Below are 1153433 nucleotides of genomic sequence, written 5' to 3'. Positions count from 1 at the left end.
GGCGGGCGGGTGTAACGAGGAAGGATGCAAGGCTCATGTGTGTTCACAAAAATGAATTAAAACTGTAGCTGTCTGCATCCTTCCTTGGCTAAACGGGACAGCCTTGCAGATTTAAATATTGTGTTGGGAAATTTTCCAGTGATCCAGAGAGAACTGTATAATATTGGAAACTTGCACTCTGGATCGCACAATTTCCAGCAGTAAATTTGATATGTTTTATTAAGCAAAGGAAATTTTACAGTTGTGGCTTACCGTATTATTCATCATACCATTGATTGGATTAAGGGACCCAAATGATTAATTTCGGCACTGAACAGAGTTTTCGGTCCCGTACAGCATACAATCGATTCATTCGTTCCTTGGCACTCAGTAATACGAAACGCAGTCACTGGCGTAACTCAGTTGTCTGTGATTCAATAATGAACTTTTCATTTTTCAGGTATGTGCTTGACGTGACTGGGAGTAATCTTGGAGGCTATGTTATCACATATATTATACGGTCCAATGAGGACCAATCAGAAGTGGCACTTTGACGATGATTTTACCATCCGCAACGGCAAGGGGCTCGTAATGGACATCGAAGGAAGCAACAACTACCAGACTGCGCGGGTCGTAGGCTTCCATAAGCACGGAGGCCAAAACCAGAAGTTTCGAATCGAGCCATACAACAAGAAGTATTAAGAGTTCTCCCTGCGTATGCGCAAATAGACAAAGTATTTGTAATTCAAAACAAACCAATCTACTATGTACTAAAATATTAATTCTCAAACTATGTCAATAAAGTGCTGTTACTTGTAACTTTATGTAGTGATTTATTCATGCATCCAGAGCTTCCGTACTCTTGTCTAGGCTTACCCTAAGCTCATGTTTTAGCCTGCTGCAGTCTGATACTAGAAGAAAGCTTCAGTCAGCTTGATGCCGGACCTCCAAGACAGCACAATAAATCACGGCGACTATGTAGAAATACCTACATTAATTTTAACCTTGATTATAGGATGCAATCATACAGCCATTCACCATTGCAGTCTAATAATCCTTTTAATCTGAAACATTCAGACCCGTTTATCGTTTACAAATTATTGCACCTAACAGACACTAGTTTTTATCCACTGGAATCAGAAGTAACCAACAATCGCATGCAAGTCACAACACGCAGAAAATTGGAATGACCCGCAAATTGAACATGGCTGACCGAGGAAAGTTTGAATTATCCAGATATATTATGATTAGAGATAATAGATTTTAGCTACTTAAAATTTTATCACTTCGAAAATCAAATTTAGTCGTTCATAACACTTTTAATGTCGAGATGTAGCGTATAGAACATCAAATCTTTTTATAGAACGTTTGCTGATGCAAATTCAATGTCGTCATTGTGTTAACACATGCATTTCTTAGGTTTTTCCTATTAAAATTCTCGAAAATAATAAGTATCGGGTAGAAATTTTATTCTATGTTATTAGTCTGTTTATTTTCTAGATTTTCTAGGTAAAATTGTTGAAAATAATAAGTAAACGTGTAAAATTACAATGAAGTTGTGAACGTTAAGACCTGTGCAAAAAAAATACGGTCTGATTTCACTCCGGCCCATTTTGTTGATCACAATCACTCGCTTCCACACACGACTTGTGATTGAATACTCGACGTAGGTAGATCGCATAGGCAGACAATATTACAGCACCAGATAGATTAGTTGAAACTAGACATAACGGTACAGGTAACTAAGAGATTATCAGATAGGTCACATTCCTGTGCTATTCATACTGTACATGCTAACGTGGAGATGTCAACACTATTTGAAAAGAAATGTGAGAACATGCATGTGACGGGGCTTTTAGTCACATTTTTTTTTTCTTTTACAAACTCGCAAAAATGCCTGGTATAATGTATTCACATTTCACAATTTGTACAGAGTTGCAAATTTTATCGCCGATTTAAAACTATAGTAATATTCTCGTCATGCTTTTCAACATAAAATTACCAATTTTGACAGCATTTGCACACATTTCGTATGTATCGTGATTGCGAAAATCTACCATCTATATAGAGATATAATCAGAAGAGTTTAAACAATTTATTGCATATTTATGAAAGGTTTTAAATAAATTGTTTTACTTACGAATGATCTTTCCGTAGTTATGTTTCAGTAGCTTCTTCAAAATAATAATTTGATTGTATTACTGTTACGTAATACAAAATGAAATACTTATTTTCAAGTAGGTCAGTTGTAGCCAAGGTTTCAGGTCAGATGCAGTTGGTATACCGAAATCATCGTTCAGAAGAGTAGATGCGAACCGAATGCCCCAACATAGCCTACCATAGCACTCTCTTGTGTTATGTTATGGTGACGTATTAATCGCATTAACTAATGTTTGGCACCTAAATACTTTCAATACCGTCATTTAACCATTTATTGACAAAGTATCCTATAGGATACAACGGGTTAATGGAATATAAAAAAAATTGGTAGGAAAATTCAAATTTCACAATACTGTAATATTGTACAACAGATAAAAATACGGACATTGTGAAAGTTGTTTTCTTTACGGTCCGACAAGGTTTAATAAACTAGTGTGAGAAATGAAGCTTTGCCAAGTTAAGGGTTAATAATTTATTGTGTAACTGGCCGTACCCGTGCGCTCCGCTGCACCCGTTAGAAATAAATATAAAGTAATTACATAATTAAAATAGGACGTTTGATCCAGGGAACATTCGTGTTTGATAGAAGGATAAATCGTTTAAAATGTTACTTAATTTAAATTGCATCTAAATAATTAAAATGCGATCATTTTGGTCCAGAGACACTCATTTGGTGCAATGACAATTCCTTTAACTTGTTTCTTAATTTTTATTACATGCAACCATAGTTTAATGAAGATTGACATCATTTAGATTTAATGTGTATATTTTATTTTACGTGTTATAGGTTTCCATTGAATTATGGTAATAACTTAATTTTAACCCTTCAGTAAATGGCGCTTGGCCGGCTATGGTTGTGAATCCCTCAAATAACTTAAATTATATTATATAATATTACATATTATATTGTATTATATTGCATTATATTATATTATATTATATTATATTATATTATATTATATTATATTACTAGCCGTACCCGTGCGCTCCGCTGCACCCGTTAGAAATAAATATATAAAGTAATTACATAATTAAAATAGGACATTTGATCCAGGGAACATTCGTGTTTGATAGAAGGATAAATCGTTTAATATGTTACTTAATTTAAATTTTATTTAAAATATTAAAATGCGATCATTTTGATCCAGAGACCACTCATTTGGTGCAATGACAATTCCTTTAACATGTTTCTTAATTGTTATTACCAATTATTTTTGGAAAAGCGAAAATTAACAGAAAAATTTTGGCTACAGATTTATTATGTTTATATTATATTATGTTATGAAAAAGTGTGTTGATAACGGATGTACTCGAATTAGAAAGTTTTTAATTTGTTGTGGGAGCTCTTGAATCTCAGGAGGAACAACTTTTACAACAGCGCAACATAATCTCTTGGCTCATTACCCAATTTTTTTGCATTGCATTTATTGCACATGTATTTTATGTATTTTAACACGATTCAATTGAGCATAGTTAAAATTTGAATTATAAAATAATGGATTGCTAAGCTAACGTACTATTACTGCATACTAAATCAATACACTCTCGTTGTTCGTTAATTCTCTGAGATAAAAATGAATATGTTCATAAACATTATTTTAAGAAATACAGGAAATGAATATACAGAATAACCTATCAAGTTTTTGTGCATAAGAAGCTATTTTAATCTTACCTGTCCTCAATTCACTCACAAGTTACTGTAATAACATTATAGCATTATGTCCATCTAGAGAAACTACACTTTCCAATGCTGAAATAATAATTGATTATACAAATCGGTTAATTTAGCTTCCGATATTACTTCATATAAGCACAGAAACATTGTCTGTAGGCTATGTTTCATAGCTTTCGATTGTTGTGTCCAAAGCCCCTTATAGACGAAGTCATTTGTTTTTTATTTCAATACACCGCCTTAGATGGCAGTTATTTTAATTTTAAAACTCATTTATCTCATTAAATATCAGTCCTATCAAAATTTTTTACAGAATAAAACTTATCAGAAAACATTTTTAAAGAAACGTTTGTTATGTAACATTTTTCACAAAAATCAATAATAAGCGAGATATTTCGATTTATTTAATTCAGGTCCCCTTATAACCCCCCTTTTAAATAACGTATTTTGAATGGCATATAGCCTATAATCTAAGTTACAACGAACTTAATTTATATTCCAATTTTCATCGAAATCGGTTCAGCCATTATCGCGTGAAAAGATAACATACAGACAGACAGACAGACAGACAGACATACAAACAAAATTTTCAAAAAAGCGATTTTCGGTTTCAGGGTGGTTAATTATATATGTTAGGACCAATTATTTTTGGAAAATCGAAAATTACCGGAAAAATTTCGGCTACAGATTTATTATTAGTATAGATGCCTATGTTTTAATTAAGTTAACGTACTATTTTGTGAACTATTAATAAATATTATATTCCAATACCGGTATAACAACTTTAGACAGTGTCATTCCAATTCTTGGATAGCGACAAAATGGAAACCTAGAGTATTAAATCTGTTTATATTAGGCAGTTCATGACGTCACAGGGACACGAACAAACTCTGAGACAGCGTGGCTTTGGATTATGCAAGTTCGGTAATTCTATTGTATTTATTTACATTCCATGATATTCGTAGATCGCTTCATAGCTAGATTATACAACATGTAAAAAGAAACCTTAATAGCACTATAAAGTCCTAATTAGTCATACTGGGTGTAATATATTTATTGCAGTCAAATGGTCATATAGTTCATAAGAACAGGAATTTACAACTTGTGTTTTGCTTATTGATTTTGCCCATTTGGTACATAGCTAGATATGGTAGCGTTCTCATTTTTTGTATCAATTTACACTCACGCTTCATTTGGTTCGGGATACGCCGTGTTCTTGCACATGAGGTGGTGATTCCCGTGGACTGCCAATCTTATCACGTGCCTAATTCCAAAGTCTTCCCTCGTCCATTCTCGATCTATTATGGCTCCTGTGCTGTAGAATTCTGGTGGGATGGAATGGCTTCTCTCTTCTCTCTTAGCATTGTTAGCAATTATTGTTCCGTTGCGTTGGTTCTGGGCAGAATCATTTTCGTCCTTAGGTCTTCAATCAGGAAGATCTCTGTTACTAGTATACAGACGAGTCTCGATCGCATATACCTGGAGACTCCAATTTCTTTCTTTATACAGGGTGATTCATTACTACGTGTAAATACACCGTGTTCCGCTTATAAGTATAATAAAAGAAATAGTTATAATTTCATAACAATGCATGCAAATGGGTTAAGATTGGTACCATTGTAAAGAGGAAATTGGGAAGTTTTAATCCATTGTTGTTACTTATTTTTAGAAGACTCACGCATGCGCAGATCATTAAATAAGATAATTCGTATCGTATCTTTAGTCAGTCAGCATGTGGACGCCACAGCAGAAAGCCTTTTGTGTGCTGTCATTAGCAGAACATAGATCCATAATTCGTGTACAGCGCTTGTTTCGCCGTCAGTACAATCTTAGACCGAGGGAAGCTGTACCGACGTACGTCTCAATAATGAAATGGGATAGGCAGCTCAGAGAAACAGGAAGTTTGTTGTCTAATGCAGGTAAACATTCCAAGCGTAAAGTGTCTGACGAAAATGTCGAACGCATTCGCGAGGCATTTCAGAGAAGCCCGCGGAAATCCATTCGACAGGCTAGTGTGCAGTTGAACATCCCACCAACAACAGTGCATACAGTGCTCCATAAAAGATTGCGTTTGCGAGCGTACAAGCTGCAACTTCATCAGATGATTACGCCGAATGATAAACTGGAACGAAAACGCTTTGCAGAAACAATGTTGGATAAAGTGGACGATGACGACACATTTCTAACTCGAGTCTGTTTCTCAGATGAGGCAACCTTCCACGTCAGTGGAAAAGTAAACCGACACAATTGTCGCATCTGGGGGTCGGAAAATCCAAGTGTCGTAATTGAACACCAACGGGATTCCCCTAAATGGAATGTTTGGTGTGGGATCATGCGTGACAGAATCATTGGTCCCTATTTCTTTGCTGAAAAGACAGTCACTGCAAACACGTACCTGGATATGTTGCAACTGTATGCTGTGCCACAACTCCCAGATGGAGCAATTTTCCAGCAAGATGGGGCTCCACCACACTTTGCCAACATGGTTCGCACATTCTTAGACGAACAATTCCCTGCAAGATGGATCGGAAGAGGATCACCGTACATCACATGGCCTGCCAGATCACCAGATCTAACACCACCTGATTTTTTCCTGTGGGGGTTTGTTAAGGACCAGGTCTACAGGACGCCAGTACGTGATTTGGCAGACTTACAAGAAAGAATTTATGCTGCTGTCAACAATGTTACACCACAGATGCTTCATAACACTTGGGTCGAGGTTGAATACCGGTTGGATATTTCCCGTGCCACCAATGGAAGCCATGTTGAGGTTTATGGAACATAAGGTAACAAAAATTCCCAGTTTTCATTCTTTGTAGCAGTTGGTTTCAACTATATACTTGTATTAATTCAGAAGTTATAGCTATTTCTTTTGTTATACTTATAAGCGGAACACTCTGTACTTTGTGTGCGTAATGTAGAGGTGAAACTAAGACTAAAACCACAGTCTACTATATAGTCACGAAGCTCGAGTTTTGAGGGTACTAGAAACAATAGACTGTGCCGGTACTATTTCGCATTGTCTGTAATGAGGAGATATTAGCGATCCTAGTGGTGAGCAACTACCTAATGTTTGCATATTTACTACGTATTGAGCTTCGCGACTGTATATACTAGACTGTGCTAAAACGTTCTATACAACTTTTTCTCAAAACCTTCAATTCCAGAGTTAACGCCATTTTGCGTGGAACTTGCGCTGCAGTAACCACTGGCAGAACTGTCGACGATGCGGATAATCTGCAGGTGCCAACTCTTGTACTTTCTGCTGGTGAAATGGATACAGCTGTTGTCTCCGAAGCATGCGCCGTACAGTACTTTGCGGAATTCCTAGTGCTGCACTTATTGTTCTAGTACTTACGGCTGGATCCTGATCTACCATGTCCAAAACATTGTCCTCTACATGCACACGTGGTCGACCTGTAGCCTATGTGGCGCACTTCGAATACCGTACTCCCTCATATGCCTGTCCACACCTGCAAATGTCTGATGACCAGTGGCGGCTCGTAGTCAAATGTTCAGGGTAGGCAAAATTTACAGAACATTTTTATGTAATTCCCGCGATTCAATGACAGCTCGCTTTCATTATGTCCCCCGAAAACTTAACTCTTGCTTACATAACAATACTGTTACATCAATGAGCCGTCTCATAATTTGTCGGTATTTTCTAGTTTATTGTTATACTGTTGTCTTGCAACCCTTGTTGTTCAGACATTTCCGAAATTGTATTCAAATTCTTTTCAAGTCTCTTTAGACTTACCGAGTTACAAATATGATCTGATTCCAAGTACCTTCTTTAGATTACAATAACAAACGTGACCACCTACAGCTTAGCTTTAACTTCACTTCTTGTTAGCCATTTATGTGTTTCATACCATACTTACTTACTTACAAATGGCTTTTAAAGAATCCGCAGGTTCATTGCCGCCCTCACATAAGCCCGCCATCGGTCCCTACACTGTGCAAGGTTAATCCAGTCTCTATCATCATATCCCACCTCCCTCAAATCCATTTTAATATTATTCTCCCATCTACGTCTCGACCTCCCCAAATGTCTTTTTTCCTCCGGCCTCCCAACTAACACTCTATATGCATTTCTGGATTCGCCCATACGTGCTACATGCCCTGCCCAACTCAAACGTCTGGATTTAATGTTACTAATTATGTCAGGTGAAGAATGCAATGCATGCAATTCTGTGTTGTGTAACTTTCTCCATTCTCCTGTAACTTCATCCCTCTTAGCCCCAAATATTTTCCTAAGAACCTTATTCTCAAACACCCTTAATCTCTGTGCCTCTCTCAAAGTGAGAGTCCAAGTTTCACTACCATACAGAACAACCGGTAATATAACTGTTTTATAAATTCTAACTTTCAGATTTTTTGACAGCAGACTAGATGACAAAAGCTTCTCAATCGAATAATAACAGGCATTTCCCATATTTATTCTGTGTTTAATTTCCTCCCGAGTATCATTTATATTTGTTACTGTTGCTCCAAGATATTTGAATTTTTCCACCTCTTCGAAAGATAAATCTCCAATTTTTATATTTCCATTTCATAGTGTTTCATACCATGAAGGATTAAATTTTCTTGCACCTTTAGCACTGACTTTATGAACAATAGAGCTTAATGCAGGAACGGGTCGTCCATTTCCAAAATATTTCTCTTTTCAATGTCATTACGACGCGAAAACGGACAACGTAACAGTTTACTTATTATATCAGTCATAATATAATATTATTGTTATCACTTACATTAACTATAAATCCCCAAATATATGTAACATTAATATATAGTACGTACTTGCAAAAATCACATTTTCTAAAATACACTGTTTAAAAAAAACATCTTTTAAAACACACTGTTTAAAAACTGTTATACTACTCGTAACAATCTACGTTCCAACTCGTGAAACTTTCAAACAGAAATTTCGCAAATCGTAGGTGTTCGATAATGCTCGTGGGTTCTCGTTAGGGCAGGCAGAATTCAAGCGCGCTGGCTTAAGCATAGAACGCATGCGCTAAGAAAGCATTTAGAATAGCGATCTCTTTTAACGCTTACTCCAGGGCCAGCTTTGAAGTTACGTGGAAGGTCGGCTAACTTCGCTTCTGCCTACCTTCTGAGGCATCGTGATCTGTCTATACTGTTTTCGCTGTAAGAAAAATCCTAATGTAAACATAAGCACGATGCTGTCATATCCATGATTGGCTCCCAGTCGAAACACTCACATTACGCAGGAGAATATAGTTCGTATTTGGAAACCATAATCTTATATTATGTGAAAATAAAAAATTGAATTCTAGTTGTTAAATACGATGAAACATATAACCTCGCTCATATGTAAAACGCTATGTAAAAGAAACGCTACTTTTATATTTTGTTATGTGCTATGGACGCGGATGAATACCAACAGTAATACCGAGGTAGTCTGTTCTTGTAACAAGCTGTTGCCAGGTCTCCGGAAATTTCCGGAGATCTTCGGAATTTTTTAACTTCCCGGAAAAATAGGAAATAAAGTTGTAATCTCCGGATTTTTTTATGTAGGAAATTATTTATTTTTTTCTTAGAAAAACCAATCTCTGGCATACATTAAAACTGGTAAATGAACATTATATAGTTAAAGTTTTGTTAATATTTTATAACTTGACTACTAATGCTTCCCTAAATATAAAATATGTAACGCATAAAAACGAACGTAATCTGGTCTGGAGAAACATCTATGAGAGGAAGGTGGTGACTACTAATCAAATTGGTGAGTAGAAAAATTTAAGTAGAAATCTTTTTGTTATAGGTTCATGTATTGTAATAGTTAGAACGTTGTAATAACATTTTATGTGATTTTCGAAAGTGCCTCCGGAAATTGTGGACAAATCTCAGGATTTTTTTCATTACCACCTCCGGAAATATTTTTCCAAGATCTGACAACACTGAGCTGGCATCACTTGAGCTCGTAGTTGTTCATGTAAGCACGTGGTACTGAAGTATGGCTTCTGCATCCTCGGTGTGTGTGGTTATTAATCATAAGTGTGGAAGCCCTCTCAAAAGCGGACAAAAACAAAATAGTCTTAAGTGTATATATTAAGTTAAGTGAGTTTTAATTACAGTAATTATAAAAGTAAATGTTTCCTAAGCAAATGAATGCATAGTAGTGAGGTTAGGTCTACTTGACGAGTAACGGGAAATGTTTAACATGGAACAGGATGTACAACAGTAGGCGGGAACATGTACTGAGAATCTATGGCGCCAAACATTGGCCAATGAAGCCTCACTTCAGTCACGTGCTATTGTTTATATTAGGATTTTTCTTACAGCGAAAAGATTATAGTGCATTCTTGTCGCATAAATCGAACTGCCAGTAGTAAGCAACGTCCAACAAACCCTAAAAAAATCCCATTCATAGTTAATTGAAGAATTTCTAAGAACCTAGCAGACAAGAGTATATAATTATATAAGGTTTTCCAAATGTGTTGGGGTAGTTAATAAATATCCACTTTTAGGTTTTTCTAAATGTGTTGAGGTAGGTTTAGCCTACCCTGCCTGCCCTGAGGAGCCGCCTCTGCTGATGACTTAGTAATTGTCGTCTAGGAAACAGCTCACTATATCATCGTCGTGCTCCAAGTGCATTAACTTCTGCTGCACCATACACAAGGTGCATATCAGCGTACTCAATGTTTGTGTACATCTTTCCCTCAACACCACTGCTGTGTAGCACGAAGAACTCCAGCCGACTGACGCTGCATCAGGGAGAACAGTAATGCCTATGCAGTTACTACAACCTAAGTATCATCTACTCTCAACAACAAAAGAGGGATTTAAAGCACTATGAACGTGGTGTTTCTCGCCATCTTTTCCCAGCATGTCTCGTGCCGAGCCTGTAACCCAGCCAGGGACCACCCGAATTCATAACAGAGGACCAAAGTACCGAAACTTTTAATGTATTTATGACTTTCTTAATAGTTTTGCCAACACCCAGTCTGCACATTGAAATGGGCACGTACTGCAGGTCGTACACCAATAATAGAACGTGCCAAATTGCATATTCACTTGTTGAAAATCGGGCATGTTTCTGCATTAATTTTTTTATTTATTTTTCCAGATAACAATATAAAAAATTTGTCTCCGCCTATTTTAAAATCCGACAGGTTTACTTTTACACTTGAGTGTTTCGTCTCTAAGTGCCGTTTCAATTTCGCGGGTTTCATACACTCGTTTGAAAAGACTTCGTAACAAACAACGCACCGAGGTTTTGGTTCACTCTCATTGCCACATCAAGTATATCCAAGTTCCAAATAACTCTTGTCATATTTGCGAAAATATTTTTTCTTTGAATAGCTATCACTAGGACTAGATATTTCTTTAATTACACTATGATTAATATACCTTCTGGACTATTAACACTGCCTAAATGAAGCGTATTATCATGTTTCTTTCTTTTCAAAGATCCGGATCAAAGCCAGTTTTCCATTATTTATAACAGGCACTATTTACAGAGACATAGACAACTTCTAGCGTGTACCACATAAGAAGGATTTCAAACATCTAACTGCTAACAGGCAAGCGATGAATCAACAATGCACAGAATTTGTTATAAGTTACTTGTGACTGGCTACAAAAAATATAATAACAAAAGTGTTGTAATTAATTAATTATATTTTAAAATATAAGTATACTGGTATTAAAATATGCTGCAAAATGATAAATTTGCTTTCGAAGGGAACAAGAGTAAGGTGGTCCGCGGAACTGTTCTGACAAAAAAAAATGGTCCCTACTTCAAAAAAGTTTGAGAAACGCTGCCCTAAACTATAGCATTGACTAAGTAGTAGTTCGCAAATGAAGACAGTCTTTATCACACAAAAAACTTCTCAAGTCAATGTAAAATGAGAAACCAATATCGGATTGCAGAAGACAATGAACACAGATTTTGGGAAACCTCATACACAGCGCATCGATCTTGGACTTAATCATTTTTGGTGTTTTACAAAGCCTTCCCGCTTCCTCTCCTCTCCCCGCCACGGCTGCTTCATAGCACAAAGAATATTCCCGGCGATTGTTGGGAAAGTTTTAATTACATTTTTACGAGAAAATTGTTAATTAATATTCCTCGTAAATCCAAGACAAACTGCAGGAATTGTTACATTCACTTGCTAAAGCAAACACGATTTCAAAGACAAACTGCGAGAATTGTTTGTTATATTCACTTTTGGGAGCAACACAACTTTGGTAGAGTTGAAATTAAAACTTTAGGCTATATCTTTTTCAAGAAGGTTCTGCAGTGCATCTCGAATCACTCTCTTCACACAAAAGTATAAATAATAATAATAATAATAATAATAATAATAATAATAATAATAATAATATTATTATTATTATTATTATTATTATTATTATTATTATTATTATTATTATATACTCTTGTACATGATTTCATTAAAATTAAATTAAATATGATAATTTCAAATCAGGAGCGTACGCAAGGGAGAAGGGTTACAGAGTTAGAAACCCCCCTCTTGAACTGTAAAAAACTGACACATTTAGATTTGAGTTTTTTATCCATAATAATCTTTCCTTCTCTAATTTTTTACTGTCAGAATAAAAAAAATCTACATCGACATCGTCTTCCTACTCCTCCTTCAATATATTCATCATGTCAGTTTCATTCTTCATCCTTGATGAGTTCCATGTTCCATTACTTACTTACTTACTTACTTACTTACTTACTTACTTACTTACTTACTTACTTACTTACTTACTGGCTTTTAAGGAACCCGGAGCTTCATTGCCGCCCTCACATAAGCCCGCCATTGGTCCCTATCCTGAGCAAGATTAATCCAATCTCTACCATCATACCCCACCTCCCTCAAATCCATTTTAATATTATCTTCCCATCTACGTCTCGGCCTCCCCAAAGGTCTTTTTCCCTCCGGCCTCCCAACTAACACTCTATATGCATTTCTGGATTCGCCCATACGTACTACATGTCCTGCCCATCTCAAACGTCTGGATTTTATGTTCCTAATACGTCAGGTGAAGAATACAATGTGTGCAGCTATGCGTTGTGTAACTTTCTCCATTCTCCTGTAACTTCATCCCTCTTAGCCCCAAATATTTTCCTAAGAACCTTATTCTCAAACACCCTTAATGTCTGTGCCTCTCTCAAAGTGTGAGTCCAAGTTTCACAACTGTACAGAACAACCGGTAAAATAACTGTTTTACAAATTCTAACTTTCAGATTTTTTGACAGAAGACTAGATGACAAAAGCTTCTCAACCGAATAATAACACGCATTTCCCATATTTATTCTGCGTTTAATTTCCTCCCGAGTGTCATTTATATTTGTTACTGGTTGCTCCAAGATATTTGGATTTTTCCACCTCTTCGAAAGATAAATCTCCAATTTTTATAGTTCCATTTCGTACAATATTCTGGTCACGAGACATAATCATAATCTTTTCGGGATTTACTTCCAACCCTATTGCTTTACTTGCTTCAACTAGAATTTCCGCGTTTTCCCTAATCGTTTGTGGATTTTCTCCTAATATATTCACGTCATCCGCATAGACAAGAAGCTGATGTAACCCAGTCAACTCCAAACCCTGTCTATTATCCTGAACTTTCCTAATGGCATATTCTAGAGCGAAGTTAAAAAGTAAAGGTGATAGTGCATCTCCCTGCTTTAGCCCACAGTGAATTGGAAAAGCATCAGATAGAAACTGGCCTATACGGACTCTGCTGTAAGTTCCACTAAGACACATTTTAATTAATCGAACTAGTTTCTTGGGAATACCAAATTCAATAAGAATATTATATAAAACTTCTCTCTTAACCGAGTCATACGCCTTTTTGAAATCTATGAATAACTGATGTACTGTACCCTTCCATGTTCCATTACTGTATTTAATTAAATTTATTTCAATATATTTTATTGTTTCCATGTCTTTTCCTGTTATGTAAAGTAAAGTGTCTTTTCTATCATAATACAAATAGGCTTAGCTGTTGACTATATATAAATGATTATTATGTAAGTGTAATAATGACACAAGCATTTTTTATTATGCAAAATTAAACAGAAGTTAAAATTCGTTAAAAATTGAATGTCTGTGAAAATATTACATTTCAAAGATTTTATAAGGATATTCATGAATATACACACATCACAAAAAGTTTGGAAATACCCTAATTTTCGAGTTTTCTTTAAAGTGGTGGAGGTGGCAGCGGTGGTGGCAGCAGCGATGGTGGTTGTGGTGTGACTTCGTTCTGTGTGCTCATTAGTTTAAACAAAATATCAGTTCTCAAATGTAAATGTGAAAAGAAGGGGCCTCATGAAGAAAATTATGCTCTGGGCCTCTGAAACTGTAAATCAGGCCCGGTACAATACTACTCAATTATTATTTTTTTTATCTTAAACTCTCCCTTCCCCTAAGTGACACCTCTGTTTCATATGACTACTGAAGTCACATATTGCGTCTGTGGCTCAGAAAGAGAGCACTGGTCTTCCATCCAAGCAGACCAGGTTCAAACCCCAGTTTTGTAGTATAGGAATTTTATAGAAAACATTGCAAAGGGTTTTTTTCTTCGAGTGCTCCTGTTTTCCTCTTTCACTCTACAATACTCTCCACTTTCCCATCGTATCATCTATCGCCTTAAATAGTTAAAAATGGGCAAGGAAGTCTAACAGGCAGTACAGGTTGTCAATGCTGATAGGCGTGTAAGATTTAAAGGATACGGAATTGCCTATCTTAACAATGTTAAATTATGTATTAGGCTACATAAGCTTAAGGGACATTTTCTCGAAAACTATTGAAGGCAGCTGATTTTTTGTAGCTCATGTAGGCCTGCACATAACTTCACTTTATGCTAAAACAGTAATTTTTCTTTAATTTGTTTCCTTACTGAGAAATACTATTTTCCCCATTCGTACATTATTTCCAAAGATTTTCAGTTCATTACTTTCTGTAACTAGGCTGATCAGACATCCCCGATTTCCGGGGACAGTCCCCGGTTTTGAGTTGCTGTCCCCGGGGAGAAAATGTCCCCTTTTTGTCCCTGGAAATTAATTTTGTCCCCAGAAATTTTGATTTTGTTTCAATTACATTTTATACATGAATATTTAAGTATCGTGATGAAGCTGTTGTGATTCATGCACATTTCTGAACGGTTCTCAGTATGAGGCAGAAGAACCAGCGAGCACAGTATGAGATATTCTGCACTCTTTGAGAAGAACATATGATATACCATCTTTGTCTTCATTCGCGTTGCGCGGAAGTGTTAGAACTGCCGCAGCGTCCATTTTTAAGTAGTTCAAAAAATGAAAAGTTTTATGACAAACCAACAGGTGAAAATTAGTGTGATGTTTTTCAACATTTCAAAAAGAAAAATTCTATTCCATTTGAAAATCTTCTCAAAATAGTGTCATTAATCATGTGTCTTTCAGTCAATAATTCGTCAGCTGAAAGACTTTTCTGCACAATGAACTCAATCTGGACAGATGAAAAGTCAAGAATGAAAATTGAAACAGCTTTGTTACAAGTGAAAAACTTTCATTTCTCATGTGAAGAACTTAGTGTGAAGCTGTATGGGAATGAACAGATCCTTAAAAAGATATATTCTTCAGACCAGTACTTGTAAAATGTGTGTGTTAGAATTCAGTGTGTACAACAGGGGCGGCTCTACAATAAGAACTGCAGAGCTGCAGAACCGCCATTTAAATGGACCTGAAAAAATTAAAAATCTAAAACGTGCTTTTATGTAATCTAGTTCATTATTTCATTTATTTTTCCAATTCATTCTCCTTCAATTCGAGATTTTACTGTCTGTAGGAGCCTTGAACTGCTCGAGAATTTTAGCTGTAGTGTACTTTTCGGATCTGTGATCGGCAGTTCCTGAAGCTCAACGTAGGGCAGTCGGCAGCAGAAAACTGGTTTTCTTCACCGTCCCATAAGACTGCATTAGAGCTGCAACCGAAACAGCTCTCTCCGTATATACAAAAGAACCGTCAACACCTCCTCTCTTTATGACCTGCATTAGAACACACAGGCTTCTGGACTACTGTATATCACTACAGTTCCAGTGTGCTATAGTACTGTGGGTGGTGTGATGTGATTAGTCAGTGTGTCTAAGGAAATATTTTATATTAAAAATGAATAAAATGAAAATCTAATCGACCAACCCTTTCCGAAATTAAAAGAGAAATTGGAAGTTAACTTAAGAAATTAGGAAGTCCTACACAAAATTTAAATACTGAAATTTCTGGAAAAAGTCGAGGAAATCATGTAGCCTACTAGTCATTTTAATACCGAAATGTGTAATGGAAACGATTGGTTTTCTCGTGAAAACGCTTTCTCCCCCACCCGTGCATTCTGTTTAGAGGAGAAAATACATGGACAAACACCGGAGTGAAGGATTTAATTAGTTTGACTTAAAAAACTAGAAAAGCATGTGGGGCACATCTCCACTACGTGACTAGTTGTACCAGATGGGAGAGGTGTAGCGCATGGATGGTTGGAGTACAATTTCGGGTGCACAGTCAACTTCGAGAAGGGGCTGTAATTACATGCGTTATCCGATTTAGATGCAGTAAACAGCATGCGTTTGCTAAATACACTATTTTTCATGCAGAACTGCCAACCTTTGTAACCGCGAGCCGCTACTGGTGTACAATATCATGTGAAAGACTTTGATACATGTGTCGGTACTGAAATTGAATTCTTAGTGGCCATAATTATGTATAGAAGTTATGTGTGTTTATTCATTTAATTCAGAAAGTTAAGATATTCTACAAATTTAGTGTGCAAAGTTCTATAATTGTATCTATTGTTACATGTAATTTCTGCAACATTTCAACGGATTGTGACTAGATAGGCCTAAGTGTTTGTGGCTTTTCTTGAAATTGCCGAAGTCCCCTGTTGGACCATAAAAATCTGGTCAGCCTACTGTAGCATCTCCAAAATTTAACAAATATCAAAAACATTGTTTCAGTAGATACATATAAAACATCCAAATAAACAATTGCTGAAAATGTCAGTTTTCTAGATTAAATAGAAGCTCAGAAAAGGTTCCTTTTGTATGAAAAAACTAAACTTATGAAAAATGAGCCTTAAAATAAGACATATATGGTATTCAGAAGAGGAGGACGGCTGAGCAAGGATGACTACATCGTCTGTGACGGATAAATGCTAACGCCTAAGCGACAATTCAGATATCTGGGAATCATTCTGCAAGTCACCGGGACAGCATTCACGATCCATCTACAGGAGAGACTAGCAGCTGCGCTCAGAAGTATACATCAGGCAACTACAAAAAATTTCATCAATAGAGTCAGCAATGAAATTTTTTCAGGTCAAAGTTGTACCCGCACTAACATATGGACTAGAGGTCATATGGGAGTACTTATCCTGCAAGCAGCTACGAGAGCTCGAGAGTTTGAAGCCTAGGTTCTTGAAGAGGGTGCTAGGGGTCTCAAAATTCGCTTTATCACGTTACGTGTACGTACTGGCAAGAGAAACTTTCCTGGTAGAAGACCTCAGACTACAATTGCTCTTGCCATCCACACCACATGCGAAGAACTACTACGGGAGCTGAGAAGGAAGAGAGAGTCTATTAGCGACAGTTTCTACAACACGGATGCCATGCTGAACAGATAATGGATGCGAGCATAGTACGAGCTCAGACACATTGTAACAAGATTCGCAATTCATGGATTTCACCGCCGAATATGTATCAGGAAGTTCTTCCATCAGCTCGGCCATGAGCGTAGATGTGTATTGTGTAACAATCAGTGTGATACGTACCATGCTTTGGAGTGCAACAAGAGGACAGTATCTCTGGTTCAGTTCTGCCTAGCTGCAAACGGAGAATAATGGACTAGTGTGGGGTTCACCCAGAACGCTTTACCTACTAGTATTTAATATCATGCCCATTGGGCGCTTTACATTGTATTATTAAAATAAGACATATATACATATAGAGCTATACTGTACAGATTAAATAGAAAAACCCTCATTTGGAAACCAGAAGGAAGAGAGATAGGCACAACCTACATGGGCAGTGGAAATGAAGAAGATTATGCACTGTATTTCATAATTTATTTCTTTGTTTATCCATTAGCTTATTTATTTGTTTGCTTGTTTCTGTGTTTATTTATTTATTCATTCATTTACTTAGTTACTGTATTTGTTTACTTATTTATTCAATTACACTACCGATACTTTTTTTTTTGCATGTCATTTAGTATTAAATTGTACTGTAATATACGTATATTACCTTGTAAAATCCATACTGTTTTTCACTTATATTTAAAGAAATTGTAATTTTGCATGTGAAGCTTATTTAGAATTAAGTTTATTTGTATTACATTGTATGTTATGTCATTTTTCTTGTGTACTGACAACACCATGAATACGGTACTTGTAATTCTATCGGTTAATAAAGATCTAACCTAATCTATTTATTTGCATTTATTCATTCACACGTTTATTTATGTCCTCTCTAGATACCGGTATGCATTGTATTGGTCATATCTGAATTGAAAATGAAACACTATCACAAATCTCTATCACTGAACTATCACCTTGTGCTGAAAACAAAAATTTACACAAATAATAATATACCAGTAAACCTTAATTCTGTGTTCAGAAGAAATATACAGAGCTGTGAAAATTATTAGAATAATCTTAATTTTAAAGGTTTTTTAATAGTTCCTTCACAAATATTAATTGAATTGATGAATATTGGTATATATTACTATACTGATGTAGGATATATTTACTACTAACAATGCCGGAAAGCATTGTTGTACATTGGTATTTTTCTTATTTTACGATTGTTATGGGAATTCAGAAATTATTATATTATGTTGGCGGAATTGGAAATATAAAAAATTATATGCACAAAACAGATGTATACGTTCATTTGAACCTTCACAATAATGTAAACGCAAAGAACAATTTGTTTAAAGTATTTCTTAATTAATTTTTGATGTTCCCAATTCCGCCAACATAATATAATAATTTCTGAATTCCCATAACAATTGTAAAATAAGAAAAATACCAATGTACAACAATGCTTTCCGGCATTGTTAGTAGTAAATATATCCTACATCAGTATAGTAATATTATATACCAATATTCATCAATTCAATGAATATTTGTGAAGGCACTATTAAAAAACCTTTAAAATTAAGATTATTCTAATAATTTTCACACCTCTGTATAATGTTCTTGCACTAAATTTTCCTAATCAAACGTCCATTTCTTTGCCAGGAAATTACTAAAATACGCACAAAATATAGATTAAAAAATGAATACCAGTATAACAGAAAATATGACACTGACCTTCATAATGCGAAGTTCCATTCATCACGATCCTTGGATTCCCAGATAAGTATCCATGTAATAATTCTTGTATGATGACACAGAAACACACTTCAGTCATACAGAAATCTTCTTCACTTCATATCACACGTAAAAAAATTTAATTCATAAACACGAGTATCTTGAAGTCCAAAGTTTTTGAACTTGAAGAGGGAAAAGTGTGGGAAATTGATACCAGTACTTTAAATCGGGAAGCAGGAAATGCTAACATAAATTCTCTAAATTTCGGGAAATCCCGCAAAAATTGAAAAATCTAGCAACTGGTGGTGGTGATGATTGGTGGCCATGTTGGTGATAGAGATAATGGACAGTAATAGTGATGGTGATGGTGTTATGCAGGTGGTGGTGGTGATGGTAGAGCTAATTGTGGTAATGACAGTAACAGTAGTTACGACAGTAACAGTATTAGTAGCTGGTATGGCATACCTTTAATAAGACTGATAAAATGTGCATTTAATTATCTTTATATACAGTTATTTCGACCCTAAACTTGGTTTTTGTATCACTATACAAGTAATAAATTGTATTTTGGATGTTTTAAATTAAAAATTACATGAGGCAAAAAATTTAAATTCAAGATTTATAGTTAGGTTTGCTGGACTATCGAGTCTGCTAAGTGATGCTGAGAAACTCTTGACTGTCGATAGTTTTATGCCTGCTCAAGGTTCATAATAGATGATCGAGAACTTCTAGCTGTAACAAGGGAGAGATTACACTGAATTTAATCTGTTTCTTCTAGAAATACTCGTTTTTCTTAAAACAGATCTAAAAATCTCGTTCCTAGTGCTTTCCTAGTCGTTTTACCACCTCACCAAAACTGACATGGTTCCTGCAAATAAAAATAACACAATATCAGCACCTTTGGTAAGTTAACCTATAACAATATCAGAAAGTTACATAGAATATATGAACAAAACTTTGTAATAATAATAATAATAATAATAATAATAATAATAATAATAATAATAATAATAATAATAATAACAACAACACTTTATTGTCCTTAATTTATTTATTTCATTGGGTTATTTTACGACGCTGTATCAACAACTCAGGTTATTTAGCACCTGAATGAAATGAAGGTGACAATGCCGGTGAAATGAGACCGGGGTCCAGCATTGAAAGTTACGCAGCATTTGCTCGTATTCGGTTGAGGAAAAACCCCAGAAAAAACCTCAACCAGGTAACTTGCCCCGACCGGGATTCGAACCTGGGCCATCTGGTTTCTGGCTTTCTGTTAATGTACCTATAGTAACGAATAAGTCACACAGAATTGTGTGCACTCAAAGTTGGGTTTCTGGCGTCTTGTCAGCCCATTTGAGTTATGTGGATATAAAGGGAAGAATTGTAACGGGGTCGTGGATAGTTCCTCGGGTAGCTCAGTCGGTAGAGCACTCGTGTGCTAAGCGAAGGGTCCCGGGATCGATACCCAGTCCCGGTAGAAAATTTCCCTTGAAATTATTCAAGCCTGCTTCACGGGGAACTTCTACCTAAAGCCAGATTTGTATAACTGTTAAGTTACTTAAATTAATAAATAACTACTTCACTGTGTTAACATTTTAAACAATGATGTTACTGCCTGTTTGACTAGTTTCGATGGTATTTCGAGCAGATAATGAAAGTAATATCCAAACTAGTCAATCAGGTACAATAACATGATTATTTAAAATGCTAGGCCAGTGAAGTCATTATCTATTAATCTAAATAATTTAATAGTTAATCAGCAATTATAAATTTTGATACAGCTACACTTTTTTTTGTCTGCCATCTGCCTTTGTGAAGAATCAATTAGTGCTAGGTACTATAATTTTGATAATCATGAAGAGTTATTAGAATGGAAATATTAGAATAATGGTATTAGAGAATGGAAACAATTACCTCATGGATGTATACAACTCAGTAGACATTTACAACTAGATTCATTACTTTTTGCAGATGATTTAGCTCTGGTGGCATCTTCAGATGAATTACAACGTTCAATTTTTAATTTTAACAAAATTGGAATTAAATTTGATACAAAAATCAATTAAAAAAAAACTAAAATTATGGCCTTCTGGGGAAAATACCCTGTACCTAGCAAAATATATTTAGATTAAAAACTATTGGAAAGAGTAAATTATTTTACATATCTCAGATACACATTATCCTTTTTCAATGAAGTAGACATTTCACAGAAAATTTCTAAACAGCCTACACAAAAAAAAATGGAAATAATTAACAACATTATGAAACCTTCCCTAGTACAAAGGCAAGCTCGAATTCGCCTTTACAAGACCTTGACGAGACCTGTACTTTGTTATGGCAGTGAGGCATGGACACTGAGGAGGAAAGACGAAAGCAGAATAACGGCTAATGAAATAAAATGTATGAGATATAAAGAGGGATATACGAAATGGGATCACAAACACAATGAAAATGTAATGGAAGAATTACAATTAGAACCTGTAATTAATCACGTAACTTAAAACATTATCGGAACAAATGGATAAATCATGTGTACAGATAGGATCCCAAAAGTCATGCTCCACTATCGTCCAAACGGGAAGAGATCTCTCGGTCGTCCAAAGAAGCGCTGGATTGAAAATTCAACTGTGAGATCGTAACAGGCCTTATGCCCTAATACTTGAAGGGTAGAAGAAGATGAAGGATTATTAAGTGACATAATTCTGATACAACTATACATTTTGACTTGCATATTTAGTCCTGAAGAGACTCGTGAAGGATCAATAATTAGTACTATAATTTTGATAGATGTACACATTAGGACATATTATATCTGGTCTAGAAGGAACTCGTAAAGGGTCAATTAGCGCTATTGATAGATATACGGTAAGTATTATGATATACCAGTACCTACAACTGGTCCTGAAATAGGGTGATCAGATTCCCAAAATAACAAAACGGGACACTTATTAAAGTTGACATGAATCAATATTTTATCTAAACATTCATTATTACTTGTGTTTATATAATGTCAGTGAGCAATAAGGTCCAGTTTTATTTATTTTAAAGTAATGAACACTACACTGTTTACAATAACTAAGCTATAATAATTATGCAAGTATATAATAGAGTAGCATGCATACTTGGCTAAAGTTATTGTTAACAATTGTTTATATTGCAACTAGTCTGGATTAATTAGCTTAACTTATCTGTTTAAAAATACTTAAGGTTAATTGACCTTACGTTATATCCATATCACTATATTCTGAACTTGTTTCATAACAAAATTTTTTGCCTCATATTAACTTCTAACTATTTTAACATTCTCCATGAAAATCAATCTGTACAATCAGCATCATATTTCTTTGATGAGTACTTTTGCTCTAGAAGTGTTAGCCTTTCTTTCAGGAAACTATAAAAGTCCATGCAAGACGCATTATTGAAATGACATTTTGTGTTTAACATGGCCTTTATTAAATTCATTACAGTGACATCTGATGAAAACAGTATAGATTTAATCAATGTTTTGCGTGATTATTAAATAAAATAAAAGAAAAATAAATATTTTAACAATAATGTAGGGAAATTTAAAAAAAAATGGGACTTTTGGCATCCTGAGCATACTTTTCTTGGGAGAGGACAAGAGACTGAAAAATGAGACAATCCTGTCTGGTGACCCTATCCTGAAAGGACTTGTGAAGGGTCTTGAATAGAACATTTCTGAGACTGAACTGTTAAATTATATTCGTACAAACATTGTCTTAGTTATAATGGAATATAATTGAACTGTTATACAACTGTAAGTCATTAATTTAGTGTATTATCTCTTTACTATTGTTTATTGTTTCAAAATCATGTACTTGATCTGTAACTCTGAGTCATTTCTTGCATACCTATTACATTTTATTGTTACTAAATCATGTACGGCATTTAATTTGCAATCTAATAAAATTTTCAAGTCATCTTGACTACCTCTCTACTATTGTTTATTGTTTCTAAATCATGCGTTTAATCTGTAACTGTAAGTCACTTTTTATTACTTCTTTGCTGTTTATTATTGTTTCTAAATCATTTTTGTATTGTCTCTTCACTATTGTTTACCGTTTCTAAATAGCTTATTCAATCTTTAATTATTATTTGTGTTATCCATTCCCTATCGTTTATTGCTTCTAACTCATGCATGTAATTTGTAACTGTAAATCATTACTTGTCATTCATTTAGTGTTCTGCCAAGGTGCAGATCTTTCACTGCAGACCCAGCTTTCTCCAATCTTTCCTGTTTTCTGCCTTCCTCTTTGTCTCCTCATATGATCCATATATCTTAATGTCGTCTATCATCCGATATCTTCTTCTGCCCCAAATTCTTCTCCCGTTCACCATTCCTTCCAGTACACCTTTCAATAGGCAGTTTCTTCTCAGCCAGTGAAGCAACCAATTCCTTTTTCTCTTCCTGATCAGTTTCAGCATCATTCTTTCTTCACCCACTCTTTCCAGCACAGCTTCATTTCTATTCTGTCTGTTTACTTCATACGTTCCATTCTTCTCCATATCCACATTTCAAATGCTTCTATTCGTTTCTCTTCACTTCGTCGTAATGTCCATGTTTCTGCCCCACACAATGCCACACTCCATACAAAGCACTTCACTCGTCTCTTCTTTAGTTCTTTTTCCAGAGGTCCGCAGAAGATGCTCCTTTTTCTATTAAAAGCTTCCTTGGCCATTGCTATCCTCCTTTTGACTTCCTGGCAGCAGCTCATGTTACTGTTTATAGTACACCCCAAGTATTTGAACCTGTCCACTTGCTCTACTGCCTCATTTTAGAATTCTCAAGTTCATCTTCTGTATTTTTCTTCCTATGACCATGCTCTTCGTCTTATTTGCATTCATCTTCATCCCATATTGCTCATAGCTATCATTTAGCTCCAGTAGCATAACCTTTAGTATCATCTCCTCTTTTGCTAACAACGCCATATCATCAGCAAATCTCATGGCACTTCATTATTCTTCCTCCTGCTATCAATTCTTCCATATCCTGAAAACAGTTCTTTACTAAATCCTCCAAGTAGATGTTGAATACGGTAGGTGATAAAGGACATCCTTGACTTACTCCTCTCCCAATTTCAATTCCTTCTGACATTTCTTCTCTTATTTTGCTTCGACTTGTTGTTTCATATAAAGATTACTGAACAGTCTTCTCTCTTTCTAATTCACACCAAATTTATTTAGGATCCCCATCAGTTTACTCCAATCCACTAAGTCAAAAGCCTTTTCTAAGTCAGTACTGTATTATCCTTTTATTCCTTTTTATTATTTCTGAATCATATATTAACTTGAAACTGAAAGTCAATACTTGCTTTATCATCTTACTATTGATTATTGCTTTTAAATCTAGTATTTAATTTGCAACTGAGAGTCATTTCTTGTATTATCTCTTTCACATTGTTTATTAGTTTTAAATCATGTATTTAATCTATAACTGGAAGTCATTTCTTCTATTATTCCTTTACTATAATTTAAATGTTTCTACATCAGACATATAATTTGTAGGCTCCCTAACTATAACCAATTCCTTTTGAAATATTATTCCTTTCCTATTCTTTATTGATTATAAAACATGCATTTAATTTGCAACCAACTATAACCCTAATGTACGGTACCTCAGGGTAAAATAGGGTTTCAAAATTTTGGTAATAAAAAAACCTGATTGCTTTCACTGCCACATTTATTAAAGATTTAATTATGAATTCCTATATCGAAGGTTCAATTTTGTGCTGTTAGATCATTCTGCTCATGGCTAACAAACATAAATGCTTTAGTGCAAGAAAGACTCATGAATGAGGACCGACCATAATAATAAAATTATACCAACTTTATTGTTTTAATTATCTGATATTAATATTTATGGTTAATAATGATGATAATTATATTATTATTATTATTATTATGATTATTATTATTATTATTATTATTATTATTATTATTAAATACACAATAAAGACTTTTATGATTTTTACAATAAACCTGATATTGTGGCCAGAATATTACTTTCGCAATGAAAAAAATTTAAAATATTTGTGGAAATTTAGTGGAATCTATGCCAGATCGTGTCATTGATGTAATGAGAAACAAGGGAGACCACACAAATTACTGAGATACGTTGAACATCTATTTTATTTCGGAAAACATATTATGTGTCTTTCTCGTGTTAAATTTTACATTACCTTGTTAACATGTTTCAGCCTGTTATTGGCCATCTGTGTAATCAAGATGTACGTACCGGTACCCATTTTATCCTGTACTCGTAGTTAGCATATTCAACTTACTCGGATTAATAATTTACACTCTATTGTACAACCAACTGATAATAACAACAATCCAGGTTGCCAGGCGACGATGGGAAACAAAATACATGAGAACACCATGACTGAGATGTATAAATTAATATAATTCAACATTCTTTCAAATGTATCATAATATAGGTATGTCTGTGGGTAGGAGCGTCATTTGAAATTTCAAAGAGAAGGTGATGTGTGAAACATAAAATACATTTAACACTGATTTTAAACTTCCTTCTCAATAATTAAAACATTAAAATGTACACAGTATAAAATATACAGTATTAAAAATACTTAATTAGTTAAAACTCGTGTTACCTAGACATGTTGCAGGACTTTGCCGCCCTATCTTCCGTAGCTACTGAACCAGATCAGCTGTTGTTCTTGCTGGCGTCTCGTACCGATGTATATCTCTCTCAGTATGTAAATTGACGTGTTTTTTTTTTTTTTTTTTTTTTTTTTTTTTTTTTTTTTTTTTTTTAAATGTCATTGAAATAAATACCGGGGAAAATTTCAGTATACCTTATCTCACTGACAACAATTATCTTAAAATACTGTGTTTGTCGAATGGGCATCACCATGCTTACGAAAAGGCACTAATTTATTTTGTGTGCACAAGGTTGGAATTTTGAAAGAAGAGGGAAATGAAGGTAACAGTGTTCTGAAATTTATCCAAAAGACGGGAAGACTCTCAATGAGCTGAATGGTTACCTGTACGTCCATTACACACAGAAATCGGCTTACCTTGCCAACATTGCTTGGTTGGTCTTGAGGGTGTAGGCCTATATAATTGTTATGAAAACGTAACTACTAAAACATAAAAAGATTCAATATCGTGTTTAATTGTTGCTGTAACTGATTCACAAACTCAACCATAACGATTATACTAGGTATACCGGTACTATATCTATTTTATAAAATATTAACTGCATATATTCACATAAACATGTCTTCTAAATTACACATATTCTGCAGTCTAGATGCTTTCTGTTAGTTATTTGTTTTTTGCCACTTCTGTGTAAGTTTGTCAATTGTTTCAAAGCGTTGGCATGTATTGTACTTGCTTTTCGCGGTCTTTTTTTTTTTTTTTCCACGTTTGCGTAACTTTAGTGTATGTAGTTCTAATAACAGTTATTTCAATTTGGTATTGTTGAGTTACAGAAAATATTGTGTTATTTTTTATACCGGTACTTTTCGTATTTAAGAACTTTTTATTCTTTCAATTTGAGGTTGCCCTAATGTTTCAACTAAGACTGTGCTTTTCCTTAATTATTTGAAGTAGCTAGGGGCCTACTTCATTCTGAGTTTCGTACAAGTAAGTATCTTTGTGCTAAGCAGGTAAGGATTCCAAATTAAAAATATATTATCATAATAATTTTACTTTACGCGATTTATTAACTTTCTTGGAGGAGCTATGTCATGTGAATTTCACTGTTTATTGCCAATATACCGGTACTGTATGTTTGATTTTTGTAAATTCTCTTATGAAGAAGATCAGATCAATTTTTGGATAACATTCAGAACACGGTTACCTTCATTTCCTTGTTCCTTCAAAATTCCAACCTTGTGCACACAAAATACATCATTGGCACTTTTTTTTTTAATATAAAGGAGTTGCCGGTGGTTACCGATACAATAGTAGCCATTGGATCCGAGCGAAGGCAATAGATTTTAAAGGCCGGTAAAATCCTCCAGGAAAGAAATGTAGTCGGTGTTGTAGATTCGTGGCACGCAAAAGAATCCTGATAGCTCCATGGCAGGTTTTGTTTGCCATTTTTTGCCAACTTCAGTGCTGGATTAACACCAATAGCAAAGCTAGCATAATAATTTTTTTTCAGTTTTCCCAGGTACAGTTTTGTAGCTCCCGGACGCTTATTTTGATAGCAATAATTGAATGGGTACAAGTTTCTAGGTCGAATTGTGTGGCTATGCTGAATTCAAGATACGAAAAATATTGAGGTAAATAAAAGGATGAAGTTTTACTACCTCCCATGCCAACGTACCAAATCATACGTGTTCTCCAATTGGCTAGTGATGACGTACGCGCTGGAAATTAGTTCGCAATTCCTTATCGTGATGAGCGTAATGTTGATCGTTAGAAGTGAAATATGTTACAATCATGAACTGAGATTCGTGATATGTTCAGAGTGCAGATATGAGTTATCACAAATCCATTCTCACAAAAATAATATTACGGTAGACGGGCTTCCTTGAGGCTTTAGGCCAAGCAACTAGAGCCTGCGTCACAACGTAACATAACCTATACCATTTCGCATGTAATGCCGATACTTGTTTCGCTCTTTCGTAACCCTACAAAGATATCTCTCCTATACGTGCCTAAACATTACTAACATTATTATACTGAACAGTGAACAGAAACACTTGTCAGTGTAGAGATCGGAGGCTGTGCTGTAACGTGATGGACTCTACACAGGCAAGCCAGCGAATAGGCATTAATAAGAATGGACGCTGAACGAAAATCCCGGTTCTGTTTTTTGTGCGCATGCGCTAGGTTAGCGTTTGATTTCATTTTTAAGCGCTAGATGTCAGTATAATCGAGAACCCGCGAATGGTGGAACGACAATTCCTATTTCTGCAAGTCTGCTAAAAGTAGTTGTTATCGATTGCTGGTGTGATATCAGCGTCAACTCTAGGGAAGAGAGGCAGAACCTCACGCTGATGTCGGTAGGCCTACAGCTGGTTTGAAGATCATTGAAATAAGCCACTGCTACATCAAAGGTACCGACGCGCAGTGTCCATACTTATAATTCCTTATACGCTGGGCAAGCAGTATTAAAGGTGCATCTACACTACACGGTTCAATTTTCCATGTGTGTATGTATGCAATCTGGAAAGAATATTGAAAGAATCGAGTAGAAAACGCACATTCAATTAAGATGTATGCAGTTTTTGTGTCTACATGGTGCGCCGTGTCATTTTCAGTACTATATATTAAATATCAATTCAATACTTGATTCTCAAAATTGTGGTTGAATACTCCATATGCACTTGTATTTGCGAACATCTTCCATAAAGGTAATCGTACTTGTCGCCATCTTCAGCTTTAAAGGTCCACCATCACCAATCAAAACAATTTTCAGTTGATTCATTGCCACCTGAAACATCAGCTGCTCGCTACATGCTACTGTTGAACGAAATAACGCACAATATATTTCAATTGCTGCATGCGTTCTCATTTTTAGTGCAAAAAGACATGCACAATTGAGTAGGTTTTGTTCACTCTTGCATGCATTGCTTGAATGCGTAAAGTTGAAAGAAAAGTTGAACGTTGTAGAGCAGATGCACTTTTATAGAATTCAATGCCTTGAAACTAATTTCCATATTAACAGACTGTACCGAACGCACGTGGAGAGTTCGCGCGCTTCAATAAGATGAAAAATCACTTACTTATCATAGCGGGGCAATACATTTCGCATCAAATGTTTGTTTACCTCAATATTTTTCTTATCTGGAATTCAGTAGTAAGAGGAATTCAAATACGCTGTAGTTATGAGGAAATTAAATAGAGAATGCGGGTTTTCGGGTTGATGAACGAGCAAAGTACAGTAGAAGGAATAGGGATGATTTAAATCTTGACAATTTACTAAAAAATGGTTATTTTGTAATCTAATGCGATACTCCCATGTCATCGTTTATTTTAAATTGAAATTAACAAAGCCTATAAACAGGTGTTTACGCTATCGACACTACTTCAGATCCATCGAAGCCTGTCTTCTACTGTAGTTCGGGATAATTGCAGTAGGGTCGTTACATCAGCGATGCAAATAACATTGAAGTGACTGTCTGCGCAAGCTGTTAAAAGAACCGACATAGTGGAAGCTGTAATGATAAGAGTATTTTAACTTAACTTTAGTTATAAAAATGTTTTTATCTAAGTAATAATTTTATGTTGTTTGTAAATAGAAATAAAGCAAATCTGTGAAGTATTTACAGGTTGTCGAAGATGTTATTTGTGCCACCGTTCCATATAAATCATTTTTGACAATGAAGAGCATGACATTTCAACTTGAACATGAATTGTGTGTTTTTGGAGAGAAATAAAATGGGTTTTCTTAGTAATCATAAAATTGAGTGACGTGTTACAGAATGTAGTGTTGGAAAATGGACAAAATGAAAGAAAGTTTAATTGCTAAGGCATTAATAGCCAGCCGTGTTTTGGACCGAGAAACGTGTGCAAGCAGAATAGAAATAGCTGTAAGGTTTGTATTTTAGTAAAATGTTTGTTTGAGAGTAAATATGTGTCTTTCAACGTTTCAAGTTGTGTAGTCAGTATTTTGTAATAATGCGTGATACATTTTGTTTAAGCAAGGCTTATTATTAGACGAAATTAATCGTAATATAATAATGTTGATAATGGCAGAATATACAGCTTGTATTTGTTATACATGTAATGAAGACCTAATCGTAGAAGTTTTTAACTTCACTTTGATTCTATGATGGCATAGTGATACTCTATTCGATTAAGGTAGTGCATTACTGTATATGTCTAATGCCACTTATTTGAGGTTAGTATCGTATTTTTTTGTATAAGACTGGAATAATGTACTAATAGCCTATATAATAAAAGTCCTGGCAACGTGGAGCTTATTACTAAATAACATTCTTTGAGCAAATGTGAAGGAATGAAGGGAGATTCTCCAGAAGAACTACACTACATTATTAAAGGAGACATCTCCCTTCCCCCCCCCTCTACTAATTACCAACATAACATGCATGAAGTCCAGGACGAATTACTAGGGAAATGGCCCATTTTCCTAGTATTACATCCTGGACCTCTCGAGTATTACATAGGTGACAAGTGGAGGTGGGGACTTACAGCAGTGCATTAGAATATATAGGTAATTATCAAACGATTTTTATGTTGAAAGTATTTGTGGCTACTAACTAAAACCACGTGTTTGTCACTATTTACATCTCACAAAAGCCAGTGAAGCAAAAAGCAATTGTGCCTCTTTCAGTGTAGCTTTCCTGGAGAATTGCTGCGCGTTTTCTTTATGCTGGTATCCAGTATTTATAAATAATTACCCTACAAGGTTTTATTAACTTACTATACCACAAATAGGCTTACTGTACCACAAATAGGCTTTTAGTTGCCAAAGGTAGACTCTCACTTTATGTTATAGACATGTGGACAATTCGTCTCTTATAAGGTGGTTTGAATAGGTACTTATAATGATTCATAATAAATGTCCATGATTATTTATTTTAATGGCACCATGGGTTTACCGTATCCATCATCCTATTTTCATGAAAAACAGCTGTTAGATGTAGAGATATATTAGTTTGGTGTTACTGTGTTTGATCATCTGCATTGACAATTCAATACTTTGAAACGGCTTTGTTTTGCAGATGTGTACTGGAAGGAGAGAAACAGTCAGTGACAGTTGGCTGGACTTTGCTGAACCACTTGAAGCAGTCACAACCGGACTTGGTGAGGGAAGTTCTGGATGTGTCATCGATCGAGGAATGGCTGACTTTGGACAAAGCATCCCTCAACAGAGCCGAGGTGGCACTCCTTGTTGCTTGGTACTTGAGTCTGGATTCCTCCAAAGGTGTGTCAAATTCTGGTATTCATATGTTCAAGATGTTTGCTCCCTTCCTCTAGAATGTTACTTATGAATATATTATTTTGTGTTGTTTTTCACTTTCTCGTTGTAAGAAGTATAATAGTAGTAGGTCCTTTTACTCCCTGGTGGAGCATAGGGAATCAATGAGAGATCTCCATTGGACACAATTGGCAGCAATAGTCTTGACCTCATTCCACACTCTTCCGGTGCTCTCAACCTCTTCTCTCACAGATCTCCTCCATGTGCCTCTTGGGCATCCCACTATTTGGGCTCCATGGGGATTCCACTGTAATGCTTGTCTTTCAATGGCCTCCCTCAATTTCCTTAAGAAATGTCCTATCCACCTCCACTTGCGCCTTCTAATTTGTAGTTCAATTGGATCTTCATCTGCCAATCTCCATAGATTTTTATTACTTATTATTACTGGCCAAAAAATGTTCAAAATTCTTCACAGGCATCTAAAGGTTTGCAATTTTGCATTGATGGCTCTATTTAAGAACCAAGTCTCTGATCCGCAAAGAAGAACAGCTTTGACGTTATTTCTAAAAAATTTTAATTTGGTGTTTCTGGAGATATATTTATTTCTCCAGACAGGGTAAAGTTGTACAAATATAACATTCACTGTCTTAATTCTGTTTATAACATCCTCTGATATTCCTCCTGATTGAGTGAGTATACTTCTGAGATAAGTAAATGAGTTCACAGGTTCTTTAATTTAATTTATTGGTCTGTGCCCTGCGACACAGAATAGCTCACAATAACATTTAAAATGAAAAATTATGTAAACAGGTTTCAGACAAAATTGATTAAGACATGAGAAAAAAAATAGAACCAAATATAATTTAAATTGAATGTACACCATAAAGATGCTGACGAAATATCGCTACAGAAAATTGTATTATCATGGTGATGATGGCATCTTGAAGATCTCTCGTCAGCTTGTATTTTTCCCTCCACTTTACAAAAGCTTTCGGAATGGTGCCTCTCGTTCCGAAGAAGAGACCGGTAACTGTGATTTTTTCTATGTTGTATTTCGCCGATAGGTACTGAATCGTGGGCTCGTAGATTTTCTTTTTCTCTTCGTTCACTTCAGATGGTTGAGTGGCTGAGATTTCAAATCTGATGGTAGGATCAATTATTTCGGCTGTCTGTTTATTTCTATTTATAGCTATGATATCGATCCTACGATTGCTTCCACCATCAGCAATACAATGAACTTCCTCGTGAACGTCTAGATTTTTGGATCGAAGTGCATCTGCGATCATAGAACGTATGATGTTGTGACGTTTTATTCTGAGTACTTCTCCCTGTGGGCAACTCCCAAGGACATGTGGTAAAGTTTCATACTCACTGCAGTGTCTACAGTGGACCAACCAAAAGCTGATGAATTATGATATTGCAAAAAAAAAAAATCTGAATTTTCACAGAAATACAAAGCCTTCGCAAAACTATACTGTAATGGTAACTAAGTAACAATAAGTGCACTGTAATGGGTCTATTTCAGTATAGTTTTATGTTATGAGGAATGGTTTCCCTAGCTACAAGTTTCTGTGTGGGAATTCTAACTTTCAGGGCCTAACAACAATAGCTGTAAATACAACAAAAAAACACTTCTTTCTTGGCGCTACAGCTCATGGTAACTAAGTAACAATAAGTGCACTGTAATGGGTCTATTTCAGTATAGTTTTATGTTATGAGGAATGGTTTCCCTAGCTACAAGTTTCTGTGTGGGAATTCTAACTTTCAGGGCCTAACAACAATAGCTGTAAATACAACAAAAAAACACTTCTTTCTTGGCGCTACAGCTCATGGTAACTAAGTAACAATAAGTGCACTGTAATGGGTCTATTTCAGTATAGTTTTATGTTATGAGGAATGGTTTTCCTAGCTACAAGTTTCTGTGTGGGAATTCTAACTTTCAGGGCCTAACAACAATAGCTGTAAATACAACAAAAAAACACTTCTTTCTTGGCGCTACAGCTCATGGTAACTAAGTAACAATAAGTGCACTGTAATGGGTCTATTTCAGTATAGTTTTATGTTATGAGGAATGGTTTCCCTAGCTACAAGTTTCTGTGTGGGAATTCTAACTTTCAGGGCCTAACAACAATAGCTGTAAATACAACAAAAAACACTTCTTTCTTGGCGCTACAGCTCATGGTAACTAAGTAACAATAAGTGCACTGTAATGGGTCTATTTCAGTATAGTTTTATGTTATGAAGAATGGTTTCCCTAGCTACAAGTTTCTGTGTGGGAATTCTAACTTTCAGGGCCTAACAACAATAGCTGTAAATACAACAAAAAACACTTCTTTCTTGGCGCTACAGCTCATTGTAACAATAAGTGCACTGTAATGGGTCTATTTCAGTATAGTTTTATGTTATGAAGAATGGTTTCCCTAGCTATAAGTTTCTGTGTGGGAATTCTAACTTTCAGGGCCTAACAACAATAGCTGTAAATACAACAAAAAACACTTCTTTCTTGGCGCTACAGCTCATTGTAACAATAAGTGCACTGTAATGGGTCTATTTCAGTATAGTTTTATGTTATGAAGAATGGTTTCCCTAGCTATAAGTTTCTGTGTGGGAATTCTAACTTTCAGGGCCTAACAACAATAGCTGTAAATACAACAAAAAAACACTTCTTTCTTGGCGCTACAGCTCATGGTAACTAAGTAACAATAAGTGCACTGTAATGGGTCTATTTCAGTATAGTTTTATGTTATGAGGAATGGTTTCCCTAGCTACAAGTTTCTGTGTGGGAATTCTAACTTTCAGGGCCTAACAACAATAGCTGTAAATACAACAAAAAACACTTCTTTCTTGGCGCTACAGCTCATGGTAACTAAGTAACAATAAGTGCACTGTAATGGGTCTATTTCAGTATAGTTTTATGTTATGAAGAATGGTTTCCCTAGCTACAAGTTTCTGTGTGGGAATTCTAACTTTCAGGGCCTAACAACAATAGCTGTAAATACAACAAAAAACACTTCTTTCTTGGCGCTACAGCTCATTGTAACAATAAGTGCACTGTAATGGGTCTATTTCAGTATAGTTTTATGTTATGAAGAATGGTTTCCCTAGCTATAAGTTTCTGTGTGGGAATTCTAACTTTCATGGCCTAACAACAATAGCTGTAAATACAACAAAAAACACTTCTTTCTTGGCGCTACAGCTCATGGTAACTAAGTAACAATAAGTGCACTGTAATGGGTCTATTTCAGTATAGTTTTATGTTATGAGGAATGGTTTCCCTAGCTACAAGTTTCTGTGTGGGAATTCTGACTTTCAGGGCCTAACAACAATAGCTGTAAATACAACAAAAAACACTTCTTTCTTGGCACTACAGCTCATTGTGAACCTTGGCCTCTTCCACGATTTTCCGCCAGTTGTCTCGATCCTGCGAAATTGCTTTCCAATTCCTATATCCCATCTTACATATGTCTTCCTCGACTCCATCCAGCCATCTTATTCTTCGTCGTCCACGGCTTCTTTGGCTCCCAGGATTTCCATTTAATATCCTTTTAGGAATTTCTACGTCATTCATCCGTGCCACATGCCCAGCCCACCTTAATCTTGCTGCTTTTACCATTCTTCTAATAGGCGGATCTTTATAGATGGAATACAACTCATTATTATATTGCCTCCTCCATCTTCATCTCTCGAATACTGGGCCAATTATTTTGCGGAGTATCTTCCTCTCAAAGGCATCCAAATTTCCAGCGTCCTTTTTTGTTAGGGACCACGTCTCAGCAGCATATGCTAGTACAGGTCTTATAAGTGTTTTATAGATAGTTATCTTTGTGGTACGAGATAAAGTTCTTGAACAAAGTAATTTTCTTAAGGTGAAGTAAGCTCTATTGGCAGCCATTAACCTCTGCTTTATTTCATATGCAATATCTTTAGAATGAGTAACTGTTGATCCCAGGTATTTAAACTCATCCACTCTCTCGAAGTCATATCTGCCTATTGTTATTGAGGATGGCATATTCTTGAGGTTTGCCTTTCCACAAGCCATGTATTTAGTTTTCGATTGATTAATAGTCAATCCCATATTCCTTCCTGCCTTTTCTATATTCAAGAATGCATCTTCCATTGCCCTTCTAGATCTTGCCACTATATCTATATCATTGGCGTATGCGAGTATCTGTACTGATTTATAAAATATGGTCCCTCTGCTAAGTAGGTAGATTAGATTTAACAGGGGTGTTCCTTCCGGCCCAAGCACTGCGACCTATAAGATCTATTGCGCATCCCCGTCTTTCATCCCTTTCAGTCCAAAAATTTCAAGTTCTTGATGAATTGTATCAAACTTTGGACTGGGACCTTTGAGATCTCTTCAAGTTTTGGAAAGTGATTCCCAAAGAAGGGAGATCTTTGTTGCGCAAGCGCATTACAAACGCACAGCAGATGAGTTACTGACTCATCTCCTTGTGAACATCTTATACACAGTGGGTCAGTAATAAATCCCATCCTGTATAAGTTTTTCTTCAGGGCACAGTGTCCTGTAAGAAATCCTGTTGCCCAAGAGAGCTGCTTTTTGCTAAGTCTCAGCAGCTCATTCGATTTTGTCCTTGCAAGACCTCTGATAAGGGCCTTGCTGTGATTACAGCCCTTAATTGAGTTCCAGTAACTCATATGTCGTCTGTGAGCCCAATCCCTGATGACCTGCTTAATTGGTCTTGAAGATAGTCCCAACACAGGTTCTGGTCCTATAAATGGGGTCTCAGCTCCATCTTTAGCAGCCTCATCTGCCCTCTCGTTTCCGTGAATCCCTGCATGTCCTGGTACCCACCTCAGATGAACCGAGTTAGTGTTGCCAGTGTCATGAGGGTATTCCGGCACTCCAGTACCAGTTTCGACTTGACCAAAGGCGATTCAATCGCCTTTAGTGCCGCCTGACTATCAGAAAGTATAAGGATGTGTCTACCTGAATAGCCCCTCCTAATACTTTCCCTTACACTGGCTAAGATAGCAAAGACCTCAGCCTGAAAGATAGTGGCGTATTGACCTAGGCTAAAAGAAAGTCTGGTACCATTGCCAAACAATCCAGCCCCGATTCTTGATTTGGTTTTGGAGCCATCAGTATACCAAACTGGGCCCTTATTGTTAACCAGTTTAGTCCGGTCCTTCCATTCACTACGTTCTGGGTAGGTAACTGTGAACGTTTTGTCAAACAAAACCCTTGGTTCTAGGATGTCAGTTTCCATGCTCAGGGCATCCTATCCCAAGGGAGTTTGAGATGATTAAGGTGTTCAACATTGAACACCTTTGTCTGACGGCAAATTCTGTGAAATGCCTTAAGGGCCTCAGCTTCAATCCAAATATGCAGAGGAATGAGTCCTATTAACATTTCAATTGCCGCTGTAGGAGTCGTTCTGAAGGCTCCCGTTACTGAAATGCAGAACACTCTTTGCAACTTGTTGCTAAGTAGGTAACAAAAAACACTATCGTGCAGAAATTAAACTTACATGTTCAGAAATAGACTTATTTTCTCTCTCCCTTATCCTTCTCTTGCAACTTTCTTACACTTTATTTCTCTCGTTCCTCTCTGTATGGGTGTTTTTCTTTTCTGCTTACCATCTGTTTCTCTCTCCTTTTCCTGTTACAAGGTAGCAATAATCACTAGCTGTTTCATGCTTGACTGATATGTTTTTTTGCTTGGTCACAGCTGTGGAGGAATCGGTGCGATGCCGCATCACAGACTTTCTGAGAGAGAATGTCCAGGGTGATATCGAGGTGCTAGTCAACACTTGTAGGCTGCTGTGTGAATATCCAGGCTGCATACCGGTTGGCAGCGAGCGAATCAGGTTCTGCGAGGTGACCATCACCAGCATTGCAGATCTTCCCATGCCCAAAGCCCAGTCGTCGCAAGTCTTGCAGCTCACTAATCAGGTAGTAATTTAACATATTGTGACGCCTTAAAGTCGTTCACTTGGGTACATTATATATTATAGTTTAATAGTGATGTGCATCAATTGCAGTTAAAAGCATAGTAACCATGGGCTATGAAATCGCAGTTACAAAGTAACTGTGGTTAAAATGTAATTTCTGTGTATCATTCGTAATGACTGGTTACTTGCACATAGTTAGCTGACACCTCATTTAAGGGGTTAAGTACAGCTTACAGCAGTAAAATTTTGGAAATACTCAACATTTTTTTCCTCCATTACTGTATTTTGTGCAATAATGAAAATTGGTAAGTGTAAAACACTGTCTTTCTTCTATATCAAAAAAAAATTTTTTTATGATTATATATATATATATATATATATTTTTTTTCAAACTTCAAGATAGTGGCAGTTTACTGTGCAGTGATGAAGCGTTTCCCTCATAACTCATAAACTTGTTAACTTTTTCATGTTCTCTCTCTTTTATTTTATTGCTAAAACTCATGTTTACAGTATCATGCTCTTTCAACTACATTCCTTAATAAATAATAGGCCTATTTGTTTTATTTTATGTTAGAAGAAAATACTGATATTTGACCATTTTTTTAATGAATTTATTTTTTATCAGACAATCTATCAAAAGTAGAGAAGTGATCTTGCATCATATTGTAGATATGACATGCACATGAATATGACATATGACATGAAAACCACAATTAAAGTCACACAGAGTTAGTGTGCACTCAATGTTGGTTGCTTAACGGTTGTCAGCCCACTTTGAGGTCTGTGGATATAGAGGGAAAGATTGGATCGGTTTCGGGTAGAGTTCCCAGGTAGCTCAGTGGTAGAGCATTGGTACATTTAACCAAAGGTACCGGGTTCGATACCCAGCCCCGGAACAACTTTTTCCTCGAAATTATTCAAATCAACTTCACAGGGAGTTATACCTGAAAGCTTGATTTGCATAATATACGTCACTGTTCGTTAACAGAAAACTACAATTTAAGTCACACAGAGTTAGTGTGCACTCAATGTTGGTTGCTTGACGGTTGTCAGCCCACTTTGAGGTCTGTGGATATAGAGGGAAAGATTGGATCGGTGTCGGGTAGAGTTCCCAGGTAGCTCAGTGGTAGAGAGTTGGTACGTTTAACCAAAGGTCTCGGGTTCGATACCCGGCCCCGGAACAATTTTTCCCTCGAAATTATTCAAATCAACTTCACAGGGAGTTATACCTGAAAGCTTGATTTGGATATGACATGCATAAATACATACAAAACATTTCATCACAGAATGTTTGATAGTTTTTGAGTTATGTGGGAAACGCTTCATCACTGCACAGTGAACTGAATTTTGAAAAAAAAAATGTAAATAATTTTTTTAAATCGTAAAAATATTTTTTTCATACAGCAGGACAGTGTTTTACACTAACTAATTTTCATTATTGTACAAGATATAGTAATGGAGGAAAAAAATTTTGAATATTTCCAAAATTTTACTGCTGTAAGCTGTATCTAACCCCTTAACCAGGGTGAAGTCTGTGATGATACACTATCTCTACAAAGTGACAAAAGGAAGGCATCTATACTTCTGCAAAGTGATATGCAATATTTAACCCCTTATCCTGTTATTTAAAAGTCCCGGTGCGAAGCACTGAATCGGTATTTAAATCCCTTAGTAGAATTAAATTTGCATGACGTCACTTTTTTATTTATATTTTCGAAATGGGTAAACATAATACAACCATACAGTAAAGACCAGACTGTCTGCAATATACTCGAGAAAACTGGATGAAAATATCTCCAATAAATTACGAACTGTGGCTGGTTTTGTATAATTATGCATGATGTGTACACATGTACGTAAAGCCGCTACAGAACTACCGGTACCCCACAGAGCTGCATACATGCGTAAGGTAAACTGGCGTGATTAAAAAGACTGCTCATACTCTGTTCTACATCTAAACAAATTTTTTTTTTTTTTTGTGTGTGCCTTAATATTTTCCAATCCCATTGGTCAATGAGGTCGATCTGGTTGGCGAGTTGGTATAACGCTGGCCTTCTATCCCTAAGGTTGCGGGTTCGATCCTTGGCTAGGTCGATGGCATTTAAATGTGCTTAAATGCGACAGGCTCATGTCAATAGATTTACTGGCATGTAAAAGAACTCCTGCGGGACAAAATTCCGGCACATCCGGCGATGCTGATACAACCTCTGCAGTTGCGAGCATCGTTAAATAAAACATAACATTTTAACATTGATCAATGAGAACATGTTCTCATTTACTTTCAAAACAATCAAAGACTTTCAAAACTTGTAATGTTGTTGTTGTTTTCTAATGCCAGGCGTTTGACAATAAAGTCATTTGACCTCTTGCACCCCAATATTTTTCAAAGATATTATCATGGCCAGCCACTGAAGCACAGATTTTGAGGTGTTCCGAATCCATTTCTTGGTTTGAGTTGCACAATGGGCAGTTAGGGGACTGATATATTCCAATTCTATGCAGATGTTTGCCAAACAATCATGGCCTGTTGCCAATCTAAATGCAGCTACAGACGATTTGCGTGGTAAATCGGGAATTAACTGTGGATTTTGATGCAGAGAGTTCCATTTTTTCCCTTGTGATTGTGTTATCAAATTTTGTTTGTTGAAGTCTAAATATGTAGATTTAATAACTTGTAATGTATTGACAAGTCGAAAAGTCTAGTATAGCACTGAATTTGAAGAAAATTTGATCACGTACAAGGAGCTTTAGACGCATTTAAATCTTACAGCGAATGATATTTATTTATTACCCTATACGTCACACACAATCATACTGTCTTCCTCCGACGAGTTTAGCGCTGGGACCTGAGGTATTCTTGCCATCGGTGCGGGGGGTTGCAGGTAGATTCTTTTGTTGCTACAGCCAAGCCGAGCGGAGTGGGAAGTATTAATCGTCCAAAAATATGCAGTCTTCAGTTTGTAGTAGTGTGTGAATATTTCATATACATATTGTTTACCTAGGCCTATATGGTTTTGTTATTAATATATTAAATATAATTATTGCAATTTTTGCTGAAACATCTTCCTGATATTAGCTATGTTAATATTATATGAATTACTCATATTAAATATTTCACCGTTACAAGTCATTTTTAAGGAAACGTGCAGTGGACAATTTTTGGTTTTATTCTATTGGAATTTTAGAATATGTGTGATTGGTATCGTGAAAAACAGATTCTTACAATGTCATGCGAAAATTATTTGTTGGTGATATCTTAAAATGCAAATCAAGTAATTTTACTTCTCAAGTGAGTTCAACAGTACATTATATTTAAATTGATTACTTTACAAATTTAATTCAATTCTACTAATCATTAAATGTTATAGCATGATTCTTCTTTTCATTTATATTATTGTAGTTGTATTATGATTTTTCTTTTTATTTATTTGATTGTATTTGTATTTCTGGTGGTGTGATGGCTTTAACTTCACCAGAATAAATAAATAAATAAATAAAGTGTTCTACAATACTTTCCTTCTCTGAACACGTAAGTACGAATGGTTGTATCTCTATCTCGCCAAAAATACGTTAGAAAACTAATAGGCATACTGCTCTCGTAAATTGGGCGAATGTTTTCAGTATGATTGTACTTCCTTCCAGACTGCCGCTGTCACTGTTCCCTCCCACTCCACTACCGCACTAGACTAGCCGGAACCGCATTCCTCTCAGCACTAAACTCCTCAGAGGATGACAGTACTGATTTCCTCAAATCCCCTGTCACTTTTTTAAGATGCGAGACATAGAGGCGCTGCTGGGGAGGATCTGGGAGGAAGAGGCACAGAAGCACAATGAGGACCTGGTGTTCCGGTGTCTGGCAGTGCTGCACACAGCACTAGTGGACCACCCCACCGAGCCCTGCCCCGCCCTGGCCGCAGTGCTGCACCTAGTGGACCCAGACCTCATCCCGCGGTCCGTGGGGGCCATCCAGCACCACGCCCGCACGCTGCGCACGTTGTGTGAGTGGCTGCTGTGCTGGCCTCGTGCCCGGCTCAGCCCGTGGGTGCTCGCGCTCATGGATGCCCTGGAGGCTGACCGCCAGTTCGATGTGCTGCTGGATGTCACGCTTGCCACTGTCGATCGTCTGTTCATGGCTCTGCTGCTGCCTGCCTTGCGCCCTGGCATTGTGCACGTCGTGTGGCGCATGATTGGATCATCACGGCACTCCTCCAAGGTGTTCCACAAGGTGAGACACATCCCTCAACAGTTGCTTGCATTTGTATCTTAAAATTATCACCTTTAACAGCAATGTTCAGATGTTATATAAACTTCTATGGAATCAAATGTTATACAAAGAAACTTTGGAGGTATAGTGACTACAGAATATCTCCAAACCTGAAGACTGTTACGATAACAATGGCTGCATTCAGCCGGGACAGTGCTGAAATAGCGACAGCATTGAATGCCTTGCTGACCGACAGTGCTGAAATAGCGACAGCATTGAATGCCTTGCTGACCGACAGTGCTGAAATAGCGACAGCATTGAATGCCTTGCTGACCGACAGCGCTGAAATAGCGACAGCATTGAATACCTTGCTGACCGACAGTGCTGAAATAGCGACAGCATTGAATGCCTTGCTGACCGACAGTGCTGAAATAGCGACAGCATTGAATGCCTTGCTGACCGACAGTGCTGAAATAGCGACAGCATTGAATGCCTTGCTGACCGACAGCGCTGAAATAGCGACAGCATTGAATGCCTTGCTGACCGACAGTGCTGAAATAGCGACAGCATTGAATGCCTTGCTGACTGACAGCGCTGAAATAGCGACAGCATTGAATGCCTTGCTGACCGACAGCACTGAAATAGCGACAGCATTGAATGCCTTGCTGACCGACAGCGCTGAAATAGCGACAGCATTGAATGCCTTGCTGACCGACAGTGCTGAAATAGCGACAGCATTGAATGCCTTGCTGACCGACAGCGCTGAAATAGCGACAGCATTGAATGCCTTGCTGACCGACAGCACTGAAATAGCGACAGCATTGAATGCCTTGCTGACCGACAGTGCTGAAATAGCGACAGCATTGAATGCCTTGCTGACCGACAGCGCTGAAATAGCGACAGCATTGAATGCCTTGCTGACCGACAGCGCTGAAATAGCGACAGCATTGAATGACTTGCTGACCGACAGTGCTGAAATAGCGGCCGCCATTTTTCATAGCAAAATTTTTTTCGCTGCGAGCCTGCAGCAAGCCAGCGAAAGTGGAGGGGGTAGACATCAACCAATGGTGGCGACAACATTGAATGACTTGCTGACCGACAGTGCTGAAATAGCGGCCGCCATTTTTCGTAGCAAAATTTTTTTCGCTGTGAGCCGGCAGCAAGCCAGCGAAAGTGGAGGGGGTAGACATCAACCAATGGTGGCGACAACATTGAATGACTTGCTGACCGACAGTGCTGAAATAGCGGCCGCCATTTTTCATAGCAAAATTTTTTTCACTGCGAGCCTGCAGCAAGCCAGCGAAAGTGGAGGGGGTAGACATCAACCAATGGTGGCGACAACATTGAATGCCTTGCTGACCGACAGTGCTGAAATAGCGGCCGCCATTTTTCATAGCAAAATTTTTTTCACTGCGAGCCTGCAGCAAGTCAGCGAAAGTGGAGCGGGTAGACATCAACCAATGGTGGCGACAACATTGAATGACTTGCTGACCGGCAGTGCTGAAATAGCGGCCGCCATTTTTTGTAGCAAAATTTTTTTCACTGCGAGCCTGCAGCAAGCCAGCGAAAGTGGAGGGGGTAGACATCAACCAGTGGTGTCTTATATTCCGGAGTAGACAGAGCAATGGCGTGTTTCTTTGTAAACACAGCTGACATTTTGCAGTCTGGTTGTTCAGCAACTCACAGCTGCTGTAACTCAGCAAAAATGAATAGCTGAATTAGTGCTTTCCCAGCTGAACGCAGCTAATTCCAATTCTGGAAATGATTTGTGAGAACAAAGGATGGGTGTGGCGACATTATCTTAATAGAAACAAATCCTTCACACTGCTGAAAATTAAAGACATGTGCTCACTGTCACTGTTAGACTCAGTTACTTACTGGGATAGAGAAGCAACATAGATAACAGTCAGTAGTCGATGTTTTCAGGTTTAACATACATGTATAAAAATCCGCATTGCAAAATCATTTGTTTATTATATGTTTCTCCTTATTTCGCCCACTTTTCCTGTGACGTAGGCCAAACTCGGAGATAATGTATAGAGTGAGAAACAAAAGTCTCCGTACAAAGTCACTCTGCATAGGATATGAGGGTGGATCGGAAAGTAACGCACAAAATTAAAAAAAAAAATGTTTAATAGGTAAACAGAAATAAAAAATACACAAATGAACTCACATCTTTTAGCTACTTTTCTACATATGCGCTAAGTTTCTCAACACATTTCTCCCATCGTGGTACCAGTTTCAGTATACCCTGTTCAAGTCTGCTCGGTTGGAGTATAGCCATCTGCAGACAGTTTCCCCTCTCCCCCTTTCAGTTTACTTAAGAGTATTTTGTGTGATGTGCTGCAGTTGGACAATCTATAGTCGCGACACTGTTATTTCCGGCTTGACTCCTCCTCTTTGCTTACGTCTTAGGAAGTGAAGGCTCTATAAAGTCTATGTAGGTAGTATCGTTCGCCATTTTTTGTTCTTTCGTTGCCGAGCTACCAGATGAATCTATTTGCCGTACCGTTAAACATTATCATGTCGTAGCTCCTATGATAATAAATCAAACGCATTGTAATTCAGCAAATAATTGAGCGGCAAATAACGTCTTCGTGTGCTTTCTGCGAACGCCAACGAAAGAGCCAAAATGGCAGGCGATTATATTAAGTATTTATTGAGCCTTAGGAAATGCATAATGTCTTCATCAGCAAATCACAAGACGCACACGTTTAAATGTAGCTGACCTGCAACGCGATTGGCTGCTGGAAATTAAAGCGATGGGATTATAGATGTGCGATACTTTTATTGGCTGCCATGTCTTGTGTGTTGGTCCTTATTCTAGTGGTCCTTAGACCAGTTGTGTGAAATTATGATTTAATTTTCGTCTGTTTTGCCGAATTTACTTATGATGTTTGTATAATGTGTTGCAGCTAGTGATCAATATTCCAATCTTAATAAAACAGTTAATTCGTGAGAACTCGGAGTCAAGCCTCACCTGCCTACAGACAGTCATCAACATGAGTCACGCCATGATGAACGCTTTCCCCTGCAGTGATGCTACGTATGATCCTTTGCTTCAGGCCATGAAGGTACATATCAGTAGATTAATGGATAAGATCTTATACATCTTGATTACACAACTTTTAATACTGTATCACTTCGGAATATGTATGATAAGAACTTTCTTGGGTTAAATTTTAACGTACCTTGTTAACATGTTTCGACCTATTTTCGGTCATCTTCGGAACTGGTCGTTGTTGGCCTTGGCGTCTTTTGTTTCCTGTGTGGGTGCGTTCGTAGTGTAGAGTCAAAGAGTGTATTTGTTTTGAAATTGAGTTGTGTGTTGAGATTATCATTGGGGTGTGTTTTCGTGTGTCTGTATATTTCATATTGTTCTAGTGTGTTGAGTTTCTGGCTTTTTGGTTGGATGTGTTGTATTTCCATGTCTGTGTTGATGTCTCTGTAGGTGTGGTTGGCACTTGTGATGTGTTCTGCATATGTGGAGGTGTTTTGTAATTTTGTTATGGCTGTAATGTGTTCTTTGTAACGTGTTTGAAATGATCTGTCTGTCTGTCCTATGTAGAAGTTGTTGCAGGTGTTACATTTGAGTTTGTATACGCCTGTGTGGTTGTATTTGTTTGTGTTGTTTGTGTGTTGAGATGTTTTATAGAGTGTTATTTGTTCTGTATGCGATGTTGTAATTTAATTTCTTGAATGAGGTTGCCATTTTATGTGTGTTTTTGTTTTCGTATGTTAGTGTGATGTATTTTTTGTGTTCTTGTGTTTATGTTGTATTCTTCTGTTTTTTGTAGTTTTGTTTTGGTTTTTACAAAACACCTCTACATATGCAGAACACATCACAAATGCCAACCACACCTACAGAGACATCAACACAGACATGGAAATACTGCACATCCAACCAAAAAGCCAGAAACTCAACATACTAGAACAATATGAAATATAGACACACGAAAACACACCCCAATGATATTCTCAACACACAACTCAATTTCAAAACACATACACTCTTCGACTCTACACTACGAACGCACCCACACAGGAAACAAGAGGCGCCAAGACCAACAATGACCAGTTCCGAAGATGACCGAAAATAGGTCGAAACATGTTAACAAGGTACGTTAAAATTTAACACAAGAAAGTTCTTATCATACATATTCCGAAGGATAAGATCTGTTAAACACTAAGCTCGACTATTACATTTCTTGTACTCGTAAGATGCCGTGTATTGTGGGTCCCTATCACCACGGCATGGCATATCCTCACGTTGCGGATAGAGGAGACGGCCTCCAGATATGGAGGGTAGCTGCGAATATGTTGAATAAGCAGTCATGGACAGCTGATAAGGGGTGGTCCTCCAGCTTGGCTTGGGGGTTGGGCGAAGGGCCAACAACCCATCACCATAAAAAACAGCTTGTTACGAAACCAAACACTAACCCTCGGAATAGGACTGATTCTCCGGCACGACCACAGCAAAGGAATAAGGTTATGAGATCTGGTACTTGGAACGTAAATAGTCTTTATGCTCGACCATGCTGAAATGTAATAATTATACACCTGGTAGTAGCCCTTTAATGCACCTCATTAAAGTACACCTGTTCATTATAATTCAGTTGTTCAGCCAATGAGAAATCTCCATTGTACTGATTGTACCATTATAAAACCGCAAGTATCGATTATTCTCGGATATGCAATCCAAAGACAATTAGCGAAAAGTTACGGAGGCTGGAAATCCAATACTGTCGCAGAAGGTTATGTTCTGTTACTATAATAATTAACGTTAAATGTAAATAATATTCAAATAAATTCAATTTGTCATCTCGTTTTTCAATTCTAAATCAATTTCCAGGTTATATCAAGCCTAATGTTCATGTTATTCTCTAGATTATATCAAGGTCAATGACATTCGTGTTTCGGAAAAAATCAATACTTTCACGTCTGCGCATCTCACAATTCAGGTCAGTTCCGCTCCTCACTTGCATAACCATAACATGAATACTTATGATGAATAATTTCAAGTTAGAAATATGATCGAGCATAAAAAGTCGTATGAAACTTGCCTATAATGGTAATTAAGACGCTCGTATGAAAATTATGAAACTCGCTTGCGCTCGTATCATAAACAAACATACTCGCGTCTTAATTACTACCATTATAGGCTCGTTGCATAATGTACTATTATAGAACAGGAGAGATAACATTAGTAGCAAAGGAACTAGCTAGATATATATATTAAAATGGATTTGAGGGAGATGGGATATGATGATAGAGACTGGATTAATCTTACTCAGGATAGGGACCATTCGCGGGCTTATGTATGGGTGACAATGAACCTCCGGGTTCCTTAAAACCATAAGTAAGTAAATACTTGTAAGATGTTCTTGACGTCTGTGTATCTACTGTGACAGTGGCTCACAGCAAATTTACCAGTGAAGTTCACAGAGTAGAAAAATTTTAGTTTGTGTTTGTTGCTATAGCTGGAATTAAATGTGTAGTCTAACAGCCCATGAGGAGTCAGTTTCGATCAGGTGACTGCTAACTTCGTGTTCACATGCCCCAGCAAAGGTAAATTATAATCAATTCAGTATAAGGATAATGTGTGGTTAGTACAATGATTCCCTGCAGCCATTACAGCTAGCATACGAAATTAGATTTTGCTTTCATTATAGCTTCCCAAATACTTCGTGATGTTGGGTGGACTGGCCAAAATTTCATAAAAAATTTATTTCCCCATGAGGACTTGAACCAGCACTCATAAGAAGTTTCACTTTGTACCCACTTTCTGGAATATTTCTTAGTAATTACTGAGTTTAGAATGAACATAGAAACAAAATTAGTTGTAAGGAAATGCAGAAAAAATAACTAATTATTTAAAGCCTATACTTACTTACTTACTCACTCATTCACTTATTTACTTACTTACTTACTTACTTACTGGCTTTTAAGGAACCCGGAGGTTCATTGCCGCCCTCACATAAGCCCGCCATCGGTCCCTATCCTGAGCAAGATTAATCCATTCTCTATCATCATATCCCACCTCCCTCAAATCCATTTTAATATTATCTTCCCATCTACATCTCGGCCTCCCCAAAGGTCTTTTTCCCTCCGGCCTCCCAACTAACACTCTATATGCATTTCTGGATTCGCCCATACGTGCTACATGCCCTGCCCATCTCAGTTTTATTCTTTTATGAATAAAGAATCCTGTTTCTAATTGGTGATTATTGTTTCCTTCCCCATAATACAACAAATAATCTCCTATTTGTGTTATGCTGTTCCCATCTAACCTAACTTCCTGTACTCCCACAAAGTCTGTTCTATATCTAGCTAGTTCTTTTGCTACTAATGTTACCCCTCCTGTTTTATATAGACTTGTAACATTCCAAGTACCAAATCTCAAAACCTTATTCCTTTGCTGTGGTCGTGCCAGAGAATCAGTCCCATTCCGAGGCTTATTTGAAGGATTCGTAACAAGCTTTTTTTTTTTTTACGGTGATGGGTTGTTAGCCCTTCGCCCAACCCCCAAGCTGGAGGACCACCCCTCATCGGCTGTCCACGACTGCTTATTCAATATATTCACAGCTACCCTCCATATCTGGAGGCCGTCTCCTCTATCCGCAACCTGAGGACGCGCCATGCCGTGGTGATAGGGACCCACAATACATGGTATTTAAAGCCTTTTTTTTTTTTTTGATTTACCATTCACTATGTCCAATCCATTAACACAGATAATGGAGGTTGTGCTGTATGTGTGTGATGTATGTGTGGTTGTGTGATTAATACAGCATTGATGAATTGCATCAAAACAGGATGTTAGTAAATAAGTTGTACCGACTGGTTATTTAGTTGTTTTTATGAATGTAGATTGATATAATTTTATTTTGATTTCGTTGGCAGGACTGTGCAGCATTTCTTCCTCCGGGGCAGTTCCCTCCAGAAGATATGCCATTGTGGTCATATGAAGCAAGTGGAACTAACTTGGATTATGCTGGTTGTCTCAAGACAAAAGAACGCTCAGTTACAGGCCATGTGGGTCTGAACAATCTGGGAAATACCTGCTACATGAACAGTGTTCTACAGACACTGTTTATGACATACAGGTAAGTACATCCCCGCTTCAAGGGTTTCACATCTCTCTCTTTCTTTCTTCGTCTGACACATACACTATGCCTTTTCATACTCCATCTTCATCATCATTTCCATTCGTGAAGGAGACGACATTGTAAACTCGTTTTGGCCCCCTGAGATATAACAATCAGTCTTCTAATCATTAATTTCAAGTCATCTTGTGCAATAATCGCTTGAAAGAGTATTGAATGAATAGCACAATTTTCTGTCTCCATTCCCATACATTTACAAGAGACATTTCACTGTGCCAACACTGTTTCTAAGTAAATCTTAAATAAAGATGGCGACTTTTCACAACCTTGTCTCAACCCTGAACATGTCCTGAACTCGGAAGATGTAACTAGAAGTGTGAAATTATTCATTAAAGGAAACAGTATTTATTAACTAAAACTTGTTTTGCTATTTCCTGTACATGAGAAGAGTAAATGAATAAATGAAAATAAGATAATATGTAAATGGTAATATACATTTCGATCAATGTTACAGTGTCAAATTAAATAACTATAGTTTCAATTATGTTGTCCAAAAAAAAAAACGCACAAAAACTACAGAATTCTCATACAGCAGAAATAACTAAAATGCTCTCTCAATTAATATCACTCAATAAAAGAATTGTATTCCAATGGATACCATCCCATTGTGGAATCCTGGGAAACGAGAATGCGGATGCTTTAGCAAAGAAGGGCAGCACTGCTACTTACAGACCTGTTACTAAATCTACGTTTTACTCTGTGAAGAGATTTAGTAAATTTACATACTTAGACTTCAACAAACAAAATTTGATAACACAATCTCAAGGGAAAAAATGGAACTCTCTGCATCATAATCCACAGTTAATTCCCGATTTACCAAGCAAATCGTCTGTAGCTGCATTTAGATTGGCAACAGGCCATGATTGTTTGGCCAAACACCTGCATAGAATTGGAATATATCAGTCCCCTAACTGCCCATTGTGCAACTCACACCAAGAAATGGATTCGGAACACCTCAAAATCTGTGCTTTAGTGGCTGACCTTGATAATATCTTTGAAAAATATGTTGTTGTTGTAGTTGTTGTTATCTAATGCCGGGCTTTGGCAACGAAGCCATTAGCGTTCTTGCTCTCCAATATTTCTCTGTGGTGGATCCATCAGGTAGAACTTCACAGGTTATGAGATGATCTTCAGTCATTTCTTCTTCTTTGTTGCATAGAGGGCAATTTGGATTTGTGTAAATTCCTATTTTATTCAAGTGTTTGGCCAAATAATCGTGTTCTGTAAGCAGTCTGAATGTTGCTACTGCAGATTTACGTGGGATTTCTGGAATAATTTCTGGTTTTTTTTATTAAAATGCTCCATTTTTTATCTTTGGCTTTGGTACATAGTGCTTGGTTTTGCTTGATTTTATATTTATTTTTAATTAGTCTTTTGATGGATGTAAAAGGTAGGCTTGTATTTGTATTCTGAATTAAATTGGATCATTTTGAAGTTGTTGGATCATTTTGTGACATTCTTTAATTTGGATTGACATCATTTTATATGAATTTATTGCATATAATGCTGCTTTAGAATCAGAGAGAATGACAGCATTTTGAAATTTATCTATTCTGTATAGTAGGTGTTGGAGTGAGATATGAATAGCCATTATTTCCGCATCAAAATTTGTTGTATGATGTCCTGCTGGTTGATAAAATGAGAATAACGCACACATAATTCCTGATCCTGAGTTGTTATCAATAGTAGACCCATCTGTGTAGATATGTAACCATTCTTCTGGTGGGTATCTATTGTTCACAGCTTCTAATGCCAGTGCTTTTAGTACAAGTTTGGAAGTTTCAGATTTTGTAACTGGTTCTTCTAAATCTAGTTGAATGTTAATTGGTTCGAAGGTTAGAGGGTTGAAAAATATTGGAGTGCAAGAGGTCAAATGACTTTATTGTCAAACGCCCGGCATTAGAAAACAACAACAACATATTTTCATGCCTCTAGATATAACTTCCCTACAGTTGAGGGATTAGGTAACAATCGCTAATTCCCAGTACCGACAGTGCCTCTTTAAGTTGACACTGTGCTGAATGGCTGCACTGGCTTGCAGGTTCTGTTGTGCAGTCCTGGAGAGCGAGGTGCAGTCTCAGCCATTGCTGGCTGAACTGCAGGGCTTGTTTGCATTGCTGCTTCACTCTCGACGTCAGGCCATCTCACCCACCAGGCTCCTGGCAGTGGCAACACCACCAGGATTCCAACCCGGCCATCAACAGGACAGCTCCGAGTTCCTCACGTAAGATTGCTGCCACAAAGTATTGTAGTGCTTCCATTTGATTCGATTTCAACATTGTGAGGGAAGTATGCCAAGCAATATTTCGGCGGTTCGCGCAATACTGGGCAGAACTCTAAGCACAACCCGCTGCCGTCATCCAGACTGTAGCGAGCTTGAAACACTTGGACACGTGCTTGGACAATGCCCCAAAGGCGAGCTGCTGATCAATGCTAGACATCATCGTGTACGACATGCTTTGGCGATATCGTTAAAAACTTTAAATTGGGAGATTCATGAGGAAGTACATTGTGTATCATCAGATGGTTCTTTTAGACGGGCAGACATTATTGCTATCAACGGACGCTTAAAACGGGCTCTTGTTCTTGACCCTACTATCCGTTTCGAAAGAAACCTAGATCAGGCCACCGAAGTTGATATTGAGAAGAAGTCCATATATGAACCTTGTCTGCCGTACCTTTCTCAAAAGTACAACGTCCCTCTTAAACAATGGTCCGTCATTGGTTTGCTGTTTGGCAGTAGAGGTTCAATCACAAAATTCACGTGAAATTATCTTAAGGAACTTCACATTCCTTTTGATTATGTAATGTCTATTCTTATAAATATTATCAAGTATTCTCTTCAAATATTACATCATCATCTCTATTTCAATTAATCAACTTATATTTGCCTTCAACAATTAACTTTCTTTTTTCTTTAATGTATCACATCACATTATATTGTACATGTTTATTGTATTCAGGACCCTTGTGGTCACTCAAAATTCTTTGAGCTGATATCTATAATTAATGATGATAATGATCGTTGGTTATAGTGATGATAAAAGGCCACTGGCAAAGTCATGATCCTGACTCATTACCTGAAGATGAGCTCGGGCGCAGGTTCACACAGTATTTCTTAAAAATCTACGTGTTATTTCTCTATGCCCTTCTTCCAAAGTCATCTGTCTTGAGCGTCGTGAATGTTTAAACCTCTAATTATTATTGGTGGTAATTATTGTTGTTATTGTTATCGTTGATCAATATATCCTTGGCTTACAAGCAAAACACATTGTCAAAACTATTACCTCTGAGAAAGAGGCATTTTGAAAGCTCTTGGCAAAACTGAATCCTAAAAATATTATTTTTAGTAAATTGTTTCTCTTTATGTGTATTATTTTTCCAATTCTAAGTTTATAATCATACAGTATATATATTACATACGCCTTTTTCTCAGAAGTAATATTTTTTACTTCATGTGTTTTGCCTGTAAGCCGACGATATAATGTTGAGCAGTGAATGATGATGTTATTTATTCTCTTGCTCTGTAATATGTAGCAGTAAGATTGCAGAATAGAGTAAAAGTTGGACGGTAAAGATGATCATTTTATCATCATCATCATCATGTTCATTATTATTATTATTATTATATTTATTTCATTATTGTTATCATTATTATTAATATTATTACAGTGAAACCTGTTCAAATCGGAACCTGAATAATTCGGAATCCTGTCTATTTCGGAACAATTTATTGGTCCCGGCGAAATTCGTCTGTATTATGTGTAATTTTTTCTGAATAAAACGGAAACTGTCCAACGCGGAAACGGAAACTGTCCGCTACTGTTCAAAACGGAAATAATATTTTCGACACACTACTGTAATGTAAACTACATTTTGAAACAGTATGTGCTTTCAAGGAATGTACGAAATACGTAGGTCACTAAGATAAAAATAAATTTTCTTCGCAAAATTTTTTAGGGTGCGAGGGTGTGTTGGCCTGGTGGTCATAAATTTTATTACCCTATTGACTAGGTAGACGAGTCCCTTCAAAGAAATTCAATGCTTCACCCCTGTGTACTGTCGTAGCTGGGTAGAACGCAAGTCTATTAGTGATATCGTGATGAAAAAAAAGTTGCGTGAAAATGTTGCACTATCATTAACTGATGAAGTAAAAGTTATCGAGGAAAATTAGAAACAAAGCGTATGGAAAATAATGTTGAAATTTAGGAATGAAAATCTCAGGTGTAACTTAACACTTTAAAAAATAAAGGCCGTATCATGAGTGAGTGGCTTGCGGTCAATAATGGTGACATAAAAAAGAAAAAAACAGAAAAGAACCGGTTACATAGAAATAAATGAACTGTTGTGGGAGTGGATTCTTCTTGCTCTTTCAAAGATCATGTCAATTTCTGGATCTATTCTGCAATGCAAACCCTTGAACTGGAAAAGAAATTAGATAATCCAGAATTCAAGGCTTCTAATGAATGACTTCTAGTCCAATTAAATAAGGTGTTGTGATATACAGTACAGTATTATAGTATAGGGTTATATATTAAATTTAGTGTAATTAATAAACTTTATAGTGTTTAATGAGTGAGTTACGATACAATTTATACAGGAAATGAGATTTTCATCAAGATCATTCACCAATTAAATAAGCGACAGGAAGCTAATTTAATGTCAGTAGTGTTAAAAGGAATATTTTGTGATTCCTACAATTTTCGGCATGCCATTTTGTTTTTTATTTATACAAATGATAAAATATTCCATTTTAACTTCACACCTGAATAACACAGAAACCTGTCCACAACGGAAAAAAAATTAGGACCATGTCACTTCCGTCTTGAACAGGTTTCACTGTATCATCATTATTGCTGTTGTTACCATTATTGATATTTTTTATAATTATCATTGTTATTACAGTAGAAGCCGGATATAGCATGGTACGAAATACAGCAGATTCTGATATAATGCAGTGAAGAATATGTCCCCCAGAGAACAATACCAATTAGCAACATTCTGAGTTGTTAGAGATTCAGTGCATGTGCGATCAATGAAAACCACTCACATCTTCGTCCGACTCTTCCCTTTCGCATGAATGATTTTTTTTTTTTTGGCCTGGCCAAAAATTGCAGTTGTTTTGGTATTGCCAATTATTTGGGTGCCGGGTACGAGGGATTTTACTGTAATTGATTGTGTAACGGAGTGTGAAAGGCAAATTCATCACGTGAAGATTACATCCCAGAAGGAAAATTTGGAAGATGGACGAAATAAGAACTTAAATTAGAAGTTTTGTCATTTTACAGGTCACCCTTCGATATACAGCTGTTAAGCTATAGTGCTGGGGTGAAGTATGTCTCCCAACAGTGTTATATCGGGCTTCTACTGTATTACAATTATTATTATTATTATTGTGATTATTATTATTATTGTCATTATTATTATTATTATTATCATCATTATTATTATCATTATTATTATTATGATTATTATCATTATTATTATTATTATTATCATTATGTGTTCTTATAGATTTTTACCAAATTCCGATTATAACTATGAGATGAAATGCAATTATTTCAATTGCGGTAGTTTGTTCACCAGACGTCAGGATCTTGATTATTTATTTTTTTGCAAAGTCATTAAGGGTGATATTGATTGTGAATCTTTCATAAGCAATATCAGTCTTCGTATTCCTGCTAATGGTTTAAGATTTCATAAATTGTTTTATAATAAGAATCCTAAATCTCTCTCTCCGGTCTGCAGATGCATTAAATATGCTAATTTGCATGGATTCAACTTGGATCCATTTAATGTGTAGTATATCTTTGAGTTTTTACTCACTGATCAATTTTATAATTATTTGTCCATTTTATTTCTTGCATTTGGTCAATTGATTAATGCGGACTATTCCATTATTTCAATTATTCTCATTGTACTAATTTCATAATTTTATAATTATTATTTGATCAATGATTGATGTAGACTATTATATTGTTTGTATTTCATCTCATTGCCATTTTCTATCATTCATTCTCATCATCATTTGTTGTTTTGTTCTGTTTTGTATCGTGCTGAACTGTAATTGGCCTTGTGCTGTTGTTTTTGCACGTTAATATTCTAAATAAATAAATAAATAAATTATTATTATTATTATTATTGTCATTATTATTATCATTATTATTATTATTAGTATTATTATCATTATTATCATTATTATTATCATTATCATTGTTATTATTATTATTATCATTATTATTATTATTATTATTATTATTATTATTATTGTTATTATTGTTATTATTATTATAGGTATGTACTGGATGTGCTACATGAACAAGAGAAGCTCACTACAGCCAGTACTACTGCATCAGAAACTGTAGTGGAAGGAGGTGGGGGAGATGAAGGAACAGGAGCAGAGACAGATGCTGTTGAGGCTGCAGGTGTCGGTGCAATGACACGTTGGACCACTGAGGAGGATTTGTCCAATCAGAACATCTTACAGCGCAAGGCACGGTCACTGGCAGACTTCACTCAGGGTGAGTGAGATGATGCAGGCCTAGTCAGCTCAGTCCTGTTCAAGCCCTCTCAGCTATTTAGTGAAATAGAGTCTACGGCAATTCGGAATAGTTTGCATCGAGAGAGACAGATAGAGCAAGGCAGCGTACAACATTGCCACATCATACTTCACGCGCAAGTGCAATACAAATAGTGCAGGAGAGAATTTAAGTTATCAAAAGACAATAATGACCTTAGTCGTTGATTGCTGTAAACATGACACCAAACAAACCCTCTTTCCCTCACTAGCAATATTCTTTGCACGGTTCTTAATCCCACACCACATGCTTCTGCAGTCGTTTCTTGCGTGTTGGCAACATTGCAGTCAGCATCAAGATGGGTGGCAGCGTTCTGCTCGTCAACGTTTTTAAAATAATTATACACCTTAAATACTAATTTCCGTGCCTGCCTGTGCAATACTTGTCTTTTTACAGTCTCTTCTTCCATTTATTTATCTTACACACACACAGTAAATGTTAGTTTTACTTATTCAGTGTACTGAAACACTCACATGTGAACAAACGAACTCGAGAAGTACTTGTTATAGACTGATTCCGATTGGTTCTACTGTACAGGCTTGTGACATCACATACCAGAAATGTTACGGCGCATATAGCAGCTGACTGCCTTTCAAAATACCATCTAGTCTAAGTACTACGTAAGTGGCTGCAGGCAGAATTTTCTTTAGGGTGGAGGCATTTACTAGAGACGGTTCTGGAAAATTCTGGGAGGAGAAATTTCGAGAAGAGAAGAAAAAGTTAATTACTGTAGAGCAGTGGAAACTTGTTTAGTTGGAGGGAGGGGGGGAAGACAAATTTTATGTTAGAATTTATATTACAAGTGAATAAAATATGATATATTCAGCAGTTACTCAAGAACAGGACCAGATTTTGCAATAGACGAATTAGGTAATGGGTAAGGCACCCAAAAATCACGAAAGAAAAGAAGGAAAAATGGATGAAAGGGCGAGAGCAGGCAAACAAAGAAAGTGCACATTTTAATTTCGTTATTTCTAAAATACATGGCTAATAATAATAATAATAATAATAATAACAGCAAATGTAACATTAGTAGCAGTAATGATAACGATAATAGTAATAATAATAATAATAATACTGTAGCAATAATAACAATATCAGTAACATTAATATCAATATTCCCCAGAAGCCACAAAGAATGTCTATACATTATAAAGTCTTTGCGTAGGGATGAAAAACTGTCGTATTATTAAATTTTTGTGATTTTGCAAGTTTTGTTATAATATAAGGTCTTTGAAACTTTCTTTTGACAATGATCCAATGACGCTCAAATTTAATTTCATATACATTTCTACACTGTGCCCCAAAAATTATCGTGGGATTACAGAGGATTATATTTTTTGAATGAATAGAGGTAGAAATTTAATATTGTTCCAGATGGAGAAAAAAAAAAAACTGAAAGGTTTTCATCTGTAAGTTTAATTTAAAGTAATATATCGGAATAGACTTCCATAAGTCATGCTTCAATACCGTCCCCAAGGGAAGAGATCTTTAGGCCAGCCCAAAAAAAAAAAAATAAGGTGGACCGAGAATGGCTCACTGAGACCGTAATGGGCCTTGGGCCTTATACTTGTTTGGATGATGATGATGATGATGATGATGATGATTATAATTTTCACAGTGCTCTTTATCAAATATTTCAACAAAAATAAAACGAAATTACTGTGATAGTGCAGGTAACATTTCACACAAAGAACGCGAAATTTGGAAAAAAATGAATGCGAAAAAATAATGCCTCTATTTATATATTTATTTACTTAGTGAAATTGTTTGTATTCAATCACTCACTCTTCGAGCCACTCAGTCACAACATTTCCACATTATAATAACTACATAGACAGAGGTATTTGATTTTACGACAGCAGTGTTTTGGCATTATATCTAGGTGGTGTTGGTTATACCCCCAGACACTGGGTGCTCATTTTCAAGCTTTTTAGGATTTAAATGAGCACTGTGGAACTATTCTTTCCTCCTGGTTCCACACGGAAGGCCACAAGAATGAAAGAATAAAATGAAGTTATTTCAGTTAGAACTGATAGTTTGAATCACGCTTTGATTGCAACAACAGGAGACGACGTGCAACAGCTGAACAACTCACACTCGAACTCGACAGACAGCGGCATCCAGTCAGTGTGTGGAGACGAGAGTGGAGCAACAGCAAGCTCCCCCGTGCCGTACGAGAGTCTGGTGCAGCAGTGCTTCGGGGGGCGCCTGCTGATCAGTTTCAAGTGCCTGCAGTGCCAGGCCGAGTCAGTGCAGACTGATCACTTTCGAGACATCCAGCTAGCCTTTCCCCCAGGTTCCAATCCCACGAACGAATTATACATTCAGGTAATCCACGAATTTATTATAATCATTGCCATTATGTCGAACAAATTAATGATTATAATTGAAGTGCCACTGTGTATGCGTGCACGTGTTTTTTTTAAATAATATGTTTCGTAATACAAATTAAGCTTTCAGGAATAACTCCCTGTAAAGTTAATTTGAATAATTTCGAGAGAAAAATTGTTCCGGGGCCGGGTATCGAACCCGGAACCTTTGGTTAAACGTACCAACGCTCTCCCACTGAGCTACCCGGGAACTCTACCCGACACCGATCCAATTTTTCCCTCTATATCCACAGACCTGAAAGTGGGCTGACAACCGTCAAGCAACCAACATTTGAGTGCACACTAACTCTGTGTGACTTTAAATTGTGGTTTTCTGTTAACGAACAGTGACGTGTATTATACAAATTAAGCTTTCAGGAATAACTCCCTGTAAAGTTAATTTGAATAATTTCGAGAGAAAAATTGTTCCGGGGCCGGGTATCGAACCCGGGACCTTTGGTTAAACGTACCAATGCTCTCCCACTGAGCTACCCGGGAAGAGTCACACAGAGTTAGTGTGCACTCAAATGTTGGTTGCTTGACGGTTGTCAGCCCACTTTGAGGTCTGTGGATATAGAGGGAAAAATTGGATCGGTGTCAGGTAGAGTTCCCGGGTAGCTCAGTGGGAGAGTGTTGGTACGTTTAACCAAAGGTCCCGGGTTCGATACCCGGCCCCGGAACAATTTTTCTCTCGAAATTATTCAAATGTTTCGTAATGTTTTAAATAATTAGAAAGTAACCAAAACATCTGAGGAATTCACAAACAATTATTTTAAATGAGAACTATTCAAATCTTAAATCAATTCTTTCACAAGTCCTTCAGTACTTCATTATATTTGTTACACTGGTCTTGATTCAAATTAGATAACAATTTTAGATTAATGAAGTGGTAACAGTTACCAGCTGAAACTTGCAACTCCCACAATTTTACTTTCCCTATGAAAGCTTTTATTTGTTCTTACATTTGCAGTAATAATAAGCTGACCAGATTTTTTATGGTCCAACAGGGGACATTGGCAATTTCAAGAAAAACCACAAACACTTATCTAGTCACAATCCGTTGAAATGTTGCAAAAATTACATGTAACAGTAGATACAATTATAGAACTTTGCACACTAAATTTGTAGAATATCTTAACTTCCTGAATTAAATGAATAAACACACATAACTTCTATACGTAATTATGGCCACTAAGAATTCAATTTCAGTACTGACGCATGTACCGAAGTCTTTCACATGATATTGTACACACTGAATTCTAACACACACATTTTACAAGTACTGGTCTGAAGAATATAGCTTTTTAAGGATCTGTTCATTCCCATACAGCTTCACACTAAGTTCTTCACATGAGAAATGAAAGTTTTTCACGTGTAACAAAGCTGTTTCAATTTTCATTCTTGACTTTTCATCAGTCCAGATTGAGTTCATTGTGCAGAAAAGTCTTTCAGCTGACGAATTACTGACTGAAAGACACATGTTTAATGAGACTATTTTGAGAAGATTTTCAAATGGAATAGAATTTTTTTTTGAAATGTTGAAAAACTTCACACCAATTTTCACCTGTTGGTTTGTGACAAAACTTTTCATTTTTTGAACTACTTGAAATGGATGCTGCGGCAGTTCTAACGCTTCTGCCTAACGCTAATGAAGACAGAGATGGTATATCGTATGTTCTTCTCAAAGAGTGCAGAATATCTCATACTGTGCTTGCTGGTTCTTCTGCCTCATACTGAGAACCGTTCAGAAATGTGCATGAATCACAGCAGCTTCATCACGATACTTAAATATTCATGTATAAAATGTCATTGAAACAAAATCAAAATTTCTGGGGACAAAATTAATTTCCGGGTACAAAAAAGGGACATTTGCTCCCTGGGGACAGCAATTCAAAACCAGGGACTGTCCCCAGAAATCGGCAACGTCTGGTCAGCCTAGGTAATAAGAACATTCTTTCCTCGGAGTTGAACACAATGACTGACCATTACATCGTAGCGGTTGGAGATGTCTATCCAAATGTCGCGGTCAGTGATGTCATCCAGAGATTCACAATCTGCTCTCTCATCTTGTTCCACTCTTATATTAAAAAAAGAGAGAGGAGGAAATGCTTCGAGAAGACCCCATTGAGATATCTGATGTAAGGCATACAAATGGATTCTGAATAACTTTTAATGTGTGCAGGACTTGTTGGATTACTTCATATCACCAGAGCAGTTGAGTGGAGACAACCAATACCGTTGTGAGGCATGTGGAGGGCTCCGTGATGCCAGGCGGTCCGTTCAGATCCTGCAGTTCCCCTCCCACCTCGTGCTCACTCTCAAGCGCTTCCAGTTCAACTCCCGGACAGGACAGAGATCGAAGCTGCTACACCGGGTGCACTGCTCCGACACGGTGGAGCTCTGCCAGCAGCCATACAAGCTGTATGCGGCTGTAGTGCACTCTGGTCCCAGCATGGACACTGGCCATTACTACACGCTGGCACGTGACCACGGCGTCAACTGGTACATCTTCAATGACTCCCTGGTTGTGCCATGCAACCCCCCATCGTGGAGCCCCCCTGACACGCCTTATATCCTGTTCTACGCTCGGCCTGAAGAACCATTGCAACCTCCAGTGGACCTGGCAGCATTGCCGCCACTCCAACCCCACCTGGTGGAGGTCGTCCATCGCGATAATCTCGAACGTTTGAAAGAGGCACAGGGGGAAGAGGAGAAGCGGAGAAAGAGGCGGAAACAGCAAACCTTCCACCAATCTAACACCCATGAGAAGGACAGGGATAATGAGGGAAACCCCCCTGGCAGCTGTGGGGGAAGTGGCATGGATCTCTCTCACAGCAGGTTCGTGTTTTGATTCTCAGTTAGCTCCAAGAGCTGAATTGTATGCAAGAGTGTAGTAAGTTATAATAGTTACACAGGATCAACTTTTAATATATTGTGTGTTATCATGAAGAATGTGTATTATGAATTTTGTATTATATACACATGTATTGAAAAATACAATTTTAAATTAATTTTTATGAAGATGAATGTTTTTTACATTGTTTCCAAAATGAAGTAAGTTGTTACCCTCATGGTACAGATGGAAAGAGCAATATCCAGCTCCTCCTCTTCTTCATCATTATCCATTCCTCCCTCTCCACCATTGATTCGGCTCCAATACTTCTGTTATCATCGCTGTCTGCACATCCTCCATCCAAAGTGTCTCTGTGGTGGCATCCATTCCATAATTACTTCAGGTATTCTTTCCTCTGACACCCTTTTTACATGGTCTTACCATTGGAATGTGTTCTAATGCCAGGTGTTTGACAATAAAGTCATTTGACCTCTTGCACTCCAATATTTTTCAAAGATATTATCATGGCCAGCCACTAAAGCACAGATTTTGAGGTGTTCCGAATCCATTTCTTAGTTTGAGCTGCACAGTGGGCAGTTAGGGGACCGATATATTCCAATTCTATGCAGGTGTTTGGCCAAACAATCATGACCTGTTGCCAAACTAAATGCAGCTACAGACGATTTTCGTGGTAAATCGGGAATTAACTGTGGATTTTGATGCAGAGAGTTCCATTTTTTCCCTTGAGATTGTGTTATCAAATTTTGTTTGTTGAAGTCTAAGTATGTAGATTTAATAAATCTTTTCACAGAGTAATACGTAGATTTAGTAACAGGTCCGTAAGTAGCAGTGCTGCCCTTCTTTCCTAAAGCATCCGCATTCATATTGGAGTGAAAATGGCAAGTTGTAGCAGATTTAAGTGAACACCATATTTTAACGTTTTGGTGGCTACTTCATTCATCACACACAACCCCCAGAATGTCTGGAGGACCACACCTGCTGTTGGTCGACGGGTCCATTGGAATGTTTTCTTCTCTGTAATGTCTAGGAAATCTGGTTTCTCCTTTACTCATGATTTTCTTTATATATTCATTTCTTATACTTTCCATTCTTGATTTTCCAACAGATCTTAAAATCCAATTCTGTAGTTACGATTCTATGTATTCATTTCTGTTACAGGAATTTGCCAAACTTCTGTGCCCTACATTAAAATGCTTTGAACTATATATAATTTTCTTTTTTCGTTAAATTTTATGCTCCACCAAATAGAATTTAGAGCATTTATAGCTTATCTTGCTTTAGGAATTGTGTCTTTTATTTCTGTTGTTTTATCCACTAAGGCCGGCAGCATACTGCATCAGACATTCAGTATCGGACAGGACAGTTTTGTCTCAGACCATTCGATGTGAAGGTGATTACACCCATTCTTATGAGGCTGCAGCATACTGCTTCAGACATTCAGTATCGGACAGGACAGTTTTGTCTCAGACCATTCGATGTGAAGGTGATTACACCCATTCTTATGAGGCTGCAGCATACTGCTTCAGACATTCAGTATCGGACAGGACAGTTTTGTCTCAGACCATTCGATGTGAAGGTGATTACACCCATTCTTATGAGGCTGCAGCATACTACTTCAGACATTCAGTATCGGACAGGACAGTTTTGTCTCAGACCATTCGATGTGAAGGTGATTACACCCATTCTTATGAGGCTGCAGCATACTGCTTCAGACATTCAGTATCGGACAGGACAGTTTTGCCTCAGACCATTCGATGTGAAGGTGATTACACCCATTCTTATGAGGCTGCAGCATACTACTTCAGTTTGAAGGGTCCAGGGGAAGAACCTGCTAAGTCACATTTTACTGTTTTTACAGGAGAGCAAGTTAAAAGTTTCAAGGTCCATTACATTCTATTGTCTCTGAGGTATCATTCTTCAAATATTTCTGGCTTAATCAAGTTTTTACTCGGTGCAATTAAACCACAGAAATCTCTACTGCCTGAGGTATTACATGGCATCCAAAACAAAAAATTGATAATTTTGGACTTAACAGGTTTTTCCCCTGAACCCTTCATTTGCTCTGGGGCATTCATCTGATGCAATATACTGCAGCCTCATAAGAATGTATATGTAATGACCTTCACATCGAATAGTCTGAGAAAAAACAGTCCTGCTTGATACAGTATGCTGCCAGCCTGGCTGGTCTATTTTTGTACCTAGAAAAGTGCATTCTGTACAGGGTTTTAATTCTTCTCCATTGTCAAACCTTAAATTTTTCTTTACTTCTCCTATGCATAACTATTGTGTTTTTCTATGTTTATGGAAATTTCCCATTTTTCATACCCGTCCTTTAACTTTTTGTGCTCCATTTCCTTGTGATCTTGTGTTAATACCTGATCAGCATTGTCATAAGAACAAAACCATACATAAATAACGTAAATCCAACCCTTGGCTTGTGTTCGTATAACTGATTTTCTATTTTGATTAATGTTTATGATATTGGTGATTGCATTCATGAATCATGGTATGTAAATTTCCAATCTGGCCTTTGCCTTTGTGACCGAGGGAAACCATAAAAAAAAACCTCAGTCAGATTCTCCGGCCATGGGGTTTGAACCCAGGACCTCCTGAATGCGAGTCCCAAACGCTACCATCTGAGCTTCGCTCAGTTATACTGTATATTATTATTTTTTTCTTCTGAAATTAAACTCTTAGCCCTAGATACATCGAAATGCTGTGAAGCAAAATTCTGGACTCACATTTTGAGAAGGACTTTGCCTGTTGCTATGGAATTGTGTATATTATTATGCTATCGTAAACTAAATTGTTTCATATTTAGATTCTGAAGAGTATTGAGTATAAAAATGTTAAATTTCACTCTAATTTATCATTTCTCATTAACATTAAAAAGATCATTACACATTTACAGCTAAAGAAATTTTTGTACCGGGTGTAGAGGTTACACAGTCATTTTTTTTTTTTTTTTTTACATGTTACGTAAAAATGTTGTTAATTTCAATCTCAAAACAAGTTGCAAGCATTAACATGATTGTCAATAACAACACTGATAACTCGAACAGAATGATTTAGACATCCTCACTTTCTCAACTCCACGTTTTGTGTGACAAATAGGACAAAAAGTCAATAAATTATTTCTTACACAATTCACAATGTTTATTGTAAGCAAATACAAACGGTTAAACATATAACATATACTGTAACACAATTTTTATCTCAACTCTGAACTATAACATATATACATTTTTTTTGCTTGAAATATCTTATACAACTTAAGGTATGAGTTTATCTAATGTAGTTAGCTCAATTTTAATAAACAAAGATCTATCCAATTCTTTCGTTGATGCACTACAATAATAAGTTACTGGTTACTTAGTCATTATTTCTCACATCCCTGATAGGCATTCTGAATTCTAACGACTTAAAATATGAGAAATATTTCAATCACAACATAATGAATGAGAAATGATACATGTAACTGAACACTGCTGTTGTGGAAAACGCTTCTGTCTGTTACATGGTATAATATTTGAAATGGATCATGAATGCCAAATATATTTAAGAACATTTACAATCTCGTTTTTTATGGTTTAACATCAGTTAATGTCCAGGAAGCAATATGTTTTGCAAAGCTTATACATAATGGTGTCTCCAGATACGAAATTCATATTTACTTTTCAAGATTTAAAAATCTTCATTAACTACATTGCTCATCCCTCATCTCACTGAGAGAAGTGAGTGAATATAATTCGACTCCTGACTAAAAAGAATGCTGTCAGTAGCTAATACTCAATGTTCAGACTGGGGTTAGCAATCATAGTCAATTCCTGCCTCAACCGAAACATCACCACTTACTTTCTTGGCTGTGCCTAAGGGTACGTACACGTTGAAGTGACAATAAACGATAAAAGAAGCTGCGATGCTATATCAGAGAGAATTGAAGCATGCATTGTCATTGAGGTGTGCATATTGGAGTAACGATAAAAGTGAAGATACACGATAAAAGCGACGAAAAAGCAAAGTTCCATTTTCTTCACTCTTGTCATTCATATGATCTCTGATTAAGATAATATTAATCTGTATAAATACTGGTGATTATCAATACATCCGAATATTAATCGATTTATTTCGCCATAATAAATTAATTACAGATATTGACAAATTGATCAATTGTGTATTTATTCGACCTATGTTATGTGATCACAAGAACCAATCACAATACAACGAATTTATACTATCTTCGGGATGAGAAACCTGTTGAATTTTGTACGTATTTAAGTCACATTAATCTTGAACTTAGGAGCTGATATTTCCTATATATCTTCTTTCATTAAGTGGATGCACAGAATATCTTCTACTGATAAAACAAAATGTTCGCTTCCCGCATCCTCGTTGCTCCGATATGAACACTTGATTCTTTGATAATACCAAAGCATCGCTAGATCATTTCTCTTATCGTTTATCGTTGCTCCAACGTGTACGTACCCTTAGTCAGGAAAGATGCATGACAGTTGTCAGAATCGCAAGTCTGTTGAGAAGCACTGTTGCTGTTATTCACTTATTTGTGTAATGTTTAATTTCGTCTCTCTTTTCTTCTGAATTCATCAGTGAACTGGGTATATTTTGAAATTTTAAGTTGGTGTTGCCAACCTGTACGATAATTCTGTCAACCATATTTTGCAATAACTGGTCTCTGTTCTGCTACCAACATTGAGTGATCGAGCTTTTATATTTTACATACATCAAGATAGTGGCGTATTTAGAGGAGGGACTTCCGAGCTTCAGCCCCCACCACTCCCCCGAAATTAAGGATTGTAAACACTTTTTCCTGATACAAGAAACTGCACAAAATTGCATAGCCCTCCCCTATGGAAACAAAATTGTAAAAACGCCATTGCATCATATGATGGTCGCATGATTTTCCTGCTTGTATTTTTCAGATTGCAAGGGACAATGATCTTTGACCTCTTGAACAGCATAAAATATTGATTATACTGCTTGCTAATCAATTGCTGATACGATATATTTCTATCAGTTTACACATATCGAGTTTGTCATATTATTGTGTTACATAGTCAATATTTTACTTAATCAGCAGAAACTGTTGAAATAAAGTTCTAGGATCAAGCAAAATAAAAATTAATTTGATATAAGAAATCTACAATTCAGAATGTGCATAAACAGGTTATTGAGAACGGTGATTAAAATGTGAAAACATCTTCATGTTTACGCAACAAATCGCATCCTACGTCTCTCTCCTGCTAGCAAGATGCTGTATTGTAATGTGCCTTCGTCCCACACTATTAGATCCCATAATTGAGAGGTTCTCTGGAACAATAACTTAACTGCAAAATCTTTAATTCGAGATAGAGCATCAAACATTTTAAATCTCGTATAACAGCATTGTGCAGAACGACATTCAAATGTTTCTAGAAGATGTGTGTGTGTGTGTTGAAGGAAAATAATATTTTGTTAAGAGGAAGATATTAGTGATGGGTGAAGTTGTTCTTTTCCCGGAACGGTTCCGATTGTTCCGGTTCCGGAAAAATACTATGTTCCAAACAACAATTCCGAAATAACAGTTAAAAATATACAAGTTGAGATGTGTCTGAATCGTTCACTGATGCAAGTTATCTCTATGACTCTCGCTCCATTTGAGGAGTCGTTCAAAGGGCGGTACAGTACCCTCCCTCTTCCCCAAGCAGCTCGCACATACGTTGGAGCACTCATCGCTCGGACTCCTCTTAAAATACGTTATCGGCATGACATCATAGCACACATGCTTCTCAATAGATGACATTCCAATGCACATTTGAATCGGTTTGGAAACTTGCTGTGTATGCGGACAGAAGCTTCATGTTTATTAGATAAACAGCTGTTGAATACAAGGTCAGAATGCAACACTAATTGGTATATGAAATCATGTAGATACGGTAACCAACTCAAAAATTTAACATGTCATTTAAAACGTGTAGTATGTAATTTTTGTTCGTGTTGCATATTAAAAAAAAATTAAAATCATTCATTTTTATTTTTACTTTTCTTAATGCTTAGCTATAATAATAATAATAATAATAATAATAATAATAATAATAATAAAAGATCATACATAATAAAAATATATAACTACTGTATATATTGATATATTAGCATTAGTGAAACCTGAAACCCCACACTTAGTAAAATGTTAGAAACGCTCTGTACCAAAGTGTAGTACTTTAAACTTCGCATCGCACCTCGCTCTGTGTCATTACTTATGATCACACTACAGACATTTCAATTTCCTTGCTTCCTCATCCATCCACGTGAGAGTTCCAAGTTCTAACTTGTTCCAAGTACTACATAAAGAACGACGAGAACAGTGTAGCCGGAGCTGTCATGGTTCAACGGAACGGGTTCCGACTGTTCTCTGTTGTCTCGGAGTCGGAACATGCCTTGCGCAACGCAGTACTGCGGGTCCGCAACAGCTGGACAAGTGAGCAGCTCGGAGTCGGAACAGTGTTATTTCGGAACAGGAGGTTCCGACCTACTGTTCATTTTTGCAACAGTTCCGAGACCGGAACAGTTCCAAAATAACTGTTGTGTTATTTTTTACCCATCTCTAGAAGATATGTTGTTGAGAATTCAATATATGGTGAAAATGGAAAAACGACTTAACGAGTTGTTATTCCAGGAAATGCCTCAATTCCAACTAGAAATAGCTCATGACCAATGTAGAGTGAAGCATTTTTAATTATTTGGCTAGGTATCATCAACAGTCAACAGTTTTCTCTAAGGATAAATTTTCAGGTAATTCACAGCAACCAAATAAAATTTCTGGAGTCACCACTATCTTCTGCTTACGGATTAGTATTAGTTTCCATACTGATAGTATGTATTGAAACAATTATAAATATAATTCAATTAGCGTAAATATAATTGCTGGACATCTACATATTCATACCACAAACAGACTCAACTTTGCCTTCCACAATAAGATATGTCATTTAAACTACAACAAAATTAGTTTATTAATGGTCCCATCTAACTGAACTATATCTGTTGAAATTCCTTTCACTTTCATCTTTTATACACTCAATATGCTCTTTATATCTAGATTTAATTTCTGACATTTGTGAAAATTAATTAAAATTGGATGTAATATTTCATTCCTCACAAAATATTAAATTGTTTCCCCACTCTGTAAATGAAAAAAGTGGATAGCTCTAAAATATAATCAAACTCATAGGTACGTAATGTCTATCAAATATGAATAAACTAATAACACTGTAAAACTCTTATTTTTGTACGAACTATTTGAAAAATTCCATATTTATTATTTCTAACTCTGTCGCTGGATTTTTTCTATTATAAATTAATCAGTAATGACTAGACCTCGGATTTTAGGTAAAAACCTATTTTGTTCCTCATGATATATACAAAAGAAAAGTTGTATATATATATATATATATATATATATATGGTGGTCCTATACAACCTAAAAATACCTAATTTCACGTTAGAAACTATTTTTACCTAATTTTACATTTTCCAATTTCTACAGTTGGTAATATGGAAACGCTGTGTACAGTAATTCTGTATGCCAGTTGTGCCTTGACAACAATCGCAGCTAGTAATCTACACTGATGCAGCCCCGTACATGATTGCTGCCGTTAAATTACTTAAAGTATTTTACCCTGCCTTACTCCATATTATTTGTCTTGCACATGCCATGAATCGCGTAGGTGAGAAGATATGGCTTGAATATCCACAAGTGAATAAGCTGGTTTCCACAATTAAAAAGGTTTTTATTAAAGCACCTACGAGGATTCAATTATTTCGAGAGCAACTTCCCAATGTGCCACTTCCACCAGAACCTATTCTTACCTGATGGGGAACATGGTTACAGGCCGTGGAATATTACAGCAAGCATTTGGAGGACATTAATAACTTTGTTTTGAAACTGGGGGAGGATGCAGTGAGCATTACTTCAGCTAAAAAACTTCTGCAGGACCCAACAATTACCCCGGGATATTGCATTCATCAAATCACATTAGCATTTCTGGTCCACATTATAATGCTCTATAGTCTTCAGGCAAACTAGTCTACACGCAACTGGGATTGATAGAAGAGGTGACAGAAAAAATCAACTTGGTTCCGGTTATGTTGGTGAAAAAGTTTCTGAAAAACTCAAATTAGTGCTTCAAAAAAACCCAGGACTGACTGTTCTCCGCACAGTTACTGACATCTTGGCTGGCAAAACACCTGAACATGAATGTGCTGTTCCCTTGCATCTAATACCAACATTTAAATATGCTCTGGTGTCATCAGTTGATGTGGAACACTCATTTTCGGCATATAAGATGGTGTTTCTCAATAGAAAACTTAGAAAAGGTGTTAGTTGTTTACTCTGGCTCTAATTATGGACATGTACAATGAAATAATGTCAAATGTTTCGGCTAATTTGTAATGGGAAATGAAATAATGTCATTTTTGTTCACCTATTTTTGTAATTTTAGAACCTATTTTAGGTACTTAATTTAAGATTTTTAGGACCTAAAAGTCCGAGGTCTCGTAATGACTAATCTATAACAGAAATATCTTTATTACAATTATTTTTAACGTGTTAGAAATTGTAATCCTTGGCAAGAAATTAATACAGAATTGTAACACTGTAGTCCTAGCAACATACACCAATAAGTGGTAGAGGTTTAGTTTCATACCTAATTTTTTTTTTGTTTTAAAAATTCGGAGTTTCTGGCAGTTCTAGCATATAAATTAAAGTTACCTGAGATAGGTTACAACAATTCCTTTCTGACAGGAAGCAAATAATGTTGCTAAGTATTGTATGCTTTTTTACAGCAGAAATGCCAAATTCAGAAAAAGAAGAAGTAGTTATTCTTGACTGGAACCATGTATTCGCATACCAGCAATGAACTATTTCGTAAGTTTATAACATGTCTAACATACAGTCTTTGCACGTTAATTTTTAATGTAACATTTTTAGTTTGATTTTAATCAATATGGCGACAACTGAAATGTCTTATCATTGCTGTTAACCCAAAATCTTGTAACTCCATTCTTATTCAAAACAGAGTTTTTGACATAAATTAAATCAAAATGAATCCCATATCTCTCAAATTCTCGAGCCCATTTTCATTGTTCTATCAACTAGGATTAGTATTTGCTGTATGAGGAACATTTTTGCTAGGAAACTCCCTTTTCTGTCGAATGTTTTCCTTCTGGATAATGAACGACTGTACAAATTGTAACAAGTGAACGCTAATCATTTTTAAATTTTATAGTTATCAATAGAAGATCCTTATCAGGAGCAACTCGTCATGCTATGAGAAATCACGAAGTTCGATTGCAAGAAAACAGAAAATGACATACACAGGTTACATTATCAAGTTTAAATTACTTTCCACTAGAATTGTTATGTTGATGTAACAGTGTTTTGGAGAATGGTAGAATTTTTTTGTGTGAAGGCACCATGCATAAAGGCACAAAAAGGCCATTTAAATTAAACTGCATTATTAATTGCATGAAAATTCAGAAAAATTCATTTTTAAAGATAAAATAATCCTCATTCAAACCCGGAATCAAATGCATGATATTTCAGCACCAAGACAGTCTGACTAGTAATTCAGTTTACCTCATAAATTGAATCTATCCACAGTGCCTAGACCCACCAAAAATATATTTTTTCATAAATGGATAAAAAATATCCTGTTCATACATATTTCAGCAATTCCAACGTCATTCTTCAAAATTAAAGTGTATGGTTCATATTTTGTAATCAGAATAGTACAATCTTATCTAATTTGTACAGATTTTGATTTTATTACTATACAACTTGTAAAAGCTTCCACAACAATGATTCAATATTCCACTTCTTCACAGTACAGCTTAATTGCCTTCTTAAGGAATTATGCATAGTTATTTACAAGTTTAATTTAAAAATCTACAAAAATAATTTCATTAGGTTTACTTCTACAACTATACCTTGCAGAGAGCATATTTCACAAATATTCTAAGAAACTGATATAAGAGCTTCTAGTAATTTTCCCAATGGTGCTTCTAATTAAAGAATTTCATTCAACAATTTTTCATCTTCATTACCAGGATAGATTAGATAGCATGAAGTGGAGTTGTATCCTTTCCCTATTCATTTCTTCTCAGTCCCAATTTGTACAACGGATTTATAATGGCAGGAAAGTGTTACATGTCACTCTAAATTAATAAATTTTGTTTCTTCAGGTCTCAATAGGGATAAGATGGAAGATGGTATTAGGTCAGTGAAATCCCCTGAAAATGACAGAATGGCGTATTAGTAAATAGAATAGGGAACAGAGAGATGACATAATACAACTACTGCTAAAACTTGGCCCAGCTTTATTCACCCTAAATTCCCTTCCCATTAATGGAGAAATTAATACCAAATAGCATCGACTCTTCCAGTTTTTTTTGGAAGACATGCAGTTGGTTACTAAAGTTTGGTAAATCACGTTTTTCCACTTCATTGTTTTAATTAAACTACTGAAAGAATGAAATGGAGCATGAGTGTAATGACTGACTACGAACCAAAACAATCCGGGGTTCAAGTAGGATGATTTTTTAATATTTTGCTTCATCATAATTGCCATAATTGTTCGGAGTTTCATTCAACATTCAATGCCAAGTTCAGATAGTATCAGTGTTCCTCTTTGTCTCCTACATTTCTCAATGACATGCTAAGGAGCAGCTTTTTTTAATTGAATAAATGTACCGTACTTAAAGAAAACATTTTTTCCATGTACTGTTAAAATTACTTCTGCATTTTGGTTGCATTCAACACATACCGATAACACGCACTTAATTGCATTATAAATCAAACTGGATGTTTATTTAACCGACTTGGTGGTATATATGGATAATGCTTAGAAATCTACACTGTAATTCGCACATTTATACCAATAAATTGTAATCTAAAAAACTTCAAAATATGCTCATACTGTAGGGGAGCTCATGAGTAAGCAGCGGGATCAAAGAAAGAAGGCATTATTGATTGGACTGTTCATCCCCCACAGTGATATGATCGAACTGTATTAGTCATTCACAAAACCTCCTTCCTTTTAGTGTGCAATGTGTTCAGATTATTTGTAGGTTTTAATTTCATAAAAGTGTTTATAAATAATATGTTTTAATCATTATAATTAAGTTAAGTGTAGTCATCTTTTATATATGTATATAACAAAGAAGTCAAAGAGGGGAAAAGGAAAAGCAATACATAATGAAGCCTGAAAATATTCAGAAAGATATTGTGATCAGGAATCGTGGCAAGAAAAAATTGCTCATATTATTATAAAAATATCGAATGTACATATAAATCATTACACTGGTATATTATTGTATTATCTTTTGTGTGTAGATAAATTCTTAAAATATCAAATTCTTTAGTAATATACCATAAGAAAATTAGTTTAAATTATGCAAATGGTTTGAAAATAACATAATAATGGATTCTCGTAACGATAAAAAGAAGTTAACTTTAAAATTCAACTGTTAAAATTATATTATATTAAGCCTACTGTGTATTACATGAGGAGACTAATATTTTGAGAATACATAATATAAGGTTGCCATAATAGCTTTTTCAAAAACCGAGGTATTTGCAAATGTATACTTTAAAAACCTGGGACATATTATAAAAAAAAGAACATTTTAAAAATTAAGAAAACCGAAAATAAATCACTATTTCATTTTAAGTAAAACAGTACTGGTATATAAATACATACATTGATATAAATTCTGCTTTAACGCACTTTTAAAAATATAGCGAACAGAAGCATAGAGGAAAAAATGAGCATCCACATAAGTGTTCCAACATCATAATAGAAATTAATCAATAATGTTTCAGAGATTGGCCACCAGAAGTGGTTATATTTAAAACAGAATAAAATCAGTAATCCACAGTTATTTTTCAGGAAGTACATTTAAAAAGTGGGACAATTGGTATAAATTCGGAACTCCAGGACATTTTACCAAAAACAGGACTGTCCCGGGAAAAATGGGATGAATAGGAATCTCAATGTAGTACTCACATGCATATGATAGTAACATTCGGCTACTAGCATTGCATTGAGGGGAAATTCTTCTTCTTTCAAACACTTATATCCAATACAAATCTGGCTTTCAGGTATAGCTCTCTGTAAAGCTGACTTGAATAATGTCAAGGGAAAAATTGTTCCGGGCCAGGTATCGAACCTGAGACCTTTGGCTGAGTGTGCCAACGCTCTACCGATCCCTGAAACAATTTTTCCCTTGAAATTACTAACTTATATCCAACCTTGAATTAACACATACATCCCACAGTAGTCTTTAAATACACATTATCCTAAAACATACATTCGTAATACCAACTAACCAAATTAAAAAAAAATAGTAACATTTTAAATAGAGTATACAAATCGCACCAAAAGGAAAAATACTGTTTCACTACTTATTAGTTACAATTTCAGAATATTCCTTCAAAATGAAGTTCCATGGCACATGTGACAAAGTGACTTTTTTAATCTGTTTGTATAAACAGCACACAGCAAACCAGTGTCATTTAACTGCAAACCAGTGTCATTTAACTGCTTACCATAAACTTTACACTGTTAGGATGCTACCAATAGGTTAGGATACAATGGTGTGCAAATTAATTGGGACAAATTTATTTTTTCATAACAAGGTGTTCTTTAAGCGCCATAGATTAGTACGGTTCAGATAAAGTAGCTATATCAGGATACACATCCTTGGTCCGTGCGTTTTGTTTACAAAAATTAACTAGTTGTCGCGTGTCCCCCAGTTGACAGTAGTGATGACGTATATTCAGTTCCTATCAGCTGTATTGTCCATTCACTGTTGTTTTTGCTAGAGTTTGGGGAGCACTCTTCTGAGCTGGTAGAGTTTTAGCTAGTGGAAGGGGGTAGTGTTTACTTAGTCTGAAGCAAGTCAAGACCGTATCCTATACAACTACTTTATTCGAACTTTAATTATTAGATTCAAAATAACTGGCTTGGATAGTGAGATAGAAAGTATCTGGAAGGCTCATTATGAATTCTTTTTGCATCACCGAAAGAACTATTTTCAAATATGATATAAGATATGATATTTATTGTTAGCCAACTTCACAATTTTAGTCATGGTGGACCTTCATATTTCTGCTTTTCGGTCACCATTACTTTAACATTTTTCACAGTTTTCACATCAGTTCATTGTTTATAATAATTTCCGGTCTAATTCATTTTCTCTACTTAAATGTTATTTAATCATTTTATCACCTGATTTATTCCCACTGTCTTGTATTTATAAACTTATTTGCTAATTATTTTCTCCTTTATTCCTATTACCCTGTTCTGTTGTTGTTTTGCTATCTATTCCTCAATCTATTCCCTTTATTCTATCCCCTACCTACACTCGTCCTTCCATTTCTCTACCTTCCTATCAATTTACATATCATCGTTGCACCTCCAAAATCAGCTGTGTTTTTTTTTAATATTTTGCAGGACAAAGAAAAAATTTCAGTATAATTTCAATCATTAAGAAGAAAATAATGAAATTATACGAAAGTAACTGAAAATCAAGGGAATTAAAAATGGCAATGCTTCTTTCTTTGTCCTGCAAAATCTTTTCAAAAACACACAGTGGATTTTTGAGGTGCAGCAACGATTTTTTTTTTTTTTAATTCTTTTTTTATTAACTCTCCAATCCATCTATTGTCGGACCATCGGATCTATGCCCCTTCAGCGCTGTCGTCGTCCTTGGAAAAGTTAATGCCTCTATCTACTCACCCCATTCCACCCGTTTCTCTCCCACTACGTCAAACAGCAGGCCACAAAACTTGCCGAATAGGTATGTTGCCAAACTTCCGTCAAACAGTGTCATGTCTCTTGAATATTGCTTATAATAATGTAAGGTTAATTATTACTTATTCATAATTTAATTTAAGTAGGTCTAATGACGCTGATTGACCTATGCAAAATGCTATTACTTGCTTAATAATATTTCTTTCACCACTCCGTGCTTCAGTATTCATGTTGAGTTGACAACACTGGACTGCAAGTGCAAATAAACTGTCCCGCAAGAAGGCTCAAAATTGTGAATAGTGGGAGAGAGAAAGGGAGAGAAATAGAAAAGAGAAAGATAGGAATGCAAGGAGAGAAATGAATTGCCGAGGCTGAAAAGGAATTAAGGTTCAGTTCGCATATCTTACGGGGGCACAGATCCGATGGTCGGACTATTCATTCACTTATTCTTTCCGAAATATTCTCTCCTAAATTATTTGTATACATTTTTTTTTGTATTTATCGTCACTTATTTTTCCACAACTATTCTCTCCTTAATTATTTGCACACATTTTTCTTTTCACCATTTCCACCTCGCCGTAATTCACTATTTTACTGTTAATTTTCAAATAGAGAACTTCGAGCAACTTCCTACACTCATTCTCAACAAGCATGAAATCTAGGTATCAACCCTATAGAAAACATATGGAAAATAATCAAGGCATGACTTAAAGAACAACAGATCTCACAACTAACGCAGAATGTTATAGTGTAGGAGAGTGCTGAAGTTACATACGAGTATGTATTAGCCTATTTGTTCTTTAGATTATTTTCGTGATTTTTTTATTTCCATACATTCAAGATAACACGTATAAATTCTGAATTACTGCGTCATACCATTCTTAGGGAAAAAAACCTTTTTTTCATTACAAGATACCAACAAACTCATAACTGGTAAAGATCATATTCCTTGTTAAAGTGAGCGTAAAATTCAATGAACTGTGCACAGACTTTGGCCACACAGTATTGGAAAGATGATGGTTATAAATCAAGCAGACAAGGATAGTAATTTAGTGTCAATCTGATGTAAGTTCCAATTAATTTACACACTACTTAATGTCTATAGACGTAATGAAAGTTCACAGCTTACTTGGAAAGGTAGTTTCATGGAATAATATAAGGCAAGAGGGAGTAAAATGAAGTTTTCATTATACAATAATAATGTGGAAGTGTGTGACACACCATTACTCTTAAAACACTGGAATATAGTGTACAGATAGTCAAAAGACCATTTGTTGGCCCACAAAAAAAAAAAAAAAAGGAGAGAATATATCAGCACAACCAACAAAGTTCCACAAGATATAATTACATTGTGATCAACCTGACAAATGTTCGTAATAATTCTAAATATGTATAAATTACATTTCTGCTGACAGCAGAATATAATAAAATTGTTTCAGCTATCAGGCTCGAAAGGTTTCCTATCCTGAAGCTTTGACCATTTAACTGATTTAGAAGAAGACAAAGAGGGAAGATGAAAAAAGAGAGAATCATAAGCTAATCCCATAATGTAACGTCCACAACCACATGGGAGTAGCTATAGCAAGGAAGACAGCAGAAAAGTCAAGACATCAGAAAGGAAAAACGAACATAATCTATTTTCATCATTCATAGAATTGAATATAACATAATATTTGACTTCAGATTGTGACAGGGCACACATATTACTATAAAGCCCATGCACACACACCACTTTCATTTAATTCAGTCACAGAGAAATTTAAATAGAGATCCTCAAACTTTGACATTCCCTTCCCTCTGTCAGTATCGTGACCTTTATCTTCATACACTAAAATACAGTTGAACTTCATTAAAGTGAGAGGAAGTTGAGGAAATTCGTCACAATCAATATACCAGTATGTAATAAACAAAAATTTTATTTTAAATTATAGCAACATGCTACTATACTATAACATACTAACAAGGGAAAGATGCTATGGAGAAATACAGACTCAAACATACCTAGGTTATAGATGTAGACAATCAACCATTATTCCAAAAGGATGACAATAAATTAATGTTACCATGTTTCATGATCACGTGTGAGTTACAGCTAGTGGCTTAGATGGGGAGCGGTGGGGGCTCACTAGGCTGAAGCCCCCCTCCCCCATTTTTTTCTAGAAATGTTTTTAAATAATACGAGATTTGAAGAATGAAGGAACAATCCACCATTGACGTTGCGAGTTTGAAAAATATTGTTTGACTGTTTCTACTCATAATTATTATTATTCAGAATAACAAATCCTTTCCATTTCTGCTGACAAGTTGTTTTAAACTGAGCGATGATTTTCAAAGAAATTATGAACACTAATTAGAGTTAGTAATTTATTTAGGGTCGACATCTGTTGATTCACTCTGCAATAATGGAGAACCGATTTTGTTTTATAACAACTTTTGGGGAGTCTGAATTGATTTTAAATTTCATAGTATTAAATTATTATTATATTTTAATTATGTTGCATGTACTGTAAGTTACGGACAAATTTGCCAAGTGACGTTCCCAAAAATTTGCCTCCCCTCCCCCAAATATTAAATTTAAAAGTGGAAATGCGAAAGATGGTAAGTTCGAAAATGTAAGTTTTGAGAAAATTTGAATATATTACCTTTTGTTGGACCAGTCATGACACTACTCCCATCTTTGAGTAGCTGTAAGAACTGCTAATAACATGAGTTGAACTTAGCGCCTTTGCAGGGAAGTTAGTCTCACATAAAACTATATTTCTATAGCAATAGCTCAATTTTCACTATTTGTGAATTTAGCACCTTTCGTGTTTCCACTCTTCAATTCCTGGCCACACCACTGGTTGCAGCTTGTTTAATAATAGTTGGAACTGCGCACAATATGCAAATTTTAAATAATTCTTGACAGAATATTGCCAAAGAAGTTCTTCCTAGTCGCAAAATTATATTGTTCATATTTCAAGGGTCCACAGAAAGAACATGCTAAGTCACTTTTCTTAAATTTTACAGGGAGCATTTCTTAACTGATACGACATCAATAGTTGACATCTCATTAGTTAAAGTTACCATATTACGATGCTGGTTTTTTTGCCATTCTGATGTACTATAGAGGATTTCATGTTAACAAAAAAGCATTGGTTTTAAGAGTCTTGCCTAATACATTGTAAAAGCTATGTGGTAGGTAGGTGTTTCTATGGTAACTGGCCATTTGATGGAATAACCCCATATGCTCAATGCTTTTTTCTTAATGTGAAATCCTCTATAGAAAGATAGTTCACTTTATTAGCTAGCAGATGGGACCAGAAAAACAAAAAGTGACTCAGCTTGTTCTTTCCATGGATGCTGCATTTGTTTCCGTACAGTTTGCATGCAAATTTATCATCCACATGATGGAATTTGTCATTTGTACAGATCTTATGATGAAAAAAGTGAACTTCATGTACAGATGCCTCAGACTGTAGTTTGAATACATCTATTCTATACTAACCATCACATTGGTGCAATAGAATGCCAGCCTATTACCTTCCTCTTTCAAGCTAGGGAAGTAGAGGTTCCTGGGCTTCCAAAAAATGGCAACAATAGTCGAAGTGGGGGAGTCTCGTGTAAAGGAAGACTCCACGGCAAGCACCTATGTTAGGCTGGATGGCATGTAGTTTGAAAGGCACATCCCTCTCTTTAAAGAAGTTGCTTATCCCTGTCTATCTCTGCTAGATTTCTTTTATTATTACGATGTACCAAAGTACATATATTTCCGTGCAGAAATTCTGCATAATATGATGAAGGATGAGAGGAATGGAGAAAAATTCTCTCCGGCATCGGAATTTGAACCTGGGTTTTCAGCTCTACGTGCTGACGCTCTATCCACTAAGCCACACTGGATTCCCATCCCGATGTTGGATCGAATCCTCTCAGTTTAAGTTCCACCTCTTGGGTTCCCTCTAGTGGCCTACCCTCATGCACTGCGTTATAGATGTATGACAGTGGCACAATGTCCACACATGTGCAGAGGTGTACTCGTTATGAGTAAGTGGCCGGGATCCAACGGAATAAGCGCCATCTTAAATCATTGATTATTTTTCGCTTATCATATATTATTACGATGTACCAAAGCCACACCTGATTGCACACTGATAGGAATCTTGTGTGGCTTAGTGGATAGAGCATCAGCGCATAGAGCTGAAAACCCGGGTTCAAATCCCAGTGCCGAAGAGAATTTTTCTCCATTCCACTCATCCTACATCATATGATGACGCAGAATTTCTGCACGGAAATATCATATGTACTTGGATATATTCCATTTGCTTTCTTGCCTCCCAATAAAGTTCAGTCAGCATTCTTGTAGGTGACGTCTTGCGAACTAAACAACTCGAAAGGTGATCCTTATTCATTGTAGAATTGTCTTCACGACACAGGATACAATTTGGAGAGTTGAAGATTCCAATTTTATAAAAGTGTGCAGCCAAGTAATCGTGACCTGTTAACAATCTAAATGTTGCTACAACAACAAGTCTTGGATGTCCGGGATTTAAGTATTTATTTTGCAAAATAGCTGCCCATGATTTGTCATTACTTTCAATTTTGAAGTGCTCCAACTGTTCTTTCTGAAAGTTTCTTTTAATTATAATTTTTGCAGTAGAAAATAATAAACAGCAAAAAAGTTAAAATACAGAGATATGAGCTAGGCCTCTCAGTTTACATCCTTAAGCTCTGCTGACTTGTATAAAATTAGAAAAGAACCTCAATAATACGAATGTTCGATCATCCGAACACACTACTGAATGTACGTACAATACTGGAAAGCAAAGAAAACGAAAGAATACTGGAAAATAAGATCCAACAGTGGTGTGTAAATTGGATGAAAGGGGATTTTAAGCAAAGAAAAAACAATGATTCCTACCACCTTTTATATTTATAGTAGTGTACAATATGTTTTTTAAACAAGTTCAGGCATAGTAATTTCATATATCTGATAAATCCAAACTACACCCAGTCCCAATTAGTTCGGATTATCGAGGTTCTATTGTATATCTGCAAATAACGGGTACTGGTAATCATAAAACTTGATCACAACACTGTTTTAAAGATTTTTATCCTTTTTACTAAAATAGCTGATTTATCTACTCTAACCTAGCTGTGAGATATCTTTTTAAATCCCACAATTTGGTATAGCCTTCATTAAAATATTGTATTTCTTCATTACAACTTCTCTCCTTGTAAGTAAATGTGCAACAGGCTGACAGGTTTTCTCACTGGATATTCTGTCTTGTAGCCACAACATGGCAGACTGTCTCACAACCATGGCCTACTATGATCATAAGCTAAGTGATTGACTGCAATACTTCTCACGCATTTACATTTCTGCCATTGCATATACATAGTTCCTACATTTCCTTCTCATTATAGTGAAAAATTCTTTCATTTCAGGTCATTGCCCAAATCTATAATTATTCACATGGGTATTTCCTATAAAAAAAACTACACATTTTATTATTTTAATTTGTAAATAAACATTCGACTCTTGACTCCGGACCCCTATCTCCCACCCAAAAATACATGTTAAACAAAAGTAGTAAAAAAAGTTATTTCCAAGGTAATTTTAGAAAAGAAACAACGAAAGACCCCTCAAAATATAAATGATTATATACAAAAGTCAGAAAACACAGACACTAAGGGAAGAAATTGGGAATGAGTTATAAAAGAGAAGCTGTGGGAAGAAACAGAATTTTGGAAAAGATTTTCTTGGAGACAGCCGTCAACAATGGAAACATTTTTGGATGGTAGTGGTGGTAAAGAAGTAGGCCTATTAAAGAAATATATAGATCATACTTCACGTTCATATGTATCAGAAGTTCTATTCAGACTCACAACATATATTTCTTTCAGAAATTGTAATAACCTGCCAAGACATAAAAATCTTTACATTATAAATAATCAGATACAAGTAGGAAGACAAGGAGAAAATGTAATAAACTACCAAGGCATAAAAATTATTACATTATAAAGAATCAGATACAGGTAGGAAGACAAAGAGAAAATGTAATAAACTGCCAAGACATAAAAGTGTTTACAATATAAAGAATCAGATACAAGTATGAAGACAAAGAGAAAATGTAATAAACTGCCAAAGCATAAAAATTGTTACAATATAAAGAATCAGATACAAGTAGGAAGACAAAGAGAAAAGAATCCACGTTACATTTTTCATAATATAAGAGTAGTAAATGCTCTGACACATTATAAAAACATGATCTTAAATATATAAACTATCCACGGTACAAAGGAGTATGTAATTCCTCTTGCCAGTGATGGAATCTGAGCCTGTTCCTCTTTCTGTTATACCTCTTGCTAATATTAAGATAATGATGAAGGTAACAACTAAAATATTGTTTTATTTATCCGTGGGAATCCTGTACCAGTAACAGACACAAAGCCCCAAATCATTGGAGGACTTGTAAATAAAGCAAAAATGTTAAGAGATTTCAAGAAAACTTACAATACTTATAAAGTACTTCACTATCTACAACACTGATTATTAACATCTATAACTTTGAGTGCCTGTTATTTCTCTCACTGTAATGAAGTTCCTCTTATAAATACACTCGTTATGTCATGGTTTCACTGTACGCTGCATTAAGGGGTGGTTTTTACCTTTTTTTTTAAACCCCAAAGCCATTCTTCAGGCAGACACGCCTCACATTTTCCAGAACCTCCAATTTATAAAAGATGAAAATTACACAACAAACCATTTCTATTAACAACAATGAAAGGAATCAAAACAAATCGTGATGGTTATTCAATATGGAATAAGCCCACAATACAGACACGGAGTTGTTCACACACTTGTACTATTATGTATTTTGCTATTGGCTGTCTTTCACCTTCCTCGTCATTTCTGCATTTGGATTTCATTAATGCAATTAGTGACAAATGTTCATCTCAAAATATATGTATTTAAGCTAAACATTAAAAATATAAAATTGAATTCGTTAGAGTCTAACACTGAAACGAAGGTTTATGGATGGCTTTGTGACACTCTGTGATCATGTGTCTATTCTGGCAAATCAGTTTCAGTCAATCATAGACCTTATCTAACAACGAACTTTTGATTGTTGCTTACTGGTATTTAAAGTTATCTTACAAGCTACTATGGAATTTTCTTGTTACTTAGGCCTTTATTGTAAAATGTTACAAAAATTAAAGAAAAAACATTTAACATTTAATAAGAAAGCCAGAGAAATAGCATATAACATTGGTCACAACATCCTTTTTGGTAGTAAAAACAAAAGTAGACATATTTCTATAAAGTAAAAAGCAGTTCTAAAAGATGTCAAGTTTGCAAATGAAAATGTTAAGACGATTTTTTTTTTTATTTTAGTGTAAGACTAGTAAGTGATATGATATAATATTTTCTTTTGAGTAGCTTTTATCATCCTCCATGTTTAAAGTTTTGAAGATTCCCCTCCTTTTTTAAGTTCCAGACAATTTTGATGATTATTAATGATTATTGATTTGTTTTCCATCCACCTTCTATCACTTGTTGAACTCTAAAGATATAAGTGACTGAAAATCAATGAAGGCACACCATACCAGTGTCACTTAAAATGGAAAACTTGATGATTTATTATAAATCCTTATTTCACATGTTTTAAAGCTAAACGTTTATATGAATATATACATACAAAATATATAACAACCAAAATATTATGGTGCCCTACTCTTTAAGTCTAATTATGACTCGTGACAATACACAACGTTGCCTTTTTATTAGAATAGGTGTTTTCTTTTGTATCACAATAGAAAAGCCGAGAATCAACTGCAAGTAATGTTAATTTACATTATCCAAGAAATACGGCAACAGACTTTAAAAAAAAAAATCAAATTGACAACAATGTCACTTCTTCTCCAGATATTCAAGTACACAAGTAATTACAAATACTACACACTACATCAAAATAATTCTTTTATTTATAAACCCATAAATGCATTAAAGAAATTATGAAAGTGTGACACAAGGTGACAAAATTATTAAAATAAAATCACTAACCAGTTTCCAATAAAGCTTTCTTCCAGTCAAAAAGGAGATTGTGTTCCTTTGTGCTATATCAACATTAAACTGACACACTGAAAATAATAATGTACATTGTAGCTTGTAGAAGACTAAAAATCAATTGTCGATGAAATTGTGTTCAGTGAAAAGTGTCATTCTATCAAACAACTTTATTCCATGTAGCATGATTGCTCTAAACAGTGCTGGCCTCTCCAATGAGAAGAATGCACTGATTGTTGTCTCAACCACACAAGACCTTGATACCATAGCTGCCAAAACACAGAATCTCCCATTTGAATTTAAATCCTAGCTATATAAAGCTTTAACTCATTTTTATAGGAGATGTACTAGAATTTGTAAGCTCGTATTATTTATATTTTCATTGTAAACATTATATATTTTACATTATAACTACACAACATAAGCTAAGCAAATTTCATTCACGAATACAACAATTTGCAACTTCGAAAAGTGTTAAATTTCTATCCATATAATACTCGTCTATTCCGTTATTTTTTTTTTCTTCAACCAAAACTGTGCTCACTACAGGGATATATGTAAAAGCAACATTCAATACTGAAGATTCCATTTATGGTTCAGATTTATTTAATTTATTTCTTTATTAGGGAATTATTCCTGTGTCAGTAGGTTATTTTATTTCGCCGATCTCTAATTTTCTCCATTACTTGATTTTAACTATATTGTATTTTATTTTTTATTTTCATCATATGCAAGAAAGAGAGAAATTATATTACACCCTTAATCATAAAAGAAATCTTTGTTGTAATTTACGTATTACTGTATAATATATACCATAACAACATACCACCTTTACATTCTAGATTTCTTTCTAAAGCAGAAAGAACTGAAGTAAATACAACCTTCCCAAGTTAATAAGATGACACCCAAGTTATATATTAAAGTAAGCTACCAAAGTAAGAAGATAAAAATATATCACATGAAAAATGTAGTGTGTAGTATCTCAGATTATCACCTAAGAACAAAGGCAGATGAAATTGGGGACAAATACATCAGCAATCGATAAGAGAAGAAGTGACATTTTCCCACTGATAACAGTTCAAAATTAGCCATTAACATGGATCCAAGCATATCATAGACTGTGTTCCATTGAAAGATGTTACAAGTTCAAGAATTTTAGAATGAAATTAAATATTTTATGTGATATAAAGACGATAAAATTTATCGTAACGAGATATGTCTGATTCCATTGTTACATCATTTATAATATGAAAACAGTTCACTGTAGATATTTCATAGAAAACAGGTGACTGTAGAAAAGGTGTTTGATGTGACAGTCGCATAAGGCACTGCTTCTTGTTGCCTGAGAATGTATGAATGGAACACAGACTAATCACGAGAAAAAAAATGCGTTTTAATGATGTGATAGATGTCTACCGGCGATAGCGACCCAGATATGCCTTACAATTGGGGCAGTTGTGATGCACGTCCATGCACTCATCGATGCAGCAAGGAATAAGGCAGCAACCGAGCCAGCACCTGTAAAGCAACCGTAACACATTACTTTTAATACCAAACTTGAATGACTAGACTGTGGAAGCCACAAATTATTACTGATTGGTCTCGTACCGAAAATATGCCTCAACTAGCCATACCCGTGCGCTCCGCTGCACCCATTACAAATAAATATGAAGTAATTGCATAATTAAAATAGGACACTTGATCCAGGGAACATTCGTGTTTGATAGAAGGATAAATCGTTTATTACGTTACTTAATTTAAATTGTATTAAAAAAATTAAAATGCGATCATTTCGATCCAGAGACCACTCATTTGGTCATAAAAATTATTTTAGGAAATACAGGAAACGAATGCCTATCAAGTTTTCTGTGCATTAGAAGCTATTGTAATAAGTAATAACATTATAGCATTATGTCCATCTAGAGAAACTACACTTTCCAATGGTGAATTAATAATTAATTATACAAATCGGTTAATTTAGCTTCCGATATTACTTCATACAAACACAGAAACATTGTCTGTAGGCTATGTTTCATAGCTTTCGATTGTTGTCCAAGGCCCCTTATAGACGAAGTTATTTGTTTTTTATTTCATTACACCGCCTTAGATAGCGTTGTTATTGTAATTTTGAAACTCATTTATCTCATTAAATATCAGGCCTATCAAAATTTTGCACAGAACAAAACTTATCGGAAATTATGTTTAAAGACACTTTTGTTATGTAATATTTTTCGTGAAAATTAATAATAAGGGAGATATTTCGATTTATTTAATTCAAGCCCCCTTATAACATCCCTTTTAAATAAAATATTTTGAATGCCATAGAGCCTAAATTCTAAGTTACAACGAACTTAATTTATATTCCAATTTTCATATAAATCGGTTCAGCCATTATCACGTGAAAAGGTAACAAACATCCAGACAGACAGATAGACAGACAAACATACAAACAAAAATTAAAAAAAAAACGATTTTCGGTTTCAGGGCGGTTAATTATATATGTTAGGACCAATTATTTTTGGAAAATCGAAAATTACCAGAAAAATTTCGGCTACAGATTTATTATTAGTATAGATTCCCTCATTGACAAGGCAACTGTATGAGCAGTGGCGGAATCTTGTTGGAAATAAACTGACAATCATTCCACGTAAGAACACTAAGTTTTCTGCTTTATTTTTGATTCTTCACTGAGCCTGTTTCTTTAAATCTTTTAGCAAGTAGTGTAATTGTTTTGGCAGAAGGCACAGGTCTGTTTGGAAACTTTATTAGAAATTTTCGTCTTGTTTTTGCACACGACCTTCTGCCTTTTATGTACATATTGTACATATACACACATTCACACAATGAGAATTTGTTGCTAGGCATTACCTAACCACTAAACTTTATACACTAACGTTGTACACTTGAAGAATTAAGAGTTTCATTACAAGACTTCTAAGCACACTGAATGCCATGTGGCTACTGGAGGTCGATTGTGTGGGAGAAACAATTAGTGCGCGGCGGAAACCATACAGGGCGTAGCCGGTTGGCCAGCCACTGTTTTTTGGGACCTTTGCTAATAATAACTCTGTACTACCATTTATCAGCAAATTTAACCATTGTTACTGTTACAAGCACTCTACCAAGATGTGTAAATGTTGTATAGTATTCTTTGTTATTTAGGCAGTCTGGTATGGCAGAAAGAATTTTCAATAATTTTTTTTTTTTTTTACAATAATAATTATTATATCCTTTCTTTATTAGGCCTATAATATTAATATCCTAGTCAACAGCAATTAGCCAGTAATACAATATCACAAGGATTAAAATAATAAAAAAACATTAAAACGTAAAAATCACAAAAATAGCAATAATAACTGTGGTAAAATTTCAGAGTTTATGCAAATCCTAAGTTTATCTTGTTGTAGAAAAGATTATGAGTTCTTACACCTTTCATAGGAACACGAAAGTTGGACGTTTATCAAAGAATCACATATTATACAACTTTTAAGTACTTTCAATAAAATTGAGCATCAAGATCTCAGCTTCCGAAATAGGTATAGGGCCTATGAATTGTGAAGCTAAAATAATCACAATTTTTTTCATAACTATTCTTGGAGTTGCATTAAAGTTTTCATCTCACTAATATTATAATGATAACGCAAGCACAGCCTAACTGCTCAAGCGTTTTTAGATTTTAGTTTATCATAGGGTTACCAGATTTTTTTCCACAATTTCCGGAAACAGATGTTGACATATAAAGAAATATTTTTAACGTTTCTGTTAGACCTAAGTTCACTTTGTATTGTTTTTACATAATTTAAAGAATCAAAATACTGCTACTCACTCTACTTACAGCATGAACTTACTTCCCTCCTCCCCCCCAGAAGAGTAATTTTTTAAGCAGGTCTTCTCTCGATCTCAATTTTCCAGAAAATTTCTCATAGGTCATTTTGAACTTGGTTAATACAGCAAGCACGGCTCGAACAATCTCTAAACTCATTCTGGAGTTTTGGTATATCATAATCAAATTACTTTCAGTATACAGAGAATCAACTTCTGGAAATTACAGGAAATTATTTTCTCAGAAAAAAAAATTAATTAAAATTTCACCATTTCGAGCAAAGAGGCATTTTCTTTATTCCACTTTGTCATTTTCTCTGAAGTCACATATTCTCGAAGCAAAAAATTCCATCAAATATTAAATTATCTTCATCCAGGTCAAGTTTGTCTTAACAATAGATTGTCTCTTCAAATGTTTATTTTTCTGAAGAATATTTCAGCAATACAGATTCCATAGATATCTTATCTTGTGAATGAATAACCCAGGCACTGAATTTTCATAAAATTCATAAGAGACACTGGGAAGTCTGTTGTGAAATAAGAGTCACTTCTTCTAAAAATGCCAAAAGTTGTTTGATTGATGGGGGAATAAAATTAATTTATCTTCTTTCCTGGAGTTCAATTTTCTATTAATTTCGATAACAATGGATAACTTGACTGCAGTTATGTCCTCACCTTCAGTTTTGATTATGACATCATGAAAAAGCGTGAAACTTGCATTTGCAAAATTTACCACAGCAATGTGCAAGGATCATTAAATCATATTAGGCCTAATAATTAACACTGAAAATCCGGGGATATCTGGAAACAAATTATTTTTTTAGTGGGCTATTTTACGATGCTGTATCAACATCTCAGGTTATTTAGCGTCTGAATGAAATGAAGGTGATAATGCCAGTGAAATGAGTCTGGGTCCAGCACCGATAATTACCCAGGGTTTGCTCATATTGGGTTGAGGGAAAACCCCAGAAAAAACCTCAACCAGGTAACTTGTCCTGACCGGGATTCGAATTCAGGCCATCTGGTTTCGCGGCAACAAATTATCAAGTCCTGGAACATTCTGGAGACAGAAAGCAAAATTCGGCGACTGTCGTGGGAAATGGGGACGTCTGATAATCTTAGTTCATCATTCACTGTGCCTGAGATTGTTTCACGGCCTTTACAAGTACAGTAGAACTTGGTTATAACGACCTCGTTTTGTGCGACACCTCGCCTATAACGTCAGATATTCTGTGGTCCCAACTAATTCCCCATAAAACATATGCTTTTCTACCTTGCTTAATACGACAAACGTATATGCGTCTATCTCGCATATAACGTCATTTTCAACCTCAGTTTGGAATAAGATTTTCTAAGAACCAAAGTATTTTAAGAAAAATATTGTGTTGAAATCTGCAACCTAGCAAATTCTTTACCCTTACGAACCCTTCTATCACAGACCTCTGGAATGCAGGTAGATTCCCCACCCCATTATAACCCGCCCAAATTTATGCGATGTTAGCGGTACCTGCGTGCAGTCAGTTTCAACAGGAAGTTTTTACTAAGTGCACGCATTTTAACGCAATTTTGGTCACTAAAAGAAGTGAGTGACGCTTTAGAAGCCATAAGAATTTTGTGAACATATTCTATGAAGCTAGGGGAGGGGGCAGTGAAATTGCAACTGAAATAATTAACATAGAACGTAATTTAGAAAGTGTGTATTGGGCAAGTAGGAGACAACAGAGTAAAATGGCTGATTACTTCGCTCGTAAGTAAGAAGTTTGGTGGGTACTGAACAAACTGTTTTAGTCAGAATACTGTATATTTATAATTAATATACATGTATTTTATTATGTTCATGGTAGGCTTAAAAGTGAATACAAAAATCTAAAATAAGCCTAATTAAGTTTGTTATTTTTCATTTTCCACCTCACTAGACTGATAATATGAATCTCAGTTACTACGACACTCGTTTATAACAACATAATTTTTAAGGTCCCTTGGATGTCGTTATAACCAAGTTCTACTGTAGTTACTGATGAAAACAGATATTTTACACCTGTCTCAAAAACAAAGAGATTCTGGAAAATGTAACAATAAGCTTTAAAGTATTCTACGAAAAACATGTCTCCGCTCACTTCATCTACCAAAAATCTCCCTATTCTGCCAAGATTCAAGGCCTGATTATTTTGAATAAGAGTGATCATAGTGCATCCACTCACCCGAGAAGAGCAATCACAACACCAGAGATGTAGGCGATAAGTCCTGGCTCTGTCTTGGTGGCAGTATCTATCTCAGCATGACAGTAGGGGCAGATCATGTGAGTGGGCTGCGGGCCCACAGGAACCACAGTCGTCACAATCGTTGGTCCACCAGCCACTGCATGACAAAATTTACATTAACTGTGTCGGCAGCATTAACAATTAAACAATGCAGTGCAAATGTATGTACGGTATTCAATATTCACGTCCCTTGTTATATTTCAAAACATAAACTGTTGGTAGCTCTAGAGGTTTACAGAAATCACTGACTGACTGGGTTGGATCGAAACAAGGATTGTCATTACAAAACGGTAAAATTTCACAATATGATACAACAAATTTTTAAAACGATCTCAACTCTGGATTTATTAGCAAAGTAGTGCATCAGTAAAACTACAATATTAATATACGGTAGATCTATACGTAATAGGATCCACAGACATCAATTTCACTACATGCTGTATTCTTAATATTGTAGTTGTAATCCCCTGGTAGAGGGGAAGAGAAGGCCTGATGGCCTTATCTCTACCAGGTTAAATAAATAAATAAAAAGAATCACAAATTTATTAATGTGAATTATACTCACGTGATTGTCCTGGTGTGAATGGACTAGATGGTGGTACTCCTCCGACTGCTTGAGAGTAGCTTGGAGGAGCAGCTGGAGGAGGTCCATATGCTGGAGGCGCATTTGTGAAATTTGCCTTACTCATTATGTCTTACGTAAACAAAATCTGAAACAGAAATTGTTTCGGAAAATGTGGATTTAGCTTTAGTGCGACGTAAACGCATACGCGGACGCTTCGTGAAGAAGAGACTGCGGATTAAAAATCCCACTGGTATCCACAAATAAAACCTTATCAATTTCCTTAATGAATGACGTAAGCCTACTAACAGCACTTAATCGCTGTAAATTTGCCACTTGGTGCAAATTTAAAATTGCGTTATTCAGCCGTCATACGACAGGTCACAAAATATAATAAATATCGAATCACTTCATGGTTACGCCTTCCAATTTTGTAGTTTGTTGTCTGTAACAAAACACTGGCAGTTGCCCGAAGGTCTTTTAAAAACTGCCAAGCCCATGTCCTAATTTTAGATTATAAATATTGGATAATCATGTAAACACTCCAAACTATACTTCTACATTTAAACAGCTAAACAAAGATATATTTTTGATATTGTTCATAACCAACCTGTAACGACGAGAGGACGATTACAAGAATTAATGCAGTCCCAACTCAGAACCACAAATATTTATGGAAATAATGACACTTTTCCTTCTGTAACTAATCACAACCATGACGCAATGCACCAGTTTCGGCAGGCAGCCAACTACATTAAATGATATTGCAAATTTTATTGAATTAGTTATTGCATTATAAACTAAATAAGATATTAAATTAGCCTCTTATTTGTTAATATATTAACAGAATTTGGTAACATTATATGAGATAGGTAAAATATTTATGGTGTCTTATTTTCCTTCAGTTCATATGGTAGTTTCGTTTGTAAAAGTTTTTTAACCTGAGACTTTGACAACGTTAGTCAAAAGTGCAACACACATGAAACTGGTCAGGGCCACTAGACAGACGAGCCGAAACGGAGCAACTTATTTTAGTGTTGCTTTCTGTTTGCTAAAGATTTGTGTCGTGTTTGTACTTCATTGCAATTGTCTTTAGGATTTTTTCTTCCAGTAGCATGAAAATGTTTACTGTAAGTATAACCTTATATTTTATTTCTCACATTTAAGTTTTATTAAATAAATGTAACAGTTTGTGACATATGTTTTACATCCACGTCATGCTTTAGGAATATTTCAAGCAGAGTCACATACCGCTTTCATTTTAAATTAATGATTTGATTTTCTACAATTAGGGAATACGACAGACGCTCTCCTTACTACTTTTAATTGTCATCGTACAAGAATCTGTGAGTCCACCTGTAACACAGAAGAAGAAAGGTTATGAAGACAATAAAATTGATGAAGAAGCTGGAGAAGATCCTGTAAGTAATGAACTTCATACTATTATTAGAGCTATATAAATGTTCACTCATATCTACTTTTCCCCAAAATATACAGTGTAGCCTATATGTCTAGTTTATATTGTTAGAGCTACAAAAATGTCAAGTCGGTAATTTTAAAAATACGATGGAAAGGCATGATGTATCAGTTTTAAATAATCCCCTCAACTAACCCACTAGTCTTGTCACATACGTTCTTTATGGGTTAGATGGGCTAAATGAGGTGATACCAGTAGCCAAGTGACAAGCCGAGGCATGTGACAATGTTAGTGGGTTAGTTGAGGGAATTATTTAAGTGATACGACATCATACATTTCCATCGTATCTTTAAGTCAAATATTTTCCCCAAAATATACATTCATTATGTATAATTATAACACCTAATTTAAAACGCGAAAGTTATTCGATATTCGATGTCTAACCGATTGCTGAGAATACAGTATGGAACTTCACTTTTTTTTGGGTTGATTGAGAGTTTTCGTAGTCCTAGAATCAATGACAGGTTAGGTTAGGTTCGTTGAGACTTTTGGTATACCTTGCATACACCATGACACTTTTGTTTAGCAGTGCGGTTTTCATTTTCCTGTCACTAGAAGCTTATCTGCGGCCAAGCGGCCACCCGGTCTGCCGACACTGAAACATTTAATAATATAGGAATTTGTACTTAACCCAGTTCAAAGTAGGTGTTGAAAATGCCCTCCACCAACTGCTACACACTGTTGACACCTTTTTATGAAATTGTTAATTAGGACTTTAAGAAGTTCTGCTTCACCGATTCACTCGATTTCAGCTGTTATATAGTCGATTGACTCGATTTCAGCTCTTATATAGTCGCAACTTCGTCTTTGGATCCTAACAGCTTAATATCTATGGCATGTTGTATGTAAATGAAAGAATAAAGACTAATCTATCCAAAAATGTTTATTTTATTTCAAAAATAAAATTGTACATTGTTTAAACAATATGTTCTCAAAAACATGCAACACTTTTCCTAATTTTACAGACTTTGAACCGCTTGCTATGACCAAGCTGTAAAAGATGAATCAGGACATATCGATAGTGAAATACGTTAATAAATGTGATCTTTTAAAAACTGCAGTCAGTTTAGATCTTTCTCTTATAGTTTAGAAGTTAGCACCATTTTTATTTGGCTTACTGAACTGCTTTGCTGAGAGCATGATGCAGTAACATTAACTACAAGCGTGTAATGGCACACACAGATAAACATGTCTATAGAAAACATGCGCGCTGGATATATGAGACTTCATAGGAAAAGAAAACTTGAAGAAAAACATAATTTATAGGCCTACTCTAGTGATAATGAAGAACAATTAATGCTGAATATGTTCATGAATACTAACAATGTAAAGCTCAAGTAAAACACATATAAACATCTACGTGAATTGTGCAAATCTAGCTTTCAGATGAAGCTCCCTGTGGAACAGATTTGAATGGTCTCTACATCTACTCCAATCAGTGGCGTACGCAGAATTTTGTCAAGGAGAGGGGTTATTATTAAAATTGTTTACAATTTACATTATCGGTATTTTATATTATTATTATTATTATTATTATTATTATTATTATTATTATTATTATTATTATTATTACTATTATTATTATCATCATTATCATTATCATCATCATCATGTTATTACGTATATTTATTAATATTATAGGCCTACTATGTTCTAATAGAACATATTCATGAACTTTATAAAATCTTTGAAACGTAATTTTTCCACAGTCATCCAATTTTTAACAAATTTCAACTTGTGTTTAATTTTGTATAATATGTATAATACTGTAAAAAATGCTTGTATCATTATTACACTTACACAATAGTTTTATATATATTTAGTAAGTAGTTATTGTATATGATAGGTAAGATACTTTACACAACAGGGAAGTCCATGGAAATAATCATATATATTGAAATATCTGTATTTTTTTAAGTTTAAGGGGGGGGGGGGTACAAACCCGGTAACCCACCTTGTGTACTCTCCTGACTCCAATTGTAATAACAATTTTACAAGCAATATAAAAGTAAACCCTAATATTTGATGTTATCAACGTTAATTCTGGAACCTACATTCCTTATTAATTTTTTATACCACTAAATATGTAATTTTTAATTATGGTAGTATAAGGTTGTCAGATTGTACGTTTTTCCCGTATTCTTACGTTTTGGGTGCTAATGTGGCCTTAAGTTTTTTATTCCCCTGTACAACACTTTATTTCGAATTTGACACAGGGTAATAGTAAAATACTGGATAACAGTTTCTATTATTTTTGTAATGCTCACCAGAACTGATAAACTCGGAGCTTCAAATTGTTGTAAATTTTGACATGCCCTGCAAAGAGTTTTTAATGTATTAAAAAATGACAATAAATTGCTAAATGAAGCTAACTTAAATAAGTTTCAAAATATGAAAGTGTCCGTTAAAAATTAGATACTAAGACACAAAAAATGCGAGTGTGTGTACAATGGTTGTACATGTAATCCTTTAATATGTAATTTTTTAAAATAGAAATTAAGGAAGCATGAGTCACTAAAAAATGTTGATAAAATCTTCCTTTTTTTATTTTGAAAAGTTGGCAACCCTATGGTAGTATTTTGAAAGTGTACAAATTTGCCCCATCTTACGGAATTTCTTTTGTTACAGCCTGGTCTTATGGTGGAATATGACCGTTACTTGAAAGAAGTGGTAACAGCTCTGGAAAGTGATCCGGAGTTTAAAACGAAGTTGGAGAAGGCAGAGGAAGGTGACATTAGAGTGAGTGTTGATGCACTCTTCGATGCTGTAATATAAACACTGCGTGTTTCTGTTTTGGAATGTAGATAGAGAGTGGGATACTATACCAAAATTTTGATGTAAGTCAGAAATGGCCGGTAAATTTTACCAGGAGCCATCTCATTCAGGGTAAGACTTCTTACTTGTCTTAAATCTACGACACACAGTCCTCAGCTTTACTTTTCTTCCAAAGGAAGACATGCTAAATACAAGGTGGATCAAAAGTCGCTTTCCCCAATATTCGTTCTTAGGTTTCATACTTGTACACGTATACAGACGTCATAACTTGAACAATGAATAGCTGGTGTAATAAGTGGTGGGTTGGCAACCATGTTGATGTGTCAACTGTTTTTCCGATGTCATATCTCGAAAACCACGTACGTTTTGCCAATATGCACTTGATATGACAACAAGATGGAGCACCACCTCATTTTGTTGCAGGAGTGAGGGACTTCTTGAACCAATAATTGAAGACCTCCCTCGAAAAAGGATGTAACATCAAATTAATAAAATATGTGACTTTGGCAGAAAAAGTAATTTTGAAGCATTCATTTATAAAAATAAATTAATGCATCCAGTAGCTGAATAAACTTGTATCTTTGATTAATAAAACAGTCCTGCTAGTAAATATAGACCTAAGGAAATATGCCCCTAAAATAATTTTCTTTTCTCCTGAAACATGTATTATAGATTTGTTGGTTACACCCTTATCCGAGGAAGGTCTTCAATTCCATGAATGGATTGGCCATTGTGGCTCAGAGTGTCCACCCAGATCATGCAAACTGACGCCATGTGATTTTTTGCTGTGAGGTATCCTGAAAAATGATGTTTTTGCTCAGAAATCGCAGGAACTGCATCAGTTGTGACAAATGATCGAACAGGCAATTGATGAAAATTGTGAGCTATTTTCTGCTGTCTGTAAATCAGTATCTAAATGTTGTGAATTGTGTATCGAGAAACAGGGCCTCCATTTTGAACAAAATCTGTAAAGGAATGTGCAGTCAAATGTAAATTGAATGTAATTAAATGTAAGGAAGTGTTTGGGGAAAGCGACTTTTAATCCACTCTGTATATTCATCATTATTAAAAATCCTTCACTCTCATCTTGGTTTGAACCCGCGAACCTCAAATCTAATGGAAATTTTATTATGGTAACCACTAAGCCACCATGACATGTGTTTCTATGTTTGTCTTTTTTTTTTTTTTTTTTATTATCCAGTCTGGAAAGATCGCAATGGAGCTGGAGTACGTAAATCATCATGTGCGAACCAAGCTTGATGAGATCAAGCGATCGGAGCTGGAGCGCCTGCGCCACCTGGCCATCAAGGAGTACGAGCTACGCAACGGCATGGACACAGATCACATGAAGGTTCCTCCTGAGCATCTCGACTACGCAAACCCTCACACTTTCGAGGCTGAAGACTTGCGTAAACTCATACTCAAGGTTAGATATTGTGTGTTAGATGAATGGAGGAGGCAGTTCTCCAAGTGCTAGCATTTAAAGTCTTAGATTCAATTCCCAGAAGTGCATATTTCTCTTCTGTAGTCCCTGGTTATGTGTCCTTTACTGTCTTGAAACCGATTTCTTGCATCATGTTGACCACAGTACTAGAGAATTCCAGTACTTAGAATTATAAAAAAACAAATTGTGATTATGATACCACCACTACAACAACAACAATACAGGGTGTCTGCAATGAGACTCCAACATTTTAAACAAATATAGTGGAAAGGAAAATGTGTTTATTATAATTACTATACATGAAAATTTATTTATTTATTTAAATTTAAATATACAGAATAAAGAATATAATTACAAACAAGAGAAAGAGAAATAAAATAATACAATCAATATAAAAAGGAGATCTATTGTTGCAGCGGCACTATGGCTATTGCTCGTGCTACAACATTATCACATAAACTTTTTGTGTTTCTGCTTCTGCTCCTTCCACAATCACAGCTGTACAATCTGAAATGTAAAAGTTACAGACTTTCAAAATGTTGGAGTCTCATTGTGGACACATTGTATAAATAAATACGAGTAAATAAATGCATTAATTAATCAAATGATGAGAAAATTGCATTTCCTCCATTTATTTTCCAATATAGGCCTACCAGTAAACGTCTGTGATGTTATTAACACTTTTTTCTGAATTGTTGATAGCTTTGCAGTTTAGTATGTGCTGAAAGTTCATAGTTTAATCTCTTCCCTGCAGACATTTTGATGACGTATAAATTCCAATTCTGAAGAGATGCATTGCCAGTCATGTCCAGTTACTAGTCTGAAGATAGCCACTGCTGTTCTTGGAGAATTTGAATAAAATTTTCATTTTTTTAAATTCCACACGAAGACCTATTTTCACTATTTTTATTATTATTTAATATTGTTCGTTTATAATTTTTCTTTATTAATAATTTTACTGAATAATACGGAATCTCAGAATGAAATTTTTGTTGGATTGTAGTTCCTTTCTTTGCGTATTATGATTATTATTATGATTGTTGTTATTCCCATTACAACACTTGATATTATTATTGTTGTTGTTGTTTAGTTGACTGTCCGAAGACAGGTTTGAACCTCTTAAGTAACACCAATAAGGCATCACTGATGAGGCAACTAGGCCAGGAGATAATGGGGTAGGGTGGCCAGTTCCTTTCCCCCTCCAATGCATACATCACCAATTAGCTACATATTCCACTAATCAGACTTCAGATGTATACAAACAATTGTTCTTCCTCTGGGACATATCGTCACGTGAGATATATTGCCTGATAATAGATATACAGTAGAACCTCTTTTATGCGTGGTAATGAAGGGGGTGGACTGAATGGTTAATCGAAAAAATCGGATACTCCGTACCATAACTGTTATCCATAAATTAAGAGCATAATACTTAGCTTATAATTTCGTAATTTCCTCCGTGATCTTGTGGTTAGCATGAAGTTTGGTTGCCAGTGACGGGGTTTTAAAGGTCAAGGGAACTCTTTGTGATAGTTGTTTGCAGAGAGTTAGGAATAGTAGAGATCTCGTGTTGTAGATTTACATACTCATGCTTTATACACTTTATCCTTGTTTTTTTTTATTAAATCACGCACAGCTGTAACGCCAATCTCGTATTCTGATGCGGGATGAGTCACAGTTTCTCTTTTCACAAATCTCTGAATTATTTTCACTCTTTTTTTTTTTTTTTTTTTTTTTTTTTTTTTTTTTTTTTTTTTTTTTTTTTTCAATACTGTGCACAACACATTTTCTTTTGACACCTGTGATGGACATTTTAGAAGTTATACAGTACGGCTACTCGAACAGTAAGGATAAGGACTGAATAATGCATGGATTTGCAATTGTGTAGAAGTTCTTTGAAAGTAGGTAGTTACTATTTTGTATGTTGAGAAATACACACCCTCTCACAAGTAATTATTTCTCTTCCTAACAGTGGAAGCTTTCCTACTACATACTGTGTAATGGTAAAGGCTTGTAATAACCCTCTTAAAAAAATACATACTGATACAATTTACCGAACTTCATATTTTCTTCTGCATAAAAAGAAAGCCAGAGAAAAACAGTTGGATAATCGCCGATCGGTTAATAGGGTGACGGATAATCAGGGTTCGACTGTATATATCAGCCAGAACCTCAATCAGAGGTATTATTATTATTATTATTATTATTATTATTATTATTTATTTATTTCCTTGTGTTCTTATAGATTTTTACCAAATTCCGATTATAACTATGAGATTAATTGCAAATATTTCAATTGCGGTAGTTTGTTTACCAGACGTCAGGATCTTGATTATTTATTTTTTTGTAAAGTCATTAAGGGTGATATTGATTGTGAATCATTCATAAGCAATATCAGTCTTCGTATTCCTGCTAAGGGTTTAAGATTTCATTAAATGTTTTATAATAGGAATTCTAAATCTCTCTCTCCGTTCTGCAGATGTATTAAATATGCTAATTTGCATGGATTGAACTTGGATCCATTTAATGTGTAGTATATCTTTTGAGTTTTTATGTCAGTTTTATTAATTTATGCCATTTGTTAAGATATTGTAAATTTTAGATTCAAAAAACAACAATGTAACTTTATTATCTCAACAATAATTCCTTTCTACAATTCACCTTCGTCAACAATAGGATTTGCACTCAACACAGTATTCCTTATTGCACTCCACAAACGACAATGACAATTTACTTGGACTACTACGAACAACAATGAACTTTTAATCTTAACTAATATTTACAAAGCACTATTTACAACACAGAACTGTCAGTTCTCAGTTCACAGCTCGTTTGTCTTGGCTAGTTTTTCTAGCTCAGTCACTCGTGTTCATAGAATCTCGAACCCCAGACCTTCAGAGACGATCCGCTGAACTTCGAACTCAGGTCCCCCAACTGCCGTCCACTGCACTCGAACTCCAGGCTTCAGGCTCCACAGTTACAGACACAACTCAAGTTGCGCTCTGGTCTCGAAGCTGGCTTCACTGCTACACAAGACTGGCTTGCTGTCCACTGACTTGCTCTCTGACTGAATGACTGTATGACTGTCTCGCGTTCACTTGCGTCTTCTCTTTTATAACCAAACTAGTTGCGAGAAAGTACGAGTTCTGGATAGTTCGCGATCTCGAATAATCGATAGATGCCTAGAAGATTTCCACGGATGTCAGGATGGCATTCTCGAATAATCTCGCACTCTGCTGCTCCCCTCTTCACCGCGCGTAGCCATGCCCCAGGAGGCAGATGTGCGCGCAACCCGCCCAAAACACGGCCGACTTTGCACTTCCTTCTGCTGGTCGTGAGTTCGAATCTCACGTCGCTGTCACAATATGTATCATACTATTCTTGTCAATTGCATATCTTTACAATATTACTTATATTATTCCAGTCTTCATTTATATGATTTCATTAATTCATTTGTAATTCATTCTATTTAATTGCCATTATTTTAATTATCTCACTGAACTAATTTTAATAATTATTTGTGCTATTTATTTTGTTGCATTTGGTCAATTGATTAATGTAGACTATTATATTGATTGTATTTCATCTCACTGCCATTTTCTAGCATTCATTCTCATCATCATTTGTTGTTTTGTTTTGTTTTGTATCTTGTGCTAAACTGTAATTGGCCTTGTGCTGTTGTTTTGCACATTAATATTCTAAATAAATTAATAATAATAATAATAATAATAATTATTATTATTATTATTATTATTATTATTATTATTATTATTATTATTATTATTATTGGTATTGTTATTGTTACAGTAGTAATGTTGGGTTTAATATTGCAGACAACTGCAGATCTAGAAGAAGCAGACAGAAAGCGTCGCCAAGAATTCAAAGAATATGAAATGCAGAAGGAATTTGAAAAGCAGGAAAAGTTGAAGGATCTTGATGAGGAACACAAGAAGCAGATGCTACAGGAGATAGAGGAGAGAGAGAAGAAGCACAAGCAACATGAGCCAGTAAGAGATAACACTTCAGTTTGTTTTGCTTCACACAATGATAAATATTTCAGTGTGAATAATAACATGAGATAAGAGATGATGGATTGATTTGTTAATATTTATACTAATGCATGGATAACCCATGTCCCTGAGATATTCTCTTGTGCCCGTTATCTTTGTCACAAGTAACTGTCATTCTGATGAACGTGGTTTTAAATTGAAATCAATTGTAAATCTCTATTATTGCTTAACAATTTCGGCAAATATATCAAGAAGCATGAAAAAACCAATGAGAGTGAATAATAAACAGAACTTAATTTTGCACAGATGTCTTCTATGAAAATTATATAGAAGAGATATTAAATTTGATACCTGTGGCAGTTTAAATTAATCAGAAAGTTTAACAATCGTAACAGATTTGCCTCTAATTGAGATATATATATATATATATATATATATATATATATATATTTTTTTTTTTTAATTTAGTCTACATAATTTGCAGAGAGACTGGTGTTTCCCAACAGAGATATAATATGGAACTACATTGTATACTTTGCTAAAATCTAAACTATTCAACTATTTTGTCCGTGCTTTTCGATTATGAACACAAGCAAGAGTGGAGTAACTGTCAGTGCGTCTGGCCCTGAAACCAGGTGGCCCGGGTTCGATTCCCGGTCGGGGCAGGTTACCTGGTTGAGGTTTTTTCTGGAGTTTTCCCTCAACCCAATATGAGCAAAAGCTGGGTAACTTTCGGTGCTGGACCCCGGACTCATTTCACCGGCATTATAACCTTCATCTCATTCAGACACTAAATAACCTAACATGTTGATAAAGCGTCGAAAAATAACCTACATAAATAAAAAAACCCACGCAAGACAAGGGTGAAGTACGAAGCTCCTAGAATGAAGATAACACTCCACTCACGGCAAGAATCGAACTTTTGCTCACTAGATGGCAGCATATTGCAGTTCACTTAATTAGTGCAAAATTAACGTGCTAAGAAATGAAAATGGTCATTGTCTGGTGATAGAGTTAATTAACTAATATAAAGACAATTATTATGGATTTTTTTGTAGTTTCCTGTAGGCCCAAATGGATATTTTTTAACTTCAGATACACTTTCATTTAATGAGTAATTATATTTGATTTATAATCTTGTGATGAATTGTATAATAAGATTTTGTTACATATATTTACCGGTACTGCAAACATATCAGTTGTACACAATTTGATTTAAGTATATGAGCAAATTAATTACTGTGGATTTGTATTTAGTAAATTTATGCTGTAATGAATTTAGTTTGTTTTTGACAAAAAAGGACATTTTCCTTAGGATAGGTGTTCGAATATTTTTTTTTTCATTACTGAGAATAGAGATTGGTTCACAGTTTCTATCATGCCTTTTCATCACTTTCACATATGGGAATAATTTTTCTCTCTTCCCCTCCCCCTCCCTCCCTCCCTCCCTCTCTCTCTCTCTCTCTCTCTCTCTCTCTGAAAAAAAATAAATATGAAATAAGAAGAATAAGCAAAAGAAGATGATTATGTTGATGATCACAACTTGTTAAGTGTTGAATTTTTATTGCAGCTCCACCATCCTGGAAGCAAGCAGCAGCTGGAAGAGGTCTGGGAGAAGCAAGATCATATGGAAAACCAAGAATTCAATCCCAAAACTTTCTTCCATCTGCATGGTGAGCCACGTCTTGCTTTCAAAATTATAGTAGCGTTGACTTCTACTTTATGTTAATGTTTCCTTCCTCTTCTCCTTCCTAAAATATGTTGGTCTTTTTCATTTAGTAATGATTTCATTGGCTCTTCTCAGCTATTTAATTGGTTATCATTTGTACGAGGGGGATCCAGGAAATAACGACCGTTCGCGCATACCCTCTGCGCAGCTGACTCCCCTTCCTTGTTTAAAGGTCAACTGGCTTCCTTAGCATGTGTTCTCATAATGTTGTGAGTACTGGTTGCAACAAGTCGCCATTGTGCATTTTGTATTACTTCAAAATGAACGACGTGATTGATAATCCCGCCGACTGTGAGGTGAGGAGTGTGATTCGATTTTTGAATGCCCGACATTTGAAACCTGCAGAAATTTACCGGCAATTGAAAGAAGTGTATGGTGATACTGTAATGAATGAAAGAAATGTGAGAAAATGGTGCGAAATATTCAACAATGGGCGAACAAATGTCCACGATGAAACTCGACCCGGACGCCCATTACTCATCACAGAAGACCTGAAGACTAAAGTGAACGACAGAATCTTGCAAGACAGGCGCACATCACTCGACGAATTGCATATTGCCTTTCCTGACATTTCTCGTTCTTTGCTTGGTGAAATTGTATCGCAACATCTTGGCTACCACAAAATCTGTGAACGGTGGGTTCCACGGCAACTGAGTGACCAACACAAAACTCAGAGAATGGCCTCAGCATTGACATTCTTGATGCGATATCACACAGATGGAGACGCCTTTCTTGATCAAATTGTGACTGGTGATGAGACCTGGGTGTCTCACAAAACCCCAGAGACCAAGCGCCAATCACGTCAGTGGCATCATCCCTCATCACCCAAGAAAAGAGAAAATTCAAACAGACTCTCTCAACACAAAAAGTCATGGCTACTGTCTTTTGGTATCGCAAAGGTGTTCTTTTGCTGGATTTCATGCCAAAAGGCACTACGATCAATGCAAATCGTTATTGTGAGACTTTACGAAAACTACGGCGAGCCATCCAAAACAAGAGGCGAGGAATGCTTTCGAGAGGAGTTGTGCTTCTTCACGACAACGCCCGCCCACACACTGCTGCTTCAACTCGAGAATTGCTGGATCAATTCGGTTGGGGAAATCTTCGATCATCCGCCCTATAGTCCAGACCTTGCTCCTAGCGATTTTCACCTTTTCACTAAGCTGAAAGACTTTCTGAGTGGTACGTGTTTTGGAAGTGATGAAGAGTTGAAGAAGACAGTGAACACCTGGCTTAATGAACTGGCGGCAGAGGAGTATAACACGGGAATTCTAAGCTAGTGAACAGATACGACAAATGTTTAAATGTAGGTGGTGATTATGTAGAGAAGTAAAGGAAGCTTCAGTTATGTGACAGACTTTGTTTTTTCAAATAAATATATTTTTTTTAATTATTACAACAAAACGGTCGTTATTTCCTGGATCACCCTCGTAATTTGAGCACTTCATATATATGCATTGTTGCTGTTGGATATTGTTACATTGGCTGTGGGCCAATGAGATTTTTAATCGACATTTTCCCACTAGAGATTTTCAATGTCAAGAGTTGATACGAAATTCTGGATTCATGCACTAAAGTACATTTTTCTATCCAATTCTGTAATTCCATTACAGTTCAAAAAAGATGCTTTTTCATCCCTTAATGTCTATATTTATATACAGGGTAATTCATGACTAATGACCCGTGCTTTAGGAATCAGTTCTGGGGACCACTTTGAGCATAAAATGTCATATGAACATAAATACAGGTCATTAGTCAAGAATTATCCTGTATTTTTACCTAGAATTGTATAAATTGTTTATAGTCTTTCAATTGCGTTTGTTTTTCAAATTGTTTAAGAAGTGGCAGGTTTGTTTTGAGTTGTAAATAGGGAGAAAGTAGAAACTATTTTGTTTTATCAACATTGAGTAATTTCTTCCATTTTAGATCAGTACCCTTAGAGAGATAATTTCCAAACGCGGTAGCTGCCCATTATAGGGTACCTAAAAGATTCAGCCTGCTTGTAAATTCAAAGGATCATGTAACAATCAACAGATTAAATTGATAATTAAATAAAAATTATAATCATATGTATAATTAATTGCAAAACATTTAAACATATGTTACATCAGTGGGCATCTACCGTCACATTCATTCATTCATTCATAACCCAAAGGCAGGTCTTCACTGCAAACCCAGCATTCTCCAGTCTTTCCTATTTTCTGCCTTTCTTTTTGTCTCCTCGTATGATCCATTTATCTTAATGACGTGTGTCATCTATATCTACAAATGTCTGTGCAAAATTTCCAAGGAGTCTTTAAGAACTTGCAAGTGAAATCTAAATTTTCTGAACACTGAGACAGCAAAGCTGGAAATTGTTCCATGAGCACCAACAAGAATTCTGATGACTTCTCAGGATTTAATGCTATATTTTCTTCCTTATGTAAGCTCAGCAAGGTTGGTAATATTGTTTCTTTTCTATATCAACATCCTTTATTTGGTTTACAAATTTTTCGAGTCACACTGTTAGGTCATTAATACAGCCTTTTTTCTTGTCCTTGTCGATTACTACAATATGCTCTTTTTATAGAACCTACATGTGAAGTACATACATACAAACTTCTACTTCATACTGTCGGTTTACAAGCAAAACATGTTAAAGAAAAAATATTACTTCTAAGAAAAAGGCGTTTTAATGTTCATGACAAAACTGATTCCTCAAAATATTATTTTTAGCAAGTTGTTTCTCCTTATTTTCCAATTTTATGTTTATACACATTCATTATATTCGTTATACAGGTATGCCTTTTCCAGAAGTTATATTTTTGACTTAATGTGTTTTGCTTTTAAACCGACTATATATCTCATAACTTTTAGTATTTCTAAAACAGTTTGCATTGAAACTGGAACTTTGTGGTGATTGTTACTGTGGTGAAGAAGTTCGCCTTTTTTTGCAGAAGGCAAGGATATGAACCAGATTTTCAGTCTCATTACAAGCTCGGCAGAGGTTTACTTGACTCTTGCCAGGAACACTCTTGACAGATGTAACATTACAGTTCATCTTAATAGCATTAGTTCACTGCGATAATGAGAGACCATTCTTGGTAGATATCCATGAATTAGATTTAGGCCGTTCTTAAAAAACATCATCACCTGTGCAATTAAAAAGTCATATTTTAAATTTCTTTCTTATTATTTTAGGATCATAAATTACCGTAGTTGTCCATTTTACATTTAACAGCAACTGACTTCCACATTAAAATAATCGTAAAACAATGGCAACTTAAGATATTGCCTTGTCGTTTTGAGTACATTTTTAATGTGTTTCTGGAAGGATCTAGAAAAGAATAAAGTGGATGTGTGTGTGTGTGTGTGTGTGTGTGTGTGTGTGTGTGTATATATATATATATATATATATATATATATATATATATATATATAACGTAACAGTAAGATTTGCTGCATAAATTACACGTTTTTGTTTTGTATCTAATTCTGAACTTTTTCTTAGAAACACAAGTTAGGTTAAAATCGTGTCATAAAACTGTTATACCTGCACACGTTGACCAACTTTTTATGGCACTGTTAAAATGTACTTAACCTTTATGGTGGTACTTAAAACTCCTAATTCGTATTGTCTCCTAGGAAAGGATATTAAACCTTTTACAGAACTCTTTAACCTCTAAAATGAAATTGCAAGAGATAAACCAGAATGATATTTATGTGTGTATAATTTTATGCACATTCCATTCATCTTATAAATTGTAACATATTTTCTATTCAAATGCTAGAACAGCAACCTGAAAGCATGCAGTACGTAACTTGTACTTCTCTTTGTGCATAAAGTGCTCTAAAATTCAAGACTATTGCAACAAAAAAGGCGTAACCAGAAACTGAAATTAAAACTCGTATGTAAAATTTCATAATGAACGTGAACAATAAGTCATTCTTTGTAATTAAATGATCGTGACCATAATAATTATACTCGGGTATATATTTTTATGTTCATGAATTTTATTTCTCCCTTTATGCTTATTTTAATCGTGAATATCATTTGACTTTTTTATAGTCAATATGGTTGCATATTAAATTAAAGTTTTGTGACATAAAAGAGTCAAGGCCATCTGTGAAACTTTTTAATATACACACTCACTGCTTTTAAAACCATGATTTAATATCTTTCTGTTTACTGTCAGTGAATGATGAAATGCATTGCTTATCAGATGGGATAACTAAACTCCAACATGTACTTGAAAATAAATATTGTTATAATGAAAATGATGCATACTACATTATTTAAGAACTCCGCCTAACAAATGAGATTAGACTATTAATGGCAACTATGGAAAATAATAGAAGTCGAGTCAAAAAAGAAGTAGATCTGTCAGGGCCATTTCAGTCTAATAAAGGGTTAAAAGAAGAGAATCCATAAGCTTGTCTTCTTTTTAATATTGTCTTCCAGAAAGTAATACGATCATCTGGAATTCATATTGGTAACACAATATTTTATAGATTATTTATCATCACTGCAGGAGAATTTCATATTGCTGAATAAAGCTGCTGATAAAATGGGTTTGATAATTAATGAAAACAAAACAAAGCACAGTATATGTTTGCTGGTCATAAAGAAACATCCATACCCGAAAAAAATATCAATTCAAGAATATATTTTAGAATATGAAAATCAGTTTAAATATCTCGGCTCACTAGTCTCACTGAATAACAGAATGATGACTAGCAGCAAATAAAACTTATTTTGGGATGTTGAAGCTCCTGAAATTAACAGTCCTTTCAGTGAACATAAACAAATCAATCTTTGTAAACTTTGATATGATTTGTCTTGACATATGGTTCGGAAATTTGGATCCTTTTAAAAACAGAAGAAGATACTCTTGAATATTTCGAAATAAAGATACTTGGAAAAATTTATGGTCCAGCAAACGTTGAAGGAATTTGGAGAAAGAGATGCAATCATGAGCTCTATCAAATGTTCCTGGTGCATGACAGAATTGTCATTGTAATATGGCTTGGATATCTGTTGAGGATGGATGATGAAGAAATACCCAAAAGACTTTTATTCACTGAAGCAGGGAACTACAGAAAACGTGGGAGAAGAAAAATGAAATGGCTGCATCGTGTGACAGAAGATTTGACCTGTAAAATGCTTTTGTCATAGTAACTTAAAAACAGTATTTATCACTAATGATATTACTGCCTACCTGCGAATTTCTCTTAATGATATCCGCGGTGTAATGTTCTATGGAGGCCATCCAAAAACTTGCACAGTAGAGACTATTAATACTATTATGTACGTATAACATGAACATATTGCTAAATATCTTTATGTAAACTGTTAAAAATTTGTTGTTATAAAAATAAATCACATTCTTGTGATACAGATAAAAACCACTGTAGCCAGAGTATTACATTAACCTTGATTACTGCGGGTGTTCATTTCAAAGTGTGTCATGACGTCACTGTAGTGAGTCAGCAATTTTGAAGCGAGTTTCAGCTTTTATGTCAGAGAAGTTGCCTATTATTCAAGGTGTTCAATCTGAACTTGAGAACGTGTACGGTATAACTTGAATGTCGTAGCAACAGATGGTGGTCTGTACGGTTTGTGTGCTACCATAACCTCTTTCGAACTGTGTTTTGTGCGGGCAGTCGTACACAGGGTATTTGTTATCGTCGGTTGCGTACGGCAACATTCCACAACACAAATCAAATGCTCCGTGTCCATGTTGACCGTCGAAGTTAATGTCAACAAATACGTAAGAAATCGTCTTAACCCTCTCCACATATCCCGACAGTAAGAAAAAAACTCACCTCAGTACGTGTTTCCAAACAGTTCACATTCCTGCCACTACTGGCGTTACCGTATGCATCGGTAAGTACTCTTCAGAATGAACGCCGTACTTGCTAGGCAACTTCTCTGGCACATAGGTAATACGCTTCTGTGGAAGTGTAGGAAGATTGAATTCTCTAGGCTCATCGGCTAGCCACATGACGACATACAGCGAGCCATGACACACTTTGAACTGAACACCCAGTGTAATCAACGTAAAGATTAATTTTTTTGGTCCTACAGAATTTATTATCTGTTATGGTTACCATTGGCTATTAATGGAGAAAAATTCGCTCCGGCACCAGGGATCGAATCCAGGACCCCTAGTGGGGCTCTAATGGAAAAATACTAATGGAGAGAGATTCGATCTGATGCTGTGGAGTGAGCCTCAGAGTAGCTCAGTTGTTGGAGCGCCCAGTGTTAGAACTGGGGATCCTGGGTTCCATCCCCAGTGCCAGAGCGAATTTTTCTCCATTAATAACCAATGCTATAATCAAGTTCAGCTCTACTTCAGTTTTTACTAATTTTTTTAACATTGTTCCATTATCATTCTGTTATTTATGGATAGCCTTAAAAATAATTATTAATTGAAGGGTTGTCAATTGTTTGTTCAGATTTGGATGGCAATGGTGTGTGGGATGCAAACGAGGTGAAAGCACTGTTCCTGAAGGAGTTAGACAAGATGTACACACCAGGTGCAACAGAGGATGACATGCGGGAACGAGTTGAGGAGCTGGAGAGGATGCGAGAACACGTGTTCAAAGAGGCTGATGTCAACAATGACAGTCTCATCAGGTTAGTGAGATTATTCCATTTGAAGTAGTGTGGAGAATGGATTGTTTTACAGCATATTGTTCATCAAAGATCGTGTTTTTGACAGATGATTGGGAAAGAAACAGATTTTGTGAGATTATCAGGTGCTCCAACTGTAGTTATAGTTATTTAAAATATTAATTTTGGGTATTAATGAAATGTTATATATTTTTTCCATGACCATAACGAAAAACATGCCTTTACTAAATACTTTTGCGTTTGTAAAGTAGGCTTTTATTCAACATTACTTTATTCCACTAGTGAGATAAAGACTTTACCTCACAGTTTGAGCTTTATCTCACAGTTCATTATTGTTTTTCTAGTACCCGGGCACACACGTATACTTTTCCATTGAACTATTACTCAAGAAGTTAATATATTAGTTACTAGATGTCACTACCTCTACTTGTTTATTATCATTTCTTAAATATACATACACCTACCCAATCTCCTTCTCTTTTCTCTATCTACTACGTCGTAATTTGTGCATTGCATCCATATCTAATATCTATTTTTTTTTTAATTTGTCATAATTTACCTTTTGGGAGGCGAGGAGACATGAACCTGCAAAGTTGGTTTTATAGGATTTTATAACAACACGCGTTAGTCAACTGAGCTAAACAGGCACGATGATTAACTGCTTTTTAATATTCCTCTTAAATTTACAGAAGTAAAATGTGAAATTATATTAATCACATTAGTCCCGTGAACGATTCTAAATAATCCCTGAAACTTCAAAAAGACGAAAATACACGTTTAAAATGAAAAAATATATATTAAAATTGTATAATTAATTATAATTTGTTATTTATCCAACGCCTTAGATACCATTCTTCACTAATCATGGCCTCCTACATCATGACCTATCTAGTAAACGTATCAATTCTAAAATCCATGTCATGATATGTGATTATATGAGGACTTATTTTCAACATATTTTCTTTTATAAAACATAATTTTTCGTTATAGTCATGGATAAAATTACGTATGGTACTTGTGAGCGTGATTGTTATTGCGCTCGTGTAATTTAAGCATGCTGCTAACGCCTCGTGTTAAATCTTTCCACTCGCGCAATAAAGATGCACTTACCTCACAAGTACCATAAATAACTATTCTCTGAAGTTTTGAAAGGTATTCCTAATTTTTCGTTTACAAGACCAAGACTTCTAATAAATTATTGAAACATAATGATAATTATTTAACTCTTTAAAAATCCTTCTCGCTCAGCTGGGTTTGAAACATGAACACATACACTTCATAGATCATCTTCCCTTTCTAATTGATTTAATTTATTCATTTAAGCTACCAAGAATTCCTGACTCAGACACAGAAGGCTGAGTTCGAGAAAGATCCCGGCTGGGAGGGTCTGGATGAGCAGCAGATCTACACTCAGGATGAATACAAAGAATTCGAAAAGAGGCGCCAGGAAGAAATACAGAGACTAATTGCTCAAGGGGTGGTGAGTAATGCCTTGTTGCATACCTATAGTACAAGCATGTTGTAGTGCTTGCTTTTAGACCTTGATCAGCACTCTGCTTGAAATATTTTCAGAACTTCAGTTTGTGCATTTGTTTGCTCCCTCAGTATCCAAGATCCAAAGTAATGTGCATAATATAAATTGAACTTAGTTTATATATTTATTTAGTTACATATTTCAGGGGGTATTTATTCATTTAATCACTCTTTTTTATACTCATTCATTCATTAAATTGTATACTATATACAGTATTTGCACATTTAAGTACTTATTGAACCATTTATTTATTTATTCATGTTCTTATTCATTTATTCATTAATATATCTGTTCATTTATTTGGCTATTTATATACTTATTCAACCATTTGTTTATTAACGTACTTATGCGTTTATTCATTAATTTATTTATCATCATTATCCTCATAGGTTGTAGTCCTTTGAAGAAGTGTTCCAGTCTACCAAAGTTGTCCACGCCTGTGGAGTAACGGTTAGCGTGTCTAGCCGCGAAACTAGGTGGCCTGGGTTCGATTCCCGGTCGGGGCAAGGTTTTTTCCGGGGTTTTCCCTCAACCCAATATGAGCAAATGCTGGGTAACTTTCGGTGTTGGACCCCGGACTCATTTCACCGGCATTATCACCTTCATCTCATTCAGACGCTAAATAACCTAAGCTGTTGATAAAGCGTCGTAAAATAACCTACTAAACTAAAAATCTACCAAAGTTTTCTTTCCATCATTTTTGAGGACGTTGCAACGACCTTTTCCTGTTGGATTATAATTCAGGATTGCTTTTTGGTATTCTATTGTTTGACAGTCTATTTACATGTTGGAGCCAGTCTTTGATATTGATGTACTTGATCCAAAACAGGTATCATTCGGAGTTCGTTCAAGACATCTTCATTTCATTTCTTCATACCTCCTCCTGGCTAGAAAGTAGTTGGAGGGACATTTTATTGCTTTCAAGTCTATCAGAAAATATAGCCGGATATAAAATATACCTACAAAACATGAAAAGTAACAAAGCACCAGGTGAAGATTGTACAAATATAGAATTTATTTGTTTATTATTGGTTAATTTATATACTCATTCAACAATTTATTTATTCATGTTCTTATTCATTCATGTGCTTCTCAATTTATTCATTCATGTACAATATATGTTCATCTATTCGTCCATTTATTATATGGTGTTCACTTAAATCGGCTACAACTTGCCATTTTCTTTTGAAAAATATTGGAGTGCAAGAGGTCAAATGACTTTATTGTCAAATTGTCATTAGAAAACAAAAAACAACATTCGTCCATTTATTTATTCATGTTCTTGACAGTTTATTCATTAATGCGGACCATTCCAAGCGTGGTGGGAATATAATGGTGTAGCAGACGGTTGACTCAAACTCGTTTTCTACTGCGCATGTCGTCACTTGGGAAGCAGCAGCGGCGCGCTAATTTGCACCGCAGTGCTCGAGGAACAAAACAAACAGCTGTTGTGTGTACGTGCACGGTGTTAATTCTTTGTTTATATATATATATATATATATATATATATATATATATAATATTGAATGTTATTCTTGTATCAGTAATGCTATTAATGTGACACATGTTATTAGTATGCCTGGATATGCAGTATCTGGTTTTTTGATTTACAATCGAAAAACAAAAGGAACTGACGTAAAATATTATAGGTTTCCGAAGAATGAAGACTTGGCAAGACAATGGTTGCAGGCTTGTAGAAGGGAGGATGAAGTCAATTTACAGCACGATGAGTTTTCTCGCATGTTACTAAATTTTATTTGCTTCGCAACTCATTTGCAAAATATATTTTCATGTTAAACTTATTGTTTGACTTATTCCATAGATTGCTTTGAGCGAAAAGAAAAGGGCGTAAAAATCTTAAGATTTAATGTTGTTTCAGCTCGAATATGTTGACTTCATTTTGAGGAGTCAAGTTACGAAGTACCTTTAAAGCAGAAACTCCTAAATTATGAACCAAAAAGCAGTCGTAATCTGAAAGTAGACGCTGTACCCACAAAAGCTCTGGCGCAGTCTTGCTTGAAACGAAAATCAACAGATAATCTGAGATTGGACAGATGTGAAAAACGGAGAAGGAGAAAAGAAATTCATGACATCATTGCTAATAGTTCATGTCCTCTTCAGGCCACTTCCAAAACCAATTCAGACGAACATGTATCAGAGGATAGTGCATTAGACCTAAATAACGAAACGTGAGTAATTACAGCATTATAATAAGTATTAACTAGTATGTTCCTGTGTATCATATTGTTAAAATGTTTCACATATGAGTCGCTCCGCAGAAGGGAATAATTTTCTCATAGTTCTTCAAAACTTTCTAAGCTAAAAGGACTTAATTACATGTCTCATAAAATGTTAAAGCTGTGTTATCTTTTAACAACTTCCAGACAGAAAAGGCTTCAGTAAACGGAAGGATTCAATTGTCTCGAATGTCAATAGAGGAGCAAAAAAGGCGTCAATCAATGGGCATAAAATAATTATTTTCTCGCTTAACCTTAGCATTATCACGGTTGGGAAAAAATTGCCCACCCTTTTTATTTTCTAAATTTTTTTTAATTAATGAAATCTGGCAGCTTTTACCTTTACTCTATTTGTCTCTAACATGATAAAGTATGCACACGTGTTCTGTTTCAGATTTCAAATATAGCAGACTAATAATTTGAAGTATTTGTTAGTGGACAGATTTTACCCACCCTTGGCATTTCATATGACCTACACTTTTAAACATTCTCTAGTTTGAATTCTGTGATTTTTGTCCATTGTTGTAACTGTTTGTAATGCCGTTAAAGTCGTTTACTGTTTCAATTCTCCACTTTACCATTTACTTGCAGTGTAGAAACTTGAGTTGGTAAATTTGTTCTTTCTTTATTGGTGTTTATTCAAATCTAGTTGTATTCAGGGATACAGAACATAGACATGAGTTGTTTTGTGGATAATAGCAGCCTTAATGTTTTGGGTAAAAGTGATATTATAGTGCCATTGGAAATTGATTTACCGGCGGAGTTGAAGAAAGAAAGTGGTAGTGAGGAAGATAATACAGAAGTGGTTAGTGAGGGTGAATCAAGGTCTATTTCAAGTACTAGCTGCTAACAAGAAAGCCGTTCACATTACGAAAATTAATGTCAGATGTGGAAATTGTGGACTTAATTTGTGTAAAAAATATTCAGATATTAAAATTGTGTGCAGGAGCATTTTACTAAAAGAAATATGCAGAATCACTGGAATGAAAAACTGATGTGTTTTTTTTAAGTAATGTAAAAATGTTGACGATGAAACTTTATTGAACGTATTTGAGGAGCTCGGAATCAAAACGCGTTAAGTCCACATTTTATCGAAAATGCGTTTTTTTCTTTCGAATTTGCCTTCTTTTAGGGACACTTCATCATGCTACACTTGACATTTGTTGCAATTCACATTTTCAGCCTCTTTAAAGCCAGCCTGAAATCGAAGGTCTGATTCAGAACGTATTCTGCCCATCACCCTGAATGGATCAAACCGAGTTGAGTCCATGAACTTAAGTTATCTTCTAACGAAAGCAGTACACCAGAATGAACGTAATTAATTCGACAACTGCCTTTAACAAATGTTCATTATTGACTCTTTTCTAAAGTTTGCTTGTTGCTATCTTTAAGTTCATGCAGTAAGATTTAAAAGGACGGGCTTCTTGCCTGGAATCTCTATTTAAATCTCCACGCGCAGACAGTGAATTGGTGGTGTGCGGTAAGTGGCATTTAAAGGCAGGTGGAAGTCGTTTGCAATAAACATGGGTCTTTTACTACAAATTGTGATATTATACTCATAATTTGGTAACAGTTTGAACAGTATGTTAAGTTTCGAAAGACTCCAGTACAAAACATTTCTTGTGAGATTTACAAACTTTGCAGGTTCTCGCTGGCTTCTTTTTCTGTGGGTGGTAGGTATATGTCGGGAGGGGGGGAATAAGCCCAACAGTTTGCTTGTAATATTGTCGCCGTAACCCTCTATAAAATGCGTGCTTCCAGGTCAAGTTGAAGATTTGTATAGATCCTTTCCTTCCTGGGTTTGCTTCCCTTCACGGTCTTACATGCAATTACGTAGACATTGAAAAGCTGAAAAGTACCATAAACATTATATTGAAGAAACGTTTCTGTAGCTTTTTTTTTTTACGTATTTTCCCATAATGGAGAAGGGATATAAGACTTCATTCTGACGCTGACCTGACAGTCAACCCACAACATAACGTTATTGTACTCTATTACGCCCTTCAGTTTCACCACTGTTTATTCCCCTTCATTGTTACCCTTTTTTCCTTTATGCTCACCATGTGAATGTTGTGCTTCGTAGACAGACCTTTTCTGTCATGTCACTTTACTGCCAATAACTCTTACAAGACCTCGATTCTGATTCCCTTTCTTAAACTTTGTTCATTCCACTTGGAATGCAGGACAGAACTTCAATGCACTTTTATTCAAACAGTTAGAATTCTGGAAAACTTTTTTATTGGGTTATTTTACGACGCTGTATCAACATCTAGGTTATTTAGCGTCTGAATGATATGAAGGTGATAATGCCGGTGAAATGAGTCCGGGGTCCAGCACCGAAAGTTACCCAGCATTTGCTCGTATTGGGTTGAGGGAAAACCCCGGAAAAAACCTCAACCAGGTAACTTGCCCCGACCGGGATTCGAACCCGGGCCACCTGGTTTCGCAGCCAGACGCGCTGACCGTTACACCACAGGTGTGGACTTCTGGAAAACCTTTCACGTATATTTATAGGAAAATAACTCCTCTTTTTCACGAAAGATCGTTTTACAACATATAACAACCCTCTAAATAGACAGCTTGAAAAAAACTGCATTTGACAGCTTGAATGAAAACTGTCAATAAAAGTCGCAGGGTCACAAAGACGTCATGTCTAGACGGCTATGCTTTGGGAGCGCATCACAAGACGTTAGTAGGGAAGGGATTAGTTAATACAGCTTCTTGGTATTCATAATCAATTAACCTACCCCACTTCCAAAACCTTACGGAGCTGAGCTGAGCTAAGCTAGCAAGCTGCGAGAGACTCTGCAATGCTTCCCGCGTGACGTCATCACGTAGTAGGAGAACGGGCGAGGCTGCGCACTGCTTCACCATTATATTCCCACCACGATTCCAAGTGGGCAGCCACCATGATGCCGCATGGCAGCCCTGGGTTCCTGGGTTCATAGGTGCTGTGCCAAAGCCAGCGAGCCCTAGAGAGAGAGAGACAGACCGATTGCTGAGAGGGCGTGGAGTGAGCCAGTGAGGTGTATGGATGCACATTTTATGATACATAGAAAGAATTCCAGAATTACAATAATCAGCCTTTACGAAATAATACAACAAAATAAAATTGTCCTTTTTTTTTTCTGTAGTTAGGAAGATTCTGAAATTTCTTTGATTTCATGAACTTAGCTATATCAGGGAAAATTGTTTGAGCAGAATGAATGCATAACACTGCTTCCAACGCAACATTGGACAAACATGACCTAGTTTTACTGTTATTCAGGTTCATGACTGAGAATATGTGTTCGCAAAGGTATGTAGAGCAAACATAGCAATTAACTTGCATGTCAATGCGTGGATATGCGGGAACTCTTTTTTTTTTTTTTCCAAGTTCTTATAAAACGCAACGAGGTTGCCTGGAATATTGTAATATCTATGTTTCATATTGTGTGACATTGAAAGCTTATCAGTTCTCTTTGGAATTTGCCTTGAGCTTGTTCAATATTTAGAGAAAAGGGCGTCATAAAAATGTCCACCAAGTTCCTGCACGTGGCGAGGGATTGTTTGTGGAGAGAGACTAATTGACTAAAATAACGTCACCAGAGAAGAACACAGTTCGGAATTTGGTTCAGTGTGCTGCGAAAGAAAGGGAAAAATGAATTTTGTGCGAGATTGTGCGTATTTGCTTGGTTTCCGCACAAAACCAATCTGCGGAAAGTCTAAAATTCCATATTCAGTATTCCCAACCTAACACACATAACAATTTCCCGCTTAAGTGACATATTGATTTTACTGCTTTAGGCTTTCAACATATTATTTTTAGAGACGTTCAATATAGTAACAATTATAAATTGGAAACTTACCACTGCAATTTCACCTGAATTGCACTGTTAATTATTGTTTTTAAATATTTGCAAAAATTAAGTAAACTCTACAACTCCACTAAAGTTACTGCATTCGTGATGCAAGTAACATTAAGGAAGCTGTGAAAAAATCAACAAGATTCCAGACTCATCATAGACTGGGGGAAAAAAGACAGACGTATATCACGGCCTGCTGGAGTATAGTAAACACAGAAAACATTTTAAAGCAACAATGTTGAAGATAGATATATTTGTTTTCCAAAGTTGCCGTCATTGAACAGAAACCAAGATGGAGATTTCATTGCAACTAATTAGAAATTCCTCTTTCAGGTATGTAATAAACGATCTTCGCACAAAATAATGTATGATACACAAGCGGTATGTTTTCTTTCAATTCTCGGAAATTAAAAAGGCTCAACTACTTTTCGCTTTTTCAAACTTTTCCTCGAACATGAAAACTTCAACATACCGCTCTTGTAACGCATATTACTATTTAATGACATTGTCACTATACAAAAAATAGATACATAGTTAAATGGACAGAAAATCTTTTAACAGTTAAACAAACCTTTTTATAATAATTCTCATATATTGTTGATAACTGTTCAAAATAAACTTACTATAACCATTAATTTAATTATATTTCCTTTAAGAATACTTAATTAGTTGAAATGATATTTACCTCGTAATAAAAAGACTGCATTTTGGTCTTCAGTTTCGTTGTTAATGCCTTCCTCTCTTTGCCGATAATATGAGCGTGTGTATCAGAATGTTTAACTTCAAAGTGATGCTTCATGTTGTACGTTTTTGCCTGTACATTGATTTGGCATATTAAACATTGAAATGCTACTTCATCTCTTACGCTGGCCTGTCACGGCGTAGAAATGTTCCACAAGTGGTGCTTGTGAGAAAGGTCGGTGGACTCTAAAACTCCTCCCGGCCAGGTCCGATGGACCCATTAACCACGACAGGTGTGGCCCTCCAGTCATACTTGGGGTTTACGTGAGTGGGTGATGTAACCACCATTACAAACAAAAAATTGGTGCCCACTTCAAAAACGGTTACACTTATGCTAATTAAAAAGAAGAAGAAATGACTGGAGATCATCTACAAACCTGTGAAGTTCTACCTGATGGATCCACCACAGAGAAATATTGGAGAGCAAGAATGCTAATGGCTTCGTTGCCAAAGCCCGGCATTAGATAACAACAACAACAACTTTGAACATTGTTGTCATCAGATTGGACAACAAGATACAGGCCCTCCCAAGAGGAGTTAAACCCTGAACTGACTGTCGACGCACTTCTCTTCATTCTTATTCACAACAGTTAAGCATAAACATAGTAAACCGTATGGATGAATGAATGACTGACAGAATGCATAATCCAGCAATGCCTGAAGAATATCATCGAACAGACAAAGGAAAGAATTGATGATCACATGAATTCATACATCACCACAGCCTCAGCAACAGAGAGGAGTGGGAGTCCACCCAGGGCAGCATCCCCAGCTCTCAAACACAGTGTTGGAATGGTCTGCATTAATGTATCTTTTCATCTGTTTGTTCATGTATGGATTTACCGACCACTTATTCATCTTCTATCTCTTCGTTCATTTGAGTTTCATTGATTCACTTATTTATTTATTAATTAGTGTATCATTTTACATGTACATTTATATGTTTACGTTTCCATGTATTTGTGTGTATGTATTTATATACCCTTATTTATTTAGTTTTATTTTTCTTTTCTCGATTTATTTCGAAATTTATGTAATTTGCAGTCATTTCAACAACGAAAATATTTTCCATTTTTGGGAGAGGAAGAAACAAGTTAGATCTACACAGTTCATTGTATACTTGTGACCATTCATATTCACATACTCTTATTAATGTAAGAAATTTCTTCATTTATAAAGCAGTGAATGAAGCATCTTTAAGAGATATAATAAAATACCTATATTTTAACGGGCATAATTTATATTACAGTATAAGTCTCAGAATGCGGATTTAACACATTATGGCAACTGTGTTTATTTTATTTTTCATTTAATTAGGACCTAAATTCATTTTTTAAGTAATTGTTCAGTTATTCATGTAATGGAGATTTTTGTGTGACTTTGTCGCCTTTCTTAGTGGAGAGAAAAGGATATTACATCTTGTCTTGTTTTTGCTCAAAGTTTTTAAGAGGGGGGAAATGTATTTCAGTAAAAAAATATGTTATTGCAGCTAATACTCAAAGCTTAATATTGTTTCATCACAATATGGGTATAAATCTAAAATTACACATTTTATAGTAAAAAATGTGTTGGCAATTTACATTTAAAAATTAAAACTTTTCATGAGATTACTATATATCTATTTTGTGCCATGAGCAATTAGTGTTGCAGCAGGAAATAGCTCTGTATGAAAATGAATCCATGTCTAAATATTTCCCATAGACTGCATTTATTTCAGTGCTGCTCATTATAGTAATTGCCAATGGAAGATATACTAAGAAATCTCTTTCTTCAATAAAAGTATAGTTAAACATTTGACGAGCAAGACATTTCCCAATCCAAAAGAATAAATTAGAGCATTTGACAAGTGAAGATATATTGAGATGTTCCTCTATTCAATAGAAAGTGAAACATTTGACAAGCAAAAGTAAGTTCTGATATCCTTTTCGACAGAAAAACAGTAAAACAGTTGACAAGCGAAAGTATGTTGAGAAATTATCCTGTTCAACAGAATTACAAACGTCAGGTGACAAGCGAAAGTTACTTGACAATTCTCTCTCTTCAACAGATTATAAAACAGTTGTAATGCGAAAGTATGTTCAGACATCTCATTATCCAGTAGGGACATAATTTGAAAAACTATCAATCACTTTTTATTTTTTTTTGCACTGGTGATGTTGCGAAGTGTGTAGTGTAGTTTGTTAACACATTGTTATGTCACTAGCTACCGCCCCACCCGAACGGCATGCCCCCACACCCAGGATACCAGCAGGGTGCTTACGGACAACCATATCAGCAGCAGGTAGGTATTCACAAAGCTGCTTTAACATGTAATAAACTATTGTTGCATTTTAGCTATTTTTAGCTCTCATATCAAGTCGTTAATATCTTCGTAACTTCCCAATGTCATCTTTATGCAAGTAAAATAATTGTTTAATCAGTCCTTCGTAAATGGTTACAGTTTATCAGTAAAGTGGAAGAAAAGAAAATATGCACAAATGAACATACTGACTTGTTTAATGAAATGATGATGATGATCACTGAATAATTACTTTGTTCTGTTAAAAGCCGTGAAGTTAAAAATTACGAGAATCAACGAATAATAATAATAATAATAATAATAATAATAATAATAATAATATGTTATTTGTTTATTCAGTATTAATATTAATGTGCTATTGCTGCTCTTCAGTGTGTTACTCAAATTTCTGAAAAATCTATTTGCATACTTACTGACTTCAAGGGGGCTATATTTAATATAATTAAACATGTATCAAACCTATATGCACATAGAATTATTCCAATTCAGAAACAACTAAGTAAACTAAAAGAACTCCAAAAGGAAATAACATTTCAATGGATACCTAGTCATTGTGGTATACCTGGAAACGAGAAAGTCGATAATATTGCAAAACAGGCAACATATTTGCAACCAAGACCTCTTCAAGTGATATCTCTATCCAATACTTTTGCTTCAGTAAAGTCTCATTTTACAAACCTATGGATCAACAATTGGCTCTCTTCTGACAAAGGAAAAATTTTACAGTCTGTACAAAAGAAACCAAATGACCTGGAAATGTACAAAAACTTGCCCAGACATGTTCAAACATTTTTAACAAGAGCCAGAACAGGTCACATTGTCACACAATTGTACCTACACCGATTCCACATTTCTGATAATCCTACTTGTCTGTGGTGTAATAATCATGATGAAGATCTGGAACACATTCTTCTATACTGTCCATCCATAAACCACAAAAGAAGTAAATTAAAATCATCAGTACCAGTTGCAGAAGACACAGCCCTGCAGTATACAGTATATTGACTACACCCCAACTCTGGCTACTAGCAACAGGCATCTATAATGAATACCGATCAAAATACCCCTCATTTCTCGTGAAAAACAACTGAATAGACTACAGTGGACTATAGTGGACTTTATGTTGTCAGCAAACACTGGATACATTAAGAAGATTGATGATTAATGTGCTATTCAACATTGATTTGCCAATAATTGGTTAGCACAAGGATTAATAATAATAATAATAATAATAATAATAATAATAATAATAATAATAATAATATAGCAATATTAATGAAATAAAAAAAGGTGATGATTATGATGGTAATGACAGTAATAATACTGATGGTAAATACTTTACAGTTCTGCAAATTCTAGATTTATAAGATAAAGAAATCAAATTTATTGCTGCACAAGATGATGGCTTTAATACATTTGGAGTCTGGGGAAAAAAATTTAGAATTTTTAGTGTAGAAAAGATGTGACTTCTTATACCTTTCATAGGAACATAAGCTAACATTGTTTATGAAGAATTCCCAGCTTATATTACTTTCAAGGATCCTGAATAAAAACGAGATCTTTGCATCTGGAATATAAATTGTGACACTTGATATAATCACATTTTTTCTCACAACTATTTTTGAAGACATTAGACAGAAGTCTGTATGAACATAACAATATGAATTTCCATTGCATACTTTCTAATTTAGTTGGGTGAGTTGTAACAGAATTCCAGACTATAAATGTATATTCGAGTTTTCATTTCACTACTATAAAGTGAATCAGACATAGAAAAATATAAATTATTGACCGTATTAGACCCAACATACAGATTGCTTGATGATATTATAAAATCTGTTTTCTTGTGAAAATAAAGCTTATTATCAAATAGCACTCCAAAATCTTTAACACAATCTGTTCTCTTAATTTGATTATGATTTAAGTTATGGTGGTCGCAGTAGTAGTAATAATAATAATAATAATAATAATAATAATAATAATAATAATAATAATAATAATAATGTGTTGTTGCAATAGCAGCAGGAGTGATATAAGCAGTGCTTTTTTCTGGCAGAATGTGCCAGAACGGTGTTCCGGCACCTTTTGTTGTATTTTTCATCATGGAACCGAGAATGTGTTAGCAATTATGTTTTTAACATCATTTTTTTTAACTCTCCTTAGACCTTGAAAGTCATAAAAGGAAGTTAAAAACGACAAAATTCTCCTGCACTGGACAATAATCATCTCCCCGTCTGCTATAATATATTCTACAGAGAGTTCCAGCACTTTTTTCTCCAGAAAAAAAGCACTGGATATAAGTAATAGCAGTAGTAGCAAAATGAGTAACCTGGAGTTTATCCAAAACCCATATTGACCTTCTGTCAAGGTCACAGTAAAATTACATCTGGTGGAAGTTGTATATGTAGTATTTGTATGAATATGAATTGGGTTTCTTTCAAAGCAACACAAGACACAGTGACATAAGTTAAACATAAATATCCTGGGCGGGATTTGGAAGTGGATTACATTCACTGTCAAGTTATGCTTTAACTACTTTGTGCACTAACACTACCAGCTAAGAGAATGACAGTAACATTGAAGACAATGACACAGTTACAGTGATGGCATTGATTGGTGATGATGGTGGTGGTGGTAGTGTTGGGGAAGTGGAGGAGGATTATAATATTGATAAAGAAGATAATTATTTTGACAGTGGTGATGACACTTTAAAAGAGGTGATGATGATGACTACAATAATATCTGACTCACAAACAGCCAGCCTTTGCTTCATGTCTCCCCACTTCAATTACTGCTTTGAGCATTTTTATTGTTGAACTTTTTTGTGGTTAATCCAGAAGAACCGCTTGCTTATTAATTATTACATCATGGCATATAGTAGTCTGTAAAGCAGCTGATATTCTGTGTAGCATTTGTATTGTAGTCTGTATTTCGAGTTACTAACAATTTGTTTTGAATTAATTTAATTTGCTTGATCTCCATATTGTAACTTGTGATGCACTAATGAACACATGTGAGTTGATTGAATGAAGCATTTTGACTGCACGGTGATACTTCACTTGATGATAATCTTACAAAAATTAGTAGACTGCACGATTTCACAGATTTCCCATAATTGTATTTGTGCTGACGAAAACTTGAAGTTTCTTGTAAGTGGTGGGAAACATAGAGAAGTTCAACTTACTGGGCAGTAATGGTGCATAACATACTCCATATGGACTGCTCTAAAGTCATTTGTGCTGAATTTTCATTTTTGGGAAATGTAATAGTATTGAGTTACCATGGAAAGAGGTTTCCTGTAGGCAATTTATGTTGTTTTCGAAAGCTCAGCTAAAGATTGTTATATAATTTTATATATTTACACATGATCCATGACTAGTACATCAATAATAATTTTAAAAATCTTATTGCATCTGATAATTTCAAGGGAAAAATTGTTTTGAGACCAGGTATCGAACCTGGGACCTTTGGCTGAGCATGCCAATGCTCTACCGACTGAGCTACCCAGGAACTCTACCAGATCTAGGCTTAATTGTTCTCTTTATATTCACATACTTTAAGTGTGTTGATAAGACGTCAGAAACCCAGCATTGAGTGCACATCAAGATTTATGTGACTTAAATGTGTGGTTTTCTGTTAATGAACAGTAACATGTATTATACGACGACAATGATATCAAATTCGCAAACAGCCAACCTTTGCTTTATATCTCCCCACTTCATGTACTGCTTTGAACATTTTTATTGTAGCTCAGTCAGTATAGTGTTGGCAATTTTATATTAACAGTCCATGAGACCAATATTGAAAAAGTAAAAGTGGATCTTTGCCGATCATGGTTTTTACATTCGAATGAAGCTAACTTTATTTTGCATAAATGCATATTTCGAGGATTTTCCTTTTTAAATGCATATATATATATATTTCTATTTTGCATATTTAAATGCATATATTAACATCTTTCCTTGTTTTTCCCGATTTATCTAATTTAAAAATTTCTCTCTGATAAAAATAATAATAATTTCCAAGAAATATAACAATTATGTGAGAAATAAAACCAATAATTATTATTTAATTACTGTTGAGGTCAGGAAAGTAAGTGTAGATGACAGTGGATACTCGTCCCTAGTATATTAGTTGTGCCATTTTCCACTTTAACATGTGGCTAGCATCCACACCTGTGGAGTAACGGTCAACGCATCTGGCCGCGAAACCAGGTGGCCCGGGTTCGAATCCCGGTCGGGGCAAGTTACCTGGTTGAGGTATTTTCTGGGGTTTTCCCTCAACCCAATACGAGCAAATGCTGGGTAACTTTCGGTGCTGGACCCCAGACTCATTTCACCAGCATTATCACCTTCATTTCATTCAGATGCTAAATAACCTAGATGTTGATACAGCGTCGTAAAATAACCCAATAAGAAAAAAACATGTGGCTAGCTGCTTATCTGTGTACATACTAGCCATGTAAGTGTAATTTTTCAGGAGCCAGAGCGAAAATACGCGTCACCTAGATGTCATTCAGACTTTTACCACTTTTACTTCGATTTCATAGAACCAAAAATGAATGTATTTAGACACCTGCAAGTCATGTATTGTTGAGATCATGAAATTATTGTGAAGACAATACTGCTTTATTATAGATTTATTAATTTGTCCTACTGAATAATATCTGTAATATTGACAATTAATATTTGAGGAGAAAAATTCGCTCCGGCGCCGAGGATTGAACCTGGGTCCTTGGTTCTACGTACCAAGTGCTCTGACCACTGAGCTACTCCGAATTCAATCCCGGCCATACAAGTCACTCAGCTGAGTGCGCCCCTAGTATAATGGCAGTTGACATTGGACATATACGTCAACATATTGCATCGTCGCTGGGTCTGGTTGATCTTCTTTGTTAATGAAATAAGATAAATATCTTAATAATACCAAATAACCCTGCCATGAAACGTTATGATCAGGATGGTAATCTACGTGTCGAGGTAGTTGAGTAACAACACACACTCCCTATGTTAAACACAACCATTTATTTAGAATAAACAATCAAAATAAATTCGTAGCACAGAAAATATCTTCACAGAGTAATGTTAATCAAATCCAGCTAATTACCTTACATAGGCAGGTACTCCTCCTCGCTGGCATCCATCTTGTCATACAACCTTGACATAACCAACACTCAGACACACATAGCCGTTACACTCAAATTGGCCACCCCTCAAACGTCACACAACAATGGGTGCCTTCATTGTGAATTTCATATTCGTCAAATTCGTTCTGCAATAACTAAGTAAAATGTAAACCAAAACCAACTCACTGAACTCCTTGTAGTTTGTGGTAAACTTTTAGTTATATCACAGCTAGAGAAGGAATAACATCACAAAACTCTCCGCTAAACTCCACACGAATATCTTCTGCGATACACCCGCAGGTTCCCACAACTTGTTCGGCTACGGTGCTGCTAGTAGAACTATCGAACCCCATTCGATCCCCGGTGTACATTCGAGCCCGTGCCCTTCGATACATTCACAACTGCCGGCACACATCCCACCCGAATGAGTCCATCCACCAGACTGACGCTACAATCAAAAGAAAAGCTCGGCGTCTCTATCTTAACCAATCAGAAAACGTAATGAAAAATACTAATTTCTCCCCAGGATATCAACCAATCAGCAATAAATACTAAATTCTCCCCAGGGAATCAACCAATCACTCGCCAGCCATAGGCTAGGCCCTTGTTTTCAACTCATCACAGATTACAAGAAAGAACACCATAGACTACGGAAAAACAGAAAGGTGAGAGGAAAGAAGCCATCTACGAGAAGTAAGAAGAACTAGATCAGAAGAGAAAAAACTAAAGCCATCTATGAAGAGTTAGAATAATTAAAACTAACAGAGGAAAGTATAAAGATAGAAAAATGTAAAAGAAATAGAAAGGAAAAGAAAGATGTGCCGAAATAAAACGGCACAATATATGCCTAACTTGGAGTCAGGCCACAAAGGGAAACATTGAAGGAGGAGGATTCGGTCCGATACTGTGGATTGAATTCGGCGTAGCTCAGTGGTCAGAGTGCTTGGTATGTAGAACCAAGGACTTGGGTTCGATCCTCGGCGCTGGAGCGAATTTTTCTCCTCAAATATTAATTGTCAATGCTGCTTTAGTCGCGTCGCATCAAACAGATCATGGAAGATGGGGAAAGAAAGGGGAAAAATAAAATAAATCTGCATATGTTATAGAAATGTTGCCTTGTATTTTCAGTTCCCAGCTCATCATCCAGGCATGCAGCAGGGTCAACCAGTTCACCCTGGCCAGGGATATCAAGGCCAACAATACGCTGATCATCCAAACCAGATTTCACAAGGACAGATGTACCCTAACCAAGTTCACCCTGGTCAAATGCCACAGGGACAAATTCACCCTGGTCAAGTCCCTCAAGGCCAGATGCACCCAGGTCAGGGTCAGATGTATCATGGCCAAGTGCCACAAGGACAGATTTACCCCGGTCAAGGTCAACCTGGACAGATGCATCCTGGTCAAGTTCCACAGGGACAGATTCATCCTGGTCAGATGACACAGGGACAAATGCCTCCTAATCAGGTAGCACCTGGCCAAGTGCCTCAAGCACAAGGACAAGTACCCCAGGCACAACCTGGTCAAGCACCACCTCAGGCACAACCTGGACAGGTACCTCCACAGGTACAAGGAGGTGAGGTACCTCCACAGGCACAACCAGGCCAAGTATCCCAGGCACAACCCGGTCAAATACCTCCACAGGCACAACCAGGTCAGGCACAGCCAGCTCAAGCACCTCCACAGGCACAACCAGGCCAGGTACCTCCTCAGGCACAAGCTGGACAAGGAAATCCTAGCAAGGTACAAAAAGTGAATATTCAGCCTTTGCCCAAGCACGTGCGACAGCCTGTTGGTGAAATGAGGGAGCCTATAGACGTGAACAAACTGTTGCAGGATGATGGAAAGGCAGACAGCAATCCTCCACCCCAGGTGCAACAAGTTCGCTAGGCTGGGCAACAGGCACACAGCATGAGGAACGACAGTATTGTATCACGTTAGATAAGGGTATTACAGTGAGCGAAATGTTCATACATTGAGCTCTAAGGTCAGACAAGGCTTGGAACATAAAGTATGCCATATTGTACCTGAAGAAATGTAAAAAAAATAAATAGTAATATGAGGATCGTTTCAAAAGAAATGCACAGGATGAATAATTTCGAGGGAAAAAATTGTTCCGGGGCCGGGTATCGAACCCGGGACCTTTGGTTAAACGTACCAACGCTCTCCCAACTGAGCTACCCGGGAACTCTACCCGACACCGATCCAATTTTCCCCTCTATATCCACAGACCTCAAAGTGGGCTGACAACCGTCAAGCAACCAACATTTGAGTGCACACTAACTCTGTGTGACTTTAAATTGTGGCTTTCTGTTACATACAGTGACGTGCATTAAGCAAATTAAGCTTTCAGGAATAACTCCCTGTAAAGTTAATTTGAATAATTTCACGTTACAGAGTTCCCGGGTAGCTCAGTTGGGAGAGCGTTGGTACGTTTAACCAAAGGTCCCGGGTTCGATACCCGGCCCCGGAACAATTTTTCCCTCGAAATTATTCAAATTAACTTTACAGGGAGTTATTCCTGAAAGCTTAATTTGCAAATGCACAGGATGACACAACCATTGCATGCATGATGCAATACTCCCAGGTTTCTCACCAGCTGTATTTTGGTATTTGAGGCAAACAATGATCTTTAGTTTCTTGCCATATCATTTTACATCACAAAGCAGTTAATGTTTGAATTGGCGCATGCGGAGGAATAAGGTATCATGAGTAAAAACAAGACATAGCTCTTCCATACTCAATACTCTCTTGACTTGTGGAAATTGTTATTATTGTTTGGCATGCATTTTCAGGCCCAGTTTATGCAGGAAATTATGGTAAAACTGAAGTGTGACAGTAGTGCCAACAGGCAAACGATTTGTCAAGATGGCACTGACTTGATTGTATGCAATTATGTCTGCTTCAATCTACGAACTTTCCTGTGGAAATTTCTTAGATCTAGCAAAGCAGAGGTATTTGAAGCCTCAAATATCTGATTACAATTTTTGATGAAAGACTCTTGATTATACATCCAACATCCATGCAAAATAATGCCAGCGTGCACATTTATTTTGAAATGATCTTTTTACTTAACCAATTATACATCATCCACTGAGTTTTGTTAGTGGAACTATGATGGAAACTTAACATCTTTTTACAATCTGATTTGACAGTGCCAATTGCACACGACATAGCATTTGTACTAATGCTGAACGGCATCTCACATAAGTTTGGTTCTGGTATGCTGGTGGTATCAGCTTTTTTAATTTGAGAAATGGATAGAATTTAAGATGAGCAACTCTCCTTTCATGCGCCCCACACATTTAAAATGTTTATAGGATTATACAAGTCCTCAGCTACACTGCAGGGTTTCTGCATAACCATGCTGTGACCAGTGCCAAAAAATTGTTTCCAGTTCATTGATTCTCTCTCTGAATGGACTTCAAACATACTCAGTGATTCAAGAGGTTTTTTGTGAAATTCTACGTCGTGAAAGATATGGTTATTTGGAACAGAACGTATACTGTATTTCATCACATAATCATTGCATTTTTTTTTTTTTTTTGGTGTGAAAATATACGGTACGACCATTATATGAAGAAGAAATTAAAATGATAACGATTGGTTGCATCAACTTTCATTGATCAGCTTCCATATAATGGACACATGTGCAAGCAAGCAGGGCCACGTTACGTGATTTGTAGCAGGAGAGGAGAAGGAGGGGAACCAGTATTAGTGTGCGACACTGGAACTGTAACGTGAATAACGCTTTAAAAAATAGAAATTATTGTGGTGTTATTGAATAAAAAACACTTTTTATTGACCAAAACATTCACAGTATAATTGAATCACTGGTACATCTGGTACACTGAAATCGATATTATCTACAGGACCAATCTGCGGAAATATGATTAGTCTAGGCCTAAAAAATGTATCTGAACACTAGTAAACAGTCACCACTCAAAACCAACAATTGTACTGAGCTGAAGGCATTTATGGCTATTGACTTGGTGCTAACTTCTCTCGCACCTCCACTCCATTCACTTTAGTCAGCTGCCACTACTGTTTCTCGCACATTCGACCTTGAGCGTAGAGGTACTTTGTGTTTGTGACTACTGGATTGTTATTTGAAGCTTTTGCTTGTATGGCGGATTTCGAGAATGTTAGAATATTTCAACTGTAATTATTTCGGAAACTCTTCCAAGTAATGAATTTGTTTACTTATTGTCCTTATTCTAAATAACGTTATCTTTCATGACCTAGCATTTCATAAATTTATTTTGAATCACATGGAATACATGAGTGATATTCGACCATATTTACTGCTCTGTTCTGCAGATTAATTTTTTAATCACATAGACTTAAGAGTAAAGACACCAAACCATACGATTTACATCCCTACTGCTACTAATGCTGACTGTCTGCTCCATGGAATAACATTACGTTACTTTAATAATATATAATTTTTAAAGTAGGGAGGTCCTTACATGTGAGAGAAAGCCACTTATGTTTTGTCTGGCTGAAAATGGGATACGCTACTTTTTAATTTATTTTTCAGGCATTAAATGAATCACAGTTTAAAATTGAAGAAAAGTAGGTTGGAGAAATCTAAAATCTCAGCAATGCCACTCTCTGAATGTCGTTGATTGCTTCGTCCATAATTATGAGAGAGTATTACAAATTGGTAACATTGCAACTCTGAAAAGAACATGAATCTATAACAGAAAGTGTTGCCGATGCTGATCTTATTTAAACTGCTGTTACACAATACATCTGTTTTGTTCAGCATTTCTACTTTTATTATCAAATGGATGCACACTGTTTCCAACCATATCTTGTAGTGTATTTACATATTTCTTTACGCGCTTGTTTACATCATGAACAAACTTATGTGAGATGTACCTTAGTAAAGACCTGTCATCTCCATATGGTCCACTTCCAAGATTGAGTAGTTGAAGTCAATGGATTTTAAATTCAAAATCGTCTAACACACAAAAAAGATAAAGTTTTTGGGCTTATAATTTTTTCTTTTGCTTCCATAATAAGAGAGACAGATGTGCAATATAATGTTTATTACTAAGGTGCTTCCTTTTGTTTTCTCAGACTTTTATATCAGTATTCTGTAGGAATTCTTAATATTACGCAATATTCCAATCATGAGAAATATCAGATAGAAGAGTTGCTGTCTCACAGAGCATGACTTACCTCGTGACAGCTTTTAAAATCATTTATAGCTTATGCTGTAGATAGGCAGATGCATTGTTTACATTAAACATCGTGCATAGCACGACAAGGAAAATGACTCCAGTAAGAGAGTTAGGGGTAAGTAATTTTCCTTATTTGTATGGAAGTTCACACAGCATCATATAAGACTCTGGTTACCTTTCTTTGGTATGATAATAGGATGGTATTGATTAGGGGTGAAAGTTAGGACTGAATAATAGAAGCACATTTCAGCCTCTAAAAAACAGCTGAAAGCAAGATATTCCTCTCGAGATGTTAAAACAGATAGCAACATCTGCAATACAAGATCGTTTTCCTTCAGAAGAATGGCTTCGAGTCTATACTGATGGATCAATAACAAAAATGACAGTAACTCAGGAGTAGGTACACAGTGCAAACTGTTTTGTCTTTATATCTCTGGTGGGAAAAATCAGACAAACTTAATAGCTGAAATAGATGCTACTCAACAGTTAATGCTAAAAATGAACACATTGAAGAAACTAGTATTTCAGGTCGATTCCAAGCTGTAACAAATAACACCCAAAATCAAACAACCACCATACTTCAAAATCACAAAGAAAATTAAAACCTTACAAAAAAAAAAATAATATTCCAGTGGATACCATTACACTTTGAATACCGAAAACAACACAGCTGATCTACTTGCCAAAATGGGAACTAAACGACAACAGTAAATTATAAAACTTGACAAGGAAAGAAACTACTGGAGCCACCGGCATAGCTCAGTCGCCTAAGATGCTTGCCTGCCAATCCGGAATAGCACCCTTGTTTTTTAAGAACAATATTTAAATTTACAATTACTGTTGAGAATGTATTCTGTTTGTAATGGGATACTGTATCACGTTTCCTATGGAGAGCTCGTGCTTTGTATTACCAAGTTGACATTAATTTTTTGTGTATATAGTTTAATATCACCGAGTACAGTGGTGTTGTGGTTAGCATGCCCTCTATTCGGGAGGTCTGGAATTCGATCCCAAAGGCCAGCTATCCTGACTTCGGTTTTTCGTGGTTTTCCAAGTCCCTCCAGGCAAATGCTGGGATAGTACCAATCACAAAGGGCCACGACCCGCTTCTTACACAATTCTATAAGACCATGACAAACCTGCCATCTGTCAAATAAGTAGCACACTGACTGACGACACTGCCTTCTGTCAGAATATAAGAGAGACAGATGTAGTGGGCAAGCTACAGAAAATGTGGAATTTCTGGAAAAGAAAAAAGTTTAATATCACAGTCTATGGTAATTTGTTGACATGCAATTCTTCATATCCAATTTCTCTATGGTTGGTGTCAAAAAGTGAATTATTTTATTATCTTTTCTAGCAACTACTAATCAGTTTTGTGAGGAAGTGTAATAATTTCTCATATATGGTTGTCACTGATTACATACTTCTAAAACAGATTTTTTCTCAGACGTAGTACGACATTTTTGTGCATATATAACAGACTGATAGAATGAAATAAAAATAATAAAAATAATTCTTCAGTAGCCCTTCAGAAATGAGAGGCTAAATAATTTTTACATTTAATACTATTTCCCATAATAATAACTGCAATTTACGGAATCATTTTATGGCTATAATAACCAAATTAAATTATATCAATCATGAGTTACTAAGAGTTACCAAAGAAGAAGGTTATTATGTAAAAATGTACAGTCATGTAATGGACCTGTTGACTGATTTCAGACAAGCTTTTGTTATTTTATGTACATAACAGACTGCCCATTCTCATTTTGTATTTTAGAGGTTTGTGGTTCGATTTTTCCAGTGTCGTAAAAATGATAAAATTCAAAATATAAGTTACTGAGACACTTCCTTATTTTTACATAATTGTCAAATCATCTCATGGATGCTAACTGCTGTTTTCAAAGCACAGCCAAATTAAGCAATATGAAATATATGTTACAATATAAAGGTGAGTAGCTGAGGTGCTATAGGATTACTAGTGCAATATACCATTAATGATGTATAGGATTATTAGTACAATATACCATTAATGATGTATTACGCTCTTTTCATACTAACATTTCAAGGAATTGGAGTTTGGCTTTACAAGAACAAATTTGATTGCAACAGTAAGAATTTGAAGGTTCCAAAAGTCAACTTTCTCCGAACAAAATCTATGTGACTTTTCGACAGTCTTTTATTTTCTTACTCTTTCGTAATTCCAGTGTTCAATATCTCATAAAACTATTAACAATATCGTATAATAAAGTTTGACTGTATGAAAGATAAAAAAAAAGCTTTCTCAGGTGAAGAAAAAGTCAAATTACATGACTCCAGACAATTTTTCAGTTGAAAAAGATAGAGTTATTTGTAAACTAGCGACTTTTATTCACTATATTGTGTTGTAACTATGTAGAATATACTACAATATTGTATTTTAAGACGAACATTGTTGTGCAAGAAACACTTTAATGTTGAACAGTCTCGTCTTCTATATACGTGGTCTTAATGTACCATGATTCCTTCTGTCATAGATCTGTTTCTTATATCTAAACTCTGAAGAATAAAAAATAATAATTATAATAAATTGGTGATGGGATATTAGTTTACATAATTTCTACATAATAATAGCAAGAAAAAAAAAAGATCTGATTTATCACACTGACTGGATGTAGAGTTTTATTCAGTGACAGGCCAATGTAATCTCTCACCATGTGTTTGAAAGTACAGTTTTTGCCTCTCTTTGCTGCTATTGGAAGTGGCTGCCTAAAATAACTGATAATGAAACTGTATATAAACTTGGTTGTGAAGAAATGTGGCCACCGGCTGTGTACATGTTTCAAAGATAAATATTGTAATATAATAGAACAGTCTTCCATACATTATTTATTTATCTGGTGTATTTTAAAAACCTTCCCTTCCATTACACATATTGTACCGAAAATAATGGATCTATTAATGTTGCTGTAAACAGAGCCCTAGGAACATACAGTCTCCCCTCCAAAAAAATGGCCCAGCATTCCAATAGCTAATATACATATTTTTCCTGTAACTTCATCCCTCTTAGCCCCAAATATTTTTCTAAGCACCTTATTCTCGAACATGCTTAACCTCTGTTCCTCTCTCGAAGTGTGAGTCCAAGTTTCACAACCATACAGAAAATCGGTAATATAACTGTTCTATAAATTCTAACTTTCAGCTTTTTTGAGAGCTTCTCAACCGAATAATAACAGGCATTTCCCATACTTATTCTGTGTTTAATTTCCTCCCGAGTATCATTTATATTTGTTACTGTTGCTCCATGATATTTGAATTTTTCCACATCTTCAAAGGATAAATTTCCAATTTTTATATTTCTATTTCATACTACGAGGCATGTTCTTAAAGTAAGTTCCAAAAGGATGAAGTAAGTAAATGGGAAGATATTTACAAACCATTTTTGTTGCATTGTATTCCCCACACTTCAATTACTTCTCAATGTAATCTCCATCATCATTGAGGCATTTATCGAGTCGTGGCACAAGTCTATCCCCTCAGTGTAGAATTCGCCTGCCTGCAAAGTGAACCATTCCAGCACTGCTGTTTTCACTTCATCGTCGCCATCAAAACGTTGACTACCAAGGAACTTCTTGATGTGCAGGAAGAGAAGAAAGTCACTCGGAGCCAAATCCGGGCTGTAGGGGGGGGATGGTCAATTTGTTCCCAGCCAAATTTCGAAAAGATATTTTGGGCGTCACGAGCTGTGTGTGGCCATCTCCTGACCATTCCATCACTAATGGTATCATCACCATACACCTCACAAAGTTGACGATGAGTGTCAGCTGGTTTGATGTTTCTCGCATTCAAAAAACGGATAACAGACCGCACCTCACAGTCGGCGGGGTGCTCGATCACTTTAAACATTTCAACTGATCACAACTAACCACACACACGGACTGAAGCTCTGGAACTGCATGCACAGCTTGCCTGAGGACTGAAGAAGAAAACACGCATGCACAAAATAACGATTGCAGCGATGTGACGGCTATAATTGAAAACGGAACTTACTTTAAGAACACGCCTCTTATGTTCTGGTCACGAGACATAACCATATACTTTGTCTTTTGGAATTTACTTCCAACCTATCTCTCATTTGCTTCAAGTAAAATTCCCGTGTTTTCCCTAATAGTTTGTGGATTTTCTCCTAACATATTCACATCATCTGCATAGACAAGCAGCTGATGTAACCCGTTCAATTCCAAACCCTCTCTGTTATCCTGGACTTTCCTAATGGCATATTCTAGAGCAAAGTTAAAAAGTAAAGGTGATAGTGCATCTCCTTGCTTTAGCCCTGCAGTGAACTGGAAAAGCATCTGACAAAATCTGGCCTATATGGACTCTGTTGTATGTTTCACTGAGACAGATTTTGTTACTGTAAGGATTGCTGCTTGGAAATCAGAATCACTCTATTCTGGAATTTATTGATTCGATTTAAAAAGTTTCGAAGTGATGCATGGATAGATTCTAGTTCTCCGTCAAAATTTGTTGTTTCATATCAAAGTGGTTTATAAAAGAAAACCTTTCACTTGTGGCCCCCTCCTTCAGCACCTTTATGATTTGGCATTAAGGATTCATCCGTACAAATATCCTGATTGGGGTATCTTGTATGGATTGTTTGCAGTGGCATAGTTTTCATTTGGTCCAAAGTTGTATAATTTTTTTTAATTTCTTCTTTCAGGATCAAATAGTGTTCTGTAGATACCAGTACTGAAAAAAAAAATTGTTTATTTAATGACGCTCACAACTGCAGAGGTTATATCAGCATCGCCGGTGTGCCAGAATTTTGTTCTGCAGAAGTTCTTTTATATGCCAGTAAATCTATTGACATGAGCCTATTGCATTTAAACACACTTAGATGCCATCGACCTGGGCCAGGATCGAACCCTCAACCTCGAACACAGAACCCTGCGCTATACAGATTATGCTGCCAAGGCCGACACTGGTACTGAAAGGAGTGGGTTATGGGGAGGTTTTCTTTTCTTTTACTGTAGAAATGTTTGATTGTTGTGTCAGTGCTGTTTTTCTGTTTGAAACACATCTTAATTTCAGTCATCCAAAGCTTACTATGATTAATGACTTCACCATATTAACAAAGTGACCAGCCTCATGGTCTAGTGGTCAGAGCTTCTGGCTATAGTTCATGAGGTCCCGGGTTCGATTCCCGGTTAGAGCACAGGAATTTTTCCTTAAAGGGGATTATTCCTGTGTTCGTCCATGGTCTGGAATTTAGGTTAAGTTTAGATTTAAGACCTCTCCTGGCACTACATTATCATAATCATCCTACCACATCATCGGGGTAATATAACTCCGCCTTCCAGGCGCCCCAACCTCAGAAGTGGGTTACAACTAAGCCACAGCCAGGAGAGAAGATCAGAAATGTCGAAAAGACAACCTGATGGCATTGGATTTACTATATTAACAAAGTGTGCCCAGATTTCTCGCATGTCAAGCACATAAATGTTTCATATGAAAAGTATGATATTTAAGAAAGAGTTTGGTCTTTTCCAGCCAGTGTAGTATTATAATTTCCATGACTTTTGGCATGTCCGTCTAATATGATGGAAATGGATTTCTAATGAAACACAAGTTTGCTTTATAAATTGTCATAAATTATTCAATGCAAATTAGCAAATATACAATATCATAAATAACACGATCAAATGATAAAAACTTTAGCTCTTCATTGCACAAAGCAGTTTTCTCTCATTGTCCAATTTAAAATATACAATTCAATCTTCTTTCATCTAAAGTCTTCTGCTGAATTCTTCCATCACTGTTGGGTTCGAAACTAAATATGTGGAACAGTCATTCTTTCTCCACGGAATGTGATTCACTATTCTTCCATTAAGAGTTCCTATTTGCTGCTGGATTTCCCTTGCCTATAAAACAAATGCAACAGTCACTTGTTACCATACAGATTAATAATAATGAAGATATGTGATATATTTTCTTCTGTCAGAACGTACATAACAGATGAGAGCACAGTAGTGGCTTAGAATCTCACCTAGATCACATTTATTTTCTGAAATGTAATGACTTGTAATGTCAAATGGAGTTCTGATATGTTTGACCTTGCATCATGTAAGTTCCATGGTCTGTCCATAGTTTAAAAAATACAACACCTCGAAAAAATAAGATGGAAGAGGATGGACAAAGAATAAAATGTATAAAAAATAAATTTCCTATCCTAGCTCCACCAGAAAAAAAAAAAAAGGATATGTCCATTATTGAATGTTTATGATATCACTGTTTTAAGATTGTTTTCAATGATGTTAATTCCAGAAATAACACATCTACTATGTAGGAATTTAAAAAACACATCCCAGTGTTGCGCTGTAGTTTCTATAGCATACAGTATACAGAGTGTTTCGAAATTCCCATTACAAACTCCTAGGGCTTGTAGAGGGGAAATGTTTTCAATAGGAACCCATGTCTGGAAGTGTAAAACAAATTCAAATCAAGTGTTTAAATCTCCCACTTCGGCCTGTTTGTCAAGCTGAACAACAAATGCAAAGTGAAGTAGCACAATTGCTTGACCTTCACGATCGCCAGATTTAAATTCACTCGACTTTTTCCTATGGGACCACATGAAAAGCAGTACTTACGAGATCACTATGGAGTCAGAGGAAGATTTGCTTGCACGAATTGTTGTTGCTCCACAAGAGATTCAACATACAATACGTTTTTGTGAACAAGTGTACCAGAACATGATTCGCTAGTGCAATGTTTGCAGTAAAGTTGGTGGTTGCCACATCATGCCACTGTTGTAGTGGACCACGATGCAGTGCAACAAACAACTGAGTGAATGCTCGCAAAAACGGGCTAACCATAATTTGAAGAAGAGAAAAAATTGACTTTTGAGTTTACGTAGAAAAAAATTGTGAATGTGAAAAATTAACTTTTTTTTTATTGTTTCCTTAACAATGGACATTAAACACGTTTTGGTTGGAACTGGTATTACATCAGTACCTCTCTTTGACCCAGCAGGAGGGGGAGATTTAAACACTTCATTTAAATTTGTTTTGCTTGTAGCACAGAAATGGTACATTTCCAGACATGGGTTCCTATTCAAAACATTATCTACTCATTCCCCTCTACAAACTGTAGGAGTTTGTAATAGAAATTTTGAAACACCCGGTATATATATTGTACATTGCTGCCATCAAGGTAGTAAACAAAACTACTGCAGTGCATCAAGTCATATGCTTCTGACGAGCTATACATACCTCTGATTGCAGAGTAGAACTAAGTTCTGCACAGCTGTAAGTGTTGATGCTTCATTCTGTCCAGTCACTAGGTGTCTGTCTACGACGACATGGACGCTGTCGGGCTCACTGGATGCAAAACTTGCTCCGCGATCTCTCACTGCATCCTCTGGAATCACTGTCAGATCTGCGAAGTCTGGCAGTCGAGCCAGCTCGAACACTGACGACTGAAAAGAGTAACAGACTGCTATATGATAATTCTTTATTTATCTCTGTTATATTACACTAGTGGCTTGTGCAGCAAATACTGCTGCAAACTAAGTTCGTTAGACGTTCAAATAAAACTTAGGCCAAATACTTTTTCTTGAACCTATCCAACTTCAGTTTTTGAGTTTCAACGGGAAAACGCAAGTATCAATGTCAGGACAATAGCAGTAGCTATTTCAGGTCATTGTGGATTGTAGGCAAAAGTTAAAAAAATGTCAGGTTTGCTAAGCTTTCGAACAATAGCATTTTCGTATAGCTGCTGCATGTAGTACTTGAAATGTAGAGCGTAAAATCATTTTACCCTACTAAGAGATCTTGCTGAAATGATCTGGAGACTACAAAAATTTCTAGGCCTCTTATTTTATCAGTAAGTAATACCTTTTGATCTTTCCTTAGGAACTGTAATTTTTGCGCTCTCTCGAGCCAATACTGAAGACAGTGACACATATCAATATCTACACTACACCGTCATTAAATATATGAAAAACACCCAACCCCACTGGGTTAATAAGTATAAAAATATTTGATTTTTAATAACAATATTATTATCTTACTTAAATTTTGTAGTTATATATAGCAGTCACTCGGTAAATTATAGAAATGAAGATCTAAATTAAGATATTCTCTACATTTACTTACATAACCTCAAAACATTTCACTTTCATATCATCAATATAGCATCAATATTATGTACAATTAATGAAACATAGACGCATCATGATATTAACTATAATAATATTTAATTTCTAATGGTAATAATGTCATCAAACCACCTCAAGTTTCGTAGATTTGAATATCCAATACACAGCTGTACTCACAAAATTATACACTGCAGAATCAGTTTTTAATAACAAATTGAATTGAGCTCTAAATATGTCGGCAATCCTGCAGGTCATGGCCTTCGTGTAATAGCCTATTGTTTATTGTAGTGTGTGTTTTGTTCTGAAATTCAATCAAGTCGGCTGTGATTCAATAAAATTAGTTCTCAAAAATGACAACAGATGGATTTTGGAAAATAGGAAAATTATGTAGGAAAATTGACATTTCACTGAAAACTACTACTTTTCCGAAAAACTTTGGGTTCCAAGCTTCAAAATGAGGGGCCATTTATTAAAATCCGTTCAGCCGTTTTCCCGTAATTTCCATTACCAGTTCAAATTATATATATAGATTCTGATGAAAAAGTAACTATATCTAAACTTATAAAGGGTAATATTTCTTCTGACTATTATTTGAAAAATTTTCAATATGAAAACATGTCACACAATTTTAAATTATAGTCTTTTTGAGGCAAACCACCATAAAAACAATAATGTAGCGAGAGTTTTCTACATCATATGTAAAAGCTGGTCCACAATAAACTGGGAACGAAAACCAGAACAAGACCGGGAAGCGGAGGATGATGTGAACGTGAAGATTTTTTATTCACAATAAACTGAGAACAGAAACGGCTATACATATCGATGTGTACCTATGCCAATAACAATGTAAAATCTATATAACCCATTCTAATGTTATTTGAGTACAATACGCCTATAACTGACCAATGACGTTCTCTCATGAGTACAAGCCAGCCAACATGAACACAGGTTAACCAACTTCAAAACTTATGGCACGGAATATTTAAGAATTCAATTCACGTGGCAGTCTGATCACATATAGGCTACACGTAGCATATACTGAAAGTGATTCTACTGAATTTCAGGGTTAGTTACAAGCAATGGATAAAGAAGAAATTAATGTCACGGCCTCCTGGCTACAAAATATACGACGACCAAATAGTTTTTTGATAACAGAATGAATCTAGTAGGCTGTGATCGAAAACAAGAACGGCAAAGTTAAAAGTTCGCCATCCTTCACGTTCCCGTTCCTGGGCTCCGGTAAGCTTCTCGTTAATTGTGAATCACATTTAAATATATGTATTTTAACAATTTCTCCATTCTCATTCTCGTTTCCTTTTGTGGTTTATTGTGGATCACCTTAAATAAGTAGGCTATTCTGTGCAATCTTTGACAAATTCATTTGTTCACTGAAATGAATTATGGGAGTTATGTTTCTTAAATCGGCTAATTTGTACTAGTCACAAATTGACAACCAGAACAGGGATATTGGAGCACTCTTATTCCTTTAAAAATTTCTGCAAGCTTTTCTAGGGACTTGTCATTTGTTTAACAATGATAAGAATGATTGTAAACCAAAACATAATTTTACTGCAGAAGATTAAAGGAATTATAACTGACGCATTTTCACCAGATAATAAATAAAAAAACACGCATATAATAATAATAATAATAATAATAATAATAATAATAAAGGTAAAGGTAAAGGTATCCCCGTAACATGTCATGAAGGCACTTGGGGGGCATGGAGGTAGAACCCCATGCTTTCCATGACCTCAGCACTAGAATGAGGTGGTGTGGTCGGCACCATGCTCTGACCGCCTTTTACCCCCGGGAAAGACCCGGTACTCAATTTTATAGGAGGCTGAGTGAACCTCGGGGCCATTCTGAAAGTTTGGTAACGAGAAAAAATCCTGTCACCACCTGGGATCGAACCCCGGACCTTCCAGTCCGTAGCCAGCTGCTCTACCAACTGACAAATTGTAATATATAATACTATAACCTGTCCACTGGCCATGGGAAAATGGTTGTCAACAATGAATTTAGTATAATTATGCAGAAAAAGCTATTTTAAATTATCGCATAATATGCGTGAGAAGGAATGTGCTCTTTACATGACAGCATTAATTTGATAAAATTAAAAAGTAATATGGCCGGCAATAATTTTTAAATGTAATAATCCAAAACTCTGCCAGTCAGATCTTTAATAAGCATTAATATGTGTGCTGAATTTGGAAAAAAAAAAAAAATTGGAATAATATATAGGTACATAAGATTGCTGGAGAATGGAAACGAACAAAAACATGCATGTGTAAAGTAGCCCTATATTATGTGCAAGTATACAAAATTATAATCTCGCTTTAGTTACTTTTCTTTTCGGAAACAAAATTAAGAACCTCGTTAAAAGCATGCAATATTTAATAATAATAATAATAATAATAATAATAATAATAATAATAATAAGGGTTCAACTAATATAGTTTCAATAATAATAATAATAATAATAATAATGAGGATCTGGTGGTATGAATTCATGAAGACACTCACCCCTGTCAGTGAATATGTCTTCAGTCCCCAATTTGAATTATCTTCAGCTTGAGCAGATAACAGCCCTGCCACCCCAAGACCAATGGCACAAATCAACTCTAGAAGTACAAGGCAAACATTTCTCACAAAGTAAATAACGGAGATTCGGAATTTTAATATAGGGTACCATGGCCAGCCTCACGGTCTAGTGGTCAGAGCTTCTGGCTATAGTTCATTAGGTCCCGGGTTCGATTCCCGGTTAGAGCACAGGAATTTTTCCTTAAAGGGGATTATTCCTGTGTTCGTCCATGGTCTGGAATTTAGGTTAAGTTTAGATTTAAGACCTCTCCTGGCACCACATTATTATAATCATCCTATCACATCATCGGGGTAATGTAACTCCGCCTTCCAGGCACCCCAACCTCAGAAGTGGGTTACAACTAAGCCATGGCCAGGAGAAATGTCGAAAAGACAACCTGATGGCATTGGATAAGAAAAAAATATAGGGTACCATTTAAAAAAACAAAGTTTACTGTCATATTGTATGCTTGAACAACTAACTTTTTTCGAACACTGATATCATATTGTGTGATTTATCTCCAATAGCTTTTGTATAAAACTTTTTTTTTTTTTTGTAAAATAAAAATTTAGAAAGTTATTAACAATATTCCATACTTATTGTTCATTCTGTATATCAGAATACTAAACATAAATTTAAAATGTTATAATACTCAACAAGTTTCGTGGAAGTTCTTATAAACTGAAGTGAAATATGAGATGCATGCCAGCATGTTGCATTGATTGTGATGCATCAACAATTGCCCTACATTGTGTATTTAAACATTTGACAACAACCTTAAACACAGACGTCCATTCTGTGAGGATACAGTGTCCTATTACTAAGCTCGTTGCAAACCTCAAGTCAATCCTTTTCAGGGTTAACACACGTTCAGTGATAATATTAATTCTTACATAACCATACGTCATAATACCACAGTCTACTATATACAGTTGCAAAGCTCAATATGTAGTAAAAATGCAAACATGGGTAGTTGCCCACCACTAGGATCGCTACCATCACCTCATCATTGCAGATCTCTCTCCTAGTAGACAACAAAATATGTTACACTTTCATTGTGTTCTTTTGGAAAAATTAACACCTTCCTTCCATTATTGAAATATTAAATGCATAAAGTTAATTTATTATTTTAATGAAGTATATTAAATTCCACCATAAACTCGAAGATACCTGCAAGAAATAGGTTAATATTATTTTTGTTTGTGCAAAACGAACTGAAATTTACTATAATCGCTTCACTCATTCAAGATTATAGCGATAATTAACTATGAAACCAATAAATATTAATTTGCATTTCCCTTTACAACAATAATAATGGAAATATGAATTAATGGAGTAACTTACGTGTACCGGTACTTGTAGTGTAGGCTTACGTAGTTAACAAAGTGGGATGAGGTTAAGCAATAATAATCACACCAGAATTGGAAATAAAACGTGATCAATAAATTTTATTGTAACAGGCTTTTTCTACGTCTCTAGTAAAGTAACAAATAAAAATAACAACAAAATTAACAGCTATAATTAAAAACATATCCTTTGAAAAAAAAAAAAAAGGAGGCCTAAGCAATAATAATCCCACCAGAATTGAAAATTAAACGTGATCAATAAATTTCATTAAAACAAACTTAATTTTTCTACGTCTCTAGTAAAATATTATTATTACAATTATTGTATTTTAGCCATTAACATTTTCATTACAACCAATAACGAACATTTCACAAGTATCAATGTGAAATACGCAACGAGCTAGCACTCGATGCAAATACGACACAGTCCAAAGTCGAACATGGACAGTCTATTGTTTCTAGTTGCTAACAGCTTGGAGCGCTTTATCACGAGATTTGCAAAAAATCACCTCAAGCTTCGCGACTGTATATAGTAGACTGTGATAATACGGACAATTCTTACTCTTATCTCTGATGAACTGTAATATAATCTGTCCTAAGTCCCTGTTGTTTGCAAGGTCTACGGCTGCTCCTGGGGCGTGAGGAATCAACAAGCAAGTGTAGCGGTTTGCTGGAAACAAAACAAATTAATCCTCATTCAAGCAAAGAGTACATATTCTACCATCATCTCTGATTTGTCTGAGTCTACAGATGCGCTGTAGGGTACGTTAGATGCTTCCAAATGCATTAACCACAAAATGCTTTGTCCATCAATGAATGTGCCAGTTCTCACAGTTGTCTTCTTAGCCAAGAATCATCTCTGTCACTGGTTCTCAGTCAATAAATTAGTATTAAATTGTAATAAAACTAACATAATTCAATTTAAATCCTGTCCAAATTCAACGTCGCAAATTTCTAGCGCAATAATTAATAATAGATCCCTATTAGAAACAACAACAACCAAATTTCTTGGCTTAAAAATCGATAATGTGTTAAATTGGAAAAATCATATTAAAGAAATTACCCCCAAACTAAATTCAGCTTGTTTTGCTATTAGATCTATGCAAAAGATAGTAAATATCAATATCTTAAAAACAATATACTTTGCATACTCCCACTCGGTAATGAGTTTTGGAATAGTATTCTGGGAAAATTCCACAGATAGCAACAGTATATTTCTATTACAAAAAAGAGTAATTAGAATAATAGTAGGTGCCAAATCTAGGGAATCGTGTATGGCTATTTTCAAAAAACTACAAATAATGCCCATGGCTTGTCAGTATATCTTTTCATTAATAATTCCTCGTATGCAATCGTGAAAACTTTGTAACTAATTCAACAGTTCATAGCATAAATACACATCAAAAAAATGACTTTCATATTCCATCGGCAAGTCTATCATGCTATCAAAAAGGAGTGCGTTATATGGCAGTAAAAATTTTTAATAGCCTCCCTATCGATATAAAAAATGAAACTCAAAACATAAAATTATTTAAGGCCAAATTAAAGAAGTACCTAATTTCTCACGCCTTCTATTCTGTAGGTGAATTCATGACATTCAATAACACTTCATGAAATTGATACTAAAACTTTGTGTTGTACTAGTAGACTATATTGTAAATCTCGTCTATATATATTTCATCTAGACTGTGACTATAAATTAAGACTTTATAATAGTATTAAGTTTTTTGACTTGTTCCATATTCTAGCTGTAAGCATGTATGAATACCATGGAATGTTAATAAATACAATACAATCTCAACTTGTCAAACTTGAAAGGGAAACCAAAGCAAAAGTTTATTTGTGCCAAAAATTGTGCCACACGGTGATGATCCATTAATAGCTTCTGCCCCAATATTCTGAAACTTAAGAAGTTGTATTGCTGGTCAATGGAATAAAACAACAAGCACGCAGCCTAGCATGTGGGAGGGAAAATGGATCACAGAATTGCATTTTATGGCCTCATATTCAACTCGAGAAATGTCTTACTATATATTTCCATACCCAAGAAACAAACTTAATGTAACAGGCTAAAATTCCCTGTGTATGTTGGTATTTACTGACTGCGATTCAGTTTTTACAAAGTGACACTCTCTTTTGCCAGATGATTATTAATGATAGCTATAGGCCTAAATGAAGCTACTTTTGATGCATTTTCTTTGATTGATATATCAATCTTAAAATGCTAGTTTTAAAACGTGAAAAATAAATCAGAAATTCTGAATTTCTACAGTCAAGCAATAGAATTTATTGAATACTGAATTTTCAAGAAAATCAGATACTGTATCTATTAAAATTTTTACATTTATGTAGTATTTAATTGCCAATGCAAATGCATCAGCCAGTATTTTTACTGTAACAGATACAGGCCTATGAGTTCTATCTGTGACTCTTAATTTAAAAATTATTTTATCACTTGCATTCAGAAGCTTTGCAACTAAGCATAAAACTATTGTAACTTAGTAACAATTATTGTAGCTTAGTAAAAATGTCATTAAATAACAATATTTAAGAGTTATTACGAAAACAATACTAAGCAGTAAGAAAGAAAATCTAAAAAATGTCTTTATCAATAGGTAGGCCTATTTGTAATTGTTGGCCATGTTCTGTCAGATTTTCTTTTTTGTTTAAGCATTGGTCTTTTATGAAAGTAACTACCGGTACTGGTATATTACAGCTTTAAAACTCAACGTATGAAAAACCAACATAATGTAGTTTTGTGTATAATGATACAGCAATATGTAAATTGTGCCAATCTATAAATTTATAAAAAAAATAATAGCCTAATCTGCTACAATATAATAAAAATTCTTTCTCGATCTCAAGATGAATAAGAATGTAATATGTAATTACAATAAATACGAATTCTGTTTATGAGTTATCGGTGGGGTATGACAGTGACTACTTACGGTCAATAATCTCCAAGCTGAGAGGTACAGCAAAAGGTTTTGTACGAAAATCATTCAGCCATCGTCGACTCTGGTCATCTTGATTAATAAATTCAGGGCTCTTTCCCTTGAATAAACAGGAAAAAAATATGGATTAAAACAAAAATCAACGTTATAAAGACAGAGCAAAGGGAAAATCTAGCAAAACTCATTAACAACCCAATGACACTAATCACACACTAATGCCTGGTAAATTAGTTTAATAGTAATAAAATAAGTAATAATATTAATAATAATTGCAGCAACACAATTTCTCATCATGGTCTTCATCTTTATTTAAGACATTCATATATGTATGCACCAAATGTTATTTTTAAGGACAAAAACTGTGGGGGATTGAGTCTCTTAAAATTTGTTAAGCCTCATAAACTAGTACTCAATAATCAAACATAGCGGTAATAAGCTATTTTCTGATTGATAGGTCTAAGTTAAATAAAGTACCGTACCTACTACAAAAGTTTTATGTTAAAATTAATATTGAGTCTTAAGCTATCAGTATTTTGTCACTGATAAAGTTGGAGTATACAAGACTTTTAATGTTAAAATATATCGAAATTTGCAGATAGTGAGGTAGGCTTAGGCAAAATTTAAAATCAGATGATAATATCAAAATCCTTAGCAGAACATCAACTATGACAAACTTACTCCAGGTGTGGCAAGTTGAACTGTGAAAGCTGAATGAGTCAGAGTGAAGCACTGAATGAACGACTGCGCAGATACACCTATAATCAACAATATGAAGACTATAAGTTAGTGTTGGTTAGTATATTATGTCAATACAATAGTCCACCCTGGTTTCATGTCCACACTCCTATAAATAAATCAAACAATTATAATGAATTACGACATAAAAGAATTGTAAAAATGTGCGAAATAGTCAATTTCTCATCCTACAAACCCTCATATATTTTGGAGTTGTTTTATTACTAAAAAAAACTGGTATATTAATTAAATAAGATTTTTTTTTTTTCATTGTGACATTTTCCATCTCATAACAAACAATTCCTAACCTAAAAGTAGCTGTCAAATTTTACACACCTTCCTTGCAGCTTGGTAAGACGATAAGACAACTGTGACGTCCACCACTGGAATTAACAGCCATTTCTAAAAAATATTTCCAGTAATATTTATACTAACTGTATGTTTACTTTCGAATATTCTCTTGCAAACTAATTGCCGGCCTCCTGTTCGAGTACGTACGCTCGTCTCTGTTTTGACGAGATGCGATACTAGCGCTCTGCAATTTCATGCGATATTCGATGGAGCATAATCATAAATAAATATAGAAGTATACAAACCAAGATGAGGTCAAGGCATGTATTGTAAATAAAGTGATGACTGCTGTGGACAACTATGTAGGAGGTCGCAGTTGCTAAATATGGGAAGTTATACGTGAAAAAAGATCGAGAGTGAACAATTTCAATGGCGCAAGTTACATCAATAGTAAAAATGGTTTACAATACCATATTCAAAGCGCTTTTAGTGTTAATCTCAGCCTGTGGAATGATATTTGCATTTGTAACAGGAGGATATTTAATTCAATTTCTTTCCTCTATTGCATCGTCCTCTGTGGATGTTTCGAAACCTGGTGGTAATGTTCATTTCTTTACAAATTCTTTATTCTATCCATATGAAATTCTTGAGATTTTTCAGAAAGATAAAGTTTGTTAAAGCAAATGTGGATGAATAGGCTATCTTGTATGTGTTGGATTTTTGCATAAATTCGAATCTTAAGAATGAATGATAGAAACTTACTTACAGATGGCTTTTAAGGAACCCGCCGCCCTCGCATAAGCTCGCCATCGGTCCTAATGCTGTGCAGGATTGATTAATTAATTAATAGAAACTGCTACTTATAATTATTGTATTAGAGATTGATTATTGTAGGATCATAAGCATGACATTTGTAATCACGTCATGTCAGGCACATGTAAAAAACATAACGAATTTGTATTACGTAATGTAGTCGGAGAAAAATCATGCTTCAGCCATGGTGTTAATTTTAATGCTGTAACTTTTGATAAATCATTCGAATAGGCTATTGAACTTATGACAGATTGACCTAGTAGATGTAAAATGTAGGCTAATCAAATCGGAATGATATTTTCTTATTCTCTTCGAGTTAGGCCACTTTGACAGTTCTCCAGAAGAGCTACACCAAAGGAGGCACATGCTCACCAGAGTCTATGAAGAGTTGATACATCGCTTACATTTGTGCATTCAGCAGAACGAAAAACATACACCATAATTTGTCAACAATTGAAACTGTTTTTACATTTATGTGTTTTAATAAAGGTTTAAAATACTAACCATTCATTCGTTTAATAGGTCTGGGAGCGAGGGGAGGGGGTGTTTGTTTCCAAATCGACTGTACGGCACCAGGAAGGGTTCTTTCTCGTGAGGATGAAAATCATTTAAAAAAATTATCCAAAATAGTTCATTTTTCGATAAACTCGTTACTTATGAAAGGCCCTGTACTTTATATATAAACTTGTGTAACAATTAAACATTTATTTCCCTTGTAATATTACAACTTGCAAAAAAATTGCATTTTTAAACGTGTACCATTAAATATTAGAGATGGATTTAGATATGCAATGTACAAAATATTTGAGAAACAATGGCCTTTTCAAATATGTTCTAGGTTGGGCAAATAGTTTGGAAATTACAAGCATATAATTATACAAATAAAGGTGCTTGCAGCTTTTTAATAATAATAATAATAATAATAATAATAATAATAATAATAGCTTTAATTATAGATAGTATCATGGTTGTACTTGATAACGATTTACTTCCTTAAAGAATTAACTTAACAAAAACATATAACCTATATGTCAATATGTACCAGAACCATTGGTTTCACTGCTACCTTTTTTATTTGTATTAGTTGTAATATTGAGTGACTTTTGAAGACACACTTTTGTGACAATCTTGTGGGTCACATGGTGGAAGTCGGTAGTGTAGTAGCAGGCAGTTATTTGTGCTGCTTAGCAGTAAGGTTTTAAATACGGTGGACTGTATAATTAAGTAAAAAGTGCAAAGCATAGCAACTTGAATATTTCTTTCCTGTCAAATTGATATACCAGAAGAAATAGTGTTTCTTTTTTAGCTATATTTTTAATTTAGGCCTATTTATTGCAGGAGCTACATCCACACTATGGGCCATGACAGTAAATCTGTCACTACTTTGCATTTTTATGTTTCAACATTCTGTAATGGCAAAGCCTTTGTTCAAGAGGGCACTTTATTCTTCTGGGTTCCAAGTTGTTGAGAGAAGCATTTATGTCATTGCAACTTCATTGGCCTTGCAGGCAAGTTCATTTGACAAACCTTTCGATATGTGTGTAAGGCTTGAGTCTTTATTGCATGGAAATCATTTATGGATATTTTCCACATGCAGAATATGTGATACTATACACTGAAATAGTCGGCCTGGGTAGCGTAGCCAGTATAGCACTGGCCTTCTGTGCTCGAGGTTGTGGGTTTGATCCCAGCCCTGGTCGATGGCATTTACATACATACATACATACATACATGTTCTGCCCATGGGCGTCTTTCACTGCAAACCCAGCTTTCTCCAATCTTTCCTATTTTCTGCCTTCCTCTTAGTCTCCGCATATGATCCACATATCTTAATGTCGTCTATCATCTGATATCTTCTTCTGCCCCGAACTCTTCTCTCGTTCACCATTCCTTCCAGTGCATCCTTCAGTAGGCAGTTTCTTCTCAGTCAGTGACCCAACAATTCCTTTTTCTCTTTCTGATCAGTTTCAGCATCATAATTTCTTCACCCACATTTTCCAACACAACTTCATTTCTTATTCTGTCTGTTCACTTCACACGCTTCATTCTTCTCCATATCCACATTTCAAATGCTTCTATTCACTTCTCTCCACTTTGTCGTAATGTCCACGTTTCTGTCCTATCAATGCCACATTCCATACAAAGCACTTCACTAGTCTCTTCTTTAGTTCTTTTTCCAGAGGTCTGCAGAAGATGCTCCACAGTGGCAACTTCATATGCAACAATCCATCTACCACCTGACACACAACTAGGGTTGCCAACCTTCCTATATTTCCCAGGATCTCCCTATTTAGCACTAACTTTAACAGTCTCCCGACTCCCGTATTTTTCTTCTCTTCCAGCATTTTTTCTCCCTAATTTATGCTCTATTTGAAACACTAAATTTTTTAATGATCGAAGGTGATCTATGTTATGGATTTTGTTGTATCGACTTTTGCGAAAAGGACACGTGTTACAAATTTAATGTTTTGAGATATTCAAGAAAAACATAATAGCAGGTAGGAAACTTAAAATTGGAACTTGATATTCTTGTTACATGAAGTTAGCTACAAATGTGACTGATATAAGTTATAATTTACTCATATTAGTATTCTATTGGTCGTCCATTAAGTTGCAGTTTCCATGAAAAAACCGATTTTGACAAAAATGTAACATGTGTCCTTTTTGCAAAAGTCGATTCAGTTGTTCCAGAGATGCACTGAAATGAGCAATCTCTGTAGAAGGTAATACTTGCCAGAAATAGTTTGAAGGCTCACCAGTTTAAAATCAAACAATGTTAGAGTTAGAAATTCAGAAAAAGGAAAAAGTAGTGATTTGTGTTGTAAGCATACAGGCAGTGAAGCTCATGCAGAGAGTGTTTTCTCTTATGAACAGTAAGTGAACAGATGTTCGAAATAGGAGCACGAAACATTTAATGAAATCAGAACTGCAAATCACAGTCAACTTCAACTACTCATGCAGAGAATGTTTACAATTTGTTTGAAACTATTACTTGACGTAAAATGTCTCAAAATACACGTAATTTAAGCCTAACTGAATTCAATAATTTGTCAGTTTTCTATGTGAAATATTGCAGATTGCTGAGTCTCCCGTAATTTCTTCAAAAAGAGTTGGCAACCCTACACACAACACATCAACGTTCACTGAGACTTTCTGTAGTCCCTGTGCAAGAAGCAGGCCAATGGCATGGAAGAATGTTTACTTAATGAAGTGATAGACTTCCAGTGAACGTTGCAGTATAGCAATAATTCAAACTACACCTTTTCCAGTTGTATTTCAGAAAATATCAATTGTATTTCAGATTAGCCAATTCAATTTCAGATAGTATAAATTGTACTTCAGATTTGTCAATTGTATTTCAGAAGTTACGGTTGGCACCTTATTCTCCCATGTTAAATCCAGTCGAGATCATTTGGTGTAAAGTGAAGATGTAGGCCTACATAAAAACCCATCTTGGAATTACTGACGTCACAGCTCCTGGTGTTGTAGGCTAATTTACCTACTGTAGAGAGTAAAATTGATGAAGTAACACACATAATATTGTTGGTGGTGATTGTGCTCATGCAGTACAGCACAGTACAATTCATCAAGGTGCAGCTTTAGCTATGGGGAATATGCCTGTCAGACGCTAAAATGCAATAAAGTTGAGGATTTTTTAAATATATGAGGATAATAGTCTGCAGTAGCCCAACACAGCCTAGAAACTGGTCACAAGATAGATTTCGGCGCCACCACCATCTTGGACAAGACATCAGGTTACTGGGACTTAGTTATCAAGGAAGCCATCGAAATCCAGCTAGATGGCAATAATTTCAACAGAGACGGGGGTCTACAGCTGAGTACGGCATGGAAACCTGCCATCAATACGCTTAGACCACCAGCACACGGCAGACAGTCGGGACCAGCAAGTAGCTCCTGATTGGCTGCCGTGTCCACCAACCAGAATGCGCCTGGCAGTCGGGACTAGGAACTAGCTCCTGATTGGCCCGCAGCAGGAAGCCCTACCATTGCATATATACCGGCTAGACGTGGTCCCACATCACTTCGTCCCTGAAGAAGATGGCAGAGCTAGCCGTTGAAAGCTTGGAAGCTAATCTCCAACTCACCTGGCTGAGAACCCGAGAAGAGTTATTCTAATCATGGCCTAAATGATGATACTATCTGAAATTGAATTGACAAATCTGAAATACAATTGATAATTTCTGAAATTAAATTGACTAATTTGAAATACATTTGATAATTTCTGAAATACAATTGGAAAAGGTGTAGAAAAAATATTAAGACTACAACACACTTCTCTCTTAACTTCTTTGTGCCCATGTCCAAGTAGCTTGGCTAATGTAAACTTTCCCGAATTGCAGTGTGTGATGCTGTACTGGCACCCAATTCCGTGGATAAATCTCTGGAATGTGGACACAAGTGGGACTGTGTTATGGTCAGTGTTCACAGCGGCACACTGCTTTGCCTGGTGTATCATATACTCTGGAAGCCTCATGATGGATATAGCAGAGCTGCTCGGCATAAAGCAGGTGAGAACAACTTCAAACATTGTATGGTGATCTTTTTACTATTGAAGGCTGAAAAGATTGCCAGTTCAAGAGAAAGAGTTGTGTAAGGAGAGTAAGCTCATCGCTTATGACAGTGTATTTCCAATAAATTTTTCAATGATAGCCTACCTAACTAGGGTTTCTATTAAAGAAAAAATTGAATTAAATATAAATATTCTTTTAGAATTGATTAGGAGGCCGATTATTAAACCTTAGTTGGGATGGCTGTCAAATATCTATGGCCCATGGTATTGTGAGGATCACGTAAGAGTATTGTATTGTATTTATTAACATTCCATGGTATTCATACATGCTTACAGCTAGAATATGGAACAAGTCACAAAACTTAATACTATTATAAAATCTTAATTTATAGTCACAGTCTAGATGAAATATATATAGACGAGATTTACAATATAGTCTACTAGTACAACACAAAGTTTTAGTATCAATTTCATGAAGTGTTATTGAATGTCATGAATTCACCTACAGAATAGAAGGTGTGAGAAATTACGTACTTCTTTAATTTGGCCCTAAATAATTTTATGTTTTGAGTTTCATTTTTTATATCGTAGGGAGGCTATTAAAAATGTTTACTGCCATATAATGCACTCCTTTTTGATAGCACGATAGACTTGCCGATGGAGTATGAAAGTCATTTTTTGACGTGTATTTATGCTATGAACTATTGAATTAGTTACAAAGTTTTCACGATTACATACGAGGAAGATTATTAATGAAAAGGTATACTGACAAGCCATGGGCATTATTTGTAGTTTTTTAAAAATAGCCCTACACGTTTCCCTAGATTTGGCACCTACTATTATTCTAATTACTCTTTTTTGTAATAGAAATGTATTGTTACTATCTGTGGAATTTCCCCAGAATATTATTCCAAAACTCATTACCGAGTGGAAGTATGCAAAGTATATTGTTTTTAAGGTATTGATATTTACTATCTTTTGCATAGATCTAATAGCAAAACGAGCTGAATTTAGTTTGGGGGTAATTTCTTTAATATGATTTTTCCAATTTAACACATTATCGATTTTTAAGCCAAGAAATTTGGTTGTTGTAGGGATCTATTATTAATTATTGTGCTAGAAATTTGCGACGTTGAATTTGGACAGGATTTAAATTGAATTATGTTAGTTTTGTTACAATTTAATACTAATTTATTGACTGAGAACCAGTCACATGGGCTATTTTAAAGAGAATTTCCTCTGTTGAGGATTGGTTCCTGAGAGGCTAATTTGGCCGTCTCTTTAGTGTTACCAACTAATACCAGATATCACCAAAAGTGTAAAATTACAATGCCATGTACTGTAATAATAATAATAATAATAATAATAATAATAATAATAAAAATAATAATAATATAGGGTTAACAATAACGATGACTTGTTTATTTACTTATATACCACAGTTCATCTTTATGTTGGGAGGTGTTTTCTAAATGGTTCAATAATTTGTGAAAGAGTAGGCCTATATTTTTCTCCTGGACCTCTTGCACATCATGTTGGTAATTAGTATTAGTGTGATTTAATATAAAATTATATTTTGTCTGACAACATGAAATTCATTGCTTTGCTTTGACAGAACAGTTTACGATTCACGAGACCTAAGCTAAAAATGTATTTGCTACACATCAGTTGAAATATAAAGTAGCTGTAAAAATGTCTGTTAACAGTTAATATCTAGGAATTAAATGTTACTGCTAGTAAATATTAGGCACAAGAAAACATTTTCTACATTGTAATTAACAAAAAATGGAAACGATTTTTTACCAAGCATTTTAAATATTTTTAGTAGGTTATTTTTTGACGCTGTATCAACTACTAGGTTATTTAGCATTGGAATTGGTGATAGTGAGATGGTATTTGACGAGATGAGACCAATTTGCTGTAGATTACCTGACATTCGCCTTACTGTTGGGAAAAACCCATCCAGATAATTAAAGTTGTAATAAGCAAACGTGTATGAACTAAAAAATATCTGTAATTAAAAAAAAAAAAAAAGCGAAATTTACTACTGTGTATATATATATGTACGTGAATTCTTTGCTTGTTTTTAGGTCCTCTACCAGTTTCCCAAAGATTTCCCACATATTAGTTAACATCCTGTACATTCCTCTTTTTCCTTCGTCATTTATTAATGTCATAACTGATGTACTGTATATGACACTAGTAATATGTATTGATAATTCTGTAGGTTTTCTACTACTTGCGTGGTCTACCTGATCCCGTTACTTACAAATCCAGAGAGCTGCAGAGATTCTATCTTCATATGCGTCATCCAAGCTTCACAGGATTCTTAATCTTGTTCTGGGTGTACCCGCTTATGAGGCAAGTATTATCTTCTGTTATTTTCTTGTATATGGACTTCATAATTTTGTCTGTAACACACTGTTAGCCAAATGGCTACAGCATCAGCTTCCCACACTAGTAACCCAAGTTAGAATCCCAGCAAGCCTAAGTGAAATTTGTGGTGGACAAAGACAGTGCTTAGTGGTATGATTTTGCGGACTACTCTCGTTTTTCTACTGGAATTCTACCATTGCTCCATTAATCATCATTATCGACATGTGATTCTATGTACTTCGCTTCCCATGGTGCATTGGGGCAATGTCTACAGCAACATAAAGAACCACATCTTCAGCACATCACCAATAACTCCAACACATTCCAATCTTCAATAGAGGAAATTCTCTTCAAAATATGTGACTGGTTCTCAGTCAATAAATTGGTATTAAATTGTAACAAAACTAACATAATTCAATTTAAATCCTGTGCAAATTCAACCTCGCAAATTTCTAGTGCAATAATTAACAACAGATCCCTATTAGAAACAATGACAACCAAATTTCTTGGCTTAAAAATCGATAATGTGTTAAATTGGAAAAATCATATTAAAGAAATTACCCCCAAACTAAATTCACCTTGTTTTGCTATTACATCTATGCAAAAGATAGTAAATATCAATACCTTAAAAACAATATACTTTGTATACTTCCACTCGGTAATTAGTTTTGGAATAATATTCTGGGGAAATTCCACAGATAGTAACAGTATATTTCTATTACAAAAAAGAGTAATTAGAATAATAGTAGGTGCCAAATCTAGGGAATCATGTAGGACTATTTTAAAAAAACTACAAATAATGCCCATGGCTTGTCAGTATATCTTTTCATTAATAATCTTCCTCGTATGTAATCGTGAAAACTTTGTAACTAATTCAACAGTTCATAGCATAAATACACGTCAAAAAATGACTTTCATACTCCATCGGCAAGTCTATCGTGCTAAAAAAGGAGTGCATTATATGGCAGTAAAAATTTTTAATAGCCTCCCTATCGATATAAAAAATGAAACTCAAAACATAAAATTATTTAGGGCCAAATTAAAGAAGTACCTAATTTCTCACGCCTTCTATTCTGTAGGTGAATTCATGACATTCAATAACACTTCATGAAATTGATACTAAAACTATGTGTTGTACTAGTAGACTATATTGTAAATCTCATCTGTATATATATTTCATCTAGACTGTGACTATAAATTAAGACTTTATAATAGTATTAAGTTTTTTGACTTGTTCCATATTCTAGCTGTAAAGCAATGTATGAATACCATGGAATGTTAATAAATACAATACAATACTGTATAGGTATTCATACAGTAAGGAAACTTCACCACCTTTTCTGCCAGACAGACATGTGCATGCATACAGCTAGCAATCCAAGCGGCAAGTAACTAACACTACTGGGGGAGCTCGGCTGTTTATATGTTATTGTGATGATACAGGAGCAAAAGATTTATTAGAAGAATGAAGGTTTCGAAGGAACCGTATTGTTCAGGCTTTAAATTGCGGCAACAACAAAGGACGAAACCCAGAATTGCATTTTTTTTGCCTTTTCCAAAGATATTTAAAAAATATATATGCATAGGTATTTTAGTTAGCCCTACTGGCTTACACTTGACATGTGTTCTTAACTTTCTTAAAGTTTCAGATTTTTATCTTTTTATTTCGTTTGATTGTTAAGTTAAATTCTGCTATAATGATTTCAGATGTAAAAAATTGGTTATAAATATTCGGCGAGAGAACGTGCTAAAATAAAAGACAATATATTTGAGTGCAAATTGCTATCCATGCATAGAACACTTCCAGAACAGCCAGTTTATGAATTTCAGTAAGAACTTGTTAATTAAAACTGCTATAACTGAACAAGATGGCCCAGACGGTAACGTTTGAGACTTGCATTCGCGAGGTCCTGGGTTCGAACACCATAGCCTGCCAATCTGACTAGTTTTTTTTTTTTTTTTTTTTTTTTGTTTTTCATGTCACTAAGCCAAATAATGTCGGATTGCAAATTTACATTACATTATTTATCACTGCCTTGATCACCAATATCATACATATTAAAACAAAATCCAAATCAGTTAGGTATATGAACACAAACGATCTATAACACATGACAATAGAAACAAATCTCAATAGTTTACTGTTATACCCAAAGATCCTATACTATACACGTAATGTGACATTGGTGTTAAAGCTTGTATAAATCATTGCTTATAAAAAGAACTAAACTGCTGTTCCGACAGTATTCTTGGGTCTTCTCTATATTCTAATCTTTTCTGCTTAACATCGGAAATAAAGTCTTTCCTATCACTGCACTCTATACTATATTTACATTTCACAATTGGAGCATTGAATATGAAGCTTTTATGAGTTCTTAAAAATCCTAAACTTTTGCTTGTCTAAAGTTCCAAAGCTCTCAGGTGTTTTTAAAAAGTGCGAATTACAATTTTTGTCAATTATCGGTAAAATCACGGTATAGGTATCTTATATATTATTTTTTGTTGATGATTGTTTAATTGAATTTATTGTATAATAATGATATTTCTATTCTACTGACGCATCATTTTTTATTTTTAATAAAATCGTTATGTTAACCTCCCAACGAATCATTTTGGAGTCATTAAACTTGTAATAATAGGTTCTGCCCAATCCAAATTATTTTGCCACTAGGTGGCAGGCAGTGCTCACCGCTGTTAACATTATCTGTATATACAAAGTCACCAACTACTACTTAACGGTTACTCGCGCATAAACATTGATTGGGCAAGGAGTGTAAGCAGCCATAGTATGTGATCCAGCAGGCACTGGTTATGAAGAAGGTTTCCCTAGCTACAAGTTTCTGTGTTGGAATTCTAACTTTCAAGGCCTAACAACAATTGCTGTAAATACAACAAAAAAACACGATCATACAAAAAATATATTACTTGTGTTGTATAGTTTATTGAGTTATTTTAAACATGGATTCATCTTCAGATAGTGAAACTATTGAATTACCAGTTCCAAATAAGAAACGAAAGTTGCAAAGCAAATTTAATAGTAAATGGTTAAAATATGTTCATGGTTAAAATATATGGGTATATAGTGCTCACTGTATTGTGGGTCCTTCGTATTTTAGTGTTTCTCATGGAGACGAAAATGACATAAAAACACGCGATCACTGTTTTGCAGAAAGTGACTAGAAATCATAATATAAAATTTTGATAATTTCTTAAGTTAGGTTCTGATATGCCGATTTCGCTCGAAAAATACCAGGAAACCCACAGGAGAATTTGAATACCTGGGAAAAACCCCTATTTTGCTTAGCACTGAACTACTGGGATGGTTCTATCTGTCTAAATGTGAAGTTAGTCTTTATATTACTAAAATTAATTCCATGGCATTTGACTGAAGATGCAAGAATGTGAGAGAAATCCATAAAATACAGAAGACAGAATATCAGAATAAAATGATGTGTAGCAAGGGAGTGATGGCAAACCTATCACGAGAAAAGGGAAATGTTTAGTGATTTTAGTGTATGAGTTTTGAAGCTTATGTTATTCATTTGAATATATAGCTGACTCTGTGTGTTTCATATTCTCTTCCTTTCAGTCTTGACCGAGCGTTGTTGGCAGGACTGTGGACTCTGTACATGATAGTGGCATGGAATGTTGACCAATTCGATTACCAATACCAGAGTCACCAGCTGAGGAAAAAACAGTATGAAATGGTCCATAGCAAAGTGATGTATTAATAACCACACAGAAATTAATCTGCACAATCACGGACCTGTATGCACTGAGGTTTAGTATTGTTTGTGACTTATCTTTGTATATCAAGTGAGACTTAAATAGCTTTGCTAAGTGGAATTCTTATTTATTGATGAAGTGCGTCTAATTTCCTGAAGTTTCAGTTTGTAACAGACATCTCTGTACACATTTTTTTTTTCTTTGGACAGTTCTAAATCATTTTTCATTGTTTGAAATGACGTGCATGAATTTTTTAAACGAGATTGAATATTTTTTCAGAAAACGTAAATAACAGCAACATGTTTTTTTTATACATATTATAAGTTCACTTAATACTTTTTGTACAAAATAATGACAAGAAAGGTGACTGCAAAGATTATCATATCAATATTTGTTACATATGGTTTTATTTTTAAACCACTACACCGAATTTTCTCCTATGTTATCGAGATGTAGAGATGGATAAGATCCACATATAGAGACCTGCCAAGCTCTTCAAACATACTATGATCTTATAACAAAATACTGGGAAGCACGAAGGATAATGGCTTCATTGCCAAATCAAGATCGGTACATACAATACTGTTTAAAATCTTTTATATATGTACCCTATACATGAAAATTGTTAAATAGGAAATATGCATAACTCTCAGTTTTAACTTAAAAAAATCATTGAACTTGAAAATCACAAAATAGAATTAGTAAAAAAAGAAAAGTATCTCTTTCCAGTATTCAAAAGAATATCATTCTAGTTAAAGGTTAAATTTAACTGTATTTAAAAATTCATTTAAATAACACAAATCTTACAATAATTCTGCAAGTGTACACAAGACTCAAGATGCAATAATTCTGCATTGATATGTTTAGCTATTATGGTCGTGGAAATAGTTACTCTGTTCAGGGAAATCTGATGACATGGTAGGAAATATAGTGAGATAATCCGTACACAGTTAGACTGGTGCACACAGAATCAGACACGATGTTTTGCTTTATGGGTTTCACAACGCCTGGCGGCAGCGTAACCCTGTCTGTTCGCAGTGTGGGTTTGGAAAATTGGCCTAACCTAGAAAATGGCGTCAATGAATGAGAACTGTCTGTATCAGAAATTTTATTATATTTGTTTATTATTTCGTAAGGATGCCTAATATGCCTAAAAATCTATACAATTGGAAGTGTCTTCATATTAAATATGGTACTACTAATGTAGTGCACAAACGTCATTTTCTATGAATAATTTCAAGGGAAAAATTGTTCCAAGGACGAGTATCGAACTGGGACCTTTGACTGAACAAGCCAATGCTCTACCAACTGAGCTACTGAGGAACTATACCAGACCCGACTCAATTATTCCCCTTATATCCACATATCTCAAGTGGGTTGACAGAACATCAGAGCCCAGCACTGTGTGCACTGTCAACCCACTTGAGGTATGTGGTGGATATAATGGGAATAATTGATCCGGGGTCTGGTATGGTTCCTGGGTAGCTCAGACGATAGAGCATTGGCGGTTTAGCCGAAGGTCCCTGATACCTGACCTTGGAATAATTTTTCCCTTGAAATTATTCAAGTCAGCTTTACAGGGAGTTATACCTGAAAGCCAGATTTGTATGTCATTTTGTATGTTTATGACTACTTCACAAGCCACAATAATGAGAAATATATTAAATCAGTAATAAGTGATAGTATAGAGCAGAGAAGTAGGTAGACTTACTACAAATTATTATTATTAATTATTATTCACCTGGTGCTTTCATCTCATTTGCAATTTCCTCCCACATTTTAGAAACCACATTGTCGTGATATTGTTTCAAAGATTGTACAGAATGTATCTTTCCTTTACTAAAACAGCTAGGCCTAATTTATCCGCATTGAGCTCTATTATGAATAATGTGCACTACACAACAGTAGTGTATGTAGATAGTGGAAGTGTGCAATCGTGGACATTGCTATTGATATATGCACATTATGCTGCAGTCATCAGACAATCGACTCGCGACCAAGTTCAAGCAGTCATTGAATGTTGTCTCGCCATGTCTGATTCTGTATGCACCCATCATAAGAAATCATTGGAAGATAAGTACTATCAGACAAAATGTTGTGTGATGCCACATCTCATTCTGTGTGCACCCAGCCTTAATGCTTCCAGTTTACTGTTGCACTATTTTCAGTGTTAAGATAATCATTGACAATATTAATTAGTACAGTAGCTAAACACTGAAAGTTACTGAACAGAAATGTTTATAAATATATATGTGTGACTTTTTCAAGTTATAATTAATATTTTCAGATTTGGCTGTACTAAGAATGCACACTGGTATATGTACAAGGATCGAAGAGGAACACCAACATTAGTTTTTAAGTAATCATCTTTATTCGGGGTAGAAGTTTGATCTCTGATTAACACTTTAGTAGTAGTAATAATAATAATAATAATAATAGCTGAAGAAATTAGGCAAAAATGGAAAATAAAAACAATTGACTTCGGAGGCCTGAAGTCCTTGACTCTTTAATATGGATAAATATCCACGGCATCTGTGCTTTATGACGTGAGGATTAATATTACGTTTAGAATATAAGAGTGAGAAATTACAAAAATATGCAATAACATTTTAAAATGGAAATTTAGGAGTCATTCTATTAAGCCTTCAAGATCTATCACATGCATTCATTGATAATTTAAGTTACGAACATAATTTCATGAACTCTTTTCCAGAAATTTGTCATTTTATAGCTATTTTATAGCTGAAATTTCTGCTATTCCAAATCCGGAAGTATCTTACGCTAGATACCTGTTATATATGAGGCAATTCCTGAATGAATTGTGGACTATCAATCTTATTAAATATATATTTATACCTCATATATTGATAGCCATTTATAATCTGTGAGAATTTCGATATAATAATAATAATAATCATCATCATCATCCACAGGATGTATTAGATCTGTTGATTTGTTCTGTCATCCCTACTGCCATTCAATGCCAATTGTCTGTAAAGGTGGGAGCCTTAACCTCTCACTACCTCATGGGATTGACTTTACATTATGAAATATGAAATTCATTCTTGGTTATATGTATACTTTTAACATTGTCTATCATTAGTGATAAATTAATAACTTTTATAATTTCATTGTGTTAAATAATGAAACTATTATGGTACTCTACATTAGTCACTAGTTTTGGCTGGAACTTTACACATCTTCAAACTTGTAGTTAAGTTTAACATTGTCACTAGAAACAGGAAATCTTTTTTTCGTTAATTGCATTGTACACATCGTCAGTCGTGAAAATCTTGATCCCTTAATGCTAGCAGGTATGCTTTAGAATATTAAATTTCATATTTTGCCTATCACTAGATATAACTTTTAATAGTTCCAATACATTGGCAATATTAAGTCGTATGGGGAAAAACCCAACATTTTTCCTCCAAACCAATGTGAAAATCTAAAATGTCATATATTTATACTTTGTTCTCAATTAATGGATTCGTGTATTTTTTAATCAAAATGAATAAAACTGTCACGATTGGTTGTTTACAAATCTGGATGTGATATATTGCTGATGGTAAATGCTAGATCCCTGTTATAATATAGTTTGGAATTTTTTACGTTTGCCAGTACACCTGCAATGTAATTTGATGCCTGATCTCATCATTCTATCTTGTTACGGCTGTGGTTCTTCCAGTGGACTCTACATGAACTGGGAAATATGTTCATGAATAGAAAATAAAGATGATACCGGTACTTCTTAATACATGTGTCCAGCTATAAGCTGATTACACAATGTCCACTCTAAATCAAATATGCAATTAAAATAAAGATGATAATATATACCATTTTGTTGAAAAACGTCATTTTTCGAGCAAAGCTTTCTCAAAAGAAATGTAAAGTTCCTTTTCTGTTACCGTAATATTATACTTTTAACATCAAAAGTCTTTATGGTCTCTGAGAAAGAGAGACCAGATTCTCTGCAAATAGTTGCTTAGAGTCATTCGGTGTAGGGTATGAGTAAACATTTTTTCATATTTAAATCACGTTTAGTATGAAAATCTTAATGTTTTGTTAACATAACTGACAAAAAGTGCATTAACATCGCAGTTTCCTAAAACATCTTCCTTTTTTTTTTTTTTTCATTATATAAGTACAATGTTGTAATGTAACTGCAAAGAGCTAGACTCTGCAGAACACCCACCCTATTGGATTATTAAATCAGAGGTCACAACAAACATGGGACTGTTATATGAAAATATTTGAAACACTGCCAAATGCTATTTATTATTCCACTAACAGATATTTTTATATAGTTTTTTGTGTATTAGCATTAAATGCATTTATAACATAATTTGTACAGCTATAATTCCAATGAAATTTGTCATTATAATGACATTAAACATTTTTTGTCACATTGCTTTCTTCCAGTCTTTCATTTCAGAGGAATAGAAGGCCAAAACATTCCAGAAGTTACTATATTCCTTTCTCCTATTCCATTATTTTTAATTTACCTTTAAGGTATGAAGATCGTCCAGAAAATAAGAATTGATTGTTTGATCGTAAATAATAAAAAAAAATCTAAAAAGAAAAGGTTTCGTAATACATATATAATAGCCACGTCACTGTTATTTCCGGCAGCCAGTCATGTTGCAGTCGACTACATTGAAATGTGCACGTCTTGTCATTTGCCGCTGATGACGTTATGCAGTTCCACTGCTGCCATAACAGCTGTTAATATATATTGTCCTCCTCGACAAGCAAGCATGCATGTATATAGAATGTGCAACAATGTGGCCATTCAAGATGTAAATAAAATGGAAGAGCCACACCGGAAATAACAACAAGACAGCTATAGTTGACACGTAATCTTCATCTTACGATGTTTGGGTGACGTATATACGTCGGTTGATGTGACATATTAATGAATTAAATACTATTATAGTCACAATCATGCCATGGTATGAAAGAAAAATTTCACAACCTCGAGCGGGAATCGCGGGTCGCAGGTTCGATTCCCGCTCGAGGTTGTGAAATTTTTCTTTCATACCATGGCATGATTGTGACTATAATAATATTTAATTCATTATAATTGACACATTAAAAGGTTTAGGCTGTGTACTGCTTATCAAGTTGATGCTGCAGATAGTGCAAACAAAATATCACATGACATAAGCTGTGCTCTGCAAAGGTGTGTTATCAACTCTTCATTGCTCACATGCTTAATTAGAGAGAGAGAGAGAGAGAGAGAGAAACTCATCCGGCCTTAATTAAGGATGACCACGAGGATCCGGAAATGAATAGCAAACAAATACAATTAATTAAATATGAATATTGTTATAAAAATAAAGTGTAATAATTAAGCACCATTGATTATAAATTGTAAAATAAAATCTTAGAAGATGACTAAATTATACTGATAAAAAAAGATTTTATTTAAAATTAGCATATCCTTAATTAAGGCCTTCTGAGTGGTATAAATGAAATTGTATATCTGCAGGGAATCTTTGAGAATTTGCAAGATGATTTTTTGAATTTCAAAAGATGATATTGATAATTATTTTAAAAAATGATATGTAAATTTTGGTAAAGAACTCCGAGCACCAAAAAATAAACCTGTCACTGACCAATTGAAGAGAGGGATGTTATACTTGGCACTAAGGTAGGGAATACAAGGTTCATAAATGGCCCTCTTTTCCTGATCAACCTGATGAGCTTGGTTTAGATCTCTCTCCATGCGTATAGTTGGATCTATGATAATAGCCTTTTGTTGTTGCCTGTTTATTGCTATTATATCCGCTCTTCTGTGAGAGTCGTCTTCAGAAATACAGTGGACTTCTTCATGAACTTCCCAACCCTTGTTCCGATGAAGACAGGCGATAGCTCCACGGACTCTATGATGCCTGTTGTTACGCAATAACTCTCCTTTCCGACAAAAGCCCAACACGTGGCCAAGAGTTTCTGTCTCGTTGCAGCCTGGTTGACGGCAACGGGTCGTGCTGAAAGCTCTGCCAGGAACGGAGCGCACTGCAGTAAGGTTGCAGGACATCTTGATTGCATTAATATATCCTGAAGACGACAAATTCCTTTTGGTGCTGACCCATGAATTGGCTCTTGGATATTCTTCATAGATGACTACACCTTTCCCCTTATGAGGTAACTGATACCAGGAGTTGAACGATCTCTTTCGCAATTCATCACGTAGATGTATTCCAGTTGTTCGAGGTGTTATGTTGGCTTCAGGAATTTTCAGGCGCTTGAGAGCAGTTTTCTTCTCCTCTTCAAGATTCCTGACAAGAAGGAGATGATCGTAAGATAAAAATAAGCAAGGCATTGAAACATTAGCTTAAGAAATACAGACATGTGCAAACTATAATGTTTTCATTGGATACAATAACAGACATTGGATTAGTAAGGAAGTTATAAGCTGGCAAGAATATATATAATATAATTTATTTCCAAGAAATAGTCTGCCCAGGCATCCTGGGTTGCCAAAAACACAGAATAACACACATATAAGAATAATAACGATTACAGTAAAATAGATGAGTCAAATTGAAATGTGAACTATTAGCTTAAATTTAAGAAATAACAAATTTGTACATATATTTGTAACAATCACACACTAACGAATAGAAAGGGGGGGGGGGGATTATGATATTCCGTATAAATGATTTTTCAGAATTGCCACAGACCCTTTAATGGTTGAAGTAATTATTTTTGGAATGATGTCATGGATTCCAAATGTTTTGATAGTGTTTACAGTTGATCGTGGGATGATGCCCCTCGCTCCGATCATTAAACCATGTACTTCCCAGGTGCCTTCCATCTGATATTTTTCTCGAAAATACGGAATAGTAGGCTCATAAATTTGTTGTTTCTCTTTGTTGATCTCAGATGGTTGGGTCTGGGTCATCTGAAATCTAACAGTTGGGTCAAGTATAAAGCCTCTACTATTAGTCTTGTCTAGAGCCACGATGTCCGCTCTTCTAATTCCGCCACCTTCTTTTTTTTTTTTTTTTTTTTTTTTTTTTGACGTAGAACAAATCTTCTCTCCTCCCCCCAAAAGTATGAGCACCTGCTCTGGGATCCTTCGTGAAACAAAAAAATACAGAATTTCAAATGCTTACTGTAACAACACTATGAGCCACAGACGAATGCTATTGTTATTAGTAGTTAGCCCATGAACCAATGTAACTTGTGTGACTATACCTGATGATTCTATCTTCCCTTGTTACGGGCATCAGGTTGCCGAAGTTGCATATTAAATTAGACATGCCATGCAGCCTCTCTTGGTAATATCTCGGCATCAGGAGCAGCTACAGACCTGTGGGACTAACTTTGGAATGTTGTTTCATATTGAAGACAAAATATATTGCATGTTCTTCATTAATTAAATTCACTCATCACAAACCCATATACTCCATTTGTAAATCGAAACAAAAATAAAGCATCAAAACCAACACAACTTAAGTTTCAGTCTTGAAACTGAGTGATGTATTCTACGTGCCGGTGTGTCCTTAATACAGCACTTTTTTTTTATACATGATCACCGTGGAGATTAAGACATTTGGCTAGTCCTTAATTGCAGCTTTATGTTAATCATAAAGTTTCCACATGTCTACTGTCGAAAATCTTAACATGTGTGAATGGATGTAACACAATGAGCCAATTCTGGACTGTAAGGAGGGTGTTAAAAAAAATGTCCCGTCTGGACTGTAAGGAGTATTTTAAAAATTTCCCGTCCACATTAATGCTGTTTTTTGTACAGTGATTCACCTGAAGTATTGACCATTAATATATTATATTACTCTCTTGTTCGGAGGTGGTACCCGAAGGCTTACACTGCAGTCTGAGGCTTAATGTTTACCACTCCTATTCTTGTGAATGATTGGTAGCCGAACGTATTAGTGAATTTATTGACACCACTGTAAATGTAACTTATTCTAAATTTCTAAGCTGTATTGCTGTGTATTATTACGATTATTATTAGTATTTGTTATTATTACCAGTATTGTTATTTCGTTTGTTTTGTTGTATTCATCTGTTTTTACATATGTCAAATATTATTTTATGTATCTTGTAATTTAGTACATTTTATGTCTATTGCAACAAACTGTTGCTCATGACATTAATAAATGATTGATTGACTCTCACAACATTATAAAGGAATTGAGAAATGAAAACGTTTTTACCTAACTTTGTTAAATTGATGGGAGGTCTATGAATTTTCGAAGAGAAAGAAACAGTACAGCCATTTGGTCTCCGGCCCTGACATTTTGTGAGGCAAAAGAAGTAAGGAGAGAGACCAGCACTGCCAACCTGTGGCATTTTGAAGTTTTAAACAGAACCTCGAAATTCTACTGCGAATGAAACTTTTCTGCTAAATTTTTAAACTTAAAACCCTCTGATGTGGTTTCATGTAATATTTTTAATTACTGTAGTTAGGTGCTATTAAACTTGAGTTCTGGTATGTGCAGAAGAATTCAGTCACAGTTTGCAATGCTGGGAGAGACGCGTGTACCAGACATGAAAGTTGTCTGCTAGAATCAACTGCAGCATCTGTAATGAACATGCTTCGAGATTCATCGGTCTGTCTCTGTGAAGTGCAGATATGTTCACTGCCATCTTTTAGTCAATTGTGGGTGCGGTACTTCAATACTACTTATTCAGTATATTACATAATATATTTTTATATTAGAGAACTTAGCTGGTTACATGGAATCATTAAATTAAACCAGAGGCCAAGAAAGAGAATGAAGAAGAAGAAGAAGAAGAACATACTTCCATTAACCAGAATACGACAGGCTGTCGGGACTAGGTACTAGCTCCTGATTGGTCTGCAGCAGGAAGGCCAACTGACCATGTATATACCAGCCTAGACATACAACGAAACCCGAAGTGAGACAAGTGGCCAATAGACTTGGAAGCTCACATATTCAGGGTGAAGGTTACTTATGCCCTGGCCAATATAGGAACTTGCTAAAATGCCTTGTATTTATAGTATTGATTATTATAAATTGATGTGATCACTGGGAGAATTGTATGCCCACCCAATTCGCCCTAAATATGTACCTTATAGTCGACCTGGTTGGCGAGTTCGTATAGTGCTGGCCTTCTATGCTCAAGGTTGCGGGTTCGATCCCGGGCCAGGTCGATGGCATTTAAGTGTGCTTAAATCTCATGTTAGTAGATTTACTGGCATGTAAAAGAACTCCTGCGGGACAAAATTCCGGTGACGCTGATATAACCTCTGCAGTTGCGAGCGTCATTAAATAAAACATAACATTTAACATACGAAAATCTTCGTACGTGAATGAAGAATACGGCCATATTTCATTAATGTGACAGTAGGTTTCAGTGTCGCGAACACCTGTCACTTATTACTACATATCTAATAAAACCTAACCTAACCTGTCACAAAACACACCTAAACTAATCTCTCACATAATACTACACCTCTGCAGTAAAATTTCTCAAGTTTAGTATCATTCCGTTTCAAATGTTGCCCGCCTTGCTGTACTTTTTTGAGAACCGTCTATTGGAAGGTGATGGCGACCGTCATTTGTCTCCATTCTTCATAATTACATTTAGTTCGTTAAGCGTGTGTTGTGTGAAAGAATCAATGTGTTAATGCAGTGATAATTCCATATATATATATATATATATATATATATATATATATATATATATATATATATATATATATATATATAGCAGTAAAAATTGAAATGTGTTGTGGTTGTGATAAAAGTGTTGAAAATTGATGTATAGCGTCATCTTGGCAGTGATAAAAGTGTGCAATATTCGTTCAGTGGCTGCTGGATACTCTACCTTGACCCCCATTTTCCTCTCTTTCAATTCATTTAGGGTCCCACGGCACTTCAATCCCTGAAGACGACGGAGAAGTTAGTCATCAAAAGCTTGGAATCAACAATTCAGCTCACCCCGCTGAAAACACGAGGATATTCCATATTCATTGCCGGGAAAGTCCTCGACCAGAGCGTTCTGTTACGATGGCTCTGCCTCGACCCATACATTATACAGATTCCGTCCGGACTGTACAGAACTGAACTACAGTGTCTCACATGACTGTACACTGTAAACCTGTTGCTTGCCCCAAAACCATTGTACCAACCAAAATATAAGTAGGCCTACTCGCGCCACAACTCTGATCGGTATTGAAAACATGATTGCTTAACTTATCCTTATTTTACGGCGATTATTATGTATTATACATATTTTTAAAGCTATTTTCTTTACCTTGTTTAGCGAATTCTAGGAATGTTGGATAATGATTTAGCTACTTTTCACAAACCACTATTGGCTATTCCGACTGGAAAGGAAACCAACATCGATAATACGAAACTTCAGAATTTCGAGTTTTCGACAGCGATAGGCATAGTAGCGGTAATTTTATTTGCATTATTCACTTCATTCAGTTTGTTTAAAGATTTGCAGGAAACATTTAAGAGTCTAACATTTATAATCATCATTCCAATCGCCTACAATCTTGTATAAGAGAGAAAAAACAAATTAAATCAAGCAGGTACGTAAACAGGCACTCTTAAGATTATTCAGAACTGTCATGTATAGCTTATTTGTAGATGAAGGCCTATATTTCACAGCAAATTCTATGTAATGGATAATTCATTTACACCTACGTAATTTCATATCACTGTTAAGACTATTAACGTAAAATAGAGGTTTGGACTTCGGACTGCTCTGCCGATTTCGCTGCAGCCATAATAATCAGTATCGGTTACATGTTTGGTAAGATAAGTTATGATGCCAGAAATTTTTAGATGGCGTGGTTGAGAAATGAGGTGAAAATTAGGTCCCGTTACACATTACACACGGGAGAAAAAACATATGTAAATCATTGAAAATAAATTCGGAATTCTGGCACACCACTCCAGAGACACAATATGATCATCCATTCAGCCCCAAATACCTACGTTTCCTATAAAAACTACCCCACCGATTAATTTCTTTTACATTTTCACACAATGATCACGTAATCATGTAGTACCATCATGACGCACTACGCGGGAAAACACTTTTTCATTGGTCCAAGGTAAATCTTCCAAGGCGGTAATCCTGTATTTTAAAGTCGTCAGCCATAGACGAGTGATTTTCGCGGATTTGCATGTAACCAACTTCAGGTATTTTAAACAGGGATTGAAATCGCAGTAGACAGTATAGAAACTACGGAATTTATGTAGGCTCTTAAACTTTGCCTAACGAATTTGCTCCTCCTTAGGTATCGCACCATTAGAACCGAACTGCTCTAATGTTTCTTCAGTACTGACGTTTGCTTTACTACGCTGTACCTACTGCTTGCAGCTATTCTGTGTACCACAGAGTCAGACCTCTGCGTGAACAAAAGGTGAATTTACAACTCTTGCCCTGTTGCTGGTGTGTCGAACAATTACTCCATTTGCACGGCTCTAGCTATCAGATTAGCAGCATTCCAAAGTGATACCGGTAATAAGTGATGTGCTCTGTATCTGCAATGTATACCAAAACCCTGAACAAACCAAACGTAACCTAACCTGTCACTGATCCAAGCCCTTACGAAACCTCGCGTATTTATTTTTCCAGATATTGGAAGCTCTGCAATATGCATTCATAGTTATCTGCCGGATACAATCACAACTATATTTGGGAAAATTTTAGAACACAGATTGCACCTACCAAATTATGTCTTAAAATACTAAAAAGAGCAGATTTGTCTGCGTTTGTCAAATGCGCATCATTATATTTACGAAAAGAAACTTTTCGGTGCCAATAATTTATTTTGTGTACACAAGGTTGGAATTTTGAAGTAAGAGGGAAAGGGTGCAATCCATGTTCTGGAGTTTATCCCTATATTTGATGCCTGAGATATTTAACCCACAACTTGACGTGAATGTTTCCTGAATAGAATTTTGGAAACGTGTATGAAACCTAATTTTTTTTTTGTTTAAAGATGGCCAAACCACATCCTGTACCTCAGCTCCAGAAGAGGGTGGATCATCTGGAGAGCCAAGTGGCGATTCTGCTGCCAGTTGTAGACGAAGTTCGCATCCTCAAGGAGCGTCTGGACCAGCTTTCATCACGGGATTATGAACAGGAATGCAGGAAGCTTCAGGACGCACTCAAGGAGAGAGATGAGGCTCTGTCAAGGGAGAGACAACTGCGTCAAGATCTGGAGCGGCGCTGTGCAGACCTGGAGGCATTGGTGCAGCAGGAACAAGCCTGTGGTGCAGATCCTGAGCCACAGGGAACGGTGAGTGTGATGCAAACTATGTGCCCCAGTCGAATTATACAAAGAAGTAGATGTCGAGATTTTAACGGAAATACACGTTCTTTTCAGCCATAATATCGAAAAAGTGATTTTGGATATTGAATCTTTGATTCTTCGACCTACATCTGTGTTACATACAACATACGGAACTAACTTTTTTTAAGTAGGTTATTTTACGACGCTTTATCAACATGTTAGGTTATTTAGCGTGTGAATGAGGTAAAGGTGATAGTATACCGGTGAAATGAGTCCGGGGTCCAGCACCGAAATTTACCCAATGTTTGCTCATATTGGGTTGAGGGAAAACCCCTGTAAAAACCTCAACCAGGTAACTTGCCCCGACCGGGAATCGAACCTGGTTTCGCGGCCAGAAACGCTAACCGTTACTCCACAGGTGTGGACCGGAACTGACGTCTAATTTGTTGTGTTACTTCGTCATCGAATGGAACTGAGAAATGGAATAACGTTACAATCAGTATACAAGAGGCCATAGGTGCCGATTTCGGGAGAGGGGAGGAGGCACTTTCTGCTCCCTCAACTTATAGAACAAGGGGCGTCGCCCCCTCGAATGTTAATAGGGCCCTCGTCCCTTCAAATAATTCCAAGAGAGATTCTTCATGTTAAGAAAAGATGATTAGTCTGAAAGATGAGCTAAAACATTGCTAGGAAAAGGAGGATTCGTGAATTCTGTGATTCCTGACCTTAAAACGGTGTAGATATACTGCCCACAGAGCATACCTCTATTATTCAGTTTATGTGTGTACAAGCAAGTGGCAGCAGTGGTGTCTAAATCTTTCACTTCCAAAAAACGGAGATTTCGGGTGGAATGAGAGGAAGAGTTATTCTGTTGTAACAAAGATTATGAGAGTGTAAAATGCCTAATTTGTAACAATGTGTTACGTATATAGCTATTATGGATAATGGATAACCTGAAAACTGAATTCAGTAGCAGATCTGCAATTTCAGGGACATAGAGAATGATCGTGCGGTGTTTGTCAACCCTTTTTTTTTTGTGATGTAACCAGTGCAAGAATTAAGTTGCAATGTGAACTTACTGATCTACAGATATAGTGATTAAAATTAACTGCAAAGATTAGTGGGTGGGAATTTATTTGCAGAATTGTGTGAAGAGAAATATGAGCATCTGAGAGATTTTGCTCCCTCTCTTACAGCAATATTTAGATCCACATAGGCCTATGTTTGTAAACAATTCTTTTCTAGAATGAATGCTGCTAAATCGAAAGCAAGATCCTCTCTCTCAGGTGATAATCTTTCAGCACAGGTTTGTATAGCTGTTACAGACATTACTCCACATTTTGAACACATAGCCGACGAAGGTTCAGATCAAGATGATTAAGTTTCCCACTTTGTTTTGTATTTTTTTATGTTTGCGCAAGGGGAAATTCATTCAACAAACCACAGTAAACTTCTGATTGCATGTAATAAATGACAGTTTGCTAGTGTGCAATGTTATATTACTATATTGATATGCTTGTTAAGTGATCAGTTAGGCTACAATATAACTATATATTATTTTAATGTACCGAAGTACATATGATATTTCCATGCAGATATTCTGCGTCATCATACGATGAAAGAGTAATGGAACGGAGAAAAATTCTCTCCGGCGCCGGGATTTGAAACCGGGTTTTCAGCTCTACGTTCTGATGCTTTATCCACTAAGCCACATCGGATACCCACCCCGGCGTCGGACAGAATCGTCTCAGATTAAGTTCCAACGCTTGGGTTTCCTCTAGTGGCCGCCCTCTGCACTACGTCATAGATGTCTATGAACGTAGGACTGAAGTCCACACATGTGCTGAGGTGCACTCGTTATGAGTGACTAGTTGGCTGGGATCCGACGGAATAAGCGCCGTCAAATCCCGGCGCCAGAGAGAATTTTTCTCCGTTCCATTACTCTTTCATCGTATGATGACGCAGAATATCTGCATGAAAATATCATATGTACTTCGGTACATTAAAATAATATATATGATATGCGTAAATAACTTCGTGATTTAAGATGGCGCTTATTCCATCGGATCCCGGCCAACTAGTCACTCATAACGAGTCCACCTCGGCACATGTGTGGACTTCAGTCCTACGTTCATAGACATCTATGACGTAGTGCAGAGGGCGGCCACTAGAGGGAACCCAAGATTTGGAACTTAATCTGAGACGATTCTTTCCGACACTGGGATGGGTATCCGGTGTGGCTTAGTGGATAAAGCATCAGCATGTAGAACTGAAAACCCAGGTTCAAATCCCGGCGCCGGAGAGAATTTTTTTCTCTGTTCCATTACTCTTTCATCGTACAATATAACTGTTGATATTTCAGCAGTGCAGTACCGGTATGTGAAAGACCGATTAATTTTAGCTGCAACTCTGGATAATGGGTGTGACAGAAAAGCTGTAATTTGTGTTGAATCATTTGCATTTAACATCTCTGAATACTTATTTTTTATAACGTAATGTCCTCCACATATTAAGGATAGTATGTCTTCTCCTTGTTCTATACATCACTGCTCTACTTAACATATGCATGGACAACCTTTCCACCACTACCTCTCTTTTGGTGCATTCAAATAGGGGAAGAAAGTTAACCTGCACACAGAATAATCTGTCTGCTGCGTGCTTCAGCCCATACGGGCTTAAATACGCACTACTGGTCTGTGGTTACACGTTAGCCATTGGATCCGAAGAAGTTTTTTATTGGGTTATTTTACGACTATATATCAACATCTAGGTTATTTAGCGTCTGAATGAAATGAAGGTGATAATGCTAGTTAAATGAGTCCGGGGTCCAGCACCGAAAGTTGCCTAGCATTTGCTCGTATTGGGTTGAGGAAAAACCCCGGAAAAAAACCTCAACCAGGTAACTTGCCCCGACCGGGATTCGAACCGAAGAAGTTCGCAGCTTTAAACTTGTCAGGGGTGATGCATTTTAAAGAGCAATGCAATTGATTGGATTGTTTCCTCCAGATAGGAAGTAAATCCATGTAGCAGGTGTCGTGGATTTATGACAAGTAAAAAAAAAAAAAAGAACCGTGTTCTAATAGGTGGCTGCCCTTTCTCAGCCATGTTGAATTTGATCAATGAATAATGCTATTACCCCACATTGATTATTCTCTCCACGCAGACAATCTGCTTTCGTTATGTGCTGATGCATTGTCAGGAATGGAAGTTAATGTAGAGTTTACAACCTGTGGACTACAATGTTTCAGATCTCTGAGCCAGTGGAAGACGTCACATTATACTTGCAATCAATTAGTGGCACCAACAGGCAGAAGTTAATTGTGGCTGCAAAGAGTGGCAACACTGCAGCAGTACAGTTCCTTCTTGATGCCGGTGTTGATGTGAACACGCAGGACCAAAATGGCTGGACACCTCTGTACCATGCAGCACGAGAAGGTCGCATAGAGGTTGTGCAGCTGCTTGTGACATCCCGTGCTATATTAGAATCAGCTGTAGCTAATGGTATCACTCCCCTGCACTTAGCAGCTGAGGTGGGCCACATGGCTGTGTGTGAGGCTCTCCTATCAGCTGGAGCAAATGTCAATGCACTTAGTGCAGAACTTAAGACACCCCTGTATTTTGCAGTTCAGCAGGGTCACACAGAGATTACGCGACTGCTTCTGTCTTCACGTGCTGACTTGGAAGCAGCAATGTTAAATGAGGAAACCTTCCTGCACTTGGCAGCACAGACAGGCCACTTGTCTGTGTGTGAAGTGTTGCTCTCGGCTGGAGCAAATGTTAATGCACATAACTCTCATCAGATAACTGCCTTGCATTATGCAGCTGAAAAGGGTCACACACAGATTGTGCAGTGTCTCTTGGCAGCTCGTGCTGTTACAAATGCGGAAGGATCAAATGGTATGACTCCCTTACACCATGCAGCTGAGGGGGGCCACACACAGATAGTGCTAATGTGAATGTGACAGCAGTAAATAATACAACTCCCCTGCACTTGGCAGCAAAGGGAGGCCATGTTACTGTGTGTGAGTTGCTTATTTCAGCTGAAGCAAATGTCAATGCACGTGATAAAGATATGAGGACTCCCTTACACTATGCAGCACAGTGCGGCCACTTCTCTGTGGTGCGACTACTAGTGTCTAATGGTGCTGATCTCAAACTTACAGACAGATATGGATATAAACCAAGTCGTTGCGCCTCTGGTGCCATTGTTCAGTATCTGAAGGAGGCTGAGGCGAGACAGTGCAGATGAGTTTCTAGTGAGAACCATCTAAATAAGGAGACGAATTCATATCCAGAGCATAGGAAATAATTTTATGTGAATCCTACTAAAAAGAAAGGTATAATGAGAAAATAGCTGATTCAGTTACTAAAGAAAGGTATAAGTGACATAATGAGAAAATAGCTGATTCAGTTACTATCAGAGTAGGAAATAGCCCTCAATTTTTTCTTTCTTGTATTTAGAGAATTTTTTTTTTCATTATTCTGTTTAAACAATTTTTTTAACTAGTTAAGTTATGTCTGGCAGTTATAAGCATATACATTGCACAGTCAGACCATAATTGCTTTGTAACATCCTATTTAATTCTTTTAAAATCACACATTAGTGTAAAAAAAAAAAAATAAATAATATAGACATGTTTGTACATATTTTTTTCTTAGTTATTTTCCTTTTTGTACTAAATTGATAACTTCTATCAAGCTTCTTTCCTCCAATGTGCAACTGAAATTGATTTTTTTTTTCTAACGCTGTGTATATTGACGTGTAGCATTTATTTGTTTCTCTACTTACTTTTTTGGCACTTATAATGAAGAATCCTGTTCTGAGGTTTGGGTACCCATTAGGTCAGATTCTGTTACCCCATATGATAGGATAACATGAGTATAGGCAGGATGATTGAAGATGAAGGTGATAATGATGATGAAATGAGTTCAGGATCTGGTATCGAAAGTTACCCAGCATTTCCTCCTAATTGGTTGAGGAAAAACCGCAGGAAAAAAACCTCAATTAGGCAACTTGTCCCAATCAGGCTTTGATCCTGGGTCTGCTAATTTCGCAATCTGACACATTAACCACTACTCCAAAGCAGTGGACTTAATGGACTGAAATTGATTGCTGTTTTTCAATTTAAAATGTAAATTAGTTTCACTATTAAAGGCTGTGTGATGTACAGTAGCGTGCAAATTAATCCAAACACGACATATTTTTACATTTTCTGTCATTGTTGGCCTCACAGTTGCTCATACCACTTTAATTGACATCTGTAGTACGTATAATTCCATTGTTGAAGGTCTGTCATTATTTTTTTTATAATATGTGACATTTTGCCTGTCGTTTTGTACTTATAAGCATTTCAGTTGTGTTGAAGACTTAATACTGCAATCCTGTGTACATTCTGTCTTCTTCACAAATGGATACAACTCCACGAAAACGGTCTAAAATTATAACATTAGCAGAGCATTCTTCTATGACACAGAGGCAAATTGCTGCAGAATGTCACATCGGTTTGGCTACTGTTAATTCGATCATAAAACGATACAGGGAGACTGGATCCATCACACCCCAGAAAAAAGGAAACTGTGGCCGGAAAAGGAAGACTTCACCTGCAGATGATCGTTTAATTGTCAGGAAAGGTAAATTAAATCCTAGACTAACTGCTGTCGACTTAACCCGCGAGTTAATGGCTACCACTGGGGCGAATATTCATGTCACAACAGTGCGGCGTAGGCTTTTGGAAGCTGGACGAAGGGCTCGTAAGCCTATTAAGAAGCAACTGCTAACCCTTGTTATGTGCAAAAAACGCTTAATGTGGGCAAAATTACATCAACACTGGACAGTGAATGACTGGAAGAATGTACTTTTTTCCGATGAGTCTCATTTCGAGGTCCACGGCCACCGTGTTTCTTACGTACGGAAAGGATCCGAAAAAGTAACAGCAGCTCATCTCCAACAAGCACCCAAATACCCCCCTAAAGTAATGTTTTGGGGTTGTTTTACACATGAAGGGCCTGGAGCATTAATACCTATCAAGGGAATGATGAATTCTGACAAATATATTCACTTATTGGATACCAGAATCGTACCCCAGCTGCAAAAATCATTTCCGGATGGCAGAGGTGTGTTCCAACAAGACCTGGCACCATGCCATACGTCTCGAAAAACTACAGAATTCTTCAACAAGAAGAATATTCAGGTACTCCCCTGGCCAGGCAACTCACCTGACATCAACCCCATTGAGAACTTGTGGTCAATTTGCAAAAGAAGAATGCAAAAAATGGATTGTCCTACAAAGGAGAAGATGATTTCTGCCCTCATTGGTGCATGGTTTCGCGATGAAGAAATTAAGAATATTTGTGGGAAATTAGTGGAATCCATGCCAAATCGTCTCAGAGCTGTTATTAGGAACAAGGGAGGCCACATAGATTACTGAGGTATGTCTTTAGATCCTTTTTTTATCCCGTTTGAGTGTTTTTGCATAAGTAATTACATTGTTCGGATTAATTTGCACACAATTGTATCTTGTCTCTCTGTGAAAAGAGAGAGAAAGGAGATATGTCTTACTTCGTCTGTATTGTTATGGCGATAGGGGGAGTGGAGCGGTGCCGTCCATCCATCCAGTGGCGGAAGGGACTAGTTGATACATTCTGTAGCACAAAATAAAATAACAAAATATCTCTCTTCGTATTGTGTAGTTCCATCACTGAGCTTGTCTTTCAAGAAACTGATTTCCGGCAGCCTGTACAATAACAAGATTTTGAAAGGAATCCTGAAAATTTACAACCCTCCTATAATCTCCACCCTCATTTGAAGGGACTTGGTTTTATTGCTACTGAGACAAGATAAACCTTACCAGGTATAGACACACTGACACTTTCTTTAATTCCAGTCAGTGGCGTATACTGGTTAAAGGGTTTGGGCTACCGCTGACCCTATTATTACACAAAATATATGTAACAATTACTTTAATTTTAATTACTATGGTAAAACTAATAATACAAAATTATTACATTATGTTATATTATAAACTTTTTCTTTTGTAATTTCCTTGGGCTACCGCCGGTAGCCCGCAAAATACGCCCCTGATTCCAGTTGTTTATAAGTTCAGAATGAACTACCTATTTAAATATTAAAAAAAATGCGTTCATCATTATCAGAGGAAGCCTTAACCGTGGATACTTTTAATTACAGGAATTGTCTTTAAATTTAACCATCTCATATTTATGACTCCTCTATCATTCATATAATATTGTCACGTTTTCTAATACTTCTGGTGCAAAGAGAGGTTCTTGTAGACTTTCTTCAAATGTTATTATCGATGTCAGCAGAGAAGTTTCTGTCACTGAGAATTTAAAGATATTTCATTTTTACGGTATCATTTCTGTTACATACGAAAATTTTTAAAGCCGATATTTTTTTTTAACCTTTACATCCATATTGTACCTATTATTAGTTGCAGATTTCATGTATTATGTATACCTCTTTTTATTTTGAATATGTTGACTGAAAATATAGTAAAGTATTGTACGTAAAGTGTAGCATCTTGCATGCATATAATCTTTGTCCAACATTTTTTCTAGCAAGAATGATTGATTCTCATGTCATTGGGTGAACCTCACAAGGGAAGTATCACACCCCACATGCCGAAACTTACCTCGAAACTTTGGTGACATAACCGATGTACTATAAGAAGGCCACGTGAAAAATATTAGTTGCCTGTTTCCACTGCAAGGCCCCGAAATAAACCCCGGAATTTTGCATGTAAGTAATAGGGAAGTGGCTACTAGTCGCTACTAGTTGGAATGGACAGCCCTTCCTGTGTGCAAGCCAGTGGAGCGGTGGGTGGCAATCAGCAGCGAACAGACGTACGTGAGTCAAGGTCAGTAATACAAGCGGACGACTACAGGGTTATAGGTCTCGCAAGGACAGAATACCGACGGAAGGCATGCGAATCAAACAATGTGATAAGGAAGAGCGGGCGACAGGAAAGGTCACGAGATAACTTGAATGATATTGAAGATCAGTGTGACAATGAAGTGTTTATTCGTTGTGCATGGTGCCGAAAAGAATTGTTTTCAACATTCAATCGATGCTAGTCACTTCTGTCTCTTGTTTTACTTCATTGAGAAGATGGGACGCGAGAGAGTTTACTCCATTTTACACACGCACTCCACTCCGCTCGCCAGTGAGGCAGGGATGTTCAGCTGCGCTGCGTTATCGTCTGGCCACAGAAAGATTCCAGCTTCGATTTCGGGGCCTTGTAGTGGAAACAGGCAGCTAATGTTTTGCACGTGATCTTCTCGTAGCACATCGGTTATGTCACCAAAGTTTCGAGGTAAGTTTCGGCATGTCGGGTGTGATACTTCCCTTGTCAATAGTCTAGAAGATAAATTATTGAGAAAACCCAAAGTTAAGAACTACTTCAAATTTTGTTGACTTTACTGCAGTACCATGTGTATATTTTTTTGTTGTAGATAGTAACCTCTTTTTTTTTTTAACTTAAGTAATTTCTTTGGATTATAATTTTAAAACTGAGTGATATGTATATTTCTTATACTTTTGTATAGGCGTATTGAGTTTCTTGAGTTACAGTAGTTGAATTTTTCATGGACAGTAAACACAGCTGCAGTTAATGAATGCTAAGATATATTGTGGAATAACTCTGCAGTAGCTAATGTAAAATCATAACTTTGTTTCGATAAATCTTCCTTTTTTTTCAGTATAACGTACTTTTCAAAATAAAGTATAAATAATATTATTTTCTGATGAGATTACACTATATTTGATTCCCCTATAGAGCTAAATGTATTGCAAGAGTTTCTCAATGACATACCCACATGTTATAGACCCATTTATTTCCGTTTCAGCAGCTTACATTAAGCAGTCCAGGCCAATGATTAGATTGACACTCTCAGCTTTACTACTTCCAGTAGACTCATTCATTGTTATGTAGAAATCCGAAAAGCGTTTATTTCACTCAGACTGCCAAGTCATTCAAAAACATGAAGGGATTCTTTTGTGCACACTAATGCTGCATAGAGCACGTGATTTAATAAACTGCACATCAACAATAAACACTCATCTGTAAACCATCAGCTCTGCTAACATTGCTTTCAAGCCAGGAACTCTTTGCCAGAGAAAATCAGAACAAATTACAAGTTAATATGCATTCACTGAAGATTATCTACACACCTGTTGGATCTACCACAGAGAAATATTGGAGAGCAAGAGCACTAAAGGCTTCGTTGCCAAATTAATATTTGAGGAGAAAAATTCACTCCGGCACCGGGGATCGAACCCGGGTCCTTGTTCTACGTACCAAGCGCTCTGACCACTGAGCTATGCCGAATTCAATCCACAGCACCGGACCGAACCCTCCTCCTTCAATAAATCTATTATTATAGATTGCCAAAGACCAGCATTAGATAACAACAATATATGCATTCACTAAATGCAAGACTGATGAGAGTAGCATTACAGAATTAAATAACAAAATAAATACAGTGTGTCCGAAAAGTCACTGTGCATTGAACACTTACCATGTCGATATATGTAGTTTCTACAAAATGTGTTGGAAATGGTCCCCTCCACCAAATTGAAAGAAGTACCCCTTCACGACTAGGTCAGTGTTTGGTATGTCTTTACTTGTAAGTGCATTATTGATAGTGTCCTCTCTTCCCTGTCATGGTATTGCTTTGAAGTAAACAAAAATGTCCTTTTTTTTTTTTTTTTTTTTTTTTTTTTGGCTGCATAGAAAAAGTTTTATTTGGACAGTATCCATAGGGTCATTCCACAGTAAGTTTCGTTAGTCACAGGACATTCAGAATGTTATGTATCTAAAACTAATAAATATATTCATGTCCTATTTTTTTAGTTTTATCCAGCTCAAAATCTGCTACTAATTTCATATTAGCTCAATGCAATATTATTATTTACTGAGTAAACAATAATAAAATACAGTGTTAGTCACAGGACCACTTACTGTGGAATGACCCTGCACAAAAACGAATACAACAGTGAATACTATAGTAGAAAGAGATGCAGGTACAGGTTGAACAGTGTACCCACCTCTTGCTAGAGGGTACATGAAACGTCGAGTGAATGTAATGATTAAGATTAAAATAAAAATATTTTCAGTAATTTACCAGAAGCTTTATATCAAACTAAATAAGCATGGAACTTTGATTACATCAGGTAAGGATAATTTTGGTGAGGTACTTCAAATGCAGATAGTTTAAATTTGTGTGGTTCTGATGCCAGTCACTCATATGCCAATCAATATAAATGCAAGTGATGTTGCTGTGAAAAATCTAGTTAACTTCACAATCAGAAGGATAACACGCAATCTAATGTCAACACAGCCTCTCTAACAGAGTTACTAAAATGGACTGTTGAGCGTTCAGCAGATGGTTTGCTGAGTATCTTTAACCGTACCCCATTATCTCCTGGCTTAGTTGTCTCATGAGTGATGCCTTATGGTGTCACTTATGAGGTTTATACCTGTGTACGGACAGTTGACTAAACAACATACTGAAATTTTGGTATATTATTCAAACAAGAATTAAATTAGTTTGTAATAGACTTATCAGTATGCTGAAAAGGCTGTTGAAAAGCCATGGATGTCTGCTTTCATTGCATGCTTAACCACTCTCAGAAATGGAAGTGAGTGTGGAGTTTGCTAACTAGGGACTATAATGTTTCAGGGAGAACCGATGGAAGACAGCACTGAGTTCTTGCAATTAATCAGTGGCACCAACAGACAAAAATTAATTGTGGCTGCAAAGAGTGGCAACGCTGCGGCAGTGCAGTTTCTTGTTGATGCCGGTGTTGATGTGAACACACAGGACGAAAATGGCTGGACACCGCTGTACTATGCAGCAGACGAGGGTCACACGGAGATAGCACAGCTGCTGCTGGCATCTCGTGCTGAAGTGGAAGCAGCTAATGCTGATGGTCGCACTCCCCTGCACTTGGCAGCTGGGAAGGGCCACATGACTGTGTGTGAGGCACTTCTGTCATCTGGAGTGACTGTCAATGCATGTACTTCTGACGCAATGACGCCTCTGCACTCTGCAGCTCGGGAGGGCCACATGGCTGTGTGTAAGGCACTTCTGTCATCTGGAGCAACTCTCAATGCATGTACTTCAGTCGCAATGACGCCTCTGCACTTTGCAGCTCGGGAGGGTCACACAGAGATTGTGCGACTGCTTCTGGCATCGCATGCTAAAGTGGATGCGACATCAGATAACGGTACTCCCTTGCATATGGCAGCACAGAGAGGCCACATGACTATATGTAACGCTCTGCTCTCAGCTGGAGCAACTGTCTATGCATGCAGTTCTAATCGGTGGACTCCCTTGCACTACGCAGCTGAAGAGGGTCACACACAGATTGTGCAGTTGCTCTTGGCAGCTGATGCCAAAGCGGAAGTGACAGGATCAGATGGCAACACTCCCCTGCACTTGGCAGCTAAAGGAGGCTATGTGGCGGTGTGTGAGATGCTGCTATCAGCTGGAGCAGTCATCGATGCACGTGATCGTATTCTGAATACTCCTCTGCACTGTGCAGCACAGTGTGGTCGCTTCTCTGTGGTACGACTGTTGGTGCGCAGTGGTGCCGATGTCACATTATCAAACAGATATAGAAGTAAACCGCTTAAATACTGCTCTGGTGTCATAGCTAACTATTTAGAAGACGCTGAGAAGAGAGCTCAAGGTCAAATGTAGCGAGGACCACACAAGTGTTGAGTGGACGAAGTTGTATCCTGAGGAGTGCCCTGACTCAGAACTGCTGGGGTTTGTTTCATAACTAGAGTTCATATTTTTATGTAATTACTTTTTTTTTTTCCTTAGTACATATTTGTGTGAAAGCTAAAAATGTTGGCGAATTAGGCTCCAAAGACCATTACATTTAATTTTAATGCATATATTTTTTATATATTTCGTACAATACTACATATTTTAAGATAATTTGTGGTATGTAAATGGAAAAAGCTGAAAGTGCCAAACACAGAAATGTTCAGGAACCACAAAAAAATGGATAGAAACACGCACTTTCGTCTTGAAAATTTTGTAAAAAATTAAGTCAACCTTCATGCATGAGAGAATTGTAGCAGTAGTCCAACAGCGACAGGACATAGAACGGTTTCAAGTGAATAAAACGATCACATTGTGACTTTTATACAACAATAATGTGACTTTTATTTCTAACTTTAGTCACACACCCTTCAACAGTGGGTATTCCACTCAACACAGCAACACAGTAGTTATTATTACACTCCACACAACGACTATGACAGTTCACGTGTATTATTGAGAAGAACAACAATGTACTCCTAATTTCTACTAATGTTCACAATGCACTATGTACAGAACAAAAACTGTCAGTTCACAGTTCGTTTGCCTTGGCTAGTTCTTCTAGCTCTCTCACTCACTCAAGTTCACTGTACGTCGAACGCAAGACTTTCAGATACAGTTCACTGCACTTCGAACCCAAGACTTCCAGATAAAGTTCACTGCACTTCGAACCCAAGACTTTCAGATACAGTTCACTGCACTTCGAACCCAAGACTTCCAGATACAGTTCACTGCACTTCGAACCCAAGACTTCCGGATACGCGTCGCCTTCGCCTGGACGCTGCCACAGTCACAGACTCACTCAAGTTCACTGCACCTCGAACTCAATCCTCTGGAAACGTCTCCACTGTCCAAGACAAGACTAACTACCTCTCTCGCAGCTGACTGACATCCGCAATTCTCGATGTTATTTATATACCACCATCATCTAGAATGCTCTGCGTCGCGAAGCCTCTGGAGCCAACAATCTGTTTCCAGACGTTTTCCCTCCTCTCTCTGCCATGCTGTCCCGTAGCCTTCTTTCCCCTTTTGCTCTGAGCCGCGCTTCAGCGCCCGCCAAAGCTCGAGTTCCGCTTCTCAGTGCTTCCCCCTCACCCCGTGTCGCGCTGGATGCGTGCTCACACTCCCGAGGCCCCCAGGATTTTCTAGAACGCTCCAGATGGGTGCCACAATATATTTGGCACTTACATCCTTTTCTATTTGCCTGCCACAATTACATATTTTACATAAAATTAACATCCATGCCAAATGTCGTTTAATAAAATGTCTTATAAAGAAAATTAATCAATATATATAATTATGCTTTATATTCTGAAGTGTGTAGTTGCGTAATCAAGATGTACAATATTTCAGCATAAACTAAATCGATATTATAAAAATATTTATGCAATTTTAAATTCAGTGTTTTCAGTACTTAAAGGAATACATATTTCAGTATTCAGGACAAGACAACCACTTAGGTAGACGTGAAAAAATTCGAACCAGTCCGTGAAAGAAATCGGGATTACGTCAGTTTATTTACTCTTATCCAGAAATACGCGAAACCTCTAGCAGGTATTGTCAGCCACCTCCATTTGTTTAAATATGCACCAGTAACCACATGCGATTTTGAGAAATCATTTTTGACGTATAAAAACATACTATCCAATAATTACTGATGGAACTTCAACTCCTGAAAATATGGAGGAATATCTTGTGGCACATTGTGCTTCATGCCTTAATTAACTTTAAGATCACATCAAAAACTATACATATGTACAAGGTCTGATCAAAAAGTTTCAAGAAGTGGTCACCCGTGAAAAAACGTTTATGCTCGAGAGTCAAATGAATAAGATATTACGAAAATTTCAATATCTGACATTAGTTGCTTAGCCAAAGATCACACCTATAACGTATTTTTCTATGGATCACTGTTACATTGGTATGGTGTTTGCTAGAGGGAGAGACTTCCTTTCTTGCCTGAATTTTGTTATATTTCTTACTTCTGTTATCATAGACCCATACTGACGGTTCTCCAATGAACCAATTCAGATTAAATACAGTAATTCTGTTTTAAATACAATATATATCTTGTACAGATAATGAAATAAAATTTGGAGCTCCCTTATAGTATGTTTTCCTTATGACATACTGCACATGTGCAGTAAACAAGAGTCCCTGTATATATGCTATTTGTGGACAGTCTTTTGAAATTGTTGACTACATATAGGTGCCCATCAAGATTCGCTCCAAATTTTAATTCCGTATCTGTATAAGAGCACAGCTGTTCGGCCAAGAGGGCTGTATATACAGGATGTTTCCAGGCTGGTGTTACAGGGATGATGGGGAAGGGCACATGTAACAATTTGAGATAAGCAACCCTGGTCCAGAAATGACTGAGCCGAAAGTTATAAGCAATAATAGTTGTGTGGAAATGAAATAATTTTATTCCTGTGTACACCTTATTTATTTGTATTTATCTGTACATCTTACACATACTGTATTCATCTGGCGTTGGTTACGTTGTCCACCTATAGTATTCCTTTCAGTGCGCTATCTGAGGGGTGGGGACAGGAAACTATACTAAAGCAATGCAGATGGCGTAATGTGTAACAGACATGGTCGGTCCTGATATGCACGTCTGTAGACAGCAGTGTATGTGTACAAGTTGCAGTGTCCAGTCGATCAGTCCTAGTGAAATGGAGGAATACACAAGAGCGGAATATGCAGACATGATTTTCGAACATGGATGAGCCAATGGGAACAGTAGACAAGCTCACAGATTGTATCGGGCCAAGTAACCATGTAGGAGACATCCGGCCCATACCATCTGACCACGACTGTTCCAGAGGTTAAGGGAAGAAGGGCACGTGATGCCAAATTACAATTTCATTTCCACACAACTATTTTTGCTTATAATTTTCGACTTAGTCATTTCCGGACCAGGGTTCCTTATCTCAAATTGGTACATGTGCCCTTCCCCTTCATCCTGAAAGTTAGTAACACCAACCCGAAACACCCTGTATAGTTCTCTTGGGTTCAGCTACAAGTACTGTTTGCATTTCAGGAGAAGATCCGAGCGAGGAGTGAGAGTGTTTCCCTCACTCTTACAACCAATCCCCAACACAGAACCAACTTGCCAATGACTGAGCTGGCCAATAACACCACCCCTATTCACTTGCTCCTTCAGAAGCACTGAGTTACTAGATTACCCTCTCCTCTTACTCCTCAAGGACTATACTGTCCTCACAGGGATCCTCTCGTGAAATTTGTGCAATATCATTCACATAGTTCTCTGAGGAGACCGAATGGCCAAACCTTCAGCCTCACGCAGGCAGACCGCATCAGGCCCGGGATGAAAAATTCTTAGTGACACTTGTGGCAAGCAAGATCGCAATTGGGGTTTTTCTTGGGCTTCTCCCATGTTCCTCATATTATGCATTTACAGCATTCTGTCACCATTTCTCATTTTGCCATAATTTCACAGCATTCCCTGATCGTCAGTTGGCGATGCACGGAGCGGGTTGGCCTAGGGATGATAGAGTTGCTTACTTGAAACCTGGGTATGGCGAACCTTAGTGTAGTCAGCTGATGTGGGTTTGAGAATGCGTCTAGCTTGAAGGTTAGCGCAATAGATTGTAACAGGTCGCAGTGCTGGGCCACAGTGCCCCCTTCCGTAAATTCCATTCCAATAGTCATGCATGTGGCTTTTAAAATGCAGCCTCCATAATAAACAGAGATTTGACTTCTGTGTGCCGCATCACGCTCACGCAGGCGTCATTGCGTGGTTGTTAAAAACTAAGCTTTTACAGTGTTCACAGTTCAGGATAAGGTTGAAGCAATGATAATAAAATTAAAGTTTGGTCCCGCTGAGTTGACAACCAACCCCATCTCGGTGACAGAAAATGGTTTGCCTGTCAAAGAAGAGGGACTGTTAGATTTATTGTGTGATTCGAGTTTAAAAAATCGTGTTCCATACAACAACTCTATTGCGATTTAGGATGCATGCACGATCATATGGAATGAAATGAAGGGAGAGGGGCACTGTGACCTTTCAAGAGCTATTGCGTTAACCCTCAAGCTATATGTGTTTCCAACCCACACCAGCTGATGACTGCACTAAGGTTCGCTGCATACCCAGGCTTCAAGCAAGCAACCCCACTCGTCCCTAGGCCAACCCCCTTCGTGCGTCACCAGCCGGCGTTTGGGGAATGCTATGGAATAATGACGAAATGGAGAAATGTTGACGGAATGATGTAGATGCCTAATATGGGGAAACGGGAGAACTCTGAGGAAAAAAAACCAACTGCGACCTTGTATGCACGATCGCATATCCAGATGTTTCCCGAGTTACAACACAATACGTAATGTAATTAACATCAATGTACTTGTATCAGTGTACGTATTTTTTATTTTGCTTTTACTGTTCTCGAAAAACAAACGAAAATAAAAACAATGTTGATGCAGGCTTCGCAAAACTGTTAGCTGCATGGCTACGCCTACTATCCCATTGATAATAATCTTATGGTAGGCCTAAGTCTAAAAAAAACTGGTTTAATTTTCACTTCAAATACATCTAGAGTAAAATAGCTTTAAGGGTTCAGTGATAGTCAAGAGGTTGGAACCCTGGCATACAGGTTAAGTCATTGCGTTCACTCGGAGTGCATTTGTATTCTTCCTGTCCACGTGACTGATGGGGCTAGAACATTCCTATGCCGCAAAGACGGAAATCGAATGTGGAAATAGTAATTCGAGTAAATTATAGTTCTATATTTTTGTACAACTGCTTGTTTATGTGTGGAATTTGAGAGACAATTGTACACATGCATGATGTATCGAACATCAATTAAAACTACAAATGTACATAATTGAAACGTATTTTTCCTGCTTTATTGTATGAGTGTTTATTTTTGTATATCACGGTACTTAACATTCTTCTTAGAAGTCTATCTGATCTGAGGTACAAGCACAGTCTAGTATATACAGTCACGAAGCTCAATACGTAGGGAATATGCATTCACAGATAGTTGCTAACCATTAGGATCGCTACTATTGCTTTATCTCATACAATGTGAAGCAGTAGCGGCACAGTCTATTGTTCCTAGTACCCTCATCAACTCAAACTTCGTGACTATATACTAGACTGTGGTACAAGTAAAACAAATATTGAAAAGAAGAAAAAGAGTTCTCTGCATTTTCATTGGTTGAATTACGCCCAAAACACAACGTCCTCTGCCTATGCTAATTTAAAAGAGGACTCTGTTTAGTTGGGCGGGAAGACGAGAGTGGAATGGGGGCCTCCCTGGAGTGAGTGTTGGATTCACATCCAAGCGGTAAGTTAAAATATATTTCCTTCTCTTCAAACCATATATATGCGAACTCGTAACAGACTGTGCTACAAGTGACATAAATTGATTTAAAGAAATCTGTACATAACATAACTGAAGTAATGAATAAGAAAGAATAGTCCTCATTTGAGACTTAAGATTAAATTACGATGGGAATTATAATTTTCACTTTCCGTGTGCATTAATTGCCTTCTGAAATTAAATGTTAATAAATGGTAAAGACTATTCGGAAAGTAAAATGTAATACTATATACTATATACTACACTATTTGTCGTCAGTTTCCTCTGGTAGTGGTGGCCCTCACATTTTTATATGCAGTTCAGTTTAGACAAATGCGATGGGTACTGTTACATTAAGTTATGTTCATTTCTTCTGGAAACTTTTATGGTGAAACGAGCGTTGAGCGGATTCCGCCGATTTTGGAATAGACACCGAGGTACTTGACTGCCAACATAGAAAACAAAAAATCACACTCAATCGCTTTCACCTTCATCTTCACAGGATAATAAAAGCCTAAACTAACCTAACCTAAGTGCGTCGCTGTCTATTCCAAAATCGGCGGAATCCGCTCAACGCTCGTTTAACCCTACCCATTTAACAAACAGTTAACATTTTCGAAGTGCCCATTGCCTGATTTATAATAGGTTTGTTCCAACAAGCAATTCAGAACGCGTTCCGAACTAATACCGAACTTCTTTCGACGCATGCGTCAGTTGTGTACGGTCTCAGAACTAATTCGGGATTTTATGTTGCTGGAACGTTTCTTGAATATTCTTTTACGGCCTTCGGAGTTTCTTCTCATATTGAAATTATATTCATCTTCCGAACTTAATTCTTTGTAAAATATATCGCCATCACCTTCCAAATCACTCATGATGGACTGTTTTTATAACCTGCCTAGTCTCAAAGCATTTTAACCAGGGGCGTATTTTGCGGGCTACCGGCGGTAGCCCAAGGAAATTACAAAAGAAAAAGTTTATAATATAACATAATGTAATAATTTTGTATTATTAGTTTTACCATAGTAATTAAAATTAAAGTAATTGTTAGATATATTTTGTGTAATAATAGGGTCAGCGGTAGCCCAAACCCTTTAACCAGTATACGCCACTGATTTTAACTATACCTTCAGATTAAACCATATGCGCATGCGTCAACAGTTCAGAATCCCCAGTTCCTGCTCTTCAGGTTTGTTTCAGCACGACTCAAAATCGATTCTGAACTGCCTGCTCATGCGCAGTAGCTCAATATGCGTTCCAACAAGACTAGAATAGTCCATACCTGTGGAATAATGGTTAGCGCATCTGACAGAGAAACCAGATGGCCCGGGTTCGAATCCCGGTCAGGGCAAGTTACCTGGTTGAAGTTTCTCCTGGGATTTCCCCTCAACCCAATACGAGCAAATGCTGGGTAACTTTCGGTGCTCGGACCCGGACTTATTTCACCGGCATTATCACCTTCATTTCATTCAGATGTTAAATAACCAGAGATGTTGATACACCGTCATAAAATAACCCAATGAAAAAAAAAAAAAAGAACCAGAACTGATTCTGAACTCTCAGTTACCTATTTTAACTTACTTTAGAACTTGTTTGGAACGAATGAAATTGGTTCTTGGTTAAGAGCAGTAACTGGGAATTCTGAATTGTTGACACATGCACAGATGGTTTAATCTGACGTTATATGTAATATTCATTCATGCTGCGGTCTTGGAACTCTACTCATGCAGTGTACTGTGTAGAGTAGTAGCAGCCAGCTTGTGTATTAATATTTTTTTGTATTGTACGTAGTTGAAAGTGCGTTGTTGGATAACTGAGGTTTCAGAATTGTGTGTAATATTCTATGCACTTAACGATGTAATTATATTAGATAAATTATGTTATCTTCCTCATCAGTAAATAGAAATATATAAGAATAATCATACATCTTCCCCATTAGAAAGTGCTGAAACATTACACAGTCAAACTAGAGAAATTATTTATAACGTGTATAAATTGCTTCTGCATATTCAACAATGTTATGTTATTGGTTACTCCGCAACAAAGTTTACCTTACAATATATATATATATATATGCGCTGTGATAATTTGATAAATCTCACTCGAAACGTCGTCAGCAGGAATGTTTACGGTACTGAGAATTGTCGACAGTGTTCTGAACGAAGAGGAGGAGGACCCGAGTCCACCCGAACATTGCCAAAAGTCTGCGGAGCTTTCCGTGGCAAGCCCTTCTTGCTCTTCCTCTGTGTGGCAAAGCAAACGACACTGAAATTATTGCTACGTATAGAATTTTATTCAGCTTCCTCCAAGTGAAGGCTGCCTAGAAGACAAAGCTTACCAGAAAATTGTTGCTTTTTGAGTAAATGGTAGGTGCACAATTATAATGACAAAAAAAAAAACAATGGAGAAGGAAAAGAAAAAGAAATAACACAATTATAAATAATTGAAGACGACTAAACAAAAGATAATTAATTCCAGAAAAAAAAAATCATAAAATTTTCCTAGTACGGTATCTATTTGCTATAAGGTGATCACAGTCGTCTATTTAGCACTAATTGCAAGACCCAACTTAAGTGAGCAGATCGTCATAGGAAAGAGATCAATCTATTTACGTGTAGAGATGGATTCTTAGGATTTGTATAGATCCCTTCAATGCAGACAGAGATATGTCAGTCACAAGAGTTTGTCCTAGATCAAACTGCATGCAAAAATGTGCGAATCTTTTTGTGATGGTCCCTCTAGCCCCAATCAGTAATCCAATAACTTCGACGTTAGATGATATTTTTCCTTATAATATGGTATAGTGGGGTCGTATATGTCGCATTTTCCTGATGTACCTCAGCAGGTTGATTTTCATATGTTTCCATCCTTACAGTTGGATCAATTATGAATCTGCTTGTTGATCTTGTCGGGATAGCGATGATGTCAATGCGCCTTGTAGATCCATTTGTGGACAAACCACGGACCTCCTCCTCTACTTGGTAGTCTTTTCCTCATAGGGCCGATGCTAGGAGGGATCGAATCTTGTGGTGACGACTATTTCTCAGTAGTTCTCCATGAGGACAGGCTCCCAGAATGTGAGCAAGTGTTTTTTTCTCACTCACTGTCCACGTTTCCTTAGCAACGAAGTATTTATTTATTGTATATAATAGTTTGACATAACCTCCTTAGTCCTCAAACATTTGTTGTTTTATTTTTAAAGTTAAATATAATTCTAAACTTAAAAAAAAAAAAAAAAACTCTGATATGACGAAAAATGCTGAAAAAATTCTGCAGGTCAGTTATGGCACAAATGCAGGTATATTGTACTAGACTTCGGGTATATATATATATATATATATATATATATATATATATATATATATTTTTTTTTCTTCCTTTCCCCTTTTTTTGTTCTCTTGATCACCAGATGATAACGAAAGATAAATGTTACACTCTTTTAGCAGATTAGTAATAGTATTGTTACAGGTCATGGACATAATTAAAACAAATTTCTTTAAAAATAACTTAAGGCAAGTTTATTCAGTTATTCATTTGACAACAGGACATACAATATAACACTTCGTTATAGTGTGGCTCACGATATGATCATAGTGTTGAGAAATAAGAAAGATTACTAAGAATAACAGTAATTAAAGATTAAGGATTAGTACCGTAAAATTTAATGCTTGTGCGAAACAATAGCACTATTTGAGGACTGGAAACAATAGGGTCTCTATAACATAATGATAATAGTGACAACAGCTTAATGTAAGTGACATTGACTCTTTGGGGAGTTTGGTGCTTCAGGAATCAGGTTTTGACTCGCAAGACCATCGGCTGCAAGTAAATTTAACAGAATTTCTTGCAAATACCTGTGATGCTTTTTAAAAGCAGTTGTTTAATGACACAGTATCAATTGCGAGGCCGTCTACTAATGGTGGAATTCAGTGGCGGCTCCTGCATATTTTTTAAGAGGAGGAAAGAAGTTAACAGCACTAAATGACACCTTCGTGAATGAAACATGCTACAAATTAGCCTACATGCATACATGTAAGACCAGATAGTGTTGGGGTTGGCCTTCCCTTCTGTATAGCAATAATCTGTTCTTGTAAACTGAGTTTCCTAAATTGTCCAAAATATAATACGTTTTCACTTCCATTCATTGTTGAATAATTGCGCAAATTAACAATTACAAGGAAATTCACAACCTCGTAGCATTTTTCGAGCACACTACAGCATCACACGTGTTGGAAGAGACTAGCTACTAACTCGTAACCGGAACCGTTTACGGAAATGGAAATGGGAATGGAAAATAATCTGAGGAAAGCGAGAACACTGCACCCACCCACGTGGTCTGTGTTGCCACGTGTACATTTTACAAGTTCAGTATCACATGCTTTTGAAGAAAGTCAGTTCTTGTAAAGTCATACTATCATTACTGTTCAAAGCTACCGGTGGCCGATTAATTTTTATGTTAAAAATGATGTAGTTTGGAGTACCTACTTTCAGTTTCAAATACATTTGTACAAAACTGACAACTTGGTTGTTGCCCTGTCTAGTAAACAATGAATAGAAGTGAATTTAAGGAGCCAACTACGTAGAACTACTTCCTCTTTGTTTTACATAAACCCGACTTTAACTTTCAAATATCCACGAAAGTTTCAAACCATGAATAGTAGCCTATATAAAGTGCAATGAATAATATTTTTGATTTATAATTTAAAAAAAGTTTACATGGTGTCTTTCATAGCGTTGCGTTAAAACTGATTTTGTTGTGTCTCCTCCTAGATGTGTTATATTCTGGTTGAATGCAACATCGTTAGGTGGCAGCGGTAGCGAGCTTGCTGCACAACCAGTCAGTTTCTATTTCCCGCCCATGACCGATTCAGAGGAGGATCTCCTCCCTCTCCGTTCATTTACTTGCTTTAAAACTCTGCTTCTTTCTCTGGCCGCTAGTGCGCTGTTGTCTATGTGTGTTAACTGCAGTAGAGGAGGAATGGAGTGCCTTTCCTCCACACAGACAATCTCGCATCTTTCTCACAGTTTTCTACAGCACATGAGCATGCATTGTTTAAAACTCGATCAACCGAGTTTTTCTTATAGCTGTGAACTTAAAAATTATCGAATCTTCCTCGAATTTCTAGGCACATATTTTATTTGGTATTTACTTTCAAAAGAAGAAAATGTGAGGAGGACGTTCCTCCCTTCCCTCCCCCGAGGAACCGCCACTGGTGGAATTTGTGATAGCTAGATTATATTTGCCAAGATGAGTCCAAAGTTTCGGCATGGGATTTCTTGACATTCTTCTTACCATTGGAAACAATCTTGGAATAAAACCCAATCAAGTACTCAGCCCAAGTGGGATTCAAACTCATGTCCGTGTGTAGCCTCAGATTACGAGTTTCATTCTGAGCTGCTGTCCGTCCAAATGGTTATGTTGCAGGATCGTCGAAAGGGGGAAAATCATATGACAGGCTACTTAACAGAGACCCTTTCTTTAAATTATTTTAAGCAGTTGTATAATATTACGTAGACTTCCAATTCCGTACACCAAATATTTTCAGAAAAGAGTCCAACAGCCCAGCCAGTAACCTTTACACAGGAGCTAGCAAAAATGAGTGGGGGAAACCAGGATGCAACATAACCACTTAGACGGACAGTACACCAATGGATCCTGTGATGTTATATAGTCAACTGTCCGAAGACAGGTCTGGACCCCACAAGTGATTCCAACAAGGCACCACTGATGAGGCAACTAGGCCAGGAGATAATGGGGTAGGGTGGTCAGTTCCTTTCCTCCCTCCATTGCATATATCGCTGACTACTCTCTTTCCAGCTAAAGATTGCAGTAAATGTAAATAAATGCACGTGGCATAATGGTTCCTGATTGGCTATTGGACACACAACGCCTCCAAACTCATGCTTGTCACCTTCTTCCTCCCATTAAAATAGTTCCTTCTAAAATAATAAAATGTATAATATACATGGAATACGAGTGAATTAAACATGCTTATAAGAACACTTTCTTACGATTTAAACAACATGTTTATATTAGTAGTTTCAGACATTGCGTGTTAAATCATTGTAACGTGTATTATGGCAACGCGCATGTGTAATAGGCATTAAATCCCTCCCAAAGTGACTTGCAGCTTCACAGAGCACATCAGCACAGCTGGTATAACACAGTGCGAGATTCAGTGTTGCCAACCTCAAATAAATTTCTGTAGAATTAAAGAAATTCTCCACTCTTCAAAGAATAACATTTAATCACGAATCTACAGAAAAAGAAAATCCACTATTCCCAGTAGAGAACCCTCTGTGAGCATTTTACGGGTTAGTTCAATGAATGTGTTGAAATGTCTGCAATATATCAGACGGTGGCTGCCCTGCGTACTCACTTGCTGAAAATAATGTGCCCTGGTGGCTGCTTTGGTAGCTAGCTTGTGATTGCGGAGTAATACATTTCGGTTTTGTTTACGTCTACTTCAATCTTTAGTTGGAAATAGTTTAGATACATATTACACTAATCAGACTTCAGATGCATACAAACAATTGTTCTTCCTCTGATACATATCATCAAGTGAGGAAGATTTGGATTAAAAATGAAGAAATAAGATGCAACATCGCCAAGAATGGAGGGAGGACTGTTATTAGGGAGGACAAGGTTAAACAAAAAGGATCATAGCACCATAGAAGGAGAGATGGAGAGTGAGATGAGAGAGTATGGGCACAGTCTAGTATATACAGTCACGAAGCTCGAGTTTATGAGGGTACTAGGAACAATAGACTGTGCAGGTACTATTTCGTATTGTCTGTAATGAGGCGATAGTAGCAATCCTAGTGGTTAGCAACTATCTATGGATGCATATTTAGTACGTATTGAGCTTCGTGACTGTATATACTAGACTGTGGCATGGGAATAAGGATGGGGAAAGAGAGTAAGAAGAAAGGGAAGATGGAAAAGAGGAAGGAATAAAAGAAAGGAAGATGGAAAAGAAGAAAGCAAGGGACAGATGAAAAAGAAAGAGAGAGTGATCGGTAACAGACAGAATAAACAATGTAACATTCCGAGCTGTATCTGCTTTCTACAGTATGATCATATGTTGAACTACAGAATATAAAGCTTACAATGTTTAACACCGGGAAAAATAGTCAATTTATAAAATATTGAGTACTGCAATCGGAATCTCGAGTCAATACTTCAAAACAAAGTACTGCTACAATGCCTCTTCACCAAACCATGGCTGGCTGAGCAGTGATACTTCGAGACCAGATGCTCTACAATGCGGAATTATCAGATTCAATGAAAATATTCAGCTGTATAACAATAATACTGTATAAAAAATTGAAGTAGGCACAGAGATATAATTTACAATGCAATACAACGCCAACAAGTTTTACTATTTAACATTAATGTAAAAGTTATATTCCTAAAAATATACTTTCATAACCATAAGATCTATTTCACAACTTTTTAGTAGCTAGAACTTTATATTCATGTTTGTAAGAAAATGTTAGGCATTTCTAGGCATTAGTAGAATAATAATTAAAAAAAACTCACTCCCATTCTAAGAAAATAAATCGTTGAACACTTTTGTTTGTGGCATATGGCAATGAATATGGCAGACGTGACATAAGACACTTTGAGACAATATCATTGTTATGGAACTGGAGAGAGATTACTGCAGGATTCCAGCACAGTAAAGTTGTGCTAGAAGGTTAAATGCGAATGTACGGACTCCTTTGGTTCACCTCTTCATCTTGTCTAGGATAGGGAGAACCATATCAAAAGTGGGTCTCTTGCCAGGATCTTCATTCATGCAGATTCGAATTAACTTGGCAAGATGGGGCGAAATCCCTGGTGGAATAGTTATTCGCAAGCCCTCCAACGCAATCTGCAACAACAAGGCATTTATTAATAATAGTGCATTACAGGCAACATCCCTGATTTTGACGTTTCTCCTTTACTTCGTGTGCAAATTCTAACTTTGATTATCACATCTAAACATCATTCTATGCCAGGACCACACAGTGACACAGTAGTCTGTGCTGAAATCACGTTCAGACTACTGGGTGTTCATTTCAAAGTGTGTCATGACGTCACTGTTGTTGAGTCACCGATTTGAAGCGAGTTTCCGCTTATATGTCAGAGAAGTTGCCTATTATTCAAGGCGTTCTTCAATCTGAACTTGAGAATGTGTACAGTATAACTTGAACGTCGTAGCAACAGATGGCGGTCTGTACGGTCTGTGTGCTACCATAACCTCTTTCGAACTGTGTTTTGCGCCGGCAAGTCGTACGCAGGGTATTTGTTATCATCAGTTGTGTGCAGCAACATTCCACAACACAAATCAAATGCTCAGTGTCCATGTTGACCGTCGAAGTTAATGTCAACAAATATGTACTGTAAGTAATCGTCTTAACCCTCTCCCCATATCTCGACAGTACGTATTTCCAAACAGTTCACATTCCTGCCACTACCGGCGTTACCGTACGTTTCGGTACGTACTCTTCAGAATGAATGCCGTACTTGCTAGGCAACTTCTCTGCCTCATAGGTAATACACCTCTGCGGAAGTGTACGAAGATTGAATTCTTTAGGCTCATTGGCTAGCCACATGATGGCATACAGCAAGCCATGACACACTTTGAACTGAACACCCAGTAGTGTTGACATGACATGTGTTGGTTAACTGCAAAATCATGTTATTTCTATAACCATGCCTTCCGCTGTTCATTTTCTGGCTAATTATAGGTATTATTATTATTATTATTACTACTACTACTATTATTATTATTATTATTATTATTATTATTATTATTATTATTATTATTATTATTACTATTGTTGTTACCAGTGCATGAAGAGGTAGCAGTATTTTTTGGTATAACTTGGGCTTCAATTACAAACCTTCATGCCGACCTCCATCGGTGAGAGATCCGCAAAAGGCACTTCTCTTGTGGCTAGTTCCCACAGAAGTATAGCGAAGCTCCACATGTCACAGGCCTCCCAGTTACGATCTGTTGGTTTCTTCTGGAGGGCTGCAAATTAATATTCGCATATTATGCAATGTCTATGTTGTTAACTGACTTTAAGTAAATATTTTCAGTTATTTCTGAAGAGAGATGCATGATAATTTCGGATTTATATCACAAGGTAAAAATGTTCTTTTCAGCATCTGAACCAATATCGAATTGGCACATTTCTATACACGCTAATAAAGTACCTAGTTCCAATATGCATTCAACCACTAAATTGCTGTGTAACAGCTTCTAATATACAGGAAATAAATGACTAATTTTAGGCGGTCAAATGTTTCCGAAGTGAAACTTCTCTTTAATTCTTCCACCTAACTTTGCAATTTACTTATCTCATTGTGGAAAAGCAATCAGGAAAGTCAAGATGTGTAAGTAATGCATTTGAACGATACGATTGGCTAGAACAAGAAGATACTACTTAGTGTAAAGGCAATCATGAATTACCTTGTTCTTTAAAATGATACAAACACTGTCAACTTCTATAGGTAGACTTTCACTTGTAAATGAGATGAAAACAACTTTGTCGTTCTTAGGAGATAAATTAATAATAACAGATACAATTCTTAAAGTAATCTGCATTTTTCAACCCAGACACAAGAGAAATTTTAGTAGCAAAAGATAACGGAAAATATAAAGAAGCAGTAAAGGAACAAAGAAGGGATAAATAAGAGGTAGAAGTCGAGGAAGAAGACGAAATGACGAGGAAGAAAAAAGAGATAAGACAAAACAAAAGAAAAAAAAGAGGAAGGAGAGAAGAAATGAAAAGAGGTCAGTAATAGGAAGAGAAAGACGAAAGTGAAGAAAATAGAGAAAGAGAAGAAAAGAAACGAGAAAAATGAAAATGGAGAGTTAAGAGAGAATGAGCTGGAGAACAAAAGATAAAGACGAGGACAGGAAAAAAGTGGACTAAGAAGAAGAGAGTAGAAAAAAATGGAGAAGAAAAATAAAAGAAGAGGACAGGATGAAAGGAAACGAGCAAAGAGTCAGAATAGAAAAGGGGATGAAGGAAGAGAGACTATAAGAAAGAATACCAGGAAGAAAAGATGGAGAAAGAGATAAGACGAAAAAAGAGGAAAAGAAAGTTAGAAAGAGGAGAAAACATTGAAAAAGAATGTTGATAAATTAGAAGGAGAAAGTGAAGACATAGAAGAAGAAGAAAAAGGAGGAGATAAAAATGATAAAGATATATTACAACTTTACCTTCTGGAGACATCCAGGCTGGATAGTAAATTCTTCCTCTCTCTTGAAATGAAAACTTCGCATCTGCCATATTGATTCTAGCTGTCAAATCTTCATCAATCTGTAATCAGAATGAATACATTAATTACATACCAGTATATTTCAAGTACATAAATCTACGTATTACTCTGAAAAAATTTATTAAAACTACATACTTAGACTTCAAGGAACAAAATTTGAGAACATAATCTCAAAGGAAAAAATTAATACCCTGTGTCATAATCCACAGTTAATTCCCAATTTACCACGAAAATCGTCTGTAGCTGCATTTAGATTGGCAATAGGCCGTGACTGTTTGGCTAAACATCTGCATAGAATTGGAATATATCAATCCCCTAACTGTCCATTGTGCAACTCAAACCTAGAAATGGATTCGAAACACCTCAAAATCTATGCTTCAGAGGCTGACCATGACAATATCTTTGAAAAATATTGGAGTGCAAGACGTCAGATGACTTTATTGTCAAATGCCTGGCATTAGAAAACCACGACAACAACAACATATTTCAAGTACATGGAGGATAGACAAAATGCTATAAATGAGCAATCATTAAAAGTTACTGCACTGCAAATCTGCAGACATCACTGGAGGACAACCATCTAAGATTCTGAAGGAAAAAGATGTAACATGCAATGGGCATTTAAGGGAGCCGTAATAATTAATTTTACAAAACAATATTTAATGATTTCTAGTGCAAAAGTTATTTGAAGTTTTTTATGTACAAAAAAAATAAATCCATGGTGCTACAGTCCATGAAGGGCCAAGACCGACCAGTCGGCTGCTGGTCATTATTGGAGAGGCTGTTTCGTTATGAATGCGCACATTTACAAGAATGCTATCTCAATAACGGAATGCTAGAAGTAACAATAATAGTTGGTAATAAAACAATTTAACTTTGCATGCTATTTCTACAACAGGATATTATCACAAAATACGCATTTATAGGCACTATAAAACTTGGTCAGGTGCTTTTAAATCCTTTAACATGGATTTTGGATAAAGTTCCTTAACTTATGTATGTACACAGAAATAAAATAAGCAAAAGAGAGCAATGTCCGAGCTCTAGTGGGGTTATTGGGTTATTCTACAACGCTGTATCAACATCTAGATTATTTAGCATCTGAATGAAATGAAGGTGATAATGCCAGTGAAATGATACCGGGGTCCAGCACCGAAAGTTACCCAGCATTTGCTCGTATTGGGTTGAGGGAAAACCCCGCTCTAGTGGCTCGCTGTATGCCGTCATGTGGCTAGTCGATGAGCCTAGAGAATTCAATCTTCCTACACTTCCGCAGAGGTGTGCCAGAGAAGTTGCCTAGCAAGTACGGCATTCATTCTGAAGAGTACTTACCGATATGTATGGTAACGCCGGTAGTGGCAGGAATGTGAACTACTTCGAAAATGTACTGAAGTGAGTTTTTTCTTACTGTCGGGATATGGGGAGAGGGTTAAGACGATTACTTACGTATTTGTTGACATTAACTTGGATGGTCAACATGGACATGGAGCATTTGATTTGTGTTGTGGAATGTTGTCGTACACAACCGATGATAACAAATACCCTGCGTACGACTTGGCCGCGCAAAACACAGTTCGAAAGAAGTTATGGTAGCACACAGACCATACAGACCACCATCTGTTGCTACGACGTTCAAGTTATACCGTACACGTTCTCAAATTCAGATTGAACGCCTTGATTAATAGGCAACTTCTCTGACACAAAACTGAAACTCGCTTCAAATCGCTGACTCATCAACAGTGACATCATGACACACTTTGACATGAACACCCAGTAGTCATCAGCATCAGTCAGTCTGTCTGTATGTATCTTCTTATCTCTGTTACCTGTCTCAGTCCATCTCTTTGTCCGTGAGTCTTCTTATGTCTATCTTTGTCACGTCTGACCTGCAATGGCCTCTCTTACCATGACGTGTCTGCTGTTCAAATAGTATTCAGGGATGATTCGCTCCAGACTGTGCAGGAATGCCATGCCACGTGCCACGTCCAGGGCAAAGCGCAGGGCCTGAGCTGTGTCCACCACGACTCCAGTACCCTCGTGCAGCAGGGTGTACAGAGATCCCCACGGCATGTACTGGTTGATAACCACCAGGTTTGGTGGCGAATTACAGCACCCCACGACTGGCAGGACATTTGGGTGCGAGAAAATCCTGTGACATAATTTAAATAAGTACTGTCTTAATCAGGGAAAGGCAGAGAGTGTTTTGGTGTAATAAAAATATAGATAGATACACTTTGATTTTTAGCAGGATTCACTGTGCAGAATACCTGACTGCAAGTGTGTAATTTCCGAAAGTGTTTGTGACATATTGTGACATCTAAACAAATTAACTTTAAATTTACTTAGTCTTACGTTAAAAAAGTGTAAAATTGTTAAAAAAGGCATATACCTTCTACAGACGGCCCGTTTCGACGCTATGTCGCGTCATCTTCAGTGTCTCTTGAACCACTGGTGATCTTGCATATCATAGAGGCAAGATCACCAGTGGTTCAAGAGACACTGAAGATGACGCGACATAGCGTCGAAACGGGCCGTCTGTCGAAGGTATATGCCTTTTTTTAACTATTTTACACTTTTTTAACGTAAGACTAAATAAATTTTATGGTTTTAACATAGTGTTAAGGAGAACTTTAATCAATAAATTAACTTTGTGTGTGAGCTGTTCTCTCACTGCCTAGGACACAGTGCCTTTATGACGTGTTTGATCTGATGTATATAGGCCTACTTTACTTTGTATGAAGAGTACAGAAAAAGTAGTGGAATACTGCAATTTCTCTGAAACTACTGATCAGATTTTGTGCGTATTCTGTATCTATGAATAAATTTATTCAAGAATGATCCATATGCTATATAATTTTTAGTAAAAATGGGTTTATATACAATATCAAACACAGACCTGATTTAGTCTGAAACAAAGAAGGCTTTATTAGTGATTTTTTGTATTACATAAATCTCGTACTAACCTGAGCTTGGGAAATTCTTCATTGAAATCCCTTGAAACTCGTGAGGTGCAATCCCGGATGGCCAGAATCTTGGCTACAATGTCATTCTTCTGCCAACGACCACGCCATGAGTCACCTGATGGAGAGGTCGCTATCTTGGTATGCAGCTGCAGGTCTACAATGTTGATGCCCTTATGGCGGGACAGTGTTGCATCACCTATTCATAACGAAATTGAATTACATTACAATCAAGAACCAGATTTAAATTTAAATGGACATATTTTAGAGCCAAAACATTTTTACAATCTACAAAAATTATAATTAAATCCAATTTCATAAAAAAATTTCAATCAATAATCCAATAATAAATTCAAATGTAGGCTAATCCATCTCCACCAAACTATGAGCTGCACCTTGACCTGGATTGGACGGTTGGATGGCTAGTTAATTGGTTGATGATCAGTCAGCTGATTACTTGGATTCTAAGTTAATGGGCTAGCTGACTGGTTAGTCTGTTGGACAACTGATTGGTTAGATTAGTTAGGTTAGGTGATTGGTTATTTTCATTCTTTGTATACAGAGTGTCCCATTTATCTTGCTCATCTATTATAACTTTTTTGTTTGGATAGATATTGGAATTTTTGTTTTTGAGGGTTATGTTAGAACAAGGAGCTAACATGAGTGAAAAGATTTGATGCATGTAACTACGTTATGGTACAAGATACACGTGATGTTATCAGTTTTTCAAATAGCACTACATACTTTAATCATGTTACATTGATTACACACATTAAGACGAGTTCATAAATGTATCACAATGTCACCTTCCTAGTCAATAACAACAACAAAACGAAACAAAAACGTACTTTCAATGTGATAATGTTATGCTTTGAGGGTCACAGAAGATGTTCCAAATGGTGACCATTCACATTAATGCACATTCGAAGGCGTTCCCCAAAAGACCGATGACTGCCTGGCATGTTGCTGGCTGAATGAACACACAAGCCTGTCGAATGCGTTGCTCCATGTCGTCTGGTGTTGTCAGAATGTTCTGGTACACGCTGTCCTTTACAGTTCCTCACAGGAAGAAGTCGAGTGACGACAGGTCCGGAGAAAGTGCAGGCCACTGTAGGTGGATTGTGGCGTCGACAGTTGTGGTTTGTTTACAGCAAATACACGACGTGTGCGAACGTCAGTCGTATTTCGTTTTGTGTAAGTTAATGCACAAGATGAATGGGGAACCACAACAAATTCTGATGGCATTCATTTTGCATTTTTTTGTTGTTATTCAATGGGAAGGGGACATTGTGATACTTTTTTAACTCATCTTAATGTATGTAATCAATGTAACATAATTAAAGTATGTAGAGCTATTTGAAAAATTGATGACGTCACGTGTACCTTGTACCATAATGTAGTTACATGCACCAAATCTCTACACTCATGTTAGCCCCTCGTTCTAACATAACCCTCAAAAACAAAAATTCCAATACCTACCCAAACAAAAAAGTTATAATAGATGCGCAAGATACATGGCACACCCTGTATATTTTAAAATAAAATTGTTCAAACAGTATTTATTTAATTCTTGTATTACAATGTTGCATGTAGAATCTGAAAAAAAATTTTCAACATGAATTTAGAAAGAAATTAACTGAACGACTTGAAAGTTTAAGAAATGTTCTATATATGACATTATCAAGATTGAAGACTTACGACTTCTGGTCTTCAATCCCAGCCAACTCTGGTCCTTGAAAGTAATTTTCTTCAAATCCTGACCAGTTTCCACTGCCAGTTCTGAAAATAATCAATAAATAAATAACGAATTATAGAATTAATAAGAAATTATATTATAATAGTTACAATTCTTAGATACCACCATGGTGGATCAGTCTTGGCACACTGGGTTTATAAGCTGTAGTGCTCAGGTTCAAATCCCACTCCACACTAAATTTATAACTTGTATATGGCAACCTTATGGTCCAGGCAACACGGGGGTTTTCTCTGCGTATTCCAGCTTCCCTGTGACATCCCAACAATTCTTCAACATCGTCATTCATTATGATCGAAATGTAGAAACACTACTTGCGGTAGCAGAAAATTTTGTTACAGTTTTTGTTGATTCACTCTTCCATATACACGTATTTACTTAAAAAGAAGTGACAGGGTATTTAAGGAAACGTGTACATTCGAATTGAAGTAATAAAATATAACATGTAAATTACTTTTCTTTAAGACTGTACTGTAGGGTATTTTATTTGATATTCATGCATACCATGTGTACTTCAAACTATAGTACATAGAGAATTAACAATGCCATAAGAAATCCATTTAAAAAAAATGAAAGTGGAATTTCATGTAGCTGGCCATGAGTAATAAAAAGAAAGTAAGACTATTTACTGATTATTGCCAACTTATCATACATGATTCTTTGACAACATATCATTTTAGGTCAGGTGATTAAAAATAATTAGACGTTTTGTTATGGTGTTACCACAGTCTAGTATATACAGTCACGAAGCGTGAGGTGATCAGAGTACTAGGAACAATAGACTGTGCCAGTACTATTTTGCATTGTCTGTGATGAGGCGATAATAGTGATCCTAGTGATTAGCAACTATCAAAGGATGCATATTCCCTACATACTGAGTTTCATGACTGTATATACTAGAGTGTGGTGTTACTATTAGCTGGAAATAATCAGTAGATAGTCTTCTTTTCTACAAGGCCTACTAATTTATTACACATGGCCAGCTGTATAAAATTCCACTTCCAGTTTTTTTATACAAGAATTTCTTATGGCACTGTTAATTCCCTATGTAGTGTAGTTTGAAATCCATATGGTATAAATTCAATATTTCCATTACTATTGTGTGAAAAATATCGAGGCACATTTAATATAATAGAGAATAGAGCAAGACGGACTGCTTGGAAAACCACTTATACTTCCGTTTCCATATGACCACGAGTGGCGTCACTGTATTAGAAGAAAATGGAATAATTTTATCTGTGTAGGATTCAGCTTGAACATTTCACGTCAAAACATTCTCTAGTCAAATGCTGGAAATATGAAAACAGAAACAAAAGGATGTTAATTCAGTTACTGAGATATGGCGAGAGAAGGCCTACATACCATGCAAGCGTTTGGCCAGGGTGCCCCGTGCTTTATCCAAAGGTGTGTCACCATCCTTGTTGGCAAGTGAGACCACAGCCCCATGTGTGACCAGATCCTCTGCCACCGCCTGGTATCCCCAGAAGCAGGCGTAATGTAGGGGTGTGTTGCCATGCTCGTTGGTGAAATTCACATCAGCTTTGTTTCGAAGCAACTGTCAGAACCAACAACTCATTTACAATCTGGGTTTTATAAAACAGCTATATTACCAGCTGTTCTGTATGGTTGTGAGAGTTGTGTGGGAAATTAACCAAGGAAGAACTCTTTCACCAGGACAAGGCACTCAGTTACACCACTGCGTTGCTATGGCTCCTGTAGCCAATAACTTACCATGTGCACAATGTCTCTATGGCCATGAGCAGCAGCAAGATGCAGAGGCGTGTCATCTCCTCGATTCGTAGCATTTGCTCTGGCACCACGAAGTATCAGCAAGTCCACAATCTTCAGGTGGCCTTCTTTAGCTGACCAGTGCAGAGGGCTGAACCCATGGTCATCACTGAAATAGATATTACATTTATACAAACTTGAAGGCTTTTAAGCAGATTATTTAACAACACTGTATCAATTACTTGGTTATTTAGAGTTTATGAAATGGTGATAGCGAACTGGTATTTGGCGAGATCAGACTGCGAATTCGTCACGATTTACCTGATATTTTCCTTGAAGTTTATGAAAACTTCGGAAAAACCCAACAAGATAATAATCAGGCCAAGCGAAAATTGAACCCAAGCCTGAAAGGAGTCCTGGATCAGCAGGCAAACGTGCGACTGCCTGAGTTATGCCCGTGGTCTTTGAAGGCTCTTAATAGGATTGTGATGTGTCGTAGTTTGAGATATGCATATTGTTCTGTGTCTTAAAAATCTTATACATTTTATAATTTGTCAGAGATCATGCACAGAACGGAAGTATGAAAAATTTTCGTAATACTTAAATAGTGAATAAGAATTTTCGTATTCTTTAAATATAGAAATGTTCCACTAAAATTATTGATGATACATTCATAGGAACAAAAGAAAAAAACATGGGTGTTTACGACAGACAGAGTTTTCGCGTTTATACAGTATTTTAAAAATGGCGTAAATACATTCATCTCAGCAAAAGAAAAAAAATATAAAAGTTTATGACAGACATGAGAGTTGTCGCACTTATATAAAAATGGCGGGATACATTAATTGCAACAAAATAAATATGGGAATTTACGACAGACATGAGAGTTCTGCGTTGATAAAAAATGACGTGATCTAGGGGCTAGTAAGCGGCACTCGTACTCCGAGGCTGCTGAGCTTGTGCGTGGGTTCGAATCCCGCTTGGTTTGGTTTTTTCTAAGATTTCCTTCAACTGAAAGGCGAATGTTAAATAATCTATGGAAAATCCTTGGATTCCTCTCGCTATCAATTCCATCAACAGTAGATAACATTACAGTTGATACAGCGTCGATAAATAGCTAATCAATATAGATTAAAAGAACGAGACGCGATTTTGTCTTTCATAATAATATTAACTTATACATAGTGTTCTGCCAAATGGCAGGTCTTTCACTGCAAACCCAGCATTCTCCAATCTTTCCTCTTTTCTGCTTCCCTCTTAGTCCCCACATATGATTATTATAGGCTATTAACGTAAATCATGAAGTCTGCAGTATTTGCTAAGTTGTGACAAACTCAAAAATGCAATATACTAATCTAACTTAAGCAAATCTGCATGCATGCAGTAAAAATCGTATATATACATTTCCGATAATTTCTTTCTGACACTCTGTAGGAATGGTAAATATCGACTCCGTAGGGTACTTAACATTCTCTACCAGATGCCATGTGCGAGAGAGAACTGGAAGGTCTTCGTAACAACAAAAATGGTTAGCGAAAGAACTGGCATAAGGGATTTCCGATGAATATAAAGAGTATTTCAAAATAACTATTTCCAATTTTCATATGTGATAGATCGCATGTAATTAAACATTTTTCTTACCTAATAAAGTAGTGTCCGAAAATACTTCCGTATGGAGATATGACGATATGAAAGCAAATTTCCAAAGAATCTCAACGTGAAAAGTTTGGCCACTATTTCGAAGACGTTGATCTAGCCTTGAATCGGGGATATGCTTGAGTATAATGATGATATCGAAAGACTTGCTTATAGTCTAACCTGACAGGCGTTTCATAGTACTACCATTCATAAAACATCATACCATAAAATACGTGACACATTTATGGAAAAACTATAAATAACAATAAATTTATTTATTCTGGTGGTGTTAAGGCCATCAGGCCTTCTCTTCGACGCCACCAGAAATATGTATACATAAGCGAAAAAACAAATTAATAACGTTCATTAAGGGCAAGAGCGTTATTTTACTTGCATTTATCTTAAACAAATATCAAAATATTTGCACGTATACCCCTACCATGCTGTATAGAATAACGACACAATTTATTTACAGGATTGCATAATTCAATTTTGTATACCTAATTTCGTTTTCTAAGCTAAATAGTCACAGGCTTATCTTTTAATTCGCGAGCAGTCTGTTTGAGATTTTATCTCGCACTTCTTTAAATTGGTTAATTTTATATTGTTTATAGGTGCCGGAGATTTGTTCCTTTTCTGGCAGTTTTAGATTTCCTAAATCAGTTGTCATGCAAAAATATGGCTACGTCGTTATTTTCATTGCGCAACAATTATTATTCATTAACAGTTTGGGCCGTGTGAGAGCTAACAATGACGTAATTAATTATTGAAACTTTCGTGGCTTCGGCACGAATTGAAGTCACGTGATTATCATGGTCAAGTCATGGCCATCTTAACAATCGCCTAATATAAATACATGTTCAAAGTTCTAAAAATACAAAGGAATTGCTATATTAAACTCATGTTAAACGTGCATTTATATATAAACTTGTTCAATGTTGGCCATGTTATGACTAAGAATGTGACGTCGCGCCGTAGCCTGTCTTTCTCGTAGCCACGTGAAACTTTCATCTTTCGTCAGTCTGCTGTGAGTCACAACACTGATAATTAAGCAGTGGATAGTCATTTGCTGTTTTACATATTGCATTGTATAGTGTTAATTAATTCTTCTTCGTAATATCAATATGTCGAGGAAATGAAGTTGGTGAATGGGAACTAATGCAATTACAGAACAGTAATTTTGAGAAGAAGAAAAGAAAGTGTGAGAAGTTATATTTAAATTACGAGAAAGAAAACTCAGATTATTTTAGTTGGCGATAGCATCACTACATTTTATTATTAACAGGATAGGAGTGGTAAGCACAATAAGCCTCAGACTGCAGTGCAAGTCTTCGGGTCTAGTCCGTATACGAGAAAAAAAATTTTTATTGATACCATGAACGGTGACTCCATAACAGGAGCGCAAGTTGTCGTGTGGTATCTGGAAATAAAATAAATAATTCCGATGCGAAGAAATTACCGACGTGTGTACAGAGGAGATGCACCTGATGGAAAAACAGTAAAATTAAAGATACTTGGTGAAGTTTCTAGCGGTCGAAGAAAAAGTAAAAAACTGAATGTTTTACATGGTCTACGATGATGTTTGGGTAAAGGCAGATGTCATAAAAATGGGTTTTGTGATAAATAAAAATTAGACGTCGAATCCTTATTGCAAATATTTTTTCTAAATAAATAAAACACATCAAATGCTAGTAGGTATTATTAATTTTTGTTTTTCTTTGTACCCCACTCGTAGAATTTAACTTGTGTATTCACCTGAGGAACAAAACTCCATTTGCACAAAAAATGACAACCCCCTTTACCCTAAAGTACAGAGTTGTTGGATCATGTCGCCATGAACCTCGATATGCTTGCACAGTTCATGTGCCCCAAGTAGCTAATACTCAACTTAATGTATTCTTTCAGCAGACTATAATTGGGTAGAATTCTTCTAAGATAAATGCTAGTGTATTTAGACTATTTTCTGAATTGCTGTGTCCAGAAAACCAATTTCCAACAACTTGCTATTCTCTGCCACTACTTTCTCACTTGTAAGATGAATTATTTGTTCCTTAATACGTACATTAACGCGAGAATGATTCATTCCCCCACACTGAAAGGAGTTGCAGGTCCGAGAGTCTCTAAGAAATACATTTCCAGGTCGATGGATCGGACGCAACGGACCATTTCGTGGCGGCCACGTTTACCCAATATCATTTCATTAGATTTATTTTCGTGGGGCTATGTTAAGGACCGTATATATGCATCTAAAGTACCCAACGTCATACCTTCACGAGCCCGTATCTGTGATGTGATTGCTATGGTGACAATGGTCATGTTGGGAAGGATGTGACAAAAAATTGATTTGAGGTCGAATGTTGACAATGCCACTAATGGATTACATGTAGAGATTTACTAAATATTTCCATTACAGTTGAGTTGTATCTTTTTTACTAATTACTGTGAAAAGCTTTCTTAAACTCGATAAATGCGTGTATCGGTATTTCTTGAACATATTCGTATTTCTTTTCGAATACTTAGGCCTAATATAAAAGTTCTTTATTAGTGAATGTTTTTTTTTTTTTTCGAAATAGGCTAGTCTGTTAGTATTCTGTATGATGAACTGAGTAGACTAATAATGAGATCCTTCTGTAATTTTGAAGAGTGAAGGGTTGGTTACCTTTCTTATAAATTGAGGAAATCATGGCAACTTGACAGACTTTTTGTAATTAATAATTGGTTAATTGGTGATCTTACTCGTGTTAATTATGTAAGCATGTGCGGCTTACAGCTGTTTCGGTGCTACTTCACACCATCCTCACAGCCTTCTGTGTCTCGGCGTCATCTCAACTTCGCTGCCTGTTGTGTGGGTGCGTTCGTGTGATGAAGAGTTGTGTCAAATAGTGTGTGTGTTCTGAAATTGATCTGTGTGTTGAGTATTTGATTAGGGTGTGTTTTAGTGTGTCTGTATATTTCATACTGTTCTAGTGTGTTGAGTTTTTGGTTTTTGGGTTGTATGTGTAGGATTTCCATGTCTGTATTTATGTTATTGTATGTGTGGTTGGCATTAGTTATGTGTTCGGCATATGTAGATGTATTGTGTCATCTGGTTATTGCTTTAATGTGTTCTTTGTATCGAGTTTGGAATGATCTGCCTGTCTGTCCAATGTAGGAACTGTCGCAACTATTGCATGTGAGCTTGTATACGCCGTATGGTTGTATCTATTTGTTTGTGTTGTGTGTTGAGATGTCTTTGTAGTGTGTTTTCTGTTCTGTATGCTATGTTGTATTTCTGTTTTCTGAATGAGGATGCGATCTTGTATGTGTTTTTGTTTTCATATGTTAGTGTGATGTATTTCTTGTGTTCTTGTGTTTGTGTTTTATGTGTTTGTTGCGTTTTTGTTTTGTCTTCCTTATGATGTTGTTTATTATGTTTGTAATTGTTCATTGTTCTAAACTTCACATGTTAATTGGTACAGTATAGGTTTTCCTGAGAAAGTACATGCCATATTTATATTTTATTTATGTTTCCCATTCCCAAAAATAGTCCACGTATGTTTGTAGGTAGCTTGAAAATGCTTGTGTCAATTGCGTATTTACAATTTATTATCACCCCACACTTTTACTTACAGGGACGTCGCTAGGGGGGTGCGAAAGGGTGCGCAAGCACCCCATAAAAAATCGGAGCACCCCTTTCCGCACCCCAAAGGGCAATTTATTAAAAAATACTAGGCATAAGTTATTTTGAAGAAGAAAAAAAATAAACAATTTCTTAGATGTGAAAAAACTACATCCCATAGTGTATCGTTATGGATGTTATGAACATCATTTCTTTATTCTTCATCTTTCACTGTTGCTACTTCTCGTCACTGGAATTCTCTGCCGCCTGAAGTCAAGGGCTGCCGAACTTTAATTTCCTTTAAATGTAAATTAGAAAAATATCTTATGATGAGTTGCCAGACCTAACGCGTTGCAAATATTTAATAGAATGTGTTCAACTGTATTTATTTTTATTTTTTATTTTCTTTTTTGTTTCTTATTTTTATTGTATAATCATGTAAATCGTGTTTATTTATCACACTTAACGCCAATATGTATCCCAATGTGTTGTTGGTTTTTTTTAATTAATAATCTATTTTTGTGTACATTTTATTCAATTGTCGCTTTCTGGTTTAATTATGTAAATCCGACTTAATTGTAATCTAATACTAATATGTATTTAATTTATGAACTAGTGGAATTACTCGTGTTAAATATGAAATATCTGTCCGGCTTACAGCTGTTTCAGTGCTTCACGCCGGACAGATATTTCATATTTAACACGAGTAAGTCCACTAGTTCATCAATTAATTATATTCAAGTGTTAAAAGTGGTGTACGCAAGATTCAAAATGGACTAATATGTATACTAATGTGTTTATTTTTATTTTTACTGTGTACATTTTTTTTATTGAATTATCGGCTTCTGTTTTTATGTGATTCGTATTTGATTCCAACAACATTAATATGTATTTCACACTATGTTTATTTTTACTTTATGTGGTAAATTTTTATAGATATAGAGTGTTAGTTGGGAGACCGGAGGGAAAAAGATCTTTAGGGAGGCCGAGACGTAGATGGGAGGATAATATTAAAATGGATTTGAGGGAGGTGGGGTATGATGATAGAGACTGGATTAATCTTGCTCAGGATAGGGACCGCTGGCGGGCTTATGTGAGGGCGGCAATGAACCTTCGGGTTCCTTAAAAGCCATTTGTAAGTAAGTAAGTTGTAAGGTAAATTTTTATGTAACTACCTCTTTTGATCTCATTATGTACCTAAATTGTATCAGCACAGTCTACTATATACAGTCGCGAAGCTCAATATGTAGTAAAAATGCAAACATGGGTAGTTGCCCACCACTAGGATCGCTACTATCGCCTCATCATCGCAGATCTCTCTCCTAGCAGACGACAAAATATGTTACACTTTCGTTGTCGTGTTCTTTTGGAAAAATTAACACCTTCCTTCCATTATTGAAATATTAAATGCATAAAGTTAATTTATTATTTTAATGAAGTATATTAAATTCCACCATAAACTCGAAGATAACTGCAAGAAATAAGTTAATATATTTTTTGTTTCTGCAAAACGAACTGAAATTTACTATAATAGCTCCACTCATTCAAGATTATAGCGATAATTAATTATGAAACCAATAAATATTAATTTGCATTTCCCTTTACAACAATAATAATGGAAATATCAATTAATGGAGTAACTTATGTGTACCGGTACTTGTAGTGTAGGCTTACGTAGTTAACAAAGTGGGATGAGGTTAAGCAATAATAATCACACCAGAATTGGAAATAAAACGTGATCAATAAATTTCATTAAAACAAACTTAATTTTTCTACGTCTTTAGAAAATAACACATAAAAATAATAACAAAATTAATAGCCACAATTAAAAATATATAATATGAAAAAAAAGTAGACCTAACCTTTATTTCTCTGGAAATTTAGCAGCCCAAGTGGGAGAACTTTAACCGGTATCTAATGTCCTTTCGGTTAGACTGAAACATTTCATTGTGAAATTTAAGGATATAATATATTCTAACAGTCACAAAGAACTTCAAAATTAACAGTTTTGTTTCTGCACAGCATTCTTGTGGAAACCCAGGAACCTTTCTAAATCTTTCGGAAATCGGAAAAAGGATAACTCTGGCCTCATTCTCTTACTGTTGCTACAATTTATAGCACTACAAACGTCTCCTCCTTGTCCCATATTATTATTCCAATTATTATATTTTAGGCATTAAAGTTTTCATTACAGCCAATAACGAACATTTCACAAGCATCAATGTGAAATACGCAACGAGCTAGCACGCGATAGAAATACGACACAGTCCAAAGTCGACCATGGACAGTCTACTGTTTCTAGTTGCTAACCGCTTGGAGCGCTTTATCACGAGATTTGCAAAAAAAAACACCTCAAGCTTCCCGACTGTATATAGTAGACTGTGGTATCAGTATGTATTAATTCCGATCCAGTTTTGTGTTCAACTATGTAAGCAAGTTTTAATCTTGGTTGGCCTTAACTCTGCCAGGTTAAATAAAGCCATAATAATAATAATAATAATAATAATAATAATAATAATAATAATAATAAACAGATGTATAGTATGCGCGCAAGTGCGTGAGAGAACATTTTGGATCTTTTATGTACCATATTTTTACAACTCGCACCCCATCCGCACCCCCCTTGCTCTGATCCTGGCGACGTCACTGTTTACTTGTAACAACAGATGTCTTAGTTTAGGAATGCTTATTGCTGGAATTAACACAGCAAAACGGACTTTTATGGTTTAAGAAAGTAGAATTGTTTTAAATAACTTTTATTTTTATTTCAAAAATAAACAGGCATTTAATATGATATTTGGACTACATAAATGTATTTTACAATAAGTGACGAACACTGTTAATATGATTATCAATTATTACATATTTTGTCATATTTAGACCATTATGCTGACCATGCCTATATTTGGTAATGACATTTGCCACTTCCTCTCGCTTCTCAAAGACTTACAAAATGTAGACACTATGCTCATGTGGGCTTGGGAGGCCAAGTTACGTCATTCGTCTAGTTCCCCCACGTTCAGTAAATGGGCGTGGCCCACGAGTGTGAAAACATAAAACTACTATAATGAAATGAAAGTTTTGTAGCTTATATTACTTAAAATCTAGTCAATACGAAATATTATTTTAGTGTTGTAAATATAATAGAATACTTACCCTTGGTTCATATCATGTTCTGTATCATCTAGCCAAACTCTGACTTGCATAGCATTCCCTTCTCTACACCAATGAAATATATCCTCCATCGCTGATATTCCTTGCTGTTCACTAAAATTATATAACAAATATACCTGGAGTTGATCTGTTCAAAAAAACAAAAAATGCATCCGTAAAATCCTGCTTGTTCTATTTAAGAATCTTGTTTCAGAAGTCTGATTCACGTTTAAAACCTCACGTTCACAACTTGTCCCCAAATCACTCACATTACACGTACACTATATTTATAGCACACGAGTTTGAACAAATCAAAAATAGTTGTATCCAAATATAAAAACTAGAGCTTAATCAGGAAAATGTAAACATTTTATAACTTTCTCTCCTCCCTCGCTTACAGCCCTCGAAGTTTACATGAACTGCAGTAAATAAATGGTATCACACTCGGATAACATCGGCAAATTCCGCCTGCTACATCTCGCTTGCGTTGTGACGATCGGCACTTTTTACTTCACTCTGGTTTACAGGGAAATGTTGAGCGCTGTTGACATCTAAATAGGCCACAATAAAAAAGACCCCCCCCCCCTCCCAAATGACGGGTACTTGTCTGTGTAATTATTCATTCACCCATTCGTTATCCAACACACACACACAACAGAATGTTTTGTTAAATAGTCTGAAGTAACTTGCATCTGTTCATATATGAGCCGTTCAGAGCAAAAGTGGTGCAAGTCAGAATTGGGTAATTAAGTTTAAAGTAAAAATTCTGTAAAATACAGCGCAAAGTAGCAATTAATACCTCCTTCGTGCAATCCACTGACTACTAAGAGTTCAAATAAATTGAATATCAATTGCTACTTTGCGTTGTATTTTACAGAATGTTTACTTTAACCCTCATTACCCAATTTTGACTTACACCACTTTTGCTCTGAATAGCTCTTATAATCAATGTCAATGTGAATCAATCGTCTTAAATTTTAGGTGCGTGGTTACTTAAATTTATTTCGTAATTTGAAAGAAACTTCTCAGTATGGGGCTGAAAACAATTCCGTAATGAAATAAGGCAATACAGTGATTAGGCCTACCGATAATTTTATATGCGCTCCTGATAATTTGCTAGCCTGAAAAATATTGTCATGAAACATAACATCTACCGGTACCTTTATTAAATTTGCTATTTTAAAATATAAATTGGACCATTGGCGTCGAGATTTCCTCTTATAATTTTTAGAAAATCCTCTAATAATAATAATAATAATAATAATAATAATAATAATAATAATAATAATAATAATGTATTTTGCATACAACATCAGTCATAGTCTTTTGTTATTTCTTATATAAATGCGTTATATTTCTTATATAAATGCAGTTTGGGGTACAAAGATAAAAAGACTGTATTTTGGAGGAACGCTAGTAAAAGAGATTGAATACCACTTATCTACACTAACTGGCTGTGCGATATACTAATCACAACATAGAGTTCAGAGCCAGAGTGGGCCAAACGCCATTTATTAAAAACGGAGAAAACAAGAGTTAAAGTTAATTGAATATCATAGTTTAATGAAGATTGACATATTTAGTTTTAATGTGTATACTTTATATTACTTGCTATATGTTTCCATTGAATTATGGTAGGCCTACCGGTAATAACTTCATTTTAACGCTTGTTTTCTACGGTTTTAGTAAATGGCGCTTGGCTTCTGATCCCTTCATATTAGCTGTACTCTGCAGCTGCAGGGCAGTCTTGTATGCACCTGAGGACATATACTATCCTCCACGAAGGCAAGGTAGAGAAGTTGCCTAAATGACAAGGTAAAAAAAAGGTAAAGGTATCCCCGTAACATGCCATGAAGGCACTTGGGGGGGCATGGAGGTAGAGCCCCATGCTTTCCATGACCTCGGCACTAGAATGAGGTGGTGTGGTCGGCACCACGCTCTGACCGCCTTTTACCCCCGGGAAAGACCCGGTACTCAATTTTATAGGAGGCTGAGTGAACCTCGGGGCCGTTCTGAAAGTTTGGCAACGAGAAAAAATCCTGTCACCACCTGGGATCGAACCCCGGACCTACAGAGGTGTGAAAATTATTAGAATAATCTTAATTTTAAAGGTTTTTTAATAGTTCCTTCACAAATATTCATTGAATTGATGAATATTGGTATATAATATTACTATACTGATGTAGGATATATTTACTACTAACAATGCCGGAAAGCATTGTTGTACAATGGTATTTTTCTTATTTTACAATTGTTATGGGAATTCAGAAATTATTATATTATGTTGGCGGAATTGGAAACATCAAAAATTAATTAAGAAATGCTTTAAACAAATTGTTCTTTGCGTTTACATTGTTGTGAAGGTTCAAATGAACGTATACATCTGTTTTGTGCATATAATTTTTTATGTTTCCAATTCCGCCAACATAATATAATAATTTCTGAATTCCCATAACAATTGTAAAATAAGAAAAATACCAATGTATAACAATGCTTTCCGGCATTGTTAGTAGTAAATATACCCTACATCAGTATAGTAATATATACCAATATTCATCAATTCAATGAATATTTGTGAAGGAACTATTAAAAAACCTTTAAAATTAAGATTATTCTAATAATTTTCACACCTCTGTAAATGACGAGGTAGCGGCAGGCAAAGTTCGGTTCATTTTTTACCCTACTTGTATAAATGATTATTTCTACTTTCCGTTGCGAATTCAAAGTTTTAAGGGGACACTGATGAAAAAATGTGAAAAATTTTCAGCATTTTTTTTTTTTCGTTTAAATACCATTACTGTATGTACTTTACCGTGCAGAAGAGATTTGTTCATTTCCGCTCCTAAGGTGGTTTAAAAACATGTTTTTTATAATGTCTGTAAGAGAAATAGAATGAAAATAGTACTTTTAAATTTCCATTGAAAAATGTGAAAATTTTAGGGACTTTGTCCCTACCCCACTAAGACACACCATTAGGGCCTACAATGTGTACTCTCATCCTGTCAAAGGAATTTGTTCAATTCCGCTTCTAAGTTGATTTAAACATATATTATTACGATGTACCGAAGTACATATGATATTTCCGCGCAGAAATTCTACGTTATCACAATATGATGAAGGATGAGTGGACCGGAGAAAAATTCTCTCTGACACCGGGATTTGAACCCGGGTTTTCAGCTGAAGCTCTATCCACTAAGCCACACCGGATTCTCATCCTGATGTCGGATCGAATCCTCTCAGTTTAAGATCCACTTCTTGGGTTCCCTCTAGTGGCTTACCCTCATACACTGCGTCATAGATGTATGACAGTGGCACAATGTCCACACATGTGCAGAGGTGCACTCGTTATGAGTGACTAAGTGGCCGGGATCCGACGGAATAAGCGCTGTCTTATTTTCGTGCAGAAATTATGCGTCATCTTATGATGAAGGATGAGTGGAACGGAGAAAAATTCTCTTCGGCACCAGGATTTGAACCCGGGTTTTCAGCTCTACGTGCTGACGCTCTATCCACTAAGCCACACCGGATTCCCAACCTGATGTCGAATTGAATCGTCTCAGTTCAAATTCCACCTCTTGGGTTCCCTCTAGTGGCTTACCCTCATGCACTCCGTTTTTCTCCGTTCCACTCATCCTTCATCATACAGTTTAAACATGTTTTTACAATGTCTGTGTGGGATATAGAAAGAAAATACAGTAGTACTTTTAAGTTGGCATTTACCATAACTTCTTTTTTTCTTTTAGTATTTCTGGTCCTATATTTTATAGTAAATATTGTCCTATCTTTATTAAATTTTGCAGGCTCATAGACACCATTTCTTAGATCAGTTTAAAGTATTGATTTTGTTCGTGCTCCAAATAATAATTATTGTTTTCAAATTTAAAAAAATTGAATTATACATTTTGAAGGCAATAATTACAAAATTAAAGGGCATACAGGAAAGATTATACTAAGAGTTATTTCTCTAACTATTCTGGACCACATATTAAAATTTGCTAAACTTAGAATTGAATTTGATTAAAAAATAGGATACCCAAAAATACTACAAAATAATAATTAAAAATTTATTATTATAAAACTAGGAAATCGATTACTTTCAAATATTCAATATTTCAATACAATGTCAATGGGAACATACTGTGAAAATTTGGTTGAAATGTGTAAAATAGAAAAAAAAAATTGTGAAAGTTACCAGTATGCCCCCGTATGTCCCATCAGCCAAATGACTGGATAGGTATGCTGGCATAATATACAATGATTTCTTTATCTTTTTTGAAATGGTGAAAACGTAATTACTTTCCTCCGGCCACTAGGCTTATGATATCAATGAAGCATGATAAAGTATCGGTAGGGAGAACGGGAGTACCCAGCGAAAATACTACCAGTATTAGTTCATCACAAATTCCACAAAGATTTGGACCCAGATCTCAAGCTTGGTAAGACAGATGCTGTGCTCGTTTGACTAAAGACGAGCCAGTTTGTAAATTATATAAAATATCTTATTTTTTGGATCTTAAAGAATGCTGTTTGTGTGCAATTCGAAAATAACAGCAAGTTATATCTTCTTATTTCAGTGAACAGTAAATTATTAATCTCTTTTGAATAATTAGTTCAAAAAATAAATTGTAAACGGTAATATCATTGGTAACATGAAAAATATATACGTATATTTCGTATATTTCTGTAGTGCTCTGGAAAAGTGGCACAAGTAAAAAAATGTTAATTTTACAGGAGAAAGAAAAAAACTGTCTTCACACTAGTTTATGTCAATTTGATTTTCTTCCGTATGAATTATTGTAATGGGAGAAATACTTATGTTTCTTTTCCCAAGCGAGCACATGTTCCGTAAGTTGTCAATAAATTAATAAAAAATGTTTGTGGAAACTGACTTATGCCACTTTTCCCAAACATTGCAGATTTATTATTCAGAAACGCGTAAAATGTATGAGAAAGTATGTGTCATCTTCATGAAACTGATTTTGATTTCTACATGCATCGACAAACATAATATCCTCATCACACAATTGACCAAAGGGCTTGAGCGTAGCTTTCCACACTGGTAACCCGAGTTCAAAACCAGGAAGGTCCAAATGAGATTTGTGGTGGACAAAGACGACGTTCGGTGGCAGGATTTAATGGAGACTACCGTTTCCCCACCGGCATTCCATCACTGCTAAATTAATCATCATAATCATCATACTGATGAGCTATAGACCTCCCATAATGCACCAAGAGCAACGCTATGAGAATAAGAGTATTTCTTCTAGCGAGAGACATTTCAGTGGAATTGGAGTAAGGCAACAAGCAGCCATTAAAAGAATGATAGGGAATTTGTGAAATCCCTTGGATTGCATGAAACGTCTTTATTCTTAGATGTGTGATCATAGGTTAGATAAGGATGAATTTAAGGATTGCAATATATAAATAAATGCTACCACATGCAGGATGAGTATCAGTAGCGGCCGGTGATCGAAATCCTCGGTGAGGCCAGATGCAACTAGTTTAAGTGCCTCCGATAGAAAATGTTTATGATATTAATTATTATTGTTATTATCAGGGAACGGATTTATATGGACTAAAAATATATGAAATATGTAAATATATATGTAGTTATTTTTACCAAAATATGGAATTAAATATGGATTTTTACCAAAATATGGAATTAAATATGGACTTAAAATTATAAAAAAATGACTATGTACGTTAAATATTGGTACATTTTAATCAAACTAAACAAAAAATATAATGGACGTACCTTATCTTCCAATGTAGTTTCAACAAAACACAATTTTTATTGTCTGTTACCATAACAATAGGTTACAAACATTTCTTTCAAGTGCTGAAAAGTGAATCTTCTTCTATTGTCTCTGAGGATAGATTTATACTGACTAAAAGAGCGTTCGACGTCACAAGAAGTAACTGGTACATAATTCAATTTCACAATGTCTGCTGGGGATAAGTCCAAGTTAATCTTCACTGTTGATTCACCACTCATCACAGCAACAACCTTTTGTAGTTCTTCATATCCAGGGTTTTTTGAAAGTACAGTGTCCACCTTAGCTCTTACTGCATCTGCAACTTTACCTCTACCACGATTCAGTTGTTCCACAGTACTATTTATAATTTCAAAACTTTCAGATAGTGAAAGGTGCCTATTTTGGAGACTTTTGAGCGTTTTTATGATGCATGAAAATGTATGCTGAATGTGAGCTAAGTCATTCTTCACACTTATGTCACAGGTAACTGTTTTCGCAGTATCAATTGAGACTGCATCTTCAGAGTCCAATGCAAGGAGAACATTGTTAATAGAGTCTATATGTTCGGCATAATATTCAACTGCTTCTAGCCATGTACCCCATCTAGTTAAAATTGGCTTTGGTGGCAATGGAATTTCAGGGTACATTTCTTTCAACACGTTAACTCTACTGGGAGCTTTGAGAAATACTTTTTTCACTGATGAAATCAACAAATCTACTTTAGGGAAATTGTCTCTGACCACTTCTGCCACACGATGAAATGCATGCGCCACACAAGTAAAATGAGTCAATTTAGGATATACAACAGATAATGCTTGTCCAGCTTTGACCATATAAGGGGCAGCATCGCTAATAAAGAATAACACATTATCGTACATAATACCCTTTGGCCACAGGATACCCATAGCTTCGTTGAACAGTTTAACTATAGTTTTGTTATTGCACTTTTCTAGAACATCACAATGTAAAAGAATTCGTTCAGAATATTGTTCACTTAACAAACCGATAACTACATTACCAACAAGTCTACCTTCTTTGTCGGGAGTCTCATCAATGGAAACCCAAATTGAACTATCTTTAATTTCATCTCTTATCTTCTGTATTGTCTCATCGTAGATGGATGGAGCATACGTCTTCCTAAGTGTTGACTCATCCGGGATTGTATGTTGAGTATATTTTTCAAGGAATTCCCTGAAGACCTTATTCTTTAGTTTGTAGAGAGGAATATCAGCAGAGATGAGAGAACGGCACAGGTCGATGTTAAACTCAGATCTTACATTCGATGTTGTTGGTTGTGTTAAAAACAATTGTCTCTGCTTGGAATTTAGTTGTTTGTTGGCCTGATGTTTACTAGTTGTAATGTGTTGTTGCACCAGGAACTTTTGTGTAGATGATACTGCACACTGACACAAATTACAAAATAATATTTTATTGTCAGTTGATAAACCATCTTCTTTAAATTCTGAAATGTAACTTGTTAGTTTTGATTTTAAATTGACTGAATGACGTACTTTTGGCATATTTACCGTCTTTATAGTATGATTTACAAAACTGAACCTATGTGTACTCTGACTGGCATTTAACTGTTGAGCTGCACAACTGAAGTCTGTTAAAAATTTTAAATTAAATTAATACAGTTTTGTAACTTACTTTCCCATTGTTGATAGGACTGCTAATTTTCAAATAACTCTGATGTTAAAGGGATTACTGAACATGTGTTTAAATCTCTATTGTTGAAATGTATTTTTAAAAGTTAATGGAATTTTGTTTTGTTTTATTGTTAAACCTAATATAATATGGACTGTTTTATATGAAATATGGAAAATATATGGAAATTAACGAAAATATGTACTAAACTCTAAAATATGGAAAAATATGGAAAATAAAAGTAGGATTTTTCAACCCTACACATTGTGAAACATAAAGATAATGCAAAATATAAATTATATTAGCTTTATAAGTAAATATGTATTTACATATAAATCCTTTCCCTGGTTATTATATTATTAATATCATTATTACATTATTATTATTATTATTATTATTATTATTATTATTAGTCTATTATTATTATTACTAGTAATGAAAAAGAATAATTTCACTCACCAAATAAGCTGTTATGCTGTGAGTTTCAGTGATTGTTTCAGTGTGATGAAGCATCCCATATTATGTGTTGAAAATCCCCTTTCTTTCTTTTCTTTTTATTTTTTTTCCTTTGACAGCAACGAACAAGGCCAACAGAGAAGTTTATTTTGCTCCACATTACCACTTAACCATTTATGTTGCCCGTACCAGGATGCAATAGAAACTCGCGTTTTAAGATTATCTGTCAGAAAAATTGTCAGCGATGTCATAGGTATCTCGGTAGGCTCTCTCCTTATTTGAAACTTCCTTTCTTTCAATATTATTTCTTCTCGAAAAAGGACACTCTAACAATGAATTAACTACACCAGCATTATTTCTCGCATTTGTTTCTGTTTATATTTTCCCGAAATACATAACAACATTGGCCCAGATTCACTACATGAAGTACAATAGTACAACACCCTCGCTTAAGTCATAAACTAAGACATAAGAGGACAGAATAGTGTGGGTCTCTGCCTGCCAAAGAGCTGGAATGTTTGTTATTTATGGCCTATTTAGGGAGACAAGTCACCCTATTCCCACCCCACTCTACCCTTGAGGTCGGCCCATGGTTGGGAGGAGTGAAACCTGACCAGGCCAGCCGAATTGCGCCTCAGTTACAACGTTTTAAGAGCAACGTCAAAAGCCCGCGAAGACAAACGAAAATCCAGAAGCAGACCCGGCACGAGCGATCCTGGCCTCATGAACAAATTTTACTGCAAAACAGGTCTATATACATCACAAACCAGACCCGGCACGAGCGATCCTGGCCTCAGGGACAAATTTTACTGCAAAACAGATCTATCTACATCACAAAGTTTTCAAATGCTTCTACAGCGATATATGCTTCATTCAAATAACTAATACATTACATAAAAACAAAATTTGATTTGAGTTAAACTAAGTGACTGAGGCCCGGCCTCACTTGCCTCAGTCAATCAGCCACCACTGATGAGTATACGTATCCAGTAATAAAATAATGGAGCAAGACTGATCGTGTGCAATGACCCAATGAAAGAAGGGGAAATGGAAGAAAAAAATCGTGCGTCCTTGCAAGAGAATTTAGAGGTCATAAGAAAGAATCTACGTGAGCTCCAAGTCTGTTGGCCATTTGTCTCACTCCATTTTCCACAATTCCGTTGAAGGAATTTACGAGAATTTTAAAGGAAAAAAAAAAAAGCCGAAAATGAACGTAACCTAATAGCTACCACATGAGGGAGAGGACAGTGTGGAAGGAGTTAATAAGGGAGAAAAAACTCGAGGCACATTGGACAATGAAGCAAAATGGACCGCGTGGAAAATCATGAGGCACGAAGCTCATCTTACACTTGTTTCCATGGTACCAAGAGTGACATCAGTGTTTATAGAAAATACTTTCATGTCAAAATGTTACAATTTTTTCTCCTTGTAGATTGAATAAACGCACAAGTTTCAAGTAAAAAAATACATACTTTCTTGATCATAACAGTGAGGTAGGGTTAAGGGTTCTGCATTGATGGAAGTAACATGAAATGTTTAAAAATAAATACTGCAAATTAACTTGAAGAAAAAATATATTAATTAGATTTCTGTTATACAATGTACATGGATAGCTCTTGCCTTACAGTCTTCTATTCTTCCACCAGCCCATAGTACCCTGCCTTCACCTATAACTAAAACACATGAACAACTATCATAATGTTTAACATTAATTGTATGTGAAAAATATACTGGCATTGAACTATTATGTAGATCAGTCTATTGTTATACGTTAAAGTAATGATAATAATAATAAAAACATTACAATATGTCCACACTGACATAGCCATCACTATAATTATTATTACACTCATTTATTGTTATTATTGTTGTTGTTGTAACACATGTTATTGTTATTATTACTAATATTATACTGTAGTTTCTTCCATTATGCTCAGGTATACTAATGTAATGAATAGTGTTTCAAAAGTGTAAGTAAAAAAATTAAGAATGATAGTTATATACTAACATAAAACAAAAAAACAGAAAAAGCCTCAATCAACATGGAACCTCAAATGAGTCGTTTAAGTGGGGACATACACCTTTAACTTTTAAGTTCTGAAAAATTGGTGAAATTCAGTATTTTTTTTTTCTCAGCAATGAATAAAGCTGTAACCTTGAAATTTTACGTACTCACTATACACTACTTTGGCAATTGTATAATATTTTCAAATTTAGCGAAACTATTACCGTTACGGGTTATTAGAAATACAAAATGGCGTCCCTAAGTTTTGTTTATTCAAATGGTTTCCCCGACAACTCAAACAGTGGAATTGTTTTATACTTATGAACAAACCTGTCTAGAACTATTTGTTTGGCACTTCTAGTTAATTTAAAAATATATATATATATTTTTGACCTAATAAAATAAAAAAAATGACTTTGAAATAGAAATTAAAATAAAAATTATTTCTAGGTCATGTTGATATGACATTCAAGAATAAAAATAATCACTCAGAAATATTGATATTTGTGGAAATTATTAGGGAAACGACATTTCAATGCACAAAATGTAGCTGCCATTTTCAATTGCTAATTATCTGTAAAGGTAACAGTTATACTATATCTGAAAATAATATAAGATTGCAGAAATGGCGTATATTGAGCATGTGAAATTTAATCATTGCTGAGGAAAAAACATTGAATTTCACCAATTTTTTAGTAGGCTTAAAAGTACTTAAAGTTGTATGTCTCCTCTTAAGAGACAGTGTACATGTTCCGTTAAGATCTGCCTTGTACTACATGAGCGCCTATAGGGCTGTGTTTGGAGGGAGGGGGGGGAAGTTGCTTGATGTAAGCATGCTTTGCACAATGAAGACATGTCTACATACTCCTTGTTGCCAAAACGTTCCATTTTCATGTTCTTCAAACAACAGTACTATGAATACTATCCTTTGGCAATGAATGCATGCAGAAATGGGAGGAGAAACATGTGAAATGTACGCAGAAACAATTCCTTGCAAGGCAAATTGGGGCTGAGAAATGAACATGTGAGCTCCAACCTATTGGCTGCTTCTCTCACTCCGATTTTTGCCGTTCCATTGCAGAAACATGTGAGAATTTTTATGAGGAAAGCCAAAAATGGATATAACCTAGTAGCTACCGCATGAAGGAGGGTGGGGTGGGGGGAGAAGCACAACAGAATAGCGACAGAATAGCAACAATCCAGGATCGTCGAAAATGTTAAAGCCTGCACATTGAGAGGGGTCCCGCAGTCCTCGTAAGAGAAGGTTCCAAGCACTTGCGCTGTGTGCCTGACACTCGAATTAACTCACCCCATAGTACCGAAGGCAATATAAGAAAGCCAGAGCTCTGATTTCAGAAGAATTTAATTTGGAAAAATGCAGAAATTTGCACTGTCTGGTACTTATTCAGTTTCAGACCACTGTGAGGGGGGGGGGAAGAAGAAATGAGCATGAATGTAAACAAATCAGTGGCAGATCTTAGGAGAAATTTGCACTGTTTTGCAAATGGCTCATCTGAGAACGTATATTAACTGAGGCTATTTGCTGAATGATAGTGTGTAATTTTCATTCTTAAATTTTTGGCCATCTAATTTGAAACACATTTCAGTCTGCTATGCCCATTGTCCAGCTGATCAGAATACGGAGATGAAACTGATACATTAAACATACCAATTAATAGTTGGATATTAGATAGTCATTCATAAGGAAGTAATACTGAAAGTATGTCTTTCCATTTTCTATATCTTTGTAAAAACTTAGGTATTTATCGTTATTCAAATCTAGTTTTATGTGGATAGAAAATGAGATTTCAATAATAGTCTTCAAATAAGTCAGGCACCTACCTCATGTAATTATTTGTAAAATATAAAACGTAAAACTTCTGAAGTTTTATATTTATAATAATAGGCTATGTTGGTTACAAAATTAACTTCAAGAATATAATACATTCTGATTCTTTGTAATGTTTGTTTATCAGTTTCCAATGCTTCTAAGTATTGTAAACATGCAGGGGCCTTTTCGGAATCTGTTAGCAGAGATGATTTCAAACTATTTTCCTCAGAGGAGGAGAAGAATGTACGAAATAACTAAAGAATGGAATATATTTTTGTATTGTAATGCTTGTATTTCAATTCATCATCATCATCATCATCATCATCTGTATAAATGCCTGATAAATAAATCATGCTTTACTAAGGATAGACTTATGGTCTCTACAGTCTCTACATGCGGCAGAAGTGAAACTTTTTTTTAGTTATTTAACGACGCTGTATCAACTACTTGGTTATTTAGCGTCGAAGGCATTGGTGATAGCGAGATAGTATTTGGCGAGATGAGGCCGAGGATTCACCACAGATTACCTGACATTTGCCTTACGGTTGGGGAAAACCTCGGAAAAAACCCAACCAGATAATCAGGTCAAGTGGAAATTGAACTCACGCCTGAGTGCAACTCCGGATTGGCAGACAAGTACCTCAGCTAATTGAGCTAATCAGTGGCATGGAACTTCTTAAGGTGTGAAGTTGTAGTAATCTTTTTTAAATGTACATTCAACAATAAACGATAAAACAGAGTTAAATTTAACACTTTTATATGCAGTACTCTTCAGAATTTAAAAGTGAAATAATTGACTTATAATAGTTAATATAAGATATGAAAACTCTACATTTTGCACTGTTTGAATCTCACATTAACTATGGAATTCATATATGGGGAAGTGCAACAGGAGTCAATAGCATCTTATTACTACAAAAAAGAGCACTGACGGTAATATTCAATAGAAACACCAAGGAATCATGTAGGCCACTATTTCCAGAGTTAAGGTAATGTCAGTTTACAATCTGTTGATTTACAGAACCTTGATCTCCCTTAGATCCAACATAGATCTTTATCACACTAGATCAGATATACATTCCTTTAACACTAGAAATAAAGATAAATTAGATTACACAAGGTGCAGATTGAGCATGAGCTGAAATACTTGCGTTTTTAATGGCATAAATATATTTAATAAGCTACCATTGGAGGCGAGAAAGATACCAGTAAATAGATTTAAGTCTTGCATACATAGGTGGTTGCTGAACAGACCTTTCTATTCAGTGAACGAATTCATGGAGTGTGATGTAAATATTGTATTTTAGAAATGTAACCCTTTCTTTATACTTTAATTTTTCTCTTTGTATTTTAATTATTCCTTTTGTCCTTATATAAATGTGTTAACATACATCATACTCTGTTTATTTCTCAGTGTTTATTTCTTTGCCTGTGTATGTTTATTTGCTTATAATTATTTATTTGTCTATATTAATTTGAGCTAAGTTTATTTGTTTGTGTATGTGTGAGTGTATGTGTGCATGTGTATATTATCAAACCTGACGATGTCATATCCAGGCCTTGTACACTGGTTTCTGACAAATAAATATTATTATTATTTTTCTGCAATTGTTGACACTTTGTAACTGAACTGCAGAAGAGGTCAGAAAATGTATTTTTTTCTTTCCTCTGTATTTTCGCACATGTTCCAGTCTACTGTTTTTTGCTAAATTTTCGGTGGTTCATTCACATGTTTTCTTTCACGCCACCCACTCGTTCATTCAGCCCCTAATTTCAGTATAGCAAGAAGTTTCTGAACAATGTCTTTTCACTTGCTAATTTAGATTGTTTAACGTCACAACAGTATCCAGAAGACTCACTGCTCGTCGGTAGCCCCAGCGAATAGGGATTATAAAGAATGGACACTTCGCGTCGGTACCTTTGATGTACCCGGACTGATTTCAATGACCTTCAAGCCAGGTAAAGCGTGAGATTCTGCTTTCTCCCTAGAGTTGGAGCTGACATCACACCAGCTAGCAGTCGACACAGCGGAAATATAACACATATAATTAATACATCTAGGTATATTATGTACTCAAAATAAATTGGATCCATACAATAATAAATCCGTCATTAACTGTAATGTATAGACTCTAGAGTTTCTTTATAATAACAGTTGAGACGTTGACCCCAACAACAATTAAAATATGTAATGATTTGATAGCGCTGAAAATGGAAAAACGAAACTCTTACGAGAAGTAAAAACCATATACCTATATTACATTATATACAAATATTAAACGAATTCGATACTTAATTTTATAATGTATTATATTATTTTATAATATAATTTATTATATCTGAAATATAAAATATTATTATTACAACTAGTTTGTCACTGAGAAATAAGGAAAAGCTGTTAACCTGGATTTATTTGAAGCAAAGCGTTACTGGATTATGCAATAAGGTAGGCGATGTTTGGATCCTGTGTCTCAACTCTATACTCAATTATTATCTTAGCGTATGCTCGATTACGCTAACCTCTAGCTCTTGAAAGTAGAACTAAACGCTGGCGCACAGAGAAACAAAACACAGGAAAATTCGCTCAGTGTCCATTCTTTATAATCCCTATTCGCTGGTAGCTCCACTACCACTAATTTATGTGATAACATAACTTTATTTATGCGATAACATAGCAACGTATAAAATCCCATAGCAACAACACGCAAAGCCCTCTTAAAATGTCCGTCTCAGAATTTTGTTTCATACCATTCGACTTGTATATTGTCTAAAGAAGTTTCACTTCAAAAATAAAAAAGGATAACAAAGCAGTTAGTCAATACGTTTATTTTTTTGAAGCAGAGAGAACTTTGTCTATGGAAGAGAGCCACTATTACTGACTGATCTGTATGTGACTAAAGACAAGGAAATCGTAACTTCTTAATTCTGTTTTTAAGTAAAAAGGAGGGATGACTCCCTCTGTCTCTCTGCCCAGCAGAGAGGCTGTATTTCAAATTAAACAAATATTTTATTAAATGTTGAAAAAAAAATGACTTTATTGTTAAATCTTGAGCATTACACACATACACAAAACTCTTTAAGAAAATTACGTATATGAATTTTGATAAAAGAAAAACGACACTTAAAATGCATATTCTCTGTTATCAGGGTGTAATAATTACTGACCTGTATACAGCAGGAATGAGTGACATCTATGTAAAGACTGAAAAATTGTTGTGTTACAAAAATTAGCTATTCCATAAAATGTAATAATATAATTACATCTGAAAGCATAAGCTGGCTTCAGACCAAACCGATCTACATCACACGAAATAACATATATAACTCAGGAAATTAAAAATGCCTTCAACAAAAATGAAAGTGTCGTAGCTGTATTTGGTGACCTAAAAGGTGCATATGATACAGCCTGGAGAACTAAATTAATCCAAAATCTAATTGAAATGAATATCAACGGCAACATGCTTGAATGGTTTAAAAATTTCCTTAGCAAGCGGTGGATTGCAACAAAATATAACAACTATATTTCATATTATAAACAAACAAAAACTGGTTTACCACAAGGTGCTGTAACAAACACAACACTATTCAATATATATGTAAATAATTTACCAAATCAACTAAAATCAATCGAAGACATAAACACATGCTTATTTGCATATGACATAATCATCAGTGGTGTAGCATGAAATTTTGAGCAGGGGAAGCTAACTCAAGTTGTCTTTCATGTATGAGGAAACGTATCGCGTCTTAAAATAAATAGTAGCCGATGTCAAGTCAGCAGTCCGAAGATTGGTTGGAACCTCATAAGTAACACCAATAAGGCATCACCTCAAATGGTAGTAAAATATGATTTCATGGTTTACACATATCTCTATAGACACATACAGTATGTATAATTTAACTCCCTGTCATATTTAGAAAAACCACAATATTAACGGTCAATAGATACAGTGTTAGCAAAATTACATCAATCAACCTTAAAAGCCACCATCATAGCTCTGTGGGCTAAGGCGCTTGCCTGCCGATCCGGAGTTGCGTTCGGGCGCGAGTTCGATTCCCGCTTGGGCTGATTACCTGGTTGGGTTTCTTCCGAGGTTTTCCCCAAACGTAAGGCAAATGTCAGGTAATCTATGGCAAATCCTCGGGCTTTATCTCGCCAAATACCATCTTGCTATCACCAATCCCATCGACGCTAAATAACCTCATAGTTGATACAGCATCTTTAAAGTAAAAAAATCAACGTTAAAATCTTTATTAGAAGATTATTTTTGATTACATAAATTAGTGTCAGGAACTGTTATTTCAGTCATTATTTAGTATATCAGCTACAGTGCACACTAACGCTTCAACTGAACACAACTCGCGAAAGGGATAACTCGGAAGCTAATTCTTTCCAATGCTAAAGCTAGCTTCTTGCAAGCCTTGCAACCAAGGTAGTTTAGTTAGAAAGGGATGGAAAATCTGCGGGGTGCGTTACATAGAAGAACGTGTGAAATAAACGAGTCTGTGGAGGGGATTGTAAGCTGGTGTGTGCAGGCTTCATGTCTACTGCTGCATCACAAATCATTCTGAACTGCCGCATCACAACATTTAAGGCGTACTTACAAATTGTATTAAAATTAATAAATAATTTTGTTCATAAACTGCGGTTTATTATGGAGTTATTAACTGGGGAAGCTGAGCTTTTTAGCTTACATTGACGCTACGCCACTGATAATCATATGGACAACATAAAAAAACAAGTTAATTTAGAAAATAAAATGAACAAAGCCCTAAAAATACTCCAAAATTTGACAGAAGAAAATAATATGCAAATAAAACTAACTACCAATTCTTCTCCATGAGACACAAAACTGAAGATTTCAATTTAAACATACAAAATAAAAAATTACAGAAATCTGAAAACACTAGATATCTAGGAGTTCAGTTAGACAAATTAAACTGGAACCATCACATAGAAAATGTAATAAATAAAGCAAACAAGAAAGCATCGCTGATAAAATGTCTGAGCGGGATGACATGGGTTAGTTCTCAAGATACCTTGAACAAAACATACAGAACTTATATCAAACCAGCTATTAAATATGGCAGTGAGGCAATAGTCACGGCAAACAAAACAAAACAAAATAAATTGGAACAAACACAAAATAATATATTAAGACTCATAACAGGAGGAGTAAACACTATTCCCTCTACAGCACTATAGTTGTACACACAAAACAAACCCATTGTTGAAGAAATTAAAGAACAAGCTGCAAAAAAAATTTCCTTAAAATCAAATATTTACCAGACATAATATAGATAAAACAAAAACCAACAACGCAGAACCTAAAAACACAAACAGATATAAAATGGAACACAAACTATCTCAACAAATTAAACATAACAGAAGTAGAAAAAGCTGCACCACTACAAAATCCACTAGACTCAGCGGCGGTTCCTCTATATGAGCACAGGAGCACGTGAACACCTTAAAAACCAACAATAATCATACGTATTACTGTATTAATATTATTACCGGTACATCTATTACTTTCCAATGCGCAATGACGTTCCTACATTTTTCGTCTCGAGAGAATGTCCCGTTCGTGTGTCTTTAAATCTCCATTGGACAGGTTGACAGCAGCTCGCACAATTTTCCTCTAGCAGGGTGGAATAGCCTCAGGCGAGAATATTTTCTGGTTTGTTACAATGGTTACAATAGCTCTGGCTCGCACAGGTCTTAACGTGCTAGTGACAGAGAAAGAGAGATGCTCCATCTCTCTTTGGTCTGGCATCCTGTTTCTTTCTCCCTCTTTCCTCATTTTCTCTCTTTACTTTTTCTTTTCAAAATACCATTATGCGCGGGGGCTGATTCTGTTGTCTTTTGTTCAGCAAAGTAAGGAAAATACAAGCTGCATTGGTGCGTATTGAGAGTTGAAACAGTAACATTTCAAGTTTGGAAACGAACGTGTGTGAAATTGTGAGTGTGTTAAATTAAAAGAGGATTAAAATATTCCTCCGTAACACCATGACAGAAGACCGATTAAGTACATTGGCTATGTTGGCAGTGGAAAAAAAAAAAAAAACTTGTTAAAAGGATTAGAGACTTCAATAATAAAGTTATTGATAAGTTTGCATCTCTCAAAACTAGGTGCATAGAGTTTCTCTACAAATAAATCCAGATCTTCAACACCATCTACAGCAGTGAAGATGAGTTCTATGAATTAATTTTACTCTACTTTTGTTTTAATGGTTTTAATTTTGGTTTCATATGCGTAGATTTGGTGCATGAATATTAGAACTCGTTTATCTCTGATGTGTGATTCAGCTATACGAGAATATATCAGTGTGTTCATTACTCATATTTTTTTGTGAACACCCATTCAAGAAAGGCACGAGCCGCCACTGACTAGACTACCACTCATACAACATTAACCTCGATTTAATAGAAACAGTAAAGAAAGATCAACATACAAAAGAAGAACTAAAACAGATAACGTTAGAGAGATACTCATCATCAGAATGGCTACACATCTACACAGATGGTTCATTAATAACTGGAGGAACAAATGCCGGAACTGGAGTACACTCATCTCTTTTTTCACACTATATAGCTATAGGTGAAAACAAATCAAATTTTGATGCAGAAATTGAAGCAATACTTTTTGTAATCTTCATCTTACGATGTTTGGTGACGTATACATGTCCGTTGATGTGACATATTAATGAATTTAAATACTATTATAGTCACAATCATGCCATGGTATGAAAGAAAAATTTCACAACCTCGAGCGGGAATCGAACCTGCGACTTCCTGTTCTCCGGTCAGGCGCTCTACCACTGAGCTATCGAGTTCGTCTCACACCAAAGGCTTGGAATTATCCTTTCATACTGGCGACTCTGTTATAGAGTACTGTGCATAGCGTCTGATCTAGTCAGCACTGCTTATGGCTTGAAAGAAACTTCACAAATGTAATCTTCATCTTACGATGTTTGGTGACGTATACACGTCCGTTGATGTTACATATTAATGAATTTAAATACATGGCATGATTGTGACTATAATAGTATTTAAATTCATTAATACTTTTTGCTCTAGAGCAATTCTAATATGTAGACCGAAAATGTTTCACAATGCTATCTTACTAGTCGACTCAAAAGCTACAATACAAGCTATAGCATCAAATTGCCTCTTACAAATAAAATTAATGAAATCTGAAAACTACTAGAAAACTTACAGAAGAAAATACATTTCCAATGGATACCATCACACATTGGCATAAGAGGGAATGAAACTGCTGATGAATTAGCAAAAAAAGGCACAAAACTGCATAGACAAAACAAAGTTTTGAGTACACACGTATTAGGCATCAAAATTAAAACCAAATCAGAAGCAGAAATACTCCATAAAATTGATCAACAATCACAAGGGAAAAAATGGGCAGATATCAACAAATTGTTTGCTTTGGTAGCGTAGTTGGTATAGCGCTGGCCTTCTATGCTCAAGATTGCAGGCGATCCCGCTCCAGGTCGATGGCATTTAAGTGTGTTTAAATGTGACAGGCTCATGTCAGTAGATTTACTGGCATGTGAAAGAACTCCTGCAGGACAAAAATTCCGGCACACTGGCGACGCTGATATAACCTCTGCAGTTGCAAGCGTCGTTAAATAAATCACAATTTAAATTTTTTTATCAACAAACTTTGGAAAACATACAGCTTAAAACCCAAGACAAGAAGCTGTTGCCGCCTTCAGATTGAACACCAGTCATGACTGCCTTGCAGCACATCTCTGCAAAATTGGAATCCTTAATACTGAAGAATGCCCTTATGCAACTTACCAGGCTCATCTATGGGAAGAGAACACTTATTCACATGCACTGCACTGAACAAAGAAGCACAACGAAATAAAAACTTCTCTCAACTTTATTGGGAAGCAAGAAGCAAAATGAGTTAAATGATCCCAAATTGCGGCCATTAGAGAACAACAACAACAGCATAAGTATTATTCACAAATTCGTTTTTAAGATAATGCAGTAGGAAAGCAGAATTACTATCCCCCAGAAGGATAAGTAGACGTACACCATATTTTTGCAGTACGCACTATCACACATTTATAGTTGTGATTGAATGAAGAATCATTCTCACAAATCCATATGTATACTGGGTGTTCAGTTCAAAGTGTGTCATGGCTCGCTGTATGCCGTCATGTGGCTAGCCGATGAGCCTAGAGAATTCAATCTTCCTACACTTCCGCAGAGGTGTATAACCTATGAGGTAGAGAAGTTGCCTAGCAAGTACGGCGTTCATTCTGAAGAGTACGTACCGATATGTACGGTAACATTGGTAGTGGCAGGAATGTGAACTGTTTGGAAATACGTACTGTCGGGATATGGGGAGAGGGTTAAGACGATTACTTACGTATTTGTTGACATTAACTTCGACGGTCAACATGGACACGGAGCATTTGATTTGTGTTGTGGAATGTTACCGTATGCAAGCGATGATAACAAATACCCTGTGTACGACTTGCCGGCACAAAAACACAGTTCGAAAGAGGTTATGGTAGCACACAGACCGTACAGACCGCCATCTGTTGCTACGACGTTCAAGTTATACCGTACACGTTCTCAAGTTCAGATTGAAGAACGCCTTAAATAATAGGCAACTTCTCTAACATATAAGCTGAAACTCGCTTCAAATCGGTGACCCAACAACAGTGACGTCATGACACACTTTGAAATGAACACCCAGTATTCAAAGGCACTTGCTAGCATTTAGTATAGGTCATTTCTTATCTCGTGAAACCAAATGCAAGCGAACGCTGGAGCTTACTGTAAGAATCTTGTGGTGGGGGGGAGGGGAGGTCAGCTTAGTTGGCAGCAAGTGGAATCACACACCCCGTCAAAGAAACAACCAACTTCTGACAGTTACATATTAGCAAGATAATCCAACCACTTCTGATCCCCAGCCATTCACTTCAAAGTTACAGACGTCATTTAATTTATGGACTTTGTTTCTCTGGAAAACTAGAAACTCTCTTGATCTCCCAATTAACTTTTTCTCATATCCTGTGCATACATACATTTTAACACATGCACCTATCTTCCGAATTACAGTAAAATGAGTGGTTACAATGTGATGATGGCATTCTTGTGGGTCCACTGTTCTTATAATAATAATAATAATATAGGCATTTTAAGAATCTGTCAGCAAACTATCAGAATAATGTGGCTTTAGAAGAAGAAAGTCTTGTGTAGATAGAAAAAAAAAAACACACGCACGCACACATACACACACTTACTTACTTACAAATGGCTTTTAAGGAACCCGAAGGTTCAATGCCGCCCTCACATAAGCCCGCCATCGGTCCCTATCCTGTGCAAGATTAATCCAGTCTCTATCATCATATCCCACCTCCCTCAAATCCATTTTAATATTATCCTCCCATCTACGTCTCGGCCTCCCCAAAGGTATTTTTCCCTCCGGTAACATTCTATATGCATTTCTGGATTCGCCCATACGTGCTATATGTCCTGCCCATCTCAAACGTCTGGATTTAATGTTCCTAATTATGTCAGGTGAAGAATACAATGCGTGCAGTTCTGCGTTGTGTAACTTTCTCCATTCTCCTGTAACTTCATCCCGCTTAGCCCCAAATATTTTCCTAAGCACCTTATTCTCAAGATGGACATAATTCTACAATGTTATTACAGTAACTTTTGAAACACATAGCAAGTAATATAAACTATACACATTAAAACTAAATGATGTCAATTTTCATTAAACTATGGTTGCATGTAATAACAATTAAGAAACATATTAAAGGAATTGTCATTGCACCAAATGACTGCTCTCTGGACCAAAATGACCGCATTTTAATTATTTAAATATAATTTAATTTAAGTAACATATTAAACGATTTATCCTTCTATCAAATACAAATGTTCCCTGGATCAAACGTCCTATTTTAATTATGTAATTACTTTATATTTATTTCTAATAGGTGCAGCGGAGCGCACGGGTATGGCTAGTTGATAAAGTTCGTACACCGAACCTATCACAACCAGGGTATTCGTTATAAAAATTATCTTTTATTATCAACTAGCCACACATACACACACACCGAAAAGAATAATGGATGCTAGAAATTCACAAAAAAAAAAAAAAAAAAAAGGAAAACCAATAAGTAATCAATATACAGTACATTACAAACCATCCACCTCCAACTTATACTGGCAAATTCTGAAGCTGACTTACAAATGAATCATGGCCTATGAATTAAATGAAACAATATCAAAATTCAACACGAAAATTTCGAATAAAACGAAAGTAATGACTTCTAGAAGCACATATCACTTACACAACACACATGGGCGCAACCAATGTGAAGGGACAATTGGGAGCTGAGTGGGCAGCAGATGGTAGACTAGCACCAGCTGGTCCACATGCCATAGATCAGTAAACCAACTCTGTATTTAATATTATAAACACCTACCCTGGTCAATAATAATCTACTCCCAAAACAATATGTTGCTAATAGTGTAATCGAAAAATTCGCCCCTTTCTCTCCCTCCTAGAGACATCCTTTGGGGCTCCTGGACTCATTAACGAATAGACACGTCAAAGTACTCTCTTCCTTATATCCTACAGACTAGTATCAGTTTTAAAATATAAGAGAGTAAGAAATTAAAAAATAAATAAACTTGCGAATTTAGTGGACCTCCTAATAAGCCCCCACAAATTGCAGTGCCTCCTACCGAGTTAAAAATGCTGATGCTGCCATTGTTTTTTTTAACTTGGTTATGTAATTACGCTGTATCAACTACGAGGTTATTTAGTGTCGATGGAATTGGTGATAGCGAGATTATATTTGCTGAGATGAGGCCGAGGATTCGCCATAGATGACCTGACATTTGCCTTACGGTCTGCCACTGTTCACAAGCAGAAATTTGTATAATTATTCCTCCAATTGAAAACTAAAAACAAAAGACTTAAAGGTACTTAACTACATGAGTTGCTTTGCAAAATTAAGGTAAGGCCAGCAGTTATGGAAACAAAGCAAAAGGGTATTCTATTTCTTTTATAAAAATATAACCCTAGATGTTACGGAAATAAAGCAATGGTACAAACATTTTAGAACTTAGACATCTACACAAATTATTTTGTAAAAATAACGTAATCCTAAATCTTACAAAAATAAAACGCAAATGATACAATCATTTCAGGATTTGTATATATCTATACAAATTATTTTATAAAATTAACGCAACAAACATTTTAGGCCTTTACAGGTATTTATACCATTTTTTTTTTTGTAAAATTAGCGTAACCCCATTTGTTATGGAAATAAAGCAATACTACAAACATTTTAGGACTGACACATATCTACGCGAATTAGTTTGCAAAATTAACATAACAATCATTTTGGAACTTAAAAAAGATATTTACAGGAATTCTTTTATAAAAAGATACAATCGTTTTAGGATTTAAAGATATCCACACGAATTATTTTGTAAAATTAACGTAACCCTACATGTAACGGATATAAAACAGGTGATACCACACTTTTGGTCCTAAACATACTTATACGAATTATTTTGTAGAAATAACTTAACTTTTGATGTTACAGAAATAAAGAAAATTATACAAATCATTTAAGATCACACATGAATGTGAGTTAAGTTACAGAAATAGAGCAAAATAAAGACCTTACTCTTCGTTAAGAATCTCGCAATTTAATGTTACAGTCTGTACTCACTTCCTACCACAAATAAATTTAAAATAGCTAAAAACAATATGTTCGTCATGTACAATACAAGGTTCACTCCATTTCACATGATAACAATCTGTTATATACTATCCAGCGAATGTCCATAATAGGGTTTTGTTTGAGCAGTTTGCTTTCACAGTACTGTTGGTTGTTCAACAAGTAAATAATAAAGTCAGAGTCTCATTATAAACAAGTAATACATTTAAATATTTCCTCCTATTTTAAATATTGGTACTGGTTTACATGAACAGAAAGGTAATTCTAAAAGCAATTGCAATTTGTACAGTTATATCATGTGAATTTCTGAATAGATTTACTTAAGCCGAAAAATTTACAAATTAAGCCATATATCTTACTTTTTGGAATTACAAAAAATGTCTTTAGGGTGTATTGCAGAAAACGAAAGTGTTTTCATACTTGCATTCACTATAAATTATTTATACAGTATATATAACGTACAGATTGTTTCTGTGCTGGTGTTACAAACTTTCAGGGGTGATGGGGAAGGGCACATGTATCAATTTGATATAAGGAACCCTGGTCCGGAAATGACTGAGTCGAAAGTTACAAGCAAAAATAGTTGTGCAGAAATGGAATTGTAATTTGGCACCACGTGCCCTCTTTCCCTTAACCTTTGGAACAGTTGGAGAAAGATGGTATGGGCCGGATGTCTCCTACGTGGGTACTTGGCCCGATACAATCTGTGAGCTTGCCTACTGTTCCCATTGGCTCATCCTTATTCGAAAATCAGGTCTGCATATTCCGATTTCGTGTACTCTTCCATTTCACTAGGACTGATCGACTAGACACTGCAACTTGTACACATACACCACTGTCTAAGACATGCATATCAGGACCGACCATGTCCATTACACATTACGCTATCTGCATTGCTTTAGTGTAGTTTCCTGTCCCCACCCTTCAGACAGCACACTGAATGGAATACTGTAAGTAGACAACGTAAACGTCAGGTGAATGCAGTATGTGTAAAATGTACAGATAAATATACATAAATAAGGTGTACACAGGAATAAAATTATTTCATTTCCACACAACTATTTTTGCTTGTAACTTTCGGCTCAGTCATTTCTGGACCAAGGTTCCTTACCTCAAATTGATACATGTGCCCTTCCCCATCATCCCTGAAAGTTTGTAACACTAGCCCGGAAATACCCTGTATATTTACATTTATAAATTATAAGTAAGATTATTGGTGTGTAACAAAGAATTGAACTATTGCTAAACTTAGGAAAAATACCAGAAAATATGTGCCATTTTCATGATAATTATTTATTAAGATGTTAGGAATGTGCAGAAAATAGAGGTCAGAATTATTCATTGGTATGGTTGATGCATCACACCTACCCTCTATTCAGCGAGTCGAAAGATTGTACTCAAACTGAAGGACCTTATAGAGGTATCAAAATATAAAGTTTTTCGAACAGGAACCTGTGGTCTCCAAAGTAATTCTCAGTCAGTACAAACTCATAATATCAGGAACTACATGGCAGATGTAAATATACTTTGCACCTTACCTTCTATCACAGTGTTTAAATGGACAGATTTATAACTTTCGCACCAAGCTGTTTCAGAGCTTTTAGAAAATGTGCCATTTATCATGCGTCAGCAGACGTGGATGCAACAGAACGCAGCATCAGCACACTTTACTCTTGCTGTACAAGATTTTCTAAATCTTGCAATCCTGGGCATTGGATTAGAAGAGGAAGTCCAACTGTATGGCCTGCCCACTCTCCTGATTTGATGCCTCTTGATTATTTCTTTTGGAGCATATCACATGCCTTGTTTACGAGACACTGGTGGAAGACCCAGAAACGTATTTAGCCAGGATACTTGCAGCATCTGATGAGATTCGGGAGTGTATGGGGTACATGGGAGAGTACAGCAGTGTTTCCTTCAATGATGCAATGCCTACACTGAATGTGGTGGTCACCAGTTTGAACAACTTTTGGTCCTAATAAAAAGTTCATTAAGTTCATATAATCACTGCTTACTTAATATTTTGTACAAATTACTCTTACTTCATTGGAAACATTGGTATGTTGTGTAATCATGTAGTTCCTAACATTCACAGGCTGATACTGGCTTAGGATTACATTCCAGACCACGATTTTCTATTGTAAAATTGTTATATTTCAAACCCCCCCCCGTAAGCTCCTTCAGTTTGAGCACAACTTTTTTAATCATCCTGTATAATGGTCAATGCAGATTGAAGTTACTGCAAACTTTTTTTTATTATCTTCACATAGCAGACCTATGCATAAGGAATCTCTGTATTTCTTAGTTAACATTCTTGGTATAATTATTTTACGATATTTTGTAATATTAATAATGTTAATTAAATTTTAGGTGTCTCATCAACAGTAAAATGTTATATAAACACAGTATGTACTTTCAAAAATAATTGAAAAATCAGTGTGACTCATATTCTGTATACATATCGTGTTAGACACATCAAACTTTAAACTGCTACCAAAGTGTGGCATTTCTTCAGTTTTATCACCTCTTCTTATGTAAATGTAAATCATCACACTTTTCCTTCAACATATGGGTTATTTGGCCCATTCCACTTCCATATAGACACTCACAAATAACAAGACGCTATGCTCATGTGGTAAGTATGGCAAAAGACCCCCTTTTAAATGGGAGAGGAAACAATGCTGGATTATTTTATAACTACTTTAATTGTATTTTTTTCCTTTATTAGTGAAATACAAATATCACAAGTGTTGAAGGTTTTCTCTGTATCTTCAGAGAAAAAAAGGGGGAGAGAAGTATGTTATTAGTTGGTGCATTACAAATGGCTAAAACCACTTGATGGCATTATTAATTATAAGTATACTTTTTTAATCGACAGGAATCGTCTTAAGTACTTTACTAACTTTAAAACTCAATGCCAAACAACTTATAGATTCGTTAAGGTGGGGAGCATTTTATATTAAACTCCAAGATATGTAGATATTACAAAGTTAAAATGATTTTATAGATACACGCACGTTTATAATTATTTAATGTTGATGTAACTAACAAATGACTTCATAAATTAAGCATTTTCATTTTTGTAAAATGTAATGCAGTGTCTGTCAGATGCTTGATATTCTTATGTCACCTGCATTGAAATATTAAATTTATGAGTCAGCAAGCTAAAAAGGGCTAATGTTGTGTGTGTGTATGTGTTTGTGTATTTGGTTGGCTATACCACTATAATTTGATAACTGCAAACTCTTGAGATTTCAGAAGCAAAGTAAAAAGTTTAACACAAATTGTTAAATTAACAAACTTAAAAAAATTAACAAACTATATACATAAACAAAATTTGTGCATTTTGCTACAGTTATGTGTAATACATGAAGGTTATATACTGATTTATAATTAAAACTGGCATGTGTGTATGTAATACACTATTAAGTTCTAAGTTACAAGAAAACTACATGGTAAATAACTACACAATTCTTACAAATTCATGTAAACATAAATTACATGTGTAAATGATTTCATTAGGTTCATTTTTTTCACAGCCTTTGCATAAAATAGATACAAAATAATTAAACAAACATAAATGTTGACAAAGTGAAACACAGAATAGCACTTTACAGTAAAATATTGTTTTATTATACCATTATGTTATGTACATCGATGAACGTACATAACATTCGCTCTACAGAGAATTTTTCAACTTCTTCACATATCTTGTTCCTTCATTTCATTTCAGTGGCCATTAATGTGAAATTAGAAAGATGCCAGGTCTGAACTGTATGGCAAAAAACAAAGACCTTCTACTCAAATGCTGCATTCTACTTTGGCATTGATTAATAGTGTATGGTCAGGCATTGTAATGCATCAGAATAATGCATTCTGGGATCCTTGTTTTTAAATGCCCTGTAATTTTCACATTTTTGGACTGCTGGAAAAACCACAAAATTGTCAATGTTTTAATTTGAACACCGAGCTCTGTGAAGAATAGTTTCACGTCCAGTTGGCTTTTGTCGTTGTTATGATCATCATTATCTGCATTTGTATAAAAAAAAAGCACTATCGCATATATTGCATTTATTTTGGAATGTAAAAAAAGGAAGAGTTATTGTTGAAGGAAATAATTAGAATCAAATGTGTAACCATGTCTTAAAGTATTCTAGAATAACTGACTGAGCTAAACAAGACATACTTACTGGCTTTTAAGGAACCCGGAGGTTCATTGCCACCTTCACATAGGCCCACCATTGGTCCCTATCCTGAGCAAAATTAATCCATTCTCTATCATCATATCCCACCTCCCTCAAATCCGTAAGGTACGAAAACTGTTACCTTTGTATTCTTCTTGTAAGTGTGGGAATATGTTTGTTAAACCTGTCACTTGCTTCGAAAATTATTTTTTATATTAAACATTTGTATTCCTGCTCATACATTATTGAGATTACAACTCCAATAGATTCTATGAGATTCCTCACTAATATTAACAGCATCAAAATGACAATAGAAGAAAAAGCACTGATTCAATATGAAAAACTTATCAGATTACCAGGAAACAATTGGCATTCATATAGTCCTCTCTGTCGATTAAAAACTCAAAAAAGTTTCATATCCATGGTTAAGAATTAAAACAGAAAATCAATATCCCGAATTTAAAAGAAAACTTACAAATTAAACCAAACCCTTTAACTCTATTAAATACAGACTATAATCTAAATGTAACAGAAGAAATACTGAAATCGGAAATAAACACTGAAATACTGAAACAATTGCCTTCAGAGACAATTAATATTAGGTACCCTCCACAAAACTGGCTTCATTTATACACCGACGGATCCTTGATCTCCAGGGAACAAGGTGCTGGTGCAGGTGTTACGTGCTGTCTCTTCTCACTTTATAGACCTCTTGGGTATGGAACAACAAGTTTTGATGGAGAAATCATTGCAATAAGTGAAAGTCTCAGGAATCTTCTATGCCACATCAATAAATTTAAGAATGCAGTTATATTGTCAGACTCCAAAGCAGCTATTCTATCAATAGTCTCCAGACACACACCTTCATCTCAAACAACAGAAATAACTAAAATGTTCTCTCAATAACACCAAATAAAAAGAATTGGATACCATCCCATTGTGGAATCCTGGGAAACTAGAATGCAGATGCTTTAGCAAAGAAGGGCAGCACTGCTACTTACAGACCTGTTACTAAATCTACGTATTACTCTGTGAAAAGATTTATTAAATCCACATACTTAGACTTCAACAAACAAAATTTGATAACACAATCCCAAGGGAAAAAATGGAACTCTCTGCTTCATAATCCACAGTTAATTCCCGATTTACCACGAAAATCGTCTGTAGCTGCATTTAGATTGGCAACAGGCATGACTGTTTGGCAAAACACATGCATAGAATTGGAATATATCAGTCCCCTAACTGCCCATTTTGCAACTCAAACCAAGAAATGGATTCGGAACACTTCAAAATCTGTGCTTCAGTAGCTGACCATGATAATATCTTTGAAAAATATTAGAGTGCAAGAGGTCAAATGACTTTACTGTCAAAGGCCTGGCATTAGAAAACAACTACATTATTTAGGGCTCTCAAAAGAGATTACATAATGGCACAATTATCTGATTAGTTTTAAATGTACAAAGACATACAGAAGGAATAATGTAGTTAAAGGAAACATTAATTTTAGATGCCAACTGTACTTACATGAAGGCACACAGTTCTCAGGATTGGTCTTCTTTTCTAAATATACATTCGCCTATGTACAGCACCTTATGGTATAGTAAAACAACATTGCTCAAGAGTGTTAGTCCATGTTTGATTTGGATATCTTTTATATTTAAACATATATCACTACCAAATGAAATAATGAGGGTACGAAAATCTCTCAATTTAATGCAACTTCGAGAGTTCTTCATCTATGAAATGAAGACATTTGAAATTCAGTCTTGCAAACTTCTTTTTATTGTCAGTGAATGGATTAAGTTGCACTTTATTTTTACTGTATACAACAGTAAATTAGTTGCTATAATTTTTATTTAGGTGTATAATACATTACTTTAAAATGTCTTATTATTTAATTTTTCTATGACATTATGTGTGTTTGTACCCTTTACTATGTTTCGATTTATGTAAGGATAAAGACACTAATTTCAGTGTGGACAGAAGGTAATGTTCATAAAAAACACAAACCAAACAAAATAAAAAAGCTGATAAACCTGTATGAAAAGAGGAAATAAGGTGGTCATATTGATGTTCTCAAAATAAACATTATCATGTACTCCAATTTCTTTTATCACAGCACAAATTCAATTACAGACTGTTCTTTGAGACCAATTCTTGATTTTGGTTCCAGTATTCACGATTTTATATTAAAAAAAGACCAGCCTCATGGTCTAGTGGTCAGAGCTTCTGGCTATAGTTCATGAGGTCCTGGGTTCGATTCCCGGTTAGAGCACAGGAATTTTTCTTTAAAGGGGATTATTCCCGTGTTCGTCCATGGTCTGGAATTTAGGTTAAGTTTAGTTTTAAGACCTCTCCTGGCACCACATTACCATAATCATCCTATTACATCATTGGGTTAATGTAACTCCGCCTTCCAGGCGCCCCAACCTCAGAAGTGGGTTACAACTAAGCCACGGCCAGGAGAGAAGACCAGAAATGTCGAAAAGACAACCTGGTGGTATTGGATTAAAAATATTAAAAAAAGAGACAACGTTTAGCGTAATATTTTTTAGCACAGAATTATTGTATTACAAGCTGTTGTGTCATTATAATCTTGATTAAAAACAATCCTAAACAAAATCATTTAATCCAAGAATGGATTGGAGATCAGGAATAAAAGGTACATAGTATGCAATTGTCATTAAATGTTTAACATTTATGTTACACTATTAGGGGCCTGGGTTGAAATACAGGTGATACGGCTATTTATGTTCATTTTAGGGGGGAAGATAGTGCCATCCAGGCTTCTTTCTTGCATTGTATCTCTTCAATTAAGACATATGGCCTTAACTCTGTCAGGTTAAATAAACCATTATTATTATTAACTAAACAGATATTCAAGGCTGAGGCTTCCTCTGTTAGTGTTCAGCACATTTTTTCAGCATCTGGAATAATTCAGTCTAAATTTACAAACCGATTGGTTGACATGCATAGATCTTCAAAATCACACTGAGATATGGGGTACCAGGGCAGAAACGGCGATATATCTATGTAAAGTCTGCAGGGTGATCCATTCCGACACCACAACTTTGAGGGTAATAATATGATTGAAACAAATGTGGTCTCATTTGATCGGGTATACTACTACGATGTGAGCATGAACTTGATGGGGGGGGGGGGCCTGTGGCGACTGATGGATATTTTGGACATGCGCGAAAATTTCCGGCACTATGGTTACATCTCGTGATTACGATGTGCTAGTGCCCTGATTTTGGTGCCAAATGAAAGATTTCATCTAGTTCTATCGATACGTATTCACCTAAAGCCCACGGTTATCTCCGACACAGCCACACCAATTTTTTCTTGTTTAGTGCTCTATAATCAACTTATTTTGACAATTTTTAATTGAAATATTACCATTTTCAGTTGCTTACTGAGAGAGAAGAACTTAAAAGAGGTTAACCTATGTTATAAATTTATTTTGTGTATAAGGAAAACAGAGAAAAAAAAAGTACAAACGTGTCCATATATTTTGCATTTTTCTCTCTTTTTAGATACTGTGATTTTAAAGGAATTAAGTAAGTATACTGTTACAAAGTAATTACTGTTTCATTTCCCATTGTGTATTCTTAATATTGTCAAATATATCTGGTTTCAACAAAGAAAAAACTGCTTTTTGTTGTTGTTACATTAAAAAAAAAGTTTTTCCAACCTTGGGTTGTAATCCTACAGACAATGTGCTGAGAAAATGCAGACCTTGGAGTAAATAAACGAATGAGAAATCAATACAACCAATCCATTTCCTATTAACAATGTTATCATTTTCTGAAATAACTTACCTTACTGTAATGAATGACATCACATTCTACAGCCGTAACTGTATTTATATATATAGTAAGTGGTAAATAAATGTGTTATAATATTGGCTACAATAATAGCATCACTGTTATTTCAGCATATGGTAAATACACCTACAATCCGTAAGAATTTATTTATGGTACCTAGTTAAAATTCATGACTTAAAAAAAAACTGTTATGCATGTACTTTGTATAGTTATATAATGGAAATGATTAACAATTAAGCCAAATTCCTGATCTGTAGGCCTTCTAATTCAAAACAGCAATATAGCATTCACAAAATCCATTAGAAACACATTTTAATCTGAATGTCTCTAATGGGACATAAGTAAATGGAGGTATTTGAATTTATCCTGCTTCCCAGAGACATGTTTGAACACAATATTTATATACAAGACGAAACAAACTATTGCTCGTGTAAATACACACAAAAATTTTGGTGCTCGATCAGACAACTGACATAAAGCACATAATAATCTGAAAAAACATTTTCAATGTCACAGCAAGATAAAGGAAAAAAAAAATTGTACCTTCACAGTGCCAAATTGCTCACATAACTTACCTTAACTGGCAAGAAACCTCATTTAAAGCACATGCATGATTATCTATACTTACATGTTTCAGTTTTACCATAAGATTTTAAACATTACGGGCAGGTACACTAGCAGCTATTAGAATTATAAAATCTTGGTTATCAGTGCTTTATAAAATTACAAAGTACTTTTTATGGAAAAAAAAGTTGTCTTTCAAGTTAGTTTTATTAGTGTACTATTACGTCCATATAAAAAAAAGTCTGTTCAAAATAGTTTTCACCCCAAAGATTTAGGGCTAAATCACATTTTTTTTGCAGCCATTCTTCGAAACACAAACATAACAAAGACTCATACGTATACAATGCACTGCTGATATGCAAGAAAAATAGATTTGGCAGGGTGAAATATGGAAACTAAGATCTCCTGCTTCTCAGAAAGCACACATTCTGATCTTGGATCAGAGTATTACGAGTTAGTGATCCATTTCTCTTGCTCTCAAGTAAATCAGTACACAGATTGATTAGTCAGATAAGTTTCCCCATCCGTGAGTGTAGAAAGTTAAAGTCATGACTAGAATCAGAGACGATAGTTGTGAGCAACACTAAGTGTTGACCTGACTGTTGCTGCTCTGTGCAGTTGGTGGGGTGTTCCGCTGCGCATTAGCTTCGAGGTATGCCAGCCGCTTCCTTCTCACATCTTCGGCGTCGATGTGGTTGCTTGTACTCCTTGCAGCAATACTTGAGCTTCTCGCACAGCTGTTTGAACAATTAATTTCAGGCCCATCCTGGCTGCTTGACATGCAGGGTTCACAACCTGTAATCCAGATAAAGAGTATGTTTAGTTAAAAGTTCGAAGGCTGGTCAGAAGCTAATTATGAGAACAACCAAACTAAACATGTATCACACTTTAGTTCGACATATGGATCTGAGGCATGGACACTAACTAAAGTAGAAGAAGATCTCCTACAGTGTTTCGAGAGAAAAATTCTAAGAAGAATATATGGACCAGTATATGAAAACAACGAATGGCGGATACGTTATAATCACAGTCTACTATATACAGTCGCGAAGCTTGAGGTGTTTTTTTGCAAATCTAGTGATAAAGAGCTCCAAGCGGTTAGCAACTAGAAACAATAGACGATCCATGGACTGTGTTGTATTTCTATCGAGTGCTAGCTCGTCGCGTGTTTCACATTGATGCTTGTGAAATGTTCGTTATTGGTTGTAATGAAAATGTTAATGGCTAAAATATAATAATTTGAATAATAATATGGGACAAGGAGGAGATGTTTGTAGTGCTATAAATTGTAGCAACAGTAAGAGAAAGAGGCCAGAGTTATCCTTTTTCCGATTTCCGAAAGATTCAGAAAGGTTCCTGGGTTTCCACAAGATGCTGTGCAGAAACAAAACTCTTAATTTTGAACTTCTTTGCGACTGTTAGAATACATTATATCCTTAAATTTCACAATGAAATGTTTCAGTCTAACCGAAAGGACATTAGATACCTGTTAAAGTTCTGTCACTTAGGCTGCTAAATTTCCAGAGAAATAAAGGTTAGGTCTACTTTTTTTTTAGAGGATATATTTTTAATTGTAGCTATTAATTTTATTATTATTTTTATGTGTTATTTTACTAAAGACGTAGAAAAATTAAGTTTGTTTTAATTTTAATGAAATTTATTGATCACGTTTTATTTTCAATTCTGGTGGGATTATTATTGCTTAGGCTTACTTTTTTTTCGGACATGTTTTTAATTATAGCTGTTAATTTTGTTGTTATTTTTATTTGTTGCTTTACTAGAGACGTAGAAAAAGCCTGTTACAATAAAATTTATTGATCACGTTTTATTTCCAATTCTGGTGTGATTATTATTGCTTAACCTCATCCCACTTTGTTAACTACGTAAGCCTACACAAGTACCGGTACATGTAAGTTACTCCATTAATTCATATTTCCATTATTATTGTTGTAAAGGGAAATGCAAATTAATATTTATTGGTTTCATAGTTAATTATCGCTATAATCTTGAATTAGTGAAGCTATTATAGTAAATTTGAGTTCGTTTTGCACAAACAAAAATTATATTAACTTATTTCTTGCAGGTATCTTCGAGTTTATGGTGGAATTTAATATACTTCATTAAAATAATAAATTAACTTTATGCATTTAATATTTCAATAATGGAAGGAAGGTGTTAATTTTTCCAAAAGAACACGACAACGAAAGTGTAACATATTTTGTCACCTGCTAGGAGAGAGATCTGTGATGATAAGGCGATAGTAGCGATCCTAGTGGTGGGCAACTACCCATGTTTGCATTTTTACTACATATTGAGCTTCGCGACTGTATATAGTAGACTGTGTTATAATGAAGATATCAATCAACTGATTGGGGCACAAGATATTGTCAAATTTATAAAATCCCAGAGGTTGAGATGGCTGGGACACATACAAAGAATGGACGAAAACAGAATTTCCAAGAGAATACTACAAGGGAAAGTCCAGAACAGAAGAAGGAAAGGAAGACCTAAGAAGAGATAGCTGGATGGGGTCATCAGGGACCTAGAAATAATGGGAGTGAGGGGTTGGAGATAGGACAGAATGGAGGACTGTTGTACAAGCGGCCAAAACCCACCCAGAGTTGTAGTGCCAGTTGATGATGATGAGGCTGTCAGAATCTCACAAGTGGCACCAATAAGACATCACCCATGAGGCAACTAAGCCAGGAGATAATGGGGTAGGGTAGTCAGTTCTTTTCCCCCTCCATTGCATACATTGCTGGCTAGTAACATAGTTCACTAATCAGACTTCAGATGTATACAAACAAATTGTTCTTTCTCTGACACATACAGTAAAACTCTTCTTAACTGAAATCCAGCTTATCAAAAATAATGTTGCAAAAAATATTTTTTTTTTTTGTTTATCCCTGCAATATTTTGTTTATCCCCTATAGCATGACTACAAATTTAAGTGTCAATGTCCTCACAACAATACTACATCTGTTTTCCACCTCCATCCCCCAAACACTTGTTTTGTATAGTAACTGGAAGTGGCCAGTCCCGTTAAGAGAGACATTCTTTCCCCCCCCTTCTCCCACCTACCTGGGAATTGCAGGATTATGGTGTATGCATTCGAGGTAAGTTTCCAATTTCGCATACATCTTATTTTCTAGTTACACAAATGTGATGTCGAGTAAAACAAAATGTGTTGTATCCATAAAGGATAAGTTAGAAGCCATGAAACATGTGGAAAGTGGCGCAATCTTACGATTATGGAGTAGGAGCATCAACTGTCTCTGATCGAATTAAATGCAAATCCAAACTATTGCAATATTATTGCAAAATACCGAATCAGAAAACAATGAAAGAAGCTCAATTCGAGAAAATAAATGAGGCCTGTTTCTTTGGTGTGCAAAGGGGATGCTAGGTTGTTAGCAGAAATGTTGGATGTAAAATTGATGTGCAATTACAATATTAAATTAATTGAGTTTTTGTTTATAATTTACATGCTTAACAATCTCTTTTCCTTCCCACTTTTACCGAAAATGTTTCTCATCGATTATCCCAAAAATCACGTTATCCAAAATGGCTCCACCCCCTTTATTTCGGATAAATGGGGTTCTAATGTATCGTCAAGTGAGATGTACTGCCTGATAATAAATGTGTCAGTCAAAGAGATGTAATTGAATAGTTGAAAAATTGGCCATGATTGTTTGGCTAAACACCTGCATAGAATTGGAATATATCAGTCCCCTAACTGCCCATTGTGCAACTCAAACCAAGAAATGGATTCGGAACACCTCAAAATCTGTGCTTCAGTGGCTGGCCATGATAATATCTTTGAAAAATATTGGAATGCAAGAGGTCAAATGACTTTATTTATTGTCAAATGCCTGGCATTAGAAAACAACAACAACAACATAGTTGAAAAATTGTAAAGTTTAGGGCACACTTACACTCCAGACTCATTTTAAGAGCTTTCTCGAGCTCAAGATCTTCCTGGTCAGCACCTGGACTGGCACCCTGAAGGCTCAGCCTCAATGCTTTCTGCAGCTCTTCCTCATCATCCTTGTTGCTGTCTAAGGAGTTAGATGACGAAGGGCCTTGCTCATTGCCCTTGAGACTGAGACGCAGAGCTCTCTGCAGGTCCAAGTCATCTTGGCTGTCCTTGCTCTGGGACGGGCCTGCATCCTGGTCCTCTTGTGGGCCCAGGCTGAGTCTCAGGGCTCGTTGCAGGTCCTCCTCAGAGCTCTGGTTGTGGCTTGATGCCAGGCTCGTCAAAGTCTGACTCTTCACTGGCGCCAGAGGCCGCGGCTTCACTGTCTGCACTGCTGGTACCAGCCTGAGTAAAGTGTCTGCCTCACATTCAGGGAACGAACCAAACACTACGAAGATGGAGTACCCTGTAACAAATAGTATGTTTCTTCAATGTTGCCAAAGTTATGGCATTTTTTCAATACTCGTAGTGAATGATTTTTAAAACTAAGGGGAGCTTTGGGCTGAAACATGTGAGAAAGCAAATTTTATTCGAGAACTTTGAAAACTTGGAGATCATGATTATATAGACGTTATCAGCCTTATGCAGAGTGAGGCTGGTATCATAGGCCTGCAAAATTAAGGGTCATAAAAACTTTTCTAAAAAATTATGCTAATTTATGGTTTCTTGGGATGCTGAATCCAAAACTGAGCTCAGATTTCTCTATCAGGTACCACTTTTCCACAACATGTATTGGTACTTACTTCAATGGAATGGTGAAAACGGAGTGAGGAAAGTGACCAATCACCTTGGAGCTCACATAGATTCTTCTCATGGCCTCAAATTCCCTTGCAAGGACGCGCGATCGCGTACTTTTAAGAGTGGAGGGACACCTTTCGCAAGTATAATTTTACTATATTTCAGCATTTTTTACTCAGAATCTATAGGTCCTCTGGAAATAAAAACTCGCATGCTTAATATACACTATCTATACATCACCAAGCAATTTTAATGTTTTAGAAAGCCTAACATAGTTAATTTTTTTTAATTATTAAAATTTTTGGAGTATTTTGTTCATCTAGACAGCGTTTACCTGATAACTCAGGAAGTACTGAAGATATTTTAATGAAATTCTGCATGCTTGTATTATAGTTTTCCCAGGTAAACAACATACTCTAAGATCTTTAATGTGGAATATATAGTTTATTTTCAAAAAATAGTATTGATTTCATACCATTTTTTTAAAATTGATGAATATTATTTTTTTAGATGAACTATACTTTCTACATTAAAGATTTTGGAGTATATTGTTCACATGGGAGAACTCTGCATGCATGCAAAGTTTCATTAAAATATCGTAATTACTTTTTGAGTTATAATGTAAATGCTGACCAGCTGAACAAAATACTCTACAAATTTACATAATTCAAAAAGAAATAAAAATAACTATTATTAGGCTTTCAAAAGCATTAAAATTGCTTAGTGATGTGATATTAAGCAAGCCAATTTTTATTTCTAAAAGCCCTATAGATTCCAAGGGAAAAAATGGTGGAATACCAGTAAAATTATAACGAAAGAAAGATGCACTACCCTAATTGTTTCTTCTCCCATTTCCTCCGCTTTCATTCATATAAAACACTGCTCACCAATTTTCCTATCATTCAACTGATAACTTCGCGAGGTCTCTTCCAAGCCAGTTTGTATGCAAGAGAAAGCCAAGCTACGAGAGAAGCAAAGTAACAACAATCGACAACAATGATCTAGTGCAAAAAAAACATCACGTCACGTAAATTTTTAATACTTTGTCATCTTTATGACGAATTTATAATAGTTATATAAATTTTCCCAGTATTTTTAACAATAATATGTTCCAAATATTGTGTCTATTAATTTTTCCAGGTAAATGAAAAGTTGCTTCGTCACTAAAAATGATCATACAGCAGCCACAGACAACATCTTCTGAACGTGGCCACCCTGGTCACCGGACTTCAAAGTGTGCGATTTCTTCCTATGGAGTTTCGTCAGGGACAATACTTCCAACGGTACTGCCGGAATTACGACGGTACATCAGGAATGTCACACAAGACATGCTTGACAGGTTTTGACAAGAATGGGAGGACAGCTTGGACATCTGCCATGCCACACGTAGGGTGTACATCGAATGCATTTAAGGTCGGTATAAACTGCAAATATTTCTTTTTCAAATAGTAATATCATGTATTTCTGTTCGGTATTGGTTAAAATATTTTCTTGCACACTCTAATAATTTATGGACATGGTGTATATGCCAATACCCCTTATAAAATATGACACGATAAGTCTTACCTTCCTGCTGCAGTTGTGCCAAGAACATTGCGAGGTAAGTGTCACTGATCAGTTCTGGTCCCGTCAGCAGTGAATTCAGGTTGAACCACTGCTGTCCAAGACGTCGAATTGTAAACCAATGGTCGCGATAATTGCAGATGAAAGCTTGCATTGCTCTGAAAATAAATTTAATTATAGTTGAAATACATTATATATGCCTTGATCAAAATTGCTCTGTACTTGATAGTTCTTTGTTTGGGGCAGGTTTTCATGGCAATCATATATATCAACAAATTTAAAGTCATGAGATCTAATCCTGTTGTCAACTCTTATACCAACTTGATAATTGTTTTGCCTATATTTCCCTCGAGTTCCAGACGCACCTCAGCGGATTTTTTCCATTATTATCTCATTTCATTATGTGTTTGTGAGTGTATTTCACGATTATAAAATATGAGAAGGAAGCAGGTATGGGTGAATCTAGAAATTCATATAGAGTGTTAGTTGGAAGACCTGAGGGGAAAATACTTTTAGGGAGGCTGAGACGTAGGTGGGAGGATAATATTAAAATGGATTTGAGGTAGGTGGGATATGATGCTAGCACCAATGGCGGGCTTATGTGAGGGCAGCAATGAACTTCTGGATTCTGTAAAAGCCATTTGTAAGTAAGTAAGTTTTTTCATAGGTCATGTTTAGCAAATTCTTCGATTTTAAGGTCTTTTTTTTTTATGTTGGGACATTTTAATGGCAATATCTAGAAAAATGTTAGGTCGTTCAAATACGAGCCCTGCTCATGAGCTTACATATCTCAGTTTGTGTAAGTTTTTTTTTTATCTACTCACTCTGGACACTGCTGTGCTTCTAAAGCCCTTGGTTCAGTACTGTTGTAGGGAACCAACTCCAGACCCCATACTTCAAGTGCACTGCTGATCACTTGTACAGAGAAATAACCACTGTCATCATAATTCCCAGAGGGTTGCTGCGACAATAGAAAAAAAAACGAAAACTATTTTATGACAAAAGAATATAACTGTGTTATATACACTTTTACAACAAAGATAATATGCTTACTGTTATTAAAAAACATTAACAACATAGGAAATATGACTACTGTAAAGGAAGAAATTTTACAACAAAGAAGATATGACTCTTGTAATTAAATAATTTACAAGAAAATAAATATTTTAAAGGAAGAAACTATTTTACAACTAAGGAAATGTGGCTATGTGATGGAAGAAACTATTCTACAACAAAGAAAATATGGCTCTGCTGTGTAAAGCTTTTGACATTATGCCAGCTGTAATGGGGGAAAAAAAACTTTATGAGGAACTATTACTGTAGTTTTGTAGTGTAGGCTTTCACGGCTGGAGTCTATAGATCTAGATTCATTTTCCGGGCTGAGAGGCCGTGGTCTGTTGGTTGGTTTTCTACCAGACGTTTCGTCTGCAACTGTGGCAGACATCTTCAGTGGAGTGGTATCCGAGGTCGCAAAGCTCTTCTCGGCGTACCTGAGGCAACTGATCAGGTACGCCGAGAAGAGCTTTGCGACTTTGGATACCACTCCACTGAAGACGTCTGCCACAGTTGCAGACGAAACGTCTGGTAGAAAACAGACCACGGCCTCTCAGCCCAGAAAATGAATCTAGATCTATTACTGTAGTTGTTAATAACCGGTAACAATTTACAACAAATGAAATATGTTTACTCTAAAGGAAGATAGGTACTCGTTCACAACAAAACAAATATGGCTGTCTGTTGTAATGGACGAAACATTTACAACTGGTATATGGCTGCCGAAATGCAAGAATTTTTTTCACGATCGTGTTTTTTGTTGTATTTACAGCTATTGTTGTTAGGCCTTAAAAGTTAGAATTCCCATAAAGAAATTTGTTGCTAAGAAAACCATAGAACATAACATAAAACTATACTGAAATAGACCCATTACAGTGCACAGTGTTAGTTAACATTACAGTGCAGTTTTGTGAAGGCTTTGGAATAATATTGCTCGAAATTTTCAAAGAAAAATATATTGTATTTGCAATTTTAAAAATATGATCATGCAAAAAATGTACTCGCTCTGATTGTTTTTCAAACTTCTCCTCGATTTTGTTTAAAGCACTTTCCAACCGTGTATCATAATATACTATTACAACATGGCTGCTATAATTAGTTGGTTATTTATTTAACGACGTTGTATCAACTACTATTAGGTTATTTAGCATTGATGGGTTTGGTGATAGCAAGATAATATTTGGCGAGATGGGGCCGAGGATTTGCCATAGATTACCTGACATTCGTCTTATGGCTGGAGAAAATCTCGGGAAAAACCTCAACCAGGTAATCAGCCCAAGTGGGAATCGAACCCATACTTAGCCTCAGATTGATGCCATCTGTAAGCAAGTCATGATACATATCTCTGCTGCATCCTATATCGACCTGATGATCGCATTATTCATTCACTATTTGGTGCCATCTATTGATTCAGCTGCATATTACCCAGGTCCAACAGGAGTCCGCTTTGAAAACCCCTCTGTTCCCCAGGGATTTATGCAGCTCTCTCAGATAGATGCCATCTATGATACTACATCTGCTGCATCTCCAGTTGACCTGAAACTATTGAAAGATGGTAAATTAAGTTCAAATTAATGAAGGCGAAATGAGTCTTGAGGTCCAATGCTGAAAGTTACCGCATTCTGCTTGAATTGACTGAGGCGGAAAACCTCAGAAAAAAAACAACCAAACAGGCTAACTTGTCCCAACCAGGATTTGAACACAGGCTTGCATTTAGAACATTTATAATTTCACAGAATATACTACACCGAGATACTGCTGATAAGTAATTTTTACATAATTCTGGTTTTTTTAATATTGAAGGGCATCATTTGAAATTATCACAACCATCAGCTATCTAGTTTATTAAAGAAAATTATGTTCACAGCATTAACCAATCTAAACTTGTAAGATTCTATTACATTCTATTACGTACCTCAGTGTGACAAGGGCTTCTAGTTTTACTTCTCTCTTCGTCCAAAAAAACCTAACACCATACGCTGGGTTTGAATTCGTGATACATAGTCCAGAGGAAAAAACGATAGCCAATAACACTTACCTAACAGTATTATAAAATAATTTATGGCATCAGCTACTTTAACTCAGCTATTAATCTTCTTTATAGTAGTGAAAATATAAGACAAGATTCTAATATAGGCTACTACATTATGAGTAATCCTACATCCCTCTAATGATGAGAACCCTTTGATCATAGTTTTTAGTATAAAATGTGAATACACTCAATTGGTACCTCCAAAAATCGTCTATAGTCTTCACTGTCTACTCCAGATTCAGCCATTCGCAACCTCTCTTCATCGTCCATTTGTTGTGCTAAGATAGCCAAATCAACTGGCGTGAAGTAAGATCCTTGCAGTAATGCATTTAGGCAGTGCTGGGCACAAAGTGACCCCTCTTGCTGTAATCAGAATACAAATAAAAGTTGTAGTTACACAACCACATAAAGTGTATAATGACATAAATATAAAAATTTGTATTAGTTAGAAGTTTCAATTAGTAATCTATGATATCAACCAAGTATTTTAATGTATATTTTTATATTAAGAATTATGACTAACATGACATCTAGAACCAGACATATTAAAACATAGATTCAAAATCGCTACAATCTCCTTCTATTACATTTCAGACACATATTTACTATTACTTATGTTTGTACGTAACAAAATTTCACATTTCGTGCTAATAAACATAAGCTGACATTAAAAGTTTTATCCGCACACCTTTTCGTGAAATATTGCTTCCATATTGCAGACGTAAATGGAAGTGACCAATGAAAGCGAAGAATAATTCCTTGTGTTTTGCGTTCGAGTGTTGACACTCAACATGGCGGCATGTCGTCAGTGCTGTGCTGTGTCGTGGTGAGTCAGTTTATGTAAAATATTTTAATGATAAACATGTTATTTATCTGTTAGAATGTGTATTTTATATTTTGCAATACTCAGGGATTGATTTTTTATATAATTGTGCCTTATAGTTACCCATAACTTGGTATATTCTTATTTCAAATATTACTACGACGACTACAATTTTTTCTAGTCTACTTTTTCAAGAAATCAACTGAATCTAGAAGGTAGTGTGTTTTCTTTTTGGCGATATACTGGAGTTAGAATATTTATGTTAATTATAAGTTATTTCTGTTTATTACCGTTTCAAAACTTTTAAGTTCAAGACTATTGGGTCAAAGTGCATGAATCTAGCTCTGTACTAACGTGTCTAGTCTTCTCATGGCCCACTAAAGTGAACCGGAACGTGTAACCGTATTTTTCGTTCATTAGGCATCATGAAACGAATTCAAATTGTGATATATGTTTATAAAAGTAAATGATTTACAAAATCATTTCGGATTTATCTTAACATGTAACCTTTTAGATTATGTTTTTCGTATTTTAAGGTATAATTTATACCACTATTTGGCATTATTTATAATACTTTTTTCTTTATTTTCAGCTTGTGTATTTGTTAGATTAGAAAACTTGAAACAACGATCAAGGATTAAAAATATAAGCCAAACACAATCCGCACCCAGCACGCATTGAAGACATCTGAGGATTTTGCCAACTTTATTTCTCACTTAGGACCTCCATTAAACATCAGTGACTCCAGACTTCTTACTAGCAATCAGTGTTGCCATAGGCATTATTGGAATATTATTACGGTACTGCAGTAATGATTGTCGATTGAACTGAAACTGTAAAGAGACCTCGATTGTGTTTTTTTACGTTTTGTACATTTTCCCCATTGTAAAGGCCTACAGTAGGCTACATTGTATTATATCTACATTCATAGAGGTATTCTTCACTCATAAAGAAACGTTCTGTGATACGTCATTCTTAAGCCGAAGTTTATAAATATATAGATAATCAAACTAAGGTAACTCGTCAAAGACTATGTCCAAAAATCCTCAGTGGAAGTCGTTGTTCCAGCCGCCAAGCATGAACTCGGACACTGCAATACTTGACTTCAAAACTCTGACGATCCCCAACAATTCAACCACATCATCAAATTTTCATAACTCTCCGAATGGAACGAATTTCAGTAGTAGTAGTAACCATTATCAAGGTGCTTCGTCAGCTCCTAAGGACACGCCTAATAATGCGTATGCTAGCAAAGCAACTTCCAGTAATCATTACTCCAATTACAATTCGTATTCTGCCCAAAATAATGCAAGAGGAGGTGGCAGGTTTCCGATCGGCACCTTCACAGGAAATGAGGGCAGCAACAATATGTACAATGGTGATAACATAGCGTCGCCCTCTGGGAACTCTACCGGCTCCAACAACACCAGCTCCAGCTACAACGACTCCGCTCTGGGCAATCAAGGCACACGTGAGACTGGCATCATTGAAAAATTACTGGTATGTATGTGTAGCGTGTTGGTTTTGATGAGGATGAAGCTTGGCTAAACAGTCCGTTGATTATAGCAAGTCAGTTCCTGTTTCTGTATGTACCTACACGCGGTAATCTGTGTAGAAGTTACAAGGGAAAATCTGAATATCTACTGCTTCTGTGTTATTTTACTAGGTGTCGTATGCACATTACTAGTGCGTGACTGAAACTGCAGTGATGAGAGGGTGTGGTAGGGGAGCCAGTAGCAATAACAATTTTTCAGATTATGTTACGAAAACTTGCATCTTTTTGTTATCTGATCCTTATGCCACTTTTCATATTGTATTGTATTGTATTGTATTGTACAATCAGCACTCATGTCTTGACATTGCCTGAATGGCTGTGAGCGACAGTCACTTGTGCACTCTGACAACAGATGAACAAGTAAAAATTTTTGTGACTATATACAGTGATTGTTTCTTGTCTATGCGGATGACGTGAATATTTAGGAGAAAATCCACAAACGATTAGGGGAAATGTGGAAATTCTAGTTGCAGCAAGTAAAGCGATTGGGTTGGAAGTAAATCCCGAAAAGACTAAGTATATGATTATGTCTCGTGACCAGAATATAGTACGAAATGGAACTATAAAAATTGGAGATTTATCCTTCGAAGAGGTGGGAAAATTCAAATATCTTGGAGCAACAGTAACAAACATAAATGACACTCGGGAGGAAATTAAATGCAGAATAAATATGGGAAATGCCTGTTATTATTCGGTTGAGAAGCTTTTGTCATCTAGTCTTCTGTCAAAAAATCTGAAAGTTAGAATTTATAAAACAGTTACAGTATAGGCCTATTACCGGTTGTTCTGTATGGTTGTGAAACTTGGACTCTCACTTTGAGAGAGGAACAGAGATTAAGGGTGTTTGAGAATAAGGTTCTTAGGAAAATATTTGGGGCTAAGAGGGATGAAGTTACAGGAGAATGGAGAAAGTTACACAACACAGAGCTGCACGCATTGTATACTTCACCTGACATAATTAGGACCATAAAATCCAGATGTTTGAGATGGGCAGGACATGTAGCACGTATGGGCGAATCCAGAAATGCATATAGAATGTTAGTTGGGAGGCCGGAGGAAAAAAGGCCTTTGGGGAGGCCGAGACGTAGATGGGAAGATAATATTAAAATGGATTTGAGGGAGGTTTAATCTGGATTAATCTTGCTCAGGATAGGGATCAATGGCGGGCTTATGTGAGGGCGGCAATGAACCTCCGGGTTCCTTAAAAGCCAGTAAGTAAGTATATACAGCGATTGTATCTTTACATATTTGTTTATGTCTAGGTGTACAACTTTTCCTAGGATAAAGTAGAGTAGAGCTTAAACTAGTGTCCTGCAACCTACTGTCTAAGCATGCGGAACCCAGAGAAGAGGAAGGGTAGGTCTAGAGTTCACTTCGCTCCTCACCAAGCTATAATGATATGATATTGAGTCAACATTTACATCCATGTAGATGCTGTTAAACCGTAATTTAGATTTATACCTATTACATTCCCTCGTTATTGTATCCCTCTCTTTCCATTACACTCATTGACTATTTACTATAATCTCTTACTTCTGTCCCCATCTAGATTTGTAGTCCCACCTTTAAAACCTAATGACTTAATTTAGTTCATTTAAAATTGACACTTTACAACAGCGTTCATCAACACAGAGCTCCCTGGGGTAGCGTCTCTTACCCATGGAGAATACACTGCACTATGGTGCATTCGTAGCTGCTAGTGGGTATGCTCTCTACCTCTTCCTGCTGCACAACGGGGCACATGGGATGGCTCCGCTTACCCTTTACCCATTTCAGCGAGTGCTGACGACCACTGCTTGTACAACTTCTTTCTAGATTTTCAGTTCACTTATATCGAACACACTCTGTTTCTAATGTTACTTGTTGCTAATCCTTACTATACCATCATCTAATGGGATTATTATTATTATGTCTATTTCTTATGTCACTTATTTTCTCCATGCTATGCTTCGCTATCCTAGCTGGTCTCCTCCACCATACTCCTCGCCTAATTTCATTATCTCTATTATTTCACTTAACTTCCTACTATGCTCTCCTAATTTATTATCTCTTAATACTTACAAAATTATCTATATCCTTAACCTGCACTGGACTAGAATCATCAACTTCACTCGTAACTGTTATAAACTCGCCTCCTTTTTTCTTCTCTTCACCTCTTTGCATTTCATCCCTTGCACTCACAAAAACACTTTCACATCCCATCTGTGCACTGACGTTCATTCCTCCTTATCTATTTAATTCACTTCTTGAATCACTTGAATTTTTACTCATATCACTAGACTTCATTGTACTTGTGGTATTTAAGCCGCTCTTATATGTTTTTTTCACATGTATTGTTGGTCTCAGCATTTCCTTCGATGAATGTAGAGTATCCAACACCCACTAAACGAATATTTCAATTTTATCACTGCCAATGTTGCGCTATAATCGTATATGCAAGGTAGGCTATAACAAAAACCTAAACTAACCAAACCTAACTTGTCAAAGAAGCAACAAGTTATACTAAATATGTGTGAAATTGGCCTATGTCTCTATAGTGGGCGGACATAAGTAACATTGACCTTTCCTTCGCCTCGTTATTCTTTTCTTTCTCATTTCCTGGTTTTGTCTTGCATCCACCAACACGATGTGCTTGTTCTGTAAATTCAGTCCCTTAACTCAGACATCCATACGTCCCTGGTCAATGATCTTGTTATGATAGTTACTTTCCATCACAACTGCAGGCTAAACAGACTGTCCATCACCTGTCACGTAGACCTATTTTTTTGTTCCATTTCGAATTCTGATCTCCTCTTAACACCTGGTTTAGCTGGGCTGGTCGGTATTAATCTATGCCAATGATTTTTTCTCTTTTTCGTACTTTTCAGTTTCTCAAAGCAGTAATACACGGTAGGCCTATATTGTTTTATGCTTGCGCTTCTGGGTTTCAGTGATGGATTATGCTCTGCATTTACGTCCTTTGGAAAAAAATATTTGCACTATGCGTATGTGGAAAATGGGTACTTAGCAAGTGACCATCAGTCTTTTACAAGTTATGTGACAAGGTTAGTGGGTTAGTTGAGGGGATATCTAAGTGACGTGATGCCAAGGATCTTAAATCATTGAAATCTGTTCACATATTCCTCGGCCTCACGTCACTTAGATATCCTCTCAACTAACCTAACCTCTGAGGTGACTGAATGGTCAGACCTTCAGACTGTTACACAGACGGCCCAGGTTCGATTTTCTCTGTCAGGTCTGGGATTTGATTTTTTTCATTGAAAAAAATGCATAGTGATACTTCTGGTGGACAAGATCACAGTTGGGGTTTATTCCGGGGTTCTCCTGTTTTTCCCCAAATTACATCATTCTGTCACTATTTCTCCATATCATTATCATTCCTTAGTGTTCCTCGAACACCGGCCGGTGGCGCATGGAGGGTGTTGGCCTACTGACGAGTGGGGTTGCCTGCTCGAAACCTGGACCAGAGAACCTTAGTGTGGTCGGCTGGTGTGGGTTTGGGAATGCGTCACCAGAGGGCTAGCACAATAGAGCTTAACAGGTCGCAGTGCTGGGCCATAATGCTCTCCTCCATTAAATTCAATTCAATTTAAAAACCCCACTAACCTTGTCACATACTTTGTAAAAGAACCACCGGTTCCTTGTTAATTACCAGAAAATTCAATGAATGGGGACACTGTTACTGTGCGGTTTCCTCACTGTGAACGATTTTTTTTAAAGACTAAGAAAGCAGATTTGTATGTGTTTGTCGAATGTGCATCATGCTTAGGAAATTACACTTTTTAGTGCCAACAGTTTGTGTGCACAAGGCAGGCGTGGTGGAGATAGATGAGAAGGAAGGAAACCGTAAATTTATCAACATTATTGTCACTAGAGGTTTTGATTTATCTAGAGAAAATGAAAAGTCGAGTGGGATTTAATCGACTATTACACGATTAGTAGAAAGTAGGCCTATATAAAGATTAGAAGAAATAAAGTACTCTAATACAATAAAATATTAATTTACTTACTAAAATTCTATTTCACTAATATTAGCTTCATCAAAACATTTGAACGGATCTGCCATTTTCAGTTGACTGTGTATGCGGTAAACAAATGACGATCGCAAAGCATTTTTTATAGTCCCATAAAGAATTTGCAGTTTGAAATGTTGGCAAAGAAATAATCTAATACAATAAAATAGATATTAATTGACTTACTAAAATTCTATTTCACTAAGGTTCCCTTCACCAAAACATTTGAACAGAGCCGCCATTTTCAGTCGACTATCTATGCGGGAAACAAATGACGATCGCAAAGCATGTTTTATAGTACCATAAAGAATTTGCAGTTTAAAATGTTGGCAAACAAATAAACAAATGCTAGGGAAGTGACAAAATTGTGCGATAAGCAGCCATGATTGGTTGAAAGATGTTCTTTCGTACCGTTTTATTGGTCAAAAGTAGTACGATGTAGTAAAAGTGTTGTTGTTTTCTAATGCTAGGCGTTTGACAATAAAGTCATTTGACCTCTTGCACTCCAATATTTTTCAAAGATATTATCATGACCAGCCACTGAAGCACAGATTGTAGTAAAAGTGTAATAGTTCCAATAAATGTTATATGATACAGAATTATGAATTTCTATAACATTAATTACCTGCCTATACAAATATTTTAATATAGAATGTTGAGATAAATCTCAAGATGATTTATAAGTTAATATAATTTTGAAAGTCATCACCTTCAATTTATATTAGGACATCAATAATAACAGATAAAATGTAATTGATGAAATTAACAGATTCCAATTTACAAACAAGGCATAATTTCTTTATTGGACATACTGAAGAGCAAGATAGTTCTAGTTTCAAGGAAATCCAATTTTAATTGAAAATATGTGAAAGAATGTGTTAATTAAATGTTGAAAATATTTGAACCACTTCAAGTAGCTGAGAATGGAAAATGAGGAAAAATTAAGAAATTTATAATTTATATAAACATCCAGATATAATTGCAAAAATAAAAGCAAGGTAATTTAAGTGGATAGGTTCTGTGATGAGAGCTCCACCAAAAATGAAAAAAGTCATAGAAAAAAAAGCAGTAATTGTGGAGATTCACTCCACCATCGAGTTTCGAATTTTTTTCTCTAAACCTCCAATTTTTTCCTCCTTTTTCAAAAGAACTTGGAAAAAAAAAGTAGCGAGATGTAACCTGACCTAAACTGGCGTAAATTTTGACAATTTCAGTCTGACAAATTGATGCCTAAGTCGAAATCAATGGTGGAGTGGATCTTCTTGTCAGATTGATGCCTAAGCCGAAATTTAGGTTAGGTTAGGTTGTCTCGTTACTTTTCTTTTTCCTAAGTTACTTTGAAAGAGGAAGTAAACATTGGGGGTTTTGACAAAAGAAAATTTGAAAATCGATGATGGAGTGGATCTCCACAATTACCCAGTAAGCATAATTGATCGCAAAACTATTTGGATAGCATAATCTGGCACAGTAGAATTTGTTCTGCAGAGGAAAGCCTTCATGACCTCTAAAAATGATATAGGCTATATGGTAATAATAATCAGTGCCTTTTTATTTGGCAGAACAGTGTTCTGGCACCTTTTTGTTGTATTTTTCATTATGTAACTGAGAAATGTGTTAATTATGATTTAACCAATTTTTTTTAACTCCATTTGAGCATTAAAAGTCTTAAAGTTGGACGAAAAGGAGCTTAGAAATGACAAAATTCTCGTGCACAGGACAGTAATCATCTCCCTGTCAGCTGTAATAGACAGTATTCTACACAGAGTTTTATCACCTTTTTCTCCGAAGAAAAAGCACTGATTATAATAATAATAATAATAATAATATAAATAATGCTGAAAACCACTTTTTCGGGATAGAGTTTGTTGAAAACTTATATCCATGAGAAGTTTGAAATTGATTTTTGCACTCATTACATTACTTTGTATACTTCGTGTAAATAGAAGGTAATAATATCCTATTCACTGTCACCATTACAAATAGATAAATCCATTTGACTGGCTCAAATGGTGTGATAATCCAGATTTCTCAGCTCTATTAATCATACCGAATATGGTTCACAGCTGCATTTCCTTTTGTATATATACTTATCCAGGAAAGCAAACAGTGAACCCAAGTGTGTCATACTCGTATTTATCTTGAATTACCACTTGAACTTCTGAATAGTAAATAAACTGTGTGTTATCTTTTTTCCTGTTCTGAAGGACGGCAACAGTGTTATAAATAAGATAACAAATTGAAGGTACATTGCATTGTTTAACAAAATCATTTCATATTTTTGATTTCCTGTTTAGAAAGCAGCGTCTCTGTTCTAAAAGTGGCCTGTTGGTATGTTTGTTTTCATTAGAATCCCTGTCTTTGACAGGTCTAATTTTTTCTTTTAGATATAATCTAATTTGTAAATGTAATAGAATTTCTAATATTTCTGAAGTAAAGTTATATGTTATATTATTTATAATTCATATAAAATATATTCAGGCTGCTGGGTAGCTCAATTTTTAGAGCAACTGGCTATGGACTGGAAGTTCCTTGGTTTAATCCCAAATGATGAGATTTTCTTGTTGCCAAAACTTCTAGGAGGCCCCAAGGTTCACTCAGTCTCCTATCAAATTGAGTACCGATTCTTTCCATAGAGTAAAAGGCATTCAGCCGACCACATCACTCTGAGGTTAAGAAAGCATGGACCTTTATCTCCATGCCCCTCAAGCACCTTCAGAGCGTATACAGGGTGTTCCATTTATCTTGGTATGTGTGCGTGCGGTTTTTTTTTTTTTTTTTTTTTTTTGGACCTCCTAAATATGAGAAAAATTATATTACAATTTCAGTCCACAACTTATCACATTGATACAAAATTATTCTTGGCAGTATCCACTAATATTTTCGATTTTACTAGAAATCATTATCAGGTGGAAGCAATAAATTAGACAAGTTGAACACAAATGAAACACAAAATATTAAATGCATGCATAATGAATAAAACAGTGTAGCAAACACTATCCTATGTCAAAACATTAAAACAACTTATAAAAATATCAATGATGTATTCGGTAAGTGATGCATATGCATGTATATCCTTTGGATTGTTAATAATTACTAGAATGTAAACATAAGATATGTGTATGCTAAGAGTTAAAATTTAATGATGCCATGTTTTCATGGTAGTTGAGACCTGAAGTTGTATGGAATATTTTGGCACTCCAGTCGAAGAGGTGATTGAGACATGATGTTGAAGATGAAGTGGAGTTAGATGCTGAAGTCAGTTTATTTATACATTATGTCTTAAGGTACGCTTTTATAGATGAAATGTGGCAACTACACTATTCCTGTTCATAGAGCACATGTGAGTCATGCGGGAAGAATATGATAATTTCTTTTCATCTCATCTGTTGCCCATTATACCAACCTAACTGTACTGTCACTGTATCAATATTGAGTAATCAAATCAGTGTACTGTGAAACTTTTTTGTACTGTATATTTATTCTTAGGATAAACTTATGTTGTTGATATATTTGATTAATTATTATTAATTATTTACTTACTTATTCATTGATAATAGTTATTTGTTTACTTATCATGTCATACATCATACAAGGTATTTTCAATCTTCCAACTCAGATAACTCTTGAGATATGCATCATTATCAAATATTATTTGTGATTAGACAGTATGTTGATGTGCAATGTTTTGCCGCACAGACACTTCATAAGTCCCAGAAAGGAGACAGTGCACATGATTAGACATACCACGAAACAAAACTGATTTTATTATCTCAACTAGTCATTCTCCTGTGAACCAGGTCACTCGTCCTGTGATCATGTGTACTGCCTCCTTTTTGGGACAAAACTATGTGACAAAACATTTTTACAAGACTATAGATCTTGCATATTGTGCATTTGTTTATACAGTTAACTTGCTGCAGAGTCCCAAAACAGCTCTCCACACTGCCTAATCATTCTGATTTAGTGAGTTTTACATAATTTTGCGTTTCAAAAAAGTGAAAATCATTTAAGCAAAAAGAAATAAAACATCAGGAATGTCTTTCCTACAAATAACACATACCCTTTCTCTTCTTGAAGTCTTTCCTAGATTGCCTAACTTTCATTTATAGAACTGTGATGTTTTCACTACATATTTCTTTACTCTATGGCTAATACCACAATTAATTTGTTGATCTACTGTACTTTTGAGACATCCTGTATTTATATAGGATCAAACTGGTAATAGATCATGAGAGAGATTTAAAAAATCTAAATAAGTTTTTTTCTCTAACATTCACTATTTTAGAGGAAATCTTTATGTTTCTATGAAGCATTTGACAACATCACAGGTGCTGCAATAACTCTAAGCAAGTGCGGCCTGCACTCCTTATCTTCCCCTCCGCCTCTGCTGTACTCAGTCTGTAACCTGTGATGTGTGCTCATTGCAAGATTTATTTGAACGATTTTTGCTGTTATTCAATTTAAGTTCATGACTAACAGTTTAATTTGCAAAAAAAAGATCCAAGTCATTAACTGTTCAGATTATTTTTACCTATCTGCTTGTATAGCAATCAGCCATTTCATTGAGCCATTACCGCAATAGAGCGTGCAAACATTAGGCAAAGACTATTTTTTGTCCTGCTTAACGGTGCTTCATTGAAAGAAAAGTTTTGTTATACAGGGTGATTCACGAGGATTTACCGTCACTTACAGAGCTTATTTCCGAAGACATTCTGAGCGAAAAATGTCATATGAACATTTGTCCAAATCTCAATATTTTCAGAGTTACACTAATTTGAAGTTGTTAGTAAAATACCTTTCTTCTTTAGTTTTAAGGGCAAGAAAATATTACAAATAGAAAATTAACAATTCAGAAATATCATTTCTTTTATTGGCTAGTGTTCTGAAGCAAAAAATGTGCTGTTAATTACTTTGTACAAATTTTGTTTTTCAATTTTTAACTAAAAATTAAATCATTCTTACGCACTTGTCACAAAAATTTTTACAAATCATACGAATTTAGGAACTTGATTCTTTACAGTTTAATTATGCATCCTAATTTACAATCTTGAAGAATTTACAATTTCTGTGCAAAATGTCTTTGGAAATAAGCTTCGTAAGTGATGGTAAATCCTCGTGAATCACTCTGTATTTAACATATAGAATTACCTCTTAAAGTTTGGTGCAAAGGTTACCATCCATCCTGTATAATATACATTATATTATAGTATTCATGTTTGACTTAATATTTTCGTCTTACAAATGGTTCATTGAAAAATAACCCTTTGCAGATTGAGCATTGTATAATATTGATATTACTTACTTACTTACTGGCTTTTAAGGAACCCACAGGTTCATTGCCGCCCTCACATAAACCCACCATTGGTCCCTATCCTGAGCAAGATTAATCCAGTCTCTACTATCATATCCTACCTTCCTCAAATCCATTTTAATATTATAATATTGATATTAGAAGATGTTATTGATGTAATATTGCATATTGCATATTAATGGATTTTGCTTTTCAAATTGGCAGTGCTGCTTTGAAATGTCAAGCCTGAATTAATTTTAATCATTTTGTTGTCATATGTTATATTTTTTAAATCATCAGTACTTTTTGAATATGATAAACTCAGGAAAAATTATTTTCTCCTTAAAAAATAATTTGTGTGTGTGTGCTAATCGATTGAGGAAATCACGTGATAGGAAGGAAACATTAATGCTACATACTTTTTGTATTCATTAAGTGACTACAAAGTTAACAGAATAAAATCTGTGAAGTAAAATGTTTTCTGATTACTATATATGGATCATTATTACTGTATAAATTGCTGTTTGAGTATCGTACATTGCTATTTTCTGTAGAATAGCTTATAAAACTTGAAGAGTAGCATGTTAAGAAATTTGAGAGTTACAGGATAATGCAGGGAAATTCAGAAGGCAAGGGCCTATCATATATTGCCATATGTCTCGTGACCAGAACATAATACGAAATGGAAATATAGAAATTGGAAATTTATCCTTTGAAAATCTGGAAAAATTCAAAACCTTGGAGCGAAAGTAACAAATATAAGTGACACTTGAGAGGAAATTAAAAGCAGAATAAGTATGAGAAATGCCTGTTATTATTCAGTTGAGAAGTTTTTGTCATCCAATCTGCTCTAAAAAAACTGAAAGAATTTATAAGGCAGTTATATTACCGGTTGTTCTTTATGGTTTGAGAAACAGAGGCTAAGGGTGTTCGAGAATAAGGTGCTTGGGGCTAAGAGAGATGATGTTACAGGAAAATGTAGAAAGTTACACAACACAGAACTGCACGCATTGTATTCTTCACCTGACATAATTAGGAACATTAAATCCAGACGTTTGAGATGGGCAGTGCATGTAGCACGTATGGGCGAATCCATAAATGCATATAGAGTGTTATTTGGGAGGCCAGAGGGAAAAAGACCTTTGAGAAGCCAAGGCATAGATGGGAGGATAATATTAAAATGGATTTGAGGGAGGTGGGATATGATGATAGGGACTAGATTAATCTTGCTCAGGGTAGGGACCGATGGCGGGCTTATTTGAGGGCAGCAATGAACCTCCGGGTTCTCTAAAAGCCATTTGTAAGTAAGGAAGAGTGATGTTAAATGTTCTTGTTCTAAAATTTATTATTCTTTTTTTTTCATGTTAGTGTTACTGTATTGTTGATGCCAATCATTTATATGTTTATTAGCAGGAGCCCTTTCTGTTGTATTGTGTTTATATTGTGTAATTCTTCTAGCACTCCTATGGATTCATCCAATGCTGTGAGCGCCAGGCTCGACTTTTCTTCCACTTCAGTCAGTTCAACGGAAATATCGAACATCTTAAGATTGGGGATCCAGTTGAGTTTGAGATGACATATGACCGAAGGACTGGCAAGCCTATAGCTAGTGCTGTGACTAAGATAGCGCCAGAAGTTGTAAGTAACATTTTTCAACATCACCATATCATGTGAACCCCAAAATACACGTTTACATTTTACTTTTACAATTCGTATGTCATTTTCAGCATCAACCATTCATATCATTACATAACGGGGAAACTCTTTGTAAGATGCTACTGATATAAGCTGTTCACAATAAACTGGAAACGAGAATCAGAATGAGAATGGAGAAATTGTTAAAATGTAATATATTTAAATGTGAGCATTCACAATTAACGAGAAGCTTGCCAGAGCCTGGGTACAGGAACGTGAGGTTGCCCAAGTTTCAACTTTGCTGTTCTTGTTTCCAGTCACAGCCTACTAGATTCATTCTGTTGCCATGATAAAGCTATATGATCATTGGATATTTTTTAGCAAGGAGGCCATGACATAATTTCTTCTTCATGCATCGTTTCTAACTAACTCGGAAATTCAGTAGACTCACTTTCAATACATGCTATGTGCATAAATATGTGATCAGATTACCACGTGAATTGAATTCTCAAATATTCTGTGTCATAAATTCTGAAGTTGGTTAACCTGTGTTTGTGTTGGCTGGTATGTTCTCATGAGAGAATGTTATTGGTCAATTATACACATAACATCAGAATGCTTAATACCGACTTTACATATCATTATTAACACACATATCGATATGCATAGCCGTTTTCGTTCTCGATTTATTGTGAATCAAAAATCTTCACTTTCACGTCAACCATTTCCAATTCTCGTTCTGGTTCTCGTTCCCTGTTTATTGTGGACCAACCTTAAAAGTCTGTAGTGCACAAATGTCAGTAAATTGTAACCTGCTTTCACCACTAATCCCTTGGAATTTGAATTTAAACACTGTACTGTAACACTTTTAGATACACTTTTTATCAATGACGAGTTTATTTTAACAAACTCAGAAGATGAACTAAAACAGTCTCTAAGCTAAACAATATAAGTAAGAATTGTAATATGAAACTTCCTTTGTTCAAAACAAAATTAATGCAGTAGAATCTCGATAATCAAAATCTCAATAATCCAAATGTTCAATAATCCAAATGCTGATCTGTGTTACCAAAAAAATTTTATGTATAGTACCAGAGAGCATAGTAAATGAGAAATTGGGTTGCCACTGCTTGGAGCAACAAACGGATGGTGATGTATGTTCATACATGTGCCCACTTCTTCGGATGTCTCGCTCATTTTGGTTCTTAATTAGGCTTCGTTTGCCGCAACTAACGTTCTGTTCTACATTTCAAGTGTTTTAGTGTATTGTGCTTGTGTGTTTTCTGAGATTATACTTTAACAGTGAGCAGTAAACTTTCTTGTCCTGAAAGTACGAAAGGAAGACTGTTTGTAATGTTTGTACATATTTGTTTAAAAATAGTTAGTTTGTTCTTATGTATAGTTTGTACTGTATTTGGTTAAAATAGCCTCTTCGTTCGTCTATAGGCTTATAGAGTAGACACAAGTACATAATTGAAATGTCTTCTTTAATTTTACATTTCTTTATAGTCTGTAATTATACAGTGCTCTATTGCTGTTTTTCTGTATGTTCTACTTCGGTTAAAGATAAAAAATAAGTTCAGATAGAGTGTATAATTTCATATATTTGATAATCCGAACTTTCCCAGTCCCTGTTAGTTCGGATTATCGAAGTTCTACTCTAATTTCTAGAAGCTTAGGGTGAATCGTGGTATGCTTCAAGGTAACCAGTCTGAAACAACCGAGCACATTATTTGCTTCTGCAACACTTGGCTTGCAGAAGATACTTTATCTTTGGGAAAGAATCTCTAGAACCAAAAGATTTTGAAACTAGTTTCATATCTGGACTGTACACCTTAATTAAAGAAACAGGGCTGATGAATCGGAATTAAAAATTAATATAGGTAGTACAATAAGCCTAAGGCTGCAGTGCGTCCAGAAAAATGACGGGCCTAATGTGGATAAAAAACACGTTTTCTCAACCTTAATGTAGAGACTATAGCCTAGTTGATGTTATTTTATCATGTCAGACGTGTATGAGGGCGCGGTTATTGATTAAGTATATCGTCGGCTAAGAATGAAAACTTCATATCTTACAAAATCCAAACTTTACAGGAGGAACAAAAAACTGTCTGTAGACTTCATTTTTATATTTTGTAAACATAATTGACCAAATTTAACTTTTAAATCCGAAACAGAAACAGTTGTTTTATGTTATGAGATTATCTTCCATTTAAGCTAAAAAGGCATTTTTTAAAATTGAGAAACGAGGTTTTCTTTCTTAGCTGATAATATACAAAGTAGCAGTAATACTGTATAGTGTGTGAACTTCACAACCCTGATTATAACCTCTTTTTTTTGTTATGAATGTATGCTGGATCCATTAATAATTAATGGGTCCAGCATAATTTGCTGGTAAATTGATCAGTTGCAATTTGATAAAATTTAATTATAACAAAAATAATTATGTTATACTGTAGTAGTTCGTTTTTTGCACTAACCAATTATTTCCTTGTCGTAGGTATTGAGTGAGGAACGAGTGACAGGAACAGTAACAACAGAGTTGCGCAGTGAAGGCTCTGGAGGTGACACTCAAGGCCGTATCAGCTATGAGAATCGTGGTGAATGCTTCTTCCTACCCTACAACAAAGACGACGTGGAAGGAAATGTTACCCTTCGCTCAGGAGATAAAGTCAGCTTCCAGATAGCTACCAATCAGCGGTAATGTATAGCACTTTTGTCAGTTGTTGTGGCCTTGAAGTGTCTTCTCCATATTGTGCATGGCATCACTTCTTTGGTTGACCGCTTTGTCTGTGTAGCAGTGGTAACTTGGGGGCCTGCCACATTCGGCTGGAGAACCCCGCTCACCCAGTTAAGTACCAGGGCGTGGTGTGCTCCATGAAAGAGAGCTTTGGTTTCATCGAGAGGGCTGATGTCGTCAAAGAGATATTCTTCCACTTCTCAGAGGCTAAGATGAAGGAGGATCTGAGACTTAATGACGACGTCGAGTTCACCATCCAGACCAGAAACGTGAGTGTTCCTCTTTGCTTTCTTTCTTCTGGATGCATGGTCTACCAAGACAGGTAATGAATGACTTTTGACATCTCAGGATGTCTGGGATACTTGGATTCCTTAAAGCATTGTGTCATTGCCTGATAAACTTCTGCCCAGATTTTCACAATGAAGATCATAGTATAACATGATTTACTCAGGATTGCAAGAACATATTTATTGGTTCTTTTATCCTTGACTGTGTAATAAGTACTAATGTAGAATTGTAAGAACATCCACTAATGTTAATGATTTGCTAAAGATTTATTTCACTTTTGAATTTGGTTCTCTAAGAAATTGATGCTCTGTTAGTAAGGTGTAAGTATTCTGTCAGCTTCCAAAAATAAAAAGTAGAGCTTGGATTACTTGTATTTCAAAGTTTCAAGAAGGGAAATTCTCATTTGAGTATAAGTGGTAAAATAAGTTATAATATATCGTAGTCATACAGGTATGTGGAAATGTATATTTACGAAATAGTACATTATGCAACGAGCCTGTAATGGTAGTAATTAAGACGCGAGTATGTTTGTTTATGAAACGAGCGTCTTAATTACTATTATAGGCAAGTTTCATACGACTTTTTATGCTCGACCATATTTCTAACTTGAAATTATTCATCAGTATTCATGTTATTCTTATGTGACTGGGGAGCGGAACTGACCTTGTGCAATATCTCGTAAATTGTGAGATGTGCACAGACGCGAAAGTATTGATTTTTTCCGAGAAACAAATGTCATTGACCTTGATATAATCTAGAGAGTAAAATAAACATTAATCTTGATATAACCTGGAAATTGATTTAGACATTGAAAAACGAGATGACAAATTGAATTTATTTGAATATTATTTACAGTTAACGCTAATTATTATAGTAACAGAACATAACCTTCTGTGACTATTGGATTTCCAGCCTCCGTGACGTTTCGCTAGTTGTCTTTAGATTGCATATCCGAGAATAATCGATATGTGCGCTTTCATATTGCTACAATGGTGTTTTCTGATTGGTGGAACACCTGAACTTTAATGAATAGGTATACTTTAATGAGGTCCATTAAAGGGCTGCTACCAGGTGTATAATTACTACATTTCGGCATGGTCGAGCATAAAGAAAATTATATTATTTACGTTTTTATTAGTGTTGATAGTCAACTATGGGCAGGCAGTAGTAGATACATCTAGTACCAAAACTGTTAAATACATACTCTAAGACAATTGGTCATTTTTCAGAGCTGAACTGCAGGTTTACTCAGATCTAATCTTACAGAAACATACGAGGCCTGTCTAAAATGTATCCGACCTTAAATTTTACCGCGCAAAGTAGTGATTCTAAGGCTGTGCATGGTGGAAGGAGGAACTGTAATGCGCATGCTTGAATTTTTTCACCGCATTCGCTTGTGCCAGTCACTGGCTGGTGGTCGCCAAGTAAGGTGCTGTTCTAAGTGTTTGTCGGATTTAGTTTTCTCGCAAGATGACTGAACGAATTGAGCAAAGATACTGCATCAAATTTTGTCAAAAGCTTGGTGATTCTCAAAGTCAAACAATTCGTAAGATTCAGCAGGTGTTTGGGGAAGATGCGATGGGTGTAACACAAATTAAGGAGTGGTTCAACCGATTCAAAGATGGCCGCACATCAGCGGAGAGTGAGCAGCGTTGTGGCAGGCCCCAAACTGCTCGGAGTGCAGCTGTTGTTGAGAGGGTGCGAAATTTGGTGATGGCAGATCGTCGTTTGACCGTGCGGGAGATTGCCGAAGAGGTTGGAGTGAGTAAAGATTCTGCACATGCAATTTTGCGTGATGATTTGAACATGAACCGAGTGGCTGTGAAATTCGTGCCCAAGTTGTTGTCCCCAGAACAAAAAGACCTCCGTCGTGACGTTGCACAGGACCTTCTGGACACCGTCAACACTGATCCTGGGTTTCTGAACACCGTAATAACTGGAGATGAGTCATGGGTGTACGGGTACGACCCAGAAACAAAAAGACAGTCGTCGCAATGGAAGCATCCCGAGTCTCCAAGGCCGAAGAAAGAGCGGCAGGTGCGAAGCAAAATCAAGGTGATGCTGACTGTTTTCTTTGATGTACGTGGAATTGTGCATCACGAATACGCACCGGAAGGACAAACGGTGACAAAGGAGTATTATCACGATGTTCTCCGGCGACTCCGTGATGCAGTTCGGCACAAAAGATCAGACATGTGGACGGCGAACAACTGGCACTTGCATCACAACAACGCCCCAGCACATTCATCCCAATTGTTCCACACTTTCTTGGCCAAACATGGAATTACAACTGTTTGCCAACCTCCCTACTCTCCAGACCTGGTTCCTTGCGACTTCTGTTTGTTTTCAAAATTGAAGACACCACTGAAAGGATCCCGTTTTGAGAGTAGAGAAGAGATAATGCGGAACGCGACGACGGAGCTGAACACCATTCCAAAAGAAGACTTCCAGAGGTGTTTCCGGCAGTGGAAGGATCGGTGAGCCAAGTGTGTGCAAGCACAAGGGGCCTACTGTGAAGGGGATTAGGGTCCCAACCCCGTCAGGTATTTGAAATATTTTTTCTGGCTAAAGGTCTGATACATTTTAGACAGGCCTCTTATGACAATATTGTTATGTCAGTTCAGGCTATCAAATTATATATTTATGGACATTTGCAGTCAGATGATTGCATTGTCCTGTTGCCTATATCTTCTTTCGTTTTCATTACTGTTCTGTCCCTAATTAATGTTAAAATTTTCCTAAATATATAACATGCAATCACAAAGCAAGCTGCTTGTCATTTGTGAGCAGATGTTTATATTGCTGGGTGTGATGCAGGGCAAAGAAGTAGCTTGCAACATCACGAAGCTGGAGCCAGGCAGTGTGGTGTTTGAGGATATGTGCACAGAAATCGTGAAGGGACAGGTGCTGAAACCCCTAGAACGAGGACAGCAGCCCCGGCACCAGAGTGACCCTCTGCCAGGGCGTATCCGATACCGTGCGCCAGATCACTCAGAGGTTGAAGTGCCATTTGGGGATAAGGATCAGAAAGGAGACTTTACACTAAGGTGAGTAATAAATACAGTAGAACTCTGATTATCTGTTATAATAGATGGCAAGAGGGTGATAGTTATTCGGAAATGACAGATGAGCCATTTTAATTAAATAGACAGTACATCTATACTTTGCCAAACTTTCAGAACGGCCCCGAGGTTCACTCAGCCTCCTATAAAATTGAGTACCGGTCTTTCCCGGGGGTAAAAGGCGGTCAGAGCGTGGTGCCGACCACACCATCTCATTCTAGTGCCGAGGTCATGGAAAGCATGGGGCTCTACCTCCATGCCCCCCAAGTGCCTTCATGGCATATTACGGGGATACCTTACATCTATACTTACTATATAATACATACTCCTGCTGATTGTACTAAATAATAAATACTCCTGCTGATTGGAGTATGTTGAAACCAGATGAAGAGGGCTACATTCAAAGTTCTTATGCTTATGTTTGATTCGTTCATTGTTTCCCTTTTTGAGACTGTTCAAACTGTCGGAATTTGAAGCAGATTGCAGCAATTTGTTTGTTTTTTTTTTTTTATTGTATTAATGCATTGTTATAATGCCTACTCCAAACTGTCACCAAATTTGTAACAAGTTCTTCATTAGCAAATTGTTCCATTATCTTCATTAACTCTCGGCATGGTTGTGGGGTCCATTTTGTACCCCATATCCACTTAGCTTACAGCATGTGCATTTCAAGTCAGCTTGCAGAGGATTAGGTATATTTAGATAACAGTACTATAGTCGCGACGCTGTTATTCCCGGCGTGACTCCTCCTTTTTGCTTACATCTTAGGAAGTGAAGGCTCTATAAAGTCTAGGTAGATAGTATCGTTCGCCATTTTTGTTCTTTCGTTGCCGAGCTACCAGACGAGGAATCTATTTGCCACATCGTTAAACATTATCATGTCGTAGCTCCTATGATAATAAATCAAACGCACTGTAATTCAGCAAATAATTGAGCGGCAAATAACGTCCTCATGTGCTTTCTGCAAATGCGAACGAAAGAGCCAAAATGGCGGGAGTTTATATTAAGTATTTATCGAGCCTTAGGAAATGCATAATGTCATCATCAGCAAATCACAAGACGCACACGTTTAAATGTAGCCGACCTGCAATGTGATTGGCTGCCGGAAATATAGTATAATTGTTGAATGAAACAACACTCCCAGATTACAAATATATATATATCATGGTCATTGACGTCTCCCTGTGTGAAAGTATAAGCATACCCATCTTTGTTTAAGCACTTCCTTCTGAATTTTTGCTGGAACAGTAACTTTGCTCAAGTCACCAGCCATCGTTTTGTCATTGTTCCATTCTGCTGTTTTATTTACACAACTTCGCAAAAAAATCTGTTTACATTGAAAATAAAATAAAAATGGAAATGCGAGAGAAGGGATAATTTGTAAAAGAGATTCTACTGTAATGTGAACAGAAAAATATTTGGAAAATAAGGTTCAGAAAATCACAGATACAAGATGTAAGGAGTAACATATTTTTAAAAAAAAGTTTTGATTTCAAATAAAGACTCCGTAATTTTTTACTAAAAGTTACAGTTCTCATGCACCATTTCTGGTTAAATTGATTTGTTGTTATTGAATATAAACTATGTAAATCAGTTTTTCTCTCCCCCTCTCTCTCTGTCCTCTCTTTGCATCTCACTCATCTTTCCCAGTTTCCTCTCTCTCTATATCCCCCATCTTTTTTTGCACATTGCAGCAATTTTCTTACATTATTGACTCCAAGCAACCTCTGTCATTTAAGGCAAGTGTTAATTAAGGAACTGCATACTCATTAATGTGCAGACACGGAGACTGGGTGCAGTTCCAAATTGCAACTGATAGACGAGACCAGCTGCGGAGAGCCACAAGCATCGCTCTGCTGGATGACTCATTCCAAATGTCTGGTGAACGTAGGGAGCAGGGTGTGGTGGCAGCACTGAAAGAGGGATTCGGGTTCCTTCGATGCACAGATCGAGATACACGCCTTTTCTTTCATTTCAATGAAGTTCTGGATGTGGATCGCGAGATTTGTGTTGGAGATGAGGTGGAATTCACTGTCGTACAGGTGAGTGAAATCTCAGCTTTTCTTCTGTGGGTCATAGCATTCAACCTAAAATATTTGTGATTTCCTTTCAAGTTCCTCAAATACTTGAACCTTCATTATTGTATCCTTTTTTGTGTCTACTTTTGTTTCCAGTTTTGTCACTAGTTTTCAAGATGTTGTCTAGTAAAGAAAGCAGGGAACATACTGGGAGAAGCTATGCTTAGGAAAATTTCTCGCCCTTTAAATCCATCACCTTGAACTTGGTTTGAATCCACGAATGTTGAATTTAATAGCAAGCATGATAACTGGCAGACCACCAAGGACAATATCTAGTGATTATTTTTATTGAAATTCGTGGCGTGACAGCCCATGAAGGGCCAGGGTCGACCAGCCAGCTGCTGGCCTCACATCCACATGCCTCAGCAGAGGTGAATAATCATTCAACCGAATAGAGGTATTATGTGGTCAGCATGATCTATCCAACTGTTACAGCCGTTTCTGTAAGTGGATTTTGTCACCTATCATAGCTCCCCAAATTCATCACAATGCTGGAAAGGCACCAGTCCCATACACTGTTCAAAATTTCTCGAGAAAATTCCTTCCCCATGATGATTCAAACTATCACAAATTCCATAATGTGGGTCCTAGGCTGTTTCTATATACCACGATGCTACAGCTCAGAATGTTTATTTCTATATAAATGATAAATACCGTACTTACCCGCATAATAGATGCACTTTTTTTTTTTTCGAGTTTTATAAGAAAAAACCAGGGTGTGTCTTTTATGCAAGAAAAAAAAATTTAATGAAAAAAAAACACGTATTAAAGTACATTAGCTAGAATGCTGAAATAATCAATAGAATATGTAACGATATATGAGCCACGACTAATTTATATATCGATTGTGTCGCACTTAAGACGATCGATAGTTAGCAGCAGTTGTATAAACAGATGATAATTTGTAACAATGAATACAGCAACAATAAGACAAGACACTTTGTTATTATTAACATTAGCCGTACCTCAGTCAGGTCAGGTTCAGCATCACTGCTATCACTTATCACAAATTCACATTCCTGTATGCATCTATTACATGGGGATTTTTTTTAACGCGAAAAATTGAGGTGCGTCCATTATCCAGGGGCAGCCATTACGTGGGTAAATACAGTATGTTACATATAAGGTTCAATGATTGATTGATTTATTTATTTATATTAATTAATCACACTTTATCAATGGTGATGTATACAAAGTAAGGTACAGCTGTCGTGGAAACCAGAATTTGACTTAGAGTATGGATTTGTGTCCATTATTATAGTATGTGATGTCTTGGGTGATGTTGTGTTGACTCCACATCACGGAAGTCCTGTCACATTTCTGCTAATGTTACATCGAAAAATTCCCAAAAATCGACAGAGGGTAAATGGTACTTGGTGTATGAAAAACCTTCTATATAGAATAATCATGTCTAATCACACCACCTCATTCCATACTGCCACCAAGGGCTTGTCTCACTTTAGTGATCATGATTTTATGATTTTAATTATCCTATATCTACATCTTGTACCATCATAATTTGTTCCTTTCAGTTATCTTCATCTTCTGTTGTTTAAACAGGCTGTATGATATTGAGGTATTATAGCGATGATTTTTTTTTATCTTTTCAGGATCAGTCGTCATTCTCTAGTAATCGTCAAAGTGCAATCCGTATCAAACACCTCCCGCAAGGGACAGTTCAATTTGAAACTGTTACAGAGAAAAATGTCACCGGTATTGTTGGAAAAGAAGCACCTCCTCCACCAGGTGGTTGGGGATCTCGCAGTCCCACCAAAAGTGGAAACCAGGTACTAAATTCTAAATATTTGGAAGTGACTGTATATTAAGTTTAGCATGTGTTAGATGTGTTTTGATTCAATCAGCTTGGTAAATTCTGAATACTAAAACAAATTTACTTTGGAAAGAAACTTTTCCAAGAAAAGCAAGTAGTGGGATAATTGAATAAAATATACTGGAAACAGATCAGAGAAATTAAAATGGACAAACCACGTTCAGAGCTCAGAGATCACAACATGATGATGTTGCATAGTTTAGAAGTTTATATTGTTACAAAATTTTTCTGTCTTTTTCTTTTAGTCTCCAGGAAATGGTGAAAAGTCTGCAGAATCTGGAATAATCAACTATCAGGTCAATGGCACAAAGAAAACTATTTTCTTCTACTCCAAAGATTGTGATCCAAAGAATCTCCCTCGAGTTGGTGATAAGGTGAGTACTGTAATACTGAGACTACATGGAGACTATGGTTTAAGTTTAAAAATGGCACCTTTTGCCTTACATAACTAGACCTTATTATCATGAATATGCTCAAAACTTAGCACTCTGTTCCCATTTTTTCTCTACTGTACTATATAAAAATTTTCTTAATTTCTTCAAGTTTCTTTCTTTTACTTATCTACGTAATTTCCCATAAGCTACTCTTAAATTTAGTTTTAGAATTAGATCTTCAATAAATATTTTCCTTACATTATCATTTTCAGGTCAACATAATAGTATATGCATTGCATCCTCATTTTGTCTGCAGAATAGACATATATATTTTTTGACATTTCCTCTTCCGTTCCTTATCTCCAAATTCTTAACTCCATCTTGCTAAACCCATCTGTTCCTCCCTGAAGTTAACTGTTACGTATTCTTCTTGTGCCATTAAGATTTGTAATTTCTCTTTAATCACTTAATGAACATAATCTGTTTAAATTACAGAACATTTCATGCCTCATTATCTCATCACTGCTCTCATTTTTAATTTTGTTCACTAAATTTATATCCATTGATTTGATTTCTTGCCATACTCAAATTAGGCCTAATCTGATTACATAGTATTGTAATTCTAATTAGGCTTTATTTTTGCTGCATGGAAAAATTTTATACTTACGTATTTTTTTTATATATCATTTTTCGCTGTCTCCGTAATACAGCTTAAATATTTAATTTTACTAACCAAAATAATCTCCATGGTACTGTTCATATAGATTTTCTCCTAATGATACTCGGGATAAGTCATTTCCTCTGATTTCTATACTTACTTACTGGCTTTTAAGGAACCCGGAGGTTCATTGCCGCCCTCACATAAGTCTACCATTGGTCCCTATCCTGAGCAAGATTAATCCATTCTCTATCATCATATCCCACCCCCCTCAAATCCATTTTAATATTATCTTCCCATCTACGTCTCGGCCTCCCTAAAGGTCTTTTTTCCTTCGGTCTCCCAACTAACACTCTATATGCATTTCTGGATTCGCCCATACGTGCTACATGTCCTGTCCATTTCAAACGTCTGGATTTTATGGTCCTAATTATGTCAGGTGAAGAATACAATGCGTGCAGTTCTGTGTTGTGTAAATTTCTCCATTCTCCTGTAATTTCATCCCTCTTAGCCCCAAATATTTTCCTAAGAACCTTATTCTCAAACACCCTTAACCTACAGATGTGGACAAATTATTAGCAAAATTGAAGATTTTTATTATATATTTTTACAAAATATGATTTTTCAATTTAGACTACAGTTGACATTTTTGTATATTTCCAAATAATTTGCCAAATTGAAGATTTGTATTGTATATTTTTCAAAATTTAACTCCTCAATTTGGACTACATTGGATATTTTTGCATATTGACAAATTATTAGCAAAACTGAAGGTTTTTATTGTATATTTTTACAAAATTCGATTCTTCAATTTGGACTACAGTTGACATTTTGGATATTTCCAAATTATTAGCAAAACTGAAGATTTTTGTTTTATATTTTCACAAAATTTGACTCTTCAATGCAGTTGACATTTTTGCTAATTTACAAATTATTAGCAAAATTGAAGATTTTTATTATATATTTTTACAAAACTTGACTCTTCAATTTAAACTACAGTTGACATTTTTGCATATTTCTGTCTACTGTAATGATGGAAATATGCAAAATTGTCAACTGTAGTCTAAATTGAAAAGTCAAATTTTGTAAACAGAATTATCATAAAAATCGTCAATTTTGTTAATAATTTGTCCACGTCTGTATGTTCCTCTCTCAAAGTGAGAGTCCAAGTTTCACAATCCTAAAGAACAACCAGTAATATAACTGTTCTATATGTAATAATATTTTTGCTTCAAATATCGTTTATCATTTAATTTTTTACTTCCTTTGTTTGGCCATTTAGTCAAACATTCATAGATTGCTGGGTTGCCTATTAAATTATATACTCATCAGAAAGTGTGAGGCCAAAAGTAATAATAAAATTTTATTTTAGTAGTCTTGTTACAGGGCACACAAAATGACATCATGGGTAACATGTAATCACCTCTACTGGTGATTACATTGGGTTAATATACTGTCAAAAAAAATCCCCCCCCCCGTACCCTCCCCCCTTCACGCCACTGCTCCTTTCCTCTACTCTTTGCATCTTAGCACAGTCAGCAAAGAAGAGATTAGTTTAATTGGTAATAGAGTAGTGTGCAAATGTGTGTACACGAATGTGATCTTAATATTGTGTTCACTTTTGGTGTAGGTTGAATTCGACATCTGCCAAGTGAAGCGAAGCAAGGAGCTGCTGGCAGTGGATGTGCAGGTAGTGAGTAAAAACCAGAACCCTACAAAGAATGGGATGGGTCGCTCCAGCAGCCTTCCTCTGTGCCAGGGTTTCATTGCTGCGCTCAAGGATGGCTTTGGCTTTATTGAGACTGTTGCTCACGACAGAGAAGTTTTCTTCCATTTCAGGTATGTCCAGCATTGTTAAATATTTAATTGTTTCCGTAATATATTTTAATGCTCCTCTCCCTGACCCTTAGATTTTCTCTGTCATTGCATCCCTTACGAACTTTCCTTTCCTCATACTTTTCTTCCTTCCTTACAGGATTCAAATGTACCAGTAGGATGGGATTCTCCTTCGTATGAAAGCTTTGCTCTGGTTTGTAGAATATTAATTTTTTACTCAGCCAGAGATGAAAGATTTCCCCCCACTCTTGTACAGGGTCTGGCAAAAAGATCTGACGTTTTTAGGTTGGCAGTAACTGTGGTTAAGACAGTCACTCAGCGGCAGGAGGATAGTGAGTGAACATCATTATTGATGCCATTTCAGTTGTGATGCATCTGTGGAACGCATCACATCAAGTGTTTGTCATGGAGATGTGTTTTTCAAAACAAATAATTCAGTAGTTCTTAGGCAGTGTAGGTTCCGACAACATTTCAGTGTGGGTCGACATGTTCCCAGCCATAACACAGTTTTATTGTGAGTAAACAATTTCAGAACGACTTCTTCAGCATCAAGATGTAAGTCAACAGAAAGACCAAGGTTATACGATATCACAGGACACGGTAGGCAGGGCCATGCACTTCAGAGTCAGGCTCCATGAGTGCATTAGAAAAAATGGACGTCATTTGGAGGATGTAATTTTCAAAACCTAATTGAACGGGTTACATCAGCTGCTTGTCTATGCGGATGACGTGAATATGTTAGGAGAAAATCCACAAACGATTAGGGAAAACACGGGAATTATACTGGAAGCAAGTAAAGAGATAGGTTTGGAAGTAAATCCCGAAAAGACAAAGTATATGATTATGTCTCGTTACCAGAATATTGTACGAAGTGGAATTATAAAAATTGGAAATTTATCTTTTGAAGAGGCGGAGAAGTTCAAATATCTGGGAGCAACAGTAACAAATATAAATGATTCTCGGGAGGAAATTAAACTCAGAATAAATATGGGAAATGCCTGTTATTATTCGGTTGAAAAGCTTTTATCATCCAGTCTGCTGTCGAAAAATCTGAAAGTTAGAATTTATAAAACAGTTATATTACCGGTTGTTCCGTATGGTTGTGAAACTTGGACTCTCACTCTGAGAGAGGAACATAGGTTAAGGGTGTTTGAGAATAAGGTGCTTAGGAAAATATTTGGGGCTAAGAGGGATGAAGTTACAGGAGAATGGAGAAAGTTGCACAACACAGAACTGCACGCATTGTATTCTTCACCTGACATAATTAGGAACATTAAATCCAGACGTTTGAGATGGGCAGGGCATATAGCACGTATGGGCGAATCCAGAAATGCATATAGAGTGTTAGTTGGGAGGCCGGAGGGAAAAAGACCTTTAGGGAGGCCGAGACATAGATGGGAAGATAATATTAAAATGGATTTGAGGGAGGTGGGATATGATGATAGAGAATGGATTAATCTTGCCCAGGATAGGGACCAATGGCAGGCTTATGTGAGGGTGGCAATGAACCTCCAGGTTCCTTAAAAGCCAGTAAGTAAATACGTAATTTTGTCATTTTGCATCAGTAAATGGCAATAATGGCTCTTTTCGATAAGGGAATAAAAACCAACTTACATTAAAATACAACTGTGTTGTCTCATTTAAAAAAACCGTCATATCTTTCTTGCCGGATCCTGTATATACTGCATATATGTGTACAGCATAGAGTGATTCTCATTGTTAATATATCTATTATTTATTTGTATTCATCATTTGTGCCAAGTCTTGCACTCTTAGAGATTTCTTTAAGGAACCCAAACAAATGAAAGTCACATGGTGACAAATCAGAGCTGTAAGATGAGTGGCCCAGAACCTTTTGTGGTTAAGAATTGAATCACTGTTTGCTAGTCACCTTTGGACAGATTCGGAATAACATTAGCCATGTTAACAGGCACCTAACATCTACACATTTCATGTGTATAGAACCAAACTGTTCTCGATTACTCTATGCAAGGCAAACTGTCACATTGCATACCACATGATATATATATATCAAGGACAGCATACTATGTAAGGTGGCTCTGAATTTCCCCTGCTGATACCATCTCTCCTTTGAATTAAGTAATATTCACATAAATAGTTTTTACTGTATAGAGGAGCTTTGATAATTTATTGTTGTTAGTTCATTCCACAAAACTGCGACATTTATCGAAACATTGATAATTAAACTATTTGTATCCATGTTTCAGTGAAAATTTATTTTTAAAAATTTATCTATTCACTAGAGGCTGGCACAATATGAAGAAAATTTTGCCAAAATATGAAGTAAATATTTCGTCGGTAAAATATTCTCATTCTTAAACCATTTGGAGCAAGTTTATATCATTATTTACAAAATAAGCCTTTAGAGACTAGTTATATGTAGTGTGTCAAGTAACTGCTAAAAAAAAAACTTACCAAATAAAATACAGTAAATGTGCATAATTAAACAGTTTTTCAACATCATCAAACCCTGTGTTTTCTGTCAAAAAATTCCATCGTTTGCAGTTAATATTTTTTGTATAATGAAAAATCCATGAAATTCCAAAAAGAGGAAATTAATTTCTTAGAGAGCAAAACTGATGCTTAAGAAACACATTTAGAACATTAATTTACACGCATATACATAGACATTGAAACACTGAAAAGACTTTCACTGGATTCAAAAGAATGAGCAAAGTTGGGATGGGAACCGCTTGTTTTGTTTTGGCTTCTCGAATTGTTGATAGCACGAGTTCAGTGACTATGAAGGGGAATTTTGAGATCTCACTTGTCCTTGGGAATCTTGGAATGTTGGTGGAAAGAGTGGTTTGAATTTCTCTAGTGTTTTCCTGGAGAGCATCTCTATTGTCTCCTTATAATGTCTGAAAAGTCCGGTTCAGTAATAGTTAGAAATATAAACAGAAGGGGAAAAATTGTGCAAAATAGTAAGATTTTTATGATATGTAAAAATTTAATGAAATCATTATGATATATGAAAATTTTTCGGCATTAATCACATTCTATACATCGTAAATAGTGAAAATTCTTGTTCCCATACTGCTAAGAGAAATGGTTTAGAACAGGCATGCCCAGCCAGGGCAGTTCTAGCCTTCAAACAAGGAGCAATAGTGACGTAGAATATCTTTTATGCATGTGCCTGCTTGATATTCTGAGATTCTACGTCACTGTTGCACCTCTATTGAAAGCTAGATCTGCCCCCGAAATTTCATATTTTGCCTGTCACTACTATAATGACTAAATCCATTGTAAGTGCTGTAAAATTCGATAAACGCTGATGGAATGCCAGTTTTGTTTGCTGATTTGATATTGAAATTAACTGGCAGGTTGCATAAATAACAAGGAGGATGGATCTACGAAATGAAACATTAAGGTACAGTCATACGTCGCTACTTTTGCAGTGCTGCAGTACGAAAAACTGCGCAACTCTTGTACTGTGACGTGTGAACAACGGTGCAACCCGAAAAGTAGCGGCTGCCGAACCTGCTCCCCGCTACTTTTCCATGCTGCGCGCAGCTTAAAAGTAGCGACGTGTGAACAGGGTTCTCAGGGTTGCAGCCGCAGCATTTTTGATATCGGTTTTGTTGAAACTTTTGCTGCGGTTGCAACCAGTGTTACCACCCGAATGTGCCAATGATACTTTTATTGTTTGGATATATTTTAATGTTAAATGTGATGAAAATAAATTATTTGTAACAGTTATTAAATACACAACACAATCTGAGCATAATTGCTGACGATATAATTCATTTTTTAAATTTTCCGTAGCGTAGTTCCTAACAGGAGGGTTGCCAACATTGATTATGTGAATATACTGTTGGTTATCATTTAAGTATATAGGCATTTTTAAAAGCTTTATAGTAAAAATAATGTCAATTTCTGAATACTAGATACGACAGAAAAGCAAATAATAGATAAGGAAGCTTTCACATGAGTTTCTTAATAATGCGAACATAACCACAAAATGTATATTGAGAAGTCAACACAGAGATGGAAACCTGCAGCATGACTGCGGCTGCAAAAGTAGCGCCTTGTGTGTGAACAGACTCGCAACCTCCAGTTGCAACTTTTGCAGCACTCGGATTGCGCAGCACGAAAAGTAGCATGCAGCACGCTACTTTTGGCTTACGTGTGAACACGACACGCAACTTTTGCAGCTGCAGTATAAAAGTAGCGCTGCAAAAGTAGCGATGTGTGACCGTACCTTAATATGCAGTATATCAAGGACAGCATACTATGTAAGATGGCACTAATCCTCTGAATTTCTCCTACTGATACCACCCCTCCTTTGAATTAAGTAATATTCACATAAATAGTTTTACTGTATAGAGGAGCTTTGATAATTTATTGTTGTTAGTTCATTCCACAAAACTGCGACATTTATCGAAACATTGATAATTAAACTATTTATATCCATGTTTCAGTGAAAATTTATTTTAAAAAATTCTATCTATTCACTAGAGGCTGGCACAATATGAAGAAAATTTTGCCAAAATATGAAATAAATATTTCGTCGGTAAAATATTCTCATTCTTAAACCATTTGGAGCAAGTTTACATCATTATTTACAAAATAAGCCTTTAGAGACTAGTTCTATCTAATGTGTCAAGTAACTGCTAAAAAAAAAGTTACCAAATAAAATACAATAAATCTGCATAATTAAACAGTTTTTCAATGTCATCAAACCCTGTGTTTTCTGTCAAAAAATTCCATCTTTTGCAGTTAATATTGTTTTGTATAATGAAAAACCCATGAAGTTCCAAAAAGAGGAAACTAATTTCTTAGAGAGCAAAACTGATGCTTAAGAAACACATTTAGAACATTAATTTACACGCATATACATAGACATTGAAACACTGAAAAGACTTTCACTGGATTCAAAAGAATGAGCAAAGCTGGGATAGGAACCGCTTGTTTTATTTTGGCTTCTCGAATTCGTTGATAGTACGAGTTCAGTGACTATGAAGGGGAACTTTGAGATCTCACTTGTCTTGGGGAATCCTGGAATGTTGGTGGAAAGGATGGTTTGAATTTTTCTAGTGTGTAAAGCATCTCTATTGTCTCCTTATAATGTCTGAAAATCCCGGTTCAATAATAGTTAGAAATATAAACAGATGGGAAAAAATTGTGCAAAATAGTAAGATTTTTATGATATATAAAAATGTAACCAAATCATTATGATATATGAAAATTGTTCGACATTAATCACATTCTATACATCGTAAACAGTGAAAATCCTTGTTCCCATACTGCTAAGAGAAATGGTTTAGAACAGGCATGCCCAGCCAGGGCAGTTCTAGCCTTCAAACGAGGAGCAACAGTGACGTAGAATATCTTTTATGCATGTGCCTGCTTGATATTCTGAGATTCTACATCACTGTTGCACCTCTATTCAAGGCTAGATTTGTCCTGGCTGGGCATGCCTGATTTAGAACATGAAATTTCATATTTTGCCTGTCACTACTAAAATGGCTAAATCCATTGTAAGTGCTGTAAAATTCAGTAAACACTGAGTCACACATTACAATGGGATGCCAGTTTTGTTTGCTGATTTTGATATTGAAATTAACAACTGGTAGGTTGCATAAATATCAAGGAGAATGGACCTACAAAATGAAACATTTGGATGCTCGACATTGTGCTACATCCAGGAGAAATGTATGATTATTAGAATTTCGACGATAATCTAATGTAATGGTATGAAATAAGGAACATCTGTTGGTAGAAACGATGATAGTCAAAAACAATAATAATCGAAGCTCCACTGTATATAGTTGTAACACTGGTATCTTTGCTGTTCTGCTTATTTTGCTGCTCTCTACGCTTTCCAGCAACTTCGAGGGAGAGGCAAGCAGCTTGGAGTTGGGAGTGGAGGTGGAGTACAACCTGGGCACACGGGGCTCGTCGGGCAGCTGTCTGTCTGCCGAGAACGTGCGTGTGCTTCCAAAGGGAACGATTGAGTTGCCTGCTGCGGCAGGACCAGTCCTAGAAGGAACTGTAGTGAGACCCTTGCGCAGTGTGAACCCCGACCAGACTCAGTACGCAGGTCTCGTGCAGGTCAACACAGTGGAGGGAGAGGAGAAGGGTGCAGAATACGAATTCGGCATAACTGGGCTAGCGAACAAGAGAGAACTGCTACAGGCCGGAGATCCTGTCACCTTCCAGGTGGACTCTGAAAATAGAGCAACAAATATCTTGGCTGTTCGCAAGAAGAGGAGAGCGACTGTTGATGCAGTGAAAGGTTCGTTGTCTGTTTTCGTATTAAACACCTCTTCAAAACTTTTTTTTTTAGTCATTAGTTGGGCCCTTAACTTGCCTATTCTATGAGCAAGGCTCATAGATGTCACTAATGCCGAGAAGTGTAGATCACTTAGGGCCGAGTGTATAAACCATTTAATCTTAGATCAGAGGTTAAATTGATCCTCGTTCTAGCTGAACTTGGAATTTTGTGTTGTATAAAGTCTAATCTGAGATTAATTTGTCTCAAACTAAAGTCAACTTTGACTGAAGAAATTTCTCCGATTAAGTTACATGATCCAAGTTCAGTTATTTCTTTTCTGTTTGAAATATACGAGTGGCAGATTATGCAAAAAGAATAACCATTATTTTAATATTAATAGATATGGTGGGTACATTTATATATATATTTTTTTGCAATTTCTTACCTTAATACACAAACATTCTTATATTTTATAAGGCTTTATCGTGTTCAGCAGTATCAAATAACATAACCTATAATCATATTATGTTTATATCCATTAATTTCATTAATGGATATGATAGATACATTCATAAATTTTCAATTATCTGTATTACTAAACGAAAATTGTCGTTTTATGAAGCTTTATTGTGTTTAGCAGTATCAAACACCATAACATGATAACAATTTGGAGAACGGTCAACCTTCCTATTGTCCGCCATTATTTACAATGCACAAAACAAACCAATGTCTCCAACAGAGTGTACGGAAAGTTGCCAAAAAGTAGTTGGAAAGTCGCTAGATTTCTCATTATCAACAAAGAAACATTAAATTTTGTCACTATGGGGTGCTAAAAAGGTCGCTAAATCCCTATTTAAGTACTATGAAAGTTAAAAGAAATTGTCGTTGAAAAAGAGTTAAAGTCGCTATATTGGCAACACTGAGCAAACCTGTACAACATGGCCTGTGTATCACATACTTCACCTGTTTATGCAATGTTGCCAAATCCTTTTCACGTGAACTTAGATTGCATTTGAACCAAGGTAATTTGATCGCAGGAAAGTTTTATATAATAGAAGTGTCTGAACTCGTTTCACTTTCCGATCTTCGATCAAAGTTGATCTTTAGTCAGGGAGTTTTATATAATTGGGCCTTAGCTCTCAGAGACTGTCCAGAGTACACCGTAGTTGGTGGGTCTACATTACACTTCTAATGAATTATGATATGGTGGTAATGATGGAGAATTATTGGGATGTCACAGGGGAACTGAAGTACCCAGAGAGAAAACCCCTGTGTTGCCTGGACCACAGGCTTTCTGAACACAAGGTATAGATGGGGCGTTCAGAGCACAAGAGAATCAAGTGCACTTTTGATCATTTGGAAGATATTTCATCTGTACATACATACCTTAGATGAGGCTACTTTCAGAGCATAAAAGATTCATATCTTCACAATCTTTGCAATGGTGCAGATGTTTAAAATCACACTCATCTTTAATGAGTAATTAACTATACATAAAAGACTTTGAGTCCAATTTTCTGAAAAGTTTATTTTTGTGACTTGATTCCCTTGTGCTCTGAGCGCCCCATATTCAGAGTGAAACGACTGGAATTTGAACCTGGGGCCCTTGACTTGTACGTGCAGGGCTTGAAGAGGGCAATGAATGACCAGGGTCAGTTGCATGCGAACAGCAGGTGAAATTTGGGCATCTTCAATGGGATACTTACAAGAAAAGATGAAAGAAGGGAGCTTATGTAATACCATATTTGCCCACGTAATGGATGCACCCCCGAATTTTTGCGTTAAAATTTAAAAAAAAATCCCTGCATAATAAATGCATCTCATTTTAGACAAAGATCTTTTTAATAATATCGAAAGGCGTAAGATTGGATGCACTGCTTATGTTTAAATTCAGGTTTTTAAACAACAATGCATGGTATCAGTGAATGACGTAAGGCTAGTGTTAATAACAATAAAGTGTCTTGTCTTATTGTCGCTGTATTCATTGTTACAAGTTATCTGTTTATAAAACTGCTGCTAACTATCGATTGTCTTAAGTGCAATGCAGTTGATATATAAATTAGTCATGGCCCATATATCATTACATATTCTACAGATTATTTCAGCATTTGACATATTCTATCGATTATTTCAGCATTTGACATATTCTATCGATTATTTCAGCATTCGAGCTGACACACCCTTAATAAGTTTTTTTTTTCCCCCTCGCATAAAGAATGCACCCTAGTTTTTGTTATAAAAATTGAAGAAAAAAATCTATTATGCTGGTAAATTCGGTAATAGTAAGAAGTCGAGAGAAAGAGAGGATTTCGCCACCTAAGGGAATCTACTGAAGTTAGGAGGAACGAAAAATAGGAAAGTTTACAGTCTTAGAAACCGTTATTTGGAAGAGATGAAGTAGGATGGGGTAGTATGATGCAGAGCAGTAAGAAATAGACTACAGTGGAGTTCTGCTCCAGTACTGTCTTCTTTATCATACAGGGAACTATCAGTGTTATTGTCTAGTGCCTTGCATCTGGCAATGAAGCTACTATCAGTGTAAATATGTAGCCAATCTTTCTCTGGATATAGAGTGTGAATAGGTTTAAATGCTGTAGCTTTCAGTTCACCTAATGTGGTGTGGCTTCATTTTTCTTTAGATTATTTAACAGAGCCTCTCTATAATCAATGCATGGTGGTGAAGGTAATATTAACTATTCCATTTGAGTATTTTCTCTGTTGGTCTTACCAGCGAATAGGGATTATAAAGAATGGACACTTCGTGTCGGTACCTTTGATATAGCCGGACCGATTTCAATGGCCTTCAAGCCAGCTAGAGCGTCAGATTCTGCTTTCTCCCTAGAGTTGGCGCTGACATCACACCAGCTAGCAGTCGACACAGCGGAAATATAACACATATAATTAATACATCTAGGTACATTATATACTCAAATAAAATAAATTGGATCCATAAAATAATAAATCCTTCATTAACTGTAATGTCTAGACTCTAGAGTTCCTTTATAATGAGAGTTGAGACGTTGACCCCAACAACATTTAAAATATGTAATGATTTGATAGCACTGAAAATGGTAAAACAAAACTCTTACGAGAAGTAAAACCATATACCTATATTATATTATATACAAATATTAAACGAATTCGATACTTAATTTTATAATGTATTATATTATTTTATAATATAATTTATGATATCTGAAATATAAAATATTATTATTACAACTAGTTTGTCACTGAGAAATAAGGAAAAGCTGTTAACTTGAATTTATTTGAAGCAAAGCGTTACTGGATTATGCAATGAGGTAGGCAATGTTTGGATCCTGTGTCTCAACTCTATTCTCAATTATTATGTTAGCGTATGCTTGATTACACTACCTCTAGCGCTTGAAAGTGGAACTATCCGCTGGCGCACACAGACACAAAACACAGGAAAATTCGCTCAGTGTCCATTCTTTATAATCCCAATTCGCTGGTCTTACCTTCTGTACTACTTGTATATAGTCATTCTAAGTTTTGAGATTCCTTTGATTCACCCAGTATAATAAACTGCTTGTATTTTAGGAAACTCTGAACTCATCAGAAATGTGAGTTCTTGCTTGTTGCATACCTTCCTAACTCTATGTTTATTTTATCTTAAAGGTTTGTTCGGTTTCCTAACCTACGAAGTGGATGAAGGAAAGAAATTGTTCTTCCACACATCCGAAGTGAAGGATAATGTGAGTCTGCAGCCAGGTGACCAAGTGGAGTTCGTCCTTGTTACCAATCAACGTACTGGAAAGTCTTCTGCTTGCAGTGTCACCAAAGTCAGGTAACTTCTGAAGTCAATTCCACATATGTATGAGGGTCATTTCATAAGTCATGGCAACTATATTATATCAGCCAATAAAGTTGCAGGAATATATGCGATTGAAGGTCAGTGGAATGTGCTTTGCAATGCTAGTACCAAATTGAGTCCGGGTGCAGAAGGCATTGGGTAAGGAAAATTGAAAAATGCATAAATAGAAATCATTGTTTAATTATGCACAAAAGGAAACAGAGTACATTACTCACAGGTAACACCCTTCAAAATAATCCCCCAAGGCTTCCACACATCTTTGCCAAATGATGCTGGCCTTCTATGCCTAAGGTTGCGAGTTCGATCCCGGGTCAGGTCGATGGCATTTAAGTGTGCTTAAATGCGACAGGCTCATGTCAGTAGTTTTACTGGCATGTAAAAGAACTCCTGCGGGACAAAATTCCGGCACATCCGGCGATGCTGATATAACCTCTGCAGTTGCGAGCGTTGTTAAATAAAACATAACATTTTAACATTGCCAATGATATGCAGACGTTGAATACCAGCGGCTGTGTGCAATTCGTCTGTGCATACCAGCTCTCATTTAAATGCTGTTGAGATGTCCTCCCTATTTGCAAACTGCTTTCCACATAGTGGCTTCTTTAATCGTGGAATGAGATCAGGCGAATAGGGAGGATGTTTCAACACACTATCACCCAATGCTTCTCATAGCTCAGAATGACACTGACGAGCATTTCTGCCACAAAAAACTGCACTTTTCATGTATGATCACTGTGTTGATTTGATGTAAACATAAAGTCTCGTCTCCACTGATAAACATTTAGCAACATGTTAAATATAACAAGTTGAATTTAACATGTTTATGGACATTTCAAGTCTTAATTGACTTAACATGTTGACTGAGTATGTTGAAGTTAACACTTTTAACATGTTGGGGTGTTTTCCAGCAGCAATGGAAAATATGTCAGTTCACTTGATCGTGCAGTGACTGTACAGTTTGGTAAAGTTCCTACAGTTTCCATACTAGACGAAAGAAAATACGTTAGAATACGTTAGAATAAAATTGATTAAAACACTGATGGAAAGGCCTTGTTTGTGGGATGTCTCTGCAAAAGAATACAGAGACAAAACAAAGAAGGTCGACTGTTTTAGAAAACTGGAATTATTATTCTCCAGAATACAATAGGGATTTTTTGCACCCTCGTCATACGCTAAACGTTAATGCTATGTTGGCGTCAGTAATGGATGTATTTGGTGACAGTTAACTTTTGTAAAACTTCAGAAAGAATCATTATGATATTACTCGCTCCTTTAATATTTATCATGTTGTGACTCCTCCCATGATAGTCAGTCACATTGTAATTTTTTTAATTGAGGTGAAATGGCTGCTCTTAATTGTGTCTTTCTTTGATATAACAGAAAGTATTTTTAGCAGCAATATATTAAAGTCGTGTTCTGGCATTATCAGAAAGTTTTTGAATCCAAATCAATCTTCTACTTTAAGCTCGTTTAGAATGTTTTCTGCATTGTGTCTTTTACTAAGATATTGCCACACCCACATTCTCATTTTCTTCCTTGTAGCAATCAATAGAGACAATTACAAAAGCCAAATCATCTGAGTCCACTGTCCAACGTCTGAAAATAAGGCACTACCTACACTAAAATCTGATAGACTGTTTATGGTGGACTATGCAAAGAAAGTCAAGTTTAACATGTTTAACAGTGTGTACAAAGTGTTAAATGAAATCAATATGTTGAGATGTTAACAGTAAACAGTTTAACATTTAACATGTTGTTGTTAAGGCGCGTCTCCACTATTAAACATTTAACAACAACATGTTAAATGTTAAATTGTTTACTGTTAACATCCCAACGTGTTGATTGGACATGTTAATGCTAATTTCATTTAACACTTTGTCCACACTGTTAAACATGTCAAACTTGACTTTCTTTGCGTAGTCCACCATAAAGTCTTGAGATTTTAATATAGATAGTGTCTTATTTTCAAACCTTGGACAATGGACTCAGATGATGATCTGACTTTTGTAATTGCCTCTATTGCTTGTTACAAGGCTTTGAAAAGGAAGAAAATGAGAATGTGGATGCGGCAATATCTTAATAAAAGACACTATGCAGGATACATTCTAAACGAGCTTAAAGTTGAATACAGTAACGATTTGGATTCAAAAACACGATTTTAATATAGTGCTGCAAAAATACTTCCTGTTACATCAAAGAAATACACAATTTAAGAGTAGCCATTTCATCTCAATTAAAAAAATTACAGCGCGTTTGATTATCATGGGACCTACGACATGATAGATGTTAAAGGAGTGGGTAATATTGTATAATTATTCTTTCCGAAGTTTTACGAACATTAACATACATCACCAAATACGACCATTACTGACGTCAACATAGCATTAACGTTCAGCATACGACGAGAGTGCGAAAACTCTATTGTATTCTCGAGAACAATTAAATAATAATTCCACTTCTCTGAAACAGTCGGCCTTCTTAGTTTTGCCCGTGTATTCTTTTGCAGACACATCCCACAAACAAGATCTTTCCATCACTGCATTAATTTTATTCTAATGTATTTTCTTTCGTCCACTCCATTACTTCGAACAACTTACAGCTAACACCAAGGACCAATGATAGTATAAAAATGATCAAGATACGCGCCACAAAATCGGAACTTATAGTTGTTGCTATGGAAACTGTACGAACTTTGCCGAACAGTACCGACGCTGCACAAGCAAATGAATTGACTTGACATGTTTTCCATTTCTGCTGGAAAACACGCCAACATGTTAAAAGTGTTAAATTCAACATACTTAGTTAACATGTTAAGTCAATTGAGACTTGAAATGTCCATATATATGTTAAATTCAACATGTTATATTTAACATGTTGTTGTTAAATGTTTAATAGTGGAGACACGCCTTAAAATGTTTATCACTGAAGACGAGGCTTAATGTGGACAATTTGTTTTGCAGTGATGCTCCGCGACAAGAGCGTCCAGAGCGACTGATCAGCCGGTTACGAACAATCTCCCTGGAAGAAACAGGACCCAAGCTCACAGTGGTGCGGCAACCAAGGGGCCCAGATGGGACCAAAGGTTTCGATGCAGACATGCGCCAGCCTCGTGCCCCAGGCTCCGTGGCCGAGTAGTATGGTGACGATTGTTGTTCGGAGCAGGGTACCTAGCCTCCTTAGTCTAATTCACTTTATTTCTTGCTTTGAAAATTGGGCAGGGGTGGTCTTGGCGTAGTGAACTGACGAGTCAGTTCTCAAAGACTGACCTATTGCCTTGCAGTCCATAATGAAAGTATCGCTAATATATAAGTGGTTTCGTTTTCTCTTCAGATAATAATGCATTTGGCTTAAATCCCATTTTCAGTTCCTCACAGAGTTTGTAAGTCTTGTAAATGAAATGAGGACAAAAAAGACTTCTATAAAGCATAAGGATAAAACAGTCTTTAAGTATTACTGTAGCATATGCGATTTCTGTGTTAACATACTTACTGTTCTTATACCTATGTTGAAAAGATACATAAAAAAAGTCTAAGAGAAAAATACATATTAACCTTAAATAATAAAGAAGGAATTGATTACTGAACACGTTGAAGTACTGTATTGGGTGTATAATGGCATAAACTAAATACTGTATAATTTACGAGATTGTGTACTGTCATATACAGGAGGGAGGGAGGGGCATCACACCTAGAAATAGACTCTGTGGATCAGTGAGGTATATTTAAAGTCCTGCAGTCCAGGTATAAAAGCAGGGAACATTAAATTAGAGGCTCCATGGGTTTAAACTTGCATTATTTGTTACATGTAGTCCTCTGCCACTGTGGATGTTTTCTGCAGTGCGTATTAAGTCTTTGGAAGTCTGAACCAGGTCCTCGCCCCTTCAACAGAGGGGTTGGAAGGCTTGACTATTGATACCGGTACCCACAACAACCAGAAATCTATAAAAGAAGGTTTTAAATAAGAAATATATTAGAGTGATGCATTTCCTGCCTATTATCTCAATGAATGTATTTTTACCAAATGAACTATGATGTGTAATGTACTAGAAATATATATATATATATATAGTGGTTTTGGTTTCTTGTTAATGTTGAGAATTACAATATTGATAATCGCCGACATTTAAAAGCATTGACCTAAACATTTAAATTTTTTTTTTTTTGTTCAAGGCCCTTCGCATACGGTATTGAACATGCAGTTAATACCTTTTGTTTTGGACCTTGTGAAGACTGAGACAGAGTTTCTGCAAACACTGAGACTATCACTACCTTGTTTGCACTATCGAACCTAAAAGGCATCGTGTACGTAGATGTTAGAGTTAACTGCTTTACAACTACCTGGACAATGAATTGAAAATATCAATAGGACAATTTTTAAGTGTGTCTCAAACTTTCTTACCCTCAGTAATACGATGAAGGCATGTGTCCATGAGATTTTTTCTAAGGAGATAATGTTATTTGAACTTATGCTTTAAATATATAATATCTGAAGTATCTCCTCAACTTTGCTGTAAACATTGAATACCTTTTTCTTGTCTCTTCTGTGATAGTAATTTTTTGGGGACTTGGCTTGGATGAATAATTTTTAGCGCAGTTTGTGAAGGGTAACAGTCTGAATGATATTGAACGACATCATGATACCAGTGGTGGATAAGGGAAGGTTGCTAACATACAGTCAAAATGTAAACTTCCTGTCATGTTAGTGTAATCATAAAATCTCACTGCCCCACAAGTCATATGAACATATACGAGTAAATAGTCATGATAAAAAATAAGGTAGATTTAATGTTTTTTAATTTAGTCTTTGTATGCAACAGGATTTTGTGTGATACATTGGGCACAGTATGCTTGAGTATGTGTGTTGTGTGCATGTTTTGGTGGTACTAAGGGGCCCTTTATGCTGGTATATTGTATATTTATACAGAATTCAATTGACAACACTGCATTCATGTCTTACGAATGCCGCGTCTGGAGTTAATTAAAAATCCGAGGCATGGCATGCCAGAAAATTCCAGTAAGACACTTTGTAATCTCCTATAGATTGATGCAATAAGAATGAAAATGTGCGAGCAAGGGTCTGAAGACGTGGAGATTAGCTAAAAGCTAGCATCACATTAATTTTCCTGTGGTACAGTTAAAATATAAACTTTTTAATTTACATTGGTTGCTGTGGGTACTGCTTTGCAGTTATTTTTTTTTCTTTCTTTTTGTTAATCATGTGCTGTCATTTTTCTTCTCATTGTATTTAATTTCACTTACAGGAAAAATGTAAAAAAAAGAAAAATATACATGAATGAATTGGACAAGATAATACTACATTTTATGATTCCTGCTTTCAGAATTCCTTTCTCTGCTGTCCCTTAAATTATCCTTGGTGAGGTTCATTGGTTTTCGATCCTGTCAGATATTTTAGGGACAAACATATCCTAGAATATTGGTGATTTTGATCAGGGGCGATTTCTCAGGGCATGCTATGCTTGCTGCGCAAGCCCAATATTTTCGTAGAATGTGTATTTCTCAAAATGGGATTACGTACATTAAAATTTATCTTGATTTTTGGAATACTGTATAGGCGTAATATCATCTGCAGGTTGCACACCGCAAGTATCGCAATGCTTGCTCGTTTCTCGGAGCTACAGGAAAGACGTAGAAATAGCGAGAATATGATGTGCGCGAAGTGCCTTCCTCCTTAGTCCGTCCTAGGCGCACATGCTTCTGTTTTGTGTTGTTTGAAGCTCTGGTCCAAGAGCTACACCAACGACTATTTAACGTTACACAGACAGCGGGAATGTGCTGTGATTTGCGAGTGCAATGTAAGTGTATGAGCGGAATGCATGTGTTAGCTGCTGCATGTGTTATTAATTCTTAAACATTAATTTGAAGTATTGCAATGAGTTCGGAATTGTGTGTTATTGAAACCTTATTATTAAATCCATTTTCCCGAAGGACTATTCAAGAGAAGACAGACCTTATAGAGAATATGTGCGCTCGTTCTGTGCAGCTCAATACAACAATATGCATTGGTTGGCAGGGTCGAAAAAAATAAATAAACTGTTTTGTTGGCCATGTTTGTTATACTATATCGAACTTCTACATCTGATAAGCGAATATGATCCATGACTCATAATGATTTCATAATTATAAAATAAATTATTTATATGGGTCTGATTATTTTTATTAATTATGAATTATTATATCCTCCCATCTTCCTCTATGAATAAAAGAGCAAGCCTAAAGGTACGATCACACGTCGCTACTTTTGCAGCGAAGCAGTACAAAAAACTGCGCAACTCTTGTACTGCGACGTGTGAACAACGGTGCAACCCGAAAAGTAGTGGCTGCCGAACCTGCTGCCCGCTACTTTTCCATGCTGCGCGCAGCTTAAAAGTAGCGACGTCTGAACAGGGTTCTCAGGGTTGCAGCCGCAGCATTTCTGATATCGGTTTTGTTGAAACTTTTGCTGCGGTTGCAACCAGTGTTACCACCCAAATGTGCCAATGATACTTTTATTGCTTGGATATATTTTAATGTTAAATGTAATGAAAATAAATTATTTGTAACAGTTATTAAATACACAACACAGTCTGAGCACAATTGGTGACGATATAATTCATTTTTTAAATTTTCTGTAGCGTAGTTCCAAACAGGAGGGTTGCCAACATTGATTACGTGAATATACTGTTGGTTATCATTTAAGTATATAGGCGTTTTTTAAAAGCTTTATAGTAAAAATAATGTCAATTTCTGAATACTAGATGCGACAGAAAAGCAAATAATAGATAAGGAAGCTTTCGCATGAGTTTCTTAATAATGCGAACATAACCACAAAATGTATATTGAGAGGTCAACACGCAGATGGAAACCTGCAGCATGACTGCGGCTGCAAAAGTAGTGCCTTGCGTGTGAACAGACTCGCAACCTCCAGTTGCAACTTTTGCAGCACTCGGGTTGCGCAGCACGAAAAGTAGCGTGCAGCGCGCTACTTTTGGCTTACGTGTGAACACGACACGCAACTTTTGCAGTTGCAGTATAAAAGTAGCGCTGCAAAAGTAGCAACGTGTGATCGTACCTTAACTTTCGTGACTAGCATTCGCCCCTGATTTTGATACTGAACACTGGAACTAAGTCACTGGCTCTTCTTGATTAGCTTTGCTGTATGTGATATCAGTTTTCATTTTGTTCACGTTGTAGAATTGAAATATATTCAGATTAATTTTTTTTTAAAGGTTAATGAACCTGTATTAATTTATAAAACACAATCAATACAAATTATTTAGTCTGGACTGCAATAATAAGCTAGAAATTAACTACATCTCAATTATTATTTCAATGTACCGAAGTACATATGATATTTCCATGCAGTTATTCTGCGTCATCATACGATGAAAGAGTAATGGAACGGAGAAAATTTCTCTCCGGCGCCGGGATTTGAACCCGGGTTTTCAGCTCTACGTGCAGATGCTTTATCCACTAAGCCATACCGGATACAACCCCGGCGTCGGACAGAATTGCCTCTGATTGAGTTCCAACTCTTGGGTTCCCTCTAGTGGCCGCCCTCTGCACTACGTCATAGATGTCTATGAACATAGGACCGAAGTCCACACATGTGCTGAGGTGCACTCGTTATGAGTGACTAGTTGGCTGGGATACGACGGAATAAGCGCCGTCTTAAATCACTTCGTGATTTACGCATATCATATATTATTTCAATGTACCGAGGTACATATGATATTTCCATGCAGATATTCTGCGTCATCATACGATGACATAGTGCAGAGGGCGGCCACTAGAGGGAACCCAAGAGTTGGAACTCAATCAGAGACAATTCTGTCCGACGCCGGGGTTGTATCCGGTGTGGCTTAGTGGATAAAGCATCAGCACATAGAGCTGAAAACCCGGGTTCAAATTCGGCGCCGGAGAGAATTTTTCTCCGTTCCATTACCCTTTCATCGTACATCTCAGTTACCTACCACATTTTAAAGACAGTATATCAATTAAAGACAATAATATTAAAGCATTAAAAGGAAACGAAGTTTATAAAAATCATTACACACATAGAAAGTAATGTTCATTGAATATGCTAGCAGTAGGATTCTGCTTTGGGAAGTCTGAAGTTAGGTCTCCGAGGTCCTTGATTTCCTTAGTCCCTCCAAGTAAAAGCCGAACAGAAGTTTAAATCTGTGAACAGCTGATTGCTTTCAAATCTTCCTGTGAGTCTTATTCATGTTCAGTAATATACTGAAAAACGTATCCAGTCCAAAGTGTCTTGTTGGCGAGATCGAGCATGTTTCCTGTAGCTCCGGATGCAAGCAGTGAACCACCAGAGTGTCTGTAGTGTATGAGGCTCCGGAGTCGAACTCCCAGCTCTCGTGCAGCTTGCCTCCTCCTGACGCCGCTCCCAGTGCTCTGAGAGGATCCTGATGTTCCTTTTTGGTTAGGTATTTGTGGATTATGCGGTTCAATACTTGTGTCCGAGTAGAACTATTGTAGGCCTACCAATACTTAATTGAATCTTTGTTGTGTGGTTTGCGTTGACTATTGTAAATGTGTGAGCCGGCACACTGAAGATCATGGCTTCAGATTCATTCTGTTGAGAGCTCAATTAAAATTAAAAGAGATAGCAAACATAAAGTTATTTCATTGTTTTAGCAGTATTGTTTTCTACAGTGAATTCGAAGTTAAATATGTCTGTAGAGTAACATGTATCGATAAATACTGGAGCCCAGGGTTTCAGACTAGATTTTAGTGTCTGTATGTGTACAGATAGAGTAAAATTTCATATGTTTTAATGAGGGTATTGAGAAAAAACGTGTGACAAAAACTTATAAAGCTGAAACAGCATTTGAAGACTATACAGCATAGTTGGGTGTTTACTGGTGCTTCATAACTTCCCTCCAATGCCGAGAGATGGGGCTGTGATTTGCAGTGCCAGTTTCTTCGTAAGATTTTCGTTCTGTACCATACAAATCAAAACAATTGAGAGTGTCAGAAGCAAAGGGGTATAAGAGCACTTTAGTTAATTTTTAGAAAGTGTGGTTGAAAATATTTGAACTTTCGTAAATTCCGTGAAATTTTAATAAAAAAAAAACATTATTTTGCACTGATATTAATTCGAGCTGAAAATTCAGAACCAAATCACTTTCCAAGTTTTTGAAATAGACTCTGTCTGAAAGATAGAAACGTCTGATAATACTATACCTGGACTGTTTAATCCTTTTAAAATCATGTAGATATTCTGAACATTTTTCCAGCTACTTTCAATGAACTGTTTTAGACATGGCCATGCTTCCCTATGAGAGTCAGAGCATTCTCAAAAGATAACAATAATTTGTAAAGACTATGTTATCAGTATAATTTTGGTTTTTGTCAGATTCTTAGGTGTTTCTTCAAACTGACTTTTCAAATCCATTAACTCTTTTCCATGTTAATGGCCTCAAATAACACTAAAATAATTTAGAATTGAATCAGTGAGTGGAAAAAGGGAATAACTACTTTGAGCCCAACTTTTCAGGAAACAAAAAAAACTTTCTACAGCTTTTTTGTTAAGTTTGATTTAAATGTTGTCAACAGTAAAAATGTTCGCTATTGTTTGTAGTATATATATTATTACTAAACTTTGCTCTATGTCTTGTTAATATTTGTATACAAGTTTTTAAAATTTTAAAAGTTATTTCCTTTTTCCACTCAATAATCATACATTTACTTTAGTAGCTTCCTAATCTCTCCTCCAGTTTTCTTCTTCTTTAAGAATGTATATAAATGATTAAATAGGTTAATAACGACATCCACATTACAATTTTATGGAAAAAAATATACAGGGTGAATCAAAAGTCTGGAACCATATACATATCTTCTATATGCTTGATTTTCCATTACTATAAATGTTACCAGTATTTGTAATACCAAATGCTCTACCAGTGACACATTCGATTCTAGCTCTCAGCTATCTCAAAAGCCGCCATTTTGAATGCAGCTTTGAAATTTTAAAAGGAAAGGGAGTCATGTAGGTACTCAAAATCATGTGAAATTTGCTGAGAAAAACAATGATGCAATCCGTTTTGAGATATCTCTAATCGTTTTCAAGTTATTTAAAGATAACTGTAATAATGACAAACATTAGTTACTGCATCTACAGATACTCGTATTTTGTAACATGGTACAGTCCTAAGGAGGCTTTAGAAAAGGTATTTTTATGCAATTCTCGTAATTAACTTTTCCTGCTTTACTGCTTGCTTAATCTGTGACAGTTTCAATACATTGTTGTGATTATTTGAAGCTTTCCTGTAACAAATTTCTTGATTTTCGTGATGGCATTATCGAAAGAGGAAAGAATTGATATCATTCTTCATTCTCGTAGGTTAAGCAACAGATATGTTGCAGCAGACTGAACGAACAGTTCCCTGGACATTGGATTGGTCGACGTGGACCAATAGAATGCCCGGCCAGGTCTCCAGATTTAACATCTCTTGATTTTTTCTTTTGGGGTTACATAAAGAGCTTGGTAGGATGAAGGGAAATTGAGAATATGGAACATTTAAAGAACTGTATCATTGAAGCCTGTGCTAAAGTCACCCCGGAAGTGCTACAAAATGTTCTATCCACATTCTCAATTTTCTCTTCATATATCATATATTATTAGTTTATTATAAAACTTTTTCAATATTAGCTGTAATAGAACAGCTGAGTCAGCCATTGGCATAATCTTGAGTGGAAAAAGGGAACTACTACAGAAGTTATTTCCTTCTTCCACTCAACACAGAACAGACATGAGAATTTACCTGGGTAAGAATGATAGTAATATTCCCTTTTTCAGCTCATCCAATAAGTCTATCATTGAGGAACAAAATGGCTATCTCAGTTCAATTTAGCAAAAAAATGTAGTTATTCCCTTTTTCCACTCACTGGTTCAATTCTGTTTCTCCAAAGTAAAATATGATATATCATTTCTTGCAGATTTTTGGGAATGAGCATTTAAAGTTTGAATTACTATAAAATCATTCGTGTTTCATAGTGGCAAAGGGATATATCTTCTAACTAGATCACAAATTAAAATTAAAACTTCACGGAATTTACAAAAGAGCTTAAACATTAATTTCAATCACATTTTCTCAAAAGTAACTAAAGTGCACTTTTGTTTTGTTTTGTTTTGGTTTGTACAGAACGAATGATATGAAGAGACTGGCACGTGGTTTTTGTTTACATTAGGTTCAGTTCTAAATTTGACTTTATTATACACAAAAACAGATTTGACGATCAAATGTCTGTTAGCAATACCAAATGAAATAAGATCGACATAATATAAACATATTTATTAAAATACATACATTTTATTTCAAGTTATAGACGATACAAAATATAAGTTTAAAAATACTTTCAAGTAAAATCTAGTACCTTATTCAGTGAACCTTCGAGCTCTATTACACATGACACACAGGAGAAAAGACGCACTTAAATCATTGAAAATAACCTAAAAATTATAGCATAACCTCTAGAGACATGATGTGATCACTGTGAAACCTATAGACCCACTCAACCTGCTCCAAATACTTTTCTCTCTTATATACTGTCACTTGATGATTTTGTCAGACATTTTCATACACGATGTAATCATATTCCAGTTGTCCTGAACCACCATTATTTTACATTGCACAGGTCCAGGGTAAATCTTTGATATCAGGACTTACAAAATCTCTTCATTTGCTATGGTCCATCGTAAATCTATCTACCAAGAATTATATATTTCATACCAAAAGCCTGAACAAACCATATCTAACCTGTCACTGATCCTCGACTACACACAAACTCTTTTTGTATCTTTTCAGATATTGGCAGCACTACGATATGCATTTCAAGACAGTCTCAACTGTTTATGTGTAACGGACAATTTTGTGTGAAATGTTTCTTGAATGGAATTGTGGAAAAGCAACTGATGATACGTAATATATATATATATACTTAACATGGCCTCATCTCGCTAACATTATCACCTTCATCTCACTCAGTCCCTGGATAACCATAGCAGTTGATAAAGCGTCGTAAAATAAACCAATTAAAAATAATTATATCTGTAAAGTTATTCCATCTCTGAGGGCGGCAATGAACCTTCAGGTTCTCTAAAAGCCATTTATAAGTAAGTATTCCATCTCTTAGTTTCATTTGATCATGAAATAATGCAGTAGAAATTAGACGTCAGTCCCATGTGTTGTGCATAACTGAGGTCGAAGATTCAATCCTTATTTTTTACAGTACAAAACTCTCGTAACTAGTAGGTTATGGGTTGTTTAAATGACCACACACTCATAAGGAAATGTCTCGTTTGTTCGTGTTGCTGCATTTGAACAATCTGGAACAGAGATGTAGTCAATGTGAATAATCAAATTAAGGAACATTTCCAGGTCAAGGTAAAACACTCGAGAAGAGGTAATGAAAACTACATATATTTTTTAATAATAGATACACTGATGAATTTTTAAGGAAGACTGAGGTTAGTTGGATTTTTAAGGAAGACTGAAATCCTTAGACTGGCTTCCTTTGGAAGGTAAATAAAACTGGAAGTCCCTATAATAAATCTGTAGATGTAAAAGAATGATAGAACTCCAAGCAAGGTTTGCTGGCCATTTCATGCCCATGCCAAAATTAAATTCATTAAGTAGAAAAATGGACTTTTATAGATGGCAAAATCTAAACAAAGGAACTGCTGAAGCTGCATATTACATCCTTAGGGATTCAGAACATCTCAAAATCTGTGCGTCAGTGGCTAACCATGACAATATCTTTGAAAAATATTGGAGTGCAAGAGGTCAAATGACTTTATTGTCAAACGCCTGGCATTAGAAAACAACAACATCCTTAGGGAGGACTCCTACTTCTACGTATATAATTATGCAACATCTAGCTTGGATGCAGAACTACTGGCCATAGAAGCTGCTTTCCTACACAGCTGTCAGTATCAGAAATACGCATATGTACCTATTCTCACTGACTCCAAAGCTGCCCTTCAATAAATATGCTACAAACGTACTGCAGATATTTAGAAAATCTGCAATTCAGAAGTTATTACAAAATCCAATGAACAAAGACATACTACAGTGGATACCAAGTTATTGCGAAGTGACTAGAAATGAAACAGCTGACACAGCTGCAAAACTAACCTCAAATTTGTTTCCAACATCACAAATTGTTCACTATAAAAGCCACAAAATGGACCTTCTCACTTGCAGAAAAATATGAATACAAGAATGGTTATCATGTAATACAGGAAATTGTTTAAAGAACCCAGTGACATTAGCCAAGATATCTTCAAACATTTACAGCCGAGACAGAATTTAACTTCTTGTCATAGAACATTAAGTACCAAGCTATAAAGATTCAACCTTTCGGTATCACCAAGATAATCCAGACGTCATACAGCACAAGAAAAAAAAAAATCTTCTGAATTTCTCAAGAAGCCTTGCAAGCTAAAGACACTTCTCACATTTTCCAAACTATCCACTTGTCTATAAACTGTATTGTGTACATAATCCAATCGCAAATTCTAATTGCCACAGGCACAAATTAAGAATGAAAATTGAAAAATGAATTATTATTACCATGTTGGCAACGGTTTCCATAGTAACCAGTGCCCTCACAACGGCAACGATAGCCTGGTTCAAATGATGTTTGACTGCAAGCACCTCCATTGTAACAGGGATTTCTTTGGCACACATCTCTGCGATTACCTACAAAAGCAAACAGCACTGCAATAACATAAATCTGATTTTATTATTATTATTATTATTATTATTATTATTATTATTATTATTATTATTATTATTATTATTATTCCAATGGGATTGGTGGAGAGATTATTCCCCAAACTGAAAATTTGAAATTAAAAGAAGTAATTTTTTACCTACATATACAGTGCGTGTTTTATTTTCTTACCATTAAGTGGCACAGAAGAGATTCTGTTATGTGACCTGCAAGAGTGTCTCAGAAGATTCTCTTGGACAGTGAGCTATCATTACCACTGATTTTTATAACATTAAAAAATAATAAAATACATACTTTACTTTAAAGAACTCACCAATCTCAAAGATAATGTTCAAAATGTTGCCACCCCAATACCCAAACATTTTTGACATCTGTCCTTATCTAGTGCAATTCCTCTCTTATTAATGATTGAATTTCTCGATGTATGTTTCCCTTGGCCGTTCCAGAGTATGGGAATTTGTTCTGTACAATTTGTCTTTAATCCTCTCCAAAAGATAAAAATGCAAGGACATAGATCCAGGGATCGATGTGCCAATAGATTTCTACTTATTAATCTGTCACTACAGACATCTATTGCCTGCAGTTGTGTTATGAATTTTTGTTATTTGCTTCACATTATGTATGCTAGCTAAGAACAAGGTTGAAATGACACTAAAATAAATCAGGCCAAACACGAAACAACTGGATTTATTCATTTCTTACAGGGTATCTCTAAATAAGACCAACAGACTTTGGGATAGGATAGATAATCTTTTTTAAAACTTTTTTTTTTTTTTATCCAATGCCACCAGGTTGTCTTTCGACATTTCTGGTCTTCTCTCCTGGTCGTGGCTTAGTTGTAACCCACTTCTGAGGTTGGGGCGCCTGGAAGGCGGAGTTACATTACCCCGATGATATGATAGGATGATTATGATAATGTGGTGCCAGGAGAGGTCTTAAATCTAAACTTAACCTAAATTCCAGACCATGGACGAACACAGGAATAATCCCCTTTAAGGAAAAATTCCTGTGCTGTAACCGGGAATCGAACCCGGGACCTCATGAACTATAGCCAGAAGCTCTGACCACTAGACCATGAGGCTGGTCAACCTACGTAATTTAAAAGTTGAAGACAGACAATTTTTGTTAAGGAATAAATGGGTTGCGACATTTTGTTTCAGTTTAACAAGGTTTTATATCATTAAGTGGGCGATCTTAACCAAGACGAGATTGAAGTAATCAGTTATTTGAAAATTAATTAATTAATTTAATAAATGCTCTGATCGGTTTGAGAAGACATAAAAGAAAGTCACTATACTGTAGAAATTGTATCAAAATATAGAGTAGCCCAACAAAATGTATACACTGTTTGTTCATCAATAACTTTGGAACAAATTGAGATAAAATTCTCGTTTTTTGGGAAATTGTGGCTTAATGTACGTGTTCGAAGTGGCAACCATCAGCATCCAAACACTGTCGATGCCACCGAACTGCTCCACGAACTAATTCTGTACCATGTCCAGTGTGATAGTTGCACATAACGTTAAATTTCAATTAGTTCTCGTAGCATATCCAGTGTAGCTGGCGTTTCCTGATAAATATCTTTTAGGGTCCCCCATAGGTAGAAATTGGTGTTTGGTCTGGGGACTGTGCTGGGTACTCAACAGCAGCTCTTCGACCTATCCATTGTTCAGATACGCCCTGACATTGATGGTAGTGGGCTGGGACTCCATCTTGTTGCAGATAAAATCTCCTGTCTCCATACAGCTCTCAGAAGGCAAGTACAATTGTTGTCTGAAGCAGGGTCCCGCAGGGGAGTGTCTTGGGGCCTCTTCTATTCTTGGCTTTTGTAAATGATCTGCCAGTTAATATCTTGTCTAGGGTTCGCTTATTCGTGGATGATTGTATGGTATACAGGGAAATAAAAAGTCATGAAGATACTACTCTTCTCCAGAATGACCTCAATAGAATAAACGATTGGGCAATAGCCAACAAAATGAAAATAAATTCTCTAAAGAGCAAAGCCATCAGCTTTACAAGGAAAAGAAATAAAATAGTCACATCGTATACGTTAGGGGGTGAAACTATTCTGGAAGTTAACAAATGTAAATACCTCGGAATAACATTTAGCAGCGATCTCGGCTTAGGGAACACGTTACAGACACAGCGGGAAAGGCATGGAGAGCGTTACACTTTGTGATGAGGGTACTAAGAAAAGGTTCTGATAAATCCAAAGAGATTGCATATAAATCACTAGTATGTCCAGTAATGGAATATGGTGCTGCATGTTGGGATCCTTACAGATTAGAACATATTAAGACATTGGAAAAGATTCAAAAACGGGTTCTTAAGTGTTGTCGGAAAAATTCACCATTAAAATGGGACACACTCACGGACAGGAGAACGCGAATTCGATTATGCGCACTGTTCAAAACATACAGAGGTGAGCCTGCCTGGAGAGAAATAAAAAATAGGTTGCAGCCGCCAAATTACTCTTCAAGGAACGACCACTTTTATAAATTGAGGGAAAGAAGGCAGAGGACGGACATTGGAAAGTTTTCTTTTCTCAATCGTACTATCAGGGACTGGAATGCTTTACCTGCAGACTTACTAAAGGCTTTACCAACAACCAAAAATGCATTTAAAAATAGGCTTAAGGACCTTACTAATAGACGGTAATTGTACACAGTAGTTAAAGGGTGTAAATGATATGTTGTTATTGAAGTGTTGTATCAGTGAAGAAGTATGTCGTGTCAGTGAAGTGTGCTGTGTAAGTGAAACGTGTTCCTGTCAGTGAAGTTTTATAGTTTATAGTGGCAGTTCAAAGAATTTGAAAAGTGAAATGTTTTTGAAGTGTTAGTGAAATCAGGATAGAATCAGTGAAATGTGTCGTAGTTCCAGTGCAGTGAGTGAGTTGACAGCGAAATGAGTGTAATGTTGAAAGGTACTTGTGCAGATATGAACATATACTCGTGGGTTTTAGTTCGATCTTAGTTTTAAGATACAAATTAGAATATTTCAAATGTTATTTTAAGTGATCGTTTCATTTAATTTAGTATATTCCCTGTTGTTGTTGTTGTTGTTGTTGTTATTATTATTATTATTATTATTAGTATTAGTATTAATTATTAGTATTATTATTAATTGTATTTTTAATTAATAAGTTTATTATTGTCATTATTGAGTGTAATTAGTTACCACTGCCACAGGGTATATACCCATTGCAGTGTGAATAAATACATACATACTGCCCGTGTCTCACGTCCTGAACCAAGAGCTCCCTAGTGCTATAACCACGCTTCTTAGGTCTGCTCGGAGCGGCACGTCAGCTGCAGCGTGGCCGCATGGCAGCATATTATACATGTCCCGAAAACATTATCCTATGCTATTGCAGGGGTCTTTACTGTTTATAATACTGAAAACAATAGTCGTGGTTACCACTATATCTCTGATGGCGATTTCCTTAAATGTATGTACACACTAGGCCATTCTTCGTTGAGTCTGGACAACTGCTGAATTACCATAGAGCAGCATTTCTCAAAGTATGTTCCGGGGTTCCGTGAGCCCTATGTGATTTTAAATTTTATTTTATACCTTTTTTTTACTTGGTTATTTAACGACATTGTATCAACTACTAGGTTATTTTGCACCGATGGGATTGATGATAGCGAAATAGTATTTGACGAGAGGAGGTCGGGGATTCGCCAAAGATTACCTGACATTCGCCTTACGGTTGGGGAAAACCTCGGGGAAAAAATCCAACCAGATAATCAGCCCAAGCGGGAATCGAACCCGCGCTCGAGCGCAACTCAGGATCGATTGGCAAGCGCCTTAGCCGACTGGGCTGCTCTGGTGGCTATTTTATACTTGGTGGATACTATAAAAATATATAAATGTTACGAAAATATGAATCAGTAATAACATGAAACCACAGATAATAATAATAATAATAATAATAATAATAATAATAATAATAATAATGATAATCCAAGAATATGCGTAATAATAATATGTTTAATGAACATCTGAAACGGAAAATACCCATAATACTTATCACTTTCATCACTGGATTCTCTGCGTATGTGTTCACTAAAACAAAATATCGAAAAGACAAAATGCAGAATTACAGTAAAATGCAGTAGTACCAAGTGCAGGCTTAAAAAGCAAACACATTCGCCCCACTGAACAGAATTATTGAGATACTAGCTTTCACTTGTCTGTTAACTATTAAATACTAATCAAATATTACAAGGATTCCGCAATTACACTTTAGATTAAAAGGGGTCTCGCGGTGGAAAAAGTTTGAGAAACACTGCCATTGTAGAAAGAGTTTACGGATGTGTACACATGACAACCATAATCGCGATTAGGTCAGTAATCTCGAGTAGAGACTGTAGTGGACCACTGGTATTAGTGTTTAGTTACAGGAATTGATGAGAACATAATCTGTTTTGTGAGGGGACAGCCTATACATTCGCTTGTCCATGACTGATCTTGCTCCATAGCTGACGAAAGGAATCCTGAAAAGGCCGATGTGTTGAACGTAGGGTAGTAGGCACATGCGGTACCTAGCACCTCCTACTCCCCCCTCTGCCTCTCGCCCCGCAAAGAAACAGCTCAGGAAGTGAGGCACGGGCAGTACATACATCTCGAGATATACCGCCAATCAAACCTGGAGGACAAACCACACCGCACATTAAGTCCCGGTAAATTGATGGCTTTGTTCTGATGGATGTGCGGATTTTTGGGGGTTCTGTACACGCAATTGTGGCAGTTTACAGTACCATTCAGTTTGAATTGTCCCTTGTCAGACCAGACAATGTTCCCTGCAAACTCCCCATGTTTTCAAACCACTCACAATACTCAGTACTCAATTCTTCCATCAGCGTCGTCCTCATTCATTGTATGCAGCAGTCTTGAAATGTATACCTTCCACTTTGCAGTCTTCAAAATTCGCTTTACACTTGATCGACTGACTCTGGTTTCACGTGCAGACTGTTTCACAGGTTTCTGTGGTGAACGTGTAAATTTCTACTGCTGCGGAGGTAGCTGCAGTTGTTGCTGTTACAGGTCGTCCTTTATGCACATCATTAACAGTACCACTGACTCCTTATTTATGCCGACTACAAATAATTGAAGGGTTCAGAACCATAGTGGGCCAAGCGCCATTTACTAAAACCGTAGAAAACAAGGGTTAAAATGAAGTTATTACCATAATTCAATGGAAACATATAGTAAGTAATATAAAGTATACACATTCAAACTAAATGATATGCCAATCTTCATTAAACTATGGTATTCACTTAGCTTTAACTCTTGCTTTCTCCGTTTTTAATAAATGGTGCTTGGCCCACTATGGCTCTGAACCCTTCAATTGTTAGACGTGTCAGCAGTATTGTTTGAAACTTGCTCTGCCATTGTCGTCGTACCTCGCTGATGTTTTCAAACATAAAATACGCTTTCAAATCGCCTTCCATTGTTGGAATGAGAACCTTGCATCCGCCATTTTGTTTTTACACTACACCTGCACGCTCATCTGGTCAATGTCAACTAACAACATTAAGCTACAATAATCCCGAAAATGAGAATTTTATCTCAATTTGTTCCAAAGTTATTGATGAACAAACAATGTATACATTTTTTTGGGCTACTCTATAGATAAAAAAAAGTTATTTTAGTTCCAATATGATGTTAAAACACAGAAGTTTTGTATCAGTGTTTTTACGAGCGAGAGAAGCCTGATTATAACTTAGCAATGACTGAATAAACAAAATTCCATTTACTGAATGAGAACAAGCAAAAAGTGTTTTGTGGCTTGCAAAATTTTCAAATGTAACATTAGTACAAGTCCCGCGCCGTGGCGTCGCGGTCTAAGGCATCCTGCCTAGGACTCGCGTTACGGAATGCACACTGGTTCGAGTCCTCGTGGGAGAAGAAATTTTCTCATGAAATTTCGGCCAGTGTATGGGACCAGTGCCCACCCAGCATCGTGATGCACTTGGGGAGCTACGATAGGTAGCGAAATCCGGTTGCGAATGCCAGCTATAATGGCTGGGGGGGATCATCGTGCTAACCACACGATACCTCCATTCTGGTTGGATGATCGTCCACTTCTGTGCTTTGGCATGTGGGCTTGAGGCCAGCAGCCGGCTGGCCGGTCTAGGCCCTTCACGGGTTGTAGCGCCACAGATTATTATTATTATTTTTACATTAGTACAACTTCATTTTTGCTATCATTATGGTGTTGCATTTAAATTCTCCTGACCTGATGCCACTCGATTTCTTTGTTTGGGGTTTTGTGAAGAATGATTTCTATGTCCCTGAGATGTTAGAATACACATGAGAGGATTTGGCCTCTAATGAAGTGTCTAATGTGGTCATCTTTCTAGAATGTATTTACAGATTACTGGAAAATAAATAGCAACCACTCTCATGTTATAGTGGTTTTATTTTATGTCTTCCCATATGAATCACCCTGTATATTTGTAGTAACCTCTTAAAGCTTTTCTGCATTCTTCTTTAGTGGTGTATCGGTAGTCAGAATAGCAACCAATTCCACAAAGACAAATTCCATTCTGAATTCGGCAGCCTTGACGTGTTTGATTATGCGCACAGCCTTGGCACATCTCCATAACTGTAAACAAGTCAAGGAAACCAGGAAGATCACACTCATTATGCATAAAAAATAAATTAATGATCTACAACTGAATATGAATGGATTATATCAACAATTTAAGACTGATTTATGCAACTTAATTTAAAAAATAACTTTGTATGTTTGTTTGATTCTGCTTATCAAAAATCTTAGATCTGAAAGAAGATTCATGTCTGCAAGGCTGATTTCCATTATATAGGGTGTTAAAAAAACGTTCAATATTTTCAAATAACAAAATAAAATCTAATATACATGGTTCCTAAAATTAATATCTTCCGAGATATGAGTAGGCTCTACTTGTTCATCAACCTTAAAAGAGATGCTCAATGTGTTGTTGTTGTTATTTTCTAATGCCGGCATTTGACAATAAAGTCATTTGACCTCTTACACTCCAATATTTTTCAAAGATATTATCATGGTCAGCCACTGAAGCACAGATTTTGACGTGTTTCGAATCCATTTCTTGATCTGAATTGCACAATGGGCAGTTAGGGGACTGATATATTCCAATTCTATGCAGGTGTTTGGCCAAACAGTCATGGCCTGTTGCCAATCTAAATGCAGCTGCAGACGATTTTCGTGGTAAATCGGGAATTAACTGTGGATTATGAAGCAGAGAGTTCCATTTTTTCCCTTGGGATTGAGTTATCAAATTTTGTTTGTTGAAGTCTAAGTATGTAGATTTAATAAATCTTTTCACAGAGTAATACGTAGATTTAGTAACAGGTCTGTAAGTAGCAGTGCTGCCCTTCTTTGCTAAAGCATCCACACTTTCATTGGGTGTTATTAATTGAGCGATCATTTTAATTATTTCTGCTGTTTGAGATGAAGATGTGTGTCTAGAGACTATTGATAGAATAGCTGCTTTGGAGTCTGACAATATAACTGCATTTTTAAATTTATTGATGTGGCATAGAAGATTCCTGAGACTTTCACTTATTGCAATGATTTCTCCATCAAAACTTGTTGTTCCATATCCAAGAGATCTATAAATGAGAAGAGACAGCACGTAACACCTGCACCGGCACCTTGTTCTCTGGAGATCAAGGATCCATCTGTGTATAAATGAAGCCAGTTTTGTGGAGGGTACCTAATACTAATTGTCTCTAAAGACAATTGTTTCATTATTTCAGTGTTTATTTCTGATTTCTGTATTTCTTCTGTTAAATTTAGGTTATACTCTATATTTAATAGAGTTAAAGGGTTTGGTTTAATTTGTAAATTTTCTTTTAAATTCTTGATGCTGATTTTCTGTTTTAATTCTTGAACCATGGATATGAAACTTTTTTGAGTTTTTAATCTACAGAGAGGACTGTATGAATACCAATTGTTTCCTGGTAATGTGATAAGTTTTTCATATTGGATCAGTGCTTTTTCTTCTATTGTCATTTTGATGCTGTTAATATTAGTGAGGTATCTCATAGAATCTATTGGAATTGTTTTTCATTCATTGTAATGCATCCTTCTGCCCTATGTCTTAGGAACTCGCACCTTGTTACCCTTTTGTTTACTGCATTTCTGATATGATATTGTATAACCAATAAGAAACAAGCAAGAGTCCACATTAGAAGATATGCTGTTCTTACAATACTAATTTCAAAGCCCTTGTTTCGTACTAAATTTAGTTTTAAGACGCATGTTAATTAAACTTTTTTGTCTTGTTTTGATAAATACGACCATCTCTCAGAATATTGAATATTTTTTTTATTAAAGAAAATTACATTGACCATCTCCTATGATGCTAATGAAGAAGTATTCATATTTCGGAAGATATTAACTTTAGCACACATGTTCATTAGACTTTTGTTCTTTGTTTTGATGAATACTACCAGATCTGAGAATATTGAATGTTTTTTTTTTTAATGGAAATCACATTGAGCATGTTAATGAACAAGCAGAACATACTCATATCTCGGAAGATACTAATTTTAGGACTTTGAATACTACCACCTCTCAAAATATTGAATGATTTTTTCAACACCCTGTATAATATAGAATTCCATATACATTGTGTTCCAGAAATCCCGTTCAAATGACACTGGGTATTAATAATGGGTACTGATTAATGTGTAGCCTATAGGAACTAATAATCCACAGTCACTTGTTACGAAGATGTTTTGGTTAGTACCAGTCAGTCAAATGGGACACATCGTCGAAACACGTGAAAAAGTGTTAATACGAGATGCTGTTGCTTATTTCTTGTGGCGTGCAGTATAGTCTTGGGAACAGAGGGATAAAATGCCTGACCTTCACTTGTGTCATTTTGGAGCAAAGCACTTGATCAATTTATCAAACTCTACCTAACACATTATCACTGACAGTGAGACTACTTGTCACTTATCTCATCAAAATCTACCTAATCTTATCACTGACAGTGGGTTACTTGCCAATCTAGCTTTCAGGTATAGCTCCCTGTGAAGCTGATTTGAATAATTTCAAGGGATAAATTGTTCTGGGGCCGGGCATCAAACTCGGGACCTTTCGCTAAACGCGCCAAGGCTCTACCAACTGAGCTACCCAGGAACTCTACCAGACCCGACTCAATTTCTCCCTTTACATCCACAGACCTCAAAGTGGGCTGACAACCATCAAAGTCAACATCCACACTGCATTTTTATAGGTTTCTTCCCCCATTTCTGTGATGTAAAAATGACGAACTTGACTTACTTGTTAATTCCTATACCTCCCACCATCATCCTCTGTTTTGAGATATTTTGCCTATCTCGTTCCATGAGTTCCTGTCCGCCATATTTTATTTTCTACACTTTTTTGGTCCTCCTCTGCTCCTGCTGCCTTGGGGGTTCCATTTTTAGAGCTTCTTTCTCAGTTGAATTCTTTTCGAAGAGTGTGGCCAATTCCATCTCAATTTTTTTGTCTAATTTGAAGTTCTACTTATTCTTCTCTTGTTCTTTCCCACAACTCTTTATTTGTAATTGTCCAAATGTTGAGCACTCTTTTAAGGCAGTGATTAAGCTTAATAAAGGTTTGGATGTTTCTATGTCTCCATCCATATAAGAGGACCACTTTTACATTGCTTTTTTGGAATATATCAGTCCCCTAACTGTCCATTGTGCAACTCAAACCAAGAAATGGATTCGGAACACCTCAAAATCTGTGCTTCAGTGGCTGGCCATGATAATATCTTTGAAAAATATTGGAGTGCAAGATGTCAAATGACTTTATTGTCAAACGCCTGGCATTAGAAAACAACAACTTTTACATTGCTCCAGAATATTTTCAATTTTGTACAAAAGTGGCGTTTGTCTTCTTTATGCGGCTAGCATCACCACCTGTTGACACCATGCTGCCCAGATATGCAAATTCTGTTACAGTTTCAATCTTTTGTTCCATCTATCTGTAATTCCCTGACAGAGTCTATGGTACTACTTACCCTCATCTCCTTTGTTTTACTACTGTTTATCATACTTCCCCCTTTTCTACCTTCTTGCAACTGGGCTATATTTACTGCATGTTCTGAAAATTTTGTAAAAGTAGACAGATATCATCAGCAAAGTCCAAATCTTTTAAATGTGGCATCAATTCCCATTGGCTTCCGGTTTTGTTGCCAGATATGACGAAATAACATTAGACATTTACAATTTTTGGGACTCCGTGCTCATGTGGTAAATGTGGTGCAAGGTCATCGTTTTAGATAACTCAGGACAGCCACAAGAGAAGGAAGCACATTCAATATATATATATAATGTTAACAGAAATTAAACTCAGATTATAGGTATGAAAGGTTACAAAGAAATTTCAAAACAAATATCTTACTCACATTTAACAATATTATTTTCATTTGTTAGTGTCGTGGTCGACTCCTCCTACTCGTCTTTCTCATCATCATCATCATCATCATCATCATCATCATCATCATCATCATATTTCATGGATTAAGAAATCCTCCAATTCTGGTCTCATTTGTCATGTATCATGTTTCATTTCGCCAAAAACAGAACGATAATACATAATTTGGAACACAATTACATTTTGCTTTAAACTAGTTGATTCAAGAATATATTGAACGTGAAGATAGGGTAAATTTTCATACGAGTCATAGCAAAATCCTCTTATATTCATCACTTTTTTTATGTATACTCTCACATAAGTTCACAATGCACACTTTGAGAAGTTGTTTTCAATCAGCAGACCATTTCTTTGAATGTGTAAAATAATGCAGATATCATTTCTTGATAATTTTACTGTTTTTCTACTGGCCTGATTACATGATAGAGTAAATAGAAATTAATACATTTTTGTGATTTCAAGTAAAAATGTCACACATGTTTAAGATTATAAGTTGTGTGTATGTGTGTATATATATATATATATATATATATATATATATATATATATATGTGTGTGTGTGTGTGTGTGTGTTTTTCTGCAACAACTCTCAGCTCAGTGTTTATATTTTATTAACCTTTGTCTACTTTTCTTTATTTTGTCGTCTGTTATTCTCTAGACTAATTGTTTTTATCTTTTTATGCCTACTGCAATATTACTAATATATTTTCCAGACATTAGTGTATTAGTTTCTTACTGATGAAATTTAACAAGTTTATTTTCCATTAAACTCTTTCGAATTGCAGAATGCAAGAGAACTACTCTCGAGTAAGAGGGATGCTTTATTTTTATTATATTTCGCTTCTTATTCGCTAATATTTCTTTCATATATTTTAAAATAAAAATCAATGTCTGCATTTTTAAAAAAATATATAATAAATCTCAAGACAGAAATTGTAGACCTATGTAATCTTGTGCATTTTATAAGTTTAAAGGTGATATATCTACAGTAGGCCTATCAGTACAGTACTTTATTTTCATACTTTCAGTTTAATTTTTAGCAACAAATTTCTGTGTCTGCACAGTAACTTTAAAAGCCGATTGAAAATCATTTTCCTTTATATTGTTAAAGAAATGAACGCTATTTAGTTGTTTAGTCAACTGTCAGAAGACAGCTCTGAACCCCACAAGTGATACCAAGAAGACACCACTTATGAGACAATTAGACCAGAAGATAATGGGGTAGGGTTGCCAGTTCTTTTCCCCCTCCATTGTATACATCGCCGACTAGCTACATGTTACACTAGTCAGACTTCAGACGCATACAGTACAAACAATTGTTCTTTCTCTGGCACATATCGTCAAGTGAAGTGTACCCTGCCTGATAATAGATGTACATATCAGCCAGAACCTCAATCAGAAGAACGCTATTTAGAATGAGAGAAAAATAAAAATGTTGATTGTGTAACAAAAAGGAAGGAAGCCATTGTACTGTGTATTTAATTATGAAAATATGACAAAGATTTTATACCGTTTCCCCACCCTACCCCATTATCTCCTGGCCTAGTTGCCTCATAGGCGGTACCTTCTTGGTATCACTTGTGAGGTTCAGACCTGTCTTCAGACAGTTGACTAAACAACAACAACCATAAAGAAGTGTCATTAGTTGATCTAGACCTATAGCCACAATAGCCTAAATTGCTGCTTTACTTATCACTTATTCATATCTGAAGTCAGGAGGGACGAAATGCAATTGTAATTTGATATCCATGATAAAAGGAGTTTTAGATTCCGTTTTATTTTGTTTCATTCTCTGTTCAATTATGAAGTTAATTCATGTGCCGAAACGAGTAAGCTACTGTAGGCTACAATTACATCTTTATTGTTTAGACTATAAATATCAATGGATACCTGCTATGACCATTACGTCTAACACACGATAACATAAATAATTATTCTTATTTACCTATCAGTAGGCCTACTAGTCAAATTAAACGTTTTGGCGATAACGGGTTGCTTATGCAATAGATTGTTAAAACAAGTAAAATAATACAATGACTTCTAATAATTACTAGGATCTCATACTGACAGATATTTCACGTTAATTACCATATAAATATAATGTATTTACATTTAATCACGTGTCTATTTCTAAACATACGAAAGTTAAAACAAACCTTACCTAGAATTAAAACCGCCATGAATAGAAGGCACTGTTTTGATCGCATGTTGAAAACGCTAAGAATTCACGAGAGAAACAGCTTCAATTTGAGAGACAAATGCACAAACTGGCATTCTAATACTTGATTAATAACTAAAACGCTTGTTTCTTTTTCTGTCTAGGTCAATACCCTGCCATTGGCTCGCGTCCATTAATTGATAATAGCCCTTTGAACTGTAACAGTAGCAATAAAACTATTAAAATTCATCTGCCCCTGGCCCTGGACTTTTTTCTTCCTTTTCTGTGCAAGATAGATAAATTAGATACCACTTCCCGTCCTGTTACTAACAAACTGCACGCTATGTTTGTTCTTACTGTATGTATCATTTCATAAATCACGCAGTTGCATCGTAAGCTTGAGAGTTTTGTTTTATTTGGGGTCACATTTATCATATATTTGTGTTTACTTGGGTCTGCTCACTATGGCAGTATATTTTCGCTGTCAATGCTATCCATAAATATCTCATTTTTTGTTCCATCAATTAGCCTTCTGATTATAAAAGTTAATTGCTACAGTACACATACAGTATACAACAGCTGATCGTAAATTTCCGCCATGTTTGTTTATGTAAAGAAAATGCGGAAAATCGAAAATGGATGCTGAAATATTGCGTAAATAATAACTATGACCGTAAATATATTTGCACAATACACTTATTACCACATTACATTTACACAATAAAGTTGTAAAATTACGTCGCTCCTTACAGACCTTTAAGAGCTTACGTTTGCATACATCAAAACTTTCATAAATACCCGTACCTATTTCAATTAATAATTTAATCTGACCTTAATTTTTAATTAATGATTATGTTCGTAAAAATTTACTAATGATTTTAGATTACTATGGTAAAAGTTTGAACTTTTACAATCATAACCTCAAAGTGTGCGCGTGCAACTGTAGGGAAAAAACATTTTATTGTTGTAGGTTGAAGATAACATGAATTTTGGTGAATTTAAAGATAAAATAAAAAATAGTCATTGGTCTATTTTATTTAATCTCATTAGCATTTAGGGACTCCTTAAAATCACAGACTAGTGTACCATATTTTAAGAATAGAGTTCGGTAATAAGCTACGGTACCGTACATTTCATTCATTTTTCATAGTAGGCCTATTAAAGTGTGTTTATATTGAAGTTGCTTAAAATAATATTTCAGACGTGGAAACTTATTAATTAATGATTTTACAGTAATAAATAATTTCAACAATAAAGATAGTAAGCAAATTAAATTAAAAATAATTAGGTTTATATCTCATTTTCATAATTCTTACTTTTGGCAATATTCTGAAGTTCGGAAAATTCATCTATGACTTAATTTATTACAAGAGTAGGCCTACCGATATTTGTATTTTGGGATGATAATACTGTAGTTTTCAAATCCTACACTGTTGTTTATAAGAACTGTATAAATTATGAGGAAAATGTAGCATGTAATGTCAGCAATATAAAATAAAAATTCAGAATCAATGTTTCTGTCCTTATTTTACGTTTAAAAACAAGTATCATTAGGCCTATCCAGAGTAATTACGTCTGTCCCATGGACTTTTTGTTGTAACTACCCCAACAGTCATGATTATGAAGTAATTTTGATTCACAAGATACAATGTTTTAATTAAGAAATGAAAAAAATTATGAATGCTTTTACGTCTGAAAGTAACTGCTAAAAATGACAATAATCTTGTTTCACTTGACAGTTGGTATTTCTGATAGAAGCAGAAGGGATTTGTATTAGAATTTAGTTATGAGACTACATTACAATTTTGTTTTCAATTGCTGTAACTGAATTATATACAGTAAAAATCATGTTTGCAGACAGTTTCAGAGAATACAGTGATGGGTATGGATGTGTCTATAGGAAGGTCATTTTTAGCATCTACTGTGAAAGTAAGAAATACCAGTACTCCCAGAGATGCTTTACATTCAGAAAGTAGTTGCATGTTTGTAGCTGCCATCAATTTGAAAAACCACCGTTTTTATATGAATCACTTTGTATTTCGTATAATGAGAAGTAAAATACATTTGTACACACTTCTTAGCAGAATGAGCTACTCAGGAAATTATGGAAAAGAAAAATTCTTCTCTCTCTCTCTCTCTCTCTCTCTCTCAAGGATCATTTTTCTCCTATTGTTTTATATGGACAAAAGGATTTTAATAACACAATAAATAACATTTGTTCAGTAAAACTTATTTTATTATAAATAAAAATATATACAGTTCCCTTAAACATATTTCAGTTTGAGACATTTCAAAAGAGAGGGAAATAATATAAACAAATATACTAGTGAAAAAAAGACAAAAATTATGAGATTTGAAAAAAATATTCCCTTGTTTTTCTTTTACCTTAAATTTTATGTTGTTGCGAAATAATGTTATAGTTGCAATCTCACCTCAATAATTATGAATAGAGTTGTTGAGCCATCTGAAGAGAGACTCAAGATGTGGAATGTTCCAAGAATGCTGCATATACTAGAAAAGATGACCAACTAGGTATTAGAGTAAAGGGAGTTAAGTCATAAAAATGAGTTTAAAGATAAATGAAAATTAAAGTTCGCAACCTTACTGCAAGTAATTTTCTACACAAATAAAACACATCAAATGCTAGTATTCTTTTGTTATTTGCGCACCCAATTGTAGAATTTAACTTGTGTATTTACTTGGGGAACAAAAATAAATTTGCACAAAAAATGACTTAGCCCCCTTTACCCACACACCATCGAAATACTGCCTGAGACTCTGCAGACTTAATAAAATCATTATGTATCACACAACTCACAGTAACAAAAACAAATGCTCGAATAAGAACTGATGAGTGTCAACAGCAAAGGTTGTAAGAGCAGTTTCTGTCATTTTTTAAGTAGCTGTCAAACCAGGTTGTATGTGTGAAGCTCGAAAACCTGCAAAAGTCATATGTTGAAATTTGAAGTGATAGTAAGTCCTGATTAATGAATGCAATCACAGCTTTCACAAGTAATGTATGATTTGGATAGAGAAAACTCTCTCTCCTGCTCTTCCATGCACTTACAACCTTTGTTATATTTTACACTGTTCAATTATACACTATAGTATAATTGGGACTAAATAGTATAAAACTTAAAATGCTGACAAGGTAACAAATTAATGTAACATACAGCTCGATTCAACAATCTTGGCCCTTGTCCTTGCTTGTTTGGCTAGTGAGCGAGCTGTATGTTGTGTCATAAGAAAGAAATTTAATCACAAACATGCATAGGAGGGGAAGAGGAAAGAGAAAGAATGAAAATAATATCTTTATCGTAGCTCAGGGACTCTCATGTCATGACATTGTTTAGTCAACAGATGTAGTAGTTTGTAACAGAACGTGTGGAAGAATATTGTTTTTAAGACTGAGTGTACCGCAACATGATAAGAAGAAAGTGTCAGGTGTTATGACTGTGCAGCCTGACCTGTGCGACCCAGCCCACCAGTAGTGATGAGTAAAGGCCCGCTCCCACTTAGTGGAATCGAACTGAATCGAAAAGTCTGCTGCCACTCACATCTAGTGGAATCGAATCGAACAGTACTTTTGTGTTTTGTCATACAAAAGAGAATAATTCTACACAAAATTTATTGATTTTTCTTCGTTCATATTACATTGTGATTTTTGTATACGTACTATTTCAGCAATAACTTTCAATAGTAAACAATTTAAGCCGTCAAGAATGGATCTGGTTCTTTTGTTTTTTCACGAAGGCTTCACGACAACTTACGATCATACCCGAAACAAGAAATTCTATTCCGGCAGTGGAATAAATATTCTAGCTCATGAATTCTGTTCTGTTGATTCGACGTGCCGCTTTCTGCTATCTTCCATTTAAATACATTGTGAAGACAAATTCTGTTCGATTCGATTCCGCTAAGTGGGAGGGGTCTTAACTCGCTCTTAGCCTATCTACTTGCTTTTTGCAAGGGACAAAATACCTGAATCAAGCTGTACTGATGCAGAACAAATTCATTATTTCAATATATTATCATCAAGTTTATTCTCCTGTGATAATTTCACAACTTCACTTTGAAAAGCTCAAGTCTACTGAAGGTGGAAACATAATTATCTCTTCTACTTTTGGCTATATTCACTTAAATACCTCACATATTCAAGAATTTGATATCTATGTCTATTTTTTCTAATGTATGTTCACATTCTGATCCTTAAATGTGTAGTTATATCGTACAGGGAAGACACGACAGGAAGGAAATTTCATACAACAGTTTTCTTATTGTGTAATCAAATACGGAACCACAGCCTGCGGGGATGCCCATTTGGAATTCCACCTCGGAGACGAAGTCTTCTTACAGCTTCTCGCAAGTGTTTGGGTTGTAATGGTCCACTCTCGCCTTGGGTTTCCATCACATCTAAAGCTGAAACATTTACAGCATGTGAATTACAGTTTGCTTCTCCACCACTGTAGTACACTTCTTTTCCTGTAAGTCTCCAACCTCTCTTAGAATGTTAAGAAAAAAAAAAAGACGTGGGGCTACAATTTTAGAATAAGAACTTACAGGAGTGAAGCTCAGATGTAAGATGAAAGAGTAATGGAATCGAGAAAAATTCTCTCCAGCGCTGGGAGATATCATATGTACTTCGGTACATTAAAATAATATACATGATACTAGCCGTAACCGTGCGCTCCGCTACACCTGTTAGAAATAAATATAAAGTAATTACATAATTAAAATAGGACGTTTGATCCAGGGAACAACTTTTACAACAGCGCAAGATAATCTGCTTCGCTCATTACCCAATTTTTTTTGCATTGCATTTATTGCATATATATTTTATGTATTTTAACACGATTCAATTGAGCATAGTTAAAATTTGAATTATAAAATAATGGATTGCTAAGCTAACGTACTATTACTGCATACTAAATCAATACACTCTCGTTGTTGTTAATTCTCTGAGATTAAAATGAGTGTACATAAATATTATTTAAGAAATACAGAAAACGAATGTACAAAATAGCCTATCAAATTTTCTGTGCATAAGAAGCTATTTTAATCTTACCTGTCCTCGATTTACTCAGACGTTACTGTACCGTAATAACATTATAGCAGTATGTCCATCTAGAGAAACTACGCTTTCCAATGGTGAAATAATAATTAATTATACAAATCGGTTAATTTAGCTTCTGATATTACTTCATACAAACACAGAAACATTCTCTGTAGGCTATGTTTAATAGCTTTCGAGTGTTGATGTCCAAGGCCCCTGTTTCGATTGTTGTTGTCCAAGGCCCCTTATAGACTAAGTCATTTGTTCTTAATTCATTGCACCGTCTTAGATGGCGTTATTTTAATTTTAAAACTCATTTATCTCATTAAATATCAGTCCTATCAAAATTTTGTAAAGAATAAAACTTATCGGAAATCATTTTTAAAGAAACTTTTGTTATGTAACATTTTTCACAAAAATCAATAATAAGCGAGATATTTCGATTTATTTAATTCAGGCCTCCTTATAACCCCACTTTTAAATAAAGTGTTTTGAATGCCATATAGCCTAAAATCTAAGTTACAACGAACTTAATTTATATTCCAATTTTCATATCAATCGGTTCAGCCATTATCGCATGAAAAGGTAACAAACATACAGTCAGACATACAAACAAAAATTTCAAAAATGCGATTTTCGGTTTCAGGGTGGTTAATTATATATGTTAGGACCAATTATTTTTGGAAAATCGAAAATTATCAGAAAAATTTCGGCTACAGATTTATTATTAGTATAGATGCGTAAATCACTTCGTGATTTAAGACGGTGCTTATTCCGTCAGATCCCAGCCAACTAGTGACTCATAACGAGTGCACCTCAGCACATGTGTGGACTTCAGTCCTACGTTCATAGACATCTATGACGTAGTGCAGAGGGCGACCACTAGAGGGAACCCGAGAGTTGGAACTTAAGCTGAGACAATTCTGTCCGACGCCGGGGTGGGTATCCGGTGTGGCTTAGTGGATAAAGCATCAGCACGTAGAGCTGAAAACCAAGGTTCAAATCCCGGCACCGGAGAGAATTTTCCTCCGTTCCATTACTCTTTCATCATATGATGACGCAGAATATCTGCATGGAAATATCATATGTACTTCGGTACATTAAAATAATATATCAGATGTAAGAGTTCGTGTCAATGATAGAGAAATCTTTCAGCAAATGAAATTAAATTTTAAAGGAGAATGATACAGAGTGGATGGTAACCTCTACACCAATGTTAAGATTCTACATGTTAAATATTATAATAAAACTTTCATTACACTTTTCCTTCAATGAAGCACCATTAAGCAGGAAAAAAATGTTGTTGTTTTCTAATGCCAGACATTTGACAATAAAGTCATTTGACCTCTTGCACCGCAATATTTTTCAAAGATATTATCCATGGTCAGCCATTGAAAAACAGATTTTGAGGTGTTCCGAATCCAAGAAAAAAAATGTTTGCAGCGCTTTATTGCGGTAATGGCCCGAGATAAATGGCCGATTGCTATATAAGCAGACAGGTAAAAATAATCTGAACAGTTAATGTCTTGAATCTTTTTTTGCAAATTAAATTGTTTAGCCATGAATTTAAATTGAATAATAGCGAAAATCGTTGAAATACATCTTGCAATGCAGCATACATCACATATTATCGACTGAGTACAACACGAGGGGAGGGGTAAGGAGTGCAGGCCGCGCTTATTGCAGCAGCCGTGATGTTGCCAAATGTTTCATATGCTAAACATTACTCCAAAGCAGTGGATTTAGGATATGCTGCACAACTTCCAACGAACATAACAGTCTGGTTAAGGAGGGCTAAACTCTGTTGTAAATGCAATAATTGACACTTTGAATGGCTGGCTCTAGTGAACGTGCAAAGCTCCAACTCTTGGGTTCCCTCTAGTGGTCGCCCTCTGCACTACGTCATAGATGTCTATGAACGCAGGACCGAAGTCCACACATGTGCTGAGGTGCACTCGATATGAGTGACTAGTTGGCCGGGATCCGACGGAATAAGCGCCGTCTTAAATCACGAAGTGATTTATGCATAACATATATATTATTTTAATGTACCGAAGTACATATGATATTTCCATGCAGATATTCTGTGTCATCATACGATGAAAGGATTAAGCTCCAACTCTTGGGTTCCCTCTGAGACGATTCTAACCGGCGTCGGAGTTGTATCCGGTGTGGCTTAGTGGATAAAGCATCAGCACGTAGAGCTGAAAACCCGGGTTCAAATCCCGGTGCCGGAGAGAATTTTTCTCCGTTCCATTACTCTTTCATCGTATTTCTATACTTGGTTTTTTGAAAGATGGCACATGACAGGAGCGTTGCGATCGGGAAAAGAACTGAATGTCACATAGCTTGGTAGGCCTGTTGCTATGGTAACAACGGTTGAGTTACCAAACTTACAGTTCGCACGTGGCGAATGCTTAATAGCTCTCTTGGCGACATTTATTGTGACACAATGTTAGCATTGGTACGTTTCGTCTTTGATTCTCTGTCGATTTTTGTATTGTTTTCTTACCTTCACGTCAATTGTCAATGAATGTTTTAACGTCAACCATCTTAACGACAATTGCTACCTTCCATCAGCTGGCAGCATTGTAGTCCATATTGGCAACATGGCACTGTAGTTCCAACCTCGGCCGCTTAACTGTCATGTCCCATCTTTCAAAAAAACAAGTATAGTTTCATATCAAACTAGATTAGTTTGAACATGTATACAGTACGTGTGTGGTTATCATACCTTCTTCCACAACTTCACCAACAAACACTTTGGCGATGCCAGACATTGCAATTACAACGTTTTGTGACACAGAACAGCCTGTGATGGTCTGCATCAACTGAAAGACAAAATAAAATAAAGCATTCATCATCTCAGTAAGTATCCTACATGTGTATTCTGCTTGTTCTACTTCTACTATGCCTACCACTGCCATGACTACTACTACTACTATCGAATAGTAAAAGTATATTAGCAGATGTTCTTACCCTTTTAATCGCAGCCTTTGGAAAGGCGGATCTCCTGTACATTTCGTATCTGTCTAACTGTTCTTCTGTGAAGTTCGAAACTAAGACTCTGTAAGACAATAAAATAATGTGTTATGTTATAAAGTGGCAATTAAACTTATATGTCTGAAAAAAAAAAGTCACTACCTAGCCTTCGGTATTACAGCTTGCCCAAGTCAAGTCTGCGAGTGGGGATACCGGGATGGAATGTAGAGGCAAAACACAGTTGCCACATAGGTCACTTGACGCTCAGATTTCAAAGTGTGTACATCGTTTGAAATACACTACGCAGTTGTTGTCCTTATCTTCAGAAAAAGGCAAGCTGTGACAACCGTTATGCTGTCTCCTAACCTCCCCTCCTCATGCAACTTTTTCTCCTATGCCCACGCTTGCCAATCGGAACGCCAAACCTCACTGTCGAGAGTGTGTCAAGCAGAAGTAGAAGTACAGTCTATTTCAAAGTGTCTTGTTCTCGGAGTGCTCTATGAACTGAAACGCAGTAGGAAAACTTTACTGTCGTATGTGACTGTACTGGTCTCCTCTCGTTACCGCCTCCTTTCACTACAAACCTGCCTCCAACTTCCCCTCTCGGCTCGCAGACTTAACTTGGTCGAGCTGTAGACCACGTAAGATAAACACAACGTTCTATCAACTACGGCTCAAGGTATTCCAAGGTAGTAGAGATAAATCCTTACAATAGCGTTACCAAAGGGAGGTGGATAGCAAAGACCCCCTCGACCAAAGACAACGGGATAGCGTGGGACAGAAGAGTTTGCGTGGGGTAGTGACATTCTCAGACACCTGTGAGTATAGGATGCAAGGTATATACCAAAAGCCTAAACTAACTTAACCTAACCTGTCACTGATACGATCTTACAAAAACATGCCTTTGCTCTGTGGTCACTGATCAGTAATGAAACGCACGGAAATGAGATGTGCTGTCCCTCCCAGCCGTCTATCCCTTCCACCTCGATGGAGCAATCCTGCCTGTCCACAACCTCTCTGCTGACTCCACTTTCGCAGCAACTTTCTACTCTTGTTTCGGTGCACAATTCGGGTCTATATGACTATAGGATATCGGTAGTGTGTTTATGAGAATATATGTTGGCTAGATTGGAGAATGGGGTGATGTCACGTGGTCGAGGTATGTGAGAAGGTTAGTGGGTTAGTTGAGGTGATATCTCAGTGACATGAGGTCGACGTATGTGAGAAGGTTAGTGGTTGAGGTGATATCTCAGTGAGTTTTATTTACTCGTCGTGTTGGTTTACGTCGGCCATGTTGTGACGTCAGAATCTTTTGTCAAACTTGACGAAAATTAAGCGATATCCTATAATAAAAGAATCCCCAAAATTCGCACTCAATTTTTCTTTTGTTTGCGGTACATATGACTCGACTAGAAGCCAAGTACGTAAATACTTTTGTATTTTAACGTGGTAACGCAAATGTAAACAAATATCGTAGTGGATTATAAATTGTGTAGGCCTAATTACTTTCAAGATTGGAACAAGTACACAATACCGGAACCGCCAGATTTTAACATATGCCAGTTATGCATTAAATCAAGTGTCGTATGGAATTATGGAAGTAAGGGTATGAGGAATAAAAAAACTCTTCTCTTTTATCTACCCTTTTTTTCTCTTATTCTCTCTTTTTACTCACTTCCTATCTTCATTCCACTTTTATATCTCAGATCAACACATACCTCATATATTAATCACCTTGCAATCATTACACCACACTTCTTTTATGCAATTACTGCCCGCTTCGGTATTGTGCACTTAAGCCATAACTACAAATACAGCTAGCATCCAGATAACCAGGGTAATGAGGATAGGTTAGGTTACGTCTGTCCCTGCATAATATATATAAGTTATGTGTGTATAATATATATCGGAATACACGAGTGTGTTACCGTGGCATTCTGGAGCTCGCTTCATATTGTAAAGTTATGAAATACGTACTGCATCTTCTCTCTTTCTTCTTCCTCTAATTCTTTTCTACTTTTTGCCTCCTTTTTCTTGTCTTTTTTGCTTTCATTCAGAGCTGGTTTGGGGAGCATTATATCCGATTCGAAAGAAGAAGTGTGAAGAGACTGAGTAACATTTTCTTTTGTTTCAGTTACAATTTCTGTTGTGGTTGTGAAATCTTCAGTGCTTGTAAGAATATCTTCAAGTGCACTAGCTGCTTGGTTTAAGTTAACATCTTCATTATCATCTGAATCTGATCTTGGGTCCTCACCATCACTATCCTTCTTTTTTTCCAAAGAGTCTTCAGAATTTGTTGTTGGTTGTGGTTCTTGTGACTCTTGGTTTTCTAACCCATCCGATTTTACTTGATCTGTTTCTAGGGAGTCTGTAACTTCCATTTCAATAACACTTGCGTTACTGGTTTCAACTTTGGAAAAAATATCTTCCATTATACTTAAAATAACTTAAAATGAACGATAATATGTAATCTGTCTAATACTCTCTATTTTAAAATGTCACTTCAGCACACTTTGTATTCTCTTCCTGGGAGTTAGTTATACCGGAACACACCATTTGTAAATAATGACTGTTGCTTGGTAACAACAAACAAGATGAAAGGGGATGTGACGTGTAAAAAATGGCGGTTTCCCTCCTTGTTTATTTGACGGTAAGCATTGCCATCTAGTATCGTACAGTTGAAGTTTTTGAAAAACATCTCTCTGTGAAGGTATGATTGTGCCACTCGTGGCCAAATTCGAAATGTCCAGAAACAAGTTTTCTGTTCTGCTGGATTTCTAACCGTTGCGAGGTTCCAGATGATTGCAAGTCAATGTAAAACTTGTGTGTTCTGTATTATTTGAAAGTGATTAACTTATTCAATTTAAGCAAAAGTTTACCGTTTCTTAATTTTCCACAATTTCCTTATATTGTGCGTTTTATATAACCGTTCCTTTCAAAACAATAATAGATCTTTAAAATCATAATTGCTTCCGTACCTAAACGGAAGTCCATACGCTTAGAAGAATCTTTTCACGTTCGGCGGACTGGTACATTTTCTAATAAAATTTGCATGCATTATCGTGAAATGACGAAATGTTAATTTGATGTTCGCGTAAAGCGTGTGTGTATTTTCTGATCGACTGTAATATACCCGCAAAAATAAAAGGAGCTGACTCACAATTGCATTTCTCTACTGGAACACGGAAATAAGGTAAATAACCTAGCACTGTTCATTACCGCCTATACGTGAGTTGATACCTCAACAGACAACAGAGAAACAATATAAACAATAGATGCATGAAGTACTCTAACCTATATAATATTATTTATAAAAGAAACAGTGTTATTCCTTCCCATTAGGAAAAATTCTATTAGTCTGTTAATATAACAGCTGGTCATTAATGTAAGGTTAGGATACTGCAATTGAATAATGCTTTGTATCTGTCAAAATATATTAATTTATTGTTATGTTTATAATTTATGAAAATCACGTTGTTAACACCTCCAGTAATAACATATGTTATCCACATATCTTAAAGATAGTGAAATATAGAACACATTGATTAAAATTTAGTTTAAAATTAGGGTAATGATAATGACATAACTTCTTAAAAACACTCGGATTTATAATGATATCGTGCTCATGTAAGGTAAATTTTAAACGTTAATTGAATTTATAGGTGTACCGTAACATTTTATTTCACATGCTTAAATTATTTAAACATGCATTTTTGTAAAATAGGTGAGACTGTGACGTAGTGTTCATTTGGTGTGGAAATGAATTGTGCTAATCATCATGCATGGATTAATTCTTTTTATATTGTTTGAAGAGATTGGGAAACTGATGGTAACAATTGTTACAAAATAAAACATAAATTAAAACACAATTCATTGTCTGGTACTTTTTTTCCTAATGATAACAATTCTGTAGTGCTTAAACTTACAATTTGATATTGAAATGAATTTATTAGCCCTAATATCTGTGGGGTTCAGATAAAGATTCCCTGAGACAGAATTTAGTTGCTTTGAATTCAGTACTTGATGTGGCAATTGATTTTCTTTTTATGAAAAAATTGTATTCTGATGTTGAAGAAATTAACACACTTGATTTCCAGCTTACAATTAAAATGAACTGTGAAACAAATTGGGCTTATTGTCACTTCTGTAAATGAAAGTAGTAATTCAATCCGAGGCGAACAAACCTGCATCCTAAATGAGAAATCTTGATAGGGTTGCCAAATCCCATATTTCCCGGAATCTCTGTTTTTCCTGTAGTTTATTACGATCTTCTGTCTCCATGTTTATTTTTTACTCTTGCCGTATTCTTCACACCATCTAAAATAGTAATTAGAGATACGGTATTAATGTTACGTCTTTTGTATTAAAATTCATTATAGGCCTAGAGTTAGTTTGTAATTGAAACGGACATGTTTGTAAGTCTGACAGTTCATCATTGACATAAAAATATTTTTAAAATATGTTTATAAACAAGATGAGTATTGGCTCATTAGAAAATGAAATAACACAAAAAATATACATCTTTTTACTTTATACGGAGCCCAATGAATATGAAATTTTATTTAATCGCGGACGGATATGAGACATTACAATTTTTGATAATAAATTTCCTTCCATATTATTGTAAATTATAATACCGTGCACAATGTATAATTATGTCATTCTTTTGTGTGAAAGTAAATCGATTGTTCAGTACATTTTGTTGATTACCTGATCTCCATTTTTATTTTACAACTTTAAGCGTTGACTTTTGTTAGATCTGATAATTTTATTTATTGAGCTTCACACGTGCTCAGAGTGAAGTGTTAGCAAGTGAGAACCCACCTCTCTCTTCCTTCTCTAATATCTAAAGTTGTAGTCATCGTCGTTTTCCATTAGTTAGAATTGTGGATTTAAACAATTTGCCTTCTGACATTGCAAGATAAAAATATCAATTTCTTTCTGTATATGTGTATGGTGATCGCCTACACAAGATTTGCAAAATCCAAAATTCCGTTTTTTCTCTCTTGTTCGGATTACTTCTGTCCTGTTTCAGAACCGAACGTTGGTAGTTTCCTACAGTGTTACCACTGACCAAAATAAAATGTACCAGATATCACAGGAAATTCTACCAAACAGCACTTTTTTGTTTATTTAATGTGGGCTACCAAATTTACCAATCTCTTGCACCCGCCCAACAAATTACAAATTCCGGGAGAAGGCATTAATACATAACAGAAAACTAACATTTCTTGTTGTCCCTTTACTATATACGAGTATACAGAAAAACTAGTGTTATTTTTTATACATAGGCTATACCCATTGTTGTTCCATGGTGACTTCGATTAATTATGTCATCGCGTCAGAAATGGAAATCTATTTTAAGGAAAGCAGTAAAGAAGAGCATTGAAGGAAATAAAAAATGTATTCTTAAAAACAATTACACAACAGTAATTTACCGTATATACACGAATACTCCGCTTATATTTTTTCCCGGAAATTAGCGAAGAAAAATTGGGGTGCGCGCATTATTTGAAACACAAATTACAGCCAATTTTATTTTATTTGTTTATTTTTTAATTTTCTCTCCTAAAATCAGGGTGCGCGGATTATTCGCATATATACGGCATATTTCCAAATTAATTCATTCGTTGTGTTCTGCCCAAGGGCAGGTCTATCACTTCAAACCCAACTTTCACCAATCTTTCCTATTTTCTGCCTTCCTCTTAGTCTCCGCATATGATCCATATATCTTAATCTCGTCTATCATCTGATATCTTCTTCCGCCTCGAACTCTTCTTCCGTTCACCATTCCTTCCAGTGCATCCTTCAGTAGTCAGTTTCTTCTCAGCCAGTGACCAAACCAATTCCTTTTCTCTTCCTGATCAGTTTCAGTATCATTCTTTCTTCACCCACTCTTTCCAATACAGCTTCATTTATTATTCTCTCTATCTACTTCATATGCTCCATTCTTCTCCATTATCCACATTTCAAATGCTTCTAGTCGTTTCTCTTCACTTCGTCGTAGTATCCATATTTCTGCCCCATACAATGTCACACTCCACACAAAGGACTTCACTAGGCTCTTCTTTACTTCTTTTCCCAGAGGCCCGCACAAGATGTCCTTTTTCTATTAAAAGCTTCCTTTGCCATTGCTATCCTCGTTTTGACTTCCTGGCAGCAGCTCATGTTACTGCTTATAGTACACCCCAAGTATTTGAAGCTGTCCACTTGTTCTACTGCCTCATTTAGAATTCGCAAGTTTATCTTCTTTATTTTCGTTTTGACAACCATGGGCTTCGTCTTGTTTACATTTATTTTCAACCCATTCCTCATCATATTATGTTAGTGATCATATAATCAGCAAATCTGATGCACTTTATTCATCTTCCTCCTACTATCATTCCTCCCATGTTCGGAAAACAGTTCTTCATTAAATCCTCAAGTAGATGTTGAACAGATTATCTAGGTGATGAAGGGCATCATTGACATACTCCTCTCCCTATTTCACTTCCTTCTGATAATTATTAGATTTAATTTCCAACTAACTAAATATCATTGTTAATCGTTGACAATAATCATGCTGTTGCTACCACTAATTTAACATTGGTAAGTAGCTCATATTTGTAAAATTGTCAGTTTTCATATTACAAAATAAAAAGTACAGATTTATACCAAATTACATCAAATTGTACCAAAAAATCAAATACATAGCAGCATACAGATCATTGAAAATCGTACCAAAATTAGCAACACTACCTATCAGCTTATTTGTCTGTCTTTCCGTCCGTGCGTCTGTCCATCTAGGCTAGCTTGGCTTTTCGAAGACCGAACCTGGAATGAATTCGTGCAATGAAGCTTATATGCGACGACTGTCAGAGAAGTGGCCTAGATCGCATTTGTGAATCCGATGCTGACAAGTGACCATCCTGTTTCATCTCTGACAGAGCCAGGTTTCATTCTCAGATAAGAAGGCCTACCTGAGAAGTCCTAGAGCACGGAATCCCAAGCCTGTATGAATATCGAAAACCCGTACCACCCTCTCCTCCACAAAACTTCATCCCGTCTGTTTTTAACTATTACGAATGACAGATGAAATGAGGGGAAGGTGAAGAAGAGTGTTTTGGTGGGATGATTTAGGGAAACGGTAGTATCCCGAGAATAATTCTCCACGAATTCCATCACGACCTGGCTGTGGATCGAACCCAGGCCGCCTGGTTGGAAGACTAGAAGTCTCCAGGCAAGAGTTATCTGTCATTTTTGGTTCCACGTTGAGTTTAGACTCTGAATAGCCTCTGCAATTGAAAGCGTCGTTAAATAGAATCTAACTACTTTCCTATAGTTTTTTCCTTCTATAATCTTACACTGTGGTTCATTTTTGTCTCCTTGAGGTTTGTTAACTGGGATTAGTTTTGACATTTTCTGATGCCTGACATCCACGATAGTCTGTCATCCTCCTGGCTGCCTTAACATTATTTCTGTCTCGTAGCCATATAGATTTCCTTGCTTTCAAGTGGTTTTATTTTTTTCTCCCTTTCTTCGACCAACAGGCACTCATCCCGAAATATCCTTGGAAAGCGTTCCCTCTTCCACTCTTCTTACATACCTACCCATATCATCTTATTAATGGACATTAGGGATGAGTTTTGAAACTTTTAAAGTTTATGATTAATGTCTTTCAAATTCGACCGGTTTGTTGTATATGCACGTTTAAATAACGATACCAAATTTCATCAAGTCTCATTCATTAGTTCCTTATATATTAATTTTCTCGTATTTTAATTACTTATTAAATTATGCGTAAATTCAAATCATCCCTGACGGTTTCAGAATTGTTTTTGTTTTTAAAAATCTTCTCTGAAGGACTTACATTTCATGATCAAGAAAACTGCGCATGGATTTTTAAATTTGAGAATTGGTTCATGAGAAAACATTTGTTACAAATCATAATTTTTGCTTGATAATTTTCTTTAATTTTTAGAAGTTAAAAATTCATATCATGAAAGGTTTTCAATGAAAAACAGATTCCATGCATAGCTTTGTGTATTACAATATGCTGAGTATTCTTGCAAAGTTTCATGTAAATCGGAGCAAATGAAAGCCACTAGGAACTTTATTATTGACATTAGAAAGACAGGGAAAACCAGACAAGTGACTGGGCTTATTGTTACTGTCTCACCAAACCTCTCAACATGACCCATAGCGGTAAAAATTTGTTCTCCAAGCCGACACCATTACCCTCAAGTTCATTGTCAGGCAGTGTCCGAGCCCATGAGCGGTGTACAGTATTTCCTTGTCACTCAGAACTTTGAAAGCCCAGGAGAAAGTTTATAAAGAAAGGATCAAAAACCTTCAAATAGAATGACAAACTCCAAATTACCCGTACAGAATAAGCGCGGTTTAGATAATCCACCCACGGCTACTCTAGGGTCAACTGTACCGGTATTTTTATATTTACATTTATTTTTTAATTCATTCCACACAAAATCCGCTCCATACAACATTCAACACAGCAATAACAATTCCACACATTTTGTGGAATTCCACACAGTTTGACAACACTGATACAAACGTTCACGTATCAACTTCAAACACCCATCGGCGTAGCTCATTTGTAAGGAGCTCGTCTCTTGATCTGAGGCTCTGCTCGGGCGTGGGTTCGAACTCCTATAATGGTTGCAGAATACCAAAAATGTACAGGCTAATGAGAAAGTAGACTACATTACGCTATGGACGGCCGGATAGTTCAGTTGTAGAGCAACTGACAGGATTGGAAGGTCTCCGGTTACCAAAACTTATAGAACGGCCCTGGGACGTATTCAGCCTTTTGTCTAACTAACTGACTAACGGTTCTTTCTTACGGGGGTAAAAACGGTCGGAGCGTGGTGCTGACCACACCACCATCACCATCTCGTTCTAGTGTCGAGGTGACGGAAGCGTGAGCTGTACCTCATTGTCCTCCATGCGCCCTCCTGACGTGTAAAGGGGATGTCTTTACCATCATTACAGTACATAATCCAAATATCCTATGTTTGGGATCATGAAAAATAGCTTTAATATACAGGGTGTTTCAGAAATACTTTGACATACCTTGGGGGTATGTTCCTTACACCAAAACATGAAAAAAAAGTTCATATAAACATATGTCCGAAAATCCTTAGTTTTTTAGTTATTAATGAAAGAACATAATGAAACATCTGTTGGATATTATCAGCTTGGTAGCAAGTGTTGCAACGTTAATCAGTTCAGAAACTCATAGATGTTCAAAATGTTCTCCTTTTGTTTCGACACACTCATGCACTCGTCGGATCATGGACTGTCGCACCCTTTCAAATACTCTCACACGGTGTCGAACGGTTTCGCAGGCTTCTATGACACGTTGATGAAGTGTCTCTGCATTAGGAATGCCTGCTGCATAAACCAGTTGTTTTAGATGGCCCCACAGATAAAAATCCACAGGAATGAAGTCGGGAGAACGTGCAGGCCATGGAATTGGTCCTCCCCTACCTATCCATCTGTCATGGTAGATATCCAGTGCATGTAGAACTATGTGGCTAAAATGTGCTGGAGCCCCATCATGCATAAACCATATGTTTCTTCTTATTTGCAAGGGCACTTCCTGTAGCAAGGCTGGATTGTTATGAGTTTCTGAATTGATTAAAATTGCAACACTTGCTACCAAGCTGACGATATCTAACAGATGTTTCATTATGTTCTTTCATTAATAACTAAAAAAAACTAAGGATTTTGAGACATATGTTTATGTGAACTTTTTTTTTTTCTTGTTTTGGTGTGAGGAACATGTCCCCGAGGTTTATCAAAGTATTTATGAAACACTCTGTATAATCCAGAAAACTAAAGTGACCTTATTTGAGTATTTATTAAATTATTTTGTGTGCCTTTCACATTAGGCTACATTGCATCAATTATTTTTGTACTGAAACGCCTATACTTGACCTGTAGGGAACAATTGTAACGTTTTTTAAGTTCTGTGTGTTTAAGCAATTTTCGCACTAATTTTGTTGTGATCTCTGTTTCCAATAGTCTGTCCGAAGTTATAGCAAGTGAGTTTTAATAGCTATTCGTGATTGCTATCTGTAACGAATCTTTTTTTTTGTGTGTGTGTGTGTGATGAATATTACATTTTTGTCCGCTATTGCATTCCCGTGAAATTCTCAGTATCAGAGATTCCAATGCTTTTCCTCGTATAATTTGATGCTCTTCTGTGTTACGGAGGACTGTATCGTTTTGTCATGTTTGTAGGGCGCGTGCTAGTATAGGTATGACATTGTTCTGAACAATGTGTGAAACGAAGTGGGTCATGTTCATAATATGCAGGCACGGTTTTGGGTGGGGTGTTATGATTGATAGAATGCCAAGGCAAAAAACGTCATTCTGCACTTTCAGCAAGAGCTTTTCTCTGACGGAAGTAGACTTTTTTCAGTAGCTCTTTATTTATCAAACTCGTGCCTTTCACCGGATTCTTATAGTTAGTCGAAGGACTAGAGCGTCGGCTTTTCCACACCGAAGCTCTGGTTCAAATCCCGCAGAACAGAAGTAAAATTTGTTGTGTCGAAACATTTAATGAAATGTTACGCAATAGTTGCGGAAGTGCAGCTGTTCTAAGACTCACGAGTACAATGAAGCTACTTTTGGAACTAGTCGTGTACTGTAATTCATCTACGTGCTGTGTATTTTGCTAAAAAAAATAGAAGAAAAAAAAATTCGTAATAAGATATAAAATTGTTTCTTTTATACAGGGTGACCCCAAAATTTTTATTTTTATTTTAGTACGTTATTTTACGACGCTTTATCAACATCTTTGGTTATTTAGCGTCTGAATGGGATGAAGGTGATAATGCCGGTGAAATGAGTCCGGGGTCCAACACCGAAAGAAGTTACCCAGCATTTGCTCATATTGGGTTGAGGGAAAACCCCGGAAAAAACCTCAACCAGGTAACTTGCCCCGACCGGGAATCGAACCCGGGCCACCTGGTTTCGCGGCCAGACGCGCTGACCGTTACTCCACAGGTGTGGACCGCCCCAAAAAATGGTAACCGAAATGCTTGTACCACACATTATCACAACTATCGTACAACTGTTTTATAATGTCTTCCGTCATTGGCTATGATTTCTTCCTTGCGCTCTACCATCCTGGTAAGCATAGCATCACACTGTTCTCTTGTTAGGTTGTGCATAACTCTTTCGATGTTTCTACGTAGAACGTCTAGAGTACATGGGACGGGTGTGAAGCACCGTTCTTTCAAAATTCCCCACAGAAACGCATCACATAAAGACAGATCAGGACTCCGTGCAGGATACGGAAAGTTTGAACCCCTACTAATCAGTCGACCAGGAAACAGCTCTTGCGTTTCCATGACCAGTATGGGCTGTTGCCCCATCTTGTTGTAACACTTGCTGTCCCAAATCAAGATTATTTAACTCACAAAATGTTATCAAATTCCCTTGAAATTGTTCAATAACTTGTTGTCTGTACACGTGTGCATTGCCATTTATCCTGTTTCCATGTTCATCGTGAATGATCTATGGACCAATGATGCCTTAGCTGGGCACAGCAGCCCACACTTACTTTTTCAGAATGTAAAGGTCTCTGTTTATACTCTTGTGGTTTTTCCCAACCAAGGAAATGACAGTTTTGTTTATTAAAACACTAGCCGTACCCGTGCGCTCCGCTGCACCTGTTAGAAATAAATATAAAGAAATTACAGAATTAAAATAGGACGTTTGATCCAGGGAACAACTTTTACAACAGCGCAAGATAATCTGCTTCGCTCATTACCCAATTTTTTTTTGCATTGCATTTATTGCATATATATTTTATGTATTTTAACACGATTCAATTGAGCATAGTTAAAATTTGAATTATAAAATAATGGATTGCTAAGCTAACGTACTATTACTGCATACTAAATCAATACACTCTCGTTGTTCGTTAATTCTCTGAGATTAAAATGAGTGTACATAAATATTATTTTAAGAAATACAGAAAACGAATGTACAAAATAGCCTATCAAATTTTCTGTGCATAAGAAGCTATTTTAATCTTACCTGTCCTCGATTTACTCAGACGTTACTGTAATAACATTATAGCATTATGTCCATCTAGAGAAACTACACTTTCCAATGGTGAAATAATAATTAATTATACAAATCGGTTAATTTAGCTTCCGATATTACTTCATACAAACACAGTAACATTCTCTGTAGGCTATGTTTAATAGCTTTCGATTGTTGATGTCCAAGGCCCCTGTTTCGATTGTTGTTGTCCAAGGCCCCTTATAGACAAAGTCATTTGTTCTTAATTCATTGCACCGTCTTAGATGGCGTTATTTTAATTTTAAAACTCATTTATCTCATTAAATATGAGTCCTATCAAAATTTTGTAAAGAATAAAACTGATCGGAAATCATTTTTAAAGAAACTTTTGTTATGTAACATTCTTCACAAAAATCAATAATAAGCGAGATATTTCGATTTATTTAATTCAGGCCTCCTTATAATCCCACTTTTAAATAAAGTATTTTGAATGCCATATAGCCTAAAATCTAAGTTACAACGAACTTAATTTATATTCCAATTTTCATATCAATCGGTTCAGCCATTACCGCGTGAAAAGGTAACAAACATACAGACAGACATACAAACAAAAATGTCAAAAATGCGATTTTCGGTTTCAGGGTGGTTAATTATATATGTTAGGACCAATTATTTTTGGAAAATCGCAAATTACCAGAAAAATTTCGGCTACAGATTTATTATTAGTATAGATTACATTCTTCAGACCACCACACGTTGCGGATATAGGCAGTTGTGATTGGTCACAGAACCTGTCATTCGAAACTTTTCCACTCATTGCAGAATTGTTTTTTTTTTTTAGATGGTGATGCTTTATGAAACACATCTTGATTGAAATAATCTGTAACAGAAACAATAAAAGAGTATGTTATAAACTGCATATCATTATAAGCTATTTCATCATTTCGGTTACCCTTTTTTTTGGGCCACCCTGTATAAATGTTTTTTTTTTACCAGTTCCACCAGGTTGTCATTCGACATTTCTGGAATTCTCTCCTGGCAGTGGCTTATTTGTAACCCACTTCTGAGGTTGGGCGGAGTTACGTTGCCCCGATGATATGGTGATTATGAATATGAAGTGCCAGGAGAAGTCTTAAATCTAAACTTAACCTGATTTCCAGACCACGGACGAACACAGGAACAATTCCCTTTTAAGGAAAAGTTCTTGTGTTCTAACCGGGAATCGAACCCGGGACCTTATGAATGTAGCCAGAAGCTCTGACCACTAGACCATGAGGCTGGTCTTATATAAATGTTTATAACGCGTTTCTAAATAAAAATACGTAGGAACGTGCGTTTTACTGTATAGGGAAATAAAGCGATATTTTTAAAATAGAAAAGTGTCAAATAATGACCTGCATTCAAAACGTATAGAGAAGAACATTGAAATTATTCGTCAGCGTATTCAAGAAGGATGTCGACAGATAGAACATATATCGAGATTGTGGGAGAGATTGACTGTCCATGATGAGGTACTTGTATTAAGACTCATGGTGGTCATTTCGAGCACTATCTTTAGAAATATGCATGAACTTTGTAAAAATAAAGTAGTAAGCAAACATGTATGATATAGGCTATATTATTTTAATGTACCGAAATACATACGATATTTCCATGCAGATATTCTGCGTCATCATACGATGAAAGAGTAATGGAACGGAAAAAAACTCTCCGGCGCCGGGATTTGAACTCGGGTTTTCAGCTCTACGTGCTGACAAGAGTTGGAACTTAATCTGAGACGATTCTGTCCGACGCCGGGGTGGGTATCCGGTGTGGCTTAGTGGCTAAAGCATCAGCACGTAAACTCTATTCCAGATGTGTTGGGAATGCAAGTAAACAGAGGCAGAGACAAAAAGCGCGGTTCACAAGCTGCCAAACTCACTTTGCGAAATTATTAATGAACATTGTCTGGAATATTAATATAGAGTAAAATAATATAATAGAGGGACCAAGGTTCGAAACTGAACTGCAGCACCATCAGATAGATGGAAAATAATGTACTCCTTATCGCAGCCTTTGTAAAATCATCGATTGTATTTAATATAGTTTTAGTTTTTTTAGATTTGACTTGGCCCGTAGATCGATATTCATTTAATATTCTATACACACTGCTCTTCCCTACTCCCAAAGTTGAACACACTTTTGAAACTACGTCTGTAAGAGATACTTCAGGGTTATCTTTCACAAGAGTCTTATACACATTTATAATCTGTATTTTTTCTCTCGTATGAAACCCTTCCCCCCGCTTGACTGGCGAATGTCCAGAACATCCTGGTTGAGAATCGTCATTCATGTCAGCACTCTATATTCAGTTATGCACAACACACTATATAAAACTAATCTGTACTTCACAATATTGCAGTTCAATGTCTAACGCAAATCAATGACACTTGTACACGTTGTTGTTAAAATAACAATAATAGTGAACATTTATTTTACTCAATCTATTACAGCGTCGAAACACAACTGCTGGAAAGACAAGCGAGTTACAGTGAATCATGCTCTACTCTCATCTCCCGCTTGACAGCCAATGGCGTGGCGACATTCAGTTGAATGTCACGTAATGTCTGTGACTCTCTCTCCCAGGACATCTGGAATGAACTGTAGAGCTGAAAACCTGGGTTCAAATCCCGGCGCCGGAGAGAGTTTTTCTCCGTTCCGTTACTCTTTCATCGAAACATGTATGAACTAAAAAGTACCTATAATGAAAAAAAAAGAAAAAAAGCGAAGTTGACTATTATATTTGCATGAACTTTATTGCTTGTTTTTATATCCTCTATCCATTCCCAAAACGTTTTCCACATATTAGTTAACACTTTGTATAGGCTACATCATACGGTCGACGCGACTTTCTATTCAACAATCTGGAATATGATGGGAGACGGCTATAGGTTCCTAGCATATCCTTTCTAGGAAAGAATATAAGTTCTAAATGTACAGAAAGATTGGTTACATCACGTGACTAGACTGGACAAATTCAAAATCAGATGCTAAATTATCAAGGAAGGAATCTCTCAAAATAATTTGGATAATCACATTGAAGTAAAAACGGGTCATTTATGGCTTACATTCGTGACTCGGCGGATAAATGACTGAGATAATGATGATGATGATGATATAAAATTGTAGAATCTTCGAGGACAAGTAAAAAGTTAAGAAATGTAAGGCAATGTATTATAATTATGGAACTGTTCATATACTAAGTAACACTGAGAAGTGATTATAGCTCCTATTATGAGTTGAGTCATTATGTTTCGTTAGAAGCAGCTTGAAGCTATATGATTCATTCTCATTTCACGTGTATAAACATATAACTTATCAGTTTTTATACAAATGACTAAGAATAATAAACGTTCTTCCTTGCGATTCCATGGACTCTAGAGGGGCCGACTCTAGCTTAAGTTATTTGACACGTATTTCACTTGGTCATATGGATGCTAGCTACATTTTACTCATAAACAAATAACTAAAATTTGGGAAATGAGTTTGTCATCTCATCATAGGGTTTCCATAGACACTGGCTCTTGAACGTAAAAGTGTCATATTTAAACAAGTGACTAAGATTGAGAACTATGAGTTAACCATCTCGTCATTGTGTTTCCATGGATACCACATTTTGGATGTATATTTTAGACAAGTGACTGTTAAAATTAGAAAAATTGTGAGTTAACCATCTTGTCGTTTAGCTTCCATGGACAGTAACGTTTGAACTTACAGGTGCCAATTGACTAGATTTGAGAACTGTGACATGTCGTCGTTGGGTCTCCATGAACGCTGATATTTGGACATATCGATGATAGATTTTAGACAAATGACTATAATATTTGGAAATTGTGATTTAACCACCTCACCGTTGTGTTTCCATGGACAGTGGCTTTTATACGTATAAATGTTATATTTTAGAGAAATGGCTAACAAGGGAAGTGCGCGAATCACAAGAGGACGGTTTTGATGAAAATTACATAAATTACTAATTATGATTAACATGGTGATAGTCACTCGTTTCGTTTTTTCATCGTTTTATCAACAGAATCTCACTAGACGTTTTGATTTATCTAGAGAAAATCAAAACTCGAGTCGGATTTAATTGACTATTACACGATTAGAAGAAAGTATATAAAGATTAGAAGTAACGAAGTACACCAATACAATAAAATATTAATTGACTTACGAAAATACAACTGTCTTCAAATGTATTATTGTACCATCTCAACATTACAAATATTACGCTAGATACATGCTAGATGGCAGTAGTGAGCAATGCCTTTTCGTCGAGAAGTTCTCGATCTATTATACACGATGGCACTGTTACTAGTCAAGAAGGCTTTGTTGATTCAGTTTCATTTTTATTAAAATGCAACATTCCACTTCACTTATCCGAATCCCAGTAATCAACGTCACTTGACAGATGATTTTCAATAAATCTTAATATTAAACAATCTCTGATACGTGACTATCCATAATATCATATAGCAGAAGCCATAACATAACCTAACTAATATACACAAGTGTTAGAAAAGTTTTAATTAACGACGATTACATAAAAAATAAACAGGAATAATTTTAAAAGGTATAATTATTGAATGTACAATTTTCAAATTTGAATGTGGTTGGTGGTTCAATTGATGTTATATTGGACGTGTGCATAATAGAAGTGGAACTCGTTGATTTAGACGTACATGGTGTATTCAACTTATTCAGAATTTCCGAATGAATAATTTTAAAAGGAATAATTATTGAATGTACAATTTTCAAATTTGAATGTGGTTGGTGGTTCAATTGATGTTATATTGGACGTGTGCGTAATAGAAGTGGAACTCGTTGATTTAGGCCTACATGGTGTATTCAACTTATTCAGAATTTCCGAATGAATAATTTTAAAAGGAATAATTATTGAATGTACAATTTTCAAATTTGAATGTGGTTGGTGGTTCAATCGATGTTATATTGGACGTGTGCGTAATAGAAGTGGAACTCGTTGATTTAGGCCTACATGGTGTATTCAACTTATTCAGGATTTCCGAATGGTGCTTTTCATTTATTTGTAAATCGGATTTCAGAAGATGCATAGGTATGATCAGTGATTTTGATTAATTCTTGTTCTTGAATGCCAATGCGAGTCATATTTGAAACTGCTGTGCATCGACTGGAGTGGTTTGTAATTATATATATATATATATATATATATATATAATTTTTTTTTTTTGACGTCCAGACCAGCGCAGTTTCAAATGTTGGCAAACAAAGAAACAAATGCTAGGGACGCGATAAAATTAAAGAAATGCTAGGGACGCGATAAAATTAAACAAATGCTAGGGACGCGATAAAATTATGCGATAAGCAGCCATGATTGGTTGAAATACTTCCTTTCGTACCGTTTTATTGGTCAAAAGTAGTATGACGTAGTAAGAGTGTAATAGTCAGTGTAACATTCGCCATTTTGTATTGTACACTTTACACGCAGTCTTCATTGAATCCACACTCTGCGTTCTTTACCGGTACTACAACCTTCCTGTTCTACTGCTTGCGTTACAGTATCAGTACTTACCATAAAATTTATATAAAAATTCAAATATCTTGGAGCAACAGTAACAAATATAAATTACACTCGGGAGGAAATTAAACGCAGAATAAATATGGGAAATGCGTGTTATTATTCGGTTGAGAAGCTGTTGTCATCCAGTCTGCTGTCAAAAAATCTGAGAGAATTTATAAAACAGTTATATTACCGGTTGTTCTGTATGGTTGTGAAACTTGGACTCTCACTTTGAGGAACAGAAATTAAGGGTGTTTGAGAATAAGGTTCTTAGGAAAAAAATTGGGGCTAAGAGGGATGAAGTTACAGGAGAATGGAGAAAGTTACACAACACAGAACTGCACGCATTGTATTCTTCACCTGACATAATTAGGAACATTAAATCCAGACGTCTGAGATGGGCAGGGCATGTACTGTCGGTGACTCAGGAGAAGACGAGAGCGGATTGAGGAGGAAGGGATGTGAACAGATAACGTACGACAACTCGTGCAACATTTATACTGCAGTAAGCGGAAACATTAGGTCTCCTTCTGTTCAACTTAGCTTTAATTTCCATACGCATTGTTAAAGTTGCCTCGTTTAATTATTAGGCAGCGGCATTCCTTTTAAGATTTGTAGGTCTTTATTGCATGCAGCGATAATAAAATGAAAATGCGACGTTGTCACGTCTTGTTTGTTGCTGCTATATATTAATATAACATGGATATGGGCTAGGCTTAATTGCTCAAAGCATGAGTTAATTTGAAGATTATTATCGCCACTGCCTCATGGTTAACATGTCGGCATCATACAATAACGTGCGGTGTGCTTTTAAAACATAATTTTGCCGACAGATTGTTGCTCTGTAGGTTTCACTCTAAGCGTCACGTTGTCACGTCTACTTCCTCGATAAAAATAAGCACTAGTTTGTTGTATTGTTAAATGGCTATTATTATTATTATTATTATTATTATTATTATTATTATTATTATCATTTCATATACGACTACGCTGACATTTGAATTGTTATTTAACTCTGATATATTATTATTATTATTATTATTATTATTATTATTAGTATTATTATTATTATTATTACCATCGTCGTTATTGACGTTCATGGGTATCGATTCCGACACTTAACTCGCTTCCCACGGCCTCCACATTTTTATTATACACTGAACTGTAATATAATTAATTTTCACTGTGAACTAGAACAAGACACACTGCTAAAATTTGCAACTCTGGTTTATACACTCCGCGTGGAATATTGGAGCGGCCTTCAAAAGACTTGACGACAATGGACAGCGCGACATAATTAAAATTATTGAAACTACAAAGCTTCCGTCCTCTTTGACACCGCTAGCCTACTAATTGAACGTGGCTACTTTACTCATGTTTCCTGTACGAGTAATAACCTGGCTACTGGGATGCTTATCTGAGCGATGTTTATAAAAATCAGCAGCGATAGTCAAGAAGGTCGCATTCTTTCCGCTCGTCTTCTCCTGAGTAACAGACAGTAGCACGTATGGGCGAATCCAGAAATGCATATAAAGTGTTAGTTGGGAGACCAGAGGGAAAAAAGACCTTTGGGGAAGCGGAGACGTAGATGGGAAGATAATATTAAAATGGATTTGAGGGGGGTGGGATATGATGGTAGAGACTGAATTAATCTTGCTCAGGATAGGGACCAATGGCGGGCTTATGTGAGGACGGCAATGAACCTGCGAGTTCCTTAAAAGCCATTTGTAAGTAAGTATTATTATTATTGTTATTAACATTATTATCATCGTGATTAATGTTGTAACTAACAGCGATTAACCAAAAAGGATAACACATTGCAAGGATGATAGAGGAAAGAGAATGTGTAACTGTTTTTCAGTTGGATATTTAAGACCGCTGTATTAACTACTAAGATAGTCCTCAAAGAATTGGTGATAGCGCGATGATATTTGGCGAGATGAGACCGAGGATTTCCCTGGACCCTAGTGAATTCGCGCTCCTCATATTAGCCGTTCTGCTTCGTTTTCACTTACTTACAAATGGCTTTTAAGGAACCCGAAGGTTCATTGCCGCCCTCACATAAGCCCGCCATCCGTCCCTATCCTGTGCAAGTTTAATCCAGTCTCTATCATCATATCCCACCTCCCTCAAATCCATTTTAATATTATCCTCCCATTTACGTCTCGGCCTCCATAAAGGTCTTTTTCCCCCCGGTCTCCCAACTAACACACTATATATGCATTTCTGGATTCGTCCATACGTGCTACATGCCCTGCCCATCTCAAACGTCTGGATTTAATGTTCCTAATTATGTCAGGTGAAGAATACAATGCGTGCAGTTCTGCGTTGTGTAATTTTCTCCATTCTTCTGTAACTTCATCCCTCTTAGCCCCAAATATTTTCCTAAGCACCTTATTCTCAAACACCCTTAACCTATGTTCCTCTCTCAGAGTGAGAGTCCAAGTTTCACAACCATACAGAACAACCGGTAATATAACTGTTTTATAAATTCTAACTTTCAGATTTTTGGACAGCAGACTGGATGATAAGAGCTTCTCAACCGAATAATAACACGCATTTCCCATATTTATTCTGCATTTAATTTCCTCCCGAGTGTCATTTATATTTGTTACTGTTGCTCCAAGATATTTGAATTTTTTCACCTCTTCGAAGGATAAATTCCAATTTTTATATTTTCATTTCGTACAATATTCTGGTCACGAGACATAATCATATACTTTGTCTTTTCGGGATTTACTTCCAAACCGATCGCTTTACTTGCTTCAAGTAAAATTTCCGTGTTTTCCCTAATCGTTTGTGGATTTTCTCCTAACATATTCACGTCATCCGCATAGACAAGAAGCTGATGTAACCCGTTCAATTCCAAACCCTGCCTGTTATCCTGAAGTTTCCTAATGGCATATTCTAAAGCGAAGTTAAAAAGTAAAGGCGATAGTGCATCTCCCTGCTTTAGCCCGCAGTGAATTGGAAAAGCATCAGATAGAAACTGACCTATACGGACTCTGCTGTATGTTTCACTGAGACACGTTTTAATTAATCGAACTAGTTTCTTGGGAATACCAAATTCAATAAGAATATCGTATAATACTTCCCTCTTAACCGAGTCACATGCCTTTTTAAAATCTACGAATAACTGATGTACTGTACCCTTATACTCCCATTTTTTCTCCATTATCTGTCGAATACAAAAAATCTGATCAATAGTCGATCTATTACGCCGAAAACCGCACTGATGATCCCCAATAATTTCATCTACGTACGGAGTTAATCTTCTCAAAAGGCAATCAATAAGTTTCCGGACTGCCCTGAATGTAGGCAGGGAAACGCCTGGAATCTATACTAAATGCACCACTTGAAAGGCAGAGAAGAAGAGTAGCCGTAAGGAGTATATGGAGAGATTCCAGGAAAAATCGTAATAGGTCCTTGACATGTTTGCACGTGTAGAAGCTCTGTTCTTAAAGACAATCTCACGCTGTTTGATAGAATGACTCAACAGGCATGCAAGCAGTGATCTTCAGTGACACGCGCATATATGTTTAACTGTACAGTACAAACAAGTACAGTTCCGAAACGTTTAAAACACGACGAAACAGCGAAATGATTGACTATCACCGCATTAATCAGCAACCCATAATTCAGTGGTGTTCGCATAAAGGTGGTTAAGTAATTTTTTGTACAAATGGAGTTTTGTTTCCCAGATGAATACATAAATTAAATTCTACAAGTGGATGTCCAAAAAATAAAATAATATACTAGCAATTGATGTGTTTTATTTGTGTAGAAAATTATTTGCAATAAGGTTCCAAGTTTAATTTTAATTTATATCAAAACTCTTTTTTATGACATCTCCCTTTACCCGAACACCTTCGAGTTATCCTTTTATGCAATTTTAATCAAATCGAGCTCTTGCGGTTCCCGCACTTTCCTTGTAAGATTAGAAAAACTATACATCTCTTCATTAAGTTTCCATGGGCGCTGGCAGGATAACTGATATTATACACATGGATATATACACCAGACAAATCACAAGCTATAATAATGGGCCACCAACGAGCATTAAACAAAATAGATCTAGCCACTGTATCAAATACAAAAATAAATAATACTACAATTACATATAGTAAGAAGTAAAAAATTTAGGGGTATATTTAGATTCAAATTTAAATTTTCAAAGTCAAGTGACCTACATATGTAAGAAAACTTTTTCCATAATTCATTCCCTCAAACACTTAACCAATGTTTTACCTCTCAACCTTAAAAAGAACCTGATCCAAACTTTAGTGATGCCCCACTTCGATTATTGCGATTCTTTATTCACGAATCTAAATACTGATCTTGCCCATAGACTACAGCATGTTCACAATATCTGCGTTCGTTTCGTTTGTAACATTAGAAAATTCGATCATGTAACACCGTCACTAGAATTGTTGTCTTGGAGTCCACTTAAAGAAAGAAGATTCTTCAACTCTCTCTTATTACTATTTAAAATCATCCACACCTCCACACCCTCTTACCTAGCATCTCGTTTTGTTTATCTTTCACTACCTCGAACCCGGAACTTGTACCTTCTCTCTATTCCTCTGCACAGAACATCCTTCTACTCATCATCTTTCAGCATATCTATTCCACGCCTCTGGAATTCTCTCCCTGACCACGTCAGAGACTGTCGGACAATATCAAAATTCAAATTTAAATTAAAAAATCACATTCTAGTTCGTGGAATTGCTTGTTGAACACATGTCAGGTTGCGCAACTTCACCTTAACCCATGACATATAGTAAATATTGTAACTATGCTGTTGTAAAATTGAAAATTAATATGTAATGTATTTATTATTATTATTATTATTATTATTATTATTATTATTATTATTATTATTATTATTGTCAATTATCAATATCATCATTGCTATCTCTGTTTTCTTTCTTTTCATTGTATTAGCTCGATGAGAGCACTATAATGTACTTTTGACTGTGTAGACTCTTCATAGGGCTTTAACTTAATTTGTATCATTTTCATCAGTGTTTGTATTTCTTTTTTGTATTTATATGTGCTATCTGGTAGGATGGAAGAGAAGGCCTTATGGCCTTAATCCTGTCAGATTAAATAAATTATTATTATTATTATTATTATTATTATTATTATTATTATTATATAAGATTTGAGCACTTTGATTATCCCATCACTGGGTTTCCATGGATACTGGTTTGATTATTATTTCAGTTTAAACTCAGGGATGTCAGATTATAGACAAATGACAGCTTATTTTGTCTTTAGCATTCAACGTTTGGCTTTGTAATACACATGTGTAGTGTTTTATGTTCTTTCACAACGCGTTGACGCTTATTGCAGCATGTGGGTTAATTCAAGGTTGTGTCGTACCCTTCGGGTATGAATGAGTGGGGGCGTGCCAAATACGGGGCACACGCTGGGCATCGGCATGCACGCTCAGAGGCTTACATAATCGCACATTATCGTTTAAGTCTTACCTAAATCCCAGCAGTGAATCTAACTGCCCACAGTTTACGTTACACCGCTGTAGTGTATAGAGTTAAACTACAGAGACTATTCGAAATTGTTGGGGTTGATACAGCGATAGTGAAAAAATGGTTGAGTGAGAAGTAGTCAAAATACAGGGTGTCTCAAAAGTTGTGGTTTACAGATCAAAAGTACAAACTTAAACAAGCAAAAAAGCTCCATCAAGTATTGGTTCGCAAATTAACCGTTCTTGCGATATTCCCTTAAGCAGAGGAGGACCTGTACCGTGGCCGCCTAGATCACCGGACTTAAATCCGATACATATCTCTGTTTGGGGTCATGTAAAAAGTCTGGTTTGCACTTTTGAGGCCAACGTACTTATTGAACGGATTGAACGTGTCTTTCAACAAAAAAGGAGTGATACAGGACTGCCCCAGAGGATTAGCAGCTCAGTGCAGAGAAGAGCACAACGTTGCTTTCTGATGTATGTACAGCATTTTGAACACCTTCTTTAGGTAGAATTCAGTTAGGGATGTCTGTATGTCTGCTCTTAGTCAGCGAGGAATGTCAACAGAAAGCGTGCATTATCTCGACAACTGTTAATTTACGGACCAGTTCTGTCCAAATTCACGACCTCTAATATTGACTTCACTGATTTTGTAATATGTCGTCTCAGGTCGTTCAGGTTCTGTGGAATTTGGTGACACACCAAGTGCATGGTATACCCCCTCAGAAAGAAGTTGCAGGTTAAGTCTGGCGATCGCGGGAGCCAGAGTGATAGGTGAATCGTATCCTATATAACTGATTCAACGTCCTGGGAGGATGGATTATGGCACCTGTAGTTCCCTACTAGCCCGCCTTCTTGTCTTGCTAAGATTACGTTCATACTCGTCTCGTATCCTGTTTATTGTATCTTCCTATGTCTGTGGACGGACCGGACATTTTCTAGGACATAAACAGCCACTTGTTTCGAATTATCTTATCCAGCGCGCAATGCAATTTGTATGAGGTGCATTTTTATCAACAGTAATCTCACTAGACGTTTTGATTTATCTAGAGAAAATCAAAACTCGAGTGGGATTTAATTGACTATTACACGATTAGAAGGAAGTATATAAAGATTAGAAGTAATGAAGTACTCCAATACAATAAAATATTAATTGACTTACGAAAATACAACTGTCTTCAAATGTATTATTTTACCATCTCAACATTACAAATATTACGCTAGATGCATGCTAGATGGCAGTAGTGAGCAGTGCCTTCTCGTCGAGAAGTTCTCGATCTATACACGATGGCAATGTTACTAGTCAAGAAGGCTTTGTTGATTCAGTTTCATTTTTATTAAAACAGTTGCATTCCACTTCAATTATCCGAATTCAGTAATCAACGTCACTTGACAGATGATTTTCAATAAATCTTAATATTAAACAATCCATAATATCATATAGCAGAAGCTATAACATAACCTTACTAATATACACAAGTGTTAGAAAAGTTTTAGTTAACGACGATGACATAAAAGATAAACATGAATAATTTTAAAAGGAATAATTATTGAATGTACAATTTTCAAATTTGAATGTGGTTGGTGGTTCAATTGATGTTATATTGGACGTGTGCGTAATAGAATTGGAACTCGTTGATTTAGACGTACATGGTGTATTCAACTTATTCAGGATTTCCGAATGGTGCTCTTCATTTATTTGTAAATCGGATTTCAGAAGATGCATAGCTATGACCAGTGATCTTTATTAATTCTTGTTCTTGAATGCTAATGCGAGTCATATTTGAAACTGCTGTGCATCGACTGGAGTGGTTTGTAATTTTTTATATATATATATATATATATATATATATATATATATATATATATATATAATATTTTGACGTCCAGACCAGCGCAGTTTCAAATGTTGGCAAACAAAGAAACAAATGCTAGGGACGCGATAAAATTAAACAAATGCAGCCATGATTGGTTGAAATACGTCCTTTCGTACCGTTTTATTGGTCAAAAGTAGTATGACGTAGTAAGAGTGTAATAGTCAAATTAAATCCTCAAGTTTGACTTTCCTGTTACAACAACCTCCCTTTCGTGCGAATTCCATGACGCAAAACTCCTCTTGCTTGCATCGATGTCGCTCTCTTGTGTAGCACCACAATACATCTCTAGTGGTGATGACATGAACTATCAAAATAAACACATAATAACTTGAGATCTGTCACTTTGACTGTTTTGAATAATTGGCCGTTTACCATTGTTGTCACTGTCGGCAGAGGTCTTTACTTCTGCACCATCCTTTTTTAATCATGGCGTATTTTCGGATGGATATCGTTTTTCCATCTGTATCGATTGATCTAATTAAAATTTCAACAAAAACCGTGTCGGGAACAGTTCGATTCCCCTTTTTAACTTCCGTTTATGGCATTATGGAACTTTAAACTCAAGGGTTGTAAAACTTTTTATTGTTCAACTGGTTTGTTATTTATTATTGAATTGTTTCTTGCATGATTCATTTCTGAGAATAATATTATAGGGTAAAGTTACCTATTTCCGAGATACTCCTAATCCCGTGATACTTTTTAAAATTGAATGTCAGTCAAAGCTTTGCCGTTCGACCATAGCGCCAGACATCTTTCTCGAAAGAGTGCATCTTTCGCCTACTTTTGAAACATCGGTGAACTTTCTAGCAAGATACCCAAACCTGTAACAATCAGTGAAAAAAACGTATAATGGGATTAGGAATATCGCGGAATTGGCAACTTTACACTATGCTTTATTTGTATTATTATTGTATGAGATGATAGTTCTTTCTATTTAATTCTTTGTGTACCTGTCGTAGACTCGGGATAACGAGTGGAACTCATGTTCCGACGTCGCGTTCGGGCGTGGGTTCGAGTCCGATTACCTCTTTAGGTTACCCTCCGAGGTTTTCCCTACTAAGAAGCGAATGTCACATAATCTTATAGCGAATCCTCTGCCTCATATCGTCAAATAATCATCTGTCACTATTCTCATCGACCTAGTATTTGATATAGCGTCGTTAAATGACCGAATATACAACACCTTTGCTTAACCTACCATTTCAACGACAGAAGCTACTCAGAGACGATGAGATATAACAATAATTGTAACCATAGACTAATTCTTTGTTTAACCCACTCATCATTTACAGAGACGAATTAGGAATGATGACATGATAATTGAAGGGTTCAGAGCCATAGTGGGCCAAGCGCCATTTATTGAAAACGGAGAAAACAAGAGTTAAAATTAAGTGGATACCATAATTCAATGAAACATATAGCAAGTAATATATAGTATGCACATTAAAACTAAATTATATGTTAAATTTTCATTAAACTATGGTATTCACTTAACTTTAACCCTTGCTTTCTCCGTTTTTAATAAATGGCGCTTGGACCACTATGCCTCCTAACCCTTCAATTGTAATCCTTTATTTTACATCCGTTTTCAACTACAGATGTGGATTTGGCACGATATCACGTCTTCACCTAATACAAGACAGGACGTTACACTGAGAGTGAATAAACATCCATGCCCTCTGCGAGATTTGAACACATGTCCATGACTTGCACGTGTCCGCGGCACTACGTCTTAACCGCCATATATATTATCATGGCCGGCATTTGCTGTCAAATAATCTGCATAAATCAGTCAACCAAGCAAGGCCAATCTGAGCGAGCGAATCTTACGTTACCAGTTAACGCGGCAACAACTCTGGCAGTTGTGTGTGACGGGTGGTGTGATGACAAGGTGACATTCTCTCTCATGCTTTTGCTAGTAAACACGATTTCGTATTAATATAAGAAACAGGTTATCCTCGATGATTGTAGTGATGATGATAATAATAATAATCATCATCAACATCATCATCATTAACAAGGTTACAATGTAAACTACATCTTCCTGTATCCAAAGTGTTAAAAAAAAAAGCCGCCCTAAATAAGGGTTCGAGGTACTGAAATAAAATAAGCAATAAATCCGTCATTATTTGTAATGTCTAGACTCTAGAGTTTCTTTATAATGAGAGTTGAGACGTTGACCCCATCAACAATAAAAAAATGTAATGATTTGATACCACTGACAATGGGGGAGGGGGGAAACTCCTATGATAAGTAAAACCTTATGCCTGTATATTGTATACACATGAACGAATTTGATACATCATTTTTTAATGTATTACAGTATTTTATAATATAATATATTATACATATATATAACATAAAAATTATTATTGCAGCTAGTTCATCATTGAGAAATAAGGAAAAGCTGTTAACTTGAATTTATTGGAAGCAAAGCCGTTATTGGATTATGCAACAAGAAAGGCGATGTTTCGATCCTGTGTCTCAACTCTTATATTCAATTATTATCGAGGAACTCCTGCATGTGCTCGATTACACTAATCTCTAGCGCTTGAAAGTGGAACTAAACGCCGACAGAACGCATGAACACAGAAAAACAGAGCAAGAAAATTCGCTCAGTGTCCATTATATAATCCCTATTCGCTGGGACACCTATTTGAAAAAATGCCCGTTGTCATTTATTTTTTGTAATACTCTATGCGTATCTTGTTCCTTAGCAACACGCAGCATATCATTATTGAAAAATAAATGAAGTTTGAATTATGAACAGTGACATCAAAAACGTTTTCCTTACATTTTTATTGTATGTTATTTTTTGACTATACTATGCAGGCTTTGCTTAATGGTAAGTTTTAGTTGCCATGGTAATATCACAGTCTAGTACATACAGTCGCTAAGCTTGAGGTGATTTTTTGCATTTCTCGCGTTACAATGCTCCAAGTGGTTAGCAATTGAGAGTACTAGGAACAATAGACTGTGCTATAGTAGCGATCCTAGTGGCTAGCAACTAAAATTCAACTGCCATTTAATGCATATTTCCTACATATTGAGCTTCATAACTGTATATACTAGGCTGTGATAATATTTTACACTGCATAGGTACAATAAGGACATAGTTAAAATACAAGGAAAAAGATTTTGATCTTACTTTACTACAGTCAAGATATTACTAGTGTCTTGAGCAGCGAATGCTGCATTTATTATTATTATTATTATTATTATTATTATTATTATTATTATTATTATTTTTGCACTGGTTATGATATTATAAAAGTTCAAGTTCTTTTTATGATTATGCTAAGATTGTTCTCATCAAGCGGTACTATTATTTCAAATCACATAACAGCCAAGCACCTAAACGTTCCATGCAATTGTATGTAGTCTACGAATTCTCTATCGTATTTTTAGTGGGTCTTCGACTTTCTTGGAAAACCTAAGCCTCTCATCTGAAAGTGCAAGCGATGACGTAGCTCCCTCGTAGTTATGTCAACTTGGTGCAATGTGACGCCTAAAAACAAGAATCTTACCATAAGAACACAAAACTGATTCGGTCTTTAACGCAAGGTGGATAAATCCCCCATACTGTTGGGAATGCAAATCTGTTATACTGGATTTGTAGCTGAAAATGCCTCCGCTCCACCTGGGCCACAGAAAAGCGTAGCATGGTTTACTTAGAATTTGCTTATATTTCTGCCTGCCATCATGCTCTGTTGCGAAATCTCTCGCCTCCATGACCATGACTTGGATTTAATGTATTGCTGTAGCAGAGATCTGGCCCGTTGCTTCAAAAGGTTCAAGAAATAACAAACACGCATGTTCAAACTGGCTCCTGAGTGTTTGTTTCCTTAAAAACAGAATTTGAGCGCTTATATAAATCAGAAGTTTGAATTTAGCTTTTTGCACCGTTAATGAAATAAGGAAATCACAAGGTTTCGCAGGTTGAATATATGTTCGTGTTCAGGTCAAAAATGGATAGAATATCCTATCCGTTGGTGTCATTGAAAATGAATGAATGCTGTATATCCGTTTCATTTTAATTTCTCGCAAATGCGTTTACCTAGTTCTGTTATGAGGCATTTACCAAACCGTTAACCAATATACTTACCAACTCCAAATCATATAAGTATTTCATGTCCTTCTTGAATAGAATATTCGTGAAACTGTAAAATGTTAAATTATTCCGGGGGGAAAAATCGTATTAGTTCTAATCAACTATAATGAAACTGTAAGTATTCAATTTCGCATACTATAATATTGTACTATTAGTTTTAATTTTTATTTTAATTAGGCATTTGATTTCTAATTTTGAGCCATTTCTTGTAATACCTGATTATTGCCAAATGTTGTTAGGCCTACTAAATAATGTATTTAATTCGTAAATTTTAAGCCATCTCTTACTATAGCTATTTATTGCTTCTAAAATAACATGTTTAATATCTATTATATATAAATATATATATATATATATTTCTTCCTATAACCATTAGATATAAATATAGAGACATGCCTTGAGACTTTATGAAACGATCCATTCTTTCATTAAGGTGCATTCTTGTACATAATTCATGTGAATTGTAACCTTGACCTCAATTTTGTATGATAATTGTATTATTGTTTATTGCTTATAAAATATGTATTTTGATACCAACTATAACCCTAATATACCTCAGGGTGAAATAGGGTTTATTAAATTGGATAAAAAAAGGTCTGCAAGGTTATTGCAAAAATTTCCAGAAAACGAAAGTTATGATTGTCTTATTTGAGAGCATGTCAAATGATCTTTTTTAAACTAATGACGGCACTTAAGGGGGTTCGGAATCTAAAAAATGACGAAATTTTTAAATTTTACTTTATTGTCTGATTGTATTCTACAGACTTCAGGAATTACAATGATATATGACACTTATTGTTTTGAAAATTGAAAAGTCTTTTTTCATCTTTTTATATTTTTTTTGCACCTGTCAGTTGATGTTTCTTGTCAACCTTGAATGAAATTTCCCAAAAATTACATTTTTGTTAACATATGACACATTATCGCAACTTCTAAGATAGAAAGCTAAAATTTTTACCACTTGTTCTCCATAATTATTTTCTACTTTTAACACAGGGAAATGTTTCTGTCTTGGATAGTTTAAAAATAAAAAAAATACATTCTCTTTTTTCTTTCCAAAATTTAGTTTCATAATAAAAATTTTTAAATTTGTAAAGTTTTTATCATAAATAAACATACATGTTTCTAAATCATCAAACGGCTTCCTATAATATGTGGTAAAAGGTTTCTGAGAAAAGGGTCATGAACTTGGTGAAATTTAACATTATGGAGATGGCGATTCCGAGCTCCCTTAACTTACGTCATTCATTCAAGCGTCCCTATCTAGGGCGCGACGCGCCGAAGCTTGTTCTTTCAGCCGTCCTGCAGGCGTTGCCCTTCATGCATCGTAAGAGGGAACTACGTAAGACCGTGTGATGATTAATAAAAAAATTTTGGAATGTTGTTAGGGGGAAGGGAGTACCCAGCGAAAACTTACCACTAAACACCATCTTGGTCCACAAATTCCAGTTAGAACTCCCGGGATTTGAACCCGGGTTAGGTTATCAGCGTGGAAAGCCTACGCTCTAGCACCTTGGCTAACGGTACGCCTTGTTAAATGATCTATTCATGTAGCTATTTCTTTCACTAATAAGAGTAGAAGTAAAAAAAAAAGAGTATTTTACTCACAAAATGCATTATGCATGCAACTTGATATAATCGTTTTTCCAAGTAGTGCCCCTCAACTTGTATGTAAAGAATGTTTCAATAAGTGTCTTACTTTTAACATATTGTAACAGCTGCCGCGTTTATGAAGCTATAGGAGTCATATTTTTCCCATGGTTACAATTGTTGACAAATAATCATGGAACGTTACATCATTCCACAACGCGTAGAAATCATTAAAATGTATTATTAAAAAAAAAGTCATCCTTTCGCCAAGCATTCCTTCCATTACGTGAAGTGTACATTATGTGTAAGATACCGGGATATGGTATGAGATTATTTTTGGCCGCAATTCGAAGGTATGGATCTCAGAAACTTCTCGTCTCAGCAGGATGGCGCCACGTGTCATACTGCTCACGAAACAGTCGACCTTTTGAGGGAGAAGTTCAGAGGCTTCATCATTTTGCTTGATGATGATGTTAACTGGCATTCGAGATCATGTGATTTAACGCCGCTGGATTATTTCTTATGGGATTATGTTAAATAACGGGTTTATGCCAACAAGCCAGAAACAGTTAATAACCTAAGGAACAATATCACGTGCGTTATTCCTGAAATTGAGCTGCGATACATCAACAACAGTTCTGTAGTAGGCGGTTTTGAAGACGATGTCAAAAGATGGATTCCAGCAAATCTTCCCTTGACTGGTAGACATGTTGGACAGGTGCATGTAACTCTATGGAGACTACTTCGAAAAAAAAGATCATATCAACTTTGACCCTGCATGATGTATTTCATGAGTAAAAAAAAAATACATTTTTTCGTAGGTTATTTTACGACGCTTTATCAACATCTTAGGTTATTTAGCGTCTGAATGAGATGAAGGTAATAATGCCGGTGAAATGAGTCCGGAGTCCAGCACCGATAGTTGCCCAGCATTTGCTCATATTGGATTGATGGAAAACTCCGGAAAAAGCTTCAACCAGCTAACTTGTCCCGATCAGGATTCGAACGCGGGCCACCTGGTTTCGCGGCCAGACGCGCTAACCGTTACTCCACAGGTGTGGACAAAAAATACATTCTCACTCTGCATTGACTTGCCTTTGCAGTTCAATAAAATAAACTATAGACGGCAAAAAAATCACAACATGATAAAGAAATTGAATTGTGAAACGTTTAAAATATGGCAATAATTTGTTTGTAATTTTTAAACTTTTTATCATTGGTCCTTCACTGCCGCATAGGACTAATTGCAATAGGGTTGGGCAGCTTCAGCGGGTCAAAGCGCAATAAAATAAATGGCTAAAGTTTTGCTTCTTGTTTCACGTGGACTTCACTTTTAGAGCTGTTTTACGAGGTCGTAAACACGAGCTTGTGTGCCTGTTATCAGGTATGTACAGTGAATTGCTTGGACAAACTATTTATGTCTGTAAAAGTGTACACTGGCACACTCTTGTGGCGTGATGTTTTGTTAGGATATTTGTTTCTTTGTATAACGATATTTTTTTTAAGTGTAATAATTGGTAAATATCGAATTTCAGTGTTATTTGCATGTCAAAAATCGACGAACGTCTGTTGACTACTAGTACAGTATGTAGTTTTTTTTTTTACTGCGAAAATATTAGGTCGATACATAAATTCGTAGCGTTTTTGTTCGTCATCACAACACTGCGTTGTTAGGAGATTATTTGTCGTTTGTCATTTGTTATTTGGAGTGTTGTGCTTGTAAACACGCCTTGAATATTGTACATTTAAAGAAAGTTCGCGCAATTTGTGGGCTAAAGAAGATGGAATGTCAACTGGGGGGGGGGGGAAACAAACACGGCCGTTTAAGTTTAATAGAACAGCAAAGGCAGAGGAAGCGGCTCAAAACATTTTTTTTTTTTTTTTGCTGTGTACGGTGAAAATGCCATCGGAGAAAGCCCTGGAAGAAAAATGGTCCTGTCGTTTAAACACACAACACACCGTACAGAAGTTTGTGTCCATCCACAGAAGATGATGTTATGCGTCTGGTGGGATAAAGAAGGCATCGTGTACTGCGAATTGCCTCCCAGGAATATAATCATAACTGCTGGCAGACATATTGTCGCCGCAGTTGAAGAAAAATGACCGGGAAGATTTTATCAAGTGCTGCTGGAAGATGATAATGCATCCGCTACTGCTACTACCACCACTGCTACTGCTGATACTGTTAATTGATTGACGTACTTCAATTACTTATTATAAATAATCTAATGGTATTCACCATTATAAATAATCGAATGGTACTCACTATTATATCAGACGATTGAAGTATTCAACCTTTGCTATTAAACATGCATGAATTCTGTTGGAAAGTTTGTAGAAAACTGCGTGAAATTTATTTTGTTTTTTATTTTTTTATTTTATTGCGTTATTTTACGTCGCTGTATCAACATCTAGGTTATTTAGCGTCTGAATGATATGAAGGTGATAATGCCGGTGAAATGAGTCCGGGGTCCAGCACCGAAAGTTACTCAGCATTTGCTCGTATTGGGTTGAGGGAAAACCCCGGAAAAAACCTCAACCAGGTAACTGGCCCCGACCGGGATTCGAACCCGGGTCACCTGGTTTCGCAGCCAGACGCGCTGACCGTTACTCCACAGGTGTGGACTTCATTTTGTAATCTGTACCCTATATTGTTAAGTTTTCCCGCTTTAAAAACAGAATTGGGTCTATATCTTGTGTACTTGTAAGAATACCAGGTGCTCCACTTTTTAAAACCAAAGTAACTAAATTTTTTATGATGGAACTTGTATTCCGGGTTAATTACAGCGAAATTTCCTCTAGCAGGTTGTGTAAGATTTTTTCACATAACTGTTGTAAATGAATATTCTTTGCCCTAATTTATATTGAACTCTCAACATATTACACAGCGAACCACGCACAGGGCAAATAAACATGTCAAATTAGCACCACACTTACAACTCAACAGCGTATGAAAACGGTTTATCAGCTAGCATGACTCTCGAAGGCCAATTTTAACTATGCTGAGAACATAGTTCGATCAGTTTAGGTTGTTTCTGACCAATCTAACAGGCGGACACCCGATATTACACTACCACCACCACCACCGCCACCATTATTCTGTTTTTTGTGGTGTGGATGACGTAATTTTTTCAGTGTTCAATAGTCATTATTCTCTAACTGCACGCCAAGAGCATTAACATTGAAGGAACTACGTTTTTGAAAGTTAATTTGATTACTGGTAATTTCCTTAAAGAGTGTGACTTTAATAGAGTACATGTAACCATTAAGGGGAGTAAATATTATAGCCCCGCCATTACAAACTTTAGAAGCGATTATAACTTTAAGCGGTAAGCTGTATTTATCATGTGCTGGAAATCATAGACTGCAACTCATTATTGTGTTATTAAACGAGGGTATGGTTGAAAAAAAAAAAAAAAAAAAAAGAAACAAAACAGGACGGTTTCCATGGAGAAAATTAAATTAGAAGAGTTATAGAGGAAAAGACAAGAGAATAACTATGAAACAAATGAATAGGCCTACTTAAAAGTATTGTCCGACCAGGCTGTGCTCTTTCGGCTCTGTGACCATTATCGGCAAGGTTAACGTTTCCATGCATTTCACTTCATTCACTTGACTCCTAACCCTTTGGATTGTCCTCTTCACCTCCCACACGAAAATAATAGAACAAAGGGTTTTTGTAACATCTACTCAAAGCATTGTATAATACCTGTTGAATATTGCTTGTCTGTTTAATAATTTCGTATTAAGTATTGCGTGTTCATAATTTAGATACGTAAAGGCTCTGATTAAATTTTTACGATTATTTCAAACTAATTACAGAGTGGCAGTAGATATTTGTTGGTTAGATTTGAAATTGCATGAAAGGTAGTTCTCTCAGCTCGTTATTTTATTTTATTACGTTGGGAACATGCTTTTGAACTCTTAATTCATAAAGTAGAAGGAATAAGCGAACACACATAAAAGAACAGATTCTGCAGTCACAGCCAATTTTCTACAGTAGAATTTAATTATTTATTTAATACTTTACACTTGAGCTACATTAGGCATTGCAGCCCGAAAGAGCAGAAGCTCGTGCTCGGGCGCAGTTCAGATCAGTTATAAAAAATATATCACAAAATTAAGAGAGTTCATTGAGCACAATAACATTAATAAATGGCAAAATAATACAGCATGTAATAATAGGGTCTATATACAAATAGAAAATACAAAAGTACATAAATATTAGAGTATATCAATTTTTAACTCAGCTTAAACAATTAAATAATTAATCTGATTTGTTTCTTAAATCTGTGTGTGTTAAGTGTACTTAGCTCAGGGTAAGCTCTAATTAATTCATTAGGCCCTATATATTTTGAGTCCAAAACTTCTGCTGTGTTTTAATCCGGCAGTTGTGTGGCATTGCGGAGTATTTAGAAATAAACTGTAATTTTGTCTCGTATGGTATTCGTGAGGATCAAATTTAAATTTATTGTGGTTTTTATGGAAGTAAATCAGCAATGTTTGTTTATAAATTTGTTCTAGATTTGATACACCAAATTCCTGAAAAATTAATTTTGTTGGGTAATCAAAAGGTTTATATAGACAAATTTTGATAATTCTTTTCTGGAGCAAATTTAAAGGATGGAGAGTCGATTTTGCCATTGGGGGAAACATTATGAGAATAGACACCCGCATCTGTGGTGCACTGTTCTTATATCCAGCCGGCCTGGGTTCGATTCTCGGCCAGATCGTGATGGAATTTGTGGTTGACAAAGCAGATGTTTCAGAGATTTTTTTCTCGGGTACTTCCGTTTCCCTCTATTATTCCATCAACACCCTCCACCTCCCCCTCATTTCATCTATCATCCGCAATAATAAAAATAGATCGGGGTGAAGTCTTGGGGGGTAGTACGGATTTCGGGTTTTGATACTGATATAGGGGCTTGGGGCTCACATCAGGCTACTCCTGTGCGGATGGCATCTGACTTTACCAGGGGCTGAGGCAGGATGGTCCACCTGTCAGCGTGGGCTGATCAGGAAGGACTTAGGGCTCCGAGCCCCTGAGGCTTATCAGGCGAAACGAGACATGGTTTTATCAGGGATTGAGGTAGGATGACTCACCTGTCAGCGTTGGATTCACGAATGCCAGCCAGGCCACCTGTCGCACTTGGACAATCATCGCATATAAGGACGCAGAATGGGCCAAACCGTGCCTAAGTGTACGGAAGCCCACTAAAAGCCAAGCTAAGCGAAGCTAAAGGATAAGGGATTTACCGAGGTTGTTGTGGAAATTAGGCTTTGTTTCTCACAAGTGGAATGGTCTTCAAATATAGATAGAAAGAATCGCACTTTTTAGAAAGGAACTAAGTCAAAATTTGTAATTTTTATTTCTTCTGATGAAATGATTAATACTTCCAAGACGCAAAGATAAACAAAGGAAGGAACTTAAGCAAACCTTTCCCTGTATCTCTAACATCGAGTTGATGTTTATATTACGGCACTGGTACACTGGTATTTATTCATGAAAGTAAGTTATTTTGCTCTCCTGAAAAATAGAACATTTTGACTTAGTTCCTTTCTAAAAAATGCGATTTAATATACCTATAATGTATTTGTATATCATTGTGAGTAGCATTTTAAAAATGTTACATTCTAACTTTCATAATGTAACTAATATCAAACCTCTGTACAGGATATAATGCGATACTAATTATCCAGGAAACTTCCGGTACTGTAGGAAACGTTATGTTTTATCATATTTGTTCTGTGTCAGTACAGGATGTTCATAAAGTCCCTAGCTTTTTACTGAAATAGGTAGAATGTGAACTAAACCACAAGTGGATATGGTCAAAAAGAAATTTTAATGACCGACTCAAACAATTTCTTCAGCAGCTTAAGAACTCAATTACTTATTCGGCATCTCCGTTTATTTACAGACGTGGACAAATTATTAGACTAAATTAAGTATATGTGCAACAAAGCTGTATTTATGGGCAGAAATAATGAACAAAAAATGTATTTTGCACAGAAATAATGAACAGAAAATTGAGTCTTGAAGTTACTAATATATTCTTTATCAACACTATGATTTTGTCAGGAATGCTGGAAACCAAAGTTTGACACTTTCTTTGAATATCAGCATCCTTTAGTCAGATATCAGACAGTGCTTAAATGAATCCATGTTTTGTTGTAAGCCCTTTTTGTTCACTTTCTTCTTCAGTATAGATCACAGATTTTCGTTCATGTCCGGTCTTCTTGCAGGTTATGGGAGAACAGACTGTTGAATATCTTCTCGCTAAAACACTAGTAGTGCCAAAAATACTTAACCATTGGAAAAATATACTAGAAGGTGTAAACGATCATATTTACAACTATAGGGACTCTTTGAATTATACTGATAGTTGATATGACGAATTATATATATATTTATTTTTAATTTATTTATTTTATGTCGCTTTAACTTAGGAAGTCATATCGCGACAATACGTACATAAACAATTCTTACAGTTTACATTAGTTTACTGTATTACAATAATAATTTAGATACATTTGTAAATGTTGATAGCTTTCAGAAATTTAATTAAGTTTGAACTGAATGATGGGTTGTTTAGAACTGTTGATAAGTCTTTTGGTATATGGAATTGATCTCGATGAAGATGATATAGTGGACATTCAGAAATTAAATGTCGTACAGAGATCCTAATGTGGCAATTGGTGCATGTTGGAGGAGGAGTTCTGTCTAGAAGATAAGAATGTGTAATTTTGGTGTGGCCAACTCGCAATCTGGTGATTATTACTTGGTCTTGACGTTTCAAATTCTGTAGTGGATATTTCATTCTGCAATGCTGTACTATTTCGTGAAGTTTGCTGGATGATGACTCTGTCCATGATGTTTGCCAATGGTTGTGCAGTTTTCTGGTTATGTATTTAATGGCGTCTGTATGAGGAATAGATGTGAAAAAATGCAATGGAAGTCTTGTAGCTTCTTTTGCTGCGGCATCTACAGTTTCACTTCCAGGAATGCCCTGATGAGAAGGGATCCATATTACAGTTATTTTTCGTCCTTGTTTCATCAAGTCAGTGAGGAGCTGATGGATTTCTTGAATTAGTGCGTTTGTAGAGAATATATCTTGAAGAGCTTGTAAACTTGATTGAGAATCAGTGTGAAGAAGATAAGATTTATCAGTCTCTGTTTCCAGAATATATTCTAAAGCTTTTTTGATGGCGTATAACTCGCATGTGAAAACTGAATAAAGAGATGGCAATGTGTACAACATCGTGTGGTCAGGGTAAACTACAGCACATCCACATCCTTGGTTAGTCTGCGATCCATCTGTGTATATGTGTCGGTAATTACGGTACTGATCCCATTGTTCTCTGCAAAATTGTTGATACGTAATATTGTTCGTTTACGAATTATGTTTCCAAGAAAAACGTTTTAGTGTAATAATTTGTCCACATCTGTAAATGTACTTGATGCAATATATTTTAAATTATTTGCCCCTGTGCCTGTGCAATGTAAAGTTTTAATTGTTGTAGATCTGCTTTTGTTCGGTAAGAATTTGACTTCGTGGTAAAGCTCCAAGCATAAACATCCAGTGGTGCTAAATTCGGAGATAGTTATACCCAGAGCTTGTTCTATCTGTTTCGAAAACCGTCATCGAGATAATTCTACAGTTTGGTAACGTGGTGGACATTTTGAACACTTATGAAGAGTGTTGTATGAGTTTCAGTGAAACTTTTTTTCTTTTTAAAAGTCCTATCCAAAGATAACTAACACGACCTAGGTTCTCATTTGTTAATTCAGAGTTGACCCCCGTTACTCCTATCTCCGGTTTGTCCCGGAAAATGAAATTGCCACCAATCGATTCTTTATATAGCTTTTGGTAAAAACATTTTTTGTTGTTTTTTTTTTTTTTTGCCAACAACTATTGTCATGTAGTTTTTAAGAAAAAGGATGTGATAGGTGCTTTGAAACACCCTGTATACCCATTCGTTCCCTATTTGTTTCATTTTTATATGGTCTATCGTTATAATACAGCGTAACCAAAAGCCCGTTTTCATGCTTCTTAATTTTCGCCTGTTTTGCTCAGTATTGTCCTAAATTTCTGCAACAATTTAAGTTCCAACTATTTTGGTATTATTTTTGAGAGCCCGTCCATTGTCAACTTGACAAGCCGCCACTGTGCATTCACATTGTCCAAATAAGAGTTACAAAATCTACCTTCAGAAGCTAGAAGGAAGTAAGTCCAAAATCTCCGTTTTGAGATATGGCGAGATGAATGTTTCACTTTGTACACAGCTGTGTCACTTACTTTCTTTGAATATCGAGAAAAAAAATATAAGCAAATATCCATCCTTGCAATTTCAGAGTACCAACATCAAAAGAAGCGTGACATTCTGTATATGAATCAAATATAACTGTCCACACCTGTGGAGTAACGACTAGCGCTTCTGGACGCGAAACCAGGTGGCCCGGGTTCGATTCCCGGGGAAGTTACCTGGTTGAGGTTTTTTCCGGGGTTTTTCCCTCAACCCAATATGAGCAAATGCTGGGTAACTTTCAGTGCTGGACCCCGGACTCATTTCACCGGTATTATCGCCTTCATCTCATTTTTTTACTTGGTTATTTAACGACGCTGTATCAACTACGAGGTTATTTAGCGTCGATGAGATTGGTGATAGTGAGATGGTATTTGGCGAGATGAGGCCGAGGATTCGCCATAGATTACCTGGAATTTACCTTAAGGTTGGGGAAAACCTCGGAAAAAACCCAACCTGGTAATCAACCCAAACGGGGATCGAATCCGGGCCCGAGCGCAACTTCAGACCGGCAGGCAATCGCCTTAACCGACTGAGCCACGCCGGTGGCTACCTTCATCTCATTCAGAGGCTAAATAACCTAAGATGTTGATAAAGCGTCGTAAAGTAACGTACTCAAATATAACTTGAATAGTTATTTATGATACAAGTTCGTAAAGGGTATCTTTTCGGCACGAGTGTAAAGTTTCGTTTCACAGAAACACGAAAGCCAAAAAGATAACTTTACGAATGTGTATCATGCAAAGCTTTTTCTACGATAGCAAAGATTTACATTTAATAAATATTTCAAGTTGAAGTTATAAGTACACGATTTTATGCCCGTCTGAAATCATAACTATTACGAAGTAAGTATCCCTGGATTTACAGCCTGTTTTATTCATGACCACGATTTCTTATTGAATGAAGTTTGTACATTGAATATTACATTTGTGCGAGATTGTGCGTATTTGCTTGGTTTCCGCACAAAACCAATCCGTGGAAAGTGTAAAATTCCACATTCAGTATTCCCAACCTAACACAACAATTTCCCTCTTCTTACCGCGTAAGTGACATATTGATTTTACTGCTTTAGGCTTTTAACATATTATTTTTAGAGATTTTCAATAGCCTATAGTAATAATTATAAATTGTAACTTACCACTGCAATTTCACCTAAATTGCACTGTTAATTATTGTTTTTAAATATTTGCAAAAATTAAGTAAACTCTACAACTCCACTAAAGTTACTGCATTCGTGATGCAAGTAACATTAAGGAAGCCGTGAAAAAATCAACAAGATTCCAGATGCCGATATTATTACTGCAATATGTTATATAAATAATATTGTTAAAATATTAAAATGAAAAATAAATCATTACATAACCTTACCGTTTATTTTAAGTACGCATTTATAGACTGGGGGGGGTGGAGACAGACGTATATCACGGCCTGCTGGAGTATAGTAAACACAGAAAATATTTTAAAGCAACAATGTTGAAGATAGATATTTTTGTTTTGCAAGTTTGCCGTCATTGAACAGAAACCAAGATGGAGATTTCATTGCAACTAATTAGAAATTCGTCTTTCAGGTATGTAATAAACGATCTTCGCACAAAATAATGTACGATACACGAGCGGTATGTTTTCTTTCAACTACGTTTCGCTTTTTCAAACTTTTCCTCGAACATGAAAACTTCAACATACCGCTCTTGTAGCGCATATTACTATTCCTTTGGCAGTGTGTAATATGAATAGCAGTGCGCAAAGTGATTGCTTAAATTTTTTACGCACTTGTGTTTTAAAGGCTCACTTTACGCACAGTGGATACAATTCAACTTTATACAATATCGTCGAAAAAATTCGTTCTAGCGCTTACTTCCTTTTGTCTTCTGACGCAAGGTAGAGACGGATAACGACTGATCTAAAAAAGAAATCCGACGCGTTATTTTACAAGTATTGTTCCATGTATTGATAGGCGGACAATGCAGGCAGTGGCAGCTAGTCTTGGCAGCGTGTACAGCGGGTGACTGTGTTCTGGGTCACAGCGCATGGAAGCGGTAGTCTTCCGGAAGTGTACGACCAGCTATGTCATTTCCGCGATCCTTGTTTATGTCGATTCTTTCGTCATTCAGGGACTGATACTAGAACCGGTCTGAATTTATGTCCCCCTGCATTGACCGCCGTCAATGTCAAGGTGTGCTGTTGACAGACCACTCCCAGCAGGCGAGGCGAGGTGCCGAGTGGGGCTCACGCAGCTGTCGTTAAGTGATATGTGCGTCACTTCCCAATAACTAAATGCGCCTCTTATGAGATTACTGACGTGCATTCCGATCAGGCTTCGTCGTAGCCCGCTGGTCAAGGAATGCATGGCGCTGATTTTGTCGAAGTATAGAATTGGACATTTACGACTGATCATTCTACAACTCTCGCTTTCTTATTTTACGCAGACTTTGATCACTTTTGTGTTAGAAAAACAAAAAGCGATTGAGTGCACAAAGAATATGCCAAGATTTCTGTCATTGAATATTGTAACATATATATATATATATATATATATATATATATATATATATATATATAAAACTAGCCGTACCCGTGCGCTCCGCTGCACCCGTTAGAAATAAATATACATAATTAAAATAGGACATTTGATCCAGGGAACATTCGTGTTTGATAGAAGGATAAATCGTTTATTATGTCACTTAATTTAAATTGAATTAAAAAAAAATTAAAATGCGATCATTTTGATCCAGAGACACTCATTTGGTCATAAAAATTATTTTAGGAAATACAGGAAACGAATGTACAGAATAGCCTATCAAGTTTTCTGTGCATAAGAAGCTATTTTAATCTTACCTGTCCGCGATTTACTCAGACGTTACTGTAACAACATTATAGCATTATGTCCATCTGGAGAAACTACACTTTCCAATGGTGAATTAATAATTAATTATACAAATCGGTTAATTTAGCTTCCGATATTACTTCATATACAAACACAGAAACATTATCTGTAGGCTATCTTTCATAGCTTTCGATTGTTGCTGTCCAAGGCCCCTTATAGACGAAGTCATTTGTTTTTTAATTCATTACACGGCCTTAGATGGCAGTTATTTTAATTTTAAAACTCATTTATCTCATTAAATATCAGTCCTATCAACATTTTTCAAGGAATAAAACTTACCGGAAATTATTTTTAAAGAAACTTTTGTTATGTAACATTTTTCACAAAAATCAATAATAAGCGAGATACTTCGATTTATTTAATTCAGGCCCCCTTATAACCCCCCTTTTAAATAATGTATTTTGAATGCCATATAGCCTATAATCTAAGTTAAAACGAACTTAATTTATATTCCAATTTTCATCGAAATCCGTTCAGCCATTATCGCGTGAAAAGGTAACAAACATACAGACAGACAGACAGACATACAAACAAAAATTTCAAAAAAGCGATTTTCGTTTTCAGGGTGGTTAATTATATATGTTAGGACCAATTATTTTTGGAAAATCGAAAATTACCAGAAAAATTTCGGCTATAGATTTATTATTAGTATAGATTTGAACTGGTAATGGAAATTACGCGAAGACGGCTGAACGGATTTTAATAAATGACCTCTCATTTTGAAGCTTGGAACTCAGAGTTTTTCAGAAAAATAGTAGTTTTCAGTGAAATGTCAATTTTTCAACATAATTTTCCTATTTTCCAAAATCCATCTGTCGTCAGTTTTGAGAACTAGCTAATTGCATTTCAGAATAAAACAAAACACACACTACAGTAAACAATATTACACGAAGGCCATGATCTGCAAGAATGCTGACATATTTAGAGCTCAATTAAATTGGTTATTAAAAACTTAACTTACTAAAAATAATTTACAGGTTCGATTCTGTGGTGTGTAATTTTCTGGGTACAGCTGTGTATTGGATATTAAAAACTACAAAACTTGAGGTGGTTTGATGACATTACCATTAGAAATGAAATATTATTGTAATTAATGCCATGATGTGACTATTTTTCATTAATTATACATATTAATGCTATATAGATGATATGAAGGTGAAACGTTTTGGGGTTATATAAGTAGATGTAGAGAATAACTTAAATTAGATTTTGATTTCTATATTTTACTGAGTGGCGGCTATATAGTATATATATAGTATATGTTACTGAAAGCTATAAAACTTACGTAAGATAATAATATTATTAAAAATCAAATATTTTTATAGTTATTAATCAAGTGGGGTTGGGTCTTTTTCATATATTTAATGGCGGTTATGTTATGTTTTTTTTTATTTAACGACGCTCGCAACTGCAGAGGTTATATCAGCGTCGCCGGATGTGCCGGAATTTTGTCCCGCAGGAGTTCTTTTACATGCCAGTAAATCTGTGGACATGAGCCTGTCGCATTTAAGCACACTTAAATGCCATCGACCTGGCCCGGGATCGAACCCGCAACCTTGGGCATAGAAGGCCAGCGCTATACCAACTTGCCAACCAGGTCGACGTTAATGGTGGTGTGGTGTAGATATTTATATGCGTGGTTCTCTTCAGTGTTGGCTCGAGAGAGAGAGAGAGAGAGAGAGAGAGAGAGTGAGAGAGTGAGTATCTTTCATTATTATGGAAGCAAATAACTTTCAGAATGTCTGGTATTCTTCATTGAAAATAAATCTGAAAAATGTTTATTTGAACGTCTAATGAACTTAGTTTGCAGCATTTGCTGCACAAGCCACTAGTTTTATATATTACCACAAACGCACAGGAACAAAGTAAGATAATTCTACAGAAGAACTGGATCAAGGGAAGCACCATTTTTTATTTCACAGTTGCATAGTACGAATATTATAGAGCAATAAGCATGTGATTTTACTCTCCGGCACTCGGTACTTTCCACAGAATAACGAACTACTCATCTGTTGAACATAGCAATACATGGATGTATCGTCGTCTTATTGTATTGTATTTATTTACATTCCATGGTATTCGTACATCACTTCACAACTAGAATATGGGACATGTCAAACGAAAAAAAAATAACAGTACTACAAAGTCTTAATTATAGTCACAGTCTAGTTGAAATATATAGGGTGTTAAAAAAGTATCCAATATTTTAGGAGGTGATAGTATGCATCAAAACAAGAAAAAAATGTCTAATAAACATGGGTTCTACAACACATACTTTCTGAGATCTGAACACTTGTTCATAGGAGGTGTTCAATGTGACGTCCATTTATGGCAATGCATTTTTCTGCCCTACAATACAGCAGGCTACCAGATAATCATACCGTAGTTGACACCCCTGGCATGGAATACTGAAAAGAAAAGTTTCGTTGCGGATATGAGCAGGGTTCAGCAGAAATGGCGGTGTGAATTTTCGTAATCAGCATGTGTGGGCAGATGAAAATTCCCATATAGTTGAAGAAACAAGGCATCAGCACCGATTCTCAATCAGCGTATGGGCAGGCGTTCTTGACGATAGATTAAGGACTATACGTGCTACCATAGAGATTAACTGGGGCTCGTTATCAGGACTTTCTAATTAATGTATTGCCTACCTTGCTGGAGCATGTGCTATGTCAGCAAAGATTACAGATGTGGTTCATTCATGATTGCACACCAGCACATTTTTTCCTGACGCTGACATCTCAGGACCGCTGGATTGATTGGGGAGGCCCACATCTTCTCCTGCTCGTTCCTCAAATCTAAATCCCCTAGACTTATGGTTATCAAGAACAACCAGGTCAATTTTAAAGAGTGCGCGATTCCTTTCCTCGAGGGGCAGAGGAATGCATTGCCATGAATGGACGTCACATTGAGCACCTCCTATGAACAAGTGTTCAGATCTCAGAAAGTATATTGCAGGACCCATATTTATTAGACATTTTTCCCTTGTTTTTATGCATACTAGCACCTCCTAAAATATTGGATACTTTTTTCTTAACACTCTGTATACAGAAGATTTTTACAATATAGTCTACTAGCACAACACAAAACCATGTATTGTGGGTCCCTATCACCACGGCATGGCGCGTCCTCAGGTTGCGGATAGAGGAGACGGCCTCCAGATATGGAGGGTAGCTGCGAATATATTGAATAAGCAGTCGTGGACAGCTGATAAGGGGTGGTCCTCCAGCTTGGGGGTTGGGCGAAGGGCTAACAACCCATCACCGTAAAAAACAGCTTGTTACGTATCCCTATAATAAGTTACAGGAGAATGGAGAAAGTTACACAACACAGAACTGCACGCATTGTATTCTTCACCTGACATAATTAGGAACATTAAATCCAGACGTTTGAGATGGGCAGGGCATGTAGCACGTATGGGCGAATCCAGAAATGCATATAGAGTGTTAGTTGGGAGACCGGAGGGAAAAAGACCCTTTAGGGAGGCCGAGACGTAGATGGGAGGATAATATTAAAATGGATTTGAGGGAGGTGGGGTATGATGATAGAGACTGGATTAATCTTGCACAGGATAGGGACCGCTGGCGGGCTTATGTGAGGGCGGCGATGAGCCTTCGGGTTCCTTAAAAGCCATTTGTAAGTAAGTAAGTAAGCACAACACAAAATTTTTTGTATCAATACTTATACAACACAGAAATATTCATGAAGCGTTGTTGAATGTCATGAATTCACCTACAAAATAGAAGGCGTGAGGAATTAGGTACTTCTTTAATTTGGCCCTAAATCTTATGTTTTGAATTTAATTTTTCATATCCATAGGGAGGCTATTAACAATTTTGACTGCCATATAACGCACTTCTTTTTCATAACACGATAGACTTGCCGATGGAGGATGAAAGTCATTTTTTGACGCGTATTTATGCTATGAACTGTTGGATTAGTTACTAAGTTTTCACGATTACACGATTAATGATGGCGAAATGAGTCCGAGGTTCAGCGCCGAAAGTTACACAGCAATTCTGCTTCAATTGGTTGAGGGAATACCCCGGAAAAACTCCAACTAGGTAACTTGTTCCAACCAAGACTTGAACCCGGGCCCGCTCGTACACGGTGAGACGTGCTAACCGTTACTCCACATGGGTGGACTTCTGCTGTTACTGACGTAGCTGTAGTTCGGGAATAAAGATATCATTTACTATATATGCCTGATGTCTCCACAGTTCACAAAGGTGATTTGGTCGTTACCGGTTTCATAAAACATAGTCTGGTAGCTGCATTTGTTCCCACACCCTATTAGACACAATTATTTTACTGCACAGAGATCTTTTATGGATTTCCTGAGAAGTTTTCTCTGTCCATTATGTTAGGCTTTGTTTGTTTGCAAAATCGTTCAAATGAAAGATGGGCCCATCACTCATGAAAAGCGATTTGGTGAAATTGAGATTTTTCGCTGCCTTATCCTGTAGTTAGACGGCACTGCATGCGTACCTGTTTGTCGAGCTGGCTCAATTCAGGACCAAATTGAATCTTGTACGGATGGAAGTGGTGATAGACTGCGGCCGATCTGTCTTTGTACCCTGTGACGTCAGAGGGGTGGGAGGCGACACGCTGCTATAGTGAGAATCACGTAAGAGCAGTTCCTGAAAGGTTAATTTGGTCGTCTCTTCAGTGTTGCCAACTAATACTAGATATCACAGAGGGTAAAATCACAATTCCATGTATAGACGTAATAATATACTATTAACAATTACGATGTCTTGCTTATTTACTTATTTGCTACATGTCATCTTTATGTTGGGAGGTGTTTTCTAAATGGTTCAATAATTTGTGGAAGAGTAGGCCTATATTTTTCTCCTGGACCTCTCGCACATTGTTGGAAATTAGTAGTTTAATAATTTATTGAAATGTATTTTGCCAGACAACATGAAATTCATTGCTTTGTCTAAACAGTTTACGATTCACGAGACCTAACCTAAAAATATATTTTGTTCGATCACGTGAAATAATTAGTACAAACTCCGAAAACCGAATGTCACTTTGAAATATATGCTTAAGAATACTTACTTACTCCTAACAATTTTGCTATTCTAGGTATAAATGCTGTTTCCATGCGCATTTTCTATCGATCACCCAAGTGCATGTATCACACCATATGTTATATTCATTTATACTTATCTGACTATTATCTTGAATTGTAACCACAACGCAACACATAAAATAACTATTATGTATTAATATAATACTGATATTGATTAATTATTAGTATGTTCAAATTTTACTAGCTTCCAGTAATCGGTTCAGAAACCTAGAACAATTTGAATTTTCAGAATTTGCATTGCCGATAACAGCTGTTCCTGCTGCCAACATAACTGTTATAAAATCACTACCACTTGTAGTATTTCTCAGTATCGAAATTCGAAATGAAGTTGGCAAAAGAAAATTCAATCTTAAAACTAGAAAATCAGCATAATTCACTAGCATATGTAGTAATGAGGGGAAAATGGTTAGGTTTCTTCCTTAGGGTATTAAGTAAGCTGATCCGGACTATTAGCATTTCACTCCAATCATACTGATTTAAAATATTACTGACTACACTGTTGCTTTTTTTCTTTAGACATCATCCTGATTGTGCTGCATTTTCAAAATTGTCTCATAATAATCTCTTTCTATTATCTAATATAATTTGAAATATATTAACATTCTATGTATTTTAGTTTAATTCTGCTACCCAGTTTATTTCAGTGTTTAATTAATAGTTCATAGTATTTTGTTGTTTAATTCGTAAATAACTCTTGTATACATGTAACTCTCATCTAAATCAAATTGTTGAATTCTTTGTAAGTTCATGCATATGTATATACACTTTTTGCTGGTTGTGTGCAAGAGAAGGCCTTACGGCCTTAACTCTGCCAGCTAAAATAAATCATTATTATTATTATTATTATTATTATTATTATTATTATTATTATTATTATTATTATTATATCTAAGTCGATGAATTCACAGTAAGAACGTCCAACTGGACTCCAAGCTTTAACTTTTATTTCAACTATACTGATATGTTGTGAATTTCGAAATTATATTTTAATAGTAAGTGTTACAAAGTGAACCTCAAGAAGAATTAATTTTAATAGGCCTATTGGATGTCCGACAAGAACTCAGGGGCTTCTAATATATATTATTCTTTGTTTGGACCACCATATGGTGCGTACAGTTAAAACCTGCTAATTCCGAATTTACGATAATTCGAACAGATATCTCTCTCTCTCTTTTTTGTCAAGATGGATATCAATATTCAACACATAGAATGAATAATGTGGTAATAAAGTCAAATTATCCAACGTAAGATTCATTTAAATAGAATGAATTAATTGAATTTGTGGACTATAATCCGAACCATAGAGAAATTTCGTCTTGCACTAAAATGTGTCATGATGTACATAAAGAACAGAAGCGCAAACAGACCATAGATAACATTTAACCTCTTTCTTTAGATCACTGTCCGAAAATTCCAGAGCTAATCCTTCCTGTGCTGTAATTGACTTGGACTAAAGAACTTCAAACTCGTATATTTTTAATTAGTGTTTTATGTTCCATATGTTTATAAAATAGAATAATTAAATACTAACGGTCTTACTGATAAAAACTCTTATACAGATATTTAAGAGGTTAGGTACAGCTTACAGCAGTAAAATGTTTGGAAATATTCAACGTTTTTTCCTTCTATTACTGTATCTCGTACAGTAATGAAAATTGGTATGTGTAAAACACTATCCTTCTCTTATATGAAAAAAAAAAATAGTTTTACGATTAAAAAAAATTATTTATATATTTTTATGGCGGCAGTTTACTGTGTAGTGATGAAGCGTTTCCCTCATAACTCATAAACTTGTTAAGTTTTTCATGTTCTCTCCCTTTTATTTTATTGCTGAAACTCATGTTTACAATAGCATGCTCTTTCAACTTCATTCCTCAATAAATAATACTTTTTTATTTTGTGTTAGAAGAAAATACTGATGTTTGACTATTTTTAAATGAATTTATTTTTTATCAGACAATCTATCAAAGGTAGAGAAGTGATCGTGCATCATATTGTAGATATGACATGCAAAAATACACAAAAAATATTTTATCACAGAATGTTGGACAGTTTTTGAGTTATGTGGAGAAAGCTTCACCCTACACAATGAACTGAATTTTGAAAACAAAAATGTAAATACTTTTTTTTTAAATCGTAAAAATATTTTTTTCATATCAGAAAGGACAGTATTTTACACTTACTAATTTTCATCGTTGTACAAGATACAGTAATGGAGGGAAAAAAATGTTGAATATTTCCAAAATTTTACTGTTGTAAGCTGTACCTAATCCCTTAACTGCCTTCTACTTAACAGCGAATAGCTCGTTTATAAGTCGTCTGTAAATTCCTGACTAATAGGCCTAATCACTATTTACGTCGTGTATAACAATAAGTTACAACTGTTGTGGAAATAGTCATACTTTCGTCATTATTTTGTTACGAAAGGTAACAGAATAACTGAGATTCTTTATTGGATCCGATTGTGTGCGGTTGTGTGCCGTGCTAAGTATCGATAGTACAACTGGGCCTGATCGATTACCACGCAATATTTTGATCAAAGAGTACAGCTACAGCAACGTTATTCTAATTATTCTGTGATCTTTGTTTTGTTGTTCTGTAGTTACAAGGCAACCATAATCATAAAATGACTATCGATACGAACAGCTGTTAGGGAGGCTGCCATTTTTTCTCTATATACAACGCTTAAACATGAGGTTTCCTGTGTATAACTACTGCATAGCAATTCCAGCATACATCCATCGCTTATTCATGGTTTATTAGTAACATTTTATATTCTAATTTTGCATAAATATCGTATAAAAATTATACACGATTTATTAATAAGACCGTAAGTAGTAATTAAACAAATATTCAGTATAATTATTTTTTTTTCAATTGTAGAAATAACTCTTTTTCAATAAATTCTCTATAATTAAGACTTGATTTTTCCCCTATTAGTCCGAATTAGTGATGTTCTGCTGTGTTTTGAGCATATTCGTGAAACGACATTATTCAAGTTGTAGTTCTAATGTTGTTCCTAGGCAGCAGCATTGACAGATATGATAACTGCAGTGTACAGCTACGCCGTGCTGCAGTAATGGCGTCGCCACAGGAAATACGATGGTGTGTGTTGTGGTTCGATTCCCGGCGTTCACTGACATTTATATCCATTCCATAAGAATGAGTGTTTGTACCTTGTTTTAAACTTGTCCTGTGACGTTTCTACGGTGACCCTGCATCGTGCTGACCACAGGATCAGGGAGGCCCGCAGCGTGAGTATCCAGAGCAGAGGTCTGCATCGGACGTTTTCGCTCGAGCGCCAAGTAGTTCATAGCATAATCCGATAGGTAGCGCACATGCATGATGGGTAAAATTGTCGCGAGCGATAAATCCTCTAACGGTATAAGCCGAGCGTTAGACATTCGTTCTTGTTACAGTGATGAACTGTGTAGTAACATCATAGATGTGTATCATTTCAAAACTTTGCAGTGTTTAACTAACTTCTCCATAGTACAACTATTACAAAACTTCCTTTAAAATGTAATATAAATGTTGTAGGTAAATGTTTTTTTTTTCAACAGGAGTGATTTTGTTTTTGCCACATCTGATAGATGTTATTGGATGTAAATGTAATTATTATAAACGGAGAAAACAATCACGATAATGCAAGAACCGTATCAAGTTTTCTAGTAATAATAATCTCTAATAATTAGTGTATCAATCTTTGCGTCTGTAACAGTTGTGCAGCATGATTATTCGTTTTATTATATTTTCTGTGACGTTATCTCTGTACTAATATTGTTATTAATCTACTGCTATCTCAATAATATTTTGTAAAACGTTTCTACATTGTCGCAGTATATAGGCGGCACACTATGTATGGACTATCATATTATATATGTGGTAAATCAAACATTGAATAATTATTAATTATCAATAATAACTGTATATCGGAGTTTTTCATAGTATTTTATTTATAACTTCATGTCACTGTTTTGGTACGTTCCATTAAACGTTTGTCATAAACGCAGAAAATAAAGCCTTATTTTTACCGTGTGAGCAAAACATGTGTATCTTATCTGTCGCCTTCCATACAAGATAAGACATGTCGGTGAGATGACCTTGTACTGTGCTTCTATTTATTACGAGCGTATCACGACCAATCTTATCTCACTCGAGGGTGCGACATTCGACCGAGTTCAAGCGAGCGATTTAACTCTAATGCAGCACTCTGGTCCAGAGATATATCTTTCTTTACGCTTATCGGTTTGTAAGTCGGTATGAAAAAGCGGAGGTAAATTAAGACTAAAAAAGATAGAAAGAAAGTGTTCAATATCTTGGAAAGTAGGATAGGAGTTATAATACGAATTTGCTATATGACGTCTCTAAACATATAAATGATAATCCGATGCTGTTTTTGTGCTGCCTGTAGCTGCTCCAGTATCGACGTCTGTCCTATGACATGCTCGGCCACCACGGGCTAGGGGAATGCATTCTTTGTGGTCCGAACATTCAGGAACTTGTTGACATATCTGTTCCCATATTGAAAATATTTTTTTTATTTCCTTCGTACGCTCAGCCTTCTCAATAGTGTCGCCTGCAGACAGTTTGTAGAACCAACTTGTTAACAGAATTCTTGTTATGGCAACAAGTAACAAGTGACAGTAGACTTTCGTATGCCTGATTTTTTAAATACGGTGAATGGACGTGTTAACAAAACTGTTTTGAGTAGTGGTGGTCAGTGCAGACATTCGTAATGACAATATAGCCTATACAGGGTGATTAAAAACGTTGTGTGTGAAGGAGCTTACAGAGGAGTTGAAATATAACAATTTTACAATAGGAACTCATTGTGTAGGAAGTTAACCTGCGTCGTTAAGTCTGTGAATATCAGGAACTGCATGATAGAAACACATTACTGACGTAATAGTCATTTACGCTAAAATTTAGGTTGGCAAAGATTACATAAATTTAACAACGTATTACACCAAAATATTATTAGGAAAATATTTGGGGCTAAGAGGGATGAAGTGACAGGAGAATGGAGAAAGTTACACAACACAGAACTGCACGCATTGTATTCTTCACCTGACATAATTAGGAACATTAAATCCAGACGTTTGAGATGGGCAGGGCATGTAGCACGTATGGGCGAATCCAGAAATGCATATAGTGTTAGTTGGGAGGCCGGAGGGGAAAAAACCTTTAGGGAGGCCGAGACGTAGATGGGAAGATAATATTAAAATGGATTTGAGGGAGGTGGGATATGATGATAGAAAATGGATTAATCTTGCTCAGGATAGGGACTAATGGTGGGCTTATGTGAGGGCGGCAATGAACCTCCGGGTTCCTTGAAAGCCAGTAAGTAAGTATTACACCAAAAGTTATTTCAACTGACGACCACATTTAGTTGCAACGGTCGAAGGAAATTCCGACGCGCTCTCCCAAAAACCCCAGCCATCTCCCGGGCCACATCAGATGCTGCAAACATCCTGGATGAAAGTGTTTTCGGGTCTTCTACTAGTGTCTGATAAATGAGGCTTTTGATTTGTCCTCAAAAGAAGTACATAATTAAGAGGCGTTGAATCAGGAAACCGGGCTGGCCATTCAGTCGGACTTCCCCTGTCTATCCAACGCCCAGGATATGCGAGATTTAGGAAGTGTCGTGCAGGAAGAATAAAGTTTGCTAGTGCTTCGTCCTGTTATGTCCACATTTGCTGAGGTCCACGTTTTCTTACAGCTCTGGAAGAACTGTTTGCAAAATGTTATTGTAAATCTCTCCATTCAAACGTGGTCGCAATAGGTCAGGTGTAAAGTGTAATATCACATCCACACAGTAGTTCCTGACATTATGGTCTTTGACTGAGGATTACTTTAAAGACCATAGATTTCTATTCGAAAAATGTGATATTTTTATCACACTCCACATAAAGCACTTCACTAGTATCTCATTTAGTTCTTTTTCCGGAGGTCCACAGAAGATGCTTCTTTTTCTGTTCAAAGCTTCCTTTGCCATTGCTATCCCCCTTTTGACTTCCTGGCAGCATTTACTAAAGATTATTATTTTTTTGGTCCTACAGAAAATATCTGTTATGGTAACGATTAATATTAGAGGAGAAAAATTCGCTCCGGCGCCGGGGATCGAACCCGGGTCCTTGGTTCTCCGTACCAAGCGCTCTCACCATTGAGCTACGCCGAAGTTCAATCCACAGCACCGGATCGAACTCCCCTCCTCCAGTGTTTTTCCCTTTGTGGCCTGACTCCAAATTGGGAATGTATGTTGACATTTTTTGTTATTAAGTCAACTGCCATTATACAAGGAGCGCACTCAGTTGAGTAACTTGGTGGCCGGGATTCCACAGTAATGTGCACAGTAATCTGTACAGAAATATGCACTGTTGCTAGAAAAAATTACTAAAGATTATTATTTTTTTGGTCCTACAGAATATATCAGTTATGGTAACAATTAATATTAGAGGACCAAAAAATAATCTTTAGTAAATTCTTCTAGCAACAGTGCATATTACTGTACAGATTACTGTGCACATTACTGTGGAATCCCATCAAGTCACTCAACTGAGTGCGCTTTTTGTATATTGACAGTTGACTTAATAAAAAAAGTCAACATACATGCCCAATTTGGAGTCAGGCCACAAAAGGAAAAGCACTGGAGGAGGGGAGTTCGATCCGGTGCTGTGGATTGGACTTCGGCGTAGCTCAATGGTGAGAGCGCTTGGTACGTAGAACCGAGTACCCGGGTTCGATCCCCGGCGCCGGAGCGAATTTTTCTTCTCTAATATTAATTCCTGGCAGCAGCTCATGTTACTGTTTATAGTACACCCCAAGTATCTGAAGCTGTCCATTTGCTCTACTGCCTCATTTAGAATTCATGTAACTTAATAATTTACTTCGATGAAGATAATTTATTATCTCGCATAGAAAACCGTGTAAAATATTAGTTTTCTACGCGACGTAAATTACACAAGTTACAGGTAATTTACGTAAAACATTTATCTTGTAATTTACGCGGCCAACCCTGGTCGCCGTATACTTCAACTTAAGCAGAATTCTTTTCTGAGAGTCAGGTTTCACTTGCTTCCAGGATATTGCTTCGAACAATATTTTTCTTTCAAATAAACTGTTAATAGGAAGAAATGTGTACGGTATGTCTAGAAAGATGAATAAATTGTGCACACTGTGTTTAAGAAAAGGCAATTAAAATTTTATCTCGCATTGTATTACCGATGCATCTGACTTGCAAGAGAACATTACTTGTGGAACGATGGCTGGCTGTACCCGGCGCGGCGCTGCGTCTTTGTTTCACTCTGTATTAATTGTATCGTTGCGATTATGTGAGGACGATGTGGTGGTAAGAGGGCCCTGGATGGTATGATGAGTTTCACAGGCAGGCAGTAGGCCGTGGCCATCCATTCCCCTGTTCTGTTGAACATCTGAAGGCTGCGATATCGTGCGCACCAGGTTCGACAACCTTCACGCACAATTTACCACCAAATGGTTATCTTCATTGAAAGTCATGGGGGGTAAATGAACGGCGTGTACTGCGTTACGTGTTGAGCCTTTATAAACGTGCCGCTTCATTCACATGAAGCCACTATTGGGTTGATCATTCACGCGAACTTTTTTTTACCAAATGGAATGGGATTAATCATTATACAGGGCTTTCATTTCAAAACTTCCCAGTCTAAATAACTAATTATTTAAATTGAATTCAATTTAAACAAAAAAACACGTCACTTTAGGTATTGAGGGGGAAGTCTGAAACTTTGCTTAATTGCATTTTATATTTCACCTCCTACCCCCCAACCTCCCTCACTTTGAAATTTCAGATGACATCCCTATATTTTTACCTGCATAGAATTGGAATATATCAGTCCCCAAACCAAGAAATGGATTCGGAACACCTCAAAATCTGTGCTTCAGTGGCTGGCCATGATAATATCTTTGAAAAATATTGGAGTGCAAGAGGTCAAATGACTTTATTGTCAAACGCCTGGCATTAGAAAACAACAACATATTTTGAATTAAATATGAAAGAGCATTCAATTGTTTATATAAACCTTATTAATTTGTTTTTGCATCTTTTGTTTTCTATTGTCGCCTGGCAACCTGGATTCTTGTTATTGTTGATTAGAGCTGAAGAGAATAAAGCTACAAAAACTTATTGAGCATTTCATGTAATAATTGTGTTTGTGTATTAAATTATTTTAAAATTCCTTTAGTTGTGAGATTATATTCATATGTATTAATTCTTTTTTTTTTAAGTTAATACTTGTATACTAGAATGTATTTTCCTGTTTGTGATTTTGTATTGTCCCTTTTTTATTATTATTATTAAGTTAATACTGATTGTGTATATGTATTCAATCTCTCTTTCTTATTTTTTTATTTTTATTATTATTATTTTTAAGTTAATATTTGTATACCGGTATGTATTTTTCTGTATTTGATTTGATCCTGGTTGAGTGGAAGAGAAGGCCTGATGGCCTTAACTCTGCCAGGGAAAATAAAACTATTATTATTATTATTATTATTGTTGTTATTATTATTGTACCCTTCAAGAGAGAACATAAATCATCCTTATTCTTAAATTTAGGAAATTACACAAAATAAGCTGTGTTTTCATCCTACAATCAACTGATAATAACAAAAATACAGGTTGCCAGGCGACGATAGAAAACAAAAGATGCGAAAACAAATCAATAAGGTGTATAAACAATTGAATGCTCTTTCATATTTAAGTATAAAAATACAAGGGTGCCATTTGAAACTTCGAAGTGGGTGGGGGGAGGCTGGAGGCGGGGGTGAAATCTAAAATGCAATTGAGCTTGGATTCAGACTTCCCCCTCAATATCTAAATTGATGTGTTTTTTTGTTTAAATTGAATTCAATTTAAATAATTAGTTATTTAAACTGGGAAGTTTTGAAATGAAAGCCCTGTATAATAAGCCAATGAGCATTGAGAATCTGGGTGCAATAAGAGTGTTAGCCGGTTAATGCTGTTTTTGCGAAGATACATATACATGTTCTGCTAAATGGCAGGTCTTTCACTGCAAACCCAGCATTCTCAAATCTTTCCTATTTTTCTGCCTTCCTCTTAGTCTCCGCTTATGATCCATAAGCCTATATCTTAATGTCGTCTATCATTTAATATCTTCTGCCCCGAACTCTTCTCCCGTTCACCATTCCTTCTATTGCATCCTTCAGTAGGCAGTTTCTTCTCAGCCAGTGACCCAACCAATTCCTTTACCTCTTCCTGACCAGTTTCAGCATATTTCTTTCTTCACACACTCTTTCCAACACAGCTTCATTTCTTATTCTCTCTGTCCATTTCATAATCTCCACCCTTCTCCATATCTACATTTCAAATACTCCTATTCAATCTACTGTACCCTACACATAAAATGTAAGGGTTGTCCAAACCCTTCCCTTGCATCCATTTGTTTCATCATCAAGTAGTTACCAAATTTATACCTACTTTTATTCATATCATTAGTACCCGATATAAATATTTTTGTGACTATTTTTGCGCGAGTTAGTTCATCGAGAACCTATGTAAATTCACTCTAACTCGCACAATAATAGCCGCAAAAATATTTTGTTTCCATAAGAATACAGTATTTTCGTTCTAAATACAGGGACATCATTTTATTTTTACTAACATTTTTAATATTAACCTGTCTATACCTTTAGAGAACCGGAAACACCGTTTGCTACCCCCTTCCAAGACTGGAGTTCGATGATACTGGCGTAAAACACAAACACATCACTTTACTAGGTATAGGAGGGAAGAAAAGTAGTTTGTCCATTTACGTAAACTAGGAAATATCGCATTTTGAGTTCGATAATTTTCAGTAGGTTTTTATTTAATCAAAATGCAGTACTGTATTAAGAATTAGTGTTTTTACTCACGAACTGAGTTATCCATGCGAACGTATTCATTATGCAGTGTATATTATACATTAGCGTACACTATAGAGAATGAAGTTCAATTGAAAAATAATCATAATATGAATATTTAAACACATTTTTGAAAATGGTGGCAGTTCATTTCGATACAGGCTTCAGTTCTTTTGTGCATATTATCGCACTATAGACTATTGCATCTAATTCCAATTGCCAGTTTCGTCCTTCGTACTAGTAACTCATGTTGAAATAATTCTATACCTACTCTACGTACTGTTAATTCAATCTTCACTTCTGCCCGACCCGAAAATATAAAATTACTCAGACATGCTATCTACTGTCCGTCCAAGTGGTTATGCCGCATGATTGTAGAAAGGGAGGAAATCACGTGACAGTTAATTACTTAACGAGGCCCTTTTATTTTAAGTTAAATTAAACAGCTGTATAATATTACGTAAACGCCCAATTCCTAAGAGAAATTAATGTTTTCAGAAAAGAGCTAAGACAGCCCAGCTTTTACAGAGGGGCGTGCAGAAGTAGGAAATCGGGATGCGACGTAGGCAAACGAACAGTAACTGTGCGAAAATATGGTTCAATATTGAAAGCTATTTCGTCACTGGAAAACGCGAACATATTTCTGGAACGTACTATACTCGCTAACTCAGTGCTGTTTACTATATGCAGCCTTGATTCTGTCTGGAGGACAGTTGGAACTTCATTAGTAGAAGGGGTGGGAGTGAAGTACATTCAAAATCTCAAGTACAATACAAATTGAAGTAAAAATAAAATGATGTCCCTGTACAAGATTTAGCGTGTCTGAGCTACTCGTCCAAAATCCTGTTATACAATATTAACTGCAATATTATGCGTTACTTTAGAAACACTTGTATAAGCCTGTATACTAGTAGAGTCAGAAAGTACCGGAACTTCGGGTGGCAACGCCATGCTCTATAGGCAACTTCTCTGCCTTGTCCGTGTAGTATGTGACCTGCTCTCCAGGCGTATAGGCTCAGTGCGGCTGCGCATGAGAATGGGGAAGACACTGGAAATACAGTGCAGCTCTCAGCTTCGTTTAGTGAAGACGTGTAATACAATGCAGCTTTCCGCTTCGTTTATTGAAGACGTGTAGGTATATGTGGTAAAATGAGCTTGAAAAAGCAGAGAGGTAACATTAAATTTTATGTTAAACTCGGTAAAACATTTACTGAGACTTTGGCACTCATGCGCAAAGCGTTTGGAGAAGAAGCAATGTCTCGGACCCGAGTGTATGAGTGGCACAAGTGCTTCACAAGTGGCCGTCTTTCAACGGATCTCCCGGCTCACCACGGCAAAAGAGGTTCCGTGCCGACCGATCAAAGGGGAAAGTAATGCTTGAAGTGTTCCTCGATATCCAGGGTCTCGTACGTTTCGAGTTTATTCCTGAGGGTCGAACTGTCAGTACGAAGGCGTATGTTGCAGTTTTTCGCCGTCTTCGTGATGCAGTTCGACGAAGAAGACCAAACTTGTGGCAAGGACAGAATTAGGTTCTGTGGCTTGTTAGTAGTTTGACACTATATTGCTTAAGACAATGTATGGTTGATTCTTTCTCTTCAGTTCTTGCGAATTATTTATCTGTGTAGGCTTGAATGTCCGAAATGAAGACATTAGAAATCATAATATTTCTTATACTAAAAATTGCAAAATAACTTCCCGGTATCCAGATGCATTAAAACTACAAACTAGCATTGTAGTAGTTATTATTTATGGTACAAGAGAGTAAAATATGATTATATTCAGGAGTAGAAAGTTCAGCCTCCAAGGTGTAGCCGAGGGCTGACAATTTCCACAAGAGTATAAAATGGATTTACTCTCGCATTGTATACAATATTTTATGCATTACTAGAACATAAACCAGAGTATGTAGCTTATGAAATTGAAGATTTAATTTGCAAGCTGCCAAAACCTGTAACTGCTGGGAAATATGAAAAATTGCTCCTTTTATACTAATGGAGTAGTTTGGAGTTTTGATTTTTAATGAAGAAACAATTGTATGTGTAAAGCCTAACCTACCCTATATTTTGGGGAGGGATTTAAAATTATATTGTTAAGGTAATAGTAAAATAAAGAACCGTGTAGATACCAGTAATGCATAAATTATTGTCACGTCTTCTTAAGTTTTTACATGATAGATAATTTGTCCTTTATCAAGATGTTATGGTAAGTGTGTGAAAATGTGTGTAATAGTTTATAGTCTTTTATTTTATATAAAATATTGATAATTAATGTACATAAATTAATCGTAATATGGAAGTTATAATTTTATATGAATCATTTCATTGTTTTGTGAAATTCAATATTCCATTGTTTCCTCTATTCTAACCTGTTAATGGTACACGCTGTTCAATAATAAATGCAAATTAACCAATTAACGAAACAAAAAAGTAGTACGATGAAAGAGTAATGGAACGGAGAAAAATTCTCTCCGGCGCCGGGATTTGAACCCGGGTTTTCAGCTCTACGTGCTGATGCTTTATCCACTAAGCCACACCGGATACAACTCCGACGCCGGTCAGAATCGTCTCAGATTAAGCTCCAACTCTTGGGTTCCCTCTAGTGGCCGCCCTCTGCACTACGTCATAGATGTCTATGAACGCAGGACCGAAGTCCACACATGTGCTGAGGTGAACTCGATATGAGTGACTAGTTGGCCGGGATCCGACGGAATAAGCGCCGTCTTAAATCACGAAGTGATTTACGCATATCATATATATTATGACGTAGTGCAGAGGGCGGCCACTAGAGGGAACCCAAGAGTTGGAGCTTAATCTGAGACGATTCTGACCGGCGTCGGAGTTGTATCCGGTGTGGCTTAGTGGATAAAGCATCAGCACGTAGAGCTGAAAACCCGGGTTCAAATCCCGGCGCCGGAGAGAATTTTTCTCCGTTCCATTACTCTTTCATCGTATGATGACGCAGAATATCTGCATGGAAATATCATATGTCCTTCGGTACATTGAAATAATATATATAAAAAAGTAGTAGTTACCCTTCATTAGTCTGTATTTCAATAAAATTGTTATTGAAGGTTTTAAAATAAAATTAAACGATAGGAATGTTATCAAACTGTTTTCAGTTATTTCTAGTGCTATAAACTCTAAAAATGAGGTTGTGTTAGCGGGATATTTTAGAAGCATATAGATGATTTTCCTAGAATTGTGAAAAGTAAGAGTTTAAACATTATTTTGTATCGTTACTTTTTTGTTTTAGTAACCTTCACTTTTTTCAGTGCCTTAGAAAGACAATGATCATCTTTACAACTGTAAACAATTGAAGGTAGAAGTACGCCAAGCTCATCTCAATAATTATTGTTATTCATTTTCTTATCTTAGGCCTAAGTTCTACCACTATTTGAAAGTAAAATAAATACTTCGCATTGCTGGTACTATTATTTGAGGTATTTGCAATCCTTTCATAGCTGTGAAAGTGCGAGTTGTTACAATGAACTTTGTGCATGCATTCTTTTCACCACAACAACAGCGTTCTTTGGAGATGCATCCTCGAATATATTGCAAAGCCGTCTGAAGCTATAATGGCCTTCTGCATTAATAACATGGCTCCCGCGGGATTTTTTTGTTGTGAAACTTGCAGTTCAGAAACTGTGGAAAAAAAGATTAAATTCTCCTAATTACCGTACAGCTTTGAGTTATGACTAATAAGCTGCAACTTACAAATAAAGCGAATGTCGCGAAAGTCACTGACGGCGAATCTGTCAATAACCATTTCTTTCTAAATATTTTCAGGATGGCAAACTTACAAAATTTCTAAGCTGCGCAGTACGAGATGAATTTAATTTACAATTATACATATTATATCTATGGTAACATTTAATTTAAATATGTCAATTTGTTTTTAACTTTTTATTAAAGACCTCGTATGAAGAAAATTCCAGACAGTTAAATGTTTTATTTTGAGGTTAGTTGAAGTAAAACATACCATCCTTAGATAGCTTTCGATCATGGAAACAAATGTAAAGAGAAAGATCATTAGAATGTCTCATTTGAGGCTGTGTTAATACAAATGTTTCATTGAGCAGTACATTATTAAAAGTTTGTAGAAGAAAGCTGAAAAAAAAATCGTAAACGAAAATGTGTTACTTTGATTGCGGCCGTATGTGTAGCATGTATTTTGTACCGCTTGTAGAATGTGCCTCAAGATCCTGCTTGGCTCTGGCGTGGGTTTGAATCCCGCTTGAACGGATTGACTGATTGATTTCTTTTCGAGACTTCTGTCCAGCTGTAAGGCGAGTGTCGGTCTCCTGACAAGTCCTTGTACTCCTTTTACATAATGTAAAAATTATTAATATAATATAATATAATATAATATAATATAATATAATATAATATAATATAACATAATATTACACATCTGTGGAATAACGGTCAGCGCGTCTGGCCGCGAAACCAGGTGGCCCGGATTCGAATCCCGGTCGGGGCAAGTTATCTGGTTGAGGTTTTTTCCGGGGTTTTCCCTCAACCCAATACGAGCAAATGATGGGTAACTTTCGGTGTTAGACCCCGGACTCATTTCACCGGCATTATCACCTTCATATCATTCAGACGCTAAATAACCTAGATGTTGATACAGCGTCGTAAAATAACCCAATAAAATAAAAAATATGTAATATAATATAATATAATATAATATAATATAATATAATATAATATAATATAATATAATATAATATAGGTCTGATACAACATGTAAATAATAGTGACTTGAAGTATGTTAAGAGTTGCTCTGAAACTGATAAAAATGAGTGTCATGTTGAAATGGGTTTGTCATGTGAAGTGAGATATCCAGTGCTAATCCACTTGTTTCATTGATTACGCTGTAGATATTGGAACTCTGAGAGCCATTCAGAGCTGGGTTTCCCACTTAAAAACGTAGAGATTAATTGAGTAAAAAGAGACAGTGTCCAGTCAGTGATGCGATGCTCGTAGCGTTTGTGTCTTTCTACCTATCGGACCTTGGTTCAACTCCTGTTCGGGACGTTCCTACTATAGAGAATATCTTTGTGCTCGTTGTCTTATTTTATATAAAATAAATACAAGATTATTCCAAGCCGTTCGTTTGTCAAGAAAAATCCGGTATTTGTACGTATTTTCCGTGTCGGCAGTGCATAATCGCTCTGATAAAAGAATGTGTGATATGATGTTCTTCACATTATTATTATTATTATTATTATTATTATTATTATTATCATTATCATTCAGAGTTGGCACATTTTCACCTAGAGAGTTACACTTAATTAGAAATTCATCTCTTTCTTCTGCCTGCCTTGAATATGACATGTTCAGAGAATTTTATAATTTTTTGAATTGATTATAAAAATCCTTCCTGGAGTCTGTTAATATTTTGTCGTTTCCGTATTTGTGTATCGAGGATCATTAATATGTAGAAAGGATTTACGTGTTTACTGTTGAACATTATTTAATTTTTTTCTCTTTCGTGTCTAAAACATTTCTGTATACTGTTAACAACTGATTGCGAATCGATAGTTTATAGTTGGAATTTATAAAAGAGTTGTTCTTCCTTTTCGATGTAACACTCATCCTCATTCCATTGGTCATTCTGCCCTGTCCTCATTACAGCTAAGATCTCGCACCGTCAGACTATCCCATGTTTGGTTCCATGAAAGACGACCCAAAAAAATGAAATTCGGGTAAAATAATCAAGAAAAAAAATTGGAATACTGCTCTTAAAAACACTTTCTTTATAAGGGCTATAAGGTAATTCAAAACCTAATATATCGAAAATTAAGATCCAATAGACAGGATTTTCTAATGGGTATTGTTTTCCCTTCTCTGTCGACTGACCTCGTAACACTTTGAACTCCCCTTGTCAGTGCAATGAACTGATAAGCTAATCCTGCTAGCGAGTCACATGTAGATATATTTTTATTGTGTAACTGTACCTGTTATATTTGTCCACGTCTCAAAGTTTAGAGCACCCGGTCCACACCTGTGGAGTAACGGTTAGCGCGTCTGGCCACGAAACCAGGTGGCCTGGGTTCGATTCCCGGTCGGAGCAAGTTAGGCCTACCTAGTTGAGGTTTTTTCCGGGGTTTTCTCTCAACCCAATATGAGCAAATGCTGGATAACTTTCGATGCTGGTCCCCGGACTCATTTCACCGGCATTATCACCTTCATATCATTCAGACGCTAAATAACCTAAGATGTTGATAAAGCGTCGTAAAATAACCTACTAAAATAAAAATAAAAAAAAGTTTAGAGCACCTTCCTTATAAAAAAAAAGTCTGCACAAATACCACAGAGATTGACGAAACTCGCTGTTGTAAATGATAGATTTTTCTTTCTGTTACGGAAGAGAGCCTGAAGACCTACACCGCAACATGGAGTTTGTGCTGATTCTTTAGGTGTATAGGGATGATTATCTGAAATCCGCACTGTTGGTACCATCTATCAATTCAGCCTCACAACATCCAAGTCCGACAGAGTCCGTGATGATTGCTCTTCCGCCCTGTCATTTGTATGCACATCGCATTATACTGCATTCTTCTACATTCTGTATTGCCCTGATGATAGCGTTACTGCAAGTGTATCGTGATTCACTGTTTGGTGCCATCTATCGATTCAGCCACGCTACACTCGGTCCGACGGAGTCCGCGATGAACGCCCCTTCGTCCCACTGAAATTTCTGTAGCCTCCTCAGATCGATGTCATCTGTCTCAAAATCACGGTACTACATCCTGTTGCATCATCGATCGACTTAAAACTATTGAAAGATGATAGATGAAGTTGAATTTATTGAAGCGAAATGAGTCGGGTTCAGTGCTGAAAGTTACCCAGCAATTCAGCTTCATTTGGTTGAAGGGGAAACATCGGAAAACCTCAACCGGGAAACTTGTCCCAACCAGGATTTGAACCCAGGCCCTCTCGTTTCCCGATAAGACATCGTCGGCTTTAAAACTCGTAAGTCCAATTTTTCCTGAATGTTGAAATCTGTGTATATTTTCAAAATGAGTCTGCTGATAACACCTCTCAAGCCTACAAATGTTTTTATATTTTATAAATAACAAATGCATAACAGTTGTTAGCTGGGGTGTAAGAAGAATAAGAAGTTGTTTCTCAAACGCAGTGAGGAGTTTTTAGAGCCAACGATATGCTAACAGTTACTCCATAGCTGTGAACGGTGGGAGTGGTCAGAGTGCGAATTAACGGGGGGATGGGGATTTCCCCCCTTTTGGAAAGTTATCCCCCTCTCACAAAATTCATATTAACATCCCTGCCAGGGATAACTTCTACTCCCCCTACACAAAATATAATTGTTTTAATAGAGTATACTTTGTAATGTATAAAGTAGGGAGCAAAGAAAATAATATTGATGTATTATCATCACCGGCAAGTTGACAACAATCAATAACTTAAGAATTACACATCTTATCTTAAGCCTGCTCATGGATATAATTATTATTATGATCAAGATGCAAGACAAGCAACTCAGTGCGACCAAGCGTTGAGCCGTATCAAATGAGGATAATAATAATTTTATGTATGGTATTCTCTATCTAGGATTCTTTCCCCCCCTCATCAGAAATCTTAATTCGCACACTGGGAGTGATTAAAAATAAATGTTTGGAGACGAAGTTCACCTCTTGTTTGTACAGTGCTTGTTATATCTTTATTTGTATGTATTTATTTACACTGCAAGTGGGCAAGCACCCGGTGGCAGTAGTATACACAATATAAACAATACACAATAAAATTACAATACACAATACAATAAGAATACACAATATAATTTAACACAATAATTACAATTAATAATAAAACATAAAAATAACCTAATTTTTCAATACAACCTACATATGTATAGGCCCTACATAAGTTTCAGTAGTCTTTCAATTAACTCTCATCTCACTCATTGTAGTGGCACTATGACGCATTTCACTGATACTTTAGGACACATTTCACTGACACTATAGAACACATTTCATTGACGGTATAAATTATCACTGATCGGAACTGTTCACTGCACTGTAATACCATAACTTCACTGACTCACCTCGCTTCACTGATACAACAGTTCAAATAAGACAGATAATTACACCCTTATGCATACTTATAAACAGAACTACATTTAAGCTAAACATTTCTAGTCTAAGGGCCTCTTACACGCTATTTTAAATAATTTACAATTCAAACCAACGGAGTAACTCGTCAGGCTAAATAAATACATGTCACCTTAAAAAAATTAAATGTTAAATGTCACCTTAATTTTAATTTGCACTTTATACACAACTTTTTAAGTTATTCTTGAATCTCCTTAAGGAAGGACAGCCCTCAAAGACCGCTGCAGGTCATGGTTTATACAGTGTGTTTCAAAAATACGGGGCATAATTTCAGGTATGTATTTCCCACATGTAGACAATCAAAATAGTTCATTACAACATGTGTCCGGAAATGCTTCATTTCCGAGTTATGGCCTTCACAACATTGAAATTCACCGGAACGTTTTTCTTTCCGCACGTCGTTGTCATTACAGAAGATGTTCAAAATATCCACCTCATGCTTCAATACAGACCTCTAATACTAAGGCAGGAAAGTTCGGATTTACACCACACTGCTGCAAGAACCACTGACAGAACCTAACTCGTGCAGAGTAATCTGCTGGTGACAGGGCCTGTACACGTTGCAAATGATAAGGATACAATTGATACTCTTTCAACAGTCTCCAGACAGTCGTATGAGGAACATTGACTTGCAACGCTACCCTTCGTGTGCTGATAGAAGGAGTCATGTTCACAGCCTCCAGAATCTCTCCCTGTACTTCTGGAGTTGTAGATTTTGGTCGTCCCCTTCCTCTTCCCAAACCAGGAGAGTTAAATTTTCCATACTCACACAGACGGTAATGGAGACGTACAAATGTCTTCCGATCTGGACATTGTTGTTATGGGTACCTCTCCTGGTACAAACGACGAGCCAGCGCAGCATTGCCGTCCGCCTTACCGTACATGAAGTGTATCTCTGCCAGCTCTTGATTTGAATACGTGTAGGCGTTAGACTTCGCCTCGGAATGAACTGTCAGAGTGCCCTCTTATTGTCTCCTTTGACGGCAACGACCTGCGGAAAGAAAAACGTTCCGGTGAATTTCAATGTTGTGAAGGCCATAACTCGGAAATAAAGCATTTCCGGACACATGTTGTAATGAACTATTTTGATTGTCTGTATGTGGGAAATGCATACCTGAAATTATGCCCCGTATTTTTGAAACACCCTGTATATGGGATAACATCTGGGTACGATATATTATACACCTTCCTATTATAATGTTATTTCAGTTGTGATGTAAAACATTGAAATAATGTTTCAATTCCTGATTATTTTATATACTTCTAAAAAAAATACACAGGTATTGCGACATCCTCGCTTCCCCATGGAGTTTGAAGCTGGTTGCCGGTAGCAACGTCATTCATTTCACTTATATGGATGCTGTCATGCATCAGTCATGCCTGTGCACCGGAAGTTGGTGCCATTATCAGAGACACAAGCCGAAACGCTGCAATCACACAGGTTAAATCGTAATACATGTCTCGGCGGAGTGCACATCCTCAGTACAACAAGCTCAGAGAGTTGTACACAAACCACATCCAGCGATGTCAGCTCTGCTCCTAATTGCCGGGTACTGCAATTACGCCGATTGTACATACGAATACCGCCGCTCCTTTACGTAATGCCGAGTTCTGGAAACGGAATGGTTTCAGATCATGCATCTGCTTGTTTGACATCGGCAGATTTCTTTCGCTGTCTGTATCTCTCTGCTCCGATGCTATGCTATATTCTCCTCTCCTCTCTGCTCTGCTATCTTTATCTCTTCTTTTTTCCTTCGTCTCATTTCCACTCCTTTCTAATCTATCTCTGCTCTTCCTCTGTTCTACTTCTCTACGGTGCTCTCCTCATATTCTCTCCATATCGTTTTTATTCCTGTTCTTATTTGACTACCTTTTCTTTGTTTGTTTGTTTGTTTCTTTCTTTCGAATTTCTTCGTCCGGCCCAGCCGTAGTTTAGTCAGCCGATAGTTTCTCACTATAGGGCATTGAAGTTCGATTTTCGGTAGGTCCTTACAATACGATGGGCTATTCCATCTCAAATCGACCGAAATATAGAGAAAATTGACCTTGCAATTTTTATATACAATGAAACTTTTTCTGTCCGTTGAAAACTGTGATACAATGCTTTGTGCAAAGTTTGAGGCATCAGAACTTCATAGTGTTTAAATTAAAAATGTTTAAATTTATCGTATTTTCATAAAATTGGCAACTTTAAACTGTTGTGGCTCCGAAACCCTTTCACCCAATGATCAAAATCATGGTTTATTTTGGTGCTGAGAAATTATAGTTTATATTGACATGTAAACAGTTTTTCTTACTTTTTATGGAAATGGAGAAATTTAGATTTTTCTTCATTAAGACGCCTTTGCCCAGGAAAAAAATATTTTTAAAATATGTGGTTAGATTCCGCATTGAAAGTACAAATAAACACTTATTTTTTACTGGTGCACCGTTGATAAGAAAGTATTGAAAATATCAAATAAAGAAAATAAATAGTACGCACGTGAACTAACCAGCTGACTGTAGGTAGTCGAGACAAGCAAGGCCAGGAGACAAACACGTAATGTGTCGTCTAGCAGTCATGGCTGGACTAGCTTTATCACAAGTTTTCATAAACACAGGAGTAAAATGACGCCCAATGCTCGCTTATCTTCAGCTCTCGGCCAGTGTGTGGGGCACTGCGCCGTTCAAGTCCAGGCGTGTGAAAATAATCTATTTAATACCCTCGAAACTTATTGCCGAGCCACTAAGCAAACAATGCCGAATCCCTCTTAATAATGCAAGGTTTTTTCTCAATATTTTTTACATTTTTACAAATAGGCAAAAAGCCTAAAAGTAAGTAAAATCAGATTATCTGTCTCTCTGTATACAATAAAAATAAGTATTACTTATTATCATAACCTACTAAATGTCAGCTTCAAAATGAGCTCCCGTTCAATGTTCTGCAGTAAATGGTTCCAGAGTTCTGAGCGCTGAAAGAGGCTTGTTTTTATAAAATACGCTAAATTTGTCGCTCAATAATACGAAAACCGTTTGACTTTCGATAGTATATTTTTGAAAATGCACTCTCCTCAGCACCTTGTATAAGTAGGGAAAAAATTAGAGTATTAAAAAAATGCGAGGTTTTTTACTGATCGATTTCATATAGAATAGCCCGTGGCAGTCCAAGCTGCTGTGGGGTAGATTTTCTCAGAATTCTTCGGTTTTTCCGGGTATTTCTTCATCATTGTACAATTCTGTACTTTGTTGTTGTGTGTGAATACTCCATGTACGAGGATCATACTGAAAGTCATGAGCAATCCATTGCTATAAATCTTAATTTTTATTTTTTAGACAAACCAGGTACAGTAGTGGCAAAAAAAAAAAAAAAAAACCGGACCGACTCTTGTAGCTGATTTCAGAGCTTGTTCCCTTCAGAGCACGATATACTGGTAACTAAGACTTTCGTGGTTCGAATCCTGCCTGGGAAGAAAACTTTTTTTTTGTTCCTTATTCAAATTTATTTCCAATACTTTTCGATTGCTGATAAAATTCATATTCTGGGAATAATAAGTTAATTAAGTAGTAAAATATCGTTTTTGTTACATTGTTGAAATTGAAATTATAACATTGTGTTGCTCATGACTTTTAGTAGGACCCTCTATACTTGAAAAAGTATTAAAATTATAAAAAAATATGAATTGAAATATCTCTCTTCCTCATATTCCTTCGCTCTCCTGCTTTCTCACATTCATCCATCCGCCTGTAAATCCATTTCATCAATCCCTCTATCCACTCATTGTATCCCTATATATCTATCATTTCCTGCCACAAATCTATCCTATCCATTTATGTACGTATTTATCCATCCATCTATGCATCAATCAGTTATACATTATTAATGATATCGACGTTAGATTACTGCCTCTTCTGCTTTCTTAGTTGACTGTTTAACGACGCTGTATCAACTACTAGGTTATTTAGCGTCGATGGGATTGGTGATAGCGAGATGAGGCCGAGGATTCTCCGTAGATTACCTGACATTCGCCTTACTGTTGGGGAAAACCTCAGAAAAAGTTCAACCATGTAATCAGCCCAAGCGGGAATCGAACCCACGCCCGAGCGCAACTCCGGATCGGCAGGCAAGCGCCTTAGCAGACTGAGCTACAGTGTAGCAATGTTACACCCTTAATATTACTTTTTCATGTTTATTACAGAGTCAGTAAAATAATATTAGTATTGTATTGCCTTATAATAATATAGCCATACTGCAGTATTACATTGTTATAAAAAAAAAAGGTTACACATCAGAACGAATTAATATATGAATTTCTAATATCTACTAGTAAACTAAATGTACCGGTACTACAATCTTTAATGTCCTGCTTAATAGGAACATTGTAATCGTCACTGACATTCATAAAAAATCGTGGAACATGTCCAATATCTTCTGTGAATGTCGGGACCCTTGACAAGATCTTTGAGAGAGGAGATTTGTTTTCTTATCAGAACCAATTTTTGCCATTGGATAATGCATAGCTCTCATAAATATTTTTTTTTTGTTTATTATTTAACGACGCTGTATCAACTACTAAGTTACTTAGCGTCGATGAGATTTCTGATAGCGAGATGAAGCCGAGGATTCGCCGTAGATTACCTGGCATTCATCGTACGGTTGGGGAAAACCTCGGAAAAAACCCAACCAGGTAATGCGTAATTTCAGACCGGCAGAAAAGCGCCTTAACTGACTGAGTCACGCCGGTGGCCATAAATATTAACTCCGAATTAATACTTGAGAGCAATTCAATCATCAAAACATAGTTCACAACATATCCAGTGGAATGATTTAATAAATTCATATCCTTATCAAAAACAGGAAGACCCTTACATGAAATTTGAAGAAATGGCATATTACTCTTAATACGTACTCCATCATCCATTTGCATTAACCTGTCCAGATTGAAAATATCGCTCAATGTAGACGTGTCTGATATACTCCTTCGTCCGTCCTACACAATCCAGATTCCTTGAAACAGCAGCACATACAACTTGTAAATATTAACGTTGCAATAGGCACTTGTATGGAATTTTGCAAGTAACCTTCATGTTGCATCCACAGCCGACCCGCTGCTTGTAAGACACGGACGTGCCTTGTAAGACTTCAGGCTTACATGACGGTCACTGGATTGTGAGAAAGTAGAATTATGGGATAACACTGACTGGCGTTCAAGACAGCTGCAATAACTGCATAACACCAGCAGTGTAGCGAATAAGTATAGTGTCTTATATCAATAATTCCTATTTCTGTGGTGTTTGGGTAAAAGGAGATAAGTTATCAAAATGAGTTTGGAGATAAATGAAAATTAAACTTCGGACTCTTGTTGCAAATAATTTTCTACACAAATAAAACACATCAACTACTAGTATTCTTTGATTTTTGCACACTCATTTGTGTAATTTAACTTGTGTGTTCATCTGGGGAACAAAAATCCATCTGCACAAAAAAATGACTTATCCCCCTTTACCCGAACACCACAGATTTATTCGCAGCGCCTCGTGCCAGTCAGTGTACCAGATTTTTAGTTTCGTACTGTACGAAGTGTAAAATAGGGGGCTGCTTATTTCTGGGGAATCTAAGCACAAGGAAACAAAATGGTGGAGGACTTTTTAATTCGTTTTGGAAATCGGTTTAATGCAGCATTACAATAGCTTCTCTATTATACAGGGCAATTCTTATAGAGCCGAACCCAATGTCTTGCCTACAATTCATAAAAAATGTAGACAAAATAGTAAATTTCGTGGGAGACTTACCTTGGTTTGTAAGAAACCCGTGCACGTCACATCAGGTGCGGGAAGTGACCGCTGTTCTCCGCTAGGCACATTTCGACGTGGCGCTTCATGTTTTCTTTCACGTGTGCCAACATCATACCACCAATATTTATGATTTCCCTCGAGATGTTATCCTCTAGCTGTTCCAGGTTTTGGGGCCTGTTGGGGAAAACCCTGTCATTAAAGAGCCTCTCAAGAAGAAATCAGTGCTGGTAAGATCGGGCGAACGTGGTGGCCTCAGAGCAGAGATGATTCGGTTGTCAAATTAACTGGATATTGTTTTAAATGACTCTTGGGATGTAGGTCGTCTTATGTCGCTGTAAAATATCCTTGCGTTCCACATAATCAAATTGCTCTACAAATTCTGTGAACGTCTTCTGGTATGTTTTGGTGTCAAGCGGAAAAAGAATGTCCCGATAATCCTTCAACCAAATATGGCGCACCATACTTCCACTGTTTCCTGGCATAATCGACGTAAAGGTGAGTTTGTCATAAACTTTCCTCAGTTGAATACGCCATCTTTATTTTTTCGATTTTTCAATTGTTGACACACATTTTTCAGTAGAATACGACATATTTACGCCTTTTTTTTTTTTTTTTTTTCGATTTTTCATTGTTGGCACACATTTTTCCGTGCAATGCGCCATTTATATTTATATTTTTATTTTCGATTTTTCATTGGAATACGCATTTACTTTCTTTTTCCAATTGTTGGTGCATATTTTTTCGTAGACTATGCCATTTTTATTTTTTTCTTTCGATTTTTCAGTTAGCACACATTTTCCAGTGCAATACGCCAAATTTATTTTATCTATTTATTTTGTTTCGATTTTTCAATTGTTGGCAGATATTTTTCAGTGGAATGTGCCTATTTTATTTTATTTTTCGATTTTTCAATTATTATTGTTGACACACATTTTTCAGTGAAATACTCCGTCTTTTGTCGTTTCAGTTCTTCAACTGGCACATATTTTTCATTGGAATACGCCATCTTTACTTTTTTTTTTTTTTTTCGATTTTTCAATTGTTAGCACCCATTTTTCGGTGGAATGCGCCATTTATATTTATATTTTTATTTTAGAATTTTCAGTGGAATACGTCATCTTTCCTTTTTTTTTCTTTCCGATTGTTGACACACATTTTTCCGTAGAATACGCCAATTTTTGTTTCTTTTGATTTTTCAGTTGGCACACATTTTTCAGTGGAATACGCCATATTTATTTTACCTATTTATTTTGTTTCGATTTTTCAATGTTGGCACATATTTTTCAGTGGAATACGCCATTTTAATTTTATTTTTTCCATTTTTCAATTGTTGGCGTACATTTTTCAGTGAAATACGCCATCTTTACCGTTTTTTGTTTCAATTCTTCAATTGGCACATATTTTTCAGTGGAATACTTCATCTTTACTTTTTTTTTTTTTTTTTTTTCTATTTTTCAATTGTTGGCACACAGTTTTTCAGTGGAATATTCCATATTTATTTTTTCTTTCGATTTTTTCAGTTGTTAGCATACATTTTTCAGTGCAGTACACCATATTTATTGTCTTTAAATTTTGAATGGATGGCGAGCTGCTGTTTTCGTCTATTGCTAATGTTGGTTGCGTATGGTGATTGTAGTTGCGCTTGATTTTAAAAGTGGTTGAAGCAATTGAAACGAATCCGTGTTATAGTTAATCGAGTTAAGTTCTGTTGGAATTACTCTGCTCTGCGTATAGACTAATGAGAAAGTAAATGAAATCTTAAGAACGCAATGTTGCAGAATAGCACGTATAACGAGCAAGTTTGCTTCATTTGATGACATCTGTTTCTAATTACCCAATTACAGTGGCAGCCTTGGGTAGTTTTATGCAAATGACACTGTTTGAATATATCTCACTCCGGAAGGTTTTGTGCGTGATTTGGAAATCTCCACCTAATCTGTTTTCCCATACTGTTGTAAAAGCACACTCATTCACTCTAATTAATTGACAGGAAGCCCTGTCAGTGTTATTAGTAACACATCGTTGCCAGTGTAACGCACGGGTGCTGAAACTTGTCCAATTTCATCCAACGTGCGAAAATGTCACCTTTGAGTTTGTAAACTTATGTTCTCATAACCTAAATTAGTTCTATCCGTGTATGTGCATCATAAAATTCATTGTGACGGCATTTTTATAGCTGGTTTCCTCATCGCAAATCATCATTAGTAGTAGTAGTAATAATAATAATAATAATAATAATAATAATAATAATAATAATAAAAGGTAAAGGTATCCCCGTAACATGCCATGAAGGCACTTGGGGGGCATGGAGGTAGAGCCCCATGCTTTCCATGACCTCGGCACTAGAATGAGGTGGTGTGGTCGGCACCACGCTCTGACCGCCTTTTACCCCCGGGAAAGACCCGGTACTCAATTTTGTGCGAGATCGTGCGTATTTGCTTGTTTTCCGCACAGAACCAATACACGGTAAGTGTGAAATACCACATTCAGTATTCCCAACGTAACACACATAACAATTTTCCTCTTCTTACCGCTTAAGCGCGACATTCATTTTACTGCTCTAGGCTGTTAACATATTATTTTTAGAGATGTTTAACATAGTAATAATTATAAATTGGAAACTTACCACTGCAATTTCACCTAAATTGCAATGTTAATTATTGTTTTTAAATATTTGCAAAAATTAAGTAAAGTCTACTACTCCACGAAACTTATTGCATTCCTGATACAAGTAACATTAAGGAAGCCGTGAAAAAATCAACAAGATTCCAGATGCCGATGTTATTACTGCAATATGTTATATAAATAATATTGTTAAAATATTAAAATGAAAAATAAACCATTACATAACCTTACCGTTTGTTTTAAGTTCGCATTTATAGACTGGGGGGGAAAAAAAGACAGACGTATATCACGGCCTGCTGGAGTATAGTAAACACAGAAAACATTTTACAGCAACAATGTTGAAGAAAGATATTTTGGTTTTCCGAAGTTGGCGTCATTAAACAGAAACCAACATGGAGATTTCATTGCAACAAATTATAAATTTGTCTTTCAGGTATGTAATAAACGATCTTCGCACAAAATAATGTACGATACACGAGCGGTATGTTTGTTTTCATGTTCTCGGAAATTAAAAAAGCTCAACTACGTTTCGCTTTTTCAATCTTTTCCTCGACCATGAAAACGTCAACATACCGCTCTTGTAACGTATATTACTATTATAGGAGGCTGAGTGAATCTCGGGGCCGTTCTGAAAGTTTGGCAAGGAGAAAAATTCCTGTCACCACCTGGGATCGAACCCCGTACCTTCCAGTCCGTAGCCAGCTGCTGAGCTACCCGTATAATAATAAGCATTATTATTAGTAATAAATATAGGCCTATTACTATTATTATTATTACTATTATTGTTGCATCTTGACAGATTATCTTATGTCGATGAAAGAATTTTGAGGTACTGTTTCTATCAGATTACGAAGTACGAATCCAGAAACAAAATTCGTGTCATCTGAATTTTCCAAATTCCAGTTATAACATACTTCGCATGCTCTGTTTCTGGTTCTCTACAACTGTTGGTTCCATGTAGTAGATTTAGAACTTACGGTACGTAATAGATGCCTGGCTCTAATAGAAGGCTATTGACAAAATTTGTCGATATTTCTTGACTACGTTGAATTTCGCGCTACTTGACGGACCTCGAGCAGTCAGACATAAACTTAACAAATGTTGATATCTTGTTGGCTCAGTCTGTTAACATGTTTTTTTTTCAACATAAAGTATAATGTATTTGGACGATTTCATACACTGCAACTACCCACTTATCTCTTAAAAGAAGTTTATCGCTGACTATTACACTCTTACTACGTCATACTACTTTTGACCAATAAAACGGTACGAAAGGACGTATTTCAACCAATCATGGCTGCTTATCGCACAATTTTATCGCGTCCCTAGCATTTGTTTCTTTGTTTGCCAACATTTGAAACTGCGCTGGTCTGGACGTCAAAAAAAATATATATAAGTTATATAAAATTATAAACCACTCCAGTCGATGCACAGCAGTTTCAAATATGACTCGCATTGACATTCAAGAACAAGAATGAATAAAAATCACTGATCATACCTATGCATCTTCTGAAATCCGACTTACAAATAAATGAAGAGCACCATTCGGAAATCCTGAATAAGTTGAATACACCATGTAGGCCTAAATCAACGCGTTCCACTTCTATTACGCACACGTCCAATATAACATCAATTGAACTACCAACCACATTCAGATTTGAAAATTGTACATTCAATAATTATTCCTTTTAAAATTATTCATGTTTATTTTTTTGTCATCGTCGTTAATTATAACTTTTCTAACACTTGTGTATATTAGTTAGGTTATGTTACAGCTTCTGCTATATGCTATTATGGATAATCACGTATCAGAGATTGTTTAATATTAAGATTTATTGAAAATCATCTGTAAAGTGACGTTGATTACTGGGATTCGAATAATTGAAGTGGAATGTTGCATTTTAATAAAAATGAAACTGAATCAACAAAGCCTTCTTGACTAGTAACATTGCCATCGTGTATAGATCGAGAACTTCTCGACGAGAAGGCATTGCTCACTACTGCCATCTAGCATGCATCTAGCGTAATATTTGTAATGTTGAGATGGTACAATAATACACTTGAAGACAGTTGTATTTTCGTAAGTCAATTAATATTTTATTGTATTGGAGTACTTCGTTACTTCTAATCTGTATATACTTTCTTCTAATCGTGTAATAGTCAATTAAATCCCACTCGAGTTTTGATTTTCTCTAGATAAATCAAAACGTCTAGTGAGATTACTGTTGATTAATTTTCGACTTCAAAAACATATTTTATGCTCGACCATGCCGAAATGTAGTAATCATACACCTGGTAGCAGCCCTTTAATGTACCTCATTAAAGTACACCTGTTCATTAAAGTTCAGGTGTTCCACCAATCAGAAAACGCGAACAATGTGTATCAGCCGGTGGTCATTCTTCCAATTGGCGTACCGTCAAGGCCGGAATCCCTCAGGGCTTGGTTCTTGGGCCATTACTTTTTACGCTTTATATAAACGACGTAACGAAGATCTTAAAATATTCAAAACACCACCTATACGCTGACGACTTACAACTTTACATTCATTCCCGAACTTGTACAATCAATGACTCTGTGACCAGAATTAATGAAGATCTAGCATCTGTAGCTCAATGGGCGCAAAAATTTGGACTCAGACTAAACCCAGACAAATCACAAGCTATAATAATGGGCCACCAACGAGCATTAAACAAAATAGATCTAGCCACTGTATCAAATACAAAAATAAATAATACTACAATTACATATAGTAAGACAGTAAAAATTTTAGGGGTATATTTAGATTCAAATTTAAATTTTCAAAGTCAAGTGACCTACATATGTAAGAAAACTTTTTCCATAATTCATTCCCTCAAATACTTAACCAATGTTTTACCTCTCAGCCTTAAAAAGAACCTGATCCAAACTTTAGTGATGCCCCACTTCGATTATTGCGATTCTTTATTCACGAATCTAAATACTGATCTTACCCATAGACTACAGCGTGTTCACAATATCTGCGTTCGTTTCGTTTGTAACATTAGAAAATTCGATCATGTAACACCGTCACTAGAATTGTTGTCTTGGAGTCCACTTAAAGAAAGAAGATTCTTCAACTCTCTCTTATTACTATTTAAAATCATCCACACCTCCACATCCTCTTACCTAGCATCTCGTTTTGTTTACCTTTCACTACCTCGAACCCCACGAGTGGGGCTACTTCCGTCATTGACTTCTAGCAGAATGTGGTGCCCACAAGTGGCGAGGTAACACGTTAAAGTACAGAGTGTCCAACATGCCCGACTGTCCAACAGACCGTAGTTTACCCTACTACTTTTTGAGTTCTTATTAAGTATAGAAAATGTGAAAATATTCTGCTTCATTGAAACTCCACGTAACACCTTCTTCTGTTATTGGCTGACAATTAGGAAGGAGGAAGTGAATAGTATATTGTGTCACTCTTTATGATTGACACATGCGCAGACCAGCGGAGTTTTCTTTGTTGTTCCCCTATAGTTGAAGAATACAATGCGTGGAGTTCTGCGTTGTGTAATTTTTTTCCATTCTCCTCTTGGCCCCAAATATTTTCCTAAGCGCCTTATTCTCAAACACTCGTAACCTCTTTTCCTCTTTCAAAGTGGTCCAAGTTTCACAACCATACAGAAAAACCTGTAATATAACTGTTTTACTTCGTTACTACTGTTATTATAGCTGTTGCTGTAACTGCCTTTAACATCAGCCGCTGTTATCAGCAGCATATTGAATTCATGAATACTTTATTAACGAAGCAAAGTGCTGTATTTCCTTTCCTTTGACGCATTTTTCTCTTTGTTGCAGGGCAGTGACCGCGAGCAGGAATCGAACCGAGTGATGCGAATTGTGTTGAGTGTCGTCGCGGCTCTGTGAGTGTAAAAGCAAAGCGTGTTGCTAGTGTCTGGTCTAGAACCGGCGGACCCGTGTCTCGAGGCTTATGATCACTGCGCTGAGTGCAGTGGAAGGGTGAGTAAACATTCTCTTAGCACCAAAGTGGTAGACAGTGACGAATGTACAGGGTGATCCGTTTGAGTATGGATAAAATAAAAACACCGTAAAACATTTACTACTGAACTTTGTTTGTTGAAACTTTGTGCATACAACACTGAAAGATGAGAGATTCCTCAGAGCTCAACATGACCCCCTTTGGGCACCCTGCACAACTCATAACGGTGATGCAATTCAGCCCATGTCCTTTGTAACATAAGAGGGGTGATTTGTTGAAAAGCTTGAGTAAGTTTTACTCTCAGATCATTAATGTTCCTGGGTTTCTGTGAATAGACAATGTCTTTAACAAAACCCCACACGAAGAAGTCAGAATGGGTTAGATCTGGGGAGTTTGGGGGCCAAGCTAAGAGATAGCTGCTTCTCGTACTGGGTTTCGCCTGCGACCTCCTGCATGTTTTTTTTTAAACACAGAACCTGTTTCTACAAATGTTTGATACCACAACATTATGGAATCGTATTTAGGTACATTACGCACACCATACTCATTTCGAAATTCCCTTTGAACTCTTTTAACACTCTCAAATTTAGCTTACCAAAGAACACATTGTGCCCGCTGTTGATTTGTAGTAGCCATTTTAATCGTCTACGATTTTCATTTGTCTTTTCAGATTATGCATTGTTGATTGTCATATATGAAAACTCTCATCTTTTAATCATAATATAACCAGCAAGAAATTTTTCCTACTATCATAATAGCTTTATAATAATAAATTAATATTATCGATACTCAAACGGATCAGACTGTATAATAATTAGAGCTAGGATTTTGATGAAATTGCATCTTTTTTCTAGTAAGCCAGAAACATTGCTGCTTTAGTATGTATATGTTATGTGATAGACTGAGTGTTTTAAAACATATTTGTTAGGACATTATTTTGCGTATTTTACCTCTTACAATTCGTAAGAGCATTTTTTGTTTTATTCGGTCATTTTCGGGGTATTTCATTTAATTTTGGCCATAAATCCCCATTATTAATGTAAAATATTATTTATTCCCTTTGATATTTTCTCCAGATATTTTTTCAATTAATACCCATTATTTTGTATATTATTTTAATCGTTTTTCTACACAAATATTGTCATTTTAATGTAGTATACCCCCACGTAATGGATCAGTCCAACCACCCCTTCAATATAGACTCCTCTATACGTGCTAGTTCCAGATAAAAGTGGCCTTGTGGTGGACTACATGGACCTACATCAGGTAAAATAATTAATTAAAATGTGTTACTTAGAAAAATGATGTAAAATTAAATAAACTTGAATGTTGGTACTAGAATTCAATTTAATTACTACACTCAGGGACAAAAAAAAAGATAATGTTTTGCAAAATACCAGCAAATATTAAAGTGTCCGGTTTTTTTGTCCCTGAGTGTAGTCTAAATATTAATATTCCTACTAAGCCAATTACGTACGATCAATGTTTAGGGCATTTTAAGGGCATTTTTGAAAGATTTTTAGTTCATAAATTCATTGTTTTAGGACATTTTTTCATGATTTATAGGTGATCAAAATCCTAGCCCTAATAATAATGAATAATGAGCGGTTTGTGACTTGAAATTTTGCCGAGAAAAACTGTGGAAGTCTCTAATTGTAGTGTTGTACGGAGAAGTGTGGGGACATGCGCTGTATTTTTTATGGGAGTCATGATTCAAATATGAAGAATTTTGACAAAAATTATATTTTTATTTAAACCTTTAACTACGTTTTTCTCCTCACTAAATATTGGGGGAAGGGAATAACTTATAACTTTTGTGACATAAAAGAAGTTTAGTTGGCTTAAATGTAATGAAATTTTTATTCGTTAATGGTAAGCAATGTTGATTGATTAATTATTTAATTATAATTAGTTGTCAGTTGACATATTTCTGCTAACATTACTTATTTCATGGTAAAAGTCTTTAAGGTTGCAAAACGAGGACAAGATGTCGTGTAGCGTTTTATCTGTTAGCTGTTCTAAAGAAAGTTAAGCACGGATTTATCTCTTGATTAATGATGATGTTGAAAGACCGCACGCCTTGGCTTGGATGAAGATATTAAGGACTTTTTTCCGAGCCAGAAATTTGTGGCTAGTAGTGTGAGCCAGATAGTGTTATCGTATCGCAGGCTATGAATGCCCGTTATTTAAATGACCTGCTTTATACAACAGTTTAAAGTGATTAGTGGCCGTTTCTATAAACTTTCCTCGTTCCTCTCTGTCACGTTGAACCAGTGGCGTATTTACAAATAATATATTAGGTCGATGTGCTATTTTCTGTAATAAATCAAGCTCATATTTATTTTCTGTAAGGACATTGTTCGATCTTAAACTAAAGACTAATAAAGCAAACTGTTTGGAATAAAAATGCCAAATAAATTTTTATTTATCCAGTGGTTTACTGAAAACTGACTTAAAAACACCTGTATTTTCAGATCCTGCAGTCACTCGTTTACTTTGATGACAGCAGTTGTGTACTTTCTCTGTCGTATTCCTAGCGAGACTCAACCATATTTACTGGCTAGCAGTGTTGCCAAAACAAATTGTATTCCCGTCAGTATAACACCTGGAAATCCGTCAGAATCCGTCAAAATTTAAAAAAAAACACCAAATAAATAAATACAAAGCAAATTTTCACACAGTTTACTTACCAATCCTGATTAAAATAATAATTCGTCAACATCTAACTTGATTACGAGGAAATCTGAAACAGCGGATTCTTAAACATAGTACGGAACAGGCAGGGCTGTTAAAATAAAAAGTAAAATCTTCCAAAAATTACAAAATTAAAAATGTTAGCAGCAAAAAATGTCAAAAGACGATGTAAATCGTAATTTCCACCAGAAAATCCGTCACCCGTCAAAGTCATTTTTTTCCCCGTCCGCTACATTGAAATTCCGTCAGTCTGTCAGTTTTGTCGGAATTTCCGTCCAGTTGGCAACATTGCTGGCTAGAGTACGTCCCACTGACAAATAGGTTAAAAATCAGCTGATTTGAATCGGTAATTTTCTGTACTTGATCGGTATACGTCAATATAAGAAAGCTAATACGTATAGTAATTTATGTAATAGAGTTTCCCCAGAATAAATTGGCTTATTCATATCTAAAAAAGTACGATAACGTTGAGTTTTTTACATTTGTGAAATTAAATATAAAAACAGGTACCAAATATGGACATTAACATGATTTATTCCAAATACCATCCCCTGTCACTGCTAAAGTAAAGGCACTCAATGCCCTTGCATCATGTTTAACTACTCTTAATTATTTTTGGCATGTAGGCTGTCACGGCTGGTCTGGTTTCTATGTGATGCAGGTTTTCCGGAGTCACTGATGATGTTTGCCCTATCAGCTTTGCCAACTGGACGGAAATTCCGTCATTACTGACGGAATTTCAACGTAGCGGACGGGAAATGAATGACTGACGGGTGACGGATTTTCTGACGGAAATTACAATTTACATCGTCTTTTGACCTTTTTAGTGCTGTCATTTCATTTATTTAATTTTTGGGGGATTTTACTTTTTCATTGAACTGTGCCGTATCATGTTAAAAATCCCCTGTTTCAGATTTCCTCGTAGTGATCAAGTCAGAGGTTGACGAATTAATATTTTAACTTTTTAAACTAGGCAACAATGTAACTTTATTATCTCAACAATAGGATTTGCTCTCCACACAGTAACACAGTATTCGTTAGTGCACTCCACCGACGACAACGACAATTTACTTGGAGTATTACGAACAACAATGAACTGTTAATCTTAACTAATATTTACAAAGCACTATTTACAAATCAGAACTGTCAGTTCTCAGTTCTCAGTTCTTCTAGCTCAGTCACTCAAGTTCACAGTATCTCGAACCACAGACCTTCAGAGACAGTCCACTGTACTCGAACTCAGGTCCCTCCAACTGCGGTCCACTGCACTCGAACTCAGGCCTTCGGTTGCTGACACAGTTGCGGACGCACACTCAAGTCGAACTCCGGTACACAAGACTGGCTGGCTTGCTCTGTTCACTGGCTTACTCACTGAATGACTGAATAAACTGAAAACTGCTCAAGTTCGCTCGCGTTTCTTCTTTTATAGCTAAACCATAGTTACGAGAAATTTCTACGGGTGACCTCTCGAATTATCTGGATTCTCCACTTCGACGGACTTCTGGAAGAGTCGGGAGGGTCCGTCCCCCCTTCACTCCGCACGTAGCAGTTGCGCGCGCAACCTCCCCTCGTCGCGTTGACGTAATACACCCCCTCTGCCCTTCAGCATGAAGATGCTCCCCGTACCAGCGTTTCGTCTGCCGCGCGCCCTGTCGGACGCGTGTTCAAACCCCGTTGCAGCTGTCACAATACTTTAATCAAGATTGTTAAATAAGTTGTTAAAATTTGCTTTTTATTTCTATATTATTATTAATAATAATAATAATAATAATAATAATAATAATAATAATAATAATAATAATAATCTAATGCTCCAGACTATTGGAACTCAGCCATTAGTCTTCTAGCCTCCCAATATGTTTGTCCATTCGTCCCGTTCCAGAATTTGTGAAGAGCAGTACATTTCCTAAGAAGGTCGCAGTTCATGACGGCATTTCTTCTGCACAGCATACAATTCGTGAATCCAGAATGTTAAAGCGATGGAAGTGTTCTGCCAAGCAGTCGTGTACTGTAGTTGGGCGGAATGCTGTTACAGCTTTGCTTCGGGAAGTTTCCGGAATGATGTTTTTTTCCGTTGCCGATTTCGCCCAACATCTTCCCTCGACTAATTTCTTTCAGTTGGTCTGATCTTTTCTTTCTAAAAGTGGAAATGATTATTGATTTTGCTGAACAAAAAGATAAGAGTTGTTTCCTGTATTTGTATATAGACAGCTATATTGAATGAGTCTTATTAATGTTTTTGTTAATTTTGACGGATTCTGACGGATTTCCGGTGTTAGACTGACGGGGATACAATTTATGTGTTGGTAATACTGACCGCAGTAGCAGACGAAACGTCTGGTAGAAATAATATTGTGACACCCACGTGAGATTCGATCTCACGACCGACGGAGGAGAGGCTAAGTCGGCCGTGTTTTGGGCGGGTTGCGCGCGCATCTGGTGCTTGCGGAGAGAAGAAAGGGGAAAGAGCGACCGCGGTAGAGACCAGAGGAGTCCGTCGAAGTGGAGATATCCAGATAATTCGAGAGGACACCCGTAGAAATTTCTCGTAACTATGGTTTAGCTATAAAAGAAGAAACGCGAGCGAACTTGAGCAGTTTCAGTTTATTCAGCCAGTCAGTAAGTTAGCGTTGTGAACAGAGCAAGCCAGCCAGTCTTGTGTACCGGAGTTTGACTTGAGTGTGCGTCCGCAACTGTGTCAGCATCCGAAGGCCTGAGTTCGAGTGCAGTGGACCGCAGTTGGAGGGACCTGAGTTCGAGTGCAGTGGACCGCAATTGGAGGGACCTGAGTTCGAGTACAGTGGACTGTCTCTGAAGGTCTGTGGATCGAGATACTGTGAACTCGAGTGACTGAGCTAGAAGAACTGTGAACTGAGAACAGACAGTTCTGATTTGTAAATAGTGCTTTGTGAACATCAGTTAAAATTCAGTTCATTGTTGTTCTCAGTATTCCAAGTACATTGTCATTGTCGTCTGTGGAGTGCAATAACGAATACTGTGTTACTGTGTGGAGAGCAAATCCCATTGTTGACGGGAGTGAAGTTAAATTGTAGAGAGTGAAGAGTTATTGTTGTGACAATAAATTACATTGTTGTTAGTAAATAAAATTTACAATATCAATAGACCACGACATCTTTGGCAATATTTCATTTGTTTTGCATCATATTTTCATATTTTTATGGCATATTTTGGTATTTTTAGGGCATAAGGTCATGCATAGTTCCAAAATTTTTAGGTCGTTGTAATTAGTATCTCTGAGAGATCATGATCAAGCAGTACAATAGAGTTGTATATGGGAATATTTGTTGATATATTAGAGTCATAAATACATAACCACCTGCATAAATATAATAAACATTTTGCGGCAATTTGAGCTGTCTTCTCTATTCCAGCTGAGGTCGTCTGCGCTTGACGAGGAAATTACACCCATACTGTAGGGGAGACTGTTGTACCTTTAGCATAGTGTACCTTTGAACATTTTTTGTTTTTTAATTTTTGCTGCTACCTAGAGGACTCAAACCGAAGTAGATTGTAGAAAAAGCCGCTAAGTAGCTCTGGTCTTAGTTTCAGTTTGATTTATTGCAAAGTGGGAGTTCCGTGGACAAAATAATTTTTTTTAGTACCAAAAGTAAACATTTCGTTCATTGATGTATGTTTTCTAATACAAAACCAGATTGCATTTGTTAATGTCTTTCAAGTACGGTGTGTTCCCTATCATCTAGTGAGTAATAACATATTTTAATTTCCATGATTTATTTGACTCTCTAGTTTTCGGAGCCATATTTGTTTAAACGTGCACCCTCTTGTACCTTTGAACACAAAACATCTTGTACCATGGAACATGTTCCAAATTACACGATACTATCGGTTTTTGTTTTTCTTTTATTTTAAGGTCATGTCACGAAGTAAGTCTGGAATTAAAGAGGCCCCCAATTGATCCGGATGTCTTGAAGAAAGCTGTTGAAGCAGTTATGGCTCCTCCAGGAAATAAAATCTAAATCAGAGAAGCCTGTTCTGGGTTATGATTGAAAATACATTTTAAATATAATTGTCAGTTTTTACAGCTATATTCCCACCTATATTCCATGTGTTCCAACTTACAAGAGGGTATGTTCCAAGGTACATAAACCTGTTGTACCTTTGAACACATTACATATCCTTTCATTTTATTTTTTCCATCTTTAATATATCTGTAAAACAGGAAAATACATACACGAAGTTGTAAAGGAATCTTCAATAATTATTTCAAGCATTTTTTCATTTAAAATGTTTCATTTCCCAAAATTAAAAAAAATAAAACGTGAAAAGTGTTTAAAGGTACAACAGTCTCCCCTACACACAAAATAAACAGAACAACCGTGAAAGACTAAAATCTCATAAAAATATATATTCTACAATGATTATTATGTGCTATATAACGATTTCATTTCTTTCCCTGTAATTACACTAAAATTCCTCCAACGAATGCCACGCAAATACTTTTCCCCCGAAATCTCTTTCAACGAGTAAAGATTTCTCCAGTTTTGTGGGAAATTCCTAAATCTGGCAACACTGCATCAATTGCAATTTGTTGTAAGACGAACTTTGGTTGATAGCGGGTGTAAATCTCGGCTTCAACGCTGAAGAGTATCATTACGTCTGATAGCCGTCGGGCGGCGTGGGACGGCTGACCTTTGACTTATAGGAACTCGGAGCTATAGCATTGTACCCTGACAACTTTCTAATGTGCTGTGCACCCAGCTACCATAGGCAGGTCCAACTGTAGCTCATAATCAGGGAACGGATTTATATGGACTAAAAATATATGAAAAATGTAAATATATATGTAGTTATTTTTACCAAAATATGGAATTAAATATGGATTTTTACCAAAATATGGAATTAAATATGGACTTAAAATTATAAAAAAATGACTATGTACTTTAAATATTGGTACATTTTAATCAAACTAAACAAAAAATATAATGGACGTACCTTATCTTCCAATGTAGTTTCAACAAAACACAATTTTTATTGTCTGTTACCATAACAATAGGTTACAAACATTTCTTTCAAGTGCTGAAAAGTGAATCTTCTTCTATTGTCTCTGAGGATAGATTTATACTGACTAAAAGAGCGTTCGACGTCACAAGAAGTAACTGGTACATAATTCAATTTCACAATGTCTGCTGGGGATAAGTCCAAGTTAATCTTCACTGTTGATTCACCACTCATCACAGCAACAACCTTTTGTAGTTCTTCATATCCAGGGTTTTTTGAAAGTACAGTGTCCACCTTAGCTCTTACTGCATCTGCAACTTTACCTCTACCACGATTCAGTTGTTCCACAGTACTATTTATAATTTCAAAACTTTCAGATAGTGAAAGGTGCCTATTTTGGAGACTTTTGAGCGTTTTTATGATGCATGAAAATGTATGCTGAATGTGAGCTAAGTCATTCTTCACACTTATGTCACAGGTAACTGTTTTCGCAGTATCAATTGAGACTGCATCTTCAGAGTCCAATGCAAGGAGAACATTGTTAATAGAGTCTATATGTTCGGCATAATATTCAACTGCTTCTAGCCATGTACCCCATCTAGTTAAAATTGGCTTTGGTGGCAATGGAATTTCAGGGTACATTTCTTTCAACACGTTAACTCTACTGGGAGCTTTGAGAAATACTTTTTTCACTGATGAAATCAACAAATCTACTTTAGGGAAATTGTCTCTGACCACTTCTGCCACACGATGAAATGCATGCGCCACACAAGTAAAATGAGTCAATTTAGGATATACAACAGATAATGCTTGTCCAGCTTTGACCATATAAGGGGCAGCATCGCTAATAAAGAATAACACATTATCGTACATAATACCCTTTGGCCACAGGATACCCATAGCTTCGTTGAACAGTTTAACTATAGTTTTGTTATTGCACTTTTCTAGAACATCACAATGTAAAAGAATTCGTTCAGAATATTGTTCACTTAACAAACCGATAACTACATTACCAACAAGTCTACCTTCTTTGTCGGGAGTCTCATCAATGGAAACCCAAATTGAACTATCTTTAATTTCATCTCTTATCTTCTGTATTGTCTCATCGTAGATGGATGGAGCATACGTCTTCCTAAGTGTTGACTCATCCGGGATTGTATGTTGAGTATATTTTTCAAGGAATTCCCTGAAGACCTTATTCTTTAGTTTGTAGAGAGGAATATCAGCAGAGATGAGAGAACGGCACAGGTCGATGTTAAACTCAGATCTTACATTCGATGTTGTTGGTTGTGTTAAAAACAATTGTCTCTGCTTGGAATTTAGTTGTTTGTTGGCCTGATGTTTACTAGTTGTAATGTGTTGTTGCACCAGGAACTTTTGTGTAGATGATACTGCACACTGACACAAATTACAAAATAATATTTTATTGTCAGTTGATAAACCATCTTCTTTAAATTCTGAAATGTAACTTGTTAGTTTTGATTTTAAATTGACTGAATGACGTACTTTTGGCATATTTACCGTCTTTATAGTATGATTTACAAAACTGAACCTATGTGTACTCTGACTGGCATTTAACTGTTGAGCTGCACAACTGAAGTCTGTTAAAAATTTTAAATTAAATTAATACAGTTTTGTAACTTACTTTCCCATTGTTGATAGGACTGCTAATTTTCAAATAACTCTGATGTTAAAGGGATTACTGAACATGTGTTTAAATCTCTATTGTTGAAATGTATTTTTAAAAGTTAATGGAATTTTGTTTTGTTTTATTGTTAAACCTAATATAATATGGACTGTTTTATATGAAATATGGAAAATATATGGAAATTAACGAAAATATGTACTAAACTCTAAAATATGGAAAAATATGGAAAATAAAAGTAGGATTTTTCAACCCTACACATTGTGAAACATAAAGATAATGCAAAATATAAATTATATTAGCTTTATAAGTAAATATGTATTTACATATAAATCCTTTCCCTGCTCATAATATAAGATCAAGTTCCAGCGTTCTTCAATAAATACTCAGACGATGTCAAAAACGACACTTTCCTTTCAAGAGAGATGATATGAAGGGTTCAGAGCCATAGTGGGCCAAGCGCCATTTATTAAAAACGGAGAAAGCAAGGGTTAAAGTTAAGTGAATACCATAGTTTAATGAAGATTGACATATCATTTAGTTTTAATGGGCTGCTGATCCGGAGCTGCGTTCGGGCTTGGGTTGGATCCCCTTTTGGTCTCAATGAATGGTTTCTTCCGAGGTTTTCCCCAGCAGTGGGACTGAAGCCGGATGGTCTATGGCAAGTCCTCGGCATCACTTCATTTCCCCCTTTGATTTGATTACCTGGTTGGGTTTTTCCGAGGTTTTCCCCAACCAAAAGGCAAATGCCGGGTAATCTTTTGGCGAATCCTCGGACCTCACTTCATCATTGTAGAAAATTACTACATTGTAAAACTGTAAAAATTGTAAAATATTGTAAAAATTTGTAAAAATGTAATTGTAATATTGTAAAATTTTGACTTGTTCCACATCTTAAAGCTTCATTGCTCATGTAAGATCTATGGAAGATAATAAATGAATGAATTTACTTGCTATATGTTTGCATTAAATTATTGTGATAACTTCATTTCAACCCTTGTTTTCTACGGTTTTAGTAAATGGCGCTTGGCCCACTGTGGTTCTGAACCCTTCAATTTTGATGCTGAACTTGGACTGTAACGCAACCGAATGCATAACAGCACGAGATGTCAACATTTAACGAATAATACAGGAAAAAATAAACGTGTTACACACTCCTGTTTGCCTAATTATTTAATAACAGATGAGTTTACTTTTTTGAAGTCATGGATAATATTAACATTAAGTAAATTATACAGTAATGACAGAATAGCTCACTTTGTTCAGAACCTAATATATTAATATAAATTAACAATATTCTTCAAACTATCCACGACTGTACACAGATCCACAGAATGCCACTATGCATTGTTTATATGAACATATTGTGTATCGTGCAAATCAAGCTTTCAGGTATAACTCCCTGTAAAGTTAATTTGAATAATTTTGAGGGAAAAATTGTTCCGGGGTCGGGTATTGAACCCGGGACCTTTGGTTAAACGTGCCAACGCTGTACCAACTGTGCTACCCGGGAACTCTACCAGACACCGATCCAATTATTGAAATTAACTTTACAGGGAGTTATACCTGAAACCTTGATTTGCATAATACAAGTCACTGTTCGTTAACAGAAAACCACAATTTAAGTCACACAGAGTTAGTGTGCACTCAGTGTTGGTTGCTTGACGGTTGTCAGCCCACTTTGAGGTCTGTGGATATGGAGGGGAAAAATTGGATCGGTGTCTGGTAGAGTTCCCGGGTAGCTCAGTTGGTAGAGCGTTGACACGTTTAATCAAAGGTCCCGGGTTCAATACCCGACCCCGGAACAATTTTTTCCTCAAAATTATTCATATTGTGTATCGTCTGTAGCAAACGGGAGCAGAGCTGTAAGCAGAACGAGGCGCGCGTAACATCTATACTCCTCGCTATATTAAACTGAAATGTACTGTTTTGATACAAACTTCCTACCTATGCTAACAACATTAGCATTCGGTTGTGGATGATAGTGTTGTTACAGCAAGGATCTGAAATTGCCATTTTTTTTGTTTCACCACGCATCCTGGATCTGATGTCCATACTCGGCGTGGGGAAAGACGTATTTTGCTTAAAAAAAATTGGGAAGTACTTCGTTGTCATTGCGAATAGTAAGACACTGCATTATACAGGGACATCATTTTATTTTTACTTCAATTTTTATTGTACCTGAGTTTTTGAATGTACTTCACTCCCACCCCTTCTACTAACGAAGTTTCAACTGTTCTCCAGACAGAATCAAGGCCGCTTATAGTAAACAGCACTGAGTTACTGAGTATAGTACGTTCCAGAAATATCTTCGTGTTTTCCAGTGACGAAAGAACTTTTAATATTGAATCATATTTTCGCACAGGTACTGTCCGTTTGCCTACGTCGCATCCCGATTTCACCTGCTTCTGCACGCCTCTCTGTAAAAGCAGGGCTATCTTAGCTCTTTTCTGAAAACATTAATTTCTGTTAGGAATTGGACGTTTACGTAATATTATACAACTGTTTAAAATAACTTAAATAAAAGGGTCTCGTTAAGTAATTAACTGTCACGTGATTTCCCTCCTTTCTACGATCCTGCGGCATAACCACTTGGACGGACAGTAGATAGCATGTCTGAGTAATATTATCTGTGCGGGTCGGGCAGAAGTGAAGATTGAATTTACAGTACATAAGGTACTCTTTTGTAGAGTAGGTACAGAATTATTTCAACATGAGTTACTACTACGAAGGACGAAACTGATAATTGGAATTAGATGCAATAGTCTATAGTGCGGTAATATGCACAAAAGAACTAAAGCCTGTAGGCTATCGGAATGAACGGCTACCATTTTCAAAAATGTGTTTAAATATCCATATTATTATTATTTTTCAATTGAACTTCATTCTCTATAATGTACGCTAATGTGTGGTGTAGATAGTATAATATACACTGCATAATGAACACGTTCGCATGGATAACTCAGTTCGTGAGTAAAAACACTTATTCTTAGTACAGTACTGCATTTTGATTAAATAAAAACCTAATGAAAATTATCGAACTCAAATCGCGATATTTCCTAGTTTACGTAAATGGATGAAGTACTTTTCTTCCCTCCTATACCTAGTAAAGTGATTTGTTTGTGTTTTACGCCAGTATCATCGAACTCCGGTTGTGGAAGTGGGTAGCGAACGGTGTTTCCGGTTCTCTAAAGGTATAGCCAGGTTAATATTAAAAATGTTAGTAAAAATAAAATGATGTCCCTGTAGAAGACATGATTCTACGCATGGATTCGCTACGTTTGGTTTAGGGCGTTTCCATAACAACTGTCAGCTCTACAAAAGTATTATGGTTTTGTTTAGAAAAGACCTCGCGTCAGTCTGTATCGTTTGCATGACAACCGTCAACTAACTCCACATCAATCCCATGTTCCTATTTTTGTTTACAAGAGACATCGTGTCATTCTTTATAACAAGACAAAAGAGCTGAAGAAGTCATAACTAGACATACAGTTTGGCAACATTTATTTTATAATGTTTGCATCATAGCCCTCATCTGCACATCACTCTTCTTCTTCCTCTTGTTTGAAAAAGTCGCCGTTCCATTGTCGGAAACAAAACAAAGCAGCTGAAGGCATGACAACATTAAGTTTTAACAGTTTCCATGACAACGGTGTTTACCCTTGGTCATATGGCCCCGTTAATACTGAACCTTCAATATGTCAAGTTCATATTTCAGTTATAACAGCTGAACAGATAATACAGGGTGGAAATAATATAACTGTATAGATTTAATACTTTATTCCTTGGATAGAGTACAAGAAAGAATTCTACGAGGGAGAGTCAAAAAGTAACCTTAATAAATTGTTTTATTAATTGAATATGTACGATAAGACTACAAACACTTCATCACTTTTCAACATAGTCCCAACTACGTTCAATGCAAGTGTTCCTGTTATACAGGGACATCATTTTAGTTTTACTAACATTTTTAATATTAACCTGGCTATACATTTAGAGAACCGGAAACACCGTTCGCTACCCTCTTCCGCGACTGGAGTTCCATGCTACTGGCGTAAAACACAAACAAATCACTTTACTAGGTATAGGAGAGAAGAAAAGTAGTTCGTCCATTTACGTAAACTAGGAAATATCGCAATTTTGAGTTCGATAATTTTCATTAGGTTTTTATTTAATCAAAATACAGTACAGTATTAACAATGAGTTTTTTTACTCACGAACTGAGTTTTCCATGCGGACGTATTCATTATGCAGTGTATATTATACTGTCTACAGCACATTAGCCTACAATATAGAGAATGAAGTTAAGTGGAAAAATAATCATAATATGGATATTTAAACACATTTTTGAAAATGGTGGCCGTTCATTTCGATACAGGCTTCAGTTCTTTTGTGCATATTATCGCACTATAGACTATTGTACCTAATCCCAATTACCAGTTTCGTCCTTCGTACTAGTAACTCATGTTGAAATAATTCTGTACCTACTGTATAAAAGAGTACCTTACGTACTGTAAATTCAATCTTCACTTCTGCCCGATCCAAGAAGATAAAATTACTCAGACATGCTATCTACTGTCCGCCCAAGTGGTTATGCCGCAGGATCGTAGAAAGGGGGGAAATCACGTGACAGTTAATTACTTAACGAGGCCCTTTTATTTAAGTTATTTTAAACAATTGTATAGGTATAATATTACGTAAACGTCCAATTCCTAACAGAAATTAATGTTTTCAGAAAAGAGTTAAGACAGCCCAGCTTTTACAGAGGGGCGTGCAGAAGCAGGCGGGTGAAATCGGGATGCGACGTAGGCAAACGGACAGTACCTGTGCGAAAATATGGTTCAATATTGAAAGCTCTTTCGTCACTGGAAAACGCGAACATATTTCTGGAACGTACTATACTTACTAACTCAGTGCTGTTTACTATATGAAGCCTTGATTCTGTCTGGAGGACAGTTGGAACTTCGTTAGTAGAAGGGGTGGGAGTGAAGTACATTAAAAAACTCAGGTACAATAAAAATTGAAGTAGAAATAAAATGATGTCCCTTTACTATGTTAATAGTGATGAAGTGTTTGTAGTCTTAGTGTACATATTCAATTAATGAAACAATTATTAAGGTTACTTCTTGACTCTCCCTCGTAATATCATATTAGTCCCAAATCAATACTTTTCTCAGAAAAAAAAATCCGTAAATGTTAACACTGTTTTACTCGAGAAGTACTGTCTGATTCTCGTATCATTAGAAAAACTGGTAGGGGATGATTTATCCCTTTGCAGGTTTTAAATAAAATGGGCGGTTTTCTTGTATATTAAATAAAAAATTAACACGTATGGTTATTTCCTGCCATTAGGAAGGCTAGCAACTAGAGTTGAATAACGATCGAGAAAGCAAGACTAACAGCGCCCGCAAAGCAGAAAACCCGCACGACAATATTGACTACATCGAGTAGTTGACGTAAAGACTGCTTGTGAGCGTTTGAAGACTTCGGGAATTGTCGAGTCTCGAACGTCAAGCAGCCTTGAATCGTCACAGTTGTTTATACTCACAGACCAGACTGAACTTTTAACTGTTTTGGCAACAATCAATTAGCCTATTTGAAAATCATTTCTACTTTTCAGTGTATAATAATCCGTTCCCCAATCTTTATATAATTACTAGGCCCTTATTAAAAGGCTAGAATTTTTCTTTTCGTATGTTTGAGTTCAAGTGTACAATCTCAAGTAAAAAAAAAAAAAATATTAACGCTTTATTTAACGTTATGTTTTATGTTTCTTAGAAATGCAAATTTATTTGAATTTTTTTTTCTATCTATATAACCGTAGGTAATTTCATTACAATAGAAGCAGAACATTTTGATAACTATGATACTATTCTCTTTTGTCTTTTTGTCTCATTTAAACATTTATGTTATTTATTTCAATGATGTATATGTTATTCAAAGTTACGAAATCTTTCCACGCTGACCAAATGCTATTTCGAGATGATGAGCAGATTCGAAGTGCACAAGAGTTACAAGACGAGACTCAAAGACAAGTGCAATGAACACAGCGAGCGAGAGCGGCAGTTAGTTTTGTTCATCTTTACTAGCAACCCTGCTGCGATTAACTAAGGGACGGAATGCTGCCATTCAAATTTCTTTTCGTGTATGTGTTCTTAGGTGAGCCAGCGATGCGCTGTTGCCAGACTACGTAGATTTTCAGCCTAGTTTCCTAATTAACCACGAATTTAATTACAGAAAGCATAACAGTTTCTTTTTAAATTTATTTTAATGTATTCTATTGCCCCCTTCAGCCTGCACAGTTATATCACTTCACTCTGTATAATGAGATAGCTTCCCGTTACTATCTGTCATTTAATGTGTGTTACAGGAGCGGCTCAAAATCCCTGGATGGGGCTCGGTTAGGCAAGCCGAAATTTACCGTGGCTCCTACGTGTGACCGCCCGCTCTCCCAGCAAGGTAAGTTCTGTGGAGTGTGAATGTATTCGTATAGCCTACCTATGTTTCTGGTGTATTGCAGCTTTGTACAGGGTGTCCCAAAAATGTTGGGCAAAACGTTTAGGAATGCATTCCATACACTGTGCAAAAAGCGTGAAAAATTGTTCTGTTAACGTATATCCAGAAATGCATGGCTTTTAGCTAAAATGATTTATTTCCATGACAGTTCATATAGTTACATTAATAGCATGTTACTTTATGTGTAACAAACACTAAATTAGGGCACTTCGCTAAATTGATCGACTATTCACACAACTCGCTTCACCAACTAAATGACAAATTGTGTTCATAATAAATTGTGTTAAATTGTATGTGGGAGCTGAATAATTTGAATGAATAGAGGAAATGGGAGGAGAAACACTTAAAAGGTACGCGAAAACGTACGTTTTGAAAAAAAAGTGTAACGCAGAGCTAAGAAGTAGATCGGGGAAAAAAAGAGACATTATGAATCTCGCTTGAAATACCTCGAAGGAAAATACAACATACCTGAAAATCGCTGGAGGTGTTTGGATTAGCGCGTGGAGCTATTGGGTTGTTGCAAAATTTCTTAACGTTTTTTTTGGCTGTGACAAATGTTTCTATGTGAGATAAATAAAAGACAGAAATTAATCACTAATATATTCCCCTACATGAGTGATGCCTTATTGGTGTCACTTGTAAGGTTCAAACCTGTCTTCAGACAGTTGACCAATTGTTTAATGAACTTCACGAAGTTTCGTTTATGTTGAAATTTGTGTATGAAAAGGTCTCTCACTTTGAGAGAGGAACAGAGATTAAAGGTGTTCGAGAATAAGGTGTTTAGAAAAATATTTGGGGCTAAGAGGGATGAAGTTACAGGAGAATGGAGAAAGTTACAGAACGCAGAACTGCACGCATTGTATTCTTCACCTAACATAATTAGGAACATTAAATCCAGACGTTTGAGATGGGTAGGGCATGTAGCATGTATGGATGAATCTAGGAATGCATATAGAGTGTTAGTTGGAATACTTGAGGAAAAAAGACCTTTGGGGAGGCCGAGACGTAAATGGGAGGATAATACAGAGGGTCGTACTGAAAGTTATGAGCAACACATTGCTATAGTTTCAATTTCAACAATGTGACAAAAACGATTATGTGATCATAATCTGCAGACTTTACACTATGTATTGACATATTGTGACGTCATTAATTTCTATCATGTGACCACAGGCAATGTTTGCAAAATGGTCGATAACGGTGGTTCATTTCGACAGCGTGCTGTTATTAAATTCCTTGTGAAAGAAGAAAAATCTGCTGCTGAAATTCACCTCAGACTTCAACGTGCATACGGAGATGTGTGCATGGGCGCCAGCAGTGTTAGGAGATGGATGAAACGTTTCGAAGATGGGAACACGAGCATCCAAGATGAGCCTCGTAGCGGTCGCCCTCGAACTGCCTCCACGGAACGCAACTAGGAAAGAATTTATGAGTTCTGGGATGCATTTTGGTTGAATTTTTTGAACCTGGATAGACCATAAATGCTGTCCGCTATATTCAGACAGTTTTGAAGCTCCGTCGTGCATTGCGCGAGAAACGCCCAGGAAAGAAGATCATCCTGAAACACAATAACGCGTGGCCTGGCACTGATCGAGTCACCGTAGAGAAAATCAAAACATTTGGGTAATCTCCCTACAGTCCCGACTTGGAACCCTCCGACTATCATATTTTCGGTTCTGTAAAGGAGCAGCTGCGAGGCCAACGCTACGAGACGCTGGAGGACATCCGGAAAGCAGTGCGTCAGTGTCTTCGAGAAGATAAAACGGACTTCTACAGCAAGGGAATTTTCAGACTTACAGAACGGCGGGAAAAAGTGTGCAAAAAATGGAGGGTATGTTGAAAAGTGACAGAAAGGTTTGTAGATTAAGATAATTTTTTTATTGGGTTATTTTACGACGCTGTATCAACATCTAGGTTATTTAGCGTCTGAATGATATGAAGGTGATAATGCCGGTGAAATGAGTCCGGGGTCCAGCATCGAAAGTTACCCAGCATTTGCTCGTATTGGGTTGAGGGAAAACCCCAGAAAAAACCTCAACCAGGTAACTTGCCCCGACCGGGATTCGAACCCGGGCCACCTGGTTTCGCTGCCAGACGCGCTGACCGTTACTCCACAGGTGTGGACGATTAAGATGTCAAAAAACTAAAAATTAAGATTTAAAACAACGGGTTGCTCATGGCTCTCAGTATGACGCTCTTATTAAAATAAGATCTGAGGAAGCTGGGATGTGATGCTAGGGACTGGATTAATCTTGCTCAGGATGGGGACCGATGGCAGGCTTATGTGAGGCCGGCAGTGAACCTTCGGGTTCCTTAAAAGCCATAAGTAAGTAAGTATGAAAAGGCCACTGACATGGCCCGATGTAACCAGGTTCGAATACCGTTTGAGCAAGTTATTTGGCTGTTCTCTCCCCTCCGAGATTTTCTCCAACCTTAAAAGGCATACGTCAAGTAATTCCATTGCAAATCATCGGACAAATTCATACTGTCTATATAATTTTCGAAACCTTGTTTCTTCTGTCACTCGAAGTGGCAACAACGCATTTTATATCTCCATTCGTCTGTTGTCCGCCACCCGCATTTTAATGTGACAGAGGTTATAGCTTTTTACAAGATAACATTTGAGTGCATTATCGCAATATGTGTCATTCTGCAAGTGCATGTTTACTGGAATTTTCTCATTGTTTATCACCAGAATATTTCGCAACCTAAAGTTTGTTATGCTATATGGAATATTTAAAGTAGGCCTATAACTGAGTAAATATGGTCTTAGCAATTACAATACAACTGTTGGGTTGTTCTACCGTTTTCACAAGTAACAAAAACGCTCGTGTATCGTTAGAAGTCAAAGAACTGTTATCATGAGCAATATATTCTGCGGTTTAAGTTTTGTTGGGTATAAGAATGAAGTTGCATGCTGTTCGAACATAAATATCACTGACCTGGGAACAGAAAAATGTTAAGAACCTTTGTCATTGACTTAGAAGTATTTCATAGCAGTGACTACCAGGCGCGTCTAATCCATCAACGTTTAATTTCCATGGTAACAGACGTAGTTATTGATTAAGCAATAAAATGTATGTAAAAACAAATCCGTATTGAATTAAGGACGCGGACATGTTCAAAAATTTATAGAAGTGTCCACTGTAGACAGGAATTTACAATTAGAATACAGAATGTTCCATTTATGTTGCTCACTCAAAATAAATTTTTTCTTACTGTTAGGGAAAAATTGTTTCAAACAAATGTTGTTTAAGTACATCTGGGTATTAAAACTATGGGTATATTTTTCTTGTAAAATTGTTCGTTAAGGAAATGTGAATAATGACTTCATTTATTTAAATATTACCATGTATATTTTATTCAGGAAATCACTTCAACTCAAGGGCTGTTCAAAATGTATCAAACTGTACCATTCTGATTAACAAAACGTTGAGAGATGCAAAATAATAATGTAGGCCTATGTGCTTACCTCAAGTCCGAAGCAAAGTAACACTTTGTAGCATTGCAATACTATTATTGGCATTATTATAAATGGTACCCTAAATGACAGACAATATATCAGAGTTTTAAGGGCCATTCTTCATGATTTTTGGAGGTATACTTTTGAGAAACAGAATGGTTAGGGCCTATGTGGTACCGACCAGCATGATGGATAACCTATAGTACATAACGCCTTAAGAGCCCATAGTGTTGTGGACAGAAAATATCCTATTAGGTGGATTGGACTTAGTTGATCTGCTCGTTCTTTTGACCTTACTTCACTAGACTTTTTTTTTTTTTTTAGGAGCGGTCATGGACGCTATCTAAATGTTCGAATACCAGAGGATATGCAACAACGTATTATTAATGCTTGTACTTCAGGGTTGCCCTGGGTAGCGCAGTCGGTATAACGCTGGCCTTCTGTGCCCTAGGTTGCGGGTTCGATCCTGGCCCCAGTCGATAGAATAATTTAAGTGTGCTTAAAAGCGACAGGATCATGTCAATAGATTTACTGGCATGTAAAAGAACTTCTGCAGAACAAAATTCCGGCACACAGACGACACTAATATAACCTCGGCAGCTACGAGCGTCGTTAAATAGAACATAACTTTAAGGGGTTAGGTACAGCTTACAGAGTAAAATTTTTGGAAATATTCAACATATTTTTCCTCCAATACTGTATCTTGTAGAAAAATGAAAATTGGTAGGTGCAAAACAATGTCCTTCTGCTATATATATTAAAAATATATTTTTACGGTTTAAAAAAATTATTTATATATATATGTATTTTTTTTTTTTTCAAAATTCAAAACTGTGGCAGTTCACTGTGCAGTGATGAAGCGTTTCTCTCACAACTCTTAAACTTGTTAACTTTTTCATGTTCTCTCTCTTTTATTTTATTGCCGAAACTCATGTTTACAATATCATGCTCTTTCAATTACATTCCATAATAATTAATATATTTTTTTATTTTGTGTTAGAAGAAATACTGATATTTGACCATTTTTTTAAATGAATTTATTTTTTATCGGACAGTCTATCCAAGGTAGAGAAGTGATCTTGCAACATATTGTAGATATGTCATGCATAAATACACACAAAAAATTTCATCACAGAATGTAGGGTAGTTTTTGAGTTATATGGGATACTCTTCACTGCACAGTGAAATGAATTTTAAAAAATGTAAATAATTTTTTAAATCGTACAAATATTTTTTTCATATAGCAGAAGGACAGTGTTTTACACATACTAATTTTCATTGTTGTTCAAGATACAATAATGGAGGGGAAAAAAATGTTGAATATTTCCAAAATTGTACTGCTGTAAGCTGTACCTAACCACTTAACTTGCACTTCAGAATGTAGGAAATACTAGAAACATGTAGGGCGTCATTCATCCAACGATTAAATTATGCACTAATTCCAGTGGTCATTACTTTGAGCAGGACACGTAGACTAAATTTCTGTTTTAGTAGGAGTAGCAAAGTGCTGCCAAGTTCCATTTTACTTCGGAATGGTACACTATCAGCTCTGTATCTTCCGTTCTGAGTTTGTCGTCTCTGTGCATGGTCTAATTCTAGATGTTAGCGAGCGACAATTTTCACACATGATGTGTGACGAACGGTGGTTATAAGTGTCGAGTTAATAATTCGATGTTGAAACCTATAACAATACCTTGTTTGTCGGTAGCTGTAAAATAATATAATGTATAGTATGTAGTCCATTTGTGTCTGCTGGGTGTGTAATGGATTAAGGTCACGTTGCACAGTGTGATTATGTTCTCAGAACACGTGCTAATAACATGCCAACGGTTAGAATAGGGGTCCTCTTTTCTACCCACACGTTACGGAAACCAAAGATCAGGGCTGCCAGATCAAGTACCTGTAGCACAATTTTACGATTTTTGTTTTTCCATTACACGAAGAACGAATATGAAATGAAGGGTTCAGAACCATAGTGGGCCAAGCGCCATATATTAAAAACGTAGACAACAAGGATGAAAATTAAGTTATTGCCATAATTAAATGGAAACATATAGCAAGTAATATAAAGTATGCACATTAAAACTAAATGATACGTCAGTCTTTATTAAACTATTGTATTTACTTAACTTTAATCCTTTTTAAATAAATGGCACTTGGCCCACTGTGGCTCTGAACCCTTCAAATGTTCTGATGCTGCAGAAAATCTATTTCGAGTTTTAGATTGGAGAAATGTGTTTAAATATCCGTTCGTCTGTCTGTGTATAGCAATATCTCCAAATTATTGGTCGGGCTATGTCAGAGCCATCTTTAGTTACAAGCCGGAGCATGCGTACGTTTGGCAACGCTGAGCGGAGGCGAAATACAATACGAGGAATTATCTAATTAGTATTTTTTCGAGCTATGTAGCTTTTTCACATAAAAAGGAGGAAATGTCGGTAAAAATTCACAGTGGAGCTGTCGGTAAAACTTCACTCACTCCGCAGCCCTGGTGAAACGGAACACGTATGTATGTTATTCCAGGAACGCCCTCTATAAACGCGCCCTTGGCAGATTCCAGCAACGCATTCGCCCGAAAACGAGGAAACTGATTGTTTTCGAATAAGGAAGTCGGGTCCAACCGACCGTACCCGATCTGAAAATAAACGATCAGCCGTTGTTAAGTTCCAGCAGTGGTCGATCGATTAGTTAGGTCTGGTTTTTTGTTCAGTTTGCGGTTTGTTTAGTCAATGTAATACGTAACAGAAACCTCTGGATGTTTAAAAATACATACGCTGTTGAAAGTTAAACGAACAGTTGAGGAACGATGCCGGTTACCATGGAAATGTATTGTTAATGGATTGGTGGCGTCTTTCAACTTGCGCCGAGTAAGAAAGTATGGCAAGTTTTATGTACAGACTCGGAGTTTGTACTTCTTTATTTTTTATTACGTGCACTACGGTGAAACTAGTTTTAAATATAAATAAGGTTATGCAAATGTAGTCATGCAATCGTGCCATGTTTCGTCTTCTCTATACATCAAACATAATGCGGAGAAAGTTAATAGGATTTTGATACTCGAATATCTCTGTCTTGACCACATCATGTTTATAGAAGTGTTAATAAGAAATTCCTTTTGGCATAGAACTACATTACGACCTTCTCCTTATTAGATATGAAGGTAACTTACATAAACATGCAATCCCTTCTCGCCGCTGCTGATCGGAAATGAAAAAAACATAGGCCCAATTGTATAAAACTCCCTGACTAAAGATCAACTTTGATCGAAGATCGAAAAGTGAACCGAGTTCAGACACTTCTTCTATTGTATAAAACTTTTCTGCGATCAAATTACCGTGGTTCAAATGCAATCTAAGTTCACGTGAAAAGGATTTGGCAACATCGCACAAACAGGTGAAATACGTGTTGCGCGGACCATGTTATACAGTTTTTTTTCAGTGTTGCCAATCTAGCGATTTTAACTCTTTTTCAACAACAATTTCTTTTAACTTTTATATTGCTTAAATAGGGATTTAGTGACCTTTTTAGCACCCCATAGTGACAAAATTTAATCTTTCTTTGTTGATAATGAGAAATCTAGCGACTTTACAACTACTTTTTCACGACTTTCCGTATTACACTCTGTTGGAGACACTGTTTTTTTTTGTGCAATGTAAATAATGGCGGACAATAAGAAGAAGGTTGACTGTTCTCCAAGTTGTTATCATGTTATGGTGTTTGATACTGCTAAACATAATAAAGCTTTATAAAACGACAATTTTCGTTTAGTAATACAGTTAATTGAACATTTATGAATGTACCTATCATATCCATTAATAATTAATGTTGTTATAAACATAATATAATTATAGGTTATGTTATTTGATACTGCTGAACACGATAGAGCCTTATAAAATATAAGAATGTTTGTGTATTAAGGTAAGAAATTGAAAGAAATATATATAAATGTACCTAACATATCTATTAATATTAATAATAATGGATATTTCATTTGCACAATCTATCACTCGTATATTTCAAACAGAAAAGAAATAACTGAACTTGGATCATCTAACTTAATCGGAGAAATTTCTTCAGTCAAAGTTGACTTTAGTTTGAGACAAATTAATCTCAGATTAGACTTTATACAACACAAAATTCCAAGTTCAGCTGAAACAAGGATCAATTTAACCTCTGATCTAATATTAAATGGTTTATACAATCGGGCCATAGACAGATAGTGCATATACCGTTGAATAGAGGTAAGAAGACGGCATCAAATGAGATGTGAATGGCCGCTGCCGGTTTCTACCTGAGCGAGCTGGCAACGTCGTGAAAATATTCCATATTTGGTTCGTTATCGAGTTGACGCGCGTTGCGTTAGATGTCACCTCGTTTGAACATCCCAGTTCGTAGCTAGAAAGACGCACTATAGGATGCGTATCGCGCCGGCAGGAAAATCTCAATTTAGACCGAAGTAGACAATTCGAAAATGCAACTCAAGAATAGGCCTACTGCAATTTATCTGTCTGAAAATATGGGTGATGGAGCTATGGTGTAACGAGTGGGGCAAGGGAAACGAATGTATCTCAGAGAAATAATTATGATAGAGCATAAGGTAGGATAGAAAGTTATCATGGTATCAGAAATTCAAAATACCATGTCAGATCCGTAGTAATTAAAATGTATGTTTTTTTAGTGGGCTATTTTATGACGCTTTATCAACAGCTGTGATTTCTAGCGTCTAAGTGATATGAAGGTGATAATGCTGACGAAAAGAGTCCAGGGTCCAGCGCCGAAAGTTACCCAGTATTTTCTCCTAATAATGAGTTGAAGGAAACCCCCGGAAAAAGCCTCAACCAGGCTTTGAACCTGGGCCCGCTCGTCCGACGGTCATGCATGCTAACCGTTACTCCACAGCGGTGGACAAAATGCATGTTAACAACAATAATAATACATTACCGATACTTTATAACAATAAACTTCAAAACCAAATATTAATAGAAATACGAAAAATCGATGATGTTTGGGTGAAGAGACGTAAAAGTAAGTTTTAAGAAAAATGAAAAATTAAACTTCGAACACTTATTTAAAATAATTTCCTACATAAATAAAACACATCAGATCTTTTTTGAAGAGTCAGTTGTAGAATTTAACTAGTTTATTTACCTGAGGAACAAAATTCTATTTGCACAAAACATGACTTACCCCCCTTTACCCGAAGAACATCGAAATATTAGTATGTGATCGAGAAATTTCCTCTACACCTTCCTACATTTTTATCAATTCGAACAACTGAAGTATTGCGGTTTATTCCTCTGAAAATAGGGATGATGGAGCAATGACAAAACAATTCAGAGAAGAAACTTAACAGTACTGTAATTTATTCGTCTGGAAATGTGTGTAATGGAGCTATGGTGTAACGAGTGGGACAAGGGAAACGAATGTGTTTCAGTTTTATGTCAGATAAATAATTATGGTGGAGCAATAGTCCGAGGAATGCGACAAAACAGACGGGATTGAAAAAGATAAATATTGGAAACATGAACAAAAACATAAAAGACTGGGTCATTCGCCAAAAATAATTTAATAAACATTGTGCGCTACGGGATCGAACCCCTGGTTCGTGCATAGAGTTCGGCGTGTGGGATTAATTATTGTGTCTGAATTTGGTCGTCTCGTCACGTCCGTCGGTCATATGGTTGCCTGGAAATAGCCGTGGCTTACATCACAGCTCTGTATACTTACGTAGATGCGCCCACTCGCTCAGGCTTAGGTTCCAACCTCTTCCGCGGTATATTTCCAACCAAGTAGTTAGATCCGCTTCTATATGTATAAAAATCTTACAGATCATTGCTTTATTTGCCTGGTCTTTTGAGCTGAGCCTGAGGACATTTTCAAACAAATGTATTTTTCTGTACCGCAACGATTCCCACATGTGGTCCGTGAAATGTTTAGTTCTGGCCCGCAGAACAAAAATATTAGTTAACAGAAAAATATGACCAATCATGACGCAGTTATGCCAAATACGATTGTTTCGAAAAATACCAAGTAGGTAGAAATCTTGTGATTTTCTTTTCCAAATACATATTACAGGCAGAATTGGCATGACAAACATTCTTACACTCTCACGTATAAATTATATTTATAAAATAAAAGATATATATATATATTGTAACATTTATTTTTACTTTTACCCACTCCCAGACAATAATGCGACTTTTATTCTTAATTATTCACCCTACAAAAATGGGTATTCCACTCAACACAGCAACACAATAGACGTTATTGCACTCCACACAACGACAATGACAATACACGTCTATTATTGAGAAGAACAACAATGTACTCCTAATGTCAACTAATGCTCACAAAGCACTATGTACAGAACAAAACTTCAGTTCTCAGTTCACAGTTCGTTCGCCCTGGCTAGTTCTTCTAGCTCACTCGCTCAAGTTCACGGCACGTCGAACCACGGTCTTCTGGCTACGGTCCACGACACGTCGAACTCCGGTCTTCCCAGTTGCGGTCCTCGTCACGTCGAACCCGGTCTCGAAGGCTGGCTTCCTTGCTTGCTCGAAGACTCACGTGTAGATTGACTTCCGAAGACTAACTCACCGCCGAAGACTGCTCGCGCTTTTATTACTAAACCATCTCTCGAATCTTCGATTCGCGTGGCTTTCCAAAATCTTCGAGAGGATTCCGCTTCTAGAGGTTTCCCCTGTTCTCTCCGCTTCGCGCCGAAACCGTAGTTTTCTTTCCCCTTACTCCGTGCCGCGTTACAGCGCCTACCGGAGCTCGAGTTTCGTTTCCCCCGCGCCTTCCTTCTCGCTGGATGCGCGCGCAACTCCCCGACGCGACCAGAACAATCCACACGGTTGTCACAATATATATATATATATATATATATATATATATATATATATATATATATATATATATCTTAAAGCATCTTGAAAGTGAGTGACAATATAAATATAAGGTTATTCTAAAATAAGTTCCCAGTTTCAAATGACTGTATCTTCTGTACATATTAACAGTTTGGTTCCGTATAGATACCACTATGCTTTAGGGTGATTGTTTTTTTTTATTTTTCGATATACATTTCGTAGCTACGGTAACTGTGTCACGCTTATATATATATTCGGAGGAGGAGGATGAGGAGGAGGGTCGTAGGCAAGCAAGCACCGCAGCCTTAGGCTTATTGTGCATCACAAAGAAATCCGTTGTATTTTCGGGACAAAAACATTCAAGTTCACCATTTTAAAAAAATTCTGTGTACGGAAGAGAACTAACAAGAATATTGGTATAATAACCTCATAAAATAGCAAATTTTCCTAAATTATCGTGCAAAAACATTTTCAAATACATTTTTAATTTTTGTAAAACGTTATTTTTATCTCCTGTAAAATTTTCATTTCTGGATTTGGCTGGCTTTTGCACCGAGGTTTTCAATTCTTCATACAAGCGTGACACAGTTACCATAGCTACGAAATGTATATCGAAAAAGAAAAGAAAAAAAAACAATCACCTTAAGGCATAGTGTATCTATACGGAACCAAACTGTTAATATGTACAGAAGATACAGTCATTTAAAACTGTGAACTTGTGAATTGAATTGAAAGAGGTGAATTGGGAGACAAATTAAAAAGGTACGCAAAACGCGTCCTTGCAAGGGGTTCGGGGCTGCAAGAAACTAAATATGTGAGCTCCAAGCCTGTTGGCCACTAGTCTCACTTCGGGTTACGCTGCTCCACTGAAGGAGCTCTAGAAAATTTTGAAGGGGAAAACCGAAAATGGACGTAACCTCTTAGGTACCACATACGCGAGGGGGACGGAAATGTGATCAAAATGATCACGGGACGGGACGAGGATGAGATGGCTGGTGTAAATTTCCGCATTGAAATGAACTATGTAATTTCGCAGTGCAGGAGGAGTCGAGAAGACTCTGTCGTCTGTTGTTCGATGACAAGGCAAGTGAAGACTGCCAGGAGAGACGCCGTGAATTCTGAATCTGCAAATTGAAAAGTTCCCTGTCCTTTCGCATTGCAACTACATGAGTGACGTTGCACATGTATTTCATAATTTTATAGACTCTGATCTAGGGCATTAAATTGTTTGTTAGAAAAAAGGGGAACTTATGGGGAAGGGCATATAGGTCCGTGGCCCATTTCTCTTAGGGCTCATCCCGACATTTGTCTTAACGCCTTAGGAAAACCACGGAAATACCTTAGGCAGGATGAGTTGTCTCAATATAAGAGACTAGCACTGTCAAGATGCTTTAAGATGACTCACGATCTCTCACATCCCACCGTAAATAAAATATTCTTTGGACGTCGTGCTCCTATCTCCCATTTTAAAATGATCTTGTCTGCCGATCTGGAACTGCGCTCGGGCGTGGGTTCAATTCCCGCTTGGGCTAATTATCTGGTTGGTTTTTTTCCGAGGTTTTCCCCACCCGCGAGGCGAATTAGGTAATCTGTGGCAAGTTCTCGTTGTCATATCGGCAAATACCATCTCGCGGTCACTAATTCCAGGGACGCTAAATAATGTAGTAGTTGATACAGGTCAGGCATCATGAAAAAAATATTTTCAGTACCAGTACCGTAATTAACCTAAAATAGAAACAATTTTTTTCTCAAATATTTGAGTATAAAATATTTCTGTCTTCTAGCCCGCGTTTATTTCTATGTGATCCTCGAAGGAAAGTAGAAAACCACTCTATACAGCTTTCTTTCTATATCCATAAAACGGGCGGGACACACATGCTATTGACTACAAAGAAGACATTTCTTCGATATTACAGACTCCTCACATCGTCTGCTTATAACAACCCTCATGGATAATCATAAAACGGGAACTGTATGGATGTTAATAAAATGGGACTGTGTTAAAAAGAAAAGAAAACCGTAAAGTTTCGTTTATGCGCGTTCCAGAAATATAGAATACACTGGAGCAGTAACATCAACTGACATTACACAGGTAACTGAGCTGTACTAAATAAGCAATATTGTGGAGTAACAAGATGAGAGATGGCGAAAGTGTGACATTATTAGAACTTGAAACGTTTTAGTACATCTATTACATTTTTAAGTACGTGATAATGGTTCGTACCGTAGCAACATTTTTTTTAAGTGCAGTTACATAGTAACCAACGAGGTGCCATAAAAAACAAAAGACGTACTTCTGTGTTGGCGCTATTGTTAAAATAAGCGAAACGTAATAAGCATAACATTACATATTTTTTGGCCGATCGTGTTTTTTAAAAACCTTACCGACGTTGTTCGTAGGCCTTGTAAGTTTAACTTGCAACAAACGTGTCGATTCGTCATTCGTCGATCACATTTCCGTAGTTTGCTTCACAGTACATCATCAGCACCTATTGTGGCTATTGTGTCGCCCACTGCTGTACTTACAAATGGTGAGAGAAATGGGAAGGGGTTGTTATCTGTCTTGGAACGTAAGAGAATGCTTATTCGGTACAACCCAGCGAGTTTGTGTTAAATTGCTGACAGAGAAAAATATAATAATAATGATAATAATAATAATAATAATAATAATAATAATAATTTGTCCCGCAGGAGTTCTTTTACATGCCACTAAAACTACTGACATGAGCCTGTCGCATTTAAGCACACTTAAATGCCATTGACCTGGGCCGGGATCGAACCCGAAATTTCGAGCACAGAAGGCCAGCGCTATACCAACTACGCTAACCAGGCCAGCTGAAAGTTGGAATTTTAGGATTGAAAGATTGTAAGAAAGAGAAGGCGTGGCTCGGAGGTACTTCTTTATTGAGTTGTTCACTGCTAGGAAGTTGTTGTTACCCGTTTTGGAATGTAAACGGTACAGAATGTTAAGAAAAACAGTAAACAGTTACGAAAAATGATGCAAAAATTAAAAAAAAAAAAAAACCTTAAAAATAGGCACTAACGTCAAAATAGGCATTTTAGACACTGTAAGATCCCGTTATTTATACCTATATTTCCATGAAAAATGTAAATATTAAATCTCAAGCCTGTATGTATCAAGGAAAAAAAAATAGGTTTTTGCCTAAATTCCGCTCTCTGCTCATAACAAAGGAAATGAACTGACTGGAAATTATTTTTAATCGTTTATTTTTATTTCATTTCCAACCGTAAATATAGAAAAAGTTTCAATTTATGGCTTTACTTTAACAATATGTTTTAACAATAATTATAATTTAGGTCTTAGAATGGGATTGTAAATAGGGCAATTTTTCTTTTTAGCTATATCAATAAAATTAAATTGTTTTTTTTTAACAACAAGAATTAAGGAATTGATGTTCAATAACAATAACGTTTAAATAGGAACCACATGACCCACCGAGACGAGATTGAGAAAACCATTAAATTTATCCAGCCTTTTGGTCTTGCCGGCAGGCAAGCGCCGTTCCAAAATACTGACAAAGAATGTTATCGTGTGAATCACGCTATAGAACACAAACTTTCCATCACCAGGAGTCGGCCCACCCTTTCTTTGGGGAAGATTATAATAAGAATAGCGTCCACACCTGTGGAGTAACGGTCAGCGCGTCTGGCTGCGAAACCAGGTGGCCCGGGTTCGAATCCCGGTCGGGGCAAGTTACCTGGTCGAGGTTTTTTCCGGGGTTTTCCCTCAACCCAATACGAGCAAATGCTGGGTAACTTTCGGTGCTGGACCCCGGGCTCATTTCACCGGCATTATCACATTCATATCATTCAGACGCTAAATAATCTAGATGTTGATACAGCGTCGTAAAATAACCCAATAAAATAAAAAAAATAAGAATAGCGGGTCTGAAAATTATTTCTACTTGTAATTTTTGAATGTGTTATCGGTATTGTCATGAGGATAAAGCCACACTCAGTTGGTCGCTCATTTGGGACCATTATGTTACCTTCATAATTTAATTATGATGTGGACAAAAATGGCCAATTAATATTGTCTGTACCCTGTCATTGAAGACATACCTGCCTCAATATGCGATAGTGCGGGCTTTGGTCCTGACTTCCTTTTCGAAGAAAACCACGCTAAGGATTTTTATTGCCTTAAAACATGAGAACAATAATTAAGTTATCGAAGACGAGTAGTGTTGTTCCCAGACACGATATCCATCTTTCAGATGCGCCGATTTCCAATCTGCGTGACACGATGACACGATTCCGCTTGTAGCTATTTGTGCATACAAATAAAATATTATTAACGGAATTGTGAACTTTCAACATATTACGAAAGTCCCAATCATTACCCCCATTATTTTCAACAGTAATCCCACTAAAGCTTTTGATTTATCTATCAATCAAAACTCGAGTGGGATTTAATTGACTGTTACAAGATTAGAAGGAAGTATATAAAGATTACAAGAAATAAAGTACTCTAATGCAATAAAATATTAATTGACTTACTAAAATTCTATTTCACTAATGTCAGCTTCACCAAAACGTTTGAACGAAGCTCCCATTTTCAGTTGACTATGCGGTAAACAAATGACGATCGCAAAGCATGTTTTATAGTACCGTAAAGAATTTGCAGTTTGAAGTGTTGGCAAAGAAAGAAACAAATGCTAGGGAAATCATAAAATTGTAGCGATAAACAACCATGATTGGTTGAAATACGTCCTTTCATACCCTTTTATTGGTCAAAAGTAGTATGACGTAGTAAAAGTGTAATCGTCACTTCAAAATTTTCCTTCACTGGTAATTATTGCTATGTATAGAAAGATTCGAACTTCAAGAATTCTTAAATATCACTTCAACTGTGACAATAATATTGTGTTTAGAGATTTTGTCTTTTCGTGACTTTGTGGTACCCTGAAACTTATATTTCTGATCACTGGCAAAAATAGTCACAGTGTCATCGCGTTGGATGGCGCCTCAGTTTGTGCGTACGTAGTGACATGGTGTTGTTCGAGCCAGCAAGTTTGTCAGTTGCCAGCTTCCTTACTGTGTACATCAATCACGAAATTGTCCAAATTTGAGTGTATTTATGTTTTTTTATTAGGTTATTTTACGACGCTTTATCTTAGGTTATTTAGCGTCTGAATGAGGTGAAGGTGATAATGCCGGTGAAATGTGTCCAGAGTCCAGCACCGATAGTCACCCAGCATTTGCTCATATCGGTTGAGATAAAACCCCGGAAAAAACCTCAACCAGGTAACTTGCCCCGACCGGGAATCGAACCCGGGCCTCCTGGTTTCGCGGCCAGACGCGCTAACCGTTACTCCACAGGTGTGGACTGTATGTATGTATGTATGTATGTATGCCAAGTTCATATTAGATTACACGTACGAGTCAGTATTTGATTGGAAGCACGTGGAAGTGAGCCAGAAGAAAGTAAAAAGTATATAGAACATTTTTATCCTGAAATGTCGGCATTTCAGCCTTCACTTTCATTGCGAGGCCACTTAAGAGCCCCGTCCACATTTACAAATCATAGCATAAATAATAGTGCAATTATTTTTCAGTTTATTCGTTTTTCCTGGAAACATTTCGTCTTGTCTCTTAATTGGCCGAGAAATTTAGATTCGTTATTATGGCAAGCGTGACGGAATGATCAGCTGTTTTAACTTCGCACGCAAACGTACAGTGTACAATATATTCATGTTTTGGCTTCGCTTTTCGAGGGCCGGAACCGGGATGTATTCTTGCACTTATCCATACATTAGCCCATTGAACGCCCTACATTTGCGATGATTATCAAAGTTTGTCAGCTAGCTTGGGTGACATTCCTGACAGATGGACCATCCCGCCTCAATTCTCATACGAGTACTTTATATGACCCAGGGGCCTGGAGCCCCAAATTCTTCCTACATCAGCATCGGAAACCCATAATATAGTCCGGATCAGTTTACTTAATATCGTAAGGGTGAAACCTAACCATTTTTTCGCTATTACTACATATGCTAGTGGATTTTTATTTATTTTAATTGGTTATTTAACGACGCTGTATCAACTACTAGGTTATTTAGCGTCGATGAGATTGGTGATAGCGAGATGATATTTGGCGAGATGAGGCCGAGGATTCGCCATAGATTACCTTGAATTTACATTACGGTTGGGGAAAACCTCGGAAAAAACCCAACCAGATAATCAGCCCAAGCGGGGATCGAACCCACGCCGGTGGCTATGCTAGTGGATTGTAGTGATTTTATAAATGTCAGGTTGAATTTTCTTTCAGCAAGTTTGTTTCGAATTTCGAGTACTGACAAATACAACTGACAGTTATTTTCTGTTATGTTGGCAACAACAATTTTGGTTTGCAGTAAAGGAAACCGTTGAAATGGAAGTATAACTAAGCTTGAGAATATGAACGTAATTAATAATTAATCAGTAATACCCATATTAACATTAATATCAATACATAATTCAGTTGTGTTGCGTTGTGATCTCAATTAAACACGATATTGATATAAGTGCAATTAAATAAGATTTTAACTTAAAATACATAAAGGCCCATTCACAATGAAAATTAAACATAAACATAACGTAAGCATAAAACCTTGTGTCCATGTTATTTAATGAAAGCATTCACAATGAATTACATAAGCATAAACTTAATCTTAATCATAAGACGTTAACATGAAAGTTTGCAAACTCAAAGCTTTCATGCTTATGTTTATGCGATTTGGAAACAGTACACAAGCGGAAAGCGTGTTTTCACTTTTTGTTTAACATCTCATGGGCTTTGCCTACAAGCAATATTTTGATCTATTGGCCGTGATGATAGCTAGGCGCGCAACATGGAATCATATGACGAAAAGTTGATTATTTTATACCAAGAAAACCCTAGTCTATACGACAAGAAACATAAAACATACAAAGATATTACATTAAAAGAGAATGTATGGAAAAAAATAGCACAGGAAATGAATTCTGAAGGTAGGTATTAGTTAAATCATTTCATAGCTAACATTATTTTATAGTTCAAAGTATTGGTGTTTCAAAATATATTAGTATGTGAATGTGGTTATAAAAGTCCCCCTGTTGTATTCTTCTCTGATTCAATGGATGAATCCACCATCGTTTTTTACATCTCTGTTTCTTTGATTTCAAGTATTGAAAGCCATATACTGATGCCATTGTAGTTATTAGAAACATAAATTGAATAGCTACATCGTCAGTCATTGTGCAATTCTCCATTTTTATGTAATAGATTCTGTAGTTTTGTTGATTCGGTATGTTTGTTTCCACACACGTGTTATGTTTAGGTTATGTTTAATTTTCATTGTGAATGGGCCTTAACTTACTTAAAAATTTTAAGTGGGGTATACATTTCAAAGTGGTATTCTGTTTTCGGAATTCGTACTAATAATTTCACGTGATAAAACAAAATGCATTTTTAGGTTAAGTCTCATGAATCTTAAACTGCTTAGTCAAAGCAAAGAATTTATTGTTGTCAGACAAAATACATTTTAATATTAGATGAGACTAATCCACTAATTACTAACTAATGTGCGATAGGTCCAAGAGGAAAATACACTCTTTCACAAATTATTAAACCGTCGGGACAAGTTAACTGGTTGAGGTTTTTTCCGGAGTTTTCCCTCAACCCAATATGAGCAAATGCTGGGTAACTATGGGTTCTGGACCTTTGACTCATTTCACCGGCATTATCACCATCTCATGCAGACGCTAAATAACCTGGGTTGTTGATACAGCGTCGTAAAATAACCTACTCAAAAAATTAGGAAATACCTCCCAACATAAAGATGAGGTGTGGTAAATAAGCAGGATATTGTTATTATTAATAATAATAATCATCATCATCATCCTTCATGAATTAGGCCTCTGTAGACCTGTTTCGGCCCCATCTAGCAGTCTTCTTAACGGTCTTCCTGGTCGACGATGTCCTCTAGGTTTATATTGATCCTTATACTGCTTGTTTGAGGCTTGAAAGTAATGTAGTTTTCCCTAAGATAGGTTACTAGCCTTATCGTTAGGTAGTCCAGTAGTGGGGCTGCCACTTTTAGCCTCTGGACAGGCTTGTAATGCAGCATTTCCTCTGCATTTGATGAAACAGTTATACCGCTGTGACTCGGTCGCCATTTCCTCGTTGGTAGAAACAGGGTGGACCACGGGAAGGTGAGGATGGCATTTGGATAGGAGAGGCTGTATGTTTCGCGTCACTATCCCTTCTTCACCCCAATAATAATAATAATAATAATAATAATAATAATAATAATGAATAAGCCCGCTGTGTCCCATAAAGACTAGGGCCTCCTAAGAAAGGGGAAGCCCGCTTATAACTTATAATAATAATAATAATAATAATAATAATAATAATAGTAATAATAATACATTTCAGTACATGGCATTGTGATTTTACTCTCTTTGGTGATATCTGGTATTAGTTGGCAACACTGAAGAGACGGCCAAATTAGCCTTTTAGGAACTGCTCGTACGTAATCCTCACTATACCCCCAAGACTTTACGCCAATCTATTTTTAATTATTGAAAATTATAGATGAAATGAGAGGATAGTGGAGTGTGTTGGTGGAATGAGTGGGAAACGGGAGTACCCCGATTGAAACCCTCTAAAACGTCTGCTTTGTTTACCATAAATTCCATCACGACTTGGCTGGGGATCGAACCTGACCCGCATGGATGGAAAACATGGAGATGACGGTGATAATGCCAGCGAAATGAGTCCAGAGTCCAGCGCCGAAAGTTACCCAGCGTTTGCTCTTACTAGGTTGAGGAAAAACCCTGGAATAACCTCAGTCAGGTATCTAGTCCCAACCAGGATTTGAACTCTGGCCCGCTCATACTCGGTCAGGCATGCTTTGTTATCTTAGCTGACTTGAACTTACCTCAACGTTGCCTTGTCTTTATTTTAGCATGGTAATTTTCTGGTGTAATACATTGTTAAACAGATATTATTATTTTTCTCGTATTATAGTATTGGCGTGTTGCAACGTCATTAAATCTGTTGTGAGTGCGCTGTGCAAATGAGTCTTTAACTCGTGTCTCGTCATATGTGAATAATCTTACTGCAAATACTGTGATTAGCCTGGTTGTATTAGGATTATAGCAAACAACTGTGTGTGCGCAGGGATAATTAAGTATATATACAGTACAAAGTCGTGTTTGGATGTAATTGTTTACAAATACACAAGCAGTCATGTGAATCCGGCTTTTAGCTAGTCACGGCCCTTCGCAGCAATGGGGCTGGCTGTTAACAAGGCAATTTCATTTAGGCCCGATTGTATAAACCATTTAATCTTAGATCAGAGGTTAAATTGATCCTTGTTTCAGCTGAACTTGGAATTTTGTGTTGTATAAAGTCTAATCTGAGATTAATTTGTCTCAAACTAAAGTCAACTTTGACTGAAGAAATTTCTCCGATTAAGTTAGATGATCCAAGTTCAGTTATTTCTTTTCTGTTTGAAATATACGAGTGACAGATTGTGCAAATAAAATATCCATTATTATTATTATCAATAGATGTGATAGGTACATTTATATATACTTCTTTCAATTTCTTGCCTTAATACACAAACAATCTTATATTTTATAAGGCTCTATCGTGTTCAGCAGTATCAAATAATATAACCTATAATTATATTATGTTTATAACAACCATTAATTATTAATGGATATGATAGGTACATTCATAAATTTTCAATTCACTGTATTACTAAACGAAAATTGTCGTTTTATAAAGCTTTATTATGTTTAGGAGTATCAAACACCGTAACATGATAACAACTCGGAGAACAGTCAACCTTCTTCTTATTGTCCGCCATTATTTACATTGCACAAAAAACTAGTGTCTCCAACAGAGTGTAATACGGAAAGTCGCCAAAAAGTAGTTGTAAAGTCGCTAGATTTCTCATTATCAACAAAGAAAGATTAAATTTTGTCACTATTGGGGTGCTAAAAAGGTCACTAAATCTCTATTTAAGCAATATAAAAGTTACAAGAAATTGTTGTTGAAAAAGAGTTAAAGTCGCTAGATTGGCAACACTGAACAAACCTGTATAACATGGTCCGCGCATCACGTATTTCACCTGTTTATGCGATGTTGCCAGGCCCTTTTCACGTGAACTTAGATTGCATTTGAACCAAGGTAATTTGATCGCAGAAAAGTTTTATACAATAGAAGAAGTGTGTGAACTCGGTTCACTTTTCGATCTACGATCAAAGTTGATCTTTAGTCAGGGAGTTTTATACAATTGGGCCTTAGCGTTGCTAAGAACGCCTCAAAATTCTTTAACATCATCTGTTAAAGTACGCAATAATAATTTTTATAGCGACATTACAAAATTACATTTATCGCAGTCTTGCGTTTGACTGAAATAGTAAATTTTACTGTTACAAATCCATAGGCCCTTATTCGATTCTCGGCAAGGAAATGGGTATTTTGTCTCTTTTCCACTGTAAGGATGGCTGAATTTCAAGTGGAGAATATAAGAGACTGACTTGCACTTAGGCTACATAATTATAGAGCCCGTTGGGTACTTCCAGAATTTAATTTCATGCGACAGTAAAATAACCAGTAAACTTTGTCTGGACCTCTCTCATTCAGGGACAGAATTTTAATGTGAAACATTCCAGAAATTTGGCCACACTTTCTGTTAATATGATGACGTCATTAATTACAGAAGGCTTAGGATGACTGAAATTATGGTGCAGTTTAGAATTCAGCTAGCCGTGATAAAATATAAAGGGAAAACGAATGTGGTACCATAATGAATTCATTATTATTCGTACACAAATGGATGTGATTAATAAATGCGGGGAGTATAAAGACAAATGGTTAAATTAGCATAGTCTAATTCTGAAGTACTTAACTATTGATTAATTTCCAAATGAAATCAATTCCCTGTAATGACATTATTACCACAGTCTAGTATATACAGTCACGAAGCTTGAGGTGATTTTTTGCATTTCTCACGTTACAATGCTCCAAGCGGTTAGCAACTGAGAGTACCTACTAGGAACAATAGACTGTGCCGGTACTATTTCGCAAGGCACCGACGTGGTTCAGTCGGTTAAGGCGCTTTCCTGCCGGTCTGAAGTTGCGCTCGGGCGCGGGTTCGATCCCCGCTTAAGCTGATTACCTGGTTGTTTTTTTCCGAGGTTTTCCCCAACCGTAAGGTGAATACCAGGTAATCTATGTCGAATCCTCGGCCTCATCTCGCCAAATACCATTTCGCTATCACCAATCTCGTCGACGCTAAATAACTTCGTAGTTGCTACAGCGTCGTTAAATAATCAACTAAAAAAACTATTTTACATTGTCTGTGCTGAGGCGATAGTAGCGATCCTAGTTGCTAGCAACTGAAGTTCAACTGTCATTGGATGCATATTCCCTACGTGACTGTATATACCAGATTGTGTTTTTACTACAAACAACTCATTGCCGACATATTGATATGTGAATCGTTTCGACTATCATTTGCATTGTCTCGAAACTAGGCATGGAATGAGGAAGCAAATTATGAAGTATCTGATGAAAAGGCTCCGCCTTGTTAAATTTAAATGCAGGAAGTATAAAGACAGAAGTGAAAATAAATATGAAACTTTTATTTCAAATCCCAAACATCCTTACAATTCCAACCATACTCACAGTAATAATCACGAACAACATAAACGTTTCACGCAATTATAGGGTCGCCTTTTATTCGAACACGGACGTCCAATGTTCACTTCTTCTTCTTCTTCTTCTTCTTCTTCTTCTTCTGACAGGTGTTAGACACTTGTACCTGCTTCGGCTTCAAAGAATTTTTGCAGCCATCTTGATTTTTGGCGTTCCAGACTTCAGAGTTTTTTTTATCGTCTTCGTTCTGATTTAATCCCCTCGGATCCAGATGCGATCATAGTACCCATTAGGACTAGGCCCCAAAAATAACTGTTCCCCTCTGCAGTTGAAAAGGGACTTTAATTGAAGCATTGTCAATGATTACGCTTTAGTTCCTTCCACTTCAAGTTTTAGCCTGTAGTATTTCCAGGAATTGAACTCTGGATCCAATAGATTGAAAGCTATCAGGTAACACAGAACTGCGGCTAGCTTTTCGGTTGTAGACAGAAATTTTATCTATATGTGAAGTTTGTATGTGTGCTTCTGTATCCCTTGATCTGGACGCTGTGCCAGTAATTGCGGTACGAACCCCTCGATGTAGCTTAGGTTTCCCGGTGTAGTGTTGGCTGTGTTTAGTTTCGGTCTCCGTAGGTGTTAATTACTTGGAAAAATGTTAACCCGTCTGCGGGCTGGAGGTGGATTTTTCCTAGAAACGTCTTGTAGCTGTGGAAACGATTGTGACGCCATCGAAACTGTAAGGGGTATGCAAAGGCGAAGACAGACAGACAAAGGATTTCAGAGACGATGATAGGACAGTAATGAAAATAATAAACGTCACCTTAAGTTACATTTGCTTAATTATTTAACGTTTTAAGCGTTTTGCAACAATTAAGTTTCTCTGTCATGTTGCTATTGATATTATTCTTGATTTTCTTGAACTTACCGGCATTATTAAAATAATATGTAAATTGTATGTGTATGTATTTATTTACACTGCAAGTGGGCAAGCACCCGGTGGCAGTGGTATATACAATATTAACAATACACAATAAAATGATTACCAATACACAATAAAATTTACAATACACAATACAATTTTACAACACATATACTGTTTTACACACAATACAATAAGAATACACAATACAATTTAACACAATAATAATAAAACATAAAATAAAATACCTAATTTTACAATACAACCTACATAATTATCTATAGGTCCTACATAAGTTTCAATAGTCTTTCACTTTACTCTCATCTCATTCCCTGTAGTGGCACTATGACGCATTTCACTGACACTTTAGCACACATTTCACTGACACTCTGTAACACATTTCACTGACACTATAGAACACATTTCATTGACGCTATAAATTATCACTGATCGGAACTGTTCACTGCACTGTAAAACCATAACTTCATTGGCTCACCTCGCTTCACTGATACAACAGTTCAAATAAGTCAAATAATTACATCCTTATGCATACTTATAAACAGAACTACATTTAAACTAAACATTTCTAGTCTAAGGCCCTCTTACACGCTATTTTTAAATAATTTACAATTCAAACCAAGGAAGTAAACTCGTCAGGCTAGATAAATACATGTCACCTTAAAAAATTAACTATTGAATGTCACCTTAATTTTAATTTTCACTTTATACACAACTTTTTAAATTATTCTTGAATCTCCTTAAGGAAGGACAGCCCTCAAAGACCGCTGCAGGTAGGTCATTCCAATCATTTATAGTTCTATTTAAAAATGAGAATTTACCTACATCCGTTTTCTGTTTCCTACATTTGATTTTAAAATCAAATTATTTGTATTATTCCCAATAAGAATTCTTCAAAATTTTCGAGAAAACGTGTACTTGAAGAGCTTTCTTCCAAAACGAGTTAAATCCATTTTTTGACAGGAAGGACAAAAATAAAACGTGTATGCTGTTTCGATTTGTTGTATTTACAGTAAATATGTGTTTTCAGCATAGATAAAATAATAAATCCTCAGTTTAAATCTACGTTTTAAATAGGACCATTTCTAAAGAAATAAATTAATACAAATTTTGTGCGATGCTTTTTATTGACTAAAATCCCAGGAACAGTACAAAACGTGTTTGTGTTTGTAAGTGTAATACTTTATATTTATAAAAAATTCTGATCATACACCTCGACATGTGTGCAACAAGATGCTACCTACTACCTTAGGACAACGATGAACGTCTGACAATAACAGAGCGAAACTTCTAGTAGTACGCGGAACCATGTAAACATGATACTTTGACTACCAGCTAATCCAAGGAAATGTTGTGGAAAGAATGTTATATTTACTCCTACAAATATAATTGCAAATTGTGCTTTTAATCATTTTGGATTTATAGTTAAACCTGTAAATAGAGGATATCATTGGATCAATCCTGCTATGATAGCAAACGCTGCTCCTCACTTGTTGTCTCCTGCATATCTTCTGCCCGATAATTCGAATCACCAGTGTCTAGGAGACGGAAATTGATGAAATATCATCTTTTTTTCTGAGACGTTACAGATAGTGCAGGCTGCAAAAGAAATTCGTTTCACTTCAACACGAACTACTTTTATTTTGTATTTTTCGGTCTATTATTCTCTATTGATCCTTTTTTAGGAAATGTTCTATTTTTTTGTTTCATTATTGCCCTTTTCTGCTTATGAACGGACAATTTTTTACGGGGTAATAGTAGACTATATTCGAGAACCTACTGCAGAGTGCTTACGCAATTCGATTTCGTCTTACAAGAATTTTTCTTTGCATCCTTCTTGACTCCTGATCACGTGTGTTACATGCTTCCCCCCATTAAACGCAAAAGAACAAATTCTGCAGCCGCAGTGCCCGCAGTCAATCAATAATCACAGAAAACCTAATAATGGGGAAAATTTTCAGGGAAATTTATAATTACCATCAGTACAAAATTATAAACCGTTGCAGAATAATTAAGCTGAATAAATTGTTAATAAGCGAAAATTTTTTCGGGAAATTTTATAATTACATCAGTAAAATATTATAAAATGTATCAGAAGGAACAGGCTAAAAATTTGCTTAAAAGGGGGAAAATTGTCTGAAGTATTTATGATTATGTTAGTACAGTAGGCCTATCATGAAACTTAGCACATAAAAATGCTTGGTCAAGGGTTTATAATTGTTTCAGTATAATTATAAAACTGATCAAAATCAATAAAAAAACAGAATTATACTGGAGAAATTTTCAAAAACATTTATAATTAGATCAGTATAATTGTGAGAATTCGCAAAGTGAATAACTTAAAAAAAAAGCATTTAATAAAGGGAAAATTTTCAGACAACTTTATTATTACATCAGTACAATAATTTATAAAACTTATCAACTTCAGTAAGCTAAAAAAATTTGCTTAGTAAGGGTAACATTTTGTAGAACAAAATCTATAATTACATTTGAAAAATGACAAAACTTAACAAAATAAATAAGCTAAAGAAAATGCTTATTAAGGCGGTAATTTTTTCAGAAAATTTGTAATTATATCACTACAATATTATAAAAGTTATTTTAAAAATCACTAAGAAAAAATTGCTCCGATAAAGGGAAAATTTTCATTAACGTTTATAATTATAAAATTTATCGAAATCAATAAGCTAAAAGGCATTTCTCAATAATGGGACAACTTTTCAGGAAAATTTGTAATTACATCAGTAAAATCATAAATTTTAACAAAAGGAAGAAGCTAAAAAAATAACTTATTAAGGCGAAAATGTTCAGGAAATTGTATACTTATTATATCAGTACAATTACGAAACTTGGGAAAATCCAATTCATCACTAGTCCAGACTTTAAAGTTGTGTTTTGTATCATCGACTTACGGCGGGTGCCGAAGATATGCTGCAGTGAATGACCCTTTCGTACCGTTGAACGTCTCTGGTAGTTGAAACTCAAGACCAACAGTCTCTTCCAGACATCGAATGATCTATAGTGAAAAGAGACGTTAAATATAGAATTATCATTACGAAAACGAGTTATTGATGCACCAGTGAGACGTAGAGGAGGATGCTGTGCAGTCATTCAGTCGGTGTGTTTGAACATGTGCATTGCACACAAGAATGAATTTCCTTCCAGATAGCGGGTCCAAAAACAAAGGGGAAGTCGTCCGTGTTTTATCAGTTACAAAACCAGTGAGTCACAAAGCAGTTCAACTCCATTGACAAGCAAAGCGTTACCCGAAGCGGCAGGTCCTCTACTACGTGTTTACCGGATCGCGGCGTTTAACGGTGCACGTGACGCAGGGCCTGCAGTTCGCTCCAGCAGTTGCCGGAATGTTAGTGCTGGTGGATATCTTTGTGTTCTGGTGCTAAAAGACGTGAAATCTTCCATTGGAGTACTGCCAGGTGTTGTCAGGAAACTTTGATCAAGGAAAAGGTAAGGTTGTGGATAATGCCGTGTATTTTGCATGGTGTTGTAATCGTAGACACTTGAATGTGTTACCAGTGTTGGCTAATGCACTCCTTTGTTTTCTTGTGAGCCAAGGAGTTTAAAGCCTCGTTCACACTTTTCAAGTAACTTGAATTAGAGTTGAGCTTAAACGATATTTTCAAGTATCTGTGACAACTGTGACTGTGACAATTAAATATCTGTGATTTTTATCTGTGATTTTGTCACACCGATATTTTATATCGATAAGTAAGCACAATACGCATGAATTACACCGATATTTTGTCACACCGATAAAAATTAACAGGAAATATTGAAGAGCAGTGCAATGTGAATACGATTTCTCTATACACGCCACACATCAGTGGTTTAATTATTTTAATTAATACTACCCTGCACTGTTCGTGTTAGAGATATACATTAAAACTGGATCATATATAAATGAGAGAAGTACAGGTAAAGTTATTAAAATAATGTTGTAGGCTCCTGTAACTATTCAGTTTGTAGTTAATAGTATAACTAAAAAAATATTGTTACTGCGTAAAAATTGAGTGGAAAATACTTATACATTAATATAAATTCACAGTAATATGAAAATGTGAAGATCTCGGGGAATACATAAACTATTTATAAAACGTATATACAGACTAAATATGAAAACAAAATGTCAGATTCATGATTATATTATTATAATGCCGCTAATAACTTTGCAACACATAATCACTTTGAAAAAAATAATATTGAACAAAATATCACGAAAAAATAATCAAATACCACCGCCCGATTGCTGTTATTGTATCATGCGCATGCGCAAACTCACGACGTAGAGGAGAAAATATCAGTCACAGACGTTGCAACGGTGACAGAGTACTGAATACGGAGCAGATTTCGATAGCGATATTTTGTCACAGATATTTCGCGTCTTCAGTCACAGGTGTATCTGTGACAAAAAATACCTGTGACAAAATATCGGTTTGTGAAATATCGGCCATCTCTAACTTGAATTCAAGTCACTTGAAAAGACGAACTTGGAAAATTGTGAACTATGTTTCAAGTTGACTTGAAATCAATTAACGGCTTGAATTCAAGTTTCAAGTGAAGTTGGATCCCTTTCTACTTTTTACTTGACTTGAAAGGACACTTGAAAAGTGTGAACGTCACTTGATAACTTGAATTCAAGGAGAAAAGCGCGGGAATTTAAATTAACAGCCGTTTTAAGAGCGTTAAATTAACAGCTGATTGTTTTTCAGTTCTACTGGGAACGTAAAAATAATAAGAAACAGCAGTAAGTGAAGTAATGACCAAATATTTGAGTTTCTGAAGTTGTATAAAATTCACGAAGGATTATAGAAACTCCAAAGTTTCGTAATAGAAATGCAAAGGAAGCTGCAAAGAAAGGAAGAGTTCATTGAAGAATTGAACAGCAGAGATTTTAACGTGGACACAGATGAGATAGCCTATGAAAAATAATAAAAAAAACCATTAAACTGTAGATAGGAAAGAAGTGAGGAAGATAAGAGGGATTAAGAAGAGAAGAGCGTTGCTTGAAGGGATGACATTTATCGCCGAAACTGGCATGGTTCAGTGTGGTTGATAGATTTTTGTGGGGGAACTGTAACAGCTTCAAGATAATCATTTTCAATTATGGTAAATCAGACTCGCTTATATTTTATTACATTTGCAATAAGAATTATTAAATCTGCTTGAAGATTTCACTTATTCTATTTGTAATAGTCAGTGGCCGTGTATTTCTCTTACTAATCTAATTCCTAACCAATACTGAACAACGCGTCTTCCATTTCTTCAATATATTTATCATTTCCCTGGCACGGAGGTTTGCTACTACAGAAATTCCTAATTGCACAACATCCATGGACGCCATTTTATCCTACTTGAAAACAAAATAACTTGAATATGTCTGAACGGCGACTTGAATTCAGGTACTTAAAATCACGTGACTTGAATTCAAGTTACTTGAAAAATGTGAACGAGGCTTAAGGCTCGCTTACTGAAGAGGTGGCTCATTCTTTCATTGTTGTGTTGCGAACGTAGAAGCTCCTAAATATCTCGTGTTAGACTGCGTTTTTTTACGTGCAATATGTCTTTCCTGCACCGAGTATGGGTCATAGGTAAGTAACATAACCTCCAATTCAATGTATACTTTCGAAATTTATATGCGAATGTTAAAGCTAATGGTGTTAAAAATCGGAAATATATCTCATGTCACAAGGCCCAATCGGCATTACAGGTATCTACAGTATTATATCAACAATATTAGTAGTATTTCTCATATCGCTTTCCAGAGGGGCGCGTATTGATATATCAACAGTAATCTCACTAAAGGTTTTGATTTATCTAGAGAAAATCAAAACTCGAGTGGGATTTGATTGACTATTTCACGATTAGAAGAAAGTATATAAAGATTAGAAGTAACGAAGTACTCCAATACAATAAAATATTAATTGACCTACGGAAATACAGCTGTCTTCAAATGTATTATTGTACCATCTCAACATTACAAATATTACGCTAGATGGCAGTAGTGTGTTATGATTACCTATTTTTTTGTTATCAGTTGCGCCAACTATGGAATCTTCAATGAACTCTGTGGACGGTTACTAGTCAAGAAGGCTTTGTTGATTCGGTTTCGTTTTTATTAAAACAGTTGCATTCCACTTCAATTATCCGGATCCCAGTAATCAACGGCACTTGACAGATGGTTTTCAATAAATCTTAGTATTAAACAATCTCTGATACGTGACTATTCATAATATCATATCGTCGCCTGAATGCAAGAACTAGGTAACTTGATGTCGCTGGTATCGTTCGATCAGTTACCTAGATCCTGCATTACATTTTGTGCGATTTTTGCTATGCTATAAAAGAGGTAACTAAAAAACGCAAATTTCGAGTTACCTAGTTCTTGCATTCAGGCGACGATATAGCAGAAGCTATAACATAACCTAAATAATATAAACAAGTGTTAGAAAAGTTATAATTAGGGGTGATGAAATAAACAAGAAAAGTTTTAATTAACGATGATGACATAAAAAATAAACATGAATAATTTTAAAAGGAACAATTATTGAAAGTACAATTTTCATTTGAATGTTTCAGTGGTTGGTGGTTCAGTTGATGTTAGATTGGACGTATGCGTGAAAGAAGTGGAACTCGTTGATGTGCATGATGTATCCCTCAACTTAATCAGGATTTCCGAATGGTGCTCTTCATTTATTTGGAAATAGGTTTCAGGGAAGATGCATAGCTATGACCAGTGATCTTTATTAATTCTTGTTCTTGAATGCCAATGCGAGTCATATTTGAAACTGCTGTGCATCGACTGGAGTGGTTTGTAATTTTTTTTTGACGTCCATACCAGTGCAGTTTGAAATGTTGGCAAACAAAGAAACAAATGCTAGTATAATGATAAAAATAAACAAGTGCTAGGGATGCGATAAAATTGTGCGATAAGCAGCCATGTTTGGTTGAAAGACGTCCTTTCGTACCGTTTTTTGGTCAAAAGTATTGTGACGCAGTAAAAGTGTAATAGTCAGTTTAAACAATATGGGTGGAATAGATATATTGTTTTTATTGGGAAATTATGCGAGTAAATACGGTAGATTATTTGTGAAAACTTGGCATGCATCTTTGAGGTTGTCCACTTAAGTCTGTTCAAAACTTTCAACGTTGGGCCTCGGACTCATTTCGTCATCATTAATTCACATATTATCTTCATGCATACCATATCCGGGTTTAAGTTCACGGTGCGGCGTGCTGTACTTGTACAAAAGCCCGGCCGTTCGGCTACAAATACCATTCACAGAATAGGAGTGGTAAGCACAAGCCTCATGCTGCAGTGTAAACCTTCGGATCCCTCCTCCGTAAAAGAGAGGGGAAAAAATCTATTTATATCTAGCAACTGAAATTCATTTTTGTATTCTACATTGAGAGCAACTCAAAAGCTAATAAACATAGCTAAGTTTTGAGGGTCGGTTAGTGCATTTAGTAAGCAGAACGGTAGTGCTCCAGGAAGAGTTTCTTGTTTGATTGCGTTGCTGCTATTTCCAACTAAGTTTACAGAGGGAGAAAGTTCCCCCAGACTCTTGACTTTTCCTCAAACTTTGGAAAAGACTCTTTTCAAACTTGCAGCAATAAATTCCACATCTGTAGTTTACGCCATTGCAGATGTAGCTTAGTAGAGAATATCTGTCTAGCTAAGAACTTAAAAGAAGAAGCGTCGAAAATATAAATCACCGTTAAAACTTTAGAGCTCTGCTAATCCAGTCTGGTCAGCTTTTTACTTACTCTCTAAAAACTCTACTGTATTTTTTTCTTTTAAACTTTGTCAGTACGATAATTGATAACTCCTAATTGTTTAGCGTCTCTTTGAACTACAAAGGCTACGATAAGGTGACAAATGCAGGGCTTGGATATCGGAGTAGAAACAGTTTTTGATGGAGTCTGTTAACATCGTATTGACACCGATCTTTATATACTGTCTTCAAACTTCAGACTTCCCGGACTGGAGTAATCTGTTCCGATTTTCACTGGTCCATCCATCTTTTGAGTGGCCTTCCTTGATCTCCTCTGCTTTTGGCTTGTATGACATTACTACTTTTGGAAATGAGAATTTTCTCATGAGATTTCCATTTTTGTTTGCACTAATCGATTTGTGAAACTGTATTTTTAACTCTTAATTTTGATCTTATGACTTTTTGTATTTGACAATCTAACCCTTTTAATGCTAATAACAGTCGCAAAAATTTGACTTAGGCTGCCTCTATTGTTGACTTTTCCCTTTGTTTTAGTGTCCATGAGCTTCGCTTCCGAATTTTGCAGTTTATTTTGCTGTTACATTATGTAGTTCAATTTGTGTCTCATTTTAACGTTTATTTTGGAAAATTTCTTCTTATTGTGTAAAAAAAATATATTAATGTATTTTATGTTATACCTCATCAATATTTCAATTTGAATTAATGTTTCTAATATAGTTGAATTATGAAACTACTTCTTTCTCCTAAATTTTCTAATGACATTAACAAAATTTGTCTAATGGTAATAAGAGATTCATTGTCCGTTTCACACAATCACCTGTACAGTTTGTCTTCTCCATCATGTCCGCGATGATTGACCGGCAGGTTTCACGGTCAGGCATGTTAACCGTTACTCCTCAGCAGTGGAATAATAATAATAATAATAATAATAATAATAATAATAATAATAATATTATTATTATTATTATTATTATTATCATCATCATCCTTAAAATGTTTTTCCATCATAATACGCATTCTTATGTTCTCAGTTGCGTAGTTTTAAAGACGTATGAGTTTGCATGCGTGCAGAAGATAGTAAAGGCGTTTGGCATGAAAATGAGGTCTGTACTAGAAACTGTTCTACTATACCGTACGTGTTATTAACGGTATGTCGATATTGTGGAGCCAATTTGAGTCGGGACAGAGTTTTGTCACAGTAATTTTCTTCATAGTTGCATCTCTCAATTCTAAATTACCCGTCGTTGGTTTGACCGTCCTTGAGCTCCATTTGGTACTTTCACTATCAGACCATTCCCATGAGACCATAGATACGGGGTACGCTATTTCCAACCCGGTCGAAGAGATAAGCATATTTGCAGGCCAGCTTACTTTCGTTAGGCCTAGCGGCAAAGGTCAGCACATTTTGTCATATTAATGAAACTTTGTACCATGAGCCATAACTTAACGTACTCAATTATTTTATTAGCATCGAGGCGTGTTGTCATGGTAACACTAGTTGTGATAATTCCGTTTAGCGAGAACTTATGAAAGGATCTTTCGCATACTTTTAATTTCTTAATTGAGCCATTATCGTAACATCAATCCACCATTTTCCTAGCTGCAAAAGGATATTGAAAAAAAAAACTTTATTTAATTGATCGGCATTCATGTAACATTACTAGAGACGAGAATTTCATGCACTATAAAATCCCAAAATATGCACTATCAAACTGTGAAACATGCACGATCAAGCGAAAAATACATTAAAACATGCACTTTCATTTTTGTTCCAAATTTCTTATTTCACTGCATTTTTTTTTTTGCATAGTTAACAACTAACAATATTTCTAAATTGGTTTCTGTGAGGTTCCTACGCTTGTCAGCCAATATGTTTTTGTAGACAAAGAATGACCTCTCTACATCGCAAGAAGTTACGGGTTGAAAACTTGAATGAACCTTTTTCTGTTACTTTTTTTTATCTTCCTTTTTCAATCCCGATTCCTGAAGCTAAAATGAGGGTCATAAAAATCGAAAACTGAGGTGTCCACTCAAAACCATTAAAACATGCATTTAAACTGAATATAATGTATATGATATGCATTATTAAGCTAAAAATTGCTTAAATATGCATTATGCGTGTTTTTATCCCCAAAAAGGCCAAAATATGGAAATATGCATGGGAAAAGTACACATATTTGGAACCGGAAAGTAATGAAATGGATAAGTACTAAGTTTGAGCTATGTCCTGTGTTCATATAAAACATGCATTTGCATGGAATTCTTGTCTCTGCATATTATTGATTTTCAAAATGTTTGTTAAACTTTGCTATAATAAATGTTTTCTTAGTTTTACTTACGAGTATATTAAAAAAAAAAATTAGAATTATACAGGATGAAAGTGAAATAGCCTTGCAGACTTTCAGAGCGAATAGCTAATATATGTAACAAAATACTGTAATATCATTTTGCAATATTCATAGTTTTTTTTTTTCAGAAAAAAAAATGTTTTTCTTTTTTCCCCCAAATGCTGAATACCCTCTTACTCGGTAACTATTGTGAGTAGGATCGTGATTTTTGTCCATATTCATGTTGGAGAGTAATAGTAATGGTGGTGGTGGTGGTGGGGGGCAACAATACCATTACCATCGCTGTCACTTTTGTTGTGTTGACCACCGTCATGTAGACCAGCTCTAAATCTATATCTACCGCGATTCGATTCTACGAGTAGCGTATCTGAAACTATCACATCTATATGATGACTAAAACTATAACATTACTATGAACACCGTCTTATTATGCAAATCAAGATTTCAGGTATAACTCCTTGTAAAGTTGATTTGAATAATTTCGAGGGAAAAATTGTTCCGGAGCCGGGTATCGTGCAAATCTTGATTTGCATAATACACGTCACTGTTCGTTAACAGAAAACCACAATTTAAGTCACACGGAGTTAATGTGCACTCGAAGTTGGTTGCTTGACGGTTGTCAGCCCACTTTGAGGTCTGTGGATATAGAGGGAAAAATTGGATCGGTGTCGGTTAGAGTTCCCGAGTAGCTCAGTGGTAGAGCGTTGGTACGTTAAACCAAAGGTCCCGGGTTCGATACCCGGCTCCGGAACAATTTTTCCCTCGAAATTATTCACCGTCTTATTAGTTAAGACTCCGCCAATCCACCGTTGTGGAGTAACGGTTAGCGTATCTGACGGTGAAACGAGCGAGAATGGATTCAAACCGTGATTGGGACAAGTTACCTGGTTGAAGTTTTTCTCCGGGTTTTCCCCCATCCCATTAAGAGGAAATGTTGGGTAACTTTCGGTGCTGGACCCTGGACTTATTTCGCTGAAATTATCACCATATCGCACACACTCTAGATAAAGCGTCGTAAAAACTAGTTAAAAAAACCCCTTCGGAAGAGCAAAACAGCCTAATCTCTGTTGGTGGCGTTGGTGATGATGATGATGGTTGTTATTATTATTAATGATACCGCCCCTCAGCACGAGTTCTGCTCTTTCAGGGGCGAGCTAAAGTTTTTATGTTTATATTATATTTTATGTTAAAATTATTAGCAAAATAAATAAATAAAATAAAAATAAAATAAATTATTTATTAATCTATTAGCAACATAGTCCCAATAGATATCGCTCGAAATTTTTATTTTAACGATTAATTTTCGAGCAAGTTTTTTTTTCCTCCGGAGAAGGGCCCTTAGGCAAGCACTACAGCCTTAGGCTTATTGTGCAATCTCGCTTTTATTGCGATGTTTTTTTTAAGTCTAGGACCGCTCATCAAGCACATGATTCACTGTGTGGTGCCATCTTATCGGTTCAGCCACAGCCTCCAGGTCTGATGGAGTCCTCGTGAACAGGAATATCTCCCTGCGATGTTCCTCTGCAGCCTCTTCAGATCGATGGCATCTGGTCGCAATTCACGTGGATGAATCTGCTGCAACCTTAACCAGAGAGACACGCCGCCTTCTATTCCACGACTCACCAAGGCGCCATCTATCCGATGGAGCTACACTCCCCCAACCTAACTGCAGTTCGCTTATTGAAGCTTCTAGGGTTTCTCTGGATATGTGCGCTCCCGCAGACAGATGTCATATGTAGGTGGCTTCCTGAAACTACGCTCGCTATGTCACCCTGGTCACTCTGTAACCAGTGAGGGAAGTGGGACAGTATGCGCCGGTATGGAATACCGCCACTGGTTTCTATGGCCAGAAAACATACCGTTAGTGAAAAAGGACATAACCTACCGTCACTGAAAAAAAATGTGATCCTTAAAAATTTTTGTTTATACATTTCTTCACAGCAAAGAGTACTATCTGTTTGCTTCGTAAATACCACAGTCTTCTGGAACTGTATTCAACGTGTATTTAGACACGTTTATTTGATAAGTCAACCCCTGGAATGCTTTCAAGTATAGAAGGCTGTGGTCTGCAGCCTGTGGTGGCCATTATTGCCAATTTAGTGACTGTGTCATTTTTGTTGTTGCAATTTTTATTAATAACTAGCCGTACCCGTGCGCTCCGCTGCACCTGTTGGAAATAAATATAAAGTAATTACATAATTAAAATAGGACGTTTGATCCAGGGAACAACTTTTACAACAGCGCAAGATAATCTGCTTCGCCCATTATCCAATTTTTTTGCATTGCATTTATTGCATATATATTTTATGTATTTTAACACGATTCAATTGAGCATAGTTAAAATTTGAATTATAAAGTAATGGATTGCTAAGCTAACGTACTATTACTGCATACTAAATTAATACACTCTCGTTGTTCTTTAATTCTCTGAGATTAAAATGAGTGTACATAAATATTATTTTAAGAAATACAGAAAACGATGTACAAAATAGCCTATGAAATTTTCTGTGCATAAGAAGCTATTTTAATCTTACCTGTCCTCGATTTACTCAGACGTTACTGTAATAACATTGTATGTAGCATTATGTCCATCTAGAGAAACTACACTTTCCAATGGTGAAATAATAATTAATTATACAAATCGGTTAATTTAGCTTCTGATATTACTTCATACAAAAACAGAAACATTCTCTGTAGGCAATATTTAATAGCTTTCGATTGTTGATGTCCAAGGCTCCTGTTTCGATTGTTGTTGTCCAAGGTCCCTTATAGACGAAGTCATTTGTTCTTAATTCATTGCACCGTCTTAGATGGCGTTATTTTAATTTTAAAACTCATTTATCTCATTAAATATCAGTCCTATCAAAATTTTGTAAAGAATAAAACTTATCGGAAATCATTTTTGAAGAAACGTTTGTTATGTAACATTTTTCACAAAAATCAATAATAAGCGAGATATTTCGATTTATTTAATTCAGGCCCCCTTATAACCCCCCTTTTAAATAAAGTATTTTGAATGCCATATAGCCTAAAATCTAAGTTACAACGAACTTAATTTATATTCCAATTTTCATATAAATCGGTTCAGCCATTATCGCGTGAAAAGGTAACAAACGTCAGACAGACATACAAACAAAAATTTCAAAAATGCGATTTTCGGTTTCAGGGTGTTTAATTATATATGTTAGGACCAATTATTTTTGGAAAATCGAAAATTACCAGAAAAATTTCGGCTACAGATTTATTATTAGTATAGATTAAGCAAAGCGCTTTGAAGCTTTAACATTATTTTAAATTATAAGTATCAATGGACATTGCAAAATAATCTAGTAAATAAGGAAGTACCGATAACTTGAAATTATTTTATTAAGAAATTTAATGTGTTGCGTAAGCTTCAAAGATTCGCGTTACTGACTGCACGAAACAATTTATTGTACAGCCTACATCATGTATGTGTATGTTGTTATAGAGGGAGTATGCCTTTTTTAAATTGAGATATGCCATGGGAAAATCTTGGGGTAACATATCGCCTCTGGTTTTTTCCCACTTCCCTCACTGTCTGTAACTATTGAAGATGATTAATGAAATGATGATAATGAAGGGGAAATGAGTCCGAAGTCCAATGCCGTAAATTACCCAGCAATTTTGCTCCAAGTGATAGAGGGAAAACCTCGGAAAAAACCCCAATCACGTAACTTGCCCCAACCAAGATTTGAACCTGGGCCTGCTCGTTTCACGGTCAGGGAGGCTAACCGTTACTCCACAGCGGTAGATTTAGAGCAAGTTTAGTTTCATCACAGTCTACTATATACAGTCGCGAAGCTTGAGGTGATTTTTTTGCAAATCTCGCGATAAAGCGCTCCAAGCGGTTAGCAACTAGAAACAATAGACTGTCCACGGTCGACTTTGGATTTGGAATGGACTGAATCGTATTTCCATCGAGTGCTAGGTCGTTGCGTATTTCGCATTGATGCTCGTGAAGACAAATCCTAACATCTATTTCTTATTTTACTTCTAGATGCAAAAAGTGGTGAATAAACAGCAGGAGGGAAGATCTAATGACAAAGAATGAAGCATATCTTTATAATAATATAAAGTTTTGCTCTCTTCATTTCGAAAACACACAATTTATGAATGAAAACAAAAATAAATTAATCTGGAATGCAGTTCCAACTTTATTTGATGTTTCAAATAAACCTGTTCTGTTATTACCTACAGCTGAGAAACAAAAGCTTTCCACTAATTTTACGTCTGTATCAGCTGATTCCTTGAATAATTGTACATTTTCAGACAACTTAGGCCTACTTTTTTTTTCAAAGGATATGTTTTTAATTATGGCTGTTAATTTTTTTGTTATTTTTATTTGTTACTTTACTAGAGACGTAGAAAAGTAAGTCTGTTACAATAAAATTTATTGATCACGTTTTATTTCCAATTCTGGTGTGATTATTATTGCTTAACCTCATCCCACTTTGTTAACTACGTAAGCCTACACTACAAGTACCGGTACACGTAAGTTACTCCCATTAATTCATATTTCCATTATTATTGTTATTATATTATTGTTGTAAAGGGAAATGCAAATTAATATTTATTCGTTTCATAGTTCATTATCGCTATAATCTTGAATGAGTGAAGCGATTATAGTAAATTTCAGTTCGTTTTGCACAAACAAAAATAATATTAACCTATTTCTTGCGGGTACCTTCAAGTTTATGGTGGAATTTAATAAACTTCATTAAAATAATAAATGAACTTTATCCATTTAATATTTCAATAATGGAAGGAAGGTGTTAATTTTTCCAAAAGAACACAACGAAAGTGTAACATATTTTGTCATCTGCTAGGAGAGAGCTGTGATGAGGCGATAGTAGCGATCCTAGTGGTGGGCAACTACCCAAGTTTGCATTTTTACTACATATTGAGCTTCGCGACTGTATATAGTAGACCGTGGTTTCATTATCTATCGTAATAATTCTCCATGTAGAGCAACATGGTTAAAGGAAGAGGAAGAGAATCAGAGTTTGTCTCGAATTCGGCAGTTCTCCATTAACCTTTGAAGTGCAGGAATATCTTGAAAAGAATGGGAATAATCTGGATATATGAGAATATTAACGAAATAGATGTAACACCTAAATTTTCGCTGTCATTTATTCGAATACCCTTGAGTGTTGTATAATTTGGCTTTGCTATACTCAGTTACGTAATTACCTTCCATCCGAAAAAGAACTGTCAAAATCGCCGGTTCAGTTACGGCTGAGCCGAAAAGGGAATAGAAAAAAGAAGTGTTTGTGAGAAGGTCATTTTTTTCTGCGAAATACTGACTTTCACAAAAGCGTGAACTTGAAACAAGTTTGAGTAAAGCTAGAGAATACAGACGTCGCTTATTTGTGAGATAGAACGTTTTATTTACTCGTCGATCAAGGCGCGGGGCGTTGGGGCGGAAAGCGGAACCAACTGATGACGTAATGCCGGCCTACATACTGCACGTTGTCGCATCTACCTTCTCGTTGCCAGCGAAATGCAAACCTTACCGTAGGTCATCACATCACGCCTGTGCTTTGGTTTTTAACTCTTTGGTCAAGTCACATATGCGCTGCTAGCATGAAATTGGTGTCATTTGTATTTTCTTTAAACATACAGCTCATTTGCAAATCAAGCTTTCAGGTATAACTCCCTGTAAAGTTGATTTGAATAATTTCAAGTGAAAAATTGTTTCGGGGCCGGGTATCGAACCCGGAACGTTTGGTTAAACGTAGTCTACCAACGCTCTACCAACTGAGCTACTCGGGAACTCTACCAGACACCGATCCAATTTTTCCCTCTATATCCACAGACCTCAAAGTGGGCTGACAACCGTCCACCAACCAACATTGAGTGCATACTAACTCTACCTCAGTTGGTAGAGCGTTGATACGTTTAACCAAAGGTCCTGGGTTCGATATCCAGCCCCGGAACAATTTTTCCCTCGAAATTATTCATACACTCATTTGGTTTAATATTTGACAGTTGAAACAATTTCTGTGTTAAGTATCTGTTGTCAGTTTCTTAATATAGAGTAGAACCTCCAAATAAATATTTTCCATTATTCACTCATTAAAGCGACTGAAGCACTTTCTTCCTGATAAATTAAAATTAATCCTTGTACAAACACTCGTGATGCCACACTTTGACTACTGCAATATTATATTAAGTAACCTAAATTCAAATTTGAGCAGCAAGCTACAACGTGTGTATAATGCGTGCGTCCGTTATATTTGTAATATTCGTAAGTATGATCATGTTTCTCCGTCTTTCCAAACTCTGTCTTGGCTAAGGCTAAGCGGTCGACGAGCCCTGCATTCTCTTGTTCTCTTATTTCAAATTCTGCGCACCGCTACCCCAATCTATTTGGCTTCTCGTTTTCAAAATTTATCCGCATATCGTCAGCTAAGTACAAGATCTCATCATAACAATTTACTCATTATACCCTACCACAAGACATCTTTATATTCTTCATCCTATACAGTTTCAGTTGCTAGAAATTGGAACTCGCTTCCGAGTGATATAAGGGGTTGTTGGACAATAACTTCATTTAGGTCAAAATTACATAAATTCTTACTTAACAGATGAATTGCTGATTAATATTTGTTACTTATAATAAAACTAACATCTGCCCATTCTTATTATTATTATTATTATCATTAATTTCTCTAAATAGATTTACAAAACCTCTAATGGCAATTACATTAATATTCTCATTATAGAAATAGAAATATATATTCTCCCTGTAACATAGTCCTAGTAAGCTTATATTAAATTAATTTTCATCATTAATTTATTAGCTATCTCAAATATTAAATTAATTATAATTCATTGAATTAAATTAGCTCATAAATTAAGTTACTACTTTACCTTATAGATTTATCTAAATTTAAATAAATGTGTAGTGAAGAATATTGCTGGAGAACCTTTTAAGTGTAGTGTAAATATTTGTAATTTAAATTTATGTATTGTATTGATTAAGGCTGGTTGAGTGGAAGAGAAGGCCTTATGACCTTAACTCTGCCAGCGAAAATAAAACATTATTATTATTATTATTATTATTATTATTATTAACCATAATTCGAACGCGCTACCGAATGTACACTGGCGTTCAAAGATATCTGATCCCTACTAATCGATAGTGATTGATAAGTTCTTAGTGTAAGTGTAACTTGTAAATATAGATTGTAGCTTCTTTAGTTATTACCTAGGGTAGATATACGCAAGTTGCCCAAGATCTTTTTGATTTAGAATTTATGGTCAAAAGATTAAACAAATTTTATGAATCCTGGGGTCTCTCTATAAATTATAAGAAGACAGAATATTTGGCCATTAATACTAAAAGTAGTGATAATATTGTTATAGATGATGAAATTGAAATTAAACAAGTTAACCAGGCAAAACACCTAGGTACAATTATAACTAAAGCAGAAGGTATTGGCGAAGAGGAAATAAGAAACCGAATTGAACAAAGTAAAAAAAAATATATATAACATGTTTAAATTCTATATGATGGGATAAACATCTTTGGAAGGATACCAAAAATATATTGACAAAATATTAGTTGAATCTGTATTAAAATACGGAAGTGAAATATGGGTAACGAATGCATATTATAGAAAAAGAATTTTGGCCGTAGAAATTGATTATTTGAGACGAAGTGCTAGAGTCTCGCGCTTGGACCACATTAAAAATGAAGAAATTAGGCATAGAATGGATGCTGAAGAGACAGCGTTAAATAGAATAGAAAATAAGAGTTTGAAGTGGTTTGGTCATCCGATGAGAATGGGTGAAGACAGATGGCCTAAACAAATTTACCAGTGGAAACCTCCAGGAAGAAGAGGAAGAGGTAGACCAAAAAAACTTGGGACAACGAAGTAATGGAGGTCATGCACAAGAGGGGTTGAGGACTGAAGACGCAAAGATAGAACGCTTTGGAGGATTGGCACAGGAAGACGGCAGTAGCTGTAGAATCCTGAATATACAGGGTGTTTCAAAAATACGGGGCATAATTTCAGGTATGTATTTCCCACATGTAGACAATCAAAATAGTTCATTACAACATGTGTCCGGAAATGCTTCATTTCCGTGTTATGGCCTTCACAACATTGAAATTCACCGGAACGTTTTTCTTTCCGCAGGTCGTTGTCATTACAGAAGATGTTCAAAATGTCCACCTCCTGCTTGAATACAGACCTCACATCGATGTCTCATTCACCTGTGAACACGATCCCAAACTCCAGGAGTATTGCGTATGTCCTCAGAACATGCCACAATTCGATTCCGAAGGGATTCCAAATCAGGCACCGGAGACGAATAAACCAGTGATTTTAAATGGCCCCACAAGTAGAAATCGAGAGGGTTCAGATCAGGTGAGCGTGGAGGCCAAGCAATTGAGCCACCTCTACCTATCCATCGATTAGGAAACCTTCGATCCAAGTACCGGCGAACCGTACGACTGAAGTGTGCAGGAGCGCCATCATGCAAGAAGTGAATGTGTTGACGATTGATCAGTGGAGTGTCTTCTAAAACATGAGGTATGGTTCCGGTGAATTTCAATGTTGTGAAGGCCATAACTCGGAAATAAGCATTTCCGGACACATGTTGTAATGAACTATTTTGATTGTCTACATGTGGGAAATATATACCTGAAATTATGCTCCGTATTTTTTAAACACTCTGTGTATATATATTATATATATATATATATATATATATATATATATATATATATATATATATATATATACGCAAGTAGATATGTAGATGGAAATAATGAATGTATGGGGAAGTTGATGGATAGTTCAATGGTTAGGTATGTGGGTGTGTAGGTAGGTGGATAGGTGAGTAGATAGGTAAGTGGGTTGGTGGATAGGTAGATACGTAGATGAAGAGATGAGTTAGTGGATGGAGAGGTGTGTAGGTTGCTAGATGGATAGGTATGTAGGTAGATAGGTTGATAGGTAGGTATGCAGCTGGATAGGTAGAGTATGTAGGTGAATGGGTGGCTGGATGGATGGATGGATGGATGGATGGATGGATGGATGGATGGATGGAACAGATTTGTTGACAGATTTAAGACAGGCGCATTAACATCAGATACACAAATATATCGTTGATGTAGAGGTAAAATTTTGGATTCACTATTCTCGCTGTAAATGCTTACAGTTTTACTCTTTTTTTTGTGTGTGTTCCTGCAGATAAATGTCTACTTTCTTTGAAATCAATCTCTGTTCAGTTAATACTTTTTCCCTGGAAATTTCCGCGTATTCCCCGGTTTGACCCCACGCCTACCTCACTTGTCAGTAATAAATTATTATCATCGCAAACGGTCACGAAACCTTTGCTGTACATCAGCTCACTGAAGGAGATTCAGAAAAAGAAAAGTTAATGAAAACATTCAGTTCGTATGTGTTAACATGTTCCTATGGTAACGCTGGCAATGTAGAATGGGATCTGGCAAATATCACGGGATGTACTTTTCAAAGTTTCCTGTATCCTTTACTGAAATAACACCTTCGGCTGTCAGGAAACAATGCACAGAAGTTTCGCGAAAGTTCAGACGTTCACCGCAAGATGGCAGTAGGAGTCTCGTATTGAAACCAGTGTGTTGCAAGAGTCCGGATTTCGACGCCCTGATTGTATTAAGCGTATGCATGTACTGAGACATTAAGATCTGAAGGAAAATACAGTATATGTCCGATTATTTTAACAAAACAATCTTCCGGTAGCTCGCTTGCCTTGTATTTGGGATGTCCGGTGTTCGATCCCGATTGCCAATTCTGGCTTGGGTTTTTCATGGTTTCTTAAGTCTCTTCCAGATACATGACAGGATAATACGACACTTTTTATTGATTAGTAGACGTAGAAATTTAGAAAAAACCGATTTTGTTCAGAAGAAGTGTACATTCAGCTTGTAGGCCTGTATTTGAATCCAAAATCAGAAGATAGCGATGAATTGGAATTCGGTTGTAACGATTTTTTTTGCACATGATGAAGACTTAAAAGAAATGAGTTGAAAATTCTGTGACACAAGTAAAAAATGTTAATTTTACAGGAGAAGGAAAAAAACTGTCTTCACACTGGTTTATGTCGATTTGATTTTCTTCTGTATGAATTATTGTAATGGGAGAAATACTTATGTCTCTTTTCCCAAGCGAGCAGATGTTCCGTAAGTTGTCAGTAAATTATTAAAAAATGTTTGTGGAAACTGACTTATGCCACTTTTCCCAAACACTGCAGAATTATCCCGAAGCCCATAACTTTCTGAAAAATTGCTGAATTATTTATGCAGAATCATTTATATAGTGAAGATCACGTAAGAGTAGTTCCTAAAAGGCTAATTTGGCAGTCTCTTCAGTGTTTGCAACTAATGCCAGATATCACCAAAGAGGATAAAGTCAAAATGCCTTATTATTATTATTATTATTATTATTATTATTATTATTTTATTGTAATAGTATTTACAATAACGATGTATTGTTTATTTACTTATTTACTAGCCTACATCTCATCTTTATGTTGGGAGGTGTTCTCGGTGACATCATAATTTGCACAACAATAGTGGAAAATATATTTTGTTCCCATAAAAATATTTCCTTCTAAATACAAGTTTTGACGTGTCAGAGCTTTTTGTACAAAATTCCCTATTTGAAATGTTAATTGTAGTATTTGTATCTTTGAAAAAATTCTGTATAAGCATTAACTGATAGTCATCTTTTTTTCTTCCAGTTCTTTCGTCAGGCAAATGCCGTTGACTTTCATAAGTCTTTGTTTCCGTGGAAACCAGAAAATAGCATTCATACGGAGCTTTCAATACGATGTCAAGTTACGCCCATTTTCCATCACATTTCTCGATTATCGAGTGAAGTGAAAGACCTCCCCCCCCCCCCCATTGGCGATAGTAGCGCGATATGGTTGGTAACCGCAAGTCTCATGTTCCTCGTGGCTTTTCCCCAAACCGCAATCCTACGGCCTACGCCCAACTTTCTCCCAGAGATCCGCTGTGCAGAGAAATAGCGCAACGCAACCGTGTACCGGCTTCAGTCCTCGTGACTTTTCACTGTGTCATACTACTAAATATCTCGCTGAGAATTACATCTGAACTCTTCTTTCATGGTCGTCATCATCAAGCCCAACATTAAGTTTCCAACTATGTGGTTTGTCCGTTGTGACCTCGATGAAATAAACAAGGAAAATTACTCGAACGTTGTAATTTTTTATTTATTGTTGAATTAAATTTATAGTTTTATTTAATTGTTTATATAAGAGTTTATCATAATTAGCCTCAAAGTAGGCCATTGATCGTGTTCTGTCAGAGGTGGTGTTCAAATTCTCGCTATAACAAAAGAAATGTAAAATTTAAACACTAATGTTAGTAGTGATAGTGGTAGTAGTACTAGTGTAGACTTACCACATTAGAAAAAAATCTCAGTATTTGGTGAAAAGCCATGATTTTACGTAGAGAGCCATCATAGAAACCGGAATAGCAAATAATAATAATAATAATAATAATAATAATAATAATAATAATAATAATAATAGTGAAATTAAAAATCAAATGTACATGATTTGGCATAACGATCCTGTTGTTGTAGAGGTCGAAAGAGGAAGAATTTAAATAATAGCACTACTACTATTACTACTACTACTACTACTACTACTACTACTACTACTACTACTACTATTACTACTACTATTACTACTACTACTACTAGATGACATGGAAGAATTAGTTAATAGGCATAAGTGAACCTATAATTATATATAAATATGAAAGTTATAGAATAAATTTCGATGTTTAAAGCAAAAAAAAAAGAAAAGAGGAGAAAAATTAATTTTAAAATGTTCATGCTAGAAAATTGTGAAAAGGAGCAGATAAATAAGTTTTAAAGTTTTAATAGTTATCACGATTGGTTTAAACATGCACTAAAACTAGACGTAAGTGCAAGTTTGAACAATTAATTACTGAGATTTGCGATAAATTAATTAATTTAGGAAATTGTGTATTTATTATGTATATAGATCTTTTTCTTTTTAAATTATTAAGTTTGTACTTTTGTGAACTAATATCAATAAATCTATCTATTCTACTCCTCTTGTTCAGAAGGCAGTTTCTTCTCAACCAGTAATCCAACCAATTCTTTTTCCTCTTCCCGATCTGTTTCAGCAACATTCTTTCTTCATCCACTCTTACCAACACATCTTCATTTCTTATTCTGTCTGTCCATTTCACACTTCCATCCCTCTCCATAATCACATTTCAGATGCTTCTAGTCGCTTCGTTGTAATGTCCATGTTTCTATCCCATACAATGCCACACTCCACACAAAGGAATTCACTAGTCTCTTCCTTAGTTCTTTTTCCAGAGGTCCGTAGAAGAGGTTTCTTTTTCTATTACAGGCTTCTTTTGCCATTGCTATCCTCCTTTGACTTCCTGGCAGCAGCTCATGTTACTGCTTATAGTACACCCCAAGTATTTGAAGCTGTACACTTGCTCTACTACCTCATTTAGAATTCGCAAGTTTACCTTCTTTATTTTTCTTCCTATGACCATGGTCTTCGTCTTGTTTGCATTTATTTTCATTCCAGCAGTAGCTCACAGCTGTCATTTAGCTCCAGTAGCATATCCCTTAGTATCATCTCTTTTTCTAACAACGCCATATCATCAACAAATCTTATTTACTCTACATTTTCAGCGATGACTGAGGAAAATGTGCTTCGCCTCATATAGGAAAACCTTGTCGTTAGGTGTAAAAATAGCAATGCCTGTAGTACGCAGGCCTTTCGAGTCTCTTGATTGTAGAATGGATTAAGGTCACGTTCCTCATTGTTCTTAGAAGACGTGCTAATGAGACTCCAGCGTTTTGAATACGTGTTAAGGGAACAGGAAGAGCAGACTAGTAGTGTAATAGGAATAGTAGTAGTAATAGTATAGTAAGCTAGTAGTAACATTGTCCAATTTTTATATTTTCATTTCGTACTATGTTCTAGTCGTGAGCCATAATCATGTATTATGTTCCCCCCCCCCCCCCCAGAATTTACATCTAAACCGATCTCATTACTTCAAGTAAAATTCCCGTGTTTTCCCTAATAGTCTGTGGGTTTTCGCCTAACATATTCACGCCATCCGCATAAACAAGCAGCTGATGTAACGCATTCAATTCGAAACCCTGTTTTCCTGGACTTTCGTGACGGAATATATTTTTAGTGGGTTATTTTACGACGCTGTATCAGCATGTCAGGTTATTTAGCGTCTGAATGAAGTGAAGGTGGTAATGCCGGCGAAATGCGACCGGGATCCAGTACCGGTAGTTACCCAGCATTTGCTCATAATGGGTTGAGGGAAAACCCCGGAAAAAAACGTCAACCAGGTAACTTTCCCGGACTGGGATTCGAACCCGGGCCACCTGGTTTCGCGGCCAGACTCGCTAGCCGTTACTCCACAGGTGTAGACGTGACGGAATATTCTAGAGCAAAGTTAAAAGGTAAAGGTGATAGTGCATCTCCTTGCTTTAGCTCGCAGTGAATTGAAAAGCATCAGACAGAAACTGGCCTATACGGACTCTGCTGTATGTTTTATTGAAACATATTAGTAAGTTAGTAATTGTAATAATAATAATAATAATAATAATAATAATAATAATAATAATAATGAAAGTGATGGGACGAAAATAACCTTAAAGCCGAAAGTTATGCTACTACTTCTAAATCCCGGAGAGTATTATGTCAATATTGGAGAGCGGAAGTCGTGAACTAATTGAAGGGTTCAGATCCATAGTGGGCCAAGCGCCATATATTAAAAACGCAGAAAACAAAGGTTAAAATTAAGTGATTACCATAATTCAATGAAACATATAGCAAGTAATACAAGGTACGCACATTAAAACTAAATTATGTAATTCTTCATTAAACTTTGGTATTCACTAAAATGTAACCCTTGCTTTCTCAGTTTTTAATAAATGGCGCTTGGCCCACTATGGATCTGAACCCTTCAATTGCTGGTAACTCTAGCGTTATGCAGTGTAGATAGGTCTGTAATTCAACCACAAACTGATGACAACAAACCTACAGTAGCGACCTGCTTCCGATACGGCTCGTCCCTTTCTCGCACAGTACTCATTTCTTCTTGACTACTCAGACACAACCACGCGCGTTTTCACCGTGTTAGAGGCGCATTACAGCCTTATTAATCAATTCGGATTGTCTCACTTTAACTGAAAAAAAAAAAATAACCGACTTGCTAACAGGTATTACGGTTAACTCCTTCGCATGCAGCTTTAAGGGCAGTGGAAAGTATATTGGGTGTACTAATGTTAACACATTCTTGCCGAGCTGAATGCTGTTGTGGTTTGACGAATGATTGGACAATTTTACACCAATTCTTGTGGAATTGAAGAAGTAAACCGCAGAATGAAAGGTAAAAGCATTTCTATATCAGAGCTTATTTCGAGTCGTTTTTCGTGTTGAAAAATCAAAGTAAAATATGCATTATGCCTTCATTATATGTCGGTTATTCCGTAAAAAATTAGCATGTTGTATTAATTTTTTTGTGAGGGAGCCTGAAGTAGGTCAGCCTCTTGATTGCTCCCATCACTCTTGAATACTAAAAGCTGTTAAATCTATTTTACACTTTTCGCAAGCTTTGACAACATTTTATAAATTTTCGGGTACTTTGCAGTAGTGCTATACCTGGTGTATCTCTTGCTCCTATTTTTCGCAATGTAGGCAACACTGAATTTTATATATGTATGTGTGTATGTAGGGGAGACTGTTGTACCTTTAAACACTTTTCACATTTTATTTTTTTTAATTTTGGGAAATTAAATTTTTTAAATGAAAAAATACTTTAAATAATTACTGAAGATTCCTTTACAACTTCCTGTATGTATTTTTCTGTTTTACAAATCTATTAAGGATGGAAAAAATAAAATGAAGGGATATGTAATGTGTTCAAAGGTACAACAGGATCATGTACCTTGGAACATACCCTCTTGTAAGTTGGAACACATGGAATATAGGTGGGAATATAGCTGAAAAAACTGACAATCATATTTAAAATGTATTTGCAATCATAAACCAGTGCAGGCTTCTCTGATTGAGATTTTATTTCCTGAAGGAGCAATAATTGCTTCAACAGCTTTCTTCAAGGCATCCGGATCAATTGGGGACCTCTTTAATTCCAGACTTACTTCGTGACATGACCTTAAAATAAAAGAAAAACAAAAACCGATAGTATCGTGTAATTTGGAACATGTTCCATGGTACAAGATGTTTTGTGTTCAAAGGTACAAGAGGGTGCACGTTTAAACAAATATGGCTCCGAAAGCTAGAGAGTCAAATAAATCATGGAAATTAAAATATGTTATTACTCACCAGATGATAGGGAACACACCGTACTTGAAAGATATTAACAAATGCAATCTGGTTTTGTGTTAGAAAACATATATCAATGAACGAAATGTTTACTTTTGATACTAAAAAAAACTTCTTTTGTCTACGGAACTCATACTTTGCAATAAATCAAACTGAAACTACGACCAAAGCTACTTAGCGGCTTTCTCTACAATCTACTTCATTTTGAGTCCTCTAGGTAGCAGCAAAAATTAAAAAACAAAAATGTTCAAAGGTACACTATGCTAAAGATACAACAGTCTCCCCTATGTATGTATGTATGTATGTATGTATGTATGTATGTATGTATGTATGTATGTATGTATGTATGTATGTACGTGTATGTTTGTACGTATTTATTCACACTGCAAATGGGTATATACCCGGTGGCAGTGGTAACTAATTAGACTCAATAATGACAATAATAAACACAATTAATAAAAAATACAATTAATAATAAATTAATAATAATAATTAATACTACTACTACTACTACTACTACTAATAATAATAATAATAATAATAATAATAATAATAACAGAGAGCATACTAAATTAAATGAAGCACGATCACTTAAAATAACATTTAAAGTAAATCTAATTTGTATCTTAACCCTAAGTTCGAACTAATACCCACGAATATGATATGTTCATACCTGCACAAGTATCTATCAGCACTACACTCATTTCGTTGTCAACTCACTCGCTGCACTGGTACTACGACACATTTCACTGATTCTATCCTGATTTCACTAACACTTCAAACACATTTCCTGTTGAAATACTTTGCACTGCCACTACAAACTATGAAGCTTCACTGACAGAAACACACTTCACTTACACAACACATTTCACTGACACAACACTCTTCTTCACTGATACAACACTTCAAATAACAATTACACCCTTAAAATAGTGTGTATAATATACTACTGTCTATTAGTAAAGTCCTTAAGCCTATTTTAAATACATTTTTGATTATTGGTAAAGCCTTTAGTAAGTCTGCAAATAAAACATTCCAGTCCCTGATAGTACGATTGAGAACAGAAAACTTTCCAGTGTCCGTCCTCTGTCTTCTTTCCCTCAATTTATATGAGTGGTCGTTGCTTGAAGACTAATTTGGCGGCTGCAACCTATTTTTTATTTCTCTCCAGGCAGGCTCACCTCTGTATGTTTTGAACAGTGCGCATAATCGAATTCGCGTTCTCCTGTCCGTGAGTGTGTCCCATTTTAATGGTGAATTATTACAACGCTTGAGAGCCCTTTTTTTTTTTTTTTAATATTTTCCATATGGGATGACATTGGAATTCAGGTGACCTTCGTGTAAGAAAATCTCCCTGCACACCAGTCAGACGCTTTACTTCTACTCTACTGGTGACTTCGATAAACAAGGGAACAATTACAGACGTGGACAAATTATTAACAAAATTGACGGTTTTTATGATTAATTCTATTTACAAAATTTGACTTTTCAATTTAGACTACAGTTGACAATTTTGCATATTTCTATCATTACAGTAGATAGAAATATGCAAAAATTTCAATTTTGCTAATAATTTGTAAATATGATGCAAAAATGTCAACTGCAGTCTAAAGTGAAGAGTAAAATTTTGTAAAAATATATAATAAAAATCTTCAGTTTTGTTAATAATTTGGAAATATCCAAAATGTCACCTGTAGTCCAAATTGAAGAGTCGAATTTTGTAAAAAATATATACAAAAAATCTTCACTTTTGCTAATAATTTGTAAATATGCGAAAATATCAATTGTAGTCTAAATTGAAGGGTGAAATTTTGTAAAAATATAAAATAAAAATCTTCGATTTTTCTAATAATTTGGAAATACCCAAAGATGTCAACTGTAGTCTAAATTGAAGAATCATAGTTTGTAAAAATATATAATAAAAATCTCCAATTTTGCTAATAATTTGTCCACGTCTGTAGTTGTACTTAGAGAAGTGATACGCACTTCGGCTTCAGGAGCAAAGATTCATATTTGCAGTAGGCCTACTACCAGTGAATGTGCGGGACTATATAACTTCGAAAGAAATAGGGGCAATAGTTACATCCGATATAATGTTCTCGACTTTATGTATTTCCTAATTCGATCACTAGAGACCTTTGAGTTTTGGATTTTGATTTTGAGTTCGATGTAGGTGAGTCTTTTCATTTTTTTTTTTTTTTTTCCTGCTCCTCCTGTTGTTAGAGATATCTTCAATCTCATTTTTGAATAAGATAATTTGATTTGGAGTGGGATGTTAAGCGTCATGATTTCTCAGCAGCTTGTATTTTTCCATCATCCCTGGATACCTAACATTGTTAATCTAGTACTATTCTTTGATACAGGTTTTTAGGGCCTTGTGACTATCTGAGGATCTTTTCGAATTCAGAGGTTTACTTCTTTTCTTCTTCTTCTTCTTCTTCTTCTTCTTCTTCTTCTTCTTCTTCTTCTTCTGTGTTTTCTTGATTTGTGGGAGACCTCTACAATTTCATTTTTAGATTCAGTCGTTGGTTGTTACGGAGTGAGGACTAAACCTTAATTTAAAGCTGTCTTTCGATGTTTTGAACGCTACTAGGTTCTTAACATTGTTGACCCAGGTCTGGTCCGTTCCACAAATCTTCAAGCTGCTAGTTCAGTGCTAATGTTTTCTATTTCTGTTTTTTTCGATATTCCATAATTCGGCCGTCAGACAGTTTATACAGCATGATTTGAGTTTGAATTTGATTTTGAGTGAAGGATAAACATTAATATGAATAATATCGGTGGTGTTCAACAGCAACCTCGTATGTCAAAGTATTTAATTTTACAGGAGAGCGAAATGAGATTTTAATATTTTGATAACAAGAAATATCTGACATAAGAGGGTATTTAAATACCTTCCTGTAAATTCAGCGTACATACCTGGACATAAGATGTGTATGCAGAAGATTCGGAAAGGGATATCATAATCTCATTTAGTTCATTTTTTTTCCACGCGAGGTTGTTGTTCAATGCCATCAATATACTATTTAAGAAATGTAGAAAACCTCTAAAATTATTTAAAAAAATACCGAGTGAAAGAAGAGAAGCGAAGGAAATGTAATAAAATAAGTATTGCTAACGTATGTCAATTTTTGGACTGTTTGCCCTGCCTTAAATATCTAGTATTTTAAACCATTTGTTTCTTTAGCAAGTTTTCACAACATTCCTAACATTTTTAGTATCTTGGAATTACATATTTCTCATCTCACATCTGTGTTTTCTGGTTCGACCATCAGCCACCTCTTTACGAAATAGAAAATTTCTAAGACGAAAACTTACCTGGAAATTGTATTCTGGTGAATGCTCCTTTTGCAGCCACGGAATCTCCGACTTTTGTTCTATTCTGAAATAAATCACGTCATATTTTTTATCGTCCTTAAATATCTATTATCGTTGATCGCTTTTGAACCAGCGAACCCCAGAACTCGGGGTAACCACGCTACCATTAAGGTAAAATGACTTAATTTTAGTTTTATTTTCCCTGCAAATAATGTTCTAAATCTTGATGCTTGTGAGTTATTCAGTTTCTTATATTCCAAGTTTCTCGCGGAAGAATTCACCCGGAAGGAATTGTGTTGACGCTCATAGGTATGATTACGCACTGTGACATGTATACATAAAGCAATAATATAATTTTAAGTTCATAAAGACGTATTAACTGGCAAGTTCACATCTGCTTCGTGACTATAAATGTGAAAGTTGGGACGTTGTCGAATGATTCATTCTCGCCTGTATTTTCAACGGAATTTCCACAAGATATGAAAGCCTGTAAATTGACTTGTCTCCTTAGCAGAAGCATCTGTTCAGTAGTTTCCTTATAGTTTTCCTTGGCCACATTTCATCATTTCCTCAACATGTCCTCTACACCTGGAAGTTACCAAGGTAACTTAATTTAGCTGCAGTCCTGTAGAGAAACAAAAAAAAAAAAACACAAACGTACCATATAGTTGGCTCATATATTTTTAATACACAGATTTTACTGACTAATAAAATTGTTGCTGATGTGATAACTAGAGTTGGAATATAGGCCTATACCAGCCATTTTCAACTGGTGTGCCGCGAGAAAATGGAAATTGTATAGGCTGTCGTAGCAAATTGGAAAAATAAAAGTGAAAAGAGTAATAAAAAAAGCGAGTCTACAAGAGTCAACATTCAGCGAACGCGGTACAAGCGAACTTTCAGTAAACACATTCCCTCTAAAACCCTAGAAATTCCCCACTAGTTGAGAACCACTGGTTTAGATTATATGAGTGTGTCGCGGGATTTTAAATTACACCTTTAGTGTGCCACATGTTGAAAAAAAGTTGAAAAACTCTGGCCTAGACTTTAGACCAGCGGTCTCCAAAAAGCGTATCGTCTTTCGTGCTCTCGATGCTGCCCGCCGACCACAGTGTGCTGTAAGGCTAGAGAAGAGGAAGAGACTCGTACCTCAACAGATGGGAGCGATCAGTGGGGGATCGCGGCAGCGGTCTACTTATGTTTACAAATAATAACATCAAAATAATAAGAAATATCATACGTTTGTATATTATTTTGACGTATATGAAGCTGGAGCCTCTTCTGTTGCTATTGACACAAGCCATTGCAAATTCAACCTCTTCTGTTCAATGGTGCCTTTCAGTGCCTGGAAAATATCTTCTCCAGTTGTATTTTGTAATTACATCTAGAAGACATTCAGACACAGTAAAATGTTCATTAACTCCTCGGATGAAAGTGGATAGGTGGATTTTGTCATTTCTATCTGTGCTTTCGTCCAATGCAAGTGAGTAAGCTACAAACTGGTTAATTGTGATTTCGATTTCAGATTCAATTACGTTTACAATCTTGAAATTCCTTCTTTGAACTGAAATTGGAAACAATTTAATTTTCTTAAACTTTGACTTTGTTCTGGACACAATATTTTAGTAACATCCTGTATGCACGATTTTACAAATAATGCTTCTGTAAAGGGCTTAATTGATTTTCCAATATTCCAAGCTATAACATAGCTAGCAAGAAGCTTTTATTGTTTAAGACTGAGGACACGTGTGTGATTTGTGTTTGTATTTTCTTATTTTATATTTATCAAAATATTTGTAGGCCTACGCATTTCACCTAAAATTAAACGAAAAACTATATGTTTGTCATGTGGAACTGAGTGTAAACGTATTGTAATATGCTGATTATTATATATAACTAACAGTTATTGTATGATATTCTTTGTGAAGAGTCGAGTATTGTCGTCGCATGTTGAATTTTAACACACCCATAATAATTTTCGAACAAAATATTTCTCTTCCCTTTCATCCTTGAATGTACTACGTCCATGATTAGAAGACATTGTGAAACGGTGGAACACTCCGACCAACACAATGATAATGGCAGTCCACCACTGCTCTTCGTTTGCCCATAAACATTGGGTACAGTACAGGTGGGGATGGGTGAGGCGGAGCGCGCTCATTACGTACTGGCTTCGGTTCCGTTCAGGGGCTTACTCGCGAGTACGCTTTTGTAGACGTCTGCTCTAGACGGAGACGTTTTGCGACCACTTTACGTAGTTTCTCTATCCACCTGTAGGCTCGCTGTGTCTAATACATTAATACACTAGCTTTTTTATTCTATCAGTGAGTGAGATGAATCCCTATTGATATTATGTTAATTACGGATATTCTGACCCAGAATTTTATGATCGTGTAAGCGAACTTTCTAATCACGAGATGTCAGAACCAAAGATATAAAAAATTGACAAACTTTGAAACAGTTCCGCTAGTTCTTAATAGGTGGCACTGTATTGGGGCGGTTAAGAAAGTGTCGGGGAAACTAATGATGTAGATTAAGCATAAATTATTCTCATATTTGACAATATTAGCGGTTTCCAGCTAAACCCAATGTTATGAAAATCTGGCTTTCAGGTAGAAGCTTCCTGTGAAGCAGACTTGAATAATTTCAAGGGAAAAATGGTTCCGGGGCCGGGTATCGATCCCGGCACCCTTCGCTTAGCGCACGAATGCTCTACCGACTGAGCTACTCCAGGAACCATAAGTCACACAGTATTGTGTGTACTCAAAGTTGGATTTCTGGCGTCTTGTCAGCCCATTTGAGTTGTGTGGATATAAAGGGAAGAATTGTGACGGTATCGTGTATGGTTCCTGGGTTAGCTCAGTCGATAGAGCATTCGTGCGCTAAGCGAAGGTTCCGGTATCGATACCCGGCCCCGGAACAATTTTTCCCTTGATATTATTTAAACCCAGTGTTGTTTTACAATTAACAGAGGTGGATTAAATATTGAATTATATAATGCGGTTATATTTATGTACGATTGGCAACACTGACTAATATCTTCGCCTTCCATTCATAGAAGTAATAACTAAAGAAGCCACACTTACACCAACAAATGATTAATAGGGTCGGGTATCTTAAAACGTCAGTGTACAACCAAACATTGTCTTCCAACTGTACCCACCGGATTATCAGAGTGGAAGGTCGATATTCTAGTCTTCCTGCTAGCTGTGCGCAAAATCCCCAGAATATTGTGAGCAACGTCGTCGGCTAGTATATACTCGCAGGCTTCTAATGTGCGAATGACGGTATTGTAAATATAAATCAATTTGAGGGATCTTAATTTTGAAGTTAGAGAACGCCTGTTGTGTGTAATGCAGGAAACGAAAACAATTTTTTATGAGGGTGCATATTATATTATATTATATTATAAACTAGCCGTACCCGTGCGCTCCGCTGCACCCGTTAGAAATACATATAAAGTAATTACATAATTAAAATAGGACATTTGGTCCAGGGAACATTCGTGTTTGATAGAAGAATAAATCGTCTAATATGTTACAGTACTTAATTTAAATTGTATTTAAAAAATTAAAATGCAATCATTTTGATCCAGAGACCACTCATTTGGTGCAATGACAATTCCTTTAACATGTTTCTTAATTGTTAATAAATGCAACCATAGTTTAATGAAGATTGACATATCATTTAGTTTTAATGTGTATACTTTATATTACTTGCTATATGTTTCCATTGAATTATGATCATAACTTAATTTTAACCCTTGTTTTCTACGTCTTCAGTAAATGGCGCTTGGCCCACTATGGTTCTGAACCCTTCAAATAACTTAAATAGTGACAGCATAAACAGTGAAATGTAATTATATTTCTTTCTTTCGAAAATGTAAAAATTCACGATCTCCTATGTACTATTGCAATGGAATGAATAAATGTGTTTTTTCTTCCTACGCAAAATTTTATATTTTGCACATAGGAGTTAGTGCACGAATAACAACACTATAATCTGAGGCGGCAATGAAAATGTATTGTATTGTTATTTTGAAAGTCTTGTATCTATATCCTTAAATATCAGTCCTATCAAAATTTTGCATAGAATAAAAATGTACAGAATAGCCTATCAAGTTTTCTGTGCATAAGAAGCTATTTTAATCTTACCAGTCCTCGATTCATTCAGAAGTTACTGTAATAACATTACAGCATTATGTCCATCAAGAGAAACTACACTTTCCAATGGTGAAATAATAATTATACAAATCGGTTAATTTAGCGTCCGATATTACTTCATACAAACACAGAAACATTCTCTGTAGGCTATGCTTCATAGCTTTCGATTGTTGTTGTTCAAGGCCCCTTATAGACGAAGTCATTTGTTTGTTTCATTACAGGCCAATGGTTGGCTTCGTTATTTTAATTTTAAAACTCATTTATCTCATTAAATATCAGTCCTATCAAAATTTTGTAAAGAATAAAACTTATCGGAAATCATTTTTAAAGAAACTTTTGTTATGTAATATTTTTCACGAAAATCAATAATAAGGGAGATATTTCGATTTATTTAATTCAAGCCCCCTTATAACTCCCCTTTTAAATAAAGTATTTTAAATGTCATATAGCCTAAAATCTAAGTTGCAACGAACTTAATGTATATTCCAATTTTCATATAAATCGGTTCAGCCGTTGTCGCGTGAAAAGGTAACAAACATCCAGACAGACAGACAAACAAAAATTTCGAAAAAGCGATTTTCGGTTTCAGGATGGTTAATTATACATGTTAGGACCAATTATTTTTGGAAAAGCGAAAATTACCAGAAAAATTTCGGCTACAGATTTATTATTAATATAGATTGAGGGAAAGAAGACAGAGGACGGACACTGGAAAGTTTTCTTTTCTCAATCGTACTATCAGGGACTGGAATGCTTTACCTGCAGACTTACTAAAGGCTTTACCAATAACCAAAAATGTATTTAAAAATAGGCTTAAGGACTTTACTAATAGACGGTAGTATATTATACACATTACTTAAAGGGTGTAATTGCTATCTTGTTATTTGAAGTGTTCTATCAGTGAGGAAGTGTGTTGTCTCAGAGAAGTGTGTAGTGTCAGTGAAGTCTATTGTGTAAGTGAAGTGTGTTGGTGTCAGTGAAGTGGCTGTGCAAAGTATTTGAACAGTGAAATGTTTAGAAGTGTTAGTGAAATCAGGTAGAATCAGTGCATTGAGTGAGTTGACAGCGAAATAAGTGTAGTGCTGAAAGGTACTTGTGCAGGTATGAACGTGTCACACTCGTGGGTCTTAGTTCGAACTTAGGGTTAAGATACAAATTAGATTTACTTTAAATGTTATTTTAAGTGACCATGCTTCATTTAATTTAGGATGCTCCTTGTTATTATCATTATTATTTTATTATTATTATTTTTATTATTAATTATTGTTTTCTATTAGTTGTGTTTATTATTGATTGTCATTATTGAGTGTAATTAGTTACCACTGCCACCGGGTATATACCCATTTGCAGTGTGAATAAATACATACATTAAATTATTTATATGTACATCTTTCGATTGATGGTTCAAAAAATGAACTAAAACAGTAATATCATTCGTGACATGATAAAAAAAGTGAATCGTAACGAAAAGCGTAAAAAACATGCTATGATCAGAAAGTGTGTGTCCTTTTATTTAGGTAGGGGATATTAGATTTATCGTGGCTTACACACAGTTAAGGCGGTTTTTTTTTTGCTCCGAATCTGTAGCCTCTGTAGCTGAAAGTAAAGAATTACGTTTGCAGTTGAGTTGGTGTGAACTGCACATGCCTACTCGTGAAACAAGACTGAAAGTGTGGCGTCTGTTTTGTCGTTCTATAGGATTTCTGTCGTAATTTAGTAGAAATTCAGTGTGGTGTTTATTTTCTGCGTCTTGACATTTTCCGCTCTTTCTAATCAACTCCACAAAAACAAACTTCACATGTCAGAAAGTTGGCTAAAATATTCCGTGACTCAGGGGATTGAATCAGCAAACTTGCTACGTTTATACAAACTCGTAGTCTGGTTGCCCAGGAAACGAGAGCTTTAAAAAAAATAACGAATCGTTTTCTTATAGCTATTATCTAAATTCGCATTGCGTATTGCAGTTTCAGCTTAAAAACAAATAAGGGGAAAGATGTAAGTAGGGATTTAGGACATAGGGCTCATATCAGTCTGTGACGTTATCCTTTTAACTGCATACTTGGCTTGACTTTTTTCGAGGGCCGGAAACGGGATGGATCCCAGCAACTTATTCACCAGCACATGAAGTTTCTGAAAGTAAAGGGTGTCCAAACAAGAACGTCCGATTTAATAATGTGAATAAATGCAACAGAAACAGATAATAGAACAGATAGAGTGCCGCCAACCCAACAATAACAAGGCATTGCGCCATTGTCTTATTGGTTTGGTGGCGCTGTTATCTATTCTGTTATCTGTTTTTTATTGAATTTACTCACATTATTAAATCCACCGTTCTTGTTGGGACATTCTTTATATGCAAGTTGGGTGTCCAGAAATATTACTTACTTACTTACTGGCTTTTAAGGAACTCGGAGGTTCATTGCCGCCCTCACATAAGCCCGCCATTGATCCCTATCCTGAGCAAGATTAATCCAGTCTCTACCATCGTATCCCACGTCCCTCAAATCCATTTTAATATTATCTTCCCATCTACGTCTCGGCCTCCCCAAAGGTCTTTTTTCCCGCCGGCCTCCCAACTAACACTCTATGTGCATTTCTGGATTCGCCCATACGTGCTACATGCCCTGCCCATCTCAAACGTCTGGATTTAATGCTCCTAATTATGTCAGGTGAAGAATACAATGCGTGCAGCTCTGCGTTGTGTAACTTTCTCCATTCCCCTGTAACTTCATCCCTCTTAGCCCCAAATATTTTCCTAAGAACCTTATTCTCAAACACCCTTAATCTATGTTCCTCTCTCAAAGTGAGAGTCCAAGTTTTACAGCCATAAAGAACAACCGGTAATATAACTGTTTTATAAATTCTAACTTTCAGATTTTTTGACAGCAGACTAGATGACAAAAGCTTCTTAACCGAATAATAACACGCATTTCCTATATTTATTCCTCATTTTATTTCCTCCCGAGTGTATTTATATTTGTTACTGTTGCTCCAGAAATACGACTCAAGAAAACTGGAATTACGCTCTGGCGTCGGTTCGATTCCCTCTTGGACTGGTTACCTGGTTGAACTTTTTCCGAGTTTTTCTCGAAATTTCCTATCGCTAAAGAAGATTTGCTTTCCACCACCAAGAGTCTTTGGGAAAGAGTATAATTTGTACTTTTACAATATACTTGATTTTACACTGTTCTGCTGAAAAGAAACCTCACCAAAGAGGAAATTTCCGTACAAAAACTAAACTTTCGCTTTCTTCACTGCACATAAAGCACAGGTGCTCCGTTTGGAAAGACATTTCTGACATTTTTTTTCTGTATTTCATATCAGTCGGTTATTTAACGACTCTGTAACTAAAGTTATTTAGCACCAATAGTGATAGCGAGATGGTTTTGGCGAGATGAGGCCGAGGATTCGCCAAGCAGTTACGGCATGTGGACGTGAGGCCAGCAGCCGGCTGGACCGTTTAGGCCATTCACGGGCTGTAGCGCCACGGATTATTATTATTCCCTCTTCCGTTTTCATCAATCTTCATATTTGGGTATTAATTTTTGTTTTCATAATTTTCTTTGTAAATCATCAAGGGTCCCTCTTCCACACTGCGCCTCTGGCACGTTCAATGTCTGTTGATCAGTTTCAGTTTATGTAAGTCCTCTAAATTATAATTCAATAAAATAAATTGGGGATAGTAGTGAGTTGGTAACGTGATAAACGATTTGTTGCAAAACACATAATAAATATAAATATAAGGAAATTGTCATTCTTATGACATGTATTTCTAAATTTGATGGAATACGTTGAAAGTAAATTCTTGTTATCTGGCATGCTGTGTCAGTTTTATGAAGAGCTATGTCTATTGTATTGTGTGCAGAATTACGTCAAGATAAGCTTGTTAGGTACCTAGTGCAAAGCCGTTACGAAAATTGCACTATTCTGTAGCGAAATAAAAAATTAAGTTGCTGGGAAAAATTGGTTCTTGGCCCAAATAATTTAAAAACCAACTAAAATGGCAGAATCATTCGGGGCTCCTCTGTGTTAAAGAATTACTGTTCTCCAACCAGGAGATTAACCGTGAAAGGAATGTGCTTACTATTGCGTCATCTATTGGAGCGAAGTAGATAATATTACCGTTATAACGTCAGTTTAAAAAAACATGCGCTCTCCTGCATATGTTATTTCCTGTATGGAGGGATTAAAAGACCAGGAAATTAACCGTGATCTAATTTTGTAACTAGGGTAGTATAAGTATGTGTGTATCAGTGTTATCGTTTGTGCTTTGAGAGTTAGTCAATGGAGATGCGTGTACCCAAGTGTGTGACCTTATGACATCAATATTCATTCACAACATTACCCCGCTGCGTCTCATTCCCCTGAGACTTTCTCCTGGTTGGAGTACAGTAGGCGTCACTAATTTTAATTGGCTCATTATTGGTAGGAGAATATCCGTTAACACATTACGACGAAGTGGAGAGAAGCGACTAGAAGCATTTTAAATGTGGATATGGAGGAGGATAGAGCGTGTAAAGTGGACAGACAGAATAAGAAACGAAGCTGTGTTGAAAAGAGTGGGTGAAGAAAGAATGATGCTGAAACTTATTAGAAAGAATGAAAAGAATTGGTTGAGTCACTAGTTGAGAAGAAACTGCCTTCTCAAGGATGCACTGGAAGGAATGGTGAACGGGTGAAGAGTTCGGGGTAGAAGAAGATATCAGATGATATACGACATTAATATATATGGATCATATGAGAAGACAAAGAAGAAGACAGAAAATAGTAAATACTGGAGAATGCTGGGTTTGCAGTGAAAGACCTGCCCTTAGGCAGAACACTATGAATGAATGCAATACATGACCGTATGAGGATGTGTAATCTCCATATCAGTTTTTTTTCTTTACCGATTAACTGTTTTCGTGTATAACTTTTATATTATGAACCTACCCCTTAAAAATCTTGTTACTTTATTATTTATTTAGTTGGTTATTTAACGACGCTGTATCAACTACGAGATTATTTAGCGTTGATGAGATTGGTGATAGCGAGATGAGGCCGAGGATTCGCCATAGATTACCTGGCATTCACCCTGAGGTTGGGGAAAACCTCGGAAAAACCCAACCAGATAATCAGCCCAAGCGGGGATCGAACCCGCGCCCGAGTGCAACTTCAGACCGGCAGGCAAGCGCCTTAACCGACTGAGCCTCGCCGGTGGCTTGTCACTTGATGTGAATTTCGTTTTTATATCGACTTTCCAGACCGCGACTTCCCGTTTGAGTCTCGAAACAATCCGCGGAGACCTGATGCTTGTACGACAGGAGAAGAACAATATCATATGTTGACACTTGACCCCGTCTAGTTGTCAGGTCGTTGTCTCCTGATGTGTCCACGCCTCAGTTTGTCTCTAACGACGCAGACTTCGCGAGCATGAAGCATTACGCTACTTGAGACGCGAAACGAACGATGGCCCTCCAGCTGCGAGGACATTGCCATTCTGTAGAGCTGTCACATCAGTTTATGAAGGGGGTGAACACACTGTCACGATGTTATCTACGTTTGACGCCTACTGTTGTAGTTATAGGTTGTCCTAAATTCGGTTACCTACGGATGGAATAACAGTTTCTCTTATTGTTGTTTTGAGTTTTTGAATAGTCATTTCACTTTTGAAATAGCTAATATCTGTGTAAGAAAGTTTTATATAACATAGAAGATAACATATACAGTCAACTCCGGATATAGTGCACCTCTGCGGACTTGCATATTTCGTTCACTATATCCGAAGTGGCTCTCCCCTAACCTTAAGTGACAGGAATGAATGAAATTGTGAACAAGAAAATAGAATACTTAATTTTTGTGGAATGGATTACACTTATACTGTTACTCACAGTTGATTTACGTAAACTATGCTGTCGACCCAGGTCCGCTTGCGAAAGACCACGTTCACTGTCACTTATAATATTCGTCATATCTTCCAAAGAAAACACTTTACGCTTCGACATTTTTATACAGTATATTCACTCTTGGAACACTAAATCAGGTAGAAATGACAAACGCTGTTATGGTGTGACTGCGTACTCAGCCTTGGAATTTCCCGGTTCACTTAATGGAAACTGAGAGAGGGTTGATGAAGTTTGAAAGCCATCGAAATCTTACTTTCATTTGTGCTCTGGACATAATGTCCGTCCCCTTTTAATCGAAGAGTATTGGGAATAAATTTGAATAAGGAACAAAAAAAAAAGTTTCCTTCCCAGGCAGGATTCGAACCACGAAAGTCTTAGTTACCAGTCTCTCGTGCTCTGGAGTGAACAAGGCTCTGAAATCAGCTACAAGGGTCGGTCCGGTTTTTTTTGCCACAACTGTACAATAATGTAAACTGGTATGTGTGAAACACTGTTCTTCAGCTATATGAAAAAATATTTTTACGATAAAAAAATTACATTTTTTTTCTTCAAAATTCAGTTCACTATGCAGTGATGAAGCGTTTCCCACATAACTAAAAAACTATCCATTATTCTGTGATGAAATTTTTGTGTATATTTATGCATGTCATATTTACAATATGATGCAAGATCACTTCTCTGCCTTTGATAGACTGTCTGATAAAAAATAAATTAATTTAAAAATGACCATATATCAGTATTTTCTTCTAACACAAAAAACATAATTATTAAGGAATGTAGTTGAAAGGGCATGATATTGTAAACATGAGTTTCAGCAATAAAATAAAAGAGAGAGAACATGTAAATGTTAACAAGTTTATGAGTTATGAGGAGACGCTTTATCACTGCACAATGAACTGCCATAAACATAAATAATTCGTAAAAATATTTTTCCATATAGCAGGACAGTGTTTTACACATACCAATTTTCATTATTGTACAAGATACAGTAATGAAGGAAAAAATTTTTGAATATTTCCAAAACTCTTAGTGCTGTAAGCTGTACCTAACCCCTTAACTGCACCTATTCCACAACATTGACATGCCATTTTTTTTCCTTTTCGTCGAATTCCAGTTACTTTCTATTTCATAATATTATACAATTCTTTATTCGATGTTCTCTTGTTTCCGGTTTTGTACTGTTTTTAAGAGATCGTGCGTCGTCATGGTAACACTTCTGTCCAGAAAGAAAAGAGAATCACTCGCTGTGACTTGAATTGTGTTGGCAGCGTATCTGACAGGTTAATGTGGTGACCTATCAAAGGTGTCGCGGTGAAATTCGTGCTCTAGGAAGCTACTGGAACGGTCCTTTACCTGCGACAACGCCGCTCATTGTTCTGCGGGGGGTCAACGCTTCGGAAGTGACGGATTCGGGACGCGAGACGAGCGATGGCCCCCGGATCTGTCAACTGCCTTCACGTACAATCATCTGTACATTAGCAGTTTTCCTGTACCGAAAGTCATTACGCCCCTGACTTATTTTATATCATCGATCGGAATCCGGTATTTTTCCCACAGAAATTGTGTTGCACTTGTAGATGATAGAAAATAAGACAAGTTTCTTCGAGTATTTGAGTTTCCGAAGCCATTCCCAGTCTACCATTGCTCCATTATCGCCGTATATTAATATTATAACCTCGAAGTGGTCTCTATATTTAAAGCGGACGTTAAATAATTATAATTACCTATCTCATTGTATCAGAATGGTCTTTGTAGTTTAAAATAGACATTAATTAATTACAATTACCTTTATTATTTCATCATCTCTGAATAGTCTTTATGATTTAAAAGAGGACGATAATAAAGAATTACAATTATATGAAATATCTCATCATCTCTAAGTAGTCTTTGCAGTTAAAAGACGCATCAATTAAAGAATTACAATTACCTTTTTATCTCATCCTCTCTGAATATCGTTTGTGGTTTAAGGGGAAAGACGGATGAAATTTTGGTCATTTTCAGTCAGAAATCACATTTTCGTTTTCTTGTGAAAAGTGAATGAGCAATCTCTTATTTATACAGGGTGATTCACGAGGATTTACCGTGCTTTCCGGAGCTTATTTCTGAAGAAATTATGAGCAAAAAATGTAAGTTCCGTTTAGTCGTGCCGATATTGCTGCTGGTGATCGGCTAGAATTGCACAAAGAAATTCGACTTACTACAGATATTCAAACTCTGTTTTCATATATATTCGGTTTGATCATACCGAAATTGAAACGGTTTTTTGGCTAAAACAGCGCCTAGAAATTTAGTTTGGTCGTGCCGAGATTTGAACCCATGTTTACCAAACACTGCGCCTAGGAAGTCGTCATGCTTTTGCTGGCAATGTAACCGCATCTTCATGCATGATTTCCAGAATTCGTCAAGCCACTGACAAGGCGTGGTTCTTAGCAGTCAGCATAGATTTGTGCATATCACTCAAACGGAGAACTGAATAGTTTCATCTGCACAAACTGACTCTAAAGACATTATGCAGGCTTTTGTTTTAAGTTGAGTAGGTTATCACATCGCACCGTCAGACAGCGTTGTGAGAATTAGGTTACGAAGATAAGAGCGGATTGACTGACACGTAATTGTGCTGCATTGTGCTGCATGTTAATTCTAGTCGTATTTTGGCAGTGACGTCATTTTCCCTACCTCCGCACAAGTGTGTTGGGGGAAGGGCTGCGAATTGGTTTACAATTCAAAATAAAAGGTGCATTACAAACCTCTCACACTTTCTCTCGGTACATTTACATAGCCTCGCCGTTGTCCGAGTTGTATTTCCACGCCGTAGAAACGAGTTAAGTGCCATTTCGAAGTTATTGATTTTGAGTATAATTCTATTGAAAACCCGATTGACTTGGGTGTCCCGGCCATCGGTACCTCTACGTTAGTGAGTAGTGCTGTTGATCGATAAATTAATCGAGTTTTAATCGAGTTGAAAAAATGTTGTAGTATACTGTAATATACAATTATTGTTAAATTTAACTTGTGTTCGATGATAAGCATAAATATTAAATGTTGTATATCTGTATATATTGTATCGTTATATTACAAAAAAAAAACTATTTTAATTACGTACTAACATATATTTTATTATGAGGCTTATAATTAATATGTCAATTTCTCCGGGAATTTTTGAGATAAACAAATAACAAAAAGTAAGAATACTCACCTAGTTAATACTGCTTGATCCATGATTTTAAACATGTGAGTGCATTCACATGCTCCGAATTAAGTGCCGCTCTACGTTTAGTAACAATGTTTCCTGCACCACTAAACACGAAAAAACATTTTTTCTGTCAAGCACTTCTCCACGATCGTTCAATTTAAATCCAAACGTTTCACCGAGCTTACCTCTCAAATTCTCATAAACATAGTGGAGTTTACACTTTTCACAAACTACAGAAAACTGATTATTTTTTCTTTATCAAATTAAACACACAACCTTCATATACAAACTCAGTACAGAAACTGCAACTGCAAAACTGCAGCGGTCTAAACAGAAGACTGGCTCCTATTGTAATGGAATTACCAGATTTTAGAAACTTGCACACAGTGTAGGCATGGATATTTTGTAAGGGATGAGGGGGACGAATCCCAGAAAAGTCTGTATTTCATATGCTAGGAAGATGAGCTGACAACAAGGTGGAAGTTTTCTTGGAAAACCATAAAAATTAATAAGAGTTTCAATAGAAGTAGACTAGATCATTGTCCTCATATCTCCATCTCTTTCTGAAGTGTTTGTGAAAAGATTTTCCCTACACTACCTGGTTTACAATTAGTTAATAACAGTACTATGGTGCTTTTAAGTAAGCAATTTCCGAGAGAGAAATATTGTCGGTATTTTTAGTATGAGTTTGTATTAACAAGATATTAATTAATATCAACTACAACCGATTAATTTTAAACGACTCGATTATTCGATTAAATATTTTTGATCGATTAAATCCCACAACACTAGTAGTGAGAGATATCACGGAAACCACCGGCATAACTCAGGCGGTAGCACGTTTGCCTACTGATCCAAGGCGCCGCTCGGGCGTGGTATCGATTCCCGCTTAGGCTGATTACCTGATTGGTGTTTACAGTTTTTTTTCCTCAAACGTAAAGCGAATGTCAGGGAATCCCATAACGAATCCTCGGCCTTATCTCGTGAAATATCATCTCGGTACCACCAGTTCCATCGACGCTAAATAACCTAGTACAATAATTCCCCTTATCCGCGAAATCTCTATACGCGGTTTTAGTTATCCGCGATTAAGCTCGGTGTCATTTTTTTTTACGTAACTTAGCTCCTAGCGTCTTATTCTGAAGAGTTTTTATGTAAAATGTAATTTATATAGATTTTAAAGTATTAACTACCGGTATTGAAGAAATTTATAAATATATTTTACTAACTTACTACCACAGAAATCAAATAAAACATAAATCTAATCGACATGAATATCGTACTCGAAGACAAAAGTCTACTTTTCAATTAATTGAGCCTAAATGTCATACAAGTGTAGCTCTTAAACATGGTGCTAGTTTCGGCCCAAGACTTTATAATAAAATTACAAACCATTTTCCAAATTTGAAATATTTTGAAATTGAAGCTTTTAAAAAAGAAATTTATAAAATTATTCATGATATAATATTATGTTAACAAATTTGTGTATTTTTTTACCTTTTATTCCTGTTGACTATATTCATGTTTTTATTGATTATCACTGGTTTCTGTTTGATTGTCAATTTATATTAAATGTGCTTTTTTTTTTCTCTTTTTTCTCTTTCTTTTTTTTTGGCTCTCGTGTGTTATTCATTGATTTGAATTAAGTTACTTACTGTATTTAGTAAACTATCCTTCGCCGCTAAATAACCTCGTAGGAATACAGCGTCATTAAATAACCAAGTAAAATAAAAAAATAAACTATCCTTGTAAATTGTATGTTATATTATTAGCTAAGACCACACCGTACACGAGACAGACTCTTACGGTAGTGGCTAGAAACATTTTTGTTTCATAAATTTAATTTGTACTCGCTAGCTAGCTAGAAATTAAAAAATATATTAAAATCTAGACGGCGAGCACGTGTGTTGACAAGTGTATAATCATGTACACTCTTTGACACGGAAAATGGTTGCTTTCCTGTAGCTTACATTTGTTTAAGCGTCGTTCGGGTTAACGCGAGATTCACACGGGGCAATATTAAGCGTCGAGGTCTGAGGATGAAATCAAGTCGTAACAGCGACGTATCTGTAGCCTACGTCACAAAACGACATATTCCCTACGAAGTCTTTATGGCTTAGCGATAGAACTCTTTGTTCTCGTTACAGAGACCAGGCGTCGAATCTCTATGTGAAACGCACGCGTGTAAACACAGCGCACACGATGATTTACTATTATTATTATTATTATTATTATTATTATTATTATTATTATTATTATTATTATTTGCTACTCTTAACGTCTCATTTTTGTAATTTGTTAATTAAACTAAATCATAGGTATTTATTTATTTATTTATTTATTTATTTATTTATTTATTTATTTATTTATTTATTTATTTATTCTGGTGTAGTTAAGGCCATCAGGCCTTCTCTTCCACAACACCAGGGATACAAATACAATAATATAGAAAAACAGAGAAAAAACACTATATACAAAATAAAGCTACACAAAAAATAAAGAGAGAGAAAAAAACACTATAAACAAAGTAAAACCACACAAAAATACACACAGGTTGCAGTCACACAAATTTTAAATGAGTGATTGAGTATCATAATTAATTGTATCCTAACTGATTAACTAACATAAACAAGAAACTTGCAATTATAATCTAGGTTAAAAAAGAAAAAGAAAAAAAAACACAAATCAATACTTCTAGCAGTACCTAAAAACATTAACTAAGACAAAATTTTCCAGTTTAATTTTGAATTGTGATAAAGTCCGGCAGTCCCTGACGTCATGTATATTATCGTATATATTATCATGTAAGTATATTATCGAAAAAAAAATACTCTTAGGGATTGCTGTTACCCGCGGTTTCGGGTATAGTTTCGAAATTATCATCCGCGATTACGGGGGATTACTGTAGTTGATACAGCGTCGTTAAATAACGAACTAAAATAAAAAACTAAAGAAAATGTTATGCGATAGTATAAAGTAATGATTTAAAGAAAAAGCACAATTAGAAGGGAATTTAAAACGTGTTGTATAATTTTAAATAATGTTTAAAATGTTTCCTTCTTAAAAGAAATGCTCTTTTACGATACGAAACAAACGGATTTTCGTCGTTCGCGCAGGACGATACGCTAAAGGACTTTAATTATTCTTGAAAACTCACGCATTCGGTCAAATTTGAACCCACGTACCTCGGATGCGATGGTAAAATGACTATCACCCGACCGCCAATGATGACTGCAAGTTCTTGTGTAAGTACTTATATTAGCTGTCTGAAATAATTGTAATCTTCTACTTGTGAAACTTTGATATATATTATTCTCTGCAAACCCTAACTTCTCTCACGAAACGCCGGTTATTATGAGTTGGAAAGATCTACTTCGTTAGCCCTTTGAAATACTTTAACACAAAGAATTCTTCTCTCAGTGCTGTTTCTATAGTCATTCCTATACCTACTTTTACTTATGCATCTCACAGTCTTCGTCTTCCAAGTCTCCGCCGTGAGTTAAAAGTGTCTCGAGCTATGTACCGGATATGTCGCCATTGGTCTTTGTGCTGAAGACAAATGACGGCGAGGGAGAACAACCGCTTACGAGCTCGGAGTTGGGGGGGGGGGGGAGAGTTGTAGGAAAGCTACTGAAAAGACAGGTACAGTCTTTTCTTGGAGAGGGGAATAAATTTATAAAGAAGTAGGGTTACGGACAGGCTCCGCGAAATGAAAAGCGTCATAAAATGCTTCGTACTGGGGTTACAACCCCAATCCTGTAATAGCAGATGATGTATTTTACGAACTTTTTGTAACTTTCTTCCTGGAAACTGGACAAGTGCATTGCATCACTGGATCATTTTACATCATCGCTATGTGGTATAAGATGTGGTATTAATCTTTTTTGGTAACGTATTGCAATTTGAAATAAGTAATGCAAGACTATGATTGATATGTGCAAAATAAATTATTATTATTATTATTATTATTATTATTATTATTATTATTATTATTATTATTATTATTATACAGCAGTTATTGATGCAATAATAATAGTACTGAATTATGTAAAATGTCATTGAAGCAAGGAAAAACAAGAATTGATATTGTAAAAGAAGACAAGTAAATTGCAATAATCAACAAATAACCTACAAGGAAATAAATGTCAGAATTTTTACATACATAGTCAGTGGAATGCTTACCACTTGAGACCACTGGTCTAAGGAAATTGGATTAGCAATTTTGAATGCGCGTTTATTTGGAGTCTTTTTAAATAAATATTTTTACGTTTTTTAATGTCTAAAGTATTTAGGTTATCAAATAATGCTATTATGATGTGTTAACAACAGTTTATAGGTAGTACTTGCAGTAAAAATTTCAATTTCGTAAGATTAAAATTATTGTGGAAACCTTCTGACTTTGAACATGAGAAAATGTGCTGTAAAAGAAACGAGAAAATAGCTTTCAAAGATTGCAAAGGATGTCATTCAATTAAGCGTAATCATTTCTGTGGCCTGGAGGAAAAAGGTCTTAAGTCAGTTTTTTGTGAAAATGAGATTTTTATATATTCTGAAAGCGGAAACAATTCTCTACAATCTGGTAAAACGGCTAAAGTCAAATAAGACTCCTGACTGGATTTATAGAGCGTTACCAAATGTCCTAAGTACTTTTTGAACCGAGCACATACAGAATAAAGGACTTAAGAATATTTAATACTTTATTTCTTACGAACCATCACATGTTTACTTGCCATGCTTCCCTATTAAAAAGGTCTAACTTGTATTTTAGCCATTTTATCACATACTGATGCCCTTTCCTTTTAAAACTTTAAGCACCAGGGTAAACAGTCCTATAATTGTTTAAGACCCATTTTGCATTCCTAATAATTTACATTTCTCATTTATTTTGACATGAAAAAGGTCTTATGTTTCATAGTCCCTTCTACTCAGTTTGGCTTCTAGCCTTAAAAGGGCTTAAGTGCGGCTATTTTTGGAAATAATAAGACAATTGTTGAATGAGCAACATTATCTATTTTAGAAGACATATAAACAAATAATATCCAGGAAAAACCTCTTAATTAAAAAAACTATAATTGACACCAATTTCAGTCTTTCTACTGCTTTCCTGAAAAGTATAAAATTTTTACTTAAGACCTTTTTCCTCCCGGCCACAGATTTAAATATGACATTTTTTTATGCTTCCAAGGCCCCCCCCCCCCCAGAGTACTGAAATTTAGTCAAGATATAAATAAGTGATTGGTGATTTATTTTTCATAAAGAGAAAAAACGAAAATGGAATGTTTTATTGAAAATCACCAAACATTTTACCCGTCTCCTTTATTCGTCTTTCAAACAAGGGTCCAACGAGCTTCGGAATTGTTCTCTCACTCGCCCATTGTAAACGAAGGTGAAACAGTTTTTGCTTATGTAGAGTGCTTTCCCGAGAATGCTTTGCTTGCATTTTGGTTTTATTTACTGATATTTCAAAGTTATAGGCCTATTAAAAATTTAACTGTTTCTTAATTGTAGCACTGTTGATGAAACGCTTTTTCGTTAAACCGTCTTTTAAAATGGCTGTAACGGATCGTTAAGCTGTAACAGACATTGCTAAAAGTGGCAATAGTTGCATGATAGGAAGATAGTCGTTACTAACGCATCACTGCACTGGCGAGTCCTCGGCCTGACTTCATTTTTCACCCCCTTTGGTCTGATTACCTGGTTGGGGTATTTCCGAGGTTTTCCCCAACCATAAGGCAAATGCCAGGTAATCTTTTGGCGAATCCTCGGGCCTCGCCTCATCTTACTAAATCTCGCCAAAATATTGTAAAAATTGTAGAAAATTGCTGAATTATAAAGTTGTAAAAATTGTAAACTATTGTAAATTTTTTTAAAAATTGTAATTGTAATCTTGCGAAATTTTGTCTTGTTCCACATCTTAAAGCTTCACTGCTAATGTAAGATCTATAGAATATAATAAATAAAAAAAAGAATAACATTGGAAATTGAACCCGGATTATTTGGTTGGGAAGCGCTCTAGCACTGATTCACAGCTGTGGATTCGAATATTAAAAAAGATAAACCGTTACTAAATTTTATAACGGTTGATAAAATGATTTTTCGTTGAACCATCTTCTAAAATGGCTGTAATGGATCGTTAAGCTTTAACAGACATTGATAAAAGTGGCAACAATTGCACGGAACGAAGATAGTCGTTACTAACAGCGGAAATTGAAATTAAACATTTTTAACTGTTTCTTAATTTTAGCACTGTTGATGAAATGCTTTTTCGTTGAACCATCTTCTAAAATGGTTGTAACGGATCGTTAAGCTTTAACAGACATTGATAAAAGTGGCAACAATTGCATGGTAGGAAGATAGTCGTTATTAATAGTGGAAAATTGAAATTAAACAAATTTAACTGTTTCTTAATTTTAGCACTGTTGATGAAATGCTTTTTCGTTGAACCATCTTCTAAAATGGTTGTAACGGATCGTTAAGCTTTAACAGATATTGATGAAAGTGGCAACAATTGAATGGTAGGAAGATAGTCGTTACTAATAGTGGAAATTGAAATTAAACAAATTTAACTGTTTCTTAATTTTAGCACTTGAAGAAATGCTTTTTCGTTGAACCATCTTCTAAAATGGCTGTAACGGATCGTTAAGCTGTAACAGACATTGATAGAAGTGGCAACAGTTTCATGTTAGGAAGATAGTCGTTAATAAGAGCGGAAATCGAACCCGGATTATTTGGTTGGGAAGCGCTCTAAGCACTGATCCGCAGCGGTGGACTCGGATAAGGCAGCCATATTGAAATACTATCTCTTCAGGGGATAATGAGAGTGAAACAATTCTCGTAATTACTCATTCGATACAATCGAAAGTAAGGCAGCAGGAAATAGGCCCACAATGGAAGATGATTTGTTGGTGTGTGTCAGTCTGCGGGCCTCTCTCCTCATTGCCATTCAGTTCCAAAGGAAGTCAATACTGACGCTCAACTGGATCTCCGGTTCGTTCCACCGAACAAACAAGTAGACAATGACTCTCCCTCATTATACCAAGTATACAGAAAGTACTCCAATAAAATACAGTTAGTGGGATGGCCTTCGATGTCGAGGAACCTACTGAAAATCGAGGCGAAAAACGTGGGAAGGTCCACACCTGTGGAGTAACGGTCAGCGCGTCTGGCCGCGAAACCAGGTGGCCCGGGTTCGAATCCCGGTAGGGGCAAGTTATCTGGTTGAGGTTTTTTCCGGGGTTTTCCCTCAGCCCAATACGAGCAAATGTTGGGTAACTTTCGGTGTTGGACCCCGGATTCATTTCACCGGCATTATCACCTTCATATCATTCAGACGCTAAATAACCTAGATGTTAATACAGCGTCGTAAAATAACCCAATAAAAAAACTACTTGGGAATTATGTATGTTTCGATGTCAATATATTACACTATTTATGATTCAAGACTAGCATGGCATCCAATAGACACGAAGGACATTTTTTTCAGTATCATAATACACTGCTCCATCGATATAGGAGAAAGCCAATGTTTTACCTACTTACAAGCAAACATTCTCATGGGGGTGGATAAAAAAGTTATTTTTTTCTTCCGCCATATTAATAATGTCAAAACAGATGCTTAAACAAATTTTAGCCACTCGAGCGCAATTACGAGGGCTTCCAGAAAGTAAGTTTGCCTGGGGCTGTTTACAGAAAGAAAATACAATTTCATGAAAAGATTTATTGAAACAGATACGCAATTGTTAAGCTATTTTTCAACATATCCCCATATTATTTTAGAGCTCATCCCGACATGTCTTAGCGCCTTAGGAAAACCAGAGGCACAATGAGTTTTTTTAGTGGGGGATATTACAGGAGAAACATTTAAAATGTACTTGAAATCGCGTTTCTGCTAGTAGTTTGGGGCTGAGAAAAACTGAATATGTGAGCTCCAAACCTGCTCACTACTTGTCTCACTCCGAGTTTTGCCGCTCCACTGAAGAAACTTTAGAGAATTTTGAAAGGGAAGCCGAAAATGGACGTAACCTAAGCAACCAAAAATGCAACGGAAATTCGTTATACAAGACACGCGTTGCGAACCTCGCAGACAACATGCACCATAGAGATCATAAAAATTGGGAAAAGAAAACTGCACTCACATTAGATATTCAAATAATAAAAAAAAAATCATTCAGAGAAGTGGCTTCTGGAAAGGTTCCCAAAATGCTGGCTGCGTTTCCACGTTGTCGTCTTTGGGCCTGTGCTGTACAGGGAATCGGCTTAATAATTCATTTATTGTATTAGGAATTTTGATTAGTAATGGGGCCGATAGATTGGCCTTATTTTTTCGCAGATAAAAAATGGAAAAAAGTGGCATTTACATCACCATAAAACACAGTTGCTCATGTTAAACATAACAGCAAAATAAGTGAAAATAAATAACAGCAAAATAAGTGAAATTGTTTATAATTTATGTCTATCTATTATGTACATTTTTAATATTAGTTCAGATTTTTATACCTATTGTGGAAGTTTTAGTGTCTTTTTGCCTGGCTATTTTTAAACCTTTTTAAGTGCCCACATGTCCGAGCTCTAGTTAATATTCTGTCGTGGGTGGTATGGTCTTGCGGACCGTACATTAAAAGTAATTTTGCTTCTGTAATAGAGAAAGGTGCTTGCAAGTCGGTGCGTGATTGTGGACAGCACTGTAGATGGCTCACGAAGGAACAAATTCCCACGCGAGCGTCTGGCTCCAGTCATTTCTTAATTGCTGAAGTACGGACTGACCTCTGAACGAGATGTTAAAAGTTTTACTTTCTCTCGTCTGTGATGTTGAATGATTTTTAACGTCTCAGCTATTGTGATGTCGGACGTTACTGGATTTGATAGGTACACACCTCTTAAAAACACCGGAAATCGTTAACTTTTTCCTTCTCATACGATGCATTGAGTTGTGATCTCTTGTACACGGTGAACCACTTGCTATTAAAACGCAGGATTAAATTCCCAGCTCATCATCATCATCATCATCATCATCATCATCATCATCATCATCATCGAGCCCGGATGTTTAGGCATTTATAACACTTAAAATAGGCAGGCAAAAAAGGCAATAAAAACGTAAAAAAGGCACTATAAATTTAAGAAAGTCATAATATATTTTAGCAATATATTTAAATTATATCAACATAACTCACATTTCTACTTCGTAATTGACACATGTTGACTTATAAAATACCTTTTTTCGTGATTAACTGCCTTTTTACAAACTTTACATAACAAAACTGTTCCATCGGTTGAAAACACATAGGTACCAAATTCACTAACGTAAGCATGAAGTTTACTTTTCAATGGTTTACTGAATTTAGGCATTCTAGCTAACCGATCTTATACCTTCTGTCACCCGACTGACTGTTCCTCACTCAAATTTCTTTCTCCTGCAATAATAAACACGTGAAGCACAAAATTGTAACAGTAAGATTTGAAAATATGAAAGCAAACAATTGAAAATACTACGTGACAACTTCTATTTTCTTCTTTCTTAATATTTAAAATTATAAAGCTCTGATTGTTGGTTACGTGAAGACATGACAATATTATATTTGTAACTGTGGATTGTCCATCATTATTCATATTACACCAGTAGTATTGAAGCACGATTATTAGGAGATTAAGGACCGAAATAAATTATTTTTATTTACTTTTGTTAGTAAAATTAGTCATTGTTCCAAATATTTAAATTTTATACACATTTTTTTTTTTTCAAATTTCAAATTTATTTACAATTTACATATGAATTGAATACATATGAATAGATACCCGAAATGAGCATAATGCTCGTGCTCGGGTACAGTCCAGTAATCTACATAAATTTTCAGGGTTCAAATAATAATGCTGATGATATAAATAATAATAATAATAATAATAATAATAATAATAATAATAATAATAATCGTGACAGAAATGATACAAAGATTGTAATACAAAATAATTCATTAATAATAATAATAACAATAATAATAATAATAATAATAATAATAATAATAATAATAATAATAGTGATAAAACAAAAATATTTACAATAATAAAATAAATACTAAGACGGATAAAATAAAATATAAAACCACTAGCGAGAGTTAACACAACTTAAATAAGCATATAATAACCAGAAAAAATGCCAAACTCGAAAATCAACAGAAAAGTTCGTTGTATCGCAGACGACAGCAATCGCCGTATTGACATTGTGCTGTGCATATAGTACAGTTACATTACAGTTAATTAGAAAATTGCAAATAACCAGGAATATTGCTTTAAAATGACAAAAAAAAAAAGAAATTTATTAGTAAAAAAAACACCTTAGAAAGGCAAAAAGGCAAAATTGGTCCTGTCACTTTGATTTACTCCAAATCACTTTTATATCTATGCAAATAATGATTTACTTCCACCTAGTAAAAAGACGTTTTGCCAAACATCCGGGCTTTAATCATTATCACCAACTTAATCATGTAACGACAAACTCAAGCGAGCCCTCAGTGAATCGCAATCGCCAGTTTGGGAAACGCTGCCCTGCACTTTTACAGGACTGAATTATCTGGAACGATGAAAAATCCGTCAACTTTATAATATAGTTATGTATGCCAGTTGTTTGCTAAATTAACCAATTTTTATGCGTCGAAAGAATTGGGAGGGTATCCATAGCAACAGAAAGTGTACTGGGCGATATTTCGAAGACGTGCGCCTGCCCGCCTCGCGTGTGAGGACACGTGGCACGCCGCGCCGTGGTCCGTTACCTCTGCTTCAAGGCACGCGACGACGCATCCCCAGGGACGAGTCAACGGCCGATGTCGTTGCCTTCGCTCCGCACATTAATATGTCCCACGATAATCGCCCGGAACTAAACGGTGTACAAGACAAGAATGAAACTGGATACTTCACAAAATACGATGCGTCTTCAGGTCTCAGAGGTGCGACGAACATCTCTGTGTGTGTTTCAAATACCCTACGTGGATTTTATGACTTTGAAATACAGAATAAAAGTATTAGAAATTATTATAATATGCGAATGACTGTTTTATCCAGTTTTGAATGGTTTGTTTCTAAAACACGCTGTTTCTTTCTTTTTTTTTTAAGTAGGTTATGTTACGACGCTTTATCAAGATCTTAGGTTATTTAGCGTCTGAATGAGATGAAGGTGATAATGCCGGTGAAATGAGTTCGGGGTCCAGCACCGAAAGTTACCCAACATTTGCTCATATTGGGTTGAGGGAAAACCCCGGAAAAAAACCTCAACCATGTAACTTGCCCCGACCGGGAATCGAACCCTGGCTACCTGATTTCGCGGCCAGACGCACTAACCGTTACTCCACAGGTGTGGACCACGCTGTTTCACATTCAGTTATTTTCATGGGAAAGAGAAAAATTCTTGATTTTGAAATATACGAACCAGTTTTAAATACGGGTGTTTATTCTTATCTTATAAATATTTTATACCATCCCATGTACTAAATGTAATAGAATACTTCATAGTTTACCAATAATTCCGAAATTAATATATAAGATAATAGATTTTGGCCTGAAAAACAAAAAAATAGAAGGTTTTGAGAAATAAATAATATTTTTAAATTCATTTTACAGTAACAGCAGGAATTGGCAAAAAAAAAAAAAAAACTTTAGCATTGGATTTGGAATCTAAGAAATGTGTTTATTATGTTATTGGGCCAATTTTTTTTGTTTTTTTTTTTTTTGTTTTTGTTTTAGAAAATTGCATGTTTTGGAAATCATTAATTTGTGCAACACTAGTGGCATAGGCTATAGTTCGTTCGATCGTAAGAAGAAATGTTTATTGTCCATAATTCCTAGTTCAGTATCAACATCTGTTGACATAGTGACAATCTCTCATCGTACCTGCTAGAGTACATTACAAGTGTCACGTTTCTCGGCAGAACAACAACCAGTGTTGCCACATTTTTACTTTAAGCGTAAAGTATGCGTAGATTATAAGGCCGAATAAAATTTAGGCGAAAACAACTTAAAATGGAATTATGTTAAACATTCCTTTATCACTACAGTGTACAGCTACACAAAACTACACCTTACCTCTTCTTCTTCTTCTTCTTCTTCATCTTCTTTTCTTTCTTCTAGTTCATATATCACTGCAATGTAAAGCTACACAGAACTATACCTTACCTCTTCTTCTTCTTCTTCTTCTTCTTCTTCTTCTTCTTCTTCTTCATCTTCTTCTCTTTCTTCTAGTTCATATATCACTGCAATGTAAAGCTACACAGAACTATACCTTACCTTCTTTTCTTCTTCTTCTTCTTTTTCTCTTCATATATCACTGCAATGTAAAGCTACACAGAACTATACCTTACCTTCTTTTCTTCTTCTTCTTCTTCTTCTTCTTCTTCTTCTCTTCATATATCACTGCAATGTAAAGCTACACAGAACTATACCTTACCTTCTTTTCTTCTTCTTCTTCTTCTTCTTCTTCTTCTCTTCATATATCACTGCAATGTAAAGCTACACAGAACTATACCTTACCTTCTTTTCTTCTTCTTCTTCTTCTCTTCATATATCACTGCAATGTAAAGCTACACAGAACTATACCTTACCTTCTTTTCTTCTTCTTCTTCTTCTCTTCATATATCACTGCAATGTAAAGCTACACAGAACTATACCTTACCTTCTTTTCTTCTTCTTCTTCTTCTTCTTCTTCTTCTTCTCTTCATATATCACTGCAATGTAAAGCTACACAGAACTATACCTTACCTTCTTTTCTTCTTCTTCTTCTTCTTCTTCTTCTTCTCTTCATATATCACTGCAATGTAAAGCTACACAGAACTATACCTTACCTTCTTTTCTTCTTCTTCTTCTTCTCTTCATATATCACTGCAATGTAAAGCTACACAGAACTATACCTTACCTTCTTTTCTTCTTCTTCTTCTTCTCTTCATATATCACTGCAATGTAAAGCTACACAGAACTATACCTTACCTTCTTTTCTTCTTCTTCTTCTTCTTCTTCTTCTTCTTCTTCTTCTTCTTCTCTTCATATATCACTGCAATGTAAAGCTACACAGAACTATACCTTACCTTCTTTTCTTCTTCTTCTTCTTCTTCTTCTTCTTCTTCTTCTTCTTCTCTTCATATATCACTGCAATGTAAAGCTACACAGAACTATACCTTACCTTCTTTTCTTCTTCTTTTTCTTCTTCTTCTCTTCATATATCACTGCAATGTAAAGCTACACAGAACTATACCTTACCTTCTTTTCTTCTTCTTCTTCTTCTTCTTTTCTTCATATATCACTGCAATGTAAAGCTACACAGAACTATACCTTACCTTCTTCTTCTTCTTCTTCTTCGTCTTCTCGTTAATTTACACATTAATGTATGTATGTATCCATTTCTTCCCTCTATGTACTATCAAATGTTCCACAATACCCAGTGCAGTCCATTGTGTATCATTTTACCCAACCATGAAATTTCTTTTTCCATCATATCCCTCTTATGCCCTCGATCTTTTCCTCAATTATCGCTTGAAATAGTTTGTGCTTTCCGTTGCTCATGATATTGCGTCCAAGCTTGTTACATTTATGGAAAATTAAATACATAAAATCGTGTATCTTCTTGAATTGTAAGGAATCTTGTTCTGTTCTCTCGTGGTGCGTGTTAAGTTCTTCAACCTATTGCTGTTTCAAGAAGATAATGTAATTTGCCAATATGTTAACGACTAAATTGTTGCGAAAAGCTTAGCATTCCATTAGGGAGGTGTTATTTGGCTAGATAAGGCCGAGGATTCGCCATGGGAATATCTGATATTCGCCTTGCTGTTTTGGAAAACTCCAGTGATGGGAGACTTGTGAAATTTTAAAGAGAAAGATATAGGCCTATTGACATTGGTGGCTTGCGCGAATTCATTAGCAGAAGATTACATAAGATACCAGTTTTATTAGTTACTGTGTAAAATATAAAATGTGAAATGGTGTACCGTTTATGTAACAGCTGACTGAAAGACACTGTTTTATCTTGGTATTTTTTCGAAATGTAATATAATGCATATTAGAATTGATTTAATCAGTTTTTCCTACACCCAGTTTTGGCATTTTAATAAATCAGAGTTGAAACATTCACAAGTCCAGATTTTTATGGTAGGAATTACTTGTGTTTTTATCAAAATCAGCAAAATTAAGTAATTAGGGAAGTCATGGACTTACACACACGAGTGATCAGGCTTGTTTCTTGCATTTTAATTGGTTGCCATGGAGACAAGCGGCCTCGCCCTTGACAGTTGTTTATCTGGGGACCTGAAATACAGGACGGTCAGCCTTGCTGGACTGCAAATACATGAGGAAACGTCACTTCCGCGACGAAGGTCGATTCTGGCTTTATTGATTCCCCGTAATCAGCGAAGTACAGGGAATCCGAGCTCTGACCCACTGCTCAGCGACGAGAGTCCAGGGATCGACCCTCCTCCACACTGCACACCTTTTCTTGCCAACTTGGTGGTTCAGTTGACAGAGCGCTGGCTTACGACGATCGCGACATTGCTTCACAGCTCGGTGATGGCTGAATCGTATTTGTAGTGGACAATGCCAAAGTTCTGAAGATTTTTCTCGGGATTCTACCATTTTTCCTTTTCATTCTATCAACACTCTCCTTAATTCCCCTTTCATTGTCATCCCCGTTTTGAAAAAAGAGGGCACCTTCTGTGTTTGCGTGACGCCGAATTGGCATCTGCCATGGTAGATGTTCCTCGCAGTTTCTTCAGAGATTCGTAGATGGCAGTCTTAGTGGAGTCTTAAGGACTGATAGATCTGCATAAGGGACATGAAGTTCCCAGGTTCTTCTCTTTATCTGACTATGTGACGACTTTCATAGATCTGAGAGATATTGCAGACCACCACCTGATATACTGTTTTGAAGGATGGAGAGGAATCAGGAAAAGATAAGGGAATTACTCGATAATATAGGATATGTTGATTAATTGTTTGATTGTATGACTTGATATTTATTTATATGGGATCATGAAGACCGAGTATGGAGACATTTTCCGTTCATTTCTACTAAACCCCCAGTGAGACGCAATGTCTTTCACACCGATCGATTGTGGTAAGGTATAGAGCAGTGGTCATCAAACTGCGGTCCGTGGGTCCCCAGAGGACTCGCGAAATGGTTCAAGGGGGACCGTGTAAGGTCACTCAGTCAGTTGAAGTGTTGGATTATTTGTGATTGTTGCCAAGTTCGTTTTTTTTTCCTTGATATTTATTTTTCTAAGTGTTTCTGGTTATATTTTGCATGTTTTATCATCTTAATAATCTAATTTTCAACTGTTAACATGAAAATTGTTAATTACTATTTTTTTTCTTCAGATTTATAATTCCTCCAAAAAGAGAATGAGATATGACTATTCATATCTGAAATTTGGTTTTACTGTAAGCTTAATAAAGTCTAATCGAGTAGAGAAACTAGATGCACCCCATCTCATTGAATGTAATAATTATTTGTCAAAAATGTTTTAGTAACATTAGCCTATATGTTCATTGTAGTTAATTTTAATTTTAATTACTACTTTTTTTATTAGAAAAAGGATCCGCGGGTCATCTAAAAATTTGTAAAGAGACTAAATAAATCCTAACAAGTTTGAGAACCATTGATATAGATTGTACCCAGGCTGCATGCAGACAACCCCACATGCCTCTGGATTAGACTCCTCAGCATGTCGCCGACCGATGATCTAAGAAATGGACTGGAGAGATGTCCATGGAATGGTATCGTTGCTATATTGGGAAGACGGAAGAACACCGAGAAATAACCGAAATGCTATCTTGTCCGCCGTGTCACTGTCGATTTTGCTATAAAAGTGCCGATGCCTAACCGGGACTCGTATCCGGACCGTCTGCGTGACAGGCTGCAGCCAACGCAGACTCCGATGGATAGATATAGGAATGTATCGAGTGATGATTTGAGAGACTGAATGAAAAGGCTGGACACATGGGATTAGCTATCAATCAAGAGAAAACAAAATATATGTTTAGTGGGTATTCTAGAATATCAATACCAAATAAGCTTAAGATACAGGAATTTACGTTTGAGAGGGTCAAGTCTTTCAAATATTTTGGATCAGTAATAACAGAAAACAATACCATGGATAGTGAAATAGGAGGTAGATTAATAGCAGCCAATAAGAGCTATTTTGGATTAGCAAATATATTAAAAGCAAAGAATGTTCCTTGTACGATTAAAACTAAAATTTATAAAACAATGATAAGACCAGTGTTGATTTATGGAGCGGAGACTTGGACTCTGACAAAAAGAGAGGAAAATTCTCTGGGAACTTTCGAAAGAAGGATCTTAAGAAGAATATATGGAGCGATTAATGAGGGAGGAATATGGAGAAGAAGGTTTAACCGGGAATTATATCAGATATATGAAGAACTGGATATAGTGGCGATTATAAAAGCAGAAAGGATAAGATGGCTTGGTCATCTCATGAGAATGAGCGAAGACGAAATAGCCAAAAAGCTGCTTTTTAATGAAACTGGAGGGATAAGGAAAAAGGGAAGACCTAAGCTCAGATGGTTTGATGGCGTGACAGATGACTTGGTGGCATTGGGAGTGAGAAATTGGAGGAGGAAGGCACAGGAAAGACAAACATGGAAAAGAATTGTTGAGGACGCCAAGGCCCATGTGTGGCTGTAGTGCGGAGATGATGATGATGATGATGATGATGATGCTGATGATCGAGTGATGAACCAACGGATAGATGGATTGATTGATGAATAAATGATTGAACGGTGGGTGGATTGATGAAGGACGGATGCGTTAGCAAGCATACAAATTATTAAAACGTGAAGTGCATGCAAAACAAGCACGCACGGGTGCTCCCCGTTTCGTGAACTTTCTCGTCCTGCGTGCGGGTCGTACCGTGGGAACACGGAGACTGACCTCACGGACCACTGCACTGCTCTGCTCCGGCTTCGTGTCCAAATTTTATTGCTGTCGAGGCACTGGCCTGGAAAGATTACCACCGCATCGATTAGCGTTATTCTCTTAATGATGTCTCTACGGAGGATGCAGTTGTCTTCTGAGCACCAGTTGCTTAAACAAGTCAAGGCTGGTTCACAATAAACCGGAAACGAGAATCGGAACGAAAACGAAAACGGTAAAATTGTTAAAATGTGTACATTTAAATGTGAGCATTCACAATTAGCAAAAAGCTTGCCGGAGCCCGGGATCGGGAACGGAGAGTTGGCCAAGTTTCAACTTTGGCGTTCACGTTTCCGATCACAGCCCACTAGATTCATCTATTGCCATCTAAAAGCTATTTTGTCGTCGTATATTTTGTAGAAAGAAGATCGTGACATAACCTATGCATTATTTTGTTCTGTGCTGTGCATCATGGAGCAAGTTTTATTTGATGAGATTCTAATATTGAAGTCCTCACATTTACGATAAGCGGCGCGCCTCGTATAAAGATGAGAAAATGTAGGAGAATACGTGGCTTTCAATAGCTGCATCTTTGAACACCGATCGTAAGTGAATCATATTTTATTACTGTATTGGTTGTATTACACACTACATATTCATACTTCAATTCATTGTCTTCATTTTTGTTCTATTACAAATGTTTCTTCTCTAATTATTTTACGTTGTGGTAGACTTAAAATAGGTTGTGATAATAAAGATGCATGGGCATATTTATAGTACCGTACCTAATGAAATGTTTCAGTTGAAATTTCGAAGTTGGTTAACCTGTGTTTATGTTGGCTGCCTTATACTCATGAGAGAACACCATTTGTCAATTATACACAAATAACATCAGAATGCGTAATATCGACTTTACATGTCGTTATTGACATGCATATCGATATGCATAGTCGTCTATGTTCTCGGTTTATTGTGAATCAAAAATTTTCATATTCACGTTCTCTGCTTCTCGTTTTCACTCTGGTTCTCGTTCCCGGTTTATTGTGAACCAGCCTTTACCCTGGGGTTGTCGTGCATTAGTTCAGCGAAATCCGGACAAAATGTAAGGACGTTGGTTTCTAAATAATGCATGGAGAAGGGAATTCGTGAGGAAGGAGAGTAATGTGTTTACATACTGTAGTTTTGTATTGATAGTCTAACGATTTTAATTGAATATGTATACCTGCCGGTCTGAATTCTTGGTAAGAGAGTGCACCACTATTGTCCGCACAAGTTATCTGTAGTAAGTGCACGAGTGCTGTTTCATTTTATTGAGGGCGAGTGAAATTATGCTGCAAGCATTTTAAAGAATGTACTTTTAGAAGTAAAATGTCGAATAGTTTTTGAATTTATCTTTAGAAATGGCTGAGATATATTCAGTTAGTGAATTGTTCGGAATTTTTTTTTGTCAAGAACTAATCTCGAATTTAAGTTGTTGCAGCAGTGATATTTATAGCCTACGTATAAAAATTATAAATTTGTGTCAATTACGTAGGAAAAAATTTTCAAATTATAGCGTCCTTGAACTCCACACCTGTGGAGTAACGGGTAGCGCGTCTGGCCGCGAACCAGGTGGCCCAGGTTCGATTCCCGGTTGGGGCAAGTTACCTGGTTGAGGTTTTTTCCGGGGTTTTCCCTCAACCCAATATGAGCAAATGCTGGGTAACTTTCGGTGCTGGACCCCGGACTCATTTCACCAGCATCATCACCTTCATCTCATTCAGATGCTAAATAACCTAAGATGTTGATAAAGCGTCGTAAAATAACCTTCTAAAAATATATACCGTCCTTGACACTTGGTAGGGATTGCCAGCTGTTTATCTTACCGCAAAATAAATTGAATAAATTTTCTCCAGAACTATAGCAGATAGGCAAACAAAATTTTCACCAACCATAAATGGACCCTGTTGAGTTGATTAATACTCACAATAAGTAACTAGGATTTTTTTTTCATTTGACAGTAATTAAACATTGGAGTGAAAATTTCTTTTTTTTTTTTTTATCTAGTGCCATTTTCTCAGAAAATATTTGTCAGAACTTAATGAAAAAATTGTATACTCGTTGTTTGTTAGTAGTTTGAAAGCTTTTTTTGACATAAAGTCTTAATTATTGTTTTTAAAAATATATTAAATATCACAACTTTGGTGAAAAGACGAGGGCTAAGAAAATATGGACGTAGATTATAAGGGAATGGAAGTAAAACAAAAGTAAAAGAGAGAAAGACGAAGCGGAAGAACAATAAAGATAGTAAGGTTGAAACTGCAGTATCTGTATAACTGAGCTTAGCTGTATAATTGGCGCATTTGGCATTAAAGTCAGTTGGTTCTTGAATTTTTTTTATTTCCACTCGGTAAAGATATGCAAGTTCCGGATCATTGTGTGAGAATTGGAAATCGCTGCCCCCACGTCCCTGAATGGAACGCGCTCACGATCGCCACTATTTCTGCTGTTTTTTCCACATTTCTCGTGACTGACTGTCGTGCTGATTAGTACAGTCTGCGCAACAGCATTGTTCACATTCCAGTTATCCAGTAATTACTCTAAAGAAGCAGCGACTGTAATATGAATATAATGAAAATATATGTAATTGTTTGTCAATAGTTTGAATGCAGAACACTGATCGTACACAATTCGTTTCTTGGTCGTATTTAATACGAATGTGGTCCCTCGAGTAATTTTATTTCGATATGCATACTCATTTTACGTGTGTCGTCATCATATCGAAATTGTTTTTTCTGTTCTTTTCTTTTTCTTTTTTTTTGTACTTTGAAATAACAATTGAATAATTAGTACTGTATATTACTACTATTATTTCTATTGCTTTACTGTTACTACTACTACAACTGTTACTGTTTACTACTATTATTGTTACTAGTACTGTTATAAACAGCTGTTGTAAGTACTGTATTACAAATTATGTTACTGTTAACCGTTCTTGTTACTGTATTTCTGGTATTAATGTTAGTAATACTGTTATTACTGGTGCATGTTACTGTTACTGCAGCATTTATTACTCCCACCTATTACTACTGCTACACTATCTCCTGTTACTACTACTGCTACTACTACTACTACTACTGCTACTACTACTACTACTATTACTACTGCTACTGCTGCTGCTCCTGCTGCTACTGCTGCTGCTGCTACTCCTGCTGCTACTACTACTACTACTGCTGCTGCTGCTGCTGCTAGTCTTACACTAATTCTACAGTACTATTGTCCCTGCTAGCATTATTACCGCATAGTACTACTGTTGCTTCTAATAACATTACTGTTGCTACTGTTGATATTGCTGTTGCTTCTGTTGATATCACTGTTGCTTGTACTGATATTACTGTTGATTACTAATTGTTTTGTTGCTTCTACTGACATTACTGTTGCTTCTGCTGATGTTGTTACTTGTGTTATTATTGTTTCTATTGGTACTCTTAATATTGCTGTTTCTGATATTACTGTTACTTCTGTTCATGTTACTAATATTGTTGCTTCTACTGATATTACTATTGCTTCTGCTCATATTGATATTGGTTCTATTGATATTATTGTTCCTACTAATATTGGTGTTATTTCTGATATAGCTATTGCTTTTACTGATATTATACTTTACTAATGTTACTGTTGTTTCTGATACTAATGTTGATTCTACTGACATTACGGTTTTTATTAGGCCTAATATTGTTGCTTCTACTGATATTATTGTTTCTTGTACTGATATTACTGTTACTTTTGTTGTCATTACTATGAATTCTGCTGTTACTGTCACTGTTACAGCTAATTCTTTCACTATTACTGCTAGTGCTTTGTTACTGCTATTATATCCTATTATTACTATACTGCTGCTATCACTACTACAACTACCACTATCGATTTTTCTGTTACTAATACTCTTTGACTCACTGTTGTTACTATGACTACAGTTGTTACTACTGCTGCTGTTTCTGTTAATATTGTTGTTATTTTAGTACTATTGCAACTGATTTTTAGACCATTCTTGAAGTAGAAGAAAAGAAAATGTATAAATGCTATGAAAGTGGTGAACATGAAATATAATAATTTAAAAATAGAAATAAAAAGCATTTTATTTTTTTCTTTGGACCAGACTGCTGTTTCGTTTCCATTGTCGCACCACAGTTCGTGAAGAATTGGATGTAAATTCACAAGTGCACTATTGGGTTCGGAGAAAGTACGTACTGTAGTACTTCGTGAAAGTGTTCGCACTTTGCTTAATCCAGTGGCCGTACGCATGCAGTAAGTTATTGCTCTGGTAGCCTCGCTGTGGAGGTTTTGATGCCATTTTAGGCGCTTTGCACACGTCAGCATGTGCTGAGATCGCCATATGCGATGTCCACCCACCTGCCATGCCTTTACAAGGCGCTGCAGTGAGATCTATTTCCAGATCCCTACGTTAACAGTTATCGTACAGATTGTTTTATGGGTCGTGTGAGCTCATTAGTCTCTCCGAGCGCTCGTTACGAGTGCAGTATGAATGGGTGCTGCATGCAAGAGTGTCGTATGCCCAGAATGGCTAAACACTTCTTTTTCTGAGACATTTTCAGTTTCATTATCGAAACGTCCGATGTACATATGTTTTAAAAGTAGTATTTCGATCTACCAGCGCGTGCGTAATAGCCAATGTACAGCTTTTAACGCTGACTGAATGTCGTGATCGTGGTTCGAAGTTCGAATCTCGCATAGTTAATATTCATAAACAGGGAAAGGATTTATATGTAAATACATATTTACTTATAAAGCTAATATAATTTATATTTTGCATTATCTTTATGTTTCACAATGTGTAGGGTTGAAAAATCCTACTTTTATTTTCCATATTTTTCCATATTTTAGAGTTTAGTACATATTTTCGTTAATTTCCATATATTTTCCATATTTCATATAAAACAGTCCATATTATATTAGGTTTAACAATAAAACAAAACAAAATTCCATTAACTTTTAAAAATACATTTCAACAATAGAGATTTAAACACATGTTCAGTAATCCCTTTAACATCAGAGTTATTTGAAAATTAGCAGTCCTATCAACAATGGGAAAGTAAGTTACAAAACTGTATTAATTTAATTTAAAATTTTTAACAGACTTCAGTTGTGCAGCTCAACAGTTAAATGCCAGTCAGAGTACACATAGGTTCAGTTTTGTAAATCATACTATAAAGACGGTAAATATGCCAAAAGTACGTCATTCAGTCAATTTAAAATCAAAACTAACAAGTTACATTTCAGAATTTAAAGAAGATGGTTTATCAACTGACAATAAAATATTATTTTGTAATTTGTGTCAGTGTGCAGTATCATCTACACAAAAGTTCCTGGTGCAACAACACATTACAACTAGTAAACATCAGGCCAACAAACAACTAAATTCCAAGCAGAGACAATTGTTTTTAACACAACCAACAACATCGAATGTAAGATCTGAGTTTAACATCGACCTGTGCCGTTCTCTCATCTCTGCTGATATTCCTCTCTACAAACTAAAGAATAAGGTCTTCAGGGAATTCCTTGAAAAATATACTCAACATACAATCCCGGATGAGTCAACACTTAGGAAGACGTATGCTCCATCCATCTACGATGAGACAATACAGAAGATAAGAGATGAAATTAAAGATAGTTCAATTTGGGTTTCCATTGATGAGACTCCCGACAAAGAAGGTAGACTTGTTGGTAATGTAGTTATCGGTTTGTTAAGTGAACAATATTCTGAACGAATTCTTTTACATTGTGATGTTCTAGAAAAGTGCAATAACAAAACTATAGTTAAACTGTTCAACGAAGCTATGGGTATCCTGTGGCCAAAGGGTATTATGTACGATAATGTGTTATTCTTTATTAGCGATGCTGCCCCTTATATGGTCAAAGCTGGACAAGCATTATCTGTTGTATATCCTAAATTGACTCATTTTACTTGTGTGGCGCATGCATTTCATCGTGTGGCAGAAGTGGTCAGAGACAATTTCCCTAAAGTAGATTTGTTGATTTCATCAGTGAAAAAAGTATTTCTCAAAGCTCCCAGTAGAGTTAACGTGTTGAAAGAAATGTACCCTGAAATTCCATTGCCACCAAAGCCAATTTTAACTAGATGGGGTACATGGCTAGAAGCAGTTGAATATTATGCCGAACATATAGACTCTATTAACAATGTTCTCCTTGCATTGGACTCTGAAGATGCAGTCTCAATTGATACTGCGAAAACAGTTACCTGTGACATAAGTGTGAAGAATGACTTAGCTCACATTCAGCATACATTTTCATGCATCATAAAAACGCTCAAAAGTCTCCAAAATAGGCACCTTTCACTATCTGAAAGTTTTGAAATTATAAATAGTACTGTGGAACAACTGAATCGTGGTAGAGGTAAAGTTGCAGATGCAGTAAGAGCTAAGGTGGACACTGTACTTTCAAAAAACCCTGGATATGAAGAACTACAAAAGGTTGTTGCTGTGATGAGTGGTGAATCAACAGTGAAGATTAACTTGGACTTATCCCCAGCAGACATTGTGAAATTGAATTATGTACCAGTTACTTCTTGTGACGTCGAACGCTCTTTTAGTCAGTATAAATCTATCCTCAGAGACAATAGAAGAAGATTCACTTTTCAGCACTTGAAAGAAATGTTTGTAACCTATTGTTATGGTAACAGACAATAAAAATTGTGTTTTGTTGAAACTACATTGGAAGATAAGGTACGTCCATTATATTTTTTGTTTAGTTTGATTAAAATGTACCAATATTTAACGTACATAGTCATTTTTTTATAATTTTAAGTCCATATTTAATTCCATATTTTGGTAAAAATCCATATTTAATTCCATATTTTGGTAAAAATAACTACATATATATTTACATATTTCATATATTTTTAGTCCATATAAATCCGTTCCCTGTTCATAAATATTTTTCCGTTGCCATTGTTATATGTTTTGTTGTACAGGGACATCATTTTATTTTTACTAACATTTTTAATATTAACCTGGTTATACCTTAAGATTAACGTTTGAAAGCCGGAAACACCGTTTGCTACCCCTTCCACGACTGGAGTTCGATGATGCTAGCGTATCACTTCACTAGGTATAGGAGGAAAGAAAAGTAGTTCATCCATTTACGTAAACTACGAAATATCGCGATTTTGAATTTGAAAATTTTCATTAGGTTTTTGTTTTATCAAAATCCAGTACAGTATTAACAATGAGTGTTTTTGCTCACGAACTGAGTTATCCATGCGAACGTATTCATTATGCAGTGTATATTATACTGTCTACAGCACATTAGCGTACAACATAGAGAATGAAGTTAAATTGAAAATAATCATAATATGGACATTTAAACACATTTTTGAAAATGGTGACCATTCATTTCGATACAGGCTTCAGTTCTTTTGTGGATATTATCGCACTATAGACTATTGCATCTAATTCCAATTACCAATTTCGTTCTTCGTACTAGTAACTCATGTTGAAATAATTCTGTACCTACTCTATAAAAGAGTATCTTATGTACTGTAAATTCAATCTTCACTTATGCCCGATCCGCAAAGATAAAATTACTCAGACATGCTATCTACTGTCCGTCCAAGTGGTTATGTTGCAGGATCGTAGAAAGGGGAGAAATCACGTGACATTTAATTACTTAACGAGGCCCTTTTATTTCAGTTATTTTAAACAGTTGTATAACATTACGTAGACGTCCAATTCCTAACAGAAATTAATGTTTTCAGAAAAGAGCTAAGACAGCCCAGACACTAGACTTTACAGAGGGGTGAACAGAAGCAGGTGGGAGAAATCAGGATGCGACGTAGGCAAACGAACGGCAGTACCTGTGCGAAAATATGATTCAATATTGAAAGCTCTTTCGTTACTGGAAAACACGAACATATTTCTGGAACGTACTATACTCACTCTGTACTGATTACTATATGCGGTCTTGGTTCTGTGTGGACGATAGTTGGAACTTCATTAGTAGAAGGGGTGGGAGTGAAGTACATTAAAAAACTCAGGCACAATAAAAATTGAAGTAAAAATAAAATTATGTCCCTGTATTAGCTAGAGATCCGACGTTATTGACCCCACGCCGCAGAATTCACTCTTTGTGCTCCATACTTCTATGTCAAATGAAAAATAGCCATTTCTGGGGTCTAGCCATGATAATCAATCAGGAAAATGGAAATTTAAAAAAGTCGACGTTTTATGGAGTAAAATAATGTGTAGATTATGCGTTTATCTCATTTCAATTAACACTTCATAACCATCTGGAAAATTCACACATACTCGCGATCGAAGAAACCATAAATATTTCAATTGACACTCCATATCAGTGAACTTAGACCACAGTCTAGTATATACGAAGCTTGAGTTGATGAGGTTGCTAGGAACAATAGACTGTGCAGGCACTATTTCGCATTGTCTGTAATGAGGCGATAGTAGCGATCCTAGTGGTTAGCAGCTATGTATGGATGCATATTTATTACATGTTGAGCTTCGTGACTGTATGTACTAGACTGTGTTTACACTCAGTCGCTCTCGGAGATCCTATAAAAATTTATATTAACACTCCATATTTCTCAGAGCTAAGGCAGGATAAGCCTCTTGTCAGAACTGAATTCACGAATGCCACTCAGGTCACCTGCATCGCTTATACAGAGTGTCCCAGAAACGCCGTCTCCATTATTCGAATAGACAACCTAACTCACTCCATCAGGAATGGGTAAACATGCCGCTTTAACAAGTCCCAATACTAAAAAGAAAATAAACCTTAATTGAAGATAACTTTCCCCACCCTTGACTCTGTGGCATGTGATCTATGCGTACTTGAAGAAATGGATGACATTTCTGGGACACGCTTTATAGGCGCACAGTGGACTAATGTAAACTTATCGTTCATGGGTTTATCTCGGATTCGGGCCTTGAAAGCTAACCATCCAGCCAACTAGTAAGCCAATCTGAAATAACGGTTTACAACATGAAGGTAAAACAGTTTGTACAAAGCTATTACATCAAATTGAAAATCATGATGGTTTTTATTTGTATACAGAGTGGACGAAAAGTCCGTTTAGAACTTCGATAAATAGCACATTCATCTATATAAAGAACTTTAATTTCTCTTGTTGAAAAGTGGCAAAGAAATTGCGGTAGTTTTGGCTTCTAGTGGTTTACAAAATAAAATATCTGCCATAACAGCTTTCTCTGTATCACGTCTTACAAAGATTATGAATTGGGCGCAATAGGAAATGTCTGTGTATTCGTCCATCTGCAATAAGAATAATTTCAGCTATATCGCTAATCCTCCTTTATATTGTGTTATTGGATATAGAACGTAAAACATTATTTTACTTTGTTGTTCTAAGAAAAATTTTGTCAATTAACTGTTTACGTATAATTTATTTAGCATTATTTCAATCTATATTTATGTATGGTATTATAGGTTGGGGTGGAACTTATAAATCCAACCCATATCCGTTAATTTTACTACAGAAAAAAAGTATAAAAATTTGTTTTAAAAAGCAGAAAGATTACTAAACTTAATTGTTGTTTAAACATGTCAAAGTTTTCAACATTAAACAGATTTATTATTTTATTTTATTAAAATATTTTCATAAAAATCTTAATAACTTTGAAAGGCATATACATAAATATAGAACTAAAAATACGAATTCTCTGCATTTGTCTGAACCTAAATGTAAAACCAATTCAGCTTTCTATCATAGTATGTATGTATGTATGTATGTATGTATGTATGTATGTATGTATGTATTCACACTGCAATGGGTATATGCCCGGTGGCAGTGGTAACTAATTACACTCAGTAATGACAATAATAAACTTATTAATTAAAAATACAATTAATAATAATACTAATAATAATAACAATAATAACAACAATAATAACAACAACAACAGGGAATATACTAAATTAAATGAAACGATCACTTAAAATAACATTTGAAATATTCTAATTTGTATCTTAAAACTAAGATCGAACTAAAACCCACGAGTAGGCCTATATGTTCATATTTGCACAAGTACCTTTCAACATTACACTCATTTCGCTGTCAACTCACTCACTGCACTGGAACTACGACACATTTCACTGATTCTATCCTGATTTCACTAACACTTCAAAAACATTTCACTGTTCAAATTCTTTGCACTGCCACTATAAACTATAAAGCTTCACTGACAGGAACACGTTTCACTTACACAGCACACTTCACTGATACGACATACTTTTTCACTGATACAACACACTTCACTGACACAACATAATTCTTCACTGATACAACACTTCAATAACAACATATCATTTACACCCTTTAACTACTGTGTATAATTACCGTCTATTAGTAAGGTCCTTAAGCCTATTTTTAAATGCATTTTTGGTTGTTGGTAAAGCCTTTAGTAAGTCTGCAGGTAAAGCATTCCAGTCCCTGATAGTACGATTGAGAAAAGAAAACTTCCCAGTGTCCGTCCTCGGCCTTCTTCCCTCAATTTATATGAGTGGTCGTTCCTTGAAGAGTAATTTGGCGGCTGCAACCTGTTTTTTATTTCTCTCCAGGCAGGCTCACCTCTGTATGTTTTGAACAGTGCGCATAATCGAATTCGCGTTCTCCTGTCCGTGAGTGTGTCCCATTTTAATGGTGAATTTTTCCGACAACACTTAAGACCCCGTTTTTTGAATCTTTTCCAGTGTCTTAATATGTTCTAATCTGTAAGGATCCCAACATGCAGCACCATATTCCATTACTGGACGTAATAGTGATTTATATGCAATCTCTTTGGATTTGTCAGAACCTTTTCTTAGTACCCAGTCAAGGTCCCAGATTATTAAACAAATTTTATTCTAGTATGATTTTAACCACGAATCCTCTCCAAATTAATAAAAAAATAAAAAAAATTGTATTGGATTTATAGTTTGGGTTTAAACATATTAAACACTTTTTAATCTGTATTCACTCTCAATTTTAATTTTATTTTTGTCTGTATTGGAATCCCCTCCTGAGCACGAGTCTTACTCATTCAGGAGTGGGCAAGTTTATCTTACATTGTATTAACTTGTATTCATTTCAAACTTACTAGCGGTAAAATAAATAAATAAATTTCGCATCGTTCTTGCACCATGTACTTTTATTTTTTGGTCTTTTTTGAGTTGTATCTGCTGAGTTGAGTAAAATTATCGTTGTTTTCGAGTTTACAGGGATTTGTATTTTTCGAATGGGGTTAAATACCGGAATGGTAGCGGGGTGGGAGAAGCCGTAAACGAAATTCTCGCCCGAAAGTGGGTCGCCCCTTCAAAACGTTTGGGAACCACTCACTGAATTAGACGGACAGTTTATTGAATACATCTACTGTCCTTGCCGGATATGTTCAAGTCGTAGACGGATTTGCTAACTCTTTGGGCAGAGCGGAACTCTGATTTGTCATTAGTGATTGTTTCCTCATCATGTACCGTCGCTATACATTCCAGGCTCGCTACCGCTTTTGCAAGCGCGATGGCGCTCGGCCTATTTGCTAATTGTTGTTCCATGATTCGTCATGTCGGAAATGAATCGGCGGTGTTTACTGATTGGTGGGTGGTAGTCATGCTCCGTCTGACGTCATGCCAGTCCCATTTGGACCTTGGGAGAGCCTGCATGTTTATTTGCGAGAAGTAAAGAGATGATTTCGTTCTTATTATCGATACAGTGTTGCCACTCACTAGAGAATGAAACGATTTGCTTTGATTTTATTTTAATTTAGATAGAATTTTCAGCTAAAATTTTAAGTAGTAAATCAAAGCGACTGTTTAAAAAAAATGTGATGAGAAGGAAATTGACGAGGGGATTTAAGAAAATACCAACGATTGTGTGAAATGTCTACGCTCGAATGAAAGTACAGTAATAGAGCACATTATGTACCGTACTTTATGTAAGGGGATACGAAATCCCTGTCTTTTCATATGTTAAATAAAAGGAACGTTTCTCAAGATCTGCTGTATTGTACTTTGGTCCCTGAATTTTTTTACAGTTTGTAAATCTGCTTGTTCTGAATATTCTGATTTCTTTTGTTACATTTCTTGTGTGAAATATTATTTACTAAAAATTCCCTCCATTTTTTCCACTGAAAATTATGAAATTTTTACAAAACATTTTTATTGGCTATTTCACTTCTTAAGTACGTATATTTTCATACCCCAAATAGATTTAGTTCACTTCTGATTACAAATGTATATATATTTTTTACTTAAGACTGTAAGTGGGTGTGGCATTTAGAAAGCTGTCAGTTATTTTCTCATCAAAGAATTAATTGTTACAAATTTCTGACCACAAATCTAGTAACTTTTTGTACTAAAGTTGGCTCTCTGAAGTTACTAGATGAACGTAGCGGAGGAACATTTTAATAGGTGTGTGTTACATAAATCGGTTGTTCTGTATGGTTGTGAAACTTGGACTCTCACTCTGAGAGAGGAACATAGGTTCAGGGTGTTTGAGAATAAGGTGCTTAGGAAAATATTTGGGGCTAAGCGGAATGAAGTTACAGGAGAATGGAGAAAGTTACACAACACAGAACTGCACGCATTGTATTCTTTACCTGACATAATTAGGAACATTAAATCCAGACGTTTGAGATGGGCAGGGCATGTAGCACGTATGGGCGAATCCAGAAATGCATATAGAGTGTTAGTTGGGAGACCGGAGGGAAAAAGACCTCTAGGGAGGCCGAGGCGTAGATGGGAGGACAATATTAAAATGGATTTGAGGGAGGTGGGGTATGATGATAGAGACTGGATTAATCTTGCACAGGATAGGGACCGCTGGCGGGCTTATGTGAGGGCGGCAATGAACCTTCGGGTTCCTTAAAAGCCATTTGTAAGTAAGTAAGTAAGTGTGTTACATAAATATTCATTTTACTTTCAAATCCATTTTTCCGTAAGTTTATTTTTCTTTATTCAACACCAGCTTTCTTACGCCAAATATTAATCAATCTGGATGAAATTATTACTGTAAGTATTTATGAGGTAGCTGCATATTTCTATGTATTTATTTTGTAAGAAATGTTGCTAGTTTGTTTTATTAATATTTTTTCATGAATTATAAAAAAATAACATTTTAAAAATTAAGAACAAAATGTTGAAAATGAATCAATGAGATATTTCATAAAATTAATGCATAAAAATGTTTCTGTATGTATTTGTGAAAGTAACAAAAAAATCTGGCTGGCACGATTATTTCACTTATGCCCCCATGTTAATTTTTGAGTACCATTGCACTCTTTTGTCTTTTGGAGCGAGACGGACCGCGTGGAAAACCACGAGGTACGAAATTGTTTCTATGCTACCACGAGTGATGTCAGAGTAAATCTTTAAAGCGAAAACATTATAATTTATATGTTGTATCTTGGACATAGACGTAAAAAAATGAAACGCTATAAATCTCGGTCGACTTGTCACTTTTAAGTTGTCCTTTTCCTTTCTCAGAAGAAACCTAATTTAGATCACTCAGGAGAATATCGTGGTCTGATTAGGACCTTGTTTTGGGCTGTTTGCACTGTGTATTCTTTTAGAAATTGTTGTAATTAGTGTTTATTATGCCGTAGTATTATTAAAAAAGTGTTATGTTTTATTTAACGACGCTCGCAACTACCAAGGTTATATCAGCGTCCCCGGTATGCCAGAATTTTGTCCCGTTTAAATGCCATCGACCTGGCCCGGGATCGAATCTGCAACCTCGGGTGTAGAGGGCAGCGCTGTACCAACTGCGCCAACCAGACAGACTCTGTAGCATAGTTATAAATACAAACAGGTTAATGGTGCAATTGTTATGGCAATTTTATTGCTGGCGTTCCATAAAATACCATTTATTAGAATTTATAAATTTATTATAGATTCTTTAACATATTGAGCAACATTTTAAGGCTTAATTTAGTTTCAAAAGACTAGGAAAATGTGTTGAATCCAAGACTCTTCTAGTATTCCGTTATTATGACTCTTACCTACATTTTAAACATACATTTAAGTTCAACTACGTTATTGTTACCGGTCAAGTGTCCCGCAATTACAGAGTATTTGCTAACGAAAACTTGTCTCTGCCCGAGAAAGGTGCAGGATCGCCGTAAGACAAACTTTTATAAATGAAGGTCAGAGCGCAGGACGCTTTGCATATGTTGCAGGAGTTGTCTCAACTTCAGTGTCCTTTTAAGAGGCTTTGTCCATCAGTCATTCCGTATCTGAAGATAATTGTGCAGTTATTGCCTATTATATTCTAATGAGATACTCCGCTGTCCTTCTGAATCACTGGCTATGATTCGTGCTTGCACTGCAAGTATCACTCTTTCAGAATTCTATCAGAGCGTCTACTCAGAGATGATTTACAGACATTGAATTGACGAGGATGATGATAGAACAGCGGCAATAGTATATTACGATACCAGGTTGGGAAGTGCTTTTTACAAAATCGGGGAAAAGTTTGAAAAACGAGCAGAGCTCGTGGATTTATCGGCAAATCTCAAACCTCTTGTGACATTACTATAGAATAGTAGAATAGGCCTATATCACGAGTTTGTGAAATTTTGACATAAAATAATATAACAGTCATTGGAGGAAAAAAATGTACCGTAAAATGGGGTAACTTTGCACCATCTATGAAAAACTTTTTATACAGGTCTAGCGGTGTTTACGTGAACCATATTTATCTGTTCATCACTTCCACCAATAGATGGTATATGTGTATAGTATTTTTCCACTGTTCGTGGTCACAGAATTTGTTTATGGTATTTCTATACCTTAACAACAGAACGTGTGCATAATTTGATTGAAATATAGATCAAATTAATTACCTTTCATCACAGATGGTGTGCACTATCTCAAGATAAGTTATACATGTATCTGTTCCTTATCCATCCATTTAGACTTTCTACAGAATAATTTTGTAATCAAGGTGAATTTGAGGCTAAATTGGGGTTACTTTGCACAATAACACAAACGAAGATTTTTTTTTACATTTTAATTGCATTATTTTGATTTGAGGACCTTCCATGAAGTTTAAAACGCATACTATATTTCACACTTTGTATTACAGCTAAATTACTTGAATTTGTTTTTCTTTTTATTACATACTAGCCGTACCCGTGCGCTCCGCTGCACCCGTTAGAAATAAATATAAAGTAATTACATAATTAAAATAGGACATTTGATCCAGGGAACATTCGTGTTTGATATAAGGATAAATCGTTTATTATGTTACTTAATTTAAATTGTATTTGCATAATTAAAATGCGATCATTTTGATCCACAGACCACTCATTTGGTCATAAAAATTATTTTAGGAAATACAGGAAACGAATGTACAGAATAGCCTATCAAGTTTTCTGTGCATAAGAAGTTATTTTAATCTTACCTGTCCTCGATTCACCTCAGAAGTTACTGTAATAACATGATAGCATTATGTCCATCTAGAGAAACTACACTTTCCAATGGTGAAATAATAATTAATTATACAAATTGGTTAATTTAGCTTCTGATATTACTTCATACAAACACAGAAACATTATCTGTAGGCTATCTTTCATAGCTTTCGATTGTTGCTGTCCAAGGCCCCTTATAGACGAAGTCATTTGTTTTTTAATTCATTACACGGCCTTAGATGGCAGTTATTTTAATTTTAAAACTCATTCATCTCATTAAATATCAGTCCTATCAAAATTTTTCAAGGAATAAAACTTATCGGAAATTATTTTTAAAGAAACTTTTGTTATGTAACATTTTTCACAAAAATCAATAATAAGCGAGATATTTCGATTTATTCAATTCAAGCCCCCTTATAACCCCCCTTTTAAATAATGTAGGCTATTTTGAATGCCATATAGCCTAAAATCTAAGTTACAACGAACTTAATTTATATTCCAATTTTCATCGAAATCCGTTAGCCATTATCGCGTGAAAAGGTAACAAACATACAGACAGACAGACAGATAGACATACAAACAAAAATTTCAAAAAATCGATTTTCGGTTTCAGGGTGGTTAATTGTATATGTTAGGACCAATTATTTTTGGAAAATCGAAAATTACCAGAAAAATTTCGGCTACAGATTTATTACTAGTATAGATTAAAGTCATACATGGTCTCTCACTGCCAAACTTGGTAACAATTCATGCCAAAGGAAAATGCTGAGAATGATACAAATGCAAATGACCTGAAAGGGAGGATATTATGGAATACGAATGGAAGGATGTAATTGGGAGACTAAATCCACCCAAGAAAGTATCAAGAAAGTGCTTGCTTATATTCTATTCCAGAACTTGACACAAAATAATACTCTACGTATAATGTTTTTACAGTTATTCACGTCCTGTTCCTCGACTTGTCATTCGAAAGAACTGAAAATATTTATGAAACAACATTTTAGAAGAATGTGATCACTTATATTAAATTTTTGTGTAGTTTTTTCAAAAAAGTTTTGTCCGTGTTACTGTTCATAGTAGTTTTTGAATCTGTGTTTCCATGTTTTCTGTTCCTGATACAGTATATTTCATTGTTTAACACGTGTATGGTGCAATGTAACACCAGCAGTGGCAAACTTTGCACTACCCCTCTTAAAACTCTGGCGGTGCAAAGTAACCCCCCAACTATGGGTAACTTTGCACCAATTTTTGACAGATTATAAATTTCGAAAGATATTTATTTTCCAAGATATGACTGGCTAAATGCATTCCCGCATGCCCCTAGAATGTATAAAATAAATGTCCATCTCAAAATTAGACATTTAAAGACTACAAACAGACTGAAAACAAATGTTTAACTAGAAAATGGTGCAAAGTTACCCCATTTTACGGTACATTAATTAGTGTGTATAAAATCCATACAAAAGTTAGAAAACAGCAGTGTATGACTGTAATTTCGTAGAAGTCTGGACATCGATATTTTATACCATCATAAGAATCTACAAAAAATACCTTATTGATATCGTTAACGTTGAAAACGTCTATTCCTGCTGAAGTGTGAACATCGAAATAAAATCTAGAATCGAAGTTACACGCTCTTACAACATACTCTCCAACAAGCCTGCCGCGATCACAACTACTCTTGCAAAGCAAAGATAAACATGGCTGAACTGCACGCTCCTACAAGGGCGGGATACGTACTAAGGACTCTTAGAGACATATTTCAAGTCCCCTCTTCATGTCTAGATGGAAGGGTCCTGGGACAAGAGTTACTCCATGCTCTATTGTATAGACACGCTGGGAAATTCTGCCAACAAGCGAACAAAGGAGTCGAGAGCCATCTTCTTTTATCTTCACCCAATTCAAAGCCATGTAACCTAGCAACGGTGCTATAAGACATCATGTTGGCAACGTCAGCTTCCAACAGCAGTCAGTAGCGATCAGCGAACCCAAGTTATCACCAGGAGTTAGTATCCGACACCACACAGAATTTTCAAATATTTACACTTGGATGAAGTGTAGAAATATTCCTCTTATACTTCTGTTTTATGTTATTCTCATTCATATTAACATCCCATTCTAGAAGAATCTGTGACGATAGGAAATGTATTCAAATAAAGAATTATCTTCACCATAAAACACTATTCACATAAGAATTTTTGGAATTTACAGCGTGTACTTGGACTTAAAGATGGAAGCTGTAAGTAGTTCCAATAATTCTGAAACTTTGGACAACTCTAAACCCAAGAACTCTCTTATGAAGGTAATCACTCTGAAATCATAACATTTCATATTATTGTTTTCATTGTTATTCTTTATTTTCCATAATAATAATAATAATAATAATAATAATAATAATAATAATAATAATAATAATAATAATAATAAAATGTCTGACTGCACTTTTAAAATAATAAGAAAGAAAGTAGTCACAGTAAGTACCCAAATTGTTTTACCGTCATCATCATCATCATCATCATCATCATCATTATAATAATACTACGTTATACAGAGTGTAACTAAATTCATTAGTCAAACTTCTAGGGATGTTTGGGTATTGAATATAGTTACACTCTGTAGAATGACAATAGCATGTATGGTACATAGGAAACCGAATGCTGGATATTTACCCTTCATAAGAGATTTACATGATTGTATGTTTATGGATCGTTATGATAAAACTTTGGAGCACCATTTTTGCAGTTTGATTCCGGATGAAATAATCTAGATAGAGTAGTACTTACAGTCTCTATTGATGAAGCGCTGTTGCACCTAACTAGAAGTGATACGTCTGTGTGAAGACTCTGTTGGCCTATATTGAACATTCGTGCAGTGGACATAAAAATGTGGACATGAAATGCATGTTTTGGACTAACATAACGTAGACATGTAATTAATTTGACATTTATTTATGGTCATGAACTCAGTGGACTTTTATGTAATGGACATAAGAAAATGAACATCAAATTTTTTGCATAATAAAAATGGACCTCCTGTACGTGTCTCGAAACACGTATTCTACATCAAAATTGTTGTAAAAATGGAACCATGAATTGGAGGAGATAATAACAAATAAAAAGTATGCTTGCAATAAATTATTAATTGCATATCACTCGCGGTTGGATTGAAATATATTGTCTCTGTAATATTTGTGAAAATTTAATTATGGAAAATGGTTTACAAATTTGGCCTGAGTCATTTATCAGGATTCGTTTACATGCCGTAAATACACGACATGGCACCCAGCGCTTTACTCCCACCACGGAGCAAGCCACGCTAAGAATTTTAACGGTCTTCAGAATCCTTTGCCCTCGGAAAGACTATGCGACGGAGGATGACTTTTGTTATGTACGCGTATGTCATTGAAGATGGACCTGGTAAATAAGAGTAGTTCTGAAACTCAGGTGTACACAGAAACGCGCTGTTTAAAAGTCCAGAAACTGCGCCACAACTACCGTGAAAGCCCCAAACCTCAAATGTAATTGTTGAGAAGTAGAACCTCAAGGACTGACAAGGGGGAGCTATTGAAGGCAAGCGACTCCACCCATAGTGAGCTTGACCTTCAGTGTGTGTTTTCAGTAGTTGGGATCGTGTTGAATAAATGTTAATACCGACAAGAAGGAAGGAAGAATAAGAAGGAACAACATGCCAAAGAAAGTGGATAGTGGAAAAGATCAAGTCGACGCAACAAGATACGAAAAAATTGAAGTAGTTAATCTGTACAGTAGCTAACAATGGGAGTACAGTTCGAGACGTACAGGGTGATTCTTACAGAACCGAACCCAATGTATTGCGTACGGTTCATAAAGAAATAAAGTAAAAATGGTAAAATTCATAGGATACTTACTTCTGTTCATGTGAAACATGTGAACATCACATCAGGCGCTGAAAAGTGATCACCGTTCTCCGCTGGGCACATTTCGACGCGGCGCTTCTACGCTTCATGTTTTCTTTTACTAGTGTCAACATCACATTAACAATGTTATTGATTTTCCTGTAGACGTTGTCCTCCAGCTGTTCCAGGGTTTAGGATCTGTCATAGAAACCCCTCCCCCTCAAAAGACATCATGGCTGGTGAAATCGGGCGAACGTGGTGGCCGCAGACCAGTTAGAGATGATTCGATTATAAAAACGTTATATTTTTTCATCAGCTCTTAAGATGTATGGCAGGTCGCCTGTTTTGTATAAAATTTCCTTGCGTTAGTTCCAGGTCATCAAGTTACTGGACAAACACTGAATAACTTGTATGCATTAGTGGGAACCGTATTCCGAAAAATAAAATTGAGCAAATAATCTTTAAACCAGATACGGCGCATCGTACCTTCGCTTGCACTGTGTGTAATTGGGATTCGTGTATTTTATATTGCCGTTCTCTCTAAACTTCGTCTTGAATTGCCGTTGGCTTCCAAGGAAAGATGTTGTAACACAATAAAAGTGCATAAACACACGTTATTCAGTGAAATACGCCATCTTTATTGTCTTTGATATTTCGATTGTTGACTGACTGGATTGCCATCCGTTGATGATGTACATACTGTATTAAGAAATATTTAACTAATAGGTGCTCTTGATTTTAAAAGCGGTTTGAAACGAATCGGGAATTTGATTTGGTAATTTTGATTTATTACTGGTAAAATTTTTGTCAGCATCCGCGGTTATACGCCTGTAATGGATGTAAATGTACTAATGATTAGTGAATATGGACTTAATATTCAAGGGGCAGTTTTCTGAATAGTCACGAAAATAAATAAATTAATAAATATATAAAATAAATAACTAAATTAATAAATAAATAATGAATAAATAGAGAAACGCACAAAAAAAAAAACAAATAAAGAAAGAAGCAAGCAAAGAAAAAAGGAAACAAGAATAAAGCAAGCAAATAAGCAAAATAAGCAAGGAAGGAAATAAATAAATAAGCAACTAAATATAGGCGTACAGACAGACAAAACAGACTAAATAACTAAATATGTAAATAAATATCTCAGCCGAAGCGTAGTTACCATTTTGTAATTAATCGTGTTCGGTTCTTTATGAATCATTCTGTAGAATATCTTGTCAAATTTAACATAACGGTAGTGCAAGACATGACGCCCTCCTGAACTACTCAGCTACGATGCAGTATCATTTACCTTGCTTAATTGAGTATATGCGACATACAAATAAGCAATACAGATTTTTTTAACTAAGTCACCTGTATTTTCGTTAAACTAATCAACGGTCCCCGTTCTGCTTGGATGATCGTTCACCTCTGTTGAGGCATGTATTCAGAAATTTGATACATCGGGTCGCAAAGGGTTCCTGAGTCGGGGAGGGAGCAATTTTGAGCAAGTTATACGCGACAGATACAAGGTTCAAGATATGCGTACAGAAATTTAGATTTTCATTTCAAACTGAAAATAAGACTTTATTGTGAAAAATTTGAGGCCTCTGGTTATGTTTATTATTATTATTGTTATTATTATTGTTATTGTTATTATTAATCATCATCATTTTATTATTATATCATGGATCATATACAGAATGTGTCAGGAAGAATGTAAAATATTTCAGGATAATGTAGTTTGGGTTAATCTACATCGATTTAATCTGAAATACTTTTATCCGAAATGTAACAGTTGGGCAGTTATTGATGGGCGATCTTTTAAATGGATAGAGACATTATAGACATATTTCTACGTTTTAGAACATTGTGACATGATACATTATTGAAAATGCTGCATCTTGTGTTGTTACAATAAGTTTATTTCATAATTAAACACAAACTCAGTAAGAAAATAAAATAATTACACAAGACAAATGACTAAGGTTGCCCTTCTTATGGATTCCATGAATTGTAAATTCATATCAGGTATCGGTACCGGTTTTTTTCCGACTTAAATGAAACACTTGGTAGTTTGCCAGTTTCAGATAACATTCGGTAACATGGGAAAACACGCAGCTTGATGGAACACTTTGATTGGGAAAACGTCGTCCGTATACCTCAACAGAAGCCAAATGCATTGCCATCACAAATTCATAAACAAAAAATGTCGGCATATTCCCTATGCGAATACACGAATTAAATGAGAAGTGAACGTTTATTAAGTTGTGTGTGTTATGCTTGCGTTGCGGTGCTCAGATGCTGCCGTGTGCAAAAGATCTGGCATAACACGTCAAGTAGCCTATAGTCCACGGAACTGCAAGACATTCCAATATTTCTCCTCTTATTTTCTCCTCACCCGCTACATTTGGAACATTATTGTATAATAGGTTAAATCGATGTAAGTTAACCCAAACTATATAATCCTGAAGTATTTTACATTACCTGAGACATCCTGTATGTTAGTTACACTTTCGTTGTACTTGTATGTAGTAGACTATGATCTAAACACCCTTTGTATCTCTTTTAAAACGCTATGAGGCTTTGAAACGAATGAATTGTAGCATCGTTGCTATGACAGCAAAAGCGATAAAGCCATTTAATATCCATTGTGTTGCACGAAGAGCGTCTGTTGTGTATGGACAAGTTTACGCTTTGCGCTCTTCAGCTGTTACCAGATTACGAGCGCGGCTTAAGAGCTTCTCGATGAATGGACGACACTCAAAGTGGAGCGGACATCACTTGCTATGCTTTAATTAGCGTTCTGGCACCTGTGCACTCTCTACATTACGCAAGCGCCACAGGAATTCATGTAACACATTGTTGTCCGTCATTCCGGTAACGTGAAAAGAGTGCGGTATGAAATTGCTCGTTTTGTGTCATTATTTTACACAGTAAATATTAAGCGGAATAGAGGAAAGAATAAATTGCATCGAATTCAAGGGGTTAGGCAGTATAGTGCGGTGGTCTCCAAACTTTTTGAAGGCGCGATCCACTTTTCAGCGAGATTTCTGATTGAGGACCCCACCCCCCAATTACCGTTCCGGTACTTGACTCATTCAAAAGTTACAAATTTCTTTAAAAACGAAAACAATGATGTTTAGTAAAAAATAGTGGATACCACAAAAAGAACGACCAAAGTAGGAGTATGGTTCAACAATGACACGAAATATTACGTAAACACAATTTCTTGTACTTCAAACTATTACCGTCTTGGCGCTGCGGTAATAGTTTAACACAAATCGAAAACGATGCCTGAGCTTTCTATCACCTAACGGATTATAAAGAAACTTGGTTCCATGTCGACGTCACTTGAACTTCTGGAAAATTCAGGTACGAAATTACGACAAATACTGAGTCCATTTTTGCTAACATGCACATACATTTGCGTGATTAAAAAAAAAAAAAAAAAAACCTTTGCCAGTTTTTTCCTGAAGTATTTACGACCATCATAGATAGATACTGAATCCGTTTTTGAACGGTTGCGTTCAATTGGCTAAAATTAAAAACAGAAAAAATTAATTGAACTTTGTATCTCTGTATCTATCAACAGTGTTTTCAGTCTTCTATGTTATTTTCCCCTATTATTGACAGGAAATTTCAATTGTGCGGTTATACTAAAGTGTTTTTTTGTTAGAGGAATTCGAATTCCTAAATCGGAGATGGGCGTTCTTGTATTTTTACTCTCATGCACTGTTCTGTATATTGCCTAACGTCTAGGCGCTTTGATACTCACTTTCTTAGAGGATGACCGCATCATCTGCATAACATAATTATTACGTCAAATTTGATGTTTCCCAATTTGTGTCCCAAGTACTGTAGTAGTTGTTCAGAGATAATAATAATAATAATAATAATAATAATAATAATAATAATAATAATAATAAGATATAGAGTGTTAGTTGGGAGGCCGGAGGGAAAAAGACCTTGGGGAGGCCGAGACGTAGATGGGAGGATAACATTAAAATCGATTTGAGGGAGTTGGGATATGATGTAAGACACTGGATTAACCTTGCACAGAATAGGGATGGATGGCGGGCTTATGTGAGGGCGGCATTGTACCTGCGCGTCCACACCTATGGATTAACGGTCAGCGCGTCTGCCGCGAAACCAGGCGGCCCGGGTTCGATTCCCGGTCGGGGCAAGTTACCTGGTTGAGGTTTTTTCCGGGGTTTTCCCTCAACCCAATATGAGCAAATGCTGGGTAACTTTCGGTGCTGGACCCTGGACTCATTTCACCGGAATTATCACCTTCATTTAATTCAGATGCTAAATAACCTAGATGTTGATACAGCGTCGTAAAATAACCCAATCTGTACTAATAAATCTGTAGCCGAAATTTGTCTGGTAATTTTAGATTTTCCAAAAATAATTGGTCCTAACATAGGCTATATAATTAACCACCCTGAAACCGAAAATCGCTTTTTTGAAATTTTTGTTTTTATGTCTGTCTGTATGTTTGTTACCTTTTCACGCGATAATGGCTGAACCGATTTCGATGAAAATTGGAATATAAATTAAGTTCGTTGTAACTTAGATTTTAGGCTATATGGCATTCAAAATACATTATTTAAAAGGGGGTTATAAGGGGGCCTGAATTAAATAAATCAAAATCTCGCTTATTATTGATTTTTGTGAAAAACGTTACATAACAAAAGTTTTTTTTTTTTAATAATTTGCGATAAGTTTTATTCCTTGAAAAATTTTGATAGGACTGATATTTAATGAGATAAATGAATTTTAAAATTAAAATAACTGCCATCTAAGGCCGTATAATGAAATAAAAAATAAATAACTTCGTCTATAAGGGGCCTTGGACAGCAACAATCGAAAGCTATGAAAGACAGACTACAGAGAATGTTTCTGTGTTTGTATGAAGTAATATCGAAAGCTAAATTAACCGATTTGTATAATTAATTATTATTTCACCATTGGAAAGTGTAGTTTCTCTAGATGGACATAATTCTATAATGTTATTACAGTAACTTCTGATATAATAATATAATATAATGTAATATAATTAAGAAACATGTTAAAGGAATTGTCATTGCACCAAATGAGTGTCTCTGGACCAAAATGGTCGCATTTTAATTATTTTGTTGCAATTTAAATTAAGTAACATATTAAACGATTTATCCTTCTATCAAACACGAATGTTCCCTGGATCAAATGTCCTATTTTAATTATGTAATTACTTTATATTTATTTCTAACGGGTGCAGCGGAGCGCACGGGTATGGCTAGTTAAAAAAAAATGTACCTGCGGATTCTTTAAAAGCCATTTGTAAGTAGTAGTGGTAGTGGTAGTGGCAGCAGTAGCAGTAGCAGCAGCAGCAGCAGCAGCCAGTTCCGACATTGCGACTGATTGAAAATGATTCCTGGACGGACAGACAGAGAGGCGTCAGGTGGTATGTAGATTCAGGCCTATGCACCAAGTGTTTTTATAGCAGTGAATTGCGTGGCAAACTGCCAGCTCGTAGTCCATTGAGTAGATACGCGTTTTACAGTAAATGCTCGGTTGCACTCGATCCATCTGTTTATCTTCTTTTACACTCAATGACTTTGATAGATACGAATTACCCCTAATGGAATGCAGATGACTAAACATTGTTAATTGAACAGTTCCCTGCAGTTTGATGGACGAAATTGTATTAAAAATCTTTGTTGCTTTGCTGTTCCATTACATTTATTAAACAGCGAGTCCATACATCATTTATAATTTGAACTTTATAAATGGAAATTGATCTATTTCACATCTATATACATGCGAAATGTAATTGCATCTTTGTTAATTTTATACAGGGTGTAACGTAATAAGCTGAAAGCCTTCCGAGGGTGGACATAGGGGTTAAGAACAAACCAAAACGTTCTTAGAAACACATGACAGATTTAGCTTAATTTTGGGATTGCAGTTGATTTTGTTTTTCACGTTAATGGTATTTTTATGTTAAAAATTCCATAATTATATTTGGAGACTTTGGTAATTATGTGTGTATTAAATGCCTATTCACTTCACTTGCGTGATTCAAGTTCCGCACATTGCGTATAGATGGCAGGACTGTGACTCATTTTCAACACCACTTCGGCGGGCCACACTACAGATATGTATCTGTGGAGAGTTCTACAGTGTACTAGGATGAGTGTGTGTGCGTGTGTGTGTATTCGTGTAAGTGTAGTGTAGGGAGTGAGTGAGGAGACGATGAAGGGAGAAGAGGAAACCCGGTGTCGGCACGGAGCCTACTCCTGTCAAATAGCACCAAGGGTGCTGCCAGACTTAACGTCCCCGTCCGACGGACGAATCGCTATTAAGGCTATGGATCTGTAAAATTTCTAACTTCTATATTTTTACACCAATTAATCTGAAACTTTTACTACATATTTCTTACAATGTGGACATGCAAAGCACGAATTCTCACTTTGTTATTCCAATTAATTTACTTATAATTAATTGTTGTTTTTTAATACAGATTTATAATTGTCCAGACACACGCTGCTTTTCTTCCATTTATTTTTATTTTGGTTCGTTATTTAACGACGCTGTATCAACTACTAGGTTATTTAGCGTCGATGAGATTGGTGATAGCGAGATGGTATTTGGCGAAATGAGGACGAGGATTCGCCATAGATTGCCTTGCATTCACATTACGGTTGGGCAAAACCTCGGAAAAAACCAACCAGGTAATCAGCCCAAGCGGGGCTCGAACTCGCCCCCGAACGAAACTTCAGACTGGCAGGCAAGCGCCTTAACCGACTGAGCCACGCTGATGGCTTTGTTCCATTTAACTACTGCACAACAAGAAACATTCCCAAAACATCCCATCCTATCTGGATCGAACATCCCCTACCCATTTTTCCTCTATTTCACTTATTTTCAGTTCGCACGCCAGTAATCCGAATGCAAAGTGCGTAATTTTGTTGTATTTTGTGTGGGTGCGTTCGTTCGTGATGCCTACTGCTAAGTTATTACTAGGCCTATTGTCAGCGCATTTCGAACTAGCGTGGTGGATCAAAGTCAAGCAATGGACCACATTTGTCACGTGTTTTACCCCAATCCTGGACCATTCTCCTCAACTAAAGTCAGCTGGGACAGCCGGGATTACTATACCTGGTAAGGTTTATCTTGTCTCAGTAGCAATAAAACCAAGTCCCTTCAAATGAGGGTGGAGATTATAGGAGGTTTGTACATTTTCAGGATTCCTTTCAAAACCTTGTTATTGTACAAGCTGCCGGAACTCAGTTTCTTGAAAGATAAGCTCAGTGACGGCACTGCTCAGTACGAAGAGAGATAGTTTGTTATTTTATTTTGCGCTACAGAATGTATCAACTAGTCCCTTCCGCCACTGGATTGATGGGCGGCATCGCTTCACTCCGCCATTGCCATAACAACACAGACGAATTAAGATATATCTCCTTTTTCTCTCCTTTCACAGTGAGACAAGATACATCACACAGCCTTTAGTGCTTCCGTTCACAGTTCTGTGACTCATGCGTGGTTTGTACATTTGTACGTGATCTTAATCCGCCAGTTCGAAATGCGCTGAGTATAGTAGAATCCCTAACTCAACATTCTCCACGCAAAGGTGTCCACTGGTGAGGCTGTCAAAATAAAACTAGACATGGTGTTATCAAGAAACCATATAGCTTACTAAAAGTAAAGGAAGTCTTCTGTCAAGAAAGTGTGACTTGCGTGAACCTGGATCTTACAAACTCACAGTTTGTTCACTAAAATTCTCTGTCCAGTAATCTCATGTTTTCAGCGTTCAAAACTGTCCTTGTTGATAAAGTATGACAACTTAGAACCTTGAAAAATTGTTAGCTGTATTTTGTAACTAAGAAAAGTAAGGTAAACAAAGAAATAAAGTGTACATATTGAACCTGACCGTCTAATGAAAAACATATATACCTACGTGACATATTCATATTTTGTAGTTTAGAAAAATAGTCAAGTTTAACTCACATTTGTAAGAAAGTGTTTTCATGGCTCCACTCTCTAAATCATTTGCGAAATTGTCTGCCTCTTTCAAACAAAAATAAACATTGTCCAATCGCTAGTGATGCCCCATTTTGGTTACTGCGATTCTCTCTTGACAAATCTGCAGTGCTTGGGAAAAGTGACACAAGTCAGTTTCCACAAATCTTTTTTGATAATTTATTGACAAATTACGGAACATCTGCTCGATTGGAAAAAAATGCGTAAGTATTTCTCCCATTACAATAATTCATACAGAAAAAAATCGAATCGACATAAATCAGTGTAAGTCGTCAATAAATTATCAAAAATGGTTTGTGGAAACTGACTTACGTCACTTTTCCCGAGCACTGCAGAAATGTAACTGTCAATTTAACTGAAAGACTACAACGTGTCCATAATGTGTGTGTCTGCTTCATCTGCAATACTCGTAGATTTGAACATATAAAGCCATATTTTGAAATACTTTTATAGCTCCGCCTAAAGGAGCGAAGAACAGCACATTCTTTATCTGTTCTGTTTAGAATCTTACTCACTTCTACTCCAAAATATCTGATAACTCGCTTTGAATACCTTACAACGTTGCGGAATCAACATCTGGCTTTATTATCTAGTGTCCACACCTGTGGAGTAACGGTCAGCACGTCTGGCCACGAAACCAGGTGGCCCGGGTTCGAATCCCGGTCGGGGCAAGTTACCTGGTTGAGGTTTTTTTCCGGGGTTTTCCCTCAACACAATATGAGCAAATGCTGGGTAACTTTCGGTGCTGGACCCCGGATTCATTTCACCGGCATTATCACCTTCATCTCATTCAGACGCTAAATAACCTAGATGTTGATAAAGCGTCGTAAAATAACCCAAAAAAAATAATAAAAATAAATATTATCTAGTGCTCGTCACCGTACCTCTTTCTATTCATCCTCTTTCACCTTGTCAGTTTGTTGCCTAAGTAACTCCTTACTTCTTCATGTCAGGAATTCCCGAACGGTTATTAAATTTAAATTAAAAATTAAGAATCACATACTTTTACATGGAATTGATTTGTGTTAGTCGATTTTTATAGGCTATCCTGTGTTTATATCAGTTGTCATTTAGACCTACCATAAAGTAGAATTAGGATATAAATTGCAAATTAATTAAGTATCATAAAGCGTCGTAAAATAACCCAAAAAAAAATAATAAAAATAAATATTATCTAGTGCTCGTCACCGTACCTCTTTCTATTCATCCTCTTTCACCTTGTCAGTTTGTTGCCTAAGTAACTCCTTACTTCTTCATGTCAGGAATTCCCGAACGGTTATTAAATTTAAATTAAAAATTAAAAATCACATACTTTTACATGGAATTGATTTGTGTTAGTCGATTTTTATAGGCTATCCTGTGTTTATATCAGTTGTCATTTAGACCTACCATAAAGTAGAATTAGGATATAAATTGCAAATTAATTAAGTATCATGTTTAGTCAATATTTCGTTATGTGTAAGCTCATTAAACTGCAAGATAATGATTCTATATTTAAGTATTACTATTAATATTACTACTTTTGTTATTGTTTCATTGTATGTTTCACTTCTTTCAGTGTGGAAGAGAAGGCCTCGTGACCTTAACTCTGCCAGAATAAGTTAAATAAAAAAAATTTAAACCTTACAAATATTGTGTTTTGCATGTTTTTTTTTTCTTTTGCATATTTCTTGTTTTATTATGCAAATTTCAAACTTTGTGTATACAAATTCTGGTCTTGGTATTAACTTTGAAAAAAACCCGATACGAGTTTTCAGTGGTAATACTATTTCTTTCCACAAATAGAAATTAATAAAACGCACATTTATTTGAATTAAATCATTGAAAATACACTACTGCAACAGAAAAATCAGAAACAAAGTTGTGATGGTGATGCAATAAACCCCATTTCTTGCTTAATAAGTCGATGCCAAATTTTAAAAAATTGTGTAAAAACGAAGAAAATAAAAGCAATATTGATGTTACCTCTTAAGTTTTTTAAAACCCTGTGCTTTAGAAATAGGCATTTTTACTAGTAGATCAAATAAAATAAATAGAATTTCTATTTCACATCATGATTGAACCACTCAAAAACTACACCATACGTCACTCATCGTGGAATCCTTATTGACTCGTTAACTTCTTCGCCTTTGTTTTATTTTAAACCTAGGACTGTATAATGTTGTGAATGTTGGCTTGGAGCATTTTTTGGGTTGTGCCAACACGAGAGGCCTTGAACTCAGCTCTCGTTTTAATGGCGGTTCCCTCACAGCCGGGCTAATTCCGGGTCACGGTCTGTGGGGACACGCCTTCCCTCCTCATATACGCAATTTTTACGCAGCGGCGCACAAGTTTAATTAAGAGGGATAATCTCGGATGCGCCACTTTGGCATGACGAAAACAAAAAGTGCGAGCGAGTTATGCAGCAGGTCGTCTGTCACGGCTTCACATCTGTGTTGGCTGGAGTTGATGGGTAGCTCTGTCGATTAGAGCGCTGGTACGTTCAACCAGAAGTCCCGGGATCGATACTCGGCCCCGGAATAATTTTTCCCTTGAAATTGTTAAAGTCTGCTTCACAGGGAGCTTTACCTGAAAACTAGACTTGCATAATATATACGTTACTGGAGGTACGTTAACAGAAAACCACAATTCGAAGTCACATAGAGTTTGTGTGCACTCGATGTGGGTCTCTGGCGTCTTGTCAGCCCACTCGAGTTTTGTGGATATAAGGGGAGAAATTGAGACGGTATCGGGAGGAGTTCCTGGGTAGCTCAGTCGGTAGAGCGCTGGTACGTTCAAGCAGAGGTCCCGGGATCGATACCCGGACCCGGAACAATTTTTCCCTTTAAATTATTCAAATAAAGAACTTTTTATGCGCCACAGGAATTAAGGATTAACTTGTGTACTGTAGACCTATATAAACATATAAGAATAACCTGTAAATGTTGTTATTTATCCATATTTATATGGTTAATGCTAAGTTTATATGAACCTTCTGTAGTTACACACCTGTTGTGCACGCGTTGGGAAGTGCACAGTGTTCCGGTCATCAATTTTGTTTAACTTTCATGAGGTCAATCTGCATACATGGAAAAGCAATATCCATCCGAAAATGAATCTTAATTTTCTTAATTTACGGACCGACACAATTACACCTCCTTAATTTAAATCTTATAAGGGCTATATGGAAATTCAAAAGGTCTCTCATTCATAGTTTTCTGCTCAGTATTTTAAAAATTATGGCCAATTCGATAGTATTTTGGATGAATATTCTTTTTCCTACTGTATAGGTTGACCTCATGAAAGTTTCACAAAGTAGGTGTTTCATTGTTTCCAGCCCTGTACGCACATCATTACTCTATCTGTTTCTTTTGTTTATCGTGAAAATAAGGTGTTACTATCTCTTTTCTTTTGTTTCAGGTAAGATTTCGTGATTCGAAAGGAGGGAAGCATTGATCCTGTTGATGTAAGTGGAATTTAATTGTTCTGTTATAATGGAAGTCTCAGATTTCTTGTGCAGTAATTCAAGTACCTATAATGAATAGAATAGCTGTCTGATTCTCGAAAGGATACCAATGGTAAAATCATATACTTTTTTTATCGTTTACATCAGAAAAGTACGGGATTATTCGAAGCTTTGAACTGTTAACTGGGAAGCACAGAGTGATAAAACAGTCATCGCCGTACTTGTAGATGAATGTGAATGAATTAGTTAGAACTTCGAGGATAATAGTGAAGGAATGGAATAAATTCAATTCTTAATAAAAGCTCAGATCTTAAGGCTGGTTCACAATAAATTGGGAACGGAAACGACAACGAGAACGAGAACGGAAATAATGTTAAAATAAATGTATTTAAATGTGAGCATTCACAATAGTTAATTGTGAATGCTCACATTTAAATACCTCTATTTTAACAATATATCCGTTCTCGTTATCATTTCCATTCCCGGTTTATTGTGATTTTTTTCAGTAGGTTATTTTACGACGCTTTATCAACAGCTTAGGTTATTTAGTGTCTGAATGAGATGAAGGTGATAATGCCGGTGAAATGAGTCCGGGGTCCAGCACCGAAAGTTACCCAGAATTTGCTCATATTGGGTTGAGGGAAAACCCCGGAAAAAACCTCAACCAGGTAACTTGCCCCGACCGGGAATCGAACCCGGGCCACCTGGTTTCGCGGCCAGACGTGCTAACCGTTACTCCACAGGTGTGGACGGTTTATTGTGAACCAGCCTTTACTGACAGGCCTAAGTGTTAAAGGAATTATAGAGGGAGTTGAAACACATTAGCAAAACAATTATCTTCCGACTTGTAAATAAATATGAATGAATTATGTGAGACTCCTAAGATAACAGTATAGTAATAGAATTAATTCGAACTAAAAGACAAGACATTAGTAATCCCAGACATCGGATTCTAGGGCAAATGCCTATTTTGTTTCTTTAGGAGAAAAGTAAAAATAATTATTAATATTTGTGTTTCATGGAAATTGAAAGGTATTCAAAGGGTTTTATAGTGCCCTAAAATGCCCTAAAACGGTTATTAGAGCCTAATTTGTTAATATTCGCCTAAAAATGCCTAACTCACTGTAAAGTTTCGCATTTTACTCTTACTTTTTATAATTTATACATGCATTCACTGCGAAATTTAAGGCATTTAAAAAGTGGAAAGTTTGCTTCACACCGCCCATGAAACCATTGATAAAGGAAACAAAATGTTTTGAATCTCACGACACTCGCAATAGATTTCATCGAATTTAACATGTTTGGAGGCATAAATGCCGACAAAGAACCAACCTTAGTTTTGAAGCAGGCAACAATCACAACATGTGCTGCTACCGATTCAGAGATATACTATACTATAAAAATGACTGTTTTTCGGTCTGAAACCGATTAGCTGTACTGCCCTTCAGAGTGTCATAAAATCACAATTTTTGGAGAAAGAGTGTTTTTGAAATATTTATGAAAAGTCGTAAAACTGCGAATTAGTAGGGTAAACCGTTACAAAATATTTAAAAGAATGGCCCTCCTAGTGTTAACACTATCAGGAAATGCAACAATAAGTGGAACTTTGTATTTTTGTCCAATTGAATCTCAATAACAACGGTTCATTTGAATGCTCGTTAACAGTTGCTCTTTCCCTCACCTTATTTGTGTTGAGAAGTTTTGAGCGGTAGGACGTTTTCCTGTGAAGTTTAACGCGATAATGCCGAAAAATATAAGTGCAAAACCTACATTGATCCGGCAATGGCTAACAGAATATTCAGAATTCACTTATGATGGAAAAATAATATTCTGCAAGATTTGTAGCAAACAGGTATGTAACAATAGTTGAAATATATAAATTCTATTAATTTTAATGAGTAGGCCTATAATATTTATACATTGACTGAGCTATCCTGAGGTATAATTCTTTTTAAGACCACTACACTTTAACCTTTTAAATTCCGATAGTTAAAGTATTTGCAGGTCATTAAAATTTTGATTGTTCGAACCCACTAACTTTGTGATAGAAATACGGCAATACAACAATTAGGATTTTATTTTAATTCAGTTTACTTTAAATTTTTAGATTTCGCAAGAAAAGAAGTGCCACCTAAAGCAGCATGTGCAAGAGCGGCTCATAAGGCTAAAGCTCAGCAGAAAAATCAACTGCAACAAACTTTACTAACACAGCCTACTTCATCCAATCTCAGCAGCAATTTCTATGCTGATTTAACCAGAGCGTTTGTTGCTGCTAACATTCCCTGGAATGCAATTGAAAATCTGGTTTTAAGACAGTTTTTACAAAAATACTGCAAACAAAATATCCCATCTGAGTCGACCCTAAGAAAAAATTACTTAGACAGAATATACAATGAAACTTTAGCTTCCATTCGGGAGGATATAGGTGGTTCTTACATATGGGTCTCTGTGGATGAAACCTCAGATCCTATGAATAGGTATATAGCAAATATGGTAGTAGGAAAACTTAGTCCTGATGGACCTTTGATTCCACACCTCGTATGTGTTAAGGAACTTTCGAAAGTGAATAGCCAAGCCATTGCTTATTTTGTAAATAAAGGCCTACAGTCTTTATACTCGGGTAATATAGACGATTCTAAAGTTCTGTTGTTTTGTACTGATGCTGCCTCATACATGGTTGCTGCAGCTCCACTTCTTAAAACATTTTATCCTAACCTCACGCATGTAACCTGTCTAGCACAGGGTTTCTGAAACAATCCGGAATGAATTTCCTGTTGTCAATTCGTTTATTTCTAACACAAAAAAATGTTTTTGTAAAGCCCCATCCAGGATTTCAATATTCAGAGAGAACTTTCCAGATATCCCACTCCCACCTCAGCCGGTTGTTACACGATGGGGAACCTGGATTCAGTCAGTGGTGTATTATTCTAAGTATTTTAAAGAAGTGGTCACAGTTATTGATAGATTACCTGAAACTGATAGTGCAGCGTGTGTGAAAGCAGTGAAAGATTGTCTGAATGACTCACGAGTGAAAAACGATATTGCCTACATAACATCAAACTTTTCTTTCATACCTGCAAGCATTGAACAATTAGAACGTGAAAAACAATCTCTTTGTAGCCAAATAGCAATAGTAAAGGAAGTTCAAGTGAACATACATTCTGCTTTGGGCGAAACTGGGAAAAAAGTAAAAAATAAGTGGGACAATGTATTAAATAAGAATGTAGGATTTTCATTGTTGGAAAAAGTATCAAGAGTGATATCGGGGGAAAGAGTAAATGTTCCAGTAAATATTGATGTTTCTATTGTACCTAATTTAAAATTTGCGCCTCTCACATCAGTTTCGGCTGAAAGAAGTTTTTCTGCTTTCAAAATGATTCTCAGTGACAAAAGGCAAAGGTTAACTGTGGAGAATTTAGAAAAAATTCTGGTGGTGTACTGTGCAGATAATTATAATAAAGTCTGAGCATGGAACTGAATTTCAATAACTTAAAATGAGTAATCTTGATATCAATAATCATTATTTCATTAGTTCCAATATATTAAATTTGTGCAGCTCTGTTTATAAATATAATATAATATTCTTTTTTAATGTTTAAACATACTTTTTTGTGCGTATTTTAGTGTATAACTAAAAATTTCAGTGAAAGAAATAAGTATGATACCTTGATGTGCCTAAAATGTCTATTTTAATTAAAATAGAGCCTAATTTTACAAATTTTGAGCTTATTTTAGGCGCCTAAAACTGCAATTTTTAGTGCCTAAAAATCCTTTGTCTACGTGATTACAGAGAAGAATTACAGAGGAATTGAAATACAGATTAAGAAAACAGCGAATTTCCGACCTTGTAAACGAATATGGGTGAATTAATTGAGACTTCAGTGATATAAATATTATAATAGAAGAGGCTTGAATCTAAGACTTCAGAATTTACTGATAAGTGGTAAGAAATTACAGACGAAGTCGAAATATATACGTTAACAAAATCGGTAAACATCGACCGCCTTATAAATGAATACCGAAAAATTCGAAGGTCATGTCTAACGTGACAGTAAACTGATATATCGTACTTGCTTCGGACTACCGCAGCTGAGTTATGGAATGTTCAGCCTTTTAATTTGAACTCTTAGGACTTCTGCAACATTCGGTATATTATCCTAATTATAGTTAGCGTAAGCTACATTCTGCCCATAAATTTTCATTATTAGATGCCGCATCTTACTTAGCTAATTACTGTTTACTGCAGTGCACACTGTTGCCAATGTATTTTTCCGTAAATTACGTAAATGATTATGCGGTAGTGCCAAGATCAACTAGACGATGTGAAATTATCCGCCTTAGGTGCATACCCAGGTACATAAGATATTGTATTTTATTGGACGAAACTGATTGCATATTGGTTAAAAAATATAAGAAATCCAAAGACACATTATAATCTCCCTAGGTATCATATTATGTCTCAGAAACTGAATTCTGGATTCCATTAATTTGCTGGAGATTATAAAAGAAAACTTGCTACCAGATGAAATCTTAAAGACGGGGATATTGGTATGGTGTTTGCCTTTGACCTTAGTTATATATATTTTTAAAAAATCGAAAGCATCTGGGGTTGAAATGTCGTACGTTTTTCCGTAAGTTGTACGGTTTTTAGTTCATTTTTACGTCTTACGTTTTTATTTTTCTCGTAAAATGCGTTCATCCGTTTATTTACTTTTCAGCAAAAAATCTTGAAGGCACTGATGTAGAAAAATGGGTTCATTTTTTCCTCCAATGTTCCCCAGGAAAATGTAAATAACATTATTAAAGTTGTAGGCTATTTTTTTAGTATCTCTGGATTCAATGCGTTTGTGGAAAGAGTATTCTAATGAAATAAAAATGGTCAGTGTGAGGAATCGATGTACCAAGCACTTGATTGAGTCAGAACTACAAATTGTTGTAAGCTTTCACTTTTCATGGCAGGAGTTTTTTTAAAATGCAAAAAGTAATATAAAATCGTTAAGAAAAGCCAAGAAAGACCACACGCAAAGAAGAAACGCATCACAAACACAAGAACGAAACAAATACATCAGACAAACATATGAAAACTAGAACACACAAGATTGCATCATCTTTCAAGAAACTAAAATACAACATTGGATACAGAACACATAACACATTACAAAAACATCTTAACGCACAGACAAGAGAGACAAACAAATACAACTTAACAGATGTATACAAACTATCATGCAACAATTGCAACGACTTGTACATTGGACAGACTGGAAGATCATTTCAAACACGTTACAAGGAATATGTCACAGTCATAACCAAACCACACAACAATTCAACCTATGCAGAACATATCACAAACTGCAAGCATAACAACAGCAAAATAATAATAATAATAATAATAATAATAATAATAATACTTGCAGAGTTAAGGCCATAGGGCCTTCTTTTACACTCTACCAGGTCACAAAGTATACAATCAGTGAAAAATTTAACAAAAAGTTAAAGAACAGAATACTAACATATTACAAAAAAAATAATGATAATAGCATAATAAATCGACACTAAACGACATGAAAATAATACCATAATAGAAAAAAGAAAAGTAAAATACATTGAAATATTTAGTAAAAGCAACTCATTTAGTACAAATAGGTAATATGAAGAACGTGAGGAAGAATATAACAAAATGGAATGTAATAAAATAATGAAAAAGAAAAGAAATACGAACATTAAGTAAAATTCACAATAAAAAGGGTATGATAATAAATTTTCTGGTGATCAAGATAACAAAAAGGGGAAAGGAAGAAAAAATATATTTATATATTTTTACAAAACTATCGCAGAGAAAAGGGCTTATAACTGAAAGGAATCAGAATTGAAAAAATGCAATTTTAGTTTATTTTTGAAACTAGACAATGTCCGACACTCTCTGACATGTTGTGGTAGACACTGACATGGAAATGCTACACATCCAGCCAAAAAATCCCAGAAACTTCACACTCTAGAACAATATAAAATTTACAAACATACAAAAACATACCCACAACACATCCTGAACACTCAACTAAATTTCAAAACACACACCCTTTTCGACACAATTATGAACACACCTCACCACAACAGAAATCAGAAGATAGCGCTAGACCTCACTAGGCTTCGGATAATGATGGACACCACGTCGAAACTAATCAGCCAGGTATTTTTATAATATTAACTCAGTAAAGAAGTTATTTTAATCAGTAAATGGAAGAATAAATTGCAATTTCTAGTGATTTTCATTAAGCCAGTAAAAATCTTTTCTTTTTTTTTTTCCTGAAGAAGACCTGGCAAATCTGCCCTACCTCGCAAAAAGAAAAAAGGTAACAAAATCTTATAGGGGAATTGGACGTTATCGCATGCAAAGTAATGGTAAAAATAGCCTATCTTCAAGCAGTCATAAATGTAATACTATTTATCACAGCTATTTCATTTTTTTAGTGATATATATATACACATTAAACTTTAAAATGAAAAGAGAATGGTTAATCTAGTGTAAATCTTACCCTTAAATTAATTTTTGAATTTATACATATGTTTTATATAAATTCAGTACATACCTGTGATTAGGTACACTCTATTCACTTATCATAGCAAACATTGAATTAAAATTTTGGCCACTTACTGCTAATAGATACTAAAACATACCCTACTAAAATTATTAAAATATCTGTAATATTATGGGCATAGGGCTTATACTAATCTTCAATTTTTTTAAATTTATTGACGGTGATGATTACTATAAGCCCTATGCCCATAATATTACAGATATATGAATAATTTTAGTAGGGTATGTTTTAGTATATATTAGCAGTAAGTGGTCAAATTTTCAATTCTATATGTGTTATAATAAGTGAATAGAGTGTACCTAATCACAGACATGTAGTGAATTTATAAAAAAAATTGTGCTTAATTAAAAAAATTAATTTAAGGATACAGATTTATTCTAAAGTCACCATTCTTTTTCATTTTAAAGCTTAATTTGTGTACACACATAGCTAACAAAAATGAAAAACCACTGATAAATAGTAGACTATTATATTTATGACTGCTAGAAGATAGGCTATTTTTACCATTATTTTGCATGCGATAATGACCAACTCCCCTTCATATAGCCATTGATGACTAAATCTCTAATTCTTCTTCTTCTTCTTCTTCTTCTTCTTCTTCTTCCTTTCCAAGGATTGGGGTTTATCCCGTTCCGCGCCAAAGACATTTATTCTTGAAACTGGCTTCTTATACCCAGTGCCGTTCTTGTGTCTGCACTTCTCACTCTGTCTCTTAGAGATACTCCTAATAGCCGTCTCATAAATCTCATTTCTGAGCTTTCAGTTTTATTTTTGTCTTTTTTCCTCATTATCCAGGTTTCACTACTATAAAGTAACATCGGTTTCGATACTATATTATGCAATCTGAGTTTGACCTCCTTCCTCATTGAATTTCCTAAGTATCTGTTAATACATCCATTTATTGAATTATATTTTATTACATTGTTGTCAAGATCTTGGTTCAAATTATATATGGATAGGTCGCATCCCAGGTATTTAAAAGTATTCACCTGTTCTATTAACTGATCTTTTATAACGATTTTAGCTCTTCTATTGTATTTTCCTTCCATAGCCATTACTTTGGTTTTATTGATAGATATTTTCATATTAAAGGTTTCCAAAACTTTATTTAGTTTTGTTACATTCTCTTGCAGATCATTTTCAGATTCGGCGAACAAAACCTGGTCGTCAGCAAATAGTAAGGTATTTATTGATTTATTTAAATCTCTAGTTATTAATTAAAACTATGAGGTTGAAAGAGCTGTTGGTGTCACAGTACACATCGTCGTTGTTCCTGCAATAACTCCTATGTGACATATTTATCGATTTTCAGATTTTTACTCTATTAAATAACTTAAATAGTGGTACAGAAAATAATAAAATCTTCTATATGTAATTATATTTCTTTTCTTTCGATCACAATCTCCTATGTACGGCTGCCATAGGATGAATGAATGTGTTTTTTCTTCCTACTGAAAAGTTTATATTTTGCACATAGGAGTTATTACAGAAACAACGACGACATGTCAATCCGTTGTCTCGTTCGATGACACTTCGCTTCACTTATAATTGAATGCGCACAAATGTACCGAGTGGGTTGACTAGCGGAAGATGGGAGTCGTGTTAAATCAGTTAACCTCGCTGCGGGCCCTGCTTCTCTTCTGGAACACGGGCAACCTGGCGTTAAATTCGGTAGAATTAGATAATGCAGTTGATGGTGATTTATGGCGTCCAAGGCCAGCTGCGTTAATGGGTGATGGGATAATGGCGGGGAAGAGAGTGTAGTATAGCGCTGGCAGCGATGCTAATCTTGCTTAGTTCACCTGGTAACCAACCCGCTCGAGGCCCAAGAGTGGTTTCAGCCATAAGGACAGTGAGTACGCGGTAAGTTAGTTTTATGGCCAATTCATGCAAGGAGGAATGAAACAAAAATTGACTTCGTTTCGTTGTCCATACGTGTCGTGTTACATTAGTTGTTTCTATTAAAATTTGTCATGCAATACTTACACCTGCTCGTAATGTTTTAGAAAAACGCCTCGTCCCTTAGAAAAAAATTAAATAATAATAATAATAATAATAATAATAATAATAATAATAATAATAATACTTACTTATGGCTTTTAAGGAACCCGGAGGTTCATTTCCGCCCTCACATAAACCCACCTGAACCAGATTAATCCAGTCTCTACAATCATACCCCATCTCTCTCAAATACATTTTAATATTATCCTCCCATCTACGTCTCGGCTTACCCAAAGATCTTTTTTCCTCGGCCTCCCAACTAATATCCTATAAGCATTTCTGGATTCGCCCATATGTGCTACATGCTCTGCTCATCTCAGACGTCAGAATTTAATATTCATAATTATGTCAGGTGAAGAATACAATGCGTGCAGTTCTGTGTTGTGTAACTTTCTTCATTCTCCTCTAACTTCATCTCATTTAGCCTCATATATTTTCCTAAGCACCTTATTCTCAAACACCCTTAATCTCCGTTCCTCTCTTAAAGTGAGAATCCAAGTTTCACAACCATACAGAACAATCGGTAATATAACTGTTTTATAAATTCTAACTTTCAAATTTTTGACAGCAGGCTGGATGATAAGAGCTTCTCAACCGAATAATAACACGCATTTCCCATATTTATTCTGCGTTTAGTTTCCTCCCGAGTGTCATTTATATTTGTTACTGTTGCTCCAAGATATTTGAATTTTTCCAACTCTTCGAAGGATAAATCTCCAGTTTTTATGTTTCTAATTCGTACAATATTCTAGTCACGAGACATAATCATATACTTTGTCTTTTCAGGATTTACTTCCAAACCTATCGCTTTACTTGCTTCAAGTAAAATTCCCGTGTTTTCCCTAATCGTTCGTGGATTTTTCCTACTACATTCACGTCATCCGCATAGACAAGCAGCTGATGTAACCCGTTCAATTCCAAAGCCTTTCTATTATCCTGGACTTTCCTAATGGCATATTCTAGAGCGAAGTTAAAAAGTAAAGGTGATAGTACATCTCGTTGTTTTAGCCCGCAGTGAATTGGAAAAGCATCCGACAGAAACTGACCTATATGGACTCCGAATAATAATAATAATAATAATAATAATAATAATAATAATAATAATAATAATAATAATAATGTAGTTAAATTGCCATTTCTTCTAAGTGCGAGGTATAGAGGTGCTTATCAGGAGTGACATGTAGCAACCCTATGCACTGCAGCATAAAGAAAATTGTACACCCGTGGTGAAATGAGTTGCGTGCCGACTGGCTGCGTAGCTAAGCCGGACCAACCACCTTCACACTACGCATTCTCTTCCATCCTTGTAATTCGAATATCTTACCTGCGGTGAATCTGCCTTTTCGCATAGACTTATATGTATGACGTCATATCCCTGTCAGATAAAAGTATTGAACTTCGGAGCCTTTTTATAATAGAAGTGAATCGTCTACATCGTACCAGCACTGTCATTTATCAACCTTTGGGCAAGCCAGGAAGTATACCCACTGCGGCGGACGTTGGGTCTGACGTCAGGCAAACAGAAGAGATGCCATATTTTACGAAACTGAGGTGATAATGAAAAGGGAATGAAATTAAAATTGTTGGTCTGATGACGAAGGGAAACGGGAGAACCATGAGAAAACACTCGCAACCTTGGCTTTGTCAACCACAAATACAATTCTGCCACTTTTTCGTCTTCTCGATTTTTGTAAATTGTCTCGAGTAACAAGTAGTAAGAGTAGTTCCTAAAAGGCTAATTTGGCCGTCTCGTCAGTGTTGCCACCTAATACCAAATATCACCAAAGAGGGTAAAATCACATTGGAATAATAATAATAATAATAATAATAATAATAATAATAATAATAATAATACTAATAATAATAATAGTAATAATAATAATAATTTTAATAATATATTATTATTATTATCATTATTATTATTAACAATAACAGTGTCTTGCTTATATTTACCACATCTCGTCTCTATGTTTTGAGGTGTTTCCTAAATAATTCAATAATTTATGAAATAATACGTTTTCCTCCTGGACTTCTCGCATATGTTAGTCATTAGGACTCGTATGATGTAATATTAAAATGTATTTTGTCTGACATGCAATTTATTGCTTTGACTAAAGAATTTATGATTCATAAGACCTAACCTAAAAATGTATTTTCTTACTTCCATTTTCACCAGTTTCCTATACTGGAAAACGAAATTATTGCTGCCAACGTAACAGTTAGAAAATAACTAGCAATTGTGGTATTTGTCAGTACCCGAAATTCGAAACGAAGTTGGTAAAAGAAAATTCAACCTGAGAGCTAGAAAATCACTATAATTCACTAGCATATATAGTAGTGGGGGAAATGGTTAGGTTTCATTCTTGGGGTATGAAGTAAGCTGATCCTGACTATACACAGCACTGTCTCGAGAAATGATATTGAAACTACAGCTAATCATGTCCCATTGGACACAACTGGATTCATCTTGCATAATCTTACAGGGCAGCTGTGCCAGTTGGAAATATCTCATAGGTCATAGGCTATCACCTGTTCTTGATAGACCACCAAGGATGAGGGAGTAGGGAATTGCCGGTTTTTTTAGAAGAGGGCTATAACAAGATTGTAAGTAAACAAACACTCGCCTGGAAACTACGAGCTGCTATACTGCTAAACAGCAGTGTACGAGGACTTGCCGATGTTGCAGGCGGTTGGGCTCTCTCTGTCACTGCTTGTAGAAGTGTCGATTTTTGTCTTTTTTTGTTTTCGTTCTGTAAAATTACGACTTTGTGGGATATGAACATTTACACCTTAAGTGACGATATATGAATATAGTAACTGATGATTTTTATGTGCGAAAATACGTCTAAAATTTTCGCAGACAGCGAAAAAGCAGTCAAAAGAAATGCTATAGAAAACCTGCGGATATTTAGACAAACTAGATTTAGATTTAGATTTAGATTTATTTAATAATAACATATACATAAAAACGTTACATTAAAATACCCCGAAAGAGCAAAGCTCGTGTTCGGGGACAGTTCCGTTACATAGATATACATACTTTGTAGACAAAATACTTAAGAAAAAAGGTGACATAAAGATGATAATAAAATTAGTAAATAATAATACTAGTAATAACTGAGTGAAAAAAGAGACGATGTTGAGATTGATGGATTAATATTAAATTATTATTAGTAGTATAATTAGTGCAGGTCATGTTGATATAGTAACCAAGATAAAATAGAAAAATACACTTAGGATAGAAATAAACTTGTTTTACAATACATGGTACATAATATATATACAGGGAAGTCTGTCATATAATTTTTTTAATTCTGGATCTGAAAATTTCATTGCTTAAAGTAGTCAATTCTGGATGAAATTTTATTATCGAATTATATAGACGTGGACCATAATTTGTAATGTGTAGTAAAGCAGCAGATGTGAAATATTTAGGTTCAACTAAATTAAGAATTTCATTTCGTCTTGTATTATGAGCATGTGGCTGAGCTACAAATTTCATTCTATTTTTATGATAGAATTTCGATGATGGCTATTCTTTTTCAATTGTTCAGTATAATATATCAACTGCGACGTTGACAGATTTGGTGAGAAATGGTATTTCATGAGATGAGATGTGATTTCGTCATAGCATTACCTGACATTCACCTTACAGATGGGGAAAACCTCGATAGAAATCAAATCATGTAATAATCAACGAAGCTGGGGGTTCGAACTCGCGCCCAAACGCTGTCTGTCTGGGATCAATAAGGAAACACGCTATTTTCTTAGTTACCCCTGTGACGACAATAGTTAGTGTATTCGATTTTCGATTAATGTATTTCTTGTTGTGTTTGTGTTAATGTAACGATAGTAACAAAGCCAGTATTTACTTTCAGACAAGGATAAAAAAGGAGACACTGCTACGACTTCTTGTTTTATTAAAAACAAAGGCTTTGTTCTAGTAGCTGTGTATATATAAGTTGAAGCTGCGTGCGTCACACTCAATGTTCGTGCATTAGAGGGTCACCTTTACACAATGGTGTAGTTTTATAGATCAACAGTCGTGTATTACTGGCCATTTAAACTTCTACTCTTAATCTTGATGGAAGGGGACAAGTATAACACTTAGTTTTTAAACTTCCTTCTGACTTGTGTATGATCGAAGTGATAACTGACGGTTCCAAACCGAAAGGAAGGTAGTTCGACTCTCATTGCTGTATTGCGGCACTTTATACCCTATGAATATCTTCTAAATGTGCTTGTAATTAGGGCCTTAAAATATAGAAAGGTGTGCCAAGAGATATGTACTTATGAATAAAAGGCTTAATGTCTTGAAGGTGAGACATAATTTTAGAGTTTACTTAATTCGTAACAATTGAATTCCTTTATCATGTTGCGAATGACACTGTATTGCCGTTTATAGTTTTTCTTGAACTATTATTCAAAGATATTAGCTAAATGAAATTCAGTATGCAGTCAATGATGAGATAAACATTTTCTGACTTGCATGAGAGATACTTACAAGCCTAATTATGGGATTATTTTAAAAAATCACGAAAGACTTGGAAGTTCCTTAACTTTGTTAAATAGTAAGTTTATTGAATAATAATAATAATAATAATAATAATAATAATAATAATAATAATAATAATAAAATTTACTGTCCTAAAAATCAAACTGCTTTACTCATTTCACGCGCATGTTAATGGGCATTAGGCCTATATTCCATTGGTGTTTTGTTATACAGTGTGTTTGAAAAATCTGTACCTGCGTATAAGAGTATCTTTGATAAACTGAAGCATTTGTGCCAACTCATAAACTCTAACTTAGAACCAGCGTTGCTGTCAATTGATTTTGAGCGAGTTGGTGATATCGCAACGAAGGAAATATGGCCCATTGTGACTACCAAGGGACCTACTTTCCACGTCAATCAGACCTGGAACAGTAAAATTGAAGCGTTTGGTTTATCATCCGATCATAACAGCAGGGACTCAGAAAATGGTGAATGGGTAATTTAGACTTTTGGAATGCCTTATTTGGACCCCAGCTACTTAGTGATTGTTCTCTTTCGATTTAATATCAGAACATCCTAATGAAGAAAAATGATTAAAATATGCTAATTAACTGTTAAAAATGGTAGGTTTTACTTCGAAAAGACCAGGGTGAATATTGTCATTGTATAGTGGAGAAAACGCAATTGATCTTCTGAAGCGTGGTAAAAAATGACTATGCCTGATTTTTTATATTTTGACACATTAAAATATTGTGTATTTTCGCTGAATACATATTTATACTTGTTAAAATTTGTTAATTGCTTTCAAATAGACTCCTATTACCCATAAAAAAAACATTAGTTTACAGCTTTGTGATTTTTCCTTGCTGTGGTTAGTAGCATCACTAGTACGTGAAATATTTTCAATAAAGTAGTTTTTTTTATTTTATTGGATTATTTTACGACGCTGTATCAACATCTAGGTTATTTAGCGTCTGAATGAAATGAAGATGATAATGCCGGTGACATGAGTCCGGGGTCCAGCACCGAGAGTTACCCAGCATTTGCTCATATTGGGTTGAGGGAAAACCCTGGAAAAAACCTCAACCAGGTAACCTGCCCCTACTGGGATTCGAACCCGGGCCACCTGGTTTCGCGGCCAGACGCGCTGACCGTTACTTCACAGGTGTGGACTTCAATAAAGTAGTACGGTAGCTTCTCTTTATCCCAAAACAAAACCGTCCTTTGTCATCTAGTGGTTGGCATTCTTGTCACTGCTTCCAAAAATAGCGAGTTCAAATCTGACCGAAGGCGACAAATTTTTAAGAACTATAAAATCTTAGTAGATTCTAGCATTCTTCGGAAGGAAGTGAAGCTGGAATATCCGTGTCTTAGATTTACGACGCACATAAAAGAACCCTATCCCTTATAGACAGTTTTCGTTTCTTACTCGCGCCTAAATACGAATCTAATATAATGGGCCCGTATCAGTGATTTAAATGCGCTTGTACTTGTCGTACCTCTCGCCTTATCTACAACATAATCCGAAAATAGTAGTGCACAGTTCACGATTCTAAATTTTTTTCAGAGTTGCAGATCTGTTATTTTTTTATTTCAATAGACCTCCAGACATTCGCGGACCACTATTCAACATGCTCGCTCTGAACGTGTGCGTCTAAAGGAAAATAAGTTCTCGAAAACAAGCGTGTCAAAATTTGAACGACAGAGTAATTACCATCTTATGTGACATCGAGATTGAGAGAGTGACTCAAAACTTCAGGGTTTTGTGCCAAAGTTATCGGGTCGCGCATGGCACGATATCGTCGTCAACAGTGCAATTAGTATCGCGTGACCCACGGACGTGCCGCAGTCGGTCGGCAACTCTCCGCAGGACGACCGTCGTGCAGTAGTTTGCAGCACTGCGTCGGGCGCCTCTGACTGCTGATTGTTCTGCTCCGAAATGTAGGCAAGTTCAACACCGGAAAAGTGCCGTAATTTCGTGACTTTATTGTGGCTATATTATTTGGGGGAGGGGGGGAGTAAGGTTATAGTTTGTGACCTCGTAATTCAGTACGCAAGACACAATGTCATTTTTTTTTTAATCTCTAATGTTGCTCTACTAGAATCGGGTATCACATATTTTGTCAATTTCCTGCTTTAAGAAATTCTGGCTGGGAATCTGCATTGTAATTTCTGGTCTCGTAATTTTTCATCCTATTTATTCTTCTATTTTGGTTGTCTGGATTCATGTGTCACGTATTTGTTGGGGGGGTTATTTACGCGTTAAAATACTTCTGGTAGGGGGAAGGTCATTATAATTTGTAGTCCCGTAGGCCTAATTTTTTATTGTGGAGATAATGCTAGTCGGTAGACAAGTCGATATGTAAGCGAATAGGTAGGTCAGTAAGTGATTAGATTTTCGGAAAAGTCAGTAACTAAGCGGATACGTGAACAGGTAGGCAGATAGGTGAATAAGTAGATGGATAAGTGGAGACGCAGACTGATAATTGAGTAGATCAGCAAATAGGTGCAGAGGTATGCGGATAGGTGGGCGGATATGTAAATAGGTTGGCGGATAGCTGAATAGGTGGAGCCGTATGCAGGTAAATGAAGAGGTAGGCGAGTATTTTTAGTCTGTTATTTAACGATGATGTATCAGCTGATAGCATATTTAGCGTCGATGGAATTGGTGGTAGCGAGATGGTATTTGGCAAGATGAGGCCGAGGATTTGCCATTAATTGCTTGACATTTGTCGTGCGGTACAGTTTTGGCAAACCTCGAAAAGGAATCTAAACCCATGCCCGAGTGCAACTCGCTACCGCCTGAGCTACAACAGTGGCTAGGTAGGCGAATAAATGGAGAGCTAGGTTGGTTTAAAGGTATGCGGATAGGTGAATAGGTGAGCGGATAGGTGAGTAGTTGGGCAGATAGGTGAATAGATAGACGGATAGGTAAAACGTATGCGGATAGCTGAATAGGTGGGCGGATAGGTGAAGAAATAGACGGATAGGTGAATAGGTGGGCGGATAGGTGAATAGATAGGCAGATAGGTGAATAGATAGACGGATAGGTAAAACGTATGCGGATAGCTGAATAGGTGGGCGGATAGGTGAAGAAATAGACGGATAGGTGAATAGGTGGGCGGATAGGTGAATAGATAGGCAGATAGGTGGTGAGGTAGGCGGATAGGTAGAACATATGCGGATGAGTAGATAGGTGAATAGGTGGGTGGATAAGTGAGTAGATAGGCGAATTGGTGGAAATAGATAAGTGGAGAAGTATGTGGATAGGTGAATAGGTGGGCGGATAGGTGAATAGGTGAGTGGATGAGCAGATAGGCGAATAGGTGGACAGGTATGCGAATAGGTGCATAGAGAGACAGATAGGTGAAGAGGTAGGCAGATAGATAGAAGATATGCGGGTAAGTGAGTAGGCTAGATAGGTGGGCGGATAAGTGAGTCTATATAGGCGAATTGGTGGAGATAGGTGGAGAGAGGTATGAGGATAGGTGGATAGACAGACAGATAGGTGGGCGGGTAGATGAATAGATAGGCGGGTAGTGGACGGATAAATGAATAGATAGGCGGGTAGGTGGATAAAATTAAATTTAACGACGCTCGCAACTGCAGAGGTTATATCAGCGTCGCCGGTGTGCCGGAACTTTGTCCCGCAGGAGTTCTTTTACATGCCAGTAAGTCTACTGACATGAGCATGTCGCATTTAAACACACTTAAATGCAATCGACTTCGGCCGGGATCGAACACGCAACCTCGATCATAGAAGGCGGTAGACGGATAAGTGAGTAGATAGGCGAATAGGTGAATAGGTGGGCGGATAAGTGAATAGGTAGGCGAATTGGTGGAGATAAGTGGAAAGATGAATAGATGGGCGAATAGGTGGCAAGATAAGTGATTGGGTAGGCGGGTATGTGAAAAGTTAGAAGAATAGGTGAGTAGCTAGATATGTGGATGGATAGATTGAGAGGTGGGTGGATGGGTTGAGAGGTAGACGGATAAATAGAGATGTAGATTATTACATAGGTTATATTTTGTAATTATTAATTTGTACATTACTGTATTCTTCTGTTTCTGGCTGAATGGAAGAGAAGGCCTGATGGCCTGAACTCTGCCAGAATCAAATAAATAAATACATAGTTTGAAGGTTATGCGGATAGATGGAGAGGTAGGTAGATGGATGTGTAAGCAAATGGATGAGTGAATTGACAGATAAGCTAGAATGATGGCTAGGAAAGTAGACAGACTATTGATATGTACTGTTAGTGAATTATGTGTGTCGATAGATTGATATGTTATTAGATCGGTAGATAAGTGAATAGTGGATACGAGTAAGTAGATGGATATGTGGGTAAGTAGGTAGACGAATAGGCAATGAGCTAGGTAGATGAGAGAATATTTATGTATTTAGAAAAATACACAGGTCTATCTACAGTATATACATGAGTAGATATATCTAAAACATATTTTATTGAATTTCGACACGTCTAATTGCTTTGAGACGTAATTCTGTACTGTGTGTAAACGTTAGTATTTTGGTGCAAGGTTACGGATGTTTTTACACATAGGTTGCGAATTAATAGCAGCTAATATGTTTAGAAGCTGTTGCCACACTGCGAATAGAGACTTGGATTGTCTCAGTATAGCGTGCTAACGAACAAGTCTCCTGCCAGACGCCTTGCCCGGCTTATGCAACACACTCACACAAGCTGCTGTCAGCGAGCTCATCCTTCAAGACTCGAATTTGCGTACGCAGTATTTAAAACCAGAGCCTGATGAATTGCACATTCTAAAAATACGTTACTTGTGCTGGTTATGTAGAACAGTTCCACTGCTAAGGGTTCGGAGGAAATTTTCTAGATGTAGGGAAATTTTGATAGGGAAGGGAATTTTTTAATGTGTATCTTCTAATGCAAAGGCATTTTAGGCCGTCTGTTTACATTTTTCCATTTTTAATTTCTCATTATACAGAAAATGAACAGAAATATCGTGATGTTGAAAGATATCAATTTTATTATTTTCATGAAAATACACGTTTTCAACATCTAGGATACAAAAAGTGGTTTTGGCCATACTGTCTGTCTATGTGCGACAATTTCTCCTGAATTATTGGTCGAATTGTGCTGATTTTCAGTGCTTCTATCTTTCCTAGGCCCGATTGTATAAACCATTTAATCTTAGATCAGAGGTTAAATTGATCCTTGTTTCAGCTGAACTTGGAATTTTGTGTTGTATAAAGTCTAATCTGAGATTAATTTGTCTCGAACTAAAGTCAACTTTGACTGAAGAAATTTCTCCGATTAAGTTAGATGATCCAAGTTCAGTTATTTCTTTTCTGTTTGAAATATACGAGTGACAGATTGTGCTAATAAAATATCCATTATTATTAATATTAATAGATATGATAGTACATTTATATATATTTCTTTCAATTTCTTGCCTTAATACACAATCTTATATTTTATAAGGCTCTATCGTGTTCAGCAGTATCAAATAACATAACCTATAATTATATTATGTTTATAACAACCATTAATTGTTAATGGATATGATAGGTACATTCATAAATTTTCAATTAACCGTATTACTAAACGAAAATTGGCGTTTTATAAAGCTTTATTATGTTTAGCAGTATCAAACACCATAACATAACTCTGAGAACAGTCAACCTTCTTCTTATTGTCCGCCATTATTTACATTGCACAAAAAACCAGTGTCTCCAACAGAGTGTACGGAAAGTCGCCAAAAAGTAGTTATAAAGTCGCTAGATTTCTCATTATCAACAAAGAAAGATTCAATTTTGTCACTATGGGGTGCTAAAAAGGTCACTAAATCCATATTTAAGCAATATAAAAGTTAAAAGAAATTGTTGTTGAAAAGGAGTTAAAGTCGCTAGATTGGCAACACTGAACAAACCTGTCCGCGCATCACGTATTTCACCTGTTTATGCGATGTTGCCAAATCCTTTTCACGTGAACTTAGATTGCATTTGAACCAAGGTAATTTGATCGCAGAAAAGTTTTATACAATAGAAGAAGTGTCTGAACTCGGTTCACTTTTCGATCTTCGATCAAAGTTGATCTTTAGTCAGGGAGTTTTATACAATTGGGCCCTAGTATTTAGTTTCATGAAGAAAGTCTATTAGAAAAGCTATAACATATTTTGAACATGTTTTGAAAAACTGGTTTTCATTTATCAAAATGTGCCAAGGAGTCTGTCTTTTATGGCACCATGTGCAAAATTGTTTTATAAATTAAAAAATACATTAATGACTTAGAAGACTGATATGCACCATTGAAATCTAACTACAATATTAATGCAAGGCATAGAATTTAAAGAAAGAAAAACTTTTAAAAACAATTTAACAGTGTTATTAGGGTAATTGTATAACATGTTGGCATCAGTAGACAGAAGTTGTTCAATATGGCCCCTACTCACTGCCAAACAATGCATAATTCTGTTTTGAAAATTGTTTAATGTTTTTAGCAACACTGTTCGGTTGATCTGTTGTTTCTCGCCTCTAATTATTCATTTTAACTCTTCCAGTTCTCATGGCCGGCCCTTGTAGATTCTCTATTTCAAATAGCCCCCACAATGGGTTAAAATCAGGGTGTAGCTCGACCCTAATTCTTCGTGTTAACTCTTTCAGGTCTCATGGTTGGTCCTGGTTGAAACTCTACTTCAAATATACCCACAGTGTTTCGAAATCAGGATGTATCTCGTCCCAAACTTTTCATTTTAACTCTTCCAGGTCTCATGGTCTGTCCTAATAGATCCAAATAGTTTCACAGTGAGTTGAAATTGGTGTATCTCGTCCCTAATTCTCCGTTTTATCTCTTCCAGGTGTCATGATCGGTTCTGATAGATCCTCTACTTCAATTGGGTCGAAATTAGAGTGAATCTCGTCACTAATTCTTCGTTTTAACTCTTCCAGGTGTCTCATGAGGGTCATTTTTTGGTAGGTTATTTAACGACGCTATATAAAATAACAGGCTATTTAGCGTCGATGGAGTTGGTGATAACGTGGTGGAGCTGAGAATTTTCCATGAAATTACCTGACTTTCGTCGTACAGTTACGGATAACCTCGGGGTAAAACCAACCAGTTAATCATCCCAAGCGGGAATAGAACCTACACGCAAACGCAGCTCCAGATCTGAGGATTATTAACCGATTATTATTATTATTATTATTATTATTATTATTATTATTATTATTATTATTATTAAGTTGGTTATTTAACGACGCTGTATCAACTACTGGGTTATTTAGCGTCGATGAGATTGGTGATAGCGAGATGGTATTTGGCGAGATGAGGCCGAGGATTCGCCATAGACTACCTGGCATTCACCTTACGGTTGGGGAAAACCTCGAAAAAAATCCAACCAGGTAATCAGCCCAAGCGGGGATCGAACCCGCACCCGAGCGCAACTTCAGACCGGCAAGCACGCGTCTAAACCTACTGAGTCACGCCGGTGGCATTATTAACCGATGCTGGATATTCACGCACAGGCTCTCTGCTAATGTAGCTAGATGATAACTTAAAAGAGCACAGAAAAACGAACACCTAGCTCGTATCGGAGGAAGTTGACAATTCCAGGTTTCTGATAGGATTCGAACCCATGTCTGCTGGGCTTGTAGTCTGTATCACTTGAGCCACAATGGAGAATTTATTATTATTATTATTATTATTATTATTATTATTATTATTATTCAAGTAGTGGTGTAAATTAAGACGTGTTTTATCTTATTTTTCTCTGATTTTAAATGGTTTTCTCTAATCAATTGTTAGCACTGGCGCCATGAACTTCATTAAGAGTGATACTGTTCTGTGATTGGGTTTAATTGGCCTTCATTAGGATTTCGGTCGTGTAATAGAAGTTGGCAATTTTCTCGCAAACGGACATAAGAGTTGTAATTAACCATTGAGGTTTTCTGATGGGATCACGGAAACCCTCGAAACAAGAGTTCACAGTGTACAGTGACCCAGACCTTGGTCACGGCAACTAGGACCGAATTGCACGATTCCCAATATCACCGTCACTGCTTCCTGGATTTTGTCTAATTATACGTGCCTTGGGAAGCCATCGTACGTAATGTGATGTTTACCTTAATCTTCTGCCATTAGGTGTAGGCTGGAAACCGGCCGAACGCAATTCAATGAAATACAATTACAATACGTGACACTGAATTAAGGGCAGTCTAGATTGGGCTCCTCAGTGAACAAAAAATTGTTAATAAGACAGTTTTATACATAGGTTGGTGTGATGATAAATGTTGGTTATAATATTAAGTCCATTGGAAGTTGGCTCTTGATTCTGGTGGGAAATGTGCACTTTCTTTCGAGAGAGTGGTGGATGGCACCTGGAACATTTTCTAGATTGTAATAGAACTTCTTAGCTTGTGAATGAATAAACTGTTTCATTTTGTCAATACGAGTTTCTCTGTATAGTTGGCTGTTGTAGGAATCATATTTCATAGGAACGGATTGGAGAGAAAAATAGAGATATGCATGTCAGCTTTTGCCACAATTAAAGATACCATCAGGATGTACAACATAGGGTAAAGGTTGCTAATATTGTGATATGAATAATATTGTGATAGTTATTTTGAGAATTGATTACAATTTTACTGAGCGAGAGGAAGATCGGTTTTTTGCGTCAACATATTAAGGGAATAATAGAATAAGTATATATAAATTTCAGCCATAAGACACATCTTTTTGCAAATGTTTATTTGCTATATGAATATGGAATATATTAACGTTTTCGCCTTATTGGGCATCATCAGATATAATAAAATATGTAATCTGAACCTTGATCAAATTGAGCAAATAACAAATGAGCAATGTATTATACATGGGGTTGGATCTTCATGAGCTTTATGTATAAAACTATAAATAAAATTGGAGAATAATTAATTTCAATGCGATGCAAACTTTTAAAATTGAAATTGAAATTGATTGTGTATACATATAACTCATGTTACAGTATAAATACAAAATAATCAATTAGAATTATACAACCAATCGACAACATAAGATCCATCAGTCACAACACAACATCAATATTGTATAGTACCTTAAGACATTTCATTCTTCGAACAATGTGAATTTAATTAATTCTTTTAAGCTAATATATTCATTTTATCCATAATTTATTTTAACATTACTGATAATTCGTATAATTCTAATTGATTAATTTGTATTTATACTGTAACATGAGTTATATGTCTACACAATAAATTTCAATTTCAATTTTAAAAGTTTGCATCGCATTGAAATTAATTATTCTCCAATTTTATTTATAGTTTTATACATAAAGCTCATGAAGATCCAACCCCATATATAATACATTGCTCATTTGTTATTTGCTCAATTTGATCAAGGTTCAGATTACGTATTTTATTATATCTGATGATGCCCAATAAGGCGAAAACGTTAATATATTCCATATTCATATAGCAAATAAACATTTGCAAAAAGATGTGTCTTATGATTGACATTTATGTATACTTATTCTATTATATTACTAGGCATATCTGAAAATATAAAATGAATTGTAAATTATTAAGGGAATGTTCGTGGACAAGTTGCTGTACAAAACCTGTGCTTCTGTCGCTCAGTAAAATTGTAATACATTCTCATAAAAGAACTTACAATATTACTCGTATCACAATATTATCAACCTTTACTCTATCGCAAAATTTCATTATAGGCCTATGTAGAAAATTAACATAATTATCACCTTTTGCCTTGGAACCACAGAATTGCCATAATTCCGTTATTATCCAGTATGCAGTGAGACATTTCATGCCCCATTAGAATTTTAATTGGATGTAAAATAATGTAAGTAATAGGCTATATATAAATCCTTAGTCAGCGGAAAAAGGCACGTAAGTAAAAAAAAGTCGATTTTTCTGTTGTACCTAATCACGTAAGTCAAGTAATTTTTCTAATTTTTGAAATAATAAAATTTCTTGTATGTTAAATTGAAAAGGGTCTTACTTTGACCAATATACATGAATTTTATTATTATACTTATATTTAGTTAAGAGTAAATTAAAAAAAAAGTCTCTCCTGAAAAATTAATTTTTTTTTTTTTTTTTTTTACTTATGTGCCTTTTAAATGACACTCGGGAGGAAATTAAACGCAGAATAAATATGGGAAATGTCTGTTATTATTCGGCTGAGAAGCTTTTGTCATCTAGTCTTCTGTCAAAAAGACTGAAAGTTAGAATTTATAAAACAGTTATATTACCGTTTGTTCTGTTTGGTTGCGAAACTTGGACTCTCACTTTGAGAGAGGAACAGAGATTAAGGGTGTTTGAGAATAAGGTTCTTAGGAAAATATTTGGGGCTAAGAGGGATGAAGTTACAGGAGAATGGAGAAAGTTACACAACGCAGAGCTGCACGCATTGTTATACTTCACCTGACATAATTAGGAACATAAAATCCAGACGTTTGAGATGGGCAGGACATGTAGCACGTATGGGCGAATCCAGAAATGCATATAGAGTGTTAGTTGGGAGGCCGGAGGGAAAAAGACCTTTGGGGAGGCCGAGACGTAGATGGGAAGATAATATTAAAATGGATTTGAGGGAGGTAGGATATGATGGTAGAGACTGGATTAATCTTGCTTAGGATAGGGACCAATGGTGGGCTTATGTGAGGGCGGCAATGAACCTCCGGGTTCCTTAAAAGCCAGCTTATGTGCCTTTTCCCGCCGACCAAAGAAATGCATTTTTATGAATTTTATAATTCAGATTCTAGTTTTACTGTTCTATTCGGGAACTAATTCTAATAAATTCTGCTCGTGAATCTGAGCTTCCTACTGTAGATAAATTCTACTACATAGCTCGAGAATTTAAAAGTAATCTCCTCCTCTGGTGATGGTATCACGTATGATAAAGCTTCCACCGCTATCTTTGTGCCTCACCGGGATTTGAGCTCGGATGTTCATCGTGAAAATCTGACGCTCACGTTTTTCGGCTGACGATGCTTCAGTTGTAAATCAGAGTAGAGAATTCATCTCGGCCATCGTGATCCCTGTGCGCAATCCATGCAGCCAGTCTCCGTCGGGTCTTGTTCGTTAACATTCTGGCGTCTGGTGTCTGGCGTCGCCCGCTCTGATCTCTATCTCAAGAGGTCTTGCCGACTCGAATGTGCTCTTGCGTAACAGAGCAATAACGTGCAAAGAATCCTATGTTGTTTACCATAGTTGGCGTTTCCACATTTACTGTAACATGGGGCTTTAAACATCAAACTTGCCGCCGCCCAATTTTGATTTATTTTTGTTGTAAGCTTAGCACGGTTTGCAGAGACACTTTGAAGTAAGCCACGACAATTTTAACGCACGTTTTTTCCCCAAAAGTACGACCCAGCTGTAGTAGTCAGTCAGATTCAAATCCCGTTGAATCCCGTGACATTTTGTTAAACTATCGGCTGTGAGACAGACTTTCGGAGCTCTTTGTTTCCCTCTCATTGTCATTCTTGATTTTAAAGAGGGCCGATAGAATTATGAGATAATTTTAAAGAGGAGTACAAATTGAGTAATAAAGAGAGTCGAGTAAAAAATATAAGCATGAATATAATGTGAGGATTTTCAAATGTAAGAACTTTGCAACTTTAATTGCTTTCATTTTCGACATAATCTTAAAATTTATGGCACTGATATTTTACGCTAGAAATGGGATTTTATTGTTGTTGTTTTTTTTCTCCACTTATTGCCATAACTTCATTGTAGATGTTATGTGTGTCCACCATTTTGTTCTTGTACAGTTAACAGCCTGTCTTAAATTCTACAGGGACATAATTTTATTTTTACTTCAATTTTTATTGTACCTGTGTTTTTGAATTTACTTCACTCCCACCCCTTCTACTAATCAAGTTCAACCACCCTCGACACAGAACCAAGACCGCATATACACTCATAGTAGCTTTACGGTCATAGTAAACAGTACGTTCCAAAAATATGTTCACGTTTTCCAGTGACGAAAGAGCTTTCAATATTGAATCATTTTCGCACAGGTACTGTCGTCCATTTTCCTACGTTGAATCCCGGTTTCCCCTACCTGCTTCTATTCGCCTTTCTGTAAAGGCTAGTGGCTGGGCTATCTTAGCTCTTTTCTGAGAACTTAATTTCTGTTAGGAATTGGACGTCTACGTAATATTATACCCATACAATTGTTTAAAATAACTTGAATAAAAGAGCCTCGTTAAATAATTAAATGTCACATGATTTCCTCCTTTTCTACGACCCTGCGATACAACCACTTGGACGGACAGTAGATAGCATGTCTGAGTAATTTTATCTTTTCGGATCGGCCAGAAATGAAGATTGAATTTACAGTACGTAAGGTACTCTTTTATATAGTAGGTACAGAATTATTTCAACATGAGTTACTAGTACGAAGGACGAAAGTGGTAATTGGAATTACGTACAATAGTCTATAGTGCGATAATATGCACATTAGAACTGAAGCCTGTATCGAAATGAACGGCCACCAATTTCAAAAATGTGCTTAAATATCCATATTATGATTATTTTTCAATTTAACTTCATTCTCTATAGTGTACGCTAATGTGCTCTAGACAGTATAATATACATTGCATAATTAATACGTCCACATGGATAGCTCAGTTCGTGAGTAAAAACAGTTCATATTGTACTGTATTTTGATTAAACAAAAACCTAATGAAAATTATCAAAGTCAAAAGCGTGATATTTCCTAGTTTACGTAAATGGATGAACTACTTTTCTTCCCTCCTATACCTAGTAAAGTGATATGTTTGTATTTTACACAAGTATCATCGAACTCTAGTTGTGGAAGGAGGTAGGCAAACGGTATTTGCGGTTCTCAATCTTGATCCAAAGGTATAGCCAGGTTAATATTAAAAATGTTAGTAAAAATAAAATGTCCCTGTATATACAGCACATTTTGAGTTCGTGTTCTGGAAGAATCACAAAGTGTCTGATCGAATCCTTGAGCTCATCAATTGTCGGCTTGCTCAAGACCACTCTTTTCTTCAGATAGCATCACAATCAATAATCTACTAGGTTAATATTTGTCGATTTTTTTTTCGTTGTTGGTAACTCTAGATCATCTATCAGATGCTTTATGGTTGTGCTAACAGATTGAGTTACTTGTCAACAATGTGACGCTGAAACGTGTGTTCAGGTTACTGCCAGCGACAGTCCTGATGTTTTTTTATATACATATTTGTTATGATTGGTTAATTAATATTAACCCGGCACACTCGCAGTCACACTCACATTCATACGAATTTCCACACTCTAGACACCCAGGGAATTTTTATTCTTCAAGAAAAATTCACTGAGATCCGAGCCCAGAAATCGAACCCGGGACCTCCTGATCTGTAAGCCAGCATGCTGACCACGAGACCACGGAGGCAATCTTGTCGATCTTGCAAGCAACTTACAGGAAAATACTTACTAATAACACGACCAGAAGAACAACTAGAAGCAAACTCGTTGTCATGGTGATGCAAAAAGTCTCATTTCTTAGGTAATAAGCCAGTGCCAAAATTTTTAAGTTTGTATAGAAAATGAAGAAAATATGACCTATTAAAATATGACCTTATTTTTTTTAAATTCTATATATTATTATAACTTGTGCTCGGAGTACCTTATGAACGATACATGAACACATAATTTTGACCTTTCATTGCGACCTAAGTGATATAAGTTGTAAAGTTTCGAATAAAATGCTTGAGAGTGTGTTAAATGCTGAAACAGCTAACACTCGAATTAACCCTTCGACGTGAAACGTCTTTACTCAGCCTACAAGGAGAGAACAGTTGTAACTTTTTGACATGGTAGGTTTTCTGTAAACTCTGACGTCAGTTGTGGTACCATGGAAACAAGTGTAAGTTGAATTTAATGTCTCGAGATCTTCAACGCAGTCCGTCTCACTCCATTCTCTATTTCATCACAGTTTTCTCGCCTTGCAACAAATTCCACAATTTGGGGCATCTGGCCGAAATCTACGGCTGACCACTAGGATCCAGAATACAAAGCAAAGGTTAAATGACAATATGATTGCGGAGAGAATACGGAACAATGATAAATTTAAAAATAAAGTACAACTTGATTTCGGAGAAACATGAGATGAAAATACATTGAAGAGTAATGAAATGAAGTGAAAAAAAATTACATAGTATTATACAAGTGATTGTGTAAAATGGATAATGAATCTCTCAATACCATTAGACAAATTTAGTTAATGTCCTCATTAGAAAATTTAAGAGAAAGGAGAATGGTTTTGGTTAACTTAAATGAAGTTCCCCTTGCGCCAAAAAGAAGTCCTTTCACTTCCCATGTATTAATATTCATTTTGTATCTCCCACTGAAGTGAGGAATACATGGGTTGTAAATAGACTTCTTTTCATCGTTAACGTTATTGGCTTGTTGATCATCCTTCTCAAAACGGACAGTGGGATCAAGAATGAGGCTCCTTTGATTCCGGCGATCGATGGCTATAATTTCTACTCTTCTCGTTGACCCATTCTCAGCCAAGCAGTGCACTTCTTCGTAAATCTCCCACTTTGCCTTCCGAAGAGTGGTTGCGATGGAGCTTCTCACTTTATGGTGGCGATTGCTCCTCAGTAGTTCTCCTTTAGGGCAATAACCCAAAACATGCCCAAGGGTTTCTACTTCGCTGCATTCTGGACGACGACAGTTTTGATCTTGAAAGGAACGACCTGGCACCGATCGTACTGCTGCGATGTTTGTGGACATCTTTACTTTCAGTTCACCTGCTTTCGAACCCATGATACTTTGTTCAAGTGAAGCAGTTAAAGAGGGATATTAATGCATAATGGCAGTTCCATGTTATAGCGAAGAATATAATAAGTTTTTTCTCATATGTTCGATCCCACGCTTCTACATTTATTCTGTGTGCCGGCTGAGGTATATTGTCTGCTCGTTATAAGATGCCCTTGACTGAATTCCCTCTCGAACAATGTCATAAATTCTACATATAGGTCTGATTTTCGTTTACTGTATTTCAGCGCTCCATTCAATGTCCCTCCATGCGCCAGACAATATTATGCTTAGACACGAAAGCCTTATACAAAAGAATCACGAATGTTTCCAGACATTTATTGCTTCTTATTTTTCATCCGAGTGTTATAATGTGAACAGAAGACGGCAGCGAAAATAGCAACACAAGACAGTGGCAATGGATTTGCCGAATTGTGCAAGAATATGACATTGAATTCGTTGTCAGAGTAACGGCACTTTCTTTTACACTACAAGTTTTAAGTTATGGAGGCTATTCAGATGAAATACTGGACGTTATTGTTTGGATGATTTGTTGGTTTTCACTATCCTGTGATAAAATAGTCTACTATATGACCTTTTTAAAATTGTGATAGTCTGTTAGTGTCGACGTGCAGTCGATGCGGATCTTTATTCTCCCGAGTCTGATAATATAATATAGTATACTATACCATACTTCATACATGGTTATGATATACAGTAAGGTGTATTTGCAGAGACCCGAAGTAATAATAATAATAATAATAATAATAATAATAATAATAATAATAATAATAATAATGTTTTATTTTAGCTGGCAGAGTTAAGGCCATAAGGCCTTCTCTTCCACTCAACCAGCCTTAATCAATACAATACATATTTAAATTACAAATATTTACACTATACTTAATAGGTTCTCCAGCAAAATTCTTCAATTTTAACGACTAGTAGACTACATATGTATTTATTTAAATTTAGATAAACCTATAAAGTAAAGTAGTAACTTAATTTATGAGCTAATTTAATTCAATCAATTATAATTAATTTGATATTTGAGATAGCTAGCAAAATGATGAAAATAATTTAATATAAGCTTACTAGGACTATGTTAAAGGGAGAAAAAAAATATATATATAAATCTAAAATATATTTTTATAATGAAAATATTAATGTAATTGCTGTTAGAGGTTTTGTAAATCTATTTAGAGAAATTAATGATAATAATAAGAATGGACAGATGTTAGTTTCATTATGAGTAACAAATATTAATCAGCAATTAATCTGTTAAGTAAGAATTTATGTAATTTTGACCTAAATGAAGTTATTGTCCAACAACCCCTTACATCACTCGGAAGCGAGTTCCAATTTCTAGCAACTGAAACTGTATAAGATGAAGAATATACAGATGTCTTGTGGTAGGGTATAATGAGTAAATTGTTATGATGAGATCTTGTACTTAGCTGATGATATGCGGATAAATTTTGAAAACGAGGAGCCAAATAGATTGGGGTAGCGGTGCGCAGAATTTAAAATAAGAGAACAAGAGAATGCAGGGCTCGTCGATCACTTAGCCTTAGCCAAGACAGAGTTTGGAAAGACGGAGAAACATGATCATACTTACGAATATTACAAATATAACGGACACACGCATTATGCACACGTTGTAGCCTGCTGCTCAAATTTGCATAGTAGTATAGTATAGTATAGTATAGTATAATATAATATACCTACATTTGTGTCCTAACTGTAACTTGCAGAATTTTTTTAAGGATTTTTCATGTTAGTGACTTTTTTTTTGGACTCAGGAGGTTATTCTCAACAGCTAGAATGAGTTCATGAAGTTTTGAGAGAGATATCCGATGTTAGTTAATTGAAATACCGCTCGAACAACCGCGGAAAAATTAAAGGAATTGGGAGAAATTGAAATGATACTACATCCGGCTTATGGTCCTAATCTTGCGCCTTCAGATTACCATCTGTTTTGATCCATGACCCACTCCTCCTTGGAAAAAATTTCCAACTCTTGGAAGCCGCATCAAAAACTAGCAACAGGTACCGTCGCTGGATAACAAACCTCGCTGATAGGTGACTCAAGGGCATAGAATATAATGGCCTATACTTCGAAAATTTCTTGTCAAAACACCAACTAAAATTTTGCTCCAAATCTCATATTACTTATGGGACAGTATCTGTATGTAATCTATAGGAATGGACTCAAATTTAATTTGGTTTGAGTGTAAGTTATATATAGCGCTGAAGAAGGGAGGGGCTGAGCTATCAGAAGATAAAGTCTCCATTGATTACCTTTCAGCATAATTGAAAGGTTGATAGCAAAAACCGGACAAGTTCAAAATATTATTTTTTTTATAAAACGAAAAAAAAAAAAATCTCTCACGTTTCTCGTACAATATAATAATCTGACATATCTTATATAAGTATCTCATATATCTACCAACTTTGGTAAAAGGTTTGACTGTTCTCTTTTATATGGTATCTTGGAAAAAGAAAAACACATTTGGACATATCCACTTTTTGCAGAAAATTTTATATGTACTCACATTAATTGAGAAAAAAGAAATATGTGAAACATATTTTATTCATATTGTCAACTGTATCAACATACAAATGAATACTTTGTAAGTGTCTTATTAAATTCAAAACTTGGTGTTGAAATGATTTTCTGAATAAGAAAAACAATATTGTTATGTTTATATTTTTCTCTTTCTAAATTTGTGTCGTTCAGCCTTTGAATTCTTGGTACGTTAGGTATATCAATACCAAAAAATAACTATTCTAATAGTACAATAAACTATGCTCAATGAAAAATTATTATTATTATTATTATTATTATTATTATTATTATTATTATTACTATTATTATAGCTGTTTTCACTCGCCTTGGAATCAGTTTCTCAACATGATTTATAATACTGTATGTTCTTCACCTTTGACTTTGACATTTCTTATTTTGTCTTTCTTTTCTTTCCTATTCATCTTCTTTGGCCATTCTTTGGATCTGGTTCATTTTCATAATCATTTGTAAAACGAAATATTTAACCAATAACAGCTAATATGGCGATGAAATAAAAGAAGACAACACTAATGCCATCTTCATGATATTTTCTAACAAGAACCGGGTAAGTTTGTGACTTGTCCGTCTTTTGCTAGACAGACGTTGGACTAATCCGCTTTTTACAGAAACGCTACATTTTCAAACACTCATTTCAATCGCACAAATTTGGATTTTGTAGAAACTTGTTATGTCAGTAGATGCAGCTTGAAATGAAGTGAAGATAACTGCTATGCTCAAAATTTGAATTTTTGGACTTGTCCGGTTTTTGCATCAAGCCTTCAATTGATGAAGGCCACGAAATTATATAGGAAAGAAGAAAATAACGAAGAACTGAACTGAATATCGGTCAAAAATCGTACTCAATCCTACTGTAGGACATTGTGATTGCCCAAGAAAATATTTGTTGACAGTTACCGCAACAGTGACAGAGTGCAGAGACCCAGAGTTCTTATGTCACGTCAAACACCGTAAAGAGTCTCGAGTAATAAATTTCAATTTACATTTTGGAAATCGAACCCATGTCTCTTAGTTTTGTGGCTCGAGCCATTTTGAATATAACTCTGTCATACTTAAATTATAGGAATATTTTTATTTTCAATGTTGTCATAATTTTGTCTGCAGTAAAACTTTTTTTTCCGGCTTCTGTCATAATGAATAGCCACTATAAAGAAGGTCAGTTCTTTATAAATTTACGACATATTTAACCTTTGGATGTAGTCCAAAAACTTCTCCCATCAACATGAAAGTTCCACTAACTTTTCTTGTAAGGCACTACGGTATTGTGTAACTTTATTATGCAACGTAACGTTGGCTTAATTTAAAGTGGACATATTGATTTTTGTAATCGGCGATGACGACGGCGCACCTCAGTGTTCATTTTTCCTGCATATTTAAGTATGACGAGAGTAATAATATTTTCTAACTCACAGTTTTGTGTGAAATGCTAGACAGCTGTCAAAGTCGTATTTGACAAGAACTCAGCAACCTGATTCTGCTGAAGGCCAGCGTTACGAAATCGTTAGTCTTATTTGGAATGAAGTATCTTACGTGTTGGTGCAATTTGTGTATTGGAAATACGTTGCTATGCAACATCTTATGTCGGTTTTCTAAGCAGTTATTTTACTGAAGTTAAATAGAAGTTATAAAGGTAAAATAAAGTCTGCCTATCAGGATTGGAGAGTGACGATTAAAATTTCATTTCTATAAGACGCGTAAAATGAGTAATTTATATAATAAATGCAAAAAAATGTAATAAATTTGAAACTTGCTGTAATACACAGTGTCTCAAAATTCATGGTTGGGGTCGGCCTGAGTAGCGTAGTCGATATAGGCTGTCCTGTGCTCGAGGTTTCGGGTTCGATCCCGGTCCAGGTCGATGGCATTTAAGTGTGCTTAAATGGGACAGGCTCATGTCAGTAGATTTACTGGCATATAAAAGAACTCCTGCGGGACAAAATTCCGGCACACTGGCGACGCTGATATAACCTCGGCAGTTCCATAATTTAAAAATTTTCGTGGTGGAGTTTTAGAGGATTACATTTTTTGAATGAATAGAGGTAGAGTTAATGTAATATTAGTGCCAGATGAAAATGGAACTCTCAAAGTTTTTCGTCTGTAAGTTTGAGGAACTGAAGAAAACAAAGGACAGTAATAATAGATAAAATGCAATAATTTTCAATATTACAATTAATTATACAAGATGGAGTCTAAGGAAAAGTACAATGTGTTTTGTGGTTGAGAAACTTTGAATCTGTGACTCGTGTACGACGTGAATTTCGTCGCGTATTTAACGAAGAACTACCGCTCGAGCAAACATGTATTTTGTAATAATCATGTGAATGAAGTGCATGTAACAATTGAAGTTTATAAGAAGTCGGATGAAAGCGTTTCTTTAAACCTCTGTGAACTGTTGTTTTCGGAAGCCCTAATTGTTGGACACATTTACGAATTGATTTCTTTGGACTCTAAACAAATGCTTTTCGGATATAACTTCTACTGTTTCATCATTTGTCGATTGTCTTGCAGTACGCTTTTTCTCCAATATATTTCCAGTCCACACCTGTCTAGTAACGGCTAGCGCGTCTGGCAGCGAAACTAGGTGACCCGGGTTCGAATCCCTGTCGGGGCAAGTTACCTGGTTGAGGTATTTTCCTGGGTTTTCCCTCAACTCAATTTAAGAAAATGCTTGGTAATTTTCGGTGTTGGACCCCGGACTCATTTTACCGGCATTATCACCTTCATCTCATTCAAACGCTAAATAACATGAGATATTGATACACCGTCGTAAAATAACCTACAAAATAGTAATATGCGTTACAAGAGCGGTATGTTGAAGTTTTCATGTTCGAGGAAAAGTTTGAAAAAGCGAAACGTAGTTGAGCTTTTTTTAATTTCCGAGAATTGAAAGAAAACATACCGCTTGTGTATCGTACATTATTTTGTGCGAAGATCGTTTATTACATACCTGAAAGAGGAATTTCTAATTAGTTGCAATGAAATCTCCATCTTGGTTTCTGTTCAATGACGGCAAATTTGCAAAACAAAAATATCTATCTTCAACATTGTTGCTTTAAAATGTTTTCTGTGTTTACTATACTCCAGCAAGCCGTGATATACGTCTGTCTTTTTTTTCCTCCAGTCTATGAAGAGTCTGAAATCTTGTTGATTTTTTCACGGCTTCCTTAATGTTACTTGCATCACGAATGCAGTAACTTTAGTGGAGTTGTAGAGTTTACTTAATTTTTGCAAATATTTAAAAACAATAATTAACAGTGCAATTTAGGTGAAATTGCAGTGGTAAGTTTCCAATTTATAATTATTACTATATTAAACGTCTCTAAAAATAATGTTAAAAGCCTAAAGCAGTAAAATCAATATGTCACTTCAGCGGTAAGAAGAGGGAAATTGTTATGTGTGTTAGGTTGGGAATACTGAATGTGGAATTTTAGACTTTCCGCAAATACACACGATCTCGCACAAAAATTGTTACCTCAGATCTCAGGCTACCACTATGCATTAACATGCTGTAATTCATTGGAGCTCTTCAACTTTTTTTCCTACCCTTTGAAATGATAAGCCGACACCACGGAGTGTTTCCTCGTGTTTCTTAGCTACTCGTCGTGCCGTATAGATCCCAGAGTTCACCAATCATGGAAGCCTGCCGGTGGTTTCCATCATTTTGTCATAGTGTTTCCCACGGTTCCTACCGACATATTATGTGTTTAATATATTTTTTTTCCGATCTCCTTATATCATTGTGGTAATGGATAGTGTTTTTGTGCATAATACTGACTTCGTTTATTTTCTTTCATCCGCTCACGGAAGAAATCCTGTGCACAAAGGCCAATATTAAAGGAGAAAGCACAAAATTTGTTGTCCTTTTGAGAACGCTTTATGGACACTTCGCAGAGGCGGCACCTTTTAATTTTACTACACTCTTCTACATTCTTCGTGATCAGTTGATCACAATGTGATGAGTCTAGAAATTTTAAAAGGATGGAATAACATCGACTATTTCGTTTATATGACGTCATTTCATTTTCGACCAATGAAGTGTAATGAAATTTTGAATTCTAACCAATCACAGTGTCACTTTTGCGATAATTTTTGCAGCTAGATTTATAGCTATAAATTTATCGCATGGTCATTATTTTGTTTAGTCGTTGTCGCCAACTGTTTCCCCGTAAATTGATGATCATGAATACATTAAGATGCAACTACACGGTTAAACATTTTTTTCAACTTTAAAGCAATGAATGTAAGATTGATATTTAATATTAATTAATATATTTACGCAGTGAAGACGACATTCAAAACGGAGCACCATGTAGACACAAAATCTTCATGCATTTTAATTGAACGTACATTTTAAACTTGATTCTTTCAATATTCTTCCCAGATTGCACGCATACGCAATTTGAATATTGAACTGTGTAGATGCAGCTTTAGTTCAGTTACACACTACAGCGAGAATGCGTTTGTCGAGCTATAAAAAATGCTTTCCTGTAGCACGAGTAACGGTCGAAATAAGGTACAGCTGACATTGGTCCTGCTCCCATATGAAACTTAACCTATAATTGTAGCCTATAAAATTTGTATTTTGTGAATGAAATTAAACAATTAACAGAAAGTCAGTTGTTCAAATTTATGTAACATCGCATATCAAACACAAAGACCTTGTATAGTAATATATACAAAGTCTTTGATCAAACTGCCTTCCGTTTGGCGTAATAAAATTCATGTTTTAATTATCTATATAGAGATGGCTTCATTGTGTAGCAACATGTCTCGCTTCACTCGTGGATTTATCGGCAAATCTCAGACCTCTCGTAACATTACTACGGATAATTTCAGTTCACAGTATAGTTCCGAAGCGTCCAGTAAGAGTTATCAGTGATTTTCAAGCTATTAAGATCCTGTATTTAAAAAAAAAAAAATAAAAGTTAAAAACGACATGTACGCAGGAAGATCTTTGCATAGCAAGTATGACGAACTTGGTTTTATTCCGACAAAACTGGAAAATGAAAACAGCGCAAATTGTACATTTCGTGATTCTCTAATTAAAACACAGCAGTTCAGCATCTTCAAGCACACAGAAGACTGGGCTATGTAACTTATTAAACTGCTTCCATAAAATATAATGTATTAGGCTTACATTGCGTAGAAAATCGTGTGAAATATTAATTTTCATGTAATTTACGTAAAATATGTACCATGTAATTTACGCTGTCAACCCTTCTGCCTACATTACATTGAGGCGCCTGGCCGTGAAACGAGCGGGCCCTGGTTCAAATCCTGGTTGGGGCAAGTTACCTGGTTGAGGTTTTTCCGGAATTTTCCCTCAACGCATTAAGAGCAAATGCTGGGTAACTTTCGACGAGCCACCGGCGTGGCTCAGTCTGTTAAGGCGCTTGTCTGCCGGTCTGAAGTTGCGCTCGGGCGCGGGTTCGATACCCGCTTGGGTTGATTACCTGGTTGGGTTTTTTCCGAGGTTTTCCTCAACCGTAAGGTGAATGCCAGGTAATCTATGGCGAATCCTCGTCCTCATCTCGCCAAATACCATTTCGCTATCACCAATCTCATCGACGCTAAATAATCTCGTAGTTGATACAGCGTCCTTAAATAACGATCTTTAAAAAAATTCGACGCTGAACCCTGAACTCATTTTGCTGCCATTATCACTTTCACCTCATTCAGACGCCATATAACCATAGCAGTTGATAAAGCGTCGTAAAATAACCAATTAAAAAACCATTGAAGCGCACTGAAAGCAGGCAGGTAGAGCTCTCGTGATTTCGTGACCTCGACCCTGTTAGTACAACCTCTAACTTTAACCTGTATATTTTAAGGTATTCCGTGATTTCCTTATTTTATGATGGCCACAAGGCCTTTCAGGATCAACTTTTTAGACACTATTCCCAATAGAAGATCTTTTAATGCTAGGCAAGTGTGTTAAAATGTACTATTATGCGGTAGCGTGCATAAAGTACTTTTAACATTAGTGCGAAAAGTATTTCTAACAGTAACTTTCAACTGTTTGCTTCGATTGTCAGTTGTTTCCCACCAGATGTCACACGGGAGCAATCGCAACCGATCAATGAAGCGGTTCAAACATGACAGACCTAATTAAAAAAAAATCTTTTTGGTTAAGAAACGTACACAAATTAAAAATTGTTTCAAGAACTATTTTTCTTCCTCCTCAGCCGATCGCTCTAATAATGAGCTCTACCATGCCATGTTTTATTTTTAACTTAGGTCTGAAACATTCTAACCCCATCACGAAATGGAGGTGGTCAGATCGTTTGAAAATATCAGTGGAAAGCTTCCTCCTGTATGGAAAAAAAGTATCGAATAAGGTGGTGTTTTCGGTACCACGCTCCGACCGCCATGTACCCCTGGGAGGGACTCTGTATTCAACAGGAAGCCGAGTCGACCCCGGGGCCATTGTGATAGTGCAACATTGTAAAATTGTTTTGCATAACGAAAACTTACATTTGTTCGGATCAAATTTCTGCATATTTAAAGACCTAAACTAAAATTCTTTCAATAACTTATTGTTATAATACACTGTTCTCTTAAACTACCGTACTGAGAATATTGGAAATTAAGTAAATGGCTTTTCCAAAACACACAATGAAATACAGAGGTGTGAAAATTATTAGAATAATCTTAATTTTAAAGGTTTTTTAATAGTTTCTTCACAAATATTCATTGAATTGATGAATATTGGTATATAATATTACTATACTGATGTAGGATATATTTACTACTAACAATGCCGGAAAGCATTGTTGTACATTGGTATTTTTCTTATTTTACAATTGTTATGGGAATTCAGAAATTATTATATTATGTTGGCGGAATTGGAAACATAAAAAATTAATTAACAAATGCTTTAAACAAATTGTTCTTTGCGTTTACATTGTTGTGAAGGTTCAAATGAACGTATACATCTGTTTTGTGCATATAATTTTTTATGTTTCCAATTCCGCCAATCCCGGTTGGGGCAAGTTACCTGGTTGAGGTTTTTTCCGGGGTTTTCCCTCAACCCAATACGAGCAAATGCTGGGTAACTTTCGGTGCTGGACCCCGGACTCATTTCACCGGCATTATCACCTTTATATCATTCAGACGCTAAATAACCTAGATGTTGATAGAGCGTCGTAAAATAACCCAATAAAAAAATTCCGCCAACATATTATAATTTCTGAATTCCCATAACAATTGTGAAATAAGAAAAATACCAATGTACAACAATGCTTTCCGGCATTGTTAGTAGTAAATATATCCTACATCAGTATAGTAATATATACCAATATTCATCAATTCAATGAATATTTGTGAAGGAACTATTAAAAAACCTTTAAAATTAAGATTATTCTAATAATTTTCACACCTCTGTATTTCATATAAAACAATTTTTGTCTTGGAAAGGAAGCAAAAGCGAACTAAATTGTATTAAAGCTTTTTGTTTAAAATATTTCAAAGAATAACCCCCTGAAATTAATAACGTTACTTACGGTTCATTCTGTATAAATGTCTCAGTAACGCCCAAACGAGAACATAAACGTTTCACGCAATTAGAGTGATCCTATGAATTCCTTGTAATTTTTTAAAATTATTTTTCTTTATGAACATAATTTCCAGTCAGTTGACTCGTAGTTGAATGTGAGAGATTAAAGTCCGAAATTTAGTTTGAACTGATCTATACAAACAGACAAATTTTATGTCCCATACCTCATTTTTAACACCAGTCGTGCTAAAAACGAATAGGCCTATTTCTTTGGAGATCTCGAAATCGGATATTTTTATATCATTACAATAATTTTTTTCTGTTTGTACCAGTGGCGGCTGATTGACTGAGGCAAGTGAGGCCGGCCCTCAGTCACTTGGCTTAACTGAAATCAAATTTTGTTTTTATGTAATGTAGGCCTATTAGTTATTTGAATGAAGCATATATCGCTGTAGAAGCATTTGAAAACTTTGTGATGTAGATAGACCTGTTTTGCAGTAAAATTTGTTCCTGAGGCCAGGATCGCTCGTGCCGGGTCTAGCTTGTGATGTATATAGACCTGTTTTGCAGTAAAATTTGTTCCTGAGGCCAGGATCGCTCGTGCCGGGTCTAGCTTGTGATGTGTATAGACCTGTTTTGCAGTAAAATTTGTTCATGAGGCCAGGATCGCTCGTGCCGGGTCTGCTTCTGGATTTTCGTTTGTCTTCGCGGGCTTTTGACATTGCGCTTAAAACGTTGTAACTGAGGCACAATTCGTCTGGCCTGGTCAGGTTTCACTCCTCTCAACCATGGGCCGGTCTCAAGGGTAGAGTGGGGTGGGAATAGGGTGACTTGTCTTCCTAAATAGGCCATAAATAACAAACATTCCAGCTCTTTGGCAGGCAGAGACCCACACTATTCTGTCATCTTATGTCTTAGTTTATGACTTAAGCGAGGGTGTTGTACTATTGTACTTCGTAGTACAGTAGTGAATCTGGGCCAATGTTATTATGTATTTCGGGAAAATATAAACAGAAACAAATGCCAGAAATAATGCTGGTGTAGTTAATTCATTGTTAGAGTGTCCTTTTTCGAGAAGAAATAATATTGAAAGAAAGAATGTTTTAAATAAAGAGAGAGCCGACCGAGATACCTACGACATCACTGACAATTTTTCTGACAGATAATCTTAAAACTCTAGTGTCTATTGCGTCCTGGTATGGGCAACATAAATGGTTAAGTGGTAATGTGGTGCAAAATAAACTTCTCTGTTGGCCTTGTTTGTTGCTGTCAAAGGAAAAAAATAAAAAGAAAAGAAAGAAAGGGAAATTTCAACACATAATATGGGTTGCTTCATCACACTGAAACAATCACTGAAACTCGCAGCATAACAGCTTATTTGGTGAGTGAAATTATTCTTTTTCATTACTAGTAATAATAATAATAGACTAATAATAATAATAATAATAATAATAATAATAATAATAATGTAATAATGATATTAATAATATAACAACAATAATAATTAATATCATAAATAAACATTTTCTATCGGAGGCACTTAAACTAGTTGCATCTGGCCTCATCGAGGATTTGGATCACCGGCCGCTACTGGTTTGTACTATGAATAATCAGAAAAAAAAAAAAAAAAAAAAAACTAAACGATCAATTGCCTAGTAACAAGACAGCTGAAGTATGCGTTCTTCGTTTGTTTTCTAACGTGACATTTCTTCACATGCACACAATTTTTATCGACGTTCTATTTTTTCTTTAATATTCTGTGTTTCATTATTTGGAGCCCCGTTTTGCAGTTGGAAATAGTATGTATATTCCACGGGAGTAAATTTTTACCAGGAAAGTAAACAAAACGTGTATTTCCAAACGCTGAGAGTTCCCCTTCCAAACAAAACATCGCGACCCCCTACAGGGCCGCTACCTCACCCCGCGGACCACTGCAATAGAAGTCTATAAATAACAATCTGAGGTGTCTTTTATAGCTTCCTTCTTCTGCAAGACTGAGTCATATTTTTAGTGTTTGTTTTCTTTGAGTCCGCTGCTGTGGTTCAGCGGATAGCGTATGAGCTTCCCAACCAAGTGTCCCGCGGTTCGAATTTTTGTATCTCCACTCCACTGGACTCATTATTTGTCCCTTGTCTTGTACTTGTCCTCTGATGTCTCCGCCGTGCCCTGGCGTCGCGCCTACCTTACGGTCAAGGAGGCCGTTATTGTGAACGTGTTAAGATATGTTTTCTTACACCACAATGACTTATAATTAGGGACCGGATTTTTATGTAATTATATATTATATTCCTTTCAACCTAACCGTATATAAGTAACAAATCTTTGCGAATCTTGTAATTACCATTAATATAATCAAATTTGATATTACATATTTTTACATATTTACCCCACATTACATATTATGGCTTGGTATTACATAAATCTACATATTTAGGGGGTTTATTAATTTTTACTTCTCTAAAAGGAAAAAAAAAATTCTCTTAGGGAAGTTTACAATTTGAAATACGCAGATTTAAAAAGCCTTTTTACCTACCCAAGAAATAGTAATATGCGTTACAAGAGCGGTATGTTGAAGTTTTCATGTTCGAGGAAAAGTTTGAAAAAGCGAAACGTTCAATGACGGCAAATTTGCAAAACAAAAATATCTATCTTCAACATTGTTGCTTTAAAATGTTTCCTGTGTTTACTATACTCCAGCAGGCAGTGATATACGTCTGTCTTCCCCCCCCCCCCAGTCTATGATGAGTCTGGGATCTTGTTGATTTTTTCACGGCTTCCTTAATGTTACTTGCATCACGAATGCAGTAACTTTAGTGGAGTTGTAGAGTTTACTTAATTTTTGCAAATATTTAAAAACAATAATTAACAGTGCAATTTAGGTGAAATTGCAGTGGTAAGTTTCCAATTTATAATTATTACTATATTGAACGTCTCTAAAAATAATATGTTAAAAGCCTAAAGCAGTAAAATCAATATGTCACTTAAGCGGTAAGAAGAGGGAAATTGTTATGTGTGTTATGTTGGGAATAGTGAATGTGGAATTTCAGGCTTTCCGCGGATTGGTTTTGTGCGGAAACCAAGCAAATACGCACGATCTCGCACAAAACCTTTTTACATACCCAAGAAAAGATATATTTTGACACGAAACATAACGTCCTTAGTTAAAGGCAAACAACAGTTTGTGAATGGCTATAGTTTAAGATTTTAGTAGGTACTTTGTTTCTTACAGGGAGCAGCTAAAATACATGTGTTCCACATCTTCTCTTATTTTCTCCTAATCCAGTAAAGCTAAACAGTGCTTACAGTACTGCAGTGTCATTCATTTCACTCAGTTCTCTAGTTTTAGTACTTACAGTATAAAGTGCAAGTGAGTTTATCTACTGCTTTTAACTAACTATAATGGCCCCTGTTTCTTCAACCCTAACGACAAAAATAAAATCATGGATTGCGATGGACGAAGGTTTCACTGCAGATGGAAAAATTGCAATGTATCAAATATGCGGTAAAAAAGTTGGGTGCTCTATGAAATCACAACTGGAGAGTCTTACCTATCCTATACTTACTTACTGGCTTTTAAGGAACCCGGAGGCTCATTGCCGCCCTCACATAAGCCCGCCATTGGTCCCTATCCTGAGCAAGATTAATCCAGTCTCTATCATCATATCCCACATCCCTGAAATCCATTTTAATATTATCTTCCCATCTACGTCTCCGCCTTCCCAAAGGTCTTTTCCCCTCTGGCCTCCCACCTAACCTAACCTTACCTATCCTATACCTGCCATATATTTATATTAAATATTTTCATGATTCTACATATTTTGGTACATATTCAGCTTACTTTTCTTACACACCTTGATATTACATAAAAATCCGGTCCCTAATTATATAATTCGGTATGACAAGAGAGATAAACATTTAATATGAAAATTACAATGAAAAGAATTGATCCCACAAGTGTTTCTTACTGTCAGAAACTGTAAAATGTTGATAATCAAAATTTTGTACACACATTTTCCTATTGTTTTTGTCTCTATTGATAAGGTTTGCTTTATTTAGTAAAATTTTCCAGTCATTTTTCACTGATCAAATATTCATATGTATGAGGTCTCGCCCACCTCATTGAATATTTCACGACTAATTTCAATTAGTCAATTTGTATTATTACTTTTAAAAGCTCAGTTGGTAAGAGCGCTCAGCGCGCAGAGCTGAGAGGTCCTGGGTTTGATTCCCGGTGCCGGTACGAATTTTTCTCGTAATTAATGTTAATAATTTTTTACTGACTTTGAATTTCGACTGTGAAATAACCTCTGAAACTGAAAGCGTCATTAAATAAAATACCAGGATGGCTGGGTGGCGTAATATTGCCGTGTTTTCTCCCTGGCTGCAAAGCAGTTCCTGGAATGCCCCCTCGCACCTGCGGATGTGATAAGAGGCAAGTCTTTGTCCGCGCGTGAGCCTGCGTGGGGACGGATAGTAGAGTAGGTCTGCTGCGATGTGGGTACCGCTACCCGGGGCATGTGAACTGGTTTGCGACCGCGCGGACCTGCTATTGCGCTTCTGGTTGAGTTAGGTCGCTTCAGTAAGACGCCGTGGAGACCAGGTGACAGCGCGCGTCCGTAAATATCGTCGCAAGGACGTTAACGTCTCGGTCAGGGCTGTACACGACCACTCAGGTTAGGCAAGTTGTGTTTGAAAAAGCATGTAAAACGATGTTGTTTTACCTTTTTTTGTCGTATACTTAGCAGAAATTTTCCTGCCGGTAACGTTAGGTTCAAGCCGCGATGTAATTGAAAGTCATGTTGGACAAAGGTAGGTTTAAAAACGGGGTGAGGGGAGGAAAGAAGGTAGTGTAGTTGTATATATTTATTTAACCTGGTAGAAATAAGGCTGTTAGGTCTTCTCTTCCCCTTTGCCAGGGGATTACAATTACAATTAATATTAAATATACAATTACAATAAAAATCAAAGTATGTATGTATGTATATATGTACGTATGTATGTATGTATGTATGTATGTATTCACACTGAAAATGGGTATATACCCTGTGGCAATGGTAACTAATTACACTGAATAAGTAACTAATTACACTCAATAATTTTTTGACAATTAATAATAAACACAATTAATAAAAATACATACTTACTTACAAATGGCTTTTAAGGAACCCGAAGGTTCATTGCCGCCCTCACATAAGCCCGCCATCGGTCCCTATCCTTTGCAAGATTAATCCAGTCTCTATCATCATACCCCACCTCCCTCAAATCCATTTTAATATTATCCTCCCATCTACGTCTCGGCCTCCCTAAAGGTCTTTTTCCCTCCGGTCTCCCAACTAACACTCTATATGCATTTCTGGATTCGCCCATACGTGCTACATGCCCTGCCCATCTCAAACGTCTGGATTTTAAGTTCCTAATTATGTCAGGTGAAGAATACAATGCGTGCAGTTCTGTATTGTGTAACTTTCTCCATTATCCTGTAACTTCATCCCGCTTAGCCCCAAATATTTTCCTAAGCACCTTATTCTCAAACACCCTTAACCTATGTTCCTCTCTCAGAGTGAGAGTCCAAGTTTCACAACCATACAGAAGAACCGGTAATATAACTGTTTTATAAATTCTAACTTTCAGATTTTTGGACAGCAGACTGGATGATAAGAGCTTCTCAACCGAATAATAACATGCATTGCCCATATTTATTCTGCGTTTAATTTCCTCCCGAGTGTCATTTATATTTGTTACTGTTGCTCCAAGATATTTGAATTTTTCCACCTCTTCGAAGGATAAATCTCCAATTTTTATATTTCCATTTCGTACAATATTCTGGTCACGAGACATAATCATATACTTTGTCTTTTCGGGATTTACTTCCAAACCGATCGCTTTACTTGCTTCAAGTAAAATTTCCGTGTTTTCCCTAATCGTTTGTGTATTTTCTCCTAACATATTCACGTCATCTGCATAGACAAAAAGCTGATGTAACCCGTTCAATTCCAAACCCTGCCTGTTATCCTGAACTTTCCTAATGGCATATTCTAGAATAAAAATACAATTAATAATAATAATAATAATAATAATAATAATAATAATAATAATAATAACAGGGAGATCACAAATTAAATGAAGAACGATCACTTAAAATAACATTTAAAGTAAATCTAATTTGTATCTTAACCCTAAGTTCTAATTAAATCCACGAGTATGATATGATCATACCTGCACAAGTACCTTTCCACACTACACTCATATCGCTGACAACTCACTCACTGCACTGGAACTACGACTCATTTCACTGATTCTAATCCTGATTTCACTAACACTTCAAAAACATTTCACTGTTCAAATTCTTTGCACAGCCACTATAAACTATAAAGCTTCACTGTCACAACACACTTTACACTTAATTGACACAGCACACTTCTTCACTGATACAACAGTTCAATAACAAAACATCAATTACACCCTTTAAATATACTACCGTCTATTAGTAGCTACCGAAAAAGTACCGAAAGATTACCTGATTAAGGCTGGTCCACAATAAACTATTGTGAATGCTCACATTTAAATACATTTATTTTAACATTATTTCTGTTCTCGTTCTTGTTTCCGTTTCCGGTTTATTGTGAATCAGCCTTTAATAAAGGCTAGATGGAAGGAGACAGAAACATTTAATTATATTACGCGAGATATGTTACCACTTTTACTAGAACCAAAATTCAATACAAAATATGGCAAAATTCATTCTTCATGTTATGGACCAAGTTTATACAATCAGTTTATTAAAATAAATCCAGAATTAAGTAACCTCAATAATAACATTTGCAGCAATAAAATTAAATAACTTATATTTCTTTAAAGTGAAACTCTCCATTATTTAATTTTTTTTTTCGTATTCATATATATTTTTAACTATTTTTTTTTTTCAGTTTATATTTACTATAATTGTAATTATATCCACAGGCGGGTATTTATGGAGATCGCGAAAATCAGGACATAATAGATATACAATAGATTTTTTACTAATCTTTACTAATTAAGTAATTCTGATTAATAATATGCGAATAAAACAATCGCGATAAATATGAACACATTCGCGAATTATTATTATTGCGTCGTTTTATAGCGAATTTCATATTCTGAGTTTTTCGTTTTTTTTTTTTTTTTTTTTTGTAATACATCCAAGTAGACTACATTACATGGTATTCCAGGTATTTTGATTACGTTAGTGAACTCAAAGGACGGAGAATTCAACATTTCACCAATAATTTGAAAGTATTAATTTGAGGGCTGCAAGCTTTTTTTTTAAATGAATGTGTGATAAATACAGTCTAAATCCAACAAATACTAGAATCCGGGAAACGATTGAAGTGTCAGAAGAGAAATACCTCTCCGGAAATAGGCCAGAAATAAATTCGGAACCACCGATGTGGTGGACTGGGCTGCACTCGGGCGTGAGTTCGAAGCCCTTTTCTGCTTATTACTTGATTAGCTTTTATTTGTGGGTTTTTCAACTGTAAAACGAATACCATGTAATATCTTGGCGAATATTCGAACTTACATCGCCTAATATCAATCTCTGTCACCACTTTTACTGATGCTAGATGACGGCTCTGTGGATACAGCGTAAATAAATAGCCTAACATTAAACAAGAGCTAACACTGTGTTATAGTCTGTCTAGAAATGGAAGGTTGGACATCCCTGTTGTGGATGAGCGTGTTCAGTCTGTTAGTTGACAGTGGAGCGGTGTGATTGTCTATTCAGTCTGCAGCGTCGTGTAGGTTGAACATCCCCCCCCCCCTCTTCTCTCACACTTCGTCTCTGTGCCGTGCGTAGGCGGAAATAAATTGATAGTGTGAGTTTCTCCGGTTGTGTTCTCAAACTGTGCAAGGTGATATAAAACTCCAGATCTGTTTTCCGACATACAAAGTGCATTAAGCTTGCTTCTGATCAAACAGTAGTGTTCTGTGTTGTGAAGAAAGGTTTGCAACTAGGAACAGATAACGCGTTCATCCGGTTCTTTACTTCTCTTATGCTTGAAATATCCCTCTTAGTGGACTAGATTTTCCGTACCAATCTATTTGGTGCTCTGTTATAGTGCCACATTTATTTCCTGTTTTTCTTAAACGTAGCTGGGTAATATATAAATATCCCTATAAGTAGATTTTTGAAAATTTTCCGTCTAAGATACAAATTTTCCTCCAGTCATTAATTTCCCTTTTCCCCTATTTTCTTAATCTTTCGCAGTGTTGCCGTAACTATCACTTTTTTGCTTAGCTCAACTATTTATAGCAATATCCCTCTTAGTTTCCTACAGATCACAAATTTCCCTCAATTTAATTTAATTTAATTTGTCTTCATATTTTCTCCCTCGTCTAGCATTATTTCTTAGCAATGCTAGAAAACTCCCCCTTAGTTTTCGTATATCCATAAGAGTACATAACCTTTGTATCAAGTCATTATATGATCCATCTTTGTGCTCCCTTTCACTATTTCTATATATATATCGCTTTTCTGCGACCCGTTCTGTAAGTTATTTCTTTATTAAACATAAATCATGCCCGCTCCCAAAAGTAAATTAATTTAGCCTCGAAGTTAAATCTTACTTGCCATGTTTACCATAAAATTGAAAGTATATTCTTTTTTGTCCACTTCTCTTTTGTCTATATGGAAATTTTGCCGAAAATTTTACCCTGATTTTGAAACCTATCATGTGAAATTATATGTTTATTAATCTTTGATTTTTTCTTTATTTCTTCAGTATTTGTACATTCACTGGTTGTTTTAGGTATTTAATTCTGCGATTATAATATTGCTGTTCCATTATGTTTCATCACCTCTCCTGTTTATTTATTTAATATATTTATTTCTGCTGGCAGAATTAACATAAATTGTACTTTGGGTCCCTATCACCACGGCATGGCGCGTCCTCAGGTTGCGGATAGAGGAGACGGCCTCCAGATATGGAGGGTAGCTGCGAATATATTGAATAAGCAGTCGTGGACAGCCGATAAGGGGTGGTCCTCCAGCTTGGAGGTTGGGCGAAAGGCTAACAATCCATCACCGTAAAAAACAGCTTTTTACGAACCCATGGGAGACCGGAGGGAAAAAGACCTTTGGGGAGGCCGAGACGTAGGTGGTAGAGTAATATTAAAATGGATTTGAGGGAAGTGCGATATGATGATAGAGACTGGATTAATCTTGCACATGATAGGGACCGATGGCGGGCTTGTGTGAGGGCGGCAATGAACCTGGGGGTTTGTTAAAAGCCATTTGTAAGTAAGGGAGAGTTAAGGCCATACGACCTTCTCTTCCACTCAACTTCTTGTGTCTATAGAATTATGGAAATTTGGCTGAAAAATGTACCATGATTTTGAAACCTGTCATGTGAAATTATATGTTAATTGTATGATATCGTTTATTAATCTTTGACTTTTTTTCCATGTTCAATATTTGTACATTCACTGATTGTTTTTAGATATTTAATTTTGTGATTATGGTTATAGTATTGGTATACCTTGCAAAGTTATGAACACTACTTTTCTTCACAGTTTTCTTTTTACGGTTTCCACACTGGTTAGGTTTGCTGTCATGGAAAATATGTGCAAACAATTACGCATTGGTATGTTATTTGCTTGACATCGTTTATTAGTATTTTCATTTTTTCTTTTCATGTTTATTATATGTGGAGTCATTAATTATTGTTTTACATTTTACATTTCTGCGGCATGTGAATTATTCTCCATTTATTCTTGTTATTCTCACCATATTTATATTCTCTTTAAAGATATCGCAATTTGGTATAGAAATCAAAGCTGTTTTCCCCTGAAATTAAACTGCTGTTGCCTAGCGATATATGAATAGTAGCCTTCCATTATTTTTTTCAGCTAGTATTTTATGTATGAAGTAAAAGTGGTAGAAACGTATGAACGTATCGGAATTTGGGCCGTAATTACTCCCCCCACCTCCGCCCGTGTGGATATCTCGCGCCTAGCATCACTGGTCTGAGTTTCACTTGCAGTTATCTTCGCCGGAGGAATGGAAGTTGTTTTCTAACTGTGCTCGGTGATATAAGACAAGACATTCAAAGTGCATCTTGTGAAACAATAGTGTGTGTGTGCAGTGTTACGGGAGGGAATCCGTGCAAGCGAGTGAGGATGGTACAGTGGCCAGGTATCACCCGTGTCCCCCCTTCGCCCCCCTCCCCGCCGCTCGCCGTCTGTTACGGTAGCACGTGCAAGACTCCTCGACCGGCCGTCAGTCTGTTGGAGACCTGTTCGCAGTGAGCACACGCACAGACGTTGTGGTGATAACGCCGATGCGTGGGTGTTTTTACGTGAGTGGTGTTATCTGATGTGGATGTGGCATCGACAGATGTGCTCCGTCAGGGATCTGAAACCTCATGTCTCCGTGTAGCAGAGAGCACGCTCCCAGCAGCCGCACCGTGCTTCTCCTGCAGGAGCACCAGCGTCCTGCAACACCCTGTACAGTGGCACCGGGTTGTCGTCCCGGTGCCACCACCGCCAGAAGATTTCTCCGCTGGTTTGGACGTCTCGGACGCCCTACCATGGGAAAGCAAGGTATGTTGTTCTGTGTTCGAACCGAAGGCTGTGTTAACATGCTGTTTTGATTCAAAAGCGGAAAATGCCTCAGTGTTTTGAGGTTAGAGAACTGCGGTTATAATCTTTTGTAGGAAGTTGAAATGATAGTGAACTTATTTCCATAGATATTTTAGTCTTAAACAAGACGTGATCATATTCTGAGACATTGACGTGAAGTAAGTGATCATCAGGGAAAGGAAGTTCATGCCCTAAAAACGTGAAGAATATGTATGCATTTATGCCATAATAGTAATATGCGTTACAAGAGCGGTATGTTGACGTTTTCATGGTCGAGAAAAGATTGAAAAAGCGAAACGTAGTTGAGCTTTTTTAATTTCCGAGAACATGAAAACAAACATACCGCTCGTGTATCGTACATTATTTTGTGCGAAGACCGTTTATTACATACCTGAAAGAGGAATTTCTAATTGGTTGCAATGAAATCTCCATGTTGGTTTCTGTTTAATGACGGCAACTTCAGAAAAGCAAAATATCTTTCTTCAACATTGTTGCTTTAAAATGTTTTCTGTTTTTACTATACTCCAGCAGGCCGTGATATACGTCTGTCTTTTTTTCCCCCAGTCTATAAATGCGAACTTAAACAAACGGTAAAGTTATGTAATGATTTATTTTTCATTTTAATATTTTAACAATGTTATTTATATAACATATTGCAGTAATAACATCGGCATCTGGAATCTTGTTGATTTTTTCACGGCTTCCTTAATGTTACTTGTATCAGGAATGCAATAAGTTTCGTGGAGTAGTAGATTTTACTTAATTTTTGCAAATATTTAAAAACAATAATTAACATTGCAATTTAGGTGAAATTGCAGTGGTAAGTTTCCAATTTATAATTATTACTATGTTAAACGTCTCTAAAAATAATATGTTAAAAGCCTAAACCAGTAAAATGAATGGGGCGCTTAAGCGGTAAGAAGAGGGAAATTGTTATGTGTGTTACGTTGGGAATACTGAATGTGGTATTTCACACTTAACGCGTATTGGTTCTGTGCGGAAAACAAGCAAATACGCACGATCTCGCACAAAAATAGATAAATATGCTACAAAATATGCATTATCAGTTTGAGATTATTTTAACAGAATAATAAGGTATGGGTAGCTTACGTTTAGTGTATGGATTTTGAAGTGCTTGCCTTATTGCTGAATGCTCCATTTATGCTGTTACAGTTCACAACTAAGCAGTGACGTATGTTTTCTGTTGTCATTCTTCGCCTGTTGTCTCTCAGCATAGCTTTGTAGCTCGAAAAACTTCGTTCTACGTCACAAGAAGTAAGAGGGGCTTGCACAAAAGCTGTGAGCAGTTCTATAGAAAATTTTGTTGGTTTTTGGGGTGTTTTTCCTTCGAGAATATCTTGAATTTCTTAAAGTTTATAATAGCCAGGGTTTTTGGAAAGAATATTTGCTGTCTTCTCGTTCACTTTATCTCCTACATTTCCTGGAACTGATGTTAAACTGGATATTGTTCTATCGAAATCTGCTAAATACTGCAGTAGAGGAATACCAATTGCTAACTTGAGAGGGGCGTCATCGTTACGTTCAAAATTCATCAACATAAATTAGTCGTGTTTATGAGGTTACACACTTTTAAAAATGAGGGAAAGACAAATAAACTTACATAATATGCAGTTTCCCTGCATAAATGTTAAAATATGATGCTTTTATAAATGAAGGCAAAAATATGCACTTTTATGCACAATAAAAGTAATATCATTGTATTAAGAAATTTGTGATTCATGTAGATAATCTTTCAGCATATTCACACAACGATAGAGAAATATGCAAATGCATGAACTTCCTTTCCTTAGTGATCTTGATGATTGTAGCCAAAATTGTGCATAGCCGAAATATTTTGGGCCGAAGATAATTACTGTCGCTTGTAATGGGTGCTGAAATACCATCTCAGATTGTTACTAGGCCTGTGTAAGTGAAGTTTTATCCGGAATCAAAACACTATTAAAAGAGCAATATTTGTATCTTTATACTTTTTTTCTTTGAAACGTGTCTAAGGATTTTGTTAAAATGGGGTAAGAATAACCTTTTCAGGTGCGAGAAAGCGATTTAACTAGATCCCGGTGTTGAGAAAACTTACTTATAGGATTAAATCTTCAAATTGACTTCTACTAACTAATAGTCTAAGCAATTGTTATGAATTTGTAAATTTTATCTTTAAACAGGCCTAAGGATTTTCATGAAATGGGCCGAAATCTATAGTTTTCGGGTGAGAGAAAGCTATTTAGCTAGGTCTCGACTTTGGGAAAAGGGCTTAAAGAATTTTAATCTTTACTAGCCGTACCCGTGCCCTCCGCTGCACCTGTTAGAAATAAATATAAAGTAATTACATAATTAAAATAGGACGTTTGATCCAGGGAACAACTTTTACAACAGCGCAAGATAATTTGCTTCGCTCATTACCCATTTTTTTTTTGCATTGCATTTATTACGTATATATTTTATGTATTTTAACATGATTCAATAGAGCACAGTTAAAATTTGAATTATAAAATAATGGATTGCTAATCTAACGTACTATTACTGCATACTAAATCAATACACTCTCGTTGTTCGTTAATTCTCTGAGATTAAAATGAGTGTACATAAATATTATTGTAAGAAATATAGAAAACGATGTACAAAATAGCCTATCAAATTTTCTGTGCATAAGAAGCTATTTTAATCTTACCTGTCCTCGATTTACTCAGACGTTACTGTAATAACATTATAGCAATATGTCCCTCTAGAGAAACTACACTTTCCAATGGTGAAATAATAATTAATTATACAAATCGGTTAATTTAGCTTCTGATACTACTTCATACAAACACAGAAACATTCTCTGTAGGCTATGTTTAATAGCTTTCGATTGTTGATGTCCAAGGCTCCTGTTTCGATTGTTGTTGTCCAAGGCCCCTTATAGACGAAGTCATTTGTTCTTAATTCATTGCACCGTCTTAGATGGCGTTATTTTAATTTTGAAGCTCATTTATCTCATTAAATATCAGTCCTATCAAAATTTTGTAAAGAATAAAACTTATCGGAAATCATTTTTAAAGAAACTTTTGTTATGTAAAATTTTTCACAAAAATCAATAATAAGCGAGATATTTCAATTTATTTAATTCAGGCCCCCTTATAACTCCCCTTTTAAATAAAGTATTGTGAATGCCATATAGCCTAAAATCTAAGTTACAACGAACTTAATTTATATTCCAATTTTCATATAAATCGGTTCAGCCATTATCGCGTGAAAAGGTAACAAACATAGAGACAGACATACAAACAAAAATTAAAAAAATGCAAATTTCGGTTTCAGGGTGGTTAATTATATATGTTAGGACCAATTATTTTTGGAAAATCGAAGATTACCAGAAAAATTTCGGCTACAGATTTATTATTAGTATAGATTTATAGCTTTGAAGGATATTAGTTTAAAGTTAACTTAAAACCTTTAAAAGGTATTTACCACTAGTCTTAATATTATATAACTTACAAATGGACCTGTATTTCCTAGTAAAGTTAATAAGTGTCCAGCAATTATATTAGCTGCTAATCGTACTGCCCTCATTTGGGGGGTTAAACCAGGATGATTTCTACGAACTAATAAGTAGTTTGTATATTGTAGGTTTTGTCTTGAAAACAGGCCGAAGTATTTTTTGTGAAGTAGGGTGAAAGTACTGTTTTCGAGCGTGAGAAAGTGATTTAACTAGATCTCGAGTTTGGGAAAACTCATTTAGGAACCCAAATAATCAGACTGGTTGTATTAACTAAAAAAGAATCTTCTACTAATAAAATACATCTAAGGGACACATTCTCAACTTCAACAAAAAAGCGATTTATGAAGCAGTAAGACATGAATGAATCTATATTTATCCCCTCGACAGCGCCCCCCTCCGCGATTTTCAGTAGTTGCGTATATGGAACTCAACTAGGTACGAAGAAAGAGTAGTGGCAAGTTATCGCGACAGCATGGACGCAGCCGAATAGCTACAGACCATAAGATTCTCCGATTAGTCTTAATCTTTTTGATTTTGACATAGTAAAGACTTCCTAACAAGAACGTTGGATTTAATAATGTGAATAAATGCAACAAAACAGATAACAATAGATAATGGTGCCGCCAAACCAACAAGACAATGACCCAATGTCTCAACAGTATCTTCTTATTGCTGGGCTGGCGGTATTGCTGTCTGCTTTTGTTGGAGTTATTCACATTATTAAATCTGACTTTCTTGTTGGTACACCCTATACCATAATCTTTAGAAATAGCATATCAAAATATGAATGTTTTGTGCTCTCAGCCCCCTCCCCCTTTACCGTGCTATGCTCGATCTTCAATACTTAATTTTATACTTATTATGATGTAATGTTTATTTATTGTTAGTTGTATTACAAAGTCGGCTACCGTAACAATATTAATTCCACATATAATTTAATTCACACAGTAACCACCTGAGCTGATTTCGCAGCAGCCATAATAAGCGACCGTGAAGTGTGAGATTACTGGTCCAAAAAGTAAGTTTAAAAAGTGTCTTGAACCAAAGCGACGGTAATTCTTTAGTTTAATTGTACCACTGACGCGAGATATCCAGAAGGAACTACTAGGTTAACGGATCATATACGTAATAGCCATTGTACATATGGTAGCACTAAGAAAACAATAATAGGAATTGATCTGGACCCATCGGCAAACTGGAAGTCCTAGAAAATGAAGGAAGAAGCCTTCTGATATAGGCCTACAATTAATCAAGGGGATTACGAAAACGGTTATAATTTTATTACTGTGTTTGCAGGAAATTGCAGTGATCCTGTAACGTTTTGATCCGAGATGAACGTTTTCATAGTAGTTTTAGTAGCAGTTTTCATGTAGTAAGCCTGCATTTTCTGCATGAATGATACAGGGCATGATAATGTTTAGAGGCATTGGAATAAAGTATAATCATGATGATTAAAACCAAAATTTTGTATGTGACCAAGAAGTTTTTAGCCAAAAAAGTACGTTGCAAAATGTCTTGAACAAAAATAATTGTTATATTTTTGTTGGTAGTTGAAATGATCATATTTTGATCTGTAATGTCGTTTTCGTCGATTTTCCAGTCAGAAAGAGGACATGTTTATATTTTTTTTTGTAATAACGCTTATGCCACATTTACAATCTGTCTACAATAGACAATAAGTAAATATTATAAAGGAATATGACATGAGTGGAGATGTTATCCCATGACAACACTCTGAAATAAAAATAACAGTGTTTTAAATAGCTGTAGTAAAAATGAATGGAAGGTCAAGAACATTGGTCCTTTTAAGTCTTCTTATTGTTTGACTATTATCCAGCAAATTTAATGCATGATGATTCGGATGTTGATTTAATCGGTGCAGGTATTTTTTTGCTGAACTTAGAGATCTCTTCTTTTACAGTTGAAATGTTTAGATCATGATGAATGACATCATTACGTACATACCATGGTGCAGTGACAATGGAACGTAAAGTTTTGGACTGATACCTCTGCAGTATTTCAATGTTTGAGTTGCTAGCAGTTCCCCACAGTTGGATGCCGTATGTCCAGATTGGTTTTAGTAAGACTTTATAAACAAGAAGTTTATTTTCTAATGACAGTTTGGATTTAGGTCCCAATAACCAATAGATTTTTGATGTTTTAAAATTTAATTCTTGTTTATATCTTGAATCATAAAATTTACAAGCATAATGATTAAAGTGAAAATTGTACGTGACCTATTTTTTAGATCAATCAATACATTACGAAGTCTTTAGATCCACAGATCAATTAATTTGTGAGGCGCATTGGTGAATTTTCCACGAAAACGAAAGAATGAAATGTTGCTTAATGTAGCTAATGATTATATCCGTCAAGATGTTTTAATATCACATGTTTGATTGTTCGCCACGTTTGAAATTTGCTCACCACGGCGTAAATTTGTTTTTGCACGATCGTGTTTTTTGCTGTATTTACAACTATTGTTGTTAGGCTATGAAAGTTAGAATTCCCACACAGGAACTAGTTGCTAGGGAAACCATGCTTCATAATGTTGTTTTACTAAGGCTTTGGAATAATATTGCTCTAAATTTTCAATGCAAAATATATTCTGTTTGCATTTTAAAATATGCTAGTGAGAAAAATGTTGTACAATAAATTACACGTTTGTGAAGTGCATTACAAAATCTCGGAAATTGAAAAACTAGCAGAACAAGTTTTCCAAACTTTTCCTGGACTTTGTAATAGGCATTTCGCAACCTTTTATCGTAATATATACTATTCCTGTCTATCACTCAGCTGTATTTACGTCCACTGCGATCCAACGGGTAAAATGGTATCCGCTAGATATCGAGTACGATTCTCTCATGTATATTTCATTATTATAAATATTTATACAGTACCGATATTTAATAATATATAAGAGTATTTCCTTATATTTTATCAGAACAAGTAGTAATAACCTTCAACACCAACATTCTTCATTGTGTGGAAGCGAAATGATCATAATGATTGTCAGAATTGCAAATTATAGCAATAATTCCTAGGCTAACAAATTGGCTCGATTGAAAATATTGCTTGAGATTGTGTATGGGCGTTATTGTACTGTTTTCAGCCTATAATGTTTAATCAAACTGCGTGACAAAAATGTTGACATGAAGGGAATTTGTATACCATTTGCTCTAAGCCAATACTGTACATGATCCAAAATGTTTAATACAGAAAAAATGTGTCCATAATGTTTTTTTTTTTTTCAAAAGAATACGTGGCCATAATGATTAGCCTACGCTAAAAGCTAAAGGAATTTTGTCGATAATGTTTTTCGTCAAAGATATACGTAACCAAAATGTTTTAGGCTCAAAGAAACGTGTATGTAATATTTTGGGCCGAAACTACGTGAAAGATGAATTTTACAAATCAAAAGCATACTTGATCATATTCTTAGAGTGCAGTGAATGTGACTGTAGTAATTAGATTGCAAAACTATATTTGCCTAAATATTTTAGACAAAATCTTGTTTGGACAAAATATTTTTAAGGGAAGGAGTTCACTTAATTATTGGATAATAGAGACTATTCTTCATGGAAAAATCTGGATTTCAGGTAATAGCTCCCTGTGAAGCAGACTTGAATAATTTCAAGGGAAACATTATTCCAGGTCCAGGCATCGGGTGTCATGTATAGTTCCTGAATAGCTCAGTCATAGAGCATTCGTGCGCTAAGCGAAGGGTCCCGAGATCGATTCCTGGCCCCAGAACAATTTTTCCCTTGAAATTATTCACTTTCCTTCATGTTGAACAATTAGGCGTAAGCACAAAAACAAACCTTAATATGTGAACGGATTTTTTTTTGTAGTTTCGTGCATTAATTCATTCGTAGAGACTGAATACTATCTAAAGATAAAGTGTCAACGTTCGTTATTGAAAATGCCCGCTGTTGAGAAGTTATTTTTCTACAAGAGAAATTTCACCATATCAGGCGTAGTGGACTTACATTTTTATCACGATTTCGAATTTGGTTTAAAAGTCGCTGATAATCTCTCTAGGCAATGCAAGAACACTGAAAATCCGCCTTCAGACAAAATGTTATTTGGTGTCTTTACTGTCCAACACTCGTACGAATTTCGAATATTTTTTTTTAGTTTCCTGTTCCATGACTCACTTGTACCAACCGACCGTTGCCAATGTGTTAACTTCCCCCTTATTATTAACCCCCACTAACCCTCATTAACCCTCAACCTAACCTAGCTTAACCTTCGGTCTTGTTAAACTCACAAAACATTCTGTAACGTCTTGCATTTTGGCATCCATGCCCTAACCTCCCTGACATAATTAACCTCCAGTAAGTTACAGTGAATTTCTTCCGTTTTTGCTCTTGTTGTGGCATTTCCGGTTACATGTGTAGCGAAACTGTGTTCGAATGCCGGTTAGGGATATGAAGATTTTTCTCCAATCCGTAGAGATTGGATATGTATCGCATCTCATGTATTTAGGTGTATATTATTATTATTATTATTATTATTATTATTATTATTATTATTATTATTAATTATTTAACGACGCTGTATCAACCACGAGGTTAGCTAGCGTCTATAAAATTGGTGATAGCGAGATGAGACAGGATTCGCCATTAGTTTACCTGACATTCGCCATACAGTTGGCAGAAACCTTCTAAACACTCCAACCAGGTAATTAGCTACATGTTTGAAGAGGTTTAGTGTCTTTAATAATAATAATAATAATAATAATAATAATAATAATAATAATACATATTAGACCTTACGTTGGTAAGTTTGTTTCAGACAGTAGTCCTACAAAGAAATCTTCCATTTCCAATGTAACCATTTTATGTAAAGGCTGCTGCAGTTACTTGTACTATTTGCTAGTTTGTCCTCCGTTGGTGTATCGTAAATTACGTTTTTTCACCTACCCTTATAAGCGGAAATTGAACGGTGTCGGATCCGGTGACCTCGGAAGCTGGAACAATGGTCAAATATGATGGCCCTGACACTTCGTCAGTAAGCACTTTCGACCCATGGCCACATAACAAAACACTTGTTTCGATTTGATGAGTTACATCAAAATGTTTGCCCAGATAAATGGTTGTGAATCGTTTTGGCAAAGTCTCCTCTGTTCTTTACTAGGATTTACCGTTTTACACACGAATTTCTTCCAATTTAATATTGGCTCTGGACCTAGAAAGTTCCTTTAAAGTCAGTATTTGCAAGAAATTATATATTTTAACTTTTGATTCTTTGCAATTAAAAAAATCTGTTGGAATATAATTTAATGGGTTATTTCTGTTAGTATAGCTAATGTTTTTTTTTAAGACAGAGAAAAGTTCACTTTTTTGACATCCATAAGATGAAATGTCAAAAACTCTGACTTAGGCCACTGTTGCTTTGAGCCCTTCATATAAAGTCCGTGTCGTGCTGAACTCTTGATGATTAAATAGGCATATTTTGGAACTTATATTTTGTGAAAAATAGTATTTTGTTGGTATGAAAATTCTTATGTATTCGTAAACGATGACGTCTCTGAATTTTGGACAAAGTCTTCAATATTTCCTTTCTGTCTTTTTATGTGAAAACGCTGAAAAATTTTGCTGGAAAATTAGGGAATTCCCCTCCACTTCCCACCACTGATTAAGACTTTTTTTTTTTTTTTTACTTTGTATGTTACTTCTTCTTTATATCACGTATTAAGCCTTGTGGCCTATTACGATCTCACTCCATCGTTTCGGCTGACGGCCCAAAGATCTTGTTCCTAAATGGCAGTAATTTAGTGTTTGGCGTGGTATTCTTGTTCTAGGCATCCTGAGTATATGACATTTACATTTCCATCTATAATTTTGAATTTTCTCGAAAACTGAGTCAGTATTTATTTCTTTCAAAATATTCAATTTTGTTTTATTATCTAATTTAGTGGGCCTATAGCCAGCGCTTCTTCTTAAAAACTTCATTTCATTGGCAGTGATTCGGTGTTCATCAAATTTACGTATGGTCCAAGCTTCACTTCCATACATGAGAACAGGTCTCGCCAATGTTTTATAGGCTTTTTTTCTAGCCGGCCCGCATGGCTCAAGCGGTAGGGGCACGGCATGTCCCTATCGCTTGGTCCGAAGGGTTGTGGGTTCGAGTCCCGCCTCGGGCATGGGTGTTGTGATTGTATTAGTATAAGTAAAAATAAAGGTAAACAAACAGAAAAACAAAAATAGATAACTTTGGAAAAAACGGCCTCTGGCCGGTCGAAATTAAAAAAAAAAGGGGGGGGATAGGCTGGTCAATTTTGTAATTTCCACATTTTTACATTTAGAATTGTGAGACTTTCACAGCATGTACTTCATATTCACACAATACCCACAATATACTAATAAATTGTTATTAACATTTAATAATTGTTGCAAACAAAGAAAAATAAACATTATGAGGATATATTAATTTTTTTAATAACTCTGGAAGTATTCGAGATAAATTCATGAATCTTTTTTTAAAGTGAAGCTGGTATCATAATCTACATTTGTGGGTATTTTTATTTTCCTAGGACGCATTTTACTACTTCTAAATGCTGTCTATATGAATTCTAATAAAAATGTTGCACAATTATAAACAAATAATTGATTATCATCCTGATATCATTCAGATTACATTCATCGTCCCCCCCAAATGCAGATAATATAATGATGAACATATGCTAAAAATTTCAGCTCTTTATCTCTAATAGTTTCAGAGTTATTCAATAGTGAATTTCATAAATATAGAAAAATATGATTATTGAGAAAACTGAAGTCAAAGTTACAAGTGTTTTTTTATACAGTAACTGATTCTTTTTTAAACTTACCGATCTTCTGTTGGCCTATGGTGTTCTAAAATCCTCCAGCACTTATGTGGTACCTTCCTTTTCTATTTTCTTTTGTTCAACCCTCAGTTTAGCTGATCTGACAATCTGTCTATACTTCTTATATTTTCAGTGGTGCGAGTCATGTACAGGTTAGTTCTTCTTTCGTCTCTTCTCTTAGCTATATCTATGGTATTTCTACCTGGTGACAGGCCACTTTCTTTCTGTAGTTGTACAACAGTATAGTATAATTCAGAATTATATTCTGCCACTGCCTTTCGAACAGCTAATTCAATTCGGTGTGTATGAATAAATGTAGTCTTAGGACACTTTGACCAAATTATGTTGTGTATCGACTCGTTTGAATTTTGAGTTCTTCCTTCCAGACATCTTTCAAGAAGAGATCCATGTGCTACTCTACTATAGAGAGGAATAACTGCTTTTAGTACATTTTTATTGATTGGTATATGTATACAGTCACCATGTTTTCCAGGGTTCTCACCCTTTGCAATCGCCCTATTGTAAAAACACCAACTTTCTTCACCTGTTGGACACTTTATATGCCGGGGTTCATCATCTGTAGAGGAGCAGTGGTATTATGTAGCATATACATTAGACTTCATAGCCTGCACATTGCCTAGATTTTGGACTATACTATTTCTATAGTAACGCTGTAAGGTTTCTATAGTTTTGGCTTTCAGACTACCTTTTGTCACCCCACCAAGTGTTATACCCATCTTACTACTTTCTCCGACTAATTTCTTCAATCCAGTACCTAATCTTTTGGCAACATGGTTCACAGTGCAGACATTTATATAGCAGCTGATTTGACGGGTAAAAAGTCATTGCACACAATTGAGTGTTGCATCAAAATTTACAGAAAGAATTAGAGTATCCAGATAAAATATATATAAAAAAAAATTGTATTTTTCATGAAAATTCATCAAAAATTGACCAGCCTATCCCCTTAATTCCTATAAATATTTGGACAAGAGAAGGTTTGAAAATGTTATTTATGGTATTCATTGCATAGTTAAAGGAATTCAGTTTTGTAGAAATATCTTTTTCTTGTTCATAGCTCAAATGATAAACCAGACATTTAAAACATGAGATCTGTTCTACAGGTTTATTATTAAGAAAAATTTTGTTGCTGAGATGCGCAAATCATATTGTATTTTATTTTTCATTTAACCTCTGCTTTATATTCTGGACCCTAGTGGTCAGCCGTAGATGTCGGCCATATGTCCCAAATTGTGGAATTAGTAGTCCGATGAATGCCATTACTTCAGTTTTATTCACTGAAATTTCCACCCCGTATTCCTCAGAAATGAGTTTTAATTGGAAAAGAGAACGTTGGAAGCCGTCTTCAGAATCTGATAATAATATTACATCATCTGCAAACAGTGATATACGGGTATCTAACTTTAAATTCGAATGTACAGTACCCTTGTAGCTGATACCAACGAATCCTGTGCTGTGTATTGTGTCAAACTGTGGTAATTTCAATATGGATAGTGAAGCCAGAGGTATGTACTGCTATTTAATGTAAAAATACATAGTTATCTTTGCCGAATAGAGGTAGAAATGTAATATTAATGCCAGATGAAAATAAAACTCTCAAAGTTTTTTCGTCTATAAGTTTGAGGCACTGAAGGAAACAAAAGACGGTAAGAATCGAACAAATGCAATAAATTGCATTGTTAAGGGTACAGTGCATCAGTTTTTCATAGATTTCAAAAAGGCATATGACTCGGTTAAGAGGGAAGTATTATATGATATTGTTATTGAATTTGGTATTCCCAAGAAACTAGTTCGATTAATTAAAATGTGTCTCAGTGAAACATACAGCAGAGTCCGTATAGGTCAGTTTCTATCTGATGCTTTTCCAATTCACTGTGGGCTAAAGCAGGGAGATGCACTATCACCTTTACTTTTTAACTTCGCTCTAGAATATGCCATTAGGAAAGTTCAGGATAACAGGCCGGGTTTGGAATTGAACGGGTTACATCAGCTTCTTGTCTATGCAGATGACGTGAATATGTTAGGAGAAAATACACAAACGATTAGGGAAAACACGGAAATTTTACTTGAAGCAAGTAAAGCGATCGGTTTGGAAGTAAATCCCGAAAAGACAAAGTATATGATTATGTCTCGTGACCAGGATATTGTACGAAATGGAAATATAAAAATTGGAGATTTATCCTTCGAAGAGGTGGAAAAATTCAGATATCTTGGAGCAACAGTAACAAATATAAATGACACTCGGGAGGAAATTAAACGCAGAATAAATATGGGAAATGCATGTTTTATTCGGTTGAGAAGCTCTTATCATCCAGTTTGCTGTCCAAAAATCTGAAAGTTAGAATTTATAAAACAGTTATATTACCGGTTGTTCTGTATGGTTGTGAAACTTGGACTCTCACTCTGAGAGAGGAACATAGGTTAAGGGTGTTTGAGAATAAGGTGCTGAGGAAAATATTTGGAGCTAAGTGGGATGAAGTTACAGGAGAATGGAGAAAGTTACACAACACAGAACTGCACGCATTGTATTCTTCATCTGACATAATTAGGAACATTAAATCCAGACGTTTGAGATGGGCAGGGCATGTCGCACGTATGGGCGAATCCAGAAATGCATATAGAGTGTTAGTTGGGAGACCGGAGGGAAAAAGACCTTTAGGGAGGCCGAGACGTAGATGGGAGGATAATATTAAAATGGATTTGAGGGAGGTGGGGTATGATGATAGAGACTGGATTAATCTTGCACAGGATAGGGACCGCTGGCGGGCTTATGTGAGGGCGGCAATGAACCTCCGGGTTCCTTAAAAGCCATTTGTAAGTAAGTAAGTAAGTTACAATTAATTATACAAGATGCATGTGTTTTGTGTCTAGCAAAATTTGAATCTGTGACTGAAATCAGCTACAAGGGTCGGTCCGGTTTTTTTTTTTTTTTTTTTTTTTTTTCTACTGGACATAACTTCAAATGACAAAGCTTTCCTAAGCTTTTAGTTATCTCTTCATTTTTCCTACATGTTAATTGTAACAAGTTGCCAGCCGTTAAGTAGTGGATGTAATAAGCCTTGGATTCGCAAAAAACTGATATATACAATGTTACATGAGTTTAAATGTCGGTAGTGGGCACTCAGTCCTATCGCCGCGGGGTGTCAGTCAGCTGGTGTAAACACGCCTCTGGCTGCCCTTGACTCCGTAAACTTGGAAAAAGTAGAACGAGTCCGTTCTCCCTCTTTGTATTGGAGATGTTAACCAGCTGTTCCTCAGAGAATAGTAGAGACTCGGGAGTTCGAATCTCTGAAGATGCTCTGAGATAAACTCCTCAATGTTTTTCATAGACATGTTGTTTAGGTGACACTGAAACAGTTATTGTAAAAGGAGACAGGTACGAAAATTTATGGTTTTGTAAGGCATTAATCTCATAGCAGAAGCCATATATCATAGAGCAGCTTGATCACTCAACGGAGCTACCGGCGTAGCTCAAACTGTAGCGCGTTTGCGTTGCACTTGGGCGTCGGTTCGATTCCCGCTTCAGTTGATTACCTGGTAGAGTTTTTTTCTGAGGTTTTCCCCAACAGTGAGGCGAATGTCAGTAATCTATGGCGAATCCTCGGCCTCGTCTCGCCAAATACCATCTCGCTATCACCAATTCTATCGACGCCAAATAACCCAGTACTGTACTCCAACCAGGAGAAAGTCTCAGGGGAATGAGACCAGCGGGGTAATGCTGTGAATGAAAGTTGATGTCATAAGGTCACACACGTGGGTACGCGCATCTCCATTGGCTAACTCTCAAAGCACAAACGATAACACTGATACACATATTTATACTACCCTAGTTACAAAATTAGATCACTGTTAATCTCCTGGAGTACTATTCATAGACATTTCGCAGCACGCGCTACGACCGTACTGAGCTAGCCCCGGCTATCCTCTGGTTACTAGTACAGAATTCAGATCATATCCTATCGCTAACACTGGTTTATGAATACGAAAAACGCTGATAATCCACCGAAAACCCGCGCTAAAAATGTCTATGAATACGGCCCCTGGTCTTCTAATCCCTCCATACAGGAAATAACATATGCAGGAGAGCGCATGTTTTTTAAACTGACGTTATAACGGTAATATTATCTACTTCGCTCCAATAGAAATGTTCTGTTTTATTTAACGACGCTCGCAACTGCAGATGTTATATCAGCGTCGCCGGATGTGCCGAAATTTTGTCCCGCAGGAGTTCTTTTACATGCCAGTAAATCTACTGACATGAGCCTGTCGCATTTAAGCACACAAATGCCATCGACCTGGCCCGGGATCGAACCCGCAACCTTGGGCATAGAAGGCCAGCGCTATACCAACTCGCCAACCAGGTCGACGCTCCAATAGATGACGCAATAGTAAGCACATTCCTTTCACGGTTAATCTCCTGGTTGAAGAACAGTAGTTGATACAGCATCGCTAAGTAACCAGGTAAAAAATCACTCGACGGCTTCGCACCAAAAAAATATGTGTTCGTTAAATAAAGAATTACAATAAAATTTCAGTCATCATGTTTCATAACGCCCTCTAGTTTACAATTACAATGAGTGTATACGATTGGCATTTTCTCGTCCCAGAATTGCTTTTGTTGTTGAAGGAATAGTTAAAGAAATAATTTAGACAGTGATTAAAATGACAACTGAAATATAATAAAAAGACTGGTATTTCGTATAGTTAGACAGTTACTAAGTACATACGACATTTTGGTCGTCTGAATTAGTACGGTTCTAGAAAACCAAAGGAAAAATATGTTGTACATAGCGCGATATACACGTTCCGTTCGCTTTACTGTGGTTTTTCCATATCTCGCAATTATAGTTGGTCAAGAAAGCTTCCTCTTTCAGACATGTGGAATAACCTACTCATTTTCACCGGCTGTTAACCGCATAAGTTGATAAGGTTTTGTTAAATAAAGAGGAAAACAATTTCCTATCTTGTTTTAGCATCTGTACTGTAGTGTCCGTCACAGAGGGATGTGACCTATTTTGGAACGTTTCTGCTTATCTGGTGGCGATGTGTTGAGCTGTCTGCTGCGGACGAAGTTCCGCGTAGCGGTAAAGTTTTAAATAGGGCTCTTTATTTATTTACAAGAAATTGTTTAAGCGGTAAAACGCTGACCCACTAGGAGATTTCAACGTTTGATTAATGTAATAATGAAATTGGCATGTGACAATGTTACTAACGTTTAACTTACTAATTAGGGACACTACAAGGTCTATAGTTCTATAGAATATTGGGGGGGGGGGGCTTATCTTTTGCATTTTGTATTTTTAACAATCACATTACTAATCGTGAATATTGGTTCTAATGACGGACCTAAATTTCTGTTTCAAAAACTTTAACTTACATTTCAATACTACAGACGTGGACAAATTATTAGCAAAATTTGGAGATTTTTATTATATATTACAAACTATGATTCTTCAATTTAGACTACAGTTGACATCTTTGGGTATTTCCAAATTATTAGAAAAATCGAAGATTTTTATTTTATATTTTTACAAAATTTCACTCTTCAGTTTAGACTACAATTGATATTTTCGCATATTTACAAATTATTAGCAAAAGTGAAGATTTTTTTTGTATATATTTTTTATAAAATTCGACTCTTCAATTTGGACTACAGGTGACATTTTGGATATTTCCAAATTATTAACAAAACTGAAGATTTTTATTATATATTTTTACAAAATTTTACTCTTCACTTTAGACTGCAGTTGACATTTTTGCATAATATTTACAAATTATTAGCAAAATTGAAGATTTTATTATATATTTTTTTTTATAAAATTTGACTCTTCAATTTAGAATAGCCTACATTTGAAATTTTTGCATATTTCTATCTACTGTAATGATAGAAATATGCAAAATTGTCAACTGTAGTCTAAATTGAAAAGTCAAATTTTGTAAATAGAATTAATCATAAAAATCGTCAATTTTGTTAATAATTTGTCCACGTCTGTAATTGATAGCTAAATGACAGTTGTGAGCAGTATGGTATAAAGATAAATTCAAACAAGACGAAGACCGTGGTTATCGGCAGAAATAAAGAAGGTAAACTTGCGAATTCGAAATGAGACAGTAGAACCAAGTGAATAGATTCAAATACATGGGCTGCTGCTAGGAAGTCAAAAGAAGGGTAGCAATGTGAAAGAAAGTTTTTAATAGAAAAAGGTGCATCTTCTGCAGACATTTGGAAAACGAACTAAGGAAGAGACTAGTGAAGTGCTTTGTGTGGAATGTGATATTGTATTGGGCAGAAACATGGACATTTCGACGAAGTGAAGAGAAACGATTGGAAGCATTTGAAATGTTGATATGGAGAAGAATGGAGCGTGTGAAATGGACAGACAGAATAAGAAATGAAGCTGTGTTGGGAAGAGTGGGTGAAGAGAGAATGATGCTGAAACTGATCAGGAAGAGAGGAATAAATTGGCTAGGTCACCACTGGCTGAGAAGAAACTGCCTACTGAAGACTGCACTGGAAGGAATGATGCATGGGAGAAAAATTCAGAGCAGAAGAAGATATCAGCTGAGGGACGAGATTAAGATATAAGGATCGTATGGGGGACTAACAAGCAAACATTCTGATGGAGGCAGATAAAAAAGGTTAATTTTTTTTCTTTCACCATGTTAATAATGTCAAAAGCAGTGCTTATACAAATTTTGGGTACTCGATCGCAATTACAGTACAAGGGCTGTAAAAAATAAGTTCGCCAGGGGCCGTTAACAGAAAGAAAACATTGGAAAAATTGATTGGAACAGACACAGGAATTGTTGAGCTATTTTTCAATATATTCTCCACCGAAATTGAGACATTTGTCGTATCATGGGATCGACAGAGAGGTGCAGACGGCTGACTTCTACGACACAAAGAGAAAAATTGATCCCATGGTATGACAAATATCTCAATTCCAGTGGGGGATATGTTGACAAATAGTGCAGCAATTGCTGTATCTGTTTCAATAAATCTTTCCATACAATTGTACTTTCTTCTGTAAACGGCCCCAGGGAAAATCACTTTTGGATGGCCTCGTAATTGCGGTCGAGTGTCCAAAATTTGTATAAGCACTTCTTTTGACATTATTAACATGGTGGAAGAAAAAGAATTAACATTTTTTCTGCCCCCCATCAGAATGTTTGCTTGTAAGAGGAAGGCGGAAAATAGGGAAGATTGTAGAATGTTGGGATTGCAGCAAAGGACCTGCCCTTGAGCAGAAAACAATGAATGAACGAATAGAAAATATTTAAAAAATCTATATCAGTTCACTCAGCCTCCTATAAAATTGAGTACCGGGTCTTTCCCGGGGGTAAAAGGCGGTCAGAGCGTGGTGCCGACCACACCACCTCATTCTAGTGCCGAGGTCATGGAAAGCATGGGGCTCTACCCCCATGCCCCCCAAGTGCCTTCATGGCATGTTACGGGGATACCTTTACCTTTTTTTATATCATATTGTACAAAATGTTCAGAAACATTCAGTGCTAAATATCTCAGAACAGTAAGATTGGAGTGATGATATTGCCCTTAAAATTTCATAAACAAATTTTCCAAGGTCCAAAAACAACTATAATGGAGACCTACAAAATACTGCTTATAACTATGTTGACATTCACTAACGAGGCTAGATCCATTTGTGTCACTTTTACCTCAAAATACTCGTATGTAGCGAAGTAATTGCACTTCCACTGTTTAAATCTTCATATCAGTGGCCGTGACTTGGTCGTTACTGTCAAGAGGGCCGAGGATTTCGGAGGGAATCCAGAGGTCATTTCAGTGGACCTTGGTAGACACGACTTCCGTACTGAAGACACCGAAATTTAAGGACAGGAAATAAGGACAAAGACGACGCAGGACACAGGAACTGGTGACATATAGGACAAGGCTGGTCTGGCAGCACTTCCTCTGCGGTAGTCGCGTGTTCCTGGACATGTGGCACCCAGCAGGCCGCGTAATCTTCTGACACACGCTACTGCAGTACAATCAATGGTGGCGCAGCAATGTGTGATCAATGACGAACCTAGGGTGCTTTCCGAGAGTCTAATTTTCGTGCTCAATATCTTACTGTGTTCGCAAGTAAATTTACTTCACAAATGTATCTGCAAACCAATTCTTTCACTTTCTCATCATTCTTTTTTTTTCTTCGTAAGTCATTTTGACGTGAAACGTCTATGTTTCAGATACAAGAGAAAAAATTTGTAACGTTTTGACATGAAAAGTTTCTCCTGGCGTCACTCGTGGTACCATGGAAACAGAAGTTTAAGGGTAACTTCCTCTCTTGTTGTTTTCCACGCGGTCCGTCTCGTCTCGCTTCATTCTCAGTTTAATATGGTTCGAGCTTTTCATCTATACTAATAATAAATCTGTAGCCGAAATTTTTCTGGTAATTTTCGATTTTCCAAAAATAATTGGTCCTAACATATATAATTAACCACCCTGTAACCGAAAATCGCATTTTTGAAAATTTTGTTTGTATGTCTGTCTGTATGTTTGTTACCTTTTCACGCGGTAATGGCTGAACCGATTTATATGAAAATTGAAATATAAATAAAGTTCGTTGTAACTTAGATTTTAGGCTATATGGCATTCAAAATACTTTATTTGAAAGGGGGGTTATAAGGGGGCCTGAATTAAATAAATCGAAATATCTCGCTTATTATTGATTTTTGTGAAAAATGTTACATAGCAAAAGTTTCTTTAAACATGATTTCCGATAAGTTTTATTCTTTACAAAATTTTGATAGGACTGATATTTAATGAGATAAACGAGTTTTAAAATTAAAATAACGCCATCTAAGACGGTGCAATGAATTAAGAACAAATGACTTTGTCTCTAAGGGGCCTTGGGACAACAACAATCGAAACAGGGGCCTTGGACATCAACAATCGAAAGCTATTAAACATAGCCTACAGAGAATGTTTCTGTGTTTGTATGAAGTAGTATCAGAAGCTAAATTAACCGATTTGTATAATTAATTATTATTTCACCATTGGAAAGTGTAGTTTCTCTAGATGGACATAATGTTATAATGTTATTAGAGTAACGTCTGAGTAAATCGAGGACAGGTAAGATTAAAATAGCTTCTTATGCACAGAAAATTTGATAGGCTATTTTGTACATTCGTTTTCTGTATTTCTTAAAATAATATATATGTACACTCATTTTAATCTCAGAGAATTAACGAACAACCAGAGTGTACTGATTTAGTATGCAGAAATAGTACGTTAGCTTAGCAATCCATTATTTTATAATTCAAATTTTAACTATGCTCAATTGAATCGTGTTAAAATACATAAAATATATATGTAATAAATGCAATGCAAAAAAATTGGGTAATGAGCGAAGCAGATTATCTTGCGCTGTTGTAAAATTTGTTTCCTGGATCAAGCGTCCTATTTTAATTCTGTAATTACTTTATATTTATTTCTAACAGGTGCAGCGGAGCGCACGGGTACGGCTAGTAATAATAATAATAATAATAATAATAATAATAATAGTAATAATAATAATAATATGTTAAAAGAAAATTAACATTATAGATTTATTAATTTGTCCTACAGAATATCTGTAATGTTGACAATTAATATTTGAGGATAATTTTTCTCCTCAAATATTAATTGTCAATATTACAGATATTATTCTGTGTGACAAATTAATAAATCTATAATATTTTCATAGCTGCAGTGCATATGTCTGTACAGATTACTGTGCACTTAACTGCGGAATCCCGGCCAAACAAGTCACTCAGCTGACTGCGCTCCTAGTATAATGGCAGTTGACATTGGATACACGTCAACATATATGCCTAACTTTGAGTCAGGCCACAAAGGGAAATATTGAAGGAGGAAGGTTCGATCCGGTGCTGTGGATTGAATTCGGCGTAGCTCAGTGGTCAGAGCGCTTGGTACGTAGAACCAAGGAGCCGGGTTCGGTCCCCGGCGCCGGAGCGAATTTTTCTCCTCAAATATTAATTAAAATTTTACATTGCCTGCCGATGCTTTCGTCTTGCTGCTATTTGAAAGCCTTAAAATAGCCATTATGTTCTTTCTTTAACAGCACTGTAGTACATGCTTCCTTCCCCCCTTATGTGATAGCTATTAGGTTACGTCCATTTCTGGCTTTCCCCTTCAAAATTCTTTAAAGTTCCTTAAGTGGAAGGGCGAACCTCGAAGTGAGACAAGTGGCTCACAGGTTTGGAGCTCACATATTGTTTTTCGCAGCCCCAAACTCCTTTGCAGGGACACGTTTTCGCTTGCTTGTTAAATGTTTCACTCGCATTTTCCCCATCCTTTCATTCATTCAGTGCAATTTAATATATCGATGGCCAAGAAGTTATACCTCGTATCTGTAAATTTGTAGGTAAATCAGAAAACTTTTAAAAATATTTTTTCTCAAAATAGGCAAATTTTTATGTATGTTTCTACTTTGCAAGATCTTTTAGTTGAGAACAAAATACTAGTTAAGTGTCCAATTTTGTGAACATAATAAAGTAGTTATCTAAATAATAATAATAATAATAATAATAATAATAATAATAATAATAATTTAAGTCAAAATATTCACTTGAACTGTAAGATTATTATTAACCCAAACTACTTAAAATAAATGACAGAAAGAATATAGTACAGAGTAAAAAACTCCTTGATCCTGGAGCTCTGAAATTAACAGTGCAGACTCTCAAAATATTTCTTCAACAATAGCTCCTTGAAAAACATACATTTAACAGCTGATCCCTCTATGTTGCGTAACTTCAGGGAAACAAAAAGTACCTATTTCCTAGCCAAGACCACTTAGATTCAATGTCCATAAAACTTGTAAAAAAAGTCTACGTAAATATTAATTTCTTGGTCCTACAGAATACGTCTGTTACGGTAACAATTAATATTAGAGGAGAGAAATTCGCTCCGGCGACGGGGATCGAACTCGGGCCCTTGGTTCTATGTACCAAGCCCTCTAACCATTCAGCTACGCCGAAGTTCAACACTGGAGGAGAGGGATTCGATCCGGTGCTGTGGATTGAACTTCGGCGTAGCTCAATGTTTAGAGCGCTTGGTACGTAGGACCAAGGACCCGGGTTCGAACTCCGGCGCCGGAGCGAATTTTTCTCCTCTAATATTAATTGCAAAAAATAGTTTTGAAAATGAAACATTAGAATATTCAAATTTAGAGCTTTATCTATGTCTTACGCTACTACTACTACTACTACTACTACTACTACTACTACTACTAATACAACTTACAAATGGCTTTTAAGGAACCCGAAGGTTCATTGCCGCCCTCACATAAGCCCGCCATCGGTCCCTATCCCGTGCAAGATTAATCCAGTCTCTATCATCATACCCCACCTCCCTCAAATCCATTTTAATATTATCCTCCCATCTACGTCTCGGCCTCCCTAAAGGTCTTTTTCCCTCCGGTCTCCCAACTAACACTCTATATGCATTTCTGGATTCGCCCATACGTGCTACATGCCCTGCCCATCTCAAACGTCTGGATTTTAAGTTCCTAATTATGTCAGGTGAAGAATACAATGCGTGCAGTTCTCTGTTGTGTAACTTTCTCCATTCTCCTGTAACTTCATCCCGCTTAGCCCCAAATATTTTCCTAAGCACCTTATTCTCAAAAACCCTTAACCTATGTTCCTCTCTCAGAGTGAGAGTCCAAGTTTCACAACCATACAGAAGAACCGATAATAGAACTGTTTTATAAATTCTAACATTCAGATTTTTGGACAGCAGACTGGATGATAAGAGCTTCTCAACCGAATAACAGGCATTTCCTATATTTATTCTGCGTTTAATTTCCTCCCGAGTGTCATTTATATTTGTTACTGTTGCTCAAAGATATTTGAATTTTTCCACCTCTTCGAAGGATAAATCTCCAATTTTTATATTTCTATTTCGTACAATATTCTGGTCACGAGACATAATCATATACTTTGTATTTTCGGGATTTACTTCCAAACCGATCGCTTTACTTGCTTCAAGTAAAATTTCCGTGTTTTCTCTAATCGTTTGTGTATTTTCTCCTAACATATTCACGTCATCTGCATAGACAAGAAGCTGATGTAACCTGTTCAATTCCAAACCCTGCCTGTTATCCTGAGCTTTTCTAATGGCATATTCTAGCGCGAAGTTAAAAAGTAAAGGTGATAGTGCATCTCCCTGCTTTAGCCCGCAGTGAATTGGAAAAGCATCAGATAGAAGCTGACCTATACGGACTCTGCTGTATGTTTCACTGAGACACATTTTAACTAATCGAACTAGTTTCTTGGGAATACCAAATTCAATAAGAATATCATATAATACTTCCCTCTTAACCGAGTCATATGCCTTTTTGAAATCTATGAATAACTGATGTACTGTACCCTTATACTCCCATTTTTTCTCCATTATCTGTCGAATACAAAAAATCTGATCAATAGTCGATCTATTACGCCGAAAACCGCACTGATGATCTCCAATAATTTCATCTACGTACGGAGTTAATCTTCTCAAAAAAAATATTGGACAAAATTTTGTACGACGTCAACAAATGTGATATTCCTCGAAAGTTACCACAGTTGGGTTTGTCCCCCTTTTTAAATATACTACTACTACTACTACTACTACTACTACTACTACTACTACTACTACTACTACTACTAATAATAATAATAATAATAATAATAATAATATATTCTGAAGAAGACTTTCGCATTGGAATTCCTAGTTTGTCTGGAATGGCTTGAGTATTAAATTTTATCGTTTCTCCGCCATTCGCAGCATGACCTCGAGGTATCTGTCATCATACACTGGACGTCACTTGGCGATCATCGCTCGCCTCATATGGACAGGTTTACGCAACACCTTTCTGATAGTTTGCAGATTGTTTTTCCTCGTAACTCGAAGTGTGTGCTACTTCCATTGCGAGCAGCCTAACGAAACGATATGGAGAACGGGATATGGGTCACGCCATTGTGATCGCTGCCCACTGAGACGGAACCCGAAAATGCACACGGACTTCCATAACATTGCCTGCTGACTTGAAAGGCAGTGGGGTTCCATATTTGGGAACTTGCAGGTATGACTTTGCTGTATTCCACATCATTCGCAAGTTGCCTTCAGTTTCCGTAGTAACGTCACATAGCAGCCGTCTGCATTTCATAGCAACTGTAAAATCTTGACAAGCTGCGATCTAATCTGCCACTGGGGGCGAGATTATCGTTCAGAGAATTATGGCGAAAGTGCATTAACCTCGTTTAAAAACATAGTAACACGGGGTACGGAACCACGATTAAAAGTAACCGTGGTTAAAATGTAACTACGGACATCATTTATAATTTCATATGGTTGGCTGAGAACCCAATTGAACGGGATAAAATTTGTGATAGCCTAGTACAGCCTTTCTCAAACTATGGTCCGCGGACCACGTGTGGTCCTCGAGGTCTGCCGTTGTCGTCCTTCAAAAATAACAGAAGAAAAAATAAAATTCAAATGAATTGCGTATCACACTATCGCTTAAAATCTTAGAGTTTGGAAATGACACATGGCAATCGAATTTCACTTTTTTCTTCCAGTACTGCATTTTATGAAATTATTACCCTACCCGTCTATCGAATTCCCACTCTACTCTCAGCAACAAAAGAGGGATTTAAAGCACTATATACGTGGTTTTTCTCGACATCTTTTCCCTGCACATCTGGCGCCGCGCCTGTAACCCAGCCAGGGACCACCCGAATTCATAACAGAGGACCAAAGTACCGAACCTTAATTCAATTTTAAAATATAAGTATACTGGCATTAAAATATGCTACGAAAATGATAAATTTACTTTCGAAGGGAACAAGAGTACGGTGATCTGCGGAACTATTCTGACTTTAAAAAGTGGTCCCCACTTCAAAAAAGTTTGAGAAACGCTGGCCTAGTACACAGTTTGTACAAAGCAAAATAAAAAAAAAAATAATTTAAGTAAATCCATAGCGCTACATCCCATGAATGGCCAAGACCGACCAGCCGGCTGCTGGCCTCACGTCCACATGCCGAAGCAGAGGTGGACGGTCATCCAACCAGAATGGAGGGATCGTGTGGTTAGCGCGATGATCCACCCAGACGTTATAGCTGGTTTGCGAAACCGGATTTTTGCTACCTATCGTAGCTCCCCAAGTGCATCACGATGCTGGGTGGACATCGGTCCCATACACTGGCTGAAATTTCATGAGAACATTTTTTTTCCCTCACGAGGACTCGAACCAGACTCAATGAAAGCAACCGTACCGTTGCAAACGTGATAGTCGGCTGCGCTTACTGCGTTTTGCATTCGAAGGAATGTGTCCGATAATATTTTCGTGTTGCATTTGTTTTTCTTTCGACGCTGATATCTTCTTAGGTTACATTTATTTGTCTTTCGATGCTGTTAGGTTAAAGTTTAAAGTCTTACAAAATGGAATATAAAAGCTCAAACATATCATCTAACTTTTTTACAGTTTGAATCTAAGTAAGTAATAGACTTGATAACTAGATAAAAGTATGTAATGCGAAAAATAAAATTGACAAGGATTGAGGAAAATTCCAATGGTTACGTAGCATGCACTTTCTTTAATATTTAAGTTAGTGTATTTTATCCGAAATTCATGTATAACTCACCGCGTACTTTTGTGGATATAGTATATAGGACATTAAGATTCCCATAATAAACCTATGTCTAAAACCAATGAAGAAATAGCATAATTATTAGAGGGCCATGTTAATAAATTAGCAGGCTTTGACAATTTCTAAAAGAAGAGAACATCATGATTTATTGTTGCTAAGTCAAAGGCATTTAAAGGTTGTCTTCATTTCTTAGTCATGAAAGACTACCGCTCTTTTTCATCATTTTATCACTGTGTTCCTTAAGGTTTCCACCGACATCTTTTGTCTTCATATTTTTTGCCGAACTCATACTGTACTTATATCTTTGTGCGTAATGCTGACCGAAGAAGTCCTGTTCACGGAGCCCAGTATTGAAAGAGAAAACATAAAATTTGTTGTCCTTTTGAGAACTCTCTGTGGACACTTTTTCATATGCGGCACCTTTGAATGTTACTACACAGTTAGAGTCTAGATTGTTCGTGATCATATTATGATGTGATAGTTTAGATATGTTTAAAGGTTGGAATGACATTATTAATTTCAGTTTACAGTATAGTTTCGAAGTGTTCAGTAAGAGTTTATTAATCAGTGGTTTTGAAGTTGATAAGATCCTGTACTAAAAGAAAAATAAAAGTTGAAGACGACATGTTGTAGGCAGGAAAACCTTTGCATTACAAGTATGAAGAACTTTGCTTTATTACCACAAAACTTGAAAATAAAAAATGCGCAGAAAGTACACATATTATGGCTCGATAATTAAAAACATAGCAACACAGTGTATTCAAGTACATAGAGTATGTAACTTATTAATTTACTTCAGGGCTGGGCACCGGGAGCGAATCCAAACTCTAAACGGGGACGCTTAATATTCATCCGTTACTGCATCAACGCTGCATTGTGTTCGACGAGGAAGAAAGGGGTTGAAGAGAAGTCATATGGCTCCCCGTCAGAGAGTAGAATTCGTTCTTGGTGCCCAGCCCTGTTTACTTCATAAAAATAATGAATTACGTCGCGAAGAAAATCGTATAAAATATTAGTTTTTTAAAGTATCATGTAATTTACATGATCAACCCTGTAGCCATAACACGAGTCGGATCCCTATGCGCAAATCCGCGTTATAGCCGAGAAACACTTTACTTTTCTTCAGTTTTTTTTTTCACCTTTGTTTTGAATCTATTTTCATTTGGCATTTCTCTACGTGTACTTAAGTTTCCCCTACCAATCTCTCTCCTCCATTGTTACCTTTGTACCTTATCACCTCACCTTTCAATAGCTACCATAATTGGAAACTGATGTTAAAAATAATAACAGATTAATTTTAACTCTTATTTACGCAACAGAACCTGTTTTTTTTCTCTTGCGTCATTGCCTGCATTCCTCGATTAACAAATTGTCTGTCGATGATTAAAGCAAAATGGAGACTTCCATGTGTACCTCAGCGTCAAGAGTTGTTATCAACGCTTACAATATCCTGCTTTCTGGTTAGTAGTACATCATGAGTGTTATGTTTCCTTATCTCTTTAAATACTCTCCTAGGAGATAAACAGTCGGTAACAAAAGTACGTCAAAGTAACAAATAACATAAGAAAGATTGATTTCACCGGATATTTCAACATTGCGGCAGATTCTATGCAAAACGAGGTTGCTATGGAAACACAATAGGCCAGGAAGAAATGCATGTTGATCGTCATTTGATTCAGTTGAATGTTGTACTCATTTTGATGAATAGAGTGGAAAAAGTGAGATGTGCTTTTGAGATTAAAACTTTCGAGAGGCCTGTTTACGCTAGAGTAAATGGAGATAAACGGTTATTTTTTCTTTTAAGTTTGGAATGAAGATGTGCGGTAGATTCAAAGGCTTTGGGCAGTTCTTTCACTTTAATACACGCATAATATAATGATAAATGTAGTGTATAATATTCGTTTCTAAAAAAAAAAAACTCTCCTCTCTATCTCTCTCTTTCTTTGCTTTCGTAACATATAGGCCTAATCTCTTCCATATTTATGAACATATGAACATGTATGTATGTATTTATTTACACTGCAAGTGGGCAAGCACCCGGTGGTAGTGGTATACACAATATAAACAATACACAATAAAATCATAAACAATACACAATACAATTATATACACAATACAATTTAACACAATAATTACAATTAATAATAAAACATAAATAAAATACCTAATTTTACAATACAACCTTCATATGTATAGGCCCTACATATGTTTCAATAGTCTTTCACTTTACTCTCATCTCACTCACTGGCACTGGCACTTTGACGCATTTCACTGACACTTTAGGACACATTTCACTGACACTCTATAACACATTTCACTGACACTATAGAACACATTTCATTGACGCTATAAATTATCACTAATCGGAACTATTCACTGCACTGTAAAACCATAACTTCACTTACTCACCTCGCTTCACTGATACAACAGTTCAAATAAGTCAGATAATTACACCCTTATAGTAGGGTAAAACTAACCTGTCTCACGACGGTCTACATGATGAACATATACCAAGCCATCGGCGTAGTTCAGCCGGCTAAGACGCTTGCCTACCGATCCGAAGTTGTTCTAGGGAGCGGTTTCGATTGCCGCTTGGGATGATTACCTGATTGGATTTTTTCTGAGGTTTTCCCCAACCGTAAGGCAAATGTCAGGTAATCTAGAGCGAATCCCCGGTCTCATCTCACCAAATATCTATCACCAATCCCTTCGACGCTAAATAATCTTGTAGTTGATACACCGTCTTAAATAACCAAGTAAAAAGAAACAGAGATCTAAGATTAGAGTGGGAATTAGAAACAGAACATTGCATTGGAGGGCGGCACCATATCCTAATACGTTTACTCACAATCTAGACATATTCCCGACACACACCGGCTGACATGCTAAGATTCGTTAAGTATCCAGGTTTCGAGGAGACAACCCCACTCGTCCCTAGACCAGATCCCTTCGTGCATCGCTGGTACGTTCGGGAAATGCTATGAAATGATAACAGAATGGCGATCGGACGAAATGATGTTGATGCTTAACGTGGGGAAAAGAAAGAACCCGGAGAAGAACCCCAACCGTCACCTTGTCCGCCTCTAGTGTGGTAAATTTCAGACCTGACCGGGACTTGAACCCTGATAGCCTGTGTGACTGACCTCTCAAGCACCGTAAGGCTGTGGTATTGTAAGTTACACATTCATTTTATTCGGGGACTTGGATTAAAATTCTTCAGCTCTACGACTATGTGGTCTATTGTCACAATTGACAGTCCAGTTGATATTATATCTCTGCCAGTCAGTGGCCGTTAAATTTCAAGTGGCTTATCTTACAACATAGGCGTCAGAGTACAGTAAAACATTACAACTTTTCTCCCATCTCTTCACCTTCCCACAGCAAATGTGACATTGCACAGAGGTAAAGATAAAATATGAGATCTGTATAAGAGAGGAATTTTTCCAGCTGTCACTATAGAAACGAGGAATCTGATCTTGTCATAGGAGTCCCATAGTAATAGGATAGAATCTATGGAGAAAGTTCCACAACGCAGAACTGCACGCATTGTATTCTTCACTGGCATAATTAGGAACATTAAATCCAGACGTTTGAGATGGGTAGGTCATGTAGCACGTGTGGGCGAACCCAGAAATGCATATAGAGTGTTAGGTGGGAGGCCGAAGAGAAAAAGACCTTTTGGGAGGCCGAGACGTAGATTGGAGGTTAATAATAAAATTAATTTGAGGGCGGTGGGATATGATGGTAGAGACTGGATTAATCTTGCTCAGGATAGGGACCGATGGTGGGCTTATGTGAGGGCGGCAATGAACCTCCGGGTTCTCTAAAAGAATAAGGACTGGGGCTCTGAAGTAATAAATCATTCTTTTTTCCATAGCAAAATTATGTTAATTTTGCGTTAAAATACATTACATAAAATCTTTATCTGATTGCATCACCAATTAAATTATGTAATGATTTGTTAGCATTAATTGACTAGAAAATGGAAAAACAAATCACGTATGAGAAATAAAACTGTTGATATTTTACGTAGATATTAAACAAATTTGATGTATAATTCTATAATATAATTAATTATAGTCAGCATCGGTAGCGTAGTTGGTAGCTGGCCTTCTGTGCTCGATGTTGCGGGTTCGATCCCGGCCCAGGTCGATGGAATTTAAGCGCGCTTAAATGCGACAAGCTTATATCACTAGATTTACTGGCATGTAAAAACTCCTGTGGGACAAAATTCCGGCACACCGGCGACGCAGATATAACCTCTGCAGTTGTGAGCGTCGTTAAATAAACCATAATTGTGTATTAATTATATATATATATATATATATTATACATAAGTTTTAAATTCATTATATATATGTATATACATAAGTTTTATTTTTACAGCTACTTTATGACTGAGAAACAAAGAAAACCTGTTACCTTGTATTTACTAGAAGCAAAGTACTTCCTGAATTATGCATTAAGGTAGGCCATGTCTGGTTCCATTGTCTCAATTCTTCTCTAGATATTATAGAGGGACTCGAGTTTCACCAAATTTCTTACGCCATAGTCTGTCAAAGGGGAAAAACGTCTAATGTAAAACAATTGACTAAAAAGAGGTAAGAACAGAATTCTGGTGAATTAGTTTCCATGACAACACATGATGTGTTGTCGGCCACTCGGGCAAGTTCTCCTGAACAAGCCTCCTCAGTGTGACGTGGGTCGGTAATCGTCCCAGATAATCTCTGGCGTTGCTCTCACTCGATGTGCGTCTGGGACAGTTCGTTATTGCTCAAGGTTTGCGATAAAAATAACCCGTAGAGACGTTGCGATTTGCATCTCTTGTATTGGCACTTAGGTCATTCTGCACCTGTTAACACGTGGGTAGTAGTAATTCCTTAATCCAATCATCTTATCGATTTAGGAAAGTGGACTTCAGTAAGCTGTTATTTCATTTGCTTGTTATTCTGTCTTTTTCCTCATCGTCTGCTGCTTTTTATATTTTAAATTATCATTCTCCTATGAAGTAAAACGAGAAATAGCGTAATGCTGAAAAACAAAATAGTAAATACAGAAATTTTCGCAGAAATACAAATCAAACGAATGGCTGCATAGGTCTGTAACTACTCTCGGTGCCGAGATATTACTGAGAGAGACCGCGCGTTACTCTAATTTTATACAAAACTTTGGCTCCTCATGCCCATGGCGAGGTTAGTGACGTCATTGGGAGTGATAGCATAAGTTACATTGGTTCATGGCTTAAGTAATAATATTAGTATTCAGCTGTGGCCTATAGTGTTGTTAAAATAAAATCTATAGTAATATCACAAGAGGTATGAGAATTGCCGATAAATCCATGAGCGAAGCGAGTGATATTTATTAGGACTATTTCGTGAATAAAGTAAAAAATGCAAATAATATATTCCTAAAATTCGCTCACAAAATGTTAATAATAAAGCAGGGAGATGCACTGTCATCTTTACTTTTTAACTTCGCTCTAGAATATGCCATTAGGAAAGTTCAGGATAACAGGCAGGGTTTGGAATTGAACGGGTTACATCAGCTTCTTGTCTATGCGAATGACGTGAATATGTTAGGAGAAAATACACAAACGATTAGAGAAAACACGGAAATTTTACTTGAAGCAAGTAAAGCGATCGGTTTGGAAGTAAATCCCGAAAAGACAAAGTATATGATTATGTCTCGTGACCAGAATCTTGTACGAAATGGAAATATAAAAATTGGAGATTTATCCTTCGAAGAGGTGGAAAAATTCAAATATCTTGGAGCAACAGTAACAAATATAAATGGCACTCGGGAGGAAATTAAACACAGAATAAATATGGGAAATGCATGTTATTATTCGGTTGAGAAGCTCTTATCATCCAGTCTGCTGTCCAAAAATCTGAAAGTTAGAATTTATAAAACAGTTATATTACCGGTTGTTCTGTATGGTTGTGAAACTTGGGCTCTCACTCTGAGAGAGGAACATAGATTAAGGGTGTTTGAGAATAAGGTGCTTAGGAAAATATTTGGGGCTAAGCGGGATGAAGTTACAGGAGAATGGAGAAAGTTACACAACACAGAACTGCACGCATTGTATTCTTCACCTGGCATAATTAGGAACATTAAATCCAGACGTTTGAGATGGGCAGGGCATGTCTCACGTATGGGCGAATCCAGAAATGCATATAGAGTGTTAGTTGGGAGGCCGAGGGAAAAAGACCTTTAGGGAGGCCGAGACGTAGATGGGAGGATAATGTTAAAATGGATTTGAGGGAGGTGGGGTATGATGATAGAGACTGGATTAATCTTGCACAGGATAGGGACCGCTGGCGGGCTTATGTGAGGGCGGCAATGAACCTTCGGGTTCCTTAAAAGCCATTTGCAAGTAAGTAAGTAAGTAAGTAATGTGAATAATTGTATATTTATGAATACTTAATCTATTCAGAAATAGATTAATAACGATTACTACAATAAAGAAATTGAATGTTATTCAGTAATGCCAATTGAGAAAAGCGAAATGCAGGTTTAAAAATGTTAATTATATGTACTACGCTTTTCTCTTGTTATTATAACAGAAACACGTTTTCATTATCTGCTGAAATCATAATTTAATTTAAACATTTTACAGTATAATTACAAATAACCTGATTAATATATTAATTTAATGAACAATTGTTATGAAGGAGTGTCATTTTCTTTAGATGCAATGGATATGGAATTAGAAGATGAAGTGTTAGATGTGGAAGTAGGATTTCGCACTCTATTTAGTACAATGGATTCATGCTTATCGATTTACTTGGAAACAGTTGGCGGCACTGACTAAACAAAAGAACGTCCATGCGATAAATTGATAGCAATAAATCGAGCTGCAGAAATTATCGCGATGTATGACTGTGATTGGTTGGAATTCAAAATTTCATTACACTTCATTGGCCGAAAATGGAATGATGTCATATAAACGAAATAGTCATTTTAAATTCTGTCATTTTCCTGTCTCATCTTTTATTCTTTTTTTCCCCATGATCTTTCCTCTCTACTAATATTGTACTTCTTTCTCATCTCGATTTCTTTATCTGTTTCTTCTTTTATCTTATCTCTTCTTCATCTATTTCTATTTTCTCATTTCGTCTTCTTCGTCTGTTTCATCTTTCCGTCTGTTCTTTATCTATTCCTTCTTTCTCACCTCTCCTGCGTTTATTTATCCTTTTTTAAATTGCCTCCACCTCAATCTCGCCCACCACCTCCTCCTCGTTATTAACCTCAGCCTCGTTCTCGTCAGCTGACTGCTCTTTCATAATCATAATTCCTGTACGTGTATCAAGAACAGCGACTCTGCGCTGATTCTACTAAATATAGCCAGCTGCCGTCTCATTTTTTGACCCCCGGATCGCATCTTTGCTCTGGGGGACGCATTCTTCACTTCCGTAGTGTCCTCTCTTTCTCTGTTTTATTGTTATGTCCTTATTTCCATGCGCGCCATTCGCATTCCTTTTCTTTTAACGTGGAATGTTTTTCTGCCTACCACTCGAGGAAAAGTTCTAACAAAGATTACAACATTTCTCCTTAGGAGTTGGGTGGATGCAAACCGTAATACATTCGTTAGTAAAATAACTTCTTTTGTTCGTTCATGGTCCAGGTTATGCTTCTACTGGGTGTTCAGTTCAAAATGTGTCATGGCTCGCTGTATGTCGTCATGTGGCTAGCCGATGAGCCTAGAGAATTCAATCTACGTACACTTCCGCAGAGGCGTATTACCTAAATGCGAGAGAAGTTGCCTAGCAAGTACGGCGTTCATTCTGAAGATTACTTACCGATACGTACGGTAACGCCAGTAGTGGCAAGAATGTGAATTGTTTGGAAACACGTACTGAAGTGAGTTTTTTTTTCTTACTGTCGGGATATGGGGAGAGGGTTAAGACGATTATTTACGTATTTGTTGATATTAACTATGACGGTCAACATGGACACGGAGCATTTTGATTTGTGTTGTGGAATGTTGCCGTACGCAACCGATGATAACAAATACCCTGCGTACGACTTGCCCGCGCAAAACACAGTTCGAAAGAGGTTATGGTATAACACAGACTTTACAGACCGCCATCTGTTGCTACGAATTTCAAGTTATACCGTACACGTTCTCAAGTTCAGATTGAACGCCTTGATTAATAGGCAACTTCTCTGACATAAAAGCTGAAACTCGCTTCAGATCGCTGACTCACAACAGTGACGTCATGACACACTTTGAAATGAACACCCAGTACTACAACATTGATCAAATAGAATGCGTAACCTATTTGTTACCGGATCCATCCTCATTTATTTTTATATTTTAAGATGTTATGCACTTTGCAGTATTTCTTCAAAGAAACCACTTAGCCATCCCGGATGTAGTCTCTCTATATAGTAAATTCTAACAATAACAATGCCGATCCGGAGTTACGTTCGGGCGTGGGTTCGATTCCCGCTTGGGCCGTTTTTTGTTGTTTTTTTTTTTTTCGTAAGGTGAATTGTTAGGTAATCTATGGCGAATTCTCGCCCTCATCTCGCCAAATACCATCTCGTTATCACCAATTCCATCCACGCTAAGTAATCCAGTAGTTGATATACCGCCATTGAATAACGAAGTAAAAACACAAGGATGGCATATTAATTAATAAAATGTATTTTGATGCTTTATTTCAGTGTTTGATATCTTTATATAAAGGGGTCCGTGTTAAAAACAGTTGCTGTAGATTTTTTGTTTCGGTATCAGAAGAACATGGGGAAAAAATTCACATGAAACTTTTTTAAAGTGTAATATATAACGAAACTTTAAACATAGTTTTAATTCAGTCAGAATTTATTATTTGTACACAAATGGGGTTGAGTAATATGCGGAGAGTATGGCCTATAAGAGAGAAATAATTGATTTAACAGACTGTTGTCAAATTCTACAGTACTTAACTGTGATATTTTTCCAAATTTTTATTTATTTATTTATTTTGCTAATAATTGTAACATGAAATATAATATATACAGAAAGAGTATAACTCGTGCTCAGAGGCGGATTCCTGAATTGAAATTAAGAAGTACAGGGACATCATTTTATTTTTACTAACATTTTTAATATTAACCTGGCTATACCTTTGGATCAACGCCGTTTCCTACCCCCTTCCACAATTGGAGCTCGATGATACTGGCGTAATATACAAACAAATCACTTTACTACGTATAGGAGGGGAGAAAAGTAGTTCATCCATTTACGTAAACTAGGAAATATCGCGATTTTGAGTTTGATCGTTTTCATTAGGTTTTTGTTTAATCAAAATACAGTATAGTATTAACAATAAGTGTTTTTAGTCATGAATTGAACTGTCCATGTGGACGTATTCATTATGCAGTGTATATTATACTGTCTACAGCACATTACCATACAATATAGACAATGAAGTTAAATTGAAAAATTATCTTAATATGGATATTTAAACACATTTTTGAAAATGGTAGCCGTTCATTTCGATACAGACTTCAGTTCTAATGTGCATATTATCGCACTATAGATTATTGTACCTAATTCCAATTACCAGTTTCGTCCTTCGTAACTAGTAACTCATGTTGAAATAATTCTGTACCTACTCTATAAAAGAGTACCTTATGTACTGTAAATTCAATCTTCACTTCTGCCAGATCCGAAACGATAAAATTACTCAGACATGCTATCTACTGTCCGTCCAAGTGGTTATGTCGTAGGGTCGTAGAAAGGGAGGAAATCACGTGACAGTTAATTACTTAACGAGGAACTTTTATTTATGTTTTTTTAAACCGTTGTATAATATAACGTAGACGTCCAATTCCTAACAGAAATTAATGTTCTCAGAAAAGAGCTAAGACAGCCCAGCCACTAGCTGGCGAATAAAAGCAGGTGGAGGAAACCGTGATACGACGTAGGCAAATGGACGACAGTACCTGTGCGAAAATGATTCAATATTGAAAGCTCTTTCGTCACTGGAAAACGCGAACATATTTTTGGAACGTACTGTTTACTATGACCGTAAGGCTACTATGACTGTACATGCGGTCTTGGATCTGTGTGGAGGACGGTTTAACTTCATTAATAGAAGGGGTGGGAGTGAAGTACATTAAAAAACTCGGGTACAATAAAAATTGAAGTAAAAATAAAATGATGTCCCTGTATATGATACAATTTGTCTTATGTCTACTACACAATAAGAATATATAAATTTAAATTTACAACTTTGATAAAATCCATACATAACTTTTAAATTTAATGCTAGAACTATTAGAATTGCCAATATTAGGATATTTAAATATAAATTTGTTTTATATTCTTGGGCCTAAATTACTACTATGATTAAATTAAATGAATTCAATTCTCTGTATTGACATGGATTATTATTATCATTATTCATTACAATTTCAAACAACTCATTGGTATCATATTGATTAGTTAATTATAGAAAGCTCTGCCTTGTTAAATTTAAATGTGAGGAGTATGGAGACAGACATTAAAATGAATTTCAAGCTTTTATTTCAAATTCTAATCAAGGCATAAGAATTTAACATTGCTGTAGGGAACCTCTGTATAAAAACAACGAAAGCGAGTGAGTTGGCTTAGACGGTAGCATTTGAGACTAGCATTCGGGAGGTCCCGGGTTCAAACTCCGTGTCAGGCTAATCTGTCTGGGGGTTTTTCATGGTTTCCTTCAGCCACAAAGACAAATTCCGGATTGGAAATTTTCATACTATGATTCATCACCGCCTTAATCACCACATAAACATTAGGCTAAGCAAAATATAAAATCAGTGACATGAACTCAAGTCATCACTCAATAGGAACAGGAACTCTGCAATGGTAACAACGGTCTACTGGTATACCCACAGATTCTAAACACGCGATATGACCGTAGATTTTAAAGCGTTCATAAATAAATTTAACAAAAAATGAAGAAATAACTTAATCAGTGGGCTATGTTTAGAAATTAGCTGGCTTTGACAATTTGTAAAACAAGAGAACATCATTTATGGTGTAGGACTTCAGGCTTTCCCGGCGTTGGATATGGAATAATTATTTTTCTCGGGTTCTCAGCCAGGTGAGTTGGATAGTTCCTTCCAAACTTTCGATAACTAGACTAGAGCTAGTTATCGGAGGCTTGGAAGTAACTGTTCAACTCACTGGTTGTGAACCCGAGAATAATAATTATTCCATCATTTATGGTTACTAAGTAAAAGCCTGATGTTCTCTTATTTTACAGATTATTATCAAAGCCTGCTAAAGCCTACTGATAAGTTATTTCTTCATTGTTTTCATACACAGGATTTTTTTATGTTAATGTCAAATCCCTATATTCTATACCCAGAGAAATGTGTGTCTTAGTTTACTCTAGCCCGGCACCCAGTATTATTGTAAGTTTATATTCTGCAGTAGAAATGCATATACATATCCCATGTTTACTGTACGAACACGAGCCTGAACCTTCGTATCGTGAAGGTCGACGTATTGTCTATGTGTTATTTATTTATACGCCGTACGTGAATCTTTTTAATTACCCCAACTGCGTGACACACCAAGCTCCTGCAGCTGCGTGGTTTATGCAACATGCAGTGTGTGCCCCGGGTCGTTGCCTGGATACCTGTACCACGTGATGGCGACCTTGGTTGTGCCGTTAACACCGTGCTGTACTTAAGCATTTTTATCGGATGAACTTTCTGTCGATTTATTATTGTGTTACCTTGCGAAATCAAGATCCATAAGATTGTGCGTCATTCACGAAGTGATCTTAGTAATATTTTTTTTTATTTAATGCAATGCTGTATACTACAGGTACAATTGGCTTTAGTATACGGGCTTCCCGTACAGTTGTCCATTTGTTCCATTCCGGAACTTCTGAAGTGCTGCACATTCCTGAATATTGTCCAAATTCATGACCACATCGTCGTTGCCTATGTTAAAATTCGATTTAAAAAAAATTGTCAGAAATGTTTTCAGAAATGCTACATGAAGGAAAGTGATTTTTTATTCATCCCGTCGTTACGCTTCCGGACATATCTTTATCGAGAACGGAACTTGTTTCTCTCGAGTTATTTAATAATTTAATATATTGTTTCATTGGTTGTGTAGTCTTTGGAAAAGTTACCGGAATTTGAGTTTCATGGTGTGTAATTAATTCCTTTTAATTCAGTGTGGACTTAATCAGAAAAATCCTTGTGGGGATAGAACTCCAAGCCCTCCTTAGCTCTGAAATATTATTTTGTTTTAAAAGGAGAAATCCATAGCCTTTGTAGAGCAGGAGATACAAAAAGACTCCGAATATTGCGGAGTCTTCATTTGACTGTCATTTTATAAAATAAAAAAATACAATAAAATGATAGTCAAATGAAGGCTGTTTGTATAACTATTTACTTGTTCTTACTACATAACAAAAAACGTGAAAGGGGATTCATCGAATCCCTATTATTGCGCGAAACGTTTTTGCTGTTTATCCGAAACCATTTTATTCTGTATCAGGATACTCACATCTTGCGTTTCTGTTAAAATCTGAAATTTATTGTGGTACCTATGTGTAAAATTAAATAATAGCCTACACATCAAATTAATTCCTCTGATTGAGATTCTGGCTGATATGTACTGTACATCTATTATCTGGCAGTACATCTTACTTGACGATATGTGTCTGAGGAAGAACAATTGTTTGTATGCATCTGAAGACTGACTAGTGTAACTAATCAGCTATGTGTGCAATGGAGGGGGAAAGGAACTGGTCACCCTACGCAATTATCTCCTGGCCCAGTTGCCTCATGAGTGATTTCTTATTGGTATCACTATAAGGTTCAGACCTGTCTTCGGACAGTTGACTAAACACCAATCTCAAATTAATGTCAGATATTTCTAGAGCTACGAGACATCTTCTCAAATCATTCGGAAAAAAATTAATATAAAGTTAATCATTCTAAAAATTGATCAAGAGTGGCATATTAGCTGTTCTCTGTGTGTAGTGAACTTTGTTCACAGGAAAATATCACCTGGTATGCTTGCCAGTGGCAGTATTTCGCCATTTCCCCCTTCCGAAACTTATTTACAGTTCGACACAAATTTACATTAAATATTTAACAGTTAAAGTGAAAATACGTACCCGCTTTTGAGTGTTTGAAGAGAAATTTAAATGGCTTACAAGAGCTGCTAGAGAAAGTGTGCCTACTCCAAGTTCGTAATGTAGACGGTGGTTAACGTCATTAAAAGTTCGTATGTTTGAAGCCACGAAATTGCATAATTAAGAGAATTTCAGAGAGGCGCACCTTTAACGAAATAAATAAACCGTTGACTTTCTACGTTGAATATCCATTCTAGATCCATGTGGCACAAGTGAAATTTATAGTGACAAAAACTTAGAAATATCACATGTCAGATAGTGCTGTATGTCACTAAAACAAGTAGGGTATAACACACATTTACGAAAGCAAGCAACTTATCCCAGTCTCTTCTTTGTAGAAAATGATGATACATTTTAAACAAAAATGGTGTACTTTAAGTGTAATTAATTTTGTTGCAATATATAACTGTATAGGCCTACATTCGTAAATTGTCAGATATAAATCTGTTTAGATTATCACTCAAGAAAATGTTCTTTTGACATTACACGATGTTATTGGTGCCAATTTGAAATAGATTTTATTTATTACAGGACAATGATGTATTTAACTTGTGCCTGTTCGTTATTAAGTTCATATAGCACTTCACAGAGTTCCGAATAAGCAGGATATTTTTTTTTTCAAGAACACTCTTCAGTTTTAGTTTAAGCCTTGTATTTTTACCAATAGCTGATCGTATAAAATTAAAATTACTTCATAACACTAGAGTAAGTATTGTGTACTCGTGGTTATTGTCGGTAATTTTCTAGACATATACACTATCTACCAAAAAGTAACTGAGTGCCATGTTACAAGAGGAATGGCGACGCATTCCAGTGGAAATCCTACACAAACTAGTGGAGAGCATGCCTGACAGGATGGCTGTTGTTATAGCAACAAGAGGTGGTACCACGAGGTTCTAAAGGGGCAAAAGCATTGCTCAATTACTTTTTGGTAGATAGTGTACTTTTCAATGAAGTGTTTAAACTGTGATTCTCAAGCTTATGGAACGGAATATTCGCACATGTCAGCACTAAACAATTTCAGAAGTTCGATGTTTCTTTTAGAGTCACAATGTTTTTGTAAATCATGACGCTTATTAACTTCTATGACTAACTTACACACTTCACACCACAACATATTTTCATCCTTGACTGAAAAATAATCATCTCCGTATACAAGGACAGGCAAAGTTGCAGATTTTATTAGCGACATTTTAATACGGTATATATTCACAGTTCCTTCACTAGATCACAACTGAATTCCTCACGAAAGGTTTGCTTTTTAATCAGAAAATAGGCGTAGTGTGTCGAATCAGCTTATTAGAATGCAGTAAACACTATAAAACCCATACCCTTTTAATTTAGAATGAACAGAGCTAGCTCCCTTCACGCGACGTCTTTCATTTTGCTTACATACCTGAAGGTACTGTACGTCAGTAAATAAAGAAAGAACGTCATCCTATACCCAGTGTTTCTTAACCCTGTAGTCGCCTCAAGGCAATGTTTTGGTGTCCAGACTTCTTTCCCTACTGATGGACAACCAATCTTCACCATTTCGAAGCAGTTTGTACAGTACATTAATTTAAAATCTGAGAGGGCACTTAATATTATTAGGCACTAAAGATTATAGAGATACAAGATATTCCCGTTACCATAGAATCTTCGTTGACAATAAGTAGCGGTACCAGAAAGCTTGGAACTGGCTCCCCCCTATCCCCTCGACGGTTATTCATCGCTTTACCCGACTCTTTTAACGTCAAGAAGTCGCAAAGGATTTTGATTGATGTGTTATGCGCAAACTTGGCGTTGCCTGGCAACTGACTGCTCATAAAGCGCGAATTTGTTTGTCGAGTTATTTACGACTGAAGTGCCTGCCGAGATGCTGCTTGTTTTTTGCTAATTGCCTTGTAATTCTGTTCGCGGAAAGTTGCTTCCTAGATATCATGCCATTGGACGTTATCAGCTCATCTGTGTGATCACCTGTTTGGTCCAAGGACCGCATTGAGTGGAATTCAGTTTACACAAGAATCAGCAAAGTGTTTCGAAATTCTGAATGCCCTTATCATGAAACTTTTGTTTGCTGATAAAGAGAAAACTTAAATAGTTAACTTTTCATACGCAATACACGTGCTTCTACTTTCGATCATATTGTGTGTATGTTTACGTAAGTAGTCTATATCTCCTTTGTGTAGTGCTGGCAGGAGACGATAACGCTATACGCGGTATCTAAAAAAAAAAACACGGCATAACTTCATGAATGAGTTCCTTATATGTAGACAGTTAAAATAATTTGTATCAATTCTTGGTTTCCGAGTTTTGAAAGCGAAGATTTTCCCAAATTCGTGCTGCGTTTCGTATTATCTCAGAACATCAGCCATCGGAGTCGACTACACCAGTAATTTAAATGGTCTCTCAAGAAAAAAAATCTAGTGGTTTTAAGTCAGGTGAGCGTGGAGGCCAAGCAACTGATACACCTCTAGCAATCCACCGACAAGGAAATCTTCGATTTAGATAATTGCGGGAGCGCAATCTTACATAAAATGTGCTTGTCAACGAATGATCAGTGCCGTGTCGTTGAAGAAATCGTTTTTTTTTTTTAAGAAAATTTCTGTTTGGAAGTACATGAGATGATGTGGTTGGAGAATTGCATGTCGATTTTTATCTGAATACCCATTGAAAATTGGACACGATGTTTATAAGAACTTTTATTACTCAGAATACTTCGTACTACCTACTACTCGCTAAAATGTTTGCTATTCCTCCTGACTCACCCTGTGTGTGGATTATATGAGGAAAAAATTTTCAAAACCTGACATGTCCATTTTCATAAAATCTTACAAATATGTGTGTCTGTAATAAACGAATTTTTATCTATGGAGAATCTATAGCGAAAAAAGATTAATATTGTACACAGAACATATTTTGTTCATTTCAGAGATTTAAGTTTTATCATCTGAAGTGTATTTTCTGGAAATGGACATGTTAGGTTTTGAAAGTTTGCTCCTCATATGAGGTGGAAATCAACAAGATATGGAAATTTAAGTATCTACAGAAATTAAAACGTAGATATACTCGTAGGTCTACTTCTATTTTCAGTTGATGTGGATTATTTACGGATCCTGAAGATGGACTTCAACGTTTAGCCTTTGAGTTGGAACTTACTTCTGTGCAATATGGAATGGAAATTTCAGTTGATAAGGCTAAGGTAATGGGTTTCATGGGGGAAAAATATCTTCGTAGTAACACATTTATAATAAAATCTCTAAAACAAACTTCATGTTTTAATATCGAGACTACCATTTGAATACTGTCGAATAAAATGCGCTAAGTCCAATTCACCTTCTTACAGATTTGCCTCTTTATGGTAATGAATCAGTCTGTGTTGTTTGCTTTAAAAAATGTACTTCCTAGTTGTCTACATGAACATTAAAATATGTCTCAAAATACGCTGCCTGGTTGAAAAGCACGGATTGATTAAATATTACTGTCTTGTGAAAACTATTTTCGTGTAGACTTAGTGCATTTTGATTCGGTGCTTCTCATTTGCGCTATGGTTTGGAAAAGGTTATATCAGCGAAACTGAGTAGTTTTAATTATGCAAAGAATGCTATTAACATTTTTAAACCGCCAGTTGTTAAAAAAATAAGTAGAATAAGAGTCTACAAAACATTGCTAAGACCAATTATCATATATGGTAGCGAAAATTGGGATTAGCGGCTGTTTACGTCCCGCATTTTCGGTAAACAGACAGATAGCTAATAGATATACTGGGTGTTCAGTTCAAAATGTGTCATGTCTCGCTGTATGCCGTCATGTGGCTAGCCGATGAGCCTAGATAATTCAATCTTCCTACACTTCCGCAGAGGGGTATAACCTAAGAGGCAGAAAAGTTGCCTAGCAAGTACGGCGTTCATTCTGAAGAGTAAGTACCGATACGTACGGTAACGCCGGTAGTGGCAGGAATGTGAACTGTTTGGAAATACGTACTGACGGGATATGGGGAGAGGGTTAAGACGATTACTTACGTATTTGTTGACATTAACTTCGACGGTCAACATGGACACGGAGCATTTGATTTGTGTTGTGGAATGTTACCGTACGCAACCGATGATAACAAATACCCTGCGTACGACTTGCCGGCGCAAAACACAGTTCGAAACAGGTTATGGTAGCACACAAACCGTACAGACCGCCATCTGTTGCTACGACGTTCAAGTTATACCGTACACGTTCTCAAGTTCAGATTGAAGAACGCCTTAAATAATAGGCAACATGTCTAACATATAAGCTGAAACTCGCTTCAAATCGGTGACCCAACAAGAGTGACGTCATGACACACTTTGAAATGAACACCCAGTATGGGTACCTGACAGTTGGGCCGCGCTTTTTCGGCCATTGGTATCTTTGGGTCTTTGGATATTGGTGCCTACTTCGGTCATTATACCCTCAAAATATAATGAAATGTAAGAAATAAGTATTTTACTGTATTGTAAGCAATTGCACAGGAATTTTCTGTCTGAGTAGGTACTATCCATTTCTTCCTCTTCACGACCACTATTAGCCGCACACTCCTGGAGTTGATCTTAGTTTGTAGGCCAGTGTCCTTAAATAAACATCCAACTGTCCTCTGGTCTTGTAGTCCTGGTGTCTTCCCACAATGGACACGATTTGCTCCTGGTTCTTGGTGTATGTTTTCTTTACAAGGGGCCTTACGTTTCTTTGCAAATAGTTTTTTTTTTCCAGTTTCTGGGAAGTGATTTTACTTCTACTCAGAAATTTTACTGCATTTTGCAAATTGTTTTTATCGTTGCTAGGAATAAATTAAATTTATTTCATAAGCAATGACCAAGCAACATGATTGAAACAAAGCAATGACAAGAATGATAAAGTGACCGAAGTTCTGTACCAAAAAAATCGTGGTACGGAAATGGCCTATTACCGAAAATGCTGTACCAAAAATTTCGTGGGACCGAAATGTCTTATTTACCTAAATGGCCTAGTACCAAAAATGAAAAGCGACCCAAAAAGATGGACCGAAACAGCCTGAAACGGAAGTTTAGAGCATGCTTAAATGTGATGAACATCAGTCCCTGCCAATTAAATGTAGTTTAAAAAAAACTATAGGTTACACTGAATTGGACAAAAAGAAAAGTACTGACTTTTTAAAATACGGTAACTAAAAATCGATCCTATTTTAGAAAAGAATAAAAATTGTATAAGAAAATGGAGATCTCATGTCCTTGTACATGGTTTACGAAAGAATTCATTGCCAAATGGTAATTTACCTCGAGGAAATAGTAATATGCGTTACGAGAGCGGTATGTTGAAGTTTTCATGTTCGAGGAAAAGTTTGAAAAAGCGAAACGTAGTTGAGCTTTTTTAATTTCCGAGAATTGAAAGAAAACATACCGCTCGTCTATCGTACATTATTTTGTGCGAAGATCGTTTATTACACACCTGAAAGAGGAATTTCTAATTAGTTGCAATGAAATCTCCATCTTGGTTTCTGTTCAATGACGGCAAATTTGCAAAACAAAAATATCTATCTTCAACATTCTTGCTTTAAAATGTGTTCTGTGTTTACTATACTCCAGCAGGCAGTGATATACGTCTGTCTTTTTTTTCCCCCCCAGTCTATAAATGCGAACTTAAAACAAACGGTAAGGTTATGTAATGATTTAGAGTTAACTTAATTTTTGCAAATATTTAAAAACAATAATTAACAGTGCAATTTAGTTGAAATTGCAGTGGTAAGTTTCCAATTTATAATTATTACTATATTGAACGTGTCTAAAAATAATATGTTAAAAGCCTAAAGCAGTAAAATCAATATGTCACTTAAGCGGTAAGAAGAGGGGAAATTGTTGTGTGTGTTAGATTGGGAATACTGAATGTGGAATTTAAGACTTTCCGCGGATTGGTTTTGTGCGGAAACCAAGCAAATACGCACGATCACGCACAAAATATTTTTGGGCCGGAATGGAACCATAATAGGTCATTCGGCCAAATACATGAAAGGAAAAAAAAAATAGTTTATTTACTGAATAGTCTAATATTTGCCTTCAAAGTCTGTAACCTGTTTTGGACACCTGTACTCGCGATATCCTTTATGGTGCGTGTCAGGTTTCGTTGGAATTGATTCACACGAATGTAAATTTTATGGAATGTCTCGTCATACAAGGAAGACCATCACAAATGTCCACTTACTGTTCCTTCATGAATCCAAACTTTGCGATTGCTTCTTGCAGTGTGTATAGAAGCCTTGGTACAGTTTTACGTAAATATTGTTTATAGCTTTCGTGCTGAACTTCTGATTGTGTAACGGAAGTTGGCTGACTCAAACTGGATTTCTGATTTTGCAGAATCATTGCGATTCCTAATACAGAAAAAGCAATAATAACACTTCCTCCATTTGTAAACTGCTGTGTTGGACCACAACGAAGTGTTTCACTGCAGACTGCCTTTTATTTAAATAACACAATGCTCGTGTGCTAAATTCATTGTACCACATATCAATATTGAATTACAAGGAATTTATCTTGTGTATCTGAAGTAATAGTTAGATTCATATCAGGGAAGCGGATGTTATGTCCCTTCTCCATTACATAATCAGAAGAATAGAAGGAAGATTATGGAGAATATTTATTCAAAACTGTACCGGATCTTTTGTATACTAGATACAAGCAGTCATCGTTACTGTGGACTAAAGAAAGCTACTGGACGTATGTAATGTTCCTCCTTTTAAGTGTGAGACTGTTCATAACTTTATATACTCGTGAATTCTGACAAAATCTCATTCACAGACAACTACGGCGTGGCAGATACAATACGCTTGTTCTATTTGCCTACTACTAAGTGACTTTGGCATGGCTTGGCTTTTCGAGTGCCGAAATCGAGACGAATCCTTGCACTTAGGTTTACATTGACCCATTGTGCATCATATTTATGCGATGATTTTGCCCGGAATATAAAGTAAATCCACTCATTGATACAGGACAAATCATTGTTCACTGACAGACACACAGACAGCGTCTCGAAAACCAGTTTTTCGGTACCTATATCAAGAATTATGGAATCGTATACTTTGGCGAAGATCTGGAACAAGAATTCTTGCAGCATTAGAATACTTTCCCTTGTGGGAAAATGTAGTAGTTGTGGTGGTAGTAGTCTTTCAAACATTATTATTATTATTATTATTATTATTATTATTATTATTATTATTATTATTATTATTGCTATTCCTTCAAACTCACCATGACGTCATCCAGTCCAAATTATTTATACATTTCAGTAACTCGTATTGAAGGTACACAACTTTCGTGTCTTAACCACCAGTTGATATCTCCTACAAAATTATGACAGGGAATTTGAGGAAATTCCTATATTTGTGTGTAGCGTTGTAACATCAACACAGGAATTATGATAAATAAATGCAATTTTCTGTGTGATTTAAGTGTATCTGATGAAAGGAATGAAATATGCAGTGATTAACAGTTTATCCAATAATAATAATAATAATAATAATAATAATAATAATAATAATAAAACAATTAGGGCTCGGAAGTTGATGAAATATATTTTTTTTCTGAGACATCACGCACAATGCAGTATGCAACTTGTTTCATTTCAACAAGAACTGATATAGTCTACTTTCTACTTAAAATACTGATTTATTTGATATACTTTCATTTTGATTTTTTCCAGTCTTTTATTGTCTGTTGGTCATTTTTTTTTAAGAACTGTTCTACGTCTTGTTGAACTGTTGTTATTTTCTGCTATGAACGGATATTTTTTTACGATGTTGTAATCTATATTCGAAAACCTACTGCAGGTTGCTTACGCAATTCGATTGTGTCTTACAAGACTTTTCCTTATGGTTGCATCAGCCTTGATTCCTGATCACGTATGTTACGTGCTTCCCGCCATTCAACGCAATAGAACAAATACTGCAGCCGCAGTGCCCGCAGTTAGTATATTGTATCACAAAGTGAATACGTAAAAATGCCAAAAGTAGAACAAAACAGGCAAAGTTTTTTTGCGACAGTTGGTGTCTGAGTTTGGTGACAATATATTTTCCACAGATAGAAGTGTACTATTTGGTTTGTTTTTTTTTACTATTAAAATTGTGGCCATTTTTTTTTTTTTATTTTTATGTCGTATTTTCAGAAATTTTAGATTATTTTATAGCTTATTCTTCTGTGTTTTTAGATCATCAACTTCCGAACCCTGATAATAATAATAATAATAATAATAATAATAATAATAATAATAACTAATTATACTATGTACTGTACTGTTAAGACAAGTAAAGAACAATAGTAATATGCGTTACAAGAGCGGTATGTTGAAGTTTTCATGTTCGAGGAAATGTTTGAAAAAGCGAAACGTAGTTGAGTTTTTTTAATTTCCGAGAATTGAATGAAAACATACCGCTCGTCTATCGTACATTATTTTGTGCGAAGATCGTTTATTACACACCTGAAAGAGGAATTTCTAATTAGTTGCAATGAAATCTCCATCTTGGTTTCTGTTCAATGACGGCAAATTTGCAAAACAAAAATATCTATCTTCAACATTGTTGCTTTAAAATGTGTTCTGTGTTTACTAAACTCCAGCAGGCAGTGATATACATCTGTCTTTCCCCCCCCCCCCCCAGTCTACGATGAGTCTGGAATCTTGTTGATTTTTTCACGGCTTTCTTAATGTTACTTGCATCGCGAATGCAGTAACTTTAGTGGAGTTGTAAAGTTTACTTAATTTTTGCAAATATTTAAAAACAATAATTAACAGTGCAATTTAGGTGAAATTGCAGTGGTAAGTTTCCATTTTATAATTATTACTATATTGAACGTCTCTAAAAATAATATGTTAAAAGCCTAAAGCAGTAAAATCAATATGTCACTTAAGCGGTAAGAAGAGGGGAAATTGTTATGTGTGTTAGGTTGGGAATAGTGAATGTGGAATTTTAGACTTTCCGCAGATTGGTTTTGTGCGGAAACCAAGCAAATACGCACGATGTCGCACAAAAAATTTAAAAATTTTCTGACAAGGAAGGAACAAATTATTCTAAACTTTTTATCAATGTAGGCCAATAATTAACATATACGTAACACATAAAAAACGAAGTTTTGACGGCATGCAATAAAATAGGCCTACATGTTGTTATGCAACAGGAACAAATAGCAAGTGAATCACTCGAAATGTGACATTATTTATTACACAGTGTTAAATTGTATTATATTGTTGTTCTTCATGTTCTGTATTTATCCTGTGTGTTCGTTGAAATGCAAGTACCTTTGCCTCTGAACGGTTCTTACCAATGACCATTCTTACACGTCCTATTCTGGATCATTACCGTGCTCCATTGTCGAATATGGGCAGAAAAAAGACTCGGCCATTGCACACGAGTGGACCTCCGCTTTGACAGGGTAGCAACCCCCCGTCGCTTGCTTAATGTGGGGTAAGAATCCAGTGGTATGTTATAATGCGCGTTTCCTCAACTGGGCGTGAACACGCATTTCGTCCACACCTATGGAGTAACGGTCAGCACGTCTGGCCGCGAAACCAGGTGGCCCGGGTTCGAATCCCGGTCGGGGCAAGTTACCTGGTTGAGGTTTTTTCCGGGGTTTTCCCTCAACCCAATACAAGCAAATGCTGGGTAACTTTCGGTGCTGGACCCTGGACTCATTTCACCGGCATTATCACCTTCATTTCATTCAGACGCTAAATAACCTGAGATGTTGATACAGCGTCGTAAAATAACCCAATAAAATGAAAAAAAAAAAACACGCATTTCTGGAATAGAAGCGAATGTCTTTGGACAGATTCCCAGCACCACATGATCATGTAATAATAGTGGAAACTCGCACAAATGTGCATTGTCGACGTACACATTAATATTCTTCTTCTTCTTCTTCTTCTTCACTATATTCCGAGATGGATTTTGTTCCTTCTTTACAGTCTAATGTACGATACGTACTATCATCCTCTGATGAGTTTAGTGCTGAGAGGAATGCGGTTCCGACTAGTCTAGCGCGGTACTGGAGTGGGAGGGAACACTGACAGCGGCAGTCTGGAAGGAAGTACAATCATACTGAAAACATTCGCCCAATTTACGAGAGCAGTATGCCTAATAGTTTTCTAACGTATTTTTGGCGAGATAGAGATACAACCATTCGTACTTATGTGTTCAGAGAAGGAAAGTATTGTAGAAAATTGTATTTATTTATTTATTTATTTATTTATTTATTTATTTATTTATTCTGGTGAAGTTAAGGCCATCACACCACCAGAAATAGAAATACAATAAAATAAATAAAAAGAAAAATCATAATACAACTACAATAATGTAAATGAAAAGAAGAATCATACTATAACATTTAATGATTAGTAGAATTGAATTAAATTTGTAAAGTAATCAATTTAAATATACTGTACTGCTGAACTCACTTGAGAAGTAAAATTATTTGATTTGCATTTTAAGATATCACCAACAAATAATTTTCGCATGACATTGTAAGAATCTGTTTTTCACGATACCAATCACACATATTCTAAAATTCCAATAGAATAAAACCAAAAATTGTCCACTGCATGTTTCCTTAAAAATGACTTGTAACGGTGAAATATTTAATATGAGTAATTCATATAATATTAACATAGCTGACATCAGGAAGATGTTTGAGCAAAAATTGCAACAATATATTTAATATATTAATAACAATACCATATAGGCCTAGGTAAACAATATGTATATGAAATATTCACACACTACTACAAACTGAAGACTGCATATTTTTGGACGATTAATACTTCCGACTCCGCTCGGCTCGGCTTGGCTGTAGCAACAAAAGAATCTACCTGCAACCCCCGCGCACCGATGGCAAGAATACCTCAGGTCTCAGCGCTAAACTCGTCGGAGGAAGACAGTACCAGCTTTGCTATTGCACACAATTTATACATGCAGTTCTCGCCTAGTGTGTGGAACTTCGTTTCTGGGCCCAATTTGTCGTGGTATCATGCACCACTAGTCTTGTGACTGTGCACCTCATCTGTTGGTTTGATCGGGCCCAACTTCTATCATGGCGCTTGTAACGTAGAACTTCTGGATTTCATTACTCTTTCTAGTTCTCTCCGCATGATCACGTCACATAGTTAAAGTCTGAGCTGTAGCACAGGATTACGAGTACTAAAATTTCAGACAAAATATAGGCTGTTCAAGAATGGTTTTATGGTAGCATACAGGGTGTTACAAAGAGTTTCGGACTTCGAAAAGGCTAGTAGTCAGGGAAATAAGTAAAGAAAGTGAAGTTTTAGATGTATTTTAGGCATAAAAATATGACGCGGATGTATACTATTCCTCAGATATTCAGCTAAGTTGTGAGTTCATTTTGTAGGCCCACTGACAATGAGAAAAACACAGGCGACAACACTGCCTTCAGTCTTTTCCTGTCCAACAACAGAGCTCAGTTCAATAGAAAGAAGTCATTAGGTTAACAGAAGTTTTGTGTCTGCTATAGATTTTATTTAATCGTATTTAGGTATCACAATCATGTAGTTCCTTCGCATATAATTTTACCATAGTATAGTAATCGTTTCGTGTTGTGTGGTTACATACAGCGTTTTATTTATGCAGCCAAATTTCTAGGTGTTTACTCCTTGTAATAAATGCAAAAACGTCGGAGCTGTATATCGAACTTATTTTCAGAGAATGCTAGTGCTCATGTATTGGTTTGTCTCGTAAGTTCGTTCTCTTTTATCGTTTCATATATTCCGCCTGAAGGCACTCTACCCTCTGTACAGCCAAGTTATCACAGTTGCCTAAACACCCCTGCGACAAGGGTTCAACAACCAGACCTGCTATTGGATATAGGCCTATCAGTACGTGTTTGTGACTTTACAAAAATAACATGGAAGACAAAAAAAGAACATTTTCAGCATCTTATAAGCTTACTGTTTTATTATCGTAAGAGTACAACCGCCTCACAAACCCAACGGAAAATCTGTGCTGTTTACGGAAAAGATGCAGTGACGAATCGCGTATGTCAAAAGTGGTTTACTCGATTTCGAGCTGGAAATTTGTCCCTAAAAGACAGATCTCGCACTGGGCGGTACACTAAGAATAAGGGATATTATTTCAAACAATCAACATATGACAACTCGGGAGATGGCACAGGAGCTGGACTTATGCTAATGTAGCCAGGCACTTAAAGAAACTAGATTACGTAAATCTTCGCGATATATGAGTGGAGAGAATTTGGTTCAGCGTGTTTACATCTGCGATTATTTAATAAGACATAATCAAAATTATACTTTTTCTTAAACTGCTGGTGACAGTGGATGAAAAGTGGATTGTGTACGACAATGTTCGAAGGAGAAAATCATGGCGCAAGAAAGAGGAGCCACCACTATCAGTTCCTAAACCAGGGCTTCATCCAAAGAAGGTCATGCTATGCATTTGGTGGAATTGGAAAGGAATTCTGTATTAAGAATTTCTTCCTATTGGTAAGACCATCAATTCAGAGGAATACTGTTCTCAGTTGGATCGTCTCTAGGCAACCATTGACGAGAAAAAACGGGAATTGGTCAACAGTGGTGGAGTCGTCTTCCAGCACGACAATGCCAGATCAAATACTTCTATGGTGACCTATCAAAAGTTCCGGAATTTCGACTGGGATGTGTTACCCCACCCGCCCTATTCTCCTGACATTGCCCCTTCAGAATTTGATCTATTCAGATCCCTGCAGAATTTCCTTAATGACACTACCTTGGAGGACATGGAACAGTTTTTTAACCAGAAAACCTCCAGATTATGGAAGACTGGAATTTATAAGCTTCCAGAGGAATGGCAATATAATGTCGATGATAATTGTTCATACTGTAAAAAATAAAGTTTGTTTACAAAACCTTACTCTACTGCAGCGGTGATCAGCACAGTACACCCTCGGGCTAGCGTATCTTACCCGCGGATAAGAGACTGCACTATGGTGCATCCATCGCCAACTTTTTCCCCGTAAAGCGATGAGCATGAATCCATTGTACTAAATGTAGTGCGAAATCCTACTTCCACATCTACATATACATCTTCATCTTCTAATTCCATGTTCATTGTATCTATAGAAAATGACACTCGTTCACAACAATTGTTCATTTAATTAATGTATTAATCAAATTATTTGTAATTATGTTATACAATGTTTAAGTTAAATTATGATTTCAGTAGGTAATGAAAATGTATTTCTTTTATAATAACAAGAGGAAAGCGCAGTTCATACTGTATAATTAACATTGTTAAACCTGTATTTCGCTTTTCGCAATTGGCATTACTGAATAACATACAATTTCTTTATTGCAGTAATCGATATTCATCTATTTCAACTTCACAATGTCTGAATGGGTTAAGTATTCATAAATATACAGTTATTAACATTTTGTGTCGGTATTTTAGTGATATATTATTTACATTTTTATTTTATTCACAAAATAACCCTAATAAATGTCACGCGACGTCTGAGATTTCCGCACATAAATTCACTCCCTTCGCTGGTGGATTTATCGGAAAATGGTTGAACGAAAAATCGAAGTGCTATGAAAAGGAACTTAATTTGTGTGCTTTGTTCACGACAAATTCCTAGGATCAGCAAGCAATCTAACTTCGGTCCCATGAGTGAGCTGTGGTGTGGCTAGAACTCTCATTGCTGCACTGACCGTTACTGCATTATGTATTTCTGGATTTGAACCTGAAACCTGTCTGTTACACCACACCTGTCGTTGCTTGGCAGTCTGGTATTCCGCTTGGAAGGAACTCACGTTCTCGCCTGGTATGCGATTCTGATGTAAATGGTCAATAACCTGTCAAGATGACGGGAAGAAAAGGTTTTTAAAAGGCGTCATATGTCTTGAAAGATATTTGACCTCTTCGCCGTGGTGACAGCTTGACTTGGTAGCGCCGAGTCATTCCAGTTGACTTGGTGGCCCTTATTGAACGATACACAACAGAGCAGTTGCTAATTTGAGCAGATAACAACTTCGAATAACATTTACACAAACTTATATTCCTTCGCTATTTATGGAGTAAGTACGAAGTATATCACGACACTGCAAAACAAGTTTTCATTTTTTAACTTCCGAAGGAAAATACGTATATTCCTGGCAAGAAAATACTCTTCTCTTATAGCTATCTTTGAGTCCGAATATCTATCTATCTATCTATCTATCTATCTATCTATCTATCTATCTATCTATCTATCTATCTATCTATCTATCTATCTATCTATCTATCTATCTATCTATCTATCTATCTATCTATCTATCTATCTATCTATCTATCGATCTGTCTGTCTGTCTATCTATCTCTCTGTCTGTCTGTCTGTCTGTCTGTCTGTCTATCTATCTATCTATCTAGTCCACACCTATGGAGTAACGGTCATCAGCGCGTCTGGCTGCGAAACCAGGTGGCCCGGGTTACCTAGTTGAGGTTTTTTCCGGGGTTTTCCCTGAACCCAATATGAGCAAATGCTGGGTAACTTTCGGTGCTGGACACCGGACTCATTTCACCGGCGTTATCGCCTTCATATCATTCAGACGCTAAATAACCTAGGTGTTGATAGAGCGTCGTAAAATAACCCAATAAAATAAAATCTATCTATCTATCTATCTCTCTATCTATCTATCTATCTATCTATCTATCTATCTATCTATCTATCTATCTGTCTGTCTGTCTGTCTACCTCCCTGTCTGTCTGTCTATCTATCTATCTATCTATCTATCTATCTATCTATCTATCTATCTATCTATCTATCTATCTATCTATCTATCTATCTATCTATCTATCTATCTATCTATCTATCTATCTATCTATCTATCTATCTATCTATCTATCCATCCTAGTCTAGTCTATCTATCTATCTATCTATCTATCTATCTATCTATCTATCTATCTATCTATCTATCTATCTATCTGTCTGTCTGTCTGTCTGTCTGTCTGTCTATCTATCTCTCTGTCTGTCTGTCTGTCTGTCTATCTATCTATCTATCTATCTATCTATCTATCTATCTATCTATCTATCTATCTATCTATCTATCTATCTGTCTGTCTGTCTGTCTGTCTGTCTGTCTATCTATCTCTCTGTCTGTCTGTCTGTCTGTCTGTCTGTCTATCTATCTATCTATCTATCTATCTATCTATCTATCTATCTATCTATCTATCTATCTATCTGTGTCTATTTGTCCCTCTGTCCATTTGTATATCTATCTGTCTCTATCGACCTTCCTACCTATCTACTTATTTGCCTATCTTTCTATCTCTCTGTTTGTCGACGATAATAGTTGTGATAGCAATACATGATACGACGAGTTGATTTCGAAGGCTCTATGTACTGCGCTTTGCATCTGAGAAGAACTTGAAAAAAAAAAAAACTAGCAAAGTAACCAGTGGAATATGTGAAAAATGTTGTGAAATGACGAGCGGAAAAACGGGAGAACCCCTATAAAAACACTAAAAACACTCTCATCCCTGGCTCTTTGTTATTCACAAATTCTGTGTTGTTTGGGTAAAGGGAGATAAGTAAAAAAAATGAGTTTCAAGATAAATGAAAATTAAATTTGGAACCCTTACTGCAAATAATTTTCTACACAAAACGCATCACCTGCTAGTTTTCTTCTGATTTTTGCACACCCACTTGTATAATTTAACTTGTGTGTTCATCTGGGGAACAAAATTCTATCTGCACAAAAAATGACTTATCCCCCTTTACCCGAACACCATAGAATTCAGCTCGCTATCGACAAAATTTGATCTCGGGTCCGCGGTCATCGTAAATCAATTGACTGACTAACAAGGCGTCATTCTTCTGTGGCGTTACTGCAGTGTTACAGTTCTTCTGTAGAGCTCCTTTCATGTGAAATTTCTCTCCTTGGTTATTTTGTTGCGGGATTATTCTCTGCAACCTGCAAGAGTTATTTTGCAGTGTTTGACCTTCATCCACGGGTGACAGTGACAGCAGCGGGTTTCTATTCCTAGTTATGTGTCGCTGGTCTGTCACTAAAGCTTACTTCTTGGACCGAACTTGCGCCGTGGTGTCATCACAGGACAAACAGATTTCGGCGCACGCGCTGTGCGGTGTAATAATAAACAAGGAAAGTTTGTTTGTTCCGTGGCGATAAGTCTTTTCCTCTATTATCTGGAAGCGGGAAACACAGGGTCACACCTGATATGTAATTTCCAAGAACGTTGCGCAACACAAGGTGCCTACTACCGGCGTTACTACGTACGTCTGATGCCAATATTGCATCATATTTCATTCAGACACCAACGTTCTTCGCTAATGATCCTGCGTGTAATCTTTCCTAGCTATGTCTTCCCGCCATACTTATACAGGGACATCATTTTATTTTTACTTCAATTTTTATTGTACCTGAGTTTTTTAATGTACTTCATTCCCACCCCTTCTACTAATGAAGTTCAACCGTCGTCCACACAGATCCAAGACCGCATATACAGTCACAGTAGCCTTACGGTCATAGTAAACAGTACGTTCCAAAAATATGTTCGCGTTTTCCAGTGACGAAAGAGCTTTCAATATTGAATCATTTTCGCACAGGTACTGTCGTCCATTTGCCTACGTCGTATCACGGTTTCCTCCACCTGCTTTTATTCGCCAGCTAGTGGCTGGGCTGTCTTAGCTCTTTTGTGAGAACATTAATTTCTGTTAGGAATTGTATGTCTACGTAATATTATACAGCTGTTTAAAATAACTTAAATAAAAAGGCCTCGTTAAGTAATGAAATGTCACGTGATTTCCCCCCGTTCTACGACATAACCACTTGGACGGAGAGTAGAGAGTATGTCTGAGTAATTTTATCTTTTCGGATCGAGCAGAAGTGAAGATTGAATTTAAAGTACATAAGGTACTCTTTTATAGAGTAGGTACAAAATTATTTCAAAATGAGTTACTAGTACGAAAAACGAAACTGGTAATTGGGATTAGGTACAATAGTCTATAATATGCACATTAGAACTGAAGCCTATATCGAAATGAACGGCCACCATTTTCAAAAATGTGTTTAGATATCCATATTATGATTATTTTTCAATTTAACTTCATTCTATACATTATACGCTAACGTGCTGTAGACAGTATAATATACACTGCATAAAGAATACGTCCACATGGACAGCTCACAATCACTTCGTGAATAAAAACACTCATTGTTAATACAGTACTGTATTTTGATTAAACAAAAAAAAAAAAAATAATGAAAATTATCAAACTCAAAAGCGCAATATTTCCTAGTTTACGTTAATGGATGAACTACTTTTCTTCCCTCCTATACCTAGTAAAGCGATTTGTTTGTATATTACGCCAGTATCATCGAACTCCAGTGGTGGAAGAGGGTAGCAAACGGCGTTGATCCAGAGTATAGGCAAGTTAATATTAAAAATGTTAGTAAAAATAAAATGATGTCCGTGTATAATTTATCGTATCCTTTTTTAGTTTTGACGTGAAACGTCTATGTTCGAGAAACAAAAGAAAAGATTTGTTACGTTTTAACACGAAAAGTGTACCCTCGCATCATTTGTGATACCATGAAAACAAAAGTACAAGTGGTTTCCCACTTGGTCCTTCTCGTTCGATTCTGTATTTCATGTACCTCAATAGTCACGGAAATATTGGGCATATTGGTTATGTAGGCCTGTATACTTGAATGTCAAATAAAATACACTGCAATGTTAAAGAAAGTACATATTGTATTTTATTGCATTAATTCGAGTATAGACATATCATGCAATCATTGGGATTTGTTTCATTTTAAATTATAAAGGAAATATTTCAAAGCTCCAAAAATTCGATACTAAAAGTTTCTTGCAAACGTGATGTTTGTGTGGTAAGCATAATTAATTATGATAGTTTCATTATATAGTGTTTATTGGGGAGGAAAAAAAACTCGAAATTGGTTGATGCGTAGTATTATTTTAACATGGGCGAGATTTTACCGTTAAATTTTGTCTGCCCCCCCCCCCTCACTTAAGGACATTGGTTTTGTTAGACGCCGAAAATCTGTGATATTAGCCTTCCACCTTTATTTCCCATCAGAAAGAAGCCACGCTAAGGATTTCTATTTATAAATCCATCGCCGCCGGCTGGGTTTGAACTCCTGAGCACTAAGATAAGCGTGTTAACCACTAGGACGACTGAAGAACATAAATACCTCTGAAATAACATACCCATACAGTAATAATTTAATTTTCACCGGTCGCTTGGAGCACGATGGGTGTAAAAGATGTAGGATGACGTCATATCCGTTACACATCTATAAAGCAATTTTTCTTATAGGTTTCTCTCTCTCTCTCTCTCTCTCTCTCTCTCTCTCTCTCTTGTTGCATATACTCGTACTTTCAGCTACAATAGCAATAATGGATGAAGTGCAGTTTCGCAACTAGGAAATAGTAGCCTACTTAATCCTCCGACAGAAGAATAACATGATGTATTGCAACACTGTCTTCGACGTTCAGAAATCGGTATGAATTGCTAGTAAATTTCGTGCTGTATGTGACGGAAGATCGATGAAGTTCATAACCGATAACACAAAAGTAAACATGCTGTGAGTTTTGTTGAATTAAACAGACGCGAACGTATTCATGGTTGGCTGGCGGTGTGTGAGCCCCTGTTACATCGACCTTTCCATACACCACCACTGCCTGATAATCCATACCTCGACGCGACAACGGTTCGTATTTCGTTTTTTATCTGTGGTGACGTAGCACATTGTTGCGTGCGTGTCAGCATTTATCTTCAAGGAGATTCAGTTTACACAATGCGATCTGGTCCGTAGTGATGAAGTGTGCGAAAATATTATTATAATGACTTAACGCCCGTCCATTTGTAACTTATTCAGATCTGTGTTTTCTGTAAGGTCCGCTCCTTAGCGTATTAAATATACATAGTCTTTCATAACTAACGAGTCTATTGAAAAATATCGCCAGAGAAATCTACTTAACCATGTGTAATGTGCATTTGAACATCTTGACTCCTGAAACACATTTCCAATTAGATGGGGCTCCTCCCCGTTAATCATGTGATGTTCGAGCTTGCTAGACTAAGTGTTTCCAGGCAGGTGGATCGGTCGCACAGGTCCAATCCATTGGCTTCCGCGATCACCTGATTTGACTCCCCTGGACTTCTTTTTCTGGGGATTCATCAAGGATCGTGTCTATGCGACTAAGCCACGCACCATTCCCTCCATTTTTTACTGCAGCAGAGTTGCTAAAATTCCTATATTATGTTGTGTATGTTTGTATAGTTTGGCTGATGAATTGTATAATATATAGTAGTCTGTATAGCTCTACTGATGAATTGCATATGCTATAAATTGACTAGTAGTCTGTATAGCTCTACTGATGAATTGCATATGCTGTAAATGGTTTAGTAGTCTGTATAGCTCAACTGATGTATAGTTTATGATTATGTACAAATTTGTTTAGCTTAATGAAAGTATGCTTGTAAATTGAATTAATCTGCATACTTTGTATTGTATATGTTACTATAGTTTTGGTTGATGAATTATATATGCTTTAAATTGAATAGTAATCTGTATAGCTCTATTGATAAATTGTTTGTGTTTGTAATTTGAAGTAATTTGCATGATATGTATTATCAATTTCTTTGTATTACAACTGATTGAATTGTTTATGTCTTAAATTGAATTAACTTGTTTTGTATTATACGAGTATGTTATAGATCAACTGATGAATAATCGTTTGCGTTTGTAAATTTAATTAATCTGACTCGCTATGTCTACATTTTTAGTAGAGCCATCGATGTAGTTCAGTCGGCAGACTCGCTGGCCTGCTGATCCGGAGATGCGCTCGGGCTTGAGTTGAATCCCCCATTTGGTCTCATTGAATGGTTTCTTCCGAGGTCTTCCCCAGCCGTGGTACTGAAGCCGGATGGTCTATGGCGAATCCTCAGCCTCACTTCATTTCATCCCCTTTGGTCTGATTACCTGGTTGGGTTTTTACCGAGGTTTCCCCAACCATAAGGCAAATGCCGGGTAATCTTTTGGCGAATCCTCGGGCCTCACATCATCTCACTACAGCTCTCCAAAATATTGTTAAAAAATTGTAGAAAATTACAAAATTGTAAAACTATAAAAATTATAAAAATTGTAATTGTAATATTGTAAAATTTTTGACATGTTCCACATCTTAAAACTTCATTGCTCATTAAGATCTATGGAATGTAATAAATGAAATTTAAAAAAAAATGAAATAATGGTAGGAAATATCGATACGTGTTAATCTCTTTATGTTGTTGTTATTTTCTAATGCCAGGCGTTTGACAATAAAGTCATTTGACCTCTTGCACTCCAATATTTTTCAAAGATATTATCATGACCAGCCACTGAAGCACAGATTTTGAGGTACTCCGAATCCATTTTTTGGTTTGAGTTGCACAATGAGCAGTTAGGGGACTGATATATTCGAATTCTATGCAGGTGTTTGGCCAAACAATCATGGCCTGTTGCCAATCTAAATGCAGCTACAGACGATTTTCGTGGTAAATCGGGAATTAACTGTTGATTTCGATGCAGAGAGTTCCATTTTTTCCCCTTGGGATTGAGTTATCAAATTTTGTTTGTTGAAGTCTAAGTATGTGGATTTAATAAATCTCTTCACAGAGTAATACGTAGATTTAGTAACAGGTCTGTAAGTAGCAGTGCTGCCCTTCTTTGCTAAAGCATCCGCATTCTCGTTTCCCAGGATTCCACAATGGGATGGTATCCATTGGAATACAATTCTTTTATTGAGTGATATTAATTGAGGGAGCATTTTAGTTATTTCTGCTGTTTGAGATGAAGGTGTGTGTTTAGAGACGATTGATAGAACAGCTGCTTTGGAGTCTGACAATATAACTGCATTCTTAAATTTATGGATGTGGCATAGAAGATTCCTGAGACATTCACTTATTGCAATGATTTCACCATCAAAACTTGTTCCATATCCAAGAGATCTATCTTTATTTAATCTGCAAGAAAATCGTCCATTTTATTCAACAATTGCAAAAGGAAAAATAATTCTTTATCAGTTTCTCTGATGTTGACAAAATCAGAATCGTACGGATAGTATTTATCCAATAAAACGGTCAACACTTAGAGGAAATGATTCTATCCTCAATATAATGTGTTTTGCCTTTTTCTGAGTGGGAAGAACTTTAATCCTCCTCTCCAAAGGTTATACTAGTATTTTTAAACGCCCTGTACTATAATAGCGATATTTTTTTAATGAATGTGTAAGATATCAAATACTTCAAGTCTGACTGACTTTTGTACTTTATGAGGCAGTATGTATTTCTTGTTCTGACCTGTAATTGGCTAGATATTGTTGGTAGTACGGTAATATATTACGTAAACTTTGCAACGGGTTTTCATATCGGATGTGTTTTATTCCTACAACTTGTTTTTTGAGCCATGAGGAAATGCAGACTCGAGAACAAAGTAACTATCGTCTTATGCCTATCTGCAACGTAAGCAAGTTACATTACCGCGGTGATAGGTGAAGTGTTCATTGCGGAGACCTCGACCTTTTGCTGTAGAAATAGGATATGAAGGCTAACTTTGCTCTTAGCGGACATGGAATTTTATTGATTACTGCAGGAGGGCATGTTACATGCAAATTGCCTCCGTATGGAGTGGTTAGGTCTCTACATGGCCGAGAAAATATTCATTACATTTTCCGTTTTGGGGCATTGTTCCACAGTTTCTCCGTTGCCTGAAGACACTTCGAATAAATTACTTCGTCTCTGCAGTGCACACAACGACAATGAACAACGAAGTAATTTGTTCAACTGGTTTTTACCTCTTTTTCTTTAATTTGTTTTCACAAGAGAGTTGAAATAATTTTATTTTCTCATCACATCCCTGATAACGAAAAAGCTGTTCATGACATTCTCTGTGTCTGTCTGTATGTCTGCCTGTCTATCTATCTATCTATCTATCTATCTATCTATCTATCTATCTATCTATCTATCTATCTATCTATCTATCTATCTATCTATCTATCTATCTATCTATCTATCTATCTATCTATCCATCCATCCATCCATCCATCCATCCATCCATCCATCCATCCATCCATCCATCCATCCATCCATCCATCCATCCATCCATCCATCCATCCATCCATCTATCTATCTATCTATCTATCTATCTAAATATCTATCTATCTATCTGTCTGTCTGTCTGTCTCTATCTGTCTGCCTGTCTGTCTATCTGTCTATCGATCTATCTATCTATCTATCTATCTATCTATCTATCTATCTATCTATCTATCTATCTATCTATCTATCTATCTATCTATCTATCTATCTATCTATCTATCTATCTATCTATCTATCTATCTATCTATCTATCTATCTATCTATCTATCTATCTATCTATCTACTGTCTGTCTGTCTGTCTGTCTGTCTGTCTGTCTGTGTCTGTCTCTCTATTCATCTATCTGTCTGTCTATCTATCTATCTATCTATCTATCTATCTATCTATCTATCTATCTATCTATCTATCTATCTATCTATCTATCTATCTATCTATCTGTCTGTCTGTCTGTCTGTCTGTCTCTCTCTCTCTCTGTCTGTCTGCTTGTCTATCTATCTTTCTATCTGTCTATCTATCTATCTGTCTATCTATCTATCTATCTATCTATCTATCTATCTATCTATCTATCTATCTATCTATCTATCTATCTATCTATCTATCTATCTATCTATCTATCTGTCTCTCTGTCTGCCTGTCTATCTATCTATCTATCTATCTATCTATCTATCTATCTATCTATCTATCTATCTATCTATCTATCTATCTATCTATCTATCTATCTATCTATCTATCCATCCACCTACCTCTCTACGTACCTACCTACCTACCTACCTGTATATTTATCTACCTACCTACTTACCTACCTACCTATCAGTCCATTCATCCATTTTTCTGGCTATATACATCTTATGTACGAGAATTAATGCATTATACAGGAAGTCCCAAAAGGTCTTGGACCTAGAAGAAATAACATGCTTTCCAGAAATATGTGAAGTCACTGGTCTGCAACATTAAGATTCGAGACGCGGGACATGTACGTCAAACAGTGGAGAAGGAATGTCGTGTCTTATCCCCTCACTTTGATATATCTGGACTGTGTAGAGTTTGGTGGAGCACACATAAAACTCTTACTGTATTGTTAGTTACTCAGGAGGAGACGAGCGGAAGGAATGTGATCTTCTTGACTGTGGATTGTGATTATGATAAACATTACTCAGTTAAGCGTCCCAGTAGCCGGGTTATTACTCATGCCGAAAACATTTTGTTACAAAAGCATATGGCAATTAATGAATACTGATTATTTTAAGGGGAAAAGAAACTAGCTACCCTACCGCACATCCTGGCGTAATTGCTTCATGTGTGATTCTTTATTGGTGTCACTTATGAAGTTCCAGCCTGTCTTCGGACACTTGACTAAACAACAATTATTTTAATAGAGTAACTATGAAGTACGAATTATAATTACTAACTTGCACTTAAGCATAAGAGCAATGATCAGCAACTGATGAAGTCTGCATCTTTGGTAAATGTGTCGCTATTGGGTCGCATAACGTAAACAGTTATATCACAAACGTACTTCCCAGGTTTTTCTTGTCCTTGGTAACAAACAATACTACGATTAGTGACATCGTATTATACTGTTACTCCTTTGGTGCGGGACTTTTCAGACATCAGTATTATCATAATATATAGGAAAATCCACAAATAAATTGACTCCCGCAGCTTTGTATGCTGATTGTAAATTGAATATTTGCGTAATAGGCTTGTATTAAGTATCGAAGCAACATCCGTATAGTATTGCCTTTCCATTCGCCCGAGAGATATAAAGTTTATAGTAGTACTATATACATATTTATACCAGAGTCGGAATGAGAAATGTGATATTCTGACTGCAGGGCATATTTCTCTCGCTTTAGCCATTGTGTGGAATGACCAGAAACAGTAAAAGTCTATTTATACAGTTTCAGCTGTAAATGCTTCATCAGGAAAGCTTTCTATCACCTTCTTTTAGTGTCTCTGTTGTGTGTTCGCCATTGTAACCTAGCAACGAATCCATTGGTCACGTATCTGTGAAGTGTCTATAGATACAGGCACAAGTTTGCAGTACAGAACCCTTTGTGTTAATATTTTTTACTTAATAAATTACTCTTAAATTTTCTGGATTCGTTCATGTACCATTTCACCAATATAATACAAGAATCCGTTGAATTTCAACCAATCACAACCATTTATTACTATTATCTTCAATATTGTCGATTTTATATTCTCACTCTTGTCGTATCGCTAATATTTCGCATTTTATTGTTTTCTGCTTCGTAGACTACATAGGTATTTATAAGGCAATTGAAATTGTACGGTCCATACAAAGCTAATTGAAGAGTCTGTCCAGAACTAAAATTCTTTCAATCATTTATTATCATAATACACTGCTCTCTTAAGAGGGTAGGTACAGCTTACAGCAGTAAAATTTTGGAAATATTCAATATTTTTTTCCTCTATTACTGTATCTTGTACAATAATGGAAATTGGTAGGTGTAAAACACAGTCCTTTTGCTATATGAAAAAAAAATATATTTTTACGATTTAAAACAAATTATTTAATTTATTTTTTCAAAATTCAGTTCGCTGTGCAATGATGAAGCGTTTCCCACATAACTAAAAAACTATCCAACATTCTGTGATGAAATTTTTGTGTGTATTTATGCTTGTCGTATCTACAATATGATGCAAGATCACTTCTCTACCTTTGATAGATTTTCTGATAAAAAATAAATTCATTAAAAAATGGTCAAATATCAGTATTTTCTTCTAACACAAAATAAAAAAAAAAATATTTAATAAGGAATGTAGTTGAAAGAGCATGATATTGTAAACATGAATTTCAGCAATAAAATAAAAGAGAGAGAACATGAAAAAGTTAACAAGTTTTTGAGTTATGAGGGAAACGCTTCAACACTGCACAGTGAACTACCACCATTATGAATTTTGAAAAAAAAAAAAAAAATATATATATATATATAAGTTCTTTTAAATTTTAAAAATATTTTTTCATATAGCAGAAGGACGGTGTTTTAACATATATCAATTTTCATATTGTACAAGATACAGTAATGGAGGAAAAAAATGTTGAATATTTCCAAATAATTTACTGCTGTAAGCATATTTGAAATTAAATCAATTGACTTTCCCAAAACACGCCGTGAAATGCTTCATATAAATTATAAATAATTTTTATTTCGAAAAGACAGCAAAAACGAGGAAAATTGTATTAAACTCTTTTCTTTGTAATACCTATCCTAAAGAATAACGTCCCTGAAATTAATCACATTACTTATCGTTCATTCTGTATAGTTTTAAGACAAGATAGTAATATGCGTTACAAGAGCGGTATGTTGAAGTTTTCATGTTCGAGGAAAAGTTTGAAAAAGCGAAACGTAGTTGAGCTTTTTTAATTTCCGAGAATTGAAAGAAAACATACCGCTCGTGTATCGTACATTATTTTGTGCGAAGATCGTTTATTACATACCTGAAAGAGGAATTTCTAATTATTTGCAATGTAATCTCCATCTTGCTTTCAGTTCAATGACGGCAAATTTGCAAAACAAAAATATCTATCTTCAACATTGTTGCTTTAAAATGTTTTCTATGTTTACTATACTCCAGCAGGCCGTGATATACGTCTGTCTTTTTTTTTCCCCCAGTCTATGATGAGTCTGGAATCTTGTTGATTTTTTCACGGCTTCTTTAATGTTACTTGCATCACGAATGCAATAACTTTAGTGGAGTTGTAGAGTTTACTTAATTTTTGCAAATATTTAAAAACAATAATTAACAGTGCAATTTAGGTGAAATTGCAGTGGTAAGTTTCCATTTTATAATCATTACTATATTGAACGTCTCTAAAAATAATATGTTAAAAGCCTAAAGCAGTAAAATCAATATGTCACTTAAGCGGTAAGAAGAGGAAAATTGTTACGTGTGTTAGGTTGGGAATACTGAATGTGGAATTTTAGACTTTCCGCGGATTGGTTTTGTGCGGAAACCAAGCAAATACGCACGATCTCGCACAAAATATTTTTTCATATAGCAGAAGGCCAGTGTTTTAACATATACCAATTTTCATTATTGTACAAGATACAGTAATAGAGGGAAAAAATGTTGAATATTTCCGAAAATTTTACTGCTGTAAGCTGTACCTAAGCCCTTAAATTGGCTCAGCATGTTGGAAATTAAATCAATTGACTTTCCCAAAACACGCTGTGAAATGCTTCATATAAATTATAAATAATTTTTTATTTCGAAAAGGCAGCAAAAACGAGCAAAATTGTATTGAACTGTTTTCTTTGAAATATCTCAATGAATAACCCTCCTGAAATTAATCACATTACTTATGGTTTATTCTGTATAGTTTTAAGACAAAACAAGTTTAAAGTATTGTAAGTGATTTGGCAATAACACTTGTAAAGTATTCACAATTCTTGAAAAGGCTTGTAAAGCACAGAATTTAGCGAAAATTTAATCGTCTAGAAACAGCTTTATCCGCTATTTGTTGTTGTCCTATCTGGTCTAGTCCTTTGGAGTAGTTTCCAGTGTGTTTTTTTGAGTACTGTAATTACATTATTTTTCAATTAGTGCGTCTACTACTATTGTTATGTAACTGCTAAAAGATTTCTTACGGCCCTACCCAGAATGCTGCATTATCAGGGAGGTGTAGTTCTATGTGACACACGCGTCCCGTGTTGCCTAGCGATAACGCCAGGCGGAAGTAAGCTGTATTTGTTTAAAGTGTGTGGAATACGGTTATATCTGGAAAGCGTGGAAGCGGGGTATTGTTACTCATCGGTGTAGAAATGTGCTTTTACGTCAACGCGGTTGTTTTCATATCAGTGCAAAAGCTGAGTCAGTCGCTGAAGACAAGGCCAGATTATAAGCGAAGCCTGGACTGCGTCAGAGAAGCCGTTCTGCCAAGGTCTAAAAATCAAGAAACTGATATCTTTCCTACAACATCACAGCACTGTCCTTTCTCTTTGCTTTGTTGAGATATGCTGCCGTGTCCCAATATACTTTTATCAGTATTTGTACTTGATATACTATGATTAAGTTGGTCGAGAAATAAGATGCAGGACTTTGATGTTATTACATTATCTACCGGAGTTTGCAGGCGATAAATGTCGATAAAGGTAATTCCAGAAAGCATATCGGGTGAGTCACCTGATCCCTTTTTTCGTAAGTACTTATGCAATCCCGCACACTCAACCATAGTCACGTAAACACACTAGAGCTCTGCACGGGCACATGCCAAGTCCGTGGGCCGGGCTAGGGTTGAAATTCACTTATTGTCGGCAGAGAATGAAAACTTCGTATCTCAATTTTCTTTACAAAATGCTTTTTTTTTTTTTTCTTTTTTTTTTTGTCGTAATCAGAAGATAACCTCGTAACTCATCCGTAAAAAAAAGTGTAAAAACAACTTTTTCTGTTTCTGATTTGAAAGTTAAATTTGGTAACTTATGTTTAAAAATATAAAAATGAAGTCTAAGGACAGTTTTTTGTTCCTCTTGTAAAGTACTAACTACATTACAGTAACGACCAACGTGAAAACATTGAATCAACTTTTAAAATATAAACTAACAGTTTCAACTTATACAACATACCGGCAAACTAGTCTCAAACTACCTGATATTTTCAGCCACATTATAATTAAACACCATGTGCTGACAGTGATATCATCTGTTTAGTGTCATAAGGCTCATAACTCATAACAACTTATCTCTGGTCAGTTCTAGGAAGAGCGGTGCTCCATTCATCAATACCTCCACCACCGCATCTCGCAGAGACTTTCTCTTAAGCTCTGAACAGTACTGGTGTTACACCTCTCGCCTTTGGCCTCTACTTTATCTGTTTGTCTTCGGGTTTCGGGTCGGGTTCTCGTTTGATTCAGATCGGGCTCGGTCGGGCCTTGGCTAAGAATTTCGGCCCGTGCAGACCTCTAAAACATACCACCTATAATCAGATCTTAAATATGCATATGACAATTTTATTACGGATCTGACAGTTGCAGATTGGCGTCTCATACCATAGGCTACATGTTAATGTGGAAGGAGATCACGAAATATTACTCAAATTTCTTCGTCATTGTATCTACGCCATTTCATACTAGGCCTATTCCAAAAACTTTATAATATGAAAATTGAATAGAAGAAATCACTGAGGCTTGAAATTTCATTGGGGTCGACACTTGGCGGTTTGTCAGATGTAATAAAGTCATGGTTTATTTAACGACGCTCGCAACTGCCGAGGTTATATCAGCGTCGCCGGTGTGCCGGAATTTTTTCCCGCAGGAGTTCTTTTACATGTCACTAAATCTACTGACATGAGCCTGTCGCATTTAAGCACACTTAAATGCCATCGATCTGGGCCGAGATCGAACCCGCAACCTCAGGCACAGAAGGCCAGCGCTATACCAACTGCGCCACTCCGGGCGATGTAATATGCTGCGGCGGTTTTGTAAATGTGTACTAGAACGAAACCAGAATATGTATATATATGTATTTTATTGGGCTATTTTACGACGCTGTATCAACATCTAGGTTATTTAGCGTCTGAATGAAATGGTGATAATTCCGGTGAAATGAGTCCGGGGTCCAGCACCGAAAGTTACCCAGCATTTGCTCGTATTGGGTTCAGGGAAAACCCCGGAAAAGACCTCAACGAGATAACTTTTCCCGGCCGGGATTCGAACTCGGGCCACATATATACACAGGGCTCCTACAAAAGACCTTTCAGGTTTCGAATACATGTAATTTATGTTCTATGAGTCTGAGGTGCATGAAACTAGCACCAATGGAAAGAGAAACTTAAAAAAAAATTAGTTGTGGCAACATTGTTTTCCTAGTTGGTAACACTATCTTATAATAGCACATATAAAGAAATTTGTTCATTGTTGAAGCGAAATGGCTGCTGTAGAGGACAGAAAAGCCTTTTATGTGCTTGATTTTCATGTGAACCATTCGGTTATTAATGTTCAACGACATTACCGAACGAAGTTTGGTGCAGATCCATCCAGTGGGCCTTCAAGGCTCCGAATTTTTAAGGTTTTAATTTATAAAACGCCAAAATGTATTATAAAGGGATTATATAGATACGTGGCTCATTTATTTTAGTGTTCATACCGATATTTGTCTTAGCGCTTACGAAAATCACAGGCAGGATGAGTTGTCGCAATTTAGAAGACTAGCCAAGTGAGATGATTCTAGTAAAATATGACTAGATCGAGGCTTTGTATTATTCTAACCAAAGGGGGAAAAAGATTGTGAGCCCTTGACTTAGATATAGATTGGGGTTGTGGCATGTTCGCCATCCTCATTCCGAATGTAAGTGATTCAGTTGCTGATGGCAACACCTGTCTTGCTGGATGCCGGGCTAGCCAGGAGAAGGATAGTATGGAAAACCTACAGGCTCATACAAGCAATACTAATTTAACAGATTTCGTGTTCCTTTTCCTCAGCAAACAAAAGATGTTGAACTCTGATATTTTTTGAGTGGTATTTTGTTATTCGTTGTTCATATTTATAACACAAAGGTTTAATTTCAATAATAACTGTTAAGATTTTTTTTTGTATAAATGCCTAAAATTTGTTTATTTTTTAATTTTTATTTTGACTACCAAGGTGTATTGTTAAAAAAATTAGAGACTACTTAGTAAAATACATTATAGAAAAAAAATCATAAAATTATGCCCAGTAGTTTTAGAGGAAAAAGTACAGTCTTAGAAAAAAGTTTTGTCGCATAGATACTTTGTAAGTCCCAGAAACGAGACATTGCGCATGATCAAAAAACCAGCGACTTGGTTCACAAGAGAAGTAGTTGAGGTAATAAAATTAGTTTTGTTCCGTTATGTCTGATCATGCGCATTGCCTCCTTTCTAGGACTTATAAAATATCTGTGCGACAAAACTTTTTTCTACGACTGTACATTACTGCAAAAAAAAAAGAGTAAGTTTTGAGGAAAATGCGTTTAAAATGCCAGTACATTTCCATACGTTATGAAATTTTCGCTGTCAGGATATAGACCTAATTAAAATTAATATCATGACTATTTATGAATTGAAAAACAAGACACGTTATATACTATTTGAAACCTCAGATTTTATAGATTATAAAACTACAAAAGTAACATATATACGTATGTATGTATATGTATATTAATAATTTTGGATCGTAACTCCCCCCCCCCTTAAATAGAGAATGGAGCGAGACCAACAGTCTGGAAAATCACCAGACACCAAGTTCATCTTGCACTTGTTTTTCCATTGTACCGCAAGTTAGATAGGAGTAAACTTTTCACGTCACAAGGTTATAATTTTCCTTTCTTGTACCTGGAACATTCCCATAGACGTTTCACATCTAATAATCTACTTACATATTCGCCAGCGTCTTCAAAACGCTCCGTTTTATTAAGCGTAGCTGAATAGGGCGAGAAAATAAACTGGCGAACGTTTCTGCTGTTATTAAAGTTGTGGTTGCACTGGGAGTCTTTAATTCATATTAAAATTTGAACACAGTCGAGGTTTGCAGTTTTCTTGCTCTAATCCTCTGCGATATGGAATGATGTTCATTATAATGGAAATTCTCAACGGTGTAACCGCTTTCATTCTTTCTCCTTCATTTAACTGCAAATTGTTTCGCTAACCAAATAAGAATGAAAGCAGCGTAACAGGAATTACATCCGAGCAATTCTCAGAAAATTCACCCATGCAAACATGCCAGGAATAGGAACATAAGGTCGTTCAAAATTGAGATATTTCGATAATTAAGTTCATCTCAAACTCCTTAAAAGAGTATAACAAGAAGAGCTACTGTTTAATAGTCGTGACTTGCGTACATGAGAAAGTGCGGCAATAGATACAGTATTATTGTTACTTAACTCTTAAATTGACAATGTATCCTATAGGATACAACAGGTTAATAGGCTATATGCTATAATTTTATTTATTTATTTTTATTTATCAGAGCTTCCTCAAATTAGAGGCTGTCATTAGACAAAGCATACAAAACAATATAAGAACAAATAGATTATGTGAGCTAAAAGAGTAAGAAAAAAGGCAAACAAATACACAAACAAACAATGGCAGTTTACAGAAGAAAAAAAATTTAAAGTAAAGAATCAATGAAAGCTAAGAAGGAAAAAGAAAATAAATAATAAAAAAAAAAAATTGGTAGGAAATAGTAATATACGTTACAAGAGCGGTATGTTGACGTTTTCATGGTCGAGGAAAAGATTGAAAAAGCGAAACGTAGTTGAGCTTTTTTAATTTCCGAGAACATGAAAACAAACATACCGCTCGTGTATCGTACATTATTTTGTGCGAAGATCGTTTATTACATACCTGAAAGACGAATTCCTAATTAGTTGCAATGAAATCTCCATGTTGGTTTCTGTTTAATGACGGCAACTTCGGAAAACCAAAATGTCTTTCTTCGACATTGTTGCTATAAAATGTTTTCTGTGTTTATTATACTCCAGCAGGCCGTGATATACGTCTGTCTTTTTTTTTCCCCAGTCTATAAATGCGAACTTAAAACAAACGGTAAGGTTATGTAATGATTTATTTTTCATTTTAATATTTTAACAATATTATTTATATAACATATTGCAGTAATAACATCGGCATCTGGAATCTTGTTGATTTTTTCACGGCTTCCTTAATGTTACTTGTATCAGGAATGCAATAAGTTTCGTGGAGTAGTAGATTTTACTTAATTTTTGCAAATATTTAAAAACAATAATTAACATTGCAATTTAGGTGAAATTGCAGTGGTAGGTTTCCAATTTATAATTATTACTATGTTAAACGTCTCTAAAATAATATGTTAAAAGCCTAAAGCAGTAAAATGAATGTCGCGCTTAAGCGGTAAGAAGAGGGAAATTGTTATGTGTGTTACGTTGGGAATACTGAATGTGGTATTTCACACTTACCGCGTATTGGTTTTGTGCGGAAAACAAGCAAATACGCACGATCTCGCACAAATTAAAATTTCACAATACTATAATATTGTACAACACATAAAAATATGGACATTGCGATAGTTGTTTTCTTTACGGTCCGACAAGGCTTAATAAACTTGCCAAATTAAGGGTTAATGACAGTTTTGCGATTGTTATTAATTTGTTAGTTGGTATTAGTGGTAGCCAGGTGATATTTTGGCGCGATGGGACTGCAGATGTGACACAGTATTACCTGACTTTAGCGTTGCAGTTGAGGAAATAACCAAACCTAGTAATCGATCCAAGTGGAATTCAAACCTAAGCCTGGTTGTAAGCTCTTAGCACGAATTACAGACCGTAAATCGCTCTATGTGATCTGTCGTATTCCTATGCTAGGGTCGTGGCTTCAAACCCGCCAGAGAGTGATGGATTTCAATGGACGATAATAGTTATTTACGATATGAGTATCGTAACGTTTAATATTACAGTACAAGTTTGATAACCAGTCTGGTATTGTAATATGAAGTTACGATAAGTATATCGTACAACGTTTTATTCATTTTGATAAAAATGTACATATTAAAAAAAATAATTGTAAGTATTTTTATTAGTTTTGAACTTGTCCTTTGTGGAGAGGCGATTGTATTAGTTTCTTTCTTCCTGCGAGAGGCGATTCGTTTATGTTTGTTTTAATTTATTTATTTTGAACACGATAGGTTTTGAATAAATGTTCCGGGGCCGGGTATCGATCGCGGGATCTTTGGTTGAACGCACCAACGCTCTACCTACTGAGCTAGCCAGGAACTTCACCCGACACCGTCTCAATTTTTCCATTTATATCCACATACCTCGAGAGGGCTGACAAGACACCAGAAAGCCACATCGAGTGCACACAAACTCTATGTGACTTGAAATTATTGTAGTTTTCTGTAAACGTACCTACAGTAACGTATATATTATGCAAATCTAGCTTTCAGGTAAAGCTCCCTGTGAAGCAGACTTGAATAATTTTAAGGGAAAAATTGATACGGTATCGAGTGAAGTTCTGGGTAGCTCAGTAGGTAGAGCGCTGGTGCGTTCAGCAAAAGGTCCCGGGATCGATACCCGGCCCCGGAACAATTTTTCCCTTGAAATTATTCAAGTCTGCTTCACAGGGGAAAGCTAGATTTGCACGATAGGTTTTTGTTTATAACAGAACAACAGAAAATAAAAAAGATTGAAGAATGCTGGGTTTACAGTGAAAGACCTGCCTTTGGGCAGAACACTATGAGTGAACAATATGTGTATAACTTAGATCTTCAGCAATGTGAGCAAACCCAGATAGAAAACCAGGCAGGATCGATGTCTTCAGATGATACACTCATCACCGAGCTCAGCAATGGATTGATCACTATGGTGACTGTTGGCCTCAGTCCACATGCGTCAACTGAAGTGAACGATCATCCAACCAGTACGGGGGAAGCGTATAGTTAACACAATGATGCTCCCTCCCCCAAGCGCTGTAGCTTGAAACTGATTTTGACTGATTTTGTGATTCCTTAAATTTATTAATAATCACAATGTTGAATGGACGCCGGCCCATACACTGCCCGAAATATCATGAAGACTCGAACCAGCGCGCATTCCGTTCCAAGGCATGACGTCTTAGAAAAATCTTAAACCACGACGCTACGGCACAGGAAAATATGTTTCCTTCATGTTTTCCTGTCTCATTAATTAAAATTCATAGAACATAGCAGGGTACTTTGAACCTTTTTTTTATATTAGTAATAACATGTCAAGATCCAATCAAATCAAACAGCTTTACATTTAAATCAGTTTTTTAATGGAACAAGTGGTCCTATATGTTTGGTCGCTGCTGTATATCGTTTGTTGTAACGAACATGTCATATCATCTGCCTTCAAAGGCCACAAGAGCTAGCATCCATCCGTGGAAGTCAATACACTGAAGTATTGAACAAAGCTTATTCATGCCAAACGAGCCCGTTATGATTGGCAACTACACGTCTTTCCTCCGTTGCTAGGGTAAACAGCTGAACATCGGCTTCCCGTTTGTACTTACATATCCATTTCTAAAATAAACCGTATAGCGTTAGGGAAAGGTAATTCCTTATTTAACGTCCCTTTCTCAATACATAGGTTATGATCAAGTGTCTAAACAAGATGACAATTCTACTAATTATTCTTCATATAACGTCTCTCTTTACTTTATGCGGTATTATTTAACATCCTTTTGAATTATATATTATTTAAGGACCATTAGGTGGTAATAAAAATTGTAATTGTTTATTTATTTATTTATTTAACATAATTTTTCAAGTCCAGAGGCCATTCGCAGACTCTGAAATTATTTTAATTGTAATTATTTAACATCACGTTCCAACTTCAGAGGCTATTCAAAGACGATGTGTTGATAAATTGAAGACTGTGACCCCAAAACTCGTTCAGTCCATTTTTATTAAAGGACTGGACTATTTTTTTTTATCCACCGGACTCCGGACTGAGTGAGTTTCAAATGATATGCACAATAACATAAAATTTAGACTGGGATTGGCGTTGTTTTGGAAGGAAAGAAGCTTCAAATATGGCAGAGGTCTCAAACATAATCTTATATATGTATAAATCATAAAAATAGTCAAAAGGACTAGCGAGTTTTGGACCACACTTTTCAATTACGTTTGATATCCATTATTTATTTATTTATTTATCATTTTGCTAATAATTGTAACATAAAATATAATAATACAGAAAAACTTTAGCTCGCCCCTGAAAGAGTAGAACTCGTGCTCAGGGGCGGATTCCTGAATTGAAATTAATAATTATACAATACAATTTGTCTTATGTCTACTGTGCAATTATAGTATATAAATTTAAATTTACAGTTTTTCAATTTTTATAAAATCCATACATAACTTTTTAAATTTAATACTAGAACTATTAGAATTGACGAGATTAGGATATTTAAATATAATTTTTTTTTGTATATTATTGGGCCTAAATTACTACTATGATTAAATACTGTAACAGTGTTGCATTTTGGTTCAAACAATCGTAAAGAATTCATACCTTTTGTTTCATAACTATGAGAATACAATTCAAAATTATTTCGACTTTTATGTATGAATTTTATTAATACAATATAATAAATTTGTCTTTCGTTAAGTACATTAAAGTCTAGAAACAAATTTTGAGATGGAAAATCAATAGGAAATAGGAATTAGCGTCTATAGTTACCTTACAGGGACTATGATATGGTAATTTTGTCGTATTGGTATCGGTTTCCTCCAATCTTATTCCGCCTTTGCCCCCTTTGGTCGCTGACTTTGAATTGCATCTTTTGTTTACGCGAAACTTGAAGTAAAGAAATAACCGTTACATACATTATTCTGCGGTCTGTTCTCTGCTGCAACTTGTTGCCTAGGAAACGTTGCTATCTCTTGTTCGCGATTCTGAAAAGTTGGGGGGACTTGTGAAAGTATTTCAGTGCTGGTTTTCTACTAAAAACTAAATGAAACTTTTTTTTTTTTTTGCCAAGAGTATTGTACTGTTTATTCATGACATGCATATTTGTTTGAAGTGGGAACTATTCACATGCATATTTTTAACCGTGACAGGGTTTTGATGACACAAGGATATTCAAATTATATATACTATGTTTTTAAAGTACTAAAACGTTTTCAAGGTTTCACAAAATTAAAACATTTGAAGAGTCCACTGCAAGAATGATGGATGTCACTTTCTTGTCGAAAATGAAACAAGACTGTCAATGCATAGCTTAAGACATATACAGGGACATCATTTTATTTTTACTAACATTTTTAATATTAATCTGTCTATACCTTTAGAGAACCGGAAACACCGCTTGCTCCCCCCTCCATACAGGAGTTCGATGATACTGGCGTAAAACACAAATCACTCTACTGGGTATAGGAAGGAAGAAAAGTAGCTCATCCATTTACGTAAACTAGGAAATATCGCGATTTTGAGTTTGATAATTTTCATTAGGTTTTTCTTTAATGAAAGTAAAGTACTGTATTAAGAATAAGTGTTTTTACTCACGAAGTGAGTTATCCATGCGAACGTATTCATTATGCGGTGTATATTATACTGTCTACAGCACATTAGCGTACAATATAGAGAAAGAAGTTAAATTGAAAAATAATCATAATATGAATATTTAAACACAATTTTGAAAATGGTGGCCGTTCATTTCGATACAGGCTTCAGTTCTTTTGTGCATATTATCGCACTGTAGACTATTGCATCTAATTCCAATTGCCAGTTTCGTCCTTCGTACTAGTAACTCATGTTGAAATAATTCTATACCTACTCTACGTACTGTAAATTCAATCTTCACTTCTGCCCGACCCGAAAATATAAAATTACTCAGACATGCTATCTACTGTCCGTCCAAGTGGTTATGCCGCATGATTGTAGAAAGGGAGGAAATCACGTGACAGTTAATTACTTAACGAGGCCCTTTTATTTAAGTTAAATTAAACAGCTGTATAATATTACGTAAACGCCCAATTCCTAAGAGAAATTAATGTTTTCAGAAAAGAGCTAAGACAGCCCAGCTTTTACAGAGGGGCGAGCAGAAGCAGGTGGGGGAAATCGGGATGCGACGTAGGCAAACGGACAGTACTTGTGCGAAAATATGATTCAATATTGAAAGCTCTTTCGTCACTGGAAAACGCGAACATATTTCTGGAACGTACTATACTCAGTAACTCAGTACTGCTTACTATCTGCTGTCTTGGCTCTGTGTGGAGATGGAACTTCATTAGTAGAAGGGGTAGGAGTGAAGTACATTAAAAAACTCAGGTACAATAAAAATTGAAGTAAAAATAAAATGATGTCCCTGTAGAATGTACATAGAGAGTTATATGGCATTAACACTGATAGTTATTGTCCAGTAATGATCGGAAAATCACAGTTAAGCTTTGAGCGCTAAGCATTTCAAACTTTCAACCTGCAAAATGTATTCCAAATGACATCCATCATTCTTGCAGTGGACTCTTCATTTGCATTTGTAGAGAAATGCGTCTTATTTCATGTTGATAAGGTCTACGTCCGGGATGTTCTTGAATAGGCTCTCTCTCTCTTTTATATTGCGATTAGGCGAGATGCACTAGAAAGAATGGTGAACGAAAGAAAAATTCGTGGCTGAAGAATCAGATGATCGACAACATTGAGATACATGGATCGTATGCGGAGACTAAGAGGAAATAAAAAAAGAATGCTGGGTTTGCAGTGAAAGACCTACTCTTGGGCAGAACACTGTATGGTGTAAATGGTTTGCATGAAATCGGTGCCAGGTGTATGTTTGGGGGCGTTAAAAGTAGGTGTGAGTGGTGTTGTCCAACGCCCCCTTTCGTCCATGGCTTGGCTTTTACGAGGTGTAGAAATTATTCCATAGCGGGGATTGGAATGCACAGCCTAAACAGCAGTGTCAGCACCCGTAAACACACGCAGCAAAAAATAGCGCTCATATCAAGGCAGCTGTTTATCTCCGTGGCAACTGGCCACCAGTTTATTGCGCTTTTTTTTTTTTTTTTTTGCAAGCTGACGCTTTTTGTGTCATCATTCTAGGTGAGTTAGTGTAATAAAATTTCCGACTTTGCACTATGTCATGCATGTCCGTCTCTTGTTCAGTTAGCAGGTTGCTACGTACAATACATTATGGACCGGGGTTCTGATCTCGCATGTTCACTGAGATTGTTGTGCATTCCACAATATTATTCAGCAAACTACTTTTGAAGTGTGATCTGATAAAACTATCTGAAATGAACCAAATACATAAAACAATCAAATAGCTTATTTTTAAATTTCGATTTTATTTATTTACAGTTTTGAAGGTATTTTTTAAACCACATCCTTTAGCTCACCTGCACTTGTAATGCTGCTGAAGTCGCTTCTGGAAACTTGTCATGACATTAACACATAACTTCTAACCAATGTGTCAAGTTAATGCCTAAATGAATATGAAAATGAATATAATGTAATCTATGGGAGAATACCCTCTATTTGAAATACTTTTGCAGACTTTACAGAGGATCTCTTCCGGACGCATCGTCTCTCATGACCTCCGCGTTCACCCGATTTGACAGCTCCAGATTTTTTCTTATAGGGGTATTATCCTCAATCCCCCACTAATACTCATAATCAGACAGCGGATTTTCGGTCCCTACACATTGACAAGACGTCATATCCCTTGGCGTATGGAGGGAGCGTAGTAAAGAGTTCAATGACCTCTCTGCATGTGACGTAGACCTAAAGTTCATTGTCGGGATCCAAAGTTCGCTGTCTCCTCATAATATACGTGACAGTCATGCAGTCATAATATCGGACCCGTAATAAAAAGTATGCACCAGCTTTCCTAGAAATGCTAAACTATCCTCCAGCAGAATTTCATTAAGGCGCCATATCATCCACGTGATGGGGTTTCACATCTGAGCAGGAACTTACACTGAAAACAGATTGAAATGTAAAGGAAGAATGTACATATTTAAAAATACGGTTTACAGCATAGTTGGGGTTTATTTGTGGTTTAAAACATGCTTTATGTAATCCTCGAATTAATACACGCTTTGTTATGACGCTGTAAATCGTGCACAATTGGTCTAATTCTGGCACTGGTGCCAGAAAAGGTTACCTAGCAACTAGTATTCCATGACGTCATCACCGCCTTTACAACATAATTTTATACAACGTACCCGTAAGAAAAAGCTTCAAAACAACAACAAAATAACATTATCTTAGAAACGGTTATTTAGCAACCATGCAATCTATTACGTCATATCGAGTACTCATGACTATTACGTCATTACATTACATTTTGTAAATTTATAATAGTTTTTTTTTTTACATATTTTAATGCTATAATAGCATTAAACGTTGCATGTAACACGTGTATAATCTTCATTATAAAGAATACATTCTCTTGTGCCGTAATTACCAAGATTATACACTAGTTACATAAATTACTATTGTAATGCTATAGATTATTTGTATTTTAACGGGTTTTCTTTTGTTTCTTACAGGTCAGTAACGATGCGGATTTCTGATTATAAGCCTATCCTGTTGGTGAGTGAGTTCGTCTTACATCTTTCAGAGATATTACGTTTACATAATTATAACCTACTATAACATATTTATTATGCAGAATTCAGCGTTCAGCAAAATTTTGGGACACTTTTGAAATCGCTAAAACTTTCTTAAAAATGACATTTTCATGATATAAACATAGTATTTCATTCGCTATAGAATTGTGCTTATTTGGATACAAGCGATGAACGTAAAAATTAAAATGTAATTACGGTAGCATCGTTGTATTGTGAGTGGCGATTTTTTCTTCTTCTAAAAACAGCCTGGTAGGTTGCGATTAACATCGAAAGTAGCTAAAATTCTTACTAGGGACTTCTCTGCTATTTCCTCGGAAATCTTACACAGAAATGCCCTGGCAGAAAAAAGAACTGGAAGATATCAAATATGACGAACATATCTACCAATCCTACGACCAGGTTAAGTTGTATTTAGGTAATGTTTGATTTGAAACTTAAAATGTGCTGGAGTCGTATTGAAAGAGAACTGTATTTTTTGACCAATTGACATTCTTTAGCAATGTTGCCGAAATGTGCTCTAAAATCTGCCGGTAGAAGTATGCATGGGATCTTGTAGGTAGTTACTTATCAATTAGTTACCTACAGTTCCTACCCAGAAGTTTATTCGATACTTCTGTTGGTGGTTTAGAATCTGTATGACATTAAGATAATCTCTGATATGTTTCGAAACTTAAACATGGCATATAGTGTACCCTGAACAATGTGATAGTAGGGAAATATAGAAAATGATTTCGACGTTATAAAAATCGATGAGGACTTCGATTTATAATAATGGCGGCACATAGATATATTTACTGCTCCACAGCATTAAAACAAGACATCAGTTACATGTTCCCTGTCTCAAAAGATACGCAATGCCTCTCCATTCAATGCTTAACACTTTTTGGCGTTTTTTCTGAATTACTCTGTATTTAAATGCAACTTGGTGGGATAGAATGCGAGGTTTAAATCACTGTATTTTATTTTCCGATCAATTTAGTGTTAAAAGAATGCATGTGGCTTAAGGTTTAGCGGGCTTGTCCTCTATCCGGGCGGCCCGGTTTCAATTTCCGACCAGCAATGATGGAATTTTTTTTCTCAGCAAAGCAGACGTTGCAAAAAATTTTCTCGGAGTATTCCCATTTTACTCTTATTTCGCTAACACTTCATCTTCCTCTCATTTCATCAATACTTAAAAATTGTCGGACTGAGGTGTCTCTTGGGGGATGATTCGGGTTTCCGATGGTGATACATAAAGGGTTTTGGACTTCGAGCCCTGGGTCTTTATCAGACTATCCAAGGATAGGACCTGTCAGGGCTGAGGCAGGATGGCCCACCTGTCACCATCCCATTTACGGATGCCACGCAGGCCAGCTATCGGACTTGAAAAATTACACTGAACAACAAATTTTTTCTTCTTGTCTTGCTCCGAAATAAAAATAGATGAATATTACTAATATGTGTGCCCTGAATCTGAATTTAAAATCCAAATTGCCCCATCACATACCATTTTCCGGGGAAATTGAATTGATTTTTTTATGGCAAAACTTATTTGTTTTTAATTTTTCGCCGCTACTGATAAAATTACAACACACTAGGGATTCAAAATTCCTCATAATACTTGAAAAATGTGCACTGGATACAAAAATGATGTAACATAGTTTAAAACACAACAACAATAAAAATATTTCATGAGTATAATGAGAAAAATCTCGGAATTTGAACTTACATTTCAAATAATTTTCTGGATGACTTCTGGTTATAACTAGACCCGGACTGTATTTTGCAAGAAACCAACAATAGTCTGCAAGCATGCTGGATGATGATCTTCATATCGCCTTTCCATTTCAGATATTTCTTGATGAAATCTTTCCCCATGCCCGTCGTTTACCGCTCCAAAGTTAGGAGGAAAGAAATCCAAATGAGAATGTAAAAAGTGTATTTTGAGAGACATATTACACTCCATTTTATCATATACACTTAACATCGTTTCTACAACAAGTTCTATGTAGTTCTCTATCCTAGAATTTCCAAGGAAATTTGAGCAAACGTCTTTAAAAGCGCTCCATGCCTTTCTTTCTGTAACGGAAAGTTTTTCCTCAAACAATGGGTCAGCCATAACTTTGTGAATTTGTGGACCGATGAAAATGCCCTTTTTAATTTTCCTTCACTCAAACTGGTAAACTTTTCCTTTAAATACTGAAAACCACACCCTTGTTTGTTCATTGGATAGACCTCACTTTGAACTGTTATTAAATTTACTTAATAGAAGGGACCAATATCTGTTTATTCATTAGAAATACAAAATAACATGCCTACAACCATAATAAACCGTAACCTTTTGTTTTGGTTTATACCCCCAACTCGCGCCAGATGTTTCCTGGGGGAGTGCTTATCGAAAAGTGAAATCATAGTATACCCTAAAAACCTTACGTGATACGAAGAAAAGAGATGCATTTTCGGATTCAGCGCACATCAGACCATAAGAGACACATTGTTTTAAGTCGGAGCAAAATTCTTGTTGTTCAGTGTTATCGGATGTATAGGACGGACATTGGGCCAAAGCAAGCAAGGATCTGTTCCGGGTCCAGCCCTCGAAAATCCAAGGCAAAAGCTTAAAATTCGATAGTCGAACTGGGTCACCCTCCTTATGAAGCCAAGTTCATGAATTATCCATGTCATTAACCTTTGTACACATTTGGCTTTTTTTAAATGTTAACGAGAAAGATGTTGAATGGAAACAAAAGACGAAAATAGGTTGATGAGCTGTGATAGAGCGGTAACACAGTTACTGTGGATCTATGCTATCAGATCTAAAGCGAGGAACTGGTCTCCGGTGAGAATCCTGCGAATTCACGTAACGGCTCCAGTTGCCATGGTTACGAGCATGGAAATTCTCTTTAATTCCTTCACTAATTAAAACAAAATGCGATCAGCTTCTATAGAAGAGCTTGTAATATTATGTTCTCACAATGCTTATTGTCTTTACACCTGCGAAAAGGTCACTTCTCATTGGGCGGATATTTAAGCGTAAAATTCAAATTCAGATATGCAGATGTTTTAAAAGAAGATAATAAAATTATGCAGATGTAGTTAAATACAAAAGAAATTAGCAGTTTAAAAATATCAGAACATTGCTTATTTAAATAACATCTACACGAAATAGGGCTAGTTTGTGTTTGTAAAGCATTGTTTTACTTAAGTCACTTTACAAATTGAATATGGCCATCGTGTTCTACATAGTTCCGCGCCGTAGCGTCGCGGTCTAAGGCATCCTGCCTAGGATGCGTTACGGAATGCGCGCTGGTTCGAGTCCTCATGAGGGAAGAAATTTTCTCATGAAATTTCGGCCAGTGTATGGGACCGGGCGCACCCAGCATCGTGATGCACTTGGAGAGCTACGATAGGTAGCGAATGCCAGCTATAACGGCTGGGAGGGATTATCGTGCTAATCACACGATACCTCCATTCTGGTTGGATGATCGTCCACCTATGCTTCGACATGTGGGCGTGAGGCCAGAAGCCAGCTGGTCGGTCTAGGCCCTTCACGGGCTGTAGCGCCACGGATTATTATTATTATTATCGTGTTCTACGTACATCAAACTTACATCGATATGTGACTAGTTGAGATGAAAATTTCCAGGGCTTACGAAATGAAAAAAAATCTTGCTTTCATCTGGATTTGAATCAGGGCTCTTCCAAGTAGTCGCACTACCGATAGAGTCAGTTCGGCGCGTTAGGCCCATATCTTTTGAAATGTGAAGTAGGTACCTCTTTGTATTAAAGAAACATTCAACAAAATTCTTATTAAATTCATGAACTAACATGTAAGACAGCGGTCACGTAGTAGGGATGTAAAAACATCTACCCTTGTAGTAAACACGATCGCATGAGCTGGTTTTTATTTTTGGGGCATAAAGGTAGCAGCCTCAGTAGGAAGTCACGCTAACTTCAAATCGGCAGTTAGAAAAAAACATTCGTGTTCCGGTCGCTATCGAAATGGTTGCAGTTTACGATATTCAGATGGCCTTGCTCGTGTAAGAATTCCACAATATTATAATCGATTGTCAACTGTCTAGACTAGTAGTAAATATGGAGACCATTAACAAATAATATGTTGACAAGCATTTTACCTAATACTTATAACTGATTTATGTTGTTTGTTTGAACATAATGGTGAAACATTTATCACCTGCAGTAATTGTTTAGAAACGTTTTGAACTCTGATTTCATCCTTCATGTGTGTTTAATTTCGCGTGAAATACAGAAGAAATGGTTTAAAGAATTGTAAATACAATTCAGTTTTTAATAGCCTAAATGGAACAATGTAATTTGCATATACCTTTTTATTACATAGTATGAAGTTGACAATTTTGTGGGTTACTGTTACTTCTAGCTTAAAAGTAAACTAACTAGCGTACGATGTAGCCATTTTTACGAACGTTAGTACAGTTATGCGAGTGTCATACTGAAAGTCATGAGCAACTCATTATTATAAATCTTAATTTTTATTTTTTAGACAAACGAAAGATGTATCACCTTAATCTACAGACTTTTCTGTCACTTTTCAACATAGCCTCCATTTCTTTGCACACATTTTCCCCACCGTTCTGTAAGTTCGAAAATTTCCTTGCGGTATAAGTCCGTTCCAGCTTCCTGAAGACATAGACGTAGCGTTGGCTTCGCAGCTGTTCCTTTAGAGAACCGAAAAGGCGGAGGGTGCCAAGTCGGGACTGTAGGGATGATGCGGAAGAGTTTCCCACCCAACTGTCCTGATTTTCTCCACTGTGACACGAGCAATGTGAGGCCATGCGTTATCGTGTTGCAGGATTATCTTCTTTTCAGTCGTTTCTCGCGCAATGCACGACGGAGCTTCAAAAGTGTCTGGATATAGCGGACAGCATTTATGGGCTCTCCAGGCTCAGGAAATTCAACCAGAATACATCCCAGAACTGATCAATTCTTTCCTTGTTGCGTTCCGTGGAGGCAGTTCGAGGGCGACCGCTACGAGGCTCGTCTTGGATGCTCTTGTTCCCGTTTTTGGAATGTTTCGCCCATCTCCTAACACTGCTGGCGCCCATGCACACATCTCCATATGCATGCTATAAAGTCTGAGGTGAATTTCAGCAGAATATTTTTTTCTCTTTAATAAGGAATTCAATGTTAGCACGCTTTCGAAACGAATCATCGTTGTCGACCATTTATTAAATTCGATTGATTGTTTTGATCGATTAATCTTACAACAGAAATTAATCGATTAATCGATCAGACTAATCGATTAAATCCCAGAACACTAATAATGAGTTAAAGAGATCGTCAGATGAAATGCGTTCGGAAAAACCATGGTTCTTATATGGCCTTCTCAATTGTCAACAGTACACCCTATTCCCAATTTTCGCAAGAGTTCCAACTGCCAGGGTGAAGGTTAATAAAATGTTAGCGAACATGCATCTGGAAATCGATGGAATCCGAATGCACGAATGATTGTGAAGACAACTGTTAAATTGGACGTTAATAGCTCAATTGAGTCACTGCAGACTACTCCTTCACTCCCCACTCCGCCTTTCCCGGCAGAGACATTTATGTTTCGGACCGATACGAGTAGACAGGAAGGCAAGCATTGCTGAGTGACGGCAGGCATCATAGCCTTCAGCTCTCGCTGGTCGCCTAAAATCCACCACTGATGCACAGTACCTTAGTCCGTCTTTGTTTCTAAGGCAGTGTAAGCGAAAAGGACATGGGCGGGGGTATCTCCTTTTCTTTTCCCTTCCGCTTTATGTCCAGGGCTGTTTTAATATGTGTTAACAATGAATGTGTTAGTAAATGTTTAACTTTTGTTGGTACAACCAATCCTTGACTTGTAAATTGTTTAAACATATTAGTTCCAATACTTTTGTCGCCTGCTAGAGTACTTACTTGTTGCACAGTTTGTAGACCACTGCTTATAATTTCGTAGCAAACTGAGCTTCATGCACTTGTATTTCTCTGTTCAACCACTCTGCCCAGATAATCAACTCGTGGTATTTTATCTTATCGTGTCCCGGACCTATCAGAAAACCATTTGACGCAAATCTAGAATACCCGCACTCTTAATTGCTAGCAATTATCTGCATGTATTGTTCCTGCCATTGAGATGATTGGCGTTGCTGGAATTTCAGTACAGTGTCAACCAAAAGTTTAACAGCACACACCATTTTACGACTATTTTAGTTATTCTCTGTTGGTGTGAATGTTTGTTGTTTGATTTCTTAATATTTTTGTAGTAAATTTGTTTATTTATTTACTTACATTTATTTATTTATATATATATATATATATATATATATTTATGTATGCATTCATATACTTTTTTCTTACTAACTTATTTACTGATTGAATTTCTCATTAAATCACTCATTCTCAGATTTATTTATTTATGCTCGACCATGCCGAAATGTAGTAATTATACACCTGGTAGCAGCCCTGTAATGGACCTCATTAAAGTACACCTATTCATTAAAGTTCAGGTGTTCCACCAATCAGAAAACACCATTGTAGCAATATGAAAGCGCAAGTATCGATTATTCTCGGATAAACAATCGAAAGACAACTAGCGAAACGTCACGGAGGCTGGAAATCCAATACTGTCGCAGAAGGTTATGTTCTGTTATTATAATAATTAGCGTTAATTGTAAATAATATTCAAATAAATTCAATTTGTCATCTCGTTTTTCAATGTATAAATCAATTTCAAGGTTATATCAAGATTAATGTTTATTTTACTCTCTAGATTATATCAAGGTCAATGACATTTGTTTCTCGGAAAAAATCATTACTTTCGCGTCAGTTCCGCTCCCCAGTCAGATAATAATAACATGAATACTTATGAATAATTTCAAGTTAGAAATATGGTCGAGCATAAAAAGTCGTATGAAACTTGCCTATAATGGTAATTAAGACGCTCGTATGAATTATGAAACTCGCTTGCGCTCGTTTCATAAACATACTCGCTTCTTAATTACTACCATTATATGCTCGTTGCATAATGTACTGTTATACTTACTTACTTGCTTGCTTTTAAGGAACCCGGAGGTTCATTGCCGCCCTCACATAAGCCCGCCATTGGTCCCTATCCTGAGCAAGATTAATCCAGTCTCTATCATCATATCCCACCTCCCTCAAATCCATTTTAATATTATCTTCCCATCTACGTCTCGGCTTCCCCAAAGGTCTTTTCCCTCTGGCCTCCCAACTAACACTCTGTATGCATTTCTGGATTCGCCCATACGTGCTACATGCCCTGCTCATCTCAGACGTCAGAATTTAATATTCATAATTATGTCAGGTGAAGAATACAATTCGTGCAGCTCTGCGTTTTGTAACTTTCTCCATTCTCCTGTAACTTCATCCCTTTTAGCCCCAAATATTTTCCTAAGAACCTTATTCTCAAAACCCTCAATCTCTGTTCCTCTCTCAAAGTGAGAGTCCAAGTTTCACAACCATACAGAACAACCGGTAATATAACTGTTTTATAAATTCTAACTTTCAGATTTTTTGACAGCAGACTACACGACAAAAGTTTCTCAACCGAATAATAACAGGCATTTCCCATATATTTTCTGCGTTTAAATAATGTACTGTTATTTATTTATTTATTTTATGATCGGGTTAAGGCCAAGACTTTCTCTACCATATCACCAGAAATACGAATACAAAAAAAAAAAAAAATGCAATGAGAAAAAGACTAAACAAGGCCATAAGAACATTAATAGACTAGGAACAACTCAGGCAGACAGTCATCTTCGATGACGACTGCAGCCAGCAGAACGCATATCGCTCGCTGTACCGTTAGCACAGTTCGTTGCCGCGTCTTTCCCGGATTGATATGGGAACCGGCCCGTCCGCTGCCTCGCGCCGCGTCCTAGCGGTACACGGGCTCGCATTCGAATCCAGGAAATGCCCCGCTGCCCCGGAACTACATTTCTTTACGTAACATCCTTTACTATATACGGGGATCGTATGATGATGATAATGAAGGTGCGGTATTGTAGGAATGCTTGAGAAGTCCTCCAAGGAAATCCGTGTCATATGAGTTCTGTAATAACGTCATTGCTTCTTTAGCAACATTTCTGCAGAAGAAAACTAATTCTGAAGTTATAATTAGGAACATTAAATCCAGACGTTTGAAATGGGCAGGGCATGTAACACGTATGGGCGAATCCAGAAATGCATATAGAGTGTTAGTTGGAAGGCCTGAAGGAAAAAGACCTTTGGGGAGACCGAGACGTAGATGGGAAGATAATATTACAATGGATTTGAGGGAGGTGGGATATGACGATAGAGACTGGATTAATCTTGATCAGGATAGGGACCAATGGCGGGCAATGAACCTCCGGGTTCCTAAAAGAGCCAATAAGTAAGTAAATATATTTTATGCTCGACCATGCCGAAATGTAGTAATTATACACCTGGTAGCAGTCCTTTAATGCATGTATTAAAGTACACCTCATTAAAGTACAGGTGTTCAGCCAATAACAACTCAACTTACAGGTGTTCAGCCAATGACAAGTCAGCTTTGTACCGTTATAAAACCGCAAGTATCGATTATTCTCGGATATGCAATCGAAAGAGAATTAGCGAAAAGTCACGGAGGCTGGAAATCCAATACTGTCGCAGAAGGTTGTGTTCTGTTACTATAATAATTAGCGTTAATTGTAAATAATATTCAAATAAATTCAATTTGTCATCTCGTTTTTCAATGTCGAATTCAATAATCAAGGTTATATCAAGTTTAACGGGATTACATCAAGGTCAATGACATTATTATTCCTCGGAAAAAAATCAATACTTTCGCGTTTTGCGCACATCTCACAATTCACGACCTAGAACAAAGTCACTTCCGATCTTGTCAGATACAAATAAAATGTATACATCTGAATAATTTCAAGTTGGAAATATGGTCGAGCATAAAAAGTCGTATGAAACTTGCCTATAATGATAATTAAGGCGCTCGTATGAATATTATGAAACTCGCTTGCGCTCGTTTCATAAATATCCATACTTGCGTCTTAATTACTATCATTATAGGCTCGTTGCATAATGTACTATTATAATGCATTACCTGACGAGGTATCCAATCTACTCCTCTCTCTGCGATAGTGGTGTGCGGGTTGCATTTCAATTACTTCACAGTTTAGTTGCGTTTGGCAACCACTGATTGGTGTAGCGGCTAGCCTATAGACATTTATCCATATTTCAAGACTTACAAGATTCCTCAACATTTCATTAACGATTTACAGGATATATAATAATTTATACGGTGTCTAAAAATGTTAGTCCTACCTGATTTCCGTCAATATTTACGAGATGTCTATAAATATTTAAACAAAGCGTCTGAATTTAATCATATCTGAAAATTTCCAAAGATGTCTGAAATTTACAAGATGCATAAACATATACGAGGTGCATTAATTACATCAAACTATTTCTAAAAAGCGTCTAAGAATTAATGTTTCCTTCAAAATTTTTGGAAGGCTCCTTTTATTGCATTGTTTATTATTATTATTATTATTATTATTATTATTATTATTATTATTATTAATATTATTATTATTTCACGCTGAACTATCGAAATATATCCATGGTTGTACAACATAAACGTCTATTGTATTTCGAGTTTAAATTCGCGATACATAATCTAGTACGTTAACTACTACACCACGAGGACGACGTAGATGAAAAATTATTTAAGGGGAGAGGATGGTATTTTTTAAAACTTTTTTCCTATTTGGTGTAAAATATTAATTTTTTGGATGTAGAGAGTTCATAGCTGTGGCAACTCAACCAAATTAAAATATTTAAAAAACATATATTTGGGGGCCCAAATTTGAAAAAAATATACCCAATGCAGGATTGTACTGAAACCGATATATCTACACCGTTTTTAAAGATAGATTCAAACAGTGTTTTGCAATGTATTTGCAAAAGCATGTTCTACAAACTGTCTGTAACAGAATTTTGATATTAGTTCCTATGTTTGTATAATAAACAATTAAAATTTAATAAAACATTTCTGATTTCCTTTCTTGCAAACAAACGGACGTATTTTTAAAATGAAATCAATTAACAAAATTCTGCTACAGAGAAAAGTTTCCTAATAGTCTAACGAATGTGTGTTCTAAATTTCATGCATGTATCTTTAATAGTTCAGAAATTATATCCATTTTTGTCTGGCAATGTAGCAAAAAAAATGAACTTACTGGAAACCGATAAAAGCGGGCGTGTGATTTAAAAATACATAGCGCAGGAAGTTTAAAAATGACGTCTCAACATCCGATAAGGGCACAAATACCCACAAAATGTTATGCAATGCATTTCATAGATATCAAAGGGTATTTTAAAGAAAAAAAAGTTTTTTTTTTGAAAATTTAATTTACCCGAAACAACAATAAAAGTGGGCCAGTAATTTAAAAATCCATAACGAAGGAAGTTTAAAAATGGCGACTCAACATTCGATAAGGGCACAAATACCCACAAAATATTATGCTATGCATTCCACACACATCCCAGAATATTTTAAGATTTTTTTTTTAATTTACTCATTTTTCACCAAAAAATACCATCCTCTCCCCTTAACACAGAATGAAATACGTCACAAAGACAATTAAATAGGCATTAAAGTGTATTACTGGAAGTATCACAGGAAAGGCGTTGGGATTTATCATTGAGCTGTAACGACTTCCTGGCGCGTTTCAAGCAGATTTCAATCTGTGGTCATTGTTTCGTGACCGGACCGGTTTACGATACAGTAGATCACCTTCTGCCCGTATCACATAAATGTATCACACCTCTCTCAGTCCGAGATATCAGTGCAAATCCGGAAGTTGCAACTTGACAGGAAGGGCAGGTGGCCTAATAGGGGACCTGTTCTTGCCTTCGCATGTGTGCTGCAGGTCGGAAGAGTCGTAAAATGGAAACAAAAGACGGAATGGGATCCTTCACGCTGCGTACTCCGATTTTATTAGACTGCATTACGAAGGCAAACGACACCGTGAAGGGTCATCTGTGAGATCCGGATTTTGGAACAAAGAACATCTAAATCTTCTCCTTATACAGAGTGTTTCAGAAATACTTTGACAAACATGTTCCTCACACCAAAACAAGAAAAAAAGTTCATATAAACATATGTCCGAAAATCCTTAGATTTTTAGTTATTAATGAAAGAATAATGACGGGAATATTGTACGAAATGGAAATATAAAAATTGGAAATTTATCCTTTGAAGAGGTGGAAAAATTCAAATACCTGGGAGCAACAGTAACAAATATAAATGATACTCGGAAAGAAATTAAACACAGAATAAATATGGGAAATAACTGTTATTATTCAGTTGAGAAGCTTTTATCATCTACAGGGAAAGGATTTATATGTAAATACATATTTACTTATAAAGCTAATATAATTTATATTTTGCATTATCTTTATGTTTCACAATGTGTAGGGTTGAAAAATCCTACTTTTATTTTCCATATTTTTCCATATTTTAGAGTTTAGTACATATTTTCGTTAATTTCCATATATTTTCCATATTTCATATAAAACAGTCCATATTATATTAGGTTTAACAATAAAACAAAACAAAATTCCATTAACTTTTAAAAATACATTTCAACAATAGAGATTTAAACACATGTTCAGTAATCCCTTTAACATCAGAGTTATTTGAAAATTAGCAGTCCTATCAACAATGGGAAAGTAAGTTACAAAACTGTATTAATTTAATTTAAAATTTTTAACAGACTTCAGTTGTGCAGCTCAACAGTTAAATGCCAGTCAGAGTACACATAGGTTCAGTTTTGTAAATCATACTATAAAGACGGTAAATATGCCAAAAGTACGTCATTCAGTCAATTTAAAATCAAAACTAACAAGTTACATTTCAGAATTTAAAGAAGATGGTTTATCAACTGACAATAAAATATTATTTTGTAATTTGTGTCAGTGTGCAGTATCATCTACACAAAAGTTCCTGGTGCAACAACACATTACAACTAGTAAACATCAGGCCAACAAACAACTAAATTCCAAGCAGAGACAATTGTTTTTAACACAACCAACAACATCGAATGTAAGATCTGAGTTTAACATCGACCTGTGCCGTTCTCTCATCTCTGCTGATATTCCTCTCTACAAACTAAAGAATAAGGTCTTCAGGGAATTCCTTGAAAAATATACTCAACATACAATCCCGGATGAGTCAACACTTAGGAAGACGTATGCTCCATCCATCTACGATGAGACAATACAGAAGATAAGAGATGAAATTAAAGATAGTTCAATTTGGGTTTCCATTGATGAGACTCCCGACAAAGAAGGTAGACTTGTTGGTAATGTAGTTATCGGTTTGTTAAGTGAACAATATTCTGAACGAATTCTTTTACATTGTGATGTTCTAGAAAAGTGCAATAACAAAACTATAGTTAAACTGTTCAACGAAGCTATGGGTATCCTGTGGCCAAAGGGTATTATGTACGATAATGTGTTATTCTTTATTAGCGATGCTGCCCCTTATATGGTCAAAGCTGGACAAGCATTATCTGTTGTATATCCTAAATTGACTCATTTTACTTGTGTGGCGCATGCATTTCATCGTGTGGCAGAAGTGGTCAGAGACAATTTCCCTAAAGTAGATTTGTTGATTTCATCAGTGAAAAAAGTATTTCTCAAAGCTCCCAGTAGAGTTAACGTGTTGAAAGAAATGTACCCTGAAATTCCATTGCCACCAAAGCCAATTTTAACTAGATGGGGTACATGGCTAGAAGCAGTTGAATATTATGCCGAACATATAGACTCTATTAACAATGTTCTCCTTGCATTGGACTCTGAAGATGCAGTCTCAATTGATACTGCGAAAACAGTTACCTGTGACATAAGTGTGAAGAATGACTTAGCTCACATTCAGCATACATTTTCATGCATCATAAAAACGCTCAAAAGTCTCCAAAATAGGCACCTTTCACTATCTGAAAGTTTTGAAATTATAAATAGTACTGTGGAACAACTGAATCGTGGTAGAGGTAAAGTTGCAGATGCAGTAAGAGCTAAGGTGGACACTGTACTTTCAAAAAACCCTGGATATGAAGAACTACAAAAGGTTGTTGCTGTGATGAGTGGTGAATCAACAGTGAAGATTAACTTGGACTTATCCCCAGCAGACATTGTGAAATTGAATTATGTACCAGTTACTTCTTGTGACGTCGAACGCTCTTTTAGTCAGTATAAATCTATCCTCAGAGACAATAGAAGAAGATTCACTTTTCAGCACTTGAAAGAAATGTTTGTAACCTATTGTTATGGTAACAGACAATAAAAATTGTGTTTTGTTGAAACTACATTGGAAGATAAGGTACGTCCATTATATTTTTTGTTTAGTTTGATTAAAATGTACCAATATTTAACGTACATAGTCATTTTTTTATAATTTTAAGTCCATATTTAATTCCATATTTTGGTAAAAATCCATATTTAATTCCATATTTTGGTAAAAATAACTACATATATATTTACATATTTCATATATTTTTAGTCCATATAAATCCGTTCCCTGATCATCTAGTCTGCTGTCAATAAATGTGGAAGTTAGAATTTATAAAACAGTTATATTACCGGTTGTTCCTTATGGTTGTGAAACTTGGACTCTCATTTTGAAAGAGGAACATAGGTTAAGGGTGTTTGAGAATAAGGTGCTTAGGAAAATATTTGGGGCTAAGAGGGATGAAGTTACAGGGGAATGGAGAAAGTTACACAACGCAGAGCTGCACGCATTGTATTCTTCACCTGACATAATTAGGAACATTAAATCCAGACGTTTGAGATGGGCAGGGCATGTAGCACCTATGGGCGAATCACGAAATGCATATAGAGTGTTAGTTGGAAGGCCGGAGGGAAAAAGACCTTTGGGGAGACCGAGACGTAGATGGGAAGATAATATTAAAATGGATTTGAGGAAAGTGGGATTTGATGATAGAGACTGGAGTAATCTTGCTCAGGATAGGGACCAATGGCGGGCTTATGTGAGGGCGGCAATGAACCTGCGGGTTCCTTAAAAGCCAGTAAGTAACTAAGTAGTGAAAGAACATAATGGAACATCTGTTAGATATTGTCAGCTTGGTAGCAACTGTATGTGATGTCACACCAAAAGTATGATTAGAGATGGCTGGAGAGGAATGTGTGCTGTGGTGGTTGGTGGAACAGGTTTAACCAGCAGCACAATCGACATGCATTTCCATCACAGGTGCCTGTTTGGTCTGAAAGTGATGATGTCCCACGATACAAGCACCTGTATAACTCTGTGTATAATGCAAGATTCGTTTGTTGCCAGTGTTGCCAACTTAGAATTCCATTTACCGCTGCACAAGCTTAAAAAGACCGCTAAACTGTATTTGAAAAACTCCAGATTTTTCTTAATACATCACTTCCAAATTGGAAATACAAACTATACAGTTTTAGGAACTGGAGAATTTTATAAACATGTAGACTAAATTATGGAAAGTGTGTATCACTTCGTAAGCTCTATACTCTATCCAAAATCGTATGGACAATTAAATCTGAATATTTTGCATTCAATATCACCTTACATCATTTAACATCGAGCTTTCGAACTATCACCGGCAACTTCTTCCACCAAATCTTTCAACACATTATGTTTTTCTTTTCGGTGAAACGAGCGTTGAGCGCATTCCGCCGATTTTGGAATAGACACCGACGTACTTGAACTGCCAACATAGAAAACAAAAAATCACACTCAATCCCTTTCACCTTCATCTTGACGGGATAATAAAAGCCTAAACTAACCTAACCTAACCTAACCTAACCTAAGTGCGTCGGTGTCTATTCCAAAATCGGCGGAATCCGCTCAACGCTCGTTCAACCTTCTTTCTTTTCTTTACTTATGGAGTTATGCGCGACATTTTTCTTCAAAATTGAATGAGGTAGATCAAGAATAATATACTGGACATTTCGGAAACAGTCACATATCACACCAGTTCGTTCGAAATCTGATTTCACACTGAGTTGGAGACGTGCCTGCCAACAATGAGTTTGGTTTTAAATTTTAAGTATGTCTGTGTTACATAAACTACAATGCGGAATGATAAATTAAATAATATATAATATAAGACGACATTAAGATTTATGGATCACATGAGGAGACAAAGAGGAAGGCAGAAAGTAGGAAAGGCTGAAGAATACTGGTTTTTTAGTGAAAGATCTTCCCATGGGCAGAACACTATGGATGAATGAATGAATGAATGAATGAATGAATGAATGAATGAATGAAGGAATGAATCATAATATGTTAACATAAATGAAAATAATAATTCAGTTCATTACCTACTCTTTATGATTAAACATATCAATTCATTTACAAAAACAATGCCTATATGATTAGACTAAGAGTTTAACGAAGTGGCATACAGTGGCGGCTCGTGGGTATTGAATTAAGGGGGGCTGCATACAAAAATAAACCAATCAACTTACTTTATTTAAAGATTAGTTCCATGCGCCTTATCTTGTATGTTGTGTTTAAATGAGACAGGCTCATGTTAGTAGATTTACTGGCATTTAAAAGAATCCTGCGGATAAAATTCCGGCACACCGGCGACGCTGATATAATCCATGCTGTTGCGAGTGTCGTTAAATAAACCATAATTTAATTTTTTATATGCAGATTTGAACCTTAGAAATATCTAACTGGCAATGTTGTAGTTGGTTGTATAATATATATATATATATATATATATATATATATATATATATATATATATATACACACACACACACACACACACACACACACACACACACATCAATAAATGAAAAAAGTAACTGAGTCAATATGAATTCAGGATATTCAAGAGTACGCACCAGGGCGCTTGCCTCATTTATTGTTATGTTGTTAGATGTTTCAGATTCCATTATGGTTTGAAAACATGCTAGCAATGGCTCCTTCTTCTCATGTACAACATTTACTATTCTTATTTTAAATCCATCTTGTTGCCCCAGCTGATGGAATTGTCTTTGAAACACATTAATCTAATACAGACTGTGTGGATATCGAGAGAAGAAAGCAGGGATACTCGATAAATTAGCAAAAAATAGTCGAGCCTTTGTATTATGTTTAGCGGCTCTTTCCATTAAGATATTCAACTGATGGGCACTTAATTTCACATTTCTCCTGAATTGTTAAGGTACTGAACTGAATAGAGTGTAAATATTGTACAGAATTAAACATTGTTGCACTTGTTGTACTCACAACATTAAAGAAAATGTATTTAAAACTGCGCGCTACTGACAAACTGCTGCAAATTTTGCAGCGCCTGGAAACTCTGGATTCACGGCAAGGGGCAGCAGGGAGGAGGGGTAAAACCGTTGCTTACGAGATTACGTAAGCAACGGGTAAAACTAACGCGCAAAGCATCCGAGACGAGACTGGCAGCTCCAGGGAAGGAAGTGGCTTCATTCTATAGTCCTTGTCTCTGGTTTCGCTCTGGCAGCACCAGGGGAGGAAGTGACTTCACTAACGATTGCGTGCATGTCATTGAGAGCGAAATTTAAAAAAAAATTCGAGCCTCTAAATAGAGACTGTATAATAAATGTATTTCACAACATAAAACGAGACAAGAGCCACAAATGTCTGGGGGTACTGCAGCTCCGCAGCCCCTATTCGAAAGTCGCCCCTGGTGGCATACCTTATTTGTACAATAATGGATGAGGCAGGAAATGGACGTGGTTGTGCGAAATCGAGTTATCATAAAACATTGATATTTTATAATCGCACAATGAAAAATTGTGATAATATCATACTAATCTCTGGTTTATGATTAACTAATGTTGTTGTCCGCAAGTACATATAAAAGCAATATAACATCTTTACAGAAAAAAAAAAAACTTAAAAATATCATCTGCCTTTGTCGGAATCATAAAAACGCCAAATAAATAGCTAGCCGCTGACGGTAAAATTCTATAGCTGACCATAGTCCTGAAAACACCAGATTTAGCTACAAAACCGCTGACTTGGCAACACTGTTTGTTGCACTTTCGTGATAATTGAAACGAATGCCATTTATGAAAATTTGAAAAGGAAAAGTACAAACAGTTTTAGAACTTTTGAGCCAACTGATTGGACGTTCTAGTTGCCATTTGCTACCTTCGCTGGAGGCCAATCTTGATGCCGCCCACAAATCAGAAGTCCCACCATGCACTTACGCAGCGACATGATGGAAAGTCCCGCATCATGTTTAATGTGAAGTTCCGAGACCCTTGTTGAGAGCACTATTGTAATTGTTGCGCAAGATGACACAGCTGTGTTACACGCAGAAGTGTGTCAACGTCTCTGCTCGGGGACTGGGTCGCCAAGCGCTATGTTGTGCAGCGGGCACCGTTATTCACTTGTTCACGACTTGGAAACTAGAGCTCGAGTCGTCGCGTCGCCTGGCAACGGAAATGCGACAACTGAAGCACACAGACGTCCCGGTTCAATCCGTCCTAACCTAATTTTTACTTTCTCATTTACACAGAGTACGGGAAAAGTGTTTGTGTTGGCTAAATTGCATTTCGGTATCTTCTGAGCACTGCTGATTAGATATACTATCTTGTCTGTGTAGATGACGTAGCTTATTGACTTGCGTTATCCGTTGTCTTATTTTATATTTGTTTCCTGCTTCGTTCTTAAGAGGTCTCTATGGAATCATAGACCGTTATCTTGTAGGGAATCTGTCGTTTCAGTCGAGACGTTGAGAGACATCTATTTGCAAAGGACGAGAAACAGATCGCTACTTGTATTTTAATTGAAAAATGAGTCTATTCACTCAATACTTAACATAAACACAATAAAACACGTTATAATAACATTTACACAGATTTAAAAACAAACGTTTTCGCCAATTTTGATTGGCATCTTCAGGTCGTATAGGTCGAATGGAACATGTTATAAAAAGTGAACACTTTGTATATGACGATAAAAACCAAAGTTACAACTGTAATATCACTTAAAAACAGAGAATAGAATATAGCAAAAAGCCTCCACGATGTGTGTAGAATCACTGTGTTGAAAGAGGCGTGTGTGAACCAAGGAAACAGCAAAACTCTTCTGTCATTGCAGATACAGTTTTCAAGATGGATTTGAAGATGCTACGAACAGGTCGGTCGTGTGGCCGTTATGGAGAGCAGGAAAAATCCTGTAAATTGTAAGGATACAATGAAAGAATATTTAGAAGCATTTAAGTATTATTTAAATCTTCTAAAACAATACTCACAAAAAATGGAAGAACGTCTTGAAATCCATGAGGACGGCGACACGACTGATCTTTACATTAAGTGGTAGCGTATGACGAAAACTGTATACGTTGCACGACTAGTGGATGAGTGACCGTTACTTGCGTGTGATTTTAAACAGCGGGTTATTTGAATTTGGGTATTGTTCGTTAAGGAGCGGGCTATCATTATTATTAGAAAAGGTAGTAATATATAGTTCCTCCGCAGCATTCATATAATTATGATTGTCAATAGTCTTTAAGACCTGAAGGGCTTCTTCTATGCCAGTAAGTTCGTGATTAAGGGAAATGAGATGCGTGGCAAACTTTGATTTATTCCTATTGAATTTGAAGTCAGAGACGTGCTCTTTGTAACGCGTGCGAAAATTCCTTTTTGTCTGGCCAACGTATTTACTGGGACAGTTTTTACATTGTAATAGATAGATACCGCTATTGGCAAATTTATTGTAATTTTGAATGTTATTGGGAATTATATTAAGTTTGTTGTTGGTACGGAATGCTACGTTAATTTGTTCTTTTCTAAAAAGGTTACCTAATTTGTATGATACATTACCGAAAAATGTCATAGGTTTCCAGTGGGTGGTTTTAGTCTTTTTGATAGAACTTATTAAAGTGCTATTAGGTTTGGTTTCTGTTCCATTCGACCTACACGACCTGAAGATGCCAATCAAAATTGGCGAAAACGTTTGTTTTTAAACCTGTGTAAATGTTATTATAACATGTTTTATTGTGTTTATGTTAAGTATTGACTGAATAGAACTCATTTTTCAATTAACATTGAACTTAACGGAACCAATATGCCTTTGAAATTACTTGTATTTTGCCTAATGACCAGGCAGCGCATTTCTGTTCCCAAACGTACAGCTGATCGAGTAGTTTCTTCTGATACATCTATTATTATCGCCGCGCTCTCATGGTTAACATTCGGCAGGTCTTTGAGCGGCCTCGTACGTAACATTCGGCATGTCTTTGAAATGTAATTGCATTATTGTTTTCAATTTCTTATGTCGCCGCTCCAATCACTCGCCTCAATTTCAATATTGCAACCAATAAGCTGCTTCCATTATTAAATGGCACCTACTTGTCTAATCCACGTGGACTAAAACCGAGGTTGCAACGTCTTGTGCTGAGGACGAACATTAAGGTATGTGATTAAAAATTATTATTAAAGAGTTATTATTAAGAGTTAAGAATGTCAACGTACTCGTATATGAAATAATAATAATAATAATAATAATAATAATAATAATAATAATAATAATAATAGCCATTTAACAATATAACAAACTAGTGCTTATTCTTATCGAGGAAGTAGACGTCACAACGTGACGCTTGGAGTGAAACCTACAAAGCAACAACCATCATCATCAGCATAATGGATTAAGCCTTATAAGGCTCGTTCCGGTCTCATTTTTTTAACACTGTTGAGCCCATCTTGTTTTCGGTCTACCAACATTTCTTCTACCTATTGGGTTATAGTTCATCATCAGTTTTGGTATGCGATCTACTTCCATTCTTTGTATATGTTGTTTCCAATCGTTTCTATATTGTTTTATTCTGTCTATTAATTTAAAAATGCTTAGTTCCCTCCTTATATCTTCACTTCTTTTCCTATCCAATAAGGTGTAACCTGCTACAGATCTTAGAAATTTCATCTCTGCTGCTTCTATTCTTCTTTCTTCTTTTTTTAGTCAGGATCCAAAATTCAGACCCATAAAGCAACATTGGCACTGCCATTACCTTATAAAATTTAATTTTTGTTTCTTTTCTAATATTTTTTAGGGTCGGCAAAATTATGTTTTAAAAGCACACCGCACGTTATTGTATGATGCCGGCATGTTAATCATGAGAGCGCGGCGATAATACTTCACGTGGATGCATAAGCAGGGTAGAATTGCAAGCAGGTACGCATGGGGTCATTAAATAGCAATGATGTAATGTATTATAAATATGCCCTTGTAACGTCTTATCACGTAAAAAGAACATTCTCATAGTTTAACAAAATTGTATGTGATGTTCGTAAAAGAATTGCATTTCATAACCTCAGAATATGCATGTATGTTTTAGTTCACTGCAACGGGATAGGTTTTGATAAATGAATTATTTGTATATATTGTGTTAAATGTAAATATCGCTAATTTGTATATTGCTTTTTGTTATTATTTTGTCCCTTTAACGTCATGTGATAAAAAAGTGTTTACTGGCAGTTATAGTAAAAGATATGAATTTCAGAACACCGGTATATGTTTTTGTTCACCGTAACGGAGCTGATTTCGTTAAATGAATTAATTGTAAGTTATGTATTATATACATAGAATATTTATAGTTATTGTGCATCACGTTTACTGTCATGTTCTGTAATATACAGGGACATCATTTTATTTTTACTTGCATTTTTATTGTACCTGCATTTCTGAATGTACTTCACTCCCACCCCTTCACTAATGTCCTTGCTCCCGTCAGACACACAAACTTACGGCCGCTGTTGCATTCGAAGTCTTCAAGCAGTGAAGTAAACACTGCAGTGTATAGTGTGTTTCAGAAATATGGTTGCGTTTTCTATAGAAGAAAGAACCTATATTAATAATATCGTACTAATTAGCTTTTCTTTTTTAATTGAGGTGGCTAGAAGCAAAGAAATGCTAGTGACATTTGTAATAACATGAGTTAAGTGCATCCAGTGTAAGCAAAAGTATCTAAAATTTTAGTGGCAAAGGGATATTTTAATCGCATCACACATTAAAATTTAAATAAAAACTTCACCGATTTTACGAAAGCTTAAATATTTGAACCCCATTTTCTCAAAAGTAACTTAAGTGCACTTACAGCCCTTTACTTATGACCCCCCTCAATTTAAATGCACTCTCTATATTGTATGATAACATCAATAATTAATATGCTAAATAAAGTAGACATTACATAACGAACATAGCCTCCTGAAATGTTGAGTTTTTGAAAAAAAATGTTACTACTCTACTGTATTTTGATAAATTCCGTAAAAGTGATGATCAAACTGAAAATCGTAATATCGTATTTCCCTACAACATAAATGGATACACTACTTTTCTCTCCTCCTATACCTAGTCAAAATGATTTGTTTACATATTGCACTAGCAACTTCAAACTCCTGTAATGGAAGGGGGCAACAGTGTTTCCGAGTATAGTCAGGTTAATGTTAAAAATGTTGGTAAAAATAAAGTGATGTCTCTGTATATTGTATATACTAGCTCAATATTATTATCGATCTAATTATATTTTCTGTCATATGTAGCACTAATATTTTGTACGAAGCTAGTGTTCAGGCTAGTGTTCAAAATGGATCTCTACACGGTCTTCCACCAATGCGCCGGGGACGAAGAGATTTATCGTCTCGAAGGCTCTGATAAAGTCGAGGGTGTGGTGAGGGTGATTTCTGTTTTTTTTTTACTTGGTTATTTAACGACGCTGTATCAACTACGAAGTTATTTAGCGTCGATGGAATTGGTGATAGCGATATGATATTTGACGAGATGAGGCCGAGGATTCGCCATAGATTACCTGACATTTGCCTTACGGTTGGGGAAAAGCTCGGAAAAAACCCAACCAGGTAATCAGCCCAAGCGGGAATCGAACCCGCGCCTGACCGCAACTTCGGATCGACAGGCAAGCTCCTTAACCGACCGAGCTACGCCGGTGGCTGATTTCTGTTTTGAAACTGTTGTTTGTGCATGTGGAGAGCTCTTCTTCCGTTTCCGCGAGCCTCCCCATAACACATTACCATGTCGGCTAACTCGGAAAAAGTGTAGACATCCATTCTCAATTCTGCAGTGCTCGGGAAAAATGACATAAGTCAGTTTCCACAAACCTTTTTTGATAATTTATTGACAACTTACACTGGTTTATGTCGATTTGATTTTGTTCTGTATGAATTATTGTAATGGGAGGGATACGTATGTAATTTTTTCCAAGCGAGCAGATGTTCCGTAAGTTGTCAATAAATTATCAAAAAAGGTTTGTGGAAACTGACTTGTGTCACTTTTCTTAAGCACTGCAGAATTGATGATTAGACTGAACTGAAATGGAAAGGTATTGAAAATTAAACGTCATTAAAAAACAACAACCCTTCTCGTCTCTTACAAACATCTCAACAAACAAACAGGGGTGCACGCATTCCCATACATTGACATACGCCCGCGCAAAAACATTTTCAACGGAACTTCGAAACGACGCGTCAAAAGACATAGGTTGCTTAACAAAAAGGGTTCCTTATTGTTAGGTCCATCACCCCTCAGAGTTTGTCGCAGAGGTTTCGAATCACCCTGTATATTTCACTTGTATTTATATATTCATATAAGCATATTAAACCTATTCTATTTCATTGTTATTACGCGTGGACGGTGCTCACACTCTTCAAAAGGTGACTACACGAACATAATGAGGTTGAGGAAATAGTTTATAAAAAGTCTATGCAAAAATATGTGCTTCTTTAGTAACTTCTTTCGTACGGTACTGTAGATTATAGCTATCTGTAGTTTTAAAAAAAATGCACGTTTTTATTATGGTGCTACATTTTTGGACCCTCGCAGCGTGTCGTAAATTCATCGCTCTTCGTTGAACCCCAATCGTAATTAATATTCATACCTTTATCTTAACAGGTTGAGGGCCTTTATCCGGACTACTTATTCTGAAACATTAAATTGCACTTTATTATTGAACATTATTACACAGATTAGCGTTGGCCGGTCTCCTATGGTTGCAGTATGGCATCTTCCTTCTGGGGGGCTCTTTACAGTGTGTTCAGTCATAATTAAATTCTGTGTGCTTTTAAAAGGCCAGCAGCTCAAGAGCATGATGGCCTGGCATTAAAAACTTTATTTCATCATTTTTTTATCCTGTAATATACATTTCACAGGTTTATGAGTTGTAAATAGTTTGAAATTTAATGACGGCCTGAGTGGAAGCCATCGTAAACAGAACACAGATATACGATGCTGTAACATCTGTACAGAGGAGCTCGTAACCTTGGTTACGAAAACTTGGAGCTCTGACCCCGTTTCCATAACGGCGTGGTTCATTAAATTATTGTATTAAATCACAGAGTCGGTGTGGTGAGGCAATAATTATTTAACTATCATTTTAAATGTGAAAGCTATTAAAAGGTTTAGAAGTAATGATATGAAGCTCTGGTGCAACGAAATGTATAGAACGGTTTAGGATTTACCTAGGATTGCTTTTAAAGTCTGTTTAGGAATTATAGTAGTGAGATAATGTTAAATAAATATAATGTTGCTGTAGATCTGTCTGATGAACGGAATAAAATAAGCTATGAATAACAGTCAATAATAATAATAATAATAATAATAATAATAATAATAATAACTTACAAATGGCTTTTAAGGAACCCGCAGGTTCGTTACCGCCCTCACATAAGCCCGCCATCGGTCCCTATTCTGTGCAAGATTACTCCATTCTCTATCATCATATCCCACTTCCCTCAAATCCATTTTAATATTATCTTCCCATCTACCCATACGTGTCGGCCTCCCCAAAGGTCTTTTTCCCTCCGGTCTCCCAACTAACACTCTATATGCATTTCTGGGTTCGCCCATGCGTGCTACATGCCCTGCCCATCTCAAACGTCTGGATTTAATGTTCCTAATTATGTCAGGTGAAGAATACAATGCGTGCAGTTCTCCATTGTGTAACTTTCTCCATTCTCCTGTAACTTCATCCCTCTTAGCCCCACATATCTTCCTAAGAACTTTATTCTCAAACACTCTTAATCTCTGTTCCTCCCTCAAAGTGAGAATCCAAGTTTCACAACCATACAGAACAACCGGTAATATAACTGTGTTATAAATTTTAACTTTCAGATTTTTTGACACCAGACTAGATGACAAAAGCTTCTCAACCGAATAATAACAGGCATTTCCCATATTTTTTGTGCGTTTAATTTCCTCCCGAGTATAATTTATATTTGTTATTGTTGCTCCAAGATATTTGAATTTTTCCACCTCTTCGAAGGATAAATCTCCAATTTTTATATTTCCATTTCGTACAATATTCTCATCACGAGACATAATCATATGCTTAGTCTTTTCGGGATTTACTTCCAAACCTATCGCTTTACTTGCTTCAAGTAGAATTTCCATGTTTTCCCTAATACTTCGTGGATTTTCTCCTAACATATTCACGTCATCCGCATAGACAAGAACCTGATATAACCCGTTCAGTTCCAAACCCTCTCTGTTATCCTGAACTTTCCTAATGGCATACTCTAGAGCGAAGTTAAGAAGTAAAGGTGATAGTGCATCTCCTTGCTTTAGCCCACAGTGAATTGTTGAAGCACCAGATAGAAACTGGCCTATACGGACTCTATTGTAAGTTTAACTGATACACATTTTAATTAATCGAACTATAGTTTCTTGGGAATATTATATAAAACTAATCTCAACCGAGTCATATGACTTTTTGAAATCTATGAAAAACTCATGTACTGTGCCCTTATACTCCCATTTTTTCTCCAATATCTGTCGAATACAAAAAATCTGATCAATAATAATAATAATAATAATAATAATAATAATAATAATAATAATAATAATAATTTGGAGCCTTTGAGTAATACGTGATTGCAATGGTAGTAAAGTAATAGCCTTCAGGTTAGCATTGCGGAACTGGATTCTTCATCCGAAGTAGCGAATTTTATTTTATTTAGACCGAACGTTAAAAACATTCTATTTTAATACAGTTTACAAAACTGTAACTTATGTCACTTATGCATTAACCGTGAGATCGAAATGCGGCGATGCGCAAGAAGAATCGGAGCGAGGAGCTGTAATTGTTGGGTCTTCAAGGTTGTGGGGCGTTCACCCAGGACACAACGTGTGCCCCATGCGAAGATGGCAAGTCGCACAAGTCCGGCCTTCGGGCAGGCTCACATTTGTTGGCGTGAACTTGTCACACATTGGCCTTCGGAGCGATTGTTTTTGTTTTCTTCCTCGACGTGGACACAAGTGCAAACTCTGGCACCATTCGCATCCTCGTTTTTGCGCAAAAGTCGCACAATTTACGCAGTAGCTATGTAGCAGCGCTAGGCTATAGGAGTATACTTGTTAAGTGATCGTTAATAGTCTACATATTTTAGCGTACTGATTTTTTTTTTTTATGAAAGTGATGGTGTACAAATCATCCTTAATTTACCTAAGAACATACGTAATTGGCCAGCTGAGATAGTTGGTAGAGCAACTGAGTACGGGCTGAAAGGTCCGGCGTTCGATTTCGAGTAGTGACTGTATTTTCTCGTTGCCAAATTTCTAGAACAGCCCCAAGGTTCACTTAGTCTTCTATCAAATGGAGTACCGGATCTTTTCCGGGGTAAAAGCAGCCTGGTGCCGACCACATCACCTCATTCTAGTGTCGCGGTCAAGAAATCATGGAGCTCTACCTCCATGCTTCCCAAGTGTCTTCATGGCATGTGAAGGGTCTACCTTAACCCTTTTTTTACGTACCTAATTAATTATTTTTGCTTATTTTATTTTACTCTATACATGCACTGGTTTTATAAGTCATTCGCATTATATAACGACATACAGCCATTCCGGACAAATTGGGAATTCCAATGAAAAAGTATTTTTCAGAAATATGTGTTTATTATTAGGGTAGGACATAGATAAGACTCTAAATTTAAATAGCCTCTTCTAATGTTGCATTTTCAAAAATATTTTTTTTACAAGTTTTACAGGCTTTGAATCTAAGTGGTCTTGGGTGGGTAATAGGTACTGTTTTGTTTCATTAAAATTTGCAGCACTTATTTATAGAGAGATTAGTTGAGCCGTTCAGAGCAGAGGTGGTGTAAGTCAAAATTGGGTAATGAGGTTTAAAGTAAAAATTCTGTAAAATACAGCGCAAAGTAGCAATTAATATGTCCTTCGTGCTATCCACTGACTACTAATAATTTAAATAAACTGAATATTAATTGCTACTTTGCGCTGTATTTTGAATCTTTACTTTAACCCTCATTACCCATTTTTGACTTACACCACTTCTGTTCTGAACGAGAGTTCAAAATATTTTAACTTAGAAATGTCACAGTTGCTTTTAACTGGAAAAATGAAGGACATCAACTCATCTGTAACATCCGTGACAAATTGTGTGTAACATCCGTGACGTGGAAGAAACAACTATAAAATATTTACCGATCATGTTTTTATGAATTCATTGAATACCATGAGATTTGCATAGCTTTCACATGGACATTATGAGAATGAATCTCTTTCTGCTTGAGGCAGAGACCTGAGTTTTAAACTTTTTGTTAATAAGGTGTGAAGTGAGTTCACAAATTTTGTAACATGCGTGACGGAACCTTTTCTTTATGTTCTGCAATAATAATAATAATAATAATAATAATAATAATAATAATAATAATAATAATAATAATTTTATTCAACATTTTTTTTCTATAAAATGAAACTGATCTTATAAATTGATTCTAATAATAAAAGTTAAGAAAAGTCATTTTATTACCAATTATAGAGTTTGAAAATTGTAAAAATGTAACATCTGTGCGGTTGAGAAGCTTTTGTCATCTAGTCTGCTGTCAAAAAATCTGAAAGAATTTATAAAACAGTTATATTATCGGTTGTTCTATATGGTTGTGAAGCTTGGACTCTCACTTTGAGAGAGGAACAGAGATTAAGGGTGTTTGAGAATAAGGTTCTTGGGAAAATATTTGGGGCTAAGAGGGATGAAGTTACAGGAGAATGGAGAAAGTTACACAATGGAGAACTGCACGCATTGTATTCTTCACCTGACATGATTAGGAACATTAAATCCAGACGTTTGAGATGGGCAGGGCATGTAGCACGTATGGGCGAATCCAGAAATGCATATAGAGTGTTAGTTGGGAGGCCGGAGGGAAAAAGACCTTTGGGGAGGCCGAGACGTAGATGGGAGGATAATATTAAAATGGATTTGAGGGAGGTGGGATATGATGATAGAGACTGGATTAATCTTGCTCAGGATAGGGACCAATGGCGGGCTTATGTGAGGGCGGCAATGAACCTCCGGGTTCCTTAAAAGCCAATAAGTAAGTAAGTGACATCTGTGACAACTGGAATGGCTGCATAGCGAATTATCTATGAAAATAATTTTGGATATTCGTGGTTTGCAAGTAGGCTATATCTGAACATCATGGTTTTGTTCAGTGATTTACCTGTAAATTATTGATTCCGTGACTTGCTATCGAGCATATAGCGAGTTTGAAGTCGTTGTCTTATCGATTGTGTTATCATGGTTTATGATTTATTTGTAAAAGGTCGTAAACCCTCTTCGCTTGTTAAATTTACTCTGAACTAGCAATGAATGACAAATCTCATAGGGGGAGTTCTCATGATTTATTTATGAGCTACATTAACTATTATACCCCAGTTCATAATAGTCTGAGGACATTCCTAGATAATTGTTTTTGCTTAATCTATTTCATTCTCAATGTGCACCGGTTTATAAGTAAGTCAATAACTGATTGTGAATCGACATAGTGAATTATGTATAAAATAATAATTCCCTTAGCTCCCTTTGAATATCCATGATTTGCAAGTAAATATGAACATCGTGACTTTGTTTAATAATTTACGTGTAAATTATTTACCGTGTTGACGTGATATCGAACATGCAGCTAGTTTGAAGTCATTGTCTTACCGATTGTGTTATCGTGGGATGACTTTATGATTTATTTATGAAAGGTTGTAAACCCTCTTCGCTTGTTAGGTTTACTCTGAACGTGCACTGAATCACAGATGAATCTTATAGGGGAGATTTGATAATTTATTTATGAGTTACAGTAACAATTTATACTCCATCTCTTGAGGACAAAGTAAAGAGTTGTTTTCGATTTATCATCTGTGTATACATTGATGTCACATTGTTACCACCTGACAAACGAGACTAGAAGATATCTATAATTTATTTTCATATTTACGATAAAAATGAAAATGGGACTTTTCAAATTTAACGCATGCGATTACATTAATTTTGTAGTCAGTATAACTGTTTAAGAGCCACCGGCGTAGCTCAATCGACTAAGGCGCTTGCCTGCCGATCCGGAGTTGAGCTCGGCCGCAGGTTCAATTCCCGCTTGGGCTGATTATGTGGTTGAGTTTTTCCGAGGTTTTCCTCAACCGTAAGGCGATTGTCAGGTAATTTAGGTCGAATATTCGGCTTATCTTTCCAAATACCATCTCGCTATCGTTAATACCATCGAGGCTAAATAATCGAGTAGTTGATACAGCGTCGTTAAGTAACCAACTAAAAAATATTCGAGGACATCGTAACTCGCACAACAATAGTGGCAGAAATATTTTGTTTACATGAAATATTCCTTTATCAATACAAGATTTCACGTGTGTAAGCTATTTTTCTAAAAATCCCCTCATTCAGTTGTAATTTAGCAATTATGTGTTACTTTTGAAAAACCCTTTATAATGCATAACTATGATATGCCTAGCTCGAGGAGTAAGTGTAGGCAAGTATGCCCACAAAACAGGGACCCTTTTTATCTGCTGCATTTTACCTGACCGTGGGGCGCAACCATGCCCTGCCCCTCAGGCGAAACCCAGTACGAGAAGCAGCTATCTCTTGGCTTGGCCCCCAAACTCCCTAGATCTAACCCGTCCTGACTTCTTCGTGTGGGGTTTTGTTAAAGACATTGTCTATTCACAGAAACCCAGGAACGTGGATGATCTGAGAGTAAAAATTACACCAGCTTTTCTATAAATCACCCCTGTTATGTTATAACGGACATGGGCTGAATTGCATCACCGTTGTGAGTTATGCAGGGTGCGCAATGGGGGTCATGTTGAGCTCTGACAAGGGAAGGGTTTCGGCTCGAACAGGAATTTTTGGTTAAGAATTTGTGCAGAGGCTTACCTCACAATGGTGATGAAGACAGTAAAAGCATTCATTTGTGTAACTCTCCGTTTGGTTGGTATTGGTCAATACATTTCTTTTAAAATGTACATGAGGATTCTCCATAAAATGCATGATACAGCATGGGGTATAGCAATAAGCACAACACGCAAAAGCAATACCTAAACAATCTTCTGAATCACACTCCAGCGCTGAAAAATCAAATGCCACCTGAATTACATTTTTGAAGTCCGAGACTTGTTCAGGATTCACGTAACCAGCTGACTGCCAGGAATATTGAAGCATAAGGCGGTATACTGGAGCAGACAATTGGTTATGAATAACAGAGTGCATTTTCATTATAAACACTCGATTTCCCAAGTTAAGTTCTGGATTCTCAGCAAGAGTCCTTATGTAATCTGTTATCCTACGAACATAATATTGTCTAAGGAAATAGATATTCAGAGGCTGGATATATTTAGTTTTTTAGGTGGAATGATCATACATTCCATGTCCTAGCCTTGGAATGATCCATTTATTAAGATCGTGTCCTTGTGCGCATTCAATGACTCACACAACAGTGTACATTTATGATTAGCTGCAATATTTTCGGACAGAACGTTGGAGAAAAGTGTTTTTAAATGGGCTTTAGACATTTTACCACTCGCACTAGGTTCTAGGCTAGGCTAGGCTTACGGGTAAGGTGTCCCATCCCCTTAACTTGTGCAGTGCTCTCCCCACCCCTCAACTTGTACAGTGCTCTAACAGACAAACCACACATTACACAAACGAATGCTTTTGGGAGCTTAACAGAGATGTAAAGATGGGCCTGTATACAAATTGTGGATTCGTAATTCCTGTTCGAGCCGAAACCCTTGTGAGGAATCTCCCATCTTTCAGTGTTGTATGCACAAAGTTTCAAGAAATAAAATTCAGTAGTAAATGTTTTACGGTGTTTTTATTTTATCCATACCCAAACGAATCACCCTGTATATTACAGTATTTATTTATTTATTTATATAGTTATTTTTACACGCATACAAGTCGTTCTCGGTGATATTTCGGTTGCCATACTGGAGATACACGGGTTCAAACCTGACCTAGATATAGATTTTAAAGGAATATAACATCCTTAGCATAGTTTCTTCCGGGAGAAAAGTGAAGCTGTGGATCCTGTGTCGTAGATTTGCAGCACGTAATCTTAGAACCCAGTCTCTCTTAGACTCGAGACAAAATTCGTTATGTTTCGCCCACGTTGAAAGCGTCGTTAATAAACTACGTTACACATATTAGAGATAGTAGTGCAAATTACATAACTTTGTTTCGAAGTTGTCATTGGCATTGTTGTTCTCTTTGCGGTCCGGGTTTCGTGTATATCCCATTTGCTTGGGGTGTATAATGCATAAGTAAATTGACTGTAGTAACACCAGTTGTTACCAATGCAATGCTTTTAGCTAAGCAATGTAAACGTGCTACAAATGCGAATATAGTTATGTGAGTCAGTTGGCGTGAGTCACCGCACCGCGCGCTAGGTGTGTATCCTCCATTCACGGGCCGGGTCTGCTCATCTCACAGCCTTGACATGACGTGAATTAATTGACGCCGCACCAAATTGCCATGTTGACCAGCCATGTCCTTCATCTCAACCAGTTGTCAATGAACCGCTATAACCTAATAAATTTACGAATCTGCTGCATTTGTAAATCGTGGTGCGCGAGAATACAGTGGTAGCGGTGGATTCAGCAGTGTGTTGAGAACGTTTTTAAATTGCTGACAGATTACATCATTAGACTCATGTTGGAAATTGCTTCTCTTTCTTCTGTCATTTTTTTTTATACTTTTATTGGTTTATATCGTGTCTGATATTCCCGGCAGTAGCGCATTGTTCGATTTCAAGGGACGGAAGCCGGAAAATCCCTCCTTCATTTTTCTTCCCAAGTTCTGCATGCCTGTGTTCATTGTCAATAGGTGAAAGAAATTTTCCTCTGAAATATTTAAGCCTTCTGCTATTTTTTTAATGTTATATTTTTTTGGTTAAAATCCTACTAGTCGTTAGACGAGCTAGTAATACGAGATCGTAAAACCGTGTCCTGTGCGGCATAAACTAAAAGATGTTTAAACAACATCAATAATAATAATAATAATAATAATAATAATAATAATAATAATAATACTTAAAAATGTCTATTTGTGAACGAAAAGTCCTCCCCCTCTATATTTTCACCAGTTCGAATATTGTAATAGCCTATAGACCAGAGTTTCCCAAAAGTTTGTTCCATGGAAGAGCAAATCTTAATGTTTCCTCGATGTCTACATGATTTCAAATTTTATTTTATACAGAGGATGTATACAGAGGTCCACACCTGTGGAGTAATGGTTAGCACGTCTGGCCGCGAAACCAGGTGGCCCGGGTTCGATTCCCGGTCGCCAATATGAGCAAATGCTGGGTAACTTTCGGTGCTGGACCACGGACTCATTTCACCAGCATTATCACCTTCATTTCATTCAGACGCTAAATAACCTAAGATGTTGATAAAGCGTCGTAAAGTAACCTATTGTAGGCCTATACAGAGATTATGAAAATACAGGGTGCGTCAGAAAGAACGGATGGATTTCACATGGCAAGAAAATTGTAAGGATTCGTCAAATCAAAAATTTATTGTTATCAACATATTCACCAATACATGCAGTTTATTTATGGAAAACAACATAATCCATATGATGTCCTTGGCTTTCAATACAGGCATCGAGGCTTTTTCTGAAGTTCGCCATCACTTTCACAGTCATAGCTGGTGCAATTGCCACGATTTCTTCACGAATCGCCGTCTTCAGTTCATCCAGTATATGTGATCGATGTTTACAAACTTACGGCTTCAAATGGTCCCAAAGAAAGAAGTCGCAGGGCGCGAGATCTTACCGTAGCCTCAGACAATCTCAGTGCAATAGCATGTTTGCGGGCTGATCTTTGAGGTGGCTGGAAAACCTAGTGTCTGTCTCCACATTTGCAGGTGTACACGCGCTTCGTGTTCATCCAGGTGATTTTTTCTTTAATGTTGAACCTGTGATATGAAATGAAGCCACCCACCGCAAAATTGTATTCCGAGTTGGAATTCTAGCGTGACGTCCGATGTCGAAATGAGTCCTGAGTGGCGATCACAGACTCTTCACTTTTCAAAAATGTCTCTACGATGAAAGCACGTTGTACGTCAGACCAACACCATATTCTCAACTGAAACTGCATTCTCTGGCTGACCCAACAGCCGTGGTCCCCCTCACTATATCCCTCCCCTCGCTGCGTATAGATAGTTTGAAATCCATCCGTTCTTTCTAACGCACCCTTTATAAAAAATCACCAGTGATTACAATAATAGGACTAATAATAATAACTACTACTACTACTACTACTACTACTACTACTACTACTACTAAAATGAGCACAATGATTTATTACTTTTATCACGGAATTTTTTGCTTTTGTCTCCCATCATAACAAAATACCAAAGTCACTCTCGGCCGGGTTTGAGCCAGAGAACCTTGCATCCAGTGACCAACGTGGTAGCCGCTAGACCACCAAGACGATAACGATAGGTGTCAAAAGAAAGAAATCTTGGTAATGAACCCATATCCGTCGGCGCTTCAGTACAACGCTACATCTTCTTAGAAGTGAAGTTTCGCGAATGGACGTTATAGGCTACAAATTTCTTGTTCGTTTACATAGCTGGATATCGGGAGCAAGGTTGTAATTTTTATACTTCTTTAATGTTATTATTCGTGATTCAGTGCTGTACTACATGTTTCTACGTACCTATTAATTATAACGTTATAAATATTATACGTTGGAGGAGATTTTATTAAATTGGCGTGCATTCAGTTCGTTGCACACATTACACTGTCGTACAGTTGCCTGTCGATCTCGTACTTGGTTTCATTTCTGTGTCATTATAAGCATCTAAGATTCTCCCTAAAAGTTCCTCCACGTTGCTCACTGGTATTTCGTAAATTAAACTTTTAACAAGTTCCTGGAGGAAAAATCCGAAGTCTGGGGAGCGTGATGGCCAAGCGCTGGAACTTCTTGAGATCCATTTCTCAAGATTATGTTAATTCAGGTGCGACGTTTTTAAGGACATGCAGTGTAGTGCTGATGCGCCAATGGGTATGAATAACACATACTCCCTTTAACACCTTCTGTGAGTCTACAGAGTTTATAAGAAACTTACTCGAACATTCTGTATAATAAAATATATTGTTAAATGATTACACTTACAAAATACCGGTGCGCCATTTGGTATAGCAAAATGTATTACTTTTAACACCTATCATTCTCTCAAAGTTTGTGACGAACTCACTGCAACACACTGTATAATGTGAAAATGTTATGAAATAATAGCAGAGTGTTTGAGTAGAGTTGGGCAACACGATTCTTTTTCAGAAGTCGATTCCAACGATTCAATCACATATTACGAATCGATTCTAACTATTCGTTCACGATTCTTCTCAGTCTGCGATTCCAACTATTCTTTTGAATCTTCAACGAGTTCACGATTCTTCCCAGTCTGCGATTCCAACTATTCTTTTGAATCGTCGCAAGACACTTTCCTTTGCAAACCACGCGTACAACAAAAACGTTCTACATCTCTCGCATAGATGGCATAAGAGGCGAGACATTGGATTGTCTCTTTCTCATTGGCTGGAACCATTCAGCATGACCTCCATTAGTCTACAAAATTACCCAAGATAATGTTTCTAAATTATAATTTATCAACTGAACCTTATTACGAAGTACAATTTTTTGCATTACATCTCTATTTAACTATGCAAATTTCAGGTTTGTGTTCATTATTTTCCATACTTAACAAATGCAGTACATATTTTGATTTCACTCTCGCTCGGGGGCATTCGACACGGTTCGGAAATGTCCGCTGACAGGTTACATCAAACAACGAATAGAATCGTGGGTTACGATACCATGCCGATTCCTTAACATTCTTTTGAATGACGATTCGTTACAATTCTTTTGAACGACGATTCGTTACGATTCTTTTGAACGACGATTCGTTGATACCACGAATCGATTCTTACGATTCTTTATTATTAGTCGTTCGAATGAACGATTCGTTCACGAATCGACCCAACTCTGTTTAAGAGCATGTAGTATGGTGCTGAAACGCTGTCTTGTTAGCAGAAGTGTTCCATTTGACACCTCCTATCGTTCCTCAGTGTTTGTACCAAACTCATCCGAACATTCTGTATAATGTTGAAGTACTGTTAAATGATTACAGAGTGTTGGAGTTGTGTGGGTTCATTAGCAAAACTTGTTCCTTTTGACACCTCATAGCACTTCCCAGAGTTTATAACGAACTTAACCGAACAATCTGTATATTGTCAGAGTAATGTTAAACAACCACAAAGTGTTTAAGAGCATGTAGCTTGGTGCTGGAACTCTGTCGGGTATGGGTTCATTAGCAAAACGTGCTCTTCTTGACACCTATCACTCCAAAGAGTTTGCAACAAGCCAACCCGAATAGCCTACATTGCATAATGTAAAAATATTGTTAAATGATCACATAATGTTTATTTTATTTTTATTTTATTTTGCTAATACTTGTAACATAAAATATCGTATACGAGGCGTGTTCTTAAAGTAAGTTCCAAAAGGGTGTAGTAAGTAAACGGGAAGATATTTACAATCCATTTTTGTTGCATTGTATTCCCCATACTTCAATTACTTCTCAAAGTAATCTCCACCATTATTGAGGCATTTGTCGAGTCGTGGCACAAGTCTTTCTATCCCCTCATTGTAGAATTCGCCCGCCTGCTATGCGAACCACTCCCGCACTGCTGTTTTCACTTCATCGTCGCCAACAAAACGTTGACCACCGAGGAATTTCTTGTGATGCAAGAAGAGATGAAAGTCATTTGGAGCCAAATCCGGGCTGTAGAGGGGATGGTCAATTTGTTCCCAGCCAAATTTGGAGATGAGATTTTGGTCGTCACGAGCTGTGTATGGCCATCTCCTGACCATTCCCTCACTAATGGCATCATCACCATACACCTCACAAAGTTGAGGATGAATGTCAGCTGGTTTGATGTTTCTCGCATTCAAAAAACGGATAACAGACCGCATCTCACAGTCGGCGGGGTGCTCGATCACTTTAAACATTTCAACTGATCACAACTAACCACACACACGGACTGAAGCTCTGAAATTGCATGCACAGCTTGCCCGAGGACTGAAGAAGAAAACACGCATGCGCAAAATAACGATTGCAGCGATGCGATGGCTATAATTGAAAACGGAACTTACTTTAAGAACACGCCTCGTACATAGATAACATTTTAGCTCACTCCTGAAAGAGTGGAACTTGTCCTCACTTTTAAATATTCCTTTAAACGCAGCAACATATTCATGCAAACCAGAACTAAAATTTGACTTTACTTCCGGCATCAATTTCCGTAGATAGCATCTCAACTAATCGGGACAAGACAAATGACTGAGAAATGCCACATGCGTATTGCATAATGCAACAGGGGGTTCACAGCGCCCTAAAAGTAAAGTAGTCACGTGCAGTCAAGGCACACTCACAAGTGTGGTGCAATAGACAGAGGACTCACACAATCATACATTGCGAAATATAGTATTTGAATTTTTTAAAATCTAATTTTGAAAATTAAAATATATATATATATATATATATATATATATATATATATTTAAGTATGTAAAAGAAGTAACATTTATTTATTTATTTATAGCGAAATTATTTAAAATATGTATTTACGTTAATATTTGTAAAACATGTGTTCTCATGTTGAATAGAATTTAATATATATTACAAATTTATGGCTTACCCGTACTGCTCCTAATTTTAATCTTAGTTACAGTCATTTATATACGAGCAGATAAATGTTTATTTACCTAAAAATCCGTTGCTAGCTTATTATTCCCTTTTTCTTTCAACTTGTATCGTGTGGGAGTTTTTGATATCACAAGTAATTTTGTTTTTGTTGATTATATTTTCATATTACATTTCTTTGGCTGTGATATTAAATTGATAAAGAAGCTAATAATACCACGTCATCAGCATAACAAATACAATTATTGATATCGGAGCCTTTAAATATTTCAGACAGAAGATATTTGAGACATAGGTAAAAAGAGTGTAAAGAATACGACAGCAGATAATGTATTAATAGTAAACCTTTATCTATGTTGATGATATTTTAATATTCTCGTGTCCATAGCTGAGAAATAACTGTTAGCTTGTCTAAACGTGAAATGAGTGGAATCGGGCTCAAATCCTGGTTCGGACAAGTTATCTGGTAGAAGATTTTCTGGTGTTTTTCCTCAACCCATTAAGAGCAAATACTGGCTAACTTTCGGTGCTGGACCCTGGATTCATTTCGCTAGTATTATCATCTTCATCTCACTCAGATGCTAGATAACCATCGCAGTTGATAAAGCGTCGTAAAATAAACTAGATATAAAAATCTTAGTGTTCCAAGGCTGCTGTCGGCGGTGATTCGAATCCCCCTTTGGATAATTATTGGGTTATTTCCCCCCCTCCGAAAGGTTTCCCCAACTGAAAGCCGAATTTCAGATATCCTCATGGTAAATAATAATCCTTGGAGTCATCTCACCAAAATAGCCTTCGCCATTAATTGTACTACGCAGGTGATACAGTTTCGTTCAGTAATAGATTAGAAATGTCATATTTATAATGGAAAAATTCGATCATCTAGTGTCGCCCACATTTCCCCCTCCTCACTCTTGCGTTATTCATTGAATTGACCGCGTTCAAAGCTTTGTTCTGTTTTGCCGGAATTCCGTAGCGACAACAATCGGAGCAGAAAATGTCCGCGGATGAATTACCTCAGAGAGATGCTTAAACATTTTGCTGGCCGTAAAATGGGTTGATCGTTTTACCGGTAGCGAAAGTTTGCTGCGTGGCTTCGCCTCTTCCGCGACTTGCTTGGCTGATCCTCAGATCTCTTCGGTTGCTGAAGAATCGGCTGAACAGCCACTGCATGACTTTCTCCATTAGAATGCAAACAGAACGTAAAATATTTCTAAAAAAATATTGCATTTCTATTTTTTTAACGTGGAATGTTTTTCTGCGTACAACTCCAGAATAATTGTAACAAAAATTACAGCATTGCCCTTCATGGGGATTGCATTGATGCCATCCGCAATGCGTTCGTTAGTAAAATATTTGTAGTTTATTGATAGCTCACGTTATGCTTTCAGTGATTTATATCTTTATAGAAGGGCGGCCGTGTTAAAAAAAATTGCTGTAGATCTGAGTTTTCGATATGAGATGGATTTGGGAAAGATTCCCATGAAACGTTTTTTAACGTATAAAAATTTAGCGAAATATTAAACTTAATTTTAGCTTAATAAAAAAATTATTTATACACAAATAGGTGTGATTAATAAATGCGGCATTATTATTATTATTATTATTATTATTATTATTATTATTATTATTATTATTATTATTATTATTTATACATGCTTTAACATCTCTGGTCATATTGCATGCTTTAGGATCTTTTGGGTATACCAGTAGGTCGTTTTTACTATTGAGTTCTTCTTTCTAGATGGCTTGTGTTTGTATAACTGATATTAGATTTTGATTAACGTTTATGCTATTGGTGACTGAGACGATGATGAATCATGACATATAAATTTCCAATCCGGTATTTACCTTTGTGACTGAGGAAACCATTAAAAACCCACTCAGATTAGTTGGTCACAGAGTTGAACCCGGGACCTCCAGACTCAACTTGCTCGATTATTATTATTATTATTATTATTATTATTATTATTATTATTATTATTATTATTATTATTATTATTTCAAATCCCAAACATCCTTACAAACCCAACCATGCTCACAATAACAAACATAAACAGCATAAAATTTTCACGGATTTATAGGGATTCTATGAATCACCTGTCATTTTTTTCTCGATTTCCATCCTGTCTGTCTATGAACTGCTGACTGATGTTACGAGTCTACCCAACGTACAAACTCACCATCAACTTCAATGTGAAGGAATAAAAATGATTCAAGTACTTGTAATATTTCGTGTTCGGTTGGAATAATTTTTATTTCTTTTATGTTAAGAGAAGTTTAAATTGTTTAATATGCAGTACGTACGTTACACCATGAATAGATGACTTATGTTAGCAGTCTTGCCAACGTACAATGGAATGGAATTTAAGTGAGGTGGCACGGAGATCTCTTGCGCTAACCATCGATATGGAATGAGTTGCGTGCCATAGATCCCTTACGCGCACGAACCCAACCATATGACTCACTGACGACTGGTCCCTACAGCCTACCATTCCTGCTTCGGCAACTTCCCCCAAGGCCCCCCTGTCGGTCCGAGGCGAAACTCCTCCGAATAGGTCCGCCTCGGGTGCTCGTTGCAGAAGCCATCCAACGTCGTTGAGCTACAGTCCACGGAGGCCGGTCGAGAGAGCCAGTAGTTCCGGGAGGCCGCCTGTAGAGTGATCTGAAAAACCAGAAACGGAATGATGAGGAAAGGATGATGGGGGAGGAAAGGAAGTGGCGAAGATGAGTGGGGTTCCAATCGCCTGATAAAGTTTCGTAATATTTATCCATAGGAGTGAGGGAAAAACCTCACCCAGGCAATTCGTCCTGACCGGGAAGTAAAAATGATTCAGGTACTTTTTTTTAGTAGATTATTTTACGACGCTTTATCAACATCTTAGGTTATTTAGCGTCTGAATGAGATGAAGGTGATAATGACGGTGAAATGAGTCCGGGGTCCAGCACCGAAAGTTATCCAGCATTTGCTCGTATTGGGTTGAGGGAAAACCCCGGAAAAAACCTCAACCAGGTAACTTGCCCCGACCAGGAATCGAACCCGGACCACTTGGTTTCGCGGCCAGACGCTCTAGCCGTTGCTCCACAGGTGTGGACCTTCAGTACTTGTAATATTTCGTATTCTATTGGAATAATTTTTATATCTTTTTGTTAAGTGAAGTTTGAATTGAGACTATCAAATGCAAAACTCGCCTTATCCAGGTAAAGTGATTTGTCAGAAAACAGAAAAAACCGTTATAGATATGGATAGTAGTTTTCTGAGCTCTATGGAAGAGGAATTAGACAAGATTTGCACAAACCAACTATATCAGTAGATAGAGAGCTGCAAGGGGTACAACATCCCATATGTAACCCATTATTTATTTATTTTTTTATTTTATTTTATTTTTTTATTTTTATTTATTTATTTTTTTTTTTTTGATAAGGCGAGTTTTGCACTTGATAGCCTTAATTGTTTAAATAGGCCCAATTGTATAAAACTCCCTGACTAAAGATCAACTTTGATCGAAGATCGAAAAGTGAACCGAGTTCGGACACTTCTTGTATTGTATAAAACTTTTCTGCGATCAAATTACCTTGGTTCAAATGCAATCTAAGTTCACGTGAAAAGGATTTGGCAACATCGCATAAACAGGTGAAATATATGATGCGCGGACCATGTTACACAGGTTTGTTCTGTGTTGCCAATTTAGTGACTTTAACTCTTTTTCAACAACAATTTCTTTTAACTTTTATATTGTTTAAATAGGGATTTAGTGACCTTTTTAGCATCCCATAGTGACAAAATTTAATCTTTCTTTGTTGATAATGAGAAATCTAGCGACTTTATAACTACTTTTTGGCGACTTTCCGTATTACATTCTATTGGAGACACTGGTTTTTTGTGCAATGTAAATAATGGCGGACAATAAGAAGAAGGTTGACTGTTCTCCAAGTTGTTATCATGTTATGGTGTTTGATACTGCTAAACTTAATAAAGCTTTATAAAACGACAATTTTCCTTTAGTAATACAGTTAATTGAACATTAATGAATGTACCTGTCATATCCATTAATAATTAATGTTTGTTATGAACATTATATAATTATAGGTTATGTTATTTGATACTGCTGAACACGACAGAGCCTTATAGAATATAAGAATGTTTGTGTATTAAGGCAAGAAATTGAAAGAAATATATATAAATGTACCTATCATATCTATTAATATTAATAATAATGGATATTTTATTTGCACAATCTGTCACTCGTATATTTCAAACAGAAAAGAAATAACTGAACTTGGATCATCTAACTTAATCGGAGAAATTTCTTCAGTCAAAGTTGACTTTAGTTTGAGACAAATTAATCTCAGATTAGACTTTATAGAACACAAAATTCCAAGTTCAGCTGAAACAAGGATCAATTTAGTGTATTAAGGCAAGAAATTGAAAGAAATATATATAAATGTACCTAACATATCTATTAATATTAATAATAATAATGGCTATTTTATTTGCACAATCTGTCACTCGTATATTTCAAACAGAAAAGGAATAACTGAACTTAGATTATCTAACTTAATCGGAGAAATTTCTTCAGTCAAAGTTGACTTTAGTTTGAGACAAATTAATCTCAGATTAGACTTTATACAACACAAAATTCCAAGTTCAGCTGAAACAAGGATCAATTTAACCTCTGATCTAAGATTAAATGGTTTATACAATCGGGCCTAAATAAGTTTCGGTACATTTCAAATGCAACGACTTTCAATCGTGGCACTCGTTTGTTGTAACGACGAGAAAACACATCGTGCAGAAAAGTTACTTCGTGCGGACAGACGGATGAATAGCCACAATAGGCCTGTAGAAGAAAACATGCTCCACAGGCTTTTTGTACAATACAGATTTGATAATGAAGTGATTAATGTGGAAAAAGGAATCCGTGCAATAGCAGCTGTTACATGCGTGCATACAGAGACAGGATTAGGTGAGTCGAGGAACGGACGCTCATAACGAAGGCATTTAAAATTTCCTGTAGGTATGTATGCACACGAAGACTGACATGCCTGCCGCAAAGAGAGCGTGAAGCTGGACGCCTCCATACCTTGGCTGGTCGCATGGCGCAATATCTCACATTTTCACGAATGCAGGAAACAGGAAGAGGCTGTATCATGCGGAGGAAACCAGCCGGCCGGACTGTAGATCCTATGTGTTGCCAGATAATGCGGCGGTGCAACTTTCCCGTGTTGCTCGAGAAAACACTGCAACAGTACAGCTTAAAATAATAATAATAATAATAATAATAATAATAATAAAAATAGTCTTTAAGGTGGCCGGGTAGCTCAGTTAGTAGAGCAGCTGGCTACGGACTGGAAGGTCCGGGGTTCGATCCCAGGTGGTGACAGGATTTTTTTCTCGTTGCCAAACTTTCAGAACGGCCCCGAGATTCACTCAGCCTCCTATAAAATTGAGTACCGGGTCTTTCCCGGGGGTAAAAGGTGGTCAGAGCGTGGTGCCGATCATACCTCCTCATTCTAGTGCCGAGGTCATGGAAAGCATGGGGTTCTACCTCCATGCCCCCCAAGTGTCTTCATGGCATGTTACGGGGATACCTTTACTTTTTTTTATGGTCTTTAAGGAACCCGCAGGTTCATTGCCGCCATTTGTCCCTATCCTATGCAAGATTAATCCAGTCTCTGTTATCGTATCCCACTTCCCTCAAATCTATTTTAATATCAGGCCTCTCAGCTACGTCTCGGCTTCCCCAAAAGGTATTTTTCCCTCCGGTCTCCCAACTAACACTCTATATGCATTTCTGGATTCGCCCATACGTGCTACATGCCCTGCCCATCTCAAACGTCTGGATTTAATGTTCCCAATTATGTGAGGTGAAGAATACAATACGTGCAGTTCTGCGTTGTGTAACTTTCTTCATTTTCCTGTAACTTCATCCCGCTTAGCCCCAAATATTTTCCTAAGCACCTGATTCTCAAACACCCTTAATCTCTGTTCCTCTCTCAAAGTGAGAGTCTAAGTTTCACTACCATACAGAACAAGCGGTAATATAACTGTTTTATAAATTATAACTATCAGATTTATTGACAGCAGACTAGATGACAAAAGCTTCTCAACCGAATAATAACAAGCATTTCCCATATTTATACTGCGTTTAATTTCTTCACGAGTGTCATTTATATTTGTTTCTGTTGCTCCAAGATATTTGAATTTTTCCACCTCTTCGAAGGATAAATATCCAATTTTTATATTTCCATTTCGTACAATATTCTGGTCACGAGACATAATCATATACATACTCTACGTTTACTTGAAATTTAATTTGTATATTCGCATAGTGAATATGCAGACATGCTTTTTGTTTACGGATTTTCTGAGGGCATTGCATTGACTGCTGATGAGGAATACAGACGCCGTTTTCCCAATCGAAAGGTTCCATCTAGATATGTGTTTTTTCTTATTTATCGGATGTTATCTAAAACTGACAAGTTACCAAGTGTTTCATTGAGGTCGGAAAGAGAACCGGTGTAGGTACCTGATACGAATTTACAATTCATAGAATCCATAAGAAGGGGAGCCTAAGTATTGTACGTTGTATAATTATTTTAATTTCTTTCTAAGTTTGTACTTAATTATGAAATAAACTTATTGAAACTTTGTCTTTTCGGGATTTACCTTCAATAATAATAATAATAATAATAATAATAATAATAATAGCAACAACAACAATAACAATAATAAAATCTTAGTCTGTTTTTTTTTATTTTGATGTGATATTTTCAGGAATTTAAGTTCATTTTATAGGTAATTTTTTTATATTTTAGGTCATAAACTTTCGAACCATAGTAATAACGAAGAAATAAGGCAGTTATTTATTTATTTGTTTATTTATTTATTTATTTATTTATTTATTTATTTATTCTCGTGTAGTTAAGGCCTTCAGGCCTTTTCTTCCACACCACCAGAAATACAAATACAGTTAATGTTCAAGATAAGTGAAGAGTCCACTGCAAGAATGATGGATGTCATTTGGAATACATTTTGCAGGAGAAGCGATTGAAAGTTTGACATGCTTAGCGCTCAAAGCTTAACTGTGATTTTCCGATCATTACTGGACAATGACTATCAGTGTTAATGCCATGTAACTCTCTATGTACATTCTATATGTCTTGAGCTATGCATTGACAGTCTTGGTTCATTTTCGACAAGAAAGTGACATCCATCATTCTTGCAGTGGACTCTTCAAGTGGTATTGAAGACTTTGCAATAAATTCTTGGGTATAACAGTTCTTACAGGTAGCTTCCCCTTATCTCTGTCTTGTATGATAATTATAATACAGCTGATACGATACGTATGTAGCTCTTAAAGATTGGATGTTTGTACATCTCTGACACTGTGCAAATACCCAAAGGCCTCGGACTACGATTAAGATTTCAGTAGGACAAAATGAAGCATTCCTGATGATAGGATGATAAGATAGTAGGTGGGGATAACTACACGAGCGGAATTTTGTTGTCGAGAAGGGTTGTAGAATATATGGTTACCAGTTACATGTTGCTAGGCCTATTAATGGTCTTGCAATAAATAGTTTGAAGGAAAGTAGGTCACATAACACAGAGAGCGGTCCGTTTATTTTTGTTTTGGAATGAAAATGTATTTCAGCTCCGAATTCGTATGCATTCGTGTGGAAAGTTTGTTCTCAGCTAGACGCGTCTACCCTGTTAATTGAGATTGATTAAATAGAAGGCTCGGTTCTAAAATAAACTCGGCGGTATTTATTGTTATTGATTGAGTGGTGATAATCACTTAATGGGGTTGGTATTGAGCGGAACATGGCTGCACGCTGTTGCAATTTAGCTGCAATCCATCACACGTTAAATTGACATACACCGGAAAGCGGTATGCCTGCCATCCTGCAGATAAAATACTTGCTGTATGCCACACTATTTTAACCACGCCTTTTCCCTGGAATTGTCCTAGTCAACAGAGAGTATTTATAGTTAGTGTAAATTGTATACACCGGGCGTTAAAAATTATGTTACACGCTTGTAATGTAGATAGAAGGTTTTCTTACAGTTTCAATTTTAGAGCGATCGTTTAGGAACACAAGTGACAGTTCTGCGTGGTGTTGCCAACAAGCACCATTTGCACCACGTTCTACTATCGAAAAGCTTATATGTTGTCATGATGACTAACAAGAGAAATCCAGATGAATTAATGAAAAGGGAGAAAAGAGGAATTATCAGTTAAAAGGTACACGATGATAATCGCGTTCTTGCAAATACTCTTGAGACTCACTTTAACCTTTATGTGAGCTCCTCTCCTGAAGCTCATTCGTCTGACTTCGTTCACATTGTCCCACTTAAGAGACTTCAGTAAATGTTATAGGACAGCCGTGGCGAAAATGTGATCGTGCGCCGAGCCACGGTGTCACCTGAAACGTGCATAGCACCTATGGAGGGAGGCTGACACCCGAAGGGGAAGTGAAGCAACTGTAACGGATTTTCATTTTCATTTTCATTTTGCTTACTTCAAGCACTTAAATATAATTTTATACAATATAAGGTTACAAACAATGTTTAGTACGTGTAACGAAGAAAAAAATTAATAAGAAAACATAGGACACATTATCACAACTTAAAATTAACTGTCTTCAGAATGTCTCTGCAAGAGAGTTTCAAAATCAGGAATTATGTCACTTACTTCCAGTCGTAGTTGATCACGAAGGTATTTGTCTGTCAGTCGTGATCTAAATTTGGTTTTTACTATTTTCATTCTTGAAAATAATTTTTCACAAACGTAAGTTGTAGCGAACATGGCTTCAGCGGAGCAAGCGAAAAAACGAAGCTTCAGATATTTATTTTTTGGCAACGATTTGAAAAGTTCAACATTTGTCAAGTCCTTACATCTAGCTTTAATTTAACATCACATTGTAAATATGTGAGTTTAAATTGAAGATCTAACCGCATTATGCGTACATCTGCTGAAAGAGAATCGACGTACAGAGATAATAATAATAATAATAATAAAAATAATAATAATAATAATAATAATAATAATAATAATAATAATAATAATAATAACAATACTTAACCTTTTAATATTTCGTGAATGACATGTAGTATAATGCCGTTTTATGTTATACAACCGTTTTCCTCGTAATACTTGTGAACAAATCATACATTTAATATTCACATCATATTGGCAGCAAAAAAATGCGTCCTCCCAGCCTGTTTTTGTAGAGGTACATGGTTTCGAGAGAGACATTGAGACGATACGCCACTCGCAGGTCAGAGACAAATACAAATGGAACGGAGTTTGACTCCAGTGACTGAGAGGGTGGGGGTTGGGAAAGGTAGGCAGCAAGAGAAATGCACAGCTATCATTGCGAGCCACAATGTGCTTGTGAGTCACATTTTCGCCACTGCTGTTGTAGGAGGAAAAGCCTAAAAGACCGTCAACTAGTAGAACGTTAGGTATGCAAATCTGGCTTTCAGGTAGCAGCTCCCTGTGAAGTAGGCTTGAGTAATTTCAAGGGAAAAATTGTTCCGGGGCCTGGTATTGAACCCGGGACCCAACGCGTAGAGCACGAATGCTCTACCGACTGAGCTACCCCAGGAACCATACACGACACCGTCACAATTCTTTCCTTTATATCCACACAACTCAAATGGGCTGACAAGATGCCAGAAACCCAACTGCACACAATTTTGTGTGACTTAAAATTGTGGCTTTCTGTTAAAGTCTGGTGATCAGGAACTGATTTGATTTGCATTTCTGCAACTAAGCCTTAAAGGCTCATTCACAATGAAAATTAAACATAACGTAAGCGTTAACTTAAAAATGTAAACGTTACGGTAAAAACAAGAACATTCACGATGGGAACATAAACATAACCGCAAAGGTAGTTGGTAACCATGGAAACATAACAACGACGTCATTTCCACATTTTCTGTCGTATACTTCAGCGCTCCACGATTGTGTACTGTTTGCAAATCACGTAAGCATCAGCATAAAAGTTCGGAGTTTGCAAACTTTCATGTTAACATCTTACGGTAATGTTAATGTCAGTTTTTATGTGAATCATTGTAAATGATACCATTTGGTAACCTGGCTGCAAACTTTTGTGTTTATGTTAAGGTTATGTTTAATTTTCATTGTGGTCTTAAGGCCCATTCACAATGAAAATTAAACATAACCGTAACATAAACACAGAAGTTTGCGCCCAGGCTACCAAATGGGATCATTCACAATGATTCACGTAAGCATTGACATAAACATTACCGTTAGACGTTAACATGAAAGTTTGCAAACTTCAAACTTTCATGCTTATGCTTACGTGATTTGCAAACAGAACACAATCGTGGAGCGCTGAAGTATACGGCAGGATATGAGGAATTGGCGTCGTTGTTATGTTTCCATGGTTACCAAGTATGTTTGCGGTTATGTTTATGTTCCCATCGTGAATGATGGTATGATTTCTTGATTTTACCTTAACGTTTATATTCTTAAGTTAACGCTTGCGTTATGTTTAATTTTCATTGTGAATGAGCCCTTACAATAGCTACGTTGTACATACCCTTAGCAACGCGACTTGGGAAGGTAAAGAAAAGAGAATCGAGCAAAGGTGAATAAAATATCGACTCTGTCGTTTCAATGCAAACTAGCGACCGCTAGCTACCATTGAGACAATCAAAGAAATGACATTGTCAATTTTTGCATTTGTTATCGAGGACATGAATTATTGCATACATTATTTATTAGTTGCTGACATTAGAAAGTTCATTTATTACACCGTTGAGTTATCGAATTGTGTGTCTACAAAGGTGCACGGTTAATCGAAGTGTTTAGAGTCCGCTTTTCATGCCGGAGACGCCAGTTTTTATCCCGGCAAGTGTAATTTCTTGTCGAGAAAAGTGTTGAAACAGGTATTGTGGTAGTATAATTACTCCCGTATTCCTCTTTCATTCCGAAGATTTTTCATTGGTTAACATAATGTCAACTGTGAGGTTATTTAGTATTTAGCGTCGATGAGAATGGTGATAGAGACATGGTATTTGATGAAACGAAGTCGAGGATTCTCCATGTAATTACTGGACATTCGCGTTACAGTTGGGGTAAATCTCGAAGAAAAAGTGACGAGGCATTCTAGTATAATTGCGTGAAACGTTTATGTTGGTATTATTGTCAGCATGTTTGGGATTTGAAGTAGAAGTCTGATATTTCTCTTCATTTCTGTCTCCATATTCCCCGCATGTAAACTTAACAAAGCGGAGTCTTCTGTAGTTAATTATTTCATAATCGCTTCCTCATTCCATGAGGCCTAGTCTGGAGATAACAATGCAATTGATAGCCGAAACGATTCATACATTATGACGCCAATGAGTTGTTTGAAATTGTAATGAATAATATAATTACAGATAATTGTATTGATTGCAAATTAATACCACAGTTAAGTGCTTTTGGAAATAGACTATGTTTAATTATCTATTTCTGTCTTTATACTCCCCGCATTTAATCACGCCTATTTGTGTGATAATAATTTTTATTAAAGTAAAATATGTGTGTCTAATGCCTATCCACTTCACTTTGCGTGCTTCGGGTTCCGCATATTGCGGATAGATGGCAGGACTGTGACCCATTTTCAAATTGCACACCACTTCGGCGGGCCACGTTATTCATGATGTGTAGCTGTGAAGAGTTATGTGAGTGTATGTTAAGTGTTCATGTAAGTGTAGTGTAGGGAATGGGTGAGGATGATGATGGTGAGGAAGGGAGAAGGGAAAGCCCGGTACCGGCACGTAGCCTACTCCTGTCGAATAGCACCAAGGGGGCCGCCAGACTTAACGTCCCCATCCGGCGGACGAATCACTATGACTTATGTCTTCCCTTCACATGCATATTGGTGCACAATTTAGTGATTAGAAGTTGTGCACTGCCATCTCTCCTAGTCCCGAAGTAGAAATTTTACAAGAAAATTTTTGATCCCACCGGGAATCGAACCCCGGCTAGCTAGTCTGGAGGCAGACACGCTACCACAGAGCTAACTCAGTGGACTTTTAAGTAAAAATATTATTTCGTTAAGGGTTTACACGTTAAAAATCATTTAGCGTGAATGTTTCCCAGTCCATCTTATGCCGAAGTCACAGGCTTACAGTAGGCTAACTGTTTTTAAATACGATCCTCCTTGTATAGAGATATACATTACTGAAGTAAAAAAGTAGCAAAACACATGATTAATTTATAAATGGGTGGTTTCTTTCAGGAAATGCTGCGATCTACATAACTTCTTAAAATATAAAAACAAATGAGAATGGATCTGCTAACAAAAAAGCATAGGTTGCAAATTCTACTCATATTTGATTAATGTTGTAGTAAAAGGATAATATCATGGGCCATAAATGAAGAAATGAAGTTGCTTAACTAATACATTGCGGGTGGCATCGAAGAAACTTCCTTAAGGGGCAATGTTGTGATTTTTGTTACAATTTTTCTCGAGTGATACGCAGAAAAACGTTCCACATAAATCCAAAGAGATACTCAGTTCAAACGGGAACCGAACCCACGTTCGAGATGGCACCACCTGAGCTACGCCGGTGACTTCTTAAATCTGACAGATTATAATATTGTCGGGTTTGTAAAATTGTTATGAAATGAAATGGAAATTTATATTTGGCTGTATGGCAAGTGGTTTAATTTCTTTCTTGTCTTTATAATGATAGTAGTTTATAAATACAGCACGAGTACAAAGATTAACACATTTTAAATAACTGAATTATTGCGATACATGTAACGCGTGTACTGAGAAAGTCTGTGTTGTTTTAATAACACCTATGTTTTATTCATAGATGGCTTTTAAGATAAGATTCGATAACATTTTGACGGAAACTCATCTACGCCATTTTGACAAAGAGATGGTTGTAATAAATGGTGTTTTATTCACGAGTTCCCGATTGGAGTAATACCTAAATTTATACTATTTTACGCCATATTTATTTAAGCATGTATGACGTAATGTACTGAAATAAAAATAATGTAAGAGTTGAGGCAATATTTGTTGAAGGTGTCTTGTATTCCTACTTAAACAAATAGATCAGGCCACTTGTTGAGATACCAGTGTGTTTTCTCTGTGGTTCGCATCCATATCTTTGTAACTGGTTGTCACTGATATGTTCTGCAAAAAGAAATTATTCTACACGTTTTATGAGCAACAACTGATCAACAATGACAAGTTTATCTACGAGCATGTCAACAACAAATAAAATAGAGCTTAATGAACGATATAGCTAGTGCGTAGCAAACTTGGATTGTAGTCTTTTTCAACTCCATATTCTGTTACATTTACATATTATTCTGTAAGAAATTCACTTTTGATTGTTCTTTACTGGGGGTACAATCGAGAAAAATATCGATCGGGCCATATTTAATTAGAAGTGTCCCATATCCAATTGGCTAGTCTCCTTAAATGAGACAGTTCATCCTGGCTGTGGTTTTCCTAAGGCGCTAAGGCAATTGATATCGGACTGAACTCTAAATCAAATGGTCCACGGACTTATTTCTTTCCCCACATAAATTTCGGCATTTTCCCTTATCGCCGTAGGCGAGCTTACTCAAGCGTCACTCGTCCAATGTAGGGGCTCGGATCCCTTCTCTTACGAGAACTGTGACGTCTCTCTTTCTCCCCCCACTCGTTTCCCTGCCTTTTAACATCTTCGGCGATTCTGCCCTGCTGCTATTCTGTTTTGCTTTTGATAACTCCCTTCATGTGGTAGCTGTTGGCTTACGTCAATTTTCGGCTTTCCCATTTCAAAGTTCCCTAATGTTTCTTCAAGTACAACGGCGAAAATCGGAGTGAGACAAGTGGCCAATAGGCTTGGAGCTCACATAAACACTTCCTCTCAGCTCAGATTTCCCTTGAGAAAACGTACGAACGTGCAGCTTTTGGAATTTTTCTCCTCTCATTTCCCTTCTCATCATTGTCACTGTCGTCAGGTTTTCCACACGGTTGGCGTCGTTCCATTTATCTAATTATTGAATAGGGTGTACTCATCCTGAGTGAAGTATTTGTTTAATGATTAAATACATCCTTATCTAACCCAAAAATTGTATATAAATTGTAAATATATAAAGTATACACAATAAGAATATATAAATTTAAATTTACAATTTTTCAATTTTTATGAACTCCATACATAACTTTTTAAATTTAAGTTAATACTAGAACTATTAGAATTGACAAGATTAGGATATTTAAACATAAATTTGTTATATATTCTTCGGCCTAAATTACTACTATGATTAAATACTGTAGCAGTGTTTCATTTTGGTTCAAACAATCTTGAAGAATTCATGCCTTTTGTTTCATAACTATGAGAATACAATTCAAAGTTATTTCGATTTTTATGTATGAATTTTATTAATATAATGTAATAAATTTGTCTTATGTTAAGAACATTAAAGTCTTAAGAACAATTTTTGAGATGGAAAATCAATGGGTTTATGAAGACATATTTTAATTATTTTCTTCTGTAATAAATAAAGTGGATTAAAATTGGATTTAAATAAGCTATCTCATCCTATAATTCCATACATAATTACCGATTGAAATAAAGTTAAGTACACTATGCGTAATAAACTTATTGACAAGTAATTCCTCAATAAAACAAAATAATATTTATTTTACGTAATTTATTACAAAGGTAATTAATGTTTTGGTTCCATTTTAAGTGATTGTCGAAAATTATGCCTAAATACTTAACTTCAGAGGACTCCTTAATAATCGGACATTTACACTGTATAAGACAACAATCAGAATTATGTAATTTAATATTTAATATAGATGTAGGAGGTTTGTTACATTTTTCAGATAATGAGAAAGGAATAATCATGGTTTTACATAAGTATACTTCAACCACGGAGTCCGTTAATTAAGTAATATCTTTTAATTTTGGGGTTATAAAAACTTCCTATTGTATGTAATTCAGAAAAGGAGTTCATCTTGTTGCTTAGCTGCATGTTAAATATTTAATAAATGTAGGCCTATGACTTACGAGTAAAATTTCAAGAAAAAAGCAGTAATATTATTTGCAACATGATAAAGAAACTGAATTGTCACGAAACACTTAAAGCGTATTATAAGAAAGTATGTCTCAGTTTTGTGATACTCATTTTTTTATATTCCTATACATAAACTGAAGCAACGGGTCGAGTAAACTTCCTTGGGGAACTCCAACTTGTGTGACTCGGAATGGAAATTCTGAATTTGCATATTTAATAGAGAAGGTTCTGTTGGACAGTTATGACTTGATTATTACATAGAGTGTTTTGAAGCAGAAGTTTTATTTTATGTAAAAAAAAAACCTTCATGCCAGACATTATCTAATGCCCTTTATATTGTTAGTGGGGGGCAACGAAATCCATTACTGATTTACATTGAAAACCATTTCCCATCTGTCATAATATACGCTGCGATTTAGAGAAATACGAGCGACCTCGTAAATATTTAATGCTAACATTAAAACATTAAACTCCACCTGATGCCGTTTTTAACGATGTTCGTGCATCATATGTTTTACTCAAAGTGCAATAATATTTTATTTAAATGTTTAAATGTTGTAGACGTACATTTTATTGGTACACTTTTATAAAAATGAAAATTGTATGTTTTGTGAAGTGAGTTTGCTGTGAATTAAAATGTTAATACAGTATGTTACATAATATGTTAATAAAATATTATTATTATTATTATTATTATTATTATGTTTTATCAATGTGCGAAATTATGTTTTCGATATTTTACTGTAATACTATATTGAGAAACATGCCTGCTTATCTATCCGTCCATTCTTCCTGTCCATCTGTGAATTAACATTATTTTGTTCTCATATAATATTTACTTATTCGTTTAAGAAAGAGTAATAACTTGCTGATCGCTTGAAATCGTTTCTGTTTATTGTTTGTTTTCCCCCTTGCAATGAGTTATATAATAGGTATTTGAAATCTCTGTATCTTAGTGTCCCCACTGTGACCAACAAATCAGTTAAAATCGTCTGTTCATACTCCTTCGTTTCCCTGTAGCAACGAATAAGTCATTATTTTGAAATCGTCTCTATTTACACATAGTTCTTTTCTCATCGCAACGAATAAGTCGATTGAAATTATTGTGTTTCTTCACTGCCCCATAGTAAATAATAAGTAAATTAAATTCTCTCTGTTTACTCCTTCGTTTCCTTCTAGCAACGAATGTCAGTAATTGAAATCGTCTCTATTTACACTTTCCACATAGCAATGAATGTCAGTTGAAATTGTCTCTATTTACTTTTTTCACATGGCAACAAATAAGTCAATTGGAATTGTCTCTATTTACTTCTTCACTTTCCACATTGTAATGAATAAGTAAGTTGAAATCCTCTCTAGTTACTTCTTTTTCACATAGAAACAAATAAGTCAATTGGAATTGTCTCTATCTACTTCTTCACTTTCCAAATAGCAATGAGTAAGTCAGTTGAAATTGTATTTACTTCTTCCTTTTCAACATAGCAACGAATAATCAGTTGAAATCGCCTCTATCTATTTCTTCACTTTCCACATAGCAATGAATAAGTCAGTTGAAATTGTCTCTGTTTACTTCCTTTTCCACATAGCAACGAATAAATCAGTTGAAATTGTTTCTGTTTACTTCTTCACTTTCTCCATAGCAAAGAATAAATCAATAAAAATTGTCTCTGTTCTTGCTTTTCCACACAGCAACAAATAAGTCAGCTGAAGTCGTCTCTATTTACGTCATTTTTCACATAGCAATGAATAAGTCAGTTGAAACTGTCTCTATTTACTTCTTCACTTTCCACATATCAATGAATAAGTCAGTTGAAATCGTCTCTATTTACATCTTCACTTTACACACAGCAATGAATAAGTCAGTTGAAGTTGTATCTAATTACATCTTCACTTCCCATATAGCAATGAATAATTCAGTTAAAATTGTCTCTATTTACTTCTTCCTTTTCCCCATAGCAACGAGTCAGTTGAAATTGTCTCTATTTACTTCTTCTCTTTCCACATAGCAACGAGTAAGTCAGTTGAAATTGTCTCTACTTCTTCTCTTTCCCCATAGCAACGAGTAAGTCAGTTGAAATTGTCTCTATTTACTTCTTCTCTTTCCTCATAGCAACGAGTAAGTCAGTTGAAATTGTCTCTATTTACTTCTTCTCTTTCCACATATCAATGAATAAGTCAGTTGAAATCGTCTCTATTTACATCTTCACTTTACACACAGCAATGAATAAGTCAGTTGAAGTTGTATCTAATTACATCTTCACTTCCCATATAGCAATGAATAATTCAGTTGAAATTGTCTCTATTTACTTCTTCCTTTTCCCCATAGCAACGAGTCAGTTGAAATTGTCTCTATTTACTTCTTCTCTTTCCACATAGCAACGAGTAAGTCAGTTGAAATTGTCTCTACTTCTTCTCTTTCCCCATAGCAACGAGTAAGTCAGTTGAAATTGTCTCTATTTACTTCTTCTCTTTCCTCATAGCAACGAGTAAGTCAGTTGAAATTGTCTCTATTTACTTCTTCTCTTTCCTCATAGCAACGAGTAAGTCAGTTGAAATTGTCTCTATTTACTTCTTCTCTTTCCCCATAGCAACGAGTAAGTCAGTTGAAATTGTCTCTATTTACTTCTTCTCTTTCTCCATAGCAACAATTAAATCAGTTGAAATTGTCTCTATTTACTTCTTCCTTTTCCACATAGCAACGAATAAGTCAGTTGAAATTGTCTCTGTTTACTTCTTCTCTTTCCCCATAGCAATGAGTAAGTCAGTAAGTAATTTTACTTACATTAATGGAGTAGGCAAGTAGACGATCCTCCTGGTCTTGATGATGGAAGCTGTGAGTAGTAGCGTTGGAGGTAGTATGTCCCAAGATACGATTGTTACCAATTATTATCTTTTATAACATTCACTTGTTTATAAATATATCTATTTTCGTAAGATAGGTTGGGTCGGATTAAATAAGATCAGATTAAGCTAATTCAGTTCATAACTTTCGTTAGTGTTTTGCAACCTCTCCATTATAAGTTTTTCATTATTTGACTACAGTTAAATATCTATATAAATTTTCTTTCGTTCTACCAGTTGAATCAATTATCAAATTAGGTGTTCCTATTTTCATGTACAAAGTTATTAACAATTTAATACATAGTAATATTATATTTCAGTTTAATAAAGATGTATATTTAACAAGACAAAAGAAATAGATTTTTTTTCAGCATAGCTAAGTAACTTATGGAACGAAGGGAATTAAGCATTTTTAATAACTTTTAACCACTTTCTTTAGAATATCGAATTTTACCAAATTTCCGGTGTTTTAAGAATTGTTTAAAATACGGTTTTTGGAAGATTATTTATTCTAATTCCCAGTTGATTTATTTATTTCATGGTTTCAAACTTTTCCTTCTTTCTGCCCAAAACTTTGTTATCTTACTATTTGTTCTTATTTTGCTTTCTTTCTTTAATAAATTCTTGAGATATTGTTTGTTTTTCACAGACTGTAGTTTCATGACGCTTTCAGTTACATTGTATAACATATGTTTGTGTTCTTGTATAGCCCCTACATATCAGTTACACTCGTTGGGGCATAATAAATTAAAAAAGAAAAAGTTGAGATATTTTAAGTAACGTAGATTCGCTCACACTCATATTCCAGCACTCTGCTTCACTCATTGCGTGAATTGTTGCTTACAAAAATGCGAATTCAATGAAAATCTGTTGCGGACTGATATTCTACAGCCGTCCGCTTGTGGAGATGTTACATTTTTGTGTGCAGGTTGCATACCTCGTTTCGTCGGTTCATTGATCGCTTTTATGTAGGAACAAGTAGCCCTGCAGTTCGATTTTTAAGACTGGTGCACCACCACGAGTGGGAGGCAGGCAGGAAGGCTCGATCCACGGACATGCGCGCGGATTGTTGCAGGAGTTCTAGGAAGTGGGTCACAAACTTTTTGGAAGGCGGGTCGGATCGGGTCGCGACGGTGCGGATGCGAATACAGCCGCAATCTCGATGTGCATGCAGTCTGGTACTGACGCACGGCCAGGCTCCACATGCGTTTATAACAAAAGGTGCAATTTGACTGCATTGTACTTACACAGATATGTAGGCCTACCTACTCGTACATTTAAATGCTCTTTATCTGGCAGACTATATCGTTACCATTTTGTTCGTGAGGAGATAGACTCATATTGAGGTATTTTAACAAGTAGAGCCCGGAAGTACAGGCATTTATTTTGACCAACATAGGCAGGAAAATAGGCACTTAAAACTCAGGAAAAAGGCAGTAAAATAATAAAAATATACATTACAATTTTCGAGAAAAAAATACAGTAAAATTATCTGTAGTAATGTCACGAGAGGTCTGAGATTTATTAGGACTATTTCGTGAATAAAATAAAAATTTAAATAATATATCCCTAAAATTCGATCACAAAATGTTAATAATTGTATATTAACGAATACTTAACCTATTCAGACATTGTGAAGTTGAAATACTCGTAGATGAATATCGATTATTGCAATAAAGAAATTCGATGTTATTATTAAGTAATGCCAATTGCGAAAAACGAAATACAGGTTTAACAATGTTAATTACATGTACTGCACTTTTCTCTTATTATTATAACAAATACATTTTCATTATCTGCTGAAATCATAATTTAATTTAACAGTAACAGTGGGGACAGCTATATACCAATGCTTATGTATTCACAGCGAGACATGTTGCTACACAGTGAAGTCATCTCTGTATAGATAGGCCTAATTAAAACACGAATTTTATTACGCCATACGAAAGGCAGTTTGATCAAAGACATTATTACTATGCAAGGTCTTTGGGTTTGATATGCGATGATGTTGCATAAATTTGAACGTCTATTAATTGTTTAATTTCAAAACAAATGTTATAGGCTACAATTTTATAGGTTACGTTAGGCCTACCTGTGGAAGCAGGACCAATGTCAGCTGTGCCTTGTTTCGACCGTTACTTACAATGAGTGCTACACGAAAGCATTTTTTATAGATTGACAAACGCATTCTCGCTGTAGTGTGTAACGGAACTAAAGCTGCATCTACACAGTTCAATATTCCAATCGCGTATGCGTGCAATCTGGGAAGAATATTGAAAGAATCAAGTTTAAATGGTACGTTCAATTAAGATGCATAAAGAATTTGTGTCTACATGGTGCGCCGTTTTGAACGTGGTCTTCACTGCGTAAATATATTAATTAATATTAAATATCAATCTTGCATTCATTGCTTTAAAGTTGAAAGAAAAGTTTAACCGTGTAGTTGCATCTTAATGTATTCATGATCATCAATTTACGGGGAAACAGTTGGCGACGACGACTAAACAAAAGAAGGACCATGCGATAAATTGATAGCGATAAATCTAGCTGCAGAAATTATCGCAAAGTCTGACTGTGATTGGTTGGAATTCAAAATTTCATTACACTTCATTTGTCGAAAATGGAATGACGTCATATAAACGAAATAGTCATCTATAATACAAGTGCTGATAGTTTCTCGATAATTTATTTGAACTTAACGAATGTATGTCATGATATTTTTTTTCGAGACCGAAGTGCTATTAACAGTATATTTTTCATATATTCATAGTCATCTTCAATATGGTGTTTTGTTATGGGGGAATCATAGTTCATCTTTTAATATTTTTAAATTACAGAAGAAAGCAGTGAGAAATATTTGTGGTGTTGCATCAAAAGAACATTGTAAACCGTTATTTCAATCCTGTACAATTCTCACTCTTCCATCGCTATATGTATTGCAGTGTTTGTTATATACCAAAGTGAATATAGATAATTTCCCTTTGAACTTGCATTTTCACGAACACCATACGAGAAGTTGTAACGATATAAGACTTGATTTATGCAGATGCAAGACTACACAAAACAGTTTTTATTATATGTCTCTGAAGTTTTATAATAGCTTACCTAACTCAACTAAAATTTTAAATTATCATTCATTCAAATTGTTAATTAAAAGAAAATTATATGAACACAGTTTGCATAGCATTAACGAATATTTTAACTTTTCAAACAATTTTGTATGATTTTATTTATATTGACGTTGCTAATGTATAATGTATTTATGTCCAAGCAATAAAGTAGCAATCTATCTATCTATCTATCTATCTATCTATCTATCTATCTATCTATCTATCTATCTATCTATCTATCTATCTATCTATCTGTCTGTCTGTCTGTCTGTCTGTCTGTCTGTCTGTCTGTCTGTCTGTCTGTCTGTCTGTCTGTCTGTCTGTCTGTCTGTCTGTCTATCTATCTATCTATCTATCTATCTGTCTGTCTGTCTGTCTAATCTGTCTGTCTAATCTGTCTTATCTGTCTATCCAATACATGAGTTTAGAAACTTTTTAAATTAGAACAGAGAAAATATAAAGCACGAATTGTATTCAGTGAGATAATTCCGATGCGAGAAAGATTCCATTTTCATTGGAGTTTTTATAATATAATACATTTATTGCAAAGAGAACAACACGGAGTCTGAAATTTAATTTATTTAAAAGCAACTGAACATTTCACATTATAGCAACATAACGAACCGCCATTAATCAATAGCAGAATGCATGTTTTTTCTGTCGTAATGGGATGAAGCAGAGATGGTTGGAATAAAACAAATTAATTTTATTATAGAAAACTAAACATTTGAGGTTATACACATATGCATTGGTATAGGTTATTAACATTAAACATAATTTTATTAACTCTTTTTCCATCAACTTTTATTTTTAATAATTAATAGTACAATTGTTATAATTAATAACTGTTCCATATTGAGAGTTAGATGTTAGCGTTTGATTGCTGATATTTTCTTTGAGTGAATATGCATGAGTACAGGCTTGCTATCGAAGCAGAGATGTACGTATGTATGTATGTATGTATGTACACTGCAAGTGGGCATGCACCCGGTGGCAGTGGTATACACAATATAAACAATACACAATGAAGACATGATAAGCAATACACAATAAATTTACAATACATAATACAATTATACAATACACACTAGGCCTACAATTTTATACACAATACAGTAAGAATACACAATATAATTTGACACAATAATAATAAAACATAAATAAAATACCTAAGTTTACATTACAACCTACATTATTATGTATAGGCCCTACATAAGTTTCAATAGTCTTTTGCTTTACTCTCATCTCACTCACTGTAGTGGCACTATGACGCATTTCACTGACACTTTAGCACACATTTCATTGACGCTATAGAACACATTTCATTGACGCTATAAATTATCACTGATCGGAACTATTCACTGCACTGTAAAAACCATAACTTCACTGACTCACCTCGCTTCACTGATACAACAGTTCAAATAAGTCAAATAATTACACCCTTATGCATACTGTACTTATAAACAGAACTACATTTAAACTAAACATTTCTAGTCTAAGACCTTCTTACACGCTATTTTTAAATAATTTACAATTCAAACCAAGGAAGTAACTCGTCAGGCTACATAAATACATGTCACCTTAAAAAATTAAATGTTAAATGTCGCCTTAATTTTAATTTGCACTTGATACACAACTTTTTAAATTATTCTTGAATCTCCTTAAGAAAGGACAGCCCTCAAAGACCGCTGCAGGTAGGTCATTCCAATCATTTATAGTTCTATTTAAAAATGAGAATTTACCTACATCCGTTTTCTGTTTCTGTAAAAAAATGAACGTAGGATAAACAAATGAACGTAAGAGAAAAAAATTGTCAGTTATTAATTTAGAACACTATGCTATGTACTATCAGTGTAAGGGCTGGATAGTAGAAGAAGAAATCTCCTGTCTAGCTGAAAATGGGTCATAGAGACGAGTGGATATTTTAGCGTACAATGCTGACACTAAACAGGGCATCATTGTGGACCCCACGATACGTTTTGAAATAGGATGTCATCAGTCAGTCGAGGTCCACCATGAGAAGAAGTCGATCTATGAGTCGACAGTCAACTATTTCAAGCTGAAATATGCCTTAATTCACGTTGAGGTATTCGGCTTGCTCATAGGTGCTCAAGGGACTATACCAGCTTCTTTCGAAGAATTTCGACAGCAGTTTGCTCTGCCAACATCGACATTGTGATAATTGTGTTAAAAAATCCTGTCAAATCCTAATTAATGACATGGTGCCACATTAATAGCAATTGTAATTTTTCATGCTCTTTGTTTCTTTTTTTAAATTTAATATCTATGTTTACATTGTAAGGGCTACTCTCAATGGGGGCAGTTTTTGTAATAAATAATATAGATCAATTGAGTGTCAATGAGCTAGTTGATTGGCTGTATGCGTTCGCTTGGATTTATCAAAATAGTTAATTAATGTAGGCTATGTTATTTAATAAACCTGTGTACTACATTTCAATACTTTTACTTTCCTTAGTTACATGCCACAACAAGATAATTTTTCAAGCTTTCAATTGACATAGCCGCCTGTCAGAGAGAATATTTTCATCATTGGGAAAGATCGTTTACTTCCACTGAAGTAATTGGAGCATACTTAAACATTCTATTGTGTGAATGGACTCATGCCGGTGACAGTAGCGCTACTATTGTGCCATTCCTGCTAATTGTTTTCAATACGCTTCGACCTGTCAGAGAATTTATTATTTTCTTCCCTCCGTAATGTTTTCTTGGAAACTGTGGGAACAGAATGTCTCAGACGAGAGAAACCAACTGTCTTGTGGTCTGAGGTGCAATAGTAATAACTTGTCCCACCAACCCTCTCAGCTGACTGATAGCTTAGGGCTGCTTTTTAGGTATGCCGCCACAAATAATGTGTGTGTGTGTGTGTGTTATATCCAATGTCTACCCACTTCACTTTTCGTGATTCGGGTTTCGCATATTGCGAATAGATGGCAGAACTGTGACTCATTTTCTAGTTGTACACCACTTCGGCGGGTCACACTGTACATGATGTGTATCTGTGGAGAGTTATGTAATGTACTAGGGTGAGTGTATGTGTAAGTGTTGGTGTAGCCTAAGTGTAGTGTCTGGAATGAGTGATGATGATGAAGATGAGGAAGGCAGAAGGGGAAACCCGGTGCCGGCACGTAGTCTACTCCTGTCGAATAGTACCAAGGAGGTCCCCATCCGACGGACGAATCACTATCAACAGTGACATATGCCTTCTCTTCATATGCACTGCGGAAAGATTTGGGATTCAACCCAGGCAGCCACAAATAATGTAAATGTATTTATATGAGGTGAAATTCTCAATATAGATTCCTATCATGTAAAACTACCGTTTAATTTTTGTAATTGGTGCTCCATTTATAAATTAAATTGTTTTCATTATATATATATATATATATATATATATATATATATATATATATACATATATATTTCTTTTATTATTGTTATTTCAAAGTTAATACTGATTGTGTATATGTATTCAATCTCTCTTTTTTACTCAATTATGTTTATTATTATTTTTAAGTTCATATTTGTATACCGGTATGTATTTTCTTGTATGTGATTTGATCCTGGTTGAGTGGAAGAGAAGGCCTGATGGCCTTAACTCTGCCAGGGAAAATAAAACTATTATTACTATTATTATTATATTTTTAATATATTCAGAATTCGTACTGTAAGGAGCTCACGAGATCAGCTCTGGTAGGAATGTGGAGTAACGCCATTCTTACACGTAGGCAACATACAGCGTAACGCCACTCTTGCTCGCAGAAAACGACATGACACACTACTAATTAAATTACAGTAACTAACCAAAGTGAAACATTCCATCAACTTTTAAAATATAAACTGACAGTTTCAACTTATACAACACACTGACACAGAGTTAGTCTCAAACTAGCTGATATTTTCTGCCACAGCATAATTAAACATTACATGCTGACAGTGATGTCATCTGTTTAGTGTCATAAGACACATAACTCATAACAACTTATCTTTGGTCAGTTCTAGGAAGAGCGGTGCTCCATTCATCAATACCTCCCCGCACCGCACCTAATTAAAATACACCTCGCAGAGACTTTCTCGTCAGCTCCACACAATACAATATTACATTGTATGGATCTATTTAATATATACTACATACAGTAATATAAAAATATCCATCAAAACAAAAAAAGGCAAAATAAGCCATTAAACCTTAAAATAGGCAAGAAAGGCAAAATAAAGAACTGGTCCTATCGTTCCGAAATGTGTGGAAACATGTTTTTCTCTATTAAACTCTTTCGTATATGTACCGATATAAAAAAAAACATTTTGCCTAACTTCCAGGCTCTAGTTATAAGCAATACTGTTGACTTTAATAATAATAATCCGTGGCGCTACAGCCCGTGAAGTGCCTAGACCGACCAGCCGGTTGCTGGCCTCACGCCCACATGCCGAAGCAGAGGTGGACGATCATCCAACCAGAATGGAGGTATCGTGTGGTTAGCACGATGATCCCCCCAGCCGTTATAGCTGGTATTCGCAACCGGATTTCGCTACCTATCGTAGCTCCCCAAGTGCATCACGATGCTGGGTGGGCACCGGTCCCATACACTGGCCGAAATTTCATGAGAAAATTTCTTTCACCCATGAGGACTCGAACCAGCGCGCATTCCGTAACGCGAGTCCTAGGCGGGATGCCTTAGACCGCGACGCCACGGCGCGGGACACTGTTGACTTTATATAGCCTAAAAGTACCTAATTTGACATTACAACCTATTTCAGACTATTTGTCATAAAATGATAACAATTTTTGTTTACTTTTCTTTATCAGGAATAAAATAAACTCGTTTGATTTTGATCCGCCATTACACTATTTCTTTGAAAGATGAGGCAACTTGCGTCTTCTGAGTTAAGGATGTTCAAGATAGCTTACATCAGATCACATTTTGCGTTCTTGATTACTACCATTGCTTCTTTGGAAACTGTAGGAATATCAGAGGTTATTTAGCATCAAAATTCATCGTGGGTGAAAAATGGCTGACAATTTTAGCCTGTAGACCTCTAATTAGGGTTATTTTACATGCCATAAATGTACGAATTGAACCCATACCTTAATTTTCTTCCGGAGAAAGCCATGCTAAGATTTTATCGCCCTTTAAAATGTATTGCCTTCGGCTGGAGTTGAACCAGCGAACCTTGGATCCAATGATTAGCATGGTAACCGCAAAACAATCGAGGACGACCTTATTCAAGGTGCTCAAGGGTAATATAATCTGTGGATCTCTAATGAACATTGAATGTTAGCTTACGTGTTCGATGAGGCGTAACAAATCACTGTCTTTATTATCAGTAAAGTTGTAAACCTCTTTCCTAGATTTCCAGATGCATTAAAAGTGCACAGCTCGAATAGCAATACAATTGCAGTTTTTTGGCGTGAATCGTCTATGGTCGAGGTAGCCTACAAGAGTGAAAAATTGTAACGTTTTGACATGAAAGGTTTATTCTGACGCCACTCGTGATACCATGGAAACAGAAGTGTGCGATGAACTTCGTACCTTGTGGTTTTACACGCAGTCCGTCTCGCTCCATTGTATTTAATGAGCTGTCATGTCGATGATGAAGTGATTTTTATTATTATTATTATTATTATTATTATTATTATTATTATTTCTGGTTGCGATTGCCAGCTATAACGCTGGGGGGATCATCGTGCTAACCACACGATACCGCCATTCTGATTGGATGATCGTTCACCGCTGCTTCGGCATGTGGGCGTGAGGCCAGCAGCCGGCTGGTCGGTCTAGGCCCTTCACGGGCTGTAGCGTCACGGATTATTATTATTATTATTATTATAATTATTAGACTTATTATTATTATTATTATTATTATTATTATTATTATTATTATTATTATGTTGACGGCGACGACGACGGGAGAACTGGTACACAGTTTGACAAGAGCCTGATTGAACCCAGTTCTCCGGCGTGAAGTGTCATTATACTAGTCGTATGATTATGGCGCGCCTTTGGGAGACCTATTAATAGCTAAGAGTGTGATTTTTTTATATTAACGAAATACGAGAAATGTTTGAAAACTTAATTGTATTCGTGAAAAATACATCTCACGAAGGTATTCTAGATAATGAATGAGATATAACCGTCGCGAAATCATATGATTTCAACGAAATAGCTCCGTAGTCGCGAAATTAGTACTTGAAAACATGGTTTTTTACACGAAATACTCGCAAACTTAAACAGATAATCCTTTCTGTCAGCTGTAAACCATGGTTCTACATCGCCTTTGCAGAGAGAGAAGAGTTTGCATGCAAGTTATACATGGGTCATTCAATAATTAGTGGCAACATTTGAATTAAAAAAAAAAACATTTTTGGAACGCTCACATTGTTGTAGTGCTCAGAAGTAATCTCCTCCAACTTGAAGAACTCTCCTCCACACCTCAGGGAGACGACGGATGCCATCCACAGGGTCTTGTACTAATCTTCGAACAAAGTGCTGTAATGCTGCTATAATTGCATGTCTGGTTCTAAAGCGAACTCTACTAAGTGGTAATTCCATTTTTGGGATAGCACGATAGATTTGCCGATTAAATATGAAAGTCTTTTTGTTTGGCGAGTATTTATTCTATGAACTGTTGAATTAGTTACAAAGTTTTCACGGTTACACACGAGGAAGTTTCTTAGTGAAAAAATATACTGACAAGCCATGGGAATTATTTGTAGTTTTTTTTAATGGTCCTATAGATTTAGCACCTACTATTATTATAAGTAGTACAACTAATATATAAGCGAGTTAAAAATTTATGCAAATTTTTCATGATAGTGAAGCTGAAATGGGAGGAGAAAGTTAAAATTAATGGTGTATTAAATTGATCTTGTAGTGTCTGTGTGTGAGAGTGTGGTGTATTTTCCTGCTTAGAGAATAGAGAGTGTGGTATATGGATATTTTAGGAGAGGGGTTGTGTGTAGATAGTAGCGTCCACACATGTGGAGTAACGGTTAGCGCGTCTATCCGCGAAACCAGGTGGCCCAGCTTCGATTCCCGGTCGGGGCAAGTTACCTGGATGAGGTTTCTTCCGGGGTTTTCCCTCAACCCAATATGAGCAAATGCTGGGTAACTTTGGACCTCGGACTCATTTCACAGGCATTATCACCTTCATCTCATTCAGACGCTAAAAGCGTCTGTTGATAAAGCGTCGTAAAATAACCTACTAAATTTAGATAATAGCTATTGGATGTGTTATGTTAAAAAAAGTATATTGGACTAGTTTTTAGGGTAATGTAAGACTTGACATAGGTGAAGAAAATTGTAAAGTATGGTGGATTTGGGGTAATAATTGAAGACCTCCCTCAAAGAAGGTTGTATATCATATGAAAAAGTATATGATATACAACCTTCTTTGAGGGAGGTCTTCAATTGTGACAGGTCTGCAGATACATATATGATGGATGAATAAATATATCAGTATAACTGTTGTTCTAATTATTCTTTTTCTAGTAGGAAAATACTGTTACTATCTGTAGAATTTTCCCAGATTATTATGATTGAAAGTAGGCCTTCTTTTCAAGAAAAAAATGTATTTATCTAAGATAATTTAATGTTCATAATGTTGAATGTATGAGGAATAACTGTTAAAAATAGTAATTACTATTCAATTGGATTTTCACATTTTGTACATAATATTAATTTTGTATGGCACATACTAACTAATATTTTTGTCATGAAATGTTAACCCAAACCTTCATATTTCCACCGAAATCATGATAAAATAAGCACTGGAATAGAGGCAAAACAACCACACAAAACCACATCCCTACTGTTTGTTTTTTTGCTGGCTGTAGGCCTACTTCTTTCTCTTCCAAGCGAAAGCAGTGGTTGAATCGGACCTGTGTAACTGTTTCCACTGCATGGGTGATCGTATGTCGTAGCGGACTTCATCTGTCTAGGAAGCGTGGGGGAGGCGTCCTCTATTATAGTAACACAAATGAAAGGTGCTGTAGTCAAGGATTTTCACTGCGTCGTGACCCCCGAAACTGAAGTAGATTCGCTTGTAAGACGCAGTCTGCACAGACTGCGGGTCCGCGCGGGGGCGATCGATGCCCCACCGGGCCTTCCCCAAGTCCGCAGTCCTCGTATCAACTCTTGAGTGTGGTCCCAGGTCAAGGCATACAGTGACAGAGGGAAAAAAGCTGCTTCAAGCACGCGCATGTGTCATCTTTCTTTAATAAAGTTCTTGCCAGCTTATAAGAATGTTTTTTACAGATCCAGGATTTGTTGTATTCGTCAATTTTATTTAAACCAGACACAGGTCTCAGGCTGTGTTTTTCTGTACTCACAAGGCTGTGTTATCACGTTTGACTTATTTTCTCGTACTTAGGTTATATTTAATTAACCCGCTGTCTTGGCTGTGTGGATAGTGTACGCTTCCCATCTAAGAAGCCCGTGGTTCGATTTCCGGCGTAGGCAATGGAAGAGATTTATCTTCCGTTTTCAGGATTGAGTATCTGTACCTCGCAAAGCTATGTTATCACGTTCTGTTTATTTTATTACTTATTTATTTTACTTGTTTATTTATTTATTTCGGTGGAGTTATGGCCATTAAACTTTCTCTTCTATATCACCAGAAATATGTAAATGTATAAAAATTTGAAAATACGTTTTATTACACAAAACATATAAAACAAGAACAATTAGAATTATAGCAACACAAAACTTAAAAAAAAAAGTAAAATAAAGGGTATTCATAATGTTAAATTTGTGTACAATTTTTATCATACATATATTTAATTAGTCCGCCATCTTGTTTCTGTGGATATAGCATGAAGATTTGCCATTCATGAAGTCTGTAGCTCGATTCCCGGCGTGAGTAATGGAAGATAGTTGTCTTTCGTCCACAAAACTGGATGTCGTTACTTCACAATGTTGTGATTTCGAGTTTCACTTATTTTTATTATTTTATTCATTCATTATTCACTCGTTTATTCCGGTGAAGTTTTAAGGTCATCAGGCTTTCTCTTCCGCATCACCAGAAGTACGAAAATATACAAAAATTTGAAATCTGTGGTTAAAAAAACTAATCAATAGGATTGAATAGTTAAACAAAAACATACGTAAAACAAGAACGTTTACAATTATTATATTAACATAAATAAAAAATATTTAAAACGTTGAATTTGTATACTATTTTACTTTCTCCTATATCTTATATTTAATTAGTTTTCCAAGATTCCTTGCTAACTAATGTAAGTTCACTGTTAGCTGAGAGACTACAACGTGTTCATAATGTGTGCATACGATTCATTTGCAATACTCGTAAATTTGACCATATAACGCCTTCCCTCCAGTTACTTTCATGGGTGCGTCTGAAGGAACGAAGAACAATACATTCACTGTCTCTTCTATTTAGAATCATGCATACTTCTACTCCGAATTATCTGTTATCGCGCTTTCAATTTCTTACAACTCTTCGAAACCGACATCAAGCACTTCTTTCTATCCCTCATCATAGAACATCTTTATACTCATCTTCATATACTGTAGAAATACCTCGCCTCTGGTATTCGTTACCTAATGATGTCAGAGACTGCCGGACTTTATCACAATTCAAAATTAAATTGGAAAATTTTGTCTTAGTTAATGTTTTTTAGGTATTGCTAGAAGTATTGATTTGTTTTTTTTTTCTTTTTCTTTTTTAACCTAGATTAAAATTGCAAGTTTCTTGTTTATGTTAGTTAATTAGTTAGGATGGAATTAATTATGATACTTAATCACTCATTTAAAGTTTGTGTGACTGCAGCCTGTATATTTTTGTGTGGCTTTACTTTGTTTATAGTGTTTTTTTTCCTCTCTCTTTATTTCTTGTGTAGCTTTACTTTGTATATTATAGTGTATTTTTTTTTCTGTTTATTTCTATTATTGTATTTGTATTCCTGGTGTTGTGGAAGAGAAGGCCTGATGGCCTTAACTACACCAGAATAAATAAATAAATAAATAAATAAGATGTCCGCGGTAAGATTTCCAGAGTGGACAGTGGAAGAACTGAGTGTTTCCCTTGCCATGCGCTATCCTATGTTGTCTGACCGGTGGTCCTGTTGCCGTGTTGATGACACAACTAACGAGGCCCGCAATCTGTGTTTATCTAGTAGGCCTGTTGGTTTAAAGATACACCCTACACTGGATATACACTGCACTGGATTGTAAGTCAGTTGGAAAGAGGTGAAAAATGGCGAAGAAAGTAGAGATTTATCGGGTTATTATAAAATACCAAACATTAGTTGAAATTATGCAAATCTAATCTTTCAGGTAAAGCTTCCTGTAAAGCAGATTTGAATAATTTCAAGGGAAAAATTGTTCCGGGGCCGGTATCGATCCCGGGACCTCTGGTTGAACGTACCAGCGTTCTGCCAACTGAGCTACCCGGGAACTCTACCCGACACCGTCTCAACTTTTCCCTTTATATCCACACAGCTCGCGTGGGCTGACGAAACGCCAGAGACCCACATCGAGTGCACACAAACTCTGTGTGGCTTGAACAATTTTTCCTTTGAAATTATTGAAATTATTGACATGACTGAGGAACGAGTCGAGCAATCAAGATGAAATTGTCTGCTGTCCATATTCGACAACTGTGAGCATTGGCTGCACCATTGAGAGTAAAGTGGGCCTCGTCTGTTCACAGTATTCGAAATAGATAACCATTCCGGTTCAACTTCCATCAGAGCTAATACACGTATAAAATGTTGTATCTCTTTTCATAATCAGCTTCCTTTAATTCAAACATCATTTGCAGTTTATAAGGATACATTTTCAGAAGTCTAAGTGAAATCTTCCAAATAGTGTTGTATTGCATTTGCTTAACACATCAGCACTGCTGACTGACATCGGGTTTACTACTGTAATCTATCTAGGTTTTTGGCTTTCATGAAGAACCTCGGCAACATGCATGACACTAATTATTGGTTTTCCTGATTTCATTTTATCATGAACTGAACCACTAATGCCTTACATGCAAGCTAATCATATGGACGCAGCAAGACGATGAAATTAAGAAATGACTTCGTGATGCAATGGTGGTCGGCTGTAAAAAGAGAGAGAAAATAGAATTATGAGGTATGAGGATAATGTGATGAGAAATGGAGATTGTTGAGAGCCACCATTGCACTCCCAGGTTACTAACTTGCATAGAATTAAGTGATGATGCGTTCATTCTGTTTTAGAAAATGAATTCTATACTTTTTAACTAAAATATAGGATGATAGAAGAGTGGAACAGAGAAAAATTCTCTCCCACACCGGGATTTGAACCCGGGTTTTCAGCTCTTCGTACTGACGTTTTATCCACTAAGCCACACCGGATTCCCATCCCGATGTCGGATCGAATCCTCTCAGTTTAAGTTCCACCTCTTGGGTTCCCTCTGAAATATCATATGTACTTAGGTACATCGTAATATAAAATATAATGCACAAAAACGCTGCGCCCATATTGTACACCAAAATGTATGAGGAATTTTTTATTTTATTTTTTCTATTTTTCATTGCTCTTTCTTACTCAAATATTTGCACATTTCACCTAACACCCTTAATTGTAACCGCATAGCACAACCTAGCGGAAGTTTTTGTTCTTTGTCTAATATATGTTCTTTTTTTTTTATAGGTCAGTAACCTTCCAGTTTTCCGGAAAGAAATGGTGTAACATGCTTCCTGTGGAAGGGTGAGAAATCTTTATTATTATTATTATTATTATTATTATTATTATTATTATTATTATTGGTCCGTAGGAATTCAGTCTTTCGTTGTTTATCTTCCATCTTAATTCATTAACCAACACGAGACACAAAATGGCGGAAAGTTTTACTTGCGATTTTCAGTGGGAGGAAATTCTTTAGATTGAGACAACACTGGACAGACGCAGGACATGGAACATACCCATAACATCTTTAGAAACGAGATTAATCGATCGAATATATGAAATTATAAACCTAAAAAACAATTCAGAAACAGCAATAGCTGTGGACCGAAATATTGTAAGAAAGTTTTTCCAAAAGCATTTATACCCATCATGCATGTCACAGAATCTGACGGATATCGAAAACTGATCCCTTTATTGAAGGCGTGTGCTTAGATACAGCTCGGCCGGACGTCGAACTTAGGTCCTCTGTGTTAGAGAATAATCTGCTGCTGCCTTATGAACACACGCACCCAGTGTAGTGGGTTGCTGGATGCGCTTGACTTTCATTAATGTACGAAGAAAGTAGGTTATAGCCTCGTTGCCATGGTTTGCAAGTACTTCTGTAACGTCTTACGATTGTCGTAAAGAAGCTAAGATTTATGGGCAGGGTGCCGAGAGTATAGTGTGTATCAGGGATGACAATATTCTGTTCGAGTGTATGTATGTGTGTATGAGTGGGTGGGTGGGTGTGTGACTGGGAAACTGAGACGGGCAGACCTTTAGAAGGACAGACATATTTGAAGAAGAGAATGTGAATCAGAGAAGAAATGAGAAAAATAAAAAAGTAATAATCTGTTGGCATTATAGCAAAGAGAAACGACAACCTACTCGTCACCCTTATATAAGGCTACTATACTTCGTTCCATTATGTCTGACAGGAAATATAAACATTACCGGCAAAGGAAAAGACCAGTATAATTACTAGAGCTTGGATGTTTAGGCATTTATTTTGGTTAAAATGGGCAGGCATATAGGCACTAAAATAGTAAAAATAGGCAGTGAAATAGGCATTTATTATTCATGGAAAGAGACAAAAAATAGACAAGTACTTAATGAACTATCCCATACGGCACTCACTTTCCTTGGTTACATGTCACAACAAGATACTTTTTAAAGTTGTCAACTGTCATAGTGAGCCGCCTGCCAGAGAGAACGTTTTTCATGGTGGAAAAAGATCTTTCCACTTCTACTGAAGTGATTGGAGCAAACTTAAAACAACTTATTTCAGAAGGACTGTCTCTGCTTTCTTTAAGAGATCGGGAAAAACCGACTGTGTATTGTCTCAAAAAGAGGGGTGTGAGAAGGGATTAGAGATTTCAAAGTACGCGTGATTTGTGCGTGCAAGAGTCAACAGTAACGGGATCTGGAGACTTGCTTTTAATACTTCCCTCATCCCCTTTCTTTCGCTGGTAAACCCCGAAGTGACCTGAGCACTGAGGGTTATACTCTTCAAACATCTTTGTTAAGTGACATAATGGAATCAGTAGGGGAGAAAAGTTTACGACTTCTTACAAACATATGTATTGCTGGAGAATAAGATTCTCAGCAAATATTTGTGTGAGGTGAATATTTTTAATTTGTACAACCGTTCTTCTTTGTTTTTTGATAGCCTATAATTTATGTGCTGTTTATTTTAAATGCATTAAAAGTATAGAAAATGTACAATAACGACGTAAAAAGGCTAAAAAAAAAGGCATTTAACCTTAAAATAGGCAACGGGAGCTAAAATATGCAAAAAAGGCAAAATAAAAATTGGGCCTATCGTCTTCAAATGTGTTGAAACGTGTTTATGTCTAATAGGTCTTTCATACATACTCTCAGTTCAAAAAAGGCATTTTGCCTAACATCCGGGCTTTAATAATTACTATTCAACTAATGGCAGAGGTTTTATTCCACGCTTGACTTGAAGTTGGGCGGTTAGAAGCCTCTGCCATTGGTTGAATACCAAATTATACTTCTCTACTCCTCTGCCAGTAATGTTTACTTCTCCTGCCAGACATTATGGAACGAAGTAATGATCCATGTTAAGACCGAAACGGGTCATCCTTTGGCTCAATTTTTGAATGGTTTGTGGTGACGATGATGATTATGGCAAGATGATGTACAGTTAACATAAGAGGGAAGTTTAGATTTGGAAAACGAGAGAGAGTAGCTGCGTTCAGCCGGGACAGCGTTGATGAGTAGATTCATAGATGGATGGGTAAACAGAGTGACAGATAGTTACACGCAGCTACTTTCAACCTATTCTCGCGCACCACAGTTTGAGTCGAATCAGAGATATTGCTTTCTCTCTCTCTCTCTCTCTCTCTCTCTCTCTCTCTCTCTCTCTGGAATGAAACTTTGTTGACTCCTGCAAGTTTTAATGTGTTCTCAAGTATTACATAATATCACATATCACAACATGGGACCACTGTCTCAGTGCTCTCGTTGCATAACTTTGTCCACTTGCGTGTGCGTCGTGTGTGCGTGTGATTGCGTAGCCACGCGTTGCGTAAGAATGGCCTCGTGTCTTCCACCCACTGTATACGCGGCTTGACCCATATCCAGATATGCAGCCCGCATCGCTCTCGTCGGTGTACAGTTAGTTCAACCCAGAGACTCCTTGACCTCACAGCAACAACAGCCCAAGTGCTGCCGCCGTGGTTCTTCAGGTGGTAGCGTTTCCGGCTATAAATCTACTAGCTGACCCGGGTTCAGTTTCCAATTGGGAAGTTTTTAAGATATACCGTAAAGTGGGGATATTTCGGACGCAGGGGTAACATCAGACGGTAATTCAATTTATCATATTTTATGTTGGTAACACCAGTTCTTAGTATCTTTTCCGCGCTTTTTACTATGTTCGTATGTTTCTGCACATTTTTAAAGACCCATTGGTGAACTAGTATTACCAACATAAAATATGATAAATTGAATTACCGTCCGATGTTACCCCTGCGTCCGAAATATCCCCACTTTACGGTAATATGTTTGTTGTCCTGCGTTTGATCAGACAGATGAGTGCATCTGCTGTCTATGCCGCTACTATGTGATTGGTTCATGTGTCCTCTGCTTCCAAGTTGGTCCAAATGTCGTAGTCAAAATATGTTTTAAAAACTTTGGTTGAGTAATGAGGAATGGCATCAGTATGATGAGTGTAACTTTTTCGGATTTCTCGAAGTGTAAGTGAGAAGAATATAGGACAGTTTTTATAGATTTATATAATTTGAGTTGTGTGCTGTATTTAATGTGCGATTATCAGAATACAAACGTAATGGGCATTGTACATTCCATTTACAGAATACGTCTTGTCAAAGTTCTTCTCTGTATTTCCTTTCTTAATTTTGTAAGTACAGTAAAACCTCGTTAATCCGGACTGATTGGAGGGATAAGTTGCATAATGACGTACAGTTTTTCTTGTAGCTGTATTGCATTTCTAGTGGTGTGAAAGAGAACACCTGATAGCCTTAACTCCGGTTTAACGAAAGTCCGGATTAACTGAAATAACGTAAAAGAACAGTAGAAAGTGCATTAAAACTCCGTTTATAGTAACAAATCAAGTTTATTATGGTGTAAGGACATATGCCCAAATATACTCTTTTGCCTTATTAATAATGAAATCATAGAGCAAGTGAACTGTTTTAATTACCTAGGCTGCATGATATATGAACAAATTAACGACATAGATAGGAAGCTCTCTAAATTCCAGCAGTTAATTGGCACGATAAAAAGAACACTAAAGAAGAAAGTTAGGACCGACACAATTTTAAAATTTTACAAAACAATGGCAATTCCAACATTAACTAAGGGATCGGAAACATGGTGTATGACAACTCAACAAATGAAGAGAGTAGAAGCAGCTGAAATGAGACTGCTAAGGCCAATAGCAGGATATAGCTTATTGGACCACAAGCGAAATGAAGACATACGACAGGAACTAAATATGCCAAATATTATAGAAACTATCACAGAATATAGGAATAAATGGCATGAACATATATGTAGGATGGAACCAACTCGCATTCCATACAGACTACACCATTATAAACCCCAAGGGAGAAGACGAATCGGACGCCCTAGAAAACGCTGGAAAGACCAATTTTAATATTGCTTTGGAGACGAAACGGGCCAATGGGCCCAAATCGTAATGTTGATGATGATGCCTCTTATATTTTAAACTTTTGTTTGTGTAATCGATTATAATATTCGTATGTATAGTTTAATTACTTTAATGCAAACTTAATGGATTTTCTATATTTTTAATACTATAAATGTGTTAGGAACATTAAATCCAGACGTTTGAGATGGGCAGGGCATGTAGCACATATGGGCGAATCCAGAAATGCATATAGATCATTAGTTGGGAGGCCGGAGGGAAAAAGACCTTTGGGTAGGCCGAGACATAGATGGGAGGATAATATTAAAATGGATTTGAGGGAGGTGGGGGATATGATGATAGAGACTGGATTAATCTTGCACAGGATAGGGACCGATGGCGGGCTTATGTGAGGGCAGCAATGAACCTCCGGGTTTCTTAAAAGCCATTTGTAAGTAAGTATAAGTATATTGTAATTAATTCTAATGTATAACTTACGTAAATCTTAAAACAAGGTTCTTCAATTTTTCCAAACTCATTTTTGTCTGTCAGGATTAAGCTAAGTCCTGCTTATCGGCGCCCGAATTAACGAGGTTTTACTGTAACTACTAATAGTTTGGGTTCATATTTAATCTGGTCTTTGTTTATCTGTGAACATAACATGGAAATTTAAACCCCGATAATTTTTCCAAAATAGTTCTGCTGCTTATTGCCATATTTCTTTCAACGACAACTGATATTCTTTATTTTATACCTTCACTAATAGAAAAAAAATGAAGGTAGGCCTATTTTGTGAAACGAAATTCGACTTTCGTTGTCATGGAAATGCTTACTCTTAGTCTACGTCATATCCGATAAACTCAACAATGTGAACAAGTGCATTCCTATACACAATGGGATTCCGCATATTCAGAGGTTGGAGGGAGGTATGCAGTAATAAAATATAGTTTTATTAAATACAAATAAGAATTACGTACCACTTCTAGTTATATGATATAAATCGATAATCGGCATCAATTTAACTGCCTGATCATCCGTTATCGATTTTAATCCTAATTTGTACTTAATAAAACTGTATCGTATTACTGTATACCTACTTATGCAACATCTTGTGTACATAACCTATTTGGAAGATTTTACAAATACCTAGTCCCGTAAGACAAATTTCATCCATTGCCCACGCAGGGAATCGAACCAGGAACCTCTTTGTTGGAAAGCGATTTACTACTAAAAGGTATCCCAACAAGAACACCGGATTTAGTAGTGTGGATAAATCAAGAGGATAAATGCAACAAAAACAGATAACAGTATCGCCAACCCCGTAACAACAAAACATTGTTAGGGCATTGTGTAGTTGTCTTGTTGTTAGGTTGGCTAAACTGATATGCCTATCTGTTAAGCTATCTGTTTTGTTGAATTTATTAACATTATTAAATCTGGCGTTCTTTTTGGGACACCCTTTATACACGCCATTGCGGGCAGGGGACGGAGATTCATTTGATCGTACACTAGACATCTCACAAATGCACGCCTTCCTGATCGTGGGATCGGCATTACGCAAGGCCACCGCTGAGACGTCACAGGACAATCACAAGAAAACGGACAAGCATACAGTCCCGTTAACGGAAGATAATTTTTTTCCAATACACACGCCGGATATCGAACCTCTGACCCCTTGGTTGGAAGCAAACGCGCTATCTGTGACGTAACTTATTTTAAGAAAATTATTCTATTTTTGGAACTGAGTTAGGTTTCAATGTTTTATCGCTTTGTATTTGTGTAATAAAACTGAAAAATGCATTATTTATTTTTTTAATGTGTGAGTATTTCAATAAATAAATAAATATATTCCCGCCTTATGAATTTCTCTATTTTGTGTATATATATATATATATATATATATATATATATATATATATATATATATATATATATATATATATAACATTGTTTGTTCAGTATACAAAATAGAGAAATTCATAAGGCTGGAATTTATTTATTGAAATACACATTAAAAAAATTAATAATGCATTTTTCAGTTTTTATTACACAAATACAAAGCGATAAAACATTGAAACCTAACTCAGTTCCAAAAATAGAATAATTTACTGACGTAATGTTTTAAGAAAAATGATTTGTTCATTTTGAAATGTGATACAGTAGGCCTATTAGTTTTTTTTATGTTTTTTTTGGTCAGTGTAATAAAAAGATAGATTAATATTCTGCTTGTCTTTATCTTAAAACTGGGTCTTAAGCTCGATCTAGCAAAGTTGTAATAAGGTCGGAGAAAGGGAGAAGCATTGTTGTATTACGTGAGTTTATGCGAAGGGATTAACGCCCATGAATACGGCCTCCCGCAGAACATCTTGGTTTGCAGGGTGGTCTGCACAATTTAAACGGAGGCCAGGCTGAAATTGGGGCAGTGAAATTTAATAAACTCTGGCTTGCGTGTGAGGATGGGGCAGTAAACCCATTTCATGACGCGGGAGTTGCGGGAAACACGGTGCGAACTCTGTCTCGTTCGTTAACGAATTTATAACTTGTGCGTGGCGGTGCAGAATCTGCTGCCTGTGATTTAATTTGACATCTGAGGACTCTCCGCTGGAGAACTGAGTTTGGATCCCAGACAGGTCGTGTGGAACGTCTGATGGGATCTGGCAGGTTTGCTGAGAATGCTTCGCTTTCCTATCCTTTTAATTTCACAGTCGCTTCTTAACTTCATTATTATTGTTTATGTATGAACACACTGCGTAGCCTGAGAGGAATAATAATAATAATAATAATAATAATAATAATAATAATAATAATAATAATAATAATAATATATTATTATTATTATGCATATGTATTTAGTCACTGCAAAGGAGTATATACCCGGTGGTAGTGGTAACTAATTACACTCAATAATGGCAATTAATAATAAACACAACTAATGAAAAAATACAATTAATAATAAATTAATAATTAATTCTAATAATAATATTAATAACAAGGAGCGTCCTAAATTAAATGAAGCACGATCACTTAAAATAACATTTAAAGTAAATCTGATTTGTATCTTAACTCTAAGTTCGAACTAAAACCCACGAGTGTGATATGTTCATACCTGCACAAGTACCTTTCAGCACTACACTTAGCCTATTTCTCTGTCAACTCACTCACTGTACTGGAACTATGACACATTTCACTGATTCTGTCCTGATTTCACTAACACTTCAAAAACCTTTCACTGTTCAAATACTTTGCACTGCCACTATGAACTATAAAACTTCACTGACACAAACACACTTCACTTACACAACACAGTTCACTGACACAACACGCTTCACACTTCACTGACACACCACACTTCTTCACTGATACAACACTTCAGATAACAAAATATCAATTACACCCTTTAAATAATGTGTGTAATATACTACCGTCTATTAGTAAAGTCCCTAAGCCTATTTTTAAATACATTTGTGGTTATTGTTAAAGCCTTTAATAAGTCTGCAGGTAAAGCATATCATAATATTTAGGTATTGAGGCTTTCGTTCTGAATAAAGCGCCACATACTAGAGTTGTGAAACAACATAGGCCTTTCATCGCCCTCAGGTTTACTTTTCAGAATTTCAATATATTTTACCACTACGTAATGCACCGCATTTTCTTCCCCCCCCCCCCCGAAAAATTTCGACTATACTTTCCAGTTCTCGAAAATGATAATTTTATATTTCCATAAATTTTCAATATTGCATCTGTTTGTTACAAATATGGATTAAAAGCCACCGGCGTAGCTCATTCGGTTAAGGCACTTCCCTGCGCTTGCCCGAGCGCAACTCCAGATCGGCAGGAAAGCACCTTAGCCGACTGAGCTACGCCGGTGGCTCATATTTATGTTAAAAATATGCATGTTTAAGTCTGTATTCCTATAATATTCCACAACAGCTGAAATATGCAGATATATGCACTATGGAACTTCACATGCGGATTTAGAAAAAAACATTAAACATGCTGTACTTTGGTCCCACTTTACATATCATATGAAGAGTCCACTGCAAGAATGATGGATGTCATTTGGAATACATTTTGCAGGAGAAGCAATTGAAAGTTTGAAATGCTTAGCGCTCAAAGCTTAACTGTGATTTTCCGATCATTACTGGACAATGACTATCAGTGTTAATGCCATAAAACTCTCTATGTAGGCTACATTCTATACGTATGTCTTAAGCTATGCATTGACAATCTTGGTTCAGCTTCCACAAGAAAGTGACATCCATCATTCTTGCAGTGGACTCTTCATATAAGAGTAAACAAAACATGCATTTGCATATATAAATCTATGTCTGCTCATCACAACACACTGAATAAAACGAGCATTAGCCATGACTCACCAGAATCTTCATAAATCCAATTTATTATTATTATTATTATTATTATTATTATTATTATTATTATTATTATTATTGTTATTGTATTGTGATATTTTTAAAATTCAATTACGGTACATAAGCCCTTGCTTCCAGTTTCCTTTATTACTCTAATTTCTTTCTTATCTAACGAATCTCATTCATTTCATAAATACATTGACACTTCAGTGCAGACAGCCCTTCGAGCGCTTTTCGGTATTTGTTTGGGAGCCGGCGCTGAAGGCAGTGTTGCCAACTCGATTGTTGAAAATCCGCCATGAAACAGTGCAGAAACCACTAAATTGCTGTATTGCCGCTGTAAAATGAGAATATTTTGCCGTTGTGAGTGCTAAAAGTACCCACTAAATCCCAATATCAGCAATACAAATTTGATAAATTTTTACCCGCTAAACTAACACTGAAAAAACGCGAGATCTAGCGGGAAAACCGCTGAATTAGCGACACTGGCTGAAGGGCCACCTGGTATGTTGGACCTTACCTCACATTTTTCCATTTAGCACTTATCGGAGTTTAGACCTTTCTGTGGGCTCCTTTCAAGTGTAGCACCTCACAGGCTATAATCGACGTCCTCTGATTCATATCCTGCCCTTGGGTCGTGCTTGCAGATAACAAGAGAGTTCATCGGATGTTTTGACGGCTCATGAGATGTTATATCACAACAAACACAGCGAATTGCAACACCCGCTGCCCCGGGCTGTTTGTTCTCAAATCAGAAATGATTTTGCTTTGTTTTCCTACTCGTTTCGCTCTGTAGCAAATGTAATCAAACTGTGGTCAACTGAAATCTATGACGTAGTGTTGGAGTAAGGAACTTTTTACACATACAAAACAAGTAGAGATATCTAGTTTTCGCAAACCACAGATTCGTGAAATATGGGTTTTCAACTGATAAAAGCAAAAATGTTCGGTTTCAAGCTCTTCCAGGTTAAAATATCGTAAATTTGAAATCCTGAAATAAAATGAAATTTTGTATATAGGCGAAATTTTGTTTTCAGCACTAGTTTATTGAAAATTAGTGTTCTTGAGAGAACTTCTCTTTATGAAAATTTAATTTAAAATGCCCAAAAGATATAGACTATTTATTGGAAGTCACATAAATATGTGCGTGAAGATAGAATTTGATAGCCGTCTCAACCAGGGTTTAATAATCGGCCTCCTAATCAATTCTAAATGAATATTTATGTTTAATTCAATTTTTTCTTTAATAGAAACCCTAGTTACGTAGGCTATCATTGAGAAATTTATTGGAAATGCAACGAACGATTGGGGCTACGAGACAAATTTTATAAAGAATATAAGTGATGATTAATTATGCTAATCGATGACTTCAGTGCAGTGGAGGATATCATGTCCAGGGTGCTGCCAGGAACTTTTAATTTTCGGAGGACTTCTAAGGACTCCCGTGGGATTGTGCCTCTAGCCCCAATCATAATTCCTATAACGTCCCATATCTTGATGTTATATTTGGTCCCCAAATCGCTGCAGCATGGCAGATAAATTGCCCGTTTTTCTTTGCAGACTTCTCTAGGTTGTTCCTCGCTGTTCTCAAAACGGACTGTGGGATCGAGAATGAGTCCACAATTTTTTTTTTTGTGTCTATAATAATGATATCTGCTCTTCGAGTTGAACTGTCAGCTGAAAGGCACCCAATTTCCTCGTACACCTCATACTTATCAGCCCGGCTAAGTTCATTGGCAGTCATAGAGCGAATTTTATTATGACGGTCAATTCTCAGTAATTCCGGCAAAAACCCAGTACATGAGCTAAGGTTTCTTGCTCATCGCATCTTCTGCAATGGGTAGTACCAAGGCTTCTGACTGGAATAACGTTGCAGCTCATTTTGATCGCTTCAGTCCATTGGCTGCAGGAGAGACCCTTCTTGTTGGAAATCCATGCATTCCCTTTCTTCCAGTGGGAATAAAATGTGACACCTTTCCCTATTCCAGGAAGTTCTCTCCATTTCTTAAAGGAGTCCTCACGAAGTGTTCTTCTCAAATATTTTGGACGAAAATCATTAACTTGGTCTGCGCAGTGTACTTTTGATAGGCATTGCAGTGATTGGGGTCAGCAAAATTTACGATTTTGTTTTATTTGGTGGAATTTTCTTAAAAATGTAAGCGATTAAAATGATCTGTTGTGCATTGATATTTATGTACAGAGCTTTGAATCTAATGTTCAAACTGTATTTCGAGTAATTTTAAATTTTTCGTGGTGCCTATTAGTTTATATTATTCAGACTCCATGGGAGACCGTTTCACTGATTTATCTTCACAACATTTATATATCGATAAAAATATGGAAATATCGTTAAAATATTATTGTACAAAATGAGAGGTTAATATGTGCATTATCACAAAATAACTATGCAGTCATTCATGTATTTGTCATGACATGTTGCGAAAGAGGGTTGGAACCTAAAATAAGCCCCATTTCCGTTGTGTTAAAACAGACATTTGGAATCAGAGAGGAGTCAGACCTTATTTTTGTCATGACGTCATGCAATGAAGTGTTGAGGTGAGGCGGAGGTTTCGCAACTTTATTGCCATTTGTATGGTTGTACGATTCGTAAACATTTCCTGCTTTCGAAATCATATCCGTAGTAGTTTCAGAACTTTTGTGTATTGCTGTACTGCTGAGAGGATTTGAACGTTGTAAACAATAGAGGATACATTAAAAAAAAAAGAGAGAGAGAAACAAGTTCCATGCATAATGTACACACACACATGAATCATCACGGGTGATAAAAATAAAATATGACTCGCTGTGACAATGTAAACTTTCTACTAGCAGAGTGCTTTTCTTTTAAACAGCTCGTAAGAGATTACCTGAAGAACTTCCAGCCTCCCAGCGCAACGCCTGGTTGTCCAAGCTATCTTCATATTGCGTAGGTATAATAGGACTTTTGAGAAAGGCGACTATGTTGAGGAGGATGAGTTTTGCCGTAAATATTTTAAACAAACGTTCAGGATTCAAACATAATTGAGATCTAAATATTTTAATGTTAATACCTTTAGTATGCTCCTAAAATGGAAATATCGTTTATTCAAGATGATTAAGAAGAAGAAAATTATGAGATCGCAAAAGAAAGCTGAAAAGAAGGGAAACATAAATGATGATTACGATAAAGTTAAGCAATGGTTTCCTTTTACGTCTGAAAAGGCCAAGAGTTCCAATGATATAATAATAATAACAATAATAATAATAATAATAATAATAATAATAATAATAATAATAATAATGTCTAATAAGTTAAAAGCAGAATAATACTGATGAAATTGCTGCTAGGCCCTAATGGTATGATACGAAATATGAATATGAAAAAAATCTTAGTCATGATAAAAAGGAAGATATATATATATATATATATGTATATATATATATATATATATAATTTTTAGTATATTATTATTCCTGTTATTGCAGTTGCTGGAGATAATCTATTATTACTATTACGAATACTTACAGTAATGAAACAGTGAAGATAAAATGTGATAATAGTACATTATGCAACGAGCCTATAATGATAGTAATTAAGACGCATGTATGGATATTTATGAAACGAGCGCAAGCGAGTTTCATAATATTCATACGAGCGTCTTAATTACCATTATAGGCAAGTTTCATACGACATTTTATGCTCGACCATATTTCTAACTTGAAATTATTCAGATGTATACATTTTATTTGTATCTGACAAGATCGGAAGTGACCTTGTTCTAGGTCGTGAATTGTGAGATGTGCGCAGACGCGAAAGTATTGATTTTTTTTCCGAGGAACAATAATGTTATTGACCTTGATGTAATCCAGTTAAATTTGATATAACCTTGATTATTGAATTCGACATTGAAAAACGAGAGGACAAATTGAATTTATTTGAATATTATTTACAATTAACGCTAATTATTATAGTAACAGAACATAACCTTCTGCGACAGTATTGGATTTCCAGCCTCCGTGACTTTTCGCTAATTCTCTTTCGATTGCATATCCGAGAATAATCGATACTTATGGTTTTATAACGGTACAAAGCTGACTTGTCATTGGCTGAACACCTGTACTTTAATGAGTAAATGTACTTTAATGACATGCATTAAAGGACTGCTACCAGGTGTATAATTACTACATTTCGGCATGGTCGAGCATAAAATTATTATGAAAATGTTTCGACGATGGAGAAGTCACGGGATGACTGAATTTATGAGTCAAGATAAATATAAAGTTGAAGAGGACTACGATGACGTGGAAGCTGAAAACATTTCTATGAAGAAGCTAATGAATATTTTGATCACATGGATAATAATGTTGAATATGAGGATGAAAAGGGGTATGATGATTAAGGCGAAGTTAAAAAAAAAATTGTGATTTTATTGCAGAAGGTTTAAGATTGTGATTGCTATGTAGAAATCCGACCCACGGTATAGGACGATCGCGCTGTAACCGACGGCATCAAATTTTCTCAAATTCATTGACTTTCGCTTCCAATAAACTCCAGATATATTTAATTGGTTATTTTACGACCCTGTAGCAACTGTAATGGTTATCTAGCATCTGAATGAGATTAAGATGATAATGCCAGCGAAATGAGTCCAGGGTCCAGCACAGAAAGTTACCCAGCATTTGCTCGTAATTGGTTAAGGGAAAACCGCAGAAAAACCTGAATCAGTTAACGTGTCCCAACCAAGATTTGAACTCGGGCCCGCTCGTTTCGCATTCAGGCATGCTAACCGTTACTCCACAGCGGTGGACCCTCCAGATATAGAATCGGTGTCAAATCTCAACCATATTTACGATATATTAGCGTTTTATTCAGTGATTCCACACATGTTTTAATTCCAACTGTGTACCAAAATAATTCACTTTGAGAGGATTCCCTTTCCAAAAGCAGTATCAGGCATTAAGATATATATGAACGACGCTGTATCCGGGAATATCTGTATGATTAAATTGAAGTTTGATGAAAATATAGAAAAGAAAAACGCAGAAGAAAAATAAACATCATGCCTGTGATAATGTTATTGTCTAGTCAGCTGTCCGAAGACAGGTTTGAACCTCACAAGTAATACCAAAAGGCATCACTCATAAGGCAACTAGGCCAGAAGATAATGGGGTAGAGTGGCCAGTTCCTTTCCTCCTCCAATACATACATCGCCGATTAGCTACATAGTCCACTAATCAGACTTCAGATGTGTACAAATAATGTTTTTCCTGTGATACATATCGTCAAGTGAGATGTACTGTCTGATAATAGATGTACGTACATATCAGCCAGAACCTCAATCAAAGGTAATGATAATGTTGAAGGTACAAAAATGTGTCGAGCAATAATAATAATAATAATAATAATAATAATAATAATAATAATAATAAATTATTACTAATAATATCATCATAATTATTTTATTATTATTATGAGAGGACGACTGCGCGCATTGTATTCTTCATCTGACATAATTAGGAACATTAAATCCAGACGTTTGAGATGGGCAGGGCATGTAGCACGTATGGGCGAATCCAGAAATGCATATAGAGTGTTAGTTGGGAGACCGGAGGGAAAAAGACCTTTGGGGAGGCCGAGACGTAGATGGGAGGATAATATTAAAATGGATTTGAGGGAGGTGGGATATGATGATAGAGACTGGATTAATCTTGCACAGGATAGGGACCGATGGCGGGCTTATGTGAGGGCGGCAATGAACCTTCGGGTTCCTTAAAAGCCATTTGTAAGTAAGTAAGTATGAGAGGACGAGATATCGGTCGTAAGGAGGAAAAAAAAGATCCCCCAGAGATATGAACAACTGAGAAAGGAAGGAATAAACAAGTGACTATATAGAGAATCGCACAGTGATGGTGGTGGGGGAGAGAAGGAGGAGGAGAAAGATACAAGACAATGCCGCGACGTTGACGGTGATATAGTAAATCGTAGTGGCAGTGATAGTGGTGTTGGAGCATTGAAAATTTAATCAGCTGCAAGTATGGGGGTCACTTCTCACTCCTGTCTCGAATTCAGAACGTCTGCAGCCGCAGCTCCCATTAAAATTTTGTCAGTTCTCCAAAGGCGGTCTGAACTGCCAATAAGCTCACCGTGTCACGGGTGCAGAGCCTATTTGCCTCGATCCGCATTAATATGTGCTCTGACTGGTGATGGATGAATGTGCCTGCGTCCCTCCGCGGCGGTGATTTATCACTTTTAGCTAGACTGTGTAGTGCTAAACTGTAGTGCGAGAAATTTCCCTCCGAACTCACGAGAGTTTCTCTTATATATTTGCAGTTTCCTTCCAGTCCACAAGTCTGTGTTGCGTCGGTTGCAATGCGAGCCACCGATCCAGGGATTATCGGATTCGAACCCGGCAGAGGATGATGAATTTGAAACCGATCAAATTATTTTGGATGAGTGGGAAATAAAGCTGTGGTTTCCTTGTAGATTGGCGGCACATGAAAGAATCTTGTTTCTGATTGAGGGCTCCAGGCAAAATTTGTCTACCATTTCTCTGCCGCATTGAGTTACAGCCGTGAATAATCTCTGCATTTGGAAGCGTAGTTAAATAAAATACTTCTACTCCAATCCAATTCTCTCGGACGGATCCTTTGCACATACTATAGAGTATGTTTTATTACATTGATCTGCTCGCATTCTCATTACACAATTGAACGGAGTTACGCAATAGGAGACCAAGCGCCAAAAACCTGTTTCGAGATATTGGCCATTGAAATAAATCTGTTTTCTTTTATAAAACATTTTATGACAGAAGTATTATAACATTCACACTATTACAAAAAATAGCACAAATAATACCAAAAAAGGCTAACCGATTTTTAATCAGAGACCAGCAGTTGGATTAATATTTCAAAGTAAAATAAATAAATGCATTTTATGCAATAAACGAATTTCTGCTTATAAATAGCAGCAAAATTCAGATATTGCATTCTTCATTTTTTTCGAGTTAAATTAGCCTGCCATCAACAGATTTGTGCAAATATCTATTTTCTTTCAAATTGTCGGTTGGTCTGTTATTGCGTAACTCCGTCCAATTGATTGACTGTTGCTATGGTAGGCTATATATATATATATATATATATATATATATATATATATATATATATATATATAATTGAACTGAATAATTCGTCAATTTTCTATGTGAAATTATGCCGATTTCTTAGTCTCCCACATTTTTTAATGAAAAAATAGTTGGAAACCCTAATTACAGCGATTAACAGAGAAGGGATTGTATGACTTGATTGAAATGAAGAGAAAATTATATCTCTTGCATAACGAATCTATACGTAGTAATGAGGACAGTCTAATGAGAAGGAGATGGTGAGACAATCATTCGAAATTGGGAGAAAAAATGTCTTCCCCATAGAGAATCTGTGGGATAAAATAAACATTATATTGACGAACAGGATGAGTGTTAATTTTACGTTCAATTACTCTGCATTCCAGTAGCTACATCCAATGTTATTCCTCATATGCATGAGAGTGATGATACTCTTTTATTTCCGCACTTGTTCCCACTCCTGCATTATCAATGCCTGGGCTAGTTCGGGATACGTGATTCCAGAGGATTACCGTCGGTCCCGCACGTCCATTTCCAATCTGTATACCGTTTTAATAATTCACAACTCCTCCGCTTTCTCTGTGAGTGCTCAACTGTTTACGTAATATTTATCATCTTGTCAGCCGCGTTACCAGGAAACGAGGGCCGAATTCGCCAGTCACTTGTTCATTCTCGCTCCCTGCGTAAGTGGCGGCAGATGGTCATTTTGTTCTAGTATGATGCAGCGTAAATGGGATCCTACATGGTTCATGAAACTAATAATATACTTCTGGGTCTTCATTCACTGGTGATATTATTATTATTATTATTATTATTATTATTATTATTATTATTAGTAGTAGTAGTAGTAGTAGTAGTAGTAGTATTTTATTTAATGATGGTTCGAAATGCAGGGCTGATGTAACGTTAACATAGAAACTGTTATGGTATGGTAAAATACCATATATCATAGTATGATAAAATACCATAACTTCAATATTGTGAATTTTATTAGTAACAACAATGTAATTTATTCGTCACAACAATAATTCCTTTCTACAATTCACCTTAAACGCTCTCGTCAACAATTGGATCTTCACTCAACACAGTATTCGTTATAGCACTCCACCGACGACAATGACAATTTACTTGGACTATTACGCACAACAATGAACTGTTAATCTTAACTAATATTTACAAAGCACTATTTACAAATCAGAACTATCAGTTCTCAGTTCACAGTTCTTCTATCTCAGTCACTCGAGTCCACAGTATCTCGAACCACAGACCTTCAGAGACAGTTCACTGTACTCGAACTCGGGTCCCTCCAACTGCGGTCCACTGCACTCGAACTCAGGCCTTCGGATGCTGACGCAGATGCGGACGCACACTCGAGTCGAACTCCGGTTGGCTTGACTGGCTTGCTTGCTCTGGCTTACTCACTGACTGAATAACTGAAAACTCTAAAACTGAAACTGCTCGAGTTCGCTGGCGCTTCTTCTTTTATAGCAAAATCATAGTTGCGAGAAATTTCTACAGGTGTGTAGAGAATTATCTCGATATCTCCACTTCGACGGACTTCTGGAATAGTCGAGAAGGTCGTTCCACATTCACTGCGTTAAGTAGCAGCTGCGCGCGCAGCCTTCCCTCGCGTGTAGGCTCCTTTCCCCTTTCCCCGTGAAGCCCGCGCGATATGCTCTCTCGCGGGACGCTGGTCTTGAGTTCGAATCTCACGTCGCTGTCACAATATTAAGGGGTTAGGTACAGCTTACAGCAGTAAAATTTTTGGTAATATTCAACTTTTTTTTTCTCCATTACTGTATCTTGTACAATAACGAAAATTGGTATGTGTAAAACACTGTCCTTCTGCTAAATGAAAAAAAAAATTATTAAAAAAAAATTATATATATATATTTTTTTTTCAAAATTCAAAACGATGGCAGTTTACTGTGCAGTAATGAAGCGTTTCCCTCATAACTCATAAACTTGTTAACTTTTTCATGTTCTCTCTTTTTTTATTTTATTGCTGAAACTCATGTTTACAATATCATGCTCTTTAAACTCCATTCCTTAATAAATAATATTTTTGTTATTTTCTGTTTGAAGAAAATACTGATATTTGACCATTTTTAAAAATGAATTTATTTTTTATCAGACAATCTATCAAAGGTAGAGAAGTGATCTTGCGTCATATTGTAGATGTGACATGCATAAATACACACAAAAAATTTCATCACAGAATGTTGGATAGTTTTTTAGTTATGTGGGAAACGCTTCATCACTGCACAGTGAACTGAATTTTGAAATGAGTTCTAGGTCCAACGCTGAAAATTACGGAGCATTTCTGCTTTTTCGGTTGGGAGGAGAGGTGGGGGAATTAAATACGGGCCTTCTCGTTTCATAGTCAGACATGGTAACCGTTACTCCAGGTGGGCTTAAGTGTACATTAGTTTTATTGTTCATTACTTCGCACAATGCCTTTGTAATTGTAGATATAATTTTATTGACACACTAACCACGTTTGCTGATTTGGCAGCAGACATAATAATTAGTAACCGGTTTGGAAGATTGCCCTAACGGTAATATTCGCGATCGTGTAGAGGAAATAAATTGTTGCGAAAGGTCGTAAAAAGTTTGAGGAAACATGTGTCACTTCCGTGATAATTTTTATTAATTTTTATTTTAAAATCTTAAGTCCAATTTTTCTGACTTTATTTTGGTATGTTCCTTCTGTGATTTAGAAGCGATATTTTAAAAATGTAATAATAATAATAATAATAATAATAATAAGAGACGAAAAGAAAAACACCGATATTACAGTAATTGAAACTTTCTATTGCCTCCCTAAACAATAATTTTTAAATTTATTTTTTAAAATAAGGAGCATTAGCAAATTTAATATTTGGTAATTTAGCTGTTATCTTGTTATAGAGCCTTGGACCGAATTTGCTTCTGTGATTATAAGCTACATTTGTAGTACATTTAGCTTCTGCCAAAGATATGAGGCGTTTATAGCTAAAGTGGATCAAATCCATGAGACGTACTTTTGAGATAATAGGACTTAAGGTTAACTTGCTCTAGTGGATTATCTAATTTCACTAGCAATAATTTTATTACTCCATCTCAAATTCTAGATTTATAAATTATAAACAATTGTGATGTTAATTGATGCAACGCTTTGGTGACTTGATCCACTATGGCTCAGAACATCGTGAACAAATAATCTGAGCCAAAAGTGACTAGTGTCACTTCCCGGCGAATGCTTGGAATTAAGATTTGATCCATTACTGCTCTGAAAAGATCCAACTTCAGATAATCAGAAAATTAATTAAACTCAATTTATGAAAATCTGTGACTTGATGCACTTTAGCTCTGAACGCCTCATATGTTTCCTGCTCTTTTAGTTTTATATTAAAAATACAAATTAAATTTATTACGGTTTTTACGTACGAAATTCAATACGACATTGTTGTAAATTTGATGGGTATTATATACTTTAAATTCAGAATAGAACAGTTCTGAGGGATAATCAAGAGGCTTATTAAGGCATATTTTATTATTCTTTTCTGTAGCAGTGTTTTTGGCATGAGGGAGATATGAATTATCAAATACAAGAGTGAACCAAGAGATTTCATATCAATATATGTCAACAAAAATGGTACAACCGCAGTTTTAGTACGATTTAAGACAAGTAGGTTGGATTCAAACTGATTTTTAATTAAAGTGATGTCATTATTTCCATTAAGGTATATATTTCATTTATTTATTTATTTATTTATTTATTTATTTATTTATTTATTTATTTATTTATTTATTTATTTATTTATTTATTTATGCCTATAACAGTGCAAAGCCCCAATTACAATAGACAGTACAAATATTCGTTTAAAAAAAACATAGAATTGCATATAACATGAAAAAGAGATGAAACAGATGCAAACGCAGGATACAAGTGTAAATACAAATTAAAATGGAAAATGAGAAAAGGAAAAAAAAAGAACAAATAGACACTACCTAAATAAAAGACACAGATATATATTTAAATGAAAAATACAAAATAAAATAAATGAAAAATAGTTAAATATAGATATCATAGCCAAAAATGTAAAATGTAGCTATAATTGGCAAATTACAGAGTAACAAATAGCAATATTATATAAAATCAACTACCTTCAGTATATTAATAAGAAAATGTTTGTATTCCATGTAAGAAATGCAGAAATCTAGATCTCATGTTTTACATAGTTCATTGAAATTTGAACACATTTTTAACACTGGTGAATTTTTACGTGATGAAGTGTTTGGTTTTTTTATAATATAACAATTGACGATTTCTTAAATGTGATGTTCTAGCGTTAATCTGGATTTGTGATAATATTTCGCTGTTATTCCGTACACCGTTGAATGTTTTATACAATAAAAGTTGCTCAGCAAGTAATCTACGACTGGCAAGAGACATTAAATTAAATTCAGCAAGTAGATTGTTGTACGAAATTTTGTTATGATATCTTCTAAAATACAGATATTTAGAGAATCGTTTTTGAATTTTTTCAATTTGATTACTATGTGATTTGCAAGTGGGGGACCAAATTACAGAGGCATATTCCAATTTAGCGCGAACATAACAATTAAAAAGGTGTGTCGAAGTGTTTTGTAAAGTTTTTGAATTTCAAATAATAAAACCCAGACTTTTGAAAGCATTATTTGTTATATTAAATATGTGATTATCAGGGAAAGGATTTATATGTAAATACATATTTACTTATAAAGCTAATATAATTTATATTTTGCATTATCTTTATGTTTCACAATGTGTAGGGTTGAAAAATCCTACTTTTATTTTCCATATTTTTCCATATTTTAGAGTTTAGTACATATTTTCGTTAATTTCCATATATTTTCCATATTTCATATAAAACAGTCCATATTATATTAGGTTTAACAATAAAACAAAACAAAATTCCATTAACTTTTAAAAATACATTTCAACAATAGAGATTTAAACACATGTTCAGTAATCCCTTTAACATCAGAGTTATTTGAAAATTAGCAGTCCTATCAACAATGGGAAAGTAAGTTACAAAACTGTATTAATTTAATTTAAAATTTTTAACAGACTTCAGTTGTGCAGCTCAACAGTTAAATGCCAGTCAGAGTACACATAGGTTCAGTTTTGTAAATCATACTATAAAGACGGTAAATATGCCAAAAGTACGTCATTCAGTCAATTTAAAATCAAAACTAACAAGTTACATTTCAGAATTTAAAGAAGATGGTTTATCAACTGACAATAAAATATTATTTTGTAATTTGTGTCAGTGTGCAGTATCATCTACACAAAAGTTCCTGGTGCAACAACACATTACAACTAGTAAACATCAGGCCAACAAACAACTAAATTCCAAGCAGAGACAATTGTTTTTAACACAACCAACAACATCGAATGTAAGATCTGAGTTTAACATCGACCTGTGCCGTTCTCTCATCTCTGCTGATATTCCTCTCTACAAACTAAAGAATAAGGTCTTCAGGGAATTCCTTGAAAAATATACTCAACATACAATCCCGGATGAGTCAACACTTAGGAAGACGTATGCTCCATCCATCTACGATGAGACAATACAGAAGATAAGAGATGAAATTAAAGATAGTTCAATTTGGGTTTCCATTGATGAGACTCCCGACAAAGAAGGTAGACTTGTTGGTAATGTAGTTATCGGTTTGTTAAGTGAACAATATTCTGAACGAATTCTTTTACATTGTGATGTTCTAGAAAAGTGCAATAACAAAACTATAGTTAAACTGTTCAACGAAGCTATGGGTATCCTGTGGCCAAAGGGTATTATGTACGATAATGTGTTATTCTTTATTAGCGATGCTGCCCCTTATATGGTCAAAGCTGGACAAGCATTATCTGTTGTATATCCTAAATTGACTCATTTTACTTGTGTGGCGCATGCATTTCATCGTGTGGCAGAAGTGGTCAGAGACAATTTCCCTAAAGTAGATTTGTTGATTTCATCAGTGAAAAAAGTATTTCTCAAAGCTCCCAGTAGAGTTAACGTGTTGAAAGAAATGTACCCTGAAATTCCATTGCCACCAAAGCCAATTTTAACTAGATGGGGTACATGGCTAGAAGCAGTTGAATATTATGCCGAACATATAGACTCTATTAACAATGTTCTCCTTGCATTGGACTCTGAAGATGCAGTCTCAATTGATACTGCGAAAACAGTTACCTGTGACATAAGTGTGAAGAATGACTTAGCTCACATTCAGCATACATTTTCATGCATCATAAAAACGCTCAAAAGTCTCCAAAATAGGCACCTTTCACTATCTGAAAGTTTTGAAATTATAAATAGTACTGTGGAACAACTGAATCGTGGTAGAGGTAAAGTTGCAGATGCAGTAAGAGCTAAGGTGGACACTGTACTTTCAAAAAACCCTGGATATGAAGAACTACAAAAGGTTGTTGCTGTGATGAGTGGTGAATCAACAGTGAAGATTAACTTGGACTTATCCCCAGCAGACATTGTGAAATTGAATTATGTACCAGTTACTTCTTGTGACGTCGAACGCTCTTTTAGTCAGTATAAATCTATCCTCAGAGACAATAGAAGAAGATTCACTTTTCAGCACTTGAAAGAAATGTTTGTAACCTATTGTTATGGTAACAGACAATAAAAATTGTGTTTTGTTGAAACTACATTGGAAGATAAGGTACGTCCATTATATTTTTTGTTTAGTTTGATTAAAATGTACCAATATTTAACGTACATAGTCATTTTTTTATAATTTTAAGTCCATATTTAATTCCATATTTTGGTAAAAATCCATATTTAATTCCATATTTTGGTAAAAATAACTACATATATATTTACATATTTCATATATTTTTAGTCCATATAAATCCGTTCCCTGGTGATTATGAAAAGTCAAATTATAATTAATAGATCATCCCAAGTTTCACCTGCGAAAATAACAACAGTGTCGTCCTCATACGAAAATATCTCACCATTGAATTCTTCTAAACTAATTGCCGTAAATCATTAATATATATTAAAAACAAAATAATAGTACCAAGGACAGTCCCTTGTGGGACACCGATATTAAAAAGTATCAAATTAAAGTATCATTTTTTCAGATTAAGTCTAGCTTCACTGCAGTCACTTGTTAGCCTCGCTGTGACAGCAGTTTTTTTTTTCTCCATAGTATGACGCAGCGGTTATGATTGCTAAGCTGAGCACAATGTTGGGCTAGCTGGTGGGAATGCCAATGGATTGTAGCGCCAATTTACGACCTCCCTCCCCTACACGTGCTGTCGTTCAAAGTCCCCGCGGCGGTCTCATGCTTTACAATTAGAGCGCTGCTCTTGATTCCAGTAAGGGCTGAGCAGTCGCTGGAAAAGACGGCAGTGTCCACTTACATGGAATTGCACTGGCCTTTCCCTACAGGAAATAGGAAAGATTAGTCAGTAAAGTCCTGCCAGGTGTCTGTGAGGTGAAAAATGGGGAAAATTATGGTCACGTTGTGGACGTATCTCCACATTATATTTGTTCAGTTCAAGTTAAAGTCGGCCGACAGAGTATCGGCCACAGTTCACTTTAGGATAACTTACTTACTTACTTACAAATGGCTTTTAAGGAACCCGAAGGTTCATTGCCGCCCTCACATAAGCCCGCCAGCGGTCCCTATCCTGTGCAAGATTAATCCAGTCTCTATCATCTTACCCCACCTCCCTCAAATCCATTTTAATATTATCCTCCCATCTACGTCTCGGCCTCCCTAAAGGTCTTTTTCCCTCCGGTCTCCCAACTAACACTCTATATGCATTTCTGGATTCGCCCATACGTGCTACATGCCCTGCCCATCTCAAACGTCTGGATTTAATGTTCCTAATTATGTTAGGTGAAGAATACAATGCGTGCAGTTCTGTGTTGTGTAACTTTCTCCATTCTCCTGTAACTTCATCCCGCTTAGCCCCAAATATTTTCCTAAGCACCTTATTCTCAAACACCCTGAACCTATGTTCCTCTCTCAGAGTGAGAGTCCAAGTTTCACAACCATACAGAAGAACCGGTAATATAACTGTTTTATAAATTCTAACTTTCAGATTTTTGGACAGCAGACTGGATGATAAGAGCTTCTCAACCGAATAATAACACGCATTTCCCATATTTATTCTGCGTTTAATTTCCTCCCGAGTGTCATTTATATTTGTTACTGTTGCTCCAAGATATTTGAATTTTTCCACCTCTTCGAAGGATAAATCTCAGTTCACTTTAGGATATTGGCAACAACTGTTATAGACTTTATAAGATTGGTATAGTGCTCTCATTCATTTATTAGACAAGCGCCTTCCTTTGTTTTTTGGTAAGTCTTTTTTGCACTGTTATTCACGTGGAGGTGACAAAAAATTATATTTAGAAATGCTGAAAGATTATTGGCAGTGAACTGGTTCCGCTTTCTTTTGTTTGGAGCGGTAAAGGAATTAGCAACAATGTTAGTAATCCACATGGAGGTAACAAATACATACTGTTTGGAAATACTGTAAGATTATTGGTAGAGGGCGCCACACAGGAAGTGGATACAACATTGCTACATGTGTATTTTTTTTAGTAGATTATTTTACGACGCTTTATCAACATCTTTGGTTATTTAGGGTCTCAATGAGATGAAGGTAATAATATCGGTGAAATGAGTCCGGGGTCCAGCACCGAAAGTTAACCAACATTTTCTAAAATTGGGTTGAGGGAAAACCCCGGGAAAAACCTCAACCAGATAACTTTTCCCGACCGGGAATCGCGGCCAGACGCGCTGACCATTACTCCACAGGTGTGGACGCTACATGTATGTATATATATATATATATATATATATATATATACATGTAGCAATGTTGTGTCCACATTATGTGTGGCGCCATTAAGGCGAGTTCAAAAATATACATTACTGAGCTGTCAAATGTTGCTTCTTTCCTTGCGACCAGAGTAGTTCTGTTGTAGCACATATCCATTAAAATTTAATTTAATGCAATATTTGAATAAAACTAATTTGGGTAGATTCCGAATTCATCTCCAATCTCTGTTTTTCTTTCGAAATAAAGATATATTAATTTTTATTGTGGTTTAGTGGGAGAACAGTGCCTATTAACTGAGTTTTGTGAAACTTGGACTCTCACTTTGAGAGAGGAGCAGAGGTTAAGGGTGTTCGAGAATAGGTGCTTGCGAAAATATTTGGGGCTAAGAGGGATGAAGTTACAGGAGAATGGAGGAAGTTATACAACGCAGAACTGCACGCATTGTATTCTTCACCTGACATAATTAGGAACATTAAATCCACATGGGCACGGCACATAGCACGTATGGGTGAATCTAGAACTGCATATAGTGTGTTAGTTGGAAGACCTGAGGAGAAAAGACCTTTGGAGAGGCCAAGGCGTAGATGGGAGGATAATATTAAAATAGATTTGAGGGAGTTGGGTTATGATGGTAGAGACTGGATTAATCTTGCTCAGGATAAGGACCGATGGCGGGCTTTTGTGAGGGCTGCAATGAACCTGTAGGTACCTTAAAAGCTATTTGTGAGTATTATTATTATTATTATTATTATTATTATTATTATTATCCGACGGCCGGGTAGCTCAGTTGGTAGAGCAGCTGGCTACGGACTGGAAGATCCGGGGTTCGATCCCAGGTGGTGACAGGATTTTTTCTCGTTGCCAAACTTTCAAAACAGCTCCGAGGTTCACTCAGCCTCCTATAAAATTGAGTACCGGGTCTTTCCCGGGGGTAAAAGGCGGTCAGAGCGTGGTGCCGACCACACCACCTTATTCTAGTGCCGAGGTCATGGAAAGCATGGGGCTCTACCTCCATGTCCCCCAAGTACCTTCATGGCATGTTACGGGGATACCTTATTATTATTATTATTATTATTATTATTATTATTATTATTATTATTATTATTATTCGGTAATGGATTGATTGCTCTTTGCAATTGAATAGTCGATTTTATAATTTTAATGTAATTTAATTACAGCCATAAACATTAAAATATATGGTATGGGCATAGTCAATCAATAATACAAAATTAATATAAAATTAAGATTAAAATAATTGAAGGGTTCCTGCTTGTTCAAAATATTCACCCACACTATAGAAAGGATTGTCGGCGAGCCATCTTCGTAAAATATTTCTAAATCTAGATAAATCAGTGTAATGAGCGTAATGGGGTAATTTATTCTTCATTATGCGGTTACAAAATCTGTTATTGTTTATGTAAACAGTGATTTCATTTGCAGTAATGTTCATCTGCACTCAAAATATTTCGACGACCTCTTTAAATTCCTCTGTCTCCCTACTCGACGTTTTGAGGATGGGTTTACATGTATTTAAATGGCAGAGGTCGGTCAACATGATCTCCGCATCCCCGTGCACTGGCCTTGAGCCACAGATCTAGGTGGCCGTGCCGTTGTTTGTGGTTGCCGTAGCAACAACCCAGTTTCCAGCATCCGGCGAGAGAGCGCGGTGCGCGTCTCGGCTATTGATTGAGATGCCTGCCAGCTGGCCAGGCGATCTCGCGCGCCTCAGTTCGGTGCGTCATGCCTTGAGTCGAACGTTGCAGCGTGCTGTGTGAGCGGGGATGGAAGGTGCGTGCATTCCAGCCACGCACGTGCGTGTGTGCTGTTGTGATGGTGTCAGTGTTTGGGTCTTTTACCTCTTGTGAATTTGTTTTGTATATTTTAATTTGTTCTTACTCCTGTGGATGCTGTGTTTTGTACGTGTCGTAAGTGAGCGGAGTATTTGAATATTTGTAGAAATGCATGCCACTAATAAAGCAGTCAATTGTGCGAGCAAATGCTGACTGAAAATTTAGTAGGGTAGGAGCCCCAATGATTGATAGTAATTTAAATATATCCCATTTAATTTCAAATTGGTTTTTACAATCAGATTCCGGAATTTTCTATAGAATTTTCATGTATTGTGTACATTATGTAGGATTTTATTGTAAATTAGCAGAAAATCAAATAATTTGTGCGAAATTTATAGCTTCAAGTTTTTAATTTAATAAAAGAAAATAGGCTGTAATGAAAATTCGAATGAATAACACCTGCCTGCGTTGTTTTTGGAAATCTGTGCTAATTTTAAATCTCTTGTAAATATTTTACGTGCGAGAAAATTGACTATAATGAAAATTCGAGTGATTAACACCTGCTTTGCATTGTTGTTGAAAGTCTGTGCTAATTTTAAACCTCTTTTAAATATTTTATATGGAATAAAATAGGCTACAATGAAAAAATTCTAGTGATTAACAGCTGCCTTGCGTTATAGTTAAAAGTCTGTGCCAATTTTAAATCTCTTCTAAATATTTTATGTGCGATACATTATATTATATTTTACTCCCATATGTACTGCGATTTCATTCTTATATCCGTGTCGTAAATGAAATAGGTATTGAAGTAATATATAGAAGTGCATATATTTATAAAAAGAACTAAATTTTGTGCGGAAAGTTTAGTAAGTAAAAAGCCCCAGTGATTGACAATTTAGAAATTAGTAGATGTACCATATGCTTCCTACAGGCACTTTTTGGTCTTATCTCTTTTAAATTAGAATTCTTTACTAGTATTCTATGTAGTGAATACATTGTGTAGGGTTATTTATAGTAGTTTTATCATAAATTAACAGAAGATTAAAAAAACGCGTGGGAAATACTGTATATTGCTGTAAACTTAAAATAATGTTGTAACTGATTTAAAGAAAATAGATTATAAGAAATCTCTAGTGATTAACAACTGTTTCTCTCTCTTGTCGGGTCTCATATCTGCACCATAAATCATTGAAGTGGTTAATTAATTGATAGAAATTAAAAGGAATTTCGCCAGAAAGCAATGGGAAAAAATTGGCAATGAAAGCGCCACCGTGGTTGATAGAATTTTTAAGAATAATTTATATCATATGTTAAGTCAATTGATAAAAGCTATATATAATCATTTCACGGGTTTTATTTTTAATTTTTTTCTAAGGTGTATATTCAGATAATGTAGTGTAGAATTTGGTGTAGTTTTTTATACACAAATTTAGAGAAGATTCAGGTAATCTCCAGTATAACTAAATGGAAGGGAATGAGGTGTAATCAAATGAAAACTCTCTTGAAAATCTGTTCTGTAACTTATGGTATGAGGCACATTAAATAGAGAATGGAGGGAGATGACCGCGTGAAAAACCACAAGGCACGAAGTCCATCTTATACTTCTGTTCCCATAGTACCACGAGTCAGAATAAACTTTTGATGTCCAGTCGTTATAGCTTTTCTTTATTTAACTCTTAAATTGGCTAAACTTCATTTCTCACACTAGTTTATTAAACCTTGTCGGACTGTAAAGAAAACAACTATCGCAGTGCCCATATTTTGTATGTTGTACAATATTATAGTATTTTGAAATTTTAATTTTTCTACCAATTTTTTTTCTATTCTATTAAAATTATAGCATATAGCCTATTAACCTGTTGTATCCTATAGGATACTTTGTCAATTTAAGGATTAACTCAAACGTAGACGTTTCATGTCAGAAGCTCAATGTGTACCCGATGGAAGAAAATAGAGTAGCTGTTTATAGCGAAAGCTGGTGATTAATGACTGCGTCTCATTCCTGTTGATATACTGTCTAAATCTCTTGTGAATTTGTTCTGTAATTTTAAATTTATTATATCAATATTTACTATGTTATTTCTCATTATATAGGTTATGTTTCATAAACCAACGAAGAGATAGAATAATAGATCTTGTATTCACGAAAGCACAGGAATCGTGCCTGTGCGTGCCTAATTAAAAATTAATTGTTAGGGTAAAAGCCCCAGTGAATGACAGTTTTTAAATCAATGTATTTCTCATACAATTATTATTATTATTATTATTATTATTATTATTATTATTATTATTATTATTATTATTATTATTGGTTATTTTACGACACTTTTGCAATTGCTATGGTTATGTAGCGTCTGAATGAAATGAAGGTGATAATGCCAGCGAAATGGGTCCAGAGTCCGGCGCCGAAAGTTATCCAGCATTTGCTCTTAATGGGTTGAGGAAAAACACCGGAAAAAAACCTCAACCAGGTGACTTATCCCAACCAGGAATCGAATCCGGGCCCGCTCGTTTCTTGGTCAGGAATCCTCCCCGTTACTTCACAGCGGTGGACCTCATACAATTCCAAAGTGCAATTAAGTCAAAGCTTGACTACATATCATAATCATATTCTGTTGGTGCTTCATGTAGGAATTTCCTGCAGTTTTGTCATAAATTAAAAGATTAAAACCAACAGATTTATTATCAGAGCGTTGTATTCAGGTAGTATATGATGCAGACTTTTTGCGGAGCTTCGAATAAACTTAGCATCATGTTGAAGTAAGTGCAAGAAGAACATAACACTAGAAAATGGAACAAATTTTGAGCACAAATTGTAAAAGATTAGAGTGTATATTTTCTCAATATTTTGTATTATCATTATTTTATACTCTGAACACTTTCATCAAAGTCAACATATTTGAACAGATTTCATGCATATGCCTATGAGTCTCGTAGTTTCATATATATGAGAAATTAAAACAATCAACAGTAAAATATTGTATCTATATGCCGATCATGTAAAACTATTGAATAATAAACAGTTTCAGTTGAAAAAATGAAAGTGAGTATGGAAATTGGAACCTAGGATTTCTTGGCTGTTACTTTCATCACGTTAATCATCCAGCTACATGGCTTTGAAGCTGCAGTTATTGATGCATAGCCAAGGAACCTAATGACGGCAATCTTACAGTTTCTTAATAGCTGACCTTCTAGACCTGTAACTTTGACTTTTTTCAGTCTGCTGTTGGAAACCTGCAACTTTAACTTGCATGAAAATATATTTTCACATCACTACCTGCCATATCACTGCAATTCCGTTCATAATTAATCCTAATCATTATAAGAAACGATTCCGTGACATAGCTCCGTTTCTAAAGTGACAGTAGTTCCCAGTCAAGTGTTGTACTTCTAGCAGAAGAAGTGATTTTTACTGCGTTCTCAGGTCTGTCTGTTTACCCACGTGGAACATTCCAGCTCATTTCTCGCGAAGGACTGTCTGTCTACTGGACCATTACGTGATACTCAGCAATCCAGCGTTCTCAAACAGGAGTCCGTGACCAGCCGATGACTTTTTGTGACAAGTATCAGACAGTTTGTTGGTTTAAGTTTATTTAACAGCGAGACACTCTTAAATAGGGGAGTAGTGGGTACAGTGAGAGACAAAATATTAAGACATATGTATGCAAGTGAAATTTCAGGTATTTTTAAAATCAAGTGCAATAGAAATATACATTAAAACGTGGAGTACAATAATACATACACAGAAATGTTAATAGATAAAGGACATAATATACAATGCGTGTTTGTAAAAAAAATGCAAATGTCTCACTGTTCCCATTCACGAGGGTACAGTGAGACACCTGTGTCTATTAACGGACATTGAAATTATTTACATTTATTTCAAAAGAAAAGAAAGCTTGCTTCTCTTTATCTTGCCATGTTCTGTAGACTTATTTAGAATCATTTTGATGTCTGACTTCGAAACCATTGAAACATCTGTAACATTTGGAAAAGTGAATTTTCCATGGCTTTTCAAACTTTTGCAAAAAAATAAAATGAATTTTTGGTGACAACAAAGCTAATAATTACAAGAATTTAATTTAATTCTATATTATTTCTTAATATATTTTTTAAATTTTGTGGATAATTTTTTATATAATTACTGTTTATTTTTGCAAATCATTGGTAAATGGGAACAGTGAGACGTCTCAGTGTACCCTTCAATGGCATGTCTCACTGTTCCCTTTACACATAGTTTGTTTAAAAATGGCGCCATCACTTCAAAATCAAAACAAGAAAGACGAAACTTTGCAAAACATAACGTAAAATACCATAGTATTAGGTAACAAAACATTCATATTTCTATTTAATTTGTATATCCAATATAACCTTCATTAAACACAAGCCAAAATTTTACTTCTAGAGTGAAAAATTACAAATTATTTTTTCATCATTCACCTTTATAACTAGAATCAAATCGAGTATGAAAATACTGTTACTTTACTCATGCAACATGCAACTCCACTGTTACAAACATTTCAACATCAAAATTTACTATCTAATAAAAAATGTCTTACTGTTCTCCCTGTCTCACTGTACCCACTTCTCCCCTACCTACTAACAAAGCACGCCGTTTACTGTTACAGCATGGGACTAATATTACGACATTCATCGGTCTTCCTCTTCTCGTGACTGAAGAAATTAAATTAACATCATTCTTTCTGTAATCATACTAATTCTGTTGGGTTCGGTTAAGTTTGGTTATTTTAGTTAGCTTAAATTACAGCTGTATTTAGTGCGTCGCGACCTGTTCATAGTAATTTACTAAGTCCTCTCTGAAGTCTTCTTCTATAAACGCTCTACTCATTTGTTTCTGAGTTGCTAGGCACCGTTCGATATTTTTTATATCTGTTGTTGGTTATTATCTTCATGTTTCTCATTGGAAATATACGACGATACAATCATAATTCGAGTGATTTTCCGTTTATTTTGGAAAAAAATACGAGAGTCAAAATCGGTAGCTGGAGAAATAGGTGAAGTGAAGATGAAGGTGAAGAGGTGCTCAGTTATAGGATGGCATCAAACTGGTTTAAGCAATTCAGCGATGGAGATCTAAATCATAAATATAAACCTCGCACAAGAAAACCACCTTTTCTGGAGAATGAGGCTATATTTATTTCTTAAGTGGGAATCGAACCCGCGCTCGAGCGCAACTCCAGTTCGGCAGGCAAGCGCCTTAGCCAACTGAGGAAAAGTATGTTGAAATATTACAAATAACTGCTCTAGGGTTGTAATTAAAACTACTCCCGCCATCTACCGACACCTATGACAAACGCCTTGTTGAGAATCAGCTGTTCATAGTCGCTCTACTCGTTTTTGAAACTTTTTCTCGATTTGTAAAAAGCACTCTCCAACCTTGTATCGTAATACTACTATTACACTTGTATAAGTAGACACGGAAATTCTGGAAAGACTTCCATTGGGCTAGAAAGAATTGGCGAAGGTGGAATAGGAACTACTTATTTTATTTTGGCTTCTCGAATTCATTGATGCTATGAGTTCAGTGACGCCAAAGGATTGTTCGGAGATTTCAATTGTTCTTGGGAATCCTGGAATATTTGTGGAATGGATGGCTTTGGTTTTTCAAGTATTTCCTGTAAAATATTGTATATCTATTGTCTCCTTATAATATCTGAAAAGCCTGGTTCAGGAATAGTTACGCAAATAATATTAGCGGAGGGAAAAAATTCATGCTAAATATATAATATATAATTGAAGATTACAGGTGTCACGTTTTACTGTTTTTACATGAGAGCAAGATGAAAGTTTCAAGACCCATTATATTCTATTGTCTTCGGTTTATCATTCTTCAAATTTATTTTGACTAATAAGATTGTTATTCTGTTCAGTTAAACTACAGAGATCTACACTACGTGAGCTATTACGTGACATCTAAAAGAGAAAATCGATAATTTTGGACTTATCACGTTTTTCACCTGTGCTCATATATAATGCAGACTTTTATGAAATGTGACAGTTTTACCGAAACATTATGAAATATAAATTTTTGGCGTTAATTATTGCATTCTATGTTGTGTAAATCCTTGATTCCATACCTCAAACAGGAATAGTTTAGATTTTAGAATATGAAATTTCATATTTTGTCTGTCACTAGTTATAAGCTACATCTGCGTTGATAGCCAAAGACACAAAACCCTATTGACCTGTAATGTGTTTCGAACCTGAAAGTGCTTGTGAAGCATTGTGAACACGCACGTGGACTGTAATAGACAAATCACGTTTTCCCTGTGACATGTCGGCCGACTCACTTTGGTCACTGCTGACCAGGCTATTTTAATTCCTAGAACTGCCACTCCCTAAGCTATTACTGTTTATGGACGTATGCTTGTGTATTTTTGCCTTAGTCATAAAATTCTTGTATTTCGACGTTTTTGTTGCCAGGTCTTGCATTAATTCCAGCTTAATTTCTCTCCATCACGCGGAATTACTGGCATGCTCGTGACGAATGTTTATTGGGTCGATTTTCATTACACTGTCGCAGAAATTTTCAAACTGTGGTACGTGAGCATATAATGTACTACTACTGCTGCTGTTACCATTGAATGAATTAATTACAAGGGAAGATGAGACAGAGCTACAGGGTTTTCAGAAGTAACGCATAATTGTAGAGGATTTTTTGACAGAAAGCTAAGGTATGTCAAACCTTGTTATAGTATATAAACAAAATTTTAAAAAGCCTGAAATCAGATTGCCATAGATTTGGTCCTCATAATCGTAGATTTGTGAATTTTTTTGTGTGGAATAAGGGAACGTTTTACACATGAATTAGTTGGCATGTTTGTTATCTATTGATTGTAAGCCTGAAATTAATATTTCAATTTTGAAGGTATTTTTTTACATTACTTTCATATCACTTTACATTGGTACACTTTGTTTGTTGTCCCCCCCCCCCATTTTATATATTTCTGATCGTAGTGAAATTTCGGACAATTGAAGGGTTGATAGCAAAAACCGGACAAGTCCAAAATATTAATTTTTCAGAAAACTAAAAGAACTGTCCCTCACGTTTCTCATACAATATAATAATCTAACTTATTTTATACAGGAATCTCATATATCTTGGCGTCGCGGTCTAAGGCACCCTGCCTAGGACTCGCGTTACAGAATGCGCGCTGGTTCGAGTCCTCATGGGGGAAGACATTTTCTCATGAAATTTCGGCCAGTGTATGGGACCGGTGCCCACCCAGCATCGTGATGCACTGGGGGAGCTACGATAGGTAGCGAAATCCGGTTGCGAATACCAGCTAAAACGGCTGGGGGGATCATCGTGCTAACCACACGATACCTCCATTCTGGTTGTATGATCGTCCACCTCTGCTTCGGTATGTGGCCGTGAGGCCAGCAGCCGGCTGGTCGGTCTAGGCCCTTCACAGGCTGTAGCGCCAAGGATTATTATCAACATACAAAGGAATACTTTATAAATGTTTTATTAAATTAAAAACTTAATGTTGGAATCACTTTCTGAACAAGAAAATCAGTATTGTAATGTTTATATTTTTATCTGTCTAAATTTATGTCCTTCAGCCTTTGAATTCTTGGCACGTCAGGTAGGCCTATATTAAGTATCGAAATATAATTATTCTAATAACACAATGAACTATGCTCAATAATAATAATAATAATAATAATAATAATAATAATAATAATAATAAATTATGGGACCTTTGGGGAGGCCGAGAGGTAGGTGGGAAGATAATATTAAAATGAATTTGAGGGAGGTGGGATATGATGGTAGAGACAGGATTAATCTTGCTCAGGATAGGGACCAATGGCGGGCTTATGTGAGGGCGGCAATGAACCTCCGGGTTCCTTAAAAGCCAGTAAATAAGTAAGTATTATTATTATAATAGCTATTTTCACACGTCGTGGAATCAGTTTCCCAACATGATTCATATCTTCTTCACCTTTAACTTTGAAATTTATTATTTTATCTTCCTTCTTTTCTTTCCTCTTCTTCTTCTTCTTTGGCCATTGCATTTTTGGATCTGGTTCATTTTGATGATTAGGCCTATTCATTTATAAAACGAGATATTTAACCAATAACACCGACAGTAACAGCTAATATGACGATAAAACAAAAGAAGACAATGATAATGCCATCTTCAAGATATTTTCTAACAAAAACCGGATAAGTTTGTGACTTGTCGTGTTTGCTAGAAAGACATAGAACTAATCCGCTTTTTTGCAGAAACGCCTCATTTTCAAACACTCATCTCAATGACACAAATCCGGTTTTTGTCGAAACTCGTTATGCCAATAGATGCCACTTGAAACGAAGTGAAGAGAACTGTACTTTGCTCAAAATTTGTATTTTTGGACTTGTCCGGTTTTTGCTATCAACCCCTTCAATTGCTCTAGTAGTGCTAATGCTACTGATATTTACTATTTTTAGTTTTATTGCTACTGTTACTATTAATGCTGCTACTGTTACTAGTACTGCTGCTATTATCACCACACGTAAAGTATGCTACTGCTACACCATAACACTTAATGTCCTTGAACTGCCTTGACCTAAGTCTATATCCGGGGTTTTTGCTGGAACACATGTGTCTCTAGTGACGCAATGCTAGCCTTGTAAGACAGAAATGAGTATTATATTCACAAATGACAGATACTCATGCTGTATATGGTCTAAAGTCTGTCTAGAACGTAATTCTAACTCAGGACCGTGGCTATCATAAATTTTTTTAACATTGGTGAAAAAGGATTTAGTTAGTAAGTCGTGGTTGATGTGGAAATCGCAGTTGCCCAACCAAACGATCCGAGGTTCGATTCCTGATGTGGGCAATGGAAGAAATTTATCTTCCGCCTAAACAGTGGCACTGCATCATGCCGATCACATGATCAGGAAGGCCTTTGTCTAATGTAAGATCAGATGAATCTCCCTTCCTTACCCGTAGCGGTGTGTAATGGTCAGTTGAGTGGGTAAGAAAGAAAGTAGCTACTGTACTGTAAAATAATTATCCTATTGTATGACAAACCTACGTGCTTCATATGTTACTACATAGAGTCCAACACAGATATGAAGAAAGCTCTGTATAACTATTCTATTCTCTTATACATAATTCGAAAACCAGTTTCAGAGTCTGGTGATGCACTTCTTAATTTTTTTCCTTCAAGGGATTACAATCACTTTCGAGGGTTTCATTTCTCTAATATTGATTTTTAGCTTTATATCTGTGAAAGAAATGTTAAGATATCTATAAAATTGATCAAGTTGTGTATTAAAATGTCCTGCCATGCAAACACAGTACCAGCCAGCAATCTATATAGCTCATTTTCTCAAACCTTCGGGGAAAAAAGGGAATTATTTTTCATTTTCCTTGTAGCGTTTTAATATGAACTTTATACCTGTGAAAGAAATTTTAAGATATCTGTAAAATTGACCAAGTTATTGCATTAAAATGTCCTACTTTGCGAACACCAGCCAGCAATCTGTATTACGCATTTTCTCAAACCTTCGAGAGCAAAAATAAATTATTTTTCACTTTTCTTGTAGTGTTTTACGAATAGTCGCTATGAACTTTATATCTCTGAAAGAAATTTTAAGATATCTGTAAAATTGACCAAGTTATTGCGTTAAAATGTTCTACTTTGCTAACACCAGCCAGCAATCTGTATTGCTCATTTTCTCAAACCTTCGAGAGCAAAAATAAATTATTTTTCACTTTTCTTGTAGTGTTTTACGAATAGTCGCTATGAACTTTATATCTCTGAAAGAAATTTTAAGATATCTGTAAAATTGACCAAGTTATTGCGTTAAAATGTTCTACTTTGCTAACACCAGCCAGCAATCTGTATTGCTCATTTTCTCAAACCTTCGAGAGCAAAAATAAATTATTTTTCACTTTTCTTGTAGTGTTTTACGAATAGTAGCTATGAACTTTATATCTCTGAAAGAAATTCTAAGATATTTGTAAAATTGACCGAGTTATTGCATTAAAATATCCCACTTTGTCAACACTAGCCAGCAATGTGTATAGCTCATTTTCTCAAACCTTCACTTTTCTTGTAGTTTTTTACGAGTAGTATGAACTTTTTATCTCTGAAAGAAATTTTAAGATATCTGTACAATTGATCAAGTTATTGCATTAAAATGTTCTGCTTTGCAAAGACAATACAATCATCACTCTATAATTTCCATTACTTATTTTCACAAAAGTGTATTTTTCAAAACTATTTAAATCATATATTCCACTTTTTTTTAGATAATTGCATAAAATTTTGCATAACTTTTTTTCTTATTATCAAGGAACTGCAGCTTAATTTTTAATCTACCTTTACCATAAATTAATAAGGAAAAAAAATCAATGAATTTTTTTAAAATTTAGATATATGAAAAAGAAAAACTTTTCTTTCTCTTGCAGTGTAGATATTCCAGGCATTGGCTTGTTAACATGAATTTTATATTTAAGGCAATAAAGAATTACTGAAAATATTTAAAACATTGGGAGTAATTTTCTGAAGAGTTTGGTGCAACTCGCAAATGAAAATTGAAAAAATTCCGAGTTCCAAAATATTTTTATGTAGGCAAATATATTTTGTTAGAGTGAAGAGCAATTTTCAGACATTAAGAAAATTAAATAACATCAACAGAGGACTTAAGTATATGAAGAAATAAAATTTATAAAACATATACATTTTTAAATGATGGAAGGTGTATGTAACCCTTAAATCAGTTTGATGCAAGACAGTGGTAAAAGTGGGTAATTTGAAGGTATGTAGAGCAATATTAGATATGTCTGCGGTTTTGAAAACGTGAAAGATTGTTTATGTAAGCTGCATTTCGAATATTAAACTTTATTCGTCGTATAATAGTATTCCTTCTCGTTTCTGTGTGGATATTAAGAAACCTAACTCATTCTTTGGTCTCCACATGCCTCTACCGCGATAACAGCTGCACCATAAATGTGAGGCTGATAAGTGATAACGTAATGGAATTCTTTAGTATTTATGCTAGTTATATCAGCGGTCTAGTTCGTAAGACTTTTTTTTTGTCATCCAGTGTTGCGAAGTGTAGAATCAACGAAATAAATGGTAAAATGTAACTTGTACTTGATTATTCCTGAAGTTACATGCTACTTTTATCAACAGTAATCTCACTAGAGGTTTTGATTTATCCAGAGAAAATAAAAACTCGAGTGGGATTTAATTGACTATTACACGATTAGAAGAAAGTATATAAAGATAAGAAGAAATAAAGCACTCCAATACAATAAAATATTAATTGACTTACTAAAGTACTAAACTGTCTTGAAAATGTATTACTGTACCATCTAATCATTACAGATATTCCGCTAGATGGCAGTAGTGTGTTATGATCGGCTGTTCTCTTGTTACCAGTTGTGACAACTATATAATCTTCATTGAACTCTCTGGACGATTACTAATCAAGAAGACTTTGTTGATGCACTTTCATTTCTATTAAAACAATTGCATTCCATTTCAATTATCAAAAGGTCTATAATCTCTGATACGTGATTATCCATAATCTCATACAGCAGAAGCTGTAACATAATCTAAATAATATAAACAAGATAAATAATGGAGGAAAGTTTAATTAAGGAAACAAAGAAACATGCTAGGGAGGTGATAAAAATTGTAGGATGGTTGTTTGAAACATGTCGTTCCGTACCGTTTCATTGGTCAAAAATAGTATGAGTAGTAAAAGTGTAACAGTCATTAGAAAAAATATTATAATGGTGCAAAATAATCTGGTTCGTTGTTTCCTCGGACATAACTCTAACGTTTTCATTTTCCCTGGTATTGGAAAAGTGGTTTCGACCATTATGTCTTTCTTTACTTCCTTCTACAACTCTATAGAAATTTTTCCTAAACCAAGTACTAGCAACATTTCTCCTTAGTCTATTGGGTATCCATGTTGGTCATTGTTAGTAATAATAATAAAGAACGTTCTTTACAGGGTAGCAGCCTGTTGTGGCGAGTGAAGAGCGGACCATGTTTTCCGAGGTCTTTCCGGGATTCTTACCGTTGATGAATTTTCCTGATAATCATCACAATTCATTCTTATATCATCCTGGAGATATGATTGCTCCATCCGACTCTTTGTCTGGTTATCCATTCTTTTATTGGTTGAATTTCACACTACTAATATTCTGGTTTTTAACATGTTCAATTCCTTTTCCCCCCCTCCCCACTGTTTTCCTTAAGGTATTAATTTCTGTAGTTTCCATGATTTGTTCACTTTTTGTGGTACCTGCTAGTGCTTCAGATGCATAATTAAGGATAGCCGTATAACTGATTCATAAATTCTGACTTTAGTTTCTTGTCTGAGATATTTATTCTTCGATATTGTAGTCTTGAGACATTCTGAAATTCTTGCGACCTTATATCGTGGGCTTCCTGGAAAATATTGGTAACTACATAGAAAAGCAATGAGACTTACCAATTATTTTCTGTAAGCCCAAGATATGCTCGTAGATTCACTTCAGAATAGTGTGCCACTACTTGTTATTTGTACTCACAAATAGTTTACATTCATCATCTGATCTGTAATTTTTCCTTGCAATTTCAGTTTGTACGTAAGTGTTTTCTTGCTGTTGGTTTTATTGCTTGATATTTTCCAATTATATTTCTGACTGTTTAACATGAACTGATGAAAGTCACAATAATAATAATAATAATAATAATAATAATAATAATAACAATAATAATAACAATAATAATAATAGTATGTATGTATTTTTTGTATGAATGTATTTATTTACACTGCAAGTGGGCATGCACCCGGTGGCAGTGGTATACACAATATAAACAATACACAATAAAGAAATGATAAGCAATACACAATACAATTATACAATACACAATAGGCCTACAATTTTATACACAATACAGTAAGAATACACAATATAATTTAACACAATAATAATAAAAACATTACAACCTACATTATTATGTATAGGCCCTACATAAGTTTCAATAGTCTTTCACTTTACTCTCATCGCACTCACTGTAGTGGCACTATGACGCATTTCACTGACACTTTTGCACACATTTCACTGACACTATAGAACACATTTCATTGACGCTATAAATTATCACTGATCGGAACTATTCACTGCAATGTTAAACCATAACTTCACTGACTCACCTCGCTTCACTGATACAACAGTTCAAATAAGTCAAATAATTACACCCTTATGCATACTTATAAACATAACTACATTTAAACTAAACATTTCTAGTCTAAGGCCCTCTTACACGCTATTTTTAAATAATTTACAATTCAAACCAAGGAAGTAACTCGTCAGGCTAAATAAATACATGTCACCTTAAAAAAAATAAATGTTAAATGTCGCCTTAATTTAAATTTAATTAATAATAATAATAATAATAATAATAATAATAAAAATAATAATAATCCATCTCTTTCATCTGTAATGCTTACCGCAGAATCAGATGATTTGGGATGCTGCACGATTACGTAATTTCACAATGTTTCCACTGAGAATAGAAAGCTGCAAGCAGTTTCTGGTTCACGAAAATAGCCCGTGCTGCAGGTATCGAGGTTTCCTAACTTACGTAATGCACTCTCGCCTCTTCGCCATCCCAAACTTTATCGAGTTTTGTTGCTCATTGAGGTCCGTTATGTTACGTGGACCTGGTCGTAATTGACTCCTGGTAGATGATTCATCACAAAGGTACGGTGTACGCAACCGTTTAACGCTGTGTGGACTCGTGTAGGGGATGGTGTATGTTTATGGCCCGCGCGTTCTTGCTTGGAGGCTTGGAGACATGCTAACCCTCGCTACAAAAATTCCACTATATAGTTGTGTAATCTAGTGTCAAGGCGAGAGAAAGTACAGAGCGAAGTTTGGAAAGAAAGAGAGGGATGGATGGATGGATGGATGGATGGATGGATGGATGGATGGATGGATGGATGGATGGATGGATGGATGTATAAGATGGCATAGACAGAGAGAGAAGGAGAAATTGATAGCGAGAGGCAGACAGAAAGAGATAGTGATGTACATACTGTAGGAATTGATGTTGTGAAGCCGACACAGTGAGGAACACAGCTTGTGATACAGAAACAGAAATTATGAGACAGACAATAGAGAGTGTAAAAAATAAATGGTAAATCAACTGAAAATGAGATACATATACACTTAATAAGACATTATGAGACAGAAACTTACGAGATGTGTGAAACAGCGAGTGATACATTGTGAGACGGAACAGTATTGGATATTGAGACAGAAACACAGACTCAGACATTTGAGACGAACATCGAGGAAGACAATGTGAGATAGAAACGACGATAAATTGTAAAACAGCAGTAGAAACAGACATGAAACGGCCAGCGAGATAGAACCAGAAAGTGAGACATTGTGAGATAGAAACAGTGATCCCTTATGAAGCAGTGATTGAACATTGTAATACAGAAACAATGAGACAGTGAAACCGAGAGTGAGACACTGTGAGATGATGTGGGATATTGTGAGACAGAAATCATTGTTGCCAATGAAGTGTACAGAAAGTCGCCAAGCGGTAGTTCTAAAGTCGCTACATTTTTTTTTATTATCAGTAGAGAAATTTTTGTCGCTAAAGGATGTTGAAAATGTCGCTAAATCATATTTAAACAGTAGAAAATTTAAAATAAATTTTTGCCGAAAACAGTTAAAAGTAGCCAGATTTTGTGAGAAAGTTGCTAAATTGGCAACACTCATAGGAACAAGTGAGCCATTGTGAGATAGTGTGGAATATTGTGAGACAAACTAACTAAATGTATTGTGAAACAGCGAGTGACACGGTGAGGATATTGTGAGACTGAAACAAAGTGAGTTATTGTAATGCAGTGAGCGAGACGGTGAAGGATATTGTAAGAGTGAAACAAAGTGAGATATTGTTAAGCAGCGAGTGAGATCGTGAAGGATATTGTGATTCTGAAACAAATTGAGATATTGTGAAGCTGCGAGTGAGAAGTGAGACTGTGAAGACTATTGTGAGGCTAGAACAAAGTAAGATATTGTGAATCTGCCTATGAGACTTTGTGAAACAAAAGCACAGTAAAAAATTGTGAGACATAAACATTGATACATTATTTTAATTTGTTTATTTTACGACACTTTATCAACTGCGATGGTTATCTAGTGTCTGAGTACGTTGAAAGTGATAATGCCAGAGAAATGAGTATGAAGTCCAGCGTCAAAAGGTATCCAGCATTTACTCTTATTGGATTGAGGGAAAACTCCGGAAGAAACCTCAACCAGTTAACTTGTCCCAAAGCAGGATTCGAACCCGGGCCCGCAGTTTTGCAGGGCGACATGCAGACCACTACTCCACGCGGTGGACGTGAGACATGAAGCAGCGATTGCACTTTGTGATACAGAAGCAGTGTTAGAGTGGAATCAAGAGTGAGATAGTGCGGGATATTGTGAGAAAAATTAAGTGAAATATTGTGAAACAGCGAGACAGTGAAGGATATTGTGAGACTGGAACAAAGTGAGATATAATGAAGTTGCGAATGAGACATTGTGAGACAGAAATAGTGAGAAAATGTGAAACAAATAGTGTGAATTTATGAGACATTACGAAAGAAACCATGAGAGAGACAGAAACTGGGACTTTGTAAGACAGAGAATGAGACATTGTAAGACAATGTGATATTGTGAAACAAAAGGAGAGACTTTATGAGACAGCATGCCCAAAGATATTTAAATGAGACTCACAGAAACGGTGAAAGATATTATGAGGAAAAAAAAAAACAGAGAGACGCTTAAAGACGAGGAGAAACAGATTGTGGGATGGAAACCGTGAGCTATGACTCGTAGAGACAGACAGGATTTAAAACGCAGAAGGAAGGAGCAAGGAGGAAAAGAGGCAATGACGGAGATAATTTGAGTAGTTTAATATCAAAGACGGACATCTGTCATCTCCATAGTTGTGATCTAGAGGCAATTTTTTGTTTCACAGTATTCTTTTTAGTATTTAACACAATTTATTTTATAAATGTAGTGTTAGAGTTGCATATGGTTTCACTAAAACTGGAAAGAGCATGAAAAATTGTATAAGAAACTACAGCTATCTAAATTTCGATTGAGGATCAGATGTCCGCCTTTGATATTAAGCTACTCATTTAGATGTTAAAATATAAAAAGAAATTACGAAGAACGTCTGAGAATGGCTGATATCACCGTGAGTCGAACCCCAGAATTCCGCAATAGAAAATGATCGCTCCAAACCACGGATGGCGAAGTCATGCGAATCACAGATTGCCCGGGCATGTGTGATCTCGCAGAAGTGACGGCAAGAATCAGAATTGCAAACAGCTCCAAGGTCGCCGACCATATGGGTCCGATTACAAGTGACGCAGGAAGGACCGGCTTGCTTCAGTGAGAGAGTGGGCTAACCCACAGAGGACGCTTTTTGTCAACGTGCTCGTCACTATAATGCTATCATTGAGGTATAGGTAGCCTTCACATGCCAGGCACCACATTCTGACCGCCTTTAACCCCCGGAAAAGACCCGCTACTCAATTTGATCGGATACTGAAATGAGTTGCAAGAACGCATTTATTCCTTCGTTAGCCGCTAACGGACCAGTAAGTTCGAAAGACGCGTTGCAAGAAACATGTTTAGTGTTATTGGTCCGTTAAAGAATTCACTAACTAAGATTTCCTTCCTATAATAATATTTGATTCTCCGTTAGACAGCTATCTTGTACAGTACTGGCAAAAAAACCGGACCGACCTGATTTCAGAGCCTTGTTCACTCCAGAGTACGATAGACTGGTAACTAAGACTTTCGTGGTTCGAATCCTGTCTGGGAAGGAAACTTTTTTTGTTCCTTATTCAAATGTACAGTGAAACCTGTCTAAGGCGGCCATCTGAAGTTACCTTGTAAAATGGTCGTTTTATCAGGTGGCCGCTTGATTAAGGTTGCGGGTTTTTATGAATCAGCATGAAAATACTGAATTTCATTGACTTTTTAGTACTGTGCGCATACAACAATCGTGCATATTAATGTCAGCCTCTTCCATTCTTGCAACTAGCCTTTTCAAAACTCAATTTCTTCGCCCTCGCACACTTGAACCATTCGTAAACGAAATCATTCACATTACTAAACACAGATTCTCTCTTCTTTTTTGGCCACCATGCATATTTTCCTCCCATTGTTTTAATATTTCATCTTAATTATACCGTGTATTTGTGTCCTTCCACATTTGAATATTTCTGCAATTTTTCTCGCAGATGTTCCCTTCTCACTTTCTTCAATCATATTTCGTCTCACCTCTAAACTTAATACCACTCTAGATTTATTGTTAGACTCAACCAACGTCACAGTTCCTCTGAATCAACTGAATGAAAAGAAGAAAAATTCGTAAAAGCTGGTCCAAATAGAAAAAGATGGAAAGAGGAGAAAAAAAATAAAAAAATTCGAATGGTTAACTACTGACCTAAAACATACTGTGACATTTTCGATAGAAAACGTCCGTGTTTCAATCCCTTAAAAACTAGTAAGAATTTATAGCTGTGCAGGGTCGGAGTGGAAAGTGACAAAAGAGTCATAAAACAGTAACCAACTAACCCCAAGATATGGAAGATGTACTGTTGTACACTTAGCTATTGTGCTCGTGATATTGCTCTCTGTCCTCTAACCATCGAAAAAATAGGTCAGACAGTATCCGTGAAAAACATTTTTGTTGGACACTGACTGTTATAGTCAGGTTCCAATCCAAAGAGACCCCGGCCGCTGGCCGAAGCATGAGGTGGCCGCTAAATAACGAGAGAATTTGTATTGATCTTATGGAAAATCCAATTGGTTCCAGAGAAAATTGGCCTTTTGGCCAGGTGGCCGTTTAAATGAAGTGACCGCAAAGGCAGGTTTCACTGTATTCCCAATACTTTTCGATTGCAGCGATATTTTACTACTTAAATAACTTATTATTCCCAGAACATGAATTTTGCCAGCTTATTTTCTAATGGCTTTCGAAATGGGCTACGTCAGCAGTCGAAACTACAACAATTTCAATAGATTACTCGCTATCTTGTGAATGCGGGCGTGGCATGCGCAGTGGCTCATTTCGGGGACGTTGATTATTCCGTCGGTCCGGTTTTTTTGCCACTACTGTACATTTTGTGTATTACGAGTAGTTTATATATTTTGATTCATCATAATGTTGCCTGTATGAGATTCAGGCATGCGATATTTTGTATAATAGGCTTATATACACGATATTAAAATAATATTGCATATCGATGGCTAAAAAGTGAAACCTCGTATCTGTACATTTACAGGTAAATAAGAAAAATACTGTTTTTGAAATTAGTTTCTGACAATAGACAAACTAATAAGCAAAATAAGTTAGAACATTGTCCAATTTTGTGAACACAATAACAATAATGTAGCTAATCTAAATAGTAATAATGTAGTTCAACTAAATTACCAATTTTGTAGATACGAGGTATCTCTTCTTAGCTATCGATATACGGTAATTTGATTATTTATTTACATATTTATTTATTTATTTATTTATTTATTCTTGGAATAGCGAAGTTATTATTTACTTCTTTATTACAGACTCTAGTTCATCGTCTAACGACGAGGTTATGTGCTCTGTAGTCTTTTTTTTTATTTTATATAAAATTAATGCACTCGTGCGCTATTTCTAATAACAAATAGGCATATTTATCTTTCCCACTGAAACTTTTGTTCCTGATTTATTTCTGGTTCGTATTAGTCTGAATTTATTGCAAATTTTGACGACAATAAAAGTAATTTCTCATATTAGTCAAGCAGCCGATGTTCACTTTTTATTCACTCTCGTACTATTGCTTCACTTGTGAAATCCAAAGATGCTTGCTTAACGATCCAATAACTAGTGGTCCGTTAAATTCCTCTTCTGCAACCCGACAATCTACTGACTTTAAAGGTACAATAACTAATGGAGGAATACATTATTTATAGGTCTGTTTTCTTGCAACCCAGCCGCTCTAGAAGTTTGGCAACGAGAAAGTCCCGTCACCACCGGAATCGAAACCTGCTCTACCACATAGTATTAATTATAAAAAAATATATTGTCAGCTACTGGATCCTTCACTTTATTCCATTGGTGAACGAGGGCGTCGATCGAAATGGTAGCATTAATACGGCGCTGGCTAGTAATTTGTTGTTTTGCTTGTGGTCTATACTTCACCCTTGAAGGCTGTGATCCGCTGGGTTCAGTTGCTGTTGCTGCGTCTAGCTTTGGGGGGCTGAGCTGGTTTTAGTATTGTCGCCCGTCAGTCGGGGATTGAATTGGGCAACTCCCTAATATCTCAGTCAGGGGTCGTTGCCTTCAGAGAAGGAAAATAAAAGAGTCTTAAGGTTATTTGAGATGTATTTACATTTCCTCCCCCCAGTCACAGTCACATCTTTCTGGTCGAAATTACAGAGCGGGGGATTGCTGACGCCTTGGTTGTTTAGCAACGCCTCATCAATCCGCTTTGTTGTCTCTAGCCTCACAATTTGTTTTTCTATGATGTTTTGTGTGTGGAGTCGTTTCTTTTTATTAGTTTCCTGTGATTTTATAATAAGTGTGCGCATATGAATAATTATAAATAGAAATACTGTCAAGAAGATAATAAATATTTTCATATGAAAATATGTGGCGCACAAAAATTTCAATTTTCTTAATAATGTTATAATGATATTACTATTCATTAAGATTATTTTTCAATTTAACTTCATTCTCTAAATTGTACGCTAATGTGCTGTAGACAGTATAATATACATTGCATAATGAATACGTCCGCATGGATAACTCAGTTCGTGAGTAAAAACACTTATTGTTAATACAGTGCTACATTTTGATTAAACAAAAACCTAATGAAAATTATCGAACTCAAAATCGCGATATTTCCTAGTTTACGTAAATGGATGAAGTACTTTTCTTCCCTCCTATACCAAGTAAAGTGATTTGTTTGTGTTTTACGCCAGTATCATCGAACTCCAGTCGTGGAAGGGGTTAGCGAACAGTGTTTCCGGTTCTCTAAAGGTATAGCCAGGTTAATATTAAAAATGTTAGTAAAAATAAAATGATGTCCCTGTATAAAGATTCCAAGAAAAATCTGTAGATCTCCCTAAGCAGGCCTATAACTGACTTTGATTTATATTTTCTATCATGTTTCCAGCACCGATATGTCGTCGATACTGTGTATCTGTTGTTGAAATGTGTACGTGAAATAAAGAATTAATATTACCATTACGTGTTATTGTGAATAAGGCATTAGTATGCGTTACACAACGGCCATGTGCTGTATATGTAAGGAAGCATCTGTAGACTTTCTCAAGGCGGTTATGTAAGAAGTGACGTCTGGGACAAATTAACAAACTGCAGAGCGTCGGCAGTGAAAAGGTACGGAGCGGAGCGGCAATCAATTGGCAATTCATCATCCCCTTTTAAGCTACAGAGACTGTTGATAATGCGGCTGTGATGGAGCAGTGGTGGAATAAGTGATGGCACTGGCCACCGGCGTAGCTCAGTCGGCTAAGGCCTGCCGATCCGGTATTGCGCTTGGGCGCGTGTTCGATTCCCGCTTGGGCTGATTACCTGGTTAGGTTTTTACTAGGTTTTACCCAACCGTAAGGCAAATGTCAGGTAATCTATGGCGAATCCTCGGTCTCATCTCGCTATCACCAATTCCATCGACGCTAAATAACCTCGTAGTTGATACAGCGCCGTTAAATAACCAATTAAAAAAATAAGTGATTGGCGTTGGCAGTATCCGGTGTACTCTTGAGAAGTTATTGTATACCGTTGCCTTCCCTGAGGAGACTTTTACTACTAGGATAAAGGTTAGTATATTGTGATACCGTACTAATAATATTATGATATTAAATTTTGAGAATTTTTACAATTTTACTGAGCGAGAGAAGGACCGGTTTTGTGCAGAAACTTGTTCACGAACATTCCCTTAATACGTTAACGCAAAAAAAACGATCTTTCTTTCGCTCAGTAAAATTGTAAAAAAAATTCTAAAAAAAAAACTATTATAATATTATTAGTATCACAATTTACCAACCTTTACCCTATATCATTTTTTTGTAAGAACCACATTGTTTGCGTGAGTTCAGTTTGAAATCTGACGACATATTATATAATTTTCTGCCTCTGATTGAGGTTCTGGCTGATATGTACATCTATTATCAGGCAGTACACTTCACTTAATATGAGTCAGAGGAAAAACAATTATTGTTTGTATACATTTGAAGTCTGATAAGTGTACATGTAACTAATCGGCAATGTATGCAATGGAGGGGAAAGGAACTGGCCACCCTATCCCATTATCTCCTAGTCTAGTTGCCTCATAAGTGGTGCCTTGTTGGTATCACTTGTGAGGTTCAGACCTGTCTTCGGACAGTTGACTAAACAACATATTATTTTATGTCAGGGACAATTTTGAGCAAAAGTAATCAATTCAGCAGGCTTTCAGGAAATTTCTGCTCTCTGATCTTTGCAAATTCATGTTTCTTTCTTTGTTTCGTTTCTTTTTTATTCGTATTAGTTTCTTTTCCTTTATTCTTTTATTTTTTTTACTCTTAATGTTTTTTGTTTTCACGTTATCATGTCTTATTTTCAATCGCGTTCATTTTCAATTTTTTCTTTCATTTCCTTTGTTTCCTTTTCTTAATTCCTTTGTTGAATTACTTTTTGTCTTCCGTTTATGTTTAATTCGTCTCTTTCGCTTCTTTCTTTCTTGCTTTGGTTTTACATTTTTACTTTTCTTAGTTCCCGACTTATTTTAGTGTTGCTTCCTGTTTTTAATTTCATTTTAGATTTTTTTTCTTTTTGTTCATCTCTCTGTTTTTTCTCGCTCTTTCATTTCCATTCAATAGTAATTGAGGCGTTCTCTGGAACAGGAACTTGACTACAAAATCTTGAATTTGATACACAGCATCAACATTATTCTACCATATTTTTTTCATCCAATCTTACCATTTTCTTTATCTTGCTTCCTGACTTCTATTATTTGCATTTTTAACTTATTTCGTTCCTCTTCTACATTTCTTTTAATCGTCCATTTTTCCTGTCTATCTTTTTCCTTTCCTATCTCTTATTTATGTATTTATATTTTCCTATTCTATCCTCTTTTATTATCAGTTATTACAATCTTCATTTTTTTAAATTTCCTTTCTAACTTCTTTCTTTTCTTTCTGTTCAACCTTCTATTTTATTATCCGTCCTTCCAATCTTCCTTATTTTTTCTTTCCTTCTATTGTTTCTGTTTTCACTTCTTTCTTTTCTTCCTATCCTGCCTTCCATTAATTATCTTTTTTTTATAATTTCCATATTTTTTCTATTAATTTGTATCCATTTCCTTTCTTTTTTTCTTTCTGTTTTAACTTCTTTTCTTGTTATTCTATATTCATTTTTATTATCCGTAATTCTAATAATTTCTTCTTTCCTTTCTGTCTTTTATTCTTTCCGTTTTAGCTTATTTTTCTTCTTCCTATTCTACCTCTGTACTATCCGTTCTTTCTGTTTTCCTAATTTTTCGTACTTATATCCTTTCATTCTTTCTGTTTTGACTTCTTTCTTTCCTTCCTATTGCGCCTTCGCATTTATTTTCAGCTCTCACCACCTTATTTGTATTATTTTCTCCCCTTCCTTTCGAACTTTTCTCCCTCCTTAATTTTTTCTGTCGTACCGTTCTTTTCATCGCCCGTGTTTTATTCTTCCTGAGTTCTATATCTTTTTTCTTACATTCTGCTTGCTTTCTATGGTCTTTAGTCTTTCAGTTGTCTTGATCTAATTCCTTATCTGTAATTTTTTGCCACCTGACGCGTGGCGGGTCTCTAGTCTAGTCGCTATGACAGCACATCATGCTACGCTCCACACTGAACTCGAACCAACGATCGTGACTCCACGGCCTGTTGCAGTAACCTACGCTATAATCGTTTTCACCACTACGAATTTAATGGACCTGCTGGAAATCGAACTCGGTCCCCTTTATTAAGAAGCAACTTATTCTTAGATGGTTGTTTCATGTTACGTAATTTTTCATTTTGGTTTCTCCGAAAATAATGGCATAAAAACTGCAGAATTTTTGTAATAAAGCTATTTTCTTTTGCAAGTGAACTAGTTTCTGGGCCCACAAGGATATGTCAAGTGCCACAAATAACGCTTCAATGTGTGTATTCCTGACGTTGTGACATTGGAGCCCTCCAAGGTCGGTTTCTACATCTAAACACTCACATCTGTGTACAGTGTTGTAAATTGAATTGGTTTCCAGTTCCACTTCTTGTTTTATGGTGTAATAAATATGCTCGTCAGGCTTCTCTGGAACTGATCTGTTAATTGCTTACCGAACGAGGCCGTTTAAGTGTAAAATGCGTCCATTTTATGCTTCAGTGTATGTTTATTTTCAAATTACTACTAGCATGACATTAACTTGAATTCGTTTCCATAGTAAGAAGAGAACGAAGAAGTTGCTTTATTTAGTGTAAAATAATATTATCAATAGACTGTCGCTTCAACTTTTTTCTTTTATTCTCTTTTCTTACTTTTAATAAATATAATATGAAGTACAGACAATATGATATGCAAAAGAAATCTCCACTATGACGATGTTGCATGTTTCATAGCATAGTTTTTGCTCGCTTCGCAACAATTCATTTATTTATTGTTACCACAGATAGACTACTGTTGTTTACAATTAATTTTCTTGAACTTATTCAGAAGACTGTACATTTACTATCTAAATAGACTTCAATATTTTGCGTTTCACACAGAAGACATGTTGTTTAGTAATAGTTATGGAATATCGCGCCACGAAAAAAAAAAGTACAGTATGCTTTTCGAATAATTGTTCAAGTATAATATAATTCGCAACATGCCAAAGGAACTGATTTCTGAAACCCATAAGATGTACCTGTAGTGATGACAAGAGCGGTATGTTGAAGTTTTCATGTTCGAGGAAAAGTTTGAAAAAGCGAAACGTCGTTTATTACATACCTGAAAGAAGAATTTCTAATTAGTTGCAATGAAATCTCCATCTTGGTTTCTGTTCAACGACGGAAATTTGCAAAACAAAAATATCTGTCTTCAAATTGTTGCTTTAAAATGTTTTCTGTGTTTACTATACTCCAGCAGGCCGTGATATACGTCTGTCTTTTTTTTCCCCCCAGACTATAAATGCGAACTTAAAACAAACGGTAAGATTATGTAATGATTTATTTTTCATTTTAATATTTTAACAATATTATTTATATAACATATTGCAGTAATGACATCAGCAAGTTTGTTGATTTTTTCACGGCTTCCTTAATGTTACTTGCATCACGAATGCAGTAACTTTAGTGGAGTTGTAGAGTTTACTTATTTTTTGCAAATATTTAAAAACAATAATTAACAGTGCAATTTAGGTGAAATTGCAGTGGTAAGTTTCCAATTTATAATTATTAATATATTGAACGTCACTAAAAATAATATGTTAAAAGCCTAAAGCAGTAAAATCAATATGTCACTTAAGCGGTAAGAAGAGGGAAATTGTTACGTGTGTTAGGTTGGGAATACTGAATGTGGAATTTTAGACTTTCCGCGGATTGGTTTTGTGCGGAAACCAAGCAAATACGCACGATCTCGCACAAAATAATGTATAACTTCATAACACTCATGATGGTGTTTGACCGTTTCTTCAGTCTCACAGTGACCTTTAAATTACATTACATGCTTTTATGTAAGGCCTTGTAAATAGTAGAGCTCTTAGTAGACTGGTAGGAAACTTCTCAACTGTGGCCCAGCATCTTGACTTCCCGAAGAAGCTGGCAGAAGTGCCCTGGTATTCTGGCATTGTTTGGTGAAGTTTCCTCATCTACATCGACCCCCGCTCTGCCTATTGTCTTGGCATAATACGAAGAGGAAAGCGCTCATTTCATTAATTATGCCCTTTCCAATCATAAGTGTCAGCTCTAGTTCGTACGGTCTTTAGAGTGCGTGGAATATACGGCCTTGCGTTCGAATCCCGCCCTCTTCTTTGGGCTCTGCAGCGTGGATCGTCACTCGCCTGCTCTGCCATTAATTCTACCTGACCATTAGAACAGCTTTAGGGCGCGGCAGTCTGAAGAGTTTTGGGACCAACCAGTAACTCACTGGCCGCTATCTCTTTATGTTGGATATTTCTTCTGTCTATTCCTTATTTCTTCTATTCTTATTTCTGTAGTCTATTCGCTAGTTCTTCTGTCTATTGCTTATTTCTTTCGTTTATTCGTTATTTCTTCCTCCAATTCGTTATTTCTTGCTCTCGTTCGTTATTTCTCCCTTCTGTTTTTATTCCCTTCTGTTCGTTATTTCTTCCTTATGTTCGTCATTCCTTCCTCCTGTTCTTTATTTCTTCCCCGTGTTCGTTATTACTTCCTCCTGTTCGTTATTTCTTCCTCCTGTTCATTATTACTTCCTCCTGTTCGTTATTTCTTCCTCCTGTTCGTTATTTCTTCCCCGTGTTCGTTACTACTTCCTCCTGTTCGTTATTTCTTCCTCCTGTTGGTTATTTCTTCCCCGTGTCCGTTACTACTTCCTCCTGTTCGTTATTTCTTCCCCGTGTTCGTTATTATTTTCTTCCTTATGTTCGTCATTCCTTCCTCCTGTTCGTTATTTCTTCCCCGTGTTCGTTATTTCTTCCTCCTGTTCGTTATTTCTTCCTCCTGTTCGTTATTTCTTCCCCGTGTTCGTTACTACTTCCTCCTGTTCTTTACTACTCCCTCCTGTTCGTTACTACTTCCTCCTGTTCGTTATTTCTTCCTCCTGTGCGTTATTTCTTCCCCGTGTTCGTTACTACTTCCTCCTGTTCGTTATTTCTTCCTCCTGTGCGTTATTTCTTCCCCGTGTTCGTTATTATTTTCTTCCTTATGTTCGTCATTCCTTCCTCCTGTTCGTTATTTCTTCCCCGTGTTCGTTATTTCTTCCTCCTGTTCGTTATTTCTTCCCCGTGTTCGTTACTACTTCCTCCTGTTCTTTACTACTCCCTCCTGTTCGTTACTACTTCCTCCTGTTCGTTATTTCTTCCTCCTGTGCATTATTTCTTCCCCGTGTCCGTTACTACTTCCTCCTGTTCGTTATTTCTTCCTCCTGTTCGTTATTTCTTCCCCGTGTTCGTTACTACTTCCTCCTGTTCTTTACTACTCCCTCCTGTTCGTTACTACTTCCTCCTGTTCGTTATTTCTTCCTCCTGTGCGTTATTTCTTCCCCGTGTTCGTTACTACTTCCTCCTGTGCGTTATTTCTTCCTCCTGTTCGTTATTTCTTCCTCCTGTTCGTTATTTCTTCCTCCCGTTCGTTATTATTTTCTTCCTTATGTTTTTCATTTCTTCCTTCTGTTATTTTTTTCTTCTATTCGTTATTTCTTCCTCCCGTTCGCTATTATTTTTTTCCTTATGTTTTTCATTTCTATTCGTTATTAATTACTTTCGTGTATTCGATATTTCTTCCCTCTCTTCGTCTTTTCTTCCTGTTCTTTATTTCTTTCCTCTATTTTATTTATATTCTTACTTATTCTTCTTTTTCTTAGTCACTTTATTAATTATTTATCTCACATGCTGCGAAAGTAGTATGGAGCTATAAAAAAGAATTATGGTTTATTTAACGACGCTCGTAACTGCCGAGGTTATATCAACGTCGCCGGTGTGCCGGAATTTTGTTCCGCAGGAGTTCTTTTACATGCCAGTAAATCTACTGACATGAGCCTGTCGCATTTAAGCACAATTAAATGCAATCGACCTGGGCCGGGATCGAACCCGCAACCTCGAGCACAGAAGGCGAGCGCTATACCGACTACGCTACCCATGCCGACATGAAGCTATATAGGGCTCGTATTACTATTATTATTATTATTATTATTATGATTAATTTATTTAGTTAATTTTCTCTTTCTCTTTCACACTTTTACCTCTCGAATATCCTTGGCCTAGACCATAAAGTGAGCTTTTGCCAAACTTGATAGGCGGTCACCGAAACTCGGTCCCTTTGATAGAAACTCGTCAGCTGTTTTGTGGGTGGGTTTCCAAGGGTGGAACCCATGACCAGTATGAATGGAGTGCTGTGTTCACCCGCCGGAACCAGATCCTCGGACCGTCACGCTACTTGGCCCGCTGACAGAAGTACCGTTGATGACGTCACTGCCGTTCAGTGCCCCCCCCCCGGAGGTTCAATGTGGGTCACGTGGTGGTGCTGCTGCGCATCAGCTGATTGCTTTATTTTAGTTTCTAACTTCGTCTGCATCCACCGGACACATCTGGTCGAAACCCGATGTGTTTTCTACAGCCAAATCCAGATTTGGTTGAAATTGTTCCAATTCATCGCGGCCTTGTGGTAGTTCATCTATTTTCCTAACCATGTAAACGTAGTTGCTTGTAAAGTGACACATTGCGACGGTACTTATCTGTTGAAGAGGAGAAAAGAGAGGAAAACTGAAAAAAAAAAAAAAAAATACGAACGGAAGTAGAAGTAAAAAAACTGGAGGAGACAATAATGATAGGAAAAAAACAAATTTAGGAACAAAAAAACTAAAAAATGGAGAAGAACGAAAAATAGAAGGAACCTGTAAACCAAAAAAATTGAAGATAAACAATTGAAGGTGAAAATAAAAATGTAGAATATAGTCAAATAGTAAGAACAATGAAGAAAAGGTAGAGAAGAACGAAAAACATAGTAAACAAATGAAAAAAATGTAAGCAAAAGAAAAATATACCTAGAAGAAAGTGAAAGTGAAGACTAGCAGAAAATAGAAGAAACAAATTAAGATAAATATAGACGAAAGAAATTAAAGATGAACAAATGAAGAAGGAAGTAAAAATGGGAAGAAAGAAAAATACATTAAAAAAATGGAGGGGATTATAAACGAATGAAAAAGAAAGATAATTTAGGACGAAAATAAAAATTGAAAAAAAAAACGGAAAATATAGTAAACAAAAAAAGAAACATGCAAACAAAGGGATATTGAAAGATGATAAGAAAGAAATTAAGAAGGCAATAGAAATGGAGAATAACGGAAAAATAAAAGAAATAAAATAAAGGCAAATCTAAATAAAATAAATGGAAGATGAGAAACAAATGAATAGATATATAAACGAAGGGAAAAGAAGGGTGGAAAAAACAAATGGAATCTATAAAGTGGAGAGGAACGAAAAACAGGAGTAATAAATGAATAGAAATATAAACGATTGAAAAAAGAAAGATGAGAAGAAACAAATGAAGAGAACGAAAAATTCAAGGAATAAATGAAGAGAAATATAAACGAACAAAAGCAGAAGGGGCAAAACAATTGAAGAAAGAAATACAAATGTAAAGGAATGAAAAATATAAAACGCAAGTGATGGTAAATATAGAAGGAGAAAATAAAGATGGGTAAAATAGAATGAAAAATAAATTAAATACAGATAACCGAAAAATGGAAGGAACTAATAAAGGAAAATATAAACCAAGAAGAAACGAAAGATGGTTAAAGACAAATTAAGAACGGAATAAAAATGGAGCACGGAAAGTGGGAGGAAGCAAATGAATGGAAGTACAAACGATAAAAAGGAAGAATAAGTAGGATCGAAAATAAAAGGCATAGAAAAAAAAGAATGGGACAAGATAAGGAAGAAAAATTAGACGAACATACAATGCTTAAGTAAGTAGATAGAAATGATAAAAGCAGTGCTTTTCTCCTGGAGAAAAAGGTGGTGGAACTCTGTGTAGAATATATTCTAGCGAACGAAGAAATGGTTTCTGTCCAGTGCACGGGAATTTTGTCTTTCTAACATCCTTTTCATCAGATGAATCTCAAGGGCTAGACGCAGTTCAAAGAAAATTTAGGTGAAAACATAATTAACAAATTTCTTGGTTCCATGAGGGAAAATACTACAAAAAGGTGTCGGAACGCCGTTCCAGTGTTCCACCAGAAAAAAGCGGTACATAAAAGGATGAAATTAATGGAGAATAAAGAAAGGAAAGATAAAGAACGAAAGGAGGAGAAATACAGCGAGAAATGGTGGAATAAAATAAAGTTGAAACAAAACAGGGAATAAAAAAGAGACATGTAGGAAGGAAATAAGAGAAAATAATAAGACAGAAGAGAAGGAAGAAATACTTGATGAATAATCTACAGCAAGAGCATGAAAAATTGCTGATAGATAACTCAACCCTTACTTATTTCACGATACTCTTGTAGATGCTGATTTTAAACTGATGTTGACCTTAACTGTTACAGTTGAAGTGAAATGAATTATTCATTACGAGTCATGTTAGTTAATCATGTATGTTAAGCGAATGGTTGGTGCTAGGGACTTCGTCGGCATGTCTGTGTGTGGCAAACTTCACGCTCTGTTTTAGATACCTGCACGCTCCCAGCGGTCTGAGAACCAGGTCGGGTCAGAGTGCAGACCTAATGAAGGGATACAGTTAGCTGTAGCGGTCGCTTATTTTTAGGTGTTGGCAGCCATGTATGGCACCCATTGTTTTTCGCCTTATCTATTCGCTTGAAACAACGTGAAGTGCTTTTGATTAAACCTGGTCTTTGTTGTCTTACTAGAACGTGATCACAATCTACTAAGTTGTGTATTAGACTTTCTAATGAAACTGCTCCATTCTAAAGAACGATGTGCTATCGTTTTTTTTTTTTATTATTTCTTCTGCTCTTAAGAATCACACGGTTTTTGTGATTTAAATTTAAAATAAACTTTAGTGGTACGTAATGTCCCATCAAGGGCAAATGTACAACGATAGTTGAATTCTGAGATGTTTCAGGGGGTATTGACTCCGTAATCTATGTATCCTTAGGAGAAACGGTCTTTTTAGGCCGGTGGAAAAAATCAGCAATAGTACACTTAAGGGGAGGCAGAGGTGAAATTTTCGAACAAAACTGATCTTTATTTTGATATTCCGATGTTAGTTTTTGATTTTGTGCCCTTAAAAGTATGAAATTAAAACCAAGATAACTGTATTACTATCTTATTCTCATAATAAACTAATACTTATCATTATTTATATACCTTCTGTGAACATATAAATAAAAAGAAATATTGAAAATTTCTTACAATATGGTGCATGGAGCATTTTATATCAAACGATATAAAGTTTTATAAAATTATTAATATTTACAGAACTATTGTACTTAGAAAGTTGAAACTTGGTATGTCCATTACTAATAACATACTTAGTATCCGTGATCAATTTCAAACAAATCGGATAAATTTTGTGGATTTTGAAATATTCACCTCTGCCTCCCCTTAACGAATCTGAACACCTTATGCGTGAGTGAATCAAAGCAGGCTAATATTTTGACATGTCAATTTTAGTTGCCAATTTTGGTACTAAATAGGAAAGTAATGTAAATATTTAAAATATACATACATCTTTATGTATATTTGTTAAAAAAATTGATTACATATGTCTACTTAGACGATGTCTACGACAAATAACTACGTATAAATGAGATCGTCAGAGAGCAGCTTTGTTCACAATAGATACATAACTTTAGAAAAACAGCTGTTGTAAGGATGAGCATGTTCTTTTAGCGTCACGGAGCCCCTATACATTTAACCATAAGATGACACAACATCTTAAATCTCTCATTCCTCTCGGTCGATTTCGATGGCCACGGCCACCAAGGTCCCCGGACCTTACTCCTGTCGATTTTTGTCTGTAGGTATATGAAAGGCGAAGTGTATAAAAACAGTAAACACAAGGGACGAATTGAAGGGTGTGATTCCAAAACGCGTTAAGTCAATTTTTATGAAAGGACTGGACTATTTTTTTTATTCACCAGCCTACGGACTGAGCGAATTTTGATGTGGCATGCACCATAACACAAACTTTTAGACAAGGATTGGCGTTGTTTTGAAAGAAAACAACCTTAATTATAGAGGTCTCAAACGTAATCATATGTTGTTTAGTCAACTGTCCGAAGACAGGTCTGAACCTCATAAGTGATACCAATAAGACATCACTCATGAGTCAACTAGTCCAGGAGATAATGGGGTTGGGTGGTCAGTTCCTTTCCTTTTTCATTGAATACATCGCGTATTGGCTACATGTTACATTAATCAGACTTCAGATGATACAAGGGACAATCAGTAAGTTTCAGGACTGCCACGAATGTAGACAACATAGCCTATAGGACTTAAAAAACGGAGAAGTTATCTAGAACAAAAGAAACGCCTGGAATCTATACTGAATACATCACTTGAAAGGCAGAGAAGAAGAATAGCTAATAAGGCGTATATGGAGAGATTCCAGGAAAAATCGCATTATGTCCTTGACATGTTTGCACAAAATCGCGTGTAGAAGCTCAGTTCCTAAAGACAGTCTGATGCTGTTTGGTAGACTGACTCAACGGGCATAGAAGTAATGATCTTCAGTGACACTCGTGTGCATTTTTAATGGTACAATAAATACAAGTACACTTCGAAATATATTGATTGCACCTTGCACAAACAAATTTTCTTCCTCTGACACATCGTCGAGTGAGATGTACTGCGTGATAATATTAATAGAGTCAGAAAGTATCGGAACTTCGGGTGACAACGCCGCGCTCTATAGGCAACTTCTTTGCCTTGTCCGTGTGGTATGTGACCTACTCTCCAGGCGTTTAGACTGACTCATTTGGTAATTTTAGTATTGTGGTACGGTTCGAAATGTAGGAGGGGAGGGAGGGAATTGTATTACTACATTCTTGCGTTTAGGTTGAAATATTTCATCTTTGGAAGAAATGTTACTAAATGTTTTGAAAGATTCATTGTATATAGTAGATTATCATTTGTATAATCATAATATAAATGGACAATAAAAAATGACTGCTGTTTTAATTTATAGCCACCTCGATTAAATATATAAATTATAATAATAATAATGATAATAATAATAATAATAATAATAATAATAATAAAAATATTCAGAGAAAAAATCCTTAATTAAGAAATTAAATTGCCTTTTTGTTGATTGATCAATAGGGTGTACCTTTTAATGGTTATCCTTAAAAAAAAAAAAAAGGCTGCTACCCAACATTTTGGGGTCTCTCTCTATGATAAAAAAAATGAAAGTGAGGTAATTGTATTATATGGGAACATTTACAAATTAAAGGTTTAAAATAAAGACTTAATGTATTACGTACTAGTATAAGGATTCGCAATCCTCTATTCATAAATTAATTAATACCCTTAGAAATCTTATTATCGTCATCGTCTTTTAAGAGACAGACGAATAAGCATGACTCCTTTTTAGCCCGTGTATTATTATTATTATTATTATTATTATTATTATTATTATATCATACGAATTAGAATTTTGGATTTCTCTGGTCATAAGATATATTATTTTGACTTCTGCATGTTTATTGTAAGCTATGTAGGACTTTTGGGCATGGAGATTAATAAATTTACAATTACGTCCTAGGATCCTGTCAGCATGGAAAACTCCTGAGAAATTCACGCCATCATGACATCCGAAAACTAATAGCACAAGCCCTTAGAAAAAGATCCTTCGAGGTCCATGAAGAGGTGCACTGCGTTGCGTCTAAAGGCGGCGGAATTAGAAGAGCGGACATCGTGGCTCTAGACAAGACTAATAGTAAAGTCTTTATACTGGACCTAACTGTTAGATTTGAGATGAGCCAGACCCAACCATCTGAGGTCAACAAAGAGAAACAACAAATTTATGAGCCTACTATTCCGTATTTTCGAGAAAAATATCAGATGGAAGGCACCTGGGAAGTACATGGTTTAATGATCGGAGCGAGGGGCACCATCCCACGATCAACTGTAAACATTATCAAAACATTTGGAATCCATGACATCATTCCAAAAATAATTACTTCAACCATTAAAGGGTCTGTGGCAATTCTGAAAAATCATTTATACGGAATATCATAATCCCCCCCCCCCTTTCTATTCGTTAGTGTGTGATTGTTACAAATATATGTACAAATTTGTTATTTCTTAAATTTAAGCTAATAGTTCACATTTCAATTTGACTCATCTATTTTACTGTAATCGTTATTATTCTTATATGTGTGTTATTCTGTGTTTTTGGCAACCCAGGATGCCTGGGCAGACTATTTCTTGGAAATAAATTATATACTATCCAGAGCTCTGAAAAATAGAATAATACTGGAGCTGCTAATGTTTTAGGAATTTTTACCTCGTTTGTAATAATAATAATAATAATAATAATAATAATAATAATAATAATAATAGAGGAGAAGGTGGAAATATGGGCTAGGAGTGGTAATATGGGCTACCTCGTTTTTTACTATATATGGTGTTGTTACCTAGCGAAAAGCTCTAAAAGTACATCTCGTGTCCATCAGTCTGCGTGCACAAAGAGACAAACCAGTTGCCTTTGTGGTGTGGATGTGGTGTGTCCTTCGTGTTTTTCGTCAATTTCAAAGTTCTTGCAGGTATGTAGTTTCAATATTATTGAAAGAAATATATTTCGTGTTTAGAAATCACGCTTGATGTGTCGCACTGATGAAGAATGGCTCTATCACATGGCATAAGATTAATATTTATTTAGGACAAAAATTGCCGACATAATCTTAGAAACCTTCATGAGTCGATGCTGCTAATATGGGATACATTCTTCTTCTTCTTCTTCTTCTTCGGCACTACGGCCCTTGTAGTCTAGCCTTGGCCTCCCTTAGGATTTTGTTCCACTCCTGCCTAACCACAGCCAATATGGGTTACCGCTATGTATCAAATAAGGGATAGGTAGCCCATATTACCAGCACATTAACACGTCCCGTTTTTTCATTATCGTGATTTGCGTTATTTGTTACAGAATATTGCCATTGATATGACACAGGTTTCCTACTTATGTTTCTTTGTTTTTTTCCAATTTTATTTTCAAATTTTTGTGGTAGCCCTTATTTAGACCCTAGTACCTGTAGAGGACCAGTTCGTCTTACTTTCAAAAATTAATTATATGCAAATATCTATTGCAACTATTGATCTTTAAGACTGGATAAATTGTATATGAATAATTATTCTGTATGTCAATAAAGATTTTCAAGCAATATGCCACACCATTTTCCATTATTATGAGGAAAACAAAATGGTAGCCCATATTTCCACCTTCTCCTCTAATAATAATAATAATAATAATAATAATAATAATAATAATAATAATAATAATAATAATAAACAAAGCATAAATGCGCGATAGAGTGCAAAATGCATGCTGACATTTTTCCCGTTCTCTTATCTGTGACTGTTTTCCATTTAGCTGATAACTGAAGCTGTAACCGAAGCTATCATCTGATGAAACAATAGACCTGTCATTTGATTTGATACGAGACAAAGTAAATGAACGATACTAGAATCTGTTTGGCGGAGGAGTACGCCCAGCCAGGTCTGTGTACCGTTGCCTTATCTGGTGAAAACAAACATGTCATAATGATTGTAAACATGACGAGTGATTGCATTATGAGAAATTTAATATATTCCTGGCCGGCCGTCTGTTCTGTGGTGCGTTATGAATGTACAATGCTTCAAGTTATTTGAGTCAAGATTGTGCTCCATTTCGTGTATTGTGATCAGATTATATTTATTTAACGCATCCTGTACCTGGATTATATTATCTTCCATGGCCTGTGGTACTTCAGTATTCAAGTCTGTCATCCTTCGATGTCAATTCTTCCAAAACTATTCATTATAAATTATAAGCTTTCTCTTACCGGTGACTTCTAGGCCTATATATGGAGGTATGGATACTGTTTCAGGCATAATTAAGATACACAGCAACTGTTCTCGATGGGCATTGCGTGTTTGTAAAGCTACGGTTTGGCTACGGCGATCTTCGCTGGGATTCTGCCCCGTTAATTTGAATGTGCATGGTTTCTTTACGACGATGAACGTCAACGAACGTCTCTGGGCTCGACGAACATCATCGGCGTTTGCCTTGGAGGCAAAAACCTGGCGATCATCGCCGAGAAACCAATTGTAAAATTACAGTAGGTCATGAATTAAATCATTTAATAACATGTGATTTATACATCATACATACCATAATGGCGGTAAAACAGAAATCTTTCTGCAATTTCTTCACTAATGAGGACGATATATTAATTGATTAAACACAAATCCCTGTTCGACATGAGCCAAAAAGAAGAATCAATGTAAACAATAACAAATCTATATTTTGCAATAACCAGAACTGTTAATACAATTGAGTAAAGTGATTCATAATTGAAGAACACACACGATGCGGCAGATTTAGCTACTGAAGCAAAGTTTGAGTGTGAAATAGTAAGTGAAGTGGAATTCCGAGCAAAGGAGAGAAGTGCAACAACCTCCTTCTCACATTATTTTTTTATTTGTAACATTATTTCCTAAATAAATGCTCCTAAATGAAAAAAATAACATTGTAAAAATTGAAAATAAAGTTTTTATATAATTGGTTTTTACCTTGAAGTTATGCTTATCTTTCAGCTGGGCTGATTGGTTTGTGAATAAATTTTGTAATTTTACAACATCATTTTCAATTGAACTTAAAACAAAATGAAATTGTTCGGGAGAAAGTCTGAAATATTCCTTAAAATTGGTGGGTTCATTTTCAAGATGTCTTAATATCAATTAATTGAAAGACCTCTCTGTATATCTATTTATAAACATGACATTAACTACTTAAAAGATCCGTACTTGTTTTTCAAGGCAAAACTTATAACATTATCACATTGTCATCCACATATCAGCTGATCAGACATGGTCAACTATATAAAACAATAAACTATCCACCTACGAAGTTCGCCGGTAAAGAAACCACTCTCTGACGATGACCGCTGGCGATATCAATCATCAGCGAAGTTCGTTCGACGAAGATCGTCGTAGCGAAACCGTAGCTTAAGTATAGTGTGTTTGAGTCCATTCATGACATCATAATTTCGACATCACTCCTTTACCTAAGAGATCTTATTTGATCCTTAACATTGTTACCGTATAAGATTTTACGTTACGAAATGTCTGTAGATTTTCTCCAGTTGGCATTGCTTATGAATATTTTTTACTAAATCTCAATTTCCATCTATCTGTTTTAAAAGACAATAGAATTTTAAAAGCATGTATGTATGTACGTACGTACGTACGCGGAAGATTTTTTTTAGGATTCTAGGCAGGAATTATGACCGTAAAATACAAACAAATCCGATAATATATAAAATAGTCATTTGAGGAATGATAGTTCGTGAATGGCGGAAGTGTGCATGGGCCAGAGAAGGTTGAGAAGGACAAAAACAAAATACACATTCATAAATGGAACCAACATATTTTTTGTATTTTTTATTTCATGTTTATGGATAGAAATGTAAAATTTAATGACAAAATTATTACAGTGTAATGTTAGTGTGATAATTGTGGTATTACGGAAGTTTTCTTAATTTTATATTTAGGAAATATGAAAAAAAATATGTTTTATGTTAATTCAAATTCAAATTTAAATTTATTCACAGTTTCAGTGGTATGATAGTTACTCGAAATGAGCATTTGCTCGCGCTCGGGTACCGTCCATTCGAGAGCCTACATAAATTTTACAGACATCAATAATAATAATAACAATAATAGTAATAGAATAATAGTGACGAAAATAATACAAAAATAAAAATAAATTAAATAATAATAACAGCAAAATTGATAAAATAAATATAAAAAGTACTTAGCCAAAATTAATACAATTTATAACCAGAAAACAAATGAGAAATCGGAAGTCCACTAAAATGTTCATTGTATCGCAGACGACAGCAACCGCCATATTGATATTACTTTATGCATTTGTAATGTCATGTAATAAGCAATCTTTACTATTTGCATTTTCTCGCGGCACACAGGTTGAAAATGGCTGGTATATATTGTTATAAATAAATAAATAAACACTCACATTATTCAGATGTTTCTGCTCCGTTTTCTTCATTATGGGTTCGCTCTTGGGAGCGCTTCTTTGAATCATGGATTTATTGAAGTATTTTTTTGTCTTTAAGTATTTTCTGGTGAAGCTGTACTCATTGTAAATCGAAAAAATCACGAACATGATCAATTCAGTGATGTTTTATCTATTGAAAATAAATAAGTAAACATTTTAGGGAAATTCCATGAGGAGGGAATGAAGCAAGAGATAGGTGGAAACAAGTAGTACTGACAACTTAACCCTACTCAGATTTTAGCAAAATTCTTTTTTCCTGACATAGGACCAAGAAGACACGTTTGATTCAACATGAACATGGTTGAATCGCGAATATTTTCTTTCTTTTTCGCCGAAAACCGGAATCTTTATTTATTATTATTTTCAGGACGTAGATACACAGCTCTCGATTGCGGTATGTTTCGGAAAATCTAGGATGTACAGTATTGTAACCATAGGTAAAATAAAACAAAACAAATAAAGAAAGTACTTGAATGTGAATGTTGTCATCTTTATAGTTCTTCTTTACGAAAAAAAACTCAAAGAGTAACAGGGGAGCAATGATCTAGCCAGAAGCAAAAAAATACTTCTGCGTTCTGCTGCTTCTTTGAAGTGGGTGGAACGGTGCATTCGTCAATGTGAATAAGGAATGTTGAAGCGTCTTCTTTGTGTGTTGCAGGGGTTCTGGAGATGACAGCCACGGAGAACACAATCCGGTTCAGCGGCCACACGCTGGACAAGGCTACAAAGGCGAAAGTCACACTGGAGAACTACTACAGCAACCTCATAGCTCAGCACATTGAGCGCAAGCAGAGGTGAGTGCTGGCGAAAATATACGAGAGGCTACCATACGATCTTAACTACCATAATATATTACAATCTGATCCGTTTGGGTATGGATAATATTAATTTATTATTATAAAGCTATTATGATAGTAGGAAAAATTTATTGCTGGTTATATTATGATTAAAAGATAGGAGTTTCCATATATGACAATCAACAATGCATAATCTGAAAGGACAAATGAAAATCGTAGATGACTAAAATGGCTACTATAAATCAACAGTGAGTACAAAGTGTTCTTTGGTATGCTAAATTTGAGAGTGTTAAAAGGGTTCAAAGGGAATTTCGACGTCAGTACGGTGTGCGTGATGTACCTAAATACGATTCCATAATGTTGTGGTATCGAACATTTGTAGAAACAGGTTCTGTATTAAAAAACATGTAGGAGGTCGCAGGTGAAACCCAGTACGAGAAGCAGCTATCTCTTGGCTTGAGTCCCAAACTCCCCAGATTTAACTCCTGATTTCTTCGTGTGGAATTTTGTTAAAACCATTATCTATTCACAGAAACCCATGAACATTGGTGATCTGAGAGTAAAAATTACTCAAGCTTTTCAACAAATCACCCCTCTTATGTTACAACGGACATGGGCTGAATTGCATCACCGTTATGAGTTGTGCAGGGTGCGCAATGGAGGTCATGTTGAGCTCTGAGGAATCTCCCGTCTTTCAGTGTTGTATGCACAAAGTTTCAATAAATTAAGTTCAGTAGTAAATGTTTTGTAAATGTTTTACGGTGTTTTTATTTAATCCATATCCAAACGGATCAGCTGTATAATATCCCAGGACACTATGCGTTCAAAAATAAGATGTTTCACTATGCACTTGAAAGTTTATTTTATCATCCTATTGTGCCCTTCCTCCCCCCAATGAAATGGTTCTATCGCCGCCAATGATGACCATGATCAGTTCTCTTATTGCTAATTCAGCTGCATGTTCTTGCAACTTCAGATTCATGAAACGCCCACATTCGTTAATGGAGAGCTTGCAGCAGATTTCCAGAACTTGCATGTATACACAGGAAGCCAGAATAATCCTCATTACGTCAGGGAGTACATCGGATGAAGATTACTAATCCGTCCAATTAACAATCAGAATTCCCGAGACCCACCAGCGAGTTGCTGGAACGATTCCTCCAGTGTGCCGAGCTCGCTGCATATTTACACAGTTTTAATTGGACTAGATTGCACTTCTGGATAGGCCGGGCCGCGACCTTGCTAAATGCCCCGAATGAATTCTGCAATTACCCTTCCGTATCGTCTTCTAGGAATTGCCGTTCAACGTAACAGTGATTCCAAACTGGAATGAACGTCACAGTGTGGCATTTCATATTATGAATTGCATAGTTATTTATTATTCAGGCCTTCTCGCTGCTTTATGGATTAATAGCTGCTGTCTGGTGTACGTGTGTAGCTCTATAGAATCGAAATTACAATTGTGTGCTCAAAGCACCACGAATTCAAAACGTGACCGTATTTAGTTCGTCATTAATTCTTTAACATTAATGTATATATCTACTTTGAATCTTTTGTAGCTAATTTTTTTTTATTATAACCGTCACGGTTACTCTTCAAGGAACAACCACTCATATAAATTGAGGGAAAGAAGACAGAGGACGGACACTGGAAAGTTTTCTTTTCTCAGTCGTACTATCAGGGACTGGAATGCTTTACCTGCAGACTTACTAAAGGCTTTACCAATAACCAAAAATGTATTTAAAAATAGGCTTAAGGACTTTATTAATAGACGGTAGTATATTATACACACTACTTAAAGGTTGTAATTGATATCTTATTTGAAGTGTTCTATCAGTGAGGAAGTGTGTTGTGCCAGTGAAGTGTGTTGTGTCAGTGAAGTCTATTGTGTAAGTGAAGTGTGTTGGTGTCAGTGAAGTGGCTGTGCAAAGTATTTGAACAGTGAAATGGTTAGAAGTGTTTGTGAAATCAGGTAGAATCAGTGCAGTGAGTGAGTTGACAGTGAAATAAGTGTAGTGCCGAAAGGTACTTGTGCAGATGTGAACCTGTCAGACTCGTGGGTCTTAGTTCGAGCTTAGGGTTAAGATACAAATTAGATTTACTTTAAATATTATTTTAAGTGACCATGCTTCATTTTAATTTAGGATGCTCCTTATTATTATTATTATTATTATTATTATTATTATTATTATTACTACTATTATTAATTGTTTTTATTAGTTGTGTTTATTATTAATTGTCATTATTGAGTGTAATTAGTTACCACTGCCACCGAGTATATACCCATTTGCAGTGTAAATAAATACATACACATACGGTGGCTCAGTGCTAGATCTCTAACCAGAGAATTCGGGTTCAAGTCCCGACTGGTCCACTCTGAATTAATAACTTGTGTTAGGCAAGCCCGAGGTCCAGGTAACACAGGGGTTTTCTCCAGGTACTCCTTTTTCCTTATAATATCCCAACAATTCTCCATCACCATAATTCATTCATTCATTCATAGTGTAATCAGGGATATAATATCGATCCACCGCCTGTAGTTCACTCTGTATAGTCTTTGACGAACTAAGTGGTCCACTCTTCTCGTCAATAGCTGGGCGAATAACGGCATTAGTAGTAGGTTGTTTTACGACGCTTTATCAACATCTAGGTTATTTAGCTTCTGAATGAGATGAAGGTGATAATGCTGGTGAAATGAGTCCGGGGTCCAGCACCGAAAGTTACCCAGCATTTGCTCATATTGGGTTGAGGGAAAACCCCGGAAAAACCTCAACCAGGTAACTTGTCCCAACTGGAAATCGAACCCGAGCCACCTGGTTTCGCGGCCAGACGCGCTAGCCGTTACTCCACAGATGTGGACTGCGAATAACGGCATGTGAGAGATCCTGTCATTGAAAAAAAAAAGTTTTTCATTATTAATTCTTGTTATAAAGAGTGTCCCAAGAAGAACGCCGGATTGAACAATGTGAATAAATGCAACAACAAATAACAGAACAGATAATGACAATAAAACATTGTTGGGACGTAACGTAATTAAGTGTCTTGTTGTTGGGTTGGCGAGACTATTAACTGTTCTGTTATTTGTGTTGTTGAATTTATTAACATTTTAAAATCCGACGTTCTTGTTGACACACCCTATATTTTGTGTTGCTCTGTTTTCAAGTACAAATCAAAGTATACAAAATGTTTCTATTATTATTATTATTATTATTATTATTATTATTATTATTATTGTTGTTGTTGTTGTTGTTATTATAATTGTTCCATGAAGTACCGCAGTAAGTGGATAAAATGAAATGACAACTTTCAGCATTTTCCCCTTTCCTTTTCCTTCGTCTTTTTTTGGTTCACATATATCTTGCATTTTAAATGAATCTGCATGATACATCAGCAAATAAAGGAGGACAATGTAATAAAACTCTTCCGCCCAGAAGTTGGAGGTAACAAGTTCTGAAAAATTAAATTTTCTTCTTGTGATGCGATGAGTAGATTACTCAAGACACTAAAAAGAAACTTGGTCGCAGCTGCGGAAGGGGATGAGTTGTTCCGTGAAGTTTTTTAATGGCTGAATATATAAAACCCAAGGGCGTAAATAATGGCCCTCTTAGGAGCAAAGACTGTTTACGTTGGTACCAAGATTGTGGAGATTGCCTACACCAGGGACGGATCTTAATAACAGTATTATAAAGAAATTGGACACTTCATATTTCAGAGTGAATAAAGTTACTTGGAGTTTTGTTTGTTTGGCAGCACAGTCCAGAAGTTACGGTTTATTAACTTAGAACTTTAATGATTTTATATTATTTTATTTCTTCAGTTTAAGAGAAGAATTTTCTCCTACTTCCTGCGTAGAAAGTCATTTAGACCAATTGAAAGTTTCAGACAATGCCGTTATTCGTTTCTTTCTTCTTATTCACATATAAATGTGTCCGTTAATTTGGAATTATTTTCGGGAGAAAGTGCAAACTATTAGACACAATGGGAGTCAGGATTCAGAAATAGATTGAAAGTAAATTTGAAAGCGGGGATTAATTTTTTTTGTAGCAATTGAACGTCAGAATTAAGGAAAGAGAGACTGTTAATTAGATAAGTTTTTAAAGTGAAATTTTCAAGTAGAAAAATGACCTTTATTTAATGGATACTTCAAATAATGTTCTTAGAGAATACCGTATACAAAATCACTCTGAAATGTAACTTGATTGTACTCTTCAAGATTTGTCGAGTGGCGTCTTTCTTGCATTGAACCATGTATTCGTCCTTGCTACTGGCGTACGCAGAATTTTGTCAAGGGGGTGATCAATATTAAAAGTCTTTGCAATTTACATTATCTGTATTTCAAATTTTGTGTATTATTATTATTATTATTATTATTATTATTATGGCTTTTAAGGAACCCAGAGGTTCATTGCCGCCCTCACATAAGCCCGCCATTGGTGTCTATCCTGTGCAAGATTAATCCAGTCTCTATCATCATATCCCCCCTCTCAAATCCATTTTAATATTATCTTCCCATCTACGTCTCGGCCTCCCCAAAGGTCTTTTTCCCTCCGGCCTCCCAACCAACACTCTATATGCATTTCTGGATTCGCCCATACTGCTATATGCCCTGCCCATCTTAAACGTCTTGGTTTAATGTTCCTAATTATGTCAGGTGAAGAATACAATGCGTGCAGTTATTATTATTATTATTATTATTATTATTATTATTATTATTATTGTTATGTACTTTAATAAAGTCAGAACTTAAACTACCGGACGAGTGAATACTCCTATTAAAATGAGTTTAAAGTCGACAATGCACAATATTTAATATGTGTACTGCCGAACTGTCAAAAGAACCTTTTCAATATGTTTCACGGAACGACTTCAGAATACCGCGTAAGTATATATATGTATTTATTGCTTTATTGAATTATTTATTTTTGGTCCAGGGGACATACTTTTTTATGTACTTATTTTTATACATAAGTACTTACGCGGTATTCTGAAGTGTAGGGTGTTTCACAACAAGTTAAATTTCATATTGTGTCAGCTTCAACTTATTACAAGATCAGTACTAGGCGGTAGGTGTCTCTATAATAAAGATAACATTGTTATAATTCGAACGTGCCGCAGTACCAATCACGGGAATTATATTGAAAGAGAAGTAGGAGGACTATGCCTTATGTCGATGTAGATTTTGTTACTCTGACAGTGAAACATTAGAGAAGGAGAAACGATTATGGATAAAAAAAATATATATTCAAATCTAAATATATCATGTTTCTAAGAGTTATAGGGAAAGTTAAAACCCTGTAACTCCACCCTTTGCGTACGCCCCTGATCCTTGCCTTATGCAGAATGAGTTATAAATACGTGCCACCCAGATGGAAGTATGAGAATTTTCATCTTCACCACCACCACTACCACGATCATCATCAATTATCTCGCATATATTAGCCCTGGTGGTGTAATACGTTTCCTACCAGCGTTTTAGGTATTTCTCCAACGATCTTCTGTCCGTTGGTTAGTAAATCGACAACTCTTGAGGTAGACGTACTATGTGCATACGATGAACATGTTGTTCCCAGTCGAGTCTGTATTTGTCAGTACGAAATGTGACAGATTTTATTTTTAATTCTTGCAGACTATCCATATTTCTATTTTATTCAATTTTGTATATCCATTAGCTCTTAAAAACTTTCCCTCACTGACCATGATTATTTTTCTGTCACATTTTCGTATAGTTCAGCCTCCACTGCCATGTGACTGGGTTGGTCTAGCTAAGGCTTATATTAAAATTATGTTTTATTTAACGATGCTCGCAACTGCCGAGGTTATATCAGCGTCGCAGGTGTGCCGAAATTTTGTCCTGCAGGAGTTCTTTTACATGCCAGTAAATCTACTGACATAGGCCTGTCGTATTTAAGCACACATAAATGCCATCGATCTGGGCCGGGATCGAACCCTGAACTTCGGATACAGAAGGCCAGCACTCAACCGACTGGGACCTTTGGCTGAACGCACCAATGCTCTACCGACTGAGCTACCCAGGAACTGTAACCGACATCATGGTTTTCTCTTTATATCCACGTACCTCAAGTGGGCTGACAAGACGCCAGAACCCAACACTGAGAACACAGAAACTCTGTGTGACTTGAATTGTGGTTTTCTGTTAACGAACAGTGATGTGTATTATGCAAATCTGGGTTTCAGGTATCTGTAAAGCTGATTTGAATAATATGTCAATTTGAACTACATATCACCAGAAAAGAGAGGGAAAGGAACATTCTATACATTATGTTGGAGTTCGAGAAAGTAGCTCTTGAAATCTAACACATCCGACATATAGGTTGTCACTTTCCCTATGTTCCCAGATAATAATGGAGCTGATATTTAGCTACGACATGTTGGATGTCTTACAACAATTCTCCTTCTTCTTCTTTGGTTCTACAGCCGGGTTCCAGTCTCGACTGCCCCAACGATGCTTTTCCATGTCCTTCGATCTAACACCTTTGTTTTCCATCCTCTAACACCTGCTGCTATTATATCCTTCTCCACTTCATCCATCCATCTTAGCTGAGGTCTCCCTACTTTTCTGGTGCCAAAAGGTATAGTGAGAGTCAATTTCTTGCAAGGATCATTTCATCCTTTCTACAGATATGGCCCAGCCACCTGACTCTCCTAGCTTTAATTTCTCTGCAAACATCTGGTTCTTTAAAAAGTTGTGTAATTCATAGTTATACCTTTTCTTCCAACTGCCCTCATCATTTACTGGTCCGTATATCATCCTCAGAACCTTTCTCTCAAACACACTCAACCTACAATTGTCGCCACTGCCAACTGCCCAGGTTTCACATTATTATCTGAGGTAACTAGTGAACCTAGGTACTTAAATTCGGTGACTTTTTCAAACTTGTATCCTCCTACTTCAAGATACTCCATTTCTGAAGGATTGATTGATACCACCATATACTTGGTTTTACCCTCATTTACTTCCTACAACTATGACCTGGTGTAAATACCGAAAAGTTTCATACCCGGGTGCTATGCATTGATTTAAGTGCTGCCTTAACCGAACCTAATCAAGCCTAAAGCTAACTGTACTCAACCTAACACAAGAAAAGTAGTATACTTACAAAATTATAGATGTTAACTGTTGAACATGAAGTATTTTACATAGTGCTGAATAGTGTAATTTATGTTAGTTCCCATTTTTAATTTTAGGTTGGCGAAGTTGGAAGAATCTCTGAAAGACGAGGGTTTGACGGAGGCGCAGAAGCAAGAGAAGAGACAGCAACATGCGCAGAAGGAGACTGAGTTCCTAAGGCTGAAGAGGTCGAGGTTGGGTGTGGAGGACTTTGAGCCACTCAAAGTGATAGGGCGGGGGGCATTCGGCGAGGTGCGTCTGGTGCAGAAGAAGGACACGGGGCATGTGTACGCCATGAAGATCCTTCGCAAGGCTGACATGCTGGAGAAGGAGCAAGTGGCCCACGTTAGGGCGGAAAGAGACGTCCTCGTGGAAGCGGACCACCAGTGGGTCGTCAAGATGTACTACAGCTTCCAGGACCCCATCAACTTGTACCTCATTATGGAATTCCTGCCAGGAGGTAATCTGTCACATTGTACCTACACACACATATATCTGTAAATTAATTGAACAAACTTATTTTGTTATGAAGAGGTTTTCTTTCTTAATTGCCAATTATTGTGTTTAAAATAAATAGATTGTATGACAGATACGTCAGAAGGTGTGTATGAGAGTCACTGACTTTCCAGCATCACTACAGTGTGTCTGTCTTATGAATAGAAGACACATAAAAACTGAAACTGGTGTGGGAGAGACGTAAGGTGGGACACTTTTCTGTGGAAATATAAGCAGACACTGGGGGTTATCTTAATTGGTGTTGTCATTTCTTTCATTTACGTCACAAATCATACAGTTGATTCTCACCTTAAAAGGAACTGTTGATGAGCTAATATCGAGACCTTCCCTCAAACTGTGCACACACATCTTCACATCATATAGACAAATTAAAAAAAGCCAAGCGAGATGGTTCGGACGGTACTGTTGGAGACTCTCATTCGGGATGTTCTGGGTTTTGAGTTGCTATACTCCGTGAATGCATAACCTTAATCACACAGTAAGTTTCCCAACCAGAAGTAGTACAGTAATCTACAATATTAATTTATAAGTAGAATTTGATTAAATTCCTATTCAATAGAACCTTTAATCAGTGGTTTGTCTGATCATGATGCACAAAACCTAAGTGTCTATAATGTCACATAAATTTCCAAGACATAAATTTTAAAATTAAAACAAGAATCATAAATGCGAATTTATCAATTATTTTGAATTTATGTCTACGAAATGGATCTTGGGAAAATATATATAGTAAAAAAATAAAGCCAACCCTGTTACTGGTCAAATTGGCCTAGAGGTTGGCAGGAGATTTAAGGCTCCTGCCTGTACAGATAATCAGTATTAATGGCAGTAGAAATGTCAGTCCTATGTGCCAATTGCCTTTACCGCCAACGAAATGTCCCTGGTACTCATTTCTGTTAGAAGCTGAGTAAACTCTTGTATCATCATACATAGATCAATGGGGAAAGTCCATGATCCCATCAGGAACGAATCCACATGTTTGTAATTACATTTCCGAATTATTTCAATGAATATTTTCCAATCAAAGTTCTGAAAAAATCCAAAACTAAAAGTGTAATAAATGAAGAACCATCCAATGTTTTATAGCTAAATATTAACTCCATAATGGTTGGGATGATATAATTATTAGGCACATCATAGAATCTCTTGTAACATCTTGTACATCAAAAACAGACCAAGCTCGACTTTTGGCTCTACAAGGAATGCAACAAATTCTACCTTCCCCAAATTTTGGAACGTTGATGGATAACAAATCTTTTAAGACTGCAGTCGCTTTACGTCTTGGATCCAAAATCTGCCAGTCACATAAATGTGTATGTGGGGAAGTTGTCGACACTTACGGTCATCATGCTCTGAGTTGTATCAAGAGTAAGGGACTTTTTTAGACATTCAACAATCAACAACATAATCAAGAGAGCATTAACATCTTCTGATATCCCTGCTATTTTAGAACCCACTAGGATTAGTTGCACAGATGGAAAGTGCCCTGATCGATTAACTTTGGCCCCATGGAGCAGAGGAAAGTCACTAATGTGGGATACGACATGCGTGGATACCTTAGCTCCATCCCACTTGCCGTCCATCAACTTCTAAAATTGCAAGCTCTGCAGCAGAATCTTCCGTACGCAGTAAACGTCATAAATATGTGCATCTAGTAGACAATTACATCTTCATTGTCTTTGCTGTCGAAACAATAGGCTCCTAGTATAAAGAAGCAAAAGACCTGGTTTCCGAAATTGGTAGAAGAAGTTTGGTGACTGTTACTGGAGACTCTTCCTGCACCAGTTATTTACACAACGAATAGGAATAGCATCTAACGTGGAAATGCAGCCAGCATTTTGGGACCCTTTCCAGACTTCAATTCTCTGGATGAAATTTTTTTATTTGAATATCTGATGTGATAGTATGATGCAGATCTACAGAGCAGATAGGTTCTTCATGTCTTGCCTTCTCTAATAATGTAGGTTTAAAATGTTCACTGTTTCTGCATGTATGATATACAGTAGAATCTCTATTATCCGTGGTGATGAAGGGGATGGAGTTAACGGTTGATCGAAAAAATCGGATAATCTGTACCATGAAAGATTTTGTAATTTCCTCTGTGGTCTTGTATTTAACTCGCTAGGTAGTGGATTAAAAGTTCACTACTTTAACTCTCGTCAGTGACGGGTTTTTAAGGAGCAAGAAAGCCCTTTGTAATGAACTGATGACTGTCTCAGGAAAGATAGGATTAAAGGAGATCTCATGTTCTAGATTTACATACTTTTTTACACTTTATCCTTGTTTTTTTTTTTTTTTTTATTAAATCGCGCAGTTGTAACTCCATTCTCGTATGCGAAATGAGCCACAGTTTCTCTTTCTCAGACCATTCAATTATTTCCATTTTTTTCTATACTTAGCACAACACATTTTCTGTTAACACCCGTGGAAGACATTTTATGTAAAAGTTATATTATAGAATGGCAATTCGAACAGTAGACAATGCTGTGTAACGATAAAGGCTTATAATAACACTCTCTAGCAATACTTCAATACTTCATATAAGTTATTTATTTCTGAAGGGAAAAAGAGCGAGAAATAGACAGTCAGATAATCCACCAATCGGTTAATAGGGTGATGGATAATCAGGGTTCTACTGTAGTAAGAAAGAAATCTCCTACCAACCGATCATCGTGAAATTTTGAAGTCATACTTATTTGTTAACATTGACATTGTTCATCACGAATGTTACTTGAAGAGAATAGATTGTTTGTTAAAGAGTTTTATTGTTATGGTTGCTATCAATCCAGTGTTTTATCTTGTATTCTGTGTTAATTGATTTCATATAAGATACTAGACTTTTTAATTAGCTATTCTATTATTGTAACAGTGCAGAGAATAATTAGGGATTTAATTATTTGCATCAGTATTTCTGAATAAGATTTATTTATGTACTTTTAAAAATTCTGAAATTGAATAACTTTTCTCAGCTGTGTATGAAACCTGTTTCTGTATCAGATCTCTTTGTTATTGAACTGGGAAGTTATGTAATGCATATAGTATAAGTTAATTACAATATCTGGTTACTAGAGACCTTCAGATCTCATGACTTGTTGGCCTTGCTTCATGTTAAAATATACACAAAATTCCCTTTTACTAGAAGTTTTCACGACTATTAAAAAAAACGTGAGACATACAGAGATACAATGTCATGAACAGTTAACTATCTTTTCTGTCCACGGATGAATTTCGCCCAAATGCAAGGAAATGTGCACCACACAGAAATGTTATATTCAGTGATACAAACCTAATAAAGCGTGCTGGTTCGATGACACCTTTATCTTTAATCTTCAGAAAGAAATGTAATACCAATATCTTTTACAAAAATAATCGAAGTCCAAAAATTATTATTCAAGGAGGGGAAGAAAATATGTCCAGAATTGTCTCGAATATTCTTTCATTAAACTTGTTTTAAATCAAAGTTAAATAATAATTCTCTTTGCAATGAATGTTTAGATCAGGAGAGGGACACTAATGAAAACAAGTGATAGTCGCTAAAAAATTCAATTTTGGACTCAATTTTTATCGGAGATGTGGATGCTTTTAGAAGAAAACAATTGAAGGTTTTTTTTTTTTTTTTTTTTTTGGAAAATCAATTATAGTCCAAAAACATCAATTTTCAGGAGAAACAAAAAACTATCTGGCATGTGTGTTTTTGACAATTCAAGCATGAAATTGATCATATACATGTGTAAATGTACTGTGAACAATGGTTGTTTTAAGAAAAAATACTCTGTTGTGGCTGAAGTGTGACTCTCCTTTAATTTTCTTTTTCTTTATTATATCCTGTTTCTTCTCCTTTCGTTGCTTACGTTTCTTCCATGGGGTTACTTCTGCACCTAAAGATGACTACATAACTAATACAATAATTCATGTGCTAAAGTATTTTTCTTTGAGGTGGCTTTTGCTGCATACATAAGCAGTACTGCCAATCTATTACAGTTTAAAATTGTATGGATAAATGTTTCAAGATGATATGAATGGGATATTTATAAAGGCTACCATTGTTCTGGACAATGACTGTTTTCACAGAAAAAGTCTTTGGACTGTAGTTATTTTATAATCACTGAAAATTTCCACTCCTATAACATAGGCCTATGGTGTTTTTTCCCCTAACAACTAATTCAGTAGATGGTCCACAATTCGCTCACCACAAACTTAATATCTCAGATTTGCATTTTTTGGACTATGGTTCTTTAAAAAAATACGTAAATAATAGAAGCAGCAGAAATGGGGTTATTAAGGCATCTGGCAGGACATATGTGACTGGACAGGGAAAATATAACGAAATTCGGTAAAAAAAAGAATGAAAATTGGATATGTCGACATATTAAACACATACAGAAAATATGTGTCGTGTTGCATAGGAAGAATGGCTCCAGATGAAAACTCACTCAAACTCTTAGATTACAATCCTACTGGGAAAAGAATATCAGAAGGGCCAGAAAATAATGCACCAGCCTTTAATAATTCCCGAAAATGAATTGCGATAACTTATCTAATCCATGAAATTACTGATTTGAATAGATTTAAATTTTGGACTGTGGCTGTTTTTATAACAGATACGTAAAATATCGTTTAACTCATTGATGTGATCCTTGAAGTTTAAATTATGTGTGATTTGTTATGTTGTGTAGTTATGGGTTTCTAAACATTTCTGACTCCAGATTCTAGGTAATAATAATAATAATAATAATAATAATAATAATAATAATAATAATAATAATAGGCCTCAAATTATTTTAAGTGATGCAGAAGATCCACAGAAGAAATGCATTACATTATAGCAGGGTGTTTGGCACTTAACCCTTAGGAGCCGTGCGTCTATTATAGTGGCCAGCTAGTATTATGGTCATGACGTGATATAATATGTTATAAATTGTATGTTATATATAAAATACGTTGATATTCTTTAATTTTATGTAACATTAAGAATATTGCACTTGATTAAAACATTTTTTTAAGGAGCAAAATCATTTCAACTGCAGTCAACTGACACCCTGTCAGATTCCATGTGTACCACTACACGGATTGTTTTACATGGGCCCTCCCCATCCTTTGCCACATATCTTGTGCGCCTTAAACCACTCGACTAACGAACCCAACACGAATTTACCCGATATTGCACGAACCTCTGGTTAACCCTTAGAAGCCAGAAGATTTATGCCAATATTGCACGCAAATGCTTAACTCTTAACTCTTTCCTGTTCAGAACCATCCTGTCATACGATAATAATTATTAAAACTCATGCCAAAGGATGAAATTAAATACGTGAAAGGATATATAATCTAAACATAGTTTTCCAAGAAATGTAGGTTGGTTTTACACTGAACGTCTCATCACTTCCTGTGTTTGCAACGTCTTGCATCTCTTCATGTATACATACTGCGAGATTACATAACCACAATTTCCTTTCATAAAATGCGCTAGCTGTGGCAGTAGCAGGGATAGCTAGTGACTGACAGAAAGAAATAGGAATAATAATAATAATAATAATAATAATAATAATAATAATAATAATAATCATCATCATCATCATCATCATCGACTTCTCAAACACATATTGACAAAGTAGCCTGAAATGAGATGAGCTGATTTTTGTTAAATTGTTCTTTAACTTTCTCACTTTAGTACTTTTAGCTCACGTTGCACTAAATTATTTGTCTGTGCTTTTATAATTAACTAAACTTATATATTTAAGAGGTGGAGTCGGTTATTTAATGATACTGTGTCAACTACACTATGTTATAGACGAAGAGGTGCAAATATGGAATACCATTTTGTTTTTTTCGTTTTGGAACCTACATGTTTTGAATACTGAACGTAAAATGTCGTCCTGTTTATTGTTGAAAAAAATGTTATGATTTATTTAACGACACTCGCAACTGCAGAGGTTATATCAGCGTCGCCGGATGTGCCGGAATTTTGTCCCGCAGGGGTTCTTTTACATGCCAGTAAATCTACTGACATGAGCCTGTCGCATTTAAGCACACTTAAATGCCATCGACCTGGCCCGGGATCGAACCCGCAACCTTGGGCATAGAAGGCCAGCGCTATACCAACTCGCCAACCAGGTCGACTTTATTGTTGAATGTCCCTGTCAATGATACACCAGACTTAGAAGTTCGTAAGATGTTATAAAATGATTGAAAAAAATAATTTCCTCAAAATCTAACAAATTTCCTTCATAAAAATGGAGGTACAAGTATGGAATACTATTAATAAGTTACAAGATGAACAAAATTGCGAAGTCAAAATGGTCTCTACTAAGAAAAGCCCAGAACAAGCTTTCATCTTCATCAGAAGAAACTGAAAAGCAGAGTATAAAGATGGAATACTAATAATACTAGTATTTCATATTTGTGACACACTGTTGTTGTAAGCCATAACCTCAAAACATATCTTATTTTAAAAACGAAATCAGTTGAGGAATAAAAAAGAATTTATCTTCAAAATTTTCACTTTCCTCGAACACTCAATAATGATAAATGTTTCAACAGTTCAGCTTCTAACTGCAAACTAACACATTCCTGCGAAAGTGTGTCAGTGTGAAGTAATTTGGAAGGCTTCCGCTAGAATACAACACATCTCAGGTCGTATATTACACTATTTCATATTTGTATCTCTATTTCATATTTGTAACACTTCCTCTATTATTTTCTCAACTGCGGTCCTTCACACGCTGTTGCAGGGGACATGATGACCCTCCTTATGAAGAAGGACACACTGTCAGAAGAATGTACACAGTTTTATATAGCGGAAACAGCATTGGCCATCGACTCTATACACAAGCTCGGATTCATCCATAGGTAAGTGGGGATGTAGGCCTATTAGCTAGTAAATTAATTATTCCGTTTTCTGCTTTCCATAGACCGAAAACTGAGTACATTTATTCCCTAATTAAAGGCGATATTATTAATTGGCCTTTAGCATTGATCTTATTCTTTATCTTGTTTCTTTCCCGTCCTTTATCTCTACCATTTCTGTTATATTTCTCTTCCTTCTCTTTCTAAAAATATAATGAAAAAATGTATTTAAAGAATTATCTCTAAATAAAAACAATAAAAAATGTACGTACAGAATTAAATAGCAGTAAGAATTAAGCAATTAAAAATGTTTTCCTCTTTCTGCACTTTATTTTCCTCCTCCTCCTTTTTATTCCCTTCCCTCTGCACTCTTTTCCATTTTATCGTGTCCCCTTTTCTCTATTCTTCTTGTTACCTTTGTTGTTATCTTTCTTCTCAATTTTCCTTTTTTCTTCTCTTTCTCATATTTCTTTTCTCTTTTATTCTTTCCTTTTATTTCTCGTTTTTCTTCTCTCCATTCTTAGCTTCCTTTCTTTCCCTTGCTCCTGTCCACCTAAATCTTCATTTTCTTTTCCATTTTCTTTCTCGTTTCACTTTTCTCCATTCTTTACTCTCCATCTTTTCCTTCATCTCTTCGTTTTTTATTACCTCTTCGACTTCCTCTTATCTGTTCGCTTTCTTTTCATTCTTCTTTCGTTCTATTCGTAATTTTTATTTTGTTTCTCCTCTCTTCCTAATTTTTATTTTCTTCCTTCTCTCCTACCTTTTCGTTCTTTTCTTTCTTCGTGTCTTTGTTCTATTCTTTAATCAATTTTCTTCCTTTTTCTTCTCCTCTTCACATTTTTTCCTGCCCTCTGCATTGTCGCCGATGTCATTTAGTTCCCTGCCAGGAAGCTTTGTGTTGGATGTATCTTTTTCTGTACTCATTAATATTGGGTAATGTCAAGCGGTGTTGCCATGTTTTCGTTGTAAGGATTATCCCTGCTTACAATTATTTTTAATGCTTTAGCAAAGAAGGGCAGCACTGCTACTTACAGACCTGTTACTAAATCTACGTATTACTCTGTGAAAAATTTATTAAATCTACATACTTAGACTTCAACAAACAAAATTTGATAACACAGTCTCAAGGGAAAAAATGGAACTCTCTGCATCATAATCCACAGTTAATTCCCGATTTACCACGAAAATCGTCTGTAGCTGCATTTAGATTGGCAACAGGCCATGACTGTTTGGCCATACATCTGCATAAAATTGGAATATATCAGTCTCCTAACTGCCCATTGTGCAATTCAAATCAAGAAATGGATTCGGAATACCTCAAAATCTGTGCTTCAGTGGCTGACCATGACAATATCTTTGAAAAATATTGGAGTGCAAGAGACTAAATGACTTTATTGTCAAACGCCTGGCATTGGAAAACAACAACAACAACAATTATTTCTATACCGATATCAATAAATTGATTTCCACCACCATCCACAATGAATAAGTTTTAAGCTATAAGATGACTTTTAATTAAAATAGAAATTAAAATTACTAACCTTTTTGTTGTCATCAACCCGAATATGACAACGTTGTTTTATACCATTAAATTTCTGTGAAGATGTGTGAATGTCAACAGTGTTTGTGTTTTCCTGTGCAGAGACATCAAGCCCGACAATTTGCTCTTGGATGCACGAGGACACATTAAGCTCTCTGATTTTGGCCTCTGTACTGGTTTAAAGAAATCCCATCGTACAGATTTCTACCGTGATCTCAGTCAAGCTAAACCCTCCGACTTCAGTAAGTACCATGTCTTTGTGTAATGACGTAACAATTTATGAGTTTACTCTGATTAAGAGACTTAGTAGCACTGTATCTTGGACTTTTATCTTGATAATATGTTTTTAACATTATGTGTAGAGATGAAATGTTAATAAGGAAACTTAAATAGTTTTGCATCATTTACATTTTGTTTACATACATTGTAATGCAATTTTTCTTGGAATTGCTGTGGGAGTAATCGAAATAAAACGTCAAGTAGAAATCTCATGTCTCTTGTGGATAAATAACTTTTGATTTATTCTTCAAAAAGCACAAACACAAAAGAAAATTCAACCTGCAAACTAGAAAATCACCACAATTCATTAGCATATGTAGTAATGGGGGAAAAATTGTTAAGTTTTACCCTTAGGGTATGAGGTAAGCTGACCCGGACTGTAGCGAGAATTGATTCCGAAAATTTAACCTTGCCACATAATCATAATTTTTCTTTTAATTTGTAACTTTGAACAAAAGTTATTTATGAATAATTTCAAGGGAAAAATTGTTCCGGGGCCGGGTATCGATCCCGGGACCTCTGGTTGAACGTACCAGTGCTCTACCACTGAGCTACCCGGGAACTCCACCCGACACCGTCTCAACTTTTCCCTTTATATCCACACAACTCGCGTGGGCTGACGAAACGCCAGAGACCCACAATGAGTGCACCTTGAAATTATTCAAATCTGCTTTACAGGGAGCTTCACCTGAAAGACTAGATTTGCATAATATACTCGTATACGTTACTGTGTACGTTAACAGAAAACCACAATTCCAAGTCACACAGAGATTGTGTGCACTCGTTGTGGGTCTCTGGCGTTTCGTCAGCCCACGAGAGTTGTGTGGATATAAAGGGAAAAGTTGAGACGGTGTCGGGTGGAGTTCCCGGGTAGCTCAGTGGTAGAGCACTGGTACGTTCAACCAGAGGTCCCGGGATCGATACCTGGCCCCGGAACAATTTTTCCCTTGAAATTATTCAAATCTGCTTTACAGGGAGCTTCACCTGAAAGACTAGATTTGCAAAAGTTATTTATGTTTGTCATTGTGTTCCAGCATCAAGCCCAATGGACAGTAAGAGAAGGGCTGAAAGCTGGAAGAAAAACAGGAGGGCTCTTGCATACAGCACAGTAGGCACACCTGACTACATTGCACCTGAAGTGTTCCTGCAGACAGGGTATGGGCCGGCCTGTGATTGGTGGAGCCTCGGAGTCATCATGTACGAGATGCTCATTGGTACGACTAACCACACCTAGTAATGAGAAACATTGAAATTTTTCTACCAAGTTATTTTGTCTGCCACTAGCTTTGTTTACTCTAGAGATAGCAACCTTTCTACACCAATGTACCACTGCATCTAGGGTTGCGAACTTTTTTGAAGAAATTAAGGGAGACTAGGGAATCGATTACTTACTGGCTTTTAAGGAACCTGGAGGTTCATTGCCGCCCTCACATAAGCCCGCCATTGGTCCTTATCCTGAGCAAGATTAATCCATTCTCTATCATCATAACCCACCTCCCTCAAATCCATTTTAATATTATCTTTCCATCTACGTCTCGGCCTCTCTAAAGGTCTTTTTCCCTCCGGCCTCCCGGATTCACCCATATGTGCTACATGCCCTGCCCATCTCAAACGTCTGGATTTAATGTTCCTAATTATGTCAGGTGAAGAATACAATGCGTGCAGTTCTGTGTTGTGTAACTTTCTCCATTCTCCTGTAACTTCATCCCTCTTAGTCCCAAATATTTTCCTAAGCACCTTATTCTCAAACACCCTTAACCTATGTTCCTCTTTCAAAGTGAGAGTCCAAGTTTCACAACCATAAAGAACAACCGGTAATTTAACTGTTTTATAAATTCTAACTTTCAGATTTTTTGACAGCAGACTGGATGATAAAAGTTTCTCAACCGAATATTAACAGGCATTTCCCATATTTATTCTGTGTTTAATTTCCTCCTGAGTATCATTTATATAAATATAAAAATTGGAAATTTATCTTTTGAAGAGGTGGAGAAGTTCAAATATCTGGAAGCAACAATAACAAATATAAATGATACTCGGGAGGAAATTAAACACAGAATAAATATGGGAAATGCCTGTTATTATTCGGTTGAGAAACTTTTATCCAGTCTGCTGTCGAAAAATCTGAAAGTTAGAATTTATAAAACAGTTACATTACCGGTTGTTCTGTATGGTTGTGAAACTTGGACTCTCACTTTGAGAGAGGAACATAGGTTAAGGGTGTTTGAGAATAAGGTTCTTAGGAAAATATTTGGGGCTAAGAGGGATGAAGTTACAGGAGAATGGAGAAAGTTACACAACACAGAACTGCACGCATTGTATTCTTCACCTGACATAATTAGGAACGTTAAATCCATACGTTTGAGATGGGCAGGGCATGTAGCACATATGGGCGAATCCAGAAATGCATATGGAGTGTTAGTTGGGAGGCCGGAGGGAAAAAGACCTTTAGGGAGGCCGAGACGTAGATGGGAAGATAATATTAAAATGGATTTGAGGGAGGTGGGATATGATGATAGAGACTGGATTAATCTTGCACAGGATAGGGACCTATGGCAGGCTTATGTGAGGGCGGCAATGAACCTCCGGATTCCTTAAAAGCCAGTAAGTAAGTATCATTTATATTTGTTACTGTTGCTCCAAGATATTTGAACTTGTCCACCTCTTCAAAAGATAAATTTCCAATTTTCATATTTCCATTTTGTACAATATTCCCGTCACGAGTCATAATCATATACTTTGTCTTTTTGGGATTTAAAGGAATCGATTGGCAAATTATTTAAGTCAGTTACTAAAAGACAATTTTATTCTATACTTTGGCAGTAAGGCTTAAATTAAGAGTATTTTGAGACAGATTTTACTTTGAATAATAGCTCTTAATCACTTCTTTTTACAAATTGTAAAAATTCCCTACATGAGTAGTCGAAGTTCACCGCAATTTTCAGTTTTGTATGAGCATTTCTACCTGGTATGCTTAGAACAAAACTCACCAACTTTTTTGCTGTCCAAATCTCCTGATATTTGGGGCGTTTTTACTTATACAGCAGTAGCCAGTAGCAACAGTGCTGCGTTGCCGCGTACGGATATTCGTTGATGCTGCTTGTAAAAAAATACGTGCACCCAGACAAGTTCTTCGTGACAGGGTGCCTACATGTGATTAGGTTGAATGATATTATTTTTCTGAATATATGGAAAGAAGAATCTCATTTCTACGCCAAGTAATTCGTATTTTATGCATCTTAATCATGTTCAGCTGATTCATGGTTTTTATAGTCTTCCATCAGTAATGTTTACATAGCGGCGATTCGATAAGAAAGCCTTTTGAAGCACCAAGACTACATTAACAGTAAACAGAAGTCATTCAGCGACATAAACATTAGATAAAAGTAATTATGAATCAAGAGCCGAAAATGCCAGCTCGATTTCTGTTTGCGTTGTGTGTAGGTATTCGATGTGCTTTGTGCGTTTATTACTTACTTACTTACTTACTGGCTTTTAAGGAACCCGGAGGTTCATTGCCGCCCTCACATAAGCCCGCCATTGGTCCCTATCCTGAGCAAGATTAATCCAGTATCTACCATCATATCCCACCTCCCTCAAATCCATTTTAATATTATCTTCCCATCTACGTCTCGGCCTCCCCAAAGGTCTTTTTCCCTCCGGCCTCCCAACTAACACTCTATATGCATTTCTGGATTCGACCATATGTGATACATGTCCTGCCCATCTCAAACGTCTGGGTTTTATGTTCCTAATTATGTCAGGTGAAGCCCATTCCGAGGCTTACTGTTAGGTTTTGTAACAAGCTGTTTTTTACGGTGATGGGTTATTAGCCCCTCGCCCAACCCCCAAGCTGGAGGACCACCCCTTATCAGCTGTCCATGACTGCAAGTCCATCTGCCTTGGCTGTGATTTAATCTGTGAGCATCAGATCCATTTTATATTTTATATCAAATATTATCTCTTGTAATTAATGTATTTTATGTCTATTGCAGCTAACTGTTGCTCATAACATTCGAGGCTTACTGTTAGGTTTCGTAACAAGCTGTTTTTTACGGTGATGGGTTGTTAGCCCCACGCCCAACCCCCAAGCTGGAGGACCACCCCTTATCGGCTGTCCACGACTGCTGTTATGTCATTTTGCAAGGCCAGTACTAGTGAAAGTAATAGATCTGGTGGATGTAGCAGAAACGTTCGGAAAATTATATTTAAGATCTATAATTTCTTCAGAAAATATTCGTCGGAAGAAATCCATAAAAATCTTAACTTTTCTAAGTGTTCAGAACTAACTGCCGAGGCGTGTTCAATAAATGTATCAGTTGTGTCACGTTATGCAGAGAAGTGCAAAAAGCGGAAACACAGGGTGCTAAGAAAAAATTTGTCTCGCCTGGAAAACACATTAATATGCCTAAAAGAGTGACGAATTTAAATGATTTCGAAAACACAGCATTAGCTTTTCCCCTAGAATTGCAAACATCACTTTAAAGGTATGATTTTTTAATACATTGTGTTAATAAATTTTTTATTATTGTGTTGCACTGTTGTGTTATTGAGAACGGATCCTGTTTTCAACACCAGCCGCCCATCCCTCTCACCAGATGAGTTTGGTGGAGCATGCATCACTCGTTCTGTAGGTTTGACAACATTGCACTTGCACGTTATTGGTTCTCGCGAAACGTAAGAGATTTAGACTTCACATTTTTGTGCATCTTTGGAACAACAAAATTCATCATATAAATTAGCTTCATCCACAGCACATCGTAAACCACACTTTCTCAACTGTAATGTACAACACATCTACCCAGATATAGTTGATGTCATTTTTAGTGTATAGTGCATTTAAATCCGGACCCTGTCTATCACACTTGAAAGTCCATCTGCCTTGGCTGTGATTTAATCTGTGAGCACCAGATCCATTTTATATTTTATGTCAAATATTATCTCTTGTAATTTAATGTGTTTTATGTCTATTGCCAGGGGCGTATTTTGCGGGCTACCGGGGCTACCGGTGGTAGCCCAAGGAAATTACAAAAGAAAAAGTTTATAATATAACATAATGTAATAATTTTGTATTATTAGTTTTACCATAGTAATTAAAATTAAAGTAATTGTTAGATATATTTTGTGTAATAATAGGGTCAGCGGTAGCCCAAACCCTTTAACCAGTATACGCCCCTGTCTATTGCAACTCACTGTTACTCATAACATTAATAAACGGTTGATTGATTGATTGATTGATTGATTGATTGATTGATTGATTGATTGATTGATTGATTGATTGATTGATTGATTGATTGATTGATTGATTGATTGATTGATTGATTGATTGATTGATTGGCAAGAATAGTAATAACTCAATTCAATTTATTAAGCCATTAAACATACAGTGATAGGCTTCGTCACAAAAAAAAAAAAACATACATTTGAAAATACACATATAATTGAAAACAGTAATTAGAATGAAAACACAAAACATTTTGAAACTCTAAAATTAATGAAAACACTTCACTCTTATGTAATAATTGTAACTAATCTAAATAACTTTATTTATTAAAAAACAATTTTGTATGAATTTATGTTAAGAAACTCATCTACAGAGTAGAAAGAATTAATTAAAGCCAATTATATAATCTAGCTTTGAAACTATTGGTTGGTAACTTATAATATTGACTGGGAAGCTTGTTATATAATTTCATCCCCATGACAGAAAAATTTGTACTAGTTTTATGTAATCTACAGTATGGAATATTAATTTGTTCACTATATCTAATTTCATGATCATGTGTATTGGCTATTAATGAGTAATTGTCTATATTTTGTCGAGTGTATATATAAATTTATGACAGTTAACATCTGTGATTGTTTGAAAAGAGGTCGACAATGTTCAAGATAGTTTGATTGACATAGAATTCTAATGGCTTTCTTTTGCAAAATCAAGAAATTCCCAATTTTGCTACCATTTCCCCAGAAAATTAAGGCATACCTAATTATCGACTGAAAGAACGAAAAGTAGGCACATCGTAAATAATTTTGAGAAACACAAGTCACTAATTTCTTTAATAAATATATAACTCTCGATAATTTTGTGCATATATATTCGATATGTTTTTCCCATGTTAAACTGGAGTCTATAAAAAGACCTAGAAATTTGATACAGTTTTGTATGTTGTCCTTTTTTATTACATGATTTAGGGTAAAAGTTATGTTGATAGTCTTTTCTTGATTAAGCAAAAAACCATTAGATTCAAACCATAAAGCCATCTGTGATAGAATATCGTTGGTTAGAGCATGTAGTTCATTCAGAGTAGAGCTAGAACATAAGAATGTAGTGTCATCAGCATACATAATTGTTATAGCTTTAATGAATTTAGGAAGGTCATTTATTGCTACTGCAGCATTGTGGACAATTTTATTTTCAAAGTCTCGTGAGTACATCTGCATTTACCATCTTTATGTTACATTATCACGTGGCTGTTGCAGGATACCCACCATTCTGCAGTGAGAATCCTCAGGAGACATACCGGAAAGTGATGAACTGGCGGGAGACATTAACATTTCCCCCAGAAGTCCCTATCTCAGAAGAGGCTAAAGAGACGATCGTGCGGTTCTGTTGTGAAGCAGAACGGCGCCTGGGCTCTCAGAGAGGCATGGACGAGCTGAAGCTAGCGCCATTTTTCCGCGGAGTTGACTGGGACCACATCCGAGAACGTCCTGCTGCCATCCCAGTCGAAGTGCGCTCTATAGATGACACGTCTAACTTTGATGACTTCCCTGACGTCAAGCTTGAGATACGTAAGTAACATTCCTTATATCAGATGCTAAACAACTGTGAACATGTGTTTGTCCAAAAGACTTTTCTTTATTTTATTTTTTATAAGATGTGAACATGACAGGCCAACCAATTATAATGTTCACTTATAACTAAACTATTAGTTATTAAATACAAAAATTACATATATACCGTGTATGTGTGTGTGTCTATATATATATATATTGGGTGTTCAGTTCAAAGTGTGTCATGGCTCACTGTATGCCGTCATGTGGCTAGCCAATGAGCCTAGAGAATTCAATCTTCCTACACTTCTGCAGAGGCATATTACCTATGTGCCAGAGAAGTTGCGTAGCAAGTACAACGTTCATTCTGCAGAGTACTTACCGATACGTACGGTAACGCCGGTAGTGACAGGAATGTGAACTGTTTGGAAACATGTACTGAGATGAGTTTTTTTCTTACTGTCGGCATATGTGGAGAGGGTTAAGACGAGTACTTACGTATTTGTTGACATTAACTTTGACCGTCAACATGGATATGGAGCATTTGATTTGTATTGTGGAATGTTGCCGTACGCTACCGATGATAATAAATACCCTGCGTACGACTTGCCTGCGCAAAGAGGTTATGGTAGCACATAGACCGTACAGACCCCATCTGTTGCTACGACGTTCAAGTTATACCGTACACGTTCTCAAGTTCAGATTGAACGCCTTGATTAATAGGCAACTTTTCTGACATAAAATCTGAAACTCGCCTCAAATCGCTGACTCACAACAGTGACGTCATGACACACTTTGAAATGAACACCCAGTATATATATACATACATACAAGTTAAGATGACAAAGATAATTAATGATATAAATACAAGAAACATAAAAATATAAAGATATAAGATAGGAATAATGTTTGCTAATGCGAAAAACGAAACAAATGTGAATGTTCATTATAGTTTTATATGTGCTATAAAATAAGATGGCGTCTAAAAATATTCAATACAGTAATGAATACCAGTTTAAGAGGATAAGTACTTCTGATCTTTGAAGTCACACCCTTTGCAATTACATTTTCATAATATGAATCCCAGATATCAATGCTATTCCTTCGAAATATTAATAATAAAGTATACGGATAGTTAATGATTCAAAAATAATTAGTATGCTTGCTTTATATTGTGCTTTAACATGCTAGCATACATTTTGAGATGGTATGTCTAGATTTTCCTAATCTTAGAAGTTCGTATTTTTCCTTGAACTAAATCTCGAGTGTGTTTCTTATTGGCATTGTGGAAATGTGGCAAGCCTGTGCACAGTTTGAGAGAAGTTCATAAAGAATACCCTTGGCAGTTTTCGAATAGAGCATAATCTTGCTAAAACATTCAGAGCAACTGGAAATGTACAAAACAAAATGTATGCAAAAGAGATCATATGTTTTGACTCAGCAAACCCTTAAATGTAACACTTTGTGTAGACGTTTTCAAATAAAGCAATGTAATTAATTTTTTTCACGATAGTTTGTTTTCTCGTCGTTACAGCAAATGGAGGCCACGATTGAAAGTTGATTTTACTGAAATCAGAGTTGCCAACCTAGATAAGTAAGTTGAAATATTACAAATAACTGCTCTAGAGTTGTAATGAAAACCACTGCCATCTATGTATGCTACAGTCCTACAATGCATAAAATTCATATGCAAAAGGCAGTGTTAATTATACATTATACGAAACAGATTACTGCATTTGAAATGTACTGAACTTTATTTAAATAATTCAGACTTCACTTAACAAAACGAAATGAAAATTATTCCAATTGAACACGAAATATTACAAGTACCTGAATCATTTTTACTCCTTCACATTCAAGTTGACGGTGAAGTTTATATGTTGGCCAGACTGCTAACATCAGTCAGCTGTTCATAGTGTAATGTACTTACTGTATATTAGGTTTTTTAAAAATATTATTTTCAAAACAGTACACGTTTGTGAAGTGCATTGCAAAATCTCGGAAATTGAAAAACTCACTCTTCTCGTTTTCAAACTTTTCCCCGATTTTGTAAAAAGCACTTCCCACTCTTGTATTGTAATATACTATTGTTATATTAGTTCCATCGCTCTTATTTCCGACACCCAATCACGTTGCAGGTTGGCTACATTTAAACGTCTGCGTCTTGTGATTCGCTCCTGATGACGTTATGCATTTCCTAAGGCTCCATAAATACTTAATATAATTGCCCGCCATTTTGACTCTATCATTGGCGTTCGCAGAAAGCACACGAGGACGTTATTTGCCGCTAAATTATTTCCTGAATTACAGTGCGTTTGATTTATTATCATAGGTGTGGCAAATAGATTTCTCATCTGGTAGCTCGACAATGAAAGAACAAAAATGGCGAACAATGCTACCTACCTAGACTTTATAGAGCCTTCACTTCCTAAAGTGTAAGCAAAGAGAAGGAGTCACGCCGGGAATAATAGTGTCGCGACTATATATACTGATTTATACTCATACAACAAATTGGCCTCTGTACCATCCAATGCATTACTAATGCTACACTTCTCAAATGATTTAATCACTGACTCAATTTTCATAGCATCCCATGAAGCTTTGATCCGTTTACAAATTCAGTATTGGCATATAATCACACCATGTTCTTCAGACCCATTTTCAAAGGAAAAAAGTGTGCGTCTTACACACCAGTAAATACAGCACACTGATTGATGTTTCACATTGTGATGCTGTTTTTTCTGTTCCAGCTGCTGCACCACTGCCACAAGACGGAGAGGTGATCTACAAGGACTGGGTGTTCATAAACTACACGTTCAAGAGATTCGAGGGGCTGACACAGAGAGGAACTCCCACGAAGAAGTAGTGTCCGCTGTAGTTACTTAACTGACATCGTCGAATTCTCTGACGCGATGTGCTGCGCCGTGCAGTGGAGTCCAGGAGCAGACAGACAAGATGGACAGACGGATGGGCAGGCTGCAGCTTTCCCTGTAGAGAAGCACTCAGTTAATATTCCCAATGCAAACTTGTAGTGACCTCGTGCGAACTGGTGGAACCAGCAGGGTCAGGAGCATGTTTTAGTCAGAAATTACATTTTTTGTATTTATTTTGGAACTTAAAGAGATAATTTAATATTAGGGTTTAAAAAAGAAAGAGATATTGATAACTTAGACGTAAAAAAATTTGAATCTTTGTTTAATTTATTGATTTTAATATGTGTTAGTTTATCCGTCAGCTTTTCTTTGTCTCCTATTATTTTTTAAAGTTCTTCATCACTGTAATGTCTGAGATAACAGTATGAGCTGGGAAGAGTGGTAACCTTGTCTCAAGCAATATTGCACCACGTTAGAATTGTCGAGCTCAGTCCTTTCCACTGATATCACAGCCACCTAGTTGCAGTAAGCATATCTAAATAATGACTTAGTAACTAAAGAAAATAGTAAATAACCTGGTAGTTCAAAACTAGGTTATATTTCTTCTCTTATTTAATTTGACTGAGGTAACTTCGTCATTTCATATTTTGACGTGGTAATACAATTACTAAATCATTACCCATGCTTTCTCAATCTATAAAACTTCTAAATATCAGATCCATAGGGAATTTTCGATTAAATCTTAGCAAAGAAAAAGAAACATAATATATAAGCTTGACTGCATATCTTGTAGCTCAGTCGATTCTGTAAGCAAAATGTTAGATTTGATTTTTTTAACCCTGTGTTTTCTGGGATGCTTCAAACAGCACTTGTATGGAAGTTTGCATTATTGGGAAGTGGGTGTGGGGCGTAGTCCCTGGGGAACATATCACGCCAGGACCGTTAACTCTGCAGATCTGCAGGGGGGACTTGTGATAGATTTTAGGATATTGGCACATGTGTTCGGAAGATGTATGTGTTTTCGCATCAGTTGTGTTGGTGGATGAGCTTTTTTTTTTCCACTGTTTATATCTGGGCATGAAATGTCACTAAGCTTGGATCTCTCAAGGAGAGAACAAGAGTGAAGCTTTTTCGAGGTGCTTTGTGTTGTTCAAGCAGAAAGAGGGGAAAATAGAGAGGGAGGGGCAAGATGGCAAGATATCGGTGCGAAGGTCTGCCACGTGTCTTTGCTTGTGTTTACAATATTTTTTTTGCTTCTGATGGGATAGATGTGTTGTTGTTCGATGCACTTGAAAAGTGCTTTGGGTGGTTTGGTGAAGTTGGTCGTTGCAAGCCAAGTCTCCCACTGTGTACGGTAGCTTGTTCGGACTGTGGTGAACGACTCGTACCCCTTTGTATGCGTGGGTGAGCTCTCTACGTTCTCACAAGCATGCACCCAGGTGATGAATATTGTGCTCTTGATAGTTATGTGTTCTCGTGGTGTAATTTTCACCACTGTCGTCCTCTTTATAATTATTATTATTATGATTATTTATTACAGTTTTTAGGTCCTTCACTGTGTTGACACATAATTTACTGTACATAAATCTTACACATTCACACTGTGTTCATGAGACAAGTTATGTATAGCAAACTGGTGTGTTTGGAAGAAAGCTTCTTCTTCATTTCATGCACATTGTAGAACATCAGCATTGCAGTTGTTTTTAAGTTATTTGCTGACATGGAATAGAATTTTTAATGCTACCGGAAAGGACCCTACAACGCATTGCAAGTTTTGTATTAACTTTTTCTCCCTCTCATTTTTTTCGTTCGAAAGGAGTATCTTTATGGCTGTACAATGTAATTATTTTTCGTAAATGACATTAGCGCCTGTACAAAATCTGTGTATAGCAAGTATATTATTAATTTGTTTGTTTTCTTAAAAATCATTTTATCAATGAAAAGTGTAATTTATTTTATAAAACTCTAATGAGAGCATGAAATGCTTACTAAGAGTTATTTTACTCCTTTCATGCCATTACCATCTCCTAAGCACCACAATCCAATTTCCCGTAGATGCTGCAGACACAATTGTGGAAGATTTTGTATAGTCCCGTCGCTCTAATTTCCGGCAGCCAATCGCGTTTAAACGTGTGCGTCTTGTGATTCGCTTATGAAGACGTTATTCATTTCTTAAGGCTCGATAAATACTCAATATAATCGCCCGCCATTTTGGCTCTTTCGTTGGCGTTCGCAGAAAGCACACAAAGATGTTATTTGCCGCTCAATTATTTGCTGAATTACAGTGCGTTTGATTTATTATCATAGGAGCTACGACATGATAATGTTTAATGGCGTGGCAAATAGATTCCTCGTATGATAGCTCAGGAACGAAAGAACAAAAATGGCGAAGGATACTACCTACCTAGTCTTTATAGAGCCTTCACTTTCTAAGATGTAAGCAAAGAGGAGGAGTCACGCCGGGAATAACAGCGTCGCGACTTTTTTTTTAGTATAAAACATTTAAAACACATATACGTATCTTACCGACAGCACCGCCTCCATTTTCAAGGGAAGAAACTTCTTCATTGTTGCAGTTGTTAGTAGAAATGGCAGAAACACAACCGCAGCGTTTTTAATTGGTTATTTTACGACACTTTATCGATGCTATATTTATCTAGCATCTGAGCGAAATGAAGGTGATAATGCCAACGAAATGAATCCAGAGTTCAGTGTCGAAAGTTTCCCAGCATTTGCTGGTATTCAATTGAGAGAAAACCTCAACCAGGTAACTTGTCCCAGCCAGGATTTGAAACTGGACCCATTCATTTTATGGGCAGATGCTAACCATTACTCCATAGTGGTGAACTGTAATTTCTGCCATTTTTAAGTAATAACAAGAAACTCCAAATCATGATTCAGAGCAATAGTAGACATTTCTGACATAATAATCGCGCTATAGAATATGCCAAAAGAATCAGTGTGTAATCTCTGTATGCAGCTGAAGTGAAGTTTCTTAGCCCGTAAATGTGTAGTAATCATTGTAAGTATTTGTGCAGAGAGACGACAAATTAGGATTAAATATAATTCTTTTATACTCTACTTGGCTCTTCAGAATTAAAAAAAAAATGTTTTATGATAGCTAAAATAAGATATCGAAAGTAGAAAATAATTTGTCAATGCCTTGAGACGCATCAACATTTCGCAGGTTATTCGTCTTAATGCTGTACTGATCCTCGCAAAATAGTACATTATGCAACGAGCCTATAATGGTAGTAATTAAGACGCGAGTATGCTTGTTTATGAAACTAGCGCAAGCGAGTTTCATAATTTTCATAAGAGCGTCTTAATCACCATTATAGGCAAGTTTCATACGACTTTTTATGCTCGACCATATTTCTAACTTGAAATTATTCGTAAGTATTCATGTTATGGTTATGTGAGTGAGTGCAATAGCCTACCTCATGAATTGTGAGATGTGCGCAGACGCGAAAGTATTGATTTTTTCTGAGGCACGAATGTGTCATTGACCTTGATATAATCTAGAGAATAACATGAAGATTAGTCTTGATATAACCTGGAAATTGATTTAGAATTGAAAAACGAGATGACAAATTAAATTTATTTGAATATTATTGAAAATTAATGCTAATTATTATAGTAACAGAACATAACCTTGTGCGACAGTATTGGATTTCCAGCCTCCATGACTTTTCGCTAATTGTCTTTCGATTGCATATCCGAGAATAATCGATACTTGCGGTTTTATAATGGTACAATGATGATTTTCATTGGCTGAACAACTGAATTATAATGATTAGGTGTACTTTAATGAGGTGCATTAAAGGTCTGCTACCAGGTGTATAATTACTCCATTTCGGCATGGTCGAGCATACTCTTATGTAGTGTTACTACATTCTAATTAAGAATCAATGTTCTGGGCTTAATATTTAATTTATTATCTGATGTTTGTCTAGATATTGTTAAGATAACCAACTTGTAAGTAATTTTTAATTTTCAAATATAATATCATTGGGTTAATTAGCAAAAATGTACAATTTTATAAATTCCAAAAAAATCTGACACTTAGCAGATGCTCCATCAAATCGTTTTCATTGCCCTTGTACACTTTAAGATTAAACTTACACATAAACAGGATGTTGAATTACACTTGAAAATAAGGGGTATTAAAAGTAAATCATGTTCACTGTTAATTAGAGTTGGGTCGATTCGTGAATGAATCGTTCATTCGAACGACTAATAATAAAGAATCGTAAGAATCGTTTCGTGGTATCAACGAATCGTCGTTCAAAAGAATCGTAACGAATCGTCGTTCAAAGAATAGTAACGAATTGACATGGTATCGTAACCCACGATTCTATTTACTTGTTTGATGAACCTGTCAATGGACATTTCCGAACCGTGCCGAATACTCCCGAGCGAGAGTGAAATCAAAATACTGCATTTATTAAGTATAAAAAATAATGAACACAAACCTGAAATGTGCATAGTTAAATAGAGATGTAATGCAAAAAATGTACTTCGTAATAAGATTCAGTTGATAAATTATAATTTAGAAATATTATCTTGGGTAATTTTGTAGACTAATGGAGGTCATGCTGAATGGTTCCAGCCAATGAGAAAGAGACAATCCAATGTCTCGCCTCTTATGCCATCTATGCGAGAGATGTAGAACGTTTTTGTTCCTCCCGTGGTTTGCAAAGGAAAGTGTCCTTTAAGTCGTTCGTTGATGAATCGTTGGAATCGCAGAGTAGGAAGAATCGTGAACTCGTTGACGATTCAAAAGAATAGTTGGAATCGCAGACTGAGAAGAATCGTGAACGAATCGTTAGAATCGATTCGTAATGTATGATTGAATTGTTGGAATCGACTTCTGAAAAAGAATCGTGTTGCCCAACTCTACTGTTAATGCTTTCCAAGTTTTCGAAGAATTTCCCACAAGCTGACAACAATACAAGAGTGTCTTTCATATTATTATATTAAAATCCGACAGGACAAAACTAGCTATTTCTGTCTCTAGACAAAGCTTAAGACACAGTTGAAAAGTACTGAAGGTCACAGCATTTTAAAGGAAACAATTTGCGTTGTATTGTTTTCTAAATTGAGGTGGGACATGTGTAGGCCTACTCTCTGCACGAGTTCTTAAGGGTTAATGAATGAAGAATAAAATGGCGTTAATATTTGACTTTCATATTATTTACATTTTGTATAAATAATTTTCCAGAGAAAACAGCTGTACTGATGAGGTAAGTAGAGAGATTAAATTAATTAAGCATTCTTTTCAAGTTTTTCTTTCACAGTGAGTTTGGCTATTTTAAGTTCATCGCTCACAAAATTGTCGAACTTCAATCTCAATACCCTATATTTGAACACAAAATTCATTGATCTAAATACATCCGTTCTCTAGTAATTAATTTTTTTCCTACAGAAAATGTAATTTTTCTGTGAAGTTTTCATAACAGAAAAATTCTTATATTGTCCTCAGTTTGAAAGATAAGAGAGATCGGGTTTGCAATAAAAAAAACTTCATTTTTCACAGGCATTAGGTCCATTTATAAACATCAGGGGATTTCATATACTGGTATGTGTATATATATATATATATATATATATATATATATATATATATATATATGAGGATCTCACCGTCCTCATTGAATAATCAATGACTATATGTAGTCAACGTGTAGATACCTATTATTGGAGAAAAATTCGTTCTGGCATTGGGAATCGAACCCAGAACTCTCAGCTTTGCGTGCTGAGTGCTCTTTCCATTTGAGCTATACTGAGACCCGATTCATGCTGCCGGCCGAACTCTCCTCCTTTGTGTCATCAATGGCCTGCCACCGCATTTTAGACAAATCGTGTAGGAAGGAGCGCATACTATTTAAATGACTTTATGGCCATTTCATATAAATAGGCCTATAAGGACAGGAGTGCAACGTCTCTTTTCAAGGGGTTTCCTTAAATTTCTGGTAGAACCTGAACATGGGTCATTCCAAAACTAGTGGCAACACTTAAGATGAAAAACTTATTTATTCATAATCGACATACCGGTACTTAATAGTAATATACATTACAAGAGCGGTATGTTGAAGTTTTCATGTTCGAGGAAAAGTTTGAAAAAGCGAAACGTAGTTGAGCTTTTTTAATTTCCGAGAATTGAAAGAAAACATACCGCTCGTGTATCGTACATTATTTTGTGCGAAGATCGTTTATTACATACCTGAAAGAAGAATTTCTAATTAGTTGCAATGAAATCTCCATCTTGGTTTCTGTTCAATGACGGCAAATTTGCAAAACAAAAATATTTATCTTCAACATTGTTGCTTTAAAATGTTTTCTGTATTTACTATACTCCAGCAGGCCGTGATGTACGTCTGTCTTCCCCCCCCCCCCCAGTCTATAAATGCGAAATTAAAAACAAACGGTAAGTTTATGTAATAATTTATTTTTCATTTTAATATTTTAACAATATTATTTATATAACATATTGCAGTAATAACATTGGCATCTGGAATCTTGTTGATTTTTTCACGGCTTCCTTAATGTTACTGTCACGAATGCAGTAACTTTAGTGGAGTTGTAGAGTTTACTTAATTTTTGCAAATATTTAAAAACAATAATTAACAGTGCAATTTAGGTGAAATTGTAGTGGTAAGTACTATATTGAACGTCTCTAAAAATAATATGTTAGAAGCCTAAAGCAGTAAAATCAATATGTCACTTAAGCGGTAAAAAGAGGGAAATTGTTATGTGTGTTAGGTTGGGAATACTGAATGTGGAATTTTACACTTTCCGCGGATTGGTTTTCTGCGGAAACCAAGGAAATACGCACGATCTCGCACAAAAGTTGTTGTTTTCTAATGCCAGGTGTTTGACAATCAAGTCATTTGACCTCTTGCACTCCAATATTTTTCAAAGATATTATCATGACCAGCCACTGAAGCACAGATTTTGAAGTGTTCCGAATCCATTTCGTGTCTCGCACAAAAGTAATCTCCAGCATCACACCCCTGGAAGGCGATGGTTGCCGTCCACAGTGTCGCTTTGCTGTAAGCTTTCAATTGACTGCTCTACAGCTATTATAATGGCCTGTGTATTTGTAAAGCATACCGGTACTAATCTCAGTGATTCTTTTATTTGAGGGAAAATGTCATAGTTGCAGGAATCCATATCCAGAGAATATAGGGGATTCTGAAAAATTACTCATTTCCACGTGTTAAATAAATTAACCACTTGGACAGCCACGTGACAATGAGCACAATGGAATGGTTATTCAAGAGATTTCGGTGCTTCTCACGCATTGCTGATTGTATATGATTTTCCAAAAAGTGACTGCAATATTATGCAGCATCCACGCACATTCCAATTGCAACAGAATGAGTGATTAATTCATCTTCGTAATCATAAACAAACAAAATTTTGGGAAGTTGTACTCTTGCCTAAATTTTTTGGCATTAAGTTTTTGCAGATAACAGTCTTATTATTACAATCAGTGGATATACAGTATAAATGAGATTATTACTTGTAACAGATAATATCAGGCACCACTCCATCTCATACATTATTCACCACTAGGAGAGCTGAATAGAAAGTACACAAACGATTAGGGAAAACACGGAAATTTTACTTGAAGCAAATAGAGCGATCGGTTTGGAAGTAAATCCCGAAAAGACAAAGTATATGATTATGTCTCGTGACCAGAATATTGTACGAAATGGAAATATAAAAATTGGAGATTTATCCTTCGAAGAGGTGGAAAAATTCAAATATCTTGGAGCAACAGTAACAAAAATAAATGACACTCGGGAGGAAATTAAACGCAGAATAAATATGGGAAATGCGTGTTATTCGGTTGAGAAGCTCTTATCATCCAGTCTGCTGTCCAAAAATCTGAAAGTTAGAATTTATAAAACAGTTATATTACCGGTTCTTCTGTATGGTTTTGAAACTTGGACTCTCACTCTGAGAGAGGAACATAGGTTAAGGGTGTTTGAGAATAAGGTGCTTAGGAAAATATTTGGGGCTAAGCGGGATGAAGTTACAGGAGACTGGAGAAAGTTACAGAACAGAGAACTGCACGTATTGTATTCTTCACCTAACATAATTAGGAACTTAAAATCCAGATGTTTTAGATGGGCAGGGCATGTAGCACGTATGAGCGAATCCAGAAATGCATATAGAGTGTTAGTTGGGAGACTGGAGGGAAAAAGACCTTTAGGGAGGCCGAGACGTAGATGGGACGATAACATTAAAATGGATTTGAGGGAGGTGGGGTGTGATGATAGAGACTGGATTAATCTTGCACAGGATAGGGACCGCTGGCGGGCTTATGTGAGGGCGGCAATGAACCTTCGGGTTCCTTAAAAGCCATTTGTAAGTAAGGAGAGCTGAATACGAACAGTGTTGCCACTAATTTTCGAAAAACCTATGTGTATGAATACGATATGATTGCATTGCATTTTTAATTACTTTACTACAGATTCAGGAGGAGGAAATCGAGGAAAAGGACGCCCACAAGAAGGATGATGAGCAGATAAAGATATTGGTGACCAGAATCAACCAACCATTATGAAATGTCGCAGTACCATCAAGAGGAAAGCTTCTTCACATAACTATCTTGATCAAACACGAACAACAGTGACGCCAGTAAGGGACAGCATTATTGTTAGCAAAAAACAGAAAGATGAACTCGGTATCTTTGCAGACTTTGTGGCAAGTGAAGTGAGAAAAATTGGTCATGACAAATACATGCTGGCTTTGACAAAAAACAAAACCTCTCAAGCACTTTTTGATGCACAGTTAAGCGTAATCAGAAGAGAAGGTGGCTACAGCTCGTATCAAGTCCATCCCATCATTCACAATTCCACCCTTACGCAAACCCATATCCCCTTTCCCTCCACACCTGTCTGTGTGTAGCAATCAGTCCAGCAATACAAATGATCTTTGAAACTGTCCAGAGAAAGGAATGTTTTATGTATCAATAATTTCTCTAAATATGTATATCAAAATGCAATGTATGATCAGAACAAACCAGAAGTACTTTCTTGTTCACAGAAATTAATGAGATACATGGGGAACTGGTGTCAACATTACAATAGTTTTAATCTACAGAGTGATCCGTTTGGGAAGATGCAAAATAAAAACGTGATAAAATGAGAACTGTTGCTACTTATTGTTAAATAATTTGTAGGCCTACATGCATTCTAGAAGAATGGTAGTTTTGTTCAAATTAGACCTCAACGTGCCCACCATTGCTAACATGACACAGTTCATATCTTGAGGCTAATTCCTCCCATGTGTGGTCTAACATTGCAGGGATAACTTTTTCAAAAGCTGAGAAAATCTTTGCTCTGAGATCATGAATATCACATGGTTGCTGTGCATACACATAATTCTTCACGAAACCCCAGAGAAAGAAATCGGGTGATGTCAGGTCCGGGGAATAATTGGCCCTCCTCGACCACACTTGTCATTACCAAATGCGTCATCCAGATAATAACGGACGTCTGTTGCCCAATGAAGTGGTGCACTATCATGTTGGAACGTGATACCCATGTTTTCCTGTTGCAGTTGTAGTTCAGAAAAGTTTTTCAATATGTTCAGGTATGATCCTGACTGAACGTTTTCCTCTGCGAAGATAAACGGCCCATACAGATTATAGCCACCTGGTTCCAGGATCTGCCTATAGGCGGCATCTGTCTGCGGGAGCTGCACCTATCCAACAGAGCCACAGGAGCTTTTAAGTGGACTGTGAGCGACCAGGGTAGTGTCGCTCCCTTGGATAGATGGCACCTTAGTGAGTTGTGGAATCGATTGCGACAGGATGCAGCAGATTCAAGCACAGAATTGCGCAGATGCCATCGATCTGAAGAGGCCGCAGAATAACGTCACAGGAAGGTGGAGGATCAGATCTCCATTCAGAACTGGATGCTGTGAATGATCAATGCAATGACACCATGCAGTGAATTATATGCCTGAACAGCGATCTTAATGGACTTCAACAATCATTCCAACATAAGGTTGCACAATAAGCCTAAGGCTGCGGTACTTGCTGCGGGCCCTCCTCTGAGACAAAAAAAGTAATCTAATTCTATCTATCATAAATACTACTTTAAGACTTTGCTATTTCATATTTTTGTTAAATTCATCTGACAAACGCTATACAGTTGAAATTATAGCATACAACTTTTGCCTTGTTTTAAACATGGATACATAATTTGACGACTTCGTGATATCTTTTGTACAGTATGTACAGACCCAGAAACAAAATTTGGGCCACCTTAATTTTCTTTCTGCGTCTGTACATTTGCTATGTTCCAATTGTACATTGCACTTAGATATAATTATTTTTGTAAAAGTCTTTAAAAAAATAAATATTACATTCTTAATTTACTGTATCTTACCTTTATTTTTCCCCAAAGAATGACACACTTTCCGAATAATCCTCCTATAGAGTTCTTTGAAAGTCTATGTAGGTACATCACTTATATAGTGATCACCAGATGCCAAAAATAAAATCGCAATCCAATAACTAATTGGTATTGTATTGTATTTATTAACATTTCATGGTATTTATACATGCTTACAGCTAGAATATGGAACAAGTCAAAAAACTTAATACTATTATAAAAATCTTAATTTATAGTCACAGTCTAGATGAAATATATATAGACGAGATTTACAATATAGTCTACTAGTACAACACAAAGTTTTAGTATCAATTTCATGAAGCGTTATTGAATGTCATGAATTCACCCACAGAATAGAAGGCGTGAGAAATTAGGTACTTCTTCAATTTCGCCCTAAATAATCTTATGTTTTGAGTTTCATTTTTATATCGATAGAGAGGCTATTAAAAATTTTTACTGCCATATAACGCACTCCTTTTTGATAGCACGATAGACTTGCTGATGGAGTATGAAAGTCATTTTTTTGACGTGTATTTATGCTATGAACTGTTGAATTAGTTACGAAGTTTTCACGATTACATACGAGGAAGATTATTAATGAAAAGATATACTGACAAGCCATGGGCATTATTTGTAGTTTTTTTTAAAATAGCCCTACACGATTCCCTAGATTTGGCACCTACTATTATTCCAATTACTCTTTTTTGTAATAGATATATATTGTTACTATCTGTGGAATTTCCCCAGAATATTATTCCAAAACTCATTACCGAGTGGAAATATGCAAAGTATATTGTTTTCAAGGTATTGATGTTTACTATCTTTTGCATAGATCTAATAGCAATCAAGCTGAATTTAGTTTGGGGGTAATTTCTTTAATATGATTTTTCCAATTTAACACATCGATTTTTAAGCCAAGAAATTTGGTTGTTGTTGTTTCTAATAGGGACCTATTATTAATTATTGGGCTAGAAATTTGCGAAGTTCAATTTGGACAGGATTTAAATTGAATTATGTTAGTTTTGTTACAATTTAATACTAATTTATTGACTGAGAACCAGTCACATATTTTAAAGAGAATTTCCTCTGTTGAAGATTGGAATGTGTTGGAGTTATTGGCTGTAATTACTATACTTTTGTCATCTGCAAATAATATGGGATGACCTACATCTATTATTAGGGGGGGCAAGATCATTTATAAACACTAGAAAAAGTAGGGGACCTAATATTGATCCTTGAGGAATTCCATGGTCTGCTGGATAAATAGCTTGTTTAAATATTGTATCTTGTTTCTTAATCCATTAGTGCATAAAGTTGGATTATGTATTTAAAAAAGAATTTTCTTCATAAAAATTTGCTGCTTAGCATCAGTGGAACACATGTTAAGCAGTAAAACTTTTCATTTTTTTCTCATTTGAGAAATACAGCCCGTCTGAAAAATTGGACGCTATGCACACTGATCAGTTACGTTGCCGTTTTCTTATTTTAGGTTTTCATAGATCCCTTTAAGACATCGAAGTACCGGATACTAGGAAACTTCCCATATTATTTCACCACCACATTCAAATTTGCCACCTTAATCGTAATGGTCAACTCTGCAGAGGATGCTCTGGCATCTGGTGGTGATATGGTGAAACTTTCATCGATTGCACAAAGGCCTCTTGATCGTCGCTTACGAAATCTCTATTCATTTGTCTATGGTCTTGTTGCTCTTCTTTATAGATAGCACCAAGTTGGCCGTGACACAAATGCAGGAAAGTCAGTGTCGCCAATTTAGATTTCTTTACGTGAATGATTGATGGTGATTGTTAAACATTTTGCTTGTTTAGTTCTCTTGTTTTTCATTGCGTTATCAGATGTTATATATTTTAAGGTTTTGATAGAATTTGTCTATCATAATATTATGGTAATGCTGCTTTTTACACAGACGTTTACTGTTGCCTGAATGGAAACATGATATTGGTACTAGTGTTCCCCGCCGAATTTGTTTTTCAAGAGCATTACCTGGAGGGAATTGTGACTGTGAGGACGTAAGACAATAGTTACTTTCATATATTCAGAGTGGTTTTCTGAGATTAAATATGTCAGAGAAAGAGAATGGAATGGTTGGTCGCTTGAGAAAACGGAAGGTAATATTTACTACATTTAGAAATAAGTTCTTAAAGCGTCTGGATTTCAGTTTACTAGATGGGACAAAGCAATAAAATTGCTCAAAACAATGTCATGAGACTGTTTTGTACATTCTGTGAAGTGTTCAGAACAGTTTAGGTGAAATAATCTACATTCCTTGAACATTTATATAATTCTAATAAAAAGAAATTTCGGTAACATTTGTTTTACATTGAGAGAATCGTTGGATGGGCATAAACCTCGTTAAAATCGAAATAGGGTAATTATGTAATCTGTCGTTCATTTTATGGATTCGAAAATGACGAAATAATTACCAACTAATCCTTGTGGTCACACACACACACTTCCGAACTATGGTGACAAATGTGGCCTTCAGTTAAGATTACGACATACACACGCAGGCGGTCGACAGGTTTAGATTTGCAGTTGAATAAAAATGATGCGAATCTTTTTTTGTGCTTACGCGCGTGCGTGTGTATTTTTTTTTAATGACACTCGAAATGGGGACTGTGCCAGCAGACTGTCAGTTCGCAACTTGTCAGGTCGGGCTGATATTGTGTGGCCGTCTTCAGTTTTGATCTGCTGTTCTGAACTGCAGGCGGACTGTAAGTGTATGGGGACTATTAAAAGGGAGGGCATGTTTCTTCAAGTAGGCTAATTCGTTTTTTATTTTTATTGGGAAGTTGTCATTCCATTTGGCTAGCACCGCATATAGTTCGTTTTTCTGTTTTACTTAGACTTTTAGAATTTTGTGCTTTGGCCATCGTTATTGTTTGAAGGCTGGATATTATTATTATTTGTAATATCTTAGTTACTGTAGAAAAGCCTTTTTTTTTTTGTTCTGTTATTAGTATGTCTTTCATATATTACTAGTTTTGTTTGTATTTCTAGTGCCAGTTGGAGATCTATAGAAACAAACTATGACATCACCTGATCAGTTGTGAACAGACATGTCACAGGAGTCTTAGTTTCTTACTCCTGTCACTATTGCTACTTACAATAAGAGTGACAACACACATTGGAGCTCTGACTTTAAATTCATACTGTTAAAGTTTCCTAGACACTTAACTTTTTTTTTACAGGTTATTTCGTACAAGGACATGCTTGACTTTAGCCCAACACCTGAAAAGATTGAAAAGTATGAACGTAAATCTAATGGTTTCACTGAAGACAGTTTTAGCAGGAGTGAACCGGCATCACTTGATATGTTAACATTGTCTTTTGAAGACGATGATGTAAAAAAGGCAACAGAATATGAATTGGAAAGGCAGAGGAACATTGAAGAACGGAATAGACTTTTCCAGTAAGACTTACGTGCACAGCTAATTTCTGTTTGTGGTTTTGATCTTTAGATTTAATACTTTGTGACACAAAAGTCACTTACCAAATGGAGAGAACAATATTATTTTTAAATGATGAATGTAGGACTACGACAAAGACAACAAGGACCATGGCAAGGATGATGATAAGGACCACATTGAACACCAGGACAAGGATCACAATCAGGAGCACTACGTGGACTGTGACAAGGATCATAATAATGATCACTATAAGGACCATGACAAAGACAACAGGGACCACAATAAGGACCATGAAAATAAAAGTTTTATTTCAAGAATGATAAGCACCATGACAGGGATTACGATATAGATGATATATGCCATGTTCCATGTTGTAATCCTTATCATGGTCCTTGTTGCATTTGTCGTTATCCTTATAATGTTGTATCTTTGTCGTGGTCCTTGTTACCTTTATCGTGATTATTATTGTGGTTCTTGTTGTCATTGTTATTCTTATTGTGATGGTTAAGATTTCGAGAGTGGGCCTAAGTAGCGCGGTCTGTATAGCACTGGCCTTCTGTGCTCGAAGTTGCGGGTTCGATCCCTGCCCAGATTGATGGCATGTAAGTGTGCTTAAATGCGACAGGCTCATGTCAGCAGATTGACTGGCATGTAAAAGAACTCCTGCAGAGCAAAGTTCCAGCACACCGTCGACACTGATATAACCTCGGCAGTTGTGAGCGTCGTTAAATAAGTCATATTAAAATATGACTATTTTGATCTTTAGATTTAATACTTTGTGACACAAAAGTTACTTACCAAATGGAGAGAACAGTATTATTATGAAATGATGAATGTAGGACTATGACAAAGACAACAAGGACCATGGCAAGGATGATGATAAGGACCACATTGAACACCAGGACAAGGATCACAATCAAATAAAATATGAAATCTTAAAAGATTGCAACATTTGTTTTATGAGAAAAGAAAATTTTGACAAAAAATAAGGGAGATAATATGGAACTTCCCAGGGATTTAGTAGCATAATTGTAACTGATTGGTCAATTGTTTGAGGTGTAACCAGCGAATAGGGATTATAAAGAATGGACACTGAGCGAATTTTCCTGTTTGTTTCTCTGTGCGCCAGTGGCTAGTTCCACTTTCAAGCGCTAGAGGTTAGTGTAATCGAGTATACGCTAAGATAATAATTGAGAATAGAATTAAGGCACAGGATCCAAACTTCGCCTACCTTATTGCATAATCCAGTAACGCTTTGCTTCAAATAAATTCAAGTTAACAGCTTTTCCTTATTTCTCAGTGACAAACTAGTTGTAATAATAATATTTTATATTTCAGATATCAAATTATATTATAAAATAATATTATGCATTATAAAATTAAGTATCGAATTCGTTTAATATTTGTATATAATATAATATAGGTATATGGTTTTACTTCTCGTAAGAGTTTTGTTTTTCCATTTTCAACGCTATCAAATCATTACATATTTTAATTGTTGTAGGGTTCAACGTCTGAACTCTCATTATAAAGGAACTCTAGAGTCTAGACATTACAGTTAATGAAGGATTTATTATTTTATGGATCCAATTTATTTTATTTGAGTACATAATGTACCTAGATGTATTAATTATATGTGTTATATTTCCGCTGTGTCAACTGCTAGCTGGTGTGATGTCAGCGCCAACTCTAAGGAGAAAGCAGAATCTGACGCTCTAGCTGGCTTGAAGGTCATTGAAATCGGTCCGGTTACATCAAAGGTATCGACGCGAAGTGTCCATTCTTTATAATCCCTATTCGCTGGTGTAACCTTCATGTTAGGCCTGCTTATATAATATTTGTAGTATAAGTGTAATAAAACCATTTATACTTAAGGAAGCTTGAAGCATTGCTGATATGACTCATATTTAACAGATGATTTGGCAACCTGCAGTAATGTATTATTTTTATTCTTAAAGATAAATTTTCTGCATGACTGAAGTTGAGAAATACTTAGTAGTTCAGCTTTTATCAAGTCAACAGAACACTTCTTTCTTACATCTCATTGCTCACTTAAGCTCATTGAATTGTAAAATAAATTTCTGCGTGTAGGTCTAGTAGATTTCAAGTTGAAAAGTATTATATTGCAAGGAAAAAATGTAGCTAACTCTCAAATTACGGAAGACATATTTTGAGATAAAATTATGTAAAAATACGGGAAAAACGTACAATCTGGCAATCCTAGTATGGTCCTTATTTGTGATCCTTGTCGTGGTCCATGTTGTGTTCCTTATCGTGATCCTTGTTGTTTTTCATATCATTGTCCTTATTGTGGTCCTCATTATATTCTATAACTGAACAGTGTTTTTATCCACCATTGTATACTAGAGTTGGGTCGTTCATTCGAACGACTAATAATAAAGAATCGTAAGAATCGATTCGTGGTATCAACGAATCATCGTTCAAAAGAATCGTAACGAATCGTCGTTCAAAAGAATAGTAACGAATTGACATGGTATTGTAACCCACGATTCTATTTACTTGTTTGATGTAACCTGTCAGCGGACATTTCCGAACCGTGCCGAATGCTCCCGAGCGAGAGTGAAATCAAAATATTGCATTTGTTAAGTATGGAAAATAATGACCACAAACCTAAAATGTGCATAGTTAAATAGAGATGTAATGCAAAAAATGTACTTCGTAATAAGGTTCAGTTGATAAATTATAATTTAGAAACATTATCTTGGGTAATTTTGTAGACTAATGGAGGTCGTGCTGAATGGTTCCAGCCAATGAGAAAGAGACAATCCAAAGTCTCGCCTCTTATGCCATCTATGCGAGATATGTAGAATGTTTTTGTTCTACGCGTGGTTTGCAAAGGAAAGTGTCGTGTAAGTCGTTCGTTGACGAATCGTTGGAATCGCAGAGTAGGAAGAATCGTGAACTCATTGACGATTCAAAAGAATAGTTGGAATCGCAGACTGAGAAGAATCGTGAATGAATCGTTAGAATCGATTCGTAATGTATGATTGAATCGTTGGAATCGACTTCTGAAAAAGAATCGTGTTGCCCAACTCTATTGTATACCATTTGATACGGAAATTGGTCATTGTTCAGAGACTATGTGCCAGCTCTGATAGCTTATGAAACATCGTGTGCGTTTTACATAGAGAGATTCGAAGCGCGATCTTTGTAACAAGAAAAAAGAGCTCTATCACAAAACCACAAAGACTTCGTAGTAAATATGTCGTTTCGTGAGATACAGATATGTCGCTGCTATGACTTAATTTTGTGGCTTAATATTTCCCCATGTAGTTTTGCATTAATCCGAACGACACTTAGACAGTTTAACAAATCTTTGCCACAGGAGAGCGACCATTTTCCATGTCAAAGGGTGTACATGAGGTAATATTTTTATAATGTATAAGAAATATGTCTTGTGATGTTAGTGAGTGTTACCATAAAATTATTACCCAGTTCTATATCAGAGTCTGAGTGGTATCGTCTACTGACCTAGCAAGATGTGATTGCTGAGTATTATATCTGAGCACATATGTGTGAGGAAGTATGTTGTAGTCACTGGCGTAACTCAGTTGGCTAAGACACCTGTCTGCCGATCCGGAGTTGCGCTCAGGCGCAGGTTCGATCCTCACTTGGGCTGATCACCTGGTTGGGTTTTTTTGAGGTTTTTTCCAACCATAAGGTGAATGTCAGGTAATCTATGACGAATCCTCGGCCTCATCTTGCTAAATACCATCGATGCTAAATAACATAATATTTTGATACAGCGTCGTTAAATAACCAAGTAAAAATAAAAATATGTTGTGTCAAATGCAAGTTATCTGTATGCATGAAATTATAAAGTTTGCTTTGTTGAGCTTACATAGAGTATTATTAAATTGTCACATTTTTGTAGGGAACTTCAAATTGGAGATGCAAAAGAAGCATTAAAGGCTTTGACCAGAAAACCGAAACAGCTACCCAAGAAACGTGAAAAGTAAGTACAGAAGTGTTAGAGTTAACCACTGAAAAAAAAAGAGAGATCTTAATAAAAATGACATTTCAATATGGCTAAGGATCTGATTTATATACAGAAGATATAGTATATACACCATTCTACAACATATGCCAAAGTGGCATTTCTTTATACATCTAGGTTTGACGATTTTACATTAAATTAATTTTTCCTGCTGTAGTTCAGATTTATTAAGTCTGACCTTAGAAATCGCATACAATATATTAATTTGAACTGTGCAGACTAATTATTTGCCAATACAAAATACAAAAGTAATTACTGGTATATAAGTAAAAATTACATTTTAAATTTAGAGTAAGAATATGAAAGTGGATTAATGCTTGTTGATCACAGTCAAATTTTTCCTTAAATTTATTGTACAATAAATATGATGAAAGTTTTGATAAATATTTTATGAAATTGGTTCCTTCCTCATGGTCACATTTTTCATCCAATACCTTTCGAAAACATGATTTTCATCTATGCCAAGGCTGGGCACCAAGAGCAGATTCTACTCTCTCATGGGGAGCTGTATGACTTCTTTCAACCTCTTTCTTCCTCGCCAAACATCGTGCAGCATTGATGCCATGGCGAATGAATATTAAGCGTCCCCGTTTAGAGTTCGGATGCACTCGTGGTGCCCAACCCTGATCTATGTAGTGAATTTGACACTACAGTCTGCCTGCCTCTGTTAGTAATATTTTGTTCTGTTTTCTCAATTGAAATCTGTGATTATCATTCGTTTAGTAAAAGACTTGCAACTTCTTTGATCAACCTAGAGTCAGCCATGTTTATGTTTGAACTTTACAAACTCCACACCCAGACAGTGCTGCTTCCACACACCCTTTTCACTGATTGGTTTTATCCAGTATTTGACGAAAATAAGCTCTGCCCTATTTGGGAAAAGTTGTGTTCAGCATTCAACCAAACTTGATTTTACAAAACTTTGACTGTGAGCAATGGGAATTTGATACAATTCAATTGAATTAAATTTCTTGAACAATGAAAAATTTGACCATGAGGAATAGGCATAAGATAGAAATGTGTATTGGCATATAGTGATAGAGTTTTTCTGTGATGTCTATGCAGGCACCCCCCTCCTATTCCTTTCCCTCTTCGTCCCAAGTCCTTGAGGATTCAGCGGAAAACTCCATCAGGGGAACCGTTACCACCAAAAGTGTGTGATAAGTTTAGGTGATGTAACATGACATAGATAATCAGTGGCGGCTGAAGGCCATTCTGTCAAGTGGGGCACAACCTTAATGATGAACCTTGAAAATTAAAAACGTATAAGACCAATTTATATGCACTAACCTTTCTAATTTTTGTAGATGAGCTCCATTTTTCGCTTCTTTCTGCGAGCAAAAACCTCTATAACTCTATTGTTGAAGTTCGGAATAGAATGTACCATCTTTATCTCAATTGAGAGCACTGCTACGCCCAGACGAAAGTTAAATGGAATTCTAAGTGTAATTCACAGAAATGTGCTGATTCTCACTCGTTCGTACTCACAGATCACGCAACTGCCTGCCTTCTTACTACCGCAGCACTAGACTTGGGGAAACTCAGTTGAAAACTGTAGTGTGCACTGAAGGCGGCAAAACGCCCGCCAAGATTCTCTATTGTCAGTGACAAAGCTTTTTGAGAACTGCCAACTTCATGTACTGTAATGTAAACTTTCTTTTTTGGATACGATGGAAGTATAAAAGTTTACAGGCAGCATTAACAACATAACTGTGACAAATGAATATCTATATATACATACACACGTGATTTATAGAATGAGTCGAGCTTCTAAATTAGTGAACTCACATTTAACGTTTTTCATGTCAAGTTCAGCTGTAAAATGTCGTCTGCTATTCAGCAAGTATCAACACCCCTAAAAATGGCACGCAGCTAATTGGACTGTTCCTAAACTAAAGAGGCTTGGTGAGCACGGCAAATACAGTGCCCCAAGCACACGGTCTGAGGCAAAGAGCTCCGCCTTCCTACAACTCACACCCCCATCCCTTCCTCGTCAATCGCTGGGCACGAGAAGGGAGAGCCCATTTTATTATCTGTTCAGAAAACTTGGGTTTCGTAGACTACTACACATTCTGAAAACATTAGTAGCAATGAAAATGTGAAACTCTTTAAGTTATTATTTCATAATGCAATTAAATTGTATTATAATATAGTCACAATACGATAATAAAAATCACTGGAAGGGCACGTGCCCATGTGCCCCTTAATAAAAGCGCCCCTATAGATAATTATACACTAACTAATTAATATTTGTGTTTAATTTGTTATGCATGAAAGTGTAGGTGGTACATGGTCTGATGCTGAAAGAAAGTTACGTCATTTTGTCTTTCTCTTATATTTACAAAAGAGAAATTCTTTGAAGTTGTTTCCAAGTTGTTGCGTGAGTGAGGTGTCAGAGTGTAATATTATTAAGGTTCAGTCCTGTGTGAAGTAATCAAAACAGTTCAATAACACAACATTTTACATGCTTTCTTATATTTATCCGTTCTTAATAGTTTATACATCCTTTCTCTTTTACAAATTCCAGTATTTGATTTGGCATTGACTCCATAAACTTAGAACACACATTTTTAAGTTCATCATCACGAAACCACACTCGAATTAAAGATGCTATGATGAGTTCTTTGTAGAACAGTCAAAGTGTGCAAGTCTCGTTTTGCAAATATATTTTCTATGGGATTAATGTTAGAAGAGTTCCCTGGATATTCAAGCACACGAATATTGTTATCACTGGAAATTTCTTCACTTTTTTTGAAGTGTGACAATGAGCTGAATGTTGCTTAAAAATTCTGCTATCATCAAGAAACCTTTTCTGCAGTTCACGAACAGCTCTCTCCACTATACTCCGATGTACATCTGTGATTACTACCACTACATCTGTTGCTGCTACCACCACTCCCATGGTTTAATTCTGTTATCTATTCTGGTTTTATGAGGACTCTCGACATTTAACGAACAAGAACTCTCCTCCTGATAAGATATATTTTTAATTTGTTTTGGCTGGTTAAACAGAACGTGATTTTTCCTTCTGTGTTGTTATTTTTTTATTTATATGTTAATCTAGATATTGGATTTTAATTTAAACTGATAAAAAGTATACCTTCATTGAACACTAAACTAGCATTGTCTGTTCAAGTTGCTTAGTAGTTTGTTTGTTATTCTGGATGGCTGTTTTACAGACATGCCAAAGAATCGCCACTTCCATTGCGCTCCAAGTCTTTAAGACTTCAACACCTAACTCCAAATGGAGATCCCTTACCAGAGAAGCCAGAAGTTATCAGTACTGCAAAATCAGCAGTTGATAGAGCAGTTTCAAGAAAGCCTTCAGGTAGGTGTTTTGATTGATTTTTAATATCAAGAAATCTCTGAAAAATCTTCCAGTGACAACATATGTTTTTAATGTAGCGAGCATGGTGCCGATAGTGTAAAGCCAACTGTGGTCCTCAGTTAAGGTTTCTTCTAGTAAAATGACTTATCATCACTTAGGAACTTGGCATTCATCTCGACGTGGTGAAGTGGCTTAACCTTATTTAACCGGACAAGAAACTAAATTGTACTTACAGAAGTTGCAGGAACACAAATTTAGCCTCACTGCTTTTTATTGTATCATCTAGCAGACAGTACGGTACATAAGCGACTGAAAGACATAAAATTGCAGTTCCACCAAACAATAATAATTCATATGTCCAGTTTAAGAAGAAAATGATCAGCTGGTCATAAACTTTATTTTTGAAAGTACAAAATGTTTTTGAAGAGAACCGTTTTGGATGCATATTCAGAGATACGAGAGTCCTAAACCACTCTTCAATCACTCTTCTTAATGTATCCAGCTGTTTGCTGACAATATAAAATCCACTATAGTCCACTGTAGTCTATTCAGTTGTTTTTCACTCTTCAAGAGAGAGAAGAAAACACTGCTGTTAACAAAAACATTTGCAGAAACATTGGAGAAAGATTTTTACCTTGATTGTATTGATTTTTCATGCAGTGTTGGTTTTTTGTATACAGCAAAACTTGGTTATAACAACATACGAGTACAAGAGACCTGAAAAATTGTGTCGTTATAAACGAGTGATGCAGTAACTGAGATTTATAGTATTGAACTTAAAGACAGAATAGGCGTGGAAAGATGTACAATATTGACTGCTGTACTAGATTATGATCGCAGAGGAATCTCTTGGTCTGCCACTCACCCATCATTACTAGTAATTGCTACAAGGGCTATTCACAAAGTAACTTCCGTTTTATTGTAACAAAAATGACAGTGTTACAGGATTTGTTTGCAACAATTTGAAACTACAACTTTGATTTATTTTTCTACATAGTTTCTGGCTAAATTGAGACACTTAACATAGCATTTGATGAGATTTTGAATGCCGCAGTCATAAAAGTCTCCCGCCTGTGACTAAAGCCAACCTATGACATTGGACTGCAACTCTTAGTCATTGTCAAAGCACTAAGATGCAAGCCACTTCTTCATATGCATGAAAAGATGGTAATCACTAAGGCGCCAAATCAGGGCTGTATGGAGGATGACCAAACACTAATTGAAATTTTGCAGTTCAGGCACAGTACACTGCATTGTCATCCAAAAAAAAAAAAAAGAGCTCAACATGATGAATTTCAGCTGTTTTACAGTTTTTGCCACAATAAATCGTATTGAGTGTATCTCACAGCTGGCGACATTCTCAATTAGAGCACACAGTTTGAACATGCATATCATTGCGAGTATCCTCTCTGTTTGAAGCGAACTGAATCATGCAACATTCACTGCAATGATTGCATTGTTATCCTGATTACTGCACACTGTATGAAAACGGAAGTTACTTTGAAAATAGCCCTTGTATTACATTAAAAATGAAAATAAAATTAATAGATTTATTTTAAGATGTATCTTTAAGGATTTCTTGGTCAAGTATGTTTAACTTCTTCTGTGCTTTTATTTTTATACACTTCAGCCTGAATTTTCTAACACGATAATGCTCTATGACGACTTGGAACTCTGATACATGGAAAATTCTCTGCATTTGTTGAGTAAAGTTATAATGCATTTCACGCGATTTAGTTCATACATCCCATCTTCTTCGTGGCTACAATATTTTGTCTGGGTGCTTGTAATGTTTAACTCACCATAACTAAAGTCCCATCGCTCTTATTTCCGGCAGGCAATCATGTTGCAGGTCGGCTACATTTAAACGTGTGTGTCTTGTCATTCGCTATTGATGATGTAATGAATTTCCTATCGCTCGATAAATACTTAATATAATCGCCTGCCATTTTGGCTCTTTTGTTGGCGTGCGCAGAAATCACACGAGGACGTTATTTGCCGCTCAATTATTTGCTCAATTACAGTGCTTTTGATTTATTATCATAGGAGCCACAACATGATAATGTTTAACGGTGAAGCAAATAGATTCCTCATCTGGTAGCTCGGGAACGAAAGAACAAAAATGGTGAATGATACTACCTACCTAGACTTTATAGAGCCTTCACTTCCTAAGATGTAAGCAGAGGGGAAGGGGAGGAGTCACACCGGAAATAACAGTGACGCGACTATAATAACGATGGAACTTTATCACTGGAACTAGGCAGCGTTGCTTAAGCGCAAATGGCTCGTGTTGAGAAACATAAACAATCACTGCTTTATAGTAAACCAAGAAACATCCATTTCAATCGCATAATCACCACAAAAGAAATGTTGCTTTTAATGACTGCCACATCCAGCAGGAGGCTTAATTCTCCTTTGGTAAGGGCTGGGTCAGTTTAATTTGTGTTTATATTTGCCCTTTGCTATCTTATTTTTTACATCAGGTTTTGGTCTTAAGCAGCGCACACAGTGTGCGGCACGTAAGGGAAACTAATAACACAGCTGTGGATTCAGAGCCACTCAGCAGTGGAGAAATAAGATGAGTGCACTGTATGAACTCATATGTTTCACGGTATGTTGTTCATTGAACATAAATAATACTTTGTGCTAATTTTTAGGTCCAATTCCTATGGTACCAACTTCAGGGAACAGTTGTGATGAAGAAATTCTGAAAAAAATGATGGAGAATTTCAATGCTGGCTGTGAAAAAGAAAAGAGTTCTGTTAATCTCAGTTTAGATTTAGAATTGGAAAAGTGAGTAATAATATTTCAATTTAATGTGGGAGGTGTGTCTCAGTGCATTCAAGCTGTTGGTTTTTTTGTGCATCCCTTGATAAGTAATGAGAAGTAATAATATTATTTGTAGTTCCAGAAATTTTTTATAGTTTTCCTTATAACATTACCAGAGCGGGTAGAAGAGAAAGTGACGATACTTCTACTAGTCCAGCGGTTCGTCGCAGAGCGGCGCTCGCTCTGCTTTCTGTTCTCAGTTTCAGGAGCGCTATTCGAGTCAATGCAGATGTTTTTAAAATACCCACTAGATAAAAGTATATTATAGTTTATCACAATATTTTACTTATTTAAAAAATGTAATAATACTACATTAACTACTCTTGAGTTATATCATTCACTCCTGAATCGTAAATACGAGTATAATAATCAACAGTAAACTGGAACATTCTGTCAGCTTCAGAGAGAAGAACGCAAAAAAAAGTACAGCGTGTTGTTGTAAGTACATTTTGACACAAAATTATAGTTTTCGATGTACAAGAAAGTATAATATAATATATCAAATGGGACATTATATTTTCACCAATACTTTTTTACTACTGCCAGAGTGGGTAGAAGACGTTACTTCCTCTAGTTCGGTGGATCGTAGCCGAGTGGCGCTAGCCCTATTTTCAGTGCCCAGTTTCAAGATCGCTATTCAAGTGAATGAAAAAGGTTTTTAAAAATAACCCATTAGATAAGAATGTATTGTAAAGTACTTAGTTACAATATTTTACTTCTTTAAAAATGTAATATTACTATATTAACAAATTGTGAGTTATATAACACAACCCTGAATAGTAAATATAATAATTAACCGAAAAATGGAACATTGTGCCGGCTTCAGCCAGAAATACGCAAAAAAAAAGTACAGCATCGCAAAACTGAAAATTTTTATGGCATTATAAAGTACGCATTGACATGAAATTATAGTTTTTATACACAAGAAAGATTGTAATATAATAAAGGAGACACTTTATCTTCACCAATAGTTTTTATCTACTATTTAATCATTAGTTGCAGTTGTATCTGGTTTATACGTAATTCAGGGGAACAAAAAATATTACGTGCAACTTAGACTCATCAATTAAGCTTCGATATTATATCTATGCTAATGTAAGTTTTGATCTTTTGAAATACCTAGGTTATTTTGTGTTTTGTAAAATTAAAACAATTTGGTAGTACTGTATTAAGTAGTTGTATGCTACTTATTGGAGAATATTAAATTAACGACTTTTCCATGAGGTCTATTACTTTCTCATATGCTCGATTAGAAATCTCTTATGATGTGGAAACGTAATAAACAACTGTAATAAAATTGTAAACCAGATTAAGTTCTAGCCTAGATGCAAAGTAGAATTATACCGTACTTTTCTTACCTAAATAAGTTTTACATTAATTACGACTAAAGTGCTATTATTAAAAATAAAATAATTAATAATTAAACATGTATATTTAATGAAGTAGAAGCTACGTGCTTGGATTCAATTAGGAGTTTACAATTAGCACTTTAATACAACACATTTTTTAACCGGCACATAAATTGAAAAATCTTCACATGTAGAAAGTCTATGGTAATCATCACAAGATAATCATTTTCTAATTCCAAAATATCGCTCTAGAGGATCCTAGTTAATTTTTTTCTGTCTGAATATATTTAAATCTGCTATCCCACAAGAATTAATATATTTCGCTAGTGCTCTGAATTGTCACTCTTAATAATTCAAGGGTTCTTTCTTAGGCAAACGTGTTCTTTATATTGTCAATTACGTGTCATATATTTTCTAAAATTGTGTAATGCTAGAATCCTTTGTACAGGGCAGACGAGGGAGTCTTTGAGTTCAGCGTATCTGCAAGGTCGTTCATTCATCTTTGAATTCTTTTGTATTTTTCACTTTCCTCGAACCCATCACAGTTTATGACTCTAAAAAATGTATCGATTTTGAAAAACTCACACCAAACAGCTGAAATGCTGGTCTGGAGTTCATTCACTGGAAGGAATTACGGTCAATGTAACTAGACATAATTTTGGGCATTCAGGTGTGGAGTAATGGTACATAAATGCATACAAGCGCATGATCAACTAAGGTGTTCTTCTGATTTTCGGGTGTCACATCCAATTACTTTTTACTCGGATATTTAACGATGCTGTATCAACTGCTGGATTATTTAGCGTCAATGGAATTGGTCATAGCCAGATGGTACTTGGTAAGGATACATAGTTATGAGAACGGATTGATGTCCTCTTCGTTGGATATTTTCTCTTCTTTTCTTTTTTTAAGATATTGAGGCAAGTTTGTTATAGCATACGGTTTTGGTCGCCAGTTCTTGCGTGGAAGTCGTACCTCTTTACTGGCAATAATAAATTTATCGGCTCTTACAATCAAAAGTCGCCCTTGCCTCGGTAGCACAGTTGATATAGCGTTGGCTTTCAATGCTCGAGGTTGCGGGTTCGATCCCGGCCGAGATCGATGGCATTTAAGTGTGTTTAAATGCGACAGGCTCATATAAGTAGATTTAATGGCATGTAAAAAAAACTCCTGTGGGACAAAATTCCTACACACCGGCGAAGCTGATATAACCTCTGCAGTTGCGAGCGTCGTTAAATAAACCATGATTTAAAAAAAAAATCACAATCAAAACCGCAGAAAAATTGATATCACAGATATAAGAACGAGCATACAGTTTTCTGTGTTCGTGGAATTGCTCTACACCACTTCTGAAAACTAGTCTAGTGTATGGATGGGTAAAAGAAAGTCTCTTCCTTACAGATTATAGAGTATCTATAATTGGATTTACATCAAGAACAAAACAATTAGGCTTCTTACTACTCGCTCACATAAACAGCACAATAAAAATCACCCGAACACCACAAGAAATATCTTCTTAATTCCATAGCAGAACGAGTTCTACATGCTCTGTCCACAGTATTAAGAGGAAAACTGCAATCTTAGAACGATCGCCACGCCAATGTTTCGCTCAGTTGCCGCAGCGACACTAGGGGGTTTAAAAGTCCCATTAGACCCTTGCCGAGTTACCACACTTTCTATTCTAAACGCTCTGACATTACTGTGAAAAACTTTCATCATCTAAAGTATACGCAATCCCCAAACTGGAGCACTACATCTTGTTTCAAAAGTAATACAACTGCAACGTCTTTTCTAAGATTCACATTGTTACAGTTGATAGTCCCTTGTTTTTTACATTACAGTCATTCCATAATTACAGATGGGACATTCTTACTCAGTGTTTTAACTTTAAATTGCTATATTACTTTAAATAATGCAATGTCACCTTTCATGTTTCAATCTTTCAAATGAAGCATATTGCTGTAAATAATGCATGTTATTTAAACCTTTTAAAATATTATTGACGCATTTGAAATAATATTTTTAGAATTTGTTACACTTGGGAGAAAATTGGAAAAGGATTTTTGTGATAAATGTTGTTGTTGTTTTCTAATGCCAGGCGTGTGACAATAAAGTCATTTGACCTCTTGCACTCCAATATTTTTCAAAGATTTGTGATAAATGTTAAATCAAACATTTTCTGTTCTTCTGTTATTGTCAGAATTTTAATATCGATATTAATGAAGAAATGGATATTTAAAAAATTATAAATAATTTTTCCAAGACCCTTAAAATATATATTCACTTAGCAAAATAACTGAATAATAGTTGCTGCCAGTGTTATGGGTGGGACAAAAAAGGTAAAGTTTGGTTTCGAATATATTTTCCTTTTTTCATTTCAGCAGAACTTTCTTACATCTCTTTAAATATTAAATGATACCTGTTATTAACATCTTTAAATACCTACTGACAATATGGAGGCAGCTGATCTCTATGCACCAAAAAAATACATACCAATGTTGAAACCATGTGATAATTAAAAAGAAAATTGGTCATATAACATTGACACAAAGTATTTAAATTTTATACATCAAACAAAATTTTTACGTGCTGAAACTTTAAAATAATAATAATAATAATAATAATAATAACAATAACAGTAACAATGTTACGAGTTTCAATTTGACTACTCATATGTAAGGTTTTCCTGAAATTTTTTTTATGTAAAAATTTTCTATTTTATGCAATGGCTTATTACTGAGTTATATGGTGGCAGATGGCTTCATTGCGAAATAGGGCCTACTTCACAATTGGAAACCTATCTACCAACCAAACAAACGAAGGAATAATTTGTATACTGAAGCAGGACTCATATGTGCTGATATAACTGTGAATCACTGTATAAAGACACTTCAGAAACTGCATTGTCATTTACATTAAACTCTATTGTAAGTTTCTTGATATTTATATTTTTGTAATGGGCTGCAAAAGGGTATCTGTCGGATACAGGGGGGAGAGCCATTAATCCTTCCTATTGAAGGCTTTAAGGAACCAACCTGGACAAATACCCAATGTCCCATCCCTACCTTCCCGTGGTGCAGCTGTTAGTAAGCATAATTTTACAAGTTGAACTAAAGGGAGTGGCTACTCATCAATTAGCACTGGTCAGCTTGATGAGTTAATGACCGAATTTGGTATAATTTTCCTTTAACCAATACCTAATTCCCTCTTTACCCTTTCCTATCCAGCCCTCTGACTGAACTTTTACTTTCTTCGACCCCGACGGCATTAGAGCATTCAAGGCCTAGGGGTTCATTTCCCTTTCCTTCCTCCTCTTTCTACTTTTCTGTTCCTAGTGCTGACCTGCTATGGCACTAAAATCGTCCTCCAGTGGCTTAAGGAGGGAAAGCTGGTGATCAACAAGATCTCCCAGCTAGGTCCAATGGACCCGTCGACCAACAGCAGGTGTGGTCCTCCAGACATTCTGGGGGTTGTGTGCGAGTGAAGTAGCCGCCAAAACGTTAAAATATGATGTTCACTTAAATAGGCTACAACTTGCCATTTTTCACTCTGAACACCTAAAAATCTGTGCTTCAGTGGCTGGTCATGATAATATCTTTGAAAAATATTGGAGTGCAAGAGGTCAAATGACTTTATTGTCAAACGCCTGGCATTAGAAAACAACAACATATTTTTGTAATGTTTTTCCTTAAGTCTTTATTTGTTATTTTACTGTTTGTTTAAATTTCTTGACAGGTTCAGGCAAGAACTTTGTAATCTAACTTTAAGAGAGGAAAGAGTTGTCAAGGTGGTACCAGGTCATGTTTATTGTATGGCTGTTCATCCTTCAGAGAGCAAATTATTGTTGGCAGTCGGAAACCAAAGCGGTAATCTTGGTACGTGTGCAATTTAAATCCAGAATTTAAATATATTTATTGTCATTATTTTCGCCATTGTTGTCATTGTTATAAACACAGTAAATTATTACTGTGTTATCATCATCATCATCATCATCATCATCATTATTATAATACATCTTGGCGAAAGTTATGTCAGGTAATTCTTTTTGGCAAACAAACTAATATTGTTTGTGATGTGCTTTAGATGCCTTTCTAGTCTTTTTTTTTTCCCCCCCTCTGTTAGAGCAACAAAAAATTTGTATAGGTAATCTGTATTCATTTTTCCTTCTACAGTATATTGAATTACTTATCGATGTTTTAATTTTGTGGAGAATTGGTGTGATTTATAGGTTGTGTAGAAATTTGTATAATTTCGAGGGAAAAATTGTTCCGGGGCCGGGTATCGAACCCGGGACCTTTGGTTAAACGTACCAACTCTCTCCCACTGAGCTACCTGGGAACTCTACCCGACACCGATCCAATTTTTCCCTCTATATCCACAGACTTCAAAGTGGGCTGACAACCGTCAAGCAACCAACATTTGAGTGCACACTAACTCTGTGTGACTTTAAATTGTGGTTTTCTGTTACGTACAGTGACGTGTATTATGCAAATTAAGCTTTCAGGAATAACTCCCTGTAAAGTTAATTTGAATAATTTCGAGGGAAAAATTGTTCCGGGGCCGGGTATCGAACTCGGGACCTCGAAATTATTCAAATTAACTTTACAGGGAGTTATTCCTGAAAGCTTAATTTGCATAATACACGTCACTGTACGTAACAGAAAACCACAATTTAAAGTCACACAGAGTTAGTGTGCACTCAAATGTTGGTTGCTTGACGGTTGTCAGCCCACTTTGAGGTCTGTGGATATAGAGGGAAAAATTGGATCGGTGTCGGGTAGAGTTCCCGGGTAGCTCAGTGGGAGAGCGTTGGTACGTTTAACGAAAGGTCCCGGGTTCGATACCCGGCTCCGGAACAATTTTTCCCTCGAAATTATTCAAATTAACTTTACAGGGAGTTATTCCTGAAAGCTTAATTTGTAGAAATTTGTAATTTCTTTGATCTAATGGAAAGTATCCTCCTGTCCTGTTGTGTTTAAACTTGACAAGCTTCTGTTTTCAAGGTGTTAAAATGCTACTGCTGTACAGTAGTGCCAGAGCTATTACAGTGTTGAGTAATTACTTTTTGAACTTACTGAATCTTGTTAAATATTTTTTGCCTTTTCATATTTCTAAGTTGAAGTCTTCGTGTGGAAATCCTTTCTAACCTTACATGACAAGTGACATTCATGATAATTGATATAATTCGAATGATTTGTTTCTTCTTATGCAGTGTTTTCAAAAGTAACACATAGTTTTGATTAATAATGAATGGGGAATTTTGAAAAAAAAAAGCTGCTATACTAAAACTTTGTATTTAAAAAAGGGATGTATTGTTACGGAAACAAAATATTTTTGTGACTATTGTTGTGCGAGTTATGACGTCATCGAGATAATGATCTCTTTATATCTCTGACATGCCCATGGTCTCTGAATTTCATTCCTATTCTACTCACAGTTGACTGAGAAATAAGTGACCTATTTGGATGAGTTTGTTAAAAAGTATGCATATCTCTTTAACATGGAGAAACCATTTGAAATACATTTCTGAAAAAGCTCGTAAAAGATTCTCCCTTCTAAAAAGACTAGCAGGAAAGAAATGGGGATGCTCTAGGAATACTTTGAACACTACATACAAAATGTTTATACAGCCAGTGCTGACATACTGCGGAGAAATTTTAATTACTTCATCTTTCATAAACGAAATAGAATATGTTCAAAACCAAGCTCTCAGACTCATTACTGGTGGAATCAAAACAACTCCAATAGATTCTATGAGATTCTTACTGATATTAACAGCATCAAAATGACAATACAAGAAAAAGCACTGATTCAATATGAAAAACTTGTTAGATTACCAGGAAACAATTGGCATTCATACAGTCCTCTGTGTAGATTGAAAACTCAAAAAAGTTTCATATCCATTGTTCAAGAATTAAAACAGAAAATCAATATCCCGAATTTAAAAGAAAATCTACAAATTAAACCAAACCCTTTAACTCTATTAAATATAGAATATAATCTAAATTTAACAGAAGAAATACTGAAATCAGAAGTAAACACTGAAATACTGAAACAATTGTCTTTAGAGACAATTAATATTAGGTACCCTCCACAAAACTGGCTTCATTTATACACTGACAGATCCTTGATCTCCAGAGAACAAGGTGCCGGTGCAGGTGTTACGTGCTGTCTCTTCTCACTTTGTAGATCTCTTGGATATGGAACAACAAGTTTTGATTGAGAAATCATTGCAATAAGTGAAAGTCTCAGGAATCTTCTATGCCACATCAATAAATTTAAAAATACAGTTATATTGTCAGACTCCAAAGCAGCTATTCTATCAATAGTCTCTAAACTCACAATTTCATCTCAAACAGCAGAAATAACTGAAATGCTCTCTCAATTAATATCACTCAATAAAAGAATTGTATTCCAATGGTTACCATCCCATTGTGGAATCCTGGGAAACGAGAATGCGGATGCTTTAGCAAAGAAGGGCAGCACTGCTACTTACAGACCTGTTACTAAATCTACGTATTACTCTGTGAAAAGATTTATTAAATCTACATACTTAGACTTCAACAAACAAAATTTGATAACACAATCCCAAGGGAAAAAATGGAACTCTCTGCATCAAAATCCACAGTTAATTCCCGATTTACCACGAAAATCGTCTGTAGCTGCATTTAGATTGGCAACAGGCCATGATTGTTTGGCTAAACACCTGCATAGAATTGGAATATATCAGTCCCCTAACTGCCCATTGTGCAACTCAAACCAAGAAATGGATTCGGAACACCTCAAAATCTGTGCTTCAGTGGCTGGCCATGATAATATCTTTGAAAAATATTGGAGTGCAAGAGGTCAAATGACTTTATTGTCAAACACCTGGCATTAGAAAACAACAACAACATATCTCTTTATTCTGCATGTCTTCTGTCACCAAATCCTATCATCATCATAATCACAGTTCTCTCATTTTCTGTTAACATCTAGTTTTATGGTAATTTTATCAATAAAACTTCTTTCATAACACAAGAACTATCAAAGATCAACAGTTAAATAGTTACTATGCATCTGTATAAAACAAGTGAAGTATTGCATAGCGATACAAAAAGATACGTACAGTAGAATTTCTCATATCTGGCAACTGTGGGACAAAGCCAGTGCCGGATAATTGGAAAATAAGGCGTTTATAGGTTATGTAAAGACATACTGTTCTACACAAACATTTTTTTCCATTTTTGAAATTTACTAATTTTCATATAGATATTTAAAAACAAAGTCTTGAAATACGTACTATGTCTATTTTTAGTACTGAATGTGGTAATGTACGTACATTCATCAGTTCATAATTTATTGTAATGCATAATAGCGTAAAAAATACTGAACATTTTCGTAACCTTATGACAATTTTAAATAGCGACCATATGACGTGAAGAGCAGTGTAACCAACATTGCGACTAAGAAGATGAAGTAGCGATCGATGATTTGAACCTCTTTAACATTCTCTAATATCTTCTTGTTTATATATACTATATATCACTCGAATGAAACTTTTGCGCACTGTAGGAACAGAGAATTTTACACTTTCCTATTTAGACTCGTCCAACACCCCTTTGAACAGGCGAGTTCAAGTTGTAAATTTAAAGATATCGTCTCTGTGAATTGTTTGCAAGACCCAAATGACAGCGTACAGGGTTTTCTGTCTATGTTTTCACACGTGAACAATGTAAAGAGTAAACAATATGCTGCATGTGCGATCCATGAAAACCACTCACATCTTTGTCCGACTCTTCCCTTTTGCAGGAATGATTTTTTTTTTTTTGACTTAGCCAAAAATGCTGTTGTTTTGGTATTGCCGGTTGTTTGGGTGCTGGATATGTACTTTCAGATTATATTAAAAAACTATTAGGGTGGTGTTTAAAAATGTTCTCAATGATATAACTCGCACAACAATAGTCACAAAAATATATTGTTTCCATAAATATACTCCATTCTAGTTACAAGGTTTGATGTGTCTGAGCTTTTTGTTCAAAAACCCCTAATTCAGTTTTAATTATAATTACGAGTTACTTTTGAAAAACTATGAATGTTTTTATCATTAATAGGTTATTATTTTAGATTTTGTAGAAGAGAACCTTTCAAAATATTGTTCAAAAGAAAGACTTCTTAATAATTATAATTAAATACTCTGTCATATATCGGAATAATGTGGTAACAAGAATATAGAACAAGTTGTTTCCTTGTTCTTATTTCTATCTGTAAAATCATTGTGAGCTATTCTGTGTCAATTGGCAGACCCTGTGTATGGGGATCAGACTTGGAACATATCTCTCTTATGCATAAAGGATATGCGCAAATCTTCAAAAGTTTTTGTGAAGTGTGATGAAGTATGTCCCCCAATAGCTGCATTATATCATTATTTTACTTCACTTTCCAGTTGTAACTTCCTTTCTCTCACTACACTATTGTTTTTGTATATTTTGCTGTGGAATGTTATCCTTTGAATACTTTTTTTTTGTAACAGGTTTCTGGGATGTTCTTTCTGAGAATGCAAGTACGAGTATTCAGCTTTTGCAGCCCCACTCATTGTCAGTAAATTGTACTAGTTTTGATCGTTATAGTGCTGTTAAAATCTACAGTACCAGTCATGATGGAACAGTACGATGTGGGGATCTTAATAAACTTGTATTTGATGAGGTGAGTTATATATACCTGTATTGTAAATTCAGTGTGTTGATTTCTGCAATTATTGTTCTCATGTATGTTTATTTTGGAACATTATTTCTGGTCATACGGAGTAAGATGTCAGAAAGGGCCAAGTTTGCTTCATGCTAAAGAACAGTACGAGGAGCGATTTAATAAGGATGCACCAAATAACAGAACAATATTATAGCGTGTTGACAAGTTCCATCATACAGGATCAGAATTATGCAGTGGCGGCTTGTAGTCAAATGTCCAGGGTAGGCAAAATTTACAGAACATAATGACATAATAATATATACAGTGAGCATCAACCGCCTACATTCTGGGAATTCACAACCTACAAAGCAGTGCTTATTTTCCATTCTACAGTATATTATGCTATGCTAAAAATGTTTCGCTTGCAGTAGGACCTGCAGGCGCTTGGAGAATGCTGAGCTTAAGATTATCTTACCTTCATTTGTACAGTAGGTCTATGCGCCCATCCTTCTTACAAGCATACTGCTTAATGACGTCCTGTTTTTCCAGCGAATGTAGAAGCTCTCTTTCAATTGATGCTGTGGCTAAGGCTGTCACTCTACTCTGTCCCAAGGTACTCCTTAAATAAGACTTTACTCTGTTCAGGCAAGAGAAATTTCTCTCAACACTACAACTTGTTGCTGGTATTGTTGCAGCTAAGCAAAACAGTCTGTAGGCTTCTGGCAATACGCTCTGTATATCACTGTCCACAAACATCTTGATAATGTCCGTTGCACTACGAGATATGAACTGATCGTCCGAATAGAAGAATTCCAATTCATTTTTCAGTCGTGAAAAACTGAAGTGAAGAGAATAATGACATTTTAATGAATTTAACTCTTTAGCAGGGAAACATTTTTGAATTCACTAAATCGTGATGAATCTATCTATTTTAATTTCTGAATGTCTCTGAACCTAGTCTGAAGCTGAACTATAATGTTATCTAAAATTTCAAAGTATAGCTGTCTGTAATGGGCTAGACTTGAAGTAGAACTATCTCTGGTTATTTTCAGATCACTTGTACTGTTCACAATGTTGAAATATTCTTCGGCCTTGCAGTCATTTCTCATGTCTTCTAATTTCTTTATTTGTCTCTGAATAGCTGAAAAACAGTACTGTATGTCAAGTGATTTCTTCTGTAATATATCAAAGAGCACTTCTGTCATTGAAAATATATCCTCGTACACAGTCAATAAAAAAACAAATTTCATGCTTTGAAGATTGTTTTTCAGACCTATATAGATTCAGGACTGGAAAGCGGATCTTCCTCTATGTCATGGCAAATAGTGATTATATCCTCTCTTTGACTAGAAATTGTCTTCAGAATTCTAGCATTAGAACTCCAACGCACATCACTAATTGTCGGTATCCGTTTGCCTACTATTTTATCCAGAACAGCTGTGCGTTTAGGTGATTTATGAAAATATGCAGGGAAAGCCTGGAATTAGAGAAGAAAATGCGCACATCTTTTATACATTTTGCTCCATTTTGCAATACAAGATTTAGTCTATGAGCACAGCAATGTATGAACAATGCTTGTGGAGCATGTTCTTTCACCAGTGCCTGAAGTCCTGAAATTTCACCAGCGATAACACTAGCTCCATCATAGCATTGGCCAATTAATTTGTCTTTAATATCAAAATCCTTGAGAACTTCAACTAATAAAGTGCATAATTCTATGGGAGTTCTGCTAGTGCTAACATTGTAGAAGCCTAGAAATCGATCTTGAGTCGTACCGCACTTATCTACATACTTCACAATAATTGAACATTGGGAGACTTCCATTATATCTGTTGTGTCATCACACTGCCTCCTTAATTTCATTTTTTATTTTAGCCATTATTTCGTCATATATACAATCAATAAGGTCATTTTGAATGGTTTTCGATAGCCCTGTGAATGTTTTTCCTAGTTCCTCCCAGTGCTGACATATCTTCGTCGTAATGGAAAATACGCATTACAATTTCTATGTAATTCCCGCGATTCAATGAGAGCTCGCTTTCATCATGTCCCCAAAAACTTAACTCTTGCTTACATAACAATACTGTTACATCAATAAGCCATCTCATAATTTGTCAGTTTTTTTCTACTTTACTGTTGTATTGTTGTCTTGCAACCCTCTGTTGTTCAGACAACATTTCCGAAATTGGATTCAAATTCTTTACAAGTCTCTTTAGATTTACCGAGTTACAGATATGATCTTTTGAAATTTCATGGCTTTCGATAAATTTTTATGTCAAAATAACCATCACGATTCCAAGTACCTTCTTTAGATGACAATAACAAACATGGCTAACAGTACAGTTTAGCTTTAACTTCACTTCCTGTTAGCCATTTATGTGTTTCATTCCATGAAGGATTAAATTTTCTTGCACCTTTAGCACTGACTTTATGAACAATAGAGCTTAATACAGGAGTGGATCGTCCATTGTCCAAAATACTTCTCTTTTCAATGTCATTACGACGCAAAAACGGACAACGTAAGAGTTCACTTATTATATCAGTCATAATATAACATTATTGTTATCACTGTACATTAACTATAAATCACCAAATATACAAAACATTAATATACAGTGCGTACTTGCAAAAAATCACATCTTCTAAAATACACTGTTTAAAAAACCACATCTTTTAAAAAACACTGTTTAAAAACTGTATTGTACTCGTAACAAGCTACGTTCCAACTTGTGAAACTTTCAAACAGAAATTTCGTAAGTTGTAGGTGTTCGATAATGCTCGTGGGTTCTCGTTAGGGCAGGCAGAATTCAAACACGCTGGCTTAAGCATTGAATGCATGCGCTAAGAAAGCATTTAGAACAGCGATCTCTTGTACTGCTTACTCCAGGGCCAGATTTGGAGTAACGTGGAAGGTCGGCTAACTTTGCGACTGCCTACCCTCCGACACATTGTGATCTGCTCAGTGTGCTCTTGTCAGATAAATCGAACTGCCAAATTCCATTCGTAGTTAATTGAAGTATTTCTAAGAAGCTAGACAGGAGTATATAATTATCTTAATAAAATTAATACTGGATAAATAATATTTTTATTAATTTGATTTTGTTATTAATAAATAACCACTTTTAGGTTTTTCCAAATATGGTTGGGTAGGCTTAGCCTACCCTGCCTGCCCTGAGGAGCCGCCCCTGGAATTATGTCAACAAAAGGGAACAACAGGGTGCCCAAGAATGGTCACCATAAACGAAAATCATAGATGACTTCTCCAACACGTGTTACAGTCCCCAAAGTATAGTCTATGACGAACATTGCTGAAGCTTGGTTTCAGTGATAGGTCTGTTCGGCGAATGTTTAAAGAGCTGGGTGGATTTGTGTACTGCATTCAAGTTTGTCAGTGTCTAAAAGAAAGGGATGAGCAACCCTGATTACAGTATTGCAGCTGAGTGTTGTTCATGACATATCAGAATCCAGATTTCTTCTGCAACATATGGTTTTCAGATGAAAGCCATATTCACCTTGATGCCTACATCAGCTGACAAACAAATTGTTTTTAGGGTTTGAATGGCCTAATGTTACACAGAAACGACTGCAATTTCGTGTGTCGTGTCTGGTCATAGAATATTGGGCCCTTATTTCCTCGAGAATGCTGCACAGAATCCAAAACAGTAAATCATGTACTCTACAGAGACCTCATCATTACCTCATTCTTGGGGATTTGCGCCATTTTTGTTGTGCCAGAAACCTACCCCTTCAACGACAATGGATGCAGCAAGATGGAACTACAGCCCACACTGTAGGAGAGTCAATAATCTTCAGAAATTTTATGAACAATGTGTGACATGTGATGGTACACATTTTGAACACATACCTACTGTACCATCGTAACTAAGTAACATTCCAGTTCGTTTGTTTTCTGCATATTGTATATGCAAATGTGTGCAATCTGTGTTTGACTGGCTTCACCCTTCCCCTTAACATGCACTACAGTTACTTCATTTTTCGGTTTTTTCTCTTAAAATCAGTGTTGCTGAAAAGTATTTTTTTTTTTTATTTTATTTTTTTTTGTAGAGTTACAAGACTTAAGGTACGGTCACACATCGCTACTTTTGCAGTGCAACTTTTGTACTGCAGCTGCAAAAGTTGCGTGCCGTGTTCACACGTAAGCCAAAAGTAGAGCGCTGCACGTTACTTTTTGTGCTGCGCAACCCGAGTGCTGCAAAAGTTGCAACTGGAGATTGCGAGTCTTTTCACACACAAGGCGCTACTTTTGCAGCCACAGTCATGCTGCAGGTTTCCATCTCCGTGTTGGCTTCTCAATATACATTTTGTGGTTATGTTCGCATTATTAAGAAACTCATGCGAAAGCTTCCTTATCTATTATTTGCTTTTCTGTCATATCTAGTATTCAGAAATTGACATTATTTTTACTATAAATCTTTTAAAAACTCCTATATACTTAAATGATAACCAACAATATATTCACGTAATCAATGTTGGCAGCCCTCCTGTTTGGAATTATGCTATGGAAAATTTAAAAAATGAATTATATCATCAGCAATTATGCTCAGACTGTGTTGTGTATTTAATAACTGTTACAAATAATTTATTTTCATCACATTTAACATTAAAATATATCCAAACAATAAAAGTATCATTGGCACATTTGGGTGGTAACACTGGTTGCAAATGCAACAAAAGTTTCAACAAAACCAATATCAAAAATACTGCGGCTGCAACCCTGAGAACCCTGTTCACACGTTGCTACTTTTAAGCTGTGCGCAGCATGGAAAAGTAGCGGGCAGCAGAATCTGCAGTCGCTACTTTTCGGGTTGCACCGTTATTCACACGTCGCAGTACAAGAGTTACGCAGTTTTTTGTACTGCAGCGCTGCAAAAGTAGCGACGTGTGACCATACCTTTAGAAGTTTCAATAAGCTAATTTGATGGACTTTGACTAAACCAATAAATGTTTAATTTAAAAAATTGTCTTCATTTCCTCTCACCTACCTTTATTGAACCCTTTTAAAATAATAGCTTAATGGGTGTATTTTTTTCGCAGGTCTATGCTGCTGGTGGAGAAGTATATAGAAACAGAAACCTCACTACATGGCACTGCCAAGTAGATCATAGCAGCCTCTTGATAGCTCATGGTGAGTGCATTAGATCAGTTAATCTATGTTAATTCTATTAATTTTAGGGGAATAATTAAACTATATAGACTACATTCTTATAGCTGGTTCATTAAATTATTTTTATAGCTCACCAAGCATCTTCAGCCCTAATGAACCAAAGCTGTCATTAGTTTAGTGATAGAAATTTCCATCTTAAAATTTTTAATGGTTCACTAGTTGCAATACAAAATGGCGATAGGTTTCGACGCAGAATAGTTTCATCTGGGACTGCTCGAAAATCAAGAGCGAGATGGAGATAATGTTAATAATTTATGAAAGATCATTTTAAAATTTGATTGATACAAAATTTCATGAAATTTTAGAAGAAACTGTTCATAGGTTAGAATATCATCAGAACGTCTCTGAGACAAAGCTGAAATTATTCAACTAGGTAATATATAGCTTAGTTTTATTTTAACACATGAAAGTGGTTATTATAACTGCATACGTAAGAAATATTAGTAAATTAATACAGAATTTACATTCGAACGTAACAAACCTTAATTGGTATATTAACTTCCATTTATTAGATTTAAATTTACACACTCATTGAACGTCTACCTTGAAAATAGCTATTATTTAACACAGAATTATTAGGTATATGTTTCTACTTTCTTTCTGCTCTGCAACCATACTTCATGGTACAGTACATTCGTAAGTCTTTAATTTTTTTCATCCTGAATATTATCTACACCTAAATTGCAGTTATTGTATATATTATCATCCTCCTTCAAATGAGGTGACCACTGGAATCATGACTGCAATAATTACAACAACTGTAATTATGTCGAAAATAATAATAATAGTAGTAGTACTTTCACCTCAATTTTCTATATTTTGTAGCCGCTTTGCTTCATTGTTGGCCTGCATGCAAATGGTACAGCAGGTACACGATTTGCGATATAGTAGGCTGTCATATAGTTATGAAAAATTAATTGAACACATTTATCTGTAATGAAGCATTATTTACTATTCAGTAAATGTTAAGAAAATTTGGTTTGTGAACAGCTCGGATTTTAGTGAACTGTTAAACATTTTAATGTTCACTAGTTAATTTTCATTTGGATTGATTTATTGAAGCTTGGTTAAACCGACCATTAGACTTGCAGGATTCTTTTATGTGGGGATAAATATGGTTGAACAGTGGCCATAATATCTCTTTGATATGATTGTTACTATTACTACTGCTGCTGCCACCACCACCACCACCAGGATGGCCAATTTTTCCGTATCTTGTTCGTTTTCCTTCTCTCGTCTCATAATAACTGCTTAATGACAATAAATCATTATTATTATTCCAGATGATATGATATGTGTTTCATTAATATCGTATTTCCCATTAGTGACCTTTTGTTAAATCTTTAATGAGTAATTTTTGTTGTTGTTGTTTTCTAATGCCAGGCGTTTGACAATAAAGTCATTTGACCTCTTGCACTCCAATATTTTTCAAAGATATTGTCAGGGTTAGCCACTGACGCACAGATTTTGAGATGCTCTGAATCCATTTCTTGATTTGAATTGCACAATGGACAGATAGGGGACTGATATATTCCAATTCTATGCAGGTGTTTGGCCAAACAGTCATGGCCTGTTGCCAATCTAAATGCAGCTACAGACGATTTTCGTGGTAAATCGGGAATTAACTATGGATTTTGATGCAGAGAGTTCCATTTTTTCCCTTGGGATTGTGTTATCAAATTTTGTTTGTTGAAGTCTAAGTATGTAGATTTAATAAATCTTTTCACAGAGTAATACGTAGATTTAGTAACAGGTCTGTAAGTAGCAGTGCTGCCCTTCTTTGCTAAAGCATCCGCATTCTCGTTTCCCAGGATTCCACAATGGGATGGTATCCATTGGAATACAATTCTTTTATTGAGTGATATTAATTGAGAGAGCATTTTAGTTATTTCTGCTGTTTGAGATGAAGATGTGTGTTTAGAGGCTATTGATAGAATAGCTGCTTTGGAGTCTGACAATATAACTGCATTCCTAAATTTATTCATGTGGCATAGAAGATTCCTGAGACTTTCCCTTATTGCAATGATTTCACCATCAAAACTTGTTGTTCCATATCGAAGAGATCTATAAAGTGAGAAGAGACAGCACGTAACACCTGCACCGGCGCCTTGTTCTCTGGAGATCAAGGATCCGTTGGTGTATAAATGAAGCCAGTTTTGTGGAGGGTACCTAATATTAATTGTCTCTAAAGACAATTGTTTCAGTATTTCAGTGTTTACTTCTGATTTCAGTATTTCTTCTGTTAAATTTAGATTATATTCTATAGTTAATAGAATTAAAGGGTTTGGTTTAATTTGTAAGTTTTCTTTTAAATTCGGGATATTGATTTTCTGTTTTAATTCTTGAACAATGGATATGAAACTTTTTTGAGTTTTCAGTATACAGAGAGGACTGTATGAATGCCAATTGTTTCCTGGTAATCTGATAAGTTTTTCATATTGAATCAGTGCTTTTTCTTGTATTGTCATTTTGATGCTGTTAATATTAGTGAGGAATCTCATAGAATCTATTGGAGTTGTTTTGATTCCACCAGTAATGAGTCTGAGAGCTTGGTTTTGAACATATTCTGTGTCGTTTATGAAAGATGAAGTAATTAAAATTTCTCCGCAGTATGTCAGCACTGGCTGTATAAACATTTTGTATGTAGTGTTCAAAGTATTCCTAGAGCATCACCATTTCTTTCTTGCTAGTCTTTTTAGAAGGGAGAATCTTTTACGAGCTTTTTCAGAAATGTATTACAAATGGTTGCTCCATGTTAACTTACTATCGAAAATAACTCCAAGATATTTGGATTCATAAGTCCTAGGAAGGTGTTGGCCATTGTATTGGATATTGAATTCTTTCTTTCTTTTTTACCGAGTGAAAATATTTGGTAGTTACTTTTGCTTAAATTGAGTGTCATCAAATTTGATGTATTCCATTCATGTAGTTGATTTAGAGCTTTAAGAGCAGAATTTTGAATTTTGTCTCTATGTGTGTAAGATCCGGAAGTCCACAAAACTATATCATCTGCAAATAGTGCTGTTTTCATGTTTGATTCCTCTAGTAGGGAGGGTAAGTCATTTATATAAATATTGAATAAAGTTGTGCTGAGGACAGCGCCCTGAGGTAGACCTCGATATGTTTGTCTGTAACTAGAAAGTGAGTTATTGAATTTAGTGGCAATGAATCGTTGACTAAGGAATTCTGATATCCATCTGAACATATTGCTGGAGATACCTAATTTTTGGAGTTTTAGTAATAATTTATTTCTCCAAACAGAAAGTCAATAAATATTGCCAAGGTAACTTCTTTCTTGTTAAAACTATCTTTCATTTCTTGGCCGAGGCGTATGACTTGTTCATTGGTAGAATGTAGTTGTCGAAAGCTGGCTTGTCTTGGTGATAAAAGATTTTGGGATTCTAAATACCAAGTTAATCTGTTAGAGATCATGGACTCCATGGTTTTTGCTATCATGCTTAATAGTGCTATTGGTAATTGGTGCTATGAGTAATTGTATAAGTGTGATGAAAGTGAAATAGTTGTCAATCTGTTGTTTGTCAATTGCAGGTAATGGGGAAGTTGCCGTGGTAGATTGCAGGGATCCAAACAAAGTGCAGGATTGGTACTCCTGCCATTCCCAGACTGTTAGGACAGTTCAAGTTCATCCTCTCCAAGATCATTATTTCATCACATCCTCTGCAATATGGTTAGCATATATAAAAACTAAAATGCTCGAACCTTAGTTTGTTCATAATTAAGGATTTTGTAATTTATTCTACTTGGGAGGGGTGCACTATGATCCAGTGCTGCGACCTAGAATATCTACAGAGTGGCCGAGAAATGGGCCTACCCCTCTTCATAAGACATATTTTACGTGAATAAATTAATTGGTTTTATGAGAAATAATGTGCACATTCTTGTGTTGTTTACTTTCCAGTGAGGTGAAGATCTGGGATCGACGGTATATAAACAGGAAATCTCCAGACGCAGTTTGCGTTTTTCCACATCCTAAAGGTGTTAACAGTGCCTTCTTTTCTCCAGCTGGTAGATATATGCTGACCACATGTAGGGATTATCGGCTGCGAGTCTATGATGTCACTCACATGAGAACACGACCAAATGGTATATTTCAAACATATGTGTTTGTTAAATTTAGCTGTTGCAGTGGAATAATACAAATGATAACTAGTTGTTACATAGAAGGTTTTTCGATAGTAATTCATAATTACAATTCGGTATATTTTTTACTCCCATCTGTTTCCTGAATTCCTCAGCCAATGAGAACTGTATACCATCACTCACCTTACTGGAGTGACACATGAAGTGGATACAGCATTGTCTCATAGATATATTCCCTAACTTTCTTTCATGCTTATCTTCCTGCCAATCCATCTGCCCACCCTGCATTTGTCTGTTTGCAATGAGAGTGAGGGAATTGGGATGCTGTTTAGCTGCAATGTCAGGCTCTGGCGCTGTACATTCCGTGTACGTTAATACTAGTTTTCATGTTTTAAACAACGAAACAGGAAGTAGTTCTACAGGCAACGGGTGTGTGCGGGCTAGAGGGATATCTTGTGTGGTGTCGTCACATTGAGTGAGAACTTAACTTTCCACTAGAGGTTTTAATGCAAAAAATTCGTCTGCTAGTGACAAATGACAATGCAGTATGAACCGAGCACTTATCGATGCTCTGTTGTTTGGTGGGACTATGTTGCCAAACTTATGGCACCAGGTCACATGCATTATATATGGTTGCTTTCGTGTGCTGCATCATACTGTTGTTATTGTGAATGTAAAAGTGTAAATCGAAAGCATTTCAAATATTCTGTCATACGTATACTTTAAATATTCTGGTGAAAACTGCGAAGCCCTTAAAGGTACGGTCACACGTCGCTACTTTTGCAGTGCTGCAGTACAAAAAACTGCGCAACTCTTGTACTGCGACATGTGAACAACGGTGCAACTCGAAAAGTAGCGGCTGCCGAACCTGCTGCCCGCTACTTTTCCATGCTGCGCGCAGCTTAAAAGTAGCGACGTGTGAACAGGGTTCTCAGGGTTGCAGCCGCAGCATTTTTGATATCGGTTTTGTTGAAACTTTTGCTGCGGTTGCAACCAGTGTTACCACCCAAATGTGCCAATGATACTTTTATTGTTTGGATATATTTTAATGTTAAATGTGATGAAAATAAATTATTTGTAACAGTTATTAAATACACAACACAGTCTGAGCATAATTGCTGACGATATAATTCATTTTTTTAATTCTCTGTAGCGTAATTTCAAACAGGAGGGTTGCCAACATTGATTACGTGAATATGCTGTTGGTTATCATTTAAGTATATAGGCGTTTTTAAAAGATTTATAGTAAAAATAATGTCAATTTCTGAATACTAGATACGACAGAAAAGCAAATAATAGATAAGGAAGCTTTCGCATGAGTTTCTTAATAATGCGAACATAACCACAAAATGTATATTGAGAAGCCAACACGGAAATGGAAACCTGCAGCTTGACTGCGGCTGCAAAAGTAGCGCCTTGTGTGTGAACAGACTCGCAACCTCCAGTTGCAACTTTTGCTGCACTCGGGTTGCTCAGCACGAAAAGTAGCGTGCAGCGCTCTACTTTTGGCTTACGTGTGAACACGACACGCAACTTTTGCAGCTGCAGTACAAAAGTTGCACAGCAAAAGTAGCGACGTGTGACCGTACCTTAACTGTATTTGAACTCACGACACGACTGTGTGGCAACCGAGCATCTACTAATAGCAACATGATGTCACTTCCTGTTTAGTCATCTCATAAGGTGGAAACTAGTATACAAACGTCACAAATTGCATCTTTCTCTGCGATCACAATAATATTTGAAATTGCATATTTTTTTATGTAGTACTTCATTTGTTTTATACAGAAGCACTATGATTATATTTACTATGACAACGATCTAATTATTGATACATTTTGTTAGTTGTGTTATGAAAGGACAAAAGATGTATGTATATATGTAGAGATGTGCACACTTTTTAACAAACTTGTCCAAATCTAACACCTATTTCTCAGTTAACTGTGAGTAGAATAGAAGTGAATAGAAACAAAGAGTGAAACTTCGACATCCTTCCACACCACGGGAGATAAAACGCGCATAAATCATTAAAAATAATCTCAGAATTATGCAACTCTAGTCTTTCAGGTAAAGTTCCCTGTAAAGCAGATTTGAATAATTTCAGATATTCAAATCTGCTTTACAGGGAGCTTTACCTGAAAGACTAGATTTGTATAATATGTACGTCACTGTGTACGTTAACAGAAAACCACAATTCCAAGTGACACAAAGATTGTGTGCACTCGATGTGGGTCTCTGGCGTTTCGTCAGCCCACGCGAGTTGTGTGGATATAAAGGGAAAAGTTGAGATGGTGTCGGGTGGAGTTCCTGGGTAGCTCAGTTGGTAGAGCGCTGGTACGTTCAACCAGAGGTCCCGGGATCGATACCCGGCCCCGGAACAATTTTTCCCTTGAAATTATTCAAATCTCAGAATTGTTACACACTGGTCTGGAGACACGATAATGATAACTGCGAAAGTTATATACTTAATAGGCAACAGTTCTGTATAGTACACAACACTTCATACTGAATAATTAGCAAAGGAAAATCTTTAGCACGATTTGTGGCTTGTCAGTCATCCCAACCTCGACTTCACTCCTCAGAACATGAGCCCTTATTCGATCAGTCGATTATATATAAAACAATTAACAATAGGTATCTCAGTCATAACAGTATAAAATACCAGAAGAAACTATGACGTAAGTGAATCTGTTAAAATATGAGCATTCATTTTGGTGCAAGATAATTCGTTCGCAATTAGTCTTGAATACATGACTTTTTAATAAATAAAACTGTCCACACCTGTGGAGTAACAGTTAGCATGTCTGGGCGCTAAACCAGGTTGTCTAGGTTTGATCCTCGGTCGGGGCAAGTTACCTGATTGAGGTTTTTTTCCGGGGTTTTCCCTCAACCCAATATGAGCAAATGCTGGGTAACAATCAGTGCTGGACCTCGGACATTTCACCAGCATTATCACCTTCATCTCATTCAGATGCTAAATAACCTAAGATATTGATAAAACTTCGTAAAATAACCTACTAAAGAAATCAAACCAATGTGAATATAGCATGGATTGTATATGATGATCATTTTTTGTGATTTATTTATACAAGATGGTTGTAATATAAAATTCAAGTCATTTCGTTCTTCAGTCATTAATTGCCTCTTCTCGAAGCTCTATAGAACATTGACATGAATACCCAGCGAGATGGTAAAGCTTCTTAGAGTGTTCTTTTACTGTGTTACTTTAGCTATCATAGAGCAGTTTTCTAACTTTTAACTTTGGGAGAGTATTGAGTGTAAGGGTTTAATATAACTCTAATTAATTTATCGTCTTTCATTACACGAACATTTAAAAGGATTACTACACATTTACAGCTTAAGAAGTTTCACTACTATCATATATAGAGCAGAGATGGCCGTCGTCCCTCACTTGAGAATTTGTGCCTCACTGACCTTCACAGAGCGATAGCGATAGCTCTGAGTGACATCATCTTCACAGTCCCCGTTCCTCCCTCACGCAGCTCCTAGGCGTGGGCAGGTTCTATATCAGTTTCATAAGCAATATCAGTAGTGGCATAATGGCATTATCAAAGCAGTGTGTACACATTAGAAAACGATTATTTTATGAGAAATGGGAGGAAGAGTTTTTTTTTCTGTTTAGAAGGGGAGAACATACGATGTATGTTATGCTCGAAAATCCTATTAGGTATTAATAAATTTAATATACAACGACATTACTCCTTATGTCATAAAGAACATGCTGAATTAGAAGGTAAGACAAGTTAAATGTTATTTTTCGTACTATTCCGAAGGAAATTTATGATCTTAACATTTGCATAGTATACTAAATACGTCATTATACCTTAAACACGCTGCATTAAAAGGTAGCCTACAAGGAATTAAATGTTGTTTGTACGTATTATTTCCAAAAGAAATTTATAAAAAAAAAAATATTAAATGTGCGTAGAAAACAAAATAAGATTTTCTGAAATTATTTTAGGTCGAGAACATGCCAATCTATTAAGTAATCATGAGAAATGGCAGAATATTCAAGAAAATAAACGTAAACAATATGATGGAATATTATTGGCTAGTTACGAAATTTCTCACCTGTTATTTAAATCAATTCAGCGACGGAGAAACAGTAAAGGGGTTTATGATTAAAGCTGCCGAATTAATTTGCCAAATTGAATAAAAGTTTTCGAGTCTCTCACGTTAACCAAGCTCTTTCCTAATAATTCACCACTGACTGCCTTAGCAATTACGATAAGGTGACGCAGGTCACAGCAGTTTATATTTCCTAGTAAACAAACTATTTCAAATCGAGTGCCTTACGTAACCGAAAATTGTGCCCATGTATGATATAGAGGGTAGCCTACACACTCTTTGTTTTGTTTCCTTTAAGTGATGTATTGGAGTCGTTTACACATCTCACATGTAACAAGTTCATATTTCGTGCTCGTTTCAGTGGTGGCTAACATCAGACAAAAAACAAATATTCGTCAGAGGCTAACCACATTCAAAGCAACATGGCATCCACGACGAGAAGATGTTTTCATTGTTGGCAGCTTGGAGCAAGCACAACCAAAAGGGGTATGTTTACTGGTCACAGACCACCAACCACTACCACACTACTACTGCTATTGGTGTTCTCTTCCTCTTCACCCTCCTCCTATAGTATTCCTTCTTATGTTCACCACTGTGGAGTAATGGTTAGAATGCCTGACCATGAAATGAGTATTGTATTGTATTGTATTTATTGACATTCCATGGTATTCATGTACTTTGCATACTTTCACTCGGTAATGAGTTTTGGAATAATATTCTGGGGAAATTCCACAGATAGTAACAGTATATTGCTATTACAAAAAAGAGTAATTAGAATAATAGTAGGTGCCAAATCTAGGGAATCGTGTAGGACTATTTTAAAAAAACTACAAATAATGCCCATGGCTTGTCAGTATATCTTTTCATTAATAGTTTTCCTCGTATGTAATCGTGAAAACTTCGTAACTAATTCAACAGTTCATAGCATAAATACACGTCAAAAAAATGACTTTCATGCTCCATCGGCAAGTCTATTGTGCTATCAAAAAGGAGTACGTTATATGGCAGTAAATTTTTTAATAGCCTCCCTATTGATATAAAAAATGAAACTCAAAACACAAGATTATTTAGGGCCAAATTAAAGAAGTACCGGTACCTAATTTCTCACGCCTTCTATTCTGTAGGTGAATTCATGACATTCAATAACACTTCATGAAATTGATACTAAAACTTTGTGTTGTACTAGTAGACTGAATGAATGAGCGAGCCTATTTTGTCCTGTGAAGGGCTAAGGCCTCAGTTTAGAACTCATGTGGATAAGAGTTTTAAGATTAGTTCACACCTGTAGTAGTTTCCTTTCTTATGCAGACACTTGTTTCGGTACTGTCACCTATTCTATTAGCACACACACTCGCTTCTACGCTGTCACCTATTCTTTTCGCACAGACACTCGTTTAGACACTGTCACACCAGAATTATTTACTCTAACAAGCTATCAGCACTGAGTAGTATGCACTTTGTATTTTGTCACGACAAAGTTTTTTTGTAGATTTTTCCATTCGTGTCTGCTCCTTGCTGCCCCTGGACCATTGCACACCCACGGCGTTTCTGAAGAGATCGGCCCATCTAGTTACAGGTCTTCCCCGGTTTCTCCTGGCGATGCGAGGATCCCACATGGTAGAGATATGCGTTCTTCTGTTGCTCTGCTCTGCTCTGCTCTGGAGTGTCGCCATGTGGCCTCCCCATTTTGTTCTATATTACCATCTTCTAATTCAGTTTTGTAACTGAAGAAAAGTACTTAACAATTTTAAATTATATGCCATGCTCTTTTAGATCAGCTGTTATAGTGTGTGTTGGAGTTAAACTCCTAAGTCTGAGTGAGGTTTATACATTTCAGTAATTGTTTTGTACTAATTTTGTATTTTTCATTTTTTGTTGTAGATTCTTCTGTATGGGAATCATGGTGAACGGTTACATAAACTGATGGACGAGAACTTGGATTCTGTTTGTTACACCTGTTTATTCCATCCAACTCAGAATATTGTTTTTGGTGGCAACAGCGCTGGCAGAGTGCACGTTTTCATGTGAATGTTCGGGTAACTTACATTTTTTCAAACATACTGTATATATCATTGAGTTTACTTTGTATAGTTGTCAAAAAGAAAAGTGGCCACACTCGTGAACAGCGAATATTTTCTAAGTCCACTTTGGGTCACGGCAATATTATACGATGCATGTGCTTGTAGGAGCAGTTCCAGAATTATTCCATATCTGCATCTCGTAGACCAGTGGTAGAGTGCCCACTTAATGATTCAAAGGTTTTGAGTTTGGGCCTTGTTTACGTTTTCATTTTATTTTTTAATCGTTCTTTAGTGATATAAATAATATGTTGTTGTTGTTTGTTGTTTTCGAATGCCAGGCATTTGACAATAAATTCATTTGACCTTTTGCACTCCAATATTTTTCAAAGATATTATCATGGTCAGCCACTGAAGCACAGATTTTGAGGTGTTCCGAATATATAAATAATATTCAAATTATAATTTGTATTCTCTTATCGTTCTTTAGCATTATAAATAATATTCAAGTTATCCTTTGTATCTTATTATTGTTCTTTAACGATATAAATAATATTCACGTTATTTATATTCTGTTATCGTTCTTTTGTGGTATGAATAATATTCAAGTTATCATTTATATTCTGTTATCGTTTTTTAGCAATATAAATAATATTCAAGTTGTCATTTATATTCTGTTTTCGTTCTTTAGCATTGTAAAAGCTATTTATATTCTGTTATTCTTTCGCGATGCAAATACTCTGTGTAAAATAGGTTATTTTATATAAATAATTAATTATATATTATATAATATCTTATATTAATTAAACAAACCGATATTTATCATTTATATTCTGTTATCATTCTTTAGTGATCCTGTATAAATAATATCCAGTTATCATTTATATTCTGTTATCGCTTTTTAGCGACATAAATAACATAAATTTAATATTAGGTTTGGAACAATACAGTTGCATAATACTGGTGTTAGTTTTTTCTTTTTATACTATTACATTATACTATCCTGAAATACACTAAAATGAAAAGAAGTGACGAGGAATTGAACCTGAGATGTTGATATTTAAATTCCGACGTTCTTCTGACTGAACTACTAGGACACAAGTATAGACACATTTGCGGAAAAATTGGCCTCGTCCAGGATGTGGGGGGCAAAGGCTAATTGGGATTTTCCGGTATCTGATCGGGTCAAAAATCCTGATAGAACTAACATTTAACCCTTGCAGTGAATTTCGGTGAAGCCCGGAGGGCCCAATTAGTCAAACAGGCCCGTGAGATCTATTAAGATTCGAAAGAGGGTGGTGTGCGGAAAGCAACAGCAAGTTACCGCATTTATCCTTCCCAAGAAATATTGCAAACATGATTAAAGGAAGCTTTTCATAGAAAAAGGGGCATCTTCTGCGGACCTCTGGAAAAGACACTAAGGAAGAGACTAGTGAAGTGCTTTGTGCAGAGTGTGGTACTGTATAGGGAAGAAACATGGACATTACGACGAAATGAAGAGAAACGAATAAAAGCATTTGAAATGCAGATGTGGAGAAGAATAGAGATTGTGTTGTGGACAGAGAGAATAAGAAATGAAGTTGTGTTAGAAAAAGTGGATGAAGAGAGAATGACGCTGAAACTGATTAGAAAGAAAAAAAGGAATTCGTTGGGTCACTGGTTGAGAAGAAACTGCCTACTAAAGATGCACTGGAAGGAATGGTGAACGGAAGAAGAGCTCAGGGCACAAGAAGATACGAAATAATAGACAATATTAAAAATATGTGGATCATGTGCTGAGACTAAGAGGAAGGCAGAAAATAGGAAAGATTGGAGAATGCTGGGTTTGCAGGGAAAGACCTGCCCATGGGCAGAACACCTACGTATGTCCAGGATGCTTGGAATGTCGTGGCTGAGAACATTTACTATTTGAAAAGACTCTAAGTTGATTCCATGCCCACTCGACTGCAAGGTGTGATCGAGATGTGGGGAAGATAGACTAAATATTGAATTGTGGCGTTTTGTTTTGTTTTTTGAACGCTTAATTGTTTGAATGTTCTAAGGCAGACACCAGTAAGTTTGTTTTGTTTATGCCACGAAAGTTATTGAGAATAAAATCTTCTTTTCTTTCCATTTTCAGCCATAATGTCATAATAAATAATGATAAAGTCATGGCATAATACATTCATGAACCTGATGTTAATTACTAAAATAATCATAAAAGAGACAGGAGCAATTAAGTATATTTTGTCTCTCTCTATCCCTCTCTCTCTCTTAAAAACAAAACAAAAAAGAACATAAAAAGCACTTGTTGTATTTGAATGCAGGATCTCACGAATACCAGGCAGGAACGCTACCATTATGCCATTAAGTAATACACAGAATACTTTAATTATAACTGTAGATATCAGGCAACGTGGTCCAACAACATGTAAAATCACCTGTCTCCGGAATGTAGCGAAGATACCCGAAGGGGACTTTGCTTCTGGAGAGTGGCTACTTTTTCTTTTGACAACTATACGTATAAAGGTGCATTTACACGGTTCAATTTTCCATGTGTTTATGCATGGGGGAGAGAATATGTTGTTGTTGTTTTCTAATGCCGGGTGTTTGACAATAAAGTCATTTGACCTCTTGCACTCCAATATTTTTCAAAGATATTATTATGACCAGCCACTGAAGCACAGATTTTGAGGTGTTCCGAATCCATTTCTTGGTTTGAGTTGCACAATGGGCAGTTAGGGGACTGATATATTCCAATTCTATGCAAGTGTTTGGCCAAACAATCATGGCCTGTTGCCAATCTAAATGCAGCTACAGACGATTTTCGTGGTAAATCGGGAATTAACTGTGGATTTTGATGCAGGGAGTTCCATTTTTTCCCTTGGGATTGAGTTATCAAATTTTGTTTGTTGAAGTCTAAGTAAGTTATGTAGACTTAATAAATCTCTTCACAGAGTAATACGTAAATTTAGTAACAGGTCTGTAAGTAGCAGTGCTGCCCTTCTTTGCTAAAGCATCTGCATTCTCGTTTCCCAGGATTCCACAATGGGATGGTATCCATTGGAATACAATTCTTTTATTGAGTGATATTAATTGAGAGAGCATTTTAGTTATTTCTGCTGTTTGAGATGAAGGTGTGTGTTTAGAGACGATTGATAGAATAGCTGCTTTGGAGTCTGACAATATAACTGCATTCTTAAATTTATTGATGTGGCATAGAAGATTCCTGAGACTTTCACTTATTGCAACGCTTTCACCATCAAAACTTGTTGTTCCATATCCAAGAAATCTATAAAGGGAGAAGAGACAGCATGTAACACCTGCACCGGCACCTTCTTCTCTGGAGATCAAGGATCCGTCAGTGTATAAATGAAGCCAGTTTTGTGGAGGGTACCTAATATTAATTGTCTCTAAAGACAATTGTTTCAGTATTTCAGTGTTTACTTCTGATTTCAGTATTTCTTCTGTTAAATTTAGATTATATTCTATATTTAATAGACTTAAAGGGTTTGGTTTAATTTGTAAGTTTTCTTTTAAATTCGGGATATTGATTTTCTGTTTTAATTCTTGAACAATGGATATGAAACTTTTTTGAGTTTTCAATCTACAGAGAGGACTGTATGAATGGGGGGAGAGAATATTGAAAGAATCAAGTTGAAAACGAACATTCAATTAAGATGCATGCAGATTTTGTGTCTACATGGTGTGCCATGTTGAACGTCATCTTCATTCCGTATATATACAGTGTATATATTAATTTAGGACCGATGTTTGTAGGACTTCTATTCCTTGTTTTGATGCATACTACCTCCTCTCTAAACATTGGAACTCTTTATTTCAGAACACTTCGTATTTGCAAAGTTTGAGAAGTGTGACAAGCTTATATAAAAACATTTGTATGGGAATCTGGCCTCTGATCATAACTAATAGAAACTATTTTTATGTCTGACAGGTTTGGCTGTGCGTAAGGAGTGAAATGAGAGATGTCCAGGCCACAGAGAAGGCCAAGTTACAGCAACATTAATACCATTAGAAAATCACAACTGCTCTGGATAGCGTACTTCATCTTCCATGCTGTCATTGATGTGGTTCAGAATCGTAAATTGCTGGGCAGCGTATTGATTTCTTAATTGAGTACCTTGATATCAAATAATTCTCTTCGTGTATAGAATAATCAAATATTTTAAAGATACGAGTTTATAATTTATTGCACATCACATAGTTACAGCCTATTCAAATAGTAGATAAAATTTAAGAAACAAATGTGAATTTGAAATTGTTGCAAGTGTATATAGAGTACGAAGTCTGTGATATGATACGTGAAAAGTCAGTGATAAAAGAAATCTAACATGCTGAATAGAGCTCGCATTTGTGCGATGATTTTATTTTTGTAATAGAATGAAATATGAGTTAAGGAAGAATAATTTCTTTTATAAACGAATTGTATATGAGTGTGTTGGTATAAAGTACACAGAATTAAAAAATATTTTTGGATATTTGATAGAAATTTATTTTATTTTTTTTAATTTTGATTGTTAATTTTAAAATGTATTATTTTGGATACATGTATAATTTGAACGCATTGAAAAGCGTAATTCATTTTTTGTCATTTCATTATCTTAGTTGAAACTTCTGTTGAATAGAATTTGACTGATACAAAAATTATTTAATTGCTGAATGGTATAAATTTAAATATGCCAGCATTCTCGTAAACTTCTGTACTAATTTATTGAAACATATTTTGGTGTTAGGTGTAATGCACTGAAAGTTGAATGCAGTTTATGCACTTGTATATGATATTGATGTTCAAATCTTTTTAGAATGTGAAAAAAAAAAAGTTATATAATATATTTCAATAGTAATAATGTGTTATTATTCTTGACCCATTTAGTTTCCTCTATATTATAAGTAGAATGTTGGTCACACAGACTTATACCTTATTTTCTCGAATACCACGCACCCCACTTTTGGGGGAGTGGAGGGAATCGACAAATTAAAAACAATTAAACATAAATTCAGTTCACTTAACAATAACTAAATAAATTTCATCCCGGAAGAGGACGCATTTCAAACCCATCCTAATATCTTACGTGCACACAATGCATGCTTGTCAGTTGTCTTGCTTAATCGGCCGTTTACGCGATATCCTGCAATATTAATAGCATGCGTCACGACTTTCATGTACCTCCACATCTTTAATAATTTTAAGTTTTTTGTTGCAAGGAAAGGATCACAATCATGTTTAGAGGTACTCATTTTGAAACTTTACAATATAAGGCACGTAAGTGTTCGTATAGGCTTCTGCGGCTGGTGTACATGGTGTGTGGATAAGCTTCAGGGCTTCTACCGCATTGTCTTGGTGTTAATGGCTAACGTTTCGACCGCTGTGTTATGGTCATCTTCAGAGCAGTTGTTGGATAAGGAAATAGTCTGCCAGCTCGTATATATACAGGGTGTTTAAAAAATACGGGGCATAATTTCAGATATGTATTTCCCACATGTAGACAATCAAAATAGTTCATTACAACATGTGTCCGGAAATGCTTTATTTCCGAGTTATGGCCTTCACAACATTGAAATTCACCGGAACCATACCTCATGTTTTAGAAGACACTCCATTGATCAATCGTCAACACATTCACTTCTTGCATGATGGCGCTCCTGCACACTTCAGTCATACGGCTCGCCGGTACTTGGATCGAAGGTTTCCTAATCGATGGATAGGTAGAGGTGGCCCAATTGCTTGGCCTCCACGCTCACCTGATCTGAACCCTCTCGATTTCTACTTGTGGAGCCATTTAAAATCATTGGTTTATTCGTCTCTGGTGCCTGATTTGGAATCCCTTCGGAATCGAATTGTGGCATGTTCTGAGGACATACGCAATACTCCTGGAGTTTGGGATCGTGTTCGCAGGTCAATGAGACATCGATGTGAGGTCTGTATTCAAGCAGGAGGTGGACATTTTGAACATCTTCTGTAATGACAACGACCTGCGGAAAGAAAAACATTCCGGTGAATTTCAATGTTGTGAAGGCCATAACTCGGAAATGAAGCATTTCCGGACACATGTTGTAATGAACTATTTTGATTGTCTACATGTGGGAAATACATACCTGAAATTATGCCCTGTATTTTTGAAACACCCTATATAGTAGTCTCGATGGGGGGAGTACTTGCGGTGATAGGTTGTAGGTCCTCCTTCTGGCATCTGAATGGTCCTACGTTGTCCAATCTGGTTGAAGTCTGTGTGAAGGGGAGTATTCATACGAGGGGGATCCAGGAAATAACGACCGTTCGTGCATACCCGCCGCGCAGCTGACTCCCCTTCCTTGTTTGAAGGTCAACTGGCTTCCTTAACATGTGTTCTCATAATGTTGTGAGTACTGGTTGCAACAAGTCGCCATTGTGCATTTTGTGTTACTTCAAAATGAACGACGTGATTGATAATCCCGCCGACTGTGAGGTGAGGAGTGTGATTCGATTTTTGAATGCCCGACATTTGAAACCTGCAGAAATTTACCGGGAATTGAAAGAAGTGTATGGTGATACTGTAATGAATGAAAGAAATGTGAGAAAATGGTGCGAAATGTTCAACAATGGACGAACAAATGTCCACGATGAAACTCGACCCGGACGCCCATCACTCATCACAGAAGACCTGAAGACTAAAGTGAACGACAGAATCTTGCAAGACAGGCGCACATCACTCGACGAATTGCATATTGCCTTTCCTGACATTTCTCGTTCTTTGCTTGGTGAAATTGTGTCACAACATCTTGGCTACCACAAAATCTGTGCACGATGGGTTCCACGGCAACTGAGTGACCAACACAAAACTCAGAGAATGGCCTCAGCATTGACATTCTTGATGCAATATCACACAGATGGAGATGCCTTTCTTCATCAAATTGTGACTGGTGATGAGACCTGGGTATCTCACAACACCCCAGAGACCAAGCGCCAATCACGTCAGTGGCATCATCCCTCATCACCCAAGAAACCGAGAAAATTCAAACAGACTCAACACAAAAAGTCATGGCTACTGTCTTTTGGGATCGTTTTGGAAGTGATGAAGAGTTGAAGAAGACAGTGAACACCTGGCTTAATGAACTGGCGGCAGAGGAGTATAACACAGGAATTCTAAAGCTAGTGAACAGATACGACAAATGTTTAAATGTAGGTGGTGATTATGTAGAGAAGTAAAGGAAGCTTCAGTTATGTAACAGACTTTGTTTTTTCAAATAAATATATATTTTTTTTAATTATTACAACAAAACTGTCGTTATTTCCTGGATCCCCCTCGTATTAAATAACGTAGGACCAATCAGTTGCCAGACGGAGAACCTACGACCTATACTTAGGAACGAGAAACCAGGTCTCCACATGTACGCGGCGCCCCCCCCCCCTTCATCCGGACATCGGGCATGGGCACGGTACCAAGGTCGCTCTTTCGGACCTTATGAGGGCCAGTATTTAATATGAATACTCCGCTTCACACAGACCTCAACCGGATTGGACAACATAGGACCAATCAGATGCCAGAAGGAGAACCTACGACCTATCACCGCAAGTACTCCCCCCCCCCCCCATCGAGACTACTATATATATACGAGCTGGCAGACTATTTCCTTATCCTCTTATCCTGCTCTAGGTTTTTCCGTGGTTTCCCTTGAGCAATAAGACAAATGTCGGGATGAGCCCTAAAAGAAATGGGCCACGGACCACTTCCCTTCCCCCGCTCTTTCTCTTCTACTATCACAAAGAACTTGCTAATTCCTTAGATACAAACCCTGAATTATGATAATAGGGGAACATAAATATATTGTAAGTTCACAGGGCAAACGGCTTCGAAGCTGGGTACCTGGTTCTAATGAAGTGCACAGATAGCAATATAAAACATGGGGGCATGAGATAGTTACTCTGCCTGCCATAAAAAAATTCACTTCACTAAATCCCCAAGGGGGGGGGGGAAATTTCCTTATCCAACAACTGCTCCCAAGATGGCCACAACACAGCGGTCGAAACGTCAGCCATTAACACCAAGACAACGCGGTAGAAGCCCTGAAGCTTATCCACACACCATAAGGCACATAAACTTGTCACACTTGAACTTGATTCTGACACAGAGCTAATCCAAACCCATTAACAATGTTAACAATTGAAATATCCGCACGGAAAGATAATAGCATGCACTACCATCTCACTTGTAGGAGTTGCATGAGAGATATCAGGCAATGTTGCCAACTTCATTTCGAATAAACCGCGCACCCATATATTTTTTTTACTTGTAAAATTCAGTATTTTTTAATATCTATGTGTATGAATACGATATGATTGCATTGCATTGTTAATTATTTTACTACAGATTCAGGAAGAAGAAATCGAGGAAAAGAACGCCCACAAGGATGATGTTGTTGATGCAGATAAAGATATTGGTGACCAGAATCAACAAACCACTACGAAATGTCGCAGTGCCACGAAGAGGAAAGCTTCTTCACAGAACTATCTTGATCAAACACGAACAACAGTGATGCCAATAAGGGACAGCATTATTGTTAGCAAAAAACAGAAAGATGAACTCGGTATCTTTGCAGGCTTTGTGGCAAGTGAATTGAGAAAAATTAGTCATGGCAAATACATGCTGGCTTTGACAAAAAACAAAATCTCTCAAGCACTTTTTGATGCACAGTTAAGCGTAATCAGAAGAGAAGGTGGCTACAGCTCATATCAAGTCCATCCCATCATTCACAATTCCACCCTTACGTAAACCCATATTCCCTCTCCCTCCACACCTGTCTGTGTGTAGCAATCAGTCCAGCAGTACAAATGATCTTTGAAACTGTCCAGAGAAAGGAATGTTTTATGTATCAATAATTTCTGTAAATATTGTTTATAACAAAATGCAATATATGATCAGAACAAACCAGAAGTACCTTCATGTTCACAGAAATGAATGAGATACATGGGGGCCTGGTGTCAACATTACAATAATTTTCATCTGTAGGGTGATCTGTTTGGGAAGATGTAAAATAAAAACGTGATAAAATGAAAACTGTTGCTATTTATTGTTAAATAATTTGTAGGCCTACATGCATTCTAGAAGAATGGGAGTTTTGTCGAAATTAGACCTCAACGTGCCCAACATTGCTAACATGACACAGTTCATAACTTGAGGCTAATTCCTCCCATGTGTGGTCTAACATTGCAGGGATAACTTTTTCAAAAGCTGAGAAAATCTTTGCTCTGAGATCATGAATATCCCTTGGTCACTCTACATACACATAATTCTTCATCAAACCCCAAAGAAAGAAATCGGGTGGTGTGAGGTCTGGGGAATAATTGGCCTTTTTCGACCACACTAGTAGTTACCAAATGCATCATCCAGATAATCACGGACGTCTGTTGCCCAATGAGGTGGTGCACCGTCCTGCTGGAACATGATACCCATGTTTCACTGTTGCAGTTGTGGTTCGAAAAAGTTTTTCAACATGTCCAAGTGTGATCCTGATTGAACATTTTTCTCTGCCAGGATCTGCCTGTAGGTGGCATCTGTCTGCGGGAGCTGCACCTGTTCAATGGAGCAGAGGAACAGAGATTAATGGTGTTTGAGAATAAGGTGCTTAGGAAAATATTTGGAGCTAAGAGGGATGAAGTTACAGGAGAATGGAGAAAGTTACACAACGCAGAACTGAATGCATTGTATTCTTCACCTGTTATTAACATTATATCCAGACGTTTGAGATGGGCAGGGCATGTAGCAGGTATGGGCGAACTCAGAAATGCATATAGAGTGTTAGTTGGGAGGCTGGAGGGAAAAAGACCTTTGGGGAGGACAAGACATTGATGGAAGGATAATATTGAAATGGATTTGGAGGTGGGATATGATGATCGAGACTGGATTAATCTTGCACAGGATAGGGACCGATGACGGGCTTACGTGAGGGCAGCAATGAACCTGCGTGTTCCTTGAAAGCGAGTAAGTAAGTATTTCAGATACTGAATTGCCTTGATAATCAATACTGGCTGTTTTGCGCAAGACATGGAAGTATTTTTTTTTAAATCTCTTTTGATTTTACCATATTTATAGCTAAATCATTTAATTACAGAACAAACATTTCATCATCACTATCATATTCAAATTTGCCACCTTAATCGTCATGGCCAACTTCTACTAGGTCGTTGTTTGCAGAGGAAGCACTGGCATCTGGAGGTAATATGGTGAAACTTTCATCAATTGCACATAGCCGCCTTGATCCTCGTTTCGCATCTTCTTTATAGGTAGCACCAAGTAGGCCGTGACACACTTGCACCAAAGTCAGTGCTGCCAATTTTGATTTCTTTACATGAGTAATCAGAGGTGATTGTTAAACATTTTGCCCGTTTAGTTCTCTTGTTTTTCATTGTGAAATCAGATGTTTTAGATTTAAGCCTAGTCTAGGATTTAAGGTTGGTTTTTGATAGAATTTGTCTATCATATGGTAATGCTACCAACGAGCACAGAATAAATCTGTGCTCGTTGAATGCTACTTTTAGACTTTACTGTTGCCTGAATGGAAATATAATATTGGTACTTGTGTTTCCCGCCGAATTTGTTTTTCAGGAGTATTATTTGGAGGGAATTGTGACTATAAGGACGTATTTTGTTGTTCTATGATCGTAAGATAATAGTTACCTTCGTAATTAAGGCATTGGGAGTGATTTATGAGATTAAATATGTCAGAGAAAGAGAATGGAATGGCCGGTCGCTTGAGAAAACGGAAGGTAATATTTATTACATTTAGAGATCAGTTCTTAAAGTATCTGGATTTCAGGGAGTTGGGACAAAGTTGTAATGTCAGCAATGAAATTGCTCAAAACAGTGACGCGAGACTACTTTGTACATTGTGTGAAGTGTTCAGAACAGTTTAGGTGAAATAATCAACATTCTTTGAACATTTATGTAATTCCGATAAAAAGACATTTCGGTAACATTTGTTTTACATTGAGAGAATCGTTAAAATCGAAATAGGAAAATTATGTAATCTGTCGTTCATTTTATGGATTCGAAAATGACTAAGTAAATTACCAACTGATCCTTGTGGTCAGACACGCATACACAACACTCGACAGGTTTAGACCTGCAGTTGAATAATAGTGACGAGAAATTTGTGTGTGTGTGTGTGTGTGTTTTTTCCCTCCAGTTGCTAAATATCTTAACGTCACTACACTCAACTAATATTTCGCGATCATTGATCGCACTTCTCATTCTTGTATTTTGCAGACATTCCAGAAGGTTCATGATATAATGATATGAAAATACGATATAGAAGTAATATTATGGAAATTTAGTATTATACGATGAGTTTTTAAGAAAATTTTGATGTAGTTGGAAGCTTGTATCGCGTGCTATAGAAAAGCCCATTTTTTTGTTCTGTATGTCTTTCATATATTAATAGTTTTGTTTGTATTCCTAGTGCCAGTTGGAGATCAATAGAAACAAACTATGACATCACCTGCTCAGTTCTGAACAGACATGTCACAGCTTAGTTTCTTACTCCTCAGTCACTGCTGCTACTTACAATAAGAGTGATAACATACATTGGAGCTCTGACTTTAAATATCTGTTAAAGTTTTCTAGACATTTAATTTTTTTTACAGGTTATTTCGTACAAGGATATGCTTGACTTTAACCTAACACCTGAAAAGATTGAAAAGTATGAACGTAAATCTAATGGTTTCACTGAAGACAGTTTTAACAGCAGTGAACCGGCATCATTTGATACATTAACATTGTCTTTTGAAGACGATGATGGAAATGAGCCAACAGAATATGAATTGGAAAGGCAGAGGAACATTGAAGAACGGAATAGACTTTTCCAGTAAGACTTATTTGCACAGCTAATTTCTGTTTGTGGTTTTGATCTTTAGATTTAATACTTTGTGACGCAAAAGTCACTTACCAAATGGAGAGAACAATATTATTTTGAAATGACGAATGTAGAATCATGAGAAAGACAACAAGGACCATGGCAAGGATGATGATAAGGGCCATGACGAACACCATGCCAAGGATCACAATCAGGAGCACCATGTGGACTATGACAAGAATCACAACAACGATCACTATAAGGACCATGACAAAAACAACAGGGACCAAATTAAGGACGATGACAAAAACAAGTTTTATTTCAAGAATGACAAGGACCATGACAAGGATCACAATATAGGTGATACATGCCATGGTCATATATTAATCTGTATCATGGTGCTTGTTGCATTTATCGTTATCCTTATAATGTTCTTGTATCTTTGTTGTGGTCCTTGTTACCTTTATCGTGATTATTATTGTGGTTCTTGTTGTCTTTGTTATTGTCCTTATTGTGGTCTATGTCATGGTTAAGATTGCAAGAGTGGGCCTGAGTAGCGCGGTCAGTATAATGCTGGCCTTCTGTGCTCAAGGTTTCTGATTCGATCCCTGCCCAAGTCAATGGCATTTAAGTGTGCTGTCCACACCTGTGGAGTAATGACTAGTACGTCTGACTGTGAAACAATGTGGCCCGGGTTCGGTTCCTGGTTGGGAGAAGTTACCTGGTTAGGGTTTTTTCCGGGGTTTTCCATCAACCCAATATGAGCAAATGCTGGGTGACTATCGGTGCGCATCTGTGTGAGGAAGTATGTTTTAGTCACTGGCGTAACTCAGTTGGCTAAGACACCTGTCTGCCGATCCGGAGTTGTGCTCAGGCGCACGTTCGATCCTCGCTCGGGCTGATCACCTGGTTGGATTTTTTTTTTAGGTTTTACCCGACTGGAAGGTGAACGTCAGGTAATCTCTAGCATTTCACTCCAATCATACTGATTTAAACTGTCACTGACTACATTGTTACTTTTTTCTTTAGACATCATCCTGATTGTGCTGTATTTTAATTGTCTCGTAATAATCTCTTTCTATTATCTAATATTATTTGAAATATATTAACATTCTATGTATTTTAGTTTAATTCTGCTACACAGTTTATTTCAGTGTTTAATTAACAGTTCATAGTATTTTGTTGTTTAATTTGTAAATAACTTTTGTATACATGTAACTCTCATCTAAATCAAATTGTTGGATTCTTTGTAAGTTCATGCATATGTATATACACTTTTTGCTGGTTGAGTGGAAGAGAAGGCCTTACGGCCTTAACTCTGCCAGCTAAAATAAATCATTATTATTATTATTATTATTATTATTATTATTATTATTATAATCCTCGGCCTCATCTCGCCAAATACCATCGATGCTAAATAACCTAATATTTTGATACAGCGTCGTTAAATAACCGAGTAAAAATAAAAATATGTTGTATCAAATGCAAGTTACTTGTATATATGAAATTATGAAGTTTGCATTGTTAGGCTTACATAGAGTATTATTAAATTGTCACATTTTTGTAGGCAACTTCAAATTGGAGATGCCAAAGAAGCATTAAAGGAAGTGACCAGAAAACCGAAACAGCTACCCAAGAAACGAGAAAAGTAAGTACAGAAGTGTTAGAGTTTACCACTGAAAAAAGAAGAGAGATCTTAATAAAAATGACACATTACTATGGCTAAGCATCTGATTTATATACAGAAAATATAAGTTAGTAAATACATCATTCTACAACATATGCAAAAGTGGCATTTCTTTGTATGTCTGGGTTTGATGAATTTACAGTAATTTAATTTTTCTTGCTGTGATTCAAATTTATTGACTCGGACCTTAGAAATTGCATACAATATATTAATTTGAAATGTGCAAACAAATTACTTGCCAATACAAAATACAAAAATAGTTACTGGTAAATAAGTAAAAGTTACATTTTGAATTTATGTTTAAATTTAGAGTAAAAATATTATATGAGTGGCTTGATATCCAATCAGGTATTGAATATGAAAGTCTGTAGTTTATTTGTTATTCTGGATGGCTGTTTTACAGACATGCAAAAGAATCGCCACTTCCATTGCGCCCAAAGTCTTTAAGACTTCAACACCTGACTCCAACTGGAGATCCCTTACCAGAGAAGCCAGAAGTTATCAGTACTGCAAAATCAGCAGTTGATAGAGCAGTTTCAAGAAAGCCTTCAGGTAGGTGTTTTGATTGATTTTTAATATGAAGAAACCACTGAGAAATCTTCCAGTGACATATATGTTTTTAATGTATCCAGCAGGGTGCTGATAATATGAAGCCCGCTGTAGTCCTCAGTTAAGGTTTCTTGTAGTAACATGACATATTGGCACATAGGAACTTGGCATTCATCTCGTCGTAGTGAGGTGGCTTAATCTTGTTTAACCAGACAAGAAACTAAATGGTACTTACAGAAGTTGCAGCAACACAAATGTAGCCTCACTGCTTTTTACTGTATCCTCTACGAGACAGTACTGTACATAAGCGACTGAGAGACATAAAATTGCAGTTCCACCAAACAATAACAGTTAAGAAGAAAATGATTAGTAGGTCATAAACTTTATTTTTCAAAGTAAATTTTTTTTTGAACAGAACCGTTTTGGATGCATATTCAGAGAGAGAAGAAAATACTGCTGTTAACAGAAATATTTATAGGGACACTGGAAAAAGATTCTATCTTGATTGTATTATATTTCATGCAGTGTTGGTTTTTTGTATACAGCAAAACTTAGTTATAACATATATAGTTGGCAAAGAATATATTCTATCGATGCTTCTGTCAACTACAGACAAATTACTTGAAAAGGCTTCAAATCAGATAATTTCAAAATATCAGGCATACAAGTTACGAAAAGGAGGAGATTTTTTAATTTTTTAAAAAAATCCGCCCGGATGCTGGACAAAGGCGTGAAAAATAGGTCATGTCCGGACAAAAGAGGACGTCTGGTCACCCTACCAAACACTAATTGAGTACAAGGGACCTGAAAAATTGTGTCGTTATAAACGAGTGATGCAGTAACTGAGACGTATAGTTTTTAACTTATAGACAAAATAGGCATGGAAAGATGTACAATATTGACTGGTAGAGTACTAGAGGAATCTCTTGGTCTGTCAGTCATCATTACTAGTAATTGCTAGAAGGGCTATTCACAAAGTAACTTCCGTTTTATTGTAACAAAAATGACAATGTTCCTGGATTTGTTTGCAACAATTTGAAACTACAACTTCGATTTATTTTTCTGCATAGTTTCTGGCTAAATTGAGACACTTAACATAGCATTTGCGGGATTTTGAATGATGGATTGATAGAATAGAGAAAAGTTCTCTTCGGCACCAGGACTCGAACCCGGGTTTTCAACTCTACGTGCTGATACTTTATCCACTAACTCACACTGGATTCCAGTTCCGATGCCGGATCGAATCCCTTCAGTTTAAGTTATATCTCTCAGTTTTTCCCTTTGGTGGCCTACTCTCATGTACTGTGTCACAGAATATGTTACAGTGGTACAATGTCCAGCACACTATATACAGAGGCACACTCATTACTAGTGAATAAGTGGCTGGGATCCAACGGGATGAGCTCTGTCTTGAATCACTAAATGATTATTTCCGCATATCATATTACAGTATTATGATGTACCGATGTACATATGTACTTTGATACATCATAATAATGAGATTTTGAATGCCGCAGTCATAAAAGTCTCCCGCATGTGACGGAAGTCAAACTATGACACTGGACAGCAACTCTTCGTCATTGTCAAAGCGCTACGATGCAAGCCACTTCTTCATATGCATGAAAAGATGGTAATCACTAGGCGCCAAATCAGGGCTGTATGGAGGGTGACCAAACACTAGGGTGACCAGATTCACATTGATAAAAAAGAGGACACAGCTTAAAAAACGAGGAGATTGTTCGAAAAAAAGAGGACAAAAAATATATACTTAGATTTAGGCTGTTTTATAGTAAACCAAGAAACATCCATTTCAGTCACATAATCACCACAAAAGAAGTGTCGCTTTTAATGACTGGCACACTCAGCAGGAGGCTTCACTCCGTTTGGCAAGGGCTGGGTCAGTTTAATTTGTCTTTATATTTGCCCTTTGCTATCTTATTGTTACATCAGGTCTTGATCTTAAGCAGCGCACACAGTGTGAGACACATAAGGGAAACTAATAACCAGGGAACGGATTTATATGGACTAAAAATATATGAAATATGTAAATATATATGTAGTTATTTTTACCAAAATATGGAATTAAATATGGATTTTTACCAAAATATGGAATTAAATATGGACTTAAAATTATAAAAAAATGACTATGTACGTTAAATATTGGTACATTTTAATCAAACTAAACAAAAAATATAATGGACGTACCTTATCTTCCAATGTAGTTTCAACAAAACACAATTTTTATTGTCTGTTACCATAACAATAGGTTACAAACATTTCTTTCAAGTGCTGAAAAGTGAATCTTCTTCTATTGTCTCTGAGGATAGATTTATACTGACTAAAAGAGCGTTCGACGTCACAAGAAGTAACTGGTACATAATTCAATTTCACAATGTCTGCTGGGGATAAGTCCAAGTTAATCTTCACTGTTGATTCACCACTCATCACAGCAACAACCTTTTGTAGTTCTTCATATCCAGGGTTTTTTGAAAGTACAGTGTCCACCTTAGCTCTTACTGCATCTGCAACTTTACCTCTACCACGATTCAGTTGTTCCACAGTACTATTTATAATTTCAAAACTTTCAGATAATGAAAGGTGCCTATTTTGGAGACTTTTGAGCGTTTTTATGATGCATGAAAATGTATGCTGAATGTGAGCTAAGTCATTCTTCACACTTATGTCACAGGTAACTGTTTTCGCAGTATCAATTGAGACTGCATCTTCAGAGTCCAATGCAAGGAGAACATTGTTAATAGAGTCTATATGTTCGGCATAATATTCAACTGCTTCTAGCCATGTACCCCATCTAGTTAAAATTGGCTTTGGTGGCAATGGAATTTCAGGGTACATTTCTTTCAACACGTTAACTCTACTGGGAGCTTTGAGAAATACTTTTTTCACTGATGAAATCAACAAATCTACTTTAGGGAAATTGTCTCTGACCACTTCTGCCACACGATGAAATGCATGCGCCACACAAGTAAAATGAGTCAATTTAGGATATACAACAGATAATGCTTGTCCAGCTTTGACCATATAAGGGGCAGCATCGCTAATAAAGAATAACACATTATCGTACATAATACCCTTTGGCCACAGGATACCCATAGCTTCGTTGAACAGTTTAACTATAGTTTTGTTATTGCACTTTTCTAGAACATCACAATGTAAAAGAATTCGTTCAGAATATTGTTCACTTAACAAACCGATAACTACATTACCAACAAGTCTACCTTCTTTGTCGGGAGTCTCATCAATGGAAACCCAAATTGAACTATCTTTAATTTCATCTCTTATCTTCTGTATTGTCTCATCGTAGATGGATGGAGCATACGTCTTCCTAAGTGTTGACTCATCCGGGATTGTATGTTGAGTATATTTTTCAAGGAATTCCCTGAAGACCTTATTCTTTAGTTTGTAGAGAGGAATATCAGCAGAGATGAGAGAACGGCACAGGTCGATGTTAAACTCAGATCTTACATTCGATGTTGTTGGTTGTGTTAAAAACAATTGTCTCTGCTTGGAATTTAGTTGTTTGTTGGCCTGATGTTTACTAGTTGTAATGTGTTGTTGCACCAGGAACTTTTGTGTAGATGATACTGCACACTGACACAAATTACAAAATAATATTTTATTGTCAGTTGATAAACCATCTTCTTTAAATTCTGAAATGTAACTTGTTAGTTTTGATTTTAAATTGACTGAATGACGTACTTTTGGCATATTTACCGTCTTTATAGTATGATTTACAAAACTGAACCTATGTGTACTCTGACTGGCATTTAACTGTTGAGCTGCACAACTGAAGTCTGTTAAAAATTTTAAATTAAATTAATACAGTTTTGTAACTTACTTTCCCATTGTTGATAGGACTGCTAATTTTCAAATAACTCTGATGTTAAAGGGATTACTGAACATGTGTTTAAATCTCTATTGTTGAAATGTATTTTTAAAAGTTAATGGAATTTTGTTTTGTTTTATTGTTAAACCTAATATAATATGGACTGTTTTATATGAAATATGGAAAATATATGGAAATTAACGAAAATATGTACTAAACTCTAAAATATGGAAAAATATGGAAAATAAAAGTAGGATTTTTCAACCCTACACATTGTGAAACATAAAGATAATGCAAAATATAAATTATATTAGCTTTATAAGTAAATATGTATTTACATTTAAATCCTTTCCCTGCTAATAACACAGCTGTGGGTTCAGAGCCACATAGCAGTGGAGAAATAAGATGAGTGCAGTGTATATGAAGTCATATGTTTCACAGTATGTTATTCATTGAACATAAATAATACTTTGTGCTAATTTTTAGGTCCAATTCCTATGGCACCAACTTCAGAGAACACTTGTGATGAAGGAATTCTGAAAAAAATGTTGGAGAATTTCAATGATGGCTGTGAAAAAGAAGAGTCTGTTAAGCTCAGTTTAGATTTTGAATTGGAAAAGTGAGTAATAATATTTAAATTTTAAGGTGGGAGGTATGCCTCAATGCATTCAGGCTGTTGGTTTTTTGTGCACCCCTTGATAAGTAATGAGATGTAATAATATTAATTATACTGTTTGTGATTCCAGAAATTTTTTATAGTTTTCCTTACGAAGTTGCTGTGATAAAGTTAAGTCATCTACAGTACACGCAATCCCCAAACTGGAGGACTGCACCTTGTTTCAAAAGTAATATAACTGCAACGTCTTTTCTAAGATCCACAATGATACAGCATCATAACTGTTGATAGTCCCTTGTTTTTTACATACAGTCATTCTTACTCAGTGTTTTAACTTTTAATTGCTATATTGCTTTAAATAATGCAGTGTAACCTTTGATGTTTGAATCTTTCAAATGAAGCATATTGCTGTGCATAATGCATGTTGAAATACTATTTTTAGAATCTGTTACAGGTGGGACAAAATTGGAAAAGCATTTTTGTGATAAATGTTAAATCAAACGTTTTCTGTTTTTCTGTTATTGTCAGAATTTTAATATCGATATTAATGAAGAAATGGATATTTAAAAAATTATAAATAATTTTTCCAAGACCCTTAAAATATATTCACTTAGCAAAATAACTGAATGAAAGTTGCTGCCAGTGTTAAGGGTGGGACAAAACAAAGATAAAGTTTCATTTCAAATATATTTTCCTCTTCATTTCAGCAAAACTTTCTTACAGCTCTTTAAATAGTAAATGATACCTGTTATTAACAACTTTACATACCTAAGTTACTGACAATATGGAGGCAACTGATCTCTATGCATCACAAAGTACATAACAATATTGAAACCATGTAATAATTTTACAAAAAAATTGGTCATATGACACGAACTATGTAAATTTATACATCAAACAAAATTTTCAAGTGCTGAAACCTCAAATTAATAATAATAATAATAATAATAATAATAATAATAATAATAATGAAGTTACGAGTTTGAATTTGACTACTCATACATAAGGTTTTCCTGAACCTTTTTTTTAGGTAAAAATTTCCTTATTTTATGGAATGGCTTATTACTGAATTATAAGGTGGCAGATGCCTTCATTGCCAAATAGGGCCTACTTCAGAATTGGAAACCTACCAACCAAACAATCAAACAAAAAAAAATTGTATACTGAAGTAGGATGCATATGTTGATCGTCCGGTTCAAAAGTGTGACAACTCAAAAATTGCCATTTTTTAATTATTTATACTACTGAAAGCCCCTTTCGGAGCTCTTTCCGATTCAATATTGAGATAAGTCATATTTACAACCAAAAAGAAAAAAAAAACGAAATAAACTGCTTTAGAAGTAATTATAACTATGTACTTTATTAATTCATTATTAGTACATTTCGAAATGTATTAATAATGAACTGGAAGACTGTGATACACTCGTCCTGAATACCGACTCATTTCTAATTGTCGTGGTTATGAACCAGAAATCTGTTCCTTTCTAAGTGATTTATTTGAAACTTTCAACTGAAGATATCTCAAAACTTGTTTTTTTTTAGAATAACTCTTCTCGGGTTCTCAGCCAGGTGAGTTGGAGATTAGCTTCCAAGCTTTCGACGGCTAGCTCTGCCATCTTCTTCAGGGACGAAGTGATGTGGGACCACATCTAGCCAGTATATATGCAAAAGTAGGGCTTCCCGCTGCAGGCCAATCAGGAGCTAGTTCCTAGTCCCGACCGCCAGGCGCATTCTGGTTGGTGGACATGTCAGCCAATCAGGAGTCACTTGCTGGTCCCGACTGTCTGCCGTGTGCTGGTGGTCTAAGCGTATTGATGGCAGGTTTCCATGCTGTACTCAGCTGTAGACCCCCGTCTCTGTTGAAATTATTGCCATCTAGCTGGATTTCGATGGCTTCCTTGATAACTAAGTCCCAGTAACCTGATGTCTCGTCCAAGATGGTGGTGGTGCTGAAATCTATCTTGTGGCCAGTTTCTAGGCTGTGTTGGGTTACTGCAGACTTATCAGGATAATATAGTCTTATGCGGCGTTGGTGTTCCTTGCAGCGTTCCATAATAGTTCGTCCCGTCTGCCTGATGTAGCATTTCCCACACTCACAAGGTATTCTGTAGACACCAGATGTCCTGAGACCAAGGTCGTCCTTAACTGGTCTCAGCAAGTTCTGGATCTTTGTGGGCGGCTTATGGATGGTTTTAATCCCGTGTTTTCTTAGCATTCTGCTAATTTTGCCCGAGATGGGGCCGTAGAACGGGATATATGCCATGCCCTTTGTCTCCTCTTGTTCCTCGGCAGGTGGTTTGTCCGAAAAGGCCTTTCTGAGGGCCAAGCCGATTTCCCTGTTGCCTGGCGGTCGGGACTAGGAACTAGCTCCTGATTGGCCCGCAGCGGGAAGCCCTACTTTTGCATATATACCGGCTAGACGTGGTCCCACATCACTTCGTCCCTGAAGAAGATGGCAGAGCTAGCCGTCGAAAGCTTGGAAGCTAATCTCCAACTCACCTGGCTGAGAACCCGAGAAGAGTTATTCTACATCAAACGCCGGGAAAGCCTCAAGTCATACATTGTTTTTTTTTAGTTATCGCACTTTTGAACTAGACGATCGATGTGCTGATATAACTGTGAATCACTGTATAAAGACATTTCAGAAACCGCATTGTGATTTACATTAAACTCTATTGTAAGTTACTTCATATTTATATTTTTGTAATGTTTTTCCTTAGTCATTATTTGTTATTTTACTGTTTGTTTACATTTCTTGACAGGTTCAGGCAAGAACTTTGTAATCTGTCCTTAACAGAGGAAAGAGTTGCCAAGGTGGTTCCATTTCGTGTTTATTCTATGGCTGTGCATCCTTCAGAGAGCAAATTAATGTTGGCGGTTGGAGACAAGTGGGGTAATCTTGGTACGTGGACAATTTAAACCCAGAATTAAAGAAAAAGAAAAAGAAAAAAATAAAGATTTATTATCGTTACTATTCTCGTCATTGTTAAACACAGCAAATTATTACTGTGTTATTATCATTATCACTGTCATCATTATAATAAATCTTGGCAAACAAACGAATATTGTTTGTCAAATGCTTCAGATGCCTTCCTAGTCTTTCTTTTCCCTCTTTGTTAGCAACAAAAAATTCGTATAGGTAATCTGTATTCATTTTTCCTTCTATATTGAATTACTTGGCAATATATTAATTTTGTGGAGAATTGGTGTGATTCATAGGTTGTGTATAATTTTGTAATTTCTTTGATCTAATGGAAAGTATCCTCTTGTCCTGTTGTGTTTAAACTTGTCAATTTTCTGTTTTCAAGGTGTTAAAATGATACTGCTGTACAATAGTGCCAGAGCTATTACAGTGTTCAGTAATTGTATGACTCTTTTTGAACTTACTGAATCTTGTTAAATATTTTTTTATTTTTCGTATTTCTAAGTAGAAGTTTTGTCTTTGTATGCAAATTCTTCGTAACCTTATATGGCAAGTGACATTCGTGATAATTGGAATAATTCGAATGATTTGTTTCTTCTTATGCTGGGTTTTCGAAAGTAACTCATAGTTCTGATTAAGAAATAGGTCATTATTTTAGATTTTATAGAAGAGAACCTTTCAAAATATTGTTCAAAAGAAAGGCTTCTTAATAATTATAAATATGACTATAATTAAAGTCCATCCACCCTAAATTGATCCTAACATAAACAAACCCCAATTGTATCCTTCCGCCATTCACACCGCAATTACTGTCACATTGACATGGAGCAGTTGAGAAGTACATAATGATGGCATGTGAGATAAGTAGGCTACGGTACACATTATATTAGCGTAATAAACGAAGTAAAATACAAATACATACATAGAATTAGTTACTATTAATAGTATTAATAATAAGTTAGTAAGTTTTAGCAGAACAATTAGTAGTTTAAGCATCAATTATACAGTATATTATATACATGGTGAGAGGGCATAACACTGCAACAGAAGAATCAGCACCTCAGCCATTTTGTTGCATCAGAAGCGACTGAAGTGCTACCGCCCTCAAATGCGTCATGCATTTGTAATAAACTATTTTAAATTGTAATTATTGATCTCAGAGTGGTTAGGTATATTTTATAATCATTTCTATGTTTTGGATATTATTATTTCAATTACGGAAGAATAACAAGTATATTCAGGGAACATATTTTTAATTCAATGAATTCACGTGCTTATTGCTATACATTGTGCTTCAGTGTCATAACCAATGAAACGCGAGCTGGTCACATGGGTTTGTTTTGACGCGGATCATTTTAACAGAGGATACGGTATAAATACTCTGTCGTTATATTTCGGAATCATTTATGTGGTAACAAGAATATAGAACAACAAGTTGTTTCCTTTTTTTTTGTTTATTGCTACCTGTAAAATCAATGTGAGCTATTCTATGTCAATTAGCAAACCCCGTATATGGGGATCAGACTTGGAACATATCTATTGTAATGCATAAAGAATATGTGCAAATCTTCAAAAGTTTTTGTGAAGTGTGATGAAGTATGTCTCCCAATAGCTGCAGTATATCGTTATTTTACTTCACTTTCCAATTGTAACTTCCTTTCTCTCACTACACTAATGTTTTTGTATGTTTTGCTATGGAATGTTATCCTTTGAATACTTTTTTTTTTTTTTGTAACAGGTTTCTGGGATGTTCTTTCTGAGAATGCAAGTACGAGTATCCAGCTTTTACAGCCCCACTCAGGCCCAGTAAATTGTACTAGTTTTGATCGTTACAGTGCAGTCAAAATCTACAGTACCAGTCATGATGGAACAGTACGATGTGGGGATCTTAATAAACTTGTGTTTGATGAGGTGAGTTATATATACCTTTATTGTGAATTCAGTATTGTGTTGATTTCTGCAATTATTGTTCTCATAACACAGGAAAATATGTTTATTGTGGAACATTATTTCCGGTCATACGGAGTGGGACGTCAGAAAGGGCCAAGTTTGCTTCATGCTAAAGAGCAGTACGAAGAGCGATTTAATAAGGAGGCACCAAATAACAGAACAATATTATAGCGTGTTGACAAGTTCCATCATACGGGATCAGAATTATGTCAACAAAAGAGAACAACAGGTTGCCCAAGAACGGTCACCACAAACGAAAATCATAGATGACTTCTCCAACACGTGTTACAGTCCCCAAAGTATAGTCTATGACGAACATTGCTGAAGCTTGGTTTGAGTGGTAGGTCTGTTTGGCGGATGTTTAAAGAGCTGGGTGGATTTGTGTACCGCATTCAAGTTCCTGAGAGTCTAACAGAAAGGGATTGCAGTATTACAGGAGAATGTTGTTCATGACATAACAGGATCGAGATTTCTTCTGCAACATAGGGCTTTCATCTCTTTCAGATGAAAGCCCTATTCATCTTGTTGGCTACATCAACTGACAAAGCAGCTATTCTATCAATAGTCTCTAGACACACACCTTCATCTCAAATAGCAGAAATAAATAAAATGCTCTCTCAACTAATGACACTCAATAAAAGAATTGTATTCCAATGGATACCATCCCATTGTGGAATCCTGGGAAACGAGAATGCGGATGCTTTAGCAAAGAAGGGCAGCACTGCTACTTACAGACCTGTTACTAAATCTACGTATTACTCTGTGAAAAGATTTATTAAATCTACATACTTAGACTTCAACAAACAAAATTTGATAACACAATCTCAAGGGAAAAAATGGAACTCTCTGCATCATAATCCACAGTTGATTCCCGATTTACCACGCAAATCGTCTGTAGCTGCATTTAGATTGGCAACAGGCCATGACTGTTTGGCCAAACATCTGCATAGAATTGGAATATATCAGTCTCCTAACTGTCTATTGTGCAACTCAAATCAAGAAATGGATTCAGAACATCTCAAAATCTGTGCGTCAGTGGCTAACCATGACAATATCTTGGAAAAATATTGGATTGCATGAGGTCAAATGACTTTATTGTCAAACCCCTGGCATTAGAAAACAACAACAAATTGTTTTTAGTGTTTGAACGGCCTAATGTTATACAGAAACAACTGCACAGTGTGCGAGTTACAATTTGGTGCACTGTGTCTGGTCATGGAATATTGGGCCCTTATTTTGTCGAGGATATTGCAAAGAATCCAAAAACAGTAAACCAGGTACTCTACAGAGACCTCATTATTACCCCATTTCTGGGGCTTTGCGCCGTTTTTGTTGTGCCAGAAACCTACCCCTTCAACAATAATGGATGCAGCAAGATGGAGCTACAGCCCATACTGTAGGAGAGTGAATAATCTTCAGAAATGTTATGAACAATGTGTGACACGTGATGGTACACATTTTGAACACATACCTACTGTACCAATGGATTACACTACTTTCCAACCCAGATATAATCCCCCAGAGACCAAGGAAAACAGCAGTTGCAGCCTTCAGACTATTGACAAATCATGACTGTCTAGCAAGTCATCTCTACAGAATAGGTATCTCAGCTTCACCCATATGTGTCCTGTGTAACGATCCAGCAGAAATGAATGAAGACCACTTGAAGACCTGTGAAGCATTAAGATCAGAAGAAACTACAGTTCAAAAGTATTCGAAAGCACGACTGCTAATGGCTTCATTGCCAAATGCAAGGCACTAAACAACAACAACAACAACCTACTGTACCAACGTAATTAAGTAACTTTTCATTTCATTTGTTTTCTGCATATTGTATTTGCAAATGTCTGCAATCTGTGTTTGACTGGCTTCACTCTTCCCCTTAACATGCACTACAGTTAATTCATTTTTCGGCTTTTTTCCGTTAAAATCAGTGATGCTGAAAGTATTGAAAAAAAAAATATATATATATTTAGAATCACAGTGAAGCTAATTTGATGGACTTTTGACTAAACTAATAAATATTTAATTTAAAATATTGTCTTTATTTCCTCACACCTACCTTAGTGAACCCTTTTAAAATAATTGCATAATGAGTGTATTTTTTCGCAGGTCTATGCTAGTGATGAAGAAATGTACAAAAACCACACGACATGGCACTGCCAAGTAGATCATAGCACCCTCTTAATTGCTCATGGTGAGTGCATTAGATCAATTTATCTCTGTTAATTCTATTAATTTTAGGGGAATTGTTAAACTGTATAGACTACATTCTTATAGCTAGTTTCACCAAGCTTCATTATGTTTTTAGTAATTCATTAATTTATTTACTGGTTCATTAATTTATTTTTGTAGATGAAGGCTATCAGCTGCTGTATGCACTGTAGCATTTCTGGTATGTGACGTCATAAGCGTGTACACTAGAACCAATGGGAATAAATCTATAACAAGTACTTTCCGAGTTTGTTCACGTGTGAATGTTTCAATACATTGTTCACGTGTGAGTGTTTCAATACTTGGAATAAATAAAACTAACATTTACTCTTTGTGTGTAAGATAAATAAATGGATGGAGAGACTGTAAAAAAGTATTGCACTGGCAGGCGCGAAAAATAGTGTTTAAGGTATACTGGGTGTTCATTTCAAAGTGTGTCATGACGTCACTGTTGTGAGTCAGCGATTTGAAGCGAGTTTCAGCTTTTATGTCAGAGAAGTTACCTATTAATCAAGGCGTTCAATCTGAACTTGAGAACGTGTACGGTATAACTTGGCGGTCTGTATGGTCTGTGTGCTACCATAACCTCTTTCGAACTGTGTTTTGCGCGGGCAAGTCGTACGCAGGGTATTTGTTATCATCAGTTGCGTATGGCAACATTCCACAACACAAATCAAATGCTCCGTGTCCATGTTGACCGTCGAAGTTAATGTCAACAAATACGTAAGTAATCGTCTTAACCCTCTCCACATATCAAGACAGTAAGAAAAAAACTCACCTCAGTACGTGTTCCAAAACAGTTCACATTCCTGCCACTACCGGTGTTACCACACGTATCGGTATGTACTTCCAGAGTCCGTGGGTATCCACGGACTCTGCGTACTTCAGAATGAACACCATACTTGCTACGCAACTTCTCTCGCATTTAGGTAATATGCCTCTCTGGGAGTGTAGGAAGATTGAATTCTCTAGGCTCACCGGCTAGCCACATGACGACATACAGCGAGCCATGACACACTTTGAACTGAACACGCAGTATAATTATTTTAAAAACGTGACGAGCAGAACGCTGCCGGCCATCTTGATGCTGGCTGCAATGTTGCCAACAGGAAAGAAATAACTGCAGAAGCATGTGATGTGGGATTGAGAGCCGTGCAAAGAATATTGTTAGTGAAGGAAAGAGGGTTTATTTGGTGTCATGCTTACGGTAATCAATGGCTAAGGTCATTATTGTCTTTTGAAAATTTAAATTCTCTCCTGTGGTATTTGTATTGCACATGCTCGTGAAGTACGATGTGGCAATGTTGTACACTGCCTTGCTCTCTCTGTCTGTCTCTCTCGACGCAAATGCTAGCAGACTACTGTCTTCTGAATTGCCGTTGACTCTAGTTGCAATAAAAAATGGTGATACGTTTCGATGCAGAATTGTTTCATCTGGGACAGCTCGAAAATCAAGAGCGAGAATTTAAGAAACAGTCATTTTGAAAATTTGAATGATACAAAATTTCATGAATGATACAGTGTCATGAAGACTGTGGTACTGAAAATTTTGGGATAAACTAATCATAGGTTAGAATGTCATCAGAACAACTGAGACAAAGCTGAAACTAGTCAACTAGGTAATATACAGCTTAGTTTTATTTTAACACATGAAAGTGGTTATTAAAACTACATAACTAAGAAGTATTAGTAAATTAATACAGAATTTACATTCGAATATAACACAACTTAATTGATATATTAACTTCCATTTATTAGAATTAAATTTACGCACACATTGAACATCTACCTTGAAAATAGTTACTTAACACAGCATTATTAGGTATAAGTTTCTACTTCCTTTCAGTCCACACCTGTGGAGTAACGTTCAGCACGTCTGGCTGCGAAACCAGGTGGCCCAAGTTCGATTCCCAGTCGGGGCAAGTTGCCTGGTTGAGGTTTTTTCCGGGGTTTTCCCTCAACCCAATATGAGCAAATGCTGGGTAACTTTCGGTGCTGGACCCCAGATTCATTTCACCGGCATTATCACCATCTCATTCAGACGCTAAATAACCGAAGTTGTTGATAAAGCGTCGTAAAATAACCTACTAAAAAACCTACTAATCTACTTCTTTTCAGCTCTGCAACTATAATTTCACAGTATAGTACATTAGTAAGTCTTTAATTTCTTTCATTCTGAATAATAGGTTTCAAGAATATTATCTATACCTAAATTGCAGTTATTGTATATATAATCCTCCTGAACCACTGGAATCAGGAATGCAATAATTATAGCAGCTATAGTTATGTCGAAAATAATAATAATAATAATAATAATAATAATAATAATATAGTAATAATAATAATAATAATAATAATAGTAGTAGTAGTAGTAGCAGTAGTAGTAGTAGTAGTAGTAGTAGCACTACTACTTTCACCTCCATTTTCTATATTTTGTAACCCTTTGCTTCATTGTTGGCTCTCATGCAAATGATATAGCAAGTACATGATTTACGATATAGTAGGCTGTGATTTCATAAAAATGTGATACAGTTATGAAAAATTCATTGAACACATTTAGCCATAATGAAGCATTATTTACTGTTCATTAAATGTTAAGAAAATTTGGTTGGTGAACAGCTCGGATTTTAGTGAACTGTTAAACATTTTAATGTTCACTAGTTAATTTTCATTTGGATTGATTTATTGAAGCTTGGTGAAACCGACCATTAGACTTGCAGGGTTTTTTTATATGGGGATAAATATGGTTGAAAAGTGGCCATAATATCTCTTTGATATAATTCTTACTATTACCACTGCTGCTGCCACCACCACCACCAGGATTGCCAACTTTCCCATATCTTGTTTATTTTCCTTCTCTCGCCTCATATAAGAACTGCTTAATGACAATAAATCATTATTATTATTATTATTCCAGATGATATGGTATGTGTTTAATTAAACTATCGTATTTCCCATTGGTGACCTCCTTTTGTTAAATCTTTAATGAGTAATTGTATAAGTGTGCTGAAAGTGAAATAGTTGTCAATCTGTTGTTTGTCAATTGCAGGTAATGGGGAAGTTGCCTTGGTAGATCGCAGGGATCCAAACGAAGTGCAGGATTGGTACTCCTGCCATTCCCGGTCTGTTAGGACAGTTCAGCTTCATCCTCTGCAAGATCATTATTTCATCACGTCCTCTGCAGTATGGTTAGCATACAATCCATGTAGCTCCTTTGGTGGCTGTCTGGTGTAGACCATCAGCTTGTCATGCAGGCAATCCAAGTTCAAGTTCCAGTCATGGTTGGGATTTTTTATTCTTGTTTTTTACATTTTTCTCGGAATACGTAATTTATCACAGAGTTAGATATATAAAAACTAAAACACTCGAACCTTAGTTTGTTCATATAGTGAATTAAGGATTTTGTAATTTATTCTACTTGGGAGGGGTGCACTATGATCCAGTGCTGCGACCTAGAATATCTACAGAGTGGCCGAGAAATGGGCCTGCCCCTCTTCATAAGACATATTTTACGTGAATAAATTCATTGGTTTTATGAGAAATAATGTGCAAATTCTTGTATTGTTTACTTTCCAGTGAGGCGAAGATCTGGGATCGACGGTACATAAACAAGAGATCTGCATATGCAGTTTTCGTTTTGCCACATCCTAAAGGTCTTACCAGTGCCTTCTTTTCTCCAGCTGGTAGATACGTGCTGACCACATGTAACGATGATCGACTGCGAATCTATGATGTCGCTGACATGAGAACACGACCAAATGGTATATTTCAAACATTTGTGTTTGTTAAATAATACAAGAAACGATAACTAGTTGTTACATACAAGGTTTCTCGAAAGTAATTCATAATTACAATTCGGTATATTTTTTACTCCCATCTGTTTCCTGAATTCCTCAGCCAATGAGAACTGCATACCATCACTCACCTTACTGGAGTGACACATGAAGTGGACACAACATTGTCTCATAGATATATTCCCTAACTTTTTTCCATGGTTATCTGCCCACCTTCCAACTGTCCGTCTGCTATCAGAGTGAAGGAATTGGGATGCTGTTTAGCTGCAATGTCAGGCTGTGGCCCTGTACATTCCGTGCACATTAATACTAGTTTTCATGTTTTAAGCAATGAAACAGGAAGTAGTTCTATAGGCAGCGGGTGAGTGCGGGCTAGAGGGATAGCTTGTGCAGCGTGTCACATTGAGTGAGAGTTATATACTTAATAGGTAACAGTTCTGTATAGTACACAACACTTCATACTGGATAATTAGCAAAGCAAAATCTTTAGCACGATTTGTGGCTTGTCAGTCATCCCAACCTCGACTTCACTCCTCAGAACATGAGCCCTTATCCGGTCAGTCGATTATATATAAAACAATTAACAATAGGTATCTCAGTCATAACTAGGGACCGGATTTTTATGTAATATCAAGGTGTGAAATATGTACATATTTATGTAAGAAAAATAAGCTGAGTATGTACCAAAATAAGTAAAATCACGAAAATATTTAATATCAATATCTGGTATAGGAAAGGTAAGACTCTCCAGTTGTGATTTCATACAGCATCCGACTTTTTTACAGTTTTAAATTGTAAACTTCCCCAGCAGACGTTTTTTTTTTTCCTTTTACAGAAGTAAAAATAAATAAATCCCCAAAATATGTAGATTTATGTAATAACAATTATAGTAATCTACGTATTACTCTGTGAAGAGATTTATTAAATCTACATACTTAGACTTCAACAAACAAAATTTGATAACACAGTCCCAAGGGAAAAAATGGAACTCTCTGCATCAAAATCCACAGTTAATTCCCGATTTACCACGAAAATCGTCTGTAGCTGCATTTAGATTGGCAACAGGCCATGATTGTTTGGCTAAACACCTGCATAGAATTGGAATATATCAGTCCCCTAACTGCCCATTGTGCAACTCAAACCAAGAAATGGATTCAGAACACCTCAGAATCTGTGCTTCATTGGCTGGTCATGATAATATCTTTGAAAAATATTGGAGTGCAAGAGGTCAAATGACTTTATTGTCAAATGCCTGGCATTAGAAAACAACAACAACATTTTTCCATCTGTAGTGAAAGTTTGAAATTAAATCACTGCTGTCGTGAATGTCACACCGAACCTGGCAATGCTTTGTTTTGTGTGAAGAAAATTATGGGGGACATATCTACTAATCCTGTAGACACTTAGGACACAAGTTAGTGTAAAGTGGATGTATGTCTGAATTATGAATTACATAAATAATATGTATATTTGAGGTATTTATAGGGGATAGCTTTGTGCTCGTCCTGTAAATACTATAAAAACCCCTAACCATGCGGCCCATGTTAGACTTGACACAGGTTTTCCATGGAAGGATTAGGAAGAGGCTGAGTAAGGTTGCAAATTGCATGGGAACGGCTTGTTAAGATGTGTGAAGAACAATTATAGTTCGAGACAAATAATGTCGTTCTTGTCCCATTCCACCGTATGAAGATAACGCTTTTTGTTCATTCATATTTACAATGGATGGTATGGGGTGAGTGCCTCTATTACTTTCTGGTACCAAGGACGCTATGTTTCGTCCGGAAATATATCTTTTCTCGGGTAGGTAAAAAGGCTTTTTAAATTTGTGTATTTTAAATTGTAAACTTCCCCCAGCAGACGTTTTTTTTTTTTTTCCTTTTACAGAAGTAAAAATAAATAAACCCCCAAAATATGTAGATTTATGTAAAACCAAGCCATAATATGTAATATGGGGTAAATATGTAAAAATATGTATCAAATTTTAATATATTGATGGTAATTACAAGATTCGCAAAGAAGTGTTATTTATATACGGTTAGGTTAAAAGGAATATAATATGTAATTACATAAAAATCCGCTCCCTAGTCATAACAATATAAAATACCTGAGGAAACTATGAAGTAAGCGAGTCTGTTAAAATACGAGCATTCGTTCTGGTGCAAGGATAATTCGTTTAACATGTTTCGCAATTAGTCTTGAATACACGACTTTTCAATAAATCAAATCAATGTGAATATAGTATGGATTGTGTATGATTATCATTTTTTGTGATTTACATATATATAGATATAATATAAAATTAAGATATTTTGTTGTCTTCTCAGTGCTTTGTGTAGCATCGAATGAATACCTTATGAAGATTTACGTAATGGAAGAATAAGATTTACTTATACAAAATGGCTATTATATAACATTCAAGTAATTTTATATGAACATCATTAATTGCCTCTTCTTGAGTCTCTGTATAGCATGAATACCCAGCGAGATGGTAAAGCTTCTCAGAGTGTTGTTCTACTTTTACTGTGTTACTTTAGCTACTATAAAGCAGTTGTCTAACTTTTAACTTCGGGAGAGTATTGAGTGTAAGGTCAGGTTTCTTCAACCTTTGTTAAAATGCACCTGACATAACGTTAATTAATTGTAAGTCAAAAATATGAATTACTGTTAAAGATATTTCGTTTCTTCAACTTTACATTTCATATTTTAACATTCTGTTTGTTAACTCTCTGTTAGGAGCAGAGATTTTAGAGTTCAACCATAACCTATAACCAAGTATAGGCTCAAATCTATTTTCTGAACTCTGACAATTGCGATTCTCGTTTGTTTCCGTTGTTTGATTCAGAGAGGATAGAAATCTTGCTATTCTCTCAGGTTTGATTTATGCTTCTTTCCATCGTCTGCATCACAGAAACTGGGAGTGGCATATTGGTACTGCTGTTATGAAATGGAAAACACTGGAACAAATAGAAATCATGGGACTAATTTCTCGTCTTTCGAGAGAAGTTTTCTGCCGGAAATAATTATTGAGAATAAACAAACAAACGAATCTACTTTGAAAGCAAAACGTGAGGCTTCGCAAAAAATAGCCTATACCTTTGTATGAACTTCTGTTCTGTCAAATCACTGAAATCATCCGCTCTGTTTATGTATTCATGGATATCATTTTCTAAGTAATCAAGATATAACAGTTTAGCATCTGACGCACCAGCCATATTGAATACTTCTATGCTGACAGAGAGCTAAATGATTTAACTGCATCAAATTGGGCACTTAAATTAACATAAATTTTAACAGCCTGTTAGTACTAACAGTAATTGAAGAAATGCTTCAACTGTTAAGTTTACAGTTGAAATGGAATAACACACTGTTATAATTTAACAATGGTTGAAAACCAGGCCTACTGGGTGTTCATTTCAAAGTGTGTCATGGCGTCACTGTTGTTGGGTCACTGATTTGAAGCGAGTTTCAGCTTATATGTTAGAGAAGTTGCCAATTATTATTTAAGGCGTTCTTCAATCTGTACTTGAGAACGTGTACGGTATAACTTGAATGTCGTAGCAACAGATGGCGGTCTGTACGGTCTGTGTGCTACCATAACCTCTTTCGAACTGTCTTTTGCGCCGGCAAGTCGTACGCAGGGTATTTGTTATCATCGGTTGCGTACGGTAACATTTCACAACACAAATCAAATGCTCCGTGTCCATGTTGACCGTCGAAGTTAATGTCAACAAATACGTAAGTAATCGTCTTAACCCTCTCCCCATATCTCGACAGTACGTATTTCCAAACAGTTCACATTCCTGCCACTACCGGCGTTACCGTACCTATCGGTAAGTACTCTTCAGAATGAACGCCGTACTTGCTAGGCAACTTCTCTACCTCATAGGTTATACACCTCTGCGGAAGTGTAGGAAGATTAAATTCTCTAGGCTCATCGGCTAGCCACATGACGGCATACAGCGAGCCATGACACATTTTGAACTGAACACCCAGTAGATGTTAAATGTAACTCTAATTTATCGTCTTTCATTACACGAACATTAAAAAGATTACTACACATTTACAGCTTAAGAAGTTTCACTACTACCATATATAGAGCGTACATACTCTTTGTTTTCTTTCCTTTAAGTGATGTACTGGAATCGTTTATACATCTCACATGTAACAAGTTCGTATTTTGTGCTTGTTTCAGTCATGGCCAACATCAGACACAACACTCATACTGGTCAGTGGTTAACCACATTCAAAGCAACATGGCATCCACGACGAGAAGATGTTTTCATTGTTGGTAGCATGGAGCAACCAAGAGGGGTATGTTTGTTTACTGATCACAGACCACCAACCACTACCACACTGCTACTGCTATTGGTGTTCTCTTCCTCTTCACCCGCCTCCTATAGTATTCCTTCTTACGTTTGCTGCTGTGAAGTAATGGTTAGAATGCCTGAAAGGAAGACTCATGTGGTGAGCTAGTCCATAAGAGTTTTAAGTTTAGCTCACACCTGTAGTAGTTTTCTTTCTTATATTACTCTTTTCTACGATCTTTAAACTATCACTACAACCTTTGTGCTAAAGCAGACGCTTGTTTTGGTACTGTCACTTATACTATTAGCACAGACACTCGTTTAGACACTGTCACACCAGGAATATATTTACTCTAACAAGTTATCGGCACTGAGTAGTATGCATTTTCTGTCCGCATTTTGTCACGACAAGGTTTTTGTAGACTTCTCCATTCATATCTGCTCCATGCTGCCCTGGACCACTGTACATCCGCAGCGTTCCTGAAGAGATCGGCCCATCCTAGTTGCAGTCTGCCCCGGTTTCTCCTGGCGATGTGAGGATCCCACATGAAATAGAGATATGCATCCATCTGCTGCTCTGAAGTCTCACTGTGTGGCCTCCCCATTTTATCCTACATAACCATCTTGTAATTCAGTTTTGTAACTGAAGAAAAGTACTTAACAGTTTTAAATTATATGCCATGCTCTTTTAGATCAGCTGTTATTGTACTACAGTGAAACCTGTTCAAGACGGAAGTGACACGGTCCTAATTTATTTTCCGTTGTGGACAGGTTTCCATGTTATTCAGGTGTGAAGTTAAAATGAAATATTTTATCCTTTGTATAAATGATAAACAAAATTGCATGCCGCAAATTATAGGAATTACAAAATATTCCGTTTAACATTACTGACATTAAATCAGCTTCATGTCGCTTATTTAATTGGTGAATGATCTTGATGAAAATCTCATTTCCTGTATAAATTGTGTCTTAACTCACTCATTAAGCACTATAAAGTTTATTAATTACACTAAATTTAATATCTAACACTATACTATAATACTGTATTGTATATCACAGCACATTATTTAATTGGACTAGGAGCCTACAAGTCTTGAATTCAGGATTATCTAATTTCTTTGCCAGTTCAAGGATTTGCTTTCCAGAATAGGTCCAGAAATTGACATGATCTTTGAAAGGGCAAGAAGAATCCACTCCCACAACAGTTCATTTACTTCTATGTAATCAGTTGTTTTCTGTTTCCTTTTTATATCACTATTATTGACCACAAGCCATTCACTCATGATACGACCTTTATTTTTGAAAGTGTTCAGTTACACCTGAGTTTTCCATTCCTAAATTTCAACATTATTTTCCATACGCTTCGTTTCTCATTTTCCTCGATAACTTTTACTTCATCAGTTAATGCTAGTGGAACATTTTTACGCAACCTTTTTTTTTTTATCACAAAATCACTAATACACTTGCCTTCTACCCAGCTACGACAGTATACAGAAGTGAAGCATTGAACATCTTTGAAGGGACTCGTCTGTCTAGTCAATAGGGTAATAAAATTTATGATCACCAGGCCAACACACCCTCATACCCTCGAAAATTTTGCAAAGAAAACTTGTTTTTATCTTAGTGGCCTACGTATTTCGTACATTCCTTGAAAGCACATAATGTTTCAAAATATAGTTTACATTAAAGTAGTGTGTCCAAAATATTATTTCCGTTTTGAACAGTAGCAGACAGTTTCCATTTCCGCATTGGACAGTTTCCGTTTTATTCAGAAAAAATTACATATAATACATATGAATTTCGCCGGGACCAATAAATTGTTCCGAAATAGACAGGATTCCGGATTATTCAGGTTCCAATTTGAACAGGTTTCACTGTATATGTGTTGTAGTTAAACTCTTAAGTATGAGTGAGGTTTATACATTTCAGTAATTGTTCTATATTTTTAATTTTTAATTTTTTTTTTTTTTACAGATTCTTCTGTATGGGAATCATGGTGAACGGTTACACAAGCTGATGGACGAGAACTTGGCCTCTGTTTGTTCCATCTGTTTATTCCATCCAACTCAGAATATCATTTTTGGTGGCAACAGCTCTGGCAGAGTGCATGCTTTCATGTGAAAGTTTGGGTAACTTACATTTTTGCAAACACACTATATATATCGAGTTTACTTTGTACATATAAAGGTGCATCTACACAGTTCAATTTTCCATGCGTTTATGCATGGGGGAGAGAATATTGAAAGAATCAAGTTGAAAACGAACATTCAATTAAGATGCCTGCAGATTTTGTATCTACATGGTGTGCTGTGTTGAACACCATCAATTTGCAAAGTTTGAGAAGCGTGACAATCTTATATAAAAACATTCGCATTTACATGTGAATCCGGCTCCGATCATAACTAATAGAAACTATTTTCATGTCTGACAGGTTTGGCTGTGCATAAGGAGTGAAATGATAGAATAAGCAGCAACATTAATACCATTAGAAAATCAGAACTGCTCTGGATAGCATACTTCATCTTCCATGCTGTTGTTGATGTGGTTCAGAATCGTAAATTGCTGGACAGCGTATTGATTTCTTAATTGAGTACCTTGATATCAAATAATTCTCTTCGTGTATAGAATAATCAAATCTTTTAAAGATGCGAGTTTATTATTTATTGCACATCACATAGTTAAAGCCTACTCAAATAGTGGATAAAATTTGAGAAACAAATGTGGATTTGAAATTGTTGCAAGTGTATATAGAGTGACATGATACATGAAGATTAGGTGAAAGAAGAAATCTAACATGCTGAATAAAGCTCGCATTTTGTGTGATGATTTTATTTTTGTAGTGGAACGAAATATGAGTTAAGGAAGAATAATTTCTTTTGTAAACGAATTGTATATGAGTGTGTTGGTATAAACTGCACTGCATTCAAAAATATTTTTTGGAAATTTGATAAAAATATATTTTATTTTTTTATTTTGATTGCTAATTTTAAAATGCCTTATTTTGGACACATGTATACTTTGAACGTATTAAAAAGCTTCATTTTTTGTCATTTCATTATCTTAGTTGAAACTTCTGTTGAATAGTATTTGACTGGTACAAAAATTATTTAATTGCTGAATGGTATAAATTTAAATATACCAGCATTCTCGTAAACTTCTGTACTAATTTATTGAAACAGATATTTTGGTGTTAGGTGTAATGCACTGAAAGTTGAATGCAGATTATGCACTTGTATATGATACTGATGTTCAAATCTTTTTAGAATGTGACAAAGAAAAAGTTATAAAAAATATATTTCAATAGTAATAATGTGTTGTTATTCTTAACCCATTTAGTTTCCTGTATATTATAAGTAGAATGTTGGTCACATAGACTTGTACGTTATTTTCTCGAATACCATGCACCCCACATTTGGGGGAGTATGGGAAATCAACAAATTTATTCACGACAAATTAAAAACACAAATACAGTTCAGTTAATAATAAGTTAATAAATTTCATCCTGGAAGAGGACGCATTTCAAACCCATCCTAATATCTTATGGCACACAATGCATGCGTGCTAGTTGTCTTGCTTAATTGGTCGTTTACACGATATCCTGCCACGATTTCCATGTTCCTCTGCATCTTCAATAATTTTAAGTTTTTCGCTGCAAGTAAAGGATCACAATCATGTTTAGAGGTACCGTAAACTGGGGTAAAGAGGATCACATGTGGTAAAGTGGATCATATGTGTATTGCCTAGATAAGTCAGCGCCATATGGATCACACGTGAAAAGAAAACCTTTCTTCTATAAGTGCCACTAAAAATAGTTTTCTTTGCATGTGTGAACCATGTGGCGCTGACTTATCTAACAATACACATATGATCCACTTTACCACATGTGATCCTCTTTACCCCAGTTTACAGTACTCATTTTCAAAATTGAAAATACAAGGCGCACAGACAATACACTTACCATACTTGAACTTGATTCTGACACATTACTGCTAATCCAAACCCATTTAACAATGTTAACAATTTAAATACCTGCACAGGAAGATAATAGCATACACTACCATCTTACTCATAGGAGTTGCACGAGGAACTGAAAATTTGTTCGAAGTTCGTATAACCAAAAATCCATTAAAATGTATTTGAGCCAGGACTGGAAAAATTGTTTGTATTAAGGCGTTCGTCTTAATCGAGTTTGTATTAACAAGAGTTTACTGTAGATAAGGGGCAATGATTTTATATCTCTGGTAGATTTTTGTTATATATTTTTATTGAATGCAGGTTCTATATTTTACAAATAAGTTCATAAAAAACTCAATTCAACATCTTAAGATAAATGTAGATCTCGGTTTTCATTTTATTGGAATATGTAATCCTCATCATCTTCAGTCTCACTGTGTGCCGGAGAACTGCATGCATAGCAAGTCCTCTCAATATCCTTCCAGCACTCGGAACAGTAAACAAAATGGCATTTGGTATTTGGACAGGAAACAAAATCATCTGTTTTTCTGGACTTCCAGGGCTCAGGTTCTTCACAGATTAGACACTTGCGTCTTGCAGCTGCAAGAAACCTTACCCAGCGGCAGTATGTAGGATATCGGACTCTTAATACAAGTAGGATGTTTGCTTTCAGCTGAAAGAGAAAAAAGTGTCAGAAGATTTTTAAGGAAATCCCAGTAATTATGTTAAACGTCTGTACTCGAATTAAAATAATAAAATACAATATGTATTTTCTTGACTTTGCTAAGAGGAAGGTGGAAAATATGGCAAATTATTTATGATAGAGAAATTTTATTTACATCAGAAAGTTGATGTAAATATTGAGGAAGCATACAATCCAAATGTCTTATAAGTTTGAAAATTATCCATATATTTGTTCAAAAATGAGTTGATATTAAAATTATTTTCAAGTTCTTCTGAGTCCTGAATATTATTATCTCTAGTAACATGACCTCACTCACAGACGAAACAGTAGGTTGTATACTAACAACTAGAGCTGCTAGCTCTCGTCTCTTGCCTTCACTGGACGCAAGTTTAACTTATATGTAAAAAGAATGGGCATTTTGAAATACTTGAATTCACAATTTCTCTTTTAAATCCAATTTCTGTATATCACAACTGCCGTTTGCGTTTGTAAATATTGTATACTTTTTTAGTAGAGCCATCGATGTAGCTCAGTCGGCAGACTCACTGGGCTGCTGATCCAGAGGTGCGTTTGGTTTCTTCGGAGGTTTTCCACAGCTGTGGGACTGAAGCCGGATGGTTTATGGCGAATCCTTGGCATCAACCCCCTTTGATTTGATTACCTGGTTGGGTTTTTCCGAGGTTTTCCCCAACGAAAATGCAAATGCCGGGTAATATTTTGGCAAATCCTCCGACCTCACCTCATCTCACTACATCTCGCCAAAATATTGTAAAAATTGCACAAAATTGTAGAAAATTACTAAATTGTAAAACTATAAAAAATTGTAATTGTAATATTGTAAAATTTTGACTTGTTCCACATCTTAAAGCTTCATTGCTCATGTAAGATCTATGGAATAAAATAAATGAATGGATGAATGAATTGGTTAAAGTCACTGTCAGTGCGTCCTATGCGTTCAGTGGTTCAGAGAACCCCCAGGAAAAACAATTTAACTGTTTAATAAATTTATTTATAATTTACATTATGATTTTATGTTTCTTTTTCATCTTTAATAAGTTTTACTTGCGGCTCTGATGTATTTTTGTCGTATGGAAACCTATAAATCGCAGAGATCGAATACCTACAAGATTGTAAACTTACGAGGTTCAATTTCTTCTCTGAACTTCGCCGAGCCAGTTTCTGCGCCCCGAATGGTAAGAGGGGAATGCTGGAGGGGAAACGTGTGCGTGAGTTGGTGAAATGACGAGCGCACTGCGCTAAGCGCAGCTGTCCAGTGACGTAATAATGAGACAGCTGACAGGTTATGGCGGTAAACGTAATGGTCGTTCTTTGTGTTTTAGTCTTAATATATTAATCTTTGAGTGTGATCAGTGTTCGTTTCCAACAAAGAAAAAGAGAATAGTGTTCAATATCTTTAGCAAACAAATTTTTGAGTTTTAATTTTGGAAGATAATTGTAAAATAAAGAAGCTTGGAAGACCGTTAGGAACGACTTCAGAATACCGCGTAAGTACATAACTTACGTATGTATGGCGTTATTGCTTTATTGCATTATTTATTTTTGTTTCAGGGGATATATCTTTTTATGTACTTATTTATGTATCTAACCTTGTGCCCTCAATAAACAATAAAGAAGAAATGCGCACAAATGTGCATAGGTTATTGGTTAGTCTTCGGTGCTAAATTCGGTCACTGTTTTCGGGCACTCGGTACACTGCAGGACGTGGTACTTATCACACCTTGCACCACAGAACTTACAGATACACTTCTCGGACATTGTATGGAATTGTGTCGTGCTGCACACTTTGAAGTGAAATCCACGCACTGCTAGCCTTGTTACTACGTTCCTCATGCGTTGATTAGTCCTAGTCCAGCTTCGGTCGACCATGACGCTAGTGGCTTAGAACTCGTCGTCTATATTGTTCCTCTTCTGTGTATTCTCTTCTAGAAGTTGCTTGTACGCGTCTGTGGATGGCAGAATACCGTAGATTCTCGATCAGAAAGGGTTCTCTTGTTAACACGTAGATCAACCTGGATGGTGTGAATTTCGACACTCCGAGTACCCTTTTCAGATATGTGCCATGGTCATCACTGTTATCACCACTATCATTACCATCACCATATAACCACTAACCATCACCACCATAATCAATATCATTGCTTACATCCAGAGCCTTCTTTAGTTACAAGCCGGGGCCATACGTCGGCAACACTATAATTAACTGTCACCCGGAGGCTGACCGTACAGTACACGTTTTTGTGCTAATGTCGATTTTCAATGTAAATTAATGTTACACTATAAGTGTGTGTCGATGGAATTATGTTTGCGGTCGTACCAAACGTTAATTGTTGATGTATTATAACCTAATGGGTGTTGGTGATAAAAAAAAAAAACAAGACAATAAGTGAAAATAAAATGGTTGCAGTCTTTGGGAATTTTTACGGTTATGGATGACAAAGTAATTGACTATTCTATTAAATATTAAATATTGTATAACCACATTTTTATATTCTTATTTGTGGTTTGTGTGTATCAGAATTCTAGTCAAATTGTTGGGTCTCGCCTGCTATATCAATAAAGTTACGCCATTGGTTTTCAAAGTCATTGTAAACAGCTGTTTTGTGATCCCATAAATGTTGCAGTTTTGTTGAAGATTCGGAATGCCTGCTATACGTCAGAACTATCTATAATTTGTAGATGCATATAATCACTTTGTTGGTTTGGTCAATGTTACTTATGTCCCGCCCACTATAGAAACATAGGCCAATTTTACACATATTTAGTATTAACTTGTTGCTTCTTTGACAGGTTTGGTTTGGTTAGTTTAGGTTTTTGTTATAGCCTACCTTGCATATACGATTATAGCGCAACATTGGCAGTGATAAAAGTGAAATATTCGTTCAGTGAGCGTTGGATACTCTACATTCACCCACTTGGTATTTACAGGATTTAAAGTCCACTGAGTTTACGCTAATTGATACGTACATGTACTTAATAGATAATGTTGCGTTTTGTTACGTATTATGTTGAAGGGATGTGTTTTAATTTTTTCATAGATTGTTTTACTTGGCTTAACCACAGTCTACTATATACAGTCGCGAAGCTCAATATGTAGTAAAAATGCAAACATGGGTAGTTGCCCACCACTAGGATCGCTACTATCGCCTCATCATCGCAGCTCTCTCACCTAGCAGCCGACAAAATATGTTACACTTTCGTTGTCGTGTTCTTTTGGAAAAATTAACACCTTCCTTCCATTATTGAAATATTAAATGCATAAAGTTAATTTATTATTTTAATGAAGTATATTAAATTCCACCATAAACTCGAAGATACCTGCAAGAAATAAGTTAATATAATTTTTTTGTTTGTGCAAAACGAACTAAAAATTTACTGTAATAGCTTCACTCATTCAAGATTATAACGATAATTAACTATGAAATCAATAAATATTAATTTGCATTTCTCTTTACAAAAGTAATAATGGAAATATGAATTAATGGAGTAACTTACGTGTACCGGTACTTGTAGTGTAGGCTTACGTAGTTAAAGTGGGATGAGGTTAAGCAATAATAATCACACCAGAATTGGAAATAAAACGTGATCAATAAATTTTATTGTAACATACTTTTTCTACGTCTCTAGTAAAGCAACAAATAAAAATAACAACAAAATTAACAGCTATAATTAAAAACATATCCTTTGAAGAAAAAAGTAGGCCTAAGCAATAATAATCCCACCAGAATTGAAAATAAAACGTGATCAATAGATTTCATTAAAACAAACTTAATTTTTCTACGTCTTTAGTAAAATAACACATAAAAATAATAACAAAAATTAATAGCTACAATTAAAAATATATCCTCTGAAAAAAAAAGTAGACCTAACCTTTATTTCTCTGGAAATTTAGCAGCCTAAGTGACAGAACTTTAACCGGTATCTAATGTCCTTTCGGTTAGACTGAAACATTTCATTGTGAAATTTAAGGATATAATGTATTCTAACAGTCACAAAGAACTTCAAAATTAAGAGTTTTGTTTCTGCACAGCATTCTTGTGGAAACCCAGGAACCTCTCTGAATCTTTCGGAAATCGGAAAAAGGATAACTCTGGCCTCTTTCTCTTACTGTTGCTACAATTTATAGCACTACAAACGTCTCCTCCTTGTCCCATATTATTATTCCAATTATTATTCTCTCTCTCCATTAACATTTTCATTATAACCAATAACGAACATTTCACAAGCATCAATGTGAAATATGCAACGAGCTAGCACTCGATAGAAATACGACACAGTCCAAAGTCGACCATGGACAGTCTATTGTTTCTAGTTGCTAACCGCTTGGAGCGCTTTATCACGAGATTTGCAAAAAAACACCTCAAGTTTCGCGACTGTATATAGTAGACTGTGGCTTAACTGTATTTACATCCTCATACTTTTATTATAATAGGAATGTCAATAGTTTCTTCTGTTTACATTTTATTTTAGGCCTATTTGCATAATGCACATTCTTAGCTTGTTTTCTGTAGTTATATTTATTTAAAATTATATTTTAAAAAGTTTATAACAAATAATTTAGGATAACAGTATTGTTATGGTGACTGGCCAGGTTCAAATTAAAACTGGCTTCCTGGACATCTGAAATATTTATAGAAAAGCACGACATAATTACATGAAATTAAAATGCATATGATATCCTACACCTTTCATGTCAGAGGTGAAACAACATTAAGCGGCAAAACATTGTCAATTTACTAGGCACATAATGGTTAATTGATTGGAATAGGGTATTGCGAAAGTACGTCATTATTTTATTTATTTTTGGTACAAGTAACATTTCTTTAAGTATTTATTTATTTTCCCTTGTACCATCAATAAAAAAACAAGTATGTTTTTATTTTTTTAAATTATAAGTGTAGTTGCTACGACACATAGGCACACAGCACTTTCTAGGCATCTGAAATATTTGTAGAAAAACACGATAGATAATCGCATAAGATAATATTAAAATATATCCTAAACCTTTCACAGATGAAATACCATTAAGTCGCAAAACATTGTCAATTTGCTAGCCACAAATTTGTTAACTGAATGGAACTTAAGAATACTGCGTAGGAACTTACGTCTTTATTGCATTATTGATTTTATTATTTTCGGTGCAAGGAATATCTTTTTTATTTATTTATTTACCTTCGTACTATCAATAAAAACATTTTTTTTTGTAATTATTTTAAGTGGCATCCTTTGTATGTAAGTAGCCTACTTACACCATATTCTGAAGTATAGTTAATTGATTGCAATAAAACACTATTTTCGAACCCGTAATAATTTACATCACTATCTGAATCTTGATCTTACCTTTGTGCATGAAGTAATATTGAAAAAATACGCGTTACGTATAACGAAAGCAATGAGCAAACACAATATCACTCTAAAATCTCCCGCCTCCACTCTGCGTTGCCAAACCTACCCATGCCCCGGCTTGTAACTAAAGAAGGCTCTGTTACATCACAATATCACCGCTGTTACTACCATATCACAGCCATCATTGCACTTACCATAAGTTACAGTGAATTGGCGGATTGGTACAAGAGGACAGACGAGTAGGTTACGTGAATTTAGTCTTTATCTACCAAATACTAGAATGGGAAGGAAGCTGAGGAGTTTATAGACTGACTTGGTTCTGTCTTATTACTATGAGAACAGAGATTTGTGTTTCTAGTTTACATAACTTAGTTGTGTAATTTAAGGTTCAGACCTCAAGTCTGTGTTCCCTGACCATGCGTTTCACTTTGGCTCTCATGAACTTGAAGAGCCCTCTGCGTCTTTTGAGGTTTTCGTTATAGAGGAACAGCACTCGTCTCTTCTCCCTCTGAAACAACAAAACAAATTATTTGACGTTGTTCTGTTCTGTTGAACTTGCAAGTGAATGTATTGAAGAAGTACTAAAATGAAACTCCACCAATTCGGATATCGCGAAATTCGGACAGATATTTTTTTATGCTCGACCATGCCGAAATGTAGTAATTATACACCTGATAGCAGCCCTTTAATGGACCTCATTAAAGTACACCTATTCATTAAAGTTCAGGTGTTCCACCAATCAGAAAATACCATTGTAGCAATATGAAAGCGCAAGTATCGATTATTCTCGGATATGCAATCGAAAGACAACAATAAATCAATAAATCACCTATATTTGAAATAAAATCAGTTCTGTTACTATAATAATTAGCGTTAATTGTAAATATTATTGAAACAAATTCAGTTTGTCATCTCGTTTTTCAGGGTGCTATTCATAGACATTTCGCAGCACGCGCTACGAGCGTACTAAGCTAGCCCCGGCTATCTACTGGTTACTTGTACAAAATTCAAATCATATCCTATCGCTAACACTGGTTTATGAATACGAAAAACGCTGATCATCCACCGGAAACCCGCGCTAAAAATGTCTATGAATACGGCCATACATGTCTAATTCAATTTCAAGGTTATATCAAGATTAATGTGTATTTTACTCTCTAGATTAAATCAAGGTCAATGTCGACATTTGTTTCTCAGAAAAAATCAATACTTTCGCGTCTGCGCACATCTCACAATTTACGAGGTATTGCACAAGGTCAGTTCCGCTCCTCAGTCAGATAAGAATAACATGAATACTTATGAATAATTTCAAGTTAGAAATGTGGTCGAGCATAAAAAGTCGTATGAAACTTGACTATAATGGTAATTAAGACGCTCGTATGAAAATTATGAAACTCGCGTCTTAATTACTACCATTATAGGCTCGTTGCATAATGTACTATTTTACTCATGACATTTTGAGATTAATATTCCAGACATTGAAAGCAGAAGTGAATGCAGAGAGTAAAAAACGTACAATAATAAGACTACGCACCTTGGGGTAGAAATACGCACATACGGCTCTTCGAATTCGTTGAGTGTAAGCTTCTGTTAAAAGCAATAACCAGATACCCAAGTATGTGCCGTAAATCTTGTAGAAATAATAATCCGGCATCAGCATTGGGTGAGGGAGACATGCTGAAATATAAGTGGTCACTTTTTAATTGTGTTCTGATGAATGTTGCGCTCCTAAGAACGCTTAAATGAGAATTGTTTCACTGGTTTTTCAGTAAAATTATCGTTGTTTTCGATTTTACACGGATTTGTATTCTTTTTAATGGGTTTAAGTAGCGGTACGGTTGTGGGGTGGGGTCGCAAACAGTGTCTCGCCCAAAAGTGGGTAGCTCCTTCAAAAAATTTGGGAACCGCTGCCTTGAATGTTACTCTTTATACAAAATACAGCGAAAGTATTGATTTTGTCATTGCAGAACCACAGATTTATTTACCTCTACATAACAGTGAAATAACGTGTACTCATGCAATAACAGTAAAACGACGCGGGAATTAAAATCACAGATGTGATGCAACAATCAATTCCGCTACATTACATGTAGAGCTAAAAGTTTGTGGCAGCAATGTATTACTGCACAGATTTTTTTTCTCTCTTTCTCTAAAAGTGTGTGCGTGTGTATTATGCGTGTGTGCTCTTCTGCGTTTTGGTTGCATACGGGTATATTTCGATGGTAAGGTAGGTGTCCCTGATATGACCATGCTAAGGTTTGAGAATTTTTCTAGCCGCCTTTTCGAAAAAAAATGTAAACCACTTTTTTCTTACTCGTTCTCAGTCTAATGGACTTTCTTAAAACAATTTCCTTTCCCCATAAAAATAGCTTTAATTGCCCAAAAAGTCCCAAATTCAAAAAGTCTACCTAGTGGCCATATCAGGAACATGTGCACATGATATGCCCACCCTTGTTCCATGTTCTACAAATCGTGATTGTTTTCAGTTTGATAGCGCAGTTGTGTTAAAATTAAATAATTTTGGTGTAAAATGAATAAAAATGACACTTAATAATCTTTTTTATAATTCAAAAGTGTAGTCAAAACAGGTTTTTCCATAAAAATGAAGTTGTTTTTTTTAAATACAAAATGTTTGCGTAATCCCAGCTATAAGGCATGTAAATTTATCAGGTGAAAAAATAAAAGTGAAATGAACTTGATATGGCCATATCAGGAGCAGGTAAGCTTCCACGAAAATCGTTTGATTATGAACAACTCGTAAAAGATACGCCATCAACTACAACACCAATCAACAGAACATTAAAAGCTGAATGGAGTACGATGGTTTTTTATGAAACAAGTATTTGAAAAACATGCATACCGGTAAAACAAAGGAGACTTACCAGAGAAAAATAGGAAGAGGTCACATGAAAACCGCAAAACAGGCAACTGACGCCATATTGCTCAATCTGACTGGATGGAAAACGATCAAGTGACATACCAGGATGCCCTTTCACTGGATGCTGCTGCAATTTAGCGGATTTTTCGGTTAACTAACTCACAATAGGGGGGGTGGCCATATCAGGAACATGGCCATAACAGGAGCACCCACCTTATTTGGGTAAAAGGGTTCAAGTAATTTTTTGTGCAAATGGAATTTTGTTTCCCAGGTGAATACACAAGATAAATTCTACAAGTGAGTGTACAAGAAACAAAATAATAGTAATATTTTTTATGTATTTTATTTGCGAAATTAAATGCAGAATAAATATGGGAAATGCCCGTTATTATTCGGTTGAGAAGCTTTTGTCATCTAGTCTGCTGTCAAAAAATCTTGAAGTTAGAATTTATGAAATAGTTATATTACCGGTTGTTGTGTATGGTTGTGAAACTTGGACTCTCGCTTTGATATAGGAACAGAGATTAAGGGTGTTTGAGAATAAGGTTCTTAGGAAAATATTTGGGGCTAAGAGGGATGAAGTTGCAGGAGAATGGAGAAAGTTACACAACGCAGAACTGCACGCATTGTATTCTTCACCTGACATAATTAGGAACATTAAATCTAGACGTTTGAGATGGGTAGGACATGTAGCACGTATGGGCGAATCCAGAAATGCATATAGTGTTAGTTGGAAGGCCGGAGGGAAAAAGACCTTTGGGGAGGCCGAGACGTAGATGGGAGGATAATATTAAAATGGATTTGAGGGAGGTGGGATATGATGGTAGAGACTGGATTAATCTTGCTCAGGATAGGGACCGATGGCGGGCTTATGTGAGGGTGGCAATGAAACTCCGGGTTCCTTAAAAGCCATTTGTAAGAAAATAAGTAAGTAAGTGTTATATTTGCGAAGAAAATTATTTGCAATAAGGGTTCTAAGTTTAATGTTCACTTATCTCAGAACTTATTTTTATGACTTATCTCCCTTTACTCAAACACCATCGATTTGCCCAGTAAAAAAAAATAACCCGCAAATTTTAGGGGGAATGCCGTACACGAAAACCAGCGTCTTAGGTCTTTTAAAGTTGTGGTATAACTTTCAGACAATTTTAGACCCACTAAAATTTAATATTTTTCTTCACTGCAAATATTACCTTCGTTACTTCGCAGAGTTTTCACACGTTTCCTGATGTTGAACCCACCAAGCACAGACCTGACAAGGGTTGCAATCATTCCTGTACCCTTCACCTTCAGTATCAGGTCATGGGCGCCTGAAATTACAGAGCAACTGAATTGGTGAACGTGTAAAAAGTGTTGAAACAGCAAATCTTGAGAAAAAAAACAGTTGAAATTATACAAGGTGATGGCAGTGCCTGTGCTAACTTTTAAAAGTGAAAATTTGACATAAAATACAGCAGATAAAATGACTGTATCAGCAGCAGGGATGTAGACGTGCTAGAGCACGCCAAAGCACCGCCCCGGTACTTTTTTCTGCAACCTGGTAGAGCCCTGCTTCATTTTTACTTTATAAAATAATTGTTTTACGTACGTCTTAGTCAACTTTATATTTTATAAGTATGGATTAGAAAAAACGGCAGTTCGGAAGGCGGTCGGCTCCTACATGCGCCGTAGCATTTCTGGCATGTAACGTCACAACCTTGTACAGCAGAACCAATCGGAATCAGTCTGTAACAAGTACCGGTACTTCCAGAGTTCGTTTGTTCACGTGTGAGTGTTTCAATACATTGAATAAGTAAAACTAACATTTACTGTGTGTGTGTGTGTAAGATAAATAAATGGAAGAAGAGACTGTAAAAAGACAAGTACTGCACAGGCAGGCGCGGAAAATAGTTTTTAAGGTGTATAATTATTTTAAAAACGTTGACGAGTCTTGATGCTGGCTGCAACGTTGCCAACATGCAAGAAACGACTGCAGAAGCATGTGGTGTGGGACTGAAAACCGTGCAAAGAATATTATTAGTGAAAGAAAGAGTTCATGTTTGATGTCATGCTTACAGTAATCAACGGCTAAGGTAATTATTGTCTTTTGATAATTTAAATTCTCTCCTAAATTTGCATCGCACGTGCGCGTGAAGTACGATGTGGCAATGTTGTACACTGCCTTGCCCTCTCTATCTGTCTCTCTCGACGCAAACGCAAGCAGACAACCGCCTTCCCAATTCCCTTCTAGTAGGGTCTAATATATATAATAATAGCATTAATAATAATAATAATAATAATAATAATAATAATAATAATAATAATAGGCGCCGTGAATCAGGTCTTGGCATAGCTCAGATGGAAAGAGCGCTCAGCGCGCAAAGCTGAGAGGTTCTGGGTTCGAGTCCCGATGCCGGAACGAATTTTTCTCCAATAATAGGTATGCACATGTTGACTACATATTTCTCTTGATTATTCAGTGAGGACGACGAGGCCATATATATATATATATATATATATATATATATATATATATATATATATATATAGATAAAGGAAGGAGAGTTGTCAAAAGACAATAATTTCATGCAGCACTGACCTTCTTGCATGTAGTCAATGTGAGCATGGCGCCTCACCATGTCAAGTGTCTCATACAACAAGCGGTCCAGGATGATGAGGGTGGTCGCTGTGACCATTTCCAGCAGGAGCTTCACAGTTTGACGGACCTGAAAACGAGAAACATCTCTTTACTCGCTCTCTCATCTCTCGGCATGTGCATTTTGCATGAAGAAAGTGACTTCTGTATTTTCAGTTTTCATATTTGCTTTATATTAATGTGACACAACCTACCGAGAAATAATGCAGTCATAACTCAGTTCGTCAATCGGCTGGTGGTACGACAGTCATTCATTCATTCATTCATTCATTCATTCATTCATTCATTCGTTCATTCATTCATTCGTTCATTCGTTCCTTCGTTCATTCATTCGTTCCTTCGTTCATTCATTCATTCATTCATTCATTCCTTCGTTCATTCATTCATTCGTTCGTTCATTCATTCGTTCCTTCGTTCATTCATTCATTCATTCATTCGTTCCTTCGTTCATTCATTCGTTCCTTCGTTCATTCATTCATTCGTTCCTTCGTTCGTTCATTCATTCATTCGTTCCTTCGTTCGTTCATTCATTCATTCATTCATTCATTCATTCGTTCCTTCGCTCGTTCGTTAATTAATTAATTCATTAATTCGTTCCTTCGTCCATTCATTCGTTTGTTCGTTCGTTCCTTCATTCATTCAGTCAGTCCAGTCAATCAGTCAGTTCATTCTTCATTCATTCATTCGTTCGTTCTTTCGTTCGTTCATTCATTCGTTCCTTCATTCATTCATTCATTCATTCATTCATTCATTCATTCGTTCCTTCGTTCCTTCGTTCATTCATTCGTTCGTTCCTTCGTTCGTTCATTCATTCATTCATTCGTTCCTTCGCTCGTTCGTTAATTCATTCATTCGTTCCTTTGTTCATTCATTCGTTCGTTCCTTCGTTCGTTCGTTCCTTCGTTCGTTCGTTCCTTCGTTCGTTCGTTCCTTCGTTCGTTCGTTCCTTCGTTCCTTCGTTCGTTCGTTCGTTCATTCATTCAGTCAGTCAGTCCATTCAGTCAGTCAGTTCATTCATTCATTCATTCATTCATTCATTCATTCATTCATAATTCGAAGTCAGTGTTCTATTCTACACCGCGCTAGACGTAATAAAGGGAAGAGAAGAAATTTCCAGAGGATCTTAAAAAAGATTACCTGTTATGCTGCGTATCCACAAAGTGAGGTTGCCGGGCAGCTTCTCGTGGCTGCTTCGCTTGTTGTTTGCCTCGCGGTTTTATTTTGGTACCGAGGCAAGAACGAAAAGCAGCAGGAACCATCAGTTAGTGCGCGGTAATTGAGGCAGTAACATGTGGCTGCGTGATAACGAGGCCCGAATTTTTATGTAATATCGAAGTGCGAAATATGTACAGTAGTGGCAAAAAAAAAAAACCGGACCGACCCTTGTAGCTGATTTCAGAGCCTTGTTCACTCCAGAGCACGATAGACTGGTAACTAAGACTTTCGTAGTTCGAATCCTGGCTGAGAAGGAAACTTTTTTTTGTTCCTTATTCAAATTTATTCCCAATACTTTTCGATTGCTGGTAAAATTCATGTTCTGGGAATAAGTTAATTAAGTAGTAAAATATCGCTGCAACGAAAAGTAGTTACAGTCGGTCCGGTAGTTACACATACCAGGTTCTTGCGCTCGCGCTTGGCGGGTAGGCCTCCGTAGGGGTCGATGAATTTGGCTCGCTCCAGCTTCTTGAGCGGCAGCAGCGTGTGTTGGTCCTTCCGGTGGCGTCGCGCGTCGATTCGCCGGAAGTAGTGTGTGATGTACACGTTGTCGAACTGTATGTCCGACAGGTACTGGTCGTGGTAGCCCTGCGCTCTGAGCGGATAAATAAATATTATTGAACATAAATAAATACGTGCTATAAAATGAAGAGCACAGGGGAAGAACGTGATAAGTACAAAATTATATATTTTATTTTAGACGTCATGTAATAGCTCAGGTAATGTAGATTTGTGTAGTTTCACTGTACAGAATAACAACCTCATTAGTTCAAAGAAATTTGAAGAATTTTAACACAGAGGCAATAGAATATAATGGGTCTTTAAACTATTAACTTGCTCTCGTATAAAAACAGTAAAACGTGACATCAGGTTTTCCCCTGTACTCTTAAAATATGAAGCAAAAAGGGCTTAATTCTGTTATAGGCTTATGTAACAAAAACAAATACCTTAAAATGGAAGATAAAAGGTCAGTTTTACGAGCGAGTGAAAATTTAAAAAAATAAATAGCATAGAATGGTTTCAGGGCATTATTCTGAGCAACTTGTAGTTTGTTAATGGACGATTTTTGTGCTGTTATTAAAACTCCACTGCCATACTGGGTGTTCATTTCAAAGTGTGTCATGACGTCACTGTTGTTGGGTCACAGATTTGAAGCGAGTTTCAGCTTATATGTTATAGAAGTTGCCTATTATTTAAGGCGTTCTTCAATCTGAACTTGAGAACGCGTACGGTATAACTTGAACGTCGTAGCAACAGATGGCGGTCTGTACGGTCTGTGCGCTACCATAACCTCTTTCGAACTGTGTTTTGCGCCGGCAAGTCGTACGCAGGGTATTTGTTATCATCGGTTGCGTACGGTAACATTCCACAACACAAATCAAATGCTCCGTGTCCATGTTGACCGTCGAAGTTAATGTCAACAAATACGTAAGTAATCGTCTTAACCCTCTCCTCATATCCCGACAGTACGTATTTCCAAACAGTTCACATTCCTGCCACTACCGGCGTTACCGTACGTATCGGTACGTACTCTTCAGAATGAACGCCGTACTTGCTAGGCAACTTCTCTGCCTCTTAGGTTATACACCTCTGCGGAAGTGTAGGAAGATTGAATTCTCTAGGCTCATCGGCTAGCCACATGACGGCATACAGCGAGCCATGACACATTTTGAACTGAACACCCAGTATTTCAAGACCATTTTAATGTAGGTCTACGTTTTGTACGTAGTGTTCATTGTTTCTTGAGTGTTGCTCCATGTTTCTCCTTCTAAACTTTTGAGTATTCCAAATCTCTCATTTACTTTGGTTATCGTGTTCTGAATATGATCTTTCAAAGTTAGTTTATTGTCACAATATATTCCAAGATATTTTGTGTTGCTGCTTTTGGGATTTTTTTTTTTTTTACTGATTTTTAATTCAAATTTTTCATTCTTATGTCTTAGTGAGAATAGTTGATAAGACTGTTTTTGTAAGTTAATTTCCATGTTATTCTCTTTTACCCACTTTTTCATTGCCTTTTCCATTCTTGTTGGAGTATCTTGTGTTTTCTTGTCACAGTACTTTGCCTTACATTTTGTATAATGAAAAAGTAAAATATATTTCTCCATTTACATACATTGATCCACGTCGTAACAAAAACTGCAAAGTGTTAAGGCTCATTCACAATGAAAATTAAACATAACGTAAGCGTTAACTTAAAAATGTAAACGTTACGGTAAAATGAAGAAGTCATACCATCATTCACGATGGGAACATAAACATAACAGCAAACATAATTGGTAACCATGGAAACATAACAACGACGCCATTTCCTCATATTCTGTCGTATACTTCAGCGCTCCACGATCGTGTTATGTTTGCAAATCACGTAAGCATAAGCATGAAAGTTTGTCGTTTGCAAACTTTTATGTTAACGTCTTACGGCAATGTTAATGTCAATGTTTATGTGAATCATTGTGAATGATCCCATTTGGTAGCCTGGGCGCAAACTTCTGTGTTTATGTTACGGTTATGTTTAATTTTCATTGTGAATGGGCCTTTACTTACCCGAAGATAATTCTGATGAAAATGAAAGCAAACAGTCGTTTTATTATCGTCATAAGTTGATCCAGAATCATCTTTTTCTTCTGGAAGTCTCTGACTACAGCTTTCGCTGTATCGCTTGCTTGCCTTACGTCCAGCTGAAATATATGACATTATAAAATGCAGTTGCATTCATGTTATTAAACAATGAACTTAATAATTACTACTAGAAAAATTGATCGACATTTTCATAAAGTTCAATCTTCAGATTTGTGTTTTACCTCAAAAAGTTTCCAAGTGGACGATATTTATGAAAATAATTTATTTCTCCAATAGTAACGTCTTTATTTTCTTTTTTCTTTCTTTTTCTTTTTTTTTTGAGATTTTATTTCTCTACCGTTTCGATTTTCATGTGCAATTATATACTCTTAAAGATAAAATAAAAATTGAACGGGTTACATCAACTGCTTGTTTATGCGAACGACGTAAATATGTTAGAATTAAATCCACAAACTATTCGGGAAAATACTGGAATTTTACTTGAAACAAGTAAAGAGATAGGCTTGGAAATAAATCCCGAAAAGATAGAGTATATGATCAGAACATAGCACGAAATGGAAATACAAAAATTGGAAATTTAACATTTGAAGAGTTAGAAAAATTCAAATAATTTGGAGCGATAGTAACAAATACCTATAAATGATACTCGGGAGGAAATTAAACTCAGAATAAATATGGAAAAATGCCTGTTATTATTCGGTTGAGAAGTTTTTGTCATCCAGTATGCTTTCAAAAAAACTGAAAGTTAGGATTTATAAAACAGTTATATTACCGGTTGTTCTGTATGGCTGTGAAACTTGACCTCTCACGTTGAGAGAGGAACAGAGATTAAGGGTGTTTGAGAATAAGGTGCTTAGGAAAATATTTGGGGCTAAGAGGGATGAAGTTACAGGAGCATGGAGAAAGTTACACAACGCAGAACTGCACGCATTGTATTCTTCACCTGACATAATTAGGAGCATTAAATCCAAACGTTTGAGATGGGCAGGGCATGTAGCACGTGTGGGTGAATCCAGAAATGCATATAGTGTGTTAGTTGGGAGGCCGGAGGGAAAAAGACCTTTGGGGAGGCCGAGACGTAGTTGGGAAGATAATATTAAAATGGATTTGAGGGAGTTGGGATATGATGGTAGAGACTGGATTAATCTTGCTAAGGATAAAAACCAATGGCGGGCTTATGTGAGGGCGGCAATGAACCTCCGAGTTCCTTAAAAGCCATAAGTAAGTAAGTAAGTAAGTAAGTAAGTAAGTAAGTAAGTAAGTAAGTAAGTAGGTACGTCACTTACTTCATCAATTTGATGTTACATCCCTTTTCCGGGGGGATCTTCAATTCATTTCAATAGCGTGTTACGCCATGCAGCCAACTAGAACTCCCCCACTCGACGTTCTAGTATCAAAATCCCAGCTGACACGATTCATTTGTCAAACTGTTATTTCATAAGTTTCGTTTGGTATTTCACGTGAACCGTAACAGGTGAAGCAGTTCCAGAAGAAGAACTATTTTCCCACCCTTACACGACAGCCAGACATGATCCTTTGAGTAATGTCTTTGAATCATGCTTCCCGTGAAGCGGAAGAGCCGGCTGGCTGGTTATTCAGGAAGCGGATTCTGCTTACATAGCCAACATTTGCTTTCAGCCGTTGTGTTGATCCATTAAGCACCGTCAGTGTGTAATTTAAGCGCAAAAGGAAGATAAATGGAGTGACGATAAACAAAGGAAGCGAAAATGGTGAGTCATACCGTGCTGCAACTTGGCTTCTTACCATCTTTGGCACCCGGGGCACTTGATACTGGATGCGGGCCGCCTTGAACTCGTCGCTGAGGGAGCCCTGCGAGTGCTTCAGGTACGAATAGCCCTCCCCGAACCCTGGCTCCAGGATCTTGCTGGCTTCGCACGGCTTGTTTCCGCCGATGGCTGTTGATAGACAAAATTGTTAGCACCAACTTTCTGTCAAGATACTCTTCGAGTTGATAACCACCACCACCACCACCACCACCACCACCACCACCACCACCACCACCACCACCATCATCATCATCATCATCATCATCATCATCATCATCATCATCATCGTCGTCGTCGTCGTCCTAACAAGTATTGGGCCTAATGGTTGTAAATTTTAATGGCACAGTAATAAATATACAGTACCGGACAGAAAGTGGCAAAGAGGGTGTCACAAACGACCCAATGGGTATACTTATCTTCCCAAAACATGAATTAACACTTGCCTAACACAAACAGGTCCATAGAAACACACAGAAATGTTATAATTTGTATTACGGATTGATATTTCAAATTTATTCAAGTGTTGCGTTTTTTTTTTGCTCGGCAGTGTATATATATATATATATATATATATATATATATATATATATATATATATAAAAACAAAATGCTTTTATTTTTTCCATTAGTGTAGATCGAATATAGACTTTACACGTCAAAAAGAAAGGAAGAAATAGTAGTAGATAGAAGGAGTGAAGGAAGAAAAGTAAATTAAGACGAAAATAGAAAAAGCGAAGAAAGAAAAGAAGTAAATAAAAATGAAGGAAAGAATGAAGTGATGAAATGAACAAAGTAAGGAAAATAAAGAAAGGAGAAGGGAGAGAGAAATAACTAAGGAAGATGGGAAGGCTAACAAAAGAGAGAATAAAATATTCGAAAGTGTGATAAAGTTCTCTGACAAGTTTTGGAATTTAACTGTAGTGTTGCTACTTATCTGGTTTTTAAATAATTTCTGGTTCAGACCTGGACTTCCCGACGTGCTCACCTTCCACGATGTTGCAGACGAAGGTGAGCTTCATGGGCCAGCACAGCAGCCAGGCCGCGACCCACGACACTTTGCTGTAGCACTTGTCGTACGCTTCAGCGAACATCCTGCGGCAAGTTCCGGCTCCTTTGCTCAGCACGTCTGCACAAGAAACCAACTTCTAGCATAATGAAATCTTTCTATAGACGAAACACTGTTGCTAAATTTTACTTGGAAATTTAAATGAACAAAATTCAGTTATTTAATGACCTATATTAACTCAATACCAATCAAACTCGAAGGAACTGAACTGAACTATATGGATGAATATATATATATATATATATATATATATATATATATAGGACAATTAGTTTCACTCACTAACAGGATGGAAAAAGAAATCAAAAGAAGAGTGACGCAAGCGTGGAAAGCCTTCTGGGCATTAAAATTCATACTACAAAACAAGTCACTAAATAGGAACCTCAGACTCCAAGCACTCACCACCTGTATCTTTCCAGTCCTTTTGGACGGCTGCCAAACGTGGGCCCTCACAGCTAGACAGAAAAACACCCTAGCATTATGCGAAAGGGGAATGAGAGGAAAATACTCGGCATATCTTTGAAGGACAGGATTAACAACAAGAGGTTGCAAGAAATCACATCCTCCAAGAACATAGTTCATGAAGCGGCAAGGATAAAATGGAGATGGGGAGGACATGTGGTAAGGCTGCAGGGGAATAGATGGGTGCAAATAACAACTACTTGGGACCCCTACCAAGGAAAGAGAAGACAGGGAAGGCCGAGAGTCAGATGGGCTGACTCCTTCAGGCAGCAGATCGGAACACACTGGAGCAGAGTAGCACAATGTAGGAGAGGATGGAAGGAGCTAGGACGACAGCTAGTTGAGTAGAGACAAGGACAAAGTGATACATATCCTAATATGTTAATTTAGTGCGAATTAAACGTAGACCAATGAGTAGGAACTGAAATCACCTGAATGACAAAGCCTAAATATTCTAATGTGATAACTAACGTGCAGAACAGATTAACAGCAATGAGTACAATCCTAAATGACAAAAGTGTTTAATATCTTAGTTATAATTAAATGACAAAGTGTTAATATTTAGTCATAATTGTCGATGAGTAGTACACAACTCCGCCCACGTGGACTAGCTCGACACGTGAGCAAAACGGAGCCAGAGCTTTCCCTCTTGCAGGAGGCCTTAGCCCTTCTAAGGGGCACTAATAGGCTATTTCATTTCATTTCATCATCATATTAACTACGATGCTACCTAGCGTTGGTGATTTGGTGGCAGTGAGATGATATTAGGGGGAATGAGTCCAATGATTCGTTGTAAACTACCTGACATTCGCTTTACAGTTGGGAAAACTCGGAGAAAACTCAATCAACTACACTGATTCGCCGATTTAGTAGAATGCGTTCGAGTCTAAAGAAAGCACCAAAACAATACAGGGTGGTCTGTTGTTGTGACTAGAATCCAATACCCCGCATACCGGTAAGGCATCATGTCACAAACACTTTCACGTCTGAGTATTTCTCACCAAGTAAATATAATATTATCCAACGCCTTGAAAACAGCGTAAATATTAACGGTCTTACTAATAAAAACTCTATATACAGACGTTTAACTGTCTTATACTTATACAATGAGTAGCTCGTTTATAAGTCGTGTGTAAATTCCTTACTAATAACCACTACATACGTCGTGTATAACAGTACAACTGTTACACAGCTACGTCATAGTTTCGTCATTACTTCGCTACGAAAGGTAATAGAATGTCTGAGGTTCTCTACTGCATCCGGTAGAGCGCTCTAGTGTGGCGTGATAAATATCGATAGTACAACTGGCTCTAATCGACTACCGCACTACATTTTCGTCAAAGAGTACAAGCTACAGCAATATTATTCTAATAATTCTATGATCTTTGGTTTGTTCTTCTGTGGTTACAAGGTAACCATCATCATAAAATGACAGTCGATACAAACAGCTGTTAGAGGGGCGACCATTTTTTCGCTATATACATCGCTTAAACAAGGGGTTTCGTGTATATAACTACTGCAAAGCAATTCCCATTGTATAGTTACAGCCTGTTTATACGTCCATAGCTTATTCACGGTTTATTAGTAACGTTTTCTGTCTCAACTCTGCATAAGTCTCGTATAAAAACTATACACTGTTTATTAGTAAGACTGTAAGAAATAAATTAATTTGTATTAACGTTGTATCAGATTCATTGTTTTTAATTAATTAACAACTCTTAAATACGCATTCCCGTTTAGTCGATTTTTTATTGTCCATAATATTCCTGGATTTTCATGCTGTACCTAAACATAATGCTTGCCGATTGCAGGGGACTTGCTCCGCGTGTTATATCTGAGTAGGTAGAGATTGGCTTTTTACTAAATCGACGGAGCAGTGTAATCCGTTAAACTGCGAACAAAGTGTACTTCCGAGCGCTGTCTAGTATTAGGAGACTTCCTTGCTGCTTCTTCAGATATTCCGTTGGCCGTAAGTTCCCTATTTTATCGACGTACAAGGTGTTTATAAAATGCCGTTTCAGAACAGCACGTCATAGAAGAAATAATATATATATATATATATATATATATATATATATATATATATATATATAAAACATTCCACAAAACTCACTTTCACACTTCTCTGCCATTTTCCGCATGTATCTCTTCTCGTAACGACTTTGTTCGGGCTCCTTGTCCACTTCCAAGAACTTCTCCTTGAGTTCCTTCCCCCGACTGGAGTCTCCCTGGCAACATAATTATTGTCTTTTAAATTAGGTTTACATGTGAGGATTAATGGTATTGGAAATAAAATACGCATCCCACAATACATGCCAAACTATAGAACGTTAATACTAGCTTCACGTTACTCATATACAGTACATATGAATAGCTTAATATCATAGGCGGACATCTGACCTCGGATCGAAATTTAGATAGCTGTGGATTTTTATACAATTTTTCATGCTCTTTCCAGTTATAGTGAAATCACATGCGAACTCTAACACTGCATTTATAAAATAAATTGTGTTAAATATTACAAAGAACACTGTGAAACAAAAAAATTGCCTCTAGATCAAAACTACAGAGACGACAGATGTCCGTCTTTGATATTAAACTACTCATATAGATAAATAGATTTTTGGACTTACTCCCTTTTGGCTTCTGAGGTAAGAGTTGATTTCTGCATCTCAAAAACAGTTCCTCACTATTCCTTTTAATATGTCGTGTTTTAATACTTTATTATTATTATTATTATTATTATTATTATTATTATTATTATTATTATTATTATTATTATTATTATTATTGGAGGATTTACTGTTATTGACCTATGGACTGTAGGATTGCTGGAACGACAAAACTCGTGGGCAAACTTTCGATCTCCCGACTTCCCAGTTCAATACCCTGTACTCTGTAGGATTGCTGGGACAACAAAACTCGTGGGTAACTTTTCGATCTCCCGACTTCCCGATCCAGTACCCTGTGGACTGTAGGATTGCTGGGACGACAAAACTCGTGAAAACAGTAAACAGTTACGAAAAATGGTGCAAAAATAAAAAACTTAAAAATAGACACTAACGTCGAAATAGGCATTTTTAGGCACTGCGGCCGGGTAGCTCAGTTGGTAGAGCAGCTGGCTACGGACTGGAAGGTCCGGGGTTCGATCCCAGGTGGTGACAGGATTTTTTCTCATTGCCAAACTTTCGGAACGGCCCCGAGGTTCACTCAGCCTCCTATAAAATTGAGTACCGGGTCTTTCCCGGGGGTAAAAGGCGGTCAGAGCGTGGTGCCGACCACACCACCTCATTCTAGTGCCGAGGTCATGGAAAGCATGGGGCTCTACCTCTATGCTCCCCAAGTGCCTTCATGGCATGTTACGGGGATACCTTTAACTTTACCTTTTTTTTTACTGTTATTGAGCTGAATGATAGCTGTGAGCAGTATGGGTTGAACATAAATGCAAATAAGACGAAGAACATGATTATCGGCAGAAAATAAAAGAATATAATTCTAAATAAGGCAGTAGAGCAAGTGGACAGGTACAAATACATGGGGTGTACTATAAGCAGTAACATGAGCTGCTGCCTGGAAGTCAAAAGGAGGATAGGAATGACCAAGGAAGCTTTTAACAGAAAAAAGAGTATCTTCTGTGGACTTCAAGAAAAATAACTAAACAAATAAGCATTGAAGTACTTTGTGTGGAGTGTGGCAATGGGGAAGAAACATGGATATTACGACGAAACGACTAGAAGCATTTGAAATATGGATGTGGAGAAGAATGGAGCGCGTGAAATGGACAGACAGAATAAGAAACGAAGCTGTGTTGGAAAGAGAGGATGAAGAAAAAATAGTGCTGAAAATGATCAGGAAGAGAAAAAGGAATTGGCTAGGTCACTGACTGAGAAGAAACTGCCTAATGAAGGATGCAATGAAAAGAATTGTGAAGGGAAGAAAAGTTTGGGGCAGAAGAAGATATCAGATGACAGACGATAAATGATTCGTATGCGGAAACTGAAAAGAAGGCGGAAAACAGGGAAGATTGAAGAATGCTGGGTTTGCAGTGAAAGATCTGCCATTGGGCAGAAAACTGTAAATAAATAAATTACTGTTATTCATAGCTTGTTTCATTCTGTTCGACACATTTAAATCTTGCAGCAAATTGTATTTATTTTTCCTGAATCATATATAAGCTACATGCATCAAACTTGTTGTTTAAGTTAACAAGTAACAAAGAGGTATCTACAGAAGCTGCATTAACACCAACGCAATCCCACTATATTTTTCACTGCTTTTGATACATGACGTCCCTCAGTGTAAAATTCTCTGAGGTAAAATAGTCCCTCAATCGGATCTCCGGGTAGGGGCTGCACTGTGAGATGCCAAGAATCGTACTAAAGTACTTATTTGGAACACCAAATGTCACACTGTCCAGTCAATCAGAGCCAAGTTTAATATAGAAAAGAACCATATAATGAGACAAAGAGGCAAATATAATACCAAAAGGAACAAGGATTTTCTCACATTCTCTGTCAGTTCTTCCGAGTTTTTCTCCAACTGTGATGCGAATATCAGGTAATCCCTTAGCTAATCCTCGGTCTCATCTCGCTATCACTATTTCCACCTATGCTAAATTAACCTTGTAGCTGATACAGCGGCGTTAAGTTATAAGGTAGGTGTCCCTGATATGGCCATGCTAAGGTTTGAGAATTTTTCTAGCCGCCATTTTGAAAAAAAAATGTAAACCACTTTTTTCTTACTCTTTCTCAGTCTAATGGACTTTCTTAAAACAATTTCCTTTCCCCATAAAAATAGCTTTAATTGTCCAAAAAGTCCCAAATTCCAAAAGTCTACCTAGTGGCCATATCAGGAACATGTGCGTATGATATGGCCACCCTTGTTCCATGTTCTACAAATCGTGATTGTTTTCAGTTTGATAGCGCAGTTGTGCTAAAATTAAATAATTTTGGTATAAAATGAATAAAGATGATACTTAATAATCTTTTTTATAATTCAAAAGTGTAGTCAAAACTGGTTTTTCCATAAAAAATTAAGTTGTTTTTCTTAAAATACAGAATTTTCGCGTAATCCCAGCTATAAGGCATGTAAATTTATCAGGTGAAAAAATGAAAGTGAAATGAACTTGATATGGCCATGGTGCATTTGATATGGCCATATCAGGAGCAGGTAAGCTTTCACGAAAATCGTTTGATTGTGATCAACTCGTAAAAGATACGCCATCAACGACAACACCAATCAACAGAACATTAGAAACTGAATGGAGTACGATGGTTTTCATGAAACAAGCATTTTAAAAATTTGCATAAAACAAGAGACTTACCAGAGAAAAATAGAAGAGGTCACATGAAAACCGCAAAACAGGCAACTGACGCCATATTGCTCAACCTGACTGGATGGAAAAGGATCAAGTGACATACCAGGATGCCCTTTCACTGGATACTGCTGCAATTTAGCGGTTTTTTGGTTAACTAACTTACAATAAGGGGGTGCCATATCAGGAACATGGCCATAACAGGAGCACCCACCTTATAACTGACAAAAAATAATCCCCACACTTAGTGGGACCCACAGCTGTGTGTTAGATTTCTTGTAAATGATTTTCTACCGCCTTTAGAAGATGGCAGCATGTGACTGGTACTAAGTAATCTTTGTAAATAAAATAATTGTTAAATAATATACGATAAATAATCGATCGTTAACACATTATAACATGAAACAAGGAGGAGGGCCAAATTTTACGGTTCAGAGAAGCTATGGCGCACTGTTGGGACCGTCTCTGCATTTATTGCGATATCCCGAACTGGAGTTAATTAAAAGACAGATAAAGGAGGCCAAGGCCAGACTTGGGACGTGTTCATCAAGACGTCAAGTGAAGCTGCTGTGGGAGGAAGAAGCAGAAGGTCGGGATGTGTTGACGTGTTTTCCAATAAAAAAGAAAGCCTGGATTTAAAAAGCTCGCAGAAGCCGAGGAAAGACCGCAGGATATGAAATAAGGCCGGGTATTATATCGATATCCCGAGTTTGAATCGTGCGGTATTGGAAAAGTGCGGTTTAGATCTGCGACATATGATTATAGGTCAGGTGAAACCTATCAACAGCACACACACGTCTGAAGGAAATGTGGCAGCCTTTGTATCGACCCAATAAAATCGTGTCATGAAGGTGATACACTTTGTCATTATACTACTGGACTATATTTTACTTTTACTGACATTTCTGATATTAACCTGGCTATACCTTTGAATCAACGGTTGCTATCCCCTTCCACGACTGGAGTTCGATGGCGTAATATACAAACATCACTTTACTACGTATAGGAGGGAAGAAAAGTAATTCATCCATTTACGTAAACTATGAAATATCACGCTTTTGAGTTTGATAATTTTCATTAGGTTTTTGTTTAATTAGAATACAGTACAGTATTAACAATGAGTGTTTTTACTCACGAACTGAGCTGTCCATACGGACGTATTCATTATGCAGTGTATATTATAGTGTCTATACCACATTAGCGTACACTATAGAGAATGAAGTTAAATTGAAAAATAATCATAATATGGATATTTAAACACATTTTTCAAAATGGTGGCGGTTCATTTCGATACAGGCTTCAGTTCTAATGTATGTAATTCCAATTACCAGTTTCGTCCTTCGTACTAGTAACTCATGTTGAAATAATTCTGTACCTACTCTGTAAAAGAGTACCTTACGTACTGTAAATTCAATCTTCACTTCTGCTCGATCCGAAAAGATAAAATTACTCAGACATGCTATCTACTGTCCGTCCAAGTGGTTATGTCGCAGCGTCGTAGAAAGGGAGGAAATCACGTGACAGTTAATTACTTAACGAGGCCCTTTTATTTAAGTTATTTTAAACAGTTGTATGGGTATAATATTATGTAGATGTCCAATTCCTAACAGAAATTAATGTTCTCAGAAAAGAGCTAAGACAGCCCAGCCACTAGCCTTTACAGAGAGACGAATAGAAGCAGGTGGGGAAAACCGGAATGCGACGTAGGCAAATGGGCGACAGTACCTGTGCGAAAATGGTGCAATAATGAAAGCTCTTTCGTCATTGGAAAACGCGAACATATTTTTGGAACGTACTGTGACAGTAAGGCTACTATGACTCCTATGCGGTCTTGGATCTGTGTGGAAGGCGGTTGACCTTCATTAGTAGAAGGGGTGGGAGTGAAGTACATTCAAAAACTCAGGTACAATAAAAATTGAAGTAAAAATAAAATGATGTCCCTGTACTACTGGGCCATTCGCAAAATTTCACTGTTCATTATATAGTCTACCATTGATATTTTTTAAATCATCGCTTAAAAGACATAATAACTGAAATAATTTTCTTTCTTTCTCTCTTAAAAAGACTGGCCCGTATGCACAGTCGCGTTTCAGACCTTTCTTGAGTTTGTATTGACATTTACACTTTTACTACCGGTACGTCATACTACCTTTGACCAATAAAACAGTACGAAAGGACGTCCTCCAACCAATCATGACTACTTATCGCAGAATTTTATCGCTTCTCTAGCATTTGTTTAATTTTATCGCTTCCCTAGCATTTGTTTGTTTTTATCACTACCCTAGCATTTGTTTCTTTGTTTGCCAACATTTCAAACTGCAAATTCTTTACGGTACTATAAAACATGCTTTGCGATCGTCATTTGTTTCCCGCATAGATAGTCGACTGAAAATGGCGGCTTCGTTCAAACATTTTGGTGAAGGTAACATTAGTGAAATAGAATTTTAGTAAGTCAATTAATATCTATTTTATTATACATCTTGATTACACAACTTTTAACACTGTATCACTTCGGAATATGTATTATGTGACTTTCTTGTATTAAATTCTATCGTACCTGTTTCGACCTATTATGGGTCATCCTCAGAACTGGTCGTTGTTGGTCTTGGCGCCTCTTGTTTTGTTTCCTGTGAGTGTGTGTTTGTGAGGTGTAATGTGGAGTCAAAGAGTGTGTGTGTTCTGAAATTGAGTTGTGTGTTGAGAATTTCATTGGGGTGTGTTTTTTGTGTCTGTATATTTCATATTGTTCTAGTGTGTTTAGTTTCTGGCTTTTTGGTTGGATGTGTAGAATTTCCATGTCTGTGTTGATGTCTCTGTAGGCGTGGTTAGATTTGTGATGTTTTCTGCATATGTGGAGGTGTTTTGTAATTTTGTTATGGCTGTGATGTGTTCTTTGTAACGTGTTTGAAATGATCTGCCTGTCTGTCCTACATAGAAGTTGTTGCAGGTGTTACATTTGAGTTTGTATACGCCTGTGTGGTTGTATTTGTTTGTTTGTATGTTGATATATTTTTGTAGAGTATTATTTGTTCTGTATGCGATGTTGTAATTTAATTTCTTGAATGAGGTTGCAATCTTGTGTGTGTTTTTGTTTTCTTATGTTAGTGTGATGCATTTTTTGTGTTCTTGTGCTTGTGTTGTATTCTTATGTTTTTTTGTGATTATGTTTTGTCTTACGTATTATGTTGTCTATTATGTTAGGGTTGTATCCGTTTTCTTGTGCTATGTATTTGATTGTGTTTAGCTCTTCGTTGTAATCCTGTTGTATTGTATTAGAGTACTTTATTTCTTCTAATCTTTCATTTTCTTCTGTTTTTATCACCTCCCTACCATTTGTTTCTCTGTTTGCCAACATTTCTAACTGCAAATTCTTTGCGGGACTATAAAACATGCTTTGCATAGTCAGTCGACTGAAAATGGCGGCTCCGTTCAAACGTTTTGGTGAAGCTAACATTAGTGAAATAGAATTTCAGTGAGTCAATTAATATTTCATTGTATTAGAGTACTTTATTTTTATCTTTATATACTTTCTTCTAATCGTGTAATAGTCAATTAAATCCCACTCGAGTTTTGATTTTCTCTAGATAAATCAAAACCTCTAGTGAGATTACCGTTGATAAGCTCCACAGAAAACTCAGTCAGGTACTTTCTCATCGTTCAGGAGAGCCAAGCTATATCTGCAAGACTGCGTGGAATTTTGTGTAGTTTTAATGATCGATAGTTATATTCATAATAATCTTTTTTATTGGTTTATTTTACGACCATATCCCACCTCCCTCATATCCATTTTAATATTATCCTCACATCCAGTCTCGGCCTCTCCAAAGGTTTTTTTCTCTCCAGTCTCCCAACTGACACTCTATATGCATTTCTGGATTCACCCATACGTGCTACATGCCCTGCTCATATCAAACTTCTGCTTTTAAAGTTCCTAATTATCATAGGTGAAGAATGCAATGCGTTTACTATATTTCAGCACGAAATAAGGGGGAGACAAGAAATAGAATGGGTGTACAAGGAGGTGAAGAGGAAGACAAGAAAAACAAGGTCCATACAAGGGGGACAAGGAGAGCAAGGATAGAGGGTTGCATTTTCATATGATGATTAATGCCCAACTTACGTCACCATATCGTCCACACCTGTGGAGTAACGGTCAGCGCGTCTGGCTGCGAAACAAGGTGGCCCGGGTTCGAATCCCGGTCGGGGCAAGTTACCTGGTTGAGGTTTTCTCCGGGGTTTTGCCTCAACCCAATACGAGCAAATGCTGGGTAACTTTCGGTACCGGACTCTGGACTCATTTCACCGGCATTATCATCTTCATATCATTCAGACGCTAAATAACCTAGATGTTGATACAGCGTCGTAAAATAACCCAATAATAAAAAAAAAATAGTCCCCATATTTAGTGAGAAGAATTTTTTTTTAGTTTTCTATTATTTAACGATAGCGAGATAGTATTTGGCGAGATGTGGCCGAGGATTCGCCATAGATTACCTGGCATTCACCTTACGGTTGGGGAAAGCCTCGGAAAAAACCCAACCAGGTATCAGCACAAGCAGAGATTGAACCCGCGCCCGAGAGCAACTTCAGACCGGCAGACAAGCGCCTTAACCGACTGAGCCACGCCGGTGGTTGTTAGAAGAAACAAATAGTTCTAAGTCAAAATGTGCTTCTTGTGATAAACGACTGGGTAACATGCTCTGAAAATAATTATGCTGTGGTTTCTAATAATGCAACATTTTTTCAATCACGGTAGTAATATAACTTATACTTTATATTCCTGTCGGATGCCTCACTTCCGACTCTATCTCTGCGTGTCAAATCCTAGAAGCGGGCAGATAAATCTCATTTCCGCTTTTCAGTTTTTTTTTCTATCTGACTCTCTCAGTAGCCAAGATTCACTTTCGTATATTAAAGCTGGTTGCGAATCAATATTATGAAATGTAAGTTTAATTTCCTTTCTAAAAATAGCTTATTTAACGCCAACGTATCAGTTGATATATTATTTAGCGTCGCTTCGGTGGAAATGGTAATAGCGAGATTTGGAGAGATGAGTCCGAGGATTCGCCAAAGAAATAAGTGATATTCGTCTTACAGTTGTAGAAAACCTCCGAAAACATAACCAGTTAATCACCCCAAGCGGGGTTCGAACCCACACCCGAACGTAGTTTCGGATTACGAGTCCAACTCGCCGAAAAATGAAGAGAATTCAGTCTTCCATTGCACAAAATATTCATTGATTATGAAAAGGCGTTTGACAATCTAAAACTTTTGAAAATATTAAGAGAAGAACACAGAAGGTTAATAAAAATTTGTCTGACCAAAAATATGGATTACCCAACAAATTTAATTTATACAGATTTTTAATGTTTTGCCTATTGAAGAAATTTATACATATAGTTTACTAATTTACTACCACAGAAATCAAATAAAACATAAATTTAATCGACATGAATATCGTACTCGAAGACAAAAGTCTACTTTCTCATTAACTGAGCCTGAATGTCATACAAGTGCAGCTCTTAAACATAGTGCTAGTTTCGGTCCAAGACTTTATATTAAAATTACAAACCATTTTCCAAATTTGAAATATTTTAAAATTGAAGCTTTTAAAAAAGAAATTTGTAAAATTATCCATGATATGTAATATTAACAAATGTATTTTTTACCTTTTATTTCTGTCGACTATATTCATGTTTTTATTGAATATCACTGGCTTCTGTATGATTGTGAATTAATATTAAATGTGTTTTTCTGTCTTTTTCTCTTTTTTCTTTGTTCTTGCTCTTGTGTTGCATTTATTGGTTTAAATTAAGTTAGTTACTGTATTTAGTAAACTGGCCTTGTAAATTTTCTGTTATATTACTGACTAAGACCACACCGTACACGAGCCTGATTCTTACGGTAGTGGCTAGAAACATTTTTGTTTTATAATAGTAATATGCGTTACAAGAGCGGTATGTTTAAGTTTTCATGTTCGAGGACAAGTTTGAAAAAGCGAAACGTAGTTGAGCTTTTTTAATTTCCGAGAATTGAAAGAAAACATACCGCTCGTGTATCGTACATTATTTTGTGCGAAGATCGTTTATTACATACCTGAAAGAGGAATTTCTAATTAGTTGCAATGAAATCTCCATCTTGGTTTCTGTTCAATGACGGCAAATTTGCAAAACAAAAATATCTATCTTCAACATTGTTGCTTTAAAATGTTTTGTGTGTTTACTATACTCCAGCAGGCCGTGATATACGTCTGTCTTTCCCCCCCCCCCCAGTCTATGGAATCTTGTTGATTTTTTCACGGCTTCCTTAATGTTACTTGCATCACGAATGCAGTAACTTTAGTGGAGTTGTAGAGTTTACTTAATTTTTGCAAATATTTAAAAACAATAATTAACAGTGCAATTTAGGTGAAATTGCAGTGGTAAGTTTCCAATTTATAATTATTACTATATTGAACGTCTCTAAAAATAATATGTTAAAAGCCTAAAGCAGTAAAATGAATATGTCACTTAAGCTGTAAGAAGAGGGAAATTATTATGTGTGTTAGGTTGGGAATACTGAATGTGGAAATCTCGCACAAATGTAATTTGTACTCATTAGCTAGCTAGTTAAATAAATAAATAAATAAATAAATAAATAAATAAATAAATAAATAAATAAATAAATAAATAAGTAAATAAAATAAATAAATAAATAAATAAAAGAACAAATAATTATTAGATTCACATTATTTAATAAAATTAATACAAATATAGGAACCTATAAGGACAAATGAAGGAGTCCGAAGGATGTGATTTATCCAGGAATGGAATCACATGGTAAGTAATGGCATATAATTGACACGGAACAAATCAATCCAAATAATAATAGTAATAATATACGTCAATGATGAAGCAATTCGCGGCGCGCCAGCCCATGTAGGGCCAAGGCCAGTAAGCCGACAATTCGGCTTACGTCTACGTGCGTCAGCAAAGTGAAAGATCGTCCAACTAGTAGGAGGTATCGTGTAGTCAGCACGATGATCCTCCCTGTTGTTATAGCTGACTTTCGAAACCGGATTTCAGTAGCCTATCTATTATAGCTCTTCATGAGAAAATTCCTCCCCCATGAGGACTCGCTTACGGATGAATATAAATTGTTTTGTTGACATCAGGATTAAAATACAGTTAACAGACATTACAACCACTACTACTGCTACTGCTGATAGTATTGCTACTACTGACTAGCAACATGAAGTTACTCCGTGGTCAGAAATTCTGTGAATATCTTCTGAAGTTCAAGTTTGCTTCCTACAGCCTCCGTCTTGCTTCACTGAAGTTCATGTCCAATAATTTTTTGCAGGAGATTTGTACTCCCACAGATGTTGTGCTCTGATCACGAAGAAGTTATATATAAAAAAAAAAAACCGACTAATACACTTAGAGGTAGTAGCTATGCCAATAAGGGGACTTCGATGGGCTAACGTCGCCCACAGATTCCCACACCACTGCATCTGATTGGACACCTGGAATCGTCCTTCAAGATAAGGAAGCCAATCATTTGATAGTTTGGCAATGACATGTCTGGCCAGGCTAGACTGATAAGATGGCGTAGGCGTGAAGTATGGTTTACAGTGATTCTTCCCAACGTGGGAAGTACAATAACTGAGAAAAAACCGAGAGGAATTCTACACAGTATGACGACACTGCTAGTCATACTATAATAGTACATTATGCAACGAGCCTATAATGGTAGAAATTAAGACGCAAGTATGTTTGTTTATGAAACGAGCGCAAGCGAGTTTCATAATTTTCATACGAGCGTCTTAATTACCATTATAGGCAAGTTTCATACGACTTTTTATGCTCGACCATATTTCTAACTTGAAATTATTCAAAAGTAGGTCATGTTATGGTTATGTAAGTGAGTAGCGAACTGACCTGAATTGTGAGATGTGCGCAGACGCGAAAGTATTGATTTTTTCCGAGGCCGAATGTCATTGACCTTGATATAACGTAGAGAATAAGATGAACATTAGACTTGATATACCCTGGAAATTGATTTAGAATTGAAAAACGAGATGACAAATTGAATTTATTTGAGTACTAGCCGTACCCGTGCGCTCCGCTGCACCCGTTAGAAGTAAATATAAAGTAATTACATAATTAAAATAGGACATTTGATCCAGGGCACATTCGTGTTTGATAAAGGATAAATATTTAATTTGTTACTTAATTTAAATTGCATCCAAATAATTAAAATGCGATCATTTTGGTCCAGAGACATTCATTTGGTGCAATGACAATTCCTTTAACATGTTTCTTAATTTTTATTACATGCAACCATAGTTTAATGAAGATTGACATCATTTAGATTTAATGTGTATATTTTATTTTACTTGTTATAGGTTTCCATTGAATTATGGTAATAACTTATTTTTAACCCTTGTTTTCTACGTATTCCGTAAATGGCGCTTGGCCCACTATGGTTCTGAACCCTTCAAATAACTTAAATTATATTATATAATATTACACATTATATTATATTATATTATATTATATTATATTATATTATATCAAAAGTTACTGTAATAACATTATAGCATTATGTCCATACAGAGAAGCTACACTTTCCAATGGTGAAATAATAATTAATTATACAAATCGATTTAGCTTCCGATATTACTTCATACAAACATAGAAAGATTCTCTGTAGGCTATCTTTCATAGCTTTCGATTGTTGCTGTCCAAGGCCCCTTATAGACGAAGTCATTTGTTTTTTAATTCATTACATGGCCTTAGATGGCAGTTATTTTAATTTTAAAACTCATTTATCTCATTAAATATCAGTCCTATCAAAATTTTTCAAGGAATAAAACTTATCGCTAATTATTTTTAAAGAATCGTTTGTTATGTAACATTTTTCACAAAAATCAATAATAAGCGAGATATTTCGATTTATTTAATTCAGGCCCCCTTATAACCCCCCTTTTAAATAATGTATTTTGAATGCCATATAGCCTAAAATCTAAGTTACAACGAACTTAATTTCTACTCCAATTTTCATCGAAATCCGTTCAGCCATTATCGCGTGAAAAGGTAACAAACATACAGACAGACAGACAGACAGACAGAGAGACATACAAACAAAAATTTCAAAAAAGCGATTTTCGGTTTCAGGGTGGTTAATTATATATGTTAGGACCAATTATTTTTGGAAAATCGAAAATTACCAGAAAAATTTCGGCTACAGATTTATTATTAGTATAGATTATTTACAATTAACGCTAATTATTATAGTAACAAAACATAACCTTCTGCGACAGTATTGGATTTCCAGCCTCCGTGACTTTTCGCTAATTGTCTTTCGATTGCATATCCGAGAATAATCGATACTTGCGGTTTTATAATGGTACAAAGGTGATTTGTCATTAGCTGAACACCTGAACTTTAATGAATAGGTGTACTTTAATGAGGTGCATTGAAGGGCTACTACCAGGTGTATAATTACTACATTTCGGCATGGTCGAGCATAAAAACATTTCCACCCATAATGACAATTAAATACATTTTTTGTTCATATTAGGGGGCCTATACGAAATTGTAATAACTTACAATGAACAAGCGAGTTTAGATGGAAGAATTAGCTACCGGTACGTGGCTAACGAGAAAGGCTACGACGCGACATTTATCTTCGCCGTTTATTCATAGAAGTAATAACGGTGAATATTACTTATATCCCAGCCACTATAGGAACTTGATAAAATACCTTGAAAATGCCTCAGATTTATTAGTGTGATCACTGGGAGAGCTGTAAGCCCACCCAACCCGCCCTAAATACGTCCTTATATACGAAAATCGTCGTGCGTGAACGAATGATACGGTCATATTTCTTTAATGTAACAGTGGGTCGTCCACATCTGTGGAGTACCGGTCAGCGCGTCTGGCCGCGAAACCAGGTGACCCGGGTTCGAATCCCGGTCGGGGCAAGTTACCTGGTTGAGGTTTTTTCCGGGGTTTTCCCTCAACCCAATACGAGCAAATGCTGAGTAACTTTCGGTGTTGGACCCCGGACTCATTTCGCCGGCATTATCACCTTCATATCATTCAGACGCTAAATAACCTGAGATGTTGATACAGCGTCGTAAAATAACCCAATAAAAACAGTGGGTTTCAGTGTCACCAACATAGTAATAATACTACATACCTATTCAAACCTAACCTAACCTCTTTCATAATACTACATATCTGTAGTAACATTCCTCACATTTAGTATAATTTTGTTTTCATATATTGCCGGCCCTGCCACTCGTGTCGGTTGCCATCTAGTGGAAGTGGATCGTACAAATTCCAGGAAGAAAATATGCTTAATTTCATAATTAATTACATTTTACATGTTTCATGATATATTAAATGTGTTAATGTAGTAATAATTATATATATATATATATATATATATATATAATTATATAGCATAATAAGAGTTAAAATGTGTTGTGGTTTGTGATAAAAGTATTGAAAATTGGTTTATAGCGCTACATTGGCAGTGATAAAAGTGTGCAATATTCGTTCAGTGGCTGGTGGATACTCTATATTGACCGTAATAACTAAAGAAGTCACACTTACACGAACAAATTATCGATCACTATCGATTAGTAACTGTCAGGTATCTTTGCACGCCAGTGTACATAAAAAGTTTTGAATTAAGCATCATAATAATTAAAATATGAATAAATTATATTAAACGAGACCATATTCACTGCGGGCTAAAGCAGGGAGATGCACTATCACCTTTACTTTTTAACTTCGCGCTAGAATATGTCATTAGGAAAGTTCAGGATAACAGGCAGGGTTTGGAATTGAACGGGTTACATCAGCTTCTTGTCTATGCGGATGACGTGAATATGTTAGGAGAAAATACACAGACGATTAGGGAAAACACGGAAATTTTACTTGAAGCAAGTAGAGCGATCGGTTTGGAAGTAAATCCCGAAAAGACAAAGTATATGATTATGTCTCGTGACCAGAATATTGTACGAAATGGAACTATAAAAATTGGAGATTTATCCTTCGAAGAGGTGGAAAAATTCAAATATCTTGGAGCAACAGTAACAAATATAAATGACACTCGGGAGGAAATTAAATGCAGAATAAATATGGGAAATGCGTGTTATTATTCGGTTGAGAAGCTCTTATCATCCAGTCTGCTGTCCAAAAATCTGAAAGTTAGAATTTATAAAACAGTTATATTACCGGTTCTGTATTGTTGTGAAACTTGGACTCTCACTCTGAGAGAGGAACATAGGTTCAGGGTGTTTGAGAATAAGGTGCTTAGGAAAATATTTGGGGCTAAGCGGGATGAAGTTACAGGAGAATGGAGAAAGTTACACAACACAGAACTGCACGCATTGTATTCTTCACGTGACATAATTAGGAACATTAAATCCAGACGTTTGAGATGGGCAGGGCATGTAGCACGTATGGGCGAATCCAGAAATGCATATAGAGTGTTAGTTGGGAGACCGGAGGGAAAAAAACCTTTAGGGAGGCCGAGACGTAGATGGGAGGATAATATTAAAATGGATTTGAGGGAGGTGGGATATGATGATAGAGACTGGATTAATTTTGCACAGGATAGGGACCGATGGCGGGCTTATGTGAGGGCGGCAATGAACCTTCGGGTTCCTTAAAAGCCATTTGTAAGTAAGTAAGTATTAAACGAGACCATAAATTAAGAATATTGCAATGGTAAGCAATATCCCAGATTATGAGTATTTGTTTACGTGGATTGTCTGTATGTATGTTTGTCAAAGACAGCAACGTATATTTTACAGAATGTAACACGCAAGTTTCAGTATTTTGCAAGTCAGTATAGGTACGTAACGGGAAGGCAGAGTATTGATAATTGAGAGAGCATCATCACCTGGACCTGGTCGATGTACTCGTTATCCTCTCTGATCTTGCGCATCTCCTCCTCCCCCTCGATCTCCTCCGCCACGGGCAGGATGACGCTCTTCACGGACTTCATGGTGTCCTTGACTTCATTCACGTCCGCCTATAAATAGCACCGCCGAATAAGTTCACGTACTGTAGTGCTAATTCTAGCTCCAGTCCTGTCAAAATTCGACACGAAGAATCCATTATATAGATGTTGGGTTAGGAATAACTACACTTCCAGTAGGAAAACTGAATTAATGTTACATTTGACATTTAGGTTTCATTAATTACAATAATTGGAAATGGTTTGCAATAAAATTAATCATATTCAAAATTATAGATAAGCAATGATAAAACAGTTCAAAATAAAATGTTGTTATAACCTCGAATGTTTTTATTCCAAGGAGCCTTTTTTTCCTATCATCTCTGATTCAATTTGAGTATTTTTCTGGATCTTAAAGATTAGGCTATCATAACCTAGAACATTTAGTTGTTCAGAATTACAATTGTTCGCATTGGGATTATTTTGCCAAATACAATAATTACTTACTTACTTACTTACAAATGGCTTTTAAGGAACCCGAAGGTTCATTGCAGCCCTCACATAAGCCCGCCATCGGTCCCTATCCTGTGCAAGATTAATCCAGTCTCTATCATCATATCCCACCTCCCTCAAATCCATTTTAATATTATCCTCCCATCTACGTCTCGGCCTCCCTAAAGGTCTTTTTTCCTCAGGTCTCCCAACTAACACTCTATATGCATTTCTGGATTCGCCCATACGTGCTACATGCCCTGCCCATCTCAAACGTCTGGATTTAATGTTCCTAATTATGTCAGGTGAAGAATACAATGCGTGCAGTTCTGCGTTGTGTAACTTTCTCCATTCTCCTGTAACTTCATCCCGCTTAGCCCCAAATATTTTCCTAAGCACCTTATTCTCAAACACCCTTAACCTATGTTCCTCTCTCAGAGTGAGAGTCCAAGTTTCACAACAATACAGAACCGGTAATATAACTGTTTTATAAATTCTAACTTTCAGATTTTTGGACAGCAGACTGGATGATAAGAGCTTCTCAACCGAATAATAACACGCATTTCCCATATTTATTCTGCGTTTAATTTCCTCCCGAGTGTCATTTATATTTGTTACTGTTGCTCCAAGATATTTGAATTTTTCCACCTCTTCGAAGGATAAATCTCCAATTTTTATATTTCCATTTCGTACAATATTCTGGTCACGAGACATAATCATATACTTTGTCTTTTCGGGATTTACTTCCAAACCGATCGCTCTACTTGCTTCAAGTAAAATTTCCGTGTTTTCCCTAATCGTTTGTGTATTAGTGATAATAATTATGCTCAGATAATTTAATTTTTTAAACTCATGTTTGTTGTCATTAAATAATTATTTCTCGATCTCAGGTTTCGAAATAATTATCATGACAACGAACATTCTTTAACCTCAATTAAATTATCGGAAAACTATCAGCACTCGTATTGTAGAAGATAAAAATACAGTGAACGTTATATTGTAGTACCACAGTTTAGTATATACAGTCACGAAGCTTGAGTTGTTGAGGGTACTAGGAACAATAGACTGTGCCGGTACTATTTCTCATTGTCTGTAATGGGGCGATAGTAGCGATCCTAGTGGTTAGCAACTGTCTAGGGATGCATATTTCCTACATATTGAGCTTCGTGACTGTATATACTAGACTGTGGTTGTACACTATTACGACATTCTATGTAGTGCAGTTTTGCCAATTGTGCAATTAAAATTTTTTTCTGATATTTTGTCACTAATATTTTCTCCATTTTCATCCAGGATTCTCACGCGGAAATTTCATGACAATCTGTATATAGGTATAATGTACTATGTACAGACTTCAGCTCTACATATAGCTTTGGGAGCATTTAGAACTAGTCCCACCACCAGTATACTTATAGAAGCTGGTGAAGCGCCGTTACACATTCGACGAAAACAACTAAGCATTACCTATGCTCTCAAGACAGCTGCCTTTCCAAATTCTAGAATGTATATGTGTTTTCTCCTCTGCCTTTAATCATAGAGTTCTTCCACAAGTAACACATTCAGTACCATATTCTGCAAGATTAAAGACATATCTGAGTGAAATAAATATAGAAATCCCTCGAATATCTTCTAGAGAAATACAAAGAAATATACCACCTTGGAGGATCAAAGTACCATATGTAAATACAGAATTATGCAAATATCCAAAAGAACAAACGAATAAAAACATTTATCAACTACTGTTCAACGAAATCTGTGGAAAATATCCAAATTACCTTCATATTTATACGGATGGTTCCAAAACTGAAGACAGCACTGCATGTGCAATAGTTTATCCTACTCACATCATGCTGCATACATTACCAACATTTTATACAATTTACTCTTCTGAACTATATGCAATTAAAAAGGCCTTTGAGAATGTACTAAAACATCCTGATAGCGATCGGTATCTGCTCTTCACGGATTCTCAATCTGCCATAAAAGCCCTACATAACTCATCCTCTAAATCTCCACTGATCAACGAAATTCAACATTATTACACTGAAATCTACAATCAATCAAAGCAAAATTATCATAATCTGGATTCCTTCCCACCAGGGTCTGCATGGAAATGAACAAGCCGATATGGCAGCAAAAGAAGCAACTCGTCTTCCTATACAGGATATGGACATAGCCACTTGGAATAGTGATATAGCCACTCATCTTAAAACAAAGTTAAATAATCTATGGTACTCCAACTGGCTTCAAACATCTACTAGCAAACTCTGGGAAATTAGAACTGCTTTCAGATTATCATATCCAACTAATCATCTATCACGCAGGAATCAAGTTCTCATCAACCGACTACGTATTGGACATACCAAGCTCACACATGATTATTTATTAAAGAAGAAACCTCCTCCAGTTTGTAACACTTGCAGTGAAACTCTTTCTGTGAAACACATCATCCAGGACTGTCCTCAATACAATCAGTTACGACAACAACTAAAAATCCCCAACGATATAGCAAGATCTCTTGGTGAACCTTCTCACTGCAATAGTGTCATAAAGTTTTTCAAGTTGACTGGATTGTTTGATAAAATTGTGTAATATTCTTTTTTTTTATTTATTTTTTTATTTTACGACTTGCTAAATGTTATATATTGTTAAAATTAATTCGTGTCGCGATATGACTTTTGTTATAAGTTAAAGCGACAATAAAAAAAAAATGTGCTATGACCTTGAGGTTGAGAATGGCCTCGGCGAAGGGCCTGACCATGAGGTCGAAGCGCGTCTTGGTGAGGTTGTAGGTCAGCGTGGCGGAGCATGCGAAGATGCGCACCACCTCTCGGCCGTTGTAGGTGATGTTCTGCAAGGGCCCCGCCAGCATGTAGGCGAGAACTACGGCCTTCAGGACACCGCGGCCAGCCCGCCCGCAGAAGCTTGGCACCGTCAGCAACGAGATGCAGCGGATCTTACAACAAATTAATTAATTATTTTAAAAGCGATAACAATATTGTGAAGCCGTCAGGGATATTTTGTATTTGCGCATAATTTAATACTGTATCATTAAGGGGAGACTCCACTGAAAATAATGAAAATTTTACAAATAATACCGTATTTACTCGAATATTTCACGCACTTTTTTCCCGCAATTTCGATCTATAAATTAAGGATGCGTGATTTAAGCGAGGAATTTCACAAGCTGGTATTTTTAGGGGTAAAAATGACAAAACTACGCAGTTCCCTTACATATCCTAGTAACTTGTCTTCAAGATCAGGGAATATTCCACTTTTTGGCCCACGAAATGCTTTCCTTGATGCATTTGTTTCTTGAAGAGCTTGTTTTTGTTTCCTCCAGTAGTAATATTAAATTCTGGAACTGTGAATTCACGTCCAGCTGCTCTGTTGCCATGTGTTTCTGCATACGCAATAACTTTTAATTTGAAGGACGCAGTATGACTCGAATATCGGGATTTACCATTCATTGTTAAAACTTTTAACAGACGGCTTTTGACAGGTTTCCCTTTTCGAGTCTCAAACTCAACTGATGCGATCCAACACAAAGCTTTCAAACCACCCCCATTCAAATGGTAGGGGGAGGTCAATACCCTATACCGGTATTTTTAAAGGACTTTCATAGACGAGAAGGGTGCGCCTGTAACAGGTAGCTGTCCGGTCCCAAATACCGCTATGCACTCTCGTTACGGCATTTAAGATACCGTACATTCAGGGCTCCTCAACATAACACACTCATTACTTCAAGTTCCAGCATGTACTTGTTACAGTATTTCACGAATATTAAATGCGTGAAATATACGAGAAAATTAATTTATTAAATTATGTAGTAAATAATTTGGGTGCGTGAAATATGCGATGGCGTGAATTACGCGTGTAAATACGATATTTATTGCCTATTTTACTTCTTTATAATGTGTATTTTCATACCCCAAATGGATTTAGTTCAATTCTGATCACAAATCTGTTTTACTTTTTTTTCATCAAAGAATTCTATTTTACAAAATTTATGATTACAAATCTAGTAATTTTTTGTTCTAAATTGGCTTCCTGAAGTTACTAGATGAATGTAGCGGAGGAGAATTTTAATTTACATAAATATTCATTTTACTTTCAAATCCATTTTTCCTTAAGTTTATTTTTCTTGATTCAAATTAAAAAAAATGAGATATTTCATAAAATGAATACATAGAAATGTTGCGCTATGTCTTGTGAATGTAACAAAAAAATGAAGCTTAAAAGTTGAGGTCTTCTACTAAAAACTTCAATTTGAAAATATTTCCAAAAAGAGTAGGTCAAAAATAAAAATTCAAAAGCCAAAATATTTGAGAATTCAAAATTTGGATTTTTTGTTAGTCCTTCATATACTAAACAAATCGTAGACAAATACGTAATTGAAGCGGTGAGATCAATAACCATTCAAGTCCATTTACACAGGATTCAAGAAAAATACAAAAACATTTATTTTTTACTTTTTACCTAATTATTATTTTTTGAACATAATATTTCTGGTTGTTTTAGAGATCAAGGCAAAGTAATATACCAACTTTTAAAGTCGTAACACTTGTGGAAATATCCAAAATTTAATTTAAAATTAGCAAAAATGAATGACCAGAAGTGGACTTGAATGGTTATTGGTCTCACCGCTTCAATTACTGTCAAACAACACAATTTTCATACATGTCTACTACAGAATCTTATGAGCTATTCAGCATGAATTCTACATATAAACCCGGGAGGTGATGGTGGCACTCACTTGAATAGAGACGGCGTTCCCGAGTCCAAGGACGAAGCAGATTGACAGACCCAATATGAGGCACGTGTACTCCGTAAATTCCAGATCCACAAGGATAAGTTCATAGAAAGCTGGAAAATAAAACAACATGCCTCTTTAGAAGCCACCATTCAGGGAAACTTCTCAATATCGCAGCTGCTCGCAAAAAATTGATCTATATTGAGGCTTTCACATTTGCAGAATAACCGAGGCACTGTGGGAGTTCGACAGCCTTCATGTATACTCATACCTTGCGGGCGGTAGCTGTTCTGAATAACTCTACTGATGGCGGTATGTCAAAAGGCACTTAAAAGTTTTATACAAAGGTTGTAGAAGTTTTCGGTTCTTACGAAGTTTAGATGTAAAGCCAATAAGAAAATTGCAAAGGAGTTAGTGGGAATAATTAAAGAGAGCAGGCGAGAGCTGTGTCCTCATACGAACTGCGTCTGTGGTCTTCCATAAAGGCGGTTCGGGTTCTATCCCTGCCCAGGTCGTAATGATAAGTGTAGTGGAAAAGCAGATGTTGCAGAGGAATTTTCTCGCGGTACTCTCATTCCTCTCCATTCCATCAACACTTTCTATTTTCGTCTCATTTTATATAACATTTGTGCGAGATCGTGCGTATTTTGCTTCGTTTCCGCACAAAACCAATCCGCGGTAAGTCTAAAATTCCACACTCAGTATTCCCAACCTAACACACATAATAATTTCCTTCTTCTTACCGCTTAAGTGACATATTGATTTTACTGCTTTAGGCTTTTAACATAGGCTATTATTTTTAGAGACGTTCAATATAGTAATAATTATAAATTGGAAACTTACCACTGCAATTTCACCTAAATTGCACTGTTAATTATTGTTTTTAAATATTTGCAAAAATTAAGTAAACTCTACAACTCCACTAAAGTTACTGCATTCGTGATGCATGTAACATTAAGGAAGCCGTTTGTTTTAAGTTCGCATTTATAGACTGGGGAAAAAAAAGACAGACGTATATCACTGCCTGCTGGAGTATAGTAAGCACAGAAAACATTTTAAAGCAACAATGTTGAAGATAGATATTTTTGTTTTGCAAATTTGCCGTCATTGAACAGAAACCAAGATGGAGATTTCATTGCAACTAATTAGAAATTCCTCTTTCAGGTATGTAATAAACGATCTTCGCGCAAAATAATGTACGATACACGAGCGGTATGTTTTCTTTCAATTCTCGGAAATTAAAAAAGCTCAACTACGTTTCGCTTTTTCAAACTTTTCCTCGAACATGAAAACTTCAACATACCGCTCTTGTAGCGCATATTACTATTTCAGTAGTTAAAGTAGGATGTGGTAAAGTCTTGGAGGTACTATTTGAGCCGTTCATATCAGAAGTGGTGTAAGTCAAAATTGGGTAATAAGGGTTAAAGTAAACATTCTGTAAAATACAGCGCAAAGTAGCAATTAATATTAAATTTATTTAAACTATTAGTAGTCAGTAGATAGCACGAAGGACATATTAATTGCTACTTTGCGCTGTATTTTACAGAATTTTTACTTTAAACTTCATTACCCAATTTTTACTTAGACCACTTTTGCTCTGAACGGCTCATTTGTTTCCGATACTGAAATAAGAAGGGTTTGGGGCTCCGGCCTCCTTGGGCTTATCGGTACTCATATGAGGTTGGGACTTGACTCTGTCAGGACTGAAATGGGATGGCTCACCTGTCAGCACCGGATTTACGAATACAAGCCACACCAACTGCCGGACTTAGGCAATCATACCATATCGACGGTGATCAGATTAATGATCAATTGAGTCGCATACGCACCCCTCACATTATGTCCGTGACTACGGGGATGATTTTAAGGCAGCGGTGACCAAAATCGAGCTGCAGTGATTACATACGACAGACAGCCTATGAAGTAAAGAGGCGGAGGAAAGGTAGTTGGCATGAAAACTACAACCAGTGGTGGTTCCTGTACTAACATCTTGATCAATCCCTTGGATAAAAATCTCAAGCTTTGCTGTAGGCTATCAGTAATGTCACTGCTGTCATCAAGAGCCAGTGAATAATATACGATTTTTTTTGCTTCTTTTTTAACCTTGCTCTTGAATATAATCAGGAATTTTCTATATTCTTCTCTCCATTCGTAGTTCTTATGGATAAGTTATTTAAGCTATTTTAATCATTACTCTTTTGAGAAATTCTGTTATATTAAAAGGGTTTAGAGCACGAGATATTTGAAACCACATTAGGTAGCGGACTTCCTTACATTTATTTATCTCATCTTTCTCTTCCTGGCTATGATTTAAGATATGTCAATTCCTGGCGTTTAACAGTTCGTTGGCACATAATATTGAATCAGTTTTTCTGCAATATTATTATTAAATGAATAACTAATAGTTACCCTAATCTAAAGATTAAGAAGATTAAAACTGAGGTAAAACCTAATAATTTTATCCTTCTAGGGAGAAGATCTAAACATATCAATATTCATGCACGTACAGACAATTATAGAAACACATACTTAGTGGTCAGTAATAATAATAATAATAATAATAATAATAATAATAATAATAATAATAATAATAATACATTATTCGACGTGGCAATTAATATTTCTATATACTCCCAATTGAACCGTTGAGCAAAGTAAACTTATTACATTTTCTCCAACAGAACAACAAATAGTTCTCCTTCGCATTCTTTATGAAACCACCTCTTACTACTTATAGAGACAGAGTTTGTAGCGCGACATGATACCGCCACTGCTTGCCTTCAGTACGTGAGTGAAGCACATAGCAACGTACATGAAACTCCTCGTACCCGTTTGAATGTCTGTGATTACACGATGTAACCACGACACCCATTTTGGTCACCGCTGTTTTAAGGTCATTCTTGTGCTGCTCCTTTCATATGACTGAATGCTGTAAATTTGGTCCGAACTCAAAAGCGGCCAAATCTGCTTCAAATTCGAATATAACTCACCTATTCCAAGTAAACAACCGTACAAGAATCCAGCCACAGCCTTCAGTATTCTGTACTCATTTTCACGGGAGTATATTAAACAATATAGGATGGGGCAAGTATATTTGGTTACCTTCTCACAACCTGAAAATTAAGCGGATAATTCGTATTACACATTGGTAACTAAACACCTATGTTTATCGTTTATAGGGGAGAAAATGTATGCATAGGGTAATGATTTATCGTAAATTTTCTTTTACTAATAATTAAGTACAGGGACATCATTTTTTTACTAACATTTTTAATATTAACTTGCCTATACCTCTGGATCAACGCCGTTTGCTACCTCCTTCCACGACTCGTGTTCGATGATACTGGCGTAATATACAAACAAATCACTTTACTAGGTATAGGAGGGAAGAAAAGTAGTTAATCCATTTACGTAAACTAGGAAATATCGCGATTTTGAGTTTGATAATTTTCATTAGGTTTTTGTTTAATCAAAATACAGTACAGTATTAACAATGAGTGTTTTTACTCACGAACTGAGCTGTCCATGCGGACGTATTCATTATGCAGTGTATATTATACTGTGTACTGTACATTAGCGTACACTATAGAGAATGAAGTTAAATTGAAAAATAATCATAATATGGATATTTAAACACATTTTTGAAAATGATGGCTGTTCATTTCGATACAGGGTTCAGTGCATATTATCGCACTATATACTATTGTACGTAATTCTAATTACTAGGTTCGTACTTCGTATCAGTAACTCATGTTGAAATAATTCTGTACCTACTCTATAAAAGAGACCTTACTTACTGTAAATTCAATCTTCACTTCTGCCCGATCCGAAAAGATGAAATTACTCAGACATGCTATTTACTGTCCGTCCAAGTGGTTACGTCGCAGCGTCACAGAAAGGGAGGAAATCACGTGACAGTTAATTACTTAACGAGGCCCTTTTATTTAAGTTATTTTAAACAATTGTATAGGTATAATATTACGTAGACGTCCAGTTCCTAACAGAAATTAATGTTCCACTAGCATTTACATAGAGGCGAATAGAAGCAGGTGTGGGAAACCGGGGTGCGACGTAGGCAAATGGAAAATGATGCAATATTGAAAGGTCTTTCGTCACTGGAAAACGCGAACATATTTTTGAAACGTACTGTTTACTATGACCGTAAGGCTCCTATGACTGTATATGCGGTCTTGGATCTGTGTGGAGGACGGATGAACTTTATTAGTAGAAGGGGTGGGAGTGAAGTACATTAAAAAACTCAGGTACAATAAAAATTGAAGTAAAAATAAAATGATGTCCCTGTATATCATGATAGTTCATTATTGTAATTTATTACACCTGAAATACATTAATGTATTATTTCTGTAATACTATACTAGCATCTTGCGCCTTAGAGCACTTTGATGCAACCCGCAACTCATAATTATTGGAAAATTTAATGAAGTTTGAACACATTATAAAGAACTGAATAGGCCTATTATCACAGTATCAGCACAGTCTAGTATATACAGTCACGAAGCTTGAGTTATGAGGGTGCTAGGAACAATAGACTGTGCCGGTACTATTTCGCATTGTCTGTAAAGAGGCGATATTAGCGATCCTAGTGGTTAGCAACTATCTTTGGATGCATATTTACTTCGTATTGAGCTTCGTGACTGTGTATACTAGACTGTGGTATCAGTGGCTTGAGCAACAAATGCTGTATTTAGTTTCTTGTATTGGTTACGATATTCAATGAAAGTTCAAGTTTTTTGTTTATGATTATACCACAGTCTAGTATATACAGTCACGACGCTCAATATGTAGTAAATATGCATCCATAGATAGTTGCTAACCATTAGGATCGGCACTATCGCATCATTACAGACAATGCGGAATAGTACCTGCACAGTCTATTGTTCCTAGTACCCTCATAAACTCAAGCTTCGTGACTGTATATACTAGACTGTGATTATTCTAAGAAGGTTCTCATCAAGCTGTGACCTACAATTATTTGAAGCTAATTAAACTAATGCTCTTTGATATTGCACCTTTTAACAATTACATCACTCTTAAAGCTTCTTTCACATCCCTTTTCCGGGAAAATATTCAATTTTATAGTTTGAAGTTTCCATACAGCAAGAGAAAAATTCCTACTTCCCTACAATAAACCAATCATGAGAAATCTTAATATGTGCACAAAGAATACTAATTAAATACTCTGGAACGATTTCAGAATACCGCCTAAGTACATCTGTCGTTATTGCTTTATTTAATTATTTATTTGTGGTCCAGAGAACATATCTTTTCTATGTAGGTATTATATATTTATCTACCCTTGTGTCTTCAATAAAAAAACTTATGTGTTAATATTTTTAATTTGCATAGTCTTTGTGCATTAGTACTTCCGCGGTATTCTGAAGTATAGCGAAAACACTTAATAATGGAACATGCATAATGGTCTATAATATTTCATACACATTATAACCTACAAACATCCAAACCCATACAATCACACAATCACCAGCCACATAAACGTTCCACGCTATTATAAGGATTCTACGGATCCCCGCCATCTTATAGTTTTACTTACAGAAACCGAGTTTTTCACATATTTCTGCCCAGGTCATTATTTTGATATGAAATTAAATATTTGGTTTTCATGAAGCTTGGTACCACATAAATAACTGCAATAATGATCAAAGTCTACTTCTCCGCTTGTCTGTGAAACATAACACTATCGCTACTCGAGAATAACGTGTCTACTGGCTGAGTGTAATAATAGTAGGGCCTATATTTCACGCGAAAAAAGTGACGGGATTTATGAAATACTTAAGATTAAGTGAAACGTCTTTATTCTTGTATGTAATATGTAGTTTAGGCAAGAATGAATTTAAAGATTAAATAAAGACTACCACATGCAGGATGAGCACACCATACCCGATAATTTATATATTGGAGTGAGACGAATAGTGTAGAATAATATAATGACGTAATGGAAAAAAGAAAAAAGGGAGAACTAATATTAAAAGACACGCGATGGCATGTCCTTGTAAGTGAATTTGGAGCTGTGAGGAAGAATCTATATGAGCTTCTAGCCTTTTGGCCATTTGTCTCACTCCGTTTTTCACACTGAAGCAACCGGTTCTGACTCATACCGCAACGCCTCGCTGAGGTCACTAAAGACGGCCATTTTCGCCGCGCCCTTCTCGCTCCTCACGCATCTGGTCCAAATACATACTCGTATTTTAAGAAGCGGCATGTTTCTTCTATCCAACTGTAAATTATTAATTAATAGAATGGTAGATTTTAGCAACTTAAAATTAAACATTTCATACTTTAAAATTAACAATTTAGCACTTTAATAATTTGTAGAGTTTTGGAATGGGACATTTTTTTGTGGGAATTTGGTGGTAGAAATCCAATGTCATCAAAATGTTAACAGGCGAATTTTCTAGATTTTCAGTAAAAGTTCTTGAACATAATAAATAAGTAAATGAGAAATATAAAATTACAGTGAAATTGTGAATATAAAAAAAAAACATGTCAAAGTTAATAGTGTGATTTTATCCCGATCCATCTTGTTTTTAATTGGTTATTTTACGATGCTTCATCAACTACAATGATTATCTAGCATTTGAGCGAAATGAGTCCAGGGTCCAGAGCCGAAAGTTACCCAACATTTGCTCTTAATGTATTGAGGAAAAACCACGGAAAAACCTAAACCAGGTAACTTGTCCCAACCAGGATTTGAACCTGGGTCCTCTCGTTTCACAATCTGGCATACTAACCTTTACTCCACAATGAAACTCCTCTTGTTACCCAAACACAATCACCAGCTACTACATAAAACTTCTTTGAGTGAACACTGAACCTAAAGAGATCGCATAGGCAGCCAATATTACAGCACCAGACAGAATAGTTGAAAAACCGGTATAACGGTACAGATAAAACAAAGAGGGTAGGTTATCAAGTATGCCACATTTCTGTGTTATTCATACTGTAAAAGCTAATATGGAAACATGGAGACGTAACTAAACTATTTGAAAAAAAAAAATGTAACAATCTGTATGTGTCGGGACCTTTCGATAAATTCCGATTTATATTTTTCTTCTTATTGTCTTATAAAATGTGATTTCGATTTTATTTCACAGAAACATACAAATTTTGCTTTTTGTACTCAATTTCGCATTTTATCGCGGGTAAAAGAAACTTCAATAATAAATAGACAACATGGTTTTGAACATAAAATCACTTATTTCAACAGTATTTGAGCAATTAATTAATTAAAGTAGGTTATTTTACGTCGCTTTATCAACATCTTAGGTTATTTAGCGTCTGAATGAGATGAAGGTGATAATGCCAGTGAAATGAATCCGGGGTCCAGCACCGAAAGTTACCCAGCATTTGCTCATATTTGGTTGAGGAAAAACCCCGGAAAAACCTCAACCAGATAACTTGCCCCGACCGGGAATCGAACCCGGGCCACCTGGTTTCGCAGCCAGACGCACTAACTGTTACTCCACAGGTGTGGACTATTTGAACAAATTTTGCATTTATCGTGCTTACGAAAATCTGTCATCTCTAATCATTAAAATAACTCTTATAGTTCCACCCAATAAACGTTTCAAATGTTGTACTTTTTTATACAGGGACATCACTTTATTTTTACCAACATTTTTAACATTAACCTGGCTATACTCGGAAACACTGTTGCCCCCTTCCATTACAGGAGTTTGATGTTACTAGTGCAATATGTAAACAAATCATTTTACTAGGTATAGGAGGAGAGAAAAGTAGTGTATCCATTTATGTTGTAGGGAAATACGATATTACGATTTTCAGTTTGATCATCACTTTTATGGAATTTATCAAAATACAGTAGAGTAGTAACATTTTTTTTTTCAAAAACTCAACTTTTCAGGCGGCTATGTTCATTAAGTAATGTCTACTTTATTTAGCATATTAATTATTGATGTTAACATACAATATAGAGAGTGAGTGCATTTAAATTGAGGGGGTCATAAGTAAAGGGCTGTAAGTGCACTTAAGTTACTTTTGAGAAAATGGGGTTTAAATATTTAAGCTTTCGTAAAATCGGTGAAATTTTTATTTAAATTTTAATGTGTGATGCGACTAAAATATCCCTTTGCCACTAAAATTTTAGATACTTTAGCTTACTCTGGATGCACTTAACTCATGTTATTACAAATGTCACTAGCATTCCTTTGCTTCTAGCCACCTCAATTCAAAATAAGCTAATCTGAATTTTTAAACAAGTTGCTGAAAATGGTTACCGTTCATTACAATGCAGGCTTCAATTCTTTACGCATATTATTAAAAACATTTTGAAGCATATTCTCTGAAATTGAATTTATCGTTTCTTGAATATAATTTGTTAGTACGATATTATTAATATAGGTTCTTTCTTCTATAGAAAACGCAACCATATTTCTGAAACACACTATACACTGCAGTGTTTACTTCACCGCTTGAAGACTTTGAATGCAACAGCGGCCGTAAGTTTGTGTGTCTGTCGGGAGCAAGGACATTAGTGAAGGGGTGGGAGTGAAGTACATTCAGAAATGCAGGTACAATAAAAATGCAAGTAAAAATAAAATGATGTCCCTGTACATCCAAATATCCGTACGTATCGCCTCAACCACATTTGGGGAAGGAAGTAGGTCTACATAAAAATAAAAAATGTTTGTAACTTAATATTTGCCACATTAGGCAGAGGACCGTGTGGAAAACCTCGAGCCATTGCCACTTTTCGAACAGAGCCGTGCCAAGCGAAACCTGTTTTCAGGCGTACACTCGTTATCTTACCAGCGCGTTCAGCTGCTGTTCTCAAATCATCATACCCTTTGCGTAGATTTTCTGTTTCTGGAGCTTTTTACTCTCGTACTTTTTTCCCTTAGATGTATTTTTTTTTTCACAGATGATTAAGATGCTAGTGATTTTTTTCCCTAGGGTACTTTATCTAAGTGCTGTGTGATGTCAATTCTTTCTTCGCACAGTGTTTCATCTAAAATTTCTGAGAAGTCTGTCCAATTAGTCCGTTTGGATTTCCAGGATACTCTTGAGTTCCTTGAATCTACACTAGACTGCCTTCTTTCCACGTCCAAAACTATGTCCGCAATGACTAATCTGTGTCCAGATCCAGTGTTGTTCTATGCGAGACGGGTTGTGATGTCTTTTATATCACTTGATATAAGTAAGGAATCTGTCCTAGTTTGTGCCCCACTATAATGAAGATATTATGCTGGAATATCTACAGTATCTTATATTAGCTCAAGAATTGAAGCATGCGGCCGAACAAGGGTCTATGTTACGTTAAAGTGGTTCCAAGAAAACTGAGTTTGAAACCAGAATACTAAAATATAAACTGCGTTGCGTTTTTACACGAAAATAAACCTTTCAAGATGTAATTTCGCCAGAATCTCTTCTCCGATTTCCGTCTCACACTAGCCTTACGTCTCGTAAAATGTTATTTGAAGAAGCAAATCTAAGCATATCTTGGCTCTTAGTCCTGTCTTTGTTGAGCTCATCAGTTATTGATAGACAGTGGATGCGGGATGACTCAAGGAAAAGTGAAATTGTTTCGTATCAGAGTATATGGCACGTGCCGCGCTGTCCGTCTTTTGTATATCTGGCAAGTACAGCAGCGTACAAAACGAAGGAACCCCGGTCCGTTCATAGTAACATTGCAACACAATGTGTGCAGTTGTGTTATCCTGCTCAAGTATTTAGTACGCGTTGAATAGTGTTGTGCTGATCCATTCATAATGGAAAAACGTTAAATTCGCTCAGAGATAGGAAATGCAATTAAGTATGAGAGTATTTTATGTATTAACGAAGGCAATATCGTGTGTAATGTATGTAAAATTGAAATAAAAACCAGAACAACTCAGGCTATAGAGAAATATTGCAACAGTACATCGCACAGGAAATGCGTTGAAATGAAATCTGAGGAACCATCTACATCATCATTATCATCATCGTTTAGTTGGTCGACCTAGTTGGCAAGTTGGTATAGCGCTGTCCTTCTATGCCCAAGGTTGCGGGTTTCATCCCGGGCCAGGTCGATGGCATTTAAGTGTGCTTAAATGCGACAGGCTCATGTCAGTAGATTTACTGGCATGTAAAAGAAATCCTGCGGGACAAAATTCCGGCACTTCCGACGACGCTGATATAACCTCTGCAGTTGCGAGCGTCGTTAAATAAAACATAACATTTTTTTTTTTTCATTTAGTTGTGCGGGTCTAACAAACGTGCAACATGATGCTCAGTACAAATATTCCTCTAAAGAAACTGAGTGATCCCCATTTTAGAGGTTTTCTTCAGAAATTCCCTCGATACAAAAACTGTTTAAGCGATAGGCGAAGACGATTCAGCTTCGACAACTTACGAGAATATATCATCGTTTACTGCAACGCTGGTAATTGCATCAATGATGACGACGACTGAACCTTGCAAGGTATGTACTACAGTATGTTATTTTTCTTTTCCTTCTGACTGTACGGAGATACAGTAGCATGTTGACGTCGTCTGTTTACGTTTAAAACCTGTTGAGCCAATGGTCCGAATGAAAAAAAATATTTAACATATACTGAATGTGTACCTACATTCAACGATGTCATCCCGCATCCACTGTCTAGTTATTGACAATAAAGAGTTACGAATAAAATTTAAAGCCGCCCCCTCAAATCTGCCGCCCTAGGCAGCTGCCTAGTCTGCCTAGGCCAGGCATGTCAATTGATGGCCACAGGAGCAAGCGCGCGCTTTAGAGCCCAGGAGAGCCTGAGCGCTTTACAGCGGAAAGGAAAGAGACAGACGAAAGAGGTGGTATATGCCGCTTGGTCGAGCCATATTCAGGGATGGCCAGCACTGAGTCAATAGATGAAGGGAAGAGAACTTATTAAAACTGTATCCATGTTAATTTTTAGATTTGCCTGAGAAGTATAAGTGCATTATAAGAATGTAAGTTTTAATTTTAATGCTCATTTTTCACAAGTTTGATTTTTTTATTCAAAAGAAATATTTTCTCAACTTTTCGTATAGAAAAGTGAAATTTTCAGGTATAGGCCTATTTATTTAGTAGCCTTACAGAATGTTTTCGTAAATCTAATATACCGTATATACGTATTACTGAAGATAGTGTATTCAAAATTTTGAAAATATTCGCATGGAAATTGTTTGTAAGGAAATGAATTAACAAAGCAACTACTGTTACATCATAAGCAAAAGATACGTGTCCATGTGTTGTAAAAATGTCAGCTCTATAGCTTCAGCAGATTTCGAGAAAATAATTTAATATTCTGATGATAGGAAGTTGCTCAAAAATATCACCTTAAAAGCATAATGCGATAAGAGTTTTGTTATGTAATATTAGTTACACTTAAAACAGATACAGTACCTAGGTAACTTTACTTTGTACTGTAATATTGTTTTGATTAGTTTATTGATTACTTTTGTAAGGCTAAAGATATCATCAATATAAATTCCAACTTATCATGTCATACTCAATTTCTTTCTTCGGAATATCACTTTCTTTATGAATGATGTGTTTCATCCACTTAATACAGTATAATATTATACTACCATGGAATTTAAGTGAACATTCCGTCTTAACTCTCTGTTATTTTATTAAGATTTAAAACACAAGTGCAATATTAAGAAATCAGTGTTCCCTGTCTATTCCACTATGAACTCTCATTAAGGCAAAATGTAACATACACTCTTATTCATCCCCTTGCTTCAATATTGTCGGATATAAAATATAAGATAGTGTTTAAAACACAGGAGAATAGAAGCGCTACTTCTGAACTTCATTCTGAGACAAGATTACGCGCTTGCTAATCTATCAAGTGATGTTGGTCAGTAGTCTTGTCTGTTTATGCACGGCTCCATAACGAAAGAATGTTTTCCAATAGGCCGTGGAACGGACTCTTGCCTACTATGCTTAGTTCTGTGGGGTGTTTACGAAACGAAGGTCGCTAACGTTTGAAGCGTGGTTCATAGCTTAGTTTCTTACCTTTTTCCGTGTGTTTTCTTTATTTTTGCTTCGTATTTCTCGTGGGAATAATGTTTACGGAAGATGTGAATTTCTTGGTTCACGTCTTTTCCGTGATATTGACTCCTTCAGTGCAGCAAAATGAATCGAATTATTCCTGTACCGGGATAAATTCACTGCGTCTTTGAGATAGGACACTAAAGTCATTTGTAAGTATGACAGTAAGAAGGCTTTGATTTCCATTCATTTTATTATTAATAATAATTTAATTTAAATTGACTGAATATGGGAATTTGTCCACACCTGTGGAGTAACGGTCAGCGCGTCTGACCGCGAAACCAGGTGGCCCGGGTTCGATTCCCGGTCGGGGCAAATTACCTGGTTGAGGTTTTTTTACGGCGTTTTCCCTCAACCCAATATGAGCAAATGCTGGGTAACTTTCGGTGCTGGGCCCCGGATTTATTTCACCGGCATTATCATCTTCATCTCATTCAGAGTGTAGTGCTGAAAGGTATTTTTGCAGGTATGAACATATCATACTCGTGGGTTTTAATTCGAACTTAGGGTTAAGATACAAATTAGATTTACTTTAAATGTTATTTCAAGTGATCGTGTTTAATTTAATTTAGGATGCTCCCTGTTATTATTATTATTATTATTATTAATTTATTAATTGTATTTTTTATTAATTGTGTTTATTATTGTCATTATTGAGTGTAATTAGTTACCACTGCCATTTGCAGTATGAATAAATACATACATACAGTGTTGTAATTATTATATTCTGTATTATGTGTATATATATATATATATATATATATTTTTTTTTTTAATAATAAATTCATCTCTGGCGCCTTCCTTCAGGGTGGCCTGCAGCTGGATATCTTCCTATGGTTAGCAGAATGTTAGTCCATTACGTTTTCGTCCATTCGTAATTTGGTCCTAATTTTACGGAATACGCGAGTCCTGGACAGGATGCCTTATTAATACTACTATTTACTATTACTTTATACTACTATTAATCCAAATACTACTACTGCTACTATTATAGGAAGTGTTAAAAATATGAAATAGGGATAAAAAAATAAAATAGTGTGATATACGACCTGAGACGTGTTGTATTCTAGCGTAAGCCTTCCAAATTACTACGCACTGACACTCCTTTTCGCGGGAATGTGTTAGTTTGCGCATTTATAACTGATTTGTTGAAACATCTGTCATTGTTGCGTTTTCGAGGAAGTGAAAATTTGGCGGCAAGTTTTTTTCTTGAATATACATTGTTATTCCTCAATGTTAGAAATATTAATGATATATATTCTTAAAGAAAAATTATCTACGTTTATAGCATTGTACATACTAGGTTCAAAAAGTTCCCGGAATTTGCTAGCATCATAGAAACAACGTACCTTAAACACTATTCTACAGCATTTCCTTCAAAATAGTTGCCTTCCGCAACAACACACTTTTGCCAACGCGTGTAGAGTTCCTGGAAGCAGGCCTGGAAGCCATTTTGTGAAACCCGTCTTAGTGCTCTCGTCGCGTTTGCGATAACCTCTTCAGCATTGAATCTCCGTCCTTTCAGATGACTTTTCAGACGGGGAAACAGAAAGTAATCAGGTGGTGAGAGATCAGGAGAGTATGGTGGGTGATCCAAAGCAGTTATGTTGTGCCTGGCAAGAAAATTCTTTACAATAATTGCGCGATGAGCAGGTGCATTGTCTTGCATAAGGAACCAGTTGTTTTCTACCCACTTTTCTGGACGTTTCCTTCTCACTGCGTCCCAGAGGCGACGGAGGGTTTCTACGTAAATTCTTTCGTTACAGTACGGCCTTCTGGAATGAACTCATGGTGCATGAGACCCTGAGAGTCGAAGAAAACTTCCAACATAACTTTGCTTTAAGTGTGCTTAAATGCGACAGGCTCATGTCAGTAGATTTACTGGCATGTGAAAGAACTCCTGCGGGACAAAATTCCGGCACATCCGGCGATGCTGATATAACCTCTGCAGTTGCGAGCGTCGTTAAATAAAACATAACATTTAAAATAACTTTGCCTTTGGAAGTGTCCCTAGGAAATTTTTGCTTCCGAGGAGATGTTTTCGATTTCCACTCACATGACTGTCGTTTAGGGACTGGGTCGTAAAAGTAGCACCAGTTTCATTTTGTTTAAGAAATCACCATCTTCATCAGCCATACTGATCATGTCCCCAGCAAAACACAGAACTTGATGTTTGTACTTTGCTCTGTGGACATAATTACAAAATGCGACGAACAAACAAAACACTATGATAAACAATTGCCTACAACTCAAAACCAACAATCGCCATTATCAACAAACTTTAAGGAAATGACATCATGAATGTTACCAACAAAACAAATGTATAATATCCCTTGTTATATATTAATACGAAAAATGGTAGTAAAATTCCGGGAACTTTTTGAACCTAGTAGTATAAAGTTATTCAAAAGTAAGTTACATTTTGAAATAGATATAACATAAAAAAATAACGTATACACAAAATGGTAACACATTTGTATGTATCGAACAGCAGGATGTGTTCATTTATCACACTCATTTGTATGGGTTAACATGGTAACAGGTTTTGTTTGTGTGTCAAAAGTAAATTTACTTCTTATTGAATTTTTAAATCATTATCATTCATTGTGTTTTAAAATGGTTTTGACTTTACATGGTCAAAGTGGTTTTGTTTAGTGTTACTATGCATGTAAAAGAAGTTTAACAAATGGCATACGAAAATTCAGAACAAAACATAATTTACCCAACACTTGGCCAGCGCGTTCCCCTGATATCAATCCAGCAGATTTTTGCTATGGGGTTATTTAAAAGATAGAGTTTTTTAAAACTATTCCTACGACTACTGACGAACTAAAATATGCAATTTCGCAACAAATTGAAGATATTCCACCAGAATTATTAGTAAATTCAAATATTTGGGGATAAGAGGGATAAAGATACAGGAGAATGGAGAAAGTTACACAACTCAGAACTGCACTCATAGTCTTCATTCTTCACCTAACATAATTAGAAATATTAAATCCAGTCGTTTGAGATGGACAGGGCATGTAGCACTCATGGGTAAATCCAGAAATGCATATGGAGTGTTAGTTGGAAGACCTGAGGGAGGAAGACCTTTGGGGAGGCCAAGACATGGGAGGATAATCTATACTAATAATAAATCTGTAGCCGAAATTTTTCTGGTAATTTTCGATTTTCCAAAAATAATTGGTCCTAACATATATAATTAACCACCCTGAAACCGAAAATCGCATTTTTGAAATTTTTGTTTGTATGTCTGTCTGTATGTTTGTTACCTTTTCACGCGATAATCGCTGAACCGATTTATATGAAAATTGGAATATAAATTAAGTTCGTTGTAACTTAGATTTTAGGCTATATGGCATTCAAAATACTTTATTTAAAACGGGGGTTATAAGGGGACTTGAATTAAATAAATCGAAATATCTCGCTTATTATTGATTTTTGTGAAAAATGTTACATAACAAAAGTTTCTTTAAAAATGATTTCCGATAAATTTTATTCTTTACAAAATTTTGATAGGACTGATATTTAATGATATAAATGAGTTTTAAAATTAAAATAACGCCATCTAAGACGGTGCAATGAATTAAGAACAAATGACTTCGTCTATAAGGGGCCTTGGACAACAACAATCGAAACAGGGGCCTTGGACATCAACAATCGAAAGCTATTAAACGTAGCCTACAGAGATTGTTTCTGTGTTTGTATGAAGTCATATCAGAAGCTAAATTAACCGATTTGTATAATTAATTGTTATTTCACCATTGGAAAGTGTAGTTTCTCTAGATGGACATAATGCTATAATGTTATTACAGTAACGTCTGAGTAAATCGAGGACAGGTAAGATTAAAATAGCTTCTTATGCACAGAAAATTTGATAGACTATTTTGTACATTCGTTTTCTGTGTTTCTTGAAATAATATTTATGTACACTCATTTTAATCTCAGAGAATTAACGAACAACGAGAGTGTTAGTATGCAGTAATAGTACGTTAGCTTAGCAATCCATTATTTTATAATTCAAATTTTAACTATGCTCAATTGAATCGTGTTAAAATACATAGAATAAAATATATATGCAATAAATGCAATGCAAAAAAAATTGGGTAATGAGCGAAGCAGATTATGTTGCGCTGTTGTAAAAGTTGTTCCCTGGATCAAACGTCCTATTTTAATTATGTAATTACTTTATATTTATTTCTAACAGGTGCAGCGGAGCGCACGGGTACGGCGCTGATGGGATATGATGGTAGAGACTGGATTAAACTTGACGGCTTAATGTGAAGGCGATAATGAACCTTCGGGTCTTCTAAAAGCCATTTGTAAGTAAGTAATAATAATAATAATAATAATAATAATAATAATAATAATAATAATAATAATAATAGTGAACTTGAGAAGGAATTAGTTACAAACACACATCTAAAAAAAAAACAATATACTGGCAAAATTTCTCATTATCTCCAGCTAAAGACAGTCAAACTCTTCAGCGAAACCTCTGGGTTTATAATGACTACATACAGTATACAGGGTGATTCATTATTACGTATAAATACTTTGTGTGTGTATTGTAGAGGTGAAACTAAGACTAAAACGTTCTATACAACTTTTTCTCAAAACCTTTAATTCCAGAGTTCCAGTAGATGGCACCTATATCGCAGTAACTGCATAGACATTACTGTTCTCCTACACATTTTATGTGGTATTGTGGGGAATCACTTACTCGGGCCTCGAGTTCTATCTCCGCGGTTGACTGGGGAAATCTACCGCGCATTCTTGGAACGCGAATTGCATGGTCTGCTACATGATATCCCTCTTGCAACGCGAGCGAACTTATGGTTTATGCACGATGGTGCTCCTGCGCATTACTGCGTATCGTAAGGGCGTATCTCAATGCTGCGTATCCAGGTCAATGGATAGGCCGTGCAGGGCCAACTCCTTGGCCAGCCAGATCACCAGACATGAACCTTCTGCCTTTGGGGCCGCCTGAAGTCGTTAGTGTATGCCTCTGCTGTACCTAACGTAGAAGTACTATAACAGCGAATTGAACATGCATGTGGAATTGTTCGTGATGAGATGAACGGGTTGTGTAATGTTCAGAGATCACTAAGGCGGCGAGCACAGGTATGTCTTCAAGTTGAGGGACAGCACTTTGAACATGCATTACACTAAAAATTGTGCAAATGTGTAAAATCTTGAAGAAACTGCTTTACATTCTTTACTGCGTTTGGTTTTAGTTCACAGAACGTGCATAAGTAGACTGCAGAGGATATGGATTTAGTGACTTTGGTTGTTTTTGTACTGAAGTCCAAATGCACTGTACGAAAGTGATAATTAGTTTACATTTGGTGTGCTACCCTTTCTTTGTTTGGGAGCGCAAGTTCCACGCAAAATGGCGTTAACTCTGGAATTAAAGGTTTTGAGAAAAAGTTGTATAGTACGTTTTAGTCTTAGTTTCATCTCTACATTACACACACACAAAGTATTTAGTATTTTGCAAATTAAGCTTTCAGGAATAACTCCCTGTAAAGTTAATTTGAATAATTTCGAGGGAAAAATTGTTCCGGGGCCGGGTATCGAACCCGGGACCTTTGGTTAAACGTACCAACGCTCTCCCACTGAGCTACCCGGGAACTCTACCCGACACCGATCCAATTTTTCCCTCTATATCCACAGACCTCAAAGTGGGCTGACAACCGTCAAGCAACCAACATTTGAGTGCACACTAACTCTGTGTGACTTTAAATTGTGGTTTTCTGTTACGTACAGTGACGTGTATTATGCAAATTAAGCTTTCAGGAATAACTCCCTGTAAAGTTAGTATTTACACGTATATGAATCACCCTGTATAGGACCGAGTAATGAAAGCAAGTAGGTGATTATTCTGAACACATCTTGAAAGTAGACACCCCTAATGACTTGATGGAAAATACAGAAACCTGCCTAAAGCAAACGAAACAATAGAACATGCTCCTGAATATTGTACTGTGCTTGCGGGTATAGAATACACAATGAGGCGCGACTATACTACATACACCAACATCTTATAAGGGACAGTGGATTGTTCTGTGAAATGAACCCGTCACACTAGACTCAATTCCGCTGGTTCCGCACAACAATAAGTACAGTTTGTTCAAATTAAAGGGGACGGCACATCGAAGAATACATAATATCTTACAAGGAGAGGACACGCTCTGTATATCACCGAATTAAATCAGATTTTGTGACATGAAAGTACAAGACACACTGTTTAAAGTCATACCTGGTATGGGTGGCCAATGACCCCTCGTTTTGGAAATATTGGCTATTGTTTATGACATACTTTCGTTAGGTGCCTAATAGGGAAGCATTAGACTGGGTAAGGGCGTGGTTCGATGCTAAGTTGTCATCCAGGCAACCCGAGTTCGAATCCTAATGCCTTCTCATTTTTTGAAGTTTGATAATATTATTATTATTATTATCATTATCATTATCATTATTATTAATATTATTATTATTATTATTATTATTATTATTATTATTATTATTATTAATTCACTTTCAGTTTTCAGTTCTTATATTCAAAGCCATGTTGAAATATGCGTGGTATGTATCAAAATTGATAAACGAACGAGAAGTGTTTGTGAATGTGAAGGATATCTGTTTCGCAGCAGAAGTGCGGAAAAATGTGTATGACTGTGGACAACCTTCTTTCATTTGCTGTGCATGGTGCAGGAAATATGTATGTTTGTGTGTTTTTATGACATCATAATGAATCGGGTACAAAATGAAATGGAATAGCTGCTACAGAAATAGAACAGACGCCAGTGACACATCTTACCTGCCTACGTGAGCAGTATTTCAATGTTTATCCTTTACAATACAATGTTAGTTAATCAGTAATTTGTTTAAAACATGATGAAGCATTCAATACATTGAGAAATATGATATAGGTATGTAAATAGATAACTGTGATCACAATATTAATCATTATTAAAAGAAAAAAATATATAGATCCAGTTAAGATTCGAAATCAGGTTGCCTGGATAACAACTCAGCATCCAACCATATGGGCTACGCTGTTACGCAAGCTAATGCTTCCCTATTGAGCACCTAACGGAAGTATGTCACAAACAATAGCCAAAACGAGGGGTCATTGGCCACCCATGCCAGGTATGACTTTAAACAGTACTTCTTGTACTTTCATCTCACACAATCTTATTCCATTCGGTGATATACAGAGCGTGTCCTCTCCTTGTTAGTCCAGTGATGTCAAAGCAAGCGCATTTTTCTGACCTTGATGTCGTGCGCGGGCATTAAGCGCTAGGTAAGCTAGGAGGAATAAGCAGCCTGTTGGATTAAGAAAACAGTGGTGCGCAAACTTCAAACGGAACGTGAAATTTTATGTCATTTTGTATGGCTTCTTTCTGTTTGATATTATCTATATTGTCTGTAAAACAAAAGTACTAACAACTATTTCTTAGCCTAATATTGCAGTTGCGTTTTAAACGTTAATAACATAATAAAGAGTAAAGGAGAAATATTCACACAAATTCCATAATACCTACAACTATACTGTACTAAGTGAATTAAACACGTCATTCATAAAGAAAGTGTTATCCCGAAGAAAGACGCTGAATACGACATGATAAGTTGAAATTGATATTGATGGTATCTTTAGCCTTATAAAAGTATTTGAAACAATATTCTAGGACAAAGCAAAGTTGCCTAGGTATATGTTTTAACTGTAACTAATATTACATAATAAAACTCTTATCGCATTATGCTTTTAGTTGATATTGGTGCGCAACTTTCTGTTATCAGAATATTAAATTATCTCGAAATATGCTGAAACTATAGAGCTGACGTTTTACCAACACATAGGCACATGTCTTTTGTTTGTGACGTGACAGTATTTCCTTTGTTAATTCATTTCCTTACACACATTTTCCATGCGAATATTTTCAAACATTTTAATACACTATCTTCAGTAATACGTATTTACGATATATTAGATTTACGAAAACATTGTTGTAGTACCTGTAAGGCTACTAAACAAACATATCTGAAAATTTCACTTTTCTGTAAAAGAAGTTGAGAAAATATTCCTTTTGAATAAAAAAGCAAACTTGTAAAAAATTAGCATTAAAATTAAAACTTACATTCTTATAATGCACTTATACTTCTCAGGCAAATCTAAAAATTAACATGGATACAGTTTTAATAAGTTCTCTTCCCTTCATCTATTGACTCAGTGCTGGCCATCCCTGAATATGGCTCGACCAAGCGGCATATACCACCTCTTTCGTCTGTCTCTTTCCTTTCCGCTATAAAGCGCTCAGGCTCTCCTGGGCTCTAAAGCGCGCGCTTGCTCCTGTGGGCATCAATTGACATGCCTGGCCTAGGCAGACTAGGCAGCTGCCTAGGGCGGCAGATTTGAGGGGGCGGCTTTAAATTTTATTCGTAACTCTTTATTGTCAATAACTAGACAGTGGATGCGGGATGGCTTATCGTTGAATGTAGGTGCACATTTAGTATATGTTAAATTTTTTCATTCAGACCATTGGCTCAACAGGTTTTAAACGTAAACAGACGACGTCAACATGCTACTGTATCTCCGTACAGTCAGAAAGAAAAGAAAAATAACATACTGTAGTACATACCTTGCAAGGTTCAGTCCTCGTCATCATTGATGCAATTACCAGCGTTGCAGTAAACGATGATATATTCTCGTAAGTTGTCGAAGCTGAATCGTCTTCGCCTATCGCTTAAACAGTTTTTGTATCGAGGGAATTTCTGAAGAAAACCTCTAAAATGGGGATCACTCAGTTTCTTTAGAGGAATATTTGTACTGAGCATCATGTTGCACGTTTGTTAGACCCGCACAACTAAATGAAAAAAAAAATGTTATGTTTTATTTAACGACGCTCGCAACTGCAGAGGTTATATCAGCGTCGTCGGAAGAGCCGGAATTTTGTCCCGCAGGATTTCTTTTACATGCCAGTAGATCTACTGACATGAGCCTGTCGCATTTAAGCACACTTAAATGCCATCGACCTGGCCCGGGATGAAACCCGCAATCTTGGGCATAGAAGGACAGCGCTATACCAACTTGCCAACTAGGTCGACCAACTAAACGATGATGATAATGATGATGTAGATGGTTCCTCAGATTTCATTTCAACGCATTTCCCGTGCGATGTACTGTTGCAATGTTTCTCTATAGCCTGAGTTGTTCTGGTTTTTATTTCAATTTTACATACATTACACACGATATTGTCTTCGTTAATACATAAAATACTCTCATACTTAATTGCATTACCTATCTCTGAGCGAATTTAACGTTTTTCCATTATGAATGGATCAGCACAACACTATTCAACGCGTACTAAATACTTGAGCAGGATAACACAACTGCACACATTGTGTTGCAATGTTACTATGAACGGACCGGGGTTCCTTCGTTTTGTACGCTGCTGTACTTGCCAGATACACAAAAGACGGACGGCGCGGCACGTGCCATATACTCTGATACGAAACAATTTCACTTTTCCTTGAGTCATCCCGCATCCACTGTCTATCAATAACTGATGAGCTCAACAAAGACAGGACTAAGAGCCAAGATATGCTTAGATTTGCTTCTTCAAATAACATTTTACGAGACGTAAGGCTAGTGTGAGACGGAAATCGGAGAAGAGATTCTGGCGAAATTACATCTTGAAAGGTTTATTTTCGTGTAAAAACGCAACGCAGTTTATATTTTAGTATTCTGGTTTCAAACTCAGTTTTCTTGGAACCACTTTAACGTAACATAGACCCTTGTTCGGCCGCATGCTTCAATTCTTGAGCTAATATAAGATACTGTAGATATTCCAGCATAATATCTTCATTATAGTGGGGCACAAACTAGGACAGATTCCTTACTTATATCAAGTGATATAAAAGACATCACAACCCGTCTCGCATAGAACAACACTAGATCTGGACACAGATTAGTCATTGCGGACATAGTTTTGGACGTGGAAAGAAGACAGTCTAGTGTAGATTCAAGGAACTCAAGAGTATCCTGGAAATCCAAACGGACTAATTGGACAGACTTCTCAGAAATTTTAGATGAAACACTGTACGAAGAAAGAATTGACATCACACAGCACTTAGATAAAGTACCCTAGGGAAAAAAAATCACTAGCATCTTAATCATCTGTGAAAAAAAAAAATACATCTAAGGAAATAAAAGTACGAGAGTAAAAAGCTCCAGAAACAAAAAATCTACGCAAAGGGTGTGATGATTTGAGAACAGCACCTGAACGCGCTGGTAAGACAACGAGTGTACGCCTGAAAACAGGTTTCGCTTGGCACGGCTCTGTTCGAAAAGTGGCAATGGCTCGAGGTTTTCCACACGGTCCTCCGCCTAATGTGGCAAATATTAAGTTACAAACATTTTTTATTTTTATGTGGACCTACTTCCTTCCCCAAATGTGGTTGAGGCGATACGTACGGATTTTTGGATGTATAAAAAAGTACAACATTTGAAACGTTTATTGGGTGGAACTACAGGGACATCATTTTATTTTTACTTCAATTTTTATTGTACCCGAGTTTTTTAATGTACTTCACTCCCACCCCTTCTACTAATGAAGTTCAACCGTCCTCCACATAGATCCAAGACCGCATATATAGGGCCTAGTCATAGTAGCCTTACGGTCATAGTAAACAGTACGTTCCAAAAACATGTTCGCGTTTTCCAGTGACGAAAGAGCTTTCAATATTGAATCATTTTCGCACAGGTACTGTCGTCCGTTTCCTACGTCGCATCCCGGTTTCCACCACCAGCTTCTATTCGCCTCTCTGTAAAGGCTAGTGGCTGGGCTCTCTTAGCTCTTTTCTGAAAACATTAATTTATGTTAGGAATTGGACGTCTACGTAATATTATACCCATACAACTGTTTAAAATAACTTAAATAAAAGGGCCTCGTTAAGTAATTAACTGTCACGTGATTTCCCCCCATTCTACGATCGTGCGACATAAACCACTTGGACAGTAGATAGCATGTTTGAGTAATTTTATCTTTTCGGATCGGGCAGAAGTGAAGATTGAATTTACAGTAGTAAGGTACTCTTTTATAGAGTAGGTACAGAATTATTTCAATTATTACGAAGGACGAAACTGACAATTGGGATTAGGTACAATAATCTATAGTGCGATAATATGCACATTAGAACTGAAGCCTGTATCGAAATGAACGGCCACCATTTTCAAAAACATGTTTAAATATCCATATTATGATTATTTTTCCATTTAACTTCTTTGTCTATAGTGTACGCTAATGTGCTGTAGACAGTATAATATACACTGCATAATGAATAGTGAGTAAAAACACTCATTGTTAATACTGTACTGTATTTTGATTAAACAAAAACCTAATGAAAATTATCAAACTCAAAAGCGTGATATTTTCTAGTTTACGTAAATTAATGAACTACTTTTCTTCCCTCCTACACTTTGTAAAGTGATTTGTTTGTATATTACGCCAGTATCATCGAAGTCCAGTCTTGGAAGGGAGTAGAAAACGTGTTTCCGGTTGATACAAAAGTATAGCCAGGTTAATATTAAAAATGTTAGTAAAAATAAAATGAATTCTCTATATAAGAGTTACATTAATGATTAGAGATGACAGATTTTCGTAAGCACGATAAATGCAAAATTTGTTCAAATAGTCCACACGTGTGGAGTAACAGTTAGTGCGTCTGGCTGCGAAACCAGGTGGCCCGGGTTCGATTCCCGGTCGGGGCTAGGTTGAAGTTTTTCCGGGGTTTTTCCTCAACCAAATATGAGCAAATGCTGGGTAACTTTCGGAGCTGGACCCCGAATTCATTTCACTGGCATTATCACCTTCATCTCATTCAGACGCTAAATAACCTAAGATGTTAATAAAGCATCGTAAAATAACCTACTTTAATTAATTATTTGCTCAAATACTGTTAAAATAAGTGATTTTATGTTCAAAATCATGTTGTTTATTTATTATTGAAGTTTCTTTTACCCGCGATAAAATGCAAAATTGAGTACAAAAAGCAAAATTTGTATGTTTCTGTGAAATAAAATCGAAATCACATTTTATAAGACAATAAGAATAAAAATATAAATCGGAATTTATCGAAAGGTCCCGACACATACAGATTGTTACATTTTTTTTTTTCAAATAGTTTAGTTACGTCTCCATGTTTCCATGTTAGCTTTTACAGTATGAATAACACAGAAATGTGGCATACTTGATAACCTACCCTCTTTGTTTTATCTGTACCGTTATACCGGTTTTTTAACTATTCTGCCTGGTGCTGTAATATTGGTTGCCTATGCGATCTCTTTAGGTTCAGTGTTCACTCAAAGAAGTTTTATGTAGTAGCTGGTGATTGTGTTTGGGTAACAAGAGGAGTTTCATTGTGGAGCAAAGGTTAGTATGCCAGATTGTGAAACGAGAGGACCCAGGTTCAAATCCTGGTTGGGACAAGTTACCTGGTTTAGGTTTTTCCGTGGTTTTCCCTCAATACATTAAGAGCAAATGTTGGGTAACTTTCGGCTCTGGACCCTGGACTCATTTCGCTCAGATGCTAGATAATCATTGTAGTTGATGAAGCATCGTAAAATAACCAATTAAAAACAAGATGGATCGGGATAAAATCACACTATATCTTTGACATGTTCTTTTTTATATTCACAATTTCACTGTAATTTTATATTTCTCATTTACTTATTTATTATGTTCAAGAACTTTTACTGAAAATCTAGAAAATGCGCCTGTTAACATTTTGATGACATTGGATTTCTGCCACCAAATTCCCACAAAAAAAATGTCCCATTCCAAAACTCTACAAATTATTAAAGTGCTAAATTGTTAATTTTAAAGTACGAAATGTTTAATTTTAAGTTGCTAAAATCTACCATCTCTAGTAATTAATAATTTACAGTTGGATAGAAGAAACATGCCGCTTCTTAAAATACGGGTATGTATTTGGACCAGATGCGTGAGGATCGAGAAGGGCGCGGCGAAAATGGCCGTCTTTAGTGACCTCAGCGAGGCGTTGCGGTATGAGTCAGAACCGGTTGCTTCAGTGTGAAAAACGGAGTGAGACAAATGGCCAAAAGGCTAGAAGCTCATATAGATTCTTCCTCACAGCTCCAAATTCACTTACAAGGACATGCCATCGCGTATCTTTTAATATTAGTTCTCCCTTTTTTCCTTTTTCCATTACGTCATTACATTATTCTACACTATTCGTCTCACTCCAATATATAAATTATCGGCTATGGTGTGCCCATCCTGCATGTGGTAGTCTTTATTTAATCTTTAAATTCATTCTTGCCTAAACTACATATTACATACAAGAATAAAGACGTTTCACTTAATCTTAAGTATTTCATAAATCCCGTCACTTTTTTCGCGTGAAATATAGGCCCTACTATTATTACACTCAGCCAGTAGACACGTTATTCTCGAGTAGCGATAGTGTTATGTTTCACAGACAAGCGGAGAAGTAGACTTTGATCATTATTGCAGTTATTTATGTGGTACCAAGCTTCATGAAAACCAAATATTTAATTTCATATCAAAATAATGACCTGGGCAGAAATATGTGAAAAACTCGGTTTCTGTAAGTAAAACTATAAGATGGCGGGGATCCGTAGAATCCTTATAATAGCGTGGAACGTTTATGTGGCTGGTGATTGTGTGATTGTATGGGTTTGGATGTTTGTAGGTTATAATGTGTATGAAATATTATAGACCATTATGCATGTTATATTATTAAGTGTTTTCGCTATACTTCAGAATACCGCGGAAGTACTAATGCACAAAGACTATGCAAATTAAAAATATTAACACATAAGTTTTTTTATTGAAGACACAAGGGTAGATAAATATATAATACCTACATAAAAAAGATATGTTCTCTGGACCACAAGTAAATAATTAAATAAAGCAATAACGACAGATGTACTTAGGAAGTATTCTGAAATCGTTCCAGAGTTTTTAATTAGTATTCTTTGTGCACATATTAAGATTTCTCATGATTGGTTTATTGTAGGGAAGTAGGAATTTTTCTCTTGCTGTATGGAAACTTCAAACTATAAAATTGAATATTTTCCCGGAAAAGGAATGTGAAAGAAGCTTTAAGAGTGATGTAATTGTTAAAAGGTGCAATATCAAAGAGCATTAGTTTAATTAGTTTCAAATAATTGTAGGTCACAGCTTGGTGAGAACCATCTTAGAATAATCACAGTCTAGTATATACAGTCACGAAGCTTGAGTTTATGAGGGTACTAGGAACAATAGACTGTGCAGGTACTATTCCGCATTGTCTGTAATGAGGCAATAGTGGCGATCCTAATGGTTAGCAACTATCTATGGATGCATATTTACTACATATTGAGCGTCGTGACTGTATATACTAGACTGTGGTATAATCATAAACAAAAAACTTGAACTTTCATTGAATATCGTAACCAATACAAGAAACTAAATACAGCATTTGTTGCTCAAGCCGCTGATACCACAGTCTAGTATATACAGTCACGAAGCTCAATACGAAGTAAATATGCATCCAAAGATAGTTGCTAACCTCTAGGATCGCTAATATCGCCTCTTTTACAGACAATGCGAAATAGTACCGGCACAGTCTATTGTTCCTAGCACCCTCATAACTCGAGCTTCGTGACTGTATATACTAGACTGTGCTGATACTGTGATAATAGGCCTATTCAGTTCTTTATAATGTGTTCAAACTTCATTAAATTTTCCAACAATTATGAGTTGCGGGTTGCATCAGCGTGCTCTAAGGCGCAAGATGCTAGAATATTATTATAGAAATAATACATTAATTTACAGGGTGTCCGGGACAAAATTTACCAATAAGAAAGTTTAATAACTCACCAAATAATTGATGGATGAAAATACTGTTTGCGGGAATTGACAAAGGGACTTCCAAAGTTTCAAATGACCACTAATAAATTTCTATGTGTGCACCTCTTGTAGCACGACAGATGTCCTGGCGATATTCAAGTTCTTGCCATGTGTTTCGTAACATCTCTGGAGTGACAATTGCACAAGCAGCGACAATTCTCCGACGCAGATCCTCCAAATCTGCCACCACAGTCTTGTCCACAATGTCTTTTATGTATCCCCAATTATGCCTGTTGACGATCCCACAGACGTGGAAGGTGGACTCATCACTAAACACGACCTTCTGCAGATATCCATTTTCAATATCTATTTTCAACATGTCACTAGCGAAATCATATCGTGCAGGCAAGTCGTTTGGTTTCAACTTTTGAACCAATTGAATCTTGTATGCTTTCTATGCCAAGTTGTTATTGTGTGCCTATCTGGTGGTTGCTTCTCAGGCCACTGTTGTCTAAATCTTCTCTCCACTATCTTCGGATACTTGAATTCGGCACAAGAGTCTAGGGAGCGTAAGCAATTCTGCTCCTCACAATGCCGAATGAGGGCGGAAAGACACGAATGTTATACCTGCTATGCTGAATGACAGCGACAGCCGTAAAAGAGGAAGCAGGCAATACTGCTTCTCGGAATGCCGTGCGGTCACGTGCTCACTGATGTAATAATATAGTTTTTATGTTAAAATATATCTTGAGGTAGGCCTAACTGAATTTTCGGTCATTGTCTGTATTACAGAGGTGTGAAAATTATTAGAATAATCTTAATTTTAAAGGTTTTTTGATAGTTCCTTCACAAATATTCATTGAATTGAAGAATATTGGTATATAATATTACTATACTGATGTAGGATATATTTACTACTAACAATGCCGGAAAGCATTGTTGTACATTGGTATTTTTCTTATTTTACAATTGTTATGGGAATTCAGAAATTATTATATTATGTTGGCGGAATTGGAAACATCAAAAATTAATTAATAAATGCTTTAAACAAATTGTTCTTTGCGTTTACATTGTTGTGAAGTTCAAATGAACGTATACATCTGTTTTGTGCATTAACATTGCCATTTTAATTGTAATTAGATTTATTTATATGTAATTATAATACAGATAATGACCGCAAATTCAGTTAGGCCTACCTCAAGATATATTTTAACATAAAAACTACATTATTACATCAGTGAGCACGTGCAGAATTTCCCTTCTCATCTTCGGACAAACACAATAATGGTGAATCATGTCATATGTACGCAGATGCTGAAATACAGGTCTTTAAAAATAAGTTTAATTTAATTTAAAATACAAAATCTCCACACCGCACGGCATTCCGAGGAGCACTATTGCCTGCTTCCTCTCTACGGCTTTCGCTGTCATTCGGCATAGTATGTATAGCATTCGCCTCTTTCCGCCCTCATTCGGCATTGCGAGGAGCAGAATTGCTTACGCTCCCTAGACTCTTGTGAATTCGGCAAGCCAATAGCAGCATTGAACTTTTTGTTGCACTGTGAACGCCATTTTAATTACAGCTATGTCAACAACAATGACCAAATGTTGCCAACATCACACATAAAACTTAAAATGTCCCTCTTTCATTTGCCGCAAATTTCATTTTCCTATCTCCATTATTACGCGAATTATTGAACTTTCTTATTGGTAAATTTTGTCCCGGACACAGTGTATTTCAGGTGTAATAAATTACAATAATGAACTATCACGATATATTTAATTATTAGTAAAAGAAAATTTACGATAAATCATTACCCTATGCATACATCTTCTCCCCTATAAACGATAAACATAGGTGTTTAGTTACCAATTATCCGCTTAATTTTCAGGTTGTGAGAAGGTAACCAAATATACTTGCCCCATCCTATATTGTTAAATATACTCCCGTGAAAATGAGTACAGAATACTGAAGGCTGTGGCTGGATTCTTGTACGGTTGTTTACTTGGAATAGGTGAGTGATATTCGAATTTGAAGCAGATTTGGCCGCTCTTGAGTTCGAACCAAATTTACAGCATTCAGTCATATGAAAGGAGTAGCACAAGAATGACCTTAAAACAGGGGTGACCAAAGCGGGTGTCGTGGTTACATCGTGTAATCACAGACATTCAAACGGGTACGAGGAGTTTCCTGTACGTTGCTGTGTGTTTCACTCACGTACTGAAGGCAAGCAGTGGCGGTATCATGTCGCGCTACAAACTCTGTCTCTATAAGTAGTAAGAGGTGGTTTCATAAAGAATGAGAAGGAGAACTATTTGTTGTTCTGTTGGAGAAAATGTAATAAGTTTACTTTGCTCAACGGTTCAATTGGGAGTATATAGAAATATTAATTGCCACGTCGAATAATGTATTATTATTATTATTATTATTATTATTATTATTATTATTATTATTATTATTATTATTATTACTGACCACTAAGTATGTGTTTCTATAATTTTCTGTACGTGCATGAATATTGATATGTTTAGATCTTCTCCCTAGAATGTTAAAATTATTAGGTTTTACCTCAGTTTTAATCTTCTTAATCTTTAGATTAGGGTAACTATTAGTTATTCATTTAATAATAGTATTGCAGAAAAACTGATTCAATATTATGTGCCAACGAACTGTTAAACGCCAGGAATTGACATATCTTAAATCATAGCCAGGAAGAGAAAGATGAGATAAATAAATGTAAGGAAGTCCGCTACCTAATGTGGTTTCAAATATCTCGTGCTCTAAACCCTTTTAATATAACAGAATTTCTCAAAAGAGTAATGATTAAAATAGCTTAAATAACTTATCCATAAGAACTACGAATGGAGAGAAGAATATAGAAAATTCCTGATTATATTCAAGAGCAAGGTTAAAAAAGAAGCAAAAAAAATCGTATATTATTCACTGGCTCTTGATGACAGCAGTGACATTACTGATAGCCTACAGCAAAGCTTGAGATTTTTATCCAAGGGATTGATCAAGATGTTAGTACAGGAACCACCACTGGTTGTAGTTTTCATGCCAACTACCTTTCCTCCGTCTCTTTACTTCATAGGCTGTATGTCGTATGTAATCACTGCAGCTCGATTTTGATCACCGCTGCCTTAAAATCATCCCCGTAGTCACGGACATAATGTGAGGGGTGCGTATGCGACTCAATTGATCATTAATCTGATCACCGTCGATATGCTATGATTGCCTAAGTCCGGCAGTTGGTGTGGCTTGTATTCGTAAATCCGGTGCTGACAGGTGAGCCATCCCATTTCAGTCCTGACAGAGTCAAGTCCCAACCTCATATGAGTACCGATAAGCTCCTACGACTAAAACTGAAAATCCCCATATCACCAGAGTTCACAGCACTTGTTACAGGGCACGGGAAAACAAAAGCATACCTTCATAGGTTCAAATTAGCAAACGATCCAATGTGCCCCTGCAGCCTTGGAGAGCAAACTACACACCATCTCATCCATGAATGCAAAATATTGGAAAGTCAAAGGAAAATTCTGAAGAACCAGATTGTATCTAGCGGAGGGAATTGGCCAACCACTTACAGTAACCTCTTAGCAAGATATACAAATGCATTCTCAAGATTCATTAAATCGATTGACTTCGACAAATTGCAGTAATACAATATCGCACTTGTATATAAGTATTATGCAGTATATAGGTATATATATATATATAGCTATATATACCGTAGTCCGGTATAGGTCCGTATGGGTCAGTTTCTATCTGATGCTTTTCCAATTCACTGCAGGCTAAAGCAGGGAGATGCACTATCACCTTTACTTTTTAACTTCGCTCTAGAATATGCCATTAGGAAAGTTCAGGATAACAGGCAGGGTTTGGAATTGAACGGGTTACATCAGCTTCTTGTCTATGCGGATGACGTGAATATGTTAGGAGAAAATATACAAACGATTAGGGAAAACACGGAAATTTTACTTGAAGCAAGTAGAGCGATCGGTTTGGAAGTAAATCCCGAAAAGACAAAGTATATGATTATGTCTCGTGACCAGAATATTGTACGAAATGGAATTATAAAAATTGGAGATTTATCCTTCGAAGAGGTGGAAAAATTCAAATATCTTGGAGCAACAGTAACAAATATAAATGATACTCGGGAGGAAATTAAACGCAGAATAAATATGGGAAATGCGTGTTATTATTCGGTTGAGAAGCTCTTATCATCCAGTCTGCTGTCCAAAAATCTGAAAGTTAGAATTTATAAAACAGTTATATTACCGGTTCTTCTGTATGGTTGTGAAACTTGGACTCTCACTCTGAGAGAGGAACATAGGTTCAGGGTGTTTGAGAATAAGGTGCTAAGGAAAATATTTGGGGCTAAGCGGGATGAAGTTACAGGAGAATGGAGAAAGTTACACAACACAGAACTGCACGCATTGTATTCTTCACCTGACATAATTAGGAACATAAAATCGAGACGTTTGAGATGGGCAGGGCATGTAGCACGTATGGGCGAATCCAGAAATGCATATAGAGTGTTAGTTGGGAGACCGGAGGGAAAAAGACCTTTAGGGAGGCCGAGACGTAGATGGGAGGATAATATTAAAATGGATTTGAGGGAGGTGGGGTATGATGATAGAGACTGGATTAATCTTGCACAGGATAGGGACCGCTGGCGGGCTTATGTGAGGGCGGCAATGAACCTTCGGGTTCCTTAAAAGCCATTTGTAAGTAAGTATAGGTATATATCAAATGATAACTAATGTAAATATGTTTGAGATTTACTTTTACTTTTTTTTGGGATTAGACATATATATATATAAAAAGTAACAATATACATCCATAAATTAGAGAAGGACTTAAAAAAAACACACACTACCAACATTAAATAAATCAATCACCTATAACTTCGAAAGAAAGTGAATAAACTTTAACCACCTCTGCTAAGATTGAAGATACAGCTAAAAGAAAACTAAAACATGTAATATTACTTTTGTAATGGGGCATGTTTTGGGGGGGGGGGAATAAAAAAAATAAAAAATAAATAAAAAAAAAAGGCCCAAGGAGACCGGAGCCCCAAACCCTTATTTCAGTATCGGAAACAAATGAGTCGTTCAGAGCAAAAGTGGTCTAAGTAAAAATTGGGTAATGAAGTTTAAAGTAAAAATTCTGTAAAATACAGCGCAAAGTAGCAATTAATATGTCCTTCGTGCTATCCACTGACTACTAATAGTTTAAATAAATTTAATATTAATTGCTACTTTGCGCTGTATTTTACAGAATGTTTACTTTAACCTTTATTACCCAATTTTGACTTACACCACTTCTGCTCTGAACGGCTCAAATAGCACCTCCAAGACTTTACCACATCCTACTTTAACTACTGAAATAGTAATATGCGTTACAAGAGCGGTATGTTTAAGTTTTCATGTTCGAGGAAAAGTTTGAAAAAGCGAAACGTAGTTGAACTTTTTTAATTTCCGAGAATTGAAAGAAAACATACCGCTCGTGTATCGTACATTATTTTGCGCGAAGATCGTTTATTACATACCTGAAAGAGGAATTTCTAATTAGTTGCAATGAAATCTCCATCTTGGTTTCTGTTCAATGACGGCAAATTTGCAAAACAAAAATATCTACCTTCAACATTGTTGCTTTAAAATGTTTTCTGTGTTTACTATACTACAGCAGGCAGTGATATACGTCTGTCTTTTTTTCCCCCAGTCTATAAATGCGAACTTAAAACAAACGGCTTCCTTAATGTTACATGCATCACGAATGCAGTAACTTTAGTGGAGTTGTAGAGTTTACTTAATTTTTGCAAATATTTAAAAACAATAATTAACAGTGCAATTTAGGTGAAATTGCAGTGGTAAGTTTCCAATTTATAATTATTACTATATTGAACGTCTCTAAAAATAATATGTTAAAAGTCTAAAGCAGTAAAATCAATATGTCACTTAAGCGGTAAGAAGAGGGAAATTATTATGTGTGTTAGGTTGGGAATACTGAATGTGGAATTTTAGACTTACCGCGGATTGGTTTTGTGCGGAAACCAAGCAAATACGCACGATCTCGCACAAATGTTATATAAAATGAGAGGAAAATAGAAACTGTTGATGGAATGGAGAGGAATGAGAGTACCGCGAGAAAATTCCTCTGCAACATCTGCTTTTGCACTACACTTATCATTACGACCTGGCCAGGGATAGAACCCGAACCGCCTTTATGGAAGACCACAGACGCGGTTCGTATGAGGACACAGCTCTTGTCTGCTCTGCTTAATTATTCCCACTAACTCCTTTGCAATTTTCTTATTGGCTTTACATCTAAACTTCGTAAGAACCGAAAACTTCTACAACCTTTGTATAAAACTTTTAAGTGCCTTTTGACATACCGCCATCAGTAGAGTTATTCAGAACAGCTACCGCCCGCAAGGTATGAGTATACATGGAGGCTGTCGAATTCCCACAGTGCCTCGGTTATTCTCCAAATGTGAAAGCCTCAAGATCAATTTTTTGCGAGCGGCTGCGATATTGAGAAGTTTCCCTGAATGGTGGCTTCTAAAGAGGCATGTTGTTTTATTTTCCAGCTTTCTATGAACTTATCCTTGTGGATCTGGAATTTACGGAGTACACGTGCCTCATATTGGGTCTGTCAATCTGCTTCGTCCTTGGACTCGGGAACGCCGTCTCTATTCAAGTGAGTGCCACCATCACCTCCCGGGTTTATATGTAGAATTCATGCTGAATAGCTCATAAGATTCTGTAGTAGACATGTATGAAAATTGTGTTGTTTGACAGTAATTGAAGCGGTGAGACCAATAACCATTCAAGTCCACTTCTGGTCATTCATTTTTGCTAATTTTAAATTAAATTTTGGATATTTCCACAAGTGTTACGACTTTAAAAGTTGGTATATTACTTTGTCTTGATCTCTAAAACAACCAGAAATATTATGTTCAAAAAATAATAATTAGGTAAAAAATAAAAAAAAATGTTTTTGTATTTTTCTTGAAACTTGTGTAAATGGACTTGAATGGTTATTGATCTCACCGCTTCAATTACGTATTTGTCTACGATTTGTTTAGTATATGAAGGACTAACATAAACAAAAAGCTTGTCTGCATATTTACTATGCAAATACACGAATTAAATGTCAAGTCAACGTGTATCCAGTTGCGTGTGTTGCGCTAGTGTTGCGGTGCTCAGATACTGTCGTGTGCAAAACATCTAGCGGAACCTCAAGATGTCCCATTATTTCTCCAACCGTTAAACTTCGGACATACGTAGGCAGGCCTATATCAGGTTAAATTTTTGTACTTTAACCCAAACTGCAATAACCTGAAATATTTTGCATTTACCTTGAAACACTCTGTGTACACAATCTCAGAGAAACATTACGAAAACGTACGAGGCTCGTATCAGACGTTATCAACGCATTACATCGTAAACAAACAGGTCTACAGAAACAAAATATAAACAATTGTACATTTCTTTTGTTCCCTATGAAATCTCCACTATGATCAACATATTTCGAAAATCTTTCCAGAAGTACAGGAAAGCCCATAGCAAAAATGATATAGCACGTTAGACTGTTTGCTGGTATTGACGTTTTGGCCTCACATCCATCTCATCAAATAATTGATAGATGAAGCCAAGTCCGGACTGTGTGTTGGATGAGGCAAACGTACAGGGAATCAAAAATATTATTTATCTCGAAAACGCAAAATCTAATGCATAACATCTATACACTCAGATGAGCAAAAATAATTTAGGGAATTTCTGCACTGCTTACCATACAGTCCAGATCTATAAATCGTGATTTTATGCTTGTAACTTCTGGTACGACACTTGTAGAAACAATTGATGAGTAATTTAATTTGTAGGAAAGTCGTGAAGAGAGAGACGCATAATAATGAATCTTCAAGCTCTGTTGTACGTTAGCATGAGGGCAAAAACGAACTAATCTGTACTTTTCAGTCCAGATACTGTCTGCAGTCAGTCTCCAACACGTGCTACATCCAATGATGCACATTGTAAGGATGCGCATAGCGTCGCAGGCACACACACTAAACGGTGTCAGTTCATCGTTGGATTACCTTCACCAATTTACTGGGACGATAGGTGAGAAGAATAAACATGTGGTTATTACAATACGTTGGCGGCCCTGATTAGAACACTGCTGCGCAAATATTGCTTCATGCCATGAAATGATACAGGCATAAAGGCCACGGAAAAATGAAAAGTAGTAGTAGTAGCTTTAGTATTAGTGGTAGTAGCAGCATTGCATTAATAACAGTAGTATTAACAGTATGGATATCAATAGTAAAAATAGCAATAATAGTATTGTAAAATTTCTCCGGACTAACGCGTCTACATAACGGACATTTTTCCAGTGTTGCCAACCATAGAGATTTATCCAGGGTTGCAAGATTTTAGATCTACCAAGGAGGGACATCTTTTTTTCCATCATATACATTACTTACATTTTGTCTTAAGGGTGAGGACGGTATTTTTTAAAACTTTTTACCTATTTGGTGTAAAATTTTAATTTTTTTTTATGTATAGAGCTCATGGGTATAGCAACTCAACCAAATATAAATATTTAATATATATACAGCGTGAGTATAAATGACTTCCCTGATTACGAAAATTATTTGTGGACAAACGACTGAACGTAAAAAATTGTTAAATATACGAGTGTATGGAGAAACTCTCCAAGTTTTTAAACATACCTTACAGGTGCTCAATATGGGCTTTCCTTGTGTCCCTGCAGACATCAAGCCGGTAGTCCAATTCGTCCCACACACGGCTAAGTGTATCCATATCGATTGCAGCGATGGCGTTGATGATGCGGGCGCGTAGCTCTGGCAGATATTCCGGTAATGGAGGTACAAGAACAGAGACTTTAACATTCCCTCACAGGTAGAAGTAACACGGTGTTAAGTCAGGGGAGCGTGGAGGCCAGGAGAAGAGATGCATGTCGTCTTCGTCGTTGCACTTTCCAAGTCCAAGGTGTACGGACCTTTCTTTTTCTCGAATCCACCGTGTCAGGGCATGTTAGAAGAGTGGCTGATGCCACAGCTGGTGAGTGGTAGTGCTGATTTCATATATCAACAAAATGGCGCTCCACCTCACTTCCAGAACGAAGTCCGGACGTTCCTGAACGACCGATTGCCAAACAGATGGATTGGTCGCGCGAGGACAGACGATATACAGCTCTTGTCCTGGCCTCCACGTTCCCCTGACTTAACACCGTGTGACTTCTACCTGTGGGGGTATGTTAAAGACTCTGTTTTTGTACATCCATTACCGGAAAATCTGCCAGAGCTACGCGCCCGCATCATCAACGCCATCCTTGCAATCGATATGGGAGGAATTGAACTATCGGCTTGATGTCTGCAGGGTCACAAGGGAAGCCCATATCGAGCACCTGTAAGGTATGTTTAAAAACTTGGAGAGTTTCTCCATATACTGCTATCTATAAAATTTTTCTACGTTCAATCGTTTGTCCACAAATAATTTTCATAATCAGGGAAGTCATTTATACTCACGCTGTATATATATATATATATATATATATATATATATATATATATATATATATTTGGGGGTCAACATTTGAAAAAAAAATGTATTCTCAGTGCAGGATTTCATTAAAACCGATATATCTATGCCATTTTAAAGATAAATTCAAACGGGCTTACACATTTTACTTGTAAAACCATGCTCTACAAACTGTCTATAACAGAATTTTTATATTAGTCCCTACATTAGTAAAATAAACAATTAAAATTTAAGAACATTTTTCTTTATTTCCTTTTTTCGCATACAGACAGACATATTTTTAAAATGAAATTAATTAGCAAAATTCTGTTACAGAGAAAAGTTTCCTAGTAGGCTAGAGAATGTGTGTTATAAATTTCATGTATGTATGTTTAATAGTTAGGAAATTACATCCATTTTTGTCGGACAATGCACGAAAAAAATGAAGTTACCGGAAACAACTATCAAAGGAGCGTGTGATTTAAAAACCAAAGCGCAGGAGGTTTAAAAATGATGTCTCAACATCTGATAAGGGCATAAATACCCACCAAATGTTGTGCAGTGTATTCCACACATCACAGAGTATTTTAAAGAATTATTGTTTTCTTTTTGAAAATTTACTCAGTTTTTACCAAAAAATACCGTCCTCTCCTCTTAAAGGAAGAGTAATATGAATATGGCCAGAGTTGACATTTTCTTCACCTGTACAAAAAAAAAAAAAAAATAAAATAAAAGTTCAAAAAACATATTGTAGGTATAGACATTTTAAAGACTTGAAGATGCTCGATTAAGAGCGAAAACGTTTGTCTTTATAAAAAGTTGAAATAAATCACTTTTGAAATAGATAAGCCACAGACGGGTTATCATTCACTTGTATAGCCTACAACTTCTACAGGTTTTTTTTTTTTTTTCCATTCTCTGTGCCATGCATTTCTCATGAACGTGTCTTTTTAAACGTTTAGAAATACCATATTCACCACTGAATTCTCTCCCACAAACCTTATACATGCTGCCTAAATATTCGTTTTTTTTTTCCAATGTGCAAATCCACATTGTTAAGAAAAATAATTTAAATGTAATATAATTATTTTAGCCTAGAAGAAAATCGTTACTAAGTAATGATAAAATTATGCAAGTGATAATATTCTAAAGGAGGGACTTTTTGCGTCCCGTATCGAATCGAAGCGAGACTCGGGATTTTTATATGAAAATCGGGACATTCTGGCAACCCTGAATTTATCCCTAGTTATAAGGAACATTAGTTCGATCTGGGGATATAGGAAAAATTATCCTAAATTCATTGCTTATATGGCTTTCTTGATTTTCCCTTTAAAACTAAAAATATTTCCTTTCATTTCGTCTTCTATTTTAGTTTTCAAACAAGGACAAGAACAAACACGCAGACAACATATTTACAAGCGCAGATACGTAGACGACATACTAATACTATACTAAGGAAACAAAAGACAGATTGAAACCCTACACAAACACAAACAAATTACATCCGAAACTACACTACACACTTACTTACTAGCTTTCAAGGAACCTGGAGATTCATTGCCGCTCTTACATAAACCCGTCATTGGTCCCTATCCTGAGCAAGATTAATCCAGTCTCTACCATCATATCCCACCTCCCTCAAATCCATTTTAATATTATCCTCCCATCTACGCCTCGGCCTCCCTATAGGTCTTTTTCCCTCCGGTCTCCCAACTAACACTCTATATGCATTTTAGATTCGCCCATACTTGCTACATGCCCTGCCCATCTCAAACGTCTGGATTTAATGTTCCTAATTATGTCAGGTAAAGAATAGAATGCGTGCAGTTCTGTGTTGTGTAACTTTCTCCATTCTCCTGTAACTTCATCCCTCTTAGCCCCAAATATTTTCCTAAGCACCTTATTCTCGACCACCCTTAACGTATGTTCCTCTCTCAAAGTGAGAGTCCAAGTTTCACAACCATACAGAACAACCGGTAATATAACTGTTTTATAAATTCTAACTTTCAGATTTTTTGACAGCAGACTGGATGATAAAAGCTTCTCAACCGAATAATTAGAGGCATTTACCATATTTATTGTATGTTTAATTTCCTCCCGAGTATCATTTATATTTGTTACTGTTGCTTCCAGGTATTTGAATTCTTCCACCTCTTCAAAGGATAAATTTCCAATTTTTATATTTCCATTTCGTACAATATTCTGGTCACGAGACATAATCATATACTTTGTCTTTTCGGGATTTACTTCCAAATCTATCTCTTTATTTGATTCATGTAAAATTCCCGTACTTTCCCTAATCGTTTGTGGATTTTCTATTAACATATTCACGTCATCCGCATAGACAAGCAGCTGATGTAACCCGTTCAATTCCAAACCTTCTCTGTTATCCTGGACTTTCCTAATGGCATATTCTAGAGCAAAGTTGAAAAGTAACACACACATTACACACTACACACTAGAAATAGAAAACAACAAATCCATATATTCTGAACAGGAACCCCACTACCACGGTAACACACCTCCAATCACCCCACACAACCAAACACGCAGCATTCCGATCCATGATACATAGACTCATCAACATTCCTATGAGCCAAATACATAGTACAGGAAAATGGGTACAATCCCAACATAATAGACACCACCATAAGAAACACTAAACATAAACAAGAAAGCGCCACACAAACACAAGAAAGAAACAAATACATCACACTAACATACAAAACAAGAACAGATATAACATTGCATCATCATTCAGGAAACTAAAATAAAACATTGCATGCAGAACACACTACAAAACATCTTAATACACAGACAAGACATACAAATAAATAAAGGGTGCGGCAAAACATCCTCCCTAATTTAAAGTTTAAATAAAAAACAGGTGGATCAAAATAAGGAAACTTTATTAATATGAATGGTATCTTAACAGTGGGAATTTTTCATTTTTTGAATAATGTGTCTCTCAAGTAGTGTCCTTCACTATCAATGCATATTGAATGCGACTTCGGAAATTCTGCATCACTCTAAGTTAGCATTTCTTGAGGAATAAGATCAATTTCTTCCTGTAATGCATTTCTTAGGTCTGGCAAAGTCCTCGGCCGATGTTTGAACAGCTCAGCCTTAAGATGCCCCCATAGAAAGAAATGGCAGAGTGCAAGGTCTGGTGATCGTGCTTCATCCTTACCACAGCATCTTCAGCATTTGCATTACACATTTTCACTTATCGGGACGCGTGAATCATCAAAATTTCCGATATTGGAGTGTACAAAACCCTCGTGAACTTCATGAAAAACCTCTACATAACGACCGTGTTACTGTATGGTGCGCAGTTGCAAGAGTTGGGATACTTGGTCCTTACTTTTTTGAAGAGGATGGTGCTACTGTGACAGTAAACTCTCAGCGGTACACTTTTATGATCAACAATTTTTCGGCACCAAGACTCAATGAGCTGCAGACTGACCAGGTTTGGTTTCAGCAGGACGGAGCCACCTCTCACAAAGCTCAGATTTCTCTCCAAGTCCCGAGACAGATGTTTCCCGGACGTTTACTTTCTTCACGTGGCGACGTCCCCTGGCCAGCACGATCACCAGACCTTGCACCCTGCAATGATTTTCTCTGGGGGCATCTTAAGGCTGAGGTGTTCAAACATCAACCGAGGACTTTGCCAGACCTAAGAAATGCAATACAGGAAGAAATTGGTCTTATTCCTCAAGAAAAGCTAGTTAGAGTGATGCAGAATTTCCGAAGTCGCCTTCAACAAAGCATTGATAATGAAGGACTTCACTTGAGAGACACATTATTCAAAAAATGAAAAATTCCCACTGTTAGGATACCATTCATATTAATAATGTTACCATATTTTGTTCCATCTGTTTATTTATTTAAACTTTAAATTAGGGAGAATGTTTTGCCGCACCTTTTACAACTTAACAGGAGTTTACAAACTATCATGCATCAGTTGCAACGACTTCTACATTGGACAGACTGGAAGATCATTTCAAACACGTTACAAAGTACATATCACAGCCATAACCAAACCACACCATAATTCAACCTACGCAGAACACATCAAAAACTCCGATCACAGCTACAGCAACACAGACGACATGAAAATACTACACATTAAGCCAAAAGCCAGAAACATGACACCCTAGAAAAATATGAAATTTATAAACATACAAAAACACACCCACATCACATCCTGAACACTCAACTCAATTTCAAAACATACACCGTTTTCTACACAATCATGAACACATCCCACCGCAACAAGAAACCAGGAGATAGCATAGGATCTCCACTAGGCTTTGGACAATGAAAAACAAGACTTCGAAACTAGTCGCCAGGTAAATCCTCAATTTCGGAATATGTATTGTATATCTTTCGCGTGTTAAATATTACAGTACCTGGTTGACTAGTTTCAGCCTGTTTTGGGCCATCTTCAGAACTGGTTGGTGCTGGTTTTAGCGCCTTTTGTTTTGTTTTCTTTGGGGCTGTGTCTATGTAGTGTAATGTGGAGTCAAAGAGTGTGTGTGTTCTGAAATTGAGTTGTGTGTTCAGAATTTCATTTGGATGTGCTTTTGCGTGTCTATATATTTCGTATTGTTCTAGTGTGTCTAGTTTCTGGCTTTTTGGTTGAATGTGTAGAATTCCCATGTCTGTGTTTATCTATTTGTAGGTGTGGTTAACATTTGTGATGTGTTCTGCATATGTGGAAGTGTTCTGTAATTTTGTTATGGCTGTGATGTGTTCTTTGTAACGTGGTTGAAATGATTTGCCTATCTGTCCTATGTAGAAGTAGTTGCAAGTATTGCATTTGAGTTTGTATACGCCAGTGAGGCTGTATTTGTTTGTTTGTGTGTTGAGATGCTTTTGTAGAGTATTATTTGTCCTGTATGCGATGTTGAAATTTAATTTCTTGAATGAGGTTGCAATCATGTGTGTGTTTTTGTTTTCGTATATTAGTGTGATGTATTTTTTGTGTTGTATTCTTATGTTATTTGTGATTATGTTTTGTCTTTCTTATACAACCACATAGGCGTATACAAACTCAAATGCAACACCTGCAACAATCAGTAAAGACTACAGAAGTGAATAATTTCAAGGGAAAAATTGTTCCGGGGCCGGGTATCGATCCCGGGACCTCTGGTTGAACGTACCAGCGCTCTACCACTGAGCTACCCGGGAACTCCACCCGACACCGGAACAATTTTCCCCTTGAAATTATTCAAATCTGCTTTACAGGGAGCTTCACCTGAAAGACTAGATTTGCATACTACAGAAGTGGTTCATGCATGATGGCACACCAGCACATTTTTCCGCAATGAGCGTGAACACCTGATGCTGACATTTCAGAATCGCTGGATTGATTGGAGAGGCCCCACACCTTGGCCTGCTTGTTCCCCAAACATGAATCAACTTTTGGTTATCAAGAACAACCAGGTCAATTTCAAAGAGTGCGTGATTCCTTACGCCGAAGGGCAGAGGAATGCATTGCCATGAATGGACGTCACATTGAGCACCTCCTATGAACAAGTGTTCAGATCTCAGAAAGTATGTGTTGTAGGATACATGTTTATTAGACATTTTTTCTTGTCTTGATGCATACTATCACCTCCTAAAATATTGGATACTTTTTAACAATCTGTATAATACATATTCCGAAGTGATATGTTAAAAGTTGTGTGATCAAGATGTAAAATACCAAATATTAACACAGTAAAGAAGTTGGAAATTTAAAAGGAGAAAACTTGTTTACTTTTATTATGTCAAGATTTTTTAATAGTTACTACAGTGTAATAAATATTGAGATATATTATTTACAAAAGTGAATGTCTTTCAAAATGAAATTCTATTCTTCAGAGGAGCTTGAAATCAGATTACCGTGTTATAAAAATACCATCGATGACCATTTGATAATACTGCTGAGGGACTGCACAAATCTGAAGCAAGTCCGGTTCCAGGGCAGATTGGCTAGTCAGAACACGTTCGATATCATCTGCAGGTCCGTCTTCGTTGACCAACCACGTAAGTCAAGACAAAAATGAAAAAAATATTTAATAAACAGGAGTATAAAACCAATACCATGAAATTTAACAGATAATTTTGACATACTGTACAATACGTCTTTTCCCGCACCGTTTATGGGTACCCTTTTTGGGATCAGTGGTGAAACAAAAAATGACATCATTTCAAATGCTTAATATAGGGACATCATTTTAGTTTTACTTCAATTTTTATTGTACCTGAGTTTTTTTAATGTACTTCACTCCCACCCTCTCTACTGGTAAATTTCCAACCGTCCTCCACACAGGTCACCTTACGATCATAGTAAACAGTACTGATTTAGTGAGTATAGTACGTTCCAGAAATATGTTCGCGTTTTCCAGTGACGAAAGAGCTTTCAACATTGAATCATATTTTCGCACAGGTACTGTCGTCCGTTTGCGTATGTCGCATCCCGGTTTCCCCCACCAGATTCTGCTCGTCCCTCTGTAAAGTCTAGTGGCTGGGCTGTCTTAGCTCTTTTCTGAAGACATTAATTTCTGTTAGGAATTGAACGTCTACGTAATATTATATAACTGTTTAAGATTACTTAAATAAAATAGCCTCGTTAAGTATTTAACTGTCAAGTGATTTAGCCCCTTTCTACGACCCTGCGACAAAACCACTTGAACGGACAGTAGATAGCATATCTGAGTAATTTTATCTTTTCGGATTGGGCAGAAGTGAAGATTGAATTTACAGTACGTAAGGTAGGCTCTTTTATAGAGTAGGTACAGAATTATTTCAACATGAGTTACTAGTACGAAGCCGAAACTGGTAATTGGAATTAGGTACAATAGTCTATAGTGCGATAATATGCACAAAGGAACTGAAGCCTGTATCCAAATGAACGGCCACCATTTTCAAAAATGTGTTTAAATATCCATGTTATGATTATTTCCATTTTAACTTCATTCTCTATAGTGTACACTAATGTGCTGTAGACAGTATAATATACACTGCATAATGAATATGTCCGCATGGATAGCTCAGTTCGTGAGTAGAAACACTCATTGTTAATACTGTACTGTATTTTGATTAAATAAAAACCTAATGAAAATTATCGAACTCAAATCGCAATATTTCCTAGTTTACGTAAATGGATGAACTACTTTTCTTCCTTCCTATACCTAGTAAAGTTATTTATTTGTATTTTACGTAGTATCATCGAACTCCAGTCGTGGAAGGGGGTAGCAAACGGTGTTTCCGGTTCTCAACCGTTAATCCAAAGGTATAGCCAGGTTAATATTAGAAATATTAGTAAAAATAAAATGATGTCCCTGTATAACAACACTATGAGCAACATCAGTAGGGTTACCAGATGGAATATCTGAAACCGAGGACATCTGAGACTGAAAAGTAGGACAAACTAGGACAGAACAATTAAATAATAAAAATTGTCTGAATGACAGCGTTCTTGTGGTCAAAATATTGAATTACTACAGGGAATAATTTCGTAACACCGTGATTTATTGCATCTGTAGCAACACCTAGAAAATCAATGTCTTTTAACGGGTTCGTTACGACATCCACAGAATGTTGTCCAAGCACATCATTCAGTTTTAATATGGGCACAAGTCATTTTTTAACCAATTCTTTAGCAATGGCACTGCACGATCCATGGTATTAGGGCACGAAACGCTAATGTTCCTCGGCACAATAAATCTGTGTTTAATCGTTTGTAAATTTTGCTCCAAATCACCTGCATCTTTATTTGCAATATTTTCAGGAATCATACATCACAAAGATAAAATAAAAGTCGTAAATCGTGGGAGTCGTAGGATGAAAAATTTCCGTTTAATAATTATTTAAAACCGTGGTACCCGGCAGGGAAAGCTGACTCAATTGTCTTTCATGTACATATGAAAAAACGTATTACAAAAATATAGTCTTAAAATAAATAGTAGTCAATGTCAAGTCAGCAGTCGGAACATTGGTTGGAACCTCGTAAGTAAAACCAATAAGGCATCACCTCAAATGGTACGTAGTAAAATATGATTTCACGGTTTACACATATCTCTAACAAATAGACACGTATACGTATAACATTAGCTCACTCCCTGTCATATTTAGAGAAATCACAATATTAACGGTCAATAGATACAGTATCAGTATCATTACGTAAGTATGCGTCTGTGTTTTAGTTGTGTCCTTCATTGACAGCAAGGGAGTCGGTCATTTGTTTTCTAAATCACACTTTTGTTCGTAAGTCAGTCTTGATAATAGAATTGTCAGGAACTGTTATTTCACTCATGATTTATTATATCACCCACAATGCACACCAACACATCAACTGAACACACGAAAGGGATAACTCGGAAACTAAATTATTTTCAATGTAAAAGCTATCTTCGTGCGAGCCTTGCGACCCGGGGTAGTTCAGTTAGAGAGGGATGGAAAATCTGCGGGGTGGGTTACACAGATAAATGAGTGTAAGAAACCAGTCTGCTTGGAAGCTGGTGTGTGCAGGCTTCTTATTTACTGCTGCATCACGAATCATCTTGAGCTGCCGCATCACAATATTTAACGCATAAATATAAACTCTATTAAAATAAATAAATAATTTTGTTCATAAACTGCAGGTTTATTATGAAATTATTATTAACTGGGGAAGCTGAGCTTTTTAGCTTACATTGACGCTACGCCACTGGTGTTAACCACGATGTCGTACACTGCAAACTTGTAAAGCCATCATGCTCCATTCCGTCAGGCTTGGACAGTATACACCTGGAGATGCTCGCAGTGAAGAGGAGTAAGCTTCGCCAACTGAAGCGAATCTACAGGACTTACACTGAGGCTGCGGACACGGGAAATGCTCGAGTTGTATTCAAACTGATCCCACACATCCACGCCTAAATTATCTACGTTGGAAACTGCTACTACAATACAAATTTCGATATGAATAGTTCAATGTCATTATTAAATATTTATAATAAATTTAAAGAGTAAATGCTCACGTCGTGTTTAAACTGATCCCGCACATCCACCACTGAAGCGTCTACGTCGGAAGCTGTGACTGCAACTACGAATTTTCGATATGCTTAGTTCAACGTTATTATTAAATATATACAGGATGCGTCAGAAAGAACGGATGGATTTCACATGGCAAGAAAATTGTAAAGATTCATCAAATCAAAAATTTATTGTTATCAACATATTCACCAATACATGCAGTTTATTTATGGAAAACAGTATTATCCATATGATGTCCTTGGCTTTCAATACAGGCATCGAGGCGTTTTCTGATGTTCGCCATCACTTTCACAGTCATAGCTGGTGCAATTGCCACGATTTCTTCACGAATCGCTGTCTTCAGTTCGTCCAGTGTATGTGATCGATGTTCACAAACTTACGCCTTCAAATGGTCCCAAAGAAAGAAGTCGCAGGGCGCGAGATCTTACCGTAGCCTCGGACAATCTCAGTGCAATAGAATTTCGTCCAGGTGATTTCTTCTTTAATGTTGAACCTGTGATACGAAATGAAGCCACCCACCGCAAAATTGTATTCCGAGTTGGAATCCTAGCGTGACATCCGATGTCGAAATGAGTCCTGAGTGGCGATCACAGACTCTTCATTTTTCAAAAATGTCTCTACGATGAAAGCACGTTGTACACCAGACCAACACCATGTTCTCAACTGAAACTGCATTCTATGGCTGACCCAACAGTCGTGGTCCCCCTCACTATATCCCTCTCCACGTTGCGTATCGATAGTTTGAAATCCATCCGTTCTTTCTGACGCACCCTTTATAATAAATTTAAAGGGTAAATGCTCACGTCGTGTTTAAACTGATCCCGCACATCCACCACTGAAGCGTCTACGTCGGAAGCTGCTACTGCAACTACGAATTTTCGATAGGCCTATACTTAGTTCAATGTTATTATTAAATATATATAATAAATTTAAAGGGTAAATGCTCACGTCGTGTTTAAACTGATCCCGCACATCCACCACTGAAGCGTCTACGTCGGAAGCTGCTACTGCAACTACGAATTTTCGATATGCTTAGTTCAACGTTATTATTAAATATATATAATAAATTTAAAGGGTAAATGCTCACGTCGTGTTTAAACTGATCCCGCACATCCGCCACTGAAGCGTCTACGTCGGAAGCTGCTACTGCAACTACGAATTTTCGATATGCTTAGTGCAACGTTATTATTAAATATATATAATAAATTTAAAGTTTGAATAAAATGTTGACAATAGTACAAATAAAAAATTACACGAGTTTCAATTCTTTACGGCACAGTAGGGAAAATCTGGTCCCCAGAGTCAGACGGTAAGTGTAAATTCCCCTAAATTACCATAAAAAGAAGTAAATTCCCCTACAAACTCTAAAAGCTCTACCTGCTAGTGGTAAATTCCCCTAATCCAGTGGTCGTCAGAACTCGCTGAAATGTGCAAAGGGTAAGCGGTGCCGTCCCGTGCTGCACCGTCGTGCAGCAGGAAGAGGTAGAGAGCATATCCGCTAGCAGTTACGAGTGCACAATGGTGCACTGTGTTTTCCGCGGGTAAGTGACGCTAGCCCCAGGGTGCTCTGCGCTGAGGACCGCTGCCCTAATCGGAGTAAAGGCATGGCATGAAGTTTGTATGAGTGTAGGGCGACCAGATTCACATCAATAAAAAATGAGGACACAAAGCTTCAAAAAGGACATTATTCGAAAAAGGAGGACAGAAAATATGGAGCCTACTTTGATTTAGGCTTAGGCCTATATTATATTTTAAATTACGTCAATATACAGTACAGATTAGGCTATATCGTACTTAAAAGTATGATAATATCTATTTTATTACAAAATTATGATAAAACTTAATAATAATGATTTTACAGTTAGCTACATAATATGAAAGCCAAGGGAACTATAATTATTAGAGGACAAAAAAAATCTATATTTAAGCTTAAGCCTATATTATATTTAAAATTATGTCAATATCTATTTTATTATAGTATACTTATGATAAAACTTAATAATATAAAATGATTTTACAGTTAGCTATATATGAAAGCCAAGGGAACTAGACTAGACGCCAGTTCGGAAGGCGGTCGGCTGCTATCGTTTGCGTCGAGAGTGACAGATAGTGAGAGAAAGGCTATGTACAGCATTGCCACATCGTACTTCACGCGCGCGCAATACAAGCAGCTGAGGAGAGAAGTTCAATTTTAAAAAAGACAATAATGACCTTAGCCGTGGATTACTGCAAGCCTGACAAACCTTTTATCAGATCATTATCAAATCTTACGTTCTATTAATAATGCTTATACCAAGTTTTAAGATTTTTATGTGCGGTATTATTATTATTATTATTATTATTATTATTATGTTATCACACAGTTTTAATACGAAATGTATATGGTGTATTACTAGAAAAAATGATGCACTATTTAAGTAGAAATTGTATACAGGTCTATTTCTAGGCGCAAACTATTTTAGCTAGTTAAATACCCTAAAACAATAACTACGAGTACCATGTTATATCGTCACATTTCGGTCACATTTAATATAAATTAGGATTTAATAAATATTCAGTACCTGGTTTTAATCGAAGTCACTGATTCTCTCATCAGTCCCGTCAGATTCTTCAGAGTCGGATTCTCGAAAGTAGGCCATTATCCAACTGTACGTCGCAGCACACTTTTATTAAAATCATCTAATTCAGAGACTGTTTTTCCACGACGAGGGTCTTTTCCAGGAGAACGAAACGTGGCAGTTCCGCTCACATTAAAAGATTTGTTTCCTTTACTAACAATTCTTTGCACCCACACCACATGCTTCTGCAGTCGTCTCCTGCGTGTTGGCAACGTTGCGGCCAGCACCATGATGCCCGGCAGAGTTCTGCTCGTTAATGTTTTTAAAATAATTATACATCTTAAACACTATTTCCCGCGCCTGCCTGTGCAGTACTTGTCTTTTTATAGTATCTCCTTCCATTTATTTATCTTACACATACACAGTATACGTTAGTTTTAGTTATTCGATGTTTTAAAACACTAACACGTGAACAAAGTAACTCGAGAAACTCTTGTTACTGACTGATTCTGATTGGTTCTCCTGTTCAAGCCTGTGACGTCACATGCCATACAGGCTACTGCGCATCTACTGGGTGTTCAGTTCAAAGTGTGTCATGGCTCGCTGTATGCCGTCATGTGGCTAGTTGATGAGCCTAGAGAATTCAATCTTCCTACACTTCCGCAGAGGTGTATTACCTATCTGCCAGAGAAGTTGCCTAGCAAGTACGGCGTTCATTGAAAGAGTACTTACCGATACATACGGTAACGCCGGTAGTGGCAGGAATGTGAACTGTTTCCAAACTTGTATTGAGGTGAGTTTTTTCTTACTGTCAGGATATGGGGAGAGGGTTAAGACGATTACTTACGTATTTGTTGACATTAACTTAGCCACCGGCGTGGCTCAGTCGGTTAAGGCGCTTGCCTGCCGGTCTGAAGTTGCGCTCGGGCGCGGGTTCGATTCCCGCTTGGGCTGATTACCTGGTTGGGTTTTTCTGAGGTTTTCCCCAATCGTAAGGTGAATGCCAGGTAATCTATGGCGAATCCTCTGTCTCATCTCGCCAAATACCATCTCGCTATCACCAATCTCATCGACGCTAAATAACCTAGTAGTTGATACAGCGTCGTTAAATAACCAACTAAAAAAAAAAAGACATTAACTTCGACGGTCAACATGGACACGGATCATTTGATTTGTGTTGTGGAATGTTGCCGTACGCAACCGATGACAACACGTACCCTGCGTACGACTTGGCCGCGCAAAACACAGTTCGAAGGAGGTTATGGTAGCACACAGACCGTACACACCGCCATCTGTTGCTACGACGTTCAACTTATACAGTACACGTTCTCAAGTTCAGATTGAACGTCTTGATTAATAGGCAACTTCTCTGACACAAAAGCTGAAACTCGCTTCAAATTGCTGACTCATCAACAGTGACGTCATGACACACTTCGAAATGAACACCCAGTAGTAGCCGTCCGCCTTCCGAATTGCCGTCTAGTCTATAATTATTATCAAAAAGGAGAAGCAAGGAAAGAGATGAACGTTGGCAAAGAATATATTCCGTCGATGCTGCTGCCACCTACTGGCAAATTACTTGAAAAAGGCGTCAGATCAGTTAGTCTGAAAATTATGCAAGCAGCTCTTGATTTACTTACTCAATGGTCAACAAAATGGCGAATAAAGATTAATGGAACTAAATCACAGGCAGTGGTTTTCACTAAAAGATTCCCACACTTACCAGAAGAACTCACAGTTCAACAACAAAACATGGCGAGTCCTTGGCATCAACCCCTTTGATTTGATTACCTGGTTGGGTTTTTCCGAGGTTTCCCCCACCGAAAAGGCAAATGCCGGGTAATATTTTGGTGAATCCTCGGACCTCATCTCATATCACTACATCTCGCCAAAATGTAAAAAATGTAAAAAAAATTGTACAAAATTGTAAAAATTGTAGAAAATTACTAAATTGTAAAACTATAAAAATTTGTAAAAATTGTAATTGTAATATTGTAAAATGTTGACATGTTCCACATCTTAAAGCTTCATTGCTCATGTAAGATCTATGGAATAAAATAAATGAATGAATAAATACCTTTCAATTCGGCCGCAAAATATCTCGGCGTTTTTCTTGACAGAAGACTGACTTATAGAAAACATATAGGTTTAATCAGAGGCAGAGCTTTTCAACGTTTCATGCTGCTGTACCCTCTTTTCAAAAGTCGGATCTCTCTTAAAGTCAAAGTTTTATTATACACTTGTCTGATCCGTTCATACATGCTATATGCTTGCGAAATCTGGTCAAATACACATATACGTCATATTAAACGACTGGACGGAATACAAAGATCAGTATGTAGGACAATCACGGGAGCAGACTATGACATCAGTAACTCTCAACTATATGAGTCACTAAATATAATGCTATTTAGTGATTATATTCAAAATGCCAGAACCAAATTTATACAATCTGTAAAAACACATCCAAATCCACTGCTCAATAGTTTGTAATTTCTAGTGTTTAATGTATGAATGATTTCTTGTAAAACACTTCACTCCTGGTGAAAGTGTTGAATGTAAATTATATATATATTTTTTATACTGAATCATGTATTAGGTTACTTACATCTTGTAAAAGGCATGGGTCCATTTTGCGACCTGGTACTTAAATAAATATACATTTCTGAAAAAAAAAAAAGTCTGAAAATATCAGACATACAAGTTACGAAAAGGATGAGATTTCTTGATTTTTTTAAAAATCCGCCCGGATCCGGACAAAAGCTTAAAAAGGAGGACATGTCCGGATAAAAGAGGACGTCTAGTCATCCTATGTGTGTGTGTCTAATGCGTACCCACTTCACTTGCGTGATTCGGGTTCCTCGTATTGCGGATAGATGGCAGAACTGTGACCCATTTGTAGGGCTCAGGCCGATATTCATAGTCGGTGACTTGTTTGTTCAATAAGTATGACTTTGTTAAGTTATACTTATTGGAAAATCCTAACTTATATGATTACGGTATTCATAGTCGGCTAATAAGTCGTACTTTGTTAAGTTTCATGCAATAAGTGTAACTTATGTGTATACAAACAAGTCTAACTTATTGGTATGAGAAATTGCAAGGCCATTGTCACGACAATGTAAATCAGACAGTCGATTTTCTTTTGTCTCTAATTTTATATGCATAGCTTCCGTACGACAGAATAAAATGATTGATGTAATGTACGGAAAGAAGAAAAGAAAATATTTCAGTTATGTACAGAAAGATGATTGTATTGAAGGAGATTATTCTAAAATATTCAAAGATTGTAGAGAATAAGAAGACCGACGCAGTTTTTTGAAGACAGAAGATTGCAGAAGAATGCAATTCGTCGATGCATATTGTGGAACATGTAAGTAAGCCTAATACAATATTTTCTTTGAAAAGTGTATATTATAACATAAAGAAAGAAATTATGAAGTTTACGCGAAGTTGGAAATTTTATTGTAATTTGGTTATAATGATTACAGAGATTTGGAAAACAAATATGGATAGGCTACTATGGACGAACATCAAATGTCACCAACGGAATGTTTTGACCAATGAACGTCAAACAGTGATGGCTACACGAGGTCGTCTTCTAGTAAAAATATGAAGGACATTGATCCACCTGTAGCACAAATAATCCCTCTCACAATGGTCCAAGTTCCGGGAGCGGTTGACTCTGATATGATTGCGAGTGAACTAGAAGGTAAGCAGTATTACATTCAACATTCTTTCTTGAACATTTAATTTGTTTCTTAGCCTATTAGCTATTATTTGTTAATAAATAAAATTATCAAATCATATCTATTTACATGAAGCGAGTCTGTAATAGGTAATTATACCTAACACGTGATGGAATGAGGAAGAATACATTCTACACTACATAATTAGCCAGTTGACATAGTGTACATATTGTTTACATTGCAGTCGTGTTTGCAGAGGAAGTAGAGGGAGCACATATTGCACCAAATCCTTCTGATAACGTATCCCCCTCTACTGCTGGTCCATCCAACTCAATTGGAGCTCAAACAACAGCGACGGCAACTCCAGCAGCATAAGCGGATCACACAAGAAAGAGCAGGAATGTAGTTTTGAAGGAACAGAGTGAATTTATTATTATTTTTACAGGTCAATAATGCAACTGAGATCGGAAGGTCACAAACAAATACCGCTTGTCCATAATGAAATCCAGATAAATTACTTCAATCGGTTATTGTATAAAACTTCATAGTATTCATTGTTGATATTACATATCATCAAAATTTTAAAATGTTTTGGTAAATCACATAAAAGAATAAATATTTTGCTTCAGTGAAATACATTAAAATTAATTGTGAAATTCATTTACATTTTATCATCATGCCTCCTAAAAACTATGTTAATCAGTTCTCCCTGAAAGCCAAACCGAAGATTGTTGTGCAGATGATGCAACAGGCACAGATTCATATGGAAGAGTCATTACGTTTGGATCATCTTCTGGTAAGTTGTCGTTTTCTCCGAACTCGAATTGTGAAGCACTGCAGAGGCAACAATAAATTATATTTGGGACATTGTCGAGTTTGTTTTTTAAACCAACCGACAGATACGGAAATCTTACATTCCGTAGCTCAAACATTCTCTCCACTACATTAATTCTCGTCCTTTTGTCGGCTCATTGTACCTATAAATTTTAAAGTGTCAAGCCGATATTTCCACAACTGCTTACATTTGACAATTTATTTACTTTCATTATGACAGTAAGAAAACTTAATTGGTTACTGTGGTTGCATGTTCGGTGAGCTCTACGCTCGTTTGAAGCAATGAACCACCGGGAAGGGTAGCTGCGAATGTATTGAATAAGCAGTCGTGGACAGCCGATAAGGGGTGGTCCTCCAGCTTGGGGGTTGGGCGAAGGACTAACAACCCATCACAGTACAAAAGACCTTGCTACGAAACCCCAACATAAGCCTCGAAATGGGATTGATTCTTTAGCAAAGGAATAAGATTATGGGATTTGGTACTTAGAATGGCACCAGTCTTTACAGAACAGGACATTGGTAGCAAAAAAAAAAAAAAAAAGCTAGAATAGACTTTCTGGGAGTACAGGGGGTTAGGTTAGGTGAGAATGGCCTAACACCAATTTGGAACAGGATTCTTTATTCATAAAAAGAGAAAAATTTAAAATTTTTAAATTATGGTTTAGTTAATGACGCTCGTAACTGCAGAGGTTATATCAGCATCGCCTGAGCAGGGCATGTAACACGTATGGAATCCAGAAATGCGTATAGAGTGTTAGTTGGAAGATCTGGGGGGGGGGGGAAACACCTAGTATGGATTTGAGGGAGTTGGGATATGATGCTAGGGACTGAATTAATCTTGCTCAGGATAGGGACCGATGTCGGGCTTATGTGAGGGCGGCAATGAACTTCCGCGTTCTCTTAAAGCCAATTGTAAGTAAGTATGACAGCAAGAAGGCTTTGTTTTAAATTCATTTTATTAACACATAATAATTTAATTTAAATTGACTGGATAAGGGTGTTTAATCTTACTAATACTGAAATTTAATGTATATTAAAGAAACCTAACCTCACCAATATATTGAATACCTCATATAAATTAAATTATCGTTTATTTAACGACGCTCGCAACTGCAGCGCCGCCGATGTGCTGGAATTTTGTCACGCAGGAGTTCTTTTACATACCAGTAAATTACTGAAATGAGCCTGTCGCATTTAAACACACTTAAATGCCATCGACCTAGGCCGGGATCGAACCCGCAACCTCGAGCACAGAAGGCCAGCGCTATTCCAACTACGCTACCTAGGCCGACAAATACCTCATATATTTATAGACTACGGTTATGGCTATATTTTAAGAACCTTAAACTTATTTCAAAAATTTCCGTGGCATAAAATCTCAAGCGAACAAGAAGTAGTAATCTAGAAGAAATGGCGAACCTCGCTATCTCGGTTTTGCAAGAGTTCTTTCCACTTTCGGAAGTACTGATTCGAAAACCTTTTGCAAAAACGAAACCTCCTTTTGAATTCAAGATTATAAAATTCAAAGCGACCCATGATGTTTCGCAAGTAACGCTTTTGGGCGCAAATTTCCTGCATTTCAATAATTTCCTTGGCCAGTTCTTTATAAACGTTATTAATTTTTAGGTTAAAACTGACATAAGTCAGGGGTTCCCTTGACTTGATAGAGTTTAACGCAGTGGCGTATACTGGTTAAAGGGTTTGGGCTACCGCTGACCCTATTATTACACAAAATATATCTAACAATTACTTTAATTTTAATTACTATGGTAAAACTAATAATGCAAAATTATTACATTATGTTATATTATAAACTTTTTCTTTTGTAATTTCCTTGGCCTACCGCCGGTAGCCCGCAAAATACGCCCCTGGTTTAACGTATTTCATAACATAAGTCGCACTTGAGTCACTATGAATTGCAATAAGTTCAACTTCATGAAGTCAGGCTTTGTAAAGTAAAGCTTATAAAATAATCACGACTTATAATTTATTTGAACCGAAATCTGCAATTGAGACGAGATTTAAGTTCGACTTATACTGTATGTAAGTATGACTTATCTCGACTATGAATACCGTCCTAATTGTGTTTATTTGGTTTTATACTTAACTGTATATTTCCATAACTAATTTGTAAAGGACATATGTCATACTTACATTTATTTGTAAGTTACATCAATATTTCAATTTGAAAGTGTTTTATTACTTTTTAGTGAATTTCATTTATTTGTCCTATGCGATGATAATTTGTTTAAATAGCCTAATAGGTTGAAAATAACTCTTCATTTCTTATTGTTATTGTTATGTTATTTTTAGTTAGTGTCTCATCTTTTATTTGTATAATTTTTAATATATCGACATTACGATAATTAATTTCATTCACAGTTTTTTTTTTGTCCAAAGGCAGTTTCTTCATTGCAAGCCCAGCATTCTCCAATGTTCCCTATTTTCTGTCTTCCTCTTAGTCTCCGCATATGATCCATATGTCTTAATATTGTCTAACATCCGATATCTTCTCTGCTCCGAACTCTCTTCCGCTCCCCATCCCCTCCAGTGCATCCTTCAGAAGGCAGTTTCTTCATTGCAAGCCCAGCATTCTCCAATCTTCCCTATTTTCTGTCTTCCTCTTAGTCTCCGCATATGATCCATATGTCTTAATATTGTCTAACATCCGATATCTTCTCTGCTCCGAACTCTCTTCCGTTCCCCATCCCTTCCAGTGCATCCTTCAGAAGGCAGTTTCTTCATTGCAAGCCCAGCATTCTCCAATCTTCCCTATTTTCTGTCTTCCTCTTAGTCTCCGCATATGATCCATATGTCTTAATATTGTCTAACATCCGATATCTTCTCTGCTCCGAACTCTCTTCCGTTCCCCATCCCTTCCAGTGCATCCTTCAGAAGGCAGTTTCTTCTCAGTTGGTGGCTCAGTCAAATTTTTTATCTTCTTCATCAGTTTCAGCATTATTCTTCCTTCATTCACTCTTTCTAGCACAGATTCATATTTACAAATATATTTTACTAATTATTGTAAATTAAAATATCGGTAAAAAGAAGAAAAATATTAATTAAAATTAAGTTCAAATGTAATCCAATCACACTTCAGGCAGTAATTTTTCAGAATTAATTGATTTTGACCTCGCTGTATTTCCCCTGGAGTCGTAAAAGGATATAAAATGTGCTGGGATTTCTAATGAACACCATTGTAGGTCTACTACAGGGACATCATTTTATTTTTACTAACATTTTTAATATTAACTTGGCTATACCTCTGGATCAACGCCGTTTGCTACCCCTTCCACGACTGGAGTTCGATGGTACTGGCGTAATGTATAAACAAATCACTTTACTAGGTATAGGAGGGAAGAAAAGTAGTTCATCGATTTACGTAAACTAGGAAATATGGCAATTTTGAGTTTCATCATTTTCATTAGGTTTTTGTTTAATCAAAATACAGCACAGTATTAACAATAAATGTTTTTACTCACGAACTGAGCTATCCATGCGGACGTATTCATTATGCAGTGTGCTTTTCCAATTCACTGCGGGCTAAAGCAGGGAGATGCACTATCACCTTTACTTTTTAACTTCGCGCTAGAATATGCCATTAGGAAAGTTCAGGATAACAGGCAGGGTTTGGAATTGAACGGGTTACATCAGCTTCTTGTCTATGCGGATGACGTGAATATATTAGGAGAAAATACACAAACGATTAGGGAAAACACGGAAATTTTATTTGAAGCAAGTAGAGCGATCGGTTTGGAAGTAAATCCCGAAAAGACAAAGTATATGATTATGTCTCGTGACCAGAATATTGTACGAAATGGAAATATAAAAATTGGAGATTTATCCTTCGAAGAGGTGGAAAAATTCAAATATCTTGGAGCAACAGTAACAAATATAAATGACACTCGGGAGGAAATTAAACGCAGAATAAATATGGGAAATGCGTGTTATTATTCGGTTGAGAAGCTCTTATCATCCAGTCTGCTGTCCAAAAATCTGAAAGTTAGAATTTATAAAACAGTTATATTACCGGTTCTTCTGTATGGTTGTGAAACTTGGAGACTCACTCTGAGAGAGGAACATAGGTTCAGGGTGTTTGAGAATAAGGTGCTTAGGAAAATATTTGGGGCTAAGCGGGATGAAGTTACAGGAGAATGGAGAAAGTTGCACAACACAGAACTGCACGCATTGTATTCTTCACCTGACATAATTAGGAACATTAAATCCAGACGTTTGAGATGGGCAGGGCATGTAGCACGTATGGGCGAATCCAGAAATGCATATAGAGTGTTAGTTGGGAGACCGGAGGGAAAAAGACCTTTAGGGAGGCCGAGACGTAGATGGGAGGATAATATTAAAATGGATTTGAGGGAGGTGGGGTATGATGATAGAGACTGGATTAATCTTGCTCAGGATAGGGACCGCTGGCGGGCTTATGTGAGGGCGGCAATGAACCTTCGGGTTCCTTAAAAGCCATTTGTAAGTAAGTAAGTAAGTAAGTAAGTAAGTATATTATACTGTCTACAGCACATTAGCATACACTATAGAGAATGAAGTTAGATTGAAAAATAATCATAATATGGATATTTAAACACATTTTTTAAAACGTTGGCCGTTCATTTCGATACAGGCTTCAGTTCTAATGTACATATTATCGCACTATAGATTATTGTACGTAATCCCAATTAGCAGTTTCGTCTTTCGTACTAGTAACTCATGTTGAAATAATTCTGTATCTACTCTATAAAATAGTACCTTACGTACTGTAAATTCAATCCTCACTTCTGCCCGATCCGAAAAGATGAAATTACTCAGACATAGTATCTACTGTCCGTCCAAGTGGTTTTGTCGTAGGGTTGTAGAAAGGGAGGAGATCACGTGACAGTTAATTACTTAATGAGGCCCTTGTATTTAAGTTGTTATTTTAAACAGTTGTATAATATTACGCAGACGTCCAATTCCTAACAGAAATTAATGTTCTCAGAAAAGAGCTAAGACAGCCCAGCCACTAGTTGGCGAATAAAAGCTGGTGGGGGAAACCGGGATGCGACGTAGGCAAATGGACGACAGTACCTGTGCGAAAATGATTTAATATTGAAAGCTCTTTCGTCACTGGAAAACGCGAACATATTTTTGGAACGTACTGTTTACTATGATCATAAGGCTACTATGACTGTATATGCGGTCTTGGATCTGTGTGGAGGACGGTTGAACTTCATTAGTAGAAGGGGTGGGAGTGAAGTACATTCAAAAACTCAGGTACAATAAAAATTGAAGTAAAAATAAAATGATGTCCCTGTATAATAAAGGTAATATTTCCCTAGATCCACAGCTTATTCATTACTTAAAATCAAACATTTGTTTATATAACCACGAAAATTCTCATATTGTTCGCTTTTGCGAAACAAGATCATCATTACTGATCTGTCAAATTACAGGCCTAGAGCCCTATTACAGTCTTCTCCCTCTCCTACATATATAGAACACAGATCTTCTTCCTTTGGGATTACAGTGCATAATCTGTTTTGGTTTCCTGGAATGTTCCGCTGTATTAATGTGATAGAAGATATGTATTGTTATTTCGTAAAAGCGGGAGAATTGGCTGCCGAGCCAATGGGAACGCAAGATTTAAAGATAGAATCCATGGCGCAACGAAAGTTAGTTATTTGAAACGACATCTTGGAGGCAAAAACACTGACCTATAATAAAGACCGCGTCTGTGGCTCAGGCGCTAGCACGTTGGTCTTCGTTCCCCGGCCAGGCCATGGATTTGTGGAATTTATGGTGGACAAGGCCGAAGTTGCAGAGGCTTTTTCTCGGGGTACTTCATTACCTCTGTCATTCCACCAACACTCTCCATATTATTCCCCTTATTTCAACAATCTTCGTTTATATGCTTGTGTTGACACTGATGTCCAGACTCTTCAGGACCATTTGAAGAGTGAGTGGAATTGCACCTATTGCTGATGTTACTATTTACAGGATTTGCACTTCCTCTATCTTTTTCAGTTGTGTAATTTCCATCGCTAATTAAGTTAATTTTTGGTTGTGTGTATAGACTTGCAGTTATATTACCGGTTGTTCTGTATGGTTCTGAAACTTGGACTCTCACTTTGAGAGAGGAACAGAGGCTAAGTGTGTTCGAGAATAAGATGCTTAGGAAAATATTTGGAACTAAGAGGGATGAAGTTACAGGAGAATGGAGAAAGTTACACAACGCAGAACTGCACGCTTTGTATTCTTCACCTGACATAATTAAGAACATTAAATCCAGACGTTTGAGATGGGCAGGGCATGTAGCACGTATAGAGTGTTAGTTGGGAGGCCGGAGGGAAAAAAGACCTTAGGAAAGGCCGAGACTTAGATGAGAGGATAATATTAAAATATATTTGAGAGAGGTGGGGTATGATGATAGAGACTGGATTAATCTTGCTCAGGATAGGGGCCGATGGCAGGCTTACAGTATGTGAGGGCGGCAATGAACCTGCGGGTTCCTTAAAAGCCATTTTTAAGTAAGTAGTTGTTGTTACACGATACTTATGATGACTTCCACTTTAATTAGCTCGCGTATCATACAGTGTAAGCAGAGTTGTAGAAAAAAAGCTCTGACAAGGAAATAATGTTTTTTTCCGGATCTATGTCCGTAGAATTATTTTCATCCACTACATGTGAGGAATGTTACCCTAAAGCTTTGACGTATTTTTTTTGTTACACCCTATATGGAATGCAAAATGGGCAGAGCAAACCTAAGTGCAAGAACCTGTTTCGGGTCCAGCTCTTAAGAAGCTAAGCCAAAGCAAGTGTTAGTGCAATGAAATGCTATGCAAATGCTTTACTTACTTACTGGCTTTTAAGGAACCCGGAGGCTCATTGCCGCCCTCACATAAGCCCGCCATTGGCCCCTATCCTGAGCAAGATTAATCCATTCTCTATCATCATATCCCACCTCCATCAAATACATTTTAATATTATCCACGTCTCGGCCTCCCCAAAGGTCTTTTGCCCTCCGGCCTCCCAACTAACACTCTATGTGCATTTCTGGATTCGCCCATACATGCTACAAGCCCTGCCTATCTCAAACGTCTGGATTTAATGTTCCTAATTATGTCAGGTGAAGAATAGAATGCGTGCAGTTCTGTGTTGTGTAACTTTCTCCATTCTCCTGTAACTTCATCCCTCTTAGTCCCAAATATTTTCCTAAGCACCTTATTCTCAAACACCCTTAACCTATGTTCCTCTCTCAAAGTGAGAGTCCAAGTTTCACAACCATACAGAACAACCGGTGATATAACTGTTTTATAAATCCTAACTTTCAGATTTTTCGACAGCAGTCTGGATAATAATAGTACATTATGCAACGAGCCTATAATGGTAGTAATTAAGACGCAATTATGATTGTTTATGAAACGAGATCAAGCGAGTTTCATAATTTTCATACGAGCGTCTTAATTACCATTATAGGCAAGTTTCATACGACTTTTTATGCTCGACCATATTTCTAACTTGAAATTATTTAAAATTAGATCTTCTTATGGTTATGTGCGAACTGACCTGAATTGTGAGATGTGCGCAGACGCGAAAGTATTGATTTTTTCCAAGGCCGAATGTCATTGACCTTGGCAGAGAATAAGATGAAGATTACACTGATATAACCTGGAAATTGATTTAGAATTGAAAAACGAGATGAAAAATTGAATTTATTTGAATATTATTTACAATTAACGCTAATTATTATAGTAACAGAACATAACCTTCTGCGACAGTATTGGATTTTCAGCCTCCGTGACTTTTCGCTAATTGTCTTCCGATTGCATATCCGAGAATAATCGATATAACGGTACAAAGTTGACTTGTCATTGGCTGAACACCTGAACTTTAATGAGTAGGTGTACTTTAATGACATGCATTAAAGGACTGCTACCAGGTGTATAATTACTACATTTCGGCATTGTCGAGCATAAAAGCAAATGCTTTACTGGATAGAATTAAAATCAAGACAAGAATCACATATTCAATCCCTGTGAGAAATCGAACTCAGGTATCCTGAATTTGCGACCGAATATGTTGCCGCTTCAGCCGTAGCTGAGGAACTGTATCATTCTCTGCTTGTGAATGAAAGCTCTATGACGTAGACGTGTAACAGTTGTCGTGATTGCAAGCCTTTTTGCTTGCGAAACCGGACGAGTTTACGTAAGGTCGAACAGAATGTTGCTCTTAGTCTCTCGTTTATGAGGGAGGATTCCTATTAATCCCACGAATCGCGTAATGGCAACCTCCACAGAGGGGGTCTTCACATAAACATCCACTGACCCCTCCTACACGTAGCAATGCGGAGAACAGAACGGCGCAGTTTTAGAGTTTCTTTTTATAAACCTCACGGTGGCAGTTCTTCGCAGTTTTATCCTTGGCTTATTGAAGTTCTTCTATTTGTCAGAATTTTACCAAGGAGATTGATGGCGGTGGATGAGGAATGGAACGGTAATTTTAAAACAAGGAATAGGACAGTTTAAAAGGTCCCGAATTGCCAATTCGACAGAAAGAGCAGACTTATATTTTGACGTTAAAAGTCTATGGTCAAGGTACAAGAGAATAGTACATTATGCAACGAGCCTATAATGGTAGTAATTAAGACGCGAGTATGTTTGTTTATGAAACGAGCGCAATCGAGTTTCATAATTTTCATACGAGCGTCTTAATTTCCATTATAGGCAAGTTTCATACGACTTTTTATGCTCGACCATATTTCTAACTTGAAATTATTCATAAGTATTCATGTTATTCTTATCTGACTGGGGAGCGGAACTGACCCTGTGCAATGTCTCGTAAAGTGTGAGACGTGCGCAGACACGAAAGTATTGATTTTTTCCGAGAAAGAAATGTCATTGACCTTGATATAGCCTAATCTAGAGAGTAAAATAAACATTAATCTTGATATAAACTTGAAATTGATTTAGACATTGAAAAACGAGATGACAAATTGAATTTATTTGAATATTATTTACAATTAACGCTAATTATTATAGTAACAGAACATAACCTTCTGCGACAGTATTGGAATTCCAGCCTCCTTAACTTTTCGCTAGTTGTCTTTCGATTGCATATCCGAGAATAATCGATACTTGCGCTTTCATATTGCTTCAATGGTGTTTTCTGATTGGTGGAACACCTGAACTATAATGAATAGGTGTACTTTAATGAGGTGCATTAAAGGGCTACTACCAGGTGTATAATTACTACATTTCGGCATGGTCGAGCATAAAAAAATTTATAACATTGACATGAAAGCTTTACTTTGACGTCACTTGTAACGAGAAAGACAGGCTATGGCGCGACGTCACATTCTTAATCATAACATGGTCAACAATGAACAAGTTTATATATAAATGTACGTTTAATATGAGTTGAAGGGGCTAAGTACAGTTTACAGCAGTAACATTTTTGGAAATATTCAACATTTTTTCCTCCATTATTATAGCTTGTACAATAATGAAAATCGGTATATGTAAAACACTATCCTTCTGCTATATGAAAAAAATATTTTTACGATTTAAAAAAAAATTACATATATTTTTTTCAAAATTCAAATTGTGCAGTAATGAAGCGTTTCCCTCATAACTCATAAACTTGTTAACTTTTTCATGTTCTCTCTCTTTTATTTTATTGCTGAAACTCATGTTTACAATATCATGCTCTTTCAACTACATTCCTTAATAAATAATATTTTTTTTATTATGTGTTAGAAAAAATACTGATATTTGACCATTTTGTAAAATGAATTTATTTTTTATCAGACAATCTATCAAAGATAGAGAAGTGATCTTACGTCATATTGTAGATATGACATGCATTAATACACACAAAAAATGTCATTACAGAAAGTTGGATAGTTTTTGAGTTATGTGGGAAACGCTTCATAACTGCACAGTGAACTGAATTTTGAAAAAAAAAAAAAAATGTAAATAATTTTTTTAAATCGTAAAAATATTTTTTTCATATAGTAGAAGGACAGTGTTTTACACATAATAATTTTCATTGTTGTACAAGATACAGTAATGGAGGAAAGAAATGTTGAATATTTCCAAAATTTTATTTCTGTAAACTGTACCTAACCCCTTAATAGGCTATAGCAATTCCTTCGTTTTTTTTTAGAACTTTGAACATATATTTGCATTAGGTGATTGTAAAGATGGCCATGACTAGACCAAGATAATCGATTCGTGCCGAAGCCTTTCTCGTTAGCCACGTGGTACCATGAAAACAGAAGTGTAAGATGAACTTTGCCTCGTGGTTTTCCACATGGTACGCCTCGTGTGGTTCTCACACTTTAATAATATAAATTAGAAGCTAACTGTAGAATTTATTTTTTAAATACTGTGATTCATGAACATGTTAATATAATAATAACTTACATCGCATGAAAACTGTGGAAAAAGCCGTAGATAAGTAAAAGATTTTGTGCGAGATCGTGCGTATTTGCTTGCTTTCCGCACAAAACCAATACGCGGTAAGTGTGAAATACCACATTCAGTATTCCCAACGTAACACACATAACAATTTCCCTATTCTTACCGCTTAAGCGTCATATTCATTTTACTGCTTTAGGCTTTTAACATATTATTTTTAAAGACGTTCAGTATAGTAATAATTATAAATTGGAAACTTACCACTGCAATTTCACCTAAATTGCACTGTTAATTATTGTTTTTAAATATTTGCAAAAATTAAGTAAACTCTACAACACCACATAAGTTACTGCATTTGTAATGCAAGTAACATTAAGGAAGCCGTGAAAAAATCAACAAGATTCCAGACTCATCATAGACTGGGGGGGGAAAAAAGACAGACATATATCACGGCCTGCTGCAGTATAGTAAACACAGAAAACATTTTATAGGAACAATGTTGAAGGTAGATATATTTGTTTTCCAAAGTTGCCGTCATTGAACAGAAACCAAGATGGAGATTTCATTGCAACTATTAGAAATTCCTCTTTCAGGTATGTAATAAACGATCTTCGCACAAAATAATGTACGATACACGAGCGGTATGTTTGTTTTCATGTTCTCGGAAATTAAAAAAGCTCAACTACGTTTCGCTTATTCAATCTTTTCCTCGAACATGAAAACGTCAACATACCGCTCTTGTAACGCATATTACTATTAGTTTACATTGTTCATACATTTTTACAAATATTTTAAAGCAGGAATCATTTTGTATTTTTGTACATGATATTTTATTAACAATAAACAATTAAATGTTATTTTATTAACAATAAACAATTAAACAATAAACAATTTAAAAGTTCGTAGATTTCTGCATAACAATAAAGCCCGGGTTCAAATCCTGTTTGGGACAAGTTGACTGGTTGAGGTTTTATTCCAGGGTTTTCCCTCAACCCGTTAAGAGCAAATGTTGGGTAACTTTCGGCGCTGAACCCTGGACTCATTTCTCTGGCATTATCACCTCCATTTCATTCAGACGCTAGATTGCCATAGCTGTTGATAAAGCGTAGTAAAATAACCGATAAAAAAAAGAATATTACAACTTACAAGACATTTTTAGTATGATTATGCATAAGATTCATTATCTTTTCAACACGGAAAGTTTAATATTATTTTCAATGTTTCTGGAAGTAATATTGAATTCTTTTATCTGCGAAGGATGCAGAGGCTCTTGGAAAGATGAGGCATTAGTAATGACATTTCTTTCTTGCCATGTTTTAGAGGTGAGGGCCAATTCGAGGCTGGATATCCCACGAAGTGGAAACACAAATCGTGGCTGTCTCGCATTCTCTTCTGTGTAATGAATCCTTGCAATTCTTCTCGCATCATTGCTCGGTTCCCATTTATCTTGGTTCGCGTGAGCGCATTCATTGCGGTTGTGTAAACATAATGGATATTCGGTTTTCATGCAACTTTATCCCTCTCTCTCTCTGCTCTTATTTTCCGAGAAACGATTTTTTGTGTTCGATCTTGGTAAGCTTTTAGTTAAATCATCTGTTGTGTGTGTAATTTATCAAATGAACTTGAACTTCCTCTTCCCTTTAAAGGGGAAAGAAAGAAGTTCGGTTGCAGGGCAGGTAAGCTGTGATACTCTGGCCGAATAAGGAACTTGTAATGTAAGACGAAGTATCTGTCATGTTGGTAGCTCAATGCTAGCTCAGTGGTCTTCAATTCAGGCAGCATGGGTTGGATTCCCTCTTTCTGATATCGCACTCTGCGAAGATTCTCATTCGAATATTGAATCGACGTTTATATTCTAAGATGGAAGGACACTTGGAAGAAGAGGAATTTGGCTTCAGAAATGGAAAAGGTACAAGGGATGCAATTGGCTACTAAGAACAATCGGCGAAAGATATCTAGAGAAGAATAAAGAAGTGTATATATTTGTGGACCTGGAAAAGCGTTTGACAGAGTGGATTGGAATAAAGTGATAGGGATCCTAAAAAAAATTAGCGTGGAGAGGAGGCTGTTCAGTAACCTATATATGAAACAACGAGTCAAAGTCAGGATAGGAGAAGAAATTGTCAGAAAGAAGTGAAATAGGGAGAGGAGTACGTCAAGGATGCCCTTTATCACCTACAATGTTCATCATATACATGGAGATAATTTTTCTCCGTTCCATTACTCTTTCATCGTATGATGACGCAGAATATCTGCATGGAAATATCATATGTACTTCGGTACATTCAAATAATATAGGCCTATATGATATGCGTAAATCACTTCGTGATTTAAGACGGCGCTTATTCCGTCGGATCCCGGCCAACTAGTCACTCATAACGAGTGCACCTCAGCACATGTGTGGACTTCGGTCCTACGTTCATAGACATCTATGACGTAGTGCAGAGGGCGGCCACTAGAGGGAACCCAAGAGTTGGAGCTTAATCTGAGACGATTCTGTCCGACGCCGGGGTTGTATCCGGTGTGGCTTAGTGGATGAAGCATCAGCACGTAGAGCTGAAAACCCGGGTTCAAATCCCGGCGCCGGAGAGAATTTTTCTCCGTTCCATTACTCTTTCATCGTATGATGACGCAGAATATCTGCATGGAAATATCATATGTACTTCGGTACATTAAAATAATATATATCTACTTGGAGGATTTAGTGAAGAACTGCTTTCAGAACATGGGAGGAGTGATAGTAGGAGGAAGAAGAATAACGTGTGTAAGATTTGCTGATGATATGGCGTTTTTAGCATAAGAGGAGATGATACTAAAGGATATGCTTCTGGAGCTGAATGACAGCTGTGAGCAGTATGGGATGAAGATAAATGCATACAAGACGAAGACCATGGTCATAGCAAGAAAAGTAAAGAAGGTAAACTTGCGAATTCTAAATGAGACAGTAGAGCAAGTGGACAGCTTCAAATACTTGGGGTGTGCTATAAGCAGTAACATGAGCTGCTGCCAGTAAGTCAAAAGTAGGATAGCAATGGCTAAGGAAGGTTTTAATAGAAAAAGGAGTATCTTCTGCGGACCTCTGGAAAAAGAACTAAGGAAGAGACCAGTGAAGTGCTTTGTGTGGAGTGTGGCATTGTATGGAGCAGAAACATGGACATTAAAACGAAATGAATTATTTGAAATGTGGATATGGAGAAGCATGGAACGTGTGAAATGGACAGATAGAATAAGACATGAAGTTGTGTTGGAAAGAGTGAGTGAAGAAAGAATGATGCTGAAACTGATCAGGAAGAGAAAAAGGAATCGGATGGGTTACAAACATACGAGGTCACTCAATTAGTCGCAATTTGAAAGGACAGGGACCTCTCAAATTGCATATTTAGATTTCACGGCGCTTCTTCCGACGGCCTTCACATGCTTTGTCATCGAACAACAGATGACAGCGTCTTGCCATCCTAATGGCAAACACCAGCCAACTCTTCCTCTTCCCGTTCCGTGATCACTCGATCAAATCTCAGTCCCCCTCGCGTATGTGGTACCTAAGAGGTTACGTCCAATTTCGGCTTCCCCTTCAAAATTTTCTAGAGTTCCTTCAGTGGAGCAGCGTAACCCGGAGTGAGACTAGTGACCAACAGGCTTGGAGCTCACACATTTAGTTTTGTACAGCCCCCAACCCCTTGCAAGGACGCGTTTTGCGTACCTTTTAAATTTGTCCTCCCAATTCTCTTTCGATTTTTCGATCGATTCGATTTTTTTTTTCGGTGGGTTACTGATTGAGAAGAAACTGCCTACTGAAGGATGCACTGGAAGGAATGGTGGACGGGAGAAGAGTTCGAGGCAGAAGAAGATATCAGGTGATAGACGACATTAAGATATGTGGATCATATGCGGAGACTAAGAGGAAGGCAGAGAATAGGAAAGATTGGAGAACGCTGAGTTTGCAGTGAAAGATTTGCCCATGAGCAGAATACTATGTATGTATATTCTCCTGAGTCCTGAGAGTATACTATACCATACTTCATACATGATTATGATATAAGATGTATGTGCTGAAACCCGAAGTATAACATAATATATCTGCATTTGTGCCCTAACTGTAACCTGCAGAATTTGTTCAGTATTTTTCCTTATGTCAGTGACTTTTTTTTTGAACTGTGGAATTATACTGAACTTTAAAAATAAAACAAGAAATGTCTCATAACTCAGGAGGTTGAAGAATGCTCTGTATTTCCCATTCTGTTAACGTTGTCAACGGCTTTAATAAAATCTATAAAGTCCAACAATGTGGGGACCTTAAATTCTACGTCTTTCAATTTATATAATTAGTAGTATTATAATTAAAGCACGGTCTTCGTTGCTGGCGTTCTTAAGTTACCTGCGCTTGGATAGTGTGGTGTATGCCTAGTTTGATGTGTGATGGGAGGGGAAGATACGGACGTTCCCTTCGTTGTACAGGTTCAGTGCGGTGAAGGACGAAGTTGCACCATCTTTATAGGACAGCGTTGTTGTAAATAAAAACATTGTAACATATCCTTAGAACTTTAATAACATTATATTATTAATAGAATGCTAAACTGTACAACAGTTTTCATTTATGATTCACCTATTGATGCGTCCACAGTTCCATTACAATAAAGAACAATACATTTCCGTAAAGTATCGAAAGAAAAACCTCTTCGCCTATCACTTAGAAACATTTTCAACTGAGAAAATGTGCGTTCCACATCGCAAGACGTGAGTGGTGCGAAACGAAAGTATGAGCACGTACCATCTGAGGGCTCGCCATTAACCGACAAAATATCTCTTACTTCACAGTTCTTTTTCAACACGATCCGAAATTTCGTCTTTCGTCTTTCGTTTCAAAACTCTCTCTGAGTAGGCTTACATGAATTTGCACTCGATGGTGTATCATGTCTGCCAAACAGCGTTATACTTTATGTTGTTTAGACTTTCAGTGCTTTTGGATGAAACATTTTCTGTGGCTTTAAACTGTACATGGAATACTTTGCAAAATATATTTACTCCTTGTATAGTGAAATACTCACGGCCAAATTCCTCCACATTTTGTAACAACTTCTGTTTCTCTACGTCTGACATTACTGGCACTCTTGTTTACAACCCTGCACGGTCTACCCGACCGATTGCTGTACGTATTGAGAATGCGTCGAGACGCAAGTGATGTGGACGTGACGTCAGACTCTCGGTATAGCCCTTGTGCAGACAACTTGTATCGCGGCAGCAGGCAATGAAAAGGCAACGAGGTCCGCGCTTTAATTATAATGTTTATATGTCCACACAAGTGACGATAAAGATACCGGATGCGATAGAAAGCGCAGAGCGGACTACAGCCACACTACAGCTGAATTACGACACAGTAGGAATTATGGACCAAGACTATACAATTCAGTATTGAAAAATAATCCAGACCTAAGCAATTTACACATTCTTAAGTTTAAAAATAAAGTGAAAATGTTTGTATGATATTTGATAAATTTTATTATTATTATTATTATTATTATTATTATTATTATTATTATTATTATTATTATTATTATTATTATTATTATGGTTTTAGTCGAGGAAGATCCTGTTGTGATGGATATTTCGCATTGAAATTACTGGTTGAGAAACATAGAGAATTTAATTTAGAAACGCATATGGCATTCATTGACTTTAAAAAGGCTTTTGATAAAGTCAATCGGAATAAATTACTTCAGATTTTGGCAGATGATCAAGTACCTCAACAGATTATACAAAATATTTACAATATATATAAAACAACCATCATATCAATTCGAAGCAACAATAAACTTTCACAGTGGCGACCCATTTATAGTGGAGTACGACAAGGCTGTGGCCTTTCACCACTTCTGTTTATTATATATATAAATAGAATCATTCAAGATTGGCGACAGACACGACATGGATTTATTCCAATTAATCGAAATTTGCAGCTTGATGCTTTACTTTTCGCTGATGATTTAGTTCTCATGGCATCAACTGAAGATGATTTACAATATTCAGTACACAATTTAAATAAGGGCAGTGAAAAATATAACATGGAAATTAATATTGAAAAATCGAAAATCATGTCATTTTGTGGGAAATTCCCTGTACCAAGCAAAATCTGTTTGAATAATAAAATAATAGAAAGAGTAAATACCTTCACTTATCTTGGCTATACACTATCACCTTATGATGAAGTAGATATTGCTGAAAAAATATGTAAATATAATAAAACAATGGGGATCATTAATAAAATCATGAAACCCTCACTAGTACAAAGACACACAAGAATAGGCTTGTATAAAACCTTAGCACAGCCAGTATTAAGCTATGGTAGCGAAGCGTGGACTGTGAAGAATAAAGATGTCAGTAGAATAACAGCAAGTGAGATGAGGTTTATGAGAGCAACAGCTTGATATACTCGCTGGGATCATAAAAAAAATGAGGACCTAATGCAAGAACTTCAAATAGAACCCATCATGCAGTTCATCAGCAAATATCAACTTCAGTGGAAGGGTCATCTCGAACGAATGAATCGATGCAGAATTCCAAAAGCACTGCTTCATTATCATTCATATGGCAAAAGATCTCTAGGCCGTCCAAAGAAGAGATGGACTGAAAATTCTAGTTTGAGACCGTAACAGGCCACTTGGCCTGATACTTGTTAGGAAGATGATGATGATGATGATTATTATTTTTTTAAGTGTTACTAGCATTATATGTTACTAATTTTTATTGTATTTATCTGATGCATGTAACTTATAAGATAAAACATTGTAATAAATATAAATTAGATCATTTTTTTAATTAATAACAGTGTATATCTCCAATAACTGATTCCTTAGCATCGCCACAGATACACTTGATTGTACTTGTCTCTATATCTTGTCACTAGAAAGTTCTTGAAATTTATATTTTCCCCGCCATTCATAAAATATTTTGATATGATACCTCTTGCACAAAAGGAGAGATCTATAACTGAAACTTGATTAATATATTTCAGTATTATTTGTATTTATCCTGGTAATAATGAACAGTTTGACTCGTAGACATTTTGATTTTGCAGCATTAACTTCCCATGATTGTACGAAAGGGAACGGGAGTTACGTAGACTTTCAGCTCCCCACTACTACCATTAATGCACAACACAATCTCAATACGGCGGTTGCTGTCGTCTGCGATACAACGAACATTTCTGTTGATTTTAGAATTCGTCATTTTTTCCGGTTATTATATGCTTATTTAAGTTGTGTTAACTCTCGCTAGTGGTTTTATATTTTATTTCATCCGTCTTAGTATTTATTTTATTATTGTACATATATTTTTGTTTTATCACTGTTATTATTATTATTATTATTATTATTATTATTATTATTATTATTATTATTATTATTATTAATGAATTATTTTGTATTACAATCTTTGTATCATTTCTGTCACGATTATTCTATTATTATTATTATTATTATTATTATTATTATTATTATTACTATTATTTATATCATCAGCATTATTATTTGAACCCTGTAAAATTTATGTAGACTACTGGACTGTACCCGAGCACGAGCATATGCTCATTTCGGGTATCTATTCATATGTATTCAATTCAAATGTAAATTGTAAATAAATTTGAATTTGAATTTGAATTTGAGATAAAAGAAACAAACTAAACAAACGAAATAAACGACACAAAATACAAATAAAATATAATAAAAATCTAACTGTTAGACACGTGCCGTGTGGAAACATGTACGCTGACCACGCGATTGCAGCTTGTATATCATACATCCCTTTCATGTGACTAATTTATGAGACACATTAGGATCGATCGCTGGTATCGGGTTTGGATCTTATTGGTGGCTGTCATTACAGCATCCGCAGAGCGACAAACAAACATCCCTTTATTTCCACCTGACTGAAGCCCACTCGACACTAGTTCCTAGAAATAGATTGCGATACAATACAGTGGGGTATTAATCGCTATTCAACTGTTGTTCGCGATGAGATGGCTGATTTATTAACCTTTTGAATATCTGCTCAAATGTATGGACTTGGCAGCCATTAGACACATGTACTAGAAGTTGCCCCACATTTACATCACATGCCGATGTATTTAGATAGAAGTAATTTTACGTGAAAAAGAATTGTACACTTTGTAGAGAAAATATATGTATCTCCTTTTGTATTACTATAAATGTTATTACTACAGGGACATCATTTTATTTTTAGTAACATTTCTAATATTAACCTGGCTATACTTTTGGATCAACGATTAAGAACCGGAAATACCGTTTCCTACCCCCTTCTATGACAGCAGTTCGATGATACTGGCGTAATATACAAACAAATTACTTTACTAGGTATAGGAGGGAAGAAAAGTAGTTCATCCATTTACGTAAACTAGGAAATATCGCGCTTTTGAGTTTGATAGTTTTCATTAGGTTTTTGTTTAATCAAAGTACAGTACAGTATTAACAATGAGTGTTTTTACTCACGAACTGATGCGGACGTATTCATTATGCAGTGTATATTATACCATCTACAACACATTAGCGTACACTACGGGTATAGAGAATGAAGTTAAATTGAAAAATAATCATAATAGGGATATTTAAACACATTTTTGAAAATGGTGGCCGTTCATTTCGATACAGACTTCAGTTCTAATGTGCATGTTATCGCACTATAGACTATTGTACGTAATTCCAATTACCAGGTTCGTATTTCGTATCAGTAACTCATGTTGAAATAATTCTGTACGTACTCTATAAAAGAGACCTTACGTACTGTAAATTCAATCTTCACTTCTGCCCGATCCGAAAAGATCAAATTACTCAGACATGCTATCTACTGTCCGTCCAAGTGATTATATCGCAGGGTCGTAGAAAAGGGAGGAAATCACGTGACAGTTAATTACTTAACTAGGCCCTTTTATTTAAGTTATTGTAAATAATTGTATGGGTATAATTTTACGTAGACATCCAATTCCTAACAGAAATTAATGTTCTCAGAAAAGAGCTAAGACAGTCCAGCCACTAGCATTTACAAAGAGGCGAATAGAAGCAGGTGGGGGAAACCGGGATGCGACGTAGGCAAATGGAAAATGATGCAATATTGAAAGCTCTTTCGTCACTGGAAAACGCGAACATATTTTTGGAACGTACTGTTTACTATAACCGTAAGGCTACTATGACTGTATATGCGGTCTTGGATCTGTGTGGAGGAATGTTGAACTTCATTAGTAGAAGGGGTGGGAGTGAAGTACATTAAAAAACTCAGGTACAATAAGAATTGAAGTAAAAATAAAATGATGTCCCTGTATATGTCTTAAGCTATGCACTGACGGTCTTGGTTCATTTTCGACAAGAAAGTGACATCCATCATTCTTGCAGTGGACTCTTCAAATGTTATTACTACCATAGCTACAATAATCAATAGCTAGAGCTAGAACCTCAGTAACAATCAAACCCATTAATAACATCAATCAACAAGTTCAAGCTTCTTTTCATAATACGAATATAATGGGTTAATCTGAAGTAATAATTCTGACCTGCTGAGCATAAAAATGACAGTAAAAAAGTTGTAAGTCGTCATGTTTTTATGTTATAGACATGTTCTATAGGGACATCATTTTATTTTTACTTCAATTTTTATTGTACCTGAGTTTTTTAATGTACTTCACTCCCACCCCTTCTACTAATGAAGTTTAACCGTCCTCCACACAGATTCAAGACCGCATATACAGTCATAGTAGCCTTACGGTCATAGTAAACAGTACGTTCCAAAAATATGTTCGCTTTTTCCAGTGACGAAAGAGCTTTCAATATTGAATCATTTTCACACAGGTACTGTCGTCCATTTGCCTACGTCGTATCCCGGTTTCCCCCACCAGCTTTTATTCGCCGGCTAGTGGCTGGGCTGACTTAGCTCTTTTCTGAGAACATTAATTTCTGTTAGGAATTGGACGTCTGCGTAATATTATACAACTGTTTAAAATAACTTAAATAGAAGGGCCTCATTAAGTAATTAACTGTCACATGATTTCCTCCCTTTCTACGACACTGCTACGTAACCACTTGGACGGATAGTAGATAGTATGTCTGAGTAATTTTATCTTTTCGGATCGGGCAGAAGTGAAGATTGAATTTACAGTACGTAAGGTATTCTTTTATAGAGTAGATACAGAATTATTTCAACATGAGTTACTAGTACGAAAGACGAAACTGCTAATTGGGATTATGGTACAATAATCTATAGTGCGATAATATGCACATTAGAACTGAAGCCTGTATCGAAATGAACGGCCACCATTTTCAAAAATGTGTTTAAATATCCATATTATGATTGTTTTAAAATTTAACTTAATTCTCTATATTGTACGCTAATGTGCTGTAGACAGTATAATATTCACTGCATTATGAATACGTCCAAATGGACAGCTCAGTTCGTGAGTAAAAACGCTCATTGTTAATACTGTACTGTATTTTGATCAAACAAAAACCTAATGAAAACTATCAAACTCAAAAGCGCGATATTTCCTAGTTTACGTAAATGGATGAACTACTTTTCTTCCCTCCTATACCTAGTAAAGTGATTTGTTTGTATTTTACGGCAGTAGTCTATCATCAAACTCCAGTCGTGGAAGAGGGTAGCAAACGGCGTTGATCTAGAGGTATATCCAAGTTAATATTAATAATGTGAGTAAAAATAAAATGATGTCCCTGTATTGCTATAAATGTTATTACTACTATAGCTACAATCATCAATAGCTAGAGCTAGAACCTCAGTAACAACCAAACCCATTAATAACACCAGTCAACAAATTCAAACTTTTTTTCATAATACGAATATAATAGGTTAATCCCAAGTAATTCTGACCCACTGAGCACAGAAATGACAGTAAAAAAGTTGTAAGTCGTCATGTTTTTATGTTATAGACATGTTCTATTTTGGTTGGAAATTCCTAGCTGGTTTAAACAGGAAGGAAATTGATGGTTGTAACCGATGTCTCAGAATATTTTTGGGTCAGTATAAATGCTTCCTCAACTGTCGATGAATCTTCACTTAAATCCGAGCTGTTTTCAGCATTGCACTCAGTTTTGCGAGCGTCAGCAGTCAAACACGCACGATTCTCTTCTTCCTCCGCGATTCTGTCCATAAATAACGCAAACAAATAATGAAGAATGGGAGTGGGTGCTGACCACCAGGAGAGTTATGGGCTCGGAGCAACAACCTCTCAGATCTCTGTAGTACAACTTTTCGAGTAACACACCGCATTAACTTCTCCACCTTCTTGTAGTTTGTTTACTTTTTCCCTGACAGATGTGCAGAGAGAGAAGTTCCATACAACTTTTCCTGTGCTGTACCCGGAAGAGCACGAGTTCAATATTTCTAGAATCCTTTTAACTTCCTACTACACGAACCTGATATTTTTTGTAATCAGATGAGGGGTTACCACCATTTTTATCTCTCTTCTACAGAATGGACGTTTAGACATCGGTTTAATGCAACGGAGATCTCTGAATACGTAGCTAGCTAAGCCTTCTAGCGCAAGGATGCACGACCATTTTTCTTTCATGGATAAGTGTGTTACAGTCATTTGTCAATGGCCTACACAAAAGTGACAGTTTAGTATTAGTAGGCCCCTCTCTCTAAGATCGATAAAATCACCATACTAAAATAAGTATACAGAGTGTTCCATGAATTGTAATTGTGTAATTTGTTTGGTGATTATACGTCCATTTCAAAAGAGACTGTCTAAATAGTAAATTTATGTAATTTATAATGAAGGTGCAGTTAGTAGCAATAAGATAAAAAGAACTAAGCGCAGAAAATATCGATTCATCTCGTCTTGGAAACAGCTTCTAAATTATTATTACATCATACCAATGACATCGTAGCTAATGAGAAAGATTTGACGCGACATTACATTCTTAGTTATAACTAGTCGTACCTGTGCGCTCCGCTGCACCCGTTAGAAATAAATATAAAGTAATTACATAATTAAAATAGGGCATTTGATCCAGGGAACATTCGTGTTTGATAGAAGGATAAATCGTTTAATATGTTACTTAATTTAAATTGCATCCAAATAATTAAAATGCGATCACTTTGGTCCAGAGACACTCATTGGTGCAATGACAATTCCTTTAACATGTTTCTAATTTTTATTACATGCAACCATAGTTTAATGAACATTGACATCATTTAGATTTAATGTGTATACTTTATTTTACTTGTTATAGGTTTCCATTGAATTATGGTAATAACTTAATTTTAACCCTTGTTTTCTACGTATTCAGTAAATGGCGTTTGGCCCACTATGGTTCTGAACCCTTCAAATAACTTAAATTATATTATATAATATTACATATTATATTATATTATATTATATTATATTATATTATATTATATTATATATTATTATATTATATTATATTATATCAGAAGTTACTGTAATAACATTATAGCATTATGTCCATCTAGAGAAACTACACTTTCCAATGGTGAAATAATTAATTATACAAATCGGTTAATTTAGCTTCCGATATTACTTCATACAAACACAGAAACATTCCCTGTAGGCTATCTTTCATAGCTTTCGATTGTTGCTGTCCAAGGCCCCTTATAGACGAAGTCATTTGTTTTTTATTTCATTATACGGCCTTAGATGGCAGTTATTTTAATTTTAAAACTCATTTATCTCATTAAATATCAGTCCTATCAAAATTTTTCAGGGAATAAAACGTATCGCAAATTATTTTTAAAGGAACGTTCGTTATGTAACATTTTTCACAAAAATCAATAATAAGCGAGATATTTCGATTTATTTAATTCAGGCCTCCTTATAACCCCCCTTTTAAATAATGTATTTTGAATGCCATATAGCCTAAAATCTAAGTTACAACGAACATAATTTATATTCCAATTTTCATCGAAATCCGTTCATCCATTATCGCGTGAAAAGGTAACAAACATACAGACAGACAGACAGACATACAAACAAAAATTAAAAAAAAGCGATTTTCGGTTTCAGGGTGGTTAATTATATATGTTAGGACCAATTATTTTTGGAAAATCGAAAATTACCAGAAAAATTTCGGCTACAGATTTATTATTAGTATAGATATGGCCAACATTGAACAAGTTTATATATGAAAGCACGTATAACCTTAGTTTAATATAGCAATTCCTTTATTTTTTTTTTGTAACTTTGAACATGTATTTATATTAGACGATTGTCACGATGGCCATGACTAGACCGAGATAACCATGTGACTCCGATTCACGATGACATGGCATTTGCGAAGTTATAGGCCTATCGCATTTTATTTGCATTTTACCAACAGTAATCTCACTAGAGGTTTTGGTTTATCTGGAGAAAATCAAAACTCGAGTGGGATTTAATTGATTACTACACGATTAGAATGAAGTATATAAAGATTAGAAGAAATAAAGTACTTTAATACAATAAAATATTAATTGACTTACTGAAATTCTATTTCACTAATGTTAACTTCACAAAAACGTTTGAACGGAGCCGCCATTTTCAGTTGACTGTGTATGCTGTAAACAAGTGACAATCGCAAATAATGTTTTATAGTATCGTAAAGAATTCGCAGTTTGAAATGTTGGCAAACAAAGAAACAAATTGTAGGAAAGTGATAAAGCAAGAGGAAGTATATAAAGATTAGAAGAAATAAAGTATTCTAATACAATAAAATAGACATTAATTGACTTACTAAAATTATATTTCACTAATATTACCTTCACCAAAACGTTTGAACGGAGCCGCCATTTTCAGTCGACTGTCTATATGGAAAACAAATTACGATCGAAAACTTGTTTTATAGTACCGTAAAGAATTTGCTGTTTAAAATGTTGGCAAACAAAGAAACAAATAAGGGTAGTGATAAAAACAAACAAATGCTAGGGAAGCGATACAATTAAACAAATGCTAGGGAAGCGATACAATTAAACAAATGCTAGGGAAGCGATACAATTATGCGATAAGCAGCCATGATTGGTCGAAAGACGTCCTTTTGCACCGTTCTATTGGTTGATTCAGTTTACGAATACATAATTTGAGGTGATATTATTTTTCCCGCTAAAAGACACAGCTTCCTATGGAAATTAAATAGATTGTTGTTCCACATTTTCAACGAAAATTGGGCTGTTTTTTCATTCCAGAAGTGTTTCAATTTCTTTATTTCCACGTGCCACGTGATAATCACTCTTATAGCTTAATGAATTACGTTGCTATTGACCTGAGTCACGTGACATGAGATTGAATTGGGTAACAATGCTTCCACATTGAATCTAAATGCGTTATAATTAGTTGGATGTTCCTATGAATAGCTGCATAACACGAGATGAGCGCGCTGCCTTATCGTGTATACTTGTAAACAAACTGCACAGTTCCCACCGATGCTCAATTGGGTGGAAAAGTTAATCAATTAAATGGCCGGTTAGTTTATTACTCGAAGTAACGCAACCCCTGAACCCATGTAATTAATTCAATCATAATATCCCACAGGCCAAGCTATTTAATTTCGTATGTGTAGGATTATTAGATGGACTTCCAGATACAGGCAAGGTATTCGTATTTATATGCCTTTTATATGAAGTAGGCAGTGGCGGCTCCTGCATATTTCTTAAGGGGAGGAAAGAAGTTAACAGCACGAAATGACACCTGAATGAAACATGTTACAAATTATATATATTTTGATGTACCGGAGTACATATGATATTTCCATGCAGATATTCTGCGTCATCATATGATGAAAGAGTGATGGAACGGAGAAAAATTCTCTCCGGCGCCGGGATTTGAACCCGGGTTTTCAGCTCTACGTGGTGATGCTTTATCCACTAAGCCACGCCGGATACAACCCCGACGCCGGTTAGAATCGTCTCAGATTAAGCTCCATCTCTTGGGTTCCCTCAACACATGTATGGACTTCGGTCCTGCGTTCATAGACATCTATGACGTAGTGCAGAGGGCGGCCACTAGAGGGAACCCAAGAGATGGAGCTTAATCTGAGACGATTCTAACCGGCGTCGGGGTTGTATCCGGCGTGGCTTAGTGGATAAAGCATCAGCACGTAGAGCTGAAAACCCGGGTTCAAATCCCGGCGCCGGAGAGAATTTTTCTCCGTTCCATCACTCTTTCATCATATGTTACAAATTAGCCTACATGCATACATGTAAGACCAGGTAGTGTTGGGGTTGGCCTTCCCTTCTGTATAGCAATAATCTGTTCTTGTAAACTGAGTTCCCTAAATTGTCCAAAATATATTGTTTTCACTTCCATTCATTGTTGAATAATTGCACAAATTAACAATTACAAGGAAATTCACAACCTCGTAGCATTTTTCGAGCACACTACAGCATCACACGTGTTGGAAGAGACTAGCTACTAACTCGTAACCGGAACCGTTTTACGGAAATGGAAATGGGAATGGGAAATAATCTGAGGAAAGCGAGAACACTGCACCCACCCACGTGGTCTGTGTTGGCACATGTACATTTTACAAGTTCAGTATCACATGCTTTTGAAGAATGTCAGTTCTTGTAAAGTCATACTATCATTATTGTTCAAAGCTGCCGGTGGCCGATTAATTTTTTATGTTAAAATGATGTAGTTTGGAGTACCTACTTTCAGTTTCAAATATATTTGTACAAAACTGACAACTTGGCTGTTGCCCTGTCTAGTAAACAATGAATAGAAGTGAATTTCAGGGGTCAACTACGTAGAACTACTCCCTCTTTGTTTTACATAAACCCGACTTTAACTTTCAAATATCCACGAAAGTTTCAAACCATGAATAGTAGCCTATATAAAATGCAATGAATAATATTTTTGATTTATAATTTAAAAAAAGTTTACATGGTGTCTTTCATAGCGTTGCGTTAAAACTGTTTTTATTGTGTCTCCTCCTAGATATTGTGTTATAGTCTGGTTGAATGCAACATCGTTAGGTGGCAGCGGTAGCGAGCTTGCTGCACGACCAGTCGGTTTCTATTTCCCGCCCATGACTGATTCAGAGGAGGATTTCCTCCCTATCCGTTCATTTACTCGCTTTAAAACTCTGCTTCTTGCTCTGGCCGCTACTGCGCTGTTGTCTATGTGTGTTAACTGCAGTAGAGGAGGAATGGAGTGCCTTTCCTCCACACAGACAATCTCGCATCTGTCACAGTTTTCTACACCATATGAACGCGTGTCGTTTAAAACTCGATCAGCCGAGTTTTTCGTATAGCTGTGAACTTAAAAATTATCGAATCTTCCTCGAATTTCTAGGCACATGTTTATTTTGGTATTTACTTTCAAAAGAAGAAAATGTGAGGAGGACATTCCTCCCTTCCCTCCCCCGAGGAACCGCCACTGGATAGGTTATAAAGGAGAAGAGCTGTGGTTCTTGAAATAATAGATCTCGATTTATATATATTCGAGGATATATTCATATAATAGGCCTATGTCTTCAGCATTCCCAATTCTGGAAAAATGATTTTTGGTTGCCTTCTATCTGTCTATGTATAGCGATTTCTTATGATCAACGGATTTTGCCCATACTGTGTATTTACAAGTACATTTAACAGGAAATTGAACAAATTTATATGTACACATTGGGCCAAAAAAAAAGACACAAAATTTAAATGGTTATATTCCAATAGCTAATAATTTTATTTGAAAGTTTATTTCACAGGCAAATTTCACAGTTCTTGTAGACCGGGAAAGTACTGTAATATTTAATTTTTTACCATTCATTAAACATTATTTTTTATTTTTGTAAGGCAGTGCAAAATCGATCGTTTATGCCGAACTAAGCATTATGGTCTTACGAGTTCAGCAGGCCAAGCCGTTTGTTGTGCTATCATCATTTGTCTTCTTCCGTTTTGAGTTCTCATTTCGTGAATAATGGGTCGCTTAACGAACGAAGACAAGATTTTCATTAAACATTTGCACCAATATAATAATTTATCTGCCCGTCAAATTGTAAGGGACTACGCTCAGCGAGAATGGTCTGTTTCAAGTATACAACGATTGATTAGCAAGATACGGACATGATATCCCTCCTGAGAGATTGTTGCGTGAAAGATCGCATTTCTCACATTCTCTGATGGTTTCCGCTGGAGTTTCAAACGAGATCTTAATCCTATGGACTATTTTGTATGGAGTCAGCTACAAAAACCAGTTTACTATAAAACAAGAATTCGTAATATTGAACATTTAAAAATTTAAGACAATGCCTTCTTGAATGTCGGGACCGGCTTGGTCAAAGACATATCCAGTGCTATTGGACAATGGAGAAGACGCCTACAAATGGTTGTGCGGGCAAATAGCGGTCACATAAAGCATCATTTTTAATTTTGATTATTTGAAAGATCATTAATCATTATTAATTTTACCAACATTCAGTTTTTGCATTTTGAAGTAATAAATCGTCTTCGAAAACCACATTTTTCGCATCATTGTATTTTGATCTCCATAAGATTTTAATTGAGCCTCAAAAAACATAACAAAAAGTCCTTTTCATCTTTAAAGTCTACTCTTTCCAACAGTGTATTCATTATAAATTAATGTTAGGGGAGAGTCTGGTAGTATCGGACATCGGGTAATATCGGAGAGTGCGTTTCTTTCACCTATCATCATATGGTAGTACCTGAATGACATTGTTACATTTCTCTATGCGACATCACAGAAACGTAACCATGTCAATCAGGTACTATCATCGTGTGGTAGATGAAAGAAACTCACTGTCCGATATTACCCAGTGTCCGATACTACCCGACTCTCCCCTATGTATTTCCGAAAATAGAGTATTTCTAAATCTGTGCTTTTTTTGGCCCATTGTGTTTGTATGTAGGTTATAATATTTTCAATCGGAAACGTCTATGTTCGAGGTACGGTACAAAAAAAAAATTGTGACTTTTGGCACGAAAAGTTTACTATAACTTCATTTGCGATACAATGAAAACGGAAGTGTAAGCGATTTTCTACCCTGTCTGTAGATTATGTCCATTTTCGGCTTTCCCCTTCAAAATTTTCTAGAGTTCCTTCAGTGAAAGGCAAAGTTCGGAGTGATACAAGTATCCAAGAGGCTTGGAGCTCACATATTCAGTTTTCCTCAGCCCTAAACTCTCTTGCAAGAACGCGTTTTTGCGTACCATTTAATGTTTCTCCTTCCATTTCATTAATTAATTAATTCATTCATTCATTCATGTCCGGATGAACTTATGCGAAATAAAAGTAATATCTTCGGAAAACTATTATTTGTCTGTCTTATGTTAAATTTTATATTACCTTACATGTCTCAGCCTGCTATTGGCCATCATCAGAAGTTCTGACGATGGCCAATAACAGACTGAAACATGTTAACAAGGTAATGTAAAATTTAACACAAGAAAGACAAATAATACGTTTTTCGAAGTGATGTAGTGTTAAAAGTTGTGTAATCAAGATGTAAAAAAGTAATATATCTCGGAAACTATTTATTATGCAAATTTCCGATTTGAGCCACCGCACCATAGAGAAAATCAGTGAAACATTTCACATCCCTATCAAGCTCATACCCCTGCTGATGACCTTTGCCAAGCTCAATAAACAATTCCGATACCACAGAACAAGGTTGCATGCGTGTTGTGGCTGGCCGAGTTAAGAATTTGTTACTGTTGTTGAGAAAAGTTTTAGAACGCAATCTGGACGTAAAATTCCAAACGGAAAAGCATCCGATTCTGGAACAAGAAACTGAGGACTGCAGGAAGCCTATTTTTTAATTTAGACAACTTTTATCCGGGCATCCTAAAGTGAAGTTAATTTTTGTATACGAAGAAATAACTTCGCTCTAGAATATGCCATTAGGAAAGTTCAGGATAACAGGCAGTGTTTGGAATTGAACGGGTTACATCAGCTTCTTGTCTATGCGGATGACGTGAATATGTTAGGAGAAAATACACAAACAATTAGGGAAAACACGGAAATTTTACTTGAAGCAAGTAGAGCGATCGGTTTGGAAGTAAATGCCGAAAAGACAAAGTATATGATTATGTCTCGTGACCAGAATATTGTACGAAATGGAAATATAAAAATTGGAGATTTATCCTTCGAAGAGGTGGAAAAATTAAAATATCTTGGAGCAACAGTAACAAATATAAATGACACTCGGGAGGAAATTAAACGCAGAATAAATATGGGAAATGCGTGTTGTTATTCGGTTGAGAAGCTCTTATCATCCAGTCTGCTGTCCAAAAATCTGAAAGTTAGAATTTATAAAACAGTTATATTACCGGTTCTTCTGTATGGTTGTGAAACTTGGACTCTCACTCTGAGAGAGGAACATAGGTTAAGGGTGTTTGAGAATAAGGTGCTTAGGAAAATATTTGGGGCTAAGCGGGATGAAGTTACAGGAGAATGGAGAAAGTTACACAACACAGAACTGCACGCGTTATATTCTTCACCTGACATAATTAGGAACATTAAATCCAGACGTTTGAGATGGGCAGGGCATGTAGCACGTATGGGCGAATCCAGAAATGCATATAGAGTGTTAGTTGGGAGACCGGAGGGAAAAAGACCTTTAGGAAGGCCGAGACGTATATGGGAGGATAATATTAAAATGGATTTGAGGGAGGTGGGGTATGATGATAGAGACTGGATTAATCTTGCACAGGATAGGGACCGCTGGCGGGCTTATGTGAGGGCGGCAATGAACCTTCGGGTTCCTTAAAAGCCATTTGTAAGTAAGTAAGTAATACGAAGAAATAAGAAAAAGAATTGGAAATGAAGCCAATCATTGGTGAAATAAAAGAAATGCGAACCACATTGTTTTCATTAGATTTTGAGAATGATCAAAAACAGAAACTCGAATGTTAACAGAGTAAACACTAAAAACTTCCTGACGGAAAGGAAAATCTTTAAAAAGACTACCATAACAGACGAACCCAAGCCTAATTTGTGTTTATTTTTTGTCGATGATGATGATGTTGGCGATATTGATGTCGATGATGATGGCGATGTTGATGTCGATGATGATGATGATGATGATGATGATGATGATGATGATAATTAAAGTCTGAGAACTGGATTGGTACACTTTTGTATGACGGCTGCGATCCCTCTAGGACTCTTTGTGCCTTCAGTAAATATTCATTAATTACAGTTATAGCAAACAAGAGGAAGATAATTGCCTGCAGTATTTTCAAAGTATTACAAAAAACAATTATTCTCGAATTGCAAAGTTGGCGCTACGCCGCGCAGACAGAAGAGGAACGAATCGCCACCGAGTCTAGTAATTTTCCGAGAATCGCTTTGGACTCCAGCAAGATAGGGAAATGTACGAATTACAGCAACGGTTTTAAGCTGCATTCAGTTTTATTAAGCCGTCATTTTAGAATAACGTTTAACTTCATGTTTAACTTCATTTTCTTTGATGTGGCTCAGGTAATGGCAAATTTGGCTGTACGTTCAGTGAAGCTATTTCTGATACCAGAGAGGTGGAGATTTTTCTCCCATCCATGGTGGACTAAGAGTGTTTTGTGAACGAATATCTCATTACTGTCTTAAGCAACGACTTTGCGCCACGTTGATTAAATACATGGTGAGAAAATATCTTTTGTGAATGTCTAACTTCGGTCGTCACAAAGAGTGAAGACAGAATAGGCCGCGACTGTGGCTCAGGTGCTAGCGCGATGATCTTCCATCGGAAGAAATTGGCGGTGAACAAATCAGACTTTAAAGATGGGTTTTCTCGGGGTACTCCCGTTTCCCTCTACCATTCCACCAACACTCTCCGTTTTTCACTCATTTCATCAACCATCTCCACAAGTTAAAAAAAAATAATAATGACGATGATGATGATAATAATAATAATAATAATAATAATAATGGTTTTATTTTCCCTGGCAGAGTTAAGGCCATCAGGCCTTCTCTTCCACTCAACCAGATCAAATCACATACAGAAAAATACATACCGGTATACAAATATTAACTTAAAATGATGATGATAATAATAATAATAATAATAATAATAATAATAATAATAATAATAATAAAATAATAAAGTAAAAAGAGATATTGAATACATCAGTATTAACTTAAAAAAAATAATAATAAAGTATGTATATAATAAAAAAAGAGACTGAATACATAATCGCAAACCGGAAAATACATTCCAGTATACAAGTATTAACTTAAAAAAAAAAGAATTAATACATATGAATATAATCTCACATCTAAAGGAATAGTACTGGGTGTTCAGTTCAAAATGTGTCATGGCTCGCTGTATGCCGTCATATGGCTAGCCGATGAGCCTAGAGAATTCAATCTTCCTACACTTCCGCAGAGGTGTATAACCTAAGAGGCAGAGAAGTTGCCTAGCAAGTATGGCGTTCATTCTGAAGAGTACGTACCGATACGTACGGTAACGCCGGTAGTGGCAGGAATGTGAATTGTTTGGAAATACGTACTGTCGGGATATGGGGAGAGGGTTAAGACGATTACTTACGTATTTGTTGACATTAACTTCGACGGTCAACATGGACACGGAGCATTTGATTTGTGTTGTGGAATGTTACCGTACGCAACCGATGATAACAAATACCCTGCGTACGACTTGCCGGCGCAAAACACAGTTCGAAAGAGGTTATGGTAGCACACAGACCGTACTGACCGCCATCTGTTGCTACGACGTTCAAGTTATACAGTACACGTTCTCAGAAGTTCAGATTGAAGAACGCCTTAAATAATAGGCAACTTCTCTAACATATAAGCTGAAACTCGCTTCAAATCGGTGACCCAACAACAGTGACGTCATGACACACTTTGAAATGAACACCCAGTAGAATTAGTATGATCAGCACAGGACGGGTTACATTGAGACAATGACAATTACCTAGATATTAGTGTTAATGGAAAAATAAAGTAATGACTGTGTAAAATAATAATAATAATAATAATAATAATAATAATAATAATAATAATAATAATAATAATAAATAAAAATTATACCTAAAAAAACTAATTCTGTGCATTTAAAATATTTCTAAACAACCTAATTTTAAACAACTGAGGACTAAGACTACCCCTGATTTCCAGGCTGGGTTGAAGTCTTCGGGTAATAGGGTAGTGAGAGAGTTATCCAGAAATGCTGCTGCAGATGGAATCCGCCGTTTTCCAAGAATTTTGCAACGTATTGTTGACATGACAGAAGACTATATTTGAAGTGTGTAATGTCAGAAGTAACCTATATAAATTTAGTGTGAAAAAGTAACTATGTTGCCATCACTTTTCGAATGCCCTGGTAATTATGTGAACATATTTATTCAGAATAGTCCATACTGCCACACCTAAAATATTTACTATTCTTCCTTGAACCAACTTTGTAGCTAATTCAACAGTTCACAGCATAAATACACGTCAAAAAATGACTTTCATACTCCATCGGCAAGTCTGTCGTGCTATCAAAAAGGAGTGCGTTATATGGCAGCAATAGTAATATACGTTACAAGAGCGGTATGTTGACGTTTTCATGGTCGAGGAAAAGATTGAAAAAGCGAAACGTAGTTGAGCTTTTTTAATTTCCGAGAACATGAAAACAAATATACCGCTCGTGTATCGTACATTATTTTGTGCGAAGATCGTTTATTACATACATGAAAGACGAAATTCTAATTAGTTGCAATGAAATCTGCATGTTGGTTTCTGTTTAATGACGCCAACTTCGGAACACCAAAATATCTTTCTTCAACATTGTTGCTGTAAAATTTTTTTCTGTGTTTACTATACTCCAGCAGGCCGTGATATACGTCTGTCTTCCCCCCCCCCCCCAGTCTATAAATGCGAACTTAAAACAAACGGTAAGGTTATGTAATGATTTATTTTTCATTTTAATATTTTAACAATATTATTTATATAACATATTGCAGTAACAATATCGGCATCTGGAATCTCGTTGATTTTTTCACGGCTTCCTTAATGTTACTTGTATCAGGAATGCAATAAGTTTCGTGGAGTAGTAGACGTTACTTAATTTTTGCAAATATTTAACAACAATAATTAACATCGCAATTTAGGTGAAATTGCAGTGGTAAGTTTCTAATTTATAATTATTACTATGTTAAACGTCTCTAAAAATAATATGTTAAAATCCTAAAGCAGTAAAATGAATGTCGCGCTTAAGCGGTAAGAAGAGGGAAATTGTTATGTGTGTTACGTTGGGAATACTGAATGTGGTATTTCACACGTACCGCGTATTGGTTCTGTGCGGAAAACAAGCAAATACGCACGATCTCGCACAAAATTTTTAATAGCCTCCCTATCGATGTAAAAAATGAAACTCAAAACATAAGATTATTTAGGGCAAAATTAAAGAAGTACCTAATTTCTCACGCCTTCTATTCTGTAGGTGAATTCATGACATTCAATAACACTTCATGAAATTGATATTAAAACTTTGTGTTGTACTAGTAGACTATATTGTAAATCTCGTCTGTATATATTTCATCTAGACTGTGACTATAAATTAAGACTTTATAATAGTATTAAGTTTTTTGACTTGTTCCATATTCTACCTGTAAGCATGTATGAATACCATGGAATGTTAATAAATACAATACAATACAACTTGTATAGGCATAAATGGGTGTATGGATCCTCCCTCGACCCAGTCTTCGCCAAGCCAAGCCAAGCCAAGCCAAGCAAAAGTTTTACAGACTGAAAGCTATTTTTCTTTTTGTTTGTATTTCAGCTCTCGTTTACTTTACCTGTCATTACACAAATTTCAAAGGAAAATTTAACTGCGATGAAGTTATAAAAGAAAGGTTGAAATATGCCAAAAGCAGGGGTGCGCAAAATCGAAATGTTCGGAAACAACTGGTCTGTTGAATGTATATCAATAAAGTGAAGAAGTACAAGTTGCCTTCACAACAGAACAGAATATTTCCAAGTGTGAGGAAAGCTTTCCGCGTTGGCGTGAAGACGACGCGACATGTAGGTCTATCTGTTTACGAAAACACTCGAAAGGCTTCCAGGGTGCGTAGTGAATAGGGACGCACGAGACCTTGACCCAGCTACACACACATTTGTATGTAATCGATTCCATGTGTAATTGCGTACAGAAATGAACGCAACGTGCTTAATTATAACCCAGCTGTCTTTTTTTTTTTGTTTCATTCATGTGATTCCGAGTAAACATAGCAACAGACGAAAACAAAACACAACCGGTAATATATACAGTCACGAAGCTGGAGTTGTTGAGGTTGCTAGGAACAATAGACTGTTCAGGTACTATTTCGCATTGTCTGTAATGAGGCGATAGTAGCGATCCTAGTGGTTAGCAACTATCTATGGATCCATATTTATTACATATTGAGCTTCGTGACTGTGTATACTAGACTGTGGTAATAGGCCTATTTGAATTCATTATACTATTGGCACCCATGACCGGTTTCACCGATCTTCATCACATTTTTAACACGTGACTAATAATCGACTTACTAATACGTTTAATCTTTTTTGCGTTTCACCTAGCATCATTAGGGCAATGACGTCGTTATATCCGTCGCTAATTTATTACGCAGTCATTCGTACCTTTAAAATTAAAAATGGCGCGTCTATGTGTTGTTAAGATGGCGGTCGCTTTCGATACTAAATTTCTTTATTTAGAAGATATTTCAGGTTGTGAGTCTGTGATGTAAGTTCTAGATAAAGAGACTATGATTTTCAAGGACTAGAATCGACGGCAATTCGGAAGGCGGTTGTCTGCTAGCGTTTGCGTCGAGAGAGACAGATATAGAGAGCAAAGCAGCGTACAACATTGCCATATCGTACTTCATGCGCATGTGCAATACAAATAGCGCAGGAGAGAATTTAAATTATCAAAATACAATAATGACTTAGCCGTTGATTACTGTAAGCATGACACCAAACAAACCCTCTTTCCTTCACTAACGATATTCTTTGCACGGTTCTCAATCCCACACCACATGCTTCTGCAGTCGTTTCTTGCACGTTGGCAACGTTGCTGCCAGCATCAAGATGGCCGGCAGCGTTCTGCTCGTCAACGTTTTTAAAATAATTACACACCTTAAACACTATTTTCCGCGCCTGCTTGTGTAATACTTGTCTTTTTACAGTCTCTTCTTCCATTTATTTACCTTACACACACACACACACACACACACACTCACACTCACACTCACACTCTCACACTCACACTCACACACTCACACACTCACACTCACACACACACACACACTCACACTCACACACACACACACAGTAAATGTTAGTATTACTAATGCAATGTATTGAAACACTCGCACGTGAACAAACGAACTCAGGAAGTGCTTGTTACAGACTGATTCTGATTGGTTCTACTGTACAAGCTTGTGACGTCACATACCAGAAATCATACGGCGCATATAGAAGCTAACCGCCTTCCGAAATGCCGTCTAGTCTAGATGAAAAGTAGTAGTAACATACTGCTGAATGGTTATGAAGTGATTATCCTTGTCTGTATTATATTCTAATTTATCTTTAATTTGTCCCAATAACTATCCAACCAGTTGTCTAGACGGCATTTATCAGTCTATAACAGCAGCGATCCAGCAGGCAGTAGTTAGTAGTAACATACTGCTGAATGGTTGTGAAGTGATTATTCTTGTCTGTATTATATTCTAATTTATCTTTAATTTGTCCCAATAACTATCCAACGACTTGTCTAGACGGCATTTATCAGTCTATAACAGCAGCGATCCAGCAGGCAGTAGTTAGTAGTAACATACTGCTGAATGGTTGTGAAGTGATTATTCTTGTCTGTATTATATTCTAATTTATCTTTAATTTGTCCCAATAACTATCCAACGACTTGTCTAGACGGCATTTATCAGTCTATAACAGCAGCGATCCAGCAGGCAGTAGTTAGTAGTAACATACTGCTGAATGGTTGTGAAGTGATTATCCTTGTCTGTATTATATTCTAATTTATCTTTAATTTGTCCCAATAACTATCCAACCAGTTGTCTAGACGGCATTTATCAGTCTATAACAGCAGCGATCCAGCAGGCAGTAGTTAGTAGTAACATACTGCTGAATGGTTGTGAAGTGATTATTCTTGTCTGTATTATATTATAATTTATCTTTAATTTGTCCCAATAACTATCCAACCACTTATCTCTTTGTTCGGTATCTTTTGTGAAATTTATCTATCCTGTGGCTGCGTAAACTGCCTGCTCAATCAAAGTTATTTTGCCCCTAGGTGGCAGATAGTGCACACCGCTATTACCTATCTGATAACGTTAAAGGCTAGTCCACAATAAACCAAGAACGGAAACGACAACGAGAACGGAAATATTGTTAAAATAAATGTATTTAAATGCAAGCATTCACAGTTAACGAGAAGCTTGCCGGAGCCCGGGGACGGGAACATAAAAGTTAATTATGAATGCTCACAGTTAAATACATTTATTTTAACAATATTTCCGTTCTTGTTCTCATTGTCGTTTTCGTTCCCGGTGTGTACTACCTGCCACCTATCGGCTACTCGCGCATACGCGTTGAGCAGGCAGTGTAAGCAGCCATAGGATCCAATACAGCAGACAGTGCTGCTAACATTGCAGTATCTCCAGTCAAGATAACTAATTGATAATTTGCTTCGCTAGGCATCAGTTGGCCATGCGCAAATCAAACAAACCACGATAGTAATTCAGCCGGCCGTGATCATATGCACCTATCATATTCGTGATTTCAAAGTCATGGTCGTATGAAATATATGACATATAAGATGCAAGCAAGAAATCTCTCCACGTTATTAAAAGCAAATTTCTTACTACAGGGACATCATTTTATTTTTAGTAATATTTCTAATATTAACCTGGCTATACTTTTGGATCAACGATTAAGAACCGGAAATACCGTTTGCTACTCCCTTCTATGACAGCAGTTCGATGATATTGGCGTAATATACAAACAAATTACTTTACTAGGTATAGAAGGGAAGAAAAGTAGTTCATCCATTTACGTAAACTAGGAAATATCGCGCTTTTGAGTTTGATAATTTTCATTAGGTTTTTGTTTAATCAAAGTACAGTACAGTATTAACAATGAGTGTTTTTACTCACGAACTGATGCGGACGTATTCATTATGCAGTGTATATTATACTGTCTACAACACATTAGCGTACACTACGGGTATAGAGAATGAAGTTAAATTGAAAAATAATCATAATATGGATATTTACTTAAACACATTTTAGAAAATTATGGCCGTTCATTTCGATACAGACTTCAGTTCTAATGTGCATATTATCGCACTTTAGACTATTGTACATAATTCCAATTACCAGGTTCGTATTTCGTATCAGTAACTCATGTTGAAATAATTCTGTACGTACTCTATAAAAGAGACCTTACGTACTGTAAATTCAATCTTCACTTCTGCCCGATCCGAAAAGATCAAATTACTCAGACATGCTATCTACCGTCCGTCCAAGTGATTATATCGCAGGGTCGTAGAAAAGGGAGGAAATCACGTGACAGTTAATTACTTAACGAGGCCCTTTTATTTAAGTTATTGTAAACAATTGTATGGGTATAATTTTACGTAGACATCCAATTCCTAACAGAAATTAATGTTCTCAGAAAAGAGCTAAGACAGTCCAGCCACTAGCATTTACAAAGAGGCGAATAGAAGCAGGTGGGGGAAACCGGGATGCGACGTAGGCAAATGGAAAATGATGCAATATTGAAAGCTCTTTCGTCACTGGAAAACGCGAACATATTTTTGGAACGTACTGTTTACTATAACCGTAAGGCTACTATGACTGTATATGCGGTCTTGGATCTGTGTGGAGGAATGTTGAACTTCATTAGTAGAAGGGGTGGGAGTGAAGTACGTTAAAAAACTCAGGTACAATAAGAATTGAAGTAAAAATAAAATGATGTCCCTGTATAATAATACCGGACAGCTAGCAGTTTTGCATGCGAACGACGCTGGTGCTGCTACCTACCTGCCGGTGTGGAGATACTCGCGAAACAAGCTGTAATCAACTGCAATGTATATTGTTGCTGGGCTAGTTAATAGTTTTATTAATTAGTGCTGTGTTAAAATGTCAGGGTGTATGTGTGCTATTTATATTTGTGACAATTGCAGCATTACAAATTGCTCCAAATCGTACTTTCGATTTCCGACAGTTCATAAAACGTGAGTCAACAAAATTCGTTATTAGGCCTAATGACTTTGTCTCTGTGTTGATAGAACAATAAAAATTAGATTTTTTATTTAGGCCTAATAAATGAATAAAAGTTAAAATATATTGGAAATTTTAAGGTTTTAGCAAATTAAGTTTTAATGTTGTCTACATGCCTTTACTAATAATTATTACAAGCATCAGAATATTACCATTTTTATTTTTGCAGTTGTCAGCAATGGGTGTATAAAGCATTATTGTAAATTCATTCCTAATGTCAGAACTGATTTTGTCTCACTAAACCAAAGAAAAAATTAAACAATTAATAATTACAGAAAGTAATATGAAGTGTGCAATATTTCTCATAATATGTAGCTCTGATATAAGGTAATAATTTTACATTAAATAGGCTACTATTCAACATTTCTTAAGTGTTTCATATATTATTATTCCACATTAGTAACTCACGTTTTAAACAATAGTCCGAATCGCGCTATGTTAATATTAGTATATGTGGACGTAATTCCATCCCGCTCCGCTAGATGTCATGTCCGCGATATTTCGCACTCACGCCAATACTACTAGTATACAGCTGTCCGGTATTATTATAGTAAGGTATTTGTTAAAAGCACATTAATTAAAAAGAGACGGGGCTTGGTGAAACGGTCAACGTCTAAAAATGGCTTTAAAATTAAAAGAAGCGTTTGTTGCCGAATCGTTTCGGCTGATTTAAAGAAGGTTTGCAAAGCCGGGCATTAGTATATTAGATTACTTAGCTAGGCTTCGAAGGAAGAAAATTATAAGAGAGATTAAGAAAAAAAAAGACGAAAGAAAGACAGTAAGGAAGAAAGAAAAGAGGAACGAAAGAATACTCATTATCAGGAAGTAGGAAATATAGATACAATAATCTAAGGAGTACCGGTACCTAATTTATTATTATTATTATTATTATTATTATTATTATTATTATTATTATTATTATTATTAGCTTTGAAGAAAGAAATATAAACTGAGGGAAAGAAGACAGAGGACGGACACTGGAAAGTTTTCTTTTCTCAATCGTACTATCAGGGACTGGAATGCTTTACCTGTAGACTTACTAAAGGCTTTACCAATAACCAAAAATGTATTTAAAAATAGGCTTAAGGACTTTACTAATAGACGGTAGTAACTATTTAAAGGGTGTAATTGATCTCTTGTTATTTGAAGTGTTCTATCAGTGAGGAAGTGTGTTTTGTCAGTGAAGTGTATAATGTCAGTGGTCTATTGTGTAAGTGAAGTGTGTTGGTGTCAGTGAAGTGGCTGTGCAAAGTATTTGAACAGTGAAATGGTTAGAAGTGTTAGTGAAATCAGGTAGAATCAGTGCAGTGAGTGAGTTGACAGCGAAATAAGTGTAGTGCCGAAAGGTACTTGTGTAGGTATGAACCTGTCACACTCGTGGGTCTTAGTTCGAACTTAGGGTTAAGATACAAATTAGATTTACTTTAAATGTTATTTTAAGTGACCATGCTTCATTTAATTTAGGATGCTCCTTGTTGTTGTTGTTATTATTATTATTATTATTATTATTATTATTATTATTATTATTATTATTATTATTGTTATTATTGTGTTTTATTAGTTGTGTTTATTATTAATTGTCGTTATTGAGTGTAATTAGTTACCACTGCCACCGGGTATATACCCATTGCAGTGTGAATAAATACATACATTATTATTATTATTATTATTATTATTATTATTATTATTATTATTATTATTATTATTGTTAAAGAAGCAAAACATTACGACATGAACATTTCTACTGAGAGATCTAAAATTCTAGCCTTCAGAAGAAAAGATCCAGTCCCAACAAGACACCGTATGCATTGACAATAAAATACAGTATTAGAAAGGGTAAATTCATTTAACTAACTTGGTTACTCTTTCAGTTACACAAATGACTTAGACATTGCAAACAAAATTACCAAATTTGTAAAAACTTAGACACAATGAACTCAATCATAAGATCATCTCTGATGCAGTAACCCATAAGAATAAACATTTTTTGCCCAACCTATCTTGGCTTGTGGCAAGGAAGCATGGACTGTCAGAAAATGTGACGCCTCTTGAATTACAGCAGCAGAAATGCGATTTATGAGATGCACTGCTGACTACACAAAATGAGATCATAAAAAGAACAGAGATATTCTAGAGGAGTTAAGGATAGAAGCGGCACTAGAGTACCTTGCAAGATTAAGGGACAAGTGGAAAGATCATGTAAACAGAATGCCTAGGCGAAGGATCCCTAAGGAGATCTTGCGGGATCGCCCTAAAGGAAGGAGATCTATTGGACGCCTGGCTAAGAGATGGCATGAGACTGTAACGGATCACGTGGTCTAACACTCGGATGGATGATGATGATGATGATTATTATTATTATTATTATTATTATTATTATTATTATTATTATAACAAATTGTGTCCTGCACATGGAATAGAGTAGAATGTTTTATTTTCGCTGTCAGAGTTAAGGCCATAAGGCCTTCTCTTCCACTCAACCAGCTTTAATCAATACAATAGTTACATACATTATTTTAATTATGAATATTTCCAATACACTAAAGATTCTTCAGCATTATTCCTCAGTTAAGTTTTAACGACTAGTACATGTTTATTTAAATTGAGATAAAACCTATAAGAAAAAGTAACAACTTAATTTATGAGCTAATGAAATTCAATTCAGTCTATATGCAACATGTAAAGGATTATAATTAAGTTGAGATAGCTAATTGGTTAAAATGATGACAATTAATGTAATATAAGTTTACTAGAATTATGTTATAGGGAGAAAAATATAAATCTAAAATATATTGATATAGTGAGGATATTAATGTAATGAGATTTTGCCATTAGAGGTTTTGTATTCTATTTAGAGAAATTAATGGTAATAATAAGAATGGACAGATGTTAGTTTCATTATAAGTAACAAATATTAATCAGTAATTAATCTGTTAAGTAAGAATTTATGTAATTTTGACCTAAATGAAGTTATTGTCCAACAACCCCTTACATCACTCGGAAGCGAGTTCCAATTTCTAGCAACTGAAACTGTTCAGGATGAAGAATATAAAGATGTTTTGTGGTGAGGTATAATGAGTAAATTGTTATGATGAGATCTTGTACTTAGCTGATGATATGCGGATAAATTTTGAAAACGAGAAGCCAAATAGATTGGGGTAGCGGTGCGCAGAATTTGAAATAAGAGAATAAGAGAATGCAGGGCTCGTCGATCGCTTAGCCTTAGCCAAGACAGATTTTGGAAAGACGGGGAAACATGATCATACTTACGAATATTACAAATATAACGGACGCACGCATTATACACACGTTGTAGCCTGCCGCTCAAATTTGCATTTAGGTTACTTAACATAATATCGCAATAGTCGAAGTGTGGCATCACGAGAGTTTGTACGAGGATTAATTTTAGTTTATCAGGAAGAAAGTGCTTCAGTCCCATTAATGAGTGAATAAGCGAAAATATGTATTGTGGGTCCCTATCACCACGGCATGGCGCTTCCTCAGGTTGCGGATCGAGGAGACGGCCTCCAGATATGGAGGGTAGTTGCGAATATATTGAATAAGCAGTCGCGGACAGCCGATGAGGCGTGGTCCTCCAGCTTGGGGGTTGGGCGAAGGGCTAACAATCCATCACCGTAAAAAACAGCTTATTACGAAACCTTCAAATAAGCCTCGGATTGGACTGATTCTCTGGCACGACCACAGCAAAGGAATTGCTTGTCTATGCGGATGACGTGAATATGTTAGGAGAAAATCCACAAACGATCAGGGAAAGCACGGAAATTTTGCTTGAAGCAAGTAAAGCGATAGGTTTGGAAGTAAATCCCGAAAAGACAAAGTATATGATTATGTCTCGTGACCAGAATATTGTACGAAATGGAAATATAAAAATTGGAGATTTATCCTTCAAAGAGGTGGAAAAATTCAAATATCTTGGAGCAACAGTAACAAATATAAATGACAGTCGGGAGGAAATTAAACGCAGAATAAATATGGGAAATGCCTGTTATTATTCAGTTGAGAAGCTTTTGTCATCTAGTCTGCTGTCAAAAAATCTGAAAGTTAGAATTTATAAAACAGTTATATTACCGGTTGTTCTGTATGTTATGAAACATGGACTCTCACTTTGGGACAGAAGCAGAGATTAAGGGGGTTTGAGAATAAGGTGCTTAAGAAAATATTTGAGGCTAAGAGGGATGAAGTTACAGGAGACTTGAGAAAGTTACACAACGCAGAATTGCACGCATTGTATTCTTCACCTGACATAATTAGGAACATTAAATCCAGACGTTCGAGATGGGCATGATGTGTAGCACGTATGGGCGAATCCAGAAATGCATATAGAATGTTAGTTGGAAGGCCTGAGGGAAAAAGACGTAGATGGGAGGATAATATTAAAATGGATTTGAGGGAGGTGGGATATGATGATAGAGACCGGATTAATCTTGCGGGCTTATGTGAGGAACCTCCGAGTTCCTTAAAAGCCATAAGTTAAGTATTATTATTATTATTATTATTATTATTATTATTATTATTATTATTATTATTATTATTATTATTATTATTATTACAGCAGAAATTGTGTCCCGCACATAAGTAACCTGCTAAAGCATAGCGGGTTTCTATGGTGATGTGATTCTACAATTCGTTATAAACTTCTCTTTCTTCACAGATACCGATGACCATAATGAAACACGATCGGTGTAGTCTTCGGGGTGAACATGACGTAGCGGAAGAATAGATAAGTGATTGGCGTGGCCTTCAAATTCATTAGCAGCAATAAATTGTTGTGCGGGTTGCCTCGCGCCGCCGTACTGGGCCCGTGGCGGTTGGGTCTATTACGTCACTCGGAGGGGATACGGCACGATGCTGGCAGTAACGCGTCGGATAGCGTCGCGACGACACCTGCCGTTGTAGGACGCTCGTGCACTCGCCGCCACGCTCTGCCACGGTGAGTAGAACAGTTGAAAAATGCTGTGCGTAAATTGTAGTTTCATCTTTCCTGTCTGAAACAGTCGATGTTAGTGTTCTTAATACTTTTAGAAAGGGTGTCAAGTGTCTGTGATTTGATTTAATTGCGTTCGCAGAGCCATGCGTAGTCGTGTATTAATGCGGCTTAATGGTACATCGAAGTGAAATTTGAAAATTTTAAAGTAGGTGTTGGACCTAAAGTGTTCATTTTTTACATATGCTTTATTTTGCTTATTAATAGTACACACAACTCAAATTTTGAGCTCAGTTGGTAAATATTTTGAACGTGTTTCACAAAAGTTTAATTTTTTTCGTCTTCTCGTATAAAAATTCTTATTTTAAAAACTGAAATTTTACTATTATGTTCAGCATACCGTCATATTTATTTTCCTTCCTTTCCCCTTTTTTGTTCTCTTGATCACCAGATGAATTTATTATCATACCCTTTTTTGTTGTGAATTTTATTTGATTTTCGTATTTCTGTTCTTCTTTTTTATTGTTTTATTACATTCCATTTTGTTATATTCTTCCTTACGTTTTCCATATTAACTATTTGTACTAAATTTATTGATTTATTTTATTTATTTATTTAATACTTTACACTTGAGCTACATTAGGCATTGCAGCCCGAAAGAGCAGAAGCTCGTGCTCGGGCGCAGTTCAGATCAGTTATACAAAATATATCACAAAATTAAGAGAGTTCATTGAGCACAATAACATTAATAAATGGTGAAATAATACAGCATGTAATAATAGGGTATATATACAAATAGAAAATACAAAAGTACATGAATATTAGAGTAGCAATTTTTAACTCAATTAGCTTAAACAGTTATATAATTAATCTGATTTGTTTCTTAAATCTGTGTGTGTTAAGTGTACTTAGTTCAGGGTATGCTCTAATTAATTCATTATATATTTTGGGTCCAGAACTTCTGCTGTGTTTTAATCTAGCAGTTGTGTATCATTTCGGAGTGTTTAGAGAGAAACTGTAATTTTGCCTCGTATGGTATTCGTGAGGATCAAATTTAAGTTTATTGTGGTTTTTATGGAAGTAAATCAGCAATGTTTGTTTATAAATTTGTTCTAGATTTGATATACCAAATTCCTGAAAAAATAATTTTGTTGGGTAATCAAAAGGTTTATATAGACAAATTCTGATAATTATTTTTTGGAGCAAACTTAAAGGATGGAGAGTCGAATTTGCCATTCCTCCCCAACCTAATATACCATACTGAATTACTGATTGAAACAGAGCTAAGTACACAGTACGCAGAACATAAACAGGTAAATGAGTTGCTTTTACTATATCCCAATGTATTTTACTTTCTTTTTTTCTATTATGGTATTATTTTCATGTTGTTTAGTGTCGATTTTATTATGCTATTATTATTTTTTGTTAGTATTCTGTTCTTTAACTTTTGTTAAATTTTCACTGCTTGTATACTTTGTGACCTGGTAGAGTGTAAGAGAATGCCCTATGGCCGTAACTGTGCCAGTATAAATTAAGAATTATTATTATTATTATTATTATTATTATTATTATTATTATTATTATTATTATTATTATTATTATTATTATTAACAATAACTGACATGAAAATTTTTAAGTGTGCTTATTAGTTTCGTCTAAAAAAAATTCATTTTTGTACCTCAATTACGAAAAAATTTGCCATGGCTGCTGGAATTAGTTTTTTTTTTTATTCTTTTGAAATTCTGCGGTGATAGAAAGCGAAATTTCATACAGTATAGATTAAGGGGGTGTAGAAAAAAATTCATGCAGCTTGCTCAAAATCTGTGGAAGGATATAGGCTTTGAACATGGGCAAAAATGCAAAAACAAAAAACCGAGAAAAATGGAGTTAAACGGTACCGACTACAGAGAATTTAAAGCGCGCACAACTTTACTAATGACTTCTAAAACAAGCGTTTTAAGGGGCGCATGTCCCTGAAATTTTTGGGGAACATCTGTTAGCATCGATATATTTTTAAGAGTAAAAACAAAAAGATGATTTATTTTCCTTGTTTCACTTCGGTGCTTCCTTAAGTTGGAAGTGATTGAACATTTTAAGAAATCGCATGAACATAGGAATATTATTTAAATTAACCTTGGTTTAAATGAATAGCCTTTATTCTTTTGTTTATCTTTACTAGAGTTGAATTACTCAGCATTATTACAATTTTATTATAATCATTAGCCGTATCCGTGCGCTCCGCTGCACCTGTTAGAAATAAATATAGAGTAATTACATAATTAAAATAGGACGTTTGATCCAGGGAACAACTTTTACAACAGCGCAAGATAATCTGCTTCGCTCATTACACAATTTTTTTTGCATGGCATTTATTGCATATATATTTTATGTATTTTAACACGATTCAATTGAGCATAGTTAAAATTTGAATTATAAAATAATGGATTGCTAAGCTAACGTACTATTACTGCATACTAAATCAATACACTCTCGTTGTTCGTTAATTCTCTGAGATTAAAATGAGTGTACATAAATATTATTTTAAGAAATATAGAAAACGAATGTACAAAATAGCCTATCAAATTTTCTGTACATAAGAAGCTATTTTAATCTTACCTGTCCTCGATTTACTCAGACGTTACTGTAATAACATTATAGCAATATGTCCCTCTAGAGAAACTACACTTTCCAATGGTGAAATAATAATTAATTATACAAATCGGTTAATTTAGCTTCTGATACTACTTCATACGAACACAGAAACATTCTCTGTAGGCTATGTTTAATAGCTTTCGATTGTTGATGTCCAAGGCCCCTGTTTCGATTGTTGTTGTCCAAGGCCCCTTATAGACGAAGTCATTTGTTCTTAATTCATTGCACCGTCTTAGATGGCGTTATTTTAATTTTAAAACTCATTTATCTCATTAAATATCAGTCCTATCAAAATTTTGTAAAGAATAAAACTTATCGGAAATCATTTTTAAAGAAACTTTTGTTATGTAACATCTTTAACAAAAATCAATAATAAGCGAGATATTTCGATTTATTTAATTCAGGTCCCCTTATAACCCCCCTTTTAAATAAAGTATTTTGAATGCCATATAGCCTGAAATCTAAGTTACAACGAACTTAATTTATATTCCAATTTTCATATAAATCGGTTCAGCCATTATCGCGTGAAAAGGTAACAAACATACAGATAGACATACAAACAAAAATTAAAAAAATGCTATTTTTGGTTTCAGGGTGGTTAATTATATATGTTAGGACAAATTATTTTTGGAAAATCGAAAATTACCAGAAAAATTTCGGCTACAGATTTATTATTAGTATAGATGACGCCGGTAGGGAATTGGAACTGCTTGACTCTGCAGTACCTCCAGAAGTTAAAGCTCAAAAATAAAATTGATGATACATTAGGAAAGGAAAAATCCAGATATTGTTTTTCTTTCACTATGTTTTTATTCATTTTATGCCGTTCAATCTTATTAATTTTAGTTAATGTTAGCGATTTTAAATATCTAGAATTATGTTTTTTTTCTGCCACGGCCCCATGAGACTCGATGTATGAAAGTCGATGTTGAAATGTAACAAAACAATTGACTGTAGAAGAAATAAATGTGAGATGTTAAATGAAGCAAAATTTAGATATATTTCAGAATTTTATTTAATTCTTTCATTTTTTAATGTAGATTTATTGATTATTGAGCGCTTTAACGATATATAGATCTGTGAGGAAAGACAATCATAACATTGCTGCATACGAGTACATAATAAGAAGGAGGTAAACCAATTTATAGGTCCCACTGTGATAGAAAATGTAGGAATGGTAGAATGCAAATTGAGAAATTTATCGTCGTTGTTCCTGCAATAATTCCTATGTGCAAAATAGAGTATAACATTTCTCAGTAGGGAGAAAAAACACACTTATTCATTCTATGGCAGTGGTACATAGGAGATTGTGGATTTTTACATTTTCGAAACGATGAAATACAATTACAAATAGGACATTTTATTATTTCCTGTATCACTGTTTAAGTTATTTAATAGAGCAAAAATCTGAAAATCGATAAATATGCCACATAGGAGTTATTGCAGGAACAACGACGTTATACAATTGTAGAATATTATGTTCTTCATCGGATGAACTGGATGAATCTGAAGATCGTAGTTGTGTGTCTTATGGAAGACAGCTCTTTATTCTTGTAGGTTAAGCGAATATTTTTTCCAAGAGATAAAACTGCTCATGAGGCATTTTTAAGGTGCGAGAACAATGCAATTAATTACTCTGAACCTATTAAGGAAATAAAATAGTTGTTAGTGGATTTCGATGTATGTATTTTAAATCCTTTAATATTTTTTCTTATATAGCTTTCCTGTGAAACATGCGGCATGGACGATAGTATTTATAAATATTGGATTTCACATATTGAACCCTTAGTGTGTTTAGCAGTACATGCACATTATTTGTGACTAGTAGCACTTGCCAGAAACATGCCGTCAAAAACGTATTCAATTTTTAAACATCGTATTTATTGTATTTCATACATACAGATTTTAATACTTCCTTACTTACAAATGGCTTTTAAAGAACCCGGAGATTCATTGCCGCCCTCATATAAGCCCGCCATCGGTCCCTATCTTGTGCAAGATTAATCCAGTCTCTATCATCATATCCCACCTGCCTCAAATCCATTTTAGTATTATCCTCCCATCTACGTCTCGACTTCCCTAAAGGTCTTTTTCCCTCCGGCCTCCCAACTAACACTCTATATGCATTTCTGGATTCGCCCATACGTGCTACATGCCCTGCCCATCTCAAACGTCTGGATTTAATATTTATAATTATGTCAGGTGAAGAATACAATGCGTGCAGTTCTGCGTTGTGTAACTTTCTCCATTCTCCTGTAACTTCATCCCTCTTAGCTCCAAATATTTTCCTAAGAACCTTATCTTCTTCTTCTTCTTCTTCTTCTTCTTCTTCTTCTTCTTCTTCTTCTTCTTCTTCTATCCCTCGTGCCTTGCAGCGTCGGGTCCTCCACCCATTTCTTATATCTCTCCCGGTCCAATGCCAATCTTCTTATTTCCCGGATTTCCTTCCCTCTTCTCCTCACCACATCATTAACGTTTTGTTCCCATTCTATTCTTGGTCTACCCCTCCTCCTTTTACCTTCTACTCTTGATTCGAATACTTCTTTCACTTTCCTCTCATCTCCCATTCTAACCAGATGTCCAAACCAATTCAGTTGCTTCCTTTCAATTTGTTCTACCACTGGTGCCTGCTGTAGTTCATTTCTAATATTTATATTTCTAACTCTATCTCTCTTAGTTTTCCCAACTACTTTTCTCAGATATTTCATTTCTGATGCCGTCACCCTACTTTTATGCTTATCCATCATTGCCCAAGTCTCAGCACCGTATAGGAGTACAGGTAAATATACTATTTTATAAATCTGCATTTTTGTTTTCTTGTTTACTTCTCTCTTTCCAATAATTGTATTATTTAGATTATAATAAACTTGATTTGCTTACCTTATTCTCAAACACCCTTAATCTCTGTTCCTTTCTCAAAGTGAGAGTCCAAGTTTCACAACCATACAGAGCAACCGGTAATATAACTGTTTTATAAGTTCTAACTTACAGATTTTTTGATAGCAGACTAGATGACAAAAGCTTAAGGAATATGTGTAATCATATCAGTATAATTATAAAACTTTTCAAAATTAGGAAGCTAAAAAGCTGCCTAAGGAAAAAAATGTTCAGGAAAATTTTCCGATTTAACATTTTTCGCAGCTAAATTTTCATCAGTAGGCGGGTCCAAATCGTAGCCCCATCTGGCGCAGATTTGCTGGTGGTCGCAAGTGTTTAATGGGCCGAGGTATCGACCAGGATGCAGCCACCATAACGCGTGGATATTGTTATTTGAGACTGCAGGCGGGGAATCACAGTTGCCACATGACAGAACTTAGCAAGTGAGAGACAGAGGGGCTACAAATGACGACGGCAATTCGTTACTAATGGTTCACTGTTGCTTTTGTTGTTCAGCCAATTGTCCGAAGAAATCTAAATCTCAAAAGTGATACTAAGAAAGTATCACTCGTGAGGCAACTAGGTCAGGAGATAATGGGGTAGGGTGGCCAGTTCCTTTCCTCCTCCATTGCATACATCCTTGACTAGTAACACATTACACTAGTCAGACTCCAGATGCATACAAACAATTGTTCTTCCTCTGACACATATCGTCAAGTGAGATGTAGGGGAGACTATTGTACCTTTAAACACTTTTGACATTTTATTTTTTTTTTTTAATTTTGGAAAATGAAATTTTTTAAATATAAAAATTGTTGAAATAATTATTGAAGGTTCCTTTACAACTTCCTGTATGTATTTTCCTGTTTTACAGATCTATTAAGGATGGAAAAAATAAAATGAAGAGATATGTAATGTGTTCAAATGTACAACAGGTTCATGTACCTTGGAACATACTCTGTTTTAAGTTGGAACACATGAAATATAGGTGGGAATATAAGCTGTAAAAACTGACAATTATATTTAAAATGCATTTGCAATCATAAACCAGAGCAGGCTTCTCTGATTAAGATTTCATTTCCTGGAGAAGCAATAACTGCTTCAACAGCTTTCTTCAAGACATCCGAATCAATTGGGGACCTCTTTAACTCCAGACTTACTTCGTGACATGACCTTAAAATAAAAGAAAAACAAAAAACCGATAGTATCGTGTAATTTGGAACATGTTCCATGATACAACATGTTTTGTGTTCAAAGGTACAAGAGGGTGCACTTTTAAACAAATATGGCTCCCAAAACTAGAGATTCGAAGAAATCATGGAAATTAAAATATGTTATTACTCACCAGATGATAGGGAACACACTGTATTTGAAAGATATTAACAAATACAATTTGGTTTCGTGTTAGAAAACATATAGCAATGAACGAAATGTTTACTTTTGGTACTAAAAAAATTCTTTTGTCCACAGAACTCACACTTCGCAATAAATCAAACTGAAACTACTACCAGAGCTACTTAGCGGCTTTCTCTATAATCTACTTCAGTTTGAGGCCTCTAGGTAACAGCAAAAATTAAAAAAGAAAAAATGTTCAAAGGTACACTATGCTAAAGGTACAACAGTCTCCCCTACTGCCTGCTAATAGATGTATCAGCCAGAACCTAAATCAGAGGATACACTGTTGTTGTAGGCAATTTTTTTCATTATTCTCCTTATTTATATTTTTCTCCTTGAGCTTGTATCTATAACACAGGGATGTGGAAGCTCCTAAACTGCATACTCTCAAGAACCCGCACATTTCCTCAACAGCTGCCCAAGGGCAGGTCTTTCACTGCAAATCCAGCATTCTCCAATCTCTCCTATTTTCTGCCTTCCTCTTTGTTTCCTCATATGATCTATACATCTTAATATCGTCTATCATCTGATATCTTCTTCTACCCCTAACTTTTCTCTCGTTCACCATTCCTTCCAGTGCATCCTTCAGTAGGCAGCTTCTTCCCAGCCAGTGACCCAAACAATTCCTTTTCCTCTTCCTGATCAGTTTCAGCATCATTCTTTCTTCACCCACTTTTACAACATAGCTATGTAATGTACTTTATCTTGCTGAAAAGTCGACCTGGTTGGCGAGTTGGTATAGCGCTGGCCTTCTATGCCCAAGGTTGCGGGTTCGATCCCGGGCCAGGTCGATGGCATTTAAGTGTGCTTAAATGTGACAGGCTCATGTTAGTAGATTTACTGGCATGTAAAAGAACTCCTGCGGGACAAAATTCCGGCACATCCGGCGACGTGATATAACCTCTGCAGTTGCGAGCGTCGTTAAATAAATCATAACGTTTAACACATCTTGCTGAAAAGTGAACGATGTTGGATTTGTATTGCATGTAGTATGAACACGTAATACAGGCGTTTCTACATCCCTGCTATACCGGGTGAGTCACCTGTTCCTTCTTTGGACGACGATATGCAACCCCGCTCAATTGTGATCGATTCTGTAAACCCATTATCCATAAGGAGATATAAAATGCAAAAGGCAGTAGTGCTTCGGACAAGAGCTCAGTGTACTTTTCGATAGCTGGTAAAATTCATGTTCTGGGAATTAATAAGTTAATTAAGTACTAAAATATCGCTGGCATCGAAAAGTATTGGGAATAAATTTGAATAAGGAACAAAAAAAAGTTTCCTTCCGAGGCAGGATTCGAACCACGAAAGTATTACTTACCAGTCAATCGTGCTCTGGAGTGAACAAGGCTCTGAAATCAGCTACAAGGGTCGGTCCGGTTTTTTTTTTGCCACTACTGTATATTATTATTTTGTTTACAACATTTTACAGTTAACTAATATTTATCAAAAGTTTGTCTATTTTGAAAAAAAAAATAATTTTTGAAAGTCTTTTTTTCGCCTGCATATTTGCAGATACTGGTATCACTTTTTAACCATCGATATACTTCTTCTCTATCGGCCTCGGTAACGTAGTTGGTATAGCGCTGGCCTTCTATGCTCGAAGTTGCGGGTTCGATCCCGGCAGAGATCGATGGCATTTAAATGTGTTTAAATGCGACAGGCTCATGTCAGTAGATTTACTGGTATGTAAAAGAACTCCTGAGGGACAAAATTCAGGCACACCGGCAGTTGCGAGCGTCGTTAAATAAACCATAATTTAATTTTACTTCTTCTCATTTGTTATATCGTTCTTTAATAACTCTTTCTTTCTTCCTTCCTCGCTTCGTTCCTCGTTCGTCCCTCATCGTTATTAGTTATTATTTATCTGTTTCTTTATTTCGTTACATATTTTTATTGTCTAGCTCTTCTCTCTCGGATTGTATGCTCCAGCAGTGTACAGTAAATATTGTGCCTCTGTTCTTACACTTTCGCTGCTTGTTATGACTAGAGAACAGTATGGTATAGGAGAGGGGACGTAAGTGTTCCCTGTTTCATATGATCACAACTGTTCTTAAGTGTTTTTTCCTAGTATCGTTTGTGTCACGCTGTGTAAACAATAAGAACTGTAACATGCTGCAGCGATAACAGCCGCACTCTTTTGTGTAAATCACGCACACGCTGTCCACTTCAACTTCACACGCTGCCTCTCCATGTTGAAGCACTCGCAGTCACTAAATCCGTCACCAAACGATTTGCACGCTACTTGACGTACAGTGCTTGCTTCATATTTTGCCCTGCCTGGTTGCAAATTAAATCAAATAGAAACGATTAACAACTGGAGCAATTTCGATTGGAATTAAATGAGGCAGTATGATTTCTTACCATAGAAATCTCTTCGTAGTCGATGCGCTTTCCAATGTGGGTTGAAGCAGTAAAGAAGTCGGGAGAACGTTAAAATTTGTAATGGTATTCTTGATAAACTTATTTTTATCCTACCGACATATACTTCTCAATACAAATAAGAATTGGCTTTCATAATCACACCACACGCATACATACATACATACATACATACATACATACATACATACATACATACATACATACATACATACATACATACATACATTTTACTAGATTATTTTACGACGCTTTATCAACATCTTTTGTTATTTAGCGCCTGAATGAGATGAAGGTGATAATGCCGGTGAAATGAGTCTGGGGTCCAGCACCGAAAGTTACCCAGCATTTGCTCATATTGGGTTGAGGGAAAACCACGGGAAAACCTCAACCAGGTAACTTGCCCCGACCGGGGATCGAACCCGGGCCACCTGGTTTCGCGGCCATACATACATACATACATAGGTACATGCATACATACATACATACATACATATATACATACATACATACATACATACATACATACGTGGGTTTGATTCCCGATTGGGCCGGTTACCTGATTGGTTTTTTTCTGAGGTTTTCCTCAGCCGTAAGGCGAATGTCAGGTAATCTATGGCGAATTCTTTGCCTCACCTCTCCAAATATCATTTCGCTATCATCAATCCTTTCGACGCTAAATAACCTAGCAGTTGAAACAGCGTCGTTAAATAACTAAGAAATGAAACATACATGCATACATACATACATACATACAGTCCACACCTGTGGAGTAACGGCTAGCGCGTCTGGCCACGAAACAAGTGGCCCGGGTTCGAATCCCGGTTGGGGCAAATTACCTGGTTAAGGTTTTTTCCGGGGTTTTCCCTCAACCCAATATGAGCAAATGCTGGGTAACTATCGGTGTTGGACCCCGGACTCATTTCACTGGCATTATCACCTTCACTTCATTCAGACGCTAAATAACCTGAGATGTTGATACAGCGTCATAAAATAACCTACTATACATACATACATTTATCCGATCATGCAAATGTGTAAATACTCCTCGAATTGAATGTCTACGGTTTGAAAATCGTTCCTGACATTCCCGCACATCAGCTGCAATGTTAACTCATATTTCGTTCGTTCTTACCAGTACAGTTTTGACCGTCTGACAAAACTGTGTAAAAGAACGAGTTCTGTGGGATCCTTAAATCAATACTCTACTAATTGTTAACAACTAATAATTTTAAAATAATGGACATTTATAGTAATATTCAGACTTGTTTCAGTAGCTGGATTTACTACCATAACGTAGTAAAGTAAGTTTGTGAAACCCTTCGGAAAGGAAGACAGAGAGAGACGAACATAGCGAAACAGGTTTTCGATCTGTTCTCTGATTGGTCAGTCTGGTCTGTCTGTCTATAGACCCCTGCAAACAGTTATGCAGTACAATCTTTCAGGAGCGGAAAACTAGATTCTATGTAGAAATTTATCTAAAGTTTCCCTCACCGCTTGCTAAAGCCTTCTACATTTCAGTAAAACCGACGCCAATTTTCCGTAGGTTTAGTCTCGCGTCGTCTCTTGTGTTGTGCGTTTGGTGGTTGGTAAAGATTTAATATTTAACATTTGTGATTGCGGTTATTGATATCTAATAACCTTAGTGTACTATGATTGAAATGGACTTACAGCATTACAACATAATCACCTGACAGTGACAAGACAATGAGGTAAGGCTGAAATTAAGTCGTTAAATGTTTGTAGCTGGTTGTTGGTGTCGAGGTGTGAAGATGATTTAACGATAAGGGAACCAGATGATCCTACAAACAAGTTGTAGGCCTGTTTGAAAACTTGGCATTTATTTCGTAACTGTTCCAGGGAATTTAAGTGTGAATGCTTGATATCAAGATGTAGCAAAAATAATATATTTCAACAGATATTATAGGAAGAAACAGGGGCAGGTATTTATGGAGATTAATTTTATCATTTATGTTTTTTTAATATTGGTGTCGGCGGATATTATTGGAGATTGATTTGTACTGTTGGCGGAGATTAATGGAAATTTAGGAAAATACAATTATTATTTTGGAATTGGAGTATTAACTCAGTTTGAATATTACTTTCCAAATTTAATTAGATTAATTTTACCATTTGTGTCTTTAAATATTGGTATCAGCGGAGATTGTTGGAGATTGATTTGTACTCTTGGCGGAGATTAATGGAAATTTTGGATATTACAGTTATTATTTTGGAATTGTAGTATTAAGTCAGTTTGAATATTACTTTCCAAATTTAATTATATTAATTTTATCATTTGTGTCTTTTAATAATGGTATCAGCAAAGATTGTTGGAGATTGATTTGTACTCTTGGCGGAGATTAACGGACATTTTGGAAAGTACAATTATTTTGGAATTGGAGTATTAACTCAGTTTGAATATTAGTTTCCAAATTTAATTAGATTAATTTTACCATTTGTGTCTTTAAATATTGGTATCAGCGGAGATTAACGGACATTTTTGGAAAGTACAATTATTTTGGAATTGGAGTATTAACTCAGTTTGAATATTACTTTCCAAATTTAATTTGATTAATTTTACCACTTGTGTCTTTTAATATTGGTATCAGCGGAGATTGTTGGAGATTGATTTGTACTCTTGGCGGAGATTAGTGCAAATTTTGGAAAATACAATAATTTTGGATTTGGAGTATTAACTCAGTTTGAATATTAGTTTCCAAATTTAATTAGATTAATTTTACCATTTGTGTCTTTAAATATTGGTATCAGCGGAGATTATTCGAGATTGATTTGTACTCTTGGCGGAGATTAATGGACATTTTGGAAAATACAATTATTTTGGAGTTGGAGTATTAGCTCAGTTGAATATTACTTTCCAAATTTAATTAGATTAATTTTACCACTTGTGTCTTTTAATATTGGTATCAGCGGAGATTGTTGGAGATTGATTTGTACTCTTGGCGGAGATTAATGAAAATTTTGGAAAATAAAATTATTTTGCAATTGGAGTATTAACTCAGAATGAATATTACTTTCCAAATAATTAACTTTAAAGGTTCGTTGGATTCTGGTAAAGATGCAGTGTTGCCAATAGGCAATATTTGTTGGATTGAGACAATTTAACACATCTTCATTAAAAACGAAAAAAGAAAAAACTTGCAGCCTCAAATTAACACTTTCAAATTATTAGTCATCATCATCATCATCATTGGCGCTACAGCCCTTGGTGGGCCTGGGCCTCCCATAGTAATTGTCGCCTTCAAATTATTAGCGAAATGTTGAATTCTCCGTCTTTTGAGTTCACTAATGTAATCAGAACATCTGGAATACCATGTAATGTAGCCTACTTGGATATATAACAACTTGAAGTGAAAAAAAAATCCGAAAAAAAAACTCAAAATATGAAATTCGCTATGAAACGACGCAATAGTGATAATTTGCGAATGTGGTCATATTTCGCTATTATAACTCTATTTCGCGATTGTTTTATCCGTATATTATTAATCAGAATCACTTAATTCATAAAGATTAGTAAAATGTATTGTATATCTATTATGTTGTGATTTTCGCGATCTCCATAAATACCCGGCCCTGGGAATGAACTTTGTCAACACAGTGAACGAAAGAAATGTTCTGGATGTGCCCCTTACGTGAAGCAATACGAGGTAGTTCTAGTGACCTCTGAACAGATCCGAAAATAGATTGGCCTAGTAGTGATCTGTTAACTGGCAATAGTAAGGGGTTTTGGCACAGTCTAGTATACACAGTCACGAAGCTCAATACGTAGGGAATATGCATCCATAGACAGTTTCTAACCACTAGGATCGCTTCTATCGCCTCATCACAGACAATGCGAAATAGTACCGACACAGTCTATTGTTCTTAGTACCCTCAACAACTCAAGCTTCGTGACTGTGGTTTTGGTCCGTCGTTCTTACCATGTATCTCATTTCTCCTTGCTTAATGTAATGCCTGGTGGCTCACATGAGTTACGATGAATACATTACAAGATGGAGAGGAAGCGGTCATTCTACCGTTGCTTGCGAAATTTTATGTTAAAACAGAATGTTTCTGAAAGATAAAATTTTAGGTTAAACTAGCGCCACAGTCTAGTACAGGGACATCATTTTATTTTTACTTCAATTTTTATTGTACCTGAGTTTTTGAATGTACTACTAAGGAAGTTCCAACTCCACACAGAACCAAGACCGCAGATAGTAAGCAGTACTGAGTTACTGAGAATAGTACGTTACAGAAATATGTTCGCGTTTTCCAGTGACGAAAGAGCTTTCAATATTGAATCATATTTTCGCACAGGTACTGTCCGTTTGCCTACGTCGCATCCCGATTTCCCCCACCTGCTTCTGCTCGCCCCTCTGTAATAGCTGGGCTGTCTTAGCTCTTTTCCGAAAACATTAATTTCTCTTAGGAATTGGAAGTTTACGTAATATTATACAGCTGTTTAATTTAACTTAAATAAAAGGGCCTCGTTAAGTAATTAACTGTCACGTGATTTCCTCCCTTTCTACAATCCTGCGGCATAACCACTTGGACGGACAGTAGATAGCATGTCTGAGTAATTTTATATTTTCGGGTCGGGCAGAAGTGAAGATTGAATTTACAGTACGTAGAGTAGGTACAGAATTATTTCAACATGAGTTACTAGTACGAAGGACGAAACTGGCAATTGGAATTAGATGCAATAGTATATAGTGCGATAATATGCACAAAAGAACTGAAGCCTGTATCTAAATGAACGGCCACAATTTTCAAAATTGTGTTTAAATATTCATATTATGATTATTTTTCAATTTAACTTCTTTCTCTATATTGTACGCTAATGTGCTGTAGACAGTATAATATACACTGCATAATGAATACGTTCGCATGGATAACTCACTTCGTGAGTAAAAACACTTGTTCTTAATACAGTACTGTACTTTGATTAAAGAAAAACCTAATGAAAATTATCAAACTCAAAATCGCGATATTTCCTAGTTTACGTAAATGGATGAACTACTTTTCTTCCTTCCTATACCTAGTAGAGTGATTTGTGTTTTACGCCAGTATCATCGAACTCCAGTCTTGGAGGGGGGAGCAAGCGGTGTTTCCGGTTCTCTAAAGATATAGACAGGTTAATATTAAAAATGTTAGTAAAAATAAAATGATGTCCCTGTATATACAGTCACGAAGCTGAATACGTAGGGAATATGCATCCATAGATAGTTGCTAACTACTAGGATCGCTACTATTGCCTCATCAATTCTAAATAGTACCGGCACAGTCTATTGTTCCTAGCACTCTCATCACCTCAAGCTTCGTGACTATATGTACTAGACTGTGGTAGCGCTGAGATTATTTCCTTCCTACTCCATTTATGCACTGTCAACTGTCTTACCATTCATACCAACATAACTTAGATGACATTACGAAAGTTTGAAACTAGTGTAACTCGCGGTATAGGCCTACCTTGCATATACGAATGTGTGACAGGTTAGTTTAAGTTAGTTTAGGGTTATGTTATGCTTTGCATATCGTCGTTGATTTTATGAAACCTCCTATGTGACAGTACAGAGCGTAATGTTTCAAGAGAAAGAAAAAAATTAAATATCAATAGGCCTACACTGATCTTCGGTGACGTCATTGATGTTCATCATATTCACCAACGTTTTCTACTGAGTTATCTGCTATTCTTATTTACGCCTATTGATATATTTTGATTACTTTTTTCTTCCTCCTGAAGAAAGTATGCTCTGTACTGTCGCAGAGGAGGTTTCATGAAATCGACGACGATATACGAATCTATGACAGATTAGAAAATGTGAAATTGAATCTTCTAGTAAAATTGGAAACTGGTACAAAGTTACACTGACCAGTACAAAGTTACCCCAAATAACTGTATCGTCTGCATAAGAATACAAATTGCCGTTATTTTGAGAATAGGCTATATACAGTGCATACATATGTTTAGATACGGAAATAAAATTTGAAGCTCCCTTATTATATAAGTTTCGCTTACAATACACTACGTGTGGAGTAACGGTTACCGCATCTGGCCGCGAAACCAGGTGACCCGGGTTCGATTCCCGGTTGGGACAAGTTACCTAGTTGAGGTATTTTCCGGGGTTTTCCCTCAACCCAAATATGAGTAAATACTGGGTAACTTTAGGTGCTGGACCCCGAACTCATTTCACCGGCATTATCATCTTCATCTCATTCAAACGCTGAATAACCTCAAATGTTGATAAAGCGTCGTAACATAACCTACTACGTATGTGCAGTAAACAAGAGCCCCTGTATATATGCTACTTGTGAACATTCGTGCTAAATTGTTGCCTACATACAGGTGGACTCCCATCAATACTCGCTCCAAAGTTTAATTCCGTATCTTCACATTCACTTCAGTTTTCGGAGTGAATTATTGAACACTGGAAGTAAAGTACTGTAGCTGAAGTTCTTGAAGACATTTCAAAACAAACACTTCCCTTGCGCAAGGAAGATTCCGCCTGGACTAAAAGCGCTGGGTTAAGAATCTGTCTGATCGACCATAATCGCTTATTATTAAAGTAAGTAATAATTTTGTAACTGTACAGTGGGTACAGGATTTCAAATGCGTAAATATGTGGCCAATTAGAGAGACCGAGTGAAAACAGACCAATTACGGGGGTTGGAGCCTCAACGCTGGCAGCTGTAGGCCTGCTAATCGCTTTCATAAGTTGGTGTTACGTATTATGTTGCATTAGCATACGCAAATTAGAACCACGGGAAAGCTAAGAATTATGTTTCATTAAAGAGTACTTTACCGCATTTTGGAAGGGTTTTATGGCTTCGAAGGAACAGGAGCTACTTCACCTGTAAGTATTGAGTTTTGTACCTCGTCTACGCAGACGTTACTCGTAATAGTCTGCTCTTAGCTGTTAACCTTTAAATTCACAAAGTGGAACAACTGGATAATACGCACGGCAGACCAATATCGATAGTCGACTCTACTCGCTGGCCACTAGTCACCGGGCCGTACCGAGCCGTATCAAACAAAATATAATCGAAATGGTGGTAGTCAAATTCGCGACTATATTCTTAAATAATTCACTCCATTAGTCAAGTTCAAGGTTTTATGTAGTACAACGGCGGTTTTTTGAATGCATTAAATGAAAATGAAGATGTAATAAGATAATAAACTAGGTTATCACAAGGAAATTAACAGGAAAAAAGATGTGTTTCACGGAATACAATTAAAATGACGGAAAGTAAATTTCCGCTTAATGTTCGCCAAAGCGTAAAGTACGTAATTATGACGGCGTTGCTGTTTTATTTCTGGCCTATAGAAAAATACCTAGCCTTTTACGAAAAAAAAATTTAAGGACCATGAAATTATTCACCGCTTTCATTATAGGCCTATTATTTTTTAACAATATTACGAATCAAAAACTGTCATATTATATAATTTTAACTACTACATGGACGAACCAAACCAAGCTAACCTAACCTAACCTAACCAAAGCTAACCTAACCTAACCAAAGCTAACCTAACCTAACCTAACCAAAGCTAAGCTAACCTAACCAAAACTAATCTAACCTAACCAAAGCTAATTTAACCTAACCTAAGCTAACCTAACCTAAGCTAACCTAACCAAAGCTAACCTAACCTAACCTAACCTAACCAAAGCTAAGCTAACCTAACCAAAACTAATCTAACCTAACCAAAGCTAATTTAACCTAACCTAAGCTAACCTAACCTAAGCTAAGCTAATCTAAGCTAAGCTAACCTAACATAACATAACCTTCGTAAATGCAAGGCCTGTAACCGGAGCAAGAAGGGATCTCAATCATTTAATCTGCAAGTACACGCAAAAATAAATTCAAGTAAGGATCACGCTCCCACTGCATGAGAGGTCCGCGCATGCGCTACAGCAAAACTGTTTCTGTCCCGAGCCTCTCATCTAAGGCACTCGTCATAATTTACTCGCAATATTTACGCAAATACACATTGTCGCTAACAGTGGTGCTATCTCTCAATAATGTTCAGAACGAAGGAGGTAGACAGAGAGAGAAAAAATTTCTCCCGCCAACTACGCCACACACCAACGCCATGTTCTTATGTTGGTGACATTGTGTATTTACTTAAATTTGGTGCTAAACGTAACGGCACGGTTCAAAGTGACCGTGCTAATTCTCCAGTATAGCGCACAAAGTATCCTATATGATACAACAGGTTAATAGGCAATCTATATATATAATTTGAACGGTAATGGAAATTATGGTAAAACGGCTGAACGGATTTTAATAAATGACCCCTCATTTTGAAGCTTGGAACCCAAAGTTTTTCGGAAAAGTAGTAGTTTTCAGTGAAATATCAATTTTCCTTCATCATTTTCCTTTTTTTCAAAATCCATCTTTCGTCAGTTTTGAGAACTAATTAATTGCATTCACGGCCGACTTGATGTTCGCTTCCTTAAGCGAAGCGAGCATCAAGTCGGCCGTGTTGCATTTCAGAATAAAACAAAACACACACTACAATAAACAATAGGCTGTTACACGAAGGCCATGACCTACAGGATTGCTGACATAGAGTTCAGACGGCTCAGATTCTTTCCCATCATAATGCCAATAATATGTCGATCTTCATTTGTGCAATTTTTTGATAACGTATAAAAAATAATTTATAGGTCTGATTCTCTGGTCTATAGTTTTCCGAGTACAGCTGTGTATTGGATATTAAGAACTGCAAAACTTAAGAATGTTTGATGACATTATTACCATTAAAAATGAAATATTATTATTGTTAATGCAACACATAATGCTATACTGATATATGAAAGTGAAACCTTTTGGGCTTTATGTAAGTAGACGCAGAGAAAGAATATTTTATATTAGATCTTCATTTCTATAATTTACTGAGTAACGGCTATAGGTCTATATAAACTTATGTTACTGAAAACTATAAAACTTAAGGTAACAATATTGTTATTAAAAATGAAATACTTTTACAATTATTAATCAAGTGGTGTGGGTCCTTTTCATATATGTAATGGCAGTGTGATATAGATATTTATATGTCTGATTCTCTAACTTTTCTTGGAAGTAATTGAGTCATGCTTTCTATTTTAGCTGCGTCTTTAAACTACATCAAAATTAATTTCATATTTCTTTGTTTTAATTGATTAGATTAGTGATCGCTGCCAAGCATATTTTGTTCTAGGGAAAATAGCATGCCATTTCACTTCTAGCTACCATGATGAGTAAGTTTATTTCCCGCAACCAGCAACAAATGAAACACTGAAACTGCTAACGATTTATTATGGACAATTTTATGTAGGACGCATTTAAGATTCTACAACTCTGATATATCATTCGCATCATTTTCCACATCTCAGCAATAAATTCCTCACAACAGCCTATATTACAGAAAATATACGAAATAACATTCATTGTTACACAAATTAATCCAGCAGTATTTGATAGATCAGTATTGTCTGGAAGAAGCGCAAAAAATTACAATTCATAAGAAAAGACCAAAAGGTATTACTTATTGATAAAATAAGAGGCCTACAAGATTTTGTAGTCTCTTGATCACCTCAGCAAGATCTCTTAGTGGGAAAAAGTGATTCTGCCCTCTACATTTCAGGCTAGTTCACGAAACATGCAGCAGCTATACCAAGATGCTAAGTCTTTTGTTCAAAGCATGACAAACCTTACATTTTCTTAACTTTCACATACAATCCGCAATGACCCGAAATAGGTACTGCATTACTCCCACATGAAAAACCCACTGATCATCCTGACATTGTTACTAGCGATTTCGCATTGAAACTCAAGAATTGAAGACGGATAGGTTCAAGGAACAGTATTTGGCAAAAAAAAAAAAACAAAAAAAAAACATTCAGAGGAAGTATGTTTCACTATTATGGAAGCAAATAACTATCAAAATGTCTGGTATTCTTCATTGAAAATAAATCTGACAATTTTTATTTGAACTTTTTATGGACTTAGTTTGCAGCAGTTGCTGCACAAGCCACTAGTATGCTATAATTTTAATAGAACAATATAAATAAGAATTAGGAAAAATAAAATTTAACCAAAATTTCACAATACTATAATATTGCACAACATATAAAATATGGACATTGCAATAGTTGTTTTCTTTACAGTCCAACACGGCTTAATAAACTAGTGTGAGAATTGAAGTTTTGACAATTTAAGGGTTAATAATCGCTAGGATAAGATGGGGGAATAGGGATTGTAAAGAATTCTTTTCTTTTTTTTTTCTCAGTGGCAAATTAATTGTAATAATCATTTTTTTATATTTCAGATATAATAAATTATATTATAAAATAATATAATACATTATAAAATTAAGTATCAAATTCGTTTAATATTTGTATATAATATAATATAGATATATGGTTTTACTTCTCATAAGAGTTTTGTTTTTCCATTTTCACTCCTATCAAATCATTACATATTTTAATTGTTGTTGGGGTCAACGTCTCAACTCTCATTATAAAGGAACTCTATAGAGTCTAGACAAAACAGTTAATGACGGATTTATTATTTTATGGATCCAATTTATTTTGAGTACATAATATACCTAGATGTATTAATTATATGTGTTATATTTCCGCTGTGTCGACTGCTAGCTGGTGTGATGTCAGCGCCAACTTTAGGAAGAAAGCAGAATCTCACGCTTTAGCTGGTTTGAAGGTCATTGAAATCAGTCCTGCTACATCAAAGTTACCGACGCGAAGTGTCCATTATTTATAATCCCTATTCGCTGGATGGAATGCACAGATTTTACGTTCTAGTGGCTTCATGATTACGAAAACTTTATGTAAGTATATCTATTGTAGTCGCAGAAGGTCCTACGCTATCTTCAGTTATTTTACACTCACAGTGATGATGATGATGAGGGCAATGATGACAGTCGTTGATGTCGATTGCAGCACTGTTGTCGAAGCCGGAGCTGGCAGTGGTCACGAGGCAATTGATGGTGACATAGGAGTTGATTTGATGATGGTGGCAATAAAATTGGAACGGGGATGTTGATATTGGCGATAGTGGAGTTTATGATTGGAGAAAAGTTGCTACGGGGTAATGGTGACGGAGGACTTGCTAATGGTTAGCCTGCAGCGGAGTCTCCAACGATGACGAGGAGTTGCTAATGATATTGGTATGTTGATGGTTACGGCGGAATTGCTAATGGTGACGACGGAGTTTCGAATGGTGATGGAGAGTGGTTAATGGAGAGGGGAAGTATTTGCTTATGGCGGAGTTGCTAGTGGTGTTGGGAGAGTTGATCATGGTTACGGAGAAATTGCTAATAGGGATATCTTATGCGAAGTTTTACCGTCAGATGGCAGGAGCGTTCCATGCGGCGCATCATGTTATAGGGCTATGTTTTGTCATATGCCTGAGCTCATTACGTTTTCCCGCTTGTTGGTTTTCTGTGCGTGTCAAAATTATATTTACAGTTATTTTGTATAACCTAGTATAATTTAATATAATTCAATATTTTCTTACCTCATAATTTAATTTAATTTACAATAAATAATAACGTAAACCTGTATAATATTGAGCGATTCCCTGAGATGGGTGGGGAAATCTGCAGTATGCAGAATATAAATACGAGTAAATTGAATGTTCATGGACCTAAACGAGAATTTTGAGAAAAATATGCACGAATAAAAAAATAGGAAATACGTCGAAAGTGTTATTGCCCACTTTAATAATTATTATTTAAGAACCGTACGCTAAAAAGGATATGCAGCCACCAATGTGTTTTTTTATAGGGAAGAACTATCGAGATTAAATTCCTTGTATTTTTTCTGTAGTAGCAGAAAGATCAAATGTAATTTTTAATAGGAAGATATAATATGATCGCAGTAGTATCACGATCAGTCGTGTGTTTTGTAGGTTAAGGACATGCAGTTTTGAATATTATGTATGATGAGTTTGAAAATTTGAAGTTAAAACATGGTTTTAATAATTATTATGGTACAGCACATTAAAAACATTATTCACGAAATGGGTTGCACCACGGATCGTCCTGGATAATAAACATCCCAGTTTATCGAGAGTTTACTGCAGGCGTAAACTTCGGAGACTCCTACAACTACTGCATATAATCTAATAATAAGCTAACATAGCTCGCTGTCGAGGTTGCATATGTTTTTATTAATTTTTCTTTTTCCTCTTCCAAAATGAAACTGTAGTCAACAATTCCTTACTTGAAGTAGTTACTTTTATTTAATAGCTAGCACTTTCGAGGCGCAATTTAATTACTTATATTTTTTAAGGTTTAAAGCATATATTCAGAATATTTCGAGACCTGATTGAAGACAAAAAGCTTTCCCTGGTTTTTACATACAGGAATATAACAAAAATTTGCCATTTTTAGTTGTTTTTAAGAGTATTTAATATACTAATACACTATCAGTCTTACTAATGAACAGTGTATAGTTTTTATACGAGATTTATGCAGAGATGAGACAGAAAACATTACTAATAAACCGTGAATAAGCTATGGACGTATAAACAGGCTGTAACTATACAATGGGAATTGCTTTGCAGTAGTTATATATACGAAACCCCTTGTTTAAGCGTTGTATATAGGGAAAAAATGGCCACCCCTCTAACAGCTGTTCGTATCGACTGTCATTTTATGATGATGGTTACCTTGTAACCACAGAAGAACAAACCAAAGATCATAGAATTATTAGAATAATATTGCTGTAGCTTGTACTCTTTGATCAAAATGTAGTGTGATAATCGATTAGAGCCAGTTACACTATCGATATTTAACACGCCACACTAGAGCGCTCTACCGGATGCAATAGAGAACCTCAGATCTTCTATTACCTTTCGTAATGAAGTAATGACGAAACTATGACGTAGCTGTGTAACAGTTGTACTGTTATACACGACGTATGTAGTGATTATTAGTAAGGAATTTACACACGACGTATAAACGAGCTACTCATTGTATGAGTATAAGATAGTTAAACGTCTGTATATAGAGTTTTTATTAGTAAGACCGTATGTATATCCTCAATGTTTATATACCGAAAAACAAATGCACACGCAAAGCGCATCCCTCATAGTACACGTGCGCTATCTGTTGGTGCTAGTTCAGGATATCCCTATTGTTACGAGAAGTAGCTAATCACATTGAGAATGCTGATAAGTCTTACGGGGGAGTTAATGATGGTTGATGATTTCGGGGAATTTAATGATGGTTTCGGCGGAGTTAATTATGTCTACGGCGTTGTTAATGTTGCTCTAAAACATCTGGTAGAAACGCCTCTATAAAATAGACAGTACCTTATTATTGTAATGTACCGAAGTATGTATGATATTTCCGTGCAGGATTTCTGCGTTATCATATGATGAAGGATAGGTGGAGCGGAGACATGGTGACGCTTTATCCACTAAGCTACGCCGGATTCCAGTTCCGATGCCGGATTGAATTCTCTCAGTTTGTTCCACCTCTTAAGGTACGGTCACACATCGCTACTTTTGCAGCGCTGCAGTACAAAAAACTGCGCAACTCTCGTACTGCGATGTGTGAACAACGGTGCAACCCGAAATGTAGTGGCTGCCGAACCTGCTGCCCGCTACTTTTTCATGCTGCGCGCAGCTTAGAAGTAGCGACGTGTGAACAGGGTTCTCAGGGTTGCAGCCGGTTTTGTTATCGGTTTTATTGAAACTTTTGCTGCGGTTGCGACCAGTGTTGCCACCCAAATGTGCCAATGATACTTTTATTGTTTGGATATATTTTAATGTTAGATGTGATGAAAATAAGTTCTTTGTAACAGTTATTAAATACACAACACAGTCTGAGCATATTTGCTGACGATATAATTCATTTTTTAATTTTCCGTAGCGTAGTTTCAAACAGGAGGGTTGCCAACATTGATTACGTGAATATGCTTTTGGTTATCATTTAAGTATATAGGCGTTTTTAAAAGTTTTATAGTAAAAATAATGCCAATTTCTGAATACTAGTTAGGACAGAAAAGCAAATAATAGATAAGGAAGCTTTCGCATGAGTTTCTTAATAATGCGAACATAATCACAAAATGTATATTGAGAAGTCAACACGGAAACCTGCAGCATGACTGCGGCTGCAAAAGTAGCGCCTTGTATGTGAACAGACTCGCAACCTCCAGCAGCACGAAAAGTAGCGTGCAGCGCGCTACTTTTGCCTTACGTGTGAACACGACACGCAACTTTTGCAGCTGCAGTACAAAAGTTGCGCAGCAAAAGTAGCGACGTGTGACCGTACCTTTAGTTTCCCTTTAGTGGTCAACCCTCATGCATTGTGTCACAGATGTGTGACAGTGGCACGATATCTAACACACTATGTGCAGAGGTGCACTCAATACGAGTGACTAAGTGGCCGGGATCCGACGGAATGAGCGCAATCTTAAATCACTAAGTGATTATTTTTTGCATAGCATATTATTGTGATGTACAGAAGTGGAGCGGAACTGGAATCCGGTGTGGCTTAGTGGATAAAGCGCCAGCACGTAGAGCTGAAAACCGGGTTCGAGTCGCGGTGCAGGAGAGAATTTTTCTCCGCTCCACCCATTCTTCATCAGACAGTACCTTGTTAGAATATCATGTAATACAATTATTCTGATCGCTTCATTTTAGTGTGCAGTACGCATTTTTTTTATCTTTCGCAGGAAATCCTGTAGGCCTAGTTCTTGTAGATTGATACATCGACAATTGATTGGAGTTTTATTGTGTAGCTTGATTGAAATACGCTATTCTTGGAATTCGAGCAGTATATTACAAGGTGCAAAGTCTTCCCTTGCACCTCCATACAGCCAATAATAAAGGAAACTTCACGCACAACTTTTTTCGATGTTTTATTTCCGGGTACTTTGATCACTTGTTCACGCCTTCCTTTTGACGGTCGGTGCCAATAGAGTACCTTTTGACTACTTTTTATCTTAAATGTCAAAGGTTATCTATAGCTCACGTTTATAACCACAGTTTTACGTGTTCGTTGCCAACGTCGTAAACCTTGGACTTCCAAACTTCACCCGTTAAAAGTATTTTGTTATAAGCAAAGCTCGGAACTTGGGGACTTGGTGTGACGTGTGCATGAGTAAGGTTACAGATACAACGTACACAAAACTCAAGCTGCAAGTGCTCAGGGACAGTCGTGTGTACTAAGAAAGCGGTCACATTGAATAACAGGAAGACGGTCGACGAAACTGTATCATGTCGAAGATAATTACAGGTAAACGGTATGTTTCAGGAATTAGAAAATACGTGTTATTTGAAAGACTATTATAGAAGTTTGAAAATACATTTTTTTTAATTTTAGGTACAGACTTTCGTGGAGGAATTCGGAGGAGATACATTATTTTCTTCGAATGGAGAGTTTACATTTTGTAAGTTGTGCCACACACAAACAGAGGCTGGAAAAGGGCATTCATTGAAAGACATTGCAGTCCCTTAAATTGGTGGAAGATTTGTCCATAGCCATGGATGAAGTCGTAGAGGGACCTGCCCCAGTAGTGACACACAAATTGAAAATTATTTCCGAGAACAGTATTTTAAGTTTGATCCCGTCAATTCATGTGACGTGGAAATAAGTTTTCTCGTTTCAAATCATGTTTACTAACATGCAAAGAAGTTATTGGTTCGAAAATCTTCGAATGTACGTAGTCATACACTGTAATAAAATGTATAGAGCAGAACAGTAAATTTAATTTATTTCTCATATTTATTTTATTATATATATGCTATAAAATTACGTGTTTCAACCTACCATAATACTATCAATATGTTGTTCCAGACAGAAACCATTTTTATATCAAACCTGACAGTACCTCCGTAATGGAATCGGGAGTTTGTTGACATTGAAGTCCGGTCGCTTAGCCACATGCAAAAACACAAGTCCCCAAGTTCCGAGCTTTGGTTATAAGTTTTCACCAAAGCTTTCTTGAATAACAGTAAAACAACATTTTGCATTAAATTGGTTGTCTCTAGTACAGATTTTAGTGCTCAATTTGAAGCTCATATTCATTTCTAAGACATTCAGCTTTTTCAAGTGACATTTTTGCATGTATATTGCTAGTCGAGGAAACGCTGTGAAACAAAATTCTGTAACGGATGTTTTGAAAGGGTTTTGCTACAGAATTTTGTACGTTGGTATGTTACAGCGTGAATAAAGTTGTCGATGTTTGCATTTTTCCACAAATTTACACAACTGTCCGAAGATAGGTCTGAAACTCATAACACCAATAAGGCATCACTTATGAGGCAACTAAAACAGGCGATAATGGAGTAGGATGGCCAGTTCCTTTCCCCTTTCATTGCATACATTGTTGACTAGTAACATTTTACACCAATCAAACTTCAGATGTATACAAACAATTTTATTGTTCTTACTTTGTCACATATCGTGAAGTGAGATGTATTGCTTGATAAATAGATGTATATATTAGCCAGAACCTCAATCAGAGGGTGAATTATTATTATTATTGTTATTATTATTATTATTATTATTATATTATTCGTTCACTATCACCTTTACTTTTTAACTTTTCTTTAGAGTATGCCATTAGGAAAGTCCAGGAAAGGGTTTGGAATTGAACGGGTTACATCAGCTCCTTGTTTATGCGGATGACGTGAATATGTTAGGAGAAAATCCACAAACGATTAGGGAAAACACGGGAATTTTACTGGAAGCAATTAAATATATAGGTTTGAAAGTTAATCCCGAAAAGACAAAGTATATGATTATGTCTCGTGACGAGAATATTATACGAAATGGAAATGTAAAAATTGGAAATTTATGTTTTGAAGAGGTGGAGAAGTTCAAATATCTTGGAGCAACAGTAACAAATATAAATGATACTCGGGAGGAAATTAAACACAGAATAAATATGGGAAATGCGTGTTATTATTCGGTTGAGAAGCTTTTATCATCCAGTCTGCTGTCAAAAAATGTGAAAGTTAGAATTTATAAAACAGTTATATGACCGGTTGTTCTTTATGGTTGTGAAACTTGGTCTGTCACTTTGAGAGAGGAACATAGATTAAGGATGTTTGAGAATAAGGTTCTTAGGAAAATATTTGGGGCTAAGAGGAATGAAGTTACAGGAGAATGGAGAAAGTTACACAACACAACTGCACGTATAATTCTTCACCTGACATAATTAGGAACATAAAATCCAGACGTTTGAGATGGGCAGGGCATGTAGCACGTATGGGGAATCCAGAAATGGATATATAGTGTTAGCTGGGAGGCTGGAGGGAAAAATACCTTTGGGGAGGCCAAGACGTAGATGGGAGGATAATATTAAAATGGATTTGAGGGAGGTGGGATACGATGATAGAGACTGGATTAATCTTGCTCAGGATAGGGACCGATGGCGGGCTTATGTGAGGGCGGCAATGAACGTCCGGGTTCCTTAAAAGCCAGTAAGTAGTAGTAGTAGTAGTAGTATTCGTTCATTTGTTATATTCTTTTATTTCGTGAGGTTGAATTGTTAATACATATCATTTCATTATAAAGAAGATATTTTCCTAAATTCTGACACCCCAAGCCCACTTCTGCCCAGTTAAACTCGAAACGAGATACAACGCAAAGTTCAAATTCCCTCTACCGGAAATATCTGTCACGAGTAGGCTCTTCTGCGTCACATCTAGGATGCTCGTCACCATTTTCATTCAAATAACAACGCAGACGACATTTTATTATTCTCTTGATGGTAATATTGGCCCGAATCTTTATCTAAAGATGTAAAAAGACTCATCTGACCCAGATGCATTGAGAATCCTATAGCCTGCCTCGGATACACGTGGGCAGAAAGACGTCAAATTCCGATTTTAATAACACGTGGCTGAATTACACTGCCGTCGAATACAGGCTTTGGGGACTGAAGATGGCAGGCGGTGAGGAACAAAATTTGATGCGTGACGTGACAGCAGAAACGAGATGAGTTGCAGGGGGTCGTCCTTCATCGCAGTAGTTTCCAAACTTTTCGAGCTTATGACTCCCTTCACCTCTGCAGAAATCCCCGCGGCTCAATAAAGAATAAATTGCCATGCAGATGACACGAATTTCTTATTGTACATCTTACTTGTTCTGAAATAATTTGTTTTATTATCAGTTATTCATAGATTTCAAAAAAGCGTATGACTGGGTTAAGAGAGAAGTTTTATATAATATTCTTATTGAATTTGGTATTCCCAAGAAACTAGTTCGATTAATTAAAATGTGTCTTAGTGAAACTTACAGCAGAGTCCGTATAGGCCATTTTCTATCTGATGCTTTTCCAATTCACTGCGGGCTAAAGCAGGGAGATGCACTATCACCTTTACTTTTTAACTTCACTCTAGAATATGCCATTAGGAAAGTTCAGGATAACACAGAGGGTTTGGAATTGAACGGGTTACATCAGCTTCTTGTCTATGCGGATGACGTGAATATGTTAGGAGAAAATCCACAAACAATTACGGAAAACGCGGAAATTCTTCTTGAAGCAAGTAGAGCGATAGGGTTGGAAGTAAATCCCGAAAAGACTAAGTATATGATAATATCTCGTGACCAGAATATTGTACGAAATGGAACTATAAAAATTGGAGATTTATCCTTCGAAGAGGTGGAAAAATTCAAATATCTTGGAGCAACAGTAACAAATATAAATGACACTCGGGAGGAAATTAAACGCAGAATAAATATGGGAAATGCCTGTTATTATTTGGTTGAGAAGCTTTTGTCATCTAGTATACTGTCAAAAAATCTGAAAGCCAGAATTTATAAAACAGTTACATTACCGGTTGTTCTGTATGGTTGTGAAACTTGGACTCTCACTTTGAGAGAGGAACAGAGATTAAGGGTGTTTGAGAATACGTTTCTTAGGAAAATATTTGGGGCTAAGAGGGATGAAGTTACAGGGGAATGGAGAAAGTTACACAACGCAGAGCTGCACGCATTGTATACTTCACCTGACATAATTAGGAACATAAAATCCAGACGTTTGAGATGGGCAGGATATGTAGCACGTATGGGCGAATCCAGAAATGCATATAGAGTGATAGTTGGGAGGCCGAAGGGAAAAAGACCTTTGGGGAGGCCGAGACGTAGATGGGAAGATAATATTAAAATGGATTTGAGGGAGATAGGATATGATGCTAGAGACTGGATTAATCTTGCTCAGGATAGGGACCAATGGCGGGCTTATGTGAGGGCGGCAATGAACCTACGGGTTCCTTAAAAGCCAGTAAGTAAGTAAGTAAGTAAGTAAGTAAGTAAGTAAGTAAGTTAGTTAGTGAGAATAGCCTATGCGTTTATAGTTTATTACTTTTGTTATTATGAAAAAAAACATACATAACTTTAGTCGTTGCTAAACAACTAAGTATAGGCTAATAATAATAGTTATTTTTGAGATAACTTTACGAATGTGTGTCATGTACAATGTTTTTTCTACGATAGCACAAATTTACATTATATAAATATTTCAAATTGGAGAGGTTCATTAATTAATTAATTATTAATTAATTAATTAATTCATTCATGCATTTAGTGTTCTGCCCAAGGGCAGGTCTTTCACTGCAAACTCAGCTTTCTCTAGTCTTTCCTACTTTCTGCCTTTCTCTTTGTCTCCTCATATGATCCATATATCTTAACGTCGTCTATCATCTGATATCTTCTTCTACCCCGAACTCTTCTCCCGTTCACCATTCCTTCTAGTGAATTCTTCAGTAGGCAGTTTCTTCTCAGCCAATGACCCAGCCAATTCCTTTCCCTCTTCCTGATCAGTTTCAGTAACATTCTTTCTTCATCCACTCTTTTAAACACAGCTTCAGTTCTTATTCTGTCTCTCCACTTCACACGTTCCATTCTTCTCCATATACACATTTCAAATGCTTCTACAGATCAACCGAAAGCGTTCCATTCGGCAAATTCAAATTTGCGTGCGCGCCATGTAGAAGTTTCGTTAGCCCTGTTTGCGAGATTTAGCGGCAAAAAAGCGAGTCTCAGCTCTGAAGCAAAAAAGAAAAAAAGGACTTCCTTTCCTAAACTGTAGGCCTACTTTAACGACCATTATGAACTTGTCAAACTAGGCTAGTCAGTTCTCTGCGTTATTTGTGAGACGTGTGATACAAAATACTGGGTGTTCATTTCAAAGTGTGTCATGACGTCACTGTTGTTGGGTCACCGATTTGAAGCGAGTTTCAGTTTATATGTTAGAGAAGTTGCCTATTATTTAAGGCGTTCTTCAATCTGAACTTGAGAACGTGTACGGTATAACTTGAACGTCGTAGCAACAGATGGCGGTCTGTACGGTCTGTGTGCTACCATAACCTCTTTCGAACTGTTTTTTGCGCCGGCAAGTCGTTCGCAGGGTATTTGTTATCATCGGTTGCGTACGGTAACATTCCACAACACAAATCAAATGCTCCGTGTCCATGTTGACCGTCGAAGTTAATGTCAACAAATACGTAAGTAATCGTCTTAACCCTCTCCCCATATCCCGACAGTACGTATTTCCAAACAGTTCACATTCCTGCCACTACCGGCGTTACCGTACGTATCGGCACGTACTCTTCAGAATGAACGCCGTACTTGCTAGCCAACTTCTCTGCCTCTTAGATTATACACCTGAGCTGCGGAAGTGTAGGAAGATTGAATTCTCTAGGCTCATCAGCTAGCCACATGACGGCATACAGCGAGCCAAGACACATTTTGAACTGAACACCCAGTATATACTGTACGTACAGTTTTGTGTTTAATATCAGTGTTTCTTTGTTTCATACTGTTCCTTTGGCACCGGTACAATTTGTTTTCGTAAATTATCGGTTATCCGAAAAATCAGTTATCCGAACAGTTGTCCCCAGTTCTTTCGGATAATCGATGCTCTATTGTATTCGCTTTTATTCACTTCGTCGTAATGTCCATATTTCTGCCTCATACAATGCCAAACTCCATACAAAGTACTTCACTTGTCTCTTCCTTAGTTCTTTCTCCAAAGGTCTGCAGAAGATGCTCCTATTTCTATTAAAAGCTTCCTTTGCCTTTGCTTTTCTCTTTTTGACTTCTTGGCAGCAGCTCATGTTACAGCTTGTAGTACATCCCAAGTATTTGAAGCTGTCCGCTAGGTTATAAGATCACAATGTCATGACCATCTAAACTCAGAACCATTAAGAAGTGAGTATCCCTGGAATATCAGTTTGTTTTATTCATGTTCACGATTTCACGACCGTCTAAACTGGCCATATAAACAACAAAGCGATTAGGAACAGTTGAATGATCAATCATTTTGCAATGAGTACTACACGTAACTTCAGAATAATCTATACTAATAATAAATCTGTAGCCGAAATTTTTCTGGTAATTTTCGATTTTCCAAAAATAATTGGTCCTAACATATATAATTAACCACCCTGAAACCGAAAATCGCTTTTTTGAAATTTTTGTTTGTATATCTGTCTGTCTGTATGTTTGTTACCTTTTCACGCGATAATGGCTGAACGGATTTCGATTAAAATTGGAATATAAATTAAGTTCGTTGTAACTTAGATTTTAGGCTATATGGCATTCAAAATACATTAATTAAAAGGCGGGTTATAAGGGGGCCTGAATTAAATAAATCGAAATATCTCGCTTATTATTGATTTTTGTGAAAAATGTTACATAACAAAAGTTTCTTTAAAAATCATTTCCGATAAGTTTTATTCCTTGAAACATTTTGATAGGACTGATATTTAATGAGATAAATGAGTTTTAAAATTAAAATAACTGTCATCTAAGGCCGTGTAATGAATTAAAAATAAATGACTTCTTCTATAAGGGGCCTTGGACAGCAACAATCGAAAGCTATGAAAGATAGCCTACAGATAATGTTTCTGTGTTTGTATGGAGTAATATCGGAAGCTAAATTAACCGATTTGTATAATTAATTATTATTTCATCATTGGAAAGTGTAGTTTCTCTAGATGGACATAATGCTATAATGTTATTACAGTAACTTCTGATATAATATAATATAATATAATATAATATAATATAATATAATATAATATAATATAATATAATATAATATAATATAATATAATATAATATAATATAATATAATATGTAATATTATATAATATAATTTAAGATATTTGAAGGGTTCAGAACCATAGTGGGCCAAGAGCCATTTACTGAATACGTAGAAAACAAGGGTTAAAATTAAATTACCATAATTCAATGGAAATCTATAACAAGTAAAATAAAATATACACATTAAATCTAAATGATGTCAATTTTCATTAAACTATGGTTGCATGTAATAAAAATTAAGAAACATGTTAAAGGAATTGTTATTGCACCAAATGAATGTCTCTGAACCAAAATGATCGCATTTTAATTATTTGGATGCAATTTAAATTAAGTAACATATTAAACGATTTATCCTTCTATCAAACACGAATGTTCCCTGGATCAAATGTCCTATTTTAATTATGTAATTACTTTATATTTATTTCTAACGGGTGCAGCGGAGCGCACGGGTACGGCTAGTAAGTTATAAAATAAAATGTAGATATTAATGTTAAATTTGTTACTCAGTTGTGTAACGTGTAATATTTATGTTGGCTAATGAAAGTTCGAGATAATGTATGATTTCGTACTGAATGGAGTTTGTACATTAAATATTACATTTTCTTTGGCAGTGCGTAAAATTAATAGCAGTGCCTAAAGCGATTACTTACTTTTTTACGCACTAGTGTTTTAAAGGTTCAATTTACACACTGATAACAGTGGCTAAAACGCAACTTTACGCACTCGCTTAGAAAAAAGAACTTTCGTTTTCTGAAATTCAAACGAAAAGCGTTTTTGTGATCCAAAATGTAATATACAAGACTTCATAAATAACTTTTTTCCATAATAATTTTCTATGAATTCACATAAATCCAAAAAAGCCTACTATAAAAATAAATTAATAAACATAAGGACTTACGGACGAGAGGTACACCTTTCGCAAGTATAATTTTACTATATTTCAACATTTTTCCCTCGGAATCTGTAGATGCTATGAAAATAAAAATTGGCATGCGTAGTATAAACTATCTATACATCATTGAGTAATTTTAGTATTTTTCGAAATCTCCAGGTACTGATAAAATTCCAGTGAAGGAATCTTACAATGTTACATGTGTTCGGATAAAATGTCAGCACATTTAAAGCAAAAATCTAAAATTCTTTCAATCATTTAATATCATAATATAGTGCCCTATTAACTTGACTGAGCATATTGGGAATTAAATCAATGGCTTTCCCAAAACACGCTATGCAAGGTTTCATATAAAACAATTTTTATCTCGAAAAGGAAGCAAAGAGGAGAAAAATTATATTCAACTTTTTGTTTGAAATATCTCAAAGAATAACCCTCTGAAATTAATTACATTACTTAGTTTCAACTTATGTTTCTGAACACATCCACTGTGAAAGCCTAAAAACGCACATTCACTATTTTAACTTCATAAGTTTATTTATGTCTAACAAGAAGTTGTTTACGGGTTGAAATGTATAAAACGGATGACGTAAGAGAGAAAGTGAAACTCACACAGTAAATCTGTTGAAGATGCTTGTTTGTACTTAAGTATCATTTCATATATTAATGAACTAATAGCTATTTAAAGAAAATGAATCTGATTTACAAGTTATTAAATACTTTAGCGGAGCAGTAATACCTAAGAATATTCTTGGAACCCAATGTAAGACTTTTTTGTTGAGCTATCTTTCTCGTATCATCATACTGCTGTATATCTCTTCCACGGTAATTGCGTGGGACTATATTTATGCTTCAGTATCCTGACTTAATACAGCTCAAAGATCCTTGTTTCTTATCGACATACTTGCTTTGTGCGTCTCTTCCCTCTTTCCCTTAAGTCTGAGGATAACAAGACGAGATGAAGAAAGCGTTTCGTTCTTCCCAGTAATTTCAGAGGATTTAAGCCCATTGTTAGTGGTGCGCTGTATTCTATCTAAAGATGATTCTCTACCTACAGAAATGCATCAGAAATCAGACAAAATACTGTTGTGGTCTGGTAATATTCTCTGTGAAAAATCACTTTATTTTTACCAACATTTTTAACATTAACCTGGCTATACTCGGAAACACTTACCCCCCTTCCATTACAGGTGTTTGGTGTTACTAGTGCAATATGTAAACAAATCATTTTACTAGCTATAGGAGGAGTGACAGGGAAATACAGTATTACGATTTTCTGTTTGATCATTACTTTTACGGTATTTTATAAAAAAATAGTGGAGTAGTAACAATTATTTTTTTCACAAACTCAAGTCTTCAGGCAGTTATATTCATTATGTAATTGTATACTTTATTCAGCATATTACTAACCTAATTTATTCCTGAGAATTTTGTGAGCACTTCCGTAAGAAACCCCAATTTCTACAGCTAACTTCTTGACCGACTTATTAGGACTTCGCTGCACCCTTTCTCTAGCATCTTCTGTCACCTTTGTTGGCCATCTTACACTTTTTTTCCTTTCTCTACACCCTGTTGCTTTAAATTTATCTACCAGATTAATGACACTTCTACGAAAATATTCCGTAATTATATAATCAGGAAAGCGTAAAAAAACTGTTATTCACATTCGGTTATATTGTAATTCCAGTTTCCATCATTGTCCTTCATATCTACAAACAGCAAAACAAAACTCTTGTTTAAATAATGCTGTTAAGTACCGTACCATATTATAGGGCACCGTACTTTCGGTAACTCTAATCTTCACTTCTGCTCAGTTCACACAGATAAATTCAGTTATGCTACACACCATACCTGTGTGAAAATAAACTTCAATAATATAAGCTCTTTCCTCTATAGAAAACGCAACATATTTCTGAAACACACTGTACTCTGTACTGTTTATTTCACTGCTAGCAACAGCGGCCGTAAGTTTGTGTGGCGACGTTAGCAGGGACATTAGTGAAAGGGGGGGAGTCAAGTACATTCAGAAACGCAGGTACAATAAAAATGCAAGGAAAAATAAAGTGATGTCCCGGTACAATACATTATTACCAGAGACTGAAGCAATCTGAAGATTTTGTTTTTTTCAAAATATGAAATTTATTATTAACTAGCCGTACCCCTGCGCTCCGCTGCACCTGTTAGAAATAAATATAAAGTAATTACATAATTAAAATAGGACGTTTGATCCAGGGAACATTCGTGTTTGTTAGAAGGATAAATCGTTTAATATGTTACTTAATTTAAATTGTACGGTATTTAAATAATTGAAATGCGATCATTTGGTCCAGAGAGCACTCAGAAGTTACTGTAATAACATTATAGCATTATGTCCACCTAGAGAAAGTACACTTTCCAAAGATTAAATAATAATTAATTATAAAAATCGGTTAATTTAGCTTTTGATATTACTTCATACAAACACAGAAACATTCTCTGTAGGCTATGTTTCATAGCTTTCGATTGTTGTTGTCCAAGGCCCCTTATGGACGTAGTCATTTGTCTTTCATTTCATTACACCGCCTTAGATGGCATTGTATTTTAATTTTAAAACTCATTTATGTCATTAAATATCAGTCCTATCAACATTTTGCAAAGAATAAAACTTATCGAAAATTATTTTTAAAGAAACTTTTGTTATGCAATATATTTCACAGAAATCAATAATAAGCAAGATATTTAGATTTATTTAATTCAGGCCCCCTTATAACCCCCCTTTTAAATAATGTATTTTGAATGTCATATAGCCTAAAATCTAAGTTATAACGAACTTAATGTATATTCCAATTTTCATATAAATCGATTCAGACATTATCGCGTGAGAAGGTAACAAACATACAGACAGACAGACAGACAGACGTACAAACAAAAATTTAAAAAAAGCGATTTTCGGTTTCAGGGTGATTAATTATATATGTTAGGACCAATTATTTTTGGAAAATCGAAAATTACCAGAAAAATTTCGGCTACAGAGTTATTATTAGTATAGATTCTCATTATTGAGTGTAATTGGTTACCACTGCCACCGGATATACTGTATACTCATTTGCAGTGTGAATAAATATACATACATACACTATGAAAAGGACGAAATAGACACAAATGGCGACAACAAATTTGGCGGGGAAAACGACGACGGATAGGACGACGACTGGGAGAAAGACGATGACGGCATAAAAGACTGCTTACGATGATTTACACGATGATGCAGTGACAATAACGATGATGAATCTTGAGGATTTTTTTGCGTCTAACGTGAATGCATGAGTCTTCTGTTGTAGGATACGTAATTCTAAATCCTTTTTGAATAAATAGCATTTTACCAGCTCTTCACGTTCAGAACTCCAACGCACAGACTTGATCAAATAAAAGTGATACGTTTCGCCTGTTTTAATTCCCAACTGCTGCTGCGCAGTTGTGTGTCTTTTGTTTGTTTACGCGTTATGTTCTGTTTTCCTTCCACGTCTGTCAATTGCGTTAGACGCTCCGGACAGAAGCCGGGATCCCTTTTGATATACCCTCGATACGCTGCTCGCCTGTCACTCCAGAATAGAGACTGGCTTCATACAAATCTGAAGTGTTCGTAGTTAGAGTTCAGCTTTACTCAAACTGGCTCCAACCTGTTCGGCCTCTATGGACTTTAAAGCAGACAGTCCTCGGACTTTCAAGCAGCTGTGAACTCTACTTATGGCCACTTTGTCCAAGTAATGTTTAATTTTGCTTAACGAATGTTAAATTAACAGTATGTTTATTTTTAACGCTTTGTTAATGTATTTTCCATTTGTTCAACATAATTTTAAGATAACCAACACTTAATTATAACGCCTGTTAGCACTATTTTAACTACTCAACAGCAGTTGGTAATGATTAGCAAAGCTCGGAACTTGGGGACTTGTGTCGTGTGCATGAGTAAGGTTACAGGTACAACGTAAACAAAGCTCACGCTGCAAGTGCTTAGGGACAGTCGTATGTACTAAGAAAGTGGCCACAACTAATGACAGGAAGACGGACGAAGAAGCTGTTATGTCGAAGCCAATGACATTCAGAGAATTAAAGGTAAACGGCCTGTTTGAGGAAATAGAAAATACGTGTTATTTCGAATGGGTATTATAGAAGTTTGAAAATACATTTTGTTTTAAATTTAAGATACAGAATTTCCTGGAGAATTCGAAGGAGATACATTATTTTTTTCGAATGGAGAGTTTATATTTTGTAAGTTGTGACACACACAAACTAGAGGCTGGAAACGAAATTCATTGAAAGGAATTGCAGTCCCTCAAATTGTAGAAAAATCTGTGCATAGCCATGGATCGAAACGTATAGGGGCTTGCCCTAGTAGTGACACACTAATTGAAAACTATTTTCGAGAACAATTTAGGATATACTTATCTTTCTCAGATACGAGATCAGCTAGCAACTGCTGAAAATCGAACAGAAAACAGTAACAGTGAAAACATTCAGTATTTTAAGTCTGCTACCGAAAAATCTTCGAATGTAGGTAGTCATACACTGTAATAAAATGTACACAGCAGAACAGGAAATTTGATATATTCCTCATGTTTATTTTTATTATATATATGCTATGAAATTACGTGTTTCAACCTACCATAATATTATCAATATGTTGTCGCAGCCAGAAACCACTTTTGTAGCAGACCTGACAGTACTTCCGTGCTGGAAGCGGGAGTATGTTGACATTGAAGTCCGGTCGCTTAGTCACGTGCAAAGACACAAGTCCCCAAGTTCCGAGCTTTGATGATTAGACTTCGTTGAATTGCCACACGCAGTATGCAATCAGGTTGCCGATGTACGGTAGTATAGAGGAGGTGAGCGACCGCCCGGTCTCGTAGTATAAGCAGTTCATGTTAAGAGTTGTGACCTGTCCAAATAGATAGACCAGATGCAGCTAATGTATACCTATGTAAGCACTTGTTTTTGCATTACTGTGGTTGGAATAGTCAAAGTTTAACATTTGTTCAGTGCAGACAAGAATTCAATCAAACATACTACAATGAGAGTGTTGCTATTCCAAACAATTGCCCCTGGAATACCCTTACCCCCGCAACCAGTCTTGACCCGTTGGAAAACGTGGTTGGATGCTGTTAATTATTATGCAGAATATTACGGCAAAATAATGGAGGTAATTCATGCATTGAATAGCACGGACAGTTCCGCTGTTGCAGCTGTAAAATCATTGCTTTCTGAACAGATATTGGAAGATATTCTGTTCATTGATTCTAATTTTAAAATCTTGTCCAAAAGCATCATCCTGTTAGAATCGTCTAAACTACAACTCTCAGAAGCCCTTAATATAGTGGATTAAGTATCACAAACCATTATCCAAAATAACAATTCACTAATTTGAGAAAAAATGAAATGTAAGTTGAGAAACATTTGCTAAAAATTCTGCCTATTTACAACTTCGTATTATAAATGATGTACTATCAGATCACGACAAGACGTCTGAAGTTGGTGTACTAAAAAGTAGCGACTTTCCGTTCTTCAAATATGCACGTATTACATCGTGTTATGTTGAACGTGCATTTTCCAAAAATAAAAACTGTTTAAGTGACCATCGGAGGAGGTTACTTTGCAGTCGCTCAATGTACATATTCAAGGATTATGTGAGTATCTTACATTAAATTTTAAGAGTTAATATATCTCACTATAAAATAATAGTGTATTTCTATGTTTAGACATTTCCTACTTCAATGATCATTCATTATATTTCTTGAATGCAGGATACAGGTTTTATTGTAACTGCAGTATACTGCTCAGTATTTACATCAGAGGCATAATCCATCCTTTGCACGCCCCCTTCTCATACAGTCTATACTGCGTGCGCAGTAAACCTTGCGAATCTCATGGCAATTCCACGAAGTCTAGTAATGATTCTACACATGTAAGACAATTTTTGATTGGCTAAAATTAATCTTTAAATTCTATATTTTAGAGTGAGTCATGAAACTTGCATAAATGACAACTTGTTATAGTAGGCCACGCTCCATAAACAACAGGTTGACAAATGAAAGTTGTAGGTGACGTGCTGAATAATAATTGCAAAGTAAGGTTATATTTCCTCATTGCTATTATGGATACGAAATACGAAAGGAATAAAATAACACTGATGTATTTAAACAGTCCTAAATATTTTTTAAATGTTATATTACCAGTCATATGCTAAACATTCCCTACAGAGAGACACAGAATATTAATTTCACAACTTCTGTTCGAACAGCTATGGAGACATCGGCCATATTTAACTAACTGTTAAACGAGTTAACTGCCCGAAATCCTACATTTAGAATTAACGAACTGTTAACAATCTGTTAAAGCAAACTGGAGTTGAAAACATACAATTTTATTAATTAACAAATTGTTTAGAGTTTAACAGTCGTTAAATGTTCTAACAATACTTGGAAAAACCGGCCATTAGTCTGATAATGATGTGTCCAACTGCCGTCTTTGATGGGCTAATAATGGGAAGGCGAGATTTGAAAATGAGATATTTTAATATAAACATACAAAATTGAAAGGTTTGAGTTATAGATTCAAACACATCTGCATTATTGGATTACATAATAAAAAAACTTTAAAATGATGCCATTGTCAAGATTCTTACGTAACAGCTCATTTGCCAGGGGTTAGAGTAGCCGAATAAATAATGATATTGGTTCTTGTGAATAAGGATTCCGTACTTCTCCTTTAGTTAATACAGGTGATCCTTTTAAAAGGTGGAGAAATTCAAATACCTTGGAGCAACAGTAACAAAATATAAATGACACTCGAGAGAAAATGAAACGCAGAATAAATATGGGAAATACCTCTTGCTATTCGGTTGAGACGCTTTTGTCATCTCTGATGTCAAAAAATCTTAAAGTAGATTTTCTTCCTTTTTTCTGTGTCTTATACGTTTACCTAGAAGATCTGCTTGTAGCGGTATGTAAGTCAAGAGTACTGTACCACCACCACCACCACCCACCACCACCACAACTACCACTTCAGTTAGCGATGTTTATTCAACTGGGGTTTAGAGGCCTAAATCTCGACTTTTTAATTTTTTGTTCACCCCTCACTGGGTTCGTTCTTGTGTGAAAGACGGAACTGACAATTACATGTGTACTGGCCGTCATAATTGATTTTGCGAGAGAGGGAAAAGCACTTCGACGTTTAAGTAGATTTTCTTCTTTTTTCTGTGTCTTAGTACGTTTACCTAGAAGATCTGCTTGTAGCAGTATGTAATACAGGAATACTGTACCACCACCACCACCACCACCACCACCACCACCACCACCACTTCAGTTAGCGATGTTTATTCAACTGGGGTTTAGAGGCCTGCATCTCGACTTCTTAATTTTTTGTTCACCCCTCACTGGGTTCGTTCTTGTGTGAAAGGCGGAACTGACAATTACATGTGTACTGACCGTCATAATTGATTTTGCGAGGGAGGGAAAAGCACTTCGACGTCTAAGTAGATTTTCTTTTTTTCTGTGTCTTAGTACATTTACCTAGAAGATCTGCTTGTAGCAGTATGTAATCCAGGAGTCCTGTACCACCACCACCACCACCGCCACCACCACCACCACCACCACCACCACCATCACTTCAGTTAGCGATGTTTCTGCAACTGGGACTTAGAGGCCTAAATCTCGAAGTTGTAATTTTTTGTTCACCCCTCACTGGGTTCGTTCTTGTGTGGAAGGCGGAACTGACAATTACATGTGTACTGGCCGTCATAATTGATTTTACGATGGAGGGAAGAGCACTTCGAGTCTGGCGTAAGTAGATTTCCTCCTTTTTACCGTGTTTTAGGGTTCGTTACCTATAAGATCTGCTTGTAGCAGTATGTAATCCGTAAGTTTTATTTAACGTAATCAACATACTGACATCCAGTTATCTCCACCGTCGTCGTATCATCATCATCATCATCATCATCATCGTCATCATCATCATAATCATAATCGTAATCAGGAGTAGCATCAGGAACTCTGAACAGTTTCTGTAGTTTTGAAGATAAGTGTTTCTGACTAACTGCAGTTCGACGAACTGTTGTTTCATCGGCTTTCCACGCCGAAAATCTGTGTTCATATTCCCTTTAATTCTCTGTTAAACCTTACAGCTCTCTGGAAAGCAGCGTGAGTTTATTGCATCGTATCATATTCCGAGGGCACTAGTGTGAGTGTTTCAAGGTTTGTAGGTGAAACACGTCCTGTGGGAGAAATAAGAGAGTAAACACTTCGCGGTAATGCAAAGAACATGGAGAAAAAACGCAAAATGTGGGAAGGAAGATGAAAATAGATGAAAGAAAGGAAGGGGTGATAAAAGGAAGGACGGGAAAGACAAAAATAGAGATGAAGACGAAAGAAGATGTGGAAAGAGGAAGAGGAATGAAAGTAGAACAAGGAAATGCGAAAGGAGGTCAATAGAAGACGAAAGGAGACAAAAAGGAGGAAACTTGAAAGGTGTGTGCAGGAGAATATGGGGAAAGTGACGGAAGAAATAGGTTAATTAGAGAAGGAATGAGGATACGGACAGGTGACCGGTTGGGAGAACATACGATGGATGAGCAATGCAAAGAAAAGAGGCATGTCGGAAGAACAGCCTACTGTAGTGGAATGAATAACGAAAGGAAGGCAGTGATGCCGGAGAATGGAAGATAGAACACGTGAAGAAAATAGTATGCAGATCAGAGGAGAAATACGAACTTGACAGATAGAGAAAGATAGATGAGAAGGGAAGGATAGGTGGCATGCGGAGAACAAATGTCTACAGGCGAGGTACAGGTGACGTGCGGAGTACAAGGGTAGAAAGGAAGAATGAATGAGAAGAGATGACAGGATGGGAACAAAAAACAGGCGGAAGAAGAAGTAAAGTTGACGGGTTGAGGAAGATAGGCAGTGAGTAGAGGTTGACATGTGACGGATTGAGAATGATCTGTGAGAATGGAGGACATGTGGCGGGTTGATAAGAGGATATGTGACGGGTTGACGAGAAGAGGATATCATTGGTTGAGAAGGACATGTGACAAGTTGAGGAGAGGATATATGACGGTTTGAGGACATGAGACGGGTTGAGGAGAAAGAAAAGAGACGGGTTTGAGTAATGTGGCGAGTTGAGAACGAGGACAGATGATGTTGAGGAGAATGCGCACGGCAGGTTGAGGCCACAAACAGGTTGAGGACATGTACAGCAGGTTGAGGAGGTTATGGACACATTGAAAGAACAGGTGACGAGTCTAGGACATTTACACCAGATTTGGGAAGAAATAATATGGGTTTATGAACACATGTGACGGATTGAGGAGGAAAAATGACTGGTTGAGAACGTGTGTCGTGTGATGGATTGAGGAGCAAAGTGACGGGTCGTGGACATGCGACGAGTTGTGAAGAACAGATGACGAGTTAAGGAGGACAATTACAGAAAGTTTAGGAAGTTACTGGCAGGTTGAGGACATGTACAGCAGGTTGACGAGGTTATGGACAGGTTGAAAGGACAGGTGACGAGTCTAGGACATTTACACCAGATTTGGGAAGAAATAATATGGGTTTATGAACACATGTGACGGATTGAGGAGGAAAAATGACTGGTTGAGAACGTGTGTCATGTGATGGATTGAGGAGCAAAGTAACGGGTCGTGGACATGCGACGAGTTGTGAAGAACAGATGAGTTAAGGAGGACAATTACAGCAAGTTTAGGAAGTTACTGACAGGTTGAGGAGAGCATGTACAGCAGGTTAAGGGGTTATGAACAGGTTGAAAGGACAGGTGACGAGTCGAGGGCATTTACACCAGATTTGGAAAGACACATGATGAACACGTGTGACGGATTGAGGAGGAAAAGTGACGGGTTGACGAGGACATGTGACGGATTGAGGAAAAGTGACGTGTTGTGGAGGACATGTGATTGGTTATAAAGGACGGGTGGCGAGTTAAGGACAATTACAACAGATTAATGAGTCATGGACAGGTTATGGAGCACATGAGGACATGTACAGCAGTTGTGGAGGACATGTGACGAATTGAAGACGACATTTGCACCAGGTTTAGAAGAACATGTGACGGATTGATGAGTGTGCCAGGTGACGAATTGAGAGGAACATGTACAGGTTGAGAAAGTGACGAGTTGAGGTGGTCATGGACAGGTTGAGGAGTACATGCACAGGTTTAGGAGGAGAATGTGTGACGGATTAAGGACAGGTGACGAGTTGTGGAGAACGGACAGGTTGAAGGGTGCAAGTGAAGACGAAGGAGGGCAGAAATGAGGAGAGAAATGACAGGCAGAATAATTAAGAGGGCAGGAGGAGTGAGGAAAGGTGTTTGATTGAGGACAGATGATGGGTTGCAGCCGGATCACATGCAGCGGGCAGAGAACGGAGGACAGGTGACGGACACTGAACAGATGACATAGAGAAATGTAGTCGGAAGAAGAGGAGCAGTTGTGAAGGAAGGAAAAGAGTGATTGTGAAGACAGGATGGAAGAAAGCGGAAGAGATTTCTGCTTCAAGAAAATATTGCCGGTGGCCCTTAAGTGAACGATCACGAAGCGAAGCAGCGTGTACGGATTTTTGGTCTCTACTTCAGTCCTTCATCAGGATCAATATAGGTACTCGGGATTTCAATTTCCGAGTGGGCGGAGAGCTTCCTGTGGACCAGCTCTGACAGCCAGACCTTGGCGACATTTTATACCTCCAGTTAATGATGACACTGATAAACGAGACGGCCAGAGTGACGCGCCTGCCTTAAGAGCTGCCGTCTAACTTCACGCCAAGATTTCATGTCCTTGTAAGGTCACTGGTTTTTGTTCGATCTCATTGTTTACCGATTATCTTGATGGTCTCTAATTTTTACCGAGCGAATCTCTATCTGTAAAGAAATTATACAAAATAATAATATCGTTAGAAACATGTTAGAATGATGATTGTTAGTCATCCCTTCACCGTAGGTAATATCATAAGAATTTATCGATTTCATCAAATGAAAATGGAAATCTCGTGTAATATTTAATAAGACTATTTCGCTAAAATAATTGTAGGATTGTAATAAATGTAGATAGAAACATGTATATACAGACTAAACCTAAGTAATGTCGTTAATTTCAGGGGTTATTCTTTGAAGTATTTAAAGACAATGTTTAATGTACTTTTGCTTATTTTTGTCTCCTTTCGAGATAAATATAGAATTGTTTTATATGAAATATTTCTTAGCCTGTTTTGGGAAAGCCATTGATTTATTTCCCAATATGCTTAGTCAATTTAAAAGAACAGTGTATTATGGCAATAAATAATTGAAAGAATTTTAGTTTTGTCCTTTAAATACGAAGAGTACAAGCTAACTAATGTATGAGTGAGTTATGGAATGAATGAGCTAAGGATTGAGTGAGTTAGGAAAAGAACGAACTAATCAATGAATGAATGAGTTAGGGAATGAACAAGCTAACTAATGAATGAGTGAGTTATAGAATGAACGAGCTAAGGATTGAGTGAGTTAGGAAAAGAACGAGCTAACCAATGAGTGAATGAGTTTGAAAAAGAACGAACTAAGTAATGAATGAGTGAGTTAAGGAATGATTTAGCTAAGGATTGAGTGCGTTAGGAAAAGAACGAACTAACCAATGAGTGAGTGAGTTATGGAATGAACGAGCTAAGGATTGAATGAGTTAAGAAAAGAACGAGCTAATCAATGAGTGAGTGAGTTAGGGAAAAAATGGGCTAAGGATTGAGTGAGTTAGGAAAAGAACGATCTAACCAATGAGTGAGTGAGTTATGGAATGAAAGAGCTAAGGATTGAGAAAGTTAGAAAGAGAACGAACTAATCAATGAATGAATGAGTTAGGGAATGAACAAGCTAACTAATGAATGCGTGAGTTATAGAATGAACGAGCTAAGGATTGAGTGAGTTAGGAAAAGAACGAGCTAACGAATGAATGAATTAGAAAATGAAGGAGCCATGAAATGAATGAGTTAGGAAATGAAGCTAAGAGATGAATGTGTGAATTAATGAATGAGGTAACAGATGAGCGAGGAAGCTGGAGAATGAACGAGCTAACGAATGAGTGAGTGAATAAATGAAAGAACAATTATCGTATAATTGAATGAAAGAAGAACTGGACGAGTGGATGAAGGAACAATGAAGTAGGCGAGTGGATTAACGAACTAACAAGTAAATTAGTGGATGAACGAGTTAACAAATGAACGGATTTCGAATTAACGAGGCAGATAACTGACTGAATGATTGAAAGAAAAATCGATTTAATAGATTGACGACTGTATGAATGTGCGAGTGGGTGAACAAGCAAATTTATTGTGGAACTCTTCAAAGAATGTAATAATAATAATAATAATAATAATAATAATAATAATAATAATAATAATAATAATAATAATGCTTTATTGCTAGAACGAAGATATATATTGTTTTTATATAATAATTACCCTAACATCTCCAGAAAGGATAAGTTTCATACTCGTGCTCAGGGGGTATTCCACATAATTTTAAGATATATTGTTAATAAATGACAGAATGAAAAGTAAATAAAGAAAAAATAAAAATAACAACACAGATATCTCAATAATTTTAACTTTAAATTTTTTCTCTAAACAATAATCTTTTTATTGATTTTTTTAAAAATAAGGAGCATAAACAAATTGTATATTTGACACTTTAGCTATTATCATGTTATAAAGTCTTGGACCGAAGTTTCTACAGTGATTATAAGCTACAGTTATGATACATTTAGCTTCTGTCAAGCATATAAGTTTATTGTCTGATCTTTTGGTTTTATATTTATGTGAAAACAAATCAAATTTATTTAGGTTTTTATGTAGAAAATTCATTAAGGCATTGTTATAAATTTGATGGATATCAAATACTTTAAATCCTAAATAGAGCAGCTCTGAGGGATAATCAAGAGGTTTATTAAGACATTTTTATTATTATTTTTGGCATGAGAGAGCTCCTATGGTCCCGCGCCGTGGCGTCGCGGTCTGAGGCATCCCGCCTAGGACTCGCGTTACGGAATGCGCGCTGGTTCGAGTCCTCATGGAGGAAGAAATTTTCTCATGAAATTTCGGCCAGTGTATGGGACCGGTGCCCACCCAGCATCGTGACGCACTTGGGGAGCTACGATAGGTAGCGAAATCCGGTTGCGAATACCAGCTATAACGGCTGGGGGGATCATCGTGCTAACCACACGATACCTCCATTCTGGTTGGATGATCGTCCACCTCTGCTTCGGCATGTGGGCGTGAGGCCAGCAGCCGGCTGGTCGGTCTAGGCCCTTCACGGGCTGTAGCGCCACGGATTATTATTATTATTATTATTTATGAGAGAGCTCCTATAAGCACTACCCCTTCCTATAATACCATGTTTTTAGTAGGTTATTTTACGACGCTTTATCAACATCTTAGGTTATTTAGCGTCTGAATGAGATGAAGGTGATAATGCCTGTGAAATGAGTCAGGGGTCCAGCACCGAAAGTTACCCAGCATTTGCTCATATTGGGTTGAGAGAAAGCCTCGGAAAAAACCTCAACTAGGTAACTTGCCCCGACCGAGAATCGAACCCGGGCCACCTGGTTTCACTAGCCGTTACTTCACAAGTGTGGACAATAACATATTGTAATATAGAGTGTATTAATGAATGAGTACTTATAATAATTAAAGTAATTGTTTACTCTGGTACTATCCCGCCTCGAGAATCCTTGCCGTGACGTCTGAATTGCATTTGTCGAGTTTTTATTCAGCGGGCGAGTGTTCAATTAATCTGTACTTAGGGAATTCGAGCGCCGCTGCACGGAATCGCCTCAAGTGCTCCCTGCCCCCGCCCCCGCAGAGCGGGTGAGCTCAACACGAGGAAAATCCCATTACCCTACCGATTCCAGGGAACGGGCTGCACTATGTCATTAAAAGTGGTCCAGCTCTCTGAATTTGCAGGGCCGCATCTCTAAGGTCGCGTGTTGAAGACCCTCCGGAGAATTTCAATGCCTATGGGATGATTTTATGTGTGGGTGTAAGGAAAAGATAGCGATTATTGATCTGATAGCGAGGCGGTCCAGTAGCTGGCAACATTGTTTCGTTGTGTTCTAGAAAGTGTCCGACCCTGAATTATTAATACTGTAATAATAATAATAATAATAATAATAATAATAATAATAATAATAATAATAATAATAATAATATTATTATTATTACTATTATTATTACGTAGGGAATATACATCCATAGATAGTTGCTAACCACTAGGATCGCTACTATCGCCTCATCACAGACAATGCGAAATAGTATCGGCACAGTCTATTGTTCCTAGTATCCTCAACAACTCAAGCTTCGTGATTATATATACTAGACTGGTAATATTAATTAATTAATTAATTTCATTTTTAATTTATTTAGTTAATTATTTATGCACTTAGTTACTTGTTTACTTATTTACAGAGTTACTTACTTATTTATTCTGGCAGAATTAAGGCCACATAGACCATGAGGCCTCTTCTTCCACATTATTATTATTATTATTATTATTATTATTATTATTATTATTATTATTATTATTATTATTTATTATTATTATTATCATCATTATTACATTCACGGAATGAATTTTTAGATGCTAAAAACTTTAAAATACTTATTTTTTACGTACAGTAGTGGCAAAAAAAAAAACCGGACGGACCCTTGTAGCTGATTTCAGAGCCTTGTTCACTCCAGAGTACGATAGACTAGTAACTAAGACTTTCGTGGTTCGAATCCTGCCTGGGAAGGAAACTTTTTTTTTTTTGTTCCTTATTCAAATTCATTCCCAATACTTTTCGATTGCAGCGATATTTTACTACTTAATTAACTTATTATTTCCAGAACATGAATTTTACCAGCAATCGAAAGGTATCAGGAATAAATTTGAATAAGGAAAAAAAAAGTTTCCTTCCCAGGCAGGATTCGAACCACGAAAGTCTTAGTTACCAGTCTATCGTGCTGTGGAGTGAACAAGGCTCTGAAATCAGTTACAAGGGTCGGTCCGGTTTTTTTTGACACTACTGTACTAAAAATACATGGTATTTCATAAGTAGGTCTAACTGATCTCTCGAAAAATTGACTAATCTTTACGATTTTTGGCTTTATTGTAAATCCCTACTAGTAAGAACCATATACAAGCCCAATCAGGTAATAAGTCCAAGACGGAGTCGAACTCAGGCCCGAGAACAGCTCCGTATCAGCAGGCAAACGCGCTATCGCCTGAGCTACGCAGGTAGCTAGTTTTCTCGTGTATTTATTGTCAATAAAATGTTCTTTTGTTTATTGGTCGTACAACAAACACGAAATGGAGGTCGAGGCCATTTTGTCGCAGACGTTACATTTAGAGACCCCAGCTGCAGCATGAAGCAGGTTCATTTGTTTTAAAGACGCGGGGTAATGAAGCAAAAGGGGAAAAAGCATAATTGCGATGGAATTCTGTTCAGCTTAAAATGCAGCAGCTCACATACCCATTGTTGGCAGAAGATGTGGAGTAGAATGTTGTTATAATGATGACTCAACGAACGCTTCAATCTTTATCTCTTTCTTTCAACTCCATTTGTTTATATAATTTCTTGTTACTTTTTCATTTTCGTTATACGTATTTTCTCCTCATCTTCCTCCTTCATAAATCCGCCTTATATCCCACTTCCTTCCTTTTTGGTTTCCTCCTTCACCTTTCTCTTCCTGCTTCCAGTTTCACCTTTTGTTCCCTTTCTCATTCATCTTTCTTTCCCTTCCTCTTTTTCTTCTCTCCTTTTCTTTCTTCTCTTTTTCCTGCTTTCTTCCCCTATCTCTTTTTTCTTCTCCTTTCTCTCCATCCTTCCACTTCTTCTTTTTTCCCCTTTCTCTCTTTTATTTCTTTTCTTTTCTTTCTTCTTCTGTTTATTTTTTCTTCGCTCCTTTTCTTGCTTTCTCTTTCTCTCCTTCAAATTTTTCTGCTTTCTTGCCCTTCCTCTCTTTTCTTATTCTTTCTTGTCTTTCTTCCCCTTTCTCTTTTTTCTTCCGCTTACTCATTCTTCCTATTTTTCTTCTTCCTCCCTTTTTATATTTATTCCCATCCTTCTTTGTTCACTTATTCCTTCCACTTTCTGTTTTTCTTCCCATTTCTAGTTTTTCTTTCTCTTACTCATTCTTTCTATTTTTCTCCTTTCTCCCATTTTTATTTTTTCTTCCCATTCTTCTTTTTCACTTATTCCCTTCCCTTTCTCCCTTTACACATTTTTCCTATTTTTCTTCTTTCTCCCTTTTTCATTTTTTTACCAATTCTTCTTTCTTCACTTATTCCTTTCTCTTTCTCTTCCTTTATCTGACTCCTTCTTTTCTACCCTTTTCTCTTTTTTCCTATTGACTTCTTTCTACCCCTTTCTCTCTTATCTTGCACTTCATCAGTCGCCTTTCTTTTCTTTTCTTTCACTTTCTATTTCTCCCTGTTATCTTCTTTTTCCCTTTTCTCCCTATTATCCTCTTTTTCCCTTTTCTCCCTATTATCTTCTTTTCCCTTTTCTTATTATCTTATTTATTCTCTTTCTCTCTATTATCTTCTTTTTCCCTTTTCTCCGTGTTATCTTCTTTTTCCCTTTTCTCCCTATTATCCTCTTTTTCCCTTTTCTCCCTATTATCTTCTTTTCCCTTTTCTTCGTATTATCTTATTTATCCTCTTTCTCTCTATTATCTTCTTTTTCCCTTTTCTCCCTAGTATCCTCTTTTTCCCTTTTCTCCCTATTATCTTCTTTTCCCTTTTCTCCCTATTATCTTATTTATCCTCTTTCTCTCTATTATCTTCTTTTTCCCTTTTCTCCCCATTATCCTCTTTTTCCCTTTTCTCTCTATTATCTTCTTTTCCCTTTTCTCTCTATTATCTTATTTACCCTCTTTCTCTCTAGTATCTTCTTTTTTCCCTTTTCTCCCTATTATCCTCTTTTTCCCTTTTCTCTCTATTATCTTCTTTTCCCTTTTCTCCCTATTATCTTATTTATCCTCTTTCTCTCTAGTATCTTCTTTTTTCCCTTTTCTCCCTATTATCTTCTTTTTCCCTTTTCACCCTATTATCTTCTTTTCCCTTTTCTCCCTATTATCTTATTTATACTCTTTCTCTCTATTATCTTCTTTTTTCCCTTTTCTCCCTATTATCTTCTTTTTTCCCTTTTCTCCCTATTATCTTCTTTTTCCCTTTTCTCCCTATTATCTTCTTTTCCCCTTTTTCTCTATTATCTTCTTTTTCCCTTTGCTCCCTATTATCTCCTTTTTTCCCTTTTGTCCCTATTATCTTCTTTTTCCCTTTTCTCCCTATTATCTTCTTTTCCCTTTTCTTCGTATTATGTTATTTATCCCCTTTCTCTCTATTATCTTCTTTTTTCCCTTTTCTCCCTATTATCCTCTTTTTCCATTTTCTCCCTATTATCTTCTTTTCCCCTTTTTCTCTATTATCTTCTTTTTCCCTTTGCTCCCTATTATCTTCTTTTTCCCTTTTCTCCCTTTTATCTTATTTTTCCCTTTTCTCTCTATTATCTTCTTTTTCTCTTTTCTCCCTATTATCTTCTTTATCCATTTTCTCCCCTTTATCTTCTTTTTCCCTTTTCTCTCTATTATCTTCTTTTTCCCTTTTCTCCCTATTATCTTCTTTATCCATTTTCTCCCTATTATCTTTTTTACCATTTTTCCGTATTATCTTCTTTTTCCCTTTTTTTCTCTTTTCTTCTTTCTCTTCTTTCTTCCTTTTCGTGTAGGTCGGTAGGTAAGTATGTGTGTGGGTAGGTAGATGTGTGGGTGTGGATAGGTATGTAGATGGGTGGTTGAGTGGGTAGGTGGTTAGGTATATAACGTAGATATGTACCAAAAATTTAATTAAGAAGGGAATATGGTACAGCAGCATCATCGCATGTAGGTCTGATGTGCAGGTAACTGAGTTACCGACCTCATGTGTTTGTTTCAGAGGAAGCCATACGTGGCGGACTGCCCTCTGGTTTGCTTAAAATTTGATTACGCCGTTGCAGAGTCGCTCGGCTGTCCCTTGATGCGCATCCCGTTGGCTATAATGGCATCTCCCACTTTGGAACTCAAAGAGAATTACTTACTCTGACCCCGACTTCGCCTTCTTGCTTTAATGACGGCAGAGACCAAACTTTGCGATGCTGGAGGAAGCCCAAGTTGAAGAGCAGTTACGTCTCGGGACCGATTTCGATAGGGATTACGACGTAACCAAAATAACCGAACCCGTGCCGTTCCGTTTTGATGGTCATTACTGTGCAGGGAATTCCTCAAGTACATCAAACTCTGTTTCTGTCTTCACGTGTATCGAAGAGTGACTTCGATGCGGGGCTTTAGAAAGGGGTCCAGCAAAGCATTTAACAAGGAGAATGCTTCCATCGGCTCGCGTAACAGAAGGCGTTCAGTACGTTAATAGAGCTTGTAGTGTACAGGATGGAAGGTGTTCAGTTACATAACACCGCAGAGTAAATCCGTAAGATAAAATGAATGGAATTTTCCTTTGCCATTTTGCATTATTTCTCTTTATTTAGTGGGAAATGAACTTCTGTTTACAAATAAATTGCAACATGTCAGTAAATTCATTAACACTTGCCAACGCATAGAAACGTTCCTTCTCCGCAGCAATGGGTCAGTTATATAGCCACTGTCGTCATCTGACCTGTTTCATCTGGCGACTGCCCTTACTAAGTAGCCATTATACTCACGATACACATTTCAGTTTTACGTGCTTTTTAGTACGGTAAGTTGTTTTACATTTAAGCATTAAATAATGTTACAAACTTTGTTGTGAACCATTTAAATATCAGTAGTTAATAATATCAATTAAAAATAAAGAATTTAGTACCTATCGAAGGAACTAAATACAAAGAAGTTACTGTTCTGGTAACATATTACAAGGTTAAGATGTAAACAAACACTGGCTGCTGCACGCTCCGTTCTGTAAAACTCTCTACGCCCTGCTGTACTCACGCTTTAGAAGATGGAGGAGAAGGTAGAAGAGGATAGGATGGATGAATGGAAGGAGATTGAAGAGGATAAGGTGGAGAAGTTTTAGTAGGTTGAAGAGGAAGAGATGGAGAAGTGTAAATAGGTTGAAGAGGAAGAGGTGAAGAAGTATAAGGAAGTTGAAGAGGAAGAGGTGGAGAAGTATAAGGAAGTTGAAGAGGAAGAGGTGAAGAAGTATAAGGAAGTTGAAGAGGAAGAGGTGGAGAAGTATAAGGAAGTTGAAAAGGATAAGGTGAGAAGTGTAAGGAGATTTCAGAGGAAGAGGTGAAGTCTAAGGAGGTTGAAGAGAAAGAGGTAGACAAGTGTATGGAAGATGAAGAGGAAGAGGTGGAGAAGTGTAAGGAGGTAGAAGAGGAAGAGGTGAAGAAATGTAAGGAGGTTAACGAGGAAGAGGTAGAGAAGTGTATGGAAGATGAAGAGTAAGAGGTGGAGAAGTGTAAGGAAGTTGAAAGGAATAAGATGAGAAGTGTAAGGAGATTTCAGAGGAAGAGGTGAAGAAGTCTAAGGAGGTTAACGAGGAAGAGGTAGGGAAGTGTATGGAGGATAAAGAGGAAGAGGTCGAGAAGTGTAAGGAGGTGGAAGAGGTAAAGAAATCTAAGGAGGTTAACGAGGAAGAGGTAGAGAAGTGTATGGAAGATGAAGAGTAAGAGGTGGAGAAGTGTAAGGAAGTTGAAAAGAATAAGATGAGAAGTGTAAGGAGATTTCAGAGGAAGAGGTGAAGAAGTCTAAGGAGGTTAACGAGGAAGAGGTAGGGAAGTGTATGGAGGATAAAGAGGAAGAGGTGAAGAAATCTGAGGTTAACGAGGAAGAGGTAGAGAAGTGTATGGAAGATGAAGAGGAAGAGGTCGAGAAGTGTAAGGAGGTAGAAGCGGAAGAGGTAAAGAAATCTAAGGAGGTTAACGAGGAAGAAGTAGAGAAGTGTATGGAAGATGAAGAGTAAGAGGTGGAGAAGTGTAAGGAATTTGAAAAGAATAAGATGAGAAGTGTAAGGAGATTTCAGAGGAAGAGAAGAAGTCTAAGGAGGTTAACAAGGAAGAGGTAGGGAAGTGTATGGAGGATAAAGAGGAAGAGGTGGAGAAGTGTAAGGAGGTAGAAGAGGAAGAGGTGAAGAAATCTGAGGTTAACGAGGAAGAGGTAGAGAAGTGTATGGAAGATGAAGAGGAAGAGGTGGAGAAGTGTAAGGAGGTAGAAGAGGAAGAGGTGAAGAAGTCTAAGGAGGTTAACGAGGAAGAGGTAGAGAAGTGTATGGAAGATGAAGAGTAAGAGGTGGAGAAGTGTAAGGAAGTTGAAAAGAATAAGGTGAGAAGTGTAAGGAGATTTCAGAGGAAGAGGTGAAGAAGTCTAAGGAGGTTAACGAAGAAGAGGTAGGGAAGTGTACGGAGGATAAAGAGGAAGAGTTGGAGAAGTGTAAAGAGGTAGAAGAGGAAGAGGTGAAGAAAGCTGAGGTTAACGAGGAAGAGGTAGAGAAGTGTATGGAAGATGAAGAGGAAGAGCTGGAGAAGTGTAAGGAGTTAGACGAAGAAGAGGTGAAGAAGTCTAAGGAGGTTAACGAGGAAGAGGTAGAGAAGTATATGAAGGATGAAGAGGAAGAGGTGGAGAAGTGTAAGGAGGTAGAAGGGAAAGAGATGAAGAAGTCTAAAAAGGTTGAAGAGGAAGAGGTGGAGAAATGTAAAGAAGTACAAGAAGAAGAGGTGAAATGTAAGGAAGTTGAAGAGGATGGGAAGTGTAATTAGGTTAAAGAGTAGGAGGTGGAGAAATGTAAGGAGGTTGAAGAGGAGAAGATGGAGAAGTATAAGAAGTTAGACGAGAAAGAGGTGAAGAAGTCTAAGGAGGTTAACGAAGAAGAGGTAGAGAAGTGTATGGAGGATGAAGAGGAAGAGGTGGAGAAGTGTAAGGAGGTAGAAGAGGAAGAGATGAAGAAGTCTAAAAAGGTTGAAGAGGAAGAGGTGGAGAAATTTAAAGAAGTACAAGAAGAAGAGATGAAGAAATGTAAGGCAGTTGAAGATGAAGAGGAAGAGAAATGTAATTAGGTTAAAGAGGAGGAGTTGGAGAAGTGTAAGGAGGTTGAAGAGGAAGAAGTGGAAAAGTGTAAAGAGGTTGAAGAGGAGGAGATGGGGAAGTCTAAGAAAGTTGAAAAGGATAAGATGAGAAGTGCAAGGAAGTTTCAGAAGAAGATGTGAAGAAGAGGTGGAGATGTGTAAGGAAGTTGAAAAGGAGAAGGTCAGAAGTGTATGGAGGTTTAGGAGAAAAAAGTGGAGAAGTGTGAGGAGATTTAAGAGGAAAAGTTGGAGACGAGTAAGAATGTTGAAGAGGAAGAAGTGGAGAAGTATAATGAGGTTGAAGAGGAAGAGGTGGAGAAGTATAATGAGGTTGAAGAGGAAGAGGTGGAGAAGTATAATGAGGTTGAAGAGGAAGAGGTGGAGAAGTATAATGAGGTTGGAGAGGAAGAGGTGGAGATGTATAATGAGGTTGAAGAGGAAGAGGTGGAGAAGTATAATGAGGTTGAAGAGGAAGAGGTGGAGATGTATAATGAGGTTGAAGAGGAAGAGGTGGAGAAGTATAATGAGGTTGAAGAGGAAGAGGTGGAGAAGTATAATGAGGTTGAAGAGGAAGAGGTGGAGAAGTATAATGAGGTTGAAGAGGAAGAGTTGGAGATGTATAATGAGGTTGAAGAGGAAGAGGTGGAGAAGTATAATGAGGTTGAAGAGGAAGAGGTGGAGAAGTATAATGAGGTTGAAGAGGAAGAGGTGGAGATGTATAATGAGGTTGAAGAGGAAGAGGTGGAGATGTGTAAGGAGATTGAGAAGGAAAAGGTAAAGCAATGTAAGGAGGTTGAAGAAAAAGAAGTAGAGAAGTGTAATGAAGTTGAAGAAAAAAGATGGAAGTGGTGAAATAAAGGGAAGAAAGGCCGAAGAAGCGGAAGTAAACAGAAGAGGAGAAATTTACAGCACGAGAAGAAACATAGGGGTAAAGAGGAAAATTAGAAGTGAAAAGTTTTGTTACTTAACACAAACACAAAACTTCAGAGAATAACAGTTAAACAGCTTATAACATGAGACATCTTAGAGCAGCAAGATAAAAAAAAGAAATGAAACGTGTAGGCTATGTGTTTTTCATTCCCTTTATTTAAAATGCACATTGAATAGTTGTTTACTAGACTTCTTCAGTCTATGAAGAGTATCGTGTGTCCCCGCTAACGGAAATACTTTGATAGGCTTCATCTTTATTTCATACAGATTTCTATACGACTCTGATTTTGTTTATTATTAAAGTCTGTCTCTGTACGTGCATTTCCTTTGGGAATCGCAGGAAGGGGAGGGGGGGGTGTTGCTTTGAGTCTGATTCTAACCGGACTCCAGAGAACCACACTTTCAAAGCCAGCCAGCCGCCCGGTTCTCTGGGGAAACGGATCCGAGACTTCGCAGCTGAGGACCGCAGATTTTCCTATTTTCTTCCTTCTTAATATTTCATTGATAACTTTAGATCTCGTCATGTACTTTGCACATACGAGTACACACTGCTTGTTTGTCGTTCTTCAATAAGGCACTGGAAATTCTACAAACTTGATGCGTAGTGAATTTATTCCCCGCTCCAGTTTCTCCTTTGAAAACTTGCACCCAGTGTTTATTTTGACGACCGCCCGCTAATCAGGCCTGAATACACGGAAGTGAGTACCGGTAGTATTTCATCTTCTTCTTCGTCTTCTTCTTCTTCACTTCCTGGTTTAGGCATTAATTGCCTGTTCCGTCTTCACTAATAGATCTAGGACCATCTCTTCCGAGGACGTCCAACATCTCTTCTTCCTCTTGGGAAGTAGTTTTGTATTCTCTTTGGTAATCTACTCTCTGCCATTCTTTCTGTATGTTATTTCCATTGTTCCTTATTGTTAGTTATCTTTTCTTTTATGGAGTAGATTTGCAGTTCTTCACGAATATCCTCGTTTCTTATCTGGTCCATTCTAGTACACCCTTTTACTCTCCTTAAAAACTTCATCTCAGCTGCCTGGATTTTACTTTCATGTTTAGTAGTGGTAATCCAAGATTCACTCCCATATAGAAGGGTAGGAACTGCCATTGTTTTATAGAATTTTAATTTTGTTTGTTTGTGGGCTTTATTATTCAACGTTCTATTTATTCTGCCACAAATAGCTTGGAACTGATTAATTTTATATTCAATATCCTTATCATATCCATAGCTAATATCACATCCTAAATATTTATAGTGGGATACTTGTTCAATCATTTGGTCATCAATGATTATTTTTGCGCGTAGAGGGTTTCTTCCACTAAAAGCCATCACCTTTGTTTTATTTATCGAGATTTTGAGATTATAATCTTTACATATTTCATTTAATTTATGGGCAGCCAGTTGCAATAAATCTTCGTCATAATGTAGTAAGACTAAATCGTCAGCGAAAATTAAGTTGTTAATACTTGTGTCATTATTCAATCTAAGGCCTTTGTGTGTTAACATTTTCCACTGTTTCATAATGTCGTCAATATATATATATATATATATATATATATATATATATATATATATATTAAAAAGAGTGGGCGATAGACTGCACCCTTGTCTAACTCCTTGATTTATTAAAATTTCTTCTGACTTTTTTTCATCTGCTTTTATTACTATTTTGGTTTCTTCATTTAACGATAATTTCAACATCTCTGCCGAGATTGGCCAACAAAATTTGCCTGCATGCTTCTATTAGGGACAGAATGCAGAAACTTGCCGTAAATGCACGACACGAATCTCCCAACTTTGATTTTCCCCAGCAGGAAGCAATACTAAGCATTCTATCGACCTTCAAAATCCATCGCTGTCAGCTAGATTTGAACCCTCGGATCTCGGACCAAACGGCCAATATTGCAGCCACTAGTACTAAAATACTTAGGTACTTAGCATGGCTTCCTCCGGGAGGAAAGTAAAGTTTAAATAACGCATATAAAATAACCTTGTTCCTGATAGAATGCTCCAGACCACTGCTGCAGCTACTGTTACTGCTACTATTGCTGCTACTATTACCGCTACTGCTATTACTACTACTGCTGTAGCTACTATTACTGCTATTACTGCTACTGCTGCAGCTACTATTACTGCTACTGTTGCTGCTACTATTACTGCTACTGCTATTACTACTACTACTGCTATTAATACTGCTACTGCTGCTACTACTATTACTGCTACTGTTGCTGCTACTGCTACTATTACTGCTACTAATGCTACTGCTACTGTTGCTGCTACTGCTACTATTACTGCTGCTGCTATTACTACTACTGCTGTAGCTACTATTACTGCTATTACTGCTACTGCTGCAGCTACTATTACTGCTACTGTTGCTGCTACTGCTACTATTACTGCTACTAATGCTACTGCTACTGTTGCTGCTACTGCTACTATTACTGCTGCTGCTAATATTACTGCTACTGCTGCTACTACTATTACTGCTACTGTTGCTCCTACTATTACTGCTACTGTTGCTGCTACTAATACTGCTACTGCTGCAGCTACTATTACTGCTATTGCTGCAGCTACTACTACAGCTACTAATACTGCTACTACTACTACTATTTCTGTAGCTACTATTACTGCTACTAATACTACTACTGCTACTAGTACTGCTACTGCTATTACTACTACTACTACTGCTATTAATACTGCTACTGCTATTACTGCTACTGCTGCAGCTACTATTACTGCTACTGCTGCTACTATTACTGCTACTGTTGCTGCAACTAATACTGCTACTGCTGCAGCTACTATTACTACTACTGCTGCTACTATTACTGCTACTGTTGCTGCAACTAATACTGCTACTGCTGCAGCTACTATTACTGCTATTGCTGCAACTACTACTACAGCTACTAATACTGCTACTACTACTACTATTTCTGTAGCTACTATTACTGCTACTAATACCACTGCTACTAGTACTGCTACTGCTGCAGCTACTACTATTGGTACTAATACTGCTACTGCTGTACCTAATATTACTGCTATTGCTGCAGCTACTACTACTGCTATTTCTGTAGGTACTATTACTGCTACTAATACTACTGCTACTAGTACTGCTACTGCTGCAACTACTACTACAGCTACTAATACTGCTACTACTACTACTATTTCTGTAGCTACTATTACTGCTACTAATACTACTGCTACTAGTACTGCTGCTGCTGCAGCTACTACTATTGGTACTAATACTGCTACTGCTGTACCTAATATTACTGCTATTGCTGCAGCTACTACTACTGCTATTTCTGTAGGTACTATTACTGCTACTAATACTACTGCTACTAGTACTGCTACTGCTGCAGCTACTACTATTGCTACTAATACTGCTACTGCTGTACCTAATATTACTGCTATTGCTGCAGCTACTACTACAGCTACTAATACTGCTACTACTACTGCTATTTCTGTAGCTACTATTACTGCTACTAATACTACTACTACTAGTACTGCTACTGCTGCAGCTACTACTATTGCTACTAATACTGCTACTGCTGTACCTAATATTACTGCTATTGCTGCAGCTACTACTACTGCTATTTCTGTAGGTACTATTACTGCTACTAATACTACTGCTACTAGTACTGCTACTGCTGCAGCTACTACTATTGCTACTAATACTGCTACTGCTGTACCTAATATTACTGCTATTGCTGCAGCTACTACTACAGCTACTAATACTGCTACTACTACTGCTATTTCTGTAGCTACTATTACTGCTACTAATACTACTACTACTAGTACTGCTACTGCTGCAGCTACTACTATTGCTACTAATACTGCTACTGCTGTACCTAATATTACTGCTATTGCTGCAGCTACTACTACTGCTATTTCTGTAGGTACTATTACTGCTACTAATACTACTGCTACTAGTACTGCTACTGCTGCAGCTACTACTATTGCTACTAATACTGCTACTGCTGTACCTAATATTACTGCTATTGCTGCAGCTACTACTACAGCTACTAATACTGCTACTACTACTGCTATTTCTGTAGCTACTATTACTGCTACTAATACTACTACTACTAGTACTGCTACTGCTGCAGCTACTACTATTGCTACTAATACTGCTACTACTACTGCTATTTCTGTAGCTACTATTACTGCTACTAATACTATTACTGCTACCAGTACTGCTACTGCTATTACTACTACTACTGCTATTAATACTGCTACTGCTATTACTGCTACTAATACTATTACTGCTACTAATACTGCTACTGCTGCAGCTACTATTACTGCTTCTGCTGCAGCTACTATTACTGCTATTGCTACTAATACTACTACTGCTACACTTAACTGTCTCTTCCAATTCACTGGATCTTTTCCTTTAAAATGTGACTTTAACTATTGTATGTTACTACACGTAGGCGTGTTGGGAAAGATGTAGAGTCCCTTTCAACACACAAGGAAGGTGGGTGCTGAGAGATAAATGGAGAAATCTGTAGTAAGAAACAGAAGATAAATAATGGGAGCAAACATCTGTGCATTACAAATTGCACTGTAGTAATAGAGGGCAAATACAAAGCATCTGCATTTAATGGTCTGCAATATGAGCCCCGTTATATAACGCAAGAAGAGATTCATTCTTGAACCTTGGATCTCAACCATTAAACTAAGATCAAACAGATGATCCTACACTCTGAATACAGTAAATAGTATTAGGTATATAAACTACAACCTTGATTAATTGGTTTCCATGCGGTTTGATTATTTTTATACATGCTGAAATATAATTTTCACAATAAGAAAGTGGAAAAGAAAAGAACATGGCAATTTGGGTGTCAATAGAAATTTAATGTTAGATGTACTGCTGTTTGTGGATAATATGATATTATTGGTAAATTCTGAATATGGCCTCGGCGTTCTATATTTCAATTACAACACATTTCCGAGGAATACGGTAAGAAAATTTCAAGCTATAAGGCAACGTAATGGGCTTCATCGAAAAAAAAATAGTTCTCGCAGCAAAATTTGGCTTTGTACTAAACCTATTTCATGTTGTAAATACAGTATCTAGGTTATCATTATTTAAGCTGTGGACAGGAGAAAAGGACATTTCTGTCAAATTCATTTGTTTTAATTTTGCAATGCATAACTTACTATTAATAACATTTTCAAACCTTCTCTTATCCAAAAACATACAAGATTCAAAGCCTATAAAACAGTGGCGAAACCTGTTTTCATCTATGGAAGTGAAAATAGGATCATACGTAAACATGACGAACACCGAATCACTTACTTACTTACAAATGGCTTTTAAGGAACCTGCAGGTTCATTGCCGCTCTCACATAAGCCCGCCATCGGTCCCTATCCTGTCCGAGATTAATCCACTCTCTATTATCATATCCCACCTCCCTCAAATCCATTTTAATATTATCCCCTCATCTACGTCTCGGCCTCACCAAAGGTCTTTTTCCCTCCGGTCTCCCAAGTAACACACTATAATATGCATTGCTGAATTAGACGATACTTGCTACATGCCCTGCCCATCTGAAACGTCTGGATTTAATGTTCCTAATTATGTCAGGTGAAGAATAAAATGCGTGCAGTTCTGCGTTGTGTAACTTCCTCCATTCTCCTGCAACTTCATCCCTCTTAGCCCTAAATATTTTCCTAAGAACCTTATTCTCAAACATTCTTAATCTCTGTTCCTCTCTCAAAGTGAGAGTCCAAGTTTCACAACCATATAGAACACCCGGTAATGTAACTGTTTTATAAATTCTGGCTTTCAGATTTTTTGACAGTATACTAGATGACAAAAGCTTCTCAACCAAATAATAACAGGCATTTCCCCTATTTATTCTGCGTTTAATTTCCTCCCGAGTGTCATTTATATTTGTTACTGTTGCTCCAAGATATTTGAATTTTTCCACCTCTTCGAAGGATAAATCTCCAATTTTTATGTTTCCATTTCGTACAATATTCTGATCACGAGACATAATCATATAAGTTACTTTGTCTTTTCGAGATTTACTTCCAAACCTATCGCTTTACTTGCTTCAAGTAAAATTTCCGTGTTTTCCCTAATCGTTTGTGTATTTTCTCCTAACATATTCACGTCATCCGCATAGACAAGAAGCTGATGTAACCTGTTCAATACACCGAATCACTGCCAACAAAATTAAATTTTTAAGATCTGCGGGCTGCACTGAATTAGGGAAGAAGAAATACGCGAATTTTATGAAAGAATTAAAAATTTACCTTGTTTCGTAAAAAAATGCAAAATTATAGACAAATGGAGGTTCCCTGAATTCAGAATGTCACCTAGGAGAATACCATGTTAAATAAAACCACCATTCCTTAGGACTATGATAGTAGGATGTGCATATGATTGCGTAAGTACCGTTTTCTAGTCTTTCTACTTCCAATTCTTATACGTTTTAGTTCATTGCGATCAATTTTGTTTTGTAACCCCTGTGAACTTTGCTTTCTTTAGTGGTCGACAACATTGTATCCCCATTTCCCTGAATTTTCTCTTTAGAGTTCCGGCAGTATCTGCTACTCCATTATTATCTAAAATCTCTTTAATTAACGTTTTTTAATTATTTTTTCGGTTTTTCAAAGTGTTTTGTCAAATTCCTCCGTCTGTTCTTGGAAATGTTATTCGTTTTCGTCCACAGTTCTCCTCCCTATTTGATTGTATTTATTTATGTTTCTATTTTATTTTATTGTTTATATTTCTTACTGAAGATTGGGAAAATCCTTTCATTACAATAATTTATCGTTGAGGTATTCACAGTATTGCAATGTGTGACAATTTCTGATTTTTTCCTTCGAGTGAGATCAACACCTTTCCCCATTCCTACTTTGAGGACAGATTACAATATTTGCAAGGCCATACAGAGTTTAAAACATGCTAATTTTCTTTGAAGTAATCAATTAATTAATTCATTCGTTAGTTTCTTCGTTCGTTCCTTCCTCATTCATTCATATTTTCTACTCAAAGACAGATTATTCATTGCAAACTCAGCATTTTCTAATCTTCCCTCTTTCCCGCCTTCCTCTTGGCCTCCGCATACGATCCATTAATCTTAATGTTATCTATCATCTGATATCTTTTTTTGCACCGAATTTTTTCCGTTCTCTATTCCCTCCAGTGCTTTCTTCAGGAAAAATCTGTACACTATTTCTGCCCACGTTGAAGTTAAACGCTGGAGAACCTCTGAAGTTGAAAGCATAGTTAAACAACTACGTACTGTACTTAGTACTAGGGTTCTCCAGTATCCCTTCTCTGGATTAGAGCGTTACGTGGGTGGTCGACAGTAGGGACATAGTACAGTCAGGGAGCAGAGAATGCAAGAAGCAACAGCCAGCTGCTGTCCAGTCCGCCTAGATGGCTGAATAAAGCTTGAGTTTGTTTACTTCGCTGATCGTTGAAGGAACATCGATCATTCTCAACTGTTTAGATTTAATTTTAATTAAATACGTGGTACAGTCATTAAGTTCTAATACTGAGCGCATAGGTGGCGCCATGGTATGATACCTTGTCAGTTAGTCTCTCGACCCAACAAGAGACAGTTGAGTGCATGCCCTGTAAGCAGAACTACGGTCTTTGTTGTGATGGTGATTTGAATGCGCGCGTCGGAACTCGAGTATGTTGCAGTTTGAGCAACGGGCAAACGTCACGTTCTGTCAGAAATTAGGCGAAACTGCTATAACCGATCATAACTGGAGACGAAACATGGTGTTTACTTTACGATCCGCAACTGAAGCGACAATCCGCCACCTGGAAAACGCCATTATTTCCACGACAGAAAAATCCGCAACAAGACAGGTCAAGAGGCAAGGTGATGCGTTAACAGTTTTTTTTATTCAAATGCAATTGTTCACATAGAATTCATCCCACAAGGTGCAACTGTAGACAAGATCCTCTACAAAGAGATTCTTGGCCTTTAAGCAATTCAATTCGTCGTAAGCGTCCTGAGCTTTGGCATAGGAAGAATTGGCTGTTGCTACACGACAACGCCCCTGCACATCGCTCCATCCTTGTCCAAGAGGAACTTGCAAGGCAACAGGTCGCTGTTTTGCCACACCCTCCGTACTCACCTGATCTCGCACCATGCGATTTTTTTTCTCTTTCCCCTCATGAAATCAATCCTACGAGGGCGTAATTTTTATGCGGCCGAAAAGGTCATGACTGCCACAAGAGAAGCCGTACGGTATCTTCCTGCCAACATCTTTCAGCGGTGCTTCCAGCAGCTACACCAACGTTGGCAGACGTGCATAGCGACCAACGGCGACTATATTGAGGGAGGATGTCGATCTGTTTAAGTGTACGCCGTATCACGCGGCATCTTCTGAGACATCCAGATTCTTGTGGGTGCCTATCCTTCAGGCGTCAGTGTCAGAACTTAATGACTGTACCACGTATTCGGTGAACACAGGCAAAAAGAAAAGCTTATTTTACGTTATACAAATCTAATTAACGATTTAAAAAACTCCGTTTGTCACACTGCAAGTATTTTCTTCAGGCAATTCCTCATGTTCTTGGTTTCTGCAAAGAAGGGGAACTGTTGCGGAACAGTCGATATCACTGGGTTAGAAGCTGAATTTCTGAATGTCTAAAAAAGTCTGGAAAGTATAACATTTATGAAGAAGTACATTGTATTTCATCCACTGGCTCCACCAAACGAGTCGACCTGGTTGGCAAGTTGGTATAGCGCTGGCCTTCTATGCCCTAGGGTCCGGGTTCGATCCCGGGCCAGGTCGATGGCATTTAAGTGTGCTTAAATGCGACAGGCTCATGTCAGTAGATTTACTGGCATGTAAAAGAACTCCTGCGGGACAAAATTCCGGCACATCCGGCGACGCTGATATAACCTCTGCGGTTGCGAACGTCGTTAAATAAAACATAACAACATCCACTAAACGTGCCGACATCCTAGCAATTGGTAACAATCAAAAGATTGGCTTCATAATCGATCCCACTATCAGATTTGAGGGAACTGAATTACAACCACAAGAAGTAGATCTGGAAAAGAAAAGATATTATGAACCCTACTTTACTTATCTGGAAGAGAAATACCGCATACCCGTTTGCCGCTGGGAAGTAACTGGCTTGTTCTTTGGTGCAAGGGGCATTATCTCAAGATTTTATATCAGTTTCTTTCATCGTTTCCACATCGATCTTTTGGAACTTCAAGATATAGCCGTTAATGTTTTAAGACATTCTTGTTAATTTTAAATAACCATCTGTACAGTTCTAAATATGAAAAATAAATTATTCCTGTCGACGATAGCTGCCCCCCCCCGAAATAAAAATCAAATAAAATAAAAATAAGATTAAAACTAAAAATAGAATATTGTTGATCTACAATTAATTCAGGTGCTGTTACCGCTCGGTACCCCCTTTTTCAAGGGCAGCTATCCTTTTTGGATTCTTCTCTCTCTTCCCTCACACTTGCATTTTTAAGGGGAGAGGATGGTATTTTTTGGTGAAAAATGAGTAAATTTTCAAAAAATAAATTCTTTAAAATACCCTGTGATATGTGTGAAATGCATAGCATAACATTTTGTGTGTATTTGTTGCGCTTATCGGATGTTGAGTCGCCATTTTTAAACTTCCTGCATTATGGATTTTTAAATCACTCGCTCACTTTTATTGTTGTTTCCGGTAAACTAAATTTTCAAAAAAATTTTTTCTTTAAAATACCCTTTGATATGTGTGGAATGCATTGCATAACATTTTGTGGGTATTTGTGCCCTTACCGGATGTTGAGTCGCCATTTTTAAACTTCCTGCGCTATGGATTTTTAAATCACACGCCTGCTTTTATCGGTTTCCAGTAACTTAATTTTTTTTGCTACATTGCCAGACAGAAATGGATATAATTTCTCTGTAACAGAATTTTGTTACTTGATTTCATTTAAAAAATACGTCCGTTTGTTTGCAAGAAAGGTAATCAGAAAATTATTATTAAATTTTAATTGTTTATTTTACAAACGTAGGGACTAATATCAAAACTCTGTTACAGACAGTTTTTAGAACATGCTTTTGCAAATACATTGCAAAAAACTGTTTGAATCTATCTTTAAAAACGGTTTAGATATATCGGTTTTAGTACAGTCCTGCATTGGGTATATTTTTTCAAATTTGGGCCCCCAAATAATTTTTTTTTTCAAAATATTTTTATTTGGTTGAGTTGCCACAAATATGAGCTCTCTACATACAAAAAATTAATATTTTACACCAAATAGGAAAAAAGTTAAAAAAAATACCATCCTCTCCCCTTAATGTGGTAACCGGTAATTATCTTAAAGATATATGTATTATTTTGCGAAATTTGTAAAAAAATGTAGTATTTAAATTAAATATGTTATTAGCACCTTAATTAAACAACATTTTTAGTTTTTAGATAGATACATACCAAGGAAAAAATATGTAATTTCATTAAAATCCGGTCTCTAATTACGATATTAGGTGTGTTTGGTTTTGAAAGCGGTTTGAAATGAATCCGTGTTATAGTTTCAAATTTGTGACTAATTTATCGGGTTCGGTTCTATAGGATTCACTCTGCGTTATTGTTTATAAATACGAGTACAATCATGTCAGGCTCTTTATGTAAAATGTAAGCCCTCTTAACTGCTCCTGTATCCGTAGTGTAGGCCTGAGCTGAGATTGTAAAAAGTTTGTCGCAGTTCGTCGAACTTTCGACCGACTTGTGCTGCTTCCTTGTTTAATGCCCTCGCAATAAAAAGCAAACCACCCCGATGCAATCGGATCCGAATTCCTTCAAACCGCACCGCATCGCTCTGCTCCACCTAATCACGGCCTGCCTCATTGTGGCCCGCCTGGCTTCCTGGCTTCCTTTCCCTTCGCTCCTGGTTTATAGGGCAATCAAACCGTCTTCCGATACTAATGAAACTGTTCCATGTAAAATATGGGACAAAGATGTGTCGAATTACCAGTATTTCCTACATTTTATGACGTATTCTCACTAGACTACGTTTCCATATTTATGTGGCTGTCTGTCTCTTCGCAGTGCCTGGCAGTGGACGGATTCCTACCGGAGGAATCCGGTATTCGATTCCTGGCAGATTCAGTGAGATACATTGTGCACAAGGCAGTTGTGAGGTAGGTTTTCTTTCTGTACTTCAAAAAAAAAAAAAAAAAAAAAAAAAAAAAAAAGAAAAGAAAAGAAAAGGAAGATGTGTGCGAACTTACCAAAGTTTTAGTAGCATATAATGATATTGAGTTTTTTAATTATAAGGTTATAAGTTTATTACATTTACCATTCTTAACAACCTAATAATAATAATAATAATAATAATAATAATAATAATAATAATAATAATAATAATAAATTTATTTATTTATTCAATCTGGCATAGCTAAGGCCAGTAGGCCTTCTCTTCCGTCCAGACAGACTCTAATTCTAATTGAATACCATTTTCTTTTATTAGGCCTACAAATTACCTTTCGTCTCGTTTCTCTTATCTACACTCTAACCACGACGTAAATACCAGAGCACTTATCTGTGGCACGCTAAGTATACCTCTTCATAGAACATCTTGTTATTCATAATCTTTTACAGTATCCACCTCGCGACAATGGAATTCCTTGTCACAAAGTATTAGGGGCTGCAAGAAAATAAACACTTTTAAATACAGCTTAAAAGATAACCTTCTTAGTATTTCACTCCAATCATACTGACTTAAAATATCACTGACTACATTGTTACTTCTTCCTTTAGACATGCATCCTGATAGTGCTGTATTTTGAAAATTGTCTCATAATAATCTCTTTCTATTATGTAACATTATTTTAAATATATTAACATTCTATGTATTTTAGCTTAATTCTGCTACATAGTTTGTATTTCATTGTTTGATTAATAGTTCATAGTATTTGGTTGTTTAATTCGTAAATAACTCTTGTATACATGTAACTCTTATCTAAATCAGATTGTTGAATTCTTTGTAAGTTCATACATATGTATGTATACTTTTTGCTGGTTGAGTGGAAGAGAAGGCCTTACGGCCTTAACTCTGCCAGCTAAAATAAATCATTATTATTATTATTATTATTATTATTATTATTATTATTATTATTATTACAAGACCGTAAAACAACATGAAAGTAAATAATGAAAGTTAGATAAGTAATGTTAGTGAGACAACAATAAACATTGGTAAGAAATAGTAACAATAATAATAATAATAATAATAATAATAATAATAATAATAATAATAATTTATTTATTCATTTAATCTAGCAGAGCAAAGGCCAGTAGGCCTTCTTTTCCGCCCAGCCAGCCTCTAATTCTAATTGAATACAATTGGCTTTTATTACATTAATACAAGACCGTAAAACAACATGAAAGTGAGTAATGAAAGTAAAAGTAAATAATGAAAGTTAGATAAGTAATGTTAGTGAGACAACAATAAACATTGGTAAGAAATATATATAACCATTAAACATTGAGAAACTTGAAACAGCTATTATTATTAACAAGAATTGTTAGAAAAATATTTCCTTAGTCTATTCTTAAATTGGTTTTATATATGATAATTCCTGATATTACTCGGTAGGGAATTCCAAAGTCGAGAACAGCCACGGTGAAAGAAGATGAATATGAGGATGTTCGGTGGGAGGGAATGGATAATATTGAGGAGTGTTGTGATCGTTTGTCTGGGTTATGGTAGGTGGACAAATTTTGAAAACGAGACGCAAGATAGACAGGAGCGGAGAGATGCAATATGTGAAAGAGGAGGGAAAGACAGTGGATTTTCCTACGATCTTCTAGACGGAGCCAGGACAACATTTCGAGGGATGGTGTTACGTGATCATCCCGGCGAATATTGCAGACGAAACGGACGCACGTTGTAATCTACTAGGTCTAGCTTTTATAATAATTTCTTTAAATAGTGCAAAAATAAAAATAAATCTGTGCATGTAGGCATAATAGACTCAGTGCTGAAAATAATTGAAGATCTCTCCGTAATAAGAATGTAACAAACAAAACTGTAAATTCATGTTTCAATAGAAACGAAAATAATTTCAGTAGTGTATTTCAATCAGTGTAGTTCGTGGCAATGCATTAAACATTAGAATAGCGAATCTTCAATTCTGATGATAGGGATCTAGAATAGAATAGAATAATTCTTTATTTATACTGCCAGAGTTAAGGTCATAGGGCCTTCTCTTACATTCTACCAGGTCACAAAGTATACAAGCAGTCAAAATTTAACAAAAAGTTAAAGAACAGAATAATAACATATTACAAAAAAATAATAATAATAGCATAATAAAATCGACAATAAACAACATGAAAATAATACCATAATAGAAAAAAAGAAAGTAAAATACATTGGAATATAGTGAAAGCAACTCATTTAGTACAAATGGTTAATATGGAAAAACGTAAGGAAGAATATATCAAAATGGAATGTAATAAAATAATAATAAAAAAGAAAAGAAATAAGAAAATTAAATAAAATTCACGATAAAAAGGCTATGATAATAAATTCATCGGCTGATAAAGAGAACAAAAAGTGGAAAGAAAAGAAAAAGATATATATACAAAACTATGGCAGAGAAAAGGCTTATAACTGAGAGGAATCTAATTCAAAAAGTGCAATTTTAGTTTATTTTTGAAACTAGACAATGTCCGACAGTCTCTGACATGTTGTGGTAGAGAGTTCCAGAGATGAACTGCAGAGACGGTGAAAGATGAAGAGTAGAAGGATGTTCTGTGTTTAGGAATGGAGAGTGTGATATGGTGTTGTGAGCGAGTATCTATTTCGTGATATGAGGACAAATGTTGAAAACGAGAAACTAGGTAACTAGGGTTAGAGTTTTGAAGAATATTTAAGAGTAAAGTGAGAGAGTGAATAGTTCTTCGCTCTTTGAGACGGACCCAGGACAGCATATTTAGTGAAGGTGTGATACGGTCAGATCTACTGACGTTGCAAATAAATCGAACACATGCATTATGAACACGCTGTAGTCTGTCTGTCAATTTCATGTTAAGGTCAGTGTAGAGAGTGTCACAGTAATCAAAATGAGGCATCAACAGCTACTGCACTAAATTCTTCTTGAGAAGCAACGGAAGGATCTATGTATATTACAAAGAAATCGATAATGATGATCACGATCTCGATTATAACGACGACGGCGTTGATGACCATAAAGATGTTCGGTGACTGTCACAACTGCAATGGAAAGGATATATTTTTGGAGAGCTGAATATCAAATCTGTTTACCAAAAATTTCTTGAGGAGTGCCATTTACTTGATCCAGCGTTTCGACGTGGAAAGGTGGCGCCCTAGTTAGTTAACTAACAGTTTGTCCACTCTGTACTTTTGTACAGGAATATCTGTTTAATTTCCATGACACACTTCGAAGCATGGAACTTGACCATTAGGTAACGAGGTTGCGTTTTGCTGTGACATTGCTGGAAAAACGGCGTAAGGTCGAGAAAAATCCGATACAGAGAGATGTTTCGGTAGAGAGACGAATTTAATTCAGGACTTTTTCCTTTAGGGAATGACAAACTTTGCTTGTTTCTTTTATTAGCAAGTTTTGTGACAAACTTCTCACTCTAGGGTCCTGCTAATTTCCTACAATGCAGCGAGGATTTCGCTCGTGCTTGTGAAAGTGGCGGAACTTGGATCCCCTATGGACTTAACTCACGTTGCCGGCTTAGGGTTTTACTCTTCTCCATGGTCCGATGGCCTCATTCTATCATTCTACATTTGCATGTGAGAATAGAACTTGTGTAGAATGAAAAAAAGTCATACTTTTCGTTGTGATGTAAATCCTAGATCATATATGTAACAGATAATAATAATAATAATAATAATAATAATAATAATAATAATAATAATAATAATAATAATAATAATGATTTATTTTTGCTGGCAGAGTTAAGGCCATAAGGCCTTCTCTTCCACTCAACCAGCCTTAATCAATACAATACATAAATTTAAATTACAAATATTTACACTACACTTAAAAGGTTCTCCAGCAGTATTCTTCAATACACATTTATTTAAATTTAGATAAATCTATAAGGTAATGTAGTAACTTAATTTATGAGCTAATTTAATTCAATGAATTATAATTAATTTAATATTTGAGATAGCTAGTAAAATGATGAAAATTAATTTAATATAAGCTTACTAGGACTATGTTACAGGGAGAATATATATATTTCTATTTCTATAATGAGAATATTAATGTAATTGCCATTAGAGGTTTTGTAAATCTATTTAGAGAAATTAATGATAATAATAATAAGAATGGACAGATGTTAGTTTCATTATAAGTAACAAATATTAATCAGCAATTCATCTGTTAAGTAAGAATTTATGTAATTTTGACCTAAATGAAGTTATTGTCCAACAATCCCTTATATCACTCGGAAGCGAGTTCCAATTTCTAGTAACTGAAACTGTATAGGATGAAGAATATAAAGATGTCTTGTGGTAGGGTATAATGAGTAAATTGTTATGATGAGATCTTGTACTTAGCTGATGATATGCGGATAAATTTTGAAAACGAGAAGCCAAATAGATTGGGGTAGCGGTGCGCAGAATTTGAAATAAGAGAACAAGAGAATGCAGGGCTCGTCGATCGCTTAGCCTTAGCCAAGACAGAGTTTGGAAAGACGGGAAACATGATCATACTTACGAATATTACAAATATAACGGACGCACGCATTACGCACACGTTGTAGCCTGCTGCTCAAATTTGCATTAGGTTACTTAATATAATATCGCAGTAGTCAAAGTGTGGCATCACGAGTGTTTGTACAAGGGTTAATTTTAATTTATCAGGAAGAAAGTGCTTCAGTCGCTTTAATGAGTGAATAATGGAAAATATTTTTTTGGAAGTGTGATTCACTTGTTCATTCCATTCCAGGTGACAATCCATATAAATACCAAGGTTCTTCACAGTCGTACTGTATGGAATAGTAGTATTGTTTACAGATAGGTCATCGCTATGTTAAAATCGTTTGCACTTTGAAGAGAACAACCGCCAGGATCGCCACCCGTCCGCCGTAAACGAACACGAGATGACAGTACAGTCTCTAATGCAATTCATATGGGAATTATGACGTGACTCCTTATGTAACAACTAATCCCCATTTCAGTTTGGTTGATAGGCTTTCCCCTCTACTCACACTCTTTACCATCAGAGAAGGGGAAGATGCTACTGTCTATCTTACTAACGTACGACTAATTGCCTTTTGAACATAGTGAAAATTCTCATTATTGAAAACGTTTACCGGTAATCTATGTTTCGAAAATCTGTACTAAGCGTTTGTATTTCATTTTATTGCTGTTTATATCAACTGGTACATTAAAAACCTACTGACAGCAGAAGATAAATGTTTTCTCCACCGCTAGTTACTGCTCTAAGCACACACAATGAGACAATCTGCACTGTGTCGCTACCTCTGACTTCATAATACAAACTAACATCCCTTAATTTAATTAATTATTAGTTGAAAATATTGTAAGAACGACACTAAAATATACTGAAACATGTAATTGTCAAACATCTGTGTCACTGTATTTTATATCCACTTATGTACTTTATTTAATATTTTATTTTCTTGTGTGTACAACTTGGGGGCTGCAGGTATAAGAGGTAACAGCTACCGGTCTGTTACTGACGGACTCAAGGCAAGTAGAAGGGAAAAGAAATGCCTTCGCATCCTCTCAACTTGTATGAAATGTCATTTAGATGGCAGCGTAGTAAACCTGACAAAAGTTGTTAACGTCAAAGCCTATAAGGCCGACCTATCTGGGGTATATATGATCTAGATGTAACTCTACATTTTTCAGTCATGTGATGAAATGGAAGGATTCCAACAATTGGAAATTGTATTTCTTCCTAACTGAAGTTTAATTTGAATTACATTACGAGTAAACATATAAAATACGAAGATATCTTATTTTTCATCATTGGATTGTTACATGGTGTATGATTTATAGTAGAGTAACTCACTTTATTTACTTGGAGTATGATTTACACAAAAAAGTAATACATTTTCGTTGTGATGTAGATCTATGTTTTTCACTCAGCTGATGAAATGGAAAGATTTCAACAATTGGAAATTGTTTTGCTGCTTAAATGAAGTTCAATTTGAATGAAATACGAGTAAACATATAAAATACGAAGATATGTTTTTTTTCAATATTAGATTGTTACTTAGAGTATGATTCATAGTAAAGTAACTCACTTCTATTTACTTGGACTATGATTTACACAAAAATGTAATACATTTTCGTTGTGATATAGATCTATGTTTTTCAGTCAGTTGATGAAATGGAAGGATTCCAAAAATTGGAAATTGTTTTGCTGCTTAAACGAAATTCAATTTGAATGAAATACGAGTAAACATATAAAAGGGGAATACATGTTAATTTGTATTACTGAAATGTTACTTGGAGTGTGATTTAAGCAGAGTAGCCCACTTTATTTCCTTGGAGTATGATTTACACCAAAAAAGTAATACATTTTCGTTGTGATGTAGATCTATGTTTTTCAGTCAGTTGATGAAATGGAAGGATTCCAAAAATTGGAAATTGTTTTGCTGCTTAAACGAAATTCAATTTGAATGAAATATGAGTAAACATATAAAAGAGGAAGACATGTTAATTTTTATTACTGAAATGTTACTTGGAGTGTGATTTAAGCAGAGTAGCCCACTTTATTTCCTTGGAGTATGATTTACACCAAAAAAGTAATACATTTTCGTTGTGATGTAGATCTATGTTTTTCAGTCAGTTGATGAAATGGAAGGATTCCAAAAATTGGAAATTGTTTTGCTGCTTAAACGAAATTCAATTTGAATGAAATATGAGTAAACATATAAAAGAAGAAGACATGTTCATTTTTATTACTGAAATGTTACTTGGAGTGTGATTTAAGCAGAGTAGCCCACTTTATTTACTTGGAGTATGATTTACACAAGAAAATACATTTTCGTTGTGATGTAGATCTATGTTTTTCAGTCAGCTGATGAAATGGAAAGATTTCAACAATTGGAAATAATTGTTTCGCTGCTTAAATGAAGTTCAATTTGAATGAAATACGAGTAAACATATAAAATAGGAAGACATGTTCTTTTTTATTACTGAAATGTTACTTGGAGTATGATTTAAGCAGAGTAACTAACTTTATTTACTTGGAGTATGATTTACACAAAAAAGTAATACATTTTCATTGTGATGGTAGATCTATGTTTTTCAGTCAGCTGGTGAAATGGAAAGATTTTCACAATTGGAAATTGTATTTCTGCTTAACTGAAGTTTAATTTGAATTGAATACGAGTAAACATATAAAATACGAATATATCTTGTTTTTCATTATTGGATTGTTATTTGGAATATGATTTAAGCAGAGTAACTCACTTTATTTACTTGGAGTATGATTTACACAAAAAAGTAATACATTTTCGTTGTGATGTAGATCTATTGTTTTCAGTCAGCTGATGAAATGGAAAGATTCCAACAATTGGAAATTGTTTTGCTGCTTAACTGAAGTTCAGTTTGAATGAAATACTAGTAAACATATAAAACATGAATACATGTTCATTTTTATTACTGAAATGTTACTTGAAGTATGATTTAAGCAGAGTAGCCCACTTTATTTACTTGGAGTATGATTTACACCAAAGTAGCTTAATTATTTGCTTGGCGTATGATTTATACTAGAATATCTTGTATGATTTACTTGCAGTATGATTTAAGGGGTTAGGTACAGCTTACAGCAGTAAAAGTTTTGGAAATATTCAACTTTTTTCCTTCACCATGTATCTTGTACAATAATGAAAAATTGGTATTTTTAAAACACTGTCCTTCTGCTATGTGAAAAAAATATTTTTACCATTAAAAAATATTTATATATTTTTTTTTCAAAATTAAAAGTGGTGGCAGTTCACTGTGCAGTGATGAAGCGTTTCCTTCATAACTCATAAACTTGTTAACTTTTTCATGTTCTTTCTCTTTTATTTTATTGCTTGAAACTCATGTTTACAATATCATGCCCTTTCAACTACATTCCTTAATAAATAATATATATTTTTTTACTTTCTATTAGAAGAAAATACTGATATTTGACCATTTTTTAAAAGAATTTATTTTTTATTAGACAATCTATCTTGCATCATACTGTAGATATGACATGCATAAATACACACAAAACATTTCATCACAGAATGTTTGATAGTTTTTTTTAGTTATGTGGGAAACGCTTCATCACTGCAAAGTGAACTGAATTTTGAAAAAAAAAAAAAAAAAAAAAAGTAATTTTTTTTTTTTTTAAATCGTAAAAATATTTTTTCCATATAGCAGAAGCACAGTGTTTTACACATACTAATTTTCATTATTGTACAAGATACAGTAATGGAGGAAAAAAATGTTGAATATTTCCAAAAAATTTACTGCTGTAAGATGTACCTAACCTCTCAAACCACAGTTGCTCACTGACTATTTGGAGAACGATTTAAACGATAGTGATTTACTTCCCTACATTAAATACTATTTTACATGAGAAGGATTTATTTTCATTACTTGGGGTATGGTTCATATAAGGCAATTACTTCCGTTGCTTCGATTTTACTTAATATAGAATTTGCTTTAAAGGACGAAATAATCCCACGTACGATACGCAATGTTTACCTTGCAAGAAAACGGGTTGTTATAAAATATTTCTAATTTAGTTCACTGAAATTTAAATATAGAAAAGTGTATAAAACTTTCAGAGTACGAAGGAATTAAAATGTTTAAAGATTTTAGAATTAACGACGTCAGAAAGGACAGGAGTTCTAAGATTTAAACTTGATGGTTACGCTTTCTCCGTAAAGGGCTTGCGCTTGGAGTGAGAACAATGAGTTTTACTATGGTAAACTCTTTTCTTGTGCTGCAAGATTCGTTTATCAAGACAAAGGTACGTCGAGACTGCCTTTATACGCGAAATTACAGAACTGGAAAGAGCTTTAAAAACACATTAGAGAAGTTTGTAGAAAACGAACAAAAGAATCTGGATTAAATGAGTGGTTTAAACGAAATAGTGGTTGGTGATAGAAATGGAAGGCTGAGAATGATTTAGTCCTAGCCACAAAAACAAAACTTTACCAGAGAGCGTATTGAAAGTTTAGAGTCCAATGCTATAGGCCTAAGTGCGGTATCATAATTTCTTCAGTGTGTATTTCTGTTATTTGTTAAGTAAATTTCATAATATTTTACTAGTAGCTTCCCAATATGTGTAAGAAGTGAACTTACTTACTTACTGGCTTTTAAGGAACCCGGAGGTTCATTGTCGCCCTCACATAAGCCCGCCATTGGTCCCTATCCTGAGCAAGATTAATCCAGTCTCTATCATCATATCCCACCTCCTTCAAATCCACTTTAATATTATCTTCCCATCTACGTCTCGGCCTCCCTAAAGATCTTTTTCTCTCCGGCCTCCCAACTAACATTCTGTATGCATTTCTGGATTCGCCCATACGTGCTACATGCCCTGCCCATCTCAAACTTCTGGATTTAATGTTCCTAATTATGTCAGGTGAAGAATACAATGCGTGCAGTTCTGTGTTGTGTAACTTTCTCCATTCTCCTGTAACTTCATCCCTTTTAGCCAAAAATATTTTTCTAAGTACCTTATTCTCAAACATCCTTAACTTATGTTCCTCTCTCAAAGTCAGAGTCCAAGTTTCACAACCATATAGAACAACCGGTAATATAACTGTTTTATAAATTCTAACTTTCAGATTTTTCGACAGCAGACTGGATGATAAAAGTTTCTCAACCGAATAATAACAGGCATTTCCCATATTTATTCTGTGTTTAATTTCCTCCTGAGTATCATTTATATTTGTTACTGTTGCTCCCAGATATTTGAACTTCTCCACCTCTTCAAAAGATAAATTTCCAATTTTTATATTTCCACTTCGTACAATATTCTCGTCACGAGATATAATCATATACTTTGTCTTTTCGGGATTTACTTTCAAACCTATCTCTTTACTTGCTTCCAGTAAAATTCCCCTGTTTTCCCTAATCATTTGTGTATTTTCTCCTAACATATTCACGTCATCCGCATAGACAAGCAGCTGATGTAACCGTTTAATTCCAAACCCTCTCTGTTATCCTGGACTTTCCTAATGGCATACTGTAGAGCAAAGTTAAAAAGTAAAGGAAACGCATCTGACAGAAACTGGCCTATACGAACTCTGCTGTACGTTTCACCCAGACACATTTTAATTAATCTAACTAGTTTCTTGGGAATACCAAATTCAATAAGAATATTATATAAAACTTCTCTCTTAACCGAGTCATATGCCTTTTTGAAATCTATGAATAACTGATTTGAACTCACACAAAAAATCGTGTTTGGTAAAAGTGTGGCTTATGAAGATCTTCGTTTATGACATAATGATATCATTGACAAATGAAAACTGAGTATATTTATTTTTGTTGTTTAGTCAACTGTCCGAAGACAGGTTTCAACCTCATAAGTGATAAGAATGTCATCGATAATGAGGCAACTAAGCCAGGAGATAATGGGGTATGGTGGCCAGTTTCTTTCCCCCTCTATTGCATACATCACCGACTAGAGTCGAAGGCAATTCGGAAGGCGGTAGTCTGCTAGCGTTTGCGTCGAGAGAGACAGATAGAGAGAGCAAGGCAGCGTACAACATTGCCACATCATATTGCAATACAAATAGCGCAGGAGAGAATTTAAATTATCAAAAGACAATAATGACCTTAGGCGTTGATTATTGTAAGCATGACACCAAACAAATCCTCTTTCCTTCACTAACAATATTCTTTGCACGGTTCTGAATCCCACACCACATGCTTTTGCAGTCGTTTCTCTCGCGTTGGCAACGTTGCAGCCAGCATCAAGATGACAGGCAGCGTTCTGCTCGTCAACGTTTTTAAAATAATTATACATTTTAAACACTATTTTCCACGCCTGTCTATGGAGTACTTGTTTTTTTACAGTCTCTTCTTGCATTTATTTATGTTACACACACACAGTAAATGTTAGTTTTACTTATTCAATGTATTGAAACACTCACACGTGAACAAACGAACTCGGGAAGTACTTGTTATAGACTGATTCCGATTGGTTCTTTTGTACAAGCTTGTGACGTCACATGCCAGAAATGCTACGGCGCATATAGCAGCTGATCGCCTTCCGAAATGCCGTCTTGTCTAGCTACATATTACACTAGTCAGACTTCAGATGCATACAAACAATTATTGTTCTTCCTCTGACACATATCGTCAAGTGAGATGTACGTATCAGCCATAACCTCAATCAGAGGATTTTAATCTTATTTTCATTATTATTTGTCATATGGCAACCTCACAAGCTGACGAAGACATGAATTAAGTCCAACTAAATGTAATACCATTGCTAATTATATTTACGAAATGTACATTTATAATCATCATCAACATTTCACGGCTTAAGCCATTTAGGCTCGTTCCGGTCTCATAGATTTCAATTAAAAAGTTGTATCCATCTCTTCTTTGGCCTACCAACACTTCTTCTACCCTCTGGATTATAATCTAAAATGATTTTTGGTATTCGGCCTGGTTTCATACTCTGAACATGCTCCTTCCAATTGTTCCTATATTGCTCTATTTTATCCATCAGTTTAAAAATATTTAATTCATTCCTGATATCTTCACTTTTTCTTTTATCCAAAAGTGTGCAACCGGCTACACTACGTAAACACCTCATTTCAGCTGCTTCTATAGTTTTTTCTTCTTTCTTGGTTAAAGTCCAAAATTCACTACCATACAGCAATATAGGCACAGCCATAACCTTACAGAATTTTAGTTTGGTTTCTCTTCTAGTGTATTTCAGGGATCTCTTTATTGCGCCACATATAAAATTAAATTTACTAAGTTTATTAAAAAGATCTTCCTTCTTAAAATAGGAGATATTACAGCCTAGATAGTTAAAATTATTTACTTGCTCAATAGGTTTCCCATCCAAAATAATTTTTGCTCGTAAGGTATCTGGCCCTTTAAAAGCTAAAACTTTAGTTTTCTTTGTTGATATATTAAGATTATAATTTTTAAGAATATTACTTAGTTGAAATGTGGCCTTCTGTAAATCATTTTCTGAGCTAGAAATGAGAACCTGGTCGTCAGCAAAAAGTAACATATCTAATATTTGTTCTTGTATTTTAAAATGTGAATCTAAATTTGTCTGCCAATGGCATATGGCATCGTCAATATAAACATTAAAGAGACAAGGCGAAAGTGGACATCCCTGTCTTACACCTCTATTTATGGTTGCCGTTATATCATTTTTATGTCTCGTTCCAGTTTCAACCAATATCTTGTTTTCTACATACAAACTTCTTATTACAGTTATTAAATGTTGAGGTACTCCTTTCTGTTTCATGATATTCCATAATTTATTTCTATTAACTTTATCAAAGGCCTTTTCAAGGTCTACAAACAGTATAAAAGTTGGTATATTATATTCTCCATGTTTCTCAAATATATGGTTAATAGTAAAAATACAATCGGAACAGGATCTGCCTTTCCTAAATCCATTTTGGGGTTCTAGGATAATATTTTCCATTATTACGTTAAAACGAGATTCTAGTATCGATGCATAAATTTTATAACAAATCCCCAAAACACTTATACCCCTGTAATTTTCACAATTTTGACGGTCTCCTTTTTTATAAACTGGATAAATTTTTGCCATTCTCCATTCTTCTGGGATATGACCAGATTTCCAACACATGTTTAACAAATCTAAAAGACGATATTTTAATTGAATTGATGCATATTTAATTAATTCATTATTAATATTATCAACACCCGGAGTTTTCTTATCCTTACTATTATTAATAGTGGTTTCTAATTCTTCAAAGGAAATTGGATCTACATTTTCATCTATTAATGATGACATTAATATAATATGAAATTATTCACACATTGTGATTGCATTGTAACATAAAAGCTGCTAGAATACAGTTGATGTGTGGGACGTTAGAGGAGGGTTTTAGTCAATCTGGTGAACATTGGCTCTAATCCTGGCGCAGAGCATTGGGGTCAGAGCGCTGTCTTCCTGGTCAACGCCGAATGAATTATGCACGTATCACCATAGAAGCTGTGTTACATGGCCGTCCAGGATTAAAAACAGTATGCGCTCTGTGTTTTGCTGTAACATCGTGAAATCGAAGGGATTATACTGGGGTCTGTGCTCGGGGAAAAAAAAAAAAACAATTCGAAACAATGAATGCTTTGTCCTCCGTGTAAATGTTTGCAGAACAAAGAATTGGCTTCGTGAATGAGTTGAATAGAATACTGTATGGCATTAGTAATTATTATTATTATTATTATTATTATTATTATTATTATTATTATTATTATTTTATACCTACGAGTCCACACCTGTGGATTAACGGTCAGCGCGTCTGACCGCGAAACCAGGTGGCCCGAGTTCGATTCCCGGTCGGGGCAAGTTACCTGGTTGAGATTTTTCCCTGGGTTTCCCCTCAACCTAATAGGAGCAAATGCTGGGTAACTCTCGGTGCTGGACCCCGGACAAATTTCACCAGCATTATCACCTTCATCACATTCAGACGCTGAATAACCTTAGATGTTGATAAAACGTCTTAAAATAACCTACTAAAATAAAAATAAAAATATACCTGCCATAGGCCTTGAACTTGTCCGATGAAATAGTGTACTCGGCAAAGCCACATCTCATGGGTACGATGGTAAACTACTGTATTGTGGAAAGCACCAGCAAAATAATAATGATAATAATAATGTTATTGTTATTATTATTGTTATTATTATAACAATAATGTTATTATTATTATTAATTTTAGTCACAAGAAATCTGATAAAATGTTCATTAGAAGGGAATAGCAACCAAAATTTTAAAAGTGTTTCTCCCATAGTGAATCTTGTATAAATAAATAAATAAATAAATAAATAAATAAATAAATAAATAAATAAATAAATCAATCAATCAATAATCAATCAATCAATCAATCAATCAATCAATCAATCAATCAATCAATCAATCAATCAATCAATCAATCAATCAGTAAATACCGGTAAATAAATAAATACCGGTAAATAAATAAATAAATAAATAAATAAATACCGGTAAATAAATAAATAAATAAATAAATAAATAAATAAATAAATACCGGTAAATAAATAAATAAATACCGGTAAATAAATAAATAAATAAATAAATACCGGTAAATAAATAAATAAATAAATGCCGGTAAATAAATAAATAAATAAATACCGGTAAATAAATAAATAAATAAATACCGGTAAATAAATAAATAAATAAATACCGGTAAATAAATAAATAAATAAATACCGGTAAATAAATAAATAAATACCGGTAAATAAATAAATAAATAAATAAATACCGGTAAATAAATAAATAAATAAATACCGGTAAATAAATAAATAAATACCGGTAAATAAATAAATAAATAAATACCGGTAAGTAAATAAATAAATAAATAAATACCGGTAAATAAATAAATAAATAAATAAAACTGGAAATGAGTATATACCCGGTGGCAGTGGTAACTAATTACACTCAATAATGACAATAATAGACGCAATGAATAATACATTAATAATACTAATTATTAATGCTAATAATAATTAATAATAATAACAATAACATGGTTATTAACAGGGAGCACCCTAAATTAAATGAAGCACGATCACTTAAAATAGCATTTAAAGTGAATCTAATTTGTATCTTAACCCTAAGTTCGAACTATAACCCACGAGTATGATGTATTCACACATGCACAAGTACCTTTCAGCACTACACTCATTTCGCTGAAAAGTCACTTACTGCATTGGGACTACGACACGTTTCACTGATTCTATCCCGATGAGAGTGGTGGGCCACGGGATTTGAACCTGAATCCGAGCCTACTGTCTTGCCACTAAAATAGTCCATCGCAGAAGAGTAACGGTTAGCATGTTTGACTTTGAAATTAGCGGGCCCGGGTTCAAATCCTGATTGGGAAAAGTTACCTGGTTGAGGTTTTTTCTGGGCTTTTCCCTTAACACAATAAGAGCAAATGCTGGGTAACTTTCGGCGCTTTCACTCAGACGTAAGGTACCCATCGCAGTTGATAAAGCGTCGTAAAATAAACCAATTAAAAGCATTAAACCATCCCGTTCAATACCTACGTAATATATATATATATATATATATATATATATATATATATATATATAATTTGAACTGGTAATGGAAATTACGGGAAAACGGCTGGACGGATTTTAATAAATGACCCCTCATTTTGAAGCTTGGAAATCAAAGTTTTTTGGAAAAATAGTAGTTTTCAGTGAAATGTCAATGTTTAAACATAATTTTCCTATTTTCCAAAATCCATCTGTCGTCAATTTTGAGAACTAGCTAATAGCATTCACGGCCGACTTGATATTCCCTTCGCTTTTTTGTAAAGGAGAAGCGAAGCGAGCATCAAGTCGGCCGTGTTGCATTTCAGAATAAAACAAAACGCATACTACAGTAAACAATATTACACGAAGGCCATGATCTGCAAGAATGCTGACATATTTAGAGCTCAAATTAAATAGGTTATTAAAAAATTAACTTACTAAAAATAATTTATAGGTTCGATTTTGTGGTGTGTAATTTTCTGGGTACAGCTGTGTATTGGGTATTAAAAACTACAAAACTTGAGGTGGTTTGATGACATTATTACCATTAGAAATGAAATATTATTGTAGTTAATGCCGTGATGTGACTATTTGTCATTAATTATACATATTAATGCTATATTGACGATATGAAAGTGAAACGTTTTGGGGTTATATAAGTAGATGTAGAGAATAACTTAAATTAGATTTTGATTTCCATATTTTACTGAGTGGCTGCTTTACTGAAAGCTATAAAACTTACGTAAGATAATAATATTATTAAAAATCAAATATTTTTATAGTTATTAATCAAGTGGGGTTGGGTCTTTTTCATATATTTAATGGCTGTGTGGTGTAGATATTTATATGCATGGTTCTCTTCAGTATTGGCTCGAGAGAGAGTATCTTTCATTGTTATGGAAGCAAATAACTTTCCGAATGTCTGGTATTCTTAATTGAAAATAAGCGTGAAAAATGTTTATTTGAACTTAGTTTGCAGCATTTGCTGCACAAGCCACTAGTTCATCTTGAAAAGTAAGAAAACTGTTTTAACAGTTAAACAAAATTTAGAATTAGTCGAGAAATTCGTTAGATTAGAATTGTCTGCTAAGTCGATTCATTGTGGAACAGTGATAAATCTATCCTTAAATTAGATTATCGATATTTTTAGGAGATTCATGCAACTTGTGTCTTTAATTAAGGCAGATAATATGGAGTTAGCTGTGCTTGTGGTGTGTTGTATGTGGTTTGGAACTGGAGATCGTGTTGCAAGATGTATTAGAGCGGTTCGTCTGCTGCGATCCCGGACTGACCTGTATAAATTTATGCAGCAGTTCATAAATAATGAATAGGACTTTCCGCGTCCACATCTTTCTATAAACCAGTGACCCACTTCTCTCTGATAAGACGGTATTTAATGTACATTCTCCATAAAGTTATCATTATTTGTTTACGTAAAGTATACCATGACCCCATTTTCTTTATTGTCGTCGAGTAAAGAAACAAGAAAGGATTAATGTAATTCTCTGGATTGCAGTTAAAATGTTTCAAAACATTGCATGTTTTACATCAACGAACCAGTGCAAAAAATTGTTGAAATGGAAAGAGCTCCACAAGTTTCGTAAATCAAACAAATAAATATTTAATATATTTCTTAACTACTTTGAAAATAATTCATTTGAAATAACTGATGAGAGAAGAAATATTTCTTCCATTAGAAATTGGGAATTACTTTAGTGTTTTATTGTAAATATTTAGATATTTATAAGTATGCAAATGAAGCTTTTAATAGAAAAAACAGGGGATCCACACCTGTGGAGTAACGGTCAGCGCGTCTGGCCGCGAAACCAGGTGGCCCGGGTTCGAATCCCGGTCGGGGCAAGTTACCAGGTTGAGGTTTTTTCCGGGGTTTTCCCTCAACCCAATACGAGCAAATGCTGGGTAACTTTCGGTGCTGGACCCCGGACTCATTTCACCGGCATTATCACCTTTATTTCATTCAGACGCTAAATAACCTAGATGTTGATACAGCGTCGTAAAATAACCCAATAAAATGAAAAATAGAAAAAGGAGCATCTTCTGCGGACCTATGGAAAAAGAACTAAGGAAGAGACTAATGAAGTGCTTTGTGTGCTGTGTGGCATCATTTGAGGCAGAAACATGGACATTACGACGAAATGAAGAGAAACGAATAGAAGCATTTGAAATGTGAATATGGAAAAGAATGGAACGTGTGAAGTGGACAGACAGAATAAGAAAAGAATTTGTGTTGGAAAGAGTGGGTGAAGAAAAAATGATGCTGAAACTGATTAGAAAGAGAAAAAGGAATTGGGTAGGTCACTGGTTGAGAAGAAACTGCCTACTGAAGGAAGCACTGGAAGTAATGGTGAACGGGAGAGGAGTTCAGGGCAGAAGAAGATATCAGATGATAGACGACATTAAGATATGTGGATCATATGCAGAGACTAAGAGGAAGGCAGAAAATAATAAAGATTAGAGAATGCTGGGTTTGCAGTGAAAGGTTTGCCCATGGTCAAAACACATGTATGTATTACAAGTATTTAGATTGTTGTATATGTATAGCAGATATTTAAGTTAACGGCATATTTTTCTGGCATTGCTTTCTCATATTGTTAAAAAAAGAAATCTATAAGTTTTATAGATACTCAATTCTTTCATGAACTTATATCAGCATTAGTTACAATTAAAGAAAATATTACTTTAAAATTGATGGAATAATAATGATTAATATGCTTACCAACTAGAAAATTAGATATTTTTTAGGAATACTTTTTAGTTCATTATTGTAAATATTTAGATTATAAATATTTGGATGTACATTTGTCACAAATTCTTAGAAAATATAAAACGGATGTAGGATTTGCGTATTGCCCAGAAATTTTCGTACACGCCCAAAATGGCCGCCAGTCGTCGTGGACTCCCACCAAGTTCAGACTCACATCGTAGTCGTACACCCAATCGAACGAAATCAGATTTATTTTAATCATGGATCACCCTGCAAACGTTACATCGTTACATCGCCGTTTCCGTCTTGGTACCCCTTATCTCGGTTTGATTTTAAGGATGTATTCATGTAAAAAAATCTGTGACCCTCACAGTACGTAGAACACAGTGAAATGTTAAAATAGCAGACTACAGAATAGGTTACATGAAAGGAATTGATCATATTTCTGGTATTTTAATTGATGCCTTTATATTTTAAGAGAAATGTCATGCATTGTTACTCATTTGTTTCCGACGCATTGCTGGGATCCAAATAAAAACAGTTGAAGCATATCGTATTACTAAATTGTATGGTGCGATTTATTGTGGAACTGATAGAGGATTAAAAGTGATGAGCGGGGTAGTAATATAATCGATATATCGATTTGTCAGGAACCCTTTCATCTGTTGTCATCTCTTTTTGGTCAAGTTTATTTGTGCTAGTTTTTTAGCGATCTAAATGTCACGAGGGACCAAGGACAGTGATCGGTGGTCTGATAAAAAAAAGAGCGTTTAATTTAGTATCGCATCTCCAAGGGGGAATTTTTAAGTCAGTGGCGCTTCAAGTTATCTGTGTTGTTCCAGTAGTTACCAACACACTAAGGCCCAATTATATAAAACTCTCTGACTAAAGATCAACTTTGATCGAAGATCGAAAAGTAAACCGAGTTCAGACACTTCTTCTATTGTATAAAACTTTTCCGCGATCAAATTACCTTGGTTCAAATGCAATCTAAGTTCACGTGAAAAGGATTTGGCAACATCGCATAAACAGGTGACATATGTGATGCGCGGACCATGTTATACAGGTTTGTTCAGTGTTGCCAATCTAGCGATTTTAACTCTTTTTCAACAACAATTTCTTTTAACTGTTATATTGCTTAAATAGGGATTTAGTGACTTTTTTAGCACCCCATAGTGACAAAATTTAATGTTTCTTTGTTGATAATGAGAAATCTAGCGACTTTACAACTACTTTTTCGCGACTTTCCGTATTACACTCTGTTGGAGACACTGGTTTTTTTTTGCAATGTAAATAATGGCGGACAATAGTAATACAGTTAATTGAACATTTATGAACGTACCTATCATATCCATTAATAATTAATGATTGTTATAAACATAATATAATTATAGGTTATGTTATTTGATACTGCTGAACACGATAGAGCCTTATAAAATATAAGAATGTTTGTGTATTAAGGCATGAAATTGAAAGAAATATATATAAATGTACCTAACATATCTATTAATATTAATAATAATGGATATTTTATTTGCACAATCTGTCACTCGTATATTTCAAACAGAAAAGAAATAACTGAACTTGGATCATGTAACTTAATCGGAGAAATTTCTTCAGTCAAAGTTGACTTTAGTTTGAGACAAATTAATCTCAGATTAGACTTTATACAACACAAAATTCCAAGTTCAGCTGAAACAAGGATCAATTTAACCTCTGATCTAAGATTAAATGGTTTATACAATCGGGCCTAAATTTACAAGTGCTGGCTTCCAACGTGACTTCGTGTACAGTCACTGATCTTTTACCTCTTGTCTTAAAACTATTTATTGACTCTTATCTTCGTCTTTTCTTTATTCTTGTTTCTTCAATTCTTCTTTCTCATTTCATTCGTTTATTGATGTCATTTATTTCACTTTCTTTATTTCAATAGGCCTATTTCTTTCTTGTGCTAAATGATATGTGACCCGTTGCGCGGAAAGGGACCTAAAGTCGCGAAAGGAAATTTTACAGGAGGACAAAATAGCGATTTTGCGGTGTAAAAATTACAATTCTATGTTTTGACATCTTGCGGTATCTGTAGTCTTTCTTTACATACTAAACTAGGACGTAGATTTATTATTTGCCACAAAATCGCGCACTGTAAGTTTTACTGACTGAATGCCGACAGCAGAAAAGGCACCTAAAGTCGTTTATGGGATTAGAACATTGCCGATTTTAGGTCCCTTTCATTTTGTACTTTAATCAGCTGTTGGAATTGTCCTTGATTTAATGTCATGGAGAAGGAAATTAATATAGAAGTTTTAACGTGACGAATTTCAAACTTTTTATACTGACTATTACACTCTTACTACGTCATACTACTTTTGACCAATAAAACGGTACGAAAGGACGTATTTCAACCAATCATGGCTGCTTATCGCACAATTTTATCGCGTCCCTAGCATTTGTTTAATTTTATCGCGTCCCTAGCATTTGTTTCTTTGTTTGCCAACATTTGAAACTGCGCTGGTCTGGACGTCAAAAAAAAAAAAAAATATATATATATATATATATATATATATATATATATATATATATAAAATTACAAACCACTCCAGTCGATGCACAGCAGTTTCAAATATGACTCGCATTGGCATTCAAGAACAAGAATTAATAAAAATCACTGATCATACCTATGCATCTTCTGAAATCCGATTTACAAGTAAATGAAGAGCACCATTCGGAAATCCTGAATAGGTTGAATACACCATGTAGGCCTAAATCAACGAGTTCCACTTCTATTACGCACACGTCCAATATAACATCAATTGAACCACCAACCACATTCACATTTGAAAATTGTACATTCAATAATTATTCCTTTTAAAATTATTCATTCAGAAATCCTGAATAAGTTGAATACACCATGTAGGCCTAAATCAACGAGTTCCACTTCTATTACGCACACGTCCAATATAACATCAATTGAACCACCAACCACATTCAAATTTGAAAATTGTACATTCAATAATTATTCCTTTTAAAATTATTCATGTTTATTTTTTATGTCATCGTTGTTAATTAAAACTTTTCTAACACTTGTGTACAGTATATTATTTAGGTTATGTTATAGCTTCTGCTATATGATATTATGAATAGTCACGTATCAGAGATTGTTTAATACTGAGATTTATTGAAAATCATCTGTCAAGTGACGTTGATTACTGGGATCCGGATGATTGAAGTGGAATGCAAATGTTTTAATAAAAACGAAACTGAATCAACAAAGCCTTCTTGACTAGTAACCATCTACAGAGTTGAATGAAGATTCCATAATTGGCACAACTGCCATCTAGCGTAATGGTGCAATAATACATTTGAAGACAGGTTTATTTTCGTAAGTCAATTAATATTTTATTGTACTGGAGTACTTTGTTACTTATAATCTTTATATACTTTCTTCTAATCGTGTAATAGTCAATTAAATCCCACACGAGTTTTGATTTTCTCTAGATAAATCAAAACCTCTAGTGAGATTACTGTTGATTATTTTACATCACGTGATAGTGAAAGTGAAACAAAGTGACGTGGAGAATGAAAAATCTAATAGAAGACATTGTTTCAATTATTATTCTAAGTTCTTTATGTTTTCTGCATGTATTCTATATCAATTCCATGCTGTAACTTAATGTTTAATGTGTGTATTATATATTATATTAATTTGTTTATGTTCACTTTACGTACAACTCATTTTGCAGAAAAAATTGCCTTTATATTGAATAATTTCGAGGGAAAAATTGTTCCGGGGCCCGGCATCGAACCCGGGACCTTTGGTTAAACGTACCAACGCTCTACCACTGAGCTACCCGGGAACTCTACCCGACACCGATCCCGGGTAGCTCAGTGGTAGAGCGTTGGTACGTTTAACCAAAGGCCCCGGGTTCGATGCCCGGCCCCGGAACAATTTTTCCCTCGAAATTATTCAAATATACTTCACAGGGAGTTATACCTGAAAACTTGATTTGCATAATATACGTCACTGTTCGTTAACAGAAAAAAACAATTTAAGTCACACAGAGTTAGTGTGCACTCAATGTTGGTTGCTTGACGGTTGTCAGCCCACTTTTAGGTCTGCGGATATAGAGGGAAAAATTGGATCGGTGTCGGGTAGAGTTCCCGGATAGCTCAGTGGTAGAGCGTTGGTACGTTTAATCAAAGGCCCCGGGTTCGATGCCCGGCCCCGGAACAATTTTTCCCTCGAAATTATTCAAATCAACTTCACAGGGAGTTATACCTGAAAGCTTGATTTGCTTTTATATTATCAATCAGACAAGCTTGCAACATACTAATACATAAATAAGCAATGTTCATATTTTTTTTACGTTCTTATTTCATGTATAACTCATAATAACTACACAGTGCTTCTTAAATACCTAAATTTTTCTCGAAAAGTACATAATGTAATACCAATATTCTATAAGTAAATATTACAAATTATAGCACCTAGAACCATGAATTTTTTTTAAATGCTCAATATTTCATCCTGTTTTTGAAACCACAAAAAAAAAAAAAAATGGAAAATCATACTTTAGGTCCCATTATCTGCAACTAGTTATATATATATATATATATATATATATATATTCATTTTCGTTTCTGCCTCATTTCTTCTTTTGTTTATATTCTCTTACTTTTCGTTACTTTTTCATCTTTCCTTCATCCATCTTCACTTCCTTTCTCTTTTTTAGTTATTTTCTTTCTACTTTCTATTCTAGCTTTGTTTCTCCGTTGGTTATTCTGTCATTTCGTTCTTTCTCCTTCCACTTGTTTTTTTTTACATTTCATAGTTCAACAACACTTTTTCTTAATGCTTTCACTACTGCCCTTTCAATCTCCTTCCAGTATCTTCATTCTTTCTTCTTCCATTTTGCTCTTTCTTCTTCCATTTTGTTTTTTTCTTTTCCTATTCCGTTGTTTCTTCTTCCATTTAATTTTTTCTTCTGTTTCGTTCTTTTTTGCTTAATTTTTCTTCAAAATTCGTAAGTTCTTCTTTCCTTTCATTCCCTCTTCCAACGTTTGCTTCTATGCCATTTCTTCCCCGTCTGTGTTCTTTGTTTTCTTTTGCTTTTATTTTTTCTTTGTTGTTTCTGCCCTTTTTGTTTCAATTTATTTGAGTTTTTATCTGATTTTCTTAATTCTTATCTTCTTCTGCTTTTAAATGTAGCTTATGACTTTTTAATGTGATAATTTTTTACGATGGTTGCGTTTCTAACTGATGAAAGTTTCAGTGCTTGCAGTAGATTCCGTGTTAGATATAATTCCCTCACTGCATCAGAGGAGGAGTAGTTTCATGGCATTGCAGCTGCAAGATGTTGACACGGGTTTGATGTTATGAAACGGAAAATGTAGCTACTTATCTATCTGCAACAGCAACTTAATTAATTCGGATGCAGGAAGAGAGAAAAAGTAAAGTGAAAACAGTGTAAGAAAAACAGAGACAGCAGCAGAAAATTAGATACAGAGACAGAGAGACATCTAGTGACGACAACTGTACTGTTAATTTATTTAGCAAAAAGGGAACAGCTACACTAGAGACAGAGAAATAATGCGACAGTTAAGCGGGGCACAAAACACAGTTGAACGTACACAAAGTAGAAATTAATAAAGCACAAAGTAATGGCAGTGTGAAGATGAAGGAACGTGTTGAACAGAAAGCAGCCTTTGTGTCTTGCTGGAATTACACGCTTTATTCCATCCACAATGCTAATGAATTGCCAGTTAAGCCTCGGTGCTTGATTCCCACATCTCGCTTGGTAGCCCTTCATACAATGATTAGAGCTCCATGGCAACCAGCGTGAATAACGTGACGTCGAACTGTTGCATGAAGAGTTATGGCCTACTTCATTTCGTGAGACCCAAGTATAGAGTCTCGAATAAAGGTGACAATGTAGTTCAACAGCACACCAGTAGAGTCGTGTTTTAGTTCTGTACCCCGGGGTTCAATAGAGTGTCCAAAGTAGCCTGTCATTTGTTTTTTGTCCGCTCAAAGAATCGATCAGCCCACACCAAAATAACTGATTTTTAACCACCATATCAACAGCATGGGTTAACTGATATCTATTGAATTTCTGTGTATCAGATGGAATATGGAAATATCAGTCAGAGAATTCGCTTAACATTCTTAGGATAGCGAGAGAATTTATACAGGGTGACTCAAAACTTATGTTACAGCGTGAGTCCTATCTCGCACAGGTACAGTCCGCGTCACCGTTTTTAGCGTGTGAAATAAGTAATGGGAACGTTAAGTGCTAGTGTCTTACCTTTACCTTAGTTAATCTGACAACTGTGTTTGGTAAATGACTGATGTGACGTGTATAGGAAGTGGTATCATTCTCAGCTGCACTATCAACATGCTCACAAACTGGGCACTATACTCTAGGACACACGCCAAAAATACGGCGCTGCACTTGTTCTAGTGTTGTGACTGTTTGCCATATTGTGATTGTTTGTTGTTGCTGTGCGCATTGATTCGTCAATGTCTGTTGTTTTTAGGTACATTTATTGAAAGTTCAGTCACCAGAATGTCAGCATTAAAGAAATGGAGCTTTAGGGCCTGAGAGAACTAGCATTGGTTTTTGTATCAAAGCGCAGTGATATCCCAATTTGGAAGTTCTGTTTTTTTCACTGATGATGAAACTTTCACACGGGATGGTACTGTATTTTAACACACACAACCAGCACATTCGGGAGCAGATAAATCCTTATTCCATTGCAGTCAGATCTCATCAGGTGCGATTTAGTGTCAATGTGTGGTGTGGCATCATCAACGACACACTACTCGGTACACATGTCATGCCATATCGCTTAAGGGGTGAAAATTACAGGCACTTCTTGTAAAATATCCTGTCCATTTCATTGGAACGGGTACCGCTTGCAGTACGCGCCAGGACATGGTTCCAGCATGACGGAACTCCTGCGCACTTTAGTCTTGCGGCAAGGCAACAGCTGATGGCAACATTTGGTGTGACGGATTGGTTGTCAAGGTCTGGTCTCATGGCCAGCAACATCACCAGTCTTAATCCACTTGACTTCTTGTAGGAACAACTGGAGACCTTTAGTGTATGCCACACCTGTATAGGGTAAATGTGCCTAACTGCGTGACACCTCTAATCCCGTGATAAAATTTCAATTGACTGCCATGGAGTTGTGGTCTCGAACTTTTAAGTTTTTGAAATACCTAACGGATGCCAGGAGATGTCTTCTTTTCAATTCTATTGACTACCCGCCTTTTGAATAGAAGCAGTCGACTGCAGAAGCTTTTGTTCAGTGAAAGATGCTTGACCAGTAAGTTTTTCTTTCTCTCGTGACCGCTTCTGAAGAAACGTTTTATATTTGAAGTAAGAATTAATATAGCATTACTTACTTACTGGCTTTTAAGGAACCTGAAGGTTCATTGCTGCCCTCACATAAGCCCGCCATTGGTCCCTATCCTGAGTAAGATTAATCCATTCTCTATCATCATATCCCACCTCCCTCAAATCCATTTTAATATTATCTTCCCATCTACGTCTCGGCCTCCCCAAAGGTCTTTTTCCCTCCGGCCTCCCAACTAACACTCTATATGCATTTCTGGATTCGCCCATACGTGCTACATGCCCTGCCCATCTCAAACGCCTGGATTTAATGTTCCTAATTATGTCAGGTGAAGAATACAATGCGTGCAGTTCTGTGTTGTGTAACTTTCTCCATTCTCCTGTAACTTCATCCCTCTTAGCCCCATATATTTTCCTAAGCACCTTATTCTCAAACACCCTTAACCTATGTTCTTCTGTCAAAGTGAGAGTCCAAGTTTCACAACCATAAAGAACAACCAGTAATATAACTGTTTTATAAATTCTAACTTTCAGATTTTTTGACAGCAGACTGGATGATAAAAGCTTCTCAACCGAATAATAACAGGCATTTCCCATATTTATTCAATATAGCATTATGAAAATGATATATAGCTGTAGATTATAGTCAGATGATTCAATGTGTATCATTATTTAAACATTATGAGACAATAATAATGCTACCGGAGCTTTCCCATTTTCGGATTTATTTTCATATTTCTCCTTCCTGGCTCACTCGATCAGTGATGTCAACGCTAAATTGTGAAAATTAATGTCTATGAAAGAAAATAGTTCGTGGAATTAGGCCTAATAATAATAATAGAAACAAGTTATAGAAAATATCAATTATAATTATATAAAATAATAGGGCATATATGTAACTTAATTACTGCTGTTGTTAGGAATATAAATAATGAGAAGTAATTGTGTTATAATTCAATTTATTCAAATTTAATTTTGTATTGAATTTAACTTTCAGTTTATTTTGTTTGTAATATATTAATATGTATTCCTGTCGTTACACAAGTATTTTCTATGAAATTTGTCACTTAGGCCCTTCTTCTATGTTGTAATGTCTTGCTTAATCCATATTAAAACAATATACCATGACTTTAATGTGTTTTTCCAAATACGCGTTTGTTTTCTGAGCAGTTAATGAGGATTATTTTAGTATCACGGAATTAGGATATCACTCACGGAATTAGGAAACCACTATCACGGAATTTGGATCTCTGTCACGGATTTAGGAGCCACTGTATAACAATGAAGAATCATATATTATATATCAAACTTGTGAAACTGTTGACACTGAATGTTGTAAAAATTGTAACTAAAGGTCAAAATAACGTCATTTAGATGTTATTTGAAAAAAATTTATTACAATTTTGACATAATGTCATGGAATTAGGCAACTTTACCCTACATGTCGATGATCTTTTTACATAATTTTATTGTTGAGCGGGGAAAATGTTTCAAAATCTGTAGCCTCATAAGAGGCTATAGTTCTAATTCATTTGAGCATAGATATGTAATATTTAAACAGAAATGCGAAGCGAATATCTCATCAACATACGGCCGAATGTTTTCGACTCGAAGCATGCGCAGTGTGCCATTGTTTGACTTAGAAAAAATTCAAGTCCCTCAACTATTATGTCCCTCTTCGTACATTTGTACGTTAAGAAGTGTTTTAATGCAAAAAAGATAAGTTCGATATTTTTTCTTCAGATTTTAACAAAAACCTCACTAGTGTTCCCCCTTAAATCGTATTTAAGGGGAGTGGGTAGTGATGCCTTTGCGATTAAAAATTTTCAGTACAAAAGTTTAATTCATTATTTCTATGTGTTAGTGCTCAGAATGGGATAAGAATTTCCATGCTTATAGCCTACAATCAATCATTCTGAATTCAGTAGTATAAATGGCAACTAATTAGTTTCGTATCCAAGTTCAAAAGAAAGGCCCTAACTGATAACTTGTTCTCCCACTTTGCTAAGTGTACTTCATTCTTCAGGTGCACATTACTTACTATAACCTTCACTCATGTATCTTGTATTTTTTAAGTTATCTAGTAATTTATATTGTAAATTCTAAAGCAAAATTTAGTTAAATATTTCACCCCTAATGAAACAGAAAAAATATTGAACTTTGTTTTATCATTTTTTTGCAATTTTTTCAATGCATATATGTATTTTTTCTCGTGTTATGTGTGTGATATTATTAAACCAGTAGGTCTACTATGTAGAACACAGGCTGCAGAAAACACTGTAAAAATTTCATTTAAATTCATTCAGTAGTTTCAGAGAAAAATGCACATAAGTTTGAAAAATATCAATTTATGGAAAACTACATTAAAAAAAAGAAGGCTGTATGAATTACATGCACCGCCAAATTTAAAGATGCTATTTAAAGGGCTTATCTGCAGAAATACCCCCCACAATATTTATATTGTTTTCAAGAGCACGTTTTGTACTTTTTTAAAACACAAAATGAAAATTCGAATTTTTTACCCCTAATCACTACCTGGTTCCCTTAAATAGAAGACCTCTGTATGCAAGGTTAGGTAGGAGACGGTGTTCTTTTATAAAGGTGCTTGTCAAGGTGAAATGTTGCACGGTTGTTAAACCAGTATCGTAATTGTTATTCGCGGTTTGTCCACGGGTCAATTGGTGGTAAAAGCAATTGGCATCTGCATAAGCAATGATACGTTAAATATCAGCACAATTGTGCGGTTTTGCCGCTTCATTACATCTATCAATTGCGCGATTATCAAACCGCTGCAGAATGTAAATTTCTGTGCACTTCACACATTGCCTTGGCATTCGTACTAATTGCAGCGTAGTCGGGCGGTTTTATTTTGTGCTTATTTCAGTTTTAAAATAAATGAAACGGGATGTTGTGCAGCATTTAACAGCTAGGAATTATATTCTGGTGTTTAATTACGTTACTGCATCGGAACAATGTGCCCCACGAGTCCAGAGTTGCCACATTGATATTACCTAAAGTCGCCAAATCTTGATGCTATTGGATAGATGGATAGATGAATTTAATGTCATTCAGCAAATTAATAGCCATAGACAACGTCAGAGTAGAAATATAAAATGCATGGCTGCTACAATATGAATAAATGTAGAAGTAAAATAAAAAATAAATATACAATCATCAGATAATCACAAAAACAGGTAAAAATGTTAAAAGAAATAGTATAAAATCAGGTTAAAATGTACAGATTTGTCAGTTACATGAGGTTAAAACAAATAGTATCTAAAACGTAATTTTGCTAAAATCATTGACACTGTACAGTAGATTGGATTTGCCATCAATATCCTTCTCACCATCCTTCTGAAAGTGAAATATGACGTGTTTCTTATATGCATTGGTAAAGAATTATAAAGTTTATCATCATCATCAACGTCGTGGATTAGGCCATTTCGGCCTGTTCCGGCGATGTCTCAGCAGGGTGTCCATCTCTTCCAGGGTCTTCCCACCTCACGCTTGCCTCTAGGATTGTAATTTAAGGCTAACTTAGGCAATCTGCTGTTATCCATTCTGAATAGATGTTCTCCATTTATGTTTATAATCATGAATTTTTTCTTCCATACTTTGTATCTGCAAATTTTTTCTTATTTCTACATTCTGTATTCTGTCCATGATATTACTTCCATTCACATATCGTAGGATTTTCATTTCGGCAGTCTGTACTTTTCTTTTATTTCCTGCGCCCATTATCCATGTCTCACTTCCATAAAGGAGTGTTGGTATTGATAATGTTTTATAAAGTTTTAATTTTGTTTCTTTTCTTGTTTTTCTTCCTAGAGTCCTTTTGATGGTCCCGTTTATAGCCTGGAATTTTGACAGTTTGATATACAAATCTTTATCTTTCTCATAACTTATGTAGCATCCCAGATATTGAAAATGTGATATTTGCTCTATTGGGGTCTTCCCTATTATTATTTTTGATCTCACTGGATTTTTCCCTCGGAAGGCCATCACTTTTGTTTTTTGAAGTGATATTTTACAATTATATTTTTCTGAGACATTCTGAAATTTGTATATCAACTTCTGGAGGTCGTCTTCATTCTCTGCTAACATAACGGTGTCATCTGCAAACAGTATATTATTTAATCTGTAATTTTTACTAATTTCTATTCCTTCATCTGTTAGAAGATCTTTCCAATCTAATAAGATTTGGTCAACATATAAGTTTATAAGATATGGAAATAAAACTATTGCTTGTAGTACTATACTTGTACTTGTGAAATATATGTCAAGTCTGGAACGGGTAGAATAATTATGAATAGATAAACAAGCAGGAAGATTATGGACATTACGCTTAACATACAGAAGGCAATAGAGAATAAACATTGACGGCAACGTAAGTATTCATAGTTGTACAAAAAGTGGTTTACAATGAGTTCTAGAAGAGACACCACAAATAATTCTCACTGCTCTCTTTTGAAGAATAAACAACTTAGAAACCGAAGTATGGTTGCCCCACAAAAGCGTTCCGTAACTTAAGTGACTGTAAATGTGGGCATAATAAACTGTAAGTAAAGAATTATAACATAATGTTTGTCTGAGGATTCGTAACATGAAAATTCCTTTATTAATTTTATTAACAAGATATTCTATGTGTGTACTCCAACTCAGACCGGCTTCGAGGTGAATGTCTAGGAATTTAACTGAGGAAGACAAGTCAGTAATATTTCTGTTAAAAGAAAATTTAACATCTACAGTCTTATTAGAGTTGATGTGCTAAGTTTATTGGCATCACACCAGTCATTTATCATGAACGATGTGTTGTCAAGCTGTCTTTTCATCAAAACATCATTATCCTGAGAAATTCCAAGTGCCAAATCATCAGCAAACATGAAAGTGTATATAATGAAGAGCACAGGACCAAGAACGGAACCCTGTGGGACACCAAACTTGATAGGTTTAAATTGAGACATTGCACCATTACAGTAAACAGATTGGTGTCTGCTTGTTAAATAAGAATTGAAAAACATAGTACTAGAATTATTAAAATCATAAAATTTCAGTTTTTGTATGAGCATATCGTGAGAAATGGTATCGAAAGCTTTGGTAAAATCATAAAAAACGGCTTAGTGTAGCCCAATATCGCCGATTTTCTACTTTAAAAATAAGTAATCTCAATGTATGCGTTTTATGATAATTAATATATCATTATTTTCTGTCATATTTATGTAATAAATTCTGTAAATTTAGTATCTATGGCATACTCTTGCATTCCTTTTTTGTACCGATCTTCTCAAATTTTCCCCACTTCTCCGATGTCGCGTAACACGTCACTACTACAATCCACTACAAATTAGGCTAAATCAATCTCACTTAAGAATAACTTTGAATAAATTAAATATAGGGAGTAAAGTTGGGGTAGGAACTACGGTTAGATTGCTAATTTTTACATTAGTATAAAATTCTCTGAAGTGCTTAGTCTGTAAGGTTCATTGTTGGTAAGTGTATTGATCTTCAGATTAAGGAAAAAAAAAAAGGCACAATAAGCTTATTTCCTAGGGCGAGGAAGAAACGATACGTTTGTTTAAACAAGTGTCAAAGATCGGTGACAAAATTACCATGCCAAGTAAAACGTTGTGAATTCTATTATGAAGGCATAACTTGTACCAATAAGTTAACATCATGAAACAATTTGCTACGCTATAATATTTAATACATCATTGTTGTCATAGCAACCCATTTCTTCGCAGATCATGGTATCAAATTACCCATCAGTACGAATGTTATGTTATTTCTTCACTAGCCGTACCCGTGCGCTCCGCTGCACCTGTTACAAATAAATATAAAGTAATTACATAATTAAAATAGGACGTTTGATCCAGGGAACAACTTTTACAACAGCGCAAGATAATCTGCTTCGCTCATTACCCAATTTTTTTTTGCATGGCATTTATTGCATATATATTTTATATATTTTAACACGATTCAATTGAGCATAGTTAAAATTTGAATTATAAAATAATGGATTGCTAAGCTAACGTACTATTACTGCATACTAAATCAATACACTCTCGTTGTTCGTTAATTCTCTGAGATTAAAATAAGTGTACATAAATATTATTTTAAGAAATACAGAAAATGAATTACAAAATAGCCTATCAAATTTTCTGTGCATAAGAAGCTATTTTAATCTTACCTGTCCTCGAATTACTCAGACGTTACTGTAATAACATTATAGCATTATGTCCATCTAGAGAAACTACACTTTCCAATGGTGAAATAATAATTAATTATACAAATCAGTTAATTTAGCTTCTGATATCACTTCATACAAACACAGAAACATTCTCTGTAGGCTATGTTTAATAGCTTTCGATTGCTGATGTCCAAAGCCCCTGTTTCGATTGTTGTTGTCCAAGGCCCCTTATAGACGAAGTCATTTGTTCTTAATTCATTGCACCGTCTTAGATGGCGTTATTTTAATTTTAAAACTCATTTATCTCATTAAATATCAGTCCTATCAAAATTTTATAAAGAATAAAACTTATCGGAAATCATTGTTAAAGAAACTTTTGTTATGTAATATTTTTCACAAAAATCAATAATAAGCGAGATATTTCGATTTATTTAATTCAGGCCACCTTATAACCCCCCTTTTAAATAAAGTATTTTGAATGCCATGTAGCCTAAAATCTAAGTTACAACGAACTTAATTGATATTCCAATGTTCATATAAATCGGTTCAGCCATTATCGCGTGAAAAGGTAACAAACATACAGACAGACATACAAACAAAAATGTCAAAAAGCGATTTTCGGTTTCAGGGTGGTTAATTATATATGTTAGGACCAATTATTTTTGGAAAATCGAAAATTACCAGAAAAATTTCGGCTACAGATTTATTATTAGTATAGATTAAACGTTTTATAATGCTGTTCCACAAAAAATAACACATGAAACAACTTTATAATGTTATACAGTTATTGCAGTAGTCAAAATTAGGACACTAGCTTCGCTGGTTTCCTAAACATTGACTCTTACCATGAAGTATAACATTATAAACTTGTTTCATAATGTACTATTATATGATGGTGTTGAAAAGGGGATATTTTTCTACGCAAACCTATTTAAATATCCTCACATTTTGTTATTATACTAAATAAAATATTTTAAAATATAATAATCAATAGTGAGTAAAGAAAACTCTCTTCTTCTTCCTAACACGTATGAAGCCTGGTCTCACTCCATCGTTTCAGCGGACGGCCCAAAGATCTTGTTACTAAAGGACGGTAATTTAATACTCTGCGTGTGGTATCCTTGTTCTAGCCTGTCCAGAGTACATTTTATTCAATTGTCGGTTTCTGGTTTAATTATGTAAATCCTACTTAATTGTAATCTAATACTAATATGTAGGCCTATACTAATGTGTTTATTTTTATTTCTACTGTGTACATTTTTTATTGAATTATCGGCTTCTGTTTTTATGTGATTCGTATTTGATTCTAACAATATTAATATGCATTCCACTATGTTTATTTTTATTTTATGAGGTAAATTTTTATGTAACTACCTCTTTTGATCTCATTATGTACCTAAATTGTATCAGTATGTAATTACTTAATTCTGATCCAGTTTTATGTTCAACTATGTAAGCGAGTTTTAATCCTGGTTGAGTGTAAGAGAAGGCCTTACAGCCTTAGGTCTGCCAGGTTAAATAAAGCCATTATTATTATTATTATTATTATTATTATTATTATTGTTATTATTATTATTATTATTATATAGGTGGCAACCCCACCACTCGACTTGCTTCCTCTTGGCTAGCAACTAATTGAAAGGACTAAAAAATTGCTTTCAAGTCTCACTACAATAAAGAAGAAACGATGCGTCTAAAAGTTATGCCTAAACCTTAAATATTGCTAAATTATCCATTATAAAGGCCCATTCACAATGGAAATTAAACATAAACGTAGTATAAACACAGAAGCTTGCGGCCAGGTTATCAAATGGGATCATTCACAATGATTCACATAAACACTGACATTAACATTGCCGTTAGACGTTAACATGAAAGTGTGCAAACTCCAAACTTTTATGCTTCTTAGCTATACTGACGACTCTTCATAAATTTAACACAGAAAATCATCATCATATTTTTATTCTCATAGTTCACAAAAATGATTGATTAATTAATTAATTAAAAATAAATTTAATTAGAGGAGCCTTTACAGGCAACCTCAGCATGATATTCTGTATGGGATATTCCATAATTTAACAGTGGTCTTTATAGCAAGTTTGCTGGTCAACCAATAAAAAAAAAAACTTTTATGCTTATGTTTACGTGATTTGCAAACAATACACAATCGTGGAGCGCTGAAGTATATGACAGAATATGAGGAAATGACGTCGTTGTTATGTTTCCATGGTTACCAAGTATCTTAGCGGTTATGTTTATGTTCCCATCGTGAATGTTTTTGATTTTACCGTAATGTTCACATTTTAAGTTAACGCTTATGTTATGTTTAATTTTCATTGTGAATGAGCCTTAAACCTGTAGAAATTACATCAAGTTATGGCTACAATTTTTGTGCATTTACATTTAAATACAATAATTTTTTCCATACATCCACGTACAATTCCCTGTAAATGGGTAAAACTCAGTGTTGGCTTGCCATGTTTTCACCACGGGTTTAGAATTCGTAGGTAGGGTCTAGCCATAAAACGTGCAGTCATTACAACAGCAATTAAACATTGTGTTGCCGTGTTCATTAAAACATTGAGGTTTCATTTTGTTCCTGTGATCATGTAGTATGCAGGCGTGTTTAATTTGTGTATGGCGAAATAGTAGCAACGCGATTTTTACTCTTTGCATCGTTATGAGTAGAATAAATGAATTTGCATGACCTGTACTCCAGAACCACAGCACTTTCATCTGTGCTAAAATTGAGAGAGATTCTATTTTGAACGAGCTCGTTTTTCTCCATCACGTTATCCCCGGCGGTGTCGCGGTTTTCATGATGACGTCGGATTCAAGGTTCGTGGGTTCAAACCCAGCGGTTGACGATCGATTTTAAAGGACGATAAAATGTTTAGCATGGCTTCTAGGGGAGCAATGAAGGCCGGGAGCTGTGTCTTATATTTATGGTACGTCAGTCCCTGTTAGAGTGCTCCAAACGAAATTTATGTTTATTTTCTCACCCACGAATTTTGAGCTGGAGTTGAAATCTACGGAGTTAAACGCATAGACAGTTTCTTCTCAGCCAGTGACCCAACCAATTCCTTTTCCTCTTCCTGATCACTTTCAGCATAATTATTTCTTCACCCACTCTTTCCAGAACAGCTTCGTTTCTTATTCCGTCTGTACACTTCACACGTTCCATTCTTCTCCATATCCACATTTAAGGGGAGAGGATGGTATTTTTTATAACTTTTTTCCTATTTGGTGTAAAATATTAATTTTTTGTATGTAGAGAGCTCAGAGGTGTGGCACCTTAACCAAATAAAAATATTATGAAAAACAAATTATTTGGGGGCCCAAATTTGAAAAAAATATACCAAATGCAGGATTGTACTAAAACCGATATATCTAAACCGTTTTTAAAGATAGATTCAAACAGTTTTCTCCAATGTATTTGCAAAAGCATGTTGTACAAATTGTCTGTAACAGAATTTTGATATTAGTCTCTACGTTTGTAAAATAAATAATGCAAATTTAATAACAATTTTGCAAACAAACGGACGTATTTTTAAAATGAAATCAATTAACAAAATTCTGTTACAGAGAAAAGTTTCCTAATAGTCTAAAGAATGTGTGTTCTAAATTTCAAGCATGTATCTTTAATAGTTCAGAAATTATATCCATTTTTGTCTGGCAGTGTAGCAAAAAAAAAAATGAAGTTACTGGAAACCGATAAAAGCGGGCATGTGTTTTAAAAATACATAGCGCAGGAAGTTTAAAAATGACGTCTCAACATCCGATAAGGGCACAAATACCCACAAAATGTTATACAATGCATTCCACACATATCAAAGTGTATTTTAAAGAAAAAATATATATATATATTTTTTTTTTGAAAATTTAATTTACCGGAAACAACAATAAAAGTGGGCGAATGATTTAAAAATCCATAACGCAGGAAGTTTAAAAATGGCGACTCAACATCCTATAAGGGCACAAATACCCACAAAATGTTATGCTATGCATTCCACACATACCACAGAGTATTTTAAAGAATTTTTTTTAATTTACTCATTTTTCACCAAAAAATACCGTCCTCACCCCTTAAAATGCTTCTAGTCGCTTCTTTTCCCTTCATCGTAATGTCAATGTTTATACCCCTTGAAATACCACACTCCACACAAAGCACTTCACTATTCTCTTCCTTAGTTATTTTCCCAGAGGTCTGCAGAAGATGCTCCATTTTCTATTAAAATCTTCTTTTGCCGTTGCTATCCTCCTTTTGACTTCATGACAGCAGGTCATCTTACTGCTTATAATGGTATACCCCAAGTATTTGAAGCTGTCCAAATGGTCTGTAATTTAAAACCCAATATGGTAGTCTAGTAAGTTGCATTATTTGTAGTGGTATAACCAGTTATTTCTGTATTGCTTTACTCTCTCGTTTACCACAAATATTTCTAATTCTTCTCGGATATTTGCATTCCTTTTATTCTAGTTTTGTCATTGTCATTTAAAATTCAAATATCGCTACCATAGAATAACTTTGGACTAGACATCCCTTTTTAAAACTTCAGGATAATATGAATAATTTCGAGGGAAAAATTGTTCCGGGGCCGGGTATCGAACCCGGGACCTTTGGTTAAACGTACCAACGCTCTCCCACTGAGCTACCCGGGAACTCTACCCGACACCGATCCAATTTTTCCTCTATATCCACAGACCTCAAAGTGGGCTGACAACCGTCAAGCAACCAACATTTGAGTGCACACTACTCTGTGTGACTTTAAATTGTGGTTTTCTGTTACGTACAGTGACGTGTATTATGCAAATTAAGCTTTAAGGAATAACTCCCTGTAAAGTTAATTTGAATAATTTCGAGGGAAAAATTGTTCCGGGGCCGGGTATCGAACCCGGGACCTTTGGTTAAACGTACCAACGCTCTTCCACTGACCTACCCGGGAACTCTACCCGACACCGATCCAATTTTTCCTCTATATCCACAGACTTCAAAGTGGGCTGACAACCGTCAAGCAACCAACATTTGAGTGCACACTAACTCTGTGTGACTTTAAATTGTGGTTTTCTGTTACGTACAGTGACGTGTATTATGCAAATTAAGCGTTCAGGAATAACTCCCTGTAAAGTTAATTTGCACTCAAATGTTGGTTGCTTGACGGTTGTCAGCCCACTTTGAGGTCTGTGGATATAGAGGAAAAATTGGATCGGTGTCGGGTAGAGTTCCCGGGTAGCTCAATGGGAGAGCGTTGGTACGTTTAACCAAAGGTCCCGGTTTCGAACCCGGTCCCGGAACAACTTTTCCCTCGAAATTATTCAAATTAACTTTACAGTGAGTTATTCCTGAAAGCTTAATTTTCAGGCTAATATATTTTTTAATTATCTGCATATCATGCCAATAATAAAATTATTTTTTTTTGTTCATTTCGGTCAAGATTAGCCATATAAAACATATCCGTAGTACTTCCTAAATGTTTCAACTTGTTCACTGGATTTATATTATAGTTCTGTATTACAATCTTGGGTCTTACGTTGCATTTACCTCAAAATGCCATCACTTTACTTTTGTTTGTAAATATGGACATATTGTATCCTTTGCTATTCTATTTAATTCTATCTGTAAGTTGTTTTCATAGTTGGAAATTAGTAATTACTTGATCGTCAGCAAAAATAGTGTTACTACATATTCCTTTGGATTAAAAATACATGAATAAAATTTTAACTTTTGTATCCATTGTCTAGTCCAACTACTAGCTCTAATCGGATCTATAGGCCTAATAGTGTGTGCAGTGTAGAGTCATGACTGCAAAAAGTAGTATACCTCAAAGACCACCTACTCCAACAAAATTTATTTCTGTGGATTTTTATACAAGTAATTCATTGGTATATTGTTTTAAATTGTTGTTTCTCATATTTTCAAGTTATTTGTGTTGTTATTACGTTATTAACAAGGAAGCTGCAATGAGTCCGTTTTCATTTCTATACAAATAGTTTACTGATTATTTATATTTTTAACATGAGTTGTTTGTCCCACATGAACGTGTTGTGTATTAAATGTGACAGAAAAATACCAGAATTATTTAACTATAATAGCATATATAGTGAGTGTCACGTAAGAATAGTTCCTAAATAGCAAATATTGCAGTCTTGTCAGTGTTACCAACTGTTACCAGATATCACACGATCCTACGTACTGAGTGACTTATTTACTTACCGTACTTTATCTTTATGTCGGAAGGTTAATCTAAATAATTCAATAATTTGTAACATATTTTCGTAGGAAAACTATACGAGAAAGGGATCAACATGTTTGACTAAACAATTGATTCACGAGACTTAACCTAAAAATGTATTTTGTTTAACCACATGAAATTACTAGTACTCACTTCGAAAACTTACCTGACTATAGTCTTGAATTTTAACCACAACGCAACACATAAAATAATTATTGTGTAGTAATATTAATACTGATATTAATTAATTATTAGTATGTTCAAATTTCACTAGCTTCCAATAACTGGCTCAGACATCTAGTACAATTTTAATTTCATGGAACTTCAGTACCGAGAAACTTTGTCTCAGCTCCCAACATATCAGTTACAAAGTCACTACCATTTGTAGTATTTGTCAGTATCGAAATTCGAAACGAAGTTGGCAAAAGAAAATTCAAACTGCAAACTAGAAAATCACCACAATCCACTAGCATATGTAGTAATGGAGGGAAAATGGTTAGGTTTCATCCTTAGAGTATGAAGTAAGCTGACCCAGACTATACCTATCTTATTCGTAAAAGCTACGATATTATTACTGTAAACACTAGGTTGTACTGGTTTGCCATATGCAACTGCTTCGTGTTGTGATCTACTCCGTAGTATCTACCTGGATTGCTAAGGATAACGAGAGAAGCCCGCTATGACGTCACAGAGCATTCAGTTGGAAATGACTGGTCTAATAATTTCGTTAATATTAGGGTTGCCATACGTCCGGTTTTTCCCGGACATGTCCTCTTTTTTAGGGTTAAATTTTTCGTCCGGGCAGGTTTTTAGATTTTGGCTAATTGTCCGGCTTTTAGGTTAAGTTTAAAATACGACATTAATAGTGAAGGAAAATCTCTTAAATATTTGTAACAGTTACTTCGTTGTAACTTGGAACCTTCTAATCGTTACAGTTAAGCAACGCTTTAGTCCACCCAACTTTAAATGCTGTCGTGAACTTCTCTTTCTGCACTCTTTGACTGAAATATTATCGATGTTTTATTTTTGTAATGTTTGGAAGCTTGCGTCTTGTGTTTAAAAACTGTTGTCACTAGGTGGCAATGCTATATGTTGTCTTGTCTGTATCCTCTTCCGGTTACTATTGCTTGCTGGCTACGGACTATCATAACGGTCTTTTGTTGTGCTGTGCATGCTTGTAGTTTGTAGGAGAAGAAATGCCAAAAAGAAAATGTAAATTTTCTGCCGAGTTACAGAAGAAGTATCCTTGTTTTCGAAGAGGTAGAGATGATTTCGAAGGTGAATGCATGGTATGTAAAGCCGGTACATTTGTTTCAGTGTCGACTAAAGGAGGACTAATTCACTTGTTTGTATTATTTTGTTATTTAAGGTTAAGAGAATTACTACTAGCAATATTTCTCTACATACTATACATATATCAGTATTGTACATGATCTACGATAGTGATCTATTCGGAAGTAGGTATCGATAAAGTGTCCTCTTTTTTGCTTATCAAAATAGGGTAACCCTAATTAATATACATACTAAATAAATGCGGCGATATACTGCAGCCGTGTCGAACTTCTAAGTTATTTTTTTCTATTTTATCTATTTATCTGAATGTGCTCCGTATACTTTATTTTGGAGTTGTACATATTCTTAATGGCATCAATTAGTTGTAGTGAGATACCTCGTTTTGCCTTAATTTCCCACAGCAAGGGCCTCTTTACCTTATCAAAAGCCTTAGTACAATCTATAAACAGTCCTATGTAACGGAGATGAATCTCCATCCACGCAGGGAATCGAACCAAAGACCGAAATCCATTGCACTTATCTGCCAAAATAGTAAATTAATAATAATCACTAGGGCTAGGATTTTGATGAAATTGCATCTTTTTTCTAGTAAGCCAGAAACATAGCCGCTTTAGTATTTATATGTTATGTGATAAACTGAGTGTTTTAAGACATATTTATAAGGCCATTTTTTTGCATTTTTTGCCTGTTTCAATTCATAAGAGCATCTTTTGTGTTATTCGGACATTTTTTAGGCATTTTCATTTAATTTTGGCCGCAAATCCCCGTTATTAATATAAAATAATGTCTATTTCCTTTGATATTTTTTATACATATTTGTCCATTAATACCCTTTAGTTTTTACTTGATTATTTAACGACGCTGTACAAACTACGAGGTTATTTAGTGTCGATGGAGTTGGTGATAGTGATATGATATTTGGCGAGATGAGGCCGAGGATTCGCCATAGATTACGTGACATTTGCCTTACGGTTGGAAAAACCTCGGAAAAAAACCCAACCAGATAATCAGCCCAAGCGGGAATCGAACCCGCGCCCGAGCACAACTCCTGATCGGCAGGCAAGCACCTTAACCGACCGAGCTACGCCGGTGGCTAAAACCCATTATTTTGTATAATATTTTAATCGTTTTTCTACACAAATATTGCCCTTTTAACGTAGTACACCCCATGTAATGGATCAGTCCAACCACCCCTTCAATATAGTCTCTTCTATATTTGCTAATTCCGTATAAGAGTGGCCTTGTGATGGGCTATATGGAAACTACATCAGGTAAAATAATTAATTAAAGTGTACCACTTTGAAAAAATGATGTAAAATTAAATAAACTTAAATTTTGGTACTAGAATTTAATTACTAGTCTAAATATTAAGTAGCACAAAACTCCTTTTCCTACTAAGCCAATTTTATAATGTAAGATCAAATTTTAGGGCATTTTAAGGGCATATTTGAAAGATTTTTAGGTCATAAATGCATTGTTTTTAGGACATTTTTATTATATATAGCTCATCAAAATCCTAGCCTTCATAATCACAAAACAAAAATTATTTAAAATATCTGGTCCTCTTGTACTAAGACTGGGTTGGGAAACGCCGTATGCTATTCACAGAGCAGCGAGGAATGTCTCTAAAATGATCATGACTGTTTTATCTCCATTCATTCTGCGTTCTTATCCACCTTCCTTGTGAATCTCAAGCACAGAATTCAGTTGCATACCACGTTACAAACCGGGATGACGCCAACATTTTGACAGCTGTATTATTCTTGGCTGTTTCGACTTTCTGAATCTCTAAGTAAAAATAGTCCACACCGAACCAAGTCTTCACAAGTTCGCGTCATGTTCCAGATTAAAGTTCCGCGGAATCCAATTACAGACAACAGGAGGGAGTGTCTGCTCGTCTTAATCCAATTACTCCGAACTCAGTTTCTGGTACCGACAGCGGAGCGAGCATTTGAATATGAACAACCAAATATTTCGTCCTTTCATTGTAAATCCAGCGACGCGAAATGCTGAGATTGTGTATTTAATATCTAAACTGTCTCAGAGTTTTATAAGATTATGATTATTTCTAAGCACATGCAGATTTTAACACAGCGATGATTCAAGAGAATGTATACAGGGTGTTAAAAAAAGCATTCTGTAGTTTGAGAGGTGATTACATATGATATGATATTTATTATATTTATAGATCACAGAGAAAGTACATACAAGTAATCAATTGAACCCTTACATTACACACTTTATAATATTTTTTTTACACAAAGATATACTATTATTTAAATACAATTTCTACAATTTACATATTTAATAAACAAATTTTTTTGTTTTATCTTGCACTTGCTTTTAGTTTTGTGCTAGACTCAACTCATTCTAGTATGTAGTTACAATCAGTATTTGTTCCCTTTCTAAGTTGTACTTCACGTTTCAATCTGCAATGTGCAGCTGGCATATCTAAATCTTCTATACAAGCTCTCTCTCTCGTTGGTAAGCCTTCATTTCTTAATTTTATTTCATAGTATTCTTTTGTCGTACCATCAAAACTATTAAATTTAGAAATAAAAAAAATAGCTAAATAGTTTCTAACCAAGTCAAATTTGTTATTATCGGTGAGTCTAGAAAGTGCAAATTTGCCAAAATTGAATTTATTTGTCAGCCCAGTAACTTTACTTTCCTTTAATAATTCCCTCCTTTTATTTTTTATTTTAGCAATCTTCTCCGGTGTTTTATTTTCAGTGTGTTTGTTCATTATTAAGAGATGCTGGCTTTCCTCGTATTTCTCTATACAGCAACCCTTGCTACTCTCTTCTATGCATAATATTACATCTATAACACAAGAAAAAAAAACAAAATAAAATAAAATAACATAAAAATCAAATAAAATAAATTAAGCGTTAAAACATATTTGTTTGATAATCATTATTCTTATTTTTACTTATTTATTTATTTGTTTATTTATTTCTTTATTTATATATATATTTTTTCATTCAATTCTATTTCATTTATTCTTTCCATTCTAATTTTTTAGTCAAAAAAGATATAAACCTAATTGCTTTTGCAATTTTGTGGTATTATTATTCATCAGTATTTTTATAGCTATTTCTTTATTTATTTGTAGGAACTTTTCTTTTATAAATTTCGTCCGTATATCTTCGCATTTGAATACGAACAACCAAATATTTCGTCCTTTTATTGTAAATCCAGCGAAGCGAAATGCTGAGATTATGTATTTAATATCTGAGATGTCTCAGAGTTTTATAAGATTATGATTATATCTAAGCACATGCACATTTAACACAGCGAGGATGCAAGAGAATGTATACAGGGTGTTAAAAAGAGCATTCTCTAGTTTGAGAGGTGATTAGTATGTACAGTATCTCCAAGACGTTTATGTTGCACTTGCAGATCAGTGAGAAAAAATAATTGTTACTTCAGTTGTTGCTAAAGAAGGCTGTGGAAAAAATATAATCAAAATGGTACTCAGTATTCAAGAAAAAGAATTCCTCCTAAAACAATATAATATAAGGTAGGTGTCCCTGATATGGCCATGCTAAGGTTTGAGAATTTTTCTAGCCGCCATTTTGAAAAAAAAAATGTAAACCACTTTTTTCTTACTCGTTCTCAGTCTAATGGACTTTCTTAAAAAAATTTCCTTTCCCCATAAAAATAGCTTTAATTGTCCAAAAAGTCCCAAATTCCAAAAGTCTACCTAGTGGCCATATCAGAAACATGTGCACATGATATGGCCACCCTTGTTCCATGTTCTACAAATCGTGATTGTTTTCAGTTTGATAGCGCAGTTGTGCTAAAATTAAATAATTTTGGTGTAAAATGAATAAACGTGACACTTAATAATCTTTTTTTATAATTCAAAAGTATGGTCAAAACAAGTTTTTCCATTAAAAATTAAGTTCTTTTTCTTAAAATACAAAACTTTTGCGTAATCCCAGCTATAAGGCATGTAAATTTGTCAGGTGAAAAAATAAAAGTGAAATGAACTTGATGTGGCCATGGTGCATTTGATATGGCCATATCAGGAGCAGGTAAGCTTTCACGAAAATCGTTTGATTATGAACAACTCGTAAAAGATACGCCATCAACTCCAACACCAATCAACAGAACATTAAAAACCGAATGGAATACAATGGTTTTCATGAAACAAGTCTTTGAAAAACATGCATGAAACAAAGGAGACTTACCAGAGAAAAATAAGAAGAGGTCACATGAATACCGCAAAACAGGCAACTGACGCCATGTTGCTCAACCTGACTGGATGGAAAACGATCAAGTGACATACCAGGATGCCCTTTCACTGGATGCTGCTGCAATTTAGCGGATTTTTTGGTTAACTAACTCACAATAGAGGGGTGGCCATATCAGGAACATGGCCATAACAGGAGCACCCACCTTAACATAAATGTTTATTTTGTTAGTCAGTCTAAATGACTTAGCAGTATTTAAAAAAAAAACATCAATAAAATTTATAAATATAAATATTCATTGAAGTTAAGGATAAACTAATGTCCTAACGTTTTCGCCCCTTGGCATCTTCAGGCACTTAATCAAACAATATCGTGTAATACATAAATTTACAATAAATAAAATGACTGTTGAATGTATATATTAAACAATATCGGTGTGTTTCGCTAGATGAGCTGTTCTCTGGCGCTGTGTTGCAACCAACTCACATCGTGCAGTGGCTTAAATTTAGTGGTTTTTTTAAATTAAATTTACACGAAAACCGTCCACGATATTGAAATACGCCAGAGAGATAAATAATAATTATTCTTTATTCGTTTTCCTATCGATATGGACAATAATCACGATCCTACTCGCAATAGTTACCGAATAAGAGGTTGTTTAACATTTGAAAAAAATATATACAGTATATATATATATATATATATATATATATATATATATATATATATATATATTTTCTGAAAAAAAGAAAACTATGAACTTTCTACCAAAATAATAATATATTAAAGTTTTTTGTTACATGCAACATGAGGTATTCGGTCTGAAAATCTGCAACGGTATCTTATTTCCACTCTCTATACATTATATATACAGTACTTTCTGTATGGAACATAATAAATTTGTGCTCCACTCATATGTTACTTTCTTTAATATTATTGTTCACTGTAATGATTTAATGAAAGAACTTGGATGGATGTACTCGTAAATGCAGTGGCGGCTCGTGATAAAATATTACGCTTGTTCACAATTTTGTGTTCCAAAACCGAAGATAATTTAAAATCCTACGTTTAATATGAAATGTATTGATTCCATTGTTTCACTATCGAAAAAATCGTGTGAGTTCAAAATATATAGTAGTGGTGGTGGTGGTGGTGGTGGCGGTGGCGGTAGTAGGAATAAAACCCAATTTTTTTATTTCCAATTTTTCTTAGTAAGTCATTTCACCCAGTTCTTTATGTTCAAAATTGCTTGAACAGTTCATTGTTTATGTTTGTTAAAAATTAATACATAGGCTAGCACAATACCGTTATTTAAAAAGCGTGCGTTGTGTAATATGTTTTATGCTCGACCATTCGGAAATGTAGTAATTATACAGCTGGTAGCAGTCCTTTAATGGACCTCATTAAAGTACACCTATTCATTAAAGTTCATGTTTTCGATTATTCTCGGATATGCAATCGAAAGACAACGAGGGAAACGTCACGGAGGCTGGAAATCCAATACTGTCGCAGAAGGTTATGTTCTGTTATTATAATAATTAGCGTTAATTGTAAATAATATTCAAATAAATTCAATTTGTCATCTCATTTTTCAATTCTAAATCAATTTCCAGGTTATATCAAAATTAGTTCATGTTATTCTTTACATTACATCAAGGTCAGTGATATTATCGTTCCTCGGAAAAAAATCAATACTTTCGCGTCTGCGCACATCTCACAATATACGAGCTATGCACAAGGTCACTTCCGATCTTCAGTTAGATACAAATAAAATGAATACTTCTGAATAATTTCAAGTTAGAAATATGGTCGAGCATAAAAAGTAGTATGAAACTTGCCTATAATGGTAATTAAGACGCTCGTATGAAAATTATGAAACTCGCTTGCGCTCGTTTCATAAACAAACATACTCGCGTCTTAATTACTATCATTATAGGCTCGTTGCATAATGTACTATTTGTTCACAACACACATACACTATAGCCTATACCACTACTGTAATCCCATTCTCAGATTGATTACTATAAATACATGTCAGTAAATATTCTTATATATTATACACCACCATACAGATACTTAAATTCATACCACTATCACAGTCTGCCAGCACGTGTTTGGAAGCTACAATATGCTGTTATGCTATCACTAAACTATAGTAATTCACAAACTAATCTCTCGTAGCAGCCCTGTACACATACCCACACAAAAAGTAAACGTTCCAACAGTGGGAAATGCTGACACCTACAGGCTAAAATGCAGACTGTTAAATTCCCTGCCTCGAAATATAGCAAGTGAAAGATATGCATCGATGCACCTGACATCTGTAGGGTAGATTCACTGTTCACTTAACGCTTTGTGCTCTTGATGAGTTATAAGCAGCTTGCTAAAGACAAGTTTGTGCCGCGCATGCGTGCAATTCCTGTAACCTCCATACAAAGAGCACGACTTAAAGGTGAACGCACGTTGCCAAGTTTACATAAGTTCATGCAAGATGCGGGAAGCTTGAAATACTCGATTCCGATAAAATACATCTCCCTTACGTCAATACGGTATTAAATAATAAAACTAGTCGTGCTTCAATGGAAACAAGATGTTCACGTGCTCTTGTGCTCTTATTGACGCACCGCCACTACGGTAAATGTAATTAGTCACTGAATTTAGCTTTTACGCTCACTTGCGCGAAAGATTTTAAATAAGATAAACAAAACCGTCGCGATACTTCAACTTAGATTTAACAATAACCTGGTAGATGGGGTTGTAGAAGGAGCGAGCTGTTGGAGAATAAATCTGTGAAGTATTACACACCTCCGCTCGTAAGTCACGGCCATGCGGAAGCGCTGGTGTGGGATGCTGGATAAAAACTGACAGCGTTATGGAGTACTCATTTTCTACGTTGTTAAACATGGATGTTCTTTATTTCTGGAACAATGGCTGCTTCTTACCAGCGTTCTCGTCTTCCACGCCAGATAATGATCAACGAGGGGGCGCGGTACTAGTGAGAAAGTGAAACACAGACACGCGTTTCAACATCTATACTAATAATAAATCTGTAGCCGAATTTTTTCTGGTAATTTTCGATTTTACAAAAATAATTGGTCCTAACATATAGAATTAACCACCCTGAAACCGAAAATCGCTTTTTGGAAATTTTTGTTAGTATGTCTGTCTGTCTGTCTGTCTGTATGTTTGTTACCTTTTCACGCGATAATGGCTGAACGGATTTCGATGAAAATTGGAATATAAATGAAGTTCGTTGCAACTTAGATTTTAGGCTATATGGCATTCAAAATACATTATTTAAAAGGTGAGTTATAAGGGGGCCTCAATTAAATAAATCGAAATATCTCACTTATTATTGATTTTTGTGAAAAATGTTACATAACAAAAGTTTCTTTGAAAATAATTTGCGATAAGTTTTACTCCTTCAAAAAGTTTGATAGGACTGATATTTAATGAGATAAATGAGTTTTAAAATTAAAATAACTGCCATCTAAGGGCGTGTAACGAATTAAAAAACAAATGACTTCGTCTATAAGGGGCCTTGGACAGCAACAATCGAAAGCTTTGAAAGATAGCCTACAGAGAATGTTTCTGTGTTTGTATGAAGTAATATCGGAAGCTAAATTAACCGATTTGTATAATTAATTATTATTTCACCATTGGGAAGTGTAGTTTCTCTAGATGTTATTACAGTAACTTCTGATATGATATAATATAATATAATGTAATATAATATAATATAATATAATATAATATAATATAATATAATATAATATAATATAATATATAACACAATATAATATGTAATATTATATAATATAATTTAAGTTATTTGAAGGGTTAATGTTATTACAGTAACTTCTGATATGATATAATATAATGTAATATAATATAATATAATATATAATATAATATAATATAATATATAATACAATATAATATGTAATATTATATAATATAATTTAAGTTATTTGAAGGGTTCAGAACCATAGTGGGCCAAGCGCCATTTACTGAATAATTACGTAGAAAACAAGAGTTAAAATTAAGTTATTACCATAATTCAATGGAAACCTATAACAAGTGAAATAAAATATACACATTAAATCTAAATGATGTCAATGTTCATTAAACTATGGTTGCATGTAATAAAAGTTAAGAATCATGTTAAAGGAATTATCATTGCACCAAATGAGTGTCTCTGGACCAAAATGATCGCATTTTGATTATTTGGATGCAATTTAAATTAAGTAACATATTAAACGATTTATCCTTCTATCAAACACGAATGTTCCCTGGATCAAATTTCCAATTTTAATTATGTAATTACGCGGAGCGCACGGGTACGGCTAGTATTCAATAATACTTGCATCTCCTACACCTTTTCTACTCCTCTCCTTCCCTCTTCTACCTTCTTCAGTTCAGCTTCCTTCTCATTCCTCCATATTATATTATCTTACGTCTTTTCTTTTGTTCATATTTCTTCTGTATCTTTTTTTATTGCTTTCTCTTTTCGCTTCTTTCAGTACTTTGTTTATAGTTTTCTGTTTACAACTTTTCTATTTTTAATACTTTCGGTCAAATTAATGTTTCACATCAAAATTTTGGTCTTTGTTCTTTTGCCTAGTCTGACAGCTTTTTTCAATTTGCATTTTTTTGCTCCTCTCCTTTCGTCATTTGTTATCGTTTGCTCCCTTCTCTGCTTCAGCTGCATATATTATTTTATGCTCGACCATGCCGAAATGTAGTAATTATACACCTGGTAGTAGCCCTTTAATGCACCTCATTAAAGTACACCTATTCATTATAGTTCAGTTGTTCAGCCAATGAGAAATCACCATTGTACCATTATAAAACCGCAAGTATCGATTATTCTCGGATATGCAATCGAAAGACAATTAGCGAAACGTCACGGAGGCTGGAAATCCAATACTGTCGCAGAAGGTTATGTTCTGTTACTATAATAATTAGCGTTAATCTATACTAACAATAAATCTGTAGCCGAAATTTTTCTGGTAATTTTCGATTTTCCAAAAATAATTGGTCCTAACATATATAATTAACCACCCTGAAACCGAAAATCACTTTTTTGAAATTTTTGTTTGTATGTCTGTCTATCTGTATGTTTGTTACCTTTTCACGCGATAATGGCTGAACGGATTTCGATGAAAATTGGAATATCAATTAAGTTCGTTGTAACTTAGATTTTAGGCTATGTGGCATTCAAAATACATTATTTAAAAGGGGGGTTATAAGGGGGACTGAATTAAATAAATCGAAATATCTCGCTTATTATTGATTTTTGTGAAAAATGTTACATAACAAAAGTTTCTTGTGGTAATTTACGATAAGTTTTATTCCTTGAAAAAAAGTTTGATAGGACTGATATTTAATGAGATAAATGAGTTTTAAAATTAAAATAACTGCCATCTAAGGCCGTGTAATGAATTAAAAAACAAATGACTTCGTCTATAAGGGGCCTTGGACAGCTACAATCGAAAGCTATGAAAGATAGCCTACAGATAATGTTTCTGTGTTTGTATGAAGTGATATCGGAAGCTAAATTAACCGATTTGTATAATTAATTATTAATTCACCATTGGAAAGTGTAGTTTCTCTAGATGGACATAATGCTATAGTGTTATTACAGTAACTTCTGAGTGAATCGAGGACAGATAAGATTAAAATAGCTTCTTATGCACAGAAAACTTGATAGGCTATTCTGTACATTCGTTTCCTGTATTTCCTAAAATAATTTTTATGACCAGTCGTCTCTGGATCAAAATGATCGCATTTTAATTATGCAAATACAATTTAAATTAAGTAACATAATAAACGATTTATCCTTATATCAAACACGAATGTTCCCTGGATCAAATGTCGTACTTTAATTATGTAATTACTTTATATTTATTTCTAACGGGTGCAGCGGAGCGCACGGGTACGGCTAGTTGTAAATAATATTCAAATAAATTCAAATTGTCACCTCGTTTTTCAGTTCTAAATTAAATTTCAGGTTATATTAATATTAATGTTCATGTTATTCTCTAGAGTATATCAAGGTCAATGACATTCGTTCCTCGGAAAAAATCAATACTTTCGCGTCTGCGCACATCTCACAGTTTAGAAGGTCAGTTCCGCTCCTCACTTACATAACCATAACATGAATACTTATTAATAATTTCAAGTTAGAAATATGGTCGAGCATAAAAAGTCGTATGAAACTTGCCTGTAATGGTAATTAAGACGCTCGTATGAAAATTATGAAACTCGCTTGCGCTCGTTTCATAAACGATCATACTCGCGTCTTAATTACTACCATTATAGGCTCGTTGCATAATGTATTATTTCTCATACATCTTGATTACACAACTTTTAACACTGTATCACTTCGGAATGTGTATTATATGACTTTCTTGTGCTAAATTCTATCGTACCTGGTTAACATGTTTCGACCTATTATGGGTCATCCTCAGAACTGGTCGTTGTTGGTCTTGGCGCCTCTTGTTTTGTTTCCTGTGAGGGTATGTTTGTGTGGTGTAATGTGGAGTCAGTTGCTTCTATATTTACGGTTTTCTATCTTACTCTTATTTGTTTTTCTTCTCATTATTTCCATTCTTTTAGCTCCTTTTTCTTTTTTTATTCTTTTGATTTTTTTTGCTCATTTTGTCTGTTTTATGCTTTTGATACTTTCTACACTTTCGTCTTTTTAATCTCTATTCCTTTTTATCTCTTCCCCATTTACAATTTAACTTTTTTTATCTGTTTTCTTCTTTTATCCTTCTACTTGGTTTTTATTTACCTATCTTTTTCATCCTTTTACTTTTTTTTGTCGTTTTCCACCTTCCCATAATTCTTTTTTCCCCATTCTTTGGTTAAACTTCAGAACACGGTTACTTTTCTTCCTCTCCTTCCCCAAAATTCCAACATTGTGCACACATGTTGGCACTGAAAAGTGCCTTTTCGTAAGCGTTATGATGCGCATTCGACGAAGAAAAACAAATGTTCTCTTTTTTTTTTTTGTATTTTCATATACATTGTTGGCAGTGAGGTAATCGTATTGTTTGCAATTTTTTTTATGCTATTTCACGAACTCTATATCTGCAATGCTTGGGAAAAGTGGCATAAGTCAGTTTCCACAAACATTTTTTATTAATTTATTGACAACTTAAGGAACATCTGCTCGCTTGGAAAAAAAAATACATAAGCATTTCTCCCATTAAAATAATTCATACACAAGAAAATCAAATCGAGATAAACCAGTGTGAAATTAACATTTTTGACTTTTGCCGCTTTTCCCGAGCATTACAGATATACAATAACCAGAATCAATAATAAATTGGTTGGGATAAACATCGTTGCACGACACGTTTAAAGTGAACAAGCTGTATTAGTTTCTACTCACAGTACTTGAAATCCAACGCGCAGAAAGTTGGTTTTAGTTGAAACCTGATTTCAATGCCACAAAATGCTTGATTGCGAACAGAATGGCTTCGCAAACCGCCCTCTTCACAGTGGAGTGAGTTGTGTTGCCGCCCGCTGCAGGCGACTACTGTTTGATATATGCGAGGTGTCGTCGCTGCCTCCATGCGTTTTTGCTGAGATGAATTTCAACAGAGGTCCACCCGATAACAAGGGCGATAATATATCATACTTCGGTGAGCGCTTAAAGGTGAGCGCAGTTTTAATTTGGCTGGCATTGTTTCTATTGTACGAGTACACTTTAGTTTCTGTGTCGGTGTTGATGTGCGAAGAGGATGTATCTAAATTGTACAGAGGGATTAAAATAAATGTTACGAAATGAAACTTGTGGTGACTTTCTGACGTGGAATGCTTTTCTGCTTACTACTCGAGAAAAATTATAATACACATTACAACATTGTCCTTTATGGGAGTTGCATCGATGCCGCCAGCAAGCATTTGTGGGTTAAAGAACTTCGTTTGTTCATTAATGGCCCAGGTTATGTTTCTGCTACAACATTGATCAAATGTAATGCGCAACTGTTGCTTATTATGTTAGCGGATCCGTCCTCATTTGTTTTTATATTTTAAGAGGTTATGTGCATCGCAGCATTTCCTAAAACAACCATTGCTTATTATGCTAGCGGATCCATCGTCATTTGTTTTTATATTTTAAGAGACTGTGCATCGCAGCATTTCCTAAAACAACCGTTGCGTATTATCTTAGCGGATCCGTCCTCATTTGTTTTTATATTTTAAGAGGTTATGTGCATCGAAGCATTTCCTAAACAACCGTTGCTTATTATCTTAGCGGATTCGTTCTCATTTGTTTTTATATTTTAAGAAGTTATGTGTATCGAAGCATTTCCTAAAACAGCCGTTGCTTATTATGTTAGCGTATTCGTCCTCATTTGTTTTT

General features: G+C 36.0%; 15 protein-coding genes across 30 annotated transcripts; 8 read left to right on the top strand and 7 right to left on the bottom strand.

Annotated features, from left to right (window-relative positions):
* The first annotated feature begins 29242 nt into the window (after positions 1–29242).
* DUBAI (Deubiquitinating apoptotic inhibitor) lies at positions 29243–60274 on the top strand. The gene is made up of 10 exons (XM_069830388.1): positions 29243–29674; positions 30825–31027; positions 36714–36937; positions 40709–41161; positions 44056–44214; positions 48041–48243; positions 50345–50527; positions 54598–54824; positions 56950–57212; positions 59436–60274. The coding sequence occupies exons 1-10, from the start codon at positions 29577–29579 to the stop codon at positions 60102–60104; spliced, it is 2682 nt and encodes an 893-aa protein (XP_069686489.1). The 5' UTR covers positions 29243–29576; the 3' UTR covers positions 60105–60274.
* A 13507-nt stretch (positions 60275–73781) lies between these two features.
* Positions 73782–89368, bottom strand: LOC138702964 (LITAF domain-containing protein). The gene is made up of 4 exons (XM_069830400.1): positions 89221–89368; positions 88614–88758; positions 87989–88145; positions 73782–83483 (listed from the first exon to the last, which is right to left on the bottom strand). The coding sequence occupies exons 2-4, from the start codon at positions 88735–88737 to the stop codon at positions 83378–83380; spliced, it is 387 nt and encodes a 128-aa protein (XP_069686501.1). The 5' UTR covers positions 88738–88758; positions 89221–89368; the 3' UTR covers positions 73782–83377.
* Positions 89369–89581: 213 nt separating this feature from the next.
* NUCB1 (Nucleobindin 1) lies at positions 89582–130484 on the top strand. 3 transcript variants are annotated; one of them, XM_069830391.1, is made up of 11 exons: positions 89582–89740; positions 89903–90031; positions 92716–92826; positions 94064–94288; positions 98140–98313; positions 99887–99989; positions 106484–106664; positions 107985–108141; positions 117222–117299; positions 123571–124185; positions 124279–130484. In XM_069830391.1, the coding sequence occupies exons 1-11, from the start codon at positions 89726–89728 to the stop codon at positions 124330–124332; spliced, it is 1842 nt and encodes a 613-aa protein (XP_069686492.1). In that variant the 5' UTR covers positions 89582–89725; the 3' UTR covers positions 124333–130484. The 3 variants fall into 3 exon arrangements, with proteins under 3 accessions (XP_069686492.1, XP_069686490.1, XP_069686491.1); XM_069830389.1 differs by having other exon boundaries at positions 123571–130484; XM_069830390.1 differs by lacking the exon at positions 117222–117299 and having other exon boundaries at positions 123571–130484.
* A 2758-nt stretch (positions 130485–133242) lies between these two features.
* On the bottom strand, positions 133243–143937 carry LOC138702963 (glutamine amidotransferase-like class 1 domain-containing protein 1). The gene is made up of 7 exons (XM_069830399.1): positions 143724–143937; positions 143331–143407; positions 142647–142752; positions 140261–140368; positions 138295–138392; positions 134882–135087; positions 133243–133534 (listed from the first exon to the last, which is right to left on the bottom strand). Exons 1-7 carry the CDS (start codon positions 143785–143787, stop codon positions 133510–133512), a joined length of 684 nt encoding a protein of 227 aa, XP_069686500.1. The 5' UTR covers positions 143788–143937; the 3' UTR covers positions 133243–133509.
* Positions 143938–144107: 170 nt separating this feature from the next.
* Positions 144108–159537, top strand: LOC138702961 (nurim homolog). Its single transcript, XM_069830398.1, has 6 exons — positions 144108–144276; positions 145830–145999; positions 148853–149020; positions 151250–151383; positions 154988–155178; positions 157412–159537. Exons 1-5 carry the CDS (start codon positions 144108–144110, stop codon positions 155127–155129), a joined length of 783 nt encoding a protein of 260 aa, XP_069686499.1. The 3' UTR covers positions 155130–155178; positions 157412–159537.
* Positions 159538–165381: 5844 nt separating this feature from the next.
* Positions 165382–184084, top strand: LOC138702959 (ankyrin repeat and protein kinase domain-containing protein 1-like). 3 transcript variants are annotated; one of them, XM_069830392.1, is made up of 3 exons: positions 165382–165522; positions 167084–167383; positions 178076–184084. In XM_069830392.1, exons 1-3 carry the CDS (start codon positions 165397–165399, stop codon positions 179096–179098), a joined length of 1449 nt encoding a protein of 482 aa, XP_069686493.1. In that variant the 5' UTR covers positions 165382–165396; the 3' UTR covers positions 179099–184084. The 3 variants fall into 3 exon arrangements, with proteins under 3 accessions (XP_069686493.1, XP_069686494.1, XP_069686495.1); XM_069830393.1 differs by having other exon boundaries at positions 165521–165661; XM_069830394.1 differs by lacking the exon at positions 165382–165522 and adding an exon at positions 166376–166501.
* Positions 184085–191589: 7505 nt separating this feature from the next.
* Positions 191590–210170, bottom strand: Ilk (integrin linked kinase). The gene is made up of 9 exons (XM_069830385.1): positions 209667–210170; positions 201278–201443; positions 200909–201101; positions 199492–199572; positions 197797–197992; positions 196739–196982; positions 194775–194874; positions 193447–193577; positions 191590–192431 (listed from the first exon to the last, which is right to left on the bottom strand). Exons 1-9 carry the CDS (start codon positions 209753–209755, stop codon positions 192285–192287), a joined length of 1347 nt encoding a protein of 448 aa, XP_069686486.1. The 5' UTR covers positions 209756–210170; the 3' UTR covers positions 191590–192284.
* Positions 210171–241317: 31147 nt separating this feature from the next.
* Positions 241318–251817, bottom strand: LOC138702960 (ataxin-3-like). Of its 3 annotated transcripts, none has more exons than XM_069830395.1 (7): positions 251735–251817; positions 251245–251409; positions 250440–250556; positions 248786–248922; positions 247965–248119; positions 245620–246066; positions 241318–242479 (listed from the first exon to the last, which is right to left on the bottom strand). In XM_069830395.1, the coding sequence occupies exons 1-7, from the start codon at positions 251756–251758 to the stop codon at positions 242268–242270; spliced, it is 1257 nt and encodes a 418-aa protein (XP_069686496.1). In that variant the 5' UTR covers positions 251759–251817; the 3' UTR covers positions 241318–242267. The 3 variants fall into 3 exon arrangements, with proteins under 3 accessions (XP_069686496.1, XP_069686497.1, XP_069686498.1); XM_069830396.1 differs by lacking the exon at positions 251735–251817 and adding an exon at positions 251570–251708; XM_069830397.1 differs by lacking the exon at positions 250440–250556 and having other exon boundaries at positions 251735–251813.
* On the top strand, positions 251768–292612 carry Unr (cold shock domain-containing Unr). 2 transcript variants are annotated; one of them, XM_069830387.1, is made up of 13 exons: positions 251768–251872; positions 252462–253369; positions 264186–264365; positions 266863–267062; positions 267164–267371; positions 270208–270437; positions 272233–272494; positions 274141–274317; positions 274607–274735; positions 277024–277232; positions 283079–283488; positions 287107–287275; positions 290263–292612. In XM_069830387.1, exons 2-13 carry the CDS (start codon positions 252902–252904, stop codon positions 290435–290437), a joined length of 2817 nt encoding a protein of 938 aa, XP_069686488.1. In that variant the 5' UTR covers positions 251768–251872; positions 252462–252901; the 3' UTR covers positions 290438–292612. The 2 variants fall into 2 exon arrangements, with proteins under 2 accessions (XP_069686488.1, XP_069686487.1); XM_069830386.1 differs by having other exon boundaries at positions 267161–267371.
* Positions 292613–298749: 6137 nt separating this feature from the next.
* LOC138702953 (adhesive plaque matrix protein 2-like) lies at positions 298750–315136 on the bottom strand. The gene is made up of 4 exons (XM_069830384.1): positions 313656–315136; positions 307526–307666; positions 300891–301019; positions 298750–299644 (listed from the first exon to the last, which is right to left on the bottom strand). The coding sequence occupies exons 1-4, from the start codon at positions 313699–313701 to the stop codon at positions 299583–299585; spliced, it is 378 nt and encodes a 125-aa protein (XP_069686485.1). The 5' UTR covers positions 313702–315136; the 3' UTR covers positions 298750–299582.
* Positions 315137–315866: 730 nt separating this feature from the next.
* On the bottom strand, positions 315867–324404 carry LOC138702952 (transcription initiation factor TFIID subunit 11-like). Its single transcript, XM_069830383.1, has 4 exons — positions 323665–324404; positions 321685–321772; positions 321440–321536; positions 315867–318071 (listed from the first exon to the last, which is right to left on the bottom strand). Exons 1-4 carry the CDS (start codon positions 324117–324119, stop codon positions 317938–317940), a joined length of 774 nt encoding a protein of 257 aa, XP_069686484.1. The 5' UTR covers positions 324120–324404; the 3' UTR covers positions 315867–317937.
* Positions 324353–814064, top strand: trc (Serine/threonine-protein kinase tricornered). Of its 4 annotated transcripts, XM_069830379.1 has the most exons (10): positions 324353–324880; positions 398902–399063; positions 414733–414821; positions 785978–786113; positions 793323–793705; positions 800493–800610; positions 802253–802392; positions 803464–803643; positions 808910–809221; positions 811954–814064. In XM_069830379.1, the coding sequence occupies exons 2-10, from the start codon at positions 399035–399037 to the stop codon at positions 812067–812069; spliced, it is 1503 nt and encodes a 500-aa protein (XP_069686480.1). In that variant the 5' UTR covers positions 324353–324880; positions 398902–399034; the 3' UTR covers positions 812070–814064. The 4 variants fall into 4 exon arrangements, with proteins under 4 accessions (XP_069686480.1, XP_069686482.1, XP_069686479.1 ...); XM_069830381.1 differs by lacking the exons at positions 324353–324880; positions 398902–399063; positions 414733–414821 and adding an exon at positions 441120–441265; XM_069830378.1 differs by lacking the exons at positions 324353–324880; positions 398902–399063; positions 414733–414821 and adding an exon at positions 575521–576057.
* Positions 814065–824264: 10200 nt separating this feature from the next.
* On the top strand, positions 824265–866342 carry LOC138702948 (WD repeat-containing protein 76-like). The gene is made up of 13 exons (XM_069830370.1): positions 824265–824620; positions 825704–825924; positions 829818–829898; positions 833120–833268; positions 835926–836061; positions 841182–841321; positions 845959–846131; positions 851169–851259; positions 854848–854986; positions 855218–855402; positions 859850–859974; positions 861370–861524; positions 865441–866342. Exons 1-12 carry the CDS (start codon positions 824573–824575, stop codon positions 861514–861516), a joined length of 1635 nt encoding a protein of 544 aa, XP_069686471.1. The 5' UTR covers positions 824265–824572; the 3' UTR covers positions 861517–861524; positions 865441–866342.
* A 5482-nt stretch (positions 866343–871824) lies between these two features.
* On the top strand, positions 871825–898529 carry LOC138702949 (WD repeat-containing protein 76-like). Of its 6 annotated transcripts, none has more exons than XM_069830373.1 (13): positions 871825–871935; positions 873127–873347; positions 874903–874983; positions 875426–875574; positions 879902–880034; positions 882794–882933; positions 884693–884865; positions 887017–887101; positions 890168–890306; positions 890695–890879; positions 895108–895226; positions 897194–897348; positions 897651–898529. In XM_069830373.1, exons 2-12 carry the CDS (start codon positions 873145–873147, stop codon positions 897338–897340), a joined length of 1554 nt encoding a protein of 517 aa, XP_069686474.1. In that variant the 5' UTR covers positions 871825–871935; positions 873127–873144; the 3' UTR covers positions 897341–897348; positions 897651–898529. The 6 variants fall into 6 exon arrangements, with proteins under 6 accessions (XP_069686474.1, XP_069686476.1, XP_069686473.1 ...); XM_069830375.1 differs by having other exon boundaries at positions 871826–871846; XM_069830371.1 differs by lacking the exon at positions 871825–871935 and adding an exon at positions 872089–872250.
* A 943-nt stretch (positions 898530–899472) lies between these two features.
* snky (ubiquitin protein ligase sneaky) lies at positions 899473–976134 on the bottom strand. Its single transcript, XM_069829984.1, has 16 exons — positions 976049–976134; positions 974670–974680; positions 943356–943478; positions 940369–940478; positions 938335–938568; positions 935064–935195; positions 919962–920076; positions 917306–917446; positions 916298–916449; positions 914498–914631; positions 912350–912545; positions 910679–910805; positions 909294–909410; positions 906757–906899; positions 905617–905730; positions 899473–899846 (listed from the first exon to the last, which is right to left on the bottom strand). Exons 1-16 carry the CDS (start codon positions 976132–976134, stop codon positions 899571–899573), a joined length of 2211 nt encoding a protein of 736 aa, XP_069686085.1. The 3' UTR covers positions 899473–899570.
* Between the last annotated feature and the right edge of the window lie 177299 nt (positions 976135–1153433).

Source organism: Periplaneta americana, chromosome 7, assembly GCF_040183065.1.
Source record: "Periplaneta americana isolate PAMFEO1 chromosome 7, P.americana_PAMFEO1_priV1, whole genome shotgun sequence".
NCBI lineage: Eukaryota > Metazoa > Arthropoda > Insecta > Blattodea > Blattidae > Periplaneta > Periplaneta americana.
This window is presented reverse-complemented; position numbering and strand designations above follow the sequence as displayed.

Bases quoted from the DNA above. Each gene is read 5' to 3' on its own strand.
- LOC138702948 (XM_069830370.1), top strand. From the start codon at position 824,573: ATGTCAGAGAAAGAGAATGGAATGGTTGGTCGCTTGAGAAAACGGAAG. The intron at 841,322-845,958 runs GTACGTGTGCAA...TTTTTGTAACAG, and splicing joins AAACCAAAGCGGTAATCTTG to GTTTCTGGGATGTTCTTTCT. The intron at 851,260-854,847 runs GTGAGTGCATTA...TGTCAATTGCAG, and splicing joins CAGCCTCTTGATAGCTCATG to GTAATGGGGAAGTTGCCGTG.
- Unr (XM_069830386.1), top strand. From the start codon at position 252,902: ATGTCCAAAAATCCTCAGTGGAAGTCGTTGTTCCAGCCGCCAAGCATG. The intron at 267,372-270,207 runs GTGAGTGTTCCT...GGTGTGATGCAG, and splicing joins TCACCATCCAGACCAGAAAC to GGCAAAGAAGTAGCTTGCAA. The intron at 283,489-287,106 runs GTTCGTTGTCTG...TTTATCTTAAAG, and splicing joins GACTGTTGATGCAGTGAAAG to GTTTGTTCGGTTTCCTAACC.
- LOC138702949 (XM_069830372.1), top strand. From the start codon at position 872,191: ATGAGATTAAATATGTCAGAGAAAGAGAATGGAATGGCCGGTCGCTTG. The intron at 873,348-874,902 runs GTAAGACTTATT...ACATTTTTGTAG, and splicing joins GAACGGAATAGACTTTTCCA to GCAACTTCAAATTGGAGATG. The intron at 875,575-879,901 runs GTAGGTGTTTTG...GCTAATTTTTAG, and splicing joins AGTTTCAAGAAAGCCTTCAG to GTCCAATTCCTATGGCACCA.
- LOC138702960 (XM_069830395.1), bottom strand. From the start codon at position 251,758: ATGGAAGCAATATTTCACGAAAAG. The intron at 250,557-251,244 runs GTACCAATTGAG...ATCTTTCAATAG, and splicing joins ACTATAGACGATTTTTGGAG to TTTCAGGTCAACTGGAGATG. The intron at 246,067-247,964 runs GTAAGACTTATC...TATTTGTTACAG, and splicing joins GGCACAACTGCAGCAGGAAG to GGTACTCCATCTTCGTAGTG.
- LOC138702959 (XM_069830392.1), top strand. From the start codon at position 165,397: ATGTTGGATAATGATTTAGCTACTTTTCACAAACCACTATTGGCTATT. The intron at 165,523-167,083 runs GTAATTTTATTT...TTTTGTTTAAAG, and splicing joins CAGCGATAGGCATAGTAGCG to ATGGCCAAACCACATCCTGT. The intron at 167,384-178,075 runs GTGAGTGTGATG...ATAATGTTTCAG, and splicing joins ATCCTGAGCCACAGGGAACG to GGAGAACCGATGGAAGACAG.
- LOC138702952 (XM_069830383.1), bottom strand. From the start codon at position 324,119: ATGGAAGATATTTTTTCCAAAGTTGAAACCAGTAACGCAAGTGTTATT. The intron at 321,773-323,664 runs GTACGTATTTCA...ATTGTCTTACAG, and splicing joins GAAGAAAGAGAGAAGATGCA to AGTCTTAGTTTCGAACTTCA. The intron at 318,072-321,439 runs GTATGATAACCA...TAAATGTTTCAG, and splicing joins TGGTGAAGTTGTGGAAGAAG to CTTTAGATGTGATGGAAACC.
- LOC138702953 (XM_069830384.1), bottom strand. From the start codon at position 313,701: ATGCGATCAAAACAGTGCCTTCTATTCATGGCGGTTTTAATTCTAG. The intron at 307,667-313,655 runs GTAAGGTTTGTT...ACTTGTTTACAG, and splicing joins CATGGCGGTTTTAATTCTAG to TTATGGAGATGTGCCAAGGC. The intron at 301,020-307,525 runs GTTACTACAAAT...TTGCTTTTGTAG, and splicing joins ATGCAGAAAAGCTTTAAGAG to GTAATCGCAGAGATGTGTGC.
- trc (XM_069830378.1), top strand. From the start codon at position 575,880: ATGTCTCCGTGTAGCAGAGAGCACGCTCCCAGCAGCCGCACCGTGCTT. The intron at 793,706-800,492 runs GTAATCTGTCAC...ACGCTGTTGCAG, and splicing joins TATGGAATTCCTGCCAGGAG to GGGACATGATGACCCTCCTT. The intron at 809,222-811,953 runs GTAAGTAACATT...TTTCTGTTCCAG, and splicing joins TGACGTCAAGCTTGAGATAC to CTGCTGCACCACTGCCACAA.
- Ilk (XM_069830385.1), bottom strand. From the start codon at position 209,755: ATGGAGGATATATTTCATTGGTGTAGAGAAGGGAATGCTATGCAAGTC. The intron at 201,102-201,277 runs GTAAGTTATTGG...TGGTTCTGACAG, and splicing joins ATAGAGACATTGTGCACATG to TTGCTTCGAAACAAAGCTGA. The intron at 196,983-197,796 runs GTTAGTACGAGA...ATTATGTCACAG, and splicing joins GAAGAATTTCCCAAGCTCAG to GATTTTCTCGCACCCAAATG.
- LOC138702963 (XM_069830399.1), bottom strand. From the start codon at position 143,787: ATGGCTGTTAATTCCAGTGGTGGACGTCACAGTTGTCTTATCGTCTTA. The intron at 138,393-140,260 runs GTAAGAATTGTC...TTGTACTTCTAG, and splicing joins ACAGTTCATCAGAGATAAGA to AGTTGATTTGTGCCATTGGT. The intron at 135,088-138,294 runs GTGAGTGTCTTC...TACTCTTTTCAG, and splicing joins AGACATATTCACTGACAGGG to TCGTCAGTGTTCGAGCTGGC.
- snky (XM_069829984.1), bottom strand. From the start codon at position 976,134: ATGGATACACTTAGCCGTGTGTGGGACGAATTGGACTACCGGCTTGAT. The intron at 935,196-938,334 runs GTCATAGCACAT...TGCTATTTATAG, and splicing joins AGGCCATTCTCAACCTCAAG to GCGGACGTGAATGAAGTCAA. The intron at 920,077-935,063 runs GTGATGATGCTC...TTATGTTGCCAG, and splicing joins AGTACATCGACCAGGTCCAG to GGAGACTCCAGTCGGGGGAA.
- DUBAI (XM_069830388.1), top strand. From the start codon at position 29,577: ATGGACAAAATGAAAGAAAGTTTAATTGCTAAGGCATTAATAGCCAGC. The intron at 50,528-54,597 runs GTAAGATTGCTG...TTATTATTATAG, and splicing joins GACAGCTCCGAGTTCCTCAC to GTATGTACTGGATGTGCTAC. The intron at 57,213-59,435 runs GTAATCCACGAA...TAATGTGTGCAG, and splicing joins CGAACGAATTATACATTCAG to GACTTGTTGGATTACTTCAT.
- LOC138702961 (XM_069830398.1), top strand. From the start codon at position 144,108: ATGGCGCAAGTTACATCAATAGTAAAAATGGTTTACAATACCATATTC. The intron at 144,277-145,829 runs GTAATGTTCATT...TATTTATTGCAG, and splicing joins GGATGTTTCGAAACCTGGTG to GAGCTACATCCACACTATGG. The intron at 146,000-148,852 runs GCAAGTTCATTT...CCCGAATTGCAG, and splicing joins CAACTTCATTGGCCTTGCAG to TGTGTGATGCTGTACTGGCA.
- LOC138702964 (XM_069830400.1), bottom strand. From the start codon at position 88,737: ATGAGTAAGGCAAATTTCACAAATGCGCCTCCAGCATATGGACCTCCT. The intron at 88,146-88,613 runs GTGAGTATAATT...TTTGTCATGCAG, and splicing joins ATTCACACCAGGACAATCAC to TGGCTGGTGGACCAACGATT. The intron at 83,484-87,988 runs GTGAGTGGATGC...GTTGCTTTACAG, and splicing joins GTTGTGATTGCTCTTCTCGG to GTGCTGGCTCGGTTGCTGCC.
- NUCB1 (XM_069830389.1), top strand. The intron at 108,142-117,221 runs GTGAGTAATGCC...TTATGTCACTAG, and splicing joins GACTAATTGCTCAAGGGGTG to CTACCGCCCCACCCGAACGG. The intron at 117,300-123,570 runs GTAGGTATTCAC...TTGTATTTTCAG, and splicing joins GACAACCATATCAGCAGCAG to TTCCCAGCTCATCATCCAGG.